Source organism: Ambystoma mexicanum, chromosome 3p, assembly GCF_040938575.1.
Source record: "Ambystoma mexicanum isolate Mex_15411 chromosome 3p, UKY_AmexF1_1, whole genome shotgun sequence".
Lineage (NCBI taxonomy): Eukaryota > Metazoa > Chordata > Amphibia > Caudata > Ambystomatidae > Ambystoma > Ambystoma mexicanum.
In genome coordinates, this window is record NC_090925.1 from 853702698 (window position 1) to 854582327 (window position 879630).

General features: G+C 47.5%; 1 protein-coding gene and 1 pseudogene across 13 annotated transcripts; one reads left to right on the forward strand and one right to left on the reverse strand.

Moving 5' to 3' along the window:
- Positions 1–1676: 1676 nt before the first annotated feature.
- On the reverse strand, positions 1677–659089 carry INO80E (INO80 complex subunit E). 13 transcript variants are annotated; one of them, XM_069651982.1, is made up of 11 exons: positions 658997–659082; positions 655146–655250; positions 654718–654809; positions 649634–649822; positions 546713–546795; positions 467211–467281; positions 466714–466766; positions 371187–371262; positions 284805–284919; positions 86864–86992; positions 1677–2264 (listed from the first exon to the last, which is right to left on the reverse strand). In XM_069651982.1, exons 5-11 carry the CDS (start codon positions 546791–546793, stop codon positions 2040–2042), a joined length of 750 nt encoding a protein of 249 aa, XP_069508083.1. In that variant the 5' UTR covers positions 546794–546795; positions 649634–649822; positions 654718–654809; positions 655146–655250; positions 658997–659082; the 3' UTR covers positions 1677–2039. The 13 variants fall into 13 exon arrangements, with proteins under 13 accessions (XP_069508083.1, XP_069508077.1, XP_069508086.1 ...); XM_069651976.1 differs by lacking the exon at positions 649634–649822 and having other exon boundaries at positions 658997–659089; XM_069651985.1 differs by lacking the exon at positions 649634–649822 and having other exon boundaries at positions 654718–654806.
- LOC138581500 (5.8S ribosomal RNA) lies at positions 152773–152917 on the forward strand (annotated as a pseudogene).
- Positions 659090–879630: the final 220541 nt, after the last annotated feature.

Here is an 879630-nt window from a genome sequence, read left to right on the forward strand (position 1 = left end):
CAAGGCAGGGAGCCCAGAGGAATAGGGCTGAAGACAGGGAGCCCAGAGGACTAGGGCTGAAGGCAGCGGAGTGTAGCAGATTGCAAGGCAGGGAGCCCAGAGGACTAGGGATGAAGGCAACAGAGTGTGGCAGGCTGCAAGGCAGGAGCCCAGAGGAGCAGGGCAACGAGGCACTGGATCAGAAACAGGACAATACGGCAACAGGAACAGCATACAAATTGTGGCTCAAGGCAAAAAGGTGCTGGGCGAACTCTTAATGCAAGAGACTGAGCTCCTGCAGGCAGCTGCTTAAATACAGCCCTGCCTTGTACTGAGGCACGCTAATAGGGAGCACCTGGAGCAGCCCACCTGAGGGTAATCTGCCTCCTCCCTCTCTGGTCCTGAGAAGGTGGAAGCAGCACTGATCGCTAGGGCTTCTGGGGATTGTGGTTCCAATACTGATGAATGGGAATAGCCAGGAATTGATAACTGAAGCAAGGTGCATTATGGTACATGTAGTTAGCTGAATTAAATAAAGTACCAAAGTCGTGCAAATGAAAATTAAGGACCAAAGTGTGAATAGGGGTTGTTCAAAGAGTATTATGAATATAAATGAGTTCAAAATAGTCCATGATGGTTGCCAATGTGTGCGCCAGTGGCACAGGCATGACAACAGGTGTTTTTCTGTTTGTGGTATGTGTGAGTCAATTCTGCAGATCTCCCTCATTCTGTGGAACAAGCCTGTAAACGCCTGGCTCACCATATTGCTTTGACAGAAGTCACATACATTGCACCAGGTGCTATGTCTTATCATCTATGTCCGCCGCAACTCTAACTGCTCTTGCCATGGTAGATGTAGGCACTGTACTGTTTCTTCCAAGGGTGTGAGCAAATCAATGGACAGCGGACATTTTGGCAAACATGGGTCCTGTATTAGAGGGTCCGCTGACGTTTTTGACAGTACTTTCTGCAGCACTCTGCTCTGGCCCTTTAGAAAACTGGGCACAAAGTGCTTTACATGTGACAATCCCCTGCCTGTGGCACTGCAAGAGAAGCAAGTGCAACCTTCTCATACCACCACCTGGCCTATTACTGCAGGTGATGGCACCCAACCCCCTTGGCTACGCTACCACTCTCATTAAGGGTCTAACTCTGCTTCTTGAGTAGATGTAGGTGGCTTATGTGGTATTTTCTATCTCCGTCATGGTGGGCCCTATGCAAAAAGGATGAAGACAGCTGATAAAATTTCAATAGTGGTCCTCTTGACCCATGATCTTTTACCATATTTTCCATTAGCTCAGAAAGATGTAATTTTATAACTGTACTGAAGGAAGTCTGCAGCCTATTGGAACAAATTGGAACAATCATACAGAGCCCTGGCACAGCCTCAGCAAACCAATCAGAGAACAATAAAAAACTTGCAAAAAAAGTCAATCTTCAATTTTATAATTTAACAGAGTAGGACTATTGTTGCCGGGCTTTCAGCCTGCTAGGTGGGATTATTCAAATTATGTGAACCTTGAAACGATTCCATAACTGAGATGCCCTATGAAAGTATCTTCTGTGGAAGAGCAAGAAATTGTGGGAGAGACTTAGCGCTTTCCAAAATAAAAATACAATTGTTTCAATGGTTTCAAATTTGAGCTGTTACAGGAGTGCAAAATAATGCATTGTACATAGACTAAAGAAGTAATCAGTTACGTGTGAATATACAAATTTAATAACTGGCTTAAGGTTTACTTTCATATTACTCTGTGTGCAACTGGGGCAATGTAATCAAATTTGAAAGCAAAATGTCCCGTCATGACATCAATACTGTTGAGAAATAGTTTTCAATGCTTTGGGAAAACAATTAGAAAAAGTGCATTCATCGTTAGCCATGAAAACAATCAAAATATTTAGGCTGCATTACTTTTCCAGGAATTGATTAGAAGACAGGATTGTTTTTGGGCAAAACAAACACTGAAATGCTGCATTGAGTAACTCAGGACACTTGACAGAGAGAGGTAGGGACGGCATGAGAGAGACCACCCAAATGTTGATAATTAAATGGGTTAGTGTTATTCTGGAATGTCAATGACCAGGTCGTCGTCATCATCGCCATCCAGGGGGTCATCGCCGCTTCCCTCCCCTGTGTCGCTGAACATCTGCTGGGGCACTGTGCTGAGGATTGTAGGGGGTGGCAGCTTCTGTGATGAGAGAGTGCTCAGGGAGGCCCCTGCCCGTGGATGGTAAGGTAGCCCCCCCACAGCCATATCAGAGTGGGATGAGGAGGTTAATGGCACCTAAGAAGAAGAGAAGAAAATCAGGAAGGGGTGCTGCTCAAGAAACCACAACACAGTATACTTACAAGCAGGGGAAGACCACATAACACCAACCTGCTTGTACAGTCTTACCAACCTACTGTTGACACTAACCGGTTGCTGACATTATATCACCCTACTATTTGCATGATTTTGTGTTTATCTACTGTGGACAATCCATCAATCACAAACGGCCATGGATAATTAACTAGTGTTAAAGGTCCCTTACAGTCGACAATGACAGTACATGTACCACTGACAATGGTAAACCTTTGACCTACTATCAAACACTGACTTACTTGTTGGTCTATTTGAATTAATTCCATTAAAGGCGGAGATTGTGTTTGCACAAGCAATATCAATAAACAGAAATAGACCATTAAATAAGCAAAGCAAACATTATAAAGCCAGGAAAGCAAATCATTTCAGAGAATGAAAAAAGGCAATGGAAAATAAATGATCTTTTTAAAGATTGACAGTAGCCCAAACAGAAAGAAATACAAACCGCGAGCAGGACAGAAAGAGCGCGAGAGAGAAAACAGAAGGAAAATGAAAGGATGGATAGATGGGAAAAGAATACATTAGTGCAAAATAGCATTAAATCTACACTACCTGCGAATTGAGTCATCATTAGTTAGTTTTATCACTGTACTTGAGAGACTAACAGGGTAATTCAGAGAAATTCGCACAAAAGTGGCGCACGCTGCTGGCGCACAGTGTCCCTGTGCAATACACTGCACCAGCCGCGTGCGATAAAATCCTTTTCATCGCACAGCGTATTCATGGATTTTAGCCTCAAAAACCAGCCGTGGCGCAGAGACCCTGCAGCAGCGCCAGTTACGCCCCCAAGAACGCCCTCGCGCAAGGAAAAGCCTTCAAAATTCCCAAATCATCGCAAAGGGCTGCGCTAACCCGGGACCAGTTCACAGGGCTGCCAAACAGCAAACGCCAAGCGGGGAACGTGTATTTCAGTGGTTCTCGGGAAGTTTCACACGCGATTGTCCTGGGTACGTGTACATCAGGGGTGCGCGGGAAGTAACACACGCGATTCCATCAGGGCACATGTATTCCAGGGGTGCGCGGGAAGTATCACACGCAAAAACAGCAGGGTACGTGCATTTCAGGGGTGCGCGGGAAGTATCACACGCGATTCCATCAGGGTATGTGTATTCCAGGGGTGCGCGGGAAGTATCACACGCAAAAGCAGCAGGGTACGTGTATTTCAGTGGTGCGCGGGAAGTATCACACGCGATTCCATCAGGGTACGTGTATTCCAGGGGTGCGCGGGGACCACTGCACGTGAATGCCTGTGTGGGTCCTCCCAGGTGTTCCCTCTACACCCTCCACGGCCCCTGCAGGCGACCCACACCACAGGGAACTACCCTGCACATGTCCCGCAGGCAGCCCATCCACCATGCCCATGCCCCCCAGCCAACCCACATGTCACCTTGCACTACTGCCCACCAAAGCATATCCCCCTGAACCCCCTCCCCCCAGCAGTGCAGGGCACCCTCCGCCAGGCCCCCACTCCTGTCCCCCAGCACCCCCACCACCCACCAGTCAGGGGCACCCTCCACCAGGCCCCCACTCATGTCCCCCTGCACCCCCACCCCCCAGCAGTGCAGGGCACCCTCCACCAGGCCCCCACTCATGTCTCCCAGCACCCTCACCCCCCACCAGTCAGGGGCACCCTCCACCAGGCCCCCACTCATGTCCCCCTGCATCCCCCAGCAGTGCAGGGCACCCTCCACCAGGCCCCCACTCATGTCTCCCAGCACCCCCACCCCCCACCGGTCACGGGCACCCTCCACCAGGCCCCCACTCATGTCCCCCTGCACCCCCACCCCCCAGCACTGTGGTGCACCCTCCACCAGGCCCCCACACATGTCTCCCAGCACCCCCACCCCCCAGCAGTGCAGGGCACCCTCCACCAGGCCCCCACTCATGTCCCCCTGCACCCCCACCCTCCAGCAGTGCAGTGAACCCTCCACCAGGCCCCCACTCATGTCTCCCAGCACCCCCACCCCCCAGCATAGCAGGGCACCCTCCACCAGGCCCCCACTCATGTCCCCCTGCACCCCCACCCCCACCAGTCAGGGGCACCCTCCACCAGGCCTCCACCCATGTCCCCCTGCACTCCCACCCCCCAGCACCGTGGTGCACCCTCCACCAGGCCCCCACTCATGTCCCCCTGCACCCCCACCCCCCACCACTGTGGGGCACCCCCCACCAGGCCCCCACTCATGTCTCCCAGCGCCCCCACCCCCAGCAGTGCAGGGCACCCTCCACTAGGCCCCCACTCATGTCTCCCAGCACCCCCACCAGTCAGGGGCACCCTCCACCAGGCCCCCACTCATGTCCCTCTGCACCCCCACCCCCCAGCAGTGCAGGGCACCCTCCACCAGGCCCCCACTCATGTCTCCCAGCACCCCTACCCCCCACCAGTCAGGGGCACCCTCCACCAGGCCCCTCACTCACGTCTCCCAGCACCCCCACCCCCCACCAGTCAGGGGCACCCTCCACCAGGCCCCCACTCATGTCCCCCTGCACCCCCACCCCCCAGCACTGTGGTGCACTCTCCACCAGGCCCCCACTCATGCCCAACTCATGTCTCCCAGCACCCCCACCCCCCAGCAGTGCAGGGCACCCTCCACCAGACCCACACTCATGTCTCCCAGCACCCCCACCCCCCCACCAGTCAGGGGCACCCTCCACCAGGCCCCCACTCATGTCCCCCTGCACCCCCACCCCCCAGCACTGTGGTGCACCCTCCACCAGGCCCCCACTCATGTCCCCCTGCACCCCCACCCCCCAGGACTGTGGGGCACCCTCCACCAGGCCCCCACTCATGTCTCCCAGCACCCCCACCCTCCACCAGGCCCCCGCTCATGTCCCCCTGCGCCCCCACCCCCAGCACTGTGGGGCACCCTCCACCAGGCCCCCACTCATGTCCCCCTGCACCCCCACCCCCCCCAGCACTGTGGGGCACCCTCCACCAGGCCCCCACTCATGTCTCCCAGCACCCCCACCACCCACCAGTCAGGGGCACCCTCCACCAGGCCCCCACTCATGTCCCCCTGCACCCCCACCCCCCAGCACTGTGGGGCACCCTCCACCAGGCCCCCACTCATGTCTCCCAGCACCCCCAACCCCCAGCAGTGCAGGGCACCTGCCAGCAGGCCCCCACACATGTCCCCCAGCCAACACGTCATCACAATCCAGATCCCAGGCTCCTATGCCCACCCAAATCACACCCCACGCCACCTCAGTCCAAACACCCAACCAAGCTTTACATCCATTCAAAATTGAAATACCCATTACATGATAGATAACAAATAAGCAGTATGAGTACAAGTCCGTCAGACCCACACAATGGCAACACATGACTGTGAAAACCCACATTGTGGCAGGCATGAAACCAATGAGAGAAGTCCACACATTGAAGTAAGAAACAAGAATGTATTATAGTGTAAATGAAGTGAATGAAATCTAAACAAACAATAATGGCAACAAAAATCAAAATGCAGCATGTCCACAAAAATAATAAAAATGGGAATCCAAAATAATCGTAATGAAATTGTGTCCAAAGTCACCGTCCAACAAAGCAAATCCAAAGGGAAAGTAAAGTGAAAATCCATTGCTCCATGGTGAAAAAATAATAAAAGATGAAGGCCACAAATCCACTGTCAAACTATGTACAAAGAGCAAATCCAGGGTCCATGATCCTAACGATGTAAATGAAACCTACAATAAAACCCACCTAACTAATGACTATATACAAAAAAGTGGGGCATAGTCCAAGCGCCACAAATTAAAAATAAATAAATAAAACCTAACACTAATTAACTATATACAATGGCAGCGGGCTAGTCCAACGGCTCACTTCTGGATGTTGCGGGCCAGGGCATCATCGAACTCTTGCTCAATGTCCCGGATGCGGTCCTGTTCCATGGCCCCAGAGGGTCCGCAGGGACGACGACATGTTCTCCTCCAACTCCCTGCGGATTGCCTCGAGGCACTCGGCCAGCCTCAGGGCCCTCCGCATGGAGTTCTCCGCCCTGACCATCGTGAGCCGTGCCTCTTCTGCCCGCTGCCTCTCCGCATCTATGGCATGGCCCAACTGCTGCCACACGGAAGACACTTACCGTCCTGGGTCCTCCTGCCCTCCGGCCGATGCCTGCCCCTCCGATGTCGAAGGCCCCGAGCCATTGTGGCTCCCACCTACAGCCTCCTGCTGCTGCTGCTGCTGCTGTCCATGTGCCGTGTCCGATGGTGCCTGCACATCCTCCTCCAGCTGGGGTGCAGTTGTTGATTTGGCCACCACTGCTGGACGTCCGACTCCCGACTGTGGCAGGGATCTGTTGTCCACCAGCCTGGCCGCACGGTCAGAGGCAGCTCCACAGGGCACCCAGGTGATACATGTGTGGGAAGATGGCATGGAGGACGACTGGGGCATAGGGGGTTCCGTTGAGGAGGGGGCCGGATAAGGTCCAGGAGACGGAGGAATCCGGCCATGGTGAGCTATCCCAGTGGGTCAACGCGGTCAACGAGCCATGCGAGAAGACGTGCATGGAAAGACTGCAGGTCAGCTCGCATGGCCCGTTGACGCAACGCCACCCCACCCTGGACAGGCTCAACCTGTTGCAGGATAGCCACATCCGCTGGGAGAGGAAGGCCAGTTGGTTTAAGCCAATCCCCTCCCTGAGAACGGGTCTGGAGGTAGGCATCCCTGCTGGTGCAAGATGATGCAGTGACAGGAGCAGGGACAGGATTGCACACAGGCACCTCCGCGGCGGCCTGTGCTGCCACCTGTCCCTGGTCCTGCACTGCACCACTAGCACCAGTGGAATCCCCACCTCCAGACCCCGCCTCTGTTGCTTGCACGGCCTCCTCCTCCACCAAACCCCCCACCAACCTGGATGACATCTTCCTCCGTTGGGCCCTGTGGGGTCCCAGCTGCCCCTTCTGCTGCCGAGGAGTCCAACTCCAACCTCCGCCTCCTGGACCTCCCATTAGCAGCTGCGGCCTCGGACGCGGCACCGGACTCCTCGCTCCCCGACGAGATCACAACCTGGGAGGGGAGCCGGGCCTTGCGTCTGGGGCTGGTGGTGCGACCCCTGCCGCTGTGCTCCACAGCACCTTCTCCGCCCTCTTCATCAGTTGACGCTGCAGACAGGGAGAAATAAAACGCAGACATCAGGGCACTGTATAATGGACTCAAACACATGACAGTTGTACATGAGTGGCATTGGCAAACCTCAGACATGGCATCACAATCCCCAACACACATGTAATTTCAACAAGCACACATGAGCTATACCACAGCCATATCGCAACAGCCAGCACCATCCATACACATACAACAGCATGAGCAGGCAAAGGTGAGCCAGACATCACATGCGACACAGGGAGTGCACTACACATGCACACACACCACCACACTTGCATGCATGTGTACACCTCCGCCAACTGTCTCAGTGTTCAGATCGGCATCCATGTCATACCTGCCAATCATTCTTCCACATCCTTTGCCATGCAAGCCTACACACACAAGCACCATCCATGTGTCACACATGAGAGCCCTCGCATGTGTCAGCCTCACGGCCCTGTACCCCCCCATACTTGGCCACATAATACCACATGTGCAACCTGCACACTCCTGCCACACCACCACACGCACAGCTTACAATCAGTATGCATGTACACTTACCGCTCGACTCCAGACGGGTCTGCCTCTCAAGGACCTGGACGTGGAGCGCTGGGGATATGCGTTCCAGGACCCTGATCTGATCTTCCGACAAGTGGCCCCGGCGCCCCTTAGCATCCGCTGCTTTCAGGAGGCGCCGGGCCTTCTTGAGGGTCCTGGACCTGAAGTCCTCCGAGCACTTCTTCACATGATGGAATAGTCGGACTGCCACCCCCTCCGCGTTGATGGCAGTCACGATGTCCGTCCAGATCCGAGTCCGTCCTTCCTTGTCAGCGCGCAACCTTCCAAAGAGGGCATCATACTGCCCCAGGACATGCTCCACCAGGACACCAACTTCGGTGGCAGTGAAGCTGGTGCCCCTCTGCCTCTCTGGCCGGGGGTTGCCACTGGTGCCAGATGTTGCAGTGCCCGACATGGCAACCCCAGAGGCAGGAGTGGGTGGGCAACTGGGTCCTGGGGCTGGGCTGTGGAGCGATGGTATCCCAGTCGGGAGTCTTCAGTTCCAGCAGGGGTGGTCACAGCAACAGCACCCCTGGCTGATGTGCAGGCAGCAAATGGCAGGACACGTGGGCAGCAGGCAGTCAGGCAGCAGCAGGTGGCAGGTGGGAGCGTGCTCGGGGCTCTGAGGGGCAGTAATTCGGCCTTCTGGGCAGGAGCGTGGTCTTCCGTGTGCTTACGCGTGGCCAGCTTGATACGGAGTGATTTGGAAAGGCCCTTAGTGCGTAAGCACGTCAGCACACGTACATTAATTCATTGGCCCAAAGGCCCCCAGGCGCGTCTATGACGTCACGCGCATGGCCGTTGAGAATGGCGTGTGTAAAAAAAAAAATACACGTCCGAGTGTCAAAGCGTGTAATTGGTGGAAATGGCCTCAGCGCGTATGCGCGTCTGTGACGTGTGTATAAAAGGTACGTGTAGAACACCATTTCCTTGTACGTGCTTTTCGTGGAGAGCGAGTGGGTGGAATCTGTACTTCTTGTCGGTTCACACGCGATTTACTTCACGGCGTTTCAAGTTCGTACTCCCTGTTACCTCTGACAGGTTTTTCTCTTTTCCTCTTTTTCCTGGGCCCGTTTCCTCAAACAGCGTTCACTTCTACTGTTGTCCTGTCTCCTCAGACAGCGTACAATTCTTCTTTTGGCGGGGGTGTTGCCAACGCGCACACGCTTCTTTTTCACGCTTTTTTTCCTGGCAGACGGTGAGTCGCGCACGTATTTAACATCTGTGCTTGCCCCGTGTGTCGCGTACCCCTTCAGAGGTCATTCTAGGGTGCGTACGCATACGTTCATTCTTGTGTTTCTGGGTGCCACAGCGTAGTGCAGGTTTATTTTTCCACACACGTGGTCTAGGAGGGGTTGCGTGCACCTTACTTCCCTTTTTTGGGGTGCCTGTGCATTGTGTGACCCGTCATCTTTCCCCAGGGGTGACATACAGCCTTGCTAGAGCACTAGGGTACGATTACCATCTGGTACCCAACCCCTTTGGACCCCCAATTGCCCAGGACAATAGATCACAGCGACTCCCATACACACAATAACATCAGTGCCATGGTTGGGAGGCGACCAAGCCGTATGGGTGGCAAAGGTGGCCGAGCCCCAAGTGGTGGCCGTGGTGGATCCGGTAGGGGACGTGGCCGTGACTTGCAGGGTGCCCCTAGCCCCCCATGTGTGGAGGACCAGTCAGGGACACCCATGCCCCCCCCCTGGTTGAGGGAAACGTGGCTGACACCATCCATGCTCAGCCCTTGTTGGACCAGCCCACTGTGGCACCAGACCTGGCACAGGGTGACTCCATGGCTGACTTCCAGGTCAGCAGGTCTAGGCCACGTGCGCTGATGCACGTTGGTGTCATCAGGCCACGTGGATCAGGGGCAGCTAGGTCATCTGCTGCCCAAGTAGGCAGGGTGGGGAGGCTGCAGGGGCAGCTGCGGCTCCATCCACCCCACCTCTCACACACCCAGCCAGGACAGCGTCGGTCCTAGTCCATCCTGATGACATTCCCCCTGACACCATCACACTTGAGCTAATGCCTGCACCAACTCCCATGCTGAGTGTGCAATTCCACATTCCTAGTACAGAGTCCACCGGGGCTCCTGCCCCTAGTGTCCAGAGCGGCGTAGGACACTCAGGATCCCCACCACCTTCCAAGCGGAAGAGGAAGAGTGCTCGTCCAGTAGAGGCTGATGCCCCAGACACGGCTACACAGTCCGGCCCGTCAAGGAAGCCCAGCTTCAATGAGGCCGAACTGAATGCACTTGTAGAGTATGTGTCCGCACATGACCGTGAAATGGTGATTATTGCAGGATCCAAGACCACACCTGCACAACGTCTGGCACACTGGCAGACCATCGCGGACATCATAAGTGCCCTTGGAATCGTGAGGCGCACAGCTACTGAATGCTACAAGCGCTGGAATGACCTGAAGCGCAGGGCAAATAATAAGCTGGCCTCAAGTCATGCCGCTACTCTAGTGACTGGTGGTGGGTCTCCAGCAGAGGACATAGAACTCACTCCACATGAGCATGTTGCTGGGACCTACGTCACGGAGGAACAGATCCAAGGCGTGGGAGAACTGGCAGATTACGAGGCATTGTCCGGTGAGTGCACATGCATGTGTGTGTCATCCATGTGCATGGTGTGTGTGTGAGGGCTTCTGTATGGGTGCCAGGTGAGGGTGTGTGTGTGCCTGAGTGGTTTGGGTCACCCATGTGCCTCATCCAATACATTCTGCGCACCAGCATTTGGGTATAGCAGTATCCCTTCTGCCAACAGTAGACATCTAGCCCAACACCACGCCTGTTGCCCTTGAAGTGTCATCTTGACACAACATTGTTGCTTATTTTTCTCTGTTTATTCAGGCAGATTGTTTGATTTCCACCACTTTTACTAGGCATTTCTCAGTCCTATTGTCACATGTCTGACATGGCTATGGTAAAGTGGACTGACTGTTTCCTGGATATCATTTGTTTAGACATACCCCTGTGCTATAGGACCATTTTGGACTGGCAGCTCCAGGTTAAACATTTGAACTATTGCAATTAAAAAAGCAATTTCATGAGCAAACTAGACTGAATGAACAAGTGGTGCCCTCCTCTCCCTCTTCACTTTATGGCTAGGGTACATGCCATCTGTGTGATGGCATGTGTATTTTACCTGCCAATCACAGGCTAATGTGTGATGCCACTGCTAGGCAGCATGCAGCAAATGTGTTGATCTTCCATCTTGGTGTCATCAATGTGTGCCATTTGCCTCCCCTTCATACGCAGTGACGGTGCATGCATGGGAGGGTTTTAGTCATGTGGGACATGTGTCAATCAAGTACTGGTTCTGTAGCTTCTCAGCCCTAATTGTGTGCCGTAGTGCTAATGCCTATTTCCATTTCTTTTCTTTCATGTCTTTGCAGGGGATGACGCACTTGATACTACTGGGGTTGTGGAGATGGTGCAGACCCAGGAGGGGTCTCAGGGCCGACCGACCACCAGTGAGGGACGTGGTGTGGTGGTGGGTGAGAACCCACAACTGCTGCAGATCGTGCTCTCAAGGGGTGTCTCTGGGTGCACCTCCCCCGAGCTGTATTCAGGTGTCGATTCGGATGATGAGACCTATGTGCCGTCGCAGGTGAGTGTTCCTGGGAGGGATTCTGTTCTGTCCGACCCACCTGCACCAGGGGTAGAACCCTCAATGGGGATGTCAGTGTTGGCAGGTACGCCTTTGGTGGTTACGGATGCAGGGTCACACTCCGCAACATCTGATGCTGTTCCTGGGCCAGCAGATCAGAGGGGGAATACAGTCCTGCAGCCTCAGGCAGTGCCGGCACAGCAAGGCGCAGTTCGCCTTGCCCCAGACAGGTGTGGTGCCCGCCGAGGTGGTGGCCGTACGCCACCTGGCAATACCACATGGGAGCAATCCATATACGGTATGGCAACCCAACAGGCAGCATCATCAGAGATGATGGCTCAGGCCATGGATAGGGTGGCCACTTCCATTGTCCCCCCAGAAAGACTGATGGAGCGACTACAGCAGGCGACAGACTCCATCTGCCAATCACACAGGGAGGACATGTTGGCGTCTGACAGGGACAGGGGGGCGGCACTGGCGACTCTGCGGGAAGCCATTTCCATAGAGTCCCAGGGCCACAGGGAAGCCCTGAGGGTGGAACTCCGTCACCTCAGGACGACTCTTGTTGAGCTTGAGGCTTCAACAAACACAAGGACAGAACAGCAGCTGGAGCGTCTCACACGTACGCTCTCAGCTGAGATGCAGGCAACTTGTGAGGAGGTCATGCCGTGAGTTATTGCATGGGGACCTCCGCACGATTATCCTCCAGAACCAGACCTTCCAGACCTGCATGCTTGCTGCCATGGAGGACCAGACTAGGGCTTTGCGTGGGCTGCCTCCCATAGGGCCACCACCTCCTGAGGCAGCTGCAGAGTCTGGGGAGAGCGACAGCAGTGATTCTCTCACAATAGGGTAGCCGTGCAGGCCATGAGCCCATGGAGGTGTTTTTTTTTTCGCAAGATCCACACAGGTGGGTTTTGGTGTGCACCCTGTCCTCGGACCTCCTGGGTGGCCTCCCCCACCCCCCCGGGCCCATTAATGGCCATTTATTATTTTTTTATTTTGTTTTTTTTTTATTTTTGAATTTTTGATTTTTTGAACAGTGTGTTGCCATGTGTGGCTCCCGTGGGCATACGTTGTATTGTGGCTGGGCACATGCAGGCTTGTCCTGAATTTGGGTCAGATGCTTGGGTTTGTGTGACACACACCCCTCCCTGCTTCCCGTTTCCATGGGCTTGCAAAGGGTGTGCCCAAGTGACATTGACGTACACGGTGACGTTGGACTCTCATTTGATGTGTGGGCAGTCTGTAGTCAATACTGTGCATACATTCCTAGTGCATATTGTTGTTGTATTGTACACTGCATGGTGTATTGATATGTGCCTCTGAATCCATCTCATCCTCCTAATTTGCAGGTCCATTTCTCATGTCTTCACAAGGCAGTCTACTTTGGGACTGGAGTCCATGTTGTAAGCAGTGCACCTACACTCTTGCGTGGCGCTAACACTGTATACTTGGAAGTGTTCGAAGTGCTGGCATTATCAGGTAGTGAGGCTACCAATTTTTTAAGTCTGTACTGTCATGTTTATGGTAGGTTGGAGGTTGTGTAGGTGATTGGTATTCTTGGTATTTGGTAATGTGTGTTGTTGGTCCTGCATTACTGTGAGCATTTCATGTGTGGCCAGTTTCCATTAGGGACACTGTAGTTGGTGACACTGGGGCATGTTGTGGGGATTAATTTGTTTGCTCTCACATTGCATGACATGCCATGGTGTGTTGTGTGGCCGTGCCGAGGAGGGGTTGGGTAACATGGCACTGTTCTCATGTAGTATTTTGCAAGTGGGTATTCATTTTTGCTGCATGGAAGTGTGTCTTTTGATGACACTGCATTGGTGGTGTTTGTGTAGGTAGGGATGCACACATTGTGACACTTCCACATGAACAATCTTAGGCTGCTATGGTTCTGACAGTTGACTGTCCCTTTGTTCGTCATAATTGTCAGGTCGAGTCATCATTGCTTATCAGATGGTATGTGCCAGGGCTGTGTGCACTCCACAGGGGTGTGATTTCTATGTGAAGTAATTAGCCACCAGCTGCGTACGGGCTGCCTCACCCCGTGCCCTTTCCCCTCCCATGCGCAGCGGGCGTGCATGTGGTTGGGGATGTGGGGGCACCACCATGTCCACAGCCAGGCCCCGGCGTGTTGCAACATTGTGCAGGACACATGCTGCCACTATGATCCTGCACACTACTGGGGGCGCATATAACAGCTGCCCGCCAGAACGGTCAAGGGAGCGAAAGCTTCACTATGCCCCGGGTTGCAATATGGGCTGTGTTTTATCTTACCTCGGGAGTCGTGATGGGGTTCCGAATTGGCGTCATCATGTGGGTGCTCAGAGGGTAGGCACTGTCCCCTGGTGAGGAGGTGATGGGTATCATTAGTGGGGTAGTGACATAACTCTGCATCTGACATGCATGCATGTGCAGTGGCATTCATACTCACCAGGCACCCATGTATCGCCATGCCGCCCAGCTTCTAGGTCCCGGCTTAGGGTAGACATTCGGTAAATGAAGCTGTCGTGGGTGGACCCTGGATAGTTGGCATATACTGAGGTGATGATTCCCTTGGCATTACATACTACCTGCACGTTGATGGAATTCCAGTGCTTGCGGTTCCTATAGATGTGCTCAGATGCCCTGGGGGGATGTAGTGCCACATGGGTGCAGTCAATGGCACCTAGCACTTTGGGGAATTGTGCCACACCGTAGAAATCCAGGGCGGCAGCCTGCCTTTCTGCAGGTGTTCTGGGCAGGTATATGTGCCTGCGGACTGATGGGCGTGCATTGATGATGTTCAAGACCTGGTGTAGGCAGCGTGACTGCGTGGCCTGTGACACCCCACCCACTATGGCACTTGTCCGCTGAAATGATCCAGTGGCCAAGAAGTGCAGTACATTAAGGACCTTCTCCAGGGGGCTGAGTGCTTGGGAGCACAGGGTGGGTGATGTGAGGTCATCCTCTAACTCACTCACCAGGTCCAGTATTATGTGAGGTGGAAACCTGTAACCTCCCATACACCTGGTCATCAGGCATCCCAAAAAGGCTGGTTCTGGGTGTGAAAATTCGGGCCCTCACTATCCTCCTCCTACTGCTTTGGTAACCCACGGCCACTGCTGCTAGGAACGGTATATTCATCCTGGCGTCTGAGCTTGTTTGTTGTTTGCGCGCACTTTTATGCTGCGCGGGTCGACGTACGCCTGCTTCCTGCTGGCATACGTGTTTCCGGATTAGCATGTTTTTTTGTGCACATGCCTTAGCCCCGTTCAATTCCATGGATACGTGTTGTTGGCGATCGTGTAAAACTTCCCGCGCACCCCTGTAATACACGTACCCAAGCAAATCGGGTGTGAGAATTCCCGCGCACCCCTGTAATACACGTACCCAAGCAAATCGTGTGTGAGAATTCCCGCGCACCCCTGTAATACATGTACCCAAGCAAATCGCATGTGAGAATTCCCGCGCACCCCTGTAATACACGTACCCAAGCAAATCGGGTGTGAGAATTCCCGCGCACCCCTGTAATACACGTACCCAAGCAAATCGCGTGTGAGAATTCCCGCGCACCCCTGTAATGCACGTACCCAAGCAAATCACGTGTGAGGATTCCCGCGCACCCCTGTAATACACGTACCCAAGCAAATCGCGTGTGAGAATTCCCGCGCACCCCTGCAATACACGTAGCCAGGCCAATTGTGTGTACGCGCACTTTCCTCCAATTACACGCAATGATACTCTGCCATGCAGTGTTTCCACGTGTGCTCTGTCATCACGTGCTATGAGGGAAACACCCGCGCGCGTCACGTCACAGACGCGCTGAGGGCCTTTGGTCCAATGGAATCGCGTATGCGTGCTGACGCGCTTACGCGTTTAGGCCCTTTCCTCGAATTTCACGTTGACGTGCAGGATTTTCACGTGCCAATTCACTCCGTATCAAGCTGGCCACGCGTAAGCACACGGAAGACCACGCTCCTGCCCAGAAGGTCGAATTACTGCCCCCCAGAGCTCCGAGCAGCCTCCCACGAGCCATCTGCTGCTGCCTGCCTGCCTGCCTGCTGCCACCGTGCCCTGCCATTTTGTGCCTGCACATCTGCCATCTGCAGGGGTCCAGTTGCTGTGTCCACCCCTGCTGGAACAGAAGACTCCCAACTGGTATACCATTGCTCCACAGCCCAGCCCCAGGACCCAGTTGCCCACCCACTCCTGCCTCTGGGGTTGCCATGTCGGGCACTGCAACATCTGGAACCAGTGGCAACCCCCGGCCAGAGAGGCAGAGGGGCACCAGCTTCACTGCCACCGAAGTTGGTGTCCTGGTGGCAAGTCCTGGGGCAGTATGGTGCCCTCTTCGGATCGTCACGCGCCAACAAGGAAGGACGGGACAGGATCTGGGACGACTTGGTGGTTGCCATCAACGCGGAGGGCGTGGCAACCCGCAACATCCAGAAAGTCAAGAAGCGCTGGGAGGACTTGAGGTCCAGGACCCTCTTGAAGGCCCGGCGCCTGGCGGAGGGGGGCCGGGGCCGCATGAGTACCATCCAGCTGAGGGTCCTGGAACGTGTAGACCCAGCGCTCCACGCCCAGATCCTTGCGAGGCAGATCCGTCTGGAGTTGAGCGGTAAGTGGGCAAGCATTGCTGTGTGAGACAGGGCATGTTGCAGTGTGCTGGTTGTCTGATGCTTGCCTGTATGTGTGACATAGGCCATGTACACATGTATGTGTGCAGGGACATCATGGTCATGCATGTGAGACCAGTAATGTGTGAACCACATGATTGGTGCATGTGTTTAAATGCAACATGTGGAGCCCTATGCGGATTGGACACATAAGAGCATGCCAGTCTCTGTTCCTGGACATGGGTGGGGTGAGGGATGGGTGCTGATGCCATGTACATGTATGGTATCCATGTCTGTGTGTCTGACCTGCGTGTCTGTGACTTGTGAATGCCATGGATGCATGACACATGTCTGTGACAATGTACAGATTCACAGATGCAGCCTAGTTATCCTTGTATCCACTGTGTCTGGGGTGTACAAGGCCAGATGGATGAAACTACGGTGATATGTGTGCATGTGATAGGCATGACCCATGATGCATGTGAGTTCCATAACAACATTGTATGTTTGGAGAGTCCCTTGGACATGTATGCAAATGTCCATAGCATGTGCCATGCCTGTTACTGCGTGTGTTTTGCCTGCACTGACCCATGTGTTGTGGAGGGACATGATGGAAGTGATCTTTGACAGTGCCACTCATCTGCGATTGCTTCCTGTCTAGGGGACTATTGTACAGTACCCTGATGCTTGTGTTATGTGTCTCCCTCTACACAGCGGCAAGTGAAGAAGAGGGCGGAGACGGCGCTGTGGAGCAAAGCGGCGGGGATGCCCCCACGGCTGCAGTGGAAGGGGTGGGTGAGCCCCCACAGGGGCTTGCAACGGCAGAAGACGGTGTGGAGCCATCCAGGTTGGTGGTTTCCACAGAGGAGGAGGAGGCCGCTACTGAGGCGCACATGGGGCCTGGTGGGGACATCCCTGCTGGTGCAAGTGGTGCAGTCCAGGGGCAGGAGGCAGCACAGGTTGCCGTGGAGGGGCCTGTGCATGTCACTGTCCCTGACACTGTGACTGCACCACCATGCACCAGCAGGGATGCTCCATCCCAAGCCCGTCCGCAGGTAGGGGGGGATGTCCATGTCAGCTGACTCCCCTCCACCTGCGGACGAGGGGACCCGTGGCCGTATGGAGAAGGTCCTGATTGGTGTCGCGTTGCGCACGGGTGTCATTCGTGATGACATGCATGCTTCCCGGGAGGAGCTTGCACGTCATCACGAAGAGCAGCGTGCAGACATGGGCCAGTTGGGATCGGCCGTGGTCGGGGGTTTCATACATGTGTCGGCCAATCTGGCGGCCCTCTCCTCCTCTGTGGAGACTATACGCTAGTCGTTCTCGATGCCATCTTCCGGGCCAGATGCCACCAGGGCCCCCTGTGGACCTGCCCTGACCAACGCAGCCAGCTTGGTGGGGATTCCATCCCTGCCACAGTCGGGAGTCGGAGGTCCAGCAGGGGTGGACATCACAGCAACTGGACCCCAGCAGATGGAGGATGTGCCGGCATCATTGGGCAGGGCACGTGCACGACAGCGTCAGTGGATTCCATCAGCCTGGATGCCGTCGTGCTGGCAGAGGCAGTTGCGTCGGAGGCAGCAGCGGAGTCAACGTGGGAGGCATCATGGCTCCGGGCAATCTACATCGGAGGGGCAGGCATCGGCCGGAGGGCAGGAGGACCCAGGACGGGAAGTGTCTTCCGTGTGGCAGCGGTTGGGCCAGCAGATAGGAGCGGAGCTTGGACTATGCCCCACTTTTTTGTATGTAGTTATTAGTTAGGTAGGTTTTATTGTAGGTTTCATTTACATCGTTGGGATCATGGACCATGGATTTGCTCTTTGTACATAGTTTGACAGTGGATTTGTGGCCTTCATCTTTTATTATTTTTTTCACCATGGAGCAATGGATTTTCACTTTACTTTCCCTTTGGATTTACTTTGTTGGATGGTGACTTTGGACACAATTTCTTTACGGTTATTTTGGATTCCCATTTTCGTTATTTATTATTTTTGTGGACATGCTGCATTTTGATATTTGTTGCCATTATTGTTTGTTTAGATTTCATTCACTTCATTTACACTGTAATACATTTTTGTTTCTTACTTTAATGTGTGGACTTCTCTCATTGGTTTCATGCCTGTCACAATGTGGGTTTTCAAAGTCATGTGTTGCCATTGTGTGGGTCTGACGGACTTGTACTCATGCGCATACTGCTTATTTGTTATCTATCATGTAATGGGTATTTCCATTTTGAATGGATGTAAAGCTTGGTTGGGTGTTTGGACTGGGGTGGCGTGGGGTGGGGTGGGATTTGGGTGGGCATAGGAGCCTGGGATCTGGATTGTGATGACGTGTTGGCTGGGGGACATGTGTGGGGGCCTGCTGGCAGGTGCCCCGCACTGCTGGGGGGTGGGGGTGCAGGGGGACATGAGTGGGGGCCTGCTGGCAGGTGCCGCGCACTGCTGGGAGGTGTGGGTACAGGAGGGACACGAGTGGGGGCCTGGGGGAGGGTGCCCCCGACTGCTGGGGGGTGGGGGTGGTGGGAGACATGTGTGGGGGCCTGGTGGAGGGTGCCCCTGGATGCTGGTGGGTGGGGGTGCTGGGAGACATGCGTTGGTGATCAGTAGTGCAAGGTGACATGTGGGTTGGCTGGGGGGCATGGCCATGGTGGATGGGCTGCCTACGGGACATGAGCAGGGGTGCAGGGTAGTCCCCTGTGGTGTGGCCTGCCTGCAGGGGCCGTGGAGGGTGTAGAGGGAACACCTGGGAAGACCCACACGATCAATTCACGTGTAGTACTACCCGGCACCCCCGAAATACACGTACCCTGCTGAAATCTCGTGTGGAACTTCCCGCGCACCCCGGAATCCATGTATCCTGCTGAAATCGCGTGTGGAACTTCCCGCACACCCCGGAATACACGTACCCAGGCCAATCGCGTGAGGTACTTCCCGCGCAGCCCGGAATACACGGACCCAGGCAATTCGCGTGTGGAACTTCCCGCGCAGCCCAGAATACACATACCCAGGCCAATTGCGTGTGGGACTTCCCGCGCACCCCGGAATACACAAACCCAGGCAATTCGCGTGTGGAACTTCCCGCACACCCCGGAATACACGTACCCAGCCAATCGCGTGTGGGACTTCCCGCGCACCCCAGAATACACATACCCAGGCAAATCACGTGTGGGACTTTCCGCGCACCTCAGAATACACGTACCCAGGCAAATCGCGTGTGGGACTTTCCGCGCAGCACAGAATAGATGCACACGCTATTTTTCACACAGTGGGTGTCCGTGTTTGTCGCGTACCCCTTTGCACGTCATTTGTTTTAGAGGGCCACAGTATGTGACATTCATCATAGCTGTATATAGGTGCTTTTTGTTGGCGCACATTTTGGCGCACATTTATTTCAGGGGCAGGGACAATACCGCCTGCTTTCTTGTGGCGGACGTGTTTGGGCCTGTGTGCTGGTTTGACCGTGTGCTGGTTTTGCCCTATTGGATTCAATGAATACGTGTTGTAGGTGAGCGTGTGGGCGTTCCGCGCACTTGCCTCCTGTACTTCTTCTGTGACGCCCACATTTTGATGAGTTGTTCCCCATTCCGAGTGTTACGGCCCGTGTTCCGCCTACTTTTGTTATGTGTGCCGCGCTATGTGCGATTTCGCTGTGGCCGTGGCACACGCCGTTAGATATCCTGTGCGCCGGCGTGCGCCACGCACTTTTTCAGCGCACATCCGATATTTTTCTCGCGCACGGCCTTCCATGAATCGATGTGCGCTGGTTTCCCTGCAGTTTTCGCACTTGCACTGCGATTTTCGCACTTTTACTGTGAATCGCACATTTTGGCACCTCTGCGCGGGAATTTTCGGTGCACATTAATTCCATGAATCGACACCTAAATGAGACCTCGAACCCTATATCTACACGTTTAGATCGTCGCCAAAAGCGGTCTCTCCTGCACAGATCAGTTTATTATCAGTAGTCAGTAACATGTGTTGGCACAGCAGAGATATTTATTTAAAAAACAAAAACACTCATGAAAAAGGCTAATTGTAAAATGGCTCACTGCATGTGTCAATTAGACAGTAATCTTCGAATGCTAATTCACATATTTCACAATTGTTTTTCTAGTGTAAGGTACCACTGGTGATTTAAAAAAAAAAAAAAAACAATTACAGATGAAAGTGCTACTTTAAAGAAAAGGGGGGCAGAAGTATAAACTCTGCAAATGTTAATGGAACATATGGAACAAGTTACTTACCTGTAACTGTTGTTCTCCAGCATGGGTCTGGCATGGATTCACATGCTCATGAATATTCCCCGTCGTCAGGCTGGGAATCCTCGGTAAAGAAAAAACCAGTATCAGTTTTGTTTCTGATCTGTCTTTCGTAGTAATAACCAATCACTGGTCTCTGCGTCATACTGACCACAGCCAATGACTGCCCTCTACCTAAGCACCGCCTCTGGCAGCCATCTTCAGATTTGGAAGCACGTGAAGTGGCAGTATGACCAAGTGAAGAGCCGCAGAGGGGTAGGCGGGAGGGTTCACATGTGAATCCATGCCAGACCCATGCTGGAGAACAACAGTTACAGGTAAGTAACTTGTTCCTTCTCCAGCATGGGGTCTGGCATGGATTCACATGCTCATGAATAAAGAATACATAGCAGTACACACATGCACAACCACGGGAGGTGGCAAAGGCTCAACATTAAGCAGTACATCAAACTCAACATTAAGCATCTTACCTCCTCACCAGGCTCACCTCAGGCGAACAGGTTGCGCAGCACTGCTTGGCCGACCCTGGACTCCTCCCTGGAATCCCGATCGACGCAGTAGAATTTCATGAAGGTGTGCGTCGACCTCCACGTAGCAGCCCTGCATATGTCCAGCAGGGGCACACCAGAAAGGAACGCTGTGGTAGCTGCGATCGCTCTGGTGGAATGGGCTCTCGGACGGCCAGGCAGCGGTCGGTTTGCCAACCGATGACAGTACATGATACAGCCGGAGAGCCATCTGGAGATGGAAGCCTTCGAGAGAGCCTTCCCCTGATTGACAGGTCCAAAGTTCACAAAGAGATGTGACGTCTTCCGAAAACACTTCGTGCGGTCCACGTAGAACTTCAGTGCTCTAGCCACATCCAGCGAGTGCAAAGTCCTCTCAGCTGGCGACGAAGGCGACGGGAAGAACACAGGCAACACCAAGGGTTCGTTGAGATGGAAGTCCGTCGGTACCTTGGGCATGAAGGAGGGGTGCGTCCTGAGCACTACCCTCGTGTCGTGAAAAGTCAAGTACGGGGCCTTGCAGGAAAGGGCCTGGATCTCTCCCACCCGTCGTGCGGAGGTGATGGCCACAAGAAACGCTGTTTTCCACGACAGAAACTTCAACGGGGCCGAGTGCAGAGGCTCGAACGGAGGTCCCATGAGCTTGGTCAGCACCACGTTGAGCTCCCACGCCGGGGCCGGAGCCTTCACCGGCGGGAACGATCTGAACAGTCCCTTCATGAACTCTTTCACCAGACGATGAGACCACAAGGACGTCCGGCCCGTGGTTCTGGTGTATCGGGAGATCGCAGCAAGATGAATCTTGATGGACGCGTGTGCCAGTCCAGCTTTGGCCAGCATCAGCAGGTACGGCAGTACCTGGGGAGCCGTAATCCGTAGAGGGTTAATCTTCTGTGCATGGCACCAGACAGAGAACCTCTTCCATTTGTGTCCGTAGCATTTAAGAGTCGAGGACGCCCTGGCCTTTGCAAGAACCTCTCTGCAGTCGGCCGGTATGTCGTATCCTCCAAACTCTAGCGCTGCAGGAGCCAGGCCTGCAAGTTCAGCGATTTCGGGTCGTGGTGGAGGATGGCGCCTCCTTCCCTGGAGAGTAGATCCGCGTCCACCGGCAGCTTGATTGGCGGGGACGCTGACAAGTCCAGAAGGTCCGGGAACCATATCTGCCTCGGCCACGCAGGTGCGACGAGGATCATCCTGCACCGTGACCTCTTGAGCTGGTTGACGAGCCGGATTAGCAGTGGCAAAGGAGGGAACGCGTAGAGGAACAGGCCCTCCCAGGGGAACGAGAAAGCATCGCCCATGCTCCTCGCCTGGGGAAACCTGCTGGCGAACCTCCGGCACTTGGAGTTCGTCGCCGTCGCGAACAGGTCGATCTGGGGTGTGCCCCACCGTCGGAAGAGGCAATCCACTAGATCCTGCCCTAGTTCCCACTCGTGGCACGAGCGCAGCTCCCTGCTGAGTGAGTCGGCGATGGTGTTTTTTATCCCTGCCAGATGAAACGGCACCAGAAACATCCTTTGGGCGACGGCCCAATGCCACAGGTCCTGCGCCTCCTTGGACAGTGCTGGGGACCTGGTTCCGCCCTGTTTCCTGATGTAAAACATGGTGGTGGGACTTGGCGTAATTCACGGAGAATCCCAGGTCCGTGAGAAGTTGGACGGTCCTTGCCGTGTGCTCCACGGCGAGTTCCCTCGTCTTGGCTCGGATGAGCCAGTCGTCCAGGTAGGGGTAGACGTGGACCCCTCGCGGCGCAGCTGCGCCGCCACCGGTGCAAGGCACTTGGTGAATACCCTGGGTGCCGACCGTAGTCCGAAGGGGAGGGCTTTGAACTGGTAGTGACGCCCTTGGACCACAAACCTGAGGAATTTTCAGTGCCCCTTTAGGATGGGAATATGGAAGTAGGCATCCTCCAAATCCAACGACGACAGGAAGTCTCCTTCCTCCAGCTGACCCAGGACGTGCTGGAGGGTGACCATCCGGAACTTCTGCGCCTTGATGAACTTGTTCAGACGTCGCAGGTCTAGGATGGGGCGCCATCCTCCCGTCTTCTTCTTCACGAGGAAGTATCTCGAGTAAACTCCGGAGCCCCGAAGCCTCTTTGGGACGAGTTCGATGGCGCCCTTCCTGAGCATCGCCTTTACCTCCAGGAGAAGCTGAGGGACGTGAAGCTCTTTCCTGGCCACGGGGGGGACGCGCGGGCACCTTCTTTGAAACTCGAGCGCGTGGCCCCGGGCTAAGGCGTCCAGCACCCAACTGTCGGTGGAGATGGACTCCCAAACGCTGACGAAGCTCGCCAGCCGGCCTCCCACCGGGGTGCTTCGGTGGGGGCCCGACCCCACGGCCGGTTCAATCCTGTTTCGACGAGGCTTTGCCGCCTTGACCTCCTTGGCGACGACGGCGGGGTCCGCCAGACTTGCCTCGTCCTCTGTAGGCCTCCTGAGACGACGAGCGGGCCGCTTGACGGTAGGTGGAGAAACCGCCGCCGGAACCTTTGGAGGCGCCCTTGCCTCCGCTGCTCCGAAAGGGCGTCCGTCGTTGCTGCAGAACCCCAAGGGCCCGGGCCGTCTCAGTGTCCGCTTTAATGGCCTGAAGGGAATCGTCCACTGTTTTCCCAAACAGGTTGTTCCCATCGAACGGCATGTCCAGGACTCTGGTCTGTACGTCTTGACGGAAGTCCGTAGCCTTGAGCCATCCACGCCGCCTAAGGCACACGCCGTTGCCCAACTGGCGAAACCCAGTGTCGGCGATGTCCGTCGCAATAGTGATGGCGTGGTCCGACGCCACCTCACCTTCCTGTAGGATCTCCAGGGCATCCGCCCTCTTGTCGTCCGGTAGGAAGTCCAGCAGGGGAGCCAGTTTGTACCCTAGCTCCCTGTCGTAGCGGGCCACGATAGCCAAGGCGTTGGCCGCTTTAATCATCGTCGCTGCAGACGAGATGACCCTGCGTCCCATAGCGTCCAATTTCTTTCCCTCGCCGTCCGGTGGGGAAGTCGATGTGGAGGCCGCACCCCCCCCCGCTTTCTTCCTGGCCGCCGCGGAGACGACGGAGTCCGGGGTAGGCTGCGCCCGGAGGCACAGGGGGGCCGCGTCCGGGACCCGGTACTTCTTCTCGTACCGGTCTCTTCTAGCTGGCGTCGTGGAAGGGTTCTTGAGGAGGGCGAGGCCCTCATCCCAAATGTCGTCCAGTAGAGGCACCGCGAGGACCGTCTTCCTCTTGGCCTCGCGCCGTTGAAAAAGGAATCCTTCCTTTTTCTTCTCCTCAGGGCAGAGTTGGAAAAGCTCGGATGCCCTGGCGATCATGGAGTGGAACGATCCAATCTCGTCGGGCGGAGAAGCCCTGGTGGGAGGTGAAGACGGTAGATCCTCGTCGTATACCTCGTCGTCCGTACCCGTCGCTGCCGTGTCAGTCCCCGTATCATCCCCTCGGGTGGACGGGGAGGAGGGCTGGACGGGGCGCGACGGCTGAAAAGGAGGTGGAGGGTGAATCCTTCTTTTCTTGGGCAGGGGAACACCAGAAGGTCCCGGTTCAGGATCCCCCGACGGGAGAGGTTCCTCCGTCGGCAACGGTAGTCTCGTCCTTATCTCTGAACATAAGGACTGTATAGCCAACAAAATGGCCGCCGAGTTGTCTTGCGGCGCTGGCAGAGGGGAATCCGACGGGCGATCAGGGGCCCCGTCGGCACCCTCGACGATGTCGTCACCTGCGTCGGGATCCATCCCGACGGGCCGGTCTTCTTCCACGCCAAGGCCGTGGCTTAAGACCTCAATCAGCTCTTCCTCCGAGGTTGAGGCCGAATCTACGACGACGCCCTGCCCCCCCTTTTTCTTCCCCGCCGGGGATTTCACGGGGGTCTTATCGATGGGCACAAAAGAGGACTCCCTCCGAGGTGGCAGGGAGACTCTGAGCCCCGAGGTCGCCACCACTGGTGTAGCCTCCACAGGCTGAGCCAGGGCCGCCGCGACAGTATCGATAGAGGGCTTGTCCGGATGGATTAAGGCCTTCACCACCTTAGGTGCGCTCACCGCCTTATCCTTGAGGGGGGGGACACTGCCTCGCTCCCCCTCCGATGGGGCCTTCGAGCTCGACCAGGGCCTCTCCAGGAGCTTCGCCGGGTGCTCGCCCTTCCTCTTACCCGACCCAGAGCGTTGGCTCGTGGCTGAAGGTGCCGGGGAGGGTGCGCCCTGCCTGGCGCCCGTAGAGCCCGACCGTTCGGCGCTCCCGGTGCCAGCGGACTCGCGGTGCTTGGCCTTGTGTTGGACCCCCGTCGCCGGGGGGGCCTCAAAGGTCTTAGAAGACCGCTCGGATTTCTTCCTCTTCTTCTCGCCTGACGGGCTCTTCCCTTCCAGCCAGTTGGCGAGACGTTGATGGCGGTCCTTCATGGTCCGCTCCGACATATTGCCGCAAAACGCACAGTCCTTCTCCACGTGCGTCTTGTCCTCATGTAAGCAGTAGAGACAAAAGGAGTGTTCGTCCTCCTTAAAGACGTTCTGCAGCTGGCATCCAGGGCAGATCCTGAACAGCTTTCCGGGTGTCGAGCTTCCCTTCTCCTGGGCCATGTCCGGGCCTGAGAAGCTTCTGGAGTCCTCCAAAAGCGTAGCTCGACGAAATCTTCACCCTTGAGGGGCGCAGACGAATCCGACACGGGTCCCCGTTGATCAGATGGAGAGTCGGTGGAGCTTGAGGCTCTTTTGACCGAAGAAACGAAGTTTTTGAGAAAAAACGTGAAAAAATAGCACTAACGCTCGAGAGCAATAGCACGAGGATCCCAACACATGAACGTGCGGTAAAAATCTGAAGATGGCTGCCAGAGGCGGTGCTTAGGTAGAGGGCAGTCATTGGCTGTGGTCAGTATGACGCAGAGACCAGTGATTGGTTATTACTACGAAAGACAGATCAGAAACGAAACTAATACTGGTTTTTTCTTTACCGAGGATTCCCAGCCTGACGACGGGGAATATTCATGAGCATGTGAATCCATGCCAGACCCCATGCTGGAGAATGAGAATGTCCCATTGTAAAAATAATGCAGAAAACATGTTTTATTTTTAAACAGAAAATAACGATACAATGTTGTGCATATTTTTAGAAAGTTTTGAACAGGTATGACGTGCAGTTTAGGGCATATTAGTTTTTGGAAATTAGTTTTCTTTTTGTACTCAGGATCATAGTTTTGGAGTCACAAGGTTGCTCTCAGAGTGGGCGGGGCGAGTAGGTTCACAAGGACTGTACTCTGCGTTTATTTGCATGACTAATTTATTTAAAGAAAATTAATTTCCAGTTTTACTTTGGATTTTGTACATAAATGTCACATGGCCAAAGACATTGTCAAAAGTAGGTAAGAGTCTGTTTCAGAAGTTGGTGGGAGGCGTAGAGAGAAGTGCAGAGCCAGTGCTAACCCTGAGGACAATGCCAACTGAGAGGGTCAGATTCCTGTGCCCCGCCAACCACCAAGTGCCAGTCTGTTTCTGTGAAGTTCACAATTGTCTCACACCATGCCTTCTATGAAAAATTCTCACCAGTTATTCTGTTTCTTGGAGAAATCTCAAAGATGAACTGACAGAAGAGCTACAGAGAGTGAGACTCCCTTCACTGGCATCTGTGCTCCAGGAACATCAGAAAACCAGACCCACATTTAGAAAACTCTCTCAGGGGATGCTTCCAGGCGTACCGTGCCAGAGAAGAGCGCACGCACAGAAAAAAGGTGGCCTCCCGCGGCAGGCAAGAGTCACACTCCACCCTACCGAGTCGACAGACAAAATGCCAAAGTTCCTCGGCACCCTAGGAAATCTACGGGGACTCAGATCCTCCACACATCAATACTTACCCGTGGGATGCCAGGACCAAAGCCCCATAACACGAATTTGAACACTGATCCTCCCAGGCCACCATTATAGTTTGCTTGCGCGCAGTGCCAATTTGTGAGGGTGTTTGCCAGGGCTCCGCACTGGCACCTATTTCAGAGCCCCTGCACTTATTGTCTCAGTCAGTTTGATTATGATGTGGTGTTATGGCAACTTTATTTTAACTGCAAGTCACATAATAAACACGTATAGAATCAGAGCAAAATGTAAATGATGATTGTGTTTAAAGAGACACTTAAACAGTGTCTCATGTCAAGACACGAGGAGTATGTTATTTTATGCTTATGTTGATTGGCATTTGTAAATCACACTTCTGCCATAGTGAGTACATCAGTCAACCACAATAAACTGGTAGGAGTTGCAGCTTTAACCCCATATATGATGGAAACAGTGGGGGGGAGCTGCCCATCCTGGTGGGTCATGTGTGTGCTAGAAAATATTTGAGCCCCAGCACTTATTTCTTTTTACAAATTAAAAAATGTGCGCATCCATGCTGGGAAATGGGGGGCTTAGCCCTTTACTGGCAACATTTCCTATTTCTGCCCTGTACAAGGAATGGGAAAAGTGGGCCAGTTTGGCAAGCAGCTGGTGCCCAATCCAAGAAGTTGAGAGATGACAAAAGAACAGTACAGGAAGTAGCAAGTGTGGGTGGTTTGGGTGAGGTCAGATGTAGTCGACCAAGACAACAGCAGGAGCAAGAAAGGAGCAGCAGTTTGGGTCAAATTCTGGAAAAGGTGAGGTATTGGATAGTGAGTGCAAGTGTCAGTGCAGTGTGAGCGTGCGTGTTAGCGTGAAAGGTGATTTTCAAGTAAATAGTGTAAGCAATTAATGTGAAGTGGAACTAGAGTGAAAGGAGGACTGAGTAAGAGGAGTAGCAGTCAGAGGGAAGAGGAACAGTGGAGTAGGAGGGAGCAACATCTGTTTGTCAGGAAGAGCAGAAGGAGTGAGAGCCAAGAGGGACTGAAGAGCGGTGGGAGTAGCAAATCGAGGCAGGGAAAGTTGAGGAAAGAAGAGGCGACCAGGGAGGAGAGGGAGGGAGACACATGAGAATGACAGGGGACAGATAGACTCGAGCCTACTATCTGTAAAACACATTTACTGCATCCTCTTTAGACCATTAACCATTGGTTAGAGTAGGGGAAATTAGAAAGTCCCCGAGGGAGTTATGAGGACCTAAATGAAGTTTTCCTTCTGCAGTTTAAGTCAGATATTAGCAATGTTATATATTCACAGATGGCACAGCAATGCCTGGGTTAGGGAGGAGGTACTTTTCAAGACAAGAAATAGGGGTGGGGGCAGCCATGGGGCCCATGGAAAAATCAATAAAAACCCTGAAAATATCTAAGAGTCTTGGTGTAATTCTTGTGACATCTGTGAATGTATAACATTACTTAAGAGTAAATGACTTTCTGGGGTTTGTATCTCGTGATAGGTCGCAGATTATTACATCTTGTTTTGGATTAGAATTCGAAAAAAGATAGCGACGGGCGTTCCTCTAACTCTATCCCTAACCTATGTGTGGTTACCCAAGTTCCTTTACGCGTCAACGTCCTCAGATGGTTATTTTCTGTCCTGAGGTGGAGAGATACGGGCACATTTCTTTTTTCAACTGTGCTCTTTGAGGGGAGGATGGGTGGGTGCATGTGACTAAGCAGATACAAGCAAATGGAAGACTATTACTGGATAGGTAAAGCTTGTGGATTTGCTCAAAGCTCTGCAGTGATTGCCGAGCACTACCTGAAGTTGGTGGGGAATCTGAAGGGACAGTTGCAAAGGCTTTAACACACTGCTGGTCTCACCTGAGAATCAGTGCAAGACTGAGTATCTACACACCAATGTTAAGTAAATGTGTTCACAGAGCTCCATGTCACAGTTTAATAAATAATTTCCAATGGTACATAAACAAAGAAAGACTTTTGTTCCTGTACTACATGGAGTATGAGCATTTGGTCTGAAAGGAAGAGATTTATTGGACAACGTGCAACACTGTTGTATGCTTCTCACAATCCATCTTGCAATAGTAGCTTTTGTGATTGAATCGCCTCTTCCTGCTGCCATTGAAACAAAGAATGGTCAGACTTCCTGAAAATATTATTGATTTAGCACATGACAGCTCTCGTTCATCAACTGCCCTTTCATCCCTGTTTTGCAGATTTTGGAAAAAAAGCTGGATATTCTAAGGATTGACTTACCTGGAACTTTGAAATGTATTTGGAGGAAAACCTTGGGTGTGTTATTAAAATCACTTTGTTCTTGTTTATGGACACAGTGGTTTTGACGAAGATAAGGCCTGTAACTCACTTGTCCTTATGATGTAAATGATGGCAATAAGAAATCTGACCTTGTATGTACAGTCTTTAACAGAAGCCTTATACATAAGTTCAAAAGATGGTGCAGTAAGTTTGCTTAACACAATGATTAAATATCAACCTGGATGTGGATGTGCTATAGGTGAGTAAATGTGATTAACTGCTTCCACAAATGTCTTGGTTACTGGAATACTCCACCAATACACTTTGTGTTGAGATGCTGTGTATGCGGACAACTGTGCCAAATGCACTGTATTTGAATTGTGTACTAGCCCTGACACTAATAAAAGGAGGAGATACACAAAGTATGTTAGATGGTGAGCATGCAATAGGACTGATATTTTTGGCACACCAGGCAAAACATCTTTTTCATTTGTTGAACTAGAAATGTCTAGTGTTGGGTTTCTGTGCTTCTGAATATCCCCATACAGCATTTGGCAAATTTACATGATCAAATTAGGACTTCAGGAGTTAAGGTGTTAAGTACAACTAATGAGGCGTTGGGTGTGTGATTTGTTGATTCTGTTGTGTTAACAGGTTGTGTGAGGCTGGACAATTAAATGGTAGGCAAGGTGACATGTTCAGGAGGAAGCAGTACATGGCTGCCATGCCCACATTGGTGCAATGAGTATCGTTCCATGTTCCTGGTGCAATTTGTGCACAGCTTTGTGCAATAGTATAGCCAGGGGAAAAGCGTAAGCAAATATCCCTGAGCAGTTCATCCACAGTGCATTGCCTAGAGACCTATCTTGTAACCACCTGGATACAAAGCCTGGGCATTTAGCATTTTCTGCAGTTGTAAACAGATTGGGGCTGATTCATGGGAGTGTTTTATAATGGCGCAATGCCATAGGAAAATGTTCTGTGAATCAGGCCCATTGACTGTTGGCTTATCACATTTTCCAAAAATGTATTTGAGTGTGCTGGTTTTTAATTCCCACGTGTGTTCTTGCAATAATTGTCTGATTAAGCTGTCTGCCAGAGAATTGTGCTCCCTGGACCAATTTGCAGTTGGATATGTATATGCCTTTTGAGGCACCACTGCCAAATGTTTTGTGCAAGCTGGGACATCTATTGAGTGCATCCTGCCTTGCTTGTTGATGTGAAACATGGGGGTTGTGTTGTCGGTAATGATGAGAATATTTTTCCTTTATCAGACATTTTTGGAAATAATTCAAAGCCAATTATACTGACATATTTTTGGCTTGTTGTGCCAACCACCTTCCCTGTGTAGGCAATGCACCCCCCCATGGATACGTCTGTTGTGATGGTGATTTTAAATGGCGGGTTGAAACAAGCTTTTCCCTTCATCTTGTTTTCTTTTATGCACCACTTTGCAGAAGATACCAGTTTTTGAGACCACCACCAGATCGTCCCATTCACCTGTAGCTTGAGACCACTGCTATGCGAACCATTGTTGAAAGGGGCGCATATTGAGCCTTGCATGTGGAATTATGTACATGCATGATGCCATCATGATATTTAGTTTCATCCTTTTTCTGACTGTTATCTGACGGGTGGCCGTATAACCTGGGATCTGCAGTATTAAGTCCGGCAACTAGAGAAGGGTACGCCATATTATCTTGTGTCTAGGATTGCCCTAGAAACCATTTGTTTTGACTCAGGGATAGGTTTGATTTGTTTTCATTAATTGAAAGACCAATTTGTGTAGGAGATTGACAGTTGATGTGTGTGACTTGCATTGTTTTGCGCTCTTCCAGGTTATTAACCTGTCATCTAGAGAAGGATAAACTGGAGTGGGATTCCTTTGCAGCCAAGATGGGCAGACTAGAATGTGAACCCCATTGTGAATACACAAGGTGCCAAGATAATTTCAAGAGGAAGTAACATTACACTGGAAATGCCTGTGAGCTATTTTGAATCATAGATCACCCTGCGCTCCTTCTCGCTTCTGCTCTTTCCAACTGCTTGCTCCTTATCAATGGAACCGCCTTCCCCTCTTCATCCACTCTACTTCCTCCTTCCCTAACTTTCGTACCTCTCTAAAATCTTATCTCTTCCATTCACCTCCTTAAAACCCCTTGCTTCCTCTCTTACTTCTACTTGTACTCCTACCCACACCCCCTACTCCCTCTCCTTCTCTTCCACCTCTCTCTCTCCTTTCACTCTACTCCCTCCTACCCCACTTCCTGCACTTTTCTAATCCTCATCTCTTCCTTCCTTCTCCCTTACTCCCTCTGCTTCCTTTGTTACTTCTGCTCTCACCATTGCACATACCTCCTACCTCCTCTCACACCTTGGCCCCTTCCTACTCTTCATCCCCTTCCATAATGTAAATTGGTTTTGTACGGTTTTCTGGTTTAATTCAATTGTTATGAATTGCTTGCTGTATCTTGTTTGTTCCTCTTGTAAAGCGTTTTGGATTAAAATGCTATATAAATTCAATAAAATACAAATACATAGATGTTTTCTATGACCTCGGAACATACATTGAAATACGAAAGTATGCCTCTTTCACATCCAACGTTCCCTTATTCCCTTTATTCAGAAGGGTCTAACCTCTGATTTTTTGTGTTTTTTTTTAAATGTTAATGGTTTATTTCAAACCTTTACAAAATTGAGAATATCCAAAGGAATATAAAAGAAAACATTTTAAAAATTAGTTAATTCAATTAACAGACAATCGCATATATTGAAGCTAAAATGTTCATTATCTTATCATGCAAATCTAGCACATTTAGAAGAAAACATTTATAAAAACAGGGCACATTTCGAGTTGTTGAAATCCCTGTACGCCTAAGTATAGCATAACCACGCAATTGAACAAAGGTACTATTTGCAATCTTATGTAGTCAATTTCCAGTTTGGTTGTCTAAGTATCGCTGGAATCCAGAGGAACATACTGAGAGGGTTTTTTCCTCCTTGTTCGTTAGCACTTCCTGTATAAACGAGATGGCAGCTATAATCAGAGAAGTGTGGGTGCCATTTAAAACCCTACGCCAAAAGTGAAAAGTGTGCATAGCCTTGAAACTGCAATCTTATTTTGCAAAATACTTTTCCCCTGTGCTCACCAGATAGGGACATAGAACAAATAAATGTTTGACGGTCTCAAAATACCCCTCAGCTTCACAGAAGTGGTACCATCTGGCAGCCAATTTATTTCAGACGGCCAAAATTTCCCTTGACGAATATAGATTGAATTGAAGTCTCATGAAGAGACCTACTGTTTGTTTGTGAACAGATTTAAATAGTTGGACAAATAGTTCTGATTTTTGGTGTCATAATACAAATGGGAGGTTATCTTATACTTATTTTTCTCTTCCACTGTTATGGTCCAATGAAGTGACCAGTAGTGTTTTTATATATATTGTGGACGTGATATGAAATCCTCTTTATTTGCATGTATTCCGCCTAAGAGCTCTGTGCACTAAGAAGTCAATTTATCTAATAAAGGGCAAGATCTCTATCTCTCTATCAGGAAAAGATAGATATGTAAATAATGAGTTAGGTGCCACTGTCAAAATGTTCCTATTGAGAGATAAAAGCCTCCATTTCACCATTCCACTATTGTCTTCAAAGATGCAAGCGTGAGATCAAATCTGATGACAGAGACAGGGACGCCCTGAGGGAGTTGTAAAAGCCAGTGCCACAGTTTCCCTTCAACAGTCGACCATGGGAAGGTAGGATCTTTAAATTCTGCCACATAGTTCAGTGCAGGTATAACTTTTGCTTTATAGAAATTTATAGTTGAAATTGAAAACAACCTATATTTGTGGTTTATCCTTCCCATTTGTGCCGCAAAGACAACGATCCGAGGACGTAGGTCACTCAAATATGACTTCGGGTTAGGTTTTTGTTTTAGTTGATAGCCCAAATATTTCCAGCTACTTATTACTTCCAAGGTCCAAGTTGTTCAGATGCAATTTATAGTTGTTTGATTAGATTTCAAGGTACCAGAGGAAATGAGTTGTTTTGTTTTGTGTGAATTGACTTCCGAGTCCATATCTTTGACAAACAGTGCAAAGGAATTGATGGTACGCTGTAAGCCTATTGGTGTCAGGCCCAGAAATATGCGTAGGCTAGAGGTTGAATAGCAACAATTCCCAAATGAGGAGGGAAACCATTAGGCGCTTTTAGGAAGTTCGATATGTCAGCCCTGTAAAGGTTAAAAAGAACAGCAGCATCCACCACCCCAGAGCTGTTGGAAGGTACCGAGGTTGCAGAGAAAAGGGACACCCCTTCGGTCACACAAGTACGGGACGGCAGGGAGAGGGTGAGCTGGACGCCCGCTTGAGATAACGGGTCAGCAGAGTTTTGGCCTGCCATTGAGGCCGCAGAGTGATGTGGAGGAGCGGGCTGGCGAGCGGGCCCGGCCCGAGCACAAGAAGAGGAGCGGCGTTGCTGAAGAAACTCTCCATTAGGACCATTGAGTACAAAGTGCCCAAATTTATCAGGAGGCACGCTGCTGAGAGGAGGAGGGCCTGCCACCGGTCGGGTGGAGAGGCTAGAGCGGAGGGCTAGTGTGGGTTCTAGTTGGGCCTACTCCTCCCTACGCCGGCAGAGGTGGCACCCCGCCATCAGCCCAAGTGGGGATAAGCATTGAAAGAGGAGCGGCACGAGCCGCAGGGGTGAGCCAGCACACCTCCCAACACCGGGCAGCAGTGGTGAAGAGAAAGGCACCTACCGGTGCAGGGGAGCCGTCCGGGCATCAGCGAACAGCAAGAAATGGGAGCACTTGAATGCAGCGAGGAAGGGGCCACCTGAGCCGTGATCAGCAGAAGCGCCCCTCATAGCAGCGGGCTGGAGAGAGAAGCTCCCCTGCATAAGGGGGCCAAGCATCTCCATATATAACAGACTGTCCGGAGTGGAAAGGACTGGGGATAAAAGCCCATACAGTGGCTGAGGCAGAATCTTACTGGAGGCTCCCACTGAATGCCCCCATCAAACACCCAGCAGCACAATGAAGCAGGGGAGGCCGCTCACCAGTCCCCCAGAGGTAGTATGGCAGAGGTGGCGTTTGGAGGGGTGCAGCTGCCTAACCTGGAGTGGCGGAGCACACAGCTGGGTGCCTCCCTGAGGAAGACTTGAAGAGTGAGGGGGCCCTGGCGTAGTGCAAATACGAGGCATCCAGTGCAATCAGCGGTGGGGGTGGCACAGGATCCACAGCAGTGTACAGTGTACAGGAGAGAAGCCCATTCTGCACGGCCGGTTAGGCACCCACTGACCCCCAGCAGTCCAGAGGTGAGGAGGGGGCTGAAGGAGAGGAGGGAACTGGGCCTGGACTCCCCCACCCCCTAGGTGGAATAAGCACCCCTTGCGGAGAAGGGGCCAAGACAGACGTAACTCCTATCTGCTTGTGCGGCAGTGCCACCAGAGGGATGCCTAAGGGGACTTATACACTGAGGCGCCTGGAAATTAAGGGGGCCATAGGTGAGCGGGAGGTGGTGTCTGAGGCTGGACGGACCCAGTGGCGCGATCCCCTGCCTCCCCAAAAACCAAGGGGTGAGGGGGGGACTAGCAGCTGGAAATGGAATGGATTCCGATGGGCCCCCATCATAGAAGACTGCCGGAGGCCTTGAGCCTAGGGGAGTGGGCGGATGTCCAAAGCCTTGAAGCAGGCAACAACTGCAGGAGGGAACACTGGGCACCCTCCCCACCATGTGGGCCCCGAGTGAGGTGAGGGGACTAATTAAACTAGCCCAGGACATGGCAGACCGCAGAGACTCCGTACTGTCAGGGGCAGTTGAGCCCATATCAAAACAGGATCGCCATAACAATCTAATGACCCTCCAAACATTGCTCACTAAAGCCGTCCAGGAACAATTTCAATTAATGAGAACAGAAATAAGACAGGAAGTCGGGCAACTGGGGGAGAGGACGAACCTCCTCGAAAGTGGCCTCCCGGAGGTGGATAAGGACACAACAGCACACAGTGAAGCCATCAATTGACTTAATGTGGGAATGCAAAACCTAGAGCTGCAAATGGAAGACAGAGAACCGATCGAGGAGGATCAATATAAGGATAGAAAATCTGCCAGAGACTATCACTTACAAGGAATTGAAGAGGGTGGCCCAGAGGGTCTCTGCAGACCTCCTAGGCGAAAAAAATCAGAGGAGATCGAGCTAGACCGGATTCACAGAACCGGCAGAATGGTGAGAGATGTCCTAGTGGCTTTCTCGCGATACGTTGAGAATGAAGCGGTCCTGCGGGCTGCTAGTTGCGATAGAGTGAGTGCTATTTCAAGGTTCTCCAATCTCCCTATTCCAGGACCCAGCAGGCAGCACTCTGCTCAAAAGAAGGCAGATGTGCTCGGTGGTGAGGGAGCCAGCCAAAGAGGATGTCGCTATAAATTAAACTTCCCATATGGACTGGTGTTTGAATGGGAGGGGGCCCAAAGGCGTATCAGATCTACTCAGGAGGGAGTCTACCTCCTGCAGCTGGACGCAAGTCAGGGCCTCCAAAAAGAACGTCCCCCCCAGCCGGAGAACCACACAAGTCCCCGGCCTTGGGAATGGGCAATGGCAGGAGAACAACGCAGAAGGAGGGCCACTTACAGGGCCTGCAACTGGGGAATGGGGTGGACGCTGAGGGGGCAAAACCGGACGATGTATAACAGTAAGGGGAGAGGAGCCTGCATGTAGACTTGCTTTAAAAGTGTGGTGGACTATGAAGGAAAGAAATCGGGCTGTGGGAGCGCAGGAGGATATTCCATCTTTGTTTCAGTTAGGGTGGGAGCACCTGGGAATGCGGTGGGTGGGGGGAGAGGGTCAAAGTGACAAGGGGGAGAGGGTCAATGTGACTAGGAGGGGAAGGGGGTGGGCAAAGAGGAGGGGAGAGTGCACCAGAGGTTGGGGGTCGAGCCAAGGGGGGAAGGGTAACACCAAGAGATTTAAATGAGAGGGGCAGAGGATGGGGCGGCTGAGCATGGGGAGGTGGGTCAGGGGGAAGCATAGCACCATGGGAAGAGAAAATGAGGGTGGGGTAGGAGGACTATACTCATTCAAATTGTCAACACTTAATGTGAGAGGGTTTAATACCCCTCTCAGGAGGAAAAGATTGGAGCAGTTCACCAGGAAATTAGGCCCAGCTGTACTCGCGATTCAGGAGACTAATTTCTTGACCCGAATTACAGTGTGTATTCCAAATCTTTCATGCCTCCAGCCCAACTACAAAGTGTGGGGTGGCACTTGCTATACGGAATGGGATGCACCTCAGGGTAAAGGACTCCAAGGTGGACAGAGGAGGGAGATTCGGAATGTGGTGGGGGAATACATGGCAGGAGGCCTTTTTGAGGGCGCTCTTGAACACACTGTAGGGATTCGCGAAAGGTCACATAATTCTATTGGGCGACTTTAATCTGACCTGGTCCCGGGAATTAGATAGCTCGTGAGGTAGCTTTCATGGGAGCAGTGGCCTCTACCTCACTACGGGATAGGTTTGAAGCTCTGGGACTACAGGACATTTGGAGGGAGTGAAGGGGGACAGAGAGGGTTATACTTTTCTTTCCAGTGTGCAAGGAACACAATGCCACATTGATTATATATGTGTGCCAGACCCCCCGCTGGGAGCAGTCAAGGACAATGAGGCGGGCCCCCTCGGAATAGCCAACCACACTGTGGTTGTGTTGGAGCTGTGTCTGCCAGGGCACAAGACAGGGATCTGGGGATGAAAGGTTCCGAGAGAACTGTTGCGGGACCCAGTCGTTAGGGGAGAGCGGGAGGATAAGATCAGAGACTTTTTTGAGCTAAAGCAAAGCCTCAGACACAGGGGAAAGCATCTGATAGGACGCGTTCAAAGCCACAATAAGGGGTGAATTCATAGCCGCGAAGGCACAGAGGGAAAAGCAAATGAGGCCACTTAAGTCCTAGCTGGAGGCGAAGGTGGAAGGGAATAGCAGACGAACGGATGATGCCGCCTCCAAGAGGTCAATGAGGGAATACGGACAGGCGTTGGGCCAGCCTTATGACCTCAGAACTAAAAGGGCAGACAGGTCATTACTATTCGTCCGCTAGCTGTATTACTCGAAAGCCAACAAGAAGGACACGCTGCTAGCACAGCTACCGAGGGGAGCAGCGGGTAGCAACAACATTGCTGTTATAACTGAGGACCAGAGACTTCGTCACTCCCGCATGGAGGAAATTCAGGAATGCTTTGCCAGCTACTATGAGGATTTACACTCGTCCCAGAGCCTGTCGAGTCAGCTGCAAACGGACTTCCTGGATAGGATCCAAATGTCCTCGGTGGGAGCAGAGGTTAAGGAGACATTAGGGCAGGAGATCACGGTGGAGGAAGACTGGAGGGTCATAGTGGTCCTTCCCGCAAATAAAGGTCCCAGGCCAGATGGCTTTACAGTGTCTTACTACAACACATTCGCAGGAATCTCAGTCCTGCATCTGAGCAGCTTATTCAAACACTTTCAGGAAACCGGCAGAATCTCAGTGTCCATGGAGGAGGCAAAAATAACTCTCATCCCTAAACCCTACAAAGAACATACCAGGTGCACGTTGTATAGGCCAATAGCGCTGATAAATGTGGATGCCAAAATATATCCTCAACGCTTGAGAGAGTCCTCCCACATCTGATCTATGCAGACCAGTCAGGGTTTGTACATGGGTGGCAGATGTGCAACAATATCAGAAACGTGGCACATCTGATAGAGAAGGCCCACAAGACATCTACTACCTCAGTCCTCCTCTCCCTTGACGCTGAGAAGGCCTTCGACTGAGTGGAGTGAGCTTTCTTGTTTAAAGTAATGGAAAGGATGCGGTTAGGTGGGGACTTCTTAAAAATGGTTCAGGCCTACAAGCCCCAATTAGCCAGGAGAACGTTACGGAACGATGACTCTCAGAGGGGACAGGAAGAAGAAAGTTAAGACCCGGGGGAGGGAAGGGAAGAGCAACCAACTGTATCTCCTTTATGCCATTTGTCGTGAATGATCATATTTTGTACTGTTTTATCCTGCCTGTTTAAAATAAATATTTTGAAAAAAAAAAAAAATGGTTCAGGCCAACTATAAAATACCTGTAGCATGCCTCCTTATTAACGGGTCCCTGTCCCATGCCATCCAGTTCTCAGAGGGACTAAGCAGGGGTGCCCCATTACACCCCTGCTTTATGCAATTTATCTGAAGCTGTGGCTACAGTCCCCTGTGGGAGTCTAGGGCAGTGCACAGGATACCTCTCAGCTGCACCCAGCATAAAATTGCTGCCTTCGCGGACGACATGCTCCTCTCTCCCTCGAGGGCATTGAGGGCATGTAGGGAGATTTTTAGGGAAGTGGCAGAGCTAAAGGTATCCTTGCCTTTCATATGGAGCCCGGTTGGGGGCGGGGGAGAATCAGGTATCTGGGAATTCAAATTACTCCACTCCTCTCCGGGTGGTAAGTGGCTAATTACCTGCCATGCTATCATATATTAAAGCGGATCTACAAAAGTGGAAGACTCTTAGGAATGCATGGGTGGGCAGAATGGCAGCAGTCATGATGGTGACACTGCCTCGGCTACTCTACCTTTTCCAGGCTATCCCGTTGGCAGTCCCGAATAGCTTCTTTGGAGAGTTGGGGAAGACGAAAGGCAACTTCATATGGGATAGAAAGAGGCTGAAGATAAACCACTTCCTGCTGATGAACCCTGGGAGGGAGGGATAGTGCTCCCTAATTTCCCACTGTATTATGAGGCATCACAATTGCAGATCATATCGGAGTGGATTTCGGGACACAAGGGAAAATAAGTGGGTGGCTATGGTTCAGGCGGTGGTGAGGCACGATCTGAGGGAGGTACCATGGCTTTTAGCACCAACACAGGCCAATGCATATGTGCTTGAGTGTTATAACGAGATTGGTGGCTGACACATGGGACAAATTGGCAGGATGGTAGGGGATCACAACATTCCCATCCCCACTCATCCCTATTTTTTTAATAATCTTCTCACTGGGAACAGAACAGGGGTTGTTTATTCAATGGCAAGAAGGAGGATGCCACAAGCTGCGGGATGTTTCAGGACCCAACCATCCGACCCTTTACTGAGTGCAAGCAATGTTTCGGCTGGGGGGAAACGAGAAGTTGCAGTACTTTCAAATACGTGATGGTCTCCAAAACCCAGCTATCAAAGCAGCGGCTACCTGACAGCTTACTCCTTTCAAAAAGTTCCATTTAACGCATGCTGGGTCAAAGGGCCTCATATTGAATCTCTATAAAATCCTAGACACGGCCACTCCCCGGGGAACATGGCCCCATATGGACTGTTGGAATAGGATGATCGGAGGGACAAGCAGGGACAACTGGGAGAGACTGTGGAGGCCGATACCAAATCTGGCCAAGGATTCCCAATTGCAGGAATATTGGTATGAACTGTTATTTAGGTGGCACTATACTCTGGCTAGCCTTGACCAGATTTACCCTGGGGTCTCGCGGGATTGTTGGAGAGGGTGTGCGAGGTAAGCATGTGGTCCCACATTTGGTCGACATGCCCCAAAATCGAGCCATTCTGGAGGGAGGTGCAGGTTTTTGGGGAAGGGGCAACGGCATCTCCGGAGGAGATACTACTGGGTTTGGATGCGGAGGGCATACTCATAGGATGAACTAAGGCACGAATGGTGCTCACACTAGCAGCAAGGTTACTTCTAGCACAGCAGTGGCAGGGAGAGGCTGTCCCCTCACTCCAAGACTGGCTCTGCAAGGTTTGGGACTTCGTGGCACTGGAATGGGCAACATATCCAATGAACAACAACTTACCACGATTTGCCAGAGACTGCAGGGAAGATTATAGAGCCCAAAGGTCTCCCCAGCAACTGGAATGCTACAACCACAGCTTTCACTTGATAGAAGTTTATATTGGCCCTGGGAGGGGGTGGGGGGCAGGAATGGGAACAGGGGCAGGAGGGTATATACGGGGGAGTGTTTGAGCTGTTTTGTTTTTCAGTTAAAAATGAATAAATAGAATTAAAACAATCTTTTTTTTAAAGAACACGCATGAGCACCCACCCCGTCTCAAACCTTGGTGAGTATTTATTGTAAGGGTACAGAAGTAAGAGAAGAACACAAAGGTGGCATGGTTGTTGCTAAACCTATGCATGGGCCTGCCTATACAATATCCAGATAGATTAGACCGTTTGTGTTGATCTTGCGGGGTACTCGTAAGCACGGTTTGCTTCTTCGTCTCAGTAGTTATTTTGATCTCCTCCTTTGGGTTAATAGTGATCTTATTCGTCCCAGTCCCATTGCAAGATACACATGGGTAGTCCCTCTATACGTCTCATTATAAGGTAATAAAGGTGTGATACTCTACTTTACACAAATACATTGAGGTATTTGTACCCATGTTACCCTGCATAGGAAGAGAGGAAAAGCGAGGCTGTAAATGGGGAGGTGGATACTCTGTTCTCTCTGTGGTCTTGTCCCTCATCCCATAAGGGTTTTTCCTCCTCTGTGATCCTCCCACGGTGCACCACCCCTAGGGGGACTATTGGACTGTGGCCGCACCGCTCTGGTCCCATGGTAAGGGTTCCCCCCATATGGGAGAAGGGACGACATCTAGGGATTCATCACAGTAGTATGAGGATCTGTTAAAGAACCTTCCTTGTCAAATCAAACTCGAACTTGCATGCATGGTTGTTAATATGTTAAGCATAGTATTTGGACAGCCCCAGGAACTCATTTTTCCCCACAGTATTGCCCGATTCACCTTGTTGAATGCCATGGAAAGACCTATTAACGCCATATATAAAGGTTTCTTAGATAATAAAGCTTGTTTTTGTAATAAGTGAATAATAAGGCCATTCAGAAAAGGGCCCAAACTCTTTTAAAACCCTGACAGATTCACATCCAGGTTACCAGTGGCCTCTACAATGTCTCTAATTTTCCCAAAATAAGTGATGCAAAAATGTTACTAGAAACGTCCAACAAGGCGATCGGGCGATAATTGATGGGATTTTGTCAGTCTCCTTTTTTTAACATGGGTACCACAAAGGCTGTCCTTCCCAGTGGAGGTGAATGATTTATCAGAAATCATACGGGTGAAAAGTTGGAACAAGATTAATTCCCAGATCACAAGATCGCCCTTTAAAGTCATATTAGATCATCGTCAGGGCTGAGCACACGTGATTTATTAGATTTCTTAATTTAAAAAAAGGATGTCCTATTCAAAAGTCACATGCCAAGGACCCACTGTACTATTTAGATGTAAACACTATGGTTCGACTAGTGGAGAATAAAGTAGAGCATAGTATCAGAGCAGGCTTTGGTAGGTTGTAATGAAAGTAATCTCTCTTTGTTTTGAATGTATGGTTTCACGATAAATGTGTAAATGTTGTAGCCTAAAGAGGCTACCAATGAAGCCTGGTCTAACAAAATATTCATAATGAGGCCAGAAGTAAAAATGATGTGTACCAGGCAGTTCTCTCTTCGACTGGGAAGATCACCAGACCTATGTCCTTAGATTTGACGGTCCGCATATGACTCAGATAACGTATCTCTTGCAGCATACTGAGAATGTTCTGGTGATTTAAATTTGATGGAGGTGATGTTTTGAAAATACTCTCAAGAACCAAGATGAATTGTGAAGGAGGAGTGAATCTCACTTCCTTACTGCTTTCCAAATGTCTGAATATGGTCATATTTGAGACCTGCCACTGATTTTCATCCTCCAGTTGCAAACTGATTTTTTTTCTTCATTTCTTCAAGGGTACAGAAAGGTGCTGGGTTTGTTGCTTTAGAGGGAGACAGTCGTAGTTCTATATTTGAAACCATATCTACAACCTCATCTTCATCGACTTTATATGTAGATATACCTGGTATGTTCATTAAACTGTCCTGTGGCGAGGTGCCTCGATGAAGGGTGGAGGGATTGTGGTCTTTTGGTCTCTCATTGTTTGCATCCTGAGAAGTTTCTTTAGGGGTTTTCCTTCCTTTTGTTTGGAGCCTGTGCCTTGTCAAAGTTCATCCAATTTAGATTGCGTCTTAAACGTGATGGGTAGCGTGGGAGCCTGCACTAGGCCAATCACTTGCGGGTTAGTTGCAACCAATCAGTTGATCGAGTCCTGGTTAACTTCCATTAAGGAGTTTTTTTTGGCTTTCTTAAGAATTTTCTGGAGGCTGCATTTTGTGTTATATTCACTTTAAAAAAATATTTTTAGATATTTTTCCCAACCTTGTTCGGTCCCTTCGTTTTTCACTTTTTAGTGGCCTTTGTTCTTTGAGAGTCTGAGTGTAAGGGAAAGGTCAGCTCTTCCATGACCATGCGATTGTTCTGGTTAACCTCTCCAGTTATCTCATCAATATCTTTGTCATCTTGTTGCACTGCATAGAGTGGAAGCTCTGTAATTGTTACTTTGTTTGTACCCGATGTAATCAATCGTTGTCGATAGTTTGTTTTGATTGAGCCAGAATGTAGCCCTCAATTAGAGTCATTTTACTGTTTATCACATTTATTATTGCCTTTTGGTCTATGTATTCATTATGAATATTTTCATATAATTTGACCAGTGAATTGAGCACGAAGTTAAGAGCATATGGGGAGGGTTGAGAAATGGACTGATTCGTATTCAAGCAATCTTGCTGGAGGGGCCTGCGAGGGATAGTAGGCAAACAAATATGGCTACACAAACTTAGTCATCATTACAGAATAGGGAAGTAGACCTGGCCAGTAAGTCAATAGAATTAAACATTGGGCCTCATTAGACGGTAGGCGGTGAGCCATGGCGCTATTAGCGCCATGGCTCATGCCGGTAAAATACCGGCACCGCCTTGGCGGAAAGGGGATTTACCGCCCCATCCCAAGGTTGGAGGGGCGGTAAATCCCCCTTCCGCCATTGCCCTTCCCCATTCCCATTTCTGCCCCATAGGGCTCAATGGGAATGGGGAAGGCGCTAATTACGGCACCGCAATTTAGCGGTGCCGTAATTAGCTCCGAGGTCCCTTAGCGGGTTGGTATTTAATGCCTGCAAAAAGCAGGCGTTAAAGCTCCAACCCGCTAAGGGACCTCGTAGTAAGGCGGCAGGGATTTACCGGTACTTTACCGGTACCGGTAAATCCCTACCGCCTACCGTGTAATGAGGCCCATTGTGTGGCTTTGAGTTGTACAGATGGACAGGATGATAGATCCCCCACAACATTGAGGTTAGCGCTGGTTGTGTTGGAGGTTTTCCTCTCAAAATTACCATAGACGTCACTATTGGATGTGTGCATTTCTGTGACTAATAATAGCTCTTTATCAGTTGGCGGTATTTGTCAAGTCGGTACTCTGCGTGTGATCTGGATTTTTAGCTGGGTTTTTGTTTTCACACTAAGTTACGTGTTTGGGTCTGAATAGGTAGCAGGTTCTTTTGTTGTTGCTGTGTGATGAATCCTGTGGCGTCATCACTGATCACCAGCCTAGGAACTCCTCCCATGTACCATGGGGAAGGCACCTGCTACCTGATCCTGACCCGGGGGGTAGCATTATAAGGGAGGATCACATGGGAGGAGATGGCCGTCGGGAGATGTGGTGACCCCATAGGAGAGACGCAGTATTCGTCTCAATAATGAGGAACAATCTATGATTCCTAATGGCATGTTGTCACTTTACAAGTCTCTCCAATTGTGGCACCCAAAGCACCTTTTCCACAAAACACCCTAGGCAGAATAACATTCACACCTCATCTACACATTACTCACATTTAACATCCTTTGTCTCTAAGTAAGGGTCCCAAACAAAATACCATTACACATAATACTCACGTCACCAGTTCTGGCAGTTTTGATTCAAACAAGTATTCAAAGCAATGCAGTTTTCAAAAGTCTAAAACTCATATGGACTCCAACTCCCATAAAACCTTCAGGACTGGGACGAGGAAGAGGAGAATGGAGTTAATGTGGAGGAGAAGAAACATTAAGCCAAATTTGCAGACTAGTTGTTGTAATGAAAATCAGCTGTGCAGGACATTTATAAATGGTGTGCCTTTTCAAACTGAAAGTAGGAGTGGTGGTCAGGGAGAAGAGACTAGCTGCAGAGTGGTCGAAGCGGAACTGGAGGCAGAGCCACGAGAGCAGACTGTGTGGAAGGAGGCAGGCGCTTCCTACCAACAAGGCGTGAGACCGGGAGAAGCACAGCTGGTGCTAAAGGTGAACCACTGAGAAGCCGGCAGCACTGGAGAGGCTGTCGGGGCGCAGTCTCAGTGAAAGGCAGCAGTTCCACCAGCGGATGAAGGAGAAGCTGGCGGGAGAAGCTCAATGAGCAGAGCGGGAAACGCTTTCCCGAAACACGAACTTTGCCACAGCCATTTGCTGCTGGTCAGAAATAATCATAATTGGTTATTCATAATGCGCTTAATAACCAGAGGTTTCTAAGCGCGGACCCAGACCCGGGGATCGAAACCGTGGTGCTCCGCATCGTCTTGGACGAGCGCATTGCCCCTGAGCTATCCTCCCGAGACAATGCCAGCAAACACTGGTGGGTCCGCCCAGAAGCATTGGGAGTCCTGCGGCGAACCGAAAGACGCTGAAACAATTGGGAACTTATTTTGAATATCAACCAGGTGACAAAGAAGGAACAAGTTACTTACCTGTAACTGTTGTTCTCCAGCATGGGTCTGTCATGGATTCACATGCTCATGAATGTTCCCCGTCGTCAGGCTGGGAATCCTCGGTAAAGAAAAAATCAGTATCAGTTTCGTTTCTGATCTGTCTTTCTTAGTAGTAACCAATCACTGATCTCTGGGTCATACTGCCCCCAGCCAATGACTGCCCTCTCCCTAAGCCCCGCCTCTGGCAGCCATCCTCAGATTTGGTAGCACGCAAAGTGGCAGTATGACCAAGTGAAGAGCCGCAGAGGGGTAGGTGGGAGGGTTCGCATGTGAATCCATGCCAGACCCATGCTGGAGAACAACAGTTACAGGTAAGTAACTTGTTCCTTCTCCAGCATGGGGTATGGCATGGATTCACATGCTCATGAAAAAAGAATACATAGCAGTATACACATGCACAACCACAGGAGGTGGCAAAGGCTCAACATTAAGCATTACATCCAAAACTCAACATTAAGCAATTCTTACCTCCTCCCCAGGCTCACCTTAGGTGAACTCCTCCCTGGAGTCCCGATCGACGCAGTAGAATCTTGTGAAGGTGTGCGTAGACCTCCACGTAGCAGCCCTGCAGATGTCCAGCAGGGGCACACCAGACAGGAACGCCGTAGTAGCAGCGATCGCTCTGGTCGAATGGGCTCTCGGACAGCCGGGCAGCGGTCGGTTTGCCAACCGGTGACAGTGCATGATGCAGCCGGAGAGCCATCTGGAAATGGAAGTCTTCGAGAGAGCCTTCCCTTGATTCACAGACCCAAAGTTCACAAACAGTTGTGACGTCCTCCGAAAACTCTTTGTGCGGTCCACGTAGAACTTCAGCACTCTAGCTACATCCAGCGAGTGCAAAGTTCTCTCGACCGGCGTCGAAGGCGACGGGAAGAAAACTGGTAACACCAAGGGCTCGTTGAGGTGGAAGTCCGATGGCACCTTGGGCATGAAGGAGGGGTGCGTCCTCAGCACCACCCTCGTGTCATGAAAAGTCAAGTATGGAGGCTTGCAAGATAGGGCCTGGATCTCTCCCACTCGTCGTGCGGAGGTGATGCCACGAGGAACGCTGTCTTCCATGACAGGAACTTCAAAGGCACCAAATGCATAGGCTCGAATGGGGCCCCCATGAGCCTGGTCAGCACCGCATTAAGCTCCCACGCCAGGGCAGGAGCCTTCAACGGCGGGAACGATTGAAATAGTCCCTTCATAAATTCCTTCACCAGGCAATGCGACCACAAGGACGCCCGTCCCGTAGTCCTGGTATATCGGGAGATGGTAGCCAGATGTATTTTGAAGGAGGCGTGAGCCAGTCCAGCTTTGGCCAGCGACAGTAGGTACGGCAGTACTTGAGAGGCCGTAATCCGCAGAGGGTTAATCTTGTGTGCACGGCACCAGACAGAGAACCTCTTCCACTTATGACTGTAACACTTAAGAGTTGAGGACGCCCTGGCTTTTGCAAGAACCTCTCTGCAGTCAGCCGGGATATCGTACCCTCCAAACTCTAGTGCTGCAGGAGCCAGGCCTGCAAGTTCAGCGACTGTGGGTCGTGATGGAGAATGGCGCCCCCTTTCTGGAGAGAAGATCCGCGTCCGCCGGCAGCTTGACTGGTGGGGACGTTGACAAGTCCAGAAGGTCCGGGAACCAGATCTGCCTCGGCCACGCCGGTGCGACGAGGATCATTCTGCACATGGACTTCTTGAGCTGGTTGATGAGGCAGAGCAGCAACGGCAACGGAGGGAACGCGCATAGAAACAGGCCGTCCCAGGGGAACGAGAAAGCATCGCCCATGCTCCTCGGCTGCGGGAACCTGCTGGCGAAACTCTGGCACTTGGAGTTCGTCGCCGTCGCGAAAAGGTTGATCCGGGGTTTGCCCCATCATCGAAAGAGCCGATCCACCTGGTCCTGCCGTAGTTCCCACTCGTGCCACGAGCGCAGCTCCCTGCTGAGTGAGTCGGCGATGGTGTTTTTTATTCCTGCCAAGTGGAAGGGAACCAGAAACATCCCCTGGGCGATGGCCCAGTGCCACAGATCCTGGGCCTCCTTGGATAGGGCTGGGGATCTGGTGCCCCCCTGCTTCCGTATGTAGAACATCGTGGTGGTGTTGTCGGTGAAGATCCTCACCACTTTGTCCTTGTGGGACAGAAGGAACGACTTGAGCGCCCAGAACACTGCTCGGAGCTCCAGAATGTTGATGTGGAGAGACCTCTCCTCCGGGAGCCAAAGGCCTCTTGCGTGCAGATCTCTGGTGTGGGCCCCCCAACCCTCCAGAGAGGCGTCCGTCGTCACCGTCTCCTGAAACGCTGGGGTTTGAAAGTCCGTGCCTGTGGTGAGATGAGCACAGGTACCCCACCATAGGATCGCCCGACGGAACTCCTCGTCGAGAGGGATCCTGTCCTCGAAGCAGCTTGTCGCCTGAAACCAGCGGGCGTCGAGGAACTCCTGTAGCGGACGCATCCGAAGTCTGCAAAGGGGTACAAGATAGATGCATGAGGACATCATCCCGAGGAGGGACTTGATGGACCTCACCCTGGCCACGTCCGTGGCTAGCAGGCGCCGCACCTTGCCCAGGATGGTCTTGGTCCACTCCTCTGACGGGGAGGCCAATTGCCCCACTGTATCGAGCTTCGCTACTTGCGACGGAACCAGGTGGGATTTGGGGTAGTTGATGGCGAACCCCAGTTCCGCGAGCAGCCGGACGGTCCTCGCTGTGTGCTGGACGGCGAGTTCCCTTGTCCTTGCCCGGATTAGCCAGTCATCCAGGTAGGGGTAGATGTGGATCTCCTGCAGGCACAGCCGCGCCGCCACTGGTCCCAGGCACTTGGTGAATACCCTGGGTGCCGACTTTAATCCGAACGGTAGGGCTCTGAATTGGTAGTGGTGTCCCTGAACCATGAACCTGAGAAACTTCCTGTGCCCTTTTAGAATGGGGATGTGGAAGTAAGCATCCTCCAGGTCCAACGACGATAGGAAGTCGCCCTCCTCCAGCTTTCCCAGCACGTGCTGGAGGGTGACCATCCTGAATTTCTGCGCCTTGATGTATTTGTTTAACCGACGCAGGTCCAGGATGGGGCGCAAACCGCCTGTCTTCTTTCTGACGAGGAAGTACCTTGAGTACGAGCTCGATGGCACCTGTCTTGAGCATCGCCCTTACCTCCAACAGCAGTTAAGGGACGTGATTCTCCTTCCTGGCCACGGGAGGAATGCGAGGGCACTTCTTTTGGAATTCCAGCGAGTGCCCGTTGGCCAGGGTGTCCAGCACCCAACGGTCGGTGGAGATGGACTCCCACACGCTGACGAACTTCGTCAGCCGGCCTCCCACCGGGGTGCTTCGTGGGGGCCCGACGACACAGCCGGGTCAGTCTTGCTTGGAGGCGGCCTTGCCGCCTTGGCCTCCTTGACGACGATGGTGGGATCCCCCTTGCTTTCCGCAAGCTCTGTAGGCCTCCTGGGAAGAGGAGCGGGCCACCTGGCGGTAAGTGGAGGAGCCACCGCTGGATCCTTTGGAGGCAACCTGTCTGCCTCCGGAGCTCCGAAAGGGCCGTCGTCGTTGAAGTACCCCTAGGGCCCGGGCCATCTCCGAGTCGGTCTTGATGGCCTGGAGAGACTCGTCCACCGCCTTACCAAAATGGTTGTTGCCGGGAACGGCATATCCAACACTCTGGTCTGGACGTCCTGGAGAAATCTGTCGCCTTGAGCCATCCTCGTCGTCTGAGGCAAACTCCGTTGCCCAGTTGGCGAAATCCGGTATCGGCAATGTCCGTTGCCACCGTTATGGCGTGATCCGACACCACCTCGCCTTCCTGCAGAATTTGTAGGGCCTCCGCCCTCTTGTCGTCAGGTAGGAAGTCTAGCAGGGGAGCTATCTTGAGCCAGAGCTCCCTGTCGTAGCGGGTCACGATCGCTAAGGCATTGGTCCCCTTAATCGTCGTCGCTGCCGACGAGATGACTCGTCCCATGGAGTCCAACTTCTTGCCCTCGCTGTCCGGCGGGGAAGCGGAAGTTGAAGCCGCCGCACCCGCTGCTTTCTTCTTAGCCGCTGCCGAGACAACAGAGTCCGGCGTGGGCTGGGCCCTGAGGCACAAGGGGGCGGCATCGGGGACTCGGTACTTCTTCTCATACCTGTCCCTCTTGGCGGGTGTCGTGGAAGGGTTCTTGAGGACAGCAAACCCCTCGTCCCAGATGTCGTTGAGCAAAGGCACCGCGAGGACCGTCTTCCTCCTGGCCTCTCGTCATTGGTAAAGAAACCCTTCCTTTTTTTGTTCTTCAGGGCAGAGCTGGAAGAGCTCGGATGCCCTGGTTATCATGGCGTGAAAGGAGCCAATTTCGTTGGCTGGAGAAGCCCGAGGGGGGGGGTGATGACGGGATGTCCGCTGTGTCATCGCCGCCGTCGTCGTCCGTCCCGTCGCTGTATCCGTCGCCGTATCCTCTCTAGGGTCTGGTGAGGGGGATGAGGGGTCCACAGGCCTCGCGGGCACGAAGGGCGGAGAGGGGTGGACTCTCCTCCGCTTGTTCGGAGGGTTTCCCGACGGGCCTGGTTCTGGATCCTCCGTCGGGGTCCGTGGTAATCTCGTCCTTATCTCCGTACATAAGGATTGGATCGCCAACAAAATGGCCGCCAAACTATCCTGGGGCTCGGGTAATGGCTGCGACGGATGGGATGGCTGCTCCACTGGGCCCTCTTCGTCGCTATCTTTGATCACGTCAGCGGGGACCATCCCCTGGGATCGAACCTTCTTGAACCTCTCGTTAAGGCCTATGAACCTCTCGTCGAGGTCCTTCTCAGTTTCCACCAGCTCCTCCTCAGAGGCTGATTCCAAGTCTGTAATGGCCACCGCCCCCCTTCACGGGGGTCTTAACGATGGGCTGGAAAGAGGATTCCCTCTGCGGTGGCAGGGATACTCTGGGCCCAGAGGCCGTTTCCACTGGTGTAGTCTCAGCCGGCTTCGCCAGGGTCGCAGCGACCACTTCGATAGAGGCCTTTGCCGGCTGGATCAAAGCCCTCACCACCTTAGGTGCGTCCTGGGCCTTCGCCTTGGGGGGAGGGTCAGTGCCTCGCTCCCCCTTCGAGATCGACCGGGGCCGCTCCAGCAGCTTACCCGGGTTCTCGGACTTCCTCTTCCCCGAACTAGAGCGCTGGCTCGTGGTTGAATGTGCCGGGGAAGTCGCACCCTACCTGGCAGCTGAAGAGCTCAACCTTTCGGCGCTCCCGGTGCCTGCGGACTCGCAGTGCTTGGCCTTCTGTTGGGCCCCCGTCGCCGGGGCGCCCTCACAGGACTTAGAAGCCCGCTCAGACTTTTTCTCCGCCTTCTCACCTGCTGTGCCCTTCTCCAGCCAGGCGGCGAGGCGGGAACGACAATCTTGTTTGGTCCATTCCGAAAGGTTCTTGCAGAACGCACAGTCCTTCTCCACGTGCGTCTTGTCCTCATGAAGGCAGTAGAGACATTGCGAATGCTCGTCCTCCTTGAAAACATTTTGTAATCCGCATCCAGGGCAGCACCTGAACAGCTTGGATCCGGGCGTCGAGCTTCCCTTGTCCTGGGCCATGTCCGTTGAGGTAGGCCGCAGATCTTCCGGAATCCTCCAAGAAGCGTAAACTCGACGAAAACTTCACCCTTGAAGGGCGTAGAAGAATTCCGAAACGGGTCCCCGTTATCAGAAGTAGAAACGGTGGAGCTTGAGGCTCGATTAACTGAAAAAAGAGAAAATCTCCTGAAAAAAGCGTGAAAACACAGCAAAAACTCGAGAGCTAAAGCACGAGGACTCCCAACACTTGAGCGTGCAGTAAAAATCTGAGGATGGCTGCCAGATGCGGGGATTAGGGAGAGGGCAGTCATTGGCTGGGGGCAGTATGACCCAGAGATCAGTGATTGGTTACTACTAAGAAAGACAGATCAGAAACGAAACTGATGCTGATTTTTTCTTTACCGAGGATTCCCAGCATGACGACGGGGAATATTCATGAGCATGTGAATCCATGCCAGACCCCATGCTGGAGAAAAGCAATTTACCCGGATCTCTATGTATGAGATGTCATATGGGGAAAACTGGAGCGAATGTTGTCATAAGCAAGTGAACATTAATGAAGCAGTTGGAAGGCAAGATCTGTACAAATCTTCATGCATGAGATGTCATTATGGGAAAGATTGGAAAAAGTATTGCCACAAGCCAATGAACATTAACAACAAAGTGGAAAGTCAAGATGGGAGAAGTTGGAGCAAGTAATACCTGGAGCTAATAAAGTATAAACAGTGAAAGAGTAAAACTTTGTTATACTTAAAGAGAAAGCAAAGTGAAAGTTATAAGAAGACCCAGTGAAGGACGTGCATCAGGCAGCAAGACTTTGGTTGAAAGATCCCAGGCAGGAGAGTATAACAAGGGATCTTTAAGGCCCAGAGAAAGGGATTCCTGACAGGAGAGTACACCAGGTAATCCATCTAGAGTTGTACGAAAGAAAAAGACACTGTGAAAAGGTTCCTGACAGGAAAGCACACCAGGAGACCATGTTAGGGAGAATTCTCAGAAATGTGCCAATTCCCTCTACCTTAGAGATCCCCAGCAACTTTTCTGGATTTTGAGGACTTGATTTTTTCAACCTGGAGAGAGTGAGACACTTTCCCCCACTCTCTCATGTATTTTTACTGTGATTTTTACTCTGTGTTTCTTTTTGTTGTGGAGTCTGACAAACTCCATAGGCTTCATCTTTTACATTGTGTCACACAACACCTTCAGTGCAGTGACACAGGGAAGTCTCTCAGATTTCCCCAAGGTTTAAATGCCTTCTCTGGGATAAACTACTGTTTCCCAGAGAGGTAAAGTGTAATGGACTTTACTTACCTTTTTTAACTTTCTAGACCCAGCACACACTATCTTGCTAGTATTCCCTTTGTCTAGATTCTCATGTAACAATTTTACATGACACTTTCCTCACTGAATGGCTGGTGGCAGTGGTTTACTTTTTACTACCATTATGGGATTTTACCGTGGGTTGCGTTCAGAGCCATGGTAAAGCACCCATGGGTGCCATTTCAGTCAAAATTGCCGGGTCTTCTTTTTTTGCCATTTCTTTGTGGAAAGGTCCATCTTTAGATTTACTCTGCACGCCAAACCAGGTTTGGTCCCTTTGTTTGTTTTTTCTTGTCTTTTCTTTGGCGGGATTCGTGAGTGAAGCTTGCTTCTGGCTCCAGGGTGTCTGGGGTAGGCAGGGAGTAAGGGAGGTGCCCGAAACTCCCTGTGCTTAGTGTCCTAGGAGACCCAAATGCACTCTGTGATGATTGGTTGGCTGACTGTCTGAAAGGACAGCCAACCTGCTGGTTGACTGACAGCTAGGCAGGAATGAAAGGGAGAGAACTGTATAAAAGGTGAGTCTTTTGGCTTGGAAGGCAGAGTCGACCACTGGACAAAGGAACCGAAGAAGAACTTGAAGAGGACGCCTGCTGCAACTCCTGGACCGTTGGTTTGCCCGGTGAAGCCCTGCTGCAGTGCTGAACTGCCAAGTTCGCATCGACAGAGAAGCCCCTGCCAGGACAACTTCTCCCCTTGAGTTGGTGGGACCAATCAACTCCAAAGTAAGCCACCTGGACATCCTTCTCGGAGCTGGTTGATTTTCCACAGTTGCTGCTGGAAACCATGTAGCCACGGAGAGCAACACCAGTTTGTGTGCGTTGCTTTTAAGTTAAGTTAAGCCTGAGCCCCCTCAACAGAATGCAAGACCCCAGAATCAAGGTAAGTCCATCTCGACAGCCAGGAACCGCAGTGGTGCTATTTGCGGCAGGTACGAGGAGCTGAAACACTGAACAGCCACTGAAAGTGGCGTTTGCTGGTTGCAAGTATTGACCATCCCAGCGCAGTGCAGGAGTCCCCCGACTTCCTCCCTCCTGTCCCCAAGACTGAGGCCTAGGAACAGTGAGATCTGCAGAGCTGCACAGGAACAGGAGTCATCTGCTGCATCTTTTTTTTCATTTCAAAGGTACTGTACCAAGTCTAAGAGAACTTACCTCTTGCTGTAGAGTTGCTTGCATCTTCTACTTCTCACAAGCCTAACAGCTTGTGTCCCTACATTGATTAATTCTTTTCTTCAAAGACTTCTAAAACATTGTGCAAATACTTTTCTACTTACCTGCAAAGAAGTGCTTCAGCTCATATAGACTCTTGCCTACTGACTCTGGCTTGATGCCTACTTTTGATTTCATAGGCACGGAAACTCTTTTTAGGATGGGGAAAGATAGGCCTTTATCCAAACCCTTTTATTTTAATAAAATGTCTAATGTTGAAAACATTACAACTTTGTGTCCGTCTCTCATTTCTGACCCCTCCCAGACAGATTGTGGTTTTGCAGTTTGAAGAAGAGAAGCATAAACCCGCCCTGAGGTGTAGCTTCGCAACCCATGCATTTCATTCAATTAAAACTTAGTGTATATGAAAGAAGCAGGCACTCACGTTTAAGTTGCAGAAGTACTTGCGCCCGTTTGCTTTGATACGCCAGCACAACCGTGCCTCCTCATACGGCAGCTTCGAGCGAGGAACTGCTGTTGTGGCGCTGTTTTATCTGGAGGACTCATTTCAGTTGAACAAGGGAAGCCTATAACACCCACGACATGGTGTGGCGTGCGCACAGAGTGCACAACTGAGTGCCATGTACAGTTTACAATAACACACTGTAGCCTAGGTAGAGACAGTTTGGGTGATATTATTACCATGTGGGGTCAGGAGTTAAAGGGGCTGTGTCCAGGTCTCGCGTCCTTATCCCCAGGAGGGAATTTCTCCCCATGTGGTCTTCCTGCATGTAACCACCCCTAGGGGGACTATTGGTTAACGGCTGCACCTCCCTAGCTTCAAGGAAAGGGGCTCCCCTCTGAGGAGAAGTGATGCCATATGAAGGATCGTCACAGCTATTACATCTCAATGATTTGGAAATCATACATCAACTGACCTATCCCTTCAATTACGAAGGAACACACCCGAAAGAGTCCCTTCCAAGTCCCCTCTTCGAAGCATAGAAAACACACTTCTTGCTGTTCTATGTCTCAAATAGATCCAGCATGGGGGGGGGGGACACCATCTTTTGAATATGGACTGAATGGTACTGAAGTCAAATTCCTACTCATGGACCATCATAGAAAATCTGTTCAGACAAGCCCATCTGACATTTAAAGAGTCGGCTAGTGGAACTGCCACTGGGAAATATTATTCTGAATATCCCAAAAGGATAGTTTTGTACCAGTCTGGATAGCTGTGGAGCTCGTGTCCCGCTCAGTTTGTTAAGGTAGACCATAGCTGTCCTATTGTCAGTTTGCATGAGCAGCATTTCATTTCTCCCTTCCTACTCAAACGCCAAACTCTCCCTCACAAGTCTACCTTACTTTAGCACCAGGTCCTTAGAGCTGCTCTCAGTTCTTGTGGACCTTCCTATAGCACAGTCCTGCAAAGCATAACTGTGCTCAAGCTTCCCCTCATCCAGATGGAGAGGAAACAGCCTCTTTCATACTGCCTGGATCAGGTGTCTTGCTCTTGTATTGGCTGTAAGGAAAGGTGGTTTCTGGCAGCATTCTGATTGGGAGTGAGGCTTTGTAGTTCTGACTGATGGTCATTTTAAATCCATGAAATGTGGTCTGAAAGTGTTTTTTGTGAGGGGGTTGACACCTTCCAGATCTGCTGCCTTTTCAGCAAGTAAAAAGGTTTAAGCATGGTTTAAGCTTGGGTAATTTCAAATCCCTGGTGCCTTCCTGTTTCCATTTTCATGGGGGATTTGATATTGTGTTTGCAGTGAGGTTATAAGGAGAAATAAATATTTATCTGTGCAAGCTCTGCTGCTGAAAGGGGACGTTTTCCATGGTACTGCTCTCACTCACTGAGAGGGAGCTATGGTTTGTCCACAAAGAGACTATGTGCATTTTCTCTCCCTCCCCCATCGGTCTGGTGAACCTCCCCTTTGTTCTCAGAGGAGCTTGGCCAATGGCACCAAAGTGAAGGTGTGGCTCAATGCTGGATTTGTTGTTGTGAGGAGGGAGCTTCTGCCTAATGCAGTTTTGGAAAGTTCTGTCTGGGAATATCAAGAGGCCAGTGCTCCTGTGGGATTTACATCACCCCCTTCACAGAACCAGATGTGGGGAACCTCAAGAAATGGGGCACATTTTTGTTGGGTATTGAAGTTTAATTTGATAGATTTGATTTTAAATTTATATTGCACAAATCCAAAAGGAGCCAAGCAGAACCTGCACCTTGGCGCAGATGTTCAGAAAAGCAAAAAATAAAGCACTCAAAGAACAGAGTTTATGAAACAAAAAAGTTATCAGCTTTTTCCGAAAAGCGAGTCGAGGAAGCCATTTTCCAGAGTTTGACAGGCAATGAGTTGCAAAGGCGAGGGCCTTTGATGGAGAAGCATCTATCTTCCCGATGCACAAAGTGGGAGAGGGGAATATTCAACAAGTTTTGATCAGACCATCGTAGGGAGAGCAAAGGATGGTAGAGACTGACAGAGACCAAATTACTTGGGTAAGTGCCATGGATGCATTTGAAAATTAAACAAGAGGGTCCTAAACACGATTCTCTGTTGAACTGGGAGCAAGAGAAAACTCCTGAGGTATGAGGAAACAGAAGCAGATCTCTGGAGATTGTGGAGATGCCTGGGTGTGGCATTCTGGGTGACTTGGAGGCAATGTAACTGGCCAACTGGAGCACCCAAGAGAAGGACGCTGCAGTAGTTGAGTCTTGAATTAACCATTGTCCCCACAACTACTGAGCAATTTGATTCAGCAATGAGAGATAGGGCAGATTTCAACAGTGTAAATTGGTAATAAATAGGTGTAAACAATTTCAGTGACATGAGCATTACAGCTTAAAGATGCCAGCCATATCCACTCTAAATGTTTTACTTTGGGAGAGAAGATAGTTGGGATGTCAAAAAAGGCAGGGTCCTAGAATCGAAGTCCATCAATGGGTTTTTGGGCCAAAGACAATAACCTCAGTTTTAGAAGGATCAAGTTGGAGCTTATTTTCAAGCATCCAACTTTTTATTGTATTTGCATAGGCCAATATCCGATTGATGGCTTCTGTTGGCGACTTTAATCTGACATAGATTTTATGTCGTCAGCGTCTTAATGGTAGCTCGGAACGAACTCGGCAAAAATGTTTAACAATGATCGAATGTAGATGTGGAACACCAAAAGGGAAAGGGATGGCGGAGCCCTGAGGTACTCCACAAAAGACAGGTAAGTTGTCGGAGTAGTAAATCCCCAGTTTGACTACTTGAGCCCGATCTAATAGCAAGGAAGAAAACCAGAAAACCACCTCAATGATAACTCTGACACACAAGCTATCTCGTTTAGTCTGGTAAGAAGCATGTTGAAGTCGACAGGAGTTGTGTTGGAAGGACTCTTATACCAATCGGTGTGGGCCATGGGGAATTTAAGAGGAGTCTACGAAATAGCCATTGTACTGCCTCCATGGGGTGCATCGCATAACAGATAGCTTTATGTGGGGAAAGTGTTCTGGGCTGCCCAAAAATGACATTTCTAAGGTGACTGTCACAGCCTTCTACTCCCAGTTTTTCAAGAACTGCCTCAATTTGTTTCTCATGTACCGTCTCGAGTACTGCCACCAAGCCATGAGGAAATTAGGCCCTTTCTTTGAATTATCATGTATTCTGTATCGCCTATTTACCCCCAACATTTTTCACAGTTCCTGCCACTGGGATCCCGTGCGTGTACCGCAGCATGACAAGTGGTGGTATGGCAGTGCAAATCCTGTGGCGTTGGCACAAACAATTCTGCATGGGAAATCCAATGATTTCTGGCCTTATCGTGGAGGATTTACCACCAGCATAATGCAGGAGGTAATTCCTCCACTTCAAACTTGGAATTCAGTGGTGGGGTCAAAGACAGTAATTCAGTTACATCCCAAAAAATAGGTGGTAACAGAATTAATGCCACTTTCTTTAAACTCGTAATGAGGCCCACTGTCTTGAAAGGTGCCCCACAAAAAGTATATATCTTGGATCCAGAATATATCTTTTGAAATTGACTGAAAGACACAAGGAAAACACTATGTCCCATGTTGCCCGTTGAGGTGAAATGGTCCGAATCAGATCCTGTGCTCAAATGAGCACATCGCCCAGGTAGGAGAAAATACAAATGCCGACCTGTGCATAAATGCAGTCACAAGCCCCATTACCTTCATAAGACATCTGAGGGTTGAATGGAGCTTTCAAGGGCTGAATTCATTGTGATGCTGGAAATGCATCGGAGGGACAGGGCCTCCGTATCTTTGTCCTTTACTGCCTTTTTATCGTGTGGTGTGTCATATTTTCTGTGCAGGAGTTCATGTGGGACTCCTGGCGGTGCAGCTCTCCCTCTTTTGGTTTGGTGAACAGACCCGTGGGATACCCTTACGGCACTCGTGGGTGGGGATACAACCCTGTGCCCCTAGTGTATGTTTTTGGGCACCTGTGGGTGGCCCGCAGAGCAGGGTATAGGCTGGTGGCAGCTCCATGCAGACTTTGACAGGTGCGCTGAGTATCCTCCATTTTGGGGATCCCCAGGCCCTGTCATTGGAATCAGTTGATTCCTGTTGGAAAACAAGATGGCCCCTGTGGCCTCTTGCTTTCTATTACCTATTACCTTGTTTTCCCAAAGTCCTGGGAAGCCCTGACTGGCTGTTGGGTGGAAGTGCCATATATGGTGTTGTGGTGAAGGCCCGGCCAGACTAGCTGGAGCCTTCCCAGTGACTGTATGTTGTGGGTACCTCCTGTGGGTGGGACCTGGGTGAATGGAGTGTGTGACCAATATGCACTTCTTGTTGTGGTTGTCTGGTTTCTGGTACGAGAGACAAAGACTGAGACAGCCCAGTCCGAAACTGGCCTGAATGCAGTGTGTAGTGTTGAATGGCTGGGTACTTGTCCCAATCCACATTCCTTGTTGTGAGTGTCTGAGAGGGAGGAGGATGGCCTGAATGCATTGTGTGCCTGATTGGCTGCTGACTGCATGAATGCCCTTCTGTATGATTGGCTGCTGAGAGTGACCCAGCAGTGTGGATGAGAGACAAGATAGTATATCTGGGGACCTCTCACTACTGGAAATTGTTCAGAAGCGTTCAGAAGCTGCGTCTTCACTTTAAGAGTAACTGGAACTGCTGATCCTCGACGCCCAGCTGGAAGAAGACTTGCTGTTGCATTTGCTTCGACCGATCTGAAAGCTGCCGAATCCGTCGAAGACTGATCCGAGAGAGGACCTGGTAAGGCGCCCTCTTCCCATGCTCCGAGGGACCATCGAGCACCGCTAACCTTCGCCAAAGCTCCCTGGAAGTCAGACCCTCGAAAGGCTGCCGACCCGAGACGGGACCGCTGAGGAGAACGAAGCAAAGCACCCGGACTTCGCCGCTGTCGAAGTCCATTGCCGTCGACCAGGGTTTGCAGGTTTGTGTAACCGCTGGAGGCCCGTCGAAGTTGTGTTGCCCAGCCGTGGGGACCACTTGACGCCGATGACCGGAGCCGCCTGCTCCTTTGCCTAAGAACATTTGAATCCAAGGACTCCCTTGTCCGCAACGTCTACCGCTTTGTCCCGCCGGAGAAAGTCGAGGACGACCAACGCACCGAGGAGAATCCGCCGGTGGGTTTCCCGCCACCTGAAGGCCACAAAGACTTCAACGACTTGACGCCCTTGCTGGGCCACAGTTCTCCTGAAACTCTTTGCGGTCCTGAAAAATCCATCGCCGAGGTGCCCCGCACACCTCATCCTCGCAGGACGTCGCTGACGAGCACCGCCTGGATCGACATCGGGGTCTCGGCACCCTTGAACTTCTCAGCGCCTCCGTCGACGCCAAGTTCACCATCTTCGATGCCTCTCAACGATCCATGGCTCCTGCTTTAAAGGGAGTCACTCAAGAAGGATCCTTCGACGCGTCTTCGAAGAACTCTACTCCACCAGGTACACTGGCGGCGTAAAACCTTAATAGGAGGAAATAAGGCTATTGAACAATATATGGACTGGGCTTGTGCTATATATCTTTATTTTACAGGTTGCCCAGGTGGGGGGGATCTCCACACAGAACTGTGTCTATCGGTATAGGCCAGCATTCTGCCTATTGTTTCAACCATCTTACGTTCCTTCTTATCTCTATTGCTGGTTTCCTCGTTAATGATCTGTGTGACATTTTAACCGTACAGTTGATGCACTTTAATGAGATTCGATAACATTGGTGGTACCACGTTAGAATTGTATATATTTATCATTGTTGATTTCCAAGTACAAAGTGCGTTATTGTGATCGTGTACATACCGTTGAATATTAATTATATAAAAACTGTGTTTTCAGTAATAAAGTGTGTGGACATTCCTTTGTGGGGGTTCGGGGACTTCATTGTACTTAAGAACCAGCCTGCATCACCTCCTGAGAAGCTAGGCATCGATTGCTCTCCATTGCTACCGCTTGAGAATCTTGGCTAGGGTCCTCTGTGCCTCTCCTCTACCATATAGAGAGCGGAAGTACAGGCACCCCCACCAGTATCTTCACATTCAGGACCTGCTGAAACCTAGCACAGGAGATTACGTCCTCTGGTAAGGCATCAAGCTGCATTAGTGTCCTGGATGAGGGGCTGCATGAGCAGAGCCCCCAATGTTGGAACAGATGAGGGAGAAGACCTCTCTTGTGGGAATTACTACACCATGGGTCCAAGAAGATTTGCACCTCAATCTCATTTTGTTGACAGAACAATAAACAACGGAACCAGGAGCAAGCGTGTCTCTGTGCCTCATTGTCTTTCACGTCTGGCTGCACAGAAGAACAAGTTACTTACCAACTGGTAACGTTCTTTCAACTGGATGTTCCTCCAACGTATTCCTCATCTTTTGAAATGATCTTCCAGCTTCAACTGCTTCGGAAATGTGTTTTTTGGCATAAGGCGCTGTGCATCAATGCAGTCGACTCAATGTCCCTCGAGAGCGTCTATCTAGGAGTCGACGTCATCATCGGTATATATAGCACATGCAGCGCCCGTTGGCTTCAGTTCTGTTTTTATGCCTTCCTCTCGCAGAAATAACTGCGTCAGTGTGTCCCAGACAGTATCAAACTTTGAAAGAGCGTAAAGTGTAATGCCTGGAAATTCTACCGTGGGGAAGGTTGGAAGGGGCGACGAAAATACGTGGGAGGAACATCCAGTCGAAAGAACGTTATCAGGGGTAAGAACTTGTTCTAATTGATTGTGTCCTCCTACATATTCCTTATCTTTTGATAGACTCTCAAAGCAGCGTTAGGTTTTGGAGGAGGGAGTAGGAATTTTCAGATTAGGATTGATCATGGACTGAATTAAAGACTACTTTCCCAAATCCTCCTTGCTGGCTAGAGGATGAATCCAGACAGTAATGTTTAGTAAATGTGTGAATGACAAACCAAGTGGCTGCCGCACAAATGTCTTTTATGGGCACCCCTCTTTGCAGAGCAGAAGATGTTGACATGCCCCTGTGGAATGAGCTCTCAGGTCATCAGGGGGATCTTTCCTGGCCAATCTGAAGCATTCTGTAATAGCAAGAATTAACCTTCTGGACAAAGTTTGTTTTGCAACTGGAAGACCCAGTTTATGTCCAGTGTACCCAATGAAAAGCTGGTCATGTTGATGCCCATGGGCACGTGGTAAGTAACAAGAAATAAAATAAATAAATGTATTATTGCCATTTGTGAAACATAAAATCTCAAAGCCCTTCTGGGACCGAGCCTATGCAGCCTTTCCTCTTACTTCCCAGGATGCGGAGGCAGATAGAATGTAGGTAGCACAATCTTCTGGGATACATGAAAATCTGTTACAATTGTCAAAAAAGAAGGTTTAACCCCAAAAGACAACCTTGCCCTTGTAAGAAATAGTAAATTCAGGCTTAATAGATAAGGCCTGCCACTCACTCAGCCTGCAGGCTGATGTTAGCGCGACTAACAGAATGGTTTTGAAAGTTAGTAGTCTTACTGGAAATGAATGGAGTGGCTAAAAGGGGAGCATACAGCAGAAATTTCAACACAAGACTTAGATCCCAAATCAGTACTTGAAAAGGTGCAGGAGGGAAAACGTAAGTCCTGTAGGAATTGTATGATTAATGGCATCTTGAAGTAGGATACCTCTTCTGACATGTGCTTCAAGAATGAAAGCGCTGACAAGTAGCCTTTAATGGACCCAATCTGAAGCCCCAGATTTGGCAAATGTAACAAAAAGGACAACACCATAGGTGTATTGCACTGAAAAGGGTCCACATCCTTTTCCCAGCACGAGCTGCAGAATTTGTTCCAACGGCAGCAGTACAAGGATTTTGTTGCTGGCCTTCTGGCTGAAAGCAAAATCTCCATTACGTCATTGGGATCTCCCAATTCATATATCTCAACCTCTAAGAAACCATGCATGAAGGTTGAGTGTCTTGACCTGTGGATGGAGAATCCAACCCTCTTCTCCCGGGCAAAGGTCCTTTCTTTGTCGAAAATGCATTGGAGGGCAGATGGGCATTTCCAGAAGGTCCGGGTACCACGTCTTCCTGTCCCAATCCGGGGCAATTAGGATCATGGATTTCCCAAACTTAGTCGACCTCCTGATCACGTGAGGAACGATAGGGACTGGAGGAAACCCGTACATGAGTGAACATTCTCACTTCACTATGAACACGTCTCCTAAAGCTCCTCTTGGGGGAAACTCCCTGGAGCAGAACAGCTTGCACTTCCAGTTGACACTGGTCACGAACAGATCCACTTGAGGGGTTCCCCAAAGGGTGAAGATCTCTTGAAGAACTTCCTGAGCTAGTTCCCACTTGTGGGAGACAGTGCTCAGCCTGGTCAGAGTGTCCGCCGCTGTGTTCTCCTCTCCGACTAGGTGAACTGCTGACAGGGAGTAACCATCAGCTACTGTTTCCAACGCTGATGCATCTGAAATAATACCTCACCATTCTTGAAGATGCAGTGAGAGTCTGCTTCCCACCGGGGTCTTGTTTGTTAAGGCCTCAGAGGTTTTGAGGTGGCTGAAGCAGTGGCTGATGGTAAAGTAGCTGTTGCTTAGGCAGACTTTGCACCTCTTCCTCGTCCACCACGAGGGAATCTTCTTTGGCCCCTTAGACTGGCCAGTCCTCTCGCTCTTCCAACTGAGGAGTAGGAGCGAAAGGACTTATCCCTCCAAGATGATCCACTGGGGTGAGATGGTTGTGGCTGTCTGATTGCGGCACCAAGGGATTTGGCTGCCATCTTTGAGGTCTGCAGTTTCTCTAGGCTTTTGTCAGTCTTGCTGCCAAACAGCTGAGTGCCATCAAAGGGCATGTTGAGGAGCCTAGACTGCATGTCCAGTGCAAAACCTGACTTCCTCAATGACGCAAACCTGCATATTACCATGCTTGCCGCCATGGCTCTGCTGATATTATCAGCAGAGTCATGTCCTGATTGTAGAGACTCGCACATAGCCTTCTTACCATCTCTTACAATATGAAGGATGCTGTCTCTCTCTTCCCCTTTGGGAATATGGTCAGCTGCAATAGCTACACAGTCCCACAGGCGAATGTTAATTTTGTTAAGGCGCAAGTGGCGTTTGCAGACTTAAGAGCCATGCTCCCGGCCGGCAGAAAATACCTTCCTAGCCAAAGTGCCGAAACACTTATCCCTGGCTGGAGGGATGGTCGGGTAAGCAGCCTATTTGGAAGTAGCCGTTGATGCCTGAACTACCAGGCACCCTGGTGTCGGGTGCTTTGACAGATAGCTAGGGTTGCTACTTGATGGCCTGTACTTGTTGGTGAGGTTTTCATTCACCACTGGACTTGATTCTGCAACCTCCCAATTTGCCATAACCCTTTTTTGAGTGCAACATGAAAGGGAAGAATGGGATCCTTTTGTGGTCCTTTATCAAGAATGTCAGTCAGGTCATCATGCTCAAATGGTGGAGCCAGCTTGTCCCATCCCAGAAAATCAATGACTCTGGTCTTAAGAGGCATCAGCATGGTCTGCTGGGTCTGGCTTTCCGAATTCAAGTTCCAGTTATGTGCCAACACCACCAGCAGTCTGGAGATTGTCAGACACGTCTTTTAACCTGGATTCTTTTGAAACCAGGTTTTCTGGAGCGTTAGGAGTGCCCAACTCCAACCCAAAAGGTGGAGCTTCGTAGTCTGATGGCTCGTACTCCTTATAAATTGAGGATAAGGTCTTGAAAAAATCCTTTTTGGCAGAGGCTGTAGCATTTATTGACTTGTTTGGTAGGTTTAGCGGGCAAATGTGTTGATGGTTTAGATCCCAATGGCATCAATGGTCTCGACACTAATGGCATCGACAACATCGATTTTGGCACTGATGGAACCCTGGAAGAGCTTGACCCTCGACTCGATGGAGTCTTCAACGATTTTTCGATGCGTCGAGACCTCAGGGTCCTCGATGGGTCTCAGGCTTACGTCCCGGGCTCCGGGGCGCGCAGGATTTAGCCTCATCTTTGTTGGCTTTCGATGGCATGACAGGAGCCTGGTCTCTTTCTTTCACTTTTGACGGGGTCGGGCCTCCTTCTTGAAATGTTTAGCATTTCCTGCCTGAATTCTTCCTACTTGGCTGGAGTAGAGGATTTGGTTGGGCAGGTTAAGATTCTCTCTTGTGAGGGATCAGATGAAGACAAAGGTGGTGATCAATAGTACCTTTTCTTTGCCTTCTTGGAAGAGGACGAGGAATGGTGCAAGAACGCTTCTTTGATCTCTTCCTTTAAGGAGAGTCAACTCTCGACTCGGACGATCTTTTTTCGAATGAGTTGTCGATGGGGATTTAGTATGGGACCTATCTGCCTCTAATTTCCCTTTACGCTCTTTCAGAGCCTTACCATTCATGGACTGACAGGACTCTCAGTCTGCCGTCCTTTGCTCCACGAAAAGGCACCACAAACACACACGATGAGGATCGGTGAGGGACATCTTTGCGCCGGAGGCATGGCATTTTTTTAACCCGGTCTTCGGAGTGGATGGTGTTGCTGACGAGGCCATCGTACTCTAGTAAACTAATTTGCTCACAAGAAAACTGAAGCGTGCCATGTTTCTCGAAGCGTTAGCTATCGCGGAAAAACAGAACGGACGCCAACGAGTGCTGCACGTGCTAAATATACAGACGTTGACTGACTCCGTGATGGAAGCCCTCGTGGGACATCAAGTCGCCTGCATCGACGCACAGTGCCCTCTGTCGAAAAAAACCTTCCGAAGCAGCAGAAGCTGGAAGATATCAAAAGATGAGGAATACGTGGGAGGACACAATTCATTCAAAAGGGAACATTTTGAATTGTAATAGCTGAAAGTTTGTGGCATAATGGAGAAATGTGTGATACAAAGGACATATCAAAATATGCATAGAAGCGTCCTAAAGGTCGAGTACACAGCCAATCCCTGTCTCGAAAGCGCACCTGAACATGGGTGACCATTTTGAACTTCTCTGTCAGAAGATCTGAAATTGAAATCTGAAAGGCAGAGGATTTTATTTTAGTATTACAGGACTCGGAATTGTCAAGACACTCAGGCAGGGTTGTTTTTTAAATTATAGTTTTATCATATTCTGTTTTAAAAAATACAGTCACTAACAGCAAGACTGGTGTTTGCTAAAACAAATCAAAAACAGTTGCAGGTCGAACACTAAGATCAAAAGTACTGAAATCAAGGATGTAAAGACTGAAGCCTACAATTATAAGAGTAATCCAAAGACAGTGGGTTAGATACTAAAATATTGTGCGCTATTCTCCATTAATCAAATTAATGAAACTTTGCAGCGAAAATCTCCAAACAAAGAAACCACCCAAAGGTTCGTATAATATGAATGTAGCAGTAAAACACGTTTAGAGATAATATTCGCGCTCCAAGGACTAGGATCATTAAAGAGTTCTTTTGTATACAATTTCCAATTTTTCTTGTGACAAGTTTCTTTGGCATATAATCGCTGAATCTCCAATTTCAAAGTTCTGTTTATTCTGTGTTATTTCCGAGATGCAACAAAGCAGCCGACATGTGTTTCGACCAATTCCGGTCGTTCTCAAGGCTGATAAATTGTTTTAAATAAATGATATTACAAGTAAATAAAATTAGATGTGACCATACATAAATCCATTGTTGTAATTGAATATGCAAATGAACAGAAAATAAATGAAAGAAAATATTTTGCACATACCACACAGGATGTCACAAATAGAGAGGACCTGCATCGTGGAGCAACAGGTTCCAAATAATTAAAAGAAAATTGAATTTGTTTAAAATGCAATGCTTACATTTTGTCTTATATCAAAAAACACAATATTCTTGTATAAATCATGTCTCCTAGGCATCTAGGGTAGTATGCCCTAGCGTACTCCTTATACCAGTATATGTTAGGTAATATCTGCTCACCAGTGCGTCACAATAATCAATCCAACCCTGTGCATTGACTGACTAGAAAATTCAAACTCATGCTAGAATTGTGCCTGTGACGGATTTGCCATATGTTATAGGTGATTTGCTGGATGCATGTAATAATCGTATCCTTATTGGAAACCCTGTTTGTGAATAATTGGGATATTAAGAGAGCCACCAATGTTGATCAGAAAGCTTACCCCAAACTTTGGATGACTTATATACAGTCTGTAAAGCAGATAAAAGGATTGTGTTAAAGTGTCCGATCACTTATCAAATAAAGTGATGAGTCAAAGGAGAGACATGGTGCCAAGTACCTACCTTTGTAAATTTCTCAGTGAATTGTAGCTTATTTTGAAAATGTTAATCGCGCTGTTTCATGGATATGTCATCAAATAATGGAACTGCCGTCCTGTGTGTAAAATAAGAAAAACGATATTCAATGTATGTGCAACATCTCGTCTAGAATGATTGTCCTAATGCCCAAAATGTGCCACCATCGTGAATTGCATGAAGAGTGCGTGTGAACTTACCCTATCCAGTGGTCCTTTTATCCGGGGTTAAATCCCAATGTCCAAGTCCTGCCTTCAATGGCGCGCAAGTTCGCAAACCATTATGTTAACTAAATAGGATCCTATTATGTTCCTAGAACGTCATTACGTGGTGACATCACCCGCATTATTGCGCGTGACGTCATTATGTAAACAAAACCATTCACGGGATGCAGCGAATAGAAAAAACCTGTGTTTCTCTTGTCATAGACTTGTCCTCCTCGTTTCGGGGTTAGCTCCCAATGTCACTACCTTGCATTTGATGGCGCGCTCATGCAGAAAACATTCTGGTATCTGGAAGCTATCTTATTAGGTTCCTGAAACGTCATTGCGTATTGACCACCACACACAATAATGCGCGTGACGTCATTGTGTCAACAAAAACAATAATAGGATCTTTTGTAGTTGCCAGAACGGTTTGCGAACTTGCGCGCCATTGAAGGCAGGACTTTGACATTGGGATTTAACCCCGGATAAAAGGACCAGTGGATAGGGTAAGTTCACACGCACTCTTCATGCAATTCACGATGGTGGCCCATTTTGGGCATTAGGACAATCATTCTAGACGAGATGTTGCACATACATTGAATATCGTTTTTCTTATTTTACACACAGGGCGGCAGTTCCATTATTTGATGACATATCAATGAAACAGCGCGATTAACATTTTCAAAATAAGCTACAATTCACTGAGAAATTTACAAAGGTAGGTACTTGGCACCATGTCTCTCCTTTGAATCATCACTTTATTTGATAAGTGATCGGACACTTTAACACAATCCTTTTATCTGCTTAAAAGAATATGGGCCTCATTACAACCTGCCAGTCCGGGACGGTGCACAATCCGTGACGGCAGTAAAAATGTTTCCGTGTCCGTAAGGTTGCAGAAAAACCGGCCGATTACACGCTGTCGGTCGCGCGCATCACACGGACTCGGAAACGTTGTTACCGCCGTCACGGAAAACCCCACGGAAATGGAAATAACACAGCCACAAGTGGCGCAAAACCCGTGTCCGCCTCCGCGGACACGGAACCGGAAATACCATGATCGCCAAAACAGGAAACAGAGAGGCGGCCATCATATAAAAGCACAATCCATTGCCATCCAGAGCCAGCACAAGCACAATCGTAACTCTGAGAAGCCAAAAGGGACCACCAGCATGTCTGCAAGGATTCCTGCTCAGAGGCAGCGCAAACAGCGCTTCAGCGAGGCGGAGCTAACCGTCTTGGTGGAGCACATTGTGGACAATGCGGAGATGCTGTTCAGCGCCGACCAACGGCGTGCCACACAGCAGCGGAGGAAGGAGGTGTGGGCCGAAGCTGCACGCAAGTGCACCGCTGTTGGCGTGACAGTGAGGAGCCTGAAGGACTGCCACAAGCGGTGGGACGACCTGAGGCTGAAGGTACGCAACCTCATTTCCATGCACCGCCAACGCAGCAGTGGGACAGGCGGAGGACCCCCTTCCCCACTGAGGCTGCAAGCATGGGAGGAGCGTTGCAGCAGCGTCCTCCACCTAGAGGGAATCCATGGGATCGGGGAGGCAGAGGCAGGAGTGAGCCCACCTGCAGATGCCGGTAAGTGCCCAAACATGAATGGCACATGAAAATATGCAGTTGTGAGTACTGGGCCAAAGGACCCATTAACAACCCCCCCCCCCCCCAGGCAGTGCATGTGTGGGCCAAAGGACCCATTAACAACCCCCCCCCCCCAGGCAGTGCATGGGTGGGCCAAAGGACCCATTAACACCCCCCCCCCCCAGGCAGTGCATGTGTGGGCCAAAGGACCCATTAACAACCTCCCCCCCCCCAGGCAGTGCATGTGTGGGCCAAAGGACCCATTAACAACCCCCCCCCCCCCAGGCAGTGCATGGGTGGGCCAAAGGACCCATTAACACCCCCCCCCCCCCCAGGCAGTGCATGTGTGGGCCAAAGGACCCATTAACACCCCCCCCCCCCCAGGCAGTGCATGTGTGGGCCAAAGGACCCATTAACAACCTCCCCCCCCCCAGGCAGTGCATGTGTGGGCCAAAGGACCCATCATGATCCGTATGGCAACCAATATCACAATGCATACACCAGCAATCAGATGCATGTGACTAACACTATTCCATGTACAATCTTAATGACGCATGTGATGCACCCATCTGCCACCACAACAACACTAATTGCATGCCCTTTGTGTCCCCAGAGCCGTTTCAAGTGACAGTGATACTGCACAACAGGCCAGCCAATCTGCACCGGCAAGTACACAAGCCACCGCCACCACACAGGAGGATGCTGCCGGCAGTTCTGCACCTCTGGCCACATTACCAGCCACTACAGATGTGCTGCCGACCACCACCACCGACATCCCCACCGTCTCCACACTGCCTGAGTCTAGACAGGTGCCACGGGAACCTATCATGGCCACCCAACACAACACTGAAGGCAGCAGCACTGCAGAGGGGGCGGCCTGCAGGGATAACAGTGCCCCGCAAGAGCACTCGAAAACGGGGCCACAGGGGGAGATGCCCACATTGGAAGACCTGGGCTCCTTCCATGAGCTGGAGTTCAGCCCCACATCACTGGGGAGTCCCATGAGGTCGCCCACCCCATCCATGGCCGAACTGAATGCCCGCATGCAGCGAATGGAGGACCAGCAGGCTACCCTCACCCAGCTGGTGGAGAGGCAGCTAGAGGAATCCAGGCTGCAGAGGGAGAGCTACAGCGCCTCAGTGCGTCGCCTGTCGAGGTCCATCGGACGCTTTGCGAGCACTATAGTAACCCTTGCACGCCATGTGCGGGAGGGCAACGACCACACCTCCAGGCTTGTAGAGGCCATGTTGGTTGGCCAACAGGCAAATCTGGCACGGATGCCCTCAATCCCAGATTCTGCGCAATCAAACACAACCACCCCATCCAGCTCCACTACTGCCAGTCCAAGGAGGCGCTCGAGTAGGCTAACGGGTCCCTCGGGCAAGGTTGCACAGGCACAGAAGCGCACACGGAAGTGATGGCATGTGTGTGGGGCAGTGCAGGACACATGTGGACTACAAAGGTGTGAGAGGGGTGGGCACGTTTGGGTGGTGGGGTAGGTAGTTTTGGGGGTTTGAACAATGGGGCCTGGGTGGGGGTGGGCACGTTTGGGTGGTGGGGTAGGTAGTTTTGGGGGTTTGAACAATGGGGCCTGGGTGGGCACGTTTGGGTGGTGGGTGGCCCCGGGTGTACAGCCTCCCTAACCAATGCACCTCCTTCCCTGTTGTTATTACAACAATACATCACCATTTCGAATCAAGACATACATGTGTGGACATTGATCATTTATTTTGCAGTGCAACTATTAATTCATTGTCGTCACCATGTTCGTGCATTTCTGTGAATGTGCTGTGACTCAAAAGTAAATGCGAATCAGGGCATCCTGTGCTCTCTGGCCATCATGTGGACCCCCAGGGGGAGGCGGTGCCATCCCATCCCCATCTCCATCCCCATCCCCATCTCCATCCCCATCTGCTTCTGGTGGCATTGGGATGTTCCTGCGCAGGCATATATTGTGCAGCATGGCACATACGAGCGTGATTTTACCCGTCTTCACTGGGCTGTACAGCAGTGATCCGCCAGATCTGCTCAGACAGCGGAAACGGGCCTTCAGCAGTCCAAATGTCCTCTCAATCATTCCACGTGTGCGGATATGTGCCCTATTGTATGCCTCTTCATGCCTGTTCCTTGGTCTCCGTACAGGTGTCATCATCCATGGAGTGAGTGCATATCCCGCATCACCTACATGGGATGTAGATGGGGGAACATGTCAGTGTTTGTGGCATCATGTCCTCATCTGCTGCTGTGCATTCTTGTATCATTCATTCATGCATATGTACCATGCAGTGTATGGAAGTATGTTTTGGGCATCACAATGTATGTCGCTAACTGGATATGGGCCTACACATTAACTTGCATGTTTACTGTGCCCTGCGGGTGACATTTGATTGTGTACATGTCACGGTGCAGTGCTGTCCACACATGGCAGAGTGACTACACTGTACGGAAGTAGTAAATACACGTCGTCTCATTTACACGCCTCTCGTGCATTTTGAGGCAGTGTTTCAATTGAGGGTGGGTGTCTGCAGTGGCACAAGGTTCATGGGACAGTGACGGGATTGGCTTTGCCAGCATGTGCACGGGCACATTGTGATGCCCTGTCATGTCTTCCTTCATGATGTTTGGCATCTGCTGTGTATTTGGTAGATGGAAGGGGGGTGATGCATGTGCGGTCACAGCAGCACACTCACAATGCTCATTGGCCTGGACACACACACACCACTTCGACAGGGTTGTAGCATCGTCAGCTGTACTCACCCAATAGCCATGTGCTTTGTCCGGCATAGCGTTCCATGTACCGTGGCAACGTGGAATTCCGCAGTACCATTGAGTCATGTGATGAGCCTGGGAAACGTGCGCAGCAGTGTGTAATCAGTTGCATGGCATCACAAACCATCTGGACATTCAAAGAGTGATACTGTTTCCTATTGTGGAACACCGCCTCAATTGCACGTGGTACTGTCAGCTCAACGTGGGTGCAGTCAACTGCGCCTATGCAATTTGGCATGCCTGCTATGGCATGGAAGGCCAACTTGGTGGTAATGACCTCGGGGAGGGTGCGGGGTAGGGCTATGTTTTCCGACGCATGGCGCAACAGGGCATCCAGTACCTGTACCAGGATTTTTGAGAAACAGGGTTGTGATATGCCGTGCAGCTCACCAACCGTGTGTTGATAGGTGCCAGTGCCAAGGAAATGCAGTACTGAGACACAGGGGAGTTGCTAAGTCTGGAAAAGACCCGGGGCTAAGCTGATGTCGGAACTGTTGGGACTGGGGGCTAGCTAGTCTTTTGGCTGTAGCTCCGGAGATTCTATCCGGGGCTACAACCAAAAGATCAGGGGCTATAGCCCCCTTAGCCCCCCCTAGCAACGCCCCTGCTGAGACAACCTTCAAGAGGGGGGGGGGTGGCGGTGGGGGTGTCAATTTGGCTGCTGATGTTGTCCTCAATCATGGCGGTGATGTGCAGGATTGTTGCACGGTCCAGCCGGTATAGTGTGTGGATCTGTCCTGGGGTGAGGTTCCAGGGTGAGGCCCAGATGCGTGGTATTGCTGGCTGGCGGCGGGGTCGGGCTGGCTGGGCAATGGGGTTTGCCATAGCTGCAGGGTTGGCTGGTTGCCGCCTGCGCCTCCTCCGCCTACACCTCCTCCTCTGCGCCATTACTGCCACCATGTGCAGTGCTGCCTGTTGGTTGAGTAGGCCCAGTCCCAGTGCTACTAGACCTGCTGCCTGCGTGGTTCTGTGTTGTGTTGGGCTGGGTGTGGCCCTTTTGTAGGCTCCTAGTGGCCTGCTAGGTCCAGCTGGGCTGATTTGGTCACCTGTGCCCTGATTCAGTTCAGCAGGCAGTGTATAATGCCATGTTCGCGGTGGTGGCGGTTCCGCCACCGTGATCACGGTATTTACGCCATTTTTTTGCCGGTATTTCTGTGTCCGCGCTAGTTGTGATGCTCACAGTGTTTCGTGTTGACGGTAACGGAGGGGTTTCCGTGCAGACGGACTTAACGGGACCCCTATTTCCGCGGTGGCGGTTGAGGGTGGTGCTATTACCAGGGCCGCGGGTCATGATTGGGTGGACATGGAAACGGTGCCGGTATGGTTTTACCGGCAGTGTTAATTCCGGACCAGAGTACTTGTAATCAGGCCCTATATATAAGTCATCCAAAGTTTGGGGTAAGCTTTCTGTTCCACATTGGTGGCTCTCTTACTATCCCAATTATTCACGAACGGGGTTTCAATAAGGATACGATTATAGCATGCATCCAGCAAATCACCTATACCATATGGCAAATCCATCACAGGCACGATTCTAGCATGAGTTTGAATTTTCTAGTCAGTCAATGCACAGGGTTGGATTGATTATTGTGATGCACTGGTGAGCAGATATTAATTAACATATACTGGTATAAGGAGTACGCCAGGGCATACTACCCTAGATGCCTGGGAGACATGATTTATACAAGAATATCGTGTTTTTTGATATAAGACAAAATGTAAGCATTGCATTTTAAACAAATTCAATTTTCTTTTAATTATTTGGAACCTGTTGCTCCACGATGACGATGCGGGTCCTCTTTATTTGTGACATCCTGTGTGGTATGTGCAAAATATTTTCTTTCATTTATTTTCTGTTCATCTGCATATTGAATTACAACAATGGATATATGTATGGTCACATCTAATTTTATTTACTTGTAATATCATTTATTTAAAACAATTTATCAGCCTTGAGAACGGCCGGAATCGGTCGAAACACGTGTCGGCTACTTTGTTGCATCTTGGAAATAACACAGAATAAACAGAACTTTTAAATTGGAGATTCAGCGATTATATGCCAAAGAAACTTGTGTCACTAGAAAATTTGAAAATTGTATACAAAAGAACTCTTTAATGATCCTAGTCCTTGGAGCGCGAATATTATCTCTAAACGTTTTTTACTGCTACATACAATTATAAGAGATTGCTATTATACTTAACACTGACTGGAAAGATTACAATGATAAAACATGACATTGGGCCTCATTACGAGTCCGGCGGTAGCTGTGTCGGTAAAACCGGTAGGCTGCCGCCAGATCTGTCGTAATTTACCAGCGCCAGACTTGCCGGATTAACCGGGGCATTACAGCCACGGTAGTCCAGTAAATCCAGTGCCGGCCATTCTGTTAATCCCCATGGGACTCCACGGGAATGGGGAGGACGGAAGCACCGGCACTGTGCGCAACAAGGTGCTTCCGTCAAAGTCTGCGGGCGGGTGCCGTTCCGCCCGCCAGGTCTGACCTGGTGGGCAGGGTGGCACCTGCCCGCAGAACTCATAGTTTGCCGGTCTGGAAACAACGGTGCCAGTAAGCTTACCAGCACCATTGTTTCCAGACCGGCAAACGTGTATTGAGGGACATTACATTTTCAAAGAAAAGAAAAAAACAAAATGCTCCCGGAATAAGTTCCGATTCCATTCACATAGAATCAACACTCCTAGACAGAGCTAATACATAGTTCACTTAGTTCTTCATATTCAAGCCCTTCTTATCCTTGGACACACGGAACAGCCATGGTCCGGAGTCAACTAATAAAATAACAGACTCACTGATGTTGCAAACCCAGATAACTATAATCCGTTGGATCAACAATTCTTTTTTAAATTGATCATATATTAAACATATTTTTTCAATATTTGTAGTGAGCCATTGCAATAGGTTATTGTGACTTACAAAAAGCTATTTGTCCCTTAATGGTAGTGCCCCATTAGAATTCCCTAGAGTAAATATTTTTTTTCTGGCTGAAGATTTCACTATGTAATACTCTTTCCACATCCTTGAATTTCAGATGAGGGATGCCTGCTCGAAAAAGCCATTGTTACCAGCAGCTTACACTGAAAAGTGTTCACATTTGGACAGCAATCCACAATAGCTGTGTCCTATGTCATGTCCAAAACATATATCCCATAGTTCCTGGGAGTGTACATGTTTGGCAGCACAAAGTATGAAATCGTATTAGCATGGAAGAGATGCAACATACAATTTTAAACTATATTTAAGTTAATAGCGATGTATGGCATAAGAGCCCAAAAGGAAAGGAAACCAGCATCTTCTATCTGAATGTCCAGTTCCCTTGTCCAGAGGTGTGCTAATATGGAGTACCTGTTTGAGTTGTCCGGAATCAAGAGGGTATACATTGGTTTAGTAGTTGGGTATTGATCGTTTGGTTACACCTACAATTCTTATCGACATGTCAGTTTGCGCATATGGATGGATGGCTTAAATATTTTCGTTAATTTTCCCAGAATCCTTTGGCGATATAAGCAATCTGAAGTTTGAAAAATTCCTCACAGAGAGTTTCAAATGGGATCAGATGTGCCCCTAATCTCTTTCTGACCCAGCCTATCTGACAGTAAAAGAAGGTCCCCCTTCACACCTTCATGATAAACAACCAATGTTTAATTGCGGAGCAAAACGGTGGTTTGACTGAAATGTTGGAAAATTACCCAGCAAACATGGAAAATTCCATTCAATATGAAATCAGTGGTAGACTGCTTTTTAACCAGCTTTGGCATAGCTAACCATGGAAGCAGGAGTGTCTGTCGCAGCGAAAGGGACACCACAAAGGCCTCTTCCAACACTTTCAAATCTGGACAATCCACTGGGTTTGCCCAGTCTTTACTTCTAACCAACCATCTCAGTAGATCTATGGTAAAGGTCCTGTATATGCCTGCTAAGCTTCCCATTCATTTACTCGCCTGAAGAACATTCAATCTATTCAAGTTTCCATATAGATTTACTAAAATGTGATTCCAAGTCATTTCAAAGCTTGATTGGTTTGGGGATGTGAAGCTCTTGGGATAAATTTAAGAGAGAGGTATCAAGTGAACAAGTTACTATCTTACCTGGTAATGTTCTTTCGATGGGATGTTCCGACGACGTATTCCACATCTATGACAGGTAATCACCACAGCTGTGCTGCTTTGGAAAATTTTCGGTGTCTGCGTCCTGCGTCGATGACATCGATATGCTGTCGTCGAGAACCTCCGTCGAGCCGACGTCACCAGATGTTATAAGTAGGACGTACAACGCCCATAGCCTCAGTTGTAGTTTTTTCCCAGAACGTGTGGCACCAATCTTTTGCCAGAATAACTACAGAAAGCCCTGCGGAAACGAAAGCTGCAATCGCATAAGAAATTCTGTAGAGGGGCAGGCTGGGAGGGAGTGATGTGGAATACGTCATCGGAACATCCCATTGAAAGAACGTTACCACGTAAGAAAGTAACTTGTTCTTCGAAGGGATTGGTTCCTCTGACGTATTCCACATCTATGATGGACTCCCAAAGCAGTACCAACGTAAGGAGGTGGGAAATAATTTAGAATTTTAGAATGCCCAATTAAATTGCAGAATAGAGGACCGCCTTGCCAAAGGCCAGATCTTGCCCATGGATAGAATCCAAGGAGTTGTGTTTGACAAACGTATGGACAGAAGTCCATGTGACTGCTTCACAAATGGTACGAATGGGAACACCCCTCTGCAGGGCAGTAGAGGCAGCCACACCCCTAGTAGAATGGGCCCGTAAGCCTACCGGAGGGTCCTTACCCGCCAAGCGGTAACATTCAGAAATTGTCAAGATAATCTATCTAGACAAAGTCTGCTTAGTAACAGCTTGTCCCAAACGCCTTCCAGCGTATCCAATAAAGAGCTGATCGTCCACTCTAACCCGGGACATGCGTGAGATGTAGAAACTTAAAGCTCTCCTAGGATCCAACCTATGGAGCCTCTCCTCTTCTTTACCAGGATGCGATGGAGGATAGAACGGTGGAAGAACAACCTTCTGGCTTAAATGAAATTCCGACACAACTTTCGGAAGAAAAGAAGGATGTACCCTAAGGACAACCCTGTCCTTATGGAACACCGTGAAGGGTGGCTTAACGGAGAGTGCCTGCAACTGCAACTAAAAATTCAGTTTTCAAGGTCAACAGTCTCAAAGGTCAAGAATGTAAAGGCTCAAACGGAGCTCCCATGAGGAATTTTAGAACCAGGTTCAAATCCCAACCGGGCACCTGGAAAGTTGACGGTGGAAACACATTAGTGAGCCCTTTGAGAAACTGGGAAATCAAAGGAATCTTAAAATAAGAACACTCCTCAGACGAGCACTTAAATATGGACAGCGCCGCCAGGTAACCCTTAATGGTACCCACTTGCAGGCCGTTGTGGGCTAACGAAAGCAAAAAAGACAGAACCACAAGAATGGCACATGAAAAAGGACCCACATTCTTAACCCTGCACCAGTCGCAGAACTTTCTCCAACGGCAATGGTACAGGGACTTTGTTGCGGGCCTTCTGGCTGAAAGCAACACCTCCATCATGTCTTCAGGAAGGTCCCAATCCTTATACCTCAACCTTTCAGAAGCCAAGCATGAAGGTTGAGGGACTTGACCTCTGGATGGAGAACCTGAGACAACCCCCCCGTGAGAGCAGATCGTCTCGGTAGGGAAGACGGCGTGGAGGGCAGATGGACATGTCGAGAAGGTCCGGGTACCATGTTCTCCGGGCTCATGCTGGAGCAATGAGGATCATCCGGAAACCGAACCTCCGTAACCTCTGCAGCACTTGCGGAATGACGGGGACTGGAGGAAACGCGTACATCAGTGGGAAGGACCACTCCACTACGAACGCATCCCCTAAGACTCCTCTTGGAGGAAATTCCTGCGAGCAGAATCTTTTGCACTTCCGGTTGGCACTGGTGGCGAAGAGATCCACTTGTGGGGTACCCCAAAGGACGAAGATCTCCAGGAGAATCTCCTGAGCCAGCTCCCACTCATGAGAGACCGTGCTCTGCCTGCTCAGAGCGTCCGCAGCCACGTTTTCGTCTCCGGCCAGATGAACTGCCGAGATCGAAAGTTCCTGCTGGATGGCCCAGAACCAGAGCTGCATCGCCTCTCTGGACAGAGGGAGAGACTCTGCCACCCCTTTTGTTGAGGTAGTGCATGGCCACTGTGTTGTCTGTCAGAATCAGGACATTCTTCCCCCGCACAGACGGCAGAAAAGCCTTCAGGGCTAGCCTGATGGCCCTCAGCACCAATAGATTGAGATGGAGTCTGGACTCCGACAGAGACCAACGACCACTGACTGTCAACTCGTTGGCATGAGCTCCCCATCCCGTGAGGGGCGCGTCCGTCATGATCGTTACCTCTGGCCAGGATAGCCAAAATGGAGCCCCCTTCATCAGATTGCCTTCGACGGCGCACCACAGAAGATCCTGGACGACCGAGGGCGGCACCTGAACGGGGTCCGACATCCTGCCGGAGGACTGCGACCACTGGAGCTTGAGAGCCCACTGCAGAGATCTCATCCGCAACCTGGCCTCTGGCACCAGAAGAATGCAGGTTGCCATGAGGCCGAGCAACCTCAAGAACTCGAATGCCGGGAGACTCTGGGCATGTTGAAACTTGGGCACCATCTGCAGAATGTGATGAGCCCTCACCTGGGGAGGCGAACACTGCCCCAGGGATGTGTCGAGCGCTGCTACGATGTAATGGAGCAGCTGGGTAGGTGTCAACTGAGACTTCTAAGTTGAGGGAGAAGCCCAGCTTGTGAAGGGAGTGGCAGGTGACGTACAGATGATCCAGGACTTGCTCGGGAGAGCGCACCCTGATCAACCAATCGTCCAGGTAGGGGTAGACGTGAATCCCCCTTTTCCTGAGATACACTGCCACCACCACCATGAGCTTGGTGAAGACCCTCGGGACAGAGGTCAATCCGGACGGCAGGACCCGAAACTGAAAATGCGAGTCGCCACCCGCACACCTCAGGTACTTCTTGTGCTTGGGAAGAATCGGCACATGAAAGTAAGCGTCCTTGAGGTCGAGAGACACTAACCAGTCCTTGAAGAGCCTGGAGGACTTGAGCGAAAGTAACCATCTTGAACTTGTCCTTCCTGAGGAGCTTGTTCAAACCACGCAAGTCCATGATGGGTCTCAATCCCCCGTCTTTCTTCGGGATCAAAAAATATGGGGAATACCATCCCTTGTTCCTCTCCGCTACAGGCACCAGTTCTATGGCACCTTTCTCCAGCAGGGATTTGATTTCCTGCGCAAGGAGTGGATCCGGACTCTTCAAAGAGAGATTCCCTGGTGGATTGTCGTGAGGCCTCTGCCGGAAGGGAAGACAGTAGCCGTGGGCTATGATCTCCAGAACCCACACATCTGAAGTAATGGCACGCCATTCTACAAGATGCTGCACCAGCCTTCCCCCAACCGGCGAACCATGGGACATGGCCTCATGACTGAGCTGAAGCAACTGCGGCAGTGCCTGCAGGCAAAGAGGCAACTGCCCGAGCGGCCTTGGCATCTCGAGTACCTTGTTTTCCACCTCTGGTACTCCTACGGTGGACCCTTTGACTTGCAGCTCCCCTCGATCTACCAAAGGAAGAGTAGTATCGAAAGGAACCTCCTCTCCATTGCTCTCCCCTAGGACGAAAAGGCGGAGGTTGGAGAACTGCAGCGCTCAACGACTTCGCTGCAGCTTTGGAGATCTGCAACCTCTCAAGGCTCTCGTCAGCCTTGCTGCCATAAATATGTTCAACATCAAAGGGCATGTTCAGAAGTCGGGCATGTACGTCAGGAGCAAACCCCGACGTCCGCAACCACGCAAATTTGCGCATTACGGTGCTCGCCGCCATGGACTGGCTGACACAATCTGCCATGTCCAGATCCGACTGAATGGATTCACACATGGCATTCTTGCCATCCTGAACAAGAGCAAGAAAACCATCCCATTCCTCCCCTTCGGGAATATGTTCAGCCGCCAAAGACACACAATTCCACAGAGTGTCAGTGAAATGTGCTAAGGCACACACGGAGTTGGCTGCCTGTAAAGCCATACACCCTGAAGAAAACACTTTCTTCGCCCAGCCATCAAAACGCTTGTCGTCCCCATCAGGAGGGATGGTAGGGTACAACGCCTGCTTTGCTGGTGCCGTAGCCGCCTGCACCACCAAACTCTCCGGAGTGGGGTGCATAGTCAAGTAGCAGGGGTCGCTACTGGCTGGACGGTATTTTTTCGGCAAAGACTTGCTCACTGCTGGGAGACTCTCTGGAGCAGTCCAAGCCACTGCCACCCTTCTCTGTAACGCCATATGAAATGGCAGCATCGGGTCAGTGGGTGGACCTTGGTCAAGGATATCCGTCAGGTCATCCTGCAGAAAATCCACTGGTGGCGCAGACCACCCCAAGTACTCTGTCACACTCGACATGAGTCGCCTGTACGAAGATTCAGCATGCGTACCAGGCTCAGGCCTGCCAAACTCAACCTCGGGGGAGGTATCAAGACCACTGGCCTCGTGTAAAGACTGCTGCAGGTCTTCCAACTGGCTATGACCAGTTAACAGGTCATCAGGAACCTCATCAGGAACCAAACCTTCCGCAGACCCTTCCTCCGCCTCAGAAATATAATCCAGAGGCTGGAACAAATTCCTGGAAGAGGGCACAGAAAAAGGCCCAAATACAGGCCTTACCGACTTCTTCAGGGCCTTCCTCGGAGTTTCCACCGACACACAGGGTACCTCCAGTAAAGCCTCCACAAAAGGCATCGAGGGATCCGACACAGTCCTCAAGGGCGGAGCCCCGAGCGCATCCTTCGACGGCCTTGGCGCCGATGGCGTAGCTGACTTCCTTGGAGGCAGAGACTCGAGAGAGTCCCTCGACGGACATGGGGCTGATGGCATCAATGTCTTCTTAGAAGACCTCACAGGATCCACCGGTCTCGAGGGCGTCAAGGACCGGGACCTGGAGCGGGCATGGCTAGAGCGATCCACCTTGTCTGATCGGGACCTCGAAGGCTCCCGATGATCACGCCGGCCGCCCGAGCCCGAAGGCGTGCTAGCGGTGGCCCTAGCACGTTCCCTGCTGGCTTCTTTCGAAGGCAGGGACGGAACGGAGCCATGCGATTGGAAACAAATCGCCATCATCTCCGTACGAAATGCATCCCATTGCGCAGGAGAAGAATGCTTGTTGAGACAAGCAACCCGCCGATTGGCAGAGTCCTCGGATGAGGACAGGGAAGGCGACCGGTGACGGCGCTTTCGCGAGTGCCTCGAAGAGGCAGAGGAATGGCAGGACCCACTCCGGGACCGAGACCCCCTTGACTTACGCCGACGACATGGAGAGTCGCCTCTTGAATCGTTGTTCGAAAGCCCTGAGGATTTCGACTTTCGGGGCTTGGACACCCTACCGACAGAAAGCTTCTTCTTCCGCTCCCGCAAGGCCTTCGATGTTAACGACTGGGAACCGTCACAGTCATCCGTAGCGTGGTCCTCATTGAGGCACCAGAGGCAGGCATCGTGCGGGTCCGTCAGTGACATCTTGGAACCGCAGTCCCGACACTTCTTGAAACCCGGCCGCAGGGTAGAAGACGAAGACATGATATCTTCACAAACAATTTCGAAGAACCGATAGAAGTACTCAGAAGAACCGAGGCGCGCCGAGATCTCGGAAGCGAACAGAACTGAGGCTACGGGCGTCGTGCGTCCTACTTACAACATCCGGTCGCGTCGGCTCGACGGAGGCCCTCGACGACAGCGTATCAAAGTCATCGACGCAGATGCCGAAAATGTTCAAAAAGCAGCACAGCTGTGGTGATTACCTGTCATAGATGTGGAATACGTCGGAGGAACCAATCCCTTCGAAACATCTTTACTGCACTGATGTGTCATGCAAGGGAAGGAGAACATCCGCCGACCTGGAAATCTTAATTTGTTTTGTATGGATGGCGTATAAAAGAGAAAAAAAGCACCTTGAGCTACTTTGAAACCCAAATTGTGAAGTATTTAAATTTCCATTCCTATATATGAAACAAGCTATCTAGGCATGGGGGGGTCCTCCGTGTGTCTTCCCAAATGTCATGAGCTCCAATTTTGTATAGTTAATTTTAACTATACAATACAGAAAGTGATCTCTTGTTGCCTAATCTTCATGGGGGAATCCCTCCCAAAAGGACTTCACAACCACTGATGGCTGGTACTAAAGCATGGGGAGGTGGGGGGCGCGGCCCAGGCAGGCCTGTGGGAACAAGTGTATGACTGGACACGGTAATGAAAAAGGCAAATGTTGTGAAGGACCTGGGGCAATAGCATTGTATTTGAGTCAGTAAAACCCCCAAAACATGTCTGTGAGCCTTAACCGCTCAAATATCTTGCGCTTGTTGTCGGAGGTCTCGAGTCTGGAACGTATCTCCTCAGCTGACATTAACCGGGTCCATTTTCCAGTGAGACATTGTGTGGCAAGATTAGTGGTTTATTTTAACTCCAAGCTTGTTGCAGATCTGGCCTTGCATGAAAGGGAGTCTATTAGAAAATGTGGTTTTGATAGTGCCAATCACTTGAGCTTCCAGTCGGGAGAGGGTACCCCAACTAGCCTGGTCCCTGATCATCAGCTGAAATGTGACATACAACCCTTAAAAAAACAGAATGAAGGCATCTGAAGCCTCTGATGACTTGTCATGGTTAGTCAGATCATTGTCCAATTAACAAACTAGCAAGAACTGCACCGGGAGCAATGGAGGCTGCCTCCTCTCTCTCCTCTCCTGGAACACATGGCCCACACTCGACTGTTTGACAATCTAATGTTGAGGCAGGAGCTTAAATCTTACTGAGTAGTTTGTTTACAGGAAACCTGGCTGTGTACTAATCCAGTGATGGATGGATTTATACTAACTGAGCAGGTTGCACGGAGGGGCTGAGAAGGGGACACCCCTTTGGTGGTCTACTAACAATGGTCAAATCTACAGATAAACAGAGTTGTACAGACAGATGGGGTGCACACTGGAATTATCCTAACGCATGTGGAAGTGCTTGGGGTACATTGTCGTCAATTACTGATTGTTAACATCTACTGGCAAGAGAAGGTATGAGAGCTGACCTTAGTCTTAGATGCAGCACTGAGGTCCTGAGGCACTGGTGCACTCCTCCTTCACCGTTTATATAGGAATTCCCCTCTGTGTCCATTACTAGTAGGTTACTGGTACAATTTTGCTATGGAACAGGTAAGAGTGGGTACTTGGGGGGTGTTGGTTGCTGTTAATTCGGCAATACCTTGCTGCATTCTGAACGTCTGCTCTGTTCTTCCCACCTTTAGCTCTGCTGAGTCTGCTCCTGCCTTTTCACTCAAGCCCTCAGCCTGACAGGTGGAATAGATTCATTGTAGGCTGAGCTCTTGGGGGGGAAGTCTTTGGCATATCACGTTAGAGACTTTCGTGTTCGAAGACAGAAGGATACTTTTCCATAACTGGGAGAGTAGTATCTGCGGCAACTGGGATACCATACCTAGGCTGTGACAACGACTCCTTAATGAGTTTGTGCAGGGGGACATCCCTCAAAATCATTCTTGGACCAATGGGTCCCCCCACTCAACCATTGACTACATCTTTGCCACCGACTGGTTCCACGAGAGGTGCCACTCTTTGACCATTAAGCCAAACTTACTCAGCGATCATGCAGGCTCTCAGCCCTATTCACTCTTGAAGGCCTGGAAATGCAGGAAGGGGTCGAGGCTCTGGCCAAACTGGCCGTCAACCCTTCAGGCACTTGTTTTGTATGGAATCAGAGATTGGCGGAGCGGGTGAATAACACTGGATGAGGTTCTCGAAAACACAACGACAAATTGAAAAGTCTGTGTGTTTAACACTTATAATTTCGAGAACTTTATAGTGGGTCTAATTCAAGGACAGAAGAGTCAAGGGGGGTAGAGGCAAACTGTTGCATTCAAAGCAATAGTAACATGTCTATAACAAAGAAGTAGTGGACCTGAAAAGATCATTGAGACGACAGCTCAGACTCTTGCGGCAAAGAGGTGATCTTTCGCCCGACTCGCTGTACAGCTCGGGGAGAAAAGCTCATCTGCGTTACCGAAACTGGCAACGAAATAACCGTAGTAAGCAAAGCCAGGCGGACGCTGAATCTATGCCATCCTCCCTAAGTAATAAGAACTCAGGGACTTTTTGGCAACTGATGAACTCTATAGACCTACCACAATCCATCAACCAGGATAATGCTGTCTCTCAGAGAAAGACTGGTACGCACATTTTCTAGCCCTTTATGCGTAACCCAAGCAGTCGGACATATTTTCCCTTCATGAACAACCAACAGAATGAACCTAGCTGCATTTAATCCGGAAAGGATTGATTTCCTTAAGCGGATCAGTCCTTTGCATGCTTCTGGCCCTAATGGGCCTTCCAACTCCTGTTTAAAGCCAAACCTTCTAAACAGGCTGAAGTAGTACTGAGTGTCCTATTTAAGAATGTGGTAACCCATGATCGGTTCCCAGCGTCCTTGTCCAAGGTCCATAGAGTCCCCATCTTTAAGCGAGGCTTAAAAACTAGTCCTCTTAACTACCAACCAATTGCCCTCCTGGATGCGGACATCAAGTTGTTTTCTTCTATCCTGCTGTCGCATCTGGAGGATTGGGCAGTGGCGGCTGGGAGACTAACCAAATTGCTAAAGGGTTTTCGGCAGAATCTTGGTACCAGCCTTAATGGGGCAATCGTAAAACTTGTCCAGCATCTGGATTGGGATGGCAAACAAAGCAGTATACATTGCTTAGATAGGCTTAAGCTCTGCTTTTGATGATGCAGTGGATCACCAACTCTTGTGGGCTAAACTGCATCAGTGGGAGTGCCAGCTGGTCTTCTAAGACTCTTGATTGGCATGCACTCCCAGTCAGAAATTCAGATACGACTGAACTGTGAGGGGCTTTGTATCATCGTATTCCGACAAGTGGAGGGAGGGGGTGTGGGGGGGTCAGACAGTGTTGCGCGTTTGCACCCTGTGTTCAACCTATATCTATTGAACATCGGCAAGCATTTGAATTCCACCGTCCTTGCCTCGCCTGCAGTTGATCAGTGTAGACCTTTTTTGGCTATCATACGCCGACGAATTTCTCCTGTTTGACTTCACACCAGTGGGCCTTCAAAGGATCTTGAATGCCTTCACAGTCTTTAGTCAATCTGATTCCCTTTCTGTTAATCCTGCCAAATCTAAGATCTTACATTGCACAAAGGTAACACAGGAGCTATGTTTAAGTGGAATGTTGGTACAGAACCAATAATGAAAGTAAACTCTATGGTATACTTAGGGTTTCTAATCCAGGCTACTCCAAGTCAGACTAAATTGAAAGCCTGGATGACAGAATGGACCACACGATTAGTAAATCAATTGGCAGAGGTAGATAGCCGTTATGGAAGCTACACATAGCTACTAGCTTAAAAAAATTATGAGGGCAAAGTGGTTCCAAAAATAACATATGGGACGGAAATGTACTCACTATCGCTAATGGATACTTTGCCCGGTATTGAAGCTTTGGCTTGGCGCAGGGCTTGCCCCACGCAGTTCCTATCAAAGCCATTCAATACGAACTGGGGATAACCTCCTTGTATGCCTGCGTGGAATGGAAGTGGTTGTCCTTGGTGAGGAAAATACTGATGCCTATAGGGGCCACTCTTTTTGACAATCTAAAAAACATCCTGGTAAGCAGAAATAGCGCCTGGCATAATGAGACTTTTGATCATTGCATATTGGTCTTCATTAAAATTCATAGCTCATTGGAAGAACTTTCCTCCAATCCTGAGCGGGTGAAGAAAACTATTTGAGCTGGACTGGATCTCAACCATAGAAAAAAGAACATAGTTACTCCTCCCTTTCACATTTAAAATACGACCATAAGAAACTGGGAGTGGTGGCACCATTTCTATCAGTATACCTGGTTAGATGGGCTTGCATGCATTTCTGGGTTTTAGTTGGAATCTTTTTTTAGCCAAAGAAATCATGTGCAGAAGAGGTCTGATTGTCGGGGACTGGGAGGGGTGCAGATATTGTAATAATGTGGAAGTTCAGCAAACTTTCAAACATGTATTCATCGTATGCCCCACACAGAGTGTTTTGAGATGAAAGCTCCTTCAAAGGTTTGCGCAGTTCGCAACTTCAGATAACTCCGAAAAGATTTGGTCCTCGTGTTTGTCTGGTCATCTGACATCCAATGTAATTGCTGTTACCTTCCAAAGAGCGTTGGGTTTGGAGGTGGGCCTAGCGCATGGGGAAATGTCATCGCCTCCTATTCATATTCATCTGAACAACACAAATCTGTAGTAAAGGTGGTTATGATATATGCATTTATTTACATGTTGTGACATTAGAGGATTATGGATTTAGCAGTCTGATGCGGTATCTGTATTTCTTTTTCTTTTCTTTTTTTTCTTTTTCTTTCCTTCTTGTTGCTGCTGGGTTTTTTTGTCTTTTTTTATTGCTTAATTGCTGTTTTTTTAAGTTAATTGTCAAGGTTGACTTGTTTAACCATAAAACTCTTTTTTTTTTTTAAATAGTTCATTTTATATACAACTGGAATCCCATATGACTGGATGTCGTCATAATGGACCAAAATACTCCAGGCTTGACATGTGAATAAGTACATAATCATGTAAACAATATTTATTTCCTATTTCTCCTATAGTTATCCCTTTTAATGATCTAGATTGTCCAATCACTGCAGATGAGGGTTTATTAGTGAGCATGTACAATAGGGGAGCAAGACAGCATGTCCCAGAGTAAAGGCGAAAAAGGGTACCAGACTAGTTGGTGTGAATCAAAGCAATTAATGAGTTATTGAACATTCTAATTAGTGACTGAAAGGCACAACCGAATCAACTTCATTTAAGACTTTGATAAGAAAGCCCATTGGACCCTGTCAAAGGCTTAATTTGGTTTTCAGAGATTGATGCAAATGGTAATCTTCTTTGGTTCCAGCTATAATGCTCACTAGGTGGAAAACATCAGTCGAGTGAAGGCCCCTAAATTAAGCCAGTTTGATCTCAAGAAGGCTCAGTAAGACAGCACTAGATGTCTACCATGTGATGGACTATATGAAGAGCAAATAATTAATGCTGCGGTGCTCCATATGGATTAATCCTTCAGCTGTTCTAACCCAAGGGCTGTTTTCTGATTTACTTCACAGAGATGTTGGACTGAAAACAAAATGGCTAACATATGTAAAGTCAGAGTTGACTAAAATTGGTCTGGGCTCCTGGTAGTGGACTCCTCCTTCATAGGACAAAAATGGAAGTCATTACAAAAACAATATTTTGGTCTACAAAACTCATTAAGAGAAGACTGCGCTGGAATGCTACCTATGGTACGCACGTATTTAACAATAGAACTACTTTATTTTGCAGACTAATATCTAACCTGGTTTAGGAGTGTGTACTCTCGATACTAATCACCAAAGTAAGGTTTGGCCTACTTCCAGCGAAGGCTTTTAATAGAAAATGGAAAAGCTTACCACCTGGGGATGGTAAATGCTCATTGAGACAAGATGCTATTGCAGACACTATACACTTTATGCTGTTTATTCCAAGATACAAGATTCTTCTATTACTTCACACGATGCACTTTAGACAGTGTGGTCCTGCCCTAACGTTTTTAACAATGTGTAGATCTCAGTGTGCTAGGCTGTGGAAAAATATTTTGTACATGTGCGCAAAATAAGGGCAACAACGGATTAAATCACTGATGCACCCTTCTGTTTAAGTGTACATTGCTGTTGTACTTACTATTTTATATTTTCAGCCAAGCTGGTTATAAACATATAATTGTTTTATCATATTTTATTCTGTATTGCTTTTATGAAAAAGTTTTTTGCCCGAAATAAAGCTCACTTGACATTGGCCTTTTGTTGCCATTAACTGGCAGTGTGCAAAATGTTATATTTTCAGAACAATTGTGCGGGGCAACAGTAAACCTATAAAGATTAGATATAAAAGCATATTGGACAACTGCGCTTACATTAGTAAATCGGTATAATGGCCTTGGCTAATACAGCAACTGATTCTAACCAGAGTAGGTATAATAACTGCCAGTGAGTCAGCATTTTGGAAACCTAAAATTGAAATCGTTTTGAGGAGTGAAGATCACATACCTAAAAGGTTGCCAGAAGTCATTATCTGTGCCCTTTCCCACACTATCTTTTTTACTATTCCTCCGAGCTTTATAGAAAATTCAATATCGTTCAGCCCTTGGTCCCCATATCTTTGTCCGATTATTCCTGTTAACTTGCCTGGTCCCTCATTCTCCCAAAAGGACATAGTCACTTGTCTTTCCTTCTGTGAATGTAGTACCCTTTCATTGCCCGATATCACTTTCTCACATTAAGCATCATTTGATCTACTAAATCCCTTAAAACAACATGAATCCAACATTTCATTATATACCCTGCTCTAGTCTGCCCTTCTATGAATCCAATTTCCCCTATTAAGGCCTTCCTACCTCTGGCTTTCTTATAACTGCAGATCCATCTTCATAAAATGTTCCCCCTTTTCCTTAACATTTCTGCTACTGCCATCCCTAAATTCTGTTAGTCCGTACAGACCTTCACTTTCCTCTCGCTCTTTCGTCATAATCCAGGAGCCCTACCTGTTTTCCATTCATTCACCTGCCCTTATACTGGCATCTTTTAAAACCAAATGCACAAGATCGATCCCTTTATCCAAAAGGCCCCATTAATCTGCATCTTACTCTCTTTCCTTTCATATCGCTCACACTGTGAACCTTCTTTACCTGGCTACATGCCACTTTCTGCATATGTCTCTTGTTCCTTCTCCCTGTTTCCCAAGGCCCCAGTTATCATATGTTCTTTTCAGGTACAAGACAAGTCTCTCCATCTTTTCCTTTATCTCCCCTCGCTTTGTTTCCACCAGCTAGTGTCGGCCTTGCATCGGTACCTTGGGTTTCTTAGCTTTGGGTGCCTTGGGCCTCCGCTCTTTCCGGGCTTTCTCACTTTTGACGCTGCTCATGCCAGGTACCGGAGCCAGGTATTCAGTGGGGAACTGGGCGTAAGGTGGTGATGTCATCTGGAGAGGGAGGAGAAAATAAAGCAAAACAAAAAGGAGAAATGGAAGGGAATAGCAACAAAAAGATGACAGATGAAGTAAACATGCACACGGCAAACGAACAGGGAGGTCAAGGGTCAACCCTCACCTCACTTTTCTTCTTATACAATGATATTGCATACTGGCAAGTAAGGGTACAAAATACAAGTAGAACTTTTTTGCCACCAAGGCGTTGAGAGACTGAGCAAGTGTGAGCATGAGGGGGGAATAAGGAGAAATATAGAGGATGATCCAATGAGAAAAAGGAGTTGGTGACAGAGTTCTCAACGTGGCTATGCACAGCAGCTCAAAAGTAGTGCATGGGAGATATTAGCAAGTTGAAGATGGGCACTACCACTATGTACTACCAGTCTTTTAGCCGGAGGACCTAATCCTGTAAACTCTGTCTCTTGCTACTTTTACACTAATTGTAAACCTTTCTTACTTACAAATCCTGTGTTGTAGATTTGAAATCTTGCTGCTGCTACTAATTGATGAGACATGCCAATTACACATGTCGCCATCTCTTGCATCAGAAATAACGAAAGACATCAGGCAAACCTCTACGAATTCCACTCCTGTAAGGGACAGACAAAAGTCCTTTTTGCACAAGATTATTTGGCCTTTCGTCAGGCATACCTACTACCTAGATGTCAGGTCAGGACTTTGCCAGAAACCATACTTCTTGCACCTCTTGATTCCATTTCTTCCTCCCTTTCTTTTTCTTGGCTGGCTTCCCTTTCACTCCCAACTTAAATTTAAATTCCTATGCCTAGTTTTTAAACCTCTTCATGGGCTAGCTCCCCCTTACCTTTCCTCTCTCCTTTCTTTCTACTCTCCTTCTCGCTCCCTCAGATCCGCTGATCTCTTCCTACTCACAGTACCTCTTCCCCTTGTGCATCCTCTCGTTTCCGTTCCTTTCAGCTTCTAGCCCCCCATCACTGGAACTCTTTACCTCTCTCCATCCATTCCATTTCCTCTTACCCCTCTTTCCGTGCCTCTTGAAATCTTTCCTTCTTCACCCCCCGCCCTAACTCCACTCCTTCTCCTATTATCTCCCTCCTTTATCTCGACCCTCCTTCCTACTTCCCCACTTCTTCCCCTTCTTTCTCATACCTCCTTGTCTCCTCCTGTTATCTCTGTATTCTTCCCCTGCTCTGACCTCCCTTTCTACTTCCCTTTCTTCTTCCTCTTGTCTATTCCTCCTTTAGAACTGGTCAATTGATCTACATACTGTTTTGGATGGTTTGTTTCACGTCTTTGTAACTTTATGCTTCTTGTTTACTATGTATTCTTGTTGTTGTATTGTAAAGCACTTTGGCGTAAAGCACTATATAAACCTAATAAATACAAATACAAAATACAAATACTAAAGAGCTGTACATCTGTGTAAAGGAAATGAAGTGAGGATTCCAGGGGTAATGGTCGTACAAATCCCTCAACTACTTAGTTGTGAGCTTTGTATGAAAGTACCTGTGACCAGAGCAAGAAAAGAAAATGTACAGTGGCATTAAAAGCAGACTTCATTAATGATGTATCAGAAATGTATTTAACCCCAAAACAAGCCCCTGCTACACAACCACAACCCTAATTTCCATGTATGAGCAATCCATCTCGTAGATTATGAAAAACAACATATAGCAAAAACAAGCATTGTCAATGCCAAAAGTTTGGGCTTTTGTGTAGGTACAGGAAAGGCACTTGCCAGGCACAGCCGTGATGGTATTAACTACCCATTGTTGTTAGCAGGTGCAAAATGGTGCGAGTACCTGGGCATCACAGCAGTGTCTGGCACACAGTTAAAACATATGCACAAGCCAAAAATGTTGGGTTTGCCAATGCTTGTTTTTAACAGGACTTCAGTGAAGTACATGCATTGTGTTTATAAATTGAGTGGCTGAAGCAAGGCATGGTAGGACATTTCTATTATATCTGTGGCACTTTTACAACTCCAATTAAGTCATTAACTCTCAGAAGACTGCTTTGAACAAACACTGACAGGCACTTTGAATGCAAAGACTGAAGGTAAGGCTTGATAAAAGCGAGCTCAAAAGTGTTCCCGTGAGGCGGAGAATAGGGCAGGCAGAGACAGGAATGGGTGGGAATGGTCATAGGGATTAGTATGGCCATGGGTGGGCACATAACCAAATAACACCTAGAGACTGTGTCCCTCCTCATATGCTATTCCTCCCTATATGTACTCCAATGCAATAGTTTCAGCTTATAGGTGTTACAAGCGAAGCCAAATAGCACAAACAAAACATTTAGAAAATCATTGTGATGGACAATAAACCTTCAGCTTTTCAAATACATGAACAGTAACATTTCTATGCTGCAACTCCCCAAAGGTTAGGCACCGGTTTCAGCAAAAAATGAGCATTAAGGCTCCGCAATTACCCTTCAAATTTCCCAGGAGTAGCATTTTTGAAGTTGTACTATCTTGCTAGATGGTTTTGACATATGGCTGAAACTCGTAAAGAGGACTGTCCATATTTGCAAGTCATAGGCCCTCATTAGCCCCAATCCCTTAACATAAATTCTGCTGCCTTACATCCCGGTGCTACCGGGATGTCATGAACGGTGGCGGAACGGTAAATCCTCAGTCCCGTGGAATCCGGTTGGACTCCAAGGGAATTTGGACACTGAAAAGACAGCCGGTAGGGGCCTGAACTCCCGGCAGTTCAGGCCTGCCGGGAGTACCGTGCCCCTGCCAGCAGATTTGTAGTTTGGCCGTCTGGAAAGGGTGCTGGTATGTTTCTACTGGTACCCTTATTTCCGGACCGCCAAACTTGTAATAAGGCCCATAGACTTTACTTATGAATAACCAATAGCTAGATCATTGAAAAACGAAGGATGTCTATATTGTGCATATACACACTACATGCTGTTGAGTTGTATGACCCTTTTCAATAGCTTTCACTTCCCAAGTCACTTAGCACTCAGCTGTAAATTTGATGCATGTGCTTACTTTATAGCTATTAGTGTATAAAAACTCTGCTGGTAAAATATCAAGGAACGTTTCGGAATCAAGGCAATATGGACTAATCGAGAGACTACCGTGACTATCACTCCTAACAAACAAAAACACATACAAACGTAATCACTTAACCAAGTAAATGACTTTCGTACAAACCACACTGCTACTAGTGATCACAGTGAATAACAAGACATTGGTTTTCCCTAGGTGATTAATATTACACAAACTTTTATTAATAGGTATCTGGTAGCCTCTGTCCCTGTTCAGAGAAAATTAACAGAACACTCAACTTTAACTGGGATACTCCTTGTTGGAGTGTGGTTTATATGAAAGTATGTTTACCAGCAGCAAGGGAAGACCCTTGCCGTCAATGACATAAGAGAGGTGTGGCTATCATCTCTGCACTCCCTGCACGCTACTACTTGTAGCCTTTTTGACAAAATGCATTAATGTTGGGTTACAGAGGGCTGCATAAAAAAGTATGTCTGCAGACAATATGGATGCCAACTAATAGTCCTGGGGCAAGAAGGGAGCGGTCTGAAGCGAACTCTGGATAAAGCCCTTGTGGGGACAGAGCTCTTCCATCATGTTTTCCTTGGTGACGCCCTAGTCCATCTATCTTGCTCTCCATTCTCTTCCATCCTCATGCTTCCATTTAGAGAGCCTCAATAGCAAGAGACCATTAATTTTGTAGTGTAGTGTAGTGTGACCTGTACAAGCAACCAACACAACAGAGCATGACCTGCCGTACACCAAGGGTCTATGCTAGTTAAAGAATCAACCAGAGGCTCAGGTCTTCGATTGAAGTGCAAGCCCCTCATTCCACCTGTCCATATGGACCAGCACATTACTGTACCTGTGTCAAGCTCCATTTCATGAGCCAACATTAGAGAAAGTGAGCCAATCTGCCAACGCAGACCAAAGAACCATATGTGCCCAAGAAGCAAGCAGGGGACTTAGAAAATCAAGTAACATGAAACCACTGGGGTGGGTAATAGAAGAGGGTCCAACCATAACGAGGCCAAGCCCTAACATCCCAAACCAAGACCAAGACAAGGGCCTTCACACAGGCAGACTTGCACAAACCCAGACCTCCCTGGGGAAAAGCATGAAATGGAGCAAGATCACTCGACTGTATATAACATGGGAGACACCGAAAAACAATTCCATATCCCAGCAATGGTCCAAGTAATGCCCGTTAAGGCAACCCATGACTGGCAGTATGAAGAGCGCTATCCAAGTGCATATGGTCACCCAGGAGGAGCTGCACTCAGGAAATCTGTCGCATACCATTTGCGGCTATGGGGTCTAGAAGTAGGAGACTGACACACAGGTGACATACGTTTGGTTATCGGCTTATTAGTGAGAAAATAAAAGAGAAAACCCTAGCTGACCGTAGTTTAAGAGGGGTTTCCCTGCCTCAACTAATACTAAGGAGTCTGTCAGGATGCCAGTCCAAAGCAAAATAGTTCACTGTCCTGTGTCCAAAAACCTATTTCCGACCCTTACACCATAACTTGGCTATGGAAAAAGTTATGGTCTTCTTGGTTCGTAACAATGGCTCCCTTCTCCTGGATGATAGCCAAAGTTAATTTCCGGCGGATGCAAAGATGAAATGTTCTCAAAAGGTACAAGTCAAAGGTCTCCATAGGGTTCCTTGGGTTGGGGTTCCAGCAAGGAACATTGAATACAAAGTCTGGTATATCCACATTGTTAGGGGCCTGACTCCCTCTCCCTTGACCTTTCTCAGGTTTCTTTGTGGTTTTCTAAACGTCACGACAAGTGTCTTTCTTCTCCTGCCATTTGTTCAGAGCTCCAGAATTCCAACAGAATGACTCCCTTCTCCTAGCTCCTACAATGTTAGACATGTAAAACACTTGCATTAGTAGAAATGCCTATGGCCTAGTATGCTAGTTATTTTTGTTATGTTTATTTGGAATCTTCAAGGCCTAAGAATGACAACTGGATTCCCTTGTTCCCTTCCCGCTTTGAAGCGCTTTGAAGCACTTCGCTTGTGTATAAGCGCTTTACAAATAAACAATTACAAACACCCCCGGGGTATTTCTCTCTTTCCCCGTTCTCTCTCAGACTCTTCGCAGTGCCAAAAGAATTACTCCCTTCTCTTGGCACCTTTTACAATGTTCAACAGCACCCAGAAGTATTTCTTCCTTCACCCAGTCTCTCTCTCAATGCTCACTGTGCCATAAAGTTCACAGCCCACCTGGTTCACTATCCTGCCAGGTACTGTGACTTTGATGAGGTTCTCGGGGCGGTTAGTTATTATGTGTGGGTCCCAGACCCTCCTTGACTCTTATTTCTCAGAACCTATACCCTGTTCACTATCCTGCCAGGTATTCCTTTTCTTGGGTCCCAGAGCCTCTTTACATTGGTTTCTTTTTCTCTTTTGTGATCTAGGCAGCCCTGGATCTCCAGTCTAGAGGGGACTGCCACTCTTTGTTGGGTCCCAGATCCTTTTGTACGTAATCCTATCTCTGAGGTCCAGACACTATTCTAGGGTTTTCTTGCTCTTGGGTGCCAGAACCCTTTGTATTGGCTTCTTACTCTTGGTTCCCAGAACCCTTTATATGGACTTTTCTCTCCGGTCCCAGACCCCTTTATATTCCTTCTCGTGTGATCTAGGCAGCACTAGTTTCCCGCTCCACCAAAGACTGCCACGAAGAAGATGACTTGCTGTTGCTTCTTACTGGATGCGTGCCCCAGACCCGTTTCTCAGTGTGGCAAGGTTCCACAGGGTTCCCAGCAAGCCTACCGGTTTCCCAACCCCTCTCTGGGTGCTCATCTGTCTTTATTTGTGGCTTCTGGGTCTCCCGTCCACGATCAGATCCTTCCTTCTCTCAACTCTGCAGCTACTCCCTCCTGTCAGGCGGCGTGTTTCCGTCTGGACGACACGCTCTAACTTCCTCTGCTAGCTGGCTGCCCAGGATTCTGCTTCCTTCTGCCGGTTGGCTGCTGTAGAGCTGTTAGGGATGCCGCTACCAGCGGGCAAGCGTCCCGTTCGTTTCACCTTTGGCGTCCCAGTCTTTCCAGCGGCTCACAAAGCTTCAGGTTCCTTGAGGGAGGATCTCTCTCACAGTTCGAATTTCCTTCTTCTATTTTAGGTATGTTTTGACCAATAGGAAGTATGTATAGACTAGAGCGCGCACCATGGTTTAGGACGGTACTCTTTATTCTTCCGCACCTCTTCCTCGTGTCAGGGTTAGTTGGGCTATAGTGATACCATGTTCTCCACAGGTCTTCATTAATCCCATAGGGGCTTCCCTCCCCATGAGATCCACCCGCTGAGTACCACCCCAAAAGGGGCGATCAGGTAGCGGTCTCACCCTCCTGGCCTCATGAGAAGGTGCTCCCCTAGGGGAGAAGTGACGACATCCAGGGATTTGTCACAGCAGACACATATCTCTACCTGCAGGCTAACATCAAGATCCTGTAGATCTAAATAAACCAATGATAGTATTGTCGGGACTCACAGTGGTGATTTTGTTGGGCACTAACTTCACATTATTAGAACAATCTCTAAGGGAAATACAAACCAACAATATCCTGTCCCAACATTTCCAGATAGCTAGTGGTCCAGGAGAAGAGGATGACTTGGAAGAAAGGGTGGAGGTGTCAGACAAGATCCGCAATCTGACCTTGAAAAGAAGTTATGGGAATCCCTGTCGGCATGGGGTAGGAGGCCTACCAGGGTGGATGGCAGAGCTCTACCCCAAAGGGGGATTATGGTATTTGAGAAGGTCCCAGTTCCTGTACTCTCCCTATGTGCCTATATGTCCATGAACAGTATCCCTTTTGATCAACCCGTACTCTTCAAGCAAATTCTTGCCAGTTTTATTCTTTCCTTTCCAGGCAGCGATAGAAATCAATAGCTAGGGTGGACTGCCTGCCAGACTGCAACCAATAAGAGCTTCTAGGGTGACTATTCCAGTCATCGGATGCCTCCGATCAGCCAACGGAGAGAGCCGCCAAGGAAAGCAACAGAGGATCTGTGCATTCACGAGGACCGAGGCGTGCTGTGAGAAGTCATCAACGTATGCCTCGTTCCGGCAGCCATTACAGAGCACTCAACAAGATAGACTATTCCAACAGTGCTGAGGAGCGGTTCATTAGAAATCCCAAAACATACCTCCGACCTAAGCGCAGCACCCTGACACAAACTGCAACGTTTCCCCATGTGGGCTGCCATCTTTCCGCCGCAAAGGATGCTCATGGCAAAAAGGGATGAGGCTTAGCCCGCTTGTTATACGTTCTGATGCTTGAAACGCCTCCCGGGTGGGGCAAGTAGGGCAAGAATGGATAGAGGTAGAAGGCTAATTGGAGAAGGAGGGGAGGATAAAAAGGAGGACAGGAAACAGAAGGTGTGGGTTGTTCAAGCGAGGTCAGAGGAAGTGGTACACCAAATGACCTGCAGGAGGGAGGGTAGTGGAGTGTGGAGGTGTTTTGGAGAAAAGGGGAGGTATCAGTGGGGAGAGCAAGTGGTACTGTGTTGCGTGTAAGGTGAGTGAGAGGGATAGATGAGGAGTAAAGAGTGAGTGGAAAGCGATTGAAGGAATGAATGGAGGGTGGCTGAGTTGAAGGTGCAGCAGAGAATTAGTGGAGTGGGTAGGCGTAGTAGTGTGGAGAGGCAAGTGTAGTAATGAGGAGAGGAGTAACTAGTAGAGGAGAGGGGAAGGGTTAGGACTGCGCGATATGGACCAAAAGGCATATCTCAATATTCTTGGACAGAATGGCGATATATGATATACATCTCGATATTGTTTATGTGGGTCAAATCCTCAGTTGAAAGCCGCCAACTAAATGTGAGATGTCACAAACACCTCTATTTATAAAACATAGATCAAAATATAGGGCACATACAAGGTTCCTCTTCCTGTTTGAGAATACACACAGCTGTGTAAATATAAAAATGTAAATAAAAAATTGTAGTTTATGTAAAAATGTATATAAATGTATATATCTTGAGGTTAATGATATTGTCTCATCCTATATCAATTTTGAAAATATATTGATATATCTCCAAAACGCTATTTTTGACCAGCCCTAGGAAGAGTAGTAGAAGAGTGGGGCGGTGAGAGGAGGAGTAGAAATGTGGAGAGGGCAAAGGAGTAGTAGTGTGGCGTGGGGGATAGTTTTTCTTTTTTGCACCTTTCCGTCCATAGATTTCTATGGCACACCCTGTCTTTTTGCTTGCTTTGAACCCTCTCCTGACTTTTTGCAGGCAAGTAAAGACTTCTGTTTTACTCATTCTTACTGGTCCCTAAGAGTGTCTGTACTGGGGGTCATTACAAGTTTGGCGGTGCGGGAAACAACCGACACTTTTCCTGCAACGCCAAACTACAAGTTTGCAAGTGGGGGTTCGCTGATATACCTCCAGCCAAGAGCTAGAGGTAAATCAGGACCCCACCGGCAAAAAAACTGGCATTTCTGGCACCTATGGGACTCCATGGAATGGGGAATGACCTACATTGCCGGCACCTTTCATATGCCGGTAGGTCAGTTTCCCAGTATCAAGCCGGAATTCCCGGCGGGATATTGGGAAACTTCTAATGACCCCCAATCTCTCCCTTTATTAATTCTTGCATTGCTACAATTGCACACATCACCTTACAGTGATGTGCAGTTAGGATACTTTGTATCCTTATAACTTTTTATGCCCAAAATAAGCTGGTGGTAGCTGTGAAATGTTTAACATTTATGTATTATTTCACTTGTGCACTTTTGCATTTATCGTGAATGGCTACTAAAGATGGCTAGCATCTGATGAGAAACGTGCCATGAAGTTTTTCACTTCTTCTTTGGCCTTCTTCCTGCTTTCTCAGGTCAGGAAATGCTGTATATGGAAATCCTGGGCTAAGGGGCATTGTGTGTTTGTGACTCAGAGAAGCAGGCTGAGAATGTATAGTTCCAATCCACATCGCTGGTGCCTGAAAGTCTGTTACTGGGCAGATGTGATGATCAGTGGCTATGCATGAGTGGATAGCCACTGGCTGTTTGAATTGTGTAGATCCTTACCATTGGTGGGCTTGTGCTTGGACCCCCAGCCTTAATCTTGGATAAAAGGAGAACTGCTGCAACTGTTCTAGAGATAGTTGGATCTAAGACTTCTATGAAGAAAAGCAGCCTGCTGATGATCTAAAGACTGCTCCTGCAGTTGAAAAGCATCGGCACGAGGGAGAAACATCAGAACTTGCAGGTAGAAAGTACAGAGAGGGGCATTGGAAGGTCAGAAGGAGGAAATACCGGAAGGGAAGGCGGGGTTGGAAGGAGAAGAATAGCAGGAGGAGGATAGAACAGCAGAAAAAGATAGGGAGAGAAATATCAAGGCGTGAAAGAAAGGAAATAGAGTGTGGCTTGAGTGTCTGGAAGGCACAACCCTACAACCCCTAGAACTAGTAGAATAAGGGTAGACTAGGAATTCCAGGCTGGAGATTAGATAGATAAGGCGATTGCCTTCAGGCCCTCCCTGACCACGAGGTAGAACATAGACAGTAGGAGTCAATAAGCTCTAGGTACTAACCTGGGAAGTAGGGACACCTGTGTTACAGAGGGGCACTGCTTGTTCTAGAGAGCAAGGGATGGCCTTTGCACCCTGCTAATAATCTTAATAAGGACACGTGAACCATCTCTGGGAGTTAGAATGTTTTTTTAGACATAAGTTAATTTTCAAACATGCTCCAATTGGACAGGCAATCCATTTCTTTAGAGTGGTTTCCTTGCCCAGGTTCAACATGAACATGTAACCTTCTAGAAAATGTTGTTTAAGAGGTGAGAAACAGCCAAACAATCACAAATGAAGACTGTAGCTGGCTTGTCTGAAGGAAAGGCCATCACATTTGCATACACTTTTGCAGTTCATTTCCAAGAATGCTACCTCTAATGTGAACTGTAAATGCATTGCGTAATGTGGTACAGCCAAGCATGGACACACCACCCCTAGATGGCATGATTATACAGGTTGCATTATCCCTTTCAAGATTAGGGCAAGGGTTAGACAAACGGCTACTATGGGAAACTCTACAACTAAACACAGACTTCTAAATGAAACTTTCAGGATGGGTTTGAACTCAAGCATGAACCTTGAGAGCTCCCAATGTTCCGGTCATGATCAGATCCAAAACCTATTTTTAAAAGTCCTTGCTCCTACAGGAATGCTCTAATCAACCAAGAAATTTCCAAATTAAGTGGCCAAAAGAAATGTCTCAATCCCTAGCTTAATGAATCCTTAGCCTTCAGCTGCCCCATGCTAATAACCCAAAGTTCCAAGGTTTTGGCCAAAACAAACCGTCACAAGCCTACCCTTCAATGCCCACCCCCATTCTACTGCACAAACAAGTTTGCTTCTTAGGTCTCTCTAGATTTACTACAGGCCCCTTCAGGAACTTCAATTTGAATATTTACACAACCACACGCACATGTAATGTTGATATCAAGCAAGTCCATATTTAATGGAATTAAAACAGCCAACACGTGTTTCGAACACAGGTCTTTTTCCAGCACATACCAAGATACACCATAAAATAGTCATGTCACACACATGAAGTCGATTTGCAAATGGTAGAACACGCAGAAAGACAAATCGTGGCATAACAGCGAAGGAAGCAAGGCAAGTGGATCCAATATATATATATATATATATATATATTGACAGAGTTCTTGCAAAAGCAAATTAAGCATCCGTACATTAAAAGAATCAAAAAGGATACCAATATATATATATATGTAGCAATCCAGAAAGGGAAAAATGAGAAACAAAAACATACATTGAGATATATCTATAGTACATCAGGCGTTAAACAGCAGCATTTAGTTGGTTGAACTGACACATTGTCATGTACAAGTGCTAAATCATGTAATTCTGCCCAACATGGGTGACATCACAGCCAAGTATGGCCTCACCTTAACTGATGCTTAGTGTTAAATAACAGTGGATGTGCTATTGTTGCTCTGGCTGCCCGTAATCTAATCAGGTGGCCAGCAATGTCTCAACTTGAACATAGCAATGAGTTATGTTCCTTACATATGCATTTAAGCATGTTTTAAGATCTGTTGGCATATCCGTGTGCTCTGTGTCCAGTGTTTGACTTCAATATGTATTGGATTCAGATATTTTCGCTCTAGTTGCCTGTAAATAAATTAGGTAATCAGCAATGCCTGCACTTGGATATAGTGATGAGTTATGTTTCCAACATGTGCATTTAAGCATTATATTAGACCTGCATTCATTTCAGTATGCTCTGTGTTCAGTGTTGGAGTGTAATATATATAGCATGTATACACCTCAAGTGCCCAGAAGTAATTTTTCGTACATTCCCCCAAGTTCATCTGGGAAACAGAGCCGAGGCAGGGTCTGTCTCGCAGTTCCTAATTACGTTATACCATCCCAAGATGGCGGACCTAGCTAGGCAAACAAAGTTCTTCCGGGTTTGGTCTAGCATTATCTATATGTTAGGTAGTGCGAGGGTTTACGCCTTAGAGTTTTGTTATTTGGTGATCAGCGGAAGACAAGAGGTGAGTGTTAGAGGCTTTGTTCGTGTGCGAGGTCACAAGGACCACCTTTACTCCTAATTGACGTTCACAAGTGAGTGGCTAACATGCTGTCAATGTTCTTCTCCTTGGTTCTGACAGAGCCTTGCTTTACCGCACTAGCGGAATTACTATCTACAGAAATACAGGTATGTCTAATGGCCTCAGTGCCTTCTTTTGGTGCTCACAAAGCTAAGTCTAGGCATTTGAGTTGGAGTCACCGTACTAAGTGAATGGTTTTCTTTTATGATCTTCAGCTCATTCCTACTTCCCAAAAGTGGGGTTCAAAAAGATTCTGAAGGTAGGCGTCTACCGGCCGTTTGTTGCCTTTGTGTGCTTCAGTTTTTTATATGGGTTAATAGGACATCTATTTATGCCTCTCTTCGGCTATTATTGCAAAAACTCTTTGGACAATTGTGGGGTACTTACTGGTTTGACTATTCCGCACTAGTTAGATTCGCTGGCACACTTAATGGATGAGGGGAATTCTCTGCATGTATAAGCATGCCTTATGGTGCACTTGGCTCTAATGTCACCCATGTTGGGCAGAATTTATATGTACATGTCAATGAGTCAGTTCAACTGAATAAATGCTGCTGTTTAACGCCTGTTGTACTATTTATTTATCTCAATGTATGTTTTTGTTTCTCATTTTTCCCTTCTTTCTGGTTTGAGATATATATATATATATATATATATATATGTGTGTGTGTATCCTTTTTGATTCATTTAATGTACAGATGCTTAATTTGCTTTTGTCATAACTGTCAATATATATATTGGACCCACTTACTTTGCTTCCTTCGCTCTCATGCCACGATTTGTCTTTCTGGCGTGTTCCACCATTTGCAAATCGATTTCATGCATATGACATGACTATTTATGGTGTATCTTGGTATGTGCCTACCAGCCTGGAAAAAGACCTGTGGTCTAAAAACGTTTTGTCTGTGTTAACTCCATTAAATATTGACTTACTTCATATCAATATTACATGCACATTGGGGTTGTGTAAATGTTCAAATTGTTGTTCCACTGGATACCCTGGGCATAGGGTCCTCTTTTGACAACCAACTGCTGAGGTTTCTATTATTCTAGCATCTAATTGTTGCCCAATAATCACAGTATTTTTGCTTATCCACAAAAAGATCACCAAACAGACAAGTGCGTATGGTTCCAGTCTTATGCCACATGTCCTTCTAGAACCCTTCAGGAACTTGTATTTAAGATTTCAGAACATGTCCCTTTTGTTATCGGTCTCCCCATGTATCAATGTTCTTTCTTCGTTTGCTTTCTTTGTACAGGATTGTCAGTAGGCCTCTCCAATAGGCTTCAGGGTCAGCACTCACAGTTAGCCTCACTAAGAGGCCTCGCAACAGGCCTTTCTCCTAGGCCTTGGGTTACAGCACTCATGGGCGACCTCTTTTAAGCATTGGGTTTAGCAAAGCCAGCTTCTCTCAAAGGCCTTTGCCTCTCCTGCCAGGGCCTGGAATTGCTCATCTTTCACCAGGAGCTAGGGGTGAAAAGCAGCAGACATTGGTTTTTCAGGTCCACAACAAGTTTAGAATGGCTGAGGTGCCCTTTTTGTCATTCTTCTGCCCCTAGGATTGCACTGCCTCGCTTCAGCAGCCTCCGCTAGTTGCCAGGGAGCATCAATAGGTATGTCGGCTTCCTCCGGGTCCAAGACCCTGAATGACTGAGCACAGACCATTATGCATTCATGGGGCTATGATGTAACGGACCAGGCTCTGTTCCCGGTATTGGATATAATTACAGATCAACTTTCCTCTTACCATCTCTTTAGGGATTGGTTCTTGGTGTTGCCCAATGGGTTTATGGATTTCACACAGCCTGGCCTGCAGAACAGAGGTTTGTGAGGTGTTTAAAGCAACATCTCAGACTTCCCTAGTTTGAACGGGGTGACATGCAGCTCTCGCAGCCTCTACCATGGTGGGAAAGTGCCAAACGAGCACAAAAGTCCTCTGCGCATGATCTCGGTGTCACCGATTGGCTCCAACATCATCTGCACATTCCAGCGTGTAAACTCTCTGTACACAATCAGATCCTCCCTTTGAGTTTGCTCATTGTCTCTAAGGACATGTAGGCCTGTCTCTGCAAGCTTTTAGAGGTTGAAAGGGTACTGTATCTGAGGGTTGACAAGCTCAGGGACTCCCGGTCCACATACAGTAAAGATAGAGTTGGTGACCCATCACAGGGGACGGCCATCATTATCACAGGCTGTGTCAGAGAATTTCCCATGACAAAGATGGGCTTGTCTTTCTAAGCCCTCTAATTGGTGTTGATGAACCTAGACAGATTAGCTCAGTATGATGTTTATGGCAGACATCTAACACCAACACTGGGCATGCCTGTGAAGGCTGTGGCAGTATTAGAGGAGTGGGGGCGAGCAGGGAACCGTGGGGGCCAGAGACCACAGCCCTCAGAACAATATTGGCACAAAGGGTGGAGAAGGAGGATTTCTCTGGGCCACCTGCAATTACCAGAAAATACTGATTCACAAGAGCCAATGCTCTTCAATGAAGAGGAGGGGCCCAGTAGAGTCAACCCAAGAAAAGGGTAGTGGCATAACAGATGCACCAAGAACCACGAGGAACTGAACTGCCCAAAGAGCAAGTTCACCGTAGTTATATAAGTGCACAGTTCTTGTCTTATTTACATTTGTATTTGGAATTTTAGGATGTGCTGCTATTATGCAAGTTACTTCAGACAGCATAATTGGGCTCAGGGTCTCAGGTCCTATATGTTAGAATGCGGCTTTAGGACCAAACCCTGTGTAAGGGCTTGTATTATTCTGAATCCAAACATTGTTTTGGCTAGATACTCTTATGTTTTCTGATCTCCCTGCAGGCCTCGACCTAAAAACAATACCAGTTGGTGAGAAAACAGACAGGAAAAGTTTAACTCGAAATCTATCTGGAGTTCTCCATTGGTGCTCTGGCCATGACAGGGTGCAGCTACTGATTTCTCTTGTTTTTTAATTTTTAACTGAAAGCTGACAGGAAAATATTAATATCGGGAGAATTGAAATGCTAGCCATGATTTACTGAGGGGACTCTGGATGTGTGGTTAAACCCCTGCATCCAAACTGGTCAAAGACGCGAATTATCCTCTAGGATTTAAACAAGTGGAGAAGAAACAAGCATTACATATTACAGTCTCCTGAGAAATATCGGAAAAGGCCAGAGTGTCTCATATTCTAGACCAAATGCAATAGGGCAGGTGGTCGAAGCAAGAAATGTTTTCTAGGTTTATTTCTGGTAGCGGTGAGAGCAGAATCAGGTCAACATCAACCCCTCACCAGTGTTTTCCTTTCTGTGTAAGAGCTTTGAAGATCAGAGGGGTAGCGCCTTCCCTAGTGGTTTTCTGGGGCATTTATGTAGGGAATCAATGTCTCCGTATAGAAAGAAGTCTCTTTAATGGGCTCTCACAGGACAAGAGGACTAGCACCAACAGGTTTTGTCATATTGTGCTCCACAGTGAAACCTGCCCAATTCATGTAGGATGGAACAGAATGCGCCCTGCTATGTGAGCCCAGAAATGTAACTGAATACTAGTTCTGTCCAGAGAAGGAGCAATGCACAACCAGAGGGGCTTTGGTCTTACAAGCAATGGATGTAATTTCCCTAGACTAAATTGGCTCTACTAAGGCAGGATTGGATAGCTATAATAGACAATATATGCACCTTTAAACTTGCTAAATCATTGTCTCAACATGATAAACGGTGTGGCTATCTTCGGTCATGCTTCCCTGACAAAAATGTAAGGATGGACGACTCGAGAATGCGCCTTAATCTGATTTTAACAGGTGAAGTCGGAAATTCCAGAGACACATCTTTCAGTGGAAATAGTTATTGTTCTTTGTGCCAGGAGAATGCTATACAGACATTGAAGCACATTCTCATTGCTTGTAATAGTACTTTTGAATTGAGAAATTTCTTGTTGGGCAGCTTTGTGGATAAAAAAAGAATGCTTGATGACGGAGGCTTTTTGGACCCAGCTGTCGGCAGGGTATAAAACAAGTTTAACCATACAAGCTCTCAAAGTAATAAGAGCTTCGGAATTTCTTGTTAAGAAAAAGTGAATGTAATATTCTCATTATTTTAGTAATTAATACCTTGTTTGCTACATGTATTTTTTTTTATAAGTTTTGTTGCTTTTTCACTTGTGCAAAGTCAAAAATGTTGGCTAAATCACAATAAAAATACAAAAAGCTATGTGAACCACTGTTTTGCATTTTATAATGATCTGCAAACCATGGAACTTACTACTAAGAGGAATAGCGCCTCTTTCCTGGATTACATTCTGACTCGGGAGCGAGCCCCGAACTATATTCAACAGTTTGTGGGTAACTCCTTGGTCTGGGATTATTTGAGGCTAAAAATGAATGTGTCAAGGCATTTGAACTTACTAGAACCAGGACTAATACACCACAGACTATCACTTTTGCCGTTTGTGTGGAGATTTCCTAATTAAATCTGTCAAACATCTATTAACAAGCTGCAAAGCACTAGTAGCATTGAGGCCGATTGCTCTCAAGGCTGCTGGAATTTAACCGGTTATTTCGGGAACAGGTGTTGTGGTCCATGGCTCATGATTATGTGGAGAAAGATAGCAGTGATCCTGGAGGATCTCAATGTGTACTGAGGGTTTGGGGGCTGTGGGAATGAGGGAGTGGCGGACGAAGGGTGGGGAACTGAGGGATTTATAGAGAGGTTGTTTTCTTCTCCTTTGTTTGTGTCTCGTGTTGAAAGGTTGTCTTTTTTGTACAACTGTGTAACATGTTAATAGTAAAAAAATTAATTGGTCCAGTATTGTGCCACAGCTCTGTATCAGTTTACATTGTGACCCCATGGTTGGTCTCCGTTAAGATCAGATGAGGGAAATACTCCTGTTGCATTAGTCTAGCCGTTGGAGTCTTACCTGTCTCAGGATATGATCTCTAGCTTAACCCTTATATATGGAGTGTAACTGTCTCATCAGCAGATAGGACCCACGATGCCACTGCATGATTGTTAAGAGTAATCTGCTGGTACAGATCCCAAGGGCTTTCCCTAGTCTCCCTGGAGACCCTTTATATTCCAGTATTCTTTTATATTCCGATCAATCTGTGTTACCCAGCATATTTGTGTGCCTTTCCTTTTCTCTCTGCGTCTCTTTGCTTTCAGCTAGCTCCTGCCACTGCAGTTCTGGACACTGCTCATCTCCACAAAGGTCTATGGATATGTACCCTGTGTCTGTTATATTCTAAGTGTTACCTCCTGAATCTCCCCTAAACTACAGTGTGTCATTTGACATATCTATTTCCATGTGCTCTCCACACAGATTTATGTATTTTTATAAAGTACCCAAACCTTGAGGCACCAGGGTGCTGTTGCAACCAGTTACATGACACAAGCTTAGATGACAAAATACATATTGCGATAAGTTAAATAAAACAAGAGAAGGGTGACGAGGGGTGGGTGCATATTGAAAGAAGAGTGAGGGGGACTAGCTGTTTCACTTAGTTACAAATCCGATACACATAGCAGAAAACAGTGTACGTCTAGGCATAGGTAAGAAGGCGATGGTTGATGCTCGGTTTCAGGCGAAAAGCCACGTTTTTAGGGCCTTGCGGAAGGTCCAGTAGGAGGTTGTTGCTCTCAAGCAGGTGGGTAAGGCGTTCCACTGGTGAGCCGCTATCGAAGGAAAGCTTACCCCGCCGCCTTTGGGGCAGATGAGCCTATGCTGATAAGTAGATCTGACTGGTCTAGCTGAGATTGATCTCTGAAATTTGTGGACTAGGTACGGTGGGGCGGAGTTACTCAGGCACTTGTGTTTAATAGAGAGAGTTTTGAAGGTGATCCTTTCTTTGGTTGGGAGCCAATGGGCATTTATCCTTGCAGATGAGATGTGGTCTCTTCTCTGGATATTCAAAGCTACTCGGAGGGCGTTATTTTGAATTGTCTGCATTTTGTTTATGTTCTGTTAAGAGGTACCGGAATACAGGACATTACAGTAGTCAGGTTTAGCACCTGTGAAAGCTCTGGCAATGGTGAGGCAGTTCTCTGGTGTGAGGAATTGTCTGGCGGCATTGAGGAACTTGGCCGTGTAGGCTGCATAGGAGGCACCACGCTTACTTGTTTATTAAGGGTGAGTGCTGAGTCGAGGTGGACTCCAGTGTTTTTACAGCGTCAGAGACTGGGGTGCGAATTCCATCTATGGTGAAGGAAGAGTATGGTGAGCTGAGCTTCTGTAGACAGTCCGGTGAGCCTGTGAGGAGGATCTCTGTTTTTTCATCATTGAGACAGAGTAGATTTGTGGCCATCTAGGTTTGGATGGTAGAGAAGATGTTGATGGCGCTGGAGTCTTCATCATATGAACATGACAGTGGAATGAGGATTTGCGTGTCATCGGCATAATTAGTGTAGGTTATGCCGATGCCATCAAGAATGTCAAAAAGTTGTTTAGTGAAGATGTTATATATAGATGGCGAGACGCAGGACCCTTGGGGACGCCGCAACGAGTGGATATGGGTGTAGCGTTTACACTGTCTGAATAAACTCTCATGGTTCTGCCATTGAGGAAGGAGGCCATCCATGCCGTGGCATTTTTGGAGAAGTTAGCTGAGGTGGTGAGGTGGCGGCAAAGGGTGGTGTGGTCGACCAGGTCAAAGGCAGCCGAGAGATCGAGGAGAAGGAGAATTGCTGGTTTGCCCTTATCTCTGAGCGAGTCAAGCTGGATTTTCAGATCAAGGAGGGCAGATTCTATACCGTGCCCTGGGTGGAATCCAGATTGTCGGATGCCTAAAATGTGGTTTGTTTTCGAGGGAGTCTTTGATCTGGTTGTAGGCTGCTCTATCTAGGATCTTGAGCAGGAACGGGAGATTGGTTATGGGGCGGTAGTTGTTGGGGAGGGCAGGGTCCAGGGATGGTTTTTTAAGGAGTGGGCCGGACCAAGGATTCATTAAGGCTAGCAGGTACTTGGTTAGCTGCAAACGAGGCGTTGATGAAGGTGGTGATGAAAGGTGTAAGAGATTCAGCGTAGTCCTTGATGGCGGAGGCTGGGCATAAATCAGCCTTATAGTTTGAGGGCTTGAGGTTGTGGATTTTCTCAGTTTTGGATGGCTCTAAATTGGAATTTGAGTGTAGTGTGAGTAATGACGGGGGTAGAGGGTGCATTTTGGTGGCCGAAGTTTTGGCTAGTTTGAGTTTTATCTGTTGCTGGAGTTGGTGAATTTTGTCTCTCATGGCACTTTGAATGTTGCTGCACCAAGAGTCGTCTTTTTCAATGGCGTCAGGGGGAGAGGTGGGTGTCTCAAGCTCCCTGAGAATTTTGAATAGTTCTTTGGTGTTATTAGCTTCTTGGATTCTAGTATTGTAGACTAGGGCTTGGCTGTTGTGATAGCTTGTTTGTAATCTTTAGCGATGTTCAGAAAACCCGTTTTGAAGTGAGCTGATGTTTTGTTTTCAAGACAATTCAGCTTGACGCTTTTTAGAACGTAGTGCTTGTATGTATGTGTTGAACCAGGGGTTGAGGTGGCAGGTAGGTCTGGCTTTCCTGAGGAGGAGTGGGGCTGCCTAATTAATGGCATTGGAAAGTGCGATGGTGTAGAGATTGGCTTATGCTTCTGGGTTGGTAGTATGGCAGGAACTGGAGCATAGGGGTTGGAGGTGGGGGGGCGATGAAGTCTTTAGTCATTTTACATGTGCTACTTGTATAGGTAGAAGGCAGGGGAGGCAATTTCTTTTTACTTCCGGACCCCAAAATAAATATATAATTAAAAAAAGGAATTCGACTTTTTTTGTCATTCGACATTATTTTCTCGAAATTATGACTGACCACCGTTGTTGAGGGCTGCAATCCAGTCGAGGGTTCTGCCCTTGTCATGAGTGGGTGAGGATATGCAGTGTGTGAAGCTGAGGTTGGTAAGTGCAGCGGCTGTGGATGTGGCAGCTGGACCTGAAGGGTCTAGATAACCTAGGTCAAAGTCACCTAGGATAATTGGCCTGGAGGTGGGTTTGATATTGCTAGCGTGAGGGTCAGGTTTTTTCCTCGAAGGCCTCTATGGGCCCCTGCTGGCAGTTGAGGATGTGAAGTGTGATGGCGTCTGTGGGGGAACTGGTGAGTTTGAGGACAAGATGTTCGCAGTGTTCATAAGATGACGTCTGGAATTGTCTAATTTGGAGGGTGTCCCTGTAAATGATGGCAACACCGCCTCCTCTGCGGTGAGGCGGTCACATCTCAGTATGGTGAAACCCTCCGGAATAGCAAGTGATAGTGCAGGGCCAGATGCTTCTGTGAGCCATGTTTCTGTAATGGCCAACAGATCTAGGTTTTGGTTCACTATCAAGTCGTTGGTGGCTAGGGAGTGGGCTGGTGGAGATCTCACGTTAATGAGTGCTCCCAAAATGTGAGAGGGGGGGGGGTTTGGCAACAGGAGGTGTGTTAGTAGAGGTGATTTTAATGGGGCTCGAGGGGAGGTTTTTTGGCTGCGTAGAACTAGGAGGGCTCTTGGCGCCTGTGTCGGTGGCACTGAGGGACGTTGGGGGTAGGTGGTCTCTGCTGGGAGTGTGGAGGGAGTGAGATGGGAGCTTGCAAGGTTTGTGCTGGTATGTCTCTAGGTGGTGGGTGGGATAATGGTTAATCACGTTTGAACAGGAGCCAAGGAGGACGTTTCTGTGTTCAGTATAGGCTGGGATGTGGGTTGGGGTATTCTTTGAAGCGCGTGTGCCATGGTGAGTGTTTCTAAGATACAGTGGACGAGTGCAGGAGACATTTGCAGGTGGTGTAGATAGGCAGTTGATTGCTAGAGGAGCACTAAGGTGGTAGGAGCTAATTGCCAAGGGGGTGCTCGTTGATGGAGGTGGGCATGCAGGCGAGTTCTGAGCAGCCGGTGTGTGAGGCAGTTAGGTGAAGAGAGGTAGGGGTGTAGAGTGATTGCCTTGCCGAAGATGATTCAGGAGGGCGTTGGAGGGGTGGGTGGGAGCTGCTGCAAAGGAGTGGGGGCTTTGTTGTGAGGGGGCGTACCAGCATCAGTCCAGGGGTGTTGGGTACAAGTAGTGGTTGGATGGGGTGTGTGTATGGGCATAACAGAGGGTTGCGGAGTGGTCAGTGGGTGATTTTCCATTGCGGGGGAGAGGGGATCAATGGATAGCTGTGCCGTGAGGCTGGCTTCCGCAATAGGTTGCCGGGGGTGAAATGCACTAGGGGCTGCACTGCCGATCGGGGGGGGCAAGGGGGTGGTGTAGGGAGTGTACAGAGGCATGATTGTCAGACATGGCTGGAATGCGATTGAGTAGTGAGGGACAAGTAATATTGTGAGGGGCAGATGAACGAGGAGTAGCGTTCAGCCATATTAAAATAGCTCACATCACTGGAGAAGCAGGGTTTTCGGTCCTCCTGCTCGCATTGTATTTTCAAGCCGCAGTGGTGGATCCGGGTAAAGTAGTATTTGCAACTTGTAAGAGTGCAAATGTGTGGAGGGAGTGGTGCTGAAATACAGCATTATGAAAACACATCTGTCTTGACTGATGGCGATTTTAAATTGTTATACACCCACCTCCATTAACCTTAACCAGTTATTGAGAGCTGCTCTCTTACCCGATAAGTTCTGTGAGGAGCCAGGAATGAGACACAGAATAAAGGGGATTAATGGTTTTGGCCATGAACTTTCATTGAAACCCAAAAGGGGTTGGAAAAATGCCTCACTGTCCCTCCTCTAAGAGTTATTTCCCTACCTAACACAAAACTAAGGGGTTGTCCGATGTCAAGATGTCCAAAGCAAAATGTCCTCTGTCCAAAGAACTATTCTGTCCCTCTCATTCTAACAAAATTAACTCTAAGGTGAAAAGGGTAATGTCTTTGGCCTTGAAAGTGCACAAAGGGTCAAGCTCAAAAGGAAAGGCATAACTCCAAAATAAAAGTTCCCAATGGATAAAGTTCACAGTTCCAGGGGATTGCACTGACTAGCACCTTCTTTACATAAGAGTAGGGATTGGGCAAAGAATATTTTTTGTTTTTTTTGTTTAAAAAAAAAAAAAAAAATCAGACGAGGGACTAAACCCTTTGAAAATCATTCTTGCTTGTCCGTCTCCTTATTCTGACCTATCACAGTTGCACCGAGCGGAGCTTCGTGCTCCGCACCTGAAGCGTGTGAATGTCCCTATGCTCTGTTCTGATGAAGTTATAAATGATGTTGGTATTGGGGGGTACACCTAGACTCCACCATGTTACTCACCCATTGATTAGATAAATTGTGTAAAATGGGATGTTCAATTTACGGTTCTCGAGACGGTAGAATTCCTCAATGTGGATTTCAACAGGAATTAGAGGTTTGGGCTGTGTTACAATAGAATGCTCATTCTTAAATTCAATGGCAGAATGACACTCCCTCGCTGCAACCGGATGTTCGACCATGTTCCTCCTAAATGATGGTGCACACAAGCAAATTATGTGGGATGGATGTTGAATGTCGAGCCTGTGCAAAACACTTTGAACCCAGCTAAACCTCTCCCATGTGCTCCGCAATATCCCATTTCTAAGCAAGCAGAAGGTGGTACACGTCCTGTTATTGAGTCACTGCTTTAACAAGGAATTATTGTGCCCGTTCGCAGTCCATGTTATATTCCGATTCTTCTGATAAAAAAGCCTGGTAAAGACACTTATTGCTTTGCCCAAGACCTGTGTGTCGCCAATTCCCAATACTGCCTTTGTTTCCTGTTTCAAACCCTGCACTTTTATTACGTACTAGGAAATCATCTCACTGACATTGCTCACATTTGTGGTCCTGGTTGACAAGCTCCTTTGCTTTCCTAGCAGCTTTCATTTTGCATATCGTTGTTCTGGTATTTGTTCTCCTGTTGGGAGCGTAATATCTATTCCTCCTGGTCAAATGTTTGTTTTCCTGAATGCAAAAGAAAAAAAACAGGAATCCTGCAGGTTCCCGAGATGTTGCTCATCATAAAGTTTGTCGAGAAGTGATTGAACAGAGTTTGGAATGTACGATGTCAACACCATTTTGTATTAGTTGTATGAGACTAATGAGATGGTCAAAGGAGTGACTGTCATATAAAAAAATAAATGCATGTTATAAGGTGGTATGCACCAAATGGAAACAAAGAAATATAATACTGATTTAAGAATCAATGCAATATGAAGCTGCTTCGTAGTTAGGGCAATCTAATGTATCTGTAGTCTGTTCTTCTGCAGGATGCTCTCTCTGTTGCATGCACTTCTGCTTGGCACCCATATGCAAGGATTCTCCAGCCACATTACTCGTGCTCTGCACAGTCATGCTATTTTTGTAAACTTGCACTCTGACAATGTGTCTGGTTGTAACTGGATGACCCTGCTCTGCAGTCGATAAAGTGGCCATATATTTTTGTGCTTAGATGCAGCTGTACATCTTATATGGGTCTTCCCGCACGAGAACAGAAGGAATATAAGTAAGGTTTCTGCATTGAAATTTGTGAGATTAGCAGGAAGCTGCAGGATCACCGCTGTGCACACCCCTCAGAGGATTCAATGTGTTTCTAAGGGAATATGAACTCATGTGTTTTGTGGAGGGCCATCTTCAGTTTGGGATTGTTTGTGGTGACCTCGCCGGCTGATGTGCATTTTAACGCTTTGCTGCTTTTACCATTAAAGACGTTTACCAACCTACCTCAATTGGAGTGTGTGGATGGGTTATTTTCATTTTTCTGTTCAGTGTGCAGGAGCTCACACCATGGGTAAAGGCGCTAAGACGTTTTACATTGGCTCTGTACATTTTCAGGATAGACAATCCCCTAGCTGCAATGTTGTTACAAAAGCACTTTGTTCTGTACAAGACATACTCTGACACTCCGGGATTGTATACCAAACCAACAGCCACTCAAACTGCATGTCGAGTATTATTATGCTAAACAAACAGCCCCCAGACTACGACTTTGTTTGGAAAAACTCCCAGAGAAAGCTATTTTCTCTGAAGATCAAACCATTGAATCATATAGGGACTATGTCTCCCTGCGTTTGCTAAACGCAGGTGAGAGATAGGCCATGTTACCCTACACTAGACAAAGAATGATTTAGTTTTGCAAAATTGATTAGTGAAGATTGCTAAACAAGGCTTCATAATCCAACAACAAATTCAGATTATTATCAATCAACCTTGAAGCAAGTGCTTCCCGAGTCGCATCCGTCGAAGATAACCTATCGCTCACGTTTTCCCATAGAATATATATTATCTAGCAAATATGGAGAAATTCTGTCCGTCTCTATTGGCATGCAAAGTGCCACCGGGGACACTTCTGCCGCAAAATAATGGGCCGCCTTGTTCAGCAAAAATCCCTTGAGATAATTAACAAGGTCCGGATATGCAAAGCCACCTTCCCGAACACTGCACAATAGCATGTTTGATATGGCACAACCCAGCGCTTCAATTTGGGAATAAAACCCAGTGTTGGCGAAGTTGGTTTTCAAGGGGGGTGCTGAAGATAGGAGATGTGTTACAGTAGGAGCGGATGGTGTATTTTGCAGATCTCCGTCATAAATTTAGTCTAGGGAAGAGGGAATTTATTATTTTATTTTTTTATTTTAGGTTCTTATATAGCGCCTAAACCTGAGGTACCAAGGCGCTTTAGCTTAATGGTGCAAAAATTACAGAAGTGCATCAGGTTACAGAATGAGCATGAAGTAGGCAAATACATGGTGCCAGCCACTTGTTGCATGGCGGCAGCTACACACAGATGCAGGGTCATAGTAGATGGGCAAATACATGGTGCCAGCCACATGTTGCATGGCGGCAGCTACACACAGATGCAGGGTCAGAGTAGGTGAGCAAATACATGGTGCCAGCCACATGTTGCATGGCGGCAGCTACACACAGATGCAGGGTCAGAGTAGGTGAGCAAATACATGGTGCCAGCCACATGTTGCATGGCGGCAGCTACACACAGATGCAGGGTCATAGTAGATGGGCAAATACATGGTGCCAGCCACATGTTGCATGGCGGCAGCTACACACAGATGCAGGGTCAGAGTAGGTGAGCAAATACATGGTGCCAGCCACATGTTGCATGGCGGCAGCTACACATAGATGCAAGGTCATAATTAGCGATACAGTACATATACATATGCCAAACTGCTTTTTCATATCGGCTACTTAATACTAATGCCCGGATAATCTCATACAAGCGCAGTATGCCAATCCCAAGTTGCAGGGCGGCGTATACAAGCCAATACATATTTCAGATCAACAGTCACTAGTATAGGACCAACAATCATAGAGCACGGCGGCAACTACATACCTATGGAGTAAAAGCATTGGGGCACGCGCACCTGGGCCCAAAACGACAGACTAGAGGGGGCGGAAGGTTCAGGCATTTCCATGCAGCCAAATGGTGGGAGGGCGGCATACTTAACGCACAGGCACTCAGGGAGGGGGTGGGGAAGCATACTGACACCGCGATCAACATGTACCTATAGCGGACAGGTAGCTGATACAGGCCTTAGGAGTCAGCCTTGTGAGGAGGGCCGGCCAAGGCTGCCGGCTGTCCCATTGCCCCAGAAGATGAAAGATATGGCCAATCCCAGGCCCCCAGCAACACCATGCCCAGCACTCCAGTGCAAGCAATAAGCACGGCCATCTTAGAAAGGCGGATTTGAACACAATCTAGTTAAGCACACGGCATTGCAAGAACGAACAGAGCAATAATAATGCACGCAGTTGTGAGGGACTGCAGTGTGGTAAATGGGCCTGGGCAGGCAAAGTCAATGCAGAATTAATATCCAATTCTGTGCACCGTCGTGCGCCGATTCGAGGAAGCCCACTAGTATGGAGCTTACATTTCTAAAGTCTGTGCCATGAATGCATAGGAAATCCGAGGCTGGTGGAAGGTGAGAGCTGCAGGCGCTCAGATGGCTTCATCCAGGAAAGAGAAAACAGGAAAGAAAGTGCAAGGTGGAGAGGCCAGGATTGGGCCTTGTGAGGAGGGCCGGCCAAGCCTGCCGGCCTTCCCATTGGGCCAGATGATGAAGGAGATATCAGATGATGAAGCAGATATAGGTATTAAGGAGATATACGTATTTGGAGTCGCATCCACCAGAGATTACGTATGTTGAATGTTCCGTTGGAGGTTAAACCGGTCGCCTGTATTCATGTTCCTTCGCACAATGCCTATGAACCCTTTGTATGTTGAATCCTGGGATAAATTGCGACAGACCTGGCAGGTGAGTTAGGGTGTAATATTTTAGGCAGAGAACGGGATTATGTGTTAAAGGTGAGCTTTAGGAGCAAATTAGATAAATCTGAGGCTTACCCAACAAGATTTTAGGATGATTGTATTGGACCCCAATACGAACGCATGGCTTGGGATTGTTAGACAATGATGTATGTTGGGGCTGTGGTAGGGAACGAGGCACTTTTGCATATGTTGTGGCATTGCTACTGAGTCCGCGATTTTTGGGGTGACGTATTAAGACAGGATGGATACGATTTTGCATATGACTTTCCGTAGGATGCCCCTACAGATTGTTTTATTATTAGGTAGAGAGAGAGCTGTGAGATGCTAGAAGGTATAGACAATACCTTAGTAATGGCGGCAAAGCAGGTACTAACACATAGAAGATGGGTCGAAGCCGCAGATGGAGCATTGGCCTAACGAATTGCAGGTTTTGTCCAATTTCGAAGAGATTTTGTTTCTAAAACAGGTCTGAGAGGACCTTTATCTGGAACTGTGGGCACCCTTTAACGATTTATATGGTTAGTGTTGTGCTGTACTGGGTCTAGGTTGGTAGGGGTTTGGTTGTGTTGCATGGGTGTGTATGAGTGGGTGCCTATGTTTGTGGTGTATTTGGTTTTTCACATTTGCTTAATTATGTTTTCTTGTAGGGAGGGTTTGTTTGGACATGATTTCCACTATGTTTTGCTATTAAAATACATTTATGATCTATTGCAAAAGCGTATCTTTATAGAAGTTGGCAGGATGTCTCCCTACTGCTTATTGTATTTTATCCCTGATATTGAACTATAATTTGTTTTTGTTTTGCTGTAAAAAATAAATTACGTAAATAACGTTTTTTTTTTTAAAGATTGCAGGTGCGTGGTTTGGAGTCAGAGTGCAAAGCATGGCTCTGTGATAGCTGCCAACCCGATCTTGGCAGCGATTGCTCTGAACTACGGCGCAAAACCACAATTCTGCTGGAAAAATGCCAGCCGTGACTGGAGATTCAGGTAGGTGCAGCCCCTGAAGAGTGGAGACGGGCAGGTCGGCTCATTTTGAAGATTCAGTCCCATTACCCTTGCGGCCGCGATTCCAAAATGGCGCCTCACGCCTTCGCAGCCCGCAAGCTCGTCGAGTAGTGGGGCTAGCCTGCAAGCAACGACCCAGCGCCTGGCCAAGCATGACTGAAGCAACAGCGGTTGGACCCCGATGCCTGTCCTCCACTGTCATCACCGACTAGGGTGCTCCGCATATCATTGCTGACATCCCAGCTGCCCGCTTCAGCGGGCAGGAGAAGACGAGGTTCCATGTCTCCCAACCAACAGGTCGCCTGGTGCGTTGAAGAGGCGCTGGTGCGCGGCACCTGGATGGGGTGTCTGTCTCCTAGCCGTCGGCCCGAAGCGGGCTGAATTGCCTGAGGCGGGGGACATCGGCTGGGGGCTCACGCCAGGCTGTTGCGCTTGTACTGGGGAGCAATTTGGCGGTCTTCTGCAACAGATTCCTGCTGGCGAAGGGTGCCATGAGTCCCCCACCTGGCCCATGTGAACAGCCTTGCCTGAGGAGTGAGCATGGGGACACATTGAGCCTGTCGCCAATCATAGGAGTGGGGAGGTGAGGTGATCTGCCCTGTGGGAGCCAGCCCGCTAGCCAAGCGCTTCATCTGTGGCATCTCTGGAACATGGCAGTGCCCAGGAGGCTTCCTGGTCCTGGTGGATCATAAGGAGCCCAACCTCCTTGCTGCCAATTCCCTGCTGGATGAGCCACTACGCCTGGTGACCCGGTGCAGTGGATTTTGAGACCCAGGGGCCCTGTGGAATGGTCATTCAACACAGTAGACAAGCACGGGAGAGTTCCAGAGGCAGCAAAACACACAAATGCTGCAGATCAATTGGCAAACCTCACTATCCCCCGAAATGCCTAGATGGAGCTGGATATAGTGCATCACACCCAGCCGTGGTAAGCTCAAGCCACACCTCCGGACGTCTTGGCGAGAGTCCACTTTCATAAGGTCAAGGAGGAAATTATGAGAGCAGCCAGGGACTCGCCTTGAATCCATTTCAGGGATGCCTCAGTTGCACCATAACAGGGTTTAGCAGCCTCCACGTTAGCGAAAAGGAAGAACTTGAGACTGCTCACAGAATGGCTGGAAGAGAGGAAAATCGCCTATTGATGGGGGTTCCCCACAGCTCTGATTTTTTCATCAGGTTGCTAGCCATGGAAGGTGCGCTCGATGAAGAAGGCTGAGGAGTTTCTCAACCCGGAAACCCTGGGTGACAGGTGCACTCCCGACTCCGAGCAGGGCGTGGCCCTCTTGCAAGCATCGGTGGAGCCCTGGGCTGGAGTGAGCAGAAGGAAACCCAAAAGCCTAGCCCGCAAGAACAAAAAAGGCTCTGTGGGTTGAAGCACAGAAGACTGTCGATAGGTGCCGAGTGAGATTCCTTGTTCTGGGGGCCAGAGGGCTGGGGTGACCTGCAATATGACTCCTAGACGTTGTGGGTTGTGGTAGCGACTACCGGTTGAAGCTGGGCTCGGGTGAAAGTTGTGAAATGTTAATTGTCGAGGCACTGAATTGGACTCAGAGGTCTCCGGGATGCACCTGGGATCTTCCAATAAATATACGCGAGGTGAGGGATTGTGGGTGGCAGTTCGGGGTCACCAATCCAAAGTTATGTTTATTGCTCTTCGGGGCCTGGTTGCCTGGATGGGGCTGGTTGTCCCAGGGAATGTGGGCTTTGCTCTTCTGTTGTTCCTACATTGGGTTGGGATGGGAGGGGTGGGCTGGGGTGGGGAGATGGGGGTGTACGGAGAGGGTATCTCGTAGTGGATGTTATCTGAATCAAGTTGCCACCAGCCTGGCACTCCATCACGGGGCAGGTCGATAATTTCGCAGCAGCAGCGCTCTACAGATTTAGGCACAGGCCAAGGGTAGCCCACAGCAAGCCTGTAGCATACCATGGCTGACAACAGCTTAATAATAATTTAGCATTTATATAGCGCTAAGAACCCTCGGGTCTCTGAGCGCTGCTTATTATTACCCACAGTGTGTGGTGCTCATTTATCGACCTCGGAAGGATGAAAGGCTGAGTTTGGCCCTGCCGGGATTCGAACCTGCATCAGCAGGCTCTGCACAGATGTCAAAGCAAGCGCTCTACTCGCTATCGGACAGGCTAGCAAAGAATTTAGCATGGTGACATGGAACGTACAAGGCATCAACTCTCCTCTCCAGCGAAGCGCAAGTCAGTCGCCCTCAGGCTAACGGACATACCAACATAGTTTGCCTCCAGGAGATGCAACTCTTGGCCACAGACAAGATTTGACCGGTTCCCTAGACACTTTGCCACATCTGGGGGGCTGGGGAAGGAGGGCAGTGCTGCTGTTCAGTACAGCGTTACCTTTAACGGAGGTAACAGTGAAGCGATACCCGATGGGTAGATATATACTAGTTAAGGGACATCTGTTTGAGCAAACACTCACATTCGCATCAATCTATTGCCCAAACAGTACGCAGGATCGGTTCCTGCAAGCCATCTCCCCAGACGTTGGGCCTCATTACGAGTTTGGAGGTAGCCATGCTGTTTTTACCGGCATGGCTACCCCCAAACTCGTGTCCGGGTCCCGAAAATGGGAATTACCGGGCCATTCCGACCTTTGCGGGCCCGGTAATTCCCATTTGCTGGACCCGGAACGTCTCCATTCCCATTTGAGCCCCCACAGGGCTCAATGGGAATGGGGAGGATGGTAATAACGGGGCCGTTGCTACCATCCGGTACTGCTCGCGGGTGCCGCTCTGCACGTCTGGTCTGACCAGTCGTGCAGAGGCCCCCGCGAGCAGAACTCGTAATGTTGCGGCGAGGTAACAACGGCGCCGGTAACACTACCGGTGCCGTTGTTGCCTTACCACAACACTTATAATGAGGCCCATTATCTCATTTGCAGAAGGTCGGATCCTCGTGGAGGGCGATTTCAATTTGCTCACCAACCCAGTGGCCAATAAAACTCTCCCACCCACTAGAGAGGACTACAAATAGGCCACTGGGTTTGCATGGTTTCTCAGGGACGTGGGATAGTAGACGTCTGTAGGATATCCAACACAGGTTTACGCGATTACTCGTTCCACTCACGTGTACATAGGGGCCTCTCAAGAATAGATGTAATGCTCAGGTTCCCCTGTCTTGCGGGCGTTAGTATTCTACCACAGGTAATCTCGGACCTCGCCCCACTGGGGACCCGTAATCGAGCCAATCAGCTTCCCAGCCCTGCCCCAGAGGTCCTTGAAACTGCAGGACTCCTAGCTAACTACTTTGCAGAAAACTCCTCCACTGAATGCTCGCTATCAACGGTTTGGGACGACATGAAAGCAGTTATAGGGAGGGATTTCATTACGTGCGCTGCAGCGCTTTGAAGAAATAGTAAGTTGCAGCAAGGACAATTAGAAGAGAGGGTACAGACGCCGCTCGAGGGGGGCGCATAAGATAAGTCACTAACAAAGCATGGCTGAGCTTCAAACAAGTGAAATACCTGCTGGAGCTGCATTTAGCTAATATATCCGCCCAAGCCCTATCACGACGCAAAAAGCAACAAGGCAAATCGGCTGTTGGTGTATAAACTGAAAAAGCTAGTATACACTCACGTAATGACATCCAGAAACTGATGGGTTTGGATGGGTCTCTGAAGGTGGCAGAGAAGGCCAAGTTAAATGTGATGCTAGAGCACCACAGAGGGGTGATGGAGGTAACCCTGATTGGGAATTACATACAAGCAAACTGCATGTCCACTGTCCCCTCCCCTGCCACCTCGCCGGGCTTGCTGGCTCTCCTCGAAAGCCCCATCTTCCCTGAGGAAGAGGCAGAAGCAATCAAGTCCCTAAATCAAACAGCGCTAGAGACGGACGGCTTTACAACCCGATTTTACAAAATCGCTGCCCACGACTTGGCACCCTGCCTCACTGCCCACTCAGGGCTGTCACATGGTGTGGTGAGGGCCGGGGCAAAATGTTTGGTGAGGGCCCCTTATCATTTTTTGCACTGGCCCAGCGGCGCTGACGCCATAAACAGGAGACGCAGGAAATCTCCCCTTGAGTTTGTGTGGAGGAACCCAAACATGGTTCATTATTATGACAGCAAATCAACTACAGCAAAGTGATGTTACTGTACTGAAGACAAGTTCACTCCAGAATAACCATTCTGCCATATGCATAAATATATATAGGATGGCGTGACAGTGGGTGATGTGTGACGCCAGCTATAGGGAGCGCCCTGCCCCTTTGTGCGCATTAATACACACATCATACATAGTGACAGGTAGATGATGTTCACTGGTGGCTGATACATTTTTGAACTGGAGAGCCCTAAATGTTTGCACCAATCATGTGGGATTGACAGAGCACAGTGAGGGAGCCCAAACCAAACAAGGGGTGCTTGAGAGGGTTTCTCGCCCCAAAATTGTTTTGAAACCAATGAAAATGGTGCATTTGACAGCACTTTCTTGAAAATTTAGATTAAAAAGCCATAGAGTTTGCAATTGGTTTTGTATGATAGCACATGGAAAAAATCCAATACATGTAAGTCATGAAACTTGCACAGGAGCATTTTCCATTGCATTGCATGCCGCCTGTACCCACAAAATAAGCCAGTATGAATTTTGTTTCACGTTGGCTGTTCCCATACATACATGTCCATGCAGGCTGCACCAATATCTGCCAGTATTACCTATAAGGACTCACAGCCAGTAAAAAAATACCATGTCACGAAAAGTATATCCAGACTGGCTGTGCCCCATAAGTCTTATTACTGGCTAGACTGGGCAATATTCAATGTAGGCCAGAAAAGCCACCTGATAACACTTATCTTTTCTTTACCTAGGCCTGGCTGAAGATGAGTTGGGGCCCATTTAAACATAACGGTTGGGGGCCCTCAACTGCTTAGAACGGAAAACAGACTGAGGCACCCATTGGGTGCATACATTATAATGGAGACAAAGAAATACAGCTAGGAGTTAATAGACACTGATTAACCCAAGACAGCCAGCCAGCAGGGAGCTGAAACACCAAATGCCCACTGAAATTCTTTAAATCGCCTTTGTCAGAAGTTGGCTGATGTGGAGGAACCAGTGTTAAAAGGCAAGCTGAAAGGGCTCCAGCAAACGCAACTGTAAGGCAAGCATTTCAAAGCGCTCATTTTAAGCCCCAGAACGAAAGCAATATATAAAGAGGAATATATTGCTGTGTTACAAGACTGATGACTGGCACCATGGAGGCATTTGCTGGTGTCTCTCAAAGCCACTTTCAACTGAAAGGAGCTGAAAGGCCCAGGTGAGACAGCCAGCTAGCAGGGAGCTGAAACACCAAATGCCCGCTGAAAATCTTTAAATCCTTCTTTGTCAGTAAGTGGCTGATGGGGAGAAACTAGTGTCAAAAGGTAACAAGGTGATAATACTTATGTGAACCCCAGGGAAGTGACGGCCGGAAGGGCTTCATCAATCGCAGCCTGTAAAGCGAGCATCTGAAAGCGCTCAATTCAAGACCCAGAATTAATGGAATATAAAAAGGAATATATTGCTGTGTTACAGGACTGATGACTGGCAACATGGGGGCATTTGCTATGATCCCCGAGGACCCTTTCAACTGAAAAGTCATAAAGGCCCTGACGCTGTCCCTAGCAATAGCCTTATATTTGCTTTATCCTTGATGCATGGTTCCATGCCTCCTGGGTAAAGCAACCCAATAGCCCCCTCGCCTTAATTTAGGGGTGTGGACTGGCACATACAACACTTTCATCCACCAGTCACAACACTCCTTGCATGCACGCATACATAAAAACAAACACATCATTGTCACTGACATATATGAGCACATACATACACAGATAATTGAAATGCACATATATACACACACAAACACACATTTAATTTTAAAACAAAACACTTACCTCCATAAAGCAACACAGCAACCCCTCCCACCTAAATGTAGTGTCACCCCGGCCCAGTACATTTAGGTGTGGAGGCTGGCACATATATATAACTTTCACCTATGCATTCACCCACCAGTCACACAACTCCTTGCATGCACGCAGGCATACAAATAAACACACCATTGACACCAAACACAACACACAACACACACAACACACACACACACTTAAAACAAAACACCTTACCTCCATGCACCCTTCTTCATACAAGCCGGCGCAGCCACACGGGAGGAGGACCGGATGGCCCTCCCTCCTCTCTAGCACCTAGACATAATGCCTGACAGGAGAGGAGGCCTCTCCTGTGAGTCAGCATGTTCATGTTGCTTGTCTCTGCATCGTGAACATGACAGGAGAGGCCTTCTCCCCTGTCATTCAGTGTGCCTGAGCTGCCAGCACAGTAATGAGCCGCGGAGCTCACTTCTGAGCCCTGCCGTCTCTCATCATTTATCAATTCAAAGAAAAAAAAGCATTTTGCAGGGGACAGGACCCTGCTGAGAGGCAGGCAGCAACGTCCACCGTGTCAATAAAGAACACGGGTGGACTGTGCTGCTTTTCACTCTGGTGCAGGGGGGTGCCGCGAGGCCCCTCCCAAGAGCGAGGCCTGGGGCAGTTTGCCCCCCCTGCACCTCCCTCGTGACGGCCCTGTGCCCACTTGAACTCTTTCCTGATCACAGGGCGTATTTCACCATCTATGGAGGAATCCGACGCTGCTCATACCAAAGCACGGAAAAGACCTGAAAGACTGCGGCTCTTACAGGCACATTACATTGATGAATAATGATGTTAAATGTTAAAGGTATTTGTACCGCGCACCGTCACCAACGGAGTTGGTCCCCAGGCGCTCTGGCGGATCTGCAAATGAGAAGGTGGGATGGATTAGTAAGGTGAAGAGGGGTTAGGATAGTGAGAGGAGTGGTGTTCAGTTGGCAGCTTCAACTCAGTATACACCGGGAGCTGAGCTTTGGTGCGAGTATCGGATCGGTGTCAGTCCTTGTGTGCTGTTGGTGCGGCTTATGTGTTGTTGCAGTGTTGTGAAGTGCGTGAGGGTTGTTGTGCGAGAGATGGTTGTGTGAGTTTTTTGAGTGAGATAAGTATGCAGAAATGTTGAGCTTTTTTCTTTGGTTAGTGGGTTATGCGATATTTAACATGCTAACATTCACAACTCTGTCCAAGTGTGGCACTTGTTAACCTTCACAAGAAGCGGCTCAGGCCAACGTTCAGAACTCTATCCAAGTGCGGGACATGCTAACATTCACAAATCCGCCCAAGTGTTGCGCTTGGTAAACTTTATAATTCCATGTAAGTGTGGCAGCATGCCAACATTCACAACTACATCCAAGTGTGGCACATGCCAGCCTTCACAATTCCATCCATGTGCGGCACATGCCAACACTCACAATCCCATCCAGAAGCTATGCAGGCCAATGCTCACAATTCCAAGTGTGGCACTTGCTAACCTTCACAATTCCATCCATGTGTGGCACACACCAACATTCACAATCCTATCTTGATGCGACGCAGGCTAATGTTCACAATTCCATCCAAGCGTGGGACATGCCGACGTTCACAATTCCATCTAGATGTGACGCAGGCCAAAGTTAAGAATTCCATCCAAGTGTGGCCCATGTCAACATTCACAATCCCATCCATATGCGACGCAGGCCAAAGCCAAGAACTCCATCCAAGTGTGGCACATGCCAAGATTAACAATCCCCTCCAGATGCGACGCAGGCTAAAATTCACAATTATAAGTGTGAGACATGCCAATACTCAAGCTCCATCCAAGTGCGGCACATGCTGACATCCATAGTCCCGACCATATGCTACTCAGGCCAACGCTCACAATTCCATCCAAGTGTGGGACGTGCCGACATTCACAATCCCATCTAGATGTGATGCAGGCCAAAGTTAAGAATTCCATCCAAGTGTGGCCCATCCCAACATTCACAATACCATCCATATGCGATGCAGGCCAAAGCCAAGAACTTCATCCAAGTGTGGCACATGCCAAGATTCACAATCCCCTCCAGATGCGACGCAGGCTAAAATTCACAATTATAAGTGTGAGACATGCCAACACTCAAGCTCCATCCAAGTGCGGCACATACTGACATCCACAGTCCCGACCATATGCTACTCAGGCCAACGTTCACAATTCCATCCAAGTGTGGGACGTGCTAACATTCATAATCCTTATCTAGATGCGACGCAGGCTAAAGTTAAGAATTCCATCTAAGTGTGGCACATGCTAACATTTATAGTCCTATCTAGATGTGGAGCAGGCTAAGATTCACAATTCTAAGTGTGAGGCATGCTAACATTCAAGTTCCATCTAAGTGTGGTACATGCGGACACTCACAGTCCCATCTATATGCCACTTAGGCTAATGTTCACAATTCCATCCATGTGTGGGACGTGCCAACATTCACAATCCTGTCCAGATGAGACATAGACCAATCTCCACAGTTCTCTCTCGGTGTGGCAGTTGTTAACATTGGCCAGTATGTTAGTATGTAATGCAAGGCAACACTTACAGTCCAGCCATGAATAGACTTAGGCAGGTGGAAACAAATCCCTCTAAATATGCATGGTGTAAGTCTATGGCAGTCTATGTTATGGAAAGGCAAGGCGGAGCACGGGGGCCCTCCGGAGCAGAGTAACCGCTCAACACCCCACCCCACCCATGCCACACCCGCAGTTTCCATTGGTGTCTGTTAGCCGCTGGCCCTACTGGCCTCCCCCGCGGACACCTGCAGACACGTCCCGGAGACGCCAATGTAGGAGGCGCCCCCTGCCTCGGGCCCCAAGCTGCAGGGGCAGCTCTGGAAGAGTCAGTTAAAGGAGCCAACCGGCCAATCAGACCACGGGGGACGGCTGGGAGGCGGGATGAGGGAGGAGAGGGAAAGCAGGGACATGGGGCAAGCAACACTGCGGGCAGGGGCCGGGGGGGGGGCTCATAGAATAAAACAATGCCCAGATAAGGCCCAGGAGGGTCGGGCCTCACCCACGCTCACCTGGACACGCTGTGATGTTAAAGGCGGTCGGAAGCTGGGAAGGCGACTAGGTTCGCCGGCTGCTTTAAACCGCAGCCAATCAGACCACGGGGGACAGCTGGGAGGCAGGATGAGGGAGGAGAGGGGAAGCAGGGACACGGGGCAAGCAACGCTGCGGGCAGGGCCCGGTGGGCTCAAAGAATAAAACAAGGCCCAGGAGGGTCGGGGCCTCACCCACGCTCACCTGAACACGCCGTAATGTTAAAACATGCAACAGCAGACGTCACCTTTCTGCATTGAGGCCCAGAAACTTTGGTGATCCACAGCATGTGCTACAGGACTCATGTCTGCCAAATTGTGTGGTTCCAGCATGAAGAGGACCCGAGATAAGAGGCGAAGTCCGAACGCAGCAAATGTGTCCCCCTGCATCGGCGGCTGTCATCCAAAACAGCGTTTCTGCATCGAGTCCTGTGCCAAGAGGGGCCTTGCATCAAGTTCTTCTGCATTCTCCATTTGAAGACCTTGCACCAGCATTTGTTGCAGACAGGAGAAGCGCTCGAACCTCCAACCCAGGGGCATCAAGGACCGTAGCGGGTGGCAGGAAGAGGGACCTTGGACCACCTCCCCCCGCCACCCTTTCTCTAGACCAGACAAGTCCTAAGAAGAATCGGAGTACAGGGGGTGAGTTGCAACAGTACTTACCCAAACCCGTAACCACCTCTTAAAAGTTTGGTAACTTATAGAAACCTTTATAAAATGTTGGCTTTGTCATACTTGTTTGTGCAAACATTCCGAATGTGGGGGGACACTTATTAGCTAGAATAACTCGTCCTCTACCCCTTGGAACTCTTCATTGGACACCAGAAGCCCTCCACTAATTTTTCCCAGCCCATAATACTGTGTGGAACATTGGTGAACATTTGTACAAGGCCCCAAACATCTCCGGGATGGACTTTTAAAGTTAGTGTTTTATCTCTGTGGACCTGTAGTGCTGCATTCAAATACTTACCTTCCTTTGTTATGTATTTTGGCCTACTCCATTGATTGTATACAAGTATCTTTCATTTAGTCTTGTGTGATATTACATGCTACTAGTCATTTTTCTTAGTGTTATATGGTCATAAATAAATATTTATATAATTGATTGTCCAAGTGTGTTCATTGACTTTTCACTGAGTGTACTCATTGAGGACCCCTTATAGGCCCACCACCTCGTAATACTTAGCCTTGACCACTCACACCTTGAACTTGTTTGGCTACAGCTCCCAGAGTTGTCCCTCTCACTAAAATAGGTTAGCCTTCTATACATTTGTCCACCAGGCCAGAGCATAGAAAATCAGTCCTAACAGGCTGCCCTGAGGAGGTACGGGATTTCTGCATTATGCTCATCTTCATAAGGGTCTTCGCTCCAATAACGAGCTGCTGAATGGCTGAAAAAAATCCTCCTTTTATCCAGGATTCGAGCTTGAGTAACGAGCCAAGCCCATCAATGTTAAGGATCTGTACATTCAAACCTGCAGGGGCTGTCCAATCACAGTGAGCCAATTCCCTTCTACCTTAGAGACCCCAAGCTCTTTTTGCTGGACTTTAGGACTTCTAATTTCTAACCTGTGGAGTTCTAACTCTTCAGGAGCTTTCCGCAACCTATGCAAATCGCTCTCTCTCTCTCTCCATTCTAACCTCTGGTCCGACGCACACTGCTGGCCACACCTTGAATGCTCTTATCTCCACAGACATCCCTCTCTCTATCCATCTCACTAGCCCACTCTGTTAGGGAGAATTCTCAGAAATGTGCTAATTCCCTTCTACCTTAGAGACCCCCAGCTCTTTTCTTGGACTTTAGGACTTTTAATTTCTAACCTGGAGAGAGTGAGACCTTTTTCCCACTCTCTCATGTATTTTTCTGGGATTTGGACTCTGTTTCTTTTGACTTTGGAGTCTGACAAACTCCATAGGCATCATCTTTGCATTGTGACACACAGCGCCTTCACTGCAGTGACACAGGGAAGTCTTAGAATTCCCAAATGTTTAAATACCTTCTCTTGGTGAAACTACTGTTTCCAAGAGCAGTGAAGTGAAATTGACTTTACTTACATTTTGTAACTTTCTAGACCCAGCACACACTATCTTACAATAAGGTGCTCGAGGGGTTACTTAGTATCCCCTTTGTCTATTTTATCATATAACATTTTTATGTTACCCTTTCTACAATTAATGGCTGGTGCGGTAAAGCACCCATGGGTGCACATTTTGTCAAAATGGACCCATTTTTTTTTCACCATTTCTTGTTGGAAAGGTCCTTCTTGAGATTTACTCTGCGCATCAAACCATGTGTGGCCCCTTTGTTTGTTTTGTCTTTGGCGAGATTCACTGGTGAAGCCCACCCCTGGCTCCAGCGTGTCTGGCAGGGGCAGGAAGTGAGGGAGGTGCCCGAAACTCCCTGTGCTAAATCCCTTTGGTTACAGGAATGCACTCAAAAGGTGATTGGTTGGCTGGCTGTCCTTGGAGGACAGCCACCCTGCTGTGTGATTGACAACTAGACTGCGAATGAATGGGAGAAACCTGCATAAAAGGCGAGGCTTTTTGCTTGGAAGGCAGAGTCGACCACTGGACGAAGGAATCCGAAGAAGAACTTGGAAGAGATGCTTGCTGCAACTCCTGGACGGTTTGTTTGTCCGGAGAAGCCCTGCTGCTGTGCTGAAGCTCCGAATTCGCCTAGACTAGAGAAGCCCTGCAACGGACGACTTCTCCCCTTGGGTCGGTGGGACTAATCAACCCCAAAGCGAACTTGTCTGAACATCCTCTCGGAGCTGGCTGTACTTCCATTGCTGCTGCAGGAACAGATTGCCAGGGAGAGGAACACCAGGATCGAGTGCTTCGATTTTAAGTGATGCAAAAATCTTCTCCAAGACTCTAGCCTCTACACTCCTTGGGGTCCTGCGGCACTGGGTACACCCAGACCAGACTGGGTTCATCATGGGATGTACCACCCACAATAATATCAGGTGCATCCTAAACCTTATCATGTGCACTTTGTGAGGGGACAGTAATGCGACAACTGTTTGTATTTTTCTCAGAATAGTGCATTTTATGAAAAGAAAAAGGTGCAAATAAATCCTTGCTAAACCTACTCTACCGGGGGTGCCCTACCTAGTCTAATAACTAAGGGAATCGCTCCTAACAGAAACAAAGTGGCCCTCACAGTAAACAACACAAACAACAACACAAACAACACAAACATATAAAGTAAATGATCAACAGCATAAATAAATGAACAACTAACAACCAGTAATTTGGATGACCTTCACCTGTCCTGGGTACACCCCTTCTCCAGGATTATCCAAAGCTAGTTTCTTCAAATTTTCACACAAAAGGGTAAAGTCCTGAACTAGTTCTTGTAAGTTTTCAAGGAAATAAAAGTTCATCAAACAGAAAAATACACTGGCAACAGTAGTTCAGCTTTCAGTTGAAATGATCCCCTTCCAGTTCTAGCCAAGGAAATAGCACCAATGATAATCCTGCAGGTCTTCTTTCCAAGATTGCCTTGCCACAGTTCAGAAAAAATATTAGCCATGTCTTCTTCTTCAATTCCTCAAATGTTCGTAACCTCTGCAGCGGCTTTGGTATAATTGTCACGATGCTTTTTTTGGGGTTTTTGTTCCACTCTTGACAACCACCCTTCTACTACTTTTACTATGGAAAGGAAAAAAAAAAAGACTCCTTGATTCCACAGTATGCCACTAGTTCAATCAACTTCAATTGGACATCTACTGACAGTATTATACAAAACCACAGTGCTGGTACATCTACTTCAGCTTTATGTATGAATATGGTTAGGCACTTTAAAGACAGGACACTTTGACCTCAAAAGGTAGGCAAGGAACTCTTCTTTGCCTCTTCCGTCTGCCTTACTGCCACAAGGATTACCTGCCTCTGCAAATAGGGTGATGCTCAGGGGTGTGTCCGGAGGCGGTCCAGGGGTCTCAGGCGTCTCCAGGTATTGCCTGGCGGTGCAACTATCCTTCGCATGGCAAGACTGACGTCCAAATGGAAGCTTATCGAAGAATCGAAGAATCCTGGGCTCTGGCTCCCCTTTCTGCTCTGCCACATCTCAGACTGGCGCAGCAGGCCCCGGTGTAGACCTGCTGGCCTCTACCAAGAACTCTGTTCACTGCTGTAGTAGGGCGGTCAGGTGGTGGGGTGTCAATACTAACTTAGGTCCTTTCACCCCACTTTGAGGCAACCCAGAGTTCGCACTTAGCTGTAGTCTGGCAGATGTCTGTAGATGGCAGGAGGGTGGCTTATCTCAACTGAAAGACTTTTTTAGCAATGGTGTCCCCTTGTCCTTACAGAAGTGCAAGGCCAAATTTCAGATCCCAGAGGAAGAGAGATTCATTTACGCCCAAAATTAGCACTGGATGTTGCACTATCACACAGAAACACATAGTGGCGGACAGCATAACGCACTAGAACTCACATTGACTGCTGCAGCACCTAGGGGCCATGTTTCAGCCCTCTATAAACTGCTGGATAGGTCAGACCCCTCCAAGAAGGGAAGCTAATATGACCTATATGAAAGGTACCTGGGGAGAGAGCTGGGGCTGGAGGAGTGGAACCGGATCTGGGCCCGCATATTTAGAAGCTCCAGATGCATTAGAAATAGGGAGGGGGCAGCAAAGGTGTGCTATAGGTGGTATATTATGCCAGAAATGTTTCAGAAGAGCAACGCTTTGCTGTCCCCACTGTGCTGGAGGGGATGCACAGAGGCAGGCTCGCTGTTCGTCCTCCTGTGGTCCTGCGGGAAGTCAGCCCTCTTTTGAAAGGAGTTATTGGCACAAATTAAGCATATAACTGGGCTGTCAAATCCATGGGATCCGGGATAGTGCTGCTGGGTGACACAGGAGATGGAGCTAATCCTCTGACATGCCCAATGGCGGAATTAATTACACACCTTCTTACAGCAGTGAAGATCACTGTAGCAGGCCTGTGGAAGAACCCTGAGGGGCCCGGGATCACTATGTGGTGGGTGAAATGCTGGGATACAGCCGTGCTACTGGGGAGGTAGGGAAAATTCCACAGCATTTGGTCCACCTTCTTCGAATAAGCAGAACACTTTTCAGGGGTGGTGTGTAAACCGCCGAGCCTCAGGTAGTGCACAAAGTACTGAACTCCAGGTGAGAGGTGGTGTGGTTTAGGAGGGTGCCCCGAAATGGCAAGTGGTTTAAGGATCCCTATTAATCCAATCCCTTCACGCAACTTTGCTGTACTCCATTACAGTGAGGACAATAATGACGGCCAAGAGCATTTAGTTGCCAATGTAATTGTATGCTTATGTTTTGTTATAGAAACGCCCTTTTCTTTTGTTTCTGGTTTCCTCAATAAAAGGAATACATTGAAAAAAAGATTGCTAAACAAAAAATATTTGAATAGCAATTTTGTCAGATTGTGATTTTCAATGGGAAGTTAACAGCAATCAATAAAGACTGTAAAACAGTTGGTTGGGTTCATACTACTTGTTTGATTTTGTTGAAATATGCATCATCCCCATGAGATGTTTGAAAGGTTTTTATTTTTAACTAGCTTAACTACCCAGCCTTGCCCGAGATATCAATGCTCAGATTTTTAAATCTCTGACCTGCACGTCTCACTTCAGTTTCTTCAGCAGTTTCATTCCTTTGTTGTTCAGCAGCACTAATTCTCTTAACAGCAAGTCTTGTTTCAGGTTCTTCAGCACTTTCATTGTTCTGTCTCAAAGCATGTTGAATTCTATCAGCTTTATGGTCTTGAGATCCTCCTTCAGAATGTTGATCATGTTTCAGCTTTCAATGTTTTGTTTTGATTGGGGTGGGATAATGTCATCTTTAAATTGTAGCATAATTACATCTGATGTCATGAGGGTGAAGTACCTGTCCTTTACAACATTTTGCGATAGAAATTAATCAGGTGTTGATCATTTTCAGCTTCGATGCGCAATACGCACTTTCTACAAATGACCTGTAGATGGCAGTGTAACACCACAAAACGCAATGCAGAAAAACAAAGCCAAAAAACAAAAAAAGATTAATTATCTCAGGAACGGTATGACCTATCGAGCCAGAAATAGTTGCATTAATTTGGCAATGGAATAAAGAATATTCCATGCAAACTTCATGACAGCAGACCTCACCGTTCATGAGGAGTTACGTCCCCAAGAATGCCACATGCAAACCCACAAACAAATACAACTTTGTTTTATATATATATAGATTCTGTTCTGCACTTTAGTGTTATCTTCCCTTTATAAATATAGGCCTGCAAATTCCAGAATGAAAGTAATATAATGTCAAAAACCATTACTTTTTTAATAGCGGTAAACATCAAGCAGGCAACTTAGCTTGACAAAGATTAGGAGATATGTACCCTGTTCCTCATATACATGCTAAGTGTTACCTCCCAAATCTCCCCAAAATTACAATGACATACATAATTCCCTTTGCTCTCCTGACAGCGAGCTGGGGTTAATTCTGAAGCCCATCATTTTAGTATATCTTTGGACATTTTGGAGTCATCTTTAAGTAGACCACTGGAACCTAGAGCCAGAAGTACAAAGTTGGAAAAAAGATGATGGAAGCTGCTACTGCGAAAAGTAATGCCAGCGCCAACTCCTGCAAGGTGAAGCGCTGTCTCCTTTCAATGGGTGCATGCCTTCAACTGGTTTCTACCTCCCTTGAACTGGTGGACACAGCCAACGCACTCATTGGGTGCCCTCAGAAAGCTTATAGAAGCCTGGAGTTTGAAGATGCTCTGCATCCTATGGTGTGGGGGAGTCCTCTGTGTCTGGACATCTTGCAGCCTTCCGTGACATGTAACTTGTGCAACTTTGTTGAAGGACACAGTCTTTGTGGCTCTTTGGCTACTGCTGTTCAACATCAGGAAGAGGAGCACTGCTGGATCAAAAGCAATATATATCCTGTATCATTGCTTACAGATCCTTGCTTGGTCATCAAGACTGCTTCGGGCTGCTGCATTGTGGTGTACCTTCCACATCATGGTTGCTAAGCAGAGCTCCTTCAACCATGTAAAGCTTTAATTCCAACAACTCGTGGTATCCTGAACCGTCACATTGTTAAGAGACACTGAACAGCATACTTGCTAGACCAAGATGTCAAACAAAGCTGACTCTACATCTTCAATACCTGGGCCCCACAGCTCTGCAACTAACTGTGAGAACACCCACTCCCAAAACAATGTAGGCTTTTCTGGAATCTATTGTTTTGGTCAGTCTTCGTGGAGCTGGGTTGTATACCTGTTTTGTTGCCACCGATCCACCTCCCCCACCGCATGAAATCCCCTGCCCGACTGTGGACAGTATGGAAAAAGGCCATAGAGGCCAGGCATCTCCCCAGAACAGTAGACGATAATCCTGGGGGCAGAAAAGGGAGGCTCCCTGGGACGATCTCTAGCTATCTGCACCACCGGGCAGACGCAAGTCCCTGTAGGGCCACCACACTAACACCCAAAAGCAGGCAAACCCTACCAAAACAAATCCCTAAGGTAAACCGTTCCTGGACCACAACACCTCGGAGGAGGTTCTGTGCATGACCCTCAAGACCCCTAAATGCACAAGTACACACCCGCGACGTGATCCTGGGGGAGGCGACCCTCAGGGCGATGACATGGCATCGTCAGAAGAAATCACAGATTCACCCATTCCCTTTTAGGGATGTTCCCTCCCTTCCTCAGGCCTTAATGGCATATTGTAACCAACTCCCTCAATCACTTGCTAAGCATATAGGCAGTAAGGGTTGGGACACTGAGGCACTGTCGGGCAAGCGAACGAAAGCCCAAGACAGTGGAATTGGGGTCAGGGATCCACGAAGCGAACTAGGGAAAAACCGAAAGAGAGAAACTAAAGGGACAGTGTGTCAGATCTTTTTGTAAAGCAAGCTGAATGAACTTTTTAGAAAAGTGCTGAACACACTGTGTATAAGAAATTGCATGAGAGTCCTGGCAGGAGAGTATACCAGGCAAAGTCAAGTGTGTAATACAAGCTCCATGAAAGTCCTGGAATCTAGTGATGTATCTCGATAGAGTTATCCTTTTTGGTTTTCCTGTCAGGAAATTTTGTTGTAGTGTACTTATGTTTCCCTGGTCCTTGACCGAGTAGTTTCTGACCCTCACATGCACTTTGAAAGTCCTGCAAGGACAGTATACCAGGCAAAGTCAAGTGTGTGAACTAAAGTCAAGCATGTAGAACAAGCTGCATGAAAGTCGTAGTAGGAGAGTACAGCAGGCAAAGTCGAGTACATATAAAGAACTATAAAAGAGGATCCCAAGGAAGACCCATCCCTTGGGGGATTTTGAAATGCATTTGAATAAAGAAGAACGCCTGACAGGGGAGTATACCAGGTGTCCTGTGAGTCGAGACCCACACCCAAATTGCAGTATCATTAAAAGAGAATCCCAAGGAAGACCCATATCCTTAGGAATTTCAGTTATCTTGAATGTGGAGAAAAACCTGTGAAAGGGAGTCCTTTCTCTGGGAGTGGATTACAAAAGCAAGAGGAAGAAGTAGTCCTCTTGAACGACAAAGAACTTGGATTATTCTTTTGTTTTGAACTTTGCATTTTCTGGAGCGAAACCTGAGGAAGAGAGTTATTCCCTGAAGCTGTGACCATTGACCATTTGGATATTATGTGTTGGATTTGAACATTTGTGCACTTGAAGAAGCAAGAGACAATTCCCTCAGCACTGCAAAAGTTTGTTTTAGAGTGTGAGGGCAAGCATAGGAATTTGGGCACAGGGCGTACATTTACTTTGGACATCTTGACACAGGACAGATCCATAGTTTTGGTTGAGGTCGGGAAATGCCTCCAAGATTAGGGATAGTGAGGCCATTCCAACCCCTTTTTATTTCAATAAAGGTCTGTAAACAAAACTATGAGTCCTTTGTGCCCTGTAAGGAAATCATGGTATCAAACAGTGTAGACAGACAAGTGATCACAGTTCAAGGGTGTTTATTGAACTTCAAATAGGTTGGTTGAATGCCTATCTAAACCTAAATCCAAGGATGGGAGCAAGATACAACCATCAAATAATGAATAACGCAGTCCTAGTGGAGTCTGTCAAAATAAGAAGGGGCCTATACTAATAAACCTATTGCCAATCCTTACTTCTAAATACAAATGGTGTTGGCTAACAATGTATGCAAAAGGAAAGTGTTCAATAAAGAGTATGTCAGGATGGTTGAGAAGTTGGCTTCCCTGCCCCACATTTTCAGCACAGGGCAAGGCGGCACGAGCGAGCCTCACGCACCCTCTGGCTTCTTGGCTACGAGGTAACAGTTCAAAAAATTGGCATCAGGGCCTTCTGCCAAAGTCTCTCTCCCAATGACGGTCTCTTATTGCAGAGGTCCTGATGTAACAAACAAAACACAAAAGTGTCTTTCCTTTGTCAGGGTTTTCACATTCACAAGTTCACAACTTGTCTCCCTCGTTCAGGTTTGGACTACGGGACCCACTCGGTGGGGCTCAGATCCTTTTTCCATAATGTTCACAATTAGCCTCCCTCGTTCGGGCTCTGATCCCTTTTCCACAATATTCACAATTGGTCTCCCTTGTTCAGGCTCGGATCATAAAGCCCCTTGTTCGGTTCAGATCCCTTTTCCACAATGTTTTTAATTGGTCTCCCTCGTTCGGGCTCGGACCACGGATCCCCTTGTTCGGGCCGATTTCAGAATCAAAGACTTTCGAATGTGCGGTGGGTTTTGCTTAAACCATTGCAGGACCACTTCGACTCACTTCACACAATTGTTCTCAACAATCTTCTACTTTAGTTTCTCTTGGCGGGATAACTTCGAGACTTTTGATTGAGCACATTTACGCTGCCAGACTACTCTGTCAATGATATTGTATCTTTCCTTCTCAAGTTCAAACATTCATCTCATCAGCAGTTTAGCTTTACTCACGTATTTCATCACACGTGTTTAACAATGTTCGTTCCAGCGCTCGTTGCACAAAGTTGCTGCTTGCAACCTTAACTTCAACACAGACCGGTCTTGCATCAGTCTTCCCAACTCACCAGCTGTGTTGATCTCTGTCGCTTCTTTGTTCGTGGAGCGAAAGATGATACCACAGTGTCTGCTGCTCCTCCCCGCCTTTGTCAGTTACGCAGGAGAGCCCTCGGTATCTCGGACACACAATGCAGGATTCTTCAGTCTGGTTTCCTGGCCTTACGCTTTCTGCTTTGAAGGATTCTTGAAAGTAACAGCGTCTTGCATAAAAGGTCAAGGGTGCTTCACTTCTTACAAACCCTCCTTGGTTTGATGTCTTTCTCCCCTCGTTCAGCTGCTGACTGGAAACTGCTGTACCGCTGTATGATTTGCCTCGCTCAGAGTGTGCTCTTGTGCTCCACGTTTTATCCGTGTTTGGAAGTTTAATGGCAGTCAGGTATGAGTGATTGTTAGTAATTGCCTAACCTTGCCTGACCATAGTAGTGGGAAATGTCGGGTACACAGCTCGGGTGTGAGTCCGTTTTCTCCCAGAGCGGGCTGTCCATGTGAAAGTGTTTGTGCAGGAAAAAGGGGAGGTAGGTTGAGTTTCCATATATCCTAACCTGGTAGGATGGGTAAAGATGTTACCGGGAAGAGAGGGATGCCGCGTCTCACCATCAGGCGTCCCAGAAACCTGGGGACTAGCGGGTGAAACACCTTCTTGTTTCTCACAGTCCGTGTCTCATTCCTGGGTTTTCATAGGCCGTAAGAGAAGAAGGAGAAAGAGCAGGCAAAAGGAGTGTCAATAATGGAGGTCAAGAGATGCTGGAGTAGGTTGTGGGAGGTCCTTGAGGAGTGTGCAGCATGAGCTATGCTCTATACAGGGGTGTAAGCCGCTGGAGATGAGCGAATGAGCTGGAAGAGGTGGTTGCAGCAGGAGGAGGTGAAAGTCTGGAGGCAGTGGTGCCCCTGGGTATTTTAGGGTATGTGTGTAAAATGGGAAACATTGGCTGTTTTTTTTTAAATTATGAATTTACGCCATCCTCGGGACTCAAACCGTAGTCAGGTTAGCAGGCAGTGCACTTCAACACTGCATCAGCTACACTGATGAAAAATAGCAAACTAAATGTGAAATGACACATTCTGGGACTGGATGTTCCAGAGAAAACATTGTTATTGATTCTTGGAGTTTAAAACATGCACTCCTTTTAACGTTTTAAAAACACTATTAGAAGAAAATATCCTTTCTTGATTTTTTGTGTCTGTTGGAAAGGCAAATTCCATTTGTCCTGTGTAATTTGTGCGGGTGTGGAAAGCCAATTAAATATTTGCATATTTCACTTTGATGTGCTAATTTATGGTAACGTAACATCCACTTGTGCATGTTCATCAGCCCCCACTTTTTTCTTTTAGAACTTACCCCAGAGCAGGGCAATGTGAGAGTGACACAGAAGCAATGGTCACCACAGAGGAGAGGGGTACAGAGTAAGCAGGAAAGACAGGAGCTTTAAGAAGAGGAGAAAGTAGAACCAGGAAGACCAGGGAGTAGCTAGCCAGCCTTAGTGGTTCCGGCAGGCCAGGTCAGCATCGGACAGTCTCAGATGTTGAATGGAATGACAAAACGTGGTCTGGAGAGTACTTTCAGTTGAAAGTGAAGGTAAAGAAGTGTGGCTTCAGTCACCCCGTCTTAGTGACCCCCTTCTCTAGTGAAACCTCCCACCGGCACTTAGGGACCCCACCCATTGAAGTAGTCTGGTCACGAGAACACACCAGGAGTACCAAACTCAGGGCAAGCCCGCCCTGAGAAAAGGATTCAGGAGATTCAGAAGAGCCAATGAAGGGGTGGTGGTGCAACCTCCCTGGAAAGCAGTTGGACAAAACTTCAGATGATATGTCAGCCATTGGGAGAACAGATAGAGTAAGCCTGTAGGAAGAACAGAGAGAGTAGCCAAAAGCCTGGCAATATAGAGTACGGAAATGCGAGTACAGGGAACAGAGGACATTTGTTTTTAATCTGCAGGCATGTCAGATTTTTATATGATCATACAAAACAGAAGACAGATTTGCTTTTGAGACTTGACAAGTGAGATTCATTTCTCATAAAAAAAACTAGGTTGAGTTGGGGCCATTAGCTTTTAGAGTGACAAAGAAAAAATTCAAATGCTTTTAAAATGCCCTGGGCAAATTGGGTACTGTTTTCCAGAAAACAGAAAGTAAACTAGTGTATGAAGGACAGAAAGATAATGTCAAAAAAGCTTTGATAACTAAGCAATTTGTTTTACCATTGGCTTTAATTGAACTATAGTTTAGTGGCAAAGCATGGTCTTCTAAAGTTATTTGCTGGGCTCGCATTGGTTTGTCTTAGGTCATCCATGACTTGTAATATTGTTGCCAACTCATTTTCATCCAGACCTTTTAAGTTTAACAGTATCTACAGTGTAACAATTTTAATTAAGCTTTTATTTATAATGTGTGGACAATGTCCATCATGAGCAAATGTATGGCATACATTACTTAAGTAATTGTATTTCTGATACTTGCGTCTGCTTAGACTTGCATGCTTTGCATAGGCTGACACCTAGTGTTAGGTTCAGAGTATTGCATAACTTGTTTTCAAAGTTTGAAAAGGGACGGTGACTGGGCATGTCTGTAATACTATCCCTAGTGTGACGTGTACTTTACCCATGGTCCGTCACGCGTTAAGGTCCCTCAGATTGTTTTGTCTCTGACACGAGGGAGCATGAAGTGTATGCATGAGTACAGAAATGTAAGGAAAGATGTAAGATGCCTATGCACCTTCCAAGAGGGGAGGAAGGGTGGGTGCATGTGAATCTAAGCAGATACGAGCATCAGAAATACAATTACTGTAATTAATGTATTCCTTCTGAGGTTTGTGGATCTGCTTAAGATTCATATACTTTGCATAGAAGGTGGTGGGTTGTTGGAAGGTACAGTGGCAAAAAGATGTCTTAACACCACCTGGCCCACCTGTGAATTCTATGAAAAGGTGTGAATTGAACTCCAAGTAGCTGCTTTGCAAATAGCATCTAAGGGCACTGTGATGAATCTGATTGTATTGCATTGTATTAAAACTTGATAAAGCGCAAGCAAGACTGGAAGGCATGAAGTTGCTGAGCCAGCGATAGATGAGTAACGTTAGAAGGAACTAATATAGAAAAGTTTTCAAACGTTTGCGAAATTAAATAAAGTGAAGAACGTTCCGAATCTCAGCCGGAAGAGCATTCCATAGAGTAGGGACAAGTACAGAGAATAAGCGGCCTCCAGCCAGAGTACGAGAGACTCGGGGGGGGGGGAGGGAGGGAGATACACAAAAAGGAAAGGTTGGACGAGCAAAGAGTTCTAACCAGGGGTGCACAGTCAATTTAGATTGTAGGAACTCTGCCCCACTGTTGTGGGTAGCTCAGTGCAGCGGGCAGAGAGCCCTGAACTGTATATGGCTTTTCACAGGGAGCCAGTGAAGTTGATGGAGAAGCTCTCTGGAGTGTGCCAGTCTAGAAGCTTTCAAAGCAAGACGGGCAGCTGAGTTCTGAAGTATCTGCAGAATTTGAAGAAGGAATTCAGGCTGGCCGAGATAGATTCCATTGCAATAATCAATGGAATCCATGAGAGAGGCTGGGACGACTTGAGATCTAGAGTGAGCTGGAAGGAAAAGGAGAACCTTTTTTAAAATGTTAAGTTTTGCAAAACCGGCTTGACAGATTTCCGATACTTGCCATCACTTCTTTTCCAGGGGTGGCCTTTCCCCATGTGGCCAGGGGATGGCAGCCGCGACCTGTTCGTGACCCTGGGGGAGGCTATATGAGGGAGGACAACATGGTGAAGGCAACCCTCAGCGGGATACCATGACATTGTCAGATGAAAACATATACCCTCCTTTCGGTTAAGTGATATCCCATCCATGTCTCATGCATTTATGGCTTACTGTGCTAGCTCCCATCAGTCACCCATAAACCTTACTGATAATACCTGTCAAAGTAATATACCCAGAACTGGTTTTCATACCCAGATATATATATGGGAGTACTGGGATGAGGAAGAGGACCGGAGCAATGAAGAGGACTAAGACCAAGAAGCCAACACGATGGTGTAGTCTCTGTAAAGCGCTCCACCTTGCTAGGAAGCTTAAATTCACCTCAGCTGACAGAGGTGAACGAGAAGGAGAACAGGAAGGAGAAGAAAAAGGGCCAAAGCTGGGTGACGCCGCAAGCTGGTGAGACGATGGTCAGCACGCTTCTGCCCAGCACGCTGGGGAGAGCGGGGCTGAAGAAAAACCTGCTGTTATAAGGAGAAAGCGAATGACAAGCGGCCCACCACCAGAAAGCCAGAGGCAGCGGGAGCCATGTACCACAGAACGAGGCTCAGAGAAGGAACAGCAGCTGACAGACCGCACGATGCGCCGACAACACAAAAGGAGAGGGAACAGAGAACCGGGAGAGACCACTAAAGCATCCGGTAAGCCTGGGGAAGGAGAACGGGTTACCGGGTTGCATGAGGGTGAATGCTGCTTCACACCAATAACAAAAGAGACACTAAGTGAAGCCCATAAAGAGTTTAAAGGGGCTTTGATACAGACTGCGAACAGGTTGCTGGACCCAGAGTACAGAAAACAAAGCAAACTGTGTTAAACAAGAGTTGTCAAACCAACATTGGGTTTATATTACTTTGGGGGCGAGAAGAAAGAAAGCAGCATGTAAGTCCTGGCAAGAGAGTATACCAGGCAAAGTCTAGTATTTGAAAGAGACTAAGTCAAAATCTTGGGGAAATATATACCAGGCTTGGCAAGGAAGTATACCAGGTAAAGGCAAGCTCCCAAGTGTGAGAGTGAAGTATACAAGGAGAAGTCCTGGCAGGAGAGTATTCCAGACAAAGTTAACTTCATTAAAGTGAAAGTGAATAAAATAAAGAAAGCACCAAAGAAGGCTCATGCCCTTGGGACCGTGAAGTAAATATTGAGGACGAAAGGAGCCTGGCAGTGGAGTATACCAGGCATCCTGCGGGTCTGAGACTCACCTTTGAGTTACATCTTTCTTTTGGAAAAGGGAATCATAAGAAAGACGCATGCCCTTACGATTCTGATTTATTTGAACTGTTTTGTGTTGTGGACAGAAACCTGGGGAAGGGAGTCATTCCCATGAAGTGAACTGTTTGTGCAGTGGACAGAAACCAGGGGAAAGGGATGTTTCCCCTATAACTGTGAACCTTGTACATTTGGAAGCTTTTGTTGGAATTTGCCATTTCATTTCAACATTTGGGCACTTACTGGGCCAGAGACGATACCCTTATCACCTTATAGTTACTTTTGAAGTGTGAGGGCTAGGGTAGGATTTTGGACAAGGACATTTCATTTTGGAAATCTTGACATGGAGAGACCCTTAGTTTTGGTTGAGGTAGGGAATACCTCCTAGCGCAGGGGTAGTCAGGCATTTTTCAACCCTTTTATTATTTCAATACCATTCTATAGCAATCACTATTAGTCTTCTGTGTCCGTGTCTCATTCCTGGTTCATCACAGCGCATTTGCAATGAAAGTTAGAGTAGCCCCGGTATCTCGAGTTTTGTGCTCTGGGCGTGAATGGTAATGTTCTCTTGCACATTGAATAACAGATCTGGATGCATTTGACAATCCATTTTGAAATAGCCAAATAGTTTGTTTTGTTGTTTAGGGAATACATCCCAGCTCTCCTGACATCTAGTATATGGAGGCCTCTTTCTGATGAATTTTGAGGATTTTGAAAGAAAGCAGAAAGTTCGATATATTGATTGACATGGAACTTTGAAATATATTTAGGAGAGAAACGTGGATGTGCACGTAACACAACCTTGTCTTTGTGCATAATAATAATCAGTTCTTAAACAGAGAGCTTGCAGTTCGCTGACCCTCCAAATTAAAGTGACAGCAACAAAAAAAAGCATTCTTATAAGTGAGATGTTCAGGACTAGCTTCATGCATTGGCTCAAAGCGGTACCCCATGAGTTTTGTAAGGACAACATTAAGATCCCAACCAGGAATAGGAGTAGCATTGGAAATTTGAGGGTATAGTCTCTTCATCACCTAAATGAATTCTTTAACCACTGGAACTTTCCAGCTTGAGATTCTAATCTGAGATGTGCTATATGCTGTAAGTGCGGCTAGATGAACTCCAAGCAAATTAAAAACTAAACCTGAATCCGGTAGATTAAGCAGATAGTGTATTATATGTGAAGGTGAGCAGTCAAGGCGTTTCCATTTGTTGAAATAGCAGTGTCTTGTATTGGGCTTACTGTCACGCTCACCTGGTCTCCACGGGGGCGTAGTGTCTGCATTGGCGTTGGACGGTTTAAATGGGGATGCTAGCCCACGTCTTCCCTTCGTTCTCACCTCAGAAGGCGTTTGCCTGCAAAGTCGAAACAAGATATTAGCCAACTGAATGGAGCTGGTTTTGGCTTCACCTCCTTCCGATTTCCCTCTCTTCCCCTGGCTCACCTTGGGTTTCTTAAAAGTGAGCACTCCGTCCGGCACACTCTGGCAGGGGCGCGGTTTGTACAGTCTTTCCAAAGATCAAGTTACTTCACTGATCCGATGGAGGTTGCTGATTTGGAAGAACTGCAGTAAGCAGGTAAATCACTATCCCAATAGCTTCTTGGAATAGCTGCATAAAGTCTTTCTCGCTCAAGTTTAACTAATGTTCGTTCTTTTCTTTCAGTCGCGGTGTTGAGCTGTTTTCGGATAATAGACTTATTCTCCTTACAATGATGAGCAGGATTCCTGCAGGTGAGTATAGTGTGTGCGGGACGCGCTAAATGTTCTTTTGAATAGCTTTCCTTTGCTGTGCGTGACTAACCTGCTGTGTCTTTTCTGTTCAGCAGGTGCGGCGCAATTCCAGGAAGAAGCTGGAAGAACCGCTCGATGGAGTTCCTGGATGATGTCGAGATGCGGCGCAATTCAGGATAATGGAAGAACCGCTCGATGGAGTTCCTGGAGGATGCCAACCCCAGGTGAGTGTATCGACCCGCGTGAGTGCATTCTTTTCTGCTTCTTCTGCAGATGCGGCGGTCCGTGAATAAACGGAAGGCGAGGCCGGGATGTTAGACTGCAGGTAAGGCCTTCGACGCTTTAATAACTCCTGTTCTTCTCTTTTCACAGGTGTTGATGGACGGGAAACTCCGGACGGGCGTGGCAGAAGAGGTGCAATTGCTGAACAGACACGGTGAGCGTTACCCTGCAGGAGTGCAGAATAACGCGAAGCGTGTTCTGTTTGCATGGTGCGGTTTAAATAGCCTTGCAAGTAGTTCCAGGCAAATAGTCCTCTTAACCGTATCCTGCCTCTTCAGGTAAAGTAGTCCCAAGCCACACCCTGCACTGAAAGGCTCAGCCTCCCTAAGCTGAGAATATAGTCCCATGAAGTCAACACCTACTATGAGGCTGGCGCCAGCGGCACCAGGACTGAGTCCAGGAGAGTCTATTTGGGGCTTGATAAGCCTTTAAGGATGCCAGTGTCAGGGGTGGGCTCACCAGTTTCAGGGGTTTGGGAGCATGCACCATGACAGCACATAAGTCCCCTCTAATGGCGGTTCACCCATTAGTCCTGGTTTGTTCGGGTGATTGCGGTGGAACCTTTTTACTAACTGTGGAGCATGCACATGTTCGCTAGGTTCCCACGATCTTTCATGTGGTCTGTATCCTTTCCAGTCTGTTAAGTAAAATAGTTTTGATTTGGTGATTTTTGAGTCCAGGATTTCTTTTACCTCGAATTCAGGTTCCCTGTTGACTGCGATCGGTTTTGGTGGTTTCATAACTCGTGTTCCAGGTTGCACTGGTTTCAAAAGTGAGACATGAAACACAGGATGAATCTTCATGTGTGGGGGCAAGTCCATTTTCATAGCTACTGGATTGATAATGGCCTTAATGGTGTATGGACCTAAATATATGGGGTTGAAGGTACGTGTTCCTTTCACTGGTATGTGCTTTGACGCCAACCAGACTTCATCCCCAACCTGGTATCTCGGAGCTTCACTTCTATGCACGTCAGCCAATTTCTTGCATCTTTCTTTAGCTTGTTTTAGATGGTCCGTTGCTTGTTTAAAGGCTTGAGTGATGGTAGAGTGCAAACTTCGCACAGCTGGCATTTCCAGAAGTTGCGCCGGGTCAAGATTGGAAGTTCGCAGGTGTAACCCGTATACTGTATAGAAAGGACTTTGACCTGTGCTGGACTGTAGGGAGTTGTTATAGGCATACTCGGTGATCCATAAAACATCCTTCCAGCTGCCTTCAGTTTGATGAAGCATACACCTGAGATATTGCTCCAAGGTTTGGTTTGTCCTCTCAGTCTGACCATCAGTTTGGGGATGGTGACTGGTGGAAAGTCTTACGTCGATTTGAGCTAACTCGCAACATTTCTTCCAGAAGCGTGAGATGAACTGGCTGCCACAGTCTGAGATCAGGATGGAAGGAAATCCGTGTATTCGGACTATCTGTTCCAGAAATTCTCTAGCCAGGATTGAAGCTGAAGGCAACCCTTTTAGTGGGATGAAATGGGCAATCTTTGAGAACAGATCCACCACCATTAAAATTGTGTTGAATCCATTACAAGGAGGAAGGTCTGTTATAAAATCAAGAGCTAGGGTATGCAAAGGTGTAGGTGGAATGTCTAATGGCTGTAGCAGGCCTGGTGATTTTGTCTTTTGGGCCTTGTTTTGAGCGCAAACTCCACAGGATAGTACAAACTGCTTGATGTCTTTACGCCATGTTGGCCACCAAAAATGCCGTTTGATCTTGGCCTCAGTCTTAGCGATTCCAGGATGACCTTCTACTAACGATTTGTGGTAATTTGAGATGACCTTTTCCTGAAGTTCCCTGCTGGGCAGGTAGAGACGTCCTTGAAAATATGGTACTCGGTCTGAGACTGAGTGGTGAGCACTTCTGGACAGCCAATTCTTTAGGGTGTTGGAATCCATGAGATGTGAGATTTCTTCTTGGATGTCATCTAACGTTAGAGATATTTTGATTCCAAGAATCTTTTCACCAGGATTGATAGGCACTGGGTCGGAATTGGTGTATTCCTCGTCTACTCGGGACAGTGCATCCGCCTTGCCATTTCGACAACCAGGTCGGTAAGTAATTACAAAGTCAAATTCAGCAAAAAATAATGCCCATCGAAGTTGGCGAGATGATTGAGCTTTTGCCACCTCCAGGTATTGTAGATTGCGGTGATCAGTAATTACTGTGATGGTGTGTCTCGCCCCTAAGAGGTAATGCCGCCAAGCTGGGAAGGCCGCCTTGATGGCCAACAGCTCCTTGTCCGTAATAGCATAATTCAACTCGGGAGCCGTAAACTTCCGTGACCAAAAGGCTACCAGGTGAAGTTGACCAGTTTCGGGGTCTCTTTGTGAGAGGACCGCTCCCATTGCCAGACTGGAAGCATCGGTTTCCACCACGTACGGTAGATCTGGACGAGGGAGTTTCAGGATTGGGGCAGATATGAATTTTTGTTTTAACTCCTGGAAGGCTTTCTCAGCCTCTTCAGACCATTGAAAACATTTGTTTTTGCGCAGCAGAGAGGTGATGGGATGCACTAGTTGCCAAAACCCTGGAATGAAACGACGATAGAAGTTTCTAAATCCAAGCATACTCTGAACTCCTTTAACTGAGGTTGGCGACGGCCAGTTGAGAATGGCTTCAACCTTTCACGAATCCATGCATGCACCATGCGGAATTAGGACAAATCCAAGGAACTCTACCTCTGTAACATGGAAGAAGCATTTTTCCAGCTTTGCATATAATCTGTGTTGAAGAAGTTTGTCCAAAACTGCACGGACATGTTTCCTGTGTTCTTGTTCTGAACGGGAATATACCAGAATGTCGTTGATGTATACTACAACGCACACATCAATCAACTCTCGCAAAACATCATTCATGAAATATTGGAACGCCGCTGGGGTGTTGCAAAGGCCAAAAGGCATCACCTGGTATTCAAATAGCTCGTATTTGGTGCGGAAAGCGGTCTTCCATTCGTCCCCTTTCCTGATCCGTACCAGGTGGTATGCTCTGCGGAGGTCTAACTTGGTGTAAATCCCGGCATCTTTAACTTGGTCCAATAGATCAGGAATCAAAGGTAACGGGTAACGTTTTTTTACAGTGACCTGATTCAATGCGTGGTAATCGATGCAAGTCCTAAGGTCACCTTCCTTTTTAGGCATGAAGAATAAAGGTGAGGCCGCCGGGGACTTGGACGGGCGAATGAAACCGTTAGCCAGGTACTGGTCTAAATATTTTCTCAAATGCAAGTTCTCGGGTTCTGTGAGTGCATAGATTCGACCGTTGTGTCAAGTGAATCCAGCGCCGGAACCCAGCTAAGCCCGTTCGAGTCCCGGAGACCCTTGCAGCCTTGCGCTCGCTCCCAGGAGGGGGCGGTGCCTATTGGCGGTCACGTGCAGCGCCACGTGACTCTTCCCAGCTGCAAAAGCCGGACACAGCCGCCCGAGTGGCGAGACCATTGTGTCAAGTGAATCCAGCGCCGGAACCCAGCTAAGCCCGTTCGAGTCCCGGAGACCCTTGCAGCCTTGCGCTCGCTCCCAGGAGGGGGCGGAGCCTATTGGCGGTCACGTGCAGCGCCACGTGACTCTTCCCAGCTGCAAAAGCCGGACAGAGCCGCCCAAGTGGCGAGACCATTGTGTCAAGTGAATCCAGCGCCGGAACCCAGCTAAGCCCGTTCGAGTCCCGGAGACCCTTGCAGCCTTGCGCTCGCTCCCAGGAGGGGGCGGAGCCTATTGGCGGTCACGTGCAGCGCCACGTGACTCTTCCCAGCTGCAAAAGCCGGACACAGCCGCCCGAGTGGCGAGACCATTGTGTCAAGTGAATCCAGCGCCGGAACCCAGCTAAACCCGTTCGAGTCCCGGAGACCCTTGCAGCCTTGCGCTCGCTCCCAGGAGGGGGCGGAGCCTATTGGCGGTCACGTGCAGCGCCGCGTGACTCTTCCCAGCTGCAAAAGCCGGACACAGCCACCCTTGCGGCGTTAAGCCCGACAGGGGTAAAGGCACTGGGCTGTTAAGCGGCTGTTACGCGGAGGTGAGCATAAGATACACCTTCATTATATTGTTTCTTATATTATTTCGTGAAACTGCAATTCTAGGCGCAGCACCCTGCTTGACATTACCTCTGGGCTGGGCTTTCATCCTTTCCACCTATTGATTCATAAAAGAAGATAGGAGGCTGATAATGAGACTCCGGAGCACACCCCTCCTTGAAGATATGGTAGACCAGGAAGGATCATACCTCGAGGGAGAGGGTACTGCGGCACCCGACGCATCAGCCCCCTCCTTACCAGGAACATCCCAGACTCCTTCTCACGTCACCCATGCCATCGTTCATGTTGATAATCTTCCGGCTTCTAAATCCTACGTCCACCCCACCCCTTATTCAGGAAGGTTGGAAAAGAGGTCTGGAATACACTCTAACAACTAAAAAGATTCAAAGCAGAATCAATGATCACTTCATAAGGAAAAGAAATAAGAGCACAAATGATCTAGCTGATTTAATTGTTACCTCCAGCCAGTCCTCCTGTACAAATCAGGAGGGTGATAATATCTCCCCTCCATCTTCGTCTATAGATTCTTTCCGCCACTCGGAACTATCATTACTTAAAGCACCAGAAAACGGACTACGGGACGCACAAGAAAGACATACCTCTCCATCACAAGGGATTCCCTTGACAGCCAGGGAGAATACGTTGACAGCACTGAGCTTTGTACTGAACTCCCTAGTGTCCGTTTTTGAACTTCTAAAAACAGAGGTCCAAACACAAGCAGGTGTCCTACTGGAACTCGCGAATGAAGTGTCAAAGAACGAATCAACAACAACGGCTCTCAATAACATCATGAATACAATCTTGATTCCAACCATAAAAGACGCACAAACAGAGGGAGCGAAACAAGGTCTGGACCTCACTCAAATCTATTGTTTATTGAAGGAAGAGGCCAAGAACAACCTCACAACACAAGAGCTTGTAAAAAACCTCCCATTGGTCATTCAAGAAAGTATGTCTAAGAATCAATTACAGTTAGAAGAGGACCCTATAGACTGCTTCGATGACACTCCACTATCAAACTCAGTTCTAGAAGAATTTCGTAGACTAGAAAATGTTGATTGGGAAGGCATTGAAGAGATCCCGGAGAGCCCGAGAAACTCCACTGTACCAAATACTCAAGTCTCCCCACACAATGAAACGATCTTGGATCTTGCAACCCCATGCTACTCCCGAAAAAGAAAAAGGAACAAGCAAAAAAAAAAAAACACTTACCGCAAAAGACACTTGCTCTCACCTACAGTCGGATAAAACCCAAAAAAAATCAAAAAACCAGAAAAACAGAAACCAAAAAAAATCTGGAACCAATGCCTTCCTGAAAAAAATCTCATTGTGTGAGGAAAAGCCCCTCGACCTTGAAGCTGAAATACTCTCAGTAGCTGGACCATCTCTGAGTGAAAACCAAAGTTCCTCTAGGTCCACTACTAGGGGACAGGGGAAAAAATGGAAAAAAGAGGTCTCGGCACAAGCAGGGGAGGCTCAAACCAACATTAAGGTACAAACCTCAAACATGGCCATTCAAACGGAGCCAATAAACCCTGTGAGCGGAATTTCCAACAATCAAAGCCCAAAAGTGGCCCAGACGAACATTAAGCTAGCACCTATTTTCCTAAAAAATAAAATCAAAAAAGACATCAGCTGTGCAAGCAACACTAGACCGGCGCCTACCAGTCTAAACACCATCGCGAACCCGGCTGTCGAAACTCCAACGGTCGCCTCCTTCCAGCCCCGGCCTACCCTCGACAACGCCTTTACTAGACTCACGCCTAATGAAGCGGTCTGTCGGAACGGTCTAGGAAAATCATCAAGCCTAGAGCTGCGCTCATTCACCAGAGTAGTGGAAGAAGAACTAGAGAGCTCTCTTCTCTCCACACCTGCGAGGGCTACAGAACCGGAAATAGCTCACTTCTCAATTCCCAGGATCTGGCTAAGACTGGAAAGACCTAATAGGTATACATCACTCTGCAGATCAGTACTGTTGACGGAAATTAGAAAAAATTACAATCTATTTCTTTTTTCGTCAGATGACATTGAATATGTCAAATTTCCAGTGGCGAATGACAGATTTCTCGTGGAGGTCGGCCTTGTCTCTAGAAGAGCCCATCAGGCAATTATCAGGAATAAAATCGACCTGGCCAGGTCAGGCCTCTTGGTGTTTGAGCGAGAAGAGGAAGATAGAGACAGAAACTACTCCTGCCTTTCTCCAAACAGAGAAGTTAGTCCAAGCTTTGGAGGACCAGCTGGTCCAGGGTCAGCACACTCAAGGATCCCGACCCTCAGTCTCAATCTTAATGAAAATCTAATTACAAAACTTCCTGAGATCATTTCCCAAATTCTCGTGAAGTTAGGTGAGGATCAAAATAGTCTTTAGGCATAATGGCCTGGGACTAATCTCCTGGAACACAAGAGGCTCTAGCTTTCTAAAAAAAAAACTTCTAAAAAACAAGCTGTTACAAAATTTTGATATCTTGTTATTCCAGGAGACTTGGCTCGTTAACTCCATAGAGATAGAGGGCTTTACAGTCCTAAATCTCGGGGCCTCACAAAAACCTAAAGGAAGACCTGCGGGCGGCCTTTTAATGGTCTTAAAAAACTCAAGCATTAAACAAGTTGTCCCTCTATGCAACAATGCAGCAGGCATTCAGGCCTGCAAAATGGAGCCTGACCTACATAACTCAATAACAACCCTAGTGGTTATCAACATCTACTGGAACCATGCCACCATAAACCTTCAAGACTTCATAGAAATCTTACACAACATATTAACAGTCGCGAAGACCGACTTCGAGAGAGCCCTCAACATCATAGCAGGAGACTTAAACGCAGACCTCACTTCCCTAAGAAATAATCAGGTCGCTCATCGCAAGCTGGCCACGTCACAAAAGGGCAAAACCTGGCGGGACTTTCTCTCCTCCTGGGATTTTGAAAGGATTCTCGAGCAAAATGGGGGCAAGGAAACAGGAAATCATACATGGTCCCAGGGTTCCCGGCAATCCACATTAGACTATATTTTTGTGACACCAGGCCTTTCGGTGCTCTGCCCGACCCTCACCCTCAACTGGGAAGGTGGTAGTGATCATGCCTGTCTGGAACTCCGGTTTCCAGTCCAACAGAGAAGATCAAATCTACCTCGCTCGGAGGAACTAGTTGCATTCAAGGGAAAACTGAGAGTGTCCAAATATAAATATGGAGGGAAAAAACGAAACCAACTGTTAGAAGCAGTTCCCGCTCCATTGTGGATCGAGGAATTCCACCCAGAAAAATTTGGAAAACTTGTGTGGTCAATTTGTCCACCAAATGAAATAAAAGCCATAGGGAAACAAACACATATTCATCATTTTGACGAAGAAATATACATGCAAAAGAGATTACTGCGTAAATCCATACGAATCATAAAGAAAAAAGGAAGAGGAGACCTGCAAGAAAACTTGCAAAAAATCAAGAAAGCTAAACAATCTTATAGAAATTGGTCCCGCAACCACAAACATCAACTAAAACAAGAAGACGGGGAAAAGATGCTTCACTTACTAAACGCAAACAATTGCAGAAGCTTTTGGGCAGCACTCAATCAGTTGGAAACAGGTCGTAACAGCTCACTCTGCAACCTGGTCTCAGAGCAAACCTGGATCGACTATCTGTCCAAGAATTTTGAATATTCAGGTTCCAGAGATTTTATTGGACCTTCAACTAGTTGGACATTGTCATTCAACCAACAAGATATTAAAGAGCTTATCCTCTCTGCTTCTACGTCAAAGGCTGCAGGGCCTAACTGACTCACTTACCAGGTTCTAAAAAACCAGCCCTCTCTGTGGGCAAAGCTTCTGTACCACCTTTTTCAGGAAATCCTAGAGAATGAGATCTTCCCTCCATCATGGAAGAATGCATTAATTATTCCATTCTTCAAGGGTGGGGACAGGCTTAACCCGGCAAGTTATCGTCCTATCGCCCTCCTGGATATTGACAGTAAGCTTTTCATGCGGCTCCTCCTGAATGAAATTACACACTGGGTAGATACGAACCACATTCTCTCCCGGCATCAAACGGGTTTCAGGAAGGGCCTTTCCACCAGTTTAAATGGCCTTATCCTGAATTTACTCAGTGAAGGATCTAGCGAGAAGGAGGGCGTTCCACTCTTTGGGGCCTGGGTAGACCTGTCCAAAGCATTTGACCTGGTGGACAGGTCACTCCTCTGGCAGAAGCTTCACAATTGGGGTATGCCAGCTCCCCTACTGGCCATGCTCATGGAATTACACAGGAACACCACCATTAGGGTTAGGTTGGATGATGTTGGCAACCTCTCCGAGGAAATACAGGTTTTCAAGGGAGTGCGGCAGGGGTGCCTAGGTGCCCCCCTGCTTTTCAATCTCTTCCTGGCAGACCTCGGAGATTTTTTGGCCACGGCATCTATGATCTCACCCAGGTTCAATGGAAGAAGCATACACTGGCTGGCCTATGCAGACGATATCGTCTTATTAGATGGCTCGGCATTGGGGTTGCAACGGCTCCTCCTCAAACTAGGCGAGTATGCTAAGCTAAATGGCCTACTAATCAATCCTTTAAAATCTAAAATCTTGATATTTAAACATCCGAGGAAAAACCTCCAGTCTAGGAAGTGGTCTTTAGATGACATGGAAATTCCCAGAGTTGAAGAGCTCATTTACCTGGGCTACGAAATCCTTGCATCTCCATCTTTGAGCAAGCTGCTTCCAGTCATCCTGGGAAAGATCGGTAATATCATAGCACAGATGAAGAATTTAAATGGGAAATTCTGTGGATTTTCACTATCCCCACTTGTTAAATTCTATATTGGCAAAGCGGTACCAATCCTCCTCTACGGCTTAGAAGCGAAACCTTTGCTCTGGAACTTCAAATGGAACAAAATTGAGGGTAGGGTGTGGAGAGCGGTATTACATCTACCCGCTTGCACCCCCCTCTCCAGTCTGAGATTCGAATTGGGTCTGATCTCCTTGGGTTGTCGTGCGGAATGGAAGCTTTTGTCGCTTTACCGGGACATTATCCTTGCCAGACCTTTTACCCTTTTCTTCGACGTAAATGAACATCATAAAAAGGGTAAATCGAAACAACTTCTTGGACTGGAGAGAAAAGTGGGCGACATTTTACTGAGGCTGAACTTAAAAACAGAAACACTCCTCGTTAATCCTCTGAAAATCAAAAAACAACTTGAAATATGTGACTGGATCCGCACGATCGAGGGAGTCAGACTTTTGAAACCACCGAAACTCTTCTTGAAAGTCGAGAGAAAAGCAGGCACACTACCACGTTATCTTCAAAGATTTCCGCATCAGAACATTCGAAATAATTTTCTTAGATTAAGATTGAATCTGGCCCACACTGGAGAAATCTTGGCCAAAAGAAACCAGAGCGATAAGGCCAAAAAGCTCTGCAGGTCTTGTGCCCTACCGAACTCACAATCATTGAGACATTTGCTGTTAGAATGCGAGGGTACCTGGATGGCAAGAGTGCAGTTGCTCGGAAGATTCGTCCATAGAGAAGAGACCCTAACACAGGACTCCTTTTGGGATAGAATGATTTCTGGTCAAGAAGTCATGCTTACTACGGCTGTCGTTAGGGTCCTGGAAAATTGCCAGATCCTATCAAAACACAACTAAAATGTCATTCCCTTTTATATTTTGTAAAGGTTTTCCTTGTAAAACCACAAACAAATAAATAATAAAAAAAAAAGCATAGATTTGACCGCACAGAATCTGTGCGCCTGGTATAAGGTCGATCTGGCAGTCATAAGATCTATGAGGGGGCAGCGTGTTGGCTTGATCCTTCCGGAATACATCCAGATAGTCTTGATATTCCAGAGGTAGAGGGTTGGTTGGGTTCATGATCATTGTCGCTCCAGTGACCAAAGGATCTTTAGTTTGATAACAAGTTTGAGCACATTCGACGGAGAAGGCCAGCCTCTTGGCACGCCAGTCGATGCAAGGATTGTGCGATTCTAGCCATGGCATTCCCAGAATTATTTGAAATTGTTGAGCCTTGATTATATCAAACACAATGGCTTCCCGATGTCCGTCTTGGCACAAAAGTGTCACCTCTGTCGTAGAGTGCGTTACCGGACCCGAAGCGATTTCAGTTCCGTCGACTGTGGTGACCAAGTCTGTTGTTGCCTTTTCGCTACGGGGAAAATTCATCCTTGAAGCCAATTCTTGATCCATATAATTTCCAATGGCTCCACTATCGATATATGCTCTGACTGCATGCATTCGAGATGGCTGTTGGTGCTTTATGAGGATCATGGGCAAAACTAGGTGCGAGGTCTGGGACGCTTGTCGGGCGGCGAAGTTTTCCAGCTCAGACTCTGTTTCAACCTTGCCAGCAACCCCTACTGCCTTTTTGGGTGGTTTCACTGGGCACTCTCGGAGGAAATGGCTGGCTGATCTGCAATACAAACACAACTGATGTTGTCTTCTCCTATCCCTTTCAGCCTTGGATAACGGCCCTCGCACTCCTCCAATTTGCATGGGTTCTGACACGTCGGTGGTCTTGGAAGCGTTTTCCTTGGGGCGTACATATACTCTAGAATCCATTCTAGCGCGATCTGCCTTATGGTTTTGCAGTCTGTGATCTAGCTGGACCACCAAGTCTATGTATTCATCACAGTCGCTTGGTGGGTTAACCACTTGAGCTAAAACGTCCTTTAACTCCCCTCTGAAACCACGGTAAAACAGCGTTGTTCTCTTGTCATCCGGCCAATCCGTTTCCACTAACAGTCTGTTAAAGGTTGCAATGTATGTTAGCAGATCCTGGTTACTTTGACGCAAAGACAAAAGCTCGTTGTCCAATGCCTGATCTTGGAAACGCTGGGCAAACAGCTTCTCCATATCCAGTTGGAATCTTTGGAAGTCTCGCAAGACGGGATCATCCTGATTGACCAGCAGTACCGACCAGTCTGCAGCATTGCCACCGATGTATGAAAGTACAAAGGCCACCTTAGATTGGTCGTTTGGAAAGGCTCCTGGCCTGCAGAGGAAATGTAGACAACACTGATTCATAAAAAACGCATACCTTTTTGGATCTCCAGCGAATCGTTCAGGAGGTGCCAAAGGTACAGCTCCTGGGAGGACCACCTGAACTGGATTGCTTGATGCAGTGGGTACCGTTGATCCCAACCCCGGTAGTGGAGTTTGCCCCACCTGTGACTGGATCAGCTGTCCGGCGAGATCGTCGGTGCAATCCTTGGCTACAATCAGTTCTCTTCTTAAGGCATTGGTTTCCTGTCTAGCTGAATGTACCCCGGCCCTGAGCTCCCCCAACAGCTTGGCTAGCTGATCGGTTTCCGAGGTTTCCATAATGCCCAGGTAGAGAATTTGTGTATGGCTTCGCGTTCTGTCACACTCACCTGGTCTCCACAGGGGCGTAGTGTCTGCACTGGCGTTGCACGGTTTAAAGGAGGATGCTAGCCCGTGTCTTCCCTTCGCTCACACCCCAGGAGGCGTTTGCCTGCAAAGTCGAAACAAGATATTAGCCAACTGAATGGAGCTGGTTTTGGCTTCACCTCCTTCCGATTTCCCTCTCTTCCTCTGGCTCACCTTGGGTTTCTTAAAAGTGAGCACTCCGTCCTGCACACTCTGGCAGGGGCGCGCGCGGTTTGTACAGCCTTTCCAAAGATCAAGTTACTTCACTGACCCGATGGAGGTTGCTGATTTGGAAGAACTGGAGTAAGCAAGTTAAGTCTCTATCCCAATAGCTTCTTGGAATAGCTGCATAAAGTCTTTCTCGCTCAAGTTTAACTAATGTTCGTTCTTTTCTTTCAGGCGCGGTGTTGAGCTGTTTTCGGATAATGGACTGACTCTCCTTACAATGATGAGCAGGGTTCCTGCAGGTGAGTATAGTGCTGTGCGGGGCGCGCTAAATGTTCTTTTGAATAGCTTTCCTTTGCTGTGCGTGACTAACCTGCTGTGTCTTTTCTGTTCAGCAGGTGCGGTGCAATTCCAGGAAGAAGATGGAAGAACCTCTCGATGGAGTTCCTGGATGATGTCGAGGTGCGGTGCAATTCAGGATGATGGAAGAACCGCTCGATGGAGTTCCTGGAGGATGCCGACCCCAGGTGAGTGTAGCTACCCGCGTGAGTACATTCTTTTCTGCTTCTTCTGCAGATGCGGCGGTCCGTGAATAAACAGAAGGCGAGGCCGGGATGTTAGACTGCAGGTAAGGCCTTCAACGCTTTAATAACTCCTGTTCTTCTCTTTTCACAGGTGTCGATGGATGGGAAACTCTGGACGGGCGTGGCAGAAGAGGTGCAAGAGCTGAAAAGAAACAGTGAGCGTTCCGCTGCAGGAGTGCAGAATAACGCAAAGCGTGTTCTGTTTGCAGGGTGCGGTTTAAATAGCCTTGCAAGTAGTTCCAGGCAAATAGACTTCTTAACCGTATCATGCCTCTTCAGGTAAAGTAGTCCCAAGCCACACCCTGCACTGAAAGGCTCAGCCTCCCTAAACAGAGAATATAGTCCCATGAAGTCAACACCTACTATGAGCCTGGCGCCAGGACTGAGTCCAGGAGAGTCTATTTGGGGCTTGATAAGCCCTTAAGGATGCCAGTGTCAGGCTCACCATTTTCAGGGGTTTGGGAGCATGCACCATGACACTTACGTGCCTCCTTTTAGATGTCCATATATCTTTGGGGTAGGTTCAAGTGTCCAAACTCTATGACTTCAGGAGCTGCAAAGTTCAGCGTTTGTGGACATGGACGGAGTGTTGTCCCCTAATGTTGGGATAACCTGTTGTAACTAAGGGCACAGTAGTTTGACCGGTGGGCAAAGAGGCATTCTCAAAAGGTGTGCGAACCAAGTTTCAAATGCCCACATTGGTGCTATGAGGATCATGTTGACATGCTCCTGGTGCATTTTGTTGATTATTTTGTCTACTAACTAAAGGATTTCTTATATAGCGCACACACGCTCAGAGGCCTCAGGGCGCTCACATGACAAAAAAAACATAAAACAGAGAAAAAGCTGCAGAAGCAGCTTTAAGACAAGGGCCGTAGGTATAGTAATTCAGGCCTGTGACTCTTGGCGGTGGATCACCCGGCTCGCGCATCGAAGAACGCAGCTAGCTGCGAGAATTAGTGTGAATTGCAGGACACATTGATCATCGACACTTCGAACACACCTTGCGGCCCCGGGTTCCTCCCGGGGCTACGCTGGTCTGAAATGGACTCTAGGTTTGGAAGGTGCGGAAGTCACTCCTTCTGGTTAATTAGAAATCCGACGCTGAGCGATACTTTAGTAGAAACACAGCAAAAGTGCTCTTGATTGCGATGAATGAGCGAACGGCTGACATCGTGCCTGCCTTTTTGAAATCTTCGGCTGTATTAAGACTTCGAATTGTTGCCGCCATTGTACTTACAAGACTCCGAACCTGAGAGGGTGGAAGCTCCCCATGCGAAGATTCTTCCTTTACCCCTGCTACTAATAACAAGTTGGCAGTGAGGCCGACACCATTCTGTGTTCAGAGCCTGTCATCAAAGAGCTGCCCCCCGCTTGCATGCATCTGGTTGCACTAACAATACTTAGAATTGGTTTAAGTGTGTTTAATTCCGATTGTTGTCTACAGTACATCCCCCCTGAAGAATTTCCTGTGAACAATTCTCTTGAAGAAATATGGGAATGAAACATGTCGGGTCTCTCTGGCTGTGAGATAACGGTCACGGTTTTAATTAAGCATCAAAAGCTGCTGTCTACTTAGAAACAATAATAGGATCTTAATATTAATATAAAAGATCCACAATTAGACATCAGATTGGTATTTGTACTCAAGATGCTAATGTTAGATATTGTGTATTGTTTATGTGTTGTTTAGTATACAATTGGATGTGTGTGTGTTATATTATTAACAACCTGTAATGAGAAATATTTATTATTTCAACTGCTTTACTGTTTTTCTGTCTATTAAAGGTGCAGGTGTTTGTTCTTAAGTTTAACACAGAACCCCTTTAGTTCTATCTTTGGTGTTTTGTTTTCTTTTCGGATTTTTTTATATATACTTTTTTAATATTTTTTCCACTTGAGGTTTGTTTTGTTGCTCCACATATATGGATTACTGTGGTTGAAATACTGGTTGTATATATATGAAAACATTTTTTTTATATGAAATGAATTTTGTAATAAAATATACATATATTTTTTTAATGTCGCTTGTGAGTGCAGTCTGTTGCAACTGAGGAGGGCAGCTCGTTAGGTATCCAAACTATTGCTGTTGGATCTTTAAGGGCGAGGATTTGAGAGGAGCTAGGACCTTCTGTTTGTAACAATACAAGTTCAATTGGGCATTGTCCTAGGCCTCTTTTTACAAAAAAACCAAGTCCTTTGTAGTTCTTTGATAGTAATTCAGGCTTCATTAGTTCGGAAAGAGAAATGTTTTAAGGCGTTTCGTGAATTGCTGAGTAGAGGGTTTTGCCCTTGATATCCAAGGTAAGTGAATTCCAGAATGACAGGGTCGAAGCCGAGTTTTTTCAGGACAACACGTGGTTGCTCCAGCAACAACTTATTGTTCGAACGTAGTGTCCGATAAGGAGTAGCTTTTTTCACTCTGGCAGAAAGATAGCTTGGTGCTTCACCCAGCAAACATTTAAATACCATGATAGCACATTTAAAGTGTATACGCTGTTCAATCGGAAGCCAATGCAGCTTCCTACGGTATTCTGAGACGTGAATTTGGCGTGCAAGACCGCAGACAGCTCGATCTGCACCATTTTGCAGCACTTGAAGTTTCTTGATATTACCTTTTAATGTCCCAAGAAGAAGACTGTTACAGTAATCCAATTGTGTGTTTACTATGGCTGCAGCAATCAAGGCCCTGTTGGGTTCAGGAAAATATGGGCGAATCTGCCCCAATAAATGTACAAAGTAAGAGCCTGTGGATTTTAAATGGGACACATGTTTTTGAAAGGACAAGTGGGAGTCGAAAAAAAGACACTGAGTGTCTTTACTGAGTCTGACACAGGCATAAGGCTCCCATTAATCACAAAGGTTTTATATTGTGGGTCCAAGTCTATGGGGTGTTTCAAGGATGAGTAGCTCCGTTCTTTTTTTAATCATTTAGTGCCATGGAGTTTAATGCCATCCATTTCTGGAATGCCCCAAAGACACTGTTAACATTTGGTACATCTTCCTCGTAGATCCCAGATAGTTTGAAAATTATCTGGGTATCATCTACATAGTTAGCAAATTTAACACCCAGGGATTGCAAGAGGTCACACAAGCATTTAACATAAATGTTGAACAGCAGGGGAGATAAGCACGATCCCTGAGGGACACCACAGGTAACTGATATCCTCTGTGACTGGGATGCTCCCATAGCTACACATGCCATTCTGGGACCTAAGAAAGATTTAAAGCCAGGAAACCGCCATAGGAGAACATCTACCTACATGTTCTAATCTGTCTGCTAATAGGTAATGATCAACCAGATCAAATGCTGATGACAAATCCAGCAAAAGCAGCCGGGCAACATTTCCCTTCTCAATAATGGTTGTGATATTGGTCTTCAGGTCTACAAGGCCGCCTCAGTATCGTGGTTTACACGGAAGCCAGATTGCTCCTTTGCCAGGATGCTGTGCGTCTCTACAAAGGTTTGATACTGCAAACATGCCACCGTATCAATTATTTTTAGAATAAAGGGCACATTGGTTATTGGACGAGAATTACCAGGAACAAGAGGATCAAGGTTGTCCTTTTTTAAAAGAGGTGTGATCCACGCTTCCTTACTGACCTCAGGTGCATAGGCCTCAGTAAAGGAGAGATTAATAAACTCTGTGTTCCAGGGACTTATTATTGGTGCAAAGCCTTTGAAGAGAGTAGCGGGGAAAATGTCGCCTTTACAGGACATGGGCTTTATCTTGTCTATTATTTGCAAGACTTCCTGTTCTGAGACCTCACAGAAAGAGAAGAGGTTAGTACCTTATGAGGGTTTGTCAGCGTTGGAGATGTCTGTATCATTCACAAAAAGTTGTGTCTCAATTTGGTTTTGAATGTGTGCCTGGGGCTGTAGTGTCTTCTGACAAAAACTGTCTAGAATGTTCTGGCGCCAGCCATCATCTATGGTAATAGGGGGTTTGAATTCCTGGAGGACCGAAAAAGTTCCTTGGACATTGATAGTGCCCCCTCAATCCTTGGCATTGAGAGTATGACTTTTTGTGCCAAAGATGAGACTTTTATACAGTTTAACAGCTTTTTTATAAGCTGTAATTGTAGAGGTCGATGGGTGACTTCTCCATCGATGCTCTGCTTTTCTTTTGTTCCCTCTGGCTAAGAGTATCTTCGGGGTGCACTGTTTTTGTTTAGACGTGGTGTTGGGGGAAAAGCATACACAAACATCCCTGACCAATTCATCCATAGTGCATTCCCATTGTGCCTTATCTGGGACTATCTGGATGTGTAGTCTTGGCATTGTGCGTTCTCTTGAAGACATTGTGTAGAATGCCTGCGTGGAACTGCCATTTGTACTCTGAGAGAAGTTGTATGTTTCTGCTTAGCATGTCTGCCAGACAATTGTGTTCCCCTGCAACATGTTGTGACAGGAAGAATATATTGCAATTGAGTGCCCAATTACAGATGTTCTGTGCTACTTTGGACAGACCTGGAGAGTGTGACCTCCCCCGCCCCATCCGTTTGTTTATACAGTACAAGGCTGTAGTGCTGCCAGGGCTAGGACTGTCTTCCCTGTCAGCTGGTGTTGAAATGCTTGCAAAGCTTTGAACAGTGCTAGTAATTGATATGTTTGTTAACGCTTGTGTCCACACGCCGTGGGCGGTGTGATGGAGAAAGTGAGTGCCCTACCCTGAAAGTGATGCATCTGTTGTTAGAGTGGCCTCGACTGCAGGGTTGGTTAATGATTTCCCTTCAAAAGGTTTTGTTTTGTCCACCACTGCAGTGATTGAACGAGGGGAATGCAAAACCACCACTAGATTGTCCAATTTACCACTTGCCTGCGCCCATTGTTTCGCTAGAATTTGCAAAATTTGATTGTGTGGCTGTGCTATTTACACAAAGCCCAGTTGTTCTGGGCCAGTTCAGTTTTACAAACATGGCCGCCGCCTGAGACAAGCACTGGAGTGCCTGCCCTGCGTCACCATCAATCGCAGTGATTGGCCATCCCTTCTTTCATCTTTACCCAATCACTGGAGCCGGCAGGCGAATGCCGGCCCCCTCCAAGGCCCACACTAGGCCCCTGCCGGGTCCTGTCCGGAGTTGGAGGGAACCCATCTCCATGCCGCCACTCCTGCAACTATCCTCCAGCCCAACGTGCTCAATTAACAAACTTTCAGTTACCCCTCATTTATGGAACATGAAAAGAAAATCTGCTTCGACGTTGCACCGGAAACACCCCGGTCAAATGCTTCTCCAAGCAGAGAGTGGGGCGCAGGCCTCTCTCCTGGGCTGGTGCCACCCTTTGGAACAGCCTCCCTACCCCACTCAGACTTGAGCTTCATCTCAAGTTCCAGAAACTGTTCAAAATGCTGCTGTTCTCTACCCCTTTTCCTATTTCCCATCCCTGCTAATCACACCACTGCCGCTGTTACTGTTGGCATGATCCTCATGAATCTCACAGGATCAAGTAGCAGCAACCCCCCTCCCCCGCCCCACTACACAGCCCTTGCGGGCACCTGCTTGGCGTGTCTGCATCCCACCTTGGGAGTCGCCTGTACTAGCACTTAGCCTGAGGTTCTCATTGGTCCCCCCTTAGCACTTCCCTCCTGTGCCCTCCACCAGCACTTGCCCGCTCCTCTGCTCCCCCCCCCTCCATCCCCATCTCCTGCACTTCTCCTCCCTGCACTTGCTTGCACATCTGAATGCCACAAGGCCTAGTAGGACCTTGACTATTTACTTTCTTCTGTCACACAGAACTGTATGCTCACACGCTAAACTACATTAAGCAGAGATTAGATCACCACAAGTTCTAAGAGTAACATTACCAAAGCCATTGAAATCTTACATGCATTATCACAAAGGGCGCTATTCTGAAAACTAAACACATGATCAATAATACGGCAACACTAGAGATCGCTGAGCATGTTTAGAAATTACGATAGGATGCCTTGTGCTTTATTTATGTTCTCTTATCTTTTTCCTATGTGTTGTCTTTGTGTGTTCGTTACATGGACTATTGTCATTACTTCAAACGTATGCGGATGATGACACTGTGTGGCTTACCACATTTCTTGATATGTGTATAACTTGTCTGTGGATTCATGCATACCATAGATGAGCTATTGACCCTGAAGAAGGACTAATAACGTCAGAAAAGCATTGGTCTCATTAGCATCTGTGCTACTATTTTCAATAATTAAAAACATAAGAAACCGAATTGCTGCTTTTTACCGATTTTTTGAATTAGTACAAAATGTAAGCTTCTACCAAAAGGTCTCGAAAATGAGAAGTCAAACCACATACTGGATGATAGGGTGTGCAACCCACACCGAAGGCTATTGAGCCTAGGTCCTTTCGTTCATTTCAACAATTCAAGTGCCCAGTACGGAGGCACTAAATCATGGGTCTGCACCCCACTCACATTTTATAACAACCTGCTTCTAATAGAAAAACCTGCCATCACATTAATAAAAATTCACTGTGCCAGCTAGTAATTGAAGATTTCAGTGTATTTACTGTTTTGCCATTGTTATTTTATCCCCTGTTACCTTCCCATTTATCCTTGTGGCGCTTTGAAATACTATTCAGTTGTATAAGCGCCTAACAAATGCTCAATAAGAAATACAAAATATTAGACACTCTTGCATTTGGTGCATGCATATCTATTGTGTGGCATGAGGTAAATGCAGGAAGCCACTATTCCCAGAAGACGGGTTGCCTTTTGCATTATCATCGGACGACTTGCTAAATATTGTGGAACTTGAAAGAGCATTTTTGGACCCTCTCGTTGGAGGGGAAGACCGGGGCGTCTTCTGTTTGAATTAAAGCTCCAAGAAACTGTCTTACCTGACTTGGAAAAAGGCTTTATTTTATTTTTTCATTGAGCAAGAATTCCAACTGAAATAGAAGATTGATAGTCTCTTGAGTGTTCTGATGACACAGTTGTGGCGCGTCTCCTGTTATTAGCCAGTCGTCTAGATAAGGGTACATTGGAATGGACTGCCTGCACAGGTGGGCTGCCACCACTGCGATCACCTTTGCAAATACCCTTGGCGCTGAAAGTATGCATCTTTCATGTCCAATGTTGCCATGTAATCCCCTTAATTCAGAAGTGGAATTACCTCCAGCAGTGTTGTCATTCTGAATTCTTGTAGCTTGACATACGTGTTTGCAGGACGCAGGTCTAAAACACGGCGCATGCTTAACTCCTTTATGGAGACAAGGAAATATATTGAATAAATACATTTGTTTACCTCTAGAAGTGGAACCAGTTCTATTGCTCCCTTTTGTAGTAGTGTTAGTATTTCTGCTTGTAGAATCGAGTATTGTTCTTGTGCCATTCTTCTTGATCTCGGCGGATGGTGGTGAGGTGTTTCCAGGAATTCAATAGAATATTCTTTGGCCACTGTTAACACCCATTGGTCTGATGTTATGCCCTCCCATGCGTGGGTGAAATAAGTAATGTGTCCCCCTACTGGGGAAGAATGGGGGGGACCGGTACTGGTGTGTCATTTTCTGCAGAGGCAGTGAAGCCTCCAGTGGCTGCACTTCTGCCCCAACCCTTGCCTCACATAAACCTCTCTGTTGTGTGGGTTGAAAAGAGAACGATTGGCCATGAGAAGTGTACCACGGGGAGAAGGTTGACCCAAACCCTGACTGCGCAGATCTTGTAAACCCTTTGCTTCAAAAGGAAGGCCTGGTATTTAACACCTTCCATTGAACGTAAGGTTTATTAGTAATCTGACCCAAGGTTTTCTTATGTCTTTTTTAGCTGTTTCTAGCATGTCATCCACCGCCTTGCCAAACGGGATAGAGGCAATCTGAGGAGGGTGACCTGTGTCTCAGGCTTGAAACCCAAATTGCAAAGCCAGGAATTGCGTTTCAGAAAGGTACCCTCTTCTATAATTCTGCCTGCAGTTTCAGTGGCATCTAGGGTGTTTTTAAGGATGTTCTGGGCCCCTTGTTTCCCCGCTTTCACAATATTAAGTAATTGTGACTTAATTAGGTCAGGGACTGAAGCTAAATGATTTTGCACTGAGTCCTGTTGTGCACTGTTGTAACTGGCGAGCAACATAGTGTTGTGCGCTATGCGAGTAGAGAAACCTGCAGCTATGGCAACTCTCTTCCCAAAGGCATAAAGCCTTTTACACTATCAGGTGGTGCTTCAGCATTAGACAAAGGGACGCCTGCCCATTTTCTGGCAGTAGTAACGACAAGAGAATCCAGTTTGACATGGCCCGTAATATAAAGAGGGTCTGCAGGAGCAGGTTTAAAAACCTTTTCCACCCTAGGGTTAACTGCACGTGTAAGGGACGGTGTAGTTAGGGACAGTTTAATCCTCTACTTCATGGGCTGAAGCAATGGTATAGATTGACTGGCCACCTTTTACTCATTTAAATATCATCCACAAAGTCTGTCCTCGACACACTCTTGGGTTTGTATTCTAAAATGATTAGCTGCTTTCTTAAGCAGATAACTGAATAACAGTTGATCATCAATTGGATATGTAGATTCCATTGCAGCTGTGATTACGAGAGACTGTAAAATAGTGGCCACTAGGGTCAAAGTAGGTAGGATCACTAGGATCATTATACCATGTCCCCTGGTCATCACCCTCTTGTCATGGTCATCATGATCATCCTGACAATCTTGGAATAAGTCGTCCTGTGGCTGCTCAGTTACATCAACAATGCTATGAGTGGGCTATGTGTGTAACCTGGTTCCTTTGCTGGTGGTTCTCCTTCTGCTAGTAGAGACTTCTGTCTTACAGGGTAATGTTCCATAAAGGTTACAAAGGTAGAAACCTTGTTCATGTTCTGCTGAAAACCCTCCCTGGACCATGAACCTGCTCTGGGAGTTTATGTAAATGGGAAAATTATAGCTTCTGGATCAACTCTATGCTTTTTCTTATGTAGAGCCTGGGATAAAGGAGAGGTGGCCCCAGTATACTCAGGGGTCTTTTGTGTAGAGGGTGGGATTGAAGAACATGTAACAGGTATAGAAGCTAGGGTGGCTCTGGAGGGTTCCTGAGAAGTTGCTGTGTGTATACTTATGTTAATAGTAGGTTTTTGTGCTCTCGATGGCTATTTTGACCTGCGTGAAACATGTTCCATTGAAGGTTTTTGCACAGCAATCAGTGCCTGTTTTTCTTTACTGCCGCAGCGGGTTTATGGCGTGTTGAATCAGAAGACCTTGAAATTCCTTCTATTGCCAGGTGTCCTTTTTTCGACAGATCTGTCGAAGAATGGCTTTGGGATATGTTTTTACAATGTTTGTCCCCCCCATGAAGAGTGTGCTTATGTGTGTCTTTGTTGCAAGCTGTTGTCCTCACAGCAGTGCGCTAGGCCTGCCTAGCGGAGCTGTGCACTGACACTTGGGAGTCTGCTGACTCCTCCTGAATGTCTTTGGTGTCCGAAACGGAGCCGTAGGTGCCTTAGTCTTCCTCATCTGATGCAAAGTCGCCAGTGAGGGCTCCTGACTCGGCCTGCATGGCGTAGTCCTCCCACCGTTTAGTTCGTCTTTCTTTGAGCGTCTTGGGCCGAAAGACTTTACATGACAACTCTCTCTGGATTGTCACGGGGGAGACAGCTGTTACACACTATGGGCCTCATCACAGCCTTGGCAGTATCCCGGCAGTAATTTTGCCGGGATACCGCCAGCGCAATTAGTTGCTGCAACTCGGAATAGCGCCGGATCCAGAGTTGTGGTAAGGCTGTAATTCCCCATTTTGTTAAGAGTTCATAGGACTATGGGGCTTTTCGGTGCTATTACCGTCAGCGGCAATAGCACCGAAAATGGGCGGAAAACTGGAGATTTACCTCCAGTTCAAAGCTGGAGGTAATTTCCACCCAAAACCGGGATTGGGCAGAGCAGTAATGCAGTGGATATAGCCTTACCGCCCCAATTTTGCCACTCCGCCCAACCTGTGAGGAGGCCATTTTCTTTCCATAATTACATGTAAAACTAAAGGCAGCCAGAAAAATGTAGTAGAAAGAGGAAGTGAAAAGATGCATTCTCTCAGAGCAATTAATAATGTTCAGTCCCCCCACTCTCACTATTCCAAGGCCGAAGCCTGGTTTAGGCCGAAGCCAGTCGTCGAGATATAGAAGAAATTGTCAAAGTCTTCAGTCAATGGTATTGAATATCGCTTGTCAAACAGTGCATCGAGGGTGTGTTTGTCAAAAGACGTGAGAAATGTCCACGATGGCGGCAAAATACAATCTGTGGGACATCGATGCATGAAGGACCAGGGATACAGTACATGTTACTCTAAGTATAATATTGCATACACGCTAGTCGACGCCCCTTTTCCAACTTCGAAAACAAGTCATGCAATATACTGTACCTACCACTAGATGTCAGCTTATGCAAAGCATGTGATTCTAAGCAGATCCACAAGCCTCGGAAATGTATATATGTGTATAGTACTTAACTTGGTTTAAGGCACTTTATATTATTTGTTCAATACCTGTTGCTAAAATGCATTTTCAGAATCCATCCTGTGGGCAGATTTTGACTTGCTCCTTATTCTGGTGAACAGAAAAATGCATTAAAATCTAGCCAAGCTATCAAGGTAGTGTGACTGAGCAGTAAGGCTTAGAAACGTGGGAGTGTATGGGGGTTTTGAAGGGTTCAGTTAAGCACACACAAGCACTCTTTCAAGTTAGAAAGATGTATACAAACACTAACATATGCTAGGCATTGCAACAAACACTTTGAAGGTAAGCAGGACTAGACATACAATACCAACATATATACATTCACCAAGTGGTGCTCTTGCTAAATATCACCAACACTTTACTTTTTAGACAGTTAGATCATTTTCAACTAAGGACACTAGAAAACTGTATGCAGTAAAGCAAGTGAAAAAACAAAGGTAAGTAATAATAAATCAGTTTGAATTAGTTAAGTTATTAAGGAACACTTAGAACAAAATTATGCTGCCTTTATAAGAAAAAAGGCCTCTTCACTTAAAAAGTCCTTCCTCTGCTAAAGAAGATGGAGCCTAGTGCTCTAGAGCAATAAATTCAAGCGTTACCACTTGATAGGGCATTAGGAGTCTTATAAAGACACAAGAAGCGTTGGCAAAGCCAACAGGAGAGTGCAAGTGTTCCTAGAAGTTAAGAGCAACAAAGCAAGCAAAGTTCTTTAGGAGTCCTCTCCAAGTCCCACCTACAATGGGGAAGATGCGGCAGGAGCGGGGGGGGGTCACGATTCGCTCCCTTCGCTCTCTTTCCTGCCACATTGGTGCCTGATTTGGGGTTTATTCCCTATTGGACATTCCTTTCAAACCTTATGAGACAATGCTGTGGTGATTTGGGAGCGCCAAATCCTTATTTTCCATGTCACTTCCCTTCTGGATTGACCTATGTGCTCACTGTGACCACCATAATTCCGACGGGCGAAAATGCAGACCTTAAAAACATTTTTTAACCCCCTTTACACCACATAAATATGTGGGGGGAGCCCCCCTCCCCCCGCAACTTCCGCATATGGTCTAAGTGGGGGTGTTAAAAAGAAAAGTCGGAATTTCAGCTGTCGCAAGTATGTGTAACGCTCACCTGATTCCCGCAGAGGCGCCGGTCTTGACTGGGTGAATGCCGTATCTTCAAAGGTGATGTGTAACACACGGTTGGCTCTTTGGGCTGGACCTCTGTGCACTGTATGTCTGACTCGAAGAGTAAGATGTCTGCAGATAGAAAATATGGGATTAATGAACTGGGGTTATTGGGTGCCTCTCTCCTCTTCCCTTTCTCTTCTCCTATAGAACCCCAAAGGTTAACACCCTCACCTTAGGTAAGTGAACGCCGAGCTCTCCATCTGCCTCGGGGCAGGGTGCCGTAACCAGTTTCTTCACTGGATAAGGGTGCAGGCCTCTTGACCTCAGAGGACTGCTGTCCGTCGTTAACTGCACGAACGGTAAATTCTGGGCACTTCAAATGTCTTAAAAGTCTTTTGTAATGATATCTCTTGTTTTGCAGGGTTCCGGCGAAGGCGGATGGCGGGCTGATGAGAGTTGAGGATCGAACCCGCGTGAGGAATAGAAGCGCCTGGAAGCACGTAAGTAAGCGCTTGTAGCCTGCTTCACGATGCGCACTAACTGTCCCTTTTATCTTGCAGGTACAAGTTCGGAGCTTTAGAGAAGCTGAAGGGTGCTGGAATACCCACTGGATTCGGCGTGGGAAGGAGCAATGGCACGTGAGTAATAAAGTTGCCCAATGTCTTTAAACGCACCTTCTTTTGTCTTTCAGATGCGGGATGCAGCGCAGAAGGCCTCCGGAGCGTGTGAAGAGCTGGTAAGCTTTTGTCTTTCAGATGCCGGAATGCAGTGCGAAGACCTCCGGAGCATGCGAAGAGTAGGTAAGCCTTTGTCTTTCAGATGCCGGAATGCAGCGCGAGGCATTGGTGACAGCCGATGGCCCAGGTAAGAGATGCGCTGCCACTGAAGACCGTAGTGCTAACCTGTTCTTTCTTTGTCTTTACAGGTACTGCTGAAGACTGGATTCCAGGATGGTAAGCCTTTGTTCCCTTGGGCCCAGGATCAGAAGCAGAACACGATGAGCGTTCTGCTGCAGAGAATGCAGAATAACGCAAAGCAAGATTCATCCATCGGGTGTGGTTTAAATAGCCTCCTGTAGTGCTTAGGTGTCTCCTTCCACAGCCACGCCTAGGTAAGAAAAGAGTTCCTGCTTTCCAGAAGAGTTCCAGTGTTCTGAACCTAGGGAGTGGCTCCTGCCCCACCCAGCAGGAAAAGTAGTCCCAAACAGAAGAGGATCAGGGGTTCAACTGGTAGGTAAGTAAGCAGCATGGTCTGCTGCAGGTAAGTCCACCCAAGCATTATGAGCCCGGCGCTTCCAGCGCTGGGACTGGGCATCTTTATGAGCCTGGTGCCACTGGCGCCAGGACAAGGTCCAAAAGGTCCCAATTGGGACTGGCTGGCACTCGGAACCGGGGTTATGGGTCTGCTTCCAAGGGAGTCGGGCAAGTCCTGATCTTTTGGAAGCAGAGATCATGACAGTATGAGGGCGACATTTTGGGCCTTCTGGATCCATTCCAGGTTTTTGACAGCCAGTATGCTGCTTTAATCAAAAGACTATGGGGGTCATTCCGAGGTTGGCGCTAAGGGAACAATGATGCCGGTAAAGGAATACCAGCATCGAATACCGCTACAGGCTATTCTGACCAGCCCGACCACTATTAACGGCATTGTAAAGTAGCGGTCTGGGTGCGGCCACGCGACCCACCATGCCGCCAATAGTGGAATGCCGTAAACTGGAGCAGATCACAAGGTAAGCGGACATGCAAATAAAGACTTTATGAAGGCGTTAAAAGTGCCTACCGGCATGCCGTAAATACCGGCATCGCAGACCTACTGTAAAATGCCATGTGCAGTGATCCCAAATGCCACAGGTGCACACAATCAGCACAGGTGGAGGCAATAGAGTTTTCCCCACTACAAAATGAGCACACCCACACACCACACCCCTTACCAGACCAAGATCAATCCAATAGCAGCATCAACACTTCAGCTGGAGGACATGCATGCATTGCAACACCAGCAACAACACCAACAACAACACAGGCACCACAGAGGAGACGCAGCAGGAGAAGGAGGGTGAGACAGGCCCTGCGTGCCCCACCAGTGCAGCCAGCTTAACCACGCATGCAGCCCCCAAACATCAGAGCCAGTCCCTCCAACCCAACCCCGCAGCACAACCACACCCCGTACCGTCTGGACCGTGACAACATCAACACCATTGTGGGCATGATATACGACTGTCGGTCTCATTGAACTATGGACCGCCACCCCCCCTCTACTGAAGGTATTGTGGGTGCTCCACCTCAAGCACACAACGGAATACATATCTCTACGACGGACTCCCCAGGAGATACTAGAAACAAAAGGTGGCCTCCATGCCATGGAGGTGGTTCAACGCAATCACAAACTATACCACCACAAACAGGTGGAGATGGAAGGTGACGCAAGCAAGATCTTCACACATTGTGGTGCCCATTATCACATAACCACAGGAATGATGCATGTCACCATGGGAAAAATCTGCGCAGAATGCCAAAAATTGCAGCGGCTACTGCCAACGCTCACCATCAGAAAATCCTACACATCACAACAAATCACCAAATTCACACAAACACAGCAATATGCGTACACAATGCATGAGCTACAATACAGCAGAGCACATTGTGTATCATCTTGAAGATGCAACCCACACCATTATTCCATGGCAAAGGACACATTGAGGGCCAAAGAATAGCTTGCATACAACCAGGGACATGCGCATGTGACCAACGATAATCTGCCGGCATGTGTGACTAGTACAGCTGTCCATCATTATTCGCATGACATTTACCTTTAATGCCTCGCATTCAGGTGATAGTGGCTATCCCTAGAAGCCGTGGCTCCACACACCTGTCCGAAACCCACAGAACAGGCACGAGGACGACTACAATTGTTACCATTCCCGTACCCGTGTGGACATCGAGCAGACCTTTGGCCCGTTGAAGGCACGATTTCACTCGGGTGGGGCACTCCGCTACAGGAATGAGAAGACGGCCAAGATCATCATGACATGTTTCAAGCTGCACGATATGTGCATCCGCCGGAAAGTGCCCCTGACATTGAACTGCTACCACTTGGTGATGATGAAGGGGAGGAAGAAGATGTGGCTGGACATCATCACGGTGGCAATGCACAGGAGGGCTGTACTGTACGCAAGTCCATGATTGCACAATATTTGTGACACACATGGCAGCAGAGGATGACATGATGGTTGGACAGAGGGCACTGGGTGTGGGGGTACAACTACACCATGAACTGCAACTGAATAATTGACACATGCGTAATTATGAATGTCCACTCGGGTCTTGTTTTTCACACAACCGGTGTATTAAATGTAACAAAGTAAACGTAAGTGACAAAACCCTCAAAAACACTCATCCTCCCCCCACAACTCCCCCACACACCCTCACTCCACTCCCCCTGCCCCCCCACACCCTCATCCCCCTCCCCCTCAACCCACAACTCCCCCACACACCCTCACCCCCTCCCCCTCCGCCCACAACTCCCCCACACAAGTCCCATTGAGTCCCCGAAGCCTACATGAGGCTGCCATGACAATTACTCGGCACTCCCTGGCTCAGGGGTGTAGGGGAGGACAGGCCTTGAAGGCCCCCCTCTCCTGCATTATTCTCCCCAGGTGAGGACCATGGCTCGCTGAGCGTCCCCTCATGCCACCCGGGCCCAGGTGGAGGAGGGCTCGCCCGCCGATGACATTGCCCCCACGTATCCATCATCCACACACATACTAAAGTTTAGACAGGCCTAGAAGCCATCCTGCCCAGCAAAGATGGCGTGAGTTCAGCGCACTGTAGCGCGGCCCCCACCTTTGGAGGGCTTTCCAAGCATCCCTGCCGCCGTAGCACCATGGTAGATCCGCTGCGGGCGCGTTCCCATGAGAAAGCCGGGTATGAGCTAACCCGAGATGATAACACTGTAACATTTCGTCGTTCACAATGTAATACTGCACCCCGCATGACCTGGTCCGCGAGGCCGGGGCGACGGGGAAGAAACTGTAGCATCACTATCTGAAGAAAGTAGAAAATAATTCAAGTATTGGTATTAATGAACTACCTCTTTTTAAACAGATTCTGTAAACTGTGAATTAACCATAAAGATGTAACGTTTATATGATGTCACCCCAGGTCTGGACTAATGCTGCTATAACCACAGAGAAAGATGTCGACGAAACGTATAACCGTTATCTGTATAAGTGTTCTTTCAGTTTTATGTAGAAACCTGAACTCGTATATGTTTTCTTAGTCACCCGTAGCGGCGAGTATCAATCTCTGTAGTCCATAACCTAGAACTACCTCATGTAACGTCTAATGTACATAAAATAATCAAACACTGTAGTGAATATAATGTTAGGTAACGAAAAGGTACTCAGACTGAATATATTAACGAAATGTTTAATGAACTCGAAGTATATATGTATGGTACAGTAGTTTAAATAAGACAAATGATATAAAAGTTTTGTATTCAAAATTAGGCAACACACGAGGAAAATACCTTTTGTGAATATATGCAAGGCCATTCTCCCTCCCACCCTACGAAGCCTGCCAAGTAGAAAAAAGCTAAGGCCTGTGCCGTGCTCCCCCACCTCCCCCGACCAAGCTGGAACCGCTTCAGAGAGTCAGAGGCCCCAACACAGCATCCAAGGCCACCGGCCGCCACCTGTGTTATTTACAGCACGGTAATAAACTTACGTTTGAATCCACTGATCTACCAGCACCCTCTCGTAAATCCCACAATCCCCCAGACCACCCCAAGAAGTCTGACCCCGCACAAAGACTACCCCCGACAATGGGACAAGACACAGAGCCCCCTTCATAGTAACCTCTAACGTAGTAGTAAAACATGTATCACCCGGCCCAAGCCCCAGAGCCCAGCCCCTCGACCTAAAATACCAGACGTCAGAACACCGGTAAATCTAATAGATGACCACCAGACCCCTCACAAGGTGCATTCCTCCTGTGTTGTATTTCATTGATTGAAAGATTTACTGTAGAAGTTAGATATTGGGTTTTAAGTAACTGCAATGTGCATGATCTAGGGCACCCAAGTCAGGGAAGGTATTCATCTTTGTCACAGGCTGCCCCAGCGTACCAACACCGCCCGGATGACCTCAAGCCGGCCTGCCAGGCCCAACCCAACCCACGAGGCTGACCAGTGACGTCCTCCCACCCGGACCAACCACGCTGCAGCAACACCTATAGTTAGTCGACGCCACCCAATCCCAATTAACTTGTGCCCCCTATAGTGTGTAGGTTCTGATGACGTTTTTTGTATTAGAAATACGCCTGCCTTTGCGATTGTCAGGCAGAGCGCTCTCGGAGGTTGCAGAGTTCTTTGCATGCCATATTCTTTTGATAAACTCCCACTTACGCTCACCCGCACTCTGTCTTGGCCTTATTCCCATTGCGGGAGTGTCCATTATTGTCTCCCATTGCGGGGAGGATCGTGCTAACTTGGGGGCGCTTCCACTCAGTGGTGACCCCGATAGCGTGATATTTCCAAATTATTTTTCCTAAACTCCTTTTAACGACCCCCTTTTGGCACGAGAATCTCCGGTCAAAAAGGGAAACGCACGGTGAGCCGGCTCCGGGAAGCCACCCGCCAACGGCGACCGGTACGCTTAGAAGTGCGCACTCAAACTAGAAGGGGTACGGGATCCCGGTTGCAAAATCCCCTTTGAGTACCGCTCGCCGGAGCCGGGGCTGACTGTTGAGCAGAAAGGCAACACCGCCTGGACGGACCCAGTTTCGGAGACTATCGGTTCAAGACGGGCACGTGAGTACCGAGTGCGAGCGATCATAAAGGGAGAGGGAGGGGAACTTGTGAACAGGAGAACGTGGACAGATAGAGGAGGGAATCACGGGTGTCTACTAAAGACAGGTCTTAAAACTTTCCTTATCTTTTCTTTGCATAGGGCCATTAGGAGTAAGAAGTAAGTGAAGAAGTAGAAGTGACGGGAACCTAGCTCCGAAAGGGGGTGGAAGGCGGCGCCGCATAGTGCTATCTAAACTAGTACTGGGAATATATGAAGAAGTAAAAAATAAGTTATTGGTGTCTGGCAAAGGGAGACACGGAGAATATTTTTAGTGATTGCTACTCTTTCTATTTCTTTTTTTCATTTCACGGGGCAAGGGTCGAAAGGGGTATAAGATAAATATACTTGTAGAAGAACTATAAAATAGGGAGACCATTTGTAGGAGTGGGGATTAAGTAGTGGCACGTACAGACGTGAACACAGTAACTTTAGCAGAAAAACAGGGACAGCTGGCCAGGGAGGAAAGGGAGGAAAAAAGCGAGGTGTGAGTGGGAAAGCATTGTGAGGGGTGTGCGCATCGTGTGAGTATTGGAGATGAACGGTTGACCGCGAGGGGGTGCCAGAGAGTGTTGGCCATAACTAGTAGTTGATTGGTTGTGAGTGAAACCACATGAGATTGTATGGGAATGGGAAGGAGATGAGTTGTGGTGAGTAAGAAAGAATTTGCGTAGTGAATAAATTTGGGTGATTTCGCTGAGACGTCCGCTCTTGTCTGTGCCATAAAGGTATACATACATATATCTACACCTAACTAAAAGTAAAGGAGTTGGACACGGTCGTTGCTAGTGATCTAGAATATGGGGGCAGAAACTCCCTTGTCACATATCTGTAAGAGCCTACCGGGGTACGCTGAACGAATCAATAAATATCACGATCAATGGGTAACAGAATTAAAAGGGGAGGGATTGCCCCAGATTTGGCCCGAGGGAGGGTCTTTTGACAAAAGCGTTCTAGATATGGTACGAACATGCATTAGCATCAAGTATAAGGGAAAACAGTGGCAAAACAGGAAGGAGATATTAGATCTCTGGAGACTGTTTGAGGAAGTACCCCCACCCAAAGATCCGGCACCAAATGTCGATCTACCGTCCACAACAGACAACCCACTCATGATTCCAAGAGGGGAAAAGGAACAGTTAAATACAGAACAACCTACGGAGGTGATTAGTTTGTACCCAATATTGAACAAACCAACCCCCGCAGCAGGATATAGTGATCCTACTTATGTGCCTCCCCCCACAACTGTTACACCACAAAGACCAACAGCCCCCCCACCATACGAAAGCACTAGAGAGCGTGCCCAGGCAAGCACACAGAGAGTGGATATAGAAAAGCTAACGAGTGACTTAGAATCAAGGCTTTCTGTAGCCAGGGATGAACTTTCGAGAATAAAGGACATATGTGAGCGCACAGCATGCGCTCCTACACGATCAGGACGTACGTCTAGAGCGTCAAGCGAAAGTAGACAAATTGAGGAAGGATGGAAAAAGGGGGAAATACTGTTCAGAATTGAGGAAGAGCCGACACGAATAATAGAGGTGGGAGCAGCAGAGGGGAGCATTGGTGATGTATCACGGCAGAGAGGGATCAGAGAGGACTTGCTATGTGATGTTAGAGGAGAGATGGATGAGAGTGATAGGTTGAGTATGGCAGTAGGAGGGGAAAGCGAGGAGGTGGACGGTGCATGCTCGCTAGGGACTATAGATGATGAATGGATGGGACGACTAAGAAATAGAGTGGGGAAGATGGCGTCATTGGAGTCAGCAGCGACTAAAGTGGGAGAGGGTGCAACTCCAAAAGGGAAGTTACAACTTCCGTTGATACACAGAGGGGGGGGGGGAGACCAAACTATATACCCTGGGCCCAGATGGACAAGGCTAATTTAATAAAGTTATTGCCCCCGTTGTCAGGAGGGGCGAGCAAGTGGATATATGCATTTGAGAAACATACCGCCGGCATACCGTTGGCAGTAGGCGATGTGAAAAGCCTACTAGTATCAGCAGTAGGAGACCAAGCAGACAGAGTATGGGCTAAGGCTGGTTTCCCGGGCGTGACGTTAGATTGTGATCGTCATGATGGGGCTTCCTTTAATACAGTGCGAGCAAGGGTGTGGGACGCACTGCGGGAGACGTTCCCAGATACCCCAGATTTACAGTCAGTAATGCAATGTACAATGAATGACGGGGAGGATGCTATGGATTACATTCTCCGGGTGCAGGAGATGTGGAGAGCGGAAACGGGCACGCCCTGGCATCAGTCAACGTCACTGTTTTATTTTATCATCAAGAGAGGGCTCCCAAAAGAGGTGCAGAAGGCACTCGACAAAATAGCAGGTGTTGAGGCGAAGGGGTGGCCAGAGATCCAAAGCATAATAGTGCACCATTGCAAAAGAATAAAAGAAAGAGAGAGGGAAGTAGCACAGAAAAGGTTGGCAGACGAAGCGAAGTTGGTACAATCAAAGCTAGTGAAGGTTGCAGCAGCGGTAGCCGGGCTCCCACTCATGAGGGAGGGAGACGAAGGGGAGGAGGGGCAGATAGCAATACAAGGGAGAATAGCAGCTAATTGGGCCGGACAAGGACAGCGACAGTGGAACGAACAAGAGCAGGACGGAGGTCTAGTGTGGCAAGAGTGGGCCCCACGAGGGGGAAGAGGTGGGTACAGGGGCCGAAGAGGTGGACAAGGGTATGGAGGAATGGGAGGAAATGGGTGGCAGGGTCCCAGAGGTCCACAGGGGAGCTGCTGGAATTGTGGGAGATGGGGACATTACTCAAGGGAGTGCCGAAACAGACAAAACAACGGGTTTCAGGAGACAGAGCAGTACGGTCACCCCCACCCAGGAAGCCCATACGGCCTCCCCATGGGGCAGTACCAACAACCAGAAAATGCAGGACAAAGAAGTAACGCACAACTACACGGACATCAGTACAGAACACAAAACCACCCACAGAATAATGACAATATACAATACACGCCAGGTAACACTTTCGCCACAGTAGCTAATGGAGCGCCTGCCCCCGCACCCTATAGCGGCGTGTCAGTAGTTTCGGGGAACATTTTTGATCAAGGGGGGGCAATGAGACACCCCGCATAGGACAGCCCACAGAGAACACTTGCGTGTCCAGTACTATCTACGACCCACAATGCATCAGAGGAACCATTGATAGGAGCGCAGATAGGAGACAAGCAATTCATATTCATGGTGGATTCGGGAGCGGAAAAATCATGTATTAAAGAGGGCCGGTTCCCGTTATCTAATAAAACGTTAGAGACGCAGGGGTTCTCTGGGGCTGTAATTGAAGTTCCTTACACAGAAGCATTGGATGTGACAGTGGGGGGTAAAACAGTGAAAGCACCCTTACTGTACTATGAACGCTCTCCCATTAATTTGCTGGGGAGGGATCTCTTAAGCAAACTAAATATGACAATATCATTCACAGAAAGTGGTATAGTATGTTCAACACCTGGCATATGTCCCCTCCGCATAATGGCAGTAATACAGGGCCACACAATCATGCAAGAGATTAGAGGGTTACCAAGAAACGAGGAGATGTTTATTGAGGGCATGAGAACATTGGCTCTCATAGTACCAGAACTAAAAAGAATGGATTGGAGGATCCCAGCCGAATTCCTTTTCCGCCCCATAGTGAGCCCCGACACAGCTCCCGGGTCAGTGCTATCGTTGGATTTACACGCAGTACACGTATCAGCAAACAGAATATGTGTGATTGGCATTGACATGGAAGGATGTGAGTGGCGGACAGTACTGTGTACAAATGCAAATATCCCACTGCGGGAGCTATCGGACGAGGAGCTATTTTCCGACACTGAGACAGATGGCGAAATAGTGATGGAACTAGCAATGCCGTGCGACATTGTAGTTACAGCCAGAGAAACTCAAGTTGAATTAATGGCAGTGGTAGGAGCACCACATACATTTTTTGATGACGACATGAGGGTAGTACCAACTAACATATGGACAAATGGCCCCCACGATGTGGGGTTACTACATGGGGTTCAGCCTGTGGTAATAAAACTGAAACAGGGAGCAATTCTACCCCGGGTAAAACAATATCCATTGTCACGCGAAGCAGAAGAAGGGATCAGAGAGACAATAGATGCACTGCTAGCGCAAGGGATAATAGTGCCTTCAAACTCCCCATGTAACACATGCATTTACCTGATTAAAAAGGCGAAGGGAGGTTCCTGGAGGATGATACAAGATTTACGCCCACTCAATGATGTGATTCAGAAGGAGTTCCCTCTAGTGCCGAACCCGGCGACAATACTATGCAACATTCCAAAAACGGCATCCCACTTCACAGTTATTGACTTGAAAAATGCATTTTTCTCAATTCCCTTAGCAGAAGAGAGCCGGTACTTAACAGCGTTTACACTAGGGGGGAGGAGGTTTGAACATTGCAGATTACCACAAGGATATTGCGAGAACCCAAGCATATTCAACAGGATACTACATGAAGATCTGGGGAACTTGTCTGTAGAAAGTACGGTGATTCAGTACGTTGACGATTTATTGGTTTGTGCACAAACTGAGGAAGAGTGTAGAAAGGATTCAATAACACTCCTGACATTATTGGCCAATAAAGGGTACAAGGTGGACAAGGGTAAGTTACAATACTGCCTGACAGAGGTCCTATACTTGGGACAGCTGATATCGAAGGATGGCAAGCGGATCATACCAGACAGAGCACAGGCGATTAGAGCAGTTGGGGAGCCCAAAACAGTAAAAGAGATGCAGAAATTCCTGGGTATGTGCAACTACTGCCGAGCATGGATATTAGATTATGCAGCATACACAAGGCCCTTATTACAGGCACTCAAAGAAGCCCAGCAGGAAAACAAACACATAGAATGGACAGAAGAAATGAACACATCATTTAACTCACTGAAAGAGCTGATATCAAGCGCTCCAGTACTGGCAAATCCAGATTATGGGCGCAAATTCTTCTTATTTTCACACTGCAAAGGAACACTGATGACAGCAGTGCTGACACAAAAGACATTGTTAGGGCACAAGCCACTGGCTTACTATAGTGGCACTTTGGACGCAGTAATGCAAGGACACTTCGCGTGCGAACAATCATTAGCTGCAGCCGCGTTCGCTATTGAAAAAAGTGCCACGATAGTAATGGGCTGTCCCGTGACACTGTTTGTGGAACACTCACTCTTTGCAATATTAGAGCGATCAAAGAGCACATTGACAACACAACGCGCCACAGCATATGAAATAATATTGTCCAGTGCAAACATCCATATTGTAAGATGTAAAACAGTGAACCCAGCCACATTCATCACAGAGGCGTGCACCATAGAAGACATGCAGAACCACAACTGTGCAACGTACACAGGTGACGAAGGTCAGGACCAGGTGGTTTTTGAGAATGCCCTGAACGAGGGAGAAGTGTATTTCGTGGACGGGTCAGCCTCAATAGACATGGAGACAGGAGAGAAACATGTGGGTATGGCAGTGGTACGATTAGAGGAAGGTGAATACGAGACACTAGTGCAATACCGCCTCCCATCACACTATTCAGCCCAAGCAGCAGAACTAATAGCGCTAATAGAAGCATTGCATGCAGCTAAGGGGTGCGCAGTGACAATATATACAGACTCAGCATACATGACAACAACAGTACACGGAGGGCTGGCACGGTGGGGGCGGAGAGGGTTTCGACGAGCAGATGGAACACCGGTTCAGCATGCAGAATTATTGAAAGAACTGATTGAGGCCCTGCAAGACCCCACGGCAGTGGCCATCGTAAAATGCCAAGCCCACACTACAAACACAGATCTTATATCTTTGGGGAACGCGGCAGCAGACGCCGCCACCAAAGAAGCTTTGTATTTTCAGAAAGGTGAGGTAGGAGAGTACATGTTACACCACACAACAAGCCAAGAGGTCCCCACAGGATACAACATGATGCCTACACAAGAAATAATAGAGCTGCAAGAGGGAGCTAGTGCAGAAGAAAAATTGCTGTGGACTAAGAGGGGATGCAGCAAATCGCCGACAGATTTATTGTGGCGACAAGAAAGTTCAGGAAAAGCCGTGATGCCAGTTACATTGTTAGAAATAGCATTTCAACAACTACACTTCCCCGCACATAATGCAAAACAACACATAATGGCGGAGATACAAGAAGATTGGTTTGCACCTTGCCTCCAGGAACACATCACAAGGCTGACATTGGAATGCACGACATGTCAAATTTACAACTCAGGTATGACATTGCGCACACTGAGAGGTACGATACCAAAACCAAATGGCCCATTCAGAGAGCTCCACATCGATTATGTAGACATGGGAGAAAGATGTAATGGGGCTCGCTACATGATTGTGGTTGTATGTCCCTTTTCGAGGTGGGTGGAGGCAGGTCCCTGTGCGCGCCCTGATGCGAAGAGCGCCGCAAAGTTCCTAGTAAGGGAAGTATTCCCGCGCTGGGGAATTTGCGAAGTCATTCGCTCAGACAACGGTACACATTTTGTTAATGAACTATTCAAAGAAGTGACTACGTTATTGGGAATAAAGCACAAATTATGCTCGATTTATCATCCTCAAAGTAATGGCGTAGTGGAAAAGATGAACGGCCTGTTAAAAAGCAGATTGTCAAAATTATGTTTTTCCCTTAAAAAGACCTGGATGTACTGCCTACCTCTGGCCCTGTTCGAATTGCGCAATCAGCCAAGTAAAGACCACCATTTGTCCCCGCATGAGATCGTCACGGGAAGGAGAATGCACACAGCACATTCACCTCTCCGTGAACGTTCTGATGCACACAGAAGCGCAGCGGTATTGGGAGAGGAGTTCACAGAGTACTTGAAAAAACTGACACGGGCAGCGCGCATAATAGCGAAGCAACTAGCCCCCCCCTCTACAAGAGAGGAGGGGAATACAACAGAAACAGTAACACTGCCTGACAAACAATTACAGCTAATGCCAGGTGACTTTATATATGTCAGAAGTTTTGTGCCAAGGTGGAATGCGCCACGTTTCCATGGCCCTTATGAGGTAGTGTTTTGCACGCCCACGGCAGTAAAGGTGAAGGGCCTAAGATACTGGGTGCATTTGACAGACGTACGCAGAGCCTATAGCGCCGTGGAAGGTGAGGTGCAGGACGAGGCACAGGCAACAGCGGACAGTGGAGTTATGCAGAATGAGTGAAGGTGATTTTGTGTATGTGCAGCGATTGACAATGAATGCAACTGATGACATGGCATTCGTACGGAAAAAAAAAAAAAAAAAAAAAAAAAAAATTTTTAATTGAATGTTTTTGTTCTCTCATTTTTTGAAATTTTTCTTTCTTTTGAAGAAGTTTTTTATATATATTATACAATGATCTAAAAGTATTGATTGTAAATACCCTTGTCTGTGGAAACAAACCCTCCCCCTACCCACGTCCATGCTTTATGAACAAAAAAAAAAAAAAGTTAACAACGTTGGAAATGTTTACATGCCTGTACTTAATGCACTTTTGTATCTCAAACAGGAATTACCATGGCATCTAATGGGCAGCCTGCAACTAATAGATTTGTTAGAATTAAAGAAATCTTGATAGATAGACTTACATATTCATACGAATGCGGATTGTCAATGTGTGTTATTGTGTTCTTCCTGTCACTATTTTGCCTGGTGACATATTGGTTTATAGCGGTCATCTCTATCGAGATGACCGAGGGGGGAGGGGGGGAGTAACATCACCCGAGCTCCTGGGAGCAATGCAACCACAAGTGTAAATATTAAAGAAGGTGATTTTTTAGTATGGGATGGATCACACTTTGTATGGGGTTACTACACTGAACCACCCACTGTCGCCCTGTCAGATTCAAGAGGTATACAAACAGAAATGGAAAACAACACAATGTCCATACCTGAACTATATAGCAGCCCCAACACCCTCCCCACCCCATTAGAAGAAAGTGACTTGTTGTTTATTGAGGAAGATGGGAATATTATAACTATGAAAGAACATAAGGAAACATATCAGAAATTTGACAAGGGGGGTGGGAAGGAGGAAGGGGGCCCATTTTTTCATCTATCAAAAGCAGCAGACGTAGGAGAAGCAAGGATAGTAGGCGGAGAAGAGAGACAAGCAGGAGGGGGTATGATGAGTACTATGGGTTAGGCTTAGACAAAATGGAAGACCCTCGGCACCCCCACCAAGCAAATAAATGGTATGCTGATATGAGTGCCACAGCCAAACAAACGACAAATGAGAGCTGTTATGTCTGCTCGCTCATCCCCCATGCATCAGGCACACCTAAAGTGTTGTTGCCCAGAGAATTGCCCATTGTAGATGCCCAGTGTCTCCTTCATCTCACGCTATGCCGAATAAAAAACACCTTCCAGGCACACGACGTCACTTTCAAGATTATACAGACTGAAAAAACGTGCTACCCAAAAGCAGCTGGAGTGGTATGTCTCAAAGAACCATTTTTTGCAATACAAGGGACACTATTTTCGGAAAAAAAATGGAAAGATGAAGAAGTACTGTGCAAAGCGGAAGCATTGAGAGGTGTCCAACCAGCCAGAATGCGATGGATAGAAGAAACGTGCACATCAGTATGGAAGGAGCACATTTCCAAACTAACATGGGTAACAGCAATGGAGAAACCCTTCAAGTTACAAAGTGAGATCAAGAACGAACTATGTTTTAAGGGAGAAGGAAAAGTGGCAATAGGGACGAATAAAAACTGCAACAAAACTCTCACCATCCCAGACATGAGAAAAGGAACAGCCGCATTAATGGACACATACTGGGTATGTGGGAACCAGGCCTACTTGCACCTTCCCCAGGCATGGAGCGGCAGCTGCTCGATGGCCACTCTGCACTCGGCCCTAATGGTGATTCCAGAAAGCCACGTTGATGAAAATAAAAGGACGCCAGGGAACATGCACCAGGGTGCGGTTCCTCCCACTGCAAAATCACACCTCTATGTCCTGTCCTCCCGAAGGAAGGGAGAAGAGCTATCACGGAACAGACGGGCATCAAATTACATATCTCAAGCTTCGTCCGATTTATTGGCACAGATCCCAGACAGGTACCGACTGTTCAGCTCTGTAGAAACATTCTTTGCCTCGCTGATTTCAAGTGTCCAAGCAAGGGCAAATGCAAAATGGCTCCAGATAACACGGTGGGAACTGATTCAGTTAGCCAATGACACTGAAGAAGGGTTCAACATAATAAAAGTAGAACTGCGAGCTCTACGCCTGATGACCATGCAGAACAGGTATGTTCTGGACCTACTGACAGCGATGGACGGAGGTGTTTGCCGAAAAATAGGAAGTGCCTGCTGCACTTTCGTACCTTCTGAAGACGCGGAAAATGGTTCCCTATCCCACGTGATCGAAGCAGTACACAATCTGGGAGAGAAGATGAAGATGGAAGGTGGAGCAGAAGCCAGCACGTGGTTCGACAATATCTTCTCCTGGGTTCCCTCATGGCTTGGAATGACGATGAAATTTCTGGTACCAGCTGTGGTGTTCCTCCTCGTGGCGTTCTGCCTGTGCCAGGTGGGCCTCCGATGTTGTGCAAATGCGGTCCCTAACGGTGCAATGATGATGGTGACAATGGGCAACTCTGGTGGTACAATCAGGGCAACACAAGAAGTACATGTGCAGACAGGAACAGACAACACCCCCCAGTACCGGTTAGTGCCTATGTACCGTGACAAGTACATAGTAGACAAACTATGGCATACCACTATCCAGGAACCCCGAGACGTGGAATTAGAATGGTACACAGAGGTCTGGGTAGACTTGGAGGAAAGTGGTGACTGTATATATTTAACGTGCACACCAGACGAATATGCTAGAAGAGGGGAGAGCTTAAGGGGGGTGTGCAGGGCATGGATGCCCATCAAGGGAACACCTGCATGGGATGACGCGGTAATAGAGGAACAAGAGTGCAGAAGGTTAGAAGACCTGAAGAATTCGTTACTTTAGTAACGAAAGGGGGGAAATGTATTTCTCCTGCATTATTCTCCCCAGGTGAGGACCATGGCTCGCTGAGCGTCCCCTCATGCCACCCGGGCCCAGGTGGAGGAGGGCTCGCCCGCCGATGACATTGCCCCCACGTATCCATCATCCACACACATACTAAAGTTTAGACAGGCCTAGAAGCCATCTTGCCCAGCAAAGATGGCGTGAGTTCAGCGCACTGTAGCGCGGCCCCCACCTTTGGAGGGCTTTCCAAGCATCCCTGCCGCCGTAGCACCATGGTAGATCCGCTGCGGGCGCGTTCCCATGAGAAAGCCGGGTATGAGCTAACCCGAGATGATAACACTGTAACATTTCGTCGTTCACAATGTAATACTGCACCCCGCATGACCTGGTCCGCGAGGCCGGGGCGACGGGGAAGAAACTGTAGCATCACTATCTGAAGAAAGTAGAAAATAATTCAAGTATTGGTATTAATGAACTACCTCTTTTTAAACAGATTCTGTAAACTGTGAATTAACCATAAAGATGTAACGTTTATATGATGTCACCCCAGGTCTGGACTAATGCTGCTATAACCACAGAGAAAGATGTCGACGAAACGTATAACCGTTATCTGTATAAGTGTTCTTTCAGTTTTATGTAGAAACCTGAACTCGTATATGTTTTCTTAGTCACCCGTAGCGGCGAGTATCAATCTCTGTAGTCCATAACCTAGAACTACCTCATGTAACGTCTAATGTACATAAAATAATCAAACACTGTAGTGAATATAATGTTAGGTAACGAAAAGGTACTCAGACTGAATATATTAACGAAATGTTTAATGAACTCGAAGTATATATGTATGGTACAGTAGTTTAAATAAGACAAATGATATAAAAGTTTTGTATTCAAAATTAGGCAACACACGAGGAAAATACCTTTTGTGAATATATGCAAGGCCATTCTCCCTCCCACCCTACGAAGCCTGCCAAGTAGAAAAAAGCTAAGGCCTGTGCCGTGCTCCCCCACCTCCCCCGACCAAGCTGGAACCGCTTCAGAGAGTCAGAGGCCCCAACACACCATCCAAGGCCACCGGCCGCCACCTGTGTTATTTACAGCACGGTAATAAACTTACGTTTGAATCCACTGATCTACCAGCACCCTCTCGTAAATCCCACAATCCCCCAGACCACCCCAAGAAGTCTGACCCCGCACAAAGACTACCCCCGACAATGGGACAAGACACAGAGCCCCCTTCATAGTAACCTCTAACGTAGTAGTAAAACATGTATCACCCGGCCCAAGCCCCAGAGCCCAGCCCCTCGACCTAAAATACCAGACGTCAGAACACCGGTAAATCTAATAGATGACCACCAGACCCCTCACAAGGTGCATTCCTCCTGTGTTGTATTTCATTGATTGAAAGATTTACTGTAGAAGTTAGATATTGGGTTTTAAGTAACTGCAATGTGCATGATCTAGGGCACCCAAGTCAGGGAAGGTATTCATCTTTGTCACAGGCTGCCCCAGCGTACCAACACCGCCCGGATGACCTCAAGCCGGCCTGCCAGGCCCAACCCAACCCACGAGGCTGACCAGTGACGTCCTCCCACCCGGACCAACCACGCTGCAGCAACACCTATAGTTAGTCGACGCCACCCAATCCCAATTAACTTGTGCCCCCTATAGTGTGTAGGTTCTGATGACGTTTTTTGTATTAGAAATACGCCTGCCTTTGCGATTGTCAGGCAGAGCGCTCTCGGAGGTTGCAGAGTTCTTTGCATGCCATATTCTTTTGATAAACTCCCACTTACGCTCACCCGCACTCTGTCTTGGCCTTATTCACATTGCGGGAGTGTCCATTATTGTCTCCCATTGCGGGGAGGATCGTGCTAACTTGGGGGCGCTTCCACTCAGGGGGCAGCATGCCTTGTCGGGGCTGTGTACAGGCCGACCTGCGGAGCAGGCTTGTTTGCGTGGAACTGCAGGACGACGGTATGGCTGCCTGCTGAGGTTGTGTGGCGGGATGCCCTGCCTCCATGGCATCTGCGATGTGCCCCAACACCGGCCAGAAGGCCGAGACCTCCTGCAGAGGCGGCTGGTGTTGTCCGAGAAAGATCTCACCATGGAGGCAGTGTTGTCCGTAATGGACCGGCCCAGTGCAGCTAACTCCGTACGCCACTCCTCTCTGGCCAGCCTGTTGTCCTTTACAAACTCATGCACAAGGGCAATTAGCAGGTCAGCTGGCTGCGGCCCTGCGGGTGCACCTGTGGAGGTGTTGGGCGCCTGGCTGTGATGCCCTGACTGCTCAGCCTCCCCAGCCCTGAAAATTGGACTGAAGTGTCCCTCTGTGTGCTCATGTCCGGATTGCTCAGGGATGGTGGCGTTCCCAGTATCAAATGACGATACTTGGGGGGATGCAAGTTGATTTGGGGTATGGACCACATCCGAAATATCGTCCTCCATGGTGCCCCAGATGTCCTCCTGTGTGTCATCCACAGTCAGGGGTGCCATGGCTGCCACCTCCAAAGCCAAACTCGACTCCTCCGAATGTGGTACCTAGCATGTGTCATCAGGCAGACCAGTGGGTGGAGGTGGTGGTAGTGCTGTGCCCTCCACGGGCCTTGGTGGCACAGGTGCAATGGGTACCTGGGGTGGCTTGGATGATGGTTCACAGTTCCCCCTGGGTTGTCCCCTCGAAGTTGACGGCCGGTTGCTGTCCTCCTGGGACCTCTTCCGGGGTGTGGCCTGTGCAGGGGTTGAGTCCTGCCCAGCGCTGTCATGGTCTGTGCCAGTGGGGGTGGAAGAGAGGGACGGCATGAGTGATGTTTTGATAGGCATCATACGGTCATGATCACTGGTTATGCCCCTAGAGTGAACCCTCAAGGTTCGCGGACAGTTGCTTACCGTTCCTGGGTGGTGAGCAAGAAAGACATTGTCTAGGAATTCATGGCATTGTAACTTCCTCCTAACCCAACATGCTGCCTAGTTCCTGCTTGGTTGTGGCAGTGTGGGTCTAGATGTTTACACTCTTGCCTATATAAGTCCCTCCCCCTAGTTACTCCGTGCTTCGCGTCGTCCTGCTCATGTAGTCAATTTTTACCGCGGATCTGCTCTCTGTCCCTAGTCAACAGAGTTTATAGTTTCTTAGCCTTTCCATAGCCCTAGTATTTTTAGGTCCATGCCCACTTGGTCCTACGCCCTCTGATTCCCCAGTTATTTAATTCCTGTTAGCTGACACATGTTGTTTAAAGTCGGCAGCGTCACCGTGACTCCAGTCAGAAGAATTCTCACAGCAAGTATAACCGCGTATGATTAGCTTGTGACACGTGTACTTTTCCGTTGTTTAATTTAACCTATTGACGTGTTGATAACATCTAGCTTCTCACAGTTCCTGGTTTTTGACAATGTCGTCATATTGTTCGTCAGAATTCTCCTCAGGTATTGTTTTTGTCTGCATTAGTTTGGATGCTAGTGTGTTCATTCATGTTTACACGCACCGCTTTCTGTGAATGAATATAACAAAGAACCCTCACGGTTTTCAAGTGTCTGTTATGTGTGCGTTGAGAACTGTCATTGCTATAGTTTCAACACGCAGCTGTTACTGCAAGTTCAGTCACGGAATTCACAGACACACATTGAGCGTTCTGTTACAGAAGTTCAGGATCAGCATACACGTTTAAGCAAGTGTCATAGAAGAGCCACATAAGATTATGAACACATTTTAGGATGGATATTTCCGTTACATCACCACAGCATTCCCTACTATGTCAACAGTTACATATTGCAAGCATTGTAAATTCATTCTGTCCAGCACAGTTGCGCTTTTAGAGTGGTGTTCACATATTGTGTAGCATAACTTCCATGCTATCTCCATAGTCCTCATGCTCAAGGCTTGAGCGAATTCACATTAGTGGGGTTCAAGTTTTTTCCCTGTTTATTCTCGGTTCCCAGCAAGAGTATTTATTCCCAGTCCTATAGTGTTACACATTGGTGGGGTCTTTCCATCCAGCCTCTTCAAGAGGTGTTTAATTCTACAGTCCATTCTTCAGAACACGTGCCCCTGCTCAGAAGCAGGATGGAGAGCTCACCATTACAGAACTAAAGGTATTCAGAGAGACCAAGAATTCTAATAAGAAAACCTGAAATCTAGTTACATTGTTTTTGGGAAAGATTACTTAGGAACTTACTGTGTATTCCTTAGATTAATGGTGAGAGCATATAGAAGAAGGCTGAAAAGAGATAACATAGCAAACTGAGAAGAGTCCTAAGGTTGGTAATTCAGGAGTGGTGTTCCCGCGGAGTTCAGGTAAGCGTTACACATACATACATTGGGACAATTGCTCATCCACACAATTGGGGGTAATAGGCATTTGTGTTTGGAAGGGCACGTCATTTGATACATGGGTGCTTAATGCAGGCATATGTCGGCGTCACTCATGTTGGCCAGGAACAGTGCTGTCTGACATGCATACTATTTTGGACATGCAAGCTGTGTGACTCGTGGAACTTCCTACTTTGTGTGGTATGTGTCATGTATGATATTGCCTTGCACCAGGCATCTGCATGTGTCTGTGATGCATCGGCCTACTTTGTGGGGAGTGTGTGTGTGTGGGCAACCATAGGTTGACTCTTCGAACTGACATTGGGGTTGACTTTCATCAGATTTGGCATAGCAGTGTTTACTTTGGACACTCACCTCCATCGTCCGATGTTGTGGCGCCACACTCCATATCGCCTACACCTTTGATGGATTCCATCCCAATCATGCTTGCGCATATGTCCTCCCATGGGGTGAGCTTTATCGGGGAACTGGGACCTCCTCCTGTTCCCATGGCGCGGCTGCGATTGACAGAGAGAATGTTGCGCACCCTTAGTCGCAGGTCATCCTATCGCTTGCGAGAGTCTTTTACTGTGCGTGGTGTGTTGCCCACAGCACTGACCTTCTGGGCAACAAGTGCCCAGACCTCTTTCTTCCTTAGCACTGCCTCTCTCCTCATGTTGCTAGAGAAGACTGTGGCAGCATGCTCGTGCAGTGTGTCCACCGGCATCTGGAGCTCATCCTCATTGAAACGTTCTTTTCTCAGGCGGGCAGCTCCCTTCTTCAGGGCCTAAGGCATTGTGATCTTGGAGGTGGATGTTTTCAAGCAATCAGCAGTGTCCCAGGGGTCCTGTGTGGTGAGGATAGCAGTGGATTGTGTTTTTAAAGATGGCCGCTGTGCTCCATCCCGTTCCTGTGCGATGACGCTACTTCTGGTTCCGCTCATTAGCGGTGACCGTAAGACATGCACTACTCACCGTAATAGCATTTCTGATGATTGTATCTGCTTAGATTCACATGCAGTGCATTTGGTCCGACATCCAGTGATAAACGCGGAGTATTGGATCTTGTCTTTCGGGGACGAAAGGGGACGTCGGCATAGGCGTGTCTGTAACACTATCCCTATTGTGACGGGTGTAGTACCCAAAATCTCTCATGCGCCGAGGACCCTCCGATTGTATTTTTTCTGCCATGAGGGAGCCCAAGGCTATAGTGAGTGAGTACATAAAGTGATAAAGTAGTAAGATGTCTATGTTCCTTCCACCCCGAGCGGGGAGGTAGGGAGGGCGCATGTGAATCTAAGCAATTACAATCATCAGAAATGATAATACGGTGAGTAATGCATGTCTTCCGATGCTTGTTAATATGCTTAGAATCACATGCTGTGCATAGACTAGCGAGCAGTACCCGGAGTTGGAGGTGGGTTGTGAGAAGGAACAGTAGAGAAAAGATGTTTTAGAACTGCTTGTCCCACCTGAGAATCAGACCTAGAATGAGTGTCTAGGCAATAGCGTTTTGTAAAGGTGTATACAGAACTCCAGGTTGCCGCTTTGCAAATGGACTCAAGAGGAACATTTGCAATGAATGCTATGGATGCCCCAGTGCCTCGAGTAGAGTGTGCTCTAGGCTTGAAGGGCAGTTCTCTCTTAGCAAGAGTGTAACATAGTGTGATGCATTTGACAATCCACCTTGACATAGCTGATTTAGAGACAGGATCCCCTTCTCTACCAGCTGCCACTGAAACGAAGAATTGTTTAGTCTTCCTTAGTGGTTTAGTTCTTTCCAGATAAAACATGACTGCCCGGCGCACGTCTAGTGTGTGAAGGCTTCTTTCGGCCATGTTAGTAGGGTTCTGGAAGAAAATGGGTAGTTCGACTGACTGGTTCACATGGAACTTCGAAATGAATTTAGGCGCAAACCTGGGATGTGTGCGCAGAACTACCTTATCTTTGTGGACTGTCACAAAGGGGTCTAAAACAGAAAGAGCCTGTAGTTCGCTAACCCTTCTGATAGAAGTGATAGCTACTAGGAAGGCTGTCTTATAAGTCAGGTCTTTCAGACTTGCTTTATGCATAGGCTTAAAAGGAGCTTCCATGAGCCGGGTTAAAACCACATTCAAATCCTATCCAGGGGCTGGGTGAGAGATGGGAGGATAAATCCTCTAAACCCCTTCCATGAAGGCTTTAATCACTGGTATCTTCCACCACGATACCTTTTGCTGCAATGTGGTGTAGGCTGACAGAGCAGACAGATGAACCTTTAGGGAATAGCAGATTAACCCAGAGTCCAACAGATGGGTTAGATACAACACAATGTGTGAGGGTGAGCAATCAATGGGATTAACGCCCTTGGAATTGCACCAGATGACAAAACGTTTCCATTTGCTGGCATAGCAATAACGTGTATTAGGTTTCCTCACTTCCCTGAGTATGTCCATGCATCTCTGAGGGAGTTACATGTGTCCAAACTCTTATGATCTCAGGAGCCAGTCTGCTAAATTCAGAGTTTGTGAGCATGGGTGTAGGGTCTCCCCCCTGTCCTGAGACAACATGTTGTACAGGCAGATTAACTTGACTGGTGGGGAGAGGGACATTTCCATCAGGTGAGCGAACCAGGGTTGGACGGCCCACATGGGGGCCACCAGTATCATTGGAACTGGTTCCTGGTGCATCTTGTGCACTATCTTGTTGAGAAGGGGAGTCAGGGGGGTCGTGGGGGGGGGGGGGAAGCATAGACAAATTTCCCCGACCAAGTTATCAAGAGGCCGTTCCCCTTGGATCGTTTCTGGGGGTACCTGGAGGCGTAGTCTTGGCATTGGGCGTTCTCCTGAGTAGCGAACAGGTCGATCTCTGGGAAACCCCTTTCTGCGAAGACGTTGGACACAATGTCTTCATGCAGTCGCCATTCGTATTCTTCTGGCAGAGGAAAATCTCTGCTGAGTACGTCTGCCAGAAGATTTAGTTCCCCTGGAAATGATGGGACAACAAAAATATATTGTGTTTGAGAGCCCATATCCAAATGTTTTGGGACAGCTTGGATAGCCCTGGAGAGTGAGTGCCCCCCTCTTTGTTCAGGTAATACATTGCTGTAGTGCTGTCGGTTAGGATCAGTACTGTCTTCCCTTGCAGTTGCACCTGAAAGGTTTTCAATGCTTTGAACACTGCTATTCGCTCCAGTAAGTGACTTGAGGGGACCACACTCTATGTGCTGTCTGCTGAAGCAGGTGAGCCCCCCACTCCATGAGAGATGCGTCTGTCGTGAGAGTGGCTTCTACTGCAGGGGTGGTGAAGGTCTTCTCTTGACCACCACTGCAGAGAGAGAACGAGGGCCGGCGAGACAACTACCAGATCTTCCCATTGTCCGCTGGCCTGACACCACTGGCTGTTGAGCCACTCTTGCATGGGACACATGCGCAGCTGCGCGTGGGGAACCAAGTATATACATGACGCCATCATCCCTAGCAAACGCATGGCTTTGCGTACCGTCACCTCCCGACTGGAATCTGAGAGAGCAAGTTCTGAACCCTCTTGCTGGAGGGAAAGACAAGACCGTCTTCCGTTCGAATTGGCGCTCCCAGAAATTGTTTTACTTGGCTGGGGACTAAGCTGGATTTCTTTTCGTTGATTGAAAAACCCAGACTGAAGAGGAGATCTACTGTTTTTTGGGTGTTCGAAAAACAAGCGTCAAACAAGTCCCCCGTAATGAGCCAGTCGTCGAGGTAAGGGTAAACTGGGACTGATAGTCTGCGCAGGTGTGCTGCTGCCACTGCCAGGACTTTGGTAAACACCCTTGGCGCCGAGGCGATGCCGAAGGGGAGTACCTTGAATTGATAGTGTTTGTCCTGTATCATGAACCTTAGGTATTTTCTGTGCGCTGGCAACATTGAAATATGAAAGTATGCATCTTTCATGTCCAATGCTGTCATGAAGTCCCCCTGTTTCAGCAATGGGATCACCTCCTACAGTGTTACCATGCAAAACCTCTGGGGTTTTATAAACTTGTTAGCTGGGTGCAGCTCTAAAACAGGACGCATGGGGAGATCCTTTTTGGGTACAAGGAAGTACACTGAATAAATACCCTTGTTTACCTGAAGAATGGGGACGGCTTCTATGGCGTCCTTTCCCAGCAGTGCTTCCACCTCTTGGATCAGGATCTCCAGATGGTCCGGTGAAAGGCGCCGTGAGCGCGGCAGTCTGAACTGTGGAGGTTGGGCGAATTCTACGCAATAACCATGGGCAACCGTCTTTAAGACCCACTGGTCGGAAGTTATCCCCTCCCATGCCTTGAGGAAAGATGTTAATCTCCCCCCGACCGGGGAGACATGGGAGAGGACCTGGACTTGGTGGTAATTTCTGACCAGAGGCTGTGGCTCCTCTGGGATTGGGGCCTCTGCCTCTACCTTTGCCGCGTTTCTGACCCCTTAAGGGGTAGTAAGTGGGGCTTCCAGATGTTTGATTTGTGTTGAAGTTACCCGTGCCGTAGTTGTTTTGACCGGCACAGGCTTGTCCTCAAAAGGACCGTAAAGAGTTTTTACCCCTCTCGGATGAGGGTTTCTGTGTAATTTGGTGCAGAGACCTTCTAGTCTCATGCTCCTTCTTGGCTGTCTCCAACGCTTCATCCACTGCTTTTCCGAAGAGGTTAGTCTCCTCAATTGGTTTATTAATGAGGGAGGCCTGAGTCTCAGGTCTAAATCCCGATGTACGCAGCCATGCGTGTCTTTTCAGATGAGTCCCTTGCGCAAGAGACCTGCCTGCTGTTTCTGCAGTGTCCAGGGTGTTCTTCACCACATTCTGGTTAACAAGTCTTCCCTCCGCAACAATGGCGAGAAGCTTTGGGCATCAGCATAGCTTGCTAATAGCGTAGTATTATTAGCAACCCGAATGGTGTATGCGGCTGCTGATGTGACACGTTTGCCCAGGGCATACAACCTTTTAGACTCCTTGTCCAGAGGTGATTCCCCCGTGGCAAGGGGTACCCCTGCCCTCTTTCGAGTGGTAGTCACTACCAGTGAGTCTGGGATGGTGTGCCCTTTTATATACAGAGGGTCGGAGGGAGAAGGCCGAAATAATTTGTCGACTCTCGGGTTCACAGCCCGTGTCTGAGCAGGTGTGACCAATGAGGGAGCTACCCGTCTCTTAACAGAGTAAAGAAGGGTGATGGATTGACTCAACGGAGGTTTTTCCTTAATAATGTCCTCCACAAAATCCTGCTCAGGTACCGCCTCTTGAGTGGCAATTTTGAAGTATTCAGCTGCTTTTTTCATCATGGAGTTGAAAGCCATTTGGTCATACAGAGGGGAGGCCTGGCGAGCTGGGGTGGACGGAGGAGAGTCTAGGCACAAAATATCAGTGTCTTAATCTTGCAGTGTCCAAGGGTCTTGACCTTCCTGCTGGGTTTCCTCCCAGTTGTCCGTCGTATCCTGTTGATCTTCCTCATAATTTTCAAGAAAAGAGGCTTCTTCATTGTAGATGTCTCTATATGTGTCCATATGGACCACGTCTTTTTGTTGGAAAACATAAGACTGGACTTCTTGAATTTGGCGGTTAGGGTCTACCCGAGCCCTTTTCATGGGAGGCTGATCAGAGGAACCCATAATCTGCTCCAGCCGATCCATATAACCCTCAAACTTTTCTGTAGTCCATTTAGAGGACCCAAACACCCTACGCGAGGAGAAACGACGTTCTCCGCACTGTGGCGTCGTAAGGAACCTTTCAGGGTGTCGGAGAGAGGCTCTTGGCTATCTACGTAAGTGTCATCGGAATTGGGGACCAAATCCGCCAAAATCTTTTCTGCGGCTTGGCCCATCACTTTAGGCGTAACCCGAATAAGGCTCGCCGCCGCTGCGATTCTTCTGATGCTACTTTGGATAGTCACCGAATCGTCGTGAGACAAAGTCTCCGATGATTTGTCGGCAGTAGAAATACCGTCCGTGGCACCAGAAGGCCTAGCGGGCGGTTTTCCGGGTAGAGGTCTAGTCGTAGTTTTCGGGCCTACTGAGGCCTTGGAAATCGTCGAAGCATCGGGCTCCTGAACTTCGACTCGTGTAGATTTAGGAGTAGCGCCTTTGGTTTGTTTTGATTGCCCAGTCGCAATACGCTGCTGCGGATGTGGGGAAGGCTTTGGATCTGAACGATCCGAGAGAAACAGGAACGTTTTCGGCGGCCCCGTAGGCACTTTCGCCTTTTTCGACGAAGGTGTAGGGGTTGTGTGCTTAGTGCGATGCGCTTATATACCCCTGTCGCCGGGTGTAGTCCCTGTAGCAAGACCAGAGTAGAGCCTGGAAGGGTCGGGGACGGGCGTGGTGGACCTAGAAGTGTCCACCTCAAGGTCTAGAACATCCGCGTTGGACGTTTGGTCATCCAAAGTACCCCTGTCACTTTCGTCTGGCGTGGCGGTGGGGGAGGGAGGCTCCACGCGTGACATGCCGTACGCGGCCCACCGCTTTACACAGCGCTCCTTAATGGTCTTGGGCCGAAGGAGGTTGCACGGCGCACACCGCTTCTCATCGTGCTCTAAGGGGAGACAGGCGTTACACGTCCTGTGTTCGTCCTTCCAAGGATATCTGACCCTACACTTAGGGCAGAATCTAAAAGGAGTCCTTTCCATAGCAAAAGGGAAGGATGACCAGACCGAAAGGGAAAAGAGGGGAAAGGAGAAAAGACATACTAAACAATATGGCCACCCCGACCCCACTCTCCCTACTGTATAGGTCAGCCAGAGGGCCCGACCATATGGAAAAATCCGGCCGCCGGATCTTAGGCGCCGAAATCCACAGCCGTAGATGATTCCCTGTATTCTTCTTCGAAGATGCTCTTATAGCCAAGTGACTTAACGGGGAATAAGCCGGCAATTCGGTAAAATAAACAATGTCTCTAGTAAGAGCTCTGTTATAGGGCGACCAGTTATCTGGGCGGACAAAAACAATCAGAGGGACCTCGGCGCGTGAGGGATTTTGGGTACTACACACGTCACGATAGGGATAGTGTTACAGACACGCCTATGCCGACGTCCCATTTCGGTCCCCGAAAGACAAGATGCAATACTCCGCGGTTACCACTGGATTTCGGACCATATGCACAGCATGTGATTCTAAGCAGATTAACAAGCATCAGAAATAGCGGTGACCGCTAATCACGGCCACCGCTATTTACAGTCACCGCTATTGACGCATTGAACAATGTCGGTAGTGTTATCTGCGCTACGCTTGATGCCGGTAAGGGCTTTTTGGGAGCCTTTACGGCATGGTGCTAGATACCTTACCGGCATGGCGTAAGGCTTGTGCCCGCAAAGTCATAATAGTCCTCTATTAGTGGACTGGTGCCAGCACGGACACGCTATTTGCGCCATGTCGGTAAGGGACGTTACTTACCTCCAAACTCGGAATGACCCCCTATGCTTCCCAGAATGCCTGGCCCACTGCTTCATCTCCATCCTTGAAGAACAAGGCTGGGGGGAAGATAAGCAGCACCTGTAGTTGACAGGTGCGAGCAAGCAGCACACCAGAGGCATGTGCACATTAGCCAGCTTTAAAAACCTCTGTTTGCTTCAGTTCAGCGCTGGTCATTGATGGAGTGTTCCCTGTTTGGGTCCAGTCCCTTGTTCCTGGTTTTTAGCGTAGTGTCTAGTACCTAGTTTCTTATTTCTTGTTACCCATTTCCTGGATTTAAAATTGAGTGTGCTTATTAGTGTTTTCTGCTGCTTCCTGTCGTCTTATCTGGCAGTCAGCACTTCCCAGTGCTTTCCTTGTTCTGTGCAGCCCAGTTTGTTTGTGTTCTCTATTCCTGCTACCGTGATCCTTAGACTACTCATTTATAGATTTTTCCATTTTGTCCCATTTTCCTTCCGTGGGTGGGGAGGGTGGAGGATGTGCACTTGTAATTTCGTTTTCCCTGATCCTGTTCCTACTGTCTCTTGGAGTCTGTTTCTGATTTTTCCTTGCACTTCTACCTTTGTTCCGTATTGATTGTTAGATGTAGTGTGCTGTTGAATGCAGCTCCTGTGTGAATGCCTATGTTTTCCTCACTATTCTGTAATCACTATTCTTACTTGTCCCTTGTCAGGAGTCTTATGTATTAAGTTATCCTTCCTTTGCTGTTATAGCAGCTCTGGGTCCCTGTTTGACAAACAGGGTTCATGGGCTTCACTGACATTTCAGGCGGTAATTCTCATTCTTGTGAGTATTGTCTTTAAATTTCCTTATATAATACCAATCGAAAGGGTGTTAGCTCACAGATCCTGTTGTTGCTTATCCTGTATGCAGGCTTAGCACTGCCAGTACCTGTAAAAGCAATTGTGGGTGAGGAGCTTGCTGACTTTCTTTGTAATCATCAAGTGCTTACCCCACATCCCTTTTCATATATTTGTATTCTTATCTTGCTCTACTTAAACATCCCTTTTCATATATTTGTATTCTTATCTTGCTCTACTTAAAAATCCTGGGTTTTAGTGTACATGTGTCTTTCTTGGTTCCTGAGTGTATGTTGTTTGATTCAAAGCTATTCACTGTGTGTTCTTGTGCACATTTCATGACCAGGCTATGGAGAGGCAGGTTTAAGACTATGCACTCATTAAACCCTATGAAAGGAGAAAGGGGTAGAAATAGGCATGTATACTCCCTACGGTTTATATATTCCATCAGAAACCATTTGTGAGGTTTCTAAAATCGCTGGGCACACTTTGTGTATTAGTTCTGTTGAAGCAGGTCTGTGGGAGAGAGCTGGGGGGAGTAGAGGGGAAAACACCATCATAGTCTGGATCCCATGTTTGTTGTATCAACCTCTGACACGGTTCCTACTGCATTCTCAACGCAGCTAAGACCTTCCTCAGTTCCGGGTTCCCACAGTGTGCAGACTTGTTATACATTGTCTTTGACCTCTAACAACATCCAATGACCACGAGAGTCACATCCGTTAGGAGATTGTTCAGAAATACCACTGATGTAGGGATCTGGTAAGACACGTCTTGTGAGGTTTCACAGAAACGTCTGACCAAATTCTCACTTAAAAACGATGAACAGTAAGACATGGACGAGAGATGAGGGGGTTTGGTGTAAAATATAACATAAGGGCTTTTGAAGCAATAGATTGTCTACATAGGTAAGTACAAAAACACACATTGATTAAGTCTGTGAAGGCAGTATGAAGCAAGACACAAACAGCAGATTCATTATTTACATAAAACACTTTTTAACTTAAATGTCAGGACAGAAAAAGGCCTAACTTGCCTTATGCGAAGGTGGAAATTCCCTACCAAAATGAAACCAAGGAAAGTCTGAGTCAAAGAGTTCAACTGAACAATCTGTGTCCAAAACCTATGCTTGCCCTCACAACTAATCTATACAATGTGTAGGGATGTCAGCAACCAAAAGAAACAGTGTCCAACAAAGTTCTGAGCCTCTTCCAGCTCACAGCTTCCTTTCAGCTCCCTTCCCCAAGTATAAACCAGATCCAACAAAAAGTCTCAAAGTGACCTCTCTTGAGGTCAGGATAATACAGCTTTAACGAGTATTCAGGGTTCCCTTCCCCAAGTTCCAAACACAAAAGAACCTTGGTCAATAAATGGATGGTTCAAGTCTCAGGGTTCCTTTCCCCCAAGACTTAATTTCAGCACTAAAATATCCTTTGTCTCTTTAAAGTTTTTCACTATTGTGCCTTCTATGTATGTAGAAATTGTGACTGTGTTAAAACAATCTTCGAGCTTTAGTCTTTTAGTGTAATTTTCTATTAGATGTAGTTTTGTGTAGTCTGGTATTCAATATGCTTTTCTTTGTTTTACTTCGTAAAATTCCTTTCACTTTAGGATACAGCACAATTGTTTTCACTTGTATGTAATGTATCATTCAATTTTAGCATACAGCGTCTAGTGGTTTTACTTGAAATGTAAGTTCTGTTTTACTTCTGAACTTAGTATGTAACAGTTTGGCTGTTTTGTGAGGTTTTCACTAAGTTTGGTATTCAAGAAAAAGATTGTACTCCGTTTGGCCTTCAATAGGCACAGGTTGCTCTTGTTATGATTTTCCTTCAGTTCGATATTCAAAAAGCACATGTATTCAAAACACCTTTCGTTCAACCCCTTGGTGTAATATTTCCTTAGTAATAATTTTAATTATTCTTCTATAACACGCTTCATACCAGAGATTGGTTTCTAAATGCGGGATCAGGCTTTGAACCTATGTTGCGCTGCCTTGTCTTACTTCCAAGACAAACACGTTGCCCCTGAGCTATCCCCCTCACTTCAATAGCAATGTATAACCTTCTGAGACTTTCAAAAACGTGTTTTCTCTCACACGCGGCCACTCCGATACAAAGTATTCCTCGAATAACTCAGTTTAACACTGGAGCCCTGGGTTTCTCAATGGATAGAAAATCATGGGTCACATTCAAAGGCTTCACAGCTGTCAGGATCATGCAGCCTTCTACTCGTCACGTCAGGGTTCTCACACCTGCCCCTCAAACAACAGGACAGGGGAACAAGCATCTTCAACGAACATAAAAGGGACAGCCTCTCCACACGGCTCCCTTCTTAGCATTTGGTTTGCTCCCATGCCACACTAGTACCGCAGCTGTTCCAGCTCCCTTCTTAGCGTTTGGTTTGCTCCCACACCACACTTGCATCAGCCTTCCGGCTGCTGATCCTGCCACTTCTCCAGGCACAGGCTTCCCCGTTATGTCTCATACTGCTGGGCTGGTCTCCTTTTATACACCTGCAGTCCCTTGACAGGCTGCAGGTGTGGATGACCAATCAGCCTAATCAATGGGACATGCCTGACCTTTACAGTTCCTAGCAGGCATCTTCCTCGTCCCAGTACCAGAGTGCTAAGAGTATGGTCTTCATTGTTCCTAGTTGCCTCTTCTTCGTCCCAGTATTGTCAAGTGTCAGATGGGGAGAAACGAGGGGAAACAGGCTTATAACAGCCCATGACGACGGGTTGGGTTTGTAACTAACAGAAAAATGGGGGAACCATGTCTCGCCCAAGGGCACCCACCTTTTATTTCCCAAGAACCCTCCACCCAGGTGATCCTCCCTTGCTTCACCGTCCCCCAGGGTCGGGATCCAATGGCAATGACTTTTCAGATCCACTGGGTCCAGGAGTGAGAATACCCTCAGGTTCCTCACAAGTCAAAGTCACTAAACGTTATACATTATATGACATACATTACTTACTGTGATAGCATTTCTGATGATTGTATCTGCTTAGATTCACATGCTGTGCATATAGTTCGTCATCTAGTGGTAATAGCAGAGTACTGCATCTCGTCTTTTGAGGAGGGAAAGGGGACGTCGACAAGGGCGTTCTTGTAACACTAACCCTAACATGACGTGTAGTGTACCCAAGATTCTTCACGCATCGAGGTCCCTCTGGTTGTGTTTTTTCTGCTGTGAGGGAGCCTTACGACTAACGTGAGTGAGTACAGATAGAGAGAAAGTAGTAAGAGGTCTATGTTCCTTCCACTCCAAGTGGGGAGGAACGGTGGGCGAGTGTGAATCTAAGCAGTTACAATCATCAGAAATGCTATTACAGTAAGTAATGCATGTCTTTTGCTGCTTGTGAATCAGTTAAGAGTCACATGCTGTGCATAGACTAGCGAGCAGTACCCAGAGTTGGAGGTGGGGTGTGAGAAGGAACAGTAGCAAAAAGATGTCTTACTACCACTTGTCCCACCTGAGAATCAGACCTAGAGCGAGTATCTGGGCAGTAGTGTTTTGTAAAGATGTGTACAGAACTCCAGGTTGCTGCTTTGCAAATGGATTCGAGAGGAACATTCGCAATGAATGCTATGGAAGCACCAGTGCCCTGAGTAGTGTACTCTAGGCTTGAAGGGCAGATCTCTCATGGCAAGAGTGTAGCAGAGTGTGATGCAGTTTACAATCCACTTTGAGATGGCTGACTTAGAGACATGGTCTCCTTCTCTACCAGCTGCCACTGAAACGAAAAACTGATTTGTCTTTCTTAGTGGTCTCATTTTTTCCAGATAATATATGCCCGCTGTACGCACATCAAGTGTGTGTAGGCTTTTTTCAGCCACGTTAGTGGGGTTCTGGAAGAATGTGGGTAGTTCTATTGATTAGTTCACATGGAACTTTGAGATGAATTTAGGCGCAAATCTAGGGTGAGTGCGCAAAACCACCTTATCCTTGTGAATTGTAACAAATGGGTCTTGAACTGAAAGGGCTTGTAATTCACTGACTCTTCTAATAGAAGTGACTGCCACTAGGAAGGCAGTCTTGTGGGCGCGAGCCTTAAGGCTAGCCTTATGCATAGGTTCAAAGGGAGATCCCATTAGTCTAGTCAATACAACATTTAGGTCCCACCCAGGTGCTGGGTTTGAAATAGGGGCATAAAGACTTTTAAACCCTTCCATAAATGCTTTAATTACTGTGGTCTTCCACGACGACTCCTTTTGTTACATAGTGTATGTTGAAAGTGCAGCCAGGTGGACCTTCGGTGAATTAAAAACCAGACCTGAGTCTAGTAGATGAGTCAGGTATAACACAATGTGAGTAGGAGAGCAGTCGATGGGATTGATGCTCTTAGAATGGCACCAGATGACAAAGTGTTTCCACTTATTGAATTAGCAATGTCTGGTGTTAGTTTTTTGTGTCTCTTTAAGAATGTTCATACATATCTGAGGAATTTGGAGGTGCCTGAACTCTATGACCTCAGGAGCCAGGCTGCTAAATTGAGAGTTTGCGGGCAAGGATGAAGTGTCTCCTCCTTGTCTTGTGAAAGCATGTTGAATGGGCAAGGTAATTTCAGGACCAGACCCCTGAAGTTGTGTCTGAAAAGCTTTTAGGGCTTTGAACACTGCCAACAATTTCAAAATGTTTATGTGGTTGGATGCTACTGCCGGGGACCAAACACTGCGCGATGAAGGAGGTGAGCCCTCGACCGAGTCAGAGATGCGTCCATAGTGAGAGTGGCTTGTACAGCGGGGGTGGTAATGGTCTGTGGTCTTCCCCTTAAAGAGGTTTTCCCTCGACCACCACTGCAGAGAGAGAACGAGGGCTGCCGTGACAACCACTAGATCATCCCATTGTCTGCTGGCCTCATACCATTGGCTGTTGAGCCACTCTTGCATGGGACGTATGCACAAACATGCGTGTGGGACTAAGTAAATGCAGGAAGCCATCATCCCTAACAGTCGCATGGCCTAGCATACAGTCACCTTGCGACTGGCTACATAGTGAGGGATCTGGAACAGCATGTTTTGAACGCTCACTTTGGAGGGGAAGACGTGGCCTTCTTCTGTCCGAATTAGAGCCCCCAGACACTGTTTGACTTGGCTGGGGTCTAGACTGGACTTTCTTGGTTATTGAGATTCCCAGATGGAAGAGTACATCTACTGTCTTTTGGGTGTTTGGTAGGCAAGTTCAGTGCAAATCCCGTTATTAGCCAGTCGTCGAGGTAAGTATAGCCTGGGATGGACTGCCTGTGCAAGTGAGCTGCTACTACCATCAGTACCTTTGTTAAACACCCTTGGGGCTGCGGCAATGCCCAAGGGAAGGACCTTGAACTGATAGTGTTTGTCCTCTATCATGAACCTTAGGTATTTTCTGTGCACTGGCAGCATTGAAATATGAAAGTATGCATTTTTCATGCCCAATGTTGCCATGTAATACCCCTGTTTTAGTGGAGGGATTACCTCTTGCAGTGTTGTCATACAAAACTTTTGTGGTTTGACAAATTTGATCGCTGGGCGCAAGTCTAGCACAGGGCACATGATGAGATCCTTTTTGGGTACAAGGAAGTACACTGAATAAATACCCTTGTTTACCTGTAGAACGGGGACGACTTTGATCGTGCCCTTTTCTTGCAGGATCTCGACCTCTTCTAGTAAGATCTTCAGATGTTATGGTGACAATCATCTGGACGTTGGTGGGCGGTATCGAGGTGGTCGGCTGAACTCGATACAGTAACCGTGGGTGACGGTCTGGGGCACCCACTGGTCTGTGGTAATTAGCTCCCATGCATGGAAGAATGATGGTATCCGTCCCCCGACCGGTGAGGCATGGGAGGGGACCCTGATCGGTAAGTCATTTTTGATTTGAGGCCGGGGAGCCTCTTGGGGTGGTGCTTCTACCCCTTCCTTTGCCATGGCGCTGTCCTCTTGGACGATATTGGTTTGAGGCAGCTGCCCCCTGTCCTGGGGACCATGTATTTCTCATTCCGTACTGATTGTGGGGGAACGTGGGTAAGATTGTCCACGAAAGGAGCGGCAAGAGCTACCCCCTCGCTGCTGATAGGTTCTCAGAGTTATCTGGTTTAGTGGCTTCAAGGTCTCGTGTTCCTTTTTTTGCAGTCTCTAAAGCCTCATCCACCGCCTTTCCAAACAGGTTAGATTCTTCTACTGGCTTGTTAATGAGGGACGCCTGTGTTTCCGATTTGAATCCCAGCATGCGTGCCTTTTCAACAAGGTACCTTTTGCCAGTGTTCTTCCTGCTGTCTCTGCAGTATCCAGGGTGTTTTTAAGAATGTTTTGATTCACCTGCCTCCCCTCCAACACAACCGCCAGCAGGCATGACAGTGTTGGCTCTGGGACTTCCTGCATGCCTTCCTGGAGCCGATTCCAGTGGATGTCGCTGTAACCAGCCAACAATGTGGTATTGTTAGCTATCCTGGTGGAATAGGCTGCTATTGTAATGCGCTTCCCCAGGGCATACAACTTCTTACAGTCCTTGTCTGGCGGTGCCTCCGCTGTCCACAAGGGTACTCATGCTCTTTTCCTAGTCGTTATAACTACTAGGGAATCCGGAGTGGCATGTCCCCGGATGTAGAGTGGGTCTGTAGGCGAGGGGCGAAAATGTTTCTCGACCCGTAGGTTCACTGCCCTTGTTTGCGATGGAGTCAGCAAAGAAAGGGCAATGTGCCGCTTGATGAAGTTTAACAGAGGTATCGCCTGGCTTGAAGGTGGTTTCTCTTTCAAAATATCCTCCACAAAGTCAGTGTCTTGCACCGCCTCTTGAGTGGCAATCTGAAAGTGTTCTGCTGCTTTTTTCAAGATAGCATTGAATGCCATCTGGTCATCGATGGGAGATGCCCGTTTTATAGGGGGTGAAGCAGGAGGATCTATGCACAATGTGTATGGATCCGGGGTAGTGGACGGTGACAGCCATGGTGCTTCGCCCACTGGCTGCTCATCACCCCAATCGGGGGAATGGTCTATAGGATCCTCAAAAGGATCATCTTCCTGCTCATAAGGGTCCTGAGGAATCTCCTCTGATTCCGTCAGATCAAACACCTCTTCATGAGGAGTGTGGCTGGAGGTTCTGTGAAATTTAGACATAGTAGGATAGAAGTCTTCCTCTCTAAGGCTTTTAGGGCTGATAAACTTTTCTGAAAAGTCCACAAATTTAGAACGCTTATTCATGTACCCCTCAAACCTGTCCCTGGTCCATAAGGATGACCCAGAGAGATCTGGAGGGGGGCAAAGGGCTCTTCTTGGGGACCTGTGTCCTTAGGCCGTCAAGCCTTGTCTGACAGTCTTAGACAGGGGCTTGGAACCTTCAGAATATTCTTCCTTACCTTCTCAACATCTGGATGTGTCCTTCGACATGTATTTAGGCCTATTTGCTGCTGAGATGTTTGCGAGACTCTCGCGGATCTCCAGCCTATCTGGGCGGGTTTTCGACGGCCTTATCGGCCTTGCTGCGGGTTTCGGCATTGGCCGACACTCATGAACCGGCGTGCTCTTAAGAGGCGTCTCGGCGCTCTTATGAACTTTGGTGCTGGCGCCCTTGTTACTTGAGTACCCGGACGCATGCTGCCTAGACGGTTTTGGGGAGGGCAGCCGACCTTGTGGATCGGTGGGTTCCGTCGAAGATATCGGCGTACCCGTTAGCGTCTTTGGCCGTCCCGACGAGTCCATCAAGGAGGCCCGGGGGGTTGTGTGCTTTCCTTTGTGTGTAGTGTGTACGTCCCTGTCGCCTGAGTGTACACTCCCGATAGCAGAACCGGTGGCCTGCCTGCCTGCCGGGGCCGGACCCCTCGGAGCGGGACTGCTCCAAAGATAGGTAAATGGCCCCTGTGTCAGAACCATGGCTGTCGCTCACTTCCTCGTCACTCGAGGGGGCGGGGGAGCTACCCTTAGCCTGCTGCATGGCATAGGCTGCACACCATTGTACTCGCCGTTCTTTTATCGTCTTAGGATGTAAAAGCTTGCAAGACTGACAGGACTCCTCGTGGTGACCTCGAGGTAGACACTTATTACACCTCCGGTGTGTTCTTCCAGGGATACTTGCAAGTTGCAAGAAAAGCAACATTTAAAAGTTGTCCTGTCCATAGCTCAGGTTAATAGCGACAGCAAAACCAGAAGGGAAAAGAGAGGGGAGAAGGAAATTCATTCTTGAAAAGAAACAGAGCTCGGGACCCCACTCTCTCTACTGTGTAGGCCTAGCCGGAGGGCCAAGGCCATGTGGTAGACAGCATCGTCCGGAGCACCAGCCCCGAAGTCTGGCGCTGTCTTCCATGGCCATCAGCGTTGGTTGTTAAGTAGTCGTTGGTGAAGGGGACGAATATAAAACAACTGGAGGTCGTGGACAAAGATATGTATTAGCAATTTTTCCGAGCTCTGCATAAGTGGACCAGCTAGATGGGAAGAAAAAAAAAACAATCCGAGGGACCTCGACGCGTGACGGATCTTGGGTACACTACATGTCACGTTAGGGATAGTGTTACAAGCACGCCCATGTCGACATCCCCTTTCGATCCTCGAAAGACAAGATGCAATACTCCGCGATTACCGCTAAATGTCGGGCTATATGCACAGCATGTGACTAAGCAGATTCACAAGCATCAGAAATATTTATATATATATATATATATATATGATACATTACTCACCGTAATCGTATTTCTGATGCTTGTATCTGCTTAGATTCACATGCTGTGCATAGGCCGACATCTAGAGGAAGCTGCAGAGTATTACAGTTTGTTTTTCGAAACTCGAAAATGGGCGTCGACACAGGGCGTGCCAGTAATACTATCCCTAGTGTGACGTCCACTGTACCCATGATCCCTCACGCGTCTAGGACCCTCAGATTGTATTTTTTCTTACATGAGGTAGCATGAGGAGTATCATGAGTACAGATAATCCAAGCAGATAGATAGATAGATAAGACTACAAGCATCCATGCGCCTTCTCTCAGAGGGGAGGAAGGGTGGGTCACATGTGAATCTAAGCAGATACAAGCATCAGAAATACGATTACGGTGAGCAATGTATCTCTTCTGAGGCCTGTGGAATCTGCTTAGATCACATGCTGTGCATAGATTAGCGAGCAGTGTTAGAAGAAGGAGGTGGGATGTGAGAAGGGGCATGAGCAAATAAATGTCTTAGAACCGCTTGTCCCACTTGAGTATCTGTCTTGGAATGGGTGTCAATGCAGTAGTGCTGAGTAAAAGTGTGAATAGAGCTCCAAGTAGCTGCTTTGCAAATGGTGTCAAGGGGTACATTTGCAATGAAAGCCAGAGTGGTCCCAATGCCTCTTGTAGAGTGGGCTCTTGGCGTGAAAGGCAGAGTTTTGTCAGAAAGAGAGTAACACAGCTGGATACAGTTAACAATCCACTTAGAGATGGCACCTTTAGAGACGCAATCTCCCTCTCTGCCTGTAGCTACGGAGACAAACAGCTGATCTGTTTTCCTTAGCGGTCTGGTCTTGTTTACATAGTAGAGGACCGCCCTACGTACATCAAGGGTGTGTAGTTTCAGCTCAGCCGAGCTTTGTGGGTCTTGGAAGAAAGCCGGAAGCTTGATGGACTGGTTCACGTGGAATTTAGAAATAAATGAGAACCTAGGGTGTGTACGTAAAACCAATTTATCTTTATGAACTGTAAAGAATGGATCCTGCACCGACAGAGCCTGAATTTCACTGACCCTTCTTATAGATGTTATTGCTACTAAGAAGGCCGTCTTATAAGTCAGGTGTTTGAGACTGCTTTTATGCATGGGTTCGAATGGGGGGCCCATGAGTTTAGATAGCACCACGTTAAGGTCCCATCCTGGTGGTGGGTTTGAAATAGGAGGGTGAAATCTCTTTACTCCTTCCATGAAAGCTTTAACCACTGGTATCTTCAACCACAACACCTTGTTATGGGATTTGGTGTATGCTGACAGCGCTGCCAGGTGTACCTTCAGTGAGTTAAATACCAGTCCTGCATCCAGCAGGTGGAGCATGTATGTGACAACTGTGGAAGGAGTGCAATCAACTGGGTTGATTTGCTTATTCTGGCACCAGATAACAAATTGTTTCCATTTGTCAAAGTAGCAGTGCCTCGTGTTTGACTTCCGAGATTCTTTTAGGATGTCCATACATCTCTGTGGTAATTTGAGATGTCCGAACTCTATGACCTCAGGAGCCATGCTGCTAGGTTCATTGAGTTGGGTTGAGGATGCACTGTTTGACCTTGGTGCTGGGACAGTAGGTTGTACCAGCCCGGGAGTTTGATGGGTTCGCACACCGCTAGTCTGCGTAGGTGTGGGAACCACGGTTGTCTCGCCCACATGGGAGCAACTAGGACGAGCGTCATTGGTTCTCTGTTCATCTTGTTGACCACCTTCCTTATGAGAGGTGTTGGTGGAAAAGCGTACGCAAACATCCCTGACCAGTTCATCCACAGGGCGTTCCCCTGGGAGTCTGGCTCGGGGAACCTGGATGCAAATCCTGGGCACTGTCTGTTTTCGCTTGTGGCGAATAGGTCTATGGTGGGGAAACCCCACTGAGAGAAGATATCTTCTACGATTTCTGTGTGTAGACACCATTCGTGTTCCTCTAGGAGGGGATCTCTGCTCAAAGCATCCGCCAGAGAATTGAGATCCCCTGGAACATGTTGAGATGACAGGAAGATCTTCCATCTGAGTGCCCATATCCAAATTATCTGGGCAAGATTGGACAGCTTTGGCGAACGAGTCCCTCCTTGCTTGTTTAGGTAAAACATGGCTGTAGTGCTGTCCGTCCGGATCTGCACTGACAGATTCAGCAGGTAGGGCTCGAACGCTTGAAGCGCTCTGAATACTGCCAGAAGCTCTAGCAGGTTGATGTGATTCTTGGCCAGTGAGTGAGAGCAGAGACCCTGAGCTGTGTGGTGGAGGTGGTGAGCTCCCCACCCTGTCAGGCATGCATCGGGTTGTGACTACCGCCTGTATCTCGGGATTGTGAAATGGTTTCCCCTTGGACAGATTTTCTCTTGTCCACCAGTGAAGGCTTAGTACCAGTGTTGGCGAAACGACCACTAGATCGTCCCACTGACCACCTGCCTGAGACCACCGTTTCGCCAACCATTCTTGCATGGGACGCATGCGCAGGCACGCTTGGGGGACCAGGTAAATGCAAACGCATTGCTTTGCATACCGTTATATGGCGACCGGCCTGATATTGCGGAATTTGCAGCAGTATATTCCGAATACTTTCCTCTGATGGAAAGGTCAACCCCTCTTGCGTGTCTAGGATAGCTCCTAGGAACTGTTTGGAGGTGCTTGGCACCAGACTTGACTTCTCGCTTATTGAGAAGCCTAATTCGAAGAGGAGGTCAATCGTCCTTTGAATGTTTGTTCTGCAAATAACTGGGGTCTCCCAGTGATGAGCCAGTCGTCCAGGTAAGAGTACACCGGGATTGCCTCCCTGCGTAGGTGTGCTGCCGCCACCGCCAGTACCTTGGTGAATACCCTTGGAGCCGAGGCTATCCCGAAGGGCAGTACCTTGAACTGGTAGTGCCGACTGTCCACCTTGAAGCGCAAGTACTTTCTGTGCGCTGGGAACATGGAAATATGAAAATAGGCATATTTCATGACCAATGTTGCCATGTAATCCCCCTTTTGTAGGAGGGGGATTAACTCTTGGAGAGTAGTCATGCGAAATTTTTGGGGCTTGACATACTTGTTTGCAGGCCGTAAATCCAATACTGGGCGCATTGTCAAATCTTTTTTTGGCACAAGGAAGTAGGTTGAATAAATACCCTTGTTTACCTGGTGTCCCGGGACGAGTTCTATCGCGTCCTTTGCTAGAAGATTGACGATCTCCTCGAGGAGGATCTTCTGGTGGTCCAAAGAATGTATTCTTTGTCGTGGAGGGTGGTTTTGGGGACGCTCTAACAGTTCTATGCAGTATCCTGCGGACACTGTGGACAGCACCCATCTGTCTGAAGTGATCCCTTCCTAAGCTTGGGTGAAGTTGGAAATGCGTCCCCCTACTGGGGATGTGTGAGAAGGGACCCTCAACGGAACGTCACTGTTTTGGTGGAGGCGTGCCGCCGTCTCTCCTGGGGCTGCCTCTACCCTTACCATGCCCTCGCTTATTACCCCTGCCATAACCCTGGGTAGAATGCTGGCTGTTATTGTTCAATTGTGTACCCTGCCCCTGGGAATAGTTAGACCCTCTCTGGGAATTTTGTCTACGTGGGCAACGAAAATTGCCATTCCCTCTCTGGTTTGGGGGTTTATTGGTTAGCTGGCCTAGGGATTTGAGTGTCTCATACTCGTCCTTGGCATTTTTCAGCGCGTCCTCGACCACCTTTCCAAACAATAGATCCGGCTCCACCGGTTTGTCTATCAATGAAGCCTGGGTTTCGGCTTTGAACCCAGACTGTCGCAACCAAGCATGCCTTTTGATAACAGTACCTTCTGCTATCAATCTGCCGGCGTTATCCGCGGCATCAAAGGTTGCTTTTAATATGCAACCGGACACGGCTCTTCCTTCCGCCGAAACTCGTGCCAATTGTCTTTTTAAGGGTTCTGGGGCTGAATCTATGAGTGCCGTGACTTCTTCCCACTCTTGGCAGTTGTAACTCGCAAGCAGGGTGGTGGAGTTGGCAATCCTTGCCTGGTAGGCGGAAGTGGAGGCTACTTTCCTGCCCAAGCCATATATCTTCTAGCTCTCCTTGTCGAGAGGAGCTTCCGACGATGACAAGGGTGTTCCCGCCCTCTTACGGGTGTTTGTAACTACCAGGGAGTCCGGATTCAGATGCCCTCTTATGTACAGTGGGGTCTGTTTGGGCTGCCTTGAAAAGCTTCTCAACTCTGGGGTTTACCGCCCTAGTGAGATAGGGATTAACAAGGGAAGGGTCCATCCTCCTTTGTATTGACATAAGGATAGGGATGGCCTGGGCAACAGGTCTCCTTTCTCCCAATAACTCCTCGGCAAAGTCCCTCTCTTCCTGAGCACCCTGGGTGTCAATGTGGAAGTGATCTGCCGCTCTGGATAGCACTTCATTCAAGAGAGGCTGGTTATCAACAGGGGAGTCGGTAACTGGGGGTTCTTTATCTACCGGGGAATCTAGCCTGTAGGTTTCTGGGTTGTCCTCCTCCTCCTCTTGGTCCTCATCATCCCCATAGTAGGCCGTCCCAGTTTGTTCTTCCAACATGCCCAAATCTGGATCCTCATAAAGGGATGGATCTCCCTGATATTGAGAATAGGGTTGTATACTGAAGGGGTCTGAAGTAGGAGCTTCAACCCGGGACTTCTTACTTGGGGGTATAGGATCCTTAGAGCCTGAGGGAGTTGATCCGGTGGGGGTAAAAGAGAGAAAATGTTCAGGGTTTTTGGCGTAGAAATCTACCAATGATGACATCCTTGACATGACTCTGTCTATGTCATCAGTAGACCATTCTCTTGAACTGGGAATGATTCTTTCTTGAAGGCCTTTCCCTGCCTTATCTAGACTAGACCTACTGGTTTGAACAGGGGTCTTTGGGATAACAGAAGACCGAGACTTGTCCATCTGTTTATGTGGGGTAGAAAGTTTGAGGTGCGGAAGGAGGCTGAGACTGCTTCCTCTGTTGTTTTTCCCCTTCCCCGTGTGTGGAAGAGTGTTTACTCTGTTTTTTCGCCCCTCCGGAGCCTTGCGATTCCTGGCGCCGAGGTTCGGGGGTAGTGTCCCTATCTCTAGATAGTGGAGGTTGGGACTCAGAAGCAGCCGTTGCGCAGGCCTGTTGACGCCGACTCCTGGAGCGCGAACTGGGGATAGAGGTCGGTTTCGTCTTCTGACGATCGAACCTCCGTTACATTGGGGAGCGAGGCACTTCTGGCAACAGTGGAAGGTTGCCTGGAGTAATGTGGCGATCTAGATCGAGAACGCCCAGAGGACACCGATTCGAACCGTTCTCTATGTGCCTCCTTCCGAGTACTCGATGTGCGCGTCGAGTCTCGGTTGTGGAAGTGCTGTGGGTAGGGCTTGTGTCGCTGGGGGTCTTCCCCATAGCCGCCCTGCCGGACGACCTTCCGAGGTCGGGGACTTGCGCTTGGCTGTCAATTGACGCCACGTTGCCCTCGCCGTCTGAAAGCACGGCGTCGCTGCCATCGCTGAAGGCGCCCTCCGCTGCCATGGCCTCTTGACGCCTGGCGTGGTGGGCCCAACGCTTGATCGAACGGTCCTTGAGTGTTTTCGGTTTGAAACTACTACACGCTCTGCAGTTAGCCTTGGGGTGGTCCCTCGGTAAGCAGAGATTGCACGTGGCGTGCCTGTCAAACCAAGGGTACTTTGCAGTTGCACTTGGGGCAAAATTGGAAAGGGGTACCCTCCATACGCACCTTGTGGCAGTGGGCTAATAAGTGTAGGAATATATAAGAATGTACCTATATACCAAAAGAGTGTAGAATATGTCCACCCCCCACTCTCCATACTTGCAGGGCCGAGGCCAGAGGCCTTCCGAGGCCCAAATCTGTCATGCAGCTCTCGATGGTAGATTCTTTCTCCGGGCCAGAGTCGAGTGTGGATGCAGTGACTCGACGTTGGGGTGGAGAAATGGGGAAATATAACAATATTTTAGCAAAAGTATGGCTAAGGCCAGGGAACTCCGCGGAATGCTTTCGACCAGTATGGCGGAAATAAACAATCTGAGGGTCCTAGGCGCGTGAGGGATCATGGGTACAGTGGACGTCACACTAGGGATAGTATTACTGGCACGCCCTGTGTCGACGGCCATTTTTTTTTTCGAGTTTCGAAAAACTAACTGTAATACTCCGCAGCTTCCACTAGATGTCGGCCTATGCACAGCAGGTGATCTAAGCAGATTCCACAAGCCTCAGAAATATATTTATATATATATATATATATATTATATATATATATATATATATATATGAATGAAACATTACTTACCGTAATCGTATTTCTGACGCTTGTATCGGCTTAGATTCACATGCTATGCATAGGCCAACATGTAGTAAAAGCTGCAGAATATTACCGTTGTTGTTTTCGAAACTCGAAAAGGGATGTCGGAGCGTGCCAGTAATACTATCCCTCGTGTGAAGTCTACTGTATCCATGGTGCTTCACAAGTCGAGGTCCCTCAGATTGTTTCAGACATGTGGCTGCATGAAGTGTAGCCCGAGTAGAGATGTAGTAAAGCAGATTATGAATTAGATAAGCCCAGAAAACATCTATGCACCTTCTCCTCTAAGGGGAGGAAGGGTGGGTGCAAGTGAATCTAAGCAGATACAAGTATCAGAAATACGATTACGTAAGTAATGTATGCCTTCTGAAGCTTGTGCAACTGCTTAGATCACATGCTAAGCATAGATTAGTGAGCAGTGCTTGGAGAAGGTGGTGGGTTGTGAGAAGGTACAGCGGCAAATAGATGTTTTAGCACCGCCTGTCCCATCTCGGAATCTACTTTAGAGTGAGTGTTAATGCAGTATTGCGGAGTAAAAGTGTGGATAGAGCTCCATGTAGTTGCTTTGCAAATAGCGTCTGGCAGGACGTTTGGGATACAATCCTAGGTAGTGCCTGTACCCCTGGTGAAGTGAGCTCTTGATGTGAAAGACAGTGTTTTATTTGACAGAGTAGCAGAGCTCTATGCATCTGACTATCCATCACAAGATGGTGTTTTTGGAAATGCGGTCTCCTTCGCTGCATGGAGCTATGGAGACAAACAGTTGGCTTGTTTTCCTTAGCAGTCTGGTCTTGTTTACATAGTAAAGGACCGCCCTCCTTACATCTAGTGTATGGAGTTTCTTTCTCAGCTGAGCTTGATGGGTTTTGAAAAAAAGCTGGTGGTGCGATGTCCTGATTGACATGGAATTTTGAAATGAACTTAGGTGAAAACCTAGGGTGCGTTCTTAATACCAATTTGTCTTTGTGGACTTGGAGAATGTATGCCCCCATGCTTGTTTATGTAAAACATAGCAGTGGTACTGTCTGTCAGTATTTGCACTGTTTGATTTGTCAGATGTGCTTGGAAGGCTTGTAGTGCCTTGAGCACAGCCAGAAGTTCCATAAGGTTGATGTGATTCTGGGCTGTGATTTGAGTCCACAGACCATGCGTTGTGAGATGAAGGTAATGGGCTCCCCACCCGGTGAGCGATGCATCTGTTGTGATGACCGATTGTACCGCCGAGTCGTGGCAGTGTTTTCCCTTCAACAAGTTCTCCTTTGTCCACCAGCGTAGAGCTAGTACTAGGGTTTGGAAACCACCACTAGATCGTCACACTGACCGCTTGCCTGAGATCACTGTTTCGCCAACCACTCTTGCATTGGGCGCATGCGCAATCATGTGTGTGGGACCAGGTAAATACAGGATGCTATCATCCCGAGCAGGCACATTGCCTTGCGTACAGTTTTCTGGAGACCGGCTAAATACTGAGATATTTGCAGCAGTATATGTTTAATACTCTTTCGACATAAAGACTAGACCATCTCCTGTTTTTCTGACAGCTCCTAGGAACTGGTTGGTCTTTTTTGATACAAGGCTTGACTTTTTCTCGTTGATTGAGAAGCCCAAATGAAAAAGTAGATAGATCGTTCTTCGGGTGTTTTCCTTGCAAATTTGGGGATTATCCCCTGTGATCAGCCAGTCGTCCAGGTAAGGGTACACCAGGATTGACTCCCTGCGTAAGTGCACCACCAGTACCTTGGTGAATTCCCTTGGAGAGGATGGTAGGTCAAAGGGCAGCACCTTGAATTGGTAGTGCTGGTTCGCTATTTTGAAATGCAAGAATCTGTACGCTGGCAACATTGAAATATGACAGTATGCATCTTTCATATCCAAGGTTGCCATGCAGTCCCCCCTTTTTATTAGTGGGATTACTCCTGTACCATTGTCATGTGGAATTTCTGTGGCTTGACATAGGTGTTTGCAGGGCGCAGATCTAAGACAGGGCGCATTGTGAGGTTTTGTAAAGAATGGAGGGGGGTGTATGTACTCCTGCTCTCTATATGGCAGAGTGGAAGCACAGAGTACACCAGCCAAGATTCTCTATAGGGTAGCTATTGACGAGCAATCAAGGCTTAAGCTCTCAGGAGGTAGTCCCCAAGCACCCACAAAGGAATGTCCACACACTATGCTAGTGAAAACACAGTCTTTATATAAATAAGGTTCACGTTATATACACAATCATAATAACACACTTTGTACTCTGGCAATACTATAATGGCAAATACATAGAGGTCTACGTTGTACCACTCTTAACTACCGATTCCTTTGAAATGTGCCCACAGCTGACAGCCTCAAATAGCATACAAATCAGATTTTAAGATGAATCCACGAAAGACACAGAAAGAAAGCAAGTTAAATCAAGCAATGGCAGAATACTGGGTCGCTATCAACTAGAGACAAGTTCTGTGTGCAGATCCCCCCAACTGGGCAACCTGTAAATAAAGCGTATTGACAAGCCTAGTCCAATTATGCTTAATATAGTCTTGATTCCTTCTAAAAGATTCCATGACCCCAAAGTACCGGGTTTCGTAGAGTGGTCAACTGACCCTTCTTGAGTGCACTCCCTTTAAGGCAGAAGCCACGGGTCGTCGAGGATCGGTGAAGAAAAGGGTGAACACTGCTGTTGCGGTAGCAGCTTCGGTTCTTGTGGTGCTCGTTGACGATCGGTCGAAAACATCCTGCAGCAGAGGCGTGCAGTGCACCTTGACGACGAGTGTCCGTTGCCGCAAAGAGTTGATGAAGAACTTTGGCCCAGCAAGGGTGTCAGGTCGTCTGCGTCTCTGGTCTTCGGGTGGCCGGAAACCCACCAGCGGATTCTCCTCGGTCGTCGGCGGCCTTGACTTTCTCCGGCAGGACGAAAGCGGTCGAAGAGGATGAGCAAGGGAGTCCTTGTTTCAATGTTCTTAGGCAAGGGAGCACTGCAGCTCCGGTCGGCGATGGCAGTCGTCAACAGTGATGGACTTCAATGTCCGGGCGCTTCGCTTCGTGATTCTCCGGCAGTCCCCGTCTCCTGTCGGCAACCTTTCGAGGGTCCGACGTCCAGGGAGCTTTGGCAAAGATCAGCTGGTGCACGATGGTCCCTCGTAGCTCGGAAAGAGGTCTCCTAGCCAGGTTCTCTCTTGGATCAGTTCCTTGAAGGCATAGCAGCTTTCAAATTGGCGATGGACAGCAGCAGCAATTATTCTCCTTCCAGTGGGCTTCAAGGTTAAGTATCAACTTCAGCTTCTGAACGATTTTCATCAGTGAGCAACCCCAGATATACGGTTTGGTCTCTCATTCACTCTGCTGGGTCACACTCAGCAAACTAATAATTCAGAAGGACATTCATGCAGGCAGGCAGCCAATCAGGCTCACAGTGCATTCAGCCCATTCTCCTCCCTTCAGACATTCACAACAAGGAATGTGTATTGGGACAAGTACCCAGCCATTCAGCACTCCACACTGCATTAATACCAGTTTCAGGCAGAGCTGTCTCAGTCTTTGTGTCAGATACCAGAAACCATAGCAAAACAGAAAGGTGATGGCTGGACTGTTTTGAATTAATCATAACCACGGGCAAAGCTCTGGGCAACCCTTCAGACCATCGTTTTTCAGCCTGCCAAGCCATTACAGAAGGGGAAAAACCATATGCAAATCAGGCTTGGTCCTACCCCAAAAGGGGCATACCAGCCCGAACTGCTAGGTCACATCCCTTCTGCACGAGACCACAAGCATCCCCAGACATGTTTCAGCCTTGTTGGGCGTCATCAGTGAGGAGTAGCTTGGGTATCTAGGCCCGGCAGACTCGGGACCCACATCTGGGCATACCCGTCCCACTCGGGGTGACTTTAGCAAAACAGAAAGGTGATGGCTGGAAGGTTTTGAATTAATCATAACCACGGGCAAAGCTCTGGGCAACCCTCCAGACCATCGTTGTTCAGCCTGCCAAGCCATTACAGAAGGGGAATAACCATATGCAAATCAGGCTTGGTCCTACCCCAAAAGGCTTTGCTTTGTCACCCCGAGTGGGACGGGTATGCCCAGACGTGGGTCCCGTGCCAGCTGGGCCTAGAGACCCAAGCTACTCCTCACTGATGAGCCCCAACAAGGGCGAAACATGTTTGAGGATGCTTGTGGTCTCGTGCAGAAGGGATGTGACCTAGCAGTTCAGGCTGGACTGCCCCTTTTGGGGTGGGGCCAAGCCTGATTTGCATATGGTCTTTCCGCTTCTGTAATGGCTTGGCAGGCGAAGAACGGTGGTCTGGAGGGTTGCCCAGATCAATGCCAGTGGTTAAGATTCATTCTAAACCTTCCAGCCATCAGCTCTTTGTTTTTACATACCAGAAACCAGACAACCATAACATGAAGTGCATATTGGTCACACACTCCATTCAACCAGGTCCCACTCCAAGGGTGTACCCATAACATACAGTCACTGGGAAGGCTCCAGCCAGTCTGGCCTGGACTTTGCCACAATACCATATATGGAACTTCCACCCAAAAGCCAGTCAGGGGGAAGGGACAGAGTCAGGGCTTCCCAAAACTTTGGCAAAAACAAGGTAACAGGCAATAGAAAGCAAGAGGCCACAAGGGCCATCTTGTCTCATATCAGGAATCAACTGATTCCAATAGCAGGGCCTGGGTATCCCAAAATGGAGGATACTCAGAGCACATGCCAAATTCAGCATGGAGATGCCACCAGCCCATACCCTGCTCTGTGGGCCACATACAGGTGCCCAAAAACATACACTAAAGGTAAAGGGCTGTACCGCCACCCGTGGATGTCATAAGGGTAGCCCAAGGATCTGTACACCAAACCAAAATGAGGAAGAGCTGCACTACCAGGAGTCCCACATAGACTCCTGGGCAGAACGTAACACAGAATACACATGACAAAGGACTACAGAACAAGGACAGGGAGGCCCTGTCCGTCCAATGCATTTCCAACATCAGTCTTTTTTTGGCACAAGTAAGTACATTGAATAACCCTTGTTTACCTGGTTTGCCTTCTACGGACTCCTTTAAGAGCAGCGCCGCTGTTCTTGTCTGAGGTGATTCCCTCCCATACGTGGGTAAAGTATGAAATGCACCCTCCTACTGGAGTGGCATGGGAGGGAACCTGTAGCAGGTGGTCATTGTTTGGGGGGTGTTGAGCCGCCTCTGGAGGAGGATTTACCCCTGCTGCAAGACCTTCTTTGGCCTCTTTGAAACCTTTGTTGCGAGGACTGACCCTGTGATGAGCCCCAGGATGAGCATGGACCCGGGTTATAACCTGATGCTTGTTGAGTGTTTTGCCCTCTAAAGCGGTGAAAATTGTTGCCCCCTATTTGACCCGAGGGTTTATTGGCAAGTTGCCCTAATGAGCACCTTCCACCGTCTTGCCGAACAAAACGTTTCGCTCTATCGGCATATTAAGGAGGGTAGCCAGAGTCTCGAGCTTGAAGCCACACTGGCCTAGCCACGCTGAGCGTTTGATTAACGTACTCTGTGCTATTATCCTCCCTGCATTGTCTGCTGCATCTAAGTTGTTTTTGAGGATGCAGTTCGCAATTTGTTTACCCTCTGCAATGGAAAGTGTTAGTTGTGGTTTCAGGGGCTCTGGGACGGAAGCTATTTACTCTGCCATTTCATCCCACTTGTGACAGTTGTAGCTAGTTAATAAGGTGGTATTAGCGATTCTAGCCTGGTAATCTCCGGAGGGGGTTCGGAAGAATCTAGAGTTGTTCCCACTCTCTTCCTCGTAGTTGTAAAACCTAAGTAGTCTGGTTTTAACTGTCCCCTGATGTAAAGGGGGTCTGAGGGAGTTGGCCGGAAGACTCTCTCAATGCGCAGGTTAACAGCCCGTGTTAAATTTGGAGTAACTAGAGATGGTTGTATGCGCCTCTGAATTGACTGAAGTAGGGTGATTCATTGGGTAGCAGACTTTATATCACCCAGTATGTCTTCAACAAAGTCCTTGTCTACCTGTGTATCAATTGTAAAATGTTCTGCCACTTTAAGGAGCAGGTCATTGTATTGAAATTGATTGTCCACTGATGAGTCTGCCACCGGTGGGTCTGAGTGATCTGGTGACTGTATGACGTAGACATCTTCGTCATCGTAGAACTGGTCAACATCACCCATGTCCCCTTGATCTTCAGGGTCAGTGTAAATTTCAGTGTCCTGCAAGTCTTGCATGGTGTCACAATAGGCAAGATGCCCTAAATCCTGCTGTGAGTTGGGGACTTGTGTGGGTTCTGTGTGGGCTCTCTTGGTGGGCGACTGAGTAACTCCAGATGCACTCTGAGTAGTAGCTGACCTGCTGTTTGGGGCACCCTGAAGGTTTACTAAGACCTCAGGGTGGTCAAAGAAATTTGGTAGGGAAGACATCCGTCTGAAAACTTGGGATTACTGAGGGGGCAAGTGGGGTGGGTGTTGGTTCTGGTGCAGATTTTTTTTTAATTACGCATAGCCCCCAAAATGGTGCCCTCCCCCTGGGTCATAGTCCCTAAAGTTGAGCCCTCTTTCTGAGTTTTTGAAGACTTGTGCTTCTTCGACGTCTGACTCTTAAATAGCGTGTCTGGGATGCTTTTTTGATGAGCTCACTCATTTTGAAACTCAAGTAATTTTAGCAGAGGCCTTCAACGCGTCTTTTGACGGTCGTTTATCGGCATCCGAGGGGGCCATTGCTGCATCTTTCGACGTTTGGTTGTCGGCGTGTGAGGACTTGGTCGTTTTGACAGTGTCGGAAACGGACTTGCCGGTCAGTTTTAGGGGCCTGTCGCGAGGCTAACGCGAGTGATATGGCCCAGAGGACATGGAACGTTTGGACTTCCCCCTAGACGCTGTGGGTGGCTTTCCGGTCGGCATTGGGGTAGAATGTCGGGCATGCGAGGTGTGTTTAGTGTGCTGTGTTCATGTCAGTGCCGCCAGGTGTCGTCCCTGTAGTAGAGTCGGCGGCTTGCATGCTGACATCTGACGGATCCCATTCACCCTCGGCATCACTGTAGATGTCGATGAGTGCCGTCACTGGAGGTTCCCTCAACGTCCATGGCGGCCTCGGCCTGCATGGCGTGGTGGGCCCAGCGCTTTTGCGGTCCTTACGCTTCTTGGGCTTGAACAGCTTGCACGATTTGCACAGTCCCTCGTTATGATCCCTTGGGAGACAAAGAGTGCACACCAGGTGCAAGTCTTTCCAAGGGAATTTACGGTTATAGGATGGGCAAAACTTAAAAAGTGTATTCTCCATTGTGTATGGGGAATGCAGCATGGCGAAATAAGTGGGTGAGAAAGGAATATGCATTCTCTTAGGGTGATTTTTTTTCCACTGAAAATGAGATGCCCCCCCTCTATTTGGGGTCGGTGGAGAGGTTCCCATTTACATTACAAAATTCCCCAGCCGTTTAGGGTGTCCCTCAGCCCCCCCTGAGTGCAGCCTACCATTTTCAATTTTTTTCTTTGTTGACCAATCTTCCCTTGGTGCAGATGGGCACATTGGTGTGCCAATCTGCCCCCAGGGTGCCCAAACCTTACTGCCCCACCCACTGGGGGGGACTGTCCCACATTTTTTGGTGCCCCCTTACCCCAAATGGAGGGGGGCACCTCATGTAGTTGGTCGTATGAGCTCCAGGGAGGCCTGCATGAGGTGCCCCCCCGTCCATTTGGGGTGGAGGGGGAGAGGAATACCACAAAATGTCAGACAGGTCCCCAAAATGGGTGGGGAAGTAGGTTTTGGGCACCCTGGAGGCAGATTGGCACAACAAGTTTTAAAGAATAACACTTAAGCATATATTTATAAACCACTTCAAGTACAGAAATACTTCAGATACAATTATTGTTGCTTTGATGAAGCTTCTTTATTGATCAACGGTCGAACCAGTTGCTTAACTCGTTCGGGGACAATCGCCCCTTCTTCAGGAGCACAACTTTAAGTATAAACAAATGGGTCTGTTACACTCAACATAACAGAATACTACATATGGTTCAATATATTAACTTCCCAAAAGTAAAAAATGCAATCATCCTAGTGCCAAATAAAGGCTAAATACTACTTGGTGATCATGGTCCCAACCTAAATTGCACAAAATAGTAAGGAAAAACCTCCCCCACAAGTGTTCTACTGTACTCAAACAGAACAGCCTAGCATCTCCAGTTATAGTGAAACTAAACACAGTTCTCTTATAATAATAATGTCAACTCATTGGTATCACTGTGTTGCCCAAAAAAAAGGAACCCACATACCAGTGCATGGCACAAAAAAAAGAAATGCATCAAACGTACCTGAGCCCCTTATTTGGAGCCCATGCAAAAACAGCAAGTAAACATCCCTTGCAGTGATCTACAAGGATTGGGTTGCCAAAGAAAAACCAAAAGAGATCAAGAACATATTGTTCTTAGTTAACAGCAAGTTGTTCAGCTTTAACCATCTCCTGTGTAAGACCAACCATAAATATGTCACAGCTGGGCCCTAGAATGCCACGTGAAACATACCTTTTAGGCCTCCCCACAAGTGCATATAGATACTTCAACTCAGCCCGCTAACTTAACAGTGTCCACCAACTTCAACAAATTTCGGATGGCACGTTCCCCTCATTGTATTTCAGCAATGCAAAAGTACCAATCGGGTCCATACCATGTCTAAACTCAATCTGGGAAGACACGTGTAGAAATCCTTTGCGTGTTAGCTATACCAAATTTGTTTATGTACCTGAAGCATTTCAATCAAGTGCCGCTGTAATGGTGCTTACCGTGAAAATTCTATGAGGTTCACTTATGCCCGTATACTCTCACTCCACAGTATCTAGCGCCGGGCGATAAGTGGTCTTTCCGAATAGGTAACATGATACGTTGTGCACACCGCGCACATGGTCAGCTGACTCTCTACACTCAGATCATTAAATCAGAGATAGTTATAGTCAACCCAGGCGGCCATCTTCAGCATGCTCACAAAAATAACAAAGCAAATATACCAACTAGCAACGTTTAACAAATTCCATTAGGATTTTTTCCAACAAAAAAAAAGAACGCAATATAGTTCAGACATGTAAAATAAGATCGAAATAAAAAATAATAAAGCATTATTTTGGTCAAATTGCTGGTGATGGTCGGCACCAAGAATCACCCAGTAGAAATGTCTAAACATAAAAATGTAAAACACCCTCATTTCACATTAAATTTGCTCATTAAGGGGTACATCTCCATAAGAGTTCTCAGAATGCACTCATTCATAGATCTTATAACAACATAACATAGTCTCTATCTTCTTCTTCTTGATGCACATAGTAAAACCCAAGTAGCAAGATGTCCTACTTGAAGGGACAGTGAGTATATGTCCCCCAAGTTTTCTCTCAATTTTAATCAATTCCACATATGTGAATCAGATATAAAAAACAGGTTTTGACAACACAAATAGTTCATACCATATAGTCAAATTATCGAATCAGCCATGAATTATCCATTTGTGTTACTTATTAAATACATATGGTTACAATATGTCATACACTCTGCATCGAGTTCACAAGTAGCCCGAATTCCCTGAAATGCATATAATATCTGTCAGCAAATATTTTTACACCTGCACCTCTCTCATCGTATATGACATTTTCAAATGAAGCAATGAAGGCGAAACTCCTCATTCATACCTTTGGAATTTAATGTATCTAACAGGTGAATCCAATGCATTTCACGCTGTGTAAGTCGTGTGATGAAATCTCTTCCTTTGCTAAAAGGTTTAACAACCTTCAAGATCGTGAACTTAACTTGTGAAACAGTGTGTTTTTCAGAACAATTATGTGCAACCAGTGATCTGATGTTATGGGTCTGGATGTTAGATTTGTGCTTGATCCACCACTCACGAGCTGGTCTCGATGTCTGGCCCACGTACTATAGGCCGCATGGACATTTAAAACAATAAATGACTCCTGATGTTGTGCATGTAGCATAATCGCGTAGAGCAATGTATTTGCCTGTGTATGGATGAAAAATAGTCTGGACTGTCATTACTTTATTACAGTTGCTACATGCAAGACAGGGAAAAGTCCCGCTCTTGCATGTACTAAGAACCATCTGTATATCTCTATGCGGCTTTTCAGCAAATACCAGAATGTGCTTCGAATTACTCCCACGTTTGGATACCATCATAGGTGGCTTTGGAAATAATTTGAACATGTAAGCGTCATGGAGCAAGATTTTCCAATTCTTCTTAAGAATGTGAGAAATTTGAAAACTAGAGTATTTAGATATGTAGAGAAGGGGAATTCGTCTATCTTTATGACTAGGTCAAAATAAGTTATTTTTGAAATGCCAGATGCCCACAAATAGGAGACCTAAAACCATCAGAATATGGCTGATTAGTGTGGTCTCTAAGAGGCCCAGGAGGGGCAGCCGAGCAAGGAACGGGGGGGGGGGGTCAAGGAATGAAACATCCTGTGATGTGTACTACAAAGAGCACAAGGTGAGGCCAACCAATTTAGTGCTGCGACGGGGAGGCATGATGGGGGCCCTTGTGTGCCTGGGACCAAGAGTAGTTCTTTTTTTATTCTAAAGGGCCAATTTGACCTCAAGAGTATCCGCTGAGCTCATGTTAACAACCAGGTGCATGCCATGTGACTAGGCCTGTGAAGGGGGTAACATATCACTTAACCCGCCAATCAGGTAGCAGGGAACCAAGGTGACTGTGTAGAAGACGACGTGTCATAGGGCAGGGGTAGTTTTAGATGTGACAAATCGGTCAAGGACTATAGGTGACCGGTAGTATGTATATCGGTGGTAGCCAATGAGGGTGGTGGGAAAACACTGTATATTGTTTGCCTCACCAGTAACAATGTTTTGCTATTTCACTACTTGTATTCATTGAACTAACCCAGAGAGTGAGCTCCCTGGCAGTTGCGTTCTATGGCACCCTTTGTCACCTTTTTCCTTTTTGTGTGCAAAAAAAACCTTTTTTCCTTGCAAATAGGTGCACCAAACTTTTTCCTTAGAGGATTGAAACCGGCACTGTCCTGTTCTGGCTCTGATTCCTCCACCCCAGTGGGTATTCTCTATATATGCCTCAGCTTGCCACGCAAAAGCCTCCCAGCGTTTCGACAGCTGATCTTTCAATGTTTTCAGCTTTTAAAGCTTAAACGACCAGTATTTGTCTTCCCAGTGGTCCCTTGGAAGGCAATAGTTGCAGACTCTATATGTGTTGCACGTGCGGCAGAATTTAAAGGGGGTATTCTCCATGTCAAAAGCTGGAGGACAGCGAGATAAATAATATAATTGGGGTAATATAAGGAGACATTATCCTATACTGTAATGTGTAAGTGTCTTTCCCTACTCTCCCTATTGTGAAGGCAGAAGCCTGTAGCTGTAGCCTTTGAATGCCGATCTCCGAAGCCGTTATACGCCTCATACGATGGTTGATCTTGCAGTCGTCGTGCTCCATCAAGAGATTTTGGTAAGATAGTTACAATAAATATCTTTAAATATATCTCAAATGTGTGCTCGGTCACCAGCAAAGGTATCTCTTTGAGAAACTCTGCAGAGTGCAACCAACCGGATGGCGAAAAAAAAACAAGTATCTTAGGACTTTGACACGTGAGGGATCATGGGTACAGTACATGTCACCGTAGGGATACTATTACAGGAACGGCCAGTTGGCATCCCTTTCCGAAACTGAAAATAAATCATGCAATACTGCACATCAACCACTAGATTTCGGTCTATGCAAAGCATGTGATTCTAAGCAGATCCACAATGATATGCCGCGGTTTGTCACAAGCCTTTCGGCGTGGGACATTTTACCACGCCTCTGTGGCCACAGATCCCCTTTCGGTACAGTCACTGTGGCACGTCAGCCAACTCAGCACTGCTCATTCAGGGCGAGGTGCAGCCGCTGACATTTAGCAGCTGTGCCGAATTCTCCCTCACGCCAAACTGTCATATAAAAAAGAAAAGAACATAACTGCAGTCAGTGGGATTGGGACGCAGGTCTTCGGTCTTAAAGAAAAGCACACCCTCAAGTGGAGTATCCTGTCCTCAAGCCCTTTGCGAAGGCCTCACAACAACCCAGAGGGCCAGACCAGCCGAAGCTCCCTGTTCACCTGCACTGAACCAGTGTCTCCCTGTTCCTCACATCTTCAACAAGAGGGAAGGCACTGGTCCTGGTATCTGCGTTCCTCCTACTAGCCGAACGATTACATTGCAGCTCCATCAGCCTGATATGGAATCGCGTCCTAGCAGAGCCCACCAACTACCAGGCAGAAGCGTCAACCCCGGAAACCAAATTGCAGGGCAAGTATAAAAGTACACACATGCCGGCGCTGATACATCTCTGGTGTCAATAGATCCATGTGCCGTGACCAGCAGCGGTGAAATGTACAACCCCAGGCACCAACATGTCCTGCTTCACCCCCACAAGCCTCAAAAAAATATATATACATATTGCCTCAAGGCCACCAAAACTCCCAGATGAGGTTCAAGAGTTTGTATTTCCAGTTTCAGCGAGTGTACTGGCAGTCCCTCTTTCATTTACCTAGGCAGGGGTAATAACACTCATACCCAGGATTCCCTCGACCCCAGACTGGTATTAGTAATTGGTAAATAGTGAACTGGTACTATCTAAAAGATGTCCAAAAGGCAAAAGCCTTATCTATCTAGATTCCTCAGGGAACAATATAGGTGACCCATAGCCTCTTTGGCTCATTCTGTGCCTTCCTGGCCAGGTTGACAAGTAAAGCCTCCCTCCCAATAGACCAGCTAAGGGAGATTAGAATTTTTCTCGTAGCCAGTCAATTCGAAAAAAAGATGAAGTACCGCCTTGCACTTCTTCGAAGCTGAAAAGGAAAGGGACAGAAGGTGAGAGTAATCAAACCGGGATTCCATAAACACAGCAACCCAAAACCCCTCCCTCAGTAATTGAAGGAAGGTAGTTGAAATAGGAGAATGGCAGGAGTAAGGAAGCAGGGAATATTGCTCCGAAAGAAAATAAAAAACTGACGGAGAACCAAGAGTCCCAAAAAACAAGTACCCGCCACGAGAGGAGGGACCGGTCCGGGGCGGAACGAGGACAGAACAAAAGGAACAAGACAGGGTTAATCACGCCAGCAGAACAGTTGCAAGTCAATCAACGATCCCAATAAAGTCTTGGGGGTCCAAAGTTCTGTCAAGACAAGAACAAATCCAATTTGTCTAGAGCAAGTTGGGCAATCCAAAGTCAATCCAAAACACAGTTGAAATTCTATGAGTCTAAAAGATGTGGCGAACAGGATGTAAAATCGGAATCCAAAAGTAGTACAAAATGTTAGCCAAAACTCAGGTTCACAGGATTAGTAAAACAATTTACAAGCGCAATGGGAGACTAACAGAACAGCAGTGAGGCGTAAGCATGAATTTAAGATAGTTTCATTCCCGGTCCTCGGGGTGTTGGGACAAGCACAATAGCTTCTCCGTCACATGAGTGTCTGCGTTGAAACCTACATATCCTATGACCGCACCTGCCGCATAGTATCTGTCGGGAAATTAAGTCCCTGTCACCTCCGGGAATGCATAAGGTGCCACTGAACTTGCCAGGTGTACCTGTGTACCCTCACAATGGTGCTTTCTATCCCTCCTATGTTCTCTAACTGCTTCTCTATCTCCTTTCCTCCACCGCTCACTAAGTGTGGCTGGAACAAACTTAAGGACACACTTGGCTCCAGCCCAGGCCTTCCTATCGCTCACACCTACGTCAGTGTTTCCTCCAGAAAGACTCTCACTGACATCCTCTTTGTCGTTACCTCTCCCAACCGATGGACTCTACATATGGTCGCTCTGCTCGCTCCCTATTCTTCCTCACACATCAATGATGGTACCCGCTGCGAGGTACTTCTTTCCCTCTCCTCGACCTCCAAGGTCATCATAAATGTCTATCGCAATGGTACCATCTTGGTACAAGGGCCCCAACCTAACCTCCTTTTTGATAGGGTCCTCCCTCACCTTATCAACTTTCCACCTTCCTGCTCACTGGCTCCCTTGTGATCTACCATTGTCTCGGCTACCATGCCCGCACTCCCTTAGACCCCTCTGCCTTCTCTTGCCTCTATCTGTCAGGCACCTACGCTGCTTCCGGTGGGGGGACCTCTGTCCTCTGCACACCCCGTAAGTCTTTCAAAAATGGCAATCTGCTCTACGTTGCCACGTTTAACTTGCGCTCCGCAGTCAAGCACTCTTCTGACAGCTGCCACCTTCTGGAACACATAAACCTTGATATTCTAGTCCTCACTGAGATCTGGTTAAAGGACAGCCACAGGTTTTGACACTCTTCTCCCTGAAGGCTACAAGATCCTATCTGAACCCAAGCTCAGCAGACCAGGAGGGGGAGTTGCCCTAATCTTTCCAGAGTGGATCCCTGGTTCCACCATCCCCATTCAGGCATATTCGTCTTTCGAATGCCTGGTCTGCAGGCTCTCTCTCCTGTCTCCTCTCTTACTCTTGGCACCAGGCCAGTCCACCCCCTTCCTCTCAGAATGAGCTGAACTGCCATCTTCTCTCCTCCTGCTGGGGGATCTTAACATCCATCTTGACTCCATCTTGACTCTTCTGACTCTTCAGGAGCTTTCCGGAACTCTCTCCATTCTACCCTCTAGTTCGACGCACACTGCTGGCCACACCTTGAATGTTCTTATCTCCACAGACATCCCTCTCTCTATCCCTCTCACTAGCCCACTCTATTAGGGAGAATTCCCAGAAATGTGCTAATTCCCTTCTACCTTAGAGACCTCCAGCTCTTTTGCTGGACTTTAATTTGTAATTTGGAGAGAGTGAGACCTTTTTCCCCACTCTCATGTATTTTTCTGTGATTTGGACTCTGTGTTTCTTTTTACTCTGGAGTCTGACAAATTCCATAGGCATCATCTTTTTTACATTGTGACACACCTTCAGTGCAGTGACACAGGGAAGTCCTTTAGATGTCCCAAAGGTTTAAATACCTTCTCTTAGTAAAACTACTGTTTCCAAGAGCAGTGAAGTGAAATTGACTTTACTTACATTTTGCAACTTTCTAGACCCAGCACACACTATCTTACCATTGGGTGCTGGAGGGGTTACTTAGTATCCCCTTGGTCTAGTTTCTCATGTAACATTTTCATGTTACCCTTTCTACAATTAATGGCTGGTGGCAATGGTTTACGTTTTACTACCATTGTGTGTTTTTACCGCGGGAAGCATTCGCAGCTGCAGTAAGGCACCCATGGGTGCCCATTATGTCAAAATGGCCCTGGTCATCTTTTTTCGCCATTTCTTGTTGTAAAGGTCCTTCTTGAGATTCTCTGCGTGCCAAACCAGGTTCGGTCCCTTTGATTGTTTTCTCTTTGGCAGGATTCACGAGTGAAGCCCGCCTCTGGCTCCAGTATGTCTGGCAGGGACAGGAAGGGAGGGAGGTGCCCGAAACTCCCTGTGCTTAATCCCCTTGGTTACAGGAATGCACCCAAAGGTGATTGGCCGGCAGGCTGTCCTTGGAGGACAGCCACCCTTCTGTGTGATTGACAGCTAGGCTGGAATGAATGGGAGAAACCTGCATAAAAGGCAAGGCTTTTTGGCTTGGAAGGCAGAGTCGACCACTGGACGAAGGAATCCAAAGAAGAACCTGGAAGAACCACCTGCTGAAACTCCTGGACCGTTGGTTTGCCTGGTGAAGCCCTGCTGCTGTGCTGAAGCTCTGAATTCGTTTCGACTAGAGAAGCCCTGCAAGTACGACTTCTCCCCTTGGGTTGGTGGGATCAATCAACCCCAAAGGGAACTTGTTTGGACATCCTCTCGGAGCTTGCTGTACTTCTTCTGCTGCTGCTGCTGGAACCGAAGTGCCAGGGAGAGGAACACCAAATCGAGTGGATCGCTTTTAAAATCAGACCCCAACGCCAGGAAGATCCTCCGGACTTCCCTGCAGCAGGACTGACCAAGCCTGAGCCCCCTCAACAGGGTACTGGACCCCAGATGCGAGGAAAGTCTGAAGTGGTGCCTGAGAACCGCAGTGCTGCTATTTGCTGTAGAAACGATGTGCCTGAAAACGCAGTGTTGCTATTTGCTGTAGAAGCGAGGAGCTGAAACCGCGAAGTGCCGCTGAATTGAACTTTGAGCGTTGCTGCTGCCGACCGTCCCATTGTGTTGCAGGAGTCCTCCCTCTTGCCCCCACGAGTGAGGCACAGGAACAACAGGATCTGCAGAGCCACACAGGAACAGAAGCCAGCTGGAACCATTTATTGTAACCAAAGGTACTGTAAACCTAAGAGGACTTACCTCTTGCTGTGTAGCCTTACATGCTTCAGTTGAGACTTGTCTTGGTTGCCCTTGCAGAGTTGCTTGCAGCTTTGCCCCTCACAAGCCTTACAGCTTGTGGTCCTTCAAGTGAATCTTATTTTTACAAACTTTTCTAAAAACATTGTGCAAGACTTTTACTTACCTAAAAAGAAGATCTTCAGTTCCCCTAGACTCTGTTCAACTAACATTGACTGTCCTGACTCCCTGAGAGACTCTTTACCTCCGACTCTGTGCCTTTACCTTTCCCCCAGGAAAGGGTTCATTTACTTTGCATTGGAAGGTTTAAAAAGTATTTACCACTTTATGAACTATTTGTTAACCTTTGTTTTATTCCCCAATCTAACCTTTGCACGTAACTCAGTACTGCTCTAAATGTACCAGTGATAAATCAATGTCCACAGTGTCCTAGCTATTTAAGTCACCTGAGGGTGTAGGAAGTGTCTGTGTGCCATCCCCAATGGGTATCATCTGATTAGAGAAACTAAGCGTGTGTTTTGAAGTATATTTTGAAGTGTTACATGTTTTGCTCCATTCTGAAGAAGGCTTATATAATTGACTGTTAAATAAATTAATAATTGTTTAATCAAGAAACCTTGAGTTTAAGTACGTATTTGAATAACTGTCACTGTGAAACTGTGTTACAACCCTACTGCTCACATTGACCCCTCTTGAGATAAGCCTGGCTGCTCAGCCACACTACCAACCTGTGTAGTACAGACGTATACCAAAGGTTGGGTTCCTATTGCCAGGAGGACACGGTTGCTGTAGTCTTTCAAAGGATACTGCACTCAATCTTGCCTTAAGGGACAGATCACTCTCTTCGCTCCTCTAACTTTCACCTTTCCATCTCCAATACTCTCGACATCCCTGCCCCTGTCATGAAGGTCCGACTGAAACCTGCCAAAAAGTGCAACTCTTGGTACAACTCTGACCTAGCTGACTTTAAACGCAAGTGCAGGGCAGCGGAACGGAAATTGGGATCTTCATGCGCATCCTCTGACAAGCTGGCCTGCAGTCTTCTGGAAAGGCAATACAGACTCTGCATCCGGTCCAAGAAAAGAGTCCCTATACAAGCCCATATCTCTGCGGCATCCATCAACAGGACCGAACTTTTCAAAGTCTCTAAGGAACCGGCCAATCCTACTGCAGCCTCTTTCCTCTTCTGCACCCACCCAGGCCCTTTGCTCGGCCCTGGCTGCACACTTCACCACCAAAACACAGGACATCCTATCTTCTGTCTCCTCCGCACCGACTCGTACACGATAATCTCTTAGGCCCCCCTCGGCAGCCCCACCACTCCCCCACTTCTCTCCTGCCTCTCCGATGTCACACCTGAGGAGGTCTCTAGACAAGTACGGTCTATGAAAGCTTCTTCCAAACAGGTGGACCTCTACCCCTTCAAAACCATCAAGGACAACATTGACTCTCTAGCTCCAGACTTGGCAGACCTCTGCAACCTCTCCTTCGCCACTGGATTTTCCCCACTTCTCTCAAGCATTCTTTTGTGCACTCTATGCCCAAAAAAACCTCTGCCGACCCCACTATTCCGGCAAGCTATCGGCCGATCCCATCACTCCTTTCCTGGACAAACTCCTGGAGAAGTTGGCCATCACTCAGCTTACCCTCCACACTGGATCTGTTGGTTGTCTCCATGACCATCAGTCTGGCTTTAGAGCATCCAGAGGCATGGAAACTGCTCTTCTGAACACCCATGAAGACCTGCTCTCAAACCTTGAATCTAACTCTCCCTCTGTCCTCATTCTTTTTGACCTCTCCTCTGCTTTCCATATGCTAAGCCACAACAACCTGATCTACCGTCTCTGTGAGACCCTGGACATCACTGATCAGGAGCTGGCGTGGCTAGCATCCTTTCTCTTGGACCGTCCTTCCCAGGTCGAACTTGGGTCATTTCTCTCCGCTAGCACTCTCTCTACTTGTGATGTCCCCCAGGGATCTAATCTATCCCCCTGGTTTTTCAATGTCTACATGGCCCCTTTGACCCACATGATCTCTGCCTTCGCCTCCAACTTTCAGTGTTATTGTCACGACTCGCTCCCTTCGCTCCCGTTCCCACCACTTGGGGGCATGATTTGGGGTATATTCCCTACTGGACCTTTCCTCCGAACCTTATGCTACGGTGCTGTGATGAATTGGGAGCGCTAAATCCCTATTTTCCAAGCTACTTCCCTTCCGGATCCATTCCAGGTTTTTGGCAGCCAGCATGCTTCTTTTACCAAATGACTATGCTTCCCAGAATGCCTGGCCCACTGCTCCACCTCCACCCTTGCAGGACAAGGTTGGGTGGAGGATAGGCAACAGCTGTGGCTGCAGGTGCAGCAATCAGCACACCTGAGGCGTGTGCTCGTTAAGCAGCTTTAAAAGCCTCAGTCTTACTTCAGTCCAGCGCTGGTCATCGTTTGCAGTGTTCCTGTTGTGACTAGTCCCTTGTTCCTTGTTCCTTGTTCCTTGCCTTTGTACCTAGTTCCTAGTTCCTGTTTTCTAGTTCCTCCACCCTGAATCTCGGATTCATGCGCTAATTGATTTCTGCTCCCTTGATTCCCTTTTTGTCTTCCTCTGTTTGCAGGCAGCATTTCTCAGTGCTTTCCCCTTTTAGATGCAGCCCAGTTTGTCTGTGTTCTATATTTCTTTGACTCTGTCCTTTGCTGCTGTAAACCCGTATGCCTTAGCCTTCCTCCTAGATTAGCTTCCTGTCTTTTCCTTGGAGGGGTAGGGAGAAGTTTGCATTGGTTATTTCGTTTTTTCCCTGCTCCTGATCCTTACTTTCTATTGGGATCCATTCCATGTTTTCCATTGCACTTCTGTATTTATTTCCCATTTGATTATTAGGTGTGGTGTGCGGTTGTAGCTAGCTCCTGTGTGAATGCTTATGTTTGCCTCACTAATTTGTAATCACTATTCCAACTTAGGTATTTAGTTTTCCCTCCCATTGCTGTTCTAGCCTTTCGGGGTCCCAGTTTCATCAACAGGATTCGTGGGCTAGCTGACATTCAAGAGGTTTATCTCGTCCTCGTGAGTACAGTTCTTTAGTTCCCTTATTTAATACCATCAAGAGTGTTAGTTCACAGATCCTGTCATTGCTTGCCCTCCATGTGGGTTTAGCGCTGTCAGTACCTGTAACAGCAATTGGGGGTAAGGCGCTTGCCGACTTTCCTCGCGGTCAGGTGCTTACCCCACATCCCTTTTTATATATTGGTTTTGATGTCACACTCTATTTGCACTCCTGGGTTCTAGCATACATGAGTCGTTGTTCCTGTGTGCACATTTCCCTTGCCATATTCGCTGCCTTTGTACTCGCCTTACTAATCCTGACAGTTATGTGGATGACGCACAGCTCTCTTTCAGGCTACCCTCAGCCTCTTCTGCCACCTCACTCATCCCAGACTGTCTGTCCGCAATTCAGTCCTGGTGTGCTGCTAATGATCTCTACCTTGATGCCAGTAAGACTGATCGTCCTCACTGGGACCCCTGCCCCCGCTTCTACTCGGGCCAGCCACCCTTGGTCCTGCACCCTTACCCACTACTGAGGCAAAGAATCTAGGGGTCACCTTTGACTCTACTCTCTCCTTCTCTTCTTACACCTTGGACATGTCCAAAAAGTTCCACTACCAGCTACACCTCCTCAGATGTATTCTACCTTTTCTCACCATCCCCCAGAGGCTCACCGTCTCCAGAGCCCTGGTTCTCTCCAGACTGGACTATTGCAACAGTCTCTTCCTCAATCTTCCTACTTCTACACTCCGACCTCTTCAACTTATCCAGAACAGAACCGCAAGACTTATCCTTGGCCTCAGGCCCAGGGACTGCATCTCTCTGGCGCTGAAATTCCTCCACTGGCTCCCCGTGGCTGCAAGGATCAAGTTCAAGTCCCTCTGCATAGTCCACAAGGCTTTCTGGTGCAGGGGCCCTTACTTTCTACAATACTCTCTTCCTAAATACTCTCCTTCCAGAGCCCTCCGCTCAGTCTCCTCCAACTCTCAGCAGGTAAATCGTTTTTCCAAACAGAGATTTGGGGGTAGATCCTTATCCACTGCAGGTGCCTCCCTCTGGAACAGCCTATCCTGCCTCATTCCGTCTTGAGCCGAACCTCCTTAAGTTCCAGAAACTCAAGACCTTCCTCTTTCTCTCTCCCTCGCTAACGTCCTTTCTCTTCTCGCTTGCTTCCCTCCTTCGTTCTTTCTCTTCCCCAATCTGCTCAGTTTGAGGACTGGTCGCCTGGTGCACCTCTAGAGCCTCACAGGTCCCAGGCTACCTCGCCAGTCCTGCACTTGCATCCGGGCCTCCGCACTGTGCCTGAACTTCTGCACCTGGAATACATTCCATGAGAGTGACAACCATTCTGCACTTAACCCTGGCCCCTGCTGGACTGGGCACACTTGTCCCCCTCCCTCGCACTTCCGGTCTGCGCACTTGCACGACTTTGAATGTAGTAGGCTTAGCAGGTTTGTTTGTCCCGCCCTCCTCTGCCTCCTCCACTAACTTGCTTGTGCCTGAAATACTCGTCCATAGGAGCACTGATGACCAACCTGTTTTGTCTTTGTATGATCTTCTACCCCCCACCACTCTTTTCTCACGCACTTATATCAGTAGAAATGCCTCGGGCCTAGTATGCTAGTTATTGTTGTTTATATCATTCGGAATCTTCAAAGCCTAGGAATGACAGATATATCCCCTTGTTCCCTTCCCGCCTTGAAGCACTTCACTTGTGTATAAGCACTTTACAAATAAACAATTACCTTGTCTGACCATGAGACCCGACACGTCTGTATGTTATGTTATAGTTTATTTGTATAGCGCTTTATTTACCATTGGTATGATCTCAAAGTGCTGTGGGTTGAACGCCCTGGGGGACCGTGGTCCGTATCAGTTGAAGAAGTAGTGTGGCATATAGTGCCTGGGTGCTCTTGGAATAAAAGAATGTCTGTAGTTATTGGCTCTTGGCTGTTGTGGGTATGCAGATTTATTTTCAACAGGCAGTCATTTTCGGGACTCTCGGTGGTTTGATTTGCAGGGCCCATTTCCTGGGACCATGTAGGTATTTTCAATCGGGTTGTTGGATTCTTCTTGCAATATTCTGTGGTGATGTTTTGTCTCAGGTTAGTGTTGATTTTCAAGGGACAATGGTCGTAAGGAGAGGGCTATATGGTACGGCCAGTCCTTTTAGGGACACTCTGTGGTTGGACTTGGGGGTAGAGGGGGGCATGTTCAGGGTCACTGTATGGGTTTTGTGTTGTTGGGTGCTTATTGGGATATTCAGCGGGATGTTCTGATTTCACAGGGCACTGGCCATAATGGGATGGGAATATGTCCCATGGGTAGACATTTCATGGATTTGGGAAAAGCCATGTTTTTACCGCTTTACAGAAGGCCATGTAGTCCTGTTTGTGCTAGAATATGAGGAGGTCGCAAATTCCATAGAGTTGGTGCAAGGGTAGAGTAGGCTGACCCTCCAAGTCTGACAGATTTGGAAGCTGGGATCAAGAGTGGGAGGGGACGTGCTTGACCTTAGCCTGAATGTTGGGCGGTAGCGCAAAGTCTTCTCTTGGACTCTTGTATAGTGACTTCCAATCACTCTGGGACACTTGCCTGATCTCCAACGCCCTTCCACTCCTTTATTCACCCTTTCACTCTCTCCCTTGCTGCCTGCTTCGCTGTTACCCCTCCCTTCTACTTCCATGTCTCTTCTCCCACTAGCCCCCTCTGTCTCTTATCTGTTCCTCCGATGTTCCACTCGCTATGATCTACCTCCACCCTCTGACTTTACTCCTACTCACACCTCCACACTCCCTTTTCTCTATTTCCACCTCCACGCCACAGCTTCTCCCACCTCCTACTACTCCCACAACTACTCTAGACCCCACCTCCACACAACTACCACTCCACCTCCACCCTGTCCCCACTCACCCTCTTTTCACTCCCGTAGTCACCTTTCACTCCCTCCCTGCCACCACTTTCACTCACACACATTACATACATATTGATACCACAGTATCACTTTCTCTCACCAGCCAACACCTCACCTTTCCTGTAAGCTTCCTCCACGCTCCTTTCCACTGTCCTTCATGTCTCTTGGTCTGCCACTGCTGCCTCCTCTGACCTCACTCAAGCAACCCACATCTTTCTGTTTCTTGTTGTCCCATATATCCTCCCCCTCCTGTCTCCATTGGTTATCATATTCCAGTTCCCAGGGCCAATCTTCCCCTGTCTTCCTCACCTGGGAGATTTTAGAGACTTCAAAGCACATAAGGGGATCCAAGCCCAGCCTCTTTCTCTCGTGCAGCTCTGCCACGGATAGTCAACGGAATCCAGGGTTATTCTCAGCAGTAGTTGTTTAAATATTTGAGAGAGAAGGGATGCTCCCTTCCCCCTGATAAAATAGAGATATCTCCCATGGTGCATTTCAGCAGAGGCTTTCAGAAAAGAAAAGGCTGCCATATTTTTTCTATGTTCGATGCAAGAGATAGCCACAGCTATACCAGCAAATATCGGAAAACGAAAAGCTGTAAAATGGCATTTGTAAGTGGAAAAACAGTGAAATGGCATCAAGCTAGAGGCGTGGTAGGTGGGGCACCCTGTGGAATTTGGGAGTTGGAGGTGGGTCTAGGGACCGTGTCTGCAGCACAAACATTTTTCTGTAGTCGCGGTTATTCGGTCCGATAATCACGGCTACTAGAAAAAACGAGACTGGGCAATGAAAGTGCATCACACAGAACGACAAGTGTTTGAGGGGGTATGGGAGAGGGCTAGGCAGGCAAATGGGAGCTTGTAGTAGTGGGGGGACCTTGCCATGAGTAGAGGGGCACGTGGTGAGTAAGGGGGGGGTCCAGAGGAACATTTTTTGTTTTCACCCTTTTTCCAGAAAATCCCAGTTAATCAAAACTACGCCAATCGTGGCTATATGTAGTACACTGCTATTATAACCGCGGTTATGGGGAAAAAGTAAAAAAGAAAGAAAAAGAAAGAAACAATGACATTTCTACAGCTACAGAGAGGTCAGGGGGTGAAAAATCATATCAACGGCTTGGTAGCGTTTTAAAAGGCTGAAGGCCTGGGAGTGCTGTAAAATATACAAAGGGCACTGCCAAAGGCTGTAGCCACTGGCTATTAGTGTTAAAAAAATACAAAGTGGCCACGGCCAAAGGCTGTGGTCAGTGGCCTTGGCAGAGGCCAGGGGGTGACTTAAAAAATACAGTGGGCATGTGGACAGAGCCACTAGCTGTAGCCACTGGCCGGTTAGTGTTTTAAAAAATACATTGGGCACAGCCGAAGGCCATGGCTTTTGACCCATTACAGATTTGTTTAAAACAGTGGGCACGGCAAAAGGCTATGGCCACTGGTCATGACTGAAGGCCATGGCTAGTGGCTTGTTAATATTTTCAAATAAACAGTGGCCACGGCCTAAGGCCAAGGCGAGTGGTGCCGAAAAATATACAGTGGGTATGGCAGGAGGCACTCGGCAAGTTCCCGTTGCAATGCCCAAGAGCACATATATATTTTAAGAGAAGGGATTCACAATGCCATACAAAACAGCATTATTGGAGATATAGCATCATGGGGGAGATAAACAGGAATGCGACCAGTTAAGCTGGTCCAGGGATTCCCAATGCACTGAATTTCAAGGGTTTTGTTGCGTTATGTTTAGTCACCTTAATTGCACTTTCAATGGGATACATTACTCACCATTAGTGTATTTCTGGTGTGTGTATCTGCTTAGATTCACATGCTAGGCATAGTCCGAAATCTAGTGGAAGTCGCAAAGTATTACAAGATTTTTTTCAAAACTCGAAAACTGACATCGACAGGGCGGGTTAGTAATACTATCCCTAGTTTGATGTGTACTGTACGCATGGTTCCTCAGATTGTTTGTTTCTGACATGAGGTTGCATGAAATGTAGCGCGAGTACAGATGTGAAAGCAGAAACAGTGATAGCCCAGAAAACATCTATGCGCTTTCTTCTCCAGAAGGGGGCGAAGGGTGGGCACCTGTGAATCTAAGCAGATACAAGCACCAGAAATACGATTACGGTGAGTAATGTATCCCTTCTGGAGCTTGTGTATCTGCTTAGATCACATGCTCTGCATAGATTAGAGAGCAGTATCTGGAGAAGGAGGTGGGAAGTGAGAAGGCACAGCGGCAAAGAGATGTTTTAGAACCGCATGTCCCACCTGTGAATCTGCTTTAGACTGTGTGTCAATGCAATAATGCTGTGTGAACGTATGGATGGAACTCCATGTAGCAGCTTTGCAAATTGCGTCCTGAGGGACGTTTGCAATGAAAGCTAAGGTAGCACTTGTACCTCTGGTAGAGTGACCCCTGGGGGTGGAAGATAAGCCTTTCTTGGATAGGGAACAGGACAGCTGTATGCACTTGACTATCCATCGGGAGATGGCGTTCTTTGATATGTGATCGCCTTCTCTTCCAGGTGCTATGGAAACAAAGGGCCTCATTACGAGTCCAGCGGTAACCGAGGCGGTAAAACTGCCTGGTTACCGCCAGACTCATATTAACATTCCGCCTCCGTGATTCCCGGAATTACCGGGACATTACAACCCCGGTTATCCGGGAATCACAGAGGCGGAATGGTGTTAATCCCCATTCCCATTGAGTCCTATGGGACTCAATGGGAATGGGGATCATGGAAACACTGGCAGCATCTCGTAATGCTGCCGGTGTTTCCTCATCTGCCTGCAGGTGGGCGGTGTTAAACCCGCCATGTCAAACCTGGCGGGAACATCACCTCCTGCCTGCAGGAGTTGTGATCGCCCGGCATGGAAACAACGGTGGCGGCGGGTTTACTGACACCGTTGTTTCCATACCGGGCGATTTGTAATGAGGCCCAAAGAGTTGGTCTGTTTTCCTTAGAGGTTTAGTTTTGTTCAAGTAGCACAAAACTGCCCTCCATACATCAAGTGTATGGAGGCTTCTTTGTGCTGAGTTTGTTGGATTTTGAAAGAAGGTAGGGAGTTATATGGGTTGATTAACATGGAACTTTGAAATGAATTTGGGTGAAAACCTAGGATGCGTTCCGAGGACAACCTTGTCCTTGTGTATTAAGAAAAAAGGGTCTTGTATGGACAAAGTCTGTAGCTCACTGACTCATTTTAGAGGTGATCGCTACTAAGAATGTCGTCTTCTATGTAAGATGTTTTAGGCTGGTCTCATGCATATGCTCAAAGGGCGGACCCATGAGCTTGGAGAGCACAACATTGAGATCCCAACCCGGTGGAGGGTTGGAAATTGGGTGCGAGGGTTATAGCCTCTTTACCCCTTCCATGAATGCCTTAATGACAGGAACTCTCTACCAGGACACCTTGTTCTGTGAAGTGGTGTAAGCTGACAGGGCCTCCAGATGCACTTTGACCGAGTTAAATACTAGGCAGGAGTCTAGTAGGTAAAGCATGTAGTGTAGAATGTTAGCTGGATAACATTCTGTTGGGTTTAGTGTTTGTGACGTGCACCATATCACAAATCTCTTCGACTTATTGAAATAGCAGTGTCTGGTGTTGGGTTTTCGTGCCTCTTTTAGGATATACGTACACCTTTGTGGAAGATTCAAGTGGCCAAATGCTATGACTTCAGGAGCCAAGCTGCCAAGTTCACATATTGAGGGTGTGGATGGAGAGATGCTCTCTTGTGTTGTGTTTGCATGTTGTACAGGCACGGGAGCTTGATTGGGTCGCTTGCCAGTTTGAGCAGATGTGGAAACCAAGGTTGTCTCACCCACATACAAGCACCAGGATTACAGTTACTTCTTCGTGGTGCACTTTGTGCACTATTTTGCGCAGAAGTGGTGTCGGAGGAACAGCGTAAGCAAATTTCCTTGACCAGTTCATCCACAAGGCGTTGGGGAAACCTGGACGCACATTCTGGGCATTGTGCGTTTAGGCTTGTGGTGAACAAGTCTAACGGATGGTGACCCCATTGTGAGAACATTCTGTCTAGGATATCTCTGTTGAGTTGCCACTTGTGTTTTTCTGGTAAAGGGTATCTGCTTATAGTGTCTGCCAGAGGATCGAGTTCCCCTGGAACATGCTGAGATGTTAGGAACATGTTCCGCTTGAGTGCCCCCTTCCATTTTCTTTTGGGATAGCTTGGACACACTTTGAGAGTGTGTACCTCCTTGGTTGTTTAGGTAGAACATACACTTGTGGAACACTCCCGTCCCTGCACACCTGTCTGTATTGTGATCCAACCAAAGTTTATATCTTGTATATTTAAAAAATAAGAGGCGTTCAATATTTTCTAAAATCAGCAAAACGTGTTTATATATGTGTATAATCAAACTAGTTCATTTGAGAAAATATATTCTTTCAATGATCATACACATTTTACATATTTTTTCAAACAGAATTGCCATTGATACATACAGATCTGGTGCTTTTTTCACTGTTTTGTTTTGCTCTAGGCGTTTCGGGAAACAGTCTTCCCGAAACGCATAGAGGAAAATCTTTGATGATTTTAGAAAATATAGAATGCCTCTTATTTTTTAAATATACAAGATATAAAAGATATAAACATTGGTTGGATCACAATACAGGTGTGCATGGGACAGGAGCGTTCCACAAGTGTGCAGACATCTGCTGGTTTTTCTACTTGATTATATAACGTGGTGTCAAGGTTGCTTTTCACCCTTGCACCCTACTACACTTCATAAATACCTAGAGTGACAATAAAGAACGAGGTGTGCACCTAGACAAACAAGAATTGGGCATTGTTTAGGTAGAACATGGCAGTGGTGTTGTCTGTGAGGACCTACACTGTTTGACCTGAAAGATGTTGCTGAAAGGCTTGAAGAGCTTTGTGGACTGCCAATAGTTCCAGGAAGTTGATGTGTCTTTGGGCTGTAGCACGTGTCCACTGGCCGTGGGTGTGTGCTGAAGGAAGTGAGCCCCCTCCCATCCGGAGAGTGAGGCATCTGTAGTTAGGATCTTCTATTTGGCGTTCCATTTGTGGCAGCCGTAACTAGCTAAAAGCGTAGTGTTGTTGGCGATTCTGGTATGCCGCTGTGGAGGCGACTTTTCTCCCGAAAGTATCTATGTTTTTGCTTTCCTTGTCTGGCGGGGCCTTTGCCAACGCCAGGGGAGTGCCTGCCCTCCTTCTGGTAGTGGTGACCACTAACGAATCAGGTTTAAGCTAACCCCCTAACATGCAGGGGGGCAATGGGCTCCAGTCTGTATAGTTTTTCTATTCTGGGGTTGATATGATAAGGCGTTTGTAATGCCCCTATACACAAGTGTTTCCAGGCGCGGCGAGGCAAGGAAGGGGGAACAGAGGGAGGACAGAGACAACGATCTTACTAGGCCAAGTTACATTGAGATCGCGCAAGTGCAGGGGACGGTGGGGAGGGGAAAAGTGCCAGGGGAAAGGGGAGGGGGCAGTGCTGTACATGGGATCAAAACAAGCAGCCAGCTGGTGGCAGGCGCAAGGGTAAGTGCAGACAGCAGGTTTCCAAAAGTGCAGGTAGGGCGACTGTAGGGTTACTGATACAGACCCAAGTGCAAGAGTTGCTGGGAGACAGTGTGGGTGTGCAACTGGGCGAGCAGGGACCTGGGCCTGAAATCAGAGGGTAGCCAGGTGACCAGTGCAGTACCAGACAGGAAATAAGCAGGGGAGAGGAAGAGAGAAGGCAGGAGTAAAGAGGAAGGTCTTGGGGTGCTTCCAGAACCGGAGATGGTTCTCCTCAAGTTTCAGAGAGGTAGGGAGGCTGTTCCAGAGGGAGGCCACAGCGGAAGAAAGAGATCTACCACAAACTTGTTGCTTGGAGAAGCGAATGACCCTGAGGGAGTTGAAGGTGGAGGAGCGAAGAGCTCGAGAAGAAGGTATTTACGAACAAAGAGTTGGAGATAATGAGGGCCCAGGCCCCAGAAGGCCTTGTGGACAATGCAGAGGTTCTTGAACTTAATCCCTGCAGCCACTGGGAGCCAATGCAGAGACTTCAGTGCTGGAGAGATACAATCCATGGGCTTGGGGCCAAGGACAAGTCTCGCAGTCCTGTTCTGGATGACTTGCAGAGGGTGGATAGTAGCAGCAGGCAGATTAAGAAAAAGGCTGTTGCACTAGTCTAGCCTAGAGAGAACCAGAGCTCTAGATACAGTGAGCTGCTGGGGGAAGGAGAGGAAAGGAAGAATATATCTGAGAAGGTACAATTGGTAGTTTGACTTCTTAGAGGTGGGAGAAAAGGAGAGTGTGGAGTCGAAGATGACCCTGCGGTTCTTAGCCTCACATGTGGGAGCAGGAAGAGGGCCAAGGGAGGCCTGCTAGAGTGGCATGAAAAGGAGGGTGCAGGTGTGCCGATGAGGAGAATCTCTGTCTTAATGGCATTAAGGCAGCGATTGTTGGTGACACACCACTCCTGGATAGCAGACAGACTGTCAGAGATCAGAGAAGGAGAAGAGGTGGCACCTGTTGACCACCCTTGTGAGACTAGGCACCAGTACGGACTGCTGGATGCCTCTTTCTACAGACTGCAGGAGCGGAATAAACTGGGTGGCAGACCTTTTTTCCCCCAGAATGTCTTCCACCAAGTCTTTGTCGACCTGTGCTTCCTGAGTGTCTAGGTAAAGTGTTGCGCAGCCTGAAGTAGCAGTTAATTGTACTGTAGTTGGTTATCAACGGGAGAATCTGCTACCGGCTGCTTCTGGTGGTGTGGCGACTGGATTAAGTAAATGTCGTCATAGAATTGGTCTCGACTATAAAGGTCCCCTTGAGATCCCGAGTCTTGTGACCCTGAGAGGTCGTCATAGTACGTATCTTGACAGGTGTCTTGGTAGGTCGAGGACAGGGTACCTAGAGCAGAGGTGCTAGGTTGTGGCTCAAGACTAGACTTTTGCAGGGGGCTGCTGTGTTGAGGCCCCTGGCTGTAAGGGATTAGAGTTGGCCTGGGTGTCTGCCCATAAAGTCCACAAAACAGGACATCCTCCTTAAGAATTTATTAAACTGATCAGGTGTATAGTAACATGAAGGTGGGAAGTCTTACATGATATGGGTGGCCTTGGAGGGAATTGGATCTTTGTGGTGCACAGCCCATGAGAATGTGTCTACAGGTGGGAAGAAATCTACAGCCTGTGTGCTTTGAGGACAAAAGCGTTGAAATTTGAGACTTTTTCAGTGACTTAATTTTAAGCAGGGAAGCACTGACGTGTCTTTTGATTATTTCCTGCATTTTCTGCCTTTTCTTGGGGAACGGCAAAATGACTTTTGCCGCCTGTTTTTCAGTACGCAAAAGGAGGGCCTTTTTATGTGCAGTGTCCGATCCGACCTTGGGGTCCGGTTTCAGAGGCTTGTTAGGCAAGATTGTATGTACTAACCCTTTAGGAGACTACACCAGCCTTGTCCTCTTGGCAATAGGTAACCAAACCTTTGCTACAGGCCTGTACTACAAAAGGTGGTAGTGTGACTGAACAGACAGGCTTATCTCTAGAGGGGTCAATGTGAGCTGTAGGGTTGCAAAATAGAGTTTCACAGTGGCAAGTATTCAAATAACACGTATACTCAAGGTTTCTTGATAAAATAATTATTTATTAATTTAACAGTCAGTTTTAGAATAAGCCTTCTTTAGAAGGGAACACTTTAAAATACACTCCTTCAGTTCAATAAGTAAGTAGATACCCTTTTGGGATGGCACACAGATATTCATACACACTGAGGTGACATTAATAGTTAGTACATTGTGGACATTAATATACCTCTTTTCACACTTAAATTGTAATACTGAAGTTGTGGCAAAAAGGAAAAGGTTAGGGTAGGAAACAATGGTTAACAAGTTTCTCAAACAGGTAAGCACTTTAGAATCCCTCAATGCAATGTAGTTTAACCCTTTCCCAGCTATACAAGTAAGGTGTGCATGACTTTCTGGAGGGACAGATCAACACAAAGTCAGAGGGTAAGAAGAGTCTTCAGGGAGCCAGGACAGCCAATGGCAATTGAGCAAAGCCTAGGGGAACTGGGGCACTTCTTGAAGATTAGCACAAAAGTCTGAAGATTAGCACAAAAGTCTTGCACAATGTTAAAAGGAGTTTTGTTGTAAAAGGAAATCACTGTTGGGCCACAAGCTGGGAAGCTTGTGAAGGGAAAAGCTGCAAGAAACTCTGCAAATGGCAGCAAATGCAAGTTTCCAGTGAGATCAAGCAAGCTACACACAAGAGGTAAGTACCCCTTAGTTCACAGTACCTAGAGTCTGAAGAAAAGGTTCCAGCTGGCTTCTGTTCCTGTTGTAGTTCCTGCAGACCCTGTTGTTCCTGGGCCTCAGTCATGGGGACAAGAGGGAGGATGTCTGGGGACTCCTGCACTACAATTCGAAGGTCGGCGGGAGCAAAGGGCTCAATTCAGATCAGCGCACTTCTCTGTTTCAGCTACTCGCAAACGGCACCACCGCGGTTCTTGGACACCTTGTGGACTTTCCTTGCTTCTGGGGTCCAGCACTCTGTTAAGGTGGCTCAGGCTTGGTCAGTCCTACTTCGAGGGAGTCCAGAGAATCTTCCTGGAGCTTGGGTTCGGGTTAAAGGCGATGCACTCGATTCTGGTGTTACTGTGCCCTGGTACTCGATTCCTGCAGCAGCAATGAAGTACATCCAGCAGAGAGAGGGGTTCCAGTCGAGTGTCTTGGGGCCGATTGGTCCCACCAATCCAAGGGAGAAGTCCTCCTTGCAGAGATTCTCTAGTCGATTAGAAATTCAGAGCTTCAGCAACGCAGCAGGGCTTCACCGGGCAAACCAACGGTCCAGGAGGTTACAGCAAGATTCCTCTTCGGTTTCTTCTTCGGTTCCTTTATCCAGTGGTTGACTCTGCCTTCCTTGCAAAAGACCTCGCCTTTTATGCAAATCTCTCTCATTCATTTGCAGGCCTAGCTGTCACTCACAGCAGTGTGGCTGTCCTCCAGGGACAGCCAGCCGGCCAATCACCTTAAGGTGCATTCCTGTAACCAAAGAGACTAAGCACAGGGAGTTTCGGGAACCTTCCTCGCTTCCTGCCCTGCCAGACACTCTGGAGCCGTAGGCAGGCTTTATCAGTGAATCCCGCCAATGACAAAACAAACAAAGGGACCAAACCTGGTTTGGCGCGCAGAGTAAATCTCAAGAAGGACCTTTCCAACAGGAAATGGCGAAAAAAGAACACTGGGACATTTTCATTAAAGTCCAGTAAAAGAGCTGGGTGTCTCTAAGGTAGAAGGGAATTAGCACATTTCGGAGAATTCTCCCTAACACATGCCATGGGACGAAAGCATATGCAATGGCCCAGAGGACAGGGAAGAACCTGAGGCTTTCTCTGTGGACACTGCATGGTCTTCAACGTTCAACCGTACTATTGAAAGTCGGCCGTGGGGTATGCGTTTAGTGTTCTTGGGCTTGTGTGGTCTGGCTGTCGGGTGTCTTCTCCATCACAGAACCACCGGCCTGCTTATTGGAGCCGGAGGCCCGCACTGGGTTCGCGACAAACCCTGCTTGCCTTCGGCGTCACTCATGACCCCGATACTGCCCTCGCTGGAAGCCTCGGCCTGTGGCACAGAGTTTGGTGAGCTGATCCTTTAGAGTTTTAGGTCAAAAGAGTTTACAAGATTAACTAACATTTTTGTGGTGATCCCTTCGGGAGACCGTAATTGCACTTCGGTCTGTGTCCTTCCATGGGAATTCTCTGTGAGAGGGAGGGCAAAATTTAAAAGGAGTTTTGCCCATTTTTTTTACAGGGTCAGTTGGCGTGAAAAGGGGGAATGGGATGACAGAATATACATTCTCTAAAGAGGTCAGTATGAAGAATCTCCCCCTCATGAAGGACCATGGGTACAGTACACGTCACACTAGGGATAGTATTACTAACACGCCCTGTCGACACCCGTTTGAGTTTGAAAACAAATACTCTGCGACTTCCATTTGACCGACTATGCAGAGCATGTGATCTAAACAGATCCACAAGCTCCATATGACATGAATTACTTATCGTAATAGCATTTCTGATGATTGTATCTGCTGGGATTCACATGCTGTGCATATAGTCTCACTAGTGGTGACCACAGAGTATTGCATCTGGTCTTTCGAGGATCGAAAGTGGACGTTGACATGGGCGTGCCTGTAACACTATCACTAACGTAACGTGACGTGTTGTGCACCCAAAATCCCTCACGTGTTGAGGTCCCTCCGATAGTATTTTTTCTGCTGTGATGGAGCCTTATGACTATCCTGAGTGAGTACAGAAAGAGAGAAGAAGTAGTACTGTTACAAGATCGCGTAGAATCCTATGGAGACAATGGAAGCTACATAAACACAATACACTCAGTGGAATCCAAGATGGCGGCTCCTTGATAATGTTTCTATCAGCTAACAATGCAGGTCTAGTCTTTTCTTCCACCTTAGTCCTTCCTCTCTTTCCACCATTTGTTTGTACTTGTACACCGGGAACTTACAGGTAAACTGCGTTGCTACTCTGCTCTTCAGCTTTCCCTTGTAGCTGCTCGCTCGTAAAACTTACCTTTGCCAGTTTTTCTCCTCCGGAGCACTCCCACGCTCCCGCCTGCCTTTTCCGCATCCGCGGCTTAATTATTTTCTGCCGCTTGCGGTTTCTTCTTCTGCTTCACCTCTTTGCCACTCTCGGCCTTTTCTTTCTTCCGGCTTCAGTCTCCCTAGGCCGGCAGCTCCTGTTACCAGCAGCCGTTCGCGGCTCTGCTACCCCTTCCTTTCACTCGTTCTTACCTTTACTTACCTTTCCTCTTTTCCTGGTTCCAGCGGTCCTCTGCTCTTTCTCTCCTTCATTCTCATTCACCTCCTTTCTCCGGGGCACTCACTGTTTGTTTTCGACTGTTATTTCAGTACCTCTTCCCCCTGTTGGCTTCAATAGGGAAAATCTCCTTTATTCTACCTGCCACGACGAACTGGGAGCTCCATTCTACACAAAACCTGCAGGATCTGGGTTTTCTTCCCCAAGAGGGTTTCCCAGGGGACGGCCCCCTGGGAGCACAGAGCACAGATTATCTGGCCTCTGGACCTCTGGGGGGACGCCTCTTACCTCTTCACATCTATCGTAACCCGAAGAGCCGTGAGTACCCCATCGGATCACAGAGGTTATAAGAGATAGCAACGCCTAAAAAAGATAAAAGAAGGAAGCATGGATCAACAAGTCCAGCAGCTGATGGATGCCGTGCAGGCTTTGAATACTGAAGTACAGGGATTACGAAACGAAAACACCCTGCTTCGCCAAATGGTGCACTCCAGGACTGAATTACCGCCCGGACCTTTACCTATGGGGAAGTACGAAGGTATCCCTAGGAAGCTTAAAAAATTCATAGATTCTTGTATTGTACAGTTTACGCTCAAACCAGTGTTTTTCCCTACTGAACGGTCCAAGGTTAGTTTCATCATATCTAACCTCTCGGGCAGTGCTCTGGCATGGGCTACTCCATTAGTGACCACTAATAACCAACTCTTAGACTCTTTGGCTGGGTTCCTTAATAGTCTACAGGCCATGTTTGGTCGCAGGGAGTTAGTAGTTACAGCTCAGGAGGACCTTCTTGATTTAAAGCAAGGAACCAGGGAATTAATGTCTTTTATAACACAATTTAAACACTTGGCTAATGAGACAGCATGGTCCGATGATGCCCTTTTGACCATATTCAGAAGGAATGTCAATGAGGAATTAAAGGACGAATTATCTCGTGTTCCCCGCCCACATAATCTTGCTGAGATGATCACCCTTGTCCTCCAAATGGATTATCGCATCCAAGAACGAAATTGGGACAAGAGGAAAGGAAAGGCAAAAGGGATACCAACTTCTTTTAGAAGTGAAACAATTAAGACATCCCGTGTAGCTGAAGATGAACCTATGCAAGTAGGCACCACCCGAGGCCCTCTCACCATGGAGGAAAGGAACAGGAGGCGTACTCTGGGATTGTGCATGTACTGCGGATCCAACAAACATGTGCTTAAGGACTGTAACCTGATACCTCCACGGCGATCGGGAAACGCCGCCACCCGTTCATAAAGGGAACTGTGAATGGGTCCATTTTGAAGAGTTCCCTCAACTGCGTCAGAAACGCCCCTCAAATGGTAGTGGTACCATTAACCATTCAATTTCAAGACTCTGTGATCGAAAGGGTACCGGCTCTAGTGGACTGTGGAGCAGCGGTTCTTTTTATGGATATTGATTGGGCCTATAGACATAAGATCCCTCATCTATCTAAGACCACCGCTATACCTGTCGAAGGAGTTGATGGAGAACCATTATCCTCAGGGTTCATCAAAGAAAATACATCGGTCCTTACCATGAAAATAAACTCACATAAAGAAGAGGTGATCTTTGACCTTATCAAAGCTGCTCATTATCCTATTATCCTAGGAATGCCTTGGTTGTCTAAACATAACCCCTACATAAACTGGAAGGCCGGAACTATGTTTTTAGGATCTGAATACTGCACTGCTACGTGCTTACCTAACTCTGACAATGGTGTACACATCCCCCAAACTCGTTTACCACTGCAGATTTCCTCTTCTGTAGTGTTGAATCTAAACATGCTACCGGAGATCTATCATGAATACCATCGTGTGTTTTCCAACGAAGAATTCAAGGAGTTGCCTCCCCACAGACGAGACGACTGCGCCATTGATCTATTGCCAGATGCACAGATCCCTTTTGGAAGAATGTATACTCTTTCTAACCCAGAGAAGGAGGCTTTACGAGAATATTTACAAACCAATATACGTAACGGCTTGATTACCGAATCCAAGAGTCCAGCTGGAGCTTCATTATTCTTTATACCAAAGAAGGATTGTAAAGAACTCCGACCCTGTATTGACTACAGGGGATTAAATAAGGTTACCTATAGAGACAGATACCCCTTGCCTCTTATTCAAGACATTCTAGAAGCAGTAAGAGGAGCCTCAATCTTTTCTAAACTAGACTTACGTGGTGCATACCATTTGATTCGGATAAAGAGCGGAGAGAGGGGAAGACCGCTTTCCGCACGCCATTCGGCCACTACGAGTATCGGGTGATGCCATTTGGATTGGCTAACGCTCCTTCTGTCTTTCAGAGGTTCATTGATCATTTGTTCTCCGATCTACTCCTCCATTCATTAATCGTCTATTTAGACGACATATTGATATTCTCAAAGGATCTACAAGAACACATGGGTCATGTTTCCGAAGTCCTCCACCGTCTCCAAGACAACCACTTATTTGCCAAGCTGGAGAAATGTTCATTTCACCAAACCAATATCCCCTATTTGGGCTTTATCCTTTCTGCCGAAGGGGCTTCCATGGATCCACAAAAAGTAGCAGCCATACAACAATGGAAGGCTCCTCAAGGGGTAAAAGAGGTCCAAAGGTTTTTGGGATTCTCAAACTTTTACCGAAGATATATCCCTAACTTCTCAAAGACCATCAAACCTTTGACCTCTCTTCTTCAAAAAGGTAAAAGGTATGCATGGACTACAGAAACACAACAAGCCTTTGACAAGCTCAAGACTGCCTTTTCCACTGCACCTATCCTCAGATTACCAGATCAAACAAGACCTTTAATTCTCGAAACTGATGCCTCGCATTCGGCAATTGGAGGTGTATTAAAACAAGCATCCCTGTCTGGCTTCGAACACCCCATCGCCTACATGTCCAAGACTTTACTTCCCTCGGAACAAAACTACACTGTACTTGAAAAGGAATTACTCGCCATAAAAAAGGCATGCCAAGAATGGAGACATTTGCTGATAGGAACAAGACATCCCATCACCATCCGAACTGACCATAGCAACCTGAAAGTACTCCAAAATTATGAATGTCAAAACAGTCGCCAAGCCCGATGGGCCTATTTCTTTTCCTCTTTTGACTTCATAATCACTCACATACCTGGCACTAACAATCGATTGGCGGACGCCTTATCCCGCAGTCTACAAACAGAAGAAACTTGCATACCGCAGAAGTTATTACCTCAAGCTACATTCATCTTTTTGATATCCACTTTTCTTCAGGATATTCGCAAACAGCTCTCGGGAGTCAATGAAATAGACACCAAGAGATACCAACTCCAGGAAGAACAAGGGTTGTTCTACCGCAATACAGAGCTATATGTGCCTACCGAAAACCTCAGGAAACAAGTATTGTACATGTGTCATGACCATAAGACTGCAGGACATAGGGGAATTGCCAACACCCTCGAATTGGTCAACCGCCACTTCTGGTGGCCATCTGTTGCTTCGGACGTCAGAGACTACGTCACTGCATGTCCTGTTTGTCTTCAGGAAAAGGTACCCAGAAGACTTCCGATTGGAAAGTTAGTTCAACCTCCCCTTCCTAATCAACCTTGGGAAAGGATTTCGACTGACTTTATAGTGGAGTTGCCTCCTTCCAACCACAACACCACGATTATGGTGACCATTGATTCTTTAACTAAGATGGCACATTTCATACCCATGGTGAAGCTTCCTACGGCATCTCAAATGGCATCCTGCTTCCTACATACAATTTTCCGCTTACATGGTTTACCTAAGAACATTGTCTCTGACAGAGGGCCACAATACATTTCAACCTTTTGGAAGAATCTATGCCAAGCCTTAGGCATACACCGGAATCTTACCTCAGGTTACCATCCACAGGCCAATGGCCAAACCGAAAGATTAAATCAAACATTGGAACAATACCTCAGATGTTTTGTTTCCGCTACACAGGATAACTGGACTGAGTTGTTACCATATGCCGAAATAGCTTACAACAATGCGCAACATTCCGCCATCAAGATGTCACCTTTCTATTGTAATTATAGTTTTCATCCTGAAATATTACCTATCACAGCCACTCGAATAACTAATTCCCTTCAGTAGAGGAGTGGGTGGCTCACGTTCAATCAGGACATAACGTTGCCCGTGCCATCCTGAAAGACACTCAACAAAGAACCAAATTCCAAGCTGATAAAAGAAGGTCTCAAGAACCCATGTATAAACCGGGGGATTTAGTTTGGTTATCGTCCCGCTATCTTCCCAAAAGATTGATACCTTCCAAACTCTCTCCTAAATTCTTTGGTCCTTTTCAGGTGCTCAAGGAGATCGGAAAGGTATCATATCAGGTACAACTACCGCCTTCTTGGTCACGGATACACAATGTGTTCCATGTCTCCCAGCTAAAAACTCATGTATCTGACAGGTTCTGCAGACAAGGTGAGATATCACCTCCCCCTATTGACACACCAGAAGGTCCGGAATATGAGGTTTCCGCCATAGCTGACTCCAGATATCACTGAGGAACCCTACAATACTTGGTTGATTGGAAGGGGTACAGCCCATCCGACAGAACTTGGGAACCAGCATCTGCTGTACATGCACCTGCATTGGTGAGGAGATTTCATCGATGTCATTCCTGGAAGCCCGGACCTTCCCCCCCACGGGGAGGGCATACTGTTACAAGATCGCGTAGAATCCTATGGAGACAATGGAAGCTACATAAACCACAATACACTCAGTGGAATCCAAGATGGCGGCTCCTTGATAATGTTTCTATCAGCTAACAATGCAGGTCTAGTCTTTTCTTCCACCTTAGTCCTTCCTCTCTTTCCACCATTTGTTTGTACTTGTACACCGGGAACTTACAGGTAAACTGCGTTGCTACTCTGCTCTTCAGCTTTCCCTTGTAGCTGCTCGCTCGTAAAACTTACCTTTGCCAGTTTTTCTCCTCCGGAGCACTCCCACGCTCCGGCCTTCCTTTTCCGCATCCGCGGCTTAATTATTTTCTGCCGCTTGCGGTTTCTTCTTCTGCTTCACCTCTTTGCCGCTCTCGGCCTTTTCTTTCTTCCGGCTTCGGTCTCCCTAGGCCGGCAGCTCCTGTTACTAGCAGCCGTTCGCGGCTCTGCTACCCCTTCCTTTCACTCGTTCTTACCTTTACTTACCTTTCCTCTTTTCCTGGTTCCAGCGGTCCTCTGCTCTTTCTCTCCTTCATTCTCCTTCGCCTCCTTTCTCCTTTTTCCGGGGCACTCACTGTTTGTTTTCGACTGTTATTTCAGTACCTCTTCCCCCTGTTGGCTTCAATAGGGAAAATCTCCTTTATTCTACCTGCCACGACGAACTGGGAGCTCCATTCTACACAAAACCTGCAGGATCTGGGTTTTCTTCCCCAAGAGGGTTTCCCAGGGGACGGCCCCCTGGGAGCACAGAGCACAGATTATCTGGCCTCTGGACCTCTGGGGGGACGCCTCTTACCTCTTCACATCTATCGTAACCTGAAGAGCCGCGAGTACCCCATCGGATCACAGAGGTTATAAGAGTACGATGTCTACGTTCCTTTCGTCCAAGCGGGGAGAAAGGGTGAGCGCATGTGAATCTAAGCAGATACAATCATCATGTAGTCTGATGCTTGTGAATCTGCTTAGAATCACATGCTGTGCACAGACTAGTGAGCAGTACCCAGAGTTGGTGGTGGGATGTGAGAAGGAACAGTAGTGAAAAAATGTCTTACTACTGCTTGTCCCACCTGAGAATCAGACCTAGAGTGAGTGTCTAGGCAATATTGTTTTGTAAATGTGTATACAGAACTCCAGGTTACCGCTTTGCAAATAGACTCAAGAGGAACATTTGCAATGAATGCTATGGAAGCCCCAGTGCCCAGAGTAGAGTGTGCTCTAGGCTTGAAGGGCAGATCTCTCTTGGCAAGAGTGTAGCAGAGTGTGATGCAATTGACAATCCACATTGAGATGGCTGATTTAGAGACAGGTGCCCCTTCTCTACCAGCCACTGAAACGAAAAACTGGTTTGTTTTTCTTAGTAGTTTAGCTTTTTCCAGATAGTACATGACTGCCCTGTGCACATCCAGTGTGAGTAGGCTTCTTTCCGCCAAGTTAGTCCGAGCTGGGTTAGAAATAGGGCGGATTCATTCCTTTAACCCTTTCTATGAAAGCTTTAATTACTGGGATCTTGCAACACAACACCTTTAGCTGCAACGTGGCATAGGCTGAATGCGCAGCTAAGTGGACCTTCAGGGAATTAAAAACTAGACCAGAGTCTAGTAGGTGGGTCAGGTATAGAATAATATGAGTAGGAGAGCAGTCAATGAGATTGATGCCCTTGGAATTGCACCAGATGATGAACCGTTTCCATTTATTGGAGTAGCAATATCTGATGACAGGCTTTCTTGCTTCCCTAAGTATATCCATGCATCTCTGAGAAAGTTGGAGATGCCCGAACTTTATGACCTCAGGAGGCAGGCTGCTGAGTTGAGAGTTTGCGGGCATGGATGAAGTGCTTCCCCCTTGTCCTGAGATAGCATGTTGTATGGGCAGGGAAGTTTCATTGGAGGAGAAAGTGACATCTCCATCAGATGGGAGAACCAGGGTTGGCGGGCCCACATCGGGGCCACCAATATCATGGTGACTGGTTACTTGTGCGTCTTGTGCACAATCTTGTTGAGTAGGGGAGTCGTGGGACAAGCGTAAACAAATTTCCCCGGCCATGCAATCCAGAGACCGTTCCCCATGGATTGGTTCTGAGGGTACCTGGAGGCGTAATCTGGGCATTGTGATCTCCAGAGTTGCGAACAAGTCGATCTCTGGGAAGTCCCATTCTGCGAAAACGTTGGAGACAGTGTCTTTGTGTAGTCGCCATTCGTATAAGGGCAGTGGGAAGTCTCTGCTGAGCACGTCGGCCAGAAGATGGAGTTCCCCTGGAACATATTGAGACAGTAGGAACATCTTGTGTTTGAGAGCCCACTTCCAAATGTTCTGGGAAAATGTGGATAGCCCTGGAGAGAGAGTGCCCCCTTGCTTGTTCAGGTAGTGCATGGCTGTGGTGCTATCCGTGAGGACCAGCACTGTCTTTCCCTGAAACAGCGCCTGAAAGGCCTTCAGAGCTTTGAACACCGCCAACAGCTCCAACAGGTTTATGTGGTTGGATGCTGCTACTGGGGACCAAACGCTGTGCGCCGTCTGCTGTAGGTGGTGAGCCCCCCACCCAGTGGGAGGTGCGTCGGTTGTGAGAGTGGCTTCTACCGCGGGGGTGGTGAAGGTCTTCCCCTTCAATAGGTTTTCCCTCAACCACCACTGCAGAGAGAGAACGAGGGCTGCCGAGACAAACACTGGATCATCCCATTGTCCGCTGGCCTGACACCACTGGCTGTTGAGCCACTCTTGCATGGGGCGCATGCACAAACGTGCCCGAGGGACCAAGTATATGCAGGACGCCATCATTCCTAACAGTCACAAGGCCTTGCGTACCGTCACCTCTCAACCGGCTACATACCGAAGGATCTGCAACAGCATGTTTTGAACCCTCTCGTTGGAGGGGAAGACCATGCCTGTCTTTTGTCCAAAAGAAGGCCCCCAGAAATTGCTCGACTTGGCTGGGGTCTGGGCTGGATTTCTTCTCGTTTATGGAGAATCCCAGGCTGAAGAGTAGGTCTATCGTCTTTTGGGTGTTTGACAGGCATGTCCCATAGGAATCCCCTGTTATGAGCCAGTCATCGAGTTAAGGATATACTGGGATGGATTGCCTGCGCAGGTGAGCTGCTGCAACTGCCAGTACCTTTGTAAATACTCCTGGGGCTGAGGCAATGCCAAAGGGGAGGACCTTGAATTGATAGTGTTTGTCTTCCATCAGCTTAGGTATTTCCTGAGGGCTGGCCACATTGAACATGAAAGTATGCATCTTTCATGTGCAATTTTGCAATGTAATGCCCTTGCGTTAGCAGAGGGATTACCTCTTGCAGCGTTACCATCCAAAACATTTGTGTTTGACAAATGTGTTCGCCAGAGATCCTTTTTGGGTACAAGGAAGTACACTGAATAAATACTGTTGTTTACCTGTAGAACGGGGACAACTTCAATTGCGCCCTTTTCCTGCAGGATCTTGACCTCTTGCAGAAGGAGTTTCGGTGTTAGACACCTGGACTTCGGTGGACTGAATCGAGGTGGCCGGCTGAACTCGATGCAATAACCGTGGGTGACAGTCTTGAGCACCCACTGGTCTGTGGTAATCCCCTCCCATGAGTGTAGGAAAGATGTTATACGTCCCACGACCAGTGAAGCATGTGAGGGGATCCGGATCTGAGAGTAATTTCTGACTGGAGGCCGGGGAGCCTCTAGGGGTGGCATTGCAACCCCTTCCTTTCCCACAGCGTTGTCCTCTAGGGGGATACTGATTTGAGGCAGCACACCCTGGTCCTGAGGACCATGTGTTACCCGTTTTGGTTATCCGGGGAAAGAGAATAGGACTGAATGCGAAAGGAGCGGCGAGAACTTCCCCCTAACTGTTGAAAGGGCGTTTGAGTGATTGGATTCAAAGATTTCAAAGTCTTGTGTTCTTTCTTGGCAGTTTCTAGCGCCTCATCAACAGCCTTGCCAAACAGGTTAGAATTCTCCACCGGTTTATTGATGAGACGCTTGTGTCTCCGGCTTGAACACTGAATTCTTCAACCAGGTGTGACTTTTCAAAGGGGTACCCTGAGCCAGGGTTCTCCCTGCTGCCCCCACAGCATCCAAGGTGTATTTATGGATGATATGTTTTACTTGCTTACCCTCTGATACTATAGAAAGCAGACCAGAGCGCACTGGTTCGGGGACCTCCTGCAGGCCCCCTTGTAGCAGTTTCCATTGAACATCCGAATAGCCAGCCAACAGCATGGTTTTGTTGGCAATCCGGGTGGCATATGCTGCAGCAGTAGTAATTCGCTTCCCTAGGGCATACAGGTTTTGCCATTCCTTGTCCAGCGGTGCCTCACCTATGGACAAGGGCACGCCTGCCCTCTTCCGTGTTGTAGTGACCACAAGAGTATCTGGGGTGGCATGTCCCAGAATATAGAGAGGGTCAGAAAGGAAGGGGTGAAAAAGTTTCTCCACCCGTGGATTCACAGCCCTGGGCTGTGGAGGTGTTAGTACAGAAGGGGCGATGCACCTTTTAATTGAGTTAAGTAAAGGGATAGCCTTGCTGGCAGGATGCTTCTCCTTTAGAATATCCTCAACGAAATCTGAGTCTTGCACTGCCTCTTGCGTGGCTATCTGGAAATGTTCGGCTGCTTTTTTCAGAATGGCGTTAAATGCCATCTGATCATCTATAGGAGATGCCTGACCTATAGGAGATGCCTGACGCAGGCGTGGAGAGGATGGAGGATCTATGCATATGGTGTCAGGTTCTGGGGCCTGAGTAGGTGACAGCCATGGTGGGTTGTCCACCAGTGGCTCCTCCTCCAATCTGGGGCCTGGTCAATGGGATCCTCAAAGGGATCATCTCCTTGCAAATAGGGGTCCAGAGGAACTTCCTCTGTACCCGTCAGGTCAAAGTCCACAAATTTTGCAAGCCTATTCATACAGTTGTCACATTTTTCCATGGTCCATAAAGAGGAGCCAGAGGAGTCCAGAGGGGGAAAGGGCTCCTCCTGGCGACCTACCTGCCTAGAACACCAAGATTTTTGGAGAGAGTACTAGGTAAGGGATGTGTGCTCTCGGAAAATATTCATCCTGTTCTTCCCGGCGTGTGGATGTGTCTTTCGACTTGTCTTTGGGTTTACTGGCCGCTGAAACAATCTTTGCGAGACTCTCGTGGATATTCGGCGCTTCTGGGAGGGGTTTAGGCTGTTCGAAGCCTGAACTTTATGCGTCAGCGCACTCTTAAGAGGCTTCTCGACGGCCTTGAGACTTTTGGTGCCGGCGCCCTTGTCTGCGAGTGTCCGGACGCATGCCGCTTACGCGGTTGTGGGGCGGACTGACGACCGCGTAGATCGCCGGGGGTCATCGAGGTACTGAGCGTACCCGTTGGCACCATAGACAGCTTTGACAAATATTTCAAAGCTGTACTGGGGGTTGTGTGCTTGCTTCTACGAGTAGCGGTTACGTCCCTGTCGTCGGGGTGTACATTCCCTATAGCAGAACTATCGTCCCGCCTGGTGGGGCCGGGGACGAACAGTTCAGAGCGCAATCGCTCCAATGAGAGGTCAATGGCATCCGTATCGGAGCCACGGCCGTCGCTTACCTCCTCATCACTCTCTGTGCCTGCAGCGATGGGGGAGCTATCCTCGGGCTGCGTCATGGCATAGGCTGCCCACCGCTTAACTCGACGCTCCTTGATAGTCTTAGGAAGCAAGAGCTGACAAGATCGACAGGAAGCCTCATGGTGATCGCGAGGGAGACACTTATTGCACCTACGGTGCGTGTCCTTCCAAGGGTACTTGCCCTTCCCGGAAGGGTAACATTTAAATGGTTTCCTCTCCATAGCTTAGGTGTATTAAAGCAACAGCAAAACCAAAGGGGCAAAGAGAGGAAAACGGGAAAGACATTCTTGATAAAGAAAGAGACCCCCAGACCTCACTCTCCCTACTGTATAGGCTGGCCAGAAGGCACAGCCATGCGGTCGGCAGCAATCGACCGGAGCACCAGCTGTCGAAGTCTGTTCTTACGCTGTTGTCGACGGTGGTTGAGAAGTGATTGTCGATGAAGGGACGAATAATACATAAACGAGGTCGGGAAAGAATATAATGTTGCAATTTGTAAGAGCTCCGCATAAGGTGACCAGCTGGCTGGGTGGAAAAAAACAATCTGAGGGACCTCTATGCGTGAGGGATTTTGGGTACACTACACGTTACATCACGTCACGTGTGGGATAGTGTTACAGGCACGCCCATGTCAACATCCCCTTTCGATCCTCGAAAGACAAGATCTGCGGTTACCACTATATGTCGGACTATATGCACAGCATGTGATTCTAAGCAGATTCACAAGCATCAGAAATATGGGATACATTGCTCACCATAATCGTATTTCTGATGCTTGTATCTGCTTAGATTCACATGCTATGCATAGGCCGACATCTAGTGATAGATAGCTGTGGAGTATTACTTTTTTTTGTTTTCATAACTCGAAAAGGGACGTTGGCAGGGCGTGCCAGTAATACTATCCCTAGTGTGACGTCTCCTATACCCATGGTCCTTCATGCGTTAAGGTCCCTTAGATTTTTTTGTTTCACACATGAGGTAGAATGAAGTGTAGCCCGAGTACAGATGTAATAAAGCAGATACAAGTAGATAAAGCCAGAAAACATCTATGCACCTTCTAATCCACAGGGTAGGAAGGGTGGGCACATGTGAATCTAAGCACAAACAAGCATCAAAAATACAATTACGTTGAGTAATGTATCCCATCTGAGGCTTATGGATCTTCTTATATCACATGCTATGCATAGACTAGCAAGCAGTGACTAGAGAAGGTGGTGAGTTGTGAGAAGGTACAGCGCAAATAGATGTTTTAGCACTGCTTGTCCCACCTGTGAATTTGCTTTAGAATGTCTGTCAACGAAGTAATACCGACTAAAGGTATGTATAGAACTCCATGTAACTGCTTTGCAAATGGCATCCAGATGGATGTTTGAAATAAAGACAAAAGTAGCTTAGCTTCTGTACCCCTGGTAGAGTGAGCTCTTGGTGTGAATGGCAGAGTTTTGTTTGATAGGGAGCAGCAGAGCTGTATGCATTTCCTTATCCATCTGCCAGGTGCTATGGAGACAAACAGTTGGTTTTTCCTCAGTGGTTTTGTCTTGTTTACATAGTAAAGCACCGCCCTCCTTACATCTAGTGGATGGAGTATCTTCTCAGCTGAGTTTGAAGGATTCTGAAAGAAAACAGGTAGTTCAATGTATTGGTTAACATGGAACTTGGATATGAACTTCGGTGAAAACCCAGGGTGTGTTCTTAGTACCAACTTGTCTTTGTGGATAACAAAGAAACGGTCTTGCACTGACAAAGCTTGTAGTTCACTTGATGGCCACCAGAAAAACTGTTTTGTATGCTAGGTGTTTTAAGCTGGATTTGTGCATAGGCTCAAAGGGAGGACCCATGAGCTTTGAGAGTACCACATTGAGATTCCACCCTGGAGGTGGGTTGGAAATGGGGGGTGAAGTCTATTTACTGCCTCCATGAAAGCCTCAACAGGGACTTTCCACCAGGACAACTTGTTCTGTTAAGTGGTGTATGCGGATAGAGCCACTAGGTGAACCTTGATGGAGTTGAATACTAGGCCAGAGTCTAGTAAGTGGAGCATGTAGTGAAGAATGTGTTATGGAGTACATCCAATAGGGTTTACATCGTTCGATTGGCACCACATTACAAATATTTTCCATTTGTTAATGTAACCGTGTCTGGTATTAGGTTTACGTGCCTCCTTCAGGATTTCCATACACCTTTGAGGTAGTTTTAAAGGGCCAAACTCTATGACTTCTGCCACGCTGCCAAGTTTATAGACTGAGGATATGGGTGTAACGTTGTCCCCTGTGTTGGTGTGAGCATGTTGAAGGTGCACAGGAGCTTGATTGGGTTGCACATCACCAGTTTCAGAGCCACCAGGATTAGAGTAGCTTGTTCCTGGTGCATTTTGTGCACTATTCCGCTCAGGAGCGGTGTCGGTGGAAAAGCGCAAGCAAATTTCCCTGACCAGCTCATCCATAGGGCGTTCCCCATTGGATCTGGGTTGGGGAAACCTGGATACAAAGTCTGGGCATTGTGCGTTTTGGTTTGTGGCGAACAAGTCCAAAGGAGGATAGCCCCGGAGGGAAAGGATATAGTCTAAAACTCCCCCATTGAGCTGCCAATCATGTTCTTTGGGTAATGGATTTATGCATAGCGAGTCTGCGAGAGAATGGAGTTCCCCTGGAACGTGTTGAGGTACTAGGAACAAGTTTGTCTCGAGTGCCCACTTCCAAATACTTTGGGCTAGCCTGGACAGACTTGGAGAGTGTGTGCCTCCCTGCTTGTTTATGTAATGCATGGTGTGGTGCTGTCTATGAGGACTTGTACTGTTTGACCTGTTAGATGCACATGAAAGGCTTGTAGGGCCCCGAGTACTGCTAGTAGCTCCAAAAGGTTGATGGGATTGTGGGTTGTGATCTGTGTCCACAGGCCATGCGCTGTGTGGTGGATGTAATAGGCTCCCCATCCGGAGTGTGAATCGTCTATTATAACTATAGCTTGCACTGGAGGATTGTGAAGGGGTTTTCCCTTCAACAGATTTTCCTTTGTCCACCAGTGTAGCGCTTGAACTAGGGTTAGCAAAACAACCACTAGATTGTCCCACTGACCAGGGTTTCGCTAACCAGTCTTGAATTGGGCACATGCGCAATTGTGCGTGCAGAACTAGGTAAATGCATGAAGCCAACATCCCGAGCAAGCGCATTGGTTTGTGTACGGTTATTTCGCGACCGGCCAGATACTGAGGTATTTGCAGCAGTATCTTTTGCACTCTTTCGTTTGTTGGGAAGACTAGCCCCTCTTCTGTTTTTTATGATAACTCCTAGGAACTGTTTGGTTTTGCTTGAAACAAGACTTGATTTTTTTCTCGTTGATTGAGAATCCCAATTGAAACAGAAGATTGATTGTTCTTTGGGTGTTTTGCTTGCAAATCTGAGGGGATTCCCCTGTTATCAGCCAAACGTTCAAATAAGGGTACACTGGGATTGATTCTCTGTGTAAGTGCGCCGCCACTACCGCTTACACCGCTAATAACTTGGTGAATACCTTAGAAGCAGAGGCTATGCCGAAGGGTAGCACCTTGAATTGGTAGTGTTGATGTACTAATTTGAAGCGCAGGAATTTTCTGTGCGCTGGAAACATTGAAATATGAAAGTATACATCTTTCAAGTCCAAAGTTGCCATGTAGTCCCCCTGTTTTAGCAGTGGGATTACTTCTTGTAGCGTAGTAACGCGAAATTCTGAGAATTGACATGTGGGTTCACAGGGCGCAAGTCTAGGACAGGGCGCATTGTAAGGTGTTTCTTTGGCACAAGGAAGTACATTGAATAGGTACCCTTGATTACCTGGTTTGCCGGGACGATTTCTATGGCGTCCTTTCCGTAGCAGTACTTTGGCCTCTTCCAGCAGAATGCGCTGTTCCTCCTGCATCGTTTGTCTTTGGCTTGGCGGGTGGTTGCTTGGGTGAGTGGGTGGTGTTTGTAGGAGTTCTATGCAATAGCCTCCCGCCACGGTGGAAAGTACCCACTTGTCGGACGTGATCCCCCTCCCATGCGTGGGTACAATGAGAGAAAGGAGAGGCATGGGAGGGGACCTGGAGCGGGTGGTCATTGCTTTGGTGGGATGGAGCTTCTGGAGGAGGATCTGCCTCTGCTTCTCGACCTTTTGTGGCCCCTTTGAACATTTTGTTGGGAGGATTGCCCCTGTGAGGAACCCCAAGATGAAGTCTGCCCGGCTTAGTTGTAGTTGGAGGACCGCTGCGAGTTGTGTCCTCTAATCCCAGGGATTTCAGGGCGTCATACTCCTCCTTAGCACTTTTCAGTGCATCCTCAACCACTTTCCCGAATAAGGCGTTAGGCTCAATTGGCTGACTTAAAAGGGTGGATTGGGTTTCCAGCTTGAAACCCGATTGACGTAGCCATGTGTTAGGGAGAATGCTGAAAAATGTGCTAATTCAATTCTACCTTACAGACCCCAGCTCTTTTGATGGACTTTAGGACTTTTTAATTTTTATCCTGAATTTTATCCTGGTGAGAGTGAGACCTTTCTCCCCACTCTCTCATGTATTTTTCTTTGATTTGAATTAGGGGTGTACCGAACTTAGGCTTCGAGTAAGTATTCGGCCGAATTCCGGCTGAAAAAAAGCTATTCGGCTCTGGCCGAATAGTTTCTTGCTATTCACCTCTTGCCGAATACTATGACATTTTCGTTTGAATACAATACTACATGAACTTAGAAAGGCAAATATAGACTTCAGTTTGCAAAACTGAATAGAATTAGACCAGCCAAATTGCTATCACACAGCAGAAACATATATTACATTGTAATCTGCTCTTTGGGACAGGTTTTGTTACAGATTCTCATCTTTTATACTGAGCCTGCAACAATATAGGAAAATGTTTTCTTTTGGCTAATGTTTATATGCAATGTGCACTTTTTTCAGTTGGAAAAGACAAACTGAAAAGAATGTGTGTCGATACTTTCAGTTCCTGTCATGTCACTTCACATTCCATTCGTCATCGTCCCCCCTTTTCTTTTTTTAAGGACTTGAGTCCTGAGTTTGGAGGACAGCCACCCTGCTGTGAGAGTGACAGCTAGGCTACGAATGAATGGGAGAGACTTGCATAAAAGGCGAGGTCTTTTGCAAGGAAGGCAGAGTCCACCACTGGACGAAGGAATCCAAAGAAGAACTTGGAAGAGAAGCTAGCTGAAACTCCTGCACTGTTGGTGCGCCCGGTGAAGCCCTACTACAGTGCCAAAGCTCCGAATTTGCCTCGACTAGACAAGCCCTGTAAAGGACGATTTCTCCCCTTGAGTTGATAGGACCAATCGACCTCAAGACGAACTCGACTGAAACCCCTCTCTCTGCTGGCTGTACTTCCATTGCTGCTGTGGGAACCGAGTGCAAGGGGACAGGAACACCAGAATCAAGTGCATAGTTTTTAAGCCAGACCCGAGCTCCAGGAAGATCCTCTGTACTCCCTCGAAGCAGGACTGACCAAGCCTGAGCCATCTCTACAGAGTGATTGATCCCAGAAGCAAGGAAAGTCCACAAGGTGTCCAAGAACTGCGGTTGCGCTATTCGCGCGAAACTGTGAGGTGCAACCAATCTGAACCTTGCCCATTGCTGCTGCCGATCTTCAAATCGTAGTGCAGGAGTCCCCAGACGTCCTCCCTCTTGTCCCCATGACTGGGGCGCAGGAACAACAGGATCTGCAGGAACTGCAAGAGGAACAGAAGCCAGATGGAACCATTTCTTCAGACCTAAGGTACTGTGAACTAAGGGGTACTTACCTCTTGTTGTGTAGCTTGCTTGCTCTCAGTTGAGACTTGCATTGGCTGCCTTTTTGCAGAGTTGCTTGCAGCTTTGCCCATCACAAGCTTGATAAACTTCCCAGCTTGTGGCCCAACATTGATTTATTTTTCAACAAAGCTCTCTTAACACTGTACAAGAATTTAACCTACCTTCAAGAAGTGCTTCAGCACCCCCTAGACTTTGCTCAAGTGACATTGCCAGTCCGGGCTCCTCGAAGACTCTTCTAACCTCTGACTGTGTTTAACTCTGCCTCAAAATAGCCAGATACCTTAAATGTATAGCTGGGAAAGGATGAATCAACATTGCAAGGGAGGGTTCAAAAGTGCTTACCTGTTTGGGAAACTTGTTAACCATTGTTTCCTTCCCTAACCTTTTTCTTTTTGCCACAACTTCAGTATTGCCATTTAAGTGTAAAAAGTTATATATTAATGTCCACAGTGTCCTAGCAATTGACGTCACATCGGGGTGTAGGATATGTGTATTTTGAAGTGTATTTTTTATTGTTGCCAATTGCTCCCTTCTAAAGAAGGCTTATTTTAAAACTGACTGTTAAATTAATAACTAATAATTTTATCAAGAAACCTTGGGTATGTGTTATTTGTATACTTGTCACTGTGAAACTATATTGCAGCCCTACAGCTCACCTTAACCCCTTTTGAGATAAGCCTGGCTGATCAGTCACACTACCAACTTGTGTAGTACAGGCCAACACCACAGATTGGGTTAACTATTGCCAAGAGGACAAAGCTGGTGTAGTCTCCCAAAGGGTTACTACATACAATCTTGCCTAACACCATGCATGGCGTTTAAGGAAGGTCCCCTCAGCTACTATCCTGCCTGCATTATCTGCTGCATCCAGAATATTTTTCAGGATGCAGCTTGCCATCTGTTTTCAAAAGCTGTGTTTTTAGGGGCTCTGGGGCAGAGTCTCTGTTGTGAGCTCTCGTCCCACTTATGGCAATTATAACTCGCCATGAGCGTCGTGTTGTTGGCTATCCTTTCTTGGTAAGCAGCCGAGGAAGCTACTTTTCTGCCCAGTGTGTACATCTTTTTGCTCTCCTTGTCAGGAGGGGCTTTGGCAGAGGGTAAAGATGTGTCCACGCTTTTCCTTGTGGTGGTCACCATGAGAGAGTCAGGATTTAGCTGCCCCCTGATGTACAATGGGTCTGACGGGGCTGGTCTAAACATTTTCTCAATTTGAGGGTTGACTGCCCTTGTTAGATTGGGGGTAAGTAAAGAAGGCTGAATGCGCCTTTGGATAGATTGGAGCAGTGGAATGATCTGTGCTGCAGATCTCTTATCCCTGAGGATCTCCTCTACAAAGTCTTTGTCAACATGTGCTTCCTCAGTATCAATTTTCAAATGTTCTGCAGCTTTTAAAAAGAAGATCATTATACTGCAACTGGTTATCCACAGGGGAAACAGCCACAGGTTGGTCAATATGGTCTGGAGATTGAACGAAGTATAAATCAACATCATAATATTGGTTGGTATCCTCCCTGTCTCCTTGTTCTGCTATTGAGCCAGGATCCTGTGAACCTATAGTGTCATAATAGTATAGGTCGTCAGACATGTCTTGATAGGTACTAGGTTGTGTCACGTCTAGGTGGGGTCATTTGGCATCAGGCTGCTTATTAGCTGCATCACCTGGGGTGGGGGCATGGTGGTTGATCAGGGTGTTGATCAAAAAAGTTAACAAAGCTAGACATTCATCTCAGAACTCTATCAAACTGTTCCGGGGTCCATTGAAAGGAGCTTGTTAAAACTGTGGGAGCAGGGGTAGGGAAAGGCTTTGGTGCAGGGGCTGTTTGTGGTGCATTGCCCCTGAGAGGGTGTCACTAGGGAGAGAGTGTTCTTTATCCTTTGCAACCTGTGACCTTAAGGAAAGGGGCGTTGAAGATTTGGAATTTTTCGATGTCTTGGATTTGAGGAGAGTGTCTGAGACGAGTTCTCTCATTTTTGAATTATTAGCAAGGTACGTCGACACGTCTTTCGACGCACGGTCGCCGGTACCCGAGGACTTGTCTGATTTACTCGCTTTGTCGGAAACAGGCTTTGGCGTCTGTTTTACGGGCCTTTCATGTGGCGAACGCGATGACCCAGAGGATAGGGATTTTCGGACCTTCCCTTCGACACAGTATCGCTTATCGGTCATCAACGAGGTCCACTGTCAGCCTGGGAGGGTTAGGGGGGGTTTAGTGTGACGAGCTGTGTGGGTGCTTTAGCCGCCAGGGGTCATCTCCGTAGCAGAACCGCTGGCCTACCTGTTGGAGTTGGGGGCTTGCATGCAGGATTCTGTCGAATCCAGATCGCCCTTGGCGTCACTTAGGACGCAGATGCTGCCATCGCTGGAGGCTGCCTCAAAGTACATGGCGGCCTCGGCCTGCATGGCATGGTGGGCCCAGCGTTTAGTCTTCCGGTGCTTTAGTGCCTTGGGCCGAAACAGTTTGCAGGGCTTGCACTGTTTTTCAGAATGGTCCCTAGGAAGGCAGAGATTACACACCATGTGTGAATCCTTCCAGGGAAACTTCCTGTTACAGGAAGGACAACATTTAAATGGTACGTTTTCCATATTATGGAAAGATGGCTGCTTGGCAATGTAAAAGGAAGTATAGGGGAATAGGCATTCTGTAAATCAGATGAATTATGACGTCCCCCATTCTCCCTACTGTGCAGTGCCAAGGCCCGTTGGGGCCTAGGTAGACCAGAGACAAAGTTTGTTGAGACAGGAGTCGTCGTTAGATGAATGGTCTTGTCCTCAAAAGCTGTCGCCAGAGATCTTGCGGTGTAGGGTCGTCCAAAAGACAGAAAGAAAGTCTACATTTTAAACTTTGCATAAGTAATGGCGTTAGCCAGAAGAAGGAACTCTGCAACTTGCGTTCCGAATAGGATGGCGGAAAGAAACATCTGAGGCACCTTGACGCATGAAGGACCATGGGTACAGGAGATGTCACAGTAGGGATAGGATTACTGGCACGCCTTGTCGACGTCCCTTTTCGAGTTTTGAAAACAAAAAATGGAATACTCTGCGGCTACTACTAGATGTCAGCCTAACCATAGCATGTGATCAAACAGATCCACAATATGATATGCTATGATAGGTTATTTATAACGCGCTTAATACCCAGAGGTTTATAAGTGCGGACCCGGGGATCGAACCTGCATTGCTCTGTGTCGTCTTGCTTCCAAGGCGAGCACGTTGCCCCTGACCTATCCTCCCGAAACAAGCCTCAGATTATATATACGTATATGATACATTACTCACCGTTATCGTATTTCTGATGCTTGTAATCTGCCTAGATTCACATGTTATGCATAGGCCGACATCTAGTGGAAGCTGCAGAGTATTACAGTTGTTTTTTGAAACTCGAAAAGGGGCGTTGACAGGGCGTACCAGTAATACTATCCCTAATGTGACATCCACTGTACCCATGGTCCGTCACGCGTCGAGGTCCTTCAGATTGTTTTGTTTCTGACATGAGGTAGCATGAAGTGTAGCGTGTGTACAGGTGTATCCAAGCAGATAAATATCAGAGAAGCTCATAACATCTATGCACCTTCTCTCAAGGGAGGAAGGGTGGGCGCATGTGAATCTAAGCAGATACAAGCATCAGAAATACGATTACAGTGAGTAACGTATCCCTTTTGAGGCTTGTGGAATCTGCTTAGATCACATGCTATGCATAGATTAACAAGCAGTGTTAGGAAAAGGCGGTGAGTTGTGAGAAGGTGCAGCAGCAAATAGATGTTTCTGAACCGCTTGTCCGACTTGTGTATCTGCTTTGGAATGAGTGTCAATGCAGTAGTGCTGAGTGAAAGTGTGTACTGAGCTACATGTAGCTGCTTTGCAAATGCTGTCAAAGGGAACGTTTGCGAGAAATGCCAGGGTAGCTCCTGTGCTCCTTGTGGAGCTCTTGGTCTGAAAGGCAGTGTCTTGTGTGATAATGATTAGCACAGTTGTATGCATCTGACTATCCATCTGGAGATGGCATTTTGGAAATGCGGTCTCCTTCTCTGTTTGGTGCTACAAAGACAAACAGTTGGTCTGTTTTCCTAAGCGGTCTGGTCTTGTTTACGTAGTAAAGGACCGCCCACCTTACATCTAGTGTGTGGAGTTTTACCTCGGCTGAGCCAGTAAGATTCTGGAAGAAGGCCGGTAGCTCAATTGATTGATTCACATGGAATTTGGAAATTAATTTGGGCGTAAAACCAGTTTGTCTTTGTGTTTGACAAAGAAAAGGTCCTGCACTGACAATGCTTGCAATTCACTAATTCTTCTTATGGAAGAAATAGCCACTAAGAAGGCAGTTTTGTATGTCAGGTGTTTAAGACTTGACCCATGCATAGGCTTGAATGGGGGTCCCATGAGCTTTGAGAGTACTACATTGAGATCCCAACCTGGCGGTGGGTTTGAAATTGGAGGGTGGAGTCTCTTTACTCCCTCCATGAATGCCTTGATGACCGTCACTTTCCACCACAATACTTTATTTTCGGAGGTGGTGTAAGGCGATAAGGCCGCCAGGTGGACATTTATAGAGTTGAATACTAACCCAGAGTCTAGCCAGTGGAGCACATAATTTAGAATGTGGGGAGGAGTACATTCTATGGGGTTTATTTGTTTAGACTACCACCAAATTACAAATCTCCTCCACTTGCCAAAATAACAGTGTCTGGTGTTTGGTTTTCATGCCTCCTTGAGGATATACATACACCGTTGTGGTAGATTATGATATCCGAACTCTATGACCTCAGGAGCCATGCTGCCAAGTTCATTGAGTGTGGTTGAGGGTGAACTGTTATCCCCCTGTGGTGGGTCAATAGATTGGTTTGGCACAGGAGTTTGATGGGATTGCACATCGCCAGTTTGCGCAGATGTGGATAACAAGGCTGCCTTGCCCACATGGGAGCAACTGGGATGAGCGTCATCTATTCTCTGTGAATCTTGTTCACTACCCTTCTCATTAAAGGAGTCAGGGGTGGGGGGGGGGGGCGTAAGCAAATTTCCCTGACCAGCTCATCCAGAGGGCGTTCCCCCTGGAGTCTGGGGGGGAACCTGGACGCAAAGTCTGGGCATTGCTTGTTTCCTAGCGAACACGTCTAGTGTGGGGTAACCCCACTGTGAGAAGATGTGGTTTACGACTCGAGTTTAGTTGCCACTCGTGTTCCTCTGGTAAAGGATCTCTGCTCAGAGTCTGCTAGAGTGTCGAGTACCCCTAAAACGTGTTGGGAGGATACGAACATCCCCCGTCTGAGTGCTCATCTCCATATTTTCTTTGCCAGCTTGGACAGATTTGGAGAGTGTGTGCACCCCTGCTTGTTCACATAGAACATTGCAATGGTGCTGTCTGTTATGATTTGAACCGACTGGTTTGTCAGCTGCGCTTCGAATGCCCGAAGCGCCTTTAATACTGCTAGGAGTTCCAAAAGGCTGATGTGGTTCTGTGCAGTGAAGTGAGTCCACACACCATGTGCTGGGTGAGGAAGGTAGTGTGCCCCCCACCCGGCGAGTGAATCGTCTGTTGTAACACTATTTTGAAATGCAAGAGTTTTCTGTGCGCTGGGAACATTGAAATATGAAAATAGGCATCTTTCATATCCAGTGTAGCCATTTAGTCTCCCCTGATTTAGCAGGGGGATTATTTCTTTTAGTGCTGTCATGCAGAATTTTTGTGGCTTTACATAAGTGTTTGCAGGGCGCAAGTCTAACACTGGGCGCATAGGTAGATCTTTTTTTGCCACAAGGAAGTATGTTGAATAAATACCCTGGTTTACCTCGTTCGCTGGTACAACCTCTATGGTGTCCTTGAGCAGTAGCGCGCTGACCTCTTCGAGAAGGTTGAGTTGTTCCTCCTTTGTTGTTCTTTGACGCGGGGGATGGTTTGATGGGTTTTGGATGAGCTCCACACAATAACATCCCACTACTGTCCATAGCACCCACTTGTCCGTGGCGATTCCCTCCCATGCGTGGGTGAAGTGTGATGTGCGCCCTCCTACTGGAGAGGCATGGGAGGGGACCTGTAGCCTGCTGTTATTGTTTAGGAGGTGTACCTCCACCTCTAGATGTGGAGGACCTCCCCTGGCATCTTTGGTATCTTGGTGAGGCTTGGCCCTGGCTGTCATTCTAGGAAGAGCCCTGACCCTGTCCGTAAGCGAAGCCTCTGAGAGTTTTGGCCACGAAACCGACAAAAATTACCTCCGCCTCTATGGCCTGGCGGCATGTTCATCAGCTGGTCTAGAGATTTTAGGGTGTCATATTCCCCTTGGGCGGACTTTAATGCATGTTCTACAGCTTTGCCGAACAAGACAGTAGGTTCCACCAGCATATTTAGTAGAGTAGCCTGGGTCTCAAGTTTGAAGCCAGACTGGGGTAGCCATGCGTGGCACTTGATTATGGTCCCTTGGGCAATAATCCTGCCCGCATTGTCTGCGGCATCTAGGTTGTTCTTAAGAATGCAGCTGCAGAAGATGAACTTAATCCCGAGAATGCTCTATTGCTGCCTGGCCCTGCCTATAACCCTGCGTAAGAAAGCTATACACAAACTACAGGGAGACATCTTCAAATATGTCTGGGAAGGCAAGAAATCGCGTATTCCGAGGCGTATTATGCTCCGGGGATCTGCAGTGGGCGGCCTTGGGGTCCCGGACATGGCTAGGTACTGCCCCGCAGCTCAGCTTTCCCACGCCTTCGTTTGGAAGATAACCACTAACCAGCCCAGATGGTTGAAAATAGAAGAAGACTGGTGTGAAGGTCCGATCGAGGTGCTACCACACATGAAAGACTTCATCCACTCCTGGGACTCAGGCCCACTGCCTGCGACAATGAATACAGTGACATGCTGGAAAAAGGCAGCACGCCTATGGAAGTGCATGAGTGCATTGGGCCCGCTCACGCCTATCTGGGACAACCCGGACTTCTCCCCCGGCAAGACCCCAAACTACTTCACCAGATGGCGTGAAGGCGCGCTGAGAATTATGGGCGACTTCTTCGAGAACGGCACCCCGTTGAACTTCGAAGCCTGCAAAACCAAATTCAAGGTGCCAGAGACAGAGAGATTCCGATACACGCAACTTAGGCACTGGCTGTCTAGAGCACCCACCAAGAAACAGGGCAGCAGGGAACTAACAGCCCTAGAATTAACACACACAGAGAGCCCCCCGAAGGGGAAAACAGCGACGCTATACAAACTGTTAGACAGAATTGACCCGACCAAAAAAGAGCCCTATATGCTTAAGTGGGAAGAAGACATCGGCAAAGCGATCGAGACAGAGGAATGGAGCCATACCTGGACCCCTAGCGCACTAAAGTTCAAAATGCACGACGAACAAAGAAGGCGTATATAAAGTGTGCTACAGATGGTACCGCACCCCAGAGATCATGAACAAATACAACCCAGACATCCCCCCACCGTGCTGGAGAGGATGCCCTGACAGGGGTTCGTTATTTCATCTCCTCTGGTCCTGTACGAAAGCCACTAAATTCTGGAAGGAGGTCCTGGGGCAAATCAAAGCAATAACTGGACTCCCAATCCCATGGGACCCGGGAATCGTCCTCCAAGGATCCACTGGGGAGGGTCAATTCCCACTAACAGGACGTATGTCTGACTTATGCTCACACCTCCTAACGGCTGCGGAGATATCAATCGTCAGACTCTGGAAAAACCCTGAAGGCCCTGCTACACAAATGTGGTGGGCTAAGTGCTGGGAAATAGTGGTGGCAGAAAAAACTACAGCCACCAGATTCGGAAACATTCCTAAATTCAACCAGACGAGGGTCCCTTTCCTGGACTACACGCAACAATTCCAGGGTGTGGCGGGACAACCTCCTATGCTGCGCTGGATGGGGAACCAAGATGAAAAGCCAGTCCAAGAAGCAGTAAACAGCGGAACAACGCTCATCTTAAGACACTGGGCACCCCACTCCTCAGCCCTCTACGTCCAATAGCCTCTTACTCCAGTACAAAGCTGCACCCAGAGATGGGTGGTGTCGCCCCCCTTGGACCAAACTAATGGTGTACCCCTAATTCTCCCTGCTTGCCCTCTTCTCGCTCAACGTCCTCCCCAAAGACATTTTCTGTGATTTGAAGTTCCTAAGTTCTGTTTTCCTGTGTTCTGCAGTTTCTTTCTTTTCTATTTCTTGTTTCCATGCCAGCTCCAAGAAATGCTTCGATATGCTTCATGTTTAAGCTTGTATGTACAAAACCCAATAAATAAATGTTGGGGAAAAAAAGAATGCAGCTGGATGTTGCCGTGCCGTCCACTGCCACCAAGGCTAGTTGTGATTTCAGAGGCTCGGGAGCGTTAGCTATCAGTGTAGTTATCTCATCCCATTTGTGGCAATTACAACTTGCCAACAGCATCAAATTATTGGCGATCCTTGTTTGGAAAGCTGCCGAATCGCAACCTTTCTCCCCATAGTGTGGAGTTTTTTGTTCTCCTTATCTGGGAGTGCCTCTGAAGACGCTAACAGTGTCCCTGCCCCTTTACGGGTTGTGGTAACCACAAGCAAATCTGGCTTGAGCGGACCCCTGATGTAGAGTGGGTCAGACGGCGCTAGGCAGAAACGTTTTTCAACCCGTGGGTTGACTGCCCATGTCTGGTTTGGTGTTTCCAGGGAAGCTTGAATCCTTCTTTGGATAGACTGTAGAATAGGGATGAATTGGGTAGCAACCTTCTTGTCCCCCAATATATCTTCTACAAAGTCTTAATCTAGCTGAGTCTCTTGGGTTTGGATACCAAAGTGTACAGCTGCCCTAATCAATTTATCATTATGGAGAGGCTGATTGTCCACTGGCGAGTCCTGCTGAATTGGTGAGGCCAGGTTATACACCTCCTCCTCCTCCTCCTCCTCCTCCTCCTCCTCCTCCTCCTCCTCCTGCACCTCAACATAATAATGATCAGTCTCATGATAGGTTTCATTGTCTTCTGTGTCTGTGTGAACATCATACAGATCACTTTGGACTGGTTGGACTGGACTGGGAATAGGGAGAGTATCAGGTTGAGCTTTCTTAGCTGGGGGTTGGGAGGTGGAAGCCTCAGCTGTAGGAGGTGTGCTCTGGAAGTTCTGGTATGCCTGTGTTTTCCCCGAAGATATTGGCCATAAAGGCCATCCTAGTCATGACCCTGTCTATGTCTTCCGTAGTCCATGTGGCTGAACTTGGAATGACACCAGGGTAGTACTGCCCTGAGGGTGTAGGATGGGCCTGAGGTGTAGACTGGGCCGGGGTCTGAGGCTGGCCTTTGTTTTTTAAGACTTCTGCTAAGGAACCTTCCTCCTGAGGGACAGCGTGTTTCTCCCTATGAGTAGGGGTAGACCTGTCCTTATTAGGCTTATCCTTATGATTGGGGCTCTTGGGCGAGTGTTTCTTGGAGAGTTTGGACTTTAGCAGGCTCTCAGGGACATGTTTTTTCACTAGGTGGGATAAAGTAGTGTTCTTAGAGCATGCAGCCGTTTTCAAAGTGTGATGTCAACTTTTGGCAGTGGGGAGGACCGCAGCCTAGTCTCCCGACATTCGGTTGATGTTTTCTTTGTCTTTAGATGTACGGGAGCTGACATGAGGCTATTGGGCCCTCGAGTGCCCAGAGGACAGGGATTCCGTAGACATCCCCCTTGACGCCGTATGTGGGCCTTTGGTCGACGTTGTTGACTCTTTGAAACGGTCTATGTGTTTAGTGCCGGGGGCTGTGGTAATACTTTCGCCTACGGGTGTCGTCCCAGTAACAGAGCAGCCAGCCTGTCTTCTGGGGTCGTAGGCCTGCACTTGGGAACTTAACGGTTCCCTGTCGCATTCGCTGTCTGTAAAGACGCAACGCTGCCATCACTGGAGGTTCCCTCCATGTCCATGGCGGCCTCGGCCTGCATGGAGTGATGGGCCCAGCGTTTACTTCTTCGGTCTTGAAGAGTTTTTGGTTTGAAGAGCTTGCAGGCTCGACAATGCCCCTCGTCGTGATCGAGCGCTAGACAATAATTGGACACCCGGTGCTCATCTATCCACAGGAATTTTTTATTGCATGTAGGACAAAACTTAAATGAAGTGTTCTCCATGTTTATAGGGAAGTAGTCAAAGTCGGTTTGGAAAAAGACAGAAAGAGTAACTAGTTTTAATTTTTCATAAGCAAATGGCGTTAGCCGAAATGAACTCTGTGATAAGCGTCCGTCACAATGGCAGAAAAAAACAATCTGAGGGACCTCGACACATGAAGGACCATGGGGTACAGTGGACATCACACTACGGAAAGTATTACTGGCAATCCCTGTTGACGTCCCTTTTCAAATTTGAAAACAACAACTGTAATACTCAGCAGCTTCCACTAGATGTCGGCCTATGCACAGCATGTGTTCTAAGCAGATTCCACAAGCCTCAGAAAAAATAAATATATATATATTTATATATATATATCATGCATTACTTACCGTAAAAGCTTTTCTGATGATTGTATCTGCTTAAATTCACATGCTGTGCATAGTCCGACATCCAGTGGTCACTGCGGAGTATTGCATTTTGTTTTTCGTAGTCGAAAAAGGGACGTCGACATAGGCATGTCTGTAATACTATCCCTATAGTGACGTCCAGTGTACCCAAAATCCCTCATGCGTCGAGGTCCCTCTGTTTGCATTTTTTCTGCCCTGAGGGAGCCTTCTTAGACGTGAGTGAGTACAGAAAAGAGAGAAAGCATGTGAATCGAGCGGGGAGGAAGGGTGGGCGCATGTGAATCTAAGCAGATACAATCATCAGAAATGCTTTTACAGTATGTAATGCATGTCTTCTGATGCTTGTTAATCTGCTTAGAACCACATGCTGTGCATAGACTAGCGAGCAGTACCCAGAGTTGGAGGTGGGTTGTGAGAAGGAACAGTAGAGAAAAGATGTCTTAATGCTGCTTGTCCCACCTGGGAATCAGATCTAGAATGGGAATCTAGACAGTAGTGTTTTGTAAAGGTGTGTACAGAACTCCAAGTTGCGGCTTTGCAAATGGACTCAAGAGGGACATTTGCAATGAATGGTATGGAAGCCCCAGTGCCTCGAGTAGAATGTGCTCTTGGCTTGAAGGGTAGTTCTCTCTTAGCAAGAGTGTAACAGAGAGTGATGCATTGGACAATCCATCTAGATATAGAGGATTTTGAAACTGCATCTCCTTCTCTTCCTGCCGCCACTCAGACAAAGAACTGATTAGTCTTTTTCGGTGGTCTATTTCTTTCCATATAAAACATGACCGCTCTGCGCACATCAAGTGTATGCAGGCTTTTTTCTCCCAAGTTTGGTGGGTTTTGAAAGAACATTGGTAGTTCTATAGACTGATTGACATGGAATTTAGAAATTAATTTTGGTGCAAACCTAGGATGCGTGCGTAGAACCACCTTATCCTTGTGAACTGTTACAAAGGGGTCTAGTATAGAGAGCGCCTGTAGTTCACTTACTCTCCTAATGGAGGTGATAGCTATTAAGAAAGTAGTTTTAAGAGTGAGGTTCTTAAGTGTTGCTTTGTGCATGGGTTCGAAGGGGGAGCCCATAAACCTGGTTAGTACCACATTTAGGTCCCATCCGGGAGCTGGGTTAGATATAGGAGGGTGGATCCTTTTTACTCCCTCCATGAAGGCTTTAATAACTGGAACTTTCCACCATGACACTTTATGTTGAGACGTGGTGCATGCGGAAAGTGCAGCTAGATGAACTTTAATAGAATTAAAGACTAACCCTTAGTCTAATAAGTGAGTTAGGTAAAGAACAATTTGTGTGGGAGAGTAGTCAACAGGGTTGATGCTTTTTGCCCTACACCAGATGGCAAACCGTTTCCACTTGCTAGAGTAGGAGTAATGAGTGTTCGGTTTCCTTGCCTTTTTAAGGATGTCCATGCATCTCTGAGGGAGTTGCAAATGTCCGAATTCTATGACCTCAGGAGCCAGGCTGCTAAATTGAGTGTCTGTGGGCATGGGTGCAGCGTCTTGGCCCTGTCATGTGACAGCATGTTGTACGGGCAGGGTAGTTTCACCGGTGGAGACAGTGACATCTCCATTAGGTGAGCGAACCAGGGTTGGCGGGCCCACATAGGGGCCACTAGTATCATGGTAACTGGTTCCTGGTGCATCTTGTGCACTATCTTGTTGAGAGGGGGAGTCGGGGGAAAAGCGTAAACAAATTTCCCTGACCATGTTATCCAGAGACCGTTCCCCTTGGAGCAGTTCTGGGGGTACCTGGAGGCGTAATCTTGGCATTGGGTGTTTTCCAGAGTTGCGAACAGATCTATTTCCGGGAAGCCCCATTGTGCGAAGAGTCCGAGACAATGTCTTCTTGTAATCGCCATTCATACTCTGCGGGCAGAGGGAAGTCTCTGCTGAGTTCGTCTGCCAGCAGATTGAGTTCCCCTGGTACATGTTGTGATAACAGGAACATGTTGTATTTGAGAGCCCACTTCCAGATGTTCTGGGACAGCTTGGACAGTCCTGGAGAGCGAGTGCCTGCTTGCTTGTTCAGGTAGTACATGGCCGTGGTACTTTCCATGAGGACCAGCAAATGTATGTGTTTGGACGCTACACTCGGAGTCCAAACTCCATGTGCAGTCTGATGGGATAGGTGAGCCCCCCATCCTGTGAGGGATGCGTCTGTGGTTAGAGTGGCTTCCACTGCGGGAGTGTGCAAATGGTTTCCCTATTACGAGGTTTTCCTTCGACCACCACCGCAGCAAGAGAACTAGGGCCTGCGAGACCACCACTAGATCGTCCCATTGTCCGCTGGCCTGACACCACTGGCTGTTGAGCCACTCTTGCATTGGACATGTTCGCAATCACGCGTGAGGTGCCAAACATATACATGACGCCATAATTCCTAGCAATCGCATTGCTTTGCGTACCGTCACCTCTCGACCGGGTACATACTGAGGGATCTGAAACAGCATATTTGGGACCCTCTCGTTGGAGAGGAAGACGAGGCCGTCCTTTGTTCAAATTAGAGCCCCTAGGAAATGCTTGAACTGGCTGGGGTCTAGGCTGGACTTCTTCTCGTTGATGGAGAAGCCCAGTTTGAACAAAAGGTCTACAGTCTTTTGGGTATTTGAGAAGCATGTCTCGTAGGGATCCCCTATTATGGGCCAATCGTCGAGGTAAGGATATACTGGAATGGACAACCTGCGCAGGTGGGCCGCTGCCACTGCCAGTACTTTCGTAATACCCTCAGCGCTGATGATATGCCGAAGGGTAGCACCTTGAACTGGTAGTGTTTGCTCTCTATCATGAACCGGAGGTATTTTCTGTGCGCTGGCAACATTGAACTATGAAAGTATGCATCTTTCATGTTCAGTGTTGCCATGTAATCTCCCTGTGAAAGCAGGAGAATTACCTCCTGTAAGGTCACCCTACGAAATTTTTGAGGTTTGACAAATTTGTTCGCTGGGCGCAGATCTAGTACAGGGCGCGTGGTTAAATCCCTTTTGGGTACAAGGAAGTTCACTGAATAAATACTCTCCGTTACCTGTGATAGAGGCACAACCTCTATTGCTCCTTTTTCTCATAGCAGTTAGACATCTTGAAGAAGGATGGCGAGGTGCTCTGGTGATAGGCATCTTCCCCTTGGGGGTCTGAACGTAGGGGACTGACTGAATTCTATGCAGTAACCAAGGGCTATGGTTGACAATACCCAGCGGTCTGTTGTTATTCCCTCCCGTGCTGGTAGAAAAGATGTTAACAGGCCCCCGACCGGCGATGCATGGGAGGGGACCCTGACCTTCAGGTCATTTGGTGTTGGTAGCCGGGGAGCCTCTAGGAGTGGGGCCTCGGCCTCTTCCCTTGCCACGACATTGTCCTCTTTGAGCATATTGTCCGCTAGTTCCTTGAGTGGAGGGCCAGTTGCCTGCAGAGGAGTACTGTTGTTGTTGCTCTTGTTGACTTTGTTGTTGGCCACGAAAAAAGCATCTGTTGCCGTATCCTCGCTTATTGGGAGGCCTTGTGATCTGGTCTAGAGTCTTTAGGGTATCAAAATCCTTCTTAGCTGTCTCCAGTGCGTCATCCACTGCCTTACCAAACAGGTTTGAGTCCTCAATTGGTTTGTTGATGACTGACGCCTGGGTCTCTGGCTTAAAACCTGAGTTCCGGAGCCAGGCTTGACGCTTGAGAAGTACCCCCTGAACTAAAGACCGGCCAGTCGTCTCCGCAGCATCTAGCTTGTTCTTAATGATGCTCTGGTTAACCAGTGTACCTTCTGTTACAGTGGCTAACTAACGAGTTTGTAAGGGCTCAGGGACTTCTTCGAGGTCTTGGCATAACTTTCCCCATTGGGCATCAGCGTAGCTTGCCAGTAAGGTATTGTTATTGGCAATTCTGGTGGAGAAAGCTGCAGAGGCTGTAATCCTCTTTCCCAGGGCGTAAAGCATCTTTCCCTCCTTGTCTGTGGGTGCTTTGCTAGCAGATAGCGGAACTTCTGCCCTTTGCCTTGTGGTGGTTAATACCAAGGAATCAGGTATTGAGTGACCCTTAATGTATAATGGGTCCGAGGGTGAGGGACTAAAAAGTTTCTCAATTCTTGGGTTGACCCCTATAACCAACGCAGGTGTTGATAAAGATGGAATAAGTCGTTTCTTGACTGAGGCGAGAAGGGGAATGGCCTGACTAGTAGGTGGTTTCTCCTTAATGATTTTCTCCACAAAGTCTATTTCTGGAGTAATTTCCCCTGTATCAATTTCAAAATGTGCTGCTGCTGTACGTAGTAGCGCATGGAAAGTGGGTTGGTAATCAATAGGTGACGGGTTTCTGACTGGTGTGGTTTGAGGAGAGGACAGATCCAGAACATCAGGGTCTGTTGACGCTCCTAGAGACTGCCAAGGCTGTGAGCCACCTCCATCTGGGTCTTCCTCGAAGCCCCATCCACCTATGCCTGGGTATTCCTCAAAACCTTCTTCAGGGTTTGTTAATCCTCAATATTTAGGAACTCTTCATCCTCCTGAAAGTGAGAGTCTTCTTCAGTGAGGTCATATGTATGAGCCTCCTCTTGAAGTGGGTGAAATAGTCTTGGGTATTTGGCCCTGGGGTCTTCATGAAGTAGCTCTCTTGATCTCTTGGGTGTTACATGTTCAGGGGTGGACATAAACCTATCTAGTTTGTCCATACATGATTGAAATCTTTCTAAAGTCCACTTGGGTAACCCAGAACGGTCTGGAGGCGTAAAGGGAAGCTCTTCCGCCTGTAGCCGTCGAGATCTCTCCCATAGCGTGGAGGATATACTCCCTTCGTCCCTCTGAGAAACCTTCTCGTGGGCTAGGTCTTTCCTTCGACGGAGGGGGAGGTTCCTGCCTGCCTTCCGTCTGTTTCGGCGTCTCCCTGGCCTTTTGAGCGGGGCTCGGCGACTCCTTCGCCATCCGTCTCTGAGCGTCAGTAGAGATTATTCGAGCCAAGCTCTTGACGACTAAACTCTCCATCGAGGGTTGGTCTTGCACGATGTTAGGCGGTGCCAAGACATTTTCGCCGACGGGCGCTCTCTTATGAGGCGCGTTGTCTGGCGTTTTGGTGGTAGCGCCCTTATTTGTGGATGGCCCAGTCACTAGTCGCGGATGCGGTTGCGGGGCGGGCTTGTGACCCTTACGGTCGGCGGAGGCTGCCGTTAGGCCCGGCGTCTCCGTTGGTGCTAGGGCTTTCTTCAATTTAGACGAAAGGAGTGCCATGGGTTGTGTGTTTATCTTTAGGTTTTTTATGTGCGTCAGCGTCGCCGGGGTGTATATCCCCATAAGTAGGGCGTAAGCCGAACTTGTCGGGCCGGGGACAGACGCGGAGGAGCAGGAACGCTCCATAGAGAGGTCAATAACCTCCGATACGGAGGTAGTGTTATCACTGTCCCCCTCGTCACATTCGGCGGCGGCGGGTGAGGAATCAGCTCTAGACATAGCGTAGGCTGCCCACCTCTTGACCCTGCAGTCCTTTAAAGTTTTTGGGTGAAGAAGTTTACAGGCCGCACAGCCATCCTCGTTGTGGTCGAGGGGTAAGCAGCGGTTACACCGCTTATGCTTATCCTTCCACGTGAATTTGCCGTTGCAGCGCGGGCAAAATCTAAAAGGAGTCCTCTCCATAGCTGAGGATACAGTTATAAGTGATAACGACCCCGAAGGAAAGGTGGGTGAAAGAGAAAGGCATTCTAGAAAGAAACAGAAATGTCCCCACGACCACCACTCTCCCTATTGTATAGGCCGGCGAGGCCGGGCCACGTGTTCGGCAGCACCGAAGGATCGCCTCCGTCGAAATCACTGCCGTCGAAGATCTTGATTGGCGGTGAAACAGCTTAGCCATTGAAGGAGGGTTAGGATTTATCAATAACTTTCAAAAAACGACCAAGGGTCGAATAAATGTTATTGACAATTTGTCTCTAACGAGCTCCGCATTAAGGCGACCAGTATTCTGGGCGGAAAAAAACAATCTGAGGAGGGACCTCGACGCGTGAGGGATTTTGGGTACACTGCACGTCACTATAGGGATAGTATTACAGACACGCCTATGTCGACGTCCCCTTTTCGACTACGAAAAACAAAATGCAATACTCCGCAGTGACCACTGGATGTCGGAAATTGCACGGCATGTGATTCTAAGCAGATTAACAAGCATCAGAAATATATATATATATATATATATAGAGAGAGAGAGAGAGAGAGAGAGAGAGAGAGAGAGAGAGAGAGAGAGAGAGAGAGAACTAGAGGTCTGTCTCTGCACTTTACATTTCATGATTTGCAGGCACAAACTCATGGAAAACAAACTACATATGACATACATTAGTGTTTCTTATGATAGTATCTGCTTAGATTCACATGCTGTGCATAAAGTTCGACATCTAGTGGTAATTGCAGAGTATTGCATATTTTGTTCGAAGATCGAAAAGGGACATCGACGTGTGACTAACACTGTCCCTAACGTGACGTCTAGTGTACCCAAAGTCCTTCACGCGTCGAGATCCCACCGGCTGTTTTTGTTATGCCGTCAGGGTGCCTTACAGAATGCGCAAGTTAGTATAGAAGAAAGAAGGTGTAAGTAAAATTTCTATGTTCCTTCTATTCCAGGAGGGGAAGAAGGGTGGGTGCATGTGAATGTAAGCAGATACAATCATCATAAATACGATTCGGGGAGTAATGTATGTCTTCTGATGCTTGTGAATCTGCTTAGAATCGTATCCTGTGCATATACTAGCAAGCAATACAAGGAGATGGTGGTGGGTTGTATGAAGGAACAGTAGCAAAGAGATGTCTTAGCACTGCTTGTCCCACCTGAGAATCAGAGTGTGTATCTAAGCAGTAACGTTGAGTGAAAGTGTGAATAGAATCAAGTGGAACATTTGCAATAAAAGCTATTGTAGCTCCTGTGCTTCGAGTAGAGTGAGCTCTAGGTGTAAAGGGCAAGTCTCTCTTGGCAAGAGAGTAACACAGTGTGATGCATTTAACAATCCATCGAGAAATAGCCTATTCAGAGACAGGGTCCCCTTTTCTACCAGCAGCAAGAGACAAAGAATTGTTTTGTCTCTCTTAGTGGTTTTGTCTCAACAATGTTGTCCAAGTCCTCGGATTCGTGACTTACCCGTTTGCTTCTTGTGGATTTCTCCTTTGAGTTTGCGGGTTTCTTTTTCCTGGACGAGCGTGCCTTAGAAAGGTAAGCTCTAGAGTCTTCTGAATCCAGTCTGCTGGGCTTCGGTGAGCGCGCAGGTCAGTGACTCCCGGTCACGGTGGCGCCGGGGCTCAGGTTACGTTCAATGTTCCAGGAAGGGTCCAGGACGGAACCAGGATAAGGAAGACAGGGTAACTAGGTTCCGAATAGAGCACGCAAAAGGAATAGGAAGGGGGAACCAGGAAGGATGGATGATGGTTACCAGGATTTGCAAAGGAAAGGGGGCTTGGTACTAGAACACAACTTACCAGGCAAGGCGCAGGCAAGCAAAGCGTTGAAACGCGTGGAGGCGTGTCTGTTTTCAAGGGAGCATGAGATCCACACAGACGACTAGACCGCACCGAAGACATGGCGTCAGCCATGTTGAAGGTGAACGCAGTAGTGGCTACTGACTGAGGGACCAGGCAGATCAGAAGGGTTGATATCGCCGATTCATGACAAATGTAATATACCACTACTCTCCTAAGATCTAGTGCATGGAAGCTTCTTTCAGCTGAATTGGTGGGATTCTGAAAGAAAGTTGGAAGTTCGATGGATTGATTCACATGGAACGTAGAAATTAATTTAAGCGCAAAGCGTAGTCGTTCACGCAGTACCACCTTATCTTTACGAATGATGACAAAAGGGTCCTGAACTGAGAGAGCCTGCAGTTCGCTAACTCTCCTCATAGAGGTTATAGCCACCAAGAAGGCAGTCTTATAGGTGAGAGCTTTAAGACTGGCCTTATGCATTGGCTCAAAAGGAGGTCCCATTAATCTTGTGATAACATTCTAGACCCATACAGGAGTTGGGTTGAAAATAGGAGGCTGAAGTCTTTTTACTCCTTCCATGAAAGTTTTAATTACAGGAATTTTTCCACCATGAAACATTGTTCTGAGATGTGGTTTACGTAGAGAGGGCAGCGAGGTGGACCTTTATAGAAAGGAACACAAGTCCTGAGTCTAATAGGTGTGTTAGATAAAGGACTATATCCTTAGGTGAACAATCAATAAGATTGACCTTTTTATTGTTGCACCAAATGACAAAACATTTCCCTTATTGGAGTAACAATGCCTGGTGTTAGATTTCCGTGACTCTTTAAGTATGTCCATTCATTTTTGAGGTAGTTGAAGGTGCCCAAACTATGACTGTAGGAGCGAAGCTGCTAATTAAAGTTATAATTATAATTGTTCTTTTATAACGTGCTTAATACCCTTTATAACAACATTTAATACCCTTAAAACCCGTGTTGCGCTGTGTTTTCTTGCTTCCAAGACAAACGTGTTGCCCCTGAGTTATCCTCCCTCACCACCTAAATTGAGTTTTTGGGGGCACGGGTGCAGTCTTTGCACCTGATCTTGTGACAACATGTTGTATGGGCAGGGCAGTTTCCTGGGAGGGGAGACTGACATTCTCATGAGTTGAGAGAACCAAGGCTGTCAAGCCCACATTGGTGCTACCAGGATCAACGTGACTTGTTCCTGGTGAATCTTGTGCACTATACTGTTGAGGAGGGTAATTAGGGTTCAGGGGGGTGTTCTACAGGTAGGTGCAAGTCTCTGCTGAGCACATCTGCCAGAGGATTGTGTTCCCCTGGAACATGTTGTTATAGTCAGAACATGTCTTGTTCGAGTGCCCACTTCCAAATGTTCTGTGACAGTTTGGACAGCCCGGGAGAGTCAGTGTCCCCCTATTTCTTCAGATAGTACATGGCCATGTTGCGGTCTGTGAGGGCAAGAACTGTCTTCCCGTAAAGGTGTTTTGAAGGCTTTCAGTGCTTTGAACACCGCCAGTAGCTCCAACAGATTGATATGTTTGGATGCTACTGATGGAGTCCACATGCCGTGCGCAATTTGTTCTAGGAGGTATGCTCCCCATCCTGACAGGGATGCGTCCGTCGTAAGAGTGGCCTCTATTGCGGGGGTGGTGAAGGATTTCCCCTTTAGAAGGTTCATCTTGGTTCACCACTGTAGAGACTGAACGAGGGCTGTCAAGACAACCACTAGATCATCTCACTGACCGCTTGTCTGACACCATTTGCTCGAGAATCGCTCCTGCATATGGCGCACATGCAGACGGGCATGTGGAACCAGGAAGATGCAGGTTACCATCATCCCTAAAAGCTGCATGGCTTTCCATTTGATTACTCGACAACTGGGTTGGAACAACATGTTTCGAACCCTCCCGAGCTCTTAGGAATTGTTTGACTTGGCTGGGAACCAGAGTGGACATTTTCTTGTTGATTGAGAATCCCAGGTTGAATAGGAGATCTACTGTGTTTTGGGTGTTTGGGAGATATGTGAGATACGAGTCTCCTGTTATGAGCAAGTTGTTGAGGTAAGGGTACACTGGCATGAACTGCCTGCACAAGTGAACTGCTGCCACCACTAGTACTTTGGTAATTAGACTTGGAGCTGAGGTGATGCCGACATGGAGTACCTTGAACTGATAGTGGGTGTCCTCCATCTTGAACCTGAGGTACTTTCTGTGCTCTGGCAACATTTAAATATGAAAGCATGCATCTTTCATATCCAATGTGGCCATGTAATCCCCCTGTTTCAATAGTGGTATTACATCCCGAAGAGTTTTCATCCTGAAATTTTGGGGCTCGACATATTTGTTTGCTGGACCGAGATCTAAAACAGGGTGCATGGTTAGATCCCTTTTGGGTACAAGGAAATATATTGAATAAATACCCTAGTTTACCTGAAGATGCGGGGCAACTTCTAGTGCTCCCTTTTCTAGAAGGACCTTGACTTCTTCCAGCAGGATTTGCAGGTGCTCCGCTGACAGGCGTCTGCTCTTGGGTGGATGGTAGCGGGGTGGTTGTAGGAATTCTATGTAGTAGCCGTGGGTGATGGTCTTGAGTACCCACAGATCTGAGGTGATCCCCTCCCATGCATAGGTAAAATATGTTGGACGGCCCCCGACTGGGGAGACAGGGGAGGGGGACCCGTACTACTGAGACATTTGCTTGCTGGTGTTGAGGAGATTCCAGTCGCAGAGGTTCTCCCTCTATCCTTCCTGCGTCGAAACCTAAGCTGGTGTGGGCATTGGAAGCCGCCGGTGGTACCCTGACTGGAAAACAAAGGGGCTGCTTCTGAACCATAAAAGGACTGGCAGGTATTAAATGTTCCTTGGTGGACAAAGGGTTTGGCCGAGATCTGGTAAAGTGTCTTTAGAGTCTCATGCTCCTTTTAGCGGTTTCTAGGGCCTCATCGACTGCCTTACCGAAAAGAGCAGAATCTTCCACCGGCTAATTGATAAGGGAAGGCTGGGTCTCTGGCTTAAATCCAGAATTTTTCGGCCAGGCGTAGCATTTCAGTCCCTTATGCGAGGACGCGACCCACTGTCTCAGCTGAATCCAAAGTATTCTTCTGGACATTTTGTATGACTTGGCATCCCTCAGTAACCATAATTCAGAAGTGGGTGTGGGCTGGTTCTGGGACGTTCTGAAGGGCCTCCTGTATGAGTCCCCATTGTACATCACTGTAGCTTGCAAGGAGCTTGGTGTTATTGGCGATTTGAGTACAGAAAGCAGCAAAGACGGTGACATGTTTGCAGAGAGCATACAGCTTTTTACAATCCTGGTCAGGAGAACAATCTGATGAGAATAGCAGCACTCCTGCTAATGTCCTGGTGGTTTTAACAACCAGGGCGTCTGGGACTGCATGGCCTCTGATATACAGAGGGTCTGAGGGAGCCGGGCGGAACATCCTTTCCACATGAGGGTTGACCGCCCAAAGGGAATGAGGATGTCAACAAGGAGGGGGCCAGGCGTTTCTTCGTTGAGTTCATTGAGGGTCATAGCCTGGCTGACTGGGACCCTCTCCTTCATGATAACCTCCACAAAGTCTTAATCAGGGACGGCTTCTTGGGTGACTATTTTAAAATGGTCAGCCGCCTTCCTGAGGAGGTTATTAAAAAAGGATCTGATCATCAATGGGCGACAAGTGCCTGGGTTGAACAACGGGAGGAGTGTCCAGAAAGATGTTGCCTGGGTCAGGGTCATGGGTAGGAGGAGTGTACCAGGTGCCCTGATCATCGAAAGAGGCCCACTTTGGCTCCTGAGAGACAGGGTCTTGAGGCATTTGACCATGGTCATGAACATAGTAGATGTCCTGGTCAGGATCATCCTGGTCGTCCAGGAACACATCTACAAGAAGGTCCTGTGGGCGTTGTGCATCTGGGGATGCAAACTGTGCACCTGAAAAAAGCCTAGGGAACTTTAGAGGAACAGGACAAATATCCACATGCCTATGTCTCTTGAGGATATCGTCAAATTGGCCCGAAAAGTTAATACATTCAGCCATTTTGTCCATACAGGACCCAAATTTCTTCCTAGTCCTCCCAGAGGAGCCAGACTCAGTAGGCGGAAAGGGATGGGCAGCTGGAACAGGATCCTGCTGCAGGGCCTTAGATAAGGGAGAGGCCAAAGAATAGCCCTCAGATAACGGCAAGGCCTTTTTAGGGTCAAAACTATGTAAACCACAACATCCTGATCACCCGTTTGTGATACCCTTGGCATCACAGATCAGGCCATGGCTTGGTTCGCCTCCTTTCTCTCTGACCGGCCCTCCCAGGTAGAACCTGGGTCCTTTCTCTCCTCTATCACTCTCTCTACTTGTGGTGTCTCCCAGGGATCTAACCTATCCCCCTGGTTCTTCAATATCTACATGGCCCGCTTGGCCCACAGGATCTCTACCTTTACCTCTAAATTTCAATGTTATGCGGATGACACGCAGCTCTTTCAGAATCCCCTCTGGCTCCTCCGTCTCCTCGCTGAACCCTGATTACCTATCCGCAATTCAGTCTTGGTGGGCTGCTAACGATCTCTGCCTGAATACCAATAAGACAGATCGTAGTCATTGGGACGCCTGCTCCAGCTTTCCCACTTTCACACTGGCCGGCCTCCCTTGGCCCTGCACCTTCACCTATCAATGAGGCAAAAAATCTAGGGGTCAACTTCAACTCCACTCTCTCCTTCTCTTCTCACATCTCAGACATCTCCAAAAAGCCCCACTACCAACTGCACATCCTCAGAGGTATTCTACCTTTTCTCACTTTCCCCCAGAGGCTCACCACCTTGAGGGCCCTGGTTCTCTCTAGGATGGACTATTGCAACAGCCTCTTTCTCAATCTTCCTTCATCTACTCTCCACCCTCTACAACTCATTCAGAACAGAACCGCAAAACTTGTCCTTGGCCTCAAGCCCAGGGACCACATCTCTCTGGCGCTGAAATCCCTCAAATGCCTTCCTGTGGCTGCAAGGATCAAGTTCAAGACCCTCTGCATAATCCACAAGGCTTTCTTGGGCCGGGGCCCACACTCTTCTTCAACACTCTCTTCCTAGATACTCTCCCTCTAGAGTCCTCTGCTCGTTGTCCTCCAACTCTCTGCGGGTGAGACGCTTTCACAAACAGAAATGTTGGGGTAGATCTTTATCCTCTGCAAGTGTCTCCCTCTGGAACAGCCTCCCTACCTCTCTCCATCTTGAGCCGGAGCACCTTAAGTTCCGGAAACTCCTCAAGACCTTCCATTTCTCTTCTTTCTCCTCTCTCCCTCTCCCCAGCTAACCTCTGTTCTTGTTCTCTCCTTCTCCACCTATTCAGTTTTTGCTGACTGGTTGCCTGGTTCACCTCCAGAGCCTTACAGGTCCCAGACTTCCCCGCCAGTCATTTGCACTTGCCTCTGCGCCACTGCACTATGTTTCAACATTACTGCACTTTCAGCTTACGCTCCATGAGTGGGGCAACCTCTCTGCACTTGCTGGACTGGACTCATTTGCCCCCCGCACCCCATATCCCCTTCCTCGCACCTCCGTCTCTACGCATGCCTGATCAAAATGTACTAGGACTAGAAAGTTTGTCTGTCATGTCCCCCCCCCCTTTTTTGTCCCACCTCCCCAGCTTGGTCACAACTGTAACACTTCCTGCACTTGCACTAGGAGAAATGCTGTCAGGCCTAGTATGCTAGTTTTTCTGCTAGATAATTCGGAAACTTTAAGGTCCAAGAATGATTACTGTATTCCCTTCTTCCCTTCCTGCTTTGAAGCACTCCACGTGTGTATAAGTGCTGTATAAATAAACAATTACAATTACAATGAACTGGCTTTAGAGCTTCTCCCAAAGCTTCGCATCTTGGAAGAATGGTCCCACTTTGTCTTCCGCATCGAGAGCCAAAAAACTGGAGCATCCGCTGAAGAAGACTTAAGGCCATGCGTAGGCTGTGATGGCGGGTGAGCAGAGGGCACTGAACCATGAAGTTCAGTCAGCCCTGTCCAATTTTTCGGCGGCCCACAGGCGTCAATGGCTTCCTCTGCAGATCCATCAAGGAAATTGCAGGGGTTGTGTGGTCGCCAGGGTGTGATCTCCCCATGGTACTGCCGGTGGCATGCTTGTTGGGCAAGGAACATACACACAAAGCGCAGGTTCCACCGTTAGATCTACGGCTTCCAAATCAGAGTCGTGGCTGCTGTCAGACTACTCGTCCGAGGGGACAGCACAGGTGGTGGAGTGACTCTTTACTTGCATGGCGTAGGCCGCCCACCGCTTGGTGCACCTGTCTTAAGGTTTTGTGCTGAAAAAGTTGACAGGCCTTGCAAGGCTGCTCATCATGGTCACGAGGGAGTCACAGAGTACACTGGTGATGGGTATCAATCCAGGGAAATTTGCTGTTGGAAGACAGAGAGAATTTAAAGGGCCTACGCTCCATAATGGAAGAAAACTGCAGCCAGATCAGAGGAAAAGAAAGAGAAGGGGCAAAGAAAAGGCATTCTCAAGAGAAGTCAGTAACAAACAGGGCCCCACTCTGCCTACTGTCAGGCCGGGCCAGAGGGCCACGGCAGCAAGGATCAGTCGTAGAGTAGCTGTCGAAGCAGTCAGAGGAAAGTAAGTGCAAACCGCTTAACGATAGACAAAACAATATAAACTAAGTCTAAAGAAATTGATAGAACAACTACATACCTCCAGAGCGACTGGCCCGGATGGGACTTGTAATGCGCTTCTCTGGTTGTCTCCTGAGAAATGGGCAAATGTGTTATTTACACTGTTTCGCTGGATAGGAAAATTTGGTATAATACCCAATTCATGGCGAGAAAGCATAATCCTGCCTATACATAAGAAAGGTGAATAGAAAGATCCCAGGTACTATAGAATACCCGCTATATTGGACATTCCTGCTAAATTGTTTGCAAAAGTATTGTTGATTGAATTGAACGAATGGATAGTAGATCACCACATTCTGCCAATTTATCAATCAGGTTTTAGAGCTCAAACCTCCACCATCCACAATATTACCAATTTAGTGTCTGCTGTAGAGTACTCTTGGGCTGTTCGGAAATGATCTGTCTATGGTGTATTTATAGATTTTACTGCAGCGTTTGACACTATAGTGCGTGAAAGGCTATGGACTAAACTAAAGAAATGGGCAATACCATCAGGCTCATTAAAGATGATTTAACTTTTATATACCGATAACTCAGAATCTGCCTAGGTGGAGAAGGTAAATTATCCAAACTGATCCCAACACTGCAAGGAGTCAAGCAGGGCTGTACACTAGCCGTGATCCTATTTAACCTTTATCCTCCTGATTTTTCAGAAGAGTTATGTGCCATCTCTGCTGATGATATAGGATCGCCAATTTAAAGCTGGGATGGTTAGGCTATGCTGACTACCTCTTGTTGCTGGATTATACCCCCAAAGGTTTACAAAATAAATTGAATGCTTTAGAGTGGTTTGCCACAATAAATGGTTTAGGAATAAACACTGGTAAAAACCAATGTGATGGCATTCCTAGGCAAAATTAAACAGGCCAGGTCTAATAATTACAAAAGGTTCATCAATAAGGAACAGAATGAAACTGTGGAAAGTTATAATATCTAGGTGTGATTATAGATAATAAACTATCCCGGAAAAAACATTGGTCTGAAACAAAATTGAAATGTACAAGGACTGCTGGCGCACTAAGTCACTTTATTGGAAGACAAGGAGGATTTTCCGTTAATACTGTATTACTGCTGTATTCCACTAAAATTGTATGTTGTCTTTTGTATGCTGCTGAGATATGGGGAATGAACAAGTTTGAAGGGAAAATTTTAAGACAGTCATTTAGAATGCCGAAATTTTTATCATGTGAATACATTTTATTGGAGTGTAAATTAAGATATAGCAGTGATATTTTAGAATATAAAATGGCCATGCTATATACGAAACTGTGTTCCCTCAACAATCATACATTTATAGTTGAATTGATGAAGGTTTTTAATGAGACAGATAATCAGCACAACTTCAGGGCGGTGAATTCACTATATATGACATATGTTAGATGGGCCAAAGAGAATACTCCTATATGGCTTCATTGCTCCCATGCCAAAGTTAAATGTGTTCTCAAAATGTCGATTTATACTTATGCCAAAGAGAATGACATGATTAATTTAGCTACTAAGACTCACAGTGGTTTATTTTTGGAACATTGGTCTGCTGATGTGAAAAAACCTAAATATCAAAGTGTGTTTCCGCATTACACTATTATTAGGTGCCATCTACTTTTTAAATTTAACAAGCAAGACACAATGGAAATATTAGGGGCTAAACTTGGGATTGCAAAAAATTTGAGATTATGTAGACTGTGCGGTACTGAGACTATTGAAACTGCTCAACATTTTATGTGCCACTGCGAGAGTCTTAATCAGTTACGTAATAATTATTTGAAAAGACACAATAATGCCTGTAAAATGGAAAATATAGAAGAGCTTTGGCAATGTTGTTGGAGGGTAATGACATGAATCTTATCTTTCACATGATGACATTTTATGAGTTTATTTTAACCATTTTAAGGGACTTGACACTACGGTTTAATAAAATGAGATGTTTTATGTGACTTTTAGCTCTGTATTGTGTGTATTTTTATAATGTGATTTGTGTGATATATGTAAAGCCTTTGTTGGCTATATGCATATTAAACAATAAATAAATATAAACTCTAAACAAGCTCTGCATGTGCAACCTAGACCTAGATAGGCAGAAAAAAAACTGGTGGGACCTCGACACCTGAAGGATTTTGGGTACACTCCACGTCACGGATAGTGTTACAGTCACGCCCATGTCGATGTCCCTTTTCTAATTTCAAAAGTAAGATGCAATACTCCACGATTACCACTAGGTGTCAGACTATATGAACAGCAGGTGATTCTAAGCAGATTCACAAGCATCAGAAACCAGAATATAAACAGATGTACACAGAACATGTATTCCCCTCTCTGTAGATCAATCGGGGTAGCAAATGGCATCACCCTGCAAATCTGTATTTACATTGGGAAAACTTCACCATTTTGAGTAGGGGAGCAAAGTATCATGAGCGTAAAAAAAAAAAAAAAGAAAATTTCAAAAGGACCAGCAGAAATTCTCATTGTCATTGTCATCAGACAATACAGTAGCTCTGTTCCAGCATATTTTTCGGGCAGTGAAAATGAAGGATTGAAAGTAGACAAGTAGACAACAGTACGATGTAGTGTGACAATCTTACCGACATTGAACATACTTTGTAAGAATATAGTTTGAATGCGGACTGCTTTGCTGCTAAATTGCTTTTTCACATTGCTTACTGGAAAAATCACATCTTAATTACACCCTTAATATTTCTAACCAAGATATGCCCAAGGAAATAGTCTACAACCCATTAGACCGTAGCATGTAGTTCTTGGCTTCCCCATGAGGATAGGGAATTGGATCTAGTAGATGTCAGTTTATGGTAAGTATAATCAGAAAATATGTTCACATCATAAACAAGACCTAATTATTGTTCACTCTGCATGTCATTAACTAGGTCTTATGATTACTTGACATGATAATTGTTTTATTGGCCTCTGAAGGATCAAACTTCCACCCAGCAAAGATTCAAATCAGTCACACACACACACACACACACACACACGAATCACTGAAAGTATGTTTAACTTATGATCTATACAAAAGTTGTTTTCCTTAATTACATTTGACACTTAACTCTGGAAAATGAAAGATTCATTTTTAATCCACACACTTTGCTGGATTGCCTTGTTCTCATTTTGTAGGTGCACATTTACTGTTATGTGTTTGTGCCCTTTCAGGGTGAGGCACACATTTTTCACCTAAAATGTTTCTATAAAGAGTTCATATACATTGTCAGTTTGATATACCATGTGATTCAGTGCTGCAAAAGCCTGCTTGAATGAACACCTAGCACAAGTGGCATTTCTGAAAGAGGTATAGAGAAAGCATGGAACGCTGGTGTAAAATTAAGGATGGGACGAGAGGAGAAGTAGTCTACTTTATGAATCGGAACTGTAGAACTAGGAAACCCGGGCTAAATTTCTGCTTCCCCACTTGACCAAGCATGTGATCCTGGCCATATCACTACTGTGTCCTAGTTTCCTTAGCAGACAAAACTGATCACCTAGTAGGGACGTATTTAGGGGTGCAATAGACAAAGAGATTCCCTTTGTCATGGTTTAACAGACTACAGTCTTGCAATGTGTAAAATAACATTGAGCATTTATATACCACATGTTCTAGGCTGGCACATCTCAGATTTCTCATAGCTACATCAATTTTGAGCCATGGTCCTCTTCTAATAAAATATGTGAAATACATTGTAATACAAGGTTTGCAATTTGAGTGTGGGATAGTCAGGGGGGTGGTGAGGGGTTTCTTGGAGGGTGCAATACCTAATTGTGATTAGGGCTGCAATGTAACCTGCAAAAGTAAGACTTTACAATGAAAAATCTTAAGGCGGAGCAGTAAAAGTAAAATGTAGCTTGTCTTTAATTTTAAAGTACATAATAAAGCACTGGTTCCCAACTTCCAGGCTCTCCTTTTTAGTTGTGTACTCTGCATAGCTTGTTGGGTGAAAAACTCACAACAACACGCCTCCAATATTAATGACTATGCTGCAAGCCCCTGGCTGTGCTTGCTCCACTGGCACCCTGTAGCCACGGGATTTAAATTCAAGGGCATTATTCACAATATTTTCCACATCACATGCTCCATAACCCCAACAAGCTAATTGAACCACTATAACTCCCTGAGGACTATGAGATATTCGCAATCTTGATCTGTCAAGGTCATAGTAGTATAAAACGCTGTTGGCAGATCCCTTGCTTGCAATACCACCAAGTTTTGGGATGCACAACCCACCTGAAGAGACGAGCATGCATGTTTATGGAAAGCGCTCAGCACCTAGCCGCTTACTCATTCATCAGATTTCCTCCTCCATTCTCTCTCCCCACCAGTCAGGATTGCATCTTGGAATAGCACTCAAGACAGTAACCTCATGAAATATTGATGGTGCTCAGGTCTAAATACAACACATAAAATGTGTGCATCCTCACTATTGCTTCTATGACAGCTAACCAGCCATTTTGGATGCTGGTGTGGACACCCCATAGACTCCTGAGAACATTAGAGATCCCTTTCTCTCCTCTGGTGGTTGGAGGAAAGCTACTTGGAATGCAGACAATGCCTAGCCTTCAATGTAGCCAGCAAGCTAACTTTTCGGGTTCCAATGACACATTTAGGTACTCACAGAGCTGAGGTAAGAGGATGGTGTCCCTGCCGATTGCAGAGGAAAGCCTGCCGACATCTGCATGGAGAGGCTAGAGGATGGCGATGCTGAGCTTCCAAGCTGTGGGCTCTTCTTCCTAAGGAATGTATTTTAATAATAACATTAAAACATCTGTAGACAGTGGTATTTGCAGTTTACATTTCAAACAGCTTGAAGCTTCTGTCAGGTAGGCCTGCACTACCCAGCTGCCAAACAACCTTCCCGTCCCAACTCGACAAGGACAGTGATTATGCCTCTGCCACTCTGCCACTCTGCCACTCCAACTTGAAACATTCGGCACAGGACACTATGACTTTTAGGTGGGTGGATTGACAGGTAACAGGCAATGAATATGCAAGATGGCTGAAGAGCTAAGAGTCACAGACAGCATTGTTAGGTTAGATTTTCATAGTTCTGCTAAATCTCCCCCACCTGTGAGACCCCCAGCACTTTTTGCTGGACTTGTGAATTCTTTTTCTATGTTCCAGAGTGATTGGGAACCTTTGTCCCCACTAAGCCTTTTTTTGCTTTTAAATGGAAGTCATTTTTATGACTCTCCATTCCTTATGTTTGGAATTATACTTTCCTTTAACGTTTTGGGCATCTGCAATTTCCTATTGCAGAACACAGCACTACCTAGGCAGTGTTGCTGGGGTGCCCCTAGTGCTCCCCTTTTTATTTTCTCTTGGGTTCCTTGAGTGAATTACTGTTCCAAAGGGTAAAAAGGATAGTTTTTATCCTGTCTACAATCCCCATTGTGAGATCAGAACACCCGCATTATGTGGAGTGCTGAAGGGATGCACAGTATCCCCTTTCTCACTGTTGCTGTAACTTTTCTGTTACAGTTACTTACCTTGCAGAACACATGTTCTCAAGAGTAGAGAGAGATTTTTATCCTCTGTGCATTTTATATTGTGAGATCAGCACACCATATGTGAAGTGTTGAGGGGATACACTATCTCCTTTCTCACTGCTCCTGTAATATGTCTATTTCTGTTACAGTGACAAGCATACAATTATGGCTGGTGGTAGTGGGCGTGTTATACAGATCTTTGTGTGATTTGTACTCGCAGGCTGTCAAACCAGTGTAGGGGAGGAGTGGTCCAAAAGACCCCCCCTTGCCTACATCCCCTCCCCAGGTGAGGGCCATGGCTCATTGGGCGTTCCCTCAGACCACCCGGGCCCAGGTGGTGGAGGGTTCACCTGCTGAAGACATTGCCCACACGTATTGAATTTAGCTAGGCCCAGAAACCATTTTTTCTATCAAAGATGGTGTGAGCTCAGCGCACTGTAGCGCTGCCCCCACCCACGGAGAGTTTCAATTATCCCTGTCGCCGCAGCACCCTGGCAGATCCGCTGTGAGCCTGTTCCCACGAACAAAACGGACATGAGCTAGCATAAGATACTAACACTGTAACATTTCACCATCCACAGTGTATCACTGCTCCCAGCATGACCCGGTCAGCAAGGCCTGGGTGGTGGGGAGAACTGTAGAATGCACATCCGATGAAAGCAGAAAAATACCCAAATACGAATGTCAAAAACTACTTGTAATACGTGTATCCTTTCCATAAAACTACTTCTACTAAAGAAACCTGTAAAAATTGTGTAATTATTGTATGAAACGCATGTTTACATGACACCAGCAATGGAGGACCCACACCCCTGCAGGGGTGTGCGAATGATAAAAAGCATTTCCGGGGAATTGTTCTCTATATGTATCATTGAAAACCGTACACCCCGCGGTCCCGCGCTATAACTGAACTAATGCTGCTAGAGTGCAGGGAAGGACAAATGTAACTGTATATAAGGCTCGGGTGAAGAGACGCGGGCAAATGTGCCAGTCATGTGTATGTATATATATATCTACAGCCCTTATATGCCATTACCACCGCGTACAATGGCGGGTCTCGTTCTCTATGCTCCACCGACCACCCTACTACCTCACGTAATGCAAATATATATGCATATTACTAAATGCTGTAGTTGTTAAAATATAATGTACTAGTAAGGTGCTTAGACTGGCTATATTCGAGAGACATGTAGTGAGTTGAAATGTATGTGATCCAAATGAGTATTATAAGGATGTTTAAATGTTTATGATGTTCTCATCGAAAGTCGGCAACACACGAGAAAAATACCTTTGTGAATATGTGCAAGGCCATTCTCCCCCCCCACCCTGCAAAGTCTGCCAAATAAGAGAGCTAAGGCCTGCGCCACGCTGCTCCACCTCCCCCAACTAGGCTGGAGCCTCTTCAAAGATTTGTAGTCCCCGCTACAGCACCCAAGGCCACGGCCTGCCACCTGCATTATTTACAGCCCAGCAGTAAACCTCCGCTTGAATACACAAATCCAAGGCGCCCCCTCGTAAACCCCACAACCCCCCGGAACACCTCAGACTTATGACCCGGTGCAACGAAGACACCCAATACTGTGGTAACACACAACAGCCCATTCGTAATAACTTCTAACGAGACAGAAAGACTTAACCCCACGACCTATGGTACCGGTCAAACAGGACACTGGTAACCATGCACGGATAAATCACCATCAAACCCCTCACAAGGTGCATTCCTCCTGTGTTGCATTAACCTGTAGGATAACCTATTGATAGATTTACTAAAGGAGATAACATTGCAATGACTGAATGACTGCGGTGTGCATGGCATAGGGCAAATAAGTCAGGAAAGGACATTCATCTCTGACACTGGCCACAATGGCACAACAACACCACCCGGATGAACTCAGCTGACCTGCCAGGCCCAGCCCAACCCACGAGGCTGACAAGTGACGTCCTCCAGCCAAGGCCAACCACATCGCAGCAGCACCTATAGCTAGTCATCGCCACCCAATCCCATTGAACTTGTGCCCCTTATAGTATGTATGTACTGATGACGTTTTTTGTAAATAAATACGCCTGTCTTTGCTATTGTCAGGCAGAGCGCTCTCGGAGGTTGCAGAGTTCTTTGCATGCCCTATTCTGATTGATAAACTCTCATTTAAGCTCACCCGCACTCTGTCTTGGCTTTATTCCCGACTTGGGAGAGTCCGTCATTGTCTCTCATTGCGGGGAGGATCGTGCTGGCTGGGGACGCTTGCCTTCAGTGGTGACCCCGAAAGCGTGATTATTATTATTATTATTATTTTTTCCCGACCTAACATTACCGTCCCCTTTTGGCACGAGAATCTCCGGTCGAAAAGGGATACGCACAGTGCGCCGGCTCCGGGAGGCTGCCCGCCAACGGCGACCGGTACACTAAGAAGTGCGCACTCAATAGAGAGAGGGTACGGGATCCCGGTTGAAAAATCCCCTTTGAGTACCGCTCGCCGGAGCCGGGGCTGACTGTTGAGCGGACGGCAACACTGCCTGGACGGACCCAGTTTCGGAGACTATCGGTTCAAGACGGGCACGTGAGTATTGAGTGCGAGCGATCGTAAAGGGAGTGGAGGAAGAAATTTAGGACAGAGAACGAAGAGGGGTAGAAAAGGGGGGTACGCAGATCTACTAAGGATCACCCTAAAGTTTCTTTGCATATGGCCATTAGGATTAAGAGGTGAATAAGAGATAAAAGTGACGGGAACCTAGCTCCGAAAGGGGGTGGAAGGCGGCGCCGCATAGTGCTATCTTGACTAGTACTGGGAATATATGAAGAAGTGGACAATAAGATAAAAGTGTCTGGCAAAGAGGGACACGGAGAATATATTAGTGACTGCTATTTCTTCTTTCTATTCTTTCCTTTAGGGTTGGGGGGAAATTAAAAGTGAGATCAGTACAAAACGTTAGGGAGGAAGTAAAAGAGCGAGAGTCCTACTAGAAGAGGGAAGAGCAGACCAATTTATATATATGCGCATCCATATATCTGAATAAGACGGACAGGGACAGCCGGCTAGGGAGGAAAGGGAGGGCAGCTTGAATTGTGAATAGAGTGTTACAGAGAGGTGTGTGCACCTCGTATGCGTCGGAAGACAATTTGGTGCTGTGGGTGTGTAAAATGGTTATAAATGTATGGTAATTGAATGGTCATGGTAAGTGTGGCCGGATAAAGCTTCTTGAAGACAAAAATAACAAGGTGAAGTGAGTGTGTACCTTTTTGATCTCCGGGTTAATATTGTCAAAATCACTGATGGTTTGCTCTTGTATGTGCCCCCCCCAAAGAGAATAACAGAGACTGTGTACAGCCAGTTTTGCATTGCGCAGGCAGGGGGAAGAGTACAAAGGAGCCCATTATTGAATGTGAAGTAGAAGACGAAACCCATATTGGTAATAGGTTTACATTGTAATTGTGGACACACAGGGACAGAGAAGTACTAGGAAAACACAAAGATGGGGGCCGAAACACCCTTATCACATATCTGTAAGAACCTACCAGGGTACGCGGAGCGAATTAAGAAATATCATGACCAGTGGGTAACAGAGCTGAAGGGAGAGGGGTTACCCCAGATATGGCCAGAGGGAGGGTCATTTGATAAGTGTTCTGGATATGGTGGCCACATGCATTTGTTTGAAATACAAGGGGAAGCAGTTGCACAATAGGAGGGAAATATTAGATCTCTGGAGGTTATTTGAAGAGATACCACCGCCTAAAGCACCAGCATTAAATCCTGACCTACCCTCCACCACTGACAATCCACTGATGATACAGAAAGATGGTAAAGAATCGCCAAATGTAGAGCCACAAGTAGATGTAATAAGCTTGTACCCGATATTAAACAAGCCTGTGCCCGCAGAAGGGTACAGTGACCCCACTTATGTCCCTCCTCCCCTGACAACTACTACACCCCACCGGCCAACGGCACCCCCGCCATATGAAAGTACAAGGGAGCGAGCCCAGGCATGTACACAAAGGGTGGACATAGAAAAGCTAACAGATGATTTACAATCAAGACTCTCAATAGCGAAAGATGAGCTCGCAAGGATAAAAGACATATGTGAACAGACAGCACTTAATGCAGCAAGATCAGGGCGCACGTCTAGAGCGCCGAGTGAGAATAGAACACTTGAAGATGGGTGGAAAAAAGGTGAGATACTGTTCAGAATTGAGGAAGAACCGACACGAATAATCGAAGTAGGGACACGAGAGGGAGGTATTGATAATGAAGAAAGGCCTATAGGGGACAGAGAGGAACTACTATGTGATATAAGGGACGACTTAGAAGAAAGCGACAGGTTGAGCATGGCAATGGGTGGGGGAAGTGAAGGGGTGGATGGTACATGTTCAATGAGAACACTGGATGATGAGTGGACGGGGCGATTAAGGAATAGGGTGGGGAAAATGGCATCACTGGGAACATCAGCATCCAAAACGGGTGTAGATGCAACGACAAAAGGAAGGCTACAGCTCCCATTGATACATAGGGGAGGAGGGAGGCCGAATTATATCCCATGGGCTCAGATGGATAAAGCCAATTTATTAAAGCTATTGCCCCCGTTATCGGGAGGGGCAAGTAAGTGGATATACGCCTTTGAGAAACACACTGCTGGGGTACCCCTAGCGATAGGAGATGTGAAGAGCTTGCTTGTATCAGCAGTGGGGGATCAGGCTGATAGAGTATGGGTCAAGGCCGGTTTCCCGGGAGTAACATTAGACTGCGACCGCCATGATGGGGCCTCCTTTAACACAGTGCGTGCAAGGGTGTGGGATGCCTTGCGAGAAACGTTTCCAGATACACCAGACTTACAGTCAGTAATGCAGTGTACAATGAATGACGGGGAGGAGGCTATGGATTACATTTTTCGGGTCCAAGAGATGTGGAGAACAGAAACGGGCACGCCCTGGTATCAATCGACATCTTTATTTTACTTCATTATAAAAAGAGGGCTCCCAAAAGAAGTGCAAAAGGCGCTCGACAAGGTAGCAGGTATTGAAGCAAAGGGATGGCCTGAGATCCAGAGCATAATAGTACACCACTGTAAGAGAATAAAAGAAAGGGGGAAGGAGGTGGCGCAGAAGAGATTGGCAGACGAAGCAAAACTAGTGCAGACAAAGTTGGTGAAGGTCGCAGCGGCTGTAGCCGCACTCCCCCACAGCAGGGAGGGAGATGAGGAGGAGGAGGGGCTGATAGCAATACAAGGAAGGATGGCAACTAATTGGGCTGGAGCAGGACAGCGGCAGTGGAACGAGCAGGAGCAAGGCGGAGGTCTGCAGTGGCAAGAGTGGACCCCTCGAGGGGGACGAGGTGGGTACAGGGGCCGAAGAGGAAGTGGACCGGGATACGGGGGAATGGGAGGAAATGGATGGCAGGGCCCTAGAGGTGCACAAGGGAGTTGCTGGAACTGCGGAAGATGGGGGCATTACTCTAGGGAGTGCAGAGCCAGACCCAACAACGGGTTCCAAGAAGTAGAACAGTATGGCCATCCCCACCCGGGGAGCCCATATGGTCTTCCAATGGGACAACAATACCCGAGAAACCCAGGCCAAGGTAATAATGAGCAACAACAGGGGCACCAGTATAGAACACAGAACCACCCACAAAACAATGGCAACTTGCAGTACACGCCAGGCAACCCTTTTGCGACAGCAGCAAACGGGGCCCCCGCACCAGCACCCTACAACGGCGTGTCAGTAATTTCAGGAAGTGTCTTTAATGAAGGGGGGGCGATGAGACACCCTGCATAGGACAGCCCACAGAGAACACTTGCGTGTCCAGTTCTATCTACCACCTACGATGCAGCAAAGGAACCATTGGTAGGGGCGCAGATAGGAGACAAGCAGTTCATATTCATGGTGGATTCGGGAGCGGAGAAATCATGTATCAGGGAGGGCCGGTTCCCGTTATCTAACCGGAAGTTAGAGACGCAGGGGTTCTCTGGGGCTGTAATTGAAGTTCCTTACACAGAAGCATTGGACGTAACAGTGGGGGGGAAGACTGTAAAGACACCCTTACTGTATTATGAACACTCACCAATAAATTTACTAGGAAGGGATCTCCTGAGTAAACTCAACATGACTATATCATTCACTGAGAGAGGTATAGTGTGTTCAACACCTGGAATATGCCCATTGCGTGCAATGTTGGTAGTACATGCCCACACGACCACACAAGAAGTACGAGGTTTGCCGAAAAACGAGGAAATGTTTATTGAGGGGCTAAAGACATTGGCCCTCATAGTCCCAGAGCTGAGGAAGATGGATTGGAGGATTCCAGCAGAATTCCTCTTCCGCCCCGTAGTGTGCCCCGACACAGCACCAGGGTCAGTGGTATCATTAGACTTGCACGCTGTACAGGTATCAGCGAAAAGGATTGCGGTGATTGGAGTAGATATGGAAGGATGCGAGTGGCGTACAGTACTGTGCACGAATGCCAACATCGCCCTAAGAGACTTAACAGATGAGGATCTCTTTTCCGATGCAGAGGGGGATGGTGAAATTGTAATGGAAATAGCGATGCCCTGTGACATTTTGATTCAAGCTAGGGAAATCCCTGCTCAACTGATGGCAGTGGTAGGAGCACCACCGTCATTCTTTGATGATGACATGAGACTCGTACCAAATAATTTGTGGACAACAGGCCCCCATGATGTAGGCCTGTTGCATGGAGTACAACCTGTAACAATAAGACTAAAGCAAGGAGCAATTCTACCCCGAGTGAAACAGTATCCATTGTCCCGTGAAGCTGAGCAAGGGATAAAAGAAACAATAGATGCACTACTAGCACAAGGGATAATAGTGCCTTCGAACTCCCCATGTAACACATGTATATATCCAATCAAAAAAGCGAAAGCAGGGTCTTGGAGGATGATACAGGATTTACGCGCCCTAAATGATGTAATTCAGAAAGAGTTCCCTTTGGTCCCGAACCCTGCATCAATATTATGCAGCATCCCAAAAACGGCATCACACTTCACAGTAGTTGACTTGAAAAACGCATTTTTCTCAATCCCCCTGGCTGAAGAGAGTAGATACCTGACAGCATTCACACTGGGGGGAAAGAGATATGAACACTGCAGATTACCGCAGGGATACTGTGAGAGCCAAAGCATATTCAACCGCATATTGCATGAAGACTTGGGAAACCTATCAGTTGAGAGTACGATCATTCAGTACGTAGACGATTTGCTAGTGTGTGCACAAGACGAAGAAACATGTAGAAAGGATTCAACAACGCTCCTGACTCTATTGGCCAATAAGGGGTACAAGGTAGACAAGGAAAAGCTACAGTACTGTCTGACAGAGGTCTTATACTTGGGACAGCTGATATCAAAAGATGGAAAAAGAATAATCCCCGACAGGGTAGAAGCGATAAAATCAGTAGGAGAACCCACAACAGTGAAAGACATGCAGAAATTCTTGGGAATGTGCAACTATTGCCGAGCATGGATATTAGACTATGCAGCATACACGAGACCCCTACTACAAGCACTCAAAGAAGCACAACAGGAAAATAAAAAAATATAATGGTCAGAAGAAATGAGCGCGTCATTAAATCATTAAAAGAGTTAATTTCAAGCGCTCCAGTGCTAGCAAATCCTGATTATGGACGCGAATTTTACCTATTTTCGCACTGCAAGGGAACACTCATGACAGCTGTTCTGACACAAAAGACGTCCCTAGGACACAAGCCTTTGGCTTACTATAGTGGTACTTTAGATGCCGTGATGCAAGGCCATTTTGCGTGCGAGCAATCACTCGCCGCAGCCGCGTTCGTGATTGAGAAAAGTGCCACAATAGTAATGGGATGCCCTGTGACGTTGTTTGTGGAACATTCACTATTTGCAATACTTGAGAGGTCAAAAAGCACACCGACGACACAGCGGGCAACAGCCTATGAGATCATATTGTCTAGCGCCAATATCCATGTAGTGAGATGCAAGACAGTGAACCCTGCAACATTCATTACAGAAGCATGCACACTAGAGGACATGCAGGACCACGATTGTGCAACTTATACAGGAGAACGAGGGGAGGACACAGTGGTGTGTGAGAACGCCCTGAGCGAGGGGGAAGTGTACTTTGTGGATGGGTCTGCATCAATTGATGTGGACACGGGAGAAAAACATGTTGGCATGGCAGTGGTGAGGTTAGAAGACGGTGAATATGAAACACTAGTACAGTACCGCCTCCCATCATATTACTCCGCACAAGCAGCAGAACTGATTGCGCTCATAGAAGCACTACATGCAGCAAAGGGTTGCGCAGTAACAATATATACAGACTCAGCTTACATGACAACGACAGTACATGGAGGTCTAGCGAGATGGGGGCGGAGGGGATTCCGACGGGCAGACGGAACACCAGTACAGCATGCAGAATTGTTGAAAGAGTTAATTGAGGTACTACAAAACCCAACTGCGGTAGCAATAGTGAAGTGCCAAGCACATACATCCAACACAGACGTTGTGTCTTTGGGAAACGCGGCAGCGGACGCTGCCGCCATGGAGGCTTCCTATTTTCAGAAATATGAAGCAGGTGAGTACATGCTGCAGCACAAGACAAACGAAGAGCCCCCAGACGGGTACAACATGATGCCTATATCACAAATACTAGAATTACAGGAAGGAGCTAGTGCAGACGAAAAATTGATGTGGACAAAACGAGGGTGCAGCAAGTCGGCGACAGACTTACTGTGGCGGCAAAATAACTCAGGGAAAGTGGTAATGCCAATCAAGTTACTAGAAATTGCGTTTCAACAACTACACTTCCCTGCACACAATACCAAACAGCACATCGCAGCAGAAATACAGGAAGAATGGTTTGTGCCCTGTCTCCAGGAGCACGTAACTCGATTAGCGATGGAATGCACAACATGTCAGATATACAATTCAGGAATGACATCACGCACGCTCCGGGGAACAATTCCAAAACCCGTTGGCCCATTCAGAGAGCTACATATTGATTACGCGGACATGGGGGAAAGGTGTAATGGAGCACGGTACATGATCGTGGTTGTATGCCCATTCTCAAGGTGGGTAGAAGCAGGACCGTGTGCACAACCTGATGCCAAAAGCGCTGCAAAGTTCCTAGTGAGGGAAGTGTTCCCGCGCTGGGGAATTTGTGACGTTATTCGCTCAGATAATGGCACTCACTTTGTAAATGAGCTTTTCAAGGAAGTTACTACATTATTGGGAATAAAACATAAATTGTGTTCGATTTACCATCCTCAAAGTAATGGCGTAGTGGAAAAGATGAACGGACTGTTAAAAGGCAGGTTATCAAAACTGTGCTTTTCATTGAAAAAGAATTGGATTTACTGTCTGCCACTTGCGCTATTTGAGCTGAGAAATCAGCCAAGCAAAGACCACCATTTGTCCCCGCACGAGATCGTGACTGGGAGACGAATGTGCAAAGCACACTCTCCACTGCGCGAACACTCAGAGGCACACAGAAGCGCTGCGATATTGGGAGAAGAGTTCACAGACTATTTGAAGAAATTGACAAGGGCAGCGCGCGCAATATCAAAGCAGCTCTCTCCACCCTTCACGAGAGAGGAGGGAAACATAACAGTATCTGTCACGGAACATGAGCAACAGCTACAGCTGATGCCGGGCGAATTCATTTATGTCAGGAGTTTTGTGCGTCGATGGAATGCACCACGGTTCCATGGCCCATACGAGGTAGTGTTCTGCACGCCCACGGCCGTAAAAGTTAAGGGCCTAAAATACTGGGTACACTTGACAGATGTACGAAAAGCATACAGTAATGTGCAAGAGGAGGTAGATGAGGAGGCACAGACAACAGCAAACGATGCAGCTGAGCAGAATGTTTGAATATGAACTTGTGTATGTGTGACAGTAGCGGACCTGAATGGGAAAATGACTGATAAGTATACTTGCATTCTTTTTAAGATGTTACGGGGAAAAAAAAAAAAAAAAAAAAAAAATCAAATAGTTTTTTCCTTTTTATCTTGTGGACTTATATGTAATTAATGAAGTGATCAAATTATGCCGTGTTTACACCCTTGTCTGTGAATACCCTTCCCCGCAACCCTACCCGCTTCCATTCCTCGTCAACATATAACTGGCACTGGTAGTGCCCACAAAATGTTTACATTCATGCACTTAATGCACTTTTATATCTCGAACAGGAACTACCATGGCATCTAACGGGCAGCCTGCAACGGATACATTTACTAGAGTTAGAGAGTGGTTAACTGAGAAATGCAGATATTCGTATGAATGTGGACTATCAGTGTGTATTACATTGTTTTTTACACTAATGTTTGGCCTGGTTACATACTCGTTAATAGCGTTTATCTCTATCGAGATAAACGAGGGGGGAGGGACTAACAGCACTACTGTAAGTAATGCAACCACGAGTGTAAATATTAAGGAAGGTGACTTCTTGGTATGGGACGGGACGAAACTTGTATGGGGTTATTATACAACGCCATCCAATGCTGTCATGATAAAAAACGAAGAGCTACAGGGTGAAATGCAAAATAACACAGTGTCCCCGCCAAAGATATCTAATTACAATGCTCACAGTCTGAACGACCGAAACCCCTCCGCCATATCCTGGTTGTATAACACCCCTACCAGCCAACCTGCCCCCATAGCTACAGACACATTGTCAAATAATAGAATGGAAGAAAATGGAAGAATGAAAGCAACACATGAAATACTATATGATGATTGGGTGAAGGGGGGCGGGAAGGAGAAAGGGGGGTCTACTGTGTCTATCACCCCTGAAGCCGGGAAGTACATTAGGAAGAGAAGTAACAGGAGAAAAAGGGGAGCGGAAAGGAGGAAGTATGATGAGTACTATGGGTTAGGATTAGATAGAATGGAAGACCCACCACCCCCCCACCAGACGAATAAATGGTATGCGGATATGAGTGCAACAGCTAAACAAACAACAAACGAGAGCTGCTATGTCTGCTCCCTCATTCCCCATGCTTCAGGTACACCCAAAGTATTGCTACCCAAAGAGTTGCCAATTATAGATGCCCAGTGTCTCCTTCATCTTACGTTATGCAGGATTAAGAACACCTTCCAGGCACATGAAGTTACTTTTAGAATGCTGCAGAACGAGAAAACTTGCTACCCGAAGACGGCAGGGGTGGTATGTCTGGAGGAACCATTTTTTGTAATACAAGGGACACTTTTTTCGGACAACTAGTGGAAGGATGAAGAAGTAATGTGTAAAGCTGAAGCACTGAGAGGTGTGGCACCAGAGAAATTGCAATGGATAGAAGAAACATGCACACCAGTATGGAAGGAACACATCTCAAAACTAACTTGGGTAACCGCCATTGAAAAACCCTTCAAACTGCAAAACAAAATAGACTATGAACTATGTTTTAAAGGAAGGGGAAAACCTCCATGGGGACAAACAAGAACTGTAACAAGACCCTCACCATCGCAGATCTGAGAAAAGGGACAGCGGCCCTGATGGACACGTACTGGGTATGCGGCAACCAGGCATACCTGCACCTTCCCCCGTCATGGAGTGGCAGCTGCTCAATGGCGACCCTGCACTCAGCCCTAATGGTTATACCAGAAAGCCACATCGATGGGAGCAAAAAGACACAGGAACGCATACAACAGAGTGCAGCCCAGCCGACTGCGGAGTCACAGATGTATGTCCTGTCTTCCGGGAGCAAGGAAGAGGTGCTGACCCGTAACAAACGAGCATCAAACTACATATCAAAGGCATCATCAGAACTGTTGGCTCAGATCCCAGACAGATATCGATTATTCAGCTCAGCAGAAACATTCTTTGCCTCCCTCATCTCAAGTGTCCAAGCAAGGGCAAACGCAAAATGGCTCCAGATAACACGCTGGGAATTGATTCAGCTGGCAAATGACACTGAAGAAGGGTTCAACGTAATAAAAGTGGAACTAAGGGCTTTACGGCTGATGACAATGCAAAACAGGTATGTCTTGGACCTGTTGACGGCGATGGATGCAGGTGTTTGCCGAAAAATTGGAAGTGCCTGCTGCACTTTCATACCTTCCGAAGACGCAGAAAACTGCTCCCTGTCCCATGTGATCGAAGCAGTACACAACCTAGGAGAAAAAATGAAAATGGAAGGTGGAGCCGAAGACCGTACGTGGTTCGACAACATCTTCTCCTGGGTCCCCTCATGGCTTGGAATGACTGTGAAATTTTTGATGCCAGCTGTGGTGTTCCTCCTTTTAATTTTTTGCATGTGCCAGGTGGGTCTTCGATGCTGTGCTAATGCAGTACCTAATGGTGCAATGATGATGGTGACAATGGGCAACACCCGTGGGACAATGCAAACTATGCAGGAAGTGCAGGTACAAACCGGAACTGATGATACACCCAGGTATCAGCTAGTGCCCAGGTATCATGACAAGGATATCAGACAAATTATGGCACACCACCATCAGAGAGCCCCGTATACTAGAATGGTATCAGGAGGTGTGGGTGGACTTGGAAGGAGAGGGCGGATGTATATAGCTAACCTGTACCCCAGATGAATATGCTAGGAGGGGTGAGAGCTTAAGGGGGGTGTGCAGAGCCTGGATGCCGACAAAAGGCACACCAGCATGGGATGAGGCAGTTATGGACGAAGAAGAGTGTAGGAGATTGAATGAGTTAAAGAATTCGTTACTTAAGTAACGAAAGGGGGGAAATGTAGGGGAGGAGTGGTCCAAAAGACCCCCCCTTGCCTACATCCCCTCCCCAGGTGAGGGCCATGGCTCATTGGGCGTTCCCTCAGACCACCCGGGCCCAGGTGGTGGAGGGTTCACCTGCTGAAGACATTGCCCACACATATTGAATTTAGCTAGGCCCAGAAACCATTTTGTCTATCAAAGATGGTGTGAGCTCAGCGCACTGTAGCGCGGCCCCCACCCACGGAGAGTTTCAATTATCCCTGTCGCCGCAGCACCCTGGCAGATCCGCTGTGAGCCTGTTCCCACGAACAAAACAGACATGAGCTAGCATAAGATACTAACACTGTAACATTTCACCGTCCACAGTGTATCACTGCTCCCAGCATGACCCGGTCAGCAAGGCCTGGGTGGTGGGGAGAACTGTAGAATGCACATCCGATGAAAGCAGAAAAATACCCAAATACGAATGTCAAAAACTACTTGTAATACGTGTATCCTTTCCATAAAACTACTTCTACTAAAGAAACCTGTAAAAATGGTGTAATTATTGTATGAAACGCATGTTTACATGACACCAGCAATGGAGGACCCACACCCCTGTCAGGGGTGTGCGAATGATAAAAAGCATTTCCGGGGAATTGTTCTCTATATGTATCATTGAAAACCGTACACCCCGCGGTCCCGCGCTATAACTGAACTAATGCTGCTAGAGTGCAGGGAAGGACAAATGTAACTGTATATAAGGCTTGGGTGAAGAGACGTGGGCAAATGTGCCAGTCATGTGTATATATATATATATATCTACAGCCCTTATATGCCATTACCACCGCGTACAATGGCTGGTCTCGTACTCTATGCTCCACCGACCACCCTACTACCTCACGTAATGCAAATATATATGCATATTACTAAATGCTGTAGTTGTTAAAATATAATGTACTAGCAAGGTGCTTAGAGTGGCTATATTCGAGAGACATGTAGTGAGTTGAAATGTATGTTTTCAAGTGATCCAAATGAGTATTATAAGGATGTTCAAATGTTTATGATGTTCTCATCGAAAGTCGGCAACACACGAGAAAAATACCTTTGTGAATATGTGCAAGGCCATTCTCCCCCCCCCACCCTGCAAAGTCTGCCAAATAAGAGAGCTAAGGCCTGCGCCACACTGCTCCACCTCCCCCAACTAGGCTGGAGCCTCTTCAAAGATTTGTAGTCCCCGCTACAGCACCCAAGGCCACGGCCTGCCACCTGCATTATTTACAGCCCAGCAGTAAACCTCCGCTTGAATACACAAATCCAAGGCGCCCCCTCGTAAACCCCACAACCCCCCGGAACACCTCAGACTTATGACCCGGTGCAACGAAGACACCCAATACTGTGGTAACACACAACAGCCCATTCGTAATAACTTCTAACGAGACAGAAAGACTTAACCCCACGACCTATGGTACCGGTCAAACAGGACACTGGTAACCATGCACGGATAAATCACCATCAAACCCCTCACAAGGTGCATTCCTCCTGTGTTGCATTAACCTGTAGGATAACCTATTGATAGATTTACTAAAGGAGATAACATTGCAATGACTGAATGACTGCGGTGTGCATGGCATAGGGCAAATAAGTCAGGAAAGGACATTCATCTCTGACACTGGCCACAATGGCACAACAACACCACCCGGATGAACTCAGCTGACCTGCCAGGCCCAGCCCAACCCACGAGGCTGACAAGTGACGTCCTCCAGCCAAGGCCAACCACATCGCAGCAGCACCTATAGCTAGTCATCGCCACCCAATCCCATTGAACTTGTGCCCCTTATAGTATATGTAGGTACTGATGACGTTTTTTGTAAATAAATACGCCTGTCTTTGCTATGGTCAGGCAGAGCGCTCTCTGAGGTTGCAGAGTTCTTTGCATGCCCTATTCTGATTGATAAACTCTCATTTAAGCTCACCTGCACTCTGTCTTGGCTTTATTCCCGACTTGGGAGAGTCCGTCATTGTCTCTCATTGCGGGGAGGATCGTGCTGGCTGGGGACGCTTGCCTTCACCAGCCACAATGATGCACAGAAAGGTCACTATTCATCTATAATGGTGGCTTCATTCTTTTTTTTCCATTTTCCATGTGCTTATCCTTTCTTAGTCCTTCTATTGTCCTGGGAGGGGAAGTTCTAGTTTGATTTTTGCCTTTGGTGGGTCCCCTTTGTGTAGCCCGCTGAGGCTCCAGAGTCTGAAGACAAAAAACGAGGGAGGAGTCAGAAACTATGAAGTCCTTTGTCTTCTGGCATTGTTAAGCAGAAACCTGTGCAGTTTCCTCTGGGACCTGCAAAAGATTTAAGACTACAGGTGTTGGTAGTAAACCCACTTGGTAGCAGTCTGTACCACACAGATTCACTGTGGTAGCTGTGGCTGAGCAGTCAGACGTCCCTCAAGAAGAGTTAGGCAGTATATAGAGGATACAGGATAGGTACAGAGGCACAGTAGTACAAGCAAACACTAACCAGAGCTAGGTGTAAAAGTATATACTTATTTATTTTAAAGGCACACTCATAAATTACACTAGCACAGAAAAAGGTAAGTAAGTCAAAACACAGTCACTATTACTTATATGTACATCCCTAGTCATTTGTTGGACACGTCTAAGTTAACACCACTTATTTCCAAACAGAGGTGAGCGCTTAACGTCAGATGGCACTCCAACAAGTTATTAGAAAAGGGAGGGAAAAAGCAGAAGTAATGAAAGCAGCAAGGTAAAACACTTTTCACATAAGGTTAGAAAAGGCAGTCAATTGTGGAACAAGGAAAATTGGTTTGTGGCCCGCTTTAGAGAGAGCCAGGCGAAAATATGCCCAAGATCACACAATGTCACAAGTCTTTGCAGGTGAGTAGAAAAGGTTTTACTGAATTTAGAAAAAGTTTAGTTAGGGTGTCCCAGGCTTACCCAGGTTCGAGAGCCGAGGGCTAAATCTACCCCGTACAATCGGTGGCAAGGGAAGCCGGGCGGAACACAGTACCTTTAAAAGTGGGAAGGATCCTCCAGCGGTGGTAGTTGTTCCTGGTAGTAGGTGCAAGTCGCGGCGTCGTCCAGAGGAAGAGGTGATCTCGACGTGGAGGAAAGCTGAAGGTCGTTGCACTACCAGGGATGAGACCAGCCGTGGAGTTTTCCGGTCACAAAGGATTTTACCCCTCTTTCGCGGTTGAGGTAAAAAGTGGTATCCCGGTTGCCGGGGTGCTTGGCACAGGCAAGGCGGCCACGAGATGCTTTGGGACGGCGAAAAGAAGGCAGCAACTGGTTCTCCCCACCAGTTAAGGGAAGGAGACTCTCCGGCGGGAGATCTCCTCTGTCGTCGGAAAAAGTGGTGAGACGGTTCCGCAGGGCTCCACCGGTGGTGTCGTCTTGGCAGGTCGTCTCGGCTTCTCCCTCTTCGGCTTCTTAGGTCCTGTGGCGACTTCTGCAGAACCAGTCCCAAAAACCCTGCTTTTATGCAGCAAACCCCCATTCATACAGCCTAGCTGTCACTCAAACATGCTAAGTGGTGAGCGGGGTGGCTCACCACTTGGGCCAATCACACCAGAGTGCGACATGAGTTGGCAAGGCAACTCAGTCCAGGGTGCCTAAACCCCCTCCCACACCCCCTGTGGTACCCAGACAGAATGGCACCACTGTGGAGGGCTTCTGTGCAGAAGCCCGCCAAAAGTGGAACAAAGGCTCGACTCGGGTTCAGGGTTACTGAAGTGAACCTAGACGCCATTTTGGCGGCGAGTTCTGGCAAAAAATCCCAACCGGTGAATTTATATTAAATAAATAAACCGGCGGTATCTTTAATATTGCACCAAAAAGTGGTGCATTAAAAACAATGGGAAATCCCATTGGGAAATATTCCGGTGGAATATTTCCGTGGTATCCACTGCCACCAGCCAGAACTCGGCGAGGGGGGACGGGACAGTACCCCCTCGACAACAGACCCAGGGGCAATCTAATTGCCCATACCAGTACTTCCACAGTAAGATGGTTTGTACTGGTTAAGTTCCTAAGTTAAGACTAGTAAAGTCAATGGTGACTTTACAGACCCAGGGAGACAGTAGTCAGGCCCAGGGTGTGGAGTCTATGTTTGGGGGTCTCTATGACACCCCTGTGTTACTGCACGGAGGGTGCTGTGTAACACACATTCAAAAACCAATGATAGCCTATGGGGAAAAATACCCCCTAGCCCATAAGCACATAGCAAGTCACAGAAACACTCTCAAGTCATGTCCAAGAGTGAGGGTAAAAGAGTCTCACTCTTGGCAGGAGAAAAAATAAACCCCAAAAATCCAGCAAAGCTGCTGGGGGACTCACTAGGTTAGGAAATTCAGCCTAAACAGAGAATTCTCCCTAACAGGCATGCCTGCCTGGAAACAGTTCCGACTGGGAGGCTGCTGTTCTCAAAGGACAGCCACCCCAAAAAGTCGGAATGTAGCATGTGTGCTAATTGGCTGGGTTACTGGATAAATGGCCTGGATCTGGAAGCTGAAGACAAGTTGACAACTTGTGCTGAATCCGATGAGGAGGAAGAAGAGAAGACGGCTTTAGCTGATTTCAGCGACTGGAGATGCCTGCTGTGTAACCGCTGCCTGTGCTGAACCCTTCTTCCATGAGACAGAGGAGTCCGGAAGACGACAACTCTGACGCTTATACAGATGAGACCAATCAGTCTGTAAGAATAACTGCAATTCGAGCCATCCCACGACGAGTTATGACCTTCCTGGGCTGCAAACCACCAATACCCTGGGACCTCGAGGCTGAGTGATGTGCAACGTCTTCCTGCGAACGAATCTCACTGAAACTTTGGTGGACTCCTGTTGGACCTCCAGAAGCAAGATTCCACTCCTTGAGTCTCCTCACCAGAGAGCTGAACCAGCATAGCGAAGTGAATCGATCAGAGGACAACAGTTTCACATCTGATACCTTGAAAAGGGCACCAAATGTGTCACCAAATCCACAGATCTGGGAGAAGCACTGAAGAATCCTTTGTTGAGAGCATTTTCTGTCAACTGCTGCTGCAAGTTCCCATCTAGTGCCCTTTCTTTCGTCACCAGGCCCAAGAATCCAGAGACCAGGTCCTGTACTGCTGCATCATGAAGGCATCTGTCTGCAAGCGCTTCTTCACTGCTGAGGTACTGCCTGGCTGTGGGTAATACTCACCTAAAGTCGTGTGTCGCTCCTGTGTGGATAAGGTGGTTGATTCGTGTGTTTGGGAGTACGCCCATACCGTTCGCCCGGTCCTAACGCTGGAACACTTTTAGGGAGCCTTGTACGAAGTCCCTGAACACTTACTATGAACTCTAAAGTCTGTACTTACTTGTTGGACGAGAAATTCTCTGGAACTTTGGATTTTCTGTGCCTTATCCTGATCTGCCTACTGTGGGCCACTGGACCACTAGTGTCCCCCTTCTGCCTCTGAGAACACTCATGCCCTAGAATAGGGTAGGACTTCTAAAGTATAAGGCCTTGGTCTAGAAAATAGAACAAGTGAAAGTACTTACTTGCTATGTGTTTGTGCCTTAACTGATTAGCTCTGAAATAGAGTAAGTTACAAGTTTTACAAAGTTCTTACCTGTGAATTGCTTACTGCCATTCTGAAAAGTATACAAATTTATTTACTTGCCTTTGAATTGTATTCCACACTTCTAAAAAGTAATGTTGATGTGGCTACATATTCCTGAGACAGAATAAATGTAAGGGTTTACTACCAATAGGGTTATACTCCCCTTGAATAGCATACTGCCATTCTAAATGTGCAATACTGAGTTCCTTTCTGAAAAGTAATTCATAAGTAATTCATAAGTTATTGCTTACCTTTGAATTGTGTTCCACTATTCTAAAAAGTAATGTGTAATTGTATCATTCCTGAAAGACTAATAAGTTACGTAAATTGCGAAGGGCCTCATTAGGACCCAGGCGGATTTCGCGGTGCTAAATGCACCGCGAAGCACGGCGGAAAGCCGTCGATAGCGCCATGGGGGTTGGCGGATTTACCGCCCCATTCCGACCTCGGCGGAGCGGTAAATCCCCAATCCCCATTCTGCCCTTCCCCATTCCCATTCTTGCCCCATAGGGTATAATGGGAGTGGGGAAGGAGTTAATTACGCCACCGTAAAATACGGTGGCGTAATTAACAACGAGGTCCCGTAGCGCCATGGTTTTCTCCGCCTGGTAAAACCAGGCGGAGAAAACCTCCATGGCGCTAAGGGAACTCGTAGTACGGCGGACGGGTCCGCCGCGATTAGCGCTGGCGGAAACCCACTCCGCCTGGGTCCTAATGAGGCCCGAAGTGTTTACCTGCTAGGTTGGTAGTGTAATAGTATTATCCCTGAAATTGAATTAGTTACATAAGCGGCCAGGAACTTACTTGTAACACTGTTGGTATAACTATATTATTCCTGAAATTGAATAAATAACCTAGTTTACTATCAATAGGGTCTGCTTTCCTTTAAATACATACTGTGATTATAAAAGTCTACTCATGCGGTTTTACTACCCTTGAATACTACCATTCTAAATATGTAGCACTGGGTTTTACTTGAACTGCAAAACGATATTCTAGACGTGGTTTATGCTTTGGTTTACCTACCATAAGCATTGTATTTGTTTTTATAATGTGTTTATGACTTCTAAAAGTACTATCCTTTCTAAATTCCAGTGTATATACGAACAAAGAGTTTATTTTTACACTACATCAGTGTCTAAGTGTTTCTTTGGATTATATGTATGCTACAAGTTCTTTGTACCTCTCTACAGCCCTCTCTCCCTCCTAAAATAAGCCGGGCTGCTCCGTCATTACTACCATAATATCAGGTGGTACAGCCTTATACTAAGAGTTGCAGTTTCTGTATTTCCCAAGGTATAGTTTTACAAAATCCCTTTGGGTGTACTTTAGAAAACAGTTCGAACAGGCATCAAGAACACAAAAACTTCAGAGTGAGTTCAAAGGTTTACATTTTAATTTGTGTAGAAAAGGGCTCAAAGGGGTGCCCCCTCTCTCCCTTGTCTAGGAATGGGAGTCTGGGTAGTGTCTCTCTTACCCAGGCATAGCAAAACCCCTGGCCGGTGATAAAGATCAGTAATCCCTACTATCTAAAGGCTACCTGCCTTCTCGCGATGGCCTAAAGACAAACACTATCTCGCTAGACTCTTTCAGGCAACAATTTAGGGGTCCCTACTACAAGATTTCCCAATGATGGAATTCAAGGATGGTGCCTTAAAGAGACACAAGTCCCACTCTATCTTCAACTTCCGCACTCCAGAGTTCCTCTCCTTATGGCTCTGTCACACTCCCTTTCTCTTCCTACAATCCTGCCTCTCCCTATGATGTTCTGCTTGCTATGGTCTACCTCTACCCTCCGATTGTACTTCTCTCTTGCCTTTCCACACTAATACCACTCCACCCACACCTTCTCCTGCATTCACTTCCCCTTTCAACTACCCATTTACTCCATACTCTTTCCCCTACCACTGAGTCACACATACCTCCCCCAGACAATATCTCAACATACACACTACTCCCTGAATATAAGAGGGGGGGGGTGGTGTGTGTGTGTATATATATATATATATATATATATATATATATATATATATATGGGATACATTACTCACCGTAATCGTATTTCTGATGCTTGTATCTGCTTAGATTCACATGCTGTGCATAGGCCGACATCTAGTGGAAGCTGCGGAGTATTACAGTTTGTTTTTCGAAAGTCGAAAATGGGCGTCGACACAGGCGTGCCAGTAATACTATCCCTAGTGTGACGTCCACTGTACCCAAGATCCCTCACGCGTGTAGGATCCTCAGATTGTATTTTTTCTGACATGAGGAAGCATGAGGAGTAGCGTGAGTACAGATAATCCAAGCAGATAGACAGAAAAGGTAAGACTACAAGCAATCATGCGCCTTCTCTCGGAGGGGAGGAAGGGTGGGTCGCATGTGAATCTAAGCAGATACAAGCATCAGAAATACGATTACGGTGAGTAATGTATCCCTTCTGAGGCTTGTGGAATCTGCTTAGATCACATGCTGTGCATAGATTAGCGAGCAGTACCAGAAGAAGGAGGTGGGATGTGAGAAGGGTCATGAGCAAACAGGTGTCTTAGAACCGCTTGTCCCACTTGTGTATCTGTCTTGGAATGAGTGTCAATGCAGTAATGCTGAGTAAAAGTGTGAATAGAGCTCCAAGTAGCCGCTTTGCAAATGGTGTCGAGGGGAACATTTGCAATGAAAGCCAGAGTGGCACCAATGCCTCTAGTAGAGTGGGCCCTTGGCGTAAAAGGCAGAGTCTTGTCAGAAAGAGAGTAACACAGCTGTATACAGTTGATAATCCACTTCGAGATAGCGCCCTTAGAGACGCGATCCCCCTCTCTGCCTGTAGCTACGGAGACAAACAGTTGATCTGTTTTCCTTAGCGGTCTGGTTTTATTTACATAGTATAGGACCGCCCTACGCACATCTAGGGTGTGTAGTTTCACCTCAGCCGAGCTTTGCGGGTTCTGGAAGAAAGCCGGAAGCTCGATGGACTGGTTTACATGGAACTTGGATATGAATTTAGGTGAGAACCTAGGGTGTGTGCGTAAAACCAGTTTGTCCTTGTGGATAGTAAAGAAAGGATCCTGCACTGACAGAGCCTGAATTTCACTGACCCTTCTTATGGAGGTAATGGCTACTAAGAAGGCCGTTTTATAAGTCAGGTGTTTGAGACTACTTTTATGCATGGGTTCGAATGGGGGTCCCATGAGCTTAGCTAGCACCACGTTGAGGTCCCATCCTGGCGGTGGGTTCGAAATAGGAGGGTGAAGTCTCTTTACTCCTTCCATGAAGGCTTTAACCACTGGTACTTTCCACCACGAGACCTTGTTATGGGATGTGGTGTAAGCCGAGAGGGCTGCCAGGTGTACTTTCAGCGAGTTAAAAACCAACCCTGCATCCAGCAGGTGGAGCATGTATGTCACAACGTTGGAAGGAGTGCAATCAACCGGGTTGATTTGTTTATTCTGGCACCAGATAACGAATCTTTTCCACTTATCAAAGTAACAGTGCCTTGTATTTGGTTTCCTGGACTCCTTTAGAATGTCCATACACCTCTGTGGTAATTTGAGATGTCCAAACTCTATGACTTCAGGAGCCATGCTGCTAGGTTCATAGAGTTGGGTTCCTGATGCACTGTTTGACCCTGTTGCTGGGACAGTAGGTTGTACCAGGCTGGGAGTCTGATGGGTTCGCACACCGCCATCCTGCGTAGGTGTGGAAACCATGGTTGTCTCGCCCACATGGGAGCAACTAGGATGAGCGTCATAGATTCCTTGTTCATCTTGTACACCACCTTCCTGATGAGAGGAGTTGGTGGAAAAGCGTACGCAAACATCCCTGACCAGTTCATCCACAGGGCATTCCCTTGGGAGTCCGGCTGGGGGAACCTGGATGCAAATCCTGGGCATTGTTTGTTTTCGCTTGTGGCGAATAGGTCTATAGTGGGGAAACCCCACTGAGAGAAGAGATCTTCTACTACGTCTCTGTGAAGGACCCATTCGTGTTCTTCTGGGAGGGAGTTTCTGCTTAGAGCATCCGCTAGGGAATTGAGCTCCCCTGGAACATGTTGCGATGACAGGAAGATGTTCCGTCTGAGTGCCCATATCCATATTTTCTGGGCAAGCTTGGACAGATTTGGCGAACGAGTCCCCCCTTGCTTGTTCAGATAGAACATGGCTGTCGTGCTGTCCGTCCTGATCTGCACCGACAAGTTCAGTAGATGGGGCTCGAACGCCCTTAGCGCTCGGAATACTGCCAGAAGCTCTAGCAGATTGATGTGGTTCTTGGCTACTGAGTGAGACCAGAGACCCTGAGCTGTGTGGTGGAGATGGTGAGCTCCCCACCCAGTCAGGCATGCATCTGTAGTCACCACGGCTTGTACTTCGGGATCGTAAAAGGGTTTCCCCTTTGCGAGATTCTCTCTTGTCCACCAGTGTAGGCTCTGTACGAGTGTTGGCGAAACGACCACTAGATCGTCCCAATGACCACTTGCCTGAGACCACTGTTTCGCCAACCATTCCTGCATGGGACGCATGCGCAGACGCGCGTGGGGGACCAGGTAAATGCATGACGCCATCATGCCCAGTAACCGCATAGCTTTGCGTACTGTTATCTGTTGACCTGACTGATAATGCGGAATTTGCAGAAGTATATTCCGAATTCTCTCTTCCGAAGGGAAGGTCAATCCTTTCTGAGTATCTAGGATAGCTCCTAGAAACTGTTTTGAGGTGCTTGGCACCAGACTTGACTTTTTCTCGTTGATGGAGAAGCCTAATTCGTGGAGGAGGTCGATAGTCCTCTGAATGTTTGACCTGCAAATTCCTGGGGTTTCCCCCGTTATGAGCCAGTCGTCCAGATAAGGGTACACCGGGATTGCTTCCCTGCGTAGGTGTGCAGCCGCCACCGCCAGTACCTTGGTGAATACCCTTGGTGCTGAAGCTATCCCGAAGGGCAGTACCTTGAATTGGTAGTGGCGACTGTCCACCTTGAAGCGCAAGTACTTTTTGTGCGCTGGGAGCATGGAAATATGAAAATAAGCATCTTTCATATCCAAGGTTGCCATGTAATCCCCCTTTTTTAGGAGGGGGATTACCTCTTGTAGCGTGGTCATACGGAATTTTTGGGGCTTGACATATTTGTTGGCAGGCCGTAAGTCCAATACTGGGCGCATTGTCAAATCTTTCTTTGGCACAAGGAAGTAAGTTGAATAGATACCCTTGTTTACCTGGTGTCCTGGGACGAGTTCTATCGCGTCCTTTTCTAGCAGAATGGCGATCTCCTCGAGAAGGATCCTTTGATGCTCTAGGGAGTGCACTCTTTGTCGTGGAGGATGATTCCGGGGACGCTGCAGTAGTTCTATACAATATCCTGCGGATACTGTTGACAGCACCCATCTGTCTGAGGTGATCCCTTCCCAAGCCTGGGTGAAGGTGGAAATGCGTCCCCCTACTGGGGTTGCGTGGCAAGGGACCCTGAACTGAGCGTCACTGTTTTGGTGGAGGCGTGCCACCGCCCTTGTTGGGGCTGCCTCTGCCTCTTCCACGACCTCTCTTGTTACCCCTGCCGTAACTCTGGGTAGACTGCTGGTTGTTATTCCATTGTGTACCTTGTCCCTGGGCATAGTTGCCTCTTTGTGAATTTTGGCCGCGTGGGCGACGAAAATTATTGTTCCCCCTCTGGTTAGGGGGTTTGTTGGTAAGCTGGCCAAGGGATTTGAGAGTCTCATATTCATCTTTGGCATTTTTAAGTGCGTCTTCGACCGCTTTCCCAAACAATAGGTCGGGTTCCACTGGCTTGTCTATTAAAGAAGCCTGGGTTTCTGTCTTGAATCCCGACTGCCGTAACCACGCATGTCTCTTGATAACAGTACCTTCTGCTATCAATCTCCCTGCGTTGTCAGCGGCGTCGAAAGTTGCTTTTAAAATGCAACCAGACACGGCTCTCCCCTCTGCCGAGATCCGAGCCAGCTGGCCCTTTAACGGTTCTGGAGCAGAGGCAATGAGCGCCGCGACTTCTTCCCATTGATGGCAATTGTAACTAGCCAACAGGGTGGTGGAATTCGCAATCCTTGCTTGGTAGGCGGACGTTGAGGCTACCTTTCTGCCAAACCCGTAAAGTTTTTTGCTCTCCTTGTCGGGAGGAGCTTCTGATGAAGATAAGGGCGTGCCAGCCCTCTTTCTAGTGTTGGTCACCACTAGGGAATCTGGTTTAAGATGTCCCTTTATATACAGAGGGTCAGACTGGGCTGCCCGGAAAATCTTTTCAATTCTGGGGTTGACAGCTCTGGTGAGGTTAGGATTCACCAGGGAAGGATCTATTCTTCGTTGGATGGATTTGAGGATAGGGATGGTCTGAGCGACCGGTCTTCTCTCTCCTACAAACTCCTCCGCGAAGTCCCTTTCCTCCTGTACACCGTGGGTGTCGATGTGGAAGTGTTCCGCTGCTCGAGCGAGAACCTCGTTAAGGAGGGGCTGGTTATCAACTGGAGAGTCAGTAACTGGGGCTTCGCTTTGTACTGGGGAATCTACTCTGTAAATTTCCTGCTCATCTTCTCCCTCCTCCAGGTCCTCATCCTCTGCATAGTAATCTGTCCCGGTTTGTTCTTCCATAATTGCAAACTCCTGGTCCTCTTCAGGGAAAACTTGTCCCTGATAACTGGGGAGTGGAGTAGAATATGGAGTGGAGTAAGGCTGAACCTCGAAGGGTTCAGGTCTTTCGACCCGGGGCTTTTTACTTAGCGGGATAGGATCGGAGGAGCCTGAGGGTGTGGCCCCTTGAGGGTTATATGAAAGAAAGTGTTCTGGGTTCTTATCATAAAAATCAGCCAAGGAAGACATCCTAGACATAACCCTGTCTATGTCTTCACTGGACCATTCCCTGGAACAGGGTATTACTTTAGCAGGTGATTTATTTTCAAGGGTAGACTTGTGTTTGCTTGTCTGCTTAGGCTTTACAGGGGTGGAAGGCTGTGCTTTCCGCTGTTTCCCCCCTTCTCCGTGCGTGGAAAAATGTTTTCCCTGTCCCTTGGGGGCCCCAGAGACTTTCGACGCCTGGCGTCGAGGGTCTGGAAAGGTATCTGTGTGCTTCGGGCGTGGGGCCTCACTGGTGTTAACCGCGGTCTCGGTATCTTGGAGCGCGGCCTGGGGGTGGAAGTCGTCTTCGTCTCCCGACGATCGAACTTCCGTTAGTGTGTGTAGCGAGGCACTCTTGGCAAGAGTGGATGATTGCCTTGCGTCGTGAGGCGATCTCGATCGAGAGCGCCCAGAGGACACCGAGTCGGACCGTTCTTTTTGTGCCTCTTTCCGGGAAGTCGACGTCGTCGAGGTCCGGTTGGTCTTAGTGTGTTTAGTGTGTGTTAGGTGTGTAGCGCTTGCGTCGCCGGGGGTCTTCCCCATAGCCGCCTTGCCGGACGACCTTCCGAGGTCGGGGACCTGCGCTCGTCGGCTGTCTTTCGACGCCGTAATGCCCTCGCCGTCCGAAAGTACGGCGTCGCTGCCATCGCTGAAGGCGCCCTCCGCTGCCATGGCCTCCTGCCTGGCGTGGTGGGCCCAACGCTTTGTCGAACGGTCCTTAAGTGTCTTAGGTTTAAACCTACTACACGCTCTGCAGTTCGCTTCGGGGTGATCCCTCGGCAAGCAGAGATTGCACGTGGCGTGCCTGTCGACCCAAGGGTATTTGCGATTGCACTTGGGGCAGAATTGAAAAGGGGTACCCTCCATACGCACCTTAAGGCAGCGGGCTGCTAAGTGTAGGAATATATATAAATGTAACTATATATCAAGAGTGAAGAGTATGTACCACCCCCCACTCTCCCTACTTGTAAGGGCCGAGGCCAGCGGCCTACTAGGCCCGGGCCGAGGCCAGCGGCCTACCGAGGCCCAGATCCGTCGTGCAGCAGTCGACGGTCGATGACTTCTCCAGCCGTCGTCGAGGTTGAGGGTCGACGTTGGGGTGGGGAAGGGAATGAATAAGAATTAAAATTATAATAACAGCAAAAGTATGGCTAAGGCCAGGGAACTCCGCAAGATGCTTCCGACCAGTATGGCGGAAAAAAACAATCTGAGGATCCTACACGCGTGAGGGATCTTGGGTACAGTGGACGTCACACTAGGGATAGTATTACTGGCACGCCTGTGTCGACGCCCATTTTCGACTTTCGAAAAACAAACTGTAATACTCCGCAGCTTCCACTAGATGTCGGCCTATGCACAGCATGTGATCTAAGCAGATTCCACAAGCCTCAGAAATATATATATATATATATATATGCTGGGAATCCTCAGTAAAAGAAAGTTTCACTTACAAACTGTATTTCTCCAATAAACCAATCACTGAGCACTGGATCATACTGCCCCCAGCCAATTATTGCCCTTTCCCTAAGCCCCTCGGCTGGCGGCCATCTTCAGATTTGGTAAGAACGTAAAGTGGCAGTCTGACCAAAAAGAGCCGCAGAGGGGCAGGAGGGAGGATTTGCATGTGAATCCATGCCAAACCCATGCTGGAGAACAACAGTTACAGGTAAGTAACTTGTTCCTTCTCCAGCATGGGTGTGGCATGGATTCACATGCTCATGAATAAAGAATAGAAAGCAGTACAACATTACACAACCACAGGAGGTGGTAAGCCTCAACAGAAGCAATCACTCTTCCCTCCGGAACAGGCTCACCTTCAAGCGAACAGGTTGCGTAGCACTGCTTGGCCAACCCTGGACTCCTCACTGGAATCCCTGTCGACGCAGTACAATCTCGTGATTGTGTGCGTAGACCTCCACATAGCAGCCCTGCAGATGTCCAGCAGTGGCACACCACACAGGAACGCGGTTGTCACAGTGATCACTCTGGTGGAATGGACTCTCAGACAGCCGTGCAGTGATCGGTTTGCCAACCGGTGACAGTGTGTGATACAGCAGGAGAGCCACCTGGAGATGGAAGCCTTGGACAAGGCCTTCCCATGGTTCACAGGACCAAAGTTCACGAATAGTCGAGACGTTTCCCGGAAACTCTTTGTGCGTGCCACACTTCAGGGTACGAGCCACATCCAGCGAGTGCAAAGCCCTTTCAGACGGCAACAAAGGTTTCGGAAAGAACACATGCAACACCAAATGCTTGTTGAGGTGGAATTCAGACTGAACCTTTGGCATGAAAGAGGGGTGCATCCGCAGCACCATCCTTGTGTCGTGACAAGTCCGATAAGACTGTTTACAGGATAAGGCCTGGATCTCACCAACTCTCCTGGCAGAGGTGATGGCCACGAGGAAAGTCGTTTTCCATGAAAGGAACTTGAGAGGGGCCTGATGCAAAGATCGAAGGGGCGCCTCATGAGCCTCATCAGTACCTTGTTGAGTTTCCACGCCAGGGCAGGCACCTTCACCGGTGGCAACGACCGAATCAGTCTTTTGAGGAACTCTTTGACAAGACAGTGGGACCAAAGAGAAGACCGTCCTGGAGGCCTGATGTAGCAGGAGATAGCCGACCGATGCACCTTGATAGAGGCGTGCGCCAGCCTTGCCTTAGCCAAATGCAACAAGTATGGAAGAATCTGCGGGGCTGCGATGCTCAGAGGATTGATCTTCTGCGTCCGGCATCACGTAGTGAAATGTGTATGGGAGGATTGGTCCAAGAGACCTTCCTCCCCTGCAGCCTCTCCTCCCCTGTGAAGTCCATGGCCCGTCAGGGGTTCCCCCTGCCACCAGGGCCAGGTGGCGGGTGGACCACTGGCTGAAGACATTGACCAAACATGCTGTATTTAGCTAAGCCCTGGAAACATTTTGTGAAATCAAAATGGTTTGAGCCCTGTGCACCACAGCGCGGCCCCCACCCCTGGAGAGTCTCACTTGTCCCTGCGGCCGCAGCTCCCTGGCAGATCCGCTGAGAGCCCGTTCCCACGAACAGACGGACATGAGCTAGTGCTAGATGCAGACACTGTAACATTTCACCTTCCGCAGTGTATCACTGTTCCAAGTATGACCCGGCCAGCAGGGTCGGGGTGGAAAAGAACTGTAAAATGGTCCCCTGACAAAAGCAGAGCCCCCAAATACTAATGAGCAAACTACCTGTGATGAAACTCTTCTCTCCATGACCTTTCTGACTAAAAACATGTAACCTCCATGAAGATGGCAGAATGTGTGTTTATATGGCATTCGGGTTGAAGTGCCCACATCCCCGTAGCTATGCGCAAATGGTAAAAGTGTCCCGGGGTTTTCATGTTATATGTTTCGCCGAGAAGACTGCACCCCAAGGTCCCATGCCATAACTGAACTAATGCTGCTAGAGTGCAAAGGAAGACAAATACAACCCTATTGGGAGCTCATGTAAATGGTGCACGAAAATGCACAGTATGTATGTCCAAGCTCACCATGTGTCACTGCCATCAGTCTTATTAGCCGGTTGTTCCTGCGTGCTCCACCAACCTTACTACTACCTCGCTTACCGCGCATGTATAGAAATGTAACAAAATGTTGTGGTTGTTAAATACTTAACATATAGGTAACGCATTTGAAATGGCCATGTAAAAGGCACTAACAATGTTGAAAACATAAGCTTTGAAAAGACTCAATGAGTATTGTATATTATATGAATGTTTATGCCTCTTCCACTTAAATCTGCAACACACGAGGAAAATACCTTTGTGGGCATATCCAAGGCCATTCCCCCTTCCTCCCCATTGAAGCCTGCCAAACGGAAAGCAGAGGCCTGTGCTGCTCTGTTCCACCTCCCCCAATTCGGCTGGAGCCACTTCAAACATTCATATTCCCCCGCAGCACCCAGGGCCGCGGCCTGCCACCTGAATTATTTACAACCCAGCAGTAAACCCCGGCCATAAACGCAGGCCCGAAGGCGCCCTTTTTTAGGCTCCACAACCCACCGGCTTACCCTAGGTTAATGGCCCCTGTAAAATTAGGACACCCAATATTATAGCAACACTACAGGAACACATTCATAATGACTTCTAACGGGACATGATAACTCGGACAGCTCGTCCCTTGCCCTGAGTCCCAACCTCGCGACCTATGATACCCAGTCAACAGGACGATGGTAACCATGTATTGATGTATCACCAAAAGACCCCACTCTAGGTGCATTCCTCCTGTGTTGCATTAACCTGTAGAATAACCTATTGATAGATTTACTAAAGGAGATAACATTGCAATGACTGAATGACTGCGGTGTGCATGGCATAGGGCAAATAAGTCAGGAAAGGACATTCATCTCTGACGCAGATTTACCGGGGAAGATAATATTGCAATGTTGAATGAATGCGGTGTGCGTGGCCTTAGGGCAGAAAGCCAGGAAAGACGATCACTGACACTGGTCACGGCTGGCACAACAACACCGTCCGGATGAACCCAGCTGACCTGCCTGGCCCGGCCCACGAGGGTAACCACTGACGTCCACCAACCACGGCAAACCACATCACAGCGGCACCTATAGTTAGTCGTCGCCACCCAATCCCCACAAACTTGTGCCCCCTATAGTATGTAGGTTCTTATGACGTTTTTTGTAAATATATACGCCTGTCTTTGCTATTGTCAGACAGAGCGCTCTCGGAGTTTGCAGAGTCCTTTACATGCCCTATTCTGATTGATAAACTCCCATTTAAGCTCACCCGCACTTTGTCTTAGCCTTATTCCCATCTTGGGACAGTCCATTATTGTCTCTCATTGTGGGGAGGATCGTGCTATCTGGGGGACGCTCGCCTTCAGTGGTGACCCCGACAGCGTGATGATTATTTTTTCTTAACAGATATATCCCTACCGTCCCCTTTGGCACGAAAATCTCCGGTCGAAAAGGGATACGCACAGTGCGCCGGAAGGCTGCCCGCCAACGGCGACCGGTACGCTCAGAAGTGCGCACTCAACAGAGAGAGGGTACGGGATCCCGGTTGAAAAATCCCCTTTGAGTACCGCTCGCCGGGGCTGACCGTTGAACGTACGGCAACACTGCCTGGATGGACCCAGTTCGGAGACTCTCGGTTCAAGACGGGCACGTGAGTATTAAGTGCGAGCGACCATAAAGGGAGCAGGGGAGGAAAACAGGACAGAGAACGAGGTTGTTTGAAAGGGGACACTTTGGGACTACTAAGAACCACTTTAGACTTTCTTTACTTTTTCTTTGCATATGGCAATTAGGATCAAGAGGTGAAAAGAGATAAAGAGACGGGAACCTAGCTCCGCGAGGGGGTAGAAGGCGGCGCCGCATAGTGCTATCTTGACTAGTACTGGGAATATATGAGGAAGTGAAAATAAGATAAAGGTGTCTTGTAAAAGGGAGACACAGTGAATATATTAGGGACTGCTATTCTTTCTATTCTTCTCTCTGGGTTTACAGGGAAAAACAGGGTTAGTACAAAAAAAATAATAATAATGTAAGAAGAAAGACGAGTGTATATCAAAACTACAAGACAAATTAATATCAGATTAAGAAAGAAAGGGACAGCTAGTAAGGGAGGAAAGGGATTACAAATTGAGCCGTGAATAGAGTGTCGTCTATGAGTGTGTACGCATCACATGTGCCAGAACATATTTGTCGCGTTGAATGTATAAGAGTGGTTGGTCATAAATGCATAATTATGGTGTGGTCATGGTAAGTGCGACCAGAAGAAATTTTACAAGGAAAAGCGCAATGCAGTAAGGTGACTGTTTTTTCTTTGGATAAATTTGCTGAAGATATTGGTGGGGTACGAAGGGTGCTTTGCTCTTGTATGTGCCCCCTAAAAGTATACAGAAAAAAAAAGGCTGTGCACAGCAATTCTTAGATTGTTCAGGTGGCAGAAGCACACGCAGGTCCCCACATGCAGTGATACACAAATACTCAAATATATCTGGCAACACATCCATATAAAGATATATATATATATGTATATAGATATACATCCGTATCGAGCAGCCACGAACTATGGGGACAGAAACACCATTAGCCCATATTTGTAAGAATCTACCTGGGTATGCTGAACGCATTAAGAAATATCACGATCAGTGGATTACAGAGCTGAAGGGGGAAGGGTTACCACAAATATGGCCCGAAGGGGGATCGTTTGACAAGAGTGTCCTAGATATGGTAGCTACATGCATTTATTTGAAATGCAAGGGGAAGTAGCTACATAATAGGAGAGAAATATTAGACCTATGGAGATTGTTTGAAGAAGTACCCCCACCTAAGAAAAGGGAATTAGGTACTGATCTGCCATCTACCACTGACAATCCATTACTGATACCAAAAGACGACAAGGTGTTGCCGGAAGGGGAGCCACCAGTAGAGGTAACCAGGTTGTACCCAATACTAAATAAGCCAGTGCCCACAGAAGGATACAGTGGCCCAACATATGTACCCCCAACAACAGTCACTACGACTCAAGGGCCAACAGCACCCCCACCGTATGAGAGTCATAGAGAGCGCGACCAGGTAAGTACACCAATAGTGAACATAGAGAAACTAACAGAAGACCTAGAGTCCAGGCTCTCTGTAGCAAAAGACGAGCTCTCGAGGATAAAAAGCATATGTGAACAGACTGCGAATAATGCTGCTAGGTCAGAGCCCACATCAAGAGCACAGAGTCAGGATAAAACCATTGAGGAGGGATGGAAGAAGGGGGAGATATTGTTTAGGATACAAGAAGAACCGGCCCGAATAATTGAACTAGAGGAGAGGGAGGAGCGCACTGACAATGAGATAAGGACCACAGGAGGTAGAGAGGAGCTATTGTGTGATATAGGAGAGGACTTAGAGGAAAGTGAAAGATTAAGCATGGCAATGGGAGGAGGCAGTGAGGGGTTGGATGGCGCATGTTCAGGGAGAACCATAGAAGAAGAGTGGGCAGGACGACTAAGGAATAGGTTGGGGAAAATGGCACCACTAGGAAAGAACGGAGTAAAGGTGAGTGCACATAAGACAACAAAGGGGAGGTTACAACTCCCACTAATACACAGGGGAGGAGGGAGGCCGAATTACATACCCTGGGCTCAGATGGATAAGGCCAATCTGTTAAAGTTATTACCCCCGCTATCAGGAGGGGCAAGCAAGTGGATATATGCATTTGAGAAACACACAGCCGGGGTACCTCTAGCAATAGGTGATGTGAAAAGTCTGCTAGTATCAGCAGTCGGGGATCAAGCTGACAGAGTATGGGTAAAGGCTGGCTTCCCGGGAGTAACGTTAGACTGCGATCGCCATGATGGTGCCTCTTTTAACACAGTACGTGCCAGGGTGTGGGACGCATTAAGAGAGACGTTCCCAGACACCCCAGATTTGCAGTCAGTCATGCAATGTACAATGAATGATGGGGAAGATGCTATGGATTACATTTTTCGGGTCCAGGAGATGTGGAGAGCAGAAACGGGCACGCCCTGGTATCAATCAACATCATTATTTTACTTCATAATAAAGAGGGGGCTCCCTAAAAAGGTACAAAAGGCACTTGACAAAATTGCAGGTATTGAAGCAAAAGGATAGCCCGAAATACAGAGCATAATAGTTCACCACTGTAAACGAATAAAAGAGAGGGAAAAGGAGATAGTGCAGAAAAGATTGGCAGACAAGGCAAAATTAGTACAAACGAAACTGGTGAAGGTCGCTGCAGGAGTAGCCGCGCTCCCACACAGCAGGGAGGGAGAAGAGGAGGAGGAGAGGCTGGTAGCAATACAGGGGAGGATGGCACCAAATTGGGCAGGAACAGGGCAATGACAGTGGAACGAGCAGGAGCAGAGTGGAGGTCTGCAGTGGCAAGATTGGGCCCCTCGAGGGGGACGAGGTGGGTACAAAGGTCGTAGAGGGGGTGGACAAGGGTACGGGGGAATGGGAGGAAATGGATGGCAAGGTCCCAGAGGTGTGCAGGGAAGCTGTTGGAACTGCGGTTGGTGGGGGCACTTTTCCAGAGAGTGCAGGAGTAGAACAAACAACGGATTTCGAGAGATAGAACACTATGGCAACCCCCACCCGGGAAGCCCATATGGTCTTCCAATGGGGCGACAACAGAGGGAACAAGAGCAGGGGTACCCAGAGCAAAGCCATCACTACAGAGCACAGAATCACCCACCAAGCAAAGACATTATGCACTACACCCCAGGAAACACTTTTGCAACGAATGCCAATGGAGCACCAGCCCCCTACAGTGGTGTGTCAGTAGTTTCAGGAAGTGTCTTCAGCCAGGGGGGAGGGGGGGGGCAACGAGACAACCAGCATAGGACAGCCCACAGAGAACACTTGCGTGTCCTGTTCTATCTACAACCTACGATGCAGCGAAGGAACCATTGGTAAGGGCGCAGATAGGAGACAAGCAGTTCATATTCATGGTGGATTCGGGAGCGGAGAAATCATGTATTCGTGAGGGCCGGTTTCCGTTATCTAACCGGAAGTTAGAGACGCAGGGGTTCTCTGGGGCTGTAATTGAAGTTCCTTACACAGAAGATTTGGATGTGACAGTGGGGGGTAAAATGGTAAAGACACCCTTACTGTATTATGAACAATCGCCAATAAACCTGCTCGGAAGGGACCTTCTTAGCAAGCTTAACATGACAATATCATTTACAGAAAGAGGGATAGTGTGCTCGACACCAGGAATATGCCCATTACGCGTAATGCTGGTAGTGCAGGCTCGGACAACGGCACCGGAAATACGTGGCATGCCAGCGGACGAAAGAATGTTCATCAAAGGCTTAAAAACGCTGGCCCAAGTAGTTCCCGAGCTAAAAAAGTTGGAGTGGAAAATACCCGCAGAATTTATCTTCCGCCCAATAGTGCGCCCAGACATAGCACCAGGCTCAGTGGTATCCTTAGACTTACATGCTGTACAGGTATCAGCAAAAAGGATTGCAGTGATTGGGATGGACATAGATGGGTGTGAATGGCGCACTGTACTGTGCATCACTGCTAATATTCCCCTACGAGACTTATCTGATGAGGATCTCTTTTCTGATGCGGAAAATGATGGCGAGATAGTAATGGAAATAGCAATGCCCTGTGACATTTTGATTCAGACAAGACAAGTTCCCGTCCAGTTGATGGCAGTGGTGGGAACCCCACTGACCTTTTTTGATGATGACATGCAACTGGTGCCAAACAATTTGTGGACAACATGCCCCCATGATGTAGGTCTGTTGCATGGAGTGACACCAGTGGTAATAAAACTCAAACCAGGGGCAATTGTGCCCCGAGTGAAACCATACCCATTGTCCCGCGAAGCTGAGGAAGGGATAAAAGAGACAATAAATGCATTGTTAGCACAGGGGATAATAGTGCCTTCAAACTCCCCATGTAACACCTGTATCTACCCGATCAAAAAAGCAAAGGGAGGGGCTTGGAGAATGATCCAGGATTTACGCCCCCTAAATGACGTCATACAGAAAGAGTTCCCTTTGGTCCCGAACCCTGCTTCAATATTATGCAGCATCCCAAAAACGGCATCACATTTCACAGTGGTTGATTTGAAAAATGCATTCTTCTCCATCCCCTTGGCAGAAGAAAGCAGATACCTGACAGCATTCACATTAGGGGGAAGAGATACGAGCATTGCAGGTTACCTTAGGGGTACTGTGAAGGTCCAAGCATATTCAACCGCATACTACACGAAGATCTGGGTAATTTATCAGTTGAAAGCACGATCATTCAGTACGTAGACGATTTGCTCCTCTGCGCACAGAGTGAAGAGACGTGCAGAAAGGACTCAGTAACACTTTTGACGCTGCTGGCGAATAAAGGGTACAAGGTGGACAAGGGAAAGCTACAATACTCTCAGTCAGAGGTGCTGTACCTGGGACAGCTGATATCAAAAGACGGGAAAAGAATAATCCCTGACAGAGTGGAAGCAATAAAGTCAGTGAGAGAACCAACAACAGTGAAGGAGATGCGGAAATTCTTGGGAATGTGTAACTATTGTAGAGCATGGATATTAGATTATGCAGCCTACACCAGGCCATTACTGCAAGCACTCAAGGAGGCCTAGCAAGAGAACAGGAAAATAGAGTGGTCAGAAGAAATGAGTGACTCGTTTGAGTGCTAAAAGAGCTGATTTCGAGTGCTCCAGTACTCGCCAATCCTGATTATGAGCGCAAATTTTACCTGTTCTCACATTGTAAGGGAACTCTTATGACAGCTGTACTGACACAAAAGACTTCCCTAGGACACAAACCATTGTCTTACTATAGTGGCACATTGGATGCAGTGATGCAAGGCCACTTCGCGTGCGAGCAATCTTTCGCCGCGTTCGCCATTGAGAAAAGTGCCACAATAGTAATGGGGTGCCCTGTCACGTTGTTTGTGGAACACTCATTATTTGCAATACTTGAGATCAAAAAGTACACTGACCATGCAGCAAGCAACTGCCTATGAGATAATATTGTCCAGCGCCAATATTCACGTGGTAAGGTGCAGGACAGTAAACCCAGCAACATTCATCACAGAACCGTGCACACTAGAGGACATGCAAGAACACAATTGTGCAATTTACACAGGAGAAACGGGGGAGGGCACGGTGGTGTGCGAAAAGGCCCTGAGCGAGGGAGAGGTGTACTTTGTGGATGGGTCAGCGTCGATTGACATGGACACAGGAGAGAAACATGTGGGACTGGCAGTAGTGAGGCTATAAGAAGGGGAGTATGAAGTACTAGTACAGTACCGCCTTTCGTCCCATTTCTCAGCCCAAGCAGCGGAACTTATCACCCTTATAGAAGCATTACATGCAGCTAAAGGATGTGCAGTAACAATATATACAGATTCAGCCTACATGACGACGACAGTACACGGAGGTCTAGCCCGGTGGGGGCGGAGAGGGTTTCGAAGGGCAGATGGGACCCCAGTGCAACATGCTGAATTACTGAAAGAATTGATTGAGGCCCTACAAGATCCAACAGTGGTAGCAATAGTGAAGTGCCAAGCACATACGTCCAACACAGATATTGTGTCTTTGGGGAACGTGGCAGCGGACGCTGCTGCCAAGGAAGCTTTGTATTTTGAAAGACATGGAACAGGTGAGTACCTATTGCAGCACAAGACGAACGAAGAGCTCCCAGAAGGATACAATGCCATGCCCATATCACAAATACTAGAGCTGCAGGAAGGGGCCAGTTATGATGAAAAGATGGTGTGGGAAAAAAGGGGGTGCAGCCAATCAGCAACAGATTTATTATGGCGCCAAAATAACTCAGGAAAAGTAGTGATGCCCATCAAACTGTTAGAGATAGCATTTCAGCAATTACACTTTCCAGCGCATAACACTAAACAACACATTGCAGCAGAGATACAAGAAGACTGGTTCGTGCCATGTCTCCAGGAGCACATATCCAGATTGACAATGGAGTGCACAACGTGCCAAATATATAACTCTGCAATGACGCTACTAACACTCAGGGGGACAATTCCAAAACCCATAGAGCCCTTCAGAGAACTGCACATTGATTACGCAGACATGGGGGAGAGGTGTAATGGGGCACGCTACATGATAGTGGTTGTATGTCCATTTTCGAGGTGGGTAGTAAAGGAATTGTTCCCGCGTTGGGGAATTTGCGACGTCATTCGCTCAGACAACGGCACTCATTTTGTGAACAAGGTCTTCAAAGAAGTGACCACGTTATTGGGAATAAAGCATAAATTGTGCTCGATTTATCATCCTCAAAGTAATGGCGTTGTCGAAAAGATGAACGGACTGTTAAAAGGGAGACTGTCTAAGTTGTGTTTTTCGTTGAAGAAAAACTGGATCTACTGCTTACCCCTTGCGCTGTTTGAGCTGAGGAATCAGCCGAGCAAGGACCACCATCTGTCCCCGCATGAAATTGTGACAGGGAGACGGATGCACACGGCACATTCCCCACTACGCCAACACTCAGATGCACACAGAAGCGCCACGATATTGGGAGATGAATTCACAGAATACCTGAAGAAGCTAACTAGGGCAGCACGTGCAATCTCAAAGCAGCTCTCACCACCATTCACAAGGGAAGAAGGAAACACAACAGTGTCCCTTGCAGAACATGAAGCACAGATACAATTAATGCCAGGAGAGTTCATTTATGTCCGGAGCTTTGTGCGCCGGTGGAATGCCCCAAGGTTCCATGGGCCGTACGAAGTGGTATTTTGTACCCCTACAGCTGTAAAAGTAAAGGGGCTCAAGTACTGGATACATTTGACAGATGTGCGAAAGGCATATAATAGTGTACAGGAAGAGGTGGATGGGGAGGCGCAGACAACAGCAAGCAAAAGTAATGAAAATGATGAGTGACCGTGAACAAGTGAATGGAGGAGTGTAACTGATAGACAAAATTGTTAACGAAAGAAATTATATTACAGGTTATTGATTGAGATAAATGAAAGAAAAAAAAATGCGTTCAAGTGAAAATAACGATGTGTATATTGTCTGCTCCCTTCTCTGTGCATTTCCACCTTCCCCCCTCCCCCACCCAACCCATCTCCCTTTCATGACCTCCTGGTACATACAGTGCCAAAAAGAATGTTTACATGCACGCACTTAATGCACTTTTATATCTCAAACAGGAACTACCATGGCAACTAATGTGCAGCCTGCAACGGATAGATTTGTTAGATATAGAGAAGTTTTAGCTGAAAGATGTAGATATTCGTATGAGTGTGGATTGTCTGTATGCATTACGTTATTTTTTACAATACTGTTTGGCTTGGTTACATACTGGTTTATAGCGTTCATCTCTATCGAGATGAACGAGGGGGGAGGGAACAACGGGATTAATGCGACAAATGAAACAACAACTGCAAATACTAAAGAAGGTGATTTTTTGTTGTGGGACGGATCTAAACTTGTATGGGGCATGATGAACGCTATAAACCAGTACTTTTGCTTGCTGTTGTCTGCGCCTCCCCATCCACCTCTTCCTGTACACTATTATATTACACGACACCGCCCAATGTTGCTATCTTGCCAAATGAAAGGCTGCAGGAAAAAATACGAAACAGCACAACTTCCCCGCCAAAAGCATCTAATTACAATGCCCACAGTTTAAATGATCGCAACCCCTCTGTTATATCATGGTTATACAACACCCCCACCAGCGTGTCCACTCCCGCAACAGAAAACACACTGCTAGATAGTATAAAGAAAGAGAATGAAAAGATGGCTGTGAGATACGAAGCATTATACAATGAATGGGGAAAGGGGGGCGAAGGGGAGAAAGGGGGGCCTACACTGTTCCTCGCCCATGAAGCTGGGAGATATCTTAGAAATAACAGGAGGAAAAGGGAGGCTGGAAGGAGAAAATACGACGAGTATTACGGGTTGGGACTGGACAAAATGGAAGGCCCACGACACCCCCACCAGACAAATAAATGGTATGCGGACATGAGTGCAACGGCTAAGCAAACAACAAATGAGAGCTGTTATGTCTGCTCCCTCATTCCCCATGCTTCAGGTACACCCAAAGTATTGCTGCCCAAAGAGTTGCCTATTGTCGATGCCCAATGTCTCCTTCATCTCACGCTGTGCAGAATTAAGAACACCTTCCAGGCACATGAGGTAACTTTTAAAATGCTGCAGAATGAGAAGACATATTATCCGAAGGCGGTAGGAGTGATATGTTTGGAAGAACCATTTTTTATAATACAAGGGACACTATTTTCAGAAAATAAGTGGAAAGATGAAGAGATAATGTGCAAAGCTGAAGCACTGCGAGGTGTGGCACCAGAAAAACTGCAGTGGATAGAAAAAACATGCACACCAGTATGGAAGGAGCACATCTCAAAATTGACTTGGGTGACGGCCATTGAAAAGCCCTTCAAGCTACAGAAAGAAATAAACCATGAACTGTGTTTCAAGGGAGACGGGAAAGTGATCATGGGGGTAAACAAAAATTGCAACAAGACCCTCCCAGATATGAGAAAGGGGACAGCGGCCCTCATGGACACTTATTGGGTATGTGGCAACCAGGCATACCTGCACCTCCCACAATCATGGAGTGGCAGCTGCTCATTGGCCACCCTACATTCCGCACTAATGGTGATACCGGAAAGCCACATTGATGGGAGCAAGAAAATGCGAGAGACCCCTCAGCAGAATGAGGCCCAGCCAACTGCAGAGTCACAAGTATATGTCCTGTCTTCCGGTAACAAGGAGGAGATGCTGTCACGAAACAAACGATCATCGAACTACATATCAAAAGCATCATCAGAGCTACTGGCACAGATCCCGGATAGATATCGATTATTCAGCTCTGCAGAAACTTTCTTTGCCTCACTCATCCCTAGCATCCAGGCACGAGCAAATGCAAAATGGCTCCAAATTACACGCTGGGAGCTGATCCAGCTGGCGAATGACACTGAAGAAGGATTTAACGTAATAAAGGTGGAACTGCGAGCACTACGGCTAATGACCATGCAAAATAGGTATGTCTTGGACCTGTTGACAGCAATGGACGGAGGTGTTTGCCGAAAAATTGGAAGTGCCTGCTGCACTTTCGTACCTTCCGAAGACGCAGATAATGGTTCTTTGTCCCATGTGATCGAAGCAGTACATAACCTAGGAGAAAGAATGAAAATGGAAGGTGGAGCAGAAGCAAGCACATTGTTCGACAACATCTTCTCCTGGGTCCCATCATGGCTGGGAATGACTGTTAAATTTTTGATGCCGACAGTAGTGCTCCTCCTTTTTATCTTTTGTATGTGCTAGGTGGGCCTTCGATGTTGTGCAAACCCAGTACCAAAGGTGCAATGATGATGGTGACAATGGGCAACGCTCGCGGTACGGTACAACATATGCAGGCAGGAGAGGTACAAACAGGAACAGAAAACACACCAAGATACCAGATGGTGCCTAGGTACCAGGCTGTGGCACACTACAATTAAAGAGCCCGTATACTTGAATGGTACGAGGAGGTGTGGGTGGATTTGGATGAGGATGAAGGGTGTATATATCTGACCTGCACCCCGGACGAGTATGCTAGAAGGGGAGAGAGCCTCCGAGGAGTGTGTAGGGCATGGATGCCCATAAAAGGTACCCCTGCATGGGATGAGGCTGTAGCTGAAGAAGAGGAACGCAAGAGGTTGAGGGAGTTACAGTATTTGTTACTTAAGTAACGAAAGGGGGGAAATGTATGGGAGGATTGGTCCAAGGTACCCCCCTCCCCTGCAGCCTCTCCCTCCCTGTGAAGTCCATGGCCCATCAGGGGTTCCCCCTGCCACCAGGGCCCAGGTGGCGGGTGGACCACTGGCTGAAGACATTGACCAAACATGCTGTATTCAGCTAGGCCCTGGAAACCATTTTGTGAAATCAAAATGGTTTGAGCCCTGTGCACCACAGCGCGGCCCCCACCCCTGGAGAGTCTCACTTGTCCCTGCGGCCGCAGCTCCCTGGCAGATCCGCTGAGAGCCCGTTCCCACGAACAGACGGACATGAGCTAGTGCTAGATGCAGACACTGTAACATTTCACCTTCCGCAGTGTATCACTGTTCCCAGTATGACCCGGCCAGCAGGGTCGGGGTGGAAAAGAACTGTAAAATGGTCCCCTGACAAAAGCAGAGCCCCAAAAATACTAATGAGCAAACTACCTGTGATGAAACTCTTCTCTCCATGACCTTTCTGACTAAAAACATGTAACCTCCATGAAGATGGCAGAATGTGTGTTTATATGGCATTCGGGTTGAAGTACCCACATCCCCGTAGCTATGCGCAAATGGTAAAAGTGTCCTGGGGTTTTCATGTTATATGTTTCGCCGAGAAGACTGCACCCCAAGGTCCCATGCCATAACTGAACTAATGCTGCTAGAGTGCAAAGGAAGAAAAATACAACCCTATTGGGAGCTCATGTAAATGGTGCACGAAAATGCACAGTATGTATGTCCAAGCTCACCATGTGTCACTGCCATCAGTCTTATTAGCCGGTTGTTCCTGCGTGCTCCACCAACCTTACTACTACCTCGCTTACCGCGCATGTATAGAAATGTAACAGAATGTTGTGGTTGTTAAATACTTAACATATAGGTAACGCATTTGAAATGGCCATGTAAAAGGCACTAACAATGTTGAAAACATAAGCTTTGAAAAGACTCAATGAGTATTGTATATTATATTAATGTTTATGCCTCTTCCACTTAAATCTGCAACACACGAGGAAAATACCTTTGTGGGCATCTCCCAGGCCATTCCCCCTTCCTCCCCATTGAAGCCTGCCAGACGGAAAGCAGAGGACTGTGCTGCTCTGTTCCACCTCCCCCAATTCGGCTGGAGCCGCTTCAAACATTCATATTCCCCCGCAGCACCCAGGGCCGCGGCCTGCCACCTGAATTATTTACAACCCAGCAGTAAACCCCGGCCATAAACGCAGGCCCGAAGGCGCCCTTTTTTAGGCTCCACAACCCACCGGCTTACCCTAGGTTAATGGCCCCTGTAAAATTAGGACACCCAATATTATAGCAACACTACAGGAACACATTCATAATGACTTCTAACGGGACATGATAACTCGGACAGCTCGTCCCTTGCCCTGAGACCCAACCTCGCGACCTATGATACCCAGTCAACAGGACGATGGTAACCATGTATTGATGTATCACCAAAAGACCCCACTCTAGGTGCATTCCTCCTGTGTTGCATTAACCTGTAGAATAACCTATTGGAAGATTTACCGGGGAAGATAATATTGCAATGTTGAATGAATGCGGTGTGCGTGGCCTTAGGGCAGAAAGCCAGGAAAGACGATCACTGACACTGGTCACGGCTGGCACAACAACACCGTCCGGCTGAACCCAGCTGACCTGCCCGGCCCACGAGGGTAACCACTGACGTCCACCATCCACGGCAAACCACATCACAGCGGCACCTATAGTTAGTCGTCGCCACCCAATCCCCCACGAACTTGTGCCCCCTATAGTATGTAGGTTCTTATGACGTTTTTTGTAAATATATACGCCTGTCTTTGCTATTGTCAGACAGAGCGCTCTCGGAGTTTGCAGAGTCCTTTACATGCCCTATTCTGATTGATAAACTCCCATTTAAGCTCACCCGCACTTTGTCTTAGCCTTATTCCCATCTTGGGAGAGTCCATTATTGTCTCTCATTGTGGGGAGGATCGTGCTATCTGGGGGACGCTCGCCTTCAGTGGTGACCCCGACAGCGTGATGATTATTTTTTCTTAACAGATATATCCCTACCGTCCCCTTTGGCACGAAAATCTCCGGTCGAAAAGGGATACGCACAGTGCGCCGGAAGGCTGCCCGCCAACGGCGACCGGTACGCTCAGAAGTGCGCACTCAACAGAGAGAGGGTACGGGATCCCGGTTGAAAAATCCCCTTTGAGTACCGCTCGCCGGGGCTGACCGTTGAACGTACGGCAACACTGCCTGGATGGACCCAGTTCGGAGACTCTCGGTTCAAGACGGACACGTGAGTATTAAGTGCGAGCGACCATAAAGGGAGCAGGGGAGGAAAACAGGACAGGGAACAAGGTTGTTTGAAAGGGGACACTTTGGGACTACTAAGAACCACTTTAGACTTTCTTTACTTTTTCTTTGCATATGGCCATTAGGATCAAGAGGTGAAAAGAGATAAAGAGACGGGAACCTAGCTCCGCGAGGGGGTAGAAGGCGGCGCCGCATAGTGCTATCTTGACTAGTACTGGGAATATATGAGGAAGTGAAAATAAGATAAAGGTGTCTTGTAAAAGGGAGACACAGTGAATATATTAGGGACTGCTATTCTTTCTATTCTTCTCTCTGGGTTTACAGGGAAAAACAGGGTTAGTACAAAAAAAATAATAATAATGTAAGAAGAAAGACGAGTGTATATCAAAACTACAAGACAAATTAATATCAGATTAAGAAAGAAAGGGACAGCTAGTAAGGGAGGAAAGGGATTACAAATTGAGCCGTGAATAGAGTGTCGTCTATGAGTGTGTACGCATCACATGTGCCAGAACATATTTGTCGCGTTGAATGTATAAGAGTGGTCATAAATGCATAATTATGGTGTGGTCATGGTAAGTGCGACCAGAAGAAATTTTACAAGGAAAAGCGCAATGCAGTAAGGTGACTGTTTTTTCTTTGGATAAATTTGCTGAAGATATTGGCGGGGTACGAAGGGTGCTTTGCTCTTGTATGTGCCCCCTAAAAGTATACAGAAAAAAAAAGGCTGTGCACAGCAATTCTTAGATTGTTCAGGTGGCAGAAGCACACGCAGGTCCCCACATGCAGTGATAAACAAATACTCAAATATATCTGGCAACACATCCATATAAAGATATATATATATATATATGTATATAGATATACATCCGTATCGAGCAGCCACGAACTATGGGGACAGAAACACCATTAGCCCATATTTGTAAGAATCTACCTGGGTATGCTGAACGCATTAAGAAATATCACGATCAGTGGATTACAGAGCTGAAGGGGGAAGGGTTACCACAAATATGGCCCGAAGGGGGATCGTTTGACAAGAGTGTCCTAGAAATGGTAGCTACATGCATTTATTTGAAATGCAAGGGGAAGTAGCTACATAATAGGAGAGAAATATTAGACCTATGGAGATTGTTTGAAGAAGTACCCCCACCTAAGAAAAGGGAATTAGGTACTGATCTGCCATCTACCACTGACAATCCATTACTGATACCAAAAGACGACAAGGTGTTGCCGGAAGGGGAGCCACCAGTAGAGGTAACCAGGTTGTACCCAATACTAAATAAGCCAGTGCCCGCAGAAGGATACAGTGGCCCAACATATGTACCCCCAACAACAGTCACTACGACTCAAGGGCCAACAGCACCGCCACCGTATGAGAGTCATAGAGAGCGCGACCAGGTAAGTACACCAATAGTGAACATAGAGAAACTAACAGAAGACCTAGAGTCCAGGCTCTCTGTAGCAAAAGACGAGCTCTCGAGGATAAAAAGCATATGTGAACAGACTGCGAATAATGCTGCTAGGTCAGAGCCCACATCAAGAGCACAGAGTCAGGATAAAACCATTGAGGAGGGATGGAAGAAAGGGGAGATATTGTTTAGGATACAAGAAGAACCGGCCCGAATAATTGAACTAGAGGAGAGGGAGGAGCGCACTGACAATGAGATAAGGACCACAGTAGGTAGAGAGGAGCTATTGTGTGATATAGGAGAGGACTTAGAGGAAAGTGAAAGATTAAGCATGGCAATGGGAGGAGGCAGTGAGGGGTTGGATGGCGCATGTTCAGGGAGAACCATGGAAGAAGAGTAGGCAGGACGACTAAGGAATAGGTTGGGGAAAATGGCACCACTTGGAAAGAACGGAGTAAAGGTGAGTGCACATAAGACAACAAAGGGGAGGTTACAACTCCCACTAATACACAGGGGAGGAGGGAGGCCGAATTACATACCCTGGGCTCAGATGGATAAGGCCAATCTGTTAAAGTTATTACCCCCGCTATCAGGAGGGGCAAGCAAGTGGATATATACATTTGAGAAACACACAGCCGGGGTACCTCTAGCAATAGGTGATGTGAAAAGTCTGCTAGTATCAGCAGTCGGGGATCAAGCTGACAGAGTATGGGTAAAGGCTGGCTTCCCGGGAGTAACGTTAGACTGCGATCGCCATGATGGTGCCTCTTTTAACACAGTACGTGCCAGGGTGTGGGACGCATTAAGAGAGACGTTCCCAGTCACCCCAGATTTGCAGTCAGTCATGCAATGTACAATGAATGATGGGGAAGATGCTATGGATTACATTTTTCGGGTCCAGGAGATGTGGAGAGCAGAAACGGGCACGCCCTGGTATCAATCAACATCATTATTTTACTTCATAATAAAGAGGGGGCTCCCTAAAAAGGTACAAAAGGCACTTGACAAAATTGCAGGTATTGAAGCAAAAGGATAGCCCGAAATACAGAGCATAATAGTTCACCACTGTAAACGAATAAAAGAGAGGGAAAAGGAGATAGTGCAGAAAAGATTGGCAGACAAGGCAAAATTAGTACAAACGAAACTGGTGAAGGTCGCTGCAGGAGTAGCCGCGCTCCAACACAGCAGGGAGGGAGAAGAGGAGGAGGAGAGGCTGGTAGCAATACAGGGGAGGATGTCACCAAATTGGGCAGGAACAGGGCAATGACAGTGGAACGAGCAGGAGCAGAGTGGAGGTCTGCAGTGGCAAGATTGGGCCCCTCGAGGGGGACGAGGTGGGTACAAAGGTCGTAGAGGGGGTGGACAAGGGTACGGGGGAATGGGAGGAAATGGATGGCAAGGTCCCAGAGGTGCGCAGGGAAGCTGTTGGAACTGCGGTTGGTGGGGGCACTTTTCCAGAGAGTGCAGGAGTAGAACAAACAACGGATTTCGAGAGATAGAACACTATGGCAACCCCCACCCGGGAAGCCCATATGGTCTTCCAATGGGGCGACAACAGAGGGAACAAGAGCAGGGGTACCCAGAGCAAAGCCATCACTACAGAACACAGAATCACCCACCAAGCAAAGACATTATGCACTACACCCCAGGAAACACTTTTGCAACGAATGCCAATGGAGCACCAGCCCCCTACAGTGGTGTGTCAGTAGTTTCAGGAAGTGTCTTCAGCCAGGGGGGAGGGGGGGGCAACGAGACAACCAGCATAGGACAGCCCACAGAGAACACTTGCGTGTCCTGTTCTATCTACAACCTACGATGCAGCGAAGGAACCATTGGTAAGGGCGCAGATAGGAGACAAGCAGTTCATATTCATGGTGGATTCGGGAGCGGAGAAATCATGTATTCGTGAGGGCCGGTTTCCGTTATCTAACCGGAAGTTAGAGACGCAGGGGTTCTCTGGGGCTGTAATTGAAGTTCCTTACACAGAAGATTTGGATGTGACAGTGGGGGGTAAAATGGTAAAGACACCCTTACTGTATTATGAACAATCGCCAATAAACCTGCTCGGAAGGGACCTTCTTAGCAAGCTTAACATGACAATATCATTTACAGAAAGAGGGATAGTGTGCTCGACACCAGGAATATGCCCATTACGCGTAATGCTGGTAGTGCAGGCTCGGACAACGGCACCGGAAATACGTGGCATGCCAGCGGACGAAAGAATGTTCATCAAAGGCTTAAAAACGCTGGCCCAAGTAGTTCCCGAGCTAAAAAAGTTGGAGTGGAAAATACCCGCAGAATTTATCTTCCGCTCAATAGTGCGCCCAGACATAGCACCAGGCTCAGTGGTATCCTTAGACTTACATGCTGTACAGGTATCAGCAAAAAGGATTGCAGTGATTGGGATGGACATAGATGGGTGTGAATGGCGCACTGTACTGTGCATCACTGCTAATATTGCCCTACGAGACTTATCTGATGAGGATCTCTTTTCTGATGCGGAAAATGATGGCGAGATAGTAATGGAAATAGCAATGCCCTGTGACATTTTGATTCAGACCAGACAAGTTCCCGTCCAGTTGATGGCAGTGGTGGGAACCCCACTGACCTTTTTTGATGATGACATGCGACTGGTGCCAAACAATTTGTGGACAACATGCCCCCATGATGTAGGTCTGTTGCATGGTGTGACACCAGTGGTAATAAAACTCAAACCAGGGGCAATTGTGCCCCGAGTGAAACCATACCCATTGTCCCGCGAAGCTGAGGAAGGGATAAAAGAGACAATAAAGGCATTGTTAGCACAGGGGATAATAGTGCCTTCAAACTCCCCATGTAACACCTGTATCTACCCGATCAAAAAAGCAAAGGGAGGGGCTTGGAGAATGATCCAGGATTTACGCCCCCTAAATGACGTCATACAGAAAGAGTTCCCTTTGGTCCCGAACCCTGCTTCAATATTATGCAGCATCCCAAAAACGGCATCACATTTCACAGTGGTTGATTTGAAAAATGCATTCTTCTCCATCCCCTTGGCAGAAGAAAGCAGATACCTGACAGCATTCACATTAGGGGGAAGAGATACGAGCATTGCAGGTTACCTCAGGGGTACTGTGAAAGTCCAAGCATATTCAACCGCATACTACACGAAGATCTGGGTAATTTATCAGTTGAAAGCACGATCATTCAGTACGTAGACGATTTGCTCCTCTGCGCACAGAGTGAAGAGACGTGCAGAAAGGACTCAGTAACACTTTTGACGCTGCTGGCGAATAAAGGGTACAAGGTGGACAAGGGAAAGCTACAATACTCTCAGTCAGAGGTGCTGTACCTGGGACAGCTGATATCAAAAGACGGGAAAAGAATAATCCCTGACAGAGTGGAAGCAATAAAGTCAGTGAGAGAACCAACAACAGTGAAGGAGATGCGGAAATTCTTGGGAATGTGTAACTATTGTAGAGCATGGATATTAGATTATGCAGCCTAAACCAGGCCATTACTGCAAGCACTCAAGGAGGCCTAGCAAGAGAACAGGAAAATAGAGTGGTCAGAAGAAATGAGTGACTCGTTTGAGTGCTAAAAGAGCTGATTTCGAGTGCTCCAGTACTCGCCAATCCTGATTTTGAGCGCGAATTTTACCTGTTCTCACATTGTAAGGGAACTCTTATGACAGCTGTACTGACACAAAAGACTTCCCTAGGACACAAACCATTGTCTTACTATAGTGGCACATTGGATGCAGTGATGCAAGGCCACTTCGCGTGCGAGCAATCTCTCGCCGCGTTCGCCATTGAGAAAAGTGCCACAATAGTAATGGGGTGCCCTGTCACGCTGTTTGTGGAACACTCATTATTTGCAATACTTGAAAGATCAAAAAGTACACTGACCATGCAGCAAGCAACTGCCTATGAGATAATATTGTCCAGCGCCAATATTCACGTGGTAAGGTGCAGGACAGTAAACCCAGCAACATTCATCACAGAACCGTGCACACTAGAGGACATGCAAGAACACAATTGTGCAATTTACACAGGAGAAACGGGGGAGGGCACGGTGGTGTGCGAAAAGGCCCTGAGCGAGGGAGAGGTGTACTTTGTGGATGGGTCAGCGTCGATTGACATGGACACAGGAGAGAAACATGTGGGACTGGCAGTAGTGAGGCTAGAAGAAGGGGAGTATGAAGTACTAGTACAGTACCGCCTTCCGTCCCATTTCTCAGCCCAAGCAGCGGAACTTATCACCCTTATAGAAGCATTACATGCAGCTAAAGGATGTGCAGTAACAATATATACAGATTCAGCCTACATGACGACGACAGTACACGGAGGTGTAGCCCGGTGGGGGCGGAGAGGGTTTCGAAGGGCAGATGGGACCCCAGTGCAACATGCTGAATTACTGAAAGAATTGATTGAGGCCCTACAAGATCCAACAGTGGTAGCAATAGTGAAGTGCCAAGCACATACGTCCAACACAGATATTGTGTCTTTGGGGAACGTGGCAGCGGACGCTGCTGCCAAGGAAGCTTTGTATTTTGAAAGACATGGAACAGGTGAGTACCTATTGCAGCACAAGACGAACGAAGAGCTCCCAGAAGGATACAATGCCATGCCCATATCACAAATACTAGAGCTGCAGGAAGGGGCCAGTTGTGATGAAAAGATGGTGTGGGAAAAAAGGGGGTGCAGCCAATCAGCAACAGATTTATTATGGCGCCAAAATAACTCAGGAAAAGTAGTGATGCCCATCAAACTGTTAGAGATAGCATTTCAGCAATTACACTTTCCAGCGCATAACACTAAACAACACATTGCAGCAGAGATACAAGAAGACTGGTTCGTGCCATGTCTCCAGGAGCACATATCCAGATTGACAATGGAGTGCACAACGTGCCAAATATATAACTCTGCAATGACGCTACTAACACTCAGGGGGACAATTCCAAAACCCATAGAGCCCTTCAGAGAACTGCACATTGATTACGCAGACATGGGGGAGAGGTGTAATGGGGCACGCTACATGATAGTGGTTGTATGTCCATTTTCGAGGTGGGTGGAAGCAGGCCCATGTGCGCGACCTGATGCTAAAAGCGCTGCAAAGTTCCTAGTAAAGGAATTGTTCCCGCGTTGGGGAATTTGCGACGTCATTCGCTCAGACAACGGCACTCATTTTGTGAACAAGGTCTTCAAAGAAGTGACCACGTTATTGGGAATAAAGCATAAATTGTGCTCGATTTATCATCCTCAAAGTAATGGCGTTGTCGAAAAGATGAACGGACTGTTAAAAGGGAGACTGTCTAAGTTGTGTTTTTCGTTGAAGAAAAACTGGATCTACTGCTTACCCCTTGCGCTGTTTGAGCTGAGGAATCAGCCGAGCAAGGACCACCATCTGTCCCCGCACGAAATTGTGACAGGGAGACGGATGCACACGGCACATTCCCCACTACGCCAACACTCAGATGCACACAGAAGCGCCACGATATTGGGAGATGAATTCACAGAATACCTGAAGAAGCTAACTAGGGCAGCATGTGCAATCTCAAAGCAGCTCTCACCACCATTCACAAGGGAAGAAGGAAACACAACAGTGTCCCTTGCAGAACATGAAGCACAGATACAATTAATGCCAGGAGAGTTCATTTATGTCCGGAGCTTTGTGCGCCGGTGGAATGCCCCAAGGTTCCATGGGCCGTACGAAGTGGTATTTTGTACCCCTACAGCTGTAAAAGTAAAGGGGCTCAAGTACTGGATACATTTGACAGATGTGCGAAAGGCATATAATAGTGTACAGGAAGAGGTGGATGGGGAGGCGCAGACAACAGCAAGCAAAAGTAATGAAAATGATGAGTGACCGTGAACAAGTGAATGGAGGAGTGTAACTGATAGACAAAATTGTTAACGAAAGAAATTATATTACAGGTTATTGATTGAGATAAATGAAAGAAAAAAAAATGCGTTCAAGTGAAAATAACGATGTGTATATTGTCTGCTCCCTTCTCTGTGCATTTCCACCTTCCCCCCTCCCCCACCCAACCCATCTCCCTTTCATGACCTCCTGGTACATACAGTGCCAAAAAGAATGTTTACATGCACGCACTTAATGCACTTTTATATCTCAAACAGGAACTACCATGGCAACTAATGTGCAGCCTGCAACGGATAGATTTGTTAGATATAGAGAAGTTTTAGCTGAAAGATGTAGATATTCGTATGAGTGTGGATTGTCTGTATGCATTACGTTATTTTTTACAATACTGTTTGGCTTGGTTACATACTGGTTTATAGCGTTCATCTCTATCGAGATGAACGAGGGGGGAGGGAACAACGGGATTAATGCGACAAATGAAACAACAACAAGCAAATACTAAAGAAGGTGATTTTTTGTTGTGGGACGGATCTAAACTTGTATGGGGCATGATGAACGCTATAAACCAGTACTTTTGCTTGCTGTTGTCTGCGCCTCCCCATCCACCTCTTCCTGTACACTATTATATTACACGACACCGCCCAATGTTGCTATCTTGCCAAATGAAAGGCTGCAGGAAAAAATACGAAACAGCACAACTTCCCCGCCAAAAGCATCTAATTACAATGCCCACAGTTTAAATGATCGCAACCCCTCTGTTATATCATGGTTATACAACACCCCCACCAGCGTGTCCACTCCCGCAACAGAAAACACACTGCTAGATAGTATAAAGAAAGAGAATGAAAAGATGGCTGTGAGATACGAAGCATTATACAATGAATGGGGAAAGGGGGGCGAAGGGGAGAAAGGGGGGCCTACACTGTTCCTCGCCCATGAAGCTGGGAGATATCTTAGAAATAACAGGAGGAAAAGGGAGGCTGGAAGGAGAAAATACGACGAGTATTACGGGTTGGGACTGGACAAAATGGAAGGCCCACGACACCCCCACCAGACAAATAAATGGTATGCGGACATGAGTGCAACGGCTAAGCAAACAACAAATGAGAGCTGTTATGTCTGCTCCCTCATTCCCCATGCTTCAGGTACACCCAAAGTATTGCTGCCCAAAGAGTTGCCTATTGTCGATGCCCAATGTCTCCTTCATCTCACGCTGTGCAGAATTAAGAACACCTTCCAGGCACATGAGGTAACTTTTAAAATGCTGCAGAATGAGAAGACATATTATCCGAAGGCGGTAGGAGTGATATGTTTGGAAGAACCATTTTTTATAATACAAGGGACACTATTTTCAGAAAATAAGTGGAAAGATGAAGAGATAATGTGCAAAGCTGAAGCACTGCGAGGTGTGGCACCAGAAAAACTGCAGTGGATAGAAAAAACATGCACACCAGTATGGAAGGAGCACATCTCAAAATTGACTTGGGTGACGGCCATTGAAAAGCCCTTCAAGCTACAGAAAGAAATAAACCATGAACTGTGTTTCAAGGGAGACGGGAAAGTGATCATGGGGGTAAACAAAAATTGCAACAAGACCCTCCCAGATATGAGAAAGGGGACAGCGGCCCTCATGGACACTTATTGGGTATGTGGCAACCAGGCATACCTGCACCTCCCACAATCATGGAGTGGCAGCTGCTCATTGGCCACCCTACATTCCGCACTAATGGTGATACCGGAAAGCCACATTGATGGGAGCAAGAAAATGCGAGAGACCCCTCAGCAGAATGAGGCCCAGCCAACTGCAGAGTCACAAGTATATGTCCTGTCTTCCGGTAACAAGGAGGAGATGCTGTCACGAAACAAACGATCATCGAACTACATATCAAAAGCATCATCAGAGCTACTGGCACAGATCCCGGATAGATATCGATTATTCAGCTCTGCAGAAACTTTCTTTGCCTCACTCATCCCTAGCATCCAGGCACGAGCAAATGCAAAATGGCTCCAAATTACACGCTGGGAGCTGATCCAGCTGGCGAATGACACTGAAGAAGGATTTAACGTAATAAAGGTGGAACTGCGAGCACTACGGCTAATGACCATGCAAAATAGGTATGTCTTGGACCTGTTGACAGCAATGGACGGAGGTGTTTGCCGAAAAATTGGAAGTGCCTGCTGCACTTTCGTACCTTCCGAAGACGCAGATAATGGTTCTTTGTCCCATGTGATCGAAGCAGTACATAACCTAGGAGAAAGAATGAAAATGGAAGGTGGAGCAGAAGCAATCACATTGTTCGACAACATCTTCTCCTGGGTCCCATCATGGCTGGGAATGACTGTTAAATTTTTGATGCCGACAGTAGTGCTCCTCCTTTTTATCTTTTGTATGTGCTAGGTGGGCCTTCGATGTTGTGCAAACCCAGTACCAAAGGTGCAATGATGATGGTGACAATGGGCAACGCTCGCGGTACGGTACAACATATGCAGGCAGGAGAGGTACAAACAGGAACAGAAAACACACCAAGATACCAGATGGTGCCTAGGTACCAGGCTGTGGCACACTACAATTAAAGAGCCCGTATACTTGAATGGTACGAGGAGGTGTGGGTGGATTTGGATGAGGATGAAGGGTGTATATATCTGACCTGCACCCCGGACGAGTATGCTAGAAGGGGAGAGAGCCTCCGAGGAGTGTGTAGGGCATGGATGCCCATAAAAGGTACCCCTGCATGGGATGAGGCTGTAGCTGAAGAAGAGGAACGCAAGAGGTTGAGGGAGTTACAGTATTTGTTACTTAAGTAACGAAAGGGGGGAAATGTATGGGAGGATTGGTCCAAGGTACCCCCCTCCCCTGCAGCCTCTCCCTCCCTGTGAAGTCCATGGCCCATCAGGGGTTCCCCCTGCCACCAGGGCCCAGGTGGCGGGTGGACCACTGGCTGAAGACATTGACCAAACATGCTGTATTCAGCTAGGCCCTGGAAACCATTTTGTGAAATCAAAATGGTTTGAGCCCTGTGCACCACAGCGCGGCCCCCACCCCTGGAGAGTCTCACTTGTCCCTGCGGCCGCAGCTCCCTGGCAGATCCGCTGAGAGCCCGTTCCCACGAACAGACGGACATGAGCTAGTGCTAGATGCAGACACTGTAACATTTCACCTTCCGCAGTGTATCACTGTTCCCAGTATGACCCGGCCAGCAGGGTCGGGGTGGAAAAGAACTGTAAAATGGTCCCCTGACAAAAGCAGAGCCCCAAAAATACTAATGAGCAAACTACCTGTGATGAAACTCTTCTCTCCATGACCTTTCTGAATAAAAACATGTAACCTCCATGAAGATGGCAGAATGTGTGTTTATATGGCATTCGGGTTGAAGTACCCACATCCCCGTAGCTATGCGCAAATGGTAAAAGTGTCCTGGGGTTTTCATGTTATATGTTTCGCCGAGAAGACTGCACCCCAAGGTCCCATGCCATAACTGAACTAATGCTGCTAGAGTGCAAAGGAAGACGAATACAACCCTATTGGGAGCTCATGTAAATGGTGCACGAAAATGCACAGTATGTATGTCCAAGCTCACCATGTGTCACTGCCATCAGTCTTATTAGCCGGTTGTTCCTGCGTGCTCCACCAACCTTACTACTACCTCGCTTACCGCGCATGTATAGAAATGTAACAAAATGTTGTGGTTGTTAAATACTTAACATATAGGTAACGCATTTGAAATGGCCATGTAAAAGGCACTTCTAAACAGAAGAATGTACCCTTGCTAGTAATTATTTTCATATTATTTCGTTTTTTTCCACTTGTTTCAAATAATAAATTAATATCTTTGAGAGGTTTCCGAATTATAGAAATCCTAAAGTGGGATCTGCCGCTGTTCTTATATAACCACCCAAATAGTAAAGTAGCTATGTGTTTCAAAGGACAAACATTACGGTGATGCTTCCAGTGTTTGAGAAATAAAATAAGAGCTGACTAATATAATTAAGGAAGAGTACAGGACAGTCACTTTCTACTTCCGAAGGTATCAAAAACATACATTTAAAGAAAACCTGAACACATAATCGGAAGTCAACAAAAATATAATCTCAACCTAAAATAGAACAAAATACAAATACATCCACATGATACATTTAGGAGGCAACGTTTTTTGTAGAAAGAGATTACAATGTGCATAAGTGTTTTGACACAATTATATACAAAAACCAAAAAATCATAGAACATTGGATTTATATTCATTTCTTTACATTATAATGACTAAATCATAAAGAAGAGTGCAAGTAGGACATATATGTGATACTGGTTCAGTAGATAAACAAGTATCATAGCCCAATTTCTAGGTATTGTTCAGTAATAGTCCCTTTTTGCAATTGTTAGTTTCAAGCAATTAATGCTGCAGGGTCTTTGGTACAAGATATCTTTTTTATCCTTGCCAACGTGAAATTTGATGGTTGGAACCGAAATGCAAGTTCCAAACGATCAGGGGTATGTATGTGTGATTTGAATCCCTGTCTTCGTCACGTTTCGGCGGTTATTCTATTACGATAGGTCTGCCTTCATCAGGGCTCCTAGTTGGTGACCCTGTGGAAAGTATATAGATATCGAGTCAGAAGGGTGGATGTGAAGAGGCGGTGGCCCCTAGTACTTAGGGCACTGTACAAATAAAAATATTTTAAAACTCTCGGCACCGGTGGCCGGCTTACCTGCCGGTGTTTGGGATCCCAGAGGTTCGGGTGTGGGACACACGGGGAAGAAAATCAGGCGACAAGACCATGCGTCTATGTGAATACTGAGAACTCTCAAGTAAAGTCACAATCACGTCTTGGTGATATCCTGCATAAGGTATGAAGATGATAGAAAAAAGAGGAACAGAGACTATAAATCAGAGGTCTGGCCCCCAGGTTGTGTGGTGCTAATAGGTAATTGCTAAATAACCACATATAGCAAAGGTATAGATAGTGAGGAATTATGCTCTATCTATATTAATTACCTGATAGTAGAGAGATTTTACACCGCTTGGGTAAATTTTCACCTCTGTCAGTGTTTTGTGGAACGTGGTTGTTCACTGTAGGCTGGTGGCTGTTTCCTGTGTGAGGAAAGCACAACTAAGCACCAGGACTCGTTTGTTCCGAGGATATTGAGATGGTGGATTAAATCCTGTGCACAAAATATATATGTGACTTAACGTGGTGACTGATGGTGCTTATGTCCAAGACCAGGATAGTGCCAGGAGTACTCCAAAGATACGGGTTGTGTGTTTGGAAGCCAAAGTGCATTGATGATGCCAAGTGCACGTGAAATTTGCAAAAAACACAGTGCAACGGCCGGTCTGAGTGTTTTAGACTCAATTACATGAGTCGAAGTGCCGGATGCATGGGCTTCGAAAGGAGTATTGAGTAAAGAGCGAGCCGGTGGCATGAGGGGTTAAGGGCTGCATGCGGGGAAAAGACGTGCCTGTTGAAAAGGACAAAAAAAGGGAAGAACCCTTTTTACGCTTACCCGCTGCAATGCTTTTTTTGACCTATTGTACGACTCAGCAGACGTCCGCTGCAAGGGGGAGAGGCTGGAGGCTTGTCTCGACCGTCTCGTCTGGTTCGAGGGTGTGTGTAGACTGTGGCTGCCTGCTTGGGGAAGCCGGGGCCGGAATGATCACGCATGCGCAAAGGCCGCGTAGTTGATCGCTGTCATGGCGACCCGAGAAAGAGTCACTCGAGCATGCTGGGAGAAAGTACCAGTTTACAGTGTGCCTCGGTGTAAAGAAAGTGTGGCTGTCAGCCTCATATAAAGTCGTGCACTGAGCCTGGAGGTAAGAGGAAGAATACATAACTCCGTGCGTAGGTTTAATATATAACAAAGACAGAGAGCAGCAGAAGCTTTGTTTCTCGCAGCTTGTTGATGAAAGCTAATGCGCGTGGGGAAAGGCTAATTAGTGATAGTGGGCAGAGACGTGAGAGCAGACATATGTCACAATGGTTATATTACTGGCTGAAAAATTTCATTGAGCCCATGGTGGTAAGTGTTTAATCGATGTATCCACCTGGACTCCTTCCTAAGAAGACGGTGTTGAATGTCGGGGCTCCCCTTGATTTTCTCGAGTACCCACCAAAAAAGGTTGTTTGGTGTGTGGTTAGCCTCCATGTAGTGTGTAACTAGAGGTGATGTGAGATTCTTACACCTAATTCTAGATCTATGTTCCGAGATCCGGATGTTAACTGCTCTTGTAGTTTGACCTATGTATCGAAGTCCACAGGGGCATTCGATACAGTAAATCACATTCTGGCTTTTGCAGTTTGTGAGGTCCTTCAGAAGCCATTTGCGTTGTCCAATTTGGAAACTGCTCATTTTCTTTGTGAATTGGCAGGCCACGCAATTGCCACATGGGTGATGGCCCTGCAGTGGTCTTAATGTTCGTGTGGAATTATTTGGCTGAAATTGGGAATGTACTAGATGTTCCTTAATGTTTTTTGCTCTTTTATATGCAAATCGGGGAATTGGTTCCTCCGGGAGGTTGAGGCGTGCTATGTGCCAATGTTTACTGATGATCTTCTTTATTTGTGATGTGTGGGTTCCAAAAGTAACAACACACGTAAGGCGATCTTCTTTGGTGTCTTGGGTATCACATTGTAACTCGAGAAGGGTTTCTCTGTTACTGTTTCGTGCCCTTTTCCTGGCTTGCTCAAGCTGTTTTTTAGGATAACCTCTTGCTTTTAGACGGGTGGTCAGATTATCTGCATGATAGTTAAAGTCTTCAGGTGTTGTGCAGTTTCTGCGTATTCGCAGATACTGTCCGTATGGGAGGTTGTCCTTGACATGAGTAGGATGGTTGCTAGAGTAGTGCAATAAGGTGTTCCTGGATGTAGGTTTGCGATACAAATTACATGTGAGTTTACCATTTTTTTGTTGAATCGACAGATCCAGGAACTTGATTTCAGAAGCACTATGCTCGATGGTGAATTGAATGTCAATATTACATGTGTTAAGCCAGGCCCAGAAGGACATCAGTTGGAGAGTGGTGCCGGTCCATATCAAAATCACGTCATCTATGTATCGGTACCAATGGCTAATTTGGGGCTGCCATGTGTTAACGTTAGAAAGTACAAAGTCTTGTTCGAATTTGGCCATGAATAGGATTGCTAGGCTGGGAGCAAAAGCTGCGCCCATGGCGGTACCTTTTGTCTGTAGGTACAGTAAATTGTCAAAGCTAAAAAAGTTTTTCCGTAGTGCTATTGACATTAGTTCAAGGATAAAGTTAGTAGGAGTTCGGTCAGCTGGGAGCTCGGCAGTGAGCCATATCCGTATACATTCAATCGCTTCCTCCTGTGGTATACTTGTGTAAAGGGACTTAATGTCCATAGTTACCAAAAGTTGGTTAGTGGGGTCAAAATCTATGCCCTCAAATATGGTAATAGTATGTGTAGTGTCCCTAAGGTAAGTAGATGTATTTATACTAATGGGTTGTAGGAAGAAGTCAATGAATTTACAGAGTGGTTCAAGAATGGAGCCACAGCCAGAGACTATCGGGCGGCCTGGTGGGTTAGTGGGATCCTTATGAATTTTTGGAAGCGCATAAAAACAAGGAGTTCTTCCTCGTAATTTAATTAAAAATTCAGATTCTTTTTTAGTGATCCATTCCCGTTGTAAAGCGAAATTTACGGTTTCTAGGATCTCTTGACAGATTTCTTGTGTTGGGTCTTTGCGAAGGATAGTGTAACTATCTGTGTCATTAAGTAGTGCCAACACCATATCTTTGTATTGGTCAATGGTCATAATGACCACGCCGCCACCTTTATCTGAAGGCTTAATAATAATGTTTTTATTTTTCTGTAGTGACATCAAAGCTTGTTTTTCACGTAAACTTAAGTTGTGTTTGGTCTTAGTTGTTTTGGTTTGTAGTTTGGCGAAGTCATTCAGAATGCATCTTTCAAAAGTAAGGATTTCAGTGGGTAGTTGGCTATCTGAAGGCGTAAAGGAAGAGGGATTATGTAGCCCAGAGTCTTGCTCATCTTCCTCCGTGCCTAAGTTATGTTCATGAAAAAATGTTCGTAGCCTTACTTTACGTAAGAAGGTTCGAATCTCCATTTCGGAGTCGTACCAGTCAGTGGGACCCGTCGGTACGCATGTAAAAGGCACTAACAATGTTGAAAACATAAGCTTTGAAAAGACTCAATGAGTATTGTATATTATATTAATGTTTATGCCTCTTCCACTTAAATCTGCAACACACGAGGAAAATACCTTTGTGGGCATCTCCAAGGCCATTCCCCCTTCCTCCCCATTGAAGCCTGCCAGACGGAAAGCAGAGGACTGTGCTGCTCTGTTCCACCTCCCCCAATTCGGCTGGAGCCGCTACAAACATTCATATTCCCCCGCAGCACCCAGGGCCGCGGCCTGCCACCTGAATTATTGACAACCCAGCAGTAAACCCCGGCCATAAACGCAGGCCAGAAGGTGCCCTTTTTTAGGCTCCACGACCCACCGACTCACCCTAGGTTAATGGCCCCTGTAAAATTAGGACACCCAATATTATAGCAACACTACAGGAACACATTCATAATGACTTCTAACGGGACATGATAACTCGGACAGCTCGTTCCTTGCTCTGAGACCCAACCTCGCGACCTATGATACCCGGTCAACAGGACGATGGTAACCATGTATTGATGTATCACCAAAAGACCCCACTTTAGGTGCATTCCTCCTGTGTTGCATTAACCTGTAGAATAACGTATTGGAAGATTTACCAGGGAAGATAATATTGCAATGTTGAATGAATGCGGTGTGCGTGGCCTTAGGGCAGAAAGCCAGGAAAGACGTTCATCACTGACACTGATCACGGCTGGCACAACAACACCGTCCGGATGAACCCAGCTGACCTGCCCGGCCCGGCCCACAAGGGTAACCAGTGACGTCCACCAACCACGGCAAACCACATCACAGCGGCACCTATAGTTAGTCGTCGCCACCCAATCCCCACAAACTTGTGCCCCCTATAGTATGTAGGTTCTTATGACGTTTTTTGGAAATATATACGTCTGTCTTTGCTATTGTCAGACAGAGCGCTCTCAGAGTTTGCAGAGTCCTTTGCATGCCCTATTCTGATTGATAAACTCCCATTTAAGCCCACCCGCACTTTGTCTTAGCCTTATTCCCATCTTGGGAGAGTCCATTATTGTCTCTCATTGTGGGGAGGATCGTGCTATCTGGGGGACGCTCGCTTCAAATGCTTCCACTTGTGTCCGTAGCACTTAAGAGTCGGCGACGCTCTGGCCCTCGCAAGGACCGCCCTGCAGTTTACTGGCAACTCATACCCTCTGAATTCTAAGGCTGCAGGAGCCTGGCCTTCAGGTTCAGCGACCCTGGGTTCTGATGCAGGATTGTGCCTCCTTCTCTGGCTAGCAGATCCGTAACCACTGGCAGCTTGACTGGAGGTGACTGACAGGCTGAGAAGATCCGGATGACAAATCTGCCACGGCCACGCCAGGGCAACGAGGATCTTCCTGCATTGGCACTGTTTGAGTTGATTGATGACTCGCAGCAGAAGAAGGAATGTATGGAACGCGTACAGGAACAGGCCGTCCCACGGGAAGGAAAACTAGTCCCCCATGCTCCTCGACTGGTGGAAACTGCTGGTGAAGTTTTGGCATTTGGAATTTGTTGCCGTCGCAAAAAGATCGATCTGGGGTCTGCCCCACTTGAGGAAGAGGCGGTCCACTTGATCCTGTCGAAGTTCCCACTCGTGGCAGGAGCGCAGCTCCCTGCTGAGGGAGTCTGTGATGGTGTTCCTGACTCCCGCCAGGTGAAAAGGGATGAGGAACATCTCTTGGGATACGGCCCAGTGCCACAAGTCCTGCGCCTCTCTGGAGAGAGCTGGGTATCTGGTGGCCTCCTGCATTCTGATGTAAAACATTGGGGTAGTATTATCCAAGAACGCCCTCACCACCTTGCTCTTGAGGGACGGAAGGAACAGCTTGAGGACCCAGACACTTCCCGCAGCTACCAGCACATTGATGTGGAGATCCCTCTCCTCCGGCATCCACAAGCCTCTGGCATGACAACGTCCTGTGTGGGCTTCCCAGCCCTCCAGGAAAGCGTCCGTGGTGACCGTCTCCTGGTACGGGGGGCTCTGGAAACCTATGCCCCCAGCGAGGTTGGAGTGCACACCCTTAAAGCTTATCGCTCGACGGAACTCCAAGGGCAATCTTGTTGGCGAAGCTTCCGGACACCTGTATCCACCGAGCATACAGGAATTCCTAAAGGGGTCGCATCTGCAACCTGCAGGGCCGGATTAGGTAGATGCATGACAACCAACATCATATAGAGCAGCGACATGATGGTCTGAACCGTGGCAGACTTCAGAGCCAACAGCTTTTGCACCTTGCCCAGCAGGGCCGCTATCTTCTCATCCGAGGGGGGCGGGGGGACAGGCAGGAGACCGTGTTGAACCTGGCCTCCAGAACAGCCCGTTCTGCAATGGCATCAAGAAGGACTTCGAATAGTTGACGGAGAACCCCAGATCCGTCAGCAGCCGGACGGTCCTCTCTGTGTGTTCGACGGCCGCTTCCCTTTACCTGGCCCAGATGAGCCAGTCGTCGAGGTACAGGTACACGTGTATCACCTCTAGACGCAGATGGGCCGCTACTGGTGCCATGCACTTCGTAAACACCCTGGGCGCTGACTTCAGTCCAAAGGGGAGAGCCTTGAATTGGTAGTGCTTTCCCTGTACTATGAAGCGCAGGAACTTCCGATGCTTTTCGTGAATGGGGACGTGGCAGTACATATCCTCCAGATCCAGCGACGTCAAGAAGTCCCCCTCCTCCAGTTGGCTGAGCATGTGCTGCAACGTGACCATCCTGAATTTTTTGGACTTGAGATACTTTTTGGGATGCCACATGTCTAGAATGGGCCTCCAGCCCCCAGTCGTCTTCTTTACCAAGAAGTATCTGGAGTAGACTCCGGAGCCCCGCAGCTGCTCTGGAACCAGCACCATCACCCCTTTTCTTATGTTATGTTATGTTATTTTGCACTTATATAGCGCCTTATATACCATTGGTATGGTCTGAATGCGCTGGTAGGTTGAACGCCCTTGGGAGCCGAAGTTCAGATCAGTAGAGACAGTCAAAGGTGCATGTGAGCACCGGGTATATGTGTAGCTCGTGCTGTATTCGTGTAATAGCTGCTTCTTAGCGGTAGGAGTGGTGGTTGAGAGATCAAGAGAATCTGTTTGTTCTGGCAGGTTTTTTCCAGAACGGCTGCGGCTGCGTTAGGGCTGAGGAGAACGCCTGGCTGGGGGGTGTGAAACCAGCAGTGTTTACTTAGAATGATGTGGAGTGAGCGGCGGATGTTGGTATGAGAACAGTTATACCGAATGGTGTCATAGTATCTCTGTGTTCTAGTTGAGTGGTGATGTAAAGGAGAGAGTAAGCATGGTGGTGTGATATGATGGGTTATATGCTCTTTCAACCTTCTCTGCATTCCAACCATACTATTTACGTCGTGCAATTCTATGCGCTCCAGTCCGTAGCGTGCACTCCTATCCACTCCATGCACCCCGTCTGGTCCAATACACTCCGGTCCAACCACGTGCTCTTGTCCGCCCCACGCATGCCCTCTTGTCCGCCCCAGGCATGCCCTCTTGTCCGCCCCAGGTATGCACTCTTGCCTGCCCCACGTATGCACTCTTGCCTGCCCCACCTATGCACTCCTGTCTGCCTTATGCTCTATGCATTCAGTAGCACTACGTATTCATCCATTCTATGCACCCATCAGTACTGGATGCATCTGTGCTCGTTCGTTCTACGTACTTGTCCGCTCTACGCAACACATCAGTTCACTCTGGGCACTCGATCGCTCCAAGCACTTGTTCGCTCCAGGTACTCATCCACTTTATGCCCTCACGCGTACTATGCATTCACCTGTTTTTCGCACTCACCCCCTCTACGCACTCACCCCCTCTCGCACTCATCCCCTCTACGCACTCACCCCCTCTACGCACTCATCCCTTGTACGCATTCATGAACTCCACGCACTCATCCCCTCTCCGCACTCATCCGTTTTAGGCTCTCGTGCTTTTCACACATCCAACAGTAATATCCTGTTCTATATATTCATCTCTACACTCAGCTGTTCTATACCTTCATCTGCTCTGCATATTCATCCTCTTCATATACTCCTCTGCTCTATACATTTATCCGCTCCGTACACCCATCCGCTCCATCCACTCATCCGCTCCATCCACTCATCCGCTCCACCCGCTCCATACACTCATCCGCTCCATACACTCATCCGCTCCATACACTCATGTGCTCTATACACTCATCCGTTCTATACATTCGGCAGGTCTGTATATTCATCTGCTCCGGCGATCTACACACTCACCGCACTTTCGTATTCATCCACTATCCACACTCGTGGGCTCTACATACTCATCCGCTCCACATACTCATCTGTTCTACACACTCATCGGGTTTACGCTCATCCGTTCTGCACATTCATCTGGTTTGCGCATTCCTGCATTCTACTCGCTTCTCTGAAATTTACGCACTCATCCGTGCTACTCACTTACCCTCTCTACGCACTCACACCTTCTACGCACTCACACCCTCTACGCACTCACCCCCTCTGCGCACCCATCCGCTCCACGCACTCATCCACTCCACGCACTCATCCCCTCTCCGCACTTGTCCGCTTTAAGCACTTGTGCTTTTCATGCATCCAACAGCAATATCCTGTTCTATATATTCATCTCATACACTCATCTGTTCTATACCTTCATATGCTCTGCGCTCTCATCTCTCCATACACTCATCCGCTCCATACACCCATCCGCTCCATACACCCATCTTCTCCATACACCCATCTTCTCCATACACCCATGCGCTCCATACACCCATGCGCTCCATACAGCCATGCGCTCCATACACCCATGCGCTCCATACACCCATGCGCTCCATACACCCATCCGCTCCATACACCCATCCGCTCCATACACTCATCCGTCTTATACACTCATCCGCCCTATACACTCATGTGCTCTCTACACCCATCCGTTCTATACATTCGCCAGGTCTGTAGATTCATCTGCTCCGGCTATCTACACACTCTCCGCACTTCTGTATTCATCCGCTATCCACACTCGTGCGCTCTACATACTCATCCGCTGCACATACTCATCTGTTCTACACACTCATCCGGTTTATACTCATCCGTTCTGCACATTCATCAGGTTTACGCATTCCTGCGTTCTACTCGCTTCTCTTTATTTACGCACTCATCTGCGCTACACGCTCATCCGCTCTACATCTTATCATGGCCCATACTTCCTGCAGGAGCTCAGGGATATGCTGCTCCTGCAGGGCTACCAGAGTTATCCACAGACACTTTTGTTGGAATTCCAGAGTGTTTCTGTGGGCAAGAGCATCCAGCACCCATTGGTCGGAGGAGATCTTCTTCCACTCGCTGAGGAAGCCCACCAGCCGGCCTCCCACCAGGGTGCATGGGTGGGGGCCCGACATCCTGGCCGGTTCAATCTTACTTCGGGACCTGCATGCAGCCTTGGGAGCAAAGACAGCGTCGGCCCCCCTCCACCGAAAGCCTTGGCGCGGCCTCTGTACGCCTCCTGGGTCGTGGAACGGGAGGGTTAACGATATGAAGAGGATCCTCTGCCAAAACCCTTCAACAATCTGCCCGACTTCCCGCCGGAGGCAAAAAAGGACAGGCTGTGTTGAAGATTGCCCAAGGCATGGGCCGTCTCAGTGTCAGTTTTAATGGCCTGCAATGACTCGACGGCCTTCCCTAAGCGGTTGTCCCATCGAAGGGGATGTCCAGAACCCTCGTCTTGACTTCCTGAAAAAGGTTGGTGGCTTTCAGCGAGCTGCGACGATGGAGGCAGACACTGTTCCCCATCTGCCTGAACCACGTATCCGAGATGTCCAGGGCACCATGATGGCATGGTTCCATGTGATTTCATTGCAGGATGGTTTTTTGCTGGGTTTTTTACCGCATTTTTTTTTTATTGAAAAAACCCATCAAATTTCTTTTTCTTTATTTTTGGGGGGTATCCCTTACCCCTCATTCCCTTTCAGTTTGTATCTATTACCAAAAACCCACATCCCATATATACATTTTTTAACCCCCACCCCCAAAATAATTCTATGGGTTTTTTCGATAAAAAATTTGTGGTAAAAAATCCCACGAAAAAACGTCCCACGATGAAAGGGCTTTGTACCGATGCATTGGCCCGATGCCACCTCCTGCTGCTGCAGGATGGAAAGTGCCTCGACCCGCTTATCGTCGGGTAGGAACTCCAGCAGTGGGGCCATCTTATACCACAGCTCCCTGTCACATCTGGAAAGGATAGCAAGTGTGTTTGCCACCTTCCCTGTTGACGCCGACGAGTAGAATACTTTTCTTCCCATGGCATCCCACTTCTTCCCCTCGCTATCCAGAGGGATGGAGGATGAAGACGAGGGGTTACACGACTTCTTCCTTGCTGCTGCCGAGACTACCGAGACCAGGGAAGGCTGTGAACATAGGCACTTTGGTGCGGACTCAGGCACCTGCTACTTTTTCTCCAGCCGTGCCCGGGTTCTTCATCCAAACGTCGTCCAGGAGAGGCACCGCCAAGATGGTTTTCCTTTTGGCCATGCGTAATTTTTATAGGAAACCTTCTTTCCTGATCTCCTGCGGTGTAAGTTGGAAGAGTTGTGACGCTCTGGCAACCATGGCATAGAACAACCCCACCTCGTTTCGGGGAGGTGAGGCCCTTGGCTGAAGCAAACTGCCCGCTGTGGTCATGTTGTGATCCGTGTCCGTTGCTGTGTCTGTCCCAGTGTCTTTAGTGGGGGGGGGGGGTAAGTGTGGAGTTTGATGCGGCGGCGTAGGGTGCTGCTGCCTCTTTTTCGCCAGGGGTTGGGCCGGTATCATCGGCATCCGTTTCTGAATCTGCGACACCAGAGTGTTCAGGGTAGAAAGGATGTCCAGCAATACATCCCTCGGAGGGGTCAGGCGGTAGGCTGACTGGGCCCCATGCCATCGGCGGCAGCAGGTCCGCCTTCATCACTTCCGTTGTTGTCCCCATCAGGGCTTTTTGCCGTCAATACCCACGTCCTTCTGGGTCGTGTGGATGGACACTTGGTCTTCCTCCTCAGAGGACGAAATGTCCATGCCCTGGAGTACGGTTGAGGCCACCTCTCCCCCCAGCCCTCTTTTTTGCATCCTGGGGAGTCTGGTTCGGGCTCAGGGATGGTATCCTCTTCTCCGGTGCCCTCGCCACCGGCCTGGCCAATGCCTTCTCTCTCGGGGCAGGGATAATCTGGGCACTGCCGGGGCTACCTTGCCTGGATCAGCCCCAATGGCCTTCAAGAGGGCGGCCGCCACCAAATCTATCATCAACGAAGACTTCACCTGGGCCACATGGGCCTTCTGGGCTAGGTCGTTCGACCTTTCCTGCGCCTTCGTCTTCTCAGGCTTTTCCCGCAGCTTCGCCAGGTTAACCGATTTCCTGGAGGAGCTGGAGCGGTGGAGACAGATGGTGAAGGTGAGAATGCCCTGCCTGACGCGGGACCCGCTTGCGTGGCGCCCCCAACCAAAACTGACTTGCTGCACCTTGGCTTTGTCTTGGGCCCCCACGGATGGAGCGCCCTGAAAGGACTTAGAAGCCCGCTCTTCGGACCGGCCGGTCCTGGGTGAGGCATGCCCCTCCTTCCCGCACGGGCCAGCCTACTGTGCCGATCCTTCATGGTTTGTTTGTTTTATTGTTTGTTTTATTCGTATTTATAAAGTGCACAACAGCCCGAGGACATCATGGCACTTGTTGCATTACTATGCTTAGTTACAGAGTCATGAATGATGCATATGTTACATAATGAGCAATATGAGCAGGGATACCATATATATGACAATGCATTACTTACCGTAAAAGCATTTCTCATGGTTGTAACTGCTTAGATTCACATGCTGTGCGTAGTCCGACATCCAGTGGTCACTGCGGAGTATTGCTTTTTGTTTTTCGTAGTCGAAAAGGGGACGTCGACAAGGCGCGTCTGTAACACTATCCCTATAGTGACGTGCGGTGTACCCACAATCCCTCACGCGTCGAGGTCCCTCTGTTTGTATTCTTTCTGCCCTGAGGGAGCCTTCTAGACGTGAGTGAGTACAGAAAAGAGATATAAAAAGATGTCTATGTTCCTTCCATCCGAGCGGGGAGGAAGGGTGGGCGCATGTCAATCTAAGCAGATACAACCATCAGAAATGCTTTTACGGTAAGTAATGCATTGTCTTCTGATGTTTGTTAATCTGCTTAGAATCACATGCTGTCCATAGACTAGCAAGCAGTACCCGGAGTTGGGTTGTGAGAAGGAACAGTAGAGAAAAGATGTCTTAATACTGCTTGTCCCACCTGGGAATCAGATCTAGAGTGGGCATCTAGACAGTAGTGTTTTGTAAAGATGTGTACAGAACTCCAGGTTGCCGCTTTGCAAATGGACTCAAGGGGAACATTTGCAATGAATGCTATGGATGCCCCAGTGCCTCGAGTAGAGTGTGCTCTTGGCTTGAAGGGTAGTTCTCTCTTAACAAGAGTGTAACAGAGAGTGATGCATTGAACAATCCATCTAGATGTAGTGGACTTTGAGACTGCATCTCCTTCTCTTCCTGCTGCCACCGAGACAAAGAACTGATTAGTCTTTCTCAGTGGTCTAATTCTTTCCATATAAAACATGACAGCTCTGCGCACATCAAGTGTATGCAGGCTTTTTTCTCCCAAATTTGAAGGGTTTTGAAAGTACGTTGGTAGTTCTATTGACTGGTTGACATGGAATTTCGAGATGAATTTCGGTGCAAACCTCGGGTATGTGCGTAGAACCACCTTATCTTTGTGAACCGTTACAAAGGGGTCTAGAACAGAAAGAGCCTGTAGTTCACTTACTCTCCTAATGGAGGTGATAGCTATTAGGAAGGCAGTCTTAAGAGTGAGGTCTTTAAGAGTTGCCTTGTGCATGGGTTCAAATGGTGAGCCCATGAGCCTGGTAAGTACCACATTTAGGTCCCAGCCGGGAGCTGGGTTTGCTATCGGAGGGTGTATTCTCTTTACCCCCTCCATAAAGGCTTTAATAACTGGGACTTTCCACCATGACACTTTAAGTTGGGAAGTGGTGTATGCAGAAAGTGCCGCTAGGTGGACTTTAATAGAATTGAATACTAGACCTGAGTCCAGTAAATGGGTCAGGTACAGAACAATTTGTGTGGGAGAGCAGTCAACAGGGTTGATGTTTCTACCTCTACACCAGATGACAAATCTCTTCCATTTGCTAGAATAACAGTGATAAGTGTTAGGCTTTCTAGCCTCCCTGAGGATGTCCATGCATCTCTGCGGGAGTTGTAAATGTCCAAATTCTATGACATTTAAATGTCCAAATTCTATCAGGAGCCAGGCTGCTAAGTTCATGGTCTGAGGGCATGGATGCAGTGTCCTGCCCTTGTCCTGTGACAGCATGTTGTACGGGCAGGGAAGTTTCACTGGAGGAGATAGAGACATCTCCATCAGGTGAGCGAACCATGGCTGCCGGACCCACATAGGGGCCACTAGTATCATGGTAACTTGTTCCTGGTGCATCTTGTGCACAATCTTGTTGAGAAGGCGAGTCGGGGGGGAAAAGCGTAAACAAATTTCCCTGACCATGGAATCGAGAGATTGTTCCCCTTGGATTGGTTCTGGGGGTACCTGGAGGCGTAATCTTGGCATTGTGAGTTCTCCAGAGTTGCAAACAGGTCTATTTCTGGGAATCCCCATTGTGTGAAAACGTCGAAGATGATGTCTTCGTGTAAACGCCATTCGTACTCTGAGGGCAGAGGGAAGTCTCTGCTGAGTTTGTCTGCTAGCAGATTGAGTTCCCCTGGTACATGTTGTGACAGTAGGAACATGTTGTGTCTGAGAGCCCATTTCCATATGTTCTGGGACAGCTTGGACAGTCCTGGAGAGTGTGTGCCCCCTTGTTTTTTGAGGTAGTACATGGCAGTGGTGCTGTCCGTGAGGACCATCACTGTCTTCCCTTGTAGGTGTGCCTGGAAGGCTTTTAGTGCCTTGAACACAGCCAGTAGCTCCAGTAAGTTTATGTGCTTGGATGCTACGCTCTGAGTCCAAACTCTGTGAGCAGTTTGATGGGATAGGTGAGCCCCCCATCCTGTGAGGGATGCGTCTGTGGCTAGAGTGGCTTCCACTGCGGGGGTGGCAAATGGTTTTCCTATTACCAGGTTTTCTTTCGACCACCACCGTAGCGAGAGAACCAAGGCCTGCGAGACCACAACTAGATCGTCCCATTGTCCGCTGGCATGACACCACTGGCTGTTGAGCCACTCTTGCATTGGGCGCGTGCGCAGGCGTGCGTGGGGTACCAAATGAATACATGACGCCATCATTCCTAGCAAGCGCATTGCTTTGCGTACCGTCACCTCTCGACCTGCCACATATTGAGGGATCTGAAACAGCATGTTTTGGACCCTCTCGTTGGAGGGGAAGATGAGGCCGTCCTTTGTTCGAATTAGAGCCCCTAGGAAATGTTTGACTTGGCCGGGGTCTTGGCTGGACTTCTTCTCATTGATGGAGAAGCCCAGTTGGAACAAAAGGTCTACAGTCTTTTGGGTATTTGAGAAGCATGTTTCGTAAGAATCCCGTTATGAGCCAATCGTCGAGGTAAGGGTATACTGGGATGGACAACCTGCGCAGGTGGGCCGCTGCCACGGCCAGTACTTTCGTGAATACCCTCGGTGCTGATGCTATCCCGAAGGGAAGCACTCTGAACTGGTAGTGTTTGCCCTCTATCATGAACCTGAGGTATTTTCTGTGCGCTGGCAACATTAAAATATGAAAGTATGCATCTTTCATGTCCAGTGTTGTCATGTAATCTCCTTGTGATAGCAGGTGGATCACTTCCTGTAAGGTCACCATACGAAACCTTTGAGGTTTGACAAATTTGTTCGCTGGGCGCAGATCCAATACAGGGCGCATGGTTAAGTCCTTTTTGGGTACAAGGAAGTACGCTGAATAAATACCTTCTGTTACCTGAGATAGAGGCACGACCTCTATAGCTCCTTTTTCCAGTAGCTGGTCCACTTCTTGCAGACGGATGGCGAGGTGTTCTGGTGTCATGCGTCGTCCCCTTGGGGGTCTGTACGTTGGGGAACTGTTGAATTCTGTACAGTAGCCGCGGGCTATGGTTGATAGTACCCAGCCGTCTGATGTTATTCCCTCCCATGCTGGAAGAAAGGATGTTATCCGGCCCCAGACCGGCGATACATGGGAGGGGACCCGAATCTTCGAGTTATTGGTGTTGGTGGCTTTGGAACCTCTAGGGGTGGAACCCCGACCTCTCCCTTTGCCACAGCGTTGTCCTCTCTGGTTGTATTGCCCACTGGTGCCTTGGTTAGAGGACCAGTTGTTTGCAAGAGTATTGCTGCTGCTGATTTTGCTGCTGGCGTTGGCCTCGAAAAAGCGCCTATTGCCATAGCCACGTTTGTTAGGAGGCCTAGAAATCTGGTCTAGGGTTTTGATGGTGTCAAACTCTTTCTTTTCCGTATCTAGTGCCTCATCAACCGCCTTTCGAAAGAGGTTGGCATCTTCTATAGGCTTGTTGATTAGAGATGCTTGTGTTTCAGGTTTAAACCCCAAATTACGCAGCCAGACATGGTGTTTGAGGGGTATTCCTTGGACTAGAGAACGACCAGCCGTTTCTGCAGCATCCAGAGTGTTTTCCACGATGCTTTGGTTGACTAGGGTCCCTTCAGTAATCGTGGCCAGAAGCCGTGTACGTAGGGGTTCTGGTACCTCCTCGGCGTCTTTACGTAGCTTGCTCCATTTTGCATCTGCGTAACTTGCTAGCAAGGGGTTGTTGTTTGCAATCCTTGCGGAAAAAGCAGCAGAGGCTGTGATCCTCTTCCCTAGAGCATACAATTTTTTACCCTCTTTATCTGGTGGTGCTTCGCTGGTAGACAGCGGGACCCCTGGTCTTTTCCTTGTATTTGTCACCACTAGGGAGTCTGGTACAGAGTGGCCCCTGATGTACAACGGGTCTGAAGGAGAGGGACTGAATAGTTTTTCTATCCTCGGTTGACCCCTCTGACCAACGCGGGTGTAGATAGTGAAGGGATAATTCGTCTCCTTACTGAGGCGAGGAGGGGAATGGTTTGGCTGACAGGGGGTTTCTCCTTGATTACCTTCTCCACAAAGTCAATATCAGGAGAAATCTCCCCAGTGTCTATTTCGAAATGCGCTGCTGCCTTGCGTAGTAGTGCATTAAATGTAGGTTGATCGTCTATAGGTGACGTGTTCCTATTAGGTGAGTCCTCGGGAGGGGACAGTTTAGTGCATCAGGGTCCGAAAGCGCTGATGGGGACTGCCAGGACTGTGAAGCACCTTCCTCTGGGTCTTCACCGAAGCCCCCCCCTCCTATATCTGTATTAGCCTCAAAACCCTCCTCCTCTAGGTTTTGTTCCTCTTCGTTGCCTAAAAATTTGTCCTCCTCCTGAAAGTGGGGGTCCTCCTCAGTGAGGTCATATAAATCTACATCCACTTGGGAGGGATTAAACAGCCAGGGAACTTAGCCCTGGAGTCCACCTGAGGTCCCTCTCTTGCCCTTTCGGTGGTAGGTTTTGAGTCTCCATAAACGTCTCCATCTTCTCCATACAGAACTGGAGTCTCTCCAGGGTCTCATGAGGTAACCCTGAGCGGTCTGGGGGGGAGAAAAAATAGGGTTTTGGGCCTAAAATCGCTTTGACCTCTCCCATAACGTTGAAGAAAGGTTTCCGTCGCTGTCTGAAAAACCTTCTGGCAGGCTAGGAGTCCCTTTAGATGAAGGGGACAGTTCCTGCCTTCCTTCCGGCCTTTTCGGCGTTTCTCTAGCCTTCTGAGTGGTATTTGGCGTATCTTTCGCCGTCCGCCTTTGGCTATCGGCAGAAACGATCCTCGCCAAGCTCTCGACGACTAATCTGTCTCTGGAGGGCTCTGGTATTGACGTTACGGGCGTTGCGTGTTCTATGGTGACGGGCGCTCTCTGACGGAGCGCTTCGTCTGGAAGTTTGGGGGTAGCGCCCTGATCTGGGGGAAGCCCAGTCGCTGGTCACGTCTGCGGTTGCGAGGGGGGCTAAAGACTCTTACGGTCTGAGGAGGACGCCGGTGGAACCTGCGTCTCCGTTGGCGCTGATGGTTTCTTCGTCTTCGACGAAGAAGAGCTGTAGGTTATATGTTTATGGGAGTGTTTTTTGTGTGCATCAGTGTCGCCGGGGTGTTCATCCCCATAAGCAGGGCGTGAGCCGAGCTTATCGGGCCGGGGACAGACGACGAGGAGCGCGAGCGCTCCTTAGAGAGGTCTACGACTTCTGAAACGGATGTCGGGTTATCACATTCCTCATCACTTTCTGCGGCGGCGGGTGAGGAATCGGACCTCGACATGGCGTAGGCCGCCCACATTTTCAACCTGCGGTCCTTTAAAGTCTTAGGTTTAAGAAGCTGACAAGGCACGCAGCCGTCTTCCTTGTGGTCGAGGGGCAAGCAACGGTTACACCGTTTATGCTGGTCTTTCCAGGTGAACTTGCCCTTGCAACGCGGGCAAAACCTAAAGGGTGTCCTCTCCATAGCTGAGGAAATATTTCACTGTGATAACAACCCGGAGGGGAAAGGGAAAGGCATTCTCAGAGAGAAACAAGAAATGTCCCACGACCCCACTCTCCCTACTGTCTTTTGGCCGGCGAGGCCAGGCCACATGTTCGGCAGCGGCGAAGGATCTCCTCCGTCTCGTCCCCACCGTCCAAGTTCTTACTCGGCGGAGAAACAGCTTTGCAGCTACATCGAGGGAGGGATCTATGTATTATAGATATTAATAAGTAAAGACCAAAGGTCGAGTAAATTAATTTGCAATGTCTCTCGAGGAGCTCCACATAAAGGCGACCAATATCTGGGCGGAAAAAAACAATCTGAGGGACCCCGACACGTGAGGGATTGTGGGTACACCGCACGTCACTATAGGGATAGTGTTACAGACACGTCTTGTCGACGTCCCCTTTTTGACTACGAAAAACAAAATGCAATACTCCGCAGTGACCACTGGATGTCGGACTATGCACAGCATGTGGTTCTAAGCAGATTAACAAACATCAGAAACAAGTTTACAATATAGTTATAATACATTTGTGTTTATATTACAATATACATGACAGGAATGGGGTAGGATGTCTCATTACTTGTTGAGGAAGGTGGTCTTGAGGTTGTTGCGGAAGACAGAGATGGAAGTTTCAGCTCTAATGGTGGCAGGGAGTGAGTTCCAAAGTTTTGGTGCAATATATGAGAAGCCTAGACCTCCAGCTGTGGCTCTCTTGATGCGTGGCATGTGTAGCTGGTTGGTGTACTGAGCTCTGGTAGGGCGAGTGGAAGTGGTTCTTGATATTACTTCGGATAGGTAGGTGGGAGCAGTGTTGTGAATGCATCTGTGTGTGACGGTAAGAATTTTCAGAGTAATGGGGTCTTTGACCTGTAGCCACCGTGCTTCAAGTCTGGCATGGGATATATGGTCTCTTCTTGGGATGCTCAGCGTGGCTCTTAGGGCATTGTTTTGTATGGTTTGCAGTCTGTGAATGTTCTTGGCGGAGGTGCCAGCAAAGAGAGCGTTGCAATAATCAAGTTTAGCGCCTATAGTTGCTCTAGCTGTGGCCAAGCAGTTGGGAGCAGATAGGTAGGGTTTAATGGCGTTGATGAGTTTAGGGCTGTGAGCTGATGCAGAGGCTATGGCGCTGACTTGTCTGTTCATCGGTAGATTTGCATCAATAAGAACACCTAGTGTCTTGACGGAGGATGATACTGGGATGGTCGAGTTGTCTATGTTGAAGTTGGCGCATTGGGGGCTAAGCTTGGTTATTGTGTTTTTCTGCCCAAGGATGAGGATTTCAGTCTTCTCCCCGTTCAGACAGAGGCCATTGATTGCCATCCATGCTTGGATAGTAGCATATATGTTGTGAAGGGCCGTGGCGTCTTGGTAATAGAGTGCAGATAGAGGTATAAGTACTTGAGTATCGTCTGCATAGTTAGAGTTAGTATATGCAACACCCATGGAGTCAAGAAGGTGAAAGAGGGGTTTAGTGAAGAGGTTATAGAGGGTGGGGACTGTACATGATCCTTGGGGGAGAGCGCAGTTTATAGTGGTAGGATCTGTGTTTGCTGTGTCAGAGCAGACCTTCATGGCTCTACCTTCGAGGAAGGATGTGATCCAGGATGCTGCATGTTTAGAGAAATGGGCTGCATGAGTGAGGTGGGTGGTGAGTGTTTGGTGATCTACCAGGTCGAAGACTGCTGATAGATCGAGAAGGAGGAGCAGGGCAGATTTGCCTTTGTCCATTATATGTGAGATTTGTTTTTTTAGGTCTAGTAAGGCGGATTCTGTTTCATGCCCGACACGGAAGCCAGATTGCCTTTTACCTAGTATGGAATTAGCTTCTATGTATGATTGGATCTGGTTATTAGCTGCTTTGTCCAGGATTTTCAAGAGGAACAAGACTGTCGTTATCGGTCTGTAGTTGTTGGGTTGCGCTGGGTCAAGTGTAGCCTTTTTTAGAAGAGGCCGCACCCAGGCTTCCTTGAGATTGTTTGGGACAATTCCTGTTTGCAATGATGCGTTAATGAAGGCAGTAATAAGGGGTGCTACGTCGTTGGCGGATTCCTTGATGATTTTGGGAGGGCAGATGTCAGCTTTGCAGAGAGATGGTTTGAGGTTTTTGATGAGCTGAAGGACCTCAGGTTCAGTGATGTCTCTGAAAGCGAATTGGGCGTGGTTGAAATTACTACCCTTGTCTTGTGTGGGCGGTTAGCTTTTAGGTTTGGGAGGGCTTTGCAGTGGTTTTGTATTTTATTTTGGATGAGTTTTATTTTGTTGAGCATGGCGGACTGAATGCTCGCACACCAGGCTTTGTCTTTAGTTATCTCGTCTGCGGTAGCCGGGGGTGTGACAAGTTCATTAAAGATGGTGAATAGTTCTTTCGCTTGGGAGTTGGCCTTTGAGATCCTCTCATTGAAAGAGTTGGATTTTGCTACTAAGGTGGCTTTCTTATATTGGAGGGTTATCTGTTTGAAAAGGCTCTTATTTAGTTCACTGGGATCCGCTTGCCAGTTTTTTAGTGACTGACGCTTTTGTGCTCAGAGGGTTTGGAGTTCATCCGAGAACCAAGAGTTGCAGTGAAATGATTTTTTTCTTTCTTGCTTTCCAATGGGACTATAGAGTTTATGGCATTGGTGAGAGTATCATTAAAGATAGCTGATAGTATATTTTGGTCCTGGGAGAAAGGTGGTGCTAAGCTGGGGTTTTTGAGTTAGGGTCGCAAGTTGTCTGCGTTGAGTTTTTTGGAACTTCTTGTTATGGCAGAGGGGCCGTGGGTAAGCGTCTTGGGAGTGGGGTTGGTGGGGATAAGGAATTCAATGCATGTGTGGTCCGTCCATGGAAGGGCGGTGTTTGAGATAATGTTGGATGCACAGTTGTGGTCCATGACCCAGTCAAGGGTGTGGCCTTTGGAGTGAGTGGGGGTGAGGACTCCTTGGAAGAATTCTAGGTCTGCAAGTTCTTTGGCTAAGATTGTGGCGGATTTGTCCTTAGGATCATTATATCCTAAGTTTAGGTCTCCTAATAGAAGGATTTTGGAGGATTTTTTAATGTTGTTACTAAGCCGGTGGGAGAGGTGCTCTTGGAGGTCTATATAGGGTGTGGATATTGATTAGGTTATTGGGGGAGAGCGTAAGCTTGGCTGATAGGATGTCCGCAATTCCATCCCATGTACTGTTTTCTGCTAGTTTCAAGGATATTGAGTCTTTGTGGATAAGGGTGACTCCCCCTCCTATCTTATCAGGTCTATCTTGCCTAAGGATGGTGTTTCCTGGGGGAAGGGCTAGTGCGATGGCTGGGCAGGAGGCAACATTGAGATAGGTTTCGGTGATGCATAGAAGATCTAGATTGCGTGTGGAGAGTAGGTCATTTATCTCCAAGGCATGTGCAGATGGGGAGCGTACGTTCAATAGTGCACATTTGAGAGGTGGGTATTGTGTTCCTTTGACATTTTTGTTTATATTGGTGTGGGGCGGTGTGCTTGTTGTGGTGTGTGGTAATGAAGGACTTAGTGCGAGGTGGTGTTGAGGCAAGTTGGGGTGGTGGGGAGAAAGGGGCGGTGCATTTGCTCATCTTGGTGTGGTGTAGTGGTGCGGTACGGGTGCCTAATCTGGTGTTTCTTGATGTGATGGGTGTGGGTGAGCAGAGTAAGTACTTTGGAAGTGATCGGTTTCTGAGATGGTGGAGTCTGACAGCTAGGCTAGGTGGCTGAGACTTTGTGGCATTATAGTCTGATGCTGTGGTGAGTGAATTAAGTGCCGGATGCTGGGTGCGGTGTGCTGGGTGTCTTTTGGGAGGTGTAAGGGCCATTATAATAAGGACTATATAAAGGGCTGTTAGGCTGGCTGGGCGGCGTGGGGCAGGGAGTGTGAATCAATGTTGTGAGTTGAGGGTGAACTCTTAGGCGTTATGGTAGTGAAGAGTAGCTGTGTGGGGGCGTGCAGCTGGAGTGAGACAGGAGATGACAGAGAGGTTGTGCGGATATTGTTGGGCAGTGGCAGGACACAGGTAGGTAGCAATTCAACAAATAACTACAGTGCCTAGATTCGATTATCCATGTAGGGCAGTTAAAGGCTAAATGAGTGCAGGACACAGGTAGGTAGCAATTCAACAAAAAACTACAGTGCCTAGATTCGATTATTCATGTAGGGCAGGTAAAGGCTAAATGTGATGGGCCGGGGCATGGTTGCAGGTTACACAATGGCTTGAATGCATATACAGTAATAAGATGCAGAGAGCAATTTCATGAGGGTAGGCAAGACAAGTAAATCAACTAAGAATGGTAGTGGTAGTACTTTTGAGATATGTGCATTCAATAGTAGGCAACTTCAAGGCATGACATATGCAACAGTAAGGCAATGTTCGGACAAGTGCTAAATCAACATGGCATAGCTGAAAAGCTTAAACAGTGCAGACATTAAAGGCTGAGACCTCGTGCTGATACATGGAGATGCACAGACTGGGAAACAGAGCATGGGAAATTGAGTTTGTGCTGATTCAAGCAGATGAGCGTCGGGATACAGATATAGGGGTTGATGCAAAGCTGTTTCTGAGGAGGCGATAAGATGGCCAGGTGAGGCACCAATTAGTTCAAACCGCTTACCAAGGTTGGGTAATCAGGCAAGCGGTTAGTAGAGCGAGCCGTTACCTATTATCAAGGAAGGTGCAGTGAGGCAAACGTGGGCAGGATTATCTCCGCTTAGGTCATGATTGTAAACATAATTCTAGTGGAGAGACCAGGTTAATGGGAATAAGTGAACAGTGTATGATGGGGCACAGTAGTACTTAGCTGAGGATCAGGAAACTGGTGAGGGAATCCGTACTGGTAGGCTAGCGGTAGTGTCCTCACGGCTCTGACACGGCCGAGGACAGGCAGAAGACAGACTCACTAGCCTTATCAGTCGGGCCTTAACCAGGCGGGTCCAGCTCTCGCCTTCCGGCGATGACGCTGCACGATTATGGGCAGGTTGGGCCAATCACAGGGCAGGCAACGTGGGGTGGTTGCTAGGCGACCTCAGTAACAACAGAGGGGGCGGCCATCTTAAGATCGGGTGCTCGTGTGTGGTAATGGCGAATTGTGAGATTCTTACCCCACAAGTACCCCAACGAGTCACGTTAGGCAGCTTATTTCCAGGAACGCAGCAGAAGTCAGCTGGGCTTCAGTCACGTCGGGGATCTATTTGTGCAGATCGTAGCATCGCAGCGGTTCTGCTAATGCAGCATCCACTGTGAAGGGTGCAGGTGGAGGAGGGTGGTGGGCTCCAGCCCTCCCCTGTCACTGAAGAGGGGCAGAATCAACCTCGGGTTCATTTGGAGAACCCGAGGTAGATTTTGCAATCCGCTTCCCTGTGCTCCGGATGGAGACAGTAGAGGCACTGCAGGTGTTTGTCTTCCACAAACACATTCTGCAGTCCGCAGCTGGAGCAGAGCATAAAAAGGGAGCTTCCCTCCTTCTCCTCCGACATGGCCCGATGGCCTTCTGGAATCTTCGACGAAACTTTGACTATTCTGGCCGTTGAGGGGCATTGAAATTGACAGACAAACAGATCCCTGCTTGTCGGCCGATGTAGAGCAAGGGCACAAAGGCTCTGTGTGACAAAATAAATATATCTTTTTTACCGAAAAAGCATGCAAAACGTAGATCAGCTAGCAGAGCAAAACACGAGGACTCCCAACACTTGAATGTGCCATGCAGTAAAAATCTGCAGCTGGCTGCCAGAGGAGGGGCTTAGGGAGAGGGCAGTCATTGGCTGGGGGAAGTATGACCCAGAGCTCAATGATTGGTTTTGAGGAGAAATACAGTTTGTAAGTGAAAGTGAAACTGTTTTTTCTTTTACTGAGGATTCCCAGCCTGACGACAGGAAATATTCATGAGCATATGAATCCATGCCAGACCCCATGCTGGAGAACCTTTGCTTTATAGAGAAATGGGTAGTATAGCTCAGTGGCAACTCGCTCGTCTTGGAAGCAAGACGACGCAGAGAAACACAGGTTCGAATCCCGAATCCGTGCTTAGACACTTCTTCAGTGTTAAGCGTGTTATAACTAACCAATTATAGACTACCGTTTTTGGGGATTCTGTTGCAGACTTTTCTTTTGGAATTTCATAAGAAAGTAATTAAAATCATTCAATTTACCGCCAGTATGCACCACCCATTGCTTGCAAATCCTCAGGCAGGAGTATCTGTCCTAACAGCAGGCAAATCAGTTACATCACCCTCTGCCATAGCTATTGTATCAAGTGACAATTGCAGAGGGTACTCTAAATTCTCAGGTTGTACATTAACAAATATATTCTTAATTGCAGAAATCTTCGGTGTTGGGCTTTCTCAATATCAACAACGTGTGCAGCCTTTAAGCCACAGGTTAGAAACCTGAAGGTGCCATTTCAGTCTTTATTTCCTCGGAGGCAGACAGAATTAATATAAGAGCGCAAGTAATTTGTTATGGTACTGGAATTTATACAGTGCACCACCGCTATAGGATCACCAATTATTTTTACGGCACTACAAAATGAAGACAGTGGGCCTCATCACCAGTTGGGTGGTAGCCCTTCAATGCGGCGGTAACAGTGTTACCGCCGCATTTAGGGGTCCGCACAATCTCGAGTCTGGTAGCATTTACCCCCGAGCTATAAGCTGGGGGTAAATGCACCGGAAAAATGCCAATTTGTGGTGCAATTAATGTGCGGTAATACCAACCAGCGGTAATTGCACCGAAAATTCCCTATTGGATCCAATGGACCGAATGGGGAATTACGTTTACCACCCAACCCGTGATCCGTCGGTAACACTGCCAGACGAGTGGGCGTAACGCAAATACAGTTGGGCGGTATCCCAGTCGGGATACCGCCCAACTCATGATGAGGTCCAGTATGACATGCATTACTTACCGTAATAGCATTTCTAATTATTTTATCTGCTTAGATTCACATGCTGTGCATAAAGTCTGACAACTAGTGGTAACCGCACAGTATTGCATCTTGTCTTTCGAGTATCGAAAGGGGACGTCGACATGGGCGTGCCTGTAACACTATCCCTAACGTGACGTGTAGTGTACCCAAAATCCCTCACGCGTCGAGGTCCCACTGATTGTATTTTTTCTGACCTGAGGGAGCCTTATGACTATCGTGAGTGAGTACAGAACAGAGAAGAAGTATTAAGATGTCTATGTTCCTTCCATCCGGGCAGGGAGGAAGGGTGGGCACATGTGAATCTAAGCAGATACAATCATCAGCAATGCTATTACGGTAAGTAATACATGTCTTCTGATGCTTGTGAGTCTGCTTAGACTCACATGCTGTGCATAGACTAGCGAGCAGTACCCGGAGTTGGTGGTGAGATGTGAGAAGGAACAGTAGTGAAAAGATGTTTTAGTACTGCTTGTCCCACCTGAGAATCAGACCTAGAGTGAGTGTCTAGGCAATGGTGTTTTGTAAAGGTGTGAACAGAACTCCAGGTTGCCGCTTTGCAAATGGACTCGAGAGCAACATTTGCAATCAATGCTATGGAAGCCCCAGGGCCTCGAGTAGAGTGTGCTCTAGGCTTGAAAGGCAGATCTCTCTTTTTAAGAGTGTAGCAGAGTGTTATGCAATTGACAATCCACCTTGAGATGGCTGATTTAGAGACAGGATCCCCTTCTCTACCAGCCGCCACTGAAACGAAAAACTGGTTTGTTTTCCTTAGTGGTTTAGTTCTTTCCAGATAGTACATGACTGCCCTGTGCACATCCAGTGTGTGTAGGCTTCTTTCCACCACGTTAGTGGGGTTCTGGAAGAATGTGGGTAGTTCTATTGACTGGTTCACATGGAAACTTAGAAATAAATGTGGGTGCAAACCGTAGGTAAGTGCGCAGAACCTTATCTCTGTGAATTGTGACAAAGGGGCTAGAATAGAAAGGACCTGTCAATCACTGACTCTCCTTATTGAAGTGACTGTCACTAGGAAGGCGGTCTAATAAGTGAGTGCTTTGAGGCTTGCCTTGTGCATAGGTTCAAAGGGAGACCCCATAAATCTGGTTAATACCACATTTTGGTCCCATCCCATTTGGTTAGAAATAGGGGGATGAATTATTTTAACCCCTTCCATGAAAACTTGAATTACAGGGATCTTCCACCAAAACACCTTCCGCTGGGACATGGTATAGGCTGAAAGTGCAGCTAAGTGGACCTTCAGGGAATTAAAAACTAGACCAGAGTCTAGTAGGTGAGTCCGGTATAGTACAATATGAGTAGGAGAGCAATCAATGGGATTGATGCCCTTGGAATTGCACCAGATGACGAAGCATTTCCATTTATTGGAGTTGCTGCTCTGAGTATATCCATGCATCTCTGAGGGAGTTGGAGGTGCCTGAACTCTATGACCTCAGGTGCCAGGCCACTTACTTGAGAATCTACGGGCATGGATGGTGTGTTTCCCCCCTTGTCCTGAGATAGCATGGTGTATGGGCAAGGCAGTTTCATCGAAGGAGAGAGAGACATCTCTATCAGATGGGAGAACCAGGGTTGGCGGGCCCACCAATATCATGGTGACTGGGTTCTGGTGGATCTTGCGCACAATCTTGTTGAGTAGGGGAGTCGGGAGAAAAGCGTAATCAAATGTCCCTGACCATGTTATCCAGAGACTGTTCCCCTTGGATCGGTTCTGAGGGTACCTGGAGGCGTAATCTGGGCATCGCGAGTTCTCCAGAGTTGCGAACAAGTCGATCTCTGGGTAGCCCCATTCTGCAAAAATGTTGTAGACGATGTCTTTGTGTAGTCGCCATTCGTACCCTAAGGGTAGTGGGAAGTCTCTGCTGAGCACGTCTGGCAGAAGATTGACTTCCCCAGGAATGTGTTGAGACAATAGGAACATCTTGTGTTTGAGAGCCCACTTCCAAATGTTCTGAGACAGTTTGGATACGCCTGGAGAGTGAGTGCCCCCTGGCTTGTTCAGGTAGCACATGGTCGTGGTGCTGTCCACGAGGATCAGTACTGTCTTTCCCTGCAACTGTGTCTGAAAAGCCTTCAGAGCTTTGAACAGCGCTAACAGCTCCGACAGGTTTATGTGGTTGGATGCTACTGCTGGGAACCAAACGCTGTGCACAGTCTTTTGAAGGAGGTGAGCCCTCCACCCCATGAGAAGTGTGCCCATCGTGAGAGTGGCTTCTACTGCGGGGTTGGTGAAGGTCTTCCCATTCAAGAGGTTTTCCCTCGACCACCACTGCAGAGAGAACGAGGGCTGCAGAGACAACCACAAGATCGTCCCATTGTCCGCTGGCCTGACACCAGTGGCTGTTGAGCCACTCTTCCATGGGGTACATGTGCCAACATACGTGAGGAACCAAGTAAATGCAGGATGCCATCATCCCTAACAGTCGCATGGCTTTGTGTACCGTCACCTCTCGACTGGCTACATACTGAGCGATCTGAAACAGCATGTTTTGAACCCTCTCGTTGGAGGGCAAGACGAAGCCGTCTTCTGTTCGAATTCGGTCCACCAGAAACTGTTTGACTCGGCTGGGGTCAAGGCTGTATTTCTTCTCGTTTATGGAGAATCCCAGACTGAATATTAGGTCTATCGTCCTTTGGGTGATTGACAGGCATGTTCCACAGGTGTCCCCTGTTATGAGCCAGTCGTCGAGGTAAGGATAAACCGGGATGGATTGCCTGCACAGGTGAGCTGCTGCAACTGCCAGCACCTTTGTAAATACTCTTGGGGCCGAGGCAATGCCGAAGTGAAGGACCGTGCACTGATAGTGTTTGTTCTCTATCATGAACCTTAGGTATTTCCTGTGTGCCGGTAACATTGAAATATGAAAGTATGCACCTTTCATGTCCAATGTTGCCATGTAATACCCCTGTGTTAGTAGCGGGATTACTTTGTGCAGCGTTATCATCCGAATTTTTTGTGGTTTGACAAATTTGTTCACTGGGCGCAAGTCTAGCACAGGGCGCATGGCGAGATCCGTTTTGGGTATAAGGAAGTACACTGAATAAATACCCTTGTTTACCTGTAGAACGCTCAGATGAGCTGCTGCAACTGCCAGCACCTTTGTAAACACTCTTGGGGCCGAGGCAATGCCGAAGTGAAGGACCGTGAACTGATAGTGTTTGTTCTCTATCATGAACCTTAGGTATTTCCTGTGTGCCGGTAACATTGAAATATGAAAGTATGCACCTTTCATGTCCAATGTTGCCATGTAATACCCCTGCGTTAGTAGCGGGATTACTTTGTGCAGCGTTATCATCCGAATTTTTTGTGGTTTGACAAATTTGTTCACTGGGCGCAAGTCTAGCACAGGGCGCACGGCGAGATCCATTTTGGGCATAAGGAAGTACCCTGAATAAATACCCTTGTTTACCTGTAGAACGGGGACTTTGATTGTGCCCTTTTCCTGCTGGATCTCGACCTCTTGCAGCAGGATCTTCAGGTGTTCCGGTTTTAGACGCCTGGACTTTGGTGGTCTGAAACGAGGTGGCCAGCTGAACTCAATGCAATAACCGTGGGTGACGGTCTTGAGCACCCACTTGTCTGGGGTAATCCCCTCCCATGCATGTAAGAATGATGTTATAGGTCCCCCGACCAAGGAGGCATGGGAGGGAACCCGGATCTGTGAGTCATTTCTGACTGGAGGCCGGGGAGCCTCTAGGAGTGGCATTATGACCCCTTCCTTTCCCACGGTGCTGTCCTCTAGGGGGATACTGATTGGAGGCAGCGGACACTTGTCCTGAGGACCAAGTGTTACCCGTTCCATATTGGTCATGTGGGAAACGTGAGTAGGACTGTCACCTCGCTGCTGAAAGGGCTTTTGAGTGATCTGATTTAAAGACTTCAAAGTCTCATGTTCTTTTTTCGGGGTTTCCAGTTCCACATCTACAGCCTTGCCAACAGGTTAGACTCCTCCAGCGGTTTGTTGAAGAGAGACGCTTGTGTCTCGGGCTTGAACCCCTTAACCAAGCATGTCTTTTCAAAAGGGTACCTTGGGCCAGGGTTCCCCCTGCTGTTTCTGCAGCATCTAGGGTGTTTTTATGGATATTATGATTTACTTGTCTACCCTCTGGGCACCGTGGGCAAACATGAGCGTACTGGTCCGGGGACTTCCTGCAGACTCTCCTGTAGCAGGTTCCACTGTACATCGCAATAACTGGCCAACAGCGTGGTATTGTTGGCAATCCTGGTGGAATACGCTGCTGAAGTAGTGACTCATTTCCCTAGGGCATACAGTTTTTTGCAGTCCTTGTCTGGCGGTGCCTCACACGTGGACAAGGGTACCCCTGCTCTCTTTCTTGCTGTAGTGACCACGAGAGAATCTGGATGGCATGTCCCTGAATATAAAGAGGGTTAATAGGGGAGGGACAAAGAAGTGTCTCCACCTGGGGGTTCACAGCCCTTGTCCGTGAAGGTGTCAGTAAATAAGTGGCAATGCGCCTCTTAATGGAGTTTAGTAAAGGGATAGCCTGACTGGCAGGTGCCATCTCCTTCAGAATATCCTCCACGAAGTCAGAGTCCTGCACCGCTTCTTGCGTGGCTATTTGAAAATGTTCGGCTGTGTGGGAACATTTTCATGGCAGATGCCTAGTGGGGAGGCGGGAGGATCCATACATATTGGGTCAGGATCTGGGGTATTGGTAGGTGACAACCATGGTGGGTTATCTACTGGTGGGTCATCTTCCCAATCTGGGGCCTGGTCAGTGTAATCCCCAAATGGATCTGCTTGTAAAAAGGGGTTTTGGGGAACCTCATCCTGATCAGTCAGGACAAAGACTTCCTCATGAAGAGGGCAGGAAGTCCTCTGAAATTTTAAAACTGAACGGTAAAGCTCCTCGTCACTAGGCCTTTTGGGCGTGGTAAACTTTTCTGAGAAGTTTACAAACTTTGCAAGCCTATCGATACACCCCTCAAACCTATTCCTGGTCCATAAAGAGGAGCCAAAGGGGTCCACAGGGGGGAAGGGCTCCTCCTGGGGATCTACCTGCTTAGAACATCAAGATTTATTGGAGAGTGTTCCAGATCAGGGCTGGGGACTATCAGCATAGTCTTCCTATCGTTCTGGACGTGTGGACCTGTCTTTCAACCTGTCCTTAGTCTTATTGGCCACCGAAACAATCTTTGCAAGACTCTTGTGGATGTTCGGCATCTCTGGGAGGGGATTTGGCTGTTCAAACGTCTTCGCTAAAGATTTTGATGTAACCTGAACCAATGCGTCGGCACGATCTTAACAGGCGTCTCAACGGCCTTCTGACTTTTGGTGTTGACGCCCTTGTCTGCAGAATGCCCAGAAGCATGTCGCTTACGTGGTTGCGGGGAGGGCTGCCAACTGCGTGGATAGTCGGGAACCGTCGAGTAGCTCGACAAACCAGTTGGCGGCTTGGACCGTCCCGTCGAGACTGTACTGCGAGTTGTGTGCTTACCTTTATGTGTAGTGGGTGCGTCCCTGTACCCGGGATCAACACTCCCCATAGAAGAACCATTGTCCTGCCTGCCAGGGATGGGGACGGACGATTCGGTGCATAACTGCTCAGATGAAAGGTCGATGGCATCCATATCGGAGCTACGGCCGTCGATTAACTCTCCGTCACTCACTGTGCCTGTGGCGGCGGGGGAGCTATCCTCGGCCTGCATCAAGGCGTAGGCCACCCACCGTTTGATTCAACACTCTTTGATCGTCTTAGGACGAAATAGCTGGCAAGACTGACAGGACACCTCATGGTGTTCTAGAGGGAGACACTTATTGCACCTATGGTGCGTGTCCTTCCAAGGGAACTTGCCTTTACAAGAAGGGCAACATTGAAAGGGTGTCCTGTCCATAGCACAGGTTTAGAATAGCGACAGCAAAACCAGAGGGGCAAAGGGAGGGGAAAGGGAAATACATTCTTGAAAGAAATGGAAAGCCCTGGACTCCACTCTCCCAACGGTATAGACTGGCCGAAGGCCTGGCCACGCGGTCGACAGCGTTGACCAGAGCACCAGCGTCGAAGTCCGGGGTAGTCTTCCGATGTCTTTGGCGGTGGCAAACAAGTAGTTGTCCATTAAGGGGACGAATATATATATATATATACACCGAGGTTGTGGGGAAGAATATAACTTGCAATTTGTAAGAGCCCCTCATAAGGCGACCAGCTAGCTGGGTGGAAAAAAAACATCTGAGAGCTGAGGGACCTCGACACGTGAGGGATTTTGGGTACACTACACGTCACGTCACGTTAGGGATAGTGTTACAGGCATGCCCATGTCGACGTCCCCTTTCTATCCTCGAAACCAAGATGCAATACTCTGCAATTACCACTAGATGTCGAACTATATGCACAGCATTTGATTCTAAGCAGATTCACAAGCATCAGAAATGTTGTTTTTACTAGTTTTGGAGTTATGTCAGATCAGGTGCAAGTCATTCATGGTCTATCATTTTATTTTGCTTTCTGGTACTTTCTGGTACGTTTACTTTTATTGTTGAAATAACAAATGCCACTAAGTATCAAAACACAAAGGCTACATTTGCTGGATGTACCAGACCTGGGATAAATTGGCATATAGGTTTAAAAATATAATACTACGAGAGAACTAGAAGTGAAGTTGTATGGTTAAGGGGAACTGATGCAGTTTGTACTTTGCTTGGGGACAGTTTAACTTTGGGTCACATCTTTTTATGTTGGTATAGGACATGGCAATAACAATGCCAATGTCTATGACTCAATCCTGGAGTGGAGGAAGTGGCTACAAAAGTAGCTGCCACATTTTGGTTCCGTCAATCTCAGATTCACTATGTCTCACTTAGTAAGGAGCATTATTGGAGTGTTGTAACATAATGCACTTGCCTCAGAGGGTTTATTGGCAGGGCATAGAGGACAGCAGACTTACTCATGCAAGATGGCAACATTGTTTTGTGGTACAAGATGCACCGAGCACCCAATGAACAAATTATGAAAACGTGCACCACAGATCCTTTTTCCACCTCAAACCTATGTTAGTGCGTTTTTCAGATATATTAGCTCTGGGTGACAGGTAATGCTCTCTCAAAGAGACACAAAAATAGAAAAGAAGACAGCTAACCTTTTGGGCGTGAGTAGATCAGAGGATTTAGGCCCGTCACCTTCACTGTTGTCTGATGAGGCTGTGGCATCAGAATCTAAAGAAGAAAAAAGTTGACCAAGTAGTTTACTGCAACAACCTTCAGATTTAAAAAATATGTGCCATTGCCATTACCGTACGATAAATTGCAGTGAAAGCACTGTCATTTTTAAATAAACAGAATGCCACCAACAACTGGAAGGAGAAAAAAAGTTAACTGTTGCTCGATATCAGTTTTATTTTTCCTGCCATGATCTGAATACCAATTTAGAAGTAGTTTGGATTGTAGTTTGCAAGGGTTAGATCAAGTCAATGCAGCCATTTACCACTACAAGACTGGTTCTTGCTCTTCAATTGTGCCAGGTGTGATGTGATGGTCCACCACAAATAACGACGCCGTCGCTGAATAAAATGCAAGGGTGTTTACTTAAAATCTCAATTGTCAGAGTGGCTAATTCCTCTCTTCAATCTCTTGGGGGTTTTAAGGGATTTGGGAATATTGGTGCTAGGGCCGACCCTTTCCTCTCTAGACTTCCCCCGGCTTGAGACCACACCTCAGACATGCCTAGCAGGTTGTTCGTAGTCTACTGATTGGTAACCCCTAACTGTCTCTTCTCACTACAACTAAAGGTGTTCTCCCTAAGTCGTTGGCTATCTGACACCCTAGAGAACTTATAACTCTCCCTCTCCAATCTATTAATGGTTAGTTGCTGGGAAATGGGGAATGATGCCTTCTTTCAGCCAGCGTCATGTACACTCCTTCCACAACCTCTCACCCCTGACCCTTTGCTGTACAAATCCCTTCCAACTGTTCTCCCACCACGTCACTGTCCCTTACAATCTCTCACTCTGCCTTTCCACCTCCACCCTTCTATCTTACTTCCTTTCTCACTCCTGTTCTTATAGCAACTGATAGCTCCTATTACTACTCTACCTGTTTCCTCTTCTCCCTCCTTCTTCTGACTCTACTTCCTTGCCCGTACTATTCTAATCTTAACTCCTCTTCAATTCTGTACCGATAGCTACTCCTTTTCTCCCACTCACTGTCGTTCTTCACGCTATTACCTCGAATACTGATCCCACTCCGCTACTACCACTACCTCGCTCTACTTACTACCATCCAGATTAATTAAGGATATGGTGCTCTGCACACCCCTCTAATTAGTACAAACCCGTCAGGGATATGGTGCCCGTCTCACCTTCTGTACTAGCCCCCGTTTAACCCTCAGGCACTCCCAAGGATATGGTGCCCTGCTCACCCTTCTCTAACTAACTCACACTCTACTACTAATATCCTTTGCTCGCTACTCTCGCCACCTACTACCACCCCACTCTACTGCTCCTACTCCCACTCCCACTCTACCGCTCACACTCCTTTCTCAAACAAACAATCTACAGACCCCCCCTCCTTAACAATATCCTCTGCACTCCAAAACGCTATTGCCTTCACTGGACTCTTGGACGTCCTCCAGCTCCTCCTGTCCTCACCCAACTAACCCACACCTACAGACACAAACAGGCTGACTTAAATACCCTACCCCCTCCCAGAATTGGCCACTTACTTTAACCAATAACTTAGATAGGCCCCAGATGCCTAAGGTGACCCAAGAAGATAGGGACTCTCTTGAAAAAGACATAACTGAGAAGGAAGTAGGGAAAATTATTAAACATCTCCCCAGTAACAAAGCGCCGTGCCCAGATGGATTCCTAGCATTCTTTTATAAAATACTGAGTAGGGACCTAACGCAATTTCTCACAAAATTATATTACTCATTCAGGCAAACAGAGGCGAATAACACGCTCCATGCTGGAGGCAAAGGTCATCCTCTTTGGGAAACCAAAAAAACATTTAACGAGTTGCGGCTCATACTGGCCCATAGCGTTGTTGGACACAGATGCTAAAATATACACAAGGAAATTGGCAGAAAGAATAAAAAACACATTGCCAACTGCGATTGGTCAGGACCAGTCAGGTTTCATTACCGGGAGACAAACGTGGGATGACACTAGAAAGGTTATTCATCTTATAGAGAAATTAGAAGTTGAACAGCTCCCAGCGGTACTTATATCTTTGGATACCGAAAAGGCCTTTGATAGGGTAGAAGAACAAGTTACTTTCTTACCTGGTAACGTTCTTTCGATGGGATGGTCCGACAACGTATTCCATATCTATGACATGTAATCACCACAGCTTTGCTGCTTCGGAAACTTTTTTCGGCGTCTGCGTCCAGCGTTGATGACGTCGATGCGCCGTCGTCGAGGACCTCCTCCGACGTCCGACGTCATCCGATGTGATAAGTAGGACGCACGACGCCAGTAGCCTCAGTTGTAGTTTTTTCCCCCAGAACGTGCGACATTAGTCAACTGCCAGTCAGACACAAAGCCTTGCAGAACGTAAGCTGCAATCGCAAAAGAAATTCTGCAGCGGGGAAGGCAGGGAGGGAGCGATATGGAATACGTCGTCGGACCATCCCATCGAAAGAACGTTACCAGGTAAGAAAGTAACTTGTTCTTCGAGGGGATTGGGTCCTCTGACGTATTCCATATCTATGACAGACTCCCAAAGCAGTACCAGAGCAAGGAGGAGGGAAAGAATTTAGAATCAAAATTTAGAATTGCCAATCAAATAGCAGAGCAAAGGACCGCCTTGCCAAAGGCCAGATCCTGTCCTCGGATGGAATCGAGGGAATAGTGATGTACAAATGTATGTACTGAAGCCCAGGTGGCTGCATCACAGATGTTGCGAATAGGAACACCCCTCTGCAGGGCAGTAGATGCAGCCATACCCCTGGTAGAATGGGCCCGCAAGCCAGCCGGTGGGTCCTTACCCGCCAAGCGGTAACACTCCGAGATGGCCAAAATAATCCAGCGAGACAAAGTCTGTTTCGTCACAGCTTGCCCCAAACGCTTTCCAGCGTAACCAATAAAGAGTCGATCGTCCACTCTGACCCGGGACATGCGTGAAACATAAAAGCTTAAAGCTCTCCTAGGATCAAGCCTATGGAGCCTCTCCTCTTCCTTACCAGGATGCGGAGGAGGATAGAATGCCGGAAGAACAACCTTCTGGGCCAAATGAAATTCCGTCACTACCTTTGGAAAAAAAGAAGGACGAACTCTAAGGACAACCCTGTCCTTGTGAAATACAGTGAAGGGTGGCTTAACTGAAAGTGCCTGTAACTCACTCACTCTGTGAGCGGAAGTAACCGCAACTAAAAACACAGTTTTCAGAGTTAACAGCCTCAAAGGGCAGGAATGTAAAGGCTCAAACGGAGCACCCATTTGAAACTTAAGAACAAGGTTTAAATCCCAACCGGGCACCAGGAAAGGTGACGAAGGGAACACATTAGTGAGCCCTTTCAGAAACTGTGAAATTAAAGGGATTTTAAAGTAAGAACACTCTTCAGACGAGCGCTTAAAGATGGACAGCGCCGCCAGGTAACCTTTAATGGTACCCACTTGCAAGCCCCTGTGGGCCAAAGAAATTAAAAAGGACAGAACCATGGGGATGTCACATGCAAAAGGATCCACATTCCGAACTCTGCACCAGTCGCAGAACTTACGCCAACGGCAACGGTACAGAGACTTTGTTGCTGGCCTTTGGCCCGAAAGCAACACTTCCATCACGTCTTCAGGGAGGTCCCAATCCTTATACCTCAACCTTTCAGAAGCCAAGCGTGAAGGTTGAGGGATCTGACCTCTGGATGGAGAACCTGACCCCCCTCCCGTGAGAGCAGATCGTCTCGCTAGGGAAGACGACGTGGAGGGCAGATGGACAAGTCGAGAAGGTCCGGGTACCACATCCTCCGAGCCCACGCCGGAGCAATGAGGATCATCCGAGAACCGAACTTCCGTAACCTCCGCAGCACTTGCGGGATGACGGGGACTGGAGGAAACGCGTACAGCAGTGGGAATGACCACTCCACCACGAACGCCTCTCCTAAGGCTCCTTTTGGAGGAAATTCCCGCAAGCAAAACCTTTCGCACTTCCGGTTGACACTGGAGGCGAAGAGATCCACTTGAGGGGTACCCCAAAGGGCGAAGATGTCCAGGAGAATCTCCTGAGCCAACTCCCACTCGTGAGAGATCGTGCTCTGCCTGCTCAGAGCGTCCGCCGTCACGTTTTCGTCTCCGGCCAGATGAACTGCCGAGATCGAAACTTCCTGCTGGATGGCCCAGAACTTGAGCTGCATCACCTCACTGCACAGAAGAAGTGACCCTGCCCCCCCTTTTTGTTGAGGTAGTGCATGGCCACTGTGTTGTCCGTCAGGATCAGGACACTCTGTCCTCGCACAGTCGGCAGAAAAACCTTCAGGGCTAGCCTGATGGCCCTCAGCTCCAACAGATTGATATGGAGTCTGGACTCCGACGGAGACCATCGACCGCTGACTGTCAGCCCGTTGGCATGAGCGCCCCATCCCGTGAGGGATGCATCCATCACGATCGTCACCTCCGGCCAGGGAAGCCAAAATGGAGCCCCCTTCATCAAGTTGCCTTCGACGGCCCACCACAGAAGGTCCCGGGCGACCGAGGGCGGCACCTGAACCAGGTCCGACACCCTGCCGGAGGACTGCGACCATTGCATCTTGAGTGCCCACTGCAAAGATCTCATCCGCAGGCGAGCCTCTGGCACCAGAAGAATGCAGGATGCCATGAGGCCGAGCAACCTCAAGAACTCGAACGCTGGGAGCGTCTGGGCATGCTGAAACTTGTGCACCATCTGCTGAATGTGAAGAGCCCTCACCTGGGGAGGGAAACACTGCCCCAGGGAAGTGTCGAGCACTTCTCCGATGTACTGGAGCCGCTGTGTTGGCGTCAAATGGGACTTCTTTAAATTGAGGGAGAAGCCCAGCCTGTGAAGGGAGTGGCAGGTGACGGACAGATGATCCAGGACTTGCTCGGGAGAGCTCCCCCTGATCAACCAATCATCCAGGTAGGGGTAGACGTGAATCCCCCCTTGCCCGAGATGCGCTGCCACCACCACCATGAGCTTGGTGAAAACCCTCGGGGCGGAGGTCAATCCGAACGGCAGGACCCGAAACTGAAAGTGCGAGTTGCCAACCGTGAACCTCAGGTACTTCTTGTGCTTGGGATGGATCGGTACATGGAAGTAAGCATCCTTGAGGTCGAGAGACACCAACCAGTCCTGAAGCTGAAGGGCCTGGAGGACTTGAGAGAGAGTAACCATCTTGAACTTGTCCTTCCTGAGGAGTTTGTTCAAACCGCGCAAGTCCATGATGGGTCTCAATCCCCCGTCTTTCTTCGAAACCAAAAAATAAGGAGAATACCATCCCTTGTTCCTCTCCGCTACAGGCACCAGTTCTATGGTGCCTTTCTCCAGCAGGGCTTGAATTTCCTGCACAAGGAGCGGATCCGGACTCTGCAAAGAGAGGTTCCCCGGTGGATTGTCGCGAGGCCTGTGCCGAAAGGGAAGACAGTAGCCGTGGGTTATGATCTCCAGAACCCACACATCTGAAGTAATGGCACGCCACTCTTCAAGATGCTGCGCCAGCCTTCCCCCAACCGGCGAACCATGGGACATGGCCTCATGACTGAGTGGTAGCGGCTGCGGCGTTACCTGAGGGCAAAGAGGCAACTGCCCGAGCGGCCTTGGCACCACGGGTACCCTGTCGTCCACCTCTGGTACCCCTGCGTTGGCCTCTTTGACTGCCAGCTCCTCTCGCTTTACTGAAGGATGAGTAATAGCGAAAGGAACCACCCCTCCATTGCTGTCCCCTAGGACGAAAAGGCGGAGGTTGGCGAACTGTAGCGCCCAACGACTTTGCTGCAGCTTTTGAGGTCTGCAACCTCTCAAGGCTCTCGTCAGCCTTGCTGCCAAAAAGGTGTTCACCGTCAAAGGGCATGTTGAGGAGCCGGGACTGCACATCAGGAGCAAACCCCGACTTCCGCAACCACGCAAACCTGCGTATCACGGTGCTCGCCGCCATGGACCTGCTGATGCATTCAGCCATGTCCAAACCCGACTGAACGGACTCACACATGGCATCCGTACCATCGTGGACCATAGCAAGGAAACCATCCCGTTCGTCCCCTTCGGGAATATGTTCAGCCGCTAACGCAACACAGTTAAACCCATTGGCAGCTGTTGAGTGTGTGTGAAACGAGACAAGGCACAAATGGAGTTGGCCGCCTGAAGCGCCACACCACCAGTAGAAAACACTTTCTTCGCCCAGCCATCAAAACATTTGTCGTCCCTATCAGGAGGGATGGTAGGGTACGACGCCTGCTTTGCCGGGGCCGTGGCCGCCTGCACCACCAAACTCTCCGAAGTGGGGTGCCTGGTCAAGTAGCAGGGGTCGCTACTGGCTGGACGGTATTTTCGCGACAAGGACCTGCCCACCGCCGGGAGACTCTCCGGAGCAGTCCAAGACGCCGCCACCCTTCTCTATAAAGCCATATGGAACGGCAGTACCGGGTCAGTTGGGGGACCAACATCAAGGATGTCCGTGAGATCATCCTGCACAAACTCCCCTGGGGAGGCAGACCATCCCAAGTACTCAGAAACCCTAGCCATAAGGCGTCGGTACGAGGAATCGGCATGAGAGCCAGGCTCAGGCCTACAAAACTCCACCTCCGGAGAGGTGTCCAGTCCACTGGCATCATGCAGTGACTGCCTCAAATCGTCAAACTGACTATGGCCCGAGACAATTTCATCTGGAACCTGACTAGGAACCAGGCCATCAGAATCCTCATCCGCCTCTGAAATATATTCCAGGTGGCGAAAAGAAGGCACCCGAGAGTGCTTGCTCTTAACCAGAGCCTTCCTAAGGGGTTTCCCCGTTCCACAGGGTACCTCCGACACCAAAGGTGTCGAGGGCGTCGAGTGAATCGGCGCCGGCGTCGACAGAACAGGCATCGGCGCCGAGAGGATCGGCGTCGAGTAAATCGGCATCGACGTCAGATGCAGCGCCGCCAGCATCGGCGGCGTCGACACAGTCCTCGAAGCCGGAGCTCCGAGCGTGTCCTTCGACGACCTGAGCGTCGACGGCTTCGACTACTTCCTCGAAGCCGGAGCCTCGAGAAAGCCTGTCGACGCCCTCGACGCCTCAGACGTCAATGTCTTCCTCGAAGACATCACAGGTGCACACGGTCTCGAACGCGTCGAGGACCGGGACCTGGAACGGGCGTCCCCTTGTCCGAACGGGACCTCTCCAGTGACTCGTGCCGACCATTCTTGCGAGCGGTGTCTCTCGACCTCTCACGACCAACCCCACTCGGGGGCGCGGACGGCTTAGTACCCTGCGACTCGAGAATCGCCAGCATTTTCTTCCCGAAGGAAGCCCATTCCTCCGGCGTAGCAGGGCTGGTGGGGTAAGCAACGTGCCGGGCAGAGTCCTCCGAAGAGGACCTGGAAGACGACCGGTGTCGGCGCTTCCGAGAATGCCTCGAAGAGGCTGAGGAGTGGCGAGACCGACTCCTAGAAGGAGACCCACGAGACTTCTGACGATGACGCAGAGAGTTTCCTCTCGAATCATCCGTCGAAAGCCCCGCAGACTTCGACTTCCGGGGCTTGGACACCCGACCTAACGACAACTTCTTCTTACGTTCACGTAAGGCTTTGGACGTGAGCGACTGGCAGTCGATACAGTCATCCGTGTCGTGGGCCTCCCCGAGGCACCAGAGGCAGGCGTCGTGCGAGTCCGTCACCGACATCTTGGACCCACACTCCCAGCACTTCTTCAAGCCAGGACGCGGGGTCGAAGACGAAGTAGAAGACATCTTCACACGAAGGATTTTCACAAAAACGAACAGGTTTGAATAACCGAGAAGAACAGAACTCCAAAGAGTCGAGGCGTTAACCGAGATTCACAAAGCTACACGTACGCGGAAAAAACGGAACTGAGGCTACGGCATCGTGCGTCCTACTTATCACATCGGATGACGTCGGACGAGGTCCTCGACGATGGCGCATCGATGTCATCGGCGCAGACGCCGAAAAAAGTTTCCGAAGCAGCACAGCTGTGGTGATTACATGTCATAGATATGGAATACCTCGGTGGACCCAATCCCCTCGAATGGCCATATCTGTTTCAAGTAATGAAGCATATGGGTTCGGGCAGAACTATAGTCATATGGTGGAAGCCAACTACAAAGGTCCATCGAAGAGGCTCTCCATCAACTCACATGTTTCCGATACAATACGGATAGAGCGGGGCATGAGGCAGGGATGCTTCCTTTCCCCCCACTTATACGCAATATACCTAGAACCTCTGCTCGCCTCAATTAAATTAGACAAAAACATAAAAGGTATCTCTTTCAGTAGCGAAACACACAAAACAGCAGCATACGCAGACGATATGATGACACTTGCAGAACCAGAAACCTCAATCCCTGCTTTGATAGCAGTCCTAGGGGAACAAGAAAAGATGTCAGGGCTTAAAATAAACATGACCAAGTTAGAACTGCTGGAGCTGTGCCTATCAGAAGAACAATCCATGGCCATGCGAAGGTGCTCCCCCTTCAGTACCGCTATAGGTAGTATTTCATACCTAGGTGAAGAAACAGACTAGCAAGATATCCATGTTACTTTAGGCCAACTACCCGGGGATTCCAAAGAAAACACAGGAAAATTCTTCGAGATGGACACTCCACCCCACCCCCCTCAGTATCTCCTGGCTGGGGTGCATAAGAATAGTCAAATTGGTGACCCTCCCCAGACTACTTTATACATTCCAAACCCTTCTGATTGCAGTCCTGCAGTCGTTCTTTATGGCGCTGAACACTATATCTACATTCATCTGGCAAAATAAACAGCCCAGCGTAGCTCTAGATCTGCTTATGACTCAAAGGAATAAAACGAGGGCTAGGTTTGCCAAATATAAATAGATATTTCTAAGCGGTCCAACTGAGAGTGGTGTGAGAATGGCATACAGAAATCAGTGAAAAGGACTGGGCACGGATGGACAGGGCAGTGGTGGGTTGTCCACTGGCCAGGTTACTGTGGCTACCTGGGAAGGATAGGCCACTGAGTTCAAGACGCCGTATGGTCCTTAGAACAACACGCAACATACGGGATGGATGGCTAAAGAAAGGATTCCTTTCTACACACTCCTCCCCATTTACTCAATTGTTCGGGAATCCAAGCTTTACCCCGGAGATGGCAAAGGGCAAATTTAGACAATGGGCAAAACATGGGTGCAGCAAGGCGGGAGACATGGTGTGAGAAGGAGAGATTGCGACATTTGAGGAGTGCAAAGCTCAACTGGGTGTGAAGGAAACGGATAGATACAAATATATACAGTTAAAACACTGGTTAAGGCAGCCCGAGATACACACCGCAGCAAGACAATTGACAGAATTCGAAATGTACATAACTACACAAACAGGGGATAAGCACCCTTCCTGTTTGCCCATTTCGCCAATTTCATCCTGACGCTCGAGAGGGCAGGAGCCCCCTCACCATGCACCCGATGCACCTTCAGCGTCCTGCCGCCCATCAACAACAAGGACTGCAGGAGCAGCCGTGCATCAACTGAAGTAAACTTCAGAAGCGCATGGAAGCGCTCCAGCTGATTCATCCGCCCGTTGAGCCTGAAGCCCACCGGCGGTGCGCACTACGCCGTGTCTCCTTTCGCAGGCACCCGTAATCATGTGCATTTCGACACGAGTTCCCGCATCCAAGATGGTCGCCGCCATTTTTGTTTACTGTGTTGCCTAGCAACACCTTACTTCTTCCCCAGAGGCCACCGGCAGGCGGAAGCCGGCCCACTTTGAGGAAGGCCCAAGTGAGCAAGGCCCCTTCCTGTGTGCCCCTGTTCGCCACTTTGCGCCACTAGCCTTGCAGAGTGAAACCTCCTGCAAAGTCGGAGGAGCAGTTTTCATCCCGCTATCGGCGAACAACACCTGTGAGTACACAACTGCTGTTAAATTCTACTCGCACAGGAAATAATCTCCATGGACCACATCTTTATCCAGCACTTCATCTTGACTTATTTCCAACCTGGTATGTGTTTCACTCCGTACTACCACATCTGCCTATTATGATATGCGCCCCACGCTATTTGCATAACTACCACCTTGCCCCATTGCATACAGTTGCCTCCTGATTATGCTACCTTGGCCTATTCATAACTCGTGTGCATTGTATCCTAGATACTATATCCTTTGATGTGTTTAGCGCATTAGGGTCACCTACAACCTACCCATGATCAATGCTGTACCTTATAATCGCTATCAGTCCATACTGATCTGTATCTTGCCATATGGTCACTTTAGACCCTACCCGTTTTACTACAGCTGACTATACTACCTCAGTACTATTGGGGCAACACCGTGTTATCCCTTGCAAGTCTATTGTATCGTGCCTTATGGTCGCCAACGGACCACTGTAACTGGGCTGTGCCTTATGGTCGCTAACGGACCATTGTAACTGCGCTGTGCCTTATGGTCGCTAACGGACCATTGTGATTTTACTGTGCCTTTTGGTCGCCATCGGACCATTGTAACTGCGTTGTGCCTTATGGTCGCTATGGGTGCACATTTATACAAATCATTAGAGTCATTTTTTTCTTCACGATGCCAAACTGAAATCAACGGTCGAGATAATCGTCCAGAAATGTATTATTGCAGTTACCGTTCTTCTGTTGTTGCCCATTAGTATTTGGGACCAACGTTCGGTTGCTTCAAGTACATTCGGGGCACTCGAGTACTTGTGTCTAAAGGTCAAGCTGAGATGATTGAGGGCTTGGCATTCCATAATAATATGGAATAAGGTTTCTGGCATCTCTTCCTTTCTGCAATATCAACATGCTCGGCTGATTTCTCTGTTTTGGCTCTTTATCACCATGATCTCTCGAGTGGGAAGCAAGTTCAGTCTCAATCTCAGGAATGTGTCCCGAATTTGACAGTCTGGGAACAGTTTGAGGTAGTGTGGTAATTGGTTCAAGGCTCCGACTTCTCCGTCACATTGTAGGTTAAGCTTATAACGATTCTTCCGTTCCAGAGTCTCTGTCCAATCAAGCCGTGCAAGATGTTTTTTTGCATTCTGGGGTCTGTTTATTAGCATCTCCATGGATATGTCTTTGTCGCAACACATCTGCATGATTTCTACTTTCCACTTTATCAACATGACATCATTGGCCTTGAGATCTACGGTTCTCAGTATGTCGAACGCTGGTATGTTGGAGTTGCTAATCACTTTTCGGAAGAGATCAAAGGTTCTCCACATGGCAATCGATTTCAATGATTGCAAGCTGAGTTTGTATCTTATTCGTGGCATTTGAGTGGATTGTGGCAATGCAAGAACTTTCCTCCAGTAGATAGCCTCAATTTGCTCCCAGATGGTCTAGTCTATGTTTATCATTGTTTCTGCGCCACAGGTTAGTATAGCAATCACTTTCTGCCTATAGAAGGCTACTACCGGTTTGATGGAAAATGTGCCATATTTTTTGTGTATAACCAATCCCTGACACGCCAAGGACTGAGCCTTAGATGTCAGATTTAGAGACCAATCTTTTTCAGTTAGAGGTTGGTTGATCCAGATGCCCAAATACTTGTACGTTCGGACTTGTTGAGTTTTTGTTTTTGTATGTATAAAGCGTGGTGTTTCTGCTTTCTTCCCGAATGATGGTTTAGTGTCATGATTTTTGTTTTAGTGACATTGATTGCCAGTTCATTCGTGTCCATATATTTTTGGAGTTTGTTTAAAGCAATCTGCAGGCCACGGGGAGTTTTCGCCAAAAGAATAATATCCTGAGCGTACATTAGACAAGGTATGGCAGTTGCATTGAGTTTTGGCGGATTCGTTTGTGGACAGCTGATGTTTTCCTCTTGTGTCCGATGTGAAGAGGTTATGTAGGGCTGCTGCCAGTGGACATCCTTGTTTTTATCCATGCCATGTTCGTATCATTTTTGTAATAAGTTTGTCAGAAGTCATTCTGATTTGGATTCTTGTGTTTGAATAAAGTTGTTTTACAGGTTCCAGTTGGGCAGCCCCATTGCTCGAGTTTCGACCATAGAATGTCTCCGTTGATTTTGTCGAATGCGAGGTGTAAATCCACATATGCAGCGTATATTTGTGTCTTATTCCTGGCTGCTTCATATTTCAGTAAATTCATGATCAGTAAATTGACATTGGTCCCTACGTTTTTCACGAAACCAGTTTGCCTGACCGCCTGGCGTTGAGCTTGTTTGGCCCAAATGTTCAGTTTCATCAGCAGTAAATTTGTGAAGATTTTCCGCAGAGGGTATAGTAGGGCCAGGGGTCAGTAATTTGTAGGTTGCTTGGTCGAACCTGGTTTATAAATTGGTATGATGGTAGCCAGTTGCCATGTCTCTGGGATAGCGTTGTTTTTGTTAATCAGTGTGAAGATCTCCATGCAAAAGGCCGCCCATATTTTAGGTTTCTTTTTATTACAGCGTTCGAGAGACTGTCAGGGCCTGGTGCTCTTGATATATTTAGTTTCTGGATTATGTTCAGAATTTCGTTGTAATCCCATGGTATTGACCATCTTTTTTCAATCGAGGCAATTGTTGGCTTCTTGGTTGTGGGTCTTTCTTTGTATAGCTCTTCAAAGTGCTTAATCCAAGCCGACTCCTGTACATCGACTATCATCCTATCTTTCATTGGGGCAGTAGGTTTTAGTAGTGCCCATAGGTGTTGAGTGTTATGAGATTTTAGTTCTCGTAGAATGGATTCCGCGTTGTCTTGGTCTTGTGTTATTTTGGCAGTTTTTAGCCAATTTTTGTATTTTTGTTTGCCCATTTTGATGTTAGTCATTTTTGTAGCCGGAGTCCCTTGTTTCGCTTTCTTCACTTCTTTTTTCATTTCCTTCTTTTTGTCAGCTATGGCCTTGTTGTAAATATATTTCGTTGTCTTATTTGCAGAGGGTTTGGGCACCTTTGTGAGCCTGAATTGGTTTAGTAGCCAGCCGTAGTTAATTTTCTTGTGTTCAGCCATCTCTATATTTCTGTATGTTTCCGTCAGGCTCTTTAAATCAGTTTGTGTTATATTTAGTCGATTCATTCCAGTATTCAAGGTGATGGAGGGAATGATTATTTGAGCGGGATGGACTCCAGTTGTCTTCCAAGAGCGTGTCATAACGTATTGGTCGCTATGTGGAATGAAGATGTTTGTTGATTCCATGATTTGTTTGGTTATTTTATTCGAACAATAGAGGTAATCAACGATTGAACGATTTTTGCCCCTTTCCCAGGTTGGTGTTGGTGTGTTTTCCTCAGTGTCAAAATAGTCTAATTGATCTAGGTTCCTGTCCGTCATTTCTGCGGACCACCTACGGCTCGAGATTTGAGTCTATAGTCTTCGATCAATTTTCCATCTTGTTCGTAGAGGTGGAAGTTGAAGTCACCACATATAATGAATTCTACGTTTAAGTACCTCAAGTTGGTCGAGTCTATAGCGGATAGTATGGAGTCGATCACTCTCTCGTCTTCATATTTTCTCGAGTTCCAGTATACATTTATAATGCTTAGATAAGTTTTGCGAGTTCGCTGCTCTGTTTTGTTGCAGTCTATCTCCAGTGTCAATCGTCACTCAATGTTGTATCCGTCTATGACTTCAAATGGCGAGTCTAATTTGATAAGTGTTAGTAAACCTGCTGAGGGTCGACCCTTCACTTTACTGATCGCTGGGTTCATGTAGACTGTATATCCTTCACATACTGGAGTGTTAACAAGCCATGTCTCTTGTAGGCAAATTAAATGAGATTTAATTAAATCCGTACATTCCGTTTGGAATGGATGAGAGTTCCCTCGTGTGTTCCAGGAGGATATTTTCACGGTTTGTTGCTCGTTGTTGGTTCGTGGTTATTGTGTTTCTGGGGCTCGGTATGCAGTAAGCCTTAATTGACGTGCAGACCACTGCGGTGATGATAGATGATGTGCTAATTGGTGGGAAGCGATGGTCAAGACCAACCCACCAGCACCTGGAGACTTTCCTGCGTACTGCTGGCGTAGGTGGAAAAGTACTGACGGATGCAAGGGTGCCAACCAATTATAGAGGGCCACGTAGTAAAGAGACCTATAGCTTGTGTAACCATTGGGACGTCATGTAATTGATGACATTCGTAGTGACCTGTTTAAGGGGTTGGCTTAGTTGCCCCACCTGACGTTAAAGACCCTATCACTCTCTTAGACTAGTATGGAATGTGTACTTAGATGTTCCCTTTGATGCAATCACTTTTGCCGATAGGTTTTTGTAGTTTGCTGCATAGGTTGACATTGGCAATGACGAGTTTTTACTATATAATTCATGTTTTTTATGAGATGTTTGAGATCATGCTGTGAGACGTCCGTTGATGTCCGTTGTACTCCCTGTTTTAGATAACTGACATTAAAACAGTCAAAACTTTACCAACTTCCTGAGTCAGTCTGATTATTGATGTTTGAGTATCTTCTGCATCCCCATTCATCTTAAAGTATTGCTACCTCATCTTAAAGGGCTGGATCGGCAATCCTGGTTCACTGCTACCTAGCTTCTCAGTCATTCGGCCCATGAAGCATGTGTTAGTGGAGGCCTTTGCCACTACTTTCTCTTCTCCCCCTACACCTACACCTATGGATGACTCGCACCCTGACACAGCCATCTCAAATCTTCATCTTTCCATCTCCCAACACTGTGGATGTCCTTGCCCCTTTCATGAGAATCCGTTTGAAGCTTACCTCCAAGTGCAACTCTTGGTACGACTCTGATCTCGCCACCCAGAAGCGCAAGTGTAGAGTGGCTGAGAAGAAGTGGAGGGCATCAGATGCATCCTCTGACAAAATGGCCTGCTGCCTGCTCCAAAGGCAATACAGACTGTCTGTCCTGACCAAGAAGAGAGCCTAAGTTCAAGCCTGTGTCTCTGCGGCCTCTAATAACACGGCCCAACTCATCTGCTGGACAATCCTTCTGCAGTCTTCACCTCGCCTGTTCCCTCTCAGGCCCTCTGTACTGCTCTGGCTTCTCACTTCACCAATATCACCAATAAAACTCAGGAAATCCTGTGCTCGCTCAGCTCTTCCTCTCCCTCGCCCTCTCTTGGCCCCACTCTGGCCACCTAACCCTCTCCTCCTCCTTTCCCCTCTTTCTCCCCGACCACTCCTGACGGGGTTTCTAGACCGGTCCGATCTATGAAAAGGGTTATCCAAGCAGGTGCTCCCCTGATCCCCCAGAACCATCAAGGACCACATTGACACCCTCGCTCCAGTCTTGGCCGATTTCTGCAATCACTTTTTTGCCACTTGAACTTTCCCCTCTCCCCTCAAGCACTCCCTTGTGCACCCACTCCTGAAAAAGCCTTCTGCCGATCCTTCTTGTCCAGGAAACTACTGCACAATCTCGATCACTGGGCAAACTCCTGGAAAAGCTGGCCATCTCCCAGCTTAGTCTCCACACCGAATCGGTTGGTTGACTCCATGACCATCAGTCTGGCTTCAGAGCAGCCAGAGGCACGGAAACTGCTCTCCTGAACAACTGTGAAGATATGCTCACTAATCTCGATTGTAGCATTTCATCAGTCTCATCCTCCTGGATATTTCCTCTGCTTTCGACACAGTCAACATGCCACCCTGATCAATCGTCACCATGAAAACCTGGGCATCACGGATTGCGTCTTACTATGGGACCGACCCTCCCAGGTACAACTTGGGTCCTTTGTCTCCACCACTGCCCATCCACATGTGGTGTTCCCAAGGGCTCTAACCTCTCACCCTGGCTCTTCAATCTCTATTTGGTTCTCCTCTAACTTTCAGTGTTATGTGGCTGACACTCTGCTCTCCTTCAGGCTACCCTCAACCTCCTCTCCTCTCTCGCTCATTCCTGAACGTCTATCCGCAATTCAGGAGTGGTGCACCTCTCCAAAGAGCTCTGCCTTAATGCCAGTAAGACTGAGATCCTCACTCTGGCTTCCCTCCTTGGGCCCTCTTCCTTCACCTTCCTGCATGACTAAAAACCTTGGTGTCATCTTCGACTTCACTTTCTCCTTCTCTCCTCACATCACAGACGTTGCCAAGAAGGCCCACTACCGGCAGCACCTCCTCAAAGGTATTCTCCCTTTCCTCACTTACCCCCAGAAGCTCACCGTCTACAGAGCCCTGGTTCTCTCTAGGCTCGATGTTTGGAAAGATTTCTCTTTCCTGCACATTTCCTTGCATTTTTATGGACTCTGTTATAATGTAGGCTTTTGAGCATTTGCTCATAACCAGGCTTGTGAAATTATGAGGGTGTCATCGTGTGGAATGTGGAGGTTCAGGAGTTCTAGTATTGACGGTTGGGCTGTTGAGTGAGCTAAGGAGTTAATGGGGTGTGGGGCTGTCCCAGTGTTTCTCCCTTCTACGTTTCTTCCGTGTTTCCCCTACAATCCCCTACTGTGTGATGAAGGAGCTGGACTTGGACAATAAAGACATCATAACTTACCTTGAGTGGCGAGTAACCTTTGTTACTACAGACTCACAAACATTTAGCTTTTATTTTTGATCCTCATCTGTACTTTTTACAGTGCAGTGAAGCCTTAAGCTTCATTGTTTCCCTGCATCATAAACTGTTGAACCATTCCTGAACTTTTGGGCATACGGCCCCAGACAACTTAAGGAAGCACATTTGAAGTTAGGCTTAACTCTCTGTGAACCTGTAGTACATAACCTATTCTGCACTTTCTTTTACAGAGGTTTGATCTGCGTTATGCACTACTTCCATGACAGTATATATGCAATCTATTATTAGTGTTGTGTGATAATTCTACATGTTATTAGTAATTTTTCATAGTGTTGTTTGGCCATAAATAAATAACTGTAATTTACAAAACATACTGTCTAATTGTAATTTGCGATTCCCATTGTGTGTGCTCATTGTGGACCCTTTACAAGCTCACCAACTCTTGAGACTTAGCCTAGATATATATGGGATACATTACTCACCGTAATCGTATTTCTGATGCTTGTATCTGCTTAGATTCACATGCTGTGCATAGGCCGACATCTAGTGGAAGCTGCAGAGTATTACAGTTTGTTTTTCGAAACTTGAAAAGGGGCGAACTAGGGCGTGCCAGTAATACTAACCCTAGTGTGACGTCCACTTTACCCATGATCCCTCACGCGTGTAGGACCCTCCGTTTGTATTTTTTCTGACATGAGGTAGCATGAGGAGTAGCGCGAGGACAGAGTATCCAAGCAGATAAAATAGGTAAGACTACAAGCATCCACACGCCTTCTCTCAGAGAGGAGGAAGGGCGGGCGCATGTGAATCTAAGCAGATACAAGCATCAGAAATACGATTACAGTGATTAATGTATCCCTTCTGAGGCCTGTAGAATCCTCTTAGATCACATACTGTGCACAGATTAGCGAGCAGTGTTAGAAGAAGGAGGTGGGATGTGAGAAGGGTTATGAGCAAACAAATGTCTTAGAACCGCTTGTCCCACTTGAGTATCTGTCTTGGAATGGGTGTCAATGCAGTAGTGCTGAGTAAAAGTGTGAATAGAGCTCCATGTAGCTGCTTTGCAAGTGGTATCAAGGGGTACATTTGCAATGAAAGCCAGAGTGGCTCCAGTACCTCTTGTAGAGTGGGCCCTTGGCGTAAAAGGCAGTGTCTTATTTGAAAGGGAATAGCACAGTTGGATACATCCGACTATCCACCTAGAGATGGAATAGTTAGAGACGCGATCTCCCTCTCTGCCTGGAGCTATGGAGACGAACAGTTGTTCTGTCTTTCTTAGCGGTCTGGTCTTGTATACGTAGTAGAGGACCGTCCTCCTCACATCTAGTGTGTGGAGTTTCACCTCAGCAGAGCTTTTGCGTTCCTGGAAGAAGGCTGGTAGCTCGATAGACTGGTAAACATGGAATTTGGAAATGAACTTAGGTGAGAACCTGGGGTGAGTACGTAAAACCAGTTTATCCTTATGAACAGAAAAGAAAGGATCCTGCACTGACAGAGCTTGAATTTCACTGACCCTTCTTATGGATGTGATGGCTACTAAGAAGGCAGTTTTATAAGTCAAGTGTTTGAGACTAGATTTGTGCATGGGCTCAAAGGAGGGGTCCCATGAGCTTAGCAAGTACCACATTAAGGTCCCAACCTGGTGGTGGGTTAGAAATTGGAGGGTGGAGTCTCTTTACCCCTTCCATAAATGCTTTGACAACTGGTACTTTCCACCGTGACACCTTGTTATAGGAAGTGGTGTAGACTGATAAAGCTGCCAGGTGTACTTTAAGTGAGTAAAACACTAACCCTGCAACCAATAGGTGGAGCATATAGGTGACAACATTAGAAGGAGTACAATCAACTGGGTAGATTTACTTATTCTGGCACCAAATCACAAATCGTTTCCATTTGTCATAGTAACAGTGCCTTGTGTTAGGTTTTCTTGACTCTTTCAAGATATCCATACATCTCTGGGGTAAATAGAAATGTCCGAACTCTAGGACTTCAGGAGCCATGCTGCCAATTTCATTGAGTTGGGCTGAGGATGCACTGTTAGTCCCTCGTGCTGGGAGAGTAGGTTGTACCGGCACCGAAGTTTGATGGGGGTCGCACACTGCCAATTTGGGTAGGTGTGGGTACCACGGTTGTCTCGCCCACATAGGAGCAACTAAGATGAGCGTCATCGGTTCCCTGTGGATCTTGTTGACCACCTTCCTCATCAGAGGGGTTGGTGAAAATGTATAGGCAAACATCCCTGACCAATTCATCCATAGGGCGTTCCCCTTGGAGCCTGGCTGGGGGAACCTGGATGCGAAGTCTGGGCATTGCCTGTTTTCGCTTGTGGCGAATAGGTCTATAGTGGGGAAATCCCACTGAGAGAAGAGGTCTCCTACGACTTTTTCGTGTAGTGTCCACTCATGTTCTTCTGGAAGGGGATCCCTGCTCAGAGCATCTGCTAGCAAGTTGAGATTCCCGGGAACATGTTGGGCTAACAAGTAAATCTTCTGTTTGAGAGCCCATCTCCAAATTGTCTGGGAAAGCTTGGACAGATTTGGCGAACAAGTGCCCCCTTGTTTGTTCAAGTAAAACATTGACGTCGTGCTATCTGTTAGGATCTGCACTGACAGGTTGGATAGGAGTGGTTTGAATGCCTGAAGCGCTCTGAAGACTGCCAGATGTTCTAGCAGATTGATGTGGTTCTGAGCGACTGTGTAAAACCAGAGACCCTGAGCTGTGTGGTGAATGCAGTGAGTTCCCCGCCCTGGGAGGCGTCTGTTGTGACGACGGCCTGTATCGCTAGATCGTTGTCATGATGCCTACCCCCGGGCATCCGGATCAAGCCCATCAGCCCCGGGAGCAGGCATCCAGGTATTTAATAAAACCCCAGCAGCCCCAGCTGGGGGCTGTCTGGGTTCAGTCCTGGCGCCTTAGGCGCCAGGCTCATAGACTTTACTTACCTCATGCAGACCATGCTGCAAATGAATCCAAGCCAACGTGAGGCCTGGATGGGACTATTTTACTACAGGGACTATTTTTTACTCGGTGTGGTTCTAGGGACTTCTTACCTGGAACTACTTTAGAGGCTATTTAAACCACGCCCGAACAGCAGCACATGCTTCGTGTTATTCTGCATCCAGCAGCGTAACGCTCACCGTGCCTGCAGTCAGCATCCAATCTTCAGCCACGCCCGTCTCGAATCCAGAGCTCCTAGCAATAGAAGAAAGAAGAAGGAAAGGTTAGAAAACAGATATTTCAATCCTTACCTGAACTCCGGATCCATCATGTCTTCGAACTTGAAAAGGACATTATTCTACACGTGTCGCATCGCCAGCTGCAGCGCCGCGCCACTCACCAGTCCTCACAGCATTTTTCGATCTGGTGCAGCCTCCATCATTTTCTCCGCCGAATTCCACCATCTAGGGGAAAAAAGAAACATAAGGTGAGCCGAGAGAGCCAACAAATACAACCTCTCCACCATAGATTTACCTGATTAACAACCGGAGGCATTATTCTGTAACAAACCGCAACTTCTTACGCCGCACCTGTAAGGAGAGAGAAACCAGCAATTTAAACACACGCATCTTTTGCCGGACAGTGTTGGGTAATACAGACTCTTACCTGAACACCATCAGCTGCCACAAGACAATCTTCCCTTGGATCCAGCTGCAACACAAAAAAGGAATGTACAAGAGTGAACATCGGACATATTGAACTCTTTGAACTTTATACTTAGGTTCTCGCCTGGAACCTCGGAGTCAATACTCATCCGGAACTCTTCCAACGCCCTCAAACCAGTGAAGTAACTGGTATCTACGCGCCCCTGCATTCCACGCAGGATGGAGAGCTCATCATTTACAAACATAAGGTGAGCTTACTGAAAGTGAATATCAGTGGTGATTAGTGGGGAGAACAGTGGGGTGCCATTACTAAAATCCACGGGTGGCTAAATCCCTTTCTCCACTTGCAGGAGAATATTTCTACGGGTCAAGCAGACGAGATTAGGCGGTCCAGTCCAGTCTGTCATCTCTGCACTACGCTTAACGTTGGAGGAGGTCACAGCTGTCCGGTTCCGATCGACGCCCCTGTGGGAGCCAGGTGAGCGTAACAATTGTAGAAGGGTTTCCCCTTTGTAAGATTCTCTCTTGTCGACCAGCAAAGAATTTGTACTAGCGTTGGCAAAACGACCACTAGATCGTCCCACTGACCGCTTGCTTGAGACCACTGTTTTGCCAACCATTCCTGCATGGGTTGAATGCGCAGGCACGTGTGGGGAACCAGGTAAATGCAAGATGCCATCATGCCTAGCAAACGCATTGCTTTGCGCACCCTTATTTGGCGACCGGCCTGATACTGAGGAATTTGCAGCAACAGATTTCAAATTCTTTCCTCTGATGGAAAGGCCAACCTCTCTTGGGTGTTTAGAATAGCTGCTAGGAACTGTTTTGAGGTGCTTGTCACTAGGCTTGATTTTTTATCATTGATTGAGAAGCCCAATTGGAAGAGGAGGGTGATTGTTCTTTGAATGTTTATTCTGCAAATTACAGGGGTTTCCCCTGTGATGAGCCAGTCGTCCAGATAAGGGTACACTGTGATTGCCTCCCTGCATAAGTGCGCTGCCACCACTCCCAGTACCTTGGTGAATACGCTTGGAGCCGAGGCTATACCGAAGGGCAGCACCTTGAACTGGTAGTGCTGGTTGTCTATTTTGAAAGACAAGAATCTTCTGTGCGCTGAGAACATTGAAATATGAAAATAGGCATCTTTCATATCCAATGTTGCCATGTAATCCCCCTTTTTTAGCAGGGGGATTACCTCTTGGAGTGTAGTCATGCAGAATTTTTGTGGCTTGGCATACATTTGCAGGGCACACATCTAATACTGGGCGCATTGTTAGATCTTTCTTTGGCACAAGGAAGTAGGTTGAATAAATACCCCTGTTTACCTGGTTGCCCGGGACGAGTTCTATGGCGTCCTTTTCAAGTAGAGTTTAAATTTCCTCGAGAAGGATTTTCTGGTGTTCCAACGAGTGTACCTTCTGTCTTGGAGGATGGTCGTGGGGGCAGGCTAATAGTTCTATACAGTATCCTGCGGACACTGTGGACAGCACCCGTCTGTCCGAAGAGATCCCCTCCCATGCGTGGGTGAAGGTGGAAATGTGCCCCCCTACTGGGGACGCATGAGATGGGACCCGAAGTGGAACATCACTGTTTACTAGGTGGCACGCCACCTCTGGCGGGGCTGCCTCTGCCTCTACCCCTAATGCCGCCCCTGCGCTGGCCTCTGGTGAATCCCTATGATGTTTGGAACTAATTGTTGCCCCACGAGGTTCCTTGATTTTGGTAGTAGTTGGAACCCCGCTGGGAACTTTGCACGCGAAAGCGATAAAAACTATTATTTCCCCTTTGACCTGGGGGTTTATTTGTGAGTTGGCCAAGAGATTTTAGGGTCTCATACTCATCTTAAGCTGTTTTTAGTGCCTCTTCCACTGCCTTGCCAAATAGAACATTCGGCTCTACCGCCATGTTTATAAGCGTGGCATGGGTCTCGGGTTTAAACCCAGACTGCCTGAGCCAAGCGTGGTGCTTTATTACTGTGCCTTCGGCTATTAATCTTCCTGCATTATCTGCTGCATCAAAATTTGCTGTAAGGATGCATCCAGACACAGAACTCCCGTCTGCTGCAATTGGGGCCAACTGGCCTTTTAGTGGTTCAGGTGCAGAGGCTACTAGAGCAGCTACTTGTTCCCACTAGTGGCAGTTATAGCTTGCTAAAAGAGTGGTACTGTCACAATACGTTTCCGATTCTTCAGACCCACTACCCTCCTCCGACTCCTCACCTGTGGAACTGGAATCCGTGGTGTATTGTGCTGGCTCTCTGTACTGGCGAGTGGTTGGTGAGACAAGCCTTCCTCGATGGGAAGCCACAGCAGCCACCTGTGAGCTGTGGCCCCTGTGGCCCCTTCACTAAAACAGGTGAAAAACAGGTGAAAAAGCCGCAGGCATAAAAAACCCTTTGCCAGATTGAAGTCCTGTTGGCGTGGTATCCGTAGAGATGGCTGTTTGGAAAGTATCGGCAGAGTATTCAAATCCGGTAACAGGAGCTTCCAAACAGTGCAAATGAGGAGCCGTCTGAGAGACGCAGCAGGAATCCACTCAAATGAAACAAATGAAACCAAAAGCTCGACCATGAACTCCTTCAAAAAGCAGGAAAACTGAGTAATAACGGAAATAACAGGAGCAAAAGGAAAAAGGAGAAAAGCGAGGAAAGGGCTGGCACTCGCGAAACGAGTGGAAGCCCAGAAAAACAAAAAGGTAGGTACAAAAAATACGAAATAGGAAGAGGGCGGGGCAAGGCCCAAGTGTCGAGAGAGTAAGGAAACACACACTGTGCAAAACGGAGAAAAGGCGCTGGAGCATATAAGGAGCAAGCGGAGAGCGTATCCCAGACGTTGCAACGCGTCGGTAGCTGGGAAGACCGGAAATAAGTACTTCCCAGCTAGCCGCGGTCACAACTGAACCAACGTGAAAAGACTAGACCGTCACCTAGGATGGAGAATAACGTGCTGGAACACTAATGGCTGCCCCAATGAAACTGCTGCCACATCTTCCATGCGCCTGTGCACTTGACAGGTACTGTTAGCAACACGTGCTGACGTGGATGCAACTTTCCTACCCAGAGCATATATCCTTTTGCTCTCTTTATCGGGAGGTGCTTCTGAAGAAGCTGGTGGTGTGCCTGCCCTTTTTCTGCTGGTTGTTACTACCAGGGAGCCGGGTTTTAATTGACCCCTTATGTACATGGGATCGGAGGGTGCGGCTCGGAATAATTTTTTCCACTTGTGGATTCACTGCACAAGTAAGATTTGGGGTTACCAGCAAGGGATCAATTCTACGCTGGATTGATTTTAATATGGGGATGGCTTGGGTAATGGCACTCCTGTCCCCTAGGATTTCTTCCACGATATCCCCATCTTCTTGGACACCCTGTGTGTCTATTTGAAAATGAGCTGCTGCTTTAGCCAGTACCTCATTGAGGATTGGCTGATTATCAATCGGTGAGTCATTCACCGGGGGATCCTTAGGAATAGGGGAGTCAAGATTGTAGGTTTCCGCCTCATCTTCCTCTTCCTGGTCCTCATCATCCCCATAATAAGCAACCCCTGTCTGTTCTTACATCATCTGTGTCTCCGTCTCATCACCATATGACTCTGGATGGTAAGGTTCAATTAGCAAAGGGTCTGAAACCATTCCCTGCGCCAGAGCCTCAGAGAGGAGCCTTTTATTTCGGGGTTGAGAGTCCTTGGATCCCGATGGGGCAGAGGTAGCTGGTGCGTTTGCATAGCTATGGGAATAATTAGGGTCTTTCTTGTAGAACTGGGAATAAGCCTCTCTTGCTCTGGTTCCTCATCCATGCCCATATCATGAGGAGTGGGAGGGACAATTTTACCCTTAGGAGTAGTGTCAGGGACCTTGGACTTTTCTATCAGTTTAGGGGCCTTCTGACTTGGTCTCTTGTGTTGTTTATCCCCGTTCCCGTGACTAGAGGAATGTTTTCCGGAGGTTTTGGGGGTTTCTGAGGGTTTCGACACATCGCGTCAAGGTTCGGAGGTGGTCTTTGACGTTTCACGTCGAGAATCGGAGGTGGTAGAAGGAGGGTGTCGAATCTCGGGAGTAGACGCTACACGCTTAGACTTGGGAGCATAGAGGTCGGAATTGTCTTCTGACGACGGAGTCTCTACAACTATTGGTAGTGCGGCACCTTTTCCAACCATGGACGGTTGGTCCTTGTCGTGTGGTGATCGCAAACGGGAACGCCCAGAGGACACAGAATCTTTAGACCGCTCTCTTGGGGCCTTCCGTTGCTGATCGCTCGACACACGTGTCGAGTCACGGCTAGGGCTGATGTGCTTAGTGGGAGTGGTGTGGGTTGCGCTTTTGCCGCCAGGTGTTGTCCCCATAACTGGACCACTGGCCAGTCCCCCGAGGTCGGGGGCTTGCGCGAGGGTGTCTGAAGTCACCCTTCTGCCCTCGTTGTCTAAAACGTCAGCGTTGCTGCCATTGCTAAAGGTACCTTCGGCGTCCATGGCCTCTCGTTGCCTGGCGTAGTGGGCCCAGTGCTTAGTGGAGCGGTCTTTAGGTGTTTTCGGCTTGAAGAGCTTACACGCTTGACAGGTAGCCTCGGAATGGTCTCGTGGGAGACACAAATTGCACGTATTGTGCTTATCTACCTAGAGGAACTTCCTGTTACACTTCGGACAGAATTTGAAAGGAGTACTCACCATATGTATTAATTTGGCAGCGGGCGAGTATATGTAGGAAATAAATGTGGGAGCCTGTATGACCACCCCCCATTCTCCCTACTTGTCTGTACAAGTCAAGACCAGAGGCCTTCCGAGGCCCAAAGTCTGTCGTGGAGTTTCGACGGCTGGTGTCCTCGATCTTCACCGGCATCGATCTTCGGCGTAGGGTGGAAAGAACAGGGAATTTTTAACAATAATAAGTATAATAGGCTAACGCCAATGGAACTCTGCAATATCTGTCTGACTGGAATAGTGGAAAAAAACAATCTGAGGGTCCTACACGCGTGAGGGATCATGGGTACAGTGGACGTCACACTAGGGATAGTATTACTGGCACGCCCTAGTTCGACGCCCCTTTTCGAGTTTAGAAAAACAAACTGTAATACTCCGCAGCTTCCACTAGTTGTCGGCCTATGCACAGCATGTGATCTAAGCAGATTCCACAAGCCTCAGAAATATATGATACATTACTCACTCTTGTATCTGCTTAGATTCACATGCTGTGCATAGGCTGACATCTAGTGCAAGCTACAGAGTATGACAGTTTTTGTTTTCGAAACTCAAAAAGAGACGTCGACAGGGCATGCCATTAATACTGTCCCTAGTGTGACATCCACTTTACCCAGGGTCCTTCATGTGTCGAGGTCCCTCAGATTGTTATTTTTATGACATGAGGTAGCATGAAGTGTAGCATGAGTCCAGTTGTATCCAAGCAGATACGTATCAGACAAGCTCATAAGCATCCATGTGCCTTCTCTCAGAGGGGAGGAAGGGTGGGCGCATGTGAAACTAAGCAGATACAAGCATCAGAAATAGGACTACGGTGAGTAACGTATCCCTTCTGAGGGTTGTGGAATCTGCTTAGAACACATGCTGTGCATAGATTAGCGGCAGTGTTAGGAGAAGGTGGTGGGATGTGAGAAGGTTCATGGGCCAACAGATCTCTTAGAACCTCTTGTCCCACCTGTGTATCTGTCTTGCAATGGGTGTCAATGCAGTAATGCTGAGTAAAAGTGTGCATTGAGCTCCATGTAGCTATTTTGCAAATGCTGTCCAGAGGGACATTTGCAATGAAAGCCAGAGTGGCTCCACTGCTCCTTGTGGAGTGAGCTCTAGGTGTGAAAGGCAGTGTTTTGTTCTATAATGAATAGCACAATTGTATATATCTGACTATCCATCAGGAGATGGCATTTTTGGAAACGCGGTCTCCTTCTCTGCCTGATACTATGGAGACAAACAGTTGGTCTGTTTTCTTAGCGGTCTTGTCTTGTTTACATAGTAAAGGATCGCCCTCCTCACATGAAGTGTGTGGCGTTTTACCTCAGCTGAGCTGGTGGGGTTCTGAAAGAAAGCCGGTAGCTGAAAGGTGGCACAATTTCTGGAAAAAGCATAAGTCACCCTAGATGTGGAGTCTCCCAAAGCATGCTTATTGGGAAGGTTCCCGAGGCCCAAATGGGCTCTGCATTTAAATAAATGTAACGATTTAGCGTACATCCTGGCAAAGAAGAGAATAGTGATGAGTTGGAAAGCTCAAGCAAGACCTGTGGCACAAGTGTGGTGGAGAGACTTACTGAAATGGGCTAATGCTGAGACCGCGATATGGCAAGAAACATACTACAGAGAGGGAGAACAGGGAAGGGGGGTTCAGTCTTGGAGGTTGCTCGTAGCTGGTTTGGCAGACTATGAACACAAAACACAGGAAGGGATAGTGATTCCTACACAGGAAGCTACGGTTGAAATACGAAATGAAAATAATGAATAATGCAGGATAAAAGGTGTGATGTAGGCCTAGTGTGGGTGAGAGGGGCCTGGGGGGAAAGGGTGTTAGGTTATTTGCAGTGTGTTGATTGTTTATTTGAAATATGTAATGGGTTTGGTTATCTGTTTAAAATAAATAAAAATGGTTTAAAAAAAATAAAAAAGCCAGTAACACAATAGATTGGTTTACGTGAAATTTAGAGATTAGGTGAGAAGCTAGGGCGAGTACGTAAAACCAGCTTGTCTTTACGTACGATAAAGAAAGGATCCAGCACTGACAAAAGCTTGTATTTCACTAACTCTTCTTATGGAAGTAATAGCCACTAAGAAGGCAGTCTTCTAAGTCAGGTGTTTAAGACTTGACTTGTGCATTGGCTTTAAAGGGGGTCCCATGAGCTTAGCAAGTACAACATTGAGATCCCATCCTGGCAGCTGGTTTCAAATGGGAAGGTGGAGTCTCTTTACTACCTCCATTAAAGCCTTGATGACGGGCACCTTACACCACAAGTCCTTATTGTAATGGGTGGTGTATGCCAACAAGGCCGCCAGGTGGACCTTTAAAGAGTTGAATACTAACCGTAATAGCAAGTGGAGCAAATAATTTAGAATGTGGGATGGAGAATATTCTATGGGGTTAACTTGTTTAGACTGGCACCAAAGTACAAATCTTCTCCACTTGTCGAAATAAGTGTCTAGTGTTAGGCTTTCGTGCTTCCTTCAGGATATCCATACACCTGTCTGGTAAGTTATGATGTCTGAACTCAATGACTTCAGGAGCCATGCTGCCCAGTTCATTGAGTGAGGTTGAGGGTGCACTGTTAATCCCCTGTGCTGAGTGAGCATATCGGTCAGGCACGGGAGCTTGATGGGATCGCACATCGCCAGTTTGCGCAGATGTGGATGCCAAGGTTGTCTTGCCCACATAGGAGCAACTAGGATGGAGCGTCACATGTTCCTTGTGGATCTTGTTCACCACCTGCTTCATGAGAGGCGTCGGGGGGCGGGGGGTTGGGAAAGTGTAAGCAAATTACCCTGACCAGTTCATCCATAGAGCGTTCCCCTTGGAGCCAGACTGAGGGAACCTGGACGCGACGTCTGGGCATTGACTGTTTTCGTTTGTAGCGAACAAGTCTATTGTGGGGATACCCTATTGAGAGAAGAGGTGCTCTACGACCCCTGCGTGTAGTCGCCATTCGTGTTTCTCTGGTAGGGGATCTCTGCTCAGTGAGTATGCTGGAGAGTTGAGTTCCCCTGGAACGTGCTGTGATGACAGGAATGTTTTCCGTTTGCGTGCCCATCTCCAAATTTGTTGCACAAGCCTGGACAGATTTGGAGAATGTGTGCCCCCCTGTTTGTTGATGTAAAATATCGCCATAGTGCTGTCTGTTAGGACTTGCACAGATGAGTTTGTTAGGTGAAACTCAAATGCCTAAAGGGCCTTGAATACAGCCTGTAGTTCCAGCAGATTGATGTGGTTATGTGCCGCCGCATGAGACCACAGACCCTAAACTGTGTGATGAAGGTAATGAGTCCCCCACCCGGCAACACCTCACTCGACGGGTGGTGGACTCATTACCTGTCATGACAATTGCTTGTACTTCTGGATCGTGGAAGGGTTTCCCCTTCAACAGATTCTTTTCCACCAGCGAAGATTTTGCACTAGTGTTGGCGAAACGAACACTAGATCGTCCCCCTGACCGCTTGCCTGAGACCAATGTTTCGCCAACCACTCCTGCATGGGTCGCAGGCGCGCGTGAGGCAGGTAAATGCAAGATGCCATCATGCTTATTAAACGCATCACTTTGCGTACGCTTATCTGGCGGCCGGCTTGATAATGAAGTATTTGCAGTAACATGTTTTGGACTCTTTCCTCTGACGGAAAGATCAACCCCTCTTCCATGTTTATAACAGCTCCTAGAAACTGTTTGGTTATGCTTGGCACTAGGCTTCATTTTTTCTCATTGATGGAGAAACCCAATTGAAAGAGAAGGTTGATAGATCTTTGAAAGTTTTGCCTGAAAATGAGGGGAGACTCCCCTGTAATCAGCCAGCCGTCCAGGTAAGGGTACACTGGGATTGCCTCCCTGTGCAGGTGTGCTGCCACCACCGCCAGTACCTTCGTGAATACCCTTGTAGCAGATGCTATTCCGAAGGGCATCCTCGACTGCCTTGCCAAACCGTACAGTGGGCTCGACAGGCATGTTAATGAGAGTGGCCTGCGTCCCAGCCTTAAACACGGATTGGCGTAACAAAGGGTGACGCTTAATAACAGTTCCCTCAGCTGTGATTCTGCCAGCATGGTCTGCAGCGTCAAGATTGCTTTTTTAGCAAGCAGCTTGAAACTTCCCTTCCTTCTGCAGCCACCAGTGCTAATTGACTTTTATGGGGTTGTTGGGCTGACAAGAGTAAAGCTGAGATTTACTTCCATTTATGGCAGTTGTAACTAGCTAATAAAGAAGAATTATTAGCTATCCTGGTCTGGAATGCAGCGGAAGAGGCAACCTTCCTGCCCATTACTTTCTTTGTCTGGAAGAGCCTCAGAGGAGGTTTGGGGAGTACCTGTTCTCTTCCTTGGTGTAGTAACAACGAGCAAGTCAGGCTTTAGCTGCCCCCTGATGTACAGCGGGACAGATGGTGCAGGTCTGAAAAGTTTTTCTATGCAGGGATTAACCGCCCATGTCTGATTGGGTGTTTCTAGCGAGGGTTGTACCTTTCGCTGGACAGACTTTAGTAGGGGAATAAATTGAGTTACAGCCTTTTTATCTCCCAAGATTTCGTCAACGAAATCCTTGTCCTTTGGATCCTCTTGGGTAGATATTTGGAAATGCTCAGCCGTTTTGAGGAGTACTTTGTTCAGAAGAGGTTGATAGTCTATGGGTGAGTCTACAACCGGGGTGTCCTGATTAACTGGGGAGTCCATGTTGTACAATACTGTATCTGAATCACCCTCATCATCCTCATTATCCCCATAATAAGGGTCTGCGGCTTCTTGGACATAAAGGTCTTCATGATCAGTGTCCGGGTCATATAGGTCAATGACGGTGGGGTCTTGCACTAGCTCATCGGGGCGAGACCTTTTAGCACGAGGTTGAACAGGGTTCTGAGACCCCGAGGCCGCTGCTGTGGGGGTGGTGGAATGAAAGCTTGTGAAGTAATCCAGGTCTTTCTCATAAAAGTTTGCCATCAAGGACATTCTTTTCAAGACCCTATCAATCTCTTCAGATGACCATTGGGCAGAAATAGGAACGACCAGTGGTTTAGGTGGGTGACCTAAATCTTCTTGAGTGGGTTGAATTACAGTAGAAGCGCAGCCTTTTCTTTAAGGCTGAAGACAGGGAATCCTGTACCTGAGGTTCCTTACTCTTGTGAGGTGACCTATCTTTTTCTGTGATTTATCTCTATCAGGTGTCTTAAAAGAGCTTTTCTTAGCCTCCTTTGATTTAACAAGGCCTACTGGGACTTACTTCTTGACTAAATGGGCTAGTCCTGATTGTATGTCCCCCCCCCCCGATATTGACGCAGAACGTCAAATCTCGGCTACAGGCAGATCCGAAGTCTCGTCATCTGACTCACGACCTTCGGAAATGTTTTAACCCACATCTGCTCTGTCTTTCGACAGCCAGCGCCTGTCATGTGGCAATCTCGATCTAGAGTGCTCAGAGGATAGCGATTCAACTGACCTCTCCCTAGACGTCATGCGTTATCGTTTGCTCGACACGTGTGTTGAGTCTCGGCTGTGGGTTGTGTGTTTGGTGGAGGGGTTTGCGAGAGCGCTTCCGCCGCTGGGTGTCGTCCCCTTAACAAGGCTGCTGGCCTGTCTGTTGGGGGCCTGCACTTGGGAAACCGGAGTAACCCTGTCGCCTTTGCCGTCGGATACCGCGTCGTTGCTGCCGTCGCAGAAGATCCCTTCCACTTCAATGGCCTCGAGCTTCCTGGTGTGGTGGGCCCAGCGTTTAGTTAAGCGATCCTTCAACGTCTTGGGTTTGAAGAGTCTACACGCTCGTCTACAAGGCCGGAACAGATCCGTCGACGTGAGTCTGCAACGGTCGTTTCTTCTCTTCACCACTGTCGGATGGTCTCGATAGTCGGTGAATATAAAGGATAGTAAGAAAAACTATCAGTAATTGGTCATAATAAATGGCAACGAGCCATAAGGTGAACTCTGCGAAATAGCGTCCATCTGCAATGGTGGAAAAAAACAATCTGAGGGACCTCAACGCGTGAAGGACCATGGGTACAGTGGACGTCACACTAGGGATAGCATTACTGGCACGCCCTGTCGACGTCCCTTTTCGAGTTTCAAAAACAACAACTGTAATACTCTACAGCTTCCACTAGATGTCGGCCCATGCACAGCATGTGATCTAAGCAGATTCCACAAGCCTAAGAAATAAATCTCTACTGCTGCCCTGATTGCACTCATCCCTCACCCCGCACCCCTCCCTTCTCTTCCCCCTGGCACTTTCCCTTCTCCCTCCCCCTACACTTTGCATCTCGCACTTGCACGATCTGAATGACAGTAGGCCTAGTAAGATCATTTGTTTTGTCCTCCCTCTGTCTTCCCTCCCTTGTCTGGTCACGCCTGGAGACACTTGTGTCGGGCGCGTTATGGAACAAGTTACTTACCTGCAACTATTGTCTCCAGCATGGGTCTGGCATGTATTCGCATGCTCATGAATATTCCCTGTCGTTAGGCTGGGAATCCAGAAAAAACAGTTTCACTTACAAACTGTATTACTCCTTTAAACCAATTATTGTCCTCTGGGTCATACTGTCCCCATCCAAAGACAGTCCTCTCCCTAAGCCCCTCCTCTGGCAGCCATCTTCAGATTTGGTAAGCACGTTAAGTGGCAGTATGACCAAGAAGATCCGCAGAGGGGTCGGAGGGAGGGTGTGCATGTGAATCCATGCCAGACCCATGCTGGAGAACAATAGTTACAGGTAAGTAACTTGTTCCTTCTCCAGCATGGGGTCTGGCACGGATTCACATACTCATGAATAACAAATACATAGCAGTACAACATTACACAACCACGGGAGGTGGCAAGGCTCAACAGAAGCAATTAACACTCACCTCTGGAACAGATTCACCTCAAGCAAACAGATTGCGTAGCACTGCTTGGCCGACACTGTACTCCTCCCTGGAATCCCTGTAAACGCAGTAGAACCTTGGTAAGGTGTGTGTGGACCTCCACGTAACAGCCATGCAGATGTCCAGATAGGAACGCCGTTGTCCCAGCGATCACTCTGGTGGAGTGGGCTCTCAGACGGCCGGGCAGAAGTCGGTTCGCCAAGTGGTAATGCATGATGCAGCCGGACAGCCACCTTGAAATGGAAACCTGGGACAAGGCATTCCCATGGTTCACAGGAAGTTGTGACGTGTTCTGAACACCTGCGCGGCATGTAGAACTTCAAAGCATGAGCAACGTCCAGCGAGTGCAAGGCCCTTTCAGCCGGTGACAAAGGTTTCGGGAACAAAACAGGTTAACACCAAAAGCTTGTTGAGGTGGAATTCGGACGGAGCCTTTGGCATGAAAGAGGGTTGAATCTGCAGCACCACCTTCGATTTGTGGAAAGTCAGGTATGGTTGCTTGCAGGATAGGAACTGGATCTCACACAGCCTCCTGGCAGAGGTGATGGACACGAGGAAAGCTGTTTTCCACGAGAGGAACGAGAGGGGCCTGATGCATCGGCTCGAAGGGGGCCCCCATGAGCCGTGTCAGAACTACATTAGTTCCCACGCTGGGACAGGATCCTTCACCAACAAGAATCGAAAAAGTCCTTTTAGGAACTCCTTGATGAGTCAGTGACTCCACAATGAAGATCTTCCCGGAGACCTGGTGTAGCGGGAGGTAGCTGCTGGATGCACCTTGATAGAAGCGTGGGCCAGGCCGGCCTTAGCCAAGGAGAGCAAGTCTGGAAGAACTTGCGGGTCCGTGACCCTCAGCGTGGTAATCTTCTCTGACCAGCACCATGTAAAAAAACGCTACTACTTGTGACCGTAGCACTTCAACGTCAACGATGTCCTGGCATTGGCAAGGATCTCTCTGCAGTTCGCAGGCAACTCGTATCCACCAAATTCTAGGACTGCAGAAGCCTAGCCTTCAGGTTCAGCGACCCTGGGTCGTGATGCAGGATTGTGCCCCCTTCTCTGATAAGAAGATCCAGAACTACTGGCAGCTTGACCGGGGGTGACGCCGACAGACTGAGAAGGTCTGGATACCAAATATGCCTCAGCCACGCCGGGTCGATGAGTAGCATCCTGCATTGCCACTGTGAGTGTTGATGACTCTTAGCAGGAGAGGCAATGGAGGAAACACGTACAGAAACAGGCCTTCCCATGGGAAGGAGAACACGCCCCACATGCTCCTTGGTTGGTGGTATCTGCTGACAAACCTATGGCATTTGGAGTTTGCCACCATCGCAAACAGATCGATCTGGGCCCTGCCCCACTTCACGAAAATTGCGGTGCTGCCAAAGTTCCCACTCGTGGCAGGAGCGCAACTCCCTGCTGAGGGAGTCTGCAATGGTGTTCTTGACTCCCACTTTGTGAAGAGGAACAAGGAACATCTCTTGACCGACGGCCCCACTGTTTCTTCATATGGAACATTGTGGTGGTGTTGTCTGTGAAGATCCTCACCACCTTTCCCTTCTGAGACGGAAGGAACGACTTGAGGGCCCAGAACATATTTATTTGTCCTTGGCCCAAGGAGCAGCAAACGCTGTTGCACAATGCCGGGGGGTAAGGGGCAGAGCACACTTGGAAAACGACTCCAACCGGCCGCACCGCAAGAGGGTACCATCCGACATGGTTGGGCTAAAGATCCTGACGCCCCTCCCCCTCCAGCAGACAAAGCAATAAAGCCAGGTTGCACACTTGAATAGCACTACAAACACCATGGCCATGTCCAAAGAGGACCTGGAAGCATGTTTCAATGACTTCCAGAATAAACTCACCATCATTTCAGACCAAGTTTGCAGCACTTACTTCAAAAGTGAAGTTGGCCATCCAGGACTTGAACAAGGATGTCGCAACACTGGAGAAGCGGACAGACACCACAGGGAGAGCGCTCCAGGAAATTGTGGAAGACAATAGGAAAACAGAATAAACCCTTGAGGATTTGTCCAGGATCTCCCACAATTTGGAACTCCAATGTGAGGATCTTGAAAACAGATCTCGAGGTTCCAATATTCAAATTCAGAACCTGCCAGAAGAAGTGGGGGACAGGTACCTAAAGGAGACGTTCAGTGGTCAGATACGATTGTAAAGCACTCCCTATTTTTTAAAGTTGGGGGTAAAATAATTTTTTTCAGAGTACAAATGTAAGTTCAATTGCCAAAGGGAGTATTTTAGAAATCGAGTAAAAATATTTTTACTGGAAAACAGAAATGTTTTTGCCATAATAATTCCTTTGCACCTCGTTATTCATGCACATTAAAAGATGCACGTTTACGTCCAATTAGGCAGTAAATATAGTAGTTGCTTCCTGTTGTACTATCTGCACTACTTGTCCAAACATATACATGCAGCCGTGTGGGTGAAAGCAGGGGCACAAGGTCCTATGTGTCTGTTTCCTATTTGTTGGGAGTATTTTTACTCCCTATTTGTATTTTTGGGAGTATTTGCCTATTTTTAGCAAGCCAAAGCGGCTGTTACACCCTTTATCTGTAGGGCTGGAGACAGTCAATCAGATCTTTGCAGACCTTCAGGGTGACAGCAAAGCAGAGCGCACAGGATCAGCCCTAAAACGCAAGAACCAGGCAAGCGGCCCAGAGACACACTGGCAGCATTAGCGTGTTACCCCCAGAAAGAGTTTATCCTCCGAGCGGCCCACCAGGCAAAACCTATCACCTACAATGGGGCAGAGATCCAATTGTATCAGGACGTAGCCCAGTCCACTCTGCAGAAGCGCTGGGAGATGGGCCCAATGTTGAGAGCCCTACAGGCTGAGAATATCAAGTATAAGTGGACCTTCCCCTTTTGGTCTTCTGTTTACCTGGGATGGGCGCCAGCATAGGATAACCGCGAGTCACAAAGGGATCCACATTCTGCATCTCAGTGATGCTGAAACACAATCTGAGGTACCCGGAGGGGAACTAGTGACCCCAAAGAACAAAAGAGTGGGAATGATCACAAGTGGCGTGACCACGCAGAAAGAACCAGTGCCCGAGCGTGGGCCATCTGGATAGGCACCCTGCTAGTAAGCCGTAAACCACAACACAATTGGGACTGAGAAGAGACAATGGCGGCTGCCCGTACTATCAAAAACGACAGCCCTAGGGCTTGCGGAAGCGCAGCTCTGCCTTACCGGTAACTTGGAAACCTGCAAGGGGTATTAGGACACCGCACTAGTTTGCCCATGTGTCATAAGCGAGCCAATCCTGAGGACGCCAGGCCTGAAGGTTCACTAGGAACTTTGGCTCGTCCTGTGGGGAGCGGAGAGAGCGAGGGGGAACACTAGGGGGAGTAGGAGGCGAGGCGGGAGCACACTAGGGGGAGCTGGAGGGGAGACAGGATTCAGGAAGGGTTGTGGGAGTTTGGGGTGGAATGGGTGCACAAACAGCTTGGGTAGCTGAGGCAGCAGAATGTGGGAAGGGGGCAACTAGTGAAGCATTGTCAAGTACTCTAGAGATCCATCTTCAAGTGTCTCACGCTTAATGTGAGGGGGTTAAATTCCCCTACGAAGCGGAAGAAAGTTGACCGTTTTCTCCATCATGCACAGCCAGATATAATGGCCCTACAAGAGATTTGCAGGTTTAGAGCGCAGACAAGGGGTGTCTGATAAGTGCAGGTAAAGGGACTGTAGGGTTAAAGATACAGACCCAAGTGCAAGGGTTGCCAGGAGGCTGTGTGGGTGTGTGGCTGGGTGGCCAGGGACCTGGGCCCGAAATCACAGGGTAACCAGGTGCACGGTGCCAGAGCAGACAGATCAGCAGGGGAGAGCGAAGGCAGAAGCAAAGAGGAAGGTCTTGAGGTGCTTTTGGAACCGGAAAATGGTTCTCCTCAAGTTTCAGAGTGGCAGGGAGGCTGTTCCATAGGGAGGCCCCAGCTGAGGAAAGAGATCTACCCCCAACTGGTTGCTTGGAGAAGCGACTGACCCTGAGGGAGTTGGAGGAACAAAGAGCTTGAGTAGGAATAAAACTGATCGGCTGGTAGCACGGCAGCTCAAACAAGAGCATCATTCCAGAAAATTCAGGAAATTACAAACCCACAGGGGACGACGGTGACCCCACTCCAAATATTTCCAAACAATATTTGGCCTTTTATTCCTCTTTATGCACTTCAGATCACCCTGATCAATCCCTGCAAGACTCATACCTAAGCTCGGTTCCACTCAGAAATATAACTCCAGTAGAGTGGGAATTACTTGAGGCCGAAGTGCAGGGGGCGATTAGAGATCTACCACTGAATAAGTCTCTTGGCTCTGGTGGCTTCCTGGCTATATTCTATAGGACCTTTCAAGCACTACTGGCCCCCAAATTAGTCCACTTGTAGAACTCATTTGATATTTCAAGCCATAAAACGCCAATGAAGTTGGAAGTGAAGCTGGTCCTTTTCCCGAAACCTGCTAAAGATCACTCTTTATGCATGTCCTATTAGCCCATCGCCCATATAAACACAGATGCCAAAATCTATACGAAAACTTTAGCAAAGAGGTTGGACGATACCCTCTTGAAATTAGTCCACCCAGATCAGTCAGGGTTTATACAGCAGCGGCAGACATTTCATAATATCCAGATGGTGTGCCATCTCATAGAAAAAACATCCCTAAAGAGTGTCCCGGCACTGCTTCTCTCGTTGGGCGCCGAGAAAGCGTTCAACCAGGTCTAGTGGTCTTTCTTGTTCCGCACTATGGAAATGATGAGGTTTGGGGCTTCGTTTCTATGAAAAGTCCCAGACAATCCTGTGGAGGAGAGGTACCAAGCAGGGCTGCCCCCCCCCCACTCCTATATGCACTTCACCTGGAGCCTTTTTTTTGCAAGATTCGATCTGTGGGGACTTTCAGGGGTGTCCCTTTTGGGGGGGAAGATCATAGGGTGATGGCATATGCAGACGATATGCTTCTTACATTAACAGAGCCTGAGCAACCTCTGTCAGAGGTTATTTGAAAATTCAAAGCTTTCGAGCCGTGGCAGGGCTAAAGGTCAACATCAAGTTTAAAATCTTAAATTTATCAGTTGAGGGGAAGGGACTAGGGCGGGCAAGGCATGCCACCCAATTTAGGTAGGTTTTAGAGGGCATAAAACTGCAAGGGGTGACAATCACAAGAACGCTGAAGGGCCTATACGCTGCAAACCATCAGTCCCTACTGGAGGCTACGAAGCTGCAATTATGCACGTGGGGCCCACTCTTGATCTTGTGGCTTGAACAAATCAACACAGTTAAGATGGTAGTCCTGCCTACTAATGCTCTACTACTTTCAGCCACTCCCAATCCCTGTTCCTGGATCTTTCTTCCAGACACTTAATAATATGCTCTCTATCTTTGTCTGGAAAAACAAAGCCCAGTGGGCTGAATTACAAACATTAATGCCACCTATGCACAAGGGGAGTGGGGGGTGAGACAGGCCTCCCAAATTTCTTATGCTATTATAGAGCGGCCCAAATTAGGGTCATCAAGGACTAGTTCATGGGAGTGACTGGCAAACGGTGGGTACAAATAAAATTAGGTTAAAAAAGCATAAGACATTTTTGTACTACAACCATCTCGAAACCCACTTATTCCGTAATGTATGCGATAATGCTCACCTCTGTGTCTTTAATAGAATCAAGACTCCCTGAGCTGTAAGCCCGGGTAATCTTCATTCAATGTTGAGACCGGACGCAAGCATTATGCTTCTTCAAAGCTCTGCACAACTCGCGCTGCTGCGTTTGTTATTGGCTTGGAATACAACGTCCAAAAGGTGGAATCGTTTGACCATTCCACTGCTTTAAGACTATCCTGCAGACTAGCGCCAGAGCCAAATGTTTTGGAGGCCATTGCTTCTTTTACGTAGTGGGCCCCGAAACTAGCTACGTTCACTCCAGCCAAAGACATCACTTCCCACACCCATCTATCTATATTGGCCACAGCCATTGCCTGCACATAATAAGCAACTGGGACACCCCCGGGGATCTCACCCCGCTCGCCGTCGCCTCATACTCCTTAATGCAGGCCGCCACGCATAAATTGGGCTGCGCTGGTAAATACGGGTAGGAGATGAAGGTGGAATTACTCTTGGTCTGTCTAGGTACTGTAAACATCTTTGTCTACCTCTAGCGGGCTTCACATCCGCTATTCTCCTACATGACACGAGACATAGCAGCATAGCCAGCATGCCGGACAATTGCTGATCCGACAGATCTCTATTCCGTGGCCGACCTGTGAGTAGCCCAAGCACCACATTGACATCCCAGATGTGTGCATACTTAGGAAGCGGCGGTGAACAGATCTGTAGTCCCCGCACTAAACGCACCACTGCTGAATGTTCCCTGTGAGAAACCTGAAAGTGTCTCCCTGACTAGGCCGCGGGGATCTGTCATCCAGGTGGCCAGGACACGGCCATCGCTATTGGATCCAGTTCCTGGGGGTGGGTCAGTGAGGGAGGATCACCTGAATGGGGGGCCTTCGGGGAGTGAAGTACGACACTGACGGGTGGGATGCAGTATCCCTCTTCTTATAACACCTTTTCCCCACCCTACCCCGTAGGATATTGAAACACTCGACTTGCCCCCCCGCTCCACTTTTTTACATGAAAAATTTCACAAACCGCGAAAGACACCGGACAAACACCAGAGCCGTTTACCTGATATGTCCCAACGCAAGGGTCAAGCAAAGTCAGGCACATGTCCAGAATCACACACATAGCCCTTTCCCTTCCCCACAGGGATACAAGATGTTGCACGAGATATTATATGATATGGCATTTGTAACACGCCTATACACAAGTGTTTCAAGGCACGACGAGGCAAGGGAGAGGAACAGAGGGAAGATAGAGACAATAATCTTACTAGGCCAGGTGACATTGAGATCGCGCAAGTGCAAGGGAGGGGGTGGAAGGGGAAAGGTGCGAGGGGAAAGGGGGAGGGGGAAGTACAGTAGATAGGATAACAGAAATTAAATAAGAGCAATAAATAAGAAGTGTAGCCAGCTGGTGGCAGGTGCAGGGTAAGTGCAGACATCTGGTGTCAATTGCTGGTAGGGGCTGTATGGATACAGAAACAGCCCCAGAGTTCAAGGGTTGCCAGGGGGGCAGTGCAGGTGTGCAACTGGCGGGGAGTGCATCTGGGCCCAAGAACAGAGGGTAGCCAGTTGACCAGTGCAGTTTCAACCAGGAGTGGAGAGCAGGGGGGAGGAAGAGAGAAAGCAGAAGCAAAGAGGAAGATCTTGAGGTACTTCCAGAAGCAGAGATGGTTTTCCTCAAGTTTCAGAGAGGCAGGGAGACTGTTCCAGAGGGAGGCCGCAGCTGAAGAAAGATCTACCACCAACTCGTTGCTTGGAGAAGCGACTGACCCTGAGAGAGTTGGAGGTGGATGAACGAAGAGCTTGAGAAGGAAGATATTTAGGAAGAGAGAGTTAAAGGTTTTGAGGCCCCAGGCCCCAAAAGGCCTTGTGGACAATGCAGAGAGTTTTGAACTTAATCCTTGCAGCCACTGGGAGCCAGTGCAGCGATTTCAGTCCTGGAGAGATACGATCCCTGGCCAAGGACAAATCTTACAGTTCTGTTTTGGATGAGTTGCATAGGGCGGAGAGTAGAGGCAGGCAGATTTAGAAAGAGGCTGCGGTTATAATCCAACCTAGAGAAAACCAGGGCTCTGGAGGCACTGAGTTTCTGAGGGAAGGAGAGGAAAGGAAGAATACCTCTGAAGAGGTGCAGCTGGTAGTGTGACCTTAGAGTCCTGCCTTGTCCCATGCTCCAAAAGTGGGGAAGGGAGACCATGATTACTGCATCCTGTCTTATTATTTATGAACACTTCTTTTCTTTCTTGTGATCCCTATCCAACACTCTTTTGTATTTAGCGTAAGGATTGGCAACAGGTTTTTCTTAGAAGATTATTTAACAAGACGCTACTGCCTTATTTTGATTTGATGGTCGTAACTTGCTCACATCATAGATTTAGGTTTAGATTAGGTGCTTTTCCACCCTACCTATACAGTTTAATAAACACACTTGAACTGTGATCACTTGTGTCTGTCTATTCTTCATACCATCCTTTCCTTACATCCGTCATGGTCCCACCATCTACAGAGTCATGCCCGGCGGATATAGCTGATCGGTAAACTCCTACCGTCTGGAAAGCGCTGCCCCCCTCTTCCGATAGGTGGGCTAAAAAGTTCAGAACCTACGACAGGAGCCAAAACAGGATTGACACTGTGTTGCACGCACCATTGCGCCCATCTTCCCCAAGCAGCATCATGGCTCTGGAGGGTAGATGGGGCCCAGGACTGCTTGATGAATTCTGCAGTAGCCCCCAAATGCCTAGCAGCTGCCATCATCTCCCGATACCCTTCACGCCAGCAGCAGGCTCTTCGTTCTCATCAGAGGATAATAATTCCCTGATGGATCTTTTCAGAAGATCTAGCCGGTGGGGAATATCACAGAAAATTCAGGAAAGTTCCATCAGAGCCAGAAACGAGGCTTGCAATGTCCAACACAGCGTTACTACTACTACCTCCGCTTTCTCTCTGCTGTCCTTTGCCAGAACCCTAGCCAACGTCATGAAAGGGGGGAAACGCAAAGTGCACTGCGCCCATGCAAGGCTGCAGGAATGCATCTGCTACTAGAGCTTACAGGTGCAGTCTCCAGCTGAAAAACATGTCTAACTGTGTGTTCAATCTGGATGCAAACAGGTCTATGTCCAGCGGACTCCACAGTGTCACTATCCGAGCAAAAGTACTCATGTGAATCGTCGTTGATAGCGCAAATTCGAATCCGCTACCACATTTTGTGCTCCCGAGAGATATTTGTCCGTTACCGAGAGCCTCTTATCGAGGCAGAAGATCTAAAAATCCTTGGTCAGCTCCGCCAACATCCTGGACTTTGTGCCTCCCAGGCGATTGATATATCTAACCCCCAAAATGTTGGCCATCCAGAGAAGGATGCAACATTGACCTTTGTCCCTGGTAACATTTTTTCACCAGGAAGGAGCCCTATAATAACTCTTGACAGTTGATATGCATGTCTAGCTCCCCCTGAGACCATCAGCAGTTGACTGCATCTTGAGCCCCAGCTTACTCTGCTCACGTCCAATTATATGACCAGCTCGGGACATCACCAAATATCGCTCGGTCGTTCCTGTGAGAAACCTGAAGGTGTCTCATGCGCTAGTCCCCAGGTAACTGTCATCCAGGTGGCCAGGACACAGACATCGCTTTTGGATCCAGTTCCTGTCGGTGGACCAGTGCGGGAGGATCACCTGGATGAGCGGTCATCAGGACACCGAGGGTGAGACGCCGTATCCCCTTCCAAATAACACCTTTTCCCCATCCTAGCAGGTAGGATACCTAAAAATCCAACCTCCCCCCCCCCCTTTCCGATACAAACACTTTCTAACAGACAGTTCACTGTGAGCGACAACGCACTAACACCAGGGTCGTATACCTGACGTGTCCCAACACCATGGACAAGCAAGGTCCGGCAATTACATATTATTACACACACCTGACTTCCATCACACGGATAAAAGGCAGAGCACAAAAGCACACTCTGAGCGATGGCAGTTTGTTACAAGGAGAAAGATGCCAAGACCAGAGAGTCGCAAGGAGGGCAGTACCCATGACCTCTAAAGACTTACTTTCACGAGCCTTGGAAAGTAAGAAACTGAAGACCAGGAACTAAGGCTGATCAAACTTGCACAGTGTGTCGGTGGTACCCGGGCCTCTCCCGCGTCGCTAACCAAGGTGAGGAGGAGTGATTGTCGCTGTCGTACTGTCCTTGGCCCCTACAACAAAGCAGTGTCAGAAAAGACAGCACAGCCAGTGAATCGGAGAGACTGTTACCAGATTGGCTTGTGTTTTGAACCAAGGTTGCAAGCGGCAACTTTTTATAAAGAGAACAGTGGGTGAGGCGTTGGCAATGAGTGATGCATGTATAATTGGAACCCGAGAAGTAATTAAACTTTGTGATTGAACTTTGGGAGGCAACCCGAGATACCATACACAGAGTGGTCCAGCGCCACGTTTGCGCTCATTCGAAGGTCTTGGTTAAGTATCCAACTAATGCTGATTGTAAGAAAAAGGTATACGGAGATCAAAGTGGTCATGCAACGGGTCTTGTTAAATCCTTTGCACATTCGAAAGTCTTCGATAGTTTAAAGTGCATCACAATTGGTCCGAGCCCAGCTGAGTGAGACTGATCGAGCGAAAGAAAAGGATCTGAGCCCGGCTGAGGGGGATCCGGGGTGAACGGTGAGTCACCCGAGAAGGAATTATCTTAACATAGTTTGAAAGGGATCGGAGTCCAGAATGGGGAGAATCGAACGTTGAACTTTTTGTTTTAAAAAGGGTGCGAGCCCAGCTGAGGGGGATCCAGGGTGAACACCCAAATTGAGTTCTGGAACAGGAAATTAACATTTTTGTGTTCTTTTTGTATACCAGACCCTCTGAGTTAAGAGACTTGCAAGAAGTAAAGAGGCTTGGACACAGGAGGTCTTCAAATGTGAAAATAGAACTGTAACCTCATACCGCAGAAGCCAGTGTCTGTGCTTTGCTCAATCGAGTGATTCGCCTTGTCCTGTGCTGAAAACGTGGGGAAGGGAGGCCAACGGCCCAAACATTCTTACTTATCATTTTGTGAACACTTTCTTTTTCATGAACATCACCCCACCTTATTTTGTAAATTGGTGGTGAGGACAAAGGTAAGGCAATAGGTTTTTTAGTATAGGCCCTTTTTAATATGGCAAGACTCCACTAGGACTGCATTATTATTTGATGATCGTAGCTTGCTCCCATCTATAGATTTAGGTTAAGATAAGCGTTTATCTCACCCTTGTGAAAGTTCAATAAACACCCTTGAACTGTGGTCACTTGTGTCTGTCTTACTGTCTTACTGTTGATACCATGCCTTCCTTACATTCCACACCTCCTTATTCTGGAGCCACAACTCCAACTCTGACCTTCCTTCTGGGTTGAGTGGCACTAGATGATAACCCAGGCCCTGCTGTAGATGTTGGATTTTCAGTCGCTGAAGGGCCCTGTTGTGGAAATATAGCCTGGATTGAGGCTGCTAGAAGGCCCACAACTCTCACTAAAGCTCAGATGGAGATGTGCGACCTCGCTAGAGCCGTATGCAACTCCTTTTTTATTGCTCTCAGTTTGGCCGCTGGCAGCTCTAGCGTTGCCTTTGTGGAATCTACTACAAATCCCAGAAACTAAGCGTTGTTTGGGGCACAGCTCAGACTTTTTCCCGATTGAGTAGGAACCCCAGCGATGCCAGGAGATGGGACGCCCATTGCACTTGCTTCAGGAATACCAGCTTGTTCTCTGAAAGAATGAGGATGTCGTCCAAATAAACTATGACTCTCATTCCTCTCTCCCTCATGACCGCCGCTATCGGTCTCATGACCTTCGTGAATGCCCAGAGAGCCGAGGCTAATCCTAATGGCAGGCACTTGAACTCAGGTAGGATTGGTGCTCTAAGGGGATCATAATGGTCAGATAAGTGTCTTCAAATCCAGTCTCGCGTGCCAGTCTCCCTTCTGGAGAATGTCTCTGAGGAGGTGTATAGCCTCCATTTTGAAATGTCTGTAAACCAGCCATCCGTCCAACTCCTTTAAATTGATGAATGGCCTCATTTTCTCCTTGCGATGCCCCAGGAACATGCTGCTGACAAACGCAAGGGGGAATTTGCTGTTGCGCCGCACCCTTCGCCACTAACAGCACAAGCTCTGTCTCTAACAGTCCGGCCTCTGCTTGCGAGTGTGCCAGACATCTGGGGTGCCCTCTCTGCATCGGCTCGTTGATTAACTCTAACCTGAAACCCGTTACAGTCTGGAGTAGCCATGCATTGCTGGAAAGCTTTCGCCAATCTGTAAAAAACAAGGCTATCCTGCCACCTACTGGGGGATAACTCGCTAGCGCTGCATTCTCCTGCTTACGGCCCTTGGTGGCGGATGTAGCTGCAACCTCTGCGGCCTCTGTTGCCACTTCCACGGGCCGGGAAAAAAAAAGGTCTTGCTGGCGTGATTCCCAATACTGAGCTCTTGGGTTCCGAGGTCTCCTCTGTGAGTGAAAGCGAACGGCAAAACAACCTCTATGACGGACGGTCCCAGCCAAAACACGGCTTGGGAATATTTTCTTGGAGGACTGGGTCTTCTCCAGGGCCGTGTTAATGCCCACAAATTTCACCATCTCTTTAGTGAACAGCTTGCCAAACAGCAGCCCCTGGGCCGTCTCCCCTGCCTCGTAACTTGGGATCAATCTACAATAACAAGTTATTTTTCCTTTTGGAAGAAAAGGTGCAATTGGCATTGCCAAGCAGACAGGGCCCTCTGCGCCCAGCTTGCCGGTACATCAGCGTCTATGGGTTCTCCTGTGTCTCTGACCCTCTCTGCCAGGTCCATTATTTTTGTGAATGGCCCCGCCAGGTCTAAGACCATCTCTTGGCAGCCTTTCCAGGAGTGATCCACGCCTTACCTGATTGTTCTGGAAGCCTTAGAGACGGACGCTATCATTCTAGGCTCCAGTTCTGGAGTTTCTGCCACTTCATCCAGGAGTTCGAGGCATGGACATTCTGACCGCATTCATAGTCTAGTGTCCTTTTCCTATGGTTTGCGCAGCCTCTGCACCATGTACAAGGATACTCTGGGCGAGGGGATCCAGTCAATAGACCTTGGGTGAATCATGCTCCCTGGATTAAACATGTCTGCAAGTTCTCCATTGGCGTCTTCCAAATGTTTAACCTTCTTAGACCTCTTACTGCCTTCTAGACACCTTTGAGGAGGCAAGTCCCACAAATCGGTATCAGGCGATGTGTCGCCATCGCCACCCATATTCTGCGCCCCTGCGGAAGGGGGTATGAGGTTTGGCACGGTCGATATTTGTAAGAGAGCGCTTTTCAGCTTATCGAAAGCATCAACTGCCTCTGGAGCCTTTCTTTGACGCTCTGTTTCATGACTGAGGGAGCAGAACAGGGATGCCTCTTCTGGGACTGGTCTTTCTCCTTGTTGGCTTCCTCCTCTATAGGCTGGCTGGAGGGCATGCTGGTAGTACCTCTGGGGTTCCGTCTGCCTCTACCGTCCCGCATAAGACTCTAGAGTATCTAACCTTTCCTGCAATGGTCACACTCCATGCGCTGCTGCTTCGTCAAGGGATTAGTCAAGGAACTTCAGTCCGCTTCCTCTTCAGGGAGTTCTAGCTCCTCGCTATTTCATCATCTTGTGAGTCTTCACACCAAATATGAGTGCCTGGGTACCTGATCTAGCAGGTTGAATAGCACGCCCTCAGGTCTGGGATCTAGCTGCCAGGTGGGGATGGCTCAGAGAGAGTATAAGAAGAACTGTCATTTAGGGCTCTAACCAACAGCCTCTTATCTGCAGGCTGTCTGCACTCAAGAGCGGTATAAGCCTCTTAGCTCTGTGGAAAGGCAGTGCTGCACGATGCCGTGCTTAAGAGCTCATTTGCTGTGGGACTCAATTGATGCCTCTGATAATCCACTCTTAACTTTGAAAGCGAGAGCGGGAGCTGGAAATTGAAATTCATTCCTTTGCTGCGCTCGCCAGAAACTACAGTGTAGCCCAGAAGCTTTTGTCAAAGTGATGACACACTTGAAACGTACCCGCTGCATGTTGGCGGCATGGTGTGGCTGCACAAAGCTGCTATGGTCCGCGCTCACATTGCTGCTCAACCATGGGCGGGCACCCGCACTGTCCCAAGAGGCTTGCACAATCTGGGCAGTGTGCTATCACAGTCTGTTGCTCGGGGACCGTCCCCGAACTGTAGCTCACAACCGAGCAAGCATAGCGTGCATTGAGTGACCCTTGGAGGAACCAAATTGCTTGAGGAAACAGAGGCGCGAGCCGGGTGCCCTGAAGGGAATTCAGTACTCACAGGTCTGGCTTGCGATCTCCACCGGTGGTGTTCTGCCGCGTCACAGCTACGTGCGAAAAGTATGCAATGAAAACATGGCTGCAATGTCTAAATAGGCATAAGACACAAATTAACACTAATGCCTGGTATGAGAAACCTGAAAGAGTCTCCCTAGCTAGTCCCCGGGGATCTGTCATCCAGGTGGCCAGGACACGGTCATCACTACTGGATCCAGCTCCTGGGGGTGGACCAGTGAGGGAGGTTCCCCTGGAGAGTCAGGGTGGTCCTCGGGAGTGGGAGACCGACGGGTGAGACTCGGTATCCCCCTTCCTTCAACACCTTTTCCCCATCCTACCACTTAGGACATTCAAAACCACTACCCCTCCTCCCCCTTTTCCGACACAAACACTTTCACATGACACACCAGAGAACGGACGAACACCAGAGACGTTTAGCTGACATGTCCCAATACAAAGGTCAGGCAAAGTCAGGCAATTGATCAGATTCACACACACCTGATGGCCCTTTCCCTTCCGCACAGGGATAAAAGGTGGAGCAAGAGAGCACAGTACGAGCATGGCAGACAGCACGACGAGACGGCTAATCAGGCGCAGCAGTTCAGGAGGAGGAGAAAGACGACAGGAATTGTGAGGGTGGCGAGGAGAGAAGTGACCTTGCCCTTTGCGTCCCAGGCATGAGGAACCTTTGTGGAAGAGTGCCTAAGTGCATGAACAATAGCACAAGTGTCTTGCAGCAGATGTCAACGTTACACAGGGCAAACCTACGCAGATAAGCAGGAGCAAGGGAAGCTCCCACGACTGTAGTACCGGCCTGGACTCCAGAGAAGCCGAAAGCCTAGCGTTTCATCACAGCCGGTGAGTCGAGGGGAGAACCAATAAGAACCGGGCTGTGTTGAATGGGACTCACAAAGTGTCAAATTTGAACCAAGTTCAATGAACTGTGAAAAGTGTTAAGGGGAGACCAGCTTCAGAGGGGAACCGACACCATGTGGGTGCTGTCTATTGAGACTCTGGTCAATCCCCATCTGAGCGAAACTACAATTACCAGAAGGCCATAGGAGAGCCGCCAAAAGAGATCAAAGTGGTCATACAGGAGGTCTCGTGAAATCCCTGTACAATCAAAAGACTTTCATCTAACAACTGTGTGAAAGAAAGGGAAGTGAATCCGCATTGAGAGAAAGTAAGGGACGTGACTCCTGCAACAGGTGAAAGTAAAGTGAATGTGAAGGCGGCAAGAGTGAACCCGACCGAGGGATGCTGATGAAGAGGGGACATGTCTAAGGTCCCAAGGAACAGTGTGTTGACCGGCTGACCGGGGGATATCCACTGGAACTGTTTAAAAAGACATTAAAATTTGTGAACGAAGAAAAGCCTTATTGAACCCAGAGAAGTAAGGCTGAAAGTAAAGAAGGGTCAGCACCACAAAGAGGGGGATTCAAGGGTGAAAATTCCTCACCCAAAGTAAAACCAGGAAACAAACTTTAATTTTGTTGAAGGAACTTTTGTTTTGTTGTTGAATACATCGGGCCCTCGAAGGCAAGAGACTTTCAAGAGCAACGAGACTTAGCCATCGATGGCTCTGATAGCTGCAAGTGGAACTGTCAATACGGGAGGGGAAAGCTGGTCTGTGTGCTGTGCTCCAAGATCCCATTTTACCCCGTGGTCAAAACGTGGAGACGGGAGATCCAAGCTATCGCATCCTGACATATTTGTGGACACGTGCTTTTCTTGAAAACCATCCCACACCCTTTTTAGTATTAGTTGTAAGGTTTCTTAGCATAGGCCCTTTTTATTTGACAAGAACACACTAGGCCTGCCTTATTTTCAATTGATGGTCGATGCTTGCTCCCATCTTAGATTTAAGTTTAGATTAGGCGTTTTTCCAAACTGCATACAGTTTAATAAACACAATTCAACTGTGATCACTTGTGTCTGTCTTTACTGTTGCCACCATGAGTTCCTCACAGTGGCCACAAAACCACCCCCACACATCAGAATATGTTATAAAATAACAGAGCAATAAAAGGGATACTTATCTCTGCGAAGAGCAGAAGAAGAAGGAGGGAAGGACCCAGGCAGAAGTGACTCATTGAGCCTTGAGGAAAGAAAGTGGACTGATAAACTACCATATTCACAGGAGTCATGGAAAGCGTAGTTCAGTTTTGTTATAAAGTTTTTGTTTTAAAAAAAAAGGTTTGATTTAATAAAAGATACGTTTTTAATCTGATGTAGAGCGGAATTAAAGAATTTAAAGCATAATGCGTGCCTCTGGTCTTGCAAATCTACAGGAAGTCCCAAGAAAGGACTGTGTTTGTTGAACAAAAGAAGGAACTACAAGGCTAAGTAGCTTTGTAACTAACAGGATAGTTGTGGGCCAAGAAAGAGACAAAGAACTGTAAACCAAGAATCGTTGGCATAGTGTTGAAGAATCCAGGGGTAGGGAATCACCCCCTGGAACCAAGGTTATTTTACCTTGGATAACTATTATGTTGGAGCTGTTCGAATTTTCCGCCATTAAATATTTTTGCAATCACCAGGTTAAAGACATTTCCCTTTTCATCTTATAATTTGGATTGTAGTGTGAGGTTCAGGATAGAACGTTTGAACAAAAGAACAGTTTTGATTTTGACATCCTGACATGGACAGATCCTTAATTTTTGGTTTTAGGTTGGGAAATTCTGCTTATAGCAGGGTCAGAGAGGCATTTTAGCAACCCGTTTTATGTTAATAAAAGTCTTTAACCAAAAACACAGCAACTATGTGTACGACTTTCATTTCTGACTCCACACAGGTGTCAAACCTGGCATAAAAAGCTCAATCGAGGTCCACAAGTCACAAATCCTCTGAGACCTGCTTGGGGAGCATTTTGTGTTACCCGAGCTGTACTACAATCATGTCCTCCTCTCCAGGTCCTTGAGAACCAAGGAAGATTCCACGTACGCAATGAAAGCGTGATTCAATCCTTGACACTGAGGACATTTGATTTAGACTTCCTGATGACAGACATGCACCTTTAGTTATTTTAGTTAGGCAGGGAAACACCCAATAACAATAGGGAAAAATAGGCATTTTCTTCTATAATTTTACTAAACAATAATCAACATGTCCAAAGACTGGCTGTCCCCTTCTGACCCATCACATTACATAGCCCTGAAATCTATGTATTGCTTGCAAAGAAACCTCAAATGTACCAATGACTCCTCTCTTTCCCCACATACTAAACAAACACTGCTAAGTATTTGGTTCCATGACTTCATAAACATGGCCACATTCAGGGTACCCATTCTGAATTTCACATACAGTGCACGGGCAAATAGTGGTCAAACGAAATCCAAATACTCCTCGTACCCAAAGTCTGTTTTGCATGACAGATATGAGAGTCCAGAGGAAAGGCATAAACATGAATCTGCCCTCTTTGTAACAGGATCAAGGCTGCATGTTTGAGAGTACCCTTGGATTCTACATTAAGTTCTGAGGGTTGTACCAATAAGTGCCTAAACCAAGTGTTATTAGTGTTTGTTTGATATGATACAACCATGGAAGCACTTGCCCTCCTTCCAAAGACATTATCATTTTGAAGATCAGCAGACATCCATAGTTGAATCCAAGACAGTACCTTGTTCCTATCTCATCAGCGATGGGTCTAATATCAGTTTCCAAGTGAATAAAAAACGTTATAAGGATTACATTTTTGGGGCGTGGTTAGAAAGCCATGTGAGGAGACATGCTCTTGGAGGAGCCCCTGGTGATCCTGAACATATCCAGTGAAAAGGTGCAGCTGCACCAGCCCTTTTTAGTATTAAAACATGGGCATATGCTTGTGAACATATGTGGAGCAGTCGCTGATGGTCTGGAGCCTGTACACCCTGCGGAACACCAGATAGCTGTGAGAGATGCTCCCGGGATGAAGATTCGTGGGGACAAAATGGCGGCTGTCCAGGACAAAGAAGGGGACACAGCCGGACCAGTGGTGTCACCCCCGGCGTGTATGGCCGCAGAGCGTGCTTGATGAGGCGAATACTTACCTAATTGTGTGTCGCCGTAGCACACACATGCTCCGGCTGCCCCCCCGTTTGCTTGGAACGGGTCCTGTAGATAGCGCAAGGCGGATGGACGACCGGTGCGAGGACTGCGCCGGGCTGGAGCGGGCGAAGTGGACCTCGCAGCCCGAACGAAAGAAGAGCCCTGCACCTTCCGGGCTGGTGGGGGCAAGGGGCGGACTCCGGCCCTGTGCGGTCCGCCGGGAGCCGAGGACTGCAGCGCTGGCGTGCAGTGCCCTACCCGCGAGACTCCTAGCCTGTAGGCTTGGGTGTTAGGAGGCGGCCTGGAGGCTGGGTGAGGGGTGCCCCGGCTGCGCCGCATACTGCAGTGGTCTCCGGATCAGCTGATCGGTGCTAGGCCTGTAAGCGGATCATTGACGGAGCGATCATACCCCGAGCCTGTGCGAGGAGGCGGCCCTAGCACCCCATATTGTGACAGGGCGGGCGGCAAGACCCGACCCTGTCGTTGGGAACAAGTTGCGGAGGAGGCGGCGGCGCCGATCAGCTGCAGAGCGCAGGGGAAATTAAAAAATAAAATATTTTTTTTAAAAAAAAGAGAACATTCAGGCACGCAGACGGTCATAAAAGAGGTGGAGAGCGGACTGGCATGCTCTAGCAGACGGTCCCTGGTGGGCCAGTGAGGTGGATTGCTGAGACTGTGCACTGCTGGTGCTCCCCCAATCCGGTACCCCAAGGAACAATACATTCCCATACTCCACGGAAGGGGGGAGAGCACAAGAGTCGGCGAATGTGCCCATAAGGCTAGGCTCAGAATGATGACATAGGTACAGGTTGACCCACGGAACCAAGTACCTCAACCAGCGGCAGGCACCCAGCGCACCTGTATCAGGGGGCGGGAGTAATTAAGGAAACACGTGGGGATCACATGTGTAGAGCTGGGGGACTGGCTTGAGCCTGCAACTATTGTGACAATTGGAGCCTGGTCTGGAAGGCCCACATTATGGGCGCGCACTAGCAAGATTGGAGCAGCGCTATATTGACACGTGGGAGGGTGCAATCCACTCTGGTAGCCACTCATCGGCCTCCGGATACCCCCTTGGTTGGCCCGCCCGGGCCCAGGCATCAAAGGCAGTTCCATCCCGCTGGGGTTGGCGAGAGGGGAGGCTCGCCCACAATCCCTTGGCACAACGCCATGTCTAGCAAACCGCTTAGAACAAGGAGTAAACAGCCCACGCTGGAGGAGTACGCCAGAACGCCGCCTGGCACTGACGGAAGGAGAAGATCCCCGCTGAAAGCGCAGCCACCATGGGTACCAACTAGGAGGTCCTGGCGGCAATTGCAGACCTGAAAGTAGCTTGGGAAACCAAACTGGGCCTGGCTATGACTGAACTGAACTGAAAGCTGCACTGGAGCTGAAAGTTGGGGCAGTGCAGGAGGAAGTGAACCTTCTTCGACAGGACGTCAGGTTGTTGGCGGAACGCACAGAGCACCTGGAAAAAGAGGTGGGTCCCAACACAGCGGACTGTGCAACACACAAAGCAGACCTTCACGCCATAGTGCAATGCGTGGGCAACCTAGAATGCAGGACGGAGGAGGCGGAAGGACGTGCCCGGCGGAATAACATTCGTATTGTTGGTTTGCCAGAGGGAGCCGAGGGATCCAACCCTACAGAGTTCGTAGAAACTATGCTGCTCCAGGAGATAACCGGAGGAGTCTTGTCCCAGGGGTTCACAGTGGAAAGGGCGCATAGGGCCCTAACGAGGAAGCCGCCGCCGGGCAACCCTCCTAGGCCGGTGATCGCCAAGATCCTCAACTATCGGGATCGAGAAAGAATCCTTGAACACTTCCGTAAGGGCAGAACAATACAGAGAGGAACAGCAAACATAACTGCCTACCCGGATTATACCCTGATGGTGCAACGGAGCCGCATGAACTTTGGGACTGTCAAGAGAAGATTGCGAGAAGTGGGCCACAAGTACATGTTGCTCTATCCGGCGACGCTAAAAGTGTTCCATAAAAACAGAACCTTGTTTTTCGAAACTCCGGAAGAAGCAATGGCGTGGCTCGACATGCAAAGCTGCCCCCAAGAGTCGGGCATCCAGATGGGAGAAGGAGAAGGAAGAGATAAGTAACTCGCAGGGGGGGCACCGGAAGGTGTCGCGGCTTAAGTCTATGGGACTGGATTATAGTAACTGATGCAGCTTATGGGCTGGTTTGAACAGGTTGGAAGGGAACATGATCCGTGAGCACTGAGACTATTGCTTAGTTAGGGAGCATTGTGTGCAGTGGTTTGTTGTAGTTGGGGAGTGTGTACAGTTGGGGTGCGAGCCTACACCCCGGGGAAAACTATATGAACCATGGGAGATAGTTACTTGGAATGTCAGGGGGCTCAACAGCTATTTGAAAAGAAACAAGGTTATGATGTACCTGCGCAGGCAGAAAGTGGACATAGCCTTGTTACAAGAAACCCATTTAACGCAGGAAAAACTGGAAGTGCTACGGAAGAAGTGGAGAGGGATGGTAGTAGGGGCAGCATACTCAGCCTATGCAAGAGGAGTAATCACATGGGTGGCCCCACATGTCCCATTCCAGCTGTTGCATTCTGCCGCGGAGTCAGACGGCAGGATGGTGGTTATGAAGGGGCTGGTGGAAAATAGAGAGATATGCATAGTAAATACTTATGCCCTGAATCAGGACATGGCTGCATACTTTATAACCCTGTATGGTAAACTCAGTGGTAGCGTGGGGGGGCTGTACTGTTTGGGGGGGTGATTTTAATTGTGTGTTAAACCCCGAAATAGATAGATCAGACACTAAGGTAGACAGACCCACTCTGGCTGCAAAGACATTGCAGTCATTATTAGCAGATTTTGGGCTGGACGATGCATGGAGGTCACGCCATCCACAGGATAGACAATATTCACACTATGCGGCCCCTCGAGGCCTATATACTAGACTAGACTATGGCCCTCATTACGAGTTCGGCCGGTAGCCATGCCGCTATTGGCGGCATGGCTGCCGCCGAAATCGCATCCGTGTCCGGGTCCTCGGAATGAGGACTTACCGGGCCATTCCGAGTGCGGATGGCCCGGTAATTCCTCCCTCAAGGACCCGGACACGGTCCTTCCCCTTTCCCATTTCAGCCCCATAGGGCCCGTTGTTTACTCCCTCTTCCCCTCGCGGGACCCGGTAAGCACGCCTGGTTTTCCCAGGCGTGCTTAACGTGTCCCGCGAGGGGACCTCGTAATGTGGCGGAACGGGTTGACAGGCGCCGTCACCTTTTACGGCGCCGTTTAACCTGTTCCGCAAGGGTCGTAATGAGGCCCTATGTGTTTGTCACACATGAACTAATGACTGAAATAACGCATGCAGAATACAAAGCAAGGGTCCTCTCAGACCACTCGCCACTGATGTTAGTATGGCAATACCGACCCCCGAGGGTAAGGATGGATGGTGCCTACGTGCAGAGGCGCTGAAAGACAACGTATTCAGAGAAATTATGCTAGAGGAAATAATAAGTTATTTTTAAACACTGGTAGTGTTACGACAGCGGGCACACTTTGGGAAGCCTTCAAGGTGGTGGTGAGGGGGATTGCCATAGCCAAGTCTAGGGGACTGCAGAATGGGATCCTGACCGAGTTGCAGGAAGCTGAAAAGGAGCTAGAAAGGGTGTCGGAAAGGGGTAGCAATACCATGGAAGACACGGAAATGGTACTTGGCCTGCAACAGAAATGTGCAGTATACTGGGAAAGATTATGCAACCTCAACTATAAAGTATATAGAGAGACAACACGCAGAAGGGGACAAACCAGGGAGAGTCCTGGCATGGCTATATAAAAACGAGACCCCTAAGCCCCCAATTAGAACGATGGTGAAAGAAGATGGGAGCATAGCAGACACACAAGAGGGGGTTAATCAGGAATTTACAGAGTATTATAGACGCCTGTATGGGGATGAGGCAGGAAGCAACAGTGAAGAGATAGGAGATATATCGGAGGTTATCGGACTACCCCAGATCAGTGCGGAGGAGAGGGAGGAGCTAGATGCCCCAATCATCTTAGAAGAACTAGAAGAGGTAGTGAGGCAGCTGCCCACGTGCAAAACCCCGGGTATTGATGGACTCTCAAGCGAATTCTATAAAACATATAAAACAGAGGTATTCCCCCCCTCCCCCCGCTGCTGGAGATGCTTAATGAAGCATATGAAGCTGGGAAATTACCGGAATCCTTACGTGAAGCGATCATTATACCACTTCCCAAACCCAACAAGCCAGGTAGTGCTTATGGCTCTTGTCGATGTTTAACCAAGACGGCAAAATCTTAACAGCGGTCTTGGCAAATAGACTGAAGAAGGTCATTAATAAGTTGATACATCCTGATCAGACAGTATATGTCCCGAATAGAAACATCTCAAATAACCTTAGGCGACACCACCGAGTCAGTGAACATGCTAACCGAGATGCAGGCAAGATGGCGATAGTATCGTTAGATGCGATCAAGGCATTTGACTCGGTCAAATGGCCCTGGTTACCTGCGGCCCTAGCCAATTATGGTATGGGACCAGGATATCTGAAATGGGTCAAATTGTTATACAGCACACCACTAGCTAGAGTGAATACAGGAGCTGTAGTTTCTGAAAGATGGCAGCTCAGTAGAGGTACCAGACAGGGATGCCCATGGTCCCCCATGCTGTATATCTTAGCTTTAGAACCCCTGGTGATTTATTTAAGGCAGCAATATGACGCAATAGGGATTGTAGCTGGGGAGACACCACATTTAATTTCATTGTATGCAGATGACATGTTACTGTATTTGCGCTACCCAGAAGAGAACCTCCAATATATATTAGAAGTGAGGTTTGCAGAACTATCAGGCATAGCTGTGAACCCAAGTAAGTCCTGTATGTTCCCGTTGGGTAGGTATAGAGAGCTTCCGCTAGAGCATTTGCCGATCCTGCCGATACCATGGGAGGCTAACACATTCAGATACCTTGGGGTAGACATATATCATACGGTAGAAGCTGAACATAGGCATAACACGAGAGAACAGTTAAGAAACTGGAGAGTAGAATGACGTTTTGGGTTAAGCTCCCCTTGGCAATGATGGGACGAGGAGCCATGCTCAAGATGGTGGCGCTGCCCAGATTGTTGCACTGCTTCGCTAACATCCCATACCCAGGAAATTCTTCGCTAGGCTGGGCAGCATATGCAGGGAATTCTTATGGCACGGGACGAGGAACAGCGTAGCCCTGTGGAAATTACAAAACCCATACGAAAAAGGTGGCATTAAATTACCAAACTGGGAAGTCTATTATGTAGCGAGCCAATTACAATATGTAGCTAAATGGCTCTCTGACGAACCTACCTTAGAACACAAGCTGTTTCAGAGGGACTGCGCCCCATACTTTCTACAAGAGATGATATGGTTGCCTAAATCGGAGTTGGAATGCCGCCCGGGGATGATGAGCCTTGGGTGGGAGATATGGCGAAGAGCGTGCCAGTTAATGGAAAAACCATCCCCGTGCTCCCCACAGATCCCATTGGTCACAGTGGTGGGAAGAGAAAAGCAACTAAGGTTAATGATTAGGAAGCACTGGGAACCGGTGGGGATAGCAACTGTGGGGGACGTGTGGCAGGAGGGGAAGATACTGGAATTTGGGGAGCTGGTGGAACTAATGGGGTTGCATGGGGGACAATATATTACGTATCATGGGGTGGTGCAACAGATTAAAGATACCTGGCCTGAAGTGGCATTGGCGGAGGAACCGGACGCCACTATAGATTCGATATATGACATAGCAGAAGGGGGACACGAAACATCTAGATTATATGAGATGATAATGTTCCAAGCGGGCAAGGAGGTGGTGTAACTTAGACTGGACTGGGAAGAAGTAGGGGCCCCGATGAGTGATGGAATGTGGGAGAGAGCACAAGGATATCATAAAACAGTATTGAGAAATGCTAGGTTACAGCAGAAACAATTGTATATAACTCACAGGGCATACCTGATGCCTCAAAAGATAGCTAAATTTTAAAACGCCGGACGTCAAGTGTGCCCTAAATGTATTGAAGAAAATGCGGGAATGTTGCATATGTTTTGCGCGTGCCCACTGATAGAGAGATACTGGGGAGAAATAGCACAGAAAACGGAAGACAAAGGGATCCATATGAAGGTGGATACTGCATGGGCTTGTTTGATAGGAGGGTTTCCCAGACCACGTAAGCTTAAACATGTAAACAAACTGAAAGATCTAGCGTATGTCCTAGCAAAGATAAGGATTGCGATGGGTTGGAAGGCATGTCATAGACCAAAAATGGAAACGTGGTGGAGGGATCTGCAGAAGTGGGCGGATGTAGAAACTGTGGTATGGCAGGAAGCGTCTAAAGGGGAGACAGAAAAAGAAGCCGGAACCCTATTGGGTTGGAGGCAACTGATAGCTGAATTATTTGGGCCTTCACATGATGGACTAAGTGAGAGAGACTCAATGAGTTTTGTCGAAGAGGACTCCCCACCACAAGATATAGAGACTGGAAATGAGGGGGCGTAGGCTGGGGGAGGCAAGGGGAGATACAGTGGGCTTGAATACGGCAATGTATGTTTATGTATGATTGGCATTATACATCCACTGTAAATTTGGTTTGAGTTGTTATGTTTTGAATAAAATCAATAAAAATCGTTTTTTTTAAAAAAAGGGATTACATTTTTGGTTGTAACTAAATCCTGCACATTGGAATTACCCCAGGTCTCTGCCCATACATTGCTGAAGATTTGCCCTGCACTTTGTATAACTCGATGGCCGGTTGCGCAGCCCCACCACTGTGCCGGTGTGCAAACCTTGCCACAACCCCACTGTTTCTCTCTAGTGTAGTGTTGGCTTTAGCTGTCTGGGCAGCCCGTCAGCAATTTTCAGAAAGTCTGATGCCCAGATGATCATACATCGAGACTTGTTCCAGTCTCATCCCATCGATACTGATATTCAGTCTATGTCCCTTGTTGTATTTAGAATGAAAGACCATCACCTTAATTTTACCTACTTTTATCTCCAACCCCATAATCTTGCATTATTCATTAAAACTGTCTAGGGTTTTCCTGAGCCCAGCTGGAGTTATTGCTAAGAAGATTGCATCTTCAGCAAAGAAAAGGGCTGGGATACTATCTTGGCCTAGTCTCAGAAGATCCACACTTTTTGTTAGTAATACTTTGATGGCCTTGTTAATGTAAATGCAAAATAATGTCGGTGCCAGTATGCATCCCTGCCCAACTCACTTTATGTGACTTTAAAAGAATGAGTTATTTCACCAGCAAGTCCCCAACGAACAGCTGCTGTATTATTAGTTTAAAGCTGCTCAATTAATCCAAGGAGACCTTCAGGGTTAACCCTATCCTTGAGCATTTTCCATAAAGTCTCACGTGGTGCACCGTCAAAGGAGGTTTTCAGACCGATGAAAACCGTGTACAGATTAACTTTTTTAAGGATGATATACTTCTGTAATAATAGAATGAATCTAATACCTTGATCGATAGTGCTGATTTTCATCGGACAACTGCTATTCTTACTCGGGTCTATCTCGTGGTGGATGGAAGGTAGGAACAATTTAAATCCCTGTCACAGTGTCTTCTTGCCATGATGTAGTGTTGAGGGTGAGGTGGTTACAGCTAAAGAAAACATCTTTCTAGGAGGCATAGCAGCTCTCATCACTCCAAATAGAAACACTGTGCAGTAGTTCTGCTGTATCTGAACAAATGGGTGATGTCACTACGCACACAGAGATAAGTAACAATGGCAGGTGATTGGCAGGTACGGCGATGTCAGCCTCTCTGCCTAATTTGATTTCATTTTTGGCTTGGTTGGTTATATTATTTTGTATTATATATTGGATTTCCTTTCAGGCTACAGATAACTCTCGTGCCGCGGCGGATGACTGGAGGCCAATTTTTTCACTTGCCTTGCACGCGGTTTCCTTATTTTCAGTTGCCGTTTTTTTGTTCTTTTAATTATTTAACTCTTTCCTGTTCCATGTACGCTGATTACTTTGGCTCGGAGGGTGCACAACGACTCACAACGGTCTAGGGTCTCGTTCTTGGCCGCCGTTATTCTTTTTACTTCAGACCGGCACACATTCGGCTCAGTCTTTTCTCCCTGCCTATTGGGCAGCTACACACAGATTGGCTCCTGCAATACCATGTGTATTGATCTGCAGTTCAGCATTCGGAAGTGGAGCGGGAACGCACCTTGTGCACCAAAGTCGAGCCAGTCTGTGTTCGTCCATGTGCAGGACGGGTCATGGGCGACGCCCTCCATCTGTCCACCTAATTTCAATAGTATTGTGATTATTTACTTCGGCTGTCCCCACCGGACTCAGTGCTGCCCCTAGCTTTTGCTTCTGGCTCCCCGGTAAGCTCTGCCGTTAGTTCACACAGGGCACATTTTTGTACATGTTTTCTACTTAATGCACGCTCCTTAGTTGCTCACTCAGGTTCATGTTATGATGTGGTATCTGAATATGGCACAGATTTTGCAGGTGTAACCAAATCCTGGTTCATGGACTCCTCTGGCCCAGTGATTGTATACCATTATCTGTCTTGATCGGGCCTCTTTACATCCAGGAGGCAGGATTGCTGTGATTTATAATTCAGTTTTCAGTCACCTCATTACCCTTTTCGCATGATAGCAAGATCGAGGCTCTCTTGGTTCGCTTGACTGTTTCGGCCTCTATCACGGTACATATTTTAGTTGTTTATCACTCTCCTCATGTAGACTCACTTTTTTGTGATTTTTAAAAAATGATCGGCTAATCTACAAATTGAATTCCCTAACTTGTTAATAGTGGGTCAATTTTATTTGATGCTATGACCGGTCTAGGTCTTAAAAAAACATGTATCGGAGCCCATCCAACAGTTGGGCAACACCCTTGGCCTTATTTTCTCGGCTGAGTCTTTGACTACCCTCTTTCCGGTCTTTCAATTAACCTGGACCGACCATTTCATTGTTCCGCTCTCAGTCAAACTTCAAAATCCCCAGCAAAATTCTGCAGGATGACTTGCAACGCAAATGGCGCAGCTTAGGCTGACATTATTTAATCATTCAGGATAAATGTAGAGATGGTCATGCTGACGATCTGTCTCAGACATACATTGACCTCTGTAGCAGATTGCCTTGCGCTGTGGCGTCTTTTCTAGCTCTGTGGCCAGCCATATGAGCCATGGTTTAATGAGGACTTGAAATCCCTTTGGATGAAGCAGAGGCAAGCTGAGCGTAAGTGGCAGTCCACCTACTGCCAGAATGACAAAACTGTGCTATGCCAAATTACTGTGCTCTATCACAAATCTATCCAGCAGGCTAAGTGTACTTTATACAAAGAGTGGAAGCTGCCCTTAATCAACCCAGGGAAATGTCCTCTCTGGTGCGCTCTCTGTCCTCAAATTCCATCCCTAAGGCAGGTGTTGTACTTTCTCATGCATTATGTCACTCGCTGTCAAACCTTTTTTGCAGAAGATTGATGAGATACACAGCGTCGTCTGGTTTAAGAACTGGAAAATGGACACCAGTCACTTCGACCATTAATTCTATGCACTCTTGGTCTTCCTTCCCATTGTTCTCTCCTGATGATATTGTAGCCACCACCCTGAGGCTTAAATCATCCTCCCCTTGTGATCCCAGCCTGCTAAGCATTCTTAAAGATATCATGCCTACCATGTGTAAGGGCCCCAACTTTCCCGACTTCTGCCTTAAGCAGAAGGATGTGCCCCCTCTCCATCCGGGCACATACACTGATCTTGCCTACATCATAATGGACCTGAATGGCCTCATAGCCTTGCCGAAGATAACCGCCACTTTGTGTCCCTGCCTGGCCTCATGGAGTACCTGGAGAGGCACTCCACATCATGCAGCCAGCCGATTGGCTGTATCCAACAACAAATTGGGAATCCCGACCGATCCGGGAGGCGATGCCGGTCCTATTTGAAAGGGTTGTGTCTAAGGGCCCTGTCTTTCCCCTTCCTTGCCTGGAATCGCCCTCCTGTTTGATGCGTAATCAACTACCCTCCGCAACCGGCTTGTGCTCCGAGTGTGCCAGATGCCTTTTCAGGTAAGAGGTGCATCATTCTAGGCACCCTCTCTACAACGACTATCACTCTTGCTTACAATCCTTCTACTGTCCACACGATCCGGATGTTAATACCTCATTCCTCATGCTCCCTTCGAGCTTCTTTCGCCCCAGGCCTGCACTAAGTTGCATTTTCGCAGCTGAACATGTCATGTCTCCTGTACAGTTACCGCCCGAACTTCCTGTGAAACCCTGGCAGCTCAGTCTAATGTTCACCTACATGACAACCACAGACCACCGCACAGTCATGTAACTCAGTCCATTCCTCCGGTCAATGCCCCGATTCTAGGGTTGATCCTTGCATTGTGACCTCCTCCCCAAGACACTAACAATCACGCCCCGATGGAACTTGGCATATCGGATGCCGTCACCCATAATGGTGACAATAAATGTACATTTATCCATTACTCTATGTATCTTCGGTCAAGATTTCTACACTTTTCCAAAGTAGATCATCATTATATAATGCAAACTATCTTCTTCATTGATATGCCCTGCTTTATTTGCTGTAGCTTATCTGCCTCTGCTCACCTGCTTAAGGTAACCCTCTTAGACAAGACTGTGCCTACCAAGTATGCCCCTCACCCCTCTACCCACTGCATGCATTCTTGTCTAACTCTCAATAACATAAGCACATTTTCCAAAGTAGGTTACCCATGTACCTGCTATGTTCCCATTTATACCACGATGTAGTTCCCCGCAACAAGAGGTGAGCTTTCCAAAGTATGTTACCCATGTACCTGCTATGTCCCCACATATACCATGATGTAGTTCCCCGTAACAAGAGGCAAACTTTCCAAAGTATGTTACCTATGTACCTGCTATATCCCCATATATACTATGATGTAGTTCCCCCGCAACAAGAGGCGAGCTTTCCAAAGTATGTTTTCTCTAGCACTTTCAAGGCCTAATGTTTGCCTGCTCAGTAACTAAGCAATTTGTCTGATCTCTGCACTTATTGTAACTGTAACCTTTAGTTAAAGCGCCTAGATACCTTAGGGCTTTGTGCGCTATCTAAGTACCAAAATAATAAATAAATAGCTCCTTGGGCTGCTCAGGCAGTGAACTTTGATGTCTTTATGCACATCCAGCATTATTCTGGTTGAGCTGAAGCAGGCTTTAGTAATTCCACTTCTGAAAAAACCCTCCATTGACCCTTGTCCCCTTCTTCATGAAGCTTCTTGAATTTTTGATCTCACCTTTACTTAGTTAATTCTTGGAAAACTAATTTTTTTGACCCCTTCCACTTGTGCTTCCGTCCTGGCCATGGCACAGAGTGTGTCCTGCTATCAGTAGTGGATGATCTGGCCCAGCTGTCCGATCAAGGAGGAGTGGGTGCGCCGATTTTATTAGATCCGTCAGCAGAATTTGATAAGGTTGACCACCCCCTCATGTTGGGCCACCTGGCCTTGGCAGGTCCCTATGGCCTGGTCCTGTCTTGGTTTACCTCTTTCACGATGGATAGAGGACAAACCCTCTTTTGCTCTCCCTTTCATTCTCAATCTACTCTCTCTTGCAAGGTCCCTCAGGGCTCCGCCTTGTCCCCCATTTCATTCAACATTTACATCCAGCCTTTAGTTGAAGCTCATCCACTTCATTGGGCTTCGCTGCTACTCCTATGCCGATGATACTCAGATCATTGTGCAACTTAATCTCAGTCAACCTGATACTGCTCCTCAGTTTAGGGGTTGCTTGGAGGCTGTGAGGTGTTGGATGAGCGACAACTGACTTAAGTTTAATGGAGAGAGAACGGAGGTCTTGGTGGTTGGCTCTCCTATTGCCACTTTGTGGACTCTTTCATTTCGGCCCAGAGTATTAGGCCTGTTTCCTAAACATGTGCCTGATGTCAAGGACTTGGTGTTAAAATCTGGCACAAGAATGGGTGCACCAGTGAGCCTTGGCTGCTAAGCTTTGCAGTCTATCCCTCAAGGCTCGAAACGGGACATCGCTCGCAGCAGGGAAGGGGCGCCAACAACCAGCAGCGTTTACAATGCAGGTATTGTGACTGTGGCAAGCCTAGATGACACAGATCGCGATTAAGAACCTCCGGAGGATGCGGGGGGAGAGGCAGTCCCCCACTGATTTAGCATAAGCAGAGGTTGTTGGCTGCCACTGATTGCTCGCACTACCTGCTAAAGTCCTTCAGTGGCAGTCTTGTGGCGTCATAAACGTGAGCAAGCTCCTGTTCACCTTGTCTCTGGGGGGGGGGGGGCTATTGATCTGTTTGGAACGTGGTGTCGTGCGTGCAATTTCGGTGTTCTTTTTGTGTGAATTGACTCTCGGCTGGCAGTTGCGCTTTTTAGAACATCCCACTGATAACCTGATAACTGTGGGCAACTAGCAACTGAAATTCACTATTTCAAGATCTCTCTAGGATAACCCTCCAAAAACGTTGTGACATTCAGGATGCAGTATGTGCTCTTCAAACCATGGGTATATGATATAGATGGACCTTTCCTTTCGGACTATCATTTCATCTTGATGGTAAGCAGCAAAGAATAACGTCCAGAGAAGCAGGGATGACCCTGCTACTAATAGAGGAAGATTTTACAGTTGTTTCATCGGAAAGTACCCAATCTAACTCAGCAGCAAAAGGCGCAAAATCCAAAACCGGGGAATGGCAAATTAGTTCACGGGAAAAAAAAGAACTGCGAAGAGCTGCAAAAAGAGGAATGGCGTTTAAGACTGAGGAGCCCGATCCCTAGATCGCCAACATCATAACGGCTATACCTGACCGGACTCAATGGACAACTGCTGCCGGATGGAGCAATTCATAGTTACAATGGAATCTTTTTTTCTTTTGGAATCGTTCTGTTCTTAGTAACAGATTGGGGAGCTAGGACTTCCTGCACTTTTTTCAACAGGGGCTAAAAGTGGATCGCAGCCGGGTGAGTTGGTCCTGGAACAAGTTAGACACTGCGATTCAAACCTGGAAACATTTGGGAGGTGAAGGGATATGGGGGAGGGGAGGGATAAGTTACCTGATAGAAGTGTTATTGAGGGCCATCAGGGGGTGTGGGTGACAGTATGTTGAGGGGGGATCCTTACCTGTAATGCAAAAGTATGCTATGTTTTGATTTATAATAACAGCAATGTGTCAATCTCCTGCAGTCCTTTGCCACACCTTGCATAATATGTAGAATTCAAGTGCTTGACATGGAATGTCAGGGGCCCAAACACGGCCCAAAAACATAGGAAGGTGGAATCGCTCGAGGCGGCACCAACCAAACTTTCCCCACCCTCCCTGGATTCCGTTCCAGCTTGGTAATTAACAGTTCATTCACCCCTTTAACCACTGCATCCCAGTACTCCGCTATTACACCACACTCCCATGTTATGTGCCAGAACCCCGCCTGGCTTTCTCCACACCTAGGACATTCAACCGACAGATCTTTATTCATTGCCCGCAATTTTACTGGGATCACATACGTCCTGTGTATGATGTTAAATTGGACCAGCTCAAAGCGGGCATTATGTGATGCCTTCTGGACCAGACCCCATGCCAGCTCCTTTTCTGATATTTGGTGTACCATGTCCGTTTCCCATTTTTCTTTCACATTCAGCTTCCCTCCGTGATCCCCTTTCTGCAGGGCTTTATAGATCTGCAAGATCCGCCCCCCCCGCGCTTGGTCTAGCAGTACCTGCAACACTGGACTTGGTTCTGGTTCCTCCTGGATTCCTTCCTAGATCTCTGTCAGTCTTCGGACCACCGCCCCATACGTTAGGAACAGACCATACTCCAAACTTTAGACACCATTCCTTACAGGTGAGCAGCTTCCCTCCCTCAAAAAGATCTCCTACCGTCTCACACCCCTTTTTGTCGAAGCCTCTGTATACCTGCCCTCCCGAACGCCTGGCAGAGTTTCTGATCCACACCCCGTGGAAGTTTACTATCATACTGCCCCCGACCCTTTTCATGCCTACATATTTCTTCAAAATCTCTCTCACTGCTGCGAACACCGTGGATCTCCCCTTGTTGCCCAGTGGGTTCCACAGCAGTTCCACAGCTGTCCGGTTTGGTGGCAGCTCACCAATCAGCCCTTTCGGAGTTCCCCCCCAGGCTGATCCCATAGCAGCACCCACTGTAGTTGCGCTGCCGCAAAATATTTCCCATAGTCCGGCAGCCCCAGCCCTCCTTCCTCTCTAGAACTTTGCAGTATCGCTAGAGATAACCTCCTCCTCCACGTATTCCACAGCAACTCCCTTACCTTGCTATCCAGCATTTTGAAGAAGACTTTTTTCGCCACATACGGTATGTTAGAAAAGAGGTAGAGAATCCGTGGCAGGATCACCATTTTACATAATGCCACCCTACCCATCAGAGAGAGGTAGGTTCTTCCAGAATTGAACCAAATCTCCTATCTGTGACAGCGCCATCCCTGTATTATGCACAAACGTATCCTCCATATCACAAAATATCCGTATGCCTAAATACTTAAATGACTCCCTCTCCCATGTTATCCCCAGTACTGGTAGATCGTCTAATCGACAATCCTACAACCCCCCTAGTGGAAAAAATGCAGATGTTTCTGCATGAATATGAAAGCTGGACATAGCCCTGAAATTCTGCAGTATCTCAAGCAGCTCTGGGAGGTATATCCTAGGGTTTGTCACATATAGCAAAAGGTCATCCCCGTATAGTGAAACTATAGGTATCAGACTCCCTGCTTCAATCCCCACCTCCCTCATTTCCTGCCGCAAAAATACTGCCAGGGGCTCTAGAGCCAAGGCAAACAGAATTGGGGAGGCTGCACACCCCTGTCGTGTCCCCCTGCCCAACTTGCATGTTCCAGACACCCAATTTTTGGTCCTCACCATTGCCATTGGTTTACTATATAGCAGGCCGAACCATCTATATATATTATCCCCAAACCCAAATTCCCTCAGTACCCGGAATAGCCACTTCCATTCTAGCGATTCAAACGCCTTCATGGCGTCAAAGGAGGCTAGTGTCTTCACTACGTCCATGACATCATGAAGGCGAGAGATGGAACCAGTTGCGGCACTACTTTAGCCAATCTGGTTGCCAGAATTTTCCAGTCAACATTTAGTAAAGATATCGGCCGGTACGCTGTACAATCCAACAGGTCCTTTCCTTACTTCAATATTACTGTGATAACTGCCTCTCTCATAGACTCCGTGAGTCAGCTTTTCTGGAAAGCTTCCTCATACACCTTCTGGAGCTGTGGTGCTAGGAGGTCTACAAACGTGGAGTAAAACTCCACCAGAAATCCGTCATTACTGGGTGCAGTGCCTCTCCTCATATTGCGGATCGGCCAACGGATATCTCCCTCCTCGATTGGGGCTTCCAATTCCTCTCTTAGATCCTCCCCTAATTTCGGTAACTGTATCGATTCCATAAGGTCTTCCACATCTATATCTACATACCCATTCTCGCTCGTGTACAACTCTTTGTAGAATGCTGGGAAGACTTAATCTTTTCCTGTGTCCCCACCATCTCCCCCGAGTTAGTTTTGATTTGGGTGATAACCCGACTCGGGCTTCCCTTGCTAATGAGCCATGCCAGAAGCTTCCCCGCTTTGTCCCCCTCCCTGTGTAATCGCACATCCCGCTTACTGCAATCAAACTGATCGGTTTGCCAGGGTCTCCTGGTGGAGTGCAAGTTTCTGGGCCAGGCTTTCCCCCACCAGGACACCCCTTGCCGACTCCCTGTCTAAATCCGCCATCTGGGCTTGTCGAGCAGGCTGCTGCGCATACCTACTGTCATGGATAGGCATTTGCCTCTCTCCTTCATTCTGGCGGTCTCTGCCATGGGGTGAGGCATCCAGCCAGTCCCAGACGTCTTTAGGGGCTGTGAAGAACGACAACTTTTCTCCCAATAGGATCTTCAGCTTTGCCAGGAAGAACATCAAGTATTTTAGATTCAGCTCCCGCAGTCAGCACCTCACTGCATCAAATGTCCTGCCCTGCCGTTGGACTTCCAATGTGATAACTGCGAAGATGTGCAACTTCACATTTCCAATTTCGTAGAAGCCCACTCTACGGGCTTCTTGCAGGATAGCATTTTGGACACTAACAACCTCGGTGGGGCGCCCGGTTGTGGGGCTCTTCCCGGCACCCTATGCGCTCTTTCAACAGAGAAGAACTTGGACAAGCCTTTAATCCGCAACACCTTAGGGAATAGATTCTCCACGAATAACTTCGCACTGGGACCTTCTTACCGTTCCGGCACTCCGACCAGGTGGATGTTGCAGCGCCGGGAGTGATCCTCCGCATCCTCTGCTCTTGCCTCCAGGGTTCTGATCACCCGCACCAGGCCAGCAACCTGATTTTTAAGGAGCTGGACGTCAACCTCCACTGTGCTGACCCTCTGTTCCACCTCTGTGACCCTCTCGCACACTTTCCGGAGGTCAGCTCTCACCAATTTGAGGTCCACCCCCACTTCCGTAATACTCTCTTGTAGGGCGGACTGGAAGGTTTGTATCGCCTCCATTAGCGAGTCCAATGTCACTCCGCTCCCCCCCTCCACCGGACGCTCTCTCCTCCAGCTGTCGTTCCGATACATCTTGCCTCTGTGACTTGTCTTTCGCCTCTGCGTACCTTTCCATGCGCTGTTAGCACTTAACCATGTTGAAAAATTGTTCTCTTATGTCGGGTTTATATATCAAGCTCACCCTATCTGGGTGTCTTGTAGCCATTCTCTCGCGCCCATGTAGCATGCCCCTCCGGACCCGCTACCACTGTGTTGTCTGTTAGTCCACAAGGCCAATGATGTAGTGTCCTCTCTGAGCCGCTGTGATTATCACCTTTTCCTGGAGAGATGTTGCGGTCCTTATGTTCTACTCCTTGCCTCGCCCCCATCAGGCTTCCCTCCGTACACTTGCTGTTCGTCTCCTACTCAGCCCCAGGCTGCCTCTGCCTGAAGGCAGAGATCCGGCACCTCAGTAGTGCTCCGTGGTCCCACTCTGGCGACTGGGCTCACCCTTCCCCTTCTCTCCTGTTTACTCAGTTCTGTGCCAGGTCAGATTACAGTTCTCAACCAGGTTGTGGGCGCGGGGGTTATCACATTAGGAATGCTGCAGTATCCGCACACAGATGGCTTTCAAGTGTCTCGCTCCCTCACCGACTCCCGCTGTCCCGTCACTGCAGTCTCTACCGTTTTGTCTCCACGGCTCTATCCTCACTTGCAGCTTCCGGGTCCTCTGCCGGGGGTCTACACACTCTCCCCGTTCCAAACAATAGCCTGTGACTAATCAACCGCCTTCAAGGTCTCCTCCAGGGACGGAGGCTTTGCTGCTTCACCGCCTCTCTGTCACATTTATGCTGGCAGGGTAGCATTCGCAGCCCTCTCCTAGTGTGCGGGCACCAGCAATCTGTGGCGCACGCCGACCCTCCCCGCTCTGCTCTATCTTAGCCCGGTGGCCATCTTGGAGGCGCTCCTCGCTTCGGGACGGTCGTCACAGTTCTCCAAGACTTTTCTGCCTTAGTTGGCCTGTATTGTTATCGCAACGGCACCATTCGGTGCAGCCCGCATTCCTCTCTAGTCTCTGCTAATTTCATGGCGTCTCACATGGATAATATAACAGGATTTCCACAGGATAGGGCCGGTGGCGCAGGAGCTCCCGAAATCTACATGCTCACAGCATGCAGGCTGGCCACGCCCCCTCTTGGAAACAGTAGTTTATCCAAGAGAAGGTATTTAAACCTTTGGGAAATATGACAGACTTCCCTGTGCCACTGCACAGAAGGTGCTGTGTTTCACAATGTAAAAAGATGATGGCTATGGAGTTTGTCAGGCTCCAAAACCAAAAGAAACACAGTGTTCAAATCAAAGAAAAATACATGAGAGTGGGAAAAAGGTCTCACTCTCTCCAGGATAAAAATTAGAAGTCCTAAAGTCCAGCAAAAGAGTTGGGGGTCTCTAAGGTAGAAGGGAATTGGCACATTTCTGAGAATACTCCCTAACAGCCCTTGACACGATAGCAGGGATAAAATCAAAGGGCTGGCCCGCGATTCAAAGCATCATAGTGCATCATTGTAGAAGGATCAAAGAAAGAGAAAATGAAACTATTCAGAGGAGGTTAGCTGAGGAAGCAAAACCCGTACAGACAAAATTAGTGAAGATCGCGGCGGTAACAGTAGCACCGCCCCCAGAACAGATGGGAGAAGGGGTCAGGGGGTGTCTTTGTGGCCACACAGGCGAGAATGACAGCGGTGTGGGCAGACTACGGGCAAGAACAGTGGGGAGGAGAACAATACATGGGACCTCAGTGGCAAGGAAGACCCGCAAGAGGACACGGTGGGTTCCAGGGACAGAGGGGAGGAGGATTCGGAGGACAGGGCCCGAGAGGAGGGAGCCAAGGGCAATGCTGGTCCTGCGGGAAGTGTGGGCACTTTGCGAAAGAATGCTGCAGCAGGCAGGCAGGTAACTACCAATACAACCAACCTTACTACAACCAGCAGCATTATGGGAACCCGCACCCGGGAAGCCCCCACGGGCCAGTCCAGGGGGCATATGAAATAACCCTACCCTACTCCCAATTGCCCCCTCAGATGCCCGGCCACAGCACGTTTCGCCACCCCCGCATACGATGCAGGCACCCAAAAATCACCCCAACCAACAGACAGTTTGAAATAATAACCCATTCGCCACGCCCCAAATGGCCCGCCAGCACCTTATCAAGGGGCATGTGTGCTTGGTGAGGACACCTTCTCTTGCCCGGGGACAGATATCTATACTGACTAGGACAGCCCACAGAGAGCACTTGCCTGTCCAGTCCTATCCACTACCTTGCATCCAGAAGAGGAACCACCAGTGGGAGCAGAGATGGGGAACAAGCAGTTCATCTTTATGGTGGACTCGGGCGGAGAAGTCATCCATTTGCAAAGGTGATTTTCTGTTATCTGGCCAAACTCTCGATACGCAAGGATTCATTGGAGCTGTGGTCATGGTTCCTTACACAGAAGATTTGAATGTTAAGATGGGGGGGAAGGTAGTGCAAACACCCTTACTGTATTATGAAAGTTCCCCTGTCAATTTACTTACTGGGAAGAGACTTACTCAGCAAGTTAAACATGACCATTTAATTCATGGATAGAGGGATTGTTTGCTCTACCCCTGGCCTGTGCTCCCTCGGAGCAATGTTGGTAATACACACCATGGCCAATAAAATGAAAGTGAGGGGGGTACCCGTAAATCTCGACATCGAGTATGGCATTAAAGTACTAGCAAGAGCAGTGCCTGAACTCACCAGAAAGCTTTATGGCCCTCATCTTTTGGTCCCTTTCCCGCTGCTGCCTCAGTGGTTAAGAACTTAGGTGTTAAACTTTCCGCCTCTCTGTCTATGGCCCCTCAGGTTGGCGCAGTCTGTCAATCAGGCCATTTTCGAATTGAAAATTCTTAGGACGGTTTTTCAATTGATTCCTGCCCATATGCAAGCTCCAGTGGTCTCTGCTTTAGTCCTCAGCAATATTGACTACTGCAACTCTCTATCTGGCTCAGCCAGACGGTTACCAGTCATTTGGTTGAAAACCAAATGATCGAATGCCATTTGGTCGAATGCCAAATGGTCGAAAAAATGGTCGATTTTTTTTTATGGGGTGTTCCCCCCCCCAACACCCCTTTTTCTTTATTATTTTTTTTTTTATCAACCGAAACGAAAAAAAAAAAAAATAAATAAAAAAATTCGACCTTTTTTTTTCCAACCAATTGGTATTCGACCAAATGGTCATTCGATCTTTTATTTTCGACGAAATGACTGGACACCAGCCAGACTACTTGATACGGCGACTAAAGGTTCTCCAGAACTCGGGCGCTCGCCTTGCCACTGGCATCCTTTTTCGGGAACATATTTCCCAAGTTTTGAGATCGCTCCATTGGCTGCCGGTGGCTAGACGTAAGTCTCTGTGCCTGGTGCATAGGGCTTTCTATGGTGTCGGCCCGGAGTGCCTGCAGCAAAAATTTCAGCCATATGTTCCTGTCCGTGCACTACGATCTGGGGGCCGCTCTCTTCTGGCTGTCCCTAGGGTCAATCGTACCTGAACGGGAGGACGCTCTTTTTTGATCAGAGCTTGCGCTCTTTGGAATTCTCTTCCTGCATCCTTGCGTATGGTTTCCTCGCATCTGCAATTTAGGAAGATGCTTAAAACCTTACTATTCTAGTCCTTCCTCTCTTCTTTTCTCGTGATCCCTCGTTTCAGCTTTAGCGCCAGGTTGCCTTTTTATAGTGTTGGTTGCGCTACACCCTTTGGCCACCCCAGAAATGGTTGCTGGTACCATCCTGTCCTTAGATTTGTAAAGGGTTCAAGTGTCTGCTAAAATAATTTTAATTGGAAATGACATTCATGGATGCGAGTGGCACACAAGTGCTGCGCATAGACCCCAATATACCATTGCGTGAATTAACTGATGAAGATGTGTTCGCTGACGACAACAATGATGGGGAAATTGCGTTAGAAATAAATGTTCTTTGGGACATCATGGTACAGTACAGAAAGGTACCAAGCCTTCTCATGGATATTGTCAGCGGACCACCATCATTTTGTGAGACAGACATGCAGCAGGGCCTGTCCCACCTGTGGGCCACGAAACCCCATGATGTAGGACTACTAAGAGAAGTGACATCAGTAAAAAATAACACTTAAGCCAGGAGCTATATTACCCAGAGTGAAACAATACCCCCTGTCTAGAGAGGCTGAAGAAGGGATCCAGGAAACTCTGCAAGCGCTCCTAGAGCAAGGAATAATTGTCCCCTCAAACTCCCCATGCAACACGGCTGTGTACCCCATTAAAAAAAGCAACAGGTGGGAGTTGGCCTATGATCCAGGACCTTCGCCCCCTCAACGATATTATCCAGAAAGAGTTCCCTCTCGTTCCAAATCCTGCCTCCATTTTGTGCAGCAGCCCAAAACAGGCCACCCACTTCTCAGTGGTGGATTTGAAAAACACCTTTTTCTCAGTGCCCCTTGACCCTGGCTCACAGTATATCTCAGCCTTTAGCGTGGGTGGGAGGAAGTATGAATACAGTTGTTTGCTCCAGTGGTAATGCGAATGTCCAAGCATATTTAATAGCACATTCAAGTCCCGAACACCATTATTCAGTAAGTAGATTACCTACTGGTCTGCAGTGAGGGTGAAGAAAGGTGCCAGAAAGACTCAATTTCCCTCCTCCAACTCCTCGCACACAATGGGTACAATGTAGACAAGAAAAAACTGCAGTACTGTTTGGCAGAGGTCCTGTACTTGGTCCAATTAATTTCAAAAGGTGGCATAAGAATAATTCCTGACAGAGGGTCAACAATGCGCGGCACTACCAAACCAAACAAAGTGAAGGAAATGCAGAAGTTACTAGGACTCTGCAATTATCGTAGAGCATGGATCCTAGATTAAGCAGTGTACACAAGGCCTCTCCTACAAGGGCTGAAAGAAGCACAGAAACAAAAAAACACATCCTCTGGACAGTCAAAATGCAAACCGCATTCAATGACATAAAAGAGTTAATATCAACAGCGCCAGTACTAGCCACACCTAATTATGATCAGGAATTTTACATTTTCTCGCACTCCAGTGGCACCCTCATGACCGCAGTACTGACACAGAAAAGCTCATTGGGACAGAAGCTACTTGTCTACTATAGTGGCACACTCGATTCAGTAATGCAAGGCCAATTCGCATGGGAACAGTCTCTTGCAGCAGCCGCCTTTGCAATTGAGAAAAGTTTTGACAATTGTCTTGGGGTGCTGCGTCACCCTGTACGTTGAACACTCCCGGTTTGCGATATTAGAAACATCAAGTCCACCCTCACCACACAAAGAGCGTCAGCTTATGAGATCATCTCGTCAAGCCCCAATATTCATGTGGTGAGGTGCAAAACTGTGAACCCTGCCACGTTCCTTACAGAACAATGTACTCTCCATGATATGCAAGAGCACGAATGTACAACGTACGAAGGAGAGGGGGATGACATTCCAAAAGTGAAGGAGTATGCCCTGGAGGAGGGGGAAGTGTTCTTCGTTGATGGTTCAGCGTCCATTGACCAAGAAACAGATGAAAAACATCTAGGGGCAGCAGTAGTAAAGATGAAGGAGAATATGAAACACTGATTAAGTGCCTGCCAATGCAATAGTCTGCACAAGCAGCAGAACTGATAGCCCTAATTGAAACACTTTATACAGATAAAGGATGCGGAGTGACAATATATTCAGATTCAGTGTATGTAACCACAACAGTACACGCTGGACTATCCCGGTGGAGGAGGAGGGGGTTTCGAAGGGCGGATATGTCCCCAGTACAGCACGCAGCATTGTTAAACACACTCATTACCGCACTCGCATAGCCATCTGTAGTGGCCATAGTTAACTGCCAAGCACATACACAAAACAGGGACGAAATTTCCTTGGGAAACGCAGCTATAGACGCGGCAGCCAAAGAAGCAGTGTATCTCCCAGTACCCATGAACACAGAATATATTCTAGTAAGCAAAGCAGAAGCACCCAAAGCAGACGGGTACAACGCGCTACCCATTGCAGAAGTGTTAGAACTGCAGAGTAGAGCACCAACAGCGGAACAAGAATTATGGCTCAAATGTGGGTGTACCCAATCCCCTACTGATCTGCTATAGAGACCGGACAGAACAGGAAAATGTGTCATGCCAGTAGAGCTATTATACGTAGCATTCAACCAACTACATTTTTCCGCACACAGTTCAAAACAGCACATAGCTGCTGATCTCCAGGAAGATTGGTTCATCCCAAATCTCCAAGAGCACCTTAGCAAGATGGTGGTCCAGTGCACCACATGTCAGGTATTCAGTACAGGGATGACCATACAAACGCTGCGCGGCACCTTGCCCCGCGCCCTGTAGGGCCCTTCCGTGAGCTGCATATAGATTGTGCAGACATGGGAGAAAGATATAACTGTGCCAGATCTCTCATTGTGGTGGTGTGTCCCTTCTCTCGATGGGTAGAAGCAGGGCCCTTTGCCCACCCCGACGCAGTGTGCTGTGAAGTTTCTAGTGAGAGAAGTATTCCTCAGATGGGGAGTATCAAGTAATACGATCAGACAATGGGATTCATTTTTTCAAAGTACTTTTCAAAGAAATCACATCCATGCTGGGGATAAAACGCAAGATGTGCTCGATTTAGCGCCTGCAAGCAAACGGGGTGGTAGAAAAATAAACTGCCCATTCAAGAGCAGATTATCCAAAATGTGCACCTCCATAAAGAAAAATTAGGTATACCGTCTACCCCTGGCACAGCTGCAGTTGCGCATACAGCCCAGCAAGGACCGCCACCTGTCACCCCACAAATTAGTTAGGTTGGCGCATGCAGACACTGCTATCACCAATAAGGAGAGCCTCTGATGCCCATAGGGCAGCTACAGTACTCAGTGAAGAATGCAAAGAGTATCTGACACAACTCCACCGAGCCATTAGATGTATATCATAAAAAACAGATTACACCCCCATTCACTGCAGAGAGTGAGGCAGCCACTGGATCCACAACTGGGAACAGCGTTGTACAACCCCTGATGCCAGGAGAACTAGTGTACGTGCAGGTTTTGTGTGGAAGTGGAATTCTCCCAGATTCCATGATATGATATATGATGGGTTATTTATAACGCTCTTAATACTCAGAGGTTTCTAAGCACAGACCCGGGGATCGAACCAGTGTTGCTGCGTGTCGTCTTGTTTCCAAGTCGAGCACACTGCTCCTGAGCTATACTCCCAAGACTTCATGGTCACTATGAAGTTATATACTGTACTCCACTCGCTGTAAAAGTAAAGGGGCTGCGGTATTGGATCCATCTCTCAGATATCAGAAAAGCACAGGGTAGTGCCACCCCAAACACTGACCCACATACTCAGGATGAAAGCCAAACAACTGCACTAGCACCTTGAAAAATGACAATAAGGTATATATCTACTATTGCCAGAAATAAAAACCTGTTTTAAGAAAGAGAAGCAAATGTTAAAAGAATGCACTGTGGAGAGACTCTCTCTCCCTCTCCCTCATATCCCATCTAAACTTCTATCAATGCCCACCCCATGTTATCCCTTTTCTATAGGTGCAACAATGCTGGAGCGGACGCCTCTTAATGACGTTATTCAAATAGAAAGGAATAAAAATGAGTGTAACCCGCGCATACATCTATCATTGTGGGTTGCGCTTTACTGCTATATTGTTCACTATTGTGATGTTTATTTTGGGGATTTACTCGGGAGCATCTTTTATCTGCGGCTCCCATGTAAAAGAAGGGGGGACGAAGTGAAATGGACGGGAACAGCAATAGGTCATTACATAAAAATGCAACAAAAATAACCCCAAATATTTACCTGTGTACAAAAGCATAACTGAAGGTATATATGATGCAGCAAAAGTTACACTGCCACCCCCTACCATGTTTACAGTTCAGCAAGCTGCCTCACAACCTAATATGATGTCTACCTCAAAGTTTGATGAATGTTTAATGTGTTACTCCCCCAGTCCCAAATGCGAAACCAAGTTCCTTTTTCCCTACTATGATATACCAACAAGTGAATGTAAATACTGATGTTTCCCCAATGCATAGTAAACAACCTATAATGTCTGCCACCACTAATACTGCGTGTAGCGACTCCTAATCCACACTGTGCAGTAGTTTAATGGTCCAGTTGTTACCGTCAAATGTACAAAGGTCACTATGCAACAATGACAGATTATGTAGAAGCATGGCAGGGAAAAGACAAGCTCTCCTACATAATAGAAGAAGGAAAAGGCAGACAAGTCAATATAAATATGATGCTTATCATGGTTTAGGATTAGATAAAGTGGAGGAACGTTGCCATTCTAGGTAATCTAACAGTTGGTACTTGGATATGAGTGCCACAGGAAGGCGAACAACCAATGGGAGAAGCTACGTGTGTTCCTTAATACTGCACGCATCTGGGGCGCCCAAAGTTTTAGTACCACAAGAGGTAGCCCTAGTAGAGCCACAATATCTTATCCACCTTGCACTATGTAGGGTAAAAGGCACCTTTCAGGCACGCACATTTAAAATGGAACCTCTCCCACTAGACGAGAGGAAATGCAAAAAGAGAGCGAAGGAAACTAATTGTTTCAAAGAACCATTCCTAGCTATAGATGGTAAAAGCTTTGTGGAAAACAAGTGGCAAGAATCAACATTTATGTGCAAGGCAGAAGGGCTCTGTGGCCATTACGATGATAAATTGGACGTTGTAGAAAGAACATGTGCACAAATATGGACAGACAACATCACAAAGCTAACATGTATCACAGCTCTCGAAAAACCAATCAAGGTACAGTAAGAAGAAAAGTATGAACTATGTTTCTATGATGAAGGGAAAGTGTCCATGGGTTCCAACAAACATTGCAACCGAAAGATCATCATCCCAGACCTTCGAAAAGGTACTGCAGCACTAATGGACTATTACTGGGTTTGCGGCAAAAAAGCATACTTGCCATCATCCTGGAGGGGTTATTACGCACTTGCAACACTACATTCAGCTCTGTTGGTCATACCTGAGGAGCACCTAAAAGGGGCGAGCTGTGCCCGCAGATGGACAGACAGCACCAAAGCACACAGAGACGCCACCCACAGCGTCACCCCCCCATCTTTCGAAAACTGTTAGAAGAGCACGACCACGTGTTCTGGAGAAAACGCTCTTCAGGCTACCTGTCTCAAGACTCGTCTGATCTACTTGCACAGATTCCAGATGAATATAAACTCTTTAATTCCGCACAGACATTTTTTGCGTCCCTCGTGCACAGCATCCAAGCAAGAGCAAATGCCAAGTGGCTATATATTGTCAGATGGGAACAAATCCAGTTGGCGAATGACACTGAGGAGGGGGTTCAACGTTATCAAGGTGAAATTGAGAGCACTCTGGCTAATGACTATGCAGACCGATATGTCCCTGACCTCCTCACAGCCATTGAGGGCGGGGTCTGCAAAAAGATCTGGAGTTCATGTTGCACGTCCGTACCTTCTGCAGACGCTGAAAATGGGACACTGTCACACGTGATAGCAGCAGTACACGAACCTGGTGTAAAAACGAAGAAGGAAGCTGGAGTGCAGGAAAATGACTGAATCAACATGGCATTTGGATGGGTGCCCTTATGGCTCGGGACCACTATGAAGATGCTGATCCCCATCATCGTGTTCATCTTGCTGATTTTTTGTGTGTGCCAGTTGGGTCTCTGATGCTGTGCAAAAGCAGTACCTAATAGTACAATGATGATGATGACGATTGGGAATAGGAATAATAGAAAGGTGCCTCATGATAAACAGGAAGCACAAATACAAACATGAGAAAGTGATGAGCCCAAATACTGCACGGTAGCAATATACCACACTACGGATGAGGTGGATGCTTATTATCACACAACCATTGCACAACCACAGGGCCTTGAAAATTACAAAGAGGTGTGGGTAGACTTAGATAGGGATGGGTATATATGACCTGCATCCCTGAAGAATATGCATGACATGGGGCGAGATTGCGAAGTGTGTGCTGAGCATGGATTCCAATAAAAGGTGGCCGAAAGCAGAAGCAGAAAGAAGGGCTAATGAAAGTAGAAATACTGGAGGAGGGTATTTGTTACTGTTGAAGTAACGAAAGGGGGGAATGTTGGGAAGGAGATGGTCCTATCCAACCCCCCTAGCTACCACCAATGAGACAAAAATGTCATCAAAGCCAAGGGAGGAGAGGTTCCCTCCTCCACTGTAAGGGTAAGAGCCCTATAACAGAGAAGTAGACGAGCATCATCGCCCATGTCTTGGCATTAGGACTCCATTTTGTATCAGGCACTGATGGCATTTTTTACAAGGCCCAAAAACCAACACTCTGCGAGGCTGCGGCGCTCGCATCCCCGGCCTCTCACACAAAGGGGCCAAGCCATCAACACATCAGGTCAGCTCCACCCGAGCCTTGTTCCCACAGACGTCTGTCCGTTCCCTGTCCTTTCAATGTTGCAAAAACCTAGTATCGTTTCTCAAAAAATGCACTCTGCAGAGAGCGTGAGACAAACGGGCCACAGCACAAATGCCCATCCATTTCCACTAAACTGCCGTGCCCCCTCAACCCCCACCCGCAAAGCCAGAGCCACCGATCCCGACCCCGCAATTCCGCTTATGCTGATAAACATCTAACCCCCTCACCTTGACTATCCCAGAACACCCACCACAGACCTAATACTGAGCAGCAGTATATCCTCCCAATAGCAACACACGTCTGTTCATGTCATGAGGCACCAGGGAAGGTAGGCGGTAGATCAAGCACCCAAGAGAGACATTTGGATGAAGCCATGAATGGGGCGTGGCTAGGACGGCCATGTAAAGGGACGTGCTCCGGAGGATCTCCTTCGATCCTGTATTGATCCTGGGGAAAAAGTGTGCGCAAGGATGCCTGCCAGCGCTGTGAATTAACAGCCGTGACTATGAAGGTGGGGGCCGTACTCGCTGAACTTTTGGTGCACATGGGATGCACGGACACAAAGTTATACCCATTTGTATAACTGCGGGCCCCGACTCGAAAAATGGAAACAAAATGGCCACGGGAACAAAGGGATCATCGAGGTCATGGGCGCTCTGCAGCGCTGGATCCTGTTTTAAGCAATAGACCCGAAGGGGCCGTGGTGTGGAGAAGCAGAGGAAGGAAGGCAGACTACCTGGCCCGCGATTATGCTTTGCGAGCCGAGAGACAAGATCGAGACAGCAAGAAGCCCGAAGAGGCGTGCGCCCGTAGCCCGAATGCGCATAGATGGTAACTGACGAGACCCGCCGCAAACTTGCGGCTGATGCTGGGCCCGCAGTGAAGCCAGACTGAACTTGGAAGGTGCCCATGGAGTAAGGCAGAGACCGGGGTCACGACACCAAGAGTGCGCAAGTACGTGGGTGGACACGGCCCACTCTAAGGGTGAGGCGAGCAACCAAGACACACATGGTCATAGCGGCTACGGCTCTATACTGCCAAGAGTGGCCTGGTGCCACGCAGACTTTTGTGCACGGGGAGGTGCAGCTGGCTTACGCCCGGACAACGCGGCAGGATGTCTAATAAAGTGGTCAGACCCAGGACCAAACAGCCCACGATAGAGGCCTACACCAAGACGCCCCCAGGTGCAGAGGGAGGGAAAAGCAAGGAGACCCCCACAACAGAGGCAGAGGCACCGGGCACGATCCAGGAGGTGCTAGCAGCAATTGCAGACTTGAAAGTGGCCTGGGAGACTAAACTGGGCCAAGCAATGAACGAACTGAAGGTGGGCCTGGACCTCAGGATTGGTGCGGTCCAAGCATGCGGACGATTGCGGAGCGCACCTGGAACTTGGTGAAGGAGATGGCCCCGAATTCTGCGGCGTGCGCTGCACATGGACTGGAGCTACATGCCCTCGTGCAGCGGGTGGGCAACCTGGAGGACAGAGCGGATGAGGCGGAAGGGCGGGCCAGACGAAACAAAATACGAATTGTCGGTTTGCCGGAAGGAATGGAGGGGCCCAACCCAACAGAATATGTGGAAATCATGCTCCTGCAGGAGAGAACGGGCGGGGAGCTGACCCCGGGGTTCGCTGTTGAAAGGGCGCACAGGGCCTTGACAAGAAGACCGCCCCCGGGAACCACCCCGCGGCCGCTTATCGCAAAAATTCGGAACTATCGAGACCGGGAGAAGATACTCAAATCTTTTCGGAAGGGAGGAACGATCGAAAGGGGGTCGGCAAAAATCACGGCATATCCGGACAATACGCTGCACGTACAGCGAAGCAGGATGAACTTTGGGTCGGTGAAAAGAAGATTAAAAGAAGCAGGCCATCGTTATATGTTGCTTTACCCAGCCAAGTTGAAAGTGTTCTTCAAGAACAAATCACTGTTCTTTGAGACGCCGAAGGATGCGATGGAAGAACAAGTTACTCTCTTACCTGGTAACGTTCTTTCGATGGGATGGTCCGACGACGTATTCCACATCTTTGACAGTAATTACCACAGCTGTGCTGCTTCGGAAAATATTTCGGCGTCTGCATCCTAAGTCGATGAGCCGTCCCCGAGGACCTCCTCCGACGGCCGACGTCACCCGATGTGATAAGTAGGACGCACGACGCCCGTAGCCTCAGTTGTAGTTTTTTCCCCCAGAACGTGTGCCACCAGTCTTCTGCCAGTCAGACACATAAGGCCTTGCGGAAACGTAAGCTGCAATCGCGTAAGAAATTCTGCAGCAGGGAAGGTAGGGAGGGAGCGATATGGAATACGTCGTCGGACCATACCATCAAAAGAACGTTACCAGGTAAGAGAGTAACTTGTTCGAGGGGATTGGGTCCTCCGACGTATTCCACATCTTTGACAGACTCCCAAAGCAGTACCAAAGCAAGGAGGTGGGAAAAGAATTTAGAACACAAATTTAGCATGCCCAATCAAATTGCAGAATAAAGGACTGCCTTGCCAAAGGCCAGATCCTGTCCTCGGATGGAATCGAGGGAGTAGTGACGTACAGAAGCCCACGTGGCTGCATCACAGATGTTACGAATAGGAACACCCCTCTGTAGGGCAGTAGATGCAGCCATACCCCTGGTAGAATGGGCCTACAAGCCAGCCGGTGGGTCCTTACCCGCCAAGCGGTAACACTCAGAGATAGCCAAAATAATCCAACGAGACAAAGTCTGTTTCATCACAGCTTGTCCCAAACGCTTTCCAGCGTAACCAATGAAGACTTGATCGTCCACTCTGACCCGGGACATGCGTGAAATATAAAAGCTCAACGCTCTCCTAGGATTAAGCCTATGAAGCCTCTCCTCTTCCTTACCAGGATGCGGAGGAGGATAGAATGCCGGAAGAACAACCTTCTGGCCCAAATTAAATTCCGAAACCACCTTCGAAAGAAAAGAAGGACGAACTCGAAGGACAACCCTGTCCTTATGAAACACAGTGAAGGGTGGCTTAACTGAAAGTGCCTGTAACTCATTCACTCTGCGAGCGGAAGTAACCGCAACCAAAAACACAGTTTTAAGAGTTAACAGTCTCAAAGGGGAAGAATGCAAAGGCTCAAACGGAGCACCCATATGAAACTTAAGAACAAGGTTTAAATCCCAACCGGGCACCAGAAAAGGTGACGGAGGGTACACATTAGTGAGCCCTTTCAAAAACTGAGAAATTAAAGGAATCTTAAAATAGGAACATTCTTCAGACGAGCGCTTAAATATGGGCAACGCTGCCAGGTAACCTTTAACGGTACCCACTTGCAAGCCCATGTGGGCCAAAGAAAGCAAAAAAGACAGAACCATGGGAATGTCACATTCAAAAGGATCCACATTCTTAACTCTGCACCAGTCGCAGAATTTACGCCAACGGTACAGAGACTTTGTTGCCGGCCGTCTGGCCGAGAGCAACACCTCCAACATGTCTTCAGGGAGGTCCCAATCCTTATACCTCAACCTTTCAGAAGCCAAGCGTGAAGGTTGAGGGTTCTGACCTCTGGATGGAGAACCTGACCCCCTCCCCTGAGAGCACATTGTCTCGGTAGGGAAGACGACGTGGAGGGCAGATGGACAAGTCGAGAAGGTCCGGGTACCACGTCGGAGCAATGAGGATCATCCGGGAACCGAACCTCTGCAGTACTTGCGGGATGACGGGGACTGGAGGAAACGCGTACAGCAGTGGGAATAACCACTCCACCATGAACGCGTCTCCTAAGGCTCCTTTTGGAGGCCATTCCCACGAGCAGAACCTTTCACACTTCCGGTTGACACTGGAGGCGAAGAGATCCACCTGAGGGGTCCCCCAAAGGGCGAAGATCTCCAGGAGAATCTCCTGAGCCAGCTTCCACTCGTGAGAGATCGTGCTCTGCCTGCTCAGAGCGTCCGCCGTCTCGTTGCCGTCTCCGGCCAGATGAACAGCCGAGATCGAAACTTCCTGCTGGATGGCCCAGAACTCGAGCTGCATTGCCTCCCTGCACAGAGGAAGTGACCCTGCCCCCCCTTTTTGTTGAGGTAGTGCATGGCCACCGTGTTGTCCGTCAGGATCAGGACACTCTTTCCTCGCACAGTCGGCAGAAAAGCCTTCAGGGCTAGCCTGACAGCCCTCAGCTCCAACAGATTGATATGGAGTCTGGGCTCCGACGGAGACCAACGACCACGGACTGTCAACTCGTTGGCATGAGCTCCCCATCCCGTGAGGGATGCGTCCGTCACGATCGTCACCTCCGGCCAGGGCGGCCAAAATGGAGCCCCCTCATCAGATTGCCTTCGTCGGCCCACCGCAGAAGGTCCTGGGCGACCGAAGACGGCACCTGAACAGGGTCCGAAATCCTGCCGGGGGACTGAGACCACTGGAGCTTGAGTGCCCATTGCAAAGATCTCCTCCGCAACCTGGCCTCTGGCACCAGAAGAATGCAGGATGCCATGAGGCCGAGCAGTCTCAAGAACTCGAACGCCGGGAGTGTCTGGGCAAGTTGAAACTTGTGCACCATCTGCTGAATGTGAAGAGCCCTCACCTGGGAAGGAACACAGCCCCAGGGATGTGTCGAGCACTGCTTCGATGTACTGGAGCCGCTGTGTTGGCATCAAATGGGAGTTCTTTAAATTGAGGGAGAAGCCCAGCTTGTGAAGGGAGTGGCAGGTGACGGACAGATGATCCAGGACATGCTCGGGAGAGCTCCCCCTGATCAACCAATCGTCCAGGTAGGGGTGGACGTGAATCCCCTCTTTCCTGAGATGCGCTGCAACCACCACCATGAGCTTGGTGAAAACCCTTGGGGCAGAGGTCAATCCGAACGGCAGGACCCGAAACTGAAAGTGCGAGTCGCCAACCGCGAACCTCAGGTACTTCCTGTGCTTGGGATGCATCGGCACATGGAAGTAAGCGTCCTTGAGGTCGAGAGACACCAACCAGTCCTGAAGTTGAAGGGCCTGGAGGACTTGAGAAAGAGTGAGCATCTTGAACTTGTCCTTCCGTAGGAGTTTGTTCAAACCACGCAAGTCCATGGTGGGTCTCAATCCCCCGTCTTTCTTTGAAATAAAAAAATAAGGGGAATACCGTCCCTTGTTCCTCTCCGCTACAGGCACCAGTTCTATGGCGCCTTTCTGCAGCAGGGCTTGAATTTCCTGCGCAAGGAGCGGATCTGGACTCTTCAAAGAGGTTCCCAGGTGGATTGTCGTGAGGCCTCTGCCGAAAGGAAAGACAGTAGCCGTGGGTTATGATCTCCAGAACCCACACATCTGAAGTAATGGCACGCCCCTCTACAAGATGCTGCGCCAGCCTTCCCTCAACCAGCGAACCATGGGACATGGCCTCATGACTGAGTGGTAGCGGCTGCGGCGTTGCCTGAGGGCAAAGAGGCAACTGACCGAGCAGCTTTGGCACCTCAAGTACCATGTTTTCCACCTCTGGTACTCCTACGGTGGCCTCTTTGACTGACAGCTCCTCTCGCTTTACTGAAGGATGAGTAATAACAAAAGGAACCTCCCCTCCATTGTTGTCCCCAAGGACGAAAAGGCGGAGGTTGTCGAACTGCAGCGCCCAACGACTTCGCTGCAGCTTTGGAGGTCTGCAACCTCTCAAGGCTCTCGTCAGCCTTGCTGCCAAAAAGATGTTCACCGTCAAAGGGCATGTTGAGGAGCGAACCCCGACTTCCGCAACCGCGCAAACCTGCGTATTACGGTGCTCACCGCCATGGACCGGCTGACACAATCTGCCATGTCCAAACCCGACTGAACGGCCTCACACATGGCATCCTTGCCATCCTGGACCATAGCAAGGAAACCATCCTGTTCGTCCCCTTCGGGAATATGTTCAGCCGCTAATGCAACACAGTTCCACAGAGTGTGTGTGAAACGAGACAAGGCACATACGGAGTTGGCCGCCTGAAGCGCCATACCCCCTGAAGAAAACACTTTCTTCGCCCAGCCATCAAAACGTTTGTCGTCCCTATCTGGAGGGATGGTAGGATACGACGCCTGCTTTGCCGGGGCCGTACCCCCCTGTACCACCAAACTCTCCGGAGTTGGGTGCCTGGACAAGTAGCAGGGGTCGCTACTGGCTGGACGGTATTTTCGCAACAAAGACTTGCCCACTGCCGGGAGACTCTCCGGAGCAGTCCAAGCCGCCGCCACCCTTCTCTGCAGAGCCATATGAAACGGCAGTACCTGGTCAGTGGGGGGACCAAGATCGAGGATGTCCGTAAGATCATCCTGAACAAACTCCCATGGGGGAGCCGACCATCCCAAGTACTCGGTGGCCCGAGACATAAGGCGCCGGTACGAAGAATCGGCATGAGTGCCAGGCTGAGGACTACAAAACTCCACCTCTGGAGAGGTGTCAAGTCCATTGGCATCATGCAGTAACTACCTCAGGTCTTCAAATTGGCTATGGCCCGAAAGATGCTCATCTGGCACCGTATCCGGAACCAAGCCCTCATCAGAGCCCTCATCAACCTCTGAAATAAACTCCAGGCGGTGAGAGGAAGGCACCTGGGTACCAAAACTATGCCTGACCTTAGCCAGAGGCTTTCTAGGGGCTTACCCCGTGCCACAGGGCCCCTCTGACACCACTGCCTCGAGTGAATCGGCGTCAACGGCAGCCGCAGCACCGCCAGCATCGACAGCGTCGACACAGGCCTCGAAGCCAGAGCTCCAAGCGTGTCCTTCGATGACCTAGGCGCCGACAGCATCGACGACCCTCTCGGAGGCGGAGCCTCGAGAGAGGCCGTCAACGATCTCGGCGCCACAGACGTCGACGTCTTCCTCGAAGACTGCACAGGATCACGCGGTCTCGAGCGCGTCGAGGACCGGGACCTGGAACAGGCATGGCGAGAACGGTTACCCTTGTCCAAGCAGGACCTCTCCCGCGAACCGTGCCGACCACCCGAGCATGAAGGCGTGCGAGCGGTGTCTCTCGACCGATCATGACCGACCCCAATCGGAGGCGCAGACGGACCGGTGCCCTGCGATTCGAGAATCACTAACATCTTCTTCCCGAAGGAAGCCCCTTCTTCCGGTGTCGCTTGCAAGGTGGGATAAGCGACCTGCCGACTGGCGGAGTCCTCGGAAGAGGACGGGGAAGGCGACCGATGCCGGCGCTTCCGGGAATGCCTCAAAGAGGCAGAGGAGTGGCGAGACTGACTCCTGGAAGGAGACCCACTGGACCTCTGACGATGACGCGGAGAGTCGCCTCTCGATTCATCTGTCGAAAGCCCGGCAGACCTCGACTTCCGGGGCTTAGACACCCTACCTACCGACAACTTCTTCTTGCGCTCCCGCAAGGCCTTGGCTGTGAGCGACTGGCAGTCGACACAGTCGTCCGTGTCGTGGGCCTCCCCAAGGCACCAGAGGCAGGCGTCGTGCGAGTCCGTTACCGACATCTTTGACCCACAGTCCCCGCATTTTTTGAAGCCCGGACGCGGGGTTGAAGACAAGGTAGACATCGTCATGAACAGGCTTTTTCAAAAAACCGAACAGGTTCAAAGAACCGAGAAGATTACAACAGAAACTCCAAAGAGTCGAGGCCTACCGAGATTCACGAAGTGAACACGTTTGCGGAAAAAGCGGAACTGAGGCTACGGGCGTTGTGCGTCCTACTTATCACATCGGCCGTCGGAGGAGGTCCTCGGGGACGGCGAATCGACGTCATCGACGTAGGACGCAGAAAATGTTTTCAAAGCAGCACAGCTGTGGTGATTACTGTCAAAGATGTGGAATATGTCGGAGGACCCAATCTCCTCGAATGGCTGGATATGCAGGGCCGCCCTCAGGAGCCGGATATCCAGATGGGGGCTGCAGGAGATAAGTAGCACGCAGATGTGTCCTCCTCGGGGACATGGCGAGGACATTGGGACTTGAATATAGAGTTTAATTAAGCTTGTGGGGAGTGTGCGCGGCAAGATAAGCTTGCGGGCTCCGCTGGGCGCAACAACCCTAAACAGATGGAGCACCTAGGAGGCATCCCTTGAACCCATTAGTAGTATACCTAGTTAGGTCACTGTTAGATCAGTGACGCCCTGCGGGGTCCTAGTCTTCAGATGCTAGATAGGACCAGACGCGGATGGGCCTGAGATCCAGGGATGGAGCTGGGCATTTGTTGGGGTAGGGTAGGATGGGGGGAGGGGTTGGGTTGTGTGCAGTGGGGTGGAGTTGGGGTACAGGGGGGGGATTGTTGGGGCTGGGAATGTTAAGAGTCGGTAAACGGGCCATCACGGGAAGCATCGGAGGGAGGAGTGGATTGGGAGCACACCGATTAGATGACATTGGGTAATGTCGAGTGGTGACCTGGAATGTGTTGGGCCTAAACAGATACTTAAAATGCAACAAAGTGATGCTGTATCTAAAAAGGATGCGTATTGACATAGCCTTGCTACAGGAGACCCACCTCACCAACGAGAAGCTGGAGGTGGTCAGGAGAAAATGGAGGGGTAGTGTCATGGGGGCCACGTATTCGACATATGCAAGAGGGGTGGTCACATGGGTGGCACCACACGTGCCGTTCCAGGTGCTCAGTTCGACAATAGACCCAGAGGGCAGAATGGTGGTGGTAACGGGACTCCTGGAGAACAGAGAGGTGCACATCTTCAATTTGTACGCCCCCAACCATGATACGGCAGCTTACTTTAGGTCCCTATACAGTAAAATTAGCCCCCTGGCGGGTGGCGCGATAGTGTGGGGAGGGGACTTTAATTGTACCCTGAATCCTAGTGGATGTCTGGAGGAAGCTGCATCCATTGGATAGACAATACTCGCACTACGCAGCACCACATGACTTGCACACAAGGCTAGACTATGTGTTTGCAGCATCCGAGATATTGGGAGAAATGATGGGAGCGGAATATAAGGCTCGGGTGTTATCCGATCACTCACCTCTGGTCATAGAGTGGCGATATCAACCCCCCAGGGCGCGCATCCCGACATGGAGACTCAGAACTGAGGCGTAAGAAGACGCAGGGTTTCGAGAGGACCTGAGGGAGGCCATCGAGGAATATTTTGAAACTAACACGCGCAGTGTACGCTCTGTGGGTACAGTATGGGAGGCGATTAAGGTGGTGGTGCGGGGGGTCGCTAAATCAAAATCTAAAGGGCTCCAAGGGGGCATTGAACAGGAACTTCAGGAATCAGAAAGAGAGCTGGAGGGTCTCATGCAGAATGAAGCGACAACCCGGGAGAATAGTGCCAAGATAAAAGACTTACAGTTAACCTGCAGTGGACTCTGGGATAGATTATGCAAATTAAATTACAAGAAATACACAGAGAGACTACATGCAGGGGGGATAAGCCAGGTAGATTGCTGGCCTGGCTGTATAAGAGCGAGACCCCCCGCTCAGTGATTAGAGAGATCAGGGATGCGGAAGGCCGACCCCGTAACACCCAGGAGGGGGTAAATGAGGAGTTCCTCAAGTATTATAGACAACTATACAAGGACACAGGGGAGGATATGAACCAAGACATACTGGGAACAATAGAGGATATAGGGCTGCACACCCTGGATGACCTAGAACGTGCGGATCTGGATGCCCCTGTTACCTCGGACGAACTGAAAGTGGTGATCCAACATCTGCCCACATGTATGGCGCCTGGGTCAGATGGGTTGCCTAGCGAGTTTTGTAAGACATACAAGCAGGAGCTACTCCAGCCGTTGCTTGACATGTTTAATGAAAGCTACGAGCGGGGGGAATTGCCACCGTCCCTCAGCGAGGCAGTGATCATCTCACTCCTGAAACCAGGCAAGCCAGCCATGGAGTGCAGGTCCTATAGACCCTTGTCCATGCTCAATCAGAACAGTAAAATACTCACGGCAGTATTAGCCAATAGGCTGAAGAGGGTGATTGGTAAGTTGATACACCCAGATCAGACGGGCTATGTCCTTGGTAGGAATATCACAGACAACCACAGGAGGCTGCACCATATCATTGATTACACCGGGGAGGACACGGGTGAGTTGGCTATAGTGTCGCTAGACGCGGTCAAAGCCTTTGACTCGGTGGGGTGGCCATGGTTGAAAGCGACCCGGAAAGGTTACAGAATGGGCCCTGGATACATCAGGTGGGTCCAGATGCTATATAGCACCCCGTAGCAAGAGTTAAAACGGGATCCACAATTTCAGACAAATGGCGACTCAGCAGAGGGACCAGACAGGGATGCCCCTGGTCACCCATGTTATACATACTGGCACTAGAGCCGCTGGCAATATGCCTGCGACAACAATACGGGGAGGTGGGGATTCGAAGGATAAATGGCATGCACCTGATATCGCTGTATGCAGATGACATGCACCTCTATTTGCCCCACCCGGAGGAAAACCTGCAATATTTACTGGAGGTGATGGATCGTTATGCCACCCTCTCGGGCATATCGGTGAACCCCGGGAAGTCTAGTTCGTTCCCCTTGGGAAGGTATAAGAGGGTCCCATTAAAGAGAGGCTGCCTATCCTGCAAATACCGTGGCAACCTGAGACATTTAGGTATCTGGGAGTAAACATCTGTCACAGGACGGAAACAGAGCACAAACATAATACAGAGAAACCGATCGAGGGAGTTAAGAATAGTATGGTGTTCTGGTCTAGATTACCCCTATCTATGATGGGGAGAGCAGCTTTGCTCAAAATGGTGGTTTTGCCCAGACTCTTACATTTTTTTGTAAATGTCCCGTATTTGATTCCCAGAAGTTTTTTCAAGAGACTTCATGGTATGTGCAGGAGCTTCATATGGGGCAACTCCAGGAACAGAGTGGCCCTGTGGAAACTACAGAACTTGTGTGACAGGGGGGCATAAACTTGCCGAACTTTGAGCTTTATTATCTGGCGGGGCAGCTGTTGTTTGTGGCCAGGTGGTTGTCGTCAGAGGACTCGGCAGAAGCCAGACTTTTGCACGGCGACTTGGCTCCATACTTTCTGTGAGAGACGGTGTGGCTACAAAAGAGTAGACTGGTGGGAAGAGGGAGACTATTGGAGCTGGGTTGGGAGGTCTGGCGCAGGACGTGGAGAACGGTGGGTGATCCGGATCCGCTCTCCCAGCAGGTTCCGCTGGTGGCGCTGTGTGGAAACGACTCCCAATTGCTTGAGCTGGTCCGTAGATACTGGGAACCGATGGGCTTGGCCACCCTCGGGGATATATGGCAGGAGGGGGAGGTATTGGAATTCCAGAGTTTGCAGGAGGAGACAGGGGTGCATAGAGGCCAATATATAACTTACACCAGACTCACGAAACGGGTGAGGGAGAGGTGGCCTGAGACAGTGTTGGCAGAAGAACCTGATGCCGCCCTGGAAACGATGTACAATGTTTTGGAGGACGGGCACGAAATATCCGGGGTATACGAGTTCCTGAGAGCTAAGGCTGGGAAGGAACTGCTTCAACTGAGGCAGGACTGAGAGGAGGAGGTAGGAGGACCCATGACAGGGGGGCAATGGGAGAGAGCTCAAAGGTACCATAAAAAGGTGTCCCGAAATGCGAGACTCCAACAGATCCAGTTGTATGTCACCCATAGGGCTTATCTGACCCCCGGAAAAATAGCCAGGTTTGGAGGCTCGGCCACACAGAAATGCCCCAGGTGTGGGGAGGTGGAGGCGGGGTTGCTACACATGCTCTGGGCCTGTCCCGAGGTGCACAGATTCTGGGACGAAATAAAGACTAAGATGGCCGGTGGAGGAGTGGTGCTGGTGCTGGATGGGGGGGGGTCGGCTTGGGCATGCATGCTCGGGATTTTTCCCAGGCCATGCAATCTAAAGCACATAAGCAAGATGAAGGACCTGGCTTACATCCTGGCCAAGCGTAGGATCGCAATGGGCTGGAAGGCGGCCCACAGACCCAGGGTGGAGACATGGTGGGCGGACCTCCTGAGATGGGCGGAAGCAGAATCAGCAGTATGGTTGGAAGCCGTTACCAGGGGGGATGAGGAGGAAGTGGGCCCCCTGATAGCCTGGCGACAATTAGTGACTTCTATGGTAAACTCCCACCAGGTTAACCATGAAATAGAAGACTCAGATGAGTCTACAAGCACTGTGATTCCCGAAAATGCTCCCGTAGATGACACGGTTGAGCCGGCTCAAGTTTATGGGGTGGGTGGGGAGAGGACGGAGAATAAAACTGTATAATGTGACGGTTTGATATTGATTATGTACGTATCGAAAAGCTGTATTGTTTGTTGGTTTTGTTTGTTTAAAATAATAAAAATAAATTAAAAATAAATAAATAAAAATGAAGCCCTGAATATTGAGGTCGGCATGTCAATATATTATCCCCACTCCACAAAGGACCCCCCCCTTTTATATGATGTTCAGGTGTATGCTGTTACTCACAAATTATAAATTCCTGTTTAGCTTAGATTAGTTAGCAATGTGTTGCCCACATGAACTGATATGGTAAAACCATTTGTGCAATGTAGACAGGAATTGGGACTTCAAGAAAAATCCAGGTTCCAATATTTCCAGGTGTAGCATTGGATTATAGCTCCCCCGATTAAGGCAGCGGCCACCAAGGAATTAACACCATTTGAACACTATGCGAAATCCAATACAGGGAACAAGGGCTTGATATCAAATCTATATAGGATACTGGGGGAAGGGTCACCCAAACGGAAATAAGCAACAAAACATGCTGGCAAGTTACACTGGGTGAAGAAATCACTGACCAGGATTGGGAGAAACTCTGGCGATCAATCCTCAAACTAACTAGATCTATTCAAATAAAATAATTCTGGCTTAAACCTATGGTGCAATTGCACTGTACACCAGTCTACCTATCGCTAATGAAACCTACCATATCTGATAAATGCTGGAGGGAACATGATCATATTGGGAATTGGGAATACATATGGCTTAGTTGCACGGGAGTAGCCCAATACTGGGATGAAGTGAACTTATATATTTCTGAAATCTTTTCTATTCAAACTCCTTTTTCTTTACGAACCTCCATGCTAATTTTGATTGACGATGATTTTAGACACTGACCAAAACCTGTCCAGAAAGCACTTGTGATATTGCAGCTAGCTGCGCTGCTTGTAATTGCCCAGAACTGGAAGCGTAACAAACCATCCCAAATATCTCAATGGTTTGCTAAAGTATGGAACTTTTTATCACTTGAATAGATGACGTACTCTCTACAGGGGGATCTTTCCATTTTCGCTGAAGACTGGAATGTTGTGCTTACATTTTTATATAAAGACTAACATACAGTATTGCCCTCAAAGACCGCGCCTGCTGGGAATTGCTTGATACGTTGAACAAAAGCCATTGTTGTAGAATGTCTTTAATTCCACATTGGTTTTTTTCTCGGTTTTTGTTAAATTGCAATCTCGTGGAATTCAGGTGAGAGAAGGGAGGGGTGGGCTGAGTTGTAGGGTGGGGGGGTAACTGTTTGTGATTTAACCTTGAAAAACCAATAAAAAGTATTTCTTTTAAAAAATGGTTAATCTCCAACTCAGGGTTCTCTGCAAGGTTCTGCCTTTTCTTTACAGTTACATGCTCCGGTTGTTGCATCACTGGTTCTGAGCCGCATTGACCATTGTAATTCTCTTTGTTTGCCTCAGCCGCTGTGTTTGATTAATCAGTCATTTATCAGCTCCTCCAGAACCTTGCGGCGATAGTTGCTACTGGCTCTCCCTATGGCTCTCATATTTCCCCTGTACTCCGCTCTTTGCATGGGCTTTCTGTTTCTAAACGGATTGAATTTAAATCTCTGTGCTTAGTACACCAGGTCTTCTATGGCAATGTTGCAGAATATTGACAACTTAAGTTCCAGGCTTACATCCCAGCACGTGTGTTTCTCTCTCTGGATGCTGGCTTTATTCCAGTCCTGCGTTTTAGGTGATCAGGCACTGGTGGTCGAGCGTTCTCTATGGTCGCTGCCAAGCCGAAGAGCTCACTGCCACACCCATTGAGGGTCACTGACAATTATTTGATGTTTAGATGTTCCTTAAAAACATTTTTGTTTTAGTTGGCTTGGATCGTGCCATTGGTTTTATCTTTGGGGTTTTAGCATCAAGATGCCCTTGGGAGTGTGTATGCACGCTCTATAAATGCTGATGGCATAACATCAGTAAGAAGATTAATTATGGGCCCCAATATTTAGTGGGTGTCCCATAAGATTGTGGAGCACATCATGGTCTAATGGGGACTGTATGGGCCGGTGTAGACTGTCTAGTGCAAGTGCATAGGAAGGTGTAAGGAGCAATATTATCCTCACAGACTTAATTCTGATTTTACATAACTATGTAAGGTATCTTGAAGCATGTTGATAAGGAGCATTTGTTGTTAAAAGGAAAACATTAAGATTCAGTCAGTTAACAGTTGCGAGGGGTCAGAAATGTGAGGCGGATTACTTTGTGAAGATTTTTCAATAGCTGCCATTTTATTAACTTACAAGGTTGGATAAGCGCCTCACTATCCCTACCATGCTGAGAATTTCCCTGCCTAAAATAAACTAAAGGAAACACTCTAACAAAAGGTTTCTGCCCCTCACACTTATACATACAACAATTTCAATAAGGTAATATATATGGCCATTCAAAATAACAAATCTAACAGTTAGATCCAAAATCTGATCACTGTTTCTCCCTCCAACCAGGGTGAATTCCCCCTTCTCCTCCACTTCCCCAGATTCACGCAGGATTGTATTATCAGGTTCCAAAGAATAAGGAAACCCGATCTTATAATAAAGTTCTAACTCAGTTATTTTATTTTCCAAACGGACAACAAAAGTTCCAAATGTATTCCACTAGGTTTTTCTTCTTTTCACTTTTGACAAAAGAGCCAACAAAAAAACATCTTCTCCAAGATCAAGAATGCTTTCCTGCTTCATTTGAATCAACAGAAAATGTCTATTAGGATATTTCTGCAACAGATCACAAAACACTTGTCATCAATGTTCGATATATCTGCAGCAGTTCACACAACACTTACCTCAGGGATATATATCAGGATGATTATGCAGCACTTCACACAGCCATCTTAGTGGTTCCACCCTTTCTTCTTTATGACACTTCAACACCACACCACAGTACAGTACTTCATTGATTTACGCCTGGTCTACTCACCTGCCAGGCCTACTACTACAAGGTTCTCTGCTCAGGTGTACTCTCCTGCCAGAACAGAATAAAAAGGCTTCACAGTTCTCCGACCTGGTGTATTCTCCTACCAGGCCAGAATACACTACTAACTACAAGTACTTCTGTGTTAAAGGTAAGCTTCCAATAAATTATAAATGTCTCTTGCTTTACATCATCAACTTCAGGGAAAACAAGAACCGCACTGGTGTGGTTTGTTACATACTTGGGATTGTCCCATGCAATACAGGTTATGCTTCACGTCTTCTGAATAACTTCTATGAGAAGGGCAGCCTTCCTGCCATTCTCATTTCCCCTTTCTTTCAACAAAACACTGGACACATCTTCATCTATCACATTTATCCTTCTTTGTCTTAAGCAACATTGTTTATGCTCACTCTGTTGCTGTAGAGCCCTTTCTCTGAATTGCTGGTAGAAAGGAGCTTGCTTAAGAACCACTTCTTCTTGGCTTGTGTAATGGGGTTTATGGTTATCTTTCTTTTATGTCACTCCCTCTTAGCTTTGTCAATGAATAACCACTTTCTCTTGGCTTGGCTAATAGGGGTTATGCTTAGCTTTCTTTAATATCATTCCCTCTTGGCTTTGGCAATGATAGTTCTCGTTGACTTGTTCAATTCTTGTCCCCTTTTTATATTTGTTCTTCACTTACTCCTTGCAACAATAACCAAAACCTTCTCATGTTTTCAAAATGTTTCTCCTTTGATCATTTGACTCCTTAATATCAGTACAGTATTCAAAATTATGTTTAAAGGCTAGCGTTCGCTTGTAGAGCATTCCAGGGTTTCCATTCTTAAGCTAACTCGCCGGTCTCTTTGATCAACTCTGTGTGAAACGCTGCTGCTGCCTCTTCTCCTGCTTCAAGGGATCCTGCCCTCTTCGGTTGCTCTCCAATGTCCCGCGCCACTTGAAAAAGTAGCTTGCTCTGCCCCTATGACACTGCGGTGCTCGCAAGCCACACAGAGCGAACAAGCATTTCAAAGTCTCTCTGACGGAACAGTCCGCCACAGCACTGCTTCCCGCCGTGCAGTCTCTGGAGTTCAGAGCTCATGCTCTAATGATTCTTTTCAGGACCCGACTCCGCATTAACACTGGTCGTGGTCCCAGAGTCTACTGCATTCAACAACGGCCGCTCACAGCTTCCACTACAACTACTACGCCTCCTCCAACTGCTGCTACTGGCCCACATCTGAGGGGGTTTTCAATACCGCCCAGTACCTCTCAGGTGTGGATCATTGACATCAATTAACTGCACACAGCAGTTTCGTGCCTCTGCTTCCCTCTTCTTCATCACAGTACTGTGAGAATTGTGGGACTTGAAGTCTACAATGTTCAAATTACTTCTTTTCATGATAATTCTCTTTATTAACTTCAGCTCTATCCTATTTTGCATTCCCTAAAGAAGCATTATAAGCATATTATGAAGGTTTTGTTTTACAGAAGAATTCAAGTTTTTCAAATCTATATTGCTAATGTTTAGATTTTCATTTTCAATCCCCTGTAACTCATAGGAGTTTTCATCTTTGGGAATGTCCTTAACCTCACCTCAAAAGGGTGCTTCTTCTTCCCAAGGCATAAGTGTTTAGGATTGTTCTTATCCACATTGATATAATTATATTTGAAAGTTAACAGTTCTTTCCGACAGCAAGCCATTACATATTTCGTTATCACTGATCTTTCATCCCTTGGGGCAGATAAATACAGCGTCTCATCCGACCGAGTCCTTCTGTTCCCCTGAGACCCTTTTCCTTCAAGGTGATCCTCCGGGATGGTCCTCCCAGGTAATACCGCCCAGAGGGTCAGGATCAGGAAGCGTCTGACTTTCCCTCGCCACATGGAAGGAGACTTTAGGTAGGGTTTTTGTGAGGGCTCTGCAGGATTCATCACACAGTGTGCTGACATTTTCTAAGGAATTGCAGCTGTTCGTGTTTAGAGGTGTGCCGCAACTATGGACGAAATGCGGTTAATTTAAGACTCCTATCAATAATGAAATATTAAATGTGTTAATTTTTAGGTGGGTGCCAATGTGCGTACCCGTTTATATGGATTTGTATATTTGGAGGAGGTGTGGATATTGTAGTAGGCAACACAAATGTGACCCAGGTGTTGCTATTGTAGTGAGCAACACAGGTGTGACCATGATGTATGGATATTAGATATGGCCAACACAGATGTGACCCTGGAGTAATGGGGGTATGTGTATTGACTCAGATGTTTTGGATATATATGTAAAAGTGGTCCAGGTGTTCAGACGTATGGATATTATAATGGGCAACAAAGGTGTAACCCTAGAGTTAGGGATGTATTGATTAAATTGTCTCTGAGGCACCTGTAGAGTCTGATTGTCACAGATGTGCTGCACTGTTATCTTGTTATGTGGAAGGAGTGTTGTATCGTGGTTTGCCTATGTGCAAGTAAGGAAAGTGTGTCATAGTTTTGTTTGTCTGAATGAAATCGTTATGTCACTAGTGGAGCTTGGAATGTTATGTGAAGTGGAATGATGCCCACGCCAGAGCTCCGGCAATGTCAGTTGGAAAGATGTAGCATGGGTGGTGGGAACCAGTGGGTCCAGTTACAATGTACTTGATACAACTTGTAACTTAAGAAGACATGATTTAAACATACTTACCAGGAGCCATGTGGAAGTCACTTTACAACAATATCTACCCTATAATGCAGAAAGAGCCAAGAAAAAAGGGATCTGGCTGGAATCCATTTTCCAATATGTCCTGAGCCAAATTAAAGAGTTTTCTTTCTGCTGTGGCAAATCATACCATTAATTCACTTCTAGGAACATGTTCTTGCAGTGGGAGCCTTAACTAATGCAAGGCAAGACTACAGCACGCCTTTAATGTGGGACCTCCAGCTAGGCACCTGGCTACAAATGGCTCCAAATGTGCCCGCGGGTTATGGTCAGTGCAAACGTGTGAGCCATCTCTCTGGTCTTGCCTCATTGGCTGTTTGTGGAAAAAGAGATCAATATTAAACTAGGTTGTCCAATTCATAAAAGCCTAGCAGGTAAGGCCCCTACTTATTTCAGTCCAAGAACTTCCATTATTGTACTAGTCACCCACTTAGACCCTCTCATCAAGAACTATTGTCAGTTACTAAAATCTATAGGGGGACTAATGGATGTTTTCAGATCTATGGTCCTCAGTTGTGGAATATACTTTCCTTAGACATGTACCTCAAGTACAATTTGCTGCCTTTCAGAAAAGGGACTAAAAATCATGGTCTAAAGATCTAGGACCAGGGTGAGGCCAGCTCTCACCCCACCATCTGTCAGGCAAAGGGGTCTAGTTCGGCACGTAGACACCGTAGTGGTTTTGCGTCTTACTAAATCGCGCCAATCACTCTTTAATAACAGTTACAAAAGGGGACGCTTAAACAATGATATATACCTTTTTGATGAGCTACAAAATGAGATTGTACATGGACATGTAATTTCAATTTAACTAACATTAAAGTAAAATATTTGTATTTTTCTTTAATTCAAGGCGTAGTTAGTATGAACGCATTAAAGAAAATTCCTTATCTGTGTTTAACATTGCATAATGCCAAATATGGTTTATTAAAAGTAATTTTTTGACGAAGCGTCTCACAGGACCAAATTACAAGAGGGGTTAAAGTGGAAATCTGCTCCAAAATACTTTTAAACTTTGTGCAGTGACTAAAATTAATTACTTTTTTCATTATATTGCAGAGCATCTGATTAAGGGAAAGCTGCCCAGAATTGTTCCCATTAGTCGTTGTGAAGATACAAATTATGAAATAACGGAATGAATAACTAAAAAATGTCAAATCATTCTGTAAGAAAATGTATCCTCTTATTCCACTGTCAGATGAAACCCAAACCCCTTCTTCAAAAAGAAGTTTGGTCATGACACAGAGGCTACACACAGACTGTTAAGGGAATTAGAGCTTCTCACTTGCCCATGAAATTAAATCTCGTTCACCCTACATACCTGAAGAGTCTTCATCCACGTTCTCATACTGCAGGAGGCGGTCTAGCAGGAAGCTGCAAAAGAAAGCTAAGATTATGGTGCACCAGTAAATCAAGAACTGAAATAGCAAGGTGTGGGTCACGTTTAGGCATAGCTGGGTGGGGATCCAGTACTAGATGTGGCAGGTCACGATGCACATGCATCCACAAGTCCCATTGCTTTAATTGCGCAGGATTAGATGCTTGAGGGTGTTAGCATTGAACGAACAAAGGAAGGGAGGGGCCTGCCAGCCAAGATTGTGGTGAATGCACATAGCTGTGTGTGGGCTCCAGGGATACAATTGCACGAGAAGGGACACGTCAGAATTTAATTGAGCAAATGTCAGTACTGGAATAGCAGAAGGTTATATGAATCACTGGTTTGTGTATGGGTACCGGTATCCAACAGAAAGTGCTACAGTGAAAGATTGAGGAGCATGCAGGCCACAATATTATTGGCAGAGCTATGTGTTTGTTTACCTCTTATCCCGAGAGACCTTCAGTAGCTTTCTCTGGGCCTTTCTGAGCTCCTCCTGGAAACATTCCTGCTCCTGAGGGAGTAGAGACAGTGAATAGAACAGTTAGGATGTTTCTACAATTCCTCAGCCATCTTCTCAGAGTTAGAATAACGCATTCTTACAATCTTTTTCCACTGGTTACACTGTCCTCCAAACATCGATTACCCCCAACGACTTAAATAGGTGCAGCAACCGCAATGCATACATTTGGTATATTTTGGTATATTTGGTATATTTGGAGGGAGGATTCTTGGAAAATGATTTCATGCTGTGCTCTAGCAGCTGTCATAATGTCATGCTTGGTGGTAACCGAGTGATCACCTCTGCGGGAAGGTCTGAGGCGGCCCTCCATTTACCCTGCAGTCGGGAGGCCTCATCGTGGTCTGGGAGCAACATCCGGAAGAGTTTACCAACTTACTCAGAGCTTGGTCATGGACTGTAGGTGGGATTCCCTTAATGCAGAGGTTATTTCTCTTTGCCCTGTTTTCCATATCCTCCTGTTTGAGTGCCATGGCCTCACTCTCCCCTTCCAGTGACAATACTCAGAGTTGGAGGTCTGTGATTGTCCTCATCTGTTCCGAGGCCTGGTCTTCAACCTCCCTGATCCTCTGTTCTACTTCTGTGACAGCCGCCTAGGCACTCCATCTTCGCAGAGAGCTCTACCATGCAATTCCTGAACTCTGCTTTGATATCTGACAAAGGATTGCAAGTCCTCCTTTGTAGCTAACTGTCCCAGTGTATTATGGGGCCTTTTAGGAGAGGGGACCATGGCTTTCACTGTCTCCACCCTCTTTCCTTTCTCCTGGGGCTGTAGCAGGGCAGCTATATCTGCGTTTTTGGATGCCTTCTGTTGCTTGGCCTTTTTCAGGGTGCAGGATTCGATGGGTGTATTACGCTGCAGGAGGAGCTACCAGGATTCCCCTCTCAGGATCACCTTCGCCGACCCCAGATCAGAGCCTGCCCACACAAAGCGGCAAGTTCACTCACTGCTGAGATAGGGTGAAAATCCCTTATTGCGTCCTGAAGCATGCTTCACCACTTTGTAAGCCCAGCTGCTGAGAAGGCCCATTATGGGGCTCCACCTCGCCAACCCCCACACATGGCCTTTAGTAGTGTCCAAGTTTCAAGCAGGTGGAATGTTCTGTGGTGGTCCGGTGCCCCCAGCAGAAGAGAAATGCCTCCTGGCAGCAAGCTTGATTTGGGGGGTGGAGGGGTCTTTTCACTTCCCAGCCCTTGGCAACCGAAGGCACTCCCAGCCTTCAATGGCTCCTCACCCTACTCCACCTATGGCTGCCCCAGAACAGACGATGCACTGAACGCTGGTCCCTTTGGCAGTTTCCGGTCATAGAAGCCTTAAGGGATCCCCCACCGGGCTTCACCTTCCTCAAGTGATAGTGAGGAGGGGGCTTTCTTAACCACCCCCCCAATCCCCGCCCAACTCCCCCACTTGTGTGCTTCTATACTTGGTACTTCTTCCAGCCTCTCCGAGGGCCAGGCCCGGCTCCCTATGGGCCGGAACACTCAGGCTGAGTATGGTCTCCGGGGCTTGCACAGGCCGACTATGATTGTGCTTCTCAGCACGCTTCCATGGAGCAGGGCGAGGGGGGCCCCATACTAGGAGAGAAAGAGGCCCGGGGTCTGCTGGGACGCTGCTGACCCAAGGAGAGAGACAGGCGAGTCAGGCGCAGGCGCGCCAGCAGCGAAACGCAAGGGCGCCATCTTGGATGTTAGACCCAGCGGCATATCTAAGCTTTCCGCCTGCGTTAACGTTCCAGAATGACGCTATCAGCTACAAATTGTAGCGCCGCCGGGTCTCTGGGCATCACACTCCCCTCAGCTTCAAACGCGGACTCTGCACAGAGGCCATTAAAAGAGTGACCGCATCGTTGGCGCTCCAAGCACTACCTTCTTTCATTTATTTATTTACTTACACGTGACGAATGTGGGTAACGCCTGTAAACGTTTGCGCTCCGAGGGCAGTCATAGTTCTTTTTAATGTTTTAATGCAAAGTAACATGGAGCGGCAGGAGTTCGTTTCCTTGCCCTCTCGTGGAGGGGACGCACACCTACGTCGGATGGTCCTTTCCTTTCTGCTTCTCGGAATGACAGTGATCAGAGGATTCCAAGCCTCCGCCAAGTCCTCCAGTAGGGGTTGTGACGTCAACAGAGGATGCCTGCACTCTGAGGACAAAGGAGCTGAGGAAGGCGCTCCTGACCAACGGCTTCAGTCAGGACACACACCAATTCACTCTGATGGGAGCTCCAGGCAAGCCCTTTCTCCAGTGGCACCTAGCAGCAGGAAATGCCATGCTGGAATCAGAGCAACAGGAGAGCCCCAGAACAACTAGTCACAGTAACTTGATAACGGTAAGGAGACTGCACCTTTCATTGCTCTCGCGTATGTTACCTGGAGAGGCCTACAACAGCACTGACACTCTTGAATTGAGTTGGAAAGTCCCAGGCCCCTTACTTGCTCCATTAGCTAGTGGGCAGCACCTTAAAGTACTGATGTTCCACTTTCACATGGGCAAAGGTCTCTATGAGTGGGCAGGGCTCCCTGGTCATATATCAGCTATCCCAGCAGCCTATCTTAGTCCTGGGGAGGTGCCACAATGCTCTGGGTGGCACACTTTGCCAGGGGATGTATTCTCTGACCTGGGCAGCTACGTAATTCCCTGGGTGGCTGTACTTGGCCCTGGTTAGTGGGTCTTTTCATTTTGGGGGGCGGCGAGTCTCCCAACCATAATCCTGCACCCCCGGCAGCAGGGAGCACACGTCTTCAAGTCATTTGCCTTGGTCCAGGTCTCTGTGGGTCCAGTTTCACCAACTTGTCGCCACCGTTACATTTTTAAAAAAAGACCATAAGCAGCTTGTAGGTTCATCCAAGTTCCTCTTTATTAAGTTGACCACGCAGGAGACATTGCAAAGGTGCTGGGCCAAAAGGGGACCAGTTCCCCAAGGGAGAACCTCACCCGCACCCACCACCCAGGCAGGCTGGCACCAACTGCCTAAGAGAGAACTCACATTCATCTGCAAACATTCCATCCACAGAGGAACATTCTCTCGCTTACATGGCTCACTCAGGGGAGACAGGGAAGGTGCTGGGATGAAGATGTAACTGAAGGTTGGGCAGCGGCAATTGATTTTCCTCAGCAAGTTGTTTCCTGGGATGCTGTCAGCTTCAAGAAGTAGTATCATATTGCGGATTTACACCGTACAGTGCTGCCACATTGAGCTATTGTATCACTGGATGGTATGGGAGCAACAGAGTGTAGGGGCAAGAGGATGATGAGCTAATGCTAGTGGGGGAGGGGCAAGTAAGCTATCAGTGGGTTTGGAACCTGGCTTGGCCCCTGGGTCATTATTTTTCCAGAGAAGTGGTGTAACTGAAGGGGGTAGGAAATCTCATCACAAATTCTGAGAGGGCCTAAAAGGTCAGAATAGGAGGAACATGAAAATAAGTGGTTCACCTTTGCCCATCTGGTGACCTGCACACAGGTAGCATTGCCCAAAGCCTCAAGAGCTCTGTATGCAGAAAGCCAGACATCCCAGAATTCACCATTCTCCAGCTACAGGAAATTCAACATCACACTTCTACTGACTCTGAGGCATGATCTCAAATCCAAAGGCTGTGCCAGATAACCACTTTGATGCTATTCAGTTTAGTATTAAAACCTGTCTCATGCAAAACTGCTTATTTCTCTATATTATGTAACTTGCTTTGTTCAGTGTCTATTCGTGTGATAAACAGATACATAACAAAACTAATAATACAAAAATGCATTTCAACTAAACAAATTAAAGAAGAAAAATAACAGATGTACTTAAGTCGCAGTAGTCCTCATCACTATTCCATTCTGCAAGTGGTGCATCTCAGTCAAGACCGCCAAGTAAAAGGGCACAGCTGTTTGTTGGCTATTTTGGAGCCTGTGACAGGCCAACTGCATCCGTGCATCGGCTCTACCCAGAGGAATAAAGCAAAGTGTCTTGGTCACTGCGGTACTATCACACATTTATGCTAGTATTGGTTTCCTCTCCAGGGAAGGTTTTGTTGCCAATACACAATTAATAATTTTAATGCAGTGGAGAGGCAGGGGGAGTTGGACTCTGCCTGACCCTCAAGTCACTTGGGCATTCTCCACAGCACCATATTTTGGGTCACCTGTGACTATTGAAACCATTGTGGCACCACTGGAGTCTTCTTTAACCAACCACTCCCCACTGGAACTGGTACTATGCCTACCAAAAGGAAGTCTTGCGTGGCATCGCCACAACGGAAGAGATCAAATCCAGGCATGCTTCCATTAGAGGAAGCAAAGGTGTTCCAATATCACACTGAGGTGCTTTTGATTTGGACCCAGCCAAACAGAATGTGGCTATGGAAAATGGTGATATGCCTTCTATCAGTGCTGCTAACCAACCAAAACAACCAAAGAATCGTGCAAACCTCAAACAAACTAAGCTTGCTTTTAATAGGACAAATACCATGCTTTTTGCCAATGGAGCAATGATCCTGCCAAGTTGTACTGCTGATGATCTCTTCCAGTTAGAATCCCCACGCCCAAGTGAACAACAAGAAGGGCACAATAACGCTTTGCCAGTGGAGATCTATGCATCAACTAAAGAGGCAACCAATATTGCGGTTGACGGTAAAGGAGCCGACAAAAATGACTTGTCCACAGTCTCTACAGTCAATCCCGATATCCCTCTTTCAAATTGTTACTCTAGTCTTGAGGAGCCGCCGACCCTCCTCTCAAACCCCAATACCCTAACCAGCCATCTAGCATGCAAGCGGCTAGTAAAGACAGGCATGAGAGGGCTCCATCGACAAAACCCAGCGCAGATTAACTCACAATCTAAGGACACTGCTCACCCGAAGAGATCTCATTCCCCTTCCTGCCTAGACCTTAGCAAGTTCAACTGTGAGCCTCCAACTCAGTTTCAAACTTTATCAACTGAGGTCAAACATTTCTGCCCGTTGTAAGAAACTCATGGTATCAACCGTAAAGACAGACACAAGTGATCACAGTTCAAGGGTGTTTATCAAACCACAGGAGTGGTAGGTTGGAAAAACGCCTAATCTAAACCTAAATCTCAGATGGGAGCAAGCTTCGACCATCAAACAATAATAAGGCAGTCCAAGTGGCGTCTTGTCAAAATAAAACGGCTCTCTAATAAAAAAAAATGTTTAAGCTATTGCCAATCCTGGCGCTAAATACAAAAAGAAGTGTGGGACAATGTTTTTAAGAAAGAAGGAAGTGTTCACAAATAATACGTCAGGATGCACTAGTCAGGGTCTCCCTTCCCCACGTTTTAAGCACAGGATTAGGTAAGATTCTGGAGCACAGCACACGTTTGAGCTTTCCCAACACGAGACGAAAGTTCTGCTCTCAGCAATGAGGGCCTTCAGTGGTTAAGTCTCTTTTCTACAAAAATGTTCTTGCCGCCGTGGGCCTGATCTAGTCAAAATAAAAAGACAAAGGTTCTTTTCTGTTTGCACATTGGGTGATGCTTTTCACCCTTGGATCCCCCTCTTACGGGCGCAGATCCCTATGAAGTTCCTTAATGATACCAGCAACTGCGATAGCCAGCCCTCTAGATAAGGTGTGTATCGTGCTTATTTACGCATCTAATTATGGGAAATACGGATGATTTTTGTTTCTACTGCGTGTTTATTAATTAAAAAGAGCATACTTTCCACCACTAGATAGCACTGTAGCAAGCTCCTGCCTTGAGGCAGGCAGGCCCTTCCCTTGCCAGTCTCTCTTAGACATGTATCCTAATCCAGGGCTCAACCCACCCCCTCAGCCCTGGAAGGCCTTTCCAGAAACGCACGTGTCCTTCTGCTATGTTTTTTCATTTGTAGAGTAAGCTGAGAGAGCAGGCCACAAACTTGGTTTCACCAGCCAGGTAAGCAACCCCCCCTTCTGCTGCAGGCGCTTTTCAATTGCATTTTTATTTTCTGTCTGACAGCCCGGTCCGCTATCTGGTCGAATCTCGCATGGCCCGGGCTGTCAGAGAGAAATAAAACCGCAATTGAAACCAGTTCAAAGTATTTTGTTTCTTCCAAAGCAAATCCATCTGCTCGGGTCGGATGATCAACCAACTGTCCGTTTCCCAGAGTCACAGTCCCCCTGAGACACAGGCTGTGTCCCTGATGAACTCCACCACAGTGTTGTCGACGCAGCCTGTGTGTCTCAGGGGGGCTGTGACTCTGGGAAACACGTTTCCTTTGTCATCAGCAGCATAGCCCGCCCCCCGCCCTGTGACTCTCTGTTGCCCCCATGCCCCCCGTTACCGTGTCATGCCTCCCCTCCCTCCCCCCAACCCCCGTGACGGTCTCTGGGCCCCCTTGCCCCCTGTTACGTGTCATGCCTCCCCTCCCTCCCCCCGCGACTGGCTCTGTGCCCCCTTGCCCCCCCGTTACGTGTCATGTCTGCCCTCCCTCCCCCCGCCCCCTGTGACTGTCTCTTTGCCCCCTTGCCCCCGTTACGTGTCATGCCTGCCCTTCCTCCCCCACCCCCCGTGACTGTCTCGGTGCCCCCTTGCCCCCCGTTGTGTCATGCCTCCCCTCCCTCCCCCCACCCCCCGTGACTGTCTCTGTGCCTCCTTGCCCCTGTTACATGTCTACATGTCATGCCTCCCCTCCCTCCCCCCGCGACTGGCTCGGTGCCCCCTTGCCCCCCGTTACGTGTCATGTCTGCCCTGCCTCCCCCCGCCCCCCTGTGACTGTCTCTTTGCCCCCTTGCCCCCGTTACGTGTCATGCCTGCCCTCCCTCCTCCAACCCCCCGTGACTGTCTCGGTGCCCCCTTGCCCCCAGTTACGTGTCATGCCTCCCCTCCCTCCCCCCACCCCCGTGATTGTCTCTGTGCCCCCTTGCCCCGTTACGTGTCATGCCTCCCCTCCCTCCCCCCACCCCCCGTGACTGTCTCTGTGCCCCCTTGCCCCCGTTACGTGTCATGCCTCCCCTCCCTCCCCCATGACTGTCTCTGTGCCCCCATGCCCCCCGTTACCGTGTCATGCCTCCCCTCCCACCCCCGTGACTGTCTCTTTGTCCCCTTCCCCCCTTTATGTGTCATGCCAACCTTCCCTCCCTCCACCCCCCGTGACTGTCTCTGTGCCCACTTGCCCCCGTTACCATGTCATGCCTCCCCTCCCTCCCCCCACCCCCCATGACTGTCTGTGCCCCCTTGCCCCCGTTACCGTGTCATGCCTCCCCTCCCTCCCCCGCGACTGTCTCTGTGCCCCCTTGCCCCCCCGTTACGTGTCATGGCTGCCCGCCCTCCGCCCCCGTGACTGTCTCTGTGTCCCCTTGCCCCCCGTTACATGTCATGCCTGCCCTCCCTTCCCCCACCCTCCGTGACTGTCTCTGTGCCCCCTTGCCCCCCGTTACGTGTCATGCCTCCACTCCCTCCCCCACTCACCGTGACTGTCTCTGTGCCCCCTTGCCCCCGTTACCGTGTCATGCCTCCCCTCCCTCCCCCCACCCCCGTGACTGTCTCTGTGCCCCCTTGCCCCCCATTACCGTGTCATGCCTCCCTTCCCTCCCCCCACCCCTGTGACTGTCTCTGTGCCTCCTTGCCCCCCGTTACCATGTCATGCCTCCCCTCCCTCCTCCTGCGACGGTCTCTGTGCCCCCTTTCCCCCGTTACGTGTCATGCCTGCCCTCCCTCCCCCCGCCCCCCGTGACTGTCTCTGTGCCCCCTTACCCCCGTTACGTGTCATGCCTGCCCTCCCTCGCCCCCATGACTGTCTCTGCCCCCTTGCCCCCCTGTTACATGTCATGCCTCCCCTCCCCGGCCCTCGTGACTGTCTCTGCCCCCATGCCCCCGTTACCGTGTCATGCTCCCCTCCCTCCCCTGTGACTCTCTTTGTCCCCTTCCCCCCTTTATGTGTCATGCCAACCTTCCCTCCCTCCACCCCCCGTGACTGTCTCTGTGCCCACTTGCCCCCGTTACCATGTCATGCCTCCCCTCCCTCCCCCCACCCCCCATGACTGTCTGTGCCCCCTTGCCCCCGTTACCGTGTCATGCCTCCCCTCCCTCCCCCGCGACTGTCTCTGTGCCCCCTTGCCCCCCGTTACGTGTCATGGCTGCCCTCCCTCCGCCCCGTGACTGTCTCTGTGTCCCCATGCCCCCCAGTTACGTGTCATGCCTCCACTCCCTCCCCCCACCCCCGTGATTGTCTCTGTGCCCCCTTGCCCCGTTACGTGTCATGCCTCCCCTCCCTCCCCCATGACTGTCTCTGTGCCCCCATGCCCCCCGTTACCGTGTCATGCCTCCCCTCCCACCCCCGTGACTCTCTTTGTCCCCTTCCCCCCTTTATGTGTCATGCCAACCTTCCCTCCCTCCACCCCCCGTGACTGTCTCTGTGCCCACTTGCCCCCGTTACCATGTCATGCCTCCCCTCCCTCCCCCCACCCCCCATGACTGTCTGTGCCCCCTTGCCCCCGTTACCGTGTCATGCCTCCCCTCCCTCCCCCGTGACTGTCTCTGTGTCCCCTTGCCCCCCGTTACATGTCATGCCTGCCCTCCCTTCCCCCACCCTCCGTGACTGTCTCTGTGCCCCCTTGCCCCCCGTTACGTGTCATGCCTCCACTCCCTCCCCCACTCACCGTGACGGTCTCTGTGCCCCCTTGCCCCCGTTACCGTGTCATGCCTCCCCTCCCTCCCCCCACCCCCGTGACTGTCTCTGTGCCCCCTTGCCCCCCATTACCGTGTCATGCCTCCCTTCCCTCCCCCCACCCCTGTGACTGTCTCTGTGCCTCCTTGCCCCCCGTTACCATGTCATGCCTCCCCTCCCTCCTCCTGCGACGGTCTCTGTGCCCCCTTTCCCCCGTTACGTGTCATGCCTGCCCTCCCTCCCCCCGCCCCCCCGTGACTGTCTCTGTGCCCCCTTACCCCCCGTTACGTGTCATGCCTGCCCTCCCTCCCCCGCCCCCATGACTGTCTCTGCCCCCTTGCCCCCCTGTTACATGTCATGCCTCCCCTCCCCGGCCCTCGTGACTGTCTCTGCCCCCATGCCCCCGTTACCGTGTCATGCTCCCCTCCCTCCCCCGCGACTGTCTCTGTGCCCCCATGCCCCCCAGTTACGTGTCATGCCTCCACTCGCCTCCCGTGACTGTCTCTGTACCCCCATTACGTGTCATGCCTGCCCTCTCCCGCCCCCGTGACTGTCTCTGCCCCCATGCCCCCCCCGTTAATGTATCATGCACCCCCGACCCCCGTGACTGTCTCTGTGCCCTCTTGCCCTCCCCCGTTACGTGTCATGCCTGCCCTCCCCCGCGACTGTCTCTGCCCCCATGCCCCTGTTACCGTGTCATGTCCCCCCGCCCCCCTTGACTGTCTCTGTGTCCCCATGCCCCCCGTTACCGTGTGTCATGCGCACAACTTATTTTTTGGTGTGTTTTTATAGTGCTGAAAATTAAGTGGCTAAATCAGGAGATTTTTCTTTTGCATCATATCGTTTTCCATTCAAGATGTGGAAAATAATGGTACAGTGATATTATTTTGCCCCAACATGCTTCTATAAGGATTTACATGTTGTCATGGTGCTTTACTATGCAATTTGGGTATTTTGCAAGTAAACTCTATACAACAGTATTTTTGTATGTCTTGAAACCCAAAACTTAAATATTTGTAAGTATGGAATGGAAGAAAGTGGCCATGCCCAAATTGAAAGAGTGGGTTAAAATCCCTGCTTCGCTGTTTAGCGCAAGTGTGTGATCCTGGGCAAATATTGTAATATCACCCTAACTTCAACTGCAAAAAATGGAGTACTTATGAGTGATTACGTGTATACCCTTACTACAATAGTACAGTTTTAATAAGTGTAGGGCCACATTGTTGTACGCGGGTGCCCCTCTGCTAGTAGCTCCAATACTGCCGCATGGAAATGCATTATTTTAAAGGTTTTTATAAGCTAAAAAAAAAAAAAGAAATGCATTATTGCTGCACTGGCCCGCCTCCAATCTCGTAACACTGGATTTGACAGGCAGACAGCCCCACCAGCCAGTCAGTGCACCAGAAATTCTAGTATAGCAGACTGTGGTAGAACCAACATTACATTTTCTCCCCTGTTGCTCCCAGCAACTGAAGTGGTTTGAGCCATCCAGAGTACTGCCCCCCACTCTGCAATGTACCCGTTATGCTATGATATTGAGTCTTTCATTGCACACCATCTGCCATTTGGACACTTTCTAGGATATTCAGGATCTGCAATAAGTGGGTGATTCAGACTTAAAAGAGAGAGTTAACTGATTGTAACATTGAAGCTGCACTAGAATAGTCTCATTACAAGTAAGAAGTTAAATGCCCTTACACAGGTAAGTTTGCCACCCCTCCACCATCTCTGAAGTTAGTGCTTCTCCCAACATTTGAAGGGTTAGCCCTGTCTAAATTGTACCCCAGGTGCACCCCTGGTTTGTGCACTTGTACTTACAAGTTATTTCATGACAGAATATTTTCCGCAAGTGTAATAAAATGGTTAAAGGCAAGCCAGACAACTTTGAGCTACAACTCTTTTTGTCTACGGGTCTGATTTTACATATGCACTGGGTGTATATGTTGGATACGTTTTACTCTCTTGCAGAGGAGAAAACTCATTTTTACTCTCTTGAAATTGCATTTACTCTCTAATTTCAGAAATCATGCGTAAAATACTCCCACCTCAAAATCTTATCTGGAGCACTGGCGATAGCTATGTTTTCTTGCTTTCGAGGGCCTGGTAGGTTCAAAGTATCAGAACAAAGGTTCAACAAAAAGTTCTAGAGCTCGTCTCTGGTATTATTTGGGTGATAGTTCTTCACCCCTGTGTTCCCCCTCTTCCGGGCTCAGACCCCTCTCGAATATCAGCTTTTCTTTGTCAGGTTCATGCTGGCATGGCATGCATTCAAAGGCTTTCCCTCTTGTACTTTATTTTGTTGCATTCACGTGTCGGTGGGTGTTGGTTTCTCACCCTTGGATCCCCCTCTTCCAGGTTCAGATCCGACTCGACTGTTCACCTCCCTCCATCGGGTTCACTATGGCTTCAAATGCAATGTTCTTGGCAATATTCGCAAATCTTAATGTCTTTTTTATATACTTCATTGTGGACATCCCTCGGCCAGGTTCACTCTTGTCAACACATTGTACATGAGGACTTTAGACTTTGCCCCCTCTTTATCAGCATCCCTCTCTCGGATTCACTCTTGTCAATCTCATCAATCGTGCCTTTTCCATTCAACTCTTACGATGCAGGATTCACTTCCCCTAGCTTCGCAATCATCTATCGGTCAAAGACTTTCAACTGTACAGAGGATTTTACAAGACCACTGTATGACCACTTTGACCCTTTTCTTTGCCTTTCCCAAGGTATTCTGGTACTGGTAGTTTTAACAATCAGGTAATCGCCCAGAGTTTTCCTGATTCAGCACCCATGTGGTGCCCAATTCCTCTGTTGCTGGTTTTCCCCCCTTTTAGCATCAATAGCTCTTTGTGCTTTCAGAGTTCGACTAGCTGTTTGCTACTTTTTGTTCAACACAGTTCGGTTTCTTATCGACTCACTGGCTGTGAGGAACCGCTTGGCTTTCTTTCTCTTTGGAGTCAAGGTTTGTACAACAGAGATAAGCATCTCTCCCCGGTTTAGTTATCATCATCATCAAACAACTTTATTCGGTCAAAAGAAATGACCATCAAAGTACATCCTACAAAAACATTTCTAAAAATAAAAATGCGATTCTAATACAGCGTTGCAAAAAATCAACCACAGAGAAGACAACAGGGCGGAACGGGCAAGCCACCCCCTCCAATGGAGACCATAAACAGATCTTTAGGTCCAAAATCAGGTCCCACCATCCCCATGCCTCCTCCAACACCCATGGCGCCTAGGGCCTAGGACAGTCAAATTAGCACCTGAAAGGAGGCTGTTACTAGGGAAGACCCCGGTCTTTACTAAGGCAGATCTAGCGGGGGTGACAGGGCTGAGGAAAGGGGGCATACTGATTGAAATCCCACTCTTCGATAATTTGCTGGCCCGACTGCAACCTCCCCAAACCCTGTGTGCCAAACTGTGGTCCCAAAAAGTCAATTTAATGCTGTCCAGGGAGTTTTTGTCCATGCTGGAAATTCTACTGCACCCCGCCAAAGCCTCTCTACGTACAAACGGGCAGCCTCCAGTGGTATTTAGCCAGAATAGGCATTTGTTAAGTAAAGCGTCCCTTGGCTCTGGCTTGTCTGCTGCCAGTTTGGGCACCCCCTGAAGAAAGACTATTGCATGATTGGGACTTCCTGATTCCAGCAGCTTTAGTTGAGCCCCCGACTTCCATGGACCCAGGGCTTTGGGTTCGATACAATCGGAGATCATGGGGGCAGAGACCTGTACCTGTATTGGGTCAATGGCAGACCCGTTGGGGGTGGACAAAACCAAAGGGACCTCTACAGGAGGACAAACTGAGGGACTTTCCAGAAGTGGGCACGTGTGCCCTTCGTCAGCTGGGGTGTTAGTCATAGGCTCCTCCACTTGAACAGTTCCATCTCCCTTCTTTTGAGCCTCTAGCAAAGTGTACAGCAGATCCTTGATGATGGCCAGTTCCGCCAGTACTTGGGTACACCTGCACCCCCTATGCAAGGGCGCTTCCTCAATGGGTTGGTCATAGGTCAATTTGGGCTCATGGTAGCTCTCAGCAGGTGTATTGTTTTGGATGGTTACCTCGACCGGCCAAGAAGGGGACACACCAAGGGGGGAGCTACCCCCTAAACTAGTAGATGAAAGAATATCGCTCCACGAACTATTGTGGGAGCTATTGTGGGAACTGGAGGAGGAGTTGCCCCCTTGGGCAGTTTGGGCAGTTAATGTCAGTCTGTCCCCCGCAGCAAAAACAGATGAAAGAGGAGAGTCCAGCCGGGGCCCAGAGGGTAAAACAACCTGACTCCGTGCAGGTAGGGGGAAGGGCTCTAGTACTAGAACAGAGTTTTGTCCATCCAGATTTAGGGCTTTGACTGGCACTCCCCTTCTGATCCCAGGCGTGGGGCCTCTTCACAGCCAGGACCTTCCGCTTGGAGATAGGGCCACTCTTTTGGCGGGCGAGATGGACCTCTGAGCAAAAAGGAGGAAGGTGGAAGGGTGAGAGCGCTGGTGACGGAGGGGGGGGTTCCTAGGGGGGCCATGGGCTTTCAAGGATCTGAGGGACTTGAGGAGTGACATTACGGGTTTGGTTGGTCCACACCAGTTTTCACCAGTTTTCAGCCCCTATGTCCAGAACAGACAACAACTCCTCTTACAGTCCCTCGCCAACACTTACTTTCACCCTTTTTTCTCCAGACGGCCGGGCCTTCCTCTTCACCTCCTGAACACTGCGTCCTTGCACCGCCTTAAGGTCAGAGTGACAAAGTCCTGAAGTCCTGAAGGTACACCTCCACGGGACCGCAAACACCCTTCGCGGGACGCCAACACCCGCGCCCTTGCTCCCCCGCGGGCTTCCTGCCCTGCGGGGATGATAAGGAGAAGAAATAGGGAGGGGGCGTGGCCTCCCCTCCGGCAGTACGGTGGCCCTCCTGGGCTGATGGAACACCCTTCGCGGGACGCCAACACCCGCGCCCTTGCTCCCCCGTTTAGTTATCAGCGAAGGAGGGTCTTGTGTACCGTTGACATCGGCTGAAACACATGCTGCCTACTGTTCGCGGTCTTACCACTCCTGAGCAGGTTTCACGGGCCTTGGTCTCGGTATGCGCCGGCTTTCTCCTCCTCTTGAACTGCCGTGCTGAGTTAGCGCTAATGTCATGTGTTCTGCCTTGCTCGTATGCGCTCTTGTGCTCTGCCTTTTATCCCTGTGGGGAAAGGAAAGGGCTGTCAGGTTTGTTCGGTTCTGGTCAATGCTTGACCCGTGGGTTGGGACCTGTCAGGTAAGACATACATTACTCACCGTAAGAGCATTTCTAATGATTGCATCTGCTTAGATTCACATGCTGTGCATATAGTCAGAAATCTAGTGGTAATCGCAGAGTATTGCATTTTTCTTTCGAGGATCGAAATGGGACATTGACATGGGCTTGACTATAACACTATCCCCAACTTAACATGTAGTGTACCCAAAATCCCTCACGCATCGAGGTCCCTCTGATTGTGTTTTTTCTGCCGTGAGGGAGCCTTATGACCAGCATGAGTACAGAGAGAGAAGGTGTAAGAGGTATATGTTCCTTCTACTCCATGAGGGGAAGAAGGGTGGGCGCATGTGAATCTAAGAAGATACAATCATTAGAAATGCTATTGCGGTGAGTAATGTATGTCTTCTGATGTTGGCTAATCTGCTTAGAATCCAATGCTGTGCATAAACTAGCGAGCAGTACCCAAAGGTGATGGTGGGATATGAGAAGGAACAGTAGCAAAGAGATGTCTTAGCACCGCTTGTCCCACCTAAGAATCGGACCTAGAGTGTGTATCTAGGCAGTAGTGTTGTGTAAAGGTGTGTACAGAACTCCAGTTTCCTGCTTAACAAACGGACTCAAGAGGAACATTTGCAATGAATTCTATGGTAGCCCCTGTGCCCCGAGTAGAGTGTGCTCTAGGCGTGAAGGGCACATCTCTCTTAGCAAGAGTAGTGTAATACAGTGTGATGCAGTTCACTATCCATTTTGAAATAGCTGATTTAGAGACAGGGCCCCCTTCTCTAAACACTGCCACTGAAACCAAAAACTGGTTTGTCTAACTTGGTGGTCTTGTCTTTTCCAGGTAATAGAACATTGCTCTCCTCACATCTAGTGTGTGGAGGCTTCTGTCACGTTAGTGGGGTCCTGGAAAAAGGTGGGTAGTTATATGTACGGATTTATATGGAACAGTGAAATAAATTATGGCGCAAATCATGGGTGAGTGTGCAGGACGACCATATCGTTGTGAAAAGGGCTTGCAGTTCACTAACTCTCCTTATTGATGTGATTGCCAGCAAGAAGGCGTCTTGCAGGTGAGTACTTTAAGGCTAGCCTTATGGATAGATTCAAAGGGAGGCCCCATTAGTCTAGTAAGTACAATGTTCAGGTCCCTTCCAGGAGGTGGGTTGGAAACTGGGGATAAATTCTTTTTAGCCCGTCCACAAAAGCCTTTGTTGCTGGAATTTTCCACCACAAGACTTTCTTCTGGGACGTGGTGTATTCTGAAAGTGCAGCTAAGTGGACTTTTAGGGAATTATAAACTAGACCTGAATCTAGCAGGTGAGTTAGGTACAGGACAACATGTCAATCGAATGAATGCTCTTGACATTGCACTATATGACAAAGCACTTCAATTTGTTGGCGTAGCTGTGTCTGGTGTTTGGTTTTCTTACTTCCCTGAGATTGTCCATACATCTCTGCGTGAGTTGGAGGTGCCCGAACTCTATGACCTCAGGAGCCAGGCCGCTAAATTGAGAGTTTGAGGGCATGGATGAAATGTCTCCCCACTGTCCTGTGACAGCATGCTGTAGGGGCATGGCAGCTTCCTGGGAAGGGAGACTGACATTGCCATGAGACGGGAGAACCTAGGTTGGCGGGGCCACTAGAATCTTTGTGACTTCCTCTTGGTGCATCTTGTGCACTATCTTGTTGAGCAGGGAAGTCGAGGGGAAAAGCGTAGACAAATTTCCTTGCCCATGTTATCCAGAGACCATTCTCTTTGGATTGGTTCTGCGTGTAACTGGAGGCGTAATGTGGGCATTGTGCATTCTCCCGAGTTATGAACAGGTCGATCTTTGGGAAGCTCCAGTCTGTGAAGACATTGAAAACAATGTCTGCGTGTAATTGCCACTCATACCATACGGATAATGGAAAGTCTCTGCTGAGAACGTCCGCCAAAAGATTGAGTTCCCCTGGAAATTGTGACAGGAGGAACATCTTGTGTTTGAGAGCCCATCTCCATATGTTCTGTGACAGTTTGGATAGCCCTGGAGAGGGAGTGCCCCTTGTTTGTTTAGGTAATACATGGACGTAGTACTGTGTTTGGAATGCCTTCAGCCTTGAACACTGCTAGCAGTTCCAAAAAGGTTTATGTGGTTGGATGCTACTGCTGGGGACCACACGTCGTGCACCTTCTGATGAAGGAGGTGAGCCCCCCCACCCTCTCAGAGATGCGTCTGTGGTGAGAGTGGCTTCTACTGCGGGGGTGGTGAACGTTTTCCCCTGCACAAGGATTTTCCCTTGACCACCATTGCAGTGACTGAACGAGGGCTGCCGAGACAACCACTAGATCGTTCCATTGTCCGTTGGCCCGACACCATTGGCTCGACAGCCACTCTTGCATGGGCCGCATGTGCAGACGCATGTGTAGAACTAGGTAGATGCAGGAGGCCATCATCCCTATCAGTCGCATGGCTTTGTGTACGGTCACCTCGCAATTGGTTATAGAGTGCAGGATCTGGAATAGCATGTTTTGAACCCTCTCGTTGGAGTGGAAGATGAGACCATCTTTGGTCCGAATTAGATCCCTCAGAAACTGTTTGACTTGGCTGGGGTCTAGGCTGGACTTTTTCTCATTCATCGAGAACCCTAGACTGAAGAGGAGATCTACCATCTTCTGGGTATTTGCTAGGCATGTTCCGTTTGAACCCCCTGCTATTAGCCATTTGTCGAGGTAAGGGTAGACTGTGATGGACTGCCTGCGCAGGTGAGCAGCTACTGCCGCCAGTACCTTCGTGAACACCCATGGGGCTGAGGCAATGCCGAAGGGAAGGACCTTGAACTGATAATGCTTGTCCTCTATCTTAAAACGTAGGTACTTTCTGTGCGCTGTCAACATTGAAATATGAAAGTATGCATCTTTCATATCCAAGGTTAACATGTAATCCCCCTGCACCAGCAGTGGGATAACTTCCTGCATTGTTGTCATTCTGAACTTTTTCGGTTTGACACATTTGTTTACTGGGTGCAAGTCTAACACAGGGCGCGTGGTGAGATACTTTTTGGGTACAAGGAAGTACACTGAATAAATACCCTTGTTTACCTGATGAATGGGGATGACTTCTATGGCGCCCTTTTCATGAAGGATATGCACCGTTTCCAGCAGGATTTGCAGGTGTGCTGGCAATAGGCATCTGCTCCTTGGTGGATGGCATTGAGGTGGCCGGTGGAACCCTATACAATAACGTGGGTGACGGTCTTGAGCACCCACTGGTCTCGTGACCCCTCCCATGCGTGACGGAATGATGCCAACCGTCCCCTGACCGGGGAGGCGTGGGTGGGGACCCGGACTGGCGAGTCATTTTGATGCAGAGGCCGGGGAGCCTCTTAGGGTGGAGTTTCTGCCTCTACACTTGCCTCTTCGCTGCCCCCTTTGCCGATATTGGCTGCTGCCAGTTGAGCTGTGTCTGGACGACCATGGGGTACCTCCTGCGCCATACTGTCCATGTGGAGATTGGAAGAAAGACTGACCCCCAAAGAAACAGCGAGAGTTTGCACCTCCCTGCTGTTGAAAAGGCTAGGTTGTGATTTGGTTGACAGATGCGAGTGTCTCTTGCTCTTTTTTTCACCATTTCCAAGGTGTCATCCACAGCTTTAGCAAACAAGTTTGACTCTTCCACAGGCTTATTTATCAAGGAGGCCGGAGTCTCCAGCTTAAAACCTGAATTTTTCAACCAGGCACGCCTCTTGAGGAGAGTACCCTATGTCAGAGTGCATCCCGCCATCTCTAAGGCATCTAGAGTGTTTTTAAGAATATAGTGAGTCACCTGCCTTCCCTCAGAGACGACTGCCAGCATGCGTGATCACGTGGGTTCAGGGTCCTCTTGGAGGCCTTCTTGAAGCAGGTTCCACTGCACATCGCTAGAACTCACGAGAAGAGTAGTATTATTTGCAATTCTGGTAGAATATGCTGCCGAAGTGGTGATATGCATGCCAAGAGCATAGAGTTTCTTACAGTCTTTGTCAGAGGGAGCCTCTGCAGTAGACAGTGGCAGCCCAGCCCTTTTCCTGGTTGTGGTAACAACCAGGGAGTCTGGTGTGGCATGGCCCCGAATGTGCATAGGGTCAGAAGGGGGGGGGCGAAACAGTTTCGCAACCCTAGGGTTGACGGCCCTTGGAAAGGAAGGGGACAATAAGAAAGGTTTGCTGCGCTTCTTAATGGAATTCAGCAGGGGAATAGCTTGACTTGTGGGAGGTTTTTCCATTAGAATGTCCTCAACAAAATCCTGAACAGCTTCCTGTGTGACGATTTGCAAGTGTTCTGCGGCCCTCTTTAGGATTGCATTGAAAGCCATCTGGTCGTCAATAGGTGATGACTGCCTCTGTTGAGGCGAGGAGGGTAGGTCCAGACAAATGACGTTTGGGTCAGGAGTTGAAGTGGGTGCGGGCCAAGGGCCTTCATCTGCTGGCTGATCTTGTCCCCAATCTGGGCACTGGTCAGTTGTGACCTGCCCAAGAGGATTGTCCTCATGACTATAGGGATCCTCATATGTTTCCTCTGGCTCCAAATACTCAAATGCTTCTCCTTGGCGAGTTTGATTTTAGTTGGAAGCTTCTGCAGCTTTGGTAATATGGGGCGGGAGTCTGCCTCCCTAGGTCTCTTGGGAATTGTGACATCTTGTCCATGTAATTATCGGACCACTCTCTAGTCCAAAGGGATGAAGCAGAGTTCTCTGGAGGAGGGAAAGGCTCTCTAGCGGGAGGAGATTTATCAGTTAAAACCCTAGAGACGGGCTGTGGGCTTTCGAAGTACTCTCAACGAAGCGGGTGCTTTTAGGTTGTTCCGCCACAACCACAAGACTCTTGCGTAACTTCGGCGGCTGTATGAGGGATTTCGACGGCCCTTAGGCGGCATGTCGGCACTCGTGTGCTTTTTAGAAGAGGCGCCCTTATGAGTGGAATGCCCGGATGCATGCCGAGAAGACGGATGCGGGGAGGGCATCGGATCGTGAGGTTCGGCAGGTACCGTCGAAGATTTCGGCGGGCCTGTTGGCGTATGATGCTTCTTTGACGTATCTGTCGAGGAAGCTCGGTGGGGTTGTATGCTTACCCTTGGGTGGTGCATGTGTGCCTCTGTCGTTGGGGTGTGAACTCCCCAAAGCAGTACCGGCGGTCTGCCTGTCAGGGCCAGGGACGGGCACCTGGGAACAGGACGATCCGCCGAATGGTCTATGGCCTCCAGGTCGGGGCCATGGCTGCCGCTAGAGACCTCGTCATCAGAGGCGACAGCGCCAACGGGGGAACCACTTTTGGCCTGCATCGTGTAGGCCGCCCACCGCTTAGTCCGCCTATCTTTTTATGTCTTTGAACGAAAGTATTTGCAGGACTTATAGGATCGCTCGTCGTGGTCATGAGGTAAGCACCTATTGCATTTGCATTGGGTGTCCTTCCAGGTGTATTTTACATTGCAAGAAGGACAAAACTTAAATTGAGTCCTCTCGATAGCAGAGGCGAAAAGCAGCAGCCAGAGAAGGAAAGCGAGGAAGAGGAAATGCATTCTCAGAAAATAATCAACCCAGAGCCCCATTCTCCCTACTGTAAGGGCCTGGCCAGAGGGCCGATGCCGCACGGTCAACAGATGTCAATCGATGTACCAGTCGCCGAAACAGGAGTCGGTGCAATAGAGTTTAGGATCCTGGGGGATTTATTATTTACAGAGGGGTTGTTGGATCCGAGCCCGAGAGATTTAACAGGAGGAAGGGAGGCAGATATCGTACAGCCTACAAAGACCTAAGGGATTTTGTCGTCCTCTCCTTTTCCCTCAGTATAATACAGCTTCTCCCCTGAGCACATCCTGGTGATCCTCTCTGCCTTGTTCTCTCCTAGGTTTGGGGTCTGAGAGCATTCGACCATCCCAGGCTAACTAAATAAGGGATTCTCAAGTTTTGTTTGGGAGAATACCCTCAGGTTTGTCACACCTTGCAGCCAAGTTACTCAAGTTACTCAATCCTCTGCTCTAGGTGCAGAGTGAATCTCCTTACGTAGAGCCATCGATGACTTTAAATCAGTATGCTGCAAACTAACAGGCTTGGTAAATACACTACAACACAATAATGCAAAACTAGAGACTACACAGAAAATATCTGTGGGTCCTAAATATGCCATTCAACCAAATAGACCTGGTAAGCCACCAGAAACCACCCTGCAAGGCCCCATTAATGAACCAGTCATCACCCCGCTTCTAAAGGTGATCAGCAGTTACAAATCGACCAGGTGCATAGGTCACCGGGGAAGATAAAATATATCAGTTCCACAATCGAATCACCCTTCAAGCAGGGCAGGCCTCAATGCACTATATGCAGGACCCTGCTAGATTGCAGAATTTTTGGGAAGAAGCATGAAACATCGGAGGCCATCTTGTTCAATTGTCTTCTGATGGTTATTGTCCCTGAATTAAGCAAAGGAGCAAGAGAAGATAATCATTCATAGTATGTGCCACATACAGGCTGTACATCTGTTATTAGAGATGACATTCTGGGAGCCCCAGGTCCCAAAACCATTGGTCACCATCTACGGACATGATTAAAATTACACTCAAACGTAATGAGCTTGCACATGGTCTTCTATACATGGATTCCAGATGTCTACTCCCAGACGACCTTCAAGTGACTCGTATAATTGGAACCCTGACTCGACAGTCCCTCCTAGACCTTCAGTCGCGGACATCCCTTCTACCGCCAAAGTAGTTTTTTTGTTTTTTTTTAAATTGTTTTATTGGTTAAACCAACTGTCAACCTTTAACAAACAAAACATGCATTATTCCTTTCCAGCAAAGTCTTTCTCAAGTTTATTCAGGTCCCTGCTGCTTCCTCCGAATCGAGGCCCAGGTTGTGAACTTCATCGCCTTCCCTTAGTTCTGGTACAGATACGTTTTTCAAATATTTGCTTCTCAATCTTTGAAGGTTCGAGCAGAAGAGTGCCAAATGCCTTGTTGATTCTATTAGTTCCCAATTTTTACAAAAGCGGCAGGTTACCTCTCGTTCACTAATCTGTTTTCTTAGAAATTGCACTTCCTTTGATGGTAATAAATTGAGTCGACACTGCATCAACAGATCACGGTAATGGGGAGATGGAAATCTTTTCATGTACGGAGGCAGATGGTTCAGTGATTTTCTTTCCCATACGAGATTAAAACAGTATCTATTCTCTGCCTTTAGTGTGTCTGTTTCGAACCAGTCCCTTTCCCTTAGATGTCTCTTGGCCTTTTCTGGATTTGCTTTAAGCGTTTCTATTTTGATGTTATTACGCAGAAGTAGATCGAGACATTTTTGCTTCCATGCTCCAAGAAATGTATCTCCCTTGACATTCGGCAGAGTTACCAGAATCTCAAAAGGGATTGGAGGGCTCTCCAGAAGGCATTTTCGAAACAGGGAGATTGTTTTCCAGAGGACTATCGAGGCCATAGATTGTAATCTCAATTCATGTCTTATTGTTGCTATTTTCAGACAATTTGGGAGTCTAAGAATTTTTCGCCAAAGTAGGCCTCTAGTTTTCCCCATGATTCCCATGGTAGATTTAGGAGGGTCTCGGCTCCATAAATCAGGATAAGTGTTTGTGATGCTGGAAATGCATCGGAGGGACAGGGCCTCCGTAACCTTGTCCTTTACTGCCTTTTATCGTGTGTTCTGTCGTGTTTTCCGCGCAGGAGTTCATGTGGGACTCCTGGCGGTGCAGCTCTCTTTTGGTTTGGTGTACAGACACATGGGATACCCTTATGGCACCCATGGGTGGGGGTACAACCCTGTGCCCCTAGTGTATGTTTTTGGGCACCTGTGTGTGGCCCACAGAGCAGGGTATGGGCTGGTGGCAGCTCCATGCTGAATTTGACAGGTGCTCTAAGTATCCTCCATTTTGGGATACCCAGGCCCTGCCATTGGAATCAGTTGATTTCTGATAGGAAACAAGATGGCCCCTGTGGCCTCTTGCTTTCTATTGCCTATTACCTGGTTTTCCCAAAGTCTTGGGAAGCCTTGACTCTGTCCCTTCCCCCTGACCGGCTGTTGGGTGGAAGTTCCATATATGGTGTTGTTGTGAAGTCCAGGCCAGACTGGCTGGAGCCTTCCCAGTGACTGTATGCTGTGGGTACACCCTGTGGGTGGGACCTGGGTGAATGGAGTGTGTGACGAATACGCATTCTGTGTTGTGGGTTTTTATTATCTGGTGTTTGACACAATGACTGAGACAGCCCTGCCCGGAACCGGTATGAATGCAGTGTGGAGTGTTGAATGGATGGGTACTTGTCCCAATACACATAACTTGTTGAGTGTCTGGAGAGGAGTGAATGGCCTGAATGCACTATGTACCTGATTGGCTGCCTGCCTGCATGAATGGCCTTCTGACTGATTGGTTGCCCGAGTGTGACCCAGCAGAATGAATGGGAGATCAACTAGTATATCTGGGGGCCTCTCACTGCTAGAATTCGTGTTCAGAAGCTGAAGAGTAACTGGAGTGAAACTGAAGCTTAACCTTGAAGCCCTGCTGGAAGACAAGAATTGCTGTTGCTCTCCTTCACAATCTGAAAGCTGCTGTGTCTCCAAGGACTGACCCAGAGAGGACATGATAAGGCGCCCTCTTCCCGAGCTACGAGGGACCATCATGCACCAGCTGATCTTTGCCAAAGCTCCCTGGTAGACAGACCTACGACAGGCTGCCGACCGGAGACGGGGACTGCCGTGGAATCCCAAAGAGTAGCGCCCGGACTGTTGTCCGCCACTGTCGACGACCGCCGTCGCCGACTGGAGCCGCCGTGCTCCCGTTTGCCTAAGAACTTCATTTGATTCAAGGACGCTCTCGTCTGCACCGCTGTTGCTTTATCTCGCTGGAGAAGGCCTAACCGTCGACGTGCCGAGGAGCATCCGCCGGTGGGTTTCCCGCCACCTAAAGACCACAGAGACGCCGACGACCTGACGCCCTTCTGGGGCCACAGTTCTTCAACATCTCTTTGCGGTCCAGAACTACCGTCAGCGAGGTGCCCCGCACGCCTTTTCCTTGCAGGACGTCAACGCTCTGTCATCGACGAGCACCGCTAGGAATGAAGCTGCCACTTCACCACCGTAGTTCACCCGGTTCTCAGCCGGACGTTTGACGACCCGTGAATCCTGCCTTAAAGGGAGGGCACTCACGAAGGGCCGTCGATTTCCTGATGACGAATGCTACAATTCGAGGTACATTGGGGCTGTAGAACTATTGTAGAGAGAAATAAGACTCATAGAACAATATATGGACTGGGCTTGTGATACATCTTTGCTTTACAGTTTGCCCAGGTGGGGGGAATCTCCACACAGAGCTGTGTTTAACAATAGCGACCAGTATTCTGCTAATTGTTCAACCATCTTGCTTTCCTTCCTCTCTCCTGGTTTCCTCTTTATTGATCTGTGTCACATTTTGACAGTATAATTGATGCACTTTAATGAGATCTGATGATATTTGTGGTGCCACTGTAGAACTGTATATATTTAACATTATTGATTTTCTGAGCACCAAGTGAGTTATTGTGATAGTGTACATAACCTTGAATATATAAACACTGTTTTAACCGATACAGTGTGCGGACATTCCTTTGTGGGTGCTTGGGGACTACACTGTACTTAAGAACCAGCCTGCATCACCTCCTGAGAAGCTAGGCCTTGATTGCTCGTCCACATACGAACAATAGAGAATCTTGGCTGGGGTCCACTGTGCCTCTCCTCTACCATATAGAGAGCAGAAGTACAGACACCCACCTCCAGTCTTTACAGTGTTACCTTTTGTTTAAAAAAGGTTATGATTGGAATCATGGAGTAGGCTCCGTGTCTCTGGTGCAGGGCTCTCCCCTGATTTGTTAATTTGACTAGTCTTTCCTTGATGAAGTTCAGTTGTACTAGTTCGTTACTATTTTTATCTATCTTGACCCCCAAATAGATTGTGTTATCCACTACTTTTAATGCCTGATTTTCAATTGTCCAGGTGAAAGGGATCTTTTTCCTTGCGCCTAAGGCCGATTGCATTATAAGAATCATGGATTTTTCTATATTAATTTTCATTTTATTTTCATCAAGGTATTTTTTGAATTCCACAATTCTTCTCTGGAGCCCGATTGCCGTTTGATCGATAAAAATGACATCGTGCGCATACAGGACCCAAGATAGCTCTACTCCTTCCAACTTTGGTGGGAATGCTCTTATGTTTTCTTGTGATGTCTGCATATCCGCCATACATAGAACAAATAAGAAGGAACCTAGGGCACAGCCCTGCTTAATACCCTTGGACGTCGAGATCTTCTCCATTGTGTCACCTCCCTTTGATACAATTATTTGAATTGTTGTATTAGTATACAACTCTTGAATTACTTCCAATAGATCTCCCGGGCAGTGCCATTTTTTAAATTTTGCCCACAGGCGCTCTCTGTTAACTGCATCAAAAGCCTGCTCGAGGTCTATAAAAACTAGATACACGTTTCCTTTTGATTCTAAAACCCATGATTTTAATAGGTTTAGTGGCAACAGAGTCAGGGAGGTGCCCACCCCAGTCATAAAGGCCGTCTGGCATTTGTCCAAGATCCCTATCTTCAGCACCCAATTTTTTTAATCTCTTAGCAAGATCGATGAAAAAATCTTGCCAATGGAATACAGCAGAGATATTGGCCTGTAGCTCCTGGGGTTAGTGCAATCCCACTTTTTGAAAATCGGACCATCAGAGCTTCCTTCCAGGATGATGATATTGTTCTCAATCGTATAATCTGTTGCGAAAGGATCAGGATGAAATTCGACCACTCGTCCCCATTTTCTTTTAGCATCCTGTTCGAGATGCCGTCCGGGCCGGCTGCTCTGGAAGAGCTTAGTTGTTTGAGTCTTAATGATAGATCTTCCCTATCAATGTCAATAGACGAGGACGATGAGTTGTACTTCTTTTGAGGCGAGGTTAAAGTCATCTCATCTTTAAAAAGAGCTGTGTAAAGATACACCCATTTTTCCTTCGACACTTGATTAATGGTTAGAGTTGGTTGTGTATCTTCTCCCTTATTTATGATTTCCCAAAGGTATCGGGCATTCGCAGTTCTGACAGCTGCTAACATCTGTTCCGCATGGCTCTGTGCTCTCCAGAACTTAGATGATTTTAACCAGTTCTTGTATCTTTGTTTACTTAGTCTTAGCAATTCTATTTTGTCTGGAAAATTATTTCGATGGATTCTTTGTAGTTCCGCTCGTTGTTCTCTTCTCCTCTTTACCATGTCACTCTTATGTGCATGTTTCCTTACGATTTTAGTAGATTTATTTATGTCTCTCCTCACCTCGAATTCTTTCAGCATCCATCTATACTGTACCACATTTTTATTATTATTTCTTATGTTATTGTCCAATTTGGCCAATAACTGAGGGATGTTAGAGGCTTTAAGTTGTAGCCGATTCCTGGCCCATGCGAGTTCAATTGGGTGCCTATTGGTTTTCATCTGCTCCTTCGAGTTCCATAATAGTTCTACTTCCAACAGTGCGTGGTCACTAGTAGTTTGTTTCTTTACAGTCAATGATTGTCTCCATCTAATTGTCTTTCCAGCCACAAAGCAATAGTCTAGGCAGGCACTCTTACCGCTACAAAACCAAGTATTTACACCTGGTATGTCGCCCAGTGTCTGCCCATTTAGCATAGTCATAACCCGGATATTCGTTTCCATAATCCATCTATTTTCTGATGTTCCCAAGTGTATTTTTTGTTTGAGCCTTCCCTTTAAGTCCAGGAGCTTTAGATTCAGGTCTACACAAATTACTATCAGTTGACTTGGATCTTCATACATGGATCTGTCGATTGAAACCATAATTGCTGCTACATACTTCTCTATTTCACAGTCATGGGTGCTCCAGTATGTATTTATTAGGAGCATTCTAGACTTCTGCTTCCCTCTGTTTTTGACCAATTTGACCATTTGGACATAAGGGATGGGGTTTGATGTTCTAATATCTATAGGTCAGAGTCCTCTTTAATTAATATCAAGAGGCCGACTCACGCTCGTCCCAATGGGTCTTTTAGGGCTGGGTTAATGCATACTTGGTAGCCCTCACACAGGTGACTAGTTCTTACCCAAGATTCCTGTATACATATAATCTCATATTCTGCCAGAAACTCACTTTCACCAGAGGAAAGGTATCCAAAACCCCTGTTGTTCCATGAGGCCAGCAAGGATCCTTGCTTAGGCTGTGCCTGTAGATCCTATTGTTTCTTTTTTTCCATTGTGAGCTATGGGGTCCCGGATCTCTTCTCCCCTTGGGCTTGTTTAACGTCCCCTGATTTAGATTGCTTCCCTTGTTGTCTTGAATTGTCCACTGTATAGCTCATTTTTGTCAGCGAACTATCCGTTGTTTTCTCGCTGTCCATCCTCTGGTCACTTTTGGCAAGCCTCACAGTCTGTTTTTCTTCCATTTGAGTAGTTTTCTCTGGTTTCGCATTTGAAGATTTCCTTTGCTAGTGCTTACTCATATTTGTATCAGCTTGCTTTATATTTCAGTTAAGCCGATATTGTCCAAATTGAGGAGACTCCTTGATTCTGTCTCTGGTCGCCTTATCATCCACTATGCTTAAGCCCTTGCCTAGTTCCCTTAAGTTGTTCTTTGTTCGCAGCACCATATTTCTTACTCTCTATGATGCATGATAATCAGATCCATCCTCATTTCAACTATAAATTCGATGATTACAATATCGTCCGGCCGTAGTTTCTCTGTTGATAGCAGCCAGTTTAGCAAGGGGAATGTATTTTTCCTGTTCAAGAGGATCTTCTTATGATCTTTAGTGGTCCTTTCTAGTTTTAATTTAAAGGATTTTGAGATCTTGTCCTTTGAGGAATCTCTACCAGTTAATCTAGAAACAGATTTTAATTGCATTTTTCCATTATTTCTGACCGGCAGAGATGCTGTTTTTTTCATTTGCTGTTTGTCAGATCTTCTCACTTCCCGGTATTTCGGATGATCCTGATCCTTTGTGTGTCTTTGTTAATCAGTATCATCATTCTGCTTAGACGACTGGATTTTTGAACGTGATATCCTTTGATCTTCCAGATCCCGGAGGAGGTCTGTCATCCTTCCGGCCTTAGTTCGAGGTCTACTGGCTTTGTTATAAGTCTTCAGTTCTTTCCTCCTTTTTTTCATTCTTTTCTGATGTAAACTTATCTTTTTGATTTCTCTCTTTTTTTCCTCCAAATTTGAAGATTTATCAATGACTTGCCAGTCTGTCATGCTAATATTCGCCCATGTTTCGTCCTCATGATTATCTTTGATTACTTCGATAAGATCACTCAAACAGTCAGAGGCATCCAGATCCACTATTGACATTGTATCCCGATCCTCTTCTCTTCTCGCAAAGGTTGTTTATGCGGCATTTGGATTAATGTCATTTCCCTCCTTGGTTCGTATGTTTCTTAAGAACGCTCGAGATCCATTCACTTTCCGTTTAGTTGCTTGCTTTTTTGTTTTCTTTTTTTTAGTATTTGAGGGCAATAGGGAGGGGATATTTTCCTCATCCATTGTCACTGGTTGGTGCAATAAGTTTACATCTTAAAACACAGAGTAAGTTAATAGTGGCTTCTTGTCGCCTGGAATTATGGCAGGAGCTGTTTTCTTTTGCTTTAGCCCCGATTGCTCCTTTCCCAAAAGCACTGGCCCACCTGTGCGTTTCCTAGTTTCCTTTGTTTCCGGCTTCAAGAGTGGTTTTCCTCCTGAGGCATTAGATACCAGGCTCTTGCTTTGTGTGTCTTTAGGGATGTCGCTTACTGCGGCCCTCAACTCGCAGGATTTCCGGATCCATTTATGATCCTCTAAGATTGCTTCCATTAATAGATGTTTTTCATTTTTGTCTTGGCGAGTCAGGTCACATAACCGACTTTGCCACTAGCACGAGGTATCAGACTCCTCCTCGAGCCTTGCATCCAGTCTTTACGCAAATCCTGCCAGTTCATTTATTTGCTCCTTCATGTTCAGATTCAGTGCATAGGTCGAATTAACGGAGTCATTTATCGTCTCAAAGTTTCAAGAATGGAGTCAACGTTTTATTAAGCTCTGCCATTACCAGGTTTTGGATGTGTATAAAGTCATCCAGCCTTCCTTTGCTACATAGTTCACTAATTTTTCTTAAGGTCGCATCGTCGACCATCAGGGGTTGGACAGTTTGTTCCAGCCTAGGAGATATCATGCCTGTAGGGTCAGTAGCCATTGTGTGTGTTTGATTCTTTCCTCCTGGAAAGAACCCATCGGAGTGGCATGATTCTATTGTTCTTCTCCGTCCAATGCAGCAATTTTCTCCAAAATAAAGGATATACTCCTCTTTTTCTCGCTCATGATTTTACCTGTGAGATTTGAGAGGTCTTGAATCAGCTTGCTGGCCAAAGTGGAGTTCCTTTGAGGGAGTATTTCTGGGCTACTTGATCCCATATTTGAAGCCGAGTGGATCATATTTGCCCGGTTTCGGATCAGTTCATCAGCAATAGTTGGCTGATCACCCCCCCCCCATTCTCTCCTTCTCTTGTTGTATCTCTTGTTGAATTGAGTCGGTATGTTGCATCGAGGATATCTTAAAACGAGCTTTAGTCAAATCTATCGTTGTGGGAGTTTTAAATTGCTGTATCGAATCCTCCTACCGATCTTCTAGCCAATCTAGATCATTTATGGGGCCATCTCCCTGCCTTCCATAGGGATAATTTTGGCAGAGGGAGTCCCTTTGGTCAGTTGATCATTTAGTTGTTGCTGACTCTTTCCTATTTGACCATGATCCAAGGCTGCAAGTTCTACTTGGCTCTGCAGTAACCCGGATCTTTATTCCATTGCTTTTCCTTTAAGTTCCACCTCCAGTTCATTTTCTTTATTCTGATTATTCACCTGTTGCTTTTTCGTTGATCGTTGTTTGGAGGTGGATAGTTCATTAGTGAGGCTTAATGGTTTCGCAGGTACAGGGCTATTCCTCGCAGCCTGATTCTCCTCATTTAGTTGCCATTCCTTGAACATTATCAAACTGAGCAGACAACTGACCCAATATACTTGGAGGTGGAGAGTAAACCTCCACTGGCATATCCACTCGTCGATCAGAGGTATCCTGTATTATTGGGGTCTGGTTTTCCTTTTTTGTTGTCGTTTTTTGGTGTTGGCCATACTCAGTATGGTCCTGTGTGATCTGATGGCTCGTGTTGCCATCCGGTTGTTCGCCCTCTCATTTATTTATTGACAAATCTACCTCTAGTGTTCCAGTCTGCTCCTTATCCTCTATGGGGGCCATATTTGTAGGTATTCCTGTTTTCGCCGCCAACAGCTGATCATCATCCCTTCTTTCCGGGTTGCCTGCTGCTATCGTCAGTGGTACCGCAACCCCGGGGATCACGCTGGTAAACGGGAGGCGAGTTTGTGTTAGGGGCGGGGCTGCTTTAAGTCTTTGTCGGGCAGCAGAAGGCACCAAAGACTGAGAGGCTGGGCAGGAGACGAGACGTTGTCTTACCTGTTGGTGCGTCTTTCTTCTCGAGTTCGCCTCCGGATCTGTTGAGTCACTCGTCGCGCGCATTACTGACAAAGTAGTGCAGCTCCTCTATGTAACGCCTCGTTGTAGTTGAAACAGTTATAACCGCCAACTTCCCCCGACCTCACCGGCAACACCGACAACACCACTTCCGCTCTGCTTACACGGGAGTGGGCGCTTTTGGGTGCTGGTTCGGGTTGCTGGTGGCTCCGCCTTCTTTTCCTTAAAGGCACCAGTACTGCTAGCACACAGGCTGCACAGCGTTCCAGGCAAAAGTCAATTGTGGTAAAAAAAACTTCTACTGTTGGCCCTCCACAAAGTAGATTACTTGATCCCATGCCAACAGCCTAAGCTTCGATAATCCACTTTTGCAAACCTTAGATGCCCATGAAGGTTTAAGAATGGTTTCCTGGAACATTGCAGGCATCCAAAATAAAATGGCTGACAGTGACTGCCACTTATACTTGGATCAATTTCCAATCATCTGTTTGCAAGAAACTTGGGCAATTGAATGTACTTCTAAAGTGGGATACAAAAGGTTTATATACCGGCTACTAAAGGTAGAAAGGGTAGACTAAGCAGGGGTTTGATAGTATGGACAGACACTAGGCTGAATGTTGTTCTTGGAGTATCGATGCAGGATCCAGCAATTTGTTAGTTCTTAAAATGCATTTTTTCTATGGTCAGATAGTTTTCTTATTCAACATCAATGATGGGAATAATTGCTACAGCAGCAAAATGTGTTTTTAGATTAGCTTAAAAACCTTGTAAACAGAAACAATGACACAGAGAGCAACTTAGTCTTCACAAAATATTCTGCTAGGTGATCCTAACAACCAAATTGAACCTTTAAACATCAAAGACCATCTGACAGCCGAGGAAGATGAAAGTTGGGGAATCCCTGACCTAGTTTGTCACTGCTCAAAACACAACTACCCCAATGCTCAAGACATGCTTCTTTTAGTTCTTCTTTGGGCTTTTGCTGCAGCAATGGTCAACTACCACGGGGCCAACCAGCAGCTCCTACTTTTCGGAGGGGTACCGGTCTTGGCCATATCAACTAAATTTGTTTAGGAATTTTCTCATTGGCATCTAGCCAAGATGATAAGATCGTAACCTCGGGTTGAGATGCTGGATCCCTATATTTTCATTAAAGTAGATCCAAATGAATAAGTGAGTATCTGACATTGTTCTTTCGAACAACTGTAGGAGACTAAAATGGGCGGAGATTGATTATTGTAATACTGCCTTCTCCTTTATATACAGCTTGAATACCGCTCCTCAAGCTGAGCAATCTGGAACAGAGCATGATTTGCACTTCATTAAATAATTTCATCAAAGCCTAACTGATCTAGTTTCCCCTTTTGTAACAAAATCGGTTCACCAGATCACTCAGATAAACAGAAAGAGAAATTCCTGGTATGACAAGGACTGCAGACGCGCTAACCTTGCTCTGTTATCTGAACTCAAATCTACCAAAGACCCCCGTAGGGATACCCTACTCTGTCTAGCCTATAACAATGTTATCTTATAAAAACAAAAAACTGCAGAATTTGAGAAATGGGAGCGGCTTAAAAATGCAAAAGGAAGCAGATTCAAAAAGTTTGTGGCATCTAATTTCTGACTTTGTCAAACAACGTTGGCTTCTATCATGAAGTTGAATCTTTTATCCCAAAAAACGACTGGTTCACTTACTTCATTCAGCCAATTATACAATAATGAAACATTGGTCAACCCAATAGCTGCAGAAAATGAGGAATTTCTTTGGGTACCCACAAAATCACAGAAGCAAAAGGTGATGCTGGTTCTTAACTCCCAAAGAAAAGTAAAGGCTCCGTGTCCAAATAAGATCCCCATCAAATGTTTTAGAGCGGAGCAAGTCATTTGGGTCCCTATTTGAACTTGGTGTTTTAATTGTTTTTACTCAGCTGATATGCTTCCGAAAGCTGCCGGACTGCAGAAATAGTTCCCATCTTTTAAAAAGGCATTCCCTCTATACCTGGGAATTACAGACCAATAAGTCATATAGTCTAGCCAAGGTATATGGCATGATCTTTTAAGTTGGGTGGCAAAAGTGGATACAAGAGGAAGAAAACACCGAACTACAAGGATTTACCTGGGAAATGTGTACCATAGACGAGGCATTCGGGTTTTTTACTATTTTTAACCAAATATGTGATTTTAAAGAATGCACCTTTAGATTTGGCCTTTATTGATTTTAAAATAGCATTCAAATCAGTGAACCATATTTATTTATGGTCCATTTTTAGAAAAGTTGAACATTCCTGCTGATATTTAAAATCCCATCCAGAGATTATATGGATACAACACAGCTGTTCTTAGATTTGGACAGACCTGTTCAAAGTACCAAATGGGGTCTGGCAAAGATGCATATTCGTCCCGTTACTCTTTTTGCTATATATAAATGATTTGGCAATACGAATTGGACATTTTAATGTTGATACCCCAAAAATGGCAAAAAAAGATCATATTATATACAGACAATGCTGTCCTTATCGCAAAGACTAAAGTGGGTTTCCAAAAACAATTAGATATTGTACTCAATGTTTCAACAGAAATAAATTGAACTGTCAACCGCCACAGAACTATGGTGATTTTATTTTTCACTCTATGCGCAAGAGTAAGTTTCACATTACTCTGGATGATGATATTTTAGATGAAGTTGACCATTATGACTAGCTCATCATCAGGTTCCAAAATGATGTAAAATGGACGAACCAAAGAACCAAGAGTGAATTAACTGTGTTGCACCGTATTAATGCACTTTGAATAGCAGTTGGCCCTGGTTTCACCATGCATCCACGTTGTTGAGCAAGATAAACTCAAACAATCTGCTGGATAAAGACTACGTCTACATTTGTGAAGAAATTTCCAATGACACAAGAAATAGGCACGATTGCTTCAATAAAGAAACAGATATGATATTGTCCCTCACTTTGACAACGTGACTTTGCCCCAGAAATTAATTCAAATTATATTGTTCCTGTTTATAAAAGGATACTGCAAACAAAATGACTTTTAAACATGTTCCCAGTGGCTGAATACTCATACAAATGGTTATCCAACCTTCATAACTGTTGCCTGTTTTGTTGAACTGTTAGGGAATCTATACATTCCCACTTTCTTTTGGGATGTCCCAAATATTCAATTTTACAGAAAAGGTGGTGGTCTCCTATTTTCTAAAATGACAGGCCCAAACTACTGGAGACGATCTAGTCGTCAGCAAGATGACCCGGTACAAAGAAGTGGTATTTGCAGTTTCCAGTTACTTAGCCAAAGCATAGCATGACATGTGCGATCCAAGAGCTAGATGTCATCAATGATTTCAGTTTATATATCTATGGTACAAAGCTTCTATTGTTTTTAAAATGGTTTTACTGTATTTTATTGACTGTTTAATAATAATATTAAAATAATATGACTGTTTTACCTGCCCATTTTGTAAGCAATTGTGAAGACTCGGATTATTTGTTCTCTGTAAAGTTTTAATGATTTATCGGTTTTGTATTTGTACTTTTTGGGGCTTGCACCCGTAATAAAGATTTTAGACTGACTCACTCAATGAATATGGTCATCCTCAACAAGAGTGGAGGGAAAATAATCTATTACATAACTACTCAATGTTAAATTACAAAGAAGAATCCACCTACATTCAATACTCTTCAAAACAAGTCAAATCCTAGATATATGGATTCCAGATATAACTGCCCCAAAGTTCTAATATTTCATCCAGGTCCCATTTTCTCATAAGCTTCATCAGTAATTCGGGTAAATGGCATTTTCGCAGAGAGCGATGTGCATGGGTCTCTGCCTCGTTTTAGCATATTTAGTTCAGTTCAAGTATATCACCCTCAGATGGAGCGGCAGTAGAGTTACCAGAGTCTTGGAAAATAAAGAAACATTCAGTAATTTAATAGGTTTGATCAGAGCAACAACATGCTCTAAGTTGCCCCCATGCTCGACAAACCAAGGAACAACGTACTGTAATATAGAAATGGCATTATGGCATAATATGCAGAGTGTGGAGGAAGAGTGTGGAGAGTCTGCAAGAGTCCTGCAACCCAGTCTGTTGTTGCTGGCCATCGTTTGTTGGGAAGAGCTACTGGCCTCAGGAAGCAGTACATCTACCACATCAGGCCACGGAGTGTGGACAGTATGCGAGAGTCCGCGTGGGACGCTACTTGCAGACTCTATCTCCACTTGCTTGCTTCTGAAACACACTAAAGAAGGTAAGAAGCGTGCTCCACGCCCCTATCAATAATATTGTGACAATTTAACTGCTCCATTCATTTGACCTGTACATTGTACAGAACTAACACACTGGTACCAGTGGTATCTTTCTAGACCCCGTTATCAACCATGCGGGGACTGCAGGATTTGTCCTTTGACCCGCACAAGTTGATCTCTTGCAATTGTAACAACGGGCCCCCGGCCCACCACAACGCGGGAAGCTGTCAGCAGACGGATTTGCAGAGAATAGTTTGCCCAGATCCAGCACAATACGTGAACCCTTTCCCAAGAATATATTCTTACCTGCGGGAACTCTGATGCGCATTTGTTGCGTTGGCCCCCCATTCACTGAGCCTTCGGTCTGTCTGCATGGAGCCACGCGGATGTGCACGTAGGGAAGAGATTGTTAGGAGGAGGGGCCCAGGCCTGTAAGAGATTAGTGCGCTCTGCACTGTGCAAGCAAACGTTGGGAAACATTCCCCCTGGAACTCTCCATTGTACGATACTTGATCAAGAAGAAGAAACCTTTGAAGTCGGCAAGAAAACATGCAAAAAGTAGTGCCGACAACATCCCAACTGAAGCACTGCTATCCTGCCCTCACACGCGGCAAAGAACAAAAACAATGAAAGAATCCCCCTTAACAGAACTGAATCCAATAATCTCACAAAACATACAGACAATATCACCTTCAGAAGCAAACACGGCTAGCACCTCTTTTCCCAAATGTGCGTATGGAAAAACGAACAAACCGCTTCCCAATGAGGCTGGAAATCAGGACAAAACTGCGAGTGAAAATACAGAACCCAAACATCATGACACGGTCTCCACCCAAAAACAAAACACACAGACAATATTATCCCCAGAGATAAACATGACTAGTTCTTCTCCCCCACAGTATGCAAGTGGAAAAATTAATCAACTGCTTCCCAATGTGGCTAGAAACCAGGACGAAACTGCAAGTGAAAACAAAGAACCCAAACACCAGGACCCTGTTCCCACTTAAAAAGAAACGCACTCGGCAGACAGAAAGAAAGATGATCAAATAGAATCTCCGATCAGAGATAACATAAAAATAGAGAAATTGAGCATGACACACCGGAAAGCGACAAATGACAACCAGAACAAGATCACTAATTCCAACTCACCATGTCCTCCAGACAAGAAACCAGCTGAGATGGAAAAATTGCATCAAATCTCTAATACTCGATACACCTGATGTCCGACCTAAAAACAGAAACCATAAATTCAGCGAAGGAAATAGTATGACATATTCTGGACCATACACAGAACAAATAACGAGCTACAAATACCAAAAAGGACTAAATACCATCACTCCAGTGTCAATGACCCAAAAAGAAAAAGCACACCAAGCCAAAGAACAATGGAAACAACATTACGAAAGACACGTAAGATCCGAACGCCATAAGCTGGCAGCCAAACTACCTACTAATAGACGCCTTGCACGGCTATCTCTGGACCTCACTGAAATTGAGGCTCTAATGGAGCTGCAAGAAACTTCAAGAATGAATAAAAAGCAGGTGAAAGAAATTGCCGCCAGAAAGGATCCTGTTAAACCAGCACGAGAACCTGCCACATCAATGTCGGAATTACGAGCAGCAACTGTAAAGAAGCTGAATAAGGAGATTGCGACTGAAACGAATTACAAACCGTTAGAATCATCAAACCAGAATCCAAGCTGCTGCTCCATTCAATCAAGGGAGCATAAACACCAAGAAATTATTCCAATGACAATGGTAGATTTGCAGAACATGTTAATAACAGTCACAACACAAACACTGATCCCCTACATGAAACTTCAAGAAATAAACACAGAAACGGCAAGAGACAACGCCACGTTGCTTGCATCCATTTAAGCCAAGCAAAAAACACATGACTTGCTAATGGACAAGATACACACACGCCTTGATAGAGAGGCAGAAACCAGCTACAACTGGCAACAGAGACTTGCGGACATGGCAAGACCGGACAGAGAAGATAAAACTAAATTAACCGAAGCATTAATCAACACGATGAAGATGTACCAACAAAAAACATCAATGAAACATGAAAAACAGTGCTTGTCCACACAAATTGAGAACGGTAAGGAGACACAAGTAGTTAATCCACCCACGATCAATAACCCCATATCTGGAGAAAGGTGCGACCGAATAGAGAAAACTATATACATGAGGAACTACTGAAAGATCTCACAACCAATACTCTGGGAAAAAAATTGATTCTTAATAAACATGTTCCAGAGCGCAATTCCACCCCAGACAATTATGCTAACAGAGGTGGATAAAAACAAAGACAAACGTATAGAATTTTCAAACAGAATCAACAAATACCTACTGCGAAAGCAAAAAACGAGAGTGCCAAAAACCAACAAAAAAAACAACAAAAAGGATCCGGAGCCTTCCTGAGAAACCTGAAACAAGCTCTAAGCACAACTGAAAAAGGGAAACAAACACAGAGGAAGCAACAAAAAATGGCTATTCAACAAGAAAACGGAGTTCAACATGAAGAGGTACAAGACAGAACAGGGAACACTAGCACCCAAGTCGTCAAGGCATTAGAGAGATCACAGGAGGATGACCAAGGCAATGTCGAATCCCTCATGAACCTATCAACGTACTCGATAGAAGGGCAGGATCACACAGAAAGAGAACAATCACAAATGCAAGAGCAAGAGCCAATAAACGTCTCCTCAATGATAATTTTGGACCGATATGAAGAACTAGATGACTAACAATACAAAGAGATCTCCGATATGGAAATAAGCTTTTACAACAACGACATGTCACAAGATGACCCTGAGGCGAATTAAGACAAGAGCAGTACCATAACAGGCAAAACTCAAAATCAAGATACATCTCTAAAGCTACCAACATTCCTAGATCTGCACCAAAAGAACTAGCGAAACAGATTGAAACTTGAAAGGACAATGAACCGTGATGGAAAATTGATCTTAAACAGAACTAACACATTGTGGCTCCTCCAAGCCATACCCAAATTGAAAAACGTGACAACCAAAGATCTCAAACTCATTGAATTCATAGACACGGAGTGTCTGGATAAAGTCTGGATTGACTGTCATGCATATGACACATTGAAACTGATTGAATCATGCTCGCAAGAGCAACGCCTACTGGGCTTTGAACTAATCATTGAAGATATCGAAGATAAAAACCAGATAGAAAGCCACAACATGTCACTGCAAAGTAATTACATTTCATATTCGGAGATCAGTAGTGGGGAAAGCACACGTACCTGTCAATCTCAAAAAGAGCAGCAACATATGAATCAGGATAATTGTAGAAGATACTACCGGCAAACTCACTACCATTCTGAAACCACGAGATCTCCATTCTGGCGAGATACCAAATCAACCTTCAATACAAGCGAAGGTAGTCCTCCCGGAAACCAATAACCACGAAACAATGACATCACTCAAACAATGTGGATATACTCCTGGAACACCTGGGGACAAACACACTTATTCCAGCAAAAAAGAACAGACCTGAACAAGGCGCAGATTCTGTGCTTTCAAGAGACTTGGATATCAGTTGCTCCAATCTGTGAAGGAAACACAACTCACAGGAACACTGCAATCGCAAATCGAAAAGGCCGACGCTCAGCAGGTCTGTTAACGCTGATTAAACACGACTCCCCATCTGAAGCAATTGAGTCGAATATCAGACCATTGGGCACTGAATACGATCCTTGTACAGCACCAGACAACAAGGAAATTCCATGATAAAGACTGCCACCAAGCCAATAAACACTACATAAGCATCATGAATATATATTGGAACCCAAGAAAGACCGAGGACAAAAGAGCCATAGACTCCTTACTTTATTATTGACAAAACCGCAATAAAATATCCAAATGTGGAATTTAGCATATGCAGAGATTTTAATTTTTACCTTTACACTCAAGCGAGGATCCAAGTGAAGAACATAGGATGGAACATTGTGCCTGACGATGGTCAGCAGAAATGCTTGACAGGAAATTCGAACAAATGGATGCATTTGCCCATGTCACACATATCCCTCTTCCCAAATGGTCGAGGGGAAAGAATGAATACATTATCAATTACATATTCTGCTTGAAAGGAATAATCGGAAACAACAATGATTCCATTAACACTAACTCACAGCACAGCGACCATTTCATCCTGACGCGCTTATGGCAACTAAAGGGAATCAATCCCGAGAGAATAAAAATACCACCTTTGAGTTTAACTGCTGGTACGAATCGACTTAGAATATCACAGAACGACATGGCCGCTCTGCCTGAAGTATTTAAAAACACTATAATGGAAGATAAGTGCAAAGAACAAGTTACTTATCTTACCTGGTAACGTTCTTTCGATGGGATGTTCCTCCGACGTATTCCACATATTTGACAGTAATTAACAAAGCTGTGCTGCTTCGGAAAGCTTTTTCGGCATAGGCGTCCTGCGTCGATGACGTTGATATGCTGTCCCTCGAGGGCCTCCATCAATGGTCGACGTCACCGGATGTTATATCTAGGATGCACGACGCCCGTAGCCTCAGTTGTAGTTTTTTTCCCCAGAACGTGTGGCACCAATCTCCTGCCAGTATGACTACAGAAAGCCTTGCGATAACGTAAGAATGCAATCGCATAAGAAATTCTGTAGCGGGGCAGGTAGGGAGGGTACGATGTGGAATACGTCGGAGGAACATCCCATCGAAAGAACGCTGCCAGGTAAGATAAGTAACTTGTTCTTCGAAGGGATTGTGTCCTCCGACGTATTCCACATATTTGGCAGACTCCCAAAGCAGTACCAACGTATGGAGGTGGGAAATCCTTTTTACAATTGCATCAATTTAGAATGCCCAATCAAATTGCAAAATAGAGGACTGCCTTACCAAAGGCCAAATCCTGCCCATGGATAGAGTCCAAGGAATAATGTTTCACAAAAGTATGGACGGAGGCCCATGTGGCTGCCTCGCAAATATTGCGAATCGGAACACCCCTCTGTAGGGCAGTGGAGGCAGCCATACCCCTAGTAGAATGAGCCCGCAAGCCTACAGGAGGGTCCTTTCCCGCCAAACGGTAACACTCGGAGATCTTCAAAATGATCCATCTAGATAAGGTCTGCTTGGAAAGAGCCTGACCTAAACGCATTCCAGCATAACCAATAAAGAGCTGAGCGTCCACTCTGACCTGGGACATCTGTGAGAGATAGAAACTCAAAGCTCTCCTAGGGTCCAACCTATAGAGCCTCTCCTCTTCCTTACCAGGATGTGGAGGAGGACAGAACGCTGGAAGAATTACCTTCTGGCTCAGATGGATTCCGACAACCTTCGGAAGAAAGGAAGACTGCACCCTAAGGACAACCCTGTCCTTTTGGAACACAGTGAAGGGTGGTTTGGCGGAAAGTGCCTGCAACTCACTCACTCTGCGTGCGGAAGTAACCGCAACTAAAAATACAGTTTTAAAGGACAACAGTCGCAACGGACTAGAATGTAAGGGCTCAAACGGAGCTCCCATTAGGAACTTTAAAACCAAATTCAAATCCCATCCCGGCACCTGGAAAGGCAACGGTGGAAACACATCAGTTAGCCCTTTTAGAAACTAAGAGATTAAAGGGATCTTAAAATAATAACATTCCTCAGACGAGCGCTTAAATATGGACAGCGCCGCCAGGTAACCCTTAATGGTACCCACTTAGAGGCCCTTGTGGGCTAAGGAAAGCAAAAAAGACAAAACCAAAGGATTGGAACATTGAAAAGGATCCACATTCTGTACTCTGCACCAGTCGCAGAACTTTCTCTAACAGTACAGAGTCTTCGTTGTGGGCCTTCTGGCCGAAAACAACACCTCCATCACATCTTCAGGGAGGTCCCAATCCTTATACCTCAACCTTTCAGGTACAAGCGTGAAGGCTGAGGGACTTGACCTCTGGGTGGAGAACCCAACCCCCGTCCCATGAGAGCAGATCGTCTCGGTAGGAAAGACGTCATGGAGGACAGATGGACATGTCGAGAAGGTCCGGGTACCACGCTCTCCTGGCCCATGCCGGAGCAATGAGGATCACCCGGGAACCGAACCTCTGCAACACCTGCGGAATGACGGGGACTGGAGGAAACCCGTACAGCAGTGGGAAGGACCACTCCACTACGAACGCGTCCCCTAAGGATCCTCTTGGAAGAAATTCCTGCGAGCAGAATCTTTCGTACTTCCAGTTGACACTGGTGGCTAAGAGATCTACTTGCGGGGTTCCCCAAAGGGCATATTTCTCCAACAGAACTTCCTGAGCCAGCTCCCACTCGTGAGAGACCGTGCTCTGCCTGCTCAGAGCATCTGCCGCCTCGTTTTCGTCTCCGGCCAGATGAACTGCCGAGATCGATATGTCCTGCTGAATGGCAAAAAACCAGAGCTGCATCGCCTCCCTGCACAACGGGAGTGACCCTGCCCCCCCCCCTTTTGTTGAAGTAGTGCATGGTCACTGTATTGTCTGTCATAATCAGGACATTCTTCCCCTGCACAGAGGGCAGAAAAGACTTCATGGCTAGCCTGGCAGCCCACAGCTCTAACAGATTGATGTGGAGTCTGGACTCCGACAGAGACCAAAGGCCGCTGGCCGTCAACTCGTTGGTATGAGCTGCCCAACCCGTGAGGGATGCGTCCATCACGATCGTTATCTCTGGCCACGGTTGCCAAAATGGAGCACCCTTCATCAGATTGCCTTTGACGGCCCACCACAGAAGATCTTGTGCGAACGAGGGCGGAATCTGAACGGCATCCAACATCCTGCCAGAGAACTGTGACCACTGCATCTTGAGAGCCCACTGCAGAGATCTCATCTGCAGCCTGGCCTCTGGCACTAGGAAAATGCAGGATGCCATGAGGCCGAGCAACCTCAAGAACTCGAACGCCGGGAGACTCTGGGCCCGGTGAAATTTGACCACCATCAGCAGAATGTGATGAGCCCTCACCTGGGGAGACGAACACTACCCCAGGGATGTGTTGAGCACTGCTCCGATGTACACTGGGTAGGTGTCAAATGGGGCTTCTTTAAATTGAGGGAGAAGCCCAGCTTGTGAGGGGAGTGGTAGGTGACAGACAGATGATCTAGGGCTTGCTCGGGAGAGCGCGCCCTGATCAACAAATCGTCCAGGTAGGGGTAGACGTGAATACCCCCTTTCCTGAGATACGCTGCCACCACCACCATTAGCTTGGTGAAGACCCTCTGGCAGAGGTCAATCTGAATGGCAGGACCCGAAACTGAAAATGTGAGTCGCCAACCGCGAACCTCAGGTACTTCCTGTGCTTTGGATGAATCGGCACATGAAAGTAAGGATCCTTGAGGTCTAGAGACCCCAACTAATCTTGCAGTTGAAGGGCCTGGAGGACTTGAGAGTTACCATCTTGATCTTGTCCTTCCTGATGAGCTTGTTCAGCCCACGCAAGTCCATGATGGGTCTCAATCCTCCGTCTTTTTTCGGGATCAAAAAATAAGGGGAATACCATCCATTGTTCCTCTCCGCTACAGGCACCAGTTCTATGGCGCCTTTCTCCAGCAGGGATAGGATTTCCTGCGCAAGGAGCGGATCCAGACACTTCAAAGAGAGCTTCCCCTGTGGATTGTCGTGAGGCCACTGCCGGAAAGGAAGACAGTAGCCATGGGCTATCTCCACAACCCACACATCTGAATTAATGGCACGCCATTCTCCAAGATGCTGCGCTAGTCTGCCCCCAAATGGCGAACCATGGGACATGGCCTCATGACTGAGCAGACCCAGCTGCGGCAGTGCCTAATGGCAAAGAGGCAACTGCCCGAGCGGCTTTGGCACCTCGTGTACCTTGCTTTCCACCTCTGGTACACCTACGGTGGCCCCTTTGACTGGCAGCTCCTCTAGATCTACCAAAGGAAGAGTAGTACCGAAAAGAACCTCCCCTCCATTGCTGTCCCCTAGGATGAAAAGGCGGAGGTTGTCGTACTGCAGCGCTCAAAGACTTTGCTGCAGCTTTGGAGGTCTGCAACCTCTGAAGGCTCTCGTTAGCGTTGCTGCCAAAAAGATGGACACCATCAAAGGGCATGTTGAGAAGCCGGGATTGCACATCCGGCGCAAACTGCGACTTCCGCAACCACGCAAACCTGAGTATCACGGTGCCATGGACCAGCTGACAGTCTGCCATATCCAGAGCCGACTGAACGGATTCACACACGGCATCCCTGCCGTCCTGCACGAGGGCTAGAAAACCATCCTATGCCTCCCCTTAGGCAATATGCTCAGCCGCCAACGATACACAATTCCACAGCGTGTGAGTGAATCTTGCCAAGGCACAAACGGAGTTGGCTGCCTTTAAAGCCCTACCCCCAGAAGAAAATACCTTCTTCGCCCAACCATCAAAGCACTTGTCATCCCTATCCGGAGGGATAGTAGGGTACACAGCCTGCTTTGCTGGGGCCGTAGCCGCCTGCACCACCAAACTCTCCGGAGTAGTGTGCATTGACAAGTAGCAGGGGTCACCACTGGCTGGGTGGTATTTTTTCAGAAGCGACTTATTCACTTTCAGGAGACTCTCCGGAGCAGTCCAAGCCGCTGCCACCCTTCTTTGCAACGCCATATGAAATGGCAACACCGGGTCAGTGGGTGGACCCTGATCCAGGATGTCTGTCAGATCATCCTGAAGAAACTCAGCAGATGGAGCAGACCACCCCAAATACTCAGTCACCATGTGTACCAGGCTCAGGCCTGCCAAACTCAACCTCCGGAGAGGTATCAAGACAACTGGCGTTATGTAAGGATTGACGAAGGTCTTCCAGTTGGCTATGACCAGACAACAGGTCATCAGGAACCACAGGAGGCACGACCCCATCCTCACCAGACCCTTCCTCCACCTCTGAAATATACTACAAGGTTTGGAACAAATCCACCCTGGGAGGAGGAACAGAGTAGGGCACAAAAACAGGCCTCACAGACTTGCTGAGAGCCTTTCTCGCAGCTTCCACAGCCCAAAGGGGCACGTCCGGTAAATTCTCCTCAAAAGGAGTCGAGGGCGCCGATCGAATCGGCGTGACCGAGGCACCGACGACTTAGACAATGGCTTGGTGGCCGGAGCCCCGAGCGTGTCCTTCGACGGCCGCGGTGCCTATGGCGTCGACGACTTCTTCGAAGCCGGAGCCTCGAGAGTCCCTCGACGGACATGGCGCCGATGGCGTCGATGCGTTCTTAGAAGGCCTCACAGGCTCAGACAGTGTCAACGGCGTTCGATGGTGGCTCTAGCTCGAGGCGCGGACGGAACGGTGCCTTGCGATTCAAAAATCACCATGCATCCCATTCGGCCGGCGACGAGTGTTTAGTGGGACAAGTTACCCGCCGTCTGGTGGAGTCCTCCGACGAGGACGGGGAAGGCGACTGGTGACGGCGCTTCCGGGAATGCCTCGAAGAGGCAGAGGAATGGTGGGACCCACTCTGAGACCGAGACCCCTTGGACTTACGCCGACGCAGAGAGTTGCCCCTCGAATCGTCGGTCGAAAGACCAGTAGATTTCGACTTATGGGTTTTAGAAACCCTACCTACCGACAACAACTTCTTCCGCTCTCGCAAGGCCTTCGAAGTCAGGGACTGGCAGTCATTGCAATCATCGGTGTTGTGTGGCTTTCACCGAGGCACCAGAGGCAAACATTGTGCGGGTCCGTAATGGACATTTTGGAACCGCAGTCCCGACACTTTTTGAAGCCCCACTTCGCAGTAGAAGAAGATGAAGACATCATGTTAATCAAGTTAGAAGAACAGAGGCGCGCCGAGATTCCGAAGCGAACACGTTTGCGGAAAAAACAGAACTGAGACTACGGGCGTCATGCGTCCTAGATATAACATCCGGTGACATCCAGGGAGGCCCTCGGGGGACAGCGTATCGACGTCATCAACGTAGGACTCCTACGACGAAAAAGTTTGCCGAAGCAGCACAGCTGTGGTAATTACTGTCAAAGATCTTAAAAAAAAAACCTGAAGCTTGGGCTGAGTTTTGCACGGAGATCTTCATAAATCATAAATCAGACCAACATCATTCCCACATCATGGCAATTGGCAACCCTGGTACCAATATTCAAACAGGGCTCAACTAAAGAAGCCTCAAACTACCGCCCTTTGGCCCTGCTCGGCCCCTTAGGGAAAATATTTGCAAACGTGCTGTTAAAAAAACTCAATGCCTGGTCCAAACAAGCCAAATGACAAGCGGTTAGGCAAACTGGGTTCACAAAACATGTTGGGACCAATGTAAATCTAATAATCATGAACATACTTAAACATGAAGCAGCTAAGTCGAAAACTCAGATACATGCTGCTTTCATAGACTTGCACCTTGCTTTTGACAAAATCAACCGGAGGAAATTATGGAAGAACTTAGAGCGATGGGGCTGTCCCGATGACATCCTTGAACCAATAAAATTACTATACTCTAACACCAACGACTGCTAACGGTTTGGTTACCCAACCCATATTAACCTTTAACGGACTTAAACAAGGATGCCCTCTAGCAGCTGCCCTATACAATCTCTACACCTTGGATTTCAAAGCCAGCATCTACACCCCGTTAATGAACTCTCCAAAACTCAATGCCATCACTATTTCAACCTTACTGTGTGCCGGCAACATTATTATAATGTCAAAAATGCCACTGGGCCTACAAAATGCATTGAACAGAATGCAAGACTATATGGACAGAAATTAATTGGCTGTTAATGTCACCAAAACTAAAATCATGACCTTTATACCGCAAAGACAAAGAGAGAGGAAACAACATGTCTTCTATCTTAAGAATAAAAACCTTGAGCAAGTCTGCATGTATAAATACCTGGGTATCTGGATTAATCAATCGGAAACCGAACAAAGTTGGTCGACACAGCTAAAATCTAAAGTCAAATCTCTGGCACGGCAAGGTGCAATCGTACACCAAAAATATGGCAAATTCTCTGTTAAACCTGCTGTTTCCTTCTACAGTCAAAAGGTAACGGCAATACTGACTTATGGCGGGGAAACCCTAATAAATATTGACCAAGCAATATGGGAGCAAGCAGAGGCAATCTACTGGAGGAAAGTATTAGCACTACCCCAAGCAACCCCCATGTCCAAGATAAGATATGAACTAGGCCTGCAGTCGCTGCACTCAATTGCGATGTGGAAAACCTTGGATCTATCCAGAAGGATTAATAACGGAGACTCCATACCTGCACTTGATATCCTGAGAACTACGAATTTACATACCAATGACACGCTTTTGATCGAATGGAAAGAAGCCGCCATGAAGATATGCACTCAACAAGAGATAACCATGGACAAGCTGATAAAGAGGCCACAGATAGCAAAAAAACATCTTGCAAGAAATGACTGGATTGAAACCCAAAACAGGAAGAATCTCTACAAATTATCACTAAAATGTGAGGGCGAAGCACGGGCATTAAATGAACTCCCATGTTATCTCAGCCTATTTCCTGACCGACACATACGAGACACGTTCCTAAGGTTCAGACTGAATTTAATGCAAACTCGGGAGATCATGGAGAAAAGATGTCCCAATACGGAAATTACCAAATCGTGCAGATTCTGCAAAAAAGAAGAGACAACAGATACAATCAAACACATTGTCATGGAATGCAAAGCACTAAACAATGAACAACTTGCATTTAGCCGAAAATACTCCAGTGCCCCGACAGAATTAGAAAAATCTGAACCCTGGTCAGAGATATTGATTGGAAACAACAGACTGATGATCACAACCATTGTACACTTCTGGACAACTATATCTGCTGACGGATATTTGGCGGAAGGATGAATAATCCAAAGACTGTTGTAAGCGTTTCGCTCCCACATGAAACAATAGTCATTTGGAGAAACTTGGCTACGGACATGATAAGACAGATAGTTGACGGAATTGAATGTAATAATGAATGTAAACGCTGAAACGTTTAATAAAAAAATAAAATAATAATAATAATAATAGGCCTTAAAATATGGTGCACCCATCCCACTATCAGTGCATGCTGACCAATTCTGGTAATTTTCTTTCCCAGAATAAACAGAGCAACACTTATGTCAAGTCTTAAAAACTGCTGGTTGCAGAGGCATTGGCACTCCCTAAAAAATTAGCATAAAACATAGCATTATCATTTTGGATAATCCTCCCTGGCAATGACATCGGAAACTTTAACCAAAAATCCATGAATGCATACAATCTGTACAAAGAAATCAGAAGGAAGCCCAAGTAATAGTCACTGGCATCTCTTCCAATACAGTGACTATATTACCCGGCACTGGGTATAGAAGCAATTTACCCCAAATTATTGTAATAAAAGGTTAACAAATTACATGATTTGCTTTACAAAAAAATCAGGATGAAGGTTGACACTGGAGCCTGTAAATACAACAGAAAGTCATAAGCATATAAGGAGATAGAATGCATCTTTCCTGCAACACTTAAACCAGAGTTTGCCAATTTCTTGCTCAAACAGGCCAGTGGTTCCACCACCAAAGCAAATATTAGTGATGAATGAGGGCAACCCTGATGAGTGCTCCTACCAGATAGGGGTTGAAAGCCTGCAATCCAAATGTTTGAGGGAGAAAAGACCGAAGATATTTCCGAAATAATCTTCAGTCATTTCTCCCCTGAACATTTACAACTTGGCCCCAGCCCCTCCACCACACCCCCACAGCCCGACTTACCTTGTGGCCCTGCGACACCGGTTTCCTTTCACTTCCGTGATCGGGAACCGGCGATGCAGGGTCCTTTTCTTTTCTTGTTTTTTTTTTTTTAGGATGGCTGCAGGGGCACCCTCGCAACCCTGCTCACAATATAGTGAGCAAGGGTGCAGGGGACACCCCTGCAGCCCCCGGCACCGAATGTGTGATTTGGTTGCACTTTTCGGCTGCTTAGAATTTTTGAAGGGCAGAAATTCAGCCAAATCACGCATTCAGGCTTTTAAGCTCGGTCATTTTGGACAGTTCCCTCCTACCCATCTACCACCTGGATAAGATGGTGTGGTTAGTTTTGACTCTAGAAAGTGGCTAATGATAAAGCAGCTTAATCCTGTTCAAATAGGTCCCACCCATCCCCACCTCCTGACCAACTCAAAAATAAGAAAAAACAATCCACACAGTTGAATGCTTTACAAGCATCCAGACTGGCTACTGCCCAATAGTTCAGCATTTTGTGCATAGCATCTAATACCAAGAAGAGACACCTGATATTGGACAACCTTTTTCTTTTGGGAACAAACCCCGCTGGGTTTTTATGTATCGATTTGGAAACCACTTTTGGCAACTTCTTTGGTGTCAATATCCATGATGATGGGGACAATAGGATACACATTCTAGTAGATTTTTCTCTGGTTTCAGAAACGGAATAAACAGCATCTGTCAGTTTCGTGGAGAGTACCATCCACTCAAAACCCTGTAAATGTGTATACAATGCTAATAGTTTGGAGACTAATAGATCAGAATAAGAATATAATTCAATAAACAAACCATCTTCCCTGGCGTCTTACCCATGCGGAAAAGCTCTACTGCCTATAGCATTTTGGATAATTGGAAGGGGGCATCCAACATATCTTTATCTGTGACAGTCCGTATCAACAAACCCGTTTCTTCCAATAAGAAGAGGACCTGGTGTGGGTAAATTCTGATCTGAGGAGTGCAAATTTTAAGGGAAAAAGTCTGAAACACCCTCTTAATATCAACTTGATCTTAAGAGATACTGCCCTTAGGACCCTCATTTGCAATTTTACTATGCCCATTCGACAAATTGATGAGCCATGCCAGGGTTCTTACAGCCTTGTCTGCTTCATCCTGTATTTAAGAGATTTGCATATGCAGTTGTGCAATTCTATCGGCTCTGTTGTAACTTTTCCAATGCTTCACTCTCCAGTATTTTGAGTTTGCCCTCCATTCGATCAATTTGCTGCACCACTGTATGCCTATCCCCATATAAAGTAGAGATGCAGAGACCTCTTATAAGGACCTTAGGTTTCCCAAAACCTCCCAGCATGCACTTCGCCTCCCTCATTACATCAAAGAAGTCAGTAATCGCCTTCGTATTGCTATATTATTTGTCAGTCAGTGCTGTGAGAAACCAAAAAGGTGTCTCACCCGCTAGTCCTCTGGGACTTGTCATTCATGTGGCCAGGACATGTCCATCACTTTTGGAACCAGTTCTTGGGGGTGGACTAGTGCAGGAGGATCACCTGGTTTAGAGGTCTTCCGGGAGTGGGGGTGAGACAGCCGATGGTGAGACACCGTATTCCCCTCTTTTTTGTACACCCAATCCCTCCTATTTTGTAGGATCCGATGTCCCAACTCCCCCCCACTTTTCTGCACAAACATGAAGCGGGGGAAGAGGGTGACTGAGAGTAACAAGTCTAACTCTTATACATTGTACTAGACACGTCCCGCTAATCGGGTCAGGCAAAGTAAGGCACTTTAAGTGCATACACCCGATTCCAATTAGCTTTCCTCATACGTATAAAAGGCGGAACATAGAGACACACTCTGAGCAAGGTGGAAGACAAGTACAAGCAGAACTTCTGGGGCAAAGCCGAACCTACTTCAGCAAAGCGACAGACCAAGGGATGAGACCAGTGGGTCGAAAAGCCCAAGAGTTCCCTACAAGAGGTTGTTGCCTCAATAAGGCCGAGGAAGACACGTCCAGAAGGCCAGATCCCAAGATACAAGACTGCATTGTGTTCCAAAGATGCAAGCGACCCTCCCGGGTGAATGGCAGAGTTGGGGAGGAGAGCCCAAGCCTGTGGTACTAACCTTGACTCATGAATTGAAAACCGAAAAAGCAAGAAGGAACCACACACCGCTGGTGAGTTGGCAAGCGACCTGAGAGACCGTTGTGTGCTAAGAAAGATTGAAGTTTGCAACAATATATCGCAAGTGAAGGCTGCATGTGTCTGGATGAGATGCAAGGAAAGGCAGACCTGCGAATGAACTTGACAGGACAGCTGTGGAATCAGCAATACTGATCAACGGAGTGGTCAGGCGACAGGGAGTAGCCCACTTTTCTGTGAAAGGTACATTGTTTGTAGCGATATAAGTGAATGAACTGTAAAAGTGAAAGTGAACAAAGTTAACCCAGAGAGCAGGGGAGAGGAAAAGCTGACCATTGAATTCTGAGTCGAAGTGGTCCTGCAGTGGTCTGTAAAGAAGCCAAGCACATTTGAAAGTCTTAGACGTCTGAAAAGCGGTCTGAGCCCCACTGAGGGAGACCCGAAGAGTAAAAAGCATGGGGAAGGAAGCCCCGGCAAGTGTTGCTGAACTGTGAAAGGTCTGAGCCCGGCAGACGGGGACAAACGTTTTTACTTTTGTGGTTATTTTTTTATTTTATTTTTTTAAAAGAGGCCTGAGCCCGACAGACGTGGACCAGTGTGAACTTTTTGTTTTGTTGTTTGTGAAAGACTGGAACAATAGCCTTTGACGTGGAAGTCCAGATGGGTCTCGATCCACGTCCCAAACTGTTTCAATGTTAAAGTCCGAGCCAAAGCGTGTCAACCAGCCTACAGAGACTGCCTTATTCCGTGTGGAGGAGAGCCGATTCGGCCACATTTATTCTTTGTTGAACACTGATTTTCCTTTTACATACCTCCTTTACAAATTAATTGTACAAGAGATAGGGCAGGCATAAGGTTTTGTTAGACTAGGCCATTTTGATTTGACATACATGACTAAGACTGTTTTCTGTATTTGATGGTCCAGACTCCCCCCATCCTAGTTATAGGGCAAAGTAGGAGTTTTTCCAAACCCCACAAAGTTAATAAAAGTTTTATAAATTGTATCTTTTGTGTCAGTGTCATACTTAAGATAGCATACCTCCCCTACAGTGCCACCATGTGACAGAATGCCATCTGTGAAGGTGGAATAGCCTGAGCTTTTTTTAAGTTTTAACATATAATTATGCAGCTAAATCTGTTTCTGAAAGTATTAAAGTAAGATCTGCTAATTAGACCTCACATTTGTAATTCTCCAGGCCGAAAAGTAAAGAGGAAATATGCAACTCTGCTGAGCCAGTCTACCGACACCCCTCACCGGCCTTGTAGAGTGGCAACATGGCAGTTAGAGTGACATGTGCATTCCTACCAAACTTACTGGTGTCATATGTCCATAAAACACCTGTATGATCTCTGTGGGAAGGCTTATCACATTCTCTAGAGTATAGATATTCCCCTTAGTGGCATAGCTGGAAACCATTGTTTCAAAAGCGATGTTATGTCACCGTTCGCCCCTTCTGGAATGTTTGGAAGAGGTGGTGTGAGCAACAACATTAGCATTCTGTCACTTTTTCTCTAGACCCTTCCTCCCCGGTCTAGTGTTTCTCCAACATGGCGGCACTCACTCTTATTCACTGTTCGGCATTTCCACCACCCGTTGCAACCCTTGGAGCATCTTTAGGTTAAGATGCTGTTTTCCCTCCATGTCACTTCGCCTTGCTCTCTTTTCTGCTCTATGTGTTTTGATTTGCTCTTGCTGGATCGCTGTTCCTGTTTTTCGAGAGGCTTTCCGTGTTGCCCGTCCTGCGAGATTCGGGTCTGCCTTTCTCTTCTTTCTTCTTCCCTCTTCCCCGGGCTCACTTTTTTGTCTCCTTACCTTCGCACTGCAACAATTCCATCTCCTGTGACCCTTCACTCCTCCTCAGACACTGCTGTGATTCTACAGATCCTTTTCCTGGAGTCTCTTGCTCAGTGTGTCATTTCAAGAGTCTGGAAGGGCAAGATTTGCTACATTTGGTGTTCACCTTCTGAAATCCGCATCAGGCTAATTCTGTTATATCATCAGACCGGAACACGTACTGAAGGGTTTTTTCTGCCAGAAAGGCTTTTTCCCTTCTTCTCGTTTAACACAGGCAGGGGGTCTCTTGCCTTAGCCGGTACTTGGAGGGCATAGTGGCTTCTTCCCGTGATAGATCCTACCTCTTCAAAGACTGGAGATACGCGAGAAAGAAGGGCACCACTCCTGCACCGGAAGAATCACTCGAGTCAGCATCCAGCGAAGATTCAGGTGAGGAGGAACCTGCCAGTGGGGACATGTCATGAAATTACTTCTGCCCTGCAGGAGTACAAGGATTAGGAGTTGCTAAACTGCCTACTCAGCCCTAATACTTCTACAAAACAAGAGAGATCATAAAGGTAAACTAGGCACAACTGAGACATACCTTTGTCATCTTTTTTGGCAACGTGGGCCAAGGAAGGCTATACTCTCAAGAGGGGTGTGAATGTGATCCAGCAGCAACCCAAACAGGAAAGTACAATACAGTTCAATTAAACATACCATAGGCAATACGAAATATAACAATTGAAAAACATTAAACAGAACCCAACCCTGTGGAAAGAACACAGAATATGTAAGGATAGAAAGATGCAGCATACTGGATAACAAAAACAGGGGAGAAAGGCAAACAAACAAAATGTTCCAAAAATAAAAGGATTATGTTCTTGCGTGAAAAAGGGATTAAAGGTGAGCTAATCATTCTCTATGGTACCAAGATAGACCGTGTGCAGTCAGTCAATAATACCTTGATGCTTTTCTTGACGGTTCGACAGCATCGAAACAGGTTTCTTGGTGCTGTGCGAGCAGCTAGAACCAGGCTCGAAGGAGGCTGTTACAATGTTCCAGATGGGGAGCAGGTGGCGAGTGGAGCTCGAACTGAAGTTTGCTGCGGTTCGAAACTGCATTCAAAGAACTGTGGATCATGAGGACCACCAGGGTCAGTTTGACGGCGAAGATGCTATTGACTGGATGCGCAGTTTGAGTCAAGCGGTTCTATGTAGCTTAAGAGTGATGCTGTTCGATGGAGCCACCAGGATCGGTTAGACGGTCATTGTCGATCGATGACAAAAAAGCAGATTGTTTGAAAAGCAGTTTGAAGGAGGTAGTTAAGAGCATGGAGCTTCTTGTTAGAGCCAAAGGCAATGAGGCGCCCAGCACGCGTGGTGTGGCAGCAAACTGGTTCAAGAAATCAGCAAATTGGCTTGAAGATTTTGAGTGCCAAAAGCAGCTGTGGAGGGTCCTGCCAATTTAAATGTGAAACACGGCTTGAAGCAGTTTACAGTGAAAATAATGGGATCCTGGTGGTTTTGGCGCCCAGGGTGCGTTGCGTCCCTATCCAAGGGTTCAATGACAAGATAGATCCTTGTTCTTGTTCTCCCAAACACAGGGGAGGCTGCACACACCTGAAGGAATTCTTCACAGCCAATGAAGTTCAGGGAACCGGTGTAGCCGACAGACAGGCAGGTCTTGCGCCAGCAGTGGGTCATCCCTAACGTGCCCTGCAGTTGTTTATGTGCAGAGATTACATCTGCCCTGGACTACCTGTCTTCACCTCACAACTGGAGGACCTTGGACAGGATTCCTAACCCAATTGGGTCCAACCAATTCTTCTTGAAGGGTTGAAGTCTAAACATGAATAAAAGGAGTGTGAGACCCCCTCTTTTACAAGTCCACAAATGATTGGACATAAGCAAGCTTGCTTTAAGGGGTCCAAGCCATGACCTTAAGACAAGTCATCTATGCCTTCGAAATTCATACCCAAAGTGCTTTGTGCTAAAGGAAGTTGAGGAGACAGGAAGGAAAGTGAGGTAAAGAAAGAAACAAGATGGCTGTACCCTTCCCCACATGTGCTGAGCTCCCTTGGTCTACACTAACTCTGCCCCCTTCTCAGACCAGACCCATTGGTATGCAACACTCTGTTGTGAGGCTACATCCTTTTGTGTAGAATGTGTCCTTTGTTGCTTGTTTCCCAAGACTGAGGGGCTGTCTACATATAGAGAGGTGTTATCCGACCTCACAAAGGACCAAAGGAGAGGTGTTAGGGCGAATTCTCAGAAATGTGCTAATTCCCTCTACCTTAGAGACCCCAGCAACTTTGCTGGAATGTGAGGACTGGATTTTTTTTTAAAGCTGGAAACAGTGAGATCCTTTTTCACACACTCTCATGTATTTTAATGTGATTTTGAACACTGTTTCTTTTGGTTATGGAGTCTGACAAACTCCATAGGCATCATATTTTACACTGTGTCGCACAGCACCTTCAGTGCAGTGACACAGAGAAGTCTTTCAGATTTCTCAAAGGTTTAAATACCTCCTCTTGGATAAACTACTGTTTCCAAGAGCAGTGAAGTGAAATTGACTTTACTTCTAGACCCAGCACACACTATCTTACAATAGGGTGCTAGAGGGGTTACTTAGTATCCCCTTTGTCTAGCTTCTCATGTAACATTTTTATGTTACCCTTTCCCTGATGAATGGCTGGTAGCAGTGGTTTACTTTTAACTACCGTGGTGTGCATTTACCGAGGGCTGCGTTCGCAGCTGCATTTAAGCACCCAAGGGTGCCATTTTTGTCAAAATGGCCCGGTCTTCTTTTTTCGCCATTTCTTCTTGGAAAGGTCCTTCTTGAGATTTACGCCAAACCAGGTATGGTGCCTTTGTTTGCTTTGCCTTTGGCGGGATTCACGAGTGAAGCCCGCCTCTGGCTCCAGGGTGTCTAGTGGGGGCAGAAAGTGAGGGAGGTGCCTGAAACTCCCTGTGCTTAGTCTCGTAGGAGACCCAAAATCACTCTGTAGTGATTGGCCGATTGACTGACCGGCAAGGACAGCCACCCTGCTTGGTGACTGACAGATAGGCTGGAATGAATTGGAGAAACCTGTATAAAAAGGCGAGGCTTTTTGGCTTGGAAGGCAGAGTCGACCACTGGCCGAAGGAATACAAAGAATTTGGAAGAGAGGCCTGCTGTAACTCCTGGAACATTGGTTTGCGCGGTGAAGCCCTGATGCTGTGCTGAAACTCCAAATTCGTTTCGACAGAGAAGCCTCTGCAAGAACGACTTCTCCCTTTGAGTTGGTGGGACCAATCAACTCCAAAGTAAGCCACCTGGACATTCTCTCATAGCTGGTTGAATTTCCACAGAGTTGCTGCTGGAAACCCGAAACGCCAGGGAGAGGAAAACCAGATCGTGTTTGTTGCTTTTAAGCTGGCCAAGAGCTCCAGGAAGATCCTCCGGACTCTCAGGAAGCAGGACTGACTGAGCCCGAGCCACCTCAACAGAGTACTGGACCGAAGATGCAAGGAAAGTCCATCTCAACAGCCAGAAACCTCTGTGTTGCTATTTGCGGTAGACGCGATGAGCTGAAACGCCAAAGTGCCACTTGTTTGACGATTGCTGGTTGCATTCGGTGACCGTCCCATTGCAGTGCAGGAGTCCCCAGAAGTACTCCCCCTTGTCCCCACGACTGAGGCACAGGAACACGAGGATCTGCAGAGCTGCACAGGAACAGAAGTCATCTGCTGCACTTTTCTTCAACCTAAAGGTACTGTACAGTCTAAGAGAACGTACCTCTTGTTGTGTAACTACACTTGTTCTCTGTTGATGAGACTGTTTGGGGTTGCTCTGTAGAGTTGGTGACAGCTTCTTTACTTCACAAGCCTAAACAGCTTGTGGCCCTACTTTGAATTCTTCTTTTCTACAAAGACTTTTAAAACATTGTGCAAGACTTTTACCTACCTCTGAGAAGTGCTTCAGTTTCACCTAGATTCTTGCTCAAATTGACTTTGGCTTAGCCTGGCTTCCTGAATGACTCTTCTTCCCTCTGTGAATGTGTTTGGTCTTCCTTCCAGAAAAGGGTTAACTAACTTTGCATTGGGGAGTTTACAAAAGTACTCACCTGCTTTGAGAAATATTTGTGAGATCCCTTGTGTCATAATAACCTTTCTCTTTGACAAACTCCTAAATCTGATTCTAAATGCAACAGTGATACATTAATGTCACCAGCACCCTAACTATTGAAGTCACCTGAGGGTGTAGGTAGTGTCTGTGGGCCATCCCAAAAGGGTACTTACTGATTTAGAAATATTAAGAGTGTGTATTTTTGAAGTGTATTTGAGTGTTACTGTTATATGGCCCCCTTCTGAAGAAGGCTTATTCTAACTGACGGATAAATAAATTAATAATTGTTAATCCAATAAACCTTGTGTTTAAGTGTTTATTTGAATACTTGTCACTGTGAATCTCTGTGTATCTCCCCTACAGCTCACATTGACCCCTCTTGAGATAAGCCTGGCTGCTCAAGACGCTTCTAACCTGTGTAGTACAAGCTTATAGCAAATGTTGGGTTCCTATTGCCAGGAGGACACGGTTGTTGTAGTGCACCCAAAGGGTACTGCATAACATCTTGCCAACAAGAGGCACAACAATTCAGTCTCTTGCCCTGCTACTGGCAGGCCCAAGCTGTCTGACCAGAATATACACAATCTTTCTAGCTGGCCTGGGCTCACAGCGCTGAAACCTGTATGTGAAAAATCAGATGTATAATTCTTATAGTTGGATGAATTACTATCCAACATAACAAACGTAGGTATGGCTTTTTATGGTTAAAAATTACATTGCAACCAGAATAGTAATTGCTCTTATCTAAGGTGTTTTGGAACAGAGGTGCAGAACTTAAATGCAGCCACTGTTGTAAAGTGACTTTGCTGTCCCAACAGCTGCCAAAAGAAAACATTCGACCTCAGAACCTGCTCTGTGCTACTGGAGAGCAGGTGCAGCAAATCAGGAGACCGATGCAGCTTGGCACATCACTATGCTTTTGGCATGGAGCCTATGGGTGGGGGTCTGGTTAGCAGATCAGCCTCTCCGAGATAGAATTACCTACATCATTTTCTTAATTAATAAAAACAAATTAAAAAAACAGGGCTTCTACACCCTTGCCAGGTGGCAATTCCTCACACGTGAGCCTTGATATAGCAATGGAGAGTGCTCACACCAGGGTGGCAATTACCAAAGAATGTTTGAATTAGGGCAGACAGGAAGAAGGGCAGAGTTAAAGTAGCCAGGAATGGAGAACCATTTGTGACAGGGTTAGGGTCATGACTCTGCCCGGAAGGGGTGGGAGGGTTGGATGGAGGTGCGGGGGCGGGAGAACAGGGACCCCTCTCAACCTTTGGCAGGAGGTCTACAAGAGTTTTCACCAAAGCCCGTCCTGTCCCAGAAGAGGGGAGTTGGGAGGGCCCCAGTAACGCTGTTGATCAACCAAAGCCTGCCAAACCTGATTCTGGCCACAATTTATTTGGGTTTCATTGCAGGTCAGTCCCAGGAGGCTATGCAGCAACATTCTGCAGAATGCTGAGTGATTGGAGAGGGGAAACACGGACCAAACGGCACACTAAAACCACAAAAGGACTCTCAAAGCATCTCTGTGAAACCATCCCAAAAAATAAGCCAAACGTGGGAAGGGGCTGGGGACTTGAAGGGGGTTTTGAAGCCTCTAGATGTTGCCGTCCAACCCTACGAGGACAAGTAAGAACGGATTGGGCCAAGGAATCGAATAAGCAGATTAACCAATGGGTGGGGGAGGAAGAGTAAGTTAGGTGTTTAAAAAACCCAGCAAGAGCGAGAATGGGCAAGGGGTTTCATGGCGTGTTCAGATGGAATGGAGGGAAACAGAGAGACCAGGAAGAGGAAGCATGGTAGAGCAGAGCACTGCAGAGAATGAGGCAGGTGAGGTGTTATCTGTGAATGAGAGTGGTGCCTGATCAGGAGAGTGACAATGTGAATGAGAGTGTTTGATAGACCATGTGAGAGGAGATAATAAAGAATGAGAGGTTGAGTGAGAGCAACAGGAGTGACATAGTGAAAGGAGTGCATAAGTAGAAAGGAGAGGGGAAAGAAAAGTAGAGTGGATAGGGGAGGATAAGTGATGAGAGAGTAGTATGTAGAGGGGAAAGGGGAGAGGAGAGTGAGAAGGAGAGAAGAGCGAAGAGTGTGTGAACATCGAAAGTATAGAAGAGAGAGGGCAGACTACCAGAGGGAGACAGGATGGGAGAAGGGTAGAGAGAGGAAGAAGGGGCGAGAGAGGGAGAAGGAGAGAGAGAAGGGGAAAGAGGGAGAACAGGGAGCAAGAGAGGGAGAGGAAGAGAGTAGTAGTAGTAAGATCAGGGAAAGCAGAGAGGGAGCGATAGAACCAAAATGTCTGAACACCTTTCCTTTTGAAAAACCTGGGGAGTCTTAGGTTAGGGCGGCTCTGGAACATAAGGCTTTTTGCCTTTAGACATGTTCAGCAAGCCTTAGATAGTAGGTGTTACCAAGCACTAACAGGAAGACCTGTGATGCATGAATTAGGATGGCGGGAGCCCGCTGAAGGTTGAGAGAGGGAAGCCTATTAGTACACACTACTCACACCCCGACCAGAATAAAATTAGTGTTTTGGGCGTTTTTAAACTAAAAAGCCTTCAGAGTTATCGAAGCCATCCGTGACAGTCCACAGAAAGGTACCACCATATTGGAATATTCCAGGGCTACAATACTTCCTGTGCCCCCTCCCCACGTCTTGCAGACAAAGCATACTGGGACTCTAAATACAGCAGCCAGATAGGACCCCTAACAGATGGCTAGAAGTGTACCAATCCGCTGTGGCAGATTGCCTATTTAAGGGTATCAGACTACCCACTCTGTTGAATAATCTCTGGATCATAAAGGGTTTCACCTGAAGTTTTATTGTGGGTGGAGTCTGCCCCAAAGTGCTCTTCCATAGAGGTGAAAATAAAGCATTCCACAAAAGGTGCAATCCCACCCCTCCTCTCCTACGCCCAGCAATCACAGTGGAGCATTTGAGGTGATATGCGATCTGTGTAAAGCCTGCTGCAAGCTGAGACAACTAGTACACAGAAACCTGCTCACTGGAGGCAACGACCCCTGCAAGTGCTCTTTGCAAACCTTCCTGGCTGAGAAGTGCGCAGCAAGGATCCTCCCTGTCCTGGATACCCTTAATGTACCCCAGCAATCAGAGGTCAAGAACCATCTCTAGGCATTTTTGCCTGCTTTTGACTCATTTGAGCTGGCTCGACCATTTCGAGAATGTTTGAGCCAAAAAAAGATGTCAACGAGGTATTTGAAATTGTACTGTCTCCTTGGTGTGGCTGAAATGTATATTTAAGGTTTAACAATCTGACTGTGTGTTGTGTGTAGTTTTAAAAAACTACATCTCCCAGCAGCATAGCTGCAATTTAGCTACCTCAGCGGCGCCTCAGCGCCAGCGCATAAGCCGAGACCAGTTTTCTACGGTATTTAAGATCATCCCTTAGTTTGATATTAGTTTGACTGTGAACGCATAGCACTGTGTTTGATTGCTATTGACAATTGGGTGCATGTTAAGACTTTGACACTGCTTGCTTATTTCCTGTGAACGAGCTAGCTGAAATATATATTACTCTCTGCAACATCTAGATTTGAAATTTATATATTGAAGGTTTAACAATCTGACCATGCGTTACATGTAGTTTTAGAAAATGACATCTCCCAGCAGCATAGGTGCAATTTAGCTACCTCAGCGGCACGTCAGCGCTGGCGTGTACGCTGAGGGCGGTTTTCGCAAGTTTGCAAAGGGAAGAAGAGGGATGCGCCTAACTCTTTCATTTCCACCATCCATTTTGTCCTACCTGCATTCTACTAGGTATGTCTCCCTAGTGTCATCTCCCTCTAGAAGCAGTCGAGTGGCAGATATATTGCAAAAATATGAAATCTTGGCCCTTCGCCCAGCCAGTGACTTAATTGCTATGGAAAACGCTTCCTCTACGCAACTCATTTTGGAGGGCAGACAGGTCAGTACTGCTTCCACGCGAAGCCCATCTAAAGGGCAGGGCTTGCTCAGATTGACCGCGAAATCCCCCCTGATTGACCATTCATATATCTCGTCATTTGATTACACACTTAACAATGCACATTGGTCTATAGGTTGTACTCAGACAGTGCTGCAGTGTCAAATCTGTGAGGCTTTAATTGGCTTTCCGGGCGCTGGTAATCTGCCCAAAGAGGCATTATCCCCATATGTCATTCAAATCTCCCATCCTCCCGTCCTCTCTTGGGAGCTTGAGTCATTATGACCCTATGAATTCAACCCAAAATGTATTAGCTCTTCCTGCCATTATTGAAGAGCCAAACATCAGCATTGTTAGAAGTAATAAGCCCCTTGACCAAAGACTGCAGATAACAGATCTTAAAGCAGTTTTATTGAACACTAGATCACTATTAAAGCACTCTGAGGTGGCAGACCTTCTTCTGGAGTATGAAATTGATTTATTTCCCCCGACTGAATCGTATTTACGTGATGCGGCAGGGCCATTTCTGGCACTAGCTATCCCCCAGGATTATACCATTCTGAGAACAGACAGATCAGAAGGGAAGTGAGGAGTTGCACTTATTTTTAGTAAATCTCTTAACATACACAGCATTGACTCAGTGGATATAGGTGGTTGGGAAACCTTGAACGTAAAAATGCTACTTGACCCCAACACCACAGTAAATATTTTCCTTTTTTACCCCCCTCAGCAGAGTATGCCAGATTTTCTGATCCAATTTAATGACTGGATCTCCCCCACTCTTAAACACCCATCTAGGGTCCTTGTTTTTGGAGACATGAATAAAGGATTTAATGATTTAAAGGCTCATCTGGCTCAGTCTGTATAGACAGCTCTTGAGGGTTTGAACTTTCAGCAACACATTCTGCATCCCACTCACAGTGCAGGCAGGACTCTGGTTTGGGTGGCCTCCTATGGCTTATCAGTAGACTACATTAGAGTTGATCTCAGCCCTTGGTCTGACCATTTGTTTATATTCTTTCATCTACCCAAAATATTGCCCGTAATGAAAGAGAGAAGTATACCAGAAAAGACCCTCTGTCGTGACTTACGTAAACTAACTCTGCAGGCACTACACCCTTTTTCCCCCCTGCCGTAGGTAATCTTGATAGCCTGTATTTGGCAGCCAAATTGGCGACAGCCTATGAATATATGATGCTACTGGCAGTGGCACCTCTAAAACGGAAAATTATTAAAACCCAGCCATCGAAGCCATGGTATTCTGCAGAGATACATAAAATTAAAGTTATAAAAAAGAAATCTTTTCAGCAATGGCAAAAATCTGCCACAGTGGATAACAAGGTTAGCTGTCTGGGGTAGATGGGGGGGGCTATTTTTGAGGTTAAAAAACAGTCACACGAGAAAAGGATTAACAAAGCTCGTAGCACCAAAGAGTTGTTTAAAATCCTACGCGGATTGCAGGATCCATGTCCACCATCATCGCTAATTAATAAAAACAAACGATGGTGTCAGCACATTCAGAACTCCAGAACGCCATAGGCTGTAAAGCGAAAGACATCAGGGCCGACACTTCAGCCAAATTATCCTCCATGTCCAAAATGTAGCCTAGGGGCACTGCAAAACTGCACATGGTGCATACTCCACCTTTTGTCTTTTCTGAAGTAACAGAAACAGTGATTCTAGACACATTAGGCACACTGAAACCAACCAATTGCAAGGGCGATCTCTGCCCAGCAGCCATTGTTAAAACATGTGACAGTACACTTGCTCCACTGATCACTAAATGTGTTAATTGTTCATTTAAACATTTAAGCACAGTCCCTGCATCCATTAAACAAGCTTGGATTGCCCTTCTGCTGAACAAGCCTTCCCTTGATCCCTCAGTGGCTGGTAACTACCACCCCATAACCAACACACATTTCTTACTTAAAATTCTAGATAAAACCGCACACCAACAGATACAGGATCATTTGAGTCAGTATAACATCTTATGTCCCAAACAGTCTGGGTTCAGAAGTCACAATAGCACCGAATATACCTTAATAGCCTTAAAAACATATATCATGAGGTCTATGGATAAGGGCCAATCCCTTCTCTTGGTGCTTTTGGACCTTAAAGTTGCTTTTGACCTGTTCAATCATGCTACCCTAGTCTCTAGGCTTCAGGAATTTGCCTCCCTCTCTAAGGAAGCTGCCGGGTGGGTCCTGCCGTTCTTCTCTGTTCCGACGGCCAGGGTGTACAGTGAGAAGGTGATAGCAGAGGGTTTTATACTTCCTTGTATGGTGCCACAGGGCTCGTGTATGTCGCCTACCCAGTTTAACATCTTCACCCTGCCTCTGTTTGAGATACTGGACGCAGAAGGAATAACCTACGCAAACTATGCGGCTGACACTCAGTGTTCACACAGCCGATTTCTTAACCATCAATATTGCCTATGACCACATTCACACTTGGATGCTATACAACGAGTTGGCTTTGAACAACTCAAAAACCAAGATTATGGTTCTAGGCACTAATCAAAAGCTGTGTAGCTTAGACCCTGCAGTCCAGTACTTTAAGGTGGCAGACTGTACTCTTAAATCCTTACCTAAAGTCAAGACCTTGGGTGTCATCTTGAATCCGGAATGAAGCATGAAAGCTCATGTTGGCCATTTAGTTTCTTGCTCCTCCTATTACCTGGGGCTGCTAGCCTTGATTCGTCCTTTCCTTAGCGACAACAGCTGTGCCACTGTGGCTCGTGCCATTATTGGTTCTCGCCTGGACTACTGCTCCAGCCTACTGCAAGGGCTTGGGCAGGGCGAACTGAGCCGAAAACAGGTGGTCCAAAATAATGCAGTTTGCGTTGTATGTCGCATTCATAAATCTGACCACATTTATGTGGGCAGAAAATCTTTGCTCTGGTTGCCCATAAGGAAAATGATGTCTTTTTGCACTTTGTACATTGCACATGCCTGTGATTTTTTGCACAATTGAACGGTACACTGATTCTGTGAGGGGGTTGAAAGCTAGGTCCCGAGTTACGGTTAGATCCAGAGTGTCTGCCAGGTTCCATGGTAGTCTCCCTGGGGAAACCTGGCTTCCAGAAGAACAAGTTACTTACCCCTGGTAATGTTCTTCGGATTGGATGTTCCTCCCACGTATTCCTCATGTTTGATAGACTCCCAAAGCAGCGTTTGTTTTGGTGGAGGGAGTAAGAATTTATCAATGGTGCCCATGAACAGAATGGAGGACAGTATGACCAAAGCTTTCATCCTGACTCAGGGAAGAATCAAGGCAGTAATGCTTCGTGAAAGTGTATTGTAGACCACGTAGCTGCCTCCCAAATGTTTTTAATAGGAACACCTCTTTGCAGAGCCAAATAGGTAGCCATGCCCCTGGTGGAATGGGCCCTCAAGACTTCTGAAGGATCTATGCCCGCCAACCTGTAGCATTCTTGCTAGGATAATCCATCTGCTTATAGCCTGACCCAGTTTGTAACCTGTATAACCTACAAAAAGTAGTTTGGACAATCTAGAAATGTAGAAGCTTAGAGCGCTACGTGGATCTAATCTGTGCAACCTCTCTTCCTCCTTGCTAGGATGAGGTGGAGGATAGAAAGTGGGTAACACAATCATTTGTCCTGCATGAAAATCTGAAATGATCTTAGAAAAAAATGAAGGCCTAACCCTCAGGACAACCTTGTCCTTATGAAATACTGTAAAGGGTACTATAAAGGGTGGTTTTAGCCTGCAACTCACTCACTCTACGGGCTAAAGTTAGTGCTACCAACAAAATGGTCTTGAACGTTAGTGACCTTAATGGACATGAATGTAGTGGTTCAAATGGTGCACACAAGAAATTTTAACACCAAATTAAGGTCCCAAACGGGAACCAGAAAAGGAGATGGCGGGAACACACTGGTGAGTCCCTTCAGAAATTGTATAACAGTGGTATTTTAAAATATGACGTTTCTTGAGACAAGTGCTTAAAGATGGATAGCTCTGCCAAATAGCCTTTAATTGTTCCAACCTGGAGCCCCAGATTGGCTAGGTACAGTAGAAAGGAGAACACCTCTGGTATTTTGCATAGTAAAGGGTCTACATTCTTGTCCCTGCACCAGCTGCAGAATTTGTTCCAACGGCAGAGGTACAAGGACTTTGTTGCTGGCCTTCTGGCCGAAAGCAAAGTCTCTGTTACGTCATCCGGGAAGTCCCAATCCTTGTACCGCAGCCTCTCATAAACCATGCGTGAAGGCTGAGTGTCTTGACATCTGGATGGAGAACCCGACCCTCCTCTCGTGAGAGAAGGTCCTCCCTTTGTGGAAGACGTATTGGAGGACAGATGTACATGTCCAGAAGGTCTGGGTACCACATCCTCCTGGCCCAATCCGGGGCAGTTAGCATCATGTGTTTCCCAAACTTTCTCAACCTCTGGAACACGTGAGGAATGACAGGGACTGGAGGAAATGCATACAGAAGTAGAATCGCCCAGTCCACCACGAACGAGTCTCCTAGAGCTCCTCTTGGGGGAAATTCCCTGGAGCAGAGCAGTTCGCACTTCCTGTTGACACTGGTCGCAAATAGGTCCACTTGAGGGGTTACCAAAAGGGTGACTATCTCTTGAAGGACTTCCTGAGCTAGTTTCCACTCATGAGAGACTGTGCTCTGTCTGCTCAGAGTGTCCACCGCTGTGTTCTCCTCTCCGGGTAGGTCAACGGCCAACATGGAGATTCCTTCTTGAATTGCCCAGTACCAGAGCTGCATTGCCTCTATGCACAGTGGTAGTGACCCTACACATCCTCTCTTGTTGCGGTAGTACATGGCCACTGTGTTGTCCGTCATTATCAAAGTTACAAAGTCAAAGCTAGACTACTGCAATGTCCTCTTCTTGGGAACATCTGCAAAAAACTTAGAAAAGCTGCAAGTCATCCAGAACATTGCACTACATGCAGCAAGGGGCACCCCAAAAAGGGAACATATCACGGCAGCAAGGAAAAAAGTCCACTGGCTCCCAACCAAAGAAAGGATTTTATTCAAAACCCTGGCACTGACCCATAACTGCAACCACCAGACAGCACCCTTTTACCCATCACAAACGATGCACCTTGCCACATGCATAAGGCCGATCAGGACGCCATACACAAATATGCTTACTGTGCCCCTGGTCAAAAGGGTGAGAGCAGGAGGCGCCAACTTCCCATACCTACCATCCTTACAATGGAACGCCCTACCACCACCACTGCGTGCTGAAGAATCACAAATGGCATTCCGAAAAGCCATGACAAACATGCTATTCTCCTAATCCCGGTATACAAATCACAAATTACTGTATAACTGTATAAATATTGATCCTGTTTTTGTTTACATAACCTGTGCTTTAATTGTCTCGGGTGGATAGCTCAGGAACAATGTGTTCCCCGGGTCCGCGCTTAGAAACCTCTGGGTATTGAGCGCGTTATAAATAACCTATCATATCATATCATATTATACATATACATGTTTGACCTGTAAATGCTTATCCAAGTTAATATCCCATGTAACTAAGTGCCCCACAAGTAACAGAGCTGCAATGCCCAAGGGCTGCTCATGCGTTATACAAAAGTAATAAATAAATAAACAAATAAATAAAAATTATCAGGACATGCTTTCCCCGAACAGAGGGCAGAAAAGTCTTCAGCGCAAGTCTGATTGCTCTCAGCGCCAAAAGATTGACGTGTAGTCTGGACTCCGATGATTGTCAGATCGTTGGAGTGGACTCCCCACCCCGTGAGTGAGGTGTCCGTCACTACTGTTCTCTCCGGCCATGGTTGCCAAAAAGGTTCTCCTTCATAATGTTGTCCTTGCAGGCCCACCACAGGAGATCCTGTGCAACCCTGCTCAGCGCCTGAATTAGGTCTGACACGTTGCCCGAGAATTCAGACCATTGTGTCCTGAGAGCCCATTGAAGGGATCTCATTCTCAGGCGAGCCTCTGACACCAGAAAAATGAAGGATGCCATGAGGCCGAGCAACCGCAAAAAGTCGAAGGCCAGGAGACGCTGGGCACTCTAAAACTTGTCCTCGCCTCAGGTGGCGAGCTCTTTCCCCAACAATGTATCCAGTATGGCCCGATGAACTGGAGCTTTTGCGATGGCATCACATGGGACTTCTTGAAATTGAGGGAGAAGCCCACTCTGTGAAGAGTGGCAGGTGACGTTGAGATGATCCAGGACTTGTTCGGGATATTGCACCCTGATCAGCCAATCATCCAGGTAGGGATAAACCTGAATACTCCCTCTCCGGAGACTCGCTGCCACCACCACCATCAGCTTGGTGAAAACCCTCGGGCAGAGGAGAGCCCGAATGGCAGAACTTGAAACTCATAATGAGAACCTCCAACAGTGAACCTCAGGTACTTCCTTTGCTTGAGATGGATTGGCACATGAAAATAATTATCCTGAAGGTCCAATGACACCATCCAATCCTGGAGTTGGAAGGCCTGAAGGATCTGAGAAAGTGGGACCATTGTGAACTTGTCCTTCCTGAGGAACTTGTTCAAGTATCTCAAGTACACGATGGGTCTCAGTCCTGCTTCCTGCTTGGGGATTAGGAAATATGCAGAGTACCATACTTAGTGCCTCTCCGCTACAGGTACCGGCTCTATGGCACCCTTCTCTAGCAGGGTAAAAATGTCCTGCCCAAGGAGCAAATCTAGAACCTTCAAAGAATGGCTCCCCGGTGGATGGTTCTGAGGTCTTTGAATGAAGGGAAAGCAGTAACCTTGGGCTATGTTTTCTAATGCCAAAGCATCCAAAGTAATGTCTCGCCATTCTGTCAGATGCCGAGACAGTCTGCCTCCCACTGGGGTGTCATGACTCGGACCTCAGAGAGGTTTTGAGGTGGCTGAAGAAGTGACTGTTGGTAAAGAAGCCCCTGCTTAAGCAGGCTTTGCACCTCTCCCTCATCCACCACGAGGGAATCATCTTTGGCCTCATTGACCAGCCATTCCTCTCGCTCTCCCAACTGCGTAGTAGCAAAAAGATCTACCCCTCCAAGAAGGGCCACTGGGGCGAAAAGGCTGAGGCTGTCTAATAGCGGCACCAAAAGATTTGGCTGCCGCCTTCGAGGTCTGCAGCTTCTCAAGGCTTTCATTTGCCTTGCTGCCAAAAAGATGAGATCCATCAAAAGGCATGTTAAGAATTCTAGACTGCACGTCTGGGGCAAATCCAGATTTCCTGAACCACGCAAATCTGCGAATTACAAATCTGATGCAATCAGCAGAATCCAGACCCGACTAAAGAGACTCACGCATGGCTTCTTTGCAGTCCCACAGTGTGTACGAAATCTTTGCTAAGGCACATGTGGAGTTGGCTGACTTAAGAGCCAGGCTCCTCGCAGAAAATACTTTTCTTGCCCATGCATCTACCCTTTTGACATCCCTATCCGGTGAGATGGTTGGATAAGCTGCTTATTTTGAGGTTGCAGTTGCTGCCTGCACCACCAGACTGTCTGAGGTGGGGTGTTTTGTTAAGAAGTTAGGGTCACTGCTAGATGGGCGGTATTTTCTTGTCAAGTTCTTGTTTACTGCGGGACTTGACTCTGGTGTCTCCCAATTGGCACTCACCCTTTTCTGAAGAGTAATGTGGAAAGGTAAAGTGGGATTCTTTTGCGGACCTTTATCAAGGATGTCTGTTAGATCATCCTGCTCGAAGCGGAGGGCAGGTCTGCTCCATTCCAGGTAATCTACTACCTCCTACATCAACTGCCTGTATGTGGCATCTGCAAGTTCATCGGACTCAGGCTTATCAAATACCAATTCTGCTGAAGTGTCCACTCCACTGGCTGCTGGCAAATTTTCATAAAGGTTCTTTAGCCTGGATTCCTCTGATATAAAACTATCAGGGATATTTGGTGTACCATACTGTAACTCAAATGGCGCATTATTATCAGATGGCTCATTGTACTCACAAATAGAGGTTAGTGGCTTAAAGTAATTCTTTCTTGGTGAAGGAGTGAACGTTTTCTCTGGTAAGGGCAAAGGTTTAAAAGATTTGAGCTCGACGCTGGAGGAGTGGAAGAAGACGAGTCGAAGTGGGCGACTTACGGTGCCTCTTCTTCGACTTCCTCAACGAGTGGTGGGAGCCACTCCTTGACCTGGACATTTTGCCTTATTTCTTCAAGGAGAGTCGCCTATCGCATTGTCAGGCGAAGGTTTCTTTGACGGGGTAATCGATGGGAATTTCTTAGGGTTTCTACCTACCGCCAATTTCCCCTTACACTCCTTCAGAACTTTTCCGGTCATCAATTGGCATTTAGAGCAGGCCGAAGTCTTCTGCTCCACACCGAGACACCACAAGCATACTGGATGCGGATCAGCTAGTGACATCTTGGAAACGCAGTCTTGACACTTCTTAAACCCGGTCTTTGGGGTAGACGGTGTTGAAGACTAAGACGTTTTCATATATTTTGCAACGGAAATACTGAAGCGCACCATAGTTTTCGAAGCTTACTCGGAAAAATGCAACTAAAGCCAACAGGCGCTGCACTTGCTATATATGCCTTTGATGACATCATCCTCGAGGCAGAGGCCCTCGAGGGACAGTCGACTGCATCGACGCACAGTGCCCTCTGCCGAAAGAAAGTCTGAAGCAGCTGAAGCTCGATAGTGAATATCAAAGATGAGGAATACGTGGATCGGAGGGCAGATGGACATGTCCAAAAGGTCCGGGTACCACATCCTCCTGGCCCAATTCGGGGCAATTAGGATAATGGATTTCCCAAACTTTCTCAACCTCCTGATCACGTGAGAAATGACGGGGACTGGAGGAAACGTGTACAGAAGTGGAAACTCCCAATCCACCACCAACGTGTCTCCTAGAGTTCCTCTTGTGGGAAATCCCCTGGAACAAAATAGACCACACTTCTGGGTAACACTGGTAGCAAACAGATCCACTTGAGGGGTTCCCCAAAGGGTGAAGATCTCCTGAAGGACTTCCCGAGCTACTGGGAGACAGTGCTCTGCCTGCTCAGAGTGTCTGCCGCCATGTTCTCCTCTGAGGCTAGGTGAACTGTCGATAGGGAGATTCCTTCTTGAATTGCCCAGAACCAAAGCTGCATTGCCCCTCTGCATAGTAGTAGTGACCCTATGCCTCTTCTCTTGTTGAGGTAGTACATGGCCACTGTGTTGTCCGTCATTATCAGGACATTCTTTCCCCGTACAGAGGGCAGAAAAGCCTTCAGGACAAGTATGACTGCTCTCAGCTCCAAAAGATTGATGTGTAGTTTGGACTCCAATGGAGACCAACGACCGCTGATCGTCAGATCGTTGGCATGTGCTCTGCACCCCGTGAGTGAGGCTTCCGCCACTACTGTCATCTCCGACCAAGGTTGCCAAAAAGGTTCTTCTTAAGTTGAAGACAATCCACGCAGACATGTATACTTAAAGACTATTATTAAGATAAAATCTATATTTACAGACCCCCAGCAATGCCAGCACAGCACTACCTGGGAGAGCTAACAAACAATTGACACAAATAGAACTTTAATAGAAAGTAAACACATACATCAAACAGTAGGCGGGATGGCAAACCTGTGGATGATGTTGGGCGCTGGGGGGATTCAATAATCCAAGGATTTAGCTGATTCGCTAATGGTTTAGGTTCATCATCAGGTCAGAAGAGTCATGTTGGTGCTAGTAAATTGTTGCTTTATTATTGTTTTCAACAAAACACCAGAGCAATCTGAAAACATTAACGTGGCAGATAATGCCAGTTGTCCAACATAGGTGAGTGCACACAGCCGACGCGCGTTTCGACCAAAGTCTTTTTCAGGGCTGTGAGTAGTGCAAGTGGTTATGTGGTTTAGGTTCAGTGAATGACGCAGTGACATTGTGTGGATCACAATTCGATTGGCAAAAAATCAACATTGAAGCGCGATCATGAAAGGTCACATGATAATTGCAGGGTATGCAGGAAGCAATTTGAAAAGACAGGTAAAGGAGCACGGTTGGTTAGGTTATTAGGTGGTGATAGTGAGTGAGGGTGAGGTGGTTTACAGAAGGCAAGTAATGTATTACAATCATTCGTAATAATATTCAATTTGTTGTATAGTGATAATCAAATCAGAGGTAAGTAATCATACAAAAGCAAAACGAGCAAGGTACCAAGGGAGAGAAAGGAGAGATAACAGTTAGTCAGTTAGTGGGGGGAGCCACTTAAGAATATTGAGGCAATGGGTTGAGTGGAAGGGTGGTGTGGCTTACCCAATAGAGTAGAAATGTGGCTCTGGAGAGAGCTGATGGGTGGTCCTCCCGAGTCAGGGTGCCAGTGGGGCTGGATAGCCAATTCTGAGGAAAATATGGAGATTAAATTGAGTCTGTGGACAGACACGGCGGGTTGGGAGAGCACCGATGTTGGGGATGCAGGTGCGTGATGGGTGGAAAGCGGAAGGTGGGTGGAGCGGCAAGTGCGCCTTGAGAACGGATATGTGGGACTGATAAGAAGCTTGTGTTGGATACACAGGCTCAGTGTGCAATTGCAGAGGATGAAGTGGTGGCCAGGTGTTGCAGCCCGTGTGGGTTGCCGCTAAGGCGTGAATGGCGAATTAGAGAGTGGGCCTGAGAGGCGGTGTGACCGCGAGTCCTGGTGGGGAACGAAGTGCTGGCGTGGTGGGTGCCCGCATTGGAAGCGGTGCGGTGCTCCGATGCGTTTTGGAAGGGTAGATTGACATCAGGTGCTGGACCCAGGGTCCTGGGAGAGAGGGGAGGTGTAGGTGATGTGGCTATCACACGGGGGGTAGCAACATGAGTGAGCCAGTGCAGGGCATGCTCGCAGTCTGCCAGTGAAGCGCTGCTGGCAAGGAGCGGGAGGCGCAAGAGGGAAATTCTGAAAGGTCCAAAAAGGGACACGAGCAGGGAAACCCTGTGGAAGGGTCGTGGCCCGCACTGGTGCAGCGGGCATGTGTCAAGTGGCCGGGATTTACCTAGTGCCGGGTCGGCTTAGGGGAGCCGAGGAATCCGTGTCACCTGGCGGAGCGTGAGGAAGGCTGTGAAGACTTCCTGGTTAAGTAAAAGACTTGTTACGATTGGTCGTGGTAAGGAGCCCGCTGATTGGAAGCTGCAACAAGGAACCTGGTTGGTTGACCTGCAGTTACATGCTTGCAAGGAAACAAAGGGGTTTCTGTTGCATAAGGGGTGTTTGAAAGTGATTACCTAGTTTTTGTCAGGGAGGAAGGTGGGCTTTATTAGGTTCAGGTTGCAGCATGGCTACGTTGAACTGAATACAGATATAGAAGGGAACCAAGTAGGTTTCTGTTGCATGGCAGGTATTTGAAGGTGAACACCAAGTTTGAAGTCAGGAAGGAAGGTAGTATTATTGTTGCAGGGCGGCAGTGCGATCAACTGGATCAAGGATTCCAGGACCCCTGGGGTGTTGATATGAAGCCGATCCGGTGAAGGCTAACATGTGGTGAGAGAGGCCCCACCCCCAGATATATCACTCAATACTGCAGTGACAGCAACAAAGTACAGAGGATCTTGAAGAGACACTGGCATATCCTATCAATTGGTGAAGACATTAGAGCTTGGATACCTGACAAACCAAGTATGACCTATACCAAGGCCAGAACACTTAAAACCATGCTAAGCCCATCCTTTATGGAACCGATTCCAAATACTAATGACAACTGGCTCAAGAGCAATAAACCAGTAGGTTTTTATAAATGTGGAATGTGCTCCATGTGTAAATTTGCCACAACTACCAAGAATGTTAAATTCAGTGAACTCAATGCACATGTAATTAAACAATATATCAATTGCAAATCCAAATATGTAATATATGCTAATATATGTGTATGCCATCGAAAATACATCGGAAATACCAAGAGAGAACTCAGAACAAGAATCAGGGAACACCTCAGCTCCCTGCACTCTCAAGAAACCAAATACCCACTGGCCGTCCACTGGCAAGAAGAACACCAGCTGGATAACAAGGAAAACATCACCTTCGTGGGACTGGACTCAATACCACCACACGCAAGAGGAGGTGACAGAGAACTGCTGCTCTGCCAGAAAGAGGCTTGGCTAATATGCAAATACAGAACCACCACCATCGGATTAAATAGTGATCATGATTTCCATGTTTTCTTGGGAATATAATTGGGCTTTCTATCATGCCTACCCCGGCCACTTACTACGACCTTAACTTAGTGTCTCCACCACAGGTCTGGCCCACCTTTCTTCCCCTTCCATGTGATCATCCACAACGGGGGGCTGTACACCATGTGACCCTCTTTCTCTCCCCCCTTCCTGCCTTAACATTGTGCTGCCATTCGCTCCCCCTTGCTATCTCCCCGCACCCCTCCCCCACAAGATTGGGGATGTTTCACTTCAGGCAAGCATCACCGCTTGCGCTCCATTTTACCTCCTGTGGTTGTTGGCCCTTCGTGACACAATTAATTGCACCTCCTATTGCATTCCTGCCAATTCCTACAAGTACTCACCTTTTCAACACACCTACCTCCGCATCCCTTATTGACATGGGCTACTTCCACCTTCCCTACTCCTAGACCAGATCCCTATCCTTACCATCCCAATCATAGTGCCTTAAGTAGGGCTCAGGCTCCCTAACCACCCTCCCACCTGGGGATGGGGCCTCTCTCACCACATGTTAGCCTTCACCGGATCGGCTTCATATCAACACCCCAGGGGTCCTGCAATCCTTGATCCAGTTGATCGCACTGCCGCCCTGCAACAATAATACTGCCTTCCTTCCTGACTTCAAACTTGGTGTTCACCTTCAAATACCTGCCATGCAACGGAAACCTACTTTGTTCCCTTCTATATCTGTATTCAGTTCAACGTAGCCACACTGCAACCTGAACCTAATAAAGCCCACCTTCCTCCCTGACAAAAACGAGGTAATCACCTTCAAACACCCCTTATGCAACAGAAACCCCTTCGTTTCCTTGCAAGCATGTAACTGCAGGTCAACCAACCAGGTTCCTTGTTGCAGCTTCCAATCAGCGGGCTCCTTACCACGACCAATCGTAACAAGTCTTTTACTTAACCAGGAAGTCTTCACAACCTTCCTCACGCTCTGCCAGGTGACACGGTTTCCTTGGCTCCCCTACGCCGACCCGGCATTAGGTAAATCCCGGCCACTTGACACATGCCCGCTGCACCAGTGCGGGCCACGACCCTTCCACAGGGTTACCCCGCTCGTGTCCCTTTTTGGACCTTACCAAATTTCCCTCTCGTGCCTCCCGCTCCTTGCCAGCAGCGCTTCACAGGCAGACTGCGAGCATGCTCTGCACTGGCTCACTCATGTTGCTACCACACCTGTGATAGCCACATCACCTACACCTCCCCTCCCTCCTAGGACCCTGGGTCCAGCACCTGATGTCAATCTACCCTTCCGAAACGCATCGGAGCACCGCACCACTTCCAATGCGGGCACCCACCATGCCAGCACTTCGTTCCCCACCAGGACTCGCGGTCACACCGCCTCTCAGGCCCACTCTCTAATTCTCCATTCACGCCTTAGCGGCAACCCACACGGGCTGCAACACCTGGCCACCACGTCATCCTCTGCAATTGCACACTGAGCCTGTGTATCCAACACAAGCTTCTTATCAGTCCCACATATCCGTTCTCAAGGCGCACTTGCCGCTGCACCCACGTTCCGCCTTCCACCCATCACGCACCTGCACCCCCAACACCGGTGCTCTCCCAACCCGCCGTGTCTGTCCACAGACTCAATTTAATCTCCATATTTTCCTCAGAATTGGCTATCCAGCCACACTGGCACCCTGACTCGAGAGGACCACCCATTAGCTCTATCCAGAGCCACATTTCTACTCTATTGGGTAAGCTACACCACCCTTCCACTCAACCCATTGCCTTAATATTCTTAAGTGGCTCCCCCCACTAACTGACTAACTGTTCTCTCTCCTTCCTCTCCCTTGGTATCTTGCTCGTTTTGCTTTTGTATGATTACTTACCTCTGATTTGATTATCAATATGCACTAAATTGAATATTATTACGAATCATTGTAATACATTACTTGCCTTCTGTAAACCACCTCACCCTCACTCACTATCACCACCTAATAACCTAACCAACCATGCTCCTTTACCTGTCTTTTCAAATTGCTTCCTGCATACCCTGCAATTATCATGTGACCTTTCATGATCGCGCTTCAATGTTGATTTTTTGCCAATCGAATTGTGGTCAACATCAATGTCACTGCGTCATTCACTGAACTTAAACCACATAACAACATGCACTACTCACAGCCCTGAAAAAGACTTAGGTCGAAACACTTGTCGACTGTGTCCACTCACCGATGTTGAACAACTGGCATTATCTGCCACGGTAATGTTTTCAGATTGCTGTGGTGTTTTGTTGAAAACAATAATAAAGCAACAATTTACTAGCACCAACATGACTCTTCTGACCTGATGATGAACCTAACCCATTAGCGAATCAGCTAAATCCTTGGATTATTGAATCCCCCCAGCGCCCAACTTCATCCACAGGTTTGCCATCCCGCCTACTCATTCAGCCAAATGGGAACCCCAGAGTTGGTCACCAGACAAACCAGGAGCCAGGCTACGGGCTAACATACAATTATTCCACAAACAAGGTGCGCGGTGGACTGGGGGTCCCGACCCAGATAACTCCAACCAACTGTAACCTACATCATAAACAGTATATCATCATATTTAGAACAAGAACAGCAGCTAACTGATGACATACCAACCTTCCAAACATCAGCAGCTTTATACACCCACCCATACAAATCTCCTTAATAATGGCTTGCAAGCCACATTATAACACATCTCCCTCCGTTCATTTATACAAAGCATCCACAGTTCTTCACAACAAACATCCTCTTTTTACCACAGCTATTCTATCCTTACTCCACACCTGACCACCTACCACTCGAACAGCACCACGCAACACCGCCACCACACTCACAGGATTGAAGTATAACGACTCTCTTTTTCTCTTTATTACTCCCTTCCTTATGCTCACCATGTCCCCACATTCAACCCTCAGCTCTTTCTTACCTCTTCTCGCATTCTCTCGGGCCACTCACTCTCCTTTCTTCTTCTTGTTTGTTTATGTTTGTTTATTATTTGTATTGCGCGCCAGACCCGGAGGTATCAGGGCGCAGAGGTTACAAGGAAGTTCACAGCTTAAGTTAGATCCATAAATACAGGTTAGAGGAAGTTCAGAGCTTGAGTTGCAGGCATACATATACATAGCCAAGTATGGAGAGGGTATGTACATGAAAAGGCATTTTGCAAGTTGGACGCAAGCAGGTTCGCAACTTGAGTTACAGGAATAAATACATAAAACAGTTGTGTAGCAAGTTCATGCAAGGGTAGCATATACATGTAGGGAGAAAAAGCAGAGATAGGAACAAGCACGAGTGCTGTTACTGTGGTCTAAGTAGGGCTAAAGATAAAAGTCTATGTACAGAGTCATGAGGGCGGCAGGCCTTAATATCAGATGCCTTAAGCCAGTTTATGCAATTATGTCTAAAGTTCTGGTAAGATTGATCAGCTAAGAGTGGGGGTGGCAGGGAGTTCCAAAGATAGACCGCTTTAACAGGGAAGCTGCTGCTCCCACCATAGATAGTTTAAACCTGGGAGTAATGAGGCAGTTAGTATTTATTGTTCTAGAAGGTCTAGACAAGGTTCTTCTGGGGAATCCCTAAGAGAGATAACTAGGTGCAGCACTGTTCAGAGATTTGCGAGTGAGCGAGACAGTTTTCAACTGGATTTTGTCATAAGTAGTGAGCCAGTTGTTTTGTAGCCTGGTCTCGGATATATGTTCTCTCCTGGCGTTATTTTGGAGGGTTTGGATTCTCCTAATGATGTGTTTGTTGGCGCCAATGTAGAGGGCATTGCAATAGTCCAGCCTGGACAGGATGAGGGCTGTGGCCAGGATGAGGCAACTGTTGGAGAGAAATGGTTTTCCTGTTCTAATGATTTTACAGGTGTAAGCAGTGGCCGAGGCCATGGCATTAACTCGTTTGGTGAAGGTAAGAGTTGAGTCGAGGTAAAAGCCCAAGGTTTTTACCGCGGTGGCAACTTTGATGACGTTTCCATCGATTACGAAGAAGGTATAATCAGGGCCTCGTTTTTTTAACTTGGTGGGGGTGCCTAAAATAATTTCGTCATCATTCAGGCATAGTCCGTGCTTTGCCATCCATACTCTGCACGGCAATGTGCTCGACAGCGCAGTGTCTTTACTCCATTCGAAAAAAAAAACAGGCACGGAATCGGGCAGCCCTAACGTTTTAAGGAACAGCTAGACAGTTAATGCGTTCATTGTATCCCTGCCATGTTTTAAGCAATGATGGTCCCGTATACCATTGCAATATTGAAAGTAAAAATGGCTGGGCCAAGTCACTTATGACTTGGTGACCCTAATTGGCCATTTTAGGTGCTTTTATTCACTTTGGATGCAAATGTGAATGAGTGAAGGAATATTTTTTCTTGAATATTTATTAACAAAACCAGGTGCTCAATTACAGTAAGAAATCCTGTACACCGTTGGGTCATGGTACTAATACTTATTCTCAAATTAAAATACAAATAACTAGATAATTAAATAAGATACTACCGCAACCAAGCCCACACATCACACCTCAAATGGCCACATCTCAAAACAATAAATTGTTCCATGCAATACAGGACATTTAAACCCCACTTCACAGTGTTTAAATGATGCATCCATTTTTGTTACAATCTTGGATGACTGAACATCTTTTGTAGAACACACCACTCAAAATCTCCATCATTAGCTTTGTTTTTTGTAATGGCCAAACCACTGGTTTGTTGTGGACATTGTTGCGAATACAGGATCTATGTTCGGAAATCCTTTTCTCAATCGGTCTCGTCGATTTTTCCCCCACATAGAATAGAGACAGACAATGTAAACCAAATTAAAGCTGTTAAAATGTGTATTGCCCAATAAAGTCCATTTCACATCTTTCATTATTCTTGTAAACGCACATGCTACACAGTTACCACATTTAGAATTACCTGTTTTCGGGTTGCATCCCTCTTAAGGCTGTGATTGACTGCCGTGTATGTGGCATATTATAGGTGTGAACCAATATTTGTCACAAATTGTCACTTCTTTTAAACACAAAAAGTGTTTTTGGTGAGAGCGTACCAGGTTGCTTAATATTATGCCAATATTTTAATACTGATTTTTTTGATAATGTTACTAATGAGACACAATCTAGTGAATAAAAACAAGTTTGTGTAAGGTTTAGCTTGTGTCTCTAAACATATCGATCTGCATATGCTGCTCTTTTGATTTTTTGAGGATGGCCTCAACTTTGAGGTTGTGCATGGAGGGCATTATGGCATGTTTAAGATAATCTTCTTTAGTTAAACAATTTAGTTAAAAGAAGTTTCTCTTTGTAAAACAGAATGGAGTTAAATTGAACCATTTGCTGGATAGATTGTATTACTCAACATGTAAAGAGGTGGTACTTGATTTAAGCTCTTGACAATATTGTTTGCCTGAGTATTCTTACACTGCATTCTTCCATTGTTACAAGACTTTTAAAGTTAGAGTGAACAGTGAACAGGTGAACCAATTACTCAGTGAATCCTTCCTCAATAAAAGTTCTCCATTTAAATTATATTCCACTGTATTGGGATTCAATAGAGGGCTATCAATCTAAGCATATCAAAATCATAATGAACACATTTAAACAAATGAATGTCTATGAATTTCACAAATACAACACACCTCACTTCACATATTAACTTAGCAACACATGTCTTACACATCACTATGCTAAGTTGTCCATTTGAAACATATTCAGACTTTGTTCTTTTTTAACACATATTCCAATTTCATGCCCTGCAAATATCAAAGTGTATTACAAGTGACTTTGGCGTCTCATGAATTGCAACAACAACCGTATTGACACTGAATTCCACAGAAAAACTACCAACTCAATATTTCTTTTAACCCCTTAACTGCCAGGCTATTATGCAAGTCTATGCAAAAAAGGATGAGCATACTCGTCCTTGGCACTTGGGAGACAGAAAATATTGTTCGCTCAAGGCGGGAATCCGCCAATGCTCATGAGAACATGCTAATAAGGCCCATGTCTCTCAAACGCTTCCTGAATGTAATCTTTTTAAGCATGCCATGGAATTTCTTATCAGAGTACATATTCTCCCAATATCTGGTCTTGCCAACTTGCTTGGCCGGAGGGGGATATCTGCAAGTGCTGGGAAGATTCCCCCAACATCCGACAACTCATCAGCCTCCCCTCCCTGATATAAGGGGAGATAGAGGGAGAAAAAAGGAAACCACGAGAAACTGCATGCAACTACACGGCCACTGTCCCCTTGATCGCCTTCCTGTGGGTCTCCATTCTCCCAGTGACTGACCTATGGAACATTCAGGGGAAAGCCTACCAGAAGTCCTGCTGTAAACCCTCCCCACTTAGTTCGTCAACTAACTAATAAATAGATCAATGATTTGAGGAAAGACCAAAACAAGGAAAAAAGATGATAAATCAGTAATTTTAACTGCCATTAGCGAGAGGGTCTGCCTTTGTTGGAAGCACTACAGACTGTGGTACTGGATGTTTGTTGCTAAGACACACTGTTTGAGGAGTATTTTGAAGCATTCAGATGTGCAAAGGAGCAATAGCACCACTGATACTTGGGATACAGACTCCAGCCATTTGATTGGACTCCCGAGGTATCAATAAGAGGAAGTACCTGTGCCTTTGGCACAGGTTTGTGCTTCTATAGTTCTATTGAGCCCATTGAGAAAAGGTGTAGTTATATGCAGATTAGAAGGCGTGATCATGGCATATTTTCCATATTTGTTGCCAATAATCCTAAACATATACATGAAGGTTTATAGTCATAATGTAGAAAAAAAAATGTCGACTTACAAAAATGTAGAAAAAAAAATGTCGAAAACCTATACATATAATGAAAAGAGTCAATTTTTAGAAAAAAAAATGTCGAAAAAAATGTCAATTAGCACTATCAATATCAAATAAACAAGAAGAGTATCATTTACTGGGGGGGTCCCCCCAAACCCCCTCACCCAACACCCAGCGGCCGCCCCCCCGCCACCCCAACACCCTCTCACCCCTCATACTCAACACATTGTAATTATATATATATATTTATTATTTCAAAAAAATTCTAAAAAATGTAGAACAAATTCGATATTGTTTTTCGACATTATTGTTTTCTAAAAAAAAAAATTCGACATTTTGACTTTCTACATTATTGCATTCTACATTATGACTGACCACCATACATGAACAGTGATGCAAAACACGCACTACACTTCCCTGATTGTAAACTTTGAATTAGAGATTACAAGGACGTTTCTAAAAGGTGGCTATGCCTGCAAGTATACAATACACAGAAGGGTGTGCCATTGGCATGACTTTGGAATGGGTATTTAAATTTAAAACAAAAAGTATTTGACTATGGCATGACAGATGGATGACTTTGCATAGTGATGCACAAGACATTTGTTGGCAAGTTAATACATGTGACAAGCGGGGACAGGTATTTGTGACATTCACAAAACTGAAATTGCTTTAAAAGGGTTCTATATTAATTTATGCTTTGATTCAATTCGAGTGAGTTCAAATCAAATGGAAATGTAGGACATGCTACATTAGGAATCAACAGAAGACACTTCAATGGTTTGGATATGGACTTTGTCTTTGCTAACCTTAAGAGACCTGCCCAGACATTTAGTATAAGAGAAAAGTGAGCTAAATAAAAAGGGGAGCACCTACGCATTAATTTTGAGGGTCAGACTACAGAGTCTTCATATAAAAAGAAATCCCGTCTTAAACGACTGGAATTGTCTTTATCTATATATTTATCCTTTGGTACTCCGAGAACACACTAACCCACAGACGGGGATTGTTAATATATATATATCACAGTTGAGAAAGGGTGTGCTGTATCTCAGATGAGCAGACAGCTGGTCCTAGACATTTGTAAAAGTCCTGCAGGATTATGACAGTTGTAGTGCAGTTGGGTATGGCTCATGCTTAATGGCAATGAGAAAAACCCACAATGGGTTTTATTTTAAGATTTTCCTTGTAAGTATGTCTTGACAGTAAGGAATCCTCTATACAGATTTCTGTATGCAGTCTAGATTTGAACTTGCTTTTGTAGAGTAAAGTGAGGTATTATGGAGGCCAATTGCATACTTTCATTTAAAGTATGATACCTCAATCTAGAAGGGTAAAATTCTGAATTATTGATGCATTGATCATGCATGAGGAAGTTCTTTTGTATTGTGCTTTGGTTTATACAAACCTTTCACAAAAAGGACAAAACAATTAATCTAAATAAACATTTGCTACATGAGGAACATTTACTTCTATAGTAATTTCCCAAGGAGTCAAATGAATAAGCTGGTAGTAAACTAATGAATATGGAAACACATCCAAGGCTGCTCATGTATATTAATCAAATGATGAAACTGTACTCAATATATGGAAATAGGATTACTTTAGGTCAGTGTGTCACGTTTGTTTTATTTTTTGACTTTTCAATCTAGATTCTGAAATTCGGTACCATCCCAAACTGCTGCATACATAGTTTAAACTCTTGAATAAGCTTGTTCTGATAAGAGCATGAACAATTTCTGGATGGAACATATGTGGAGTACCCAAAGATTGCACCATTACAGTAGACCATTTTTACATTCAATATGTAGAATAAGCATGGTTTCACTTATGTGCCACCACAGAGGTCTCAATCTGCCGCTGCATTGAATAATTGTAAATGGAGTATATAAACTCAGATTAAGGAATTGTTGATTAAAGTCTATTACCAATAGACATGTACCTCTATTCTGAACACCCCGGTAACCATTTAAAGCCGAGAGAGAGAGAGAGTGAGAGAGTGAGAGAGTGAGAGAGTGAGAGAGTGAGAGAGTGAGAGAGTGAGAGAGTGAGAGAGTGAGAGAGTGAGAGAGTGAGAGAGTGAGAGAGTGAGAGAGTGAGAGAGTGAGAGAGTGAGAGAGTGAGAGAGAGAGAGTGAGAGAGAGAGAGAGAGAGAGAGAGAGAGAGAGAGAGAGAGCGAGTGAGCGAGTGAGCGAGTGAGCGAGCGAGAGAGTGAGTGTGTGTTTTTTTCTCCCCACCCCCCAATCCTTCAATGGCGTCCTTCTCCACAGCCCTTGCTACTCCAGAATGTCAAGACACTACCCACGCCATTTGATGATTGTAATACTTACGTATATGAGGAATTTCAGCTTCCGTTTGAGGTTGCGATATTTACGCTTATAATCCACATCGACATCAGATTGCCCGTTCATTACTGTTGGGGAAGAGCAAAGAAATCAGGTAAGTATACTCAGGTTGAAATTCAAACACCCACTGTAAGGAAGGCATGGCATCAAACAGTAAGACAGACACAAGTGATCACAGTTCAAGGGTGTTTATTGAACTTCAACTAGGTATGAAAAACGCCTATCTAATCCTCAATCTAAAGATGGGAGCAAGCTATGACCATCAAATAATAATAATAACGCAGTCCTAGTGTTGTCTTGTAAAAAAAAAAGGGGCCTATACTAATAAACCTATTGCCAATCTTTACTTCTAAATACAAATAGTGTGGGGAACAATGTTCACGCAAAAGAAAAGTGTTCAAGAAATTACATGTCAGGATATTCAAGCTGTTGGCTTTCCATCCCCACGATTTTCAGCACGGGACAAGGCGGCACACTCAAGCTTAGCACAGACTCTGGCTTCTCTAGCATGAGGATGCAATTCAAAACATCAACATCAGGGCCTTCTGTGCCAAAGTCTCTTTGCCATTCAAAGTCTCGTATTTTAGAGGGCCTAAAGCAACACGATAAACATCAAAGTTCCTTTTGTTTTAGGATTACACATGAACAAATTCTCTGGTGATTTTCTGTTCACCCCGGGTCCTCCTCCGCTGGGATCAGACCCGCTGTAATACAAACCCTTCCATTGGTCTCCCTCCACCGGGCTCGGACCAAATTCATCTACTGTTATTACTTCTCAGCTGGATACCTTACAGAGACCTTCGATTGAGCCCCCATGTGGTGCCGGACCACTCCGTCAAAGGTATTAAAGCGTGCTTTAAAGTTCAATCACTAATCAGCAGTTTAACTTCGCTCGCATCTCTCATCACACACGTTTGAACAATGTTCATTTCAGTACTCGCCATACAATGTTGCTGCTTGCAACCTTGGCTTCAACACAGACCGATCTTGTATCGGCCTCCCCAACTCACCGGCTGTGCTGACTTCACTGATGCTGCATTGTTCTTGGAGCCAAGGACATTACCACGGCAGCTGGCGATTCTCTTCGCCTTGATTACTGACGCAGGAGGGCCCCAGGTATCTCGAACACACAATGCAGGATTCCCCAACCTGGTTTCCTGGTCTTAGGCTTTCTATTCTCGAGGTCTCGGGAAAGTAATGGTTCCTTGTCGAATGGGTGATGGGAATTTCCCTCCTTGCGATCCCCTTTGGTTTTGCCGTCTTTCCCCTCTTGCTCAGCTGCCGTCTCGAAACTGCTGTTTCCTCGTGTGCTTTGCCTCGTTCAGAGTGTGCTCTCGTGTTCCGCCTTTTATCTGTGTGGGGAAGTGTGATGGGAAGTCAGGTGTGAGTGATTGTCGATAATTGCCTGACCATAGTATTGGGATATGTAAGGTAAACAGCTCGGGTGTCTGTGTTCCCTTATAGCGTGCTGTCTGTGAGAAACTGTTTGTGTTGTAAAAAGGGGGACGGGTGCGGGGGTAGAGGTCCTAAATATCCTACTAAGTAGGATGGGGTAATGGTGTTACAGGGAAGGGGTGTTACAGGGAAGGGGATACCGCATCTCACTATCCGGTGTCCCACTCCCAGAAGACCCCTCACCCAGGTGATCCTCCGGCACTGGTCCACCCCCAGGAACTGGATCCAAAAGCGATGGCCGTGTCCTGGCCACATGGATGACAGATCCCCATGAACTAGTGGGTGAGACACCTTCTGGTTCCTCACACCACCCTTAATTTTGCCACTCCCAAAAGGCCCACTACCAAAACCCAGCAAATGAAACTTTAACGCCATCATGAACATACTAGAGTTACTCCATAAATGGCAAACATTTCTCCCCACATACTTCCACCTTGCTTGCAAGAAGTATATCTAATTCAACTCAGGCCAAGAAAGGGGTTTAGTCTGCCTTTTTAAAATAAGTGCATGATCCTGCATTGTAGATGGGAAATACAGATTTTTGAAAACGTCAAGTTAGTCAACAGAAATCTTCCATCAGTGAGATGAAGGTGGACACCACACGTCCATTGCTGCATCCTCCTATGCCCTCATCCCAAATTCCCATCCATGCCCTGGTCCTAATCTCATCCTACTTCTGAAAGCATAAAATGTGATGTTATCTATGATAATGTTGGTCTGTTATGCTGAAACAACAGTGTTACCATTGACTTTAGCATGGATGCTATGTTACAATGGGCAGTATATAGTAATGCTCGCAGCAGGCCTTCTACAGTTTTGATAGTACAGCAGCACAAATCAACTGGCAGGTTCATAAAATAGGGCAATCTTTGAAAGGGTTAGAAATCTGAACAGCTATTTCAAACTCATGAGCTGGTGTGTTACACAGTTCGACTAGGTGTATGCAGCACATTGCACGGTCTCCATTAAATCTACCATCTGAATTACTCTGACCCACCCATATTGCTTATCAGAAATATACAGTACGCGAAGGGAATGGGCATGCAAAGGCTCGTAGTTTCCAGCTTTCTAGTTTTAAAATAAATATTTCCCCCAAAACAATCTGAAAATGAGCAACTGAATCAAATATTAACTTCCTCATATATTCAGAGGATTCAATTGACCGCATATCATGCATAAGGACCTCAAGACCGCTTTTTTTGCTGTAAGGGTTGTGGAGAATCCTGCGGCTCCCCGACTGAAATATGGTTAACCCAATTATAAAAGAAGAACTGGCTTATTGCCATTTTATTATATCACGATCCTCTATTACAGATAAAAGGGTAAAACCTGAAAGAGGGACTCCACTTTGTGTTGAAACCAATTGTTTATACTCCCCGTGTCCAATATCCTCCACTAGATCAAAAGTATTTCAACAGGAGCCATGCACATGTAACGTGTTCTTTCCCTTCGATCTCTAAAAGGTTTACACCTTATAATTCTTCCTTTAATAAAACCTGGGGAATAAAAAACATTTTTACATCCACTGAAGTAGAGAAATCAGACTTTTTAAACTCAAACTACAAGTCCTAGAAACCCTGAGGGACTATGAAGAAGAAGAGGGCTAAAGAGGCAGGCATGAGTCCAGGTCGCACAGGCAAGCCTAATGACTCTATACAAGGTCAGGCAATTAAGCCTAAGGGCCTGCACCTGAACCTAATCAGCAAACCTGAGGGCATAAAAGACTGACTGAGAAAGAAGCAGCAGAGAGAGAAGCTGGGGCAGGAGCTGAAAGGTTAGAAGTCGTAGAAGCAGAGCACTTAGCCAGCAGACCAGGACGAAGTGACACCACAACAGGGATGTCGGAGTAGAGAGGCAAATTCCAAATTGCAAACTCTGAGTTGGTCCTGTGCTCACACACCTTGAATAGCTGTGGCAGCACTAGAGAGAAAAGAAAGCAGCAGGCAATCTTTCCAGGTTCCACACATTGCTGTGCATGCAGGGAGTTGCAGTTGTTCCTTAGGCATGTGTGCAGAGTGAAGTCAAGGGAAACTGGAGAGTGGCAAGCTCTTCCTTAATAAGGCTGAATAGGAGACACCATTGCAGCAGAGGGGGGTGGATCCAAGGAGTGCCTGCAGTAGTAGCAGAAGAAGCAGAGAAGCCGGGAAGTCGCCACAACCCGCAATCTTTATAATTGGGAGTCGGAAAAGGAAGCACCGTACTCCTGAGAAGCAGAAGTTCCTTGCCGGTCACTGTAGACTGCTTTTAATTGTACTTGCGTTGAGTTATGAGCGAGTGAATATCAACCGCAGAAGTGGGAAGTCTCTTCACTAATGGTAAAGTAACACGTGCTTACCTGAAATGCTTGCATGTGATGAAAACCCTTTATTTCCCGAAAAGTAATAATACTTTGCTGCCACGCGGTTGCGTGTCTCTGATTAACACTGCGAATGCTGTCGGTAGCAGAAGCAAAGCTAAACTGACTTTCCTGAACAGTTGCAAGTGTTGTTAAAGGGGCTGCATGCATGAGACAATGTTTCCTGAGGCCCTGTAGGGTGAATCCAGCTAAAAGGCAGCAACGTGTCTCCCATTGAAGTGGCAGTTTAACATTTAAATGTGATCGCCTGTGCCTAGAGTTCCATTGAGGATACATAGCTTGCAACAAATCAAAGTTTGAAGCATCAGAAGAAAGAAGTAGTATAAGTTGAAGCTAGAACAAGCATTGCCCAAGCTAATAGAGGGATCTCTATGAAATCCCAAGCATAGAAGTGTACACTGGTGGCCTTTGAAGTTGGTGAATGTGTGGTTACCCAAGAGTCTTCATCCAAAGTTGGGAGAGTGGCACAAACACTTTGGGGTAACTACTGAATACCAGGTGTATATAGAGCTGGGGAAGGGAGCTGGGTACTTGTTCAATAAAGTGGTTTTATATCTGCATGGCAAAGACTATCTGGAAGTAAGTAGTCTAGAAGCCCGAAGCAGAGTCTATGGTAGTTGCAAGACAGGCAACGAGGCTGCCATTTCTCAGGATATAGAAAGAAGAGTGCCATGTCAGCCTGTGGAGGTAGAAGACGTCTTGCAGCAATTCCCAGATTTTGAGGTTACTGTAGCAGCAGAACATTATAAAGTAGTAGAAGTTGTAGAAGCAGTAGCAAGACTGTGGCTGTCAATACTGTTGAAGTTAACTGCGGGACCACAGAACCTGTTCTAACAGTCACATTGCAGAAGGAAGTTGGTTGAGAGAAGAGGAAATCTTAAGCATGAACATCCCAACAACTGCAGATCTAGAGGTGAAGAAGTTATTGTCAAAGTGGGAGAAGATACTTTTATTTATTTAATAACACACCCAATACCATACCTGAATTCAGTTTCTAAGAGCAGATCTGGGATTCAAACCTCTGTTGCTCTGCATGGTCTTGCTTCCAAGACCAGCTTGATGCCCCTGTGCTAACAATTTGATCTATTCTTTCTTTGAAGGAAGTCGTCCACAAAACTCCATTGGTGCAGTTAATTCTTTGTGGAACTGTAAAGAAGGAAATCTTTCACCAAACAAGGAAGAGACTTTGACCAGTGGATTTTATTTGTGTGAACTTTGTTTCTTTGGCACTGTTCAAGACTTTGGTTGAGACTTTGTTACTTTGAGAAAATTGATTTTGGGACTTTCTTAGGGGAGTAAGATCTGCCCCGGACCACAAGAAGTCATCCAAGACACCGGGTGTTTGGTAACCTTTCATTTATGTTGAATGTTTTTGTTATTTTAATGTTTATATTGTTTATGGCGAGGGTTTGTTTTGTGAATGGTAGGAGGTTTTCCCATAGATCGTAGAATAGGTAGGGAATCCCCTGGTAGAGTAGATTTAGTTAGGATTTCTGTTAAGTTTTGCTTAATAAAATGACAAATCCTGAGAAAACTCAATACAATTGTGAGTCTCACATTGCTGACCCCTCAAAGGGTGCAGAAGTAAGGCTCTGACACAATGGTGGCATGTTATGGGATATAGACTTTTATTAATAAAAAGAAGTTGGAAAAATGCCTCTCTATCCCTAAAGCAAAGAAGGGATTCCCTACCTCATAGGAAACAAATGAAATGGTAAGGAAGTCTGCAACTAAAATGTCTGTCACTGTTGTGTCCCAAAACCTACTTCTGTCCCTAACACTAATAATTTAATATAACTGTGCAAGGATGGTCGGTTCTCAAAGAAACATGTGTTTGTTATGTTTTCAACCAACAGAAAGGTGCAGCACTGCTGGCAATAAAAGTGATGCAAAATAATGTTCCACAATACAAGATTCCAGTGCTACGGTTGTGCTCCTTTCCCCTAGATTTCTTCTCATCTTAAATCACTGGACAGTTCACAAGGAACTGTTTTTTAGCTTCACAGTTCTGTATCCTACCAACATGGCATGCTACGCTACCAAATATAGGAATCCTTTTATCAGTCCTAGAGTTTTTCATACTCTTATCCTTAACCTCTCCTTTGGGTGCGGGTCCCAGACTTGCAAGACTTTACACAGCTTGGATGACAGAAAAACACCTGTATTAGCGCCCTGCAGTATGAAATAAATTGGCATGACATCATTTACTGTGTAAATAGTGGTTTTATTTTGGATTTCACCATCGACACATATTTCTCCAAATAATATAGTTTGGTTCCTCAGGAGGGTTTTTCAAACATTTCCAATCATAGTTGTATTGAATGCTTTGGTTATTTAATTTGTGGATGTACAGGTAAAAAGATGAGTTGTGGGTTTCAAATGATCCACTTTTGACCTGTAATGTGAGGCAATTACGGAAGAAAAGTGCTGTTCTCTCAGTCTGCAAGTTTGTTGGGAATGGAATTCTATGTCAAGACCGGAGGCTCCCATTATGCTTCTCTTTCTTTAATTCAACAATAAGGAAAAAGCTCAGCAGCAAGATATTTGTGCACCCAAATGTGCCATGAGTAATGTGCATAAAACAGGTGCACTAGGGGGCGTGGCTTGGAGCCGCCGCGATCGGCATGACTCCGTAGAAGCTCCTGGCTGGCGCGATGCGCGAAACACAATACTGCGGCCCCCAGCCTCCGTTTCTCCCCCAAAACAGACCGCACCGCGGATGAAGATCTCTGGATGCGGCAGGGATGGCGGCTATCTGAACGGAGTCCTACACGCAACAATCGGAGGCATTTTATGCCCGGGGACCCCGCGCAGGCAAGATGGCGGCCGCTCCACTAATATACGAGTCCGGGAGGGGCAGCCGCCCGTAAGCGCCGAGAGCCGCCAAGGAACTGTCACCCCAGGCGGCGGAGTGGTGCCGTAACGCTGAGAAGCTGCAAGACCCATCAGTCATCCGACCGATCATTGACCGGGAGCCTTTGATGCACAGCTAGAAGTGAGCTCCGGGAGGCACCCGAAGACAAAGCGGTGAGGAGCCCCGGGGAGCGGTGATAGTGGAAAGGGAGCGGAGGTGGAGGTCTGGATCCCCTGGTTCTCCCCGCTCACATTGAGAACACCCGAGCGAGCGCAACTCTGCGTGCGGGGGTGTGGGTTGGGGTGCGAAGCCAGGCCGCTGCAGCCTTTCACCAGCTGAAGAATCAGGCCCATCGGGGCTCCTCCCAGCCTCGAAGAAAAGCGGATCAAGCGGCTGTAAAGTGGACAAGGCGGCCCGCTGAAGGAGAGGCGCGGAGCGGGGTCTGGAAACACGGCGGTCCCTTCCCCCCACCACACACTTACGGGACTGATAAGAGACTGGGGTTGGAAACCGGAGCACAGCACGTTACCCGGAGGGCCAACGCTGGAGCTTAGTCACACAGTGAGCCCTAGCTTAAAAACACCATAGAACCTGCTCATCTGGCTCACGAACTCCCCCCCCCCACCCAACAGTAGAGTGAGAACACGCGGAGAACACCAAGGGGGTGAGTCGGAGTCCCATCAAAATGTCTAGAAGCGGGAAAGCGTCAAAGCAGACAGACATTGCAACGCTGATGGGTAATGTCCAGACTGAATGCTCCAAAAAAGGGGACACACCTGAGTCTCTCCCCGGCGAAAAGGATCCCGCCAAAGAAGCATCGGAGCTCAATGCATCTCAAATGGTAACTAAGACGGATCTGCAGGAACTGCTAGAGGCCCTGACGAAGGAAATTCACAAAAGCACAGAAGTGACCCAAAAAATAATCTCCTTGGACAAGAGGGTGATTGATGTGGAGAGAAGGACGGCGGAGCTCGAGTCGGAAGTCTGCGACCAGCGGTTTAAAGGAGAGACCGACAGAGACAAAATCAGAGCTCTGGAGGAAAGGTGTGACCTCCTAGAAATGAAACAAGAAGATGCCGAAAATCGATCACGAAGAAACAACATACGCATTAGGGGGATACCAGCTTCCATTCCGGACACAGAGCTAAGAAGCTACGTCTCCCAACTGCTTAGCTTTATCATAACCCTACTGGGCGAGTCATCCCTGGGTTGGACCGGGTGCACAGGACGGCTCTAAGATCGGCCTCCAACTTCCCACCAGATGTCCTGGCACGGGTCCACTTTTACAAGATCAAAGAAGAAATCATGAAGGAAGCAAGACATATGGGCCAAATAACGTTCCAGGGATCCAACATATCCTTATATCAAGATTTAGCAAACTCCACAACAGAAGCGCAGAGCCATGAGAAACTTCACAGAGTGGCTGAGGGGGGAAAAAAGTTGCCTACCATTGGGGATTCCCGACATCGGTCAGATTCAACTGGGAGGGGACTCAGATACAAATCCGTTCACAAAAGGAGGCCGACAAATTCATGGGAGTCGGTAGCACAGGAGGAGGTTCGGACTCTGAGGAACCACCCCAGCATCAACACAATAAACCGTCTGAGGGAGAGTGGTCAAAACCTGCAAGGCGACGCAGGCCCCGAGGGCCGCTCAGGAAAAACTCCACCCCGAGCTGACACATAGAGGCACAATCCCATCATACTTCTGGAGGAGGGAGTCTTTAGGATGAGGATAAAGGACTTTCGAAAGTTAAATGGACAATCAGGGTCGGTCGGCTCCGGCCACCCAGACCAAAACCTACGATTACATCACAACACGTCTATAACAACAATAAGGAACCATCATCAAAATACTGCACCTAATTCAGGCACGGAGGAGCGATCTCAACAGGCGGACATGAGCTCCAGCAAAGAAGATAAAGGAACAAGAGAACATGACTGACACGAGTACAATAACGATTCTCTCGTGGAATGTGCAAGGGCTCAATTCTCCGAGGAAGCGGAAATCTGTAGAACACCGACTGGGTCAATTAGCAGGAGACATTGTGTTGCTTCAAGAAACGCACTTACTGCAGGAAGACGAGCACAGAGTCCGGTACAGTAGCTACCGAAAATCATACTTTGCCTCCTCGGGCCAAAAGAAAAGGGGAGTGGCAATACTCTTAAGCGACAGAGTACCTCTAACAAAAGTCTCAAGGGAATGTTTGAGGAGCTCCCAATCACAATAGCGTCAATCTATGGCCCCAATTCAGCTCAGACAGCCTTCGTCGAAAATCTGATTCCTACCATTCTAGCTTTCCAAGAAGGGCACCTGATCATGGGTGGGGACTTTAACGCAATGCCGAATCCCCAGATGGATAAGACTCTTCCGCCCACTAAGTCAGACTACACTCAAGCACTCTCGCTAGCCAAGCTACTAAGGGAAACGGAAACAGTAGATGCCTGGAGGCTCTTCAACGGATCCTCAGGAGAATACTCCCATTACTCTCAGGTGCATAAAGGTTACTCGAGAATCGACCTTATTCTGATCTCGGGGGTCATTTACCCATGTCTTGAGGCGACGACAATACACACCTGCATGGTCTCGGATCACGCTCCAGTGTCGGCGAAACTAGCCATATCGGGGCAAAAGCTCCCAGCACAAAGATACTGGAAACTGAATGATGCTTTGCTACTGGACGAATGCATCAGGATGGAAGTAGAAAACACGATAACCAATTACTTTAAAGAAAACACCACGGATGCCTCTCCCATTAATATCATCTGGGACGCGATGAAGGCAGTTGTCAGAGGCTCTCTAATCAGTGCCGGGGCGGAACACCGAAGGATCTCAAAAATAGCGGCTGCCAAGCTAGAGGAGAGGGTGAATCACCTGGAGGCGGTCCTGAAAAATCGATACACCAGGAAGACTGAAAGAGAACTCAGAAAGGCCAAGACAGCTTTAGAGATGCACTGTGCCGATCGCACCGCTAAATCTTTAGCCTTCACAAAGCAGTTCTTTCACATGAAAGGGAACAAGGCGAACAGAGTACTGGTGCAGAAACTGAAAAAGGCCCGAACCAGAAATAACATACTTACGATAACTGGACCGAATGGTAAGGCTCTCTACACTGATGCGGAGAAAATGTCGGAATTACTGAGGTATCACTCAGAAATCATGAGAGGGCCGCCGACGACGATAGAGAACTTACCAGAGTATCTACGCTCCATACCCAAGCAGAATGGGAAGCAGCTGGAGTACCTCGAAAGGCCTATATCGGAGGAAGAAATAATCGACGCCATCAAAGCATTGAAACCAACGGCTCCCGGACCCGATGGACTAACTGCTTCATTTTATAGGAAATACTCTAGGTTCCTCAGCTGGCAGGACTATTGAACTCTTTCTTGACTTCCGGCACCGTCTCCAGTTCAATGGCCGAATCATTGACGATCCTCTTACACAAACCCGGGAAGGCACCTGAGCTAGCTGCCTCTTACCGCCCGATCAAGCTAATGAACAATGACGGTAAGATTTTTGCTAAAGTACTGGCGGGCAGGCTGAACACGGCCCTGCCGGGCCTAATCGACAGTGACCAGACTGGGTTTATCCCTGGGAGAGGAGCAAATGACAATATCCGTAGAACAATAAACATTGTCGAACATGTCCATAGGTCTGGGGGCGGAACAACAGTGATTTCATTCGATGCGCATAAAGCATTTGATATGATAGACTGGGGGTATATACGGGCGACCCTGGAATATTTCGGATTTGGCCCAAACTTCACCAAATGGGTCATGGCTAACTATAAAATTCCATCGACACAACTAAGGGTTAATGGCGAGAGATCCACGCCAATACAGATATCAAGGGAACCAGGCAGGGATGCCCACTATCTCCATTCATTTTTGCCCTAGCTATGGAGCCCTTTGCAGCTAAAATTAGGCAAAACATCAGGATTAGGGGGGTCCAAATTGGGGGCAAGGAATATAAAATTGCATTATACGCTGACGATGTCCTGATAACAGCATCGAATCTGGCAGTGTCGCTTGACGCCCTATGGAAAGAAATAAATGACTTCGGACTGTTATCAGGATTTAAAATTAATCTAGATAAATCGTCAGCCTTAGCGATTAATGTCCCTAAACGGGAAAGAGAAGCCCTCCGCCCACTGATGCCTATTCCATGGGCAAAAGAGGCGATAGACTACCTGGGAGTGAGAATCACTAAGGATCCAGCCCGACTATACGCTGAAAACTTCCCACACCTAATTACGAATCTGAAGAACGATTTGAAGTCATGGCCCACTAAAGACATCTCCTGGTTCGGCCGCATTTCGGCAATAAAAATGAACATTATTCCCAGGTGGTTATACACATGTGCTGCAGTTCCGACCCGTATCCCGACATGCAAAAGAGTACGCGGAGAACGGGGAGCCGGAGGAGCCTGAGAAACTTGGAAAGAAAAACTGCAGCGTTTTCCAACACAATAACGTTGTATTTATGTTTGCGGTCGCTTCAAAAGCGACCGCAAACATAAATACAACGTTTTTAAAGCTGTGGTTTTATTTCTAAGTTTTCCGGGTTCCTCCAGCCCGGAAAACTTAGAAAAAAAAAACACAGCTAGTGCTTATTTTTTTTTTTAATAAATAGCACTTACCGAGATTCAGCTGCAGCTTTCCTGCTCTGGTCTCCGGTCCCCGTTCTCCGCGTACAGCACTAATGAAGGGAAAGCCACCCAGCGGTAGCTTTTGTTTACTACAGCTGGCTGGCTTTTCCTTCATTAGTGCCGCAAAAGCAAAAGCCAGCACAAGAGGGCATCCATTTCACAAAATGGATGTGCCCATGTGCTTGCTTTTGCGAATTTCGAGCTTGAATAGCTCAAAATCTTACATAGGAAGTTTTAAAAAAGAGAATGCTAGTATTTTTTTTTAATGTTGCCCATCTATTTTTTAAATAACATTTTTTACCAGACCATGCCTTTAATAGTATAACGGTCCTTGCAAGCTCGAGCGCCGGAATCCCTCTTCAGGCAGCAAACGATATTTAATTGCGAATTTCCGCAGATTCACAGAAATATTCAAGCGAGTGACTATATATATTTAAATTCGGAATTTGCATAAATTAAAAAGAAAGAAAAGGGGAAGAAGAAATCTCCTGTTCAGCCTACTAAGGACAATAACAAAACTGAACTGATATTACTGGGCAGTGAGAGAAGGCGTTCTAGAAGCCCAGAAAAGAAAAAAAAACAAAAAAAAAGTGAGTACGGTGCATTTATTTTTATCATGGCAACGCAGTACTCACCTCACTCAGATCAGGCTTGGTCTGAGGCTGAGGGAGATCACTGCTATATAGATGAGGTGGCAATGGCTAATAGCTTACAGAAGGGTCTGGGATCCTCCGTGGAGACCAGTATTAAAAAAGCTGTAACAGGCACTTTTGGGGGGGCGTGGCCAGCAACGGGACGATGAGGACGTGAGCTCCTGGCGCTCCGACGGCCGCAGCAAACAGCCTGAATAAATAGCCTGCTACGAGTGGCAAATCCTCCAAAATACATACCCTCCTAAAGGCAAGTGCCCCTGGCACACGCAGAGAAAGTTCCAGGCCGAAACGCACCGTTTTGAGCGAGTTCGGAGCGCCGGAAAGGAAGTGCCGCGCTCGCGGCATCGCACGATCAAAATGGCCGCGCTCACCAGAGTGAAGCGGGACGGCGGGAAGGCGTTCTGAGGGAGAACCGCGACTATCCACCGCAAACCGCACAGCAAAACGCCCTGTACGCTACGCCTACATATATCAACAATCTGCTGGGCAGCTCTCGACGGCGAGAGCGAGAAACTTAACGCACGCCCCGCACGGCACGACAGGGCCAGGGTCAGTGGAGAAGGGCCCGTGAACTGGTTGGGGAGGCGAACTGGTTGCCCACCACACACCGCGGCGAACGAGGAGAAACGGCCCCGCCGAGTGGGGCATAGAGGACTACCCCGGTGCCGAGACTGGTGGAGAGTATTGCCGCCACCCCTCTACAGCAGTCCGGCCTGCGATACATATTGGCATTCGGCATGGGCAAAGACAAGTCCAGAAGATTGATATCCCAGAGCAGGATCGATCAATTTACTACGCCAACAGCTAACGGCCAGTCAGAACAAGAGCATGACCAAACGGACGCCATGGCGGAAACAGAGGGCACGATCTCCCTAAAGGACATCATGGCGGCCATAGCCGACTCGCGCGCTTCCATGGAGCAGAAAATGGATGGCATCAGCATGGACGTTTCCCTCCTGCAACACAACCTCCAGAAGCTGACATCACGCACCGGTGAGGCAGAACAACGTATCTCTGGTGCGGAGGATGGAATAAGGAACATAGAACAGCAGTTGGCTAGAGTCACAACACGATTGAAAACCATGGAGGAGCGAGTGGCGGATCCAGGCGAAATAACGTAAGGATCCTGGGGCTGCCGAAGAAAGCGGAAGGCCCACATATGGAGCTATTTCTGGAACAGTGGCTTACAGACATGTTTGAAGACAATACGTTCTCCAACTTCTTTTCCATTGAACAAGCCCACCGAGTGCCGACGGGTCGTCCAATTCCGGGCGCCCCGCCTCGCACAGTGATCATCAAACTTTTGAACTATCGTGATCGTGATGCGCTGATCCAGTCCGCAAGGGCGAAAGGCACCCTCACCTATAACGGATCCAAAATAGCATTCTTCCCAGATTAGACCAGGGAAGTGCAAAAGGCTAGACAATCGTTTGACCCATTAAAAAAACAACTACAATCCCTCAAAGTGAAATATGGCCTGATGTTCCCTGCCCAACTTAAAATCTACCATCGAGGCACAACAGTCCACTTCACCGACCCCAGAGAGGCGAGGAGATGGGCGGAACAACACATCGAGGGAGACTGGATGGCAACGAGGGGCAATAGACAGAGAAACAGGTCCTGAACCGCCAGATCAACAACCGCCTGCACCGGGAATCGCACCACAACTGCAAGGATAACAGCACCGACTCCCGGAAAAGATGCGAACAGAAACACCCGAGACCTGACCGTGCGGGGCCTAAGGTACTGTATAACAACCTTATACTGACCACATTTACAGACTAGCCGCGAGGAGACACACAGCTAAGCGGCCAGCCCAGATGGAAGCCCCCCCCTTCCCCTGGTGTGACATTGCACCGGGACACGACCGGAGCCTACGCAACCCCGAATAGTTTATTTGTTCATTTGTTAGCGGGTGCACTCAGCCACGGTTAGCTGAGGTTTGTTTTGTTGAATGTTCGGGCGACAGATGCTTCGAGTTAGAAGGAGTATAGGGTGGGGGATGGGAAGTTTGTTTAATTACGGTTTTGTTCCGAAAGGGGTCCAAAGTTCAAACCTAAAACGCTATGCCACAACACTATCAGCAAACGGCATGTGCACATGGTGCCATCAGCCGGTGATCAACCTGCACTCTTTACCAGATGGCCTCCACTACCACTGATGCCAGGACCCTACGACTCCTAACCAGGAATGTTAATGGGATGGGATGGGAGCTGGAATCAAGAGGAGACTTATCACACAACTCCTAAATCGCCACACACCAGACATAGCCTTCCTAACAGAAACCCACTTAGCAGGCACTACATGTACCCTATTTAAACGCACCAACTACAGAATTGCAATACATGCTGGGTTCACCACAGGCTCCCGTGGGGTGCTTACCTTAATACATAAACGATTACCCCTGACCATGACACGGGTGACTCAAGATACCGGCGGCAGGTACACACTTATTACTGGAACACTATGGAACCAGACGATAGCCCTACTCGGGGTCTACTCGCCACTGACACTGCTCACCACCCTGCTACAGGACATTACACCTCTGATCTCGGGAGATAACTCAGACTTACTAGTAATTGGGAGTGACTTCAACGAAGTCATGGAGGTGGGGATGGACCGCTCACACTTGAGAGGAAGAAACCCCACTGTCTGCACCAAATTAGCGGCGTTTACCACAGCCATGGTTCTGCAGGACGTGTGGCGCGACCTACACCCAGACACAAGGGAATACTCCTTCCACTCGGGGGCACACGCCTCACTATCGCAACTAGACTACTTCTTTCTGCGCGGGCCAGAGGCTCACAGGACCACAAAGGCAACTCTATTGCCGCGCGGCATATCAGATTACGCCCTCCTGCTAATCGAGCTTAACATGGCTAGGCGACGTCCGCCCCCCTCCTGGCGCTTAAATAACTACTATTTAGGCTTCCCAGATTTTCTGGAGCAGATACAACGAACAACAAAAACCTACTTTGAGTTAAACACAGGATCAGTAGATGATCCGGAGACCCTGTGGGAGGCACTTAAACCGGTGCTGAGGGGTGAGATCTTAGCATGGTCTGCTGCACACCGAAAGAAACACCAACAGAAATTGGTGGAAGCCGAAGCACAGGTGACCCAGGCTGAACTCAACCACCTAGCACTAGACCAGCCAGAAACAAATCGAGCATTAACACTTGCCCAAAAACGTTTACAGAATGTTGCGTTAGACAACGCTAGGCAGGCACATATGACGACGAGAGCTAGAATATATGAGACCGGTGATAAAGCCGGCAAAATGCTGGCATGGCTAGAGAAACGTGAAGCAGGCAGCGGCCAGGTCAGGGCGTTAAGATCAGAAGGAGCTGAACCCTTACGGACCGACCGCGACATAGCCGAGGGCTTCGCAGCCTACTATACGGAACTTTACAGGCCGCCCACATCGCCCATCAATAGATCGGTGCTAGATGACATAGCCCTGCCCACTCTAAGCGCTGAACAGCAGGCTCTACTTGAGAAAGATATCACAGAAGAGGAACTGATAGCGGCCATGTCGGAACTCCAGCCGGGAAAGACACCAGGGCCAAATGGCTTCCCGATTGAGATGTGGCGTAAACTCGGTACAAATGAAATTGCCCCCCACCTACTGCAAATGTTCCTACAGTGCAAAGAGAGAGGACGCCTACCGGCGGACCTCCGGAAAGCCACATTATTAGTGATTCCTAAAGCAGACAAACCGCCAGACCTCTGTAGCTCATATCGACCAATCTCACTTATCAATAGTGAGACCAAAATACTAGCGAAAGTACTGGCCAACCGCTTATAAAAGGTCATCACAACACTAATTCACCCCGACCAGTGCGGTTTTATGCCGAAACGGTCGACCCGCATGAACATTCATAGGCAACACACTGTAATAGAGAATGCGCACTCCACCCGAGGCCCCCTGGCTATACTAGCGATTGACTTCGAAAAGGCTTTCGACTCGGTGTACTGGGAGGCAGTTTGGGAAATAATGGGCCGGATGGGGTTTGTTCCCCAGTTTCTGAGCTGGGTGCAACTCCTATATGAATCCCCCGAGGCACAAATGAGAGTGAATGGGTGGCCATTGCACACCTTTAAGCTCGGGACGGGAACTCGACAGGGATGTCCATTATCCGCCATGATATTTGCCCTGGCTGTGGAACCGCTAGCTGAGACACTGAGAACATCACCGGCCTGGTGCGGTATCCAGTGGGAAGATGGGCGTGAGGATAGGGTCTCCCTATACGCGGATGACTTGCTTCTTTACTTAAAAGGCCAACACCGGGCCTGCTCCACGATTGTAGCCATACTGGACAGCTACAGTACTTTCAGCGGGCTAAGAGTAAACTGGCCCAAATCAATACTGTTCCCAATAGGCGCCACAACTTTTATTCCACCAGCCAAATGTCCCTGCCGCCTAGAAACCGAGCAGTTTAAATACCTTCGCATACAAATCACTAACGACGTGAGCAGGTACGTGGCCAATAACCTCCATCCGATAACGACCAGATTCATAGAAGATGCTAGACACTGGGTCTCCCTCCCATTGACCCGACTGGGAAGGGCAGCACTGTTTAAAATGATGGCTCTTCCACGCTTCCTATACATTCTACAATATGCCCCACTACACATCCCGGCGGTAGAATTTAAAAAGATAGACAACGCACTGAGGAAGCTCCTCTGGAATAACGGACATCCACGTATTGCGCTGGGTACTCTGCAACGCTCCATTTGGGAAGGAGGGATAGGGCTCCCCCGCCTACAGTCCTACTACTGGGCTAGTCAAATGGCAGTGGTCAACGACTTGCTGCACGGGGACACTGCGTTGCCACACAATAGACTGGGGAGTGCCAGTCAACACGCTAGACCTCAAACTGAATTCCTTTACAAAGCGATTCGTAACTCAGCCCCACAATCTATGCTATCACACATCGCCCGAGTATGGACAGACGCGCACAAGTTCCTGGGATGGGAGGGGAAGATCACTCCACTACAGCCCCTGTGGAACAACAGAAATCTACCCGAGGTAAACAAACTGCCGAGATGGCGTACATGGTTACAATGTGATATCAGTATGGTGGGTGATATCGTAGAAGGGGGCAAATTGGTGTCCTTCGAAACCCTAGAGTCCAGATTTCACCTCCCATCACTGAACGGTTCCAATATACGCAGATGCAACATGCCCTACAAGCCCACCTCCCGGCACTTAAAGACATGGCCGAAAGCACTCCCCTCGAAAGAAACATAGTGGAGGCAAGCATAGAGGCCAAAGTAACGTCCACCATGTATAATGCCATCACTTCCTTTGCCACCACTGAACTAACCAGCCTAAAGGGCAAATGGGAAAGGGACTTAGGACTCATACAGCCAGAGGACTGGGTGGGGGCCCTCATGTATCCTCGGGAGGTGGCCATTTCGGCCAGACTTAGACTTGTACAACTGAAAATCCTGCATAGAATTTACTACCCCAGGGTGGCATTATATCGTTGGGGGAAGACATCCGACCCACATTGTCTCCGATGCAAGAGGGAAGAGGGAACCTTTTTTCACATACTATGGGACTGCAACCATATACGACAATACTGGCAAAAATGTTGCAATGAACTCTCACGGGTACTGGGGAGAACGATACACAGAGACCCAAAGCTACTCCTGCTCGGGATAGAGGAGGAGGGAGAGGCATCCAAATATGAGAAGTTGCTCTTATCGACGGCCTCGGCAATTATTAAAAGGAACATTCCACAACTATGGGGTTCGGAAACTACGCCACAGTACGAACAATGGGTGACGGACACCAACATATGCACTGCGATGGAAAGGAGAGTATATGCAGCCAGGGGATGCCCGAGGAAAGCAGATAAGATATGGAACAAGTGGGAGGAGGCCCAGTAACTGCAACAACCGGAGTAATGGATGGTAGGGCACAATGTGCAATGTGCAAAAGTACTCTAATCTGGCATGCAGCGTGAGAAACAACGGACACTGCAAGACCCTTTTCTCCTTTTCTCCCTTTTCTTCTCTCTCTTCTTTTCTTTCACGTTTTCCTTTTACCTGGCCAAGGACTGTTCCACTGGTCATACAGGTTGTATGTTTATAAGAAGAATGTATGTTTTATGATGTTAAATCGAAAATACAATAAAATGTGTTATCAAAAAAAAAAAAAGCTGTAACAGACATGCTCATTCCCATACAAAATCGCCAAGACACTATGGAAGAGCATTTAAGAGGCACCTCCCCTCCTGGGAGGAAGAGAACACAAAAAAGGAAGCACCTTACTGAAGGGGGATGTACACCGGCTCGCAAGAGCAAGTGCTCTACGACCCCCCCCCCCCCCCGAGCCAGCCAAATAATGCCCCAGCTGCCATAACGGACGTCTTCTCAAGGCTGAAACAAGCCTTTATGAACAGGAAGGTAACCCCTTCCCATGAATCCTCTTAGCCCGAGGAAGAAATCAGGGGCGATGGACCCTCAAGCCCGGAGGAGTATGGACAGGGCACAGAAGACCACCACAACAGGGGCGTCTATGACGCTGATTATTCCCACTCTTCATCTGAAGAGGAATTTCAAATAGAGGGTTCAAAGCCCTCAAGTTCAGGGATTGTGGCAGACCCCAACCCCAAGAACGCAACCAGGAACAAGTCTCCTGCAGAAGCCATGTGCACTCCGGAAGATCTTAGGCACCCCGGATCCACCGACTGGGAACCGTCTTCAAAGACAGCAAAATACATTCATTTCAGGCTGCGCAAGCCACTCGATAAAGAAGTCAGGGCCAGACTTTGGGCCGAATGTCCGCGTCTGGATATTCCAGACAAAATTGCTCTAACACCGAAACTAGATTCAAAGATGATTACCTTTTTAGGTAAAAACATGAAAGACCCGAGGAAAGGCATAGACCGAGCCTGGAAGTCCTGTCAGGACAATCTACTGGATGTAGTGGGGCCACTAGCCAAGATTTCAGATCTAGCAGAAATAGCCAGCAGCTCATCTGATCCCATTGACCCAGTTATCCTCTCAGGTTGGGTTCAATGGGCCATTTGCCTGCTCGGCAACGCCAATTGTGCTATTTCAGCAGAATGTCGGAAAGGCATTCTATACAAAATAGACGCCAAACTCACCGAATTGGCAGACACAGAATCAGGCCCAACGGCACAAGGTCTGCTCTTCGGAGATCCTTTCATGAATGAGATGGCAAAATTTGTCGGGACTTTCACAGCATTGGACAAAGCACAGGCTTCAATCAAAAGAGTATTCACAACCAAGGTTTTCTCCAGGTGCCGGACGAGGCAGAGGTCGCTCTTCCGGCCGTTACTTCTTCGACAAGAGACTTCAACAATCCAGAGGTCAGCATAACTCCTGGCAAGAACGCTCCGACACATTCTTCCCCTCGGGAGGTCGTGGAAGAGGGCATCCCTGGAGGAGAGCAGCTAGATACCCAGCCCAACAACTATCTACAGGTCAGTGTACTTATAGCAGCGCCAGGGCCACTAACACCTATAGGAGGGAGGTTAATGATGTTTGCAAATGCTTGGGATACCTTATCGGGAGACGCCTGGGTAACGGACACAGCTCGGGGTCTGCGCTTAGAGTTTTTCGAGCAACCCATTCAGACATGCCGCCCTACTCCCATAGTTGTGTCTCAGACAGATCAAACCGCCTTAGACAGCAAAATACTCAGTCTTCATCAGAAGCAAGCGATTCGCCCTTCTCAAGTCAGGGAGGCTTCTTCAGTCCCATATTCCTGATACGCAGGAAGCAAAAGGTACGCCCAGTCATAAACCTCTGAGGTCTCAACGAATTCATAATTTATCGCCATTTCAAAATGGAAGGTATACACATGCTCAGAGACCTCCTGAGACCGAACGACTGGCTTATGCGCATAGATTTAAAAGACGCTTACCTCGCAGTGCAGATTCATCAGGCACACATAAGTTACCTGAGATTTTCTTGGAGAAATCGAGATTGGGAGTTCACAAGCCCACCCTTCGGGCTCTCTTCAGCACCTTGGGTTTTCACCAAACTCTTAAGGCCTGCAGTAGCTCATTTAAGAGAACAAGGTGTCTGTCTCATAATTTACCTAGACAACATCATTTTCATGGCCCACTCGCAAGAACTGGTTCAGAAACAGACCAGACTAGCAATAAACTTACTACAAAGCCTTGGTTTTCTCATAAACTGGGAAAAATCAGTTCTTCTTCCATCCAAAAGTATGGAATTTCTAGGGTTCGTAGTGGACACCCAGAATTCTCAACTTCGACTCCCATTAGCCAAGATTCACTCTACCAAAAGAGAGATACGCAGCCTCTTATAGAAGAACATGTTCTCTCTTCGAGAACTAGCAAGAGTGATAGTGCTACTTTCATCTTCCATTCAAGCAATATTTCCCGGCCCTCTTCACTACCGAGAACTGCAAAGACTAAAGGGCCAACACTTAAGGCAAAGCCTTTCTTATTCTCAACTCCTGACACTGTCACCTCAAGCGAGGACAGAGCTCAACTGGTGGCTCACTCACATGGAAGCCTAGAACGGCAGAGCCACCTTCGGTTCCGCTCCAGATATCATCGAATCGGATGGTAGTCGCTCCGGCTGGGGAGCGAGATGCAGTTCCCTAGCCACGGGAGGGACTTGGTCCCCTTAGGAGCTGGATCTGCATATCAACTGTCTAGAGCTTCTTGCAGGTTCCTTTGCAGTACGCTCTTTTGCCAGAGATAGAGCGAGTTGCTGTATCTTACTAAAAATTGACAACAACTCAGCGGTAAGATACATCAACCATCTGGGCGGCACCAAGTCGAGACCTCTAGCAGAGTTAGCCAAGGACTTCTGGCATTTCTGTCTGGATCATCGGATTTCAGTGACAGCGGAATATGTTCCCGGTCTCTCAAATGTAGTAGCGGACTGGTATTCCCGTCATTCGACAGATTTCAGCGATTGGAGGATCAACAGAGAGGTTTTCCTCCGCCTCCAGGATATTTGGTGTCCGATGTCCATAGACCTCTTCGCTTCCAGACTCAACACTCAACTTCCAGTGTTTTACAGCTGGAGGCCGGACCCGGCAACAGCTGCAACGGACGCATTCCTGCAGTCATGGTCCCAGGGAATACTGTATGCCTTTCCCCCTTTCACTATGATAGCGAGGACCCTGGCGAAGGCCCGTCAGGAGCATGCAGATCTGATCCTTATAGCGCTGGTCTGGACATCTCAGACCTGGTATCCAGTTCTGGAACTTTCTTCGGATTATCCAATCCTACTACCCCAATTTCCGGATCTCCTACTAGATCCAGCAGGTCAGCGTCATTCTCTTCTTCTCAGCGGATCTCTGACCCTAGCGGCCTGGAGGATTTCAGGTCAAGATGGAGAGTCCCAGGCATGTCTTGCATGGCGATCAATCTCATCGAAGAAAGCTGGACTCCTACTACCCTTTAGAGGTATTCCAACTCTTATAGCACCTGGAGTTCCTGGTGCCGAGAGAAAGAATTACATCCAATTTCAGCACCTGTGGAGGAGATATTGAATTTCTTAGCATCCTTGGTGGAAAGAGGACTGTGAACGCCTACCGTTCTGCAATTTCCGCAGGTCATGACCTTATTCAAGGAGTACCAGCAGGAGAACACCACCTCGTCTGCAGGTTGCTCAAGGGTGTGAGGCTTACCGTCCCACCTCCAGCCCGCTACGACAAGCTTTGGGACGTTAATAAAGTACTGAACCTTTTCTTGTCATGGCCCCGTAACGAAGAACTATCACGTACGGCCCTATCTGGCAAACTTACTACCCTACTCTGCTTGGTATCCTGCAGGAGAGTCTCTGATGTCAGAGCTCTATATTTAGCAGACAGGGTTTTTTCTCCTGATGGCATCGTATTCCATATTCATAGAAGAACGAAGTGCAATTGCACAGTAATTTCTTATCCCGCCTTTAGAGATCAACCCAAGCTTTGCTTGGTTAAATGCTTGAAAGTCTATGAAGAAAAGACAGCTTCAGTCAGGACCTCCCCTAACAGGCAGCTACTGATAGCTCTACGTAAACCACACAAAGCAGTGTCAGCGCCGACTTTAGCACGCTGGGTGCGCTGGACTCTAACTCAAGCAGGGATCGATACCCAGCACTTCGGAGCCCACTCCGTTAGTGGAGCCAGGGCCTCCAAAGCCTTTCAGGCAGGAGTTCGTCTAGAAGACATCATGAGGATGGCAGATTGGGCAAGCGAATCAGTATTCAAACAATTCTACCTGAAACCGGTAGATCAACTGGCATCCATTGTGGTAAGTAAGCTTTAAACACGCATAATTGGAGCCTCTGGTCTTGACATAGAATAACGATTTTCCATAATAACTTACTAGAAAGTCTTAATTCTATTAAAGACACGGAGGCGAGCATTATCCCACCCGGCGAGAAAATAACAGCATATCACTTGATGTTAATTTAAGGCTTAATGTGAATATTAAGGATTTGGAATTTATATGTATTCTATCAGAATAACTTCATGAATTTCTCTCCCACCCTAATAAGGGATCTAGGGTTGTCATATACATGAAGTAATTCCCCCCTTTTTTCTTTGACAGCGCCTGCAGACAAGTCCGTCTGATCACAGCCCGACACACGTTCTTCTACAAGTTGGCTACAGTTATCTTCTACTACGGACAGCCAAGTTCGCAGCCTCGAAAAAGGAAGTGACATCATGTTAAGGACTGTTTATGGAGGGGATCTGGACAACTATTGGAGGACTAGGTCACATGTTGGTGGCCTCTAAATGAACTGGAGCAAAGTCCCCTGGGAAATGCAGTTCCTTCAGAGACTCTTGGTTATATGTTATGTTACTATTATGTTACTATGTTTATTATATATTTAGTGCACCTGTTTTATGCACATTACTCATGGCACATTTGGGTGCACAAATATCTTACTGCTGAGCTTTTTCTTTATTGTTGAATTAAAGAAAGAAAAGCATAATGCTCGCCTCTGTGTCTTTAATAGAATTAAGATTTTCTAGTAAGTTATTATGGAAAATCTTTATTCTCCTTAGGTATCTTGTTGAGCAATCGTTGATCTATTAGGGAACTGGGCTTGATAACCGTGATTGTGTCCTGTGATTCCTTTACACAGCTTGGTTCACTCTCTGTGTTCTCCCATAGGCTGTCTTCTTTCCTCTCACAGGTTCCAGCCCCTCTTCACTTTTAACTTTGGTTCCTCATATGGATGCAGGTCCCAGACTTGCACTGCTGCGTTGTATCCGCTTGGTTTACTCTCCTGTCAAGTATACAACTGTCTCTCATTTGTTTCAGGGTCCAAGACCTTCACTTTCATCAAGGTCCCGGACCCTCTCTTTCGAGTCCTTAAGCTCACCCCGTTGCTCCCATGCAAACCGCGTTCCTGTTTTCTTCCTTCTGAGGTACTGTTTGTTTCTGGGCAGCTGTGTTTCTTCTGAAGGTTCCGGTAGCCTTCTGGCATCCAGTGGGGTCTGCAGCGCCTCAGCAATACGATGCCCTTTTCGGGCTCCCTACGCTTTGACTTGAGCTTGAACTAATCTCTGGGTTTTCCGTTTTCCTCATTGGACCCTAGTGCTCGAAAAGCATAGAGACTTCTCGTTGCGGTAGTCTCTGATCTGTTGTTCGGGCGTCCTGCCCACGACTCTGCATGCATGATTACACCACTATCAAGTACTTCTTCCTTTTCCTCCTGTTCACACTGCTTCCTTTGCGGTGCTGCCCACCAGCGTCTCAGACTCTGCTGCTCTTGCTCTTCAAAACTCGTGGGCTCCGCTATCTGCCTGGTCTCCACCTCCACAAGGCGTGATGAGCTCAGGGGGCTTCCCTGGTGCATAGCCCTCTCGTTCTCTCCCCTTCTGCTCTGACTCGCCACATTTAAATACTAGTCTCTGTTCAAAGAGACATTTTCCTTATTTTCTCCACATGGATTTCTTTTTACATTGCATTCAGCCAAACATGAAGTAGTCATAGTATTCTTCATAGAAGACAGTCCCATATAGGCAGCTATGGTATTGCCTTTTGGAGTCTTGGAGGGTCACCTGCATCAGTCCAACGTTGTTCTTTACCCTCCACTGGTCACCAAACAACATTCACAGCGACTGTTCCTGGAAACTGCAGAAGTGCTTCTTGGACTCAGGATACTGCTCTCCTAACTCATTGGTGTATCTTCTTCAGCTGGATCTTCTTCTGGGGTTCCCTCTTCCCCCAATAAGGGCATACTGTAACCTAAAGTTCAACAACTCAAGAAACTGCTCCTGCAAACGCTTGTTGGAAAAAACAACTTTCTGCAAAACCCTGCTCAATACCACAAGAAATGGGTGCTCTTTGATGCTGAATTTCTTTTTCTTTTTTAAACACTACCTGCCGCAAATAGGAAAAACAAACTCTAGAAAGAAGCCTCCTATTAGTGTAGTGATGCGTCTCTTGTTTTTTCTATATAAACAATATATTTTTATAAAAATATGGTACGTGGACAATCTGTCATTGGATATTTGTGAAAAAATGTAATCTACCTGTTAGCCACCCGGCTCACCTCTTTTGAGTTATGTCTGTGGGGCCTTTCTACCACTTAGAGCATGGTGAAAATTAAGGAAATCCCTAGTGCTGAAGCAAGGAAGGAAAACCTACAAAAAGATCCTGACAACAGAGCTTAAAGAAAGTCTCCCTAACAGAGGCACAAGGTCAACGTTAAGGCAGAGCAAAACTATCCAGATTAAATGAGCCGATCATGATGTACAGAATTCACAGGAACACATTCACAATAGACGAGGGTAAGAGGTGGAACACTGAGAAAATAGGTTTAGGTGCTAGGAGCCTAACAAACAGGGGACAAAAGAACACTTGGTATAGACCAACCATAACGAACAGAAGAGCAAGAGAAAACAGTGAGCAAAAAACATACAGAAAAGGACCTGCAAGACTACTCTGACTAGAAGACGGATCTATACTCGTGCAGCATAAAAGATGAATATCTTTCATGCTGCACCAAGACCCAAGAATATAAACTACACCTGCTACCTTGTACAGCCCTATGTTGCTTTCGAAGCTACATTTCGACAAACCCCAAAAAGAAAGTCATCCCAATAGGGCGTTGGCGATGGGCATAGCAATTGACTGACCTGCAATTTGTGGAACTAGCCCGCATTTAAATGATGAAATATGCGAGATGCAAAAGCTGTACACCCACAAGGAGGCTGATGAAAGCCCCAACTTACAGAACTTTTTATTTTCCTTTCTGAAGAGCACTTTAAAATAATAACCCTGGTTCTGCAGACTATAGCAAGCGGAGGACAAAGAAACACCATTTAGGATACAACCTGTAAGCATGCTCGAACTCTGCTATTTAAATGCACGCCTGGACACACTGTTTTTCCTCCCGCTTTCAGAGAAGGATTAGACTCCTAAACGTCCTTCTACCCCTACTCTCCACAACCTCCATTTTACAGCTTGGATGCTCCCAGTGAAAAATCAGAGGGTGTTTCACTGCCTAGAACCCAGGGATCCCTTACTCAGGTGGCCAGGGCACGGCCGTTGCCTTTTGATCCAGACCCTGGGGTGGGCAAGTGTGGGAGGATCACTTGGTTAAGGGGTCCTCGGGGAGTGGGGGAGGAACGCCCGATGGTGAGACATGGTATCCCCCCTTTCCAAATACCCCTCTCCCATTCTATTTTATAGGAATTCCAACTTCCCAGATTTCCCCCCCCCCTTTCCTAAACAAACACTGAGCCGAGGGAGAGGAGGTCTGAGGCTGAAAAGAGTACCACCCATGCAATACATTGGACAGGTCCCACTAATAAGATCAGGCAGGATCAGGAACTTGATCTTAATTACATACAACTGGTACCTATTAGCTCTCCCCACATGGTTAAAAGGTTGAACACAGACACTACCAGCAAATACAATAAATACACACTATGAACAAGGCGGTGCACAAGAAGGAGCAGTTCTTCCAGGGCGAATGCGAACCAGGTGGAGCAGAGCGACAGACCGAGGTACAGAGAAACCTTGGACACCCCAGCGAGGGATCGTTACCTGCGAAGGGCCTTGAAGGTTGCGCAAGAAAGCCAAACTAGAGGGAAGGGACAAACCTATTTTATGTCTCAAGGATACCAGCCACCCTCATGGATGAACGGAAGAGTTGGGGAGGTGCAGTGGCAGTTGTAGTATCAACCATGACTTGAGGATCAAAGCCGCGATAGAATTAGCACAGCCAGTGAGTTGATGAAAGCAATGAAAGTCTGGTCTCTGTTAAATAAAACTTGACGGCAACAGTATCCGACGAATTAAGGTTGCACGTGTGCCGATAAGACATGAGAGAAAGCAAAGCATAGCAAAGAACTCTAAATTAAAGATACAAAGTAACAGAGTGGTCAGGCGAAAGAAGGTGGCCCAATCAAAAGTCTCTATGAAATGTCTGATGCCGTAGAAGCGTCGGGAAGAGAAGGAAACTGAAATGCATGATTTCATCTGCTCGTTTCATCCCAGCAGAGGAAAACCTGGATGTGATGGCTATCTTTGAACTTTGTAATAAGTACTGTGCTCGAAACTACATTTATCAAGAGGCCTTGCTGTAGGAGAGGAAAAGTGACGTTTGAGGAAAGAAGGTTGAAGTGGTAATGCTGAGGTAAGAGAAAATGTCTCGCCGGTTCGAAAGGCTTAGGCAGAGGAAGGAAAGTGAAAGGAGGCTTGAGCCCGACAGAGGGAAGCCTATGAAGGTGCGACTGAAGCTTTGGCAAGGGAACCCCCACAAATTGTGATTGAAAGGTTTAAGGCAGGCAGAGGGAAACTTGTATTGAATTGCGGTAACCAGAAGGACACAAACTTTTGTTGAACTGTATTATAAGCTAAAAAGGTGACTTGGGCTGGCGTGAGAGAAAGCTGAGCGGTCCAGCGGAGAAACTAGTGAGTTTTTGTGGAAGGTCAAGTGGGCCCTGGTCCACGAAACAAACTACATCCTTGTGTTCCAAGCCAGAGTGTATCGCAAGGTCCAAGTGTGCCACCTTACCCCGTGCTACAAAAAGTGGGGAAGGGAGTTTACTCAGCCATACTGACATTTCTTTTGAACACTGATTTTCCTTTTTACATTACACATTCCCTTTACACAATTATTGTATTAGAAAAAGGGCAACATTATGTTTATTGGTATAGGCCATTTTATTTTGACTAGTACTGACTAGGACTGCATTTTCTTTTTTTGCTGGTCGAGCATATTCCCATCTTAGTTATAGGGCAAGACAGGGGTTTTCAAACCTCTTTTAAAGCATCAATAAAGGTTTTCAAACGTGCAGCTTGTGTCAGAATCTACTTGTGATACCATGCCTCCCTCACATCCCTCTGCAACCGTCTCCGCAACTCCTCATCTCCATCCTGTGCTACGAGTCTGAAAAGAGGACTGACATATTATATCCAATTTTGTATATCTCCTATGGAATTAAGTCGAGGTTAACTTGGGATGTAAGCAGCCAGCAAAGGGCTGACAGCGCGGACGGTAGCAGTCTATATATTTCGGTGCCCTCTCAGCCCATTTGTCACAGCACTCAAACATACAAATCAAACTCCAGTGCACAGAACCACAGAGACAACTATTCACATACACGTGCATTTTCCTCAACTGCCACTCTGCGCCTGCACACTCCCAAAAAAATTCCTACGAATCCATCACTGAACCTCTCCCTGAAGTCTCCTCCCAGGTGGCCAGGGAAAGGCAGACGCTTCCTGATCCTGACCTTGGGGGGATGGTGTACTGCAGGAATATCTCCTGGGAGGAGACAAGGCCTAGGGTGGTGAGGAGATCCTGTGGGATGAGACAAGGTATTTATCCTTTAAAAGGGAGAACCTTTTAAAGTTGCCAAAGCATGTAATGGCCTATTGTTGTTATGATAGTTTCTGAACCACATATAAAATGTGTTGTTATGGGCACAGATGACATAACATCTGTAAAAACTCAGGAAAGAAAGGCCAGGCGAGACCCCCAAAGGTATAAATACCCTTTACTTCCAGAGTTACAACGAAGGGGAATCTATAAATGTTGCCTTAAATAAACTGTCTTCCTATTTGCCAGTGAATTTTGATGATTCATCCCTAAATACCTTTAAGGGAAATAAATGGACCTTTAAAAATAAGAAGTTGACAACAAAAAACTAACTTTGATGTTGAGGACTACAAGTCACACAATCCTATATCTTTTTGGGACATGGAAGAGGGCTGAAGAGCAATGTTGCAGCAATAGTCAGGCAATTAAGCCGCTGGATAGTCCACTCCTGAGAGAAACTGGGGTGCAGGCCATTAGAAGGAGCTGGCACTGTGGCTGGAGTGCATGCAGCAGTGGTAGAAGCAGAATTAAGTGTTGGCAATCTAGGCAGAAGTGGGAGAACCGAAGGTACTCTGATGCAGCAGATTCCAACTGCTTGTCCTGTGAGGGTACTGTTCTTCCAAACTCTGATGTGCCGAGGCTGCGCAGTGGAAGGTGTGAAGGAAGACTGCTTCCCCCCGCCACCCATGTGAACCTAATTGCAGAGATAGCGCAGCAGGAAGCATGTCCGAGACCGTGGCCAGATGTTGCTGTGAAACCATGGGTCTCGGGAGCGAGAGTGGCTCCTCAATTGCATGAACGGAGACGCCTTCAGCGAGGAAGGGTATGAGTCCAAAGTGAAGGCAGAAGTCCTGCAACCCACGAAGGAAGGAATACAGGAACCGGGGAGTCTAATTTCCAATTCCTTGCGCGATCACTCCCGGCAAAAGTATACAGAAATACAATCACTCGCGTATGAGAAAAAGTGACGTTAAATCGACTGTTTATTGTTTATCAATGAAACACTTGAATTGTAGCACTCGCATATAAGCAGATAGTCTATACCTCACTCGTGTAAGGAAGAAACGCAGTGAAACTTTACTTCTGAACTTTATTTCTGTGAAAACACAAAGGAGTGGTTGCGTGTGCCTAATAAAGATTCCGGGAGGAAGAGGGAACTCTGACTCTTTACTAAAGCAGTCAAACAATTCAAACAATAGAGGTTAAGTGTTTGAACGTTTTCATTACAAGTTGGAAAGAGCAAGCATTGCCTGAGCCAAGAGTGAACAAGGTGTTATCCAAATTAAAATTGAAACCAGCCGGTGCCACCCTCAATGCATGGGAATCGGCAACGAGGAGGGGACACCTGACGACACATCCATCCCCATTCACGCCACTCTTTAATAACCCCTACTTCCCACCAGGGATGGACCCGAAGGCTTTCCTCTCCTGGAAACAGACAGGCTGCATTAAGATAATTGATACGTATGAGGACCACTCGCTTCGAACTTTCGAAAACTGTGTTCAGGAGCTGGGAGTTGCACAAACGGAGAAGTATCAATATGTCCAACTAGTACATTGGCTATCCACCCCAATTAATGCAGAGGAGGGAACAAGAGAACTCACGAGATTCGAGATCTATAGGACTACGGATCCAGGCACCAACAAACTAATATCCAATCTATCAATCTATATGCACACTTGAACCTGCAAGGGGAAGAAATGGGGTGGAAATACATGAAGAGGTGGGAAGAGACATTAGGGGAAGCAATACCACGCCCCCAATGGGAAGAAGTGTGACGCAATATCACCAAACTGACAAGATCGATTCACCTGAGGGAAATGTGGCAAAAAGTACTGCTGCAATGGCATCTGACGCCAAAGAGACTAAAAATAATGTACCCAAACATGGATGGACAATGCTGGCGAGGATGTCGCCAAGAAGGAGATTGGAAACACATCTGGAACTCTTGTCCACTAATTGCAGAATTTTGGCGCGAGGTCAAGGCTCAGGCGGGGAAAATGATTCAAGGGTCTGAAAACTTAGGGGACAAAATATGGCTGGCGGGACTATGGGATCCCAAACAAAAAACACATACTATGCACCAGCAGACAATAGATATGGTCATGGTGATAGCGGCGTGGCTAGCGATAGCGCAATGTAGGAAGCAACAGACGCCCCCAACCCAACTCCAGTGGCTCAGAAAGGTATGGCATTTTGTTGTTATGGAGTGGATGACTTGCAAGCTGCAGGGAACCCCTGAGAACATCAAAAAGGAGTGGGACCCGGTTCTTCAATACCTGCAGAGTGTCTATATGCTCCAATGGTGTCCCCATAATATTCACATCCTAAATTTGTTTTAATGTTGATGATTTGCTCCGAGTGACGATGAACAATATTATACAATAGCCGTCCCGAATTCCGAGGGAACAAGAGGGAGGGTGGGTGAAGTGGGTGGGCGGAGGGGGGGCGGGTGTTGGTTTTCTTGTTTTGAGCTTAAAGAATGTGATCTGTTAAAACTAATAAAAAGATAAATAAAAAAATAATAATTGAAACCAGCCTTTCCCAGAGTCAAAGAATGGTGTACGCATTACTGTGATCCAAACCGAACAGCAGCATTTCCCAAACCAAGTGTATACAAGCATTAACCGAAGCCAAGTGAGTGGCAACAAAGCTTCTGGGTAATTATCAGTAGACAGATGGATAAAGGCTTGGGGTTGGGGAAGGGAAACTTGCTACTTGTAATTATTCTTTGAATCTGATACAACTGACATTGACAAAGCCAATAGGAAGAAGAGAGAGGTGTGTCCTAAAGGCAATGCTGGGTTGTCAGTGTTGCAGACAGACAAGAGTGGCAAAGAGGCTGCCCCTCTGGAAAGGGAATATTCAGAGGAAGAGTGCCTTGCTTACTTGAAGGTGTGAAAGTACCAGAAAGTACCAGAAAGTAAATCTTGTCATAACTAACAACTGTTCAAAGTCACAAAGTACTGAAGCTGTGGTGGTCAGTAGATCTGATACTTCAGTAGCACAATTGAAGGTGGAATACTATGAGGCAGAGAAGTAGACCCTCATGGTGAACTCTTGCAGAGGTTACTCTAAGTTGAAAGTTGCTAAGGTGAAGTAGAAGTGCTATGAAGTCACCCTGACAAAGGCTGATATGCAAATGGATATTTCCCACCTGTGAAAAGTACAGTGAGCAAAAAGCATGTGCTGCAAACTCTCATCTCAGAACAGGTTATCATGCCATGTTCTTTCTGGAGAGGAGCGCCTGCTACCTTTTTTGAAATAAGTTGGAAGTTGCTAAGGTGAAGTAGAAGTGCTGTGAAGTCACCCTGACAAAGATACAAACCATGACTCCTAATCCTATAAAGAAAGACGTACTATGTGTGAACCAAGAACTGGGTTTCATTAACATTATCGGAAGTGGTGTTTACCTTAACCTAACAACAAACTGTGGTCTTTCTTCTTGGACAACTGGATGTTGTGGCAAAGCATCCTGGCTGGGAATTTATTTATATATTTATGGTTTATTTATATAGCGCTTACGCACAGGTGAAGTGCTTCAAAGCACTTCAAGGTGGGATGGGCACAAGGGAATACAGTAATCATTCTTAGGTCTTGAAAATTACGAATGATCTAAACATAAAACTAGCGTACTAGGCCGAACGACATTTCTCCTAGTGCAAGTGCAAGTTGTACATTTGAGACCAAGCTCGGGGAAGGGGGGGGCAGAAAACGGCAGGGGCGGACAGGACAGACAAACTAACTGGTCCTAGTACAGTTAGGTCATGCATACGTACAGACGGGGGTGCAGAGACAGGGGGTAGTTGGGGACGAACAAAGAGTCCGGTCCAGCAGGGCCCTGGGTTAAGTGCAGAGAGGTTGCCCAGTGCAGTAATGTTGTACAAAGTGCAGCAGCCCGGAGGCAAGTGCAAAAGACTGGCGGGGGAGCCTGGGACCTGTAGGCTCTGGAGGTGAACCAGGCAACCAGTCAGCAAAACTGAACAGAGTTAGGCAGGAGGAGGGTGGAGAGAAAAGAAAGGAGTTTAGCAGGGAGAGGGAGAGAGAAGGAGGAGGATAAAAGGAAGGTCTTGAGGAGTTTCCGGAACTTAAGGTGCTCCGGCTCAAGACGGAGAGAGGCAGGGAGCCTGTTGAAGAGGGAAGCACCTGAAGAGGATACAGAATCACCCCAAATCTGTTTGTGAAAACGGCTCATGCGCAGAGTTGGAAAAGGATGAGCGGAGGACTCTAGAGGGAGATATTTAGGAAGAGAGCGTTGTAGGTAGTGCGGGCCCAGACCACAGAAAGCCTTGCAGATTATGCAGAGGGCCTTGAAGTTGATCCTTGCAGTCACGGGGAGCCAGTGGAGGGATTTCAGCGCCAGATAGATGCAGTACCAGGGCTTAAGGCCAAGGATAAGTCTTGCGGTTCTGTTCTAGACAAGTTGTAAAGGACGGAGAGTAGAAGTAGAAAGATCGAGAAAGATGCTGTCCAGCATAGAGAGAACCAGGGCTCTTGAGGTGATGAGCCTCTAGGGGAAAGTGAGTAAAGGTAGAATACCTCTGAGGAAGTGCAGTTGGTAGTTGGTCTTTTTGGAGATGTCTGAGATGTGAGAAGAGAAGGAGAGATTGGATGCTATTGCATTGATGCTATTTTGATGCAGTGGAAAGTCTTTATTTCACCAAGAGAAGCTTTTCTGTTGTTTGAACTTTGGTTAACAGAACTTTATCTTCAAATGGAAGGAGCCAAGAAGTGAATTGAGACTGTATTCCAAACTCTGATTTCCTTGTTTCTTTTTGTTGAACATTGGAGCTGAATTTACCTTGAAACCAGGAGAAGGGGTATTCCCCAGTCTTTCCAAGAAAGACTGTGAATATCATTATTGATGTTACTATGAATTACCATATATTGCTTTATGTATTTGATGTTTAAGTCGGAGGGCCAGATATCCCATGTTAGAGTGTTTTCCTTTAGTTTTGATTAGCAGGGAAATCCTTGTAAGAGTAGGGATATTGAGGAGTTTGATGAGTTTGATAACATTTATGATTCAATAAAATGTCGTATTTTGAGAAATCCTTCAACAGTTGTCCGCCTCAAATTTCAGACTCCTCAATAAACACCAGACACACCTTTCCTCATTGAAACATGGCTAAAACCCCATCATGCTTTCCTCACCTCATCCAACACAGAGGTCACACCGAAGAAAAAAGATGGTATTGCCATCATATAAAGACTTGCTTGCATTCAATAACCCCACTCACCCACTGTACACATCCAAGTGCTGCGTGAAATAGCCACCTTAAAAAAGAAATGCAAAAAAAAAAACTGGTGCCTAGAAACAGCCTAATGAAAGAACCCACAGCCAACGACTGCATATCCAAATACAAGATAGCGACAAGCAGCGACAGACATCCACCAATTCCAAGAACATGGAGACATTTTAAACAATCATAATTACTCACAAAACTACCAACCTCCTGTTTGCATACCCTCATCCACCTTGGAATGCAGCTCACTCATGGACTACTTCAACTCCAAGATGCACACCATCAGATGTGCCCTCCAGTCCACCATCCACTCCCAAACCCTCTGAACACATGGGAAGCATTCCAACCCACTGAATAAGACACCCTCGAAATCCACACAGCCTAAACAAAACCAGTGCACTTCCTGGACAACGCACCTAAATGCATCACATGCCTGGCTAGACACTGGGTCAACATTATCGACTCCTGTCTTTCAAACTGCATCCCTCTCACACTCTAAAGTGTCTACTACTGCCCCATAACAATTCTGCTATGCCTCACCTGAATCATGGAACACGTGTCAACAGCACATCACCATAAACAATCTTCTCAATCCATTCCAATAAGGTTTCTGCACCAGCCACGGCACAGAGACTGCAACGCTACACATTCTGAATGATCTACACAACATCACTGACAAAGGATATAGAGCCCTTCTAGTCACCCTGCTTTTGACACCACTGACCAAACCATATTCCTAAACAACCTTTCCCACATGATGAAAATCTCAGGCACCATTATCGACTGGTTTGCCTCCTTCCTGACAGACTTAGTCTCCATGCACCCCCCTCCATTAATCAGATCCCATACCAGTCAAGTACATTATACCACAATGGTGTTCCCCATCTCTCCTCCTGTTTAGCCTATACATTCAACAGATAAAATTAGCAGTTACAATATTCACTTTGATCAATACGCAGAAATCTCACAAATATGGTTCAAGATCTCCTCCCAACAGAACTCTCAACCATGAGAATCTGTCTCTATACCATCACCACCTGCATGGCCACCCACTTCCTAAAGCTCAACCCATCCAAAACAAAATACCTGCTCATCTGCCCCCAAAGGTGCAAACATTATCTCAACCCATGGATCAAAGAACTCCCACTGACAACACATGTCGCCTCTTTACACCAGTCATGTCCCTAGGTTTCACAGACACCCGACTGCCCTTCATAGCAAATCCTTCCCTTTGACAAATTCTGTATCACAGCCCATGCTAGTTATGTTATGATGTATAACAGTGCACCACTGCCATTTGCATGGTCTCCAGGCGCTCACGTGGCTCTGTAAGGAAAGTTGGTGGGGTTGGTTAGTGAGGGAAGAGGGATAGGCTAGAAGTTGTGTTCTTCCGTTGATGCTTGCAGAACCAGGAGAAACCAGCATCTGTGTGCGTCAGCTTTCTTGGTGAGCTTTGTTGTGTGCAGCGGGCTTGTTGTGACCGGAGGGGAAGTATCCAGTGTCTGGGTTGTTTGCAGCGGTTTGCTTTTCTGTCGTGGTTTGTGTGTAGTTTTTTTTTGCACTTTTGGTCGTATATAGTACGTGAGAGGTATGCAGGTGTGGAAAAGTGGAGGGGGGTGGTTAGTTGTTTTCGGTTTGGCTATGGGTGAGCGGTTGTATTATTGTTGATTCTTCGGTCCGTATTGCCCAGGTTTGCTTTGGTCTCAGAGTATGGTTTGTGGAGGTACTAGTTTTTTATGCTTATCTCAGTGAATTGATATCTGTGAAAATTTGAGAAAAAAAACAAATGGAGAAATGACCAAATGTTTTGGCCTGAAAACACCTTTTTACTTGCATCCCCCCTCCCCATCCCATACCCCAACTTATACACTTACCCCACCCCCACCTATTATTTAATATATATACAATAAAATGCCTAACATTTTCTGTAAAAAAAATGTGTTCAGTCAATTTCTGAAAGTTAGGTGGTCTTCCGTGGTTCTTATTTACTTCGGTACCGAATTCCATAGTTTGGCTATCAATTAGGAGAATGTGGTTCCTCCAAATGTCCTTGTCTCGTAGTGTTTCGTTTCTATTTGAATGTCGCTAGTCGATCTGTGATTTCTTCCGGGCTGGTCGCGGTTGATTTTGGCTTAGAGAAATTTGGCTCATTGCCCATGTAGTGAAATGTGGGCGATGCAGGGGGCTTTACAATGAATGCATTTTATTTACTGGTAGCCAGTGTAGACTTCTCAGGGCGGGTGTGAAGTGGTCTCTCCTATTTAGTCTCAGGAGTAGTCTTGCTGCAATATTTTGGATGCGCTATAGATTTTTTGTGAGGCGTTCTGGCATACCATCGCAATGATTGTGAGGGTTCTTTATGGGAAGTTGAGGGAGGGGAGTATCCCTTTTATTAGTCATAGGAAGAAGAAGCATTTTTTTTGTTATTGCGTTGACCTGTGACTAGTGGTTCTAGAGAAAGTCTGTTGTTCATGAGGATTCCCAGTTTTTTCCATCACTGAATAGGTCTCTGGTTAGGTTCCCATGCACGGTGGCAAGCTCAGGTAGGTCTGCGTTGCCTTGTATTTCTGTTTTAGTCGGGTTTAGCTTGAGTTTGTGGTTTGTCATCCAGGTGTATATGTCCGTGAGGCCTTTGTTGAGTGTGTTTGGGTCTTTTTTTTTAAACATTTTTTTTTATTGTATTTGGTAAATCTACAAGCCTTCACAATTTACAAAAGTAACAATAAAATATAAATATAATGACACATTATTTTTAAAATCATATTCATCATTTTTTTTTTCTTTTCATTGCGAATAAGCACGATTATTTTGCAACAATGCATGTGTAATAAGAAAGATTTCCTTCAATAGGACAAATTTCCTTCATATCATATAATAGTCAAATACATGCTAGCAAAGCAAAAACATTGCCCTTAGTCAAATCATAACATACTTTTAAACCTTAATTATAGATGTTTTTAAACTATGTACCTATAAAATTAAACTCTTTCAGTTTCTTGTCAATTTCACACAGTAACATAGTCAATTTGATAATCATTTTGATATTATTGCCTACCATGCACCAAAGTGTCATTCTCGCCAACAGAGAGGAAGGATCGAAATAGGCTCCAAGAATGCTAAGTCTCAATATCTCAAAATAATCACAAAAGACAACGAGATGTTGTAAAGATTCAACCATAGTATTCTTCTGACAAAATCTACAAGCACCTGGTTTTAGTAGATCATGGCATCTTCCCCATTGGGCTAGCCTTTCGTTCGTAGGAAATTGATTCAGTCTGAAACGGAGGTATGAATTTCTCCAGAAACAGATGGAAACTGTATAAGGTATCTTGGACAAGTTCCCCATTTCCTTCGGATCTGAGCATATTCTTGATACCATTTATACAAACCTATTCTATCAGATTGACAACACCAATAGTATAGCTGCATTTTCCTTATACAGCTAGGTAAGCCCAAAATTAGATGTTCTTCTAATATAAGCGTAGATGCCATAATGTCCTTTATTTTTTCAACAAATGCTAATATGGAAGGCGGGTGCCTAAGCAACACCTGATTGCTTAAATCTTCATAGAGACTATTAGCAGGTGGTTTTAGAAACTTAACATAATTATTAAGCATCCACCAATGACATTTTACGGATAAAGGAAGGAGTCCTATTTCATATCGTATGATGTCATTTGGGATTGAGGAAGCCAAACCCAATACTTGCTTCCATATACCTCCTTGTAGAGAATCAAGGACATCTTCAATTTCATAGAGACATATATCAAGAAAATATAGTATGCACGGTTCCACTTTTAGTAAATAGAATTGTAGGACTGGTAATATGGAAAAGCAACAGCATTTCCTTATAATAATTTTCATCTGAGAAATTAAGGGCCTGGCTTTTTCATACAGTTTGTTTTTCCACCATTGCAATGAGTACACACGGATAAAATATAACCAAGGTATTTGACTGATTCTGCTGACTCAATAGAAATGCCATCAATCAACCAGTTGAATCGATATGCCTTTTTTTTCCCATCTGTAAAGACAAGTATATTGGATTTAGACTGGTTCACTTTCAAGTTATGCTCTGCTGCATATAAAGAAAAGGAATTAAACTTATTTTGCAGACCATAAGGTGTTTAGTCAAATAATAATAAATCATCAGCAAAGCCCAAATAATTGAGCTTAAGCACCCCCAGTTTCACCGGGAAAGTGATGACATCTACCCAGCTATCCTCAATATCGCAGATATATAAATTGAACAGTACCGCTGCAAGAGTGCAGCATTGTTTAAGTCTGATATTAGATGGTATAGCATCAGTAGTCTCACCTGCTCGATTTAATCTGACCTTGTAAAAAGTCGAGGTAGGCAAAAGGGCAATAAGCGACACCAGATATGGGGGGAAACCCATATATAACATTTTTTTCCACAATATTTCTCTAAACACTGAATCAAAGGCTGCACTCAAATCGAGAGAAGCCATATATATTGCACCCGTATGATTGTGTTTTGTGTTCCATTGAATGTGTGATATTATTGTAGCATTTAGTGAGCACCCCAATGAATGGCGAAAACCCGTTTGATATTTTGATAGGGTAGCATTAACATTCATGTGTTCCAAGAGCACCTCCAAGGTAAGATGACAAAATACTTTCGAGGAGGCGTCAGTAAGAGCTATCGGTCTAAAGTTGTTGGGGTCATTTATAGGACCCTTTTTATAGATTGGAATGATGGTAGCGGCACACCATGATCGAGGTAATGTTTGTGTGGCAAATACTGTATCGATTTTATATTTTATTATTTTTTCCCAAAACTGTATATCTGATTTTAAGAGGCATGCTGGAATTCCATCCGGGCCAACAGCTCTAGATGCATTTAATTTCACAATTGCTCTTTCAACATCATTAAGAGACCACGGAGTGCTGGCCAACCAAACATTTGTGGGAGGAAGTATTTTTCTTTTGACAAAGTCAATAGGCAAGGTAAATTTTGACTTAAAATGATCCACACTTTCAAAACCTGCAATTGCATTTTCCTTAACGCCTGTAATTTCATGGTTTATAGATCTTAATATAGCCCAAATATTACGTGTCACTTTTTAACAGGTGGTACATCATGTTTTGGTTGTCTTTTAGATATTGAGTTACCTGGAGGCTCTTCAATGAGTTTTTGTACATCTGCAAAATTCTAGATTTTAAACCCAATAAGCGTCCCTATCAGTAACGTTTCTTGCAAGAAGTCTAAGGGTTGCATTTTTTACTTTCTTTAGATTGAATATCTCAAGGTTAAAGCTATGCTTATGTGTTTTATCAGTAATGGCAGGAACCTTTTTCCTGGCCAAATACATTAAATGGAAATTGGTTTGCTTTGTAAAAATTACATCCATATAGACTGGGTCCATATTTTCCATGTACAGTTTATCCGTCATTATGAAGCTGTTTTTCATCCGCCTAATAAGTCGATGACAAAGGGATGTAGACCAACTAACTGACAGTCCAGGTGTATCCGTATCCACAAGTGTAAGAACTGGACAAGGGATATAACCCCATTCTCCAATATCAAGTTTAAGGGAAATAGCACAGTGAACCCCATAACCCAAATCTTCAATTTTAACAGGAGCACATGATTTATATAGAGAGGTTGACAGAAAAAAATGATCAATATGAGAGAAAGACCCCCCTCTTGACCATGTATACGGGAGTGTTTGATCATCAGCTTCAATCACCTGAATGTCCCAATTTTTAAAAAAAATCTACCCATTTTTTTACCATTTCTAACAGTTAATGCCGATGGTAACAAGTTTTTTTTGCCAAGCTTTTGGTCCTTTATATAAACAGACTGAGTTGAAATCTCCTCCAACCAAGATACCAATATTCGCATGTCGGCCAAGAGCATCCTCCAAAATTGAATCAATTGTGCCTTCCAATTCGTTATAAGTAATTGAAACCCTATTCCAATATACACATAAAATAAGAATCGGGCTCACATGGGTCAGGCAAGATGATATCTCGACAGCAATTACAGCGTTGGCATTGAAGACCAACTTTGAAGATAGCTTACAAGAATTATTAATGAGGATAGCTAGACCAACTGATGGCCTCCCAAGTTCTCCCCTTTTAGCAGACTGAGTATAACATACAAAACCTTCAACATTAAAGTGCGACATGTGCATTGTCTCCTGTAATAAAATAACATCCAGATGACCTATATCCTTAGCTGTGTCCCACCATCTAAAAAAATTAGCCAGACCACAGCTGTTCCATGAGCGGCACAGAATATTAGACTCATTACTGGGTTGGTTAGGGGGGTAGCATAGGTATTTTTGTAACAGCATTAGCTAAAGTACTATTCAAACCATTCAAGCCATTCAGAGCAGCCGTCAATGCCATTAATTGTTTCATCATGTCATCATTGGTAAGTACTGATGCACCCATTGCTGCATTTGATTGATCGTTACTCATTTTCATGACTGGCATTTCAAGAAATGTTTTTGCTTCCGTATCCGATTGAAACAAGTAAGGTGATAAACGAACATACACAAAGTTTTCCCTCTGCTCCCAGACTAGTTTCATAATCAGCAATGAATGAAATCCACAAATCATTCTGTTATTGTGGTATGTGGTTAATTTCACCCAGTCGATATCATCAGAACAAAGCATACTTAACGCTGGAATAGACTGAAATGCTTTTAACAAGAAAGATCAGTTTAGATTGAGTTTACCATTAACTTTCGGGTCACTTTCCCATCCCAGGATGAGTGGCATCTCAGGTGTAATTAAAATTTCGCCATTTTCCAATTGTTTCACCTCGGTATTCTGAGTATCATGTACTACCACTTCGTTACGCGCTAGGTCAAGAGATGTTCTAGACAATATTTCCCCAGCAGCTAGCGGTGGAGTTACATTCTTTTTAGACACTTCAATGTTTGAGGCCACATTGTTAGTAAAACTGGGTAAATTTATATGAATACTAGATACAACGGGTTGTTCATCTTTGCCCAAAAACCCCATCATCCATGGTTCACCCAGCTCCATTTGCAAGTTTGGTGCCTGCTTATTTGGCAAGTGCTCATTAGGAGTCTTTTTTTGTTTATTCATGGATGTGGTTTTGTGAACCATAGGATAGAATTGAGAGAGTGAGGATTGAGAGGTAGCAATCATCACATCAGAGGGCTGCTGCAATTTTTTAATGGAATTTATTTTGGTATTGCTTGGGTTTAGGTCCCTCGCCTGATTGGGTGTGAGGCTGTTGCTATTTGAGCCCTTTAGGGGTCCCGCCGTACCTTCAGGTTTGTGATCAAGAAGAACCCTAGATTCTTCATTTAATTGAGATAAATCAATGACCACCTCATCACTATGAGTACCAGGTATTTCCTGCGGGTGGCAGTCCTGTTTAGATTTAGCAATACCCTTCGCTATTTTTTTTTTAATGCAGTTTGCTTTGGCCCTTCTTTTCTGAGCTCTCCCAGCTAATCTTTTTTCCCTTCTTGTAAGTACAATTATAGGTTGCTCTTGAACATCTACTTCTCTAATCTCCTTAGCTTGTAAGCCCTCTCCCACAGCACAATCATCAGTAAGGTCAATTAGGTCAGTCAGGGGGGAAGGACTATCAGGGCTCTCATTATTACTCGGAACCTGAGCAGGAGGAACTTCGGACCCCGTATGTCCCAAGGACCCAAAAAGATCCTTTAGTTCATCAAGATCATGTTCAAGTTTTCGAATTGAAGTGGCTGTGTTGTTAAACCCCACTTCATTATGGGGTAAAGGATCCGTCTGGCAACATATAGTTTGCATCATTCTAGGGGTGGTAACCTCAGCAAAGGTTCTCTTATCACTACCCACTAAACCTGGGTCGCTATGGGATTGAGTTGCTTTGTCCATCCTAGTTATTCTTGTGCTAGACTTCCCTGTTAAGGTAGCTATAGCTTCACACGTGAATAATAATTCCTCAATTCGATTTGTTTTGTTAACAAGCTCTTTAATTGTTGTTCTCAGTAGACCTATCTCACAATGTGAGCGTTCATGTCCTTTATCGAGTAGATCTAAAATTCTTGCTATAACCGGAAAGTCAGTGTTTAGTGAAGGCCCTTCTATTGTATCTGATTGCACCACAAGAGACGAGAACTCCTCATCTTTGTCATTTAGGCTCGATTGAAACTCTTGTATGTCGAGGTTCATTCGAGCATCTATGACTGTTTGAGGACTGGTCTTTTTTGGGGAGCTCATTTTGGGTACATTGTAATTTGATGAAAATTCAGGTTTCCATTGTGCCATTGTTTTGGCATCATCCTTTTATAGTCGGATTACTAAGCATAAATAGGTCTTCACGACCCATGGTTCTGTAGTTCACTGGGGTTGAGGGGCCAAGCGAAAGCCGCACCCTCTTCCCCAGTTCGGCTTCAATAGTGGGACCCATCATAGAGCAGTCAATTACATTGTCTTTCGACTGTTTGAGACATCCAACATGTCATTATTAATCTGTCTCATAGATTCTGCATCAGGTGTGTCATATGACTCATCGGAGTGTAGAATATCATTAAGATCCTTTACAGCATATTTAAGTACTGAATCATCCATGACATGACTGGTAGAGGAGGTATGAACCATAGCAGTAACCAGATTTTTTGGGATTATTCCCATTTCATTTAAAATCTTCTCTTTGCAATCTACTGGGAGGTCTGACTCTTTTCTATCGGCAGCTCCCACCTCCTCATTATATGGATGTACTGGCAACATACCATCATCCACAGAAGTGGACCTTATCGTCCCGTTATTGTGGGTTAATCCCATGGGGCATTGTGGGTCCAGAATTTTCTTCAAGCTCCTCAATCCAGTTGCCATTTTAAAGGTAAGTGTAAACTCAGCTAGTTATTACCAATAAATAAGAAGTTTAGAGAGATAGGAAATTATCTATATCAAGTATGTGAACTTAATCCAGAGTACTCACTCCCTCCCTACAACAAGTTGGCAACCTAGCAAGAGTACCTTTAATAGCGTATCAGGTATACAATCACGATTTCAATCAATTACAATCAGTTAACACTTTACACAGACATAATAAATACCCGTTATGAAATTCAGGTGAGCATACGGTCACCCCACGCACCTGCCGCGCATTCGAACAGCCAAACAATCAATTGCAGGCACTTCCGGGTGCACGCGCGGGTGCGCTGGCGCCCGTACTATTATACAACCAATCAGCCACTTGCTACTTCCACGGGACTGGGGGCGGAGCCAAAATTGGTTTCTGCAAATGCAAGAAACAGGGCACTGCTAAAATAGAAACAAACAGTGCAAACAGCGCAAGTAAATCAGAGTAAGACGTTATGTCTTTCAAGGGAGAGTAAAGTAATTACTGTAGATGTCGAATCACGCTCGCAGCTCAAGGCGAGTTACGGACATCCTGCAGGCTTCCTCTTGCCGACGCCGCGTCGGACAGCAGGCGTTCCAGGAATTCAAGGCAGCAATTTGATGGAAAGCGGGTCGGGGCAGCCAGCCAAACAGTCACTTTCAGGCACGCGCGGGTGCGCTGGCGCCCGTACTATTATACAACCAATCAGCCACTCGCTATGTCCACGGGACTGGGGGCGGAGCCAAAATTGGTTTTGTAGATGTCAAATCACGCTCGCAGCTCCAGGCGAGTTCCGGACAGCCTCAGAGCCTGCAAGCTTCCTCCTGCCGACGCCGCGTCGTACAGCAGGCGTTCCCGGAATTCAAGGCAGCAAGTTGATGGAAAGCGGGTCGGGGCAGCCAGCCAAACAGTCACTTGGAGGCACTTCCGGGTGCGCCCCTTTGAGTGATGAGTGTGTTTGGGTCTTGTGCGGAGGGCATCTTGAAGATGAGTTGCATGGCTGTATGGGGTCAGTGCATGGGTTAGCATGAGTTTCATTATGGGGGGCATGTATATGTTAATGGAGAGTGGGGAGGCTTGATCCTTGTGGTACGCTGCAGGTGATACTTTTGGTGATCGATGTAAATGGCGTGTTGTGCTCTTTCAGTTCGGTTGGCGAGGAAAGATTTCACCCATTGTAGTGCAGAGTTTTTATACCGCATTCCATCCAGTCTCTGTATTAATGTTGTGTGTCCGATTGTGTCAAAGGCGGCTGATATGTATAGTAGTATAAGGGCTGAGGGGTGCTGTTGTCTGTTTATTTTAGGTTGTCTCATATGGAAAAAAAGCACAGATTCAGTTCCTCTCATGGGTCTGAAGCTGACTTTGGAGTGGCCGAGTATTACGTTGATTTCTATATAGTTGAGTAGTACTTTGTAGATGCAGTTTTCAAGGATTTCAGCTGGGTAAGGAAGATTCGATATAGATAGTTGGTAGGGTCTTCTGCATTTCTTGTTTTGTTTTTTAGGAGGGGCTTGATGTATGCAGATTTGAAATCATTTTGAAATGATTTGGATCATATGATGATCACTCTATATGATTGGTACCAGCGGGGTGGCGGTCGAGAGTCCATCTCTGCAGAAGATTGCGTTTAGGGTGTGTCCAGCACTGTGGGTGGCAGTGTTTACTATTTGTTTGAATTGGAGGATCTCCAGTAGGGTGCTTTGGGAGCTTGCTGTGGTTTCATTTTTTCTTTTGAACCAGATGTTTGAAGTCCCCCAGAACAATTGTGGAGAGGTTGGCCTTGGCATCAGTTAGGTTTGTGGCAAAGTTGGGGTTGTAGGATGGCGGTCTGTAAATCAAGAGGAACAGTAGGCTGGATTGGTTGTTAAGCTTGGTGTGGAGCGTATGTGGTTTTTGTGCGCTAGTGCGATTCCTCCTCCTCATCATCTTCGCTTTTTGCTGTTAGAATGGATTCATTTGAAGTTGACAGGTATGGCTTTGTGGGTGATTGTTTTCTAATTGTCTGATAGCCATGTTTCTGCGAGGAAGAGTGCGTCAGTGCCGCCTTCGCTTAGGAGATCGTACATTTCTATTTTTTGCTTAGCCATGGATCTTACATTGAGTAGAGTGCAGTGTAGAGTGTGTGTTTTTCCTTTTTCTTTGTTGCGTATCATTTCTTGTGTCTCAGTTGGGGTGGTGCCCATTGGATTGTCTGTTCTCTCTTGAGTGAGGCTGTTATTTGCTGGTTGTGTAGTTGGGGCCTCTATCCCTTTGTTGAGGACTTCAATTAGGTTGAGGGATGGGTTACTTTGTTCTGGTTCGAAGTAGTCAGTGTTTGGTTATCCGTGTGGTCTTTTTTCCAGTCTCTGGTTATGTAAGGGGTGTGGATGGTTTGGGAGTCTATCTTAGCTCCGATTCTTTATAATTGCTGGGTTGTGTGGGTTGTGATATGGTAGACTGCTGGGGTCCACTCAAAGATTCATTGGAATTTAATTGACTTGAATTGATATTTTATTTCTATCGCGCTCGTACACAAGTGTTTCAGAGCGCAACAGGCAAGGGAGGGGGACAGGGGAGAACAAAACAATGATTTTACTAGGCCCGGTGACATTGAAAATGTGCAAGTGCATGGGAAAGGGGGAGGGGAAAGTGCACGGAAGGGGGAGAAGTGGAAAATGCAGAGCAAAGGAGAAACAGATAAATAATAAATAAATTAATAATAAAGGCATCAAACAGTGGTAGAGCAGCCAGCAAGTGGCAAGTGCTGGGTTTAAGGCAGCAGACAGGGTAGGTCTGATACGTGCAGGAAGAAAAAAGGGGGGGGCTGTATGGGTATAGATAAAGACCCCAGTGCAAGGGGTGGCCCGGTGGCAGTGCGGGAGGGTGGAAGGGTGAGCAGGTACCTGGGCCAAGAAGACAGAGCATGGCCAGGTGCTTCCGGAACCAGAGATGGTTCTCCTCAAGTTTTAGAGTGGCAGGGATGCTGTTCCAGAGGGAGGCCCCAGCCGAAGACCGATCTACCACCAGCTCGTTTCTTTGAAAATGACTGACCCTGAGGGAGTTAAAGGTAGAAGAGCGAAGAGCTCGTGAGGGGAGGAATTTGCAGAGGGATAGCTGAAGGTATTTTGGACCCAGGCCCCAGAAAGCCTTGTGGACAATGCAGAGGGTTTTTAATTTAATCCTTGCATCCACTGGAAGCCAATGGAGAGATTTCATAGCTGGAGATATATGATCCCAGGGCTTGAGGCCAAGAACAAGTCTCGCAGTCCTGTTCTGGATTAGTTGCAGAGGGCGGAGAGTAGAGGCAGGTAGATTTAGAAGGAGGCTGTAACAATAGTCCAACCTAGAGGGAACCAGAGCTTGGGAGACAGTGAGCTTCTGGGGGAAGGAGAGGAAATGTAGAGTACCTCTGAGGAGGTGCAGTAGAATGTTTGACTTTTTAGAGACATCAGAGATGTGGGAGGAGAAGCAAAGTGTGGAGTCAAAGATGACCCCGAGGTTCTTAGCTTCGCAGGTGGGGGTAGGAGGAGGGCCAAGGGAAGCCAGCCAGGGAGTGAGGGGAAAGGATGGTGAAGGTGTGCCGATAAGAAGGATCTCCGTCTTGCTGGCATTCAGACAAAGATCATTGGCGGCACACCAATCTTGAATGGCAGTTAGGCAATCAGAGATGAGAGAGGGAGAGGAGGTGGCCGAGGGCAGATTGAAAAGGAGTTGAGTGTCGTCAGCGAAGCACTGGACATTTGAGCAGAAAATGGCAATGCAGTGGGCGAGAGTTTCCAGGTATTGGTTGAAAAGCCAGGGAAAGAGGTTAGACCCCTGGGGAACACCACAGGTAGAGAGGGAGATAGATGATAGGAAGGACCCAAGTTGGACCTGGGAGCGCCGATCAGAGAGGAAAGAGGTGAGCCAGGACAGTGCCTGATCTGTGATACCTAGGCTATCACAGAGACGGTTGAGCAGGATGGTATGGTTGACTGTGTCGAAGGCAGAAGAGAGATCAAGTAGGATGAGGACAGAGGGAATGCTAGAGTCAAGGTTGGAGAGCAGATCTTCAGTGATGTTCAGAAGAGCAGTTTCCGTGCTTCTGGCAGCTCTAAAGCCAGACTGGTGGTCGTGGAGACTACCAACAGAATCAGAGTGGAGGTTAAGCTGCGAGATGGCCAGCTTTCCAGAAGTTTGCCCAGAAAGGGAGTGATGGAGATTGGGCAATAGTTAGCCGGGCAAGAAAGGTCAGCTGTGGGTTTCTTGAGATGAAGGTGCACAAGAGAGTGCTTCAGAGGGGAGGGGAAGGATCCTAAGGCAAAGGAGTGGTTGCAAAAATCGGCAAGGGCCGGAGCGAGGGTGTCAATGTGGTCATTGATGGTTTTAGAGGAACAGGGATGAACCTGTTTTGAATAGGCTTTCATAGATCGGACTTGTCTAGCGACCTCATCCGGGGAGAAAAGAGGAAAGGGCGAGAAGGAGGGTGGGGGGTGGCTGAAGGAGGGTCAGCAAGCACAGACGGAGAGGGGAGAGGAGGGGCAGGAGAGGAGAGGTTGGACACTATGTCCTGGGTTTTTGAGATAAAGTGAGAGGCAAGGACATTGCAAAGAGCTTGGGAGGCAACTGGAGGGGTAGAGACTGCAGCAGGGTTGGCCAGCTCCTTGCAGATTTTAAAGAGTTCGGCCAAGTTGTCAGATGCCGCAGAGACACAGGCTTCAATGTGGACTCTCTTCCTGGTGAGGACAGAGAGTCGGTATTGCCTTTGGAGCAGGCGACAGGCCAGAGGATGAACAATAAGCCCTCCTTCCTAACAGCCGCCCTACGCTTACGTTTAAGTGCTGCTAAGTCAGAGTCCTACCAGAATTGCACTTGGCTTTGGACTTCAAATGGGTCCTCATGACAGGGGCAAGAGCATCAAGAGTATCAGAAATTGAAGAGTAGAGCAGAGACAGGGCTGTGTCAGGATTTTAGACAGCCAGAGATGGCGGGGGCTGAGGGGGAGAGAAGGTGGCGGCGAAAGCCTCAACTGACACACGCTTCATGGGCCAGATGTCCGAGAAGGTAGGTGGCAATGCTGGGGTAGGCTTGGCTTGGGGGGAAGAGAGGGAGAGATGAGAGGAGGGAATGATTGTTCCATGAGAGAGGAGTGGTCAGAGGGATGGAGAGGGGGACGTTAGAGGAGATCAAGACATCGAGAGTGTGCCCTGCAGAGTGAGTCGGGCCAGAGGGGAGGATGGATAGGGAGAGGAAGTCGCAGAGGTCAAGGAAGAGTAGAAAGGAGGAACAAGGAGAGCCTAAATGGATATTGAGGTCACTGAGGAGAAGGAGTTGAGTGGTAGAGGCCAGGAGGGAGGAGGAGAAGTCCGCCCACTCAGAGAGAAATTAGGCGATTTGACCAGGAGGCCGGTAGATGGTAGCCACAGTAAAAGAATGGGTGGGTGAGAGAGAGAGCATACAGACAAGGCATTCAAAAGAGGAGTAGGTCTGAGTTGGAATGATGGAGGCAGGAATCCACTCTGGAAAGATCAGGGCTATCCCCCCCCCCCACCGGACCGGGATCTGGGTGCGGAGAGGATCTTGTAACCATCAGGGAGGAGAGTGTCAAAGCTTGTGACAGAGCTGGCCGTGAACCATGTCTCAGTAAGACCAAGGACATCAAGGTCTAGTTCTTCAAGGAGGTGGCAGATGTCAGAGGAGTGTTTGACACCAGAGTTGAGAGTGGCAATATGAAAAAGGTTGCCAGCCTTAAAGACCTTCTGGGGGTGGGGGGTACAGATCAGAGGTACGCCCTGCGGACGAAAAAGAGCCCTAGGAGGGGCAGAGGAGGAGGAGAGAGAGGGCAAGGTAGCCAAGGGGGGAGCGGAGAGGACAGCAGGAGATAAGAAGAAATTGATGAGACGAGGGAAGCGCCTATCAAAGAGGAGGAGATTGGCCTGAGGGACATGGACCATGACAGTGCCATTAAGTTAGACATTAATGATGACTTTAGAGGAGTCGAAGGAAGCCATGAGAACTTCCCAGCGAGTGCCACCATTAATGGGAGTGGAGGAGATAGGGCAGAGATCATATGAAGAGTCCATAGATTGGCGAAGGAACGACAAAGAGGATGTTGGTGAGGGTCTGTCTGATGAAGCATTGGGAGTAGGTGTCGGCAATAGAAGACCAGGGTTAGAGGCCAAGATATCCTTTTTTAACTTATTCCAGCCAGACTTCGTGAGAAGGGAAGGATAGTCAATGGAGAAGCAGTTGGAAAAGATAAGAGAAACAGAAAGCGCCATGGGGTGAAAGCGAGGAGAGGATGGAGAAGCTAGGAGGGCTAAGGCAGGTAGGTGTGGAACAAAAGAGAGTGGCGAGGTCACTGGGCTGGCAAGTTACAGAGAAGCAACAGCATACAAGCAAAACACAAAGAATTTAGCAATGGGCAGCAAGCTTTGACTTTCTAGCAAAAACAGCAAGATTTGACTTTCTAGTAAAAAGCAAAAACGGCAAGATCTGACTTTCTAGCAAAAAAGCAAAAACTGCAAGATCTGGCTTTCTAGCAAGAAGCAAAGACAGCAAGATTGGACTTTCTAGCAAAAAGCAAAAACTGCAAGATCTGACTTTCTAGCAAAAAGCAAACACAGCAAGATCAGACTTTCTAGCAAAAAGCAAAAACTCCAAGATTTGACTTTCCAAACAGGGATTCAGATGTTAGCAAAGGGTTTTAAGAAGCACTGAACATCAGAATGACAACATGGGAGAAACAAGTAGAAAGAACAGTGATAGTCAAAGGTGGTGGGAGTGAGTCCAAAAGGAGGGAACTAACCCATAGTTCTGGAGGTGACAATGTCAAGGCAGACCGGATTCCAGAGGAGTGAGGTGGCAGCATCATTGTGGTTAAGGAGCAGGGAGGACCCCAATTAGCATTCCAGAATGGGACAGGGAGCAGACAGGGACCTTAGAAGTGGGCCTTTTCTGAGAAGGCCAGCTAAAGCCCGACGATCCCTGGTTGGATGAAGAAAACACTCAGAAACCAATGGGAGTGCTGCACAGGGAAAGGCAGCTCAGCCAGCCTGCCTTCACAACAAAGAAAACAATGGCAGCTATCTTGGAAGGGCTACAAATCAGTCAAATAAGCAGTCAATAGTGGGAAAACATGTGCTTTCAAAATAGCAAGGCAGCTTCAGGTATTAAAAAGCTCACAAAATTGCAACACGATGAAAATGTGCAATAAAACAGTGCTTTTACAACAACTTCAAGCACATTTTTATTTTTTCTATTTTTTCGATTTATCAGATTCAATAATTCCCCTGGAGGTGCAGTAATGCACAGAAGAACAAGTTACTTTCTTACCTGGTAACGTTCTTTCGATGGGATGGTCCGACGACGTATTCCATATCTATGACATGTAATCACCACAGCTGTGCTGCTTCAGAAACTTTTCCGGCGTCTGCGTCCTGCGTCGATGACGTCGATGCGCCGACGTCGAGGACCTCCTCCAACGTCCGACGTCATCCGATGTGATAAGTAGGACGCACGACGCCCGTAGCCTCAGTTGTAGTTTTTTCCCCCAGAACGTGTGACATAAGTCAACTGCCAGTCAGACACAAAGCCTTGCTGAACGTAAGCTGCAATCGCAAAAGAAATTCTGCAGCGGGGAAGGCAGGGCGGGAGCGATATGGAATACGTCGTCGGACCATCCCATCGAAAGAACGTTACCAGGTAAGAAAGTAACTTGTTCTTCGAGGGGATTGGGTCCTCCGACGTATTCCATATCTATGACAGACTCCCAAAGCAGTACCAAAACAAGGAGGAGGGAAAGAATTTAGAAGCAAAATTTTAGAATAGCCAATCAAATAGCCGAGCAAAGGACCGCCTTGCCAAAGGCCAGATCCTGCCCTCTGATGGAATCGAGGGAATAATGCCGTACAAATGTATGTACTGAAGCCCAGGTGGCTGCATCACAGATGTTGCGAATAGGAACACCCCTCTGCAGGGCAGTAGATGCAGCCACACCCCTGGTAGAATGGGCCCGCAAGCCAGCCGGTGGGTCCATACCCGCCAAGCGGTAACACTCCGAGATGGCCAAAATAATCCAGCGGGACAAAGTCTGTTTCGTCACAGCTTGCCCCAAACGCTTTCCAGCGTAACCAATAAAGAGTTGATCGTCCACTCTGACCCGGGACATGCGTGAAACATAAAAGCTTAAAGCTCTCCTAGGATCAAGCCTATGGAGCCTCTCCTCTTCCTTACCAGGATGCGGAGGAGGATAGAATGCCGGAAGAACAACCTTCTGGGCTAAATGAAATTCCGTCACTACCTTCGGAAGAAAAGAAGGACGAACTCGAAGGACAACCCTGTCCTTGTGAAAAACAGTGAAGGGTGGCTTAACTGAAAGTGCCTGTAACTCACTCACTCTGCGAGCGGAAGTAACCGCAACTAAAAACACAGTTTTCAGAGTTAACAGCCTCAAAGGGCAAGAATGTAAAGGCTCAAACGGAGCACCCATAAGAAACCTAAGAACAAGGTTTAAATCCCAACCGGGCACCAGGAAAGGTGACGGAGGAAACACATTAGTGAGCCCTTTCAGAAACTGTGAAATTAAAGGGATTTTAAAGTAAGAACACTCTTCAGACGAGCGCTTAAAGATGGACAGCGCCGCCAGGTAACCTTTAATGGTACCCACTTGCAAGCCCCTGTGGGCCAGAGAAAGCAAAAAGGACAGAACCATGGGGATGTCACATGCAAAAGGATCCACATTCCGAACTCTGCACCAGTCGCAGAACTTACGCCAACGGCAACGGTACAGAGACTTCGTTGCTGGCCTACGGGCCGAAAGCAACACCTCCATCACGTCTTCAGGGAGGTCCCAATCCATATACCTCAACCTTTCAGAAGCCAAGCGTGAAGGTTGAGGGATCCGACCTCTGGATGGAGAACCTGACCCCCCTCCCGTGAGAGCAGATCGTCTCGGTAGGGAAGACGACGTGGAGGGCAGATGGACAAGTCGAGAAGGTCCGGGTACCACGTCCTCCGAGCCCACGCCGGAGCAATGAGGATCATCCGGGAACCGAACTTCCGTAACCTCCGCAGCACTTGCGGGATGACGGGGACTGGAGGAAACGCGTACAGCAGCGGGAATGACCACTCCACAACGAACGCGTCTCCCAAGGCTCCTTTCGGAGGAAATTCCCGCGAGCAAAACCTTTCACACTTCCGGTTGACACTGGAGGCGAAGAGATCCACTTGAGGGGTCCCCCAAAGGGCGAAGATCTCCAAGAGAATCTCCTGAGCCAACTCCCACTCGTGAGAGATCGCGCTCTGCCTGCTCAGAGCGTCCGCCGTCACGTTTTCGTCTCCGGCCAGATGAACTGCCGAGATCGAAACTTCCTGCTGGATGGCCCAGAATCCGAGCTGCATCGCCTCCCTGCACAGAGGAAGTGACCCAGCCCCCCCCCTTTTTGTTGAGGTAGTGCATGGCCACTGTGTTGTCCGTCAGGATCAGGACATTCTTTCCTCTCACGGTCGGCAGAAAAGCCTTCAGGGCTAGCCTGACGGCCCTCAGCTCCAACAGATTGATATGGAGTCTGGACTCCGACGGAGACCAACGACCGCTGACTGTCAGCCCGTTGGCATGAGCTCCCCATCCCGTGAGGGATGCATCCGTCACGATTGTCACCTCTGGCCAGGGAAGCCAAAATGGAGCCCCCTTCATCAAGTTGCCTTCGACGGCCCACCACAGAAGGTCCTGGGCGACCGAGGGCGGCACCTGAACCGGGTCCGACATCCTGCCGGAGGACTGCGACCATTGCGTCTTGAGTGCCCACTGCAAAGATCTCATTCGCAGGCGAGCCTCTGGCACCAGAAGAATGCAGGATGCCATGAGGCCGAGCAACCTCAAGAACTCCAACGCTGGGAGCGTCTGGGCCTGCTGAAACTTGTGCACCATCTGCTGAATGTGAAGAGCCCTCACCTGGGGAGGAAAACACTGCCCCAGGGAAGTGTCGAGCACTGCTCCGATGTACTGGAGCCTCTGTGTTGGCGTCAAATGGGACTTCTTTAAATTGAGGGAGAAGCCCAGCCTGTGAAGGGAGTGGCAGGTGACGGACAGATGATCCAGGACTTGCTCGGGAGAGCTCCCCCTGATCAACCAATCGTCCAGGTAGGGGTAGACGTGAATCCCCCCTTGCATGAGATGCGCTGCCACCACCACCATGAGCTTGGTGAAAACCCTCGGGGCGGAGGTCAATCCGAACGGCAGGACCCGAAACTGAAAGTGCGAGTCGCCAACCGTGAACCTCAGGTACTTCTTGTGCTTGGGATGGATCGGCACATGGAAGTAAGCATCCATGAGGTCGAGTGACACCAACCAGTCCTGAAGCTGAAGGGCCTGGAGGACTTGAGAGAGAGTAACCATCTTGAACTTGTCCTTCCTGAGGAGTTTGTTCAAACCGCGCAAGTCCATGATGGGTCTCAATCCCCCGTCTTTCTTGGAAATCAAAAAATAAGGGGAATACCATCCCTTGTTCCTCTCCGCTACAGGCACCAGTTCTATAGCACCCTTCTCCAGCAGGGCTTGAATTTCCTGCGCAAGGAGCGGATCCGGACACTTCAAAGAGAGGTTCCCCGGTGGATTGTCGCGAGGCCTTTGCCGAAAGGGAAGACAGTAGCCGTGGGTTATGATCTCCAGAACCCACACATCCGAAGTAATGGCTAGCCACTCTACAAGATGCTGCGCCAGCCTTCCCCCAACCGGCGAACCATGGGACCTGGCCTCATGACTGAGTAGGAGCGGCTGCGGCGTTACCTGAGGGCAAAGAGGCAACTGCCCAAGCGGCCTTGGCACCACGGGTACCCTGTCGTCCACCTCTTGTACCCCTGCGTTGGCCTCTTTGACTGCCAGCTCCCCTCGCTTTACTGAAGGACGAGTAATAGCGAAAGGAACCACCCCTCCACTGCTGTCCCCTAGGACGAAAAGGCGGAGGTTGGCGAACTGCAGCGCCCAACGACTTCGCTGCAGCTTTTGAGGTCTGCAACCTCTCAAGGCTCTCGTCAGCCTTGCTGCCAAAAAGGTGTTCACCGTCAAAGGGCATGTTGAGGAGCCGGGACTGCACATCAGGAGCAAACCCCGACTTCTGCAACGACGCAAACCTGCGTATCACGGTGCTCGCCGCCATGGACCTACTGACGCATTCAGCCAAGTCCAGACCCGACTGAACGGACTCACACATGGCATCCTTACCATCCTGGACCATAGCAAGGAAACCATCCCGTTCATCCCCTTCGGGAATATGTTCAGCCGCTAACGCAACACAGTTCCACAGAGTGTGCGTGAAACGTGACAAGGCACAAATGGAGTTGGCCGCCTGAAGCGCCATACCACCAGAAGAAAACACTTTCTTCGCCCAGCCATCAAAATGTTTGTCGTCCCTATCAGGAGGGATGGTAGGGTACGACGCCTGCTTTGCCGGGGCCGTGGCCGCCTGCACCACCAAACTTTCCGGAGTGGGGTGCCTGGTCAAGTAGCAGGGGTCGCTACTGGCTGGACGGTATTTACGCGACAAGGATCTGCCCACCGCCGGGAGACTCTCCGGAGCAGTCCAAGCCGCCGCCACCCTTCTCTGTAAAGCCATATGGAACGGCAGTACCGGGTCAGTTGGGGGACCAACATCAAGGATGTCCGTCAGATCATCCTGCACAAACTCCCCTGGGGGAGCAGACCATCCCAGATACTCAGACACCCTAGCCATAAGGCGCCGGTACGAGGAATCGGCATGGGAGCCAGGCTCAGGCCTACAAAATTCCACCTCCGGACAGGTGTCCAGTCCACTGGCATCATGCAGTGACTTGCCTCAAATCGTCAAACTGACTATGGCCCGAGACAATTTCATCTGGCACCTGACTAGGAACCAGGCCATCAGAATCCTCATCCGCCTCTGAAATATATTCCAGGTGGCGAAAAGGCACCCGAGAGTGCTTGCTCTTAACCAGAGGCTTCCTAGGGGGTACACCCGTGACACGGGGCACCTCCGACACGAAAGGCGTCGATGGCGTCGAGCGAATCGGCGCCGACGTCGAGAAAACCGGCAACGGCGCCGAGAGGATCGGCGTCGACGTCGAGGAAATCGGCGTCGACGTCAGATGCAGCGCCTCCAGTATCGGCGGCGTCGACACAGCCCTCGAAGCCGGAGCCCCGAGCGTGTCCCTCGACGACCTGATCGTCGACGCCGTCGACGACTTCCTCGAAGCCGGAGCCTCGAGAAAGCCTGTCGACGCCCTCGACGCCTCAGACGTCGATGTCTTCCTCGAAGACTTCACAGGAGCACACGGTCTCGAACGCGTCGAGGACCGGGACCTGGAACGGGTACGGCAAGAACGAGCCTCCTTGTCCGAACGGGACCGCTCCCGTGACTCGTGCCGACCACTCTTGCGAGCGGTGTCTCTCGACCTCTCACGGCCGACCCCACTCGGGGGCGCGGACGGCTGAGTACCCTGCGACTCAAGAATCGCCAACATTTTCTTCCCGAAGGAAGCCCATTCCTCCGGCGTCGCACGGCTGGTGGGGTAACCGACGTGCCGTGCAGAATCCTCGGAAGAGGACCTGGAAGGCGACCGGTGACGGCGCTTCCGAGAATGCCTCGAAGAGGCTGAGGAGTGGCGAGACCCACTCCTAGAAGAAGACCGACGAGACTTCCGACGATGACGCGGAGAGTCACCCCTCGAATCATCCGTCGAAAGCCCCGCCGACTTCGACTTCCGGGGCTTGGAAACCCGACCTACCGACAACTTCTTCTTACGTTCGCGTAAGGCTTTGGACGTGAGCGACTGGCAGTCGATACAGTCATCCGTGTCATGGGCCTCCCCGAGGCACCAGAGGCAGGCGTCGTGCGAGTCAGTCACCGACATCTTGGACCCACACTCCCCGCACTTCTTAAAGCCCGGACGCGGGGTTGAAGACAAAGTGGAAGACATCGCCGAAGGAAATTCACAAACGAACAGGTTCGAAGAACCAGAAAGAACAGAACTCCAAAGAGTCGAGGCTTAGAACCGAGAAACACGAAGCAACACGTTCGCGGAAAAAACGGAACAGAGGCTACGGGCGTCGTGCGTCCTACTTATCACATCGGATGACGTCGGACGTCGGAGGAGGTCCTCGACATCGGCGCATCGACGTCATCGACGCAGACGCCGGAAAAGTTTCCGAAGCAGCACAGCTGTGGTGATTACATGTCATAGATATGGAATACGTCGGAGGACCCAATCCCCTCGAAAGTGCACGTACCTAATGGAGGGGGGCAGCAGCCAGTCACAAATTGGGTCCTTAGTTGTGGGTTATTTTCTGTTGTGGTGGGATTATAGTTGGAGAAGGAGATGTATGCTTTTTTTGTTCTTTTCTTTGTCCGTTTCTTTTGGCTGCTTAGTGGCGATTGGTGGAGATTTTGTGGCGTTGCAAATTCCTGTAGGTGGTTCCAGTTTAACAGGGGTTGATTTAATTTCTCTTTCTTGTTCTGTTTTCCATTATTGTTTCTTTGTCCTTCTTGTATCGAGCAGGTTTGTGGTCTTGCTGTGTCGGGTTGTTGTGGCTTGGTGTTGTACGACAGGTTTGGTTGTGTGATTAGGTTGTTTTTCGGTGTTAGGATTCCTGCTTTTTCACATCTCTGATGTGGCTTCATTCTCTGTTTGTTTTGATCTGACTAGTAAGTCGTGGTGTAAATGTTTGTTTTTTTTCGATTGGGAAGTGTGATGTGTGTTTTGATGCAATTGCTCCCGACACGGGCAGGGGCTGCAGAAAAATTCTCCAACCACAAGGAGAACCCTCTGCAGACTCTTTCGCTGAGAAGGAGCTGTTGTCCACATTGTTCCTTTTAGTGGCTTCAGCCCTTTGCTCTGTATGGCTGAGCAGGCAGGATTCCAACCTAGAAGATGTGAAGAAAGCAGTAGAACGAACCAAATGGACATTTTTCCCCTTTCTGACTTGAAAGAGTGGGTGCTGCAGCGCAGAATCGATCAGCCGCTCCACGCTTCAGCCGTCAATTATGAGGGGAAAGGGGCCAGCAGGAAAGTGTCACGGCCATAGCCCCTGGCCTGGGGACTCGGGGTCTCTGGGCCTCACCACAGTGTTCCTGCAAGGCCCCAAGGGCCCAATCATGCCCCTCTCGGCTGTCCTGGAGCCAGGCTCATATGGCAGATGGAGTTTCCATTGGGGAATGGACCAACATCACTGCCCCCACAAGGTTCAGTTCGGAACTGAACCATGCAGTCTAGCATCTGTGGCGTGGTCTGCCCTGGAGGCACCTGGGATACCTGTAGGCTACTTAAGCCACGCCTGAGCTGAAGCACCTGCTTCGTGTTGTTCTGCACTTTCAGCGTGATGTTCACCGAGACCTGCTTGCAGCATTCCAGGCCTGCATCTAGGGAGAGAAGAACACCACCATTATTCCTCCTTACCTGTTCAGCAATCCAGCTCCTCGATCGCTCCAGAGTATTCTCTGGAACCTGTCCTCACCAGCAAGCAACATCCAAGGGAGAGAGAGAGAGAAGAGGACATTTTAGTAAGCGTTCGTCTTCCGATTCCAACGCCTTTCATACTCGCGCTTACCTACCAAAACTCTCCTGGTATTCGACAGCGGTCCGGACATCTCAGCTATCTTTCAACTCCCCTTCCCCAAATTCTAAGCAAATTCCACAAACGTCTCAAAATCACCTTTCTCACGTTCAAGACAATATAGTTCCACACAGTCCTCGGGGTTCCCTTCCCCAAGGCCCAAGCAACACAGCTCAAAACAAAGAGGTTGCAAGGCTTCTTCCTCGAGACAACACAGGCAGTTCCTCAAGTGACAGGGTTCCCTTCCCCAAGACTTTTCCAGTCAACCAGACCCTCCTTCTGGATTGCCTCACCAGTTCACTTAGACTGCTTCGCCTGGGTTCATTTCACAATGTCTTTGGTGTTCCTCATTCAGGCCTCACTGGTCTAGGCGCAGTTGACAGACCACATGGTCCACCCATCACAGGTCGCGCAAACAGAATCCCTTGTGTCAGCCCCTTGGCTCTATGTGCAGTTTTACACTTCTCCGGCTTCTCCTTGTTAGCCTCTTGGCTCTGCCACCATACCACATGTCACAGAACTCTTGCCAGTCTTTGGCCTTGAGGTACTGCATTCACTCATAAAAGTTCACTTTGTGGGAGGGCGTGGCTAGGTAGCACGCCATGTGAGCTTCTTACGGGGCACCCGATCCGCAAACCCTGAATCGAGTAATGTTTCCCATTTCCCCTCCACGTCGGCTCTGAGGGTGCCCCTGACCTGGATGCAGAATCAGGGGTCGAAATCGCAGCACGAGAAGCCGCAAAAGAGGAGCTTTCGTCTCTGACAACGTTGCAGCTCTGGAAAGAATAGGACGGTTTGCGTGCCCCTGCAGTTGAAGCCACGGCGGCAGACAGAGGCTCCCCCTTGAAGACGGCCTCTCTGCCAGCGGAATAGACGCCAGGCTGACCGAGGTGCCCCATATGCTTCCACCCGTTTTAAAGGCTGATGAGCCCCCCAGACTTCGGAGTAGGCGCGACAACAGAGCCCAACCACCTGAGAAGGTGAGGTGCAGCTAGCGGTGGTGGGACACATGAAGGAGCCCCGACAACAGCGTCTCCCTAGAAGGCCCTGCTTGCCTCTGCCTCCTGCAGATACAGTGCTTGCAGGCTGCGTTCAAAGGAGAAATTAACACACGCCCCCGGGGGATTCTGAAGTCTACGCCAGAGTCAACCCCTGAACGTCTAGCAGCTGAGCCTCCTAAGAGGGATAGCGGCCTGGGGCAAAGGCCTCTTCCAGCCTACACACTCCTTACGAGCGCCACAACAGCCTCATTTATCACCCCTCCTCCTGCCGGGAAAGGACCATCTCCACCCACGCAACATGCTGTTAATAGGCCTGGCACATACAGGTCTGACCAGCTCATTTTCCTCCCTTAACAGCAACGCATTGGCCCTGGGGAGTTTAGGCAGTGGTTGGGGCAGCAGGCCGCTTGAAGACTCATCCACGCTGAGGAGCTGGGGATCCCTCGCCTCATTATAAACATTATAGAGGACCCTGACTGCCGCCTCTGAGCTGACAGTCTTCTCTTTCTGCATGTGTGGGTCTCGGCTCAGTACTGGCTTACAGGGATAAGACCCTCTGTTTCTGCTCTCATCCGGGTCCACTGGCAAAGCCTAAAGCAGGTGGAAAAGCGAGGCCATCGGATATTACCGCAATCTTAACCCCACAAGACATTGAGAAATCAGGAATGCAGACAGTGAGGGCTGAGGTTCATTTGCCCCCCTGGGGCTGTTCCCTCCTCCCCCCACCACCCTCCAAAGCTGTACTTTCCAAGAGGGACCTCGAAGACATGTTGAAGGCTCTTAAGCAGGACATCACACAAGAGATTTAATAAGAGATAAAAACCTCCAAGGACTCCCTGGCCAGATCAATCGCAGACCTGAACACTAACCTACTGGGCCTTGAATCCCAGGGTAAACGACCTAGAAAACAAGCCGAGCTAGCTAGGAGAGTGGAGGGATTTGTGGAGCACATGGAGGACCTTCGACTGAAACAAGCGGATTTAGAAAAGCGATCGAGAAGGAACAACGTCCGCCTAGGAGGGATACTGCGACACGTCTTCGATCAAGAACTTGTGGCATATTTAAGTGCCCTCATCAGGTCTCTGCTCGATCTCCCAGAGTTGGAGGACCTAGTCTTGGACAGGACCCATCGTGTCTATTTCTCAGCTCAGCAGTGGTGCAATCTAGTGCCGGACGTCCTCTCCCAGGTGCACTTTTTCCATAAAAAAGAGGCGATTATGGTTGCAGTTCGAAGATCGTAGCCAGTAGTCTTCCAGGGGGCTTCCCTCACTCTATTCCAGGATCTCTTGCCCTATACCTTGGCCAACCGCCGGCACCTGAAAAAGATCACTTCATGGTTACAAGCCCAAACAAATTCACTACCAATGGGGATTTTTACTACCACAGTCGGCACTACATTATTGGCTCCGAAGACGAAGCTATGGCATTGAACGAAGAGGTGACCTGGGAGCCCCAGGGCCCCCTGACTGACTCACCAACACCTGGCCGTCCTCATTAACAATAATTATACCAGTAGGGAGTAAGACGGCTGCTTGGGTCGGAGCGGCGGGACAACATTTCATTTTTGGTCGTGTGTGGTTTGAGGAGGCCTGCCAACCTATGAACCTTTTTCCTCTTTCGCCTCTCTTCCAGACACCAGAAAGGTCAGAAGCGGGACATGGCTAAGGATCAGGCGCCCTAAGTGCATGACGCCCCTGACAGTTGACTGTATGTCATTGTTTGAAAAGTTTTGGCAAGTGCTCATATGCTTAACTTCGTTTTACTTATGTTTAACTTTGATGAACCTTTATTTGTAGGGTAACACACTACCAGGGAAAATGAGTTTGGCGACAAGCTAGGCCTTCAGCCTGCCCCCGTGGGGGGGTTTAAATACTCAAGGCACTATCGGCACACCTAAGCAGGCTCACAATGGCGAGTTCTGACCTTAATGGTCTTACCCTGAACGTACAGGGTCTAAACTCCCCATTGAAATGCAAGGCACTTTTTCACAGAATGGCTACCCTTAACGCCTCACTCCGGTTCCTCCAAAAGACCCATCTCTTGCCCTCAGACGAATTCCACCTCAACAATAAACTGTACCCAACCATGTTCTGTGCCGCTAGTGGCTCATAGAAACGCAGAGTCGCCATCCTGATTCACAAGGATACCCCATTGAAAATGTTGAAAGTATTGCGAGACGAGGAGGGGAGGTATATCATGGTGGTGGCAATGTTTTATGGAAGGAAAGTCACTTTGATATCGATTCATGGCCCCAATGCCCAACAGGAGGCATTCTACGCCTCTTTTTCAGAGACCCTGAGAGAGTTTGCGGAGGAGGAGGTTATCCTGGGGGGAGCCTTTAAGGCAGTGGTTAATCCCCCTACTCAATAAATCTTTACCCGCTATGGCCAACGATAAGAAAAACGTAATCAGCCTCACCACATTATTACAGGAGCACTCATTAATCGAGGCCAGGCGCTTCGTCCACCAGGAGGAGCGCGACTATACCTTTTTCTTAGCAGTCTACAAGGTGTTCTCTAGGCTGGATATGTCCTTCCTCTCCAAAACCCTAATCCCACAGGTAATTAGCATTGAGATTCTCCCAAAAGCCTTATTTGATCATGCCCTATTAATGATCAACATGCCCCCTCCCTACCCAGACCCTCCGCCCAGGCCTTCATGGCGCTTGAACGATTTCCTACTGGAGGACCCATTGGTTTGTTCCCACGTCTCCAAAGCAATAAAAACTGGAAAAATTACACCGGAGAGATGGGTGCCGCCACAATATGGGATGCCGGGAAGTCGGTTATTTGGGCCACATTATAGACCAAGCCATGGCTCGGGGGGAGGCTAGGAAACTGCTGCAAGCTCACTTGGAGGGAGAACTCTGTGATAAAGAGATAACACATAGGGAGAAGGGGTCCAGGTGCTCACTTCGGGACTTGCTGGTAGCAGAGAAGGCCTGGAGGTACGCCATATGGGGCGCACTGCGCATTCCTTGATGCTCACAAAACACTTTTATACAAAAAGGAACAAGGCCAACAAGCTGCTAGCGGTAAAACGGAAAAAGAGAGCCAAGCGCAACTACATAGAAAACCTGCGGGATGTTAATGGGAAGCACGAGACATCAGTAGAGAGTAAACTCTGAATTATGGAAGACTTACCGGCTACATTCGGCCGTACACCAGGGAGACCAGCAGGCCATGCAGGATTTCATATACAAATCCCACCTTCCCCAACTCTCTCTAAGTCCCTTCAAGATCTTTTACAGGGACCCATCACTGATCAAGAGGTGTTACTGGCAATCCTTTCTCTTGCCCCAGGGAAGGACCAATGGCCAGATGGCTATATTAACAAATTCTATAGAATATTCAGCATGGAACTGAACACATCCCAGGAAAGTTATTGCAATTGTCTCTAGATGCCCATAGAGCATTCGATAGTATGTCCTGGGATTACCCGAAACTAGTTCTTCAGGGATTTGGCTTCGGTCTGCGTTTTACCAAACTAGTATTCGCAAACTTTCAGTTTCCAACCACTTGCGTAAGGGTCAATGCTTGATGGTCCTCCCTGATACCTCTAGGTAAGGGACAAGACAGAGATGCCCTCTGTCCCCCCTGGTGTTCGCCCTAGCTATGGAGCCCCTGCACCAAAGAGTTTGCCTTCACCTCAACATCCGGGGTTTTAGCTATGGAGGGGAATGCCACAAACTGGCATTATACTCTGACAACGAGCTAAACTTTCTAAAGGACTCGCTCACCTCCCTCCCGGCTCTCACAGATCTGTTGGCCCAGTTCACTGCAGTCTCAGGGTTCACAATAAATCCCAGGAAATCTATAGGCATGGGCCTTAGTGAAACTCTAGCAGCCCTAAAAGAAAGATTCCCATTCCGATGGTCGGACACTTATATCTCCCATCTAGGGGTACGCCTAACCCCCACTTACACTGGGTTGCTGTAGGCGAACATCACGGACCTAAGGAAAGAAGCCAAGGAATCGCTTCACAAGTGGGATTCTCAGGAAATCTCAGGGTTAGTCCATATGTACGCTGTCAAAATGATGCACCTCCCAAAATTGCTGTATATGTTTCAGGCACTGCCAGCGTTCATCCCAGAACGGGAATTACTCCATCTACAAAAGGCTGTGGGACCATTCAATTGACAGCGCAAAAAGCCACGTATCCCCCCACAAGCTTCTCACAAGAGGGAAAATGCTGGGAGGCATAAGCTTGCCTTCAATCCCACAAAACTATCCGGGTGCCCAAGTGGCTGCCATGCTGGGCTGGGGGTGGGAGGGGAGCAGGAGAAGACCCCAAATGGAAAGGTATAGAACAATTCGCAGTCCCCCGCCCCCTGGGACATTTACCATTTCCCCCCCAAAGAGGCACGTCGACAGCGGGGCACCCTGCTCATTACTACCCTAGCAACACTACAAAGCTGGAATAAAGTCTGTGCGCAAAGGGGATTTAAATTGGGCCTGGGTCCACTCTCACCTATTACCTAAAATCCTGCATTCACCCCAGGACTACAAGCTACAGCCTTCCAGCTCTGGACCTCCGGAGAACTCCAGAGACTGCAGGACTTATATGGCGACATGGGGCACCTCACCTTCATTGATTGTAAGAAGAAGTTCAACCTACATGATTCGGAGCGTTTTCGCTATGGCCAATTCCGTCACTGGCTGACCAACCCTGCGGTACGGCAGGCGCGATCACGTACCCCAACAGGGATAGAACTCAAGATACTAGAAGGGCAAAAAACACATAGAATCTCAGCATGTTATAGGCTCCTGGAAAGTGCCACACCGGAGGAGAAGCTCCCCTACATGATAGCATAGGAAAAGGAATTGGGCCTGGAAATTTCAAGCAAGTCCTGGGTGAAGATATGAACCAGAACTCAAAAAAGCTTGTGCTGCACTCTAGTGAAGGAAGGGGCGCTCAAGTTGTGCTTCCGCTGGTATCAGTCCCTGCAAAGCTTGCATGCTATGAACGCCTCCTACTCTGACAGATGCTGGCACGGATGCAGGCAGCTGGGTGACCTAGCCCATATGTGGTGGCATTGCCCCGTAATTCAGACATTCTGGTTACAGGTTCGCTCCAAAATCAAAGAGATTACAGGCACCCTGCTCCCCGTGGATCTGCTGGTCTTACTATTGGGGGACGCCCCTGATAATGGCGCATTTCCCATGTCAGGATCCAGGGCCAAACTGACCTCCCAATTGCTTATGGCAGCCCGAATCACTCGAGCATGTTTTTGGAAGGTGGCAGAGGGACTATACATTTCTTACTGGTGGGAGAAGGTTTGGGAGCTGATGGGGATGGAGAAACTCTCAGCCCAGCGGAGCGACGAATGCCTAAATTCACACGTAATCAGGGCCTTTCCTGGAGCATTTGGCAGACAAAGAGCAGATGTTTTTCCCAGCCTTTACTTTTGAAGTATCTTATTAAGCCATGACCAAATTAAGGGAGAAATCATCGGCCGAACCCCCCAGGAAGATCAAGACAGGGCCCAATCCTGAATGCAATGTGTTACTTCCTGTTTTCTCTGGTTGTGTTTTTTTTTCTTCTTCTTCCCTCGAAGATGAATTGGTTGTGTTAAGCATTGCAGTTATACATATAAAAAAATGAAATTTCGATTTCATCATGTTTTTTTCTTGGTCCTTGATATTCATCAAGTGCTATTTTTGTATCGTGTGCATCGGTATTTTAAATTAAAATTACATGTTTAAAAAAAAATAGTCCACTTTGTGGGAGTTTTTTTTGTACCCCCCATTTCTAAGGCACTCTTCCACACTTGCACCCTTTTCCATTGTTTGCTTTCACATGGGCACTTTGGTAATCCTACGATATTTGCTTTGCCCATAAAGTTTTATTCCTTTCAATACATCACATGTCTAACTTCAAGGTGTCATTCAATTTGGTGTTCAATATGCATTCAACATGTTTGATTTCAGGTTTGCATTCAGTTCGGAATACAAGATGCATTCGTTATTCTTGATTTCAAGTTTCCATTCGGTTCAGTATTTAAGATGCATTTGTTATGCTTAATTTCAAGTTTCTGTTCAGTTCAATATTCAATATGTATTTGTTGTATTTACTCCTAAGGGCCATTACTTATCTACGGTCCGCTTCGAGCGCACTGGTGCTCAAGTGCTCTCCCCGCCACTCACCAGCTCTCTGTGTCTCCTTCCGTTGGATCCCATTGCTTCCTCTCTACTTGCGAGGCCAGCGGGCCAACCTTTCCGAGCCCTGCTCACATACTGGGTATTCTCTGCATGCCAGCAACTTGAAAGGCTTCTCTCCAGACACAGACAGCGTCCTCACCTTTCTTGCTTCACCAGCAGCTCATACTCCTCGCTCTCGGTCATGGAGGCTCCCCCACCTGTGGCGGCATGGCTCACTTGTCTTGGGCCCACAAGTCCTCTGGGGTGTTCACAGGAATCCTGGCTCCTTCTCCCATCCCACCACGGCTGACTCCACATAAAAAAGGGTCCCCTGCTGGTCTCCCCCACACAGGCCTCCCTGTTACTCTCTCTGCACTGTTCGCTGGCTCTCATTTTATACACCTGCAACCTCTAAATAGGTTGCAGGTGTGGATCCTTACCTAGGTTTGCCTGACTATGATTAAGGGTACATTCCTGATTTTCACCATACTCTGCAGGCATATTTCTTGTCCCAGTACCAGAGTGGTAAAATGAAGTTGTAGTGTTCATCACTCTCAATCTCCTCTTCCTCGTCCGAGTACTTTTAAATGTTGAATGTGGAGAAATGAGACCAGAGGCCTTGCAGTAGCTCATAACGATTGGGGGAAGAGTCAAGGCGGTCATCAACAGGGAAAAAGGGCAGCCATGTCTCGCCTGCAGGCACCCCACTCCCAATCCCTGAGGACCCTCAACCCAGGTGATGCTCCCTCGATTCGCCACCCCCAGGGTCAGGATCCAAGAGCGATGGCCTTTCCCTGGCCACCTGAGACGAGAAGCCAGGGGTTTTAGGAGTGAGAATACCCTCAGGTTTCTCACAGACATTAACTGGTAATGACATCTGTTAAGCTAGACCACTAAGTGCATGTACCCCGCCTCTGGTCCTACGGAAGAAGGCCCTTGGTGCTTACTCATTTTGATGATACTATGCATTAATGTAGTAGTTGGGCATACTTTTACTTGGACTTACTGTGGTAACTGGAGCAATCTTCTCTGTCCAGGATTTGTGGCCTTACTGTCCCATAGGAATGTGAACTGCTGTTCTAACCAGGCATAATGTAGGCAGCTATTTGTGTTAACACAGCATAAAGGAATTTGGCAATGCAATTATAACTAGCAGAACTGTATCTGGTAATGCTGTTGAAACTGGCATAATGGAATTTGACATTGTTTTTCGGGCACCATATGGCAGATCACAACTATATTAATGTCAGCAAAGGTATAGCCCATCAAATCCAGCTTCATTCTTTGCATTCTGTTAGATGTAGTTTTGCTTTGCCAGTTATACTACCAACACAGAATGCAAAATTAAAAACACAATAAGATGAATTTCATTGCCTCGACATGGCTCAAGTTGAGAGCCAGGATAGAATCTGGCATGATTGTGTACACTTGTCCTAATGGAATCTCTATCACAACAATGCATAATGGAATCAATCTGGTAATGGCAATGAATTTGAAAGGTACTTGTCATTTAATTGATAGAAACATGGTGGTATGCAAGACGCATGACACAGGAGATGGCAAGAGGTTATGTGGATGGAATATGTCTTCGTATATTGCACCCGTCACCCCTCTTCTGTTTCTTCATCAACTCTATTTACCATTGGTCACGATAAAGCAATCATAACTCCAGTTGGAACCATGATTGCTAATACTGCATGAAGGATGATTTTTGCACATTAGGGGCGATATATCTTTTCACAGTTAACATGGGCATGTGCATAGATCACCTAGTATAGTAGATAATGGGCCCCATTACGAGGTGGCCGGTCCGGTAACAACGGTACCGGTATGCTTGCCGGTACCGTTGTTACCGGACCGGCAAACTCAGAGTTGTGCTCGCGGGTGCCTTTCATTCCACAAGGTCTGACCTGGCAGAATGAAAGGTAGCGCAAGCACAGCAAGCCTGTAGCACCGGCACCATTATGAACGGTGCCATTGCTACAGGCATCCCCATTCCCATTAAGCCCTATGGGGCTGAAATGGGAATGGGGATATACCGGCACCCACGAAAGGGCAATTAACGGGTCTGGCGGGGCCAGAATACCCCGGTAATTGCCCATTCGCGGGTGCCGGATTTTCATGTAGGTAGCCTTGCCGGTAAAACCGACAAGGCTACCTCCACCCTCGTAATGAGGCCCAATGTGTCTATTTCTTTAACTTATTTCTTGCATTCATTGTAGTGTAATTGTGGGGTCTTTTTAGTCAGTGATGTTACTTCGTGTGTTGGCAAGCTTGGGGACCTCACCTCCTGAGATATCATGGATGTGAAAGGTCATTTTCTGTGATGCTAATTATCTTTTATGCTGCACACCTCACCACTGTTGTGGTTATAGAGCACTGATACCTTGCCCGCGTAGGTGAACTGTGAACCCCACCCAGGGTGCAAAGCAGACCGTGGTCTGTGGGATGAGAATGAAAATGAGGATAGAGGTAAGATAGAATTGGGAGCAGCGAGGTAAGGTCACAGATAGAGCAGAAAAAGGTGACAAGGGGAAGGAAGGGTAAAATGAGGAATGGCTGGTGGCATTATCTGGGATACATATAAGCGTAGCGTGGCTTTAGATCAAAATGGTCATGAAGAGTAAGGAGTTGTCCATAATTGGCAAAACCAGTGTCTTGCCAGTAAGGAGTGCAATGTGCTGTAGATTGAATTATACATAAGGGTATGGATGTATGATAGCCTTGAGATGCGCTCAAGAGCTCCTGGATGTTGTGGAAGTTTAGACACCAGATAATCGTATTGTGTCCCTGATGGAGTCCTCGAAAGACCTGGTGTTACTAGGGCCTGCTGACAGACGTGTCAGAGCCACGAGTTGGCTGTGTGCTGAAAGAAAAGTTGGAGGACACAAAAGGGCGTAATGACAGACGAGCCTCCCCTAGTGGAGCCATACTCTGATAGCATCCTGTGGCGGAGAGGGAATGAGAGTGCAAGCTTATGTAAGAAGAAGGCCTGGCAGCCTATGCTATAGGGGACCATAGGAAATATAATGAAAGGGTGTTTTACTGTGTGGGTGCAGTAGATAAATAGAAGGAATAGCCTGTGCTCCTTCTGGCTATGTGAGATTGTTTGCATGTGCATAATACAATATCCGTAATAGTAAATATTGCATGGGTACATGACAAACATCAGTAGAAGCATAGTATGGACCATTACCGTGTTACAGCTATAACAGGCAGAAGGATAGGCAAGCCTTAACTAAGTAGGGACCGAGATGCTAAGTCTTGCGTGAGACATCTTAACATGGCACATTAATATCCCCATTTTGTAATTATCGATCCTCAGAGTCCTAAGGGACTACACAATGGGGAATAACTGAAGGGTCTGCATGACTCTAAATCATGTAGACCCTTCTGAGGTAACAGTATTTTCGTTTGGCAGTATTAGCTGAAGTAATTCTGCCAAACGCTAAATGAGGCCCGAAGTAGAAAGGCATAATGGTCAGAAATAGAACCCAAGGTAACAATCATAGGCTGTGAGACTGGATGGGTTATCAGTTGACCTGCAATGCACATAGCATTCACCCAGTTATGTGCACATTGAACATGATGAAACTCAGAAGCCTTCAGAATCAAGAGAGATACTGCAGTATCGACTTAAGCAATAGGCCCTGAGCGGGGGGGGGGGGGCATTACCACTTCAGGTAATGCCCCGCAGCCCATAGTTACAGGCCCGAGCGACAGGACACAGGTTCTTGCCTCCAACACATTTTAGAGACGTGTACTGGGTGGGGACCATCCAGCACACTCATACATCACACTGTTTGTTTAATTCAGGAGACACTGAATTGTAATAGGACAACTTCTGGGATACAACCCTGAAAATTAAGGAACTTGAAGAGTAAAGGATTTTCATTGCATTCTGAGAGGCTAGCGTGCTATACACTGGTAAGCAAGCTAAATTGAATACACAGAAGGCAATGGTAAATAAACCATGGGCAGTTCAGAATAAGTGAGTCTTAAAGATATCAACTTATACTTGTAGGACTAAGAAAACAGAATTCTTGATGCAGGGTGAGTTCCTCAATTTGATTTCACACACGAGCACTTAAGAGGTGTAAGGGTTCAACATCTAGATTGGCAATGAGTTTCACAGGACTTCTATAATGGCACTATTGGTGATATGAGCATAGTAATGAATTAAATAGATATCAACTTTAACTCTCAATACTAAGGGCACTTCTACTAGTGGCCATGTAAGACTGTGATACATCACAAAACCATTCTACAAACTTAATTGAAAGTTAAACAGAGTTGCTGTTGGTGTACCCCCATTCCCATTTGCTTACGATTTTGGGTATGTAACCTTTTGTTTTGTTGAAATTGTTTAACATATGTACTTTTGTTTTACGTGCAAATAAATTTAATTTCCATATGCACATGTACAAAATAATCGTGACCCTTGAATATGGGGTTATTGTTCATATATCAGCCTTGAAGATGACTTAGGTCGAAACACGTGTTGGCTAATACATGAAAATAAACTCCTAACAGAAGAAATTTATCAAGACTTTATTGTGATTGATCAAATCATTTTACAGCAAAAACAATATAGGCATAGCGTGACTTCCCAGCAGCGACCAATACTGTTGTTTTCAAAATGGTTCACATCATTCAGCGCCTTGCCGGGTGAGCTGGTTGTGGTTCACAGGTCAAGATATAAAAAATTGGTTCACTGGGTGCAGCTGATACAGTGAACAGGGGAGTGGTGCGGGAGAAGTGTACTCTCCGCTGGAATGTGCAGGGACTTTACCACGCAAAAATGTGTAAAATACAGGCTTATGGGGGGGCGACATGGGACCAAAATCCTTAGGCAATTGCTAAATCGTGTGCAAATGCCCGTGCCTATGCTTCATGTTCCTGTGGGGTTCTTAGTTATCCATAAATCATTGGGTTTCGGAGAGTGACCCGGAGGGAGGAGTATGGGGGTGGTTATCTCTGGGGTCCTAGCGCAGCAAAAAGGTCACTTTGGTTAATATTTATGGTCCGAACATCGATGATCCCAGGTTTTACAAATCTCTCTGGTTTAAGTGTATGGGGTATGTAGATAGACAGCTAATCGTAGTCAATACAATATTACATTGAGAGTTGGACAGGTCGTCGCCTGGTGCACGGACGTTGTCATTGGCCGCTAGGGCAATACATGTGGGGATCTCGGTTTGGTTGACACGTGGAGGATTATACACTCAGCTCAGCAGGATTTTTTGTTCTATTCCCTCGGTCCATGACATGCAGTCTCAAATAAACTATATTCCGCTGGGACATGATGGGGTCCATAGTACGGGCGGCTGCCTGATGCTCCCGAGAACGCTTTCCGACCATCCCCGGTTCAGTGGCAGTTCTGGTGGTCTGACTTACTGATCAATAGACCACATTGGAGGTTCAAGGAGCAGGCTCTGTCCAATGTGGTGTAACGGAGTAAGGTGACCGAGATTATTTCCTCCTTTTTCAAGACGAACGAGAGGTCAGAGTCCTCTGTAGGGATTCTGTGGGAAACCTTTAAGGTGTTCTTGCAGGGGTGCTGTATTTCGCTAGAGAACAGGGTTCTCAAAGCAATTCGGAAGAGACCGACACATCTAGAAGCTGAATTGAAGGTACTATAGGGTGGAGGCGCAGAAAGTGGGAGACAAGAAGGTTCGGCTGTGGTTCAGGAGAAGCTCGACTTGTTTTGGGCTGAAGCTGAGAGGGAGGTGAGGTTCACGGCAGCCCCACAGCTAGCTCATCGCTATGGGGAGGAGGGTAGGCCTGCGAGATACTTGGCTATGTTGGTGCGAGGGGAAAGGGGTCAAACGGACATACGTGTGTTGAGACAGAGGGATGGAGAATTGCAGAGCCTGGAGAGATTCTGGAGGAATTTACAGTGTTTTATAAGAATGTATTTGCAGCTAGGGGACAGGTGTATCCAGAACTTATGCAAGCTTTTGTAGTCAACGCAGGAGTGGCTTGCTTGGATGAGGGTGCTAAGGATATATTGAGGGCCCCCATTTACGCTTGAGATTTTGATGGCAATTTGTGCGTTGCCAACATGTGACGTCAGAGTTCTATAAAGAATTTGGGCCGACTGTAGAAGGGTGACTACTTCAAGTGTTTGGCATGAGGCGCTACAGGTTGGGATTCTGCCCTAGACGATGCGGGAAGGGGTTATCAAATTGCTTCTGAAGCGTTGCAAGGATCCATTGGAGTGCACCTCCTATAGGCCGATCTCCCTAATTAATCTGGATACAAAAATATTTGCTAAAATTCTTGCTGACCGGCTGCTCCCGTTCCCTTCATCTATAGTACACCTTGACTAGTCAGAGTTTATGCCTGGTTGCTGTACCGCACTGAATCTGAGGTTTTTTGCCATTCTAGCGCACATAGACCCTGAGGTGCTCCTTCATGACTGGACTGGGCCTCAAGATTAACACTGTTAAAATCAGGAGTGATGGGCTGTAATGGGGGAAGAAAGCTCATTAAGATGTGCCCCATAGTTTGTTGTGGGGAAATTATTCCTAGGGTAGCCGAATATGACTAATTGGGGGTAAGGTTTTCAGAGACCTTGTCGGGCAGCGTCCATGAGAAAAAGCAGTCCCTGAAAATGAGCCAACATTTGCGGGTGGGGAGGGGTTATCTAGCTTTTTAGATGTAAGGGACAGCACATGCAATCAGCTCTCAAGGTTTATACCTCAAAAATTAAGACAGCTACTCAATACGGAGGAGCACTGTGGGGCTATTGCAAGCCTGGTCCTCTACAGGGTAAGGAAAACCAGTTCTTCAAAATTCTTCTGGGGCTGCCAGGTTCCTCATCCTGTGCCTCGGTTCATAGGGAACTGGGGATGGCTGTTAGGCAAGATTGTATGCAGTACCCTGCACTACAATAGCCTTGACCTCCTGGCAATAGGGACCCAACCGACCTCCTGGCAATAGGGACCCAACCTTTGGTATAAGTGTGAACTTCACAGGTTGGTAGTGTGGCTGAACAGCCAGGCCTATCTCAAGAGGGGTCAATGTGAGCAGTAATGTTGTGACACAGAGTTTCACAGTAGCAGTTATTCAAATAAACACTTACACTCAAGGTGTCTTTATAAAACAAATATATTTATTTCACAGTCAGTTGTATAAGCCTTCTTCAGAATGGAGCAATTTATGTAACAAATAAAATACACTTCAAAACACACTCTTAGTTTCTCTAAATCAGATGATACCCATTGGGGATGACACACAGACACTTCTTACACCCTGAGGTGACTTAAATAGCTAGGACACTGATTTATCACTGGTACATTTAGAGCAATACTGAGTTTGGTGTAAAAGATAGAATAGGGGAATAAAACACAGGTTAACAAATAATTCATAAACAAGTAAGCACTTTTGAAACCTTCTAATGTTCAGCAAATTAACCCTTACCTGGGGAAAAGATAAAGCACAGAGTCAGAGGTAAGAAGAGTCACTCAGGAAACCAAGAACGCCAACGTTAATTGCACAATGTCGAGGGGAGCTGAAGATCTTCTTTGCAGGCAGGTAAAATGTCTTGCACAATGTTTTAGAAATGTTTGTAGAAAAATAGAACACTTGAAGGGCCACAAGATGGGAGGCTTGTGAGGGCAAAGCTTTAGCACCTCTGCAAGGTAACCAAGACAGGTCTCACCTGAGAGCAAGCAAGGTTACACAAGAAGAGGTAAGTTCTCTTTGACTTTACAGTACCTCTAGTTAGAAGAAAAGGATCCAGCTGGCTTCTGTTCCTGTACAGCTCTGCAGATACTGTTGTTCCTGAGCCTCAGTCGTGGGAAGAGGGAGGACGTGTGGGGAATCCTGCTCTGCAATGGGAAGATCAGCGGCAACAATGGGCACACTTCAATTCAGAGGTTCTTCAGTGTTTCAGCTCCTCACGTCTGACAGCAAATAGCAACGCTGCGGTTCTCGGATACCACTGTGGGCTTTCCTCGCATCTGGGGTGCAGCACTCTGTTGAGGTGGCTCAGGCTTGGTCAGTTCTGCATCAGGGAAGTCCAAAGGATCTTCCTTGCGCTCGGGTCTGAGTTAAAAGCAACGCATACAATCTGGTGTTCCTCTCCCTGGCACTTCAGCAGCAGCAGTGGAAATACAGCCAGCTTCAAGAGTATGTCCAGATGGACTTACTTTGGAGTTGATTGGTCTCACCAACTCAAGGGAAAAGTCGTCCTTGCAGGGCTTCTCTAGTCGAGGTGAATTCAGAGCTTCAGCACAGCAGAAGGTCTTCACCGGGCAAAAAATTGGTCCAGGAGTTGCAGCAGGCATCTCTTCCAAGTTCTTCTTCAGATTCCTTTGTCCAGTGGTCGACTCTGCCTTCGAAGCCAAAAAGCCTTGCCTTTTATGCAGGTTTCTCCCATTCATTCGCAGCCTAGCTGTCAATCACACAGCAGTTGGCCAGTCACCTTTGGGTGCATTCCTGTAACAAAGGGGATTAAGCACAGGGAGTTTCAGGCACCTCCCTCACTTCCTGCCCGTCAGAGATACTGAAACAAGAGGCGGGCTTCACTCGTGGATCCCACCAAATACAAAACTAACAATGGGACCAAACCTGGTTTGGCGCGCAGAGTAAATCTCAAGAAGGACCTTTCCAACAAGAAATGGTGAAAAACAGAAGACCAGGGCCATTTTGATGAAATGGGCAACCATGGGTGCCTTACTGCAGGTTCGAACGCAGCCCGCGGTAAAAACACACAATGGTAGCAAAAAGTAAACCACTGCCACTAGCCATTAACTGTGGAAAGGGCAACATAAAAATGTTACATGAGAAACTACACAAAGGGGATACTAAGTAACCCCTCTAGCACCCTATTGTAAGATAGTGTGTGCTGGGTCTAGAAAGTTACAAAATGAAAGTAAAGTCAATTTCACTTCACTGCTCTTGGAAACAGTAGTTTCACCAAGAGGGGGCATTTAAACCTTTTGGAAATCTGAGAGACTTCCCTGTGCCACTGCGCTGAAGGTGCCGTGTGGCACAATGTAAAGATGATACCTATGGAGTTTGTCAGACTCCAAAGTCAAAAGAAACACAGAGAATAAATCACATAAAAATTACATGAGAGATAAAAAGTCTTAAAGTCCAGCAAAAAGAGCTCGGGGTCTGTAAGGTAGAAGGGAATTAGCACATTTCTAAGAATTCTCCCCAACAATGGCTTTTTGGGGGGATGATTGGGTAGCCTTATGGTTGAGACTTTGGGGAAACAAGAATTCAACTCTATGCCATTTTATTTTAAGAAACATGCTGAACAGGGGCAGGTGGGCCAAAAAACCCTGGCTGAGGACGGTGAAAGATCTTTTGTGCCTGTGCGATGTTCCTGCTCAGTTTCCTCCTGATACAGTGTTATTGCTGGTAGAAGTAAAAACATTCAAGGAGGCAGTGACCCGAGGGATTGAGGCTAAACGTGCCTTGGTTGCACGGGCGACCAATGCCGATAGTTATCACATGCTCATAAGCAGGTTTCCCAATTTACAACCGTATCTTGTCTGGGCTGGGAAAAAGCATCAGTTGTCTTATCACTAGGGCAAGAATTGAATGCTTAATGTTGAGGGGAAATACTGTGAAATGGCCTGGATATCCAGATGACCCTAGGTGCTCTGTGCGTGGAGCTCCCAAAGAAAATCTGAGTCGCTTTATTCTATTTTGCCCAAGCTATCAGGAGATTAGAAAAGAGACAATATTGCAGATTCTACAATTTATGGATTTTAGTCATTAGAGACCTCCTATGATGTTGCTTCTGACAGCAGGTACTGAACTGACGGCATGGGCCCTTCTGTCCTACCTGAAGGCTGCCATTTATAGAAGAAAGGTTTTTTTACGGGGATAGGATACTGTATTTTATAAACTGTTCAATGTGTGATTTTAATCTTTACCTCTCGAGTTGCATTAATATGTTTTGGTGAGTGATCTATTTCGTATGCATATTTTGTTTAGGTTTCTATGCTATGTCATGTGTCTCTTTGATGGATATTTTTTATATCAGAATAAACTAATTATGATGATGATTATAAGTACTCGAAAGTGCGGGGGCAGTCTTACTGTGTTCAAATCTGTGGAAAAAATTACATGTACTAAGACATGGACCATAGTGGGAGTGCGGAGGGAGGGTTCGGGGTGGGCAAAGGAGCTCAAAGGCGGCTGTGTGGCATCCAAGATAATGGAGTTTGGCAAGATGATTAATGTGACTTGTGGCAATTATGGCTTGTCTTTGTACTCTGGGGATGGGGTGTCGGAAAGGATGTGAACATGAGAAAAGAAATGTCTCTGTGATACCCCTGGCACCACGGATCGGGCACTGGATTGGTTGACCTCTTTCCTCTCTGATTGACCCTCCACCTGGGCCACTTTCTCTTCTCCGCCTAAGGGCTCCAGGGTTCGAAATTGAAGGGACCTGGGAGCTATTTAGCTCCTGCTTCTAGCATAGTAAAGCCTGGTTAGCTAGCTACCAGGAGCTACTTATGGCTCCTAGGGCCAACTGGTGCCTTCCAAACATTTAAATGTGACATTAACTTTGAGTATTTGAGAAAGTTAATAATGAATAATTAGAACACATCTAATACACATTTAACACAGTTCATACAAAAGGGACAAAATGTTAAAGGAGCATTCCTGACACTCAGGAGCTGGTTTTAGCTCCTGCTCAGCGAATCTCTTGAACCCTGGGGCTCTAGCCTCTCGCCCTGGCTTTTCAACATCTACCTTGCCCCTCTTGCCCACTTGCTCTCCACCTTCTCTCCTCATTTTCAGTGTTATGTGGAGGACACTCCGCTCTCCTTTAAGCTCCACTCCTCTTCTTCCCGGATTCCCGACTGACTACTATTCAGGCATGGTTTACTGCTAATGATCTCTGCCTAAATGCATGTCTCCCATCATCGCCCTTGTTTGATGCAAAAAACCTCAGGGTAATCTTGCACTCCTCTCCTTCTCCCCTCATATCGTTGACCTTGCCAAGAAGGCCCACTATCAGCTTTACCTTCTTAAAAGCATTCTCCCTTTCTACACCTTCCCCCAGAAACTCAATGTACCCAGAGCTCTGGTTCTCTCAAGGCTGGACTACTGCAGCATCCTCTTCCTCAACCTGCCTCTTTCCTCCCTCAGTCCTTTCCACCTAATCCAGAATAGGACTGCAAGATTTATCCTTGGCCTCAAGCCAAGCCCTATCTCTCCAGCCCTAAAACCTCTCCACTGGCTCACGGTGGCTGCAAGGATCAAATTCAAGACCCTCTGCATCATGCGCAAGGCTTTCTGGGGCCTGGAACACCGCTACATCCAACTTTCTCTGCCTAAATACCTCCCTGCTACAGTCCTTCGGTCCTCTAGTTCCAACTCTCTGCAGATCCAACGTTTTTCCAAGAAGAGGGGGGGGGACAGATCTCTTTTTTCGGCAGTGGCCTCCTAGCCTCTCTCAGACTTCAGCCGGATCTCCTCAAGACTTTCCTTTTCTCCTCCCCCTTCTCCCCCTCTCCCTCCCATGCTAATGCCCCCTGCAGTTGTGACTGTTTGCCTGGTCGCTTAGGAGTTACCGGGCCAGGCCTTCCTGGACCAGTTCCGCCCTATCCCCTAACCAGTCTACTTATTTAGTCTGACCCACTCTATTTGCACTAGTCTACCCCTACCCCTGCTCCCCTGGCAATTGCCTGCTTGGCTCCCTTAGCACTTGCCTAACCATTTGGGTGACCCTCCTCCCTTCACTTCACTTCACTTCCCCCTGTTCCCTCTTCCTCATCCATCCTTCCTCCCCGACATTCCCTTCCCCCTCCACTTGCACTTTCTATTCTGCACTTCCACAATTCAATGTCAAAAGGCCTAGCAAGACTGTTATTGTTTTTATCCTTGTCCCCCCGAACCCTTCCTTGTGGCGCCTGGAAACACCTTGCCTATATAGGCGCCATAAAATCAAAAAATGATTACTCACTTCTAACCGTTTTAAAAGCTTTAGTGCTCTGCTCACTGGATTGCCAAACAACACTCACTCATTCATTCTGCTTCTATCCAAACACACGCCATCAACTCTGCTCCTGTAGCTCCCTCATACCCTAGAGAATTACTATCAGAGGACTCAGGATCGTGTACAAGGCCATTCACCTTAAAACCCATTCTACATTCAGAACAAACAAACATCAGATAAACCAACCAAAATCTACTCCACATTCCACTCTTCAAGTGAACTTTTACCCAATAAAATAACAAGCCTTTGCACAATGAGCACCCAACACCTGGCACATCCTCCTCTATGTCACCCCAGCCATCATCACCTGCAACCAGTGCTCCAGATAATATTTTGAGGTGGGAGTATTTTATGCATGATTTTTCAAATTAGAGAGTAGATGCAATTTCAAGAGAGTAAAAATGAGTTTTCTCCTCTGCAAGAGAGTAAAACTTATCCAACAAATACACCCAATGCATACGTAAATTCAGACCCATAGACCAAAAGCGTTGTAGATCAAAGTTGTCTGGCTTGTGCAGAGTCCTTCACTCCACATGAAAACGGCACATCCCGTCTGGGCACATAGTAAAAGCATATCACTCCACTTGATAATGGCCGTGCAGGCTGTGGGGGCATTATTAGACTTGGAAAAGGCTTTCGATTCAGTGGCGTGGGAGTATTTATTGTACTGGGAAGGATAGGGCTCGGCATCACTATATTGAATGTCTTAAGGTTTTATATCCGAGAGTGGCAGTGCGGATTGGACTTTTTGGTAAGCATTCAGAATCTTTTCCATTGGGCCAAGGGACACGGCAGGGATGTCCGTTGTCACTGCTGCTGTTTGCAGTCGCGAAGGAGCAGCTGGCAGTTTGATCGCAGTCCTTGCTTAGGCTTAGAGGGCTGGCAATGGGAGGGGTCCAAGAATTGATTTCCTTGTATGCCGACGATGTGACCCTTTATGTGAAGTGTCCGAGAAGAATATGAAACCCTTGTTGGAGGTGGTTGAATCTTTTGGTAACATATCTGGTCTGCGGGTCAAAGTCTATATTGTTTCCTTTCAACGAAGCGACTAGGCGCCCGAGTGGGTTTCTGATGGGAACAGCTGCATGTCAAATATCTAGGGGTCGAGATTCGCAGGGTGCACCCGCAACTTTTGAGGGATAATCATAGGGCTTACCTGGCGCTGTTACGGAAGAAGATTGAGAGGTGGGCTATGCTGCCGATCTCCCTTGTGGAGTAGGTGGACATTATAAAAATGATGAAGCTCCCTAAATTGTTGTATCTATTTCTAAACATTCCAGTCCGGCCAGGTTCCCAATTCTTTTAAGAACTTAAGGATGCTGCTACCGAGGCAGGTGTGGGGCTTGCACTCCTCTAGGATGCGGTGAGAAGTACTGACTGGTTCATGGGAGCAGGTGGGGTCTGAATATGCCTGATATGGAGCTCTGTTACCTTGCAGCTCAGGTCTCATTTGTGTCATACTGGATGCCGGGTTCGCCGCCATATGCTCATGTGCGAATAGAAAGGCAATTGGTAAAGCCCTATTCCTTGCAGGGCATTCTGGTATGAAGGTCTCAGAATGATGTTTGTTCGATCCGGTTTCATGCACTGTTCGCGCATTGCGCCATTTGTGTTCAAAACTGCGGGTGCAGTGACCGTATACCCCAGAGTTAACAGTGTGGGATATTCAATGTATTGCTCCAATGTGCAATAAGGTTCATTAGGGGGGAGTGGTCTGAACTAGGTATCAACATGTTTGATTTTTTTGTGGAAGGGACCTTTGTGTCCTGGGATCTAGTAAAAGCTAAACAGGGATATGGGGGGGTGCGGTTTGGGACGCATTTCAATACTTCAGGCTATGTGAAGCTTTTAAGGCAAGGTTTGTGGAGTTACTGGCAGAGCCTCAGACGTGTGCGCTTTTGAAATACCTGGTTAACTCGGCAAATGGTAGCAGAGTGGTTTCAACTGTCTATCTCATGGCGCCGAGTCTGACCCCTAAGGGGGAGCTCACATCTCGATTACAGAGGGCAGGTGATACTGGGTCAGACCTTGAGGGTACTAGATGGCAGTATATATGTATGTATACTAAAAAGGTTACGATTAGCGCACAATTTAAGCAGATTCAGTTTTAAATTCTTCATCAAGCTTATTTAGCTCTGCTGGTAAAGAAGAAATTTGATAGTACTGAGGATGGTAAGTGCCATCGCTGTAAGAGGGGCGATGCGGGATTCATGTTCTATGGGATTGCCCAGCTCTGGCATCTTTTTGGGAGCAGGTGACAGCATTAACGGGAAGAATGGTGTACCATGTTGAACTGCTAGAAATTGCTTTTGTTTGGATGTTTCAGTGGGTTGCCTGAGGGAGAATGGGGGGGTGGGGTGAACGGTTATTGATTTGCATGATTCTGGCTGCCAGATGTATTCTGAGTTATGGTCTAGCCCTGTGGCACAGAGGGTGGACACCTTGCTACGGTACCTGGCATGGTATTGTGATGAAGAGCATGATTTTTGCAACTTGACAGGAACCTCTCTGCCAGGGGATATATGGGGCCCGCCCGTTTCTTCCTGACTGCCAGAGAACACTGTGGTGGAGGGGGAGGGGCAGGATAGACCCGGGGCAGCCTTGACAGTGTGATTACCGTGAACTGGAAAATTCAAGCTTCCTTCAGAGTGGGAAATTATTGTGGTATTACAAGTACTGAGTACTTTAATATAGGGCAGACCTTTTCAGGTATTAGCATATGCCGATGATACGGTGCTCATGGCCAGAATGCCCAGGGCCCTACAAATCCTGGTTGATGCCTTTTAGGCATCAACCAGGATTTGTAGGGCCCAACAGAAGCCTAAAAAAGTAAATTTTTCCACCCACCTAATCTCCCTACTCCCCTTCATTTATCCTGAACGTCCTATCCTGTACTAAACAATATTGTACATTTTTTTTTCCAGCACCTCCCTTTAATCTTCGCTAAACAGCCCTCAGGGTAGTGCCAGCAGCAATGCATAAATGATTTGACAAAATGCATGCAAAAATAAATAACGGGAACAGCAGTGAAGCACATTCACCAAATCTATGTGTAAGATGAACAATAATGATAGGAGGGAGGGGGACTGCCCTTCCAAGTAAATCTCTATGTCACTCATTATGTCGACCTTCCAATTCATTTCTGGATTTTTTTTGCACCCAAACTCTTCATACTGAAACATTTATAAAAGAAAACCAAATACAGCAACTTCAGAGACCTGCCTAGATTTGAAATCAAAAACCCTGAGATGTTTGTGGATTCCGGCACATGCACACATCGCAGCAAGTACTATAAACTCTGCTCTGGCTACACCCTGTGTTAAAAAAAAAAAGGAAGGCACATATGTATACACACACAGATGCTCATGCCAAAAGAACATTTGTTATTAGGAATCAAGGTATGGGAGGTGATGCAGCATTCGATATTTACCATCAGTATCTCTGATTTATTTCCTTCTGGGTACATTTAAATATTACTATTTTGTTAATAATTAAAAACAGTTGCGCAGATGAGTTATGTTTTTTTTATTGTTGTATTAAGTTTCAAATTAATTTTCACAACATTACATTTACAATAGCGATGAATATCATTACAAAAAACATGTATAGGGATCATATATGCAATTGAAAGTATGCAGTAAAATACATACATCAAGAAACTATTTTTTCTTTTTTAGAAGAGCATGATAACCAAATTAATCAAAAGAACCTATTCTGAGTGTTTCAGTAAATTACATAAAGCAAGAACATAAATTCATAAATAACAAACAAAATGTGGGTATTGGTGCAAATAAGTAAGTTTACGGATTCTTGTGCAAAATAGCAGCATGTCTTCTTTCAGTCGAACAAGTCAAAATATGAACAATTTGTTTAAAAAGAAACCAAAAAAAGAGTAAAAACAGGTACTCCACATATACATAATTAAAGAATAGAGCAGTAAATACAACAGCAGAAAATGCATGTTAGGTTTGGTCTTTATAAGGAGATTAAATTCCAATGGAGCAACAGTTTTAAAGATCTGGGCCCAGGTCGAGCGTTTAAAGAGTCTTATTTCTCGACCATTTGAGAGAAGAGTGGTAGTTCATTTTCGTGCTAGAGATATACATAGCTACATATCCCAGAAGAGCATCACTTTACAACAAGAACTAATATGCTGTGAAATTCGGTACATAAATTGATGCGAGTGGGATTGAGGTTATCACGAGAGAGTATTAAAGTGGAAACCTTACCCAACCATAATTCAGACCATAAGAACCCACAGCATGAAAGTTCAACTCAAAAGAGTAGGTTTTACAATACTAGTGATGTAAGAGAACAGGCTCAAGCGGAGTACATACATTCTGGTGTAAGATTAAAAGAGAGTCATAGTGACCCTTATATCAATTAATTTTGAGGGCCAATGCGTCATCGAGCTGAACCAAAAGCTGGGTTAGTGCTAAACATGATCTTAAGGGTCGTACCATCATACAGCGTGCCCACAAAGATTCACGTGAGAGGTAGGTCTCACCAATTAGATCTTCCCCAAATGCAGTAATTCTCTGATGATTAAAAAATATGCAAAAGCTCACCAAATGTTTGCGTATTTCTAGCTGATTAACAGCTTTGCAAAACCTGCACTGATCTACAGTCAATTGTGAATGTGTAGCGGCCCAATGTTTGATCTTTTCATGCGTCCACATCTGATTTAGCTTAAACCTTAGGTACGTCTCTCGAGCCTTACTCGATGGAAAGCGTAAAAGGTATAGCTGACGTGGGTGTCTTTTTAAAGTAAATATTGCATTCTCCTTGTAAGTATATTGGCTGAGTGCATTAACTGTTCTGCACCAATCATAATCAAAGTTTTATTTTTTTTTAAGGTGGCCAGGTCTAGTCAATAAATCATCCCGCCCTAGACCAACTTCTGAGAGGAGATTTTCCAGGTTAAGTTGAAAAGACGAAATAGAAGGGAGTTGTCCAAGTTCCAGCTTTGTGTGCAGTTCCTCATAAAGAGAGTTTGGAGGGGGGGGCATTCATTTTGCTATAATTGTTAAGAAGCCTCCACTGATAGTCTACAAAAAGAGCAACCAGTCCCAATTCATGTCTCAATAAAACATTTGGAAGAGAGATTGCTAAATTGAAGCACTGCCTCCACATTCTGGCTTGAAGTTGATCTAAGAACGGGAGGAACTTGGCTAAACAAAAGTCGAGCCCATACAGAATTATTGGGTCAACCTTTAGTAAACAAAATTCAGAGGCCCCCATAGTAAATTGGCAGATTTTTTTGTAAATAATCTGCATTTGACAAATTAGCGGTTTAGCTTTAAAATTAAGGGAGGCTCTCCACATTACCATTGGCTGATTATCTGTAAGATTATAACCCAAATAGCGAACCTCGAGGGCACGTGGAATAGGAATTTCATTGATAGACCACACGCAGATACCACTTTTCGTTTTAAGTTATTAAAAATAATGATCCTGGATGTTTTTGCATTGGAAATTAGCTTGAGGTCATTGGCATAATGTGCAAATAGATGGAGCTTCGCCTGTAACCCGAACAGGGGACGGTCGAATAGCAGAATTTCATCGGCGAATGCCAACCAATTGAGCGATAGAATGCCAATTTTCACCGGAAACGAGACTGCTGAATCCCAGATTTTGTCCATGTCAGATAAGTAGAGATTAAACAGGGTTCCGCCAGATTGCAACCCAGCGTAACTCACACGTATGTCGCAATAGGTTCAGTAAGTGACCTGTGTGCAATGTAGATTGTGTTGGTATGGAGTTTCACCATCATCCTAATGAGAGGCAGCGGGAGACTGAAGGTCACCAACTTGTTCCAAAGAGTATTCTGGATCATAGAGTCGAAAGCAGATGTAAGGTCGAGTGAAGCCATGTAAACGGGTCCAGAATTAGAAGTTTTGGATAAATGAAGAATATGGGCTAATATGGTTGTGTTTAAAGGCGTTCCCAAGTGTTTTCTGAAACCTATTTGGTAGCGTGATAAGGTTTGTTTATTGCGAATATGAGTCTAAAGTTGGTACAAAGTTAGGATTGGGAAGACCTTTGCGGGGGCGTCCAACAGGGCGATGGGGCAAAAGTTAGCTGGGTCGGATGGATCACCTTTTTTTAGATGGGCACAATTATAGGTGTGCACCATGTCACAGGAATAGTGTCAGTGAAAATATGTTATCAAATTTGTTTTTTAGGATGCAAGCCCACAGCCCAGAATCTTGTTTCAGTACGCAGGGTGGAATGCAGTCAGGGCCGGGGGGGTTTAGAGTGTTTCAGCTGAGAGATAGCCCAATTGATGTCTACAAGAGACCATGGGCAGGATCCTAAAAATGTCGTCAACTTCTGATTTAGTGAGACATGTGTAAAATCTCGTGGGAGCTTGAATTTATAGGTGATATAGGAAGTCCATACATCACTGGATATGGAGGTTTGGAGTACACAGGTGGTCGGAGAGTTAGCTCTTCTAAGAGTGGCCCAAATAGAATGTCTAATTTTTACATAGCACCCTAGAATATTTTGATTGTCGTGTGTAAGATGTTTCATTGATTTTATTCGGTTCCTATACTGATTTGCAATCTTTTTCTTATGAAGAAGGATAAGTTCCATGGGTACGTTGGTGCGTTGAAGGGCTCTAATCTGAGAGCCTTTTTCCTTCTTTAGATGATGCATTTGTCGATTAAAAGAGTGCGTATGACTGATTTATGAAATCTTAAGTTTATTATAGATTCAAAAAAGAATGTCCTGGATTGGACGCACATTCTGATATTCTAATGCTTGTAGTGTGCATCTGTTAACATAAGAAAGTAATTCGGAACTGTACGCCTTGTGGATCATTAGGTTGAACTGCTTGGCAATCAAAGGATTCCAGCAAATAGAAAGTGCACATCGGTCAATCTCAATATGTACAACATTAGTGTTTACATGTAAAAGATGGTGTGGCATGTGTATGAATCCCCCAGACCAAGAAAAATAGACAATTGAGGGCTGCAGACTTGTCTCTAATTCATAGATAGGACAAAGAAGTCTATGTGCGAGGTCTTCTTCTCCCTCCTCCAAGGGAAGGGAAGGTCATTCGTGGATTTTTCAAGAAAGAATAAATCATATTGGGCAAGAAACTGCACTCACTTTCCCCCTCTAATAATAAAGTTAGGTTGTCTAGCATCTTCAAAAGTGTATCGATGTCTTAGAAATTCAAGGGAGCAGGAGGAGTTGAAAATCACCCCCAATGATGATCTTATAGTTAGGGTTGCGAGTGCTTCTTCAAATACAATGTCAAGGGCAGCACAAATCTGGACAACTGGTTGTCGAGCAGGATTCCAATGTACAGAAATTAAAAGAAAGGAAATATTGTCGGAATAATAAGTTAATTCCACGACCAAGATTTGATCGATGGCTTTAAGAATTGTAGAAGAAAAATGTATATGATTATTAATGAGAATAGCCGGGCGTCCATAAGGCCTACAAAGAGGTCCAGTTTTGGCAACAACAGAATAGGTCGTAAAACCATTAATATGACATTTATTAAGATTCATGCTTTCTTCAATGAATAGAATTGAAAAATCTAAGGGCCCTTGGAAGTTGTTAAGCCATGTAAGTAGATTCTTGTAGCCACAAGAGTTCCAGTACCTTATTTGAAGATTAAAAATTTGCAGAAATAGTTTGTCACAGCAGCAAATTCACAAATAGTGAACTCTTGCTATGATTACCCTGACTGACACTCTTCCACAAATGATCTTAACACGACTAAACATAAGCCAAGCACAAGCAATCTAATGTTAACTAGAACATCTAGTGAAAGAGATTAGACCAGTCCAACTCAGAGGCACAAAAGAAAACGCATAAGGCGTCAGGACAAAAAGCGACAACAGAATGTGAAGTGTTATCGCCTAATTGAATATGCAAGTGGATTGTGTCCACAATGATTGGACATGGCAAATGAAAAACAATATGTTATTGGAAAACAAACATCCATATGCTGGTGGAACAACCCGATTATACCCGCTTACCGGCAGCAGGAAATCAAACCACGTATTCAGAGAGGAGCATACGTTAGTGCTGGAAGCGCTCACAAGAGAGAACAAGGGGTACCACAGACTACACCCCAGCCTAACAGCACAACAGCACTGGCACTTGCAGTGCCCTTCCAGATGCGCGTGCGAATGCGCGTGCGCCATACTTTATGATGGGTTGCCGGGAGCCCGGGGGGGGAGGGCGCTAAGGCACACAGTGAGAATCTGGGATTCAAAAAAGAACAGAGTAACGTAAGCGACGTGTGGAATGAGCCAAGACCCAGCCAACAAGTCCCATTACGGAACTATAGGCAATAAGTCCCAATGTTATAATTACTGGGTAATGAAGTCCTTTGTAGCGTTTTGCCGCAATCAGGTGTGGAAAAACTTCTCCTTGAGCATACATGTCCAGCACGAGATACACGGGTCGTAGGTAGTTAAAGTAGCAGTCCTGGCAGCACAACAGCACTGGCACTCGAAGTGCACTTCCGATGTGTTCTGTTTAATTATTAGATCATCATCTATTGAAGGCACAATCTGATACTACACATTTTTCATTAAAAAACTATACATGAGGCACAGTGAGATAACAATATTTGTCCTGGATCAGACACTTGAATTAATTGGTGAAGCAGGGATTTCGGAGCAGTCTGCAACGTAAGCACTTGAGCACATTTCTTCTCAGGCGTATATGGTAGAAGTAGGCGTTCATATTTTGCTTGTAGAAATACTATATATTACAAAAATGATTGGAGGAGAAATCTTAATAAAACAGCTTGACATAGTCCAAAGAGAAATATGTTAAGCAAAAACAGTATAATTGTACCTTTCTACCCCTACCGCCCCCCCTAGATTAGAGTAATACAAATTTCAGAATTCATAGTAACACAAATTTAAAGATTACTTAGGTTTTGAAAACATAAGTTCAACACTTAAACCATAAGAAACCTATTAACTGTCTCATTTCCATTATGTGTTATTTGACATAATGGAAATGACAGGCAGTTAAAATGTTTTTGTTTTGAAATTTGGATATTTATCAGGAGATTTATTTTGGGTTTCAGATGCAAACTAGGTCATGACCCCCTCAGTTCTAATCACGTATTACAAATAGGCATTACTATTTAATAAATAGCCCACTGATGGCCCTGGGAGCTTTGCTGCCTTGTTTCTCTCAAGGTAATCCCTGTGATCTCTGCTGCAGGAAGATAGCGGCCACATTGTATTGCAGCCCCTGATAAACAGAGGTTTTGTACTCTTTCCACAGAGAAGAGCATGAAACCCTGGAGGCTCAGGCACAATTCTAGAGGTTAGGCAGGTATCCCTCATGAGGGTGTGCAATGCTAGTTATGTTGACGTCACCACGCTAGAAACACTACAGCGTGTCTCCATGGGCGGAGACACAGTCGCGGGCAATCTGCAGGCAATCCGCAAAGCCAGCTGGACGCCTCTAATTGCGGTGCTGTGCACGCCACCATATGCTGGCTCCAGGCCCCTCCCAATACAGGCTGGAGCTCCACTTTCGCACCCCACTCAGCAAAAATGAAGGGCCGACAATACAATTAAAAATCTAGGTTGTCGATGCAGGGATCAAAAGCCTACTGAGTGAGACTCGGCGGAAGATCTAGGACCAGTCAAGTTAGCCAGCGACCTGTCGGAAGCCGACGAGATCCGCAACCTCCTGTCCACTCACACCAAGCTATTTGAAGGGATTGGGTGTTTGAAGGGAAAGTGGTCAGACAAATCAACCAGACAATTCAACCACAAGCAGTATGACAAAGTATGACACATAGTTGCCAAGGAACTACTGAAACTAGAAAATCGGGCATCATCGAGGTGACAGGACTGACGCCATGGGTTTCCCTGATGGTAGTGACAAAAAAACCAAACCGGGGAAGATCAGAATATGCATAGACATGCACCTCCTTAACACAGCAATTATCAGAGAAAGACACATTACCCCAACACTGGACGAAATAATTGCAGACCTCACAGGCTCCAAAGTATTCTCTAAGATTGACCTTAAAACGTATCATCAGCTGAAGCTACACAAAGACTCGAGATATATAACCACATTCTCAACGCACCTGGGACTGAGGAGGCATAAGGGGTTAAACTTCGGCATATCGTCCGGTGCAGAGGTTTTTTCAACAAACCATTCACACACTATTACACAACCTCCCCGGAGTACTCAATGTCAGCGATGACATCTTGGTGCACGCCCAGAACAAGGTTGGAGGATGCCAGACTAACAATCCACAAGGACAAATGTGAATTCCTCAAGGAGGAGCTAATGTTTTTCAACTACGTGTTCAATACAGGGGCGTGTCAGCGGACCCCCTGAAGTTGGCAGACATCAAGGGAACCACACCACACCAACGGAAACCCACAGCTCTTTGGAATGGCCACATACTGCTGCAGGTTCATCAACAATTTAGTCACTCTCTCAAACCACTGCGAGCCCTGACAAAAGCAAACACCAAGTGGAAGTGGAGCAAGCAATACCAAGAAGCCTTTGAAAACATCTGGATTCGCACTACCATGGCCTATGACACCCATCTGCACACAGAACTGTACATAAATCCAAGCCTAGTGGGTATAGGAGCGGTATTAGTTCAGGAGACCCCAACATATGAAGCACGATCAGTGGCTTATGCGTCCAGGGCACTGACCACATCAGAGAAACTGTACTCGTACATTGAAAAAGAGGCCATCGACGTCCTGTGGGGGTGCAGACATTTCCACATGTATCTATATGTAAGAAAGTTCAAAATGTTTACAAACCACAAGCAGCTAATCCTCCATCTTCAGAGAAGAAGCACTACACCCATCAGCGCGACTCAGGAAGTAGTTACTACAACTGCAGCAGTACAAGTTCGACCTCATCTACAGACCACGAACAGACAACCCTGCTGACTTCCTGTCCAGGCACCAACGAGCGGCCACAGAAGCAGATATCTTGGAGTCAGCAGAAACAGAAGAACATATATGCCAGGTCATGCAGGCAAAAAAGCCTAAAGCAGAACCCTTACAAAGAACACCGCCCTAGCCGGAAAGTGGTATCCTCTTCTTCAAAACAATCACAACCGCGAACCTGGCTGCCTAGGATTTTCTATCTGGGGTCTTCACAGTCTGGCATGAACTATACATTACGGAAGAGGGCATCATCCTAAGAGGGACACGCATCCTGATACCACTGGAGCTTCAACACAGGTCTGTCACTGTGGCACACAAAGGCCATCAAAGGATGGCGAGAACCAAAGCACTCGTCTCTTCATGCATCACTACAGGGGACAATCAGGTCCGCACCAAGAAGCACCTGACACTGTAAGTCGATTTCTGCACGGTACGGGAGAGGACCTATCTCCCAGTCGCCATCGAAAAGCACTCTTGACACCCAGAAGTAGAGGTGGTACATTCAACGGCTGCAGAGGCTGTGGTGCCTGCTTTAGAGAGAAGATGTTTGCAACACACGGTTTACCCAAACATCTGAAAAGTGACAACGGAACCCTGTTCCAAGAGGCCGATTTCTCAAGATACATAGATGACCTCCGGATCACACCACTTCACCACACCGCGTTGGCCCCGGCTGACGGAACACAGAACGCTTCATGAGAACAAATACGGTCCTCAGAATCGCAAGATCCCAGAGAGCACAATGGGAGTGGGAATTGTATCGCTTCCTATGGCACTACCGGCTGACACCACACACGCCCACTCATACCCCGCCAGCCGACATGTTCAGCACAGCGCTACGGTCGTCCATACCTCACCACCATCACAGCAAAGCAGGGTCCAACAGTAAGAGGAGGACACAAAACGGTCCAAGCAAACAAGCACATGAGTGAGAAATGACGAGCCAGGAAATCACACACCAAAGTTGGAGACCAAGTGTTGGTCCTCCGCAACCCAAGGACACCCCCCTGGACAGTGACCGAACAAAAGGGCACCATGATAACAGCAAGCCGGGAAGGGAGGCAAATCATCAGGAACGCATTGTGGTTCAACAAAGTACGCTTGACAGTATGGAGAGATGAGAGAGATCAAACGGACAGCCAAGGGACAATGGAGGAAGAGATGGCGGAACCGAGCAAAGTAGAGGGATGGCACCTAACCAACAGCCCGCCCAAAGCAGGAAGCGCTGGTACGAGGAGGGGGCCGGCTCCAGACCCCCAGGCCAACCCACGCCAACGCCCCAGCTCAGCAAGTAGAAGAGGTGCAGCCCATTAGCCCTCTATCTGACCCAAAAGGCAGGCAGCACGGCCGGTATCACCTGAGGGCGGCACCGAGACCTCCCAGCAAGCTAAGTGACACTGTTGTAATAAGGACAATGTGTGCCATATCATGAAAAGCATCTATATATGCTTTGCTTAGTTGAAAAAGATGAAAGAAGAGGGATGTTATGTTGATGTCACCACAGTGATGGGTAATAAATGCTGCAGCGCGTCTCCATGGGTGGCGGCACAGTTGCAGGCAATCTGCAAAGCCGTATGGACGTTGCTTATTGTAGCACAGTGCGTTCCACCATACGCCTGCTCCTGGCCCCTCCTAACATGGGCTGGAGCTCCGGTGGAGTGACAGCACAGAATATAATGCTAAGCAAAGAATCTGAATATGCAGTTTCAGAGATGATCACTGTGTCAAGGCGAGTGGGAGGACGGCACAGAGACGACCCTCAAGCTCTTTTAAAAAAGGTGCCATTCATGGACTGGGTTGACGATAGGTTATAGGTACACAACTGCAATTCCCAGAATGTATCTAAACGTGACTGTCCCTGAAAACAGTTAGGCCAAACACCCGCCCACCCTCTTGCCATGTTCTTAAACAGTCCTATCACACGTCTATGTACTCACATGTATCAATGTGGATGCTCGCTACCTCAGCTTTGACAAGACACTTCAAACTACAGTGCACAGAAGGCAAAATACACACCTTTGTGGTCTGCAAAGATATTTATATGATATGATAGGTTATTTATAACATGCTTAATACCCAGAGGTTTCTGAGTACAAACCCCTTGGATCAAACCTGTGATGCTACGTGTCGTCTTGCTTCCAAGGCGAGCACGTTGCCCCGGAGCTATCCTCCCAAGACAATAAGATAAGGTTGCCAGAAACAAGCCGTAATTCACCGAAAAGAGCAACTACCAATTATTTGTGTTGAACTATGTTTGGTGGTTTTCAATAAAGGCAAATCCAGAACGATGCAGTGCGAGGAAAACACTGGTTGGGAGTACGTTGTTTGAGAGTGCTACCACAATAAAGAATAGATTAACATGCGAGTGTTGGACTGACGCACAAAAGAAAACGCAGAGGCCATTTTGTATTTATTGGCCAGCCGAGATGCCAGAGTCTGACACCACAGTTTAGCCATTTTCGATAATAGTAGGGTCGTTGGGGTGATCCGGTAGACTGTGCGCAGGCCAAAGTATCTCACTGCGAAAAAGTACAAATTAAAAACGGCGTCGAAATGATGGTACTCTCCAAATGGCCACTAAGTTTGCTTTTTAAACACAGCGCCAGGAGATTCCGAATTCCTGGTCATCCACGCAAAAAATTCAATGAATTCACAGCTTACCAGCTCTAAAGGGCATAATATCGCATATGAATCCATTCCAAATCAAAGATGGTGGCTGCAGTTTATTACGGTCTCAATATTCCACACGCAATATGGTGCCCAAATCCACATCAGTCCTATCTCGCCGGTAGGATCTAGCTCCCATCCGAGAAATGGACCATAGCAACGCTCTGCTTCCTCTTTATCATGTGGATTGCAAAAGATTCCTCCGTTACAAAGCAAATTTCATATAGTTGATTATTTGGTGCTTGAATTTGGTGTACAGTAAGTCTTAAAGCCATCGTATGTTGATTGTTATTTCAATGCAGAGCAGCAATATTGGCGAGGGGGTATTTCGGTGTATTTTGGGGGTTTGTAATGTGCATCAGTGGGGTGAGATTTACTTATAGTTACAGGCAGATTTAGTTATATTTTTGGGGTTTCTTGTGCAGATGGGCTTTGCCCGGCGTAGATGTGTTTTATGCAGTGGGGCTGGGCACAGAGCATTACTCCCTTCCCAATGAGACTTCCACTTTACCAGTGAACAGTACGGTGAATAGTTAGTTATCCTCGTGGCTGGAGGGGTGGGGGGGGATTTGGAGGATTTGTCATTACACTTGTGTAATATCATCAGATTATGTGCAGCAAAGGGGTGGGGGGTGTTTTGTGCAGACAGGCGCATTTGGGTAAAAATGTCCAGTTTAACAGTTCAGTCATTTTTTTCTCGTGCATGGGGATGATTTGGCCTTCCCCCGAGGAGGGAGTTATTTTGTAGACCTCTTATGTGCAGCAGAGGGGGGAGGTGTGTTTTGTGCAGTGGGGCATACTTCAGCATTTTTGCCCCTTTGTGTGGTAGAGATGGCTATCAGTATTTTGCAGTGGCAAATTTAGGTATTTGTGCTGTGCAGAGTGTTGTGAAAGTGTGGGATTTGTTGTCTTGTACAGGGTTGCATTTGACCTGGGGGACAAACTTTCTTACAAAGGTACAGCCCAAGTCAAAAAGGACAATTTTCCTGGAATCATTCTAGAGTCATCCGGTGACTCCATCCTAGAGTCATCCATGGGTAGTTCAGGGAGATCATCCAAAACTATCTAGAATTATGTGTATAGGCCGAAATATTTAAATCCGATCACTCTAGTGTTATCACAGAAACTACTCGAGGATGAGTTCTGATTAGTTTCAGTGATGATCATGACAACTCCAGGAGGAGATATTGCATGATGCCTGCAAAAAGATTTAGGAAAAGGGTTTTGATTACCCCAGGATGTATCCTTGTGTGTAAGACATGTGGTATTACTATAGGGTGAACCTAGTTGGACTTATGGATAGTGTCCTGGAAAACCTGAAGGGAATTTGCAGCCGTCACTTTCCATTTTTTGCATTCTATGCTAGAGCACTCAAATCTTGTTAACTACATTCGCTGATTTAGTGTACAAAACTACAAATCCACCCCACAATGTCATGAACCAACTTGTAAACTCCCTCATTTCAGTTCTCACCTCTAGCTAACATGACACCACACACAATTAACTCCCACAATTACAAATCACTGCACTAAAATACACACTTTCAGTGACCTAAACAGAATCTATAGGTCTACCTGCGTGACAGACTGCCGACAGTCACTTCACCCAATATCACTATGAGTTGCTAACAATTAGTTTGACCATTCACCACACACAAGAAAACACTAGCTGTCGCCACCAGAAATCATAGACCATACCCAATAGGACAAAAACATGTAGCATTTATAAATTGGCACCAACCTATAAATTCACCAGATCCACTATTATAGTTCTACACACAAGAGCACTTGCATCTTCAGTTTCACACAGCAGCATGTGAGCTACAATTACATTGTCGATTAGTAGCAGGGGCACTCGGTTGTGGGGATGTTCCAATTCCATTGTTTTTAAAGACCGTACTCTAAATGATTGATCAGGTGTATGGGAACGTTTAGGTGTCACTTCACTATCTAAACAAGCATGGCCGTCATACTGCAACAAGGACACACTGTTGAGAAGACGTGGTGATAGAGCTGATTGAGCTTGTCAAATTAGATCTGTCCATCAAAACTTTGGTAGCAGACAATTGACTGTTAATTGATAGTCCAATATTTTGTCGTTGTTGCGCAGCTACATCTTTGAGAACTGCAACATTACACATAGACATCTGCCAATTTACTACTGTCTTTCAATTGTCCAGGTGAAGTTAACAAAGGCGGGTTCTGAGGCAGGAATGTAGGAGGAAGAAGAACGCTAGCCATCCCTGCCAAAAGACTTGGGTTTTTCAGCTTTTGTGATCATAACTGAACAGCTATAACCAAGTTTCAGAATAGTCAGTTTCCAACCATCAGCTTTTACAATAGAATTAGTTTTGGTTTTTTCACTGCATCTTCTTCTTGTAGTTCATGCAACACTAGTTTTCCAGGGCTTCCCCAATGCCAGATTCCACAAGTAGCTGCTTTTCCTCCTTTTTAAAGCCTGAATTAGTCCCACTGTATCAAAATAGGTTTTAATTATTTCATCAAATGGTTTCTGTGTCTTAATACACTGTTTCTTGGCTGCGGGTATGAAAAAGGCACATTAAAACTTCAAAACGTGACTATCAACACAACAGACTTTTTGCTTGAGCTGTACACTGGGGTAAGTGACTCCCCCTTAAGCGCGAATCAATCCGTCCCATTGGTTTCATGTTTACTTGTTCTTGCGTTCCATGGCGCTTTCCCTTCCTCCCCATGCACCTACCCACAACTCAGTCTAGCTGCACATATACTCTGACCTGGACTATGGTCCCCGAGGGCATTCAACCCACAGCACTTTGTGATCATACCAATGGTAAAAGGTGCTCTACAAATGTCCCAAAACATAAGAGAAATCATGTAGGCTATCTATACTTTAGAGAGTTACTCTAGAGGATATAAAGTTGCTGAAAACAGTGGTGGCCATTGTGCAGCACTCATCTGTTTGTGTGAAAAAGGGAATGCCTTCAATAAGGGACATCAGATGTACACTCCTCCCCCAAACATCAAATAGATGGGCAAAAAAATACTTTGCTTACCTGCTGACTGGAAAAGCACTACTGCTTTGAAATCCTTTTCTTCACATATTTATCTTCAACTTTCATCAAGACCCTCTATCAGCCATTTACAATTAACTTCACCAGGAATTGCCAAAGGGTCAAATCCCCCATACTTCAGAATACACAGAGAATTGTTGGAAACAAAAGGAAAAGCTCATTAAAGAGTGCCATGATTTGAATTATTGCCTAAAAGAAGAAGAAAAAAAATGAAGTGTCCCTATTTGCGAGTGAAGCGTCTCTTGGTGCGTGGTAACTTCCTCCAAGACTTTCACCCATTGTGGCTTCAAATAGTTCCATCTGCTCGCTAATACAATTAGAGGTCGGTGTTCTGGAGAGGCAATACATTCTTAACTGCAGAGCTCTTGTAGCTAAAATGCTGCAGAGTCATTGTATGTCCTTTAAAAGACAAGTACCTGTTTCAGTTTCTTAAATGTAAATATCAACCTTAGAGAGTACTAGCTTGCGGACAGCAACATGTACAGGAAATTATAGGCACTGGAACTAGGAGGGCATGGAGGGACAGAACCCAAACCACCCATGATCTTTACTGGGGCAAAACAAAGTAAATATTACACCTTAGCAGGCAGGCTTTTGCTAATATGAGCCAGACACTATCCTCCAGAAGTGTCAACAGAAGCCCCCCCGCCATAAACATCGTTACGGTGCCATAAATTATGCACTACAGCTGAAATAGTGCAGCGCTCATGAGCAGTGGCAAAAACATGAACAAAGGTTAACTAAGCCAAGGGTAAATTTTGCATAGGCATGTTTCTCACAAATGTGCCACAGCTTGATACGCGTAGATAAGCCAAATTATTACTTCAGTAACGTTTAAGTAATTGTATCTAAATCTCATAGTGTCAACTCTATTTCATTTTGTTGGGGAAAGTGCATCATATTGACAAGTGAACACTTTTGAAAATGTACATGATCAGATGGCCAAATGCTTTTGATGGCAAACCTAGTTCTGTGACCTTCTGGTTGCATAATCTATACAACTGGTGCTCAACCCATGAGCTAATCTCAAATTCCTCATCAGCATATTTTTTCACCCTGTTGCTTTGTACCAGCTCCCTGAAAGTGTGATGGCCGAAAAACTCCAATATTCCACCTAGTTTGCCGTCTCTCCCCTGCACTTGTGTGTTCTCAATGTCACTGGGCCTAGTAAGATTGCTGTTTTTCCCCACCCCCTTGTTCCCCTCTCTTGCCTTGTCGTGCTCTGAAACACTTTTGTAAGTGTGCAATACAAATAAAATATCGTATCAATAGTTCCATCCAGTGTGTACAGCTACAGATCTACTGCTCTAGATGCTAATAGCGATAAATATCACTTTCATGGATGCGTAGGGCTGGAATACGGGGCTTACCTTACTCGGGCTTGAGTACTGTTAGCAGCCCTGCCCTCTCCCTGAAAGTGGTAATTACCACTATATCGAAAACAGTTGATATCAATGACAGGCAAGGGCCATTTTATCCACCTAAGGTTGACAATTACCCTCCCCCCCTTCCCCCTCCAGCCGCAAAACCATACTACCTCTCAGGCTATGACTTTCTTTAGCACTGAACCTTTTGGTTTTATAAACTTCTGAACTTCTCCTTACACAGCAAATGAAGGGACAATCGTACAATTTGAAGGACACTGCCATGTGCAACACCGACTGCACCCAGCCACGCAAAACCTTGCACAGAAAAATGTATGCAGAGCCTTTTTATCATATCTATATTTTATTTTGTCCATTTATGCTGCTAACCTTTACATTTTACAGACACTTGTCGCACTAATGTGTTACTTCAGAAGTACATAGAAATGTTGTATTCTTCCGAATATGTTTTGGATACAAATATCTTCTGGTGACATTTCAAATATTAGTACAACATTGCTTTCAAATAAGTTTGTTTGCTAATCAAGAAGATTTTAATTAGCAAATTCTGGTCATCAATTTACGAAAACTAATTTATGCCTTCTGCACCAATCTGAGGAAGGAACGGACCTATTCATGTGGAACATTGTGGGGGCATTGGCGCAGCAACAGTGTTAAAGCCAAAGAGGGGCAGCCAGTAGGAGCATTTATCCTCTACTTGGCTACAATTTGAAAGGGATCAGACTGATCAGTAGAATACTCATTGTGTGGAAGTAGAAAGGGGAATTGAAGGAATCGCCCCACCAATGAAAAGGGGGGGTCTCTCTATGCTGAATAGCTAGGGTGCCTTAAAGCAGTGCTCTTCAAACTGGGGGGCTGACGCCCCGAGGAGGGCCCGAAGGATGCCTGAGGTTGGGGGCGGGGGCGCAAAGTTATTTAGGATTATGGTGACTTTTGTAAGCATTTAATAGAAAATATAAGCGCTTGTGGGGGCACTATATCTTTAGTCAAGGGTGGAGGGGGCTCAGAATAAAAAGGTTAGAAGACTGCTGCCTTAACGGAATAAAGTGACCGTCCACTTTCAAATATCAAAGCAATTAACAGCACTCCTTTCACACCCAGGTTAGAAAACTCTTACTACCGCACCAGTCGTCTGTTACACAAGGCAGCTAAAAAAATCCTGAAAAGCAAGAAAATAGCTCCAAGCTCAACAACATCCAACGAAAATTAACTGGTCCCATCAACAGAGACAAAAAGAAAAACCACCATCACCATAAAAATCATACATCCTAGGACATCAAACAATGATAAAAAAAAAGATCTTTTCAAATTAACGACATGGTGATACACAACTAGCACTTGCAAACATCAATAAATTCACTGCTGAGGTGCAATGGTTGGAAAAAACAAGCCGCATTGAAGGGGCAATAAAAACCCTGCGGGAACCTCATCAACCTATACAGAGAATGGCACATAAATATAACTAGAACATGCAGTAATCGGAGTCCCTGAAACGTACATTTGTATTTATTAAATCATGTAGTGATTTCCTCAAAGTGTTCAACATAAACTAAACGTAGATGGAGGGGAGCACGAGTCATGAAGGGAATTAGAACACTGTCCACCGCGCCCACAGGCTGGCACAACTTTGCCCTACTGTGAACTGAAAAGATGTGAACTGAAAAGGCAATGGAAAAATCAACTGGGGTAACCAAGCTCTCTATATGTTCTTTAAAATAAATGGCGTAAAAGCTATACAACGGTTCTGCCTCACGGGTATAGCATCCGTAACTTCAAGCAGTGAAAAAATAATATTCAAAGCATTACAATACAAAATGACAGTCTTTGAAAGCCAGACTGTTCACTTTGTATGGGGGGCAGCTTTACAGAACCGCTTTAGGGGTGCTTTATTTTATTTATTTTTTATTTGTACAGCAGTTGTACACAAGATAAGTGCATCAAAGCACTTTAAGGCAGGAAGGGAGCAAGGGAATACAAGGGAATACAGTAGTATTCAAATACAATACTTTGATCTTGAACTTAATTTGGAAACAGATTACCTGTCCTGTACACTTCCCACATTATGCATCAGTTTGAGATGTTAAAACAATAATCCCCAGTGCAAGGGGTGGGGGCCATAGAGGGAGGTATTCAAGGCTCTCCTTTAATGCAAATCTCTTTCAGTTGCTGGACAATTAATGGGTGCCACTTAGAGAGTGGCGTTCTGGTTTTTTACTTTTTTTTTTGTTGGCTGGTGTTCAATGACTTAAGTGAAAGCAATGATTAGGCCGTGAGTAATGTTAAGAGAAATAAATAGATGGGAGTGGCATCTGTCCACTGTTGGTTAGAGAAGCCTTTTTTTCTCCCTTAGAGCTTGATTGGCCAATATCAGCAACCAACAGCAAATCTAATTTAGAGCTTTTGTACAGTAAAAGCAAATTCATTGTGATTGTTCATCCAAGCCCAAAGCGCTGTAAGGAAGGCATGGTACCGACAGTAAGACATACACAAGTGACCACAGTTCAAGGGTGTTTATCAACTTAAACAAGGGGGTGATAAACGCCCATCTAATCCTAAGAATACAGATTGGGCAAGCTACGACCATCAAATAATAATTCAGTCCCAGTGGAGTCTTGCCAAAGTAAAAGGGCCTATATTAAAAAAATAAAATTATTGCCAATCCTTACCGCCAAATACAGCCAAATACAAATGGTGTGGGGTAGTGTTCATGAAAAAGAAAGAAGTGATATATGTCAGGATGATCAGGCCGTGGGCCTACCTTCCCCAGGTTTTCAGCACGGGACAAGGCAGTTCACTTGAGCAACGCACATGCTCTTCTTCGGCCCAAGGATACAGTTCTATTACAAGCATCAGGGCCTTCTGTGCCCAAGTGTCTTTACTTATCATAATCTCTCGATTCAGAGGACCCAATGTACCAAAACAAAACACAATGTTAAAAAAACAAAAACGTTTCTTTTCTCTTATAAGTACTCAATTCAGGTGATTCACCCTGGAGCCCCCTCAACCGGGCTCAGATCCCTCTTTTTACAATGTTCAGAGAATATTCTCTCTTCGGTGACTCACGGTTCACCCCGGATCCCTCTCAGCCAAGCACAGATCCTTCCTCTTACACAATTAGTTTCCCTCAGCCGTGCTGAGACCAATTTCAGTTTGCATTAAACTATCGAAGACTTTCGAAGTCTTAGTTAGTTTGACCCGTTGCAGGACCACTTTGATCTCAAAATTCCCTTCTCACAGTTGCCAACCAGTTGGATACACAACAGAAACCTTAAAAAAAAAAAAGTGCACCCACATGGCACCAGAGCACTCCATCTATGGCTCTTTCTGGGCCTCCAAAGTTCAGTCACTCCTCTGGTTTTCAATTCTATTTGCGTCGCTTGTCACATACGTTGCACACACTGTACTCTTTACATTTCTTCCTACGATGTTGCCGCTTGCAACCTTTGTTGTAACACAGGCTGGTCTGGTATCAGTCTCGCTGACTGGCGCTGCTTTGTAGCAGGAGCCAAGTACAGTACCACGGCAGCAAACGGTCCTCCGTACCTTGGTTATCGACGTGGGTGGACGTGGGTGAGCCCCAGGTACCTCAGACACACAATGCAGGTTTCTTCAGCTTTAGTCCCAGGTTTCTTATTTTCCAAAGTTCACAAAAGTAATGTTCTGAAAAGGGCAAGGGCACTTCCCTCCTTGCAACCCTTTCTGGTCTCACTGTCTGTCTCCTCGTATTAAACTGATATCTTGGAACTGCTGCTTCCATGTGTGCTAGGTGATCCTCCCGCACTGGTCCACCCCCAGGAACTGTATCCAAAAGCGATGGCCGTGTCCTGGCACCCTGGATGACAGATCCCCCGGGGACTAGCGGGTTAGACACCTTGTTTCTCACAGCGCCCTGTGCCACCAGAAGCAGGACAGGAAATAAAGAGCGCATTCATTAGAGCATTTCAACCATCCCCTGCCCGATACTACACCTGACAGGGTGTGCAGCACACACACTGTAAAACAGTCTGCCACACACTTCAAAACTTGGCCAGCCAAACAAAAACTGTGCCTCTTGGCACCCTGCTTCAGCCTTTCCCCACATCATCTGCTCCATAAGGTAGCGTTTTTTATTTATTTTCTTTCTCTGACGTTCCGTTGCTTCCTGTGCTGAGGGAATCCATTCATGTTGCTTCCCTTTCCCTTTTTAGTTACTATGATCTTCAGACGGAGGGACCTCGCCTCCTTTCCTATCTGGATCTACCTCACGGAACCCAAAGGCACTGCACCCCAGGTAACTTGGTACTTTAGCTCATTTGTTTCTCGCCCCTTTCCCCTTGTTGTTACTAGGGATTACATCTGTTATGCCTTGTCATACTTACTCATAGAGCTCTCCTATCAGCACTTGAAGTGAGCCTCAGTACATCCTTGAGGACCCCTGCTAACGACCTCAGCAGCACCACGATAACTGCTGCTCTTCACCCAGTCTAAGAGCATACCTTCCCTTGTGGAGCACCCAGCAAGGTTAGTCATACAGATACTGGAACCTGACATTTCACTTAACTAATTTTAAATGCACACATATGTGTTTTACCCTTCTTTTATTTCACATGCGCCCTTCTAATACACTTATTTTTGTATGTCCCTCACACAGAGAGACTTGATTTCTGGCCCTAGAAGAAGGCTCCCCTTCCATCGAGCCGAAACGTCAGCAAATACCGTGCCCCCTATCTGTGCAACGCCATAGTCTGCCACTACATCTCTAACCTTAGATCTAGACCTTGATCGATCCAAAGGTCATCCTTCTGCCGGGTATAGGAGTACCTCTTCATAGGTCTCCCAATTGAACAAAAAACGTAGACTTTGTAAAACATACACTGTCTTACACAGTCTTTTACATCACATGATGACAACAAATGTAAACTCACTAATGCGGTTTAAGTCACAAAATGTATGTTTGCTGTTCATTCACAGTGCTTAAGACCACGTTATGTTGTGGTCATTCTTTTTGTTGATAATTCTTGCTGTAAATGTTTAACAGATTTATGGTTTATAAGACACTCTTCTGGTAAAATTGCCACTATTGTTTGGTGCATGAACTGGCCCACGGCCAGTTACTTTTTTCTTATCTTTATTGATTTATAACAAGTTTAAAACTTCCAAAATACAACAGCTAAATAATAAAGAGCTGTAGAAGTATCATAGTTGTTTTTGTGTATTTCCAGGTCACAATCCCATGAGACAATCTTGTGCTTGCCCCATTGGATTCATGCAAGGGTACAAATGTGTCTGCAGTAAATAATTGCAAAGATTGACATTTTAGAGGGTAGGACACTCGCCCTGTTCGTGCACATGCTTCCCACATCAACAATCCTGACAAGGGAGATCTACGCCAGCAGACGTCTGCGCACCGACATCCAGCTGTCTGGGCAACTTATTGAAAATGACAAGCATACTGCCACCGTGCCCTTTATATACGATAGACATTCTCACAGAGGCTACGCGAAAGTGCAATGTTCTTAAGCAGATGACCAAGTCAAATCTTGAGTATCGCTGGACCTGTGTGACTCTTTCCTTCACAGTAAAGCACTGGAATGATTTGCTCGTACCCACTAAAGGTGCTGTCATGTGTACAAGTTGTACTGTACACATAGCAATGTCGCACACAAGGGCACCGCAAGCACGTGGGCAAGTGTCAGGACAGTTTGTCTGAAGTCTAACTAAGGGCTTAGCCAAACCATTCAAATGAGACAGTACAATATTGCACTCTTAGTATAAGGTTGTACCACCCGAATACATGGCAGCATAGGCAAAGCAGCTAGGCTTATCTTAGAAGGGAGAGAGGGCTGTAGTAAAGTACACTGAACCTGTAGTACACAAAGGATTCAATAGAAACACTGACAACAAGAAGTATTATTAAAAAAATAAAGGTTTATTTTAAATACAAATAGGCCAAGTTAGGTCTTGGGGTAAGTACTGGTCATAGAGTCATAGTACATATAAAAACACACCACTTTGCCTGAAGGTACACAGACCAAAGCATAAAACCTTATTCAGAATACTGAACAGTAGTTCTAAGGAAGTTAAACCTTATCATATACAATGAGTATAGGTCACACCTATTCTAGGGGAGTAAAAATGATTATTTACTTTTAGATTACTTAAAACAAGGCAAGTAGACACAGTGGGTCAAGCAGTGACACTCAAGGAAATCACATAGTAAACCAACTTGCAAATATACTTTTCTAAATAGTGGAACACTTATTCAAGGAACAGTAGATACCTATAACTACTTTGAGGATAACACAGTTATTCTAGGTGAGTAAGACCCTTTTTGGTGTAATATAACATTTCTGTAGTAATACACAATTACAGTTGCTTTTCAGCTCAGTGAAACACGCAGTCTAAGATAAGCAAGAACTCTTTGCATCAATTGGGGATGCACAAGGCAGACAGAGGTCAGCTACACCTAAAGTAACACTGTTCAAGAATGGCACACACCTATAGTTGCTTTTCAGATCAGTGCACAAATGGAGATAAGCAATAACTCGTTTTAGGGTGGCACATATCTAAAACAAGGTAAGTAAAACCTATAAGCTTTTTAAAGGAGCTATCAGCAACTTAAGTATAACTTAAGGCAGACTTATTCTGGACAGGCTAACAGCAAATCAGGGGAAGCAAGACCAAATTGGGGACACTCATCCATTTATATCCTAACAGGAATAGTGAAGTGAAACCAACATCATTACTTTTGGGGAAGAGGCACAACCAATTCATAGGCGAGTAAATTAACCTTACATCTACTTTCTGCTAGAATGGCGAAACGGTTTTAAGGAAAGTTAGACTTTACATATACTTTTCAAAGTAAGAATTTTTGTAACTGTTCACTCTCAGAGTTACAGTTACAAACCAACTAATTTACAAGTAAGTGAACACTGGTTATACTTCTCAAGGCAGACCCCTGTAATTATCCAGTCTTTCCCTATTCTATGGCATGCGTTCTTTCAGAGACAGAAGAGGGACCCCTAGTGGTCTAGGAATCAGCTGTAGGGAGAGTGAGATAGGGCTCAGTTGCAGTTCCTGTGGATGACTTTTCACACAAGTAAGTATTTCTCTTTAGAGTTAGTTGAGGGTCCAGGGACTTCTGAGAAAACACTGTGGGAGGATTCCACCCGTGGGCCCGGGTGAACTGGATGAAAAGGCTCCCAATCACAGAAAACACACCCGAAAGCTACACAGCCATCACAAAAGACTTACGGTAAGTAATACCCAAGTCAACACAGTAACTCAGCACACAAGAAGAGTTGAAGCAGGAGGACTTCAGGATCTGCAGCCAAAAACCTAGTCATTGAATTCTTTTATCCTGAAGACAGGACACTGGAAGGCCTTTTGCAGCAAGGATCAACAGGGAAGGCTGCAGGCAAGGAGTTTCTCTGTAGCTGGATGTGGTTCTGGCGCCCTTTTCAGGAGAAAGAACACTAAATATCGCTGGTCGGGTTCTCATCATTTGAAAGTCCACCGCACACTGTTGAGGGGTCTTTTCAGACTCTATTCATGTCTGTGGAGGTTCAGCAGCATGCCCACAGTTTCATCAAGATTTGGAATTCGGAAGACCATGCACCACACAATGGCTCGAGGTCCCAGGTTATTGCAGCCCTGAAAGGTCGCAGCAAGATGTGGGATGGCTCAAAATGCAGGTCTTCTGGAGTCTAGTGGCCCTCACCAGGGTCTGAGTCGGGGTCGTTGTTTTCAGAACCCCCAAGTCGATTGGAAGGAAGGATAACAGCAGGCTCCGGATACACACCAGGCTCTGCGGTCACTGGAAATTATCTAGGCCGCGTTTCCTTCATTTTCCTCTTTGGATTAAGCTGCAGTGATCCTCACTTCTAGGATCAGATTTATGCAGGAACCCAGCCAATCAAACAGCCATGCAACTTTCAAACTTGGGACGTTTGCAGTCGTTTCGGGACAGCCAGCCTCTCAGTTTGAACTGGATTATTGCAGTCAGACTAGAAGACATAGGGCTGCAGAGTTTTGAACTCTACCATTCGCTTCCTGCCTTCATAGAAACTCTGGAGCCGGGACGGGCTTGGTCGAGTTCTCCCGCTGAAGATTTGACGACAAAGGATTTTCCAGCCCGGGAGGTCAGGGGAAGGAACAAGAACAGATATTGAACACTAAAATAGCGAAAAAAGAAGACAGGGGCTATTTCGGTAAAATGAGCACCCATAAGTGCCCTTACTGAGGCCGAGAAATGAGCCTCTGGTAAAGGTGCACAGAATTAGTAAAAAGTTTCACTGCCACCTCCCATTAAAGGTAAGCTTGTCCCTCTAACAGAAATGTTACAGTTAAAATGAGAAAGGGACACTGCATGTCCCCAGCACTCCACATAAGGTGGGGGGGGGGGGGTGCTGCTCTTACCTAATAAAATGTAAAAAGGATCCGAAGATAGTTTCTACCCTTGGGAACTGTAGTTCTCACAAGGTTAGACAGAGAAACTTAAAAGGGGAGCCCCAAGGGCAACCCTGCAAGAATAGGCAGTATGTGCCAAAAGTTGTCAAAGACTATAAAATTAAAAGGACACTATGGAGAGTCTTAAAAATGACACCCATAAAAAGAGTAAAAGACTGAGTGTGGAAAAAGGTTCCCACTCACTGGAGGCATAAGGAAAAATAATCCACCAGTAAAGCAAACAAGAGGTTCTGAGGTTCACATAGGTCAGGAACATTTTTCATTGCTATGAAGAGCTTACCTAACAATAATGGACCACTTTAAAAAGTAAAAAACTACCAGGGATTTTGCAAAGGTTTGTTTAGTATATTAAGCTTACGCCGTTCAAGTCTGCAAGTGCACCGTCGACTAGGAATCGGGGAGGGTCTAAGTGCTCTTGCAAACTAGCAATCAAAATATATGTCAACATATAACAGTGCAAGCAAGATAGCAATTAGGTTTTTTGTGCCCTTTTTTTAAAACACATTTGTTATAACAAGACAGTCACTCTACAGCAGTGGTCTTCCAACTTCTTTGACCCTGAACCCCCCTACGAAAAAAAGGACCTGGCTTGGGGCTCCCCTCTATACACATGGACTCCAAAATGTCAATGAGTTGGGAATGGTTATCGCGTGCTGGTGTCGAATGGTGCCCCAAATGGAGGTGTGTGTGCCAAACACTAAATTCTTTCAAAATCATTACTTGCAATAACTCAAGCACAAATATTTGTAAACACAGCATTCAGAATTGTTTGCTACATTACAGAGGACTTGACTAAAAGTAGTGTTGGATATTTATTTACCACAAAAAGCAGCCAATATTGCTGTCCTACAGTAACATTTGACATGCAACAGATGTAACAATTTGTTTCCAAGTAGAACAACTCTGAGATTACTATCAATGCAGTCACTTACAAGTTGGACAGTGGCATATTGGAGAACTAGTGTGAAGGGTGGGCCCGTCTTTCAGCAGCCAGCCTATCACTATTGGGTTAAATTCTTGCAATAACCAACCGCAGATGTTCTTCCACCTCCAGCTTTGACCGATATTTATTCTTTAGTGCTGCAAGTGCAGAGAATCCAATCTCGCAAAGGTACGTGGTGCTGAAAGGTAACAGTATAGCACATTTGGATAAAGTTGGAAACTCTGCAGACATTTTTCCAAAATCCACCCAAAGAGTTTTTTTTTTATTGGCTCTCCATTAGGCAGTCACTTTGAAGCACCCTTAGTTTCTCCTGGAGGTGTATTGGGAGGTGGGCCCCTACGTCTGCTTGGAAAGGCTGAACCACCCAGTCATTGACGTTACAATTGTCCTCTGGAAAGTTCTTTGAGACTGGTTCTGAGATGCTTTCCTATTCAGCAACACATGAAAGATCATACTCAGTCTCCTCAAGAGCACCTGCCAATAATGGAAACACATCCCTCTACCTCCAAAGCTTTAGCTTCTTCTTGAATGTTGATATTTTTGCGCTCATAGAAAAACATGTGGTTTCTGTGCTTTGCAGGGAGGGGTTTAGAAAATGTAGCTTTTCAAAGATGTCCCACGGTAAGCAAACAGTAAAAGCCAGTGTGAATAACAGAGAAGCTCTTCTTTCGTTTGGTCTAAACCCCGGAGAAAGTGTCTCACTTTGTCCCAGAGTTCAAAAATGCAATTTAAAACATTTCCCCTGGATAGCCACCTGACCCAATTGTGTAACAACAAAGCATCCTTTTCAGCTCCCATTTCTGCACATAATGTGGCAAACAGCCGTGCTCTTGTGGGGTCATCTTAATATAATGTACAATCTTTCTAACCAAAGTCTGCACCACTCTAGAGGAGGAGATAGATGCCTTCTCCATAGTCTCCGCCCCCTTTCCACCATCATATTGGGATAACAGACAAAGAGCTATAATGGGGAACCCCTGCAACGTCCTGGGACTCGTCGAGTTTAGGAGAGACGGTATGCACTCAGGCAACCATTCAAAGTGTATCCACAGATGGGAAATGGGGAAGGAAGTAACCAAGAAGGATGTCCCCTGCCCATCTGCCGAAATGCGACTATGAACAACATGAATGTGCGTTAAGGAAAATCTGACGACACTAAGAAGATGTTGTATGGAAGGTGTATAAACCTATACTGAAACGATATAAGAATACGTAAAGATGACACCAAATGAAACATTAAGAGAAACCTATACCTAAAAAGCAAAGTAATAGTGAACAAAATAAAGACGAAGTTACTCATCAATCAATAAATGTACATTCGCAGTAACTCGGAGCAGTCACAGTTCGGTGTCGTTACTGCAAGCACGGAGCACGACACCTCACTTGAAATATAGAAACACCAGGTGCTTGTCACCTGTGGACACATCGAGCCAGACGGAAAGACCTATTTTCAGGTCACCTGTCTGTTACAGCCCTGCCGCACCGAGGAGGTGGTAAAGTATTGATTATCCACTCCCGACTAGAAATTACACATGGAGGTACAGAACTTAGCTCTCTTACCCCTGTGTTGCCAATACATAGAAAAAGACTGTCCTGAAGAAAGCGTCCTTAACAAACATGAGTCGCTGAAACCGGTAGACAGCAATTGCTACATATGATAGATACCTTCTATACATGAGCAGTTTTTTATCATCATCCACCTGCCATACTAATAGGAAGACGGCCAAGTGGAGAGTTTTGTATTGTTTGTCTCTTGATGTTGGTCTAACACAATTTCAGAGTGTCTGCAACCTGACTTTGTGGTAGTCCTTTTAAAATTCACAGTGGACGGGGTGTGACAAACAATCCTTTGGCAAATAAACGTACACAACCCAGTGGATGATTGTTCGCCTCATCACGTAAACACTGTTTTTAGATCGGGTATTTGTCTCTCCCCATGCTAACACATAGGGAGGGAATGGTTGACGGGCACATTGATGCAAGGCTGAATGGTGCATAACATCTAGAAGAAGTTAGTGTCTCTTCTTATTCTATCCCCTGTTTTTGTAGGCGGCCCAGCAGCGCTACACAGGGACAGACGAGTCCAGCAGGAAGGGACATTTAGAACTCAAATCTATCCTTTCCTGTCTTCCTACACAGCCTTGCCCCTGTGGACGTTAAAACCCACAGTAGTTTCTTTCTCTGTGAGAAATAACTGTGCCCTCAACCACGGTGGTTTTATTCCAAAGAACAGGCTGACTACCCGGCTTTGGAAAACAGACTATTCTTTGGTTACTCTCACTTCAACTTGAATACAGTTGGTAAATGTCCAAACCTTTGTGTTACACATTTGCAGTAACGCCAGGTAGAAAGTAAGTGTGTAGAAGCTTGCTGGACAGGTATATAAACAACATTTAGAACGGGCATTAGCAGAAAATGGACGATGGCTCATGACAATCTCAACCCAGCTCCCTCAGAAGTACGAGCCCAGGGTGGTGAGATGAAGACACGATTGAAAAATGGTCTGTGTGCAAAATAAAGGAGTACATTGGCCTAGAACCAAGAAGGCTATTTCAGGAGATGAATAAAGAGCACAAAGTGAGTTGACGATCAGACCACATGCGTCGGACATATTTCACTCAAGATAATGAAGGATGGTAACATTTATGGAAGCCAAGTATTGTATAAACAAGATGACAAAAGCCTATGTGAGGTAGAGTGAGCAAGTCTATAAAGGCCTGAGAGGGTAACTGCACCCGCCAATTAAAATCAATTCAAGGACGAAATTGACAAATTCACAGTCCCATAGCACGAGATAGGGAGTGGGTATTACCCAAATTGACCTTTTACAATTGACTTTTGTCCTAATTGACCTAATTATAGTGGTCCTAATTGACCTTTATATTATTTTAGTTATGTTATGTATGTATTGGGTTGGTTTTGGATTATAAATAATATAAAGGGGACTGAGTGGGAGGTTGCGGGGGGTTTCCCCCGCATATATGTCCTAATCAAACTTTTAAATTAGGTCAATTCTCCAGAGGTCAATTGTGAAAAGGTCAATTGGTATACATCCAGGGAGTGTGGGAGCGCGTGAACAAAGACTATTCATTAAGCTTCAGGAGAAGATAGTGGCGTGCCTACACTCCCTTAAATGTTCCAGGACAGTGAGCAGGCCGGCAAAGTCAACTTCAGATGGAAGACATTGGTTTAAGGCCTACTGATGAGAGATAGTCGAATTAACTGGGAGAACAAGGGGAAAGTTGACGTAACTCATGGCACCTGGGTTTCGATTTCACATACATGCTGCTAGCGGGGCCGAACGTCAAGGTTGGAAAGGGTTGCCAACCAATGAGAGGTAGGTATAGCACTTTAACATACACTATCGCAAAGCACTATTTCGCTGCCATATTCTCTAACGTAATAATGACACGTGTAAAGAAGTAGCCCAGGCTGTTTCCTACAGACAAGGTGCCACCAACAAGGCACTAACACTTAGAAACTATACAGTAGATATGTTCCCCCAACACAATCACTCCACCTGTTGGGTTTTATTATTCACCACGCAGCATGATTTCACAAATAGTGACATATGGAGTATAAAGTATTTGATTAGAATTGAATGTGAGCTAATTTACATCAGCCTTGATGCTGGGGTGAGTGCCCTGCTTTTATTTATTGCGATAAAAGCAGTATTTTACCAACTACCTTGAGTTTGTCCGATTATCTGGTCTGCGATATTTTATTCTGAATTCCATCTAGCACCAAGACAACACTTCAAAGTGCTAGAGCACACCTCAGTTCATTCCCCATATTGCACACAGGCAAATGTTCCTGGTTTATCCATGCAGTGTGTCCACAATATATGTAGAGCTACTGCCAACACTTTTGCATTTTACCCAGCTCTAGCACCACACATCGAAGGAGCACCATCCGTGCAAATACTAACACACGCCTCCGACTTTAGGCAGTGGGAACTTAGGAAATGGTTAACAATGTTAAAGAGATCAGATGCAGTTGCTCTGCCTCAAATTGGTTTACAAAATAAGAAATCCTCCAATATTTATTTTCCATGGCAGTACCTCACATAAGCAATCAAATGAGCTTCTTTTGAAATGTCAGTGGCCTCATCCAACTGTAGGGGAAACAGACTGTATGAAGCGCAATATCAATTCTGTACTGATATCAGAGGACAGGTCAGTGATTCGGGGGAAAATTGTGGTGTCAGATAGGCATACTTTTGGATTTCTCTGCTGCACCGTCACCAAGCATTACCCAGTTGACAGCGAGAATTGTTAGCAGAATCACTTTCTCAGCATCTGTAAATGGCTTTTTGTTTATGTGGTAAGAAGCTTTCAAAGCATTTACAGGTACTGAGGCCACATTTTTAACTGTGTCTTTTTGATTTTTTATGCCTTGCAGCTGTCGTACAAAGAAATCCCTGGGCTTTTTCGCTAAATCTGGATGTTTTGTTTCTGAATGCCGCCTTCATTTTGTTGGCTTCTGGCTATAGCGCCACAAAACACACACTGCGGCTTAACTTCTCCAGCAACTGCAATCCATGTGAACCCAAAGTTCAAATAAGAGCCATCATATTTCCGCATTTTAGCATTTCCTTTGTCTGTTTCCACCTCTCCTGCTTTTTTTTTTAGATTACTACCATCTTTGGGCACTAGGAAATGATCCCTCTCAAAAAGAAGCCTGAACATGTGAAAATATTGCAAACCCCCCACTTTACTGTATGTCAGGTTCGTTTTTAAAAACCATTAAGTTTTCAAAAATTAAAAATGCCTCAAACAAAAAGAGTTAAAATGGCAAACACCACATGCAAAAATCCAAAAGGAACCATGTGACAAGCAGGCATGGGGGTCAGGGGAGCCCCTCGCTATAATGGATCAGAAACATTGATACAGGTCTCAGAAGACTCCCTGTTCAGATCGTGAAGTCTTAGCTCGAATTCTTTTTGAACTGTGGTCCTGAATTAGGCCACAGATTGGCGGCGAAAACCCCACCTGGATGCACATTGCACAAGGCCGATATAAAACTTCAGCACTTCTACTCAACCAATGGTACAAAGGGAAAATAAATCCTTACCTGCCTGCGTGACTGGGTCAAGTGCTTCACTGAATATTTCTTGCTGGGACACAGGTGGTTAGGTTGATGCACTGACGATTGGAGCGATGCTGCTGCAATGAAAACAAAAAGTCAATGATAAATGGGTCTGCCTGAGAAAAGATTAGATGAGCAGGGGCTAAAACCAGCTCTTGGGCTTTAGGCATCAGCTAATAAGCAGGTCCCAAAGCTGGGAAACCAGGAGAGAGTACACAGTGCACTGTAAATGCAGCTCCCACATCAGACATGAACTTTCAGTTACCCCTGCACCCTCAAACTGGACAAGACAAAGGAAGTCTCAAAAATAGGTTTGAAATCCCTGGTTGAGACTCCTAAATATACCATTAATTGCCCCACCTTCAACCACAGCAAAATACAGTCGTTTAAAAAAAATGTATAGGCATCCTTACCGCCAGCAAGTTCTACTACAGATGTCAGGATGTATGATTGGGCCACTGCTGCTGGGGACTTTGCTGTCCTAGATGGGATGATAGATCCAATTTATGTTCCTGCAACTGAAAAAGCAAAATAAAAAACAAATATTATAGACCTAACAGACTGACCTTACCAATACTGGCGCACTACACTCTGCCAGTCAGCGCACAACCTCGCCCGCACACAAAAGGGACCTAGGGTGCAGAGTCCTACTGGGAAATCTCCAAGGTTCCCTATAGGCCAGTCCACCCCAGCTGGCAGAGAGAACAGAGAGCAGTTAGAGCACATACCTGAAAACATGACTCCTAGTCAGTCACAGCAACAAAAAACAATACAGAGCGAGAGAAACAAAGTATCAGCTTGTTACATTTTACCCGTTCTATTTCCTGCATAGAATAGTTGCGAAGTCCAGTCTGCTGGCATGCCAATCATTCATCTATATATCTTACATAGAATCTGACACGGTAGTGCTGAACCCACCGAGATAACTTACAGAAACATCGAGTAATAGCCATTTAGCTTTTACTGCAGTCCGGTGACAGCGCTGGGAGCAGCAGACTCTGCCACAGCTGTCATGTCCGGCACGTGGGCACCTCTGCAGCATATAGTGCCCCAGCAGGTTGACATACACATAGAAATATGCAAAATGTGTTAATCGTATGACTTTTTGCAATTCCTTATTTAAAAGGAAGTGCTATAAAATGTGTTTGGCCAGAGGATGGGTTGGGCTAGGGTTTTTTCTGGCGCCCATGAACCCATAGTTTAATTTCCTTATAACTACTGTCAGCACAACGGAAGCATTTATTTCTGATTAACCAGTTTGACAAACATAACAACTTTAAAAATATAACCTGCGATAAAACAGAAAGCAAGGGGCACACAAATTACAGAGTATTGGTGTGGGACTCAAACAGAATTTCAAAGAAAACTAGTGAATGCAAGTTTCTGAAGTATTTTTGAGTTTAGAAATTACTTTTCTTATGAAGGTGTAAAATGCACATTTGAACAACAATAATGTGCCCAGCATGTAGAATGCTGCTTTCAACAGTGATGCCCCCCTTCAGGCCCCAGTGATGTTCATGGCCCATTGATTCCCATTGTGTCCTTTTCAGGGCAGAAGAAAACAAATGGGATGACCAAACAGAGCCAGGAAATGTGCAATTGACAACTGAGGAAAGGAGCACAGCGAAGAGCAGGTTACTGGGCCCCCACCTTCCCTCAGCGAGGCTGGGGGCTGATAAAGCCTGGTCAGGGCTGAGGTAGGTCGGGTCCTGAGATCCAGGCAGACATCTGATGCCTGAACTCAAACCCGGCCAGAGCCAGCCCATGGACCAGATGGGTGACGAGACAGAGGGGCAGCCAAAGCAGGGGGGGCGGTGTTGTATGATATCTGGCTACCCCACAACTGATTGCTGGGCTCCAGTAATCTGCTGTGGAGGTACCGGATATCATACAACACCGGCAATGTGTGCCAACGTCAGTGCTCGCCTCCTCTCCCCCGTGGCCCCCACGGTGAGGGTGCAGAGGGAGAGGGGCACAGGGGGGCCGGCATTGCAGTGATCCAGCCGCCCTGCTCTCCTCCTCTGCCCATGCGGCTGCCTTTGTCGGTCCACTGGGGAAGAGGGGAGCAGGAGCACCGGAAAAGGCCTGAAACGCTCACAACAATTACTAAGCAAGACGATGCTGGCGGCAGCAGCAAGAAGCAACAACGCAGCCTGGACGCGCGATCCAATTGCAGAAGCAGCACACGTCCAGGCTGCGTTTATTTCCTGTTTCGTGGCCACGCCCCCATCACGTTGCACTGACTGAGCATGTTCATGGGGGACCAGTAGCTCGCTGTGCACAGTGCAGCAAAAACTTGCCTTCCTCGGTCACATGCCCCTTCGCCCCCCCAGGCATGTGGCCACGCCCCTCAGATTGAAGACCTCTGCTCTACAGTATGGCTAGTTTTAAGGCAAAATACTCGACTGTTATCATGCTGGCAAGTCTATGTAGGAGTCTGCATTTTCACTGTATACTAGCATAGTTGTTGTGTGACCCTCCCAAGTCTATTGCCCTTTTAATGTGACGTGTCTCTTTCAAGTGTATTGCCCTTTTGAGATGGGCCATGACTGTGTCATGGTCCAAGATAATAAAAGGAACCCCTACAGGCACATGTAACAGAGCGGCTGCATAATCCAACAATGGAAGTCCTATTGTCTCTGTCTCTCACTTTGGGCCTGCAGGACTACACCGTGCGATCACGGTCCTGCAGCCCTGGCCTACAGGCCCACACTGTGTGATCGTGGTCCTGCAGGGCCCTGCTGCTCTGGGCCCCCCAGACCAGCCTGGTGCCCTGGGTCCAGCGCAGGCAACAACCATCCAGGGTGCTGCTGGCATCCAAGGTGCCCCTTGCACCCGGGCCGTGCCCCATAGCCTCACAGGGTCCTGCCGTGCAACATCTATAAGTCTGGGTGACCGCGGCACACCAACATGGTGTTTGGCCCCCCAGCACCTGTGAGGCCGGCCGCGTGACCACCGCCGGGCCCCACATCAATGGCCAAGAGGAGGAAGAACCCCTGCGATGTGCCTCATCCCTGCTGTCCCACATTTTTCTCCCCATCCAAATAAAAAAGGATGGTGAAAGGAGGAGGCGGCATCCACCGCCCTGGAAAAGAGGGGTGATGCCATGCCCGGCGCTCCGCTGGCAGATCCTCCCTTGCCGCTGTCCTCCAAGAAGAGGGTGCATCCGCCACGAGAATAAGAAAGTAACTGTGCGGCCGCTGCAGCGTGTCACAAGGTGGGTGAAAGACCATTTGCCACAAGATGGACCCAGGCCACTGACTTATGAACACTCAGTGCTGGGGCAAACAAAAGGCAGTGATTTTAATTACATACTGTGCGCCTCATTTAGGCAATCTAGTTTGTCTGACCAGCTCCTTTTATGCAGACCCCAGTGAAATGACCAGGACAGAAAAGGGAAGCAGCCAGCTCCCGATCTTCTTAGTCCCTGCGGTGTGTGGACCCTCTGCTACTGAAAGAAGTGGCCCCAGCACCCTGCCACTGGTGTGCGCCCTCTGCTACTGACAGCTTCCTGCCCACACTCCTGCCTGGGGGAGATAACTAGGCAGCAAGTGGCCCCAAAGCCTTGCCACTAGTGTCACCGTACCGGGCCCACTATCAATGGACCAGGCCGATGTGGCCCCAGGTGCGATTCCTACCAGCCCCGAACTGGGACACCAACTGCCCAGTTATCCATCCAGAGAGAAGGGAAGAGAGGACTGGCCAGGACTGCTGCTCCATCAACAGCAGTGACTCCTGCCTGCGGGAGGAGATGATGCGGCCCAGACACCCGGTCACCTGTGTCCGGCCAACCAATGTCTTGCGGCCCCTACAACCACCAGAAAGAGGTGGTATAACAAGCAAGGAGGGTTGCAGCTCAGCGCGAGTGCTTGTGCGTCCTCCTCTGCCACTGCAGTAAAGGGACACGCCTGCCTTAGGGAGTGTGGCCAAGAAAAGGGGAGTGAGTAACATGCTGCCACTCCTGCTGTTGATGCCTGGCAGCACTGAGCAGTAAAATTAGGCACATTTGCGTGCAATGTTCAAATGTGCGCTTTATAAATATTAAGTAATAAATAAATAAATCATAACCCCTCACCTCGAAAACACAGTAAAGTTACATAAATCATGGCAAGGGAATTCCCCCTCCACTCCAACCCACAAGACCATTAACCACTTATGTTTGTGGCAGAGGGTGGAACGGGTGATACCAGTTACCAGCCCAGAGAAAACACAAACCCGCTGTTACTGCAGCCAAAGTCAAAACAACAACATACATCAAACCCACCGGCACCTAAATAAACCTGCCAGTGCATTGCATGCAGTCGTCCTTTCTCCGTGATTCTCTTCCTAAACAAGTAGATGTCCCACGTGGAACGTCAAGACGTTTACGTCATGACGCCTAAAGGCATTTCAGAAAATGTCGGCAAACTTTGAAACTAACAATGCTATAGGGTCTCATGGGGACTTTAATGAGTGTTTCAATTGATAATAAAAGCCACATAAATGACCAAACGAGCAATTTTGTTTGCAGGCAGCATAAGGTGCGTGAGTGCTTGCTATCCAGCGCTTGTATTATTTTTTACAATATGCGTTTCTTTTAGCATCCATTAACTTAGATCATTCTCACCACTATGTTGTTATATCGGTAAGAGGAGCCCTTTTGCAGCCTCTGAAAATGCACGTTGAAGACGCTACAGTTGAAGCTGTAATCCGTTGTATTGTACACATCACAAGTTGAAATAAAAAATTGAAACTAGGTGACTTTCCAAAGATCTGGTTCTGAAATAACACTGGGCAGCCTGTTGGTATTGTAGACACAGTATCTGCTCCGAAGCTCATTTACGGTACTGTTCACCTGTGCACCTACTACACCAGCAGGATTCTAACGGTGGGTCATGACCACCTTAGGGGCCGCGGCCTCATGTCCAAGGGGCCAACCTCAAAACGTTGCTAACCAATGGCTCTATTCCATGTAATGACAGGTGTTATCAAGCGTTCTGCTTATTATAGTGCCAAAAACAGAGACTATACTATGATATGATACGATATGGCATTTGTAACGCGCCTATACACAAGTGTTTCAAGGCGAGACGAGGCAGGGAGGGGGGAACAAAGGGAAGACAGACAACGATCCTACTAGGCCAGGTGTCATTCAGACCGCGCAAGTGCAGGGGTAGGGGGAAGGGAAAAAGGGGAAGGGGAGTGGGAAGTGCAGGACAAAGTAAGTAGAATAAAAAATAAATAAATAGGGCCAGCTGGTGGCAAGTGCAGACAAGTGCTGGGAAGGGGGGGCTGTAGGGATACAGAGACAGTCCCACAGTGCAGGGGTTACCAGGGAGGCAGTGCAAGTGGAGAGTGGCTGGGCCCAGGACCGAGGTCGGTGAGGGTGGCCCAGTTGCAGATTCAGTACAGTTTCAGTGAATAATTTAGCAGGGGAGAGGTAGAAAGAAAGCAGAAGCAAAGAGGAAGGTTTTGAGGTGCTTCCGGAACCGGAGATGGTTCTCCTCAAGTTTCAGGGAGGCAGGAAGGCTGTTCCAGCGGGAGGCCCCTGCCGTGGAGAGAGATCTACCCCCAGCTCGTTGCTTCGAGAAGCGGCTGACCCTGAGGGAGTTGGAGACGGATGAGCGAAGGGCTCGGGAAGGAAGATATTTAGGAAGAGAGAGTTGAAGGTATTTAGGCCCCAGGCCCCAGAAGGCCTTGTGGAAAATGCAGAGGGTTTTGAACTTAATCCTCGCAGCCACTGGGAGCCAATGTAGAGATTTCAGTCCTGGAGAGATACGGTCCCTGGGCTTGAGGCCTATAATCGTCTTTGTGTAAGTGGCCTCCTTAAAACACTATTGTTTAACAACTAGCCCTGCTTTACCCTTCTAGTCTTCGTGCAGTGACGTCCAGTGCCAAAAGCTAACCAGCAGTGCATGCCATCCAAATGAACTCACTCACAGCTGCCTTCTTCTATCAGAAGAAATCTTTCTATTAGTACCTTTGAAGCATAAGCACTGATATAACACGTTTTCGCAGACATAAACAGCTAGGAATCTGCTAGCAGTATTGCACTTAAAATCTTGTAGACATGTGTTCTCTAAATTGTTTTCAGAAACATTTGTGTCTTCATATTTTTTTACAGATTTTTGGCTTTTTACCCAATTCTTTTTTTAAAAGCGTACTCTAAAATGCTGCATTCTAACCCATCATTTACAAATATTTCCTGGGGGGGAGAACCCCATGTCATTGGTTCGAGCTAGCTCGCTATGCTCGGTCACTATGGCATATCTGGGTAAAATCTTTATGCCTCTCCACCTTAAAAATTCACCAGCTGCCACTGGGACTGTGCTGGGTGGGGAGAGCCCAGGGACTGGTGGGAGCTGGATGGAGGGGGCATGGGTTAGTGGTTAGTGGTCTTGGCGATGAAGCCGTTTTCTAGCCTTTTTTATCTATTATACTAATAACTTGTTGTTGGAACACAAAAACATTTGAGTAGTATGATACTCTGTTTTATAAACCTGAAGCATAAATAACAGCTGATGGTTAGGTAATCTGGAAAAGGTGAGCATTGAGTGCTCTTTATTAAATAAGGGAGGGGTAACCCGTCTCCTATTTTGACTCTCTGTGAATGAGTGCAGACACAATACCTGCTCTGGAGCTAATAACTTCCGATACAGGCCCACACCTTGGATCCTCTCATCTCTACTCTACTGGCATATCTCCCACATCCTCCCTCTCTTGGACTGACCACTCTCTTCTCTCAACACACCTGAAGCTCTCCTCTCCTCTTGCAGCAAAACACCCAGCACTGCCACTCGGCTTCAAAGTCACCAGACCCATGAAAAAAGGGAGAGCGGCTGCCTTTGCCTCCACCTACTCTCCTCCACTCCTTCCGTCGGCTGACACCCACCCTGACACAGCCCTTGCTAACCTCAGTCTTCTCTCTCTATCTCCAACACTCTTGCCCTGTCATGAGGGTCCGACTGAAGCCTTCATAAAAGTGCAACTCTTGCTACGACTCCGACCTGGCTGCTCTTAAACGCAAGTGTAGGGCAGCTGAGCAGAAATGGAACGCATCAGGCGAACCATCTGACAAACTGGCCTGCCACTTCCTTCAAAGGCATCCACTCCAAAAAAAGAGTCTTCATTCAAGTCTGCATCTCCGCAGCATCAAATAGCACGCCCAAACTTTTCAATGTCTGCAAGGAACTTGCCAATCCTGCAGCAGCCTCTTCTGTCACACGCACCCAGGACCTTTGCTCGGCCCTGGCTGCACACTTCATCACAAAAACTCAAGACATCCTTCCCACCCTCTCCTCCTCACCACAGCAGCATACACCAACACCAGAGCCTCCCTTGTTTCCGATTACCCTCTCTTCTCTCTCTCCCGTCAAACCTGATGAGGTCACCAGACAAGTCAGTTCTATGAAGGCTTCATCCAAACAGGTGGACTCCTGCCCCTCAAAAACCATTAAAGACAATATTGACTCCCTCGCCCCAGCCTTGGGTGATCTCTGCAATCTCTCCTTTTCCACTGGAGTTTCCCCAGCCGCCCTTAAGCACTCCATTATGCACCCTCTGCTCAAAAAACCCTCTGCCGACCCCTCCTTTCGGCAAACTGCCGTCCTATCTCCATCACTCCTTTCCTGGAGAAGTTGGCTATCTCTCAGCCGACCCTCCACACTGAATCTATTGGTTGCTTCCATGGCCATCAATCTGGCTTTAGAGCATCCAGAGGCACAGAAACTGCTCTTGTGAGCACCTGTGAAGACCTGCTCTCAAATCTTGACACTAACACTCCCTCTGGCCTCATTCTCCTTGACCTCTCCTCTGCCTTTGACATGGTTAACAACAGCATCCTGATCGCACAATCTCCACGACACCCTTGGAATCACAGGTCAGATTCTGGCGTGGTTAACCTCCTTTTTCTCTGACCGCCATTCCAAGGTGGAACTCTGAGCCTGTTTCTCAGATATAGCTCTCTCAACCTGTGGCGTTCCCCAGGTATCTAACCTATCCCCCTGGTTCTTCAACGTCTATATGGCTGCCCTGGCACGTGTGATTGCCACTTTCCCCTCTAGCTTCCAATGCTACGCAGATGACACGCAACTATCTTTCAGGCAACTCTCAGCCGCCTCCTCCTCCTCGCTTACATGTCTGTCCGCTATTCAGTCATGGTATGCTGCAAACAACCTCTGCCTCAATGCCAGTAAGGCTGAGATCGTTCGCATTGGGTGCCCTGCTCCCGCTTTCCCACTTTCATTCTGGCCGGCCTCCCTTGGCCCACACATGAGGCAAGACACGTGGTCATTTTTGACTCCACTCTCTCCTTCTCCTCTCACATTTCGGACATCTCTAATCAACTACACCCCCTCAGAGGTTCTCTGCCATTTCTCACTGTTGTCTCAAGAATGGACTATTGCAACAGCCTCTTCCTCAACCTCCCCTCTTCCCCCCTGCAACCTCTGCAACACATCCGGAACAGAACCGCAAGACTTATTATTGGCCTCAAGCCCAGGGACTACATCTCTCCAGCGCTGAAATCCCTTCACTGGCTCCCGGTGGCTGCAAGGATCAAGTTCAAGACCCTCTACATTGTTCACAGGGCTTTATGGGGCCTGGGACCTGCCTACCTAAATGCTGTCCCTCACAAGCCCTCCGCCCTTCTACCTCCAATCTTCTGCGAGTGAGCCGGTTCTCCAAGCAGAGAATTGGAGGAAGATCCTTATCTTCAGGAGGTGCCTCCCTGCCATCCTCTGTCTTTTGCCTGATCGTAAGTTCTGGTAACTCCTCAAGACCCTCTTCTTCTCTTCTTTCGCTCTCACTCTACCCTGCTAACCTAGTTCTCTGCTCTTACCCTCTCTCCCTCCTCTTCCTTACAGCTTGCTGACTGGCTGCCTGGTGTACCTCTCTCTCTCACAGGTCCCTGGCACCCCCAGCAGTCCTCTTTTGCACTTGCCTCGGGGCCCTACTCCCCACCCACACTCACTGCACTTGAGAAATAACTCAAGTGAGTGGCTCTCTCTGCACTTACCCCAGTATCCACCAACCGGGTGCACTTAGACCTCTGCTCCCTTTGACCGTCTATGCACTTGCACGATCTGTACGCACCATGCCTGAAGTTCATCTGTCTGTTGTCCCTTTTCTTCACCCCTTAATTGCACTGGTAAAACTGCAGAATCGCCGTCAGGCCTATTTGCTGTATCTCAAACTGTTAAATGTATTTTACGCACTTACTCTGCCTGTGCAGACTATTATCGTCTCAGAATTTAAAGTTCTTGGAGCGACAGTTGTTCCCTCCCCCCCATGTTTCCGCTCTCCTTGAGCGCTTTGAAACACTGCCTGTGTATAGGCGCTTCATAAATAAACTATACCATACCAGTATGTACCTGCCCATCAGCTACATCTGACAATACCTGCCCTGGGGCAAATAATTACAGACACTGTACTGGATCTGGGATACCGATTTACCAACACAGTACCTGCTCTGGAACGAATGACGTTTGATACAGTACCTTCTAACGGTGTCCGCTCATTTGGTCGAAAAAAAAAGATCGAATGACCATTTGGTCGAAATCAAATGATCGGAAAAAAATGGTCGAAATGTTTTTTTTATTTATTTATATATTTTTTCCGTTTTGTTTGGCTAAAAAAAAAAATAATATATAAAAAGGGGGGTTGGGGAGTTGGGGGGTAACCCCACCAAAAAAAAAAAAATGTAAAAAAAAAAATTCAACCATTTGGATTTCGACCATTTGGTGTCGACCAAATGGTCATTCGACCATTTGGTTGTCGACCAAATGACTGGTAACCCCTTCTCACCTGTTACATATGACATAAGTGCCCTGGGGCTTATAATCGCCGATACAATACCTGCTCTGCGACAATGATGGCATGCACAGTATGTACTCTGGGGCTAACGATTCCAGTCACAGTATTTGCTCTGGAGCTAATAGTATTTAACACAATACTTGCTCATGAGCAAATCTGGTGTTAATGACTGCAGAAACAGGAAAAAAACCCATGCACTTTTTCCTTCCTGTGTCCTTTCCCATTCCTAATTCCCCTCTGACACCCCGAACCACACTGTAAAGTAGTGATCAGTAGGGATAAGCCATCGTGCCACAATTTCAAAACGTGTTTGGTGCAACTGATGGAATGCTCATTCACTTAAATTGTGCCAAAAAGGTGGTGAACTGTGCACAAAGGACATTTAAATGTATGCATCTGCATCATAGTTGTGCACATTTAGGTGCTCTTTTCCCACCTGATGCACAACTGCGCAAGGCAGAGGGTGGAAAGGGGGTTCTGGGCATTTTCAAGTAAACCCTGATTTTCAAAAGAGGTGCACTTTTCAAAGCTCGGGGGGGGGACATTTCCATGTGCCTATTTGGAACAGGTGCAGGGGCATATAACAAGTATGGGAAGGTATCTTCTGTTCCTCTCATGCAGTGAGTGAATGCTGTGTGTGAATAAGTGAGTGAATGTTGAGTAAAGAATGTGTGTGTGTTTGCGCTGGGGCAAGAAGCTGATTTTGGCTGGTGAGGGCAGCAAAGTAACAATGCACTTTTTTTTTTAAGACTTTTTTATTGCCTTTTTAACAGTAAGAACACATATGACCCCACCCTCCTGGCCCCCACCTTCTCCCATCCCCCGTGATGTCAATACATGTAACCAACAACGCACCCAGTCCCGAGTCAATCAACTTTGTGGATGGCTCCCGGTCCCAAGTTTCTGTGAGTTGCCAGCAAGTGTATGGGCCCTTGCACCGTTTGAGAACCAGCCCGCCCACCCTTAGTCTGCGTCTCCCCTAGAAACTTCAACCATATCTTATCCCAGCTTCCTGTGAAGGTGTCCTCCCCAAGTGGAGCGAGATGCAGGACAATGTCCCAGTCTGAGAGAAACCACTTGAATCAGATAGGCCACCCACTCCAGTGCCACAAAGTTCCAGATTTTACTAACCCATTTGTGTTCTGTGGGGGCAGCTTTTTGTTTCCACTTGTGCCACCACAAGTGTTGCCGCCACTATCAGGATGACATATGTCTTGTATGACTGGGCATTCCCACCAGATATGCTTCCACAATCCCAGTTCCCCACGTCCCCTCCAGCAGAGCGCTAATGCAGTTGAGTAGAATTTATGTCATTTATCTGAGATGCCATTGGACCATTATCTTAACCCACATCTCCTGAACCTGGAAGGCCCGCGTGAGCTTGGGGATATCTGCCCATAACTGAGTCCAAAGTTCCCCCTCCACTGGCTGCCCCACTTCAGTTTCCCTATGCTCCTTATAGTACCATGCCTGGCTCCTTGGCCCTTGTGCTATAATCCCTTATAACGCTACTACCAAATGCCTGTCCCCCGTGTCCGTCGCTACGAACCGTTCAAAGGGGGTGAGATCCCTGGTGGCCGCTGACCAGACCATTGGGTTTGTAATTGAATGCCTCAGTTGAGTAGCGGTACCTCTTCTGCCTACTCTAGCCTCAATTCCTGCTTGCACTGTGCAAAGGATTTAATGTCCTGACCCGAGAACATGTCAAGCAGTTTGCTGCACCCGGCCGCCTCACGCCCATTGAAGGCACCCCTTTCCATCCCCAATGTGAAAGGGGGATTCATAAACAGCAATGTCAGCACGGAGGGGGAGGTGGTCAAGTTCACCTTCCATCCTGCTACGGTACTTGTTTGCAGGTCAATTCCCCCTTGGGTCGGCACAACATCTCGTCCAGCGATGAGCCCGCCACCGCTCTGTCCATTCAACACCAGACCTTCCTGCAATCGCCCTTGAACCAATCCCAGATCACTCTGATTTGAGCTGCAACGAAATGGAGGCAGAAGTTTGGCGCTCCCAACCCTCCCTTGCTTCTGGGAGACATTAGCATCTGCATAGCTACCCTGGGTCTCTTGCAGTTCCAAATAAATGACCCCACATGTTTTTGAAGGGTCCTAACAAACCTTGGGGAACCACCCACTGGCAGGGCTATGACATATTACAAGACCTTTGGCAAAATCAAAGGGCATTTACCCTCCCGATCCAGGATATTGATAAAGGCACCCATTCCGCCAGCAGCAAGAGCAGCTTTTCCACGAAAGGCAGGTAGTACCAAGAGAACCAGTAATCTGGACCTCCAAATATCTAATGCTGGTTTCCGCCCATCTATAGGGTACTATACCCCACAATTCCTAAACCTTTTCTGACGGGACGGTCATGTTTAATGGGAATGAGGTTTGTTTAAAAGGGAATGTTTAAAGGTTTCTGGTTCTGTTATCAAGAGGAGCATGCAATCCCCAAACGCTGCGACTCTATTCTCCTCACCACCAAAGGGAATCCCCCTAATATCCGGAGTGGCCCTAATGCTGGCCAAGAGTGGCTCCAGGTGAATCGCGTATAAAAGTGGGGAGAGCGGGCAACCCTGCTTTTAGTGCCTCGTGAGACCTTGATCCTCTGAGAAAGTTTCCCGTTGATTTCCAGGTGCAAGGACGGAGTTCACTAATTAGCTCTTACCATTGAAAGGAATTTAGAACCAAATCCCATAACCTCCATGTTATGGAAGGGGAATGGCCATTTGACCCGTATAAGTGCAGGGGTTCTAGATTTATTTTCAATCAGATGACAGACCCGCCGAATGTTATCGGAGGTCTTCCGATGCCTAATAAATCACAATTGGTCGGGATCGATCAGTTTGAGGAGGAGCTTATCCAGGCGTGACACCAGAACCTTGGTGTAGATCTTTGTGTCCAGATTAATAAGGCCAATCGACCGGTACGAACCGCATAGGGTGACCTCCTTACCCAGCCTAGGCAACAGCACAACCATGGCTTCTTACATTGTCGGGGTGATACACCCTGCCCTTCTACACCCCAAAAGAGTTGAAGAGCTGGACTAAGCGCAGTATCAGTGTCTCTCTAAAGGTTTTGTAGAAACAGGCTGGAAAACCGTATTGGCCCGTGGCCTTTCCTTATAGCTAGGCAGCTATAGCCGCCCTTACTACTTCGGCAGTAATGTCTCCCTCAAGTTCTTCCTGTTCATGAGGAGTGATCTTAGGAAGAGGGCAATGGGACAGGTAATCTCTTTGGGCTCCCTCCTCAGGGGAATCTGATGTGTACACGGATGAATAATATTCAGTGATGACCGAAATGATGTCAGGTAGAGCATTGCTTTCTTGCCCCTCCCCCCTCGCCTTTATTTGAAAGATTGTCCTCAATGCTACTTTTTTTTCTAATCAACCTTGCTAACAGGCGATCTTCCTTATTGGCTTTGACAAAATACCTCTATTGGAGGTAGAGCAATAAACGCTCTGCAGACCTAGTATGCAAAACATCAAATTGCCCCCTAATCAGCAAATATTCCCTTTGCTGCGTACTCCCCGCGCTATCACCATTTGAGCCATTTTTTGTTTAAGTTTATCTTCCAATTCCTCCTTTAAGAGACCTAGTTGTTTGTTCCTCTGGCACTTCATGGCAGTGAGCTCCCCATCATGTAGCCTTAAATGCGTCCCACACCACCTGGTCGGGAACACCCTTTGTTACGTTAAGTGCAAAGTAATCCAAGATTTTAGTCGTTATGTCCTCACATAGGACTCCATCCTTAAAAATGGGGGTAGGGTACTTCCACTGCCATAGCCCTGGTTTGTTCTGCCCTATATTTAAGTTAATAGTTATGGGTGGATGGTCTGACATGGCGATCACTCCTATCTCTATCCCCGCGACCCAACCCAATAGCGACCTCAAAATCCTGGCGTAATTGATCCTTAAGAAGGATCTATGGACGTGGGAATAAAATGTGTAAGCCCCTCCTTTTCCCCCCAGCCATCTAACACCAATTGGACCATGTGTTCCTTCAAGCAGGTGGCGCCACCTTGTTGTGGAACATCCTTGCGCTCCTGTCTTCTCTTCGGTCTCACGCCAGATTACGCCTACCAATATTATCCGCCCTTTGGCAAAAGTCTCCAATTTGGTCAGTGTCGCCCGCAAGAGTCGGAAGCGGCTGTGCCTGTGTATGTAATTGTCGGCAGCAGTGTGGCTTGACTCTGTGACCCCTGGGTCCCTTTCTCTAACTCTAACTTGCTGTATCGAGACGCGAGACGCTGTGAACGCTGTCACCGAATCGCAGTGTCTAATCGCGGATGGAAATGTCGGCTGGAAGCTTGGAGGAAGCCTGAAACTCGCATGCCAGTTGACCGGTCCTCTCAGCACTCGAGATCGAGAATCAAGAGGGTGCGGCGGGCGAGCGTGGCTGCAACCGTTGGAACAGCGGGTCGCCTAACAGCGGGTAACTGCTGCACCGGCAGGACTCGTGCTCGTGGTCCATACTACCGTGCTACTGTCTGGCTCCTTTGGAGGTAACCTGCAATTTTGTCCGGTGTGCCCGAATATGGTAGATGAGGTGTTGTGACGTCCTTCCAGCCTCTGACAGTACAGTGTTTTTGATCCTGCGGATCCCGCTGTGGCTGTGCTAGGCTGTGTTGGGCTGTGTTAGGACGCCCTAAAGGGTTTGTACAGCCACCGCAGAGCCATCAGGGAAGTTCCACATTGCTTCTATAGTAGAGCGCTATATAGTGCTCCTTAGTGCCCCCAAGTGCTTACTTTTATGCCTGGTGGACTGTGTGTTACTAGCCATTTGTCATTGTGGCTACTGTGGTTATTGTGTGGTTATTGTTGCGGGATTGTAGCTCAACTCACTTAGTGAATGTGAATACCACTGGCATAGGAAACGCATAGGAAACGCGAAGGAGAGCTTTTCCTATGGTACTTTCTTTTTCTATTAACCCGCAATGGCTGGGACAGTAATTTTAAGCCAGTAAACTCTAGTCAGCTGGTTGTTAAGAAATCTGTCTCTGTGCGCCGGGGGCTTATTTGCAGTGTGTGCGGTGACTGCAGGGCCATAGACCTTTGAGCCGCTCAGACCTCTATTAACATCTACCCCTGTGTGGCAGCCCAGGTCGGGCGGAGTAACTACAGGGGACGGAAAAAGCCACAGATTGAAGAGAAGGGAGAAGAGGGAGAACAGAGTTCTGTGGAGCGCTCTGTAGAGGAGAAATAAGAGGGTATATATTGTGAATTAGTATTTGGCTGGAAGAACCATGAAGCTGCGCAGTAATTCGCTCCAGGACGACCCAAGAGCCCCAGAATGGGAGGAGCCCAAAACGGCAAGTAGCCCCCGATCCCGTGGCTGGGAGAAGCCACTAGAAGTTACTGGGAAGAACGTGTCACCTGAAACGGAAAATCAGCAGGTCTTAGTGCAAGTACACGCGGACCCTTCCCTCTCCTCCCTTTCTACACCGATAAGACCTAGTCGAGGGCAGGAAGCTGCACCCACATTGGCAGAACATTGGAAAAAGGGTCTAGAATTTACAGTCACTACAACTAAAATACAGAAGAAAATAGATGAGCATTTTGCAGAAAAAAGACCATCTTGTGATAATGGAATGGAAGACCGACTGGCAATGAAGAGCCTGCTAGATCTTTGTCGGAGTTGGACACTAGCGATCATATGCTGAGCAAGTTGGACCTTTCCGGCACAAGAAAAAATAAAGAGCCGGTCGGTCTTGCGCAGGAAGACGCATCTTTAGAGCTATCAATAGCTTCAGACCATAGAGATCTTCAGGCCATAATAGCAGAAGAAAAGGCCCAGGCAAATGGTAACACACTGAGTGCACTCAGTTATGTGCTGAACTCACAAGTCTCCGTCTTTGAACTTTTGAAAGGAGAAGTTCAACTCCAATCTGGTTCCCTATTGGAATTGACGAAGGAGGTAGCCTCATTTGATGGGTCAATAGTGGGCTGTTGTAATGTTATTAACACAAAGGTGCTGCCAAAATTGCAGGAGTTGAAGCTTGAATCAATTAAACAAGGCCTGGACATTTCAGCGATTCAAAGAACTATGGCATCCAAAAATAAATTGGAAGAAACAGATAGGGCTCAAAACCAAGCCCTGTGGTCCAACTGCAATCTCTAAACCGAAAATAACTGGTACCCGATCTGAGTGAACTAAAAGAGGTAGACAACCCACAGATGGATGACACCCCCCTCTCAGAATCGGTGTTAGAGGAGTTTTGGAGGCTGGCAAATGTGGGCGACGGGCTCTTAGAAGAGGACATAGCTGGAAATCTCTCTTCAGCCAACGCTATCGGTCAGATGGAACCCCAACGAGAGAAGGAAAAAGAAGCATGGCCCCAAAGTGCCAGCCTAGGTGGAAGAAAAGTGCAGAAAAGGGAAGCCAGAAGGCTGAAAAGATTAAAAAACCCATCTTGTGCCGTATTGGGGGTGTAGATTGCTGCTACTGTATATGTCCCCCTCTCCCACTGGAAAGAGGCTGCCAGATACCTACCTCTGTGTCCCCCCTCTGTAGCTATGAGCTGGAAGCCTAGGATGTCCTGAATAGAGATTAAACCCCACCCCGTCTTCCCTGGGACGTTGGATTGGAACAGGTGGTGGTACCCCTTGATTTTCAGCTTTTGCCTGTCCCACCGCGGAACATGCGTCTCTTGGAGGGCTACAATTCCCAACTTCCCCCTCCCCACGAACTGTTCGACCTTCCTTCTCTTAACCAGAGAATTAAGCCCCCTGACGTTTAGGGAGCTACCTGAAGCACTACCCTCTTTGGTTGTCTTGCCAGCTCGTGCTAATGAGGAGTGACTGCCGTTGGTATCTTCCCTCAACCCCCCTGAATCTCCCTCTCCCTTCGCCCTCCCCCTTCTCTGGGCAGGCAAACCCAGCCTCTAGCTCCCCCCTACCCTCCAGCTCTGGAATTGAGCCCTTGTAACAACCCAGAGTAAACCTGTGCAGGTCCCCCTAGACCCATGTAGATAAACCAAGACATCCTGTGTCCCACCCACCTCCCCCAGGCGGGCTACAACATTCCTTCCTGTAACCCCTCTTTTCCCTCAACGTGGCACTCCTCTGTCGATGGGCGTGTAGGCACCTTCCACTTCTGCCCCCTCATCGGGGGGTTTAACTGGGCTCCTTAGGCCCAATTTTTTGGAGCCCCTTGTTGAATACTTCGTCCACTCCCACATTTCCCTGCTGAGCGATTCTCTCGCTGGTCTATGTTCTTGCCTTGGTGACCCTTCGTCCTCAATCTTAATGACTCTTGTACCTTCCTCGCAGGTGGTAACCCGAAGCAGTTTCACTTCCCATTCAAACAGTACTCCAAAGGGAAAGGTCCATCCATAGCAGATGTCTGCCCGCATTAAGGCGCGCACGACCGGGCCCATCATCATACGCTTCACCAGGGTGGTCTTGGCTACGTCCCGGAATAGCAGAAGTTTTGAGCCATTGCAGCTGATTGATGTGGCCCTCCTGGCAGCCGCCAGCACCTTCTCCTTCTGCTGATACTTATGTAAGGCCACCACTACATTGCTGGGTCTAGCCCTGGGCTGTCCCCTCTTTGGCCCCACTCTATGTGTGCGGTCCAGCTCTATCCCCGACCAGTCTTCTATCTCCAGCAGGTCCGCAAACACTTGCTGCGCCATCGTGCGTAGATCCTTGTCCGCCTCAGCGAGGCCTTTTTTTTCTGACGTTAGGTCTTATTGAGCGATTTTCAAGATCTTCGCTTTGGGTCTCAAGGTTATGCGTGACCCTTGCTAATTGCTCTGCCAGCTCGTAGATCTTCCTTGTGTCCTCTGCAACCTCTTGTATGGCGCTCTCCACTGCATCGGTCTGCTCCTCTAGTTTTATTATGTCCCCCTTCACCTCTTGCAACGATTGGGACAGCTCCACTCGCATCATGCTCAACTGCGATTTGAATGGTGTTCGCTATCTTGTCCACAAAATCTTGAAGGCATTGGCGAAGGACCTCCTGGGTGACCACTTCTTTTGCAATGCCTACTAGTGCTCCCAAATCCTCACCTGCCCCATGCCTCTGATCTCCCCCAGCCGGTACCTCGCTGTCTCTGTTCCATAGTCTCTGCAGATTGTCCTTCCTGTGGTTTCTTCACTGACTTGGGGGCATCTTGCATCTCCTTCCCCTTTTTTCTGGACATAGTGCGCAGGCAGGTCTGATGGGGGAGCCCTGCCCTCCCCCCCAGCTCCCTCTTCTGGCTGATATCATGTCACACCCTTTGGACCTCTTCTGGCCACTTTTTCAGGACGTAGGAACCTCCTCCCTCTGCCGCTTTGTGGGTCCACCCTTGACCGTTCAGGGGGTGGTTGGAACTCCCCTCTAACTGTGTGCAGGTGGGCCACTGTTTGTCCTCCTCCTCGGGTTTCAAATGATCCTTCTCCTGCCCCTGGTGCCAAGATCACTCTGCCCTGAACCCATCCAAATGGCCTCTCCCTTGTTCTTCCTTGCCCACCACAGATATAGATGGACTCTTTAGCTCTCTGTTCAGGCTTGGGATTGGCCCAAAGAGGCCAGGGCCCCACTGGTCACGGTCTCCTATACATGGTGCGCCTCTTGCTCCCTTGTCTCCCTTGCTGTGCTTCTGGATGGGGGTGTGTTGGCTGTGGCACTATATATGCAGCTACAAAATCCAAAATGTACCTCAAATGGGCTTCCAGCCGCCCGGCTATAATAATAATTTATAACGCTACACACCCATAGGTCTCAGAGTGCTATATTAAGAGCGACATTATTATTCCACAGGGTGGTACTCCATTTATTGACCTTGGAAGGATGAAAGGCTGAGTTGACCCTGCCAGGATTCAAACCTGTCGCAGCAGGCTGTGCACAGATATCGGGGGCAAGCGCTTAGCTTGCTGTGCTATCTGACCAGCTAACACCACAGGACCTCCCCAGGTCTTCTCTGCAAACTGCTGACTTCAAAGCGTGGGTTGGGAACCTCCCGCTGCGCTCCCCCACTCCCTCTGCTCCAAGCTGGTGATCACTGCCTGCTGATTGCTGCCTGCACTGGCCAGCCTCTGCCTGCCTGCACCTTTCCCTTGGGCCAGGGCGCACGCTGAACTGTGATGGTTCTACCCCAACGTGGGTGGATGGGTTGAGTCCCTCAGGGTCGCACACTTCCTGCATCTTGCATTGTGCAGCCCTTCCCGGGCCTCTTGGCAGCTCTGGGTGCTCTTCTCCACTGCGCAGCTCTCAGCAGTGGGCTATGGGTATGGCCCCTCTGTATCCTCCTGATCTCTCTGTTGAGATGCTGTTTCTCCGGCGCAGGGGAAGCTCGGTCCCACCTTGATCTTCCTGCTGGCGCTGCACGAGTCCAGCCTCGTTGGGCCTCCAATATCGCAGGCAGCTCCTTCCTAATGGGCTCCTCTGCCGGCGCTGTCCGACAACAGCTGCTTTCTGCCACCCGACCTTGCAGCCGCACTGGGTCCTCATTCGCACTGCTTCCCTATTGAGTGGTTCATCTTCCTCACGATATGCGAGTGGGTCTCGCAGCTCAGCCTGCACTGGCTGCAGGCGCAGTGCCTCTGCACCTCTGACACCGCAGAGACGAAGGCTGAACACCCACCTCAGCCGAAGTACCCCAGTGATCCGGGCTGCTGCACTCCACCACCCCACCGCAGCCTACATCAATAAATTCCTGCCTGGCACAGGCTCTTTCAATCTATCTTTATTGTCTTTTGCCCCTGGGGGGTGAGAGCTCTACGATCACACTGCTCTCCCCTCGGCAGCCATCTTGGAATCTCAATCACAATGCACTTTTTTTTAAAATAAATGTATTTTTTGTTTTCTCATATAAACATAAAACTCAACATTGCATAAACTCCCCCCAACTCCCACCCCTCCCCACACCCCTGAAGATCCTCATAAAGTCTTCCTGTAGGGGAACCCCTTAAGCACTGAACATTTCTGTGATTGTGATGTTATGGGGGCACCATCGTTCCATATAATCTGATTGCAGGTAGTCTTCGAACGTTCCCCATTCCTTCATGAACGAGCCACTCGTACCTTGAATAGTGTGGGTCAGTTCTTCCATTGTCATTTGTGCCCACACCTTCTGGAGCAATGTGTATATCAGTGGAGGATCTCTCTTTTTCCAGCTTTGGCCTATAGTTGTCCATGCCGCAATAAGCAGTCCCATAAAGCTTTTCCACTGTGATTTTGCGTATTTCCTAGCCACCATGTCTTTCATCCCACAAAGCCATACCTTTTCACCCAGCTGCGCCACATCAGAAAACATTTTCCCCATCTCTGTCTGTACCTCCAACTAAAAACTTTTTATCCCCTTACACTCCCACCAAATATGTCTCCACGTACCCACTTCTTTGCACCCTCTCCAGCATAGATTGGAAGTTTGGGGATACACTGCGTGCAGCCTTTCTGGGGTGTAATGCCATTGGACTACTATTTTCACCCACATTTCCCTCGTTTGGGCCGAGCGGGTCGATTTTTGTATTTGTCTCCACAGGTCCGACCATTGTCTTCTTGATAGTTCCTCCCCCAGTGTTTTCCCCCACTTGGTCATATATGCCCACTTTATTTCTTTGACTTGGGAGTTTATAAAGGAATATAGCATTGAGACCCATTTCTTAGCCCCAGAGTTAGTAGTAACATAGGTTTCAAATGGAGTGAGGTGTCTTGTAGCCGCCCTAGTAATTTCCGGTGTCGGCAGCCAGTGTCTGAGCTGATCATATTTTTACTTGTCTCCCGCTGAGAGGTTCAGTAGAGTTTTACATCCCTCGTCTGAACTTATTTCCTTCTCTTGAAACATTTCCCCTATTTTCGGAACCCCCGCCACCTCCCATTTCTCAAAGGCCCCTAGTTCAATTCCGGGTGGGAATTGAGGATTTCGACAAATGGGCGTAAAGGGGCTGTCCACCGTAGACAGTGTACCCTTACTCGTTTGGTTGGCCCATGCCTCTAATGTGGTCTTCATGATTTCACTGATGTGCAGGTTGATGTGCCTGTGTTGTTTTTTTTTCCACAGAAGTTCCACCAGTGGGGTTTTTGCGACTGCCCTGTCTTGAGTCACCCAAATTGGGCGTGGACCTTCCTCCATCCATTCCCGAAGCACCCTGAGTTACGCCGCCTCAAAGTATTTTTGAAAGTGGGGGAGGGCCATCCCCCCTCCCGGATAGATGCTGTGAGGACTGCCCTGGCAACCCTCGGGGGTTTCCTTTTCCATATGAAGGACGCAACCACTTTTGATAGTGCCTTAAAGAAAGATCTGGGGACCCTAATTTGGAGTGCCTGGAAGTAGTACAACAGCTTCGGTAGGGTGTTCATCTTAACTGTTTGTATTCTGCCCCACCAAGATACTGACAAAGGTTCCATCTCTCCAGGTCCCTCTTTATGCGATCTAAAAGTGGGGGATAGTTCCTTTCTAACAGAAGCCCAACCCGATGTGTCAAGGTTATCCCCAGGTACTTGATCCCATTTTTTGCGATCTTGAGGTCTAACGCTGCTGCTTCCCTTTCCACCTCACCTCGTTCGCCTACCAGAATCAATATTTCCAATTTTCTCCTGTTTATATTTAGTCCAGAGATAGCCCCGAACACCTCGAGTTCTCCTACAATTGCCGCCAATGACCTCCCCGGGTTTTTTAGTGCTATTAACATGTTGTCCGCATAGGCAATTACTTTGTGTTGCATGCCTGCCATCTCTATCCCTCTGATGTGAATGGATTCCCTTATTTTAATTAAGAGAGGCTCCAGGAAAATGGCATGTAGGAGTGGGGAGAGCGGGCATCCCTGCTTTGTACCCCTAGAGATGGCCACCCTTCCCGTGACCTCCCCATTGATGGTGATCCAGATTGTCGGAGAATTATAGTTGGCTCTTATCATTGCCATATACTGGTCCCCGAATCCCATGTGTTTTAGGGTTTTAAATAGTAGAGACCACTCTACCCGGTCAAATGCTTTCTCTCCATCTACCAAAAGTAGCAATGCCGGAGTGTGTGGGATGCCCGTCTTTTCCACTAGGTGTATGATCCGCCTGATGTTATTGTGAGTTTGCCTACCCGGTATGAAGCCCGATTGATCTAGGTTTATCAAACTGGGCAGGAGTGGAGATAATCTTGCTGCCAGAACCTTAGTGTATATCTTGGAATTTAGGTTTGGTTCTATGTTATTTCGTCGAAGTATTTTTCATCGTGGGACTTTTCATCGCCACTTTTTCATCGACCAAAACTCTTTTTTAAAAAAAAATGTATTTCAGGGGGGGTTCCCCCCAGACCCCTCCCTTACTTATATAATCATACCCAACCCCAAAAACCCCCCCCCCAAAAAATATTTTTGAAAAAAAAGAGTTTTGGTCGATGAAAAAGTGGTGATGAAAATTCCCACGATGAAAAGTACTTCGATGAAATGCGTGTATACCCTAGGTTTATCAGGGCTATAGGGCGGTAGGAAGCGGGATATGATGGGTCTTTCCCTGCTTTGTGGAACACTAATACCTTTGCTTCGTTCATGGTAGGGGTGACGTTCCCGGTATCTTTGAAGGAATTTAGGAGCCTGGTCAGGAAAGGGACTAGATTGTCCGCATATTTCTTAAATAAGGGAGCTGTGAAGCTGTCCGGGCCGAGTGCTTTGTTTAGTGGTAGATCCGCAATTGCTTTTTTCACTTCCTCTTCCCTTATCAGTGCTAACCTATCTTCCTCCGAGATTTGTGGGATGGGGAGGGTCTATAGGAAGACTTCTTGTGCGTCACCATCCGGAGAGTCCGAAGTATATAGCTTTTGGTAAAATTCCCTAAAGGCCTCTCCCATATCGTGTGTGCGTGTCTGTAGCTCACCCTGTGAGTTACGAATGTTTTTGATTGTCATTCCCTTCTGTTTTTCGCTGAGCTGTCTAGCTAAGAATCTGTCCACCTTTTTAGCCTTAATATAGAATCGTTGCTTGAGGTATAACAGTGATGTCTCTGCGTTTTTGGTGCAGAGCATTTCTAGCTGCCCTTGTGTATGTCTGAGGGACTTTTTTAAGCTGCGGGTGGGCTGTGTCAGAAGTTTATCCTGTATGTCTGCTATTGCAGTTTCTAGTTATTTTTCCCATTTGTGCCTCTGTTTGTCCTTCGTAACCTTTAGGGCAATCATCTTCCCACGAATCACCGCTTTGAACGCCTCCCAGACCGTTCCCAGAGGGACCTCCCCTGTGTCATTTTGCTCAAAGTACTCATCCACTATACCCCTAATCGACTCTCCCGCTACAGGATCCCGGAGGAGGTCCTGGGGGAGCCTCCACCGCCAGAGTCCACTTTCCTTCCCGGGTAAATTCAGTTCCATCCACAGTGGAGCATGGTCTGACAATGAGATTGACCCTATTTCCATTCCCTGGATTATACCCATAAGACCCACTGACGCCCAGAAATAGTCTATTCTCAACATTGTGTTGTGCACATGCGAGAAGTATGTGTAGCCCCTCTGGTCCCCATTGAGTTCCCTCCACACATTGCACAGGGCTAAGTGGTCCATCATATGCCTAAGACGTTTCGAGGGCGCCCCTTGGCCCTGGTAGCCCCCGCACTTCTGTCTATTTGTGGGTTCCAAGCCATATTAAGATCACCCCCCAGGATAACTTCTCCTTTCGCAAAGACTTCCAGCTTCCCTATCGTGTCCCTCAAAAAGCCATCCTGTCCTATGTTGGGGGCGTAGATTGAGGCCAGTGTAAGGCGGCGTCCATTAATCACCGAGTTGAGAAATGCATATCTCCCATTTTTATCAGTGTGTTTATCTACTCGGTTGGCATCCCCCCTTCTTTTATCGCAATAAGCACTCCTGCCTTTTTCTCTGAAGCGTTTGCCTGGGCCCAGATCTTGTAACCCCTTATGTATGTTTTCTGCATGTCCTGGGCTCTGAGGTGCATTTCTTGGAGTAATAACACATCCACCTTGTCCCTCTTAAGCAGTTTCTCCAGCTTTAGCCTCTTCACAGGGGAGTTGAGGCCCCTTATATTATACGATAGGATTCGGAGCTTCCCCATGGCTTCGTGGCCCGAGTCTTGTGTTCTGGGTTCCCCCTACTTGTTGTGCTTCCCATCTTCCTAGCCCCCCCTTGTCCCTCCCTCCTCCCAACAACTCCCCCCACAACCAATAACAACAAACCCAACAACTTCCCCCCCGAGTAGGACCCGGGTTCCTAAGGATGCTAAGGCGTTACGCCTACCGCTCCCTGCCCTCCGTGAACTTGGGGATAACTTCACAGGGAGCCCTAAACCCCGCATATCGCACAGTCCTTACCGGAGTCGAAGACCGGGGGTTCGCCCCGGGCCACTGCACAAACCATCTCTAGATAATGTGATAATGGAATGCACAGAAATAAGGATGCACCGTTAAGTTCTATCATAAAACCGACTGGCAATGAAGAGCCTGCTAGATCTTTGTCGGAGTTGGACACTAGCGATCATATGCTGAGCAAGCTGGACCTTTCCGGCACAAGAAAAAATAAAGAGCCGGTCGGTCTTGCGCAGGAAGACGCACCTTTAGAGCTATCAATAGCTTCAGACCATAGAGATCTTCAGGCCATAATAGCAGAAGAAAAGGCCCAGGCAAATGGTAACACACTGAGTGCACTCAGTTATGTGCTGAACTCACTAGTCTCCTCTTTGAACTTTTGAAAGGAGAAGTTCAACTCCAATCTGGTTCCCTATTGGAATTGACGAAGGAGGTAGCCTCATTTGATGGGTCAATAGTGGGCTGTTGTAATGTTATTAACACAAAGGTGCTGCCAAAATTGCAGGAGTTGAAGCTTGAATCAATTAAACAAGGCCTGGACATTTCAGCGATTCAAAGAACTATGGCATCCAAAAATAAATTGGAAGAAACAGATAGGGCTCAAAACCAAGCCCTCTGGTCCAACTGCAATCTCTAAACCGAAAATAACTGGTACCCGATCTGAGTGAACTAAAAGAGATAGACAACCCACAGATGGATGACACCCCCCTCTCAGAATCGGTGTTAGAGGAGTTTTGGAGGCTGGCAAATGTGGGCGACGGGTTCTTAGAAGAGGACATAGCTGGAAATCTCTCTTCAGCCAACGCTATCGGTCAGATGGAACCCCAACGAGAGAAGGAAAAAGAAGCATGGCCCCAAAGTGCCAGCCTAGGTGGAAGAAAAGTGCAGAAAAGGGAAGCCAGAAGGCTGAAAAGATTAAAAAACCCATCTTGTGCCGTATTGGGGGTGTAGATTGCTGCTACTGTATATGTCCCCCTCTCCCACTGGAAAGAGGCTGCCAGATAACTACCTCTGTGTCCCCCCTCTGTAGCTATGAGCTGGAAGCCTGGGATATCCTGAATAGAGATTAAACCCCACCCCGTCTTCCCTGGGCCGTTGGATTGGAACAGGTGGTGGTACCCCTTGATTTTCAGCTTATGCCTGTCCCACCGCGGAACATGCGTCTCTTGGAGGGCTACAATTCCCAACTTCCCCCTCCCCACGAACTGTTCGACCTTCCTTCTCTTAACCAGAGAATTAAGCCCCCTGAAGTTTAGGGAGCTACCTGAAGCACTACCCTCTTTGGTTGTCTTGCTAGCTCGTGCTAATGAGGAGTGACTGCCGTTGGTATCTTCCCTCAACCCCCCTGAATCTCCCTCTCCCTTCGCCCTCCCCCATCTCTGGGCAGGCAAACCCAGCCTCTAGCTCCCCCCTACCCTCCAGCTCTGGAATTGAGCCCTTGTAACAACCCAGAGTAAACCTGTGCAGGTCCCCCTAGACCCATGTAGATAAACCAAGACATCCTGTGTCCCACCCACCTCCCCCAGGCGGGCTACAACATTCCTTCCTGTAACCCCTCTTTTCCCTCAACGTGGCACTCCTCTGTCGATGGGCGTGTAGGCACCTTCCACTTCTGCCCCCTCATCGGGGGGTTTAACTGGGCTCCTTAGGCCCCATTTTTTGGAGCCCCTTGTTGAATACTTTGTCCACTCCCACATTTCCCTGCTGAGCGGTTCTCTCGCTGGTCTATGTTCTTGCCTTGGTGACCCTTCGTCCTCAATCTTAATGACTCTTGTACCTTCCTCGCAGGTGGTAACCCGAAGCAGTTTCACTTCCCATTCAAACAGTACTCCAAAGGGAAAGGTCCATCCATAGCAGATGTCTGCCCGCATTAAGGCGCGCACAACCGGGCCCATCATCATACGCTTCACCAGGGTGGTCTTGGCTACGTCCCGGAATAGCAGAAGTTTTGAGCCATTGCAGCTGATTGATGTGGCCCTCCTGGCAGCCGCCAGCACCTTCTCCTTCTGCTGATACTTATGTAAGGCCACCACTACATTGCTGGGTCTAGCCCTGGGCTGTCCCCTCTTTGGCCCCACTCTATGTGTGCGGTCCAGCTCTATCCCCGACCAGTCTTCTATCTCCAGCAGGTCCGCAAACACTTGCTGCGCCATCGTGCGTAGATCCTTGTCCGCCACCGCCTCAGCGAGGCCTTTTATTCTGACGTTAGGTCTTATTGAGCGATTTTCAAGATCTTCGCTTTGGGTCTCAAGGTTATGCGTGACCCTTGCTAATTGCTCTGCCAGCTCGTAGATCTTCCTTGTGTCCTCTGCAACCTCTTGTATGGCGCTCTCCACTGCATCGGTCTGCTCCTCTAGTTTTATTATGTCCCCCTTCACCTCTTGCAACGATTGGGACAGCTCCACTCGCATCATGCTCAACTGCGATTTGAATGGTGTTCGCTATCTTGTCCACAAAATCTTGAAGGCATTGGCGAAGGACCTCCTGGGTGACCACTTCTTTTGCAATGCCTACTAGTGCTCCCAAATCCTCACCTGCCCCGTGCCTCTGATCTCCCCCAGCCGGTACCTCGCTGTCTCTGTTCCATAGTCTCTGCAGATTGTCCTTCCTGTGGTTTCTTCACTGACTTGGGGGCATCTTGCATCTCCTTCCCCTTTTTTCTGGACATAGTGCGCAGGCAGGTCTGATGGGGGAGCCCTGCCCTCCCCCCCAGCTCCCTCTTCTGGCTGATATCATGTCACACCCTTTGGACCTCTTCTGGCCACTTTTTCAGGACGTAGGAACCTCCTCCCTCTGCCGCTTTGTGGGTCCACCCTTGACCGTTCAGGGGGTGGTTGGAACTCCCCTCTAACTGTGTGCAGGTGGGCCACTGTTTGTCCTCCTCCTCGGGTTTCAAATGATCCTTCTCCTGCCCCTGGTGCCAAGATCACTCTGCCCTGAACCCATCCAAATTGCCTGTCCCTTATTCTTCCTTGCCCACCACAGATATAGATGGACTCTTTAGCTCTCTGTTCAGGCTTGGGATTGGCCCAAAGAGGCCAGGGCCCCACTGGTCACGGTCTCCTATACATGGTGCGCCTCTTGCTCCCTTGTCTCCCTTGCTGTGCTTCTGGATGGGGGTGCGCTGGCTGTGGCACTATATATGCAGCTACAAAATCCAAAATGTACCTCAAATGGGCTTCCAGCCGCCCGGCTATAATAATAATTTATAACGCTACACACCCATAGGTCTCAGAGTGCTATATTAAGAGCGACATTATTATTCCACAGGGTGGTACTCCATTTATTGTCCTTGGAAGGATGAAAGGCTGAGTTGACCCTGCCAGGATTCAAACCTGTCGCAGCAGGCTGTGCACAGATATCGGGGGCAAGCGCTTAGCTTGCTGTGCTATCTGACCAGCTAACACCACAGGACCTCCCCAGGTCTTCTCTGCAAACTGCTGACTTCAAAGCGTGGGTTGGGAACCTCCCGCTGCGCTCCCCCACTCCCTCTGCTCCAAGCTGGTGATCACTGCCTGCTGATTGCTGCCTGCACTGGCCAGCCTCTGCCTGCCTGCACCTTTCCCTTGGGCCAGGGCGCACGCTGAACTGTGATGGTTCTACCCCAACGTGGGTGGATGGGTTGAGTCCCTCAGGGTCGCACACTTCCTGCATCTTGCATTGTGCAGCCCTTCCCGGGCCTCTTGGCAGCTCTGGGTGCTCTTCTCCACTGCGCAGCTCTCAGCAGTGGGCTATGGGTATGGCCCCTCTGGATCCTCCTGATCTCTCTGTTGAGATGCTGTTTCTCCGGCGCAGGGGAAGCTCGGTCCCACCTTGATCTTCCTGCTGGCGCTGCACGAGTCCAGCCTCGTTGGGCCTCTAATATCGCAGGCAGCTCCTTCCTAATGGGCTCCTCTGCCGGCGCTGTCCGACAACAGCTGCTTTCTGCCACCCCACCTTGCAGCCGCACTGGGTCCTCATTCGCACTGCTTCCCTATTGAGTGGTTCATCTTCCTCACGATATGCGAGTGGGACTCGCAGCTCAGCCTGCACTGGCTGCAGGCGCAGTGCCTCTGCACCTCTGACACCGCAGAGACGAAGGCTGAACACCCACCTCAGCCGAAGTACCCCAGTGATCCGGGCTGCTGCACTCCACCACCCCACCGCAGCCTACATCAATAAATTCCTGCCTGGCACAGGCTCTTTCAATCTATCTTTATTGTCTTTTGCCCCTGGGGGGTGAGAGCTCTACGATCACACTGCTCTCCCCTCGGCAGCCATCTTGGAATCTCAATCACAATGCACTTTTTTTTAAAATAAATGTATTTTTTGTTTTCTCATATAAACATAAAACTCAACATTGCATAAACTCCCCCCAACTCCCACCCCTCCCCACACCCCTGAAGATCCTCATAAAGTCTTCCTGTAGGGGAACCCCTTAAGCACTGAACATTTCTGTGATTCTGATGTTATGGGGGCACCATTGTTCCATATAATCTGATTGCAGGTAGTCTTCGAACGTTCCCCATTCCTTCATGAACGAGCCACTCGTACCTTGAATAGTGTGGGTCAGTTTTTCCATTGTCATTTGTGCCCACACCTTCTGGAGCAATGTGTATATCAGTGGAGGATCTCTCTTTTTCCAGCTTTGGCCTACAGTTGTCCATGCCGCAATAAGCAGTCCCATAAAGCTTTTCCACTGTGATTTTGCGTATTTCCTAGCCACCATGTCTTTCATCCCACAAAGCCATACCTTTTCGCCCAGCTGCGCCACATCAGAAAACATTTTCCCCATCTCTGTCTGTACCTCCAACTAAAATTTTTTTATCCCCTTACACTCCCACCAAATATGTCTCCACGTACCCACTTCTTTGCACCCTCTCCAGCATAGATTGGAAGTTTGGGGATACACTGTGTGCAGCCTTTCTGGGGTGTAATGCCATTGGACTACTATTTTCACCCAGAATTTCCCTCGTTTGGGCCGAGCGGGTCGATTTTTGTATTTGTCTCTACAGGTCCGACCATTATCTTCTTGATAGTTCCTCCCCCAGTGTTTTCCCCCACTTGGTCATATATGCCCACTTTATTTCTTTGACTTGGGAGTTTATAAAGGAATATAGCATTGAGACCCATTTCTTAGCCCCAGAGTTAGTAGTAACATAGGTTTCAAATGGAGTGAGGTGTCTTGTAGCCGCCCTAGTAATTTCCGGTGTCGGCAGCCAATGTCTGAGCTGATCATATTTTTACTTGTCTCCCGCTGAGAGGTTCAGTAGAGTTTTACATCCCTCGTCTGAACTTATTTCCTTCTCTTGAAACATTTCCCCTATTTTCGGAACCCCCGCCACCTCCCATTTCTCAAAGGCCCCTAATTCAATTCCGGGTGGGAATTGAGGATTTCGACAAATGGGCGTAAAGGGGCTGTCCACCGTAGACAGTGTACCCTTACTCGTTTGGTTGGCCCATGCCTCTAATGTGGTCTTCATGATTTCACTGATGTGCAGGTTGATGTGCCTGTGTTGTTTTGTTTTCCACAGAAGTTCCACCAGTGGGGTTTTTGCGACTGCCCTGTCTTGAGTCACCCAAATTGGGTGTGGACCTTCCTCCATCCATTCCCGAAGCACCCTGAGTTACGCCGCCTCAAAGTATTTTTGAAAGTGGGGGAGGGCCATCCCCCCTCCCGGATAGATGCTGTGAGGACCGCCCTGGCAACCCTCGGGGGTTTCCTTTTCCATATGAAGGACGCAACCACTTTTGATAGTGCCTTAAAGAAAGATCTGGGGACCCTAATTTGGAGTGCCTGGAAGTAGTACAACAGCTTCGGTAGGGTGTTCATCTTAACTGTTTGTATTCTGCCCCACCAAGATACTGACAAAGGTTCCATCTCTCCAGGTCCCTCTTTATGCGATCTAAAAGTGGGGGATAGTTCCTTTCTAACAGAAGCCCAACCCGATGTGTCAAGGTTATCCCCAGGTACTTGATCCCATTTTCTGCGATCTTGAGGTCTAACGCTGCTGCTTCCCTTTCCACCTCACCTCGTTCGCCTACCAGAATCAATATTTCCAATTTTCTCCTGTTTATATTTAGTCCAGAGATAGCCCCGAACACCTCCAGTTCTCCTACAATTGCCGCCAATGACCTCCCCGGGTTTTTTAGTGCTATTAACATGTTGTCCGCATAGGCAATTACTTTGTGTTGCATGCCTGCCATCTCTATCCCTCTCATGTGAATGGATTCCCTTATTTTAATTAAGAGAGGCTCCAGGAAAATGGCATGTAGGAGTGGGGAGAGCGGGCATCCCTGCTTTGTACCCCTAGAGATGGCCACCCTTCCCGTGACCTCCCCATTGATGGTGATCCAGATTGTCGGAGAATTATAGTTGGCTCTTATCATTGCCATATACTGGTCCCCGAATCCCATGTGTTTTAGGGTTTTAAATAGTAGAGACCACTCTACCCGGTCAAATGCTTTCTCTCCATCTACCAAAAGTAGCAATGCCGGAGTGTGTGGGATGCCCGTCTTTTCCACTAGGTGTATGATCCGCCTGATGTTATTGTGAGTTTGCCTACCCGGTATGAAGCCCGATTGATCTAGGTTTATCAAACTGGGCAGGAGTGGAGATAATCTTGCTGCCAGAACCTTAGTGTATATCTTGGAATTTAGGTTTGGTTCTATGTTATTTCGTCGAAGTATTTTTCATCGTGGGACTTTTCATCGCCACTTTTTCATCGACCAAAACTCTTTTTTAAAAAAAAATGTATTTCAGGGGGGGTTCCCCCCAGACCCGTCCCTTACTTATATAATCATACCCAACCCCAAAAAAAAAAACCCCAAAAAATATTTTTGAAAAAAAAGAGTTTTGGTCGATGAAAAAGTGGCGATGAAAAGTCCCACGATGAAAAGTACTTCGATGAAATGCGTGTATCCCCTAGGTTTATCAGGGCTATAGGGCGGTAGGAAGCGGGATATGATGGGTCTTTCCCTGCTTTGTGGAACACTAATACCTTTGCTTCGTTCATGGTAGGGGTGACGTTCCCGGTATCTTTGAAGGAATTTAGGAGCCTGGTCAGGAAAGGGACTAGATTGTCCGCATATTTCTTAAATAAGGGAGCTGTGAAGCTGTCCGGGCCGAGTGCTTTGTTTAGTGGTAGATCCGCAATTGCTTTTTTCACTTCCTCTTCCCTTATCAGTGCTAACCTATCTTCCTCCGAGATTTGTGGGATGGGGAGGGTCTATAGGAAGACTTCTTGTGCGTCACCATCCGGAGAGTCCAAAGTATATAGCTTTTGGTAAAATTCCCTAAAGGCCTCTCCCATATCGTTTGTGCGTGTCTGTAGCTCACCCTGTGAGTTCCGAATGTTTTTGATTGTCATTCCCTTCTGTTTTTCGCTGAGCTGTCTAGCTAAGAATCTGTCCGCCTTTTTAGGCTTAATATAGAATCGTTGCTTGAGGTATAACAGTGATGTCTCTGCGTTTTTGGTGCAGAGCATTTCTAGCTGCCCTTGTGTATGTCTGAGGGACTTTTTTAAGCTGCGGGTGGGCTGTGTCAGAAGTTTCTCTTGTATGTCTGCTATTGCAGTTTCTAGTTATTTTTCCCATCTGTGCCTCTGTTTGTCCTTCGTAACCTTTAGGGCAATCATCTTCCCACGAATCACCGCTTTGAACGCCTCCCAGACCGTTCCCAGAGGGACCTCCCCTGTGTCATTTTGCTCAAAGTACTCATCCACTATAGCCCTAATCGACTCTCCCGCTACAGGATCCCGGAGGAGGTCCTGCGGGAGCCTCCACCGCCAGAGTCCACTTTCCTTCCCGGGTAAATTCAGTTCCATCCACAGTGGAGCATGGTCTGACAATGAGATTGACCCTATTTCCATTCCCTGGATTATACCCATAAGACCCACTGACGCCCAGAAATAGTCTATTCTCAACATTGTGTTGTGCACATGCGAGAAGTATGTGTAGCCCCTCTGGTCCCCATTGAGTTCCCTCCACACATTGCACAGGGCTAAGTGGTCCATCATATGCCTAAGACGTTTCGAGGGCGCCCCTTGGCCCTGGTAGCCCCCGCACTTCTGTCTATTTGTGGGTTCCAAGCCATATTAAGATCACCTCCCAGGATAACTTCTCCTTTCACAAAGACTTCCAGCTTCCCTATCGTGTCCCTCAAAAAGCCATCCTGTCCTATGTTGGGGGCGTAGATTGAGGCCAGTGTAAGGCGGCGTCCATTAATCACCGAGTTGACAAATGCATATCTCCCATTTTTATCAGTGTGTTTATCTACTAGGTTGGCATCCCCCCTTCTTTTATCGCAATAAGCACTCCTGCCTTTTTCTCTGAAGCGTTTGCCTGGGCCCAGATCTTGTAACCCCTTATGTATGTTTTCTGCATGTCCTGGGCTCTGAGGTGCATTTCTTGGAGTAATAACACATCCACCTTGTCCCTCTTAAGCAGTTTCTCCAGCTTTAGCCTCTTCACAGGGGAGTTGAGGCCCCTTAGATTATACGATAGGATTCGGAGCTTCCCCATGGCTTCGTGGCCCGAGTCTTGTGTTCTGGGTTCCCCCTACTTGTTGTGCTTCCCAACTTCCTAGCCCCCCCTTGTCCCTCCCTCCTCCCAACAACTCCCCCCACAACCAATAACAACAAACCCAACAACTTCCCCCCCGAGTAGGACCCGGGTTCCTAAGGATGCTAAGGCGTTACGCCTACCGCTCCCTGCCCTCCGTGAACTCGGGGATAACTTCACAGGGAGCCCTAACCCCCGCATATCGCACAGTCCTTACCGGAGTCGAAGACCGGGGGTTCGCCCCGGGCCACTGCACAAACCATCTCTAGATGCTTCTGATGTCCCACTCCAATCCTGCCTCCCTGGCGGACCCAGCTTGGGTCCCGCAGAGTGCCCTCCGTTCCTGGCCTCGTCTGTGTTAGTCGTCCGGGGGGAACTTCCTGAGGCACCCTTATCCCTCGATCTTCTTCCGTTGACGAACCGTTTCCCATCCTCTCTGCTTCCTATGAGGCTCTCCCCTTGCTTTGGTGACTCATTTGCCTGTATGCCCATCATACTGAGGCCTTCCTCCCACGTGGTCGCTCTTCTTTGTTTGCCCTCCCAGGTGAACAACAGTCCGAACGGGAACGTGCACCTGTATTGGATTTACCTCGCCAGTAATTCTTTAACCAACGGGGCAATCTCCCTTCTTTTTTGCAACATTACAAGGGCCTTATCTTGGTACAGCTGAATGTCCTCCCCGTTCATTCTTATGTGGTCTAACCCTCTTGCCCTCCTTAAAATTTGCTCCTTTTGTGGATACGAGGAGAGAGCCACTAGCACGTCACGCGGTCTCTCCCCTGGCGCTCCAGATCTCCGGACCCACCCTGTGCACCCTGTCGATCTTAATATCATCCATCTCTTGTGCCTCTAGAATGTCTCTGAACACCTCCTGGACTGCCTTTTTGAGATCCTTGTCTTGAACTGACTCCACCATGTTTTTTATGCGTATGTTGGACCTACGTGAGCGGTTCTCCAGGTTCTCACATTGAATTTCTAAATTGTGTGTTAACCTCACCAGACGTTCCTGTGCCTCGCTAACTCGTTAGGATTCTTCTTCCATATTTTGGAGAGTTCTCTCTCGAGAGTATCTTTTTTTATTATTATTTATTCATTTGTATTTGGTTTGGGAGCATTTAAACCTTTACAACATTTTCCTCATTAAGATCCTTTCTATATAAAAACGAAAACTGAAAAATAAAAACAAAAAAATAAGATAAAAAAATGTAAACAGAACATTTCCACGTAGCACGATTCTGAACAGCTGTCTTATATCGGGTCACAGTCTCATGAAATCGTCTCATATTTTACTTCTGGGTTACCTTTGATGTCTCCCTTCTTCATTATCGACAAATCAGTTTAAGAGATTGAGAGCCCTCTTTTCATCTACCACTGCCTATGTGAGAAGGATTTCCTGGCCCGATATCATCCTACACCATAAATGTTCGGACGTGAATCTGTCCACCTCCTTAGTGAATCTTCCAAGTTTGTCTCTCCTCAGGGCAAGAGTCCCTTCACATTCCATTAGGAGATGGTGAAGGGTCTGTTCCGTTGGGATGGCGCAGGTTTGGCAAAAAGCAACCAGTTTGATGGACTGGTGTTGAATTGCGAGCATCTCACCTGTGGGCAATAAATTCAGCCTAATCCTTAGGAAGCTGTTCCTAACTTTGTGGTCGGGATATTTCATTAGGTATCTCGGCAGGTGACCTAGTTTTTTATCAACTACCAAGAAGGAGTTTCTTGGAACCGAGATCCGGACTTTTGAAGTTGTATCTATCCAGTCTAGTAGTTCCAACTCTCTCTTCACTTTAAAGGATTGGTGACAAGAATATCTTGATCTAATATTGTTCTTGCCATAATGGATTCCACTTTTCCTTTTAGTCTTCTCAAGTGCCTGGATTTGGATTTGTCAAACATTTCCTGTATATCCTCGTATAGAGTATTTTTCTTGGGGTTTATGATTTTTCTATATAGTGAGGCTAACTTCCATTCTGCCAAACATTCTGATAATTTGAGCCCTAATTCAAAACGCAGATTCCACCCTGGGGTACTTGATGGAAGATTCAAGGTCTCTTTCCATAATCTCCCTTCGATTTTGGACCAGTTTTGATCCTGTTCCCTCCTCCAGCTTGGCCACATCTAGTTTCAGGTCATGGACCACTTGTTTCATGTCATTCCTCATCGTGGCAATTCCGTGAACCAAGCTTGCATGTCTTCCCTTGAAGGTGGTTGGTGCCGGGTCACAGCTTCAGAACCTTCGCTCGGGGGATCGTCCTGTGATTTCCCGCTCATATGTGTTGGGGTGTCTGAAGACCACAAATGCAGGAGATTGGCATCCTGTTTGCTGCTCTGTGCGTGTGGTTGCGCTGTTCTCCCTTTCCCCTTGGTCTTCGACATGGTCCCCTTAGGCTTTTAACGCAGTCCCTGGAATTGCCGGGGATATCACTACTTGTCAATGCGCTCCGCTGGCCCCTATCCGCCCAGAGTCATGTGTGGGGGGAGCTGCGAAGTTTTTGGGTATGGCCGCTCCGTCTTCAAGCACAGCTGGGACCCTATGCCCACAGGCCAACAATCATAAGGGAGGTGCTCTTCTCCTCAGCCTCACTTCTCGTTCACCCCCGACCACACCGCCACTTAGATGGGAGACCTATCTTCTTGGCCCCCTTCCACTTTCCCCTTTCAGGGACGACGAGTGAGGTGTTGAAGGTTAGAATAGTCCCTCGCGGTATGCCAGTCACTGCAGAGGAGGAAATATGTTTCAGCACCAGGGGTGTCCCCTTACCCGTCTGGTCATGGGGTGGCGGGGGGCTCAAATTCAGTGTTTTCCACGGGTTGCTGCCTGTCCCATTCTGAGCCCGTCTCTCCCCATCCAACGGAACTGTCCCCCTTTGTTTGTCACACTTCACCTGTGGCTTTGGTAGAGGAGGTGTGGTGTCTCTCTGCTCCCGGAGGGTTACTCCCCATGTGTCAGTGCTCGCATGTGATCCGGGTCTTCATGGGGTTCCCACTCCCCCTCCGGTGTGCGCCTCTCTCGTGCTCTGGTGGGGTGGTGTCCCCCCTCCTCTCCAGGCCCCTGCACGGGCTTGTCCGCTGGGATGAGGTCCTTCTGTTCCTTGCCGCAGTGAAAGGCCGCCTCTGTCCGGGTGGTGTCCTTGCGTTGCGCTCTTCCTTCGTGGTTGCGGGTAGGAGGCAGGGAGGGCTCTCTGTTTCTTACCGGAGTCCTGCGAGACCCTGTCCGGCTGCAGGCGCTTCCTCCGGGCCGTCCGACGACTCCTCTCCCCTCCAAACCCCACTAGGTCAGGGCGCCCACGCTTCTTGCGCCCGGAGCTGCCGGCAGAGTCGGGCCTCTGCCGACAGGCTGTTCTCCCCCACGGCCCGCTCCACCCCCTCCGCCTCGGATGGGGAAGTCAGTATGGGTCTCTGCTTCACGCTTATAGAGGGCCGAGAGGCTCTCCGTTGCGACCCTCTTCCGCCGGGCCGCCCGCGCCTTCCCCGGCGACTGCTGCTAGTGTTGCACAATGGGGGATGGGCCGTCTCCCCTTCACAGCACCCGGCTCTGTGAGGTCGCATCCACGGGGGTCTAGATCCCTCTGCTATGTGCTATGGTGCCGGAGGTCCAGTAACTAGTGGGGCTTCATCCAAGTTTATTTTCGTTTATTGTGGCTTAGTTTAGTGCATCTTCGTGGTAGCCCGGGTGAAGCGAGGATCACGTGCGTCTCACCACCCCGGCGGCCATCTTGGACCACCACAATGCACTTTTTAATGGGTATTCATCATAGATGCCAGTACAACATGCTGTTGATTTCTTTATTTTTAGTTTTTAAATATGTGCTTTTATGTGGATGCACTGGCATTTTGGGGCACCCAGTCTAGCGATTCTTTGCTCTGGCATGTCTTTTTTTTTTACTGGGCTTCTATGACAAAGCAAGCATGTTGAGAGTCTAGACTGGCATTTAGGGCAGCCAGTCAAGCATTATTACGCATCTAGACTCGCCTGCATTGTGCAGCCAGTTTGGACATGTTTTCTTGTTGTGACAAGACCGTTTTATAGGCAAAGCCAACAGGAGTGTGTGGCAGAGCCACGGTGGGCATGTTTTCTTATAGTATCATAAGTGGCATTAGGCGCAAAGCAAACATGAATATTGTGTGAATGAATATATGTGAATATATTGGGCCTCATTACAAGTCCGGCGGTAACCGCGGTGGTAAAACCACCTGGTTACCGCCGGACTCGTATTACCATTCCGTCTCTGTGACTCCTGGAAATACCAGGGCATTACGACCCTGGTGTCCTTTGAATCCCGGAGGCGGAATAGTGTAAATCCCCATTCCCATTATAGGACTCAATGGGAATGGGGAAGTGGAAACACTGGCACCATCTCGTGATGGTGCTGGTGTTTCCACATCTGCCTGCAGGCGGGAGGTGTTCAACCCGCCAGGTCAGACCTGGCGGGAAGATTACCTCCCGCCTGCAGGACTCGGGATCGGGCAGTCCGGAATTAACAGCGGCGGGGGTTTACCGCCACTGTTAATTCCGGACCGCCTGACCTGTAATGAGGCCCATTGTCTCGGGAGGATAGCTCAGGGGCAAAGTGCTCGCCTTGGAAGCAAGACGACACGGAGCACCACCAGTTCGATCCCTGGGTCTGCGCTTAGAGAACCTTGGGTATTAAGCGCGTTATAAATAACCCATCATATCATATATCAATACTGGCATATATTGGTGCAGTCAGCATGGAAATGTATTGATTGTGAGGGTGCTGGGTTCCTGCTTTTGACTGGGATGGCAAAGGAGTCTCACCCAGGGGGTGAATGCTTTGTTTAGGCCTCTGTCTTCCACTTGGCCCAACATAGTCTCAAGCTTTACTCTTCCCACATGGGGTGTGTGAGAAACCTGAAGGTGTCTCACCCACTAGTCCCCGGCGATCTGTCATCTGGGTGGGCAGGACACGGGCATTGCTATTGTATCCAGTTCCTGGGGGTGGACCAATGCAGGAGGATCACCTGGATGAGGGGTCCTCGGGGAGTTGAAGTGGGACAATGATGGGTGCGATGCGGTACCCCCTTCCCTATAACACCTTTTGCCCATCCTACCCTTTCGGATATTTAGAAGTTCTGCCCCCGCCTTTTCCAACACTAACACTTTCCTACACTGTGACAGACAATGGACTAACACCAGAGCTGTTTACCTGACATGTCCCAACACAAGGGTCTGGCAGAGTCAGGCAATTGACAATAACTCTGCACACCTGATGGCCCTTTCCCTTCCCCACAGGGCTAAAAGGCAGAGCATGAAAGCACACTTTGAGCAAAGGCCAAATGCATGAGGAAGCAGCTATTCCAGACCAGCAGTTCAAACGGAGGAAGAAAGGCGGAGAGACTTGGAGGGACGAGGAGGAGGGAATTGCCCATTTGAACTCCGACCTAAGAATCCTCCGAAAAGGAAATCATAAGACCGGGAAGTCCAACTAGCGGGTGGTGTTACAGGTGTCAACGGCACAAGGGGCCCTCCATCACTGCTAGCCAAAGCGGGAAGAAACGCTTGCCGCTGTGGTGCTGTCCTTGACTCCCAAGACAAGAATCTCCAACAGTACAGCACGAGTCGGTGAAGACGGATAGTAAAACCAAACTGTGCTGGGCCCAAGGTTGCAGGCGTCAACCTTCTTAAACAAAGAACTTGTGTAGTTGAACTTTAAAGAAACCCTAGTAAAAGGTTAAGAAGCAGAGTGGTCTGGTGTCTCAGGGCGCACATTTGAAGCACTGACTGAAGCCCTTTTAGGTTGTGTTTTGTTGAAACTACGAAGACCATGAGGCCTTAGGAGAGGCTAGTGTGAAGTGGCAAAGTGGTCCTAGGAGGTTAGAGCAAAACCCCTCATGCACTCTTTGACACATGTGAGAAAACTGATTGAACTGTGAAAGTGGCAAATGTGAACCCGACAGAGGGATGCCTGCAAATGGTAAACGGTGATATACCCATGAACATTGTGATGACAAGTGTGAACCTGGCTGAGGGATGTCCACAATGGATAGTTAGTTTAAAAAACATTGAGATTGCTGAGTGATATGTTTTTGAGTGAAAGGCCTGGACCTGATTGAGGGAGGCTAGGAAGGATCCGAGCCCATCTGATGGAGATCCAAGGGGCGAAGAGCAGTCGCCCAATGTGAAAATATTGCCAAAGAAACTTTTGTTTGTTTAATTTCTTTTTGGTACAGCCGGCCTTCTAAGGCAAGATACTTTTGCAGGAAAGATACTTGGCCCCGTAAGGTCCTCGCATTGTTACCTCGTGCTGGCAAGGCCCAGGAGTGTGCTGTGCTCAAAGGTCCTGCCTTGTCCCATGCTAAAAAGTGGGGCAAGGTGTCACGGAGCACAACATTCAGGCCCACACAACACCAGTCACGATGCACAACACTCAGGCCCACACAACACCAGTCACGAAGCTCAACACTCAGGCCCGTACAACACCAACCACATCTAGACAGGCCACTCTGCAGTATCGTACTTGTAGTGGGACTCCCCTCTGGTTGCGCCCCTCCAGATTCCTCGGCACCGGAGGTCCCGCGTTAAGGAGGCGGCGCGCAGCGTCATGGAGGTTGTGGCTGCGGTGGCGCTGGGGGGCACCGGGCTGCATCGGCCCTGCTTCCTGGTCACGTGTCGTCCAACGACGCTCACGTGACGTTAAGGGGCCGGCCCGCCCAACCAATCCCGTTGCTGCTTCCTGGTTGCACGCATCACGTGATACACAACACCACTCACGTGGTTCTATTGGAAAGCGATCACGTGGCCTAAGCACCGGCTTAAGAGAACGCTGACACTGCTCTCCCATGCTTCTCAGCTGTTCTTTCAGCGTTTCGAGTGGCCTTTCTTCGTTTGATCCTGATTCCTCGGTTTATGGACCTTGCTTCCTTGTGCCTCCAGATTGCCTTTGCCTGTGTCTTGGTTTTGGTGCTTTGGACTTAGTTTCCACGGGATTTCAGACTTCTGGCTTTGGACCTTTGGACTTGTTTATACGGATTTCGAACTTTTGGCTTGGACATTTGGACATTTTTTTTTCCTTGGGTTTTGGATTTTTTGGCTTCTGAACTTTTGGACAGTTTTTGGAACTCCCCTTGGCTCAAGCTGCGCTTGGACTTCAGCGGCCCTCTACATCAGGTGCTTCAGTAAATAGGGGTTTGGGTCCAGTGCCCTCCTGGTACCGTCCCATCATCCAGAGCTCGAGTCGGCCTCAGACTTCAGCTTGTTAGGTAGGTGCTGCCTTCTTCGCCTATTGCTGTCCATTTCCCCTGAGTCTCGACTTTGTGCTCGCACTTGCCTAACTTTTCCCTTACAGCTCCTGGTACCTGCATTGCAGACCCTTCGCACCTTTGGCCTCAATAATTGGTGAAGGAGTATCTTTTACCTCTTCTTCACTGGTGCTTGGGGACGGAGGTATTCATTGGCATTGCAGAGTTCACGGCTTGACAGACTGAGAAGCCTCTCTGCTTGGCTATGGATACCACCGCAGGGGACCAGGTGGCTGCCTTGGTCCAGGCCATTACGGTCCTTAGAGCCGATATGTCTGCCGCCACAGCCGCCATTCACCAGCGACTAGACACCATACAGAGTGAACGCCATGCACTTCCTCCTGATCCTGAGTTTGGGGATACCACTCCCCAGGTGAACCCACCGGCTCCTGTTCCGGCACCTGTTCCGGTCTATGTCCCCACACCATTTCCATTGGCCCCTCCCGAAAAGTTTCAGGGCGACCCTCATAAATTCCGCACTTTCTTAAATCAATGTAAACTTCATTTCTTGTGTCGTCCACAAGCTTTCCCAGATTCAACAACGAAGGTGGCGTTCACACTCTCGCATCTGGGGGGGGTAGCGGCCGCCTGGGCCAATCCACTGCTAGAGACCAATAGCCCTGTGTGATACGATTTCGATTTATTAATTACTGAAATGACAAGAGTGTTTGACACCAGACATAAGGCACAAACACGGGATCTGGAACTCCTGGAACTGACCCAGGGCAAGACTTTGCTGGTTGACTACATTACCCGTTTCAACCAACTGTCAGTGGAGACAGCATGCCTGGAAAACAAAAAGGCTGTGGTGTTTTACCGGGGTCTCAATGAGGCTATGAAGGACGCACTAGAAGTAGTCCCTTCCCTCCCTGCACAAAACCCCGAACTTGTGGACCTGTCCCTACAGGTCGATGCCCGCAGGGCTGAGAGAAGATATGAGTCTAGGAAATCAGTACCCTTCTCAAGTCCAAACACCAACAACACTACAAGCGAACCCATGCAAATTGGCGTGGTTCGCTGCCCTATCACGGCCACTGAAAGGGAACGCCGTAGAACCTCCAACGCTTGTTTCTATTGTGGGCTAAATGGCCATTACGTCCGTGAATGCCCCCGGCGCCCCAAACCGAAGGCAGAGGATTTTCAGAAAGCCCGTCCCTAGGCGAGGGGGTTCGGACGGGTCCCTCCTCCTCTTCCCCCTCAAGTTCACCCTCAGCATCATCTGGACCTATGCACATCCAGGCCCTTCTGATTTCCATCGACAACACTCCTCATCAGGTACACTTAGCCATTGACTCAGGGGCTACGGGGAATTACGTGGACATAGCACTAGCTGCTTCCCTTAATCTGCCTATACTGAATAAACGGCGACCTGAACCTGTGCAGGCTGTTGACGGTTCCTTCCTTATCTCAGGCCCCATCAAGCAGCAGACAGCCCCTTTGACTCTTGTCATCCATGAAAAACACAAGGAAACTCTATCGTTTGATCTCATCACAACACCTCAATTTGGGCTCATACTGGGTCTCCCGTGGCTGCGAACTCACAACCCAGTCGTTGACTGGGCTCAGGGCAAAATATTGTTTGAATCCGCCCATTGCCAAAATCATTGTCTAGTATATCCCGAACTGGCGAGCTCCCCTACTCAGGTTTTGGGCACCTTGGCACATTTGCAGCTCACTGATGAGCATGATATGGATTGTGAACCTACTAGCCATATCGTGGGGTCACCGTTTCATGCATTCCGGTGGAATATCTGGACGTTTTTGACAAAAAGAAGGCGGAACATCTTCCACCACATAGACCTTATGACTACCCCATCGACCTTGTCCCTGAGGCCGTCATAGCCTGTGGTCGAATATATTCCTTGTCCCCAACGGAAGATCAGGCTCTTAAAGAATATCTACAAACTGCTCTGAAGATAGGCCACATTCGTCCATCGCAGTCTCCCGCTGTCAGCCCCATTTTTTTTGTTCCCAAGAGGGAAGGAGACTTACGCCCATGTGTGGACTATCGTTGCCTCAACCAAATCACCGTAAAAAAACGATACCCTATTCCACTGATAAATCCACTCCTAGACAACCTCACGCACGTTGTTATCTTCACCAAGATTGACCTAAGGGGGGCCTATAACCTTATCCGCATAAGACAAGGGGACGAGTGGAAAACCGCCTTCTGTACCAGACATGGGTTGTTTGAATACACCGTCATGCCTTTTGGTCTCTGTAATGCCCCTGCGACATTCCAGAGATTCATGAATGACATCTTTCATGACATCTTGGATACTTATGTCATAGTATACCTAGACGATATCCTGATCTACTCACCTTCCCTCTAGTCACATGTAAGCCACGTTAAAGAGGTGCTCCACAGATTTAGGGCCAAAACCTTGTATGCTAAGCCCGAAAAATGTCTCTTTCATGTCACAGAGGTGGACTTCCTGGGCTTTCACATCACACCCAAGGGTCTTTCCATGAATTCGGCTAAGATTGATGCGGTTCTAAATTAGCCTGTACCCACAACGGTTAGAGCATTGCAGTCATTTCTCGGGTTTGCAAAATTCTACAGGAGGTTTACTGCAGGGTTTTCCTCCATAGCTGCCCCCCTGACTAGCCTCACCAGTGCACGAGAACCATATGTATGGACGCAGTCACAGAACCTGGCTTTCGAGACCCTAAAAGCGGCCTTCACGTCCGCCCCTATTCTGCAGCACCCAAATCCTGATATGCCTTTTGTGGTTGAGGCAGATGCCTCATCGTTCGCATAGGGGCTGTGCTGTCCCAACACTGACCTGCCTCGGGGATGCTTCACCCTGTCACCTATCACTCCCGCAAGTTCACCACTACCGAACAATATTATACCGTTACCGAAAAGGAATTGCTCGCTGTTAAGGACGCATTTCATGTTTGGAGGCATCACTTGTTGGATGCCAAAAACCAAATTGTCGTATATTCCGATCACCAGAATCTACAAGATCTAGCAAATGTGAAATGCGTAAACAGCCGACAAGTCCGCTGGCATCTTTTTTTCTTACGATTTTGTTACACATCATCGTCCTGGTACCGGTCATGGTAAAGCAGACGCCCTGTCACACCTACCGGGTGGGGAATCCCACCCTATCTTTCCTGAAAACCTACTGGGCAATCAACATGTTATCTGCCTATGTACCCCTTCCACCGACCTTCTCGATTCAATCCGCAAATGGGCCTCCATGCATTCCAGTGACACTAATGAATGGGATTTAACGTTCCAGGAGGGGCTGCCTTTCATGCAGGTCCGACTGTTTCTCCCCACCACGGATACACGCATCCAAGCTCTTGAATGGTCTCACGACGCCCCAGTTAACGGACATCCGGGACAACAGAAAACCCTTACATTATTAAAGAGATGGTGCTGGTGGCCCTCTATGTGCCGAGATGTGGCCAACTATGTATCGAACTGCCCGATCTGTGCTCAATGTAAAAACCCTAGGGGACATCCGTTAGATTTACATCAACCCCTACCCATTCCTCCACGTCCCTGGCACACGGTAACGATAGACTTTATAACCGATCGACCGAAAGTCCAGGGCCACGATACGATATGGGTTGTGGTAGACGCGTTTACCAAAATGGCACGTTTTGTCCCCTGCATTGGCATCCCTTCAGCACCGACGCCAGCCAGGTTGTTTTTTCATTCTGTATTCTGCCTTTTTGGGTTGTCCTCGATTATTGTATCCGACAGGGGTTCTCAATTTACCTCCCGATTTTGGCGTTCCCTCACCCACCTCTTGGGCATAGACGCTAGGTTCTCATCCTCATACCACCCAAAAACTGACGGCCAAACTGAGCGTGTCAACCAGACGTTGGAGCAGTACCTTCGATGTCTCTCTTTGCAACACGAATACACATGGTACCAAGTGCTACACTTAGCAGAATTTGCATATAACAATGCACCGCATTCTGCCACTGGGTTTTCCCCGTTTTACTCTATGTACGGTCAACACCCTGTGTCCTTCCTGTTCCAGACTTTTCCACAGCACTTACGCTTGCAGCAGCCGCCTGCATTAGGGACTTGGAAAATGTACATGCTCAGACCCATGTGCATTTGAGGGAAGCCCAGGCCACCATGTGTCGTGCAGCCAACAAGAAACGTGCACCTGCCCCTTGCTATTTGGTTGGTGACAAGGTTTGGTTGTCCACCCGTCACCTATGAATACCAGGTTGTCGCAAGCTCCTTCCGCGTTTTATAGGGCTGTACCGAGTGTCAAGGGTTATTAATGAAGTGGCTTTTCGTTTGTCCATACCCCCATCATGGCGCATACACCCAGTATTCCATACCTCCCTGTTGAAGCCTTACCTCCCTCACACCAGACCGCTCCTACCACCTGTGCCGCTTGTTCAGGGGTCCTCCGATGAGTACGAGGTCAGGGAGATCCTGGGGTCACGTCTCCGTAGAGGGATTCTGTACTACCTGGTCGATTGGGCCGGTTTCGGTCTGGAAGAGAGGTCGTGGAAGCCTGCTTGTAATGTTCATGCCCCCCTTTTGGTGTCGAGGTTTCATCGAGAGCACCCGTCCAGCCCACGTGGACGTGGGCCATTGGGGGGGGTTCTGTCACGAAGCACAACACTCAGGCCCACACAACACCAGTCACGACGCACAACACTCAGGCCCACACAACACCAACCACATCCAGACAGGCCACTCCGCAGTATCGTACTTGGAGTGGGACTCCCCTCCGGTTGCGCCCCTCCAGATTCCTCGGCACCGGAGGTCCCGCGTTAAGGAGGCGGCACACAGCGTCATGGAGGTTGTGGCCGCGGTGGCGCTGGGGGGCACCGGGCTGCATCGGCCCTGCTTCCTGGTCACGTGTCATCCAACGACGCTCACGTGACGTTAAGGGGCCGGCCCGCCCAACCAATCCCGTTGCTGCTTCCTGGTTGCATGGGTCACGTAATACGCAACACCACTCACATGGTTCTATGGGAAAGCGATCACATGGCCTAAGCACCGGCTTAAGAGAACGCTGACACTGCTCTCCCACGCTTCTCAGCTGTTCTTTCAGCGTTTCGAGTGGCCTTTCTTCGTTTGATCCTGATTCCTCGGTTTATGGACCTTGCTTCCTTGTGCCTCCGTATTGCCTTTGCCTGTGTCTTGGTTTTGGTGCTTTGGACTTAGTTTCCACGGGATTTCAGACGTCTGGCTTTGGACCTTTGGACTTGTTTATACAGATTTCGGACTTTTTAACTTGGACATTTGGACATTGTTTTTTTCCTTGGGTTTTGGATTTTTTGGCTTCTGAACTTTTGACAGTTTTTGGAACTCCCCTTGGCTCAAGCTGCGCTTGGACTTCAGCGGCCCTCTACATCAGGTGCTTCAGTAAATAGGGGTTTGGGTCCAGTGCCCTCCTGGTACCATCCCATCATCCAGAGCTCGAGTCGGCTTCGGACTTCAGCTGGGTTAGGTAGGTGCTGTCTTCTTCGCCTATTGTTGTCCAGTTCCCCTGATTCTCGACTTTGTGCTCACACTTGCCTAACTTTTCCCTTGCAGCTCCTGATACCTGCGTTCCTGACCCTTCGCACCTGTGGCCTCAATAATTGGTGAAGGAGTATCTTTTACCTCTCCTTCACTGGTGCTTGGGGACGGAGATATTCATTGGCATCTCAGAGTTCACGGCTTGACACAAGGGAGACCTCAGCTGTTAGGAAAGATTCTCTTTACTGCACCTTTCCTTCCATCTTTATGGAACCCCTAAAAATGTTGCTTTTATTTTTTAATCTGACCTGTACTTTTTGCAGTACACTGAAGTCTTAAGCTTCACTGCACTGGCCTTTGCTCATATGTTATGGGGAAACTGATATGTCCTTCAGGCTAGCAGTTCTGGGAAACAGTGTTTCCCTTAGTTGTGTTACTATGTTGCTACTTGTGGTCATTTTGTATCATTTGTGGTAACTTTTTATCATTGCACAATGCAGCTTACACTGCAGTGCAATGGGGTGCATTTTTGTTTTGCCCTAGACTAACACTCAGAGGATTTTTGGTTACTCTAGATTTGCTTAAAAGATGGGCTGGTGGCAGCGGTGGCTTTTCCCCACTTTTTGGGGAATTTCGTTTTAGCTTTACTGCGGTTGGCTAATAATTGTGGTTGCTTGTCAAACATGGCTGTGCCACGAGATTTTTCACCTGTTCTTTTTCCGTCTTGTTGTTTAGCCTTCTTCTTGGCCTCAGAGGCCAGGAAAATCCTTATAAGGACTTCCAGTGCCTGGGACAGCAGAAGCTTTTGGCCGGCTACTGGAAGGCTGTGTTTGTAGGAAGGATCTGGGCTGGGTCAGTCTGACTCCAATCTACATATGGGTGGTATGCATGAAAGTTCCCCCCAGTAGTCCTGCTGGTGTGTGTGTGTGTGTGTGTGTGGGCTAGTCCTTCTTTTGGCTAGTGGGCGTTTCAGCTCTTACCTAGCTTTTAGGATAAGACGACCCCTGCACCCATTCTACAGATAGCCTACAGAAACCTGAAGGAGCCAAGTATCCTGTGTCCTGCGAAAGTGCTACGACCCTTGGAGTGGATGGACCATCCATTCCCGATGTCTGCTAGGTGCCCTGCCAAAGACAGCTCTTGGAAGTGCCCTGGAACCGTCCTGTGGCTGACGAGCTTTGTTTTTGGGCTACCGTTCTAGCGATGTCACCACAATGAGTTTTGGCCTGAAACTACAGCTGCCATTGCAAGGCTCCCTCCTGTGGAATTTCATCATCCTAGCACAAATGGGACCAGAGATAGACCGCAAAGTTCGACCACGGTACTGAATCCTGTTGCATTGCTGTGCGCAGCGTGCACCATCTGAAAACTGCTTAACCGACCCGAGTCCAGTCCTGAGAGGGGTGCTGCATCAAGTGGTTTTGCATTCTTCGACCGAAGAGTCCTTGCACAAAATACACCAACCGGAGTGAAGCTCGAACCTGCAGTCCCTGGAAATCGAGGACCATGGATTTCGGCGGGAAAAGCAACGTACAACACCCTTCCTTTGTTCTACTAAGTCTAGGGAAGATTCAGAGTAAGGGGGGTAAGTTACTGAGCTTTTAACCTACCCCTTTACTCTCATTTTAAGTCAATTGGCTTATTTATAATACTTTTTGCTTTGCCATTGCTTGCCTTACTTCTGACTGTTGGGGCTAATTTTGGGCATTTGTCTACATTGAACCCTAAAACTAAGAACCCTTCACTGGACCCCAGAGACCATACCTGCTTTTTCTCCTGCATCCTAGGTTCTGTGGAACTGTATCCTGAACAATAGGGCACAAGGTCCCATGCAATTTAGGGCTGGACAATTTTAGCCAGGGATTATCTCTGTGGACCTTTAGTCTACCTTCTTGTAGTCATTTATCTATAGTGTTTTTTGCCCCTAATTAAATAACTATATTTGTACACATCCTGTCTAATTGGAATTTGTGATGCCCATTTTGTGAACTCCTTGTGGACCCTTTACAAGCTCACCCCCTCGGAACAACTTGGGCTAGACCCCCTGTTACTGGTACCTAAACTGGTTTGACTACCGCTTCCCAGCGTTGTTGCTGTCACAATATAGGTTGGCCTTCTATACATCTGTCCACCAGGCCAGAGTATAGAAAATCGGTCCTAACAAATTGGTGGCAGCGGTGAGATGACCCGCTCCACATAACATCTGGGTGTTTTGTGAAAAAGATTTGTATTGGGTACCACAGTGTAGATCACTGGTGGTGTGTTCAGATAATACTTACAAAGAACACTGTAAAATGTGATTAACTTGTAGATACAAGTCACCTAATATATGAAGTATCATGCAAACAATCACTTTCACCACTTGGAGTGCCTTTAAAAGTGGAGCAATTGAGAAGGTTGTGTGTTGAGAGAGGCCTGACGGTCTCTGGCAGAAAAACTGAGTTGGTGGTAACAATTCTGGACTTTGAGAGAAGCAAGGTTGTGCCAAACTTAACAACTTGTCCTGATAGTGGAGCTGGGGCTGGATCCAGCACCCGTAATGTCATTAATGTCTACAGTGGCTGGTGTTGAGAATGAGGAAGGAGAAGGTGCATCCTCTGGACTTCTGGTTGAGGCCTCCTCAAATGCTGAGACATTGTTCAATTTGAAAAGAGACACCCTCAGGCTCAAAGAGAAAGAGCTTGAGTTTGCTATGGCCAAATTGGAAATTGAGAGGCAGAAAGATCACCAGTTGGCGCTTGCCAAGATTCAGGCTTCACAAGGTTCTTCCAGAGGATTTGGAGATGGTTCTGGGTCCTCTTCACATCCTAGGTTTCCTAAAGATCTCCTGAGTATGTATCAGGTGAAGAATGATATAATTGATTGGCTTGCAGCTTTTGAATATGCATGTGAGGAACAAGGAGTGAGTGATGCTGACAGAATTGCATGGTTGATTAGCAGACTGCCCCATTCTGGCTGCAGTGCCATTATGGAAATGTCAACGGCTGATAGATAAGACTTTGTAAAACTGATGCAATCTCTGATCCTCAAGTTTGGGAAGACTCCTGCCCAATGCTTGAGGAGGTTTAGAGAATACAAAAAGAAATGCATGACCTATGTAAGTTTTGTTGCTAATTCTGTGAAGAACTTGAGTGGCTGGATAGAAGGCTAGCAGATAACCCACTTTTGAGAGTATGATCAATTTGGTCATGCCTGAACATATTATTGCCTCTTGTTCCCCAGAACTTAAGCAGCATTTGACTTAAGCATTTGATTTAAGCGGCTGACTCAAAGGAGTTAGATCCAAAGAGGCTGGCCATTTCTGCTGGCTCATGGGTTTCACATAGTGTCCCCTAAGGACAATGCTTTAGGTAGGTAGGAAGAGGGGAAAGAAGCAGAAAGAGAAAGCGGGTGGGTGATACTGATAAAACTATGTCCAAGAAGGCCCACAAGAGGAAGCCATCAGAATCAGGTCAGGGTAGTGGGACTAACCTTCCCAAGCAGGTGAGTGGCTACCCTAAGCCTCCCTATGTGTCAAGTCCCAGTGGAGCAAGTGGGACCCCAAATCTAAGGGTAAGACCTTGTGGGTCCACTCTGCCAGTCTGACCTTCTCTCAGTATAAGGAAGAAGAGTTGGCAGGGGTGTCCTTCCCTTTAGACTGCATTCCCTCAGAAGAGTCTGAAGTTACTCTAGATTCCTTGGAAACTAGCAGTGCTGGAGCATTGGCTCCCATTTAGTGACGACTTATTTTCTTGAGGACGTTATACCACATTATTTTGAAACTTAATTGTAAGGATTGGCAATAGGATTTTTAGTATAGGCCCTTTTTATTTGACAAGACGCCACTAGGTCTGCCTTATTATTATTTGATGGTCATAGCTTGCTACCATCTTAGATTTAGGTTACACGTTTTTCTCACCCATTTTACAGTTTAATAAACACCCTTGAACTTTGATCACTTGTGTCTATCTTTTCTGTTGCCACCATGAGTTTGTTACAGGGGTCATTCAGCACAAGTGCAACTTAGCAAAAGCTGAGTGGCCATCTATATGCATATCATCCTACAAACTCTGTTCTCAAGTAATCAGTAAGTCATCCCCAAATCATCAAGAACAAACCTGTTTCATGACGATGCTCTAGAAGTGATCAGCAAGTCTTCCTAAACCCATCAGTAGCAAAGTGTTTTCTAAAATAGGGATGTTAGCATATTCATTGTCATTCTAAACCCATCCCCAAATCATCACCCACCATTCTGAGGCATTTGCTGAGGACATTAACAGCGTGATGACGTCTGATGATGGGGGAATGAATTCTAGTGTAGTTCGATCATCAGATGATTCCAGGATGCTCTCTAAAGTCATCCTTTTAGACCAGGGAGAGTAGGGGATTTGCTTGATTCAGAGTGGTATTAGATTTCCCTTCCCTGATGGGTATTTGGAGATTTGTCCTGTGCAGCAGAAGGGTTGGATGTTTTTTGTCCGGGGCAGACGGACATGATTATGCATACATTTGTTCTGGTCCTGTGCAGAGTGGTGGATTTTCCCTGTACAGAGGGGCAGATTTCTTATGTTTTTGTGCCAAGTGGCGAATTAGAGTAAACCATGTTTGGAACAAGTTGAAATGTGAACGTGTAGCATCTGTGTGGGGATTTGTAAAGGGGTCACATAGTGTTTTTAGGGATCACATTAAGATTATATAAGCAGGAGCTACAAGCAGTGCCTGGGTGTTCAGCATTAACCAGTGACCAGGCGTTACCACTACCATGCAAATCTAACTTCCACATAAAATGGAAACTTATTATTTTGTCCATTATTTATGACCACAAAAGATGTGCTGATGTGTCCTAATGTTTATTTATAAATGGTCTGAAGCACACAAGAGCTAATTTCATTGAAAGTGTAATCTGGTGCCAGGGAGCCGTTGCATGTTGACATTCACGCAGGCGGCTGCCTGCCGCCACATTTTCTATATTTGCACGGCCAGGTGCAAAAATGCAGGGTGGCGGCATATGCGTGTGTACCCCAGCCCTTAGCCCTGCACCCTTGCACACCACTGTGCAAAGTGACTAAAAGCTTCCTGGCATGCTAGCATGACAGGCAGCTTTACTTTTAATTGTGAGCCCCGTCTCCCATGCTCTCATTGGGAAGCAGCATTTACAATTACACTTCAACCCTGCCCAACATGCATATCAGGCAGGGTTTAATTGTACATGCTGCTTGCCATGCAAGCATGACATGCAGCATGTTAAATACATCCCTGTGGTGACTGCCTGTTTTATGCTGGTCCATAAAGCATACAACCCTGCAGCTATCTCTAGCATTTGCGCCGGCATGAAAATGCATCCTGGCACCAATGCTGGAGCATTTGTATGGCGGAGAAGAAGGGAGGTGGAAAAAATGCATGTCTCATTCCACCCCCTCCTCTCTGTCATAGACATTTAAAATGAGCTGTAACGTGAATGAATGGCGAAAAAACCTTGCGCAAAGCTTTTACATCATTCATTTACATTACATGCTCATTGAACATAAGTGCCACAGAGTTAATTCACGTATGTGTGTTTTGTTTAGCATCAGTTGGCCTGTGCAGCCAAACGTAGCTCCTGGTAGCTGTTGATGTCAAGCAAAGATAGGCTACAATTGGGAGCTAAATAGCTCCTAGCTCCCCTCAATTTCACACCATGGGCCTCATTACACGGAAGGCGGTGATCCAGGGTGCTATTAGCACCCTGGACCATGCCGGTAAATTACCGGCACCGCCTTGGCGGTAAGGGGATTTACCGCCCCATTCCAAGGTCGGTGGGGCGGTAAATCCCCCTTCCGCCATTGCCGTTCCCCATTCCCATTCCTGCCCCATAGGGCTCTATGGGAATGGGGAAGGCGCTAATTACGGCACCGCAATTTTGCGGTGCCGTAATTAGCTCCGAGGTCCCTTAGCGGGTTGGTTTTTAACGCCTGCAAAAAGCAGGCGTTAGAGCACCAACCCGCTAAGGGACCTCGTAGTACGCCGGTAAGGGTTAACGGTCACCGTTGCCATTAACGGTGACCGTTAACCCTTACCGCCGTCCGTGTAATGAGGCCCCATGTCTTTATAAACGAGGGTCGGGAAGGTGCTTCTAGGGGAGAATTCTGGCTACCTCCAACAAAGGGGCATTTGGCTTTGTAGGAGGGTTGGAACAGTGTAGGGGTCAGATTTGTGGAAGCGGAGCTGTATAGAGCTTTGTCGGAGAGGGTTTACATAACTCCTTGTCATAAATGTTATGGAAGCTGCAATGTAAGGTGGTGCAGAATTGGATCTTGTCATTGCTCTTCGTGGTGTTTTGCAGAGAATACATTAGGATTTGACTTTGTTCGAGTGGATTTGGATGGAGCGCATAGGGAAGTCATCACCTTTGGATCTTTGCAAAACTGTTTCATGTGGTGCTTTGTAGAGAGGGCACCACTATGGGACCGGGCCGGCCATAGGGCCTTTGGTGGGATTTTGTAGAATGGGGGCAGGATTGGACATTTTTATAGGTGTTCTGGGTTAGGCTTTGTAGAAGACACCAGGATTGGCCCTTTTCAGTGTGTGGCTTTATAGAGAAGCCTCAGGATTGAACTATGCCTAATAGGTTTTCAATGGGGTTTTATATGTGGTGTGACAAACCTGAGGGTATTCTCCCAAGTAGATCCCGAGAAACCCTTATTCAGGTGGCCAGGGAAGGGCTGGTGCTCTCAGATCACGACCCTGGGGGTGGAAGAGCGAGGGAGGATCACCTGGGTAGGGGAACCCGGGGATAATGCTCGGGGGAGGGGCAGGGGTGCGGGGGGGGGAATTCCCCTGGTAAGACGCAGTATTGCACAGGGGAAGAGGATGATGAGGACCATTCGCTAGGCTTTTATGGGCTGTTCAAGTCAACCTCCCTTCCACCCAATCAAGCTCCCTTACTGGACTCCTTCTGCATCTGGTAAACCTATTAGGAACCCAAACCCTGTTGCCGTGGGAAAGTAAATCTCCCAGAATCCCTATTTTCCGGTTCCCTACCCGAGCACTCCCGGACATTGTTCACTCTGTCCCTCTGATTATTATTTCCCAGACTCCCAGTCTGCGTTGACAATATACTACAGTTCCCACAATCCCCCTATTTATTTCACAACAATAATTCGAGACATTCCCTTGACAGACCTCCAAACTATTATTTTATGGATTTGTCCCCCCTTACTATACTCAACCTTCCCAGTTTACCAACCCCCCTAGGATGAGAGTTAATGAATTAGGGGGTAGAAGGAATCCCCTTTCTTCAGTCTATGCCTCAGGTATTAAACCCAAGCAAATAAATACTTCTAATTTTCCCCTGAGGTCCTGTCCCGCTAATAAGGTCAGACATGACACCATGACAACACACACCCGATCTTCATTTCTCTTCCCCATAGGGATAAAAGGCAGAGCACGAGAACACCCTTTGAACAAGGCTGAATGCACACGGAAGCAACCCTTCTGGTACAGCAGTTTAAACGGAGGGGAAAGGCAGTGGGACCTGAGAGGACGACCAGGAGGAAATTGCCCTTGCCCTTGCCAACCCAGACTTGCAAGGCCTCTGCAAGAGGAAAGGTAAGGGCGAGTGGTCTGACAGATGTCAGTGGTACCCAGGGCCCTCCCGAACTGATAGCCAGGGTGGGGAGAAACGCTTGCCGCCGTGGTACCGTCCTTGACTTCTGAGACAGGAGAAGAACCAATGAGTTCAGCAGAGCTGGTGAGTCGGGGAAACTGATACTGAACCGGACTGTTAGGCTCAAGGTTGCAGTGGCAGTAGCATAAGGAAGAAGATAATAGACAGAGGTCTTTCTGTGAAAGGAACTTGGTATTATCGTCAGAGTGGTCTGGCGCCACATGGGAATCCATTCGAATGTCTCTATCTGGTATCGCTCTTGTAGGGAACGTGAAAGTAATGAACAAAGAACTGTTTGATTGTCAAAACTAGAAAGACCAAGAAGCCTTGGGGAGACTGGTGTAAAGTGTCAAAAGTGGTCATATGAGGGTCAAGCCAAAAACCCTTGTACACTCGAAGTCCTTGACACGTTGTGGAAGCCAATTGTACTGTGTTTGGGGCAAATGTGAACCCGACTGAGGGATGCCTACAAATTGGGGTGAATAGTGATACACTCATGAACATTGTGTCGACAAGTGTGAACCCGACTTGAGGATGTCCACAGTGAATGGTTTGCCCCCGGCTGAGGGGGATCCAAGGGCAAGGAGTAATCGCCCACTGTAAAGATTAAACGAAGGAACTTTTGTTGTTGTGTACGATACATCATGCCCTCTGAAGCAAGAGACTTTGCATGAAAGAGACTTGGTCACAGAAGGCCATGATGTTGGAAAAGGAAATGAAAAATCGTGCCGGAAAGTCCCAGGAGTGTGTCGTGCATGAGTCCCGCGCTAAAAACATGGGGAAGGGCGACCCCGGCCATATCCTCCTGACATCATTTTGTGAACACATCTTTCTTTTCTTATTAACATTATCCCACAATCTAACAGTAAGGATTGGCAATAGTTTTCCTTTTTAGTATAGGCCCTTTTATTTGACTAGACTCCAGTAGGACTGTTATTATTTGATGGTCGTAGCTTGGTCTCATCTTAGATTTAGGTTGAGTAGGTGTTTATCTCACACATTTTTACAGTTTAATAAACACCCTTGAACTGTGCTCACTTGTGTCTGTCTTACTTTGATGCCATCTTTTCCTTACAATGGGACAGGGATGTAACTTGACAGGAGGGGGTTTGGGTGGGCCTTTGGAGAGTGGTAATGTGACCTTGCAAAGCAACTGGCTCAGGCATTTTAGAATGGGGGAATCTGGATGTGCCCATGTCAAGATGTGGTTGGTTGGGTGATTATTTGGACACAAATTTTAAAAACAGCATGTATAGGACCTTCTAGATGGATCTGTACTTTTGTTGAGTTGGCCTTGTTGGGTCTTCTTTTATAGTGGTGTCTTTATGTACCTTTTTTGTGTATTTATTTGCAATTTTCGCAAAGTCCAGGGTTTCTAAAAACAATAGAAGGGCCTTGTTGGGATCACTTTTGCAAGGTAAGGCTGGAGATAAGGTCTGCAAGCAAAACATGCTGGCATTGGCAGGGTGCAGTAACTGGGGACCTCTCTGCTTCCACCGTCCAGTTCGTACAGGACTGGCTCTGGATCCCTCCCTGGTAAGAATCTGACCCACAGCTGAGAGGGGCTGTTTGAGGATGTTTGCCTAGATAAAGGTGCTTTGAAAAATGCAATTAACTTGATGTATAAGCGCCTTGCAAATGCTAGATAAAAAAAAAAAAATCCTAGTAGGTAGAGGGGTTTAGGGAAATTAATGTTGTAGAACGGACCTCAGGCAAAAGGAGGAAGAGGTCTGTCCAAGGTTGTATGGATGGGAATAGGATAGGTCTAATTACCAAGATGGCTCAATGATGGCCTCTAATTTTTCATGTGTATCTGCCTGCATTGTTTCAGGATACAGTAGAAGTCACTGGTATTTTTTTTTTATTTAAATTTGTATACATATTTAGAATTTTTTTAGCAGAACAAACTTCATGGAAATGGAAACTTCTGAAAATGCTGGCATGCCCCAGACTGAAATTAGATCTCTAATTCAACATGAAGAAAAAGAAGATTCATCATTGCAGATCAAACAGGTATTTACATTTAACCTGTGTGGCGGTGACACCTTGGTGGAGATTGGGAGGTGGGGGGGCGGAGGGCTAAGGGTCAGGGGAGGCCACCAAGTACCTAATACGACTTCTGAAGGTTATACATTGAAGACCCACCCATTACTCCCTCGGCCGGCCCAACTTGCACCCTTCAGTAACATTTCCCTAATATGCCAGCTCAGCAGCATTGTACTCTTGGCATGGGGACTCCAGTCCTGCTAATTGTGACAATCTTCTGTCCTTTTGCAGGGTGCCAGGGAGGTTGCCCTGTGATACCATCCATGTTGCCCCCAGTTTTAAGCAGGAGGCCTAGTTGTAGGATAGAAAGGTGACTTTTGTGCCTTCTAGCATCTTCCAGCTTCACATACGTACCTCTGCTATACCATATCAATCGATCACAATTGAATAAACTGAAGCCATTTCTCTATTTTATCCATGTTACCCTGTGCTGTTGATACAGTGTTTCGTTACTTGATCACCACCTCGTTTTTTCTGTGCCTGTGTATTTCTTTAACTAGGTGACTCGTATGTTGTGCAAGTACACAGAAGGACGCACATGCCCATGGGAGCACTCCTTATAAGCTTCTATTATGTTTGCAGGGTGCACATTTTGCACTCTCCACTAGACATTGGATATTGAAAATGGATTCCTGACAAGTAAGAAATGTTGTGCTGTGTTTGTGTGGAATTGAGGTTATGAGTGCTTTTTTTAAAAAAAAACATTTTTATTGAAGTTTTAGCAGGTTCTCACCAATAAAAAAACGGAAATGTCACCATACAAAACTCAAGTATAGAAAAACCCCGCACCCTCAACTGTGTCACATTTTTCTGGTCAGGTTGGCCAATGAGCTTTTTTTTGTTGAACTTTGGTTTTATTCATTTTTGACAAAAAGGAACGTTAACAATAAACCAGGTACATCTTTGCCATGACATATGTTCCATTTTCGCCCCTCTCCCCACACACTCCCTTTCATGCACAACTTGCAAGACACAGGGGTTACAGCACATACATCATATGACGCACAATTGATCAAAGCATAAATGGAAAGAAATCCGGAGACACCCACTGTAAAAAGCCTGAGGCACTCTACGTAGATCAATCCCGAATGGGGAAAGCAGTGCTAGAGCCCAGACCGCCCACCAAGTTAAAGGCTTGGTTTACTACTACCCCATTTCAGAATAAAAAAATCTCCAATCTATATGGAATGCCTCTGTGCCGTCATTTAGTATTGCAGAAAGCTTCCCAAGGATGAAAATATCCCACAGTTTATTCATCCAGTCCACGAGGGGGCGGACTTACTCTTCCATCTTTGGGCTATGGCAACCCTCCGAGCTCTCAATATGGCCTCTCTCTCCGAAGTTGGCTTCTTCTCTGCCCTCCCCCAGGACACCCAGAAGCATCTGCATGGTATTGTTTAAAATGTTGTCACCTGACAGGTCTGCTGTCACCATGGCCCTGTACATCTGGGAAACAATCCCTTTTCTGGTGGAGGCATTGTTGATGATGCGTTCAAAGTCTGACAGTGGACGGGTATGTTTGGTGAGTACTCTGGGGTCTAACCATATGCCTTTCAACTACAAATAATCAAATAGACTGAATCCATTGTCAAGATCTCACCGGACACAGATAAGATATATAAATATACTCTTTATTGTCTGAACCCCACAGGCGCAGCCTCCTTCCTCCAGCGTCCCTCTCAACCGCCACTGTGGAATGTTGACTGCTAAACACGCATCAACATTCCACAGGTGCCCGTGCACATTACAGGTGCCTGTGCACATTACAACATATCTCCTTCCCTTACATACAAATTAACAACTTGTAACAGAATTCTATGCAGAACATGAAATGAATGGTGAAAACATAAACATACACTTAACATGTGAATTTCTTACCTAGAAAATACGTTTACAAGATGCAAAGTGATCATCAATGTCACCGCCACCAACCATGTAAAATGCACATTTAACATCTAACAAATGTAGTTTCTAAACCTTATGGGGGGACCACACCGCCTGGCCAGGCGGCCCCCTCCTTGCCCCACATCGGGTTGCTGATTGGAAACATCTTGACCCTCCACATTCACATCGGAGCCCGAAGGGCCTGGAGCTGCAACAACCTCTTCCTGTTCGAGCCTGACCGCTCGTGACCCTACAGGATCATAGTCTAGCACCTCTTCCTGAGACTCTGGATCACACCCAGCATCTGACCCATCAGTACCCTTGCAACCATCCGCCACCACTCGTCTCTTACTCCAGACAGAACCATCCTCCAATTGTACATGGCCCTTTCCAACCTTAACAACTCTCCTTGAGGGCAGAAAACTGCTGTAGCCTTTATGAACCGTCCTGGGATTTTTTATATACACATCATCTCCAAGCTTAACGCTCAATTCCTTCCTTAACTTTTGTGAGGACACAGCGGCCTCCTGGCGCGCCAAAATATTGCGATGTATAGCCTGCAGATCCATATCACATGGGCCACCCCCGCCCATGGCCAACGTTCTCAACATTGTACCCGCCTTCCTGCCCCTCATGAGTTCGAATGGAGATCTCCCCGTAACCACAGCAGTGTTCCTCCTATATGCAGCCAAGTACTGTTTCACAACTTCCTGCCAATCCAAACCGTTGGCTAAAGACAATTGTATAGCCGACTTAATTGTACCATTAGCCCTCTCAACTAATCCGTTTGCAGAAGGATTATACAAAGCCGTCCGATAATGAGCAATAGCATGCTGCTCCAAAAATTCTCTCATGACTCTGGATGTGAACTGCACCCCATTGTCTGTAACAAGACTGGCAGGTAATCCCTCCCGATCAAATACCTTCCTCAAGAAATCAATAACAGAGTCAGTGGTGACGCTGGAACAAGCCGCCACTTCAATCCACCTAGACGTATAGTCCACCAACACCAACAAATATCTAAACTCAGGCTGTAAACATTCAAAAGGACCCATAATGTCCAAAGCCAATTTGGTCCATACTCGTTCAGGAACCTCTACAGGATGTACAGGTTGTGGGTGCAGTATCTTGCTCTTATCATGGACGGCACATGCCTGGCAGTCTTTCACCACCTGTTCAACATCCTTGTCCATGGACGACCACCAGTACTCCTCCCTAAGTCTCCTCTTGGTCAAAGATCGACCCAAATGACCAGCATGCGCCAATTCCACCATTTTACCTCTTAAACTTACAGGGGGAATGAACCTACTGCCCCTAGACACACCCCAGGGTCCCTCCGCTATTTCATGAAGAACTTGGGCATAACCTTTCCCTTCAGGCCTATCCTTGACAATGTGCCAGCCTTTAACCAGACCTTCCCTAATCCATCTCAACTCCAGATCGGCCTCAGACTCCACATCCCACAACGGCAGCAAAGAAGTCGAGGATCGCGGCTGCACTGATCTGGGTTCCACGGGCATTTCTGTGGATTGAGTGGCTACAAGGCACAACCCGCTCTGGCTGTGCCACCTAGCTGACGGGAGGCTGGGACACACAACTGCAGAAAAGCCCCGGTAGGTGGGGATCAGCGCATTCTGGTTGGGCTGTGACAGCTGGAGGGTTACTGGCGGATCATTTTGGATTATATCTCACAGGGAGTATGTTTTCTGGCTCATTTTGACTCACCCAGTACTGCTGGCTGTACTGCAATTAACGTGGGGGTGCACATGAAAAAGGTGACAGTGTGGGGACACCTAATCATCAGTGGGAGTGAGAATCCCAGAGGCTTGTTTAGTGTTGGGCAAGTTTTGGTTGGGGGCCAGTTCCAAGGTTTCTATTTTGGACATGTTGCATATGGCTGCCAGGCCTCCGCCTGCCTTTTTGCCAAACACTGGGGAGCCTGCTGCCCCTTGGGAGTAGTGGGTGGATGCCTTCAAGGTGTACCTGAGGGCTGCTGGTGGCGGGCGCAAAGTTCAACGACGATGAAAAGGAGGCTGCATTGCTCAATTGTATTGGTACTGAGGGGTTGAGGGTTTTTCGTCCAGCGTCCCTCTCAACCGCCACTGTGGAATGTTGACTGATAAACACGCATCAACATTCCACAGGTGCCCGTGCACATTACAGGTGCCCGTGCATATTACAACATCCATTTTACCCCAGCATTTCTCTCACCGTCTCAGTCTTTAAATTGTCCCTCCTGGAAGAGTTTCCTCACCCTCTCTAGGCCTCTATAGTGACCATAGTTGTGTGTATTTTAATCCCCTTTTACCCAGGTCTAAAGGTGTTTCCCAACCCCCTCACACCTCACAGCGAGCTCAGTGGGGATGGCCAGGAGGAGAGTAGTTTGTTCTTTTTCCATAGAGACCATAGTACCCCCCAATATTGGGTGATTCCTGACTCTTACCGGGATTCAGTTAGTGGGGGACCACAGTAGATCTCTAACTTTCTTAGGGTGGGAATAGGAGTCTTCGAAGTACGTGTCCATTTCATCCATCATGTGCTGTAACAGGATTAGTTGGGCCGCCTTATAACAGAGGTAGAAATCTGGGAGCCCAAACCCTCAAGTCCCTGGGGAGGGTCAGGGTAGTTCTTTTGACTCTCGGTCTTTTTCCTTGCCAGATAAACCGGGATATCCTGGTATTAAGTTTCCCAAAGAAGGCATCAGGGAGTGGTGATGGGATGGCGATGAACAGATATAAGAAGCGTGGGAGGACCCTCATTTTGATAGATGTCATCCTACCGTCTACCGTACCATGAAAGGTTCAGAGGAGCCCAGCAGGTGAGATCAGACCACAGGTTGTGCAGTGCGCGAGTGTAGTTGGCATCAATCAACCGACTCAAATCTCTGGGTATTCGTATCCCCAGGTAGGTGATTTTTTTTTTTTGGGTTCAATTCTCATCCCTCTGTGGACCTTGGTCTGTCATGCGGGTATGCTCCGACAGTAGTGGCATAATGCTGGATTTAGATGCATTGATTTTTGGGCCTGAGTAGGCCCCAAAGGCAGCTATTTGGTCAAGGAGTCTAGGAAGGGGGTGGGGGACATCAGTTTGATAGCATGAGATCTCATCTGCCAAAAGGGACAATTTGAAGTCGACCTCACTGCATCTGATTCCTGAGATACCAGGGTTATTTCTAATTGCAATTGCCAGTGGTTCCATTGTGTCGGCACGTTGGAGGTTTCTTGGGGGTGACGGGGCTCTTATCCCATTTGTGCCAGGCTGAAGGGGAGCGATGATGTAGATGTGCTGGCACATTTTTGTGCCCCAAGGTAGCCCAATTAACTTTTAACTTCATTTCAGGTTGCTGATAATCCTGCATGGGACTGTCGTTGGTACGTTCCCCTGTTTTAGGCCATGCTCAGTTGGATTCATGATGCCTTTCATCTTCTTCGGGTAGAGGACCTTTCAGGTGTATCATATATTATTGCCTCACAGTTACCCTCGATAGCAAATCTCCAAGCTGCCCTCTCTCTGCACGTCTCCTGCCTTATCAATAATTTCCCTCTATTTAGGTTCTTTTGGATCCCCATAAATTAATAAACTCCCACATTCCTCATTAAAAGAGCCAAAGTTATCGTAAATCAACTTTCCCATTGTGAATATATCTCAGGCCTTCTGTAGCCGCTCCTCTTTGTCGAGGAAGAAATGGCTCTTCCATTTTTAGGCTACTGCTAATCTTCCCGCTCTCAACAAGGCTTCCCACATCCTAGTGAAACCATATTCTTCCCTATCTCTAGAGAGAATTCCCAGTAGGACCAACAGGGGGTGCAATTCCTGGCCTACTCCTGTTATGTCCTTAATCCAGCTCAGCAGTCCGGCCCAATACATTTTGACTCTTGGGCATATCCACCATATATGCTTTGATGAACCCTCCAATCTGCAACCCTGTTACACCTTCCACGTCCACGTCCTCTACCTTACGAACTCCTATGTTTCCCACAGACTCACGTTTCCACACACCCACATTACGTAGCCCCCGAGGCTTACCTCTGGGCGCGCAGACAAGGCGACACCAGTGCACTCGTAATGTCAGGGGGGTCCATGGCAGACTTGGTGTCTATCGCCCTTCTCTCCGTTGGCAATGTAATTGGAGGTTCCCATTTGGCCGCAATCACCGTTGCCCATGTGGGCCTGATCGTCACGTGAGGAGACCAAACGCAATCGGTATCACGTGACGACCCCCACGCCTCAACGTTCCTTGTTGAACATCACGTGACTTTCCCCAATGGTTTAAATACATTCAGAAACACCGACACGGTGCTTCACAGCTGGTCTTTCTCTTGGACATTGCTACACTTCAAATCTACCAGGAAACTTTTGGTTACTCGACAACGGTTTTGCTTAACGGATTGCTCTCTCTACGCCCTGAACTTGCCTTGAACTCTATCGGAACTCTTGGTTACTCGACAACGGTCTGCTTAACGGATTGCTTTCTCTACGCCCTGAACTTGCTTTGAACACTATTGGAACTTTTGGTTACTCGACAACGGTCTGCCTAACTGAGTGTTTTCTTAATCCTGAACTTCCCTTGATTAGCTCTGGAACTCTTGGTTTACTCGACCACTGCCTGATTAACGGATTTTCTCCACGAACCACGATTCTTTGGAACCTGGGCCTATGGCCCTTCACTAGGCGTTCGCCTGATCAAGCACTTCAAATCCCAGTGTTTATCGTCATCAACCAGAGGTTGTGGAAACCCATCCTAACCTGAGTTCAGGTCCAATCACTCTCCTTCCTTTCCGGGTGGACCCACAGTACACATACAGTGCACATAGGTAAGAACGTTTAGTTCCTATTTCTAGATACCCTGTGAATTGTATTTCGCCCTGTACTAATCCCTCCTTGCCTTACAGCGCTCAAAGGGTCCTTCCGGCAGTTCCTGACTCCAGCCTCGACGAACTACCACACCTGTGGCTCCAAGGATTGCACAGGCAGTATTCATATAATTGCCTGTGTGGTACTTGGGGACGGAGGTATTCATATCTGCACGACCGGCAACTTTGTAACAAACCCCTGTCGACATAAAGAGGAGGCCCATTAGAAATCTTTGAGAGTTTCAGGGGGTCTCTGTGCCGCCCATGGATGATCTTAAAGTATATTCCGTGGCCAATGTAGAAGGGCTCCCAGGAAAAATGACCTTTTTTATAGATTATTTTTTTTTTTTTCGCCCGGGATGTTCCTCTGCTAAATTGCACCAATATTTGAAGCCTTGCCTATCAGTTATCTGTCATTATCAATGCTTTATATAATCTAGACAATATCCCCCTCCTCAAGTCTTCATCATCCAGTGCCTTCTTAAAGGGTGTGAAAGTGTTTAACCCACTTGGAATATAGGATATGGCCTTGCCGTCTCAAGTATTCAAATATATCTATAGAGTTCTGGCCCAGCATCTTGCGAATGTTATCCTGATCCTTAAACTCAACTCCCTGAAAGAACTGTCCTACTACCTCTAGACCCATATCTGACCAAGTTTTGGCTTTACAAAAACCAGCCTTATTCAAATTGAAAGGTGCATCCTACAATGAGCTTAGCAGAGAAGGCCGTCTTGCTGCGTTTGCCTTTTTTTCATAAGGACTACAGCACCACTAGGGTCGGTTGTGTCCGTAGAGCATTAGGGATCTCCTTCAACAGGGCCCACAGATAGTCTGACCGCCTTAGGATGAGGCGCCTAATCCTCCAAGAATGCCCAGTGCGTACCCAAGTCGTCCGTCATGTGCTCCATCATCATCGACTAAGCTGGGCTGCTTTGTACTATCTATAGAAATCGAAAAGCCGAAACCCCCCTGATCCTTTTGGAGAGTTATAGTTTATCTTTTGAGTCAGGTTTTTCTTACCTCCCATATGAATTTATAAATCGCATGGTCTAGATCTTTAAAGAGTCCCTCAGGGAGAGGAATCAGTAAGGCAGTAAAAAAGTACAAGAGCCGGGGCAGAACATTCATTTTGACCGCAGTCCTCCTCCCAGACCATGAAAGCATTAAAGAACCCCATCTTTTAAGGTCCTTCTGAATAATGGGGTACAATTTAAGGTTTGCAAATCTCAGAGTTACAATTGACAGGTGTTCTATATATCCCCTGTCTATTTTCATACCTCTAACATCAGTCTCAGGATCAAGGCTAGGACTTGTCCAGCTAATCAGCGTTATTCTAGACTTGGGCGTGTTAATTTTCAGTCCGGAAAAGATGCAACATTTTGTTGTTATGGCTATCGGGGCAGTTATTGAGGTCTTCCCATCTCCCAGATATCTGAGAATATCATCTGCAAACAGTGATAGTTTGAATTCAAGCCCGCCACAATATATCCTTTGAACAGTAGGATCGCCGCTTAAAGCAAGTAGAGCATGCACGTCTCCTGGTCCTGATTCTATGCTATGCTGAACAAATTCAGGGTTTTTCTCATACTATCAGATCCTTGTCTACCCCTTAGAAAGCCTACCTGGTCCCCATGAAGAAGTGTAGGCAGGACTTTTTCTAATCTGTTTCCTAGCGTTTTAGCCAAGATGTTCACGTTTGTATGCACATGAGGATGGATCTTTGCCTTTGTGGATCACTACTATTATCGCTCCCATCATGGTACTTGCCCCATGCAAAAAAAGTTGGATGGACTCATCCAACTAAGTCTGGCGCTCTCTGTGAGAGCTCTCGTGGAGCTTACTTGTTATTTCTGGTGTAAATTTGTGCAAGCTTACTTAGAGTTTTCATTAAACTAGAAATCTGTGCATAGATTCAATGGTTGATGTCCAGATGGAATTAAAAACGTTATTTCGAAAGTATTTCTTAAATTGCAATTTATGAACCGCTAGATATCTTCAAGCAAGAAGCAGGCTTTGGTTTTTCATATGGTTATTTTAATGTCAATGCATTTCAGAGCGAATCTCCTTCTTCAGGGCGTTAACCATACTACTATATTCAACTTATTTATCAGTTACAGACAATCTCTCTAATGGATAAACAAATTAAAGGATTCAACAAAGGTTGCATTGGTCCCAAAAATAGGGAAATCACAAGTCAAATAAGGTACAAAACCGGTTCAGAAAGTTACACAAGTCCATATATGTCAATACCACAATCCATCATTTTGGAGATAATAAAACAATAAGTGAAAAAATAATTAGGTAAATAAATAAAGGTGTACATACCATTTATGGTAATTCCCAAAAGTCAGAAAAAATGGTAGTAGGGAAGAAAACAACAACATGGCATCCTCATTAGATAAATGTTTCTCTGAAGTTATGTAAATGAGCATAATGTTCACAGTGCTCTGCATGTCTGAAAAAAGGTCAAATTACCTTTGTGATTTCTTGTGGTGCCTAACACCATTATCAAGTAGTGAACTCAGTATATTCTACGGTTCAACTGCAAGTGATCTAGACAGAAATAACAGGTACTCAATAAGTTGTTACTAATCCTTAAAGGAGGCATATACATTTCGCCGTGTGCTTTCAAGCATAAATACGTGGCTTACCCGTTTCAATACGCTCTTGTATATTCCCTCAGTCTATGGCCATTCTGTTGAGAAATAATGGGTTGGCCTGATTACACTACGGGCGTTGGACTGACTTTCTATATCTTATGCTCAACGAGCGGGCAGATTAGACTTACCCTAGTGTTCTCAGATTCTGCAATGCGGGAACTGGCGTGCTGTTGCGCGAACAAGCGTTGCGTGGGGAACACTGGTAGAAGTTGTGTTTCGGGTTGCCATGGTAACCCCGTTCGCAAACGCGTGACACGTGGCCTGCGTAGCGACGCCTCGCGTCCCGCGTCCACATGGAGACGGGATGGACTGGGCAGCTGCCTGCCTTGGAGTACGTCATAAACACTTTCACCAAGTACGGTGCCAGGGTAGATCTCAACATTTTATAAAATCGAGTGGAGAAGCCCCACCCTAATTAGCTCTCCCTGTATGGTCGCTTTAAATCCTTCCCACAATATAGATGGACTCACTTCGCTGTTGTCTTTAAACAGAAAATACTCTTTTGAGCTACTTCTCTATCCTTAATTGAAAAATCATTACATATCCATCTGCTTCTCGTGACATCCTCTGTCCAGTCTCCTATTCCTGAGAGCACTAGATCATGGTATGACCACGGGATTGGCGAAAGTGACATTTCTTTATCCTTAGCCTTCACCTCAGCATCTACCAGGATACAGTCTATTCTAGAATATGAATCATGAACGGCTGAGTAGTAGGAATATGGCGGATCTCCCTCAGTGGTGGGGGGGGTGGTTTCAGGGAAGAAGAATACCAAAAAGGTTATACTATGCCTTGTGTCATTTGGATCGTGCAAGTGCAGTAACTAGAAATGCAGGGGAGCAGGGGCATGGGGGGAGGGTGACGTAGTGGTCAAAGTGCAGGTCGGAGTGGAGAGCGCACAAGCGCAGGGGGGGGAGAGGGCCCCTGGGCTAAGCGAGTGCTAAGGGGAGGCCAGGTGGACAAATGCCAGGGAATGCAGGGGGTGCAGCGAATGAAGGACCACATGATGAGTTTGAGGACCAGGCTGGATTGGGCTCAGTAGGCTCAGTAGTGGTACAGACCCTGCCAGGCTAGTACAGGGGAAGGGAGCCCAGAAGGGGAAATGCATGAAGGGGGTGGGGTGCAAGGGAGATCTAGGTGAGGGGTAGAGTAGACTGGGCAAGGAGGGCCTGGTGCCCTGTATGACTCGCAAGGAACTAGTCAAAATGCAGCATAGGATTAGCAGGGGAGAGGGAAGGAAGAAGAGGAAAGGGGGGTTCTTGAGAAGCTTCTGGAACTTAAGGAGATCTGGCTCGAGCCTGGGGGGGCAGTGAGGCCATTACAGATGTAGGCTCCTGTGGAAGAGCGATCTCTCCCTCCCCCCGGCCACTCTCTGCTTGGAAGAGCGTCTGATCTGCGGGGAGTTGGAGCTAGAAAACCAAAGTGCTCTAGCAGGGAGGTATTTAGGGAGAGGGAGAGTTGAATGTAGCAGGGGCCAAGGCCCCATAATGCCTTGTTGATGATGCAGAGGGTTTTGAACTTGATCCTCGCAACAACCAGGTGCCAGTGGAAAGATTTTGGGGATGGAGAGATGCAGTCCCTGGGCTTGAGGCCAAGGAATTAGTTGAGTGGGTGAAAGGAGGATTTAGGCAGATTGAGTAGTCCAGCCTAGGCAGTAGTCCAGCCTAGAAAGGACCAGAGCTCTGAATACATTGAGTTTCTGTGGGAATGTGAGGAAAGAGAGAATGCCTCTGAGAAGGTGCAGCTGAAAGTGGGCCTTCATGGCAAGGTCCACGATGTGAGGAGAGAAGGCAAGAGAGTAATCGACGATGCCACCAAGGAGGGTGGGGGAGGGGACCCATGGAAGGCAGCCAGAGAGTAAGAGGGAGCTGGGGTCCCAATGAGAAGGATACCAGTTTTACTGGCATTTAGGCAGAGATTGTTAGCAGTGCACCATACCTGAATAGCCATCATACAGTCAGGAATGAAAGAGGAAAAAGAGGCAGTGGACGGAAGCTGGAAGGAGAGCTCTGTGTCATCGGCATAACACTGGAAGTGGGAGATTAAATGGTCCAGAGGTGCAGGGTAGATGTTGAAGAGCCAATGCGAGAGGATAGAGCCCTGAGGGACGCTGCAGGTGTAGTGTGACGGAGGAGAGAAAAGGGCCCGGTTTAACCTGGGATGGTTGGTCGGAGAGAAAGGAGATCAACCAATCTAGTGCCAGGTCTGTGATGCCAAGGGTATCACAAAGCCAATTTATAAGGGTGGGATGATTCACCCTGGCAAAGGAAAGATAGATAAAGATGAGAACGGAAGGAGTGATGGAATCGAGATTTGAGAGCAAGTCTTCACGGATGTTCAGGAGTGCAGTTTACATGCCTCTGGCTGCTCTGAAGCCAGGCTCGTGGTCGTAGAGACAACCAACAGATTCAGTGTGTTGGATCAGCTGGGAGATGACCAGCTTCTCCAAGAGATTGCCCAGGAAGGGGGGGTAGGGGAGGGGGGTAATAGAGAGAGGGTGGTAGTTGGCCTGGCAGTAGGGGTCGGCAGGAGGCTTTTTGAGGAGAAGGTGCACGAGGCAGTGCTTGAGGGGTAACGGGAAGGAGCCAGCGACAAAGGAGTGATTGCAGAAATTAGCCAAGGCTCGAGTGAGCAATGCAATGTTGTACTTGATAGTTCTGGAGGAGCAGGGGAGCACCTGTTTGGAGGAGGCATACATAGAGCGGACTTGTCTAGAGACCTCACCCGGTGCTGTGGGCGAGAAAGAGGAGAGAAGAAGGGGAGTGAGGGCCAGGGGAGGCCTGAGAGTGGGTGAGGGAGAAGGGAGGGGTGTACAGAAGAATGAAGACGCAATTTCCTGAGTTTTGGTTTCTGGTTTGTTTCCTGACAGCGACCTGTGGGGTTTCATCTGTTTACTATGTTTATCTGGGTTTAGGGCCATGTTAAAATCACTGCAAACTAGGAGTGTCCCCTCCACAAATAGTTTAACCTTATTTGAAACCTCCACCCAGAAGGGAATCTGTGCTGTGTTCGGGCTGTACACAACTCAGATTCTAGTCTTGATTCCTCAGAGAGTTCACTTCAGGGATAGGCCTCTACCTCCAGGGACTGTGAGCTTTTTTTCAACCACCATTCTGCATCTGTCACCCAAAACCATGCCTACCCCCCCCTTCTTTGTGGGGCCTGATGCTACACGTATTCTTTCAATTGCCTTCCCTCGAATCAAAATGTCCCGCCCCTTCTCCGTGTGTTTCTTGTAGGCAAAGCAAGTCCAACATTGAGCGTTGGAATTCTCTGTAGGTCAAAGACCTTTTAGCTGTGGAATTGAAACCTCTCATATTGAGATCCTATGTTAATTGTTAAATTGTTGTGATCCATAATCTAGGCCTTCATGCTCCACCATAAACTCCTGAAATCCATGGACTAGTGTCCTTTTTCTTCCATAAATGTATATCAAGTAACCCTCTGACTTCACAATCACCATTGACCAAGTGACATCTACATAATTCCAATCAACACCCCTTGTAACTCCCTCCCACCCCTTGGAGTCCATCCCAGGATTGGTTCACTAGATTCGCTCGTACTGGACCACCTGGTGAACCCTCAGCCACCTACCTCGTTTTTTAAATGTAAAGTCAAATTCCTAAACCCCTTCCAACTTCTGTTAGTCAATTGGCCCTTTAGTTCCCAATACAAGAAAAGTAATCTTTATTATTGGCCTCCCCTCGCTCCACCTCTGATTGTTTAACCCTTTCCCCCTCTCCCCCTACTCCATTGTAGCTTCAAGAACATTCCCCTGCCTAATGCTACTTTAAGGAGATGGCCAGATACAGAGCATGTATTTTCCTCCTGTATTGGTCTCCTCCTCACCCATTAAAAATGATGTTCATGTTTCCTTCTCCATCCAATGTCCCTTCCCCTCCTCCGCCCATTTGCTGGTCTCCCATCTCGAAGTTCCCCCTGTTCCCACACATAATCGGAACAAAATCTATTCCAAATTTTTGCTTGTACGTCGAAGAACATTAAAATAATGGTCTATCGAATGGCCAATTTCTTCAATGCCTTGATACTGTCCCGTCCCAGGCCCTCCTGTGCTTTCTGAAGTGGCATTCCCCAAACAACTGGCCTACCCTCTCAAGACCAGCATCCGACCACTGCTGGGCGCACCTCTTCCCTGCCTTGACAGATTTCAATGGAGGGCCCCACACCGATGATGTGGGTGAGGGCCAGGACGAGAGGGTCCTATTCACTCCACTATTCCTCCAAAGGTCCCACAAAGTACCCAACGTGGGGGCTCCCTCGTAGCCCTAGGAATATCCATGTAAGGGGCCCTGCGATAATCCCTCACCTTCAACTGGTGCATTTCCAGTTCTTCCACGTACGTCCAATAAGTTCTCAGGTCCTCCCTCAAATGTTCTAACAATATTCTTAACTAGGCAGTCTAATAATACAGATACAGGTCTGGAAAGCCAAAACCCCCTGGTCACGCGGGAGTGTGAAGTTTGCCCACTCCACACGCGGTCTCTTATTCTGCTAGACAAATTTAGAAAGCGCCCATTTCAGATCAATAAAGAAGGCTGCTGTGAGCTTCGAGGGCAGGGTGGTAAACAAATAGAGCAAACGGGGGACAACATTAATTTTCACCAATATCATGCGCCCATACCAAGAAAGAGTCAGGGGCTTCCACCTTTTGAGGTCCTCTTTCATCTTCGCTAGTATTGGGTCGAAGTTTGCTTCGGCTACACCCGTGAGGTCTCTCGAAAGGACAACCCGTAGGTACTTCTTCTGTGTCCATTCAACCCACATCCCTAATTAATGAGAATGGGAGTCCAAACAGATGCACCTCGGACCCACGGGCATAATGCAAAATGTATTGAAATTGATTTTAAGACCCGAAAGGCGACCATAGCTCTATCTGTTCCAGGAGTTTGGGAAGTGAGGATTCCATTTCAGTGAGATGGCCCAGAATGTCATCTGTGAACGGGGACAATGTGGACACCACCTCTCCACACTGTATGCCCTTGATCCCCTGGTTGGCTCTTATCGCAACAGCTAGAGGCTCCATTGTAAAAGCATACAGCAGTGGCGACAGTGGACAACCCTGTCTCGTGCCTTGCTTCAGGCGGAAAACGTCAGACAGCACATTATTAACCCATACCCGCGCTGTGGGCTGCATATACAGGGAATCTGCCCATCTCAGAAAACCCTGCTTGAGGCCCAGTCTCCCCAGAAACGACTTCATAAAAGGCCATTCCAGCCTGTCAAACGCTTTTTCCGAGTCTATAGAGACCAGGCATGTGTCGCTCCCCTAAGTCTGTGCCCGGTACATTAGGTTAATAGCCTTCAGAATTTTATCTGAGCCTTGTCTCCCTCTTATAAAGCCGATTTGATCCCACATGAACCAGGGACGGTAACAGACGTTCCAATCTGGTACCAAAGATTTTAGCTAGGATCTTCACATTGTTGTTTAACAATTAAATCGAGCGGTAAGAGGCGCAACTTGCTGGGTCTCTGCCTTCCTTATGTATAGAGATAAAAGTTGCTTCCAACATCAAGCTTGACAAGGGGTCTCCCAACAACACTGCATTAAATATTGTAGCCAGGTGCGGAGCTAACGTTGATCAGAATCTTTTGCAAAATTGCACGGAGAACACATCACTCCCTGGTGCGGTACCTGGCTTCATCCCCTTAATTGTCTCCACAATCTCCTCTTCAGATATAGGTTTCCCCCTGTGGTATGCTTGGAAGGGTAAAGGGGTCCAGGAATGCGGCAATTTGCCCCTCATCCACTACAAATTCTGATGAGTAGAGTTCTTCATAGAACTTGGCAAATTCCCTCCCTATTCCCCCCCGGATCATGGACCTCTGTCGCCCTCTCCCCTAAAAATTTTGATCGCCTTTCTTTTCCTTTCCTCACACAACTTTCAAGCCAATATCTTGCCCGCTTTTTCCCCCTCGCTCGTGATATTTTTGTTTTAAATACAGTAACTGCTTTTCCATGTCCTGAACTAGGACAGCCTTCAGCTTCACTTTATAGAGCCGCAGTTGAGCAGCCTTACTCGACGTGTGGTACGCTCCCCCAGGTCTTCTCGGTTGTAGTTCCCGAATCTTCTCTCTTAGCTCATCTTCCTGTTCCCGCCTTTCTTTCTTTTTCTGGGAGCCTATTCTAATGAGCACCCCCACATAGTGGTCTTAAAGCCCTCCCCGAGCTTCTGCACTCCCACCTCACCATTGTCATTAAAGGTAAAATAGTCTGTAATTTCAGTCAGTAGGGACTGGGTGACTTCGCTATCCTGCAGTAAAAATCATTTACATAGACTCAGTTATGGCCCCCTGTAGATCCAGAAACATATGGTCCCGATATAAACAATATCTGCCGTAACTGACAGACCTTGTTAACCTGAACACTGAAGAGAATTGACCTGTATATGTATTTATGCTTGATTAATCAAATGGTATAATTGTAAGTGCATAACCTGTGTGCAAATATAAATAAAGTTGTTAAAAAAAAAGTCATTGCAACGCCACCCTCCCGAGGGCCTTTGCCTAGGGTCACTCCCCACCAAGATTTTCACCATATCATGGTCAGACCATGGGACTGGGATCACAGAGGAGTCTCGGACCCGGGCTCTCATCTCAGTGTCCACCAGTATCGGGTCAATAAGTGAATAGGAGTTATGGACCACTGAGAAACACGTAAAGGGTCTATCTCCCTCTTCCCCCTCCACTAGGGCGTCCATAAGGCCTAGTTCTTAGTTGATTCTCCCAAACCTCCTGGAAGATGCCTTGCATGGGCAGTCCCCTCTCCCCTCACCCATTCTCTTACGATCTCTGGCCGGGTCCAACACCATTAAAGTCCCCCCGCCCCCTCCCTCCACCACCAGTTGGCCATCCACAAAAAGCCTCAGTTCATGTTTTACACTCTCCCAGGAATCTGCCTGGCCCATATTGGGAGCGTATTGTGAACATAATGTAATCCTTTCGCCATTCAGGCATCCCTTTATGAATAAGATCCGACCACCCAGGTCCCTCTGTATCTCATCCGTCACCAGGCCCAACCGAGCTGAGAGATTAATTGCCACCCCCTCCTTTTTTCTCTGTGCCCGAGGCTCAAAAATATCCCCACCTGCCCAGATCTCAGTTGCAGTTCTTTGCCCCTCTGCCAATGCGTCTCTTGTACCATCAGGAGATCCAATGTTGTCCTCCGAAATTCCCACAGGGTCATTGATCTCTTGACAGGTGAGTTTAGCCCTCTAACATTAAGGGAGCCAATCATCAGTTCACAACTCAGTCATGACTCTGTTCCCATTCCTCCCACTGATACCATCCCTCCCAGAGTAAAACCGAACTTCATAGCTGACCAACTTGCGTCCCATGAGGGACTGTCCCCTGAACAACTAAACCATAAACAGACCTTATAGTACCCCTGTGGCTAAGCACCTCCTGCCCCCCCACCCTACCCCACCTAGACATACTGCTCAGAGCTGTGAGCGTGAGTCCTCCAAGAGTTTGTTTGAAACTCGACTGATGTCACTCTCCATGCCAGCCAATAATCTTGTCGGTCGTACTCTAAGCTGAGGGAGAACGGGAATCCCCAATAATAGCAAACCCCCTTCTCCGTCAACCACTTAGTAAGTGGTGACATATTCTTCTCTTTCTAAGGGTGAGAGCCGATAGATCCTGAAAGATGGTGACCCGGGCATCACTGTAGTTAATCAGACCCTCCTTTCTGGCCCTCTCCAGGATCCTTGTTCTCTGTTCGTAGTAGTGGAAGCGTGCCAACAACCAGCAGGGCCCCGGGACCCTCCACATGCTCGATGGGCCCGATCAATGGTGGGTACATCCATAGCGTTTTATCCGAACAGGGTGCAGAGTACCTCCCAAATGGCTCTTCTGATGTCGCTCTCCATTTGCCCCAACCTTTGTGGGAAGCCAAAAAAAAACAGGTTGTTACAGCTTTCCTGTTTTCTATGTCGTCTATTTTGAGTGTGGTCTCTGCCTCCCTTCTCTCCAGTTCAAAAAAGCTTCACCCCAGCTTGGAGCTCTAGGGTGTCCACTGATATCTGGTTGGCCTCCAGCGCTTTGATCTTATCTTCCACTCAGACAAGTCTGTGATCCATTATGTCCAACCTGTGGGCAAGAACTGAATGGATGCCCCTGATCGCGATGTCTGACTTCGTAGCCACTGGGTACGCTTCCATAGTGACCCCAAGAGACCGGGCCCGTTACAGCCCCCTCCCGATCTAAGGCAGAGTTGGTGAAGCGAAATCTCTGCAAGGACTCTCTCCAGTTCATGGACCGAGGGGCAAGGCGTGCTGACCCGCTCTCTGTAGATCAGCCCAGGTCACCTCAGGGTCTCCGATTGACTCCCCCACCCAGGGGATTCCTCCAGCCGAGTGTCTGTGCCACCCCTGGGTTACAAGGTTTCTCTGTGCTCACAAGCTTGTTCACATTGTCTTTTCCGTTATGTGCCACCCAGTGGCCTCCCAAGTATTGCTTTGTAATATGTGTCTCCCCGCTCCCCCAGCAAACCTTTCCAATTTTGGATCGAGGGTGCCCGATGATTACTCTCCAGGGTACAATCGATGGATCCGGCCCGTGAGGAGTAAAGAGGGGGATTTCCCCTTTATGTCCCGCAAGCCGAGAGCATGACGATTAGATATCCTCTATGCGCCCCCTGGTGGCCTCCCTAAAATGAACTAGGTTACTCATATTTTATGATGCCTCATGAGGCTGTCAAGTGCTTGGTTTCCGCTGGCAGAGCAAATACAAGACACTACAGAGCTTGATGTCAGATGCAGGGAATGCAGCCTGGTCGCCAATCACAGAACCAGGAAACATGCCTGTCACATCATTCTGCTAGCGGTATGTAAACAGGTCAGGTAGCAGGTGTGAGGGAATATTAACAGAAAACAAACTCTGCCCTATGCCATGGTGAGTTCACACCTCTCTGCTTTGTTTCAGTATAGTTTACATATTTTGGGGCAACGTGGTGTGATGTCCTCACTTCCTCAATCCAAGGACGACAGTCCTCTGTTTATGTTTGGTCTGCGGGCTGGGACCCGCAGTATGTTGAGGGGCGGGGTTACCGCCCAAGGGCAGTGAGAAGCCGGGGTCGGATCAATAAAGACGTGTTGTACCCCAGCTCTGTGCTCCGACTCTCTATCATTGATATGCATGAGTGAGAGGGCGGCGTACGCGCACGAGTGAGAGGAGGTCCACGAACGACCATATCACACTGGCGACGAGGGAAAGAAAGTTCCCACCGTGCCCGAAATCGTCGGTCCGCTGCTCGTGGTGCGTCCCCTGTCAAGCCCGGACCTCGATTCCACGCGGGCCCATAGCAGTGGGTGGAGCGCGAAGGCTCCCCATTTCCCCAATCTCCGGCGCAAGTGTTTCGAGCGGGTGGAGCAGGAACAGCCGTTCAGCTCCCCGCATAAACACTCTTCCCGGGCGGTGGAGGACACATCCTCCCGCCAACGGCAACGCCTGTGAAGGCCCGGCCCAGCACAAGAAGACATCGGCGGGTGGAGCAACGTCTCCCTGCGCGGGTGGAGCAGGTGCCGGCTCCCCGCGAAATCATCACCGGGCGGTGGAGGAGTGGCCTCCCGCCAACGGCAACGCGCACGAGCGGAGGAGGCAAAGAAGAACCTCCCGCTCCAACGATCCTACACAAAGGGGTAAGAGCGAACCCGCTTCCCCTCTGTCACGGGAAATAGAGAAAAAAAAAATATAGATAAAAATAAAATCAAACCACACCACGCACCTGCAGACATCGGCAGCAAAGGCCCCATTTGCAGCGCCCCCTAGCGGCAACCAAGTGCCACCGCGCTAGGAACAGTAATTACAGCGCCCCCTACTGACAACCAGGCGCCACCGCGCCAAGACTGTCCACTGAGAATTCCATGTTCTAATACTTCCAAGTACCACACTATCTTATCAATTCCAAGAATTAATGTTCAGCGCCCTTGCTGCAGAGTGACAATCACACCCGGCTCAGCCCAAGTAGCCACAGAAACATTTTCATGAGTAACTCAGAGGAAGACTCATTAACCATCCCAGTGACACCAAGCAACACAAGCCATAAAAAAATGACAGACAGCCTCCTAACACAGCTACCAGCAAATTTCGACCTCACTGACACTGGCACCCTTGGATCAAGGTGGAAGAGGTGGCTGAGGGACTTTGAGGTATGTTTAAAGGCGGCAGGCGCACTGGAAGATGAACAAAAACTCAATCTTCTAAATCATGCTGTAGTACCAAATGTCCGAGACATTCTGGACGAAATTCCCGAGAACAACATAGACACGTACGTCAAACTGAAAACAACGCTCACGGAATATTTCACACCTCACACCAATGTGGATTATGAACGGCACATATTCCATACCACAAAACAACAAAAGGGTGAAACCATAGACGCATTCGTCATGAGACTACGTGCAAAAATGAAACACTGTGATTTCAATGATTACTCAAATGAGGAGGCCCTCAGGTCACAAATCATAGTGGGATGTGAAAGTGCCGACTTCCGAAGACGACTCCTGCAACAACCGCGCAGCCTTGAAGAAATCCTTCGACTGGCGCGCTCGGATGCGGCCCTGGCCGCACAAGTGGAAGGTCTGGACGACATAAAGATAACACATGGGAAACATGAAAGCCTCAACAAACTGGAAGGGACTACAAGAAACAGTGATCCGTTCTGCTGCCGGTGCGGACATGAATACCCCCATGAAGGAATGTGCCCTGCAATAGGACAAAACTGCTCCGCGTGCGGTGGTGAAGACCAGTACAAAGCCGTATGTCTGATCTTCCGCAGCAAGATGAGAGGGGCTGGAAGGAGCCACAAGCCCATGCTAGAACCAGAACAAAATCAAATGACATCCTACCGCAATCTTCGAGGATCACACCAGACCCACGAACAAGGGCGCCACAAACATCATGACGACCAGACGGAAAAAAGGCATGACAAGAGAGAATGGAGGGAGAACAGAACTCCACTCCCCAGGACGAGAAGAAGACCACGAAGATACGTATGGTGCCTCATCAAACAGTCACAATCTGACAGCGTGTCCAGTGCCTCGTCGGATGAGAAAACATCCAAATCGGGAAAACACCCGGAAGTACCAAGAAGGAAGGGATACCTATATGCTCTAGGAAACAGCACAGCAAAAGAGCATAGCCCAATCCTCAGAATACAAGTGAATCAAACGGCAGCAGAATTTCTAATTGACACGGGGGCAACCGTAAACGTGATCAGTGAGAAAGTATACGAGAGCATACCAAACGCCCCCCGCCTGCAACCAGCTCGAACACTCATTTTCCCATATGGATCAAAGACCCCGCTTGCATGTAAAGGTTTCTTCATGGCTTCGTGCCGATATAAAGAACATGAAAAGAAGATACCTATGCACGTCCTAGAGGCAGCGACGGTGAGTGGTTGTATACTGAGTTATCAAGCAGCAATTGAAATGGGACTAATACACCTACTGTACCGCCTCATGGTACACAAATACCTAGACCCCACAGCAAGCATAGAACAAGTGTTCCCATCCCTATTCAAAGGCCTCAGGAAGCTGAAGGACAGGCAAATAGAACTACACATTGACGCCAAGGTCCCACCCATAGCCCAACACTATCGAGGAATACCCATAAACATTCAAAAACAAGTGGAAGAGGAACTAACAAAATTACTGGATGCAGACATCATTGAGCCGGCAGAAGGACCCACACCATGGGTCTCCCCAATTGTACCCGTACCCAAAAAGGACTCCCAAGACATCCGAATATGTGTGGACATGAGAAGGCCAAATGAGGCCATACTAAGGGAACGCCATCAAGCCCCTAGGATAACGGACATGGTACATCTGCTAAACGGGGCAACCGTATTTTCTAAACTGGACCTTAACAAAGGGTACCATCAGCTGGAACTCTGCAAAAGCTCCCGATATATAACAACTTTCGCCACCCACCTAGGACTCTTCCGCTACAAGCGGCTAAGTTTCGGTGTGTCGTCCGCTGCTGAAATCTTTCAAGCAGAAATTCACAATATCATCAAACATGTACCCAACTGCCTAAACTACAGCGACGACATCCTGGTGTTCGGTCAAACTCAAGAGCAACATGACGATACACTGATGAGAGTGTGCATGGCCCTGGAAGAGGCACGACTCACACTAAATAAAGACAAATGTGAATTTCGCAAGAAAACACTCTGTTTCTTTGGACACATATTCTCTGAGAAGGGAATGACACCCGACCCAGAGAAAGTGAGCGCACTCCGAGAAGCCCCGCCACCCACCACCACTTCAGACCTCAGGTCTTTTTTAGGCCTTGTGAGTTACTGCACCAGATATATACGAGATTTTGCATCCATCAGTGAACCCCTCCGAGCACTCACCAAACTCAACACAGACTTCACATGGTCCCCCCAGTGCCAAGAAGCATTCCAAGCGATCAAAGATCGCATATCTGATGCCCGGAATATGGCATACTTCGACCCCAAGAGAACGACAGAACTCGTTGTCGACGCCAGCCCCGTAGGCCTAGGCGCCATCCTGACACAACTCGACGACAGAAGAAAACAAAAAACACATCATATCCTATGCCAGTCGAAGCCTCTCCAAGACAGAGCAAGCCTACTCCCAGGCGGAGAAAGAAGGTCTGGCCGTAGTGTGGGCCTGTGAACATTTCCATTTGTTCCTATACGGAAAACCTTTGGTAGTTGTAACGGACCACCTGGCCCTCATCTTCATTTATGGCAACCCTCAAGCAAAAATGCCACCACGCATAGCTCGATGGGCCCTCCGACTACAAGACTATCAGTTCTCCATCATTCATAGACCCGGAAAAGAGCAGAACCCCGCCGACTTCCTCTCGAGGCACCCGAAGGACACGTGTGGACCAGAACCATCTATAGCTGACCAGTACATAAGATATGTTGTTCACAGCAACACACCACAAGGACTGGACATGGATCACATCATTAGTGAATCAAACACTGATCAAGGGATACAAACCAACCTCCGATGCCTAGAGACAGGGCGATGGAAGCATGCCAAGCAAATTCGTGAAACCATGAACGAAGACGTCAAGCGGGATCTCACCTGTTTCCTAGCTGTAAAAGAAGAACTGGCAAAATCAGACGAAGGGATGCTGCTAAAAGGAGCAAAGCTAGTGATACCGCGCAGTCTGCGCCAGAAGGTACTCGAGCTTGCTCATGAAGGACACCGAGGCATTGTGTCCACCAAAAGGATGCTGAGGCAGAAGCTATGGTTCCCACAGCTAGATACCGCAGTAGAAGAACTACTACAAGACTGCCCCACCTGTGCACTTGTGAAGCCACACACCTCCCCAGAACCTCTAAGCATGACCGCACTACCTGAAGGGGCATGGGAAGAGATAGCCATTGATCACTTTGGGCCCATGGAAGGAGGAGAATACATTCTGGTAGCCGTAGATGAATACTCGAGATACCCCGATCTACAGATAGTCCCATCAACATCTGCACACCACACCATACCAGTCCTAGATAGGATGTTCGCAACGTATGGAGTACCCAAGGTAGTTAAATCTGACAACGGACCTCCATTCACAGGACAGGACTTCCAAAGATTTGCCGAATACATGGGTTTCAGACACAGAAAAGTAACACCTCTATGGCCACAAGCCAATGGGACCGTTGAGCGGTTCATGAGCAACATCAAACGCACCACGCAAATTGCTCGCATCACGGGAGAGCCTGTCGAGAAACTACTATACCAACTCATGCGAGACTACAGGAATACGCCACACAGCACCACGGGAAAAACACCTTCAGAAGTGATGTTCGGGAGAACAATAAGAACACGAATACCTCATGCGTCCATTGAGGAAGATCACTATTCAAGGGACGCAGAAATGAGGGAGAAGGATGCACGCATGAAGGAAACCATGAAAAGGGTCGCGGACACAAAACGGCACGCCAAGACAAATGACTTGGTGCCGGGAGACATGGTGATAGTCCGCCAGCCTCAGCCTCGGAAAAACGTAGCCCCATTCAGCGAGGAGCCTCTCCTCATCATCCGCAAGAAAGGATCACTCATCACCGCGGAAGGAGATCGCAAGTCCATAACAAGGAACTCATCCCACTTCAGAAAGGTGTCGAGAGCCCCAGCCTTAGGTGACACAAACATGAGTGACGAGCCCACTCCATGGGATGCTCCATATGAAGGAGACAGAGAAGACTCCGACGGAGAAGTGAATGCTGAGACGGGGACAGACTTTTCGACAAGAATAGAAGGTCGACCAACAAGGACGAAGAAAAAGCCTCACCGCCTCATCGAGGAAATGAACTGAGTTTGGACTTAAGGTTTAGTGACGGGAGGATGTGATGTCCTCACTTCCTCAATCCAAGGACGACAGTCCTCTGTTTATGTTTGGTCTGCGGGCTGAGACCCGCAGTATGTTGAGGGGCGGGGTTACCGCCCAAGGGCAGTGAGAAGCCGGGGTCGGATCAATAAAGACGTGTTGTACCCCAGCTCTGTGCTCCGACTCTCTATCATTGATATGCATGAGTGAGAGGGCGGCGTACGCGCACGAGTGAGAGGAGGTCCACGAACGACCATATCACACGTGGAGTTACAGAATTTCCCTTTAAAATACAAGGTTTTGGAAAGCAGAGCATTGAGGCAATCATGCTCAGGTGGAAAATGCACCACGTATCTGAGGTTATACATTTGAAAAATCCAGAGTAAATTACAGCATTTCACAGATTGATGCACAGATGTAAGTAAATATGGGGTCCCCGCTCCTCTGGGGTGTGTGTAGTGTCATGTAATGAAGGAACACTCTACTTATTCGCGTAAAGAAAACTCAATGACAGCTGGTGTAAACGAACATACATAGATTACCCTTGTACGTACAACGGCAGGGTTTGGTATATTGGCCTGGCCTCTGCATCCCCACTCACATCTGTGTATTACTCTGATGCCTAAGCCTACTGTCCATGTCCACTACATCATGTATGCCTGGGTGTTTTTAACGGTCACCTTTCTCTCACGCTCCGCCCAGTAGTAAACTCATATGCAGCCTCTTCTCAATCTGTTCAGGCCAAGCACAGTGGAGATGAAAGTCCATCTCTGTGACTGAACACCGTACCCTCTTGCCTGCGTTCAGGGCTGAGTGACATCCTAGAAAGCCAAGGTGTCTGCTCTCATTCTTTGGGAATGAGCTTTACGCCGCCCAGGCAAGGATCCAAAGGTTGTGGGGAACTTTAGTGGACTAAAGACCAAATGTGTATCCTATTGCTGAGGTTGCAATGCGTCATTCACCACACTTCTTTCACAAATGGGGGCGAGTGACTTTTTTTTTTTTTAAATTCGATTTTATTTGATTTTCAAAGTTAACATTTGTCATCAAGGCAAAACGAGGAAACATTTACATACAAGAATAAAGGAAAAAAGAATAAAGAAAATATCACCATCGTTTGTTTCACGCAGTGAGATATGGTTGGTTTACAATATGTAGAACTAGGAATGCCAAAAATAAGGGCTAAACCCTAGTTATTCCTTACTAATGTTAACAATTCTTCCCATCCCCCCTCCCCTGCCCCGGGAAAGAGAGACGTGTCGTGTTAGGAGTGAGGTGTTATGGTTGACAGCAAGGGTTTGGTCTTTGTCAGGCGCTTTTTCATACAAGGGTTCCACATGTGGGGGAATCGCTCCAGGGTTTTGGGTGATGTTTATGTGGTGATAGTGAGAAGGGGGCAGGCGCGTGTCAGGGAAATGGAGAACAGCACATTCCGGTCAAGAAACAAGATTCGTAACATTCATGATGGGGGATCGTCAGTGTCTGATGTTGGGTGTTCAGTAGATGTATAAGCTCTTAAAAATTCTGACCATAGTAGTTCAGATTGTGTCGCTCTACCATGGAGGGATGCAGTGATTTTCTCCATGGTACAAATGTTCAACACCACATTGATCCACTCTTGTTTGGACGGGGTCGTGGGCGATTTCCATTTTGCAGCAAGTAAGGCTCGCGCCGCAAGCAACAGGTGGGGGGCTAGGCCACTCACCTTTAACCATTCCTCCTCATTTTTTTCAAGACTGAACAAGACTAGATATGGGTCAGCCGTTCTATGGATACCGTCAGTGTGTCTGATCCATCCCAGGACCTCATCCCAAAAAATCTTTATCTTCGGACACCCCCACCACATATGCCAATAGTCCGCAACCTGTCCACACTCACGCCAGCAGGAGGGGGAGGAGGATTGGTACATCTTGGATAGTCTATACGGGTCGTATTGCCAGCGGTGTAGAAGTTTAATGGAGTGGAGCTTATATTGGCATGATATTGAGGTACGTGAGGCCATGATACACATTTTGTCCCACACATCATCATCTATTTCCGTTTCCATATCCTTTTCCCACCGTCGTCTGAGTTTAAGTATGGGTCCACTAGTCCCTTCCAGAAGTAGTTTGTATATTAGGGAAATCAATCCCTTCCTATCGGTCTTGGAGTCGAGCATTTTTTCGAAGGGGGTGAGATCTCTAGCTAGTTTTTCTTTCCACTCAGGTTTAGTCAGAACTCCCTTGATTTGCAAAAAATGGAAGGTGGAGAGGACTCCAATATTTAGGGCCTCTGTTAGCTCTGGGAGAGTAATGAATGAATCACTTCGGAGGAGTTGGCCTACCCTTTCTAAACCCGCGTCATACCACGCTTGGAACCTTTCGACATTGGGGATATGGTTGTTGATGCCCGGGGACCATAGGTGACTCAATGGAGATGGCCACGTCGTGATTCCCATCATTGCCGGGCCTTCTCGCCATATATCCCATATGGCGGCAAAGAGCGGGTGATCTCTTGTCCTTCTCAATACCCGGTTTCGTGGAGCCCATAACCATTCCCCGAGTGTTGCCGGGGCTAGATAATGATTATCCATCTCTATCCACTGCGGTTCTTTATGGTTGCGCAGATGGGGGACGAAGACACGTAATTGGGCAGCGGTATAATACTTCCGGAGATCGGGAAGGCCTACCCCGCCTTTTTCCTTGGGGAGTGTCAGTAAAGAGTAGGCTATCCTGGGCCTTTTCCCCTTCCACAGGAATTTCAGGATTTCTCTCTTGATTTCTGTAAAGTATTGGTCCGGTATTTTAATTGGGAGCATCTGAAAGGGGTAGAGAAACCTTGGAAGAGTGGTCATTTTGACGGCGTTAACCCGGCCAAGCCACGAAATCGTCAGTTTGTCCCATCTGGTCAAGTCCATACGGAGCTTGGCAAAAAGCTGTGGGAAATTTGCGTCAAATAGGGAACCCAATTGTTTGGTTATCTGGATCCCTAAGTATTGCATCTTATCGTGTTCGATCGACAGTCCCAGGGAGGAGTATTTCGCTGCGTTTGCGTCAGGATCTCCTTGAAGGGGAAAAAGCGTAGATTTAGCACGATTAATCTTGAAGCCTGAAAGGCGACCATATTCCTCCAGGAGTAAAATGGCTCGGGGGACGGACCTCTCAGGGTTTACTACATGTAAGAGGATGTCATCGGCATACAGGGCCAACTTGTATTCCGTTTGTCCCAGATGGATCCCCTCTATGGCATCGTCCACCCTAATCTTGTGTGCGAGCGGTTCGAGGGACAGGGCGAACAAAATAGCAGAAAGGGGACACCCCTGTCTAGTGCCCCGCTTCAGTTGAAACCACCTGGAATACTCTCCATTGACAAATACCGAAGCATTGGGTGATGAGTATATTGCCCGAATTCCCCTTATAAGATTTGGGCCTAGTCCAAATTTCTTAAGGACCACCATTAAGAAATCCCGGTCTACCCTGTCAAACGCTTTTTCCGCGTCGATGGAAAGCAGTGCAGGATCAGTGTTTAGGTTGTGGGAAGCGTGCACCAAGTGGAGTGTCTTGCGCATGGTGTCCGCCCCCTGACGTCCAAGTATAAAACCTACCTGGTCGGGGTGGACGAGGCGGGGCATGAAGGATTCAATCCTAGCCGCCAGGACCCTGGAGTATATTTTGGCGTCTATGTTGAGTAGGGAGATGGGACGGTACGACCCGCACTTTTTGGGATCCCTCCCCTCCTTTGGAATAACCGCTATGAGTGCCTTGACGAATGAGTCTGGGGGATTCCCTGTTTCTAGAATTCGGTTGAACAAACCAACAAGGAAAGGTGTGAGTTGCGGGGCGAACGTTTTGTAAAAACCGGCTGTGTACCCATCCTCTCCCGGGGATTTGCCCAACGTTAGTCTCTTAATGGCGTCTTGAATCTCTTCTCCTGTAATAGGGGTATCAAGCGTTTCTGATTCAGCTCGTGTCAATTTGGGGATAGTGATATCTTCTAAATAGGATCTAATGCTAGGGGTGTCTGGGTCTTGCTCCGGAGAGTAGAGGGTCTCATAGAAATCTGCAAAGGATTCTGGGATATCAGGGGAGGGCGTGCCCGGGACAGGTCCCTCATTCAATATCTCCTGAACCCTGCGTTCTGCCTGTTGGGCACGGAGTCTGGCCGCCAATAACGCGTCGGCCTTATCCCCTTTCTCATAAAATTTCTGTTTCAAGAGGAGGAGCTTGCGGGTTATTTGTTCGTGTTCTAAGAGGCGTAACTCTTCCCGTTTTTTCCTGGCTTCTAAGACTGTGACGGAGTCAGTAGTGTCTCCTTTATTCGCATTACTCTCTAATTGGGTGATTTCCTTGCGAATTCGATTTTCAATCAGGGCCCTCTCTCTTTTCTTCTTGGCTCCCTCCCGTATGAGGATACCCCTCCATGTTGCCTTACCCGCCTCCCAGACCCCCTGTTTGGAGACCTCCCCATTATCGTTTGATTGGAAATATTCATTAATCTCGGTTTCCATTTCTTGTTTGAAAACGGGATCTTTCCATAGTGTCTCATTACACCTCCACCGTCCACCTCTGACGGGCAAAGAATCCCAGACTAAATCTGCAGACACCATGTCGTGATCGGACCATGAGATGGTCGTGATTTGGGAGTGTGTGGCTGTGTGAAATAGATCTGTTGAGGAGTAAAGGTAATCAATACGGGTGAGTGTATTGTGTGGGACCGAAAAAAAGGTGTACTCTCTCTCCATGGGGTGCATGCGACGCCATACATCAACTAAACCATATAAATCCATCATTGTTTTGAATCGGGTGGGATCCCCACCGAGTGTGTCCCGTGTATCTGGGTTACCGGGGTGCCAGTCCAGGTCGGGGTCTGCCCAGGTGTTAAAGTCACCGCCAAGGATGACGTGCCCTGTCGCCTCTAGCATTATTTTGGGAATTGTCTTGGAGAGAAATCGGAGCTGGCCCACATTGGGGGAGTAAATCGTGGCGATTGTGATGGACAACTTTCCAATGGTCCCGACCACAAGGAGGGACCGGCCCTCAGCATCGGACCAAACTTTCGTGAGTCTAAAGTCTAGCCCCCTTCTGATGAGTATTCCCACTCCCCCTTTTTTCAATGGTCCAGAGCCCCAGAACTCTAGTCCAGTTTTCTTACCCAAGATTGATCTTTCCTCTCCTTTCATATACTTGGTTTCTTGTAAAAACAGTATATCCATTTTTGACCTTCGGAATTCCCTAGAGACAAGTGATCTCTTCGTAGGTGAATTGAGACCCTTAACATTGAGCGTTCCCACCCTCATGACGCCCTTAGTGCATGATTCAGCGGTCAGTATAGCAATGTTTTGGATGCTCGTGTAAGCTATCTGACCATTTCAATTTTCCCCCTTGATATCTTGACAACCTCATGGACACCTCGGTTACTAAGACTCTGAGTTGTCCCTTAAACTTGACACTTATTCTCTTCCCCGTACCCCACCCGCCTCCCCCCTTCCCTCCCTGAGATCGGTGGCGTCCGATTGAGCCCAGTTTGAGAGCACTGGTCCAAAATCGAACCACCAGAGGAGACCGTTACCTCACGGTCCCCATACATAATAAACATCAAAAAATGTCCAATGAGCCCCCTACATGCCTCCCCCGAGGATAATCAGATAAGCAACATATAGACGGTACTTTCAAAAACATTCTTGCAACGTGTAACCTTGACTTCTCCCTGCGAAATGCCAATTCGACTTAAGTGTACCATACTCGTCCGCTATCAGTTAGGTCCCTCTGGGGAGCCGTTCCCTCTGCGATACTTCCTTAAGCCTTTCACTTTCCTCCTCTTCGGGCCCTGCACATGCCATTCCCCCTGGCTCCTGGATGGTTGGTCGTGAGGTCCGTCTTGGTCCTGTGGGCCCAATAGGTCAGAGATGCATGCTTTAATGTCTTGCTCAGAGTTTAGTCTGACTCGCGTGCCCTCATGTTCAAAGGAGAGAGAGAAGGGGTATCCCCACCTATAGCGTGTGTCACGACCTTTAAGCCAGGTAGTAAGTGGTCTGCACATTTTCCGCAGGGATAAGGTCAGGGACGAAAGATCTTGAAAAATAGTTATTTGCGCTCCGCAAAGGGTGATAGTACCCCCACTCCTCGCCCTTTCCAGCACTCTCATCCTATCTTGGTAGCGATGGAATCTTGCGAGAACCGATCGCGGGCCTCCCGGTGGGCCCCCAGCTCTGTGAATGCGATCTGTTTTGGGTTCGTCGATGTTATCATCTGCGACGAGAAGCTTAATGATATCGTGGAGAGTCGATTTTAAATCTTCCTCCGTTTCGCCTTCTTTCTCTGGAATCCCGAAGAAGCGCAGGTTGTTTCTCCTTTCGCGGTTTTCCAAGTCATCCATCTTAAGTTTAAATTCCTGTTCTCTTCGCTCCAGTTCAGTTATTCTGTGGTCTAATTGTATTTCGAGGACGTCAATGGAGGCCTGGTTACTCTCGACCCCTTCGACCCTGTCCTCTATGCTGTCAAGGCGCTGTGTGAGTTTGTCGATCTTCCCTCCAATATTGGCTCCCATGTTCCTTATTTCGGCTAATAAGTCCGCAATATCCCCTTTTGTGGCAGCAGTTTCTTTGTCCATGGTTGGTGGCGTGGTCATCTCGAGTCCGGCGCCAGATCGGGGTAACGATTTATATGCGTAGGCGGCAAGCTTCTGTCGGGCGTTCATGCGTTCGCGTTCATTCGGTTTCGGGAATGCTCGGTATCACAGGGGAGGCATCCAGGCCTATCCTCCTTACTCTCTTCCTCTACGTCTCGTCCAGGGCAGAGTATGTGGGGGAGCCCTTCCCTCTGTGGTGCCAGTGATTCCGTGTTTTTGATCCGGTCAGGATTCGTTCCCAGTGGTTGTGGTAAACACAGGGTAGCTAACTGACTACCAATAGGTTTCAATTTTTCCCCCCCTCCGTGGTATTATGCGGAGCCGATACGTCCGGTACCTTCGTGGTCTTGTCCTCCAGGTGTCCAAGAAGGTCGCGGCTGCGTATGATGGTTTGGGTGGGGGGAAGTTTTGTGCCCTGGACTTGATGGGAGTCAGTGGTCAATACTTCTGATGCTCCAGGGGTCTAGAATGCTGTTGTGGGAGGAGGCACACGCCCTGGGGTCAGGGGCCCTACCCTCCGTTTTCGGCTTTACAGCCTCCCGGGCCGTGTGGTTCTGGATACGGAGCAAGGTTGCCCAATATGGAGGGGTGCCGAGGTGTGCCGTGTTATGAGTCACTTGGTGCGGGGGTGATTCTTTGGGCCGCAGGGCCGCGATTGTACAGTGGACCACGGGGGCCCTCAGGGCAAGAGAGGGGGCCCGCGGTCCGTCGGCAAGATCCGGGTGAAGCGAGTGAAATGCAGGGCTAGGCCGCCAGCGTTCTTCGGTTCAGCAGGGCGGGGGGAACAGGGTCCCGAGGCGCAGTGCTCGTGGTCAAGCGGCGGGCCGCAACGTACCTGCAGGGGTGCGTGGCGAGGACCGTGGGGAGGTCCTGCGTATTTCCAGGAGGCAGCACTCACCCGTGTCGTTCGCTCCTCTGGGTCGAGCCGCGTTCGGGAGATCAGATCCGCTTCAACTTGGGTGGCGGGGGCGCCTGTCGCCTGCCTCGGGCTCTCCAAGTCCCACTCCCATTCCACGGGGCCAGCAGGTGAAGCGCTGGGGGGGGAGCTTGGACGCGAGACCGCCACACAGTCCAGGGACGTCGGATGTCTCCGGCGGTTGTGGGCTTCCGGGAAGGCGCTGCGTAGTAGGTCTCGTGGGAGAATCCGGGCCGCAGGACTTTCCGTCGGGCAGACGTCTCCGTTTTTCCTCAGAATTGCGCACACTGGGTGGGGGTCGAAGTCATGAAGGTCCACCGTCGTTGTCGCCAGGGTGGGGGGGCCAAAAGTGGGGGCTCAAGGCACTTTTGGGGGACCGCGAGACGGAGCTCGCACGGAGGGAGTCTGCATCCGTGCGCCCCCTGGTGGCCAACGGGCGAGTGACTTTTGCATGTGGCTAGCGGCCTAAAACTTGAAATTGTGCACCCTGTAGTGGGCTGTGAACCAGATGATGGCCCTAGACCAATAGCAAATACTGAAGGGGAGGAGGAAGAAGCTCACAGCAGCAACCATGAGAGCAGAAAAAAGATCTACCAAAACAGACATTCAACTGCTGCGTAACCACGCGTGCATCTCTACCAGCCATATAAAAACACAGAGGGCCTCATTACACGGAAGGCGGAGGACCAAGGTGCTATTAGCACCTTGGTCCATGCCGGTAAAATACCGGCACCACCTTGGTGGAAAGGGGAATTACCGCCCCATTCCAAGGTTGGCCAGGCGGTAATTCCCCCTTCCACCACTGCCCTTCCCCATTCCCATTGCCCAATAGGGCATAATGGGAATGGGGAAGGTGCTAATTATGGCACCGCATGCGGTGCCGTAATTAGCACCAAGGTCCCTTAGCAGGTTGGTTTTTAACGCCTGCAAAAAGCAGGCGTTAAAGCACCAACCCGCTAAGGCACCTCGTAGTAAGGTGGTAATGGTTAACGGTGACCGTTAACCATTACCGCCTTCCGTGTAATGAGGCCCATAAACATTCCCATATTGCCCAACGAAAATCCAAAGAATGAAGGTACTTCTCTTTGTTGGGAACAGCAAGAAAAGAGGACGTCTATGGAGTGTCGGCCATCACTGTGGCAGTAAGAGCAGTGATTGGAAGAGGGCAGAAGGAAGGACAAGGACTAAATGTGATGGGAGCAGTATTTCTTTTGTTCTCCTTTTTTCTTGCTGCTAACTATAATTTTAAAAAAGAAATGGAAGTTTTTTTTTTTTTTTTTTTTTTTATTTGTCATAGTTGGTAAACCAACTTTTCAAATGTTTTCTATACACTGTTATACATACATTATTCCTCATCTTGAGAAGAAACCAAAAAGTAAAAAAGAGAAAAAATAGTTAAAACAATATTTACAACCCATCACAGTCAGGACAAATGTGAAACACATAAAGGAAAAAGCATGATAAAGTTAATTAACACATTTTTTGAGCACTATAACTAATCAAAACAAAATACCACAAAGTAATTAAATTGTCAACAGATAAGATCCTCCATATTTTCATTTGCGTCAACATTCACCGTTCACTTTAAATTAGTGTGAGCAGTGTTTGAAGTTGAATTCGGATCGGGGAAAATTATATTTAGAAATTGCACAATTGCAAGCTGTATAGTCAATCTTGGATTAGAAAACAAGCAATTCCATATTTGTGCAGAACTGGTGCCATTTTGTACCAACAATTTATCCCCGAAGCATTTCACTCTAATATCATTTAAAATTGGGCATTCAATTATAAGATGTTGTAGTGATTCACATTGTCCATCAATGTTACAATAACGGCAATGATTCTGCTCCTTTGATATTAACTTTCTTCTAAACAAGATCTCGTTTGTTTCATATTGGTTGAATCTAAATTTTAGATATTTCCGTCTACATGCATGCGACGGGAATTTAAGCAAATATTCTGCTATTACCCCATACCTTTTGTGGCCAAAAGCCTCAGGATTGAAGTCTTTAAGATTGTTACAAACTTCCAGGTTTGAGATCCAATCTGCCTGATGAATTTTATTTTTGGCATGATCAGGGTTATTCAGCAGAAGCTCTATTGATACAGAGGCATCAGCAGCTGCATTCAATGTATGATTTTTCCACAGCCTTGACATACCCGTTTTAGCAGTTAATAGGTTTAGAGCTAATGCATTTATAAAGGTCGGTTTCCCTAAGCCATCTAGCATTTTCCGTAGAAGAGCACACTGCTTCCATACTACATGGGCATATAGGGAAACCAAACCTAGTTCAAATCTCAGCATCGCAAGCGGAGTTCCTGGGGAAAGTGATAGAACTTTTTTCCAAAACCTAGCTTCTATGCTATTCCAGAATTTGCGATTTTGTGGTGCCAATGCCTCAACTCCATAGAGCAAAATTGGGATTACTTTGGTCTTATAGAATAGTACTATATGTTTGACTGTAAACTTCCCATACCTTCTTAACATAATTTTGGATTGAGATATCAGGGAGCTTAGTTTCACCCGAATTTCAGATGTCAGAGTACTCAAGGTTTTCTTATGTTCAATATAAACTCCAAGATATTTATATCTAGGAACTATGTTTAGTATGCAGTTTTGTAACGACCATTCCAAATGATATTTTTTGGTGATCTTATTGTGGCAAACCAAAATTTGAGATTTGGTCGTATTGATCACAAGGTTATTTGATGTTGCATATGACCCTAATTGAATTAACATGTTCTGTAAACCTATGGGAGTGCGGGACAATAGTACCAAATCATCTGCGTATAATAAATAAGCAACCTTTTGCGATCCTATGCGAGGCGCATCTGTTACGCAGTTCATTAGTGTAGGGCCCAGATCGAAAATAAAGAAGTTAAATAGAAATGAGGCTAGAGCACAACCCTGCTTCACTCCTCTATATGTGTGAATGGCTGGTGATAATTTGCCATTTATATTTAGTTTTACACGCATCGTGGTAGTGGAGTGTAGCAGTGTCACTAGATTTACAAGGGAGACTGGGCACTGATGTAATCTAAGCTTGGTTATCAGCATATGTCTATCAATGTAATCAAAAGCAGATTTAAAATCTATGAACCCCAAATATAAGGGGAGTCCGCCATCAACCTGCTCTGATTGTATCATTGAGAGTGCTAAGATGTTTGGTATTGTGCCCATGCCCTTTACAAATCCTGACTGGAATCGGTCTCTTAGACTCTTTTGGTCTACCCACTCATTGAGCTCCTTTAATATAATTCTACAAAATATTTTCGCAGGAGCATCCAATAAAGAGATTGGGCGATAGCTCGTTGGTGATTGATGATCACCCTTTTTGTAAATTGGAACTGTAATAGCTTCCGTCCATGTTTTAGGTAATCTTTGATGTTTGTTTATTGCAGAAAATATTTTGTAGAGAATTGAGCTCCAAACTTCAGGGTGTTTTTTCATTAAAGAGTTCGATATTCCATCCGGGCCCACTGCACATGAATTGCTTGAGGTCATAATTAGATGTTTTATTTCCTTGTGATCAATGTGTAGCCAAAACCTCAATGCCTCACGTGTCTTTAATATCGAAATCGCATTTGGCGGTAAAGCATATACAGATTGAAAGTAATCGACCCATTGATGAGCCTCAACTATCGATGTCTGAAGATCTAATTGTTGGGCATTATTGGTTTGATTAATTATCGCCCACATTTTTGTGATGTTTTTATTCGCTAAAGTTGACAGCATAATTGCTCCGTCTTTTTGATAGAGATTGGCTCTGTAACTTTTAACCCAGTTATTATAATGTAGGCGAACTTTTTTAATAAGGGGCAGTCTAATGGACAGAGGAAGTTTTGCCAAATTTCGTACTTCTGCACGATAAATTCTCTTCCGAGTAAATACTGTGGTATCAAAGACATGGATATGCCTTTCTTTTTTGGTATTCGCTGTGTTTTGTTGACTATACGATTGCATTGCATTACTATATGTAAGGCCTATATCTGAAGCTTGCCAATTGGATGAGGCATTGGAGTCATATAAAATTTGATTAAAATGCCACAAGGCATTCTCCGACCATCATAGGCGGTTTTTACCACTATTTACCACAAGGCAACCACCTTCCAATGACCTATGTTTCACATCAATAGCATTTATCATGGTTTTCCAAGTGGCACACAACATATTATGATCACTTGTTACAGATGGAGCCACACAAAAGGAGCACATTGATGGCCATAAAGCACCATTCACATAGACGAAGTCAATTATTGATTTAGAGTTTCCTCTTTTCCATGTTGGTGCAGGTGGAATGTCTTCTTTAAAGGCTCCATTCAACATATGCAAATTTCTATGGGAAATCATTGTGTTCCATTGTTGTAATTTTCTATTCTTTTGCGCCCCATCTGTTGCAAGACAATTCATATTCAGATCACCCGCCAAGATAAAATACGAAATCTTGCCATCTGCAGATACCATGTCAAACAGTTTGTTCAGATCATTAAAGAAGGACTCAGTTGTGACTGCTACTGGATTCCAGTAAATGTTAAGGATGGCATAGATGTCATCATTGATTACTGCCCTTACAAGCAGCATGTGAGTATTTGGCATGGCCCACAGCCTTGACGATGATCCCGGTTCATCTTTTAACGCCACCAATAGTCCGGCAGAAAGTCTGCCTATTATGGGCTTCCGTGCCGGATTCAGGTGTATTTGATAGCCTGCCCAGACAATGGGATTTAGCAGCCAGGTCTCTTGTAACAGAATGATGTGAAATTTACCTAGGCCACTCGTATCGTTGTTTAGCAAGTGTTTAAAACCTCTTGAGTTCCAGCTGACCAAGGTAATAGGAAGCAGTTTTTTCATCTTGGTCAGCTAATTTGAATTACTACTGCAGTTACAAGAACACAGAGATCTATCCTTCGAAGGATATTTTAAATCTTGGCCATTCGCTGTAACAATATTCTCTCTCTGCATAGAGATCGGGTTGCTTGGCATATCTGGCTCAGATTCATTATCCATTTCTAGTTCGATCAGAAAACCTAAATCAAATAATGAGTTTTTTGCTTGCCAAACCAGATTACGAATTACTCTGGATTGCATCCATATCCGTACTGTGTTTAGGTTGTGATTGGATGTAAATTCCACTAAAGCCAGATCAGCTGAAGTTATGTCTTCCAGCAGTGGTATATCCGAAAAGATTGCTAAAATAGCACTTCGGTTCAGGTCGTATTGTATGCAGGGGGTAGGTCGACATTTCAGAATCATAGAGCACAGTGCAACTCGGGGGATAACCTTCCCCGTGCCCAGGCTTCCTTGTGTTTTCTTGTCCTTGATTGAGGTCACGTTATTTCTTTTCTCTTTTAGACTGGGGACTAAGTCTCCTAAGGCATCTTTGATCAGGGCCAATACCCCTTTTGTAAAGTCATTGGGTAGGCTCGATTGTGATGGTGCGACTGAATCAGAGTGACCCACAAAAGAGGACACCCCTTGGGTGTTTGCATCAACATCCGCGCCGTGAACCACTGGTGCTGCTAAACCTTGAATTACGGGGGGAGACCCTCCAATATTAGGCTTTCCCTGGGCTTGTTTTACTTTCTCCGCCGCCTTGTCAGCGCCATCAAGTGTATTATAGATGGTGGGTGCGGGCGCCAAGGCTATAAGTGGAGGAATGACAAGGCCTTGCATATAAGCTTCTACTGCACTCCTGATTTCAGATCTCTGGGCTTTAACATCTTCCCCACTGTTCTGATTCACTTCAATGGTTCCAGAAATGTTGCTTTTTTTAGGAGGCAAATTTGTTCCCAAACACTGTGATTTCTGTAGCTCACTATGTGAGATTTCTTTTATCAGTGCATCCAATGGTGAATGTGGGTGGACTCTGATTTGCTTATTTGTATTTGTGCTGTCAATTGACTCATGATCGCTGAGTGCCACAAGGTGCTGTTGGGCATCGTTTGACTTTTTCAAAAAGATGGGCGCGATCTTCAAATTAGAGTTCCTCGCCACTTTGGGAACACTATCATCTGGCAATGCATTGGATTTCTTCTTTTGTTTACCTATCAGAAAGATGGGGGCCAGAGGGATTGACTTCCTTGGTCTAGACGAAGCTTGGGCCATCTGCAAGCTCTCAAAAAACTTTTCAGTTTGTGATGCCTTTGTATGCATGCTTCGTTCGACCATCTTTTTATTGGTGCCAGCTTTTTTAATGCAATCATCAATAGGCTGAGTGGCTTTGGTCGGCTTGCAATTCATTTGTGGATCCCCCTTCTTAGCTGGTATGCTAATGGGGGTCATTACTTCCACAATCTCATTGACATCCTCATTCAGTGCCAAATGCTTATTTCCAACTTTCTTTATGAATAAGTTAGTGGCTGAATTATTTTGTTTTGTTCTACTCTGATTTTTTGTCTTTTTTTCCAAGTTTACCCTTTTCCTTTGGGATTTAATTTCTTCCCTTCTTTTTGCCCGTCTTGCTGCTCTCTTTCTCAATTTCTTCCTACTTTGTTGGGGGCTTATGGTTCCCACATCTCCTACTTCAGCCTCTTGTGAATCCAGCTGGCTACTAATGTTTTTTTTTGCTGCGGGCTTCTCCATTGCGCTCCCAGGGAAAGGGTCCACATTCACATTTGCCAGTCTCATGAATTCTTCCAGAATAGAGGCTGAAAGAGATGATTCACAGTCAATTGTAGGATCAGCCTCTTCAGGTCCTTTTTTCTTCTGATCCTGTGCGTTTTGATTGTACAGTTCCAATTGAGTCAGAAGATCTTGTTTAAGGGTTCTATCAGCCTGTTCAGAATTGTAAATGTCCGCCATGGCTCTCTGTATTGCGGAAATATCTGAACCTTGTTTTGTACATTCCAGTTGCATCAACTGCAATTTTGGTAATACACATGAATTGACAGCGTTGCAACAGCCAGCCACTGAGCTGTCCAACGCTGCCACTTCCTTTGTTAGTTCCATCATCGATCCAGATTGTACTTGGACTTCGGTTTTTAGTAGTTCAAAAACAGAGACCAGCGAATTCAGCACATAACTAAGTGCGGTTAATGTGTTGACATTCAAGTCAGGCCCCTCAGCCAATGTTTCTTCCTGTGCAGTGCTTGTATCCATGACAGCAGATGTGTCAACCGGTTGATTGGCCTGCATTGGACTTCTCAGTTCTTGATTATCCTCCATATTTGTAGGACTCGGATGACTCGTGGTTGGGTCGCCAATGCTCACAATTAAATGGCAATTGTCACGTTTATCTGATTGATCACCATCTTCTACGCAACTCGATGTCATATTGCCTGGTCCTTGTGTTAATTTGTCATGTGGCATTTTGTTTACTCCAAAATGCTCCTCTATTCTCTTCTGAATTTTTATGGTTGTTGTGGTATATTCTAGTCCTTTTTTCCACCTGTCGGCAAGGGTGGGTGCTGAGTTTAGGGCCCCTCCATGTCTGACAGGCGTGGAGACGAGAGGCGTGCATGAGTTTATATGCACCATAGCTTGAGCGTCAATCTGCAAACCCCCCACCTCCATCGCTTTGCTGCTATTATGCTCGTCTGTAATACATGTAGAGCCACTAATCAAACGGCTACTATTCGGTTCCGAGTTCTCCCATTCAGGGGCTCTTAGATCATCCTGTAATGGGGTGCTCCTTAATTTCATAGTTCTTTTCACGTAGAAATGTAGTTTGAAAACGAGGCAATTCGTGTGATGCGCTGTTTAAGCGTGCCCTCAAGACTTCCACCCGTATTGCAGCAGAAGGCCAATTCCCAATGGGTTCAATTAGCACAGCTGCTGTAAATTACAATTAATTCCGTGCAACGCCCATTCAATAGGGTGCACGAAAATGTACAGCAATTTTATGATTGAGCGGCTCAAAGGCTACGAAGCCCGCAGTCACCACTCAGTTTTCCTCATGTATTCCGCGGCGGGTTGATTTTCCAGTAGAATTAGAGCGGCTCAAACATTACGATGCTTGCACTCGCCGCTTTAACTTCCTCTTGCTACCCACGCCGGGTTGTCGAGTTCACGAAGTCTACGAAACCCACAGTCGCTGCTCCGCTCTTATCGGCCTTGTCATGAAAGGCACAACGTTCGAAAGACGTTAGTTCTTTACCCCCGACTATTCACTCAGCTAAGTTAGTGCGTAGCAGCGGTACTGGGGTAGATAGAGTATTGAAGTCTGCTCCAGCTGTTATTAACAATGACGGCTCGCAATCAGTCTGTTACGCTTCACTTGCTCCAATCGTGAAGATTAATGATACAGACACAGTTAAAGTTAGTTAGTTAGTTGGAGATTACCTGATGAGACAGCAGGGTGATATAACAGGGATCCTAGCCTTGCCTCTGCCGTCTGCACGGACTGCAATGACTGCTCCACTTGCACACCGCTTCGCGGTTCTGGGAGTTTTTAACCCCTGCACAGCCAGCCAGAAGTAGTAAACAGTGAAGTAGGACTCCAAACCATAGATTACTTCACAAATCCGGACACAAAGAGTAAGAGACTGCAATGACTGCTCCACTTGCACACCACTTCGCTCCGCTTCACGGTTGTGGGAGTTTTTAACCCCTGCACAGCCAGCCAGAAGTAGTAAACAGTGAAGTAGGACTCCAAACCATAGATTACTTCACAAATCCGGACACAAAGAGTAAGAGACTGCAATGACTGCTCCACTTGCACACCACTTCGCTCCGCTTCGCGGTTCTGGGAGTTTTTAACCCCTGCACAGCCAGCCAGAAGTAGTAAACAGTGAAGTAGGACTCCAAACCATAGATTACTTCACAAATCCGGACACAAAGAGTAAGAGACTGCAATGACTGCTCCACTTGCACACCACTTCGCTCCGCTTCGCGGTTCTGGGAGTTTTTAACCCCTGCACAGCCAGCCAGAAGTAGTAAACAGTGAAGTAGGACTCCAAACCATAGATTACTTCACAAATCCGGACACAAAGAGTAAGAGACTGCAATGACTGCTCCACTTGCACACCACTTCGCGGTTCTGGGAGTTTTTAACCCCTGCACAGCCAGCCAGAAGTAGTAAACAGTGAAGTAGGACTCCAAACCATAGATTACTTCACAAATCCGGACACAAAGAGTAAGAGACTGCAATGACTGCTCCACTTGCACACCACTTCGCTCCGCTTCGCGGTTCTGGGAGTTTTTAACCCCTGCACAGCCAGCCAGAAGTAGTAAACAGTGAAGTAGGACTCCAAACCATAGATTACTTCACAAATCCGGACACAAAGAGTAAGAGACTGCAATGACTGCTCCACTTGCACACCACTTCGCGGTTCTGGGAGTTTTTAACCCCTGCACAGCCAGCCAGAAGTAGTAAACAGTGAAGTAGGACTCCAAACCATAGATTACTTCACAAATCCGGACACAAAGAGTAAGAGACTGCAATGACTGCTCCACTTGCACACCACTTCAAAGGAAGTGGCAGCGTTGGACAGCTCAGTGGCTGGCTGTTGCAACGCTGTCAATTCATGTGTATTACCAAAATTGCAGTTGATGCAACTGGAATGTACAAAACAAGGTTCAGATATTTCCGCAATACAAAGAAATGGAAGTTCATAATACAAGCTGCCATGCCATGCCATTTTGAATTTTCGTTGTTGTTAGTTTTCCCTTTCACCAGCAGTTGGGGAATCGTACCCATTTTAAATTAAGAGATACTCCTGTTAAATTAATGACAATGAGTTTACTAAATAATTTAAAAAGTTCTCCCTCTGGTACAATCTTGGATCGCACTTAAAAAAGCAGCTGTCCTCCTCTCTACTCTGAATGATGGCTCTTAGACCCATGTGGTGGCCTCCTGTCACTTAGTGTATAAAGCTTCTGGCAAAAAGATGTAAAGCTCAGGCCCCGATCTGAAGGAATGAACTGCACTTTGTTATGCACTCTCACTGCTGCCATACCCAAACCTCCTGTCAAATGGCAGCAATCCCTATGAGCTGTTCCCGCCATAGCTGATGGGAATCGCACATAGAGCTCCAGGCCCCACAGCCTGTGGAGACCATTTGTCTGAACACCTAGTTCTGGTAACTTCTTTGTGAATCAAATAGTCTATCCATGAGTAAATCATTTACTACATTAAGTTATTTGTGAATTGCCATCTGTGACTTTAAGAAGCTACTTATTGAATGCTATGGAAAAGTTACATATGCATTTCATGACAATATTTAACATGCCATCCACATTTACAGGTGGATCCTAAAACAAGAATTTGTTGGGGGGAAAAACAATTCAGCATGGCAAACTCATTCTGTTCAGTGGTGTTCCATATGCGTTTGTTGGACGGAAATGGCTACATTGCCGTTTAGGAAAGGACAAGGATTGATGAAGTAAAATAAATATGGAGACAGAGAAATGGAACATGTAAGTAGCATGACTATTTACTAATGAGCCACATTTTTGAAGAATATTGCCAGTGTGTGCATTAAACAATTGCTAGTGGGAGATTGGCCACCAGGGGGCGCCATGATGAGTCTTATCTCTGTGTGAGCTCTGTGGCTGTGAGTCCCTAAGGTGATCTGAGCCCCCACCTTGAGACCCCCCAACACCCAAAATTGCTGAGGAGTCGGCTGAAGATCCCCCCCACACCGGCAAAAAATCTGAGCGAAATCGGACTCCGGAAAGCCGAGAAACTTGCCTCTCAAGCAGAGCCTGCGTGCGGCAGCTCTGCGGCCCGTCTGACTACAGTGAAGCCTGCGCAAGCCTCGGAGGTGAACCCCGGACCTGCGGAACGAAGTGATGTCTGTAATTCCTCTCTCCCCGTGTGGGCACCCTCCTCCCCCCTTGGCCTTGCTGCAGACACCGGGACAGCAGCCAGCGCCATGTCATCTGCGCCCGCGCTGAGGGACGCACCGGCTGGGGGCACGGAGTATGCCTGCCATAGAAGAAAGGTAGGCGGCCGCCCCCTCCCACTACCCACAGGGCCACGCTCAGCGCACGACCGCCCTTTGTTGTCACTAAACCCCCAGCGCCCTGTCCGCGCAACAACACTACAACGCCCCCCCCCCCCCGCCGAGGGCAGTGTGATACGCGGGTGGCCCTGCCGGCACGGAGCCAGTTGCCCGCGTCGGGAGGAGAGTGCGCGAAGGCGGTGAAGGAGCGCGCATGCCCTAAAAGACCCTTGAGCCCTTATACACACTAAAGTAGTGTGAAAAGGGCGAAAAGCCACCAAACAGTGGAAAAGAGAGGAAAGAGGAGGGAGAAGGAGGGTAGTGAAGAAGGAAGGGAAAGAAGAGGCCCACAGTGGCTCAGGCGTCCAGCCTTTCGCCTGGCAACACCATAACTAGGGACCGAAGTGCGTCCACAAGCTAACCATGAAGCCCCCGAATTGCCCTGCCACAACTACGCATGCCCCAACTCTTGGGGTCCCACATGCTTACACTGGAGCAACCGCCATACCCAATGACCACGGTGCCTCGATGCAATCTACAGTGAGAACACGTGCCAAGCAAGCTATTGGCCCAAAAGGGAATCCAGAGTCACCCGCCCATGACCCACATATTGGGACAGGTGACCACACCGAAGGCCCCGTAACAACCGTGAAGGAGAGCGCCCCACCCCTTCGCTGCACTCTCTAATCACCAAGTGGCATAGGCTCAACGCAAGGCCCTAACTAATAAGAAGCACGAAGCCGCTTGCCACGAACACTAGCCCCCGAATCCCTCAGGACAAAAACGCTTGTGCAGGGTCCCTGCAGACCTGAGAACCAACCCCCTACAATTAAAAGAATTGTTTGTGACCACATTACACCAGCGTGCCCTACGCACCTCCTCTCCACCGCCAAGGGCCGCGGAGACCCAGGACCCCATCCCTTACCTGGAATCATTTTGGAGACGCCTGCGAACACAGCAGTGCAGAGGGTTGGGCCCCCGACTCAGGGGCGTGTGCCTCCTCTGCCGAAGTCCCCATCTCATGGACACTAGGGCGAAACTGGCCAAATTTGCCTACTTGACCCCCGACGCCGGGAACATTGAGACAATGGAATCCGCAGAAACAGGCGCAGCTGCCACCAAAGGCGACATTGCGGCTTTGCTCCACAAGATAAAAAATATGGAAGCTAATCTAGGCGGCAAAATAGATAAAATAACACAGAGAATGGACAACATCGAAGAGAGGCTAGAAGGGGTCGAGAACAATCAAGCCTCCATAGACACTCTTGAGACCCAAATGGACCTCAGAATACGAGAGATTGAGAAGAGAGAAGAGGAATTTCGTCTCAAAATGGATGATTTAGAAAACCGCGAGAGGAGAAATAATCTACGCTTTTTGGTATTCCAGAACGTGAAGGTGAAATGGAGGAGGACCTTAAAAACACCATCCATGATATTATCAAAATTTTGAGTGCGGACGAGGATATTCATGAGCCCAAAACGGAGAGAATACACAGAGCAGGTGGACCGCCCAGCGGGCCAAGATCAGTCCTTTCAAGATTCCATCGATATCAAGATAGAGCCAGAATATTGGAAAAGGCCAGATCTGGAGGCTCCGTTACCCTTGGGGGTGCCGAGATAACCATCTTTCAAGACCTATCCTCGCTCACTCTGGCGCTGAGACGTCTATGCAGCCCTCTCACGAAATGGCTCAAAGAACAGGGCACTCGATATAGGTGGGGATATCCTTTCTCCCTCACCTTCGAACATGGAAGCAGAAGAATACCGCTGCCATCCGAAGAGGAAATCCGGGACTGCATCGCTGACCTCCACGGTATGGGTTCAGGGGCAGGAGAACATGAAGCGCCCGAACGGAACAGTCAGCGTTGGGAACTCCAGGGACCAAGGAGAAAAAGAGTTAAAGGCTCAAGGAAGTACAGAAGGGGCAACAATACTCCCGAAAGCGACAAATGACCCCATCCCCCTGAGATCCGCACCTGGAAGGTCCAGGACCCAGTGTTGTAACATGGTCAATCCTAAATGACCCGGGCGAACCATAAGGGCCTGGAGCAGATCGAGACTCGCAGGCGAGTCCTTTCGCCGGAGGAGAACGGTCACAGCTGCCTGATGATGAACCTCGTAAACTGCATGTATCAAAAAAGCTTTTTTCTTGTTCCGATAAAATGTTTAATTGAGTTGTAAATGTTGGGAAGTCGGAGTGAATGGGAGGGAGGGGGGTGGGGGGGTCAAACCGTTATAAGTGGACTTATATGTGCCAAAGGACCGTGCGGTAACAGTCCCTACTGGTGGTCCGACACCGGACTTGCAGTTTCCATCCAGTCCGAATCGGACGCCACCAAGTCAACATGCAAGCCCTCAATGACAGGGGGAAAGATGAACTAAATGAGCTGGGGGCAGGGGATATCGCGTTGTATTCCCCTAGGGGGTGGTGAGGAGATAAAGACACTAACGATTAAGACGATCTGGCATACTCAACAGAACACTCTGATTTCGGTGACACCCAGTGAAAAAAGATGGGACCTGGCAGATAAAACAAGAACTGTTAGGCGACCCCCAGCACATCAGGCCTCCCCACATCAGAACACTGCTCACATTCCCCCAACATCTCCACCCCAGCTTCGAGGCTCAAGGGATTCGGTGAACCCACAGAACCGAAAACACCGTACCTTCTGTGGTGTACGGGCTCGATTACAACCTTTTCTACATTGGCAACTGCCTTGGAGGATATATCGCAGAAGGGGCGGCGTCACGTCATCACGTCGATCACGTGATACAGTGCGACGTTCCTCACGTGACCTTGGTGGACGTCACATGACCCAGAGACGTCACATGACCCAGGGATACACAGTATAAAGACCTGGGAGGCAGAACGATCATTGCTTCTCAGCTGGCTTCGGACCCTGTTTGGCGTTACCACTTGCTCCTTGCTACCTCGATCACGGAACTCTACCTCGGACTCTCTTGGACACCCCTTTGTACCTCTGCTTGGAACTGTTTACCTGTTGCCGGATTTTTGGACTGCACATCGACTTGTCTTTGGATCTTCCCTGTGTATCCTGCTGTACTTCTACGCCCGAGTCAAGCCCTATCTTACAGGTGGCCTACCCGTATCCACGCTCACCTGCGGTTCTACCACTCCAGGGACCGCTGTATCTTTTTGAGCCTCGAACCTCCCTACTAGGTTACCTGGGTCTCCAATACACCAGATAGGTAAGACACTTTAGATTCTTTTGTTTACCTGCCAGTATTGTGATTGCCTGGTGCTTAACCTCATTCCTTCTTGACAGCAGCATCGGTGTTCCAGAGGCTCCGTGGATCTGGGAAGACATCTCTCACCTGTGGCCTCAAGGGTCGCACAGCGGGTTTCTATTTGTTCCCCTGTGCGTCACTTGGGGACGGAGGTCTCATCGGTCTACACGACACTCAAGTCAGAACAAGAACACACCATAATGGCAAATAACATCAACCACAATTAAAATAGGGACACTAAAAGTTGAGGGACTTAACTCACCCACCAAACGGTCACTCGTGATGAGGGAATTCAAAAGGGCAAAGCTCGACATACTCTTCCTGCAGGAAACCAAATACATTAAAGGTGAAGAAAGGAGGATTTTAAATGCCCGTACAGGCACTGATCATTGGGGCTCGAGCCCGCTCAGAAAAGCCGGTGTCGGCATCCTGATGTCATGCGCCCCTTTTTCGCCAAGCATTGGGATCGATGGAAATTGGGCCGCCATCGTTTGTTCCATTACGTTTGACATGTTTTCTGAGCTGCGGTCTAGTCTTTTTCCAACATGGCCGCCCCCTGCATATCAGCGTTCAGTTGTTGCCGGCTCACCGCGTTGCAACTGTGTGTGTTTCGCTATCCTGTTGTTGTCACGCTCCTGTTCATTTCTCTTGGCTCTGCTGAGCCCTGCCTTTCCTTGGGTACTCGCCCCTCTCTCCGTACCTTCCTTTTCTCCTTCTCTCTCTACGCGCTTACCTGCTGGAACTCTTTCTCAGTTGCCATCCCTTCGCTCTCGCTGTCTCTCTTCTCTGCCCTCAGGGAAGCTTTGACGTTTCTTTGCCTCGGCTTCTCGTCTCCCCTTCCCTGTGGGGTCGCTCTCGGCGGCCCCTTCTCCAGGTTTCCCCAAGCGCTTCCTTTTCTATGGGGGATTTCTCTCAGGTCCCCGTTCCACTACTGGATTTTCACTTGCCTGCTCGAAGCTTTCGTGTCTCCAACGATCTTCAGTGCCTTGTGGCTATCATCCCTTCTGCAAGAAGGTTCCGGGATTTTTTGCCTGCGCAGCTTTTTCCTCGTTTTGGCTATCACGGTCCCGGGGCCACTGGTTTCCAGAAACCTTCCGCAACCAGTGTGGCGTCGTTCCGTGGTAGACCGTATCTCATAAAAAAGAAATCATCCGTCAAAGAAAGAAGAACGAAAACCTTCAAGGATATTTCTTCAGGTGAGGAGGAGGGAGAGGAAACAGAACTAGAAAGTGATTTGGACATTACGGATAAATCCTCAATTTGTGACAGTTTGCAACGCCAAACACAAACCGAGATGGCTACCCCTGAACAACTCCAGGAATTGGTTACTGCAGTCCAGTCCCTTAATGTGGAAGTCCGTAATCTCAATCAAGAAGTACAAAACCTTAAGGTGGAGAACAATGTACTTAGACAATTGGTGTCTACACGGGAAACACGTTCTGATCTCCCTTCACTACCTCTGTCTGTGGGTAGATTTGATAGCACACCTAAATCACTTAAATAATTCATTGAAGCCTGTAATGTGTACTTTGCCTTCCGACCCACAGCATACTCGACAGGTCTGAGCAAGGTAGGGTTTGCAGTTTCCAATATGTCCGGAAACGCTTTGGCCTGGGCCAACCCGTTGGTTACCGGAAATGATCCGGTCCTACAAGATTGTGAAGCATTCCTTACCAAGCTAAGACAGACTTTTGAAAGACCAGAAATAACCTACATGGCGTATGAGGAGCTCCTGGAGGTACACCAAGGCCAGATGGATCTTTTGTCCTACATCACAAAGTTTAAGCGACTAGCTACCGAATCCACCTGGTCAGAACAGGCGCAATTCACTATATTTCGCAGAGGTCTCAAGGAGGAACTAAAGGATGAATTGGCAAGAGTTCCTAGGGCCGCCTCTTTCTCAGAACTTGTGTCAGTAGTCCTACAGATGGAACAGCGAATAAATGAATGCAGACAAGAGAAGAAGAGGGGGAAAGGAATAACAGGTTTTCCTGCCCCCGTTCCACCTCCCTCACCTTCATCTACAACCCTAAGCAAGGAAGAACCAATGCAAATTGGATCCATGAGGGCTCCACTTACTCAAGAAGAACGGAAGAGACGCAGAGACTCGGGTCTCTGCATGTATTGTGGATCCTCTTCACATCTGCTTCGGAATTGTCCCAAAGTCCCTCCAAGAAGGTCGGGAAATGGGGTGCCTCGAACCTAGGGGGGACCACGGTTCGAGGAATTACAGAAAGCCCCTACGTTTCATTATCCATCACACCTTCCACGCAGTCAGAAGACACCCGTTTGATGGTGGTTACTCTACACTTGTCCTGGAGGGATAAGTCAGTAGAGACTCTCGCTCTCATAGATTGCGGAGCGGCTGGCAATTTTGTGGACACCTTGTGGGCCGAGAAGATGGGTATCCAGGGCGTTCTCAATCAGGAAGATCTCAAGGTAGAGGGAGTTGATGGTACTCCCCTTTGCTCGGGTCCCATTACCCATTCCACGGAACTGATCAGCCTTACCATTCAACAGCATAAGGAGGACATATCCTTCAAGATTATTCGGGCAGCTCATTTCCACATTATCCTGGGCATTGCCTGGCTTCGTCTACACAATCCCACCATAGACTGGTCTAAGAACACCCTCAGTTTCCTCTCTCCCCATTGCCAACAATCCTGCCTACAATCTGCAAGCTACCAACCTGCGATTCTACAGTCAGTCGAAGCTCAATCACAAACTATTCACTTGATTCCTCCTCAGTTTCAGGTATATGATCAAGTCTTCATGGAAAAGGCAGAGTATGATCTTCCTCCACACCGTCCTGAAGACTGTGCCATCGATTTAGTACCTGATGCCCTAGTTCCTTTTGGCAGAATGTTTTCTCTGTCCCTGAAAGAAAAGGAAGTACTCCGGAAATACTTGGATGCCAACCTAACCAATGACCTTATTCAACCCTCAAAATCTCCTGCTGGTGCCCCGTTGTTTTTCATCGCTAAGAGAGACTCAACGGAGCGTAGACCCTGCATAGACTATCGTGGGCTCAACTTGGTAACTATTCGCGATAGTTGCCCCATGCCCCTTATTGCAGACATACTGGAAGCTGTGAGAGGAGCCACAGTTTTTTCGAAGCCCGATTTAAGAAATGCTTATCATCTCTTGCGCATCCGGACAGGTGATGAATAGAAAACGGCGTTTCGAACACCCTACGGCCTGGATGAGTATAAGGTCATGCCTTTTGGTTTGGTCAATGCCCCTGCCATTTTTCAATGATTCATGGATCACACTTTTTCAGACTTGTTATTTCATTCAGTGATCATTTACCTTGACGACATCTTGGTATTTTCAAAAACCCACCAAGATCACATCATTCATCTCCACGAAGTCTTCCATCGTCTTCAAGAGAACCATCTTTTAGTAAAACCCAGTAAATGTGAATTCCTTGTCTCATCTGTACAATATTTAGGATTCCTACTCTCCCAAGAGGGGATAAAGATGGACAATAAGAAGGTCTCAGCCATCTTGGACTGGCCATCTCCGAAGACTATAAAGGACCTCCAGAGATTCCTGGGTTTCACTAATTTTTACAGGAAATGTATTCAAGATTTTTCTGCCACAGTAGCTCCCATTACCGCTCTTTTAAAGAAAGAAAATCAACCCTTTGTTTGGTCTCCTGCAGCTGAGACAGCATTTCTGGCCTTGAAGCAAAGATTTAGTTCGGCACCCATTCTGGTTCAACCCAACCAAGACAAAAGGTTTATTGTAGAGGCGGACACCTCAGCAAACGCAGTGGGAGCTGTTCTCCTGCAGGAAGAGGAAGGAGAGGAACATCCCATCGCATATCTCTCGAAGACTCTCACAACCAGCCAACGGAATTATTCTGTTATTGGGCGAGAGCTATTAGCCATCAAATTGGCCTGTGAAGAGTGGAGGCATCTGTTTCAAGGAGGAGGTCATCCTTTCCTCATTAGAACAGACCACAAGAATCTCAGATCTTTGCAGAATATGGAATGTGTAAACTCTCGCCAAGCTAGGTGGGCACACTTCTTTGCCCATTTTGACTTCGAGATCACATACGTACCAGGTACTCAGACTGTGATTGCAGATGCACTCTCCCGTCAGTATACCATGGAAGACCCTTTACAGATCCAAAAAGAAAGGTTGTTTCCTGACAGAGTGTTTATTGCCGTTGTCTCGTCATTCCTCCCTCAAGTCAGGTCCGCCACCACTAAAGCTCCATTACCTGTTTCTTCTTCACCTCATATTCAAGTGAACCTGAGAGACGGTTTGTGCTTTGTTGACAAGAGATTGTTCTTGCCGAAGGTCAGCTTGCAGCAGAAGGTGTTATCTTGGTGTCACGACCACCCTACTGCAGGGCATCGGGGTATGAAGAACACGGAGGCTCTAGTTCAAAGATCGTTCTTTTGGCAAGGAATGTCCTCTGACATAAAGAAGTACGTTCAAGCATGTGCTCAATGTACCCGAAACAAGAATTGTAATAAAAAACTCATGGATTATTAGAACAGATTCCCTTACCCAAGGTCCCTTGGGAACAGATTTCTACAGATTTTGTAGTGGACCTTCCAGAATCTCGAGGCCACACGTGTATCATGGTCACTATCGATAAACTCACTAAGTTGGCTCATTTTTCCCCCTTCCCGGGAATTCCTACGGCCTCCCAGATGGCTGAGGTATTTGTACGAGATATATTTCGGTTGCACGGATTGCCTACTAAAATTATCTCGGACCGAGGAAGTCAATGGGCCTCATTCCGAGGCTGGAGGTAAGGGTTAACGGTCACCGTTAATGGCAACGGTGACCGTTAACACTTACCACCATATTCCGAGTTCCCTTTTGCGGGTTGGCATTTAACGCCTGCTTTTAGCAGGCGTTAAAAATCCAACCCGCAAAGGGACCTTGGAGTAAATTACGGCACCGTAATTTACGGTGCCGTAATTTACTCCTTCCCCATTCCCATTGAGCCCTATGGGGGCAGGAATGGGGATGGGGAACCGGTATGGTGAATGGGGACTTACCGGTCCCTCCAACCTTGGAATGGACCGGTAATTACTCCATTCACCATGCCGGATATCCATGGAGTAAATAGCTCCATGGTTGCTTACCATGGTGCTCTTTACTCCATGGATAGCTCCAGCCTCGGAATGAGGCCCAATATACCTCAAAATTCTGGGCAGCTCTCTGTCAGAGATTGGGTATCGAACAAGCACTATCCTCTGGCTTCCATCCTCAGACCAACGGACAGACTGAGAGACTCAACGGAAAATTGGAACAATATCTTCGATGCTATACCAATGATACACAAGACAACTGGTATGATCTATTGCCTACTGCCGAATTTGCTTATAATAATTGCATCCATTCTGCCACGGGACTGAGTCCTTTTTTCAACACCTTTGGAATACATCTGAGAAGTATTTTACCGGTCTCGGATTCCGCATCAGTATGTCCCACTATTGAGGACCGTCTACAGCAAATTACAGAGGCACACCGAACGGCCAAGACAGCCCTGATTCAAGCTCGAGATCGATACAAGTGCTTGGCAGATCAAAGACGTGTTGAGACACCCGCAATTAAGACAGGATCAAGGGTCTGGCTGTCCACCAGATTTCTTCCCCGGTGGATTCACCCATCTAGGTTGTCACCCAGGTTTGTGGGACCCTATACAGTGACTTCTCAAATAAATCCGGTCGCTTTCCGACTACAGCTGCCTAACAGCATGAAAATAATTCATCCTGTGTTTCATGCTTCCCAGTTACGCCCGGCTTTGGCTGACATTCCGACAGCCCCTTTGGGTCCCTTGGTGGAGGAACAAGGTCCTGAGGGGGAAGAATATGAAGTAGCCAAGATCAGGGATTCCCGTTATCATCGGGGACGTTTGGAATTTATGCTTTCTTGTAAGGGTTACGCGTCATCAGAAGACTCCTGGGAACCAAGTGTCAATGGTCATGCCCCCCGACTGGTAAAACAGTTCTATCGGGGCCATCCGGGTAAATCAGGGTTCTCCCGCACTGGAAGGGGGCCTACTGTCATGCGTCCCTTTTTCGCCAAGCATTGGGATCGATGGAAATTGGGCCGCCATCGTTTGTTCCATTATGTTTGACACGTTTTCTGAGCTGCGGTCTAGTCTTTTTCCAACATGGCCACCCCCTGCATATCAGCGTTCAGTTGCTGCCGGCTCGCCGCGTTGCAACTGTGTGTGTTTCGCTATCCTGCTGTTGTCACGCTCCTGTTCATTTCTCTTGGCTCTGCTGAGCCCTGCCTTTCCTTGGGTATTCGCCCCTCTCTCCGTACCTTCCTTTTCTCCTTCTCTCTCTACGTGCTTACCTGCTGGAACTCTTTCTCAGTTCCCATCCCTTTGCTCTCTCTGTCTCTCTTCTCTGCCCTCAGGGAAGCTTCGGCGTTTCTTTGCCTCGGCTTCTCGTCTCCCTTTCCCTGTGGGGTCGATCTCGGCGGCGCCTTCTCCAGGTTTCCCCGATCGCTTCCTTTTCTATGGGGGATTTCTCTCAGGTCCCCGTTCCGCTACTGGATTTTCACTTGTCTGCTCGAAGCTTTCGTGTCTCCAACGATCTTCAGTGCCTTGTGGCTATCATCCCTTCTGCAAGAAGGTTCCGGGGTTTTTTGCCTGCGTGGATTTTTCCCCGTTTTGGCTATCACGGTCCCGGGGCCACTGGTTTCCGGAAACCCTCCGCAACCAGTGTGGCGTTGTTTCGTGGTAGACCGTATCTCATAAAAAAGAAATCATCCGTCAAAGAAAGAAGAAAGAAAACCTCCAAGGATATTTCTTCAGGTGAGGGGGAGGAAACATAACTAGAAAGTGATTTGGACATTACAGATAAATCCTCAATTTGTGACACCTGATCGCAAAAAGAATACAATTCGAAGTCCTGAAAACCTGGGCGGATGTGAGTGGCAGAGCGCTGGTGCTCGTCGGGAAGGGTGCTGCCTTTACACTAGCCTCTATATACGCACCCAATTCCGGCCAATCCAGGTTCCTACAACACATGGTCCCTAAAGTTATGCTCGAAGCGCAAGGCGAAGTAATCATGCGTGGTGACTTCAACATGTGGGCCGACCCAACCCTGGACAGACAAGCTGGAAACCCACTGGCGAACACCCTACCAGAAGCCGGCCGCTCACTAATAGTTAACATGATGGACACCTTCAAACTAACAGATGCTTGGCGCCACATAAACCCACAAAAAACAATGTTCACATTTTACTCCGCGCCACACGCCACATACACCAGAATCGATTACCTCTACCTCACACCAGAGCTAACAGACGCAATGTCTGCAGCCAATATATCCCCTGTAACATGGTCCGATCATGATATGGTTACAGTCACGCTCGATCATATGGCACTCCCCCACAGAGGCTCGAAGTGGCGCTGCAACGAAACGCTCTGGAAAGACCTGGTATTTCGTGAACATTTTGAGAAGGAAATTGCCCAATGCTTCGACCTAAACAACACGGGCGAAGTCTCGATAAACACAGTATGGGAGGCCGGGAAAGCCACTTGGAGAGGAGTCCTAATCCAAGAGGGAACAGCATGTAAGAGAGAGCACCAACTCACAGAAAACAGGCTAAGGAACAAAATAATGCAGTTAGACTGCAGAGCGCAATGCCCCGGATCCGATAGAGATCGAAGAATAGAGGAGGCCGCCAGCAAGAGGGAGGAATTGCGGCAGCTGGAAATAGACCAGACCATCCGAAAACTCCAATATTTAAAACAGAAACAATACGAGAAAGGCGACAAAGCCGACGCGCTCCTTGTTGCCAGACTTCGTGGCCAACGCAAAGAGAGATGGGTGTCAGCTATACACGAAGAAATGGAACCCCACATGGACCACCCTTGTGACATTCCTGAAGCCTTTGCCAACTTCTATGAGAACTTATACAGCTCGGACACCCCGACAGACAATTGCAGAATATATGAACACAATTACCATCCCTAGCCTACCTCGCGACACTGCACAGGCCCTCGATGCCCAATCACGAGCGAAGAAATAGCAGACGCAATAAAAAGACTCCCAACAGGGAAGGCCCCCGGAAATGATGGTATACAGCAGGGTTCTACAAAACTTATAGTGACACCCTCCTCCCAGTAATGGTCGAGCTCTTCAATTATATCCTCCAAACTGGCATCGCCCCCGCATCCTTCTCCGAAGCCCTGATTACGGTCATCCCGAAAGAAGGAAAAGATCCCACCCAATGCGCCTCTTACCGTCCCATCTCCCTCCTTAACATGGATGCCAAAATCTACACAAGGGTCCTCACCTGTCAGAATTCTTCCTCACAAACTTGACCCCGTAGTGTAGAGGAAGAATTCTTTCGATCAATATACCTCTCTGAATGTACAAAGGAACATCCAGAAAGATTGATTAATCGAAAGACCGGAATCCTTGGAGACCTCGTGGCTGTGAAGAAAGATACGATAATTAATAGGTGACTTCAATAGCAAACCCAGAACTATAGATTTCTAGTCGGGAGTCATGGAAACGTCACGTAACAGAAACCACTGCGTGAAAAGAACAGAATAACTGAGAAAAATAAACGATATAACCAATACCCTAAGTGCTATGTAAACTAAACGGTTGGTATAGGTAGGAATAACCCTTGGACAGCCAATGTGAGGGAAGGTCCTATCTACTAGTATGGATTGAGATGACCCACTTCCCTGAACAAAGAAAAAATAAGAATGAAGCACTAGTTACCGTACGTGAAGTTACAATGATTCCGCGGTGCAGCTGAGGCTGAGAACTACTAATCCCACGATGCAGCGGAGGCTGACAGGATCCCCCGGTGCAGCGGAGGCTGACAGGATCCCGCGGTGCAGCGGAGGCTGACAGGATCCCACGGTGCAGCTGAGGCTGAGAACTACAAATCCCACGATGCAGCGGAGGCTGGCAGGATCCCGCGGTGCAGCTGAGGCTGAGAACTTCAAATTCCACGGAAGCGAGTTAGAGAAAGACAGGAAGTCAAAGCACGGAAAATCCGAAATCCAAAAGGCGTAAACAACAAGAGGGTCAAGCACATCAAGCCAAAGTCCAGTCCGAATCGAAAACACAGACGAGCGGTGACAGAACCAGGGGACAGGCAAGTAGCGAATCCAGGGACGAATGCCGTAAATCGAAAACAAATCAGAAGTTCCAGGTACCAAGGCAGACTAGGGTAATCCAAAAAGCAGGTCCGAACAAAGCGTAAGCAGAATCAACATAGCACGGATCGAAGCAGTAAACTGAAATGCTCAATCAGAAGCACTGAGCATAGGACAGGGCGGAGTTTAAGAAGGGGAAGTCATGTGACTAAGGGTTCCTTCCTGGACGCCGATTCCCTCCCCTTGACAACGGCTTCCACCGTTGCCAAGGTAACTTCCAAGCCCTTCTGCGTGAGTTCGGTCGGAAAAGCAGGATTCTTTTGCTGCCCTTCCGTCTTACATCAGATTCAGCGAGACGCTTGGTGAACAGCGGGTTTCTTGAAAACCGCTCCCGTGGCGTGACAGTACCCTCCCCAAAAGGTAGACCCCCTCTCCGGGACGCCCAGAAGTCGGCAATCAAGCGTGGGGCATGGATATGATCCACGGGTTCCCAAGTACGGTCCTCTGGCCCATAACCCTTCCAATCAACGAAATACCATCGAACACCCTTGGAAACCTTACTAGAGAGGATCTTGTGAACTTCATATTCCTCCTCTCCCTGTATCTGTAGAGGTAGCGGGCGTGAAGAAAGCAGGGAGGTGTTTGGGTAGAAAGGCTTCAGAAGGGACACATGGAATACCGGATGTATCCGCCACTTCAAAGGAAGGCGCAGACGCACCGTCACCGGATTTATTAATGCAGTGATCGAATAAGGACCCACATAACGAGGCAAGAGGGCCCTTCTGCCTGGCAAGTGTAGATTTTTTGTAGATAACCACACCTTCCCACCCACAGAATAGTTAGGGGCTGGAGAACGATGAGCATCAGCATAGTGTTTGGTGCGTACCTGCGTCAGTTCCAAATGACGTCTAACCTGACTACGGATCGACACCAAACGCTCCACACAAGAGGTTGCCGCGGGATGATTAGAAGGACAAACAGGGGACACCGGCAAAGACCTAGGATGACGTCCAAATAATGCAAAAAAAGGCGAAGACTGAGTAGAAGAGTGCAAAGAATTATTATATGCAAACTCCGCCATGGTAAGGACTGAGAGCCAGTCGTCCTGATATTGATGGGTCAGACATCTTAGGTATTGCTCCATGGTGGAATTCAAACGTTCCGTTTGCCCATCCGTCTGGGGATGATATGAGCTAGAATATCTGTCGTCGATACCAAAAGAGGTAGTTAAGGATTTCCAGAAATGAGAGGTGAATTGTGAACCCCTATCCGAGATGATAATTGAGGGAAGACCAAAGAAACGGAAGACATTCTTTAGAAACAACTCCGCCAACACCGGAGCAGTAGGTATCCCATGACAAGGTACGAACAAGGCTAACTTGGTGAAATAGTCAACGACGACCCAAATGGTATCGAAACCGGACACTGGAGGCAGTTCCACTACGAAGTCCATAGATATCATATACCAGGGCTGGTCTGGTATTGGCATGGATTGAAGCAAACCTACTGGTTTAGCATGGGTGCTCTTACACTGAGCGCAAACATAACAACGAGCGATGTATTCAGGGACATCTTTGCCCATGGATGGCCACCAACACCACCGATGTAATAGATCCATGGTTTTCTTAGTACCAGGATGTGCTGCCACCTTAGAATCATTGCACCAACTAACTGCTTTCTTTCGGGTGTTCTCGTCTGATAAGTATAACAATCCTTTAACATACGGAAGACCCCTGATAACATCAAGACTCAAACGTTTAACTTCGTCTGGACTTTTCTGCACCCAAACCAGCAGTTCAGAACGAAGACTAGGTTTTAGAGTACAAGCGCATACTACCTGATGGGGTAGTAGCAGCTGCTTCTCGGGTCGGTTCGCAGAAGGAACACCATGCATACGTGACAATGCATCAGCTTTGGTATGTAAGGACCCAGGTCTGTATGTTATGGTAAAGTTAAACATTGCAAAGAACTCGTGCCACCTTGCATGTCGAGCCGTGGAACATTTAATTGATTGTAGGGCTAGTAAGTTCTTGTGATCTGTGAATACCTGGACTGGTACCGCTGAACCTAACAAGTGATGCCGCCAGGTCATAAATGCATCCCGGATGGCCAACAACTCTTTTTCTGTTATGGTATAGTTGCTTTCATAAAATGTTAGTTTACGTGAATGAAAAGCGACTGGGTGTAACCCGTGAGTATCTGGGCATACTTGAGACAGGATCGCACCCAGGGCTATGTCAGAAGCATCAGCTTCAACCACAAAAGGAAGAGAAGGATCTGGATGTTGAAGAATGGGAGCGGTTGTAAACGCTGTCTTAAGATTAACAAAAGCATTAGTGCAGTCCTCTTCCCATATAAACGACTTTTTACTGCTTGTGAGAGCAGTTAACGGAGCCGCCACTGTAGAGAAGTCCCTAATGAATCTTCTGTAGAAGTTTGCAAATCCCAAAAAGGATTGGAGAGCTTTAAGTGATTTAGGTATTGGCCAGTCTAACACGGCCTTGACTTTAGATTGACTCATTTGTATTCCCTTGGACGTGATGTCATACCCGAGAAATTCCACTTCCGTGGCATGGAAGATACATTTCTCTAATTTAGCATACAGGCGGTTCTCTCGAAGCCGTTGTAAGACCTGGTTGACATGTTGCACATGAATATCATAGTTAGCTGAGTAAATCAAAATGTCATCCAAGTAGATAACAAGGAATTGATCGATCATATCGTGAAAGACATCATTTATGAAGTACTGAAAGGTAGCCGGGGCATTACAAAGTCCGAATGGTATAACCCTGTATTCAAAAAGGCCATATTTGGTTTTGAATGCAGTCTTCCATTCATCCCCACTACAAATTCTAACCAAATTGTAGGCTCCTCGGAGATCTAATTTGGTAAATATGGCTGAAGAACCCAGCTGGTCTAACAAGACCGAGATAAGAGGAATAGGATATTGATTCCTAATAGTGATTAGATTCAGGGCCCTGTAGTCGATACATGGACGCAGCTCCCCTTCTTTCTTCGGAACAAAAAAGAGGGGAGAAGCCGCGGGAGACCGAGAAGGACAAATGAACCCAGACTTAAGAGACTGGTCAATGTATTCTTTAAGTACTTGGTCCTCCTTGTGTGTCAATGAATAAACCCTCCCAGAAGGTATCTTAGATCCGGGAATAAGATCTATGGGGCAGTCATAAGGTCTATGAGGCGGTAAAACCATGGCACTTCCTTCGTCAAATACGTCTTGGAATTCAACATATTCTTTAGGTAATTCCCCTGTGAGCACTGCTCCGATGGTGGACGTAGCCTCCATCAATGGACGACATGGATTATCTCCTGGTGATCTCGACTGCCAACACTGGTTTTCACAGTGTTCCGACAAGAATTCAATATTATTCGTAAACCAATCAATGGTTGGATTATGTCTTCTAAGCCAGGGTATCCCTAAAATTAGCTTGAGCTGTGGGGCTGAAATGACATCGAATCCAATGGTCTCAGTATGCCCCTGACAAGTTTCCATAACCAGGTCAATGGTCTGATGGGTAACCATACCAGACAACAAGGAAGAACCATCAACAGCATTAACAGCCACCGGTTTGTCTTTCGCAAGAACAGGTAAGGCTAGCTCCTTGGCGTATAGTGAGTCGATATAATTTCCAGTAGCACCCGAATCGAGCACTGCAGTAGCTGGAACCGGTTTCCCAGGAGGGAACAGAAACATAACTTGGATGGTGAAAGGCGTTACCAAGTTGGAGTCCATTAACACAGAAGGACTCGACAAACGGACTCCTCTTATTGTCGAGCTTTCAAGTTTCCCTGTTTCTTCATGGGTTTCTTAGTACACTCTTTCAAGAGATGATCTGAAGCACCACAATAGAAACATAAACGATTCTTTCGTCTATTTTCCCTTTCTTCTGGGGAAAGGGGTCCCCGTGTAGCCGCTCCGATCTGCATGGGCTCAGGACCACCTGCAGTTGGAATGGGGTTAATAGATATTGGAGGAGGTAACCCCCTCTTCTCACCCTTTCTGGCGGCTTTACGGGCATCGATCTGTAGAACCAGTTCCAACAATCCTGGAAATGTGTTTGGAACAACTGGTACCAAAGCAAGAGTGTCTTTCAATGAATCGGAGAGCCCCTTGTAAAAGAGCGAGGCCTTCTTATCATCTGGCCACCCTGTCTCAGCAGCCAGTTGATTGAACTTGGCCAAATAAGCCAAAAGAGTTGAATCCCCCTGTTGTAAACTTAACAACTCCAACTCCATAACCTGGGCCTTGTACCGTGTATCGAACACTTTACCCATGGCTGCAATTAGAGCATCGCAGTCAAACAGTAGGGGGCTACCCTCTTCCAATAAAGGGTTAGCCCACGCTGCAGCAGTACCCCCAAGGTGGGATAACAGGAAGGCTGCTTTAGTTACGGAATCAGGGAAAGATCCTGGGCGACATAAGAAGTGTAACCGGCATTGATTCAAAAAGGTCCTGAAATGTTTAGGATCCCCATGAAACCGCTCAGGAGGAGCTAGCGGAAACTGTGAGGTGACGTAAACCGGCCCTGCCTCGGCCTGTGCGGCTGCAGCACCTCCACCCGAAGTGGACGGAGGTGAATGAGTCTGAAGAGAGGAGGGGTGCATGGCCGTTTGAATCTCTAGGATCTGTTGTTGGGTCGTGGCATGTGCATTAGCCATGTCAGTGCGCAAATCTGCCACTAACTGAAACAAATTAGCCAGGGTCTCGTTAGATTCCATTTATGAGGCTTCTGATTTTGTCAGAATTCTTCCTCACAAACTTGACCCCGTAGTGTAGAGGAAGAATTCTTTCGATCAATATACCTCTCTGAATGTACAAAGGAACATCCAGAAAGATTGATTAATCGAAAGACCGGAATCCTTGGAGACCTCGTGGCTGTGAAGAAAGATACGATAATTAATAGGTGACTTCAATAGCAAACCCAGAACTATAGATTTCTAGTCGGGAGTCATGGAAACGTCACGTAACAGAAACCACTGCGTGAAAAGAACAGAATAACTGAGAAAAATAAACGATATAACCAATACCCTAAGTGCTATGTAAACTAAACAGTTGGTATAGGTAGGAATAACCCTTGGACAGCCAATGTGAGGGAAGGTCCTATCTACTAGTATGGATTGAGATGACCCACTTCCCTGAACAAAGAAAAAATAAGAATGAAGCACTAGTTACCGTACGTGAAGTTACAATGATTCCGCGGTGCAGCTGAGGCTGAGAACTACTAATCCCACGATGCAGCGGAGGCTGACAGGATCCCGCGGTGCAGCGGAGGCTGACAGGATCCCGCAGTGCAGCGGAGGCTGACAGGATCCCACGGTGCAGCTGAGGCTGAGAACTACAAATCCCACGATGCAGCGGAGGCTGGCAGGATCCCGCGGTGCAGCTGAGGCTGAGAACTTCAAATTCCACGGAAGCGAGTTAGAGAAAGACAGGAAGTCAAAGCACGGAAAATCCGAAATCCAAAAGGCGTAAACAACAAGAGGGTCAAGCACATCAAGCCAAAGTCCAGTCCGAATCGAAAACACAGACGAGCGGTGACAGAACCAGGGGACAGGCAAGTAGCGAATCCAGGGACGAATGCCGTAAATCGAAAACAAATCAGAAGTTCCAGGTACCAAGGCAGACTAGGGTAATCCAAAAAGCAGGTCCGAACAAAGCGTAAGCAGAATCAACATAGCACGGATCGAAGCAGTAAACCGAAATGCTCAATCAGAAGCACTGAGCATAGGACAGGGCGGAGTTTAAGAAGGGGAAGTCATGTGACTAAGGGTTCCTTCCTGGACGCCGATTCCCTCCCCTTGACAATGGCTTCCACCGTTGCCAAGGTAACTTCCAAGCCCTTCTGCGTGAGTTCGGTCGGAAAAGCAGGATTCTTTTGCTGCCCTTCCGTCTTACATCAGATTCAGCGAGACGCTTGGTGAACAGCGGGTTTCTTGAAAACCGCTCCCGTGGCGTGACATCACCGCACGACTGGAGGCTCACATACCCGCTATAATCCACAATGACCAGGTGGGGTTCATACTTGGAAGAATGGGCGCAGACTCAACTTGCAAGACCCTCCACCTCATACACGAAGCTAAGAAGATGCCAAACTCACCAGCGCTATTCTCAATTGATGCTGAAAAAGCGTTTGATAGGGTCGAATGGCATTTCCTGGATGCTACATTAAAGAAAATAGGTCTTGGCCCTACTCTCTGACACGGAATCAAAGCTGTATATACCTCACCCCGAGCCTCTGTAGCAGTAAACTCACAATACTCCGCTGGTTTATCTTAAGCAGAGGAACGCGACAAGGGTGCCCCCTCTCTGCAATACTATTTGTGCTATCATTGGAACCACTAGCACAAACGCTGAGAGCCAACGACAGCGTGGAAGGGCTTCGCGTATGTGGGAAAGAATATAAGTTCGCCTTGTATGCGGAAGCAATCTGCCTCATTGAACAATATGGTGCCCTGTCAGGCTTCAAAATCAATAAGGCTAAATCAATCCTCTTCCCGTTACAGGAACCCACCACCACCCAAAGAGCGGAACTTGAGCAACTCGGCCTCATCATAGGGGTTCCCACACTACGATACCTGGGCATCAATTTGATGAGAGACTTTGCCGAAATATACCAGGCCAACTTCCCCCAACTCCTCACCGCCTTTAAAGCAGACCTGGCAAAATGGCAACCCTTTACGATCTCATGGATGGGACGCCTGAATTCCATTAAGATGGTTAGTCTACCACGCTTCCTATATCCTTTCCAAGTACTTCCCATCACGATCCCAGAAGAATTTTTCAAACGGGTAAAAAGGGCAATAACTGGATTGCTGTGGGAAGGAAAGAAGCCTAGAATACCCTATGAAACTCTCATATTACCAAAGGAGCAAGGTGGGGTGGGCCTCCCCGACATCGAACACTACTATCAGGCAACGCAGTTGAGAGTCTTTATCCCCCACCTCAGAGACAGGAAAGATCTACAGTGGGTCCAGCTGGACAACGATAACCTCGCACCTGCAACGCTATCTGAATGGTTATGGGTCCTTAGACCTCAACTCACACGGAAATTGCGAAACCACCCTATACTGGGAACCATATGGAATATATGGAAAGAAGGGAAAGGGATGGTGGGAGTGACCACATGGCCATCCCCCTTGAGCCACCTATGGTCCTCCGGGGTCAGAGAGGAAATCCCGGATCACCCGAGATACCAAACCTGGTTTGATGCAGGACTCGAAAGGGTCAGACAACTATGGAGAGATGACAAATTAATTTCAATCACAGACCTTGAAGACGCCCTCCAACTGCATCCTATTTCGATTTTCCAACTGAAGGGAGTTCTAAACAGACGGGAGTGGAAGACCAAGATCCAGAGAGAACTCACTCCCTTTGAGAGAATCCTCGATACAACCTCCATGAACAAAGGCCTAATTGCACGCATGTACAATACCCTGATCACCAAAGACCAAAATCTGAACCGTCGCCTCAACGAAAAATGGGAAAAGGACTTTGATAGAGAATTCGATATACAGGCATGGGACGTAATCTGCAAAACTCTGTCCCATATATCCATCGCGGCACAATACAAACTACATGCCATAAAACTATTTCATAGATGGCAGTATGATCCCCACAGATTATCGAAAATGTACCAGACCAACAGCCCCAAATGCTGGAGACGATGTGGTGCGGAGGCCAACTACTGGCACATGTGGTGGGACTGTCCCAAAGTCCGTATATACTGGAACGAAGTGCTCGGATGGATCAAAGAAATAGACGGCATTGAGAGGGAACCATCCCCCCTCCTGACTTTATTTGGCCTGGAAGAAGAGGATGATGAACTAAGTAAAATAAAGGGATTGGCATCCCCACTCCTACTTGCCGCAAGGGCCGGTCTGGTTATCAAATAGAAATCTCCTCGCCTCCCAATCAAAAAGGAATGGACTGCCATTGCAATTAACATATACACGATGGAAAAAATCACAGCAGCCCTCCATGAAAAGGCAGCCCACCACGAAGAAACCTGGTGTGATTTCGTCAATGCACACATCCCAAGCCGAAGACAAAAAACGCTTTAAGATCCAGAACCATTATAATTCAATAGGAATACTAGATCCAGCCACCATTCTACAGCATGGAAACGACCAGGCCTGCCGCTCCGAACAAACACATGCAAGCCGAACGAGATCGACATCCCATCTTGCATCAATCACAGATCACCTGTCACCCACAAAATGGACTAACTTGCCAGACCGTCTTGGGGAGGGAGAAGGGAGGGGACAAGAACATTTTATACACAATGGGGAAGAGGTTTTTTGTTGTTAGTTAACAATACCCTTGTTTCATTTTAAGAACATATCGATGTACCTATGTGAATGCAACTTGAGTAAACATACATATGTACCTAACCCTTGTGTTTCAAAATCAATAAAACCTAAATTTAAAAAAAAAAACAATTGCTGGTGATAATGGACTCTTGGCGAGTAAGTAGTGGTGTGCTGCTTGTATCTAGGGAACTGAGGGGCAAGTTTATTTATTTATTTTTAATGCGCGCCAGACCGGGGTGTATCAGGGCACAGCAGTTACATAATATGCAAAGCTTAGGTTACAACATTACAGGTTAAAGGCAGGAATAGAACATATAGGCAAGGAGGGTACAAAATTACATAGATGTATACAGCAGGCATGTGCCAATAGGTAATTTGAGAGCATATACAGATACATTACAGGTCAGAGGATTTGAGCAGCTTTATGTAGTTGCGTCTGAAAAACATGTACAGTAGATCTTCTCTAAGGGAGTATGGTAGGGAATTCCATAGTTGGGCAGCTTTCACTGGAAAGATACTACCGCCTGCCTTAATGAGCTTGAATCTAGGGATGTTAAGGCAATTGGCATTACCGAGTCTCATAGGCCCGGAAGAAGTTCTTCTATGGAATCTATCAGTGAGATAGCTGGGGACGGCGTTGTTAAGTTCTTTGTGGGTCAGTGGTGCAGTTTTCAGTAGGATTTTATTTTGGGTCGAGAGCCAGTAATTTTGGCGACTAATCGCTGAGATGTGCGATCTACTGGTCACACCAGGCCAGCTCTTATGGCATTGTTTTGGAGGATTTGTATCCTCTGGATTATAGATTTATTAGCAAAGATGTAGAGGGCATTGCAGTAATCTAGCCTGGAGAGTATTAAAGCGCTGGCCAGAATCATACAATTGTCATTAGTCAGAAAGGGTTTGCCGGCCCTAATGAGCTTGGAAGTATAGACAGTGGCAGAGGCCATTCATTTTACTTGTTTGTCAAAGGAGAGGTTGGAGTCCAGGTAGAAGCCAAGGGTTTTTACCTCCATAGCCACCTTGATGGTGTTTCCGTTGCTGGCAAAGGAAGAGTACTCTTTGCCTAATTTCTTAAGGTTGATTTGGGTGCCCAGGATGATAAGCTCTGTCTTGTCATCATTCAGACATAGACCGTGGTTGGCCATCCATGCCTGGATGATGAGATGCACTCTATTTACCAATGTCAAATTCTTGTTGTAATCCGCGGAAAGTGGGAGGAGAATCTGAGTATCATCTGCATAGTTAGTGTAGGTGATACCCAGAAGGTCCAGATCATCGAACAGGGGCTTGGTAAATATATTGTATAGAGTAAGGGAGACACATGAGCCTTGAGGTACACCGCAAGTGATAGGAAGGGTATTGGCCGCTGCTGAGGGGAGAAGATTCTCATGGTTCTATTGCTCAGGAATGATTCTATCCAGGTAATGGCCTCTGTGGAGAAGTGGTCCGCAGAGTCCAAGTGGCTGCATAAGACCTTGTGGTCCACTAGGTTGAATGCGGCTGACAGGTCAAGCAGTAGAAGGAGAGCTGTTTTGCCTTTGTCTCTTAGTTCATCAACCTGGGTTTTCAAGTCGATAAGGGCGGATTCCGTCCCATGTAGGGGGCGGAAGCCTGATTGTCTTGCTCCTAAGAGTTTATGGAGTACCATATATTTTTGGATCTGAGTGTAGGCAACCTTATCAAGTATTTTAAGCAGAAAGGGTACCGTTGTGATAAGACGGTAATTAGTGGGAATTAGTGTGTCCAGTGTTTGTTTTTTCAACAATGGGAGCACCCAGGATTGCTTCATATTAGTAGGGAAGGTACCAGATGAGAAGGAGGAGTTGATAAGTTTGGATATAAAAGGGGCAAGCTCTCTTGCGGCATCTTTTATGATATATGCTGGGCATAGGTCGCCCGGACAGTTGGAGGGCTTAAGTAAAAGGATGACTTTTTCTACCTCGAGTATGGATGTTTTAGTGAAATGGAATCTGGCGGGACGGACAGATGCTATTTCACTAGGGGCTGTTTTGAGATATTTGGTTGGGGTGGCAGATTAAGGAAGGCTTTTTTAATGGCTATTTTGTTTTGTACGGTGGTGACTTTATTAGAGAGTGTCTGTTGAATATCTGTGCACCATGTTTGGTTTTTATTACCGATATCGGGTGTGGAAATAGGAGACTCTAACTCTTTTAGTATGGTGAATAATTTCTTCATACTAGAATTAGCATTAGAGATCCGTTTATTGTAGGAATTGCGTTTAGCAAGGCAGATTTCCTTTTTTTATTGGGAAGAAATGTTGGCTAGTTTGGACTTGTTAGCATCTGAGGGGAGTTTTCTCCAAGTAGTTTCGCAACTCCTCTTTAGGAGTCGTAGGTCCCTTAACTGTGGGGTGAACCACTTGTTTAGGTGAAGTTTGGGTTTACTGGGCCTGAGTTTAAGTGGAGCAATTTTGTCAAGTGTAGTTAACATCATTTTATTGTTTGTATTTGTTAACCAATGTGCCAGCATCTAGGTTGTCCGTCAGTGAGCTGAGGGTTGGGAGAATAGCAGGGATCACATTGTCCACTGTAATATATTCTTTTTATTCCTTGTTAGACAAGGTTGGGCGGCAGGTGTGACTAGTAGGAGTGGTCTGGTAGTAGATAATGTGAAAGACACAAGGAATTGGTGTGTCCACAGTTGAGGGGAGATGGAGGTGATGTTAGCCGTGCAATTGTATTCAGCCACCCAATTAAGGGTTCTCCCTTTGTTATGAGTAGCTTTGTTGATTTATTTTGGGTGAGTCCAAGTTCAGACAGAATATTGGCTGTAGTTAGGGCGTGCTTATCTTGTGGGTCATTAAATCCTAAGTTGAAGTCACCTAGTACTAATAGTTGAGTGGTAGTTTAAGGTGGTTGGAAAGTAGAGTGTAGAGGTCCTCCTCAAACGTTCCAAGTGGTCCGGATGGTCTATTGATTAGGTGGATGGTGAGGGTCTGAGAATTAATTAGAGTTTAACGCTGAGGGCTTCGCAAGATTGCAAGGTTTGTGAGGGAGCAAGTCTCAGAGCAAGGCTTGTTTTGGCTATGATGGAAATACCTCCGCCTCGTGTTTTATCTCTGTCCTGCCTGGCTATTGTGTATCCGTCAGGGACAGTGTCACAACTTTGTCACACATCGGAAAAAAGGATACAGACTTATAAAGGATACAAGGTCAGCATCTACTTTCGGAAGCCCCTTCACTCTGGGATATCTTGGACTGTCACCAGGATGGTTCTGGAATATCTTGATCGCAATGTACACAAGACTTTCCCCCCAAGAGCACAGCCTGTAGAAAGTCCACTAAAACTAACAGGCCAGGGGCTTGAGTGAAAAGGCAAGCGCAGCGACAACAGAGCTAGGGAAACAAAGAGAAATGAGAGTTCAGGATAGCAGTCAAAGAGCTACCAAAGTGCAGTGTTAGCCCACCCGTAATCAACCCTCTCTTACCTGCTTAGCCAGAAAGGAAGCCCAGTGTACCTATGGAAGTTCAGCAGGGTGATAACCAGATGAGGAAGGAAGAAAGTCTCAGTTGAAAGAAGTCTGTGCAATGATCCACCTAACCCGAACGGCACGAGGACGCAACTAAATGTAGTCCAAAAATTCCCCAAGAATAACAGCAAAGCGTCCCCACGTGAGAAATAGCCAATCCAAGAAGTGACCGCGATAAACAGGAGAGCGTCCGTTTAATCACTTCAGCATGTAGAGCGTTGTTTTCTTGTGATGCAGGCAGCTTTGTTGAGCAATCCAAAAATGTAATACGTGGTAGTAAAGGAAGTCAGAAAACCCATGCAGGAATAGTAGCCAGTGGAGAGAAAGAAACGGAAACAGAAGTCTAGTTTAGGTTTTCCTTAATAACGTGCCATGCGTTACACTGGAGGTTAGCAAGGTCCAAACGCCGCAACAAATGGGAGCAGGAGGAACACAAATCCGTTTAGAATGCCAAAAGTTCGATTACCAAGGGGAACAGCCAAGGGGTCTGGAGCCAGAAATCGTAGGGAAAAAACGTTGGGGAAGGTCCTTGGAGCAAAGCCGGGTCTGTAATAACACAGGAATCAGGAAAACAGGAATTCGAGCACTTGAACTGATTACTCAGTTTTAGGAGCACCCGTTACAGGGACAAGCCGTGCTAAGTACTGGCATCTGGGCCAAAACGCGAGGCACGTTGCGGGTGGATCACGTGATCGCGAACAGATGGAATTCTGGACCTTGTAGTGCGGCGTGTCCTCCGGGCTGTAAACAGTCGCCAGGGCAGTTTCCACCTGGAACTAAACGCCGCGGGCTTCCGGAAACTGGGATGCGGGGCATGACAGACAGCTAGCGAGAGCAATGGTCCTGCCGCATCATGTAGCCATGATTCAGAAATGGCCAGGAAGTCTAGGTTATCTGTCTGTATTAAATCAGAAATGTCTGTTGCATGGGCAACCAGGGACCTAGCGTTTATAAGGGCTTCTTTGAGTGGATGGACATCCTTGGTAGCTGAGGCGAGAGTAGGAGTAGTTAGGGGTGAGTTAGCTAACTTAGGTTTATGCATGATGTGGTGCTTGCTGGTGTCAAGCGGGTGAGGTGGGAAGGTGACAAGGTAGGCATTGTTATTCTCAGAGGTATGGATTTCTTGTTTATTTAAGGTAATGATCTCGTGAGGGGTTCGTGAAGTTTGGTTAGTCTGGAGCGGAGTCTGGAATTCCTATAATTTAAGGTGCAAGGGTTACTTGCGACTGAGTTTGTTATAGTCGAGTCGATAGGCTGGCTAGTGTTAGGAGGGCTGTATGTTGGCATTATGGCTAGGTCGGGTGGTGCTTGTGCACTGGAGGGGAGGGGCCAGTCACTATACACTAGGAGACTAGTTATAGTTAGTATACTGACAGTGTGAAGGCATTGGTTGTTGGTGTGCATGTTTGTGAATGCAAATTTCAAAATGGTTGGGTACTCCAAACAACATGCAATAGGCAGTAGGCTAGTTCAATGGGCAGTGAATGCAGAGGGATAGTAGGTTAGTGAGAAATGCATTTAAGTGGTATAGAATGAGCAGTAGTCTATATCAGATGCAGGTGAGTGACTCAAGTGAGCAGAGAGTCAGATCAAAGTGTAATTAACCATACATTAGTAGGGCGCAGTTACATTTCAGTCAAGTGAGCTAGTTCGCATCTACAAGGCTCATCAGCAAGGCAAAGTGGCATTTCAACAAGTGAGCTAGTGCTCATCAGCAAGGCACAGTTGCATTTCAACAAGTGAGCTAGTGCTAGTTAACAAGGCACATTTGCATTTCAATCAAATAGGCTAGTTCACGATAATGAGGTTTGTACAAAGTGAGTTTCGGATGAATGAACACGTGTAGGTTTGTTAATATGAGTAGGACATGGCCTATAATGCATGTGTAAGTAATCAGTCGGCGGAGTAGGCTAGGTTCAGTTTTCCGGACAGTAGTAAGATAGTATTCGCAATCAGGGGATAGTTTGCCTAGAAACTGGCGGCCGTCGAGCACACATGTAGCAACACGAGCGACAAGGGCCGAGCAGAAGTGTAGCAACACACAATGCCATAGCGTATTACAATTGGGGTAAAGAGTACTCGTGCAGGACGCTAGTAACATGGGTTCATGTACATAATGCAGGGCGAAAATTTGAAGTTCTCAAAATAGGTGAGTTTGTGCTTATGAACAGCAGATTTGCAGTAGTGAACGCACACGGTGCACACTTACAGACTTAATAGTCTCTTATATCTATTGTCTTTTCTCTCGACTCTGCCTGTTATACTATCCTGCCAGGGCTTTCCTTGTAGGTATGCGAAATACATTCACAAACCTGACAAGTCTCTTCAATTTCCTTTGTTCTGTCTTTTTAAGTACTATTCAGTTGCTTGTTCTTCCTCATACACTTAATTCAATGTTATCTGCGTTCGGGAGGATTCCCAATGCGCACCGGTTTCCCTGCTTCTTTTGGGTGGACTCCTCAGCTCTTAATGGGGTGTATAGGCTTTCCCGTGGCAAGACTGCAACTTATCCGCTTTCTGTTTCTTGTCGCTGCCTCTCCCTTGCAGCGTCTGTGCCTCTCGCTCTTTCGTTTGGCGTCTCTGCAAGCTCAGACGGACAGGAAGCTGTCTTTCCCTTGCAGTCTGCTCCTCTCGTTTCCTTCGGTGAGCTGGTTGGCTCCACGGACCCCGCACCAGCCCCACAATCCCTTGGTCGACACCGAGATGACTAGAGTTCTCCAGCCAGCATCTCCCTGTCAGCTGGTCTGCCAGTTTAAATCCCCTGGCAACTTGCATTTCCCTGCAACAACTAGAGTGCAGCTTGTGCTCTTGGCATCCATTCATCTTCATTACTCTGCATTTCTTCCTCGTCCCAGTACTTTCGTATTTAGGAAGAAGTAGTCAGTTTCGGGGACTTGTATGGAAAGTCTGGAAAAGTAGTTTTGAAAGGCAAGTCCGGTTTTGGGTGACTTGTGTACAGAGTATGGGGAAGTGTTTTCCATAACCTTCTCAGGTGGGTGAGCGGAGGAATGACCATATGCCAATAAGGCATGGGACATGGATGTGGCATCCTCAAAAGAAAAAGGGGAATACCATGTCTCGTCTGATGAGATCATGCACTCACTTTTAGTTTATCTCCCCCGAGGTGATCCTCCCTCATATAACCACCCGAGGGTCAGGATCTGGTAGCAGCTACCGTCCCCTGGCCATATGGGGCGAGGTCACCGTCGGCTTCATCACAGTAACATTTTTTTTTTTATCCTTGACGGTTTTGGGTAACTTAGTCATAATGTATTTTCATAGAATATAACTTTAGTCAAATGTGCATATTATCTCCAAACCGAAAGGTGCTTGTTATACTACTCTTGCATGTTTGTAGCTTTGTTAATTCTTTATGTCTAACTTGTGCATGGTATGAGTTTTATTTATTCATATTTTACCAACAGTGATGGGCTCATGCCTATAGATACGGTGTCTTGCTGATTGGCATTAACACGAACAATGGCCTGGAACGTCGAAATGAGACTCAAGTATACATACCTGGATGGTTACAATAACTGCTCACTCTGCAAAATGATTTCTGTTCTTCATTCCAGTTTTTTCCAGACACCTCCAAAAAGTGAATTGTAACTCTCCCATATACAAATAATAGATCTTCCGCACGAGTTGAGGAAGTATTTGAAAATGATGTTGATATCCACATCAAAGCACTGAATTTATGTTTACATGAATGAATAGGCACTGCACACTACCTTTACTTTATTTTAATGAAGTGTTACATTATTGTGTTTTCCATTCACAGCCATTCTTGAGCTCCACACTATGTTTAATCAAAAGTTGTTCTGAAGTAATGATGTTGTTATTGTCAACTGTAGCCTTAAGAATCTCAAATGTCTGATAGATAGTTAAAGTGTTTTTATTGACAGTACTTTGAAATGGGTGGTTCAACTTCTCAAGACTGAATGTGGACTTGGTCAATGGAAGTTTTGACTGGGCCCTCAACCTCCTTTGGGTGACATTCTTCCTAAAACTGACACCCCTAACGGACACGGTTAGCAGAAATTCTATAACATGGTAAACCCTGTCTAAGCTAGCTTCTCTGTATTGGGAGGGCCTAAAGTCCAAGGCCTTATGTAATTTATTTCCTATGGGGAAGCCCAAAGGTCACGTATTCTAATAGTCACACAACCATGGATTCAGTAGTGTCCTGAATGCTGCCTTTATATTCTTAGACATTTTCTCGCTCTCACTTTCTCTTCTTTCCCTTCACTTCTTACTACTCTCGTTTTTTTACCTACTTCCTCTTTCATATATTCCTTCTCTCCAACCGTCTCCTCACTCACCCTACTAATTTCTGTGTTTTTACTCCTTTCTCTCCGTCTTTGTCTGTTGCCCCCCCTTGCTTCTTCTCTTTCCTCTAATGTCCCTCCTATTTGGGGAGGTGTATTGAGCTTACTCAAAGCAGGTATATACCTTGCGCTTTCAAGAAGCATATGTGCATTGAGAAATCCTGCCATCGATTATGGCAACTTTGTCATCACCTCAACACTGCATTTTAGTTTTGTGAGTATCTTAATGTCACTGCATTATGGCCTAGAATATCTGTTAAATGTAAGAGAGTGGTACTATTATTTTAGTTTGTGTTCACAATGTTTAAACAACTCATTTAACTACTCTTTTTAATATGCAATGTTGTAATATAATTTCAAGTGTGGTCACTGTTTTAACACATTTATATTTTATATTTTATGTGGAATTGAATTTACAAAGGTCTGAGCAGTATAAGAAGTACAGTGACGATGTACCTACATTTCCAAAAACGAAATTGCCCAAAAGAGTTTGTCACACACATAATAAAGAGATTAAGCAGCAACCTTGACAAACAAGATGTTAATGTTGTGGGTAATCACAAAGGAACTTTTGTGTAAAAATCGAATCAGAAAAAGGAAAACAGTATGTGGTGAATTTTGGGATTGGCAGTTCACCATCATGCACTTGTAATGATTGGCAAACATGACTTCTACCTTGTAAGCATATGTGCTGCATTCTAAAACATATACCTGACTGGGGTTGGGAAAAACTTCCTTTAATTTTTTCTCAGAATCCATTATTTCTTTTGGACAGTGAATGTTTATAAGTGCACATGATAACGATGAAGTGGAGGATTTGCCAATCTCAGACTTAAAATCAGTATTACATGTGTAACAGTGCATGAACCTTCCACCACTCAGAAGAACTGTATTAATGCATGTGCAAAAGCAAAACATATTTTACATAAAATTTATCTACTGAAAGATTAAAAATACCTACTAGAATTAAATGAGAATATGTTTTTTCTTGATGGTGACATACAGGCAAACATTCCAGAAGAGAGAGGTATTCCAGTGATTGAAACACTGAAAGAAAAATAAACATGGGTGCAGCGGGACAGGTTGCACCCATTCCTAAACGGTAGTATGGGAAACCTAAATTATTAGCCTCACAAAGGTTTGGATTAACAGCAGAACAGCTTAAGGAAGATGTCTGTGCTTCAGTTGAAATCATGCCAATTCAAATTGTGCTTGAAGATCAAAAGGATGTGGGGACACATGCCAGCTCTAGAGGGGATGAGACATAGATTAATATTAATGGAATTAAATTGACCAACACTGACAAGGAAGCCATTCAGTCTGATAAATGGTTAGATAATAACATAATGAATTTCTGATTTCTCGGAAATGTTCCTCATTGGCAGATTTGTTGGATACAGTTATTTTGGCTGAGAGTCCCACCATGCAGAGTGCATTTGCAGATGCTCTCCAGATTCACCATCTGGGGGCATATTGGATTGCGTCATGTAGCTTAGGAGATAAAGTTACTATTCATGACTCATTGCCAATATTGTCACCCCCCAAAGACACTGAAAAACCAACTAATTAAATTATACAGGCCATTAATTAAAGGGGGGAATGGCATCCTTGAAATCCGTATATTGTGTAACCAAAAACAAGATGGTGTTAATGATTGTGGCCTCTTTGCCATTGCAGTCACAATTACCAATGGTGTGGATTTATTGAAGATTCCTTTTGCACAAGAAGACATGCGTAAAAATCTAATTGACTGTATTCAAACAGAGGCAATAACAATGTTCCCACATAAGGAACACATACACCCACAAAAAGAAAGAGCAAAAACCCCCAAAACGCAGCATTCTGCCATTTCCATAAATACAATCCTAGACAGACCATGATACAATGTGACAAGTGCACAAATTGGTATCATTTTGGATGTGTTGGTATATCAGAAAATGATAACCGTGTTTATGAGGAAGTGTATGTCTGCAGGTAATGTTTGTGAATCTTCGAAGTTCCAAAAATGCTTGCTCTGAGTGTTTATGATAAATTCAAGATGATGCAAATTCAGCTGTCCTTTGCTCTTTGAATTATAGATCATGTTTAAAAGATAAATAAAGATTTTATAGATGTATGGCCTGCAATATATTATTTTGGGTGCTGGTTCTACAAATTAATGCTTCTGTGTCTATGAATTTGCTGATATATTTACACAGTTTTTTTTAATCCAGAGGCAGATGTGGCCCACTCATTGAAATACTATACTTCCCATGTAATTCCTCATTTATTTCACCAGGTCTTGACTAAAGGGATTTGCCCAGGGCATGAGTTTACAACCTGCAGCTCTCCTGTTTTGGACTCTGGCTCCCATGCTCTTTACATCCTGTCCTTTCCTCCACACTCTTGGGACGTCTCATGGAACGGGGACAGGACCGGAGTCTGTTGCAACACACCAGAGACAGACTTTTCTGGTAGAACCAGCATGGACATGCCATGACTGCGCCTGTGCAGCACCTCTTTGGTGCGCCACAAGGTTCCATGAAGGTGTTTTTACCATTGGTGTTTATGGAGTGAAAACCCCTTACTGCAGGCGAGAATGGATGATGTCTCCCTCAGTACGCAATTAGTTGAAAACGGCGTGTCAGTGGTCGTTTGTGTATAACCTATGTGGCAGAAAAAGGGGCATATTTGAACAGTGAACTGGGGTGCTGCCATTAGCAACTCAAATAATTTGTTGACCTTGTAATGGTCTACAGATGCTATCCACCAAGGCATCTCAAGATAGGTGTATCAGAGTTTGTGCAAAAGTTGTTTTAACCACTGAACTTTGATGGGTGTTTCTCTTCGCAAACTTCAGGCCATTTGTATCAACGTGACCTTGCTCAAGGTGTGATTTAGTCATGGTATATGTTGATCCCTTAACACCTTAAGTGCTATGGACGACCATACTCATCCTATTTGCATAGAATTTGCATAGATATCAGCACTTAAGGGATGAAAGGAAATTTAACAAAAGATTGTCAACATTTATCATACATAGTTTACTTTTTCCGTTAATATTTATCACAACACTGTCACACTCATACTCTTGGCTCACCTGTTTACTTTTTGAAGTCTTCCTTCTGTTGTTTGAAGGACTCTCCTTATTCCTGATTGTTCGAGCCTTGTACAGAAAGGGATGTCGCCAGTATGCAGGTGGGTCGATGCAGTTCGTGCTCCGGCCGCGGAAGGAGGAGGTGGCTTGAGAGCGTTCAGTGTTCCAGGTGAATACCCCAGAAGAATCAGGTAAGTCCAGGAAGGGAAGCAGACTAATCCAGGAATGATCAAGGAACTCGCACAGAACTGCGAGGCGGAGAATGCGAGGAGCGGATCAAAACAGAATACCAGGAAGGAAAGAACGGCTAACCGCTGGGAAGCCGAAGGGATTGGAAAGGCGGATAAGGACAGAATTCAGAGCTGTAACTTGCCGGTACAATCAGGCACGGAATGGCTAGCGTTGAGATGCGCCGAGCCACAGGGGCGTGACTGTTTTCAAGGCAGGCATAGCTGGGAGACTAGACCGTGAGTTTCCCAGCAGCGTTGGCCATGTTGTAAGTACACTGGATGCAATACTCCAGTGTTTGAGAGGCCATGTTGTCCAGAAGGGGTGGAATCAGTGATTCATGACAGCATGCCCCCTTCTAAACTTTGATCCCCCAGGTTTGCCTGGGTGAGTTAGATGGAACCTACGCATCAGACGGCGGGCGTTCATGTTGGACACAGGTTCCCATGTTCGTTCACTGGGTGGATAACCTTTCCATTCCACCAAGTATTGAAGACAACCTCTCCTATATCTAGAGTCACATATCCTGGAGACCTCAAATTCATTCTGATCATTGACAAGAACAGGGGGAGGTCGAGGAGCTGTCCTGGTTCACTGGAGGTAGGGTTTGAGTAAGGAGGTATGGAAAACAGGATGGATTCTCGTCCAGGATTCTGGTAACTGGAGTCGAAAGGCCACAGGATTGATGATTTCCTTCACTGTGAATGGGCCATGGAAGTGAGGGGCTAGTTTGTTTGGCCTTAGATGTCTGGGTAAAATTTCGAGAAGAAAGCCAGACTTTGTCACCGATGGCATAGATAGGGCCAGGTCTCATTTTGGCATCTGCATGTTTCTTAACGTCCATCCTGGCCTCCTCTAGATGTCCCTTTACATCCTTATATATAGTCACTAATCAAGCTATCCAGGAATCAACTGAAAGAACCAGGGTGGAATGAGGTAGCAGTGTAGGCAGAACAGAAGGATGGAATCCTTGATTGCAAAAGAAGGGACTTGTCTTGATTGCAGAGTGGTGGGGATTGTTGTAAGCGAATTCGGCTACTGGAATTAACACTGAGCAGTCATCCTGGACTTTAGATGCAAATCGTAAATACTGCTCAAGGGTTTGGTTCACCCGTTCGGTAATGCCATTGGTCTGAGGATGGTATCCCGAAGATAATACGCGTTGAATACCCAATAGCTGGCATAGGTGCTTCCAGAACCGGGAAACTTATTGGGGTCCACGATCTGAGATGATTTTGGATTGAAGACCATGTAGTCAGAAGATGTGGTTCAGGAATATTCCTGCCATTTCTTGAGCCGAAGGTAACTTGATCAGGGGAGTGAAATGGGCCCTGTGAGAAAACAGGTAAATGGTAACCATAATAGTGGTAAAACCCTTGGAAGGAGGGAGATCCACGATAAAATCAGTGGCTATCACCTCCCAGGGTTGGTCCGGCAGAGTAGGTAGATGGAGCAATCCGGCTGGTTTCCTATTATCTGATTTGTTTTGACTGCAGACTGCACATGCTTGTATATGTATGATCTTACATCATTGATCAGCCTAGGCCACCAAATGTTTATCTGGATGATCTGAAGAGTATCCTTAATACCTCGATGCCCGTAATGGAATGTGTCATGACAGAGATTTGTTATCTTGGTTCTTAAGATCTGTGTAGGAACAGCCAATCTTTTGTCCTTAAAAAGATAACCATCCTTGGCAAACAGGGACCATTGATTGGTTTTGGAGTATTCATTCCAGAGGTCCGAGGTCAGGATCTCATCCTGTATGTTGTCCAATAATGAGTTGGCCTGGGCTATGAATACCATGTCTGGAAACATCTTGGGAAAGGTGCGAGCTTCTTCCATTAAATAATCAGGACACCTGGATAATGCATCAGCAATTATATTGGATGTCCCAGGTACGTGCTGAATGCGGAACTGGTATTGGGCGAAGAAAAAGGCCCAACGAGCTTGACGACTATTCCTACATTCCATTGATTGTAGGACCCCCGTATGTTCCGATGGTCAGTTCGTACAAGTACTGGGAACTTAGCACCCAAGAGGAGATGATGCCATTCCGTGAAGGCTTGTCGAATGGCGAGTAGCTCTTTCTCCAGGACCAAATAGTGTGTTTCACTGGGATTCAACATCCGGACAAGTAAGCAATGGGGTGTTCTTGATTATCCTTGGATTCCTGCTTTAATACTGCCCCAATCGCATACTCCGAGGCATCTGTTTCTACCAGGAAGGGTTTGGTTGTGTCAGGCTGAGCCAGGATGGGTCCTTGAGTGAATTTAAGTTTCAGCTCTTGGAAGGTGGATTCCTGATCAGCAGACCAGTGAAAGGGAGTGTCTTTCTTTAGCAAGGGAACAATAGGTTGTACAATGGAGGAAAATGTAGGAATTAATTTTCTATAGAAATTAGCAAGTCCCAGGAATTATTGGATGTGTTTAACTGAGTTAGGAGCGGTCCAGGAAAGAATAGATTTAACCTTGGCTGGATCCATTGCTACTCCTTGAGGATTTAGTACAAACCCCAGATAACGCACTGTAGAGACACGAAAGATGCACTTCTCGGGTTTGGCCAGCAGCTTATTCTCCCATAAATGTTGTAAGACCAAGGTAACGTGTACCTGATGCCAGACCGGGTCGTTTGAATAAATCAAATGTCATCCAAGTAGACGATAACAAAAAGTAATAACATGTCCGAGAAGACTTTCTGGGGCATTAGCAAGACCAAATGGCATGACCAGATATTCAAAGTGTCCAAAAGGTGTTCTGAAGGCTGTCTTCCACTCATCGCCCTCTTTTATGCGGATCTAATGGTAGGCACCCCGCAAGTCTAGCTTGGTGAAGATCACAGCACCAGGTACGTCTTCTAATATGTCAGAAATGAGTGGTAACGGATAACGGTCCTTGAGGGTACACTGATTAAGAGCCCGGTAGTTCAGACATGGTCGGAGCTCCTTGGTATCCCTTTTGGGCACAGCAGGAGACTTGCAAGGACGAATGGTTCCGTTGGTTAGATTGGTATCCAAGTATTCTCGTAAGGCTATTTTCTCAGGTTCTGAAAGAATGAACATCCTTCCAAAGGGAATGACAGCACCTTCCTCTGTGTTTATAGCACAGTCTTCAGGTCGATGGGGAGGTAGGGACTGGACAATGGCTGTTGAAAACACATCTGAGAATTGTTGGTAGTTTTCAGGTACCTGAGTGATGTTGGAAACAGTGATTAGTTGTTGTTCTGGGATCTTGTTTTCCGTGGATAGGGTTTGTAAACGTTTCCGGGATAGACAATGTGAAAGGCAAAATTCCGATCCTAAGAACAAGGATCCAGCAGCCCAGTTGATGTACGGGTTATGTCTCTGAAGCCAGGGCATGCCCAGAACCATTGGGTAATGAGCTGCTTTTATTATATCAAATTGTAGCAGTTCCTGGTGATTGTGTATAGAAAGAAAAGGTTCTGTGGTTTGTTGAGTTATGGGTCCTGATGATAACGGCTTCCCATCTATTCCTTCGACCGCCTGGATGACACCTTTGGATTCTCTCAGGATCTCGTGCTTCAAGGCCCCCTCGTGGTCCAGGAAGATGCCCATGGCACCACAATCCACCGGGACCAGGACGGAATGGTTTTCTTTGTTGGTGGTCGACAGGGATACCTGTAGTATCACCAGGGAGTTCTTCAGATTAGGACCCAAGGAAAGAGAAGAGTCGGAGCAAGGACCAGTCTCCCGAAGCTGGGCTCCATTCAAGATCGGGAGCTGGCATTTCCCGAACACTGTGTAGGGGCTATTGGGCAGTTTCTTACCAGGTGTTTGTCAGAGGCACAATACATACAGAGTCCAGTGTTGATCCGACGAGTCCTTTCCTGAGAAGAGATAGGCTCCCGTAAGGAGCATAACTGCATGGGTTCAGGTTCCGAGGAGTTAGAGGTTGCAGACTCTTTGGGGCTAGGGTATTCTGAAGAGGTTTTTTGTGGTGGAGTCTGTGTCTTTCTCTTCTCTGCCTTTCTTTCTTGAATCCGAAAGTCAATTTGTAAGGGCAAGTCTAAAAGGGCCTGGAAGGAACCTGGATGGGCCACTCTTGCTAATTCATCTTTGATCTCTTCATTTAACCCACAACGAAACAAGGTAAAGCATTGTCCTGTTCTTGAATCTCCTTCAACCCTCTCTTCTCCTGTATTGCTCTCCCCCGAAAAGTGCACGTAACAACCATAAATCACCAATGCAATTATAGAGCAAATACTTCAACCCATAAACAGACAGACGCAATAACTCACAGCCACGCACTCTTTAGATGATAATCAGCTCTTTATGGCTATTTATTCAAGGATTACAAGTACATAGAAATAACTCATAAAAATAATAAGGACATAGATCACAGAAACAGCAAAGAAGTCAAAAAGAAATACATCTCAGTGAGCGTAATAGAATTCCTCATCTCGTCCAGAAGCAGCTGGAAGACCCCGGGGACAGCCAGGCCGAGAGTACCACAGCTCACAGGAAGGTCAGACGGAGCGTCCTTCTCTGGCTGAAGTCTCACCTGACCCCCTCCGGGTTTCCGCATATATACACACTCCACAATGGGGAGTTAATTCTCGAACATTCTGGAAATTGCACCTGCGCAGTTGAGGAACAGCCTTCGGTTGCCAGCTGGGTCAATTGAGAGCTCCCCTCAAGGAACGCAGGGCCTCCCTGCTCTAAAAACACGCTCCACGGAGAACAGTAGCAAGCCATAACAACGTTAGCTTTCCCAGCAGAAATGGCCTTGACCGCATACCAGGTTTGGAAAAGCATGTTTGTCTCAGCACTGTGAATTTAACACTTCAGCAAAATGTGTGCAGCCTTTCACTGCGGTGTGAAGTAAATATCCAACATGGCTCCGAGCGCTCCCAGAATGCATTGCGCACCCGCGCCATTTTGAATCAAGCATAACACCTCCCCACTCTCCTCACCTGATTCAAGGTCCTCGAAGTGTAGCTGTCGGTGGGCCAGATAATCCTTTTCTCTTTTGTGCCAGGTATGCCTGCCTCGGGAGGAAGCCACAGTGAATGCTAATAAACAGCAGTCCTGGGGCTCCTTTCCCATGGTCAGGCCATGTAGAAGGGAAAAAGCCTTTGCAGGCGGAAAAAACCCTTCTGGTGAGTCGTAGGGCTGTAGAGCGAGAAAAGAAAACAGAACGCTAGAGAGGCGAACCCAAAAGAAAGAGACGACCAAGAGTGGTCCCGACAAGAAGCACTAGCGTCAAAACCCAGAGAGAGAGAGAACACCAAGCAGGGGTTTGCAACGCGACGACCGCTGGGGGTGTGTGAACTAAGTACCTCCCAGCGGTCGCCATGTTGGAAACCACTAGAACCATACCCTGCGTTAGAGGAGACGTGACGGAACTATCTGTACCTTCTCCCGCAGAGGAGCCACCAACGCGGAAGTAGTCGCCAAGTGCGTTGGCGGATGACAAGCATGCCTCGGGGGTCCAATCAGCTTCTTAGCCAATTGTTTAAAACGAGTTACATTGGACAACATATCTTGACTTCCTTGTTGAAATTCCAAAAGTTTCTCTTGGGCACTATACACTTGTTCAGGACGGTCAAACATGGCCTTAAAGGCGTCTATGAATCCGTCGTAATTGTCAAGAAGAGGATCTCCTGCAGTCACCAAGGGTGTTGCCCAGGCTAAAGCATTTCCGGAAAGATGGGAGAGTACAAAGCCCACCTTAGCCCTGGGTGTAGAAAAATAGTAGGGTTTAAATGTGAAGTGCACCAGGCATGAATCAAGGAAAGAGCGCAATGCTTTAGAGGTCCCATCGTATTTGTCCACAATGCCTCCTACTGAAGCACTCTGACTGAAATGCTGAATCCCTGGACAAAACGAGTTCTTTTAGTGCTGTGTTTTCAGCCTTGAGGTTCTGGACCTCTGTCGATAACTCCTGCATTCCACTCATGAGGTCCTGTATAGCAGTCTCCATGTTGGTTTCAATGTTAGGTTGTTGGCGTCTCAAACTGTCACACTCGTACTCTTGGCTCACCTGTTTACTTTTTGAAGTCTTCCTTCTGGTGTTCGAAGGACACTCCTTCTTCCTGATTGTTCGAGCCTTGTACAGAAAGAGAGGTGGGTCGATGCAGTTCGGGCTCCAGCCGCAGAAGGAGGAGATGGCTTGAGAGTGTTCAGTGTTCTAGGGGAATACCCCGGAAGAATCAGGTAAGTCGAGGAAGGGAAGCAGACTAATCCAGGAATGATCAAGGAACTCGCACAGAACCGCAAGGCGGAGAATGCGAGGAGCGGATCAGAACAGAAACCAGGAAGGAAAGAACGGCTAACCGCTGGGAAGCCGAAGGGATTGGAAAGGCGGTTAAGGACAGAATTCAGAGCGGTAACTTGCCAGTACAATCCGGCACGGAACGGCTAGCGTTCAGACGCGCCAAGCCGTGGGGGCGTGTCTGTTTTCAAGGAAGCAGCAGGCATAGCTGGGAGACTAGACCATGAGTTTCCCAGCAGCGTCGGCCATGTTGGAAGCACATTAGATGCAATACTACAGTGTTTGAGAGACCATTTTGTCCAGAAGGGGTGGAATCGTTTTTCCGTTATAAGTCCTGCAGCTTTTCATCTGCAGTTTTGAGAACAGTTTTTCTGCTAATATTTCCGTCCTGGCTTCTTTTTCCTGTCTCTTTAAATTCCTGTTGGCAAAGCAGGTGCACTATATTTGGATCTACCAGTTTGATCTTTGTGTTTGAAAAGGACATTGCCAAATGTACTTTATAATGTATTGAGTCTACACATGAGTCTACACATGTATATGTACTGTTTGTTACTTTAGAGCTAGAGTAAACACTTGTCATATTAAAACCTAATTGTCTATTTCTTTCACAGTTACGTTACTGTTTGTTATTCTTTTTTAAACTGTACATTTTTATTAAGAATATTAGTGAAGTCAATGCCAATGAATACTATAATTATGGATGTATGTGTATTGGTCAATTCCCAACTGTTCACATTGTTTCCCCCTCCATTTGTTTCTATCAAAAGGTAGATGGAGGGGTTGTGGTTGTGCAATATTGATTGCGGTGAGGTGTGGGGAGGAGGTTGGATTGTGGCTGGGAATAGTCTGGCTGCCCCGGCATTCTGTGGTAACATCCTCGGTGGACCGAAGTCCAGAGTGTTGGAGCTCATGGAGCACGATCAGGATGCATGTGTGCATTTGGCCAAAAAAGGTTTAGCTGGGCTGGCCAGGCTCTGGTAGAGAAGCAACCCATGCTGTCGGGTATGTGGATGGGTGCTGAGAGGAGTAGGGGTGGTGTCAGAGCTAGAGACTTGCTATGTGTTCAGCGTGCCCCAATTTGTCATAGGTCTGCAGAGCAATCTGCTATTCGAGGTGTTGAGGCGTAGTACAAGTATGCAGAAGGGTTTATGTGAGCAGCACAACCACATTTTGTCGTAGTCCTTGCTGTATACTAATGTGTGTGGATTGCCATGCCTGGGTCAGTGGAGTGATGTCTTATACGTACCTTCTGCCACAGATGGTGCTTGGTTGTCAGGCTGCCCGTTCAGATGGTCACGCGCCCCACCTTAAAGAAAGTGGAAACTTAGCACATCGCATCTAGACAGCGATGCCAATAACCAATCCACTAACAAGTTCACCCCTCTGCATACACCTCTCAAACTCTTACCAAACACAACCACAAACCTATAGCAAAACAAACCGCACAAACTTCACTACACCGCAACAACAAAACAAGACGCAAACTCGCACAACAGCACACGATGGCTACTGACTGTAAAACACCCCAAGCCCAGAAAACGGTGTTAACCGGGTTGAGGATGCCAATGGCACATCACTGCTCTCTTACACTTTTCCTGCTTATTCCAACAAACTCACCCCCTTCCCTTTTCAGAACCGCCAGGGGACCACTCCGGTGGTGATAGTGCACAGAACAAATATCCTTTAATATTAACAGTACATGGAGAAACACCTACATTAGTGCTACTCGAGCAGTGGGAGAATACACCTTAATTTGAGATTCAACAGTACATCGAGAATTGCCTAAATTGGAGACTCAACAGTACATGGAGAAAACAACTACATTTGAAATACTTGAGCAGTGGAAGACAACACCTAGATTTGAGATTCAGTTGGTAGGGTATGGTAGGCACCTAAAAGTGCATGGAATTCCTGGGTTTGAAAATCGGCAAATCATTTGATGATTCACTGCCAGAGGATTATTAAGCACATGACCGGAATAGAAAGAAACAAAGCAAATGACGAACGTTGCACAGCCCTTAAAAAAAAAATCAGATGATCAAAATGAACCCATAGAAGTGAAAGCAAACCACAAACCTGTTTATTTTATTTATTTAAGGTTGTTTATAATGGCCCAGATAGGAAAACGATGAGTATGGTTGCAAAGAACCTGCCACAGGCTACGTGTGGAAGATCTGTTAAATTAGGCTGCAGCTGTGCCATTTCCAGCTTTTGTGATACAGATTACCTGCCAAGTGGGGCCAGAGTGCCATAAAGAAGAGACAGGGGCATGGTAGGAGATCCTAGCAGGGTGTGAGGCCATCCAGGCGGGTGCTGCCTTTATTACGACTTGGTGTCCTAACAATGTTAAGAAGGCAGACATTGAGGCATTGGCTTCTGGATGGCGGGGCTGAATGGCGGCATGCAACACAGAAGGTTGCTAGCGAGAGGCGGGAGGAGGAGCGAGCACAACACGCCATACACAGTAAAGACTGAAGTTCTTATCGTGCAGTATTTCAAAAAATGTCCTGCTTAATTACTGGTACTCCCCTTTATCTAGGAGACATCCCGGTACTCAACAGGGAGGAGGGCGGGATTGGACTGTCCCATTTAAAGCACTGGACAGGGCACAAGCCTTCACTGGGCAGAACCTCCTAGAGTTTGGCAAAACGCTTCCCTAGATAAACAAATTACAGAGTATGCTGACTGCAGCACTTTATACAGCTAGGCCTTTCTATAACATTTCGCTATCCAGGACTACATGACTTCATCACTAGACCAGACAGAACCTCGCTACAGGCCCTTAAGTGCAAGAGGCCCCCAAGGCAGCTAGCCTTTGTGCCATGTCACTGCCTAGGACACGTGCAGAGCATAGCTACTACACACTTCACAGAATATGGCTTCTGGTTGGTTTCCATCCCTCTTCTCACAGCCATATCGCTTTGAAGCAGCTTCAGTGCAGAGTGTTTCACATGCAGCATAACACAAAACAGATATGCTTCAATAGCTAGGCCAAATAAGGCAGCCATCGGGGGAGACCCCCACCCTTCAGTGTGTCTGCCACCCATTATCCATCCGAGTCCACTTGGCAGGGCTGGTAGAGTCTTCACCCAAAGAACTGTGGTCCTCTGCATCAGAGTAGCCCTGCATCCAGCAGGTGTTGTCTGGAGAGTCGTGCAGCTCGTCACCCCATAGGGCACAGTGTGGCCCTTCCACAGCACCAACCCGGAACTGCGAGTTCAGCTGCTGCATCGGCCACAGGAAACTGCAAGGGCGAGCCTTGGAGTGAGCAACAGTCCCTGTGTGTAGCAATGGCCGGACCCGGTAGAGTTTGAAGCATGAACAACTCCTCATTGTAGGGCCAAAAGGTCTGCCGTTATAGTGTTTGAGCCAACCAACAGTACATTTAACTACACGGCCGACAGGTGGACTGAATAGCAGATACTTGAGTTTGGGGGTTATACAATGGAGTTGGCAGAGGATTGGGTTCATGGTCGAAATAAGTTACATATAGCAGCCTGCAGTAGGTATTATGGCCAAGTCCGGCAGCTACCATGAAAGCCCTGCTTGACTTCAAGGTGACAGCTTATAACTTGGATACAGACTAGAAATAAAAAGAAAAGGGTTTTTACTGAAAAGAGCAAATCCTTTAGCCCCATCCACACAAGGAGACGGTGTGTTCACTAGCACCCTTACTATGTCATTTGCAAAGGGGCAGAACTATAAAGGGGGTGTCACGCTCACCTGAATCTCCGCAGGAGCGATGGATTCCTTCGACCTCTGCTCTGCTCTCTTACTTCCTTCACCGGGGATCTATCTGTGAGACAAAGAATGGGTTTAGAATAGTTCCCAGACCCAGAGACCCTCCCTTAAGACTCCCCGTTGGTTCAAGTGCAGCGTCTAACGGGGAGGGCTCACCTCTTGTTTTAGGAAGGTGGGCTCTCTGTCCTGGCTCTACAGGGGCGCTATGGTGCGGGCCGGATGGTTGCCGTGCTGACTAGAAGCTGTTCTCCTTGCTTGTTCTGGTGATGCTGTTGAAAAGAATGGCTCAGCCATTCCCCTTATGTGTGGCTGGAAAACGTTAAAAAAGTCCTGAATAAAGTTCCAGGGGCAGTTACCTCCCTGACCCTTAGTGCGTATAATGTCCAATGTCCTCAGATTTCCCAGTTGCTTCACTGGGTTCGAAAGGAAGATGTGCAGGTTTGTATTGTCTTTGTGGTTCTTGCTCACCGAGTGTCTATAAAGACTAAACTGTCTTTCTCTTGTGTTTTCTTTTCCTTGCAGATTGCCAAAGGAAGGTCCAACGGGCGGTTAGATCAGAAGACCCGTAACTCGGATGGGCGGTGACGATCAGAAGGCCCGCGAGTGAAGAATGAAGCTGCCGACGCCATCGGAAAGCCGCGGAAAGGTGAGTAGAGACTGGTGCTGCACTAATGCTTCTGTTCCTTTCCCTTTCAGATGCGGAGCTCGTAGTAGCGAAGATGGAGGCCCAACTGGGCGCCAGAACTGCAGGTAAGCCGTAGAAGACTCCAGGGATTGGGATCAGGTAAGCGCGTGCTTGATGCAACAGAGGAATACACGAAGCAAGTCTTGTTCTTTGGGCGTGGCTTTTATAGGGAGCCTCGCCCAAAGACTAGAGCGTTGCATTAGTTCTGGATTGGCCAAAAAGGGTTCCATGCTACTGGAACAGGAAGTCTCATGTTATTCTATGGCCGCAGGGGTTTTCATTGGCTGACATGGATATTAACCCTGTTTTTGCTCTCCTTGCTTTCACCCACAATGCACCTGCCTGTCTTCCCTTCTGCCTACCATGAACTGGATATGAGGGCAACTTGATAATGTACCCTAGTCTGGTGCACATGACAGTGGGTTTGGGGAAAAGGCAGAGTGTGGTAGTTTCGAAACAACAAGCATTTTGGTTGGGAGCAAAGGAAAATATGAGAAGAAGGAAGGGGAATGGAGTGGACAGAGAATAACACTTGGAGGAGGATGATAGGAAGGTCCATAACAAGCTAAAGACGGGAACGGGGAGAGCATGAAAAGGAGAAATACTACCGGAAGGAGGAAGAGGGAAAAAGGAGAAACTTGGAAGAAAAGATACAAGTTGAAGGAATAGGAAGGAGTAAATGACCTAGAGGAAGAAAACAGTATGAAAGGTACCGACCAAAGAGGTGTAGGAAGATTAGAGCCAGACATGGAGGAAGAGGTTGAGAGCGCTTCCTAGGAAGAAAAGGGAGGTATAGGATAGAAGAAGTGGAGGAGGCAGAGTCTGAAAATAAGGCAAATACTGTTGGGGGAAGGTTTAAGGCCTGGGCCAGTTCAGGAGCCTGTTAGTTCAAACCTGGTTGTAGATCTTAACCCAGTGGTTTTCAAACTGGGGAGCTGGCCCAAAGGATGTCCACGGGGGCCCCAGGTATTAAGATGGCTGTTTTTAATATAAAAAAAGATTAAGGCGACTGCTTTTAATAGGAAATATAAGCAGGAGAAAATCTGATTATATTTTAAAGAGCCTGGCCCAGCTCTGTACATCATTTGGTCCATTGAGGGAATGGTCGGGCACCTAGGTCGGGAGGCCAAAAACAATATGTTTACTTGAGGGGGTGGGTGTCATGTCTCGGCGAGGGTGGTGGATTTGGAACCGCTGGCGCTATGGTCCGCCATAGCTTATTCCATCGCGTTCTCCTTCTTGCATGCGCTCGTAACCGGAGGTATTTATTCAGCCACTTCCGGGTTACGGACGCGTGGCAACGTTGCCTGGTTACCCACCCATGTTGCCGTCGCTCTCGCTGTGTATGTTCCCGTTTTTGGACCTCACGTCCGTCCTTCCCCTCTCCTATACTGTTTTCCTCCGGGAGTCCTTCCTAGCTTCTGTTCTGCCCGCTTGCTCCTTCTACTTTCGCGCCTTCTTTCTCTCTCTCTCCTTCGTTCTGATTCTTCCTTCTTTCCCCTGTTAGCCTCCTTGTCCTTTTGTCCCTTCCCCCTTTTCTCTTCCTATTTTCAGCTTGCTTCTACCTTCTCTTCGGATTCTTTTTCTTACTATCCTGCTTTCCTATCTCGACCTTCCTTTTTAGTTGCCCCTGTCTTTCGCCTTGTATACTACAGCCCACCAGTGTATCAGACCTCTGCCTGCCTTTTCGGATTGCCTCTGCCACGCACCTTGTACTCCTCAGTCAGCCTGTGTACCAGACCTCTGCCTGCCTTTTCCGATTGCCTCTGCCACGCACCTTGTACTTATCAGCCAGCCCGTGTATCAGACCTCTGCCTGTCTTTTCGGATTGCCTCCACCACTCGCCTTGTACTCAACAGCCAGCCAGTGAACCAGTCCTCAGCCTACCTTTCGGATTGCCTTGCGACCTTGATTCTACCGTCTGCTCCATGTTCTCCACTTCTACCGGTCCAATCAAGCCTGCTCCATGATCACTGTGTGGAAGTCTCTCAAGGGGTTTTTTGTGCCGTTGGCTTTTTCCCCTATCTTGATGTTCACGGAGGGTTAACCCCCGTCACATCTGTTACGGCGGCACAGTGGCATCCTTCCGTGGACGTCCCTATCTTCACAAAAAAAAGAGAGACCCAGAAGCAACGAGAAAAGGAAAACCAAGAAGAAGAACGAAGGTGAGGAGCTTGGGGAGGGTGGTGAAACAGAGTCTTCTTGTGAAGAAGAGGATATTACCGACCCTAGTGACAGTGGGAGGGGCTTGGTATGAAAACGTTTGAAGACCACTGTCTTCCCCTATAGGAGAAGTCAAGAATAGACAATTGAAAGGAGAGGAAGAGCACAGTACCCTGGGAGAGCAAGAGGTACTAATGGGAACTAGCCTATTAACAATGAAGCATCTATTTCCCATTAGAGAAACATGGGAACTAGCCTATTCACAATGAAGCATAATTTTCCCATTAGAGAAACGGACCTCCGACCTGGAGAAGCAGAAAAATCCTCTCGTCTAATGGGAACTAGCCTATTCACAATGAAGCATCTATTTTCCATTAGAGAAACGGACCTCCAACCTGAAGAAGCAGAAAGGTCCTCTCGTCTAATGGGAGCTAACCTATTCACAATGAAGCAGCTATTTCCCATTAGAGAAACAGACCTTCAACCTGGGGAAGCAGAAAAGTCGTCTCGTCTAACGGGAACTAGCCTATTCACAATGAAGCATCTATTTCCCATAAGAGAAACGCACCTCCAAATTGGAGAAGCAGAAAGGTCCTCTTGTCTAATGGGAACTAGCGTTCTCAGTGAGAAGAATCTAAAACCCATTATGATGCAGGACCTGACCACTAGAGAGCAGAATGGCCCCTTTCTCTAATGGGAACTAGCGTTCTCAGTGAGAATAATCTAAAAGCCATTAATATGCAGGACCTGACCAGTAGGGGAGCAACATGGGCCGTTTCTCTAATGGGAACTAGCGTTCTAAGTGAGAATGATTTAAACCCCATTATTATGCAGGACTTGACCACTAGGGAAGCAACATGGGCCCATTCTCTAATTGGAACTCACGTTCTCAGTGAGGGTTGATACTAATTCCCATCTGAGAACCACTAGAGGGCAAAAAGGGCCAATTCTGTAATGGGAACTAGCCTACTCACAATGAAGCAGATATTTCCAATCTGATAAATGGCCCTAGCAACCAAAGGTGAGTTTCTCAGATGGGAACTAGTATCATCCCTATATTGCCTCAGAAAAAAAGTTTGTCTGCAACACACGTAGGCCCAGCGAAGTTTGAACATGGCGAACACTGGAACGCAGGAGATGCAGATAATAGCACCTATTGTTTAACGGGGTGCTTCAATCCAAGGGTGTCTCAAAGAACTGTGCTCTAGGTATCTGTCATGCTTCCCCGATGGAAGTTATGGCATTCCTGGAGACTCCATTGAAAGTGCCTTCACGTTACACTACGTTCTTCTGTGAGCGGTCTAGTGTTTTTCAAGATGGCTGCCCGTTGTTTATACTGGAGGAATTGCTGGCGTTCGGATGTGTTGCACCTTCGGTCTTTTCACCGTCCTGCCAACGCTAGTAACTTTCACTCTCAGAGCTAACGCTCCATTGTTATCTTTTCTGTCTTTCTCTCCCGCGATCGTCCCTTCGATCGTTGCCTACTGTTCTGCCCTCTCGCCTCTTCGAGCGTACTTACTTCTGTTTTATTTTTCTTTCTCCATTGCATCTCCAAGCTACTCCGTCTCTCTCTCACACTCTCATCCTCCTCGTGTGGACTACGTACCTTGAACGAAGCCATTCTTGTGAAACATCCGTAAGGATCCAATACAGGGTTTTTTCAGCCCGGAGGCTTTTTCCCTGTTGGAGGACGGTCTCCCGGGGAGCCCCGCGGTTGGGGGTTTACCTCCCGACAGCGTGGCTTCCAGCAGAGACCGACCTTATTTACACGATAAGAAGAAAACCAAGGAAATACGCAGACGAATAAAGACAGCACCACAAGAAGACGACCTAGACAATAAATGTGAGGAGGAAGGAAGGGAGGTTTATTGCAAATCTGACAGTATCAATGAGTATTGGACGCAGTACTTATTGTAGTTAGCTATTCAATATGATTATTATTCCAAGGGCCTTATGCCCAATGATGTTGTTTGTGACTAGTGTGTAGCAATGAGGCAGTTGATGTTATATTTGGGACAGAATAGGTGAGGTTCGAAGCCATCATGCATTGGGCATTGCCTATTAAGTATGGAGGCGTGGCCTTATTATTAATTGTAAAGCTTCATATCATCTATGGTACCAATTTTTCAGTCTGGTCAGATTTTGTAAACCTCAGCCAAATGAATTCTATATACAAACCCAGAGGCTCGTATTATGCTCAACTCTTTAATTCACTACTTGAGCAGCAAACACAAAAAACACAAGAACTTCTATTTCCATGAAAAGACAGTCTCTTGTACATTAAACCTGACTGCTCTGACGTCTCTCACATGGCACTGCCCACCAATGACTAATCCCCAGCACTAACGTGAGTGGGGGTTTAGATTCTATTAAAGACAGGAGGCGAGTATTATGCATAACAATCTTTACTTCTGAAAACACAGGAGCAAAGAAAAAACTTTTATAAACAAAAAAGTTTAATAACAGAACTAAGCAGAGTTCAATGTTAATGTAGGGGGGAACTCCCCAATCCATCATGGAGGACAGGTCATGCCCTGCAGGAGACCAATGAGCAGGGACCCTCCTCTATATATGTCCTTTACTCAAAACCCAACTCCTCTTTCTGCAGCTGTCTTGCACCAGACGCCCATTGCAACGATCCAACTGTGTAGCGCAGAGAAAAGGATCCAGCAAAACTGGAGGGATCTCGCCCTCTCCACAACCTGAAGCTACGACGAAGCTCTTCTGGACAGGACCTCTCATCCGAAAACTGAAACAATATGAAACGGAACATAATAAGAAAACAGGAAAAAAAAGGGTGGGTGGATGGGATAATACTCGCCTCCTGTCTTTAATAGAATCTAAACCCCCACTCACGTTAGTGCGGGGGATTAGTCATTCTATGGGACGATAGGAGGCTTCATATTATGCAAGTTTAAAGCACTTGCATCACCTTATCCCCAAAATGATCAATACACTTGTGATAAAATAAAATTATTCCATTTATTATTCTCTTGACCAATCAGCTGCTTTGATAATCCCCCCCACAACCCCAGGAGAACATCCTAAACACTGTAGCATTTTTAACTGAAGAACCCAAGGAGTAATTAACTCCCTCTTTCCGCATAACTACTTAATCCAATTGTTCAAAGGGGCAAGGAACCCTGCAAAAGTGTTCCCACAGGAATAGCAGCTGAGAGCTATTAGGAGACTAAGGGCCTCATTACACGGTAGGTGGTAAGGGTTTACCAGTACTGGTAAGGGCACCGGTACCGGTAAACCCTTAACACCTTACTACGAGGTCCCTTTGCGGGACCCGACCTTAACGGCTGCTGTAGACCAGCCGTTAAAGTTGGGACCCGCAAAGGGACCTTGGTGCTAATTACGGTACCGCAATTTGCGGTACCGTAATTAGCCCCTTCCCCATTCCCATTATGCCCTATGGGGAAAAAATGGGAATGGGGAAGGGCCATGGAGAAAGGGGGAATTACCGCCCCGCCAACCTTGGAATGGGGTGGTAATTCCCCTTTCCTCCATGGTGGTACCGGTATGGTACCGGCAGCAACCATGGTGCTGATAGCACCATGGTTTACCGCATTCCGTGTAATGAGGCCGTAAGAGCCTCTTTATTCCACTGAAACATTTTAAAACATTTAATAACTCATACACTAAAATGTTCTGGAAAAACCTGGATAATAGAAGGAGGAATTCCTACGCTAACCCTTCTGGCAACCAAGAAAAATGACCCTCGCCCTCGGGGAGAACATTAAACTGTCCATATCTAATGGACTGATATCGGAACAAACATTTTAACAAGAAGATTTAAACCACCTGGATAACTTGGAAAAACAGTTGTAGCCCAGACAACCTTCCCTTAGAAAACAAAACGCACTAATCCCATACGATGTAACCGTCCCCTAGAAGAAAAAACACCTAGCTTAGGTGGAGCCCCAATGCCAAAGGACCTTGAAGGCTCTGCAGACCTAGCACTGCCTATCCACTGTTTACCACTTTAATGACCCCATGTCACATTGATATAGAGGCAGTTAATGCCTTCATCGACATGTAATGTTACTCTTTCTAAACAACTCCACCAGAAGACACCTATTTCTACTGCAAGGGAGAAACAGAACTGAAAGAATTGAGCCACACACCTACTAACCCAGCGGTTGCAAGCTGAAAGGTGCCTATACTTATTAAAGACTGCCCCAAAATCCCTAATTTCACAGATAAGAGTTCTGCGAAAGCCCTCGGAAGCACCAGGAAGATGAAAAATGTTCCAATGAATAAAAAAGGAGTCCCTGAAGGACCCGCTCATATGAGAATGTTGCTACAGAGATAGGCCACAGGTGGAAATGGACAATACTAGTAATATCCACCGACAATACCTATAGGGCTAGGGGCTGAACCAGAAACTCCAAAGGCAAAGGAGGAAACACATACCAAAAAGGAACCAACCAATCCCGGAGGAAACAGTTTGAAAGGAGTGCACTGGTATTCATAATCTACCTGTAGAGCCGGGAACCCAAGCATAGAAGGCACAAGGGAAAGAGAACCACTAAATCGGAACCCAAAGTACAAGATCTTGACTGTTTAACAATATTATGCTCCTGTCCTGGAGATTGCTGGCACTGATCCTAGAGAAAGGCTCTTGACTGCAAAAGAGCTTGCTAACAACTCCAGAAGACTGACATGCAGTTTCTTCACCAAAGTGGACCACCTCTGCCTGTGAAAACCTCCTATCCAGGCCCCCTAAGTCCAGTCTGCTGGTATCTGACCCCGGAAGACACTTGTAGAGGGAACGGAAAAAGAGCCGTGCCATTCCAGGCACTCATGAGCCTGAGCCACTGAAGGAGCTCCAATGTGACTTCGGGGAACAGAAACCTAACTGTGAGAAAAAACGGATTCTTGCGAAGATGTTTGGAATGATGACTCAGATGGAACTGACCATCTGCCTATCCAGGTTAGCCATCAGATTGAAAACCTCCCTTTCAAGGGGAAGGGATTACTTCCTTACGAAGGAGAGTCTGTCATCCGAAGGATAAAGATGTGGAGCTTAATCTCTTGTATTTATAATAAAACCAACCCCATGATTGTAGAAGGGACACCGCTAACTCCACCATATTCTAAGTAGACTGAGACCTAAAAGTTAAAACCAAGAAAGAATGTCAAAGAGATACTATCCAAAACCCCTAGGACCTAAGGCGAGCTATCACCCTTTCCATTAACTCTGTGAAGCATGGAAAAAATGGGCAAACCAAAGAGAGGGACATTGGCCAGTGCGAGCTCCACAATGGAGCTGAGACAAAAACTCTTGACAAAGAGGAGAAACAGGAACCGTACGGCACTCATCCTTGCGGTCTAACTTGATCATACAATACTCTGGGAGAAGGGAGTCAACGAGCAGATGAACCACTTCCATTTTGCAGTGATGAAAGACTACGAATAAAAGCTAGAACTTGTAAGATAATCATCGGTTGAAAAAATCACCCCCCTTCAGGCAATAGGTCCGTATCTATTGTGCTCAGAAAACTAAAACTGTGAAGGATGCTGGTACCACCTTTCCTTTAAACAAGAGGTCACTGACCTCCACCACTATTAATCCTGCCAGCCCCTGCAGTACCTGTACAACAACAACAACAGGCAAGCAGCCAATCCGAAGTCCGGGTGACCTGACCCAACACGTCTAAAAACTCTCCTTGACACTCCTCAAGTACCTATATACCCCCTTTAACTTGGGGTCTGTCACTTTGTACGGGACCAAAACCTGGAGAGAAAACTACCGTTTAAGAAAAAAAGATGAAATATTGTATACCCCACCAACAAGAAAAAAGGGACCAATTTTATGGAGAAAAAATGGGGTCTAAGTTACTCTTGCGCCCTACTGGAGGCTAATCCCAGACTGGGCTATAAGTAGAAGAACAAAGGGATTGCGGGAGACAACTACCAGATCCAAGGAGGAACAGTCTGTACTTCTCCTATTCACTTTGCCGCTTACCATGGGGGGGTGGTGGGGGTTGCAGGGGGAAAGGGGAGGACTGAGTTGTCCTGTACCTGCATTGGATACACTAACGCAGGATGAGAGTCAGAGAACTCCTTTATAGGTCTAAAAAATGTACCAATGGTTGGCTAGGCAGGGGATACCCTTTACAGGCCCAAAACAACCTTTTCCCCAACATCTCACTTTTGTTAGAAGAAAAAATCAAATGTAATCTTTATTTGTATGTAATAATCGCAAACCCAACAGGTAAGGGTTAAACTCTTGTAACCCGGCTCATATTATTGCCGCCACAGAGAAAAAACAAAATGCGCAAGCGCACAATCAAGCTGCTCACCCTAGCAGGGTGTGGCCCTCAGCAGCACACGAGGGGTAACCTCGCCCTATAAATCAGGCTAAGCCTGAAGCCGAGCCGGCCGTGATATGCCTATAGCAAGGTGAACCAGGTGTGTCAATATTTCCTAGAAAAAATGCTATAATGTTATAAATCCTTAGAACCCTCCCCCCGACCCCACCACTAACCCCGTGTGCAACACCTGAAGCAACAGCTTCTAAAAGGCTTGCACCTGGGGCAGGGGTGGGCAAAAAAAATAAAACATATTAATCAATAACATAACACAAAATAAATTAAAATGAATTAAAACATATTATACCCTGTAACAAAATAGAACACACCCAACAGATGTATACTAGGCGGTTCACCCTAGCAGCACCCGAGAACTAAGTTCTCAGAAGAAGACAGGCAGTGCCTAAACCCAGCAGGAAGACACACACTAGCAGCATAAGGGAAAAAAAAACAGAGGCCATAAATGCCTTAATTCCTGGCACACCCACAGGAGCAGCATGAGAATTTTAGAAAAAAGTGCCTTAATAACATGGAAACCACGCGAGCAGCGTGAACATATTAGGCTATACAAACCCTGCTCGCAAGCAGCTTGAGCAATTCAGGGCATGAAAAGGCTGGAAATGTAATCAAACCCCTACGCGAGCAGCGTGTCATAAAGGGTTAATCTGCCAAGGCGCGGGCAGACCTGAAGCAAAAGCTTCTTAGAAGGCTGCGTCACAGCTAATGAGGCAAAGGAAATAAATAAATAAGTAAACAAAATAACACGGAGGCCGAAAGGGGCAGGCCTGCATGCGTAGCTAAAAGGAATTTCCAATGTACACAAAAAACAAAGCCCTCACACGACAGCCTGAGCAAGGCTCTCAAGGCGGGCCTAAGATAAGGAGCCCTGAAGGGAAAGGGGCATAGCGTAACAGGACGCTATAAACCAACATAAATTCCTCATTGACACCAAATCCCATGTAAAGCAAAAACACACATTTCCAAAGCGAACGCTTCCTTTGACAAGAGAAATACTGTGTAATACGATTGACAGAAAGTATTACAGCAACCATTAAAGGCAACACATGCCTAGGAACCAAAATAGTGACTTAGCTGTGGTGTCAGCAGCAAAGAAAGAGAAGTTGGGTTTTGAGTAAAGGACATATAGAGAGGAGTGTCCCCGCTCATTGGTCTCCCGCAGGACATGACCTGTCCTCCATGATGGATTGGGGAGTTCCCCCCCTACATTAACATTGAACTCTATTTGGGGGGCGTGGCTTGGACGGCCATGTAAAGGGACGTGCTCTTGTGGAGCTCCGTTGATCCTACAATGATTCTGGAGGAGAAGTGCGTGCACGGGAGCCGGCCGGCACCGAAAAATAACATCCATGCTTGTGAAGATGACGGCTACACTCGCTGAAATTTTGATGCGTGTGGAAGGTGCGGACACTGAGTTATAGTCATTTGCTCGCCGCGGGTCCCGAATCGGCGAGTGGAACAAAATAGCGGCAGAGACAAAGAGGACGACAGGGGTCACGAGAGCGCTGCTGCGTTCACAAATGTAGGACCTGCAAGGCCCCTGCATCGAACTCCAAGACCTGCGATTAGAGGCGGACCGCGGCATTGGGAAACAGAGGAGGAGTATCGGTTTGCCCGGGACGCGCTGCTGCTTCACTGAGGCAGCGCACATCTGAAGGCGCACGCACCCAGAGCTGATACAATCTACGGATTGTACACTGATGAGACTCGCCGAGTGAACTGGTAGCTGACGCTGGGCCCGCGGCGTAGTCGGATCGAACGCCGGCGGAACCCAGGAAGATACATTGTGCCAGCGCACCTTGGGGAAGAATGTGCAAATGTTGCGCCGGCAACAAGGTAGCTGCGGACCCTGGGGCCAGCACGAACGAGCGGGCGGTGGTGGCTGTAGTTTTCACAGCGCTGCGGAGTAACTCTGTACACGCAGGGAGATGGGAGAAATCCCATAGGGACAGTCAGTAGACCGCAGCCAATATTCCACACGCTCTGAACATCTTTAAGCTGGGCTGCCTGAGGAGAGCACTGAGAGGAGCGCTGGGCCCCCTCCTGGAAACACGGGGTGTAGTGGACACTGCGGCACCGTGGGGCCCAACATAGATACGGTACACTGAAAGGGGGTACCCAGGCCCGAACATGGTGGGCTTGCATCACGGAACATTGGCGCAGGCCAGTTGAGGAGGCCGATGCGAGACATTTGCTGATCCCCTGACACTCAAAGCGGCCCCCCCGAGCCTGGGTACGGGAGTACTACATCTGGAACTGCATTGTGGGCTGGATGGCCTCGTGATCGCGGAAGAGGGAGAACAAAGGGAGTGCGGCGGATAGGTGAGCGCACTCGAGCACTGGACACGGAAGGAACACGACAGAGACTCGTGCCACGACACCGAGAGTGTACAAGTACGTGGGAGGTCACGGCCCACTCTGGGTGCGAGGGGAGAGACAAGTACATACCTGGACTGCTGAGAGTGCTTCGTGACCACGCGGATATTCGTGCGGAGGGAGGCACGACAGGCCTTCGCCCAGTTAACATAGCAGGATGTCCTCTAAAGTGGTTAGACCCAGGATCAAACAGCCCACGATGGAGGCCTATGCCAGGTCGCCCCAGGTGCGGAGGGGGGCAAGAGCAAGGAGACCCCCACGGCAACGGCAAAGACACTGGGCACGATCCAGGAGGTGTTGGCAGCGATTGCAGACTTAAAGGTGGCCTGGGAGACTAAGTTGGGCCAGGCTATGAAAGAGCTGCAGGAGGGCCTGGACCTCAAGATCGGAGCGGTCCAGGAGGAGGTGAACCTGCTGAGACAGGATGTGCGAACGATTGCGGAGCGCACTGGGGCCTTGGAGAAGGAGATGGCCCCGAACACGGAGGCGGGCGCCGCACATTGAAAGGAGCTCCATGCCCTCGTGCAACGGGTGGGCAATCTGGAGGACAGAGCTGAGCAAGCAGAGGGGCGCGCCAGACGCAATAACATCCATATAGTGGGCTTGCCAGAAGGTATGGAAGGGTCAAACCCCACAGAATACGTGGAAACCATGCTCTTGCAGGAGATAACAGGCAGGGTGCTGACCCAGGGGTTCGCGGTTGAAAGGGCGCACAGGGCCTTGACAAGGAGACCGCCCCGAGGAGCCCCCCCGCAGCCGCTGATCGCAAAGATCCTGCATTATCGGGATCGAGAGAAGATACTCAAATTTTTCCGGAGGGGAGGAACGATTGGAAAGGGGTCAGCAAAAATCGCAGCGTACCCGCTGCTTGTACAGCGTAGTAGGATGAACTTTGGGTCGGTAAAAAGGAGGCTAAAGGAAGCAGGCCATCGCTACATGTTGCTCTACCCAGCCAAGTTGAAAGTGTTTTATAAGAACAGATCCCTTTTTTTCGAGACGCCGACTGAGGCGATGGATTGGCTGGATATGCAGGGCCAACCTCAAGAACCGGATGTCCAGATGGGAGCTGCGGAAGATAAGTAGCACACAGCTGTGCCACCTAGGGTGACATGGCCAAGACATTGGGACTTGAATATAGAGTTGTATTAAGCTTGTGGGGAGTGTGTCGTAGTATCAACTGGCTGGACCCGTTGGAGGCACCAATCCTAAAATAGACGACTGGGAGCTCCTAGGAGGCATCCCTTGAACCCAATAGTGATATACTTAGTTAAGTCACTGTTAGATCGGTGACGCCCCGCGGGGTCCTAGTCCTCGGATACGGGACAGGACCAGACACGGGTGGGCCTGAGATCCAGGGATGGAGCTGGGCACTTGTTGGGGTAGGGTAGGGTGGGGGGAGGGGCTGGGTTGTGTGCGGTGGAATGGAGTTGGGGAACAGGGAGGGGGGAACTGTTGAGGGGGCAAGGGGGAGAGTCGGAAAACGAACCATCAAGGGAAGCATTAAAGGGAGAGGTGGATTGGGAACAAACCGAGTAGATGGCATCGGGTAATCTCAAATTTGTGACCTGGAATGTACGGGGCCTTAATAGCTATCTGAAACGTAATAAAGTGATGCTGTATTTAAAAAGGATGCGCATTGACATAGCCCTGCTGCAGGAGACCCATCTCACAAGGGAGAAGCTGGAGGTGGTCAGGAGAAAATGGAGGGGTTATCTAGTGGGGGCCACGTATTCGGCATACGCTAGAGCGGTTATCACTTGGGTGGCGCCACATGTGCCGTTTCAGGTGCTTAGCTCAACGGTAGACCCAGAGGGCAGAATGATGGCGGTGACAGGACTCCTGGAGAACAGGGAAGTGCATATCATAAATCTGTACGCCCCCAAGCACGATACAGCGGCTTATTTTAGGTCCCTTTACAGCAAAATTAGCCCCCTGGCTGGGGGTGCGGTGGTGTGGGGAGGGGACTTTAATTGTACCCTGAATCCAAAAATGGATAGGTCAGTTGACAAAGCGGGGAAGCTGGCGCTGGCGGCCAAAGCGCTGGGGACAATGTTAAAAGACCTAGGCCTAGAGGATGTGTGGAGAAGGTTGCATCCAATGGATAGGCAATACTTGCACTACGCAGCGCCACATGACATGCACACGAGGCTAGATTATGTGTTTGTAGCGGCTGAGATAGCGGGAGAAATGGTGGGAGCGGAATACAAGGCCCGGGTACTATCCGACCACTCGCCTTTGGTTGTAGAGTGGGGACACCAACCCCCCAGACCGCGGATCCCGACATGGAGACTTAGGACTGAGGCATTACAAGATGAGGGGTTCCAGGAGGATCTGAGGGAGGCCATCGCAGAATATTTTGATATAAACACAGGCAGTGTATGCTCTGTAGGAACATTATGGGAGGCGTTTAAGGTGGTGGTGCGTGGAGTAGCCATTTTGAAATCTAAAGAGCTCTAGGGGGGCATCGAAAGGGAACTTCAGGAAACAGAAAGGGAGCTGGAGGGTCTCACACGACATGAGGATACCGCCCGTGAGAATAGCGCCAAGATAAAAGACTTACAGTTAACCTGCAGTGGACTCTGGGATAGGCTATGTAGACTAAATTACAAGTAATACACGGCGAGGCTGCACACAGGGGGCGATAAGCCAGGCAGATTGCTGGCCTGGCTGTATAAGAGTGAGACCCCCCGCTCAGTGATCAGTAAGATTAGGGATGAGGAAGGTCGCATCTGTAATACCCAGGAGGGGGTAAACGAGGAGTTCCTCAAGTTTTACAGACACTTATATGAGGATACAGGGGGGGATAAGTGTCAAGACATACTGGACACGTTAGAGGACATAGAGCTGCCCACCCTGGATGACCTAGAACACGTGGAATCGGACGCCCCTGTCACCTCGGATGAGCTGGAGGTGGTGATCCAACATCTGCCCACGTGCAAGGCACCCGGGACGGATGGGTTGCCTAGTGAGTTTTACAAGACATACAAATAGGAGCTGCTTCAGCCACTGCTTGCCATGTTCAACAAGGCCTATGAGCAGGGGGAACTTACCATTGTCCCTTCGCGAGGCGATGATCATCCCACTCCTGAAACCAGGCAAGCCCGCCGTGGAGTGCGGGTCCTACAGACCCTTGTCCATGCTCAATCAGGACAGCAAAATACTTACGGCAATGCTGGCCAATAGGCTGAAGAGGGTGATCGGTAAGCTGATACACCCGGATCAGACGGGCTATGTCCCCGGCAGGAACATTACAGATAACCATAGGAGGCTACACCATATTATTGACTACACTGAGAAAGACACGGGTGAGCTGGCAATCGTGTCGTTAGACGCGGTCAAAGCCTTTGATTCGGTGCGATGGACTTGGTTGAAAGCGGCCCTGAGGGGATACGGAATGGGACCTGGATATATCAGGTGGGTCCAGTTGTTATACAGCACCCCGATGGCGAGAGTTAAAACAGGATCCATAATCTCAGATACTTGGCAACTCAGCAGGGGGACCAGACAGGGATGCCCCTGGTCACCCATGTTATACATGCTGGCATTAGAGCCGTTGGCAATATGCCTACGGCAACAATACGGGGAGGTGGGGATTAGCACGGTAAGTGGTAGACACCTGGTATTGCTGTATGCAGATGCCATGCTCCTTTATCTGCGCTATCCGGAGGAGAACCTGCAGTATGTGCTGGGGGTGATGGACCGTTATGCCACCCTCTCGGGCATATCGGTGAACCCTAGGAAGTCTAGTTTGTTCCCCTTGGGTAGATATAAGAATGTCCCGTTACAGAGGCTGCCTATCCTGCCAATACCATGGCAGACTGAGACATTTAGGTATTTGGGAGTAAATATTTACCACAAGATCGAGCCGGAGCACAAACATAATACGGAGAAAGCAATAGAGGGAGTTAAGAACAGCATGGTGTTTTGGTCTAGATTGCCCCTGACTATGATGGGGAGAGCAGCCTTGCTGAAGATGGTGGTCCTGCCTAGACTCTTGCATTTTTTTGTGAATGTCCTGTTTTTGATTCCCAGGAGCCTATTTGTGAGACTTCATAGCGTGTGCAGGGGCTTCATATGGGGTAACTCTAGGAACAGAATGGTCCTGTGGAAACTCCAGAACCCGTGTGACAAGGGGAGCATAGGCCTGCCGAACTTTGAGCTTTATTATCTGGCGGGGCAGCTGCTGTTTGTGGCCAGGTGGCTGTCGGCTGAAGACTCGGCGGCTATTGAGGCTGGGCTGGGAGGTCTGGCGCAGAACGTGGAGAATGATGGGTGACTCAGAGCCGGTCTCTCAGCAAGCCCCGCTGGTGGAGGTATGCAGGAACGACTCTCAACTGTTTGAGGCGGTCCGTAGATATTGGGAACCGGTACGCTTGGCCACCCTTGGGGACATATGGCAGGAAGGGGAGGCATTGGAATTTCAGAGGTTGCAAGAAGAAACAGGGGTGCATAGAGGCCAGTATATAACCTACGCTAGGCTCATGAAACGGGTTAGGGCGAGATGGCCTGAGACAGTGCTAGCGGATGACCCTGATGCCTCCCTGGAAACGATGTATGACATTTCGGAGGGCGGGCACGAAATATCAAGGATATACGAGCTTCTGAGAGCAAAGGCAGGGAAGGAGCTGCTTCAACTGAGACAGGACTGGGAGGAGGAAGTAGGAGGACCCATGACAGAAGGGCAATGAGAGAGAGCCCAAAGGTACCATAAAAAGGTGTCCCGGAATGCTAGACTCCAACAACTCCAATTGTATGTTACTCACAGGGTTTATCTGACTCCCGGGAAAATTGCAAGGTTTGGAGGCTCGGCTACGCAGAAATGTCCCAGGTGTGGGGAGGTGGAAGCGGGGCTGCTACACATGTTCTGGGCTTGCCCGGAGGTGCACAGATTTTGGGATGAGATTAAAATCAAACTGGCTGGTGGGGGAGTAGAGCTGGATGTGGGATCAGCTTGGCCAGGCATGCTCGGGATTTTTCCCAGGACACAGGATTTAAAACACATAAGCAAAATGAAGGACTTGGCCTACATCCTGGCCAAGCGCAGGATTGCAATGGGCTGGAAGGTGGCCCACAGACCCAAGGTGGAGCTATGGTGGGCGGACCTCCTCAGATGGGCAGAGGCGGAATCCGTAGTGGGGTTTGAAGCGGTTACTAGGGTGGGAGAGGAGGAAGTAGGGCCTTTGCTGGCCTGGCAGCAATTGGTGACCTCTATGGCAAACCCTCACCAGGGCAATAACGAACCAGAGGACTCGGATGAGTGCATAAGCACTGCGATACCTGATAATGCTCCTGTAGATGACATGAGTGGGCCAGCTCTAGTTTGTGCGGTGGGAGGGGGGAGGACGGAGAATTACACTGTATAATGTGATGGTTTGATTCTGATTATGTACGTCCTAAACAGTTGTATTGTGTGTTGTTTTGTTTGGTTTTTTGAAAATAAAAATAAATTAAAAAAAAAAAACATTGTACTCTATTTAGTTCTGTTATTAAACTTTTTTGTATATAAGAGTTTTTCTTTTCTGCTGTGGTTTCAGAAGTAAAGATTGTTATGCATAATATGAAGCCTCTGTCGTGCCATAGAATCAGGGCTCAGACCACCTCACACTAACCGTTCTTCCTCTTCCTCCTCTTTCTTTGCTGCTCGAGCAGCAGATAAGTAGCTTTCTCATCTCATTGTGTGTTGGTAATGTTTAGTGGCGATTAGTCAGTTGTAGCGCTTTGTATACATATTTCGAATGTTCGCGCACCCTTCCAAGCCTTCAGCCTTAGAAGCCACGGTGCGGCGTGGCAGCGCGAAGCTGCAAGGAGCTCGGCCGGGGCGGAAGTGAGACCACGGTGCACTAGGACCTTCTTATGAAGTTCCGGGCTCCTTCTTCGTATTCCCTCCACGGCCCAAGTGTGTGTGGGTTTCCATTCTCTCTGTGTCACTGAGAACGGTGGCGTTCCAAGCCTTCCTACATATAATCACAGCGGCAGTGCTTCCCGGCCCGCTGGACAACACGCATCAACCCCCACCTGCTGGCTGCTTCTATACACACGGCAGGCCAGCACAACAAGCAGCAGCCAGCAGGGGCACGCCACCTGCTGTTTTGTAAGAGCAGAGCACCACTTCTGATGGGTCCAGGCCCAAGCATCCTGGTGTTAAAGAGCTAGCTGGTGATAGTGTGCAGCAATACTCCGCTGGAGTCCTTGATGTGCCATTTTTGAGATAGGCAGCAAGCAGCGCCTGACATGGCATCTATGGGTAAATCATCCTCGGATCTAGAGTCTGCTGGAGACGGCCCTTTCAGAGAATGCTGGTTGCCTGAAAAGCAGAAATTTCTACAAAAGCGGTTTGGGCATGGCTGGGGCCTTTGTCTGGCAAGGCAGACTTTCTCCGTGACTGGCTGTCATTTTCACAGGGCATTTCAGCGCATGTAGAAAGAGAAGGGCACGCAGGGGGAAGAGCGCGCTGGTAAGTGCAATTTTGTTCATGAATTATAACTGTGTTCTAACAGTGTTGAGGTGTTCAAGGAGTAGTTTAGGTATGTGCGCAGCTAGGCCGAAATTGACCGATCGCTGTAGCTGCGTTCTATTGTTTGTTTGGTGTAAAGTAGAGAATTACCATATTGGTAGGAGTGAGTGTCTGTGCTGATTGGTAGGGGGACCCGGTTCCTAGTTGTTTTATTTTCCGGATCGTGATGAGCTGGACGTATAGGTCCTGGTGGGTCGTGGTAGTAGATCTGAGAGAGAGGTTCTTTGGCTGGTGCGGAGTATGTTGTGCTTGCCCGGTTGGATGGTCCTTTTTACCAGAGGCTCTGCTGTAGGTGTCGGAGGGCTCATAGTTCATGGCGGTGGCTGGGTAATTCCTGACACGTTTGTGGTTACTGCATGATTCTCAGGAGAGTCCAACCAAGCATAGTTGCCATAGCACCTCTGGTGTGGGAGTTCTTGGCCTTATTCCTAGGTAGCCAGGGTTGCCTGACTAGAGCGTATACCGCCTTGTGTACCCGATAGGTCACATGATATGACCCAACCGTAATAATTACGGTTGGGCCATATCATGTCACATAAGTGCTATGAGGGTCTGCAGTAGTGACTCTGTGGGTTGATTCCAGGATAGATAGAGCTTGCCACAGGGTTCACAGGAGACAGGGCCAAACGTTGTTGGCTGATGGGGGGCCTGCGATGTTGGCTTTGCCTGTTAATTCCCAGAGGGGTAAGGTTTGACAGGAGCGGTCCAGTTGCATTTAGCTGTTAGAGGGGCTATTACGCTCTGGGAATGTGGTGGTGCGCAAGGGTCTGCGGATAGGTTGTATGACAGTGGTTGGCATCTCCTGGAGTCATAGTGCTACGCTTCCTTATAGAAAGATAATGATTAATCTCAGTTATGGGTGTTGTTGAGCCCTAATTTCCAGGTTCATATATACAAACAGACACCTCCTGGTCTTAAAGTCGAGGCCATGTCTGGTTGGGTTAGCAGAGAGCTTGCCTGCTCATAGCATACGATTAATATTGAAGTCAGGTCTTAGGTTTGGAGAATGTGGGCAATGGGGTTTGGAGTGCTTGGGGGATTGGGAGGGGCATGGCCAACTTGTTGGCACAAGGGGGGTGCTAGGCCAGTGTGGTGGTGGAGCCGGGGTGCATAGAGCCCACAGTTGCCTAGCCCAGAGCCTGCTGGTCTCTTGAGCCGGCTTCTGTGTCCCGACTGTTCATACTTTTCCATGGTGATGCCTTATTATCCAGCACCCGTGGCCCGACTGCTCTTACCTTTCAAGATAATGCAGTTCTAGCCAATTCTAACTGAATTCTGGCCTTTGAGGATGGTATGGTGGCCCCAGGCAATCAGTTTCATGGATTAGGGAAAGCAGGTTTGGCCATGTAGTCCTAGTTGTGTCGAATGTGGGGAGGCAGTAAGTTTGACAGTATAGGTACTAAGGTAGAATAGGTGGACCCTCCAAACCTGGCTTAACTGGAGGCTGCAATCACTAGCAGTAGGGCCGTGCTTGACCTTAGGGTGCATGTTGGTGAAGATTGATCAGAAGCTAGGAGACCTGCCGTATTCCGAGGCAGTCACTACGGCGAAAGGCTGTCTTTTGGGAGATGGGTTTGTCAGAGATATGACAAAATTCGTCCATACATTTGCAGCCTTTCATAGGGCTGAGGCTTCGCTTAAGAAGGTCTTCATGCCCACGGTTTTTGTGCATGCCGGCAGAGGTAGAGGACGCTGTGCCGGCCGAGGAAGCGGACAAAGGCCTTTCTACAGAGGACCCTGGCAGCAGCAGGATTCCAGGAAACCTAACCCTTTCTTCCCCAGGGAGAGCGGCAGAATCTTAAGATGGAGAGGTGGCGTTGGTGCTCCTGCCCCCCACCAGGGGAAACTGCACGGCTCCCTAGCGAGTGCGGCATTACCAGTGATTGGCAGCAGATTAGCCATGTACCTAAGGAGATGGCAAGAGATTACTGGTGATGCCTTGGTGCTGTGAACAGTGCAAGGGTTTCAGCTAGAGTTCTTCGAGGAAACCAGCCAGCTTGCACCGGACTGTTGCACGAGATAGCCAAGCTTCTAATAAAAGGAGCAATCAGCCAGGTTAGACGTCCATATTGACATAGTGCACCGAGTAGTGCTCCCGAACCCTGCTCTCAGTTAAACATCTTCCTAAGTGAGCTTCATGAGCTGCCTTAATGATACATGACCCAACACCATTTGAAGGAAATATCTTTTTGTTTGTAAAACTGAACTAATCACAAAATGTCCATAACAACAATTTCTTTTGCAAGAAAGAATGCCTGAACATCCTTTTCATTCTTTCCCTGTCGGAAACCTGCACCTTAACACACTTGTCCTCTTCCTCATCTGCAAAATCATAATCTTTGCCCAAAGGTAACATTGAAAGCAATCCGCTAGTGTTCTCTACTTCAGGTTTGTACTGCATTTCATAATTCTATGGCAAGACGGAGGCGAGCATTATGCTTTACTCTTTAATTTGCCACCAACACAGCTATTCAACACATTTTAGTAAACTTTTTCAAACAAATGTTTCTGTTTGAGTTTAGCAAAAGAAACCTTTTAGTTAAAAAGTTTCTCAACCTATCTAGAGGCTCCACACTGCTTCACACTACAAGTCCCATGAGCCTCTTCCTAACCAGTAGTCCTTTCTCCACCAATCCGGTGCCTATCTATACTATAAGTACTCCCAGCACAAGGGTCCTTCCTCTTTCTTTTTGCTGCCACATACGAGCTAAGTACAATAATTCCCATTTGAAATGTCCATTTCTCTCAGAGTTTTGCTTTCATTTTAATTTTATAAGCCTAGTAAAGGCAGCGTTTTATTATTATATTAAAAAAAAAAGAAAATGATTTTATTTGTATTAAATATACTCAATCCGATTTTACATTTATTAAGTAGCGCGGCGCCTCTCGCGCCCACTCCCTTTCATTGTCAAGCGGAAGGCGTGCACTAGGACCCTGAGGGAGCGGGAGGCAGTGAGCCTTCCCGACACTCCCCGGGCCCTTCCGGCATTCGTATTGAGAGCGCCTTAGGAGACAGAGAGAGGACAGCTGCGTGTGTGTGCCCTGAGAGGAATCCCAAAAATATATATATATATATATATATATATATATATATATATACAGATTGCAAACGGAGCACGTTCTGATACATCTTCTGCCTGCAGTATAAAAATATATATATATATAGATATATATATATATATATATATATATATATATATATATATATATATATTTATATATATATATCAATAAATCAGCTTGTGTCTCCAGAAGGCCTGCAGCCCTAGTGGTGCTGCTACATTCAGTGGGCCAGATTTCACAGTCGACACAGAAAATTAGCTCAGCTAACACAGGGATATCATGGCCCAATATGGAGGGGATCACTCCACAACACCGGATTACAGTGAAGAGGAGTGGGAGGAGAAGCCCTCTCATCAGGAATCAGAGCTTTCGCTCAGCTTTAAGAAGGTGTTGGGAGAGTCACTGTCCCTAGCAGTTTCAGAAGGCGTGCAGCCAATCGTCCAGAGACTGGACATGCTAGAAGCATGGATGTTAGAAAGGGACCAAAAATCCCCCAGAAAGAAGAGGGCACTTAGCCCAGGTGAAGGTCCGCCGACTGGACACCCCCAAGGAGGGGTTGATCAGGGGTGTAAAGCTCGGAAGAGCAGAGACTCTTTGACCCCCCCGAGCAAGGAAAGGAAGGTCGACCCCGACCCCCACAAGGCAGACGACCCAGTCGCAAGACTTAAAAAGGCCTTCCTGGCAAAGTCAGCGGAAGGCCAGATCAGACCCCCTGCCCCAGGGGTGGACAATTTAGGGGAAATAGACGAGGGCTACTCGCCCGATGATGAAGGGCATGTTCGCCCCAGAGGCCATCAGGCACCCAAAATCCACAGAGTGGGTACCCTCCCCTAAAGTGGCGCTCTACATGGCACAGCACATACATAAACCTCTTGACAAGGAAGTACGATCTCGCATGAGAGCTGAATGCCCCCGCCCAGACTTCCCTGACAAACTATCGGAGACCCCGATCTCGATCCAAAAATGGTTACCTTCATAACAAAGGCTTCCAGGGACGTCAGGAAGGGCGTGGATAGAGCATGGAGAGGGTGCCAGGACAAGGTCCTCGATTTAGCAGGCCTGCTGGCCAAGATCATGGATCTAACTGAGAAAGCCAAAGACACTGGGACTCCCATAAACCCCCTGGTCTTAGCAAATTGGGCGCAGGGAGCCGTGTGCTTTTTGGGTAACATCAACTGTGCCCTCTCATCAGAGTCGAAAAGAGGAGTGCTCCTGAAAATTGATTCAAAGTTGAGCGACTTATCTTCATACGAGGCGGGGCAGGGAACGAAAGGACTCCTTTTTGGCGAGGCTTTTGCTAAGGAGATGTCCCAATTCGTGGGAACTTATTCTGCCCTCGAGAAAGCTCAATAAGAAGAATCTTTCCCGGGCGAGTTTTTGCTGGGGCCGGACGCCAAAGGGGCCAAGCGTCCGGTCGATATTCCTTTCATCGCAGGCCCCAAGGTCATAGAGTACAATATTGGGTGGGAAGGCAGCAAGACGCCTTCTTCCCGCCAGAGCGAGATTCCCGAGAGGTCGCTGGCAAAGAGGAGCCTACAGACAAGCAGGAGCCGCTGGCGGTGAGCACCTCGAATACACAAGTGGGGGGCAAGACCCTTCAGTTTCTAAGCGCATGGCATGCATTATCCTACGATGCTTGGGAGTTACACACCGCGCCATTCAATGGCGAGAGCTTCAAGCTACCACCTGTCAGAACAGGAAGCAGCACTTCTCCAGAGTGAGTTAGAGAAGCTTCATCAGAAAGGCGCGATAGAGCGCGAGACACAATCCTCTCCGGGATTTATAAGCAATATGTTTCTAGTACACAGAAAAGAAAAAGTCCGGCCGGTTATCAATCTAAAAAACCTAAACGAATGGCTGAGGTACAATCACTTCAAGATGGAAGGAATCCATCTTCTCAGAGACCTGCTGCGCGCAGGAGATTGGTTAGCGTGACTAGATCTGAAAGACGCGTATCTCACAGTGCCAATGGCAGAAGTCCACCGCAGGTACCTACGCTTTCGCTGGAACAAGGAGGTGTGGCGCTTCAAATGCCTGCCTTTCGGCCTCGCCTCCGCCCCATGGACTTTCACCAAACTGATGAGGCCAGTAGCTGCAGCCATAAGAGAAAGGGGCATCCGGATCATAATATATCTAGACGATATTCTGATCCTAGGCCCGAACAAGATCTCCCTAGCCAACGACGTTTGTTGGGTCTTCACCTTGCGGTCTTCTCTAGGTTTTCTTGTGAACCTCGACAAGTCGCAGCTACAGCCGGTCCAGAGAATAGAATTTCTGGGTTTTACGATATGTCAGTCCATAAAAAGTAGATACCCCTCAATAATGGAGGCAAGGTATTTTGTTGGCTGAAGACCAACCGCTTCATGTGTTTGGTATTAGAAATACAGATCCATAAGCTTGACTAAAGTGTGGCCATTTTGATGTGATTGAAATCGCCATTTTGTTTTTAACTTTCGCCTCTTGCCTTCTGCTGAAACTGCTTTGCTGAAAGCTTATTCTGCTCCACTATTACATTATTGTTCATGCATAGAGCAAGGCCAAGAGATACTTGTTTGAAACATAACGCTGGCGACCCAGACAGCAATGCGCGGTCTCCTCCCTCACAAGTCCTTGGAAGTAAGCAACAAGGCATTTAATCATTACACAGGTGCCAGCTAGTCTCGCTCATGCGGTAGAAATGGTAGAAACGAACAATTAATGGCTTGAATTATGTTTTTCTTTGCGGCCCCCCTTCCCTGAGCCCTGTAGAGCCCTGGAGAGCGAGTTGACCCCTATTACACGAATAGAAACTAGAAGATAGCGAGGCCTGGAATGTGTCTCTCCCCTGCATGCAGCTTGCTTGCAAGAACAGGAGCAATGTGTTCTCTAAAACAAAGAATTGTGTCTGCAGGCTCGCAAAATGATAAACTGTTGCTAAAATGAATGTCTGAAGGTGTCATACTTGTCACAATTGTCAATCATCGAACCCAATTCAAAGGAAATACATTATGGGCGGTATTGAATATGTCACCGCTGATTGTGAGATGCTTATTTTGTATATATGTCACTGTTGTACAATGTTCGCTCTCTTGCGTCCCTCGGGGTCTGGAGACACACGTCGCGGAGCGTGAGACCCAGTTGGCCAACTGAGACTATTTGCTATGCAATAAACCCTAGCTTTTGGGAATACAACCTCGTGTCTGGCGTATCAGTTTGTGTGTGGTGATTGTGCCTTGTTTCCATACGCGAGGGTCCCCTAGGGGCCACATCAAAATGGCGCCTGAATAGGGACCCCCCCACTTGTTCCATCATGTACGTTGTAATATAAGGAAGGCGAGTGAAACGGTGAGGACGAGACGGTCAAGCCGGGATCAAGCGGTGTTCGGGGCGCCCCAGTGAAAGTGATGAGAGACTCCTTTGCAGATCTGTACACAGCTGATCCCTGATCGACGTGTCCGGCCAGAGAACAAGGAGGCGAGGGTCCTGAAATGAGGCAGAGTGAGCCAAGATACGCAGGCACGATGATTATTGGTTGCGTCAGTATACGGACGATTTGCGTCTTGAAAAGGCAAATTGATTGATCAGGTGAGTTGTGCCCCGATTCGAAGTAACCCTGATATTGGTTGAGAGAAGATTTTGCAAAATCAAACGCCCAGCATAAGGTTGATTAGCCAAGGGTAAGGTTAAAACATGCCTGGGGTATTGTCCACCTTAGTGGGATTTTTCCACTGCGGTAGACAATCTTTGGAAACTGGCCAGGTCGCGCCAACCGTGGGGTCGCCGGCGTATGAGATGTATGTGAAGTATGGTGTGGGGTGATAATGTTTTGTGAAATTTGGCATAGGCAAACCAGAAAAGAAGAGGATTTACAATGGCCGAATCACGGGAGTTTTGAAATTTTGAGGATAGATTACTTAGAGAGAATGCTGTTGAAAAAGAAAACACGTCCTGTGGCATTTGATGTCCTTAGAGACTGGAGGAAGGAAGCTATGCTGCGCTGGAAAAGCAGAGAGAAAAATGCTTGCAGGCATAAATCGAAAACAGAAAGAGTGAAAGAAAGGCAGGACGAGGAGTGGGATGAGAATTTGAGAAAAACAGACAGATGTGGTCAGTTGAGTATAGACAAGATATATCCACAACAAGAGCTGCATTCATCAGATGAGTTAATAAGCAAATTATTAACTGAAACAAGGCTAGAGCGCCCAACAAAAGAGATTAAAAAGACTGCACCAGTGTCTATTGCACAGCCCCCTTCAGTAGCTCAGCCCCTCCCTATTGTTCAGATCCCAGCACAGCCACAGATCATACCACCAGCACCTCCCACTAGCCAGCCAGCAGCGCTGCGGCCCGCAACTCCAGCGCTGCAGCAGTCACTTTCCGTTCCCATTGTCCCATCCGCACCTCCGGCCATTGAACTTGAACTCACTGAAAGAAGAGAAGATAATGCGAGGGCAGAGGGGACGGGACAAAGTGAGTGCACTAGAGTGACCCGTAGTGCGTTCAGCAGGGAGAGAAAACAGGAGTTGCAAGAACAGGCAGCGATGTATATAGACAGGAATGATGAAATATCGATGCTGGCTTCGATGTATGATTTCAGGAGGAGCAATGAAAGACAGGTATTGTTGGAAGATGGAAGCAGTTAATTGGGATGGTACCGCCACAGCAGTTGTTGGATTTGAATGCTTTGGCACGATGTAGAGAGAGAGATGAAGAAATAAAGGAACATGTAGACAGGCTTTTTGAATTTAAGAATGAACTTGATGATGCATATGCTGAAATGTTTACCATGCCAGGGTATAGGAATATAGATATAAGAAGGGATAGAAAGGAGGCGGTACCATATGTGCAGCGGCGATTTCTTCTGCCGTCAAGACAGGCGAGTGAAAAACTAAAAATATGTATACGAGAGGCGTTAAGATGGATTACAGGTCCTAGTATTCCCACAATGGAAATACATGAAATATTTGATGAATACCCCTTGTCAATGAAAAGAAAAGCACTGCAGATAATGGTTGAGTATTTACAGGACAAGGATATAGATTATAGGAAAGCTAGCCCCCAGAATTGATGGCGATATACAAAAGAGCATTAGAACGTGGAACAGGAGAAACAGCCTTATCACTTGATTTGGGAATAGTACTGCATATGAGAGAGGGGGGAGGAAAAGTAAGTGCAGCATTTCCCATGAGAGAAGTCCCACCTACTTTTGTGCCGAAAGTAGAGATTCCCGCAACAGGCGACCAACCAGCGCATGTAACGGAAGCACATTATACAGCATAATATGTGCACGTCCCCTTCTCCAAACAGGAGGTGAATAATATAAAACAGACGGTTCCTGATTTAAGGAAGAATCCGGCAGGATTCTATAAGGAAATAGAGTCCTATTTGAGATCGTCCATGTTCACTATGAATGATATAGACTTAATTTTCCCAGTAGTTGTGCCAGCAGATATATGGAAGCAAGTAAGGAAAGTAGATGATGAGGCGGCTTATGGTGCTACTTGGGAAGAGTTAGTAGCAGAGGATAAGAATAGACAAGCAGGAGAAAAACCATTGCCAAATATGGCAGCGTTAGCAGCACGGATAATACAAAAATTGAAGGAAATAGTTCCAGAAAAAAGAATTGTATGGGACAAATTAACTGCATGTGTTCAGGGCAAGGATGAGTTATCCACAGATTATTTTAATAGATTTGAGGAAGTATTTACGGATTTTAGTCGACAGGATGTAAGCACAGAAGCAGGTAAAAGACCATTTGTTGATAAGTATGTGAGAGGGTTAATACATCCAATTCATAACTTAATAATGACATCAGAAAGTGCATGTCAAGCAAAAACGTTGAGCAAAGTATTGCATATGGCCCAATATTATGAGAATAGAGTGAATACAGAGAAAGAGAAAGAGGTAAAGGATAGGGTGGATTTGAAAACAAGGGTGCTACTTCAGCAAGTGACGGGACACAATAGAGGGAGAGGGAACACGCAAGGAAGAAGTAATTTGAACATGCATGGAGGGCCTCTGGGACTAAATCAGTGTGCGTATTGTAGAGAAGAGGGTCATTGGAGAGCACAATGTCCACATTTACAAAATAGGAATGGGTATGGTCAGAGAAGACAGCATAGGGGACACCCGGGAGGAAATGGACAGAATAGAAACAATATGCAGCAGCACCAGAATAATCAAAGGAATGGTACTCGGAATCAAAACCAAGTTCAAAATCAGACTGCTTTTAGCCAAAATCAAAGTGAGCGAAACAAAGGAAAAGGTGGGAATCTTTTCGATACACAATCAAATGCATATTATAGTAATGACTACACATCGGATGATGTATTGTATCCTCAATAGGACAGCCCAAGACAGGGGTCGGAACCAGTGTCTATTCCCGTGAATCAAAAAAGGACCCTACGTAGAAATGAAAGTCGGGAATAGTGAGCACAGCTTTCTTGTAGACACAGGGGCGCAAAAGTGCTCGATAGACTATCACTTGGTTCCGGAAATACCACTGTCAGGGCAAAGAAATATCTCAGTAGGGTTCGCAGGTACCACAGTAATCAATCCAGTGTCCCAATCAGTAGCAGTAACATTAGGTCCATTCACTGAATATTGTCCATTTCTCTTAACAGAAAATTGTGGGGAAAATCTTTTGGGATTAAATTTATTTAAAAAACTGAGAGCAGTTATCCATTGCACTCCTGATGGAGTGTTCTTGACCATTTCGTCATAGAATATATCAGTGTCAGAATTTTTGTCCAAACCTTTGACGGGAGAATTGAGTAAAGTGCCACAGTATAAAATTTCAGCGGAGGGAGAAAAAGGATTGAAAAGTATTGTTTAAGATTTGGTAAAACTAGAGGTGATTGAAGAGATTACAGGCAGCACATGTAATAGCCCCATTTTCCCAGTGTATAAGAAAGGAGGTAATGAGATACCATACCGTTTCATAATTGATCTGCGTGCATTAAACAAAGTGGTTGACCCTCAATTCCCATTGGTCCCAGATGGCATCACGATTTTGACAATGATTCCCGCCTCGGCAGAATATTTTAGTGTTATAGACTTGAATAATGCATTCTTCGCATTCCAGTACATAAAGAAAGCAGATACTTGTTTGCCTTTACATTACGAGGACGATCCTTCACATTCACGCGTATTCCTCAGGGCTACACAGAGAGTCGGAGTATTTACAGCAGGGCTTTGAAAGAACAGCTAGATATGCTAGAATTACCAACAGGTTGTGTATTGTTACAATATATAGATGATCTATTGATTGCTGCTGATACAGAGGAGATTTGTAAAAAAAGTACTGTTTTATTGTTGTCACACTTAGCAGCACATGACCATAAAGCAAGCTTAAAGGAATTCCAAAATTTTCGAAAGGAGGTGGCTTATTTGGGCTACCTACTTTCGAGAGAAGGGAGAAGACTGACGCCAGAATGGATAGAGATTATCTCTGGTATGCCTATTCCAAAAACACAGAAAGGAGTCAGAGCTACAATAGGCATGGCTTCCTATTGTAGGCAGTGGATTGTGAATTTTGCGTTGATTGTGAACCCGATGGTGGCATTGACAAAAAAGGATTGTGTGATGCCTTTGCAATGGAATGAAGAATGCCAGAGAGCATTTGATATGCTCAAAACGGCATTGTGTTCCGCTCCAGTTTTGGGCACACCAAACTATGAAAACATTTTCAGATTGTTTGTACATGAGAGTGAAGGTTGCGCGTTGGCTGTTTTGACACAGGAACAAGGTGGAAGAAATAGGCCATGCGGCTATTTTTCTTCCGCGCTGGATCCTGTAGCGCGTGCACTACCACGTTGTTTGCGAGCTGTTGCAGCGGCTGCTGTGTCAGTGAAACAAACCGAAGGAATGGTGTTGGGGCACACCTTAATTTTGATGGTGCGACATGCCATAGACGTTCTACTAAATAGAAGGCAGACGCAACTCCTCACATCTGCCAGATTGACTAGATATGAAATTATCCTATTTGCGCCACACATCCAAATTATGAGGTGTAGCGCTTTGAATCCTGCAGAATTAATGCCACTGCCCACGGAAGAATTAGGTGAGAATGAATCACCTCCCCATGATTGTTTAATGGTCACTGAGGAAGAAATGAAAGGAAGAATTTATTTAACAGATACCCCACAAAAAGAGCCAGATGGAGAATTGTTTTGTGACGGCTCCTGTTTTAAATTACCTGATGGCACATCAACTGCTGCCTATGCTATTACCACACTGAAAAGTATTGTAGAAAGCAAAAGAATCCCTTACAACTCTGCACAATCCGCGGAGATAATAGCGTGCGAAATATCTGAAAATCTGAGTGTAAACATATATACTGACAGCCAATACGCCTTTGGCGTGGTACATAACTTTGGCCGACTCTGGGCTGAGAGGGGTTTCTTGACATCGCATGGAGCCAGAATTCAACATGGCCCTTTGATTGTGCGATTACTGTCTGCACTCACGTGTCCAAAGCGCCCAGCGATAGTGAAATGCGAAGCGCATAAAAAAGTAACATGTAAAGTAGGAGAGGGAAACGCATTTGCAGACAGGATTGCAAAGCAAACTGCCACTGATTTGAATACCAAGATGTTAACAGTACAGTCAGAGGAAGTGCCTTGCATGATAGAAAATGGAATTGCTGCTGTCAAAGAGATGAAGGCAGAAGCAACTGCTGACGAAATACAAGAATGGGCTGAGGGCTCTGCAGAATTAGATCTAGAAGGCTGCTGGGTGGACAAAAGAAGTAGAAATTGGATGCTGCCGAACTCCTATGTAACCGCGATGGTCACAATGGCCGACAGTCCTACACACATTTGTGCTAAAAAGACTATCTTTTTAGCCACAGTATGGCAGAACACAGACATAAAGAAAAATGCAGAAAGGCTGGTACAAAATTGTATTACGTGCTTGCAACACAATGTGGGGAAAGGAACGGTGTTTCCAACAGGCAGTTTCGGCCCTCCCTCTATGCCATTTGAGGTAATCCATTTTGATTTCATAGAGATGGAGAGGTGCCAAAACTTGAAGTACGTTTTAGTGGTTGTGTGTGCGTTCAGTAAGTGGGTGGAAGCATATCTATTAAAAGACTGCACCGCCATGAGCACTGCAAAAGTAATGTTGAAGGAATATTTTTCACGGTTCGGTCTGCCCCGTGTCATATGGTCAGATAATGGCCTGCATTTTGTGGGCGCAGTGCTATTACAGATGTGCGCAGGTCTCCAGATTGATAAGAGATTCCATTGCGGCAGACACCCCATGAGTGCCGTCTTATTGAACATCAGAACTGCATATTAAAGGCCAAAATAAGTAATATTTGTGCAGGAAACAAGTTGCGTTGGGTAGACGCATTACCGCTAGCACTACTGTACATGCGCACATCTGTGCAGGCAAGAACTGGGCTCTCCCCGTACGAAATCGTAATGGGGAGGCCGGCGAATGTTTGGTGTGCACCACAGCCAAAGCGGCTAAATGCGGTAGAATATCCTGTGCTCAGTACTTATTGTAACCTTTTAATACAGAAATTGCGTTTGATTCATCAGCAGGTACAGGAGGCTCTACTCGTCAGATACACTGGTCCGGGGCATTAACTGGAACCCGGAGAGTGGGTTCTAGTGAAGAATTTCGAAAGAAAGTCATCGCTTGCACCCAGATGGCGTGGACCCTACCAGATACTTTTGGGAACACAGACTGCAATCCGTGTGGACGGAGGAAGGCGTGGATACAAGCAAAGCATGCTAAGAAGATCCCATCGCCGTTGGAAAAACTGCCTGATCGAGACAACCAAAAAGAGATAGCGGCCCCAGAAACGAAAGAAATTGTTGCCAGTTCTTTGTCACAAAATCTGTCTGATCCTGAAGTAATGCCTGAAACGAAGCCTGGAAAAATTGCTATAAAGGAGAAAGGGCAAAGAGTGCCCCAACGTTGTCCAGCAGAGCCTGCATCACTGCTGGCTGACACGAAGCCTGCATCATCACTCTGGCGCCCATCATCTGTCATTGCGCCGCAGGCTGACTCCAAGCCTGAGTCTGGAAGTGCACCCGCACTATTCATTGATCACATGATACCAGGAGCGAGGTGGTATAATTTACGGCCTCGGAAGGAGGAGTGATCAAATCTGCATTTCTTTTGATCTTTGTTGCCTCTGTTTCCCATCACGGATGAAGTGGGAACCGGAGGCCTAGGGGAGAGCAGCGTGAGGGTTGTGCAAATCGGACAGCCCAAGAACGCGGCTCCCCGGTGCTAAAAAAATCCATGTGTAGATCACCCCTCACGGACAAGAGGGGCTCATATGGTACGAAGGCAATTGATAACTGCTCTGGAGTTCTTTGAGCAATGTGCAGATGCACAGAAATCTTGTCCGACGTATAGAAATTCAGGCTGCTGAGAACTGGCATAACAAACTGTTGACATTTCCGAACTTATTGACATTCAAACGAGTGCAACGATAAGAGATATTCACGGCGAACATTGTTGGAGAAGAAGGACCGCAAGAGAAAAATGCCGGAACCATCTTTTGCCCCCTCCTGCACCACCGCTGATAATGAGTTAAATATAGAGACTGGAAGGTTACAAAAAAAAGATTGCCAAAAAAATTGTATGCTGATCTTAACAATAGTCATGTGTTTGATGAGTATATTAGCCCCAATAATGACAGTACTGGTACTATGGTACTTAGAAGAAATACACCCATTAGAAGTGCTCTTGCCTATTAGAAACATCTCCACTATTGAAAGCCCGGTCCATGTGATTACTTACACCTTGTCCCCAATGGAAGAAAGACACAGGGAAGGATATGGAAATAACACATCATTGTTAATAATGAATATGACTCACTCAATAATGAGAAAAAATAATTGTTGCGTGTGTGCCCATTTGCCACAGCATGGTGGTAAGGGAATAGGTTGGTATGTGCAGCCACTGCCATTGAGTTCTGCATGCTACACGTCCTTGAGTGCACTATATTATGGGAAATGGAACAAAAGTGAAACGGGTCAATTAGACAGAACAAACATGAATGAATTTGAGGAGATTATTATGAAACCTGTAGGTTGTTCTATATTTCATAAAGCACGGCTGATCACACCAGTAGTGATGCCACAAGATAGATCATCTGTGCCATATAAATCATCTGTAATCACGTTTCATATGAACCCAGAAGGAAATAAAGATACAGTGCCCCCCTCCTATCTATAGTGTAAACTACAGTCCATGCTATGTCCCCTTTTGCCTGAGGAAAAAGGGCTCCTATTCAGTGGGGACATTTACTAGATGTATGAATATAGCATTCCTTGATAGAGAGGTAGAACCAGTTTATGTAGGTGACCCTGTATATTTCATATGTGGAGAAAAAGCATATCCCTGGTTACCTAGAAATTGGGGAGGTACTTGTTACTTGGGACTTCTGTTCCCGGGAGTATTCCTTTCAAGAACAGCAGATATAGCCAAGTTGTCCAGGTCAACACCACGGTGAAATGAGGAAGGAGGTTTGATCGCGGAAGACATAGCAAAATCATTTATACCATTTTGGGGCCAAGCAATAAACTCTTACAATATAAGACAACTGTCCAGAATATTAGAGAAAACAATAAATGGAACGACGGATATATTATATAACATGACATTAGAGGAAAAAGGAATTAGATTAATGACACTCCAAAATAGGATGGCTCTTGATGTAATTCTGGTTGAGCGTGGGGGAGTTTGTAAAATCGTGGGGTCAGCATGTTGCTTATTTGTAAGCGACTCCTGCCCTACAATATTTGAAGCAATAAGAAAGTTGCACGTTCTGAGCTCTGACCTCCACCCCCCAGAAGGAAGTTGGGAATTGAACATAAACTCCTGGTTCTGGGAAGTATTACGCTCATGGGGATGGAAATTAGTTGCGATCCTAGTAGCAGTGCTAGGAATATTTATGACATGTTGTTGTATACACTGCTTACCTGTAATTTGCACTGAAATAAGTGAGGAGTGTGCACAAATAGTAACAAAAAAGAACACCACTAAATTAGAAACTCAAATGAATCATGAAATGAAGACAGTAAAGGAATTCATGTCAATCAATTTTGATGATAACTAGGAGGAAACTAGTAGTATGCAAGATTCAGAATCAGACACTTGGTCGGAAGAGGATGCAGTGTATGGATGAGGCGTTTGGCATAAGGCCAAAAGGAGGGTTTGTCAGTCCAGAAAAAGTGTATACCCCTCAATAATGGAGGCAATGTATTTTGTTGGCCGAGACCAACCGCCTCATGTGTTCGGTATTAGAAATACAGATCGATAAGCTTGACCAAAGTGCGGCCATTTTGATGTGATTGAAATCGCCATTTTGTTTTTAACTTTCGCCTCTTGCCTTCTGTTGAAAATGCTTTGCTGAAAGCTTATTCTGCTCCACTATTACATTATTGTTCATGCATAGAGCAAGGCCAAGAGATACTTGTTTGAAACATAACGCTGGCGACCCAGACAGCAAAGCCTGGTCTCCTCCCTCACAAGTCCTTGGAAGTAAGCAACAAGGCATTTAATCATTACACAGGTGCCAGCTAGTCTCACTCATGCGGTAGAAATGGTAGAAACTAACAATTAATGGCTTGAATTATGTGCGTCTTTGCGGCCCCCCTTCTCTGAGCCCTGTAGAGCCCTGGAGAGCGAGTTGACCCCTAGTACACGAATAGAAACTAGAAGATAGCGAGGCCTGGAATTAGTCTCTCCCCTGCACGCAGCTTGTTTGGAAGAACCGGAGCAATGTGTTCTCTAAAACTAAGAATTGTGTCTGCAGGCTCGCAAAATTGCAAACTGTTGCTAAAATGAATGTCTGAAGGTGTCATACTCGTCACAATTGTCAGTCATCGAACCCAATTCAAAGGAAATACATTATGGGCGGTATTGAATATGTCACAGCTGATTGTGAGATGCCCATTTTGTATATATGTAACTGTTGTACAATGTTTGCTCTCTTGCGTCCCTTGGGGTCTGGAGACACACGTCGCGGGGCGTGAGACCCAGTTGGCCAACTGAGACTATTTGCTTTGCAATAAACCCAACTTTTTGGGAATACAACCTCGTGTCTGGCATATCAGTTCATGTGTGGTGATTGTGCCTTGTTTCCATACGCGAGGGTACCCTATGGGCCACATCAGATAGACACAGTGAAAGCGACTCTGGAGCTCCCGAACCAGAAAGTGAGAGCGATAAAGAAGGAGATCAGAACAGCCCTAGCGAAGAGGATCATCTCACTACGGTATCTGGCCAGGATAGTAGGGCTGCTGGCAGCTTCCATTCAGGCCATCTTTTCGGGTTCTCTGCATTTCAGAGCCCTTCAGAGACTCAAGACCAGACACCTGCAAGGAGGTCTAGGGTACCACCAGCTGATAACGTTAGACGATGAAGCAACCACAGAGCTGCGCTGGTGGCTGCAGAACATGGAAGCCTGGAACGGACGAGCCATCCTCGGCGACGTGCCAGAGTTTATAATAGAATCCGACGCAAGCAGAGCAGGATTCAGTGTTGGCTGAATTCAGTGTTGGCTGAATTCAGTGTTGGCTGTGTGCGTTTGGAAGCTGCCATTAGAGTGATTTAATCCCTCTGAGTGTACAGATTGATACTTTACGGCTTGACTGTGTGGATTTCTCCTTTGCAAACACGTTGATTGCTGCTTTGCTTGTTACAGTCTTGATCCCTACATCTGTGAAGGTGTGGCGATACTTTAGCGGACTATGACGCTTTTGTGAAGTAGTGGTCTCTCATTTGGCGAGAAACCAGCGAATTTGTCATCCTGTGACGCGCTTTGAAGTTTCACCATTTAAAGGCTCGGAGGTTCTTTCCTTCCTTTGCCTGTATAGAAGTTTGAATCTACCCTTTCAGCACGGTGTTGAAGAGATTAGTGGATGCTTTTTTAAAAAAAATTTCCCCTGAAGAATGTTCGCCCGAACTGGGCAGTGAAGAACAGAAACATGTTGGGATGGTTGTTGTTTTAGAGACACATTGAGATTTTTTTGTGTTATGTTATGTGATATCTTTTGTGTCATGCAAATAAGTGAATTTTGTATTTCATGTTTTAGTAACTGTTTTTTAGTGTTTAGTACACTGTGTTAGGTGAGGGTAGTGTTTTATGTTTAAATTCAGTTCGAATTATTTGAATAAAAATTTGTTATACACATTTTTTAATCAATCATAGCAGACGGTCCATTTTGTCAGGACTAGTGATGCCGGAAAACCTTATAGAGTTCCTGTGTAAAGGGGGTTGGATGTAAGTAAAACAAGACGTGTTATCTTACTCTTTATTGTATTATATATAGATGGGCAACATCTCAGCAGTACGTTACATAAACAAACTGGGTGGCACCAGATCGAGAATGTTAGCAGAACTAGCAAAAGATTTCTGGCACTGTTGCCTACAACATCAAATATCAGTAGCGGCGGAGTATCTTCCAGGAGCACAGAACAATGTGGCAGACTGGAACTCGCGATACCTAACAGATTCCAGCGACTGGAAGCTGCTTCCCCAAGTCTTTCACAGACTAAAGGAAGTATGGGGCCCTCTAGATACAGATCTATTTGCATCCAGACTGAATGCACAGACAACCAAATACTTCAGCTGGTGGATGGACCCGGGGGCAGCGGGAACAGATGCACTCCTGCAGTCGTGGGCAGGAGCAGTACACTACGCGTTTCCGCATTTCATAATGATCACAAGACTTCTAGCGAAAGTTTACAGGGACCAAGCAGAGCTAGCATTAGTGGTCCCCCTTTGGAAATCACAGCCCTGGTTTCCAGTAGTGATGGAACTTTCCTCGGATTTTCCGAGGATGATCCCACATCTCCCAGACATCCTCCTCAGCCCATCGGGCCTATATCACCCACCGGTGGAAGCGGGCTCTCTGCACTTAATAGCTTGCAGAATTTCAGGAGGAGATGGGAACTGCCAGGAATTTCGCAGATCGCTGCAGACTGTATCAGAGATTCCTGGCGCCTTCCACCTTTAGGAGCTATAGTTCGGCATGGGATGCTTGGACGCGATGGTGCACAAATCTGCAGCTGGATCCCGTTTCAGCACCTATAGTACACGTCCTTAACTTTCTGGCAGACAGATTCCACGAGGGCTGCGCAAACAGGACCTTAGGAGTATATAGGTCCGCCCTCTCAGAGGGGCATGACAAGGTGGAAGGAGCTCCCGTAGGAGAGCACCCGGCTGTGCACAGGTTATTAAGAGAGATTAAACTGAAGAGGCCGCCGGAACCCAAGTATTCTTCCTTTTGGGACGTCCGTGACGTTCTCCAATTGTTCATGAGATGGCCAGAGAATTAACATCTATCTAGATCACAACTTTCAGGCAAATTAGCGATGCTGCTCTGCCTGACAGCATGTCGGAGAGTTTCAGATGTGAAAGCACTAGAGATAGACAGAAAGATCTTCTATCCAGAGGGAGTAGTGTTCACTATTGTGCAAAGAACTAAATCTGATTCCAGAGTAATTTCTTATCCCTACTTCCCCGAAAACAAAAAATTGTGCATGATGCAATGCATTAAAGACTACGAGACCGCAACAGTTCTTATCAGGCCCCAAGGTGTCACGCAGCTACTAATTGCGCATAGGAAGCCCCATCATGCGATAGACACAGCGACAATAGCTAGGTGGGTGAGAGAGTCATGTAGTGGGCAGGCATAGATTTAGCCCTGTTTGGTGAGCATTCTGTCAGGGGCGCGATGGCTTCTAGAGCTTTTTCAGCAGGAATGTCTTTGCAGGACATCATGAAAGCAGCTGTTTGGTCCTCAGAATCCACATTTAAGACGTTCTATTTTAAACCAGTTTCAGACGTGGCTAATAGGGTGGTGGCAAGCTTTGAACAAGCATAATGCTCGCCTCCGTCTTGCCATAGAATGAAGATTGCCCATGCTAGCTGCACTGGTCAGCCTTGATTCTATTAAAGACAAGGAGGCGAGCATTATATCCCACCCAACTGAATGCGAGAAAAAGGGATTATAAAGTGGTGTGTAAATTGTGCCTTCTGATTTGTGCCAAAAGCGTTGCATTCCCACCCTCATGATATGTTTTGTCTCTCTCTTAGGGGATGACAAGAAACCCGCATGAATCCGCAGAAATTTGATGCAATGGTGGAACCAGTTGTCCCGTTGGACCTAATGGATCGCAGGCCGTGATCACAGTTGCCTCGCTGAGGAGTTAAGAGTTGAAAAGTTACACTGACTTTGGACTATTCTGCAGACAAAGAAAGAGGAAGCAACCTTGTGCTGGGAGTACTTATAGTATAGATAGGCACCAGATTGGTGGAGAAAGGACTACTGGTTAGGAAAAGGCTCATGGGACTTGTAGTGTGAAGCAGTGTGGAGCCTCTAGATTATAGATAGGTTGAGAAACTTTTTAACTAAAGGATTTCTTTTGCTAAACTCAAACAGAAACATTTGTTTTTAAAAGTTTACTAAAATGTGTTGAATAGCTATGTTGGTGGCAAATTAAAGAGTAAAGCATAATGCTCGCCTCCTTGTCTTTAATAGAATCAAGACCGACCAGTGCAGCTAGCATGGGCAATCTTCATTGTATAACTGTAACATCCATCTACTGATCCTTGGTGAAATACCTGTTGAACAATGACTCACATCGCAGGAATATTATGAGGGGTTTGTTCTTATTTTAAAGTTAATACCCTGCAGAGAAAACGTGAAATGGTCAACATCGCATTTTCAGGCAAGGGCCTCGCTCTATGGTCGAAAAACATTTCTGAACCAACTTCAACAATCTGGATGCAAAAGCAGCAATACGCTCTTGACTATGTTGAATCAAAGTAGCTCCTAACACAACCCCACTGGTACCCAGTGGTTAACACAGTATGGAAGAAAGGGTTAAACGTGGATAAGGTTTGTGCAGCAGCTATGTCCTCTTATATGCTTCTGAAATCATTTTCATACTCCCCAAACCAATAGAGTGCTTCCTCAAAACACCCTCAATATTTCACTGTTCCTGGCAAGATCCTTAACACATCTTGGATAATACTCAGCTAAGCTGAGAAAAGAAGAGTGCTGAGCTTCTTTCTGAATTTAAACTTCTCTTTTGTATGGCCCGATCAGGTTTCTGGAAAATACAAACCATGAACATCCTTCAACACTTGGTTTATAAGCCAGCACACCATCTTGGAAAAAATGAACATTGGATAACTGTGACAGAATGCTGTCTTTTGGGGTGGAATAGCCTGAGCCTTTTGTTAGGGTGTTTGACAAAAGTCCACTCTAGGTAAGACTTTAGAAGACTCACACTTGAGACACTGGGCTCCATCCAACTCTTAGTATAGGCCTGATACATCGTGGAAGTACATCTGAAGTACTGTTAACTGTGGCCGCATACTACCGGAGCTCCCTTGGAAGCTGACTCCCTGTGTACCCACGCATTCAAACACGGAGGCATCAGGAAGTCTTTTTCAGATACACAAGTGCCTGGCCTCTCCTACAGGAAGTGAAGGTGTGTCCTGTAACGGTGACCTGCCCCTTGGTGTGGTGACGCCCCCCTGGCTGAAACAAATTAGGTGCACCCAGCGCCCCCGCACGCGCACATCGTGGAAGTACATCTGAAGTACTGTTAACTGTGGCTGCATACTACCGGAGCTCCCTTGGAAGCTGACTTCCTGTGTACCCAAGCATTCAAACACAGAGACATCAGGAAGTCTTTTTCAGATGCACAAATCACAAATGCCTGGCCTCTCCTACAGGAAGTGAAGGTGACTGTTTGCCTGCTTGGAGTTTAATCACACACGAGGACTTACGAGGCTTGTGCCATGTTATGCACGTTGCACGGGTCACCTTGTGCTAGTTGTGCTAGTGTCTTTGTTGTGCTTGTCGAGCTTGCGTGTAACAGCTAACGTTGCAAATATTATAATACGCAAATCCCTAATTATGTTAATCTCCCTCCCTCTTTGAAGGTGTGTCCTGTAACAGTGACCTGCCCCTTGGTGTGTTCACGCCCCCCTGGCTGAAACAAATTACGCGCACCCAGCGCACCCGCGCGCGCACATCGTGGAAGTACATCTGAAGTACTGTTAACTGTTCACGATGCGCGGGGCGCTGGGTGCACTAAAGGGCCTAAAATGTTGTCTAACATCCGTGGCCTCCGTACAATACCTCTGGAGCGTTTTGGTACTCTATCGCTAGTGTAAAAAACTTTTTAAAAAAATAAAATGTATCTCCTTGTTTTTTATTCTATCCCTAGCCCATCGGATATAGGGCTCTTTTATTCAATCAATCTGCTATTTTGCACCGAGGTGACCTTATGAATATCTAATGTACTGTTTGATTATATAACTCCACTTTTTGAATTATGTCGCTGTCAAAACAAGTGACACAATCAAAGTAGGCGGCAATCGAAGTGGGTTCCAAGTGGTTTTGGGCTGTTGGGCGGTGAGGCAGGGATCACGGGCCCCTTGGTTACTTCTCAATTGAGAAATTACTTGGTCTGGGTGGTGGTTTTGTGGGACTTTGCGCTTGCCCCTCACAGAGCGTAGCACGCTAGGCCTAAATGGTTTCTTGCTTACGTATTGGTCACCCTTTAAAATTGTCTCCTTGCAAACCTGCAAACCCCAAAAAAAAACAAAAAAACAAACAAATGTTACTATCAAAGGAAGTTGTGAGGAGTGATGCTCCTATGCCGAGTGAAGACACCAGCCTGGCGGCGCACTGCGGTCCCGTAACCGACCAGGACCTAATAAAGCATGAGGTGGCATTTTCTTATGCGCGTGCCCAAGCACTCGCAGATGCAACAAATGGGTCTCCTTCCCTTGGCGCTGATCCTGCACTAAGTAAGATATCACCCAAACCATCTCGCAAAAGCTTCCTCAGCATGCGTATGGATATCATACCTCCTGGCCCCGGGCATTCTATTGAGGACACTCCCTCCTCACCTACTGACAATTCCATACTAGCCCCAGTCGTACTCGCAGCGCTCGAAAAACGTGTGCGGCTCTCAATTGGACCTTCCACTCCAGTCACTTACCCTAGTTGCAAGAGAGCGGATGTACATATTCATTGCAAAGATGTGGTGCATATGGAGGATATAAATATCTCCCCAGCACCTCCTTTGCATGAATCGAAACCCACCGCCTTTCCAGTTTCTGGTTCTTGGCCTTCCTCCCCAACCCGAGCACCAAATGGTACTACTAAATTTGAAATAGACCCTTTGTATTCACCTGCTAAAAAGCTGTCAAATCACCCATTGGGTTTTGACATCTTAGAACCCACTGAGGACATGCAATCCCTTGAAGCATCCTACCCCGTACTAACGAGAATACTGAATCTATTGGATCTTGGCCATGAGTACACGCATTATGAATTGAGGGACTGTAAATCAGCGTTGACAGAAATCCTACTAAAAATTAATAAATTGGAGGGTTTCATATTTGCGGACAGTCTTAGACGAGTACCAGAGGAGCAGAAACCGTTGAAAATGGACGCTCCTCAAAATATCTCCGTGACTACGCAAACAGATGAACCAGCTGCCCCCCTGAATGAATCTAAAATCACGAATGTTCCTTGTATTACTTATGCATTCCCGCAATCATTTGCGCAAACTGTGATTGCTCCAAGACCTGACACCTCCTGCCACATTCTCACGCATACCCAACTATGTATGGAAGTTGCTTCACATGCTGAGAAGCTGGAACAGGTGCTATTTTTCTTACAACATGGCCCTGGGGAAGAGAAATCGGAAGAGAAATCAGGGGATTCTTTTGGCTCTACGGAGAGGGGGCAGGTATTCTACCCAGACAGCCCCTCAGCACTAATTAAACTATTTGGGAACAATGACCGAATTGATTCTGTTCCTGATAGCATTCCACCTGCAATTGCTAAAGGTTCCCCACCCCAGGTAGATCGTTCCTTTATTTCAAGGAGGGAGAAACGACTTTTTTTCCACGCCTTGAAAAGAAAAGCAGATTGTAAAAAAGCGACCCAAATCGCTAAAGAGGAACCTGTTGTCCAAGTAAAAGCAAACAAAAAAAACTAAAATAAAAATGGCAAAGAGCAATGTACCTCCACCAGCAACCGATCCAGAAATAGAGAAAATCACTGGAAATGGCATGGATCCTAGAGAAACTCTTTCTAATAAAAACCACAAAAAATGACCACTTCAGAAGGCGCAGGCCCTTATTGATGAGAAAGCGCACTCATTGTCTCAGACCCAACTACCTGCTTTTTTCAAATCTGTTGACAATAAAATCACTCAAATAGGAAAGATACTAGAGATAGCATCCACCAAAAGTGAGAAGGAGCTGGACACGGAGCCACCCTATAGGGCTATCTTAGTAAACGATGACCGTCACCAGTCTCACCATCCGGGGAATCAGATTGAGTCTAGCTAAAAGCTTCCAATCATGCAAGACTTAAAGGGAGTGGGCGAAAAGCAGCGGGACTCATCTCCGGTACATTTTGGGGAGGATTTTGAAATGACAGGGGAATTGCCCAAGCAGTCCACTACAATTATAGGATGGGAAATCATCTCGGACAAGAATGGCATAAAGCGACTCAATCGATCTGCACTGTTGCAGGCCTTTGGTCGTATTCCTGGTCTGCGCACTCTCCACTCGACAGATATTGAGTGGATTACCCTGCCGCCTATTCAGAACCATCGCATGGTGTGCAAGGTGCAATCGGCCATCATTACCAACCTCCTCTTGCAATATACGGTTGTGTTATATCGGCCTTATGCCGTACCCCTTCGATTCTATTGATGATGCCATCTCATTCAATGAAACTCCTCTAGTGCATACTCCCGAACATCTGCCAAATTTAGCCTCTGGTGTTGCACAGAGTGGGGTAAATGCAGAAATCATTGCCCAATTAGTAGGCTTATCCAATACTAGCAAGGACTGGTCATGGTTAGCCGCCCTACACAACACTCTAAACCCTGCTGTGAATAATATTCCCCACTAACCAGACATCTTCCTTATCCATTCTGTCTTGGAACTCGTGTGGTTTTAACAATTTAAAGCACTGTTTTAGTAATGTACATGTAGGTATGGAATGTGACATTATGTTATGCCAGGAAACTATGTGCGACCACGAATTATTGTTCCCTGGATACACTGTCATACAAACAAAAGCGAAAAGAGGCACATGTGGCAGGCCGTACGGTGGACTAGCAATTTGCTTAAACACCAACCTAAATGCACTTGTGTTAGATGTCTATAATGCAATTGCAATGTTGGCCGTACTGATCCAGCTTAAGGGTAAACAGTCAACTCCATTTCTTATTGTAGGTTTATATCACAATCCTGTAACTCTCAACCTAACATTTGCCTTTCAAGAGTTGAATAACCTATTTGACAAAGTTTTATCAATGCATCCTACTTGTGATATCATATTAGGAGGGGATTTCAATGCATATTGTACGAAAAGAAATTCTAATCTCGTGAGTTGTGGGGCTACTCAGCAAGCGGGACACAGAGGTTGTTTGTGGAAAGAGTACTTGGAATCCTGGGAACTAGATATTCTCCCTTTTGAAAACTAGCGATGGGTTTTTACTTGGAGGAGAGGTGGCAGTTCCACTTGTATTGACTATTTTGCCATATCTCGGGGCTTGCAGTCGCTCTCAAACAACATCAAAATCTTTGATCCTGGCTATAGTGACCATTACATGATTCATTTGAACCTGCAGTTAGATGTGGCATTATTAGTCAAGGACCATCATCAAGGGATGTTAGAAGGGCATCAACCTGGTTTATCAATTCGATGGGCAACCATACTTTGTGATAAGGTAAATGATATGATCTCTGCACGCCTCATATTCTATTGCAGCTCGTACCATCATAGAATATCCCCAAATCTAGAACTTGATGGTTTATCCAGAATAGTAACTGGGGTAATAAACTCGCTGCAGTCAAATAGTCTGCACCCGCCCGTAGGTTCCACCACTCTAAATTCCAACTTTATTCTTGAAGCCAAAAGATCTAAGAATGTGGCTCTTTGTGAAATTCGTAGAACTGCTCCCACGTGGGGGGTCTTAATGTTGGAAAAAAATAGGGGCTTGAACATCTATCGAAACAAATGCACAGATCATAAGTACTTCATTCTTAATCAGGTAAATCAGAAAATGTTTGGTACTCTCTGCCACAGGGATAGACGATCCACATGGGCTTTGCTCAGGGCGGGAACTACTGCACTCCCCACTGACCAGTCTTCCATGATCTCTGCACATGTCTGGAAGACCTTCTTTGAAAATAAATGTGCCCTACCCGCAGCCTTTGTAAAAATCGAGTATAAATGGACCAGCCTTGCCGTTGCATCTTTCCCGTTATGGGAAATGTCTAGTATAGAGACCACGATTATTAGATTAAAATACTCGAAAGCAGCGGGCCCCGATGGAATTCCACCTTGTGTACTCAAACGGAATCCAGCTATGTGGGCTCGGATATTTAAGAAATATTATTCTAGTAATATTCTAGTAAGCGCCGACACCCCCCCTTCTTGGCTCAATTCCATCATTGTGCCGATATATAAAAAGGGAGTAAGGTCTGAGCCAGGTAATTTTCGACCGCTTGCGCTAATTGATACTGCTGCGAAAGTTTTTGCTAGCCTGCTTTTGGGTGAATTACAAGCGGTTATTGGGAAGCTTAGGATTTTATCCAGATATCAAATTGGTTTCCGGGCAAGGATGGGTACTCCCCTTAATGCAACAATTATGGCGCACTTAATAGCGAAAACCAAAAAACGGGATTCTGGTCCACTTTACATGGCTTCAATAGATCTTACTTCCGCCTTTGACTGTGTCATACGTGCACTACTTCGGAAAAAAACGGCCGCCATGAATATACCAGAGTATATAATACAGTTGATATCTAAGCTTCACGCAAATACCACCTACCTGGTAAGAGTAAACAAAGAAGGTGCAACAACGTATCCGATAAAGATCGATGTCGGTGTAAAGCAAGGATGTAACCTAAGGCCACGCTATTTAATCTCTACTTATGTGGTATCAATGATTTTTGGAACAGAGAGATTTCTTATCCGGCAAGGCTTGGCCATTTAAAAATACAATGGCTAGCCTTTGCCGATGATATAATAATCTTCGATCGTACGCCCAAAGGCCTGCAAATGAAATTAGACTTGTTTGCCTCCTATTGTCAGACCCACAACTTAAAATGCAATCTGGAAAAATCTCACATTGTTGTATTTAGAAATTTTAAGAGGAAAAACATCACCCGCAACTGGAGAATTGGGAACTATCCTATAATCATAGTGCCTGCCATCCGCTATCTTGGTTACACAATATCTGATTCCAATTCCTTGGTAATGTGGAAGGAGATATTACAAAAGAAAGCGGCTCCCCTTTCCACCCAAATGCGGATGGTTTACGTAAAGTTCTGCAAATTCTCACTGTTGCCATTACTGCAATTCTACATCTTGAAAGTGGAATCTGTGCTCCTGTTCGCATTGGATATGTGCCTTGTGAATATTAACAGCTATCTTGACCAACTACAAGGGCGCATATGGAATGGAGCATTGCGGTTGGCCCCTTCCATTCCTAATGTGATAATAAGGCAGGAACTTGGTCTAACTGCTTTGTCTGCACGTCGGAACTGGTGCCTAGTCTCTAACTTTGCCAGAATGCTACATCCTCCAGATAATTGTCTGTACGAAGATCTAGGACAACTAATGGTCGCCTCGGAACGATCCTCCATCACGATCTACTACTTACAAACGGTCCAGCTATTGGACGAAATTGCACTTGAACCAGCAGATTTAGAATGTAGACCAAATCATGTGAAATTGCGTATTATTGAGCATGACTGGTGCAAAACATTAAACCGAAAAGCTGAACTTAAAGGATACAAGGAAGCAGCCCTTTTCTGCTCTCCAAGACGTCCACAAAAAACATATGTAATCCAGTTTCCCTGTAATAAAGCCAGAGAAATTTATTTTCGTTTTAAATTGAACCAATCCCTAACTTTAGAAAGAATTGGCAGCTGGAGCGCTCATCTGAAAGCAGATGGGGATTTGGATTATAGGTTCTGTAAAGATGGCTCTATTAAGGAAACGCTGAAACATCTAGTTATATTTTGTCCACATTTTGAGACTACACGTATTTTAACAATTGCAACAGAGTGTGTACTCTCCGAGGCAACCAGGGAATGGCTTTGGCTAACCTGTATGTGGGGGACTAGAACAAGTTTCATATTGTCTTTGTGTAGACTCTTAACAATCATTGAAAGATGAAAGGGGCTGAGTAGCTGCTGTTGTAACTAACATTCCTTCTCTATTGCTTGTTGCCAGCAAATGTTGCCTGCCTGCTGTTATAGCTGTAAGATGACAGGGTTTGGCAAGTGTTGTTCCCTTCTGACATGTGCTTAAAAAGAGGTTCGGCTATGCCCATGCTATTCGGCAGCTGTTTTAAAAAAAAATTGGAAAATTACATTTAAGTCTAAACTGAAGTACCAAAATAGTGTTTTATATCACCTTTATTTCCTAAAAATATGCACATATGAAGATGGCAAAACATCGGCCATATGGCGAACAGAAAATGAATGAATTTTTAATTGTATACTATATAATTTATATTAAATTGTATATAGCAGGTAAAGATATAGCTATGTAGGAAGAAAAACTGTTTTTCTGAAACTTTTAATGGCATTATATGAAGAAATGATTAATGTATAAAAGTTGTAAAAGTTTGTTGATCGAACTAAAAACAACGGTTTGAATAAAAAATAAAAAATAAAAAAAAATAGGCCTGAACCACACAGGCTTTGTTGGTAGCAATGGCTGAGCATCCAGGCTTATCTTAGGAGGGAGGGCCGTAGGGAGGTACAAAGAACTACACATCCACATAGGCCAAAGAAACACAGACACATTCAAAAGTTATATAAAAATAATGGTTACATTTATGTATATACTAAGGCAAAGCTAATTCTTTAGAAAGGTAAGTACTAAAACACACAGTAAGCACAATATCAAAACCAAGACAATCTACATAGTAAGTAAATTACTATTGCAATAATTATAGAATTGCAGTAGGCAGGGTAAGTAAAAAACTTTTATAATTCAGAATAATTGTTTCAGGTAAGAATTAATTAAACAAAACCAACATAAAGAAGGTAAATACTTTTTCAAGACTTGTAATACTTTTTAAGAGGCCTTATCCCTACCTATTTAGTTATGAGTGTCTCAGAGTCAAATTAAATGGCAGAACAAGCAAGGCAAGGGCTGGAGAAGGTCAGGAGTAAAAACAAAAAAAGAAGACTTCTGTAACAAGTGAAGCTTTCGTTGGAAATGGGTTAAGGGAAATCAAACTGGTTCCCTGAAGGCACACAGGCATTCAGCCTGGGTGTCACGACTCGCTCCCTTCGCTCCCGTTCCCCCCACTTGGGGGCATGTTTTGGGGTTTATTCCCTACTGGACATTTCCTCCGAACCTAATGCTACAGTGCTGTGATGAATTGGGAGCTCTAAAACCTTATTTTCCAAGTTACTTCCCTTCCGGATCCATTCCAGGTTTTTGGCAGCCAGCATGCTACTTTAATCAAATGACTATGCTTCCCAGAATGCCTGGCTCACTGCTTCACCTCCTCCCTTGCAGGACAAGGTTGGGTGGAGGATAGGCAACACCTGTGGCTGCAGGTGCAGCAGGCGGCACACCTGAGGGGTGTGCTCGTTAAGCAGCTTTAAAAGCCTCAGTTTGCTTCAGTCCAGCGCTGGTCATCGTTGCAGTGTTCCTGTTGTGACTAGTCCCTTGTTCCTTGTTCCTAGCTTTTGTGCCTAGTTCCTAGTTCCTGTTTCTTGTTCCTCCGCCCTGGATTTCAGATTCATGTGCTTAATTGATTTCTGCCTTTTGGATTTCCCTTTCTGTCTTCCTCTGTCTGCAGGCAGCCTTTCTCTGTGCTTTACCCTTTGATGCAGCCCAATTTGCCTGTGTTTTCTGTTTCTTTGATGCTGTCCTTTGCTACTGAAGAACTTGATGCATTAGTCTTTCCTTTTTTAGATTTAGTTTCCTGCCTTTTCTCCTTGGATGGGTGGGTAAGGTTTCCTTTTGTGATATCATTTTCCCTGCACCTGATCCTTACTTCCTATTGGGATCCATGCCATGTTTTCCATTTCACTTCTGCATTTATTTCCCATTTTATTATTTAGGTGTGGGGTGCTGTTGTAACTAGTCGCTGTGTGAATGCCTTTTGTTTTCCTCACTATTTCTTTAATCACAATTCCTACTTGCTCCTTGACTTAGGTCTTAGGTATTTAGTTATCCTCCACCCATTGCTGTTATAGCCTTCTGGGTCCATGTTTGATCTACTGGGTTCGTGGGTTTACTGGCATTCAAGTGGTCTTTCCGGTTCTCGTGAGTACTGTTTCTAAGTTCCTTATTCAGTATCATCCAGAGTGTCAGCACACAGATCCTGTCCTTGCTTGCCCTCTACGTGGGCTTAGCGCTGTCAGTATCTGTAATAGCATAGTGGGTAAGGAGTTTGCCGACTTTCCTTTCAGTCATAAGGAGGTTCTAAGTGCTTACCCCACATCCCTTTTCATATATAGGTATTTTTGTTTCACTCTATCTGCACTCCTGGGTTTTAGTATATATGAGTCGTGGTTCTTGTGTGCACGTTGTTTGATTCAAGGTTATTCACTGTGCGATTTTGTGCACATTTCCCTTGCCATATTCGCTGCCTTTGTACTCCCCTGATTAATCCTGACAGAATGACCAGCCCAAAATTCCCATTGAATATGGCAAGTTTAAGAAAGAAAGGCAGCAAGGCCTCTAACATATTTGTACAGAAAGCTTCCCCTACATTTACCTGTGACAATCAAATCACTAGTCCTGACTTAAATGAACTCCTTGTCACGAATGGGCATTTACGTGCAGAGTATTTTTCCCACAGGATGGCATATCTTACATTGCCTGATCCTAGTTCTGTCTTTTATTCTGATCGAGATTCTATGTCAGCACAAGCCTTAGCAGCAGAAAACAACACACTGTTAGACTTATTATACAAGAGTACCTCTGTTGTTGAACCCCATGATTCCAGTTGTGCTTCACCTCAGATTGAACAGTTTCATGGTACAAACATAAAGAATGGAGGGGTTCCTTGCATAACTTCTGTTTTCTACCCTCAGTCTAAAGCATACTCCTTTGCACAAGTACATACTGTAGTCCCTAATGCCAAGAGGTCTAATGTCAATAGTTTGCTTAAGGGAAACACAGACCAAGTTGGTAAGAGAAACTATAAATCACAGAACCTGCAAGCAGTAGAGGACAATGTACAATCGGTGCACATCCAGATTGCTAGTGCAGGATCCAGCCCTGATGCCACTATGCCTCCCCCTGTGCCTACTGATAGTGATGTACAGTTAATGCAGGGCATGCTAAGAGCTAAGCTTGAGGAGTTAAGACAAGAATTCATTTCTTTACAAGAAGAGAATAAGACCTTGCACTCTTTACTGAATACACCTCAGACTTTATCCGTTGATGTTGATGAAGTGAACACTGTTCAGCCCCTGAGTGCAGAGACTTTGGTAAACCATGATATTTGTCAATATGTTAGATCTATTGGGAGTGAAAGTCTTTCTTCTAGCACAGCGCTTAATCTGGGCACAGTTTCTGACAATTGTTCTGCTGTTTGTCAGGGATTGCAGTTAGCTGAAGATTTACAAGCCACTCCTTTACCTAAAATTTCCTGTGTAGCAGTTTGTCGTAATTCTGAGCTTGAACACATACATGCTTCTGATTTCCAAACACAATCCACAATGGTGACATACACAGAATCAGTCACTACTGTAGGCTTAGGTTCTGCCCTTGATCTTGCTGCTGAGACTGAAGTAGACGTTCAAGTTGATGTGGAAAACGATGCTACCTCTGTGTTCGCTCTTCCTTCTGCCAATTTTGGTCACAACGAACAGTCAGAGACAATACAGATTTCAGATTTTGATGGACCCATTCCACAGTATACTGAACCAAAAACCTGGCAGACGATTCCTGAACTGTTGATTGTTAATCTGCCACTTTCAGAAGCTAAGACAGAGGAATGGACAATTGACGAAATCCTGATTAACAGAGACTTTACTATGGTGATTCCTCTGGTTGATATTGAATTCTACAAAGGAAGAGACTCTGTGCCATCCACTAAGGAGAGGGACTGCAGGGGTACAGCTCAGTCTTTGGTTACTGGTGCCAAGGAGTCAACTGCCCTAAAGGTGTTTTCCATTCCTGAGCCACAAATGTGTCTGTCTACTTATGGGACTTCAGTCTGTCCTCCTACAACCAGTGACTCTTCTATTATCCAGTCCACAGCTCTGCAGTCATCTTTGACACACGTGTCTTCAATCAATGAACAACTGCCATGTCTGCCATTCACTCAAGAGCCTTCACCATGTACGTGGTCAGTGCCAAAGACCTTGACAAGTTTGTCTTCAGCTAACGAGATGGCTCCAGCTTGCATGCCTTCAGCCTCAGAATTTCCTCTGGCATGCCTGTCTTCGGCTACAGTGACTCATCCAGCAGATTATCCTTCAGCCATGGAGCCTCCGGTAGTACATTCTAAGTGCATGTCTTCGGTCCCAGAGCCTACTGCTAGTTTGGCTTCAGTTCATGAGAGACCTGTATCCTTCTCAGCCTCGCGGCCAATATCGGAGATGTACCTGTCTACACTGTCAGATCCTGCTGCATATTCTTCTGCTCCAGAGATTCCTCCTGAATCTCAACCATTTATTACCGATGAAGGTCCAGCCAGCCCTTTGTATGCTTCAGGGGGATCACCAGATTGCCTGCCTTTTTCACAAGACAATTCTCCCAACTGCTTGACTGTAGCATCAGAGCCTCCCGAAGATGCAACATCTGAGTCTGAAACTTCTGCCAGCTCTCACTTCAGAAACATCAAGCTGGATCATGACTCGGGAGAGCCTTACATGCGAGGTCATTGGACTTGCCTGGAGTACTACGAGAGGGAGACGGATACCATCCGCCACGGCCCAGTCACCAAACAAGTAGCCGACCAGGATAGCGGGCTGGGTGGTTCGCATCTGGGGTAGAGTTCGGATCAGCCGCTTGACAGCTTTTTTGTTGCCGGATCACGCATGAGCCCGAAGGAAGGGACGGGCACGGCCCCCCAGCAGCAGCACCAGTTGGGTGCTAGTAGCCAAAGGAAGGGAATGACTGCTGCAGTTCAAGATGTGCCTGTTATTGCTCCTGCTGCGAGTGTGCCTGATGTACTAAGTACTGCGTCTATCACTCCTATCAGTATGCCAAATGTCCCTGCGGTTGAATCCCACGTGCAACAAGGTGGCTACACGACGGTCACCGGGAGTGCCAGCCTCGAACAACCCATAGGACTTCCAGGCCTCCAAGGCATGGAAGATATGCAGTCAAACCTTAGTCACTTTCAACCACAAGCCTTTTCCCAGATGGATGACAGAAAAAGATCCGAACCTCTACCTCGGCCGCCACCTTCTTCTGCTGAACATAAACATTTCCTGAAACCTGCAGTTTCCTCACCTCCTGCGTGTCCACTCTCGGCAGAAAGGATAACAGGGCTTATACCATTGTCTAAGGCATGTTGCACCAGCCTGCCTCCCTCCTCAAAGACTTATAAGTGTCCACTCCCAGTGACTGAGCTTCCTGGACCTTCCAACTCTGCTTCAGGTCCTGCAAGTCCTTCATGCCTTTCTTCGAACCATGAGTCTCTTCCTCACCAGAGGCCTGCCTATGACTCTTCTAGACTGCAGCCTGATTCTATTCATTCCAGTCCATCTGCTTTTGCCCACAGGCCACCGTTTCCTTCAGTGCCAACTCCAAAGACAAAGCGCTCCTATCATGGAAGGAAGATGTTTTGTGCAGGTGACGGTCGCCTGGAGACGACCGTGGGAGGGGGTATACTGTCACGACTCGCTCCCTTCGCTCCCGTTCCCGCCACTTGGGAGCATGTTTTGGGGTTTATTCCCTACTGGACATTTCCTCCGAACCTAATGCTACAGTGCTGTGATGAATTGGGAGCTTTAAAACCTTATTTTCCAAGTTACTTCCCTTCCGGATCCATTCCAGGTTTTTGGCAACCAGCATGCTACTTTAATCAAATGACTATGCTTCCCAGAATGCCTGACTCACTGCTTCACCTCCTCCCTTGCAGGACAAGGTTGGGTGGAGGATAGGCAACACCTGTGGCTGCAGGTGCAGCAGGCGGCACACCTGAGGGGTGTGCTCGTTAAGCAGCTTTAAAAGCCTCAGTTTGCTTCAGTCCAGCGCTGGTCATCGTTGCAGTGTTCCTGTTGTGACTAGTCCCTTGTTCCTTGTTCCTAGCTTTTGTGCCTAGTTCCTAGTTCCTGTTTCTTGTTCCTCCGCCCTGGATTTCAGATTCATGTGCTTAATTGATTTCTGCCTTTTGGATTTCCCTTTCTATCTTCCTCTGTCTGCAGGCAGCCTTTCTCTGTGCTTTACCCTTTGATGCAGCCCAATTTGCCTGTGTTTTCTGTTTCTTTGATGCTGTCCTTTGCTACTGAAGAACTTGATGCATTAGTCTTTCCTTTTTTAGATTTAGTTTCCTGCCTTTTCTCCTTGGATGCGTGGGTAAGGTTTCCTTTTGTGATATCATTTTCCCTGCTCCTAATCCTTACTTCCTATTGGGATCCATGCCATGTTTTCCATTTCACTTCTGCATTTATTTCCCATTTTATTATTTAGGTGTGGGGTGCTGTTGTAACTAGTCCCTGTGTGAATGCCTTTTGTTTTCCTCACTATTTCTTTAATCACAATTCCTACTTGCTCCTTGACTTAGGTCTTAGGTATTTAGTTATCCTCCACCCATTGCTGTTATAGCCTTCTGGGTCCATGTTTGATCTACTGGGTTCGTGGGTTTACTGACATTCAAGTGGTCTTTCCGGTTCTCGTGAGTACTGTTTCTAAGTTCCTTATTCAGTATCATCCAGAGTGTCAGCACACAGATCCTGTCCTTGCTTGCCCTCTATGTGGGCTTAGCGCTGTCAGTATCTGTAATAGCATAGTGGGTAAGGAGTTTGCCGACTTTCCTTTCAGTCATAAGGAGGTTCTAAGTGCTTACCCCACATCCCTTTTCATATATAGGTATTTTTGTTTCACTCTATCTGTACTCCTGGGTTTTAGTATATATGAGTCGTGGTTCTTGTGTGCACGTTGTTTGATTCAAGGTTATTCACTGTGCGATTTTGTGCACATTTCCCTTGCCATATTCGCTGCCTTTGTACTCCCCTGATTAATCCTGACACTGGGCGAACTCGATTAGGCGAACACCTAAACACGCAAATCGCCACCCCAGCAACACAGGAGCAGCAGAGAAACTCTAGTTAAGTTCTACCCAGAGTCTCACAGTACCTTAGGAGTGAAGAAGACTATGCAGCTGGATGTCCTCACAGTGGAGCAACAGCAGACCCGGTCGCTGGTTTCCTGGTCATGGTGACAAACGGAAGGACACTTCAATGGATCTTGCAGCAGCAGTCGAGTGGAGGGATGCCCAGCAAAGGATTCTTTGCGACTCTGTGGTTTTGGAGTACTTTTCAAAGCACCACTGAAGAACAGTTGCTGCCCGGTCGATTTGTCTTGCTTTCTCTGTCCAGCACTCTGGTGAGGGGACTTCAAGAAGTGGAATCTTGCCTCTGGAGGTCCGGGAGGATTCCGTCAAAGTTTCAGGAGGATTCAATCTTCAGAAGATGATGCACCGCACAATGGCACAATGGTCTGAGGTTCCCGGATATTGTCGAATTGCAGCAGGTGAAGATCACAGCTCGTACGTCGTGAGATGACTGAAAATGCAGGATGTCTGGAGACTGATTGGTCCCATCAGTCCAAGGGAAGTAGTCCTCTTCAGAGCTCCGCTATCACATGGAAGACAGTGTCAGGATAGCAGCGGTCACTTAGCTTGCTCTGGTGGTTGCTAGACATTGCTGCAGATGTGTCTAGTCAACTTCTTCATCAGGAGTCTTCGTTGCAGTGGTTGTCTCTCCTTCAGCCTCAGGATCCATGCCTCTTATGCAGGATCCCAGCCAATCAGCAAACCTGTACCATTCATACTCTGGGTGGGGGATGTCCTTTTAGGACAGCCAGCCTCCCAGTTGGAACTGCTTCCAAGCAGGCACGGCAGAAGACAAAGACCAGCAGAGTTTCGGAGTCCTGCCCTGTTTCCTGTCTTCATAGACACACTGGTGACTTGGCGGCCTTTCCCATAGAATCTCGCAAAAGGCAAAAGTCAAACAAAGACTTCCGCCACCCGGCACAGCAGAAGAAGGACCAAGAAAGCACAAGCCATCTTGAATTGGCAAATAAATAAAAGGTCACCATTTTGAGTCAATGGTGACCCTTCTGTGCTTTACTTGCGCTGTGTGTGCATCCTGTGAGTAGAAATTACACAAAGGTTGGTAGGATAAAACCACTGCAACCAGCCATTCAGATTAGCTTGTCACTGTATATTTCTGGATGAGTGAGAAAGGGGATACAGTGTAACCTCTTATCACTCCTCATAAGGTGGGGTGTGCTGATCTCACAATAGAAAAGATAGGAAGGATACAAAATATCCCCCTGCCCTTGGGGAACATGTGGTTTCACAAGGACCATAACAGAAAATAAAAAGGGAAAGTTCAAGAGGCTCCCAGCAACACTGTGTGCTACAGAAGTCAATGACAGATGCCACAAAACTTGGAGGAAAGCATGACTCCAAGAAAAATGCATAAAAAGAAATACAGATGGTTCCCATTGATGGAGTAACAGAATGAAGGAGTGTGGAAAAAGGGTCCCACTCACTCAGGAGAACTGACAAAAAAATCCAGCAGTTCAGCAAAAAGTGCTGGGGACTCGCAGGTGAAGGGAATTTCACATAAAAAAAGAAAGTCTACCTAACACTTTTTTTTCTTTTTACACTTTAGCAAGATAAAATTATGCAGATCTGTCTCTGCAACTGAGGTCAGCTAAACATACCCTCTTGCTTCATGATCAATGCTGAAAAACACAGTGTAAGCAGGAAACTCTGCTCAGCCCATCTTACGCATTTCAGCAGCTGCCTTACAGTTTGGCAACAAAGTAGTACGAAGTGATATGTGCATTCCTGCCAGCAAAACAATGGAGCCCAAAGCTCCAGCAGCCAAGATCTGCCTTTTACTGTGGCCCAAATCATGCAATTTGTGTGCTTCACGAACCTGAAGGCAGATGAAAATCTACGTATATGCCATGTCTGGTTATGTTATGATGGTCTCTGAAAATCCACAATTACACCAGCCAAAACCCGTTTGTGTCATTTTGTTGCCAGCTTCATTCCTAGTGAACGTTGTCAGCACCTTGTGTGTATTCACTGTTGGTGAGTGAGTTTCACCGAAAACCGACAGGTGGCGCTCTGCTCCAGCAAAAGCTTTTGTCTTCTCTGATATGATATGATATGGCATTTGTAACGCGCCTATACACAAGTGTTTCAAGCCGCGACGAGGCAGGAAGGGGGGAACAAAGGGAGACTGACAACGATCCTACTAGGCCAGGTGTCATTCAGATTGCGCAAGTGCAAGGTTAAGGGGACGGGAAAAGTGCACGGGGGAAAGTGAGAGGGGAAAGTGCAGTACACGGTTAGTAATGAACAAGATAAATAATAAGGGCCAGTTGGTGGCAAGTGCAAGATAAGTGCAGACAAGTGCAGGGAAGCGGGGCTGTAGGGATACAGATACAGTCCAGCAGTGCAGGGGTTGCTGGGAAGGCAGTGCAGGGGAGAGTGGCTGGGCCACAGACCGAGATTGGTGAGTGGCCCAGTTGCTGATTTAGTACAATTTCAGTGATTTAGCAGGGGAGAGGGGGAGAGAAAGCAGAAGCAAAGAGGAGGGTTTTGAGGCTCTTCTGGAACCGGAGATGGTTCTCCTCAAGTGTTAGGGAGGCAGGAAGGCTGTTCCAGAGGAAGGCCCCTGCAGCGGAGAGAGATCTCCCACCAACTCGTTGCTTAGAGAAGCGGCTGACCCTGAGGGAGTTAGAGGCGGATGAGCGAAGTGCTCGAGAAGGAAGATATTTAGGAAGGGGGAGTTGAAGGTATTTTGGCCCCAGGCCCCAGAAGGCCTTGTGGACAATGCAGAGGGTTTTGAACTTAATCCTCGCAGCCACAGGGAGCCAGTGTAGCGATTTCAGTCCTGGAGAGATACGGTCCCGGGGCTTGAGGCCAAGGACAAGTCTTGCAGTCCTGTTCTGGATGAGTTGCAGAGGGCGGAGAGTAGAGGCAGGTAGATTTAGGTAGAGGCTGTTACAGTAGTCCAGCTTCGAGAGAACCAGGGCTCTGGAGACAGTGAGCTTCTGGGGGAAGGAGAGGAAAGGAAGGATACCTCTGAGGAGGTGCAGCTGGTAGTGTGACTTCTTAGAAACGTCAGAAATGTGAGGCGAGAAGAAGAGTGTGGAGTCGAAGATGACCCCGAGGTTTTTAGCCTTGCAGGTAGGAGCAGGAAGAGGGCCAAGAGAGGCCGGCCAGAGAGCTGCAGGGAAGGAGGGAGTGGGTGTGCTGATGAGTAGAATCTCGGTCTTACTGGCATTAAGGCAGAGGTCGTTGGCGGCACACCATTCCTGGATAGCAGAAAGACAGTCAGAGATGAGGGAAGGAGAAGAGGAGGCCGAGGGTAGCCTGAAAATGAGCTGGGTGTCATCAGCATAGCACTGAAAGTAGGGGCAGAGAGCAGCGATGCGGTGGGCGAGAAGTGCCAGGTACTGGTTGAACAGCCAGGGAGAGAGGTTGTAACCCTGGGGGATACCACAGGTAGAGAAAAACATGTCAGACAGGAAAGACCCCAGTTGGACCTGGGAGGGTCGATTTGAGAGGAAAGAGGTCAGCCAAGCCAGAGCCTGACCAGTGATACCCAGGTTATCACGGAGACGGTTGAGCAGGATGGTATGGTTGACAATATCAAAGGCAGAAGAGAGATCAAGCAAAATGAGAACACAAGGAATGTTAGAGTCAAGGTTCGAGAGCAGGTCCTCACGGATGTTCAGGAGAGCAGTTTCCGTGCTTCTGGCAGCTCTGAAGCCAGACTGATGGTCATGAAGGCTACCAACAGATTCAGCATGGAGACTAAGCTGGGAGATGGCAAGTTTCTCCAGGAGCTTGCCCAGGAAAGGAGTGATAGAGATAGGGCGATAGTTAGCTGGGCAGGACGGATCGGAGGAGGGTTTCTTAAGAAGGGGGTGCACAAGGGAGTGCTTGAGAGGGGATGGGAAAACTCCAGAGGCGAAGGAGTGATTGCAGAAGTCAGCAAGGGCAGGAGCCAAGGAGTCGATGTGGTCCTTAATAGTTTTGGAGGAGCAGGGGTGGACCTATGTTGACGGGACTTTCATAGATCGGCCTTGTCTCGAAACCTCATCAGCAGAAAAAAGGGGAAAGGCAGAGAAGGAGAGAGGAGGTGTGGCTGCAGAAGGGCCAGAGGACAGGCAGGGAATAGAGGGGGGGAGGTGATGGGAGGAGAGTGAGGACAGGATGTCCTGAGTTTTTGAAATGAAGTGAGAGGCCAGTGCCGTACATAGGGCCTGGGAGGGGACAGGAGAGGTAGAGACTGCAGCAGGGTTGGCCAGCTCCTTGCAGATTTTAAAGAGTTCAGCCGAATTGTTAGATGCCGCAGTGATGCGGGCTTGGATAAGGGCTCTCTTTTTGGTGAGAACGGAGAGCCGGTAATGCCTTTGGAGCAGGCGACAGGCCAGTTTGTCAGAGGATGAAAATGAAGCACGCCATTTCCTCTCTGCCACCCTGCACTTGCGTTTGAGGGTGACGAGATCCGAGTTAAACCAGGAGTTACATTTGGCTTTGGGCTTCAGGCGGATTCTCATGACAGGGGCAAGGATATCAAGAGTATCAGATATAGCAGAGTGGAGAGTGGAGAGGGCTGTGTCAGGGTGGGAGTCAGGCGAAGGGGGAATTTCACCTTTCAGGAAGAAATTAACTGTCAGGGGTAAAGGAGAGGTCAAGGATAGATATTACCAGGCCAAAGAAATCAGAACTGGGTGCTAATTGACGCAGATTGTTGATGTAGGCTGTCACAGGGCCAGCATTGGGGCCCTGTCAAGGGGGAGATGTAGCCCAACACGCTTCCTCGGTACCTGCGGGAGGACAGGCCCCTGGTTCCTACCTGCAGGAGGGCAGGCCCCCTCCCAGCCCCTCTTTACCGTGTCTAGTGGTGGTGCTGCGAGGGGACAAGCCCGAGGAAAGGAGCGAGAACCGCGCAGCAGCAGCCAACGCCATGCTGTGGGGTGCAGCAAACATCACAACACCGGGCTGCCTTTGCACGCGGCCCAGGAAGGGTGAATACAGAGGTGCAGCGGCTGCAATAAGACCACCCGTCGCAGCCTTGGACCTCGCCGAGCCCACCAGGGAGGCTGTCTTTATTTTTGATAAAAAGGCCCTTCAGGGGCATATACAGGTAAAATTAGCCCCACTAGACTACCACGGATCTGATTTAGGAAAAGCCAGCAGGGAGTCCTGCAGACATTCACAAAACAAAAGAGGTGATGGCTGGAAGGTTTGAAATTAATCCTAACCTCTGGCATTGCTCTGGGCAACCCTCCAGACCATAGTTCTTCGCCTGCCAAGCCATTTCAAAAGGGGCAAGACCATAGGCAAATCAGACTTGGTCCCACCCGAAAGGAGCAGTCCAGCCCGAACTGCTTGGTCACATACTTTCTGCATGAGACCACAAGCATCCCCAAACATGTTTCAGCCTTGTTGGGCCTCATCAGTGAAGAGTAGCTTGGGACTCTAGGCCCAGCAGGCACGGGGCCCACGTTTGGCAATACCTGTCTCACTCAGGGTGACTTACACAAAACAACATACCTGACTCCTGGAAGCCATTACAGGCTCCAGGTCATGAATGCAACAAGAAAGGGGCAGGCCTTACCAGCCCCTATGAAGCCTTCCCCCAAGCACACCCCTGGGAACTGGTAGGTGATTCGCTAAGGTAAGTTGGCCAATCCAGGGAAGTGGTGGGGTATTTAAGGAGGTGTGTGAGAAAGGTTGAGGGTGGGTTTGTAGGGTGAGGACATGAGGTGGTGAAGGAGGTGCCATAGGAGTAACTATCAGGATAGAGTGAGACAGATTACAACAGAATAATAGCAAGAAGAGGCAAGGAAGTAGAGTAGGAGGAAGGTGGTAAGAGAAGATAACGGAGGTAGAGAGGTAGTTGGTGGTACTGGCGATAGTAAGAACAGAAGTAAGATCAAAGGGTGGAGGTGGAAAGGCAGAGTGAGAGATAGGAGGGATAGTACTGTGGTGGGAGGTGAAGATCTTAAGAACCCAGTGTAATGAAGCGTCAGGTAAGTATGTGTTTGAAAGGAAATATGTGACAAAAGAAGGCACCGTCCCGAACTTCCTAGACTACTAAGCGTGGTAGGTCAGGGAAAGTATAGAAAATCCCTGGGGGAGTTAGGTAACCACTGTTTTAGGGAAACATCAACAGAATAAGGGAACTGACGGATATATAGGCGACACCTATGGTGAGAAACGATTCCCCATTAGGGATGCCTGGGCTAGGGAGGGGGTTAAGTGGCGGGAAGCAGAGAGTGAGGGACAGCCCTAGCTACAAACGTCCCTAAAAGCCAGAAAGACCCTGCAGACCATACTAAGATCCTACAACCAGTCTGTCTTATATTCTACAATAAAGACCCTTGGACCTGTTGTCAGAGTTATTTGTGGTGGGCCACCCTGTCAGAAGGAAAACAAGGGGAAGAGGGCAGAGTTAGAGTAGCTACGAGAGAAGCATTAGTTTACGGAAGGGTCCTACCATTTAATATTCACCTGGGGTTGACAAATTTCCTGTGCCTCCCCACCACCTGCCGACCAAGCACTTTGAGCATTACCTACCTACAAGGTAGAAGGTTCTGAAACAGCAGCCAGGATTTAACCCCTTTATAGAAGGCTTGATTGTTACCAGCGCACTACAGAAGAAGAGCCCCATTCCACTATTTTGGATTATCTTTGAACTACTGAGGAGGAAGGGTTACACCTGGAACTTTGTTGGAAGTACAGTCTGCTCCAAAGTCCTCTTCCATAGAGGTGAGGACAAAGACCTCCAAGAAAAGTACAAGCCTTTGCTCATAACCATTCCCGATTGGACTAGGCCTACTGCAGACGATACTTCTGGTACCCAGGAAGCTGCTCACTGTAGGTGACAGAACCCTACAAGTGCTCTCTAAAAAGACTTTCTGCCTGGAAAGTGCTGAACAAAGGACTTACCTTGCCCCGGGAGACCCTGGATGGAGTTCACCATCCCCCAGAAGTCAAGAAATTTCTCTCGGCCTATTTTCCAGCATGGATCAATTTTGGAGCCGGCTCGATTGCTTAGAGATAATTTTGTTGCTGCTACAAGCCCTCAGAACAGCCTTTAACACACTGCACGTTTTGATCCACCGTAGATCCCTGGGTTCAACCCATTATCTGACTGCCCTCAAGCTGCTTTTGAACAGATTGCAAATGGAAACCGGTATTGCATTGTTGGAGGTCCTAGTGCTGACTCGACTGGTTCCAGACAATAACTCAGCCCATCGCCTGCCTGTTGGTCACCCAATTCGAGCTGATCACCGGTACGCCACCTTGTTTCCTTTGCACCCTGTCTTCAATTCTAGAGTGCCCCTTTTTTATTACAAAGGCATCCTATTCTGTATCTTGTTTTGCAGCAGTGGGTTTTAGTGTTTTTGATGTAGTGTGTATGTATTATTAGTTTTTTTTAAAACATTTCTTTATTCAGGTTTTCAGTGCACAAACAGATCATGTCTAGACAGCATCCGTTACAAGCTCCAACCTATATTTGGCAGATAGATTCATCCACCACAACTGTTCAAAATATTTTTTTTAAAAGCTAATACCAGATACTGAACATCCCACCCTCCACCCAATATAATCCACCCCTCATACATATCACCCGCCCAACAATCCTATTTCCATATAATTCACTCCCCAGTTAAGGTAGATTTCACATCTTTGGAAGAATTTAGCTCTTTAACATCTGACCCCAGTCAACATCCGTGCCTTCTTCCGAATCAGGGTCCCAGAGTTCTTTGTAATATTTCCAATTCCGCCAGACCCCACCTGCGAATATCTTCCATCCATTGTTTCAAAGATGGATGCTGAGGTTTCTTCCAGCTAATAGCTACCACTCCTTTTGCTAACATTAACATAAATTGTGCCAGTCTTCTCCTGGTTTTATGTCTTTTTCCCTGGAATAATACCCCATAAACATACCTTCGGGACACATTCATAGCTGGAATGTAATAAACCATTAATATGAGAGATCACTGCATGCCAATAATTGGTAATAGTTGGACAGTCCCATAACATGTGCCATATTCCAGCAGGTCTTACACTATATCAGGGGCAGTTCTGATTGAGGGGCTCATTTTGCTGGGGTCCCTGTGTAGGATATTAAATTGAAAAGTTGAACCCTTGCACTTCTTGAGACCGTTTTGACTTGTTCCCACACTTTGACCATTCCTCTTCTGGGATCTAAGAACCCATATCTCTTTCCCATTATTTCTTAAGTACTAGAACCTTCTGGGGGTATTCTCTCTGTATTGTTTTATATATCCTTGAAATCATGCCCACTCTCCCTGTGACATGAACATCTGCATCACCTGGCTAGTACTCGGCCCCTTGGGTCCTTCTCCCACATGACTGCTAATTGTCTGACCGCTTTCGCATTTAGCAGGAAGTGCCCTTTTGAGACCCCATACATGTTGCTCCACTGCTCTAAGGTCATCAGTTTCCCATTCTCGTAGAAGTTCCCCAGTGTCAAGCAATTTCTTTCGATAAATTTGGCTAGTCCCAGCCCTCTCATTGTTGACTGAATTTCTGGGTCCATGGGTCCACCCGCCATGGAAAATGTTTACAGTATAGCCCCATCACATGTAATTTCGTGAACAGCTTCTTCCAGAACACCTGAAACACTAAAGTAGCACCTGCCCCCGACCTTACCCCATAGCAGATCGATCCCCTGTCGATACTTCGGAAGAGCAGTCCAGTCAACAATCTCCCCCGTGCGGCATTCCAGTCAGGTAGTGCTTGTAATTGTGCCACCATCAAGTACCGCTCATAATACGGTAAATGAAGGCCCCCGGCCAAATATGGGTGTTGCAGTGTTGCCAAAGATACTTTCCGTCAACTCGTGTTCCACAGTAACTCCCCAATTCTTTTGTCAAGCATTTTAAAGAAAATTCTCTTTATACTGTATGGGATATTGATAAAAAAACATAACCTGAGAAGTATAACCATTTTGCATTGTGCCACCCTCACCATTAATGACAGGGGTAATGTTTTCCCAAATTGAACCACGTCCCCAATTCCTGACAATGCCCTACCAGTATTGTATACAAAACTTTCAGCTTTATTGTGAAAGATTTGAATACCTAGGTACCTAAAGGATTCCCCCCCCTCCATCGTATCCCCCAACTCGGGAAGGTGGCAATATCCCGCTTTTACAAACCCCCTAGCGGAAATAACAGAGACTTTTCATGACTAATACGAAAACCGGGCAATGTACAGAAATGACCTAGTAGCCCCAATAGTATCAGTTTATCCTCCAAGGGGTTACACACATGTAATAATAAATCAACCACATACAGGGAGAGATTGTGCCTTATTTCTCCTACCAATATACCAGCATCTCTCATCTCTAGCTGAAAATATCTCGCTAACTGTTCCAACAATATTGAAAATAAGATGGGAGACAACGGGAATCCTTGTCTTGTCACTCTTCACAATGTTCACTGTTGCGAAACCCAACCATTTGTCTTTACCCTCGCCATTGGCTTATTTGTTGGTTTGTTTGTTTATTTATTTATAGAGCGCTCCACACCCTGAGGTATCTGGGCGCATTACAAGAATATGCAGTTTCTTGATTACAAAAAAAGGCCGTAGATATACATTTTCTTAGTTACAGTACAAAAAAATACAGTGATAAGAATACATAGTGAGAGAATACAAAAGGAGAAGGAAGCAGGATATTATGAGAAAAGAAACAGTAACATCTACAAAAGCGAGGGGATACAGTTACATGTATACTGCAGATGGTGTCACGGCAGTTGAGGGAACAAGAACTGTCAGTAGGAACAAGTGCATTAAGGTGATTGCACAGTTGCGTGAGAGAGATATGGGAAGGCAATGAGGTTAGATATCATTCATCACTAACCATTTTTTAGTGTAGGGGTAGGGCATTCCATGATCGAGCATCCTGAGCTGCAAAACTATTGCCGCCAGCTTTTTTCAAGTTAAATTTAGGTACAGTGATACAAAAGGTGTTGGCTGAACTAGTTGGGCGTAGTGAAGTTCTTTTTGATAATTGTATCTCTTAAATACTGTGGGGCTGCACTGCTGAGGCATTTATGTGTAATGGATACTATTTTGAGTTCAGTCCTGTCTTTGATGGATAGCCATTTTTGCAGTCTTCTGGCCTCAGAGATATGGTCTCTCCTCGATCTTAGAGCATTATTGTGCAGAATTTGGAGTTTGTAGGTGATTTGTTTGCTAACACCTGCATAGAGGGCATTGCAATAATCAAGTTTGGACAGGATTAAGGCTCTTGATAGGGTGAGACAACTCTTAGTTGAAAGATACGATTTGCACGCATGTATAAGCTGGCATTTGTACGTCGTTGCTAACGCCGTGGCGTTGACTTGTTTGCGCAAGTTCATAGTGGAATCCAGATAAAAGCCTAATGTTTTAATCTCCTTAGCAATTTTGATGACGGTGCCATCAATGTTGAATGTTGAGTATTGGTCATCAAGTTTATTGAGGTTAGGGGGGGGCGCCTAAGATCAGGATCTCAGTCTTGTCATCATTCAGGCAGAGGCTATGGACTGCCATCCATGCCTGAATGGTGCAGTAGATTTTATTGACTAGGGCGAGGTCTATCTCGTAGTTGCCTGAAAGAGGTATGAGTATCTGCGTGTCATCTGCGTAATTAGTGTAGATGACACCCAAAATGATCCAAGTCATCGAACACATGCTTTGTGAATATGTTGTATATAGTCGGGGAGACGCATGACCCTTGTGGAACTCCACATGTGATAGGAGATGGGTGTCATGCCGTGGTACTCAAGACAGGCTTCAAGCAAATCCCTGATTACCAAATGTCCCGGTAAAACTCTTCTAGCAAGGATGAATGGCAAAATACACCAAGGTATTCGGTATGATCCCTGCAGTAGGGGTTGGAGGTTACCTTGAAAACTTTGGAAGCCGTTGTCAAGGGGAGGTGGCCGGCGTTCAGGAAGTAAACGCTAGTCAAATGACCTGCCCTATTTAACTCCGCCTTCTTTAGGATTCGGTGCTTCTGATTGAGCTTCTTGGTATTGTGTTTTTTCTTGTTTCTTCGTGACATTTTTGCTAACGTTTCTTGACCTGCTTTTTGGATTCTCCTTGTCTGCTTTGGTACCCTGAACTTCTGGTTATTTCGATCACGGCGCATGTCCCTGGATTGCCTTCTGCCTGCCCCTTGGTCTGGACGCTGCTTTTTGGACTTAGACTGTTTTTTGACTTGCTCTTGCCTGGCCCTTTTTGAAGTTTGGTGCAGTTACGGAAACTGTGACCTGTTCTTGAGTTTCCGCGTAACTCTGTTTACTTTGCTTAACTTACCTTTGTGCCGCGCACCTTTGATCGCACATTCCCATCTCATGTGAGGACATTTGGGCTAAGCTAAAACCCAGGCACATATTAGTGGAAAGTTTTACTGGCCAGGTGTCCATGCTGACATAAAACCTTTCATACAAACATGCGAGATATGTCAAAAGACCATACCGCACGTTCCATTACCTGCCCCTCTGAAACCATTGCCAATTATAGAAGTCCCCTTTTCACAAATTAGCATCACATAATAGGACCTCTGGAAACATCTAAATTGGGCAACAAATATCTCCTGGTGATCATGGGTTATGCGACCCAATACCCAGAGGCATTCTCAACGTGAAATAATATCATCAGTAAATCCTGAAACATCTTCTGCCGTATTTCTCTAGGGTTGGCTTTCCCAAAGAAATACTAACAGATCAGGGTTCAAATTTTATGAGAAAGCTTATGGCCAGTCATTGAGCTACTCCATATTACCACCTTGCGAACTTCTGTGTACCATCCCCATGCTGATGGTCTAGTAGAAAAATTCAATAAGACCTTGAAACTAATTCTACGAATATTGGTAGACTAGGACAGGAAGGACTGGGACCAAATGATCACATGGGCACTATTTGCAGTGAGAACCCCTCGACCCCCCCGAAGCTTCCCCAGGTTTCTCTCTCTTTGAGCTACTCTATGGAAGAGAACCGAAAGATTTCCTGGACATGCTCTGGGAAACCTGGAAAGAACACAAGGAGGCCCCCATTGCAATATCCCAAACCGCCACTAGAATGAGAGAATGCATGAAATTAGTCCAGGACTTAGTTTATACTCACATGGGAAATGCCCAAAACCAGCAAAAGACCAGTTACGACAAAAAAGTAAATTTAGGATATTTTTTTATCAGACAGACAGTACTAGTCCTCTTACCCACCTCAGAAAACAAACTTGTGTCCAATTGGCACCAACCTTATGAGATAATAGAAAGAACGGGAACGTGCACGTATAAAATAGCCCAGCCAGACCGAAAACAGAAAGTGCACTTGTATCACATTAACCTCCTAAAAGAGTGGAAAGAAAACCTGTCGCCACCCATGCCAAAGTTCTAGCCTGCCTGGTTCCTGAAGACATAGATAACTTTGACTTAATTCCACCCGAGTCAGCTAGCCAACAACGAGAAGATCTAAAAGACATGATAGTCTCATTCCCTGATGTATTCTGAGAAAAACCGGGAAGAGTAAAAGGTACATATTATTATATTCGAACACCTAAAGGCAAAGTAGCTCCCCAAAAACCTTATCGTGTACCAAATGCACGTAAACAGGTAGTGATCGAAGAAGTCAACAAAATGTTGAAGGCTAATATCATCGAACCTTCCTCAAGTCCATGATCCTCTCCTATCGTGTTGGTCACTAAACCCGACCGGTCCTGGAGATTCTGCATCGACTTCCCTCAAGTTAATGCCATATCGAACTTCGATGCCTATCCCATGCAACGCATCGATTACCTAATTGATAAACTAGGAACAACCATCTATCTATCTACCCTCGATTTACCAAAGAGGTACTGGCAAGTACTCGTATATGGGCCAGATACAGAAAGAAACAGTGTTTTCAACACCCCTAGGGTTATTTCAGTTCAAAGTCCTCCCTTTCAGCCTACACGGTGCACCAGCTACGTTCCAACGTCTTATGGATAGCATCCTACAACCCTATTCGGACGTTTGTGGAACTTACATTGACAATATCGTTATTTATAGTAAGACCTTGGAAGACCATCTCTTCCATCTTTATACCATCATGAAAGTCCTTAGGAATGCTGCAAATCCATCTAAATGCAGATTAGCCCAATGCGCTGTATTTGCATTTGTATTTCTTTATTTATATAGCGCACCTGGCCCGAAGGCATCTGGGCACATATATTAGGTTACAATCACAGCAGCAATATACAGTTATAGAAAAAACATGCTATGCATTTGTGAGATATATACATAGTAATAACAAGGCTGTGAAATATCTTGGCTTCTTCGTAGGGAACGGAACTGTACAGCCCCAACATGAAAAAGTAAAAGCCGTCTTGGATACTCCAACTCCCAAGACCAAAAGAGACCTTAGAGCTTTCCTTGGGTTAATAGGATATTACCGTAGGTTTATCCCCAACTATTCGGATGAAATGGTGTTCTGACTTGAGTGTCGTGTAGACCGATGAGACCTCCGTCCCCAAGTGACGCACAGGGGAACGAAATAGAAACCCGCTGTGCGACCCTTGAGGCCACAGGTGAGAGATGTCTTCCCAGATCCACGGAGCCTCTGGAACACCGATGCTGCTGTCAAGAAGGAAGGAGGTTAAGCACCAGGCAATCACAATACAGGCAGGTAAACAAAAGAATCTAAAGTGTCTTACCTATCTGGTGTAAGGGAGACCCAGGTAACCTAGTAGGGAGGTTCGAGGCTCATTAGATGCGGCGGTCCCTGGAATAGTAGAACCGCAGGTTAGCGTGGATGAAGGGTAGCCACCTGTGAGAGTCAGGGCTTGACTTGAATCCCCAGTAGGGAAAAGGCGTAGAAGATCAGCAAGGTACCAAGGGATGATCCAAAGACAAGTCGAGGTGCAGTCCAAATATCCGGCAACAGGTAAACAGTTCCAAGCAAAAGTACCAAGGGGTGTCCAAGGGAGTCCGAGATAGAGTTCCGTGATCAAGGTAACAAAGAGCAAGATGTAACGCCAAACAGTGTCCGAAGCCAGCTGAGAAGCAATGAGCGTTCTGTCTCTCAGACCTTTATACTGATCGCCCCTGGGTCACGTGACTTCTCTGGATCATGTGACGTCCACCAAGATCACATGGGGAATGCCATAGCGTATCACGTGACCGGCGTGGAGACGTAAGGCCGCCCTTTCTGCTATACGTTCTCCAAGGCAGTTGCCAATGCAGAAAGGGTTGCAATCGAGCCCGTACAACGGTACGGAGTTTTCGGTTCTGTGGCTTCACCGAATCACTTGAGCCTCGAAGCTTGGGAGGAGATGTTGGGGGAATGTGAGCAGTGTTCTGATGTGTCGTGGCCTGGTGTGCAGAGGATCGCCTAACATAGCCCCCCCCAACGGCCCACGACCCCGTGGGCAGGACGGATGATCCCTATGGAAGCGGGCTACCAACCGCGGGGCGTTCACATCAGATGCGGAAACCCACGAACGCTCCTCCGGGCCGTAACCCGTCCAATCCACCAGAAACTGGAGCCTACCCCTAAACCATCTAGAACCCAAAATGGCCGATACCTCAAAAACATCAGGAGAGGTCAAGGACACCGGCGCAACAGGGGTACGAAGACGGACTGAGTCAGGACAGGGTTTGAGGAGGGAGACATGAAACACAGGATGGATACGCCAAGAGCTGGGGAGTACTAGACGGAAAGCCACCGGATTAACAACCTGCGAGATCACATACGGCCCGACAAAGCGAGGCAGCAATTTCCGGCAACCCACTAGGCGAAGATGTCGGGAAGATAACCAGACCCTAGAACCCACCACCAGAGGGGGAGCAGCACGACGTTTGCCATCCACACGGGCCTTCATAGAGGCCTTTGCTTCAGTGAGATGAACCACTGTACTCGCATGAATAGCAGAAAGATCCCTAAGACATGTCGTGGCCGCAGGATTCGAAGAACCAGAGGCATCAGGGACCGGCAAAACCTTGGGATGTTGACCATAGAGGGCGTAAAAAGGAGAATAACCAGTAGCTGAATGAGCCGCATTGTTATACGCAAACTCCGCAAGCCGCAAAACGGCCAACCAAGAGGACTGGTGTTGCAATATGAGGCAACGAAGGTACTGTTCCATCGATTGATTCGTCCTTTCGGTCTGACCATCGGTCTCCGGATGATAGGCCGAAGAATACCTCGTATCAATGCCCATTAGTTTCGTCAAGGATCTCCAAAACCGAGAGGTGAACTGTGAACCTCGATCGGAAACAATGACCGAAGGGAGGCCGAATAGCATAAACACATGTTCAAAAAACAAGTCCGCCAAGACAGGGGCCGAAGGGACACCTTTGCAAGGGACAAAACGGGCCATTTTTGTGAACGTGTCCACCACTACCCAGATGGTATCGAAGCCTTTCGACTTGGGGAGATCGGTAACGAAATCCATCGTCAATGTATGCCAGGGCCTGGGAGGTACCGGAAGCGGAAGCAACAACCCAATCGGTCGACCCCTTTGATGTTTAGCCTGAGCACATACCGCACAAGAACTGACGTAACACTCCACATCGCGCTTCATAGAAGGCCACCAACACCAACGCTTGAGAAGGTCTAAAGTGCGCTCTTGTCCGGGATGGGCATTAAAGGGGGCGTCATGAGACCACTCAAGGGCAAGATTACGTGTATCAGGTGTAGGAAGGAACAGGCGTTCATGTACGAAAGGTAAACCATCAGAATATACCGGATCCCATTCTCGTAACTGGTCAGAATGATCGCTAGTCCAGGATCGAACCGAGTCTATCAGTGACAATGAGGGAGTACAGAGACAAATCACATGACTCTTTTCGAGAACAGTGTCGGGGAAAATAGGCAATTGGACCCCCCCCGGGGAACGTGACAAGGCATCCGCCTTCCCATGCGCCGTTCCAGGACGGTGCATAATACGGAAGTCGAAGGAGGAAAAGAAAAGATGCCATCGGACCTGTCTGCTATTAATGCATTTCAGGGAGGCCAAATCCTGTAGGTTCCGATGATCGGAGTATACTGTGACAGGATACTTAGCCCCCAGAAGATGATGACGCCAAACACGGAACGCGTCCATGACCGCCAAGAGTTCTTTTTCCGTAACGGTATAATGAGACTCAGTACTGGAAAACTTACGGGAGTGGAATGCCACTGGATGTAATTTGCCGGTATTAGGACACGTTTGTGACAGCACCGCCCCGAGGGCAAAGGAAGAGGCATCTGCCTCGACTATGAACGGAAGATCCGGATTGGGATGTTGGAGTACCGGTGCGGTAGTAAAGGCGGTTTTCAGAGTCTCAAAAGCCTCCTGCTGTTCTCTCTGCCACTGATATGGCACCCGAGGACTAGTCAGGGCCGTGAGTGGGGCTACAATCGTGGAAAAGGAAGAGATGAAACGCCTATAGAAGTTGGCGAATCCTAAAAAGGCCTGCAAGGACTTGAGTGTTTGAGGAACTGGCCAATCTAAGACTGCTTTGACCTTAGACTCGTTCATGGATACCGCCCCAGGGGTGATGTGGAAACCCAAAAACTCAACAGAGGTCTTATGGAACTGACATTTCTCAGGTTTGGCAAATAAGGAATGTTTGCTTAAACGGGTTAATACTTCTCGGACGTGTTTTACATGATCATCCAGGTCACGAGAGAAGATCAGGATGTCGTCCAAATATACAACCATGTACACATCCAGAATATCCCTGAAAATGTCATTCATGAATCGTTGGAACGTGGCCGGGGCGTTACATAAGCCAAAGGGCATGACAAGATATTCGTACAATCCGTAACGTGTACAGAAAGCAGTTTTCCACTCGTCTCCCTCGCGAACGCGTACCAAATTGTATGCGCCGCGTAGATCAAGTTTGGTAAAAACGGTAGCATGTGTTAAATGATCTAAGAGTGGAGTGATTAACGGGATGGGATATCTATCCTTCTTGGTGATCGCGTTAAGACGCCGATAATCCACACAAGGACGTAAATCCCCCTCCTTCTTAGGTACAAAGAAGATAGGACTTGCCGCTGGTGAAGTGGAGGGGCGGATGTGTCCTAAACGCAGGGCATTCTGTACATATTCTTTTAACACCAGTTCCTCCGAAGGAGACAGAGAATAGATCCTGCCCGAAGGAACGGTGGAATCAGGAAGCAATTCGATTGGGCAGTCATAAGGTCTATGTGGAGGGAGTACCTGAGACGAGCCTCGATCGAAAACTGATTCGAAAGCCAGATATTCTGGCGGGATCCCAGACACCAACCCCCCAACAGTATGGGACTGTATGACTTCTGGATCGTCAACCGTCAGTGTGAGTTGTGCTAGGGCTCCCAAGACCCGAGAGGGTGTGTCAGGGGCTTGATGGATCGGGAGACAAAAATTCTGACAAATATCGGACTCAAAGAGTACAGTGCCTGCTTGCCAATTGATCAATGGATTATGTTCACGTAACCAGGGTATCCCTAGTATGATACCGAATTGAGGTGCGGTGATCAAATCAAAACTCAAGGTTTCTGTGTGTATGTCCTGTATGTTCAACAAGAGGGGTGCGGTTTGATGTCTAACAGGACCAGAAATCAATGCGGAGCCGTCTACGGCTTGGACAGGTTCCGGTCGTGTTTTTACCACTAAAGGTAGATTGAGGGAATGGGCCAAATCAATATCCATGTAATTACCAGTGGCACCAGAATCAATAATGATATTGACTGCATGCAGAAGGCCAGTAGAGGGACATAGAGTAGCCTTTACGGAGATAGGTTGAACACGAGCAAAGGTAAGAGGGGTTCCCGGAGAAGATGATGGGACACTCGACCTGGTCTCCGGTTCTAAGGTCGAGCCATCCGAAAAACCTGACTCTTCTTGGGACGTCGAGGACACTCTTTCACGAAATGTCCAGTGGTGCCACAGTAAAAACACGCATTATCAACCCTTCTTCGTTCCCTCTCAGATGTTGTAATAGGACTGCGTACCCCTCCCACTTGCATAGGTTCTTCAGTAACGGAAACGGGAGTATTAACAAGAGGAGGAGAGGAGGAGGCCCCCGATTCAGCTCTACGCTCCGCTCGGCGTGCATCTACCTGCAGGACGAGATCAACCAATTCCTGGTACTGAGTAGGCATAGAAGGGATTACTGCTAAAGCGTCTTTCATGGTGTTACTCAACCCCCTGTAAAAGACCACCGCCCGCTTATTTTCTGGCCATGATGTTTCCGCAACTAGCTGATTAAACCTGGTGATGTAATCTATCAGCGTTCTTTTGCCCTGAGTCAATTCCAACAACTCCAAATCCCTAGACTGTGCCTTGTGCCGAGTATCGAATACTCGGGACATTTCTAGGACCAACAAATCAAAGTCATAAAGAACCGGGCTATTGTTTTCTAACAGGGGATTAGCCCAAGCGGCAGCTGTTCCAGCTAAATGGGAAAGGGCGAAGGCGGCCTTAGCAGTGGACGTGGGAAAAGCCAAAGGCCTGCATAAGAAATGTAACTTGCACTGGTTAACAAAGGTTCTGAATGTCTTGGGATCACCCTGGTAACGTTCAGGAGCAGCCAGGGGGGAAGGAGTTGGGAGGACTATTGGAGTCGGTACTGGCGGTGTAGGGGAGGAGCTGCCCTCTCCAAACTCCGGGTCTGCAGGAAGGGGATGCTGAACGCTCTGTATGGTATCCAGCCTTTGGTGGATCACTGTGTTCGCGGCGGCCATATCTGCCCTTAGTATTGTAATTGCCTGAACTAAAGCAGTTATGGGTTCGTCCGTGGATCCCTGCATCGTCTAACACGACTATACGGCTTCTCAGTCTGTTCTGACTTGAGTGTCGTGTAGACCGATGAGACCTCCGTCCCCAAGTGACGCACAGGGGAACGAAATAGAAACCCGCTGTGCGACCCTTGAGGCCACAGGTGAGAGATGTCTTCCCAGATCCACGGAGCCTCTGGAACACCGATGCTGCTGTCAAGAAGGAAGGAGGTTAAGCACCAGGCAATCACAATACAGGCAGGTAAACAAAAGAATCTAAAGTGTCTTACCTATCTGGTGTAAGGGAGACCCAGGTAACCTAGTAGGGAGGTTCGAGGCTCATTAGATGCGGCGGTCCCTGGAATAGTAGAACCGCAGGTTAGCGTGGATGAAGGGTAGCCACCTGTGAGAGTCAGGGCTTGACTTGAATCCCCAGTAGGGAAAAGGCGTAGAAGATCAGCAAGGTACCAAGGGATGATCCAAAGACAAGTCGAGGTGCAGTCCAAATATCCGGCAACAGGTAAACAGTTCCAAGCAAAAGTACCAAGGGGTGTCCAAGGGAGTCCGAGATAGAGTTCCGTGATCAAGGTAACAAAGAGCAAGATGTAACGCCAAACAGTGTCCGAAGCCAGCTGAGAAGCAATGAGCGTTCTGTCTCTCAGACCTTTATACTGATCGCCCCTGGGTCACGTGACTTCTCTGGATCATGTGACGTCCACCAAGATCACATGGGGAACGCCATAGCGTATCACGTGACCGGCGTGGAGACGTAAGGCCGCCCTTTCTGCTATACGTTCTCCAAGGCAGTTGCCAATGCAGAAAGGGTTGCAATCGAGCCCGTACAACGGTACGGAGTTTTCGGTTCTGTGGCTTCACCGAATCACTTGAGCCTCGAAGCTTGGGAGGAGATGTTGGGGGAATGTGAGCAGTGTTCTGATGTGTCGTGGCCTGGTGTGCAGAGGATCGCCTAACAAATGGCATGTTTGGCAGATAAACTTAAAAATGCTGAACCCCAGAAACTTCAGTAGAGCGAGGGTGAAGAGGTATGGTATAACATCCTAAAGCAAACACTATGCCAAAACCCAATCCTAAAGGTAGTCGACTTCTCGAAGGAATTTGTGTTACAGACAGACGCATCCCTTACAGGGTTAGGAGCTGTTCTGTCCCAAATTTGCAACGTACTACAACACCCCATACTATACACCAGTCGCAAGTTATTCCCACATGAGAAAAACTACTCTGTTGTGGAATTAGAGGCCCTAGCCATCAAGTGGCCATTATCCATCTCAGGTACTATCTATTAGGAAGAAAGTTCACTCTGGTTACCGACCACTCACCCTTAGTCTGGATTAGCCAACGCAAAGAGTCCAACCATCGGGTCATACAATGGTTTATAGAACTACAAACTGTCATGGCCACAGGCCCCAGAACACAAAATCCACACCATGTGGATGTGGGCAATGGGTCACTTGCCTCACTTATGTCCCTTTGGGACCCATAAACACAGGCGCCCTGGCTGGACTCAGTCCTGGCACCTTTGGCCCAAGGCTCATATAGAGATTACATTACATTACATTGCATTTGTTATGCGCGCTTTTGACCCTTGGGCATAAAGGCGCAGACAACAGAAAAAGAACAAACAGCACAAGGAAGACGTCATTAAAGAAAGAAAGATCATAAGGCTCCACTGAAGTTTTTCCGCTATCCCCAGTAATATAAAACAGCACTATTGGAGAAGTCTGTATTTTTCAACAAGTCAGGCAAACAAAAAGGTCTTCAATTCCTTCTTAAAAGATAGGAGGGAGGAGTGGCTCCTCAAACGTATGGGAATATTGTTCCACAGAGACGGGGCCTTCACTTTAAATGCTCCCTTTTCTGCCTTTGATGTCTTGCATCTTGGCTGTGTGATCTGGTTTAAGGAATCGGATCTCAGAGATCTTAAATTACTCTTTGAAGTTATGTGCTGTTGTAAGTACGCAGGCATTACTTGGAGCTGGCATGTAAAGACTATAACTAGTACTCTAAAGCTAATCCTGGCTTCAATAGGGAGCCAGTGTAATGAGCGTCTAGCCGCAGTTACGTGACTGCGCCTAGGAAGTCTGAGAACTACTCTGACTGCCCAATTCTGGGCAACCTGCAGTATGTGCAGTTCTCTTTGGTTAATGCCAAGCAGGGGGCTGCAACAATAGTCCAATTTAGCACCTATAATTGCCCTAGCTATTGTCTCAGCGCTTTCCTGCGAGATCATGGGCCTCAAATGAGCCAATAGTCTGATGTAATAGAATATCCCCGCCACCACTGATGAAACATGAACTTTCATGCTTAATGTCGAGTCCAGTATTACTCCTAGAATTTTAGTTTTCGGTAAGGGTGTGATGATGTCATCACCCAGTTTGAAAGTGCTATAGTCTATAGTCTTGATTTAACTTGTTAATCTTCTGCAGCTGCTGACTATCAGCAGCTCTGTCTTAATGCGATTTAGAGCTAGGAAATTATCCAGCATCCATTTTTCAATTAGGGCGAAAACTCTATTAACCTCCGCCTCATCCTTTTTGTGGTGTCCCGTTAAGTTAATGACACATTGGGTGTCATCTGCATAATTGGAGAACACGACCCCCTCTTCGTGTAGCATAAAGAAGAATGGGGCCATGAACAAGTTGTACAGACATGCGACAAACTTGCCCCTTGAGGGACCCCATAAAGAACGGAATTTGGGCTGGCTTCATCAGTAGCGGAGCAGACTCTACTTGTTCTATTCTCTAAGAAAGAGGCGATCCACAGAGCTGCTGATTCTGAGAGATTAGCCACCTCCCGTAGCCTTGGAATAAGGATGGAGTGCTCAACTAAATCAAAAGCCACTGTTTGGTCTAAAGAGATAATCAGGGAGAGACCACTTCTATCCATTTCCCCCATTAATTTAGATTACAGTTCCAAAAGAGAAGTTTCCATACCATATTTCTTCCTAAAACCCGACTGATTTGGATGGAGGATGGTATGAAGGTCTAAGTGCTCTGCAAGTTGACTGTAAGCCACTCTATCCAAAATCTTGAGTAAGAAGGGTGTGTTGGAGATGGGTCGGAAAATTTAGAGGATTATCCATTGGCAATCCCGTTTTTTTTAAGATGGGGGTGACCATAGTTGGAACACTACTTGCCTTCAATGAGGCATTTATAAAATTACAAACTTCTTTAATAAGCCACGGTGGACATGTTTTTATAATCATAGAAGAACAGGCGTCACCTCTACACTGTGATGGTTTCATGTGCTCTATAATTTTCAACAGTTCACTTTCTGTGATCGAATGAAAATTAAACTGGGGAACGGACGGGTCACACGTAAATCCTTCAGTTGCTACCCTACCAGCATCAATGGTTGACTCCCTTTTTTCAAGCATTGTTGTCCTGATTTTGTGAAGTTTATTGTGCATTGTATCAGTTGACACCATTCCGCATCAGTTTTAACTAGGGAATCAGGTGGAGCAGGAGTGGTTTCCTGTTCCTTTAGTATCTTAAAGATTTCCCTTGTATTAGATTTAGCTTTATTTATACGACCATTATGAAAATCTTTTTTTGCTTCCAAAACCGATTTTTTATATTCATGTACAGTATTCTTATACTTTACTAATAGCTCTAGATGATGTTCCTTTTTCCATGCAAAGTAAGCTTTGCTGACCTCAGATTTTTTGATTCTGAGATCACCAATGAACCAGGCCTTACTTTTATGCTCATTGACTTGATCTTTTTCAATTTAAGAGGTGCTAGTTTATCAGATATACACGGCAAATTATCTATTAGTACTCTAGCCATGTCTTGTGGAGACATCTCAGTCTGAAAGTTCACAAGACTATCATCTAACAAAGGCTCAATGTTAGCCATCGTGATCTTTTTTAGATTCCGTGTCTCCAATTGAAGTGGCTTAATTGGCAACTTCATAGGGAAAGTCATGTGCAGCGTAAAGTGCACAAAAAAGTGATCAGACCAGGGACACGGGCTAGCACTAATATTATTACAATTGACATTAAGAGCGCCTAGCCAGTCTAGGGTGTGGCCAGATGCATATGTGGGGGAATACATTAATTGAGAGAATCCCAGATTATCTAAGGATTTTTTAAAGTCCGTTGCTAGGTGATCTAAATCATCGCCCAGCAAGTAGTTAAAGTCACTGAGAAGAATAAATCTAGAGGTAGGTTTGAGTTGTGATAAAATATATGAGCTAAGAGCCTCGGCCAACTGCAGATTGCAAGATGGTGTACGGTATAGGAGCAAGAAATGTAAGGTAGTCTCGGCATTTAGGCCTATCTTAAGATATATTGATTCAGTGCCCTCTATGTGATGTGAGCAGGATCACTTTATTTCAGTGCAGGAGTGCAGGAGTGCTTTTATTTTACAAAAACTTTCCAGGAGCTGAAAGCCTTTATTGCAGAGAACATCCTCATGTGCTGACTCATCAGGTGTGGCTCCCTAGGCCTGGACTTCATGTGCTGACTCATCGGGTGTTGCAGGGTGTGGCAGGCAGGCTGAAACTGGTGGGCGTGGATTCAGAAGCTCAGCTATATAAGCTGCTCCATCCTTAAGGCCGGTGCTTCGCGTTACTGTGCACTTGCGTGCAATGTGACGCTCACCGCCGCTTGGACCAGTTTACTTACCTTTGGAAACCAGGCGTTCTCCTGCATACTCACCTCCAGGAAACCGGTGCTTCATCGCTTCATCTGCAGATTCATCTCCTGACATCCAGTGATCTTGATCCCGACGCCGCAGCACCGCACTCCACATCCACGAACTCAGACCCTGTGAAGAAGAAGAAAGACAAGGTAAGAACATCCGTCCAAGGGCCGTGCCACATTTTAACCCCTGCGCGCCCCCTAGTTAACAACTTACCAGCTACTGTATCGCTGCAGCTTCGTTCCTCATTCCATCCGGCTGTTCGCCTCGAGCTCCGCAGCTTCTGCCGGGCCGGCAACATCACCTGCAAGGGAAGAAAGCAAAAGAGCAAACATCAAAAGTGGAACGGACAGCAATACAAGACAACAAACTTTACAATGCACCAAAAACAGACGAGGAAAGACAAAGGCAAACAGGAACACTTACCTGAAGTATAGTGGCTTAGTCGCAGCAGAACTGGACTACCACATGCAAGGGAACAGTGAAGAAACTCGGTCCAGATCATACAAGCGCCCCTGCCAGAAGCAGCAGGACAGAGTGCTCGCCAAAATTAATCAACAGGTGAGCTTTCCAGGGACAGTGCATCCCACGGGTACCACGGTTTGGGAGAAGGGGTCTGGAAGGGGATCAGGCACACAAGCTGACATACTCACACCCCCTATTCTCCATGCAGGGGCAGTCCCCAGCAGCATCACCTATTACGACCAGTCACCACATAAGCGCAGAGGGCGAAGTCGGACCTGAGCGACCTCAACTCCGGGAGGGCTGCAACCGTGCCCCAACGCCTCCGCAGAGACCAGGTGAGCGTAACAGAATGCAAAGCCTCTTTGTATCTCTGTTTGGGCATTATGGAAACTTCTCAAACGGACCAGTTGGCCCGATTACTGGGAGAATTACAGGCTGAAGTTCATGCCTCAAGACAGGAAACCAATGCCCTAAGGAGGGATCTAATTGTGAACCGGGAGCGGACAGATGAACTAGCAAGGCAAATGCTCCAGGCACAGGCAAGCCAGGTCCCACTGCTGGGGTATGCCCCTCCTGCCGTGCCTCCACAGCCCACGCCAGTACAGGTGGGTCTTCCAGACGGGGTTCCCCTGGCCCCACCAGAACGCTTCACAGGTGATCCGAATAAGTACGCCATCTTTATGAATCAATGTCGCCTACATTTCTTGTGCAGACCTGGGAATTCCCCAATGATCAAGCGAGAGTGGCATTTGTACTCTCATATTTGGGAGGTAGTGCAGCGGACTGGTCAATACCCTTGGTAAACCAGGATTATCCTTTGCTTCAAGACTTCAGAGGTTTCCAGCGTCAAATGGAGAAACTATTTGCACGGCATACTCAAGGGCGGGCTCTGGACAATGAACTGTTATCACTACGGCAGGGTAATCAAGACTTACTAACATATATCACTTCCTTCAATCGTCTGATAGCACAAACTAACTGGCCAGAGGAGAAAATAACTAAGCTCTTTTACCGAGGCTTGCAAGGGGAACCTAAGGACGTTTTAGCCCAAGTACTAAATCCCCCGGTGTCACGATTCCTGCCCCCGGCATATCAGGCTGGAACCAGGTCACGGCCACCTAGTTGGCCCCTAAGGGCCTCTCCATCTCCCCAGACACCTACTTGAACTCAGACTTGGCGCCTTTGGCACCAAGCTCACACACAGTCCTGAGATCCACTTAGTATTGTACTTGCAATGTATTATGGGGCAATGGATTCCCCCATGTAATTCAGTTCCTTGAACTGGATGAGCGGTCTAGTCTTTTGGGTGTGGCTCAGCCCAGGGATACCTGGGATACCTACAGACTATTTAAACCACACCCGGCCTGAGAAACATGCTTTGCGTTTCTTTGCACCTGCAGCGTGACACTCAACGTGCTTGGATCTCCTGAAGAGGCCCACTTCTTTCTTCAGCACCAGCGCACCTGCAAGAATAAGAACTTTGTTGCCAATACTCAACTCGAAGAGCATCCAACTTCTGTCCAGCTCTTCCCAGTCTTGCGGATTCCTACGTCAGAGTCATCTCCATCTCGGCACGCCGTGCCCTACCAAAGGTGAGAAGAATAGAAGAAAAGACGTTAGTAAGCATTCTGCAATACTTAGCTCTCTCGAATTTGCAAATAGAGTTTAATCCTTACCTGAACTCCCGTCGATCGGACAACTTCTGCTCCGGAGCATCCCCCCGATCTGAAAAAGGGGAAAAGACACATCAGGTTAGTGCAAAACATTTAAGAGGCGCCGCAAAGTGTGCTTTCTCACCACAGCTCATCTCCTCAGCTCGTTTCCATGCTGGGCTGCTGCGGCTCCTAATAGGACACAGAAAAGAGGAACATTGGTTAGTGCTAAGGAAGCCAATAAGCATCACGCTCCGCATTCCTACTTACTTCAGCAGCGCATCACCATCCTCAAGACCTTCATCACCTAAGGAAAGAAAGACACAGTATTAAAGGGACTAGAGCCATGAGAACTAGAGCCCCGTCCACCGGGCCCGTGCCAGTGAAGCAACTAGGCACCCTCCAGCCCGCACCACCCAACGCACCCCTGCATCGAAGGCAGGACGGAGAATGCCCCACATCTAAAAACAAGGTGAGGAGAGGTCTGGAGGAAGGTTGGGACCCAGGGAAGAAAAGGGGGGCCAGACAAGCAAGACCAATAGGGAATTGACCTCTGATAATACTGTGTTTCAGGCCCAGTGCTTGGTTGAGCAAGTCCAGGGAAGGGTTTGAAGTGGTCGGAAGTCCGGACCGGCTGAGTGGTGTCCCCTGGATATCAGGTGAGCGTTACACCCGGAAAGATGTGCTGAATACATCGACCTGACAGTGCAGCTCGATCACAGATTGCAGGATCGGAAGATGGACTGGTTCAAGGCCGAGGGGCGGTTGGTCTACGTGCGACACTGTGAGATTCAAACCAAATCACACAATCAGTCCGAGCCAATGTAAATCGGAGGCTTGCGGAGCCCACTCACCAAGGCAGAAAAGGAGACATCAGCAGCTTTGTTTGTACTGTGGTAAGGCAGGTCACTATCTCTGCGAATGCCTGGTGAAACCACCCAGGAAAGCAGTTGCAGCAACTGACGAGGGTGAAGAAGAAGAACAGGACTCGGGAAACTCCAACGCCTGGCAAGTGTATGGGTCTACTTGTCGAGCGGTGAAAAGGAACCTATACAGACCTCACATCTAGTCATCCCTGTGCTCCTGGTAAACCACAAGCAACCGTCAAAAATACATGCCTTGGAGGCATACATTGACAGTGGGGCTGTGGGAAATGACATGGACCAAGATCCGGCAACCCGGATAGGCCTTCCTCTTCAACAGAAGCAGGTTTCGGAAAACGTCACAACAGTTGATGGATCTCAGCTATCATCCGACCCAGTGATGCATTACACAGAGAAGGTCACGCTTCTGTGTCAGGACAGTCACCAAGAAGACATCAGCTTCGATCTCATTAGCGCTCCTCAGTTCCAGATGATATTGGAAATGCCCTGGATGGAGGCCCACAATCCCAGGATTGACTGGCGTAAACGAGTTCTGACGTTTCCCCAAGACTGTGCCGACACCTGTTATAGCAAGGGATTCTCATTAAAAGGTCTTACGAACCCAGGTTCGTCAAAGAAAGAAACCATACTGGGCCTCATAAGTTCACTACCACCTGAATACCTGGATTACTAAGAAGTCTTTCAAAAAGAGCAAGACAACACCCTACCTCCGCACAGACCGTATGACTGCCAAATTGATCTGGTACCTGGAGCTCAAACTCCTTGCAGCCGGATTTACGGCCTAACAGAACAGGAAAACCAGCATCTAAAAACCTACCTCGATCAGTATCTGGCAAATGGCTTCATTCGTCCATCCAAGTCCCCTGCATCCTCGCCCCTCTTTTGTGTGCCTAAAAAGGAGGGAGACCTGAGAACTTGCATTGACTACAGAGCACTTAACCAGATCACGGTAAAAAAACAGTACCCGTTACCGCTTATCCCCGAGCACTTGGATCAAATCAAAAACACTCGGATATATACAAAACTAGACTTACGAGGGGCCTACCATCTAGTAAGAGTCAAAAAAGGAGACGAGTGGAAGACAGCCTTTTGCACGAAATATGGCCTTTATGAATATCAGGTTATGCCCTTTGGACTATGTAATGCCCCGGCGGCGTTCCAAATTTTCATGAATGACGTGTTGCGCAAACTGTTAGACGTCTGCGCTCTTGTCGATATTGATGACATTCTTATCTATTCGACCACCAAGGAGGACCACGTCAAGCATGTCCGGGCAGTTTTGGAGAAACTGCGGCAACACCAGCTATATGCCAAATTGGAGAAATGCTTCTTTCATGTGACAGAGGTAGAATTCCTCGGCTTTATTCTCACACCACGGGGCATACGCATGGACACGTGCAAGGTAGACGCTATCCTTAACTGGCCCTCACCGACATCCATAAAGGGAGTACAGAGTGTACTCGGGTTTGCCAACCTTTATCGCTGGTTCATTCCCGGGTTCTCCCAGATCGTCCACCCAATCACCTCTTTACTACGGAAAAATAAACAATTGAATTGGTCCGCAAAGGCAGAGAAAGCCTTGCAGGAGCTAAAACAAACAGCGCCAATTCTACGGCATCCTCGACCAAAACTACCATACGTGGTCGAAACTGATGCTTCCAACATAGCAATGGGAACAGTCCTGTCACAACGAGATCCCGAAACAGGTCAGTTGCATCCCGTGGCATACTGGTCTTGCAAGTTTTAAGCGCCTGAATTGAATTATGCAATCACTGATAAAGAACTGCTAGCAATTAGGCAGCGTTCAAAGCCTGGAGACATTATCTTCTTGGAGCTAGACATACAGTCACCTTCGTCACGGATCATCGCAATCTACAATATCTGAAGACCACTAAAGCGCAATCATCACGCCAACTCCGCTGGGCTCTCTTCTTTGAGGAATACGACTTCGTCATCACCTATAGACCCGGAGTACGCAATGGAAAAGCGGACACCCTGTCTCACATGAGTGAGGGAGAAGAGGCATTCACTACACCAGACCCCGTGGCCATCATCCCTGAAGGACGAATCCAAGGCAGGACAACTTAAACTCTGACCTGCAACACTTGATGAGTCCACCAGCGCAACAGGAATGGCTAGGGAAGGGAGACCGGTATACGATCGTGGACAACCTACCATACTACCAAGGACGATTGTACATCCCGGATAAGAAATTACAGAATCAAATCACCGCAAACTATCACGATTCATTAGTAGAAGGGCATCCGGGAATAGCCAAAACCCAAGAAAAAAATAAAGAAAGATTACTGGTGGCCAACTTGGCGAAATGACATTGTCCAGTTCATCGCAACCTGTGGCACCTGTGCACAACACAAGTCCCAAAAACAAAGTCCTGCAGGTCTGCTACGTCCTTTAGAAGTACCCCAAGCACCTTGGCATACGCTATCAATGGATTCTATTACAGACCTTCCCTCCTGTAATGGATACAATACCATATTAGTCGTCGTAGATCTGTTTTCCAAAATGGCCCTCTTTATTCCCCTGAAAGGTCTCCCAACTGCTTCTACTCTGGCTACCGTGTTTTTGGAACAGATCGTCCGGCTACACGGGTTCCTATCAATATTGATATCAGACCGAGGAACTCAGTTTGTCTCTGCATTCTGGAAAAGGTGTTGTCAAATTGCCAAAATCGACCTCCGGTTAGCTACAAGCCATCACCCCCAAACTGACGGCCAGATCAAACGGACTACCTACACCCTCGAGCAATACATAAGGTGTATGCTGCAACAAACCAAGTATATCTGGAAGGAGATACTTTGGTTAGCAGAATACGCATATAACAACTCCATTCACAGCAGTACGGGACAAAGCCCATTCTACATAGTGTACGTGTCCAAAACTGGCGAACCCTCCCGAGACCCCTCCTCACCTGTGTCTTCAGAAGTACTGTCTCGAGAGTCCTCTGAGATTCTTGATTGGGGTTTTCGGTCTTCCTTGGGTTTCCCTTTCGTAACCTTCTTCTTTTCATGCAAATAAGGACGAGCTCCTCCAGAGGCCACCCTGGCAGGATCTGAGAAACCACGCCAAAAGGAACCCTAGGGAGCCCGGCCCAATACCAGGGGAAAAAGCCTCCAAGCGCCAAAAAACCCTGGTAGGATGGTGAGTGATTCTCGTGGATAACACCAGGTTCACAGTTCTTGAACACTAAGGTACAGTCCTCTTCCAAAAGGTGTTCGTACGGGCAGAATCCTTCCGTGGCAAGATGTGATTGGCTTGATGTAGAAGGTAACCCTAAAGATTGCCAGCATGTAGTTGGAGAGGGACTGAAGATAAGACAATTTCAAAGAGATGAGGCGGAAAAGGAAAAGAGAGTGATACAACGACTGGAACCAGAGAGAGAGAAAGAGTATGTCAGGTAAGTAACGAGATGTTTGCAGACAGAATGCCGAGAAGGCAGCGAGCACAGACAGGTAAGACAGAGTACAGACGAGAAAGAAATCTCTCGTTGCAACCAAGGAGCAGAGCGCGGCTATTAAACCACCGCAACCCCGAAAACAGGAATATAAATATGAACGGAACATACGTAGAGCCCCGCAACCGCAGAATACGGCTGTGACAGGAGAGATAACTAGTTCCCCGACAGGGAGAACCGTAACAGGTAACAAGTGACAGTAAAGCCGGAAAAAGGGGAAGGAGAAAGCAAACCCAGCAGAAAACACTGGTGGATAAATTGGAAAAGCAGAGTTTAGAGTGATAGAAACAGCAAAAGCACCGAAAAGACTGAAGGAGTTAAAGCAAACCCAGAAGGGGAATACAGAGGACACAGAAGGCAGATGGAATTCACTAGTAGAGAGAGCACCAGACGACGAGAAAAAGGATGGTCTGGGAGTAGATACAAGGAGTAATTAAACACGGATGCAAAAGCAAAGCCAGCACAGCGAATCTCCTAAAACGGATACAATGCAATGTGCAGACGTCACAGATTACAGATAAAGACAGCAGACGCCATCTTGCGTGAGGACTAGACCGGAGCAGTTCAACACAGGAATCTCCATGTATGCCAATGCTTCCAGGACTGCGGCATGACAGTATGCCCCCTCTTCATGCTCGTTCCCCCCCCCGGTTTACCCAGGTGAAGGCGGTGAAAATGTTGAAGCAATCTGGGAGCATGAACATGACTTCGGGGCTCCCAGGTACGCTCCGACTCCGGGTATCCCTTCCAATGGATCAGGTACTGAAGAACACCCCGCCTATACCTGGAATCCACTATACGGGATACTTCGTACTCTTCAGGCTCTACAGTCTTCAGAATCAACAGTCGATGTCTGATCCAGTGAAAAGGGTCTGAGCGATATTCCTTGAGAAGGGAGGTATGGAACACCAGATGAACCCAAAGGCAACAGGGTTCATTCTTTCCACAATGGAATAATGTCCAATGAATCTGGGTGAGAATTTTCCAGGAAGAACCCATCTGGGTAAGTAGTGGGTTGACAACCACACCTTGCGTACCACTTGCCAATCTGAATTGGTCTTTCTCTTGGGTCTGCCCATCTCTTGTACCCTCTGCGGCTGTCCTCTAAAGTCTTTTTGGCTTCTTGATGTACTTCCTTGAGAGAAGAGAGAAAACTATCTACAGATGGATACTTGGTAGAAGAGAACTTGGTCCATGGCAGATGATGAGGATGGTAGCCATAAGTACAAAAGAATGGACTCATATGAATAGCAGAATGGAAAGTATTGTTATAAGCAAATTCTGCTAAAGGGAGCAGAGACACCCAGTCATCCTGTTCACGGTTGCAAAAACATCTGAGATATTGCTCCAAAGTGGAGTTGAGGCGTTCAGTTTGCCCATTACTCTGCGGATGGTATCCGGAAGACAATGCCCTTTGTATACCTAGTTGAGCCCCCAAGGTACTCCAGAACTTTGAAGTAAACTGTGTGCCCCGGTCAGAGACTATGATGACAGGCAGACCGCGCAACCGGACAGTATCACAGAGGAATATGGATGCTGTTTCCGGTGTAGTGGGTACACCCGGGAGAGCTGTAAAGTGGCCCAACTTACTGAAAGTGTCTATGGTCACCATTATAGCCGTCTTACCGTTGGAGACGGGTAAGTCAACCACAAAATCAGTCGAGATATGTTCCCAAGGTCTGGATGGCATTACAGCCTATTGGAGGAGTCCCAGTGGATGTCCGGTGGCATTCTTATAGGCAGCACATTCTAGGCAGGTAGCAACATACTGCTTGACATCCTTGTGTAGAGAGGGTCACCAAAAGAATCGCAGGAGCAGCTCTTGGGTACCTTTCTGTCCTTTGTGTCCTGCTAGGGGAGACTCATGGCACCAGGTAAGTGCTTGTAGCCGTAGATCCTTGGTTGGAAGATACAGTGCTGAACCATGATACCCAAGTCCATCCTGTAATACGAGTGGAAGGTTAGACAGATCATGGTTCTGTAAGACTTCCTGAATCTTCTGAAGGAAGACGGGTAGAAGAGCAATAAACCTCTTATTGGGTGAAATGGGTTCTCCTCTTACAGGACCCACCTGGTCTTGGCTCGAGACTCTCGATAAGGCATCCGCCAATCTGTTTTCGGTTCCTGGAATGCAGTTAATGTCGAAGTCGTACTGGGAAAAGTAATAAGCCCATCTGGCATGCCGTGAATTGGTACATTCCATTTGTTGGCATACCTTTAAATTGCGATGGTCGTTATGGACCAAAAAAGGGTGAACTACACCTTGTAAAAGGTGTCTCCACTCGTCACATGCTAGTTTAATTGCTAGCAATTCTTTTTCTAATACAGAGTAATTTTGTTCACTACTCGTTAGTGTTCTTGAAAAATATGCCAAAGGGTGTTCCTGTCCGTCTTTGGACTTCTCTAACAGTGCTGCGCCAACCGCGGCTTCAGAGGCATCAGTCAGCAGAATGAAAGGACTAGCCTGATCAGGCTGTACAAGAATAGGAGCAGTGGTGAAGAGTTGCTTGAGATGTTGGAAGGCTTGTTTGGCAGTCGGTTGAATTCAAACTTCACTCCCTTCTTGAGCAGACTGGTGAACCATTTCCGAGAAATTAGGAATGAAGCAGCGTTAAAAATTAGCCAGACCTAAGAATCGTTGGATATCCCTGACTGACTGAGGTTCTGGCCAATTAAGTATGGTTTCTACCTTTCTTGGGTCCATTTAAATGCCTTCATTCGAGAGGATATAACCCAAATAAAACACAAAATCGGCATCAAACTGGCACTTCTCGAGTTTGACATACAGATGATTTTCTTGAAGGCTTCGTAAGACCGCCTTAATGTGTGTGTAATTCTGGGCTAATGTAGGAGAAAACACCAGAATGTCATCCACATACACCACTACCGTGATGTACAGTAGGTCAGAGAAGAACCTATCTATGAACTGTTGAAATACAGCGGGGGCATTCACCAAGCCGAAAGGCATTACCCTATACTCATTCAGGTCCATAGGAGTACGAAAGGCAGTCTTCCATTCGTCCCCTTTCCTTATACGTAGGAGGTGGTAAGCTCCCCTTAGGTCCAGCTTAGTGAACACTCTTGATCCTTGTACCGCCTCTAGGATGTCCCGGATCAATGGCATGGGATACCGGTCCCGTATGGTGATGCGGTTAAGACCGCGGTACTCAATACAGGGCCTTAGCTCGGTACTATCCCTCTAGGAATTAAAAAGAGGGATGCGCCACCCGGAGACCGGGATTCCTGAATGAGTCAATTCTGGGTGTTGGCTTCAAGGTATTCTTTCAGCACCTGTCTTTCGGTGAGGGAGAGTGGGTACAAGCGGCCAAATGGAACCGAAGAGTCCGGTAGCAGGTCTATGGTGCAATCTTCAGGACGATGAGGTGGCAACAAGCGTGGGACCTTGTCCTCAAAAACCTCCATGAATTTGTTCTAGTGACTTGGTATCATGGAGACCGTGGGATTGAGCAGGTTTACCTTGAGACCCTGTTGAGCGGAGTATTCAGCTTTCAATAGGCAGTTTTGGATCACAATAAGTGGAGTCAAAAGTCAAGGTATTGAGAGTCCAATCAATTCTGGGATTGTGTCGTCGCAACCACGGAATACCTAAAATGATGGGGAAGTGGGCTGCTCTGATGTAATAAAAAATAACCACCTCCGTATGTTCCCCCATCAGAACAGAGAGAGGTTGAGTCTCCAGTAGTATGGGACCTGAAGGGAGAGGTGTGCCATCCACACCTTCAACTGGTATAGGCTTCTGCTTGGTTGACAGCAGCAATTGATTTTCCTGGGCCCATGTGATGTCTATAAAGTTCACA

Bases quoted from the DNA above. Each gene is read 5' to 3' on its own strand.
- INO80E (XM_069651976.1), bottom strand. From the start codon at position 546,793: ATGAACGGGCAATCTGATGTCGATGTGGATTATAAGCGTAAATATCGC. The intron at 467,282-546,712 runs GTAAGTATTACA...CTACTCCCTCAG, and splicing joins AGCTGAAATTCCTCATATAC to GAGCAGGAATGTTTCCAGGA. The intron at 466,767-467,210 runs GTAAACAAACAC...TTTCTTTTGCAG, and splicing joins AAGGTCTCTCGGGATAAGAG to CTTCCTGCTAGACCGCCTCC.